We start from the raw sequence: 1,153,433 nt of genomic DNA, 5'->3' as shown, positions 1-1,153,433 counted from the left end.
ACCCTGAATTTGAGTCCCTGCTTCAACATAACACTTGTTCTGTGATTTGAGAGAAACAATTCAAAATGCTCATCAGTTGTCTCATTTGTAAAGATCAACAATACCAACCCCCTCATAGGGTTCAGGAAGACTTAAATAAGGCCTCAGTAGGGGTACATGGCTAGCTCAGTCAGTAGAGCATGTGACTCTTGATCTTAGGGTTGTGAGTTCAAGTCCCATGCTGGGCATAATGCTTACTTTAAAAAAAAAGAAAAAGAAAAAAGACAGGCAAATTAACACATCGAAGGCCCAAGTAAATGGTAGCTACTCACAGGGGAGTTCTTGCAGTACTGATAGTTTTATTTTGTAAACTAGGTATGGACATTCAACTAATAATTATTGGATTTTGTGCACTTCCACAATTATATTTCACAATAAAAAAGAGATGGTAGCTATTTTTAGTTTTATTAAAATGTTAATTTATGTGATGGTCCTTTAAGGCTTACTGGAGTCCCTACTAATTACAAATCCTATATGGTATACTACTTAAAAACAGAGTAATTCCATTTTGTAGTAAACTGGTGACTTTCTAATACCTGTTGCAGAAGTAAGCTACCTACACTGAGCCTTACAGTTGTTAAGCCCCCTTCTGTTCATGGTCCATAGAGGTGCTGAAGGAATTCAGGGGGTGCCACCCTTCTTGAACTAAAGTAGTTATTTTTTTTTTAATTTATTTATTTATGAGACACACACATCAAGAGGCAGAGACATAGGCAGAGGGAGAAGCAGGCTTCCTGTGGGGAGCCCGATGACCCAGGCGTCCCTAAAGTAGTTCTGCTCCTGTTTTATACACTCAGGGCTCCTATTTTTCTTTGAGGATATATGGCCAGAGGAAAGTTTGAAAACCAATGATTACATATTCAGAACTAGGGTTTTATCATTTCGGTGTGTCTAAGCCATGGTAAGCTGATGTACATGACAAATTGTAAGGAAAACACTAGGTGGTTCTTAGCATTTTGGCATGTTACTTTACATTCCTTTTCAAGTTTTATACATTCCTCTAGTTTGGTGTATTTACCACTTATGTTGTGATTAGTTCGGTTGCTTCCTAATGACTGCTAACGTGGATTCAGATTCTACTCATAAAAATTCCAAAAATCACAAAAGGTATGTGATTGCTTCCTGTTACAGTTCTGGCATATGAAATCTCTAGTTTTTTAAGAACGTCCTGTATGTAACCCTTCCTTTTCAGCATTACATTTTTCCCCCTTTCCAAATTAGCCAATTTAGTTGGGGACTTTGTCCACCACTTTCTTTTGTTTTTTTTTGCTTTTGGTGTATAAACAGGAAAGGAACAGATAAAGAAAACTTTAAAGATAAATATTCATTTGCAGGTAATAATTCAATCTTTTTTCTTTTCTTTTTGAGAAACAGAAAAGTAGAGAGGTATTAAAGCTGGTAAGACGGGAAGCAAAGTAAAAAGGAATGGTTGCAGCTGGTTAACAACCAAGGTGCGTCCAAGAAAGCCAGGGAAACATGAAATTCTACCAATATCTTTCATGTAGAGTAGTGGGAAAATCAATGGCTTGACAACCCCCGCGACTTTCTATTTTTGTTGAAATGGTAAAAAGCTACAAAGAGCATTTCTATTCACCAGCTATATTAAGGATTTTTCAAAAGTCATGGCTGAAATTGATACCCAGAGATTTGCCAGTGAAGTGAGTCACTTCACTCTTTGTGACTTTAGCACAATCTTTGAGGAAAAATACTCCAAATTCCTCTTAAACTACAGTGACACAATTGTAGGACTGACCTGGTTCCCAGTTGAAGCTGGCTTTGGTTACCTTCTCACTGCTGTTACTAGGATCTAAACAGCTAACAGCTAGCAGAAGTGTGTACCCAAGAAAGCTGCACTTGGTAAGAAAAACAATGGTCCTTTCACACATAAATTGGAGGCTTTTTCTATGTATTTTATAAACATGTGTATACATGTGTATATGTATATAATACATATAAAAGGCCTTAGAATTACAGATATCCTTATGACAATTACCCTAGCTAATGGGAGCAGTGTCAGGCCCCCAAAATCCTAGAGTTTAGGATAAAAATTCATAATACCATGCTTCAAAGTCAATTAAGTTTACCATTAAAAGAAAATCCTGATTTTTAGCACCACCAAGAAAAATCAGTTTTAAGACATCATCTCACCTCAATGATTAAAAAAATGAAATTCAGTTATTTCCTATCTTAATTATTTACTCCGTGCAAAGTGAGCAAGAGCATGAGCGGTTGGGGAGGAATGGGGTGGTGGTGGTGGTAGGGAGGTCAGGAGAGGGAGAAGCAGACTCCAGAAGCAGGTTCCTTTCTCAGGGCACCCAATCCCAGGACCCGGGGATTATGACCTGAGCAGAAGGCAAAATGAAGGCAAATCTTAACCATCTGAGCCCCAGGCACCCCTACAGAGCTTTCTTTAAAAACTAATTTCAGGGGCACTTGGGTGGCTCAGTTCATTAAACTCAGGTCATCCCAGGGTCCTGAGATTAAGCCCCACATCAGGGTCTGCAGGGAGCCTGCTTCTCCCCCCACGCCCCAATCGGCCACTGCTCACCCTGCTCCCTAATAAATTAAATCTTTAAAAAAAATTCAGTTGCACTCTGTAAGGGTTAATTCTCTAGGTGAGAATATTCAAGACATGCAAATACCAAGTAGAAAGATTCATTAAAGAGAAGAGCTCCTGATATGACTCACTCCAAGGAAATGAGGTTTTGGGAAGATGTTTTGTCACTTAATAAAACTGGTAGAAAACTACTGTCTGGGGAATTTTCAGAAATTTTAGCATTTAGAGAAATGAGAAAGATAAGCAAGACAACAAAGCAAGAGCTAGCGCTCTGCAATCTAATATGGGCTTGTATTCATTCCTTCACCAAATTACTTTGTTTCAATTGAAAAATGGGCCGAATAATAGCTACTCCTAAAGTTGTGAGGCAATGAGCATACATAAGCAATTAACAAACTATGGTATATTGCACTGTACCAGACAGTTTAAACGTATCTCCTTTAATCCTCACAGCTCTTTGCATAGGGCGTTAGTCCTATTAGTCCTATTTTACGGATGAAGTTTAAAGGTTTTAATTCCCATAACGAGCCAAGATTCGATCTCAAGAAAAACAGATTGCTACCCAAACCTTGTTTTCTTCTGCACTATACTATCTTGAACTATTGTAAAATACGCATTTCTATCAGGGAGGCTTTACATTTTTATTGAGTATTTTATAAGCTTTTCAAAGGCTATATAGCAAATAATTGTTTATAAACATTGTTTTTACACTAAGCAACTTCCTCCAGTTCTATCAAAAAGTTACAACTTAAAATATTTTCAGTAATGTTTATACTAACTTGAAATAAGCCGATTTAGAAAATTGCCAAACCACATAATTAGATACATTACAGAAATTTATTTGTCCTTTGTAATATTTGGCTCATTTTTCTGGCAACTGTCCCACGAAATACACATTCCAAGACTGAGGAAAGTCAAGTAATCAGAAGTGCTTTCATAACATTCATGTTATTGCTTCTCGCATCTAAAGGCAACCCACTTACAGAATGTAGACTTTGGGATCTAATTTCACATCCTCAAAACTAAATCATTGAAGGTTATCTGGTAAAATGAAAAGTGATCATTTCAAGTATGTAAGCATTCTTGTCTATTTCTAGAATGTAAAATTGAAGTAACTTCTGAAAATTGTGCTACTTATGCTCAATTTTCCTATCCCAATACAACTAGCATATAAAAGGGCATTTCTTTGATTTTTCTCTCAACATTATTGCCACTACTGCTCAAGGTGCAGCAGCTAGACAGAAGGCCATAAAGATAACATTCTGGGCGAGCCTGAAGAAAAATTAAACAGAATATACAAAATAAACAGAATCACCTAAAAGACACCAGATTCCATTTCATTACTAACAAACGTAATTCAACTGAACAAGCTCCTAAGAGCTGTGCGTGGCCGTTCCCAGTGTTCTTCTAGACTTATAAATTAAAAAAACCATCTAGTTCTAGATTTACAGACTATAACCTCTCTATCCATACAAAGTTGTGTATCAGCTATGAAAAATTACCTGACTGTAATTCCTACTGACGAGTAGTGGGAAGCCCATTTGCAGGAACTCATTCTGACTTAGAGCGGGAGAAGAAAAACACGACTTCTTGAAAAGGTAAAATAGCTTAAAGCATTTAATATCTAAACAAATCAATCTGTTAATAGTAGTCACAAAATATGCTTAATATAGAAACCCACATTTATGTCTTTAAGAAAAAAGTGTAAATTTTATTTTACCTCAAACATAAATTAACCCACTTAAAGAATCTGCAGCGGTCAAAATCATGGTGAATTTTAAACAACTTCAGAATAAAATTACCTTAAGTACTTTATACTGCTTTATATCTAAAAAATGCTTACAACTTCTCATAAAAATAGTCTGAGGCAACTATTTTTTCTTTTATTCTTTAACAGACATGTTCAACATTATGGGCAACATTCTTAAAACCTTAAGCTTCACAGACTTTCAGACATTCAAATACTATGGTCCCCTTTTCTTTGATGTGGAGGTTTATTCAGCTAGGGAAAAAAAAAAGCATGGTAGACAACTTAATACATTTTCACCAAATTGAAAGTAGTACAAAAATTTTAAGATTCTACAGAACTACACATCGTACCTAATGGATCATTAAAAATAGAAGACAGTATTTTCTTCAGCAAATAAAACAGCATAATGGTATGCTGTTAATGCATACTTTTTAATATGTACTGTCATTCATAAATTATTTACAACTTCTACTGTGTGAAGAGAACTAGAATGTAAATTTTCTGCAAAACTGGAAAAAAGCAATACAAAATTTGTGAAAGCCTGTGTTTCATATTATACAAAAGTAAGCCAGTTTTTCTCTTCAAATACCAGACATTATATGCAGTGGTATTCTGGACGAATTATAATAATTCTTGAGGATGTTTTAATGCTGGCGGTAAGTTTACCGGCCTTGACTCTTCATCAAGGAGGACCAGATCTTCTATTTCACTGCCTCTGTATTTCCTTTTACATATCTTTACCACTACTTTCTTCTTGAGAAATAACTTCAGTGCTTCTCTTGATGCAACAGCTTTTGCATTTTCTTTGCTTTTTCCACAGCCAGTGCCCAAATACACAGACTTGCACCTCAATTCACAAACAATACTTTCTTGAGAGCTTTTATTTTGAGGCAGATCTGCTAGTTCTTTTAGCGGAACAAAAAACACATCCAGTGTTGCCTTCAGAGCTTCAATAGCTGCGTTTAGGAGCTCGCCATGATTCACATTGGGACTAAAGCCACCAACAGCTACCAACTTCCACGCCACCGTCTTATACAGTCTGTTGAAAAACGGCTGTTTCTGCTTCACATCTTCATTGGTTAACTTGCAACAAGAAAATTTGACAGAACTCTCACTTGACTGTGAAGTACTTTTAGAAGGCAACTGTGATGTGCTAGTCTGAGAACTACTCTTAGAAGCCAGCTGGGACACACTTGCTAAGGAAGTGCTTTTGGAAACTAGAGATCCGCTGGTCTGGGAGCTGCTCTTGGAAGCTAACAGTGATGCAGCTACCTGCGAAGTGCTTTTGGAAGTCAGCAGAGATGTACTTGTCGATGTGCTGCTCTTGGGAGTTAGTAGGGATGTGCCTGATGAGGAAGTATTTTTAGAAACAGATGAAGAAACACTTGCCTCTGAACTAGTTTTGGAAGTTAACCCACCTGAAGCTGTCTCTGAACTAGGCTTGGAAGACAACAGTGGCAGCTCTCCTTCTGAGCTTCCAGAGGAGCCCAACAAGGGCACCTCAATCTCCGAGATACTTTGAGAAGCTGAGACTGAAGAACCTTCCAAAACACTCTTTTTAGGTGATCCACTTTGTTGTCTGGAATCAGTAGATTGGGTCATGTGACTATTCACACTGGATTTCAACAACGAAGAAACAATTGAGGCTGAACCATGTTTATCTGGAGCTTCTGATTCCAAAGCTTTTCCAGACCCTGCCGCTGTTACCTGAGAGGAAATGCTGCTACTATTTTGGCTGGAAAGAGATCGATCTCCATCACCTGTAGAGCTATTCTGACTCGAGGTGCCAGAGCTTCGAGTGGCGTTCCCACTTTCTGGCTTCACAGATGACCCCGTACATGTTGAGCTGTTTTCCTGCTGAGCTGATGCACGTTCTGCTTTGGCAGAAAGTTTTGCATGCTCTTGCTCAGCTGCAGAATTGTTTCTTCCTTCTAGGAGTCGTTTCTTCGCTGGCTCTTCTACCCCTTCTAAAAAGAAGGAAAACAGATATGTGACTAAGTCTAGCTCTTACGCATCACCTGAAAATTTACAAGACAGATACTTGTCAAAAGAAAGGGAGAAGTCCAAAAAAAAAAAAAAAAAAAATCAGGGCTAGTAATTTCTTTAAGAAAGAAAATGCGGAATAACTTCATTCATGTCTTACAACAGTGTTGAATAATAGAATTTAATTTCTGATATTAAACAAAATCAACGGCATAGACATTCGACACTTGAAATCTAACGCGGTAAAAGTTAACTATCAAAACCAGTGCCTGAAACACACACACACACACACACACACACACACACACAATTTAGGCTTTAACATTCCAACTTGATTAATAACATCGTATACATTCTAGCTTGTTAAAAAAAAATTAGTTAACAATTCCTAATTATATCAAACTTATGTTCTAAACTCCTATGTATGTTCACATCTATGATCTGCTAACCATTGCTACTCGATATCCCTCTTTTCTTCACCTTGGCAACCAGTTCGTCTCTTGTTGTATGGATTGGAGCATCTGTCACTTTGATGCCTTCAGCCATACTAAGTATTTTATCCATAACTTTTTGTGGGTACCTGAAAGAGGAAAAACAAAACAAAAAACAAAAAAACAAAAAGACACTTTTAAAAAGTGTTTTTCCCCAAGCTACCACTCTGGGTGTGCAAAAACAAACAAACAAACAAAAACAGGCCACAGGAACTGCATTTCCTGGTTGTGATCAAGAAAAGTGTACGACCCGCCAGGAACTTTCGGTTTCCTGCAACCCCAGAAACCCACGCCCCAGGGGCAGGGGGGCGGGGTGCTCCCCGAGCGCGCGGCCGGCCGAGCCCCCAGCGCCCCCCCCCCTCCCCGCCCAGCGGGGGGCCGGCTGTTGCCCGCCGCGGCTTCTGGCTGAGGCGCCCCGCTCGCCCTCAGAGGGCGGCCCGACCCGCGGCTTCCCGCGCTTCCCGCCTTCCCCTCGCCGCTGAGGCCTGGGGGCGGCTGACACAACCGGGAGGGCCGGGCAGGGGCGCTTCCTCACTCACCGGCACCCGAGAAAGACGTGGTTCGCCCAGGCCATGGAGAAGGAGACGAGCTGCTGCAGCTGCCGATGGCGGCTCCCGCTCTCGGCGTCGGCAGCTGCCTCCGCGTCAGGGCCGGTCGGGGCCAGGCCCCCGGCGTTGCGGAGCAGGAACTCCCGGCGGTGGCGCCAGTGTTTGTCAGTCTCGCCGTCGCAGCGCAGCGCCTCCACCCAGGCGGCCGCCCGCGGGTTCTGGCTCAGGTACTCCGACACCTCCTGCGCCATGTTGGGCCTGCGGGGCGCGGAGGCCGCGAGCGGACGCTGCGCCGGGGAGAGGCGGGTGCGCGCGGGCGGCGAGCGGCCCTGTCAGCGCGGCCTGCACCGCGGCCCTCCGGAGAACGCCCCTCGCGACGCCCGAACGCCACACAACAGCGCCCGCGGCCGCCGAACCGCCCACTTCCGCCCGCCGCCGGCTCCTTCCCTTTTATAACCTCGCCGCCGCCGAGCGCCCGCGCGTCCTTCCGGCGCGGGCCGGCTCTCCCAGGACGCTTTGCGGCGCCCCGGCCGGGCGGCGGGGGAGGGGACGGGAGGGGGCGGGGCGGGCGAGCGCAGGGCGGAGGCGAGCGCTCGCGCCTCCCGCTCCCGTCTCCCGCTCCCGCCTCTGCCCGGGGCGCCCCGGCTCCGGCGCCGGCCTCGGCGCTCCGGCTCGGCTTTGTGACGCCGCGCGCGCTCCCGCCGCCTCCCTCCCTCCCTCCCGCGCCCCGCCGGCCCCGGCGCGCGTACGCAGCGAGGCCCCAACGCACGGGAGCCCGCCCCCCGTGTTTCCGATCCCGTCCGAGCGCCGTGCCGGGTGTAGACGGGCGAGGCCTTCGGAGGCCGCCCCGGACCCCGCGGCGTTTTACGAATGTGCAAGGGTTTCCGTGTAAATAGCAGGAGGGGGGCGGGGGCGGGGGCGGCGCGCTGGCCCCGCGGCCCGGGCCGCTGCGAGCCTCTCCCCGTGCCCCGTTTTCTCCCCCCTTGCGTTCGTTTCCGCTGCGTGACGTCCACGCTTGACACTGCTGGAGGCTTTTGCAGCGTTTTCTTCCCCCTTGCGTTCGTTTCCATTGCATGATGTCCACGCTCAACAACATTCCTGGAGGCTTTTGCAGCGTTTTCTCCCTCCTTGCGTTCGTTCCACTGCGTGAGGTCCACGCTTGACATTCCTGGAGGCTTGCTTAGCGCCACGCGTCCAGTCCCAGGTACACGTGCTTTCGGGACGAATCCCTTTTAGTAAAGGGCGGTGCGATCATCCCAAATGACGAGGCACAAAGGAAATTTTCCTTGCGTTCAGTGTTTGTGGACTTTGGTTCGAAAATGGCTCGAATCCGGATGATCAAGCCAAAAAAAAAAAAGCCACTTAAACTCGATTAAGATTTTTTTTTTTTAACGTAATTTATATACATGCCGGAGTGATCACCATCTATCATGTGAAAATAACACAGCCCACTCTCCGGTTAACACCTAGTGAAACTTGGTAAAAGGGCGGGCACAAAGGAGTTTTGAAGCTTAGGATGTTGCTTCTCATTTGGTTCTTCTTTCCTCCTTTTCTTTTTTTAAAGATTTTTATTTATTCATGAGAGACACAGAGAGAGAGAGGCAGAGACACAGGCAGAGGGAGAAGCAGGCTCCACGCAGGGAGCCCGATGCGGGACTCGATGCCTGGTCTCTAGGGTCACACCCTGGGCCCAAGGCAGGCGCCAAACCACTGAGCCCCAGGTGTCCCTCTTTCCCCCTTTTCATTGAAAATTTCTGAGACTTGAAGAGGGGTGAAAGGCTGCTGAACTCTGACAATTTAAAAGACAAGACCTTTTATGGGTTTTGCTTTCATGAAGTCTTTGGCCGTTGGAGGAAAAGGGTGAGTAAAAGAATCAGTGATGACATGCCTCCATCATATGTGTGCATTTTAAGCCAAGGATTTTCTCATTTCCTTCTTGCCATGTAGCCTTCTACCTATGAGGTTTCATTACCTTGAGAACAAATAGTGCCTGGATTCCAAAATGATTTTTTAGAATTACAATAAAAGCAATATGGTCTGAAAGCTGGAGTACTTTTCAAGAGCCAGGTGCTTGCCATAAAGAAAAGATAAGTGTATTTTTCATTCTTAAAAAAAGTTGACTTTACATATATAGAGAGATTCAGGGCATAGACCATGGTCCACAAAGTTAAGAAGAATGGCTTATAGGGACACCTGGTGGCTCAGTGGTTGAGCCCCTGCGTTGGGCTCAGGTCCTGATCCCGGGGTCCTGGGATCGAGTCCCACATCCAGCTCTCTGCATGGATGGAGCCTGCTTCTCCCTCTGCCTGAGTCTCTGTCTCTCTCTGTGTGTGTCTCTCATGAATAAATTTTAAAAATCTCAAAAAGAATCTTTAAAAAAAAAAAGAAGAAGAATGGTATATATTCAAAAAAAAAAAAAAGATACGTGGGTGGCTCAGTTGGTGAAGCATCTGCCTTTGGCTTCAGGTCATGATCCCCACATCAGGCTCCCTGCTCAGTGGGGAGCCTGCTCCTCCTTCTGCCCCTCCCCCTACTCATTCTCTCTAGCTCTCTCTCAAATAAATTCTTTTTAAAAATGTGAATATTAAAAAAAGGAAAAAGCGTTCTCACCCAATGGAGACACATTCTTTTTTGGGCTGTGGAAGGAATTCAGAGAAAAAAGGCAAGAAGAGAATTTAGAAAAATCAATGTGAGTGGAGGAGAAGGTGAGGGGGAAGTGTTGGCTCTGTCTGGACCTTTGGGAGAAGACTGCCCATTTAGTGTCCTGAGCCCCCTTGGGCTGGCCTCTAGAGATTTTGTTTATTCATGAGAGATAGACAGAGAGAGAGTCAGAGACATGGGCAGGAGAAGCAGGCTCCCCATGGGGAGCAGGATGCAGGACTCGATCCCAGGACCCCGGAATCACAACTTGGGCGAAAGGCAGATGCTCAACCATTGAGCCATCCAGGTGTCCCAAGAAGAGAATGTTTTAAGAAGACACTCGGTCCCCTGAGTCAGTAGCTGGGGGAGAAATCAAGGAAGAGGGATACTGCTGTTAATGGTTTGAGGTTGGAACCACTGGTGAGCTTAACACAAGTAGTTTTGGTGGAATGATGGAGACACAACACTGGAGCTCAGGAGGAGGAAAAGGAGATGTTTGACTGAAGGAGAGAAGAGAAGGGAAGCTGGACAGGGTCATGGCATCCATACAGCTTTGAATAAGGTGGGAGAGGCTTGAGCAGCTGCATCTGTGACTGGGAGGAGCCAGTAGAGTGAGAGTTTGAAGGAAAAAGGGGTAACAATTTCTGAAGGGATGGGAAAGGGATCCTACACACAGATAGAGAGATTAACCTCAGGTAGAAGGAGAGACACCTCCCCGGTTTTCAAGGGAAAAAAGTGGGCTTGTAAGTTTGGAGGTGAGAAGCTGAGATGGAGCCCATGTAGTGGAAGGTGCTGGAAATGGACATTCTAGATAGGGAGCAAGCTGCCTAGATGAACAGATCCTTTTAAGTTCTGGCCAATGTTTTAAAAATTAGAAAGTATGCATGCTCACAGAAATGAAACAGTTAAAGGGAAATAAAAGGCATAAAAGGAAAGTAAAAATCTCTCCCCCCTTCTCATCCCTAGTCCCACTGTTAAAATAACAGCATTTATTTACAAATTTATGTCCTCTTTTATCTTTGCTTCTTTGGGCGGTTATTTTTGTAACTAGGTTATGTGCTGATGTTTCTATTTCTTGAATTTTCAACTTTAAGAAGTATTTATTCCTCTGAATGTGAAAGGTGATAAATCCTATCACTTATCCCTTCCTTTTCCCAATTGTTGTTCTATTTTTATTATTCTTCTGTTGGCCACCTGTCATACATTTAAATATTATACTTAATCTTTAATTTCTTAGTCTCCTAATTTTAGACAATCAGCTCTGGATATCCATATCACATAAGAAAATCCCGGAAAAATGGAGCACCTGGGTGGCTCAGACCTGGTCTTTGGCTCAGGTCATGATCACAAGGTCCTGGGATCACAGGATGTAGCCCCGCATTGGGCTCCCTGCTCAGTGGGGAGTCTGCTTCTCCCTCTCCTCCTCACTCATGCGTGTGCTCTTTCTCTCTCTCTCTCTCAAGTAAATAAATAATCTTAAAAAAGAAAATTCTGGAAGAAAGACCATAAGGTAGATAATTGGGCATTCACAAAGTCTGGCTTTCAGAGAAAATGCAGTCGCTAGTGGTAATTTCACAAAAGGTGGAAAATTCTGAAGTGTTCCTATTTCCCTGCATGATTTGTGCCATTTGTGTTCACAGTAATCCCTAACATTAATAAATGTCAATGAATTTGTTTGCTTCTTTGAGAATTAAATAAGATTATGAAGTTACATCTTTCATGGGGGTTAGCTTCCCAAATCAATATGTAAATTAAGGAGATGATATGATTTCACTACCTTTTTCTGTGGCAAAGCAATTACCTCAGTTTTAGAAAGACCCCTTGGGCATCTACTGATGTGGAGAAGTGGAGAATTAGGGACTTTCTCTTTAGGCTCACAAATTCTAGTTTGATTAATTTTCATTGCAAGTGACAAAACAAATTATGATTTAAAATGTCTTCTGCTTAAACACAAAGGGGATTTATTGCCTGTATTTTTGACAGACTAGGGAATAAACCATGGGATCCAAGTACTCAAATAACACAATCGAGAAGCCTATTCCTCTTCATCGCTTTCTCTCTGTCAGCCTCAATCTTGGGCAAGCTCTCCCTGCATAGTGGTAAGATGGTTCCAGTGGCCCACAGCATCTACATCCTTTCTAGCTCAGCAATATGAGAACTCTTTCTTGATAGTTCCTGCCAATGTCTGGAGGTTCTTTTAGGAATCCATTTATTCCTTAAATAAACACTCTAGCCAGGGGTATGAAATATTCCAATTGTGTAGGTCTGAGTCACGTGGTCACCCTGAGAATAAAAAAACACTTGAGTAGGATTGGTATCATGCAAGGAAAAATAAACTAAAGAAGTCAAAGAATTTACACTCAAGGAAATAGAGATAATAGGCATATAAGAGGGATCACCAAATACCAGAAAATATTTTACAGAACGGATGGTAGTAAGCAATCTCACAGGACACAAGACAATAGTCCCGTGTGAGCTCTTGTTATCAGGATGACTTCTTTCCTCCACATCTTAGCCTAAGTGATAAAATCTTTTTACAGCAATTCTTACGTTCCTTTATAGAGTTATTATATAGGGTCTTCCTGAAAACAAACTTTCCTGATGTTGCTTGGAAATACCCTGTGCATATCTAACATTCGATAATTGTTGAGTGACTGAATGAATAATGCGTGGCTTTCTTATAGACAGAGAAATTGTTTCTACATGCATGTAGGATGGAGACCAAAGTTAAACCTCCTGATTTCCTTCTCAGGATAGTGAAGTAATTATCTATTGCTGTGTAACAGATTACTCCAAAATTTATCACCTGAAAATAGCATGTGGGTGTCCATAGTGTCATCTAGGAGCAGCTTAGCCAGGTGTTCTAACCTCAGGTCTCTTCTGAGGTAGCAGTCAAGGTGTTGACCAGGATTTTGGTCATCTGAAGACTGGGCTGTGAGAGGATCAGCTTTCAAGCTCACACACTGGGCTGTTAGCAGGCCTTAGTTCCTCTTCATAGGGCTGTTTGACATGGCAGCTAGTTTTCTCCTAGAACAAATGGTCTAAAGAGAGCAAGAGATCCCGGGACTCAAGCTACACTCTCGTATAGTCTAGTCTTGGAAGTGACATAATTCTGCTGTATTCTATTTGTCACACAGACCAATGCTATTACCAAGTGGGAAGAGGGTATAAATACCAGGAGGTAGGATTATTGGAACCATCTGGAATGCTGGCAGCCACTGATGGCTATTTTATTTATTTTAAAAATGTTTGTATTTATTATTATCGTTATTACTATTTTTAGTAATCACTACATCTTTAGTCTTCTTATTTCTCCTAATGCTAACAAGATGAGATATTATTATAAGTAATTTCCCATCTCTGTGAAATGAAACTCTTTACCTGTGCCTTATGCCAAAATGTAGGAAATTTAAATATAGAACCAAGATAGAGATAGAGAACAGATCATATTTGGAGAAGTACAGTTCAAGTTCTCATAAAATAATAAATTTGATCTTGGTTCTTCAGAATCATAGAAGGTTAGAGCTGGAAGGGAACTTTAAGATTGTGTTTATTTTGTAGATGAAGAAACTGGGAGTCAGAGTGGTTAAATGATTGCTCAAGATCATCAAACAATTGGTTAATGGAAGAGCAAGAATGAGAAACCAAGGAACATAGGCAGTATATTGACTTCTGGTCTAGGACTTTGGTCTGTCACATTTTGCTCCTTGGTGAAATTTAATTAATCAGCAATTTTGGTGAACTCGCAAGGTGTAGTAGTTGCAAAAGTGAGCTAAACCTTGTTAAATCAGGGCACTAAGATTATGACAGAAATAAATCACATAGTTATTGAGCAATTTGGTAACTAGGAGCAGGAAGGATATGAACTTTGTGCTTCTTTGTACCCAGGGCTCCAGTACGTCAATGTGTGATTGCCTTGAAGCTACAAATAGCAGGGTAGAAAGGAACGTTCCTGGAGAGATAGAGGAAGCCAAGCAAAGGGCCAGTGTGTAGATTAACTTAGTGGTTAAAAATATTGGCTCAGTCTGTAGAGAAGCGACTCTTTTTTTTTTTTTTTTTAAGATTTTATTTATTTGAGAGTGAGAGAGAGAGCAAGAGAGAGAGAGAGAGAACATGATCCAGGGAGCAGAGGGGAGGGAGAAGCAGGCTCCCTGCTGAGCAAGGAGCCCAACAGGGGACTCCATCTCAGGATCCTAGGATCGTGACCCCTGCCCAAAGCAGATGCTGAACTGACTGAGCCACCCAGGCACCCCAAGCAAGTGACTTTGATTACAGTGTTGTGAGTTCAAGCCCCACATTGGGTATAGGGATTACTTAAAAATAAGATCTTAAAAAAAGAATATTGATTTCAAAGCCAGGTATTCCTGGGTTTGAATTCTGTCTCCATTATTTATCACGTGTGGCCTTGGGCAAAGTATTTAACTTCTCTTGGGGCACCGGGCTGGCTCAGTGGGTAGAGCATGTGACACTTACTTGATCTTGGAGTTGTGAGTTTAAGGCCCATGTTGCGTGTAGGGTTTACTTAAAAAAATTTTTTTAACTTCTCTAAATCTTTGTTTCTCTAAACACAAAAAGGAGGTACTTGCACCTATGAATTGTAAGGAATATAAATGAGATCGTGTATATAAAGAGAATAGGTCAGGGATGCCTGGGTGGCTCAGCGGTTGAGCACCTGCCTTCAGTCCAGGGTGTGATCCTGGAGTCCCGGGATCGAGTCCCACATCAGGCTGCTTGCAAGGAACCTGCTTCTCCCTCTGTCTGTGTCTGCCTCTCTCTGTGTGTCTCTCATGAATAAATAAATAAAACCATAAAAAAAAGAAAATAGGTCAGACCTGGTACAGAGTTTACACTCAATAAATGCTCTTTAGAAACATGTTTCAAGTTTTATTTGGTCATTACGCAGTTGTAATAATTTTTTAAAATTTATACAAATAACATATTTGCAAATGAACTGAATTCAGGCAGGTACAAATCTCAGTCCACAAACTCAAGGTGACAAATGTATTTTTCTATGATTGAATTCATTTTGCATTTTAAGGTCCCATTTCACCAAGTAATGGAGACTAAATTTCAGTCCATTCAAGCTTTTGAGTGTCCATTCCAGGGAGCTTACACAGCATGGAGGCACCGAAGCTCAGGGTGAGGGAGTCAAGGTGAGGAGTTCCCAGGCACCCTCTAAAACATTCATCTTTTTTATCAGCTTTTGTCCTTGTGGGTCTATATAGGCCACTACTTCATCCTTCTCACTCCTGTGAGATGCTCCTCACACCTGTCTCAGGCATGGGGAACATCCCATGGCATAGGGTACCATGTTTTCTCTGTGAGGCTGTCTCAGGTCCACTGGCCCAGACACAATGGGGGAACATTCTAGTCCACTCATCCATGCATGCTGGGTGGAGGGGTGCTCTGAATGTCTTCCAGCACCCCTGGGTCCTTGAAACATGGGTCACTTTGCTCAAGGACCCCCCAAGCCTACTGAGTTGTTCATCATCTGCTCCTTCTGCTCCTTCCTCTGCAGGTGAGCCCAGGGAGTGGCGGGACAGGCTGTGGAGACCAGTAGTCATTCTGTTGGTTCCAACCCTTTCCCTTCAAGGTCTCCTTTCCCGTACAGAATTTCTTAACTGGATCAGAGCCTGGTTCTTTATCTAATATTCTTCTTCCCTTATAGCTATTATTCCCTTCCTGGACTTCTGTAAAAGTCAGGACTTTGCCTCTTTGCCTTCAACATTCTGCTGCATCTTGCAAAAGGCAGTGGCCACAGGAACCCCACAACTCAAATACTAGCCAGAGGGTTATAAAAGTTAGCACCACTTCTGGAATTCCAGAGAAACATGGGGAAAGGGAGCATCTTTAGCCATATCTACCAAAGCCCGCTCAGATTTTAATACTAGAGATATTTTATTTTTTCAGAAGCGATTTAACACCAAAGGATGAGTAGAGTTGTGGAAAACTTGCAAGCTAATCAGGAATATCTGGGTGGATTAATTTTAGCAAGTACCTATCAATTAATCCCTACCAACAGTCACACCGATGACTGGTGTTATAAATCTTCTGGGAAAAATAATAAAGCAGAGGGCAGAAAAGATTGCTGCCAGTGATCTAAACAGAAAGAACACACTGAAAACCGTTGATGGTCTACCAAAGGCAACATTTTAAAATCCCATCTTCTCTCCTTCCCTTTCTATGCAACTGTTGGTTGAATAAGGATGAGTTTTTAAAAACCTCAATTAATTTTAAGGAAGGAAACAAAGTAAGTGTTTTTCTTCTCACCAGGGAAGGCAATTTTGATGTTAAACACCTCATTGATAGTGGTAATACTATGCAGTTAATTTTAAAGATGGGAACAAAAGAAGTGTTTGCATTCTCACTAGGGAAGGCAGTTTTAAACACCTCATTGAGGGTAGTACTGCCAGGCTCATTTGGGACTTGATAATAGCTCCTCTTGACAAGACAATGCCGAAAACACAGGGTGAAACCTACCAGCACTTAGACGAGTTTTCACCCCCACCTACTAGCAGAGGCACATTTTCTCTATTTCCTGAAAGGAGTGTTCGTCTGCAGTGCAATCCAATTATTTTTACAATGCCAAGTCCCATGGAAATGAATTCAGGAGCTTACCCCCATTGATTTCAGTGGGGCTTGGTGTGTTAAAATTGATTCCACAGGGCTTTGATAGAGTGAGGAGAGGGGAGAATTTTTATTCACATTTATTTATTTTTCCAAGCTTACGAGGATCAGAATGCGCCTTTTATCGCTGCCACACGAAACTAAAACCAGTAAATAGGAAGGGAAAAGAACAGAGTTGCATTACCCCCGTGGCCAAGAATCTGCTCATTATTATGGGGTAAAATCTGATTGCACTTTTCACTAAACACATAAGTGGAATCAGACACTAGTAGAAGGCTTCAGCTTGCAATCACAAGAGGAGCTTGAAGTGCTAGGACCACCCTGCTTCCCAAAGTGGGCCTTGTCACTGCCTCAGTGACTCTGGGTCATTGGACTCTGGACCTAGTGTCACTTTTGGTTGTCTTGAAAGTCAGAGAGCATAATGTTCTAGCCACTGGTTCCAAGAGAGGGGACGTAATACACCCATTTGACAAAATGTTGGAGGGGCACCTGTCTGGCTCAGTTGGTAGAACATGTGACTCCTGATTTCACTGCTTGTGAGTTTGAGCCCCACATTGGACTTAGTTTTTAAGTCCAAGTTTTTAAGCTTAGTTTTTAAAAAAAGAAACAATAAGAGAGAGAGAGAGAATTACTTCCATTCTAAATAACTTCAATTCTCCTACGACATCAGAAATTCAAGGAATTCTATTACTGGAGCAGTCTCCATAGGGATGGATCATTGAGGCTGTTTTCTTGTTTTTAAGAAATTTAGGACCCGTTAGGAAACTGAGGTTGAGAGAGGCCCTTGAGCAGTGCCTGACACTTGATTTCCAGGCCAGCGTTCCTTTTACCCACCCTGGTGTCAAGAAGAGAAGAGGTTAGCATCTAGCCCCTTGGATTCCCCGAGTCAGATACAGAGAAACCACCACTACCTGGTACAAGTGGATTTACAGCTAACCTCGTTGGGGGGGATTCATGGTGCCAGAAAAGACAAGGAGAAAATGGAGTACAAACCTGGGCACACCACAGTGCAGGGAGCCTTGGTAACCAGAGTAGGGCGTCCTTTTGAGGAGACCACAGTCCCCTGATGTGTAATTGGTTCCTTTTCCTGGGCCTGCCTGAGCAGTCTGACGCGGAGAACCCCACTGTCTGGAGATTCCAAAACGGAGCCCCTATGAGCGCAGTGGGGAGAGTGAAGTGTTGCCTGCGAAGTCTGTTGTGTCATCTCTTCCCTATGGGGGACTTCTACATTTAGCAACCTAACTTCATTCTTACCGAGGCATTCTTGACTGTTTCTGTCAGCGAGAAGTAGGTTTTGAAGATATTAAGGGAAATTTGTAGAAAGGAAACATGGTAGAGCAATAAGAGAATGTTGGCCAAGTGCTCTGGTATTAAGATCTTCAAACAATAAAAGCACTCTAGAAAGATAAAGTGTATTATTCTATTTATTTTATTTCAGAATAATATGTATGATATTACCTTAGCTTTTACCACGTTAGGCCTTTTTTTTTTTTCCCGGGTGCGGTGATATCTCTCCCAACCCAGCTGAGAACAAGCTTCAATAACTTCAGATGTTAATATAATTTTTCTATGAACTCTGTCACATTACTGTCTGTAAGAATCCACTCTTGGATGTTTCAGTTTCCCTCCGGGTTAGCAAGAGACTTTCATCCCTCCTTTGTGCTTGCCTGGCTCTCAGGAATCTGAGGGAAGTTGCTGATTGCTCCAGGCTTTGGTTCTTTATTAGCTTCAATCTGCTTAACACTCCACTTTCGTGCCTCCTTTGAAGATGTGTGAATTCCCGCCTGGCAGGAGTGCCAGGACCCAAACAGCGTAAGGGAGGGGGGTGCAGAGCAGGAGTGCACAGGAAGGCACACCAACAGAAACCTCCCTCTGAAGCATATGCTCATGCCAGCTCTCCTGGGCTTTCTCACAATTCTAGATGCAGCTTGGGAAGACAGGTAGTGGGGAAGAGCTATATATTCTTGGGGGATGGCTCTCAAGTCTACTGACCTGGTCCTGAGCCCCCCTGAGGAGTCAGTAAAGCCTCAAGCCTGTTTCTGGGGGCTGAGAGAGCTACTTCTTCTAGTGCAAATTCCCGTTTGTCTTAGGATCTGAGAGTCCCTTCTCCCAGCATGCTGGTGCAGAAAGTCTTCCAAGACAGAGGCATCTTAACTCTTTTGCTCCTCACGGAAACCCAAGGGCAACCTTCACTCTCACCATCAAAGCCCAACAAGGGATCAGAAGGCTTTGACCACAGTTGCCTCTGGCTTCCTAGGTGAATTCTTCAATAGACATAGGCTACCTTTTAGATTTCCTTGAGACAGTCATCTTGGGGTTGCCATGACAGGATGCACAAGGGAAGGCTTTGATGGAAAGGTATGAATCTATAGTATCTAATACAAGGTATAAAGAAAGCATCTCCTGAATTTGGGATTATGGGCTCAGTTTCAGTGAGCCAGTTTGGGTTGGATTTCTGTCACTTGCAACCAAAGGATTAATGATTATATACCAACTTTACTGATTTATATATACTCTATATAATCAGGATTTAAAAACTGGGTTTTAATCTAGACTCAGTAAATTATGAATAGGGTTCTGAGAAACTCTGGGGTATAGCTTCGCAGACATATCTGTCAACACTTACGTGTGCAAGGATGTATGTATGATGTTGTCATGGCAGCATTTCCTTTCTTCGTTTGTTCATTCCTTCCTTCCTCTCTCTCTCTGTCTCTCTCTCTCTCTCTTTCTCTTTTTGCTATTGGTGGAAATTAGAGTTAGCAGTAAGAGTATGGTCATATAATTTTGTTAATCTATACTATTGAAAAGAATGAGGTAGTTAGGGGCGCCCTAGTGGTTCAGTCAGTTAAATGTCTGCCTTCAGCTCAGGTCATGATCCCAGGGTCCTGGGCTAGAGCCGGGTCCTGGGATTCAGCACCACATGGGGTTCCCTGCTCAGTGAGGAGCCTGCTTCTCCCTCTAACCCTCTTTTCCCCCTCCTCCTACTCATGCTTTCTCTCTCTTTCTCAAATAAATAAGTAAAATCTTAAAAAAGAGAGAATGAGATAGTTATTTATGTATTAGTAGGGAAGGATGTCTTTGGAAAAAATCAAGTTGCAAAATCAAATGCATAGCAGGATTCCATTTTTGTAAAAATATTTTAAAAATTCTTCCCAGAAGTAATATGAGCAATGGATATGGATAGGCAGTTCATGGAAAAGAAATGGAAAATGGCCAGCAAATATATACAAAGAGGCTAAAGCATGATGGTAGTCATGTAAATACAATTGAACACACCAGTGGTGGGCTCTTCTGCTCATCAGGTCATCACTCTTTAAAAGTTTTTCCCATATCCATGGTAGTGAGTAGGGAAGCGGATTCTCTCATACACCACTGAAGAAATTAAATTCAAAACCTTTCCAGAAAGTATTTGTCAGTATTTATTAAAAATGTTTGAATGCGTATACCTTCCAATACAACAATTTTATTTCCAGAAAATTATCTGACAGAAATAAAAGGTAATTGTTTCCTAATATCCTACCATCCTGTCTTCCTCAGTTACAGAGCTTGAGCTGGGCACATGGCCCCAGGAATAATGGCTACATTTCCCATCGTCCTTGTCGTGAGCTGCGGCCATGCACTCCAGTTCTAGGCAACAGTGTATGTGCAGAAGCAGCAACTTCTAGGAGGTTTGCTCAAAGGCAGGAGTAAAACTTCTGGGGCTCTGCTTTTTTTCTTCTCTCTGGAATGCTGATTGCTGGCTAGAGTTCTGGTAACAAGCATGGACATTGAGGTATCCTGGGAATGAGGTCAGAGCCAGCAAGTTTAGAAGGAGACTGGGCCCAGGGCTCCAGGAGGATCACACCAGCCTCGACCGGACCACTGCCAGGCTTCTTGAACATAAGAGAGAAACTTAAATATCCATCTTGGTTCACTCACAATATTTGAGGTTTTATCTTACTCTCCAAGCTCAATCCTCACAGAAATAATCCAACAGAAATAATCTGTTGATAAGGCAATGGTTGAATGTATTTTATGGTCCACTTGTTTATTCATTCGCTCACCAGATATTTTTGAACATCTACCCTATGTCTTTTTTTAAATTTTTTTATTGGAGTTCAATTTGCCAACATATAGCATAACACCCAGTGCTCATCCCACCAAGTGCCCCCCTCAGTGCCCGTCACCCAATTACCCTAACCCCCCGCCCACTGCCCCTTACACTACCCCTTGTTCATTTCCCAGAGTTAGGTGTCTCTCACGTTTTGTCACCCTCACTGACATTTACACTCATTTTCTCTCCTTTCCCTTTATTCCCTTTCACTAATTTTTATATTCCCCAAATGAATGAGACCATATAATGTTTGTCCTTTTCCAACTGACTTATTTCACTCAGCATAATACCCTCCAGTTCCATCCACGTTGAAGCAAATAGTGGGTATTTGTCATTTCTAATGGCTGAGTAATATTCCATTGTATACCTAGACCACATCTTCTTTATCCATTCGTCTTTCAATGGACGCCGAGGCTCCTTCCACAGTTTGGCTATTGTGGACACTGCTGCTATGAACATCGGGGTGCAGGTGTCCCGGCGTTTCACTGCATCTGTATCTTTGGGGTAAATCCCCAGCAGTGCAATTGCTGGGTCGTAGGGCAGGTCTATTTTTAACTCTTTGACATCTACCCTTCGTCTGACACAATTCTAGTCACTGGGCTCATAGCAGTGGATAAAAGAGACAAAACTGTCACTTTATAATTTGTGTTCTAGTGAAGGAACATGCAAAGTATTGGATACTATGGAGCTATTAAAAATGAAAAGCTAGGGCAGCCCAGGTGGCTCAGTGGTTTAGCGCCACCTTCGGCCCAGGGCCTGATCCTGGAGACCTGGGATCGAGTCCCATGTCAGGCTCCTTGCATGGCGCCTGCTTCTCCCTCTGCCTGTGTCTCTGCTTCTCTCTCTCCTCTCTGTGTATTCTCAGAAATAAATAAATAAAATCTTTTTAAAAAATGAAAAACTATTGTATGTGTGCTCCTGTTCCCAATATATCATTTGGTTTTAAAAATTAGAGATATGTTGTGTTAACTATATTTTCTAACATTCTGCTTTTGTGGTTCTGGCATCTAAGGCCTTGCTGATCCTGGAGACACTGCTCCTCCCAGGCCTAGCTAATTCGTAGCAATTCCACCTTCCATATGCAAACCAACTAGTCCAGAGCCTCTACTGCCCACTGCCTCCTTGATGGAGTTCACAAATGAGCCACTAGCTCCCTGTCCTTTTGGCCCCAAGGCCAGGGACCAGGCATCTAGGGCCAGTCTCTACATCTCTAATTCAAACTAGCCAATTCTACAGGACGCCTGGGTGGCTCAGTGGTTGAGCCTCTGCCTTTGGCTCAGGTGGTGATCCTGGGACCCCGGGATCAAGTCCTGCATCAGGCTTCCCTCCACTCCCTCTGCCTATGTCTCTGCCTCTCTTTCTGTGTCTCTCATGAATAAATAAATGAAATCTCAAAAAAAAAAAAAAAAAAACAAAACCACACACACAACAAACCAGCCTAGCCTAGCCTGCTTATCTTGCCTGCCCATTTCTTCCCACAAAAACCACCATAAAGGCTCCTTCCCATTCCTTTCCTTTCCTCCTTCTGCCTTCCTTGTGTAGCCCTGGGTGGTGCAGCATCCTCCCCTGTGTGTGAACTAGGAGAAACAAACTAGCTTTTCTTTTCTTTCTTTATTTTTTCTTAAGATTTTATTTATTTATTTGAGAGAGAGCAGGGGGAGGAGCAGAGGGACGAGCAGATTCATGAGCTGAGCCCAATGCGGGGCTTGATCCTAAGGCCTCGAGATCATGACCTGAGTTGAAATCAAGAGTCAGACTCTTAACCACCCAGGAGCCCCGCAAACTATCTTTTCAATGGTGAGTTTCTCATCTGTTAGCCTCCCCATACCTGCAAATGACAAAACCTACACTTAAAAACATATGTATAGTGTGATCTCACTTTATGTTTAAAAATCGATAAAGGCATGTGTGTTTGCATATGTTTCAAAAAATAAAGGAAAATTCATGGAAAGATACACAAAACTCGTTAACAGTAATCACATCAAGGAGGTAAGAGGGCACATTCCAGCTCCTGGAGGATGGGAGGCAAAGGACCATTCATTTTACTTTGAGCATTTCAATATTAATCAAATTTTACAAGGAGCATATGTTACTTTTTGTAAGAAAAAAATATGTAGGTATATTTTTCATTTCATTAGTCTACCCCCTTCTTTCTCTTGTCACACCTGAACTCTGCACATCTGGAGCTTCTTCCTCTTCTTCTTTTTTTAGGTTTTACTTATCTGTTTGAGAGAGAGAGAGAGCGAGAGAGAGCGCATGAGCTGAGGGTAGGGGCAGAAGAAGAGGGAGAAGCAGACTCCCCACTGAGGAGGGAGCCCAATGTAGGGCTCGATCCCAGGACCCTGGGCTCATGACCTGAGTTGAAGGCAGATGCTTAACCCACGGAGCCACCCAGGCGTCCCCACCTGGAGCTTCTTAAAGTGGTGCCAGGCCTGGGCCACTGTCCCCTGGGCCATGACATCGCCATATGGCAGCTCCCCCCACGCTGCGTCATACCCTCTATAATTATAATTATACCTTCTGTAAATCTGTTGAAGTCTAGTCTGCTGAAGGTTCCTCTCTATACCTTTGACATTGTCAAATTAGTGCTTTTTTATGACTTGTAATAATGAGATCACCAGGAGGAGAAGAACAAGGCATCATGGAAGCTTGGAGATCCCGTGAGGGAGGGTGTCTCTGAGTAAGTGCTGAGAATCCAGTCTCTCGTCACACATCTCTGAGTGTACCTAGATATGCAATGGCAGCCACAGCCAAGGAGGGTGGAGATGGCTAGGTCCCTTCCTCTATGGAGATGGAGGCAGGTCAGACCCCGGGGAAACAGTGAATCTTCTCTTACTGGGGCCACAGGGAAAGTCAGTCCAGAAGACTGGGGGCAAAGAGAATATGTGGAGCCTGTCTGACTAGCAAATGGCACACAGTGACTTAGTCTGTTGGGGGCTTAAGCGACAAACATCTGTTTCTCGCAGTTCTGAAGGCTGGGAAGTCCAAGGGCCAGGCTCTGGCAGATTCAGTGTCTGGTGAGGACCCTCCTCCTGGTTCATGGATGGCTGTCTCCCAGCTGTGACTCCACACAGTGGAGGCAGGAGGGCTCTCTCTCTCTCTCTCTCTCTCTCTTTAAAGGTTTTATTTGTAAGTAATCTCTACCTCCAATGTGGGGCTCAAACTTACAACTCTGAGATCAAGGGTGGCATGCTCTACTGACTGAGCCAGCCATACGTCCCTCTGGGGTCTCTCTTATGAAGGGCACTAATCCCATTCGTGAGGGCTCCACACTCGTGACCTAATCATGCCCCAAGGCCCCAACGCCCCAAATACCATCCCACTAGCTGTTAGGTTTCAACAGATGAATGTTGGGGTGATACATTCATTCCGTAGCGCACAGTAGGCAAGCAGTTGGGAGGGAAGAGGCGGGGCTTCCATTACAGCCAACATGCCATCGGATCATGAGGCAGAGCAGTGGGTGTCCAGGGCAGATGGCTTCAGGAGATCCAGTCTGGCATCAGGCCGACAATTGGAAGTCTGCCCAAGTTCAGGGGAAGGCAACTGCGCCCAGGTAGGCATTAGGTATTCACCAGTGTCCCTGGAGCACAGCAGGCTGGGCCTCCCTATGGGGAACAGCTGCACCACAGGCTCCTCCACGGTGAGTGCTCCCCACTGCGGCTCAGAGCACAGGCCGGATTCTGTGAAATGACAGCTGCCTCTTGCCAGCTGTGCCACCTTCAGCCAGCTCCTTAAGCTCTCTGGGTCTCGTCAGTCTTTCCTCTAGAATAAAAACAATAAAGCCCAGCTCATGGGGTTGTTGAGTATTCATGAAACTAAGGCTCTGTAAGAGCAAACACTCGGTCACACTGGGGAAGCTCGCTTGCAGGTGGCCCAAGTGGCTGTGGAAGTGGAAACCGGCCTCACATCCTAGCTCGGAGACCTTTGGAGATTTTTTTTTTTTGTATAGATTTTATTTATTTATTTATTCATGAGAGAGAGAGAGAGAGTGAGAGGCAGAGGGAGAAGCAGGCTCCATGCAGGGAGCCCGATGTGGAACTTGATCCCGAGACTCCAGGACCATGCCCTGGGCCGAAGGCAAGCACTAAACCGCTGAGCCATCCAGGGATCCCCACCTTTGGAGATCTGAATGACTCCACCTACCTTGGAAGATGAGGGCAGTCTGCAGATTTGATTTAGAATATCGCAAAGAGGGGGGAAAGGGTACCTGAAACTCTTTGAAACCGATCATTTTAACCTGCCCGTCTATGAGGAGGGAGAGGGAGACACTCTCCATGGCTCCCAGGTCCTTTCTACCTTGACCTATTTCTGTGCGGTGCTGAAGAAAGCGCTGAGGGGGCCTTTTACAGGTGAATAGTGGATGAGTAATAGTGCTGTGTTTATCTGGCCCCTCTGATCTCAGGCCTTCGAAGAATGTTAGACAAATACCCTGAAGCAGATAAGGGTTTTCTCTATCTTCTAGAGGGGAAGTTGGAGGCTCAGTCAACAGACAGTGATGGAACCAAGAATATAATCTAGATCAAGCACTTCAGAGCCGAGAAGGGATGTCACAGAGGCATTAATGTGTGGTTTTCAAACTTGAGTATGCATAAAAAGATCACATGAGAAAATGTCTCCGTATACTCCATCCTGGACCCTACTCTGAGAGATTCTGATTCAGAAAATCTGGATGTGGGCTCTGGATTTTGAATTTCAAAGCAGGTTTTTAGGTGGTACATTTATTACATTTTGAGAAATGCGAGCCTAGTGAAGTCAGAAGGAAGTGTGGCCTTCTCTGTGGGGCTTGGTCCCTGGGTGGCCAAGAGAACCTTCTCTAGGCATTTTATCCAGGGATAAAATTGATATAATTTCTATTACAAAATTTTGTCTTCTAGTGGGAAAAGGCATGGAGAGAATACAAACTCCAGTGACTTGGAGTTGGAGTTGACTTGTCACTGCCATTCAAGGCAGCATTGTATCTCCTTTTGTCCTGGATAAAGGGTGAACCATCGTGACCTTCTTTCTCCTTGGGAAGCCTTCCCTGGAGCTCAGCTCTCTGTCCTTCCTGGCTTTTTCTCCCTAGAGCCCATCAGGCCTATTCCCTCTCAAGATCAAGGACAGAAGAACCTCCTCACTTGCTGCCTGCCCTTAGAACTCTAGCCAGAGAGGGCATGTGGGGTGCCCTGTAGGATCGGGGTGCATAGGGTGCTTTTGGACCAGTTTTCACTCTTGCTTAGCATACTTTTGCTCATATTTTATTTAGAATGTGCATGTAGTGGAAATGATAGTGGTCTTACACTATGGTGTGAGTGCATGGTGAGGTATCTGTCAGCCATTGCTACCAGGGTTATGTTAACTTCAAGAAATGAACTGGAAAGCTTTCCTTCTTTGCCTATGAGCTGAAGCAATCATAAAGCATGGGTTATTTATTAGCAATACCCACTTGAGCTGGCCTTAGTGAGTTTGTGCAAAAACAGCACAGAAAAGGAGCAATTAGAAATACTGATTGGGGGTGGTCATCAGGACTGGCAGACGGATCATCCTGTTTCCAGATGTTTGCTGTAATGGAACAGTTTGTGTCTCTACTTCCCCAGCTGGCTTGGAGGGTAACCTCCACTGACCTCACAGCTCACTTGTCAGAATTTTGCAGAACCCTCCAGAAGTCCAGGCCGACTCCCTGAGCCATCTCTTTCAAGTGCTAAGCTCTGGAACGTAGAGGAGCATGGAGGGGCCGAGAAGACCGGGCCCCCCAGTCCTATGAGTCACGGGCAGCAGCATCTGTGGGTCTGTGCGTAGGAAGAAAAGGTTGTATTGCACAAGTGCGCTTTCACCATCGGCTTTAAAATGATGTGCACAGCTGGTCAAAAGAAGAAGAAGAAGAAGAAGAAGAAGAAGAAGAAGAAGAAGAAGAAGAAGAAGAAGAAGAAGAAGGAGGAGGAGGAGGAGAAGGAGGTGGCGGGCGGCTGTAAGACTCAAGGAGATTAGACTGTGGATCTAGTTTTCTTTATCTTTCCAGAAGAGGTTTCATTTGAAAGGTTTTATCACCAGCAGGGTGATAGGCTGCTGTAGTCTGTGGCTCCGTTTTGAATAGGCCTGGAAAGTCATAAAAACCTCTTCCTATTTTAGAGGTGCACCTGCACCTGCCAGCTGGACTAGATATCATGTGCTGTGGGATGATGAAAAGGAATGGAGGAAAGCGTAGGACCCTCCAGATAACCTATATTTATATATAACACATATGTATCATGTATATTGTATATAAATTAAGCATATTAACAATAATATACACAAATTAAACTTACATCTGTTATATGTTTATATATTCCATACTTATGTAATATCTATATATAATATGTTTATATAAAATATCTATTTGTTTATAATACACATTTATATATATTATATGGTTATATAATATAATATATATATTTACATACTATTTATATATACAATATATTATATATATAATATATATAATATTATATATACATATATATATTTACATACTATTTATGTTTATATACAATATATATTTATAATATGAAAAATAAATGAGAAAGACGAAGTGCCGTTTTACTTAATAGATAATGTGCATTTCAATATATGGACATTTTAACTAAATGACATAAAGGTTTTTCCTTCTGAATTTCACCTAAGGGTTTATGAATTAAATGCCATTCTGACATGGTTTTAAATGACCAGATGAAGATTTAAAATCCGATTATCATGTGGCTGGAATAATAACTGACATAGAAATAATTGCTTTTTGACAGGTGGTCCCACAGTTTCGTGATTAGACCTACAAATTCAATGTCAGCAAGCTGTCCAGAGGCACCTTCCCTGGATCTTAATGAAGAATGACCTGCTTCTCTGAGATTCCACTTCCTCTGAAGCTTAGAGATGCTAATAGCAAAAGAAACTGAGAAAGAGGGCAGAAGCATAGAAGAAAAAACAGGGAAATGTGGTAACCCAGGAAGGCAAGGGAAGAATGTTTCTCAAGGAAGAGAGATAAAGAACTGGATTTAATGCAGACGGTGGGCCAGGGACAGTGAGGTCCGAGAACTGGCCATTGGGGTCAACCACATGCAGGTCATGATGGACCACAAATGGGATGAAGTTCCAAAGTAGCCAGAAATCTTGGCATGGAAATATGACACGCAGAGGGAAGAGTGGAGAGGCCTCCCAGAGCAAGAGAATGAGAAGCCCCACAGAAGAAGCCCATCCAGAGAAAGTGGCTGAGTCACAGAGTGATGGGGCACTGGACTTTCCTGGCCCATCCATCTGTCCAAGCCCCTCACGATGACCTATGCCCCCTGATGTTCTGGAGTCCCTGGTCCCTGTCCCTGTGAGTGTGTACACATGGGAGCTGCTCTACTGAGCCTCCCCTGAGTGCACTGAGCAGACCCCAAAATCACAACTGTCTCTATTTTACTAAATCAGAGTCACATGCAAGCAAGATGTGGTCAGAGGATCCTGAATTAAGACAGAAGAACAGAAACAAAATGGTGAATGGGATCAATGCAGAAGGCATCAGGATTTATTTGTGGTGTGGTAACAACATAAGGATCTCTCCAGCGGTCTCACAGGAAAGGGATCAGTCTCTCCTGGACTTCTTCCTCAGCCTGATTATGGCAGGAAGTGATGGAAACCTGAGGAAAGCCTGCTTTTTGTAGTGATGATGATCAACAGTGGTTGTCTGGGGGTGGCCATGGTAGGCATCACCCTAAACTGAGAGTCCAGATGGGCTGGTACCTTGGATTCCTGAAGTGTGGGTACTGAGCAGTATGCATTTGTGAAAGATATCCCTAGAGAGACCTTTGACTGAGGTTGGCATTCTTGGTGGTAAAATTTGCTTTTTTTTTTTTTTTTTCATAACAAATGTACAGAATTCAGAATTTGTTATAGTTCTGGGCACTGAGGTCAAGTAATAGCTGAATCACCCAAGAGATCAGGAAATCTCTCACACTTAACCATCTTGGGAAGGCTTTCCTGGATGTCTGCTTTAGGTCACCAAGGAAGAAATTTCTAGACCTATTCCAGGCCCATGGATGTTAAGATGTTAAGGAAATATTCATCAGAGTCTAGATGATTTTGATTAGATTTAAATGTAGACTCTTTGTTTTCATTTTGTGCTGTGTTGGCCAAATTTTAAGATTTTTTTTAAGCTTTTATTTATTTATTTGAGAGAGACAGAGACAGAGACAGCAAGAGACAGCAGGAATGGTGAAGAGAGGGAGAAGGAGCAGGCTTGATCCCAGGGCCCTGAGGTCATGACCCAAGCCAAAGTTAGATGCTTACTGACTGACTGAGTCACCCAGATGCCCTAGTTTTAGGCTTTTTACAATAAGACTTATTGAACAACTACTTTGGGCCAAGTTGTACCTCAATGCTGGGAATGCCGCATGAGTCAGCAACAATGCTGCTCTAGTCCCGAGTGGTGGCAAAGAAACTCAGCCCTTCACAATTAAAGGTGCTAGCACGCTCTGCAATAAAACCACCCAAGAATTATTCTGGCTTACAGCCTATTAACTTTACCACTTCCTTAATACAAAGAGAATTTTATTACCAATTTACTCAGCAGGTTAGATTAATATTTGAGAGATTCACGGAGGCTGAGAAGCCTTGTGAAATTTCTAGATGCCTCTTGTCAATGCCAGATCTTTTCCTAGTCATCTTGGGGCCTCTCAACTGTGACCTAAAATACTTAGCACGTTCTTCTTCTTCTTCTTCTTCTTCTTCTTCTTCTTCTTCTTCTTCTTCTTCTTCTTCTCTCTTTTTTTTTTTTTGGTAGATTCAATGGGTGCGCTGGTCCTCATAGAGGATTTTCTCCTGAAGAACAAGAATGCACACAATCCTTTAAAAAAGCCACGAAGAATCTTAGTGCCGTTTGCATTTGGTTAGTTAGTTATTTTGCTGCTTGCATTTCTACTGTTGAGCCCAACCTACTGCAGCCAGATTGGCTACCTGGCTGAGAGGCCCTCTGTCCTCTCCTGGGCCGCCCCCCTGCCTGGAGGTGCACATACATTCTCTCTGCCAGCTGACCTGCCCTTACCCATCCTTAGCACATTCTTAGGGCTACTGTCTCCTTTTTTTTTTTTTTTTTAAGATTTTATTTATTTATTTGAGAGAGAGAGAGAGAAAGAGCGCGCGTGCGAGCCAGAGAGTACAAGCCAGGGAAGCTGCAAAAGGAGCTGGAGAAGCAGGTTCCCGGCTGAGCAGGGAGCCGAAGTGGGGCTCGATCCCCTGGATTCCAGGATCGTGATCTGAGCTGAAGGCAGATGCTCAACCCCCTGAGCCCCCCAGACCCCGGCTACTCCTCCTCCTGCAAGCCTCTGCAGCCTGCTGCTCTCCTCTTGGGCTGGGGACACTCTTCAAAGGCAATTAAATGATCAGCCCTGTTCTGTCCACACCCTGCTGCCAGGCTGGGGATCAGTGGCCTCTGGGGAGGTGGGGTGCAAACCGCCTTGGCTGAGGAGTCACCTGGCTTCACAGAGACCAGGCTCTGGGGACAGAGGAGCACGGTCAAGTTCTGAGCCTTCTTAGCTGTGTGAACTTGGGCATAGAGCTGGCACGCAGCACGTGGCCTCAGTCTCCCCATCTGTACAAAGGGACGGTCCTACCAGCCCAGGGACGGGCGGGATAGCGCGACACATAGCACCCCGTGTCACTAGGTGGCAGCTCCTTCCTGGTCACTGTGTTCTGTCCCCTTTACCCTCCTGCTGGAGCTGGGCCGCTGGGAGGTGGCCAAGGGGCAGGTGGCAGAGAGAGAGGAGGGCAGAGAGGTCCAGAGGACTGATTCCACCTCCCCGCCCCTCATCCAGCCAGTGGCTAGAGGTCGGAAGAGATGGACAGATGGCCAGTCTGAGGGCAGAAAGTGGCACAGTCTCTGAGTTCCTGCCACTGCCACCGCCTCAGGCTGGCAAGGAGCTGTTCTGTGACGCAGGCCCCCTGGGGCATCTGCATTTTCGGATTTGCACGAGATGACCTCTCCGGAGAGTTGTTTTCTGAAGGTGTCCACTGAATGTCTGCCACCTGCTTTTGCCCCCTCCGTCCCCAACCTGTTGGGTCATGGTGAGAACCCAAAGGATGGCTCCCTTCAAAGCCCTAGGGAAGAGGTGGGCCCAAGGGGGGCACAGACAGGTGTATGGGCCCCACCAAAGCACTCACAGTCCTGGCAGCGACGAGGGTGTCCCAAAGCCAGCCTCTGGCATCAGTGACACTTAATGCCACTCACTGAAGGTTCACCTTGTGCGTGTGCTGCTCTTACAGGATGAGGGACGGAGAGGTTAATTTGTGTTTTTCACATTGCTGTTCTTGATTTTTTTCACCTTTGCCACCATGTTTCAATGAAGGATAGTTGGAAGGAAGGCAGGCAGGGACAAGGGACACCACCCCCCACCTCCCACCCTGGCCTAAGAGGAAACCACCCTTAAAGGGATTTTATACCACCCCAGAAGGAGCCCTCTACCCTTTCCCACGTGATAGAGAGATGGCAAAAACCTGATTGGATGACAGGCATGAGGGTTAATCAGATTAAAACAGCTGGCCGACAAGCCCATAAAAAGCCCTAGACTTAGAAACTCTCAATCATAGGAAATAAACTGAAAGCTGTTGGAGGGGAGGTGGGAGGCGGTCACTGGGTGATGGGATGAGCACTGGGGGTTATATGCAGTGGATAAATCACGGACCTCTACCTCTGAAACTACCATACACTATATCTTAATTAATTGAATTTAAATAAAAATTTTTTAAATAAATAAAAATAAATAAAATAAAATAAAATAAATAAAATAAAATGCAGGGGTCAACGGCATTAGGGTGTGCACCTCGGCGTCGCCCTTGCCAGCTGGGCCCTCCCGCCTCCCACCTCCCACAGAGACTCGGGCCCACGCTTCCTTCCTGGGTGGCCTGGCTTCTGCACTAGTGCAGGGGCGCCAGGATGGCCTTCCCCTGTGTTCCCGGCCCCGCCCCGTCCCACCTCCCCTCCCCTGCTCTCCTGAATAACCTCGCTTTGCAATCTCCATCTTTTTTTTCTTTTTTAATTTAAAGATTTTATTTATTTATTTGTGAGAGACACACAGAGAGAGGCAGAGACACAGGCAGAGGGAGAAGCAGGCTCCCTGCAGGGGGCCTGATGCAGGACTCGATCCCAACACCCCGGGGTCAGGCCCGAGCTGGAGACGGCCTAACCGCCTGAGCCCCCAGGTGCCCCCTTGTTGCCCAGGTCTTCCCTCCTCTTCTCAACAAACCTGGGGCTGGACTTGCCTGTGATACTGCATCAACTTCCGTCCCCCTTACTTCCTGGGATCCACCCTGAGTTAATCTCTGTCCCTTCAGCTCCACTAAAACTGGCTTTGCCCATAATCCCAAATCCAGGAGATGCTTTCACCTTTTTTCTGTTAAATCGGTACCTACCATCCCGATCTGGAACCTGGTCCTGTCTCCGTTCCTGTCACTTGCTTCCCTTGAGTGAGCTCGTGGGCCTGCCCCTCGTTGAGCCCACCCCCCTCTTGGCCCCACAGTGGCATCCGTTTTCCATAAAGCACTGTGTGTGGAGGTGCCAAGGGCCCCAGGGCAGCAGGGGGTATGGACTTGAGTCTGGGAAGCAAGGTGACTGGGGCCCTTGGTCTCCGTGGGTTTTTACTGAGTTAGAGTGAAGTTGGCCAGGATCCTGAGCATAGGGCAGGTTCCCAGGGTCAAAGGACACAGGTAGGGGATAGAGGGAGAGAGGTTGGGATGCATGGGAAAGCCAGTTGGCGCCGTGCTAGCAGTGACCAGTGTCTGGACCCAATCTCACAGGCCCAGACCAGGATGGCCTGACCAGTGGCCACCTTAACGAGGTGGCCGATGGGGTCTGCGGCTTTGACAAGATCAGGATAGGAGAAGGTGCATTTCTGTTCCATCTGGGGTCAGCTGGGACAACTCCCTGGGGATGGGGAGTGGCCGGGGGACCCGGGGACAAGAGGCTTCCTCACACAGCTGGGGATCAGAATGGCTGTAAGGCCGTGTTGAGGGCCAGAGTACTTGGCCTCTGTCCCCATGGGCCTCTCCGGGATCTGCTTGGGCATTCTCGCAGTCTGGTGCTGGGGTTCCCAAGAGCCAGGAGGTGCCTATGGCTGCTTTCTTAGGGCCAGAGTTAGGAACCCAGGAGAACAGTATTTTGCATCCAGTGTATTCAACTGGTTACACAGTTGCAGGGCTCCAGTTCAAGAGTCCCCACCTGTTGACAGGAGTAGCAAAGACTTGGGGCCCATGTTTTTAAATTGCACACCTAGGCCACTGCCTTTACCCATATTCTCGCATCCTCCTTGTTACTCTCTGCCTCCGTCCATTTAGGGTAGGGCCAAGTGGGAATGGTCAGCAGAGTTGAACCCAGAAGGTTCTGATTAGGGCCTCCCACCCGCCCTTCTTTCTTCACGCCAACATCAGGACTAATGCCTTCAGCCATGGCCAAACTTGTGGGTGAAAGCGAGGCTGTCCATAGTTGGAGCCCTGCCTCTTGCAGGAGGGCAGAGAGGAGGGTAGGAAGACCAGATGGTGGAGCTCCTGGCACTCCATTTGCACGCAAGAGGGATTATCTGAGTGAAGGGAAGAGTGCCGGAGCCAGGGAGTCAGTGCTTCTGCGAGGCCCCAAGCTTGTGGCCTGCTCCGCAAGCACGGAGCCCCATTCCTGCTATTTTTTATTTTTATTTTTTATTTTTATTTATTTCCTTTTAAAGATTTATTTACTTATTTATTCATGATAGACACACACACACACACACACACACACAGAGAGAGAGAGAGAGAGAGAGAGGCAGAGACAGGCGGAGGGAGAAGCAGGCTCCATGCAGGGAGCCCAATGTGGGACTCGATCCTAGGACCCCAGGATCACACCCTGGGCCGAAGGCAGACGCTCAACCCCTGAGCCACCCAGGCGTCCCATCCTGCTATTATTCCTGTTGTTGCACGTTGATTTTTATTAGTGGAATGAATTTCAGCTTCTTATTCTTGTCTTCCATTGAGCTTCAAAAGTGGTAGAAATTAAAGGCCCAGCCAGTCCAGGCATTTTCCTTTGAGGTTGGAGACAAGGACGTGAGATGTGGTGCCAGCCAAGGTAGACATCTGTGCCACCGAAGCCACTGATTTACCTCGTGGACGCTGCCACGAGCTATGAGTAACGACCGTCTCACTGGAGACCCACACAGCTGTGAGCTCGTGAGCTTGAGCGACATGTGTGACAGGCCATCTGCAAGGTGGAGGATGATAGCAAGTCAGTGGAGTGGCTCCTTCCGATGATGAAAGTGATGAAGGACATAAGGATACCAAGTATGGTGGCTTGGAGGCTGGCAGGGTGACAGTTGCCCTGTGCCAACAACTGTTGTGGCCTTTATACACCAAACTAGGCGCATTTCCCTCATGCAGCCTCCTTCCTTTTGCAAGCATTGAATTAATTTCCCTTCCACATGTACACGCACCCCCTGTCTCCCTCAGACCAAGAGCTCAGAGTGGCTTATAAAGCACGTGAATAAGGTGGACATTTTTCTTTTTTCTTTCTTTCTTTTTTTTAGTTATTTATGATAGTCACACACACACACACACAGAGAGAGAGAGAGAGAGAGAGAGAGAGAGGCAGAGACATAGGCAGAGGGAGAAGCAGGCTCCATGTACCGGGAGCCCAACGTGGGATTTGATCCCAGGTCTCCAGGATCGCGCCCTGGGCCAAAGGCAGGCGCCAAACTGCTGCGCCACCCAGGGATCCCAAGGTGGATGTTTATGGTAAAAGAATTTCCACCGAGGGAACAAGAGAGTCATTGGAAGTCAGAGCCGAGGTCTCAGGCTGAGTGGACTGGGGGCTCCACGGGGCTCTCAGCTGCACCCTGATGGAGGGAGAGGATTTAGATCATCAAAGAGGAAGGAGGCCAGGGGGGTGGCCGAGGGAAGACGAGCAGGGATAGATAAGAAAGGAGGCAGGGGGCACCCGGGTGGCTCAGTGGTTGAGCATCTGCTTTTAGCTCAGGGCGTGATCCCAGGGTCCTGGGATCGAGTCCCACATCGGGTTCCCTGCATGGAGCCTGCCTCTCCCTCTCCCTTTGTCTCTGCCTTTCTCTGTGTGTCTCTTATGAATAAATAAATAAAATCTTAAAAAAAAAAAAAAGAAAAAGAAAGGAGGCAGTGGGACGAGGTTGCTTATGGCAACGAAACGTACACACATTAGGGTCCCTTGGACTGAGGTTTGCCTTTGTTGGGGGGGGGGGTTGGGGGGGGGGGGGGGGGGGGGGGGGGGGGGGGGGGGGGGGGGGGGGGGGGGGGGGGGGGGGGGTTTGGGGGGGGGGGGGGGGGGGGTGGGGGGGGGGGGGGGGGGGGGGGGGGGGGGGGGGGGGGGGGGGGGGGGGGGGGGGGGGGGGGGGGGGGGGGGGGGGGGGGGGGGGGGGGGGGGGGGGGGGGGGGGGGGGGGGGGGGGTGGGGGGGGGGGGGGGGGGGGGGGGGGGGGGGGGGGGGGGGGGGGGGGGGGGGGGGGGGGGGGGGGGGGGGGGGGGGGGGGGGGGGGGGGGGGGGGGGGGGGGGGGGGGGGGGGGGGGGGGGGGGGGGGGGGGGGGGGGGGGGGGGGGGGGGGGGGGGGGGGGGGGGGGGGGGGGGGGGGGGGGGGGGGGGGGGGGGGGGTTAGAAAGGAAAAAGGGGGGGCAAACCCCCGGGGGGCTCAGTGGGGTTAAACATTTTGCCTTTTGGGTCAGGGCGTGATCCCGAGACCCGGGATCAAGTCCCACGTCGGGCTCCCTGCATGGAGCCTGCTTCTCCCTCTGCCTGTGTCTCCGCCCCTCTTTCTCCCCTCTCTCTCTGTCTCATGAATAAATAAATAAAATCTTAAAAAAAAAAAAAAAGAATGGCCATACTTCTAAAAAAAAAAAAAAGAAAGAAAAGAAATGTATCTACACTGATGGTGTAGTACACAGTTCACCAACCAATCAGATCCAACCCCATCTGTCTTAGAGTGTTTAGGTACAGACCTAGCTGACTGAGGCAGCTAGATGACATGGCTCCATAAACAGTTACAGGATTCTAGTTCTGTCTTTGGCACATTAGTTATGGGAGGGAACCAAAGGGAAAAGAAACTGGAAAAATGGGGGGCACCTGGGTGACTCAGTGATTAAGCATCTGCCTTCGGCTCAGGTCGTGATCCCTGGGTCCTGGGATCCAGTCCCACATCAGAGTTCCACATTGGGCTCCCTTCGGGGAGCCTGCTTCTCCCTCTGCCCATGTCTCTGCTTCTCTCTCCGTGTCTCTCATTAATAAATAAATAAAATCTTAAGAAAAATAAATAGAAAAAAATAAGCTGGAAAAATAGGTAATACCGGATACTAGCAAAGGTGCGGATACATAGCACTCGAATGTGATTCTTACGGTGTTATAAGTTGGCACTACCCTTTAGGAAAGCAATTTTATTCAAAGATCTATAGCCTTTGAGCCAATCATTTCACACAAGTAGACTTTTATCTATTTGTTTTCAAACAATATCTGCGTTAAGGTGGGGCCAAGGAGGGTGGGCATCCTCACAGGGTTATGCCCTGTAAGGAATGCAGAGGCCAAGCTGGGGGAGGTAAGGTGTCCACATGTGTGTAGAGGGAGGAGAGGGCAGGGTGTTAGCACCCACCTGTGGTAAAGAGACATCCCTGCAGGGGACAGTGGAGGCATTTTCAGCCCCCAAGGAATGAGACCAAGCAGTGGTGGAATGGGGGGTGGGCAGTGGGAGATTTGATACAGGAAAGGGAATCAGTTAAACGAGTAAATACAGCCAAGGTGCCAAGAGGCTGGTTTTGCACTTAGCAGCACGAACTACGGAAAGCAAGAACAGAAGCCTGAAGTGTAGACTTGAAAATGGAGATACTGATGTGAGCTCATGGTTGCAAACTTCACAGGTGAAAAATTTGCCTTTAAACAGAGATAAGTGAAGTTGGACATCTTTTTTGTTTGCTTATCGTGCATTTTTAGGGTTTCTTTTTTCCCTGTGAAGTGTCTGTTGACATCTTCTGACACGAAGAATTTTTGGAATAGTTGTAAACGTAGCCATTCATTCCTAACAAGCAGCATGAATATTTTCCCAAGATATTCAGTTCTATGTTGTTTTATAGCCAAACAGACTTTTAAACGTCTTATGTATTCGGGCCTGTCAAATGCTCTCCCCCAGATGCTTCCTGGGTTTTGTATCAGGCTTAGAAACAGCCTTCTCTTCTCCATTTCTCTAAAGGGATGCACTCATGTTTTTGTGACACACGTTTCTGATTCCACTGGTCTCATTTAAAGTCTGATCCCGGCGCCTGGGTGCTCAGTGGGCTGAGCGTCTGCCTTCACCTCAGATCGTGATCCCAGGGTCCTGGAATCGAACCCCCCACCTCCAGCTCCCTGCTCAGCGAGGAGTCTGCTTCTCCCTCTCCTTCTGCCCCTCCTCCCCGCTTCTGCTCTCTCTCAAGTAAATAAACAAAATCTTAAAAAAATAAAAAAAGTCTGATCCAGCTGGGAGTCCTGGTGGAAGGCCTGCCGGGGACCTCAGGCAGCTGGGGACCCCAGCTAGGCCTGCAGCCCTCCCAGGGGAGCAGAGTGGGCGGGGCTGGTCGGACTGTGGGCGGGGCTAGCCGGGCTGTGGGCGGGGCCGGCCAGGCTAGGGGCGGGGCTAGCCGGGCTGTGGGCGGGGCCGGCCAGGCTAGGGGCGGGGCCCTGGCGTCAGCCGCTGTGTGAGCTTGGGCAGGTTCCCTCACTCTCTGTGCATCCACTTTCTCATCTGTAAACTGGGGGTAACAACAGACCCCCCGCCCGGAGCTGTGAGGGAAGGAGTAATTGCGGCGATTCAGAATTTAGGGCTGCGTGTGGCACAGAACATATACTTAGGAAACCTTAAATATGCCTGTCTGTCTTTTAAGGACCTTCAAGATGACGGGCCTCAGTCTGCACCCCCGCCCCCCCAGCATCGTCCCAGCGCCAGGGGGCTGCCCCAGGGCCCGAGAAGCCGCCTCGAGCTCTGCCCGGCGCGGGGGGCGGGGGGGGCCCGGGGGGGCGGGGCTGCCCGGAGGCGGCGGGAGGCCGCAGCTCAGGCGGGTCGCTAGGAGGCTCTGTTGCCCCTGGAATCTCCAGTTTGCGGGCGGATTCTCGGAATGAAACCTCTGGGCTCCTTGCGGCCTCTTGCAGCTGTGTCGGCCCAGTAGGGACGGTGCGCTTTTTTAATAAAGGAAATTACACACACACACACGCACACGCACACACACACACACGCAGACACACACACACGGTGCTTTTAAATAATGAACAAATCGAGGCTTAAGGACAGCGACGTCCCGGCCGGGCGGGGTGGAAGCCAGCGATCCCCCAAGGGCGGGGCTGGGAACGGCCGCTGGAGGGCACGGGGCCGGGGTGCGCAGCCTCTGGGGTGGGATGCTCGGGGGACCTGGGCGGGGGGGAGGCCCCAGAGGGAGCCCCTCCCGCCCCCCGCCTGGCGGCTGGCATTGCCTGCGAGGGGGGTGGGCACCGGGCCAGCCGGGGGCCAGAAGCCCCACTCGTGGGTTTGTAAGCCCATGGATCTCAGCCTTTCCCCCTTCGGCCCCACAGCTCTGCCCCCTTGGGCCAGTTTTTGTCCTGGACTTTGCTGGACTTCACAGCCAGCACTTCATCTTCTTTACCTTCTCCGTGGCCGGCTGGTCCTGCCTCTTCCCCTCTCCCCTCTTCCCCGGCCGGGCTGGATGGTAAAGGACACCCTCCTGGAAGCCAGCCTGGTTGGAAGGCTATGCCCCGGTTGGGGGGACACCCTGCTTACCCTCGCTGCTCGTCCCCCGCTGGCTCACACCGCTGCCAACCCACCAGCGCAGCTCCAGCCCCTGGAGGAACCCAGGCTCAGCTTCCTCCACAGCCTTGGCACCTGCCCCGGTGCCCTCCTCTCTCGTCTTTGCCAACCTGCCTGCTTCCCCTGCTCCCACTCTTCATCACCATCGGTCCTGGTCTGGCTGTCCCCAGCTAGCCTTTCTGGTCCACTCTTTTATTTTTATTTTTTTTTTAAGATTTTATTTATTTATTTATGAGACACACACACACAGAGAAAGAGAGAGAGAGAGAGAGAGAGAGAGAGAGAGAGGCAGAGACACAGGCAGAGGGAGAAGCAGGCTCCATGCAGGGAGCTGATGTGGGACTCGATCCCTGGTCTCCAGGGTCAAGCCCTGGGCTGAAGGGAGCATTAAACCGCTGAGCCACTGGGGCTGCCCATGGTCCACTCTTTTTTCAAAACCCTGCTCCAGTAGCTAAACTTTCTTTAAAACCACTTAAGGCCTCAGAGCTTCACTCATGCTTCTCTGCACTTCCTCTGAAGGCTGTACCTCCTCCTATCCGACTACTGTAAGCCTAGTGGCAATTGCAGAGTTACGTGTCTGCTCTGTTTTCTCCGCACTGAGATCCATGAAGGAAGAGCTCACCTCTTATTTATTTTATTTTATTTTTTTAAAAAGATTTTGTTTATTCATTCATGAGACACACACACAGAGAGGCAGAGACACAGGCAGAGGGAGGAGAAGCAGACTCCATTCAGGAAGCCCAATGCTGGACTCGATCCTGGGAATCCAGGAGCACGCGCTGAGCCAAAGGCAGACACTCAACCTCTGAGTCACCAAGGCATCCCTCTTGTTTATTATTTTAATAAGGTATGTTAGTAGTAACTTACATATCTTTGCATTTTAAGAACCAAACACAGTACCTGACCTGGGATTCCTTTTTTTTCCCCTGAATGAGTCTACCATTAATTAATCACTAACTCTCAGACCATGTCTCTAAACCTTCAGAATATTTTTCTTTTCTTTCTTTCATTTTTAAAATCATTTTAAAATTTATTTAAAGATTTTATTTACTCATGAGAGACACAGAGAGAGAGGCAGAGACACAGGCAGAGGGAGAAGCAGACTCCCTGTAGGGGACCCCATGCGGAACTCGATCCCAGGACCCCGGGATCACCAAAGAGCCAAAGGCAGACACCCAACCAATGAGCCACGCAGGTGCCCTCACCTCTTATATCTTAAACCTTCCTTTCCTCACCCACCGTATTCCTAGATATCCGCTGGTGAGAAAACCAAATTTCTTGAGGATTCACGTTGGAAGGGCTGAATCCACAGAAGTTCACCAGCTGTTTGGTTTGTTCGTTTCAAGGGCAGGCTCCTTACTTATAAGAGTGAACTTGTTTAGCTCTTCAACATGGCAAGAGGAAAAAATTTAGGGAGAGTAGATGGGGATGAAGGCCAGAAGCCCATTCCTGGGTCAGCCCCCCAAGCCCATGTGGCCTGAGAACAATTTCCAAGGGTCTCAACTCTTGCAAACTAGGACTATCTATCATTGTCTTCAGACAAAGACTGAAGTGGGCTGGGGTGGGGGGTTTTGTGACAAAAGGAAGGCCCTGCTGGGTTTGAAAATGGCCGGGGGTGGGGGGGCATTGTTTCCTTAATATTAATTTTAATATTCGCCTAAGGATAATGTTGTAAATACAGAAAATGGAATAAAGCATTTCACGACTGAATATTTATACTAGCCTAGGAAATTGAGAAGAATGGCCTGAACCTTAGATAGAATGAACCTAGGCCAGGAGGAGAGAATGGACTCATCTGGAAGAAAGCTGGGACACAGACAATGGAAAGAGAAACAGGAAGGAAGTGGGACGGGTTAGTTAATTTAATCTAAAGCAATTTACTCAGAACAAATCTAACCTATGACTCAGGTAACTGGGTGCTAAAATCGACTTCGATATTGATTTACAGGCTATCACTTGTCCCTTGAAACCCCACTGTCTTAGGGGTCTGGGATATGGGATTGCAGAAAACTCTTATTCAAGTACTGTGCTAGCCTGCCTCCTGCAATAAGCCTGATTCATAAAACACCAGAAAATCATATACTCTCTGTTAATTTCTATTTTTTTAAAAAACATTTATTTATTTAATCATGAGAGACACACAGAGAGAGGCAGGGACATAGGCAGAGGGAGAAGCAGGCTCCCTGTGGGGAGCCCGAGGCAGCTCAATCCCAGGACCCCGGGATCACACCCTGAGCCAAAGGCAGACAAGTCAGTCACTCAAATGCTGCTGAGCCTCCCAGGCGTCCCTCCCAAATTAATTTCTAATGATCGTTCTCATCCGGACAAAATCTGCTTTGAGCTATCCTGTTACTGACTTGGTTATTTCGCCTCAAATTAACTAAAACCAGAACAAGGCAAAATCAAATACCTGATTAATTGCAGAGTTCGCTAACTGAACCCTCTGAAGCAGTTCCACCCTACAGATGTGGGTTTTTTGTTGTTGTTGGCTATACAGTGTTTTATGTTGATTTTTGTAGTTTTCAAAATTTAACAATTTGCAGATTTCTCATAAAAATCCGGATTTCTGACTTGTGTTGGAAAATTGGAAGATTTGGGGACCCTGGCCCCCTCATCCTGAATGGTATCACTTGGCAGGCCCTGTTAGATAGGGCAGCTTATCTCCAGTTTATAGGTTCTACTGGTCCTGTTGTCTAATATATTCTGTTCATTCATTTATGTAACTGGCCTGTAGGTTATCACAAGGATATTTTATTTAGCCAGTAGTTCTCTAGCTACTTTTCACTAGGCAAAAATGCCCTTATGTAAATGCTCCTTTAAGTGTGGACTATAGCAGAGGACATGGGTTAAGGAAAAATAAAGGTGAAACCAGGCTCTGCTACAATTAAAATGAAATCTGAAATAGGAAGTCCTTCTCAAAGCTTACATGTCTATTAATTTCATGTATGCATGCTATATGCCTATTATGTCTCCCCTGTTTTAGAACTGTTAATATCTTTGAGCATGAATTTTTATTGAATTATAGTATTTCTACTTGCGACTCTGGAGGGCTGGAGTTAGGAGGAGTTTCCGAACTTGGAAACAAAAATTGGGGCATATTCCATGTTTTTGAAAAAAATCTATATTTATAGCCAAGAGCTACATTTTTATTGTCATATTGAAATGCGTCTTGGTTTTGTGAACTAGGATAAAATTAGAGTTATACTAGAGTCAAAATTCTCCACGTACTACTTTGTCCTTCCTAAGGTGCTTTATAAAAGAGTAGCTATAATAAAGACATTTCAAACGTCTTAGTTATTCATGGCCTTGCTCTCAAGCCAAGGATCTAAGAGACCGTCAAATTTCACACCAGCCATTTGCAACATGAATCTTAAATCCCCCCTTTACCTTGGAGAACAGTAGGTTTGCTCTCTACTGCCACTGCCAAGACCGGGCTGAGTTACGGTGAAATACTACCTGAGGATTGGGCTTTTATAAGGGGAGATGTTTGAAGAGGACAGGTCAGAAAAATCAACATGTCAGTGTTAGGGTAGTTTCCTACAAGACAGGAGGAAGAACACTAACAAATTTTTTTCCTACTTATTTATTTTAAAGATTTTATTTATTTATTCATGAGAGACACAGAAAGAGGCAGAGACACAGGCAGAGGGAGAAGCAGACTCCATGCGAGGAGCCGGATGCGGGATTCGATCCCAGGACCCCGGGATCACAACCTGAGCCAAAGGCAGCCGCTCAACCGCTGAGCCACCCAGGTGTCCCTATTTATTTATTTTTTAAAAATATTTTATGTATTTATTTGACAGAGAGCACAAGCAGGGGAGGTGGGGGAGGAAGAGGAAGAAGCAGGCTCCCCACTGAGCAAGGAGCCAGATGTGGGGCTCAATCCAAGGACCCTGGGATTATGACTCAAGCCAAAGGCAGATGGCCAAACCAACTGAGCCACCTAGATGCCCCAGATTTCTTTTTTTCATTCAATATTTCGGAGGACTTTTGTCAAATCTTTTTCATTGCTTCCCATTGGTTCCAGAGACAGGCAAAATGGAGCTTTACTAGAACTTGGTGAGCCATCAAGAATTAGTTCATGAGGGATCCCTGGGTGGCGCAGTGGTTTAGCGCCTGCCTTTGGCCCAGGGTGCGATCCTGGAGACCCGGGGATCGAATCCCACGTCGGGCTCCCGGTGCATGGACCCTGCTTCTCCCTCTGCCTATGTCTCTGCCCCTCTCTCTCTCTCTCTCTCTGTGTGACTATCATAAAAAAAAAAAAAAGAAGAAGAAGAAGAAGAATTAGTTCATGAAAAGACAGCAGGAAGGTGTTGCATACAGTGCATCTGAACACGAAAAATGAAGACCCAAGTATCAATGAAAATGATGAAAAGCAAGAGTTTCCTTGAGTTCTGGCGGTGTTAAGTCCATGGAGCTGTGTCATGGTGGGAGTCTTGCCATTGGGGTGAGGGCAGCTACTGCAAAACCTGGCTCCTGGGAGGCGCTGAACATAGATACTGCTGCCACTTGCCTGTGGGGAATGGATTTTGCCTCCAGTCCCACACAATTGTCCATCACTAGAGTCCTCCTTTGGGTGTCCTTTAGAAGAAGGTCCATAAAAATTGCTATTCTTTCTCTGCACCAGGTGCTGTTCTAGGCACTTGACATGCGTCAGCTCATTTGATCTTCACCCTAACACTGAGGTAGGTACTATTTGATCTGTACTCTGTAAATGAAGGAAACTGAGACCCAGAGAGGTTAAGTAACTTTCCCAAGGACATCTTAAGTGGAGGGGCCAGGATCCCAAACCAGATACTGGCTCCAGCGCGTAGAACCCTGAATGGGTGGCTGGAATAGCAAAGCATGGCTGAAGATGTGCGGAGGGAGATGCCAGCTATTGGCAAAGGTCTGACCCACAGCCATGAGAGCCGAGTGGTACTCAATACTTGACAATACTTCCTGCTTGTAGAATTTAAGACAGCCTTGGGTAGGAACAGCATCTTAGGTGTTCGATTTTTCTCTTACGTGAATTGTCTGCCTTTTTCCTTTGTCCCTTCCGCTGCCTGGGGTTCATTGCTGGTACACTCAGCGCATAGGAAACACTTATGCATAGTAAGTCTCAATAAATATTTGCCGAATGACTGAATAAAGGAACATTAACTCCTTGTCCGTCATTTCCTAGCTCACTGTAGCGTGTCTTCAATTCATCCTTGCGTGCCTACGTTTTACATGTTTATGTAGTCATATGCAATGATTTTTTTTTCTTCTCCATAGTTTTTCCATTAAAAATGTTTATAAAATCCTGGGGCACCTGGGTGGCTTAGTGGGTTAAGCGTCTGCCTACAGCTCAGGTCATGGTCCCAGGGTCCTAGGATCGAGTCCCATGTCAAGCTCCCTGCTCAGTGGGGAGTCTGCTTCTCCCTCTTCCTCTGCCTCTCTCCTCGCTTGTGCTTCCTGTCTCTCTGTTAAATAAATAAATCTTAAAAAAACTAAAATTAAATAAAAATGTTTATAAAATCCTTTCTCAGCCATATGTCCTCTAAATATCTGGTTATTTTTTCCCCTAGTTTTCTCATTGTGATTTTTTTAAAAATAACATTTACTACTTTAATTCACTTGCAGCTTGTTCTCTCCTGTGGTGGAAACAGGGACCATAAATAATTTCTTTCCAAATGGGTCTTTTCTTTTTTGACAGACAGGAAATAGGATTTACTGGTGGGCATGAATAGGAAGGGGGCAGTGCCGAGGTTCTCATGAGTGCAGAGCCTTCCATTTGTCCAAGAGGCCACAATTAGGGATGTGTTTGACTGCACAGCCATCTAGGATGAGCTGCCTTTCAGCCATAATGTCTTCAAATTCATCTGCATAAAACTCCGTGAAGCCCCACTTCTTACAGATGTGCATGTTCTGGAGGCCAGGGAACTTGAACTTGGCCCTGTGTTCGGCCTCAATCATATGCTCCTTGTTCTGCAGTTTGGTATGGATGGACATGATGGCGTGGCCAATGAGGACCCTGGCTACTCTACCCTGGGGCTTTCCAAAGGCACCCCACACACCCGTCTGCAGCCCAGATTGGAGATAACATGAGGTAGACTTCAAAATCCACTGGAAAGGGCTGTCTTCAAGATCCGTTAGGGCAACCCACACAATCAGCAGGCTGTATACACTACCAAGGAGGCTGCTGTTTGCAGCCACGGCACACTGAGCCCCATGGAGAAAACCAAATGGGTCTTCAATGTTTTCTTAGCACAATGTATTGGATGATCTACTGTCCTTCCCACTTGTTTGTCTGTCTACTCCTGTGCAAGTAAAACACCTTTAAAAGATCATTTGTGTACATATGGGGGTGTGAGTATGTTCCATATATAAATATATATTTAAATATCTTTTAATACATGTCTGCCATCACTAGTCCTTTTTAAAATTGTATCAATTGATAGTATATGTTCTAACTATAGAATTCAACCTAAAAATTAATTTAGGGTTAACTGACATTTTATAATATTCTTTTATTAAAAAATATTTTATTTATTTATTTGAAAGAGAACACATGTATGCACAAGTACACATGAGCAGACAGGAAGGACACAGGGAGAGGGAGAAGCAGACTCCCTGAGGAGCAGGGAGCCCAGCATGGGACTGATCCAGGACCCGGGATCATGACCTGAGCCAAAGGCAGGCGTTTAACTGACTGACTGAGCCACCCAGGTGCCCTGTGACATTTTATAACATTCATTTGAAATATGACTAGTAAGAGCTAGCTCTTTTTAATCAATTTTCTTGGGTTTCCCAAAAGACTAAAAATGATGGCAAATGTGTTGCTTGCTTTCTGATGGTTGTAGAGGCCAACCTCTCAGACCCCAAAACCCGTGGCCTTTACCATCACATGAATTTGCCCCCTGGATTGGGCTCTGGAGCCAGAAGTGACTTAGCTGTGCAATCTTGCAGAAGTCACTTTGTATTTTGAAAACCGGTGTCCCATTAGTTTCTCTGAAATGAATGATTAAAAAACTGACTTGTATGCTCAGTGTGGCCCAAAATTACTTGATTCTGGGACTACCTCCAATAACTCAGTGACTTTTCAAAAGTACTATGCATCAGTGCAATATGGCTTGAGGTAAAACTAGAAGGTGTTGGCAATAGCGCTACCTACACCCACACATCCACACCACACTCAGGCATCAACCCTTGAGCAACCTGAGAACCCACCCAGTCATACCTCAAGGATAACTCTGGTTGAAAGCTAACTACCCAAATCCTGTATTCTCTACTTTAAGTCCTGCAGCTCCACTATATATGATCTCTTCTTGTTATGATACTTTAGTACTTTAACTTTTGAAGCTTTACTTATTTATTTTTAATTGCAGCCTCATAGAGATATCTTCAGATATGAGCAAGTTCCCATACTTCCTACATCTTGTTGGTTGTTCTTCATTTTACAAATAGAGAGACACAAAGAACAGACACAAACAGACCAAGACATAGAAACTAGGTGTTTTATGCCAGCGACAGAAGGTAGGAGTCTTGACTCAGAATCTAGTGCAAACCACAGAGTGCTGCTCTCCACAGCAGCTGTCTTCATGTAGCCTGGGGAACTAATGATTTGACAACACTCCGGTGTGGGCATGTGGAAAATATGCGTGTGCATACAAGCACCTTCATATCAATGCCTATTTCAAATAGAAAAGAAAGTACAAACTAGCTTACTCTTTCATTCATCATTATAAAAGGAAAAAACAAATCCATCAGAAAGGGAAAAGATCGATGCACCAGATAAGGGGCTAAGAGATGAAACTAATCCCACTCTGATATGGCCAAATCCACGACCATTGCTGCTATTCCCCATGATAAGAGCAAAATGATTTTTGCTAGTCCGATTAACACTGCTAAACCCTTATTAAAGGCTCACTCTCAGACAGGGAGGGCATAAACTCAAGTGTCTCAGTGATCTATTTTGGCCAAAACTTTTATTCTGATTTATTTACTAATAAGAGGGAGGAAAACAATATGGCGCCACTCAACTAGAAAAGACAGAGAAAAGGACAAAGGAAGGAAGGAAGGAAGGGAGGAAGGAAGAGAGAAGGAAAAAAGATGGAATTGTGATATGGCAATCTTAGTGAGGAAATGAGGTAAATGAGAAGAGATTTAATTTAGATAAATGTGAGGAAATACACCTGGGGAGAAACAACATTGAGCAAATACAGGAAAGAGAAGGCTACTGTTGAGGAAACAGCACTGCAGAAAAAAATTCAGGCAGTTATACTAATTACTTGCCAAAGATATGAATCCTTAATATCACAGCCACAACCATGACGGATGCTGTCTTGGGCTGTGTGTCTAGAAGGATCCCTTAGAAAACAGAAGTGGCAATAAAGTTGCTTCATCCGGCCTTTGTCTGGCAGTTATTTTCCCTGTGAAATGCTACTGCAGACTTGCCAAAAGGAATGCTATAAAAAGGCCATAAAAACACTGTTGAATGTTGAAAGAAGAATAGCTAGGATCCTGCATATACACTGAGGTGGGAGTTTCAGGGGCTCAGTCAGATCCCATTTTTATTTAGAGACGTCAAATCCAGTTGGGCCCACATTTCTCTAGATAGGGATTTAAAGCAGGCATCGGGTTTGATGTTGTTTACTCTGCTCTATTTGTCTCCCTGTGGGAAGAGGCATGTCCTGTAAATGTGCTTGGTGGTATTTTCATTGGATTTCTGGCATTATTTAGATCCTCAAGAAGGGGAGGTTCCCTGACCTCGGAAACTGGTGTTCAGTCAACAAAATGCAAGTTCTTAGCCAGAATGAAAAATAAATAAACTCGGAGTTAAAGATGCAGGGAACCTGCTTCCTGTTTGGGTATTTTCTTGCTCTGTGGGATTTTTTTTTGTGTAGTTCAATGCTATTTGTAGAGAAAAAAAAGTGCTGGAATAATGGGGATTGGGGAGTCTGGGCAAATTAAGATATCACCCTAGAGGTAGTATGTCATCCCACTAATTTACCAGCCATTATGCTTCAATTTCCCATCAGTAAAGAGAGCAGTTCCATATGGTACCCTGGCCAAAGGATAGCTCATCAAAATGTTGAAATCCAAAAACCTGCGTGGGGCTCCTTTATGTTAATTAGTAAGGCATTACCGTCTAGGAGGTGTATCAAGGTTTGTTGCAGTCAATACAAAGGCTGATCCATGGGATCCCTGGGTGGCGCAGTGGTTTGGCGCCTGCCTTTGGCCCAGGGCGCGATCCTGGAAGACCCGGGATTGAATCCCACATCAGGCTCCCGGTGCATGGAGCCTGCTTCTCCCTCTGCCTATGTCTCTGCCTCTCTCTCTCTCTCTGTGACTATCATAAATAAATAAATAAAAATTAAAAAAAAACACAAAAAACAAAGGCTGATCCAGCAATGTTTCTCCTGGGCTCTTCCCATTGATATGGCCCAGGATTTACATTTCAGTTGTTCTCAAACTTCTCTGTTCCATTAGAACCTTCTGAGACCTTATTTTAAAACACTGATCTGGTGTGGCGGGGGCCGGGGTGGGGCGGCACCTGGCTGGCTCCATCAGTGGAATGTGTGGCTCTTGATCTCTGGGTTGTAAATTTGAGCCCCATGTTGAGTGTAGAGATTACTTAAAAATAAAATCTTTAAAACTAAAACAAAATAAAAATGGGCTGATTTGGGAGCCCAACTCCAGAGTTCTATTGAAGTAGTCTGGAGTGGAATCCAAGGACTTAATTTCTTAGCAAGCATCCAGGATATGCAGATTGCGGTGGATCACGGGTCCCTTTTTGAGAAAGTCTCCACCAAGTTTACCAGTATGACTCACCTGGCTGGTAAATGTCCATCCATGGCCCAGTTAGTACTGTATTCCAACAACCGAGGAAAACCAGCTGTGGTCTAGCAATGTATGAAGAACCTAAGAGTGGATTTGTTTTTCAGCCCAACATCCAATCATCCTGCTTTTCAACTTTTGGAGAACTGTCCATCCCTCTGCTCCCTTCATGCCCTTCATGGATCTCATCCTGCAGACCAGGGTGCCACACATGACCAGACCTGGCCAGTCAGAGCACTGGATCCCCTGAGCCACGGTGACTGGGGATGGACGTGTGACTACAGTCCAAGCAGATTGTGTCTCAAGCCGTATACAGAAACTGTCAGGATTGGAACTGAGGGTCTCTCCAGAGACCCTTTCCATGATGGAACCATGTTGCTACTATGAGGGGAATTTCTATTTAATAGACCAAAAGAGAAAGAGAGAAACCAAGCATTGGTAATATAATTTGAGCCACAGATTGGGCCAAACCTAAAGCCATGTAGATCCATCCCTGCATTTTTCAGTTTAGATTGTGGGGAGGGGAATCCATGTTTCATCTTAAGCCAATTTGAATGGGGTTTGCTGTCACTCCTCACCATGAATTCTAACGGAAGTTGTTATGGCAAAGCATCTTACTATAATGTTTTTGATGATCATATCAAATATTCTATAGTCAAATGATTCTATAATTGCCTTGAAAGAAATATATGTCAAAAACTCCTATTTGGTAGGAACTCTTTGGAGTTAAATCTTAGTTTAGGTAAGAAGAAGCTGTTATGGGATGTTCTTAGAAAAAGGTCAAATAACAATAAAACCTATTGTCTGTTTTCCACCTATGAGGAGCTGGGCATTGAGCTTATGATACATTATTCCTAATTTTCACAACAAACCCAGAGTTTAAGGATGAGGAAACGAGGGTTCAGGGAGGTGAAATAAGTCGTCCAGGGTCACATAGGAGGAAATGGTAGAACTTGGACCTTAAGGCCTTCTGCCAGTGTCACCAGCCTACCTAGGAGGCTCCAAGGTCATGCGAGGTTTCCCCAAGCCTTCATATCTCTCTCTTCCTGGCAGACCACAGTGTACCTAGAATTCAACATTACTGGTTTCCTCTGCCCAGACACCAACATGAATGTTCCCAATCTATTCTTCACCAACGTTTATGTTTTCCTTTTGAAATTGTGCCCTAATCATCCAAGAAACCCTTCTTGCAAGTGGATCACGATGGCTCATCCAACTGAAGATGCCCTCAGCTTTCTCCAGAGCCAGATGTCACTCTCCAAGGTCATGTGTCTGGTCCTGCAGGGCATTGCTCCAAATGGATTTGAACTTGGACATCTTTCCTTGCACACCGCACCATGTCTTGCAGATTCAGCCAGACTCATGCACATTCCACTTCATCTTTGTGTCATTCTTTCCTTCCATGCGGGGCCCCGGGTTCCCTGCCGCTTGGTTGGCCACTTCTTTCTATGCTTTCAGGCTGCCCCTTGTTAGCCTCTTGCTGCAAGTCTGCAGATAGTTTGGCTGGAACTCAGGGGATCTCGGTAGTGCCCAGAGCTTGGGCAGTAATGGGTGTCTGATGAAACCTTCACATCCCTGCAGGTTGTGCAACTGTCCCCCCCTTTTTTAAAAGATTTTATTTATTTATTCATTGGAGACACAGAGTGAGAGGCAGAGACATAGGCAGAGGGAGAAGCAGGCTCCATGTGGGGAGTCCAATGTGGGACTCGATCCCAGGACTTGGGATCACACCCCGAGCTGAAGTCAGATGCTCAACCACTGAGCCACTCAGGTGCCTGTGACCGTCCCTTTGATGCTGCATGTTCCTCTTTCCTAAATTGGTCTCAGTTATTAAGAAAAATTATTTTGAAAGACAATTGTGGTATAGCTGTTAAGTTAAAAACAGGGGCCAAATAATATCCTAAACTTAGACTCTCATTTAACATCGCCCCAGAAAGGTGACACAGCCACATCCAGGAAAGACAAGCTCCTTTGGACTCGTTAGCAGAACAGACCTCTGAGGCTTAATCTCAAATGCCCGAGGCTCTCAGGCCTCCGGAGCATTTGGATAACCTAGCCCTTGCCCCCTTCCCATGCCATCCCCCTGCCAAGGGTTTCCCAAAGCATGTGGGAAGGAAATAGGGTGAGGACTCCTCCGTCTTCTGTGCATTTTCACAGCTTTTGTTCTATCAGCGTGCAAGAGGGGGTTCCATCGGCATTTTGCTTGGGGAAGGTTCAGGTTGGAAGGACTGAAGCGGTTGGCACACTGCAGGATAGTAGCATCCCCGGCCTCTGTACATTAAATGCTAATTTGTAATAACCCAGAGCAAATAAAGAATGTTCCTATACATTTTCAAACACTCCCTGGGGCCGGGGTGGGGATGCATGACCCCTGGTTAGTGAACCAGAGAGAATTGGTAGTGCCACGATAACACACCTTACCTGGGGCTGGAGGTGAGGAAACAAACTCCCCAACCTCCTTTGAGTCCTCCAAAAGCCAAACTCCGGGCTCTTGGGAGACAGCCTCCAACCAGTCAAGGGTCTCTCCTATGACTACTGGATTGTGTTATACAAGCATCCAGCAAAAGGCTGAGCCTACACGGGCACTCCATAAATAGTTGCTAGTTAATTGCCATGTCTTGCTCACTATTATATACTTATTGAGACCACAGATTTCACATCCTCTATGTTGTGAAAAGCCCGGGGCAGACTTAATATAATGCCATGCTACTGATAAACACTCAGGAAATATTAATTACTATTGATGAAAGTGGTGAATACTTTAATTTAGATGCAAACAACCAAAAAGAGCTAAATACCCTTGGCCTTTTGCCTCTGTTGCATTTGGAGAGACTGATTAATACAGTCTTACAATTAATTACTTGTCCTTCCATGTCTGGCACCTAAAACTCGGGTGCATTCAGGTCACCGAGCAGTTGTGTGGGTGGGTGAGAGACTTTCTTGGGCTTTAGCCAGAGAGCCAGGCTATTGGCAGCAGAGCTAGACTTTGAAGATACGGAAAAATCTCATAAATATGCCAAAGTAGGAGACAGGAACCAGGCCAGGTCAGGCCAGGTGAAAAAAATGAGGCATCCAGAGAGGCTCGAGGCCATGAGGGGAGGCGTAGACATGAGATATGGGAACCTGGGAGTTACTTGGAGAGAGCAGAGGGCTGGGGTAAGGTTTGAGTCCATGCGGTGTGCTGCTTCCCAGGCCCCCACCCCCAAAAGCCCTGGTTTCACCTGAAAATGTGATCGCTATCTTGCTGAGTGCAGGCAAGATCAAATCTGTAAGGGACAGCCAGGATCCAAATGTCCATCATTCTTTATAAGTCAGACCAGCGGTTCTTATTCCTTGCCAGTGGGTAAATTGTAAGAGTTTTATTTCCCAGGATGATCACTGTGGTGTGTTGGGCATAACATCATGCTCCGTGACTTCTATTCAGAAGCATGAGAAAAAAAGTCCAAGGCAGGGCTAAAGCTTTATAGAGAATTAATGCCACTGCGAGTTTTAAAACAAAAAATAAACTCTGATTGTCATGGGCAGTCACGGGTATACCTATGCAAAGCTGCCTTTCTGCTGAATAGCTGGGTGACCTGGGTTCATTTGCAGATTTGCAGATTATGCTCTCATTTTGTTCAACTTTTCTGCAAGAGACAATAACATTTGCAAATGGCTCAGACCTGCCTGGCCTGACTTTCCTCAAATATCCGGCAAGATTAAATCCATTTTGTTCTAAAGAAAAAGTAGAGGGAGTGGAGGATTGTGTTTTAAGTACAAGGTGCTCCTAAGACACATTCCCCTCCCCTTCCATTTATTCTCCAACCCCCCCAGTCCAAATGGCAATTCCTTTTTAATTAGCCAGGAGTGTTAGATAACAAAAGAAAGTTATATTTTCTTCTTCCTTCCCAGGTGATCAGGATTTGGATCAGTAAATTTTGGCCCTTCTTCTTTCCTGGAGCTGGAGTGACAAGGACCCAAGACAGGATATCTACATTGATTTTAATGACTTTGCTAGAGGTCACTTTGGGGGAAAAGATTCAAAGACAACCCACACAACCCTGAAAGATGACACTACTGTTCTGTGTGATGCCCTAGGCACACCCGTTCATAGGCGAATGCATGCAACATGCGAATTCCTAAGAAATGTCTTGTGGAGGCAAGCAGGCCACTTCAGAGTAGGATGAGGGTACCTACCCCAGACGACGGCCCCTTTTCACTGATCCCTTAGATCAGAGGCTCCTCTAGGTGTCCTCCTGGGAAGGTCCTCTAAGGTGTGTGAAATAATAGGAAGTTGGCTCGCATATTTGTAGAAAAAGGAAAACGTGTCATGTTTTTAACTCACGGCTCCCAGGCCCCTCTAGACTTAAGTTTTTATGATCACTTCCTTTGAATTGGCTCTGAGTCCTGGCTCGGTGACTTTGTGCAAGTCGTGAGAACTTGGGAAATTTTCACAAACTCTGAGTATCGGTTTTCTCATTTACGAATTGGAAGTGTTAATACCGACCTCACCTGCTGGGTGAGCATGAAGAATAAGGTGCACCCGGCGCCCCACAAAGGGGCCCAACACACGCAGAGGCTCATGACTGGCCTCCAGATGGTTCCTTCTCTCTGGCCACAGCTTCCTACGGAGGTGGAGCTGTTGTCGCCGAGGCAGCGTGGGGACACGAGGGAGACACTCCTCGGACCCTGTGCTGACCACGGAAGGCCTTCTCAGAAGCTAGGAGCCAAGGGGGCTGTGCGGCTGGGGGGCCGCTGGCCCCAAGAGCTTCTCCATGGCTGCCCAGCCAAGCTGCGGGGTGCGGGTGGGCAGGAGCTGAGCGGGCTGGACAGCGCCCGGGGCCGTGCGAGCAAAGGAAGAGGAGCCAAGAAACGTGACCTCCAGCAGCCCCCACCAGACAGTGAGCCCCAATATTCTTTTTTTTAATTTTTAAAAAGATTTTATTTATTTATTCATGAGATACCCACAGAAAGAGGCAGAGACACAGGCAGAGGGAGAAGCAGGCTCCTTGCAGGGACCCTGATGCAAGACTCGATCCCAGGACTCCGGGGTCATGACCTGAGCCCAAGGCAGACACTCTACATTGAGTGTCTGAGCCATGCGGTTGCCCCAAACCTCAATATTCTAATGTAGGACTTGCCCCGTGTGCCCCCTCCACCCATGGGTTAAATGCAGGGACAGTGTTTACTCACAGGCTGACTTGCCGCTGCTCCCACGGGGTCTGCACTTAATCCTTTGCTCAGTGATTAACTGAACGAACCACACTTTCAGCCTCCTGGGAAACCAGATTTGCATGTTTCCAGCCCCTGAGGAAAAGTGGGCTTTTTGGAGGGCACCCAGTTCAAAGAATCTATCTTTCTAAAGGCCTCCCTCAGAAAACCTTCTGGGAATTGCCTTGGTGGCCGCAGAGCAGGTGTGCAGGATCCAGAGCCCAGGTTTGCTGGGACAACATGGTTTCTGCATGCCTTTCATGGTGAAATGCAGGAATGGTTTCTCTGAGGAATGAAATATGACCAGTCAGCTTCCGGATTTTCAAAAAAAAAGAAAACAAAAAACAAAACAACAACCCTCAAATCAACCAAAAGGCAACTTCTCTGCTCTCTTTGGCATTTGGCATATACCTTATCAGTGAACGTCCTCATACAAGCTTTTCCTTTAGACGTTATCTTTTAATTCTGTTGCTGGAAGTACTGAGTCATTTTGAGGCATGGTCTCAGGCCACTGTTCAGTAGCTCAGTCTTTGCCAACAAAGAGCCTTGGTTCTTTTTTTTCCTTCGACTCATCAAAAATATGAATGAAACCATAACATTATCTGCCCAGTGGATCTGCTAGGATATGGGGCTATTGCAACTGGTTATCTTTTAAGCGATTGCCCAGCTTTCAAATCCTTCTTTATGAGAGTACATTTATACCTAAAGGAATAATTAGACAGGCAGTTGTCAGTTTTTTGAAAAATAGAAGCTGACAAATATGCTTACAAAAAAATAGTTTATTTGTGAGGTGCCTGGGTAGCTTAGTCGGTTAAGTGTCTGCTTCCAGCTCAGGTCATGATCCTGGGGTCCTGGGATCCTGGGATCAAGCTCCACATCGCATCAGGCTCCCTCCTTATTTCTCTCCCTCTGCTGTTCTGCCTGCTTATGCTCTCTCTTGCTTTCTCTTTCAAATAAATAAAATATTTTTTTAAAAAATAGCTTATTTGTAAGACCATGTGCTGGACCCCTCATGGGAGCAATAGTTTTCTGGTGTCCTCAATAGATGGGCGGAACAGGCCCAATAGAAGTGTATTTTGGGGAAGCTGAGGAGCTTCCCAAGAAGAAACTCAGCCTGGGTCCCTGCTGGAAGACTGGTGTGGGGACCCAACAAAGCTCCTTCTTCAAAGCCATGGAAGTTCTTGGAAAGAGACTCATCCAAGAGGAAGAAATTGGGCATGAAGATGTTTGGAATGCTGTGGGGTCAGGGAACTGTTCCTCTCGCCTGTTCTTGGCCCCATTTACTTCACACACACACACACACACACACACACACACACACACACGTCTGGAGAAAGGGAGGACTCTACGTAAAAAATGGAAAGATCTGTTTTAATATATTCCATAATATTGGGGCTGAGACAACCGTGCTTTGAGACTCCGTCCCTTTGGCACAGCTTACCATACCATAGGTTGGGAACATTTGAACTGATGGCATCAAGGGTATCACCTGTAGGAAACAGTTATACATATACCCTGGAGACCAGCAGGATGAGGCATGGTGCCTGGGGACACAGTGACAGCCCCAGCATAAAGTGCTAGAGCTGGTGGGACACAGGCAACGTGGAGAACTACATAGGAGACACTCCCTGAGCATGCCCAGAATCACTGCAACATGGCATTCCTGTGCCTTTGAAAAGTGGATGATTACTCTCAATAGGACCTCTTCCAAACATTGGCAAGACCTTGGGCTTTATCATGTATTTGGTAATCATCTTAGATCTTAAAATAATATTAAAAGTGATGGTCAGGTTTCCAAATGAGGAAGAATAGAAGAAAGGAAGGAAAGAAGGAGGGAAAGGAGGAAGAAAGGAAAAGGTGGCCATTTTTTCCCATTATAAACTAAAATTGGCTAAACACTGTACATTTATTATTGGAAAAAGAGTAGAACTCTTTTTGTTTTAAAACCCATTAAATTTATTTATTTGTTTATTTAAGATTTTATTTATTTATTCATGAGAGACACAGAGTAAGAGGCAGAGACACAGGCAGAGGGAGAAGCAGGCTCCCTGTGGGGAACCTGATGCGGGACTCGATCCCAGGACCCTGGGATCATGACCTGAGCCACAGGCAGATGCTCAACCACTGAGCCACCCAGGTGCCCCATAAACCCATAAAATATATTTAAACCTACCAAAGTGCTTTGCAAACAGGTAACTGGCCTGCAGTGTCTTCCCACAATCAGCCAAGCGATTCACCCTAATCCATGTGCTTACTTAGGGCTCAGGACTCAGAGCTTACTTAGGGCTATGTCCAGTACTTTACCCCTGAAATACACTTTTGAAATTCTGGATGAAGGGTGAGTGGGACGAGAATGAGAAGTCCCAACACCAAACGAAGAGGGGCAGAATGAATAGGTAGGCAGAGAAGAACTAACCAGCATCTCTTGGCTATGTCTTCTTCTCTTCTCTTCTCTTCTCTTCTCTTCTCTTCTCTTCTCTTCTCTTCTCTTCTCTTCTCTTCTCTTCTCTTCTCTTCTCTTCTCTTCTCTTCTCTTCTCTCTCTTCTCTTCTTCTCTCTCTTCTCCTCTTCCTTCTCTTCTCTTTTCTTTCTTTCTTTCTTTCTTTCTTTCTTTCTTTCTTTCTTCTCCTCCTCCTCCTCCTCCTCCTCCTCCTCCTCCTCCTCCTCCTCCTTCTTCTTCTTCTTCTTCTTCTTCTTCTTCTTCTTCTTCTTCTTCTTCTTCTCCTTCTTTCTTGCTTTCTCTCTCTCTTCTCTTTTTGGTTTCTCTTCTAACCAAATGTTCATAGAAGCTTTATTGCTTTTTTTAGAAGACAGCATTGCAGAAAGTATTAATTATTTTTTTTAATTTTTTTTTTTATTTATGATAGTCATACAGAGAAAGAGAGAGAGGCAGAGACACAGGCAGAGGGAGAAGCAGGCTCCATGCACCGGGAGCCCGACGTGGGATTCGATCCCGGGTCTCCAGGATCGCGCCCTGGGCCAAAGACAGGCGCCAAACCGCTGCGCCACCCAGGGATCCCAAGTATTAATTATTTTAAAAAACACTTTACTGAGCTATGATTGACAAAAAAAGTTATACATATTTAATGTATACATCTTGATGAGTTTTGAGATGAGCGTACATCCATGCAACCATCACCCTGATCTAGGCCATTGAGGCTCAGAGAAGTTTAGCAAGTTTCAAAAGTCATACAGGTTTTATCAGCTCCCAAACCCATAAAACTGGGCATGGAAGTTGTGCAGGGTCATCGGCCTGGAGAGTCAAAGTGCAGTCAAGAGGAAGAGGAAGAGGGGGACCTGGTTGGCTCAGTGGTTGAACGTCTGCCTTGGGCTCAGGTCGTGATCTCAGGGTCCTGGGACTGATCCCGCATTGGGCTCCGTGCATGGGGCCTGCTTCTCCCTCTGCCTATGTCTCTACCTCTCTCTCTGTCTCTCTCATGAATAAATAAATAAAATCTTTAAAAAAAAAAGAAAAAAGAGGAAGAGGAAGAATGGGAATAGGTGATGGTGCGGGGGGCAGGCAGGGGAGTGCCAACTGGTGAGAAGTCACAGGTCACACGGAAATGGGAAAAGTCAGTGACTGCAAAGCTGGATGCTATGCTAGTTATGAGGAAAAGAGGCAGAAAGGGAATTCCCATACAGCCTAGCCATTTTGAGAGTGATGAAAGGAAGAAACTGGAAGTTCAGAGAACAGGCTGATGTGGAAAATAGGAAGCAGGAGAATGGGTGGGGGAGCAGGGGTAAGGCTAGTGGCCCGGAGGTAGGAAGTACAGAGCTTTTGCTGTGGTCATTCTGGAGAGGTCAGTAGTGATAAGAAAGTCTGAATCCCCATATACATTGGAAGGACACGTGTGAATCGTGTGTCCCCACACAAGCCTTCCCTCTACTAATAATCTTAATGAAAGTTTCTACTTTTATTACTTAAAAAATCACCTACTGGACGTTTAAAAGCTTGGATTCTGCAGGCCAGTAGCAATTTCTGGAACTGTTCTTTAAGAAGAATTTCTAGAGTGTTTTAGTTTTTATTTTATATGGAGAAGATCCTTTTTCTTTTTTCTTTTACAAACTCTCCAACACTGGAAACCAGCATGTTAAAGACTACTGATTCCAGGAATTCCCTGCAGGGTCCTAAGTACCTGGAACTGGTGTTCAAAAGATCATTAAGAGCAGAGCATCTCTTCATTCCCTGGAGTTCCTGGTAATTTCTGTTTAAAGACCTAGACTCTAGCAGAGTTAATATTTACAGTGAGGTAATATATTATTTACATGGGCCCAGACACCAAAACATCTATAAATTCACACATAGTTAACCTCCATCTGCTCCTCCTTTCTTTACTTATTAAGTCAATTCAAGACTTAGACTATTATTAGATACAAGGTTCTTTCAATAATTTCCCGCGCAAGCGCTTTAAGATGAAAGTTTGAAAAAGGGGGCACCTGGGTGGCTCAGTCAGTTAAGCATCTGCCTTCAGCTCAAGTCATGATCTCAGGGTCCTGGGATCGAGCTCTGCTTTGGGCTCCCTGCTCAGAGGGGAGCCTGCTTCTCCCTCTCCCTCTGCTTGCTGCTCCCCCTGCTTGTGCTTGCTCTCTCTCTCTGTTAAATAAATACAATCTTCTAAAAAATAGAAAATTTCTTTAAAAATGAAGGACTTGCCAAATTCCCATTTAACATTTAGGAACCTTTATGGGTTTCAGAAGAAGTGGTTCTGGGTAAGGTAAATGATAAAAATGTGAAAGACAAATAAATTACCATTTTGTCTTTTGGGATTGCATACAAATTGCAGGGGAAGAAGTGGATTCCAGGTGGTGAAGCTTCCTCCAGAATATAACAAGCTTTTCCTAAGGATTTTCAGGGGTGAAGGAGGGTGTATAGAAACACAGCTAATCTCAAAGGCAAATGATAGTGCTTGATAATATGGACATTCATTAACATGAATTGACAAACTACATATTGCACAAGATTTTTTTTATTCATAGTTTTCAAGATTATTTTTAAATTTATGCACAAGCATTCTTAAGCAAGGATTTTCAACCAAGTCATAAAATTCTGCACCTGTTGTTTCTTTTTCTGCACCTTCTGCAGCAACTCAGTGAGTCCAAGTCAGGCTGCCTGAGTGTCCAGGTGTTCGGGTGTCTCAAGATTTCACCCTTCGCTTAATCCAGCTCAGGCTACATGATCTGCTTACCTTTCAGGGAGCAGAATTAAGAGAATTTCCTGACTTAATTACACAGCAATGAGCAACTGAAAGCAGGTGGTGACTGGAAGGGCCTCTTGGGACCAGAGTAGTACACCGGTTTCAAAGCTAATCCACACAAGAAACTGTACACAAATGTTTATAGATTCATTATTCATAAGAGCCAAAAAATGTTAACTCACATGTCCATCAACTAATGAGTGGATGAATAAAATGTGGTATGTCCATACAAGGAAATGTTATCTAGTAATAAAAGTAGATGAAGAACTGATACACATTAAAATGTGGATAAATACAAATCACCAACATCAGGAATGGAAAGGGACATCACTACGGATCCCACTAATATTACAAGGATAATAGAGATTATTATGAAGAACTTTAAGCCAACAAGTTACTAACAGTTTAAATGAAGTTGGAAAAACTCTCTAAATAACTTATAAAAACTGATACAGGATGAAACAGGGAATTTGAATAGCCCGATATCTATTAAAGAAATTTAAGGGGCACCTGGGTGACACAGTGATTGAGCATCTGCCTTTGGCCCAGGTCCTAGGATTGAGTCCTACATCAGGCTCCTTGCAGGGAGTCTGCTACTGCCTCTGCCTCCCTCTCTGTGTTCTCATGAATAAATAAGTAAAATCTTTTTTTTTTACAAAAGAAATTTAAATTATTATCAAAAACCTCAGGAAGGAAATTCCAATTTCATATTATTTCACTAGTGAATCCTATCAAATATTTAAGAAAAAAAATAATGTTTTTAAAAAACAGAGTAGGGGGAAACACTTCTAACTCATGTTAGGGGACTAGCATAACCCAAATGTCAATACTTGACCAAACATTACAAAGAAAGAAAAGAAAGAAAGAGAAGAAAATTAGAGGCTAATATCTCTCTTCATTATAAACACAAGAGTCCTCAACAAAATATTAGGTTAATCAAATCCAGCAATATATAAAAATGATAAGTATCATGACCAATTACTTTTACCCCAGGATTGCAAAGTTGGCCTAACATTCATAAAAATCAACCTTTGTAGGGGCTCCTGGGTGGCTCAGTTAATCATCTAACTCTTGATTTCAGTTCAGGTCATAATTTCAGGGTCATGAAATCGAGCCCCAAGTCAGCCTCTGTGCTGGGAATGGAACTTGCTTATGATTCTTTCTCTCCCTCTGCCCTTCCCTGCACCTGCTCTTTCTCTCAAATAAATAAATCTTTTTAAATGTTTTTATTTTTTAAAGATTATTTATTTATTTATTGATGAGAGACACAGGGAGAGAGAGAGAGAGAAAGAGAGAGAGAGGCAGAGACATAGGCAGAGGGAGAAGCAGGCTCCATGCAGGGAGCCCAATGTGGGACTCAATCCTGGGTCTCCAGGATCACACCCTGGGCTGAAGGCAGGTGCTAAACCACTGAGCCACCCAGGCATCCCTAAATATTTTTTAAAAAGATTTTAATATATTTATTTGACAGAGATAGAGAGAGCACAGCAGGGGGAACAGGACAGAGATAAGCAGGTTCCCCACTGAGCAGGAAGTGTGATGTGGGGCTCAATCTCAGGACCCTGAGATCACCACCTGAGCTGAAGGCAGGTGTTTAACTGACTGAACCCCCTAGGTGCCCTTAAAATAAATAAATCTTTAAAAAATCAATCTGTGTAGTTTATCATGTTTATGGAATAGAAGACAGACACCACATAATTATTTCAACAAATTTCAACAAATGCAAAAATAGTATTTGGAAAAAATTCAATACTCACTTGTGAGAAAACAAAGTAAAAGAAATCTACCAGCCAAATAGGAGAGAAGGAAAATCTTTCTACCTGATAAAGAATATCTACAAAAACCCTAGAGCTAATATACTTAAAGGTAAAGTATTCAATGTTTCCGCTCTAAGATCGGGAACAAAGGATATCCAGTCTCTCCATTTCTATTCTATTCAACGTCTTAGCTCTTACAATAAGGCAAAGAAAAGAAATAAAAGACATGAAGATCAGAAAGAGAACTAAAATTGTCTCTGTTTGCAAATGTAAATGGTGGCTGCTATTCAGGAAACAGCAAGACAAATCATCCACACGACCTCAAGTGCAGCCTACAGGAACCTTTGCTGACACTTCTAAACCAGAGGCTAGTTCACACTCAGGCCTTCAAGGCTTCCATAACCATTCTGTGCAGATGCTCTCCCATTACAGACCTGCTACCTCTCTGGGTGTTCAGGTCTTGGGCCCCATAAAACTTGAAACTTCTATCTCCTTCCTGGTCTGGAGCAACCTGATGACAGACACCACATAGGTTTCCCTCTGTGTGCAGCACTGGCCCTAAATCAACTTCCAGTGGTTTATTCTAGCTTTTTAGCTTAATAGGCTTAGGCAATGTTATAATTTTCACTTTAAATCGTCATATGTATTTCAGAGACACTAGAAATGGAAAGTAATCTTTTATATTTAACCATACATTAACCAATTTTTTCATTCCTTCCTTAATTTCCATGTGATAAAATTGTCCTTTCCCTGAAGAACTTTCATTAGAATTTCTTATAGTTATAGTTATACAGGGGCACCTGGTTGGCTCAGTTGGTGAAGCATCTGGCTTCAGCTCAGGTCATGATCCCTGCTTGGCAGGGAGCCTACTTCTCCCTCTCTCTCTGCTCCTCCCCATTTGTGCTCTCTGTCTGCCTCTATCTCTCTAAAATAAATAAAATATTTAAAAAATTTCTTGTAGTACATGTCCACTGGCAATGATTTCCCTTAGACTTCTTTTATCCAAGATGTCTTTGTTTTATTTTCATTCTGCTGATTGATTGATTGGTTGATTGATTTGAGAGAAAGGATGAGAGAACACATATTTTGCTGTAATTCTTGAGTGATATTTCATTAGATACAGAATTCTGAGTTGAATTCTTTTTCAGCACTTTAAATATTGTTCCATTGTTTTCTGACCTCTCATTGTTTCTGATGAATAGTCAGTGATAACTTGAACAATCGTTTCCCCCTTTGTCATTTTTCTCAGTCAACTTTCAAGGTTTTCTTTTTATCTTGGTTTTAAGCATTTGACCATATTGCCTGTATGCATGGCTTTTTTCATATTTATTCTGAGTGAATTTCCTTGATTTTCTTGAACTTGAAATTCATGTGTTTCACCAATTTTCAGTCATTATTTCTTCAAATTGTGCTTGGCCCCATTTTCTTTCTTTTCTTTTGGGACTTTAATTATATATGTGCATAACCTTTTAATATTGTCCCATAGGTCTCTGAGTGTCTATTCATTTTTTTCAACCACTTTTCTCTCTTTTCTTGAGAACTTGCCCCCAGGAAAATGAATAAATGTGGAATGGTTACACTGAAAAAAGAGCTGCTGATTAACTTTTATTGATCAGTGGACATATTCCTCTGTCATCTACATTTTGCTATTAAATCCATCCAATGGATTTTGGTCTGTTTGTTTGTATCTTTCAAATATTTCAGTTTTGTTTCATGTAGTACATTTCACTTCTTCTTTTGTTTTGAATATCATAATTTTTTAAAGAATTTCAGCTTGATTCCTGTCATGGCTAGTGTTATGTGTTAACTTGACTGGGTCAGAGTGCCCATATATTTGTTCAAATGTTATTCTTGATGTTTCCCTGGAGGTGTTTTGTACTGATATTTACATTTGAATTAATGGGCTTTGAGTAAATCAGATTGCTCTATGTCATGTGGGTGGGTGGCATCCAATTAACTGAAAGCCTAAAGAGAACAAAAGGCTGACTTCCTCCCAAGCAAGAGGGAATTCTGCAACAGATAATGTTCAGATTTCATCTGCATTTTGTGGTCTCTTCTCAGATCTATGGCAGACTGACTTTAGACTTTATCCTGTAACATCAGTTCAACCCTGGGTCGCCAGCCTGCTTGTTCACCCTGCTGATTTTGAACTTGTTAACTTCCATAATCTCATCAGCCAGTTCCTTAATATAAATCCCTCTCTTTCTCTCTCTCTCTCTGTAAATGTGCACATACACATCCTATCGGTTCTGCTTCTCAGGAAATTCTAATATAGTGTCTGTTTCTTTTCTGAAACTTTCTATCTTTTCATTCATTGTGAACATATTCTCCTTTTAGTTTGTGAGCATAGTTATTACAGCTGCTTTTAAATCCTTATGTGCTAAAAAATAAATAAAAATAAATAAATCCTTATGTGCTAACTTCAATATCTTGACTATCTCAAGGTAGATTTTTTTTATCTTGAAAATGGGTCAAATGTTCTTGAACTTTTGGTATGTTGAATAATATTGGATTATATCTTGGATATAGGGCATATTGTATTGTGAAGACTCTGGATTCTGTTACAGACCTCTGAATAGTGTCGGTTTTATTGATTTATTTTTAAAGGTTTTATTTGAGAGAGACAGAGGGAGCATAAGTTGGGAGTGATGCAGAGGAAGAGGGAGAAGCAGACTCCTTGCTGAGTAGGAGCCCAACATGGGGCTCAATCCCAGGACCCTGAGATCAGGACCTGAGCTGAAGTCAGACACTTAACTGACTAAGCCACCCAGGCTCCTCCATTTTATTGTTGTATAGCTAGGCAATTATCTTGTTTATTTTTTAATTTTTTAATTTAATTTAATTTAATTTTTTCAATTATCTTGTTTAAATTCAGACTGCAAACTCTGTTTTTTGGGAAGCAGCTAAAATCTCAGTTCAGTTCTGCTGTCCTTAGCTGGACTGCCTTCAATCTGGTCTTGGCACATATGGATAAGAAGTCAAGGAGAGATTTGGGCAGTGTTAGACACAGACATGACTCTCCTTTTCCCTGGCACTCTCCTTTCTTGCCTTCGTCTGCCACTGTACAGTGGCTATGTTTGTCCCAAACCAAAGTCTGTCTACTGTCTCTTCAGAAAAACTGCAGACTATCTTTCTTTCTTTCTTTCTTTCTTTCTTTCTTTCTTTCTTTCTTTCTTTCTTTCTTTCTTCTTTCTTTCTTTCTTCTTTCTTTCTTTCTTTCTTTCTTTCTTTCTTTCTTTCTTTCTTTCTCTTTTTCTTTCTTTTAAAGATTTTGTTATTTATTCACAAGAGACACACAGAGAGAAGCAGAGACACAGGCAGAGGGAGAAGCAGTCTCCCTGAGGGGAACCTGATGGGGGACTCAATCCCACGACCCCGGGATCACAACCTGAGCTGAAGGCAGATGCTCAACCACTGAGCCACCTAGGTGCCCTAAAACTGCAGATTTTCTTAGTAGGGTAACCAACTATCCTGGTTTGCCCAGAACTGAGAGTTTTCCCAGAATATGGAATTTCCAGTGCTAACTCTGGGATATCTTTGGGAATACTGGCTTGGTTGGTCACTCTAAGTTTTAGGCACTCTGTAAGATGCAGACTGTGGTTAAAGACATGGAAACAAAGAACTCATCTTGTGCCATTTTTTTCTTCCAGAAGCTCTTTTTGTCACTTTCCAGTGCCTTCAAGTTCAAGTATTGGCATTTTGTTGTTGTTGTTGTTGTTGTTGTTGTTGTTGTTGTTGTTGTTGTTTTGGGGTTCTTTTTTGTATTTTGTTCAGAATTTATAGCTTATCAATGTCATCTGTGGGAGAGCTGGTCTACTAGGAGTTTCCTTAGTCTTTACTGGAAACAAATGTCCCTTTAGTCCCTCTTACTTGACATACTGCAAACCCTACTCCATTATTTTTCTCTGTCAGGCTGGGCTCCCCATTCTGCATAGGTACCCCTTTCCCCTTCTCTCCTGAGCTACCTTCCTGGTCTCCAATTTTATGAATGTGCCTCTCCTGGATGATGTTCCCTGAAATCCCTACCCAGAGAGAGAGGTGCAGTGTGGATTATTGATTGACTCTGGTCAACATCAGGAAGCAATTAGTGCCCACAATGCTTAGGCTCTGTTCCATTCATGATATTATCTGACCCTTATCACAGCTCTGCAAACTAGGCATTTTCCTCTCTATGCTATAGATAAGACAAAGAAGAGTCAATGAAGGTATTACCCAAGATCACAAAGCTGGCAAGTGGAAAACAAAACCAACCTCCTTGTCTAACTAGGTGCTCTGACCCCTTATCATCTACGGGTGTCAAGACCGTGTAAATAGATTCTTCTGAATTAGCATCCTGAATTTTATCTCCGTTGATACTAACTTGCTTCTCTGCTTGCCCCAGTATTTCTGGCACTAATTCTTCATTTCACACATGGGGTTTCTTATGTCTCAGACAAAATGACTGTGGCTGTTCAGTGTCCTGGTCCTTCTGAGTGGTGGGTCAGTGATCATCCCAGGTGGGAACCAACTTCTAGGAAACAAATACTTCCACAAAAATTCCCAACATCCACTGTGTATGAAACTGCTAAGCAAAAGCCTTGTCTAAAATAATTAATAATACTACTAATAATAAATAACCTTATATATAAAGGGAAGGGAAGGTTTTTCTGGGAAGCAGTATACTAGCAAGAGTTTAAAAAGATATTTTACTGTGAAAGTCTGTCTTGTGAAATGTCATGCTGGTTAATTGTACCATTTCTTTCTTCTCAGTGGCAGGTTGAGTATATTCAGTGGGACCTTGAGAATTTGCCCCAAGGAAATGAGTAAATGTGGAATGGATACATTGAAACACAGCTGAAACACAGCTCCACAGGGGGTGATACTCTGATTCCCAGGTTCTAGTTAAGATCATGCTCCCCTGGTCCAGTGTTCCCCCCAACATTTCATTATAAACATTTTCCAACAGAAAAGTGGAAAGGACTTTATGATAAACACACATATCCCCATTGCCTTGGCTTTATCATTATATAACATTTTACCATATATTTTGGTCAGATATCTACCCGCCTTTACATCCCTCTACTTATTTTGCAAACTCATCTTAATTTTTATGTAACTAAATGTCACAAACATCCATGCCCTGAAAGTTTTTAAGCTCAAAATGTGTATCTCCTTAGGTCCCAGAACCTGTAAAACCTTCATGGTTGTTTGACCTCTGCCTCCCTGTCTCAGAGGGCTTGATTTGTTCCCAGAGGGGCCCTTCTGGGCTCTTTCCTTTCCAGTCTTTTTCATCGGCTTCCCCAGCACCATGCACCTATGTTGATACCCATTACTCCTGAGCTGTGCAGGGAGGGAAAACCCACCCCTTCCAGGAGGCCACCTGTGTTATTAGCAGGAGGCGGTGGCTGGGGATTAGGTTACAATACCAAGAGAGGCCCCGTGGACACATGTGATATTGTAATTTAACATAAGACAACATAGATTTGGTTTTTGTTCTGGGTTCTGACATAGAGCCCCTAAAACCCTTGCAGTTTCCTAAATTATTAGAGTGACAAAAGTGTCTTTTGCTATGTTGATGAGGTGACTTTTGGCCCCCACCTAAGGACGGGGTGGCAGGGTGTGGGGGGAGGTGGCGGGTGGCGCTGGTGGCCAGGAGAATTCGAAATGTGATTGGAGGGTTGGAACACTTAGTCTCACCCCCCTGGCCTCCCTTCGAGCCTGGGAGGCAGCTGGAGGTTGTGGGATTTAGTCATGCCTCTGTAATGAAGCCTTCCTAAACCTCCAAAAAGACAGGGCTCAGAGAGCTTACAGGTTTGTGAACACGAGGAGATTTGGAAAGAATGGGGTGCTCAGAGAGGAAATGGAACTGAGTGCCCGAGGTATCATCTTTGATAATATAAAAGGCTGTTCCTGGATGATATCCTTTTATAATAAACTGGTAATCTGCGAAGTAAAATGTTTCTCTGAGTTCTGTGAACACCTCTAGCAAACTGATTGAACCTAAGGAGGGGAGCCATTGGACCCCCCAACCTGTAGCCAGTTGGTCAGAAGCACAGGTGAAAGAGGACTTCGGTTATCTCCTTTTTGATGTCAAACTTTCTTTTTACAAATTTTTAAAATTTAGATTCAATTAATTAACATATAGTGTATCGCTAGTTTCAGAGGTAGAGTTGCATATACCACCCAGTGCTCATCCCATCATGTGTACTCCTTAATGCCAGTCACCCAGTCACCCCATCTCCCCTACTCCCCCTTAGCAACCCTCAGTTTCCTGGAGTTAAGAGTCTCTTATGGTGTGTTTCATGACCTCAAACTTTCTAATTGATTAACTTTTATTCCAGTATGTCTTAGCTCAGAACCCTGTAGGTAAAGCATCCTCTGATGGAAACCGAAACTACCCCCTTGAGCAGTAAGGACTGTCCCAAACCAGCAAGACCCTGTATGACTGACCCGAAGACATGGAGCATCCTGCCCTTGACTGCCCACCTGCACATCCTCACTGACCGGTGCCCCACATTTTCCTTATATAAACCTGGACGAATTTTCAGCCCTTGGGAGATAGTCTTTAAGATATTAGTCTTCTGTCTTGCTGCTGTTGGCCTCACTGAAATAAATCCCTTTCTGGTTTCACCACCACTTGTTTCTCTGATTTTGGCAGCAGCAAGTGGCTGAACTCCGTCTGTTTGAACTGCCGGAGCCAGGTGCTCATCCATTCCTCTGCTGGGACTGCACCATGACAACCCAGACTTGTGGTTGGCATCTAATGGGTGGGCAAGGCAGTCTTGTAGGACGGAGCCCTTTACCTGTTGGATCTGAAGGTATTTCCAGGTAAATAGTGTTAGAATTGAGTTGAATTCTAAGCCACTCAGCTGCTGTCTGAGAATTGAGTTCATAGTGTGGAAATACCATCCCACTCCCAACACTATAATTGGTGATCAGAATCTTAGCTGGTGTCAGAACCCTCAACACACCATGCATATCCTACCACACACACACACACACATGTACACGATTACCATCAACACCCCTACCAGCACCTATAAAAGTCAGGGAGCCATCAGCTGGCCACAGCTGTGCAATTTTCAGACTTGCTCCAAAGTGTTTTTTGATATTGGTGGTGGCTTCTCTCTCTTCATTGGTTGGGAGAAGGAAACCATCAGAAATATTCTTTTTAATTTTATTTTGTTAAGATTTAATTTAGGGGCACCTGAGTTACTCAGTGTGTTGAGCATCTGACTTTGGCTCGGGTCATGATCTTGGGGTCCTAGGATTGAGCCCCTAATTGGGCTCCCTGCTCAGCAGGGAGTCTGGTTCTCCCTCTCTTATTCCTGCTCTCCCTCTCTCTCTAATATAAATAAATACACTAAATCTTTGAAAAAATAAAATAACGATTTTATGTATTTATTTGAGAAAGAGAATGCACAAGCAGAAAGGGCAGAGGGAGCAGGAGAAGCAGTCTCCTTGCCAAGCAGTGATTCCCCCGGGGACTCGATCCCATGACCCCAAGATCACGACCTGAGCCAAAGGCAGATGCCCAACCAACTGAGCCACCCAGGCACCCCGTCAGAAATATTTTATTAATGAAAGCCTTCTTCTGGTCTTGTGCTAAAAAAACCCAAATCTGAACAAAAAATTGAAATGAAATGCACTATGAAATCTCATTCTGTTGGGGTTGGCTAGCTGATTCTTATTTTGTATGGATTCTGCTTCATTTTCCTCATCATATTGGAGTCACTGTTCACAGAAGAGCAGCTGAAAGCCTCCATGATTCCCATCACACCGCTCCCCTTATTTGCTCGGACTATAATTTTCTTTCCAAATCTTCTCTGTGGGCTTCTAAGCTCTGTCTCCTCAGTGGCCACAGTTCCATCATTTGTCCTCCAACAGTTGTTTTATCGCATCTGTCTTATTTCTGAAATGTTCATGACTCAAGTATCTCACATTTCTTAAAATCCCCAAGCATTCGTAACCGACCCGCTTTCCCTTCCTCTCCTGCTCAGCCTTCCAGAGAAGCCAGGGGTCTCTTCTCCCCACACATTCTGCTTAGAGTTGAAGGTTGAGCCAAGCACTTACGTTTTCTTCCCACTGAGTCAATCCCTTTACCTAGATGATCTTACAGATCAGTTCTCAAAAATCTAAGCATGGCCAGTATTTTCAAAGTAGAGGAACTTTTTGTCGGAAAGAGGTCTCCTTTATCTCCGAGAGATGTTCACCAGGGAATATTATTTTTTTAAAGGACATGTAAACAAGGAAGAAAAATCCCGCTCCTCATATTTTACTCACCTATATCTCCTTGTTCATGCCCTAACTGCCTGGAGGGCTCGTTCAACCCCTTCTTTGATGATGGGAAAATGCCAATTTAAAAAAGGGCATAAATATCCCCTAAATCTTCAATAATATCTAACAACCATGTGACTTTTTTCCTACTCCTGACACATTTTGATGGTTTTATGGGTTAATGGATCTTCTCACTGAACTATTGAGCAGAAGCCTTAAATAAAAACATCAAAGAAATCCTTTATCTTATTCTTTCCCAGCCATAGGACAGGCCAACCTTGCAGCCCACCTCCTTATCAGAATACTAACACCGAAAAAAAAAAAAAAAAAGAATACTAACACCGTCTGATTTATTCTCGAGGCGCGCTCCTTGGAACTGGGTTCTGCTAGAGGGGCTCGCTGCTCTCCTGCGCACACACCGCCAAGCCCTCCCGGTGGGGTAGGGAGTCCTTTCTTGGGTCTGGAATGGAATGATACTGGCTTTTCTACAATGGACTCACTACATAGCATTCTGATTCTGCTGACCGAAACGAAGTTGGGCAAACAGTTTGGTCTTCACACATTACTTTACTAACAGAAAAGGTAAATGTTTTCTAACTCGACAACTATCTTCCATAATATCTAAAAGTGTATAACTTTATTCTACTCCCAACACCTTTTGATCGTTTCGTGGGTGAATGGACCTTCTCATTGAACGATTGAATCATTAAACCTTGAGTAAATAGTGGAAGCTCCTCTTCTGAGGTGGTCGATGAAGTGGAAGTTTGCCAACCGTCTGGTGGATTGTGGCTGTATAGACCACCAATCTGGAAAATTCTGTGTTCAGTTCCATTTTCCCCTGGTTATATTTCTAGGCTGGGTAATACGGGCTAACGCAGACCAGAAATTGAAGTGAGCTGGATTTCGGTAGTTGTGAGATTGACTTTTGAAATACAAGTATACTTAATGATATCTAATATCTGGATGGGTTCCTGAAAGGTTGTGTGTGAATTCAATTTTGGTCATTGTATAATTTTCTCATTTACTTATACTATAAATTTTAAGATGCTTTACCTTGGCACCTAATTATCTTTAAAAGGTAGTTATTTCCGACATTTCTCTTTCTGTTTTTCTACTCATAGGCTTCTGATAAGTAGCTATTACCCTCTTAATGAATGCTTACAAGTGCCTCGGAAGCTGGTCTTGTAATAAGACAATGCTTTTACAAGGCCTTAATTTATTTCTTTTAAACACAATTTCTCATGTTGGAGTTTTTCTAAGCAGAGCACACCTATGCTGGGCAGCTTCGGTGAATCTGCACTATGGACCCTAGAAAGGGCTACCCTTTGAGAGTATTTTCTGTTCTGGGTATCTATTACTGTGACCAACCACCCCAAAACTTAGTAGCTTGGGGTCTCTCACATAGTTGCAAACAGATGTTGGCTGGGCTAGTCACCTGAAGACAATTGCCTGATCCTCCAAGAAAATTCTTTAGCCACGTGTTGTGTGCTGAGGCCAGGGTGGCTGGATGGGGCTGGCTGGGCACCTCTCTCTCCCCAAAGCCTATGCAGCTGGCTAGCTTGAGCTTCCTCACAGCAGAGTGATCTGAAGGGGATAGAACTTCTTTTTTTTTATATTTAATTTATTTATTCATAAGAGGCAGAGAGAGAGAGGCAGAGGGAGAAACAGCCTCCATGCAGGGAGCCTGATGCAGAACTCGATCCCAGAACACTGGGATCATGCCCTGAGCCAAAGGCAGAAGCTCAACTACTGAGCCACCCAGGTGTCCCATTTTTAAAAATTTTATTTTAAAATAAAATAATAATAATAATATTATTATAAAAATAAAATAATAAAATAAAATTTTTATTTATTTATTTATTTACTGAAAGAGTGAGTGGGGGCCTGTACAGAGGAGGGAGAGAGATAATCTCAAGCAGACTCCATGCTGAGCTAGGCGCCCCACAGGGCACTTGAGCTCAAGACCCTGAGATCACAGAGTCAAAATCCAGAGCCAGACTCCTAACAGGCTGAGCCACCCAGGCGCCCCAAGGTAGCAGAACTTCTAGAAGTGGCAGTGCCTTCTCCCAGGGCATGCCGTTCAACAGAGTCCAGCACATAGTGCAAGGCTTCTTCTGATGTAGCCTTAGAACTCAGTGGGTTAGGGGCAGGCGGCGCTAGGTAAGGAGAGACAGGGAGGGGGCTACATGATCAGGCTCACAGAAATCCCAGAAATGCTGAGGCATCAGGAAACCAGAGATGAGGGAACAGACCAGACCATCCTGCCCTGGGCGTCAGAGGTGGGCCCTTTTTATGACAGTCAACTTGTGACCAACAAAGAATGACCAGACCCTAAAGAAGAAAGCTGTTAAAGACATTATTACCAGTCCTTACTCAATAGTACTATCAGTAATGACGTTAGAAAGATTTAACTTCCTTGGTCAGTTTTCTATAAAAGGCCAACCCTAAAAGCCCCTATTGGCAACTCGGTAGGGACCCCTCTCACTCCTGAGAGCTTTTTCTGTATCTTTGCTTAATAAAACTAACACTTTGTACATTCTCTTTTGTCCGGGAGACTCATTCTTTGACTCTGTGAGAGAAGAAGCTAGTAGCTCTCCTGCTTCATTAAGAGAGTCAAATCAGGTTCAAGGGATGGGGCTTGGCAAAGGCATGGACGCGAGGAGTTGTAGTTCATCAGAGATCCACCTTTGGAGTATAGTGATTACACCCTGGCTATATGCCTATTGTTACATTTTTTTGAAGATTTTATTTACTTATTTATTAATGAGAGACATAGAGAGAAAGAGGCAGAGACACAGGCAGAGTGAGAAGCAGGCTCCATGTAGGGAGCCCGATGTGGGACTCCATTCTAGGACCCTGGGATCATGACCTGAGCCAAAGCCAGACACTCAACCACTGAGCCACCCAGGTGCCCTGTTACAGGTTTAATATATCATCATATCTGTAAAGTGGGTTAACTAGAGTTAATGCTGCTTCCTTGATTTGTCCTCCTGGGAACACCTAACATAAGCATGATAATAATAATAATAATGTCATTCATGGAGCAATTGCATGCTCTCCTATGGGAGATAGGATTGCACAGAAACAAATAAAAAATTTCTACTCTCAGAAAGTTTGCCTTCTAGGCAGGGAGAAATACAATAAAATAAAATAGAATATACATAGTACGTCAGATAGTGATAAACGCTATGGAGAAAAAATTAAGCAGGGAAGTGTGTGTGTGGAAGCAGTTTTAAATAGGCTGGTTAGAGAAAGCTGCCCCCCTGAGGGAATGTTTGAGCAGAGATCTGGAAAACGTGAGGGAGCCAGATGTGGTCTTGGAGGATAGAGCCTCACGGTAAAGAAAGGGGCTGTGTGGTTGGGGCTCAGGCATGGGAGGTGTTGGGAGACAGGGTCAGAAGGGTGGGAGACCTGGAGACTGTGAGGGTCCTGTGAAGCCAGTCACTTGGCTTTTCCTCTGAGTGTCAATGGGAAGCCATTGGGTTGTCAATGGGAAGCCATTGGGATGTCAATGGGAAGCCATTTGAGCAGAGGAGTGACTTTCTCCGTGGAAAGAGAGTATGAGTGGAAGTAGGGAGACCAGTCAGCACGCTCCTGGCATCATCCAAGCAGGGGTGGATGGTCATTTGCATCAGAGTATTGGCTACAGAGGTGGTAAGTAGTGAGATGTCCTATTATTACCTATTTTGAAGGTAGAACCAACAGGATTTGATTCCAGATTGGATTTGGAGACAGGGTCCAGAGAACACGGTTCTGGGAAGTTTTGCTGTAAGTGGGAGAGAGTAGAGAACTGATGTGGGGGCCTGAGGGACATGTGGCTCTCTAATTTTTTTTAAGATGTGAATAATGTTTGGGGTGCCTGGATGGCTCAGTCAGTGGAGTATGAGACTCTTAATCTTGGGGTTGTAAATTCGAGTCCCACGTTAGGTGTAGAGATTACTTTAAAAAAATGTTAAAAAAAAGAGATGTGAAGAGAGTCTGTACACTGGTGGGAATGATAGAATGGTCCAACCAAAAAGGAAGAGTTGGTGATGCAGGAGAGAGATGGCTAATTGCTGGCAGGATGTCTTTGAACAGTGAGAAGGGTGGACTTAGGGTGCAAAGGAGGGGTCCCTCAGGTAGGCACCCCAACAGCTCACCCAGGATAACAGCAGAAGGACCAAGTTTACCGCAGAGGGTGGACGTGGCACTTCCGGGACTTCTGATTGTCTCCACCAGGTCCACAGGAGGGTTCTGGAAGGGCTGAAGGGGGACTATTTGCAAAACAGTCACCGAAATGCAGGAGGATTGAACCCCAGGGACAGGAGGCAGGAGCCCCCTGGCCAATGCTTGGGCTTTAAAGTGGGCGCAGCGGCATGGCTGTGTTTCTCCCATTTTCCAGCTTTGTGGATGGCAGAGGGTTGGTGGAGGACTGGTGTGAGCAGGGTAGGAGGTTGGCAGGTGAGTTCAAAGAACAGAAGGGAAGAGAAAAGGAGATGGGAAGCTCAAGGCAAAGCCCCCGCCCAAGACCCCGAGGTCTCGTATAGTTAAGGAGGGAAGGGAGGGGTCTCGACTGTGTAGGGGTCAGAATTTAGGGGTCCTGGAGCTTTGAAATAAGGCTCAGGGCTACCCAGACGGTTCCCTACCCAGGTTCAAGGGTATTTTTTTAGATCCTGCAGACTTTTCTAAAATTGTCTAAAAATATCTTACGTGCTTAACAGAGAAACCAAATCCCTCATGTCAAATGGCCCCTCAAACCAACTAACAGAACCACAGAACTTTTAAGGTTTCCTGCTATCAGGTCACCACTAACTGCCCAGCTCACAGGGACACCCCTTGTCTCCCTGCCGGCTCCCCTCCCACATCCAGCACCCCCCTCCCTCAGGTGTGTCCCCCTCTCCCCTGGGACTGATCCCCCCTCCCCTGGCTGGCAGGGCCCACCTAGGACCCACTGCAGGCAAGGGCAAAGGGCACTGGGGCTCCCGCCCACAGCCAAGTGCCCTGCCAGCCTGGAGCCTGAGTGTTGGGAGGATCTCAGATGAGGCAAGGATGGCTGGTCCATCCTGCATCCAATAGGACTGCAGATTTGGGGCCTGGGCCACCCACAGTCCTCTCCTCTGCATATGGAACATTTTCCCTGCCAACTCCTGGCCAACCCCCCGAAGTCCCAATTCAGGCTTTAGGTTTCAACCCAGAAGACTTGCCCGAATCCCTGATCAGTGTGGGGGCCCTGGCATGGGGTGTCTCCCCCGTTCTAGAATAGCTGTGGCAGGGGTAGTATCAGCTGTTCACTTCTCAGGATCACCAACACGGCCAAGAAAGGAGGGCCTTCATCTGTCTCGTTCACAATTGGATCCACTGCACTTAAAACACTTTCTAGCCACAGAGGGACCCCAGAAAAATGGGTGGCATGAGTGGTGAGTCTGCCCCGCCCCCTTTCCTTTTTTTCTGCCAGAGGGAAACTGAGTCTCCATGAGCCAGACCTGCTCACAGAGTTCAGACCTGCAGAGCCAGTAAGTCCCAGACATGAAGTGGGCCCTCCGGCTTGCTGTTTCCTTCATCCCTTTAGTCTCTGTTACTCTGGGTAAGGATTCCAATTCCAAGCTCTCAAAAATCAGTGAGCAAACTTGTAATGGGGGTTGTATTCTCCTTTTTGCCCGACTACAGACCACATTTCAGCTCCAAACTGCACTGCTGTGGCTGGCTTCCCGCATCTGGTGTGTACTCTGACCTTTAGTGACAAAGAGCAAAGAATGCAGGTGTTTGCTCTGGATTTGATCTGAGGGAACGTGGCAGTGAGATTGGTTTTAAATAATTTCAGGAGCTGGCTCTCTGGCTGTCTGCTGGTTGTGTAACACCGTTAAGAGGGTCCGCCGTCCCCAAGGGGTTCACAGTGGAAGCAAGTTTAAAAAGACTACAAATAAAAAGTCAGGGACACCTGGGTGGCTCAGTGGTTGAGCGTCTGCCTTCGGCTTAGGATGTGATCCCAGGGTCCTGGATCGAGTCCCACATTGGGATCCCTGAAAGAAGCCTGCTTCCCCCTCTGCCTGTGTCTCTAACTCTCTCTGTGTCTCTCATGGATAAATAAATAAAATTTTTAAAAATAAATAAAATTAAAATTAAAAATCAATCATGAGGATTGTCAAGCTACAGTAACCTGTACACCATCGGCTCTTTTTCTAAATCCCCACAATCAGTTTCCAGCCCTGACGGCAAACCCCAGAGCTGTGGCTTGATGTTCCCCATCCCAGCTATCCTCGCCGGCCTCGGTGGCTGTCAGTCGAGCCATTAGAACCAATGGCCCAGTGGGTTTCTCTTTGCAGTGACTGGCTTTGGGCTGGGGGCCCCGTGAGGTTCCTGCGCAGACCAAGACCCAACTCTTTCCTGTCAGAGTGAGCGACACAAATAGCCCAATCATCCATGAAAAATTCACTTACAAAAACACTAGGAAGATACAATAGTACAGAAACTACAGTGAAAATTAATTAAAGCACCAGAGACGCTGCCCTTGCAGATGCTGCTCAGCGTCCAGGTTGCGGGGCACCTTAGAACGGCCTCTGTTTTCTCACTGGGCCCGATCGCTAGGGATTTCTTGCCTTGGGAGAAAAAGCTATGCTACCATTAAATCAAAGGAGGATATAATTCTCCTATGGAAGTGTAAACATTCAGGAAGAGCTAAAGAAAAAAAAAGAAGAGAGAAAGAAAGAAAGAAAGAAAGAAGAAAGAAAGAAAGAAAGAAAGAAAGAAAGAAAGAAAGAAAGAAAGAAAAGAAAGAAAGGAAGAAAGAAAGAAAGAAAGGAAGGAAGGAAGAAAAGAAAGAAGAAAAGACCAACACACACACACACACATACACACACACAAAACCCCCACAGTGTCAGAAGTCCCCCTGTGCCCTATGAGAGGATGATTCCCTTGGGTGGCAGGCCCCCGGGGGTCAGGGTCAAGCTTTCAATTCTGCAGAGCTTCTTGATGAGGCCTCAAGAGTTCTGGCCACTTTTCTGCTTAGAGAGGAAGAGAAGGGATGAGGAGGACGAGAAGAAGAAAAAGTGAGAGAACATCCTTATGTGCAGAAAGAGGCAATATCGCCCTAGAGTCGTGTGGCTTTGAGTCCTGAGCTAATGCTGTGGGGGAGCCCCTCCAACCCCCCCTCCCCCCAAGGAAAACCTCTTTCTCTTCCTGGTGTCTCTTGGTACAAAGGAGACAAGCTGGCATGTTTGGAAGGTCGCTGACAAAGGAAAGCAAGAAAGAACACAGCTACAGGAAATACCAGAGGTATCCAGAATCAGATTTCCCGAAGACAGATTTCTGGTCCTCCGGTGGTGGAATTCTTAGCCCGTAGGACAGATCAGCTCCACGGGCGCCAGGGCTGCTCTCTGGTGATGGGTGGCAACTCAGTGCAGGTCACCCAGAGCTGGTCTCCCCCCGGAGATGGGGGCAAGGCCCACTCCCCACGTGCTTTTTCTCCCAGGGCTGGTTTTCCAAGAGGGATTCACCCTGAAGAGAGGTATAGCCAAGCCCACCTGCCAGAAGTGGGGTCTGCAGCTCTAACGTGAGAATAGTTGGAATATGCAATAACTTGTGATCTCTGTGTAACGATATGGGCACACTTGGCCCCTCAGACGCGGGGGCCTTGCACAAATGAGGACCTTAATAACTATTCGTTGAGCAAGTAAGGGGATGGCATTTTATTGCTCAGATTGATTTCCAAAACTGCAATGGCTCACGGGCCCACAGCCCAGCAATGGTTAAATAAGCCTGTTGTGGGATTTACCAACGTCCTCAGGCTCCTCTAGACGGGATCATTATTTAAATCCCTTGCCCTGTTCCTGCCCTCCTTCCGTCCACCCAAAGCCTGCTGCATGGATGCATTTTGTGCAGCAAGGTCAGGAACCAGTATGCATTCCTGAGAAGCCCTCCTTCGAGCTCCCTGGAGCAGGGATGGGTATTATCCAGGGCAAGTAGGGCTGAGAGCAGCCCCCTCATGGATGGAAGGAAGCATGGTTAGTGTTTTCATGAGGAAAATACAGAGTATTTTGGTTCAAAGGATCAGCACTTTAAAAAAAATTATTTATTTATTTATTCATGAAAGACAGAGGCAGAGACATAGGCAGAGGGAGAAGCAGGATCCCTGTGGGGAGCCCGATGTAGGACTCGATCCCAGGACCCCGGGATCACGACCTGAGCCGAAGGCAGATGCTCAACCACTGAGCCACCCTGATGCCCAGGATGGGCACTTTTAAAATGGCTCTTGCTCCATCTTAGCTAATTGCTCCTTCAGAAACCTTGCGTTAATGGATCCTCCCTCTAGCAAGTTTGCAAGCGCCTGTGCCCTTCCTTCCACAGGCAACCCTGTGCACCCACGTCCTTTTTAATCTTAGCCAATCCAGAGGCCAAACTGCTTCTCATTGTTGTGTTCATAGCAATTCATTGTATATTATTGGGTTTCCGGTTACTTTTCTGTTGTCCTAACCACGTGTAAGAAGACACTTAGCAATGTTACCTTCACATGTGTATGATTTCGAACTACCGATTGCTTAAGTTTGCAAAGGTATGCTTAAATTCCACGCCTCCAGCAAATTGCCCACAAGTTGAAGTTCGTCCCTTGTATTGTCCTTTGCCCAAACTTCCCTGACTTCACTGTGCTCCCAGGCACGTCCTTTTCATGCTAACCATGCTTTATTTGCATTCCTTGTTTAACACACAGCTTCTCTACCAGACTAATGACTCTGAAGGAGGGACAGGGTCTGTCTTGATTATTGCTCTAATTGCAGTGTCAAGAGAGATGTATGTGAGGAAGTACTCAAGCATGTAGTCATGAATTATGAAAAGTCCCCATTTCTAAGATGGATCCCCAGGAAACAGACAAGTGTGCAAAAGTGTCAGTAAAAGGCCCTTTATCTCTTGATGGCTTCTAAAATGTCTCAAAATGAGAGATTGGCTAAATAAATTAAAGGAATCTATTCAATAGAATACTATGCAACCGTTTAAAATGATGTGCCAATAAATAAATAAAAATATGAGAAAAAAATAGAGATAAAGGGAAAAAAATAATGTTCCGTATTTAATGACATGGAAAGAGTCATGACATAGAGCCGTGGAAAAAACGAAGCCAATTACATGACTGTACACCATCTATTGTGGGATTTTTGTAAAATAAAAAAGGTGCGTGGTAGGACACCAGGTATTTTTATTTTCCTCTTTAGATTTCTGTATTGTCTGGCTTAAAAAAGTTTTCTTTAAAAAAATCCCCTTTACAGTGTGAAAAGCCAATAAAACCACTTCCATTTTGAAAACAATGTAATTGTTGGTTCCCGTTTGGCCTTTCTCCATATATGGGACAATTATATGTTGCTCTCATGAAAGGAGGAAAAATGGCTTCAATTAGAGAACACAAGAAACTAGCACCTCATTAATTGAAGGAATTAAAAAGAAGGAATTGTGTCTGCTATAGGCTCTCTCCTTTGTGGCAAACAAAAGGACCCTGAAAAGCAATTTAAAAAAGCCAAAGAAATAAAAATGCATCAAGAGCTGTGAGTTGACTTGGGGCCCGATGAAGACTCAGAACAGCAAATCTGGAAATGATGAATCGCAAAGGCTTTTTCCCTTTTGATCCATACACATAATAATGCATCATTGCAACCCTGTGTCACCTGCCTGGAGGCCCCCAGGTCCCCCCCAGCCTTCTGTAATCATGTTTTAAAAAAATATCTGAACATTCACTCAAGAGCCTATGCCATGCTCTGGTTATAGGATGTTTTTGGCCTCAACAAGATTTCTGATGACACCCCCCCACCCCCAGGCCCCCAGATGTGGAGGTAGGGGTATGAGTTTATATTCCCATGGTCATCTGTTGTACATACTGCTTTTACTGAATCTGGGTGACCTGTCCCATCTTCTCACTTAAGGCTGCTCGCTCTCCACACACTGCTTTGTTCACCCTAGACAAGGCTCTCTCTCATTTCCCAAAGCACCAATAGCACCATAATGTGAGGAATGTGTGAGGCCCACAGAGGCCCCCACAGCACTCTCAGAATGGGTACTGACTTGCAATGAACAATCAAACATCCCAGCTCCTTCTCTACCCCTCCACCCCATTCCTTGGCCATTCCTGCCACAGGGTCCTTCTCCCCAGGTCCTGGAGAAAGGTAGTCTTTTCTTCTTCTTCTTCTTTTTTTTTTTTTTTAAGATTTTATTTATTTATTCATGGGAGACACAGAGAAAGAGAGACAGGTAGAGACACAGGCAGAGGGAGAAGCAGGCTCCATGCAGGGAGCTGGATGTGGGACTCGATCCCAGGACCCCAGGATCACGCCCTGGGCCAAAGGCAGACGCTAAACCACTGAGTCACCCAAGGATCCCCAAGGTAGTCTCTTCTAAGTGGCCCCAGGATGTATAGTTACAATTTCTCCTCAGCTTATTCCAAGCTATGAATAATTTAGAGTTGCATTGCCACCCCTAGGTGCCATTGATTATGCAACAAATCCCTGTTTTTTCCCCTCTTTCTGTCTCTGATTGCCCTGAAAACATTTAATAGAGCATCCAGCATTGAGTTTGTGTCGACACATTCAAGAAACAGGACCGGAATTACCCAAGAACATGTATGTGCATTGACTGGAACCAGTATAAATATTGTCTCAAAGTCATGTCCGGGAAGCTTGATGAACTTATTGTGGGTATGCACGTTCTGGAGGGACATTTATAGCAATAGCAAAAAGGCCAGATAATGGCCCCATTTAGAACAGCCATTTAGTACCATAAATACATTTCCTCAAATAAATCTGCTGATTATGCTCGCACTGACTTGACAGCTCAGTCAAGTGGTTTGCCCTAAACACTGCAAAAGGCCCCGCCGTGTGTCCACCCACATCAGGGACCTCAGATGAAGAAATACAATTGGCAGGCCCTTTTCGGAAATGATTGCACAAAATGAGAAAAGAAATGGGGAAAAATTCTCGAGGGAGCAAGCATTTATTATCTAGCCAGTTGCCTATATGAAATCCTAACTACTGCTTCAGGAAAAATTGGCCACAATTCAAGACCCAGAAAAGCATCACTACAAATATCTTTGAGATGACAAAAGAAAAAAAAAAAACAAGTTTTCTTTCGGATGCACTATAAAGATGAGGTGGACGGTGGGGTGCTGGTTGGTTAACCCTTCCGGGGGATCGGCTGGTTTAAAATCCTTCAGAGCTTCCCCTTGGCTTTCAGGATGAAATTTAATTCCTTAGGAGGACAGCAAAGACCCTCCATGGTTTAGCAGCATCCTCTCTGCCCTGCAAGGGTCTCACATGATCTGCTCTCACCGGAAAGAGCCACCAGCAAATGTCTCTTGCTCTCTGGAGCTCTCTTCCTTCTGTCCACACTGCTTCCTCTAGTCAAGACTTATTTGTCATAGGAATTCAGTGGACAGGTCATCCCCCCACTGGGAAGTCTTGCCTGACCCTCTTCCTCCACCCCTGACTGATTTGGTACCCAACCCTCCCCACTCCCAGCTCTGGTGGCTGCACTGGCCACCTCGTGTCTTTTTCTTATCTGTCATCCAGTAGGCTGAGAGAAAGCACAGAGTCCCTGGTGCTGGAACATAGTAGGTGCTTGATGAACATTTCTTAGCTAATGAGACACATCGTGTACCATGTATCAGGCACTATTCTTAAGTCCTTTACTGCCTTATCTTTCTCAGTCGTCCCTAAAGCCTTATGGGGTGGGGACTCATAATAACCCCATTTTATAGAGAGACGACTAAAGCAGAGAAAGTGTGAGGAACATTGCAAGGTCAGTCATTCAGTTAGTAAGTGTTGGGGTCAGGATTTGAACCCAGGCAGTTAGACTCCCGAGCTCCTGTTTTTATTTATTTTTATTTTTATTTTTATTTTTATTTTTCTGAGCTCCTGTTTTTAAATAGCACACTGGACTGAGTGAATAAATGGGTAAATAAACACAATGGTGGGTGACATCTTGATGCTATTTCTTGAGAAGAGGCGAGGTCAGGAGAAACTAGAAACTTGTATCACCCGCCTAGCCCCTTGCTCTCAGGAGCCTGACGCCAATATATGGTGCCCGCAGGGAGGCGGGTGGAAGCGGCAGGATGGGCCTGGGATAAGCTGCTCTTTCTCTTTGGCGTCCTCTTGTTCCTTTGACTTCTTGCCAATTTATTCCTTTCGAGGTAAATAATTGTAGATTGTAGGGGGAGGCAGAAATTATTTCATTTTCTTGGGCTAAAATAAGCCCCACTTGCCCTTATTCCTGCTACTCAAACACCAATATTTTAGAAAAAAGTGCCTTCTCTTTCTAGTCCAGATGTTCTTCAGACCAAAATTGCCAGAGACTCCTCCCACATGTGCTGGTGTCCCAGCCACAAACCATCAGTGGCTCGTTTGTTGCTCCCTTCCGGGCTCTGATGGGCCACCACTCAGATCCAGTTGGGACGAAGTGAGAGGTGATAAAGATGAATGGCAGGAACCAACCCAGGTGGCAGCTGAGATGGCAACTGGGCTCCAGCAGGGCTTTCCTCTAGTTTCCCTAGGAGAGTGGCTATTGGATAAAACCTCTGGAAAAGGAAGGAAGGAAGGAGGCAGGAAAGGAGGGAAGGGAAGTTGGTTGGAAGATACATAGACTTGAGTATTGAAGAGGAGAAGGCTTGACAGGAGACAAGAAGAACCATGGGTCATTTTTTTTTTTTTTTTAAACCATGGGTCATGTTAACTCAAGGTAGACTCACACCTGAGGAGGGGGCGGTCTTTAGGGTGGTGAGTTTTATTTTCCACATCTTTCCCCATGTCTTGATTTCTTGTAGGTCTTGAGTAACCATGGATGAACAAGTTGCTGCATTGGGATTTTAAACAACCTCCCAGGTCTCGTGTTGGTGGCTCAGAGACAGACCCTCTCCGTCACAGCTCTTTTCTGATCTCTCCCAGCCTCTCATGGTCCAGATCGTCTTGTGAGGCCTCTTGAAACATGAAGTGAGCTTACAATAGGTATATTTCGATTTTAGGTAGAATTGGTCTTTAAATAGCAGAGAATGGTTCTGAGATGTCGGAATGGATTATGGATTCTTAGTTCACTCTGGTTGCATTCCCACAGTCTCACCGCAGGGCCTCCTAGTGAGATTACATCCAAGCGTTACCCAGTTACTTGTTTATTATTTTTCCTGGGTATGCCTGGATAGATGGCGATGACAAACCTGAACTCTGATTATTTTATCACAATGAGGTCAGCCCAATGAGAGATCTCATGGCTGAGACCCAGGAAATATCATAACTCACTCAAGATAAGGTCAGTGTCGTGGAGTAAATCACAAACTCTATAGTTAGAACAACCCCTCTATATACGCTGACATCCATTTGCAGACGTGCTCTTAATCAGTTCTTCCAAACAATGCGGTCTCTATTTGAAGGGTTTGCTGCTTTAATCTCAGACAATAATGGTCATTCACTTTCTCAAGCCGGCAGCTGCCTTCCCCTCTCGACTAAAATTCCTTAATTGGAATCACCCTCTCATTGACCTAAACCATTCATTACAAACTATTCCAGACAAGCTCCTGATAACCCTGTAGGAGAGGCGGCTCTGTTTTTCTCTTATTTAAGATGCTTTTCCACTTCAGGAGGCTCTAGTCACCGCTCCGAAAGCTAATTTCTTTTGTCCTCACGTTCATAATGCACAGCTTTGCATTTAGTAGCAGACCTGGGACCACTCGATCTTGGGGTTTTATTTATCCAACAAGGTTGATTAGAGCTGGAGCTAGGAAATAGGTATTCTCCTATGCTCCTGGTGGGAGTGTAAGTTGCTACAACATTTCAGGAGGAGTTTTGTGCCGTGTGTCAAAAGTTTTAGAGTTAAATCATTAATGAATAATTAATATTAAATACTGATTAATTATACCTAATATTAGATAGATAGTAATATTAAATAAATTGTTAATAATTTAAAAGTATTTGTTCAAAGAAATGTCTAGAAATTTATCTTAAATAATCATGTCCATGTCAAATGATGGGACTACAAAGATGCCCACGGAGACTTTTTTTTTAATAAAAGCAAAAAAAAACTAGAACCACCAAAATGCATAATAATAAAGGATTGGTTCAATTAATTTGTGAGTTATAAATACATTTTTTTTTTTTAATGGCAGAACCACACAATGAGCTAGACGGGAACCACAGGGACAGTGCAGGAACTCCCAGCAAGCAGAACTGGTACCAACCTTGGCCATCCCCCAGAGGGACGTGTAGGGAGGGGTGACCAGAACTTGGAGGCAGAGACTGCTGTGGGGAGCCCTGAGGGGAGCAATGAGCATTGGTCAAGAACATGGCCACCCCAAGGGACCCTTGCAGACTGGAGGCCCTTTCTCTCTGGTCTCCAGCTCAGGCTCCTGTGACTCAGGTAAAAACAGCAGCAAAGGTAATGGGTGCTGTGGGTGGTGTCCATACAGGGCAGACCCAGATGGGAAGGGGTGAGAAGAATGGACAGTGCGTGTCTGCAGGAGCAGCATAGTTTCCTGTGGCCGCCATGATGCATTGCCACAGACTCAGTGGCTTGAAACACGAGCATTTATTCTCTTGAAGTTCTGGAGGCCAGATGTCTAAAATCAAAGTGTCCACAGGCTTGGTTGCTTCTGGAGGCTCTGAGGGAGAATCCAATCCAAGCTCCTCTCCCAGCTTCCACCAGCAATCTTCTGTGTTCCTTGTCTCGTAGGCTCGGCACTCAAATTTATGCTTCTGCCTTCATAGGGCTTCCTCCTCTGTGTTTCTCCTTTCTTCTCTCTTCTTCTGAGAACACTTGTCACTGGATTCAGGGCCCCACCAGCTAATCCAGGACAAATCCCTATTGAAATCATCAATTTAATCACATATGCAAATAAGCTCATGTTCCAAATAAGCTCATGTTCACAGGTTCTAGGCAGACGTATCTTTTGGGAGGGGAGGCATTCAACACACCACAGGCAGGCAGATGGTATCTGGCACAACCATGGAAAGATACTCATGCAGGTTATAGGACCAAGAGGGTGGCAAAAAAAAAATTGTGTTCTTGTCCTTTTTTTTTTTTTTTTTTTTTTTTTGGTAAGAGAACCATGTACGCGTATATCTAGGCATAAAAAATCATTGTGAGAGAACCCCCAGAAGTGTTGACAATGGCTCTTGGTCTGTGGTAAGATTACAGATGATTTTTCTTTGTTTTCATTCATCCCTTCACTTATTGTTTCTACATTAAAAAAAGATGATGCTGTATTACTTTGTACCATGAAAAAGCACATAGCAACCAGGGAAGGGGAGAGAGAGAGAAAGAGAGAGAGAGAGAGAGAGAGAGAGAGAGAGAGAGAGAAAGCTGATTGACAGCCAGTGTTTGATCTGCATGAAAGAATGAGGAGTTTGCCCACATATAAATATAATAAAGCCCCAAGTGTGGTCAAGTGTGACCCACATTTCTGTCTGGATAACATGAAGGGAAAAGGACATTCATGCTTCACTTTTTAAGCCCCAAAGCAATTTTACTATTTTCTGTGGGATCTTCAGCCACTGGCTTCTGTCCCATTACAAAAAAGAAGAAAGGCCACGCCTTGACTTTGAGAGAGTGGGCTTAATTGCAATTGCTTACCTGGCACAGGGGTGGGTCGGTCCCACGGTGGGAGCGCGTGGGGCCTCCAACTGCTTCTGTCCCTCAGCGAAGTAGGCCGTGTCCCCGTGTGATTCTCTGGCAGCCCCTGGATTGGCGCGGTGGGTGGGGTGGACCAGAGAATCCAAAAGGTTTCCTTCTCGTCTCAGGGTTAGGGAACGAACCAAAGTCAGGGGCAGGTGTCCTGACTGCTAGGACAAGGCTTTTCCCACGGCACTACTCTGCCCTGTGCCCCTAAAAACAGACGGGCGGCCAGAAGCTCTCCCTGCTGCCCTCCCTAGCCCCTCGGAGGCCTGCCCGGGGGTGCTCCACGCAGCAGGTGCAGCCCATGGGCTGCTCCCTGGAGCTGGACTCTCCCCACTTGGGTGGCACTTGCCTTGAGTTAGCGATGTTTCTTCTTAAACCTGGTTGGGTCTTTTCTCTTTGGTTTTGATTTATTTTACCATACTTAAAAAAAAAGATTTTATTTATTTATTTGACAGAGAGAGAGAGAGAGAGCATAAGGAGGAGGAGCAGCAGACAGAGGGAGAGGGGGAAGCAGACTTCCCGCTGAGCAGGGAGTTGGACGTGGGGCTCAATCCCAAGACCCCGGGATCGTGACCTGAGCCGAAGGCAGATGCTTAACCAACTGAGCCACCCCAACACCCCTCTTTGGTTTTGATTTATCTATATCTCACAGAAACTGATTAAATATGAGTGGGAATAAAGTTTGTTTCGATGAAAACTAGTTTGAATGCTTTGGAAAAAATTGATAAAGGTACCTCCAGACTGCTCCTGTATTAGGTGTTGGTGAAACAACTAAAGGAGATTAGGGGAAAGCCATAAGACTCTCGACGTCTTCTGCACCTGAAATGCTCAAGTGCCTTAAGTTTTCACTGCACTTTAAGGAAAACAAGGAGCAGACTTGCTGGGTACCACATTCCGGTGTGGTTTCTGCACAAAAGTCAGAGTTGCTCTGGTCAGCAGACCACAGTCTCCTCAACAGCCTGGCCTGTCGTCCCAAGGTGAGTGGATGAATGTGTATTTATGTCTTTGAAAGTGAAATGATCTGACTGACTAAGATGAGTGTGTATCATTTCTCACGATTCTCCACTTTGGGACTGTTTCCATTAAATGACTAACTACCAACGCTGACCTTGTCTGGTGTGAAGGCTTCCGCTCCACTCAGCAAGTTACTCCTCCCTTATCTCCCCTTGACCAGGGATTTGCACAAATCAGCAGTGGCTGTAGGCTCACACACATCCCTCTAAACTGTCCTCGGCTGGCATCTGCCTCTGAGTCAAGCCCACACAATCTTTGACAGCGAGATGACAAACTCAGATGCCCAAAGGGGTCAGGCAGGTAGCACGAAGGAGTAAAATGGGCCAGGTATAAGAAAACCAATACAGATACACTTCACTTTCATTTAAAACATGTAGAAATGGTCTTTACACCTACAAATAAATATAGCTAACCACACGTCTGTGGGGCTTGTGACTCTCTGCCCTGAGGCTCATCCCTTCTCCTTCCTTGCTCGCCGAGAGGCAACCAGGCTAGGACCTAACCTTCAGTCCTAACGGGCACTACCAACAGAGTGGCTGCTCTACCAGCAGAACATACCTTAGGCTCTCCAGGGCCAAAATATCATTAAAGAGGGACCAAAAAGTGGGACAACATATACTTTAAAATACTTGTTATTTATAGTTACTTTAATAGAAAATGAAGCTATTGGCCATATAAAACAGGAATAAGAAGGTATTCATTTATGAGACGCAAGTAAAATGATGTGTTAAAGCTTTTCTAGTTGAAATAAAAGCCCGGTAGATGTGGTGGAAGGATTTGGACCAGACGAGGGGAAGTGGTGAAAGGTATGAGAAGCTGTCCGTGTATATCGAAGCACCGCTGATGGCAGCCGTGGGGCAGTGTGGCCCATGGCTATCAGGAAGCCTTCTGGATCTCCAACAGAAGCCAGAAAAAAAATTTTTTTAATGTGGATTCTCTGCAATTTTATTTTTTTTAAGATTTTATTTACTTGACACAGAGAGAGAGAGAGAGAGCACAAGCAGAGGGAGAGGGAGAAGCAGGTTCTATGCTGAGCAGGGAACCTGATGCGGGGCTGATTCCAGGACCCTAGGATCATGACCTGAGCCGAAGGCAGACACTTAACTGACTGAGCCACTCAGGGGCCCCTGATTCTCTGCAATTTTAAATGTTGTCTCGATTTTAGAGAAACACTGAGAAAGCCAAATTGAGCACATGGTCTCTGTTTTTGGACTCCTGGTCTGCAAATTCTAAGGTCCAGTTGATTCATACTGTGTGAACTGCTGACAGTCTGTGTGATAATTCTTTTTCACATTGAGGATCAATTATAGCATGAATTACACTGAAGGTGGTAGTAGCCACACACCCAACAGACAGTGGACTCCCATCATTTAATACCTTGTTTGTAACAGGCGCCTTACATACATTATTCCATCTAATCCCTACAACTGCCCTGCAAGAGAGAATGAGGATCTCCATGTGTCTATAAGCTGAGGCTGAGGGGGGTTAAGGAGAACTGTGCCTGGGTGAGATGCACCGACGACAATGTACACTCCCACCAGCCCTGGGGTGACAGGCAGGACGTGAAGTCTCCAAGCTGAGCAGATACCTTTTCTTGCCCTAGTGTGTTGTATAAATATCATAATTTTCTATGTCAAGCCTGAGATATTGAATACACAAATGGACAACAGCCAGACGGTAAATAAAAATAGAACTCAGAGCCACAATCTGCAGCAACCAGCCTAGGAAGCCAACCCATTATCTACAGTAACCAGTCCAGGAAACTCACCCATTATCTATGGTAACCAGCCCAGGAAGCCAACCCATTATCTGTGGTAACCAGCCCAAGAAGCCAGCCTGCTCTCCATCAATTAGGCAGCTATCTCTAGCCCTGGTCCAGGAAGCCAAACAATAACCCCTGCCATCAGCCCCATACAGCCAGGATTTGATTAATAACTGACAATTTCCCTGATTTTTGTCTCTGCTTCTGACTTAGGCTCAACCAGAGAAAGCCAGATATGTACCCCCCAGCCAACTGCACAGGATTCCCTGTTTCTAGCTAGCCCAGCTGCAGCTTCCCCGAACCAACAGCCTCCAAAATGACAAAAAGTAAACCTGCTCATTTAAAATGTTCTAATAGTGAACATTATAAAGGAAATTATGTCTTTCCCCCATGCTCCTCCTGAAATTCACATACCACAAGGATAACTTCTCTGGGGCGTCCTTTTGAACATTTTCTTTGTGCATACAAGCAAACTCATAGTCATCATCACATTTGCACACTAATACAATAGGAGTAACATTTCATGGAGGACTCTCTCTTCTCTGTTTCTGTTCACACCAGGGCTCCAGGGTTGGGGAAGCTGAGAGCTGCCCGTGGCCAGGAGAAAGTCAGAACCAGAAAGAAAAAGAAGGGAAGTGTCCATCTGGCCCCCTCCTCAACACCCTCACTGGAGGTTTTTTGTATTTATTAAAGTGATACTTGCTGAGCACCTGCCACGTGCAGATGAGATACCTTGGGGAATACATGAGGAGGACGACCAGCCCAGCCCTCCTGAAGCTTGCAGGAGAAGTGGCAGGAGACATTGGTAGGTGTGCTTGGGTTCCCACCCCTGCTGAAAGGCAGGAGGGGAGGGCTGAGGGGTGAATGCAGAAGGCCCTTTGCAGCCCAGGGAAGAAACCAGCCCCTGCGGGCAACGAACTATCATAGTGGTAACAGTGCATGGCAGGTGAGAGAGGGCTTGCGGAGGAAGTCCAGGCAGTGCTCCTGGCTCCTGCAAGGGGAGTGGAAGAAAGCCAGGAGATCTCATGGTTCCCAAGGCAGGGGATCCAGTCAGCATGGGAGATGTGAGGGTCTCTCCTGCCACACACTCCCTGAGATCCCAATAAGACCTGGAAGTACATCCAGAACCCTAGCAAAAGGTGAAGTGAGACAGCAAGAAAGGGCTTCCAGGCCCCGATCATACCTAGAGGAGAGCCCAGGCATCCTTGGTGTGCCAAGTCCTGAAGCCAGGGGGTGTCTGGAGGGAGGTGCAGACTGCCCTCACTCCAGGAAGAGCACCCAGTACACCCCAAGGATGGAAACATCTACCCTGTAGCAGAAATGAAGAAGGGGACCTCCATGGTGGGCCTCAACCCCAAGGTCAGGAGGACGTAACCTTTCCCCTGCACCCAGGAGCCAACATGGGCAGGAAGAAAGGGCTGGGAGGAATGTCTCTCCTGGAACTTGACCCTTGAGTTGCCTTTTTTTTTTTTTTTTAAGATTTTATTTATTTATTCATGAGAGATACAGAGAGAGAGAGAGAGAGAGAGGCAGAGACACTGGCAGAGGGAGAAGCAGGCTCCATGCAGGGAGCCCGATGTGGGACTCGATCCCGGGACCCCAGGATCACGCCCTGAGCTGAAGGCAGGCGCCAAACCGCTGAGCCACCCAGGGATCCCCCTTTAGTTGACTTATTTACTGGATAGACACTGCTGAAATTAAAAGGCCACCCAAGCTGGGGGAAAGTGAAATGTTAACTAGATGATTTAAATTCTACTCCCTCAGCTGGAGGGATGGGTTACCTGATGAAGGTTTGATCAATTATGAAAACAGAGACCACGAAAGCCGTATTTCCTTTGCACAATGCAATTATCCTCTTAATCTTCAACAATGCCCAATAATTTTTTTTTACAAAAATAAAGTAGTATTTCTACCTGCTTTTTTGGTATAAACTATATATTGTGGGTATTTTTTCTAAGCCGAGACTTAAAGGTCTGTTTTTTTTTTTTTTAAACTGCTTCAGAGATTCCCACACTAAAAATTTATTTAGTCAGTCCTTTATGGATGGAGATTTAGATGAGGCTTAATGTTTTCCCTTTTACAAAGTAATTCTGCAATGGACACGGTTGAGCAGCTACCCTTGTGTAAGGATGTCTTCAGAATCGATTTCCAGATGTAGAATTGCAGGAACAAATAGTATACATGTTTTATTTTGGGAACTGCAATATCTTCTGGTCCTTGTGGAGATTCTGGAAAGTTACTTAGAGAAGCAGTGATGTAGGTCAGCTCAGGGACTTCCCAGGGAGGGATATACTCTTCGTCACTCAACGTGGCCTGGTCCCCAATCAGAGCATTGTAAATTGGAATTCTAGTGAATCATGCTGGAGTATATTCATAGAGTTTATAACTTTCTGAATGCAGAACCGGGATGTATAATATGATGAATCCAGAAATTTTAAATGAAATTAAATTTCCTCAGAAACTTCAGGACAGAATGAATGTCTCTGTTCAACCACATTCAAGAGTCTTTGGCACTCAAGCAACTAAGGAATAGATAAGGTGGATTTTCATCAAATTTAAAATTTTGTGCTTTGAAGAACACCATCAGGAGAGTGAAAAGACAGCCCACCGAATGGGAGAAAAATATTTGCCAATCCCATATCTGATAAAGGACTTGCATCTAGAATATATAAAGATCTCTTTCAGCTCATTAAATAAAAAGACAACCTGACTTAAAAATGGGCAAAAGATTAGAAGTGAACAGACATTTCTCCAAAGAGGATTTATGAATGGCTAATGAGCACATGAAAAGATACTCAGCATCATTCACTATCAGGGAAATGCAAATCAAAATCACATTTCACACTCAGTAGAATGACTAGACCATAAATGATAGATAATGGCAAGTTTTGGAGAAGTTAGAAGCCTCGCGCACCACTGAGAATGTAAAAGGGAGTGGCCAACTTTGGAAAACAGTCTAGTAGTTCCTTGGAAGGTTACATGTAGAGTCACCATATGATCCAGAAATTCCACTTCCTGGGATATACCCAAGAGAAAGGAAAACACGTGTCCATATAAAAACTTGCACAAGAATGTTCATAGCAGCATTATTAATAATAGCCAAAAAGTAGAAATACCCAAATGCTCATCAACTGATGAATGGACAAATAAAAGGTGATCTATTCACACAATAAAATATTATTTGGCCATAAAAAGGAAATGAAGTACGGTTGCCTGCTAGAACATGGACGAACCTTGAAAACATTATGCTAAGTGAAAGAAGCCAGATACAAATAAATGACCACATATCATATGAATCCACTTACAGGAAATATTCAGGACAGGCAATTTGTAGAGATAGAAAGTAGATTAGTGGTTGTCTACTTCTAGGGGTGATATTAGGGAGGGATGGCTAAAGAGCATGAGGTTTCTTTTTGGGGTGATAAAGATGTTTTAAGATTGATTGTGGTAATAATTTCACAGCTCTGAATATATTAGAAACTACTAGACTCTATATTTTAAGTGGGGGAATTGTATGGTATATGAATTATATCTTAATAAAGCTGTTACCACAAAAGTAGTCTTTGGATTGGAATTTAATAGTAATAGAATGAAAAAAAGAGAATTGATGGTGACTATTTCCTGAAAGTCCCAGTTTGCACCAGGAGTGGAGCCCATATGCTTCTTAGTTATTAGACCCTAAATATCCTAAATATTGGCTTGTTGCTCATTGTTCGCTTCCTTGCGTGTGACTTCTTTACATTCCAGCGCAGCAAATGCCACCCCAGCCAGACGGATGGTCTGGGATGACAGGAGAACATCGTGGCATTCTAAATCAAACTGGACATTTTCTGCCTCCCCCTGCTTAATCTCCACCAGCGCTATGTGGAACAGAAATGAGATCTGTGGCTTCCGTGGCCCTGGGCCTGTGCCCAGAGCAAAGGGCTGTGTGTATCCCGTCTGAGGCAGGTGTGCAAGCACGACGTGCAGGTCAGAGACCAAGCAGCATTGCCGATGTCAGCTCGATGACCTCTCAGTGCTGTCACCGGCCAGGGCTACAGGGCTGCATTGCTCCCAGGTTTGGGTTGTTTTCCTTCTAAAGAGACACATTCCCATCTGCCTTTTTAAAATGCGATTTTTAGGGGCGCCGGGGTGGCTCAGTCAGTTAAGCATCTGCCCTCAGCTCAGGTCATGATCCCAGCTCTGCAGCAGGCTCCCTGCCCAGTGGAGAGTCTGCTTCTCCCTCTCCCTCTGCCTCTCCCCCAGCGTGCGTGCTCTCTCTCTCTCTCTCTCAAATAAATAAATAAATAAACAAGTACATAAATAAATAGATAAAATCTTTTTTAAAAATGTGTTTTTTAAATGATGAACTTGAGTAGCTATACAAAGAAAGAACCCAATAAACATTTAAATTACCTTTTTCCTTTTAGGTTTTCTTCTGATGTTCATAGAATACTGACATACTTTAAAGAATATAGTCGCACTCAGCACGTACAGGGCACTTTTACATTCTGTCGTTGCTGAGATACTCAGACCTGAGTGCATTGATGTGATCCACGTACTTGTTGTGAATGGCCACGGAGTATTTCATATCACTGTATAATTTGCCCAGTCATTTCCCCTTTTCTGTGTGTCTGGCCCATTTCCAGTTTTACACCATATTAAATTGCAACTGCTGTGTATGTATGTGTACATATTAGGTTTTTTTTCTTAGGCATTATTTTCTTGTAGCATATTCCCCAAGGGGAATTACTGAGTCAAACAGTTCTGTAGCTCTTGTTACATATTGTCCAGTTTTTCTCAAGGAAGAGAAGAAGCAGTGTAAGGAGCCACCAGCTGGGTATGCATGTACTCATTTCCTTAAAGTCCTGCCAGCATTGTGCTTTATTCTATTTTAAAGAAAGAAGAAAGAAAGAAAGAAAGAAAGAAAGAAAGAAAGAAAGAAAGAAAGAAAAAGAAAGAAGGAAGGAAGGAAGGAAGGAAGGAAGAAAAGAAAAAAGATTGTGCTAGCTTAATAGATGATGGATTATTTTAAGTGACATTTCTATCATTGCTGGAAGTTTGAAATCCATCAGCTTGGCATGGGGCCAGACGTCCAAGGCCTGTGTAGGGATCCCAACAGGAAAGCACACCGTGAGCCACAGCCAGGAGGACATGCAGGTCATCTAAGAGGCACCCCACTGGGGTTCTGTTCTGGTTCCCCTTTAACAGAAGTAACTTGTAAAGAACCTTGGACCGCATGTGTGAGGCAGGCAGTTGACACCCCATGAGTGCAGACTCCACATATTTTGTCCCTGAGTGCAGAGACTCCAAAATTTGCTTATGTTTCAGTCTAAACTGCAAACTCTCCCTTCAGAGAGCCTCCTGACCCACCTTTCCAGAAGGTGGTTGGAGTCTGTCTGACGGGTTTGGTTTTTATGAAAACATGAATGGAGTTGGAGATCTTTTGGTCCTGGAGGGGGACTCTACGAAGTCACATGGGGACTGGGGGTGTTGGTTTGCTGAGGCTGAGGATCTACGACAATCAACAATATCTGTCCCGCAGCAAACGGTGACCGGACCTAGAGCTGCCCCGGTGACTGTGCCTGGAGGTCCCCACGGATGGACATATGATTCGACCCACACAGCACGGTGGCTGCTTCATTTCTGTGGTATGTTCACGATCGTGGAGATTCTTGGGCTGGGCCCGAGATGATCCCACCAGAGAGTCACTGACACACCCTGGGGCCCCTAGCCTCCCAGCCTGTGCACCTGCCGGTTCCTCAGCCAGGATGCCCTCCCCACTCGCTGCTCTTGCTCCTCCCTATAATGGGGATATTTTCTTTTCCAAGAAGCTCATTTCTGACCTGCTGTTCTGGGTTAGGAGCTGCTGTCTGTGGGACAGCTGCACCTGTCCTTTCTTCCTCCTTACATGGTCCCACTAGGCTGTGGCAGCTGCACCATGTTGCCCTGGGGACCAGTGCAGTATCAGGTGCATGGCTCAATTTGGTGAAAGAATGGGTGAACGAATGAATGGGAGGGTGAATTAATCAGCCCTGGCACTTACAGTGGCCATCAGGGCACACAGTGTACGGCAATCCAGGGCTGAAGCAACCTGTGAGACATCCAAGACAAGTGCGCCCTCCGGACTCCTGGGGCAGGAGCAAGGGAAGTCACCAGGGACTTGCTAACAAGTTCCAAACAAGCCCTAATAACCCAGTTTTCGACAGTTTAATCCAGTTCAGATGCAGTGCGAACCCTTCACAGGACCTTGGGATCATTAACTTTAATTGTAATAACAAAAAACACACCTACCAGGGCAGCACCAGATCTCACTGTGCCCATTTAAAGGAAGAAAAGGGGCAGCACTCTGATTCTCAGGAGCCTCCTCCCTCCCCCCCCAAACCTCCTGCATCAGTTTGCATCAGCTTGCATACCAGCCCCTTAATTACCCTAACCTCATTAAACCCCAACCATGAGAACTTTTGGGGAGCAGGTGCCTTGAGAGCATGAGCTCCCCTTCTTCGTCTCTGGCCTCTGAATAAATTACCTGCTTGCTGTCAAATACTGTTTGGTTATTTGGGAAACGGTGCTGAGGAGGGAGAGAACCCACCACTTGGGTGATAGGGCTGGGGTCTGGCTGGCGACTAGTTCCGCAGTTATCTTTCAGCTTCAGTAAAATCAGGACCACTTCCTCCACACTTTTTTCAGGCCATCATCTTTGTTCTAATGACTTTTATGAAACAAGCCCAGAAAATAAAAAATTAACCAAAAAATCCATCAATCACAACCTTGTTTCGAGGAAGCAGCTGTCCTTTTTTTCTTTTAGGTTGATCTACAAAGACCCTTCCGGACGTTACACACATACCCCATTTGAGGTCCGAGTCCTCTCCTTACCACCCCACTTGGTTTAGTCCACAAACATGAATGAGCAAATGCAAAGTTCTAGAATCCCTGAGCACCAGGCAGACGTCCTTGTACAGGGGCAGGGGGTCAGAAATTCTAATGTGAGGCAGCTCCAAGGAATACAAAACCAAATAAACAAATATCAAGGGATTAGAGGTGAGGGCTGTGCTGAATCTAGGGCTAAGAACAAGGAAGGCAATGCCAAGGGAGTGCCAACCAGAGCTCTCAAGAATGTGGCCAGCACGGAGCAAAGGGTGTGTTGGTCAAGGGGAGGCTGCATGGTCAAAGCCTTGCATCAGGTGCTCGTGGCAAAATGGTCTCTGAAGAACCCAATGCACTAGGGATTTGCTTCCAGAAAGGAATAGAATATGAATTCTAAAGGAATAGAATATGAATAGAAGCTTCCAGAAAGGAGTAGAATATGGCGATGCCTTCCAAGCCTTCTTCAAGCATCCAGTCTGTGGGGATGGCAGACAGAAACAGATCACTAGTCATACCTGCAAAACAGACTGGGAAAAATTAATATTATTTCCCATCCACGCCCATCTAACTTTCCACAAGGGTGGTAAGTAGGTTAATAGTAATTTTTCATTTAGCCTCGTGGACAAAATGCACATTAGTGCTCACTTAAGCACAGAGTTTACTTACTATGCCTTTGATATTAAAAATGGCAGCATAAACCAATGTTTTAATGTAATCTTCAAAATTTTAAAGTTGTACATGCTCTGTGGGAAAGAGATAAATCAATAAAATCAATAAAAAATTTTGCAACACTCTTGTTTTGCAGAATTTTTAATTGTCTTAGCCAAATTTAGGTTCTTTAAAGAAGTAGTAGGTTAGGTGGGATATAAATTATAAACTACTAAGTAAAACTAGACTTCCTTGATTCTACTATTCTGTCTCTACCATAAGGTATAGCCATTTATAATTAAAGATTAATTTTTAGGGGGGATATCACATCATTTAAGACAATAGGAACTACTATTTCTCAGGCAGTTAAAGATCCTCCTTGTTTTAATTATAATTTTCTAAAATGGAGAGTTTCTCCAACTGGGAATCATAGATGCCTACACATCTGCAAGATTTTAATTTTGTAGTTTTGTTTTAGTGATGTTTTTAAAATTAGCACTTACTAAAGATGAAACTCACCAAGATAATTTACATTTGATATTTTCAGAAAAAGCCTTTATGTTTCCTAAGTCAACTTTTTCTCAAATTGGGGCTCATGAACAAGTTCTGGGAGAACTAAAAAAAAATATTTCCCTATAAATTCCTCAAGTTTTGCAAACACTGTTGGAATACATTTTCAAAGTCCATTCTTTTCTGGTTTTGAGCTTCAAAATGATGATGTATTACTGTTATATCTCATATTTTGCAGCATCTCTTTGGCATGAAACTAAGTTCCTGGCTATTAAAGATCTCCTTCTACTTTTCTCAATGTACTTTTGTTTTTCCATAGTAGGTCTTAGCATCTGCCTGGTTTTGCCCCCAGGACCATGGTTTTCTTCAGTGTTGTTAAAAGTGCAAGTAGGAGTTGCACGAATTCTGCAAGCAAAGTAAAGTACCTTTATCTTTTGCTTATTATAAGGGTTATAGAACAGTTTGAAAGCTTCACACTGCCACCCTTACAAGAATAAATTTCAAATTATGTAAAGGGTCATGACTGCGTTCACCAAATGCTGAAAGCACATGGGATAAAATTCAAATAAGGGAGGTCTATTCTCAATATCTGATAGCGTGAGCTGGATTTTTAATAAGAAAACGTCAAGGAGTAGGATAAAGAATTCCAATCTGGAATCACTCTCCTGGCAAGGAATAAACCATTTAAAATTAACATTATTCAAATCCTGCCCAACTTCTTGGGCTAAGCTCAAAGATCACTTTCTCAGAGATGTTTTCCCAAATCCATCCATTGCTTTCTTTTCCATAGCTGGCCCTGATCCCCTTTCAGGCATCTCCTGTAATCTGTACGTGGCCTAAAGGACTCCCCACATCTTCTAGGTTAGTTATTAGGTGATGTCTTGTCTTCCCTATAAGCTTATATACCGTCTTTTAAGGAGGGGCCGTATTCAGCTGTCCAGAGCATTCATAGCGCACAGTACATATGTATCCGATTAGTTAACAAGTAATTTCCTTTATTATTATTATTATTATTAATCCAAAATCTGTTTATTGGGATAGTTTCCCACTCATTTTGATCCAGGGCACATTAAATACTGCTTCTGTCCGAAGGAGCATCCTTCTATAAGCCTTGCTTTTCCTCCAACAGCCTGGCAAAGGACAATGGAGCAGCCAACACACAAAACTATCCCTTGTGCATGGCCAAGGACGGCGGTGATTTTGTAGCATCCTGAGCACTTCGTGTCCATGAAGTAGGAATTGGAGCTCTGCACCAGGCGCTGCTTCTTGTGCTTCTCTTCTCTTCCGGGGACGAGTGCAGGCAGTTCTTTTCGAGGGGGAACCTTCTCATGGGGTGGTCATCAATGCCAGAAGGAACAAGTGACTTCTTAGATGTGAAACATTGCTCGTGGGTCACACTCCAGACTCAAGGGGACCACCTCCCTGCACCTGTGTGTGAGCCAGAGATGCTGCTGCAATGCCTGTCATCTGGCTCGTTATCTGGGAATATTGGCGGAATGAATGGATGGTAAGGGATTCAAAGGAATCCCATGAATGGTTGGGAATGGCAGGTCCCACACAAACTTTGGAAGCACTGGAGTCACTCTTTCATCCAAATCAACCCCTCATCTGGGCCAGAACAGATGGAGCAGAGAGGTAGTACTGCAGAAAAATCTCATCCTGCCACTCTAACCTCACCCTCGAATCCCTTTCCAAAGCATGAAGTTCTTAGTGTGACATGACTCAGTCATTCATTCAACAAACATTTCCAGGGCGCCTTGCTATATACAGACACTTGCCTCTGAAAGGCTCTGGACAGTCAGAGGTGAAAAGGCGGACTCCTGCCTGCCAGGAGCTCGTGTTCTGAGAGAGAGAAGGACAGTGAACACCAGCTAATGTGTCTCGAGAGGGGCTGGAGGAGGTGGGGCAGGAGGAGTGAATGAGCTGGGCCAGGTGTTTGTACCCTTGGAATCCACAAGCTCCAACAAGGGGACTCTTGGACATTTTCTACTAACTTCTTCTTCTTCTTTTTTTTTTTTTTTAATTTTCTACTAACTTCTAACTGAAATGGAGCATTCCCTTTAATGATGAACAACAAACCACAGCGGTTTAGTAGTACAGATAGTTTGACGCCGATGGAAACCACAGACATTTTCATATTATATTATGGTTGTTACAGATATGCTGCAATAGTTAACTATTAACTATCATCGCTGTCTGGAAACTATGGTACTGGTCACCTCTTTGCTAGATCTTGTTACTTAATGCGTCAATAAAGAAGCACATCTATTACCATTTTAAAAATATTTTGATAGCTGGATTCCAATGTAAATAGTTTCTTTTGTCAACTTATCTGTTTTATCTTTTCATTGCATCGTATTTTATGTACTTAAAAACATTTTCTGGGGGCACCTGGGGGGCTCAGTCAGTGAAGTGTGGGACTCCTGACCTCAGGGTTGTGAGCTTGAGCCCCACTTTGGGTGTAGAGATTGTGTAAGAATAAAATATTTAAAAAAAATTCCCAAGGGAAAAAAAACCCCACAGTATTCTGAAAGGAATCCATAGGCCTCTTGTGGATGCTCAACGAAGCCCTGAGCCCAGCCTTTCCCTGGTGGCTGCCCCCAGCCTCCCCAGCCTGGGGATCTGCTGTGATCTCTGATTGCTGGGCCTCGCACATTCTGTTCCCTCTGCCTGGCTCCTCCCTGCCCTGTAGGCTCCCATTCATGTGGACGTGACACATCACCCAGTGTGCATACAGGACTCTCAGTGAGTGCCCCTTGTCCTCTCCCTCATCCCCACCACCTCTCCCGGGCTCCCCCCACCACCCTGCTTGCTCCACAGTATCACGCTGCCTCTCATCGTCTCTGCTTGTCCATCTCTCTGAATGGTCCATGACCCACTGCACAGTGAGGTCTCCTCCTCTCCACCTCTGACTCCCTGTGCCTGGTATCCCCGACCTGCTCATTATAGCCACTCAAGACGGGGGTACCTGGTACCGGAAGGGATGGATGGATGGATGGATGGACAAAAGGATGGATAAATGTAAAGTTTTGGAGGCAGATGCAAAGTCTTTCACATTTGCAGTCTCTTTAATCCGTTTTCCTCATTTTAGAAATAAGGTTTTCCTGTCTGTTATCTTTGTGCTGGTAATCTCTGTGCCCTTGTCCCAAAGCAGGATCCTAGGGAACCATGGTGGGAAACCCTGACTCTGGATCCAGCCTGCCGGCCTCAGCCACAGGTCGAGCAGGTGGGTTGGTGGCCACAGGAACCACAGTTGATGGCCTGGGGATCTGATCCTCTTCATCTGCAGACGAGTGAGACAGTCGCCTCGAACTTCCAGGAGAGGAGCACCCCGATGAGAGGTGCATTCCCTCGTGTCTAAGGGGAAAGAGCTCGTGCACGGGCAGGCGAGCTGGGCCATGCCTGCCTGCCGAGCTTTCTCCGATGGCAGAGGCCCCAGTTTTAGAGGACTCCTGTCATACAAAGGCTCGGAAGGGCCCCCTGTTTCGGCCAGTGCCTGTAGCAAACCACCCGGCCCAAGAAGTGCAGTTTCACATCACCCTCTGAAGGTGGATCTGAAGACAAAATACAGAATAAAAAGAGTAACTGTGGGATGCCTGGGTGGCTCCACAGTTGAGCATCTGCCTTCGGCTCAGGTCGTGATCCTAGGGTCCCGGGATCGAGTCCCGCATTGGGCTCTCTGCAGGTCCCGGGAGCCTGCTTCTCCCTCTGCCTGTGTCTCTGCCTCTCTCTGTGTCTCTCATGAATAAATAAATAAAATCTTAAAAAAGAAAAAAAAGAGTAACTGTCATGTATCGAGAGCCTCCTATGTGCTCTGTGATTTCCATAAATATCCCTCCCTGGTCCTCACCGTCACCTTCTCAATGGTCCTGTGCTGTTACTATTGTCACCTTCGTACACAGCCTGGGAGACAGGCTCACAGGCGTGACCTACGTTGTCTCAGGTCACGTAGGGGCTGAATCTAGGTCTTTCCATCCCAGAGCTCGCCTCTTCCATTTCCTTCCTTCCTTCCTTTACTTATTTATTTATAAAGATTTTTTATTTATTTGTTAGAGAGAGAGTGTTAGGTAGCATAAGCAGGGAGGAGGGGCAAAGCGAGAGGGAGAAGCAGGACCCCAGCATGGGGTTCGATCCCAGGACCCTGAGATCACGACCTGAGCCAAAGGAGACGCTTCACTGACCAAGCCACCCAGGTGCCCCTCTTCTGTTCCTTTCAATAAATCTTTGTTTTATGGAAAAGTCTCCTTCTCTGGGTGTGGAGAGTCCGTGTAAAGGTTTGGAAGTAGGACCATTTTTAGGAGTATTAGGGGCTTTTCAGAGGTGCTTTATATTGACAGTGGACTAGTGCTTCCTTTGGGAATGGCCCAGGGCAGCCTTATTCTGGTGGGTTCCAGGATAGGGAGGGGGGTTGCCGGCACAGACCTCCTCCCTTGTACCCGAGGTGTGGGGGGGTTGGGGGTGGGCAGGCTCTTTTGGCAGAAGCCTTGGAGCAGGACCAGGTGCATGAAGAGACAATGTTGTAGAAAACCGACCCCTGTGCTTTGGGGCCAGAATAATACCGCGAAGAGATTTTTTTAATTTATCATTTTTATTATTATTATTTAAAGATTTTATTTATTTATTCATAAGAGATACAGAGAGAGAGAGAAGCAGAGACACAGGCAGAGGGAGAAGCAGGCTCCATGCAGGGAGCCTGATGTGGGACTCGATCCCGGGACTCCACCATCACACTCTGGGCCAAAGGCAGGTGCTAAACCACTGAGCCACCCAGGGATCCCCTCATTTTTATTATTTTTAAGTTTACAATTCAGGAGTATTAAGGGCACTCATATTGTCGTGTGGCCATCACCACTGGGTGTCTCCAGAACTTTCTCATCTTGCAGACCTGAAACTCTGACCCCCTTCACCACTAGCTCCCCCTCCCCTCCCACCTCCCAGGCCTTGGCCACCACCATTCTTTCCAACTCTGAATCTGACTCGAGCTGTCTCGTATAAGTGGAATCATATACTATTTGTCTTTGTGATTGGCTTATTTTTCTTAGCATGAGGCCTCCAAGATTCATCCGTGCTGTAATATGTGTCAGAATTTCCTTCCTTTTTAAGGCTATTGCTTTGCAGGGAAGAGGCTGCAGTGGCCTCTGGCCTGCGAACACTACAAGCCAGCCCAGAGGGCTGCCTGGAGGAAGGGGCTGGGGCGCTTTTGAGGGTCGTGTGGGATTTAGCCAGTTTGGGCAGGAGTTGCATCCTTGCTGTCCTGTCTTCTGGTGGCACCGGGCTCCTGAGATAAACGGCTAAGAAGGGAGGAGGGGAGGTCGGCGGAAGAGAAGTGAAAGGTCACCTTAAGATCGAGCTTCGCTGAGGCGTTAGGGCAGCCAATGTGATTTTTGTTCAACGTGATGCTTTTAAGCGCTTTCAATAACAAGGACTTTGTGAAGGAAAAGACCATAACAAAAAAATATCACGGGGATACAAGGATTTCCTTTGCAAGAGGATTTATGAGCGAAACCTCCTTCAGGCTCCCTTAGCACACTGTTTTCGGGGAAACCGGAATAGAACAATCTGTAGCGAGAACAAAGAGCCCTGTGTTGGGAAAGACATGTGGACCTGGCAGCGGCAGGTGCGCTTTTGTGGGGAGACCGAGGTAGGCACCCCCCCTCCCTCGGACCCTCCGGCCAGGGCCCACTCAGCCCTGAGAGCTCCTAAGTCTCTGGGAGATGGTCGGCTGCTAAGAGGGGGGTTAGGCTCACTGCTCTAGAAGGTTCTGTAAGCAAGTGACCTGAGCTCCATTCCTCTGCTCCACGCTCCTTGAGTTTTGGGGTTCAGGCATGATTGAAGCAGAGCTCTCCCAACGCCAGGTCCCCAAGGCCCCCCTACCCTGAGGAGGGCCTGTCTCCTCCTCTGCCCCAGGAGGAGCCCACCTTGTGGTGGCGATGTCTGGCCTCTTCCTGGTGAGCATCTGAGTGTAGTGACCCTGCCAGGCCGGGGATCACAGTTTCCAGAAGCTTAAAGCCAGGCCCGGATTGCTTGTAGGTACTTAACTCATTTGACCGCTTGTCCATAGGGTTTCGCCTGGGCCTTGAACTCGTATTTCCAGCCAAGATGGATCAGACTCCAGGCTCCCTGAGGACGAGGTACCACGCCGCCCTCCACCCAGGCCCCAACCCTCTTACGTTTTCTACAGCCTGTTTTGTTGCTGTTGTTGTTGTTGTTGTTGTTTAAAGAGAGGGAACAGAATTGACAGCTCACTGGCTGCCCAGCTCCAGGGAAGGGTGATTCTGCAGCTTTCTGTGTAACTGGTGCTCCCCACCGCGTTGCCCTCAGGCAAACTTGACCTAGCAATGATGCAAATTCAGATTTTATACTCTATTCCCAGAAATCCCTCATTTTGTGACTCAGAGCTAAGGCTAATGTGAGTCCTTAGGCTGATATTTCCTTTAAAGTCCTTCGGGGAGGGGCCTGGGGGGCTCAGTTGGTTGGGCGTCTGCCTTCAGCTCAGGTCATGATCTCAGGGTCCTGGGATCGAGCCCCAGATCGGGCTCCCTGCTCGGCGGGGAGCCTGCTTCTCCCTCTGCCTCGGCTACTCCCCCCCCTCTCATTCTGTCAAATAAATAAATAAAAATCTAACAAAAGAATAAAGAATGTCATTGTGGAACACAGGACCGCAGCCTCCTCTGTCCACAGAGTCCAGAGCTCTCTAAGGGTGGGGAACGCGGATCATGTGGGGTCCCCAACCTCCACGAGCGAGCCCAGGAAGTTGGCAGTGGAGTCTACACCCGGGTTCTCCAAAGTCAGCCAGGGCACAAGAAAGGCTGTAAGTAGATCCCCGAATGATGGCAACCCCAGCGATCCTATATCTACCAAAGGCTTGAGGAGTCCGGGGTCTGCCTCCACCTCCACCCCTCCACAGCCTTCCTGCTCAGTGAGCCTCTGCTTTTCTTGCTTTGCCTCCTTTCCGTGAGGAAGCTCATCCCAGCCTGGGCTTCGACGGTTATTCACTGGCCTGTGTCGAAACTCCCCCTGCAGCCACCGCTTCTCCACTCCTGCAGCCACCGCTTCTCCGCTGGGCCCAAAACCCGTCAAGCCGCAGGGACATACCACAGTCACAGTGACTCTGTTCTGCCCGGGGCCACCCTCCCGCCTGTGCCACCTACCCCGCCAGCTCCCGTCTTGCTTGAGGATGTCACAGTCAGGATCCCTGGGTGGCTCCGTGGTTTAGCGCCTGCCTTCGGCCCAGAGCGTGATCCTGGAGTCCCAGGATCGAGTCCCACGTCAGGCTCCCTGCGTGGAGCCTGCTTCTCCCTCTGCCTGTGTCTCTGCCTCTCTCTCTCTTTCTCTCTCTCGGTCTCTCATGAATAAAATAAATAAAAATCTTTTAAAAAAGGATGTCACAGTCCATGTATGAATGCTGAAAGCTCTTTGTCTCCACGCTATAGGTCACCAGGGTCTAGCGACTCCAGGGACCTTGACTGTCTCTTCTTGCCTGTTCATTTTCACTGCTCTTACCCTCGATTAGGCCCCTGTGGTGTTACCTTTACTACCGAAGAATCTTCTAACCCGTCTCTTTAGCTTGTTGTCAGAGTCTTTTTAAAGTTTTTGTCCTTCCTTGGAGGACAAAGTGCAAACGTGCCTTCACATGAAATATAGGGTCAGGCCCTTGTCACCCAGAGGAGTCTTCTCTGCTGCTCAGGGGCGTCAGGTGAGTTGGTCAGGCCACTGGTCTTGGGATGTCCTCCTGTCCCAGGTCCTCACTCCACATCTGCTTATGCCCTGGTGCTTCCCTCCCAGGCACCTGCGCCACCTCATGGTCCTGCACCCTCTCTGAGAGGCTGGTGTTGCTCAGAGCTTCGCCGTGAGCCCCTCTTCTCTTCCGTCATAATCCCTCAGGGATGGCGTCCCGGCCATGCTGTCAAATCCCATCAGAAGGCCAAAGACCCCCCAGTGTCAGTCCCCAGCCCAGATCTCTGAGCACCTGAGGCATTGGTCCAGCCACACGCGTGGCATCCCTGTGAGGGTGACAAATAGCACTCCGAATATCGGACAAGAGCTCCTGATTCTTCTCCCTCCTTTCTTCTCCCCAGGGCGGTAGGAGTTACTGGGACAGTTAGGTAGTCGGGGCTGCGGTCCCCACCAAGAAGCTAAGGACTCGGGACAGCTGAAGCAGACGGCAGTGACACGACGCCCTGTCCCGCAGCTGACAAAGGACCGCGCCGACATTCTGCTTTGCAGCCTTTGCAGGAATGACCTCTGCAAAATGTCCTCAAATAAGGCAATTAACCCCGAAAGCATTTGCCAGGATCACGGCTAAGGGCAGTTAGACCTAAGCCCCCAGATGTCAGGGGAAAAAAAAAAAACAAAGGTCACCAGCACCTGGATGTCAGCCTGATGGGTGGACAGAGACGTAACCAAAGCCCCGATGGGCAGGACTTGGCACACGCGGGGTGCTCAGTAAAGTTCTGCGAAAGAGCTCATAGAAACCCCTAAACTTAGAGCCTCGGGGGCAGCCCACTCGGGTCCCCCTCTCCCCCGGGGGGCTTTGCACTCTTGCTCCAACAGACTCGGCGGCTGCCCACCCCTCTGCGTCTCCTCTACCCCTTCGTTCCTCGGGGCGCCCGGACCGGGAACCCCAAGGACACACGAATCCTGTAACGAGGTCTCGCCCACTTCAGGACGTCGTGCCCCCGGCCACACGGAGCCTCGGCCAGGATGCTGGGCCCCGGGGTGCTCGCCGGCCGCCGCCCCTGGCTGCTCGCGCTCACTCGCTGCCCGAGGCCCCCCGTTCTCCCGTCCGGCTCCGTGGCCCCGGCGCTCCCGGCCCCCCGCACCCGCGCCCGCGGCCGAAGTAGCCTGCACACCGCGCACCGGCCCCCAGGGCTCCGGCGGCGACACCAGGGGCTCGCCTGCACCCCCGCCCCGCCTTGCCTTCCCCAGGTCTCCTGTTCGGCGCCCAGCGGGCCCCACGCAGCTCCCCTTCCCTCTGCCAGGACCTGGCCCCCAGGGCTCCGCTTGCCTCTCATCAGTAAGACCACCCTGTGTGACCGCGACCACCCTGCGTGACCGTGACACCCTCCGTGACTGTGACACCCTGCGTGACTGCGACTACCCTGTGTGACCACGACCACCCTGTGTGACTGTGACACCCTCCGTGACCGTGACCACCCTGTGTGACCACGACCACCCTGTGTGACTGTGACACCCTCCGTGACCGCGACCACCCTCCGTGACCGCGACCACCCTGTGTGACCGCGACCACCCTGCGTGACTGTGACACCCTCCGTGACCGTGACCACCCTCCGTGACCGCGACCACCCTGCGTGACTGTGACACCCTCCGTGACCGTGACCACCCTCCGTGACCGCGACCACCCTGCGTGACTGTGACACCCTGCGTGACCACGACCACCCTCCGTGACCGCGACCACCCTGTGTGACCGCGACCACCCTGTGTGACTGTGACACCCTGTGTGACTGTGACACCCTGTGTGACCACGACCACCCTGCGTGACTGTGACACCCTCCGTGACCACAACACCCTCTGTGACCGCAACACCCTCCGTGACTGCGACCACCCTCCGTGACTGTGACACCCTGCGTGACTGTGACCACCCTGCGTGACTGTGACCACCCTCCATGCCTCTGCGACCACCCTCCGCAACACCCTCCGTGACTGTGACCACCCTCCATGACTGCGACCACCCTCCGTGCCTCTGCGACTCTCAGCGGTTTGGCGCTCACTGTTCCACCGTGTACCGTCTCCGTCCCCACCCGAAGGGCAAGCCGGTGCACTTCTGTCTCCCTCTCTCTTTCTCTCTCTTTTTAAAGTAGCCTCACGCCCCAGCAGAGCCCAGCGCGGAGCCCAACGCAGGGCTTGAACTCGCGACCTCAAGGTCAAGACCCAAACTGAGATCAAGGTCGGATACTTAACCGACTGAGCCACCCAGGCGCCCCTAGACCGTGCATTTCTTAACCAGGGCCAAGCCCAGTGTGTCACCCATCGTAGCTGCTCAATAAATATTCGTTGAATGATTGAATGACCGTGACTCTGGCTCGTTCTTCTAGTGTCACCTCCCATCATTTCTAGTGTCACCTCCCGTGTACCTCATCCTCCCTCAGGCCACTCGTCAAGCGGGTCCCAGACCAGGCACCACCACAGCCCTGCCTTTGCTCCTGTCCCCCCTACCTGGGGTCACGCCCCCGCCCCCAGCCCGCCCGCCCCTCCCCCGCTCCTAGCGCAGTTGTTTCCATCCTTGGCAGGTGCTGGGTCACATTCATTAGGGATTCGGTCTCTCTCCCTGAGAAAGGCCAAGTCCTCCGAGTGTTGGGGGACGCCTGGGGCGTAGACTCCCACCGGGACCCAGCAGCAGGGGAGCGCGGAGCAGAAGCCAGGTCTCCCCTCGCCCCTGGCCCCAAGCAGGTGCGTGGGCTCCTCAGGCCTCAGCCCTGCTGGGAAACGAGGCCCCGTGGTGTCTGAGGCATCGGCTGCCCCGGAGCCCCCAGACGCTCGGCTGCGCGAGAGTAGGGTCGAGGCCGTTGCACCTGTTACCTGGAACTTAGCCGTCGGGATGGGGAGGCTGGATTGCTCCGGGGGGGACTGGCAAGGAGAGCCCAGTTAACCCTGAGATAGACGGCTTTTCATTTCTATTTGTGTAGTGGGTGGAGACCGTGACACTGGCCCGGACAGGCCCATGCCCCCACCCCCAGGCCCAGGCCCCTCTGCTGCTGCAGTTTCTTTTCTTTTTTTTTTTTTTTTTTAAGTTTATTTATGATAGTCACACACAGAGAGAGAGAAAGAGAGAGAGAGAGAGAGAGGCAGAGAAGCAGGCTCCATGCACCAGGAGCCTGACGTGGGACTCGATCCCGGGTCTCCAGGATCGTGCCCTGGGCCAAAGGCAGGCGCCAAACCGCTGCGCCACCCAGGGATCCCCTGCTGCTGCAGTTTCTAAGTTCCAGCCCTAACCTGCTGCGGGCATCGGCTTCCAGGCCATCGGTGGGGTCCCCGTGGCGGGGGTGCCCTCGCAGCCTGGCCCTGGTTCCAGGACGAGGCCCGGGGCTCCGTGGGTGCTGGTAGCCTGCAAAGCTTCCGGACAAAACCGGAGAGGCCGTCATGACCCTGGGCAAAGATGGCTTTTTACGGTATTAAGTGAGTAAGGCCAGGGCTTTGGTGTTAGATGGGTTGGGGCTTCCACCTCTGCTCTACGTCTGGGAGGCTAATTGGCTTATTTAGGCCTCAGATTCCTTATCTGCTAAATGGAGGTAATAAGAGTGGCCACATCGCGGAGTTCTTGCGAGGATAAGGAAGATAACACCTCCGGTCCTTTTCTGAGTGCCTGGCAAGCAGTAAGTGGTCAATAAATCTGGCTATTAGGGTGACCCTTTATTCCCTTTCGGTCCTCTGGGGTGCTGCAAGACAGGATGCTCCCTTCACTCCCCAGAATGGAGATCGCTCGTTATTTTTCAAGTGTGAGTCCTTTTAAGCTTTGGAACAAAATCTCAGCTGGGGCTTTGGAAGCAGAAACAGCAGATAACTGGGTTTTCAGAAACACTCTGCCCCCAGACGCCCAGCGACGAGAAGGGGCTTTCAAACCTGCTGCTGGAAGTCCGCCAGCACAGGCGGGGGTCAGTTAGCAGGGCCTAGGCTCCCCCTACGTCCTCTCCCAAATGCCATCACCTGGAACCGACCCAGGGCACCCTGAGCTGCCCACAGACCAGAGTGAGTATGTGTGCGGTTGCGTCCTGGGGTCTATGTACATCCGGACTCTGGCCCGGGAGCTGCAGGGCAGCAATGGTGAGGTCTCTGGGAAGGGTCCCCACCTCCTCTCAGATCTGTCCCCTAGAAATGTGCCCTTGCCACCCACTTCTGTCCGTTCACCCCCAGAGTGTCCTGAACAGGCCATGTCAGGCCCTTGGCAATCACTTCCTGGTGCGGGCTCCCCAGAGATCAGAGGAGCCGCCTGCTGTGGGTTTAAAGGCCCTGGTGCACGTGCTTGAGCTTGCAGAGCAGTAATTAGTTTATACTTGTTTATGTTAGACATAGAGAAATATTTTTCTTTTTTTAAAGATTTTATTTACGTATTTGAGAGAGAAAGTGTGAGCACAAGGGGAGGGGTGGAGGGGCAGAGGGAGAGGGAGAAGCAGGCTCCCCACCGAGCAGGGAGCCCCATGTGGGGCTTGATTCCAGAACCCTGGGCTCACGACCTGAGCCAAAGGCAGATGCTCAACTGCTGAGCCACCCGGGTGTCCCAGAAATATTTTTCTTTACTGTTTCTGACATTTTCCTTCCTGCTCCCCCTTTTTTTATTCTAATAGGCAAGGACTAGATCTTTTTCCTTTTCCCTCTTCCCAAAATTGTTTGGTAAAACTTTCAGGGACACTCAACTAATAGACTGCCTGGCACCTATAAATCAAACCAATCAAATCAAGTCATTGATAAGTTCTCTGAATTTTAACACTTTTTTTTTTTTTTTAAACTATCGATGTCTTAAATGTCTGGAGGCCCGAGAGTCACAGAGCTGGTGGTGTTTGGGAGATTGGAACAGAAAGGCCTAAGGGGCGAGTCACCTTGAGCAGAACAGCAATAATCAAGAGGTAGGTGGGGAAGGAAGAGGGTTGGCGAAGTCTAGACCAGACCAACCGCCTTTCCACCTTGTACGTAGCCCCTGGATTGAGCTTCCGGGTACGGGGGAGCGCGCTCAACCAACGATTTTGAAGGGTCCCAGGCCTGAGTTCCTGGCTGCAAAGCCCTGGGTCTTGGTTCTCCAATGGTAAGCATCAGAATGTTTGAGGATTCCTGCGGGAGATGGTTAGCCTGCAGAATGCTGCAACCCCAGCTCCCTCGGGAGGTTCTGACCTGTGATGTCTGGGCTGGCCCCAGTGATGGGCCGCAGCTGCCTCATGCTGGTTCGAATGAGCCGCATGTTAATTTTTCAGGCATTCTGGGACTGGGTTGTTAAGCATGGCTTTGATTAAAATTGAATTATATGGGGGCACCTGGGTGGCTCAGTGGTTGAGCATCTGCTTTTGGCCCGGGTCGTGATCCTGAGGTCTTGGGATCGAGTCCCACATCGGGCTCCTGGCATGGAGCCTGCTTCTCCCTCTGCCTGTGTCTCTACCCCTCTCTCTGTGTCTCTCATGAATAAATAAAATCTTTTAAAAAGTCAAATTATATAAACTTACAATTCAATTATATTAGAAACAAAATATTTATTCTTAGAATTTTCATTTCCTAATGATTTTGATTCAGTCATTACCTACACTGTTGAGGTTGTTTACGCCTATTATGTCTATGTGGTAACACTACTGTATCATGGTGCGCTATAGCACATCTCTTCCCAACTACACCTTCCTTGACTTCACATCTGTAGCCTGGGACTGGTCACAGAAAGAGTATTTACACCACAGAAATGGGCAGAAGGCTATAAACCAGGGGTCCCACCACCCAAGAGCCACTACTAAATGTTTACTGGCACATGGCTGGGGACAGAACCCCAAAATCAAGCTGGAATAAGCCCCTGGCCTCCTTGGATCAACACTGCGAAGTGTAGACTCGGGAACCCAGCCCCAGCCTCCCTGTGTGCTCTGGGAAAAAAAAATTGAGGTACCTGCATCCATAGCTCTATAAAGGACCTTCTGACCGAGGGCAGGGTACTTGTCTCTGAGGCTTTAGTTCCGTCACCTACAAAATGGGTCTGCTGCTAGCACTCCTGCATTCGGAGGTGGCGGGCATGGGATGAGCTAACATGAGTTCAAGCCCTCAGAACAGTACCTGGCAAGTAGGAGGCCCTTGATGATGGTTACCTAGTCTTACAACCTGACAAAAGACAAAAGGCTTAGCCCCAGCAGAGCTCCCCTCCACCCCCAATTTATCACATTTCTTTTTCTTCTTTTGAGAATCCTGTACAGTTTGTAGAAAATTTAGAAAAATAAAAATAATGAAGATGAGGGGAAGGGAAGGCCTCCATCTATCTTCAGGACCCAGCGAACCTCTGGGTGCACCTCCGGCCCTTCTGTCATTTTCCCAAACCCAGACTATGTCCACCTTGACGCCCTTCCGGAATAGGACACTCTTGTTTGCTAACTGAGGATGTGTGGGCAGCGTTTTCTCTCGCTGGTCATGCTCAGATAAACCAGGATGGGCTGTGTCATCAGCATTACAAAAGGTGACTGGCAGTGGGACGGGCATTTGTCACAGTGGTGGCATTCCGTGTTGACGTTTGTTATCATTTCGAAGGACCCGCCTCATTCATTTATTAAACAAATATTTGTTGAGCACTTGGCGCTGTGCTCTGGGGGCTGTGAAGACAACAGGGTGTCTTGTCTTTATCGGTGAGCTCACACTCTTAATAGTGAGAATCTCTATATAGCAGGATAGGGAGTATTTTTTTTAAAAAAAACAAATAAGTTATAGGTTTTCTTTTGATTACAAAAATTGTGTTTGGCAGGAGGAACCCCTTTGTCTTGGCTCTTATGTCAAAATGACGGGGACGTCTGGGCACCTGTTAGAAGTGCTGATTCTCCCCTTAAGCAAATGCTTGCTGAGAGGGGGTGGTCATGGCACAGCCTTGCTTATAATCCTTCCGAGGCTCTTAATTATCTATATTCTCAAATCTAAAGGATTTAGCTTGCATAAGTGTGCCCCAAGACCCAGCCTCACCTTCTAGGGGCTCCCTCCCTCTCCTGCCATGCGCCACCGATCAACTCTCAGGAGCAACCTCCAAACACCTTTGCCTGTCCCCCCCCCCCCCCAAAGCAGCCGTCCCTTCCCCAGTGTGGTCTCTCTTAGGGTGTTTAGCACACCGGGTTTTTCTTCAGGCTGGTCTTGCTTGAGGACAGATCTTTGCACCCCTGACTCTCACACGGTGCCTGCCACGGAGAAGGGATCTGAACATGTGAGGCTGGCTCAGTGAGCCCTTGCAGGGACTCCTTTGTCCGATGGCAGCCCTGGGGCCAGTAGGAAGGACAGGGCAAGCACCAGAGGGGAACCTGGCACAGCATGGGTGGCACCTGTCAAGTTTCAACAGCCCAGATGGTTTGGTGATGACCACAGACTTAATCTTGAGCATAAAAACATACAATTGGGGGCGCCTAGGTGGCTGAGATGGTTGTGTGTCTGCCTTTGGCTTGGGTCATGGTCCTGGGGTCATGAGATCAAGCCCCACGTCCGCTCTCAGCTCACTGGGAGTCTGTTTCTCCCTTTCACTCTGCCTCTCCCCCTTCTTGGGCTCCCTGTCTCTCTCTGTCTCAAATGAATAGATAAAAAAAAAAAAAAAAAAAAAAAAAAAAAAAAAAAAAAAAACAACGACCATAAAACTGAGGAGAGAAAAGGCATCCTCTATATGCAATGCTTGCCATGTATCTCCTATAATCTAGATGTGCTCAAGAGCTACGTTAATGGGTCAATCGGATTTATTTTTTGTGACAGATTTGTCTTCCAAAAATGGCCACAAAAGTACCTCCAGTCCCAAGTTCTTCCAGAACCATGCTACTCCACTACAGAGAGATGGAGGAGACGTGGAGCCTCTGTTCCTGAGAGCTTTCCCAAGATGTGTGGCTCTCAGTAAACTGGGGTTTTTGTTTTGCTTTTTTAAGATTTTATTTATTCATTCATGAGGGACACAGAGAGAAAGGCAGAGACACAGGCAGAGAGAGAAGCAGGCTCCCTGTGGGGAGCCCAATGTGGGACTCGATCCCGGGACCCCAGGATCATGCCCTGAGCCGAAGGCAGACGCTCAACCACTGAGCCACCAGGGTGCCCCGGGCTTTTGTTTTTAGATGAATGTTCCAGAGACCGAGATAACATAGTCCTTCATACACTGAACAGTGTGGTGGGAATACTTGTTTTCTGAATTTCACCGTGATCTGCACCTCCACCCTGAGAGTGACGGGCTGGGAGCTAATCCCCCCCACACTGGCACTGACACAGGGAGTTGGGGCCTCCCCAAGGTGGGGGTGGGGGCTTCACACTGTCCAGGCCCAGGGATGCTGCGCTGGGGTTTCCTCAGCTCTGGAACTTACACCCCCGCTCCTTGCAGTTCTTTAAATTATCTTGTTTCCTGGTGGCCTCTTCTTACTGGAGTGTGAGCCACAGGGACAGAGGCAGGGGCAGGGCCTGCAACCATCCTGGTCTTGTCTTTAGCACTCAAGTCTGGCCAGTGGGAGGTGCTCAAAAATATTTTTCTAAATGCTGAAAGAATAAATGAGTTGAGGGAGCACGTAGAAATTATCTGGGCCTGACCCCCACTGTGGCAGAAACCTCCCCCATGGTCGCCCTGACAGGTGAGAATTAGCCTTTCTTAAAAAATATTTATTTGTATATTTATTTATTTATGTAATCTCTACACCCAACGTGGGGTTTGAACTCACAACCCTGAGATCAAGAGCTGCATGTTCTGAGTGAGCCAGCCAGGTGCCCCGAGAATAATCCTTATTTTATTTTATTTTTAACATTTTTTAAAAAAGCTATTTATTTGAGAGAGAGAGAGAGAGAGAGAGAGAGAGAGAGAGAGAAGCAGACTCCCATTGAGCAGGGAGTTTGACATGGGGCTTGATCCCATGGTCTCTAGGATCATGACCCAAGCTGAAGGCAGACACCCAACCAACTGAGCCACCCAAGCACCCAGAAATTATCCCCAAACACTTTTGGGAAGGAGAGATCACTGCCACAGGGCAGTCTATTCCATTCCATTAAAAAAAAAAAAAAAGCTTCATGTGATATCAAGAATCATCTCCTCGCGACTGCTGATGATTGCTCTCAAGAGCTTTCTGTGTCCTGGCTGCCTCCTGGAAGGAGACTTCTAGCTCACCATTATCCCAGCTCCTGGTGAGAAGGCCCTGGACAAATCACTAGCCCTTTCTGGACTCTTAGGTCTTTACACAAACCGGAACCACCTCTTATTTTAGCACTCTGAGGACAGTGATATACCTAAGGGATTCTGAAAATTTATGAAAGTTAAGAACTCCTCTTCCTTTTTAGCCTAAAATGCCAGAAAATGCTGATTCACCACCATTCACCTAATGACTCTTACTTACTTTGGATCCATCAGGATCGGGGTTCCGTTTTTCTCCCATCTCCTATCAGGCAACATCATAAAAGCTCTTCTCTGATCCTGCACTAGACTCAACCGCTGGGGTGTGATGGGCAGTGGTTCTGTTTCAGCAGCTTAGAATCTTCCAGGGCAGTGGGTCCCCTTGAGGAACCTGCACGTCCTGTCCCCCACAAGACTGTGAGAGCCCGCCTTCTGGTGGCAAGCGCAGGAGGCCCGGGGCCCCGTGCAGAGTGGGGTTGGGTGTGTGGGGCCTGGCACAGCTCTGGGACTCTGGAGCATGTGGCTTCTTATCCCAGCTCAGAGGCCCTGTATTCTCTGAGGGGTCATGTTCCGCAGAAGTATGCTCTCAAGGTGTGGCCTAAATCAAAAGAACAAACAAGATGGCGCCTCAAAGGTCAGCTCCCTTGTGGCTCTTGTTTCCACACCCAAACCTTTGTCTTGAACCTGCCAGGAATCTTCCTGCCTGGGGTTGCTTTGTCTATGTGGCTTACACGACAGCGAGGACAGTTCAAATCTGGACAAAAAAAAAAAAAAATTGCCTCTCAGACACAAGAAATCATGCTTTACCCAAGTCCTTAACGAGGATGGAGGAAATCTTAGAATGAAATCCAGGGCTTCCCAGGATTTTCCCCTTCTCACTTAGCACCTCTGGGCATCAGTCTTGGGTCTTTTCATTTTAATGAACCCAGTGAACCAGCCTCCACCTTTCAAAGGAATCTGAGGAAACTTTCCTGCCAAGTCCCCACTGAGCGCCTGTGACACTCAAGAACGCGGGCCAGGCTCTTGTGTAGGTTAAGGAAGTCCAAGAAGAATAAAGATTATAGGGAAACAGTCTACCTTTCTTTACAAGGTCTTGTTTTGCATCCCTGAAATCTCAGATTCAGCTACTACAATGAAGTCCTGTTGCAGAAAGAGCTGGCCTTTTATCACCACTTAAAATCTAATTAATCCATATTGAAGCACAAAGATTTCTGTTGTATTTTAGGGTGAGGGGTCATAGAGCCCTCTTTGTTCATCCTTAGACTTATAATCATCAAGTATTGGGGATATAATTTTACCAAGCAAATTGGAAGGTAACAGATCAAATCCTTATCGGAAAGCCTAACTCATAGTTTTAACAGGGTCCTCCGTCCTTTACATGAAACATTATATTCGAGAACAAAAACGCATTTCAGAGTTTCCAAAGAGTTAATGGCCAAAGCTTATATCCCAGGCAGCATAGGACCAAGATCATCACACTACTGTCAGCCACGGCAGACGGTGGCTCCTATAGGGGTGGCCGAAGTTGTGAGGTCTGTTGCGATGGCTTTAGTCTTTAGAGTAGCAATGCAATTCGCCGGACTTTTATTATCTTTGCTGGGATGGGTTTTAGCCATTATTACAACTTATTTGCCACATTGGAAAAACCTCAACCTGGACCTGAACGAAATGGAGAACTGGACCGTGGGGCTCTGGCAAGCCTGCGTCACCCAGGAGGAGGTGGGCACGCAGTGCAAGGACTTCGATTCCTTCCTGGCCCTGCCCGCCGAGCTCAGGGTCTCCAGGGTCCTCATGTTCCTGTCCAACGGGCTGGGGCTCCTGGGTCTGCTGGCCGCTGGCCTCGGCCTGGACTGCTTGAGGCTTGGAGAGTCGCGGCGAGGGCTCAAGAAAGGACTGCTGATCCTGGGAGGGACCGTGCTCTGGGCGGCAGGGGTCGCGGCCCTGGTCCCGGTGTCCTGGGTGGCCCACAGGACGGTCCAGGAGTTCTGGGATGAGACGGTGCCGGAGATCGTGCCCAGGTGGGAGTTTGGGGAAGCCCTGTTTCTGGGCTGGTTTGCTGGCTTTTTCCTCCTCCTGGGAGGGGGCCTGCTGAACTGTGCGGCGTGCTCCACCCAGGCTGCCCGTGCTTCGGGCCACTACACAGGGGCAGAAACGCTAACACAGTGCCCGTACCTGGAAAATGGGACCGCAGACCCGAGAGTGTGAGACTCTGACAGGACCAGAGAGGTGCATCTTTTCACATCCACTATGATGTGGAGTCTTTGTTATGTCACTCAATCTGTGCAGCTCATGTGTTCTCATTAAATAACTGCTTTTCTATTCTAGATCCCCCCTGCCCCCTCTCCCCAAATCTGGAGAAGTAAAAAAGAGGCGAGTCTTATATGTAAAAGAAAATGATCATGGTAAGCATTACATAGGTATGAGCAAAAAATAAGTTCATTGATCTGGTTATTTAAGTCAAAAGGTGGTGATGGTCCATTGTAATCAGTATTAAGTTTTAATGTGTTAATTTTGTATTAGAAACTTTTTTGTTTTTGTTGGTGGCTGGAAATAATAATATCTAGTTTCTATTTTCTAAAGGAAAAACCCATCTCAAATCCTTTGAACACCCTGCATTAGCGACAGCACATGTTCAGCTTATCCCCAAGTGTTATTGCCCCAACAATGGCTTTGGTCTCCTTTGAACAGAGGTGGTTTGTTTGTAGGACATTAGCAGGCCCCCTGTGTGACAGAGTTTTATAGGGCTGATGGTTTTCAGTACTTTACAGCACTCTCAGACTCAGAATACTGGCCAGTCTCCTCTCTTGTCTCTTCCTTCAAAAGCCTCAAATCTAGGGATCCCTGGGTGGCGCAGCGGTTTGGCGCCTGTCTTTGGCCCAGGGCGCGATCCTGGAGACCCGGGATCGAATCCCACATCAGGCTCCCGGCGCATGGAGCCTGCTTCTCCCTCTGCCTGTGTCTCTGCCTCTCTCTCTTTCTCTCTGTATGACTATCATAAATTTAAAAAAAAAAAAAAAAAAAAGCCTCAAATCTAAAAAAGACAAACGATTCCAAAAATATTTTGCGCTAGATATCTGGATATTGACAGTTCACATGCCCTGATAAAAACTTTCCTTTGTTCAATTAAAAAGGATCAGCATGGGGAGATTTGCTTTAGGGGTGTACCGTCCAAGATGTTGATTCTGACCTACAAAGTCCTATTGCTTAACTTTTCCTGCAAGCCAGAAAGCACATTTAAGCAAAGAAAAAAAAAATGTGCATGCACACGTGCATGAATTGGACAGGAAGGCACGTAGGCGAGTGGACTTGATATTTAGGGCCCAGGATGGTTTCATGTGTTATGCGGTGTAGGCTGCTTGAAGGTCTTAAAAAAAACACCTGGTTTAAGGTCTAGAGGAGATTTCTGATCGATTTATTTGGTTAAGACGGATTTTTTTCTTGAACCTGCTTCTAAAAAGTGACCACATTCACTATTCCGGCGACACGCGTGCTGAAACAGGAGAGTGATTAAGAGATGGCAATGTGACAGGTGCAGTCAGGAAGACGGTTGCAGAGTGGGAGGAGCCGAACCCGAACTGCCCAGGGACACCCTGCATGTAGACTTGATTCTTGGACTCCTTAGAAAGCTTGGGAGCCCCGGGAAAGCCACTTGCATATTAATGACAGAAGGAGGATGAGTCCTGCCTGATGTGATTTCCCAGACAGCTGCCCCGATGCCGGGCGCTGGCCACACCTCGGCGTTGCTGGTTGGCAGGCTTAGTTCCCTGTCCTCTTCTGAAGCCCCGTGTCAACACGGACTCAAACAATAGCCACTCTGGCAAGAGTCCTCGACACACAATGAAGCCGCCTTGCCGAGCTCTGCAGTGACAGCGTTGGGGTGTCCCACTCCACGCGGCCGCCCCAGGGCAGGAGCTGGGTTCTGGCTCCGGTGCGGGGCTGGGGGATGATGGCCTTGGAGCCCCGAAGCGTGGCGCAGTTGGCGGGGGCCTCCTTGTCCTTGCTGGGGTGGGTCTTGTCCTGCCTTACAAACTACCTGCCCCAGTGGAAAAACCTCAACCTGGACCTGAACGAAATGGAGAACTGGACCGTGGGGCTCTGGCAAGCCTGCGTCACCCAGGAGGAGGTGGGCACGCAGTGCAAGGACTTCGATTCCTTCCTGGCCCTGCCCGCCGAGCTCAGGGTCTCCAGGGTCCTCATGTTCCTGTCCAACGGGCTGGGGCTCCTGGGCCTGCTGGCCGCTGGCCTCGGCCTGGACTGCTTGAGGCTTGGAGAGTCGCGGCGAGGGCTCAAGAAAGGACTGCTGATCCTGGGAGGGACCGTGCTCTGGGCGGCAGGGGTCGCGGCCCTGGTCCCGGTGTCCTGGGTGGCCCACAGGACGGTCCAGGAGTTCTGGGATGAGACGGTGCCGGAGATCGTGCCCAGGTGGGAGTTTGGGGAAGCCCTGTTTCTGGGCTGGTTTGCTGGCTTTTTCCTCCTCCTGGGAGGGGGCCTGCTGAACTGTGCGGCGTGCTCCACCCAGGCTGCCCGCGCTTCGGGCCACTACGTGGCGGCAGAAACGCAGGATCGCCGTCAGCACCCGGAGACGAACAAAACCCACCTGAAAATCTAAGCCAGAAAGCATCAGTGCCGACCACTCTTCAAGAGACGCTCACTCCTCTCTGGATTTGGTAGGATCTCCTGCTACACAGCCACCTAGTCACTGTTGCTTTTAATTTTCTAAAATGCATCCCCCCGACCCCAACCCCGTGGCTATTGCCTTCTTAAATTATCATTTCCTTTTAAGACAGTAAAACACTTTTATCTTCTCTTCTGAGTCCAAAACCACTCAAGACTTAATAGTAATCACACTCATTACTGGGGATGAGTTTTCTCAATTTTAAAATAGATGCAGTGATTGCACAGAACTGGTAAATAAAACATTATATTAGTGCTTACATATCTTTGAAGGTGTTATTCATAGAGATGAATCATTTTGGCAATTGGGAATGTTACTGCTAGTCATTTACTGCATTCAAGTGTGTAAAATCACCTATTGTATTGAAACTGAAGTCGTTGCATGTTTATGGAGAATGTACATTAGAGCATACTAAAAAGTTGCTGGTTCTTTGAAAGCTGAGAGGTGAGAGACGTGGGCTGCATCGTCTCCTTGGTAATCGGAGACCTCAGTGCCTCTATGGAGCCTTCCCCGAAAGCCAGCCACATTCCTTCATTCTGCCCTCACCCAGGGCAGAAGCAGAGGGCAATCTGGTGCCTGGGGAGATTTCATGGAAAATCTGCCACACAGGTGTGCTTTGGCCTGGGTGTCGTGGGCTCTGCAGTAGGAGCCTGCTGTTGCCCTCAGCCCTGGCTGTCCCCCCCACCCGACCCCCCGCTCTGTGGAGCAGGCACAGGGGGCGCTGCAGGTCAGGGTCAGGGTGCCTGGGGAGGCGGGTGTGGGGGGGCTTAGGGTAAGGGGCTCCTGAGATCACTGCCCCACGGGAGCACAAGGCTGGGATGGGCAGGGACCACAGAGCTCACCTTGGAGACGCCCTCTTTTACTCTGCACGATGAAAACAGGCTTTTTCTATCAGCAACACGGATCGCCCAACCAAGAACTATTCCCAGCAAACTGCTGGCTTGAGAAGTTCCTTCGTGATAGAGTTAATATTTGCTCAGTACCTGGCTCAAGTAAACTCTTGTTGGCACCAATCACGGAAGTTGAACAGTAAAGGACACTGAAATTAAGTTATGAGGCAATATGCATCTTTGTTTTAAAAAAAACAAAAAACAAAGAACAAGAAACACTGAACTTTCTTCCACCCACAGACACAGGAAAAGTGCAGAAACCAAAGTTAATCTATGTGATGTATTTGCATACTTTTACAGACGAGACAAATTAAAACAGAAACATATTCAGAATTTAACCTGATTAAATATTTAGTTCAGTCCTGAGCTTTCGATATTTAATACAATATAAAGTAATAGCAAAAAAAAAAAAAGATTTTAAATTTGATTTGCATGCTACAGAGATTCAGCTAAACTTTGTTCATTTGGCTAGCAATATTTTTTTTTTGTACCTGTAACTTAGATTCTGATATACAAAATTATAATAACATACTGATAATTCAGACTTGAGAACTAAATATTACATTCTTTTTACCCTGTGCAGAATAGATTCTACCTTTAAAAAATAGTATTTATAATATTAAAATTCATATGGTTCATATGGTTTTGTGATCAAGTTATTAAAATGTTTTGTCACTGTGAATCATCTGGGTTAGTACAAATATGATAGAATTGTTAAAAGCTGCCTATAAATACATAACACCATTGCTGATTTTTAAAGTGTGGAGAAGGATTATATTAAAATAAGTTCGTTTCTTATGTTAGAAATGAGCACATTTTGTAAAATAAAACCAAAAACATCTCGGTCACAACTGTTAACTACCAGCCTGAGACAGATTTTATTCTTTTATACTTGTCTGGAACTTTTTGTATCACAAAAAGTTAACAGCTAATCTGATGAAGACTTATAAAGGTGTAAATATTCTGATATAGCCTCTTCTATGTCAAACATTTAAAATGGCCAGAACCGAACTATATATTAAACAGAACATAAATAAGACCGTAAATAAATAAATGAAGAAAATAAAATCGTACGGTACAACTACACATAATTCTATAAACATTTTCACGGTCAAACTAAGACGCTGAACACAGCTGACCTTCATTTATTTTAGCTCTACATTAAATAAACCTCTGTCTTTCACATTTGACCTTGACAAGGTGAATGGTCTTCTCTTTCTAGTTTTCCTTAGTCATCTGATAGGATGAACCGCGCAGCCCTGAAGAACTGAGTGCAGCCAATTCACGAGGCTTAGTTTTGTTCAAAGTAGTGTCACCTCCGGTTACAGCTTCAAAGACATTTAGATAGAAGTGGTGGGACAGCCGAGGAAAAAAAACAATTAAAAGTTCTAGGCTCAGAAATTACCTAATTTGAATTTGCATTCTGATAAAATGAACTTTCCAAAATATGTATAATTACTTTCAAGAAACTAAAAATTCTTGCCAGGGATTCTATCTTAGAAATAGAATTTATCATTTTTTTTTTCTAAGGGGTCCATTCCTTTAAGATGATTTTTGCATTTCTAAAAAAAAAAAAAAGATTTAATTTGTTATATAAGATGGCTAACCAAAAATTGCCTCTTCCACTATAACTGAATGATAAGGATGATTTAAATTGCATAAATACTTTTTATTTTAAAAGCCTTTACACTGGCAGAGCTACACTGCGGATTTAAGCCGGGCCTGGGTTGGATAGGCTAAAATTCTACATAGGATGACACTTGACTGTTTCTCTCTCTCCATTAGTTCATCCAGAATTGTTTTCAGAAACAAACGTCTTGGCCTTTACTTCCAGTGAGTAATCTCCCCAGGCACACTCTTCTCTTGGCCTCCTTACCACAAATTACAGATAGGATCCCCGAAAAATGAGAGCTGCAAAATAATTTCTAGTAAATGTTAGAAGTCTGTTTAATAAAGTCTAAAAAAAAATTTTTTTGGCAACTTTGATTCAATCAAGATTCCTCTTTCACCGAAGGAGTGCATTTCCCTCCACACGGCTGGCGCTGTCTCTCCCTAGGGGACCGGCTGTCCTGGGCGCCACCCTCCTACAGCTCCTACGTCGGACAGAACCTCAGCAGCACAGCTGGAAACTCCCCTTTGAACACGTACACAAATCCAGGTTGTGTTAGAGGCAGCAGGTACTCGCTGGCGAGCCCATCTGAGTGTGTTTAGGGTACCTGGCTTTCTCCTTGCCTCTCCCTACCCTTAAGGTGACAAATCACAACATCTTCACGGTAGCCAGGAGCACTGCTCCTCTGTGTTCTGAGATTCTCACTCAGCATTTTGTTTCCTTTTGACTAACAAAAGGACAAAAAGGAAATTGTTTTAAGGAAACAAGGGCTCCAACACAGGTGACAGGAGTGAGTGCAACACCTTGTTTCAGGGGGACTTGGAGCTGTACTCCCATTTGACTTCAAACTCAAAGAGCTACCCCCCACCCCCAGGTACAAAAATACCACATGGCCTGTTGCCATCCTCACAGTCTGCTCATGAGACAATGAAGGAAAAGCCAAAATCGCCTTCTGCTACACTGAGTTAATTCTCAACAGTTGGTTCAACAGGATATACGCTGGGCGCTGCCTTTATTCCATTTTTACAAAACGCAGCCCACTGGCAATATGTATGTACTGGACGACATTTGTGTACCAGATTATTCCATTTTGGTTATCTGATCTTTTTTTCTTCTTTAAACATACAAGAATTACATTCAAGGTACTTTACAAATTAACATGTTGAAAATCTGATGTGAAACAAAAGCTCTTTAAGAGTTGACAGTTACGTTACAAAATGACCCCCACCCCCCACCCCCCGCCAAAACAAAACAAAACAAATGTTCGGTCTTGTACCCTCCCTAAGAAGTGAACAGGTGACAGAATAATTTCTTTAGGGGTGCAATCATACATCATCAGCTGGCAGGGACGGGATGCTTATCTTCGCCCGGGTGAAGTAGGCAATCTTCTCCCTAGAATTAGGGGTGAGAAATAAACCAACTTGAATGTGATGTCGAAAATACTTGGTGGCCATTAAAAATAATCGCAACAACTCCAGCGCAGTCTCCTCGAGCCTGGGTAGGAGATGTTCTCCTTAGGTGGAACTCCGTACAATCAAGATGGTCCTTCCCCTTTACGGGGGGATATAAAGAAGAACGGCAGCTCTGGCTTACGGTAAGTCACCTACAGACCAAGGCAGTCAGCTCCTTCCTGCATTTCCAGCGTTAGTTTTTCAACCATCAGGGGGTCAGTCATGAGTGCTTCTAAACCAGGTACTTTGCATCTACCTTACGTCTAGAAGATGCAAGATGTCCAAAGTCCCAGGGAACTTCTCAGGGAGCTCGTAGAAAAGTGTATGATACTGGGAAAATTCTTTAATATCAATACTATGCTAAGGTAAGGGCCACTTGCTGAGTGATACCTTGACCCCAAATGAGGGGAAAAGGAGGCACGTGAGTGCAGTAAAGGTAGATTTGTCCTGCGTCCCAGAACAGGGATAAGAAGAAACAATCCAGAAGGGAGAAGCCAAGAAAGATTGGGTAGAATGGTTTTCAGAGGTTAGGAGAGTATTGAAATAAATGGATAATAAGTAAGGTTTTAGGATTGTATAGTCCCCAAAGACAGGAGCAATATATCCACTTTTATGCAAAATCCTCACATCGTACATAGTATCCCATCAACACATATTTACTGAGGATGTGTGATGTTATGCAAGGTGTGCTGGTAGCGATAAAGAAAAATGAAGCAAAAAAAAAAAAATGATGCATCAGCCTTCCTTTGAGAACCTAGGAGTCCATCTAGATGGTGGAGGTAGCCCTGCGTCAAGAAGCAAGTGCTGAAAAAAAAAGAAAAAAAAAAGAAGCAAGTGCTTAGGTGGAAAAGCACTAAAGACTAAGGGAAGGAGGGAGAAGAATGGGAGAGCGACACAATTGTGGGAACTGAAACAACAGCTGACTTTGTGGTTTGCGTCCTTCGTAATCTGTTCTATTCCATAAGACATGAAGGCAACACTTAAAAAAAAAAGGCAAGGGAGTGTGACCATGATGTTACCGAAGGCCCATCACCCCGACTCCTGACTTGGAAGCTCCTGTGACAAATTGGGACACAGGGCACAGGGTGGGACGCACAGGTGGTGGAGCAGGTGCCAGCGGCGGGCGCCCCAGACGCCCCGGCCCCCGGGGAGCATCCTAGGAGGAAGGCCCCGGGAGTGTCTGTTCAGTGAGTGACAATAAAAGCCCCGACATCCTGTGCCTCTCTGTCCGTCCTCAGTGAGATGTGCCAGCTGCTCCTAAGAGCAGGGGCACCCTGAGTTCTTGGGACCAGGCGCCAATGGGTCAGGGCGCCACCGGGGGCGTCTGTGACCTTGGAAGGAGCAGATGGAAGCATCACCCCAGTAGGAGAGGATTCGGGGTCTCCTACGCTAACGCACTTCCAGCATCACTCAGACCACACGAGGTCAAGCCCAAGTGGGGCGGGGCGGGGCGCTTCACCTGAAGGACTGCACCTGCCGAGGCACCTTCCGGCTCTGCTCCCGGAGCCGGCACACGTCCTTGGAGACCTGCCTCATCAGCTTCTCCGCATTCAGACCTTGCTTCTGCTCTTCCTTGGACTGTTCAGCCTGGCAAGAGAAATAAAAACACAGAGCCCCACGGAACTAATTAGAAAGTTCTGAAGACACAGAGCCTGGGCACTTAGCCGGGAGGGCGGCGATGGGGGTGTGTTCTCCCACCGGCAGGGGTGACAGTCGCACCCCCCTCATGCAGCTGTAGTGCAGTCGCAGGTTTATTTCACTGCATTTCAAAGATCTCACTGTGCAGGTAACGTGTGATCATCTTATTACGTCTGGAAAACCTAAGAACCCTCAAAACAGAAATGAAAAACTACTTCCAGCACTATGACCAAGAACTATCTCCTAATGTTTCAACCTCTTATTCATCTTTCTGAATTTTTTATCTTACCCATTGTAAAAGCAGTTTACTGAAGCAGGATTTACACACCAGGTTAGCTTCTTTTACTTAGAATTATGGATTTAAGGTTCTCACATGTGCTTCCATGGCTTGATTGCTCATTTCTTTTTAGCGCTGAGTACTAGTCCACTGTTGGCAAGTACCACAGTTTACTTATCCATCACCCACTAAAGGACACCTTGGCTGCTCCCAAGTTTTGGCAATTATAAAGGAAGATGCCATAAACATCCATGACCTTGACTTTCCAACTCCACTGGGTCACTACCAACGAGTAGGACTCCTGGGCCCGAGGTCAAGGGCATGTTTATTTAGTTTTGAAATGTCAGCCTGCACCTGAAACTTAGACAATTTTTTATGTCAATTTTATCTCAATAAAGTTGGGGTAAAAAATAATAATAATAATAAAAAGCCACACCATCTCCAAAACTGCGGTACTATGTGGGATTCCTGCCAGCAATGAACAAGAGCTCCTGCTCTGCCATGGATTTACCAGCATTTGGTGGCAGTGAAGTGTCAGTGTTTTGGAGTTTGACCGTCCCAGTAGATGTGTGGTGGTATCTCATGGTTGTTTAAATTTGCAGTTCCCTAAACACATAGGATGTGCAGCATCTTCTCATATGTTGGGTAGGGTCGTGTCAGTCCTCCAACTTTGTCTCCTTCGATACCGTGTTGACCATCACGTGGCTTTTGTCTCTCTGTATAAACTTCGGAACCAGTTAGTCTCTATCCACGAAATAGTTTGCTGGGGTTTTGACTGGGATTGCATTAAATGTATAGGTCAGTTTGGGAAGAACTAACATCCTTTTTCTTTTAAGTAGGCTCTATGCCCAGGGAGGAGCTTAAACTTACCACCCTGAGATCAAGACCTGAGTTGAGATCAAGAATTGGATGCTTAACCGACTGAGTCCCCCAGGTGCCTGGGGAAGAACTAAAATCTTGACAATATTAAGTCTTCCTATCCATGAACATGGACATTTGTTTAGTCCTTTGATTTCATTCATCAGGTTTTGTGTCTTTCCTCATTCAGATCTTACACATATTTGGTTAGATATTTAACTATTTCATCTTGGGGGGTGTTAATTGTATGGCATTTTTAATTTCAAATTCCACTTGTCCCTACAAAATATAGGAAGCAATTGTCTTTATTTATTAACCTTGTATCTTGCAGCCTTGATTTCTACTCTAATTTTTATTTCTTTTCTTCTGATTGCTTTGGATTTAATTTACTCTTTCTAGTTTCCTACGGCAGAAGCTTAGATTATTGACTAAGTCTTTCTTCTTATCCTGTATATACATTCACTGACTATAAATTTCCCTCTAAGCGCTGCTTTTGCTGCACCCCACAGTTAAATTGGCTTCTCATTTTCATTTAGTTCAAAATACATTTTCTCTTGAGATTCCTTTTTCTGACCCATGTGTTATTTGAAAATGTGTTGTATGGTCTCCAAGAACTTTGGGATTTTCCAGCTATCTTTCTGTTACTGATTTCTAGTTTTATTCCATTGTGGTCTGAGAGTAAACACTGTATGATTTGTATTGTTTTACATTTTTAAATTGTACTTAAGGCACAAAGGTGGTCTCTCTTGGTGCAAGTTCCATGTGAACCTGAGGAGAATGTGAATTCTGCTGCTGTTGGATGAAGTAGTCTATGGAAGTCAATTATAACTAGTTAATTAACAGTGTGGTTAGGTTCAACTCCGTCCTTGCTGATTTTCTGCCTTTGGGTTATGTCCATTTCTAATAAAGGGGCACTGGAGTCTCCCAAGTGTTAAGAGTGGACCTACCGATTTCTCCTTGCAGATATATCAGTTTTTGCCTTACATATTTTGATGCCGTGTTGTTAGTGCATACACACTAAGGATTGTTAATCTCTTCTTGGAAAACTGACTCTTATAATTATGTACTGTCCTACTGTATATTGGACAACTGTGTGCTCTGTCTCAGGTTAACATAGCTACTCCTACTTTGTTTTGATTAGCATTAGCATGGTGTATTTTACTCTACCCCTCTACTTTTAGTCTCTATGTGTTCTCTATGTAAAATGGGTTTCTTATAGACAATATATAGTCAGGTCTTGCCATTTATTCAACTCTGACAATCTCTTTGAATTGGCAAATTTGGATCATTAATGTTTAAAGTGATTATTGAGAGGTACATGACTGGCTCAGTAAGTAGGGCATATGACTCTTGATCTCAGCATTGAGTTCAAGCCCCACATTGGGTACAGAGATTACCTGTAATCTTTAAATAAATCTTTAAAAAAATAAGGTGACTTTTGATATGGCTGGATTGATATCTACCATATTTATTATTGTTTTCTTGCCATTGCCCTTCTTTGTTTGTTTTTGCCTTCTACTCTTTTTCTGCCTCTTCTGGTTTTAATTGAGCACATTCTATATTTATTCTCTCTTCTTTCTGAGCATATCAATTAAAATTCTTTTTTAAACATTTTTTAAGTGGTCGTCCAATATTTTGCAATATGCAAACCACCACAGTACTTTATGGGTAGAGTACCATATAATAAAATATTCCTAATAGCTCCCTTTTGTCCCTTCTATCATTCCTGTCATTCATTTCACTTACACACAGCATATATATGTCAGATGCATTGTTGCTATTATTATTCTGAACTGTTATGCTAGATTAAGAATAAGAAAAATAAAAGCTTTAACTTTACTGTCACTAATTCCTTCTTCAATGCTCTTCCTTTCTTTACACAGATCCGAGTTTCTGGCCTATACAATTTTCCTACTCTCTGAAGAGCTTCTGCTAGCATTTCTTGGTAGGCAGGTCTACTGACAAAAGTTTTCTCAACTTTGATTTGTCTGAGAAAGTATTTCTCCTTCAGTCCTGAAGGATAATTTTGTAGGATATAGAATTCTCAGTTGGTGATTTGTTTTTCCTCTTGATATCTTAAACACTTCTCTCCACTCTCCTTGCTTGCATGGCTTAGAAGTCAGATGTAATTCCTATCTTTGGTCCTGTAGAAGTTAAGTCTTCTTTCACTTTGGCCTCTTGCAAGATTTTTTCTGTATTTCTGATTTTTTGCACTTTGAATGTGATATGCCTACATATAGGTTTGTGTGTGTGTGTGTGTTTGTGTTTTGTTTTGGGTTTTTTTTGCATTTATCATGCTTGGTGTTCTCTGAGCTTTCTGGTTATGTAGTTGCGTGTCTGACACTAATTTGGAGAACCATTTCATCATGATTGCTCTAAATATTTCTTCTGTTTTCTCTTTCTTGTGCTGGTGTTCCCATTGCACCTAAGTTACATCTTTGTAGTTTTCCCAGTTCTTAGAGATTCTGTTCTTCTCCCCCGCCCCCCACCCCGGTCTTTTTTTTTTTTTATTTTGTTTTGAAAGTTTCTACAGACATTTCATCAAGCTCAGAAATTTCTTCAGCCATATTTCATCTGCTATCTGCTAACAAGCTCATCAAAGGTATTCATTTTTTTAGTGTTTTTGATCTCTAATATATCTTTCTGATTCTTTCTTAGAATTTCCTTTTCTTTTAGCTTATACTAACCATCTATTCTTGTATGCTGCCCACTTTTTCCTATTAGAGCCATTAGTGCATTAATCATAGTTCTTTTAAATTTCTGGTCTCCTATTTCTAACATCCCTGCCATGTCTAAGTCTGGTTCCAATGCTTTTTCTGTCTCTTCACGCTAGGCTTTTTTGCCCTTTCAGTATGCCTTGTGATTTTATATTGAAGGCCAGATAGACATAATGTGCCAGGTGAATGGAACTCTGTAAGTTGGTTTTTAGTAATGAAGCAGAAGAGTGGGGGATGTCTTCTGCAGCTTTATGATTAGGTCTGTCTTTTGGGGAGCTTGAGCCCCCAACTGAGAACTTTGCAAATATTTCTCAGTCCCACCACAGCCCTTAGATGAGACAGGGGGGCTGGAGTATCTTCCCCCAAGTTGGTTAGGTTCTCATAAAACCTTTGTAGGTTAGACTCCAGTAAAACAGTTGCTCCTGAGGGCAGGTCTGTTAACAGAATGCTCTGGCATATTTCAGAATGATCACTTTTCCCTCCCCTGCTGGAAGCACAGGAGATTTTCTTTCCTGATATTCACTAAGAGGATCTATTAGAGCTCCTACATGGGAATTCACAGAAGTGTGGGGGCTTCCCTGGAGTTTTTTTTTTTTTTTTTAAGATTTTTTATTTATTCATTCATGATAGACATAGAGAGAGAGAGAGTGAGAGGCAGAGACACAGGCAGAGGGAGAAGCAGGCTCCATGCCGGGAGCCCGACGCGGGACTCGATCCCGGGACTCCAGGATCGCGCCCCGGGCCAAAGGCAGGCGCCAAACCGCTGAGCCACCCAGGCATTCCCTTCCCTGGAATTTTTAACTCAGGCTTGTCTACACGGAGCCTGCAGGATCCATCAATTATAGTTTTGGTTCTCCTACCCCAGTACTGATTCCCTTGGAGTTTCTGCTCTGCTGAGTTGTTATTTTCTAGGCTGCCAGTCTCTCTAATTTTGGGGGCAATGTTCTGCCCCATGACCTCATTTTCCTGACAGATCTAAGAAGAGTTGTTGATTTTTCAGTTTGTTTATCTCCTTTCCTTGTTGTTAGGGCAGAGTAGTTATTTCCTTAGAGGCCAGACCAGGAAATGGAAGCCCCTAACTTTTTAATAGTTTAATAACATCCTTTAATCGTTATAGAATAATTATTTAGTTAACCTTCTGGAATCACATATTTAAATTATTTCCTTTTTTTTTTAATTTAAATTATTTCCATGTTGCAATGTTCGTTCACAGGGAGTTAGCATTTAAACATCTATAAATATACATTTGGTTACATTAGACTTAGAGGGGATAAAAGCAGGTATGTCCTGTGTATTTCGAAAACTATCTACAGTGATATCTACATATCTGCATGCATCTATGTCTATATAGAATTCTGCATTTAGGGGCACCTGGGTGGCTCAGTGGTTGAGCGTGTTCTTTTGGCTCAGGTTGTGATTCCAGGGTCCTGGGATTGAGTCCCACATCGGGCTCCCTACTCAGCAGGGAGTCTGTTTCTCCCTCTGCCTATGTCTCTGCCTCTCTGTGTCTCTCATGAATAAAATCTTAAATAAAATCTTTAAGAAAAAGAATTCTGCATTTATATTACCCACTATCAGGGAGAAAATAATCACAATTTTGTTTAATTTGACTTAGAGCTTAAAAACACATCAACTAAAAGGATAATTCCTTAGCTACATAAGTAAACTGTGAAATTGAAAATGAGGCTTAGGTATAAATGTGCTACTTGTTACTCCTCTTCCCTTCATATTTGGAAATTATGTGACTTATCCATTATGTGGATGCTGACCTCTACAAAGGCACTGACTCCCACTTGCCCATAAAGCTAAGAGGCTGCTTGGTTATTAATTTGGGGTTTTGGCTCATGGTTCATCTTGGGGTCTGAGCTGATTACAGGGGTCCATAAGCTTCAGAAGGGCAGGGACTGCATCTGTTTAACATAATTTATAGAAGTTCAAGTGTACAATAAAGATCTTTAAGCCAGTGGTTTGTTTTTGAAAACTGCTTCTAAAAAAAAAAAGAAAAGAAAAGAAAAAGAAAACTGCCTCTATTTGCAAATGTTGCTTGGATGTTGCAGTATAAAATGAATGTTATTAAGTAAAATGGCTGGAGACTTCCCACTACATAAATACTTGATACAGGGAAATGTCATTTAGAAACCATCTTGTCAATGCATAAACACAGTAGATCTCTCCACCTGACAGAAATAGAAATCTAAGTTACTTTGAGTTTTGGGAAAGCATGAGATCTTATAAATATGGGAACTGGCTTTTGGCATTTGTTTGGAGTGGCTTTAAGAAAAGAATTCTAAACAGAATTTTTTGGTGGCGATACAGGCTAACTTCTCTTTTCACTTTCCCTTGTAATTCTCCCCAGGGTGCTGGGGGAAACTGAGGCAGCTAAGCATGCTCTGGAGAGCTATTGGTGCTGTCATGTACCCACACTGCTGCTCTTACTCCAGCAGAAACCACTGTCACGGTTTCTTCAAACCTGTCTCGGGTTCTTTTTGGCACATGTAATTAGTATCAGCCACACTTTCACAATGAGACCTGTGGGCAGCACAGGAATTGGGAGATTCCTTTCAAGCCCCCCTCGCCCTGCCTCACTTTTCACAGTGGCTTAAGGGTGGGACCTTGCCTGCCCTCCTCGGTGCCAGAACCCCTGGAGCCCCCACACACCTGCACTTGGTGGGGGTGCAGAGAACACAGGCTGAATGAATGAGGATCTGTGGGAAGATCAGGGTTTTGGATGACAATCTTTTTAAGATTAATGTGCTTTAGGAACTCTCAAAAGATTTAGAACAGTCTTGGGTTTTTTCCAATGGTTACTGACCACCAACCACACTCCCCAGAAGGCCAGAAAATAAAGACTGATAGATTCAGATTCAGATTCAAGCAAACACCTGACCTTTTATAACTTGAAAGGTGTTCAAAAGCCAAAGGACAGAACAAACAAAACCATCTGTAACTCAAATAACAGACTGGTGTATCAAGAGACCTTGCAAGGAAGAAAATATGACATTACGAAAAGAAGGTACTGGGTATGAGTAGGCATTTCACAGAATAAACACAAATGGCAAACAAACATGTCTCAGCAAAATGATACCATCCTTACCTACCAGACTGTGAACATTTAAGGGGCTGGCAGTCTGAGGGACAGCAGAGTGTATGTCCCAATGCCTGAGAGTCCAAAGCCAAGAGGACTGTGCTACTATTGCCCAGGAGGAAGTGTCTGGAGTCACATCTGCCCCCAAGGGCGGGGTGGGGGGTTCTGAGTTTCTGAGTGTTGGGGGAGGGAAGCTAGGGGCTGGGGAGACTCAGCTCATTTGGGTGTGCCCCCTGCCCCGCCCCAGCACCAGTCAGCCTCTCTCTCCATGGCCTCCCCAGTGTTATGCTCTAATAACACAATATGAAACGTGGTCCTGGTTACTGGAGGCCACTGGTCATGTTGGTGGCAGTTGGAGTTATAAAGGAAGTGGTTGGGAGAATTTAGAAAGTCATTATTTGTAGCTTAGAGCAAAGTCTTACAAGAGAGAGATCAACTCAGGCCAGAAGTCAGAATTGGCACAGAGAGAGGGAAGAAAAAACAGCTTTGCCAAGGGTGGTAGCCTGAGGCCTACAATCTAAATTCACTGGAAAATCCCATCAGTGAGATCCTTCTGGACTAAAAAAAGCCAAGTCCTTCTGTTATTCACTTAGGTGGTTATAAACTTAGTTAGGAGATAAGACTGGTGCCAGCAAAAAGGGGATTATAAGGATCTTGTCTTTCCATATGCACCCACTGTTTCAGGCTCAGTCAGACCAGGAAGTGAAAGAACAAGGTTTAGCCTTATAAGACATGACAGGGACAAGACCTTTCCTGCGGTTCACAGCCAAACTGACAGCGCTGGCAACTCCACTAGCGTGTATTCATGCTTTGGAAACACTACTGAATCCATAACAGTGTCCCAGAATGCACAGAAAGGCTCACTTCCACATTGTCCATGACTGAAAATTCAGGAAATCGTCATTAGAATCAAGAAATAATTACAATATATCTACACAGGCGGATGCCTTCAGAAGAATGAATTACAGCAACATTACTAATGTTGAAGAAATTTTCTTCATGTAGAGCACAGAATTAAGTGGGGGAAAAAGAAGTTTTGTGATGGTTTGTCTTTATGACTCTATTGTTGGGTAACCCTTCCAAATAACACTAACATGCATACATGGCATAAGAGAGAGCTGCGGCGGGGGGGGGGGCCCTGGGTGGCTGAGGGGTTGAGCATCTGCCTTCGGCCCAGGGAGTGATCCCAGGGTCCTGGGATTGAGTCCTGCATGGGCTCCCTGTGGGGAGCCTGCTTCTCCCTCTGCCTGTGTCTCTGCCTCTCTCTGTCTCTCTCATGGATAGATAAAATCTTTAAAAAAAAATTTTTTTTTTATTTATTTTATTTATTTTTTTTTTTATTTTTTTTTTTCATTTTTTTCTTTTTTTTTTAAACCAAAGAGTAAAAGAGAGCTGGCGAAGGGCAAATACCAAGGGGAATGGGACTTCAAGGAGGCAAGGAGGTTTTTTGCTTGATATAGTTCTGTATTATTTAGATTTGTTATATAGTAAGCATATGTTAATTTTTTAACTAAAGAAAATCTTTTAAATTTTACAATATTCTCAAAGCAAAAAGTGTACTAACTCATCGTAAATTTGAAAACAAAAATGCTGTGGCACTTTTAGGAAAAATGAGATTTGTAAAAATTTTACTTATTCAGCATGTACTTAAGAAGAATCAATCATACTCACACCACCTTATGGAAAGCTAAATATGCTGCAGAAAGGCATTCCTCGTACTTCGCTAATCATAATCCCCTGCAGTTAACTTCTGATTTTCTTCACCACAAAGGATCCCTTTTCCCAGATTATTTTTTACTGCCCCACTTTCCTCTCCCTGCTTTGAAAGATTTTGTTGGGAAAAGTGGCCTTTATTTGCTAAGTAATAATCCTCTCTTGACTTTGCAATTGATGAGATACTCTTGCTGTCACTGGGAGCTTCTGAATTGATATAATTCAAATTCAAAGGGAACAAGTGGGATCTTTCAGTTACTTTGTGAAGTCTTTTCTTTAGCAAATGGATTAATTTTCCATTAGGTCCCAGAGAAGGAACCATCGACTTGGTAAACACAAACAAATGACTTCTCCCGCGATGGTCTTTCAAACTGGTAAATCTGGAAGCAGATACAAGTGTTGCTGCCCTACTAATTCTTGGTAACACAGAACATGAATAAACCAATCTGAAAAGAGTCATCTGCTATCGACTTAAACAATGGACAGGTCGGGAAAGGCCAGAGGAACGAAGGTTCATGCTGAATATGCTCAGGTAAGAAAATCTGGGCCAGTTTTCCCCAAGATGTCCTTTATCAGATCAGAATTACAGGAGCTCCCCACTTCCCTGCCCCCAGTCCTGTCCTGTCTTCGGTCACCTTCCACAGGGTGGGAACTGTGGGGGTCTGTTGTACCCTCAGCGGAAGAGCATTTGTAGGACGGTCCCTCTAAGTAGCCTGATGGCTGCTGCCTTCACAGCGTATTTGCGGGCACTGCAAAATCACTCGGAAATCTGGTTTTGTTCTGTGCAACAGAAGGCTGGCCGTGGAACATATTCCTTTCACTGCTGATTAAGAGTGTACTTCGTTGAAAATTACATTTGTCTAGGTGTTTATAACCTGTGTCTACATCTGTATCTTTCTCTCAAAATCTGGGTGACAAAATACATCATAAAATTTTTGTCAGCTGTTAATCATCAAGAGTAGCCAACTTTCAGGCAGTGGAATTTCAATGCTGAATACATCTACTGTAATCACCAAGATTTCTTTCGTTCAATGAGGTGTATTAGGATCTTTGACACCTAATTTTTTTCGCAGATTCTAGCTTTAAAAAATGTTAACATCTGTATTATTTTAAGCTTTAAGAAAAGCAAGCATCACAGAACTTCAGCGTTCTGACAGGGGAACAGTCTGAGGAAGAAAAAGAAATTTCTGCTTTGTAAGCAACATGAGGCTCCTTTGGAAAAGTACTGACCCTTCCTCAGCACCTCTCTCCCCTTCTTGCCCAGCAAGTCGTGATCAGCTGCCCAGTTCACAGGATCGGAAGCCACTTCTTATGCCCCAGATTCCAGAAGAGTGTGATTAACCTTTAGTTTATGCGATGGGAGCCTGACCTGCAGAAAGGTCCAGTGATTTACTTACAGCCACGTTGAGAAGTCTAACGGAATAAGGGACACGATCCGACCTGAATTTATGGTCCTATGCTTCTCACTCGGCTTCCTGAGGGGTTGTATGATACACGTAGCCACTAACTCTGATTTGGTTTTTATTCTGAGCTACAAAACAGACCTTTGACCACAAAGAAGAAAGGTTATGGAGTGCGACCCTGAGACCTGACAGCTTTCCTGACAAGGGAGGCGAATCCAGGATCTGCTGCTGCCTTCAATGACCTGCTTTTCTGGGAACTGTGTTTTTTATGGCGATTGGCAGGCTTTTTGCTCACCGTTAGGCATTTTATGACCGTGCTGCTGAAAATCTCACAAATCCCCACTACTTCAGGGAAATAGTGGGAATCAAAGGGCAGCATGCCTGCATGTGTGCTGGAGTGTCCGTCCGCATGTATGCAAAGAAGTGGATGCGGAAATGAGGAGCAAGCAGGAGAGTTAATAGTGGGCACCAGCTTTTGTGGCCCTGATGAAAGGAACACAATTGAAATAATCTGTATTTTCGCAGACAAAGCTATTCCAAACTTTAGTGGTGAGGAAACAAAGTACACAGCTCAAATGGTCACTATACAGAGTGGGTAAACACAAAGAAAAAGCCCCATCTGTACTCAGGAATCAGATTGTTTTACGAGGAAATGAATGCACCTGGCTTTGAGGGCTCCATCTTCCCTGCTGCTTGACACAACAACTGACTTTAGGGAGAAGGAAGAAAAGACGCAGGGACAGCGGGCTTAGCACAGCTTCCTACAGTTTAGTACAAGCGCTGCTCTAGTGACCTGTGTAAGACCCAACTGTGGACGGACACTTTTATATAGAAAAGCTTCAAGGAATCACATCACCTTGGACTTTAGAATCCTCGAAGTATTGCAGGTGCCCTAACAGTTTGGCTTCTGGGCCACGCTGCTTTCAAGTTCCACACATTTCTCTGTATCTTATATTGAAAACATATTAGATTCAACCTCAAACAGATCACGGATTTTGCAACTGGAAGAGATCTTGAGAGGTCATCTAATCCAATCCTCTTATTTTGTAGATATGTATGTAAAATCCTATTTGAGCACAGGAAAAACAGAAGCTGCAGACATGCACATTTTTATGCATTTTATAAGGCTGATCTGTCTTTTTTTTTAAGATTTTATTTATTTGTCGGAGAGAGGGAGCACAATAGTGGGAAAGGCTGGCAGAGGGAAAAGCAGACTCCTTGCAGAGGGACTCGATTCTAGGACTCTGGACCATGATCTGAGATGAAGGCACCCAGGAGTCCCAAGACTGATTTGTCTTGATTTTGTTTATTAGACGAGAAAGGAAGGAGCTGTGACAGGAAGAAAGGGGAATGGCAATGAGAAAGTAGGGTTGGCAAAGTCTCCTCCTTCACACTTAGACCCTCATTGAGAACCTCCAATGTCTACCAAAGACTTTTTCACCAGATATCATCAGGCGGGTAGAGAGCTCAGCCCTGTATTGTGCACATAAATACAGGGTTTGTCTATATGAGCATCAACTTTTCCAACAAAGGACTTTGTACTGAGCTATTAATAGTGCTCCAGGGGTGCCTGGGTGGCTCAGTTAGTTAAGTGTCTGCATTTGGCTCAGGCCATGGTCCTGGGGTCCTGGGATTGAGTCCCACGTCAGGCTCCCTGCAGAGCAATTCTCTCCTCCTCCCAGAGGACGACTGTGAGATGAGGTGTTCATGGCTTCTGGGTGGGGTGGCCCTACAGCAAGCAGGGAGCACCCAGGGGCCATCTCCTCCCTCCTCCACTTGCCTCTGCTGTGTTCCTGGGGCTGCCCCCCCTTAGTGATGCAGTGCAACAGGAGTGTTTATCCCACTCTCTGCACAATCACAAGCCAACTCTCTTTCAGCTCTTCTTTTCCCTCAGTATCTTGCTGTGCGAACTGATTAAGAAACCAACTAAGTGCCAGTTCATCAGATAGACGAATCAGAAAAGCTTCTATTAAGATATAATTAAATTTCTAAGCATAATCATCAATGCAACTTGTGTTAAGGATGATTATAATCACCAGTAGTTTATTATGGGGCCAGAAGCATGCATAAGTAGGTACAATTTAATGACTAAGCAACTGCAAATTAATATAAAACAAACTACTATTTTACAAAAAAGAATTCTCAAGTATCACTCTTAAGACACTTCCCAAAGCTAGAACGAGACCTGCTTACATTCTGCATAGGGCAAGACTCCAGAGATCTCGAATCTTTGCACTCATGCTGCAGACAGGAAAAGCCCAGGCGGCTAAAAGGGCCAAGTGCCCCGTTCCTGCCTCATCTAAATGCATCCAATGTGGTGTGAAAGCTAACTCGGCTGGCGAGGCCAACTACACGTGGCTTCGTACAGAAGTGTGTTGGGTTGTGTTGGGGTTTTAAGCATGTGAAATCCTCCCATAGCTACAGCAGCACTTTCAAGGAGACACTGGTTCTGAGGTCGGCACGGGAGACACAGCACCTGGTACTGCAGCCACTTTTTAGATGGTGACTCACAATGGGGACAATCAAAATGCTAATAATAAGGAGAAGAGAGGGGGAAACACTGCCCACGTGACATAAACAGCTGCCCGAATGACAGCTATCCCAGTTTGCAGGGAGGTCACTCGCAAGGGAATTTAGTTCAACTTTGTATTATGCCTGGAAAATCTGCCCAACGTTCCCATGATGACTTCCGCCAGGGAAAATGTATGATAGGCCTGAAAACCAAGGGCAGTCAGGGACCTCGGCAGCCTGGGAAGTGTGAGCAGGCCCCTCTCTCCCCATCACGGCCTTTATCTTCCAGATCGTGACCGTGAACATTACACAGGAGCTGGGATCAGCACCGTCTGTCAGGATTGTTGAGGCTTGGGCACGAAGCGGTGCTTCCCTAAGTCCCTAGGTTTGACCTGATAATATCCCTGAGCCCTGGTATTCCAGGGATACTCGGTCTCAGGACCATCAAAGGCATAGCTGGGACTGAGATCCCCACACCACACCATGCCTGACCTCGATGGCAGGGCCTCGGCCTCAGGTGGCCAACCTCCCCTAAGGCCACCAACTGTTTCCCATCTCTCTCTCTCTCTCTCTGCTGTATTTTTTTCATCCACCAGCAGGTCAAGAGGCAACTGTGTATTCTAGTGGCGGACAAGGGGCGAGCAAAACTCAAAACAGGATAAAATCAGAGCTGGCAAAGCAAGTTCAGCAGGCTTTAATGAGGCAGGGGAGACTTTTGCCAAAGTGGGACGGAATATCCACTGTAAGGTTCTGTAACACAGAAGCAGCAGGAAGGTGGCCTCGTCGGTCCCTTGGCGTATCGACAGGTTTGCCCACTAGGTGCCCAGGAGAGAAGAGACTTCCTTTAAAGAAGTGTTTCTCCTTTATATGGTGTAGTTCTGCTCAAGTTCCCCAAGAAAGCCCTCCCAGAATTTTCTGCAGCTGAGGACATGTCCTCATTAAAGGACATTAAAATGAACATGTGTGCATCAAACCTCAACTCTTCCTTGAACGCAGGTTTTTAGAGACTCAGCAACACATCTGAGTCAGCCCTGAAGCTCTCTTTGCTTGTTGGCTTCTATACCTCTCCGTTTTCATCTACTTGCACTAAGGATTTCTTTAATGAGGAAGGAAAGCAAGAGTCACCCTAAAAACTTGCATACTTCCAATCATCTACTTAACACCAGCAAAAGTCTTAAGAGTTCTAAGCAATCAGAGACTAAGGCCACTTAGGAAATAGTGCATTTACGATACTTTGATCTCTGAAAGGATGCTTCAGCCCTGCTGCTTTCCATCAGGATCAGACAGCTTGGATCCTGCCCAAGCTCCTCTCATAATTTCTGGAAAGTGGACTGGCCAGTGTCGCACACACAACTCCACCACAGGCTTCCCAGAGAAGCTACCTCTTAAGAAACCTTCAGTGGCTTCCCATCACAGCATTCACGATTCATCAATTCTGCTCCAATCGGCCTGATCTCCAGGTAGGGAGGACACAGAGTAGGGGTCAGAGATACGAAAGTTGAAACATGAAAAGCTGCACCTCACATTTCTCACTATGAGTTTTCAACTTTTGTTTTTGACATTTAAGTCCTTAGTCCACTTGGAGTTGATTTTTGTGGGTAAGGCAGGGATCCAATGCCATCTTTTCCCATACAGATGATCTTTTTACCAGCTTCACTGACAGTCCCTCTGACCTCCTCACAGCAATGCTCTACACGCACGTGCGTCTGTCTCTGGGCCCTTCTTTCATGCCATCGATCGGTTTCTTGGCTCCGCTACCGCGTCTTTATCTATCCACAGCTTGACAACTCCTGATTTCTTGCAGGGCAAGTCCCACTCTCTGTTTTTCTTCTCCAAAAGTGTCCTGGCTATGCTTTATCCTTCTTCCATTAACGGCATCAACTTCCATGAAGATCCATGTAGGCATTCTGCTTGGAATGACATCGAATCTATGGTGCATTTTAAGAAGAATCAACTATTTCCATGATAGTAATTCTTCCTCTGGATCAGGGCTGGCAAACTATGGCCTGCATCTGTTTTTGTAAAGTTTTCTTAGAACACAGGGCAACCATTGGTGTATATCTTGTCTGTGGTGGCTCTGGTGCTACACGGCAGAGTTGAGAGGTAGTGAATGAGAACCTTTGGGCCAAAATATTTCTTCTCATGTCCGTTACAGGGAAAGTTTGCTGGCCTCTGCTCTGCATGAATGTAGTATGTACTTCCCCATGAATTTAGGTGTCTTGTTTTGTTTTACTCTCTTCATAAGGTTATTAAAAGTTTTTCCTTTAACATAATATAAATTTTTGTTAAATTTATTCCTTGATACTTGATCTTCTTTGATACTGTGGTAAAACATATCTTCATACTTAAATTTTCTAGTTGTTTCTGGCTGGTGTAGAGTAGCAATTCAATGGACTTTTGTAAATGATTCTTCTACTTACACATCTTGTTAAACTCTCTTGTTCTTTGTAGTAACTTGTGGATTTTTAATTATGCAGTCATGGTATTTGCCAGTGCTGATCGTGTTATCTCCTCCTTTCCCATCTCTCTGCTTCTACTTTTTCCTTGCCTTACATCGGTTAGAATTTCTAATACAATGTTGGACAGAAGAGTGTTGAATGCCTGTGTCTGATTATAAAGGGAATGATTCCAATGTTTGTCTACTTAGGATCACATTTGCTTTTGGTTATTCTCTATCAAGTTAAAGAGGTCATCTCTTCTTAACTTATGAATATGGACATTTATCAATATTTTTCCTGTGTCTATTGAGTTGATCAAATGATTTTTCTCCTTAATCTGCTGGGGGGATTCATTGTACTAACAGATTTTTCTAATGCTAAAACATCCTTGTGTAATTCAACATGGTCAAAATATATTATCTTTTAAATATATTGCTGGATGATATTTACTAATATTTTATTTAAGATTTTTGCATCTATACTTATGGATGAAACTGGCCTGTGAGTTTTCCTTTTGGTAAAATCTTTGTCTAGTTTTGGTATTAGGGATGTTGGTCACATAGAACGAGTTGTGAAGTGTTCTCTCTTTTTCTGGTGTCTGGAAATTTATAAAATTGAGATAATCTTTGAAAGTTTGTAGAACTTGCCAACAGAACATCTATTTTCATTGTGGATAGATTTTTAATCATTGCTTTCACTTTAAGAGGTATAGGATTTTTTATTGTTTTTTCCCCTTCATCTATTCTCCTTTGTTCTATTTTCCTAGATATTTGTCCAAATTGTGGGCCTGTATCTTTGATATTATTCAATTATCTTTTACATTTCAAAATTATCTATAATTCTATCCCTCTTTACTTTTATAATTTTCTGTACATGTATCTTCTCTTCATTGATCTTGCTAGAGCTTTATTTTTGTTTATTTTAATTTTTTTCAAATAACCAACTTTTTGCTTTACTGAGCTTCTCTCTACACACTGGAGATAAGATAGCAGTCAAAACAAAGTAGAATAGGGCAGCCTGGGTAGTTCAGCAGTTTAGCACCACCTTCGGCCCACGGCATGATCCTGGAGACCCGGGATCAAGTCCCACATCAGGCTCCCTGCACGGAGCCTGCCTTTCCCTCTGCCTGTGTCTCTACCTCTCTCTCTCTCTCTCTCTCTCTGTGTCTCTCATGAATAAATAAAAAAATCTTTAAAAAAAAGTAGAATAATGAGTTCATGGATTAATTTAGCAATATGATATAAGGTAAAAAAAAAATCCCAAAGTTCTTACAATTACTGATATCCAAACATCTAGAATTTCAGATCATGATGAATCAAAAACAAATAAACAACCAAAAAACCCCAAAGATGCAATGCTCTATTTAAATCTACAGTTATAAAACTCTAATCAAGCTTGAAAGCTTTTGACCTGTAGGGGTCAAAAGATTGTGATGATGAAAAAAAAAAAAAAGATTGTGATGCTTCTCCATTACATTAATGTTAGTCAAAGCAAACCAAGAATTTGAAATGATGGTTAATGATGAATTGAAAGACTCAAAAGAATAAAAGCAATGGTTATTATCAAGGTGACAAACATAAGTTGGGATTTCAGCCTTCAGTGCAGTCTTCCATTGTGCAAACAGACGGCCACACTGTGGCACTGCTCTCTGTGGGCTCATGTCCACGGACCCTTCACTGTAGGAAGTTACCCTAGACATTGACTATTGCAGGTTCCAGCACCCCCTGGCCTCTCCACCCATTGTGGATGAAAGTCCCACTACCCGCCTTCAAGACCATTTTGCTACTTCCTCCATGAAACCTGATCTCACTAGAAAGTGACTTCTCTTGAGGACCTGGTGTATCTGGCTCATCTCCTTTATCAACCCATATGTTCTTAGACCGCACGGCAGTGTCTAATTATTCTAGTAGTCACTACAGTACCAAACATTTGGCCTACAACTCAACTCCCCACTCAACAGAGAGATAGATAGTTACCGATGTTCTATTGTATGCCAAGGATTCTCTCTATCAGGTGGGACATAATACCGATATGTAATATGTTTTGTTGCTTAAACTTTCTTTATAAATTATTGGGATCAGTTTGATTCCCAAAATTCATTCATTAAGTTTCTGAGTTCCATCCAGGATCAGTAGTGCTAGTCCATTAAACGACTCAGTTTCCCTACAGTACCACACATTAGTGACCAAACAATAACTATGGCCCAAAAAGGGAAGTTTAGATTATGGACAAGATTTTCTATTAGTTTAAGAAAGTTTCTAGTCTATTTCAGATTTCCATTCAAAATGGTTGAAAAAGAATGTTTTGGCACTTGTAATATTTCAGCTATGTGGAAAATTTCATATGTTTATTACATATGGATGTGGATACACTCTTACACCCAAATATGAATTCTAAACTTCCGAGAATAAACCAGTTGGATAAACATGCAGGTTCTAGAACATTTTGGTTGTAGAAAGGTGGCAGACCAATGGAAATATTCCCTTAAAAATACCCTAGTTTTTAATCAGTGATTTTATCTTATTTTGCATAGTTACTTGTATGGGGGAAGGGGATGATGCCAATATGTGGAGCATGATCTTTTTTGAAAGAAAGGAAGAAAGAAAGAAAGAAAGAAAGAAAGAAAGAAAGAAAGAAAGAAAGAAAATTTAGAAGCACTAAAATTAACAATGCATTTACAACTGAGGTGGTTAATGAATCTTAAAGATCTACCCAGAAAAGTCAAATGAAATTTGTCATTTATATTAAAAGTTATGCTGGACTGATTTGCCATGTCTTGTGTTGCTGCTGAGCAGAAACAGAGACCAGTACTCTCCCTCATGGCCGGTGGGGTCAGGCTGGAGGACCTCCTATCTGTCCCTTGGCAGGACCACTCTCTTAGCAATATCCTCGGTTAAAAAATAAAAAAGCCTATGACAATGAGAAAACAGTGCTCTGAGTTCCAGGGAAAGGACCTGAAGACTTCATCAAACCGAGCTGAAAATGGGGGGCCTCCCACGGGGCAGGCTTTAGGACCCGCTCTTTGCAGGGGGACCGTGGGGTTCCAGAGTACCTGTTTCTCAGCTTGTTTCAGGAGCTTCTGGAATCTCTCATCTTCTAGCACACCCGGCGGCAGTTCAGTCTCTCCCTGAGCTTTCAGCTCCTCCAGCTTTTGCCTCAAGCCCCTGAGGGCCTGCAGCTCATCATTGAGGCGGCTCTGCCGGGTGAGAGACGCCTGAAGGTCCAGTTCTAGGTCTAGAGATGTGCGCACTGGGCGTTCTGGTGCTGTTCTTCTCAGGACTGGCTGGCACACCGTCTGCAGAGTTAGAAAACACAACGGGACACCCTTATAATGTGTGTGCTCATTACTCTGCTCTCCGTCCTCCCTGGCACAGGATGGCAAGCATTTTTTCACTCCCTTGAAGTGAGGTGCCAACTGGCCAAGTGACTCGCTTTGGCCAATGAAAGGTGAGGGGCAGTGATGGGCACCACTTCCAGGGAGTGGCCTTTCAAAGCTAGTGTGCCATGTGCAATTTCTGTTCCCTACTAGCACGACAGCAAAGATTCAGAGGCCGAGGCCCCATCAGGGGGAGTCCTGAGTGAAGACACAATGCGTAGAGCATCTAGCCAACCTGCGATGAACAAGTAGCTAAGTGAGAAATAAACTTTTATTGTTTTAAACCACAAGGATTGGGATCCCTGGGTGGCGCAGCGGTTTGGCGCCTGCCTTTGGCCCAGGGCGCGATCCTGGAGACCTGGGATCGAATCCCACATCGGGCTCCTGGTGCATGGAGCCTGCTTCTTCCTCTGCCTGTGTCTCTGCTTCTCTCTCTCTCTCTCTCTGTGACTATCATAAATTAAAAAAAAAAAAATTAAAAAAAAATTTAAACCACAAAGATTTATTTAAGTTGATGTCCTAGTACAGCCTCTCCTAACCTGGCTAACTTACTGCACAGAGTCACCCTCTGTGAAAAAGAAATACAAGAAACTCATGCTTCGTCCATTTCAGGACACAAGACTGCACCCCCAGAGCTTACCCCTGAGCCGTCCTTTCCATAGGTGTGGGCCAGAATGCAGCTGGTCAGCACGGCTAAGATTCTGAGCCCCTCCTCTCATCAATAGGCCTAACTCCCAACTCCTTCCTCGATTTCCCATGGTCTGATATCACTTTCATCAGTGAACCATGGTGCTCTTCCCAGGGCCAATCTTATCCATTTATCAAGAAACAATTATTGGGTATATGTTAATAAATGTCTGCTGGGGAGGTGGGTGGAGGGTGGCAGGCCAAACCCCAGGGAGAGAAGCCTCACTTCTTCACCTTGAAGGCCTCCAGCAGTGAGCAGTGGAGCTGTGCCTTCTGGGCCATGGGAAGTCATGGAAAGGAGAGATGGTTCAGGGCTGGTCATGCTTGCTTGACAAAAGGAAGTCAAACAAGGCTGGCTAAGTTTGCATAAGCAGAGGGGAACAAGGGGAGTATTTTTTGCCTACGCTGTTGGCAGGGGGAATGGAAAATAAGAGGTTACGAATAAAAACTGGTACTATTTGATGCAAGAGGAGAGACTCCAATTTGAGAAGAACTCGGGCTTGATGATCTGGACGACAGTGGTGCTCATGACAGATGGCGGGGGGAGGGCCTGCTGGCCCCTTCCTGTTCCAGAGCCTTGCCCAGGGCTGGAAAGCTTGTACTGGCTCCTCCTCACCCAACACATATCACTGTAACATTCTCCAACATTCTGTAATATTCTTATCAGGTTCCCTCTACTCAACCTCTGCTCTAATGAACTTAGTACACAGCAGAATCACCTAGATACACTCTCGGTGACTGTATTACTTGCTTTTCAGAACCAGAAATCCTTCCTAGGGGTTATGTACATGCAGCCTTTCTGAGGACTCCGATGTGCAGCGGCATGCTGGCCAATGTTTGACAAGTGGCTCTGGGTGGGGGCATGGGTGGAGAAAGAAGCATGGCTGTGGAGGGTTTGCCCATGGACCTCCTACACATAGTCTTTTAGATTCTCCTAATCAGATGAGCTCCTTCCTTCCTTTTTATTTTTTTCCTAAAGATTTTATACATTTGATAGAGAGCAGGCATGTGTATGAGCTGGGGGAGGAGTAGAGGGAGAGGGAGAAGCAGACTCTGCGTTCAACACTGAGCCTGACATGGGTTCGATCTCATAACCCTGAGATCATGATCTGCCAAAATCAAAAGTCAGAGACTCAACCGAGTAAGATACTTTTAAGCAAGTAGCTAATACTATGTACTCCTTTACCAGAATATCTGTCCCTCCGAAAAGGTACGAGGTGCTACACTCTTGCTCGAGAGCCAGATGCAGTGTGGAGACACAGGGCCATCAGTGCGCTCTGCAAGCCCCTTTTTCATCCATATTGCAAAGTGAATTTCCTGGCTTAATGATCAGAGGATCCAAGCCAGCCCTGAATCTCTGCTCGCAAGCACACCATCTCTGCGTCTCCGTAACTAACACAACAGCTGTGTCTCTCTGGAATGACAGTGGCTTCATTTAGTGGCCCAAGAGCACACAGCAATGACGCTCAGCAGTCCTGGTTATTTATGCTTCACAATTTGTGATTCTGGATTGGTCAGAGGCAGGGAGATGTCACCGAGGGAATACATACCCTTTTGACTCTCAAACTGCGCCGTTCAGTGGAGTTTCTCACAAACAGTGATTTTTTAGCCAGGGTTGAACTGTCACTGTCACTTCGATTCAGCTGGCAACAAAGGATTAAAAAAAAAAAAAAAAAGAAAGAAAGAAAGAAAAAGAAAATCACTGCATAACAGAGTGCTAGCGGTTTAGCGCTGAGAAGTTTATCAGGTAAAGCAGGTAGTAATGAGTTTTTTTCTTTAAGAAAATCCTCCCCAAACAAGTTTTTCTTGGTTCAATGTTTTTCTTAAACAACTACATTTTCTTACATAATTTCAACAATACCTTTTGGTGGTAGTTATTAGAACTCATGCACTGAGATGATACATACTTGGAAATACAATTATCCTTTGTATTTGAAGCTAATTTGCAATATTCATTTATTTTATTTTATTTTATTTTTATTTTTTGCAATATTCATTTTTAAAAAGGAAGCTCTGTATAACACATGGGGTTATAACAAGGTCAGAGTTCAGTCAAATTTAGGACCACCTAGATGGCTCTTGGCCCAGACAGCCCGTGCTCACCCCTTCATCTGCTTCAGGGCTTGGCTGAAACAGCTTCTCAATGACACCTACTTTGAATCCTATTTAAACCTAAGACCTTTGTTTTCTTCATTCCCAATCCCCCTTAACTTGCTCTATTGTTTTCCAGAGAATCGGTCCCCACCCAAGACACTTCGTAATTGGTTCATCAGGTTAATTGTTTGGCTCAACTCATAAGGATGTAAGTTCTGCAAGGGCAGGGCTCTGGGGCTCTTCTGTTCACAGAGGAATTCCAACCAGGTGTCTAGAAACATGCTTAGCAGCAGGCGCTTAATAAAAATGTTTGTTGAATTGAATGAATACATTCAGAATTCTGGAAGCATTTCCTAAGCCATTTTGTAATATTAATCTATATTACTAGAGGTCGTAAATACTTCTGGAAGTAGAACTTGGCAAACGGATGCAAATCCCACCACATTCTCTACAGACCTATGAATCTGATTCGGTGTCTGGAGGCATTATCAAAAGATGATTTTTGTTCTCTGAAACCCAAGTCGCAATTTTGGTTCTGCAGGATTAACAACGGTGTGAAGCATGGATGATATACAGCAGGAATATAAAAAAAATATTTAAGTCTCGAGTCATTTTAAGTTTCTGAAACAGACCGAAGTACAAATACACTCGGCAGCCAGGTCCTTAATTTCACATGCTTGCCAAATAAATGGCTGAGAGTTAATGAGACATTAAATTTAGGAAAAGGAAAAAAACAACCCAACCTCAAAAGACCCATATGAGTGTGATATTTCGTGTATGTTTTATAGCATTTCTAGCCATTTGTACAGCAGACGGCGAGCCACAGTTGGGAGTCTGAAGACTGCTGGTGCGCAGTCTCTTGTCATCGGTGGGCCACCGGCTGGCGGGAGGGCAGGGCACTGTCCCCCTTACCCGGCAGATGTACTGGTTCCGCTCCCCGGGGGAGAAGGTCTGCGAGCGCACGATCACGCTGCTCCGCACGAAGGGGCGCTGCCGAGTGCTCAGGCCGCTGCGGTCTTTGGGGCGCACGGCCACCCCGGCATCCCCTGCCTCATCCGTGTTTGTTTCTTTATCAACCTGGAAAGGAAGGCAGGAATTTGTCAGGAGCGGATGGATGTGGATACATTTCCACTCCTTTCTTCTAAGCACAAAAACAGCATCGAGTCTCATGACAGAGCCTCACCCAGCACTGAGGCCACTTGGGAGAGAAAGGCTGGGGTGTTAATCCTGATGGGAACCCAGGGGGAGGGCTTCCCACTGAGTTAGGAAGTTACCTGCAAGGGGGAACACAGGGCGCCCATAAATGCGGGTGCTGCCTCTAACATCAGAGCCACACGACTGAAGGCTGAGGTTTACAGAGGGGAAATGTGTCTCTGTAGAGGATACTTCACCATTAAACACTGTTCACCATGGGGCGCCTGGGTGGCTCAGGTGGTTGAGTGCCTGCCTTCTGCTCAGGTCATGATCCCAGGGTCCTGGGGTCGAGCCCCGCATCAGGCTCCCTGCTCAGCGGGGAGCCTGCTTCTCCCTCTCCCTCTGCCTGCCACTCCCCTTGCTCATGCTCTTTCTGTCAAATAAATAAATAAAATCTTAAAAAAAAAAAAAAACACTGTTCACCTTCCAATTAGTGTTTTTTTTCCCGAATAATGATACAAGCAATTATATACAAGAAAATGAAAATATACTACAAAGTTACAGGCTCACATAGCATATGTAGTTATAACGTATATAAAAACAGCAACACTGTGAAGCTGAGTTTGGATCTTTACTGTCTCTTTGGAAACGTAATGAAAAATAAAAGGTAAGTAACAACAGAAGGTTCTGAAAATACAAACTGTACAGGCGTAGGCAGATGTTTATTGTTGATCTTTTGTGTATAAAAGGATTCCCACCTGCCTACCTCCTTTATCGAAGCAAGTCTTCCTTTGGTCAGGGTACAATGCTATTTTCCCCAGGAAAAAAGAACTGGAATTTGCAAGACCCCATTACCAACATTCCAAGTCTGCCAGCATCCTCCAAGCTAAATGTGATTCCTCGTCTCCACCAACACGTCTCTCACTCAAACCAGCAAACTTGCTGCTGCCTAACTTGGCTGGCACCTGCACAGAACCCGACTCACTGCCACGTTCCGGAGCAGGCTCCAACCGGAACACCACCTGACCGACATGAACTTTAAACGTTCACTTCAGGTTTGAAATTGAACTAAACTGACAACATTTACTAAACTTAACACAATTAAGCAGTCATCCTGCAATCTGGTAGTCATTCTGGAAATGCTTTTAGTATATATTCTCAGGACATTTATAGAGACCTAAATGGCACTATTCATCTTTTTTTTTTTTTAAGACTTTATTTATTCGACAGAGAGAGAGCACAAGCAGGGGGAGCGGCAGGCAGAGGGGGAGGGAGAAGCAGACTCCCCGCTGAGCAGGGTGCCCGATACGGGGCTCGATCCCAGGACCCTGAGATTATGACCTGACCCAAAGGTAGACGCTTAACTGACTGAGCCTCCCAGGTACCCACTATTCATCTTCTAATATAAAATTTAAGTGGAGAATGAATATTTGGGGCCCTTTAAAAATTTTTACAGCATTTCCAGTGCTTCCTACAGCCTAACTCCACAAACGCCTATCCGGAGCAGCTTTGGCCCACGATCCTAACACGGAATCGGGGCGGGAGGCAGACTAGCATTGGTGTTGGAGCCAGTGGCCGGTCCTCACCAGGGTGCACGGCCCCGCAGGTGCCTGACGGCCGCCGCCCTCCACGCAGCGGCTTTCCCTCCTGCCTGCGTCCTCCTGCCCGACAGGTGCGCTCGGGCTCGGGCACCAGCCCCCCGGACGGCCGGTGCCCTCCGGTGACTTCACCTCGGCCTCTTCTTCAGATGCAATTTCGTCGGAGGCCTCTTGCAGCATTGTCAACCTGTGGTGAGACAAGACAAGAGGAAACACACCCTAGGTCAAGCAGGGGTGCTCCGCGAGCAGGGCAGGGAATGGGGCGCGCGGGTGGGGGGCTCACGCGTGGCTCCAACTGCTCCTGAAACGCTCATGAAAGATACAATCACCATCTGACTCTCTAGCAAAATGCAGCAAAATCACCATGCTTCGGTACTAAGCAGTTAAATTAATGAAGTTTGACCTGATTCCCAGGTATTAAAATAGAAATATTTTGAAAAGCACATATAAAATGTAACCCCATCATTTAAAAACCTGACACTCACTATAATGTAACTCGATATCAGTTGTTTATTTATTGTAAAGTGAGTCAGACAACAGGATGGAGGGACTCCGCTAAAAGCGAATGAAGACATAAGCATGGAAAAGCTCCATTATTGGGGTGCCTGGCTGGCTCAGTCAGAAAGCACGTGACTCTTGATCTTGAGGTTATAAGTTTGAGCCCCAGGTTGGGTGTAGAGATTACTTAAAAATAAAATTAAAAAAAATATATATCCATTATCAACTGTGCTTACAGTCTAGCAGTGGTAAAACCCTATCTGTGTAAAGGGGGTTTTACTACTGAAATAACAAGAATCCTAATGCCAAACGATCTTGTCTCTAACAGAAGCCATGGCATGGGCTGGGGTAGTGCGTCCAGAATGTACATACGGTGTATATATAGTCCGTATAAACCGCATTGACAGGAGGGCAGTAGTACCAGCAATGTCTCATGCTTTGTTGCATTCTATGTCCTTAGAACAGAAACACGTTTTCCACTGATAACTGAACATCCAAGTGTAATTGTGACTGGAGACATTCTGACAAATTGGCACACCCCAGTAATTAAACACCTAGTCATGCAGTGAGCATAGGGGGCGGAGCTAGAATTGAATTCTGGGAACTCTAAATTCCTTTATGCTACATACCATGTCTATTTTTTGAAATGTATATGAAGCGAATTATATTTTATACACACAAAGAAGGCTTAGTATTCAAAATACCATGATGAGCCTTACAATCTCTCTCTTTTTTTTGCAGTGCTCTGATTGGTAACCATTGTAAAGGGCTTCTGATAAGACCTAAGTATGTATCTGTACCTTTTTGCCACACTGTAGTAAGCTGTTCCTTCCAAATGTCCAAGAGTTTATTTGTGACCTATCTTGTCATTGTTGGCTTCTAACAAGTTTTATACACACATATGTATATGCATGCTATACACATATGTGTTAACAGTAGTTCAAACATAACAGCATAAGCAACTGCATATACATTAAAATCAATCCAAATAATTTTACCTACATACTTTAAAAACTCATACAGGGCAGCCCGGGTGGCTCAGCGGTTTAGTGCTGCCTTCAGCCCAGGGGACCTGGGATCGAGTCCCATGTCAGCCTCCATGCATGGAGCCTGCTTCTCCCTCTGCCTGTGTCTCTGCCTCTCTCTGTCTCTCATGAATGAATAAATAAAATCTTTAAAAAAAAAACAACTCATACATTGACAAAGATTTATTTTTAGAGAAAAAAGTGCAAACCAGGAAGGAGAATTCTTTCTATGTGTGTGAATCTAGACAAAAGCTATAGGACTCTCTCCTTTTTTTTAAAGAGTGGGGATGTGGATACTGAGGAGGGAGCAGGAAGAGGAATGGGAGTGGTAACAAACAGAAAGTGACTACTCAGAAGCTGTTTTCTAGATGTGTGCTTTGACCGGCCCGACCTAGATGGTACAATGGTACTTCTGGCAGTTTAAGGAAAAAGAAAGTACGTTTTTAAATTTATGTATGAATTGACAATAAACTACCACACCTTTCAAAACAGGTATTTTTAGAATTAAAATTTACAACAGCTCAGGAAAGAGTGTCAGAACTTAAGGAAGCAGGAACAAAGAACCTCCTTCCTGTGTTAGCTCTGCCTCTGCCTGCAATTTCACTGTTGCTTTCTTCAACTCTATAATGACCCAGGAGAGGGTCTTTCCCTTAGTGGCAGCTCCCTGGCACGGCACTGCCCTTCCATAATTCCAGGGTAAGATCTGGATCTCTAAAGGTTTCCCTGTAAGTTTCTTATAAGAAACTAAATACATCCTCTTTGAGTTCTCAAATAGCCAAAGGAAACAACTGTTTTTACCAATCTCCATCTGGACCTCTTTGCTCTTCTTCCTGCCCTGGTTCTTCCTCTTCTTCCTGTGCTAATTCTTGTTCCACAGCCAGCAGCTCGGCTGATGTTCTTGCAAGTAAGGCTGACACCGCATCCTGGGGAATTGAAAGCATATGGCAATTAATATTATCTATTTTGAGAAATGACTTAAAAACTCATCAGATGGGGACTTAAGCTCCCGGTCATGAAAAAGTGGTACTAGACCCAATTCTCCACTGCTGGGAAAAAATATGAAGGTTGAATAAAATAAAACAAAAAGCAACAAACAAACAAACCTCTAGCTGTTTTAAGGCAATTAAGACCAAAGGCCAAGGTCCCGGGGAAAAGAGAAATCAAGAGGTGAAGCTACATCACTGCCACTCTTCTCCCCTGGAGACGTGAGTTGATTCTAGCAGTGAGGCACAGAGGCTAGAACTGTGGCTGTGAAGAACAGTGGCAATATCGGTAGGATAAAAAGATGAAAACTGAGCTGAAGACCACCAAGGCATCAACGTACGAGGGGCCAGAGAAAGCATCTGTAGTGAGTCCAGCATTCTGCACAATATTTTTATTGGGCTATTTTTCATTCCTAAGCTCCATATGTGAAAGCAAGAGGTGAGAAACTAAACAAAACCTAGCTGTGAGGAGGCTAAAACAGGAAGCAGATGCTTCAGCTTCTTTATGGTCCTAGGGAGAGAAAAATTGGAACTCAGGTCCTCCAAGTGATCCAGGTGATCTGCTCATATTTTATCTGCCTTCTGGAAGAATATTAAATCCTCTGTGGAGGAAGGTATCAGCCGGAGCCTCTATCATTCTTCATCCATAATATCCAGCATCCACTGGAAACAGGACCCAATGTGAAGGCCAAGAACAACAACAGATAAAGTGAGAGGCAGACCTCCAGGTGATTCATATATTGCAGTTATTTAGAGACGGAATTTAATTACTATGTTTAAGAACACTGATGAAATGATGGAGAATTTTGCTAGTGTTTGCAGAAAGAACACCACATTAGCACATCAGAGCGAAATCGCTGAAAATCAAAGATAGAAAAATTTTATCAACAGTGAAAAAAAGATGCATTATTTTTGAAGGATCAACTGTTCTCCAGCAGTTCAGAAGAATCAAGGGAAACCACATGACAACAAAATGGTTATCTTCAATGTGTTCAGAAGAATTAACTGCCCACCTAAATTCTGAATATGCAGAAAAAAAGTCCTTCACAAGTAGAAATAAAGACTCTGACAGATCTGCACTAGAAAAAATACTAAAGGGAGTTCTTCAAGCAGAAGGAAAATGACCCAAATGGAAGCACACTAAAGCAGAAAGAAATGAAATACACCAGGAAAGGTAAAGATGTGGGGAAATCTAAATGAATGCTGACTGTCTTTAAAACAATAATATCTTGTGGGATTTAAAATACATGTAACTAAAATACATAACCAATAAGTTCACAGAAGGAGGAAAGGGAATAGAGTTAAAGTCTTTTAAAATTCTTGTATGGCCTGGAAAAAAGTAAAAACATTAATTTAAGGTAGCTTCTAATAATGCATGATATAATCACTAGGGACACAGCAAAAAAAATAAAAGACTATATTACTAATGATCTAATATGGGAGGGAATATGAAATTTAAAAAATACTTGACTATTCCAAAAGAAGGCAAAGAAGGAACAAAGACAGTACTAAAAGAAAACAAACAATAAGACAATAAGCTCAAACCCAAATATATCACTAATACATTAAATGTAAATGAACTAAATATTTCCATTAAAAGGCAAAGGTTTTAAGACTGGATAATAAACCAAAGGCAACTATATATATGGCTTACTAGGGAAACATTTTAAATCTAAGAATTCAGAAGTAATGAAGGTGAAAGGATGGAAAAAGATAAACCATGAAAACACTAACTAAAAGGGGCTGAGATAGCTTCATGACTACCAGACAAAACAGATTTTAAAACAAGGGGTAAAAGGGGATCCCCTGGGTGGCTCAGCGGTTTAGCGCCTGCCTTCAGCTCAGGTTGTGATCCTGTAGTCTTGGGATCGAGTACCACATCGGGCTCCCTGCATGGAGCCTGCTTCTCCCTCTGCCTCTCTCTCTGTATCTCTCATGAATAAATAAAATCTTTAAAAAATAAATAAAACAAGGGGTATTAGAACAGATAAACAGGGATATTTTATAACAATAAGATGGCCAGTTGAACAGAAAGATATAACACAATGCTAAATTTATATTTACCTAAAAATATAGTCACAAAATTCAAAATGCAAAGATGAACTAAAAGGAGAAACAGACATCTATAATCGTAAGTTAGAGGATTTTAACATACCTCTCAATAACTGGTAAAATAAGTAAACTGAAAAATCAGTAAATGTGGAAGATTTGAAGGACATAATTAACAAACTTGATCTGCAGAATACATTCTTTTCAAAAACACAGAGCTTTTACCAAAACTGACCTCATGCTAAGCCATAAAGGAACTCTTAATATTCTGTATGACTGAATAGTATGTGTTCTATTCTCTGAAAACAGTAAAATATAGCTAGAAATCAATAATAAGAAGATAACTAGAAAACCCCATTGTTTGGGACTTGAGTAAATATACTTCTAAAAAAAACCTCATTGATCAAAAAAGAAATAACAATGGAAATTATAAACTATTTAAAATTCAATTTTAATAGTATCTTATTATCAAACTTGTGAAAAGCAGCCAAAGCTGTGTTCAAAAAGAATTTTTTAGCATTATATGCATATATTGGAAAAAGAGGTTGCTAAACAATGATCTATCTCAGAAGGAAAAAACGTATAGCAAATTAAACCTAAAGAATGTTGAAGCAAGGAAATAATAAAGAAATGAGCAGATTTTATATAATAGAAAACACATATATAAATAGACAAGGCCAAAAGTTGTTTCTTTGACTAAAATAAAAAATTTGACAAGTCCCTAGCAACAGCGAGGGAAAAAAAAAGAAATGGTGCAAATTACCAATGGCAGAAACAAAACGGAACATAAGCAAGATCCTTGCATACATACATGAAGATAAGAAGGTATCCTGAATAACTTTGCCAAAATATAGATAAAATAGACAAATCCTACAGAAAATACTTATTAAAGTGAATGCAACAGAATTCAACAGTAAGTTGGAATAGTTCTATATCTAATAAAGAAATTGAATCTGTAATTAAAAACAGTCCACCAGCCCTTTTCAACTGAGATTCCATGAGAATTAAGCCTTAATGCCCTCTACCATCCATTATATCAAAACAAAACAAAGCAAACATCTAGAATGGTGTTAAGTTATTGGTCATCCTTGGGAGAAATAAGAAAGTAGTCATCCACAACATTTTTGACAGTGCTTACTTCTTTTGTAGAGCCTTAGTTGAGAATGGCTGCTTATCACAAAGAAAATTAACACTGGGCTGGTAAATTTTCTTGGGAATTCTTCAAAATACTTAAGGAAGATATGACACCCATCTTACAAAACCTTTTGCAAAGAGTAAAGAAGGAATGCTTTCTAACTTATATTATGAAGCTTGTAAAACTTGATATCAAAAAATGACATTACAAGAAAAGAAAATCAAAGACTAATCTCTCTCCCAAACATAAATAAAAAATAACCCAAAGACAAAACCAAGAAATCAAATCTAGCAACATATATAAAAACACATATAAAATACACCACAAAGAAGTCTGTTTTATTTTAGGAATCCAAGGGCGGTTTAAGATTCAAAAGTCAATCAATGTATAATCCACCACATTAAGAGAAAAAAGAGAACAACTATGTAATCAATTTAAGTACACAGTAAAAATGTTTCATAAAATTCAATATCCATGCATAATAAAAAGTCTTAGCAAACTAGAAAGAGCAAAAAGCTTCTTTAATCTGATAGTGATTATCTATAAATAGCCTCAAAAATCATTCTAAATGACAAATTATTGAAAGCCTTCCTTCACTTTGAAAAAAGTATAGTACTTTCTACAAAGGTAGACTAGTAAGCCAACAGAACAGAACACAATATCTAGGAACAGACATGCATAGGTCATTGCATGTATGACAAAGATGATACAGTGATGCAATTGCGAAAGAAAGTCTTTTCCAAACCATTAAGACTCTTAACTCTAAGCAACAAACAGGGTTGCTCGAGGGGAGGTTGGTGAGGGGATGGGTGACAGGCATTAAGTAGGGCACGTGATGTGATGAGCATTGAGTGTTATACTGTATGTTGGCAAATTGAAATTAAGTTAAAACAACAACAACAAAAAAAAGAAAGTCTTTTCAACAAATGATGCTGGGTCAATCAACTATCACATGGATAAAAAGGAATCTTGAGGGATCCCTGGGTGGCGCAGCAGTTTAGCGCCTGCCTTTGGCCCGGGGCGCGATCCTGGAGACCCGGGATCGAATCCTACGTCAGGCTCCCGGTGCATGGAGCCTGCTTCTCCCTCTGCCTATGTCTCTGCCTCTCTCTCTCTCATTGTGTGCCTATTGTAAATAAATAAAAAAAAATTAAAAAAAAAAAAAGGAATCTTGACCCCTACCTCACATCTAATACAAAAATTAATTTCAGATGAACTACAGATCTAAATGTGAAAAGGAAAGCAATAAAGCTTTTACAAGACAGAAAACCATCTTCATGATCTGGAATAGGCAAATAGTTCTTAAATAGCAAAAGAAAGCAAGCACTAAGCATACAGGGAAAATAGATAAATAAGACTATGTTAAACATGAGTACTTCCATTCACCAAAAGACAACATTAAGAAAATGAAAAGGCAAGCCACAGAATAGGAAAAGATATTTGCAATAGACATATTTGACAAAACACTCAAATCTAAAATTAAGAACTGCTACCAATCTATTAAAAAAAAAAAAGATAGGGGATCCCTGGGTGGCGCAGCGGTTTGGCGCCTGCCTTTGGCCCAGGGCGCGATCCTGGAGACCCGGGATCGAATCCCACGTCAGGCTCCCGGTGCATGGAGCCTGCTTCTCCCTCTGCCTGTGTCTCTGCCTCTCTCTCTCTCTCTCTCTCTCTCTATCATAAATAAATAAAAATTAAAAAAAAAAAATTAAAAAAAAAAAAAAGATAATCCAGTAGAAAAATGGGCAAAATCTTGAATAGACATTTCATGAAAGATGACATCCATCTGGCCATTAAACATTATAATCAGGAAAATGCAAAAAACACAACAGTACTATATCACAATGGCTAAAATGAAAGATGATAAAGACATATACAAGATACTAATAGCACTATTCATAATAGCCCCCAAATTAGAAACTCAAATGTCCATCAATAGCAAAATGGATAAAGAAACTGTGATATAATTATAAAATGAAATATCACACAACACTGAGCACAAATGAACTACAATTACACAAAATAACACAGACGACTTGCATAAACGTAATGCTGAGTACGAGACTCCAGACATAAAAGGACAAACACCGAATGATACTATTATATAAAGTTTGAAGACAGAAGTCAGAATAGAGATTACCTTTAGGGGAGAGTGGTGATGACTAGGATGGGGCACAAGGGAGGATCCTGGAGTGCTGGTAATGCACCATACCCTGATCTGGGTGGTGGCTACATAGCTGTGCTGATTGTGCAAATTTACTGGAAAACTCACATAAGATTTGTACATTTTGTTATAAATCTATCACTCTTCTCCATAAAAGAAACAAGTTAAAGTGAGATCAGAATAAGACAAAAGAGTAATAAAATAGTATATATACGTATAACAACACTGTGGACCAACCAGACCTAACAAACACCTGTAGAATACTCACCCAATAGGAGCTGAGCAAGCTTTCTTCTCAAGGGCACATGAAACATTCTTTAGAATGGTAGCATATGCTAGGCCATAAAACAAGCCTCAGTAAACTTGAAAGGACTGAAATCATACAGAACATGTTCTTTGACCACACTGTAATAAAATTAGAAATCTGTAGCATAAGGAAAACATAAGAAGTAACAAAGATGTGGAAATTAACACATTCCTAACCAATGAGTCAAGGAAATCACAACGAAAATCAGAACATACTTAGATGTGAAGGAAAATTAAAACATACCAGTTTGTAAGATGCTGCTCCAGCAGTGCTCAGCAAGAAATTTATAGCTAAAAGTGCCTGTGTTAAAGCAGAAGAAAGATCTCAAATCTATAAGTTTCTACCTTAAGAAAATGGAAAACGGGTACAACTAAAGTAATCATGAGGAAGGAAAGAATAAAAACTACTCCCTCTCTCTGTTTTTTTTCTTTCTCCCTCTTTATTTTTTAAAAAGATTTGTTCATTTATTTAGAGAGAGAGAGAGAAAGAGAAATAGTGTGGAGCACAGGGAGATGGAGAGAGAGAATCTCAAGCAGATTCCCTGCTGAGCATGGAGCCCAATACAGGGCCTAATCTCAGGACCCTGAAATCATGACTTGCACCCAAATCAAGAGTCAGATGCCTAACTGACTGAACCACCCACGGGCCTCTCTCTGTTCCTCTTCAAAAAATCAAACCAAAAAGCAAACAAAAAAAAAACAACTCAGGGTTGTAAGATCAAGTCTTGCATCAGGCTCTCCACTGGGCCTGGAGCCTGCTTAAGATTCTCTCTCTCCCTCTCCCTCTACCCCTCCTCCTCGCCCCTCTCTAAAATAATAATAATAATAACAATAACAACAACAACAATAATAATAAAGACTAGAGTAGAAATTCATGAAATAGTGAATAGAGAAGTACTAGAGATGATCAATAAAACCAAATGGTGGGGATCCCTGGGTGGCTCAGTGGTTTAGCACCTGCCTTCGGCCCAGGGTATGATCCTGGAGTCCTGAGATCGAGTCTCACACTGGGCTCCCTGCATGGAGCCTGCTTCTCCCTCTGCCTGTGTCTCTGCCTCTCCCTCTCTCTCTGTCTCTCATGAATAAATAAATTCTTAAAAACAAATCAACAAAAAAACCCAAATGGTGATTCTTTGAAAGATTCAAAAAAGTAAAAACTGTTAGCTAGACTGACCAAGAAAAATAGCCAGAAAGCTCAAAGTACTGAAATCTGGAGCCAAGGAGGGACTATCACTATCAACTTTAGAGACAAAATTATAAGGGTTACTACAAACACCTGTTTGCCAGCAGGTCAGATAACCTAGATAAAATGAACACCGTTTGTTTCCAGAAAGACACAAACTACTCAAAGTGACATTATAATACAATTCTGAGTAGACTTATAACTGGTAAGAGATTGAATTAATAAACAAAAAACTTCCCACAAAGTTCAAACCGCGAGGGCTGCACTGCCAAATTATACCAAACATTTAAAGAATTCATACCCATTCTTCTCAAACTCTTCCAAAAGGTTGATGATGAGAGATCACTTCCTAACTCATTCCCTGAGGCCAAAATTACTCTGATATGGAAACTAGACAAAGACATCAGGAGAAAACTCTGAATAAAGTTCTCAACAAAATACTAGAAAATGGAATCTAGTAACATAAAAAGGATTGTTCGCCATAACCAAGTGGGATTATCCTAGGAATGCAAGGTTGGTTTGACATCTGAAAATCAATAAAGTATAAACAGAATAAAGGACAAAAACCACAGGTCATCTCAACAGATGCAGAAAAGCATGGTTAAACCCACAGCCTTTATGATAAAACACTCAACAAACTAGGAAAAGGATTTCCCTCTACTTGATGAAGGGCAACTACAATAAACCAAAGCAGAAATCATATGTAATGTTGAAAACCTCAAAATTTCCCCCTAAGATCATATCCATGACGAGGAAGCCTGCTCTCACCACTTCTTGTGATATCGTACCGGAAGTTCTAGCCAGGGCGAAAGGGCAAGAGAAAGAAATAAAAAGTAATTGGAAAGAAAGAAGTAAAGTCAACTCTTTTTGCAGAAGATATGATCTAACATATAGGAAACTCTAAGGAATCCATGAAAAAAACTATTAGACCTAAAAGTCTAACTTAGTCTAACCAGTTCAGTAAGGTTGTTGCAGGATGCAAGATAAATGATCAAAAATCAATAGTGCAATGAATCATCTGAAAATGAAATTAAGAAAATAGTTCTATTTATAATAGCATCAAAATGAATAAAATTAACAAAAGAAGTGCAATTTTGGGCTCTGACGACTGTAAAACATTTTTTAAAAAATATTTTATGGAGCAGCCCTGGTGGCCCAGTGGTTTAGCGCCGCCTTCAGTCCAGGGCCTGATGCTGGAAACCCTGGATCGAGTCCCACGTCAGGCTCCCTGCATGGAGCCTGCTCCTCCCTCTGCCTGTGACTGCCTCTCTCTCTCTCTCTGTGTCACTCATGAATAAATAAATAAAATCTTTAATAAACAAACAAATAAATAAATAAATATTGTATTTATTTATTCATGAAAGACACACACAGAGGCAGAGCCATAGGCAGAGGGAGAAGCAGGCTCCCTGCAAGGAGTCCCATGTAGGACTCAATCCCAGACCCCAGGATCACACCCTGAGCTGAAGGCAGACACTCAACCACTGAGCCCCCCAGGTGTCCCGACTACAAAACATTTTTTGAAAGAAGTTAATGAAGATCCAAATAAACAGGAAAATATCCTGTACTCATGGATCAGAAGACTTAAAACTTAAGATTACAATACCCTCCACAGTGATCTATAAACTTGATGCAATCTATATAAAAATCCTAGCTGCCTTTTTTTGTAGAAATTGACAAACTGATACTAAAATTCATGTGGAAATGCAAGGGACCCCAAATAGCCCAAACCATCTTGCAAAAGAAAAACAAAGCTGGACGACTCACATGTTCTTATTTCAAAATAACTACCAAGCTACAGTCATCACGGTAGTGTGCTGTTGGCACAAATACAGACACACAGATTAATAGAACAGAATTTAAAGCCCAGAAATATAAATGATCACACTTATGGTAAACTGATTTTCAGCAAGGATGCCAAGATAATTCAGTGGGGAAAGACTAGTGTTTTCAATTAAGTGGTACTGGGAACAATTGCATACCCACATTTAAGAAAATGAAATTGGACTGTGTGATTTACCTATCGTGAGTAGGTCCAATTGGAGCCAAGGTCTCTGATCAGAAACCTAAAAATAAAACTAAACTTTAAAACTCTCAGAAGAAAACACAGGAGTAAATCTTTATGATGTTCAGTTGGGCAGAGTCTTCTCAGATATGACACCAGCAGTGCAAACAATAGAAGATAAAGCAATATAAGAGACTGTAATCTGGACTTCTACCAAAATTTAAAATTTTGTGCTGCAAATAAAATCAAGTAAGTGAAAAGAAACCCACAGAATGAGAGAAAATATCTGCAAGTCATTTGTTGGATAAAAGACTTGTATCAAGACTATATGAGGGACTCATAATTCAATAAGAAAATAATAATAAAGAGATGATGATAATAAAGTAAAATAATGGAAAGATGAAGAATTCATTTAAAACACAAAGGATCCAAACAGATAGTTCTCAGAAAATTTTTTTTAAATATACAAATGGCCAATAAGTTCATGAAAGCATGCTTAATATCATCAGTCATTAGTGAAATATAAATGAAAGCCACAATGAGACAACACCTCACACCACACTGGCTAAAACCAGAAAGGCAGATTTGTAACACGTGGCAAGAGCTTGGATGACAGAGGCCCTCACCCACACTGCTGGTGAGAGTGTAAAATGGTGCACCCACTGTGGAAGACAGTTTGTCAGTTCCTCAAAACATTAAAACGTAGAGTTACTATATGACCCAGCAGTTCCACTCCTAGCTATGTACGCCAAAAGAGCAATGAAAATGTATGTCCAAACAAAGCCTTATACAAATGCCCACAGCAGTGGTGTTAATAATAGTCAGAAAGCAGAAACATGGGCAGCCCGGGGGGGCTCAGCGGTTTAGCGCTGTCTGCAGCCCAGGATGTGACCCTGGAGACCTGGGATCGAGTCCCACGTCAGGTTCCCTGCATGGAGCCTGCTTCTCCCTCTGTGTCTCTACCCCCCTCTCTCTCTCCCTCTCTCTCTCTCTCTGTGTGTGTGTGTCTTTCATGAATAAATAAATAAAAGTCTTAAAAAAAAAAAAAAGCAGAAACAGCCTAAATACCCATCAGCTGATGAACAGATAAATAAAAGGTGGTATATCCATATAATGGAGTATTATCTGGAAATACAAAGGAATGAGGTACTAATACATGCTAGAATATGGACGTGCCCTTTGCTTCCATTTCACTACCTGCCACAATGTCCACTGTCGTTCTTGCACACAGTAGATGATCAATAATAATGTGACTTCTGCTTGGTAAACTCTTTTCTCATAGATAATCGAAAATAAACTTGAACTCAGTAACAACATTCACAGATGCCAAGTCGGTGATGAATGGCCTCCCAAAAGGCCCCTCTACATTTTTTAAAGTGTTGAGAATGTAGATGACTGTTGGTTACAACAAACTTCATAGAAAATATCGTTTTATTGATAGAACAAATAGAAACTAAGATACTCTAGCCTCAGTAATTTGACATGTGCAAATGATCCGAGTTCCAGATGTATGACTTGACAGCGGAATCAAAGATGTGAACACAATGTATGAAACTATAAATTTAAAGCAAAAAGTTTTCCGTGGTCACCTAAACCGGCTAAGACTCTGCATCAGCTTATTTTGACAGAAGGAAGTGAGCAGAAATGGATCCTTCTATAAACTATACTTGAAGAGAAGCTGGAAATTATCTTTCTGGTTTTGCCGTTGCTAGGAAGCTGGAAGGAATGGGTAAGCTTGGGGGAGGGAGGGGAGTGAATGTGAGCTGGAACACACGGGTGCCACAGCCATTCCAGATTATTCTTTTGGTCATAATTCCTTCCTTCCTTCCTTCCTTCCTTCCTTCCTTCCTTCCTTCCTTCCTCCCTCCCTTCCTTCCTTTTGGTCATAATGCCTTTCTTTCTTTCTTTCTTTCTTTCTTTCTTTCTTTCTTTCTTTCTTTCTTTCTTTCCTTCCTTCCTTCTTTTGGTCATAATGCCTTTCTTTCTTTCTTTCTTTCTTTCTTTCTTTCTTTCTTTCTTTCTTTCTTTCCTTCCTTCCTTCCTTCCTTTCTTCCTTTCTTTCTTTTTTAAGATTTTATTTATTTATTCATGAGAGACACAGAGAGGCAGAGACATAGGCAGAGGGAGAAGCAGGCTCCCTGGGGGAAACCTGATGTGGGGCTCAATCCCAGGACCCCGGGATCACAACCTGAGCTGAAGGCAGATGCTCAACCACTGAGCCACCCAGGTGCCCCAGTCATAATGCCTTTTTATTCCAATTTGGACTCACCAAGTCTATAGAATCTACTAATGGCTGATTTGGTTGAAATACAGAGTCTTCATTTTCTTCATCATTCTTTTTGCAAGACATTTGCTTAGAAGGAAGCAGGTTATACCACAGAGTGAAAATCTCGTTGGAAAATGGTAAATCAGCCAGACTGATCTGAGTTCCAGCCTGTGTGAAATGAAGGGGGGGGGAGGGGAGAAAAGAAAAAAGAAAATGTTTAAATTCATGTTTGCTTCCTCTCATATAATTATTGTGCAAGCCTGTTTGAAGGTTAAAAAAAAAATGCAATACTCATGATAGAAAGTACTGATAGATTTTTTTTTAAAACCTGAAGATGTGACTAAGTAAGAAATAACCCCAATCCAGAAGCTAACCCTAGGATTGTTTTTGGCATACTATTTTGCTAAAACCTAATGACTAAACATGTAACTTTTTGTAAGTGTAATTATTTTTTAATGAAAAGTCCAAAAATAAAAATTAAAAAAATAAACGCATAAGCATAAATCATACCTCTTACAATGTGCTATATACGAGTCGTTTGATTATTACTCACAAAAACCTATCCAGTGTAAAATTCAAAAACAAAAACTCTACTGTGGTTCTTAAATGAGAGATAGCAAAATTTTTCTTTGAATTAGTAGAATGTCAAAAAAAAGCTTTTATATTCCAGCAAATGGCACATATGAACTAGAATCTAATTAAACTGTATCATTTTTTTAAAGGCTATTAATTAACATATTTACTAACTTTATGGAGCTTCTGACACACATATCTACTGAAGTAATCTGACAGCCTAATGAGTCTGTTATCTTTGCTTCATTTTATTTATTTATTTGCGAGAGAGACTGAGAGAGACAGAAAGAGAACAGAGCAGGGAGAGGGGCAGAGGGAGAAGAAGGCTCTGAGCAAGGAGCCTGACTCAGGGCTCGATCCCAGGATCCCATGATCATGACCTGAGCCAAAGGCAGATGCTTAACAGACTAAGCCACTCAGGCACCACTTTGCTTCATTTCTTGTCAGGTAATATTATCAAATCTTTTTTATATAAAGAAAAAGAAATACTACTAAGAAATCTATCACTCTTTTAAACTGTTCATGATGAAGTGTGCATCGTGAAGTGTGGTTTTGTGTTTCCTACTGTACCGCAGAGAAACCTGTGCTGTTGTTTGAACACATGACCACCCCTCTCGGTGCTTGCATTTGAACCCCTTATGTAACTTTTCTGGTATATAATGGTTTTCCAGTTATTGTGCACAAAGGTATGTTAACCTCACCATCAGTTATAAATGAAGTCCTTTGCATTAGCATTTAAACATCCTATTCCTCTAAACACAATATTTAAGTCTTCCTAGAATCTATAATACCACGTCTGGGGAGAATATAATAAAGAGACTATATACTCAGTCTCCTCCTTAATTTAAATTTGTAATGGGATATGTATGGGATGTCCTTTTGATATCTGGCTCCATCATTCACTAGCTGTGCGACCCTGGACACGTTACTTCTCTTCGCAGTTGTTTCTCTGAAAATAGGGGTACTCATACCTTTTCCCTAAGACTGTCATGAGGATTAAATAAGGTAATGTATACAAAGCACCCAGCAGAAGACTCCTGTTGGGAATAATAAGCATGCTCCAGAGTGATAATGACGACAGAGGTCAAAGGATAGAACGGGAGATAGATTTTACACAAGATCACAATTAATAAGCAGATTGGAAAGTTCTTGAATAAAAGAATGAAAACCAGAAATCACTACTTCCGATAAAAAAAAAATGAAACCACCAGTGGATGTGCCCAAGGCCCTGGGCAGATCTGTGGTGGCAACAGGGCTGGCAAAGCAGCAACTAGAGAGTTCTTCTCAGCATACCTCATCAGAGGCATTTTATGGTAACGGGAATCGTGAACCAACCTACCAGGCATTCTTCGCTTCGGTGTTTGCTAACAGAGCAGAGATCTACTCTCAGCGTCTTCTGCTGTAAGGCTGTTTGGGAAATGGCCACTCTGAACATATCGCTGAATAGGATGGATTCCGTGGCTGGATGGACTTTTGTTCGGAACAGACAGCTGACATCGGTTGAGGAGGGAAGCAGAGCAACCCTGAAATACCTGCAAAGGACAAGAGTGAAATGCATTTCACAGGTACTTCAGTTATACCAGATTCACAGTTCGCGTTTGAAATGATCTGCACAAGAGAGAGACGCAGGGGAACACGGAGTTCATTATCAAGCCGGAGCTTTGCTGCCGTAACGGGTCCACCTGCGCTCAGCGGCAGAGAGGCTCTGTTCTTAACCCGCTCGTGCCGACTGTGCCCTGCACCTGCCACAGGGCTGCAGCGAAGGCCCGACAGGGAAGAGAAGACGAGGAAAATCTGTGGGGCAGAAGAATTTAACGTCCCACCTGCCGGGGTACTGCCAATTCCAAAATAAAGTGTTTTTTTTTTTTAAGCTTTTATTTATTTATTCATGAGACACACAGAGAGAGGCAGAGACACAGGCAGAGGGAGAAGCAGGTTCCCTGTAGGGAATCTGATGAGGGACTGGATCCCAAGACCTCGGGATCACGACCTGAGCCAAAGGCAGATGCTCAACCACTGAGCCACCCAGGCGTCCCCAAAATCAACTTTTCTGAGCCTGGGAAGATAGGATCACACTAAGTAAACTTTGTCCCAGTCATCCCCAGTATTAAACAAAGGGTGCTGGTGATCCTTTCCCAGGAATGGAATACATTATGCTACTAGTGAAAAAGAATGGCTAAGTAGCATATCGTGAAGCAAATTTATAAATATCATTGTCAAGCATCACAGAAGTTTCAGAGACGACAAACGTTTTAAGAGCCTTATGCTCTTTTGTTTTAAGAGCCTTATGCTTTGTAAAATTCAGAGGAAGAATTATAGAAAAACAGCAACTTCTAATGCTACTTTCAAGTGATTTTTCCAAGCACACGTTATATAAGGATTCACAACTTTTAGAGATGGCAGGAGGCATTTTCTTTTAAATCTCAAAAGGAGAATGCCCACTAAATCCCTACCCTCTAATTCTGAGCTGGTCTAATTCCTATTCTAAAAGATGCCTTTCTCCGATTATGAAAACAGAAGAATGTCCTATTATTTCTGTATTTGCTATCAAAATATAAAATTGATGATGGAATATGTATAAGTATGGAATTATCAGAATATAAAAAACCAATGATGGAGATTCAGCCTTAGGGGACGAGGGGGCCTTGGGCGCCTGCTGTTGAGGCTGGAGATTCAGCAGAAGAAATCTGCTCTTGAAAGCCAGGAGGTGAGGTATACTACCAAGCTGGCATGGAGGGAAACAAAATTTTCCACTTCTGCAGACTTCAGTGTTACTCCATACCAGTGGCCTAACCACTTCTGTGACTCCAGGATGTTTCCACATGCAAAAAAAGGTTTACATGGTTAAGAGCCCAAGGCACAGGGGAAAGAAGGTAGGGATGTTTTTCCTTTCATTCTGCTGCAGGTGAGGTCACTCCACACAGGAGCCAGGAACCACTCACAAAAACACTGTGGCTGCTGCCAAACAGCTAGCTGGAGCCTAAGCTCTCTTTGCTGTACTTAATAACCAGAAAGTAAAATTTGAAGTTATGGGGGGAAAAGAAAAAGAACTATTTTAAGATATTTTGTTTTTGGCAGTGTCATTAATTCAAACCAAGGCTTTCATTTCATGGAGGGGCTTAAGAACATGGCGCTAGACATCTCAGGAAGGTCCAGACCAGTCAGACAAGTGGTTGCCCAGGAGATGCGGACAGAAGAGCCTGTTGCACTCACTGCCTGAGGACTGCCTGGTTCTAAACTGCACTGGCTGTCACCGCACCTCAGGGGCACTTTGCTTGTGACTTCCTACGAGGAAAGGGAGCATGACTGTGATTGGCTTGGCAGTGGCACAATATTTGGGGAGGCCTGCCCTTATGGCATGAGGTTAAGGATGTGTGTTCTTGGGGACTTCTGCAGTTCTCTCCTGGACTTGTGGGATGGCTCTCCCTGTTCGTAGGTTTGATCCCTGATGGAGCGGTCTTCTCTCAGATGTGCTGCATTGAAATGAAAAGGCTGCCAACGCTCCAATATCTCAGCCTACTTACTGGTAGGGAGAAGTCACAAATTATATTGTCAAGCCAGTCTTCCCCGAATACTACTGACTGGACTTCCTAATGTCAGTCCGGGGAAGCAGGCTCTCTAGGGTGATGTAGACACTCCCCTGTAATCCTTCCCTCCTTGTTTTATCGCTATTAATGCAGATCCCCCCAACACCCCACACACCCTGATTTCAGGAGATCTTGCAAGCCAACTTCCCTCCTGGAATCCTATTCCCTTCCAATTTTGATGATTGTCAATACACAGACATCCACTAGCTATTCTTCTACTGCCCACTGTATAATCTCCATCTAGCTATATCTTTTTTAAAATATTTTATTTATTTGAGAGCATGGGCACAAGCAGGCGGAGGGGCAGAGGGAGAGGGAGCCCAATGTAGGGCTCGATCCCAGGACCCTGGGGTCATGTCCTGAGCTGAAGGCAGAGGTTTAACCCACTGAGCTATACAGGCACCCCACCTAGCTATATCTTTATTTAGATCTAGTTTCTTTTCTCTGACAATTCTTAGAGTATTTGGATGTGAACTTAAAAGTAAACCCTTAGGGAAAACATCCAGAACTCTTACATTGACTCTATTAAATGTCCTTTGCATTGAGGAATATACTCTATTACTAAAGGAAATATCCACCTGGCTGGGTGCAGAGTCTTAGAGGTCACCCCTCAAGAGTTCTTTCTTTTTTGAAGCCTTATACTAGCAGATTGAACATTTTACTAAGTGCAGGACTATAGGACACAGAGATTCTGGATTTGAAGTCACAGGTGCTAAGATGAAATCTGGCTTCCTTCTGGTGCTCTCTAGCCATAGACCTTTAAGAGAGTCCCCGAAACTCTGACTCCAGAGTGTGAGTGGTGATGACGATCGCTAGAACAATCGTCAGGAAAGAGTCTTCAAACAACAGGCTGTGAAGCATTATGACATCACTTCGTTTGACAAAATAAAGTAACCTCAAGAAATTAATGGTCACAGAGAAGTGAATGCTTGATGCTAAGGAATGCTACTCTTTTTTTTTTTTTTTAAGATTTTATTTATTTATTCATGATAGATACAGAGAGAGAGCGAGAGAGGCAGAGGCACAGGCAGAGGGAGAAGCAGGCTCCATGCCAGGAGCCCAACGCGGGACTTGATCCCGGGACTCTAGGATCATGCCCTGGGCCAAAGGTAGGTGCTAAACCGCTGAGCCACCAAGGGATCCCCAGGAATGCTACTCTTACATGTAGCATGGTAAGGTGTTTGGCAAAGTTGTATGGATAAATGAAATTTAATCACTACATTTTCTTTTCTTTTAAAGATTTTATTTCTTTATCAGAGAGAGAGAAAGACAGAGACAGCACAAGTAGGAGAAGCAACAGGCAGAGGGAGAGGGAAAGCCAGACTCTCCGCTGAGCAGGGAGCCTGACTCAGGGGGTTCCAACCTAGGACTGGGGATCATGACTTGAGCTGAAGGCAGACACTTAACCAACTGAGCCACTCCGGCATCCCAAATCACTACATTTTCATGTAAAAGATTAGAAAATTACCTCAAACCAAAGAAGGTATAATGAGACAACAACAAACATTTTAATTAAATTAAAAGAATTAGGCCCCAACACAGCATAATACAGAATTTCTGGTTGTAAAGGGAGATGAAAACATCTTGGTTTCTATGCCTGATAACGAATCTGTTGAATAAGGATCAAAATCTAATATACATTCTCCTTTTCTTTTCTTTTCATTTTATCTGCTGTGGGTTGAAACTTGATCAGCCCTGCTATGTCTTTTCCATCTTCGTGTAAATGAACTGCTCAATTACAATGTATAATTTATCATAAGTGAGCGATTTTCAGTTCTTCAATTTGTTCTTTGCTAATTTTACTTACACTTTTGAAGTATGAGGTATCAAGAAGGCATGAAGATTTCGGAGCTGTGCTAAAATCACCATGAAACTTGACCTTTTTGCATCATATCTGTCAAAAGAGAAGCTGATCAAACAGGGAAAGAGCACGGGCCCACCAGTCCTTGCAGAATTCTAGAACTGCCCCCTCGGTGTGTGTGTCCCTTACCTGAGTCCGATCTGCACCTGGGCAGTCTCCACGATGGTGACATCCCCTTCACTGTAGGGAACATCTTCAACTTCACTAGGCCTAGGGACAGGGCAACAGTGGGTGCAGGTGAACCGTTTATGAACAGGGTATTGACTATTATGGTTACTGTTTGTCACTGACTCATTCTGAATTAACAGCACTCGCACAGCGCCCGGGGACCTGACCCCAGTGAAAGCTCACTCTTTTAGGTCTTTCTTCACCTTTTCAAGAGAGTCAGCCTCTGAGCCATTAGGGGACAGATTTTCTGATGCCTGACTTTTCTGAGCCTCCCTGGGGTACCCCACACCCCTAGACACACTCCAGGCTTTCAGAAATGTACTGGAGATGCTTCGTGTATCAAACGGGTGGTGGCCAGCAACTCTAACTTTCTCGTTAAAATCAAGTTTTAAGTCTCCAAGGGGGTCAGATGAGATGTTTTTGGTATACTGAAATTTTCAGGCACACCATTTCTTTAACGTCTATAGCCCTTCCACTGCAAAGTGGAATCGGGGCGGCAGGGCACCCACAGGCTAGAGCCCACCCGTACAGCTAGGAGGAGATTCGGTGTAACCAAAAAGCACTCCTGCGAGTCCTTACTGTTTCACGAAAGCCTCGTAGACCCCACTGTCTCCAGCCACAGACTCATCAGACACGGCAGCCGACACACAAGCAGTCTTCTCCCCAAGCAAGTGGATTACTCTTCTTTTTGGTAATGATTTTTCCACATCTAGGGAGGAGAGAGGGAGCGTACTAATTAGGATTCATAATTAGGAAAAGTTAGGTACAAAAATACACACGTGGTTTGGTTGTGAGAGAGCCAAAAACATTTCCATCTGAGAATCGAGGAGGTTACTGTTTGAGTCAACACATGTGGCTGATTCAAGGCATCACGACTTACAGAAGTTCCTGGGATGTCAGTTATTTTGGTCACCGTTTGAGAAACAATGTGGTTTCTCTTCGTCCTGAAATATCTGAAGGGAAAGGATAAATGACACACATTCCCACTGGCCCCTTGCTCTCTCTGTTAGGGATTCCCTGTAGTTACCAAACGCTCGGTGGCAAGGAGCTAGCTGCGTCCCTCAACTATGAAAGATATTTCTGTAAAAGAGAGCATCTAGCTACTCAATGGCAAGAAAGGTTTCGGCCTCTTTTGCTTCCCCTTCTCTCCACATGCCATATTCAACATCTCCCATGCTACCACGCTTAACAGAGTCAAAGAAAAAAAAGTCTTTGACTTATATAGAATTCCTCACCAGCTAATACCATTTAAAAAAAAAAAAAAAAGAAAAACTTTGTGCTACTGAATCTTTAGCACCAACTACCACTTAACTTTTATCTGTAACTCATATTCATACACTGCATCCTGCGGTGAGCAAGGAGCATTCATTTAAAGCTGCGTTCCTATGTAATAAGCTGCGAGCCTGCCGAGTTCTTTCATCCTCCAGCAAGTGAGCAGGGATCAGGATTGGTATGCATTTCGCCCCCCTTCTGAGTCGTGACTTTACATCTTGTTAAGATGTTTAAGTTTTAAGGCTTCAGATTACAGGATTGATTGCTGCATTTTCCCTTTTATTTCTGGCAGTGGGAATGCTTTTTCCTTGATGATGAAGTGCCTCTCTCCGCCCACCCCCCTTTGTGAGGGGTGAAGGTGATGACATGATTTATTGATTACCCCCAGGAATATCCGAGGCAGCTCAAATTGACTTTGACAATGACAGAGACTGACTGGAAGGACTTGGTAGTCATTCCTCCGTGGTCTCTGTCCTCCAGTGGGGACGGGCGCCAGAGAGCGGAATGTACATAAAGCAAGTCGACTTTGCCTGCGGAAGACTCCAGAATGCTGAGGGAGACAAGTGAGGCGGCATCACGACGCTGGGCCACCCGCCCCCACGTGGAGGTCAGACACCCCCCAATGCACCGAGTGCTGGTGCTCTGACTGAAGGGGATTAGTCTTTACAGTTAAATATATGCTTTTAGTTGTTTTCACACATGGCACTCAATACGCTTTCCAAATAAAGCTCTCGGATAGAATTCCTTTAGGGTGACTTTTTAGGAGCAGCTTTCTAATTAATATAAGATGCATCTGAAAGGTAAAAGCTGTATCCTGGAAGCTTTGGGGACACTGGGCTCTGGGCAGACTTCTCGGGTGTAGCAGCAGACCCAGTGGCAGAAGAAAGGCTACCGCCAGGCAAAGAGGCCCAAGTACCCGGGTGGGGTCAGGCCTGGGTGATTCTTATACTTGTCTCCCTCTTCTCCAGCAGCCCCTCCTGATCGAGGGTTGAGAAGTGGTTGAGAAGTGGTCACTGGAGAATGCTCCAAATACACAAAGAGTGAAAACAGCTTTGAAATAAATGCTCAAGATCCTTCAAGTCCAGAGCCTGGAAATATGGGCTCCACTTTCTCCTCTTGCTTCTTCATTCATACTTCCTTGAATTTCAGTGGTTTGTGGCAGGAACTGGGCTTAGCACAGTTTGTATTGCTTCTCATCGTACGGTAGTACTAATTCCATGAACTGATGCTGAGAGACAGGCACAGTTAGATGCTCTCGATGTGTGACAGCATCAGTGCTCCCAATCCTCTGTGAGGGAGACACTCTATCACTCCCATTTTGCAGGGGAGAAACAACGAGGCTGAGAGCCTGGGTGATGTGCTCGTGCTCGCCTGCACCAAAGTAAAAGTGCAGACTTGGCTGGCTCCTGGGGCAGGAAGCATCGCACTGCACCACACACACGACTGCACCCTACACACCACACTCCTTCCTGGAGGCAGAAGGGAGGCCCCACCACTGGCTTCTGCTTTCCTATAGCCACTAAGTAAACACTACTCCTGTGCTTATTTTCTTTGACGTTGATGATTTTGATGACACATTACTTATAGCTGTGGCACCTTCTAGGCAGTGCCACACGAATCACACGCATGTCTCCTGCGCCCTGCCTCTGCCTCGGGCTCTGGGCCGCTGGCAGGTGGTGTTTTGGTCTTCAGTATTCAAAACCACAGAAACATGATAGATTTGTCTATCACTTTAAACATCTAAATTGGCCAATCAGTAAATACATAGAATTCTTCGGACCAGAAATACAAAATAAATAGGCTTCTCAAAGCAGCAGGAAAATACTTCTAAAGAGGACCGGCCTCTTCTGTGTTCTGGACACGCAGTGATGTGCGTAGATCTGAACGGGGCTCCTGGGGACCAGACTGGAGCTTTTATTTCACATTTCATTTCAGGCTAGCTCTCAAATAGACCATCCCCCTCAGACCACAGCCACGGTCATCTGCCAGCAAGGGTACCATGTTGTTCTCTTGACAACCACGTGTCATATATTGAAAGCTTCCACCTTGCAAAGGGATACAGACTTAAAAAAAAAAAAAAAAGATGAAACTCTCCCTCCATTTCTGTCTCTGAATACAAAGGCAGCAGTAAGAACTGGATCTGCTGCATGCTCTCCCGGGCTGCAACTAGTCATGCAGCCAGAAGATGGCAGGGTAATACTACTACATCGGAACCAGCATTCTCCAAATTCACTTTAGGCAGAAAGGGAGAGTCTGGCATGAAACAAAAATTGTATTTATATAGAATTCCCTGAGCAATCTAAACATTGAACCCTGGTACTAATTATCTGGTATGCTAATTGCCTTGGTTTTAATCTGTTTTAGGCCAACTTTAAAAAGAAAGCCCCTCTCTCTTGCCTTGCTATTTCAGAGACAGAATCTTTGTGGAAGTATGAAGTACATCCACAAAACATGCTCCCAGTCAGTCAGCTGCCACCAGACAGAGGGTTTCTGGACAGTTTAGGATAGCCACATCATGATTGAATCTATTCAGCAGGGAAGGCGACTTTTATTTGATAAAGAAAAAAATGTCCAGTCCAGGTAGATCAATAAAAAAACTCCCTTCTCAAACGAAGCCAAAATTAATAAGCAGCACACAGAGAGGGGCGGCTGGCACAATTTGTTTATATGGAAAAAGTACTCCTCCCACCATTCTTCTTAAAATAATTAAAAGGGAAGACGTGCAAGCAAAGGTCTCCGCTTACCTGTACTTCCTTCATATAACGGCTCCCGGGCACATTCGCTGAGGTCTTTATCCTCTGAGAGGGACTGGGACCCTCCTCCCGAGTTAGAATCCAGCAAGATCTGATTTTCACCGAGGCCGATGTCTGCAAAATGACTACTCAATTCACAGTCTTCGAAGTCAGCAGTGAACCGATGGAGAGGGACATCATGAGAAGACATGGGGAACGTGCCTTCTAGAACCAAGGGAGAGCCAGGAGGGGACAGGGAGGACAGGGAGGACCGTGAGGACAGGGACGTCACAGACTTGGGGGCCTCAGTCCGGGGGGGAGTGTGGCCTGTGGCCACGGCTGCCGCCCCGCAGGGACCGCCCTGGCCAGGCTGGCTGGGGGACTTGACCACTTCATTTTCATGGATGGTGGTGATGGGTCCAGAAGGAATGTAGCCGCCTTTTTCCTGCAGAAGGAGGTCCAGTTTACTCTGATAGTCCACGTCCACCTGGTCGCCCTGGCTGGTGTAATAGAGCTCTCCGGAACTGAGGGAGCTGAGCGACCCTCTGCTGGAAGTGTTCAGAGACCCCCGGCTGGAGGCCAGGGAGCCCAGGCTGCTGCCCGACGACATGGACAAGGTGCTGGCGGAGAGGCTGGGGGAGAGGAGGGCAGGCTGTGAAAACTGGTGTGATACAGGAAGCCGAACCACGATGCCCCACCCACGGTTGGGAAGGAACCCAGGGGCACCAAGTAACAGAATGACCCAAGTAACAGAATGACCGGGGGAGAAGGAACCTGCTCTTAATATACCACGCATTGCCATGTTGACTCTTGCAACCTGGTTCTCTAAACAGCAATTCTATTCTGACTAAAGATCGAGTCTCTTTTGCAAAAACAAAAACAAAAAACAGCGACGGATACCTATTGACACATCTACCTGCACAGATATCCAGAAGCAGCGATGCAATTTAACAATATGGGAGGGGAAAAACAGTGTAAACAGTACAGGGTGTTACTACAGTTCTTTTGGTGAAAGAATAAAGCTTTTAATTTTGAGAACAAAGGAAAGCTTATAAAGACAAAGAGGTTTCACACAGGCCCCTGTCTCCCTCAGGGTGTGCGCACTGAAGGAGTGAAGATGTAGCTAACTATTTTAAGGCAAGTCTTTTCTCATTCTCCCTTTAAAAAAAAAATTGTTAAGATTTTATTTATTTATTCATGAGAGGCACACAGAGAGAGGCAGAAGCATAGGCAGAGCTCACAGGGAGCCTGATGCGGAACTCGATCCCAGGACTCCGGGATCACGACCTGAGCCAAAGGCAGACAGTCAACCACTGAGCCACCCAGGCGCCCCTCATTCTCCCTTTTTAAAAGAAAGGTTATCTGGAGAAATGTGTCATTTCCGGAGTATGTATTCATAGCTAAAATATATAAAACTATGCTTTCTTCCCACAAGTAACCCACATATGATCTTGGGGTTCATCAAAAAAGAAAAAGAAATCCACGCAACTTTAGATTTGATCATCCAAGTTTTAATCATACCAGCATGACTATTTTTTATCCACTTTTAAATAGTCGAAAATAAAGAGAAAAGTAATCAAGGATGAACCAAAACAAGCCTGAATGTAGTCAAGGAAAACTCTTCCCTCCAGAACCAAGCAGGCTTACCTTTTAAGTTGTGAATGCAAATAAGTAGTTAATTTAGTAGTTTCTTCAAGTTTCTGTAGGAGCTCTTTCCTTCGTTCTTCCAATTTTAATCTAGAAAAAAATTACAAACGAATTTATTTCCGTGTAATTACAGTAAAGCACAGAAACTGAAGGAAAAAATTCTTATTATACAAATGTTATGTACCACGAGGTGGAAGCCCACATGAATGGACAGGACAGAAAACAGAACCACCGGCAAGAAGCTGAGTGGGCCCAACTGTCTGCAGCCACGCTAAGCAAAGGGGGCGGGGGGGATCTATCTCAAGTCAACATTACTGAGAATTTAAAAATTTTTGGTATTCTAAAATTTTCTTAAATGGGTTAAAAAAAAAAAAAACAAACCCTAACACACCCCTGTGCTTTTATGAGGTAGGGAGACAGAGGGAAGGGAAACCACAAACCACTAACAAAGATCACAGAACGCTTCCAGGGGCCTGGGCGTGAGGCTAAGTTACTAGAACAGTTGACAGGAGTGACAGAGAACGTGGAAGACCGTCTGGAGTGCTGGGATTGACAAGGTTTCTTCCAAACCCATATCCAGTGACAGGATTTCCAATCTTCCTTTGATGAGCATTTCAGCAAATAAGAAACAAATCAGTCCATACTGCAGAGCTCATCTGGGCGTACCTGTTCCAACTGGGAAAAGGCACAAAGGCGATTTCCTTCCCTACTACGGCACATCCTATCCCCTGCACCGAATATCTGAAATTTCATCCACACTCAACTGAACAATTTTTTTAAAACTTTTTGAGAATTAGGGAACTGTGTAGGTGAGTTATTTAAAAGTACGTCAAGCGTATCGTCTATGTCATCTGAAGGTCTTTTGACATCCCTGGAGTGAGCCCATCCAGAGTGGACAATGACCGCACGAATGGGCCCAGAAAACCACCGTGGTGTCTGGTGGATTTGCTGCTACTAATCGCGTGTCCTTAAACAAGTCACTTAGTCAAGGGTCCCAGCTTTCTCATCTGCAAATCGGCGATTAAAATCCTACTGTGTCTGCCTGCTAAGGCTGTTAAAGGGATCAAATGGAGTGATGTATGTGAAAGTGCTCTGCAGACATCAAAACAAACCTTCCTTGTTCAAAGCCTCAGCACGCCTTACAAGGTGGGGATATAAAAATTAGCTATTTTTTCTTTGGAGAAAAATAAAATTTCCCTAATTTCTAACCTCTTTGAAATGTATGTTTTAGGCAGTAAGGAAACATGCCCATATTTTATTTATAGCTATCTATCCTTTGATGTGTCACCAACACAATTTCATTATATGTTAAAATTTTTAAAAAGCCATTCTTGTCATTTTGTTTAGTACTTCAAAGCGTGATAAATTCTTAATTCCCAGTTTTCAAAGGTGTGTTTTGAAAAGGAGTCCAGTCCCTATTTTTTTTAATCTCTTAAACATAAACAAAAACTCAACATGGGAAAAAAATTAATACAAATTAGATTAGCTGAATTAGAAGGTAAAGGTCCGGAGAAAGCTCCCAAATCTACTAAAATCCATGTCTTCTGAAACAGGAGAGACATTTTTGAAGTAAGTTTTAAAACGAAAGGCTGCACAAATGGAGGCATTTCTGGTGTGGTAAGGAGGCGTCAGTATGACATTAGTGTGTTTCATGCTGAAATTTATTTTTTTTTAATTTTTTTTTTTATGACAGTCACACACACAGAGAGAGAGAGAGAGAGAGAGAGAGAGAGAGAGAGAGGCAGAGACACAGGCAGAGGGAGAAGCAGGCCCCATGCACCGGGACCCTGACGTGGGATTCGATCCCGGGTCCCCAGGGTCGCGCCCTGGGCCAAAGGCAGGCGCCAAACCACTGCGCCACCCAGGGATCCCTCATGCTGAAATTTAAAATCCAAAGCTAGGGGATCCCTGGGTGGTTCAGTGGTTTGGCGCCTGCCTTTGGCCCAGGGCGCGATCCTGGGGTCCCGGATTGAGTCCCGCGTTGGGCTCCCAGCATGGAGCCTGCTTCTCCCTCTGCCTATGTCTCTGCCTCTCTCTCTATGTCTATCATAAATAAATAAATAAATCTTTTTAAAAAATTTAAAAAAGTAATTAAAAAAAATAAAATCCAAAGCTTCCCCTCCTCAATCACAGGCGATGGTTCCCATCCCGGCCTCCTCTGGCCGATTGGCGAGACCTGCATGGTCACTCTGAACTGCTGGGAGCTGGCTTCGTGTTCCTGTCAGATCCTCTTCTGCCCAGGTTTCCTGAAGAGCCCGGCACCCCTCCCAACCCTCCCCTGTGGCTGGTGGCCTGTGTCTCTAGGTGACACCTGCACTGGGAGAAGCATAATGAAGGCACTTGGAAGAGTGAGTCACAGAAGCCCCTCCAGTGGGGTGGCTGTCTTCAATCAAGCACCCCACTCCCATCTCTGATGGAACCACTGAAGCCAGAAGTCTTCCTCAGATTCCAGGTGTCCTTTGTAGGAAGTGCCCTCCCAACTTTCTCTGGACCAGGAATTAGAAGAAATTGCTCAGGTATCAGCCGCTTCATGAGGGTACGTCCCTGTCTCTCCAAGCCCTTCTCCAAGGTGAGAAAGGATCTTCTCAACCTGGCCCCTAGAACATTCATTCATCTCCCGCTGGTCCTACTGATCCATACCATCCATTCACCTGCTCTTTGCAAGACGAGGGCAGCGGCTTCACACTGTCCTCTCTCTGCTCTTGTGCCCTGAGAGAAGCACCTGCCCGGTCTCTCCTGATGAAGACCACCCAGAACTTGCCACCTAGCGAAAATGTCATGTCACCTATAGAAGTAAGAAGTTCCTTTTCCGTTAAAAAATAAATGACATTCATATCCTCAATGTACTTGCTTTAAAAATTTTTTAGAACCAGAGACAGAAACGTTCATATAAATAAGGAACAATTAAGACATCTTGGCAAGAAGACAAAACTTCAAGATTTGTGAGGACATAAGGAGCAATGTTAAGATCTTAGCAGCTACAGAAAAGCAGAGGGGTTTTGGAATTTCAGTAGTTATATGGACAGACACGGAAGATGTGTGCAAAGTCCCACACAGTGTGACTTTTGTCATTTGAGAGCCGCCTGTCTTTGCTGATGGTCTGTCGCAGCAAGTATCTCCTTCTTCGACCCTGGGTGGGGTCGCTTCTGATGTTTTGCCTGGGTGCAGGCAGTGCTGGCGGCACACGACTAGGGGACTCTGGGGTCATGCACACTGGCTGCAATTCAGGTGAGCACAGCTCCTTCAGAGACCAACATCCAGTATCAGCTCAGGATCTTGCCTGAGGCCACTCCTGAAATAATGAGACACCTGCGATGTAAATGGCAAATGGGAGAATTTGGGGGGAACACAGAAGTGGTTTCTTTGACAGTTATGTCGGTGCCAAGAGGAAACTGAAGGATTTTGACCTGGTGAAGCACAATTTGTTTTATAATGAAACCAAGTTTTTACCCAATGGATCTGATTTCCCAGAATTATCTCCTGACGCCACCTGCCTTAGCATCGAGGAAGTATGCTGTTTACAGAGGTATTCTCTGGCTTTCTCAGGCACCCTATTGCAGTTCAACAGTAACAGTGAACAGAATAGAAACACCGTGTGGACACATAGTAGGAAGAAATAATGAAGAACAAGAATAGAGAGAGAGTACAGCCGGGTAAAGTGAAAACCACTGACCCCAACAGTAAAACCCAAAGCCATACCATCCGTGTCAGAAAATAAAGGACCCAGTGCTCCCTGTGGCAGGGGGTGCTGCTCTTTTGAACACATGCGATGCTGGGCCGTCTTGCATCCAAGGATAACAGTGAAAAAACTTGAACTTGCTTTAGGCAAGAAAAGTATTAGTCCCTTCAACCTTATACTACAACATAATGACAGGGATTTGCTTTTGGCCACCAACATACTACAAATATAAAACATATTCACATACATGTCCCTTGCTGCTAACATCCAATTGTGGGAGACAGGGGCACGTATTGTAAGTTAGAGAGACATTCAAACTGCTTACTCCCCTCTGAGACAAACCCCAGGGCTGGATCTCACTAAGTATATGATTATTTTATGAGTATTTTATAGCTCCTCTTTACAGGTTCAAACCCACTGTTTCTGCTGGAATGTGACAGTTACTACGTGCATTCTGCACAAATCAAAGTATAAAAGCCAGAGCCTGGGCACTTTAGGAACAAACTCTATTTTTAATGTTGCTTCATTAGTCATTTTTGAAGCTCTAGCCCCAATAAAAAAAGACAAACAAGACATCATGCCTATAAAAGTTGGTGAAAACAAACACACACCTGTTTTCTCTCTCCCAGAACAACGGCTAACGGCTGTCTGTAGGCCCTTCCCAGATTCACACACTCCCGAGAACCGCTTGTGTGTAATGCAGCCAGTGAGTTACATGCGTGTGGTCAGGTAACAGTTAGTGTGACACAAGATGCCAATGCCCTTGCTGCTTTGTACGTGGGCCACACAGCAGCACTTCATTTCGTCCTATTTCCTGGTGACTGTCAAACTTTTATCCTACGAATGTAAAGTCTATAAACACAGACAGGATATCAAGGTAACTCAGGAAAACGATGCAATTGTGTCTTCTCTCTCTTTTTGTCCTTCTGGTCTCTGCCGGGTGGGTCATTCTCTGGCCACCTTGCTCACACCTGCCTTTACGGTGAGCCGTCAGTTGGCACCCCTAGACCAAGACGTTGGAGCAGGAGGGGCAGGTGACAATTCTTTCAGATGGCAGAGGAATGTAAGCTGTAGAGGTTTTCCCTTCAGACTCTTCATTCTTGTTCCGCGTAGCTGCTGAGCTGTAGCCAAGCGTTACCTTGATCACCAGTTTAAAACTCACAAAAGTCACCTCTCCCCAGAAGACTAAACTCAGGGTAGGCAAGTCTGCATGCTAATGCCTCACCAGGAATGTCCGAGATTCTTCCTCCTTTCCTCCTACCATTCCCTCCACCACACTTCAAATATTCTGATATTGCGTAGACATACAACCTTACACATTCATAGAGGACAAGGGATTAGAAGGCAAGAAGTCAAGAAGTTAAAAAAAAAAAAAAAAGAAAGAGCAATTGGATTACGTGTGGGTGTTTTAAACTGACTTCCAGGTCACTTGGTATGATATGAATGTGACCTTCCTCCCTGTCACCCTGGGACAGGCATCGCGCCTCAGGTGCTGGCCTACAGAATGGATATGGGGGGCATCTGAGAGGGCTGCATGGCCTGTGGCTGGAACAGGTGTCAGACCATATCCACCAGCAAGGCCGGGACCTGGGGCTCCTGTGCACATGACTCCATGGCAGACAAACACTCAGAGGGTCCCCTGCTCAATCCTGCAGCCGAGCTGTTTACAGAATTGGATTTTGTAGGTGAAATGATCAATTCGCCTCTTCCCACGGAAAGATCAGAAAAATGTGTCAGGTGTTTTCCTTTACATTTTCACCTGCTTCAGAGGAGGGGTTCCAGTGACAGACAAAATCCAAGCTAACGTTTGGTGACCTGTTAAGATATCAGAGGGAGCAAGCTGTCTTTCCCTTGTGAAATGAAAAGCAATAAACTTTTGCATTCTTGTGAGTCATAAACCCGAGTCGGAAGCTGCAGTCGCTGTAACAGTCCAGATAATCTTCCTTATCGGAGCGCAATAGTGCAGAGCCATTGTTATCAGGCCCCGTCAGCGATCGACTGCATTCCTGGTTTTGTGTCAACATTCCTTACCTATTCAACATCTGTCACAGGCATTTTCGGGCCCTAACAAACAGAAGTGACACTGCAGGGTATGAGGAGGGTGTGCTTTTATTGCTCTACGGTAAGAAAGTCCCTTTGGTGGCAGTTCTTAGTCCACCAAGAACAGATGCAACTGAGATTGACAAAGGGGGGGGCGGGCACAGGCATCCCGGCCCAGCCAGGGCACACCTGCGGGTCCCCATCCCCAGGGAGGAAAACCAACCTCTCTGCCAGCGCTCGGCTCGGCGGACCCCTCACGGACAGCAGCTCCTCTTCCAGCCGCTGCCTCTCGGCCTCCAGGCGCTCCAGTTCGCCCTGAGTGCGTTTTTGCGGGGTGACAAACTGAAGCTCTTTCAAAAGCTCTTCTTTCTCGTTAATCAGCATCAGCTTCTCCTTCTCGATATCCAGCGCCCCGGGCCAGGTCTCACTGTCCAGTTTCGACAGTTCAATCTTGAGGTTGGCCATGCTAAAAAATAAAGCCACAAAAGAGGAGTGTGCATACTTAGAACTCCCCAGGGGGAGAGAACCCAAACCAGGCTGGGCTGGGGGCCTGGGTGCTGCGCTGACTTTACTCGGTGACCCTCACCAGGCAGGGGGCCCCGTGCTCCGATCCCTGGACTCGCTCGACACCTGGCTCTCGTCCCCTGCGGGGTCTTCACCTTTAAAACACAAACAAGCACACTAGCCTGTCTGAAAAAAAGAGTGAAAGTCAAAGTACACTGAAGCTTAAAGAGCAGAGTGCCCCGGGAGTGCCCCTATGGGTGACTGCCTGTGTAGGGTGACAGGAGGGATACCTGGAGGGCTTCCGTGTTCCAAAACTACAGTAAATGATGTCTGATGTTCATTTATAATAGATTTATAATAGATTATAATAGATTTTGTTCCTCTGGGTACAGATGCTGTTCCCCTGGTAAAAGGGGGGGGTTCCTTGGGGTCAGATGGGCAGTGACCGGGGTATCAGTGAGTCACGGAGGGACAAGGGGAGGAGAGAGAGCAGTGGTTTGGCCAACCAGTATTGCAACAAAGTCAGCCCGGCAGGCTCCGTCCGTGTCTCCAAGGAAAGGGAGCCGTTCTTCTTCACCCCATTTCTCCTTCAGCTGTGTAGTGAAATCGGTGTCTACAGCGTTTACTGGGCATCACTGAGCCAGCCCTGGAGACATGACTGGCTGCCCTCGAGCTGGGTGTCCTCCGCCCAGGCAACACCCAGTGAGCCCCCACCAGCACCCATGGGCAGCTATTGTGGCTCCATCAGAGCGACAGCAGGTGCTGGAGCAAGGGCGATGGGGGGCAGGAAGATGGGAGGAGGAGAAGGAAGAAAAACCAGTAGCGGGGAACATTACTGGTTTCATGATTTTGCCTGACCTCAGATTCTACCGTGTCTCAAGCTAGCTTCAACAATATATGGTAAAGCTAATTCCTCACTGAAGAAGAACGTTCTGACCACCTGAACCAAACCACCTGCTCAGGGGCAGTGTGAGGACTAGTGGGATCATTTACAAGGTAAATGGCACACGGCTGTTTGGACTATGAGCACAACATCAAGGCAAGTTATGAACACACCTGATGTTGGCTTAGGGAATCTATACTACCATAAAAAAAAAAAAAAGCTTGATGATCACTTTGGATACAGTTACACAGCACATACCAGAATATGAAAAATAGAAAGGGGGCATTTTATTCTCCTCATTGATGGAAGAAGTTGTAGAAGGGAAGAAAAAAGGTAAACACAATAATGTCAAAACAAAGACGAAAGTGTATCCACATTCTTGCACCAGTTTTGTTTCACTTAAAAAAAAAACAAATTGCCATCCCTCACTGGCACTGATTTCCACTCAGCGCCTGTGCTTGTGATCGATGTAACATCAGCTATTCTTCAGCTATAACCACAAAACCATAAACAACTGTCTCAACGTGCTAGAAAATTAATCATCAAAATGCTAAATAAGCATGATATTATTAGCTTCATTAAGCACATAAAACAAAGGCTGGAGGAGAAAACAGGTTTCAGGGAAAAACAACCCGCCTCTTTACTTACTCAGAACTGAGGAAGAAAAGCGTTTTCAACATATGCTTAAACCCTTGAGATTTACCTTCTCATCAGCATTGCTAGGAACTTTAAAATAAAAATCTCAAATGGTAACAGGACAGCAATGCAACCAAATGGGAAAGAATCAATGTCTTAAGTTTTGATGTGACTGAATTAACCACCGAACTGGGAATCACAACGTAATGAAGGAAAGAAAGGCATCTATTCCTTGTGTGATTGAGCATTAGGCGGGTCTTTTGAATTTAATTTGGAAAAGGTACACCACATCTGGGGAACAAGGTATGATGAGGGTTTCTAGGTATATCTAGGAAGAGAAATGCTGTGTAAGCTCCAGGTAGAAAAAACGGTTAGCAGCCAAAGTAAAGTAAAAACTCAAGCTGATCCAAGGGAATTCAAGTTGAGCCCCAAAGAACCCGGTTGCATGAGGCCTGATTCTCCAAAATTAATTCTGAGTTACAGCCATTCTCCTTCAAGAATGCCAGACAGATCCTGGGCTTTGTTTACAGCAGAGCCTAAGAGTTGTGGCTGTTAACGGGTTGGTGACGCCCACAGCCAGAGCACCACAAACAGCATCCACCAGAGGTTTCTACTTCCTGGGCCACAAAACCACGCAGCAATCCTCAGTCCTTCTGGTGGGCAAGGCATCAGCCTGGGCTCTGAGAAGCAGCCAATAAAACATAAAGAATTTTTCATAACCTCATTATACATTTCAGAAATGTATAATCTACCCAGGAAAACTAGTAGGCATTAACATCGGCTGAGTAAAATGTTATTCAGGGAGACTAAGTGACTTGCTCAAGCATACATACACGGTTAGTAATTTGTAGAACAAAACCTTTTTTTTTTATTTCAGTCATCAAAGAACCAAGTAATATTAGTAACAGAGAACACAAAGAGGCAAATATTGTTTTTAGGCAAATCAAATAATTGCTTTGTTAAAGCCAGATAACCTCCAAGAACTTTGGCTAATTACTTTTAAATAATCCTCATCACCAGTAACAATGGATATACCTCATTATCTGATAGTCATAATAGGAAACTATGACATTCTAGCAGGTTCTCAGCTGAGCTTTCCATGTTTTCAGGGAGGAACATGATAAATTTCTGTCACCTACAGAGTGATAATGCAGTTTATCCCCCCAATGTCTTCCCAGATAATAAATCAATTTTATTTAAATTTTAAAATTTAAACTCTAAACTTCAAAAACTTTAGACTCTAAGAAGGAAAATAACGAAATCAAATAAATCAGTATGACCCTCTCCCTCAAAATGAGTAAGGTGTCCAAATTATGAACACAAGTTGAGCCTGTCTACTGGATGAGGAGGGACAAGTCTCCTGAGCTTCCCTCAAGCAGAGTCACAAGATAAGGAAAAGAAGGCGTAGGGCTTTAAGGGTCTAGAAGGTAAAAGAGGGCAATAGGAATCTCTCCTCCTTTGGCCTGAAGGCAGTTGCCAGAACAGATACCTAAGCATCTTCAAGGACGTTGGCAGGAAGTCTTCCCCTCAGCCATTTATTTACCTTAGAGGTCCTTGGCCACTCTCAAGTCCTGTACGTGAGTCACTATGTCATGATCCTACCTCAAAAACCAATCTTCCCACTTCTACTTGTGAGTATGTATTGTACAAGCTCAAAGCTTCTTTCTTCCTGAAGGGAAGGGGGCGATTTCATGCCCACACTTCTCATTAATTCTCCCGGTCCTTCAGCTTGGGTGGGGGGAGACTGAGCAGAGACGGGGGATCTGCAACCCTCACATCTAAAAACCCTCAAGAGTAACGCAGGTAAGAAGGCATAGGGAGCACCCAGCAGATGTCACTATAGGAGTAAAGATTAATTCTGGGAAAGAAAATACTGTTTGAGCCCATTGACCACTGAACACTGAATAGCTCCCCTGTTGTTACCTTCTTTTGGCTTCTTCATACTGTAGGCTCAGCCTGACCTTTTCAGCTAAATTTGATCTACTTCTCACTCCGATCTGGTAAAAAACAAAAGGGAAAAAAGTCAATTAACTCTGCTAATGAATGAAGGTAAACTGCTTTTGTTTCTAGGAAGCCCAAGTAATTGGAAAACTAAAGAAGATGGTCTTGAAATTGGGAACACCAGTTTAAAAAGGCACTTACTTTCTAGTCTCAGTAGGGGCAAAACATTTCTTTTTAATTCGAGCTGCTCTGTTTTTCAAAGACTTTAACATGATTTTCTCTACACATTAAATTCAAGATAAAAAGTATTATGTCAATGTTTCTGGTATCTCAGAGTTTACAATGGGTGTACAGGTCAATAAAATTAATGAACTGAAACTAATTTCTTTGTCTCCATGAGCCCAAATTTCCATCATTTAGCTTCTAAATGCATAAAATATAAACTAAATAACTTCAAAAAATAATTTCTCAAATAGGTAAGTCCTACTGTTGAACTCTACCGATTTTATTTTCATAGCACAGAATTCAATGAAGCAAAAGAGAATACGAAAATAACTGAGAATGGACTAGAAAAGTAAGTATCTGCTAAATGGTATCCCAAAGAGGATAATGCAAAACAGTTAATAGTAGTCAAACCACATTAAATATTTTCAACTGCTGCGCATAAACCACAAATTAAACATTTTAATACAATCTTTGATCTACAACAAATTGTTGGTTTTTAAAGGCATATTTTTTGTTTCTCATTAGCCTCAATGTTTAATTGAAAAGATCTAGATTTCAAAGGCCTTAAATTTAACAGGAAAAACTTAAATTCTCAGGCATCTCTAACCTTTCAATGTCTGAATAAATACAGTCTGAGAAAGTCTGAACAAAGCCGTTCATATGGACAGATCCTGATATGCTTGGCACCCAGACAAAAGGGTCTGATTTTTTAAAACCAATCTAGGAGTACAGAATATTGAATCCACACAGCTGCAATTCAAACCACCTCACTAGCCCCTGTCCCACTTGCCATCCATATTGTAATTCAGGCTTGTCGAGGACAGCACTAAGGCCAACCTTCCACATGGATAACTTACATCTCCGGAAATGCTTGTCTGTGACCCGGCATCAAGGGTCTGTCTGGAGAGAGATAAATGGGAGTTCACAGGACTGGATCTCAAGTCTGGCTCGGACGTGCCAATGCTCTGATCCAAATGGAACCTCTCCTGCAGCTTAGCAAGACTCTGTTCAGGAAACATAAAATCCTACATAAAGCTTAACAGGTAAGATGCAAAACTTCCCCAGCAGGTAAACTCAAATTGAAAGACTGTGCTCTCAATAGGAAAAACAACTACTTTATTTTAACAAGTACTTATCACTTTAAGTCACTAAAAAATTAAGATTAGAATATAATTTTGCACATATACATGTGTGACTTTGAGAGTGTGTGAGATCATAATAAACAGGTTATCTTACCTTCCCCAAGATAGCCTGGTCATTACTCACACTGTGCATAATGGCATCTTTATATGTAACACATGCATTTCTTATTTTTAAAATTTCATTCGAAAGAGCCCTATTTTAAAAAAGACTCATTTTAAATACTTACTCCATGCCTTTGCAGAAATTATGGAACATGGAATACCTAAAATGCAAGCTCATTGTCGATATATCAAGAAAACTTCCTACTTAGCAGACTTCTGTAATTATGGCACTTTACATCTGGAAGAGACCCAAGAGGTTATCTGCTCCCAGTAATGTCAGAGATGAGGAGACCGAGGGCCAGAAGTCTCAGTACCGGCAGCTGCTCCAAGCTCATCTTTATGTCTACTGCATGGAACTGTCAGAGTGATAACGTCTGGTTTTGTAAGGTGAATAATCACAAGGGAATGTGCCTGTTGTCGGCACCCACGCTTAATAAATTGAGTTTACTTTTAAAGAGAAGATGTGAGCAAGTCAAAGTATTAAAAAGGAGAAAAATCTTAGCTAAAGTTCCCCATAAAACATTAAAATGATAAGAAACACATTATTACTAACTTTTAGAAAAGCCAGGATTTAATCCTGATATTTATAATTCTTATGATAAAAAATGAGAAATGTCTCCCCAAATGAGATATGTGCCTGATATGTGCCTTTTACCTAAGCTTCTTTATTTTCTTTCAAAGGAATATTTATGCAAAATGTATATTCAGAGTGAAAATTAAATGGTCACATCAAATAATATAAAGAAACCTGTTAGTGGAGGCTTTTCTATTTTTTCATCAGTACCATGAAAAAGAATTATATTTTTCAAATCTGTGACTATGTACCTATCAGTTTAGTTGGTCATGACTAGCATGTTTTTTGGTGAAAAAGAAGACTAGAAAGTCACTTCAGACCACATTACTAGTATTAAGAATATTAAGAAATATGGTGTGTGTGTGTATCTCCAAATGTAGACATTTGTGTGTGACTGGATTGTCATGTAGAATATATCTCTTACTGTGGGGTCATGGCCAAAGAGGTCTGAAAATCATAGAGGCGACCCACCTAATGTCCCTCTCAGCTCTATTATTGATTGCTGTATCTACTAATTAATTGTTTTATATACTTTAAGTAATTGAAAAGGAACCTAATCTTTTAATTTGATCTGGTCTGTGTATAAATCCAAATTTCTTCTTTACAGGAATAGTTCAAGATAACCTAAAATTGCTGAATTATAAGGTTCCAATGTAAATTTGCTCAAGCTCTATTAGCTTTTTTCAAAGGGCCTATGATGTGCATTTTAAGAATTACTGATTTAATCATCACGAGCACAGTGGAACAAAATAAAAGAATATCCAAATACTTTTCTATGTTTCACATATATATTTAAAACCACATATTCTAAAGCAAGACCGCCCAGGTTTGAACCATAGTCCTACCACTTCTAAGCTGTGTGACTTTAAGGAAGTTACTTAATTTCTCTGTAATTTCCTGTCTGTGAGGACAATACATGCCCATCTCTAGGGCTGTCGTTAGAATTAAAAGAACTACTTTCATGGAAGGCAGGGAGAAGATTGCCCAGCACACAGTCAATACTTACAAGGATTTGTTACTAATACTATTATCTTTTCTATCTCTTTTGTGTTATTTCAAAATTCCCTAAATGCAAAATTATAGGTGTTTAAGAATATGCACCTATAGTGAATTGGCATTTTGAAAACTGACATGAAGTAGTTGAATATAGTATTTAAAGGTAGAGCTTCTACTAAGAATGCAAACATTGCTACTGGCTCTAACATTTTCCCCAAGACACAGGCTAAATCCTTACTCAGAGCTCCAGATAACTGAAATACAAAGAATTCTCAGATCTTGTGATAATTACAGGATGAAGGGAAGCTAACAGGAAGAAGAGACATACTCTTAAAAAAAAAAAAAAAAAAAAAAAACAACCCAACTGTACCTGCTGAATATAGATATTTAAAGTACAGGGTTGTTTTTGATCACTGAATGGTTGTTTCTTTTACACACAAGGCTGGATCACTGAGAACTAAGCATCCTGGGCTGAGAACCATACAGGTAACAAGGGATCCTCTGCCATGAGCAGCTTTCCCGGGATGACTAGATGGGTCAACATCCCCCATATCTAGGTTGCACCTCAGAATCATCTGGTATGGGGAAAAGCTCTTCTAAGCTCCTCATATACCCTCCGCACACTCCTCAAGGCATATCCTCCACTCAGCATGACAGTGACATCCCCTTTATGCATCCTGGGCTAAGGATCGCGATTTAGATAACACTGCTTATCTGGGTTCCACATGAGGCTTCAGTAAGTTGCAGGGGGCACCAAAGTGCTGATCTCATATGGGCTCCAGGATCCACCACCTCCTGCCTCAAAGGCCATCCGAGGCCTGCCTTCAATTGGGTGGAAGCAACCTGTTCTCCTCCAAAGCAGCCTGTGGCCCCAGTGCCTATGCCGAAGTCCCTCTGAATGAAGCAGTGTGACAAAGGGCCATCCTGACTCTGATGGAGTACTTCTGCACCAAGGAGGGTTCCTGGGACCCCAGGAAGCAGGTGTCCAACTTAACGGAATGTTCTGAAACATACCTGCATCAGATCTTGCTTTTCTTTTTCTCCTGAGCTAATAGCCTTTCTGATAGATTTCAGTTCAGTTAGAATGGCTTTGGCTTCACTAAGTTCATAGCCACTCTGGCCTCCAGACATTTTTTTATCAATTCTGTTAAAAGGAAAAAAAAAGAAGAAAAAAGTCAAAGAGTGTTGACAGAGTACAAATTAAACAAACAACAGGAACTGGTCTTCCGATTGTAGGAGTTGGCTGATTTTGCCATTTGCCTCCCCACATGCCAGGAACATCCTCCTGCTCCTCCAACCAGTTCTAGCTCACACTCTCCCACCACCCACCTCATGCCCCCTCCGTTCAGGCTCATTTTGTCCTCAGTTGGCTTGGGTGGGTCCACCATTGGCTGAATTCAAACCTACTCATGCCAAGCCCAGCCTCCACCCTGAGACAGGTTAAGGCCACGGGATAAGGATTTAACAGGACAGAAGTGTCAATAAACTGGACAACTCCAGGAAGTACAGGATTCCTCATTGTGGCCTAATTTTACATATGTCATAGTATCTGTGTAAAACCAAGCACCGTGCCCATGGCCTGGTGGGCCTTTCCTAAATGGGAGTGATAATTATTTATACTAGTGAGTATCCTACAATATTTGGATTGAGTGGTTAGTTTTTTTTTTTTAATATATGAAAAGTACTTTTTTTTAAAGATTTGATTTATTTATTCATAAGAGACACAGAAAGAGAGGCAGAGACATAGGCAGAGAGAGAAGCAGGCTCCACGCAGGGAGCCCGATGCGGGACTTGATCCCAAGACCCTGGGATCACACCCTGAGCCGAAGGCAGATGCTCAACCACTGAGCCACCCAGGCATCCCACTTGTTCTGTTTTTATGACAGTTGAGTTGAGATAAAATTGCTTGCCTTGCCGATGAGCTCAAATCTAGAAATTAGGAGAAGGGCAGATGTGTTCATCTGTCAACTAACATTGAATAAAGAGCTCTGCAAGGAGCTAATTTATCACCAACCCCCCCCCCCCCCCCAGATCTGCTCGCCAAATGTCCATAAAGTTCACATGGTCACCCTATCTCAGGTAATTTCAAGTAACCTAATTCTTTGTGCATGAAGGCCACAACCAAATTACATAATTCTTTTTTAAAAATGGTTTAGCAATGTCCTCACTCTCATTCTCCCGGTTCCCTCTAACTGCCAATGCTGCCCAAGATTCATTTTGAATACAATGTGGGGTTCCCTTGAAGAACATTTGCCTATGCCTATGACCCATCAGCCAATGACTCTCATACTCAGATATATTCTTAATCTTCTCCACAGAGAAATGGCACCTATTTAGTTACAGAAAACTGGGTCTGAGCTCATTTGGTTTAAAACATTTAATGATTTATATTTAGTTCAATGTGAGGGGTATAATCTGAAAATAAAAAAAAAAATCCACCAACAATGCCATCTTATTCACTCTTCCAAAGTTTACTGAAGCGAGTAGCTTGTAGATAACATATTTCCCCAAGTACTACTTTAGTAAATATTTTATTTTTGCTGAACAAAGTCTTAACCTAAGAAAATAAAATAAATTTCATCAAAGGTTATCCAATAAGTAAAAGTACAACAAAGTCACTGAATTGAACAGGTGCTAATGCAGGCACACATAGTGTTTAGGGTGGGAAAGCACCCCAGAGATCTACTAGTCACACTTCCTCCAAGTGAAAAAGCAAAACCAGAAGGTTTATGCAACTTTAGCTCCTAAAATACATAAACAATTAGCTAATCGGGGGTCAATCCTCAAAATGACAGATGCAGGCTCAGGGCTCTGATGACTATTACACCTAGAAATTTTGATAAAACACAGACAGTACTTCGAATACTGGTTAATTCCATTTATTTGGGAAGGGATTCATGAGCAAAATTGTTAGCTCCCTTAAGCAGTGTATCTACCAACTTAGTTGAGGCAAATGGCTTATTTTCATTAAAAAAAAAAAAAAAAAAAAAAAACCTGTGAGATCTCATGAAATAGCTACTAACCCAGGACTCTCAAACTGTGTCCAAGTGAATTTCTAAAGCCCAAGTGATTTCTTCCTATTTGTGTCAAACCTTCAGAATCTCACAGTTAAAACAAACCTTTAAGTCAGAAATCAACTTTAACATCTGAAAACAAAAAAAGCCAGTCAGCCGTTTCCAGAAATCAACTTTAATACTTAAAAATAAAGCAGACTACCTCAAGACTGCTCATTTACATTTCAGAGAGCTTTATGACTGGATAAAAATATCCTGGCTGCCCATTGCTCAGTCGGGTGCTAAGCATGACAAGCACACACCATGTAACTCGAACTGTTGCTTTCCCTTTATCTCCACATTTCTCCTTTTTCTCAACTCTTCGGGCCCCACCTTTTCTCTCTTTTTTAATCCTAACTGACCATAAGTCAAACAAAATATTAGCATTATTTGTTGATTTTTAAAACAAAGGACTGTGTTTTTTGTCTTAATCTGAGAAATACCCATTTGTTCTTAGTTTGAGGAATACCCTAAAAAAATTAAAACAAAATTTGATTTTTTGTTACTGAGTACCGTATTATTAATTTCCCCTATATCTTAGTTTCTTTCAAAAGAGAAGAAATTCCCACTTGCATATCTTCCTTGGAGAATATGTGCCCCCCTGAGCCTGATTTTCATAGGCTAGGTATATGCTTTTTGGCTGGCTGAGTGTTTCACTTCTCATTTTCCACTTTTGAGTGAATGCTGAAGGTGCCAAAATAGAAATGTCTTCTTGGTGGTATCCGTCTACACATAAGCTATGCTATGGTGTCGGCCAAAGTCAACTCTGGGACCACAGACTGAAATGAATAATGCAGAGAATAAAACTACATTCATTCATCCAGCATAAACTATTGTACTCAGTAAAATGAAAGCCTGAGTTCAAATTACATTATGGCTCCAGATTTGGCAAAAAACAGTCCATTCTATTGTGAAGAAATGAAAAGTTACAAAAGCCTGCAGTAGGATTCTATTTAAATCTTTTCCTGAAATATATTTTCTGTCCAAACCCCAAGGAAAAGTCCCTTTATAGTATCAGGAATGTGGTTTCTTGAAAAGTATGGTCTCTGGGTTCAATCAATTATTCAATGTTCTAGTAGTATGGCGGTTAACATTTGAATGAAAACAGCTTTATTTTGTCTATAGTTAGGATCAACAAGAGAGTTCTCTGATGTTAGATATCATATCTTTCTGCTCTTGGTTCAAGGGATTAGAATCACTGCAAGAGAATGCCTGAATTTCTACAACAAATGTCTATTGTTTTCTTGTGGAATGTTATTGACAGATTCTTAAACATGCCTTGGATTCCTATAAAAATTGCTTGCAAGCAAACTGCTTTAAAACAATACAGCATTGTTATATCGATGTAACAAAAACAGCAAGTTTGGCTAACCTTTAATCCCGGTGGTGACATGAGTTACAATTTCATGTGCCTTAAAAATGTTTAACATATAGCTCAACTTTTGTAGGGTTCTTCAAAGTTTGTTTTCTCTCCCCACTCCCACCACAATGCCCTCCTTTATGTTGATAGGCAAACACTAAGTATCACATTTATGTCCTTCTGGGTCTGCTCAGATCTTAGGGGCGGCCAGCTGAGGTTCTTCGAACCCAGTCATACTTGAGAACTACCTGGGGGTCTCACAAAATATACCCAGATGGAGACCAAAAATTGGTATTTTTAAAATAGTTCCTTAGATTATTCTACTATGCAGTCAGGTTTGAGAACCACTAGGACAGGAGCATCTGAAAGAATAAAATGGTTATGATGACTTGAGGTGAGTGGCCAAAGAGAAGAGTGAGCCATGAGACCAATATTTGAAAGTAAAGAGTCGTGACTACTGTCCTGAGCTGTAACTCGTCACGCCAACACACAGAACCACCATTTGTTTGTGTGGCCAACAAATGGACACAGGAGCTTTGAAAGGCGTAATGCCTTGCTGCCCAGGACTGCTACAGAGGGAATCTGGGAGGAAGAACATGCAGGCGATCAGGGACTCTCTACAAACACTGCACCACAGCTGGCACAGAGCCCCGTGCAGAGAGGACGGAAGCAAAACCCAGCTGAATGCCTTTGGAGGGATAATGCCTTCAATCCTCTCTGCAGTCATGTGGCTGTGAAAACCATCAGCTTCTTGCCTCACCCCAGAACCCTGGGGAAGGGATTGTGAGGGTTGGAGAGCCCCGTGTGCCTGCCAGGGTTTAGCTGGGAGAAGGGTAGCTTCTGGGGGGCAGGAGACTCCAGATTCTGCGGCCCACTGTCATCCACCTCTTCCTTAGCCTGGCCCACTCTAGAATTAGGCCAGTGGCCCAACAGATTTGATCAGAGAACAAAAAAAGGATAGAAGGACTGCAGGAAATGAGGAACTCACTGGGCTGACATAGAGGCAAGGGCATGCCGCCAACCCAGAGCCCAGGGCAGCAGAGGCTCACTTTGTCCAGCTGCTAGAGCCCAGTGCGGAGACACTTCCTGTGCCTACTTCCTTAGAGCCATGCCTTAATCTTCAAGCAGGCTGGCAGGTGCCCCAGACACAAACTTAATGTTCTCACTGGTTTCTTTGCATCTTGGATGATTAATGGAACATCAGATCTTTTCAATGTATACAGATTTTCCCCAGCTTTTCGTTTGTGGGTTGACTGTTTTCTTTGGGTTTTGGTGCAGAGCTCTGAGCTTTTCACTATATGCTTCTCTGAGAAATCTCTTATGTAATCTGGACTTCTATTTTCTTTGTATTGGTTAGGGGGCTTTGAATTATTCTCAAAGTCAGTTTCAGTATTTTTATACTCACTGTTGCAACGTCTCGAAGCCTTGTTCTTTGTACAGCAATTCTTGTTTCATTTGTGAGAGTTCTCTCTTCAGCTTTTTAACCTTTTGTGAGAAATCAATGTAAATAAGAATGTTTGTAAATAATTAGCAACCCTGTTTTAAAAGATAGTCCATTAGTAAACTATTAAACACATAAACACAGCCATGAGTTTAACATTTACTCTACCGGTTCCCCCCCCCGACATAAATCCTGTGGAAGGTAGGTTAATGATGTTTAAATTATCAACAATGTTCATTATCACCGATATTTATCCTTATCATCTTATTTAGCAACATTCCTGTGAGCTGGCATTGGGACTGTCTCCATTTTGTGATCCATAGCCAGGAAGGGGGGACGGAGGTCAGAACTTGAAACCCAGTTTCTCTAACTCCAAAAGCGCAGGCTCCTCCTTCCCTTCATCACTACGCTCCAGGCCCCCCAGCCACCCGTTTCTAGAATCCATCAGGCAATAATACCAGCTAGGCTTCGGCAACATGCCACTCCCCCTGCCTGGAAGGCTTTCCCTCCGGTCCTCAAGACCGGACTCTTGTCACTCAGGTCTCAGCTCCCATGTCGCCTTTTGGAAGAGGACTTCTCCAACCACCTCACCCATGCCATTACTCTGTTTTGTTTAGTTCAGAGTTTTTCTCAAAAGCTGAAATTCTCTGTGTATTTGCTTACTGTCTGTGCCCCAGGGGAAAGCAAGCTGCATCACCCCAGCTGTATCCCAAACTTCTAGAAGAGTCCTGGGCAATGTGAGGAATAAAATGGCAAGGACAAGAACTGTATGATCCATAGACATTTGATGTGAAACTGATTGAAAAAAAGGTTTTTTTCCCTGTTGCATTCTGAGTAATGTTGTTACATTCTCGGTAATGACCGTGCTAAAATGGGACAGGTCAGAAAACCAGCAGAAGCTTGGTTTAGCCTCTCTGGGAAACAGTGTGGAGGTTCCTCAAGAAGTTAAAAAAGCCAAACTGGAAGGAGCCGAGATGTCCTTCAACAGATGAATGGATAAAGAAGATGTGGTGTATATAAGATGGAATGTGACTTAGCCATCAGAAAGGACGAATATCCACCGTTTACATTGATGTGGATGGAACTAAAGGGCATTATGCTGAGCGAAATACTTTAACCAGAGAAGGACAATTATCATATGGTATCACTCATATGTGGAATATAAGAAATAGTGTAGAGGACCATAGGGGAAGGGGGGAAACTGAGTGGGGAAAAATTAGAGAGGGAGACAAACCACGAGAGACTCCTGACTCTGGGAAACAAACGGAGGGTTGCTATAGGGGAGTTGGGGGGAGGATAGCGTGACTGGGTGACAGGCACTAAGGAGGGCACATGATGGGATGAGCACTGGGTGTTATACTATATTTTGACAAATTGAATTTAAATAAAAGTTTTTTAAAAAGCCCAGTTTAGTCACAAACTGAAGCTCTTCACATGGGTGTCAGAAATTTACTTCCATATTATAGCCCCAAGTTTTAAGCACATTCTGTTATACAGTACTTCAATGTGCTTTTGAACTTGTATTTCTTATTTCATCTATCCATTCCACAAATATTTATTGACTTTCCACTATGTGTCAGGTCCTGGGTTTGAAGTGTGAATAAAGTAGACAAGATCTTTGCCCTCATGGGTCCCACAGAATAATGCGGGAGCCAGATGTTGAGCAAATAATCATCCAATGAAATAAATCTTACCATTTACCATGTGGGCTATAAAGGAAAGGTTCAGGATACTTGAAGATAAAAAGGGGGCCAGGACCCCTTTTTTTGTGAGGAGCTGGATAAAGTGTGTCTGTAGAAATGTTTAAACAGAGCAGGTCAGTGGGGCTTCATTTGGTAAAGGGGGGGTCCTCAAAATTAGAGCTTCCAGATGAACCCCAAACTGTGGAAGTAGAAAACTCGTCAAATCTCTGGGATTTGGAGTATGCTCACGTTTGCTGGATTGCAGAGGTGGCATGCCACATGAGATGCAACTGGAAAAGAGGGCCTTATTATATAGAGCCTTGAAGCCATGTGGGAGATTTCTAAATCTAATCTTAAGAACAATGAGAATGAGGAAGAATTTTATTTTATTTTTTTTTTTAAATTTTTTATTTATTTATGATAGTCACAGAGAGAGAGAGAGAGAGAGAGGCAGAGACATAGGCAGAGGGAGAAGCAGGCTCCATGCACCGGGAGCCTGATGTGGGATTCGATCCCGGGTCTCCAGGATCACGCCCTGGGCCAAAGGCAAGCGCCAAACCACTGCGCCACCCAGGGATCCCGAGGAAGAATTTTAAAGCACAATCTGCTTTATGATTTTTAAAAACTACTGTGATGACTCTGGTGATTGGACCACAGGGGCCAAGAGAGGCCATTCCCCTTGCACTGTGGGTTGGCCTGCGGGCTGCATATAGAGAGCAGAGCCCAGATGGAGAATATATCTGGGAGGTAGAATCAACAGGACTTGGTGGTGGACTCAATATGCGGGGTGACGGAGCAGATGTGTCAAAGATCTCTGCCAGGATTTTGGCTTGCCTTTGACACGAAGGTCTCCTGGAGGAAGGGACCAGATTGGGGAGTTAGATCCAGGATGTTCTTTGAGACATTTAATTTTCTGATACTCAGGAAACTTCAAAGGCCATTGGCATATGGAGACTTGATGTTCCAAAGTGTTTGGACCAGAGATATAAAATTGAGAGTCACTGACACAAAGATAATATTTTATTTTTATTTATTTTAAAGATTGTATTTATTTATTCATGAGAGACACACAGAGAGAGAGAGAGAGGCAGAGACATAGGCAGAGGGAGAAGCAGGCTCCCTATGGGGAACCCAATGCAGAACTTGATCCCAGGATCCCAGGATCATGACCTGAGCCAAAGGCAGCCACTCAACCACTGAGCCACCCAGGCGTTGCATAAAGATAATGTTTTAAATGCATGAGCATAAAGGAGGTCACCTAGAGAGAGTGAATACTGAAAACAGAAGAGTCCTGGAACACGCTTCAGGCACCTTTATCATTCAGAAGTCTACTAGAGGAAGGGACAAAACACACTGCAAAGTAGTGGCAAGAGAAGACTGAGGGAAGAAAGTGCATCTCAGAAAATGAGAAGAAAAAAGTCAAGAGGGAGAGGATGCACTATGTAGATGAAATGACAAGGACGAGAGCTGTATAATACCGATTTGCATACCGAAGGCACAATACTTTGTGTATTATGGATATTCAATAATTTATCTGTTGATAAGTGATCGGTTGAGCCGATCCGAATGTTTACCAGTTTGTGCCCTGAGGCACTTATATTTGATTAGGGAAAAGTAGAAACAAATAATATGTTGCAAGGCCCCCTTTGTCACTGCAAAGACAGGTATAAACAATGCTACTGGAATCCAAAGGAGGCCAGGAGTACTTCTGGCCGACCTCTTGGAGGAGGAGCTCTCTGAGCAGGATTGTGAAAGTGCTTTAATATTCATGAAGCGCAGTGAGCTCATTCACAGTGGCTCATAAAGACATTCCAGTTGTAGCATTCAATTATTATCATGTCAAAAGAGCCATCAGTAATCAATAGTCCATTCCACATGTACTTCTACTCCTGACAGCCCCTCTGAAGAGCTGTTTACCAAAGACTGTAACATTTTTATTTTAAAACAACAAGCAGCACAGTTAATCCAAAAATCAATAGCAACTCAAATAGCCAGCCCGAAGCCTGTCTTTACCTCTGAAAACACAGCTGATAGAAACAATGGTGATACTGAGCCCACTTAGAACCACCAAATGAAAACAATTAGCGTATCTCACTGACATAAAATAGCATGCTACTTAAAAATCATTTGGACTGTGATGACACATCAATTCAATTTTTTTTCAAAAATTATCATTTAAAGTCTAAAATTAACTTTTGACCTTTCACATTCTTGTCTAAGTGATGGGAGTGAGATTTTGTTGTACATTGAGTGACAATGATGGAGGAAGCTAACCTGTGTCTGCTTTCATTCCACATTATTTATTTATTTTACCTAAAGTTGGCTGTAAGCTACTGTTGCCATCTTGGGGAGTCTTTGTACAGGACTGGCTGAATGATCAATGCCGCATTTTATGTTGTTAACTATGAAAAAGTCTGATTTCTATTACACTGACAAGTGAAAACAGGTATTATTTCCAATCAAACATCACTTCCGATTGTTTTTGGTTTCAAGAATATGGTCTGAACTAGTTCAACAATCTTTCTTCTCTGAGAACCATGTGACATCGTCAGCTAGCAGAGGATCACCATTTCTACTCTTCCATTCTCTATCGCACCCTCAAATGTAGGGCATAGAACATAAAAAACAACATCCTTAGGTCACAGGTAAAGGATTAAGCCAATGCTGACTTGCAAATTTAGCACAATGTAGACTCTACCAGGAAACAGTAACGAGAGCTAAAATTCAGGAGGACTTTTATGTATTTCAGGCATTGTGCTAAATATAAATGCCTATTTTCGATCGTCACGACTATGCTATAGTTTTAATTCTTATTTTTTAGGTGAGGAATCTCAAACCAAAAAAGATTAAGTAATATGATGAAGGTTACATTGCTACTAAGCAGTGGGGAACAATCCAGAACACAGGAGGAGGTGTTTAAAACTATAATTATAAAAGCTTTAGTTATTAATGATAGATATAATACATGTAAGATCAAAGACAAATTAGAATTTTGGAAAATGACCCACATAAAATTTATGGCTCTTATTTTACCTGAGAAACTTCATTATTCTTATGTCCCACCCAATCAGAACATATGAATAAGCCCCACAAGCCCTAGAGTCTATGCTTTTTTACTCTTACACACTCAACTTTCTGCCATAGCCAACAGTCTACTTTTATAGACTTACTTCTAAGGAATCAAATCTCATAACCCAGAGTATCAAATTGGAGGCAAGAGACCCATGGCTTTTGCACATTTCCTGCTTTCTATGCTGACTACATTAAAGCAGCTGACATTTTAAATTGATTTTAAAGTTATTTCTGAAAACCAGGGAGATACTGTGATTAAATGTGATGACTATGACTGAAAAATCATGGAGCTTCTTACCATTTCTTACAATCCTAGCGTAATACGTTTTCTCTTTTCTTTTCTTTTTTTTTAAAGAAGGAGAAAGAAACGACAATAAAAGAAAAGTAAATTCCAGAAATCTGCAGACTTTGGAAGGATCACAAGACAGGCAGGTTTCAGAAGTTTGCCCTAAAAATGAACTTTGCAACATTAAAGTTATAATGAGAAAAATGGCATTTTACTAATGACTACCTTCCCTTTTTACCACTTTCTCTACTGTCTTGCCTAGAGCTCCTTTGGCAAGCCAAGAAAGGGCAACTGTCAACCTACTCCTTCTAGGAATCTTTCTCTTCACCATCATTTGCACCTCACTGAAAAGTCTTCACCACTTTGCCTCATCTCAAAAGTCACTTTTAGAGAAAATGAGAAATCAGCTCCATATAGATAAAGGATCAATAATAAAAATTTTTTTGCCTTTACTAAACAGAGGAAAAACAACTCCACCTGCTGTTGGAACCATTTGTGATGACTAATAAGCGGATTCTGCATCAGAAACAAAATGACTGAATATAATGTATATATTTTTTTAAAAACTCAAACTTTAGCAACAATAAGGAAAGCCCCTGGAAAAAATTACAAGAAATATTTATGAACTATACTACCTGGAGATATACATTGTAAATAAAAACATAGAGAGTCAATGCTAGATCCCTGCAAGTAATTAAAATAAGCCAGTAAGTTGCTGTATAACCCAGGAATTTCACTCATAGGCATTTCCCCAAGAAAAATGAAAACATATGTCCACATAAACACTTGTAGTAGCCAAAAAGTGGAAACAATCCAAATAAACACCAACTGATGAGTGAACAGATGAAATGTGGGATGTCTGTAACAAAAGAACATCACTTGGCAGGAAAAAAGAATTAAGTCCTGACACCTGCTACGACATGGATGAACCTTGAAAATATTGTTCTAGCCAAATACAAAGGCCACATATTGTTGGATTTCAACTACATGAAATGTCCAGAACAGGCAAATCTAGAGACAGAAAATAAATTAGTTGTTGCTTGGGGCCTGTGGGGACAGAGACCCACTTAACTTCTTTACCACCTCTGCCAAGTTTCTGCCAGTTGTTCCTTTTCAAGAAATTCCATATACAGCTGACCACTGAACAACCAAGGGTTAGGGAAACCGATCCCCTGTGCAGCTGAAAATATGTGTTTAACTTTTGACTCCCCCAAAACTTAATAGCCTATTGCTGACCAGAAGCCTTACAAATACTTACACTAACAGTCAATTAACATATGTTTTGTAGAGGTATTACACAACAACAGTATTTTTACAGTAAGGTAAGCTAGAGAAAAGAAAATGTTACTTAGAAAATCAAAAGGGAGAGAAAATACATTTAGAGTGCTGTACTATATTTATAAAAAAAAAAAAGTCAATGTATAAGTGGACCTGGGTAGTTCAAGCCTATGTTGCTCAAGGGTCAACTGTAAATGGAGGCATATAATCAGTAGGCTTTCCAGGCTAGGGCTTCTTTCACTTATCATATTGCTTTTGAAATTCATCCACATTTTATTACTAGCTTGTTTTTATGGATAAACCATAAACTGCATTTTACAAATCAACCACAATTTGTTTACCCATTCATTCACAGATAGACATTTAGGTTACTTCCAGGCTTGGGCTAGTAAGAATAAAGATCCTGTGATTAACTACACTCAAGTCTTTGGGTGAGTATATATATGTTTTCAAGTGTATATTTTTTATAAGAAACCACTAAGCTATTTTCCAAAGTGGTTGTACTACCTTCCATTCCTACAGTAACAAGTAAGGGTTCCCATCTTCCAATGACCTCCCTCAGGTGCTGTTTTAGCTACATCCCATATTTTTTTTTTTTGTATTTCCATTTTCATTTAGTTCAAAATATTAAAGAACAGTCTTTGTTTGCTTTCTTTTTTGACCAATGAATTATTGAGAAATATGCTAATAATTTCAAAGTATTTGGAAGTTTTTCCAGGTAGGTCTGTTTTTGAGGTCCAGTTTAATTCCACTATAATCATGCTCCATTTGAATTCAATTCCTTTCAATGTACTGAGACTTCTCTTCATTGCTTCAAGTAAGTTCTCCTTGGTGAATTGTGCCTACATTTGAAAATATTATTGTTTTGCTGGTTTTAGATGGTGTGTTCTGCAAATGTTGATTAGGTCAGGTTGATGGTATTGCTCAAAACTGCAACAAGTTGGGGCAGCCTCGGTGGCCCAGTGGTTTAGCGCCACCTTCAGCCCGGGGCGTAATCATGGGTCGAGTCCCACATCAGGCTCCCTACATGGAGCCTGCTTCTCCCTCTGCCTGTGTCTCTGCCTCTCTCTCTCTCTGTGTGTCTCTCATGAATAAATAAATAAAATCTTTTTTAAAAACCTGCAACAAGTATGCTGATTTTCTGTCCATATAGTCCATAAATTACTGAGAGAGGAATACTGATATATCTATCCAACTATAATTGTGCCTTAGTCATTCTACTTTCATTCTATTGGTTTTTATTTCAGGTATTTGAAGGGTTATGTGCATATATCTTTATGTCCTTTGATGAACTGACTTATTTATTACTATAAAACCCCTGGTAAAAATATCCTTATTCTAAAGTTTAACTTTGATATTAATATGACAACTCCAACTTTCTTTGCATTTGTATTTTTATGGTAGATATTTTTCATTCCTCTAATTTTTAACTTGTCTGGGTCTTCACATTTAAAATAGCTCTGTTGCAGCCATCATAAAGTTGGGTCTATTTTAACCATTCTGATAATTTCTGCCTTTTAACTGGAGTATGTATACCATTTACATTTAGTGTAATTTTTGGTATGGTTGGGTTTAAATTTACTATCTTTATATTTGTTTTCTAATTGTCACATATATTCTTTTATCCTTTCTACCTCTATTCCTGCCTCCTTTTGGATTAATTATATTTTTCATGGTTCCATTTTTATCTCCATTTTTTAGTAATATCTCTAATATCTCTGTATTTTCTCAGTGGTTTCTTAGAGCAGAGATCAGCAAATGACAACTTGTGAGTCAAATATATTTTGTGACCTAACTTTTTATGGCTCATGAATTAAGAATGGTTTTCATGTTTTTAGTAATTTCCCCCAAAAAATGAAAAGGAAAATCTATGGCAGAGACTGTTTTCCAGTGGCTGTACCAACTTCCATCCCTACTAGCAATGCACAAGAGTTCCAATTTCCCCATATCCTCATCAATATTTGTTATTTTCCCCTTTAAAAACAAAAAATTCCTAATGGGTGTGAGGTTGATATCTCATTGTGGCTTTGATTTGCATTCCCCTAATAACTAGTGATGTCTGTCATCTCTTCATATGCTTATGGGACATTTGCATATCTTCTTTGGAGAAATGTTTGCTAAAACCCCTCACCCATTTTCGAAGTGAGCTGTTTTTGCCTTCAGTTCTGAAAGATATTTTCATTAGGTATAGCAATCTAGGTTGACATTTTTTTGGTTAGTAATCTTAAGATATCACCCCACTGCCTTATAGGTTGCATAGATTCTAATGAGAATCTGCTGTAGTTACTATCTTTGTTCCATCATATGTAACTGTCTAATTTCTGTGGCTGCTTTTAAGATTTTTTTATCTCTGATTTTCTGCAATTTAATCATCATATACCTTCATATGATCTCTGTTTTTATTCTGCTTTGGAGTACTTTCCTATACCTATGGATTTATAGTTTTAATTTTTCAATTTTTTTGTGATTTCCACCTCTTTGCTTTTTTGTGGGAACTCTAACATATATATTCGATCATTTAATACTGTGCTAGAGGACACTGGTGTGCTTTAAATTTTTCTCAGGTTTTTTTCATCTCTGTAAGTCATTTTGGATAGTTTCTATTCCTTTACCTTCAAATTCACTGATCCTTTTACTCAGCATATAGGTTGTTCTCAATAAGTGTATTTTTCATTTCTGATATTGTATATTTAATCTGTAAAACTTCCATTTTGATCTTTTATATCTTTATTTTCTCTCCTCATCGTGTTTTCTTCTACTGTTGAGCATGTGTATAATACCTTTTAACATGTTTACCTGCTGATTAAATAAGTGTCACTTCTTGTTTTTGTTATAAGTCATATTTTCTTGCTTCTTCAAATGCTCAGCAATTTTAACAGCTTTACTGATGTATAACTGGCATATAATGAAGTGAGTATGCTTAAACTATAGTTTGACAAATACTGACATATGTATATACACACAAAACCACCAACATAATCAAGATAAAGAATATATCCATCATTCCCCTGAAAGCTTCCTCATGCCCCTTGGGGATCCCCTCTTTCTGCCTCTCCTCCCTACTCTCATTCCTGAACATGAATGGAAATTTTTGATTAGATGTTGGCCATTGTGAATTTTACATCATTGGTGTTGAATTTTCATGTATTCTTTAGAGTGCTATACTTTCTTCCAGCACACAGTTAAATTGTTTTAAATAAACGTGATCCATTCAAGGTTTGCTTGTAATTTTTACTATGGCAGCTCCAGAGCAGCCTTCAGCCTTAGACAAATGTGGCTCTACTACCAAGGTCTCTTTCTTCTGCCCCATAACATATGAGGTCTCTCCATTCTGGTTTATAGACAGAAACTATACCTAGTCCTTTGAGCTCTGAGAATTGTTTGTCCTACTGCTTTGTTTCCACACTTTTGTTGTATTTTATACCATGTTTACTCAAAGATTTGAGGAGATTGCATCAGAAATCTCCAGAGCCTTCTCTTGCTCCTTCTCTCTCTGTAGCTCCCTCTTCTCCAGGATTCCTACAAATTCCAAACACTTTCACTTCACTGAACTTCATTCTTCTGACTCTTCAGCTCAGGCACACAAGTAGACTATGTTTGAGTCCTCTCTGCACTGGAGATGGTATGATCTCAGGCATTGTTTTATAGATTGTGTCCAGTTCTTTGTCTGCTGTTGGAAGACAATTCCTATAGCAGCTAATTCTTCCCAGGCTGAAACAAGTCATTTCAAGCTTTTGAAAGATATTTGTATGATTCCAATCGCCTGCATTTTAGGCAAAATATCTCCTTGTTGGACCTATTTCATCAATTTTCCTTTATCTCTCCAAAAGGACAAATCTAAATCTGGGATCTAACTGCTAATCTCAAATCATACAATTCTATTTTTTCTGTACCTTGAAGGAGATCCCTCAGATTCTAGTTCTCTGACAGAGTAGAAGCTGACAGTACTATGTCTACCATCCTCAACTCTAGAAATTAACATACATATGAAAATATACTAAAGACTACAAAATACATATAGTATAGATATTTTTTCACTACTTCATTGTTATGGCTATCACAAGACTAATTTTTTCAAAATTTAATGCAAACATATTAGGTCAATGTATTTGTTGTGTATGTATCAAGGAAAAGTATCAGAATATAAGTATTGGTTTGAATGTATTCATTATAATATCTTTATCACATATAGTTCCACAAAGCTTAAATCCCAAGGCCTTTCAAAAATGAAAGAATGTGTTTTGTACGTTTTACAGAATTATTTAAAATTGATTATTTATGAATTGTTATTTTCTTATCTGTTTTAGACTATGTCCTTTCCCATTAAAGAAGTTAATTGCATTTAGTTTTCTATGCCATCAGCATTGTGGATTTAAGAATGTTTATGAATGAAGATGGAGAAGATCAAAAATCATAGCCAGAGAAACTGATACGGTTGTTTATCTAGGTGAGAGGAAACTAAACATCTTCTCCCCAACAACACAGTGTCAATGAAGGTTTTCTTTTCAAGTAAATATTATTTAGCTTGTAGGATGGTACCCTTCAAAGCTAGAAAAGGAGACCAAAATCATTAAAGAGAGAGAAAGAAAATACTATGAAATTAATAAATTTGATTAAATGTTAAGTCACTTTACTCAAGGCTTGAAAATGGTTTTTGAAAAAAATGCCCTTCTGTGCTGTGAATTTTAATTGTTTCAAGTTACTAGCACATTATAACGGAGACAATCCCAGTTCTTGTATTAAATAGAGTACTCTCTCCTTTTCTCTTTCATCAGTCTTGTTCTTTTTTTCTCTTTTAGCAAGTATGAGTAAGTCAAGTCACACCATTCTCCATTTCACTCAAGATTAAGTAAGACCAGTATACTATTTCCTAACCCAATACAAACTACAAGACAAACCCATTTCTGAACATCCTAAAGGAATTACAGCCTTACCTAATAAACAGTTTGGTGCTGTGGGTTAGTAGTGCCCTCTCTGCTTCAGCACACTGAAATCAGGTAAGTCACAGATGGAAGAACTCAGGATATAAGCTAAGTTTTAAATGTAGTGTGAAGACACCTCTCATGTCAAGTCAAGAGACAAGCCTTATTGGCAGCAATTTATATTCTAAGAAGGCATATTTCTTTTCATTCAAAGCACACTGCTAGGATTTTTGGTTAGTTACATTATTGGTTAAAGTGTCATAATTTGATGTACACATGAGTTAACTCCATTCACAGTGACAAACTAAACTTTAATCCTATGGCCATTCTTTTAAATCTAGGCACAAGACTGCAAATAGGTAAGATTATAGTTGACTTTTCCAAGTCCATCAAGTCCATCACCATTGCTAGAAATAATTAAAGGGAATTCATATTAACAATGTGTGAGTAAATATATTTGATAACAATGATAGTCCATTGTTATTAACAGCAGTGCTCTCCAACTAGTCATGTGTTTGGAGTAGAATACAAATAGTTTAACCAAAGGGGCCTTACTATTATTATTATTATTTTTAAAAAATTAAAATTATAGCATATGCTATAGTGCTCAATAAACTTCTCAAAGACATTCGTATTTCTAAGGATTTTCTTTTACACTTACAACATTTATTTCACTTTAATATTCACCAACTATTTTCCTCACCAAATATCATCTATATGTAATTTGGAGTATAAATGTTTAAAATTTTTATGCTTAAAATTTATTATTATTAGTTTTAATTCTAGTGTATTTAACATACAGTATTATATTACTTTCAGGTGTACATATAGTGATTCAACAATCCTATATATTACTCAGGGTTCATCAAGATAAGTGGACTCTTAATTCCCCTTCACCTATTTCACCCCTCTCTCAACTGACCTCCTCTGGTAACCATCAGTTTGTTCTCTGTAGTTAAGAATCCATTTTATTGTTTGTCTTTTTTTTTCTTTGTTCATTTCTTTCTTAAATTCTATCTATGAATGAAATACTATGCCATTTGTCTTTGTCTGAGGGCTAATTTTGCTTAGCATAATGCTCTCTAGATGTAACCATGTTTTTAAAATGGCAAGATTTTGTTCACTTTTATGGCTAAATAATATTCTTTGTCCATTCATCTTCTTTATCCATTTATCTATTGATGGATAATTGGGCTGTTTCCATACATTAGCTATTGTAAATAGTGTTGCAGTAAAATAGGGGTACATATATCTCTTCAAATTACTGTTTTCATATTCTTTGGATAAATACCCAGTAGTGTAATTTCTGGATTGTAGGGTAGAGGTTTATCTATTCTGTATTTATAGCTGCGAGGCATCTTATTGTAAAAAGCTGGCACTCATATACATAATCTAACAAGATCCTAAAATCCATCACACATTTACTTCATTTTTTAGCTTGACCTCCTAGTAAATCTTTAGCTTCATTGATTTTGGCTGCTATATAAGGAGATCCTCCCTTGTCTGGGTGACTTTAAAGCATAATTCATTGATGAGCATCTCTTATTTTTCCTTTATTGGCAGCAGGGCTTATGCCTAGTATTAATGCTGCCTCTCATTTCATCATTTTGGATTCAAGCCCATCATCTCTGTAACAGCCGCCATTGAAGGCATATTTTGGTAGACATTGAAAAACTTGTTTTACTTGAGACTCCGTATGTTTCATGGCTTGCAAAACATAATGACCTGCAAACCCTGCAGCAGCAAAGGTCAGTCCAGTTGCTACAACTGTACTGGCTATGGCTCTGGCTTATTTCCCTGACCTCTGCCAAGAGTACAGTTCATCTCAGCCCAAAGATGCAGCTACCAAATGCACAGCTCTACCAGACAGTGATGCGGCCACCACCAGCAGGCACAGAACCTATTTTTAATTTTTTGAGGAACCTCTATCCTGTCTTCCATAGTGACTATACCAGTTTGCATTCCCACCAATAACGCCAGAAGGTTCCTTTTTCTCCACATCCTCACCAGCACTTGTTTCTTGTGTTGACTTCAGCCATTCTGACAGGTGTGAGGTGCTATCTTATTGTAGTTTTGATTTGTATTTCCCTGATGATGAGTGATGTTGAGCATCTTTTCATATCTGTTGTCCATCTGTATGTCTTTGGAGAAATGTTTGTTCATGTCTTCTGCGCCTTTTTTTGTAGGATTGTTTGGTTTTTTAGCGCTGAGTTGTTTAAGTTCTCCTTTTTTAAAAAAAAGACTTGAGAGAGAGAGAGTGCAAGCATGTGAGTGAGGCGAGAGGTAGAGGGAGAAGGAGAGGAAAAGAAGCAGACTCCCTGCTGAGTGTGGAGCTCGACGTGGGTCTTGATCTCATGACCCCCAGATCACAATCTGAGTTAAAATCAAGAGCAAGACACTCCACCAACTGAGCTACCCAGACATCCTGAGTTGCCTAAGTTCTTTATATATTTTGGATACTAACCCTTTATCAGATATGTCATTTGCAGATATTCCATTTTCTTCCATTCAGTAGGTTGTCTTTTAGTTTCATTGGCTGTTTCCTTTGCTGTGCAGAAGCATTTAATTTTGATGAAGTCCCAATAGTTTACTTTTGCTTTTATTTCTCTAGCCCAGGAGACATATCTAGAAAAAAAGTTACTACAGCTGATGTCAGAGGTTACTGACTATGTTCTCTTCTAGGATTTTTATGGTTTCAAGTCTCACATTCATGTCTAATTCATTTTGAGTTTCTTTTTGTGTATGCTCTAAGAAAGTGGTCCGGTTTTCCCAATATTGTTTGTTTAAGAAACTTTTTCCCATTGAATATTCTTCCCCCTTTTTAAAAAATATTTTATTTATTTATTCATGATAGAGAGAGAGAAAGAGGCAGAGACACAGGCAGAGGGAGAAGCAGGCTCCATGCCGGGAGCCCGATGAGGGACTCGATCCCGGGACTCCAGGAGCACTTCCTGGGCCAAAAGCAGGCACTAAACTGCTGAGCCACCCAGGGATCCCCTACTTGTCCCTTTTGTTGTAGATTAATTGATCATATAACTGTGGGTTTATTTCTGGGCTTTCTATTCTGTTCCATTGATCCATTTGTCTATTTTTTGTGCCTGTACTATATTGTTTTGATTACTATAGCCTTGTAATATAACTTGAAGTCTGGGATTGTGATACTTTCAGTTTCATTTTTCTTTTTCATGATTGCTTTGGCTATTCAGGGTCTCTTGTGGTTCCATACAAATTTTAGGATTGTACTACTGTGAAAAATGCTGTTGGTGTTTTGATAAGGATTGCATTAAATGTGTACATTGCTTTGGGTAGCACAGATATTTTAACAGTATTTGTTCTTTTAATCCATGAGCATGGAATGTCTTTCCATTTCTTTGTGTCATTTTCAACTTCCTTCATCAATGTTTTGTAGTTTTCAGAGTACAAGTCTTTTATCTCCTTGGTTAAGTTTATTCCTAGGTATTTTATTATTTTTAGTGTAATGTAAATGGGATTGATTCCTTAATTTCTCTTTCTGCTGATTCATTATTACTGTACAGAAATGCAATAGATTTTCATATATTGATTTTGTATCCTATGACATTGCTGAATTCACTTATGAGTTCTAGCAATTTCTTAGTAGTCTTTAGGGTTTTCTATGTGTAGTATTATGTGATCTGTAAATAGGAAAGTTTGACTTCTTTCCTTAACAGTTTAGATGCCTTTTATTTCTTTTTGTTGTCTGATTGCTATGGCTGGCATTTCCAGTACTATGTTGAATAAAACTGGTGAGAGTGGACATCCTTGTCTTGTTCCTAACCTTATGGGAAAGATCTTAGTTTTTCACCATTGAGTATGATGTCAGCTGTGGGTTTCTCATATATGGCCTTTATTGTGTTGAGGTATGTTTCCTCTAAACCCATTTTATTGAGAGCTTTTATCATGAATATTTGTTATAAAGCATACATTTTTAAAAATACCAGCTGAAATTAAGTTTTAGTTTGTATTAGATATTCCATTCTCTACCCCAAGAAGGCTATGGTCTAAGTATCTATTATGAATAAATGAAATAGTTTTTTTCCCAGTTTACTGAGAAATAATGGACTTCACTGTAGAAATAACAAATTTCGCAGTAAAAAGTGTTTACATTCTTCTTCCTAAGACACATTTTCTCACACAAATACTACCTCTAAAAGTTATAAGTGTATTAATAAAAAGCATTAATTTATTCACTTTACCATTTCAGTAATGAGAAATAAGACGCCATGAAGTAGTATTATCCCACTTGACCAAGAAGAAAACCCAGTCGTCACCAATACCTATGACCACATTATAAAACAGGTGTTTTAGAGAGATGTTCCTAAATACCTGGTTCCCCAATACTTGACCAACTAGCTCTAATTTGGTAAAAGAATTGAATGACATCGACTAATACTGTTACATCGAAATAATGAAGATGAAGATAGTGTTTGGCTAGTCGTGAAAAATTGTTAGTGACCAAAAACGCAGGCAGGTACTTGAGACACCAAAGCAATGAGTTATTAGTTCATTCGTGGATTATTATTTCTGTACCATTAATTTGTGAAAGGGCCTAGCCAACACAGGGATTTCTACAGGGTAGGCAATCCAAGAAAGGCCAGATTATCAAAATCTATGAGACTCTGCCAAGTTACCTACTCATCCTCTTCTGAATGGCTGGGGCGTTCTCAGAGTGCTACCCGGCCAAAATGTGCACAAACAGCAGAGAGAAGGCATCATCTGATCCCCATGTTCAAAGCACGACAACAGCAACAGGTACCACAAGGGTCAATTTGCTATGGGAGCATCAGTAAAAAGACATTTACCAAAATAAATAAATATATATATAAATTTAAATAAATAAATAAATAAAAAGGCATTTACCCTGACAATAAGTGTTAAACAATCACCTATTCACTAATGAAAGAGACGAAGACAGCGTCACTTCTGATCTTTCATTGATCTTTCATTCTATGAATGTCTTACAACCTCCTCTGGAGGGAAGCACTTCCTTACCATCCCACAGTGATGAAATATATATACAAAGTACAGGCTTCTGATAGTAAGAGTACAAAAAAAATCTAGTATAAAATAGGCTTTATCTAGGAGATTCTGCTGCATCAGGAGACAGGTCTGGGAAATGAGACCACTTGGGATCTCCTGGGAATCTCCCGATTGTGATGGGACCTCATTTTTTTCTGAATGGTCATTTGCAGGAGATACATCTGATGCTTTTGTTTTTAAACCTCTTCTTTAGTTTCACTATACATTAACTAACATAGATGAAATTAAAAAATTAAATTAAATTAATTTAAAAAATTTTAAAGTCTCTTTATCTTTCCTAAAAGAAAGAACAAAAGACTATTCCTATTGTGGCTATTCCATATACAATATATTTTACAAAGATAAGAACTTTGAAAAACTGTTAAAGTTTCAAAAGGCCTATCATAATACTTAATAGTTTCCTGAGAAGTGCATAGCTCCAGCGAGGACTGAAGTTTACTAAGACTAAGGTTTAACAAAATACTTTCATTCCCCTTTTTTAAATCAGATAAATGTATAGACTGAGGTACAACAGGGGACCTGACAAGCCATGCCATGCTCTTCTCAAGAAACATAGAGACACATGAGTAGGCTGACAGAGTAAAGGGTCTGCGATGCGCTGGACAGATGTTTCTGAGAGAATGATCCAGAACCCTTTTATTTCTGTTTTCATGAATTAAACCAAGAAATCTGAACTGAAAAGAGGTTTAGCTTCCAAAAGTATAAACTTTTCTTGCACTCTTCCTCTGAGAACAAACAGAGAAGTTGTGAGAAAGGAAAAAAACATCTCTATGAAGATACTGGAGAATTATTAAGGTAGCAGGAACTTGTGTTAAAGACCCAAAAGGTTAGGAAATCCATAGTTGGGGTCTCTGTTTGAGGCACGTGTGTGTACAATAGAAGCTGATGAGTTGGGAGAAGACAGTGGCTGAAGTCGGCGGTGCAGAGAGCTGGCTCCTGGAGGACCCACAGGGGTCCTCCCTGAGAGAAGCTGAGAGACTCAGAGGGGAGATCTGGAGTTTGATCTCCATCAAGCAGGAAGAGCCCAAAGTTCAGCTGGGATTTTGAAGAGCTCTGTCCTAAGACAAAGGGTAAAGTGGAAATAGACCTACTCTCTGAAAAGGAACAAAGGCCACATTGCAGAGAGCTTGAACCATGACCCAATTACAATTACCTGCCCCTGCCCAGCTGCCCATGAGAAGCAACACTAAATCTTCCCTGAAGGATGACAAGATCACCCCAAACCTCAAGTTATCCTATTTCTCATACATAACATATGGTTCTTAATAAAAAGTAAGCGGCTACAAGAAGCTTGACCAACTAGTGGCGAACAATCATGAGGAAAAAAACAGACCAAATTGAGGAATCCAATATTTAGGAACTCTAGATACTGCTTTCATTAATAAAGACATGGAATTTAAAAGTAGCTGTGATTATTTTGTTCAAAAAATTACATATCCATGTGCAGAGTTTGGGCAAGTAACTAGAAATAATAAACAATCCAACAGAAATTTTAGAACTGAGAAATACACAGTGGGGAATTAAGCTGAAATCATTAAAAAAAAAAAGAGAGAGAGAGCGATAAGAAAGCCCCCAACTGTTTAAATATTAATACCCTTATATGAGAAATCATAAAGAGTTAGAAAATATTTTTAACTGATAATAAAAATATAAAATTCAAAATCTGTGGGACGAAGGCAAAAGCTATGTGTAGAAAGTAGTGTAAGCTTTAAAGGGCAGATATTAGGAAGTCAGAGACCCGAAGCCCTCTGTGAGCAACTGCTAATGTTGAAGCATGTAAATCTTCCAATATGGCACTCTACTTCTGGTTTCATAACGAATGAAAATGTGTGCCTATGTGCACCAGAAAGATATGTATCATAGAAGTGTATATTAAGACATACTCTTTAATGACCAGACATTGGAATAAACTCTAATATACATCAATAGCAGAAGAGAAAGAATTTATGGTACATGCACAAAACTGGAATGCTTACTGCAATAAAGGCTAATGTGGATGAATCTCAAAATGTCACTCAAAAGAAGCCATGAAATAATACATCTGGCAGCATTCCAGTTTTACAAAAGTCACAGCAAGTAAAACATTTACCGACAGTGTTGATGAGGCCAGCATTACCTTCAGGGATGTCAGGTCTCAGTGGGGGCTTCAAGAGTCATGGTAATGATCTATATCATGACCAAGATACCGGCTGCACGAATGCATTTCCTTGACCAACAGTCTTTAAGACTCCCCAAAATCAAGGATAAAGAAGCTCTGGCCTTGGCAGGAGTTTGGTCAAAATGATTTAGGATAAAGATTAGGCAACAATCCAGGAGGAAGTATGGGGAATTAAGAAAGTTTTGCCCTAGAGAAGGAATGACGTGGGAACAAGGTATGTGTACGCCTCTGAGTACCGGGCTATCCAGTGAAACAGCAATTATACCCAACCCTGGAAGACACATTTTAGCATGATAAGAGGAGTTCCTGAGACTCAAACTTTAACATACTAAATACACTAAGTATATTGGAAATGTAATATTAATATTATAGTAAATAAGTATATTTAACATCGCGGGTATATATAATATGCTTAACCTACTGCAGGTAATAGACAGAACTGCCGGGTAATAGAACATGTGCCTCTATGACAAAGACGCTCTCCACCTCTGAACATGCAGTAACAAAGGTAGAAAGGCCACCCTCCCAGGAAAAAGTAGAGGAGGTCCCTGCACCGAATGGAGAGGACAGGTGGTCACCAAAGCCCCTTCTATCTCCTTTGGATTCTGTGCACACGTTAAATGTAGAACCACAAATTAAAAAAAAAAAAATCTTACCCTTAATCGTGTAGTGGAGATCTCTGCTTTTAAAATATCGGGATCATATTTAGTACTGGATGAAGATCCTGAGAATACTTTTCAAAGAGAAAAAAGGAAAAAAAAGAAAGTAACTTTTGCAAGTTGCATAACTAGTTCTTGGTTTGGAATTTACAAACGCTAAAATCAAGATTTACATGCTTCTGTGGATACTTACTTTATAATTCCTTTATTGTCATTCATCAGACACCTAAATATAAAAAGTAATCTTCAAACCTTTATAAATTTTTTAAATAAAAACTCAAGAAAGAGGAACATCATAAAGACCATGGAGCTTAATGTTTTCTGGATTTTATATCTATATATAAACTCTTAGAGGACGTCACGGCACATACAGCTTATCAGAGCTATGCGTTACCCTGAAATTTATAATTTAGGTAGAACTTCTGAGCCCATCTCAACTGCCTCTTTAGCCAAACCAGCTCCAGAGAATCAGTTTCTGAGACATGAGACATGAGAGGGGATCAAAAGAAAATTCATCCCAGCCAAAATATTGTACAAGAGGGACAAAGAGGGCCAAGTCACTTGCCTTGACCTGAACAGGAAAAAGTAAAAAAATAAAAGGCAATCAGGCAGAGGAAGGAGCAAAAACCAGAAGGGATTCATCATCCATAAATGAGGGCGGGGGACTTCTGCGTGTAATGGAGTCAAGGGGTTTTGCTGAGAGGTCTGTGGGGTGCCCTCACTCCCTCGTGGCTTCACGGGTGCTCTTTCTGCCGAGAGAGGGGCAGGACTCAGAATGCAACTCCACTGGGACCCAAGTGGCCTTCTTTCATCTACACTTTGGTCCCCATTTCCACAGTCTAAACAGGCACACGGTATACTTACGGCTTGTGTGGGAACTTGACTTTTCCTTGTAGGCATCATTTAATCGTACGTATTCATCGAGGGCCAATGCGAGTCTTTGCTCTTTCACGTGGTAAAGCTCTTTCTGTGTCCTGAGAGCATCCTGAGCCACCGAGAGGTAGTCCTTGAGCATCTTCTCCTGTTCCCCCCTCCACTGTTTTCGTGGATCTTCAATCTGGGTGGTTTCTGAAAATACGTTAGGTGGTTTGGGTTTTTTTTTAGAATTTAATGAATTTTTTGGATTATTTAAGCTTTAAAAAAAGTTGCCAGCTTTAACTCCTTTTTCTTTTTTTTAAGATTTTATTTATTTATTCATGAGAGACACAGAGAGAGAGAGGTAGAGACACAGGCAGAAGGTGAAAGCAGGCTCCCTGTGCCCTAAGCCAAAGACAGACACTTGACCGCTGAGCCATCCAGGCACCCCGAAATTTATGGTCTTAAAAAAGTTTTCCTAACTGTGGCTGCCTTGCAATAATCTTCACCTCCTTGTATCCTTGCTCCCTGAATACAGCATAGACCTAGAGATCTGCTTCTAATGAAAACAAGAGAGCAGTGATGGGACGGTACTCAAGACCAGATGACAAAAGGCTGTGACTCCCTCCCTGGTTCTCCTTGGCTTTCTTGCTGTAATGAAGCCAACTGCCATGCTGTAAGCTGTCCTATGGAGAGGCCCACGTGGCAAGGAATGAGGGGGGCTGCTGGCCCTCAGCCAACAGGGAACTGAATCCTGCCAACAACCACGTGAGTGAGCATGAAAGTGGATCCTTCTCCAGTCGTGCCTGGCTATCACCTTGAGGACAGCCTGCCTGTAAGACTGTGAGCTGGAGGATTCAGCTGAGCCTTGCTTGGGTTCATAACACACAGGAACCAGGAGATAATAAATAAATGTACTTTGAGTCACTAAAGTTTTGAGATAATGTGTTATAGTGAGATACGTAACTAATAAACTAGATGATCCAAGGGATTATATAAACTCAAAATGCCTATGAAAAATGCAAAATGTTTATAAGTTACAATAGTTATAGTAAGATGCATACTCCTAGTTCTCTCTCGATACCTTCAGAGGTTTCATCCAATCATCTGTTCCCTACATATTGGGAAACTGGCATACTTTCCATTAGATACCTGTCAACGGCTAAACTGTCACAGAACACTGAGGGTAATACAGACTGACACAGAAATGAAGGGATCCCTGGGTGGCGCAGCGGTTTGGCGCCTGCCTTTGGCCCAGGGCGCGATCCTGGAGACCCGGGATCGGATCCCACGTCCGGCTCCCGGTGCATGGAGCCTGCTTCTCCCTCTGCCTGTGTCTCTGCCTCTCTCTCTCTCTCTCTCTCTCTCTCTGTGACTATCATAAATAAAAAAAAAAAAAAAAAAAAAATTAAAAAAAAAAAAGAAATGAATAAAGGACAATAATAGTACTACTACTACTACTAATAATAATAATAAATGATCAGCATTTATTTGGATAGATCAGCAGAAACACTCTGGTCGGCTGGTTTATACTGTGTGCTAAAAGAGCTGCAGTGGGCATGTTTACATTTCTGAAACACTGCACGATGCAAACGTGAGCTACCAAAGGGGGTTCCCACAGGCACCACAGGAGAAGGCTTCATAAAGCAGGGTTGTGCTTCACCTCCACTGGTTATATCTGCTGAGTGGATTTATGAAGACTATTTATTAAATGTAAATACTAAAAAAAAAAAGTGTATTATAACAACGTGGTATTTTGGTATCAAGCCCTGGTGACCTCAGGAAACCGTATAATTTGCATGATGTCTGTGGAAATGTCCCATACCTGAAGGGAATTCACACTCCAACAGCTTCAGATGTGGAACTCAACAGATGGAGAACCTGCTGTGAGTTACGAGAGCTTATTGAGGAAGATGCCATTAGGTTCTTGAAAGGAATATGATCCCTGTCTGTCATGCCTATTTCTGTTCTGCTGTGCTCGGGAAGAATGGGTGGAACGAGTATGAGGAGCTGTCCTCCTTTTTCTTCTTAGAAAATATCCACCGGGTTTATTATCTGTTGTTCCTTCTACCAAGTACTGACCATCTACTACATGCAATATGGGGGAAACCAGATGCTCCTTCCAAGGAACTTACAAACTACAGAAGAAACTGTGATACGTGAATTAAAGGAAATACAATTAGTTCGTCCAGTAAAAAGTGATAAAAGCCTTGACAGGAGAATGGCTAAGTGCCACGGCAATTTAGACAGAAGGTTGTCTCTGGCTGCAAAAGGAAGGTTCTGTGGAACAGGCAGTGATGGAACAGGGCTTTCAAAGGTTCCAGACCCTCAGGGACCTAACCCCTTCACTTCTCCAGCCACCTCCCGGGTCCCCACAAACACACACACAGCCTTCAGCTGCACTCAATTTCTTTCTTTCATCAGCCCTATTTTCTTTGGCCTCCCTAGACCTGTGGCTTTAACTTGTGGTCTCTCTTCTCCCAGGAAGGTAATCTTCTCTCACCCTCCAAACTCTACCCCAACTCCTTCTTCGCCAGGCCTAGTTAATTAAATCATCCTTTAGCTATCAGCTCAGAGCACGGTCTCTGGCAGACATGACTACGTCCTTCACAATGGAGAGGGCACTTCTACTTTTCCTCCCTTGTCCTGCCAGCCCAATGGTGGTCCCTCCCACATTCTCCTGTATTGTCTCATTTCTTCCTTGGTACTCCAAGAGTAGTCGCAGTAGGTTGTGGTTTCTTGACCACCAGGTTAATAAATACAAAATTCATTTTGTGAGCGATGGTGTGCCACAAAGGTTCTAAGCAAGGCCATGAAAGGATCTTAGTTGTATTTGAGGAATGTTATCTAACAGAAATGTGAGGTTTACTGTCTATACAGAACTCTACTAACTCTACAAAAGTTAATAGGATTGTGCAGAAAGTTTTTTGATGAAAGATATGTGAAGTGAGAAAAGTTTATAAAACCATATGTATAATATAATCCCACTTGAAGTATAAAAATGTATTTAAAACTGTGTGTGTATGTGTATCAATATAAAGAAGTCTGGAAGGATACACACTAGGAGATTCAGAATACTTAGTTTTCTTTGGCTTATGTGAATATGGATAATATTTTTCTTCCTTTAATTTATCTATATTTTCTCCTTTTCTCCTATGCACATATATTACTTCTATAAAATTATTTTTTTTAAAAAAAAGGGAAAGAAAGGGCACAAGGTAATGAGGATCTGAATTAGGAAAACAGCAGGGAAAAAAAAAAAAGGAAAACAGCAGGGGACAAGTGGCTAAATGAGAAAATTTGATATCACAGATAAAAAAATCTGTAAGAACTGACAAAAACAAGTCTAAATTTTTCAATTTAGTAATCACAAGAACCATAATGTATCAAAAAATAATCAAGTCAAAGGGAAAACAGAAGAATCCCATTTTGTACTCGTTGTTTTGAAGCCTTAAGGGCAAAACAGGTAGCAATGGCCTATAAATGAAATGTCTGACAATCAGAGCCAGAAACACAGGCAGGAGAGTTGTTCCCGTGGTAACAGCAAAGAATAATAGTGGTGGAGATAAAGGACAGCATGCTGGGGGATGAGGGTGAGGTCGCATCTTCAAGGATGACAAGATGTGGGGGCTCTCAACATGTGGCAAATGAGGTGAGGGAGAAGGAGCAGTCTGCAGGAAGGAAGGTTTCAGGTGCAGAAGGAAAGGCGCCATCATCTTCGTCACCCTCCATCTAGGTGGAAGGAAGGGACTACGGTGACTGACTGAGACTAGACCCCCGGAGTGACAACTATATGAAACATGTAGATCATCCCATAGATTCGCAATACTAAAAACTGTTCATTATTCTCACTAAACGTTAGTATCACCACCACCATCATTGGTTTTCCTTGGGTGGTTTAAGTGGCTAAGATTTTTCTTTACAAAATATCTTAATAGTTTATCCTGCTAGGAAAATATAAAGCATGAAAATAAAACAAGGACGAAATAAGAGGGCCCCAAATTTACTTCCCTTCTTCTAAAGGAGACAGCTCCGTATAGAATAGTACACGTACTTGGGGAATTCTCATCAAATTTCAACACAACATGGGTTGCTTCGAAACTAATACAGAGGAGTTCGGTTTGGGTCATATGGAGTGAGTGCACGTCCTCCAACCTCTCCCACCCATTACCACTGAAAACCAAGGAAAGCCAAACAAAACCAAGAGATGACACCACGAGCACCAAGGACGGTGCACACGAAACCAAGGAAGCGGCCACACCCTAAGTTAGGGCAAGGATGGCTGCGGAGGTGCTACTCAACAGAACAACCTATAGCAATTGTCCTAGTTTGTTGTTTTTTCATACCTCCCTCACCTCTTGTCTTTCTTATAACTGTAGCTACTGCGAGTGGATGTGGACACGAAGAGCTCCAAGGCAGAAGCCACTCTCTCTCGTCATAGGACCGAGGGGGTGCCGCAAGCCAAGTCTCCCACTGCCAACCCAGAGAAGCCCAGGGGTGAGTTGCAACTCCATGGCAGGCAAGGGTGGTCAGTGGTCGGTGGTCGGTGGTCAGTGGTATGGCGGCAGCCCCATCCCTCTGCAGGCTCATGTGCTCTCCACTCTATCCTAAGACAGTGGCCGTCCTGAGGAGCATTCATAAGGTGGTGAGGCTACAGCTGCCATCTTACTTGCTAGAATATCAGGGAAAGAGGCCCCACGGGAGCCAGAGATTGAGTGGGGGGCAAGATGGCAGAAAGGAGAGTTGAGAAAGTGTCTAAGGTGGTTGATCCTTTTTCAATTGGATTGTTTATCCTCTTCACGTTAATTTTCAGGAGTTCTTTATATGATCCAGATACAGGTTCGTTGTCAGATGAAGGCACTATGAATATTCATCCATGATGTTGTATCAGTATCAGTAGCCTATTTTTTAAAAATATGCTCAGTGAAAGATTCCATCCACGGAATTGAATGTACTCAGTTTATACGAAGTTCTAGGACAGACAAAACTAAGCCATTGTGATAGAAATCCGAACAACCTGTAGCGGTGGGGAAGGGGTGATTGAAAGGGGACAGGATACTGCATATTGTATATCTGCATATTGACTGGAGTGGCAGTTACAAAAGATTTATACATTTGCCACAATTCATTGAAATGCACATTTAGAATCTGTGCATTTTCTTTTATGTAAAGGAAACCTCCATTACCAAAAGAAAGACCAAAAAATTAAGGTACAACTAAAGCTACCAAAAAAGTTATTTATTTCTGCTCATGGTGATATCAAAACCTCATAAATAGTACTTCATAATTACCTTCTAGTTATAAATATTCCCCCACCAATATCTATACCCCTACTCCACACAAACCCACTAAAGAATCCTATCATAAAACACTTAAGGCCTAAATACTCATTGACAAGGTCAAATCTTTTACTTCTAAATATTTAATAGTGTTAGATAGTGTTACACAGAAATAGTGTTAAACAGCCAAACAGCCTTTATTTCATTTTTTTGTAAATAAAGAGAAAATAATGCTGAAACTATACAATGTCAAGACACAACATATGTGTGGACCAGCTGTTATGAGAAGATAATACCATTTGTTCCCTAAACTACTTCACAGGAATGTCTTTAAGATTAATGAGATAATGGACCAGATTCTTTTTAGTGGGAAAACTACTTGCTGTGGGTAATTTGGGCACTTTAGGGCACAGTAAATCCATCAGACCACTGGGATACAATTATTGCACTAAAGCAAAACGGTAGGCTTGAAAACCTGTATTCTAATAATTAAGTTTTTAAATATTCAGAAGGGTACTCTCTGAAGCATAATTTATACTTGAACTTTAATTTCTTCAAAAACAAACAGAAAGCTTTCGATGTGTGAGTTAAACACGAAAGCTCTTCCATCCTTCTAAGATTTAAGAGTTTATCATGATACTAGGTACCCAAGGATAAAGAAATGAACATGCAGTCACTGTCCACAGGAAACTCACGATTTAGTAAAGAAAACACACAAATAAATAATTTAAGTGCAATTTGACAAATGGTTCTTAAAAATCCCTATGTGCCTAGCACAACAGAAATACCTGGACAGGGCACCTCATTTGGAATGGGAGAAGGGCTGCAGGGTGGAGGGCTGGGTGCCAGAGAGGGCCTGAGGGAAGCAGCAAGGCCTGGGCAGAGAGGCCCTAGATGGATGTGGCCACAAGGGAGGGCCCAGAGGCTGCGCTGCGCAGACAGTGCTCAGGGCTAGAACCAACCATTGCAAAGAGAGACAGAAAGCCCAGGTAGCACAGAGCACAGAGGCAACGTCCACCAGTGCCAGGGTAGGCCAGAGAAGGGGATACAAGTGGAGGCCTGTTGGGGGCAGATGGGAAAGAGCTGCATCGTAAAATCAAATGCATGCATTTGGAACTCTGGACAAGACTTAAGTGACAAGTTTGGTAGCCATCGGCTTTGGGAAGTGATTGAGGTCATCACCCAAGGGGATGTTGCAGGCTGTTGCAGGCTGCAAACAGAAGGCTACTACAGAAATCCTGACACCAGGGCCAGGCAAAAAGGAAAGAGGGCACGAGCAGCTGGGAATGGTAAAAACAAACAAACAAACAACAAAAAAAAAACCCAATAGAAGGTATCATGAAATCCAAGGAAGTAAAGAGCAAGAGGAAACCCACAGTGACAAGGGACTCTGTTGGATGAAGGAAGATGAGACCCAGATGTTGTTTGGATGTGGCCATTTGTGGGGTCTCAGGTGAGCCCAGCAAGGGTAGTCTCTGTGACAACATGGAGAACAGTGGACACAGTGAGGTTCATGAAGCTTCCGGGGGGAGGAGAAAACACAGGGCCACAGCTGGTGCAGAAAAGCAGGTTTGAGTACAGATTAGTGGGGTTCGGAGAGATAGCTGTTATTTGTTTCTTTTGGTGATTTGGTTTAGTTTCATTTTGAGAGTTTCCAGTGTTTAAATACTAAGACAAAAGAACCACTAGATAAAGAAATGGTGGAAGAGATTTTTAAAACCAGAAAATGATCATTAAGGAAATGAAAGAGGAGAAAAGGATGGGATATGAAAGTTATTAAGAGGGCAGCCCCGGTGGCACAGCGGTTTAGCGCCGCCTGCAGCCCAGGGCATGATCCTGGAGACCGGGGATCGAGTCCCACGTCAGGCTCCCTGCATGGAGCCTGCTTCTCCCTCTGCCTGTGTCTCTGCCTCTCTCTCTCTCTCTCTCTCTCTGCATCTCTATGAATAAATAAATAAAATCTTAAAAAAAAATAAAGTTATTAAGAGGGTTCTCAGGGGTTGGGGCATCCAGGAGAACTCCTCTTCCACTGAGACAGGAAGGAAGGCCCTAAAGGTGGCTTTAGGAACCTGAGAATCTGTAGGTAGTAAGAGGGAAGCTGACTTAAATCTTCTCATTTTGGTGCCGTGAGAGCTTGTGCTGTCGAACCAGGACAGGGAGGCTTGTTTCTGCCTCCGCAAATATTATTTAAAGAAAAACAGATAAACTTGTTTGAAAGTGAGATTTAAATAGTTATAGATTCCAGATATTCCACTGAATTACTTATTTGCGATGACATAAGGTGTTACAACTGTTCAGAATGAACTGAATTTTACCAGAAGTTGTCCCTTCCATCAAAACTTTAAAATATTTGGATGTCAATCATGGATAAGCAATAAAACCCACATATAATAATACAACCAAGAAAGGTTTACTAGAAAATACAAAAATGAAAGCTAACTTTAAAATCCACAATTATGAATTCTTCACGGAATTTGTACAAACTTTCAGGGAGAGGTATCTCTACACAAAAGTCACATTATTCCTAATCACATGGTACAGAAACTAGTTATGTAGTTATGCTGAACTAGTGTGTGCATGAAAGCTGGTTCCCAAACTATATGAACCAGATGTTCTATTGTAACAGGTGACTAGCTATCTGTGTTCGCTGAGAAACTGACTTAATTCTTCTAAGTCCTTGCTCCTTTTGATCTCTCCATCCCATCTACTTGTGAAAATCAGACAATTTTACAGCCCTCAAGCGCACAGTGACTCACTATGCTGCCTGCATGCCCACCATGGTGTAACATTCACCATGCCATACATCCCAACTGCCTCTTGCCTGGCTCACTGGCTGCCATTGGTTTGGGGGGAGCATTTTATTATCCACTCTCGGTGGCCTCCCCGGCAGAGGCCCTCCTTGCAGTGTGAACTGCTGGAAGCGAGTCCTGCAGCCCAACCCCAACCGCACTTGGACTGGAGCCTCCTACCAGGTCACCTGGGGGCACAAAGCCCTCTCCCCCAGCTCAGGGCACACCCCATGGCTTCAGCCTCTGCGGATTTCAGGCATGAATGAAGCAGTCCCATCAGTTCTGGAACTCTTCCCCATCACCCTGGGAAGTGACTATTTGCACAGATTTAAAGAAAAAAAAAAAGACCTTGACAGAGTATCAGTGGAAGGTTATTTTCTCAAATCTGATATAAGTACTGTGAGCATATTATATATATATATATATATATATAACATCCTGAGGTTTCTAAGACATCACTGTTATTCATTTGGGCTTTTTGTGCCTCTCAAAAATTTTATCATATGCCTACACAAAGGCAGATGCAAGCCATCACTACCAAGCATCAAGGAAGATATTTGTTTATAATGATATTATTCCTAAAGATATTAAAGAGTACTATATATTTTTTAAGATCATATTGATTTATTTGAAAGAGAAAAAGAGTGCGCACAAGCCGGGGAAGGGGCAGAGGGAGAAGGAGAAGCAGGGAGCCCAACATGGGGCTCAATCCCAGGACCCTGAGATCATGACTTGAGCCGAAGGTGTATGTTTTACAAAGTTTTTCATGGCCACAGTAATCCTCTGTCCTAGCCTTATCATTCAGCGATCTAAATGATTAAAAAGCTGTTAAAGTGAGAGGTGTTTCCCTTGCAAACACAAAGAAATCAGGAAACCAAACCAAAATAAGGGTAACAAGGGCTTAGGTCTTTTCCATGGTACAGCTGCATCTTCTAGAGTTCTGATGTGTCAACCTCTCCCCCATCTGATACACGCAGCCACTGGACCTCGCTGTACCACACGCCCCGCACACCAATTCTGTCCGTGGCAAGAACAAGAAAAAGAAGAATCCCAACCTGAAGGGCAGTGATCATGGGATGAGAAGCTCATGGTCTTCACTGGCCCCACAGCTGTACTCAAGAAAACTTAACCCCTACCAGGCAGACAGACACAGGCAGATTCATTTCTCTGCCTCTGCCTCCATAAGACCAATTTACATATGGGCCCTAGATTCCAAAATGGGTATTTCAGGTATATTAGTCACTGAGAAAATGGGGTTTAAAATAAAGAAATTCAGGGACACCTGGGTGGCTCAGTGGTTGAGCATCTGCCTTCAGCTCAGGGCGTGATCCCGGGATCCTGGGATCGAGTCTCGAATCGGGCTTTCCATGTGAGCCTGCTTCTCCCTCTGCCTGTGTCTCTGCCTTTCTCTCCGTATCTCTCATGAATTAAAAAAAAAAAAAAATCTTTAAAATAAAATAAAATAAATTCACTTTGTAGAGTCAACACTTTTGTAGGATTCTAGATTTGGGGGGATTACTTTTCTGCTATGTTTGATTTTATAAAAAAAGAAAAACTTACTGTTGACGTGATCGATGTAGTAGACACCAATTTGTGGGTCAAACCCAGCTTCCCATCCCCACGGCAGCTCATCCCCAACACAATCAGCAAATGACAAGGGCTTCGTTAACCTGCAACAGACCAGAATAAATGCACAGGTGATTCCTTCCATCAAACCATGTATGTCCACATTCGGTGCCCCAACCACCAGTGGAGACCTGTCTAGGTGGCATTTCCCTTTTGTTCTCGATTGTGTCTAGAGTTTGCACTGCTATGTTTGAAATCTTCAAGGAAACAAAAAGGAATAAAACACAGATGATTATCCAAAAAAGTCACAATAAGTCATAATGCCCTTTGCAAGTTTCACAGCTTAAGATTGGGAGACAAATCCACACAATATGTAAATAAGGCCATTTGAAATCAGAGAGAAGTCCAAGCTATCCATAAGGAGGCCTGGGACCTAGCTCTAGCTCTACAGCTAAATGGCTCTCCCATTACAAAGAAGGATTTGTCCCAGGATTCAAATACTGGCATCATGGAAATCATCACACCAGTAACTCAAAGACAAGATAAATGTACCAGGCTACAGTTACTCCAGACTTAGATCCTCTTCTATAAATTAACTGAACACCTACTCGATTGTGAGGTCCACTATGAGTTCTCCTTGGCAGGAGAGGCAAGTATATTTTTTTTTTAAAGAGGTAAGCATCTTTTTTTTAAAAGATTTTATTTATTTATTCATGAGAGATACAGAGAGAGAGAGAAGCAGAGACCCAGACAGAGGGAGAAGCAGGCTCCATGCAGGGAGCCTGATGTGGGACTCGATCCGGGAACTCCAGGATCACGCCCTGGGCCGAAGGCAGGCGCTAAACCACTGAGCCACCCAGGGATCCCTATTTTTGTAAGCATCTTACACATACTAGTCACTCAACACAATTTTTAACAGAGCCAAAGTATTTATCTATCAATGCAGTGTCACCCTTTGAAACCACCTTATGCTTTCTCCTTAAGCTTTAAAATGAATGAGGGGAAACTACAGTTTCCTAGGCAGAGTACAAGTTTCAAACTTTATTTGGGCTTGATTTTCTCTCTCACTTCCTTCATTTTTTATTTTGAGACTTTTTCCTTGGCTGTTAGGGCAGCCATGAGCAGGCTAACACCACAGATTAGTGAACACCCTGCTGTTGGGTGGCCAACATTGGCGGACGTAGCTTCTGATTTAATGCACTGGTAACACCAGCACAGTTTTATCATACAAAATCACCTGCAACCCCTTTTATCCACGCTGATGAATATCAACAATGTCACAGCTCAGCTGAAATATAGCTCGTTTCCAGAATCTCATCATCCATCAGAATAACAAACTGTGTCACCACCCTTCATAATGCTGGGAGAACAAAACGAAAAGGAGGGAAACCCTTCCTTCCCAGGCCTCGCCTACAATAGCCTCCCCTCCAAGGACATAAAACACAAATGGATGAAAAGCAGGGAGTGTCACCTCTTCTCTCAAAGTTGCCATAGCCTGAAATCTGCTTCTGGAGACAGCCCCAGGGACAGTGGCCTTTGAAACCAGTTCAGATGACAAAATAATGAGAACATGCAGCTCTGCCCCTGATGCATGAGGAGACCCCATGAGGAGACCCCCTTACTGGGGGCCTCTACTACCCCAGGTTCCTTCTCTCTTAAGTGGCGATCACACCCCCTCTCCTCTCCCTGTGATTTAGCTGCCTCCTAAGATTAATGTGAGATTAACAAGGAATTAACTTAGAACAGTGTCTAGGACATGGTAACAGTCAACAAATGTCAGGGATTAGTGATACAAGCACAGCACATGAACTCTCTCATTGGTTCTTCAGAGGAACGGAGTCAGGCAGTAATTCTCAAGGCACGGTCCTCAGACCAGCAGCATCCACATCTGGGCACCGGTTAGAAATCCATTCTTGGTCCCTAGAGGAGGTCTACGGAATCAGAAACCGAGGGCCCATGGAATGCGTGTTTAATCAAGCTCTCCGGGTAATCATGGAAAATTTTGGGAGCCACTGGCTCAGGAGGTAAGAGCTTGAAATGTGGCACCAGAGACCTAGGTTCAATTCCTTGTCTGCCACTTACCTGCTGTGCAACTGAGGGCAGGTTATCAACCTTAAAAACCCCAGCTTCCCAAACTTTTTGTAAAGGGGACAGATCATGATGTTTAAATGAGAACTCAACAGCATAATGCTCACCAAATGGTGAGCTTCAGTATGTACTAGATGAGTGAAATGAGCCTCAGACATGTCAGGCAATGCACCCAATATTACAACAACTCATCAGATTTACTTTGCAAACCTGGAGTCAACCTGAACCCAATCCAAGTCAAAAAAACATGCTCTTAGAGTTGTGCTTAAATTCTATCTTACCATAAGCTGCCCAGGAAAACTGACAAAGGAACTGGATACTGTATGAAAAAATCTCTATACCATAGGAAGTGGCCTTGTCTTCAGGTAATGTCTTTAAGACTGACCTCTGACTACACAGGTAAAGCTAATTATTAGATAGAGCCCCTGTGCCAGGTTACCTTGCATATTATTCTGTTCTCTTTCCCTCACTCCTTTTATCAATGCTGTTTAAAACGCACATGATCCTGAAGAAATGAGCAGGACACAGATAAATATGTAAGTTTAAGTGACCCAAGAGTGGTATTACACAAGTGTTATCCTGGTACCCAGTCAACATTCGTATGACAGGAATATATTTATCACTCCAAGAATGAGATGTCACAAAAGCTTCAGCACATGTATTATAATTGCAAGTTATGATAATTTGACTACCCTTGGAAATAATCCAGGTTTTCCTATTAATTGCTCAACAGATAATAAGCATTTTATTAACTGTCACTGTTCTAAGCCTAGAATTACATCCATAAGTATACATGTAATTATGAACGCAGTTAAAAAAAATTCAGACGTTTCCATTCCCAGAAATTTTAACATAAAAATTTCTTTGCAGTGGTGCTTCAAAAATCAATTAGATGTTTTATTTTCTGTACTCAAATAAAAACCTCATCTTTTCTCCACTCTATCAATATGTAAAACCATTAAATACGTATTTCTAAGTTTCAAAATGTTAGAATTTAAGTCTTACCCAAATTACAAGATAAAAATAGAGTAACAGTCTCAGACACCAAACAAAATTAGGCACTCAATTCTGCTGCTCTCCTGATAATGGGAACGTATTGCTATGACATACTAAGAAGTAACACAAAACAAAAAGAAGGAACAGATGCGTTCCAAAATTAGAAACAACATGACTTAGAACAAATACAGTGAGCAGAAATGTTGATTAGTTTCTAAATTTCTTCCCCTTGTTTTGCACAAGGATTCTCCGAAGCATTCGATCTTCCTTTGATGTTGAGGAAGCAAAAATGGATGGAGGGGTTTTTTTTTTTTTTTTTTGGTTCCCCACAAAGGAGCAACATCATGCAAAGGGCCTGAAACTAACAAGAGTCTTTATGCTAGATTCCAGAGATTACTCTTTGCTTTAAAAACCGCCTTCTTTTGCACTGTGACTAATGTGAAGAAAATGCCAATTTACTGCAGCACTTTGCCAACGCTCACACACAAAATTTGAACTCTGCACGGTATTTCCTCTCTCCCTGGGCACTGGATCATCTTTCCACATGACCCATCATGAATTTAGGGGTTACCGACGATCCCGGAGACCTGGCCTGTGACACGAGGCTCCTGCCACACACAAGAAACGCTCGCTCTTGACGGCCACATGGTGGTGGCTGCTGTGTGCGTGCCAGCACGAATCCCCAGGGGCTGAGTTTGTACTACTCGCACCGAAGGAAAAGCCTCTTGACACAGAGAGCCATTCTCGGCTTAATAAAACTCTTGCCACAATTCCAGTTGCCCAAACATATAGGTGTCCCCGGTGACTTTTGCTGTGTGGCACCTGCTGCGGGCGCTGCGGGGCTGAGCCGGGGCCGAGGGCGCCAGGGGCGGCCTGGGCTTCCTCCGGGGCGCGGAGCTGGGCATGTGCTCCGCAATTCGAATTGCAAGAGAGGGTAAAATCCCGGGGATCTTTCTCGAGTTCTCGTAGAATGTTAATTTGGAATGATGTCAACGAGGCCCCTCTGAATGTCTACCTGTTTCTACCGCTACACTGGCCAGGGAACGTAGCAAGGGCCTAGAAAGAGGGGGAGGCGGAGGAAAGGGTGAACGAGGGCGACAGGAATTAAACAGCTCTTCGGAGGAACGATACAGACCACTTCAGAGGAGGGTGACAAGGTTAACACTGTGTCTTTGAGGAAATTAGTTTAAATTCTTCAAAAGGAGTCATAGTAGGCAGGAGGACTGCCAGACAGGGTGGGCCCCGAGCCCAGGGCCTGGGGTCAAGGAGAGGCCTGGGGCCCACGACAGTTCACGCGACGTTTCGGAGCTGGTGAGGAGCATCCCGGGGAGCCCAGCCAGGCCCAACTCTCCAGGCTGAGTCCCTGGCATCTTTGCACCTGCTCGGTTCTCGCACGGTTCTTTTCTGTGGTGGCCCAAGGTCTGGTCTTCCTCGGACTTGCACACCCCCCCCCCCCCCCAGGGGCTGATCTTATCCCTTACTGCCAGGGACAAGCAGAGTAATCTTTCTCCTACGTGATAGGCTTCCAAACACCTGACCACAAGGGTCTTGTTTCCCAAACCTGCTCTTCTGGAACCCAGATGCCCGCTTCCCCTTCCCGCAGCATAGATCCCTTCTCTCCTCGAAAGCCAGCTAACCTCCTGTCTGTTAAGGCCCCGATGCTCCCTCCTCTGTGATCACGTCCCATCAGTTACTGTCATGTATCAATCTCCTCTCATATAGTCCACCCTAAAAAAGCTGGTCCTTAAATCTTCTGGCTCTCCTTCCAACATTCACTTCCTAACCATTTATTCACTCTAACCTGGAGATCTTAAATCTGGACCATTTTGGGAAACCCCGTCAAAATCTCCCGTGTGCCACCTAACCCATTTTTCCCATTCTGGAAGGCAACATTTGGGGATGACTCACCTTTGACAGAGCATATCACTTACACTGCTGGTCTGGGGACTTACTTGACTGTATTATTGGAAAAATGTCAATGTTTACAATATTCTATGTAAAACGAATTCAGCTTTTACATGTAGTAATTATACTAAAAATATAAAACATTCCCTGCTTACCATGTACCACAGAGGCTTTACTATATACAAATGTGTGTGTTAAATCCTCATAAAACTCTGCAAAGTACATGAGTATTATTGCCATTTGAATAACCTATGCAGGAAAAAAAACACTTAAACTCTAATTCAATAGGTGCAGGGTGCTTCTCCCTCTGCCTGTGTCTCTGCCTCTCTGTGTGTGTCTCTCATGAATAAATAAATAAAATCTTAAAAAAAAGGATCTGACTGACGATCAGAAGTAGCTTTTCAAAAATACTTATCTTTTGATAGGACTCGTAGACTGAATTGCAATTTCTAAGTACTACTATATATGACTTATACACACAATTCTGAAATAGATTATAAAATGATTCAACTTAATTGTTTATATTGTCTGCCTGGTTTAACTAGAAAAAAAGTTGGTGCCTGTAAGGCCAAAATTGCAGGTTACATTTCCCACAGGAGCTCTTCAATGTAAGCTAGGCCTAGAAATGTTGATCTAGAGCAGTAACTCTCAAAACTACGTGTACATCCAACTCATCGGAAAACTCATCTTATTAAAACAGATCGCTCGGCCCACCCCCACAGTTTCTAGTTAAACCACAAATCACAGCCCTAACCCACTCAGGTGATGGAAAAATGAAAACAAACTCAATTTAAAAATGAAACTGGAGGCAGAAGCCTCTGCTTCAGAAAGATCTATCTGATGAAAACTGTATTTATGAAATGTTTAAACAAAATTAATGGCTTAATAATTTTCAGATTGGACCCACTTCATTTAGTTTTAAGTAAACATTTTTTCTTCAAAAAAACATTTAAAAATATATTTTAACTTTTAAAAAAGATTCTATTTATTTATTTCAGAGAGAGAGAGCTAGAGAGAGAAAGAGAGACAGCATGAGTGGGGCAGGGGCAGGGGCAGAGGGAGAAGCAGACCTCCTGCTGAGCAAGGAGCCTGATGTGGGACTCAATCCCGAGACTCCGGGATCATGACCTGAGCCGAAGGCAGACACTTAACCAACTGAGTCACCCAGGTACCCCTAAAAATTTTTTAAATAAATTCCTCAAAAGCAGAGTTTTCTTTTTCTTTCATTTTCTCACCTACATACAAAATACTAAGAAGTACTCAATGTCATTAGTCAACAGGAAAATGCAAATCAAAACCATAATGAGGTATCAACTCATATCCACCAGGATGGTTACGACTGAAACACCACCACCCAAGATGGAAAGTAACAAGTGTCAACACAGATGTGAGAAAAGGGGAACCTTGGACGTTGGTGGTGGAAAGGTAAAATGGTACAGCCTCTGTAGAAAACAGGTTGTCAGTTCTTCAAAAATTAAAACACAGAATTACTACATGAGCCTGCATTTCTGCTCCCACGTATATGTCCAAGAGAACTGAAAACAGGTACCCCAACAACTACGTGCACCTGCATGGTCACAGCAGCACTGTCTACCTATAATGGCCATCACTGGATGAACAGATAATGCATGTGTGGTACAAACATGCAACGGGATGTCATCCAGCCACGGAAAGGAATGAACTGCCTACGTATGCTACGATGTGGATGACCTCAAAACGTCAGGCTAAGTAAAGCCAGATCCAAAAGGTCACATATGGTATGATTCCACACATATGAAATTTCCAGTATAGACAAATCCATAAAGATAGAAAGTAGAGGAGTAGTTGCCAGGTGCTAGGGAGAGGGGCAAATGGGGAGATACTGCTGGATGAATATTCTGGAAGGACAGAAATGTTTTGGAACCAGGTGGAAACGGTGCTTGCATAACACTGTGAATGCATACATGCCACTGAAAGGTTCACTTTAAAGTGGTTCATTTTGTGGTATGTGAATTTCACCTCAATAAACTATTTTTTAAAAATAGTAACAAGTCATAACAATGGCAAGACTCCAAGTGAATAAGAGCTTTTCACAAGAGGAAGGTAAATAATAAAAATGTGAAAATGTGCAACTTCACTAATAATAAGAAATGCCAAATAAAACAGCAATGAGGCTAAATTTTAAGCCTATTAGGGTATCGAGTTTTTGTTTTGCTTTGCTTTGTCTTAATAATGAAACTCAGTTCTGGTGAGGATGTGAAGAATCAGTTACTTTCATTTGTTGCTGATAATTTGGTAACTTGATACAATCCTTTCAAGAAATTTGGCAGTGTTAGAAAACCATTAAATTGTTGATTCCATTTAACCTAGGAATGCTATTCTTACACAGTATTCCCTGAATCCTGTCCCGCAGGACTACCCCACAAAGACTCGGTAGCCACCTAAGGCATCTTACTAGCCGCTGTCTCCCTCGCCAGCCCACGAGCTTCTTAAAGGCAGGGCCCCATTCTGTTCTCTACATCCCCACCACGATGCCCACCTCATACACGGTTTATAATCCATGCTGACAGAATGGATGCAGACTGGAAAGAAAGTCAGAAATGAGAATAATTATGAAAGGATTGTTAGTGTTTTTTTTTTTCTAATTTTCAAATTACATAATTGTAATAGTAAATGCATTTCTTAAGAGAACAATATGAAGGTTAAGATTTAGGTGATAGTTGATAAATATACTGATGAATAGTTGATAATAAGGTGATAGTTAACGATGGGACAGGAAAGGAGAAAAATCTCTCAATATTGCCCCCAAATATCTGGCCCTATAACTTATTTTAGCTTATCATAATTACATTATGCATCATAAATGAGTAGCTAAACAGGAAACAGATTCTAAGTTACAGAGAGGTAAAAGAATTTATCGCAGGTGTTACAATAATTCAGCAATTTTTAAAAAGTATTTTACCCTACAGAAGAAAAGAGTGGTCAGCAAACACTCTAACCTGAACCTCTTTTCTCTCCTAAGTGCCAAGAAATGTTTGCCCATTGGATTATTTGATTTTGGAAAAGGAGCTTGAGAATTTAAGTAGATACGCCAGTAAAGAAGGGAGGAATGCTGGCCAGGGAAACAGGGCTTAACAGATTATTATCAAAACAAACAAACCAACCAACCCACCGAGACGGCCTCCTCTTCCTACCTACAGCTCACATAGTACAATGATTAGGGGCTCCATCACAGACAAGAGCCATTGCAGGCCCAGGACTGGAAGATACTCGAAGATTCACCCTGGAGAAGGTGCTCCAGGAAGAACAACAGAGAACTGGCCCACAGCACACCCCTCTGGATGGCTGGAACCTCGCTGTATCTAACCTCTTTCTTAGAAGGGCTAATAACTAAATGATTGAAATGATCCTGTATTACTTTCATCAAAGTTTAAGGAACTAGGATGATGTTTTTGAATCCCTATTACCTTATGTCAGCCCTAGCTGTGTGTTTCATTCCAGGCTATGTTTTTCTAAAATAAATATATACACTTGTATACTGAAGCACGTACAATATGATGCACATTTTTACAAGATCACTATTAAACTAAAATAAACTATATATACTATAGTTTTGAGCCCTGCCTTAAAAAACACAATACATTCCCATTATGAAAAATATATAAAATAGAATAAACTATTATTAAATTCCTGCCTTTGGGACACCTGGGTGGCTCAGTGGTTGAGCATCTGCCTTTGGCTCAGGTGGTGATCCCGAGGTCCTGGGATCGAGTCCTCTGCCTATGTCTCTGCCTCTCTCTGTGTGTCTCATGAATAAATAAATAAAATCTATTAAAAAAAACAGTCCTGCCTTCATTTCTCCATAGAAGGATACATATTCCCATACTTTGGTATCTTTTCAGTCCACCTATAAATTCACATGCTGTTACAAAACATATGAATAGGCTCATACTATATATATGCCTATTTTTATATGACTTTATGCAATACAAGTTAGAATCTTTCAGGGAGTGTGACTATACATTTGCCTCAATCCTTTAGTATGTATCTACATACATGGAATGGATTACAGACCATTATTTGACTAGTCACCAATTAACAGGCATTAAGTTTCAACTTCCTTCAAGAGAAATTAATGCTTCCATGAACACGCTTGTAAATATTTTCAGCTGTGTGACTATTTTTTAGAATAAATTCCCGGCAGTGAGTCAAAGAATATACATACTTTTAAAACTAAAAAAAAAATGTCAATGTGCATTAGAGAGATTTTTTTTTAAGATTTATTTATTCATAGAGACAGAGAGAGAGAGAGAAAGAGAAAGAAGCAGAGACACAGGCAGAGGGAGAAGCAGGCTCCATGCAGGGAGCCTGACATGGGACTCGATCCCGGATCTCTGGGATCACGCCCTGGACTGAAGGTGGCACTAAACCACTGAGCCACCTGGGCTGCCCTGCATTAGAGAGATTTTAAAGACATATTGCATTTAAAATTTTTAATCCTGATCCAAACTCTCTTCCACATGGGCATTATCAATTTGCACTCTCATCCATAATGGTCAGGAGCTCCATTATTCACATTTCATCACCCCTGATATAGTCATAGGGGGAGGAGAAATCTAATAATTACTAGGTAAGGTTTGTGACTTTTCTGTATGTTTATTTGGTTCCTTTTCCCCTTTTTTAAAGTGTGCTGTCTGCCCTTTATATTGATTGGTAGCAACTCGTAATACATATTGGCGTTAATCCTTTGTCAAGTTGCAAATATTTTCTTCTGAGGATATGACTGGTCCATGAACTTTGTTGATGATAAGTAAAAGACTGATTATGTAAAAGTATTGGGGGCACTTGGGTGGCTCAGTCAGTTAAGCAGCAGATTCTTGATTTTGGCTCTGCTCATGATCCCAGGGTTTTGAGATGGAGCCCCAAGACAGGCTCCACACTCAGCGGGATGTCTGCTTAAGGTTCTCTCTCATCCTCTTCCTCTGCCCCACACCCTCTAAAAAACTAATAATAAAAGAAAAAACGAAAGTCCTAGAAAAACTGGATTGCCAGTTAGGGGGAAAAAGCTAGATCTTGTATTTTCTTTCCAACAGAATTAATTCCAGGAAAAATCAAAAGAATCACAAGTGATACATGAAACTGAAGTATGAAACCCCCTAGAAGATACATGAGAATTCCTTATGGCTTTGGGTTCCATTCCTACCCCAATGTTTCAAACTGTAGTCCCTTAACACTTGCCACTGAAAAATAAATACGATGAAAACAAGATTATGTGGGATGCCTGGGTGGCTCAGTGGTTGAGCATCTGCCTTTGGCTCAGGGTGTGATCCTGGGGTCCTGGGATCGAGTCCACATTGGGCTCCCCGCAGGGAGCCTGCTTTTCCCTCTGCCTGTGTCTCTGCCTCTGTGTGTGTGTGTCTCTCGTGAATAAATAAATAAAATCTTTTTTTAAAAAAACGCCAAGATTATGCAATAAATCTTAGAGAATTGCTGACAGGGGTGTTTATCTTACAGCCTATTCTGTTAAAAAGGCAATCGTAAGTATTAGAAAGGTGTTAAAGACATACTAGCCCCAAACAGACTTTCTCCTTTACCTAACTGGAAGGGCTGAAAAGTACAACAGAAAAATAATATGACTCAAATTTACTTAATCTCATGTCCCTGACCTACTCTGCCTTCCTTTGAGAAATCTGGTCCTGGGCCACTGGAAGACCCCAGCATGCAATGGCATCATCGGGTCGAATTTTAATGTAGCAAAGTGAACCTAAGGGCAGTGCAGGGAACAGCATCCTCAGCAGCATCTGGTAACTTAGTTGAAATGCAAGTTACCAACTTCCTGCCCCAAAACCTGCTACATCACAGCCCTAGGGTGGCCTCCGACAATTTCCAAAAGCTCAATTTTCCATTTTACCATCAGGGAGCAAGCAACTGCACAGGGCAAGGAGAAAGGAAACAACGTGGAGGCTGACAGGAGCACCGCCCTGAAGAAAATAACAGCATCTGAGGCTGTGGGCAAGGAGCAAAGGCGTTGCTCTAAGGGTGGGGTCCAGGCATGGACACCTGAAAGTGGAAGCAGGGTATCGAAACACTGGGTGGGGGGTGTTCTCGAAACAATGCACTCACGAAACAAGAAAGAGGAAACTGAGAAAGCCTACAACCGTGTGGTCTGAGACAGTCACAGCAGCACGAGTAAGCAAAATGGGAATTAATTAACTTTAAAATATGTTGCAAGTGGGGTGCCAGAGGGACACACAGGTCAAATACAGACTCAAATTTCACCCAGGGGATCAGATAGTGGATGAGATTAGTGAGCCAGGTAGGGCCTTGGGGGGGGGGGGGGGGGGTTAAGATAGTGGATGAGATTAGTGAGCCAGGCAGGGCCTTGGGATGCGCCCACATTTAATGGGACAAAAGCAGGTAACAGAAAGAAGGCGTAGAAAACAAACTTCAACTAGAAGAGAACAACCCCACTTGACTCTGATCTTTTCACCCCTGCCCATAGGAAGTAATGATAAAACCAGCAACAAAGGAACAGTTCATGCACACAGGCGTCAGGTCCCCAAGGATTTGCTGACTGCCTCCCTCAGGCCCTGGGACACACAGGATGTGCGAAGCATGGTTCTCATCCTCCAGCAGTTTTTCCACAGATAACCAGTGACAGTCTGTCCTCTACATGTAAACACAAAATATATTTCCCAGTGAGAGCTAAACATGTACTTTGAAAACCAATGAACTCTGAGTGTGCCCGCTTGTTGTACCATCAGAAAATTAGTGAATTAACACCAGCAAGGTAGTTCAGTAGAACACAAAGTAATCCTCCTAATGACACTACATTATTACACTGTCTGTGGACCAGAGCACCCAATGCTCAGGTTTATGTTCCAGGGTTAAAAGGGAAGGAATCCCCTCGTTGTCCTGAGGCAATGGCGGCTTCAGGACAGGGTGCCTGATATGGGGACTTTGCAGGTCTGCAGCTCCAAAGCTGGTGGCCACAGAAGGGAGTGCCCAGTGACACCCGGCTGGGTCCCAGCTAACGAGCAGCAGGCCACAAAGTTGAAAACCTGGAGAATGTTAAGAAGTGAGCCTTGGTGACTTGTGGGGAAGTATCTGGGGCTTCCGTTCTATCCTCTGGTTTTTACTTTTTTATCATCCACATGTGCAGATGTTGTTACATTTAGAGACAAAGCAAATGAATGTCTTATGGCTCATCATGTGAAGCTTATGTTGTTTCTGTGGATCCCTGTCAAGCCTGCCTGGATATATGCTCCAAGAAAGCCTGTTGGTTTGGCCACGTGGGCACTGCATTCCTGAGAGATTTCACTGAACAGATTTCTGATGCTATGGTGATCCTCAAAGCCTGGCCTGGCATCAAGATGTCTCGTTATGAATGACTCAAATGGGGTATCTAGCACTGACTTTAGGGATCTTCCAGGAGCCCAGAGTGGAGAAGGGATTCTCAGGCAAGTACAAGTCTTCAAGAACCTCAGGCAAGGACAAGTCTTCAAGAACATGAAGACCATGGGGACATCTGACTGGATTCCCATAAAATAAACCATGTCTAACCCCTTCCAAAGAAAGCTTTCAGGTCCACGAGTCAATTATCCTCTGTATGTACATGCAGTTTCTCATACCAGAGAAAAAACACATGCTGGAAAGCTCCTTAAAGTTTCAAAGAAGACTGCTGTTACACATGCAAAAGTTCTATGCCTGCACCCATAAATGTTACTTGGAAATTTAGGAGGAACATTGGCTACTGGCTTTTGAAACTTAGATGTTAAGTCATGATTAGTCAGTTTCTATACAGTATCTATTCAATATCTTATATATAATGTCTCCATTAAGAGGAAGAACCATCCATTCACCTGTTTTATGTATAATATCTTCATTACAAAGAGGAAATATCTTTCTACTATTTAGCTTTTCTTGAACCTTAGTGTACATCAAAGGAGTATAGCAAACATTTAAAGCTTCTGACGAAAGGTCCTACAATTTACTTCTTCAATTTCTTTGCATTAAACTGTTTTGTATTAAATTTAGAGGTTACAATTTTAAGTTATTAACATCAGGATGCAATTTGACTCTTTTGTGATATGTGTATATTGGACTGAGATAATTTTGAATTTTTATTAAAACACGTTTTTAGTGACCAATTTAATATATCATGTGTAATCCCCATCCCTTACATTTATAGTTTAGGTGACTATTTTACTTATTTTATTTTTTAGTTGACTTGATACAATATGAACAGGAAGCAGACATTTGTATAAAAGTCACTGAGATTTGTAGGCTGCTTGTTAACTCAGCAGAGCTGACTAATACACAAGTCTATCTAAAATAATCACTACCCGTAGTATCTCTCAGTTGATATCCTCAAAGTTACTATTGTGTCTGGGGTGCCTGGGTGGCTCAGTCGGTTAAGCAACTGACTCTTGATTCCAGCTCAGGTCATGTTCCCAGCCAGAGTCCTGGGATCAAGCCCCGCATCTGGCTCCCTGCTCAGGGGAGAGTCTGCTTCTCCCTCTTCCTCTCCCACTTGGATCTCTTTCATTCTTGTTGCCTCTCTCTCTCTTTCTCTCTTTCAAATAAATAATCTTTGAAAAAAAAGTTACTATTGTGTCTGATTTGTCTTATTTAACAATACAGTCTTTCTTCCTAACTTCCCAGGACCTGTCTTGTCCACCACTGGTCCTCAATATCTAGAGCAATGGCTGATGTTCATTCAACACGCATTCAATAAATGTTCTTTCTGCCAGTCACTGCATCTGTACTGATGACCTCGTTAACCAAAACACTGAATTGCTCTCAGGATACGAGACTTTTGCATTGAAAAGCACCTCATGTGGGCCTCGACTAACGCACAAACCAACACAGAATTTTTTAAAGCTCCAGGGTTGGAATTTCAAGAATCAAATATCAGAAAACTAAGAAATATTCCTAAGCAGCCTAAGGAATGGCACCAACATGCTACAAATCAATTCCATACCTAGCATTTGCTTTGCTAGTTAAACACACGATTGAATTTTTATAACTTATACGAAGAGTTTCTCTGGTGCTATTTCCTTGGGCTCTTGCCCTCTACTTTCCTCTGGCATAGCACCAGGTCCTCGAAGCACTAAAAATTAGACATATGGAATGTCAAGAATGTCTGATAACTATACTAACTCCAGAGATCAGCCCTCAGTCATAAACAAAAATGTACACCCTTTGAGCTTCGACTCAAATGCAGTGAAGCACAAAGAAGTCATAAGGCTGAATGCTGGCAAAGTGCACAAGGTGAAGTGGGGTGGGCTGGTTAGAGCTCTAAATATAGCTCTTCATCACTGCAAAGATAAATATTGCTTCTTTATCTACAATGTTAATGAATTAGACGTGCAAAGCACCTTCTTGGGTGCTTTTAGATCAGTAACCTCTGATTTACAAAAACAAGCCATTAAAGTTGCTTTATAAAATAAAACTCAGCCTATTTGCAGATGCTTTCACTAACAGCTCCTTATGAGGGCCTCATCTTTAGTTCTTTACCCAGTTCTACAGGTGCTGGTACTGTTCAAGATTAATTTAAAAAAATGCACAATGCAAAAAGTTTGAAGACTTAGCTTTTAGTCCAAAAGAGAAGTAACAACCATAACATGTTTATCTCAATGAGACCCCAATTTTTAAGGAGGGGGAAAGAGGTTATAAAAGAATTCTTGGAACAACTAAAGTAATTTAAATATACTAAATGTTAGGTGATTTTATAGAACCTTTTAAAAAATTTCCATAGTTTTGACAACTGATATTATGGTTAAAGAATATTCTTGTTCTGGGAAGATGTATATTAAGCTACTTAGTGAAGGGTCATATTATCTTACCTTCCAATGTTTCAGCAAAAAAGGTAAATACAGACATAATATATACATATATAGAAGGAGAGAGGTAGGGAACATAAAGTAAATATGACAATAAGTTATTGGTCAGATCTAAGCAGAAAATATACCTATGTTTTTTCTCCTGGTTTCACTTTTTTTGTATGTTTGAAATTTTCTATAATAAAATACTGGGGAAAATCCCTCATCTAAGGAAATTCCAGTAAATGCAATAGACTCAATACATGTGTTATCAACACACCATCTAAAACATAGCAGATGGGATGAAAAAGAGGCATATATACGAAAAGACAAATTGCTGATCAAGGGACAAGTGCAACAAAATTTGAGGTGGCGGAAAGCAAATGGCAGAGTAGTAACTGACTTAGCAGACACGAGAAATAGGAAACCTAAATCAGCAACAAAGTAAGCTCAGATGCTGATGATTTACACGGCAAACCCCTAACATGGCTCTAGAATTCCAGGGTCAAGGGCTCAGATGTTCGGCTGTGGCTGGGGAAGACTAGCTGGGAGTCTGTTTAGGAGTAGGCAGGGCTTCAGTCTGCTTGTGCCCAACCTGGCCAGCAACTGACAGTTTCTTCTCTAGACAGACTCCCAGACAGGGACTGTGGGCTTCCAGACAGCCGGTAGAGCTGAAAGAAGAAAGACACTGCTGACAACAGGAGGACTAAGGCACAGTCTACATACTGTCCAGGGAGCTCCCAGGTCCCCTTTCCCTACTCAGGGGGCAGAAACCTGGTAGCTGGGCTTATATTTACTTGCCAGGCAGGGGACGGTGGAGATTTTCCCAGGAAAACTAACAAGAACAAGAGACGAGACCTGGTGACACTAATGTCTGGAAGTACCATAATAGGCTAAGCTAGAGTACTACATGACAAAGCCCCACTCATAAATATAGAGCTTCCAAAGAGCTTTTTATGCCTCATTCTTAAATATGACCAAGGCCACACTGGTCAGGACAAGCCAGGTGATGATGCAACAACAACAAAATGCCGGTCTCGGTTATTAAACACAACAATAACCCATTTCCCACTGAAGCCAAGTTCAAAGTGAGTCTGGATGACTCCCCCAGGCAGCTGGCCTCTACAGCATGGCTCAGCATTCCAGAACACATTTCAGGCGCCCATGGCACTTCCATTCCAAGATTACATGTATCTTGTGGGCAGAGAAGAAGACATGCACATCATTTCTGTTCACATTCCAACTGGCCAAAACAAGTCACATAAAAGCTGGGAAGTTAATCTCTCATGTGCCTGGAGGGAGTTAAGAACGAGAATGAAGGGTGCCCGGGTGGCTCAGTGGTTGAGTGTCTGCCTTTGGCTCAGGTCGTGATCCCAGGGTCCTGGGATCAAGTCCTGCATCAGGTTCCCTGCAGGGAGCCTGCTTCTTCCTTTGCCTATGTCTCTGCCTCTCTCTCTGTGTTTCTCATGAATAAACAAGTAAAATCTTTAAAAAAAAGAACCAGAATGATGGGCATTAGTTAGGTCTAACACAGATATTAAGAACAGCAGGCCTGTAAATAAAAGCAGAATCTAAAACAAATACACTGAAACAACAAAACAGGCAAACGTAACAAATGGGAGAAAATTTGAATTTTGCTCAGAGAATTTTGAAGTAGCATCTTCAAAGAATTAGAATAGAACATAAAGAAAGAAATATTCGGAGAAAGAATTTTAAAACTCTTGTAAATAAATGAGAACAGAAATGAACCCATCTATTGAAGTTTTAGATCAAGGGAAGAAAATGTCCCAGACAGTAAGACAAATAGAAGGGAAAAGACAGGAAAATTGGAGGATCAGTCCAGAAGGTCTAGTACCTGACAAGCAGGAATTTCAGGGAGAGAAAGCACAGTACACATGGAGGGGAAGATATTATCAAAGATGTAGTGCAAGAAAATTTCTCTGAACAAAATGACACAGGTTTCCAGATTGTACAGGAGCCACTCAGAACAATGTTAAAAAAAAAAAAAAAAAAAAAGACCTGAATCAAAGCACAACATTGTAAAGTTTGAGAACACAGAGACAACAAGAAGAGTCTAAAAGCCTGAGAGAGGAACCAGGTCACCAAAACACACACACACACACACACACACACACCACAAATCAAGAAATCAGAAAGGCTATACACTAACAACAAATTTTCTGAAAAAGAAATCTAAAAAATGGATACTGTTTACAGTAGCATCAAAAACAATAAAATACTTAGGAATAAATTTAACCAAGGAGATGAAAACTCTACTGTGAAAATTATTAGACATCAATGAAAGAAATCAAAAAGGCAGATAAATAGGAAGGCATCTCATGTTGATAGAATTGGAAGAATTAATTGTTAAAAATGCCAATACTACCAAAAGCCATCTATAGATTCAATGCAATCCTTGTCAAGATTCCAACGGCATTTTTTATACACATAGAAAAAAAAACCCTAAAATTTATATGGAACCACAAAAGACCCTAAAGAGCCAAAGAAATCCCGAGAAAGAAGAACAAAGCAAGAGGCATCACACTCCCAGATTTCAAGCTCTAGCATCAAAACACTATGATACTGGCATCAAAACACATAAATTAGTGGAACAAACTTGAGAGCCCAGAAATAAAACCAAGCATATAAGGCCAAAAAATATTTGACAAAGAAGCCAAAATACTCAATGGAGAAAAGACACTCTCTTTTATAAATGGTGCTGAAATAATTGGATATTCACACGTACAGAATGAAACTCACCGCTGTCTTAAATCACTCACAAAAATTAACTTGAAATGTATTAAAGACTTAAATGTAAGCCCTGAAACCAAGAAACTCCTGGAAGAAAACATAGGAATAAAGCTCCTTGGCATGGGTCTCAGTAATGAATTTCTGGATACGATACCTAAAATAAAGCAACAATAATAAAAAATAAGCAGGTAGGATTTCATCAAACTAGGAAGTTTCTGCACAGTAAAAGAAACCATCAACAAAGTAAAAGGACAACCTACAGAATAGGAAAAAAATATTTGCAAACCATATACCTGATAAGGAGTTAGTATCCAATATATAGGGATAACTCATAGAACTCAATAGCAAAAACAAAGAAAGCCCAAATAGCCTAATTAAAAATGGGATAGACATTCCCATGTCTAACCTGGATAGACATTCTTCCATAGAAGATATATGAAAGGCCAACAGGTACATGAGAAAAATGCTCAACATCACTGAGGAAGTGCAAATTAAGACCATAATGAGATATTACCTCACACCTGTTAGAATGGCCATCATCAAAAAGACAAGGATAACAAATGCTGGTGAGGACGTGGAGGAAAGGAAACCCTTGTGCACTCTTGATGAGAATATAAATTGGTACAGCCACTATGGAGAAACCTCCAAAAATTAAAATTAGAACTACTATATGACCTAGCATTTCCACTTGTGGGAATAGATATGGAGGAAATGAAAACATTAACTCCAAAAGATATCCACACACCCATGTTCACAGCAATATTCTTTATAACAGCCAAGACATGGAAATAACCTAAGTGTCCATCGACAGATGAATAAATAAAGAAGCTATGGTATATACATACAATGGGAATACTATTCAGCCTTAAAAACTGAGGAAACCCAACAATTTGCAACAGCGTGTTTGGGCCTTGAAGATATTATACTAAGTAAAATAAGTCAGACAGAGAAGGACAAATACTGTACGATTTCACTTACATATGGAATCTTATAAAACAAAGAAATTCATAGAAAAAAATCAGACTGACAGTTGCCAGAGGCCAAAGGTGTGGGAAAGGGGAATTGGAGGAAGGAGGTCAAAAAGTATAAACTCCCAGTTATAAGATAAATAAGTACTAGGAATGGAATGTACAATATAGTGACTCTAATTAGCACTTCTGTAGGATATATGGGAAAGTGGTTAAGAGAATAAATACTAAGAATTCTCATCACAAGGAGAAATTTTTTTCTTCTCTTTTATCATATCTATCAGAAAATGGATGTTAGTTGAACCTTCTATAATTATTTCACAATATACAGAAATCAAACCATCATGCTGTATACCTTCAAGTTATACAGGTATGTATGTCAATTATTTCTCAATAAAACTCGAAAAAAAAGAATCAGAAAGTCATTGGAGTTCTCAAACCCAAGACTGAAAGCTACAAGTCATTAGAGCAAGATCATCAGATTTTTGAGTGCAAATGATTTCCAACCTGGAATTATATCCCCAGCTAAAATATCAATCAGGCATGAGAGTAGAATAAGGTAGCATCTCTGAGATGAAAAGTCCCAACAAATTCATCTCATATGTCCCCTTTCTAGTGCAACTCTAGCAAAATGACAGAAGACACCAAGAAAACTCGAAGACTGGGATCCAAAACTTAAAGGAGTCAACACAGGTAAAGGACAAATGAAATCTACACGATGACAGTAAATGGCGATCCCATAAACACACGACATGTGCAGGAGTCACAGTGATTAACCAGTCTCAAGTGGAGACCAAGAACAGAGGGAGCAGGAGGTCTGAGGCAAATAGAACACTGGCCGTGTGCAAATGCACTGAAAGGAGATTTATAATTCTGCAGCAAAAAGGTGACAGGAACATAGGAAATTCAACCAACGAAAAACAAAAGAGACAATGATTCACCACAGAAAAAATAAAGGAAATTCAATTACAGTACACTAGATTGGTCACCCAGAAACAATATTTACATAGTCACAAAAAGGTAAACACTGACTACTGATTTCTTCACAAGTTGACAGATGATGATGAGGGGAAAGGAGGTGTGTGTGTGTGCGTGTGTGTGTGTGTGTGTGTGTGTGCAGGGGGGGAAAGGGGACCGGTAAGAGGGTTGAATCCTTACCCACAGCAGGAAGTCGGTTCTCAAAAATCTACAACTGAAAAATTAAGACATATAAATATGTTATCTAAAAACACAGAGGTAAATACCAAAAGAAACCATTAAACACGGTACGGTTCACTCGAGGGAGAGAGAATCAGGTGTGGCTAAGAGGAAGTGAGTCAGGAGACCACTACTTTGCCTTGGGAACTTATTCTGTGTTTATTAACCACTTACGGATGTAACTTTCATTGAAACAAAGTCATAAAATCTCCTGTAAGTTTCCAACTTTAATTTCAAAAGTCTGAAATCTTTCTCTACTGTCTCTATTTACCGATTTTAAATTTATCCCTACGTAAATCTCCTATAAATTGTTGACATTACATTTGATCGGAGCTTACATAAAGTAGTGGGGGTTTTTTGGTAGTCTAAAGCACATAACCTAAACATCTGAAAATCTTGCCAATGTTGTCTTTTGGTATAAACCAAGTTTTAGTGACTCTTAAATAAATAGAAAATATAGATATCTTGTTCTTCTTCTAATTAGAAGCCTCTGTTGCATTCAGTACATTAAGAGATACCAAATAATATATATGAAAAGTATGCCACATGTGTTAAACCACAACATTAATGCTTTTATTTTCATTTTTTGAACACTTTACACCACTCTCAGGCTACAGTCTAACTGGAAAGACAAAGCAGATGCAGAAATAATATAATGTAAAGCAGTCTGTGCTAAGTACCATGTGAATGGTACAAAGAATGAAGACAGTTGATTAGAAAAAGTTTCCATCCAGATTCGTGGTTGTCATACTCATCATGCTACCTTCTCTCCTCATTTTATAAAGCAGAAAAACGAATTAATTTGAAGAAATTCCTCTTCTTAAATGTCATGATACAATGACCATTTCTCTGCCCTATTGTTTCTACCTCACTTTCAAAAAAAAAAACACCTTTTTAAAAAATCAGTATCAATGAAAAACTATGTACAAAAAGTGCATTTCAAGATCAGAGGCTCTAGCATCCCCCCAGTGGGACTCCCTCTGAGCTCTCCCTGTACCTGCCAACCCTTTACAGCATTCAACCAGTTCCCAAACCCAGCAAACATGCTTTCCTCCTCCTCTTCCCCCTTATCCTCCTTTCCCCACCCACACATTCTTCCAAACAACAACTCCAGGACCTCAGAGCTGGAAAGTTTGTGCATGGAAGCCCTGCAGCTGTTGTCAGATATCTGAAGATCATGCTCTGAAGGTTTTTGAATGTTTTATATCCATACCCTCTGAGCCTCTGGCTGGCCCGGTAAGCTCATCCCCCATTGTGACTCCAAGTGTCTGCCTCCTGAATCTGATGCTTTAAGACAGATGATAGATCAAAGAAGACTCCACTATTTTCTAGAGTGGAAATCATTCTCTGGCCAAGGGCATAGCAACTGCTCATCTAATGTTTTTGTCTTTTTTCTTTTTTAAGATTTTGTTTATTCATGAGAGAGAGAGAGTGAGAGAGAGAGGCAGAGACACACACAGGCTGAGGGAGAAGCAGGCTTTCATGCAGGGAGCCCGACATGGGACTCGATCCCAGGACTCCAGGATCAGGCCCTGGGCTGAAGGCAGGCACTAAACTGCTGAGCCACCCAGGGATCCCCTGTTTTTGTCTTTTTAAGTTTATAATAAACATCTAGAATATGCATCCAGAATAAACCTCTCACCATTATTTATGCTGCAGCTTTATGCTTGTTTGTCCAACAAAACTACTGTTCTCTCAGTAACTTGAAAACCTGGTGCCCAAAGAAAATCAAGTCATCATTCTGAAGTATGCTGTTCTCTTGAAGATCAAATTGGTATCCACAAGAAACTACTGATTTTACAGCAACTTCTCTACTTAGGTAAATATCTACTTGATTGTTTATATTAAGCTAGAAGAATCAGGTTCTGAAAGTGTTTCTGGGATGAAGACATAATTTTACACGAAGTGTTTATTTGATGATACAACTAATGACTTACGAGAGAAAGTTGTAGCACTTCATTTAACACTTCCAGGTCTCGAGTCTCCAAAATTACTTCATGAATTATTATAAATACTATGTGATATAAACAACTGGGATTTTATGCATGAAAATATTCACCCTACAGTTTGGATATACCATAGTCATTCCAAAATTGGATTCTCTCAGATTTCTCCAATGGACAAAGTATAATGAAAAAAACATTAAGTTAACTTTTCATAAAGCATAAGAAACACATAAAACATGTCTGGTGGACATCCAAAAATATAATGATAAAAAACCATTAAGTTGGGCAGCCCCGGTGGCGCAGCGGTTTAGCGCCGCCTGCAGCCCAGGGTGTGATCCTGGAGACCCAGGATCGAGTCCCACGTCAGGATTCCTGCATGGAGCCTGCTTCTCCCTCTGCCTGTCTCTGCCTCTCTCTCTCGCTCTCTCTGAATAAATAAATAAATAAATCTTAAAAAAAATATTAAATTAACTTTCCATAAATATAAAAAATACACAAAACATTAATAGCAACACATCTAATTTCAATGATTATCAACAAAGACTATGTATAATTAGAGCAAAATAAAGTTCTCACACACCAATGATTTGTAAGCTTGGAACTTTTTTGATCAATTTTGCTGATTTTAACATTGCCAAGTGTTTTTAAAAATATGAAGATCTAGGCTTTATAATGTTTTGTGGTGTAAAAGGAGGACATTTCATAATTAAAGACTTTTTAAAAAAAATCCTGCTTTTCTACACAAGCCATAATATTTTTAAAAGATTTATTTATTTATTTTAGAGAGAGAATGAGCAGGGGGAGAGGGAGAGGGAATCTCAAGTGGACTCTGAGCTGAGTGGGGAGTACAACACAGGGCTCATTCTCACAACCATGAAATCATGACCTGAGCTGAAACCAAGAGTCTGACACTTAACTGACTGAGCCACCCAGGAGCCCCATACACAAGCCATAGTTTAAAATCCAATTTCAGTGTGTGAAAATGGTATGTACTGTCCTTGCTTTTCATTTTTCGTCCTTAATGATGTCTACCATAGTTAGCATGCACCCTGATACTCATGGGCAGACAGGGAGTGAACAACTAGGTTAGCAGTTTCGCTTCTTAATGTTTGCTTTCTTCAAAGAATTTCAAGGCACTAGACATTTTAAAAAGTAAGCTTCAACATCCTTGAGGTAGAGTAGACGTTTTTACCTTATCACAACTGAGCCAAGACACAGAGACACTGACATCACTGGGCCAGAAGTAATCGTGGAGTCCCCAAAATACAGCTCTCTGGTGAAATGATACCCACTGCACAAGAAATCAGGGCACCTAGGATGAATCTCTGCCAACAGCTTCCTGGGAGAGCTTAAACAGTTAACAATCTCTTTGATTGTTAGTTCTCTTCATCTATAACACCACAGGGTTTGATTCAAAGTCAATGCATGCTCTAAAGCTCAATGATTTTTTAGGTTCTGCAATACATCATTGTAGATTGTAGTAATTCATATCTTATTTTCCCACTGACTTAGAATCTAAATGATCCCTAATTGGCAGGGGCCCCTGTGCCCCTGAAAGGGCCCTTCACAGTATCTGGATGGAAATATAAAGATCTTTATAAGTCTTTTTAAAAAGTTGCTCACTGACTTCCATCGCCAACTACATAAAATCCAATGTATGTATGTGGTCTGGCATTCAGTACACCCCCAAATCTGACCTCAACTGTCCTTCCCAACTTTCATCTCCAATAATCCCCTTTTCTGTTCCCAAAGCTACAAACTTTCTGAACACATTTTTCCAAAATATACCAAAGCCTTCTTGTTGCCTGTTTTTTGTTCATGGTACTGTCCTTACCTAGACTGTTCTCTGTCTCCATCAAGTCAAGTTTTACCTAATCCTCAAAGCTAGAGAGCCTATATAACTTTCATCCGAACTGGGATGATGTGACAGTGAAAGGGGATGTCATTTGAGTGGGACAACACAACGCCAGGAGTAAACTGGGCTTGCCCAAGCTGACTGAGTCATGGGATCGCTCTACACAAAGCCCAACTCAGTTGCACACCTACTGCAAATAATCTCTGCCTCCCCTAAAACTCTACTGTACTTTAAATGTGTCTATTTCTTTCCAATTATCACTTCTGTATATATCTGAGCTACACAAGTAACAAGCTTGATCTTCCTTACCAATCTGAGTCATGAAATGATTCAGCATTACACTACCCATAATGCCATAATGCCTAGCATATATAGAAGGTGCTCAGTAAATATTTGATGAATGAATGGGCTCCTAGGTATGTCTAACTATGGTATATTACATTAGGTTCTTTCAAGCTGGTCTACATACCTTTTAAAATCAGCACCACAGTCCACACAGAGAAGAACCACACTCCTTGGCCAGGCCAAACAGCCATCTCAGAGATGGGCCATGTTCACCCACTATGATGGTTTTTCCTAGTATGAAACTTGCCCTGATACATCTGTCAAGTTCACATGCCATATATGTTGGGACAGAAATCCTATCATCCACCACTTGGTGCCTTGGTAACAGCTACATGTCGAAGCCCTGATACAAGATCTACAGAATTCTGTGAGATGTTTCATGAAAAGCACTGTTTTCCCCTTGGCAGAAAGATCTCGGGATAGAGAGCTGAGAGATTACTTATCATCCAACAGGCTTCTGACTGCCCTAAATGCCAAGGTATTTTATCTACTCCTTTCTTAGGATACTGACTACTTTCTAGCTACACATTCTAGGCACTTTGGAATCCAGCTCTGTACTCACTGATCTCTATCCCCTGGAGTGCACAGAATAACATACACAGTATACGAATATTGGCTGAATTAATTTTATTTTATTTTATTATTTTTTTAAAGATTTTTATTTATTTATTCATGAGAGACACAGAGAGAGGGAGGGAAGCAGAGACACGGGCAGAGGGAGAAGCAGGCTCCATGCAAGGAGTCTGATACGGGACTCGATCCTGGGACCCCAGGATCACACCCTGAGCTGAAGGCAGATGCTAAACCGCTGAGCCACCCAGAGATCCCTGAACTAATTTTAAATCAATGAGTAAGTGACTAGAGAGGTTGACCAGCAGCCTTACTTATTTATGTGGAAAGGAAGACTTTTCATGGCTCTGCTGAAATTGAAGATATACAGAGTCAGGCCCACTTTGTCCATGTATCCCAACTCCTTAATGGACAAAAATCCCAAGACACAGATATGATGAGTCCTCATTTCCCAAAACACTGTACAGTACAGAGAAACAGAGAGCACTGTTCAGAAAGTGGTGAAGCGGGGTCTTAAATTCAGATGATAGGATTATCCTGATTAACACAGGCACTCTGCAATGAACTTGACAGATACAGTGTTTATAGAACACAAAGTCTTACAAGTCGATAGCTACTCTCATCCCTGAGTGCCACAGGCTACAGCAGACAACCGCCCCCAATGTCTTATGTAGTTCTACTTATTTTCTGAAAAGAAAGGGGGAATAGCTTTCATTATCTGCTTGCAGACACAGATAGACCTGGCTATGTCAGAGTGGGGTAAAAAAGAGAGAGAAACCAGAAACCACAGATGAGAGAAATAAAGGATTCAGAAGTAGAAAGTAGCAAGTGTTATAGTGGCAGTGTAGTACTGTGTTCGGCGCAAGCGCACGTTACAATATTGCTGCATAAACGCATCAAGTTATTCTGGGGACGTAATAAATGAGGCACTTCATCATGTGGAATGTCCACCTGGTGATGGACTCTTCTACTAAAACAGAAAGTCTATGGATTAAACAAAAGCACTTTTAAAAACTCAAACACACTTTATTTTGTGTTCAAGCATATTTCATTGCACCATATTTAAATGCCACATACAGGATTTGGATGAAAAATTAAGACTCATATTTTGTGGCAGTTTTTAGAGTTCCTTCATTACCTATACAGTCTCTACATTCTTTCTTTGTGAAAGTAATTAAATTTAAGCCTCCATGGGCTTCATTCCCATTTGCTATGAGTCTGAAGGCATGAGAAGTATGTAGCATTTATATAACAGGAAATATCTAAAAGCATTCTGCTGAGATTTCCTTCCCCCACACCCCCTTCCACACCCATTCCTTAAACTGCCTTCAAAAGGCTTGCTGTGTTCTTCAAAAATCAAACACAAGTTACTAATAGGAATGGCGTTACCTATTCCTTAGTTTGTTTAGACACCACAACTCCACTAAAGTTGTATTTAGCCTGGCTTCAACAGCTCCTCCAGCCTAGCACCTGACCCTTAATGCTCAAATATTTTAATGCCATGTAGGTCAAATATGCTTTTCTGTTGTTATCAGGGTGGAATTTAGGAGGAAAAGAAGAAAGCTTACCAACTCGGCTTCCCATTCTCCACATACCAAACCTTCATCAAGAGGCCCTTCCAACGTTTGACATGAACGTGGCTCCAACTCTCCACGTCAGGAGAGGCCCCTCCACTCCTCTTCCACCCTCCTTTCCACCTCTCTAACCCTTGCTCCCTCACCCACCTCATATCAACTTGCCCAATCTTGGTTTGAGTTCCCATGGGCATTGATGCCGTACAAGGCTCTGCAACAAATGGAATGTGAGATGCACAGGCTTAAAAATGTCTGTTTATGGTGCACTAGAGGTAAAGATTGTCAGTACGGCGTCTAAATGAGTCTAACATTTATCACCTAGCAGTACTCGTCGGTAACAACACCTAGTAACAGCTACTAGTACTTCTGGTTCATTAAATGTTCACAGTGTGCCTTTCCTAAAGGATACCACTGACCAAGAAAAAAATCATTAAGGTAATGAAAATGCGGGTGTCACCACACTGGAGGCTGTCACACAGGGCTGGCACCCTGCCAACCATAATTCACTTGGCTTTTGAACAATCTGTGTTCCCAGAAGCCAATGGAATGTCAAAGAATATCCAGAGGTCTGGCTCCACTGAAAGCCATCTCCTTAATAGGTGGGCCAAGTTGGCCGAAACCCCATCTATCCCAGCACCCGTACCCACAAGAAAGGACTTACTTCTCTGCCTGCTCCAAAGCCACACAAAACTTTTCTCTAACAGTGTAGGCTGGCTTCAGAGTTCCTCAAAATATTCCTGATTTAAAAAAAAAAGCCACTGGGCAGCCTGGGTGGCTCAGAGGTTTAGTGCTGCCTTCAGCCCAGGGCGTGATCCTGGAGACCCGGGATCGAGTCCCACGTCGGGCTCCCTGCATGGAGCCTGCTTCTCCCTCTGTCTGTGTCTCTGCCTCTCTCTCTGTGTCTCTCATGAATAAATAAACAAAATCTTTGAAAATAAAATAAATTAAAAAGCCACCATCTCTAACTTAGTTATAACTTTCTCTGTGTCTTAAAGACCAATCCCCACTTCTTTGTTCCCACTTCTTTCCAAACCGTGAAAAAAGGATCAAATCACATAATGCACAGGACACTGATCTGAATTACATCATAACATTTTCCAAGCAAAGTAACAGGCAGTTTAAGATTATGAAACCTAACTAAATGAAATTTAGAGCAGAAAGTGAATTTCTTATATGGACCCTCTTAATTGCTGCTCACAGAAATTATTTTGTCCAAACTGCAAAAGGGAATTTTAATTTCTGTGCCATTTTCTCATTACCCTCAGAAACTCTAAAAGCACCATTTTGTGAAATTGAGTCAGTCCCAATTGAATAGAGTAATTCGGTAACTTGTCCACAGGAACACTAATTTCTTTTTATCTAAAATTAATACAACCTGCAACATTAAAGCTAACCACTCCCTCTAATCTTGCCACCTTATTTGATGATTCAACTCTATGTATAATTATGTTATAAAATTATAAGCCTCCCCCCAATGGCTAGATCTCGAATCACCTTTGCATTGTGACCTAGAAAATACCCAAATTCTCTTCACAAAATTGAAGACATCTAAAACATATCCTTGTTTAGACTGGAGTCAAACAAAAACTCCTTTACAGGCCAGCTGGTTAATGCACAGGTGACTTACTTGGTTAGATTCCCAAACCAGTGGGCAAAAATCTTACCCACAGGAGGGGGCCCTTGCGGGGCAGGTGGATGGGCAGCGACAGGAAGGGTTGACACAGGAGTAGGGTGCTTTCTCATGAGTCCGACAACCTAGAAGTCCCAGGAAAAACAACTCTGCAAACTCTGCAGACCAGGACAAGGACAGGGAAGACGAGGCGATGTCAGACAAGGGGCGGAGATGGCTAGCACCTGCACAGGAAACACCACTCAGACCCAAAGACACAGACACCGAAACAGCTGACATGGGTGGCTGAAGGCCACGGAAGGCAAGGAACTCCTACCATGAGCACCAGCCATCCTCATGTTGCCCAGCAATGCCTGCCGAAATCATGCAGAGTGATCTTCCTAATCAATGGGGAAAAGCTACAATGTTTCTATAAGCTTTAAAAATTTTATTCAAAATATTATAGGCTATTAGTGTAGAGAAATGAAAAAAATAGTGAAACGAATGTTTGCGTTAGTATACTGTAATTCAAAACATTAGCAACTGGGAATTCAAGTGTTCCTTTCATTTAAAAAAAATCATCAAAAAAAAAAAAAGAAAAGAAAAAAATGATCTGGGACATCGAGGTGGCTCAATTAGTTAAGGATTTGCCTTTCGCGCAGGTCCTGGGATCGAGTCCCACATCAGGCTCTCTGCTCAGCAGGGAGCCTGCTTCTCTCTCTTCCTCTGCCTGCTGCTCCCCTTGCTTGTGCTCTCTTTCTTGCTATCTCTGTGTGTGTGTGTGTGTGTGTGTGTGTGTGTGTGTCAAATAAACAAAATCTTTTTTTTTTTTTTAATTTATTTATTTATTTATGATAGTCACACACAGAGAGAGAGAGAGGCAGAGACACAGGCAGAGGGAGAAGCAGGCTCCATGCACCGGGAGCCCGACGTGGGACTCGATCCCGGGTCTCCAGGATCGCACCCTGGGCCAAAGGCAGGCGCCAAACCGCTGCGCCACCCAGGGATCCCCAAAAATAAACAAAATCTTAAAAAAAGAAAAAGTAACAATTATCAAGAGTAGTTTGAACAGGGCTTGCCTTCTTCAGGTTGTATAACTTAAGATATGAAGGGAGAATCTTTTCAATAACTTAACAAGCAGTCACATTCCTTCTAAGTTCGGGTTGGCTGCCAACATCTTACTCTTTCTGCTTTCATGAATGATCTCTGAGAGCTCCTTTAATGTGAAGATATTTGGTGGCATCACCTCCTCCGGGACATCTTCATCCCTTCCGCCAGTCACTTGCCTCATGTATGCCAAAAAAAACTTGCCTTCATCAAATTCCTATAGCTCCATATCTCCAGTCTCTCCAATGGTGGCAATGTCAACATTCCTTTGGTCAACTACTCTTCTGGAACTCTATGTGCGCCTCCATTCCTGCAAGGTTATTTGCACAGCATGGTAAAGTTCCTGCCATTCTGCACATATTACTCACTGTTACTTCCTGCTGTGATGCTTGGACATTTTCTCATGCAGGCTGTAGCTGTATGTCATATTTCTTCTCAAATTCAGCTACAGAAAATGCATGATCTCCCGTTGTAGCATCAATAACCTGTCTGAAAGTCCATTTATGATAATAGGCTTTAAAAGATGAAATAACTCCTTGGTTCATTGGCTCCATTAATGAAGTTGTGTTTGCTAGTAAAAATCAAGTTTTCCTATTTATTCAAGTCCCCAAGAGACTCAGGGTGACCTGGAGCGTTATCTAACAGTAGCAACCGTGCTTTAAAAATTAAATTATTTTTCCTACCTCTGGACAAAAACACGATCGAAACAAGTTTCAAAACAACAATACCGTAACCCAATGAGCTTTTATTTGTGTGCCAAGTGCCCGGTCGAGACGCTTTTTCATGATCTTTTAATGCTCTTGGGTTCTCAGACTGAGAAATAAACACAGGTTTTAATTTAAAGCCACCCTCTGCATTGCCTTCCAATAGAAAAGTTACTCTGCATCTGACTCCTTCATAGTCACTTTGAGATTTTACATCTTTTGGGGCCCAAGTTCCGGATGAGGCTGCCTTCCAACATGACTCACCAACACAAACAGTTGATGAAGATCTTCAATCACCTTGCCTAATCCTTGGAATGTGGATGCAAATTTCTCAGCAGCAACCTGACCTGTGCTATAGCTTCACCTGATGACTGAACATTAATCAGTCCATGCTGACTTCTGAATGATGAAACCAGTCTTTCTTCCTTAATAGCCACATAATTACTATTTTCTTTCAATGTGGCAACAAACTTCAATGAGAAGTTAAACCGATTAAGCCCGAATGAGAATTAAACTGATTGGGATTTTTTTCAATGACAGTCTTAAAACCAAAAGAGAAGTAAACACTACATTTTAAACATAAGCAACTTTCCGTTCCTGGTACAGTTTAAACTGAGAGATGCTGAAGTGACTTTACCTGGTTTTCATTGTTACACGACTTATTTGTGACGGTTCATCCCACAGCTTCCTACAGGCCGAGATTTCATCCCATCTTGGCTTTGTTGTCAACGTTTTCAAATCTGCAGATACTTCCAATTTCACTTCTCACATGATCACTTTTCATGTCTTTGCTGCATTTTAATTTTTGTTGGTCAGTTCCCCTTTTCGATTATTCATCCCTGCACAGTGGTGTGTGGGATTATCACTGAGAGACAAAAAGGCAATACAACTATACACTTTGCTGTCTGTATGTGAACAGAATAACGGACGCCCAGTGATTCACCACTGGGAGCTGAAAAAAGTATTGTGCTTTGTCACTGATCATAGTGCATATCCATTACGTAGGCCATGATCTGTGGACTAAGCAAAGTCAGTACCACGTGCAGCCACAGTGGATACACTGGGGCAGCGGACATGTGAACCACGCTGCCAGAGACCAGCTACTGTTCAGGTAAACCATGACAACTTATGCATGTGCACTTCAGAATCACACCAAGTGAAGACTGCCTGATTTTATTCCAATCCCTATTTAAAAATTACTCATCTAATCTTTAGCTAATGAGGCTAAAGATTTAAAAATGTTATTAAAACAAGAAACCTGGGGAAAAGTAAAAAGAACTCTAAGCTTTGACCAAACAGGTCATAGAAGGCATATGGAAACAGAAGAGAAGAAAAGAAGGGGTTACAATAAAATTTCACTATAAAATATATTAACTGACAAAATGAGGTTTTTGTGATGGAAGTATTTTAAAAAGAGGAATTCTGCATGGAAGGACCATGGCAGCAATGAGGGCAGCTGTGTAAAGCCAAATCTCCCAACAATCCTCCAAAATACAAAGAGACAATTTTAAAAAGCAAGAACAAATAAAACTACATGCCTCATACCTTTGGGATAACCAGAAGGCTACAGTAATTTCAAATTGCCTTTAAGTAAAAAGATAAATACCATATCCCAGTGAGCCGCTGTCAGTTTTGCTGTAACACTTTTTTGAAAATGCAAAATCTGGTGTTCAAACATGATTGATATATTGAGAACAATTAGAACATAATGAGAATTTGGAGTTTGCTTGTGAGCATGTTCATCTGCAAGAAACTATAGGTAAGGGCAGAAAACTGTAGCCAGCTGACCCAAGCTGGTAGGAATATGAAACACACACACACTCCTCAAAAATCTAACAGCTACCCTGGTTCACCACAGGAGCTACGAGTCACAACCATCCATGTCTGGAGTCACGGCTTTCCATCTCCTAAAACAATTCACGAACTACAATCCTGCCCATGGCCACGCCCACAAACAAACTTCAGGTCTAAACAACTATATTTTCTAGAGTATTTTTATATTTCTAAAGGTTTAACATGAGTAACATGGCACTACAGTTTTTATTAGGTTCCCATCTTTTTTTTAAGTGTGCCATGGACATTTTTTGAGTGCTGTGCCCTGTTACGGCTTGAATTGTGTGTTCCCTCTGTCCCAAATTTATATGTTTAAGTCTTAACCCCCAACACCTCAGAATGTGATTATATTTGGAGATAGGGTCTTTAAAAAGGTAACTCAGGTAAAAGGAAGTTATCCAGGTGGGCCCTAACCCAACACGACTGGTGTCCTGATCAGAAGAGGACATGAGGACAGAGACACACAGAGGGGAAGCCCATGAGACAGGCAACAAGCCAAGAGACAGGTGTCAGAAGAAACCAACCCTGCTGACAACACCTTGATCTCTGACTTTTGGCCTCCAGAAGTGTGAGAAAATACATTTCTGTTGTTCGAGTCATCCAGCCTGTGGTATTTCCTTATGGCAGCCCCAGCAAACAAATACATGCCCCCTAAACCCATTTTTCCCACAAGCACTGTGGTTTTTATTGTGCAATTTTGTACAGCATGACGATTTCTTAGAACTGCATATGTTGCATTACAGCAGAACTGACTGTATATCTCATGTCCCTGCTGTAAGCGCTATGTCAGAGGAATAGGGGATTCTGGAAAAAAAAACACTGAGTAAAAAAAGAAGACAGTGGTAGCTGTGGCCTAAAAAAGTGATCTAAAGTCACTGCCTCAGAGAGAAAGTGCCACCTTATATTAATTAATGGGTTAGAGATAGAACTACAAGAAGTAGGCTAACAGGGACGCCTGGGTAGCTCAGTAGTTGAGCTACCTTTGGCTCAGGTCGTGATCCCGGGATCCTGGCTCCCCATGGGGAGCCTGCTTCTCCCTCTGCCTCTCTCTCTGTATCTCTCATGATTAAATAAATAAAAACAATCAAAAGAAAGAAAGAAACAAAGGAAGAAAGAAAGAGGCTAACAAAACTACACCAGGAGGCAGTCTTAGAAAGGCAACTATTTGGGGGAAAATAAGGTAAAAGAGAGTCACACTTTGGAAAGTGCATGGTAAAGCTTTAAAAAAAAAAAAAGCAAAAAAGGGAAATTTAGAAATCTTAAAGACAAAATAACTTTTCAACCACTGGGGGCCACATCCATCCTCCCTGACTCCCTCAAGCCATCCCGCGGAGCAACTGCACTAGGGGATGACGCTATCACAACCTTGTTGAACACCCCCACACACAAGAGACCACAGTTAACCTCACAGGCAGTGGGAGACACAGATGGCATGTTCCGTCTGACACGATGCACCGCAGAAGCACACAAGATCACTTCTATATGATTTGTAGCAAAAATGCAGATAATCTGAATCCAATCACAATTAAGTCTTGGACAAACACAAATTGAGGGACATTCATTATACCAAACAAATGATCTGTACTCTTTGAAAAATGTTAAGTTCATTTTAATTTTCATTTAAGGAAAGACAGATACTGAGAAACTATTCTGGATTGAGGGGGAAAAAAGAGACATTACAACTAAATAGAACAGGTGAGCCTGAAAGTTGTAGAGTGGACTGGGGAGGGGGGTGTCCTATAAAGGACAGTAAGTGGGGTAACTCAGCACAACTTGAATAAAGTACAAGAAACAGATCATTGTACAATGACTATGTATAAGAGAATGCCCTTGTTTTTAGGAAATGCACACTGAAGTGTTTAGAGCTGAAGGGTATCGGGTCTGCAACTTGGTCTCAAATGGTTCAGAACAAAAATTATTATGTCTAAGGGAGTGAGTACCCAGGGAGGAGAAGAGGAGAACAGAGAGGATGATAAAGCAAAGGTTTAGGTAAAATGTTACCATTTGAGGAATCTCAGTGAAGGGTGCACCCAAGATTCTCTGTACTCTTTTTGCAACTATTCAGGAAGTCTGAAATGATTTCAAAATAAGAAGTTAAAGAAAAAGAGAGAAATTTTGCCCACCCTTCCAATGTGTACTTTCTGGCCAAGTCCTTAATTCAACCGCTGGGAACAAAAAGGCCAGGGCAGTGTAGACAGGAGTATAATTAAAGAACAAAGAACAAAAGAGAATTGGAAATTCATAAATTATGCTAGCACATCATCTAAAAAAAATCTGAATTCTGAAATCAACAAAACAAAACAATAAACAACCTTGTAAAGTAATCAGGCTCCACTATACAGGCTGAACATTTCTGATTTAAATCACCAACCTTGTCTGGTGGCACAGGGATACATTACTTCAGCCTCCCCTCGGGTGTTCTTGCGACAATGACTACAAATAGATTCTGTATTTGGCGTACACTCATATAGAGAAGAACCAAGCAAACAGTGTATATCATATGATGTTTTTTTAAATACATATTATTACCTTCAAGTGCATATGGTCCAACAGACTGCCAACAGAGGAAAGCATAATGGCACAAGTCTTACATGACTCCATCCCAATACCAGCATGGGACCACGAAGTCTGTATCATCCCTAGCTTATCATAATATTACCTCCACCAGTCTCCCTCCTGCCAGGCACTCTCCTTTTCAACTTATCTAGCTACGCTCCTCCAGATTCTGCATTCGAAAATACACGTTCCACGCCATCACTCTTTGATCAAAACTCTTTGAAAGACTATTTTTATAAGCAGTTGGGCTCAAATATCTTAGCCCAAATATCCAGGGTCTCCTACTAGCTAGTCTCCAGCTTCTTTTCCAACCTTGCTCTCCAATCTCCCTTCAGCCAAGACTAGCCACTGTGTCTCTGCTGATTCCTAACACTTGCCCTGACCATCCTCGGAGCCCACCTAGAGGCCCACCAATTCCATGAAGGGATGGAGAAAGAATAGAGAAGCCCTACAGAGTTCTGATTTTTTTAAATCATCAATTGTCTAATTCTTGCCCACCACTCCCCCCTTCTTTCATTTTTTTATTGCTCCAGCCTTGCAAGTACCTTGACATGCGCTTATTCTATAATACAATGGAATATCCCACCCAGGGAGGATATTCAGCAAATATTGCCACCACAGAAGGGTGAACTTCATCCAATCCAAATGATAAAAAATTGTTTAATTAGATACTGCTAAATTGGTGAAATGTTGTCACATGTTCAAAGTACAGCGGTAACAAAAGGTATGTCTCTATTGAAGACGGATCCATTTGTTACAGAAATGAGGATCCTGTTAGCGAGTGCAGAAATCCAGCACTGGGGAAAACTCAAAGCTTGTATGTGGCCTCTCTTTTCCTCTTCATTCAGGACAAGGGCTTTAAGAACATTTCGAGATATTCTCTGGGGGTGACTGTATGGTGAGGGATGTTAACTAGACTTACTGTAATCATTTCACATTACACACAAACAATCATTATACTGTATGCCTGAAGCTAACATAACAATACAGGTCCACAACCACATCTAAATTTTAAAGTAAGTTAATTAAAAAAAAAAAAAAAGGAAGAAATTCTCCCATTTGTTTATTTTAAGTAGGCTACACATCCAGCATGGAGCCTAACACAGGGCTTGAACTCACAACCCTAAGATCAAGACCTGAGCTGAGATCAAAAGTTGGACACTCTATTGACTGACCCACTCAGGTACCCCTAAAAAAGAAAGCAATTCCTGTCATTGCAGTCCACTTCCACAAAACAAACAGTCCAGCTCAAATGAGAAAAATTTAAAAATGTGTTTCCTCTTATTTTCCTCTAAAACAAAAAGAGGGAAAAAGCAGTTGAAAAGATGACATCTACAACCCTCAAGCATCTCCAACGATAAAATTCATCTTAAACCGAGAGGAACTCCCCTTATTCCCTGTAACCATTTCCACATGTGAAAATCATTCATTCCCTCCCCACAGTGGACTGAGAGCTTTGCCAGCAAACTGTCTATTATTTATCGCTCTATCAGCAGCTCCCAGCTCAATTTGCAGGCTCAATATATATTTATAACAATCAATATTTAGTCAGGATGCTGAGGATGTAGCAAAAGTAGTTGACCATTTCCATGTAAAATGTTTCATCCAGAAAAATAAAAAAGATATTCCTTGGGGACCAAAATCTTCAAGAATGGCACATGAATCAGTCTTTCCAATTCAAGGTAATTACAGTCATAGTTAACACATTTTGAGCAGATATGTAATCACAGAACCCTCACTGACAAACGTGTGAGTCAGGTCCTCCTACAACTTCACAGAGGAAGAACCTGAGGCCCCAGAGAGGTTAAGTAACTTGCTCCAAATCACACAGCCAGGAAGAGGCAGAGCCAGAATTCAAACAGATGGATCTCCAAAAGCTCACACTTCCAACTGTTATGCAAATACAAATGCAGCAAAATGATCAAATGAATGAGGTCTAAGAATTAACAACAAAGTATAATATTTTAATTGCATATTTTATGGTTAATACTTACAATGCAGTCTAAACAGTATTAAATGATGATTTGGATTTTTTAAATTTATTATTTTGCTTTTAAGAGCTACTGTTAAGTCGCTGTTAACACAGCAAGCCCATTAATCATGATTACTTGTAGGGCAATATTACTAAAAACTGACTTTTCGATTATAAGTTTAATCAAAAATAACATTAATATAGCATGGATATTTTCCTGTAATAACAATAATCATGTTTAAGCAGGCACACATTTTAAATGTTTATTTTAGTTCTAAGTAGAATTATAGTGTCTTTTAAAACCAAAATGAAATAAAAACACACAAAATAGAACATGTTAGCTGTGTTACCATGAAAAAGTATCTGGTATATGTACTCAGTCTTCATATTCCTGTTCCTGAGAGGTGGTGAAGCACAGAGAGCTCCACCCAGGCCTTGAGGCAGGGCTTGAATCCCCGCCAGTCTGTTCTCCACCCTAGTGACCTCAGGAAAGGTACTTTTTCTTTTTCTTTTTTTTTTTTTTTAAGATTTTTAATTTATTTATCCATGAGAAACACAGAGAGAGAGGCAGAGACGCAGGGAACCTGATGAGGGACTCAATCCCCAGACCCCAGGATCACGCCCTGGGCCAAAGGCAGGCACTAAACCGCTGAGCCACCCAGGGATCCCTCAGGGAAGGTACTTAACCTCTTGGAGCTTTGTAAATAACACCCACAGTCCAAAGTTATTCTGAAGATAAAAAATATACAATAGACACAAATCAGCAGACCTAAAGGAAATAAATGTTCGATCCTTTTCTTTCTTATAAGAGAAACAAGAACAGATAACTTTCATCTCTATCACTAAGTCCAACTATATTGATACTTTCCAGAGTCCAAGAGACAAGCAATGTTTCTCCATCTCCATTGTCATTTGTGAAACTTTAAGGAAAGTAACTGCATTAATATATCCTAATTCTACATTCCAATTTACATGGATTGCTTATATACAGATACTTACATGAAGATTTAATTTTTGAGATTATTGTTCTAAAACTCTTTCTTTTTTTAATTAATAACTTTGGCTTCTGTGAGCCTCTGTGAGGACTTTAAATTTTTCACCTAACCTAACCCACTGAAGGCAAGAGATAGGACCGGATGATATTTAATGGTCTCAAATAGTGAAAAAAGTCTTTATATCTGCCAACAAATAGGAATAGATTAAAAACAAACAAACAAAAAACATGGGTGGCTTAAATGAAAAGACACAGAGTCCAGTCTTCTGAAAAAAGAATTCACCAGTAACAACAGGGTAACTCATAAGCAAGGACCACTCACTCCTTGTCCAACCCAAGAACCAAGACACGTGCCTATCGAAGGGCCCTCACCAGATGGCCAAGAGAATCCTATAGCTAATAATAGGTCCCAGCACCCTAGAAGCCTGCCATGACCTCTGTACTAATATGTAACCAAGCAGCAGGTGAAAGGAAATTCTTTATAGAAAAGATCATCATTTTTACAAGACCCAATTCATAGATCTAGACACTGAGCATCAACCGCTCAAACACTGATCACTTTTTCAATCTCACTAAGAAACATCTCAAATGTTGTATGCTTTCCATCACCAAAATATGCATAAGTATGTATGTATGTGTGTGTGTGTGTGGATATATATTTGAACAAATCTCTATCAATTTAAAAGAAATATGGAATTGTACAATGAAGATGCTATCAGAAAAAAAAGGATGAAGAGAAAAGCTGTGGATTTAAAAATACTAAGAGCATTTTTGCAAAAAAGAATCAGCCCATGGTATTTGTAGCTTCATCAGGACAACCGGTTTTATGGGAAGGGCTATAGAAGGTTTCTGGGGTGGCTGCCAAAGCTCTAGTGTTCTGGGTGGTGTTAGAAGGGTACTCACTCTCTTTACAATAATTCATTAAGCTACACGTTTGTTTTATGTGTCATTTGTGCATGTATTTTTTAACAATAAAAATGTTTAAAAATAGAAGAGTAAGATTCTAAAGGTAATTCCAGATTAGTTGTTAGTCGTATGTGCTGTGGTTGCTTAGAGCTTCAGTAACACAGTCCTTTTCTCCTGCCTCTCTCCCAATTTTTTAAAAATAATTTTGAATTTAATACCTTTTTAAGAAGATTTTATTTATCTACTTGAGAGGGAGAGACCATGAACAGGGGGAACGGCAGGCAGAGGGAGAGGGAGAGGGAGAAGCAGACTCCCCGCTGAGCAGGGAGCCTGACATGGGGCTGGATCCCAGGACCCAGGAATCACAACCAGAGCCAAAGGCAGGTGTTTCACTGACATAGCCATCCAGGTGCCCCTTTAAAACTTCTTTTTAGCAAAGGCGATTGAAGAGGTCATTTTGAAAAAAAGCCAGGACTCCCCAGGAGGTCTTTACAATTCCTTGACTGTTTAGTACTTCTTATTTCAAGTTATGCTGGAGGGACTCCAAAAGGCTCACATTTGCCCTGCCGTTTCTTCAAAAGGAAATCTCTCACCTTACTGTGGGGCTGACAAGGTGGTTTGGGGGAGGGTATTCTTAATTACTCATCTATACTCCCATGCTTTTCTGATCTTTTCTTCTCATTCATTTAGGATACCCTGGTTTGGGGAAAAGAGCTTCTCGAGATTCCACCTTGAGGAGGAAAGTCCTGGCTGCGGGAAGGTGAAGCTGGGAAAGAGAAGTGGCACAGGGACAGGGATGAAGCCTCTCGGAACCAAGCAAGGACTAGGACAGACACACAGGAATGAAGAGGACCATCACTCGCTGAACCCAGGGTCTCCTTACTTCGGCTAACAGGGCCATCCTGGCAGAGGGACAGGCCGCGGGGCCTCGGGGAAGGCAGCAGGGAGCCAAAACGCAGAGTTCGGTCAATGTCACACTTAACAAGAAAAGCAAGGCTTTTTCTCGGTGCTCATTATCTCACGTTAAAATGAGGAGGATACTGAAGCAGTGCGGTTAACCTTAAAATTTATTTATTTTATTTTATTATTATTTCATTTTTATTTTAAAATTTATTTTGTGACCTAGTTAAAAATCGAAGATCTACATCTAATTTATTTTTTAGATTTTATTTATTCATAAAAGACATGCAGAGAGAGTCAGAGACATAAGCAGAGGGAGAAGCAGGCTCCCCTCTACATCCAACTTAAGTACGATTAAAGTAGGTTTTCTATTCTGAGGGTCCTCCATCGCAATATTTCTTAGCAGCGATCGAAATATGGGATTCATCATCGCCAAATGAATCCTGGGGGTAAGGCTGGTTTGTCTTTAACAATATTCTTCAGTAGGGCCACCTGGGTGGCTCAGTCGCTGAGCATCTGCCTTTGGCTCAGGGTGTGATCCCGGGGTCCTGGGGTCGAGTCCCACATAGGGCTCCCTGTAGGGAGCCTGCTTCTCCCTCTACCTGTGTCTCTGCCTCTCTCTGTGTGTCTCTCGTGAATAAACGAATAAATAAATCCTTAAAACAACAACAATATTCTTCAGTAGAACTTTATATTAAAAAAAAAAAAAACCACACACACACACACACACACACACACACACACCACCACCACACTGTTTGGTCCGGACAGGTATTTCCACATGATGGGGTAAACGTGCGCACCTACATCGCTGGGGGACAGCCACCATCTCACACGCTCCGCGTGTCTTTTGTACTCAGCAAGGTAAACCAGAGTTTAAGGGCGGTTTTAGTAAGATCAACTCACTGCAGAGCTATAATTTCACAGAGTTCTAAAATTTCTTATAACCTACTTTTATTTTTTTAACTACTCAAAACAAAAGGATTATTCAGTTCAATCATTCTAAGTATTCATTTTATAAAGGCTGTTCCCATTCATATCGAACAATGAAGCAGAATGAGATTCATTAGCATGTGCAATTACATATTTCATCGCTGAAAAATATGTGCCACCTTATTGTTCTTATACTTGTCTTGATATGCTTTTATGTTCATCTTTACGAAGCTTCAGAAAAGAGAACTTAAAAGAGATTATTTGGGGACACCTGGGTGGCTCAGTGGTTGAGCATCTGCCTTCGGCTCAGGTCATGATCCTGGGGTACTGGGATCCAGTCCTCTCATCAGGCAACTCTCCCCCGCGCGCCCCCCCCCCCCCCCCCCGCCAGGGAGCCTGCTTCTCCCTCTGTCTATGTCTCTGCTTCTCTCTGTCTCTCATGGATAAATAAAATCGTTAAAAAAAAGAAGAAGAAGAAGAAACTATTTGGACAACCTTTGTTTTAACATCACCCAAAATCTCTCAGAAGATTTAACTGTAATCCTAAGTAAAGCATGCCAGAAATTTCTGTACCATTTTCAGCTCAACCCTAAACTTTTAAAATTTCATTATTTTTTAATATCATCCTTTTACAACATTTTTCAGCAAAAACTTGAAGAGGTTTTTCCCACTACAAATCCCTAAATTCATTTGGTACAACTGCCATAGATTAGCTCTTGATGAATGGACAATCTATAACACCAGAGTAACCTGAGTGTTCCTTATCACAGATGGGAAGGCTCCCTCCACTGCCCCAAATTCTACCCTGTTGTGCAGTCACTTATAAGAAAATAATATGAGTTACAATAGGATTTGGCATTAACTCAGAAAACCAATCATAACACAAACTAGCTCTGTGGCTCTGGGCAAATTATTTGGTCTGTCTGAGCCTCATGGAAAACAGAGATTATACACATTAATGTTTGTGAAAATTAAGTGATGCTATATCATATATATAAGCATCTGGAATTGAAAAAGAACTCAAAAGTTCCTTTTTCTTTCTTTTCTCTCCAGAACCACTGAGATTGGAGGGATAACAAAAGTTTGCCTATGATACACGGTAGATGGAGAAGAGTGGTTCTTCCAGTGTGGACACAGCACTGATCCCAACAGTGAACCTGTTAGAAATGCAAATTCACTGTGAACCCCAGCTCAACGTAACAAATCAGAATCTCTGGGATAAACCCAGGAAGCTATGTTTTAACAGGCTTTTCAAGTGCTTCTTTTTTCTTTTTAAAGATTTTATTTATTTATTCATGAGAGACACAGAGAGAGAGAGAAAGAGAGGCAGAGACACAGGCAGAGAGAGAAACAGGCTCCATGCAAGGAGCCCGATGTGGGACTCGATCCCGGGTCTCCAAGATCACGCCCTGGGCCGAACGTGGCGCTAAACCGCTGAGCCACCCCACCTGGACTGCCCTTTCCAAGTGTTTCTTAAGAACATTAAAGTTTGAGAACTACAGGGCACCCCCAGTGGCGCAGCGGTTTAGCACCACCTACAGCCCGGGGTCTGATCCTGGAGACCCAGGATCGAGTCCCGCGTCGGGCTCCCTGCGTGGAGCCCGCTTCTCCCTCGGCCTGTGTCTCTGCCTCTCAGTCTCTCTCTCTCTCTCTGAATAAATAAATTAAAAAAAATACTTATGAAAAAAAAAGTTTGAGAACTACAGATCTAGAAATAGGAGGGGTTACATGCAGCACCCTCTTGTGATTCCTTATCCCATTTTCTGGTCCTTGCTTACCTCTCCTTCCCTGTTTGTCACTCCAGCTCCTTCAACTGCCCAGCTGTGTAGATTCAACTTTTGAGTTCACTGGCTCACTTCCCAGACCACAGCTGGTGGCTACCCGTCCTGGCAGTCCTCTCCCGCTGACAATGTACTAACTGTCACATCAGCAGCCCCAGCACCACCCTGCTGACAAACAGACATCCAGAAGGCCCTGGCATCCACCCAGGCCATACGATGCCCTCATGGGCAGGCTGGCCCATACACACAAAGATCCAAAGTGAGCCTTCCCCATTCTGTCCCAGAGAAAGCATCATTCTGCCAAACCCATGGTACTTGGGGCATGGAGAACTCCTGAGGACCCTGAATTTCCTATATCTCGCTTTTAAGGCTTTTCTTAGAATTACCAAGTCAACTGAAGAAGGTTTAACAAAACTAGCTGTTCTCTTTACCATAACTCAGTCCAGACCCACATCTGCCTTCCCCTGCCCCTACTATGGAAAGTGCTCATCCAAAACCCTGAAGTGGACAGATTGTCTGTGTTCTGGAGGAGGCTCGTTACACTTTATATCTTTGCAACCATTCTGTCTCAGATCAAGACAATGGGAGTAACAGTTCTGCAAATAAATACAGTAGACACTTGACTGAAGTGTTCAAACTAGTAGTTACTGGCCTAGGCTGAGAGTATTTAGCCAGTTAGGGAAGACACCCCATCATCTGTGATTGCCAGGTCCTGGTACTCCATATCCTACTTCCTCTTATTCTCTGGAATGGTGTCCTCTCAAAGTCCAGCTCTACCAACACCCAAGGCTGACAATTAGAATGAAATCATGGCCCAATTTGTTAGGGGTTCAAGAGACCAGCCCTCTACTGACATACACTCACCAGTTCCACCAGAACTCACTCAGTGTGAGACCCCACACGTAGGAGGAACAGAAGACAGACACCATCACTCTGGCAGTGAATTGTTTTAGGTACCTCTAAAAGATAAACAACTTCAACTTCTGCCTTGGCAGAGTCTGGGGTAGACACAAGCCAAGCTGGTACCAAGACCTTCCTGCCATCAGTGAAATATCCAACTAAGGAGGTTACCACTATGTGCATCATAGCAAGTCCTTAAAAGTCCTCAAACCAAAACTTCAAAACCTGAGGAACTGGGTACATCCGGGACTGTGAAGTCAGAAATGTGCACTCAACAGTGATAAGAGATGAAGGCAGGGATGACAATCTGAGGAGATACAGATTGTGTGTGTGTGTGTGTGTGTGTGTGTGTGTATACACCTTTATCTATACACACATACACATCTCTATATACACATACACATACACACACATATATATTAGAATTAATGGCAGTTTATTGCCTTATATAAATCTTAATTTTTAATTAAGTTCAGACCAGAAAAGTGTTCTTTTCCACACCATTTGTTCCAGAAATAATCTATCAATTTACAGTCTCACTACTACTATGTGCTTATATTTCCCTGCATTATGTCCAGCACTGAGTGTAATGATGTTTTTAAGGCTTTGTCAATTTCAAAAAGGGAAAATCGCTTTGATTCCTCAAGTATTTCTGATGGCCAAAAAAACCCATTTTTTCACTTTTTAAAAAACTGGACACATGCAGTTCTTCCTTTTAGAGATCATTTCTTCAAGCAAACTGCTACAGGGCAATTTTGATAAACATACTTTTTACTTGTTCTATTCACACTGTTAAAAACTGTATAGAGGGGCACCTGGGTGGCTCAGTGGTTGAGCATCTGCCTTTGGCTCAGGGTATGATCCCAGGGTTCTGGGATCGAGTCTCACATCGGGCTCCCCACAGGGAGCTTACTTCTCCCTCTGCCTGTGTCTCTGCCTCTCTCTGTGTCTCTCACAAATAAATAAAATCTTTTTTAAAAAAAGAAACTATATAGGATGAGGGGGGCAAGAAGCAAAACTCAAAATATCTTGATATCTTAAATAAGCATTATGTCAAAACAAAAGTATCAAATAGCAGCTTTACATCTTACAGCAACATAAATTTAGGGGTGGAAAAGAGAACACCAGAACACCAACTGATCTGACACCTTACTTTATCCAGACCTAGAAAGCTTGTCCAAGGTCCTTCAGCTCAGACCAGTGGACAAGACTGCATTTCCCTTGGCCCTGCGGTCCAATACTCTTCCTAATGCATCATTATCTCAGCTCAAATCCCTGAAGGAGATGGCATCTTTGCAGTACTGGGTAAATGGCTGTCACTGACACCGTGATTCTACTTGTTTAATAAACATATACTTCTGGACAAGAAAGATCACTCAGAGTAGGAGAAGGCCCACTGTTCTGTTTCTTCAGTTGCTTAGCACCTCATGACCCCCCCGCCCCAATGTGGCTATGTTTGCAGCCACTAGCCCCAACCCACTCCTGAGCAAGCAGGTAACTAGGATGGACCAATTGTATTTGTATTCAGTTACCTACAGTGATTACTATATATAATAATTTCAATAACATAAAATATGCATACTAGTAAATAATAACTAGAAGATAATATGCAGACATTATTTTTAAAATTGGTCACATGGATAATTATTTTGTTACTGATTTTTTTTAAGTTATTTAAATTCGGGATCCCTGGGTGGCGCAGCGGTTTGGCGCCTGCCTTTGGCCCAGGGCGCGATCCCGGAGACCTGGGATCGAGTCCCACGTCGGGCTCCCGGTGCATGGAGCCTGCTTCTCCCTCTGCCTGTGTCTCTGCCTCTCTCTCTCTCTCTGTGTGACTATCATAATAAAAAAAAAATAAAAATAAAAATAAAGTTATTTAAATTCAATTAATTAACCTATAGTGTATTAACTGGTTTCAGAGGCAGAGGTCAGGGACTCATCAGTCTTATATAACACCCAGTGCTCATTACATGCCCTCCTTCATGCTCATCACCCTGTTATCCTATCCCCCTACCAACCTCCCTTCCAGCAACCCTCAGTCTGCTTCCTATGGTTAAGAGTCTCTTATGGTTTGTCTCCGTCTCTGATTTCATCTTGTTTTATTTTTTCCTCCCTTCTCCGAAGATCCTCTGTTTTGTTTCTTAAATTCCACATGAGTGAGATCATATGATAATTGTCTTTCTCTGATTGACTTATTTTTGCTTAGCATAATACCCTCTAGCTCCATCCACATCATTGCAAATAGCAAGGTCTCATTTTTTGATGACTAATATTCCATTGGATATATATACCACATCTTGTTTATATGGATAATTATTTTTAAATTCTTCTTTAATACTGATCTATCATCTTTGCAACAACAAAAAAAGAGAAAATATTTGCCAAATGTATTTTCAAAAAAGCTTAAAAATAAATATTGCCTGGGGGCACCTGGGTGGCTCGGTTGAGCCTCTGATTCTTAGTGTCAGCGGAGCTAGTGATCTCAGGGTCGTAAAATCGAGCCACACGTAGGGCTCTGTGCTCACTGCAGAGTCTGAGTTTCTCTCTCTCTCTCTCTCTCTCTCTCTCTCTGCTCTTTTACCCCATGCTTTCTCTCTCTCTCTAAAAATAAATAGATAAATCTTTAAAAAATAAAAATAAATAAATATTGCCCGGAGGTTTTTTATTTATTTAAAAGTCATTTATATTCATGAGCTATGACGCAGTGATGATCCTAAACATTTTATTAACACACATTTAATCCCTGAAACAAGCCTATGAGGGAACAGGCAAAGAAACTTGCCATACGGCTAGTTAGTAACCCATAGTGCCAGGATTAGAACCCTACTCAACTACCAGGGTTCTGTTTCTCAACTATGGGGCTAAATTCATTAAACCTTCTCTCCACTGATGGGAGTCCAAACTCTAAAGAAGTACAAAAAATTCTTAGAGCGCACTAGCTTGCCTATGGCCATACTTCCCTGGGTTGGGATATTTTGGGTCTGATTTCATCAGCTAAATAAACCAAATCTAACCAGTTCTTAGATATACAAGAAAAGAAAAGCACAGTGGCTTTGAGAATGTGCTAGATGTTAATGAGGTGACACTTTCTCCAATTCAAAAATAATCATGTTTGTTTATAATTATCTTCTAATTATAATGCAAATGTATATACAATGAATAGCATTTCATGTACAACAAACATCATTAAACAAATCTTGTCCTGTTATAAACAGTATGAAAACAACTGAAACCAGAATAATCTCTTATTAGTAAGACATATCCTGAATGAGTAATGACGTCTGGGATCATACATTTTCGCTCTACAAAAATTTCAATTAGTCCTGGCAGCCGTGGCCTTAATTATTACTTTCAAATATTAATTTTAACCTTCAAAGAATGATTTAGCAATGCTATGAAATTACGAAATTAATGCCAAGCAGTATTCTTTGCACAAGTACATTTCAGTACTAATCTTCTAATAAAACCCTCTCTAAATTTGTAATTTTTTTCCAATTTGCAATTGAAATGCTAAAATAGGAGACTAAATTGAACACAAAAGTTTCACAGTAAACAGTTATTACTTATTCAAGTCAAAATAGTCACATTTCATCAGACTATTACCTCACACTATTATCTCTGTAACCACTTCAACACATAACACGCGTATCAGAGAAGAAGTTCCCAGATTCAGACTAATGAAACACCTAAAACCTAAATAAACTAATTGACCCACTATTTAAAAGAAACTTAACTTTGTTACTTTCAAATATTACATAACTCAAACTAGGGAAACAAATTATTCAGAATTTCTGATGATGGACAAGTGGCACATCGACTGTTCCCATTTACATGGGTGTCTGAAATACAGGTACCTGGAGAAGACGCTTGAGAACAGTTTATTAGTATTTCCTTTTTATGTCTGCATCCATTATCTTAATTTCATATTCACTAGTCATTCAGCCTTCCTATTAAGAAAGAGTTCATGCTGGGGCAACTGGGTAACTCAGTCCATTAAGTGTCCAACTCCTGGGTTTTGGCTCAGGTCACAATCTCAGGGCACTGCGATTGAGCCCACATTGGGCTCTGTGCGCAGTGGGAAAGTCTGCTTCAGGATTCTCTCTGTCTGTCTCTCCCTCTGTCTCTCCCTCGACTCACACTCTCCCTTAAATAAATCTTAAAAAAAAAAAAAAGTTCACGCCAAGAACATTAACCCCATTCAAAATCATGACTTAACTCAAAATATGTACTATTTTCTGCTAGGAAAATTGGACATCCACATGCAGAAGAATGAAACTAGACCACTCTCTTGCACCATACACCAAGATAAACTCAAAATGGATGAGAAAGATCTAAATGTGAGACAAGATTCCATCAAAATCCTAGAGGAGAACACAGGCAACACCCTTTTTGAACTCAGCCACAGTAACTTCTTGCAAGATACATCCACAAAGGCAAAAGAAACAAAAGCAAAAATGAACTATTGGGACTTCATCAAGATAAGAAGCTTTTGCACAGCAAAAGAAACAGTCAACAAAACTAAAAGACAACCTACAGAATGGAAGAAGATATTTGCAAATGACGTATCAGATAAAGGCCTAGTATCCAAGATCTATAAAGAACTTATTAAACTCAACACCAAAGAAACAAACAATCCAATCATGAAATGGGCAAAAGACATGAACAGAAATCTCAGAGGAAGACACAGACATGGCCAACAAGCACACGAGAAAATGCTCTACATCACTTGCATCAGGGAAACACAAATCAAAACCACAATGAGATACCACCTCACACCAGTGAGAATGGGGAAAATTAACAAGGCAGGAAACTACAAATGTTGGAGAGGATGTGGAGAAAGGAGAACCCTCTTGCACTGTTTGCGGGAATGTGACCTGGAAAACTATGTGGAGGTTCCTCAAAGAGTTAAAAATAGACCTGCCCTACGACCCAGCAATTGCACTGCTGGGGATTTCCCCAAAGATACAGATGCAGTGAAACGCCAGGACACCTGCACCCCAATGTTTCTAGCAGCAGTGTCCACAATAGCCACACTGTGGAAGGAGCCTCGGGGTCCACTGAAAGATGAATGATAAAGAAGATGTGGTCTATGCATACAATGGAATATTAGTCATTAGAAATGACAAATACCCACCATTTGCTTCGAGGTGGATGGAACTGGAGGGTATTATGCTGAGTGAAATAAGTCAATCGGAGAAGGACAAACATTATATATGGTCTCATTCATTTGGGGAATATAAAAAATAGTGAAAGGGAATAAAGGGGAAAGGAGAAAAAATGAGTGGGAAATATCAGAAAGGGAGACAGAACATGAGAGACTCCTAACTCTGGGAAACGAACTAGGGGTGATAGAAAAGGGGGTGGGGGTGACTGGGTGATGGGCACTGAGGGGGGTACTTGATGGGATGTGCACTGGGTGTTATGCTGTATGTTGGCAAATTGAACACCAATAAAAAATAAATTTATAAAAAAAATTATGTACCATTTTCAATTTGATTAAAAACTTCCAATATATTTCATTTAGTATCCTAGAAATAAAACTCATGTTTTATTCTGAACATTCTAGGATTCTGAATATGTTTTTATGATATTAAAAGTATATACAACTAAAAGAATAATAATCAGAGTCCACCATTTTATAGCTGGTTCCCAATTATCCAAAGAAGTTCATGTATACTTAACAGAGTTAGCAAATGAGTTTCATCTCTAGGGCAGCTCTAATTAATTAGTAACAACTTCCTGGAGCGTGGTGTTGAGAAGGATTCTGAGCAGCACAGAGCCAGGACCAGGATGCAAGTGAAGGGTATAGCAGCACCAGTGCCTTGCCAGAGTCACCAACACACACGATTAATAAATATTCAATGGCAGCCAAGTTAATTTTAATATTAATTCAATAAAAAATAATTTCAAAAGAAAACTGGCCTGTAAAAGTTGACTTCACATTATGAATTGCAAAGTCAAATAAAAGTGACTTGGGGAAAAGGTCTGTCCCTACACCTTGTACCTGGTGATTCAATTGATAGTGACGGGATGAGTTTCACTGTTCATTCTTGACAGCAGATTGGACTTTTTTAGGCTTTGCTCTATATTGCTCATTCTGGGGGGCGGGGGGGGGGCTGCAGTTTCTTGGGTTTTACTTTATATATAATTTATGGAAGGAAGTTGAACATTCTTGTGTTTCGCTTTACAGGATACTGAACAGTGAAACCAGCCCACACCCCAATACCCTCAGGTAACATTAGCCTACCGCTGAATGTAAGCCAGAATATACACCACATGGCTCTAGTCCAGTGCTTTTCATACTGGTGCAGGCCAGGCAATGTACCTGGGGGCCAGGGTATTCAAAGCCACAAACAGACATGACATTTAAGACATTATTTAAATATTAAAATAAGCACAAATATATTCTTTAGAACAACATAAGACTGGCATGAATCTTTAGAAGAAAACAAGAGATTTCAAAAAAATGTTCCCTTTATGGAAAGGTCAGAACACACACACACATACACACTCATGCACACACACCCTTTGGGTTCAACTTTCTTTGCAGTAAGAATACTTGGGTGGAAAACTTAGGGAAATACAGTATTACCCTTTTAGTGTATATAAACTAAGGAGTGACTCGGAAAAAATAAATTATCTTGATTTTCAGTGGAGAGGCAAGCTGATCTCTGCAACAATTTAGCTTCCAACAAGAGTACATTTGTGCAAAAAAAGCTTTGTTTTGTGCAGTTATATCTAGACCATAATGACTATAGTAACAGCAATACTTAACATTTATTGAGCATTTCCAGGCAATGGGACCCCAGAACCCGTGGGTATCACCCTTACACAACTTGCCAAGAACATTCTAACTAGTGGGCCTTTGTATTTTATATTTCATCCCCTCTGTCCAAAATGTTTGTATCTGAGATAATTCCCTGGCTCACACTCTTTCTTTCCTATCACTTTTCTAAAATTTTCTCCAAGACTGCTACTCAGTCACCTTACCTTTCTGTATTGTTTTCTTCACAGCACATAGACACTTGCTATGTTATTTGTCTACTTCTTGTTTTTTTTTTTAATTTTATTTATTTATTCATGACAGACACAAAGAGAGAGAGAGAGGCAGAGACACAGGCAGAGGGAGAAGCAGGCTCCATGCAGGGACCGGATCCTGGGTCTCCAGGATCACACCCTGGGCTGAAGGTGGCACTAAACTGCTGGGCCACCGGGGCTGCCCTATTTGTCCCTTCCTATGCATGTGTCCTTCTACCATAGCACATACTCTATAAAGGCAAAACCTTGTTTTACTATGCTTTTTGCTATATTATCTAGGCCTATCTACAGTACCTGACACATAGCAGAATAATTACGTATTTGTTAAATGAATGAATTCCAGACTGTACCTATATATTCAAATATGCATAATACAAGAATGAATATATCAGATTTGTACATCTGCATAATTGTACATGTCTCCCACCACACAGAAAGACATACTCTGAGGGTCTCCACAACTGTGCCACTGTCTGCCTTATTTTTAGCAAAATAATACAACCTCGCTGCCTACAGAAATGTCAGATACTTTGGAATCAGCCTGTTGGTGATGTAAATATGAACCCACCCACTCCAGTGATAACTTTAAAACAAAACAAAACCTGACACTCACTAGAAAGCAGTAGAGAATGTATTTAGTCTTAGAAGATGCTATATTTGTTCCTTGGGGTGGTAGTGGGATGCTACAGACTGAACTGTGTTCCCCCAAAATTCGTATGTGAAAGCCCTAACCCTCAATGTGGCTGTATTTGGGGAGGGGATCTTTACGAGTTGATTAAGTTTAAATGAGGCCATAAGGATGAGGCCCTAATCTGAGAGAGCAGTGGCCTTATAAGAAAGACTTATAAGTCCCAAACGCACTCCCAGGGAAAGGCCGGGTAAGGACAGCCTGAGAAGGCGGCCATGCAGCCAGGAGGGGAGCCCTCACCAGAAATCGAGTTGGCCGTCACCTTGTCTAAGCCCCCCGGGTCTATGAGATTTTGTTACGGCAGTCCAAGCTAATAATACGTGAGGGATGGAAATCAAATCATCTTTAACAGCCGTGAAATCCCTCAGAAACCCATCCCTCTTCCCCTGCTAAATGCTTCCCCTTGTTTCCCAGAAAGCCTCTGTCATCCTCACAGAGGAGCTCTTCGGGTGATTCCCTCACCTCAGTAACACAAGGCAGCAGTTCTGGAAAGATTTCACTACTATCTCTATGGCTTCCTCTAAGCCTCCCCAAACCTAAAAATCAGCCCCACAGGGTTGTTGTGAGTATTTAACTTATGGTGAAGGTTTAGAACAGTGTATAGCAGAGTAAAGTTACATAATTTTGGCTACTATTATTAGGAGCACAATTAGGGGATCCCTGGGTAGCTCAGTGGTTTCAGATCTTGGCTCCTCTGAGAGCCTCCACTGAGCCTCCTCAGGCAGAAGGAGAAGCAGGCTCCACGCAGGGACCTGACATGGGACTCGATCCTGGGATTCCAGGATCATGCCCTGGGCTGAAGGCGGTGCTAAACCGCTGGGCCACTGGGGCTGCCCAAGAATTTATTTTTTTCTTTCTAGTACTTTTCGTATAAGGGCTCATCAGTTATTTTATTTAATAGTAAAACTTTAATTCTGTTTATTAAAGAGGAACGTTTCTATATGTACACTAAAAAGTTATCTCAATATATTCTTGAAAGCACTGAGAAGTTCCAAGCTAATAGTTCATATTTATGACCCCATGTGAATTATATCTTCCTGCCCTTAACAATGAAGCAAATCTGCCTTTGTCTTTCACTGTCTACTGGCAGCACTTGACCACTGTCCCTCTGAAGCAGTGGTCTGCAAGAATCATTGCAATAGCTGCCTGTAGAATATACATTATTTTCTAGCTTAATGCAATGTTCACCTAAATGATAATATGCAATATAATAGGCAATAAACTAAATATAATAGGTCATGAAACATAGGTTTCAACAAAGTCAAAAGACTGGCACTATACATACACATTCTCTGACCCCGATTCAATTACATCAGAAATCCATATCATTAACAAATCTCAGCTGTCTGAATATTCAGAATGATACATCTAAATAGTTATGAGTAAAAGAAAAAAAGAGTTAAAAATTACGAAACTCATAAGACAATAATAAAGAAAACCCTACATGTAAAAATATACAAGGTTCAAGTAAAGCACATGTAGTTAGGTTTATTACTTACCAAGGGCAATTTTTAAGGAGAAAAGACCAAAATTTAATATGCTAAACATCCCTTTTAAGAAATTTTAAAAAGTCAGTAAAATCAACCTCAAGTAGAAGTATGGAAATCATTGATGTAGAAAGCAATACAGAGCAAGTGATAAAGAGAATGAACAATGTCAAGGTCAAAACTCATTTCCTTGGAAAGAATAATGAAATTGACTAACCTCTAACAAGGACAGATGAAGAAAAAAAGAATGAAATACAAACAGACAACAACACAAATGAAGAAGTGCTGCATAGATTAAACAAACACATACTATAAATTTATTATGAATTATTTATGATAATAAATTTGAACATATGGATGAAATGAACAAATTCCTAAAAAGTGAAACTCAAAAGAACTGAATCAAAAATAAACAGAGGAGCAGCTAGCTGACTCAGTCAGAAGAGCATGTGACTCTTGATCTCAGGGTCATGAGTTTGAGCCCATGTTGGGTGTAGACACTATTTAAATAAATAAACTGTAAAATGGAAAAAAAAAAAAAAAGGAAAACCTGAATCGTTTCATATACATTAAAAAAAAACTGTATCAGCAGTTAAAATGCTCTATCTATATAATTTGTAGGCTTGTTCAACAAACAAGTCAAGAATAGAATAAAGACACTATTACAACAACTATTCAAGATAGAAAAAGTAAGCACATTACTCACTTTATCATGGTGTACAGCCTTAATACCTAGGTTCGACAAGAAAAGAACGAGGAAGGACAATTGTAGGTCAAGTTCACTTAAGAACACAAATGTAAAACACAAAGGAGAACATTTAATTGGCATTAAGACATAACTTTTTGGGGTGAGTGCTGGCTCAGGTGGTTAAGCATCTGCCTTCAGTTCAGGTCATGATTTCTGGATCCTGACATGGAGTCCCACGTTGGGCTCCCCAGGGAGTCTGTTTCTCTCTTTCTCCCTCTGCCCCTCCCCATTGCTCGTTCTCTCTCTCAAATAAATAGCCTTCTTTAAAAAAATTTTTTAGGGACACCTAGGTGGCTCAGCTGTTGAGCATCTGCCTTTGACTCAAGGTATGATCTCGGGGTCAGGGATGGACTCCAACATCGGGCTCCTGCAGAGAGCCTGCTTTTCTCTCTCCCTATGTCTCTGCCTCTGTGTGTGTGTGTGTGTGTGTGTGTGTGTGTGTCTCATGAATAAATAAATGAAATCTTTTTAAAAAAATGTTTAAAGACATAACTTTTTAAAATTTTTAACATCTCTGAAACCATAATACATTTTACAATCTATAATCATTAGCCATTTAAAAAAAGAGAAAATATAAGATCCCTGAAATAAGAATGCATCTTACATAAACAGCACTTTAAATTTGAAAAAAAAAAAAAAAAAAGCATTGACAAACTAAACTCTGAATAATAATTCGTAACCAACTTGGGTTTATCCCAGGAATGCAAGGTTGGCTTAACATTAAAATGTCAACTAATGCATTTAATGATATTTGGCCAGTCACAGAAAAAAAAAAAAATCACTTGATTATCTCAAAAAGAACAGAAAAGCTTTTGATAAAATTCAACATCATTAAAGAAAAAAAAAAAACCTCTCAGCTTGCTAGGGATAGAAGGGAACTTCCTTAACCTGATAAAGGTGTCTACAAAATACCTATTTACATTGAAAGCATTTCCTGTAGGATTTACAGCAAAACAAAGATGCCCATTATTACTACTTCAATTCAACAGTGTATTGCAAGTCCAAGCTGGTACTGTATGGCAGGAAAAGGGGGGGAAAGGATTAAGGATAAAGCAAGGAAGAACAAAAGTGTCATTATTTGCAATGTAATCACTGTCTTCATATACATAATCTAGGAGACCTTCCCTACTAAATACTAAAATTTGTTATAAAACTGTATTTAAGACAATGTGATAATGGCAAATGGACTGAATAAACAGTCAAAAGGAACTGAACAGTAGATCCCCACACAGACCGACACGATGTATAGAAGCTGACATGTAAGAGGTACCACGGCTGTTCAAGGGAAGAAGTTAGATGTTTGGGTACATATGGTGTGCTGTGGTCACAAGCTGATCCACAGGGGAAAAAGTGAAACTGGCCTCTCCCCACACCCCATACTCAAAAACCAAGTCCTAAGGATTTGAAGACCCAAATGTGAAAGGCAAATCTCTAAAGCTTTGCAAAGATAATATAGTAGAATATGACTTCAGGATTCAAGATATGTGTTTCCTGAACAAGAAACAAATGCACAGTCATGCAGGAGGAGATGGATAGATCTGACTATATTAAGAGCCACCATTCACCAGAAACTCCACGAAGACAGTTAAAAAGTAAGCCACAAACTAGAAGACACTCGCAACACATGTAACTCACAAGGATTTGTTTCTAAAATATGTAAGGAACTCTTGAGAATCGATAAAAAAAATGAACAAACCAGTAGGAGAGTGAGTGACAACAACAAAAAACCCACCCAGAAATTTCTAAGGGAAACAAATTGGCCTCTGAACATAAAATATGTTCAACCAAAATAAGACCCCAGTTCAAACGCACCCAAATGAAAAACTTTAGAAGGCACATTCAAGTGTTGCCAAGAATGTATACAACTAGGAAATCTCATTTACTGCTAGAGAATATAAACTGCTTTACAAAAATATTCTTCTTTTGAGAAGTTGGCTTTACCCTAGTAAAGTTGCACATGCAACTGTACAACCCAACAAATCCACTCCTAGATATATGCTCTGGGGAATCTCCCCTTGCACATGTGCCTGAGGAGTCTTGTAAAATGTGCCTAGAGCAGCACTGCTCCTCGTAGAGAAAAACTAGTAGATACAGATCAAAATGCCCACCGCACTGGCTGTGTCTACATAATGTAACACATAATGTGACAGAGAGCAATTGTAACAGTCACAAACATAGATAAATACAAGATTTTAATTGTGTTGACCTTAACATGTTATTTTTATTCTGAGCTACCTTTTAATTGACATAGAATACAACTGATATTTTGGAGAGCATACAGTCTGCGGATTTTCACAAAAGTATTGATCAGAGGGCAGCCCGGGTGGCTCAACGGTTTAGCGCTGCCTTCAGCCCAGGGCCTGGTCCTGGAGACCCAGGATCGAGTCCCACATCAGGCTCCCTGCATGGGGCCTGCTTCTCCCTCTGCCTGTGTCTCCACCTCTCTCTCTCTCTCTCTCTCTCTCTGTGTGTGTCTCGTGAATAAATAAAATCTTAAAAAAAAAGAATTTCTTAAAAAAAAAAAAGTATTGATTAGAGTCACCACCACCACCACAATCAGAATGCAGAACAGATCTTTCACACCAAAAAGCTCCCTCATTCTACCTCTTCCCAACCCCACAAACCCTGGCAAACACTGCTTCGTTCTCCATCGCCATGAATTTATCTTTCTGAGAGTTGTCCTACACATGGAACCACAGTCTATAACCTTGTGAGACAGAAGTCTTTCACTCAGTAAGATGTCTGTGAGATTCAAACTGTTGCCTTCATTCCTACTGTTGAGCATTGTTCATCTGCATACATGTGCCACCGTCTGTTTATTCTTGCACCCACTGAGGGAGGTTTGGGTTGTTTGTAGGTCAGGGGCATTATGACCAGAGTTGCCATAAACATTCATGTATCAGTTCCAGGGTGAATATAAGTTTCTACTTCTATAGAAAACATACCAAGAACTGGGATTGTTGAGTCATATGTCAGGTCTTTATGTAACTTCATAACAAAGCGGCCAACTTTTTTTTGCCAGAACAGCTGTACCATTTCCCATTCCATCAGCAACCATGAGCCACCCAGTTACTCCACACTCTCATCGGCACTCGCTGTCGGCACTCGCTGTGGTCACCACTGTTTCATTTCATCCTTAATAGGCAGGCCGTGGTATATCCTTGTGGTTTTAATTTGTATTTTCCTAAAAGCTAATGATGCTGCATATCTTTTCCTTTGCTTATTTACCATTTGTATACCCTCTTTAGTGGCATATCTACTCAAATCTTTTGGGCATTTTTAAACTTTTATTTAAATTCCAGTTAATTAACACACAGTGTAATATTCATTTCAGGTATACGATGTAGTGATTCAACACTTCCGTACAACACCCAGTGCCCATCACAATCCCATCACCTAGTCCCCCATCCCCTACCTCAATCCCCATCACCTAGTCCCCCATCTCTCTCCTCCTCCTCCTCTCTGGGGAGGACACACATCAGTGTGTTCTCTATAGTTAAGACTCTGTTTCTTGGTTTGTCTCACTTTCTCTTTCCCCTCCTTCGCTCATTTGTTTTGTTTCTTAAATTTCACATATGAGTGAAATCATATGGTATCTGTCTTTCTGACTGACTTCTTTTGCTCACTATTATACTCTAGCTCCACCCATGTCACTACAAATGGCAGGATTTCATTCTCTTTTAAGGCTAAGTAATATTTCATTTATACACACCACCACCACACCCCCACATCACTACATCTTTATCCATTCACCAGTCAATGGACTCTCGGGCTCTTTCCATAATTTGGCTGCTGTAGATAATGCTGCTATAAACATCAAGGTGCATGTATCCCTCTGAATCAGTACTTCTGTATTCTTTGGGTAAATACTTAGTAGTGCAATTGCTAGGTCATAGGGTAGTTCTATTTTTAACTTTTTTTTTTGTTTAATAAGGCTCCACACCCAGCGTGGAGCTCAATGCAGGCCTTGAACTCACAACCCTGAGATCAAGAACTGAGCCTAGTTAATTTTTAACTTTTTAAGGAACCTCTATACTGTTTTCCACAGTGGCTGCACTCGTTCTGCATTCCCACCAACAATGCAGGAGGGGTCCCATCTCCACATTCTTGCCAGCACCTGCTGTTTCTTGTTTTTGATTTTAGCCAGTCTGACAGATGTGAGGTGCTATCTCACTGTGGTTCTGATTTGCATTTCCCAGGTGATCAGTGACACTGAGCATCTTTTCATGTGTCTGCTGGCCATCTGTATGTCTTCTTTGGAAAAATGTCTATTCATGTCTTCTGCCCATTTTTTAATTGGATTTTTTTGGGGGTGTTAAGTTTTATTTATTTGGCAGGGTGTTAGGTTTTAGAAGCTCTTTATCATTTTGGATACTAACCCTTTATCAGATATGTCATTTGCAAATATCTTCTCCCATTCCATAGTTGTCTTTTAGTTTTGTTGATTCTTTCCCTCACTGTTCAGAAGCTTTTTATTTTGATAAAGTCTTAATAGTTTAGTTTTGCTTTTAATTCCCTTGCCTCAAAACACATATCTAGAAAGAAACTGCTACAGCCAATGACAAAGAAATTACTGCCTGGATTTTTATGGTTTTAGGTCTCACATTTAGAGCTTTCATCCATTGAGAATTCATTTTTGTGTATGATATAAGAAAGTGGTCTGGTTTCATTCTTTTGCATGTTGCTGTCCAGTTTTCCCAACACCATTTGTGGAAGAGGTTGTCTTTTTTCCATTAAATATTCTTTCCTGCTTTGTTGAAGATTAATTCACCATACAGTTGTAGGTTCATTTCTGGATTTTCTATTCTGTTCTATTCATCTACATGTCTATTTTTTATGCCAATACCATATTATATCGATCACTACAGCTTTGTAATATAAGTTGAAGTCTGGAATTATGGTGTCTCCAGCTTTGTTTTTCTATTTCTATTTTCTACTTGAAATAGAAAATAATAGAATATTATTATTCTAAAATAATAGAATATTGCACTGGATATTCCATAAAAATTTTAGGATAATTTGTTCTAGTTCTGTGAAAAATGCTATTGGTATTTTGATAGATTGCTTTGGGTAATATAGACATTTTAACAATATTTGTTCTTCCAGTCCATGACCATGGAATGTCTTTCCATTTCTTTGTGTCATTTTCAATTTCTTTCATCAGTGTTTTGTTTTGTTTGTTTTTGTTTGTTTGTTTTTTGTTGTTTTTTTTTTAAGTAGGCTCCTCATCCACTGTGGAGCCCAACACAAGGCCTCAACTCACAACCCTGATTATCAAGACCTGAGCTGAGATCAAGAGTCAGACACTTAACTGAGCCACCCAGGTGCCCTGCCTTTTACTTCTTTTTGTCCTCTGATTGCTGTGGTGAGGACTTCCAGTACTACATTAAGTAACAGTGGTGAGAATGGACATCCCTATCTTGTTCCTGACAAGAGAGGAAAAGTTATCAGGTTTTCTACATTGAGGATGTTATTACCCTCAATGGCCTTCTTTTGGGTATTTTTAAATTGGACTTTATACTTTCAATTGTTGAATTTTGAAAATAATTTATATAAAATATAGTCAGATACATGATTTTCAAGTATTTTCTCCCATTCTGTACGTTGGGCTTTCTTTTTATTTCTTTTAAAGACTTTATTTGTAAGTAATCTCAACACCCAACATGGGGATTGAACCTATAACCCTGAGATCAATAATCACATGCTCCACCAACTGAGCCAGCCAACCGCCCCTGAAGCTTCGTTCTTCATTATCTTAACAACATCTCTCAGAAAAGTGTTTAATTTTTATGAAGTCTAAGCGATCATTCTTTTCTGTGAATAATGCATTTCGTGTTTTGTCTAAGAATTCTTTGCCTAACAGAAGGTCATGAAAATTTTCTCCAATGTTTCCTCTAAAATTTTTTTAATTTTAAATTTTACATTTACATCTCTGATCCATTTTGAGTTTATTTCTGTATATAATGTTAAATTTAAATAGAGGTTTCTTTTGTTGCATAGATGTTCAACTGGTTTTGTTTTCTTTTTATCCTTTTTTTTTTTTTTTTTTTTTTTTTGAGAGAGAGTACATGCACAAGCATGATGGGGGAAGAATAGAGAGAGAGGGCGAGAGAGAATTTTAAGTAGGCTCCATGTCCAGTGCAGAGCCAGAGGCAATCCCACAACCCTGAGATCACGACTTGAATAGAAACTAAGAGTCAGACTTTTAACTGACTGAGCCACGCTGGTGCCCAACATTCAGTTGTTTAAAACCATTTGTTGAAAAAAGTATCCTTTCTTCATTAAACTGCATTTAGGCCATTTTCAAAAATCAATTGCCCATATTTGTGTAAGTTTATCTCTAGATTCTCTATTATGTCTCAATGATCTGCAGATCTAATCTTCACAAATCCCACACTGTCTTCAACTTGACTAGGCCACAATACCCAGAGTTTGGTCAAATCTGAGTTTAGATGTCACTTTGAAGGTACTTTCTGGAAGAAATTAATATTAAATGTTAAGGCATTAGGAAAAAAAGATTGATCCCTGAGGATCAAACCCCCTCAGTCTCAAGTTACAACATCAACTCTTCTCTGGGCCTCCAGCCCACTGGCCTACCCTACCTTTGGACTTACCACCTTGCACAACTGTGTGGGTCAATTCCTTAAATATATCTCCTACCAGCTGTTTCTCTGGCAAGTCCTAATAAAGTTACTAAAGCTTCACAGTAAGTCTTAAAATGGAATAGTGTGACTACTCCAAACTTACCTTCCATCACAAAATTCTTTTCTCTTTTCTAGCTCCTTAACTCTTCATATAAATTTTAGAATCAGCTTGTGTATATTCAGAGGAAATAAATTCTAAAGAGATTTCTACTGGAATTAATCGGTTTGAAAAGAACTGATATCCTTACTGTTTTGTATTCCAATTCAAGAATATGTCTCCCCATTCATTTAGGCATCCCTAAATGGTGTCATTTCTAACACTGGCAATTTAGGCACTTTAAAGATGATAGTTTTGGGTACATTGGGTTTTGTGATGATACCGTTTTAATTTGGCTTCAAATTTTCTATTGCCAGCTTGTAAAGGCATTGTTTTTTATTTATGTACATCTTACACCTTCAAGGAAGTAAAAGGTAACTCCCACTCCCTAAAGGGGTGCTACACATAATGATTTTATTCCCAACAGGCCAGCATGGGAAGGGGGAAAGAGAAAGTAACTTCATTAAAAAAAAATAAAAAAAATTTAAAAAACCCTGAAAGACACTATCTCAGCCAAATTAAGGTCAACACCAACAGTAGTTCATCTTATAGAAGCACTTGCAGTAATGCCAGGAGATAACGAGTTGGGGACAATGATCCCTGAGGCCAGTTGAAAGCGCGATTTAAATTGAAGACTGGGTATCTTCAGTTTCATTTGTATCCCCTGTATTCCTACAAAAAAGTGCTCTCCAACCCCAGAAGGCATGGTTTAAGTATCAACTAATAGGCATTGACAGGATCCTTGTCTCTCTGTGATCAATGAAGTCAGTAATATTTTTTCATGACTTTCAGGTATCCTAAGAGACAGACCCTTAAGGGTGGTCCTTAATATCTGCAGAAGTTAACAACCTTCACTACACCCCTGTACCTACCATTGCAGTAGGAGATTATCAGCAGCAGAGTATTCCTGATACCACTATCTAGGAAACTTCCCAAAATATGTGACAATTCAGTAAGGGCTTTCAAAAGAAAAAAAATCATTTGTCACCAGAACATTTAAAAATATAACATTCTGGCTCAGAATCAGATGCATACAATGATTATACATAAGAACTATAATGGAAGGGGAAACTCCATTTCTTGGTAACACTTGCAAGTTCAAATACCTTTGTGAAAGGTATACCAAAAAGCAAAACCTGTATTTCCACCACCCCTGCTTCTCCAGGCTCCTCTTGATGCCAGATGATAACATATACCTCACTTGGAGACTGCAGTAAGGGGACAAAGTCTCAGACTTAACTATGAAAAAAAGCAAACGTAGGGGCAACTAGCTGGCTTAGTAGGTAGGGTACACGACTCTTAATCTCAGGGCCATGAGTTCAAGCCCCACATTGGACTTATAGCTTACTTAAAAAAAAAAAAAAAAAGTATATTAAAAAAAAAAGAGTAAATATAGCATAGAAACTTTTCCCCCACTGGATGCTTCTACCCAAAGCATTGGAATTGGAAGCTTCTACCCAAAGTCACACTGACAAATGCCAGCTTCCAGTAAGGAATAGAAGGCAGGTTTTCCTCTCTGATCTTTCTGTAAATTAAATCTCAACCTTGTTTTAGGAAAAACTAGGACTTTGAATCTTGGTTTCTCTAGATTAGCCTCTGTCCTCAGGAGGTTGGGTCATCAAACCCTCAAAGACACGCTAGACAACCTCCATTTACACTATTATTTGACTGCCCCTTGGATTTCCCATTGTGTGTACGTGTGTGTATGTATATGCACACACATTTGTGTTTCCAGAAACTTTAGTGAGTTTATGATTTCATATGTGAATCTCTCAGTATATGGACTGAGATGGAAGATTCCAAAATAATTGGCCTTTGATGCTTCCAATCTTCTCACTTCCCATAAAGCATTCCAAGTTTAACCCAGGATACTATGTTCAGAAAAGGCAGGCTTATTAAGGTTGTAAATACTGTAATATTTACCCTTTCAGGGTACAAATCTTGTAATTCCAACAAATGCATACTACAGCACAACCACCACCATGATCAAGGAACAGAACATTTCCATCACTTCCCAAAGTTCCCTCATATCCTTATGTGGCCCCTCCTTCCACCCTGGTAACCAGAGACCTTTCTTGTGATTCGATAGTTTTTCCTTTTCTAGAATGGCATATAAATCCATGCATTTGGCTTTCTTCACTTAGTCCATGCAACCGCAATGGGGAAGTGAGGGCAATACTGTCCCCAAAGAGGTAAAAATTGGGTCTTTGCAGGTGTAAAAACCTTATATTACACTGGTCTAGGTCCTCCAAAGGGCCCCAGTACGAAAGACAACATATCTGTGGCATTAAAATTTCATGAGGGAAATGGGCAGTTAGGGGGAAAAAAATCTAAAACGCCTAGAGGAGATGTAGTAGTTTTTAAAAGGTTGATAAACACTGATTTAGCATAATGCATTTGAGGGTCATCCATGCTGTTTCATGTATTAATAGCTTGTTACTTTTTACTACTGAGCAGAATCTTGGGATAGAAGTGCCAGTTTGGGGATCCCTGGGTGGCTCAGCGGTTTAGCGCCGCCTTCAGCCCAGGGCCTGATCCTGGAGACCCTGGATCGAGTCCCACGTCGGGCTCCCTGCATGGAGCCTGCTTCTCCCTCTGCCTGTGTCTCTGCCTCTCTCTCTGTGTGTCTCTCATAAATAAATAAATAAAATCTTTAAAAAAAAATTGTTCACCAAAGTATGTGCACTATGCTACATTCCCAACAGCAACGTAGGAGAGCTCCAACTGCCACACATCCTCACCAGGAGTGTTAACAACGGCATGCTTGCCTGCTTTAGCCATTCCAATAGGTGCACAGTGGTATCTCACTACGGTTTTATTTTTTTTAAAAGATTTTATTTATTTATTCATGAGAGACACACAGAAAGAGAGAGAGGCAGAGACCCAGGCAGAGGGAGAAGCAGGCTCCATGCAAGGAGCCCAATGTGGGACGCAATCCCGGGACTCCAGGCCCACGCCCTGGGCCGAAGGCAGGCGCCAAACCACTGAGCCACCCAGGGATCCCCTCACTATGGTTTTAATTTGCAGTCTAACAACAAATGATGCTGAGCATCTTTCATGCATTTTTTTTTTCATCAGTGTATCTTCTTTGGTCAAGAGTCTGCCCAAATCTTTTCCCTGTCTTTTATTAGGTTGTTTGTTTTCTTATTACTAAGTTGTGACAAAGAACTCAGTTTTAATGTGGTTAAAAGTTTTTCAGAAAGTTAGGACTCTCAAAAGAGGGAATGTATCTATCAGATATTAAGCTTTACATCTACCACCCTATTTTCCTTATATAACTATTATACTTTAACTCTCAGAATAGTCTCAGTTGCTAAATAGTTATATAATGTTTATTGTTTTTTATAATGCTTTCAATTTCTAAAATTTTTTGGTTTGGTTTGGTTTCTTTCTACAGTAAGGACAAAGCCATGTATAATTTTATACATATTTTATATAAGTTACTGATTAGGTCAGAGTTGATGGCCACTATACTAGGTCAATGGCTCTGCAATTTCTTTCATTAAGGTAGCCACCTTAAAGGAGCCAAATTCCTCACAAGCCACTAGCCACTTCCTCCACTTCCATTTCTACCCTTTCTTGGAAAAAAATCCAGGACTAAGACACTTGTGGCTATATAAGAAAAGCCTGAGAGGATTATTATATTTACTTCCGATAGCAATAAGCACATATATGGGACAGTTCATATTTTAACCACAGTTCATAGAGGTCTAAAGTTTTGTTACTAGAAAATATGGGTAAAAAATACCATTGCTGTAAACATGCATTGCTGCATTTTGTTAAAATAACTCCGAGATTTCGGTTGAAGACAATGACACTCAGGTAACTGAAATTAATGTTTACAAAGCAAAAGAAGCAACTGGATACAATGACTACCTCCAGGCAATACTAAATATGAACATCTTTCCAGAACAAGGTAAGAACTCAACACGTTACCATGAATAAAGGAGTGGCCAGGAAAAAAAAAAAAACTGCGAAACTCCAACTATCTGTTATGCATTTGTAATAAATAAGCTTTGCAAAGTTGTGTGACAGCCAACATCTTGGCAGCACACTGAGTTAAATTCCTCAACAAACTCTAACTCATGTGCTAATTGTTATCGAGCAACAAACTGTGATCATCTCTACAAACTCATTCAGTAGACTTTAAAAACAACCTTACAGAATTGGGTATAGTTGATCATTGAACAACATGGGGGTGAGGGGCACTGACCCCCATGCAATCGAAAATCTGTGCATAACCTGACTCCCGGAAACTTAACCACTAATAGCCTTACTATTGACCAGAAGCCTTACCAGTAACTTAAACAGTTGATTAACACATATTTTGTATGATATATGTATATATATATTTATACATATTATATACTGTATTACTGTAGTTTTACAATAAAGCAAGCTAGAGAAAAAATGTTAAGAAAATCGTAAGAAAGAGAAAAACATTAACAGTACCATACTGTAAAAAATCTATATGTAAGCGGACTCATGCAGTTCAAACCCATGTTGTTCCAGGTCAACTGTGTATCATTATCTCAAAGGCTAAAAGGAGAAGGACATGCCTTTTTAAAGCACTTTCCACCATATCAACATTTTGGCCAGGTCACTAATCAGGGTGATTCAAGCATTCTTTAAGCATTCCCAAGCATTCCCAAAACGTGAATTACCATTGTTGTAACTGTGCATCACTATACAATAACAGCTCCCAAATTTACATCCCGGGATTAATCTTCTCTCCTGAGCTACAGACTCCAATAGTCAAATGACAACTTTACATTCCACCTGCATGTCTCACAAATTCCTTACATTCAACAGATGTATAATTGAACTCAATCTTACTCTTCCTTTCATGTTAATCAACTTGTAAAATGACATCACTGTCCACCCAACTGCTCAAGCTTGAAAGGCTGGAAGACATCCCTGTGCTTCACCCCTAATATGCCACCAATCAACAGATCCCCTTGCTACTTAACACTAAGTCTCCCTTATATACAATTAATCTCTGTCTCCGCCACCATTATTTCTCTTCACATTTTAACAAAATTATTGATGTATAGTTGACATGCAACATTCTAATTAGTTTCAGGTGTACAACATAGTAATCCAACAATTCTATACATTACTCAGTGCTGTTACAGCAAGTGTAGTTGCCATCTGGTACTATACAACGTTATTACAGTATTATTCACTATATTCCCTATGCTGTACTTCTCATCTCTATGACTTATTTTATAACTGGAACTCTGTACCTCTTAAGTCCCTTCACCTATTTCACCCTTACCCCCACTACTCTCTCCTCTAGCAACCATCAATTCCTTCTCTGTATTTAACTTTGTTTCAGTTTATTTGTTCGTTTTGTTTTTTTAGATTCTACATATAAGTGAAATTATATGGTATTTGTCCCTCTACTTCACTTATGTCACTTAATACCCTCTAGGTCCATCTATGCTGTCACAATTGGCTAGATTTCATTCTCCTTTATGAATGAATAAAATTCCACTGTGTGTATGTGTGTATACACATAAACATGTCCATTTTATGGGTAACATATAACAATATATTCATCTGTGAATGTACACTTAGGTTGCTTCCACACCTTGGCTGCAATAAACACAGCACTGCATATATCTTTTTGAATTAGTGTTTTCATTTTCCTTGGGTAAATATCCAGGAGTGACATTATTGGATCTTATGGTAGTTCTATTTTTTTTTTTTTTTGAGGAACTTCACTATTTTCTAGAGTGGTTACACCAATATACGGTCCCACCAACAGTGCACAAGGATTCTTTTTTCTCCATATCCTTGCCAACACTTGTTATTTCTTGTCTTTTTGATACTAGTCAGTCTGACAGGTGTCAGGTGATATCCTTGTGGCTTTGACTTGCTTTCCCTGATGATGAGTGATATTGAGCATCTTCTCATGTGTCTGTTGGCCATCTGTATATCTTCTTTGGAAAACTGTCTATTCAGGTCCTCTCCCCATTTTTTAATTGGACTGTTTGGGATCTTTAGTGTTGAGCAGAAGTTCTTTATATGTTTTGGATATTAACCCTTTATCAGATATATCACTTGCAAATATCTTCTCCCATTCAGTAGGTTGTCTTTTGTTCTGTTGATGGTTTCCTTTGCTGTGCAAAAGCTTTTTATTTTGGTTTCATCTCAATAATTTATTTTTGCTTTGGTTTCCCTTACCTACAAAGGCATATTTATAAATACGTCTTAGTAAGGCCAATGTCCAAGTGATTACTGCCTATGTTTTCTTTTAGAGCTCACATTTAGGTCTTTGATCTATTTTAAGTTTATTGTTGTCTATCTGTAAGATAGTGGCCCAGTTTCATTCTTTTGCATGTAGCTGTCCAGTTGTTGAAAAGATATTTTTGTCCCCATTACATACTCTTGCCTCCTTTGTTGTAGATCAATTGATCACATAAGCCCCACTGCCACTGTTTGAATCCAAGGTGACATCACCTCCTGCCTGAAATATTAATGGCTTACTGGTTATTTTCCACCTTTGCAATACTGTTCTTCCCTATCAATCTGTTTTCTATTTCTCTTAGGTTTCCATATATTGGAGTACGTATTTGCAATGGAATATCATGCAGCCATACAAAAGAATGAAACATTGAGAGAGATCATCAGAAAGACATAACTGCCAAATGGACCATGAACTGGACCCAGCCATCAGAGGCTCCTCACTACCCCCCCTGTTCTTAGAAAGCAGGTTCTGCTTGTCTTTCCTGCTCCCAGGAGCTGCTCCAAGGACACAGCTCTTCGACAGTGATACCGTGCTAAGAACACCTGCACGGTATACATGACTGAACCCAGCTAAGGCCTCCATATAAGCTTTTAAGGTTTGGCAGGTGGGTGCAGGGATCCATTCATCTCCCTGCTGCCCACATAAGCCTTGTATATTAGCTCCCTTTGCTTATTAAAATTGCCACCTACCAACCTGGAGAGGCCTGCTTCTTTCTTGGGTCTCTCCCTGCTTTCCACAAATGGAGGCCAGTTTCAGATTACATCCAGGAAGCTCCTGAGGACACTGCACTCCAACAAAGTAGCTCTTTCTTTACCACCAACGAACAGTATCTAAAATCTGTTAACTGAAGAAAAGTAATGTATGCAAGACAGTCTATGTCATATTTTGCTGTTTGTGTTAAAAGGGGTAAGGAAAAATAAATCCCTACATATGTGCTTGTACGTGCACAGAGCATCTCTGCAAGGGCACACAGGAAGGGAAACTACAGATGTCTCTAGGGAAAGGAACTGGAGGTGGGGAGATAAGAGGTGGGAAGGGGACAACACTGTTCCTTACTCTTTGCTGTCCTTTGAAGATCGAATTATGTGATTGTTTTACCTATTCAAAAGACACATAAAATTAAAAGGAAAGAAAAAATATCTTGCCCTCAGGATAAACTACCTTTTTTTAATAATTTTTTTAATTTTTATTTATTTATGATAGTCACACAGAGAGAGAGAGAGAGAGAGAGAGAGGCAGAGACACAGGCAGAGGGAGAAGCAGGCTCCATGCACCGGGAGCCCGACGTGGGATTCAATCCTGGGTCTCCAGGATCGCACCCCGGGCCAAAGGCAGGCGCTAAACCGCTGCGCCACCCAGGGATCCCCAGGATAAACTACCTTGATCGAACCCCTATCTCCCCAGCGTTGTATTAAGTCACTTTCTCTCTCTTCCTCTCCCTCATGCACACACACACATGTACACACACACACACACACACACACACACACACATACACACGGATTCTTTCTGAACCTCCAAGGCATCAAGTTTCCCCATGACCAGAGACTCTGCACAAGCACTCTCTTCTGTCCCCCAAAACAGTCTCATCCCACTCCTTTCTATCTAACTCCTATTATCCTTCTGGTTTCCATGTAAATGTCACTTTCTCAGCCACCCTGGAAAGCTTCCCTAACTCTCAGGGTAAGTCAAGGGCCACAGAGCACGCTGCCATTACACTCTGTACTTCTCTTAACATCAGGATATTTAAAACAAAACTACTATTCTATATCTGTTTTCTCAACTAGACTCCAAACAACACAGGGACAGTGGCCGGGTCTGTCTTACCAACCAAGCAGAAAGAAATCTGGCACCCTGAAAGCATAAAACGTGCCCCATATGATTCAACTGTGTGCTTGTGGGGAGAAGAGGAGGAGACTTGCTATGAATCTGGGGAAGATGACGGCTGGCATGATGCAGACATTCAGATATTGGTTGAACAAATAAATAAATATAGGGCAAACTGAGAGACCTGGGTTTGGATCCAGTTTGCATGCCTACCGGCTGGGACCCAACAGAAATTAATCTTTCTAAACCACTGAGCCAACCAGAGATCCCCCGAGATTAATCTTTCTAAACATCACATATAATGTGGAAACAGTCAGGGTACCCAGCTGGCTCAGTGAGAAGAGCATGTGCCTCTTGATCCTGAGTTCGAGCCCCATGTGTGGGAGAAATCACCTAAAACCTTAAAAAAAATTTTAAAAATAATAAAATAAAATGGGAACAGTGGCATCTGCCTCTTAGAGTTGCTGTGAAGGACTAAGCAAGGTAGCAAAGAATCAAGCACATAACCCAGTGCCCTGCAGAACCCAAGGAATGAACACAACACCCACAGGAAGAAATGAACAGATCCAGAGTCTGTGCATCTTAAAGTTTAAGAGATGGCTCTGCCACGAGGGGAAAAACTACATCTTTTATTTAGCATAAAAACCATGACTCACAGAAATAAAACATTTAAAAGAAAGATATTTAGGAAGAGACGAACCAGACAACAGCAGCAGAGGCGGCAGCAGCAGATACGGAGATTTCCCCCCGCCCTAGGAACCAGAAGAGCTGAACGTGGGGGGAGGGAGGGGCAGAGACAAAAGGCAGGACAGCCCTGCCTGCTGGTGCATGGGCAGATTCTGCATTAGAGACACCACGACCACACAACGAGGTCTACCAGGACAGCATCAGACAGGGATTCTAACCTTCTCCAGGGAAGGGCGCAGGGCCACCAGGATAGAGCCGGCTAAGCTAAACGTAATGAGGAAAGGGACATCTGCATAGTACCCAGAAAGAATACAGACACAAGTATCTGATGGGTTGGTACCAACGGATTCATCTCAGCTGTGTATTATCAAGGCTTAGAAAGGGCAGCTATACAAATTCTTGGCATCAGCAGTGATGAGAAACATACCACCTTGTAAAGCAGCCCATCCCACCCCTCAACAAAGAATCAGAGCTAGATGGTGGCTCATTATAAGGAGAAAGACGCATGTCTTCTCGTAGTTGTGTGCACTGGCCTGCTCTCTCCCACAGATGAGTTCTAATCTTTCTTTCACATAACAGACCTTCAAATGTTTGAAGATTATTATAAGTAGATGACCATATGTTTCCACTTGCCCCGGAGAGTCCTAGTTTATGCTCGTCATCCAGCATAATTATTAATACTGACCTCTTTCACTTACAGAAAGTCCTGCTTTGGACAATATATCACATGATCACCCAGTTATGTGACACCTCCCTGACTCCTAAAATAGTCTCTTCTTCGGGCTAAGAATTTGCCTTCTCACCAACCATTCCTCCTAGGATATAATTCCCAGACACCATCCCTTATGTCCTTGGGACTGGCATTCCTAAACCAGATAGAAGATTCTAAATATAATTTCTCATAGGAAAAAACAGACTTTATTCCTCTGATCATGTAAGGGCACCTTAACATTTTCAGAAATAAGATCACAGTCTTTACTTAGGTTAAACCCAAATTATCAGTTAAAACTTTTAAGTCATTTCCCTTTACATTTCCACCAGACCATCCTGTACTTATAGGATAAAGTTTTTATACTTACTGTATAAAAACTTATACAGTGGGATCCCTGGGTGGCGCAGCGGTTTGGCGCCTGCCTTTGGCCCAGGGCGCGATCCTGGAGACCCGGGATCGAATCCCACATCGGGCTCCCGGTGCATGGAGCCTGCTTCTCCTTCCGCCTGTGTCTCTGCCTCTCTCTCTCTCTCTGTGACTATCATAAATAAATAAAAAAAAAAAAAAAAAAAAAAAAAAACTTATACAGTAAGTTTTTAGACCCTTCTAAAAGGCCTCACATTGTTGCATTAGTTTCATTCAGCTCATCACTTCATCCAAATACACACTGTATTGTGATCTCTCATGTACTTGATCCTTCCCCACTTTATTCCATCTGCTAATCTGATGAACGTTCCTCTAAGATACTAATAAAAAAAGAGTGAACTCAGATTTGTCAAAATCCTAGAAGCCCAAAGAAACCCTCTCCATGTTCCACCAAGCCCCCTCTCCCTTGCTGACAACTCTTGGGAGTGGTCACTCAATTACTATTGTGCCTAACAAAAAGGTTAGTCCATATTTTGCCATGAACTTCATGAGAATGTTAAAAAATATCTTGTTTATATATCCTATGTCTACTGCATGAGACTATTTCGAGACATTTTCTTTCGAAGATAATATCTGAATGTCAATGTGGAGATATGGTGAAAATAGCTGGCAAACAAGGACAGAAGTACATTCACTCACTGATACTCTGGCAATAAATTCAGCTTCTCCATGTGTCGAGCATCGTGGCCAGTCCCAGTGACATGATGGCAACAAGGTACACAGCCCCTACCTACACAGAATTTTGAAAACATTCATATTTAAGGAGTTAAAAGAAGACCCAATCAAAAAACAGAGTAGGAGGGTCAAAGGTTAAGGCAAAGAACAAGGGGGATGTCTTTGGGTAAGAGCCAAGGAAAGAGGCTTCTGCTGAGAGAAGAGTCAAAGAAGACCTGCGCTTGCGTGGTGGAAATTAGAATGGCACAGACATCACTGGAAGATACCACTGATTTGCAAAGGAAAGGGGAGGAGTTTGGCCTGGGACATGTGAAATAATAATGGGAAAATATATTCCTGATGAACTGAAGATTAAATGTATAAAATAATTTCTTTTTAAAAAGAGTGGAAAATAATAGAAAGATATTTTCTCTCTTTTTTATTTTAAGATTTTATTTATTTATTCATAGAGAGAAAGAGGCAGAGAGAGAAGCAGGCTCCATACAGGGAGCCTGACGTGGGACTCGATCCCGGGTCTCCAGCATCAGACCCCGGGATGCAGGCGGCGCGAAGCCGCTGCACCACCGGGGCTGCCCCTAGAAAGATATTTTCATAATCTTCACACAGAGAAGGCCTTGCTAGGCATTTGATAAAACCCAAAAACATAAGAGAAAACTGAGAAATTTCATTAAATAAAAATTTAAAACATTAAACACCATAAAACTCCATAAAATCTATATGGACACACACATATATATATGTGTGTGTACATATAGGTTGTATATAGAGATTATATATATACATGTACATATAGATATATACATACATATGTATGTGTACATATATATACAAACACATATATATAGTACATTAACAAATGACTTATTAACTGTTCTAATTATTTAAATAAGAGCTTGTGCAGATAATAAGAAAAGAGACAATCTGATTTAAATATGATAAAAACATTTTCCAAGGAAGCTATTAAAAAAATCTAATCTAACAATTGAAGAAATGTGCATTAAAACAATGTGACTCAAAAAAAAAAAAAAGAAAAAGAAAAAGAAAAAACAATGTGGCTCTGCACCCACCCCACCCCTGTCAGATCAAGAAAGACAGGAAGACAAGGGACCCCAGAATCAGCAGAGCCGTGAGGAAATGAGCACCCTCCAACACTGCTGGTGGGAACAAACATGCTTTGGGGAGGGAAAAACTGAGAATACCTGTGAAAAGCGTAAAGACACTTTTAGACAGCAATTCACATCTAGAAATTTATCCCATAAAAAAAATTCCTGTACATTGACGGGGTCAGAATTTAAGTACCCACAGGACAATGACACCTTATCGACCACAATGATGATACCTGGATACATAAAAATGGGGGACAGTGGAAGGTTGGTTCTTACCCCGGATAAGGAATAAAAGTGGGGAGCATGGGAAAGAGAGAAGAGGACATTCTGCAATGTACAGAGGAGAGACGGGAACAGGCAAAAGGGCAGGCATCGCTGGACATTCAATCTAAGGGGACTTCTGGGAGGCAACGGCACTTTTATATGATCTCAAAGTGTTTCTCCACAGACTGCTTGTTAGCTGCAAGGAAAAAAGTCGTCAATAATGTCTCTGCTCCCCTCAGCCGGGATGGTCCCTGGCGGGCTGGCAAAGAGAGGAGGAGCTCACAGGAGGTTTAGAGGACACGAGTGAAGGAACACGTGGAGAAACAAGACAACACCTTGACTGATCAAAAGCGGCGCGATCAAGGAGGAAGAGGACACAAGGCGTCCCTGCTGTGACACATGAAAAGGGACACACGTAACACAACATAAGCATTACATTCTGCCCGGGATGTGCAGCCAACAGTCTGTCTAATCACCGCGTAGCATCCGACAAGCCCAAACCGAGGAACGTGTAATAAAACGGCTGACCTGTGCTCTTCAGAAATGTCAGGGTCCTAAAAGGCTGACGATCCACGTTCCAGATTAAAGGAAACTAAAGAGATGCGACAACTAAATGCAATACTTAGCTCTGAACCCTCCACCAGAGGAAGGAAAGGACATCACCCGGGGCAACTGACAAAAGGGCCGCATTGACAGCAGATTGGAGGAGTAACTGCATCGGTTCTGCGGATCTGGAAACGGCGCTGTAGTTGGATGAGACGACAGCTTTGTTCTCGAATATACGTGCTGAAGGATGGGGGTGAAGGGATTGTGTGCATCTCTCACATGCTTCAGAAAACAAAGTTATATATAAATTTTCAAAAGAGAAGATGATAAAGCAAATGCAGTAAAAATGTTCAAAATTATTGGTAAGCCAGAGTTCTCTGTACCATTTCTACAATTTTTCTGTAAGATTAAAATAATTTAAAAAAAGAAGATTTAAATTTAAAAAGAGCGCAGAGTTGTACATATAAGGGCAGTGATGGGTGTAGTTTACAAGAACAGAAAACTAGAAACAATCCATCCCAATGCCTATCGATAGCAACATACAGACTACAAATTTAAATACTCTAAGAAACTTCTATCCGATGCTATTAATTAAAAGCTTGCATTAAAGCTGCAAAACTATAGGGAAAGATATCTACGATAATAAGTGAAAAGCTCAAGGTATAAACTATATTGAATTTACCCCGTTTGGTTTACAAAAAGTATGTCAGTGCATTTTTTTAAAAGGGAGACAAATCCATAACAACCAATTAACAATATAAGCTCTTTTGAGTTGAAACTGCAAGAGACTTTCATTGTCTACATAACACATTTAGTAAAGGAGGAAGCTGCTAGTGAATGACTGGAATTATGGGGGACTTGGTGTCTACGTTACAGATTCAGTACAGGGAGGCTTGCTAACACAAAAGAACGACCACTGATGTGAGGGCAGCAATAGCCCCAAAAGGAGAGAATCTGGTGAAGAACAAAGACAGGAGGACAAAACTCTTCCGACTTGTGACACGAAGCTTTAAGGCTCAGGTGGGATGGGAGGAGGGCCGCAAATGAAGGGGAAGGAGACCGAATCAAAGAGAGAAACTCATGCAAAGCAAAGCAGACAAGCTCCAAGCAGGTGTAAGAAGCCACAGGGTCATATACATGAAAGGAGGGCTGAAGAGGAGGAAGCCTGGGGAGGACCTCGTGTGCTGGACTGGGGGCTGGCACGTGATGCACCCCACAGTGTGGCACAGGCCGCAAAGCCTGTCCCGGGGCCCCTCCACCTGGAAGGTTCTGATGGGGGTGGGGAGCGGCTGCCAGGAGAGAGCTTGTGTGAGGTGTAGAAGATGAGACTGAAGGCAGAGGATGGAACAACACCCCCACTCCCACCCTGGGCTGCCAGCAGCTTTCCTTCCCAAGATCTAGAACCTCCCCCTCCCCCCCGCCCCACTAGGCCACGCTCAACTACAGCCACTTCCAGGCAAACTCTGAGGAGCAGCTGCTTCTCGCTCAGACCTCCCCATCTTCTTCACCAGCTCCTCCTTGCTTCACCAGGAGCAGCTCATTGTGTATTAAGCCATCTACACCCTAGAAAACAGAATAGCTTCTGTTTTCCTGAATCAGCAACCCTTATCGGTACGCCACTGGATTTAAGAAGGCCACTGTTTACTTTTGAAAAGTCAGTTATAGTAGAGCAACGGGCAGGAAAATGAATCAGGGCTTGTTGGTTTTTTTTTTTAAGTACTTGGGCATCAGTCACATCATTTACTGAGCATATGCCCAATAAATATTTGTTGAATGTTGAGTGTGGAAGATTATTTCAAGGAGATGAGCACTTAAAAGAAAGAAAGGAAATATCGAGGTATTTCAAAGGCTCTGAGATCTTTTTTAGTCATGGACCCTAAGACCCAAAGGATCCACGACCTCCTTGAATGCCACCTTAACAGTGTTGCACTAAGTCTTCAATATATTTGGAAATAAAAGGCAATTGTGTATTACAATTCTACATCATTATTAACAAATCAGACTTTATTCTCACAAAAAAAATGCTTATCCATTCTTCATAAAATACCTATAAAAAGATGTGCACCTGGGTGATTCAGTGGTTGAGCATCTGCCTTTGGCTCAGATCATGATTCTGGGGTCCTGAGATCGAGTCCCACATCAGGCTCTCCGCAGGGAGCCTGCTTCTCCCTCTGCCTATGTCCCTATGTCTCTCATGAATAAATAAACAAAATCTTAAAAAAAAAATAAAAAAATAAAAAAGAAAGAAAAAATCAGGTTCCAAAAGTGTTTGTTAACTTACAGACAAAAGGACAACCCTTCCATATTTATGGGTAATGCAAATATAGCAAAGTTATGAGGTCTAGCACTGTATTTGGCAGGTGGGGGGACTGTTACAATAGTAAAGCAATGGATTAAAACAGAGGAATTGAGTTTACTGGGCTGTTCCAACCACATTTATCGTAAACTATCCCTACAAAGTCTCATTGTACCTGTGCCATGACCTTCTTATGTGAAGGGCAGACGGAATGGAATGTCCATTGTTCTCATGTGCTGTCCTAAGAGGGACTACAGATTTATAGTTCCTGAGAGAAAGTATGATGTTGTGCATAAGAATAAGCTGGAAATCAGAAACTCAGATTAAAATTCAGATTCATTTGTCTCTCAGGAAGCAAAAAAAAAAAAAAGTTATTAACAAACTCATGAGATGGAGGCACTATAATTCTTTTCATGTCTCACTGAGTATGTGATGAGTAAAGGAAATGTTTATGAAGAATTTTTTGTTTAGTTCCTCTGATATACAGTGCTACCATAAGGCAAATAGGAATTTCAGAAGTGATCCATAAAATAAATTCTCTTCAATCTATTAATCTGGCCCAAAAAACTGGTAACAATGGGATACTTTACAAAACTCTGAATTCCTATGAAAATGTTGAGAGTCAATGAAAATGGCCAACTGTTCCACACAGGAAGTTCTTGAAAAACATTTCTTAATATGGCAAGTATTTAATTTTTAATAAACTTCAAATGCCTACCACTGAACCAGGTAGTAAAGAGAAGTGGAAAGGGTAAGATGTGGTCCCTGTTGTCAAGGAAAGTGAAAGTCAATGTCCCTGGGGGAGGCCAGGAACCTTACAGAAGCAGTTGAATAGCATGCCCGATGAGGGACTGTATGCCAAAGCTCTGTAATTAACAGAATCAGAGGAATTATCCATTGAATCATTCATGAGTCAGCAAATACTTGTGAAGAGCCTAAAACATGCCAGACACCATACTAAAGTGGTGAGAGTAGGGAATAATAACAGCAACAGGAATAATCAAACAGTGGCAGCTATTTATTGATGATGTCTGTATAACAGACTCTGGGCTCACATGATCTAAAGTAGCTCATTTAATCCCCCAACAGCCCTAGCAGGTCAGCATTATAGAGCAGCCCCATTTTTCACATTAAACAATGAGGCTCTGAGAAGCTGGGTCAAATAGATCTGATTTTATTTCAGGCCCAACTCACAAGCTCAGCTCCCTCTGAACCTTACTTTTCGTAATCTACAAAATGATTGTATCAGAAGGATTAAATGACATAATCATGTAGGCACCGAAACAAAGTTAAGAGTCCATCAGATTCCAAATCTTACATTCTAAACTGCAATACTATGCAGAGGGCCATGGTGAGGTTACAAGTTCTCTGCTGCAAATGAAAGCTTTGGGACTGACACTAGTTCACACATGAAAACCTTTTATTCCACCCAAGACAAAGACAGTGGAGACTCCAGAGTGGACTGCTTGTGTGGGTCAGTGATGTCAAGGACCTCGCCTCTGCCCACTTTCCCCCGCCATCTGATGGCCACCGTTCCAGGCCAAACAACGTCAAGAACAAGACAAACTGTCTTCTCTTCTAGCTTTTCCCTGACCTCAGGTGGACTTCCCTTGGCCTCTCACTGGCCAGAAGAGGCCACATGCCCATTCTTGGCCTGGTCCTCAACAAAAGAGGTGTCCTTTCCGCAACCGGCATGCACTAAATATCTGCGATCAAATGAAGAGTTAAGAGATGTATTTAAGGAGACTGAAAACTCAAAGCACCTCCTAATGAGGACACAGATCACAACAGAGAGGAGGACTAGAAGAATTCCACGTGGTGAGAGTAGAAAGCCTAAAACACAAAAAGTATTCACCAGGCCAGGAAAACTCCACTCAGTCTAGAGAAATGTGGATCATACTCTGAAGAAATCCAATGCAAAGTGAGCATGGGAGTCACATAACTAACTACTGGTGCCACTCAAGGAGGCACCCACTAAGCCACTAAATCTAGAGATAGCTTGTTACACAGCAATAAATAACTGATATACTGAATACATACACACATTCATCCCTGCACCTCGTTCAAAATGCAACTAGTCTCAGAGTGTAGTAAATAATAGAGAGCTTGGGTACAGCATACTGCTCCCTTGTTAAAATTCTCCCCATTCTCAGACTAGTAAAAATAAACTAGTGTAAGCATGCACAGGCCTTAGAGACTTTCCAAATTATCCTTCATATTAATTCAACCAGGTTTGATGTAAAAGCTAATCTATCCTTTGTCCTGAAAATACAATACTATAGAAATTCTAGAAAGTTCTAAGAGAACTGCTTCCATTTCATCTACATCAGTTCCTCTGCTATTCCCAAGAAGCCTCTAGTTTTAGCTGCCATGAAAATGACAAGAGTGGGCAGAAAGAACATCACACATCTACCACCAGGTCCTATGTTGAGGAGCACTGTGACCCTGCTGAGGAAGAACAAGGGTCACTGCATCTGCCAGCCTTCTCTGTTATTACAGAATCCTGGAGGACTAAATTTAGAAACAAGTTATGGGGAGCAGATTTTTGCTACAGAGTATGTAGCAACCCTGGAAGAAGCAGCACAAGCATCATCTCTCAAACAATTCATAACTATAACTGGTTCTCACCCAGTTCTGGTCAGCAGTGAATAAAAGGCATCTGGATACTGGAATGGACAAGCTGGTGGCTTCTCTGTTACTCTGAGGACAAAGCAGCTTATAGAGACTGCCCCTGCAGAAGTAGGAATCATGGACAGGTGGAGGAAGTAGACAGGGTGAGGCAAGCCAAGGTCACAGCGCACAGAATTTGAGGTAACACTGCCTCTTGGGGTCACGCCACGCCGTGGCCAACATCAAACCTACACAAGCGCCACAGTGAGTCCTGTGTCCTAGGCCTCATCCCTGGTCCAGCCCGGGAAGCAAACGGTGATGACACATCCTATCTCACCCACTGTACGCATCCATCACAAGGTCTTAAAGGCTCTTCCAATTCAGTACAGCTGGGAAGGTGGGAGGTTCCTCCTCTCTTCTAATTTGGAGGGAAAAATAGGAGAATGAGCATGAATTCTGCTGCAACTCTAAAGACACCTACAGACTGGCATAAATTCAAACAAGAAGTGTACAGAATCTTCTACTCTGATATTGAAAAAATTCCTGAAAAAGCAAACTTGAGTATGAAACCAAGGTTGAGTATGAAAAGTTGTCCAAATGCCTAATGTGATGTGGGAGCAGGAGAGAGCCAAGAAGTAGACGATGTTATATGATACAATACCAATATACCTTTAATTTTAATTTTCTCTCTCACAACTGAACATGTAGACAAATACTTATTTGATTGTTGATTGAAGGGAAGGAGTCATCACATTTCTCATCAATATTAGCATTTTCGATTTCTTTAGCGTTCATTTTCATAACCATAACAAATTTATTTAAAATATTTCATAATTATGAAAATAATATGAAGGATACGATGCCACAACAGAACAGTTGTCTGGGAGCACCCATATAAAGCTAAAAACATCCATCAGATAATGTGAATTCAGGATCTGAGTTCCCATGGTACAGATTCCATGACACCCCTGACCGCGAGTCACTTGAAAACAGAACTGGCAAAACTGAGCATGCCCCAGCACCTTCATTCCAAGGAAAATGCCTTGTTTTACATAAAAGCTTCCAGCCCTGAGCCATCAGGGGAATGAAGACAATTGAAAGGAAAGCCTGTAATTCCAGACCAGCCTCACCCCCTCCCCAGTGCCCCACGCATATGAAAAGCAAACCTAATAGCCCCTTGTCATCTCCAAACACTGTAGCAGGGGTGCAGCCCTGGGGACATTTCCTGCACTTGGGATAATTTCTTTGGCTACACAAAATATTAGAAAAATTTAGCATGCTAGTCATTTCTACGCTTTTCTGGAGAAAGTCTGAGTTACCAGAGATTCTAAATTCTCACCTAAGAGGAATTCAAAACTGGATATTGATGAAGAAGTACAAAAATAACAATAAAATTATAACATATCAGAAGCTCAAAGGGTTCCTTGACTCTGCTAAGATCCCAGGCTGGGTCTAAAAATTAAACGGGCAAAGATAAAACAGAAGAAAAGCAGCACAAAAACTTTATTTAAAAAGTTTTGTGACATGGAAGTCTTCATAAGGAATGGAATATCCAAAGAAGCAATCAGGCCTGTGTATTTTTATGCTAGGTTTGATGAAGAGTGGGCAATGGTTGAGGACAATGACAGATTATGGAATCTGTCATATTGTGGCATAGAATGTCCTGAACCCCAGCAGATCCAAAGAATGTTCATAGCTTTAACTGCTAACATTAATAAATAATAATGAAAATAAATTAAGCAATCTCAAGAAGTTAAAAAAGATGAAAAACAAAGCATAAGGAAGGAAGGAATAAAGACAAAAGCAAAAAGTACTGAATTAGAAAAAAGAGTAGTTATTAAGAATAAATTCGACCACTGGTTACTTTAAGAAGAAATACCCAAATAACTAAGCAATTAGCTGACCTGAACTGGGGGGAAAAAATGAAAAAGCACAAATACACCAAGTAATGAATGAGAAGAGGAAAACCACCACAGATGTAGTAGAAGGGAAGAGAACATTAAGGGATTATCTTGTCCAATAAATTTGAAACACTGGTAATTTTCCAGGAAAACAGAAATACCAAACTGATCCCTGAAGACAGGGACAAAAACCCAATCAGCCATATAGATACCGAGACAGTCATCCAAGAATGAACCCTTCAGGCAAAGTATGAGATTAAATACATACAGTAAATTATAAACACAAACTCTACCAAACGGCAAGGAACACACAATTCTGATGATACTTGAACTGCTCCAAATTCTTTGTAGGAAGTCAGCGTAAAAATAAAGTACTAGAAAACACTCCAGCAACTCGTGGGCTTCATCCCAAAATTCAAAATTAATTAATCAAATTCATTATATTATTAGCTTAAAGCACAAACTGTACACAGAGAAACGGCATGTGGAAAAGATCCAAATGTAGATTTAAAGCATGTCAAAAGGGATCCCTGGGTGGCGCAGCGGTTTGGCGCCTGCCTTTGGCCCAGGGCGCGATCCTGGAGACCCGGGATCGAATCCCACGTCAGGCTCCCGGTGCATGGAGCCTGCTTCTCCCTCTGCCTGTGTCTCTGCCTCTCTCTCTCTCTCTCTGTATGACTATAATAAAAAAAATAATAATAATAATAAAGCATGTCAAAAAATACAGAGACAAATGAAGATCTGTGTGTACAACACCAAGATTTAAGGAACGGTATGTTGCCATCCTTGCCTTCGGGTTTAAAAATATAAAGAATATGACAGGTGCCAGGCACTCAGGAGGGCACTTGATGGGATGAGCACCGGGTGTTATATGTTGGCTAATTGAATTTAAATTAAAATTAAAAATAATAGTAAGTAAAAATATAAAGAATATGGATATCTTGGAGGACAGACCCCACCTCACACCCTTCCTTCCTCAGAGACAATTACTATCTTGATGGCAGGGTAGGTTCTTTTTATGTTTTTTATTTTTTTTTATTTTTTTTTCTTTTAAATCCTGACCACATACGTTTGTATCCACAAAGGCTATATGCTCCAGTTTTGCGGGTTTTTTTAAAAAAATTTACATGAGTGATATATTATACATATACTTGTGAGACTTGCTTTGTTTCTCCAAACACTGTCATCAAGATTTATCTATGTTGATATATGGAAGAAGATTCTAGCTCATTTATTTTAACTGCTGTATAGCATTTCTATTACAGAACTAAGCCATAAAAGTTGTTTATTACAATCCCCTATTGATGGACATTAGGATTGTTGCCAATTTTCTGCTTTTTCAGATCAGGCTACAATGAACTTGGTATGTCATTACGATCGAGTCCTGCATCGGGCTCCCTGTGAGGAGCCTGCTTCTCCCTCTGCCTGTGTCTCTGCCTCTCTGTCTCTCTCTCTATGTCTATCATAAATAAATTAATAAATCTAAAAAAAAAAAGAAAGAAAGAAATACAAAACTGGGACACCTGGGCGGCTCAGTGGTTGAGCATCTGCCTTCAGCTCAGGGCATGATCTAGGTTCTGGGGATCGAGTCCTGCATCGGGCTCCCTGTGAGGAGCCTGCTTCTCCCTCTGCCTATGTCTCTGCTTCTCTCTCTCTGTGTCTCTCATGAATAAATAAATAAAATCTTTAAAAAGAAATCTTTAAAAAAGAAAAAAAAGCTAAGATATATGTAGAACTATACATGTGCACATATAGTCTTGCATATGATAGAAGATCTCTGGAACAATACACAAGAGACTGGTGATGCCCACTGGGGAGAGAAATGGTGTGGGGAGTAGGTTTACTTTTTGCTATCTTTTTGTTCTTGAATTTTGTAACATGTAATTACCTATTCAAAAACTGAGAAAATTTTTTAAATAAAGGGGAAAAATTGCTATGATCCTAACTTGCTAAAATAATGGGGCTTCTTGCACCTCTTACAAGAATGGGGAAAGACTTCAGTTAGCTCGTAAAGATGGAGGATCATAGAAACAGTGGAGTTTGCAGAGCCCAGAAAAGACAGCAAAGATGGGCAGGTGGGAGAACTTTTCATATAAGTGAATAACAAGGAAGTGAAGTTAGGAGGCTAATGCTAAAGAATATGAACATATCTACCTCAAGGTGTTTTAGTAAGAATTAAATAAATTAAGACATGTGGAGAGCCTAGAAGAGCTCCTGGCTCATAGTAAACACTCTATAAATTAAGAGCATTATTATAAAATCCAGGTCACACTCCTATAGGTGCATACCAACCTCTAGCTACCCATCAAGTGACATATGCAGTGCTGGGAAACATAGCAAAAAATTTTCATTCCTTCCCAACTTCCAGTGGGTTTTGGTGGCCACTGGCCAGGCTCAGCCATTTGGAAGCATGCAAATCTTAATCTCGAGGTTCTAAGTTTGAGCCTTACGTTGGGTGTAGAGGTTACTTAAAAATAAAATCTTAGCGACACCTTGGTTGAGCATCTGCCTTCAGCTCAGGGTGTGATCCCAGGGTCCAGGATCAAGTGCCACATCAGGCTCCCTGCAGGGAGCCTGCTTCTCCCTCTGCCTATGTCTCTGCTTCTCTCTCTCTGTGTCTCTCATGAATAAATAAATAAAATCTTTAAAAAGAAATCTTTAAAAAAAGAATATGAAGACTTGGTTCACGGAGGAGGAAAAATAAATGGCTTTTAAGTAAGTGAAAAAATGTTGGATCTCACTCATAATAGGTGAAAAATGCCATTTCACTGTCATTTTAATTTGCATCTCTCTCATTAGTAAAAAAAATACTCAATGTTTTGAAATACAGTGCTTGGCAAAGACATGGGGAAAAGGCACTAATTTGAAAGCTGCCGGGAGTAGAAACAGGTACAACCGCCATGGGCAGCGGGCTGGAGCACCCGATCAAAACTGTAAATGCATATCCAAAGACCTGGCTTTTTCACTTCTAGGAATTCACTTGTCTTAAAGAAACTTATACACGTTAGTGTCAGTGAAAGACTGTTGTAGCAGAAAAATAAAAACGGGGAGGAACTCAAATTTCCATCAATGAAATGGCTCAAAAAGGCTCAGCATACTCACAGAATAGAACATTAAGAGGCAGTTATATGCAACAGAATGGAACACTCTCAAACACACACTAAGAGGAAAACAGTCCAGGTGTAAAACAGTATTACTTACAACTGTATCACGAAATACAAAGCTGGGGGGATCCCTGGGTAGCTCAGCGGTTTGGCACCTGCCTTTGGCCCAGGGCGTGATCCCGGAGTCCCAAGATCGAGTCCCACGTCGAGCTCCCGGCATGGAGCCTGCTTCTCCCTCTGCCTGTGTCTCTGCCTCTCTGTCTCTCTCTCTATGTCTATCATAAATAAATTAATAAATCAAAAAAAAAAAGAAAGAAAGAAAGAAAGAAAGAAAGAAAGAAAGAAAGAAAGAAAGAAAGAAAGAAAGAAATACAAAACTGGGACACCTGGGCGGCTCAGTGGTTGAGCATCTGCCTTCAGCTCAGGGCATGATCTAGGTTCTGGGGATCGAGTCCTGCATCGGGCTCCCTGTGAGGAGCCTGCTTCTCCCTCTGTCTGTGTCTCTGCCTCTCTGTGTCTCTCATGAACAAATAAATAAAATATTTTAAAAAAAGAAAAAAAAGCTAAGATATATGTAGAACTATACATGTGCACATATAGTCTTGCATATGATAGAAGATCTCTGGAACAATACACAAGAGACTGGTGATGCCCACTGGGGAGAGAAATGGTGTGGGGAGTAGGTTTACTTTTTGCTATCTTTTTGTTCTTGAATTTTGTAACATGTAATTACCTATTCAAAAACTGAGAAAATTTTTTAAATAAAGGGGAAAAATTGCTATGATCCTAACTTGCTAAAATAATGGGGCTTCTTGCACCTCTTACAAGAATGGGGAAAGACTTCAGTTAGCTCGTAAAGATGGAGGATCATAGTAACAGTGGAGTTGCAGAGCCCAGAAAAGACAGCAAAGATGGGCAGGTGGGAGAACTTTTCATATAAGTGAATAACAAGGAAGTGAAGTTAGGAGGCTAATGCTAAAGAATATGAACATATCTACCTCAAGGTGTTTTAGTAAGAATTAAATAAATTAAGACATGTGGAGAGCCTAGAAGAGCTCCTGGCTCATAGTAAACACTCTATAAATTAAGAGCATTATTATAAAATCCAGGTCACACTCCTATAGGTGCATACCAACCTCTAGCTACCCATCAAGTGACATATGCAGTGCTGGGAAACATAGCAAAAAATTTTCATTCCAACTTCCAGTGGGTTTTTAATTTAGCAGGAGAGCCAGGAAACATGCATACACACTTTCTATACATACACAGTCATTCATAAAAGTGAAACACATTCCATCTTCAGGTATTTCTTGTTTTGGATAAGTACTAATGACCTTTAGATTTCTGAAAAGTGACAAACAGCGTACTGTATAAATTCAAAGCCGGCAGTAAAATTCTGGTTCTCTACCTTCTAGTTAAACTTCAGCTTTCTTGGGAAACCTGGGTGGCTCTTGTCAATTAGGCATCTGCCGGCGGCTCAGGTCACGATCGCGGGGTCCTGAGATCTAGCCCCACATGGGGCTCCACGCTCAGCGGGCAGTGTACTTGTCTCTCTCCCTCTGAGCGCTCTTTCTCTCTCAAATAAATAAATAAAATACTTTTTTAACCCTCAGGTTTTTTCTTCAAACTCACAATAGGAAAAGGTTAGTCTCTTCAATAAATGATGGGGAAAACTGGACATCTACATGCAAAAGAATGAAGCTGGACCCTTACCTTACACCATATACAAAGATTAACTTAAAATGGACTAAAGATATAAATATAAAGCTCGAAACTAAAACTCCTATAAGAAAAGATAGGGAGAAGAATTCCTATTGGATTTGACAACGATTTATTGGTTATGACACTAAAAGCACAGGCAACGGCACAAATAGACACATATGATCACATCAAACTTAAAAACTTTGCACAACAAAGGAAATAACAGAGCGAAAAGGCAATCTATGAACTGGAAGAAAATATTTACAAATCATATATGTGATAAGGGGTTAATACCTGGAATATACAAAGAACTTACTCAACTCCAAAACAACACAAATGACTCAATTCTAAAATGGGCAAAAGAACAGACACGTCTCCAAAAAAGACATACAAATGGCCCATAAGCATATGAAAAGATGCTCACCATCACTAATCATCAGGGAAATACATGCTAAAACCACAATGAGGTACCACCTCACCCCCATGAGGATGGCCACTATAAAAAAAAAAATTAAAACAAGAAAACAGAAAACAACAAGTGCTGGTAAGGATGTAAATAAATTAGAACTCTTTTGTGCAATTGGTGAGAATGCACAATGGTGCAGCCTCTATGCAAAACACTATGGAAGTTCTTCAAAAAATAAAAACAGAATTACCATAGGATCCAGCAGTCCCACTTCTGGGTATATATCCAAAAAAAATTAAAAACAGGGTCTCAAAGACATATGTGCATAGCCATGTTCATAGCAACAATATTTATTCACAATAGCCATGAAATGGAAACAATCTAAACGTCTATCAACAGATGGATAAAGAAAATATGGTATATACATATAACAGAATGTTATTCAGCTTTAAAAAAGAAAGGAATCCTGTCACATGCAACAACATGAATGAATGAACCTTGAGGACATTATGCTAAGTGAAATACACCAGTCACAAAAACGTAAGTACTCCATGATTCCACTTCAATGAGGTATCTAAGTCAAACTCTCTGAAACTAACAGAAGAGTGGTGGCTGCCAGCAGCAGGGGAGAGAGAAAAAAAGAGCTATTCAATGGATGTAATTTCACTTTTGCAAGATGAAAAAGTTCTAGAGCTCTGTGACACAACACAACGTGCATGTTAATACTAGTGTACTACTGTACACTAAAAAATGGTCAAGATGGCAAATTTTATAATATGTGTTTCCAAACACAATTTTTTTAAAAAGCTGTGATAATTAAATGAGAGAATATATTTAGCACACCTACTATATTTCTAGCACATAAAAGACCTTCAATAAATAATTGGGATACTACTATAGATTACCAATTCTAAGAGCTCAGTCAATGGTGGCTTACAAAAATATAACATAGCAAAATGAAATTTAACTCAAGTAAGGAAAAGTTAGGGGACCCCGGGTGGCTCAGTCAGCTAAGCGTCTGTCTTTAACTCAGGTCACGATCCCAGGGTCCTGGAATCGAGCCCCATGTCAAGCTGCCTGCTCAGTGGGGAGTCTGCTTCTCCATCTCCCTTGCCACTTACCCTGCTTGTACTCTGCCTCACAAATAAATAAAATCTTTAAAAAAAAAAGTTAGCAAAGAAAAGAAAAGGAGGTGAGTTGGTTTACACACACAGCCACAGGTCCACAGGAATGAATGTACACATACATTCACAGGTCAAATTATTAAGTTAAATGATCTATATCAAGAAGACGCAATGTAATCAACAGTCTTCCACAAAAAAAAAAAAACGCATCCCTATTTTCTTCTATTATTACTGTATTTGAGGCCCAAGCAAGTTTTTTGTAAAAAAGGACGGATAATAAATGTTTTACCTTTGGGAGCACAGAGCCTCTGTCTCATTACTCAACTCTGCCTTTATAGTCTGAAAGAGGACAGTATGTCCACAAATGAGTGTGGCTATGTTCCAATAATACTGAATTACAGACTCGAGTTTTTATTTTATATAATTTTCATGTCACGAAGTAGTCTTCTTTTGATTTTTTTTCTATCATTTAAAAATGTAAAAACCTTGATTAGGTCATAGGCCATTAAAAACACAGTGTGGGAAGGATCCAGGCTCTAGGCCATGGTCTGCCAAGTGCCTCTGAATAGTCCTCTCTGAAACAGATGAAAGATACCTCAAGTTTAGATGATGTTCTTTTTTTTTTAATATATATTTTTTAAGATTTTATCTATTCACTTATGAGAGACATAGAGAGGCAGAGACACAGGCGGAAGGAAAAGCTCCCTATGGGAGCCTGATGCGGGACTGGATCCCAGTATCCCGGGATCACAACCTGAGCCAAAGGCAGACATACAACCACTAAGCCACCCAGGTGCCTCTAGATGATGTTCACTGCATAAAATGTAACTTTTTCAACTTAATTTTCTAATTAAATCAGATAACTGGATAAAAAAGTGCTTAAACTATTTACCTAGCAAAACTAAAATATATAGATATTAGAAATGTTCTCTCCATTGACGACCAACAGGTTATAGACATTTTTCTACCTCTATATTTGGGAAACAATCATCAGCAAAAATTCCACGTATCAATTTAATTGCTTTCCTCCAAAAAAAAAAAAATTGCTTTCCTCCACAATGTTAGTCTTAATAACACTAATAAATAACATTAAAAAATTAATAAATGTGTTTTATTTATTCCAACCATCTTATACCAGAGGAATTTAAGAGAATTTCCCCCTAAATTCAGACAAAGCAAAAATTATACGATATTAAATATGAATGGAGGGATGCCTGGGTGGCTCAGCAGTTGAGCATCTGCCTTCGGCCCAGGGCGTGATCCTGGAGTCCCAGGATCGAGTCCCACATCGGGCTCCCTGCATGGAGCCTGCTTCTCCCTCTGCCTCTCTCTGAGTCTCTAATGAATAAATTAAATCTTTAAAAAAAAATTTTTAAAAATAAATATGAATGGAAATTTAGGGATATCATGATTTTAACAAATGTTCTTTAGTTATAAATATAAAACATTTGAGTTTTTTGTCTCTGTAGAGAGGAGTTTAATTTCAATAAGCAGTAAGCTATGCACATAGTAATAAAAAGTGGCCCAGAAGTAATTACAGAAAATATAAGTCGTTTCCCCAACTACAGTCTTACTCCCCAAAAGTAACTGCCAATAAAGGGTCCTTGCTCAATACATTCCAGTTGACAAGTATTAGAAGGTAGGTGTGTATACGAGGGTGAGCATGCTTTAGCTCAAATGGGACCACAGCAGAGATTTTTGAATCTCAGCACCCTTACGTCTTTATCAATTCACAGTATTTCATTTCTATGTGCCATGATTACTCAACATGAATAAAGGTGTTTTTCAATACAACGTACACACACACACACACACACACCCTTTGAGACAGCTAACCTTGTGACCTTGAAAATTCTAAAATAACTGGTTTTCCAACTAATTCTTCATTTTCCTCTTCAAGGCCAGAAAAGGAAAACCAGCTTACCTGTTAGTTGTTTTTAAATCCTGAAATTATTAACTTAGAGGAGTTAATCTTAAAACAGTAAAAACATCCTTTCTATACTTGCAAAGGGAACCTTTCATCTCCACAGATAGGACATCGCCTCCATATCTTTTTTTTTAAGATTTTATTTATTTATTCATGAGAGACAGAGAGAGAGAGAGAGAGAGAGAGAGAGAGAGAGAAACAGGCTCCCCACATAGAACCCGATGTGGGACTCGATCCCCAGACAGGGATCATGCCCTAAGCCCTGAGCCAAAGGCAGAGGCTCAACCGCTCAGCCACCCAGGCGTCCCATCACCTCCATCTCTTGATGAAACCAGATGTTTAGATAATTTTCATTTCCCTTGTGACTTTCTTCAAAAACCCACCAACAAACACATTCAAGTTCTTTGGATAGACTGTTTAAGAACTCTCTAATTATCACTATAGATGAATACCAGAATAAAGAATCCGGGAGTTAAAGGCGGACCTTGGAACAAGAACTGACAAGAGTGGAAAGGAAATGAACTTTTTATACAAGAGGCATGGGTTAAATGACCATCCTTCTCCAACACTACATGCTCATTTTAAATCCTGGCCCTTATCGCAGAATATATTATCTAGAACTAGTATTCCAGCACTCTATCTGTGCTTTAAAAACTGGTAGCCTAACCAAAAATAAAATAAAGACCCAATTTCAATTTTCAGAATTAAAAATAAGACTTTTGTTCGAAAAAGAAACCACTGTTTTCCAAAGTACAAAAGTGCAGGGCTCCAGAGCTGCTAGGGTGAGGAGGGGCCGGACACCCTCTCCTGAAGGGGGTGAGCTCCACAAGAGGATCTGAAATCCCAAAGAAAGTTCTGATCCCTTCCTGCACACCGCGTAGAGGGCTGGGGCTTGGGGGTTCAGTCTAAAGAGCGGGCTGGGGCAGAGGCAAGAAAGCAGGAGAAGGACAAAGGGCGTCTCTTCCCCGAATCCTGTATTCTCACAGGGAGAATTAATGACATTATCACTATAAATCCCTAACCCGGCCAGGCCAGGCCCTCCGGCCTCTAACCAGGGAGCTGGCTTCCTTGCCAGGCCAGGCCAAATTCCGGGCGCCCTTCTGGAGCGTGAGCTGAGGGGTGCATCCAGCAGGCAGCAGCTCTCAGCAGGGCCAGGGCAACGTTCTCGATTTTCATTCAAATGGGCCAAACCTGAGTCCTGGGCTCCCACCACTCATTTAGGTAAACACCGCTCGTTTGCACAGCACAAAGGAGTATAATCGAAAATCACACAACAGAACCCAAAAGCCCTTCGAAGCAATCACTGGGAGTCAGTGAAGTTTAGCCTGAATACGGTGGAGGGCAAGGACACAAATAGGAGCGGGACAAAAGGAGGCTGTAAGAACGAGATAAAGTGTGCTGCGGGGAGACAAGAGGCAAGGTTTAAACAACAAAAAAAAAAAGTTGGGAAATTTCAGATAAGTCATGGTTTTTCTATGCAAACCGCTACACACAGTTTCTTTTCAGCCACAAGAGTAAACGCAGTCAGATGGGCCACCAACTAAAAGGACTCAACGCTTGGCTACTCGGCTGCAGCCCCATAAAGTCTTTCCTCATTTGAATAGTATTTTAGGAATGTTTTGTCAATGTGTCGGATGATTATTCACTTCTACTGCATTCTTCCCTTCTCCATGATAATCATGGTCATAGTAATGATTTATTTTAGGAGCAGAACATCCGCGACACTAAATGATGACCTTTTTTTAAACTGCTAAAATTCATATATTTATTTGTCCACGTTTCTTTAAAAAAAAAAAAGGGAAAAGTTAACTTTAACAACTGTTGCTCATAGCAACACAGGAACAAAAGATTTTTCACATGCATAATCTAAGCCATTTAATTAAAATTCACAAACTTGGATCTCAAACCAAGTCAAAAGTAGAAATGTAAGAATACTAGATTTCCAGACAGAAGCAGATACACAATACATTGTTTAGCTCCCACAACAACCAATAAAAGCCCAGTAACTGGTGACAGGGATAAAGAATGTGCACGTTACAAGATGCCTCTCCAACCACCGTTTCCGTGACGGCCTGTGTTCTTCCAGGTAAGTTTCATGGCATAAGTAAATCAAACAAAAAACACACCACACTCCCTCTGAGTCTCTATCACTTCCTATTTACAAAGGCTAGGGCTTGTATCCAAATCTAAGCAGTGTAAAGCAAAATATAACATGGCAATTTACAGAAGATGATTGCTCCCCCAAGACTCACGCTCAACTACAAGTAAAAGAGAATTCCAGTCAAGGTCTGTAATTTCCACACTTCTGGCAAAACCATGGTATTCTCAGACAATGCATCTCCCATCAGGGTTTAAATCAGGGTTTAAGCTCTAGGAAAGAATCTGGAAGAGCCAGGACTCAGCTTTATGCTTTGAAAATTCTCCATTCTTGGAGCAGCCCTGGTGGCTCAGCGGTTTAGGGCTGCCTTCAGCCCAGGGTGTGATCCTGGAGACCAGGGATCGAGTCCAACATCAGGCTCCCTGCATGGAGCCTGCTTCTCTCTCTGCCTCTCTCTCTCTCTCTCATGAATAAATAAATAAAATCTTAAAAAAAAAAAAAAAAGAAAATTCTCCATTCTTAATAACCTGGAGGGGGTACGGATGTGTAGGGCACATTTAGGAAAGTGACAGGCCCAAAGAAGCCTGGATTGGGAGAAGGCTGTGGTACAAGGTCAAAGGGTTTTTAGAACCAGAAGACAAGGGATAAAGAGGATTTATAGTATATCGGATCTCAAACCTTGGAATAAGGCAGGACACAGACAACTGAGCTTTACCTGAGTACCAAATACGCACAAGACAGTGTTGGATGTCCCCTGAGTACTCAACCAAAGAGAGCCTACCAACTTGTTGGGAAAAATAAAAAATAAATTCTGAAAAAGTAAGAGTTCAATTTGAAGAGCGAAGAGGACACATTTAGATTTAATACAGATGCAAAAACAAGCGCCATACGGGTTAAGGCATTGGCAGACTCCATGTGGCTAGGCTGTTAAGGGAAGCTCCAAGTGTTGAAACTTGGCTATGTACTGGCTACGACTTCCAACCCCAGAGAGGAGGCCCAGGGCTCTTCCTGGCAGTTGTCAGAGGCAGTGCAGAGCTAAATGCACAGCTCTGAAGTCAGAGGTGGCTGGGTTCGGCTGCACAGCTTTTGTGCCTGAGACTACTTACTTAACCCGTTAAGCCTGTTTCCTAAAATGCGGGCAGTAATGGTGCCTTATCAAAGGTTTCATTTATTCAATAAATAGTCGTTAGGAGCTCCCACAGAACTAGACACAGAAACCCAACAGTGAGCAAGTGCCCTCATGGGGCCTGAGGTGACATACGAGAAAGGCCCCACAGATGGATGGTAGTTCTACCGTTGTCACTGTCATCTTCATCACTGTCATCTGTAGCATAGCGCAACAGAGAAGGGATGTTCCAATGAGAATACATAAACCATCCTGGCTGGAACAAGGTTTCACAAACCAAGAGATATACGCATACTGAGCCTCAGGTCTGTACTTTGTCCTGGGACCTCTTCTTTTCTTTCTCTCCCAGGGATATTATCCTATCCCACCACCTAAAAATACTATCTACGTATTCCCAAATTTACTATCTCAAGCTCTGAGCTATCTTCCAAAGTCCAACAGGCCGCCTGTTGGATATCTCCACGTGTATGTCTTATTAGGTGTCTCAGACCTCAACTCTAGATTACTGATCCAACTGCATACTAACCAGCCATATTCCTCCCTTGGTCTTTCTTCACCTGTATTATCAGCAAATCCTTCATTTCTCTCTTTTCCTCATACCTCACATAGCCAGAGCATGAGCAAGTTGCTTCCCTTTTACCTAAAAAAATCCCAATCCATCCACTGCTCTCCGTTGCCAAAGCCACCATTCTACTTCAAGATCTAAGGGTTTCTCATCTAGGTTACCTCACTGCAATGGCTCCTACCACAGAGCAGTGATGGCTTGTTACAAATGGATAAGATTTTACAAAGAAATGTTCCCTTTACGGAAAGACAGTAGGAACACACACATGCACGTACACCCTTCATCCCTCCACCCAACTTAAAACTCACCCCATGGCTCTCAAATGCCCTTAAAATGTTGACTGATGGTGTACAAGGCATACCTGGTCAGACCCCTTTCCATGTCTCTGCCTCATCTCACAAGACCCTTGTCCCTTTGTGTCTTTACGCTGCGGTCACGCGGGCTGCCTTTCAGCAATTTGAACATTACCAACTTCCCTTGCATTTTAGGACAGTGGAGTCTTAGGACAGGAGAACTTTCTGCACTGCTGGACTGCACATGTGGCTATACCTGTACATGTGCCCCTGAGCCCTTCACTTGTGGCTAGTGAGACTGAGAAAGATTTTTAACTTTATTTTTGACTGATTTAAATAGCCACATATTACCAGCAGCTATCACAGCCCTTCACGGCAGACTGAACAGGACTAAGGCTTCCACCGCCTGCCTTTCCCTCTTCCTGGGCCATCTCAGATCTTCACAGGGCCAACCTAGATCTCCGTGAAAAGTCAGCTCCTTCAAAAGGCCTTTCCTTACCAAGGCACCCAAACTAGCTTCCACTGACACCATGTATCATATCGCCCCCGTTTATTTTCATCGAAACACATTCACTGTTGCCTTTATCATTTGTCATCCCTAAACAAGAATATAAAATCCATTGAAGCAGGGACCTTGCCTATTCCATTCAATGCCATGTCCCCAAGATATTGGTTAGGCATACAGTATTTTCTTTTTAAAAAAAAAAAAAGATTTTATTTATTTATTCATGAGAGACACTGAGAGACAGAGAGGCAGAGACACAGGCAGAGGGAGAAGCAGGCTCCATGCAGGGAGCCTGATGCGGGACTCAATCCCGGGACTCCAGGATCACGCTCTGGGTTGAAGGCAGGCGCTAAACTGCTGAGCCACCCAGGGATCCCCCATACAGTGTTTTCAATAAATCTCTGATGAAGGGTTGAACAATTGAGTAAGTGAGTGAGTGACTAGGGGGTCAAGTCAGTAGGCTGGGGACAGATTATGGAGCTGCTGGAAGGCGGCAAAGGTCCTTCAAATACTTACATTTCATTTATATGGGTACAGGGCTCTGCAGCATTCTTAAGTGCCCTGTGAGGACAGGCAGTCTAAGCAGACAGCACAAACGAATGGTGCACATGCAAAGCAGGTCTCCATCCTCAACTGACTTGAAATCAATTTTATGAGAACATTAGTGATGCAGACACACAGATGCTCCTTCCATATGAGACATTAGGAAATCTCTCAAGAATGCATCTATATACATCTAAAGGCATACCTTTGGGGGGGAAGCTGAAAAGGGTATTAGCCAACCAAGTCAGCCCTACACCCTCTGGATCTGCAACAGCAAACCAGGGCATTAATGTTCAGCCAAGTTAAATACCGGTTTATAGTCATTCGGTCCTATGAGAAATGTCATAAGCTGGGCCACTTAGCAGAAAGGGGGGAAGGGAGGCAATGAGGGGAGAGAGTAAACCTCTAACAAGTTGAAATAGCCTGATAATCGGCAAAGGGGGAAAGAACACAGAGCATGGACAGAACGACTGACCAGCCAGACACGAACACAGCTAGACCTCTAAGCCGACAAAGCTGACAGCCCAGGGATATCACGTACAATATGAATTCCACAACATTCACTCACTGTCACAATTTCAAAGAAAAAAACAACAAAAGATTGGCCTTTCACTGTATCTCTATGAAAAACTAAAACATTAAGGAAAACTGCAGAACGAAGTTCTGTGCTATGTGAACCCGCGCGCTCGTGCAGTCTTTGGCAATAAAAGTTGTGTCTACCATGCTCTAAGTGACGGAGTATCAGTGCCACTTCATAAAATTACCTTCTCATAAAATGGAGCAATGTCAGAAAAGTACACAACACATTCCACAGCCTCGCACGAAGACAGAATCTTAAGCAGGAGCGTAGAGCGCAAATCTCTGTGCATCAGAGCTTACTACGGCTGTCAGCACGGCGCTCGGAGCTGGTGACACTGCAGCCAGGCCACGCTGGACAAGCCGCACATGCAGAAACAGCACCAGTGGCACCAAAGGGAAGCCTCTCTGCCTGCCCGAGCCCCCCTGCTCTCTTTTACCAAAATACCAGGGATGCTTTTTAGCTAAAAGTCAGTTGCTATTTTAATAATCACGATAATGTGTGCATTTCTGTACATTTCCTACCCCCACCGCCATGGAGACCAAAGTAAGTTAAATGTTCACCTCTGTTCAAACTCTCTCTTGGGAAACCTCAACGCATCCAGTGTTACAGGAGCGAAAGTACGGTCCCCAAAGCTGAACTATTCCACCAGGCTCCACTTCCCAGGGGCCCCATTTTCAGTGCTGCTTGCCACTGGCCTCTGGGAACCATGAGTTCTTTTCTTTTCTTTCTTTTTTTTTTTTTTTTTTTTTTTTTTTAAGTTTTATCCATTTACCTTGAGAGAGAGAGAGGACAAGGGGAGGGGCAGAGAGAGAGAGAGACTCAAGCAGACCCCTTGCCGAGCGCAGAGCCTGACGCAGGCCTCAAATCCATGACCCTGAGACCATGACCAGAGCCGAAACCAAGAGTCAGACACTCAACCAACTGAGCCAGCCAGGCGCCCCAGAACCATGATTTCTGTACTGGCATCAAGACTAACAATATAGGAAAAATCATTCACAGAGTAATACAATCTTATTAGCCTTTCACAGCATCTTTGGAACATCCTTGGCTGTGACAGGCACCCGCTTTATAAAAATAATACATGGACTTATTTTCCACTTGATCATCACCAATTTTGTGATTTTATACACACCAACAATCTATCACAGGAGAATCTGTTTCTATCAAAAGCGATTACTATATTTATACTTCCAATAGTAAACTGTAAACAACTATGATATCCCCAGAAGTTCATTTTTCTCAGGTCCCTACATCCAATTCCGCCTACTTGAGAAAAATGGGTTTGGAAAACTTAATGTGACATGTTTCATTTCATTAAAAGAAAAGTGTTAAGATAAGCAAGGCAGCTCCTCAAATTCAGCATCTATGTCTGATTCATCATTATACTACACAATGCCTAGAGCCCAGGTTATTTATGAAATAAATGGTCATTGATGACAGATACAAACATGCCATTTTATCATATAAGATCAATATTTCTTCTCTATGTTTATACAAAATATTTTTAATTAAGGAGGGCACATGACAAGATGAGCACTGGGTATTATATTATATGCTTGCAAATTAAATTTAAACAAAATTTTAAAAATAAAATATTTTGGGACCCTTGGGTAGCTCAGTGGTTGAGCATCTGCCTTTGACTTGGGTCATGATTCCAGGGTCCTGGGATTGAGTTCTGCATCAGGCTCCACTCACAGAGCCTGCTTCTCTCTCTGTCTATGTCTCTGCCTCTTTCTGTGTCTCTCATGAATAAATAAAATAAAGATAAATCTTTAAAAATAAATAAATAAAATAAAATATTTTTAGAAACTTTATCACCCCACTTTATACCAAAGGTTGGCAAAATTTTTCTGTAAAGAGCCAGAGTAAATATTTCAAGCTTTGTGGGCGACATATAATCTCTGTCATATAGTCTTTTTTTTTATTAGTTATAATCGTTTAATGATGTAAAAGCCATTCTCAGCTGGAAAGTTCTACAAAAACAAGGCTGCAGGCTGGGATTTGGCCCCTGGGCCATAGTTTGCCCACCCTTGTTTCCCAAGTATACAAAAAAAAAACCCATAATTATATAGCAGAGTCACATTCTTACTAAAGAAAAACACTTCCAACTGTTTTGTGTGTTTTTGGTAATCTTTTTAAAATCTACTATTTTTTTGGAACAGTTTAAATTTACAGAAAAAAGTGTACTTAGTACAGAGCTTCCATATATTCCACACCCAGTAGTAGGATATTATGTTTATTCAAAATTAATGAACCAGGAATGATACATTCTAATGAACTACAATTCATATTTTTTTCTGAGTTTCTTAGCTTGTACTTCATGTCTTTCATCTGTTCCAGGATCCTATCCAGGATACCATATTACATTTAGTCATCATGTCTCCCTGGGCTCCTCTTGGCCGTGACTGTTTCTCAGACTTTCCTTGTTTCTCATGACCACGACAGTTTTAAGGAGTACAGGTCAGATGATTTTGTAGAATGTCCCTCTACTGAGATTTGGTGGGTGTTTTTCTCATGATTAGACTTGGGGTTCTGATAGTTTTGGGGGAGAAAGACCACAAAGAAAAAGTGTCATTATCATCACATCACACCAAGGGGACATCACCATGAGTTATCACTGCTGCTACTCACCTTGATCACCTAGCCAAGGCAGCGTTTGCCAGCTTTCCTCCAACTGTTGCTGTTGTTGTTGTTGTTTTTCAAACAATAAAAATGAGCATGATCCTGGGCAGCCCAGGTGGCTCAGCGGCTTAGCGCTGCCTTCAGCCCAGGGCGTGATCCCGGAGACCGGGGATCGAGTCCCACATCGGGCTCCCTGCATGGAGCCTGATTCTCCCTCTGCCTGTGTCTCTGCCTCTCTCTCTCTCTCTGTGTGTGTGTCTCTCATGAATAAATAACATCTTTTTTTTAAAAAAATGAGCATGATCCTTACCGTATATTACTAAACTGAAAGCTTTTAAACATCAACTCATGTTTAATAAGCTGGTCATATACATACACCCATCATTTCCATGATTTATAGCTAGGCCTCTTAAATACATCATATTTGAGATGAAGACAAAAGTTCATATGTTTTTTGCACCGTCTTCTACACTTAATTCCTCTCAATTGCTCCTCCTCACCTTTAGGCTGAATTAAAGGGATATCTAAAGAAAATGTAACAGACAATACTCAAATTTTCTTCCACCTTTTAAATGGTGACAACACAAACTAAATCGTAAGCAACCTGAGCTGGGTTAGAATCCTCCCAGAGGGCAGCCCAGGTGGCTCAGCGGTTTAGTGCCGCCTTCAGCCCAGGGTGTGATCCTGGAGGCCCGGGATGGAGTCCTACATAGGGCTCCCTGCATGGAGCCTGCTTCTCCCTCTGCCTGTGTCTCTGCCTCTTTCTCTCTCTCTCAAATAAATAAATAAATAAATCTTAAAAAAAAAAAAAAAAAAAGAATCCTCCTAGACCCCAGCGCACTTTGGGGCTGGCACAGTAAAAACTGTGGAAGAGCCTACATCCTCAACTTCAGGTGTTAAAATGATTCAAAGTGGTGAGACAGGGGAGGAAGGGAAGAGTGGTGTGAGACTAAAAAGAACTGATGTCTCTCAGCAAACTTTTTTTCCTGGTCAGAGAATAAGCGAGAGGACACAAAAAGGTGGGGAGAGTGGGAAGAGCTGAAAGCCTAAAAAAAGGTGGGAGGCTTGGGTCACAGTAAGGCCAGCAAAACACTCTGCAGAGGGAAATGCAAATCCAAACCGCAGTAAGATGCCACCTCGTGCCCTGGAGAAATGCTTAAAACAAAACAAACAGAAAATAACAAGTGTTGGTGAGGATGTGGAGAGACTAGAACCCTTGGACACTGCTGGTGGGAATGGCAAAAGGCTTGGCGGATCCTCAAAAAGTTAAACATAGAATTCCTATATGCTATAGCAGTTCCGCTTCCCGGGATCTACCCAAGAGAACTTCGAGAACATATATTCGTACAAAAATTATACATGAATGCTCACAGCAGCATTACTCATAATAGCCAAAAGGTGGAAGCAGCCCAAATACCCATCGACCAATGAGTAGATACACGGAGTGTTTACTCCATACAATAGAGTGTTATTCAAAGTCATAAAAAGGCATGAAGTTCTGTCACAGGCTACAACATAGATGAACCTGGAAAACTTGTGCTAAGTGAAAGAAGCCAGACACGAAGGACACAGATGGTATGATTCCATTTACATGACATTTCCAGAATAGGAACAACCATGAAGACAGCAGGTAGACTGGCGGTTGTCAAAGGCAGCAGAGGTGGGGAAAGAATAGAAGGTGGGCTCCCAGTGGGTACGGGCTTTCTTCTCAGAGTGATAAAAATGTTCAGGCATTACAGAAAGGTTATGGTTGCAAGGAACTGTGACTATACTAAAAACCACTGAATGGTACTTTCAGATGGTTAAAATGGAGAATTTTATGCGATTTTTTTTTTTTAAATCTCAATAAAAAATAGAATAAATCACTGGGGAAAAAAGCCACTGAACAGAATGGAAACATTCTGAACCACTGTATTTGGTAAATCATGTTTAATCCCAAACTTCCAGACACACACCCTTTAAAAACCCTTTTCCTATTCTGTATACTTCTGTGATAATTTTTTCAATCACAGGAGCTTCAGAAATGAATTAGTCCAAAATTCTAACAAGAAACCAGGTCAACCGATTTTAAATAACTTCAGAGGGCCAGAGCATACAGAGACTCAGGTCCGACCTCACGGAATTCACACTGTAATAGGCTCACATGGTTTCCTATCACCTCAATAACTCCCGCATCAGCAAAATGAAGCTGACTATGCCCTTCTTTACTGGTGGCATCTTTTTCCTACTGACATTTAGTCAAGAAAAGTCAAGAAAAGTAAGCACAGACCATTTACAAGGCAATATGCCTAGTCCCACAGGCAGGCAGTGCAAGAGTTTATCAGGCTGAAGGGCAGCTTCTGTAGGTCCCAGTGCTCTTGGGCTTCCCTACAGGAGATTTACTTATTTATTTACTTACTTAAGGATTTTATTTATTCATGAGAGACACAGAGGCAGAGACATAGGAAGAGGGAGAAGCAGGCACCCTGCGAGGAGCCCGATGCAGGACTCGATCCCAGGACCCTGGGATCATGCCCTGAGCCGAAGGCAGAGGCTCAACCACTGAGCCACCCAGGCGTCCCTTAAGTTGGTAGCTCCTACAGGAGATTTAAATACTGACTTGCTTGAAGGCCACACACCACAAGGGCTGACTAGCTAACTCACAATTTAGTGATTTGCAGCTTAAAAAAATTTTTACTTATTTATAAATAATAGTCTTTCCTGGAAAAGCAAGTACTGTGCTGCCCTAAGTCTTCCAAAAAAAATTACACTGCGAACTATAGACTATTAAAGTCACTGAAGAAATCTTAGTCATAGACGAAGCAACTACTGTTCCCTCCTGCAAGCATTATAGCAAACTGTGTTGAAAACATGAAATACTTCTTTGGGAATTTTTGGAAGACAGCACAGTTGAGTTTAAATTAGTGCTTCCCAGAGTGATTTAAAGAAACAAAAAAAACAAAAACAAAACAAAACAAAAAAAACCTTTCCTTAACAACCTCTCCACACTTCAAAAACCATAATCATTCAAATAATTCACAGTAACCACTTGGCACCCAAACTCAGCCGGCTGGAGAGGAATGATTTCCGACAATCTATGACAATGGCAGTTGTGATTAAGACTATAAGGGCTAAAAAAAAAAAAAAAGACTATAAGGGCTGATTTTGTGTTCTTTGCTCTTATAATTCCCATATTTATACTATTAGTCAAAATGTAGTAGCTTAATTCTCTCATTATTTTTACTCTAACTAGAAAATCAATTGTCTCTGGTTGTTGGTGGTTATGGGTATATTTTTCGAAAGCATAACAATAAGGAACTGGAAGAGAGTAGCTCAACTAGCATTCTTTCATTAATCTAACAACTTTCTTCACTAATTGACCTAACCAACATTCATTTAACATCTCCCATCTACAAAGGACACAGAAAGCAGTAATAAGCAATTAGGTCTCTTGAGGAATTTACACTCTAGCAGTAGGTTTAGCAAAATTACTTGCTTTGACTTTGAAAGAAAGACAATACAGAGTTCCTCAGATCCTAATCACATGCCATAAACTGGGTGTAAAGAGCCAAGAGTTAGCTCAGCCATCAAGGATGCCCAGCTGACATCCTGTTCCTCCTGTCACCCTCCCCCCGCCCCTCCAGAACTTCTGCCCTTCAATTAGAAAGCACACAGGTCACTCAATATCTGATCCTAACCATAAACCAAAGATTATGTCTATCAGCAAATTTTTGTGTGGTGGTAAATCGTTTACATTCAACTAGACAAAATTATTGTATCTCAGGTTAACATTCCATCCAAGGACAGGAAACGAGCAGAACTCTACTGAGAGTGTGTACAACCACTCACCCAGTCTCTGAGGCCTGCCCACTCTAGCCCCCCTATTCCTCTCAAAGGCAATGAATCTTTTCCTATGTTGAATGTAGGGGGGTGTTTTTTAAGCACCACACCATTTGGCCACGATCTATGAGCCACCATAAACACCAACTGGTGTGGTCAAAGGGTGTCCATGGTGCGCAAAACAAGAGGGGAAGGAGGGAGTAGGCCTGTAAATACCAGTTGACCTACTGGGGGGTGGGAGTGGGAGGCAAGGAATCATGGGCAGGGTGATTTCCCCAGAATTGATAAGGGGGGAGGGAGGAAGGCAAAGTCAAGACCGTTAGAGTAAAATTGTAATCTATTCAGGATCTAGACAGAGCTCTTAACTCTTCCCCAAACAGAACTTCTGACATGCCCAAGAGTACACAGAATTTCCAAGTTCTACCTGGCCCTGCCCTGTCGTTCAATGGGGTCAACCTGGTGAGCCTCCAACCATGCTCCCAAGGCATTCACGAACCAGACCCTACATACTCAGGGGTCTCAGAATCCTAAAAAGTTAACAGGAACCTTTGAAGACCAATAAAGACTGGTCAATCAGCCTGAAAAATCAACAGTAGACCAAGAGGTTCTACTCCACCCAAACACCCCTGAGCATATCCAGGTATGCTCAGTGGTCTACAGGAATGACACAGGACACAGGCTCAAGGGTCAAACTATCTGACTTCAAATCCTGGCCACTTTTCATAGCAATGACAATGTCTCTATGACTCCATTTCCTCATCTGTAACCAGAAGATAATAATAGCACTACCTCATAGGACTAATGGGAGAACAGAACGAGACCACGGTTAAGGAGCTTAGCACAGTGACTGTCCCACAATAAACACTGAATAAATATGTGCCAGTACATTCACTACCTCCAGGGCTAACCTGAACTACCACTCGGTTCCTAAAGCGGAATGACAGCATCACCACTACTACTACTATTTGGCCGGGCCCTAATTATGGACCCCTAACCATCCCTATGAGGTAAGTGGTATTATCTTCATTTTCGAGCTGAAAATGAAGGTTTAGAGGAACTCACAAACTCAGCTAAGCTTACTCAGTTAATAAGTGGTGGGGGAATAAAAACTTTAATCATGTCCCGGCATAGTCTGCATTGTCTCATCTACCTCCAAAAGCTTAGAAGTATTTTAATACTTCAGTATTCTAAAATCACTACTCATTGAACAAAATTTTGCTCTTGTAAAAGCCTCCAGCCTTCCTCCCCATGCTAAATCTGCATATTTACCTATATAATCAGAAATACTTCAATTCTGAAAGACTGTTAGAATTTTTCTCAACATAAATATAAGTAAGTCCCCATGCCTACTTCAATTAAATGACTTTAAAAGTTCCAAAGTATTGCATACCCACAGTTTATCAAGTCACTTTTCTTTCAGGATTTGTAATTTGATCCTGTAGGAGAATGGGCACACTCCAATTGGCCTGTGTAACATCTCTTTTTCCATATGTTTGGTAAGTGTCTAACAAAAATGACTAGAGTTCATAGTTGTTCCAAATATCCTCTTACACTATTTAGCAAGACTTACAGTCACTTCATTGCCCAAAAAGAAAACACAGATTTAAACTGAGTATGTCATTAATGACCCCGAAGTCATAGAATTCTTTAAAACTCACAGTGAGATCCAGAAATGTTTATAACCAAATTTATACTTCCAAATACTTAAAGTTCTCACTGCTTCAAAGAAAGCTGGAATAATAACAAGTCACCTTATTCAAAACTGTTTATCCACATCAAATGAACTGGTTACCCAGTTTCCTGAAAACAGAGTTCATAATAATTGTTAATCCATTAACAGTTTAAAATAAAAGGCATGCTTAACTTGTTTAAGAAGCAGTGATATGGATAAGCCAAGTCCTATCTTACTTCACTCACTATTTGCTTTACCCAGGCATTACATATTCTTATAATCTTTGTTGGTAAATACGAATGAGACGATAAGAACTGAACATGTGAAATGAAGAGGATCCGAAATGCCTAAATATTTCAAGAATTCACTGCAATTTCAAGAACCTGAAACTCCTGAGTACGAGAAAGCAGAATTACCACATATCTGTAAAAGTCAAATATTTATACAGGTGCCTTAAAAGTCACTGCTGGGTGCACACCATCATCACTGACATTTACTATCTGTTAAACAGTTTCAAGTGCAAGGGCATAAGTCAAATAACTGACCTGGAGCACGAAGTTTATGACAACAAGGAATATGTCTGGAGAAACTGTGAAGGTGTGATGCTTGTCATAACTTTCATCAGGCCAGCAACAGGCAGCCAGGCTGTGGCGAGAGAGAACCTCAGCACAGGTGCCTTTTCTCATTTCAGAAAGGCAATCCGGACTGATACCTTCATGGATAATTGAATAGGGATTGTCCCATAAATTTATAATGTCCTTTATGACTTTCTTATAATTACTCCTTGACAGCTTTCAAAAAAACTATATTCTCAAGATAAAAGTTAACGGAGGACATCAAGTATGAAACTACTTCAACTTCAAATGGAGAAAAGGGGTAAGTGAAGCCCCTAAAAATGATAAACCCCCAGTTGACGATTTGGAACACCTCTTTCATGACCAATTTGCAAATTTACAGTCAGGAGTATCTCCTTTTACAATAGTCTAGCCTCTTAAAATAAGTCTAACTTTCGGGCAGCCTGAGTGGCTCAGTGGTTTGGTGCCCCCTTGGGCCCAGGGCATGATCCTGGAGCCCCAGGATCGAGTCCCACGTGGGGCTCCCTGCATGGAGCCTGCTTTTCCCTCTGCCTCTGTCTGTCTCTGGGTCTTTCATGAATGAATAAATAAAATCTTAAAAAAAAAAAAAATGTCCTAACTTTCAGAAATTTTCCTTCTAAGGGTAACAAGACAGATGAGAGAGAGGACCAACGCTGGGGAACATTCAGCAGAAGACTTTTCAGCTCCTGAACTTCTTAAGACGACGATCTGGTTGCGCTTCTCCTCTTGAACCTCGGAGCAGGACTAAAGAGGGTGTGTTGAAAGTGAAAACTTACAAGAAAAGAGATCAAGCTAAGAATAAGCTCAAGTCTGTGTCCGCGTTCAGGGCACTTCTTTCTTCAAATCAGAACTGGCCTTTTCAAGATCGAGGACTCGGTTTTCAGGTACGACAGCACGCGGCACACCAACACCCCACCACCACCCAGGAAAAGTGTGTCCCGGCTGTGAGGGGCTCGGAGCACCCCCAGGCCGGGCGGGGGGAGGAGGGGGCCCGGAGCCGCCGCCCTCCCCGCCCTCCCCGCCCTCCCCGCCCTCCCCGCTGCAGGCGCGGGACCTGGGGCCTGGGCGGTGCGCCCCGTCGGGACCGGCAGGCAGGCAGGCGGCCCAGGGCAGGCCAGAGATGCCACAGGTGGCTCGCACGGCGGCCTCGCGGGGGGGCTGCGGGCCCGTCCCGCCTCGCGAAGGCCGAGGCTGCCCTCCAGCCCCGGAGTGGCCCGGCCCAGGCGGAGGCGAACTCGCGGCGGGGAGGGCGGCGGGGGGGCCGCTCCCCGGACACCCCCGCCGGCCCCGGGCGCCGGCCGAGCCGCCCTTCCCTCCCGGCCGGGAGCGTGTCGAGGTCCGGGGGGCGTCGGGAGGCGGGCGTGCAGGGGAGGCCCTGCTAGGGGCGGCTCCTCCCGGCCCCCGCCCCCGCCCCCGCTCCCGCCCGCCCCCTCCCGGCACCCCGAGGCCGGCGACGCCCCGCGCCCCGCGCCCCGCGCCCCCCGCGCCGCCGACCGGCCGGATCCCCGGACAACAGCCCCGCGCCCGCCCGCCCGCCCGCCCGCGGCCCGGCCGCCCACCTGTCCCGGGGGTCGATCCAGCTGGTCCTCCTGGTGTTGTGGTCGATGTAGAAGACCTTGCCGTCGTAGTCCCTGGCCTCCTCCCAGCCCCGGGGTAGCGGCAGCTGCCCGCTCCCGGCCCTCCTAGGCATGGTCGGCGGCCTCGCCGGCGAGCGGCGCCTCCATAGGGACCGGGCGCGGGGCGCGGCGGCGGCGGCGGCGGCGGGGCCGGGGCTGCGGGGCGCGGGGCGGCGGGGCGCGGGGCGGCGGGGCCACGCGCGGGGGGCGCCCCAGGAAACCCTGCTCTCGGCCCCGCCGGGGATCAGTCCACCATGTCTGCGTCGGAGCTGGCGAGCGAACCCTCCTCCTCCTCCTCCTCCTCCTCCCGCTCCTCGCGGCTGCCGCCGCTGCCTCCGCCTCTTCCTCCTCCTCCTCCCCGTCCCCCTGTGGCCGCCGAGGGTCGCGGCGCCCAGGCTGCCCGAGCCGCCGCCGTCTGGGCTCGGATCCGGGAAGCTCGGCGGAGCGGCGGCGGCGGCGGCGGCGGCGGCGGCCTCCTCATTTGCGTGCGATTAGCATAGGCCCCGCCCCCGGGCCGCCCGCCCCGCCCCTCGCCGGGCTCATCTGCATGCACATTCCTCGCCGCCACATTCCAGGGCTTAACCCCGCCGCTCCCGGCGCCCGCTGCACGAGCCGGGGCGCGAGGGCCGAGCCCGGGGCGGGGGCGGGGGCGGGGGCCGAGGGACCAGGTGGGAGGGAGGACGGCGACGGAATGCGCCGCCCGCTCCCTCCCTTTGACCCCCAAATGGCTCCCCGCCGCGGACCGCCTCGGGTTTGCAGTTTCGGGGGAGACCCGAGAGCGCGCCGCAGCCTTCTGCACTTCTGGCCGACTTCTAGGGAAACCACAGGCTTTCGAGAGGAAAGGGGCGGGGGAAGCAGCTCCCCTCGGGGGAGGAAGGCCCGGCACACTGCGAGGGCTGCTGCGGGCCCCGGCGCGGTCCCGGGCCGCTGGGGAAGTGTGAGAAGCCCCCGGGCGGCGGAGGCGCGTCCGCGGCGTGTCCGGGGCGGTGTCGCCCGCGGGGCCTCTGCAGGGCGCCCGGCCCTCCGTGACCTCAGCCCAGAGGCCGCGGGCCTCGCGGCGGAAGGCGCAGGCGGTCCGCGGGCCCAGGGCGCCGAGACACGCCCGCCCCGGGGGCCTGCGGGGCGCGGGGGGCTCCAGCCTGACCCCGGCGGCGACGCCCCCCCGCCCCCCGCCCCCCGGCCCCCCCGGCCCCCAGCCCAGCTCCTCGGCCCGCGGGCCGCCGGCCTCCGGGGGTTGCAGGGTGCGGGCCAGCCGCCGGGGCGGGCCGCTGCAGGACTTTGGGACCGTGGGACGTGGACTAATCCCCAAGCCGGTCCCTTCCGCCCGGCCCCCGCCGCGGGAAGTCCCCCGCCCCGAGCCGGGCGGCGGCCTGGACGGTGTGGGGTGTGGGCGACCCCGCCGGAGGGGCCCCGCTGCGCCGGGGCCAGGCTGTCCTAGGCCCTGGATGTGCCTGGATGCAATGTGGCCCTTCCCTGAGCCCACAAGCATTTCTTTATTCATCCCCTGCTGCGTCCCGGAGCGCACGGGACCGGCTGGACCGCGGGCTTCGGGCAGGACAGGCCCCCGGCCCTCGGCCTGGCCAGGGAGCCTCCCAGGCCCGACTCCTCCGCAGCCAGGTCTACACCGTCCCCATTCATATTCTTCCGGGTTAGTAACAGCTTCTTTTAAAGTAAAACAGCCCCAGAAGGTCCCGGAGCTCAGTCGATTCCCCTGGGGGTGTGAGTTCGCTTAGTCCCGCGGCTAACGGGTAACGACTTCCCCCACCGCGTGCAGGGCAGGGCCGGGCGTTGCGCGGGCGCTTCCGGAGGGTTTGGAACCAAGCGGTCTCTCGTCCCGGATTCCCAGAGCCCTAAGGGAGCCGGGTGCCTTGGGGCTCACCAGGGGCCGGCGCGGTTGGATCCCCAGGCCGCGGGGCATCTGCGGTCAGCCCCAAAGGTGGAGGCGCGAGGTCCCCAGGAGTCAGGCCGGGGGCCAGGCTGGGCACAGCTCCACGGCGAGGACTGGGCCGCCGCCTTGCGCGAGAGTCAGAAGCAGTTGTATTTGCACTTGGGAGTAGTCTGCTCGGCAGCAGAAACCTTAAACCACCAGAAGCTCTGGGGAGTCCACTCGTGGGGAGGAACAAACCAGCAGCAGGAGGTGGGGAATCCATTCCTTTTTTCCTTCTAGGTCTTCCTCTTTGGCGCCCAGGAAACTAAGCTTGCCCTTGGCAAAGAGCAGCCCCTACCCTACCTGCTGGTCCCTTGTTTTGCCCCACTCTGTTCATCAAGACGTGATCACACAAGGCAAGCTTCTCCGGTTCCTAGTGAGATGCTGGTGGGTAACCCTAAGGTTGGGCTTTCCAAGTGCTGTCGGAAAAAAAAAAGAAAATGAGACCTGTCTAAAACTAATTTCTCACACTATGAAGGTGTGAGAAGGTGTTGGTGCTTTTTTTTCCATCACTCTACACTGGCTCTCATGCACAGACAAAATCTGTGTCAGCGTATACTAACAACATCATTCAGCAACCCAGCCAAACCACTCTTGTTTCAGCCTTCCTTCCAGGCTCCCCACCCACCCATTAGAAAACATATATTATATGAAAATGTCTGCATCCTACTATTTTTTTTGAAAGTAACTCTGCTGTTGCCACTATTTAATTTGTTTCCCTGGAATGAGTTACTGCAAAATACTTCTTGGTACAATTTCAAATTTGATAAGCTTTCAGATAAATATTTTTACCCAAACTCCGAAAACCGATGGGGATTCCAAAACAGCACACAGCGGTAAATGGCATTTATTGTTCCATAAATCCTGGGGCTTCAAAAAAGAAATGCTAAATAGAGAAACAAAACTCTAAAGTAATTAAGAGACAAGCTCACTTCTCTCACACTGGTGGGCACAGGAAACATTTGGTCACACAAAAGCAGTTAAGATGACAAGTGAGTCACTGATTTTTTTTGTCTTAATCAGGCTTGAACTCTGCTGTTCTGAGTTCATGCATTTACACAGTACCATCATTCTGGAGAATTCCTAATGGCTAAGATGGTGAAATTTTATTTTATCTATATTTACATCCATAAAAATAAAATAAATATAAAGATGATCCCTATTTTTTAAAAAGAATGTATTTATTTATCTATTTATTTATTTATTTATTTATTTGAGAGAGAGTGAGTGAAAGAATGAGCAAAGAGAGTGGCAGAGGGAGAGGGAGAAGCAGACTCCCCACTGAGCAGGGAGTCTGATGTGGGGGCTCAATCCCAGCATCCTGGGATCCTGACCTGAGCTGAAGGCAGATGCCTGACTGACTGAGCCACTCAGGCACTCTGGATTATCCCTATTTTATAAAAAGATACATGTAGATTTTATTTAGCTCCAGCTGATCACTGGCAAAGAAAAATGATGCAGTCTGCTGTCCTGGATAGCTGATTTCCCCAGGAGAAGGAACTATATGCTAGCCACTGAAGAGTCTGTTTTCTGGACTTCATTTACCTTTTCTCCTGGCTTTACATTCTCTCTGGTACTAAAAGTCTAAGGGGAGGAGCCACCATTAAACAAAACCACTCTCAGTGTCTGAATCCCAGGTGGCAGGAAAATTGGTGATATCTAAAATGGAACTAAAGGGTGCAAATTATTTCAAAAGATAATTAGTTATATCAATCTAAATTTAAAATATATATACATTTAACCCAGCAATCCCAGTGCTTCAATTTTACCTATGGACCTGAAAGCTCCTCAGGAGAGGAAAGGATGTTCATTGCAGAATGTTTGATGATAACAAAACTGGAGAAGCCACCAGGGTCCATGAGCAGGGGACTGATTAAATGAGTTATCGAACACCCATACTCAACAGGCATTTAAAGAGGTGACTGGGGATGTAGAGCATGAACTCTCATTTTCAGGGTCGTGAGCTCAAGCCCCATGTTGGGCATGGAATAAAGGGGAAAGGAGAGAAAATGAGTGAAAATATCAGTGAGGGTGACAAAATGTGAGAGACACCTAACTCTGGGAAAGGAACAAGGGGTAGTGGAAAGGGAGGTGGGCAGGGGGTTGGGGTGACTGGGTGACGGGCACTGAAGGGAGCACTTGGTCGGGATGAGCACTGGGTGTTATGCTATATGTTGGCAAATTGAACTCCAATAAAATAATTAATTAATTAAAGAGCATTAAATAAACATATATGAGCTTATTTAAAAAAAAAAAAAAAAAGATGTCCATGATACATTAAGTGAAAAAAGCAAGGTGCACATAGATGCTTGCTAACTCCACTGGAGATGGGGCCAATCACAAAATGTAAAGAATAATACAGTGTCCTTATATACTTTCTTAGTGTCAGAGGAAAACTCTCGGAGTTCTCAGTAAAGTAAGCAAGTATTTATTTATTTATTTTTAAAGATTAATTTGAGAAAGAGCACAAGCAGGGGGCAGGTGAAGAGGGAGAAGCAGACTCCTTGCTTAGCAGGGAACCCCACCCCATGGCTCCACCCATGGCTGAATCCCAGCACCCAGGGATCATGATCCGAGCTGAGGGCAGATGCTTAACCATCTGAGCTACCCAGGGCTCTCCATAAGGGAGTTTTTATAGAGAACAGAGGCTCTCAGTGGGGTCCCATCAAAAAGTACACATGAGAAAAATGATCATTTAAGAAAGGGGATGGGGTAGAGAGGAATACAGACACAGACCCCCCCAGGATGGCCTGGCAGTGTAGGGCATGCTTGTGCAAAGAAACAGATGTGCAAATCTCAAAGATGGAATCTGGCGCGAAAGAGCCCAAGACTGGCTGGAGCCGTGCAGTTAGGAGGCTGGTGTGATAGTATAGGTATGAGAGAGATAAAGGTCTGCATTAGAAATAAGGCAAGGGGGGGATGAAAAGAAATGATCTAGCAAGAATTTGCCACTGATTAGATTAAGAAGGGCACAGTGAATAGACCAGAAGGAGGAGTCTGGTATGAGTCCAAGATTTTAGGCAGTCAAGAGAGACTCAAGTAGTGAAATAAATGAGGAAGTCCAAAGGGGGATCTGATATGGAGGTTGTTTCTAGAAATTAAGATACCCAGCAGAAAGTGAAAGGTCAGGATTCCAGGACTGCAAATGTGTGGTGGGGAGTCATCCACCTGAAAGCCTGGGGAGGGCTGAGGATTCAGGACTGAATATTGGAAAGGAAACGTCAGTACTCGATTTAAGCAAGCCATCTCTAATCCTATTTTTGGCTTCTAAGTCCCCAGTAATTTGATATGATTCAGTTTATCTCTTTGTAAAATGTGGTCTCCGTTTTCAGGATGTGTGTAAGACTTAGTTACTAGCGTGTAAATCATCTCTGAATGAATTCTTGTCATAACCTTTATCGTTACGCTAGTGAATCGACTCCTGTAGAGGACAAGATGAACAGGTTTTCAATATTTTAATATCCACTGTTTCCTCAAGGAGATCAGGGATTATATAAACTGAAACTTCTTAATACAGAGAACATTCCTTTTTTTTTTTTCCTGAATCAATCTAGTAGGGGTTTTTTTTTTGTTTGTTTGTTTTTGCTCTTTTGCCACCGAACTTGTTGAAATAAATAACATCTCTCTTACGGTGACTAGGTAACCCTAATCCACAATTTCTAAAATTTATCGTCTAGACAGTTCTTAAGAAGACAGGTATGTGATCTTTAAGAATTCCCCGTGCTGGGCCAAACCAGAAACCTTGATTACCATAACCACTTCCCCTCCAGTTAATTATTATAACAACACCTTAGTTCAACAACCATCACTCCAATTCAATAGTAAGCAACATCAAACAGGTTAGGTTTTACCTTGTTCACTGAAGACAGAAGCCTCACACTGAGCAAATTCTACAGTTGCTAAAAAGATATTGAACACTTAGAATCTCCATCTTGTAGTGCAAAGGAACTAAAGCTTAAATACCAAATTGATATGAACAAGGCCCTCAGAGGGCACCTCTCATACTCTGTAGGATAGACCTGGAGTAGGAATTCATTTGCATTCTTTCTTATATAATGAAATAATATGAGGTTCTACTTCCTTTTAACTATTTTTCATTTGCACCCCCCTCCCCCCATCCAACTTTACAGTCTATGAAAAACAGCTTCTTAAGAAGGATGGATTGTATCCTCTTCTATGGAGAGAATTTTATGTCTCCCATCCAACTACTCTGAATTTTCCATTAAAATTTTTATTTCTGTACAAATCAAAACCACAATGAGATACTACCTCACACTGATTGGAATGGCTAAAATTAACAAGTCAGGAAACGACAGATGTTGGTGAGGATGCAGAGAAAGGGAAACCATCTTACACTGTTGGTGGGAATGCAAGCTGATGCAGCCACTCTGGAAAACAGTGTGGAGGTTCCTCAAAAAGTTGAAAGTAGAGCTACCCTACTATTTAGCAAATGCACTGCTAGGCAGTTACCCCAAAGATACAAATGTAGCTATCCAAAGGAGCACCTGCACTCCAATGTTTATAGCAGCAGTGTCCACAATAGCCCAACTATGGAAAGAGCGCAGATATCCATCAAAGGAGGAATGGATAAAGAAGATGTGGTGTACATATTCAATGGAATATTACTCAGCCATCAAAAATGAAATCTTCCTATTTGCAATGATGTTGATAAAACTAGAGAGTATTATACTAAACAAAATAAGTCAATCAGAGAAAGACAATTATCATATGATCTCACTCATATGTGGAATTTGAGAAACAAAACAAGATCATAAGGGAAGAGAGGAAAAAATAAAACAAGACTAAATCAGAGAGGAAGACAAACCATAAGAGACTAAACAGGGTTGCTGGAGGAGGGAGTGGGTGGAAGGGGTAACTGGGTGATGGTCATGAAGGACCATCACGTGATGTGATGAGCACTGGGTGTTATATGCAAATGATAAACCACTGAATTCTACCTCTGAAACTAATAATACACCATATGTTAATTGAATTTAAAGAAAAACTTTTTATTTCTAATTATTATATAACAGCCTTTCTCTTTCCTCATTCATCCTCTCTCTTCCCCTCAGTTCTTGGTTCTCTGATGTTGACCTCAATGCTGTGAATTTGGTTTTAAGAAATTCAGCTACAGGGCGGCCCCTGTGGCTCAGCGGTTTAGTGCAGCCTGCAGCCTGGGGTGTGATCCTGGAGGCCCGGGATCGGGACCCACGTCGGGCTCCCTGCGTGGAGCCTGCTTCTCCCTCTGCCTGTGTCTCTGCCTCTCTCTCTCTCTCTCTCTGTCTCTATGAATAAATAAATAAAAATCTTAAAAAAAAAAAAAAAGAAATTCAGCTACAGTTGGAGTGCCTGCGTGGCTCAGGTAGGAGAACACATAACTCTTGATCTCAGGGTCATGAGTTGAAGCCCTACATTGGATGTGGAGCCTACTTTTAAAAACATAGAAAAAAAATTTAGTTACAGAGGCACCTGGGTGTCTCAGTCATTAAGCATCCAACTCTTGGTTTCTGCTCAGGTCATGGTCTTGGGGCTGTGGGATCAAGTCCCAGCATTGGGCTCTGTGCTTAGCATGGAGTCTGCTTGTCCCTCTCCCTCTATTCCTCCCCCACTGTTCACACATGCACATGCTCTCTCTCTAAAGCAAATAATCTTTTTTTTTTTTTTAAAAAAAAAGGAAACTTATCTACAATACAATCTCTTAAATGCATCTTATTTGGGAATATTCAAATTGATGAGGGGGAAAAGAGTCTATGGAATAAAACATGTTTGAAGAAATCTGTTTTGCTAATAAACATATACAAAGGTGCTCAACATCATTAGTAAACAATGAAATGAAAATTCAAACCACAGTGAGAAACTTGTACAACTACTAGATTGGCAAAAGTTTTAAAGCTTAATAATATCGAATGTTGGCAAGAATGTGTACCAACAGGAATTCTCATCAATGACAGGTGGGAATACAAGTGGGTATAACCACAATTTGGCATTATCTAGGAAGATTGAGGATATCCATACCCTATGACCTCATGATTCCACTCCTAGGTAGACCTTTAGAGAAATACATATAGGGCCACCTGAGTGGCTCAGTTGGTTAAGTGTCTGACTCTGATCTCAGCTCAGGTCTCGATTTTAGGGTCATGAGTTTGAGCCCCTCATTGGACTCCATGCTGGGTGTGGAGCCTATTTAAAAAAAAGAGAGGGGGGCGGCCTGGATGGTTGGGGCGGCCCAGATGGTTCAGCGGTTTAGTGCCGCCTTTGGCTCAGGGTGTGATCCTCAAGTCCCAAGTCGGGCTCCCTGCATGGAGCCTGCTTCTCCCTCTGCCTGTGTCTCTGCCTCTCTCTGTGTGTGTCTCTATGAATAAATAAATAAAATCTTAAAAAAATAAAAAAATAGAGGGAGAGAAATATATATATATATACATCAGATGCCAGTACAAGAATGTTTATGCGGTGCCTGGGTGGCTCAGTTGGTCAAGCATCTGACTTGAGCTCAGGTCATGATCTCAGGATCCCAGGAAGGAGATTCATTTAACAGACAGCATTTTCTTATGAGGAACTTTCCTTATCACCTTTTGGCATTGTTATTATTATTATTATTATTATTATTATTATTATTATTTATGAGAAAGAGAGAGAGACAGGCAGAGGGAGAAGAGGCTCCATTCAGGGAGCCCGATGTGGGACTTGAACTCCATCCCGGGACTCCCGGATCATGTCCTGGGCCGAAGGCAGTCACCAAACCCTGAGCCACCCAGGGATCCCCTGGCATTGTTATTATTATTATCGGTACCATTATCATTATCTATCATGAGGGACCCATAGGATGATTTTTTATTCAATGAGCCTCTTGCAAGGGTCCACACTCAGCAAGCAGAGAGTCTGCTTGTCCCTCTCCCTCTGCCCCTCCCTCCACTTGGGCATGCTCTCTCTTTCTCAGTCTCTCTCAAATAAATAAAATCGTTAAAAAATGGAATTTTTATAGCAGCATTGCTTACAGTAGCCCAAAACTGAAGTATGCAGATGTACAAAATAAAGAGTATAGTGATAAATTAGTTGTGGTATATTTAAACAATGGAATACAAGACAGCAACACTAAAAGGCTGATCTACCGCTGCTCAAAAGCCTTTAGGTGAATCTTTAAAAACATAAAGTCGGATAGAAGAAGCAAGAAACAGGAGGATTTGTATAGTGTGATTTCATTCATATGAACTTCACACAACCAGGTAAAACCAAGCCATGTTGGTTAAAGATGTATACAAAGTGGTAAAAGAGAAAAACAAGAGAATAATTAACACAAAGGTCAAGATAAAGAAGTGGATGGGGGACGCCTGGGTGGCTCAGGGGTGGAGCCTCTGCCTTTGGGTCAGGACGTGATCCCGGGGATCCAGGATGCTGCCTGCTTCTCCCTCTGCCTGTGTCTCTGCTTCTCTCTTTGTGTCTCTCATGAATAAATAAATTTTTTAAAAATCTTAAAAAAAATAAAAGAGATGGATGGTGTTGAACTTGTGGAGCAGGACCTGGGAAGAGGAACTCTAAAAATGTTCTGTTTTTTCACTTGTTTGCTTTATATTTATTTGTTACACTATGTCTGCATGTTTTATACACTTCCCTGTATGTTCAATATCTCTTTTTCTGTCTTTCTCTCTCACTCTGTCTCTCTCACACTCACACACACACACACACACACACACACAAAGAAATACCATAGCTGGAAGTGTGAGGAATATCTACCACCTACTCCACCACCTGGGAAACATGCTTTAATGAACAGATGAAAAAATTACTTACAATTAGCACAATTAGTGTGTGAATGCAAATGGCACACTAAAGTTTATTCTTTCTAAAATAGACTAAGGGTTCCCTTGTTTATTTATTCACAGATTTGGGGAACATACATACAAATAAGATCCAATTATGATAAACCCACAAATTCAAATTACTATCCTATACCAGAACTTTTTAAAACCATAACGAATGATGCACAACAGTAATTCTACACAAGGAATGCTCAATCGCTTACTAAACACTTTGGGCTTTAGAACAGCATCCTATACTGGTCAGGTGGGGATGGCGAGAAGGCCGGGGGTGGGGGTGGGGGGCAGCCTACCCCGAGCTGCATCGTGCACACCAGTTTTTTTGTTGTTCGTACCCTTCACTTCACCTCACCTCTTTCTGCATTAAAACCAAATCCCTTTTTTAAGGAGTTGCCTAAAACATCCAGTCACAAAATAAAACAAATGCCTCACTCACCCATTCAACATTTATTAAGCACTTACTTACTATGAACGGCGTTCTGGAGTCTAAAAGGTGAATAAGAACAAAGTCCTGCTAGATTGCGATGCTGATTGGCAGTACTTGGGCATTCCCAGAGGTTGTGCTGTTTGTATGCCTTTAAGTATCTAACATTTTGGTGGTGTCACACAGTTATTTTAGTGTCTTTTTTTTTAAAAAAAAAAAAAAGATTGTATTTATTTATTCATGAGAGACACATAGAGAGAGGCAGAGACACAGGCAGAGGGAGAAGCAGGCTCCCTGCAGGGAGCCCAATGCGGGACTCGATCCCAGGACCCTGGGAGCACGCCCTGAGCTGAAGGCAGACGCTGAGCCACCCAGGTATCTCTTATTTTAGTATCTTTAAAATAAATCCAAAATCATTTACTTCTTGAGACATCCCTGAGAGACCTGGACTCTACTTTTTATTTTGAAAAATATAAAAACTGCAGAAAAATGGAAAGGATAGCAAGCGAGTATTTACATATCTGCCTTCCAGATTCAGTGGGAAATATGAACATTTCGCCACATCGCTTTCATTTCTGTCTATAGATCAAGATACAGGCTTTTTTACTCTACTCTTTGAAAGTAAATTACAAATCTGACATTTGATTCCTAAACATCTCAATACGTATCTCCTTAAAAAAAGGAAGTTCTCCCATATGACCGCAGTATTATTATCAAACCTAAAAGATTAAAAGTGATACAATAAATTTTATCTCATATACAGTCAGTATTCAAATTTCCTCTGTTGCCCCAAGACGTCCTTTCTAGCTATTTATTATTGGCTTGTTTGTTTAAAACAGGACATGGCCAAGGACATCACATGGTGCTTAGTTATCCTGTCTGCTAAGTCCCCTTTAATCTCAAACATCCCCTTGCTTCTTTTTTTTTTTTTTTTAATCTTTCGTGACAAGGACGTAGAATCTAAGCCAGCAGCTCTGCAAAACATCTCACAATCTGGTTTTAGCTGAGTTCTTCAGGATTAGTTTCAGATTAAAATTCGTGTCAAGAGAACTTCACGGTCAGGTTGCATGCTTCCCGCTTTATCACATTGGGAGGCAGGTTTGGTGGTTTCGTGCCACCATTGGTGGTACCCAACATACTCGCTTAACACGGCGACTGTCAGGTGCGTCTGATGCCATTTGGAAGATATCTTTTCTCCTTTGTGGTTAACAGCTATCTGTGGGGTGAGTCTTTGAGATGGCATGAATATCCTTTTCCCAAACAAATCTTTCGCCCACTGGATTTGGCATTTTATTGAGGCTCCGTGCTTACATACATCAATGCTTACACTGATGGTTTTCCAAAATGATAAGCTTTTCCCCACATTTAACAGACAGCATTTTCTTATGAGGAACTTTCCTTATCACCTTTTGGCATTGTTATTGTTATTATTTTTTTTTTATTTCTGAGAGAGAGAGAGAGAGAGAGACAGGCAGAGGGAGAAGAGGCTCCATTCAGGGAGTCCGATGTGGGACTCGAACTCCATCCCAGGACTCCCGGATCATGTCCTGGGCCGAAGGCAGTCACCAAACCGCTGAGCCACCCAGGGATCCCCTGGCATTGTTATTATTATTATCGGTACCATTATCATTATCTATCATGAGGGACCCATAGGATGATTTTTTTATTCAATGTGCTGATTCATTACCATCGTTTTTTATTGTGGTAAAATTTGCATAGCATAAAATTAGTTACTTTAACCACTTTTAACAATACTGTCCAGAGGTATGAAGTACTATAGTGCAACCATCACCAAAATTCGTCTCCAGAATTTTCTCATTTTCCACACATAAAGTATCTACCCATTAGACATTAACTCCCTGCCCTCCCCTCGCCCTAATTTTTTGGACAATGGAAGTTCCTTCAGTCTGGCTCCCGTGTCCTGTCACATATCCCCATTATTCTTTGAAGGCTTGTTTTCTTTTTTTTCTTTTTTTCAGAGGGAGAGAGAGTACATGTGCACATGAGTGAAGGGGGATGAGCAGAGGGAGAGAGAGAGAATCTCAAGCAGTCTCCCTGCCCAGTGCAGAGCCCCTCTTGGGGCTTGATCTCAGGATACTGAGCGGAAACTAAGAGTAGGATGCTTAACTCACTGAGCCACACAGGCACCCCTGAACCCTTGTTTTCTGACCCAAAAAGATAATCCAGCCTTCTTTTAGGCCTTCCCTGCCCAGAGCTAGAATCAGCTATTTCTCCAAGGATTCTAGTTCCTTTTAATGGGGAGGTATTTAGAAATGAACATATGGGTGAAGTCACTGCTGTTGGAGCGCCACTCAGGCCCTCTGAGCATGTGTACACATGCATATCAAGAACTATGAGTTCAGGGCACCAAGGTGGCTCAGTGGTTGAGCGTCTGCCTTTGGCTCAGGTCGTGATCCAGGGTCCTGGGATGGAGTCCCATATCGGGCTCCCTGTGAAGAGCCTGCTTCTCCCTCGGCCTGTGTCTCTGCCTCTCTCTGTGTTGTCTCCCATGAATAAATAAATAAAATCTTAAAAAATAAAAACTATGAGTTCACTTGAATTCCTTCAATTCTCATGCAACACCACAGGATTCATTCCTATTTTGTTTCCTTTCCGTATTTGTAACTCCCATCTTCAACAGGGAGAAATCTGACTCTCCTAATCCTTAACCATGTATATATTTAATCAATACCTGTGAATGTAACTAACCTCAAAGGGTGCCACTGTGCTTTGCCCAGTGAGATGCACATCTGACGCCTGGCCCACCCTCTTGTGGAGCCTTCCTTAGCCACTGTGGGCTCCCACACCCCACACCGAGGCAACATGCTCCCTCAAATGATGATCTTCTCATCTGTCTGGGTTCTGACACCCTATGCTGGGCAGGCCCTCCATGGGGACACCGTTCTCACCCTGTTTGTTTTACTGCCCACCCATTCACACACACTGTTCTTACCCATCCCAATATCCCACCCCATGATGTCCTCCTCACCCGACTAGGGTTCTGATTCCTCCTGTTTGTTAGGGCAGTCTTTCTTTCTTTCTTTCTTTCTTTCTTTCTTTCTTTCTTTCTTTCTTTCTTTCTTCTTTCTTATTTTATTTATTTGACAGAGAGAGGGAAAAGGCATGAGTAAGGGGGAGCAGCAAGCAGAGGGAGAGGGAGAAGCACTGAACAGGGAGCCCAATGGAGTCTCCATTCCAGGACCCTGAGATCATGACTTGAGCAGAAGGCAGATGCTTGACCAACTGAGCTCCCCAGGCGCCCCAGAGCAGCATTTCTTTTTTTCTTTCTTTCTTTCTCTCTTTTTTTTAAGCATTTCTTAAACACAAGAATTTCTTGATGACCTTGTTAAAAATGCTAATTGCCAGCTCTGATTCAACCAGTTGAAATAAGGCTGAACTCCACACCTTCTGCAGGAAGCCCAGGTGCTTCTGTTACAAGTGGTCTTGGTGACAGCTTAAGAGATACTGTCTCCATCTGGAATCACTGGGTCAAAGGGGAAGCACTTTTTAATATTTTGTCATGTATCGCCACACTATCTAGAAGGTTGTACCAATTTACACTTCGTCCAGCAATGCATAGAGGCACGCTGTCCAAACCTTGCTCTCCACCCCTATTTACCGGTGTGGTGCTATCTAAAAGCAGGAGTTTAATGAATCTTGTGGAAGGGGAGTCCACAGAGGGAAGTGGATCTTCTTACCCGGTTCTCGGTTTCCTAATATAAAATCAGGGTCTTGGGTTAAATCAGTATTTCTAAATCTGCCTAATAGGGAGTGAGCATCACCTGGAACTCTTGATAAACCTTCAGATTTGTAGGGTCAACACTATGGCATCAGACTCTCCAGGTCAAGGGAATGGAATCTGCGTGTTTAACAATAGCCTGAGCTGCTCTTGAATACATTCCACATTGCTCCTTTGGTTAAGTGAGTTTTGTAAATATTGCCCTGAATGACCCTGAATGATCTCTCTGGTTCTTTTAAAGATTTTATTATTTATTTATGAGAGATACACAGAGAGAGTCAGAGACACAGGCAGAAGGAGAAACAGGCTTTTTGCAGGGAGCCAGATGCAGGACTCGATCCCTGGACCCCGGGATCACACCCTGAGCTGAAGGCAGATGCTGAACCACTGAGCCACCCAGGTGCCTGGATCTCTCTGGTTCTATAACATCTTGATTCCACCTAACTATGCAAGACCTTACTTAGTTATGAACCAATAGCCCATGAACTTTTTTTTTTTTAAAGATTTTATTTATTTATTCATGAGAGAGAGAGAGAGAGGCAGAGGGAGAAGCAGGCTCCCCGCAGGCAGCCTGTGGGACTCGATCCCAGGACTCCAGGATCCTCACCCTGAGCCGAAGGCAGATGCTCAACCATTGAGCCACCCAGGGATCCCTAGCCCATGAACTTTAAAGGAAAAAGTGACTATAGACAGAGCCGCTGTAATGCTCAAATGAGATATAGATGAACGATAGATCCAGAACTTATCTTTTATATCTTTGTCAAGGCTAAATATTTCAGATATTTTTACATTTTTTTAAAGAAACTGCCACTGCAAAGATTTAGAATATTCCTTAAATGTCAAGGTTGCATGCTAATATTTCTGTGCTGCTTTCTCACTGGGGATATTAAAGTGATGGAATACTACATAATAAAATAAAAACTCCAAACCCAAAGGAAGATCAGCCTTCACATTAAAAAAAAAAAAGTCAACTTTTCAGCAAAAAAGAAAATAAGTTCAGTAGAAAACAATAATCATGACAAAAGGGGACTGAAAGTAGGTCTTATGCCACCACACTAAGGAATGATGTGTAATTTGGAGAAGTTATGGTTAAAGCATCTGCCACAGAGGAATGCATTGATTCATACAGAGCAAACATTAAACCACCGAAGATTTTTCCTACCAAAATGATTTTTCTCTGTATATTGTGTTAATTGATGACTCATACTTGTGAACATTTGTAAAATTTAAAATCATCAGGTCACCGTTGGCTATTGGATATCTTGGCCAAATAAATCTTTTGCTATCGACTTTCCTAAAAAGTTAACAATTATCAAGCACTGTATGGGAGCCAGGCACAGCCCCCAGTGCTTTACTTATACAAACTCATTTAATCCTTCCAACAGCCTTTGAGAGGTGAGGAAACAGCACAGATCACTTCATTTGCACGAAGTCAGGCAGCTTCGAGAGGAAGCTGGGACTCTGCCTCCAGTGCCTGGCCTATAGGCCGTATCCCAGCAGAGTCGAGGTTAGTGAGTGGAGGATGCTGCCTCTATACTTTCTGTCCTCAATCAAAATCGAGTCATTATTATTAGCAACGCTTTAGGTAGACCTGAGCCAGATTTCTCCTATTAAAAACAAACAAACAAACAAATAAACAAGGGGATAGAATGAACCCTAGCTTAATGTTGGAGGCATCAGTATGAACTCGTATGTAGTTTAATACAGGAAGGCAGGCAGATAGATAAATAAATTAGAGCTGTGGGTGTACTCATGGGTTTGTATGCACACATGTATTTCCTAGCTTGTCTCATTAGAGCACCTAGAAATAATGACATCTCAGCAGCAAGGACTAGACACAGCACCAGGTCTTGATTTCTTTTCTTTTTAAAAAATATTTTATTTATTTATTGAGAGAGAGAGAGAGAGAGAGAGAGAGAGAGAGAAAGAACATGCATTAGTGAGGGGGAAGGGCAAAGGGAGAGGAAGAAGCAGACTACCCCCTGAGCAGGGAGCCCGACATAGGCTTGATCCCAGGACTCTGGGGTCATGACTTGAGCCAAAGGCAGATGCTTAACCAACTGAGCCACCCAGGGGCCCCCAGGTCTTCATTTCTAATACCATTCTCAATAAAAGAACCAGGAATCCTTGGAGAAATGGACAATTCTAGGGCAAGAGCAGGAAAAGTACAGGATGAGCCTGGAGCGTCCTGTAGTGCCAGAAAGTAATGAAATAATCAAAGAACAAAACAGTGGGGATATATATAGAAAGAGCCTATTGTTACAACCCTGTTTCTTAGATTCTGTATTTGTCTACTTGGCATCACAGGGCCAAACTAATGGCCAGAATTGTTTATAGCTCCCCTGCGATCCAACTTTTGTGGGTGTGTCTAAATCCTATTACAAGCCCTCTAACTACTCCCCAATCTGTATCTCCAACCACCTCCTTCATTGAATCACACGCATCAGGTAAGTATTTCCCCAGCGCTGTATCAATGCTGGGCCAGGTACCAGACACCGAGGGACACAATTATTCAAATGAATCCTGAAGTGTTTGTCTTTCTCTGTCTTGCCTTCCCCTCACTCCTGTGTGCATCTCCCGACCAAATCTGATGCTTCCCACTGTGGCCCTGTGTGGTGAGGTGTGTCCCTTTCTCTCTAAGAGAATTTGTAAGTAACAATTCTTCTTTCCATGTCATTAGCCTCTCTGTGTGGTCACTCAGTCACCCCCTGGGAATTACAACCTTACGGGTACCTTTTAACACAACACCCTGAAATAGCCGACAATGGCCAAAGCCGGAACAATTTTGAGAATCAATAACACAGTTTTGGATCACAACTGCAAATAAAATAAATACACATGAGTCCAATAATAAGTAAATGATTGAATAAATCAATGTAAAAAGGAACACATTTTCCTCAGAGGAGAATTCCAAATAATTTATGCAGATATTTCTCCCTCCAGGACATGAAGCCTCTTCTCCTCCGCCTTGAGTATGAGCAGGAGTCAGTGATTCATTTTAAAAAACAAAGTCGGAAAAATAGTAACTTTATGGTGGAGAAATCTGGCAACATGAAGTGATTGAGATTAATTTATTACTAATGATGTCATATTGATAACATGTACGCTGATATGATGTCCTAAGAAGGGCATTTCACCCTGCATTATGCTTCCCCCAAACCCCTAATCTTAGTCTGATCATGAGAAAGGCATCAGATAAGCCAAGATTGGGGGACATTCTCTAAAACACGTCATGAAAGACTAGGAAAGAGTGAGAAACAATCATAGATTAGAGTAGACTAAGGAGATATGATGACTAAAAGGTACCACTTTGGATTCTGGAACAGAAAAGACATTGATGAAAAAAATAAAATTAAAATAAAATAAAATAAAATAAAATAAAAGGAAAAGACATTGATGAAATCTGAACAAAGTCAGGAGTTTAGTGAATAATAATGCTCCAGCATTAATTTCTTAGCTTGGCCAATGGACCATGGTTTTATAAGATTTCCACATTAGTGGAGATTGGGTGAAGAGTCTGTACTACAACTTTTCTATATGGAAACCTAAAATTTTGATTTTGGAATCAAAATAGAGAGCTGAACGAAAGAATATTAGCTTAGGTAGACCTAAGATAGTTTTTCTGTGAGATCACATATGGTCCTGGGACAGGAAATCAGGTGAGGTCTCCCTTTATGGTTTTTGTATTTTTTAAAGTGTTATGTGTGTGTTTGTTTTGTTTATTTGTTTGTTTAGTAATCTCTACATCCAACATGGGGCTTGAACTCACAGCCCTGAGAAGAAGAGTTGCATGCTCTTCTCACCAAGCCAGCCAGGAGCCCTGAGATATTTTAAATGTGCAAAGGCAACCATTGCCTTTTACAACAGGTAGGTTGATCTACCTGCACAAGAGGAGGCTGCACCATTTGCATCTTGAAATTTCTTCTAGATCTATGATTCCAGCTTGATAAGAGTTTATCTTAATTCAGTTCATGCAATGTTGACTAGTAATCTACAAATGCCAAGAAATATGTATCTTATGATTTATTTTGAAATATTGTATATTTTATGTATAGCCATTTTTATTGTGTTACACAATCAAACCTCGTGAAATAAATTTTGGGGCAGGGACAATTAAGAATAATTAGAATTTTTAAAAATGCACAGACAAAAATCTTTAAATAATATTAATTCTAAATTATTTTTCTTTAGAATAATTCCAGCTTAAGTGGAGTAATAATTCCTTCTAAAAATCCAGTATTCTTGAATGGCTGTTTTGTGTAAGACACTCTCCAGTACACTTGGTGAACTGGTGACAGTCATAGGTTAAATGCTCAAAAAACACATTTCTAAAACATCATACACTACATTATTTAAGATATAAAAGTGAGGTGCATATAAAACCTATTTAAATATGTAATGGTACACATCTGTGCACAATCCTTTGCTATAAATTTTTGTTTGTTCTTAAAAGTTCAGTATAATATGGAGGAAATAAAGTCCAACCATTCAGACAGCCAAATAGCAGATGAAATAGATGGACTCTGAACTGCCATAAAGGCCAGAAAATTCTTTTTTGGCACGTCCATTGTAACTGGCATGAAAAGCCCTTTCTTCTGCCATTGTGGTTGTAAGTTGCATAGCCTTATGCTTTTTCATTCTTATATATTGACCCATCAAAATTTATATCATGGATAATAGAGTAATAATTTATAAAGCATTCACTTAAAAATAAATATGGGAAGTGGAGCACCATAAAACTAATTTGGGCCCAATGCCCAGAGAAATTGCAGAATGAGACGTTCTTGACTTAAATACATTCACTAGAGCCACATATTAGCTAAACCTCTTGGTGGATTTCTGTTTCACTCTGTAAAGGCAGAGAAATGTATCCCAGGGCCAGTATTGATTTACATTGAACTGTAGAAAGGTAGTCCGAACTTACAATAATTTTGTACACAAATATATACCAGACAATATACACGTTGTGTTTGCAAACACACAGTGAGAAGTCATGGCCAATCAGATCACTGTTGGCTTGGGAACCATGTGGCTGGTCTTTGGTTTTTGAGTGAAATAGCTACAAAGTTCACTCCTATGTTTTGCTTTGGTTTCTCAAAGAAAAAAAAATGTTGACAACAGAGGCTTTTCCTTTTAGCAGAGAACACTATTGGCCCCCTTTTGAAAAGTCCAAGGTGCAAGCTGGAAGACTCTCCCTACAAAGGGGTGAAGCAACCTCTGACCTATTGGCCAAGTCCAGCTTTTGGCTCCATTCGAGGGTTCCTGGAGGCAGGAATGCCTTTGCTATCCTGGCTTCACTGAGAATCTGTGCCTCCCCTGGCCATAAGGGTCTTCAAGTGCCCAGGACCATAGAGGAGCAGGTATAAAGAGCTGCTGAGCAACTGTGAAGAACAGACCAGCATGGGAAGGAGTGACACCCTGAAATCCCACACCCCGGCACATGAAAAGATCCACCTGTGGAGTCTGACTACTGTTTCAAAATCTGCTAGGGTTTCTCCCCTTCTTTCTTCTTTCCCTTTCAGTCAATGTGAAACAGAAACGTGCATGAATATGGAGAAATGTGTGCGTGTTCCTTTTGCTCACTCTTTTTTGGACCGTGTTCTTTTTGTGTATGCACGTCCAGTAACTTTCCTTAGGAGCATTAGATGATGCTGCAGTAGCCCAAGGGGAAAGCCTAGACTTTGGGAGCCAGAAAGATCTTTGCTGGATTGCCGGCTGTACCACATAGTAGCTGGATGACCCTAACAATCACTTTTCTTTGAGCTCCAAAGTCCTTATTCCTTCAATGAAACACAAGCATCTTCCTCAGGCAACTGAAGGGAGCCCTGGGATACTGTATCTAAATGTGTCTAGCATAGGAGAGCCACAGGAATTGGTTCATTGCCCCTTCTCCCCTTTTCTTTTCCAGGCTCTGACAATCCTGTCTGTCTTTGCATCCTTCCCTCCCCTCTGTGTTTGGCTCCTCACCCCAAAAGGTAATTCATATAGTCTTGGAGTATATTTTAAAATATTTTGTCTTTACTGAATAGATTTAATTTCTTTAAGTTTCTAATTTAGAAATCTCACGATTCCAAGCAGTGCCCTGTCTCTGACAATAGCTGTGTAAACACTGTAATGGGCTTTCTTTTTCCCAACATCTAAATCCTCTTCCTAAGCTTGGGTATGCCCAAGTGTGGGGGACCTGATGGAAGGCTGGGAATTCTTCCCACTAGAGGAACCAGGATGAGAATACTGGCAGTAGGTCAACTTAGCCCAGCCAATCAGATGCTCCCGGTGTGGTGCTGGATTGGGCTCCGCCAATCAGATGCTCCCAATGAGATGTGACCATGATGAACGAATCAAAAAAGCAAGGAGAGCACAGGCCCCCCCAGCACCAGTCTGCAGATACTGCCAAGTTCTGGTGTCAAGGGTCTTCTCTTGTACCTGTGGTGGGCCAGATGTTCACCAGTGGACAGAGCCTAGGCCACAGATCACCTCTCAGTTTTCACAGAACCAGTCCCTTTCACCCTCAGGCAGTTAATTTCATCCAGTTTCTTGTGGTTTCCTGTTCCAGACTGTTCTGGAGGGAGATCTACAAAAGTGAAGCACTCCAAGACCTTTCTGGGGCCATTCTCCAGTCTTTGGTGCTATTGTTTTGGGAATCTCTCTTCTACATAAAAGTGACAGGCTACCAAGCTTGTCTTAGAGACCCTCACTGACCGGTGCTGCTTGAAATTTAATTTAGTAATCTGACTTTATTTCCTTTCCTCTCACATCTTTATTTCCTTGTGTATCTTTTGAGCTTGTGTGTGTGCACATGTGTGCATGAGCATCTCTGTATGCCTATCTTACTATTTCTTTCTGTTCAGTCTTCTCATGGGAAAATCTGACTTGCAGCCGAAGGTCACAAAGTTATCTCTGATTAAAAAGCCAATAAAGCAAAATCAATGGAAAATACAGGATTAAGAGATATTTGTACAACCTACAGATTTTTAAAATTTTTATTTTGAGCATATAAATGCAGTGTTGAATATCTCCTCACTGCCTTTTATCGTACTTTCTGGGACTACAATTCCAAAAGTAAGAAGCACAACTTAGATCAATGTACAATCATAGCAGATGTAATAAGTTTGAAGTCATCATAGGGTCACTTCCTTTGCATTTTTTCAATCTGGGGCATTGTAACCATCTATTAGTTACTGTTTATTTTCCTTTGTCCTCATCACTGCTCCTGGCCACCAGAATTCACCTCCCACTGCAGAGAAAGCCTGCAGTCAATGCCAGCTCAGAGGAAACATGCTTCTGCTCCAGTTAGTAGGCAGCAACATCTCTACTTCTGCAGATCTCTGTTGCTGCTGAGAGCAAACTTAGAAATTTACGGACCAGGACACCTGGGTGGCTTAGTGGTTGAGCATCTGCCTTCAGCTCAGGGTGTGATCCCTGGATCCTGGGATCGAGTCCTATATTGGGCTCTCTGCAGGAAGCCTGATTCTCCTCCCTCTGCTTATGTCTCTGATTCTCTCATGAATAAAAATAAGATCTTTAAAAAAAGAAAAGAGAAGAGAAGAGAAGAAAAGAGAAGAGAAGAAAAGAAAAGAGAAGAAAAGAAAAGAGAAGAAAAGAAAAGAAATTCACTGACCAAAATTCAATGAGCAGAAGCTAGGCCCAAGGAATCTGCCAAGCTGTGTGACCTTAGGCAAGTTACCCTGTGGCATGTCTATTTCTTTCTCTGGGAAAGAAGTGATTATAATAGTACCTACTTCACTTTTGAGAGTATAAACTGAGAGTATAAATACATGTGGAGTGTTCAGACTTGGCCCAGCATACAGTATGTGCTCAGTAAGGATTCGCTGTGGTCAGGATGATGCCTATATGACCCTTAGTTTACCAGTAAGGAGTTTTCAGACCTCACAGCCTACTATGGGCTGAATTGTGCTCCCCTCAAATTCCCATGTGAGAGTCCTAACCCTCCGTATCTCAAAATGTGACTGTATTTGGAGAAAGAGACTTTAAAGAGACAATTAAGGTAAAATGAGGTCATGTGGACGAGCCCTAATTCGCTGTGAAGGGTGTCCTTAATAGAAGAAGAGATCAGGACACAGACACAGAGAGGAAAGGCCATGTGAAGAAGACACAGGGAGATGGTGGCCATCTACAAGCCAAGGAGAAAGGCCTTCAGAAGAAACCAGCACTGCCAACACCAGGATCCTGGACTTCAAGCTTTGAGAAAATAGATTTCTGTCACTGAAGTCATGTGGTCTGTGGTACTAACATCCCGGTGCTTTGTCATGGCAGCCTCAACAAACGAATACACGGTGCAGTCTCTCGAGCTCTCACCTTGAAAGCTCCCACTGTGGGTTCTTCCCCTGGGTCCTCTGCCCTTCCTTCTGCCCCAACATAAATGCTCTCCAGGTTCCTTCTTGGCACTCTTGTTCTGTATTTTTCTTCATGTATCCTTTCTATTTCCCATGTTCATGGCCCCAACTGTGGCTTTTGTGCTGAAGAATTCTGCATCTAGAGCCCTCATTTTACCCCTTCTACCCCAGGTCTACACAGACTTGCCCAAGGGTAAACATCTTCACAGCTATGTCTTGCTAGAAACTCCCGCAGCCAATCCATTGTCTGATCATACTTTTCCCGCCCTCCTTTTTTTTTTCCCCGCCCTCCTTTAAGACTGTATCATCTTCCTAGTGACCCGAGATGTGAAGTCACTCAAGCATTGTGAATTTCCTTCCCTCCTCATGCCTGACTCCCAAACCCCCAAACCCACTGCCTGCAGAGTTCCCCTTGCTTTTCACCTTCTCCCCATTCCCAGTCACTATGCAAAGCCGGGACCCATCATCACCTGCATTGCTTCTACTTTCAGCTTCAGATATTCATCCTTCAGGGAGTTATTTTCCTACAACACAAATGATAGAATTTTTGTCTCAAAATATCTGAGTGGCTCTTTGTTGCCTAATTTAACAGATAAAGCCCAAATTACTTCCGATGGCAGTCATGGTTTCCCATGCTCTATTAAACACCCCCTATTAACTTTAAGGGATATATTTTTTTAAATATTCACAAAATCACCCAATACTCTTTACAGTGCCCCCATGTCAGACTATTTTGAAGTCCATGTAGATTGCCTATCTTGTAAATAGCAATCATTTAAATGCTGCAAATATATTGCCCTTACCTTCTGCATATTCAATAACATCCCTTCAAAGTAGGCTTCATATAGTAAATAAAACAAAGGAGAATTCTGATATTTCTTTTTATAAATGGTATTTTTAACTTCATGGACACCCATACTATCTCTGTTTTATTTTTTCCAGTTTTATGGAGACATAGTTGACATACAGCACGTATGTAGGTATATAGCATTGTGGTTTGACTCACATATATTGTGAAAGGATTGGCACAATATGTTTGGTTGACATCCATCACTTCATAGATACAAAAAAAAAAAAGGGAAAAGAAAAAAAATTTTCTTCTTGTGGTGAGAAATCTTAGAATTTACTATATCTTAACAGTCTTCCTCTATATCATACTCATAGTGTTAGCTATGGTCAGCATGTTGTACATTTATCCCTAGCACTTATTTATCTTATATCTGGAAGTTGTACCTTTTTTTTTTTTTTAAGATTTTACTTATTTATTTTAGTGAGAGAGAGAGAGAGAAAAAGAATGCACAATCAGGGTGAGGGGCAGAGGGAGAGGGAGAAGCAGACCCCCTCACTGAGCAGGTAACCCAATGTGGGGCTTGATCCCAGCACCCTGAGATCGTGACCTGAGCTGAAGGCAGACACTTCACGACTGAGCCACCCAGGCTCAGTTTGTGCCTTGTGTCCCATTTTGACAATACCCCCTCCTGCCCACCCCTGGTAACCACCAAGCTGATCTCTTCTTCTATTAGTTTTCGTTTGTTTGTTTGGATTCCACATATAAAGTCAGTTTATATATATACATCCACTTCTTTTTCCATTTATCCTTTGATGAATACTTAGGCTGTTCTCATGCTTTGGCTCTTGGAAATGTTCATTGCTGCCATGACCATGAAGGTGCAAGATATCTCTATGACATCGTGTTTTCATTTCCTACAGATATATTCCCACAGGTGGGGTTGTTGGATCATATAGTAGCTCTATTTTTAATTTTTTGAAGAACCTCGGGCAGCCCGGGTGGCTTGGTGGTTTGGTGCTGCCTTCAGCCCAGGGCCTGATCCTGGAGACCCGGGATCGAGTCCCACGTCGGGCTCCCTGCATGGAGCCTGCTTCTCCCTCTGCCTGTGTCTCTGCCTCTCTCTCTGTGTGTCTCTCATGAATAAATAAATAAAATCTTAAAAAAAAAAAAAAAAGAACCTCGATACTGTTTTCCCCAGGGGCTACACCAATTTCCATCCCCGCCAACAGTGCACAAGGGTTCTCTTTTCTCTACATCTTCACCCACACTTGTCCGTCTCTTGTCTTTTTGATGATGACCATTCTCACCGGAGTGAGGTGATATCTCCTTGTGGTTTTGTCCCCATCTTATCCTCCTTAATTTGTAGAACTGAGGATAATAATTGGGGTGCTTGCATCCCTCATTCATCTTAGGCATGTTTATAAAACATCACAAATACCAGGGCCCTGCACTCACTATTGCAAAGATCAGTGCCTAGTGCCACTTCTTAGAAAGTGTCAGGAGTATGAGACTCAAGTCCACTGTAACCAAATGCGTTTCCAGTGAGGCTAATGACTCATGCATAGGTGTTAGAATTCTTGTGTGAGGGGCACCTGGGTGGCTCAGTGGTTGAGTATCTGCTTTGGCTCAGGGCATGATCCTGGAGACCAGGGATCGAGTCCCACATCGGGCTCCCTGCATGGAGCCTGCTTCTCCCTCTGCCTATGTCTCTGCCTCTCTCTCTCTCTCTGTGTCTCTCATGAATAAATAAATAAAATCTGAAAAAAAAAAAAAAGAATTATTGTGTGAAATCTCACACAGCAATGAAAAGGAAATGGCACCTGACTTCTATCTTGTTCTTGGGCATTCCAAGATCCACAGGTTCCCAGTGGCATATGTTCAGCAGATAACTAATTTTGGTAAAGGAGGATGAGGATGGATCTGCGTGAAGAGGAGAATTTTGGAGACAAACTGGAGGTGAACAGAAGCGCGCTGATGGATGCTTGTCAGCCAAGGAACGCAGAAGAGGCAGGTCCTGAACCTTTCGGGCACAGAGAGGAGAGTCGCTAACCTGACCCCAATCTGGCAATCAGCACTTAGATAAACCAGAGATTAAATGCAAAAAAAAAAAAAAAGTGTATCTCTCAGTTGTTTCCTGTCCTCTTAAAGGCTTATTCAAATCTTTGTCAACACATTCTAAGAATATTTTGTCTTACCTTCTACTTTACTTGCTTTAAACTTTCAAACTATTTGGTATCATTCTCTGGCATGGGCAGAGAGGTTTTTTTTTTTTTTTTAAGAGTTTCTTTGGGGACCATTAAATATAGTTTTTAATCTGTTTCACTTGATTTTTATTTTAGTAATACACGCAGGAATATTCATGTGTGAATCAGCCTGAAATAATGAAGCTTGAATAATTGTATTTTGGGGAAATAGGTCAGTTCACAGCTACCATTCTTAGATAGGTAACATCTTGAGGCAATAATTGTTTCTGAATAACGGTTATCAAAACTGTTACTATGTTACCCATTCTCTGTGTGTGTGTGTTAAGATTTTATTTTTTTTAAGTAACCTCTACACCCAAAACAGGGCTTGAACTCACAACCCAGAGATCCAGAGTCATGCGGTCATGTGCTCCACCGACTGAGCCAGCCAGGCGTCCCATTCCATGTGTTTTTAACCTGACACTAGTGTTGAGAAATGTAGTTTTGGGGGAACAATTTTTTTAAGAACAATGACTTCAGGTCAAAATATGTGGGGGAGTTTGGAACCAAAATTCCAAGATTACTCTCCTCCAGCTGTGTACTTCACTTGATCTGAGAGAGATCCATTCAGGTTCTTCCCAAATTATGAACACATGACTAATGAACATCTATTAATACAAAAATTCTGTGTTTGTAGACTGTCTCCTCCTCCTGCCCGCCGGGATTTTACCTGGGACACCTGAGGGGTCACGAGATGATGCTGCCACCTGGCGGTTCATAGGGGTAACTGACATTTACCCCTTAACTTCTTTTCTTTTCTTTTTTCTTTTCTTTTCTTTTCTTTTCTTTTCTTTTCTTTTCTTTTCTTTTCTTTTCTTTTCTTTTCTTTTTTCTTTTCTTTTTTTCTTTTCTCTTTTTTCTTTTCTTTTTTTCCCTTAACTATTTTCTCCAGGGCATCCTACACTCTGAGTTCAGTTCAGGTTTGCTGTTTCATAAACATTTACTGAGTTTCCTTGAGAGCCAGGCCTGGTAATAATTACTCAGGGGCAGACCTGTCCCTATCTCCTTTACTTTGGCTTTTTACCTTTTGCAATTCAGTGTATTTAATCTCATTCAATTGCTTTCTTGGGAACAGACTAATTTTCATCCTCCTCCCTTCTTTCCTCCCTCAGGTCTTACATGGTTACCTGAGAAATGGTTATTTCCCTTCTTCTTTCTTAGGTTCCATTTGTGCACCAACGAAACAGTCATCATAACTTCAAGCAAAAATCTTATGCTCTTAGACATTTTTGCAGGAAAAAAGGAAATCACAAATTTTCCAATTTTTCCACAAAATTCTCAAGCCCTCAAAGGGGCCCAGAGTTCTGCAAAAGTCTCTTTTTGTATTCTCACCTAATCGTGTCTGCACCACTTTTACCCACTTTTCCAGAGGCATCAACATTGTAGAAAAAGATTTATAGTTCTCCCTTTCTCAATTTTCCAGCAATAGTAAATGCTGCTTTTGGTATGTTTCATCTTAAGTATGGACCATTTCAACTTGTTGTGGGTTATATCCATTTTCTTGAGATTATTTCTAAACATAATCATCATTAATAAAACTGTTACTAGGGAAAATTCATTTTGAATTCAAACAAGTCTCTAAACCTTTAGAAATGTAGAGCACTTCAACATGAGAATATTTTGCAATCAAAACACAGAAATTAAGAACTATTTTGTTTATAACATAAAAAATTTGCTATTTCATAGATTAATGTCTCATGGAATGTCCAAATAAGATAATTTCCTGGATGCATTTAAATTGTGATTCAATTGTAAAACATTTAGAAATAGAAGTAGTCATAAATCCAGTGAGGGTAAACACAAAGTGAGCGAGGATCAAAGAATTTAGTAAGAATTGCACAATTTCAGAATTCTGAGAATTCTGTTCATTCCACTAAGTGTACATATGTCTAAAATATCCATATTTGCAGTCAAAACAATGGGGAAGAGTAATTATAATAAATATGTAAATTCCTAGAATTCCCGGTAGAATTGCACAATCTAAGAGTATGTACATTTAGGGATCCCTGGGTGGCTCAGCGGTTGGGCACCTACCTTAGGCCCAGGGTGTGATCCTGGAGTCCTGGGATCGAGTCCCACGTAGGGCTCCCTGCATGGTGCCTGCTTCTCCCTCTGCCTGTGTCTGTGCCCCTCTCCCTCTCTCTGTCTCTCATGAATAAATAAATAAAATCTTATTTTTTTAAAAAAAGAGTATGTACATTTGTAGTTTTGATAGGTATTGCCAAATTTCCCTACACAGGGATTATACAAGTTATGTTTCTATCATTTAAAAAAAAGTAACTATTTGTTTATTTAAGAGAGAGAGAGGAAGTACAAGCAGGAGGAGGGACAGAGGGAGAGGGAGAAGCAAACTCCCTGCTGAGTCGGTTCCTAGGACCCTGGGATCATGACCTGAGCCAAAGGCAGATGCTTAACTGACTGAGCCACCCAAGTGCCCCTCTATCATTTTTTTAATTCCCAAAGGCATCTTTATTGTTGGTTAATGCAGTCAGTTTATTAGACTTATCCAAACATTTATTTTATACCATCCTTTTCTCTTCCTTTCTTCCTCTTCTGTGGCCCTTGAAATGGGATCATTTGCCTTTTTATAAGTATATCCTTTAGAATTTACTTTAGTGAGCTTCTGCTGGGGGTAACCATTCTGTTTTGTTTGTCTGAAAGTGTCTTCATTTGCCCTCCTTCCTGACATAATTCTAGGCTGACAATTATTTTCCCTCAGCAACACAGAAGCGCTTCCTTTGAATGTAACTCTTTCCAATGTAATTCCTTTTATTTCTCTGGTTACTTTAAACATTTTTTTCTCTTTAGATTTAAAAAAATGTTATTGTTTTAGGCTTTTAAAAATGTATTTGTTCTGTTTTGTCTCAGTTTCACTCGATGTGTCAGGATGTGGATTTTATTTTATTTTCCCTGCTCAGGATTTGATGAGCTCCTTAAATCTGTGGATTTATGTCTTTTATCAGTTGTTAGTTATTATCCTTTCAAATACTGTCTTTTAGTTATTTGTTTTATCCTCGTTGTCTAGACTCTTGCTGAATATATAGTTGACTTTATTCTACTTCCTATATCTTTTATTCTTTTTCCGTAGTTTTTTGTCTTTTGTCCTGCATTCTAGGCAATTTCTTCTGATTAACATCCCGTTCAGTGATTTTCTCTTTAGATCTTTCTAGCCTGCTATTAAACTCTATTTGAGTAACCAATTTCAGCTATGGAGTTTTTCAATTTTAGAAGTTCTACTTGTTTCTTTGTTAAGTAGTGTTTATAGAGCCTGGTTCCCTGGAGATATTTGTGAGCTAGTTTTATTACTTCTGAATATCTGAACGTACTTGTTTCATAGTCTGTGCTTGAGAAACCCTATATCTGCGCAGTCCACCATGAAAATGCACCTCAGATCTCTGGGCGGGGATCGTAATGGTTGATGGTGCCAGCTGTTACATTCTGATATCCAACACCACATTCTTGCAGAGGACCGGTCTTCCACAGGTTGCTCCCAGCCCGTGACTGAGCATGGCAAGCACCCTGAGGGAAGCCTTTTTCTGGGAGACACAAGACTCCTGGGACAGGTGACTCTGGTTTTAAGCACCAACAGCCTTACTGAACTTCCTTAGAACTTCATTGTGGTTTAAGACTTTCCCATCTGAGCTTCATTTCTTCCCTCTTCTCTTTATTGGGGACCAGAACTCCATTATAGTATAACCTCCCCCAACTCCTATTCCTTTTCCTTCACTGGCATCTCCCCTAAGAAATTCTTGTCTTGGTGTCTGCTTTCTGGATGACTTGGTGCCCAGAATAATCCAAGACAAGAGATGATAAATGGGGATTTGGGACTGCTCCACATATGTCAAGGGAGCCAGGAGGACACTATGACACTATCTCCATTAGTCAGTGGGGCCAAGTAGCCCCTGGCACAGAGGGGAGGCTTCATTGCTAAAGATTTTCCCAGCGGCAGTTGAAAAAATGTGCCAGTGAAGGGGCTGTGGCAGTAATGCAGGCATCCAAGCAATATGGGGTGAGCCATGCCTACAAAAACAGTTGGTCGGTTACTGCTAAATTGTACTGGGGTCTTTACAGAGGGATAATGAGAAACTAAGGGCCATTAGCAAGCAGTTAATGGCTAAGTGTGAGAGCCTTGGTGGTAGCTTACGAAGGGGCCCTTATGTCCTGCGGGAGGGCAGGCAGTGGAGGCAGGCTGAAGACAGGGCCATCAGCCATGTTTGCGAGGCTTGCACATGAAGCCAAAGCAGATCTGTTACCCAAAGGTTAGGGCCCGAGTGGGGAAAACTCGGGACTCTGAACCATGGGATGGAGACATGTGAATGGATGCCTTGCAGATGCTGGTTCTGCAACTCCTCATTCCCCAGGCTTGCAGACATGACCTACCCTCCTCTAGGAAGAGTTGGCACTTCTGCTATATTGGAAGACACTGCAGAGACTTTTTCTCCCCAAGGCAACAGCTGTCCCACGTTGGGAGCATCTTGCCTCCTCTCTTGGCTGCTGGGATAAGAGCTAGATTAAACCCCAGTACAAGTCAGCTGAAGACACACTGGGTGTGGTGAGGGAGGAAAGAGACTATATGCCGTAAGATGACGGGAATCAGCCAGCATGGAGCCCTGGAATTGAATTTTAAGGATGCTCAGTGAAGACTAGTGCAATGTTGGGGCGCCTGGGTGGCTCAGTCTGTTAAGCAGATCTCAGCTCAGGTCTCGATCTCAGGGTCAGGAGTTCAAGTCCTACATAGGGTCCCACACTGGGCATGGAGCATACTTAAAAAAAGAAAAAGACTAGTGCCATGTCATCCTGGATAAATAATTTCTCTAGAGATAAGATTTGATAACCTGGCAAGGACCTCAGGCAATGGGGCAAACTCCTTGCTGAGATGGCTCTTGGAAGCCTGGAGAAAAGGATGAACAGTACACAGCTGAATAAAAATGCCTCAGCTACCCTGGCAAATGATTAGAGTCTGAGACGTGTAAGCATGGCCAGATTACATGAGACCAGAAACCACTCGTGGGCAATGTTCTATGAGAGGGCCTCGACCGAGGCCATTTGAGATGCTCTCCGGAGAGGGGCTGGTGGAAAGTTCAGTGGTGGCTCTCCTCCGCAGGTCAGGGCTGATGGGAGAAGCTGGGCTCATTACCAGTCATGGGATGATAAGGACCCACAGTCCTGGAAGCTAGGTGCCAGCCCTCACACACCAGACGCCAGCAGGCTACAATCACAGTGACCACTGAAAGGTTAGAGACAACAACCAAGGAGCAGCCCCCTCCACAAGGACATGGCAAGATGGCTTGTAAACTGTGTTGTCCCTGGAGCAAAACAGACAATACACTGGAGGAAGGAAGATAATCAGACATTTCTAAAATTATTGGACACAGTTATCTGAGTTGACTTTGGTAACCCAAAGGCCCAAAGAATCTTCATGCTCCTCCCCTACTGTTAGAATGAAGGTTGATAGGGACCAGGCAATAAACGGAGTCCTGGCTAAGGTCCAGTCCACAATGACCTTGAGTCCATGGACCCAAACAATAGTCATTTCCCCAGTCCCTGAGTGTATAATTGGAATCAACATTCTTGACAGTCAAAGTAACTTCCCTGGCTTGTGGGTTAGCCGCTATCAGAGTGGAGAAGTCTAAATGAAAATCACTAGAATTACCCCTTTCCCTGATCAAGGTAGAGAGTTAAAAACATCTCATATGATATGACAATGATGCATTACACTTATCATGAAATTTCAATGGGATCAGGATGAGCAAAAGCCTTGGTAACATATGTATAATTTAGAGGATGGGAAATAAATGCTCTTTGTAGCCAAGTTTTCTCCTTTGTAAGGACACCAGTCATATTGGATTGGAACCCACCCTAAATACCTCATTTTGCCTTAGTTATCTCTTTAAAGACCTTAGCTCCAGAACAGGGTGGTACTGGCATTAGGACAGACATTTAAAACAATGGCATAGAATAGAGCACCCAGAAATAAGTGCTTACATATACAGTCAAATGATTTTTGACAAGGGTGCCAAGATCATTCAATGGGAAAAAGACAGTCTTTTCAACAAATGGTGTTGGAAAACTGGATATCCACATGCAACAACATGAAGATTACCTTGTAATGTATCCAAAAATTAACTCAAAATAGACCAAAGACCTAAGCTTAAGGCCTAAAACGATAAAACTCTTGGAAGAAGAAAGGGGAAAACTTCTTGACATTGGATTTGGCAATGATTTCTTGGATATGAGACCAAAAAACTACAGATCAAAAAATGAAAAATTGGAAAACTAGGTTACATCAAAATTAAACGCTTCTGTGCACCAAAGGATATAATTAACAGAGTGAAAAGCAACCTACAGAATAGGAGAAATATTTGCACATCATATATCTGGCTAAGGGGTTAATATCCAAAATATATGAAGAACTCCTACAACACAACAACAGAAAACAAGCCAATTAAGACATAGGGAAACTAGAACAGATATTTCTCCAAAGAAGATATACAAACGGCTAAAAGCACATGAAAAGATTCTCAACATCACTAATCATTAGGGAAATGCAAATCAGAACACGGTGAGATCCGGGACGCCTGGGTGGCTCAGCGGTTGAGCATCTGCCATTAGCTCAGGGCATGATCCCGGGGTCCCTGCAGGGAGCCTGCTTCTCCCTCTGCCTGTGTCTCTGCCTCCCTCTCTGTGTCTCTCAAGAATAAATAAATAAAATCTTTAAAAAACAAAACAAAAACATAGTGAGATTCTACCTCACACCCGTCAGGGTGGCTACTATAAAAAAAGAAAAAACAGATAATAGCAAGTCTTAGCAAGGATATGGAAAGACTGGAATGTTTGTGCCTTGTTGGTGGGAATATAAAATAGTGCAGCTGCTGTGGAAAACAGTGTGGTAATGCCTCAAAAACTTAGAACTACATATGACCCAGCAAATTCTGCTTTTGAGTATGTATTCAAAAGTAGTGAAAACAGAGACTCGAAGAGAGATCCATACATCCATTTTTACAGCAATGTTATTCACAATTGCCCAAAGGTGGAAGCAACCCAAGTGTCCATCAGGGGATGAATGGGTAAACAAAATGTGGTTTTTACGTACAATGAGATATTATTCCACCTTCAAAAGGAAGGAAATTCTGACACCTACTGTGGCAGAGTGAACCCTGTGGACATTATGCTAAGTGAAATGAGCCCATCACTAAAGGACAAATACCGTATGATTCCATTTATTTGAGGTACCCAGACTAATCAAATTCAGAGAGACAGAAGTCGAATGGTGGGTGACAGGGATTTGGAGCAGAGGGGAATGAAGAATTATTATGTAATAGGTACAGAGTTTCAGTTTCTTAAGACAAAAAGAGTTCTGTAGGTAGATGGTGGCATAATGATGGGACTGTTCTTAACGCCACTGAGCTGTACACTTAAAAATAGTGAAGACAGTAAATTTCATGTTATGTGTGTTGTACCACAATTAAAAAAAAAAAGAAGTGGATCACAAAATAATAACTACAGGAAGATTCCACTTATATAAAATTTAAAAACACAAAATTATGCTTTTGTAGATGCTATAACTGCAAAGAAAAGTAAGGAAATGATTCTTTAAAAAAACAATTAATTAACTAGTTAATTAATTAATTTGAGAGAGAGAGAGCATGCACACACAAGCGAGCAAGTGGGGACGGGAGGAGGCACAAAGGGAGAGAAGAGAGGATCTCAAGCACATTCGATGCCCAGGGCAGAACCCCACATGGGGCTAGACCCCACAGCCCCAAGACAATGACCTGAGCCGAAACCAAGAGTTGGACCCCCAGTCAACTGACCTACACAGTAGCCCGGAAAGTGATTCTTTAAAAAGTCAAGATAAATGGTTGTTGTTTCTATTGGGGATAGGAAGTGAGGGGGAAGGGACTTTTGGGGTACTTCCTATTTATTTCTTGGTTCAGGTTGTTATGCGGATGTTTGCTGTATTATTGTCTTTAACAGCACATAAAACACTTTACTGCTAGAGATTATTTAATTGGGCAATATGGTGGAGAACCAACTGATGGTTTGCTGGAAACCTCACAGCCTTCCACCAAAACAGCTCTAGGATTTCTCCTTTCCATTCTCCGGGATGGGTTTGGAATCAGCAGCTCCCCATAAACCAGCGCCATGCAAGCGTGGCCAGCTAGGCCATGTGGGAGGAGGTGAGAAGCCACCGGATCTCCAACATGCTCATCCTCAAATTGGTCTGGGGCTTAATTTCATACCTCTTCACGACACTACTACATTTACAATATTTCAGTTTTGTGAAAAACATCGGATGAATTTTGTAGGCTTCAGTTCAACGTGGAAAAAAAAGTTTTGCTTTAAAAATATCTAAGTTGAAATTCTGCTCTCCGATGTTGCTGGCGGCCCATCAAGCATCATCAGTATTACGACTCACAAGAATTTGATGACCACTCATTATGTGCCTTATCTAAGATGAGCACTGTGACTGTAGGTGAAGAGGCATGACATGATTCATTAGTAACTAAGCAACTCTTGCATTCCAGGAACTTTAAGTATAAATAACTTCAGAGTCTCTTGAGTGTGAAAGACAAAGTAATATATACAGCGTGTCCAAAGTATTTCAGAGCTAGATGTTCACCCCTGGGTGAGGAGTTGGGAGCCACTCAAGAGAATCAAGGTAAGTATTAAAGATTCGGAGGAAGTTATTGTCGTACAATATCGTGCAGCAACAGAATAAGCAAATAAATCATGTTATACTTGCTGGGTGATTCCTAGTGAATGAGTTACAGCTGCACAGACTTTTAACACATCACTGTCTGTAATTGAGATCAAGGCAATGAATGTTAGGAAAAGAGGTATAAGGTTTTAATAACACAACAGGCATGATCTAGTGGCTATATAAAAACCCATCAAGGGGCACCTGGGTAGCTCAGTCAGTTAAGCATCTGCCTTTGGCTCAGGTCATGATCCAGGGATCCTGAGACGGAGCCTGCACAGGGCTCCCTGCTCAGCTGGGAGCCTGCTTCTCCTCCTGCTCCTCCCCCTGCTCATGCTCTCTCAAGCTCTCTCTCTCTCTCTCTCTAATTTATAAATAAATTATTTTTTATTTTTATTTATTTATTTTTAAGATTGTATTTATTTATTCATGAGAGACACAGAGAGAGGCAGGGACATAGGCAGAGGAAGAAGCAGGCTCCCTGCGAGGAACCTGATGCAGGACTGGATCCCAGGACCCCGGGATCATGACTGAGCCAAAGGCAAATGCTCAACCACGGAGCCACCCAGGTGCCCCTAAAATCCTTTTTTAAAAAAAGAAGGTGTAAACTGATGAAATAGAAACAAACAACAGAGAAGATTGTAAAGCCCAAAGCTGATTCAGTGCAAAAGCTAACGAAACAGTAATGTGTGCAAGTAAGATTAAGCTGGAAAAAACGAGATAAAGCACCTTACACAACACCTGAGGACTAAAATGGAGACGCTGCTTAAGAGGAAAAAGAGATTCTGAAAATCAGAAGAGAATGCTTGTCACAATTTGATGCCAGTAAGTAGGAAAACAGATAAAAAGAACCATTTCCCAAAGTAAATATAACTTATCCAAAGGGACTTGAAAAGCAACAGAAAACCTGGGAAGAATTTTATCAGAAGAATCAAGGAAGAATTTTATCAGAAGTTAAGAAAATCAACCAATCAAAGAACACCCCCCCCCAGATGTGTTAAGTGTATAACAAATGATTATCTAAATGGTATAAAAACTCTTTTAAATAGGAAAAGAAGAATACAATCTTGACCAGAACAGCGAGAGAAAGGAACGTTATAAAGAAACTCATTTGTAAACACAGTCACAAAAACCCTAAATAAATTTTGGCAAACTGAGCATCAGCAATATATAAATGAAAGAATATATCTTGAACAAATTGGACTTATTGCAGAGTGCACAGATAGCTTAAAATTAGAAAATTGTGTTTCTGTTATTTATCCCATTGACAGAGTAAAAGGGAAGAGAATGAGAGTGTCTTGGAAAACACAGAAATAACGTTTGATCAAATTCGGTGTCAATTCATGAAAACATTTTGTTTTTACTAAAATAAGAATAGAAAAGAACTTCCGTAGGCTCTTTTTTCATTTTCCACGGAAAGAAAAATCTAAAGTCAATTTGGCAAAATGTCAAGCAAAGCCAAACAGTGGGCTCACAGGCGATTGTACTAATTCTGTGAACTCGGTTTTTGTTTGTTTTGGTTTGGGATCATGTGGATGTTAAGTGGAAAAACAACTGAAAGAGTAAAGGAAGTGATGACGTAGAAAATACATAGAATTAAGACACCGATAAAAGAACAGGTAATGAATAATCCTTAAGAAAGTTTAAATAAACAAGAAGACGACTATTTAGATACTCCACTTTAGATGGTGTCTCGGTGTGGTCAGGCCACCGTAACAAAACACCATGGATTGGGGGGCTCACAGTTCTGGAGGCTGGAGCCCAGGTCCAGAGGCTGGCAGATTTGGTGTCTGATAAAGACCTCCTTCCTCATTCTCTTCACTGGACTGTCATAGGACAGAAGGGACAAGGGACTTTGTGGGATCGCTTTTATAAGGGCCCTAATCGCCCTCATGAAGGGTTCATCACCTCTCAAACCATTATATCAGACATTGGGTTTACCTTTACACTGAGCATTAGGTTAGAATATGAATTTGGGGTGGGGGGACATAGGTATTCAGTCCATTGCAAATGCTAGACAATAAATACATACAGAGTTGAAAGATTTGGCAAATAGAAGAGGTGAAAACCTGCAAGAAATAGGAAAAAAAAAAAAGAAATAGGACAGAATAAGGCAATCCAGATGAAAAGTAGAATAAAACAAAATGGCAATTTGCATCTAGTGAAACAGATTTGTGGGAACCAGGAGTGTAAATTTGAAAAAGAATAAGAGAGGGGGATCCCATCAACCCTGATAATGTATTAAGCCAAGCACCCCCCTTTTCTCCTCAGCTGTAGCAGAGAATTAACTGCTGTGCTCACACTCTGGGTCCCCGACTGTGACCTCTCCATGGAGTCCAGAGCTGTTAGCCAGGCAACATCACCAATGGGGCACAGGCAGCCAACTGCTGGTTGTAACTTGGGGGTAAAAGAACAGATGTACTGACCCCAGAATAGCACCGCCATGGCACAGCATTGGAAATGAATGGTTAAAAAAAAAAAAAAGATTTATTAAAAAAAGCACTTCTCAAACTGATTTCTACATTTTAACACACTACCTAGGTGGCACTATCAGAGGTAGGGTAACACGTGTTCTAAGAATAAGCCAAGCGTTCGTTGTGCAGTAACACTGTGGTCGGCGTTAGTGCATCCCAGCCTGGATTTGCTCCTTCGTCCCCACATCTTCCGCGAGTGCCTGCTGGAGATGGAGGAGACGCGGTCTCTGCTGTCATGGGGCTTGCACTGTTTTAGGGGAGACAGGGCACTCGAGCATGATGCCAGGCAGGTGGGGGTGAGCACCGTGAGAAATCGCTGCATCTACGAGGTGGGGCTCGGCCAGCTGTGGGCACCCAGGAAGGCTCTGGAGAACAAAGGAGCGTGTGTGCAGCTTTCCAGCTAAGTGCCTGAGCTGCCCGGGGGCGGTGTTGGAATTCCAGGTCTCAGACACCCACACCCCTCACTTCCCACCTGGCCTCTGGCGGGGTGTAAGCAGTAAACAAGTGGTGCCTGCCCAGCCCCTGCCCTGCAGGCCCAGGGGAAAGGAGCTCGCCATCAACCCTCTTCAAGGGAATGAATCTAATCACACAGACTATCCCCATGGTCCAAGGAGGCCAAGGCCAGGTGACTTAGTTATGAGTGATTTGAAAGGACAAGTCAAAATCTTTTCCTGGACTACTTCCGAATATCTCCCAACACAGAGCCTCCTTGACTGAAATCACCAGCGTTTATAATACCCTGTTGCTCACACTTACCGATGACCATTTTGAACCATCCTGTTGCCTAGAGAGGTGGGATGGCGAGCTCGCTCCATTGGTGTTGTGTGGTCCCTGACAGGCAGGAATTCCCGTCTCTAGGCTCATGGAGATTCCCATTGGGAGGTTTGCCCTGCAGAACAAATTTCCCTAAAACAATCAGAGCTAAAGTCCTGACAAATACATTATGAACATGTCTTTAAAGATGCTCCTAAAAAATATATATAAATAAATAAAAAATAAAGATGCTCCTAAATTTTTGACAAGCCATGCTATATGAAGATGTTGATAATTGTAAGACACTTTCGAGGTCTTTTTGGTGGCTAGTGATGCAGATCTTGTTACTCAAAATCCTGGGCCTGGCGGAGAACATCTCTCGCTTTGCTGAAATGCAAACTTGGGCTCCACCCGAGACCCAGATCCCCTGGCGATTCATCCGCTCATGAAAGTCTGAGAAGCCCTGGTTTAGATCATCTTGAGAGGAAGCCATAAATCACTCTGCCCTAACCCCCAGTAAGGTTCCCTACTAGAATGAGAGCCAAACATGACTCTTGCGTTGACTCTAATATTAATGTTGATATCAAACAGGTCAAGCAATATCCTAATTATTTCCCATCAATATACAAGATTCTCCTAGTTCCAGTGTTTTTCTTCAGGCCTCAGAAAAAATGTTGAGGAAATTCAGTCTACGTAGATTCAAATTAAGCTCTGGTTTGCGATAGCCACACTAGGAAAGTGTATTAAAAGTCAACACAAATGTTTTTATTAAAAGTAAAATACTACCCTAAAAAGGCCCTAGTCTGCCCCACTGAATTTTCCTCCTATAAATATGGTTTTGTAGAAGATGCCACGTCTTATTTCCTCATTAAATGACTGAATGCTTGTGAATAAGTATCATTCCTATTTTTATGATCCAAAGACAGATAATTAATGAACTGTACTGATAATTATGGAATTTTAATATTTATAGACATCTGTCACTTTACATTTTAAGATACTCTTACCATATGGGCTGCTTTCTTTTAATTCCAGTAATTAAAGTTTATGAACATATACTGTGAAAATGTAGCTGTGACTTTGTCAAATTGATTATTGACTTTCTTACTGATACACTATTTTTAACAGGGAAATTTTTACAAAGATTAAACTTATCTTAGATTCTTGTTCCTTTTTTTTTTTTTTTAAAGATTTTTTTTTTAAATTTATTTATGATAGTCACAGAGAGAGAGAGAGAGAGAGGCAGAGACACAGGCAGAGGGAGAAGCAGGCTCCATACACCGGGAGCCCGATGTGGGATTCGATCCCGGGTCTCCAGGATCGCGCCCTGGGCCAAAGGCAGGCGCCAAACCGCTGCGCCACCCAGGGATCCCTTGTTCCTTTTTTTGTTAAAAAAATTTGTTGTGCCCTTTTCAGGTCCCTTCAGGCTAAAAATATTCCTGTAGCCCTGAGTTCGTGGCTGCACTTGGGTTAGACTTATACTTGGTATGTTATTTACTAGGAGAAATGTATCAATAACTCTCTAGAACTTCTGGCTAATAAGGAAAACTTGTCTTTCCTAACCTTCATTAACTTTTTAGTTTTTACGGAAGCCACGGTGAAGACCCCCACACAGATTGAGAGATGCCCTTTGGCTTATTTTGTTGACCACTAGGTGCAGCATCCAATTCATTACTGTCTGGTTTATGTGGGTAGAGTTGTTTTTCTCTTTTCGAGCTTGTCTTAAATATCACCACAGATTGAGTTTGATTCTCCAAATCCAGATTGGATTTGAATCAACCCTTAAGCATTAAAAATACTAGACACATTTTTATTTAAGTTTTAGCAATAAAGACAACAATTTCCAACTCTTTAAAAAAAAATTCCAACTATTCTTGAAAAGTCTGTCTGTTGATGTAGGTTCGAGAAAGGATTCAATCAATAGACTAAATGTACAAACGAACAATGGCCAGACCATATGTGAAAATAAAACTGACTCACAGCCTGCAGCAATCAGCCCAGGAAGCCAGCCCTGCTATGAATCAGACTTCTAGGAAATCAGACTACTATCTCTAGTAGCAGTATAGGAAAACAAACAGTAACTCTATATCAATCGGTCCCAAATGGCCAAGATTTAATTGATAACTGACAGCTTCCCCAATTCTTGCTCCCACTTCCAACTTAAGACCAACCAGAGAAAGCCAAATGTGACCCCTAACCAATGACACCAAATGCTCTGATTCAGGTCACCTCTAGCTGCCAAGTGCCAAGTCTCCAATCAGAGCGCACCAGAAGGCCTCTCTTCCTTCCCCTATGAGGCTTTCCCAATCCTCAACCTGCCCGTGAGTCGGCCAAAACTCAAGTGACGTCTGCTTCCTTGCTCTAGCAAGTTCTGAGTAAATCACCTTTGCTTGTTCTCATTCGGTCTTGGCTTATTTCTGCACAATCAATATAGTAAGCATATATCGAGTGTCCTCCCTAAGTGCACATTCTGCTGGAAAAGGTCTAAGATCTAAACCCAACAGAGCAGTCAATCTCGTTGGGAAGCTAATACAACCAAATAATAATAATAATAATAATAATAATAATAATAACAACAACAACAACAACAATAATAATAATCATATGTAAAACTGAACAGTGTTTGAGATAATGGTATAAAATCACGAGGCTGATTATCATAAACTATGAGTGATTTTTGCTACACCATGAACTTCTTTAGGGAGAACACCATGACTATATCATCTAACAAAATTCTCAGCCTTGCTTAAGCAGAAACTCAGATGTCCAGTTGAGGATGGCCTGATGGACAGAAGAGACCATGTTGCAGGCCTCCCCACCCCCAACCCCTCTCCCGCCACCGGTGCTTCCTCTAGGTTGGGCTCTTTCTCAGGTGTCTACAATGGTAACTCCTAGCCCTAGTTCCCCAAAGCTCTGGTGTTCCCATCCTGGTTGCAAGATGCTGCAGAGGAATGCCACTACAAGCCTCACATCTTTGGGGCCTAAATGCCATAAAGAGTGCAAGTCTTTCTTTACAGAAGCTTCAACTTGGATCCTTGGATCCTCTGGGGTTAAATCCCTAACCCTGAAGCGATCATGGAGCACACTGGGTCAAGGGAATGGAAAATGATAATGGGCTTGAGCCTACGTGAACTCATTCTTGCAGTCAGGGGTGGGATCAGCCTCATGCGAAACTCATAAGCAGACTGCAGCAGAAATGGTTTTCCAAAGGACACTGCAGTAATGTTTCCAGAATCCGAGATCATGGAGATAGGAAAACAAACATCACGTATCCTCTGCAATGACTTGCATTCATTTACTCAACAAAATATTCTGGGCTGTACGTACTTGTGCTGTTCAGACAATGTGCTGTGCTTTGGGGATTCAGAGATATGTGTTCCCACCATGGAGAAACCCATAATAATAGGGTGGAGGCAGAAAGATAAGTATACAAATATCATAGTGTTGTAAGCTCCGAAAAGAGGCATCCAGGGGGCTCTGTGGGAACACAGTGAAGTCATCCCTCCTAGGGCAGCAGTGGGAAGGAGGAGAAAGAGGAAGATGGAGGTGGGAAGTGGAGAGAGATGAAGAAAAGCTCTCAAAGACAGGTGGTGCCTGAGCCGAGTGTTTTCTACCTGGAGTTGTTAGCCTGGCATGTGCTGAGAAAAGGCACTCTAGGTGGAGAGAGTGTCCTCAAATGCACAGACACTGAAGAATGCATGGCCCACTTGGGGACTATAAGTAGGTCAACGTGACTGTAAAGTGTGGCAAAGGAGGGGGAGATTTTGAAATCTGAATGAATGAGCAGGACCCTGGGCATGGAAGATCTCACATACCTAGTGAGGAAGACTGGATTTTATTCTGATGGCAGAGCGAAGCCACTGAAGGCTTCCTAGCAGAGTTGTGTTTTAGAAAAATTACTCTGAAAAACGGATTGGGGGGATGCCTTTGGGAAGTGGGTGGTGGGAAAGAAAGGAAGGAAAAGACAGGAAACTGGGTAGACTCTGATGAGGTCCTAAAATGATTGAGTGGCAAGAGAGATGGAGAAGAAGGGACAAACATGAGAAATAATGAGGGAAAAAAAAAAAAAAAAAGAAATAATGAGGGAGAAGGAACAACAGGACAGTTCGGGGTACCTATTGCTGTGTATCACCCCCCCCAGTGTTGTAGCCGAAATCAACAAATTGATTCATTTGTTCATTTTTGGTAATTTGGGCAGTGCCTGGAGGGCAGCTCATCTCTGTTCTACTTGGCCTCGGCTACAGTTCTTGACCAGGGGCCTGAGGCCCACTTCTAAGATGGCTCACACACATGGCTGATGAGCTGATATGGGCTGTCAGTTGTGTTGAGAGGTAGAATGTAAGACCAAGCCACCAACATTTCTAGCTTGAGGTGTTGGCACTCACGCTATGTCGAATACCTCTAAGCCCTGCCGTGCTCTGGTGCACCCTTTGAAACCCTATGGCATGGAGCATCTCCGCAGTAGGGACCACTTGGTCCTCACTTAGAATGTCCAGAATCTGGAACCGACCTGATTCCTGGGCAGGTAAGAATGTGAGATTTCTAGCCTGGTATGTGGATGGTCTAGTACCTTTCATCCTTCTCATCCATCCATCCATCCATTCAATAAGTACTTCTGCTTGTCTCCATTTTGCCTAGTAATAGATTTGAAACGACCTTGCCGTGCTGACTTTTTATTTCATTTGTTAACTGATTCTTCCCCTCTACCTTAGGACCACGGTTAACCTTGAACACTCCTTGTACCCGGATTTCTAGTTGCAGAATTCCTAAGTTTTTATTCTTCAGCCCAAGGATCCCAGTTTCTCTGAAAACCAGGCCCTGCTTGTTCTTATCACTTGGGGACGGAGGAGAGTTCAAGTCCTGTTCCTTAAGCTCACAGGGTCTCAATTATGTCACATGACCTTTGAGGTCCTCATGGTCTCTAAGCATCTGTGAATCACTGACCACATGCTTTTTTCAAACTTTGGGCCTCTGCCCAGTTCTCCTGATGTTTGGCTGTCCCGGCTGCTTCCTATATCTGTCTGCTCTGGCAAAATTAACTCTAGTTCTCAGCAACTTGTGGTTTGGCCCGCTTCCTGGCTTATCCTGGATTCACATATGTTGGAGCTGCGGACACCTCTAGTCAGAAATGCTTCCTGCCTTCCTGCATAAGGAAGATATTTCCCATCCAGCCCCCCACAAGGGGGGCCAAGTCGATGGGGGGAGATGCATAATAAAGACAGTTCCTGCTCTTGAGGCCTATTTGATGTAGGGAAAGAAACAGAGAGCACATGCCTAGTTATACGCTGGGTAGAAAGAGCCAGGAGGGCCATGTCTCAGGGGCAAGGGGGAGAGTTTCATGGGGCATCAAGGAGGGCCAGATAAAGTGATGGCAGCAGGTGGGGTGAGGGAGGGCTTCTTCTGTCTGTTGGGAACAGACCGCTTTCTTTCAGTGACCTGTTGTCTTCCTAGGGTTTGTTTCCATCTTTCCTCACTCTCGCATTGTCAAGTGTCTCTTCTCTAATCCGGGATGTGTTTCCCATTCCTAGCTTGTTGGTCAGACATGGACAAAGGTGCTCTGAGCTCAGAACCAAACAGTCTCCAGTGTGAAAACAGAAAAACAGTCTTCTACACACCGATGTGTCCCTGAGTTCATAGACTCACACAGCCCATCTGGGACAGCCTCGGGGGGGACAGTTGCAACCAGAAGGGGGCTTACCGGAGGCAGCTGAGGTGGTTCCATGCTAAGTGAGCTGGGTGTGACAAATCTAAGGGGTCAGGAGAGGACAGAAGTGTAAGAGTACCCAGCAAAATCTGTGACCAAGGGATGTGAGGGTGGGTTCGGGCGAGGGAGGAGTGGTAGCTCTCCAGTGACACAGTGGATGGAGACCACGTCCTAAACCCTCACTGGATGCCGCCTCACTGAGGGGGGAGCTGCCCTCGCAGGGTGATTCATGGACACTTCTAGGTGTGCTTCAGGGACGGGGGCGGTGACTTCAAGAGATTTGGTTTAAATAGTGGTCCCTCTGGATTCATGCTTTTGATGTGCATCTTCAGCTTTCCATCATGCACTGAAAGGCCGTGAAGGAAGGCACCAGCCCTATCTCTTTGTGTTCCAATGTGTTCCAACATTTAACCCAATGCTCTCAACAGATACTTCTTTTCTGTGATGTGAAAGAAAAGAAGCAAGAGTTGATTTGGTGGGAAGATAAATCCAGGGCTTTGCTGGGGAACAAACAGGACCTTAAGGCTCACGATGGGGTATCGAGGTAGACGTGCTTGAGAACTTTAAACAGTGTATTCCCCTGAGAGCTGCAGGGCTGCAGAAGTGTACCCCCTACTCTGGTGCCTGGTGCCTGGTGCCTGGTGGGAAGACAGCGGGTCCCTGTCACCCAAAGACTGTGGTAAGACAGTGCCTTCTAAGAAAGAGAGCTTGTCCTCCTCAGGATCTGCCTGCCCCTCTGCTCCAGACCACAAGATCCAGAAAGAGGGCCCAAAATTAATGTGACTGGGGGACAGCTAAACCTGCTAAGGGGAGGCAGGGACTCTATAGCAAAGCAGCTGCAGAACCTGGGTGACGCGTCCTGCAGGACCCGTGAGTCTGCTGGGAGTGAACTGCGGAGGGCTGGGAACAGGGGGTGGGGTGGGGGGATAGGAAGCCGCTAGTGGGGAGTTTGTCAGTGTGGGAGCACTCTCCCATCACTCAGGATTTAACTCTTTGGCAAGAGCCCCTGGAGTGGGGTCTAATATTCTTCTCGATGACTCTTAGAAACTTAAAGTGTTGGCTTATGGAAAATGAACAAAGATGGGGGTTGTGTGGCTATGTGGCTCAGTGGTTGAGCGTCTGCCTTCGGCCCAGGGCGTGATCCCGGGGTCCCAGGATCGAGTCCCCCATCGGGCTCCCTGCATGGAGCCTGCTTCTCCCTTTCCCTCTGCCTCTGCCCATGTCTCTGCCTCTCTCTCTATGGGTCTTTGATGAATAAAATCTTAAAAAAAAAAAAAATAAAAGATGGCAAAACTGCTTAGACTCTGGAGCGAAGAACCAAACCTGAAAGAAGTGGGTGTGCTAGAGAAGGTCTCCTGTATAAGATGAGCTGACTGTGTTTCTGGGGAGGACACTTCATTCCTGAAGGTGATAGGGAATGCACTGGGCCCCTGGGTGGCTCAGCTGGTTAAGTGTGTGCCTTCAGCTCAGGTCATGACCCCAGGGTCCCAGGATGGAACCCCACATCGAGCTCCCTGCTCGGCGGGGAGTCTGCTTCTTCCTTTACCCCTCACCGGGCTCTCTCTCTCTCTCTCTCACTCTCTCAAATAAATAATAAATAAATAAATAAATAAATAAACAAACAAACTCTTATAAAAAAAAAAAAAAAGAGGGAATGTGAGAATGCCCTGGTGAGGGGCGCCAGCATCACTAAGAGACCCAGAGGTGGCTGCCTTCCGCAGGCCAGGGCTGACAGCGGGAGATGCAGGTACAGAGCCGCTCTCGCCGTAGCCGCTCTCTCTCTCTGATAGTCTGTCCACAGTACAAGAGGCAGAACTTAATTGTCTGGGGCTAGATGGGGTGACTGCTGTAAAGACAGTGAGTCTGTAATGACAGCTGGAGGGGAGGGTTCGACAGAGGGTAGTCTGTAGTGGAAGCTGTAGCAGAGTCTGGAGGGGAGACTCTGGTTCCTAATAGGACATGGTGATTCCAGAGGTGAGGTAAATGGGTCTTGCTTAATTTAACATACTAAATGTCTTGGTACAGTTTTAAGCTTTAAAAAGAGATCGATATTGGATGATTGGGAGGCCAAAGTCAGCCGTCTCCAATGGAAAGTTGCAGCCTCTTGCCCAATTTCAAGCTCTAAGCTTGTTCTCAACCTGGGAGCTCACCATCTGAAGTAGAGGCCAGGTCTCCAGCAGGAAGGCCCCTGTATATACTGAATGTGCTGCACAGATTATATGGTACCGAGTCCCTCAATGTTCCCAAAGGAGAACATTGGGCATCTATGTGGGCGCCATATACTAGAAGGAAGGGATATCTGGGTCTTTCCAGGGCTCTTGGGAACAGCACTGGAGTTGCCTCTGATAGCCAGGGAGCCAAATGTCACTGTGGCCTCCCTGTTAAAATTAAGAAACATGGATGTCAGAAAATAAAGTCCTTGATAAAGTCTGTTTCACACTGAGTCCATGTGTCCTGCCCACCCACTCACCTCCACCTCCCACCGTGCAACGGTTATTTCCCTGGTTCCGGGGTACCCAGCCAGGTTGACCAGAATCTTCACCATGGTTCCTTGACTGTGGAATAAGAACTATCGTAGAAGGAAAGACCAGGTGGCAGGTGTTAAGAGTAACCCTTCTGACCATGATAGTAGATAAAGTATTTCAGGGGGATAGCAGAGCTTAGTGGCACCCTCCAAGACTCACATAACTCAAAGTCTGACCAAACAATTAAAAATGGTGTCCTCATTACACCCCCATTTAACTCACCAGTTTGACTGCTAAGAAATCTGGATGGATCATAGCAGACGACAGTGGACTATCACAGACTTAACACGTAATACCCCAATGTTAGCTGCTGTTCTGCACATGGTACCTTTATGAGAGCAGATTAACTCACACTGGCTAAAGGGTGTGCAGCTCCTGATCTGGAAAGTATATTCTTTTTTTAAAAAAATATTTTATTTATTTATTCATGAGAGACACACAGAGAGGCAGACACATGGGCAGAGGGAGAAGCAGGCTCCCTGCAGGGAGCCTGATGCAGGACTTGATCCCCCAACCCTGGGATCAGGTCCTGAGCCAAAGGCAGATGCTCAACCCCTGAGCCACCCGGGCGTCCCATGGAACGTGTATTCTTTTGCTGCCCATTAGGAAAGAGGGCCAGTTCTTATTCCATAGGAACTAGGGGATGGTTTCACTGTCTTGTCCCAGAACTATGCTCCCACTCTAGTTTATTCTGATTAAATTTCAGGTTTTCAGGACTGGTGGCGAGGATTTGAAGGTTTTGAAGTTTAGTGTATTAAGATAGAATAAAAACCTAAAAAGCATGAGGAGCTTTTTTAGCTGGTCTGTGTTCTCTATTCAGTGGGATGCTACTCAACAGCCTGTCACAGTCAAAGCCCTAAGACTGAGCTTTTCAACTTGGGAGATGGTAGAAATAAATTTCTATGAAATTGCCCATAATGAGTCACTGGAAGTTATGGAATGATTGTTCAAAGCATTAATGAAGTTCGGGAAATTGTCTACAGACTTTGAAATCTTGTGTGATCTTCTTTCCTTAAATTGCCAGCGTACCCCAGTGTGGAAAGGTGGTGTACACTGACCATCATTTTATTCACGCAGTGTACGCTTCGTGCTGGCAATTTGGGGAAATTTACATACTTCACTATTTTCTTCAACACTTTAAGGTCAAAACATATCTTCTTGCCCAGCAAGTGATCCCCATGAATAAGCAGTGGACAAAACTGGCTAAATTGTCATTTAATTGGTTAAATAATCATTAACGAGACAAGAAAATACCAATTTATGTAGTGTGGATTTTCAGAGATAAATAGAATCCAAAGCCACAAAGAACATCTTTCCCATGGTTGGACCATGCGGATACCAGGAGCAGACTTGTGCTCTGCCTTTCAGAGCTCTTGTCCAGCAGGAAAGAGAGAAATGTCCTAGTAGCAAGACGTTTGGTCGCAAGAACTCTCTCGCTCGGCCTGCCATCGATCCGGTATGATGTCCACCAGTGGCCTGTGAGAGAGGCAGTTTGCCAAGAATTCTTTCCCTTCATCCTTTAAGCATCACATTGGCCATTAATTCGGGGGCTTGTTTTACATATCTTAATGGTTGTGTCACCAATGTCCAGTACCATCACTGCCCCTTTGCCTTTAGGGATAAAACTAATCAGCTTCATACTTAGAAAACAGTATTTTGCTTTTTTTCCAGAAAACTCTACATGGATGCTAGAAAGGTCACTGGCTTATTTGAAAATGATACAAAAGATTTGATGGCTTCATGTCGTGGAGGGACAAAATTTCAATGCAGAAAGCGCGCTAGGGACAAAGAGCGAATGGATTTCTAGTGGAATGAAAATTCAATTTTCAGATACCATAATCCTGTTTTATTCGCACTTTTCTTTTTTTCAAAGCTTGTGTGAAATCATCACCTTCGCGGATTCACCTGTCCCACCATGCACAAATCGTCACATTTACACTCGCAACTGGAATCTTGCGCACTCCATACGGGAACAATGGTCTTCTGAGTTGTACACAGTTTGTATGTTATTATTTCATTACGGTTTTTATCCTTCAACAAACCACTCTGGGTCACTGATCCCCTTTTGTGAAATGGAGCTAACATGCAACATGTGGATGAAAAAATAAAAAGGCATGTTTGATTAGACAAGAGGTACCACGGAAATGATTTGGAAGCACGTAAGCCAGAATGTAGTAGATCCTCTTTGCCGGATGGTGCTTCCTCCAAAAGGATCAACAGGGTTTGTGGCTTATGTGCAACCCCTAAACCCATAATATTTTTAGGACTTTATTGGCGTTTCTGTGAAAATCCTAGTTTGTCTTACATTTAAAATTTATGATGTGTATATGAACAAAACCGGTGTGTAGCTTTCCCTCTGCTAACGCCTGTGGGCTGCTTCACCACCTGTGGTTTGTGAGCCACACAGCTCTGTGGGTTTTGCCTTTTCCATCCCAGAGATGATATCAGTATCTACTTACATTTTTTTAAAGATTTATTTATTTATTCATGAGAGACACACAGAGAGAGAGGCAGAGACACAGGTAGAGGGAGAAGCAGGCTCCATGCAGGGAGCCCGATGTGGGACTCGATCCTGGGACTCCAGGGTCAGGCCCTGGGCCAAAGGCAGGCACTAAACTCCTGAGCCACCCAGGGATCCCTACTTACATTTTTAAGAGATTTTTTTCGTAGTTGCACAGTTTACATATAATTCTTAATTCCTGGACTTTATTTTGGGGTATGAGTAGACATAAGGATAATACCCCCCAACCCCCAAAAGTTACCTTATTATCTTAGTATTATTGGCTGAATACTTTTAATTTTCTCCACTTATTTCAAACGTCGCATGTATCTTACATACTTTTTTAAGTATCTTAGGCACAATTTCATGGGTTCCCTTCATGTGATCTTTCTTTACTTTCTGTTCTGTTCATTGAGCATCCTATTCTCACTCTTGTATCATACAGCCTTACAGAAGCTTAGTATGTTTTGATATTCGGTAATGCATCCACCTAACTTCTCTCCTATTTTAAAAATTGTATTGGCAAATTTCATTCTCTCCCAAGGGGATGTGTGCATTGCTTCATGGGTTTTTGTTTGTTTGTTTGTTTGGTTTTGGTTTGTTTGTTTGTTTTTTTTTGGTTTGGGTTTTTATTTGAAAGGCTTTGGAACATGTGGGAAACACTCTACAAATATATTTTTATTCTTGTAGTCTTACTATTCACAGGTATTTTATGAAATGAAACAAAAAGCATTATCTCATTTCTGACATCTCAGGTGCTGACAGTCCTACCAATATGAAACATTTTATAAGAACCCCTTCATACTGAGGCTCTACATATTTTCCTAGTCTGAGATGCTGAACATAATGGACTCATGGGGATAGCACCAATCATTGTAATAGGCCAATACTTTTCCCCCGTTGGACTGGGAAAATACTGCCACAATATGCAAATTAAAGCAATTATGATTCAGACTACATTTCTGGGATGCTAAAACTGCCAATCGGAAGGTAAAAATTCATTCAGCCAATCAGTCTCTTTGTCTCTGTGATCCTAAGCAATTGTTCCCATCCTCTTCCCCACCCCACCCCCCAGCTAAATGAATGGATCCGCAAGTTCAGCTCGGGCACAGCTTCCAAGTTGCACCTTATTAAAATCACACGCCCTAAAATGATCTGTGGGGCTTGCTAAGCGTTTGCACACTTTATGCTAGCGTGTCAGAGCAAATGTCTTCTGGATCCAGATGGCTCACGAAGCACCTCGTGATTAAGTGACCTGAAGCAAAGGACCTATTGGTGGCTTTGTATTGTTAGTAGTTCAACATGATTTGGCTTCTGTAATCAGAATTCATAAAACAAAAACAGAGTGGGTACGATGGTTTCTACTTGTTGTGCCAAGTTAGGTTTCTCTGTGGACTTCAAGAGATTTTTTTTTTAATGTTGTTTTATTATATTTGTAATTAGCCCTTGTGAAGAAAGACTCTTTTAGATTCTGCAGTGATGCATTGCAGATTTCATTATAACAAATATCCATGACCCCTGGTGCCTAACTGTAAACAATGATAGTTACTAGCCTCATTAGGAGACTAGCAGATGGCTTATAAAGTCCTCATTGGAGTTTAAATCCATTGGTGGCTTGCGGTGCACAAATGTTTATCTTTAAACAGTATAAAATATGTCAGAAGGGGTCTGGTTCTGTTTTCATTAGTATTAATGTATTCTGATCCTAGCAAGAAAAATTTCTTTGATTACATTTTTTTTGTTTGTTTGCTTGCTTACTCTCCATGAAGCGATTCTCAGGATTTTTTTTTCCTGATTTTTTTTTTACCTTTTTGGAAGAACAAAAGTTTTTGTCAACTTCTCACTTTTATCTTTTACTCGTTTTACAAATCTTTCTTGCGTTCCCACCATAAGCCGAGCTGAAACATTAGCGATGCAATGATGAGTACAACATAGTAGGTGCTCAATGAACACCTGCTGGGAGAAACTCAAGTTAGAAGGTAGTTTTATTTTGGGGCTCCTGGGTGGCTGAGTCGGTTAAATGTCTGCTTTTGGCTCAGGCCATAATCTCAGGTTCCTGGGATCGAGCCCCACGTTATGGTCCAGGCTCCTTGCTCAGTGGGGAGCCTGCTTCTCCCTCTTCCTCCGCCACTCCCCCTGCTTGTGCTCTCTCACTTTCCCTCTCTGCCTAATAAATAAATACAATCTTTTTAAAAAAGACGTTAGTTTTATTTTATATAATGATGCTTTCCATTATTTTATATAATGATGCTTTCCATAAATAATACTTCAACACTATTTCTTAGGCATGGAGCATATTAGTTTTGTCTGTAAACATTTCTTTTAAACTACAAATGTTAGAAGTTGGAGAAGGTGCTGCAGGCTGAAGACTTTTCTTAGTCTAACACAAATGAGCTTCTCAGTGATAAGAGCTACCCCAGATAAAATAATAATAATGGTGAGTATTAATTAAGCACTTACTATGTGTTAGCACTTACCTGTGGTAAGAACTTTAGTTCTTCAATTCTGTAAAGTATAATCAATCCATGGGGATGGTACTATTTTCCTATCTTACAGATAAAAATAGAGCTTAAAGATGTTAATCAAGTTGCCCAAGTTCTCCCAGTGGCAGAGCCCAGATTCAAATGGAGACAGTCTGACTCTAGACTCCAAAGTTTAATCATTATGCATTAGTTGCACCAACTTTCACGTCTAGACATCCATATGCCTACAACAGTCCATTCCTGGCCAGAATCTTCTGGAAGACTATATTTATTAGGACTTAACTGTTCAAACTTTGGAGCCTGACTTCTTGGTTCAAATCTTACCTCTGTCCCTTAAAGCTGTGTGACTTTGGGCAAGTTGCTTGACCTCTCTGTGCCTTGTCTTCTTCATTTAGAAATTAGAGATAATTATAGCACACACCTCATCGTGTTGATGTTTGGATTAAAGGATAATATATGCAAAGCACTTAGGATAGTGTGTGGCCCACAATACATGCTGTTATGATACAATTAGCTATCATAACTGTTACTGTTACCAGTGTTATTAAAGAGTCAGTCATGCTCACTGTGGCCCTATAATGTTGCCCAGTGTTGCAACTTCTGATTTTTAAGAAGATAGAAATCTAGATATTTTAAAAATGTAAGGTCTCCCTGTTTTAAAAACAGGGAGCATCTAATGCAAATTTTCAATCCTGCGAGCGAGCCAAAGAAATTTATGTCTGGGGGCCATCGTCAGCCCACCATAGCAGAGTTGTGATCTTTGGTGGAAGAACAGTAGTGAAGACCCACAGAATGAAGGTCAGGATGTAGACATCGGGGTGGGGAGGGCCACTTGGAATAGCCCAGCAGTTCAGGGTCTTTGGGAGACTCGGTCACTCAGTATATAGTTGTATGGGCTCGACCAGGTCGGACTGGTTTGATCCACTCCACTGTGTCTCTAGCTGGTAAGACTTCTACAAGGTACCATTTTCTTCACTTCTTCTTCTCTTCAAGGTGATCAATTTGAATCAATCACTTAAAACCAGAGAAAAATGAATCAAATCATGAAAGCTGTTAAGATTTTCATTTCTAAAAACGAAATTCCTTAAATTGTCCACAGAGAAGGTGTCCCTTAGAGTGAATAAGCCAGCGTTCTTAATTTCCTTGGAAATAAAATGACTATATTCTGGTTTCTGTTTCTTTGATGGCTGGCTATCTCAGAGCGCTAAGCTCTGTCATAATCTATTGTCATCCATAGGACCTCACTTAACTATTTTTTTAAAGATTTTATTTATTTATTCATGAGACACACACACAGAGAGAAAGAGGCAGAGACACAGGCAGAGGGAGAAGCAGGCTGCATGCAGGGAGCCCGATGTGGGACTCGATCCCGGGTCCCCAGGATCACACCCTGGACCGAAGGCGGCGCTAAACTGCTAAGCCACCCAAGCTGCCCTCTCTTAACTATTTTAATAAGATTGTCTGAATTGAATTTCATTTACCTGCCGGGTATACCAGCACCCGAGTCCTTCACAGCTTTGTCAGCAGCCACAGCACAAGACGCTCTGGCCCGAATTCAGCTCCCAGAGCTGCTCCCTACACTTGCTCCAACTGTTCTAGCGGCTTCCCAGGGATGCACAACCAGCCATACAAATATCTGGAGATGGATGTGTGGTTTGAATAACTCAGTCATGGTTAATGACTCTTCACGTTAACTTAAAGAATGAATAAGTAAAGGGATTCAGAGGATTAAGTAAAAAAAAACAAAAAACAAAAACAAAAAAACAAAAAAACCCACTGTGTGGTCAGAAATGTCGTGAAAGGAAATAGAATGAGCCAACCACACCCTTCCTCCGTGGTGACATGTCCAGGAGGGCTGCATACACTTACCGCTCACCAGGGACAAAGCTTCCACCGTGGGTTGCAGTCTCGGTCTTCTCCGTCGAAGAATATCCCACCCAGCATTGCATTTTTATGTGAAATAACGTGTTCCTTTCATTCATTTGGTAACTGATTTACTGGTTAATTTCCTACCCTGTCCCAGGCACCATGGGGGGGGCACGGTGGGGGTTGGGGTGGGAGGGAGGGCACTTGAGAATATGATGGTGAGCAAGTTACCTTCCCTGGGGGTGGGGTGGGGGGTTGCAGACAGGTGCAAACACAAGGTGGCAGGATGAGGGCTAAGAGAGGGAGAAATCAGGGGAGGCTTCACAGAAGAAGAGGCATCCCTCTTCTTTAGCTTGCGGTGAAATCGGTATCTTCGGAGGCAGTGCGCTCGGTGTGTCTGATGGGAAGGCAGGATGGCCGGGCCCAGGGTCTCTTGCAGTTGGAGGGGAGACACCCGAGCAGCACCCTCCGGCTCCCGGGGCCAGGTCCTAGCCAGCAAGGCCCTGAGGCCCGGGTGGGTCCTGAGTGCACAGGGAGGGCACTGCACCTGCTTCCTCCTGCCCCCGCTTTCACCCATCTCAGGGACCATGGTCCCCACTGCTGGCTCTGGCCCTCGCCTCTCTCTCATCTTCCCCCCTTTGCTTCCCTGTCCATCTGGCACACACTGTCCGTCCTTCTGGATCAGGGCCCGGAGGTTTGCAGAGCCCCGGGTCGCAGGCCGCTGCACCCAGGCTCGCACCCTGCCACCTTTTCAGGAGAGGGCTGGGCCTGCAAGTGGAGGCAACCTTCTCTCCGCCTGCAGGGGGATGAGAAACCACGGCGGCTCCAGAAGGGAGCCAATTATTACATTTCCACCAATTATTAACACTTGCATCATTGTGGGATGTTTGCAGAAATTCCGCGCCAGGGGATAAGGATATAGGGCAGCTGTTTATATTACTTGTTCAATTATTCTGACTTATTCTAAATAATAAAGTCTATTCATCAAAAAGGAAAAAAGAAGGGAGCCCAGCTGCTGGGCAAACGACTCACTTGGAAGAGGAAAGTGCTTGTCCCAGCTTGTCCCTGAGCTGGACGTGGCCGGCGACAGGCAGAAATAGCAAGTGCATCCAGGCAGCGGGCCGGTGAGCAATTACACTGTTGCAAAGGGGATGGGCTCGTGGGGGGCGGGGGCCTCCTGGGAGCACGACTGTGCTGACTGGCACTCAGAGAAATGAGTGGCTATTTTGGCCTAATCTTCTTCACCTAGGAGGGCCCCCTTGCTGGGATTTGCAGGAAGAGGGTGGGTTCAGGGGAAGGTAGGGCCGTTTGGGGTGGCCAGCAGCATGCGGTGCGAGGGTGAGGTCGGAGGGGATGCAGGGGGTGCTCGGGCGCTAATGACTCGAGCTGGAGCGGAAACAAGAATAAAAGACTTGGTATTCAATTTCCATTCCCTTGAAACACACTTCCCGGTGGGAGCCATGCATAATTAATGACATTACCATGCAACGGTAGGACTGTACACTAATGTTGATGAGTCCTCTTTCGTTTATGATTGCACTTTTCCAGGATGCCAAAAAACATTAAAAGTTCATAAAAGGAAATAACTTGGCTTAGTCGCAACTGATCTCATACCTGAAAATGGCCCATGGTACCACAGGCTTACCAGCCATCTGCGCTAATTGGGACAGTCCCATTTTTCACTATCTGCCGTCCCAGATGTCTGGACGTTCCAGATAAACCCTTGGGTTTGGGTACTGGCTTTCACCAGAAGCAACGCAGTCTTGGGAGACGAAATCCGATTTGATTCCAGAAATACCCTGAGCAAGGAAATGGACAGTGGTAAATAAGATGCTGAATTTGTCAGCTCATGAGTATTTGTTATATCCAGCAATACCCACTGACCCCTTACGCTTAAAATTTCTCAAATTGTGGCTTGCATAGAGGGGACTACACAATAGCTGAACTCACAGCTCCTACTATTCAAGGCAACTGTGTGGGGGGTTTGCTGCTCCAAAGCAGGCAGGCTGCAAATCTCTCTGGGCTTACACATTCGAAAGGGAGAGGGATTTCTAGTCCTTTAAGAAATAATTCTAGAGAAAGAAAGAAAGAGAGAAAGAAAGAAAGAAAGAAAGAAAGAAAGAAAGAAAGAAAGAAAGAAAGAGAAAGAAAGAAAGAAAGAAAGAAAGAAAGAAAGAAAGAAAGAAAGAAAGAATTCTAGTTAGCCTCACTACCCACAAAAAAAAAAAAAAATCAATAGAAAGCATAATGAGGAGGAAGCCATCACCTGACAAGGGTGAAAGCTAGATTTGATGAAGCCTACCTGTGTGTGGCAGGGACAGCAGTGCCCATCAACAAAACCACTCCCCCGTGATCCCCTGCACACTCGGCCCCTCTGCTTAGGTGGGGACAAGTCCTAGGCAGAAGTGTGAGCTGGGGGACACCTGGGTGGCTCAGCAGTTGAGCACCTGCCTTTGGCTCAGGGCATGATCCCGGATTCCAGAGGATCAAGTCCCACATGGAGCTCCTTGCATGGAGCCTGCTTCTCCCTCTGCCTGAGTCTCTGCCTCTCTTTCTGTGTCTCTCATGAATGAATAAAGAAAATCTTATTAAAAAAAAAAGAAAAGAAGAAAAAAGAAATATGGGCTAGAAATGAGCCTTAATTAGACCCTAAGTCATGGAGATGTCAGGACTTATTTGTTACCTCAGCGTATCATCACCTATATACGCTGTAGACTGCTTATCTTTCTAAACTAAAATCAAAACTGCAAATCAATAAGTATTTTTTGTGCCCCTATTATGTGCAGGGGGACATAATAGTGAATTCTCTCCCTGTGGAGTGTTTTCTCTTTGGGAAACAGACTCACCAGTCACTGTTCCCAGGGATGCCCAAACTCTTATGGCGGGTAATAATCCAATTCAGGAATATTTCTCACTCACCGCCCACTCTTGTGGGGGAAGCATGGGCTCCGATGCCAGAAACTCATATTAGCTTTTGATATTTCACGATATTTAATTTTATCTATTTTCTTATTTAAAACAACTGTGACTTTCTTCATTTTAAGCACGCATTAAGGTACATTATGTACTTGCTGGCAGACTAGTATCTCTTGAAACACACAATTGGAAGCCATTCTAGATGCTTCATCGTCTTCCCAAATTAGGCTGCCATTAAGCCCTACTGCTACCATCACAAAACGTCCAAAGCACCCCCATCCTTGGCATAACCCCATCAACAGGCTCAATTTAAAAACTCTGACTTTTGGGTGGATAGTGTGGGGTGAGTGGAGCAGACTGGAGAAAGCCAGTCGTCTTTGAAACTTTTATCTGAGAGGCTTGCTTGTCCTAAAATTCTTGAGTGGTGTCCCCAGTGGAGCCCACCCTCAGAAAGAAGGAACTCTATTTTATTGACATCCTCGCCAAGAAGCCTTCAGTAAAGACTTGTGAAACTTGACAGGGAAAGGAAAGTAGGGAGAAGTGAGAGATTAATGAGCTCAATTTCTCAAGTGCAAAGAAATTTCAGGGAGCTGTAAAGTGTGAGTATGTATAGAACTTTTTATTTTCCCTTGATGTATGATTTGGGTTTACTAGCTCCAAGTAGTTAACATTTCCACACCATTTCCACACCAGCAGCAACACATTGCATGTTCATTTGCAGATTAGTTTTCAATCTAGCATGTCCCCAGGAAAGAGAATAAAATCTTACTAAATTAGAACACAAAATAGGAGCGCCTGGCTGGCTCAGTGGTTGTGGGTCTGCCTCTGGCTCAGGTGGTGATCCCGGGGTCCTGAGATCCCATGAGGAGCCTGCTTCTCCCTCTGCCTATGTCTCTGCCTCTCTCTGTGTGTCTCTCATGAATAAATAAATAAAATCTTTAAAAAGAGAACACAAAATAGACCCCATAAACCAAAAAGATGATATTTTTGACAGAAACTAAAGAGAAGAGGGCACTCATTGCTATAGTATACATCTTGCCATTTATTTCTTCCTACACCCCTGAAGGTGGAAATTATCTCTGCTTTATAGATGAGGATACTGAGCATTGAGAGATTATGAAGATTTCCTAAATTCCATCAGCTGGTCTCTCTAGGAAAGGGTAGAGCTGGGGGGCAGGTCCTGATGTTCTCACTCCAGCGTCAGCCACCCTACCAGGTGGGCCACGGCATGATGCCACATGATACATTCTGTCTTCAAGCCACATCTACTGCAACTGGCTCTCTAAAGGAGTGAGGGCAAGCATTTTCAACATGGGTGATATTACCCCCAAGGGGGCAAAAACTGGTTCTTGGGAAGGGATAGAAACCTTATTCTCATGAGAAACCACAACTGTACATATAGGACCGAAATAGAGATATCCAGTATACCTGTGCTTTTAAAACTTCATGGAGGGAGGCACTTAGGAAAAAAGTGTCTTAAAAGGCATGTTCTGGGTACAATAATGATTTAAAAAAGAAGTTGGAGGGACACCTGGGTGGCTCAGCGGTTTGGTGCCTGCCTTTGGCCGAGGGCGTGATCCTGGAGACCCGGGATCGAGTCCCGCGTCGGGCTGCCTGCATGGAGCCTGCTTCTCCCTCTGCCTGTGTCTCTGCCTCTCTCTCTCTCCATCTCTCATGAATAAAGAACTAAAATCTTTAAAAAAAAAAAAAAAAAAAAAGAAGAAGTTGAGAACGCCGAGCAAGGGGAGGAGGCCTGAGAAGCATAGGTGATTGTGGAATCCACCATTGTTGCCTTTGGTGATCTGGGGCCATCGTTTGGGAATGATCTAGAGCCCTGGCTCCTCCTGCTTTTTCTCACCCTTTCTGAACACGAAGTCCAGAGAAGGCACAGGCCAAAGCCAGTAACAAGAGGCGGTGGCTAGATCCCCATCCCGACCTTTCCCTCTTCAACTCCTCCTTAGGAACTTCACTGGTGGATTTATCTCCCACTCAGCGGGGGCAGAGGGCTTCAAGGGGCTGAACGAACATACCTCCTTCCCTTGAGCTGTGTGGGGCCACCTGAAGTAGGAACACTCCCTAAGGCAAAGATTCCAGCCCTCACATGGTTCAATTCATGGAGCCTCCAGGTGGGAGTCCTGTGTGGAGCCCTCTGACCGCTCTGGTGGGACTGGCGCCAAGGGTTGGGTAGGTGGATGGCTTCTCACAAGATGCAACTAATCTTCAGGTCTACCTCGAGACCCGCCCCGGGGCTCAGGGCCTACCCTCTCACTCCTCCAGGAGACCTTGGAAGTCGTTTTAATGACTGAATTCTCCTGCGTCACTTCCTTGGCCGCAGAACTTAAGGCAGGCCTGCTCTGGATTGGGGTCCTCCTCAGCTGGCATTCAAGAAATTACATCAGCCATCGTCCTAGGAACAATTAAAAAAAAAAAGAGGCAAGAAAACGATATCTGAAGATCAGCCTCCAACATCTCCATCTTCTCTGCCTCGTGACAGGGCATAATGGTCTTCTACTAACTTTTGTCTTTATCCTGAAGAAGACAAAGGACTATTTAAGATTTTTCAATGCGAGATAAAGGAAGAGCTCTGCTAACGGTGGGAGGAAAACTATACATTTAGGTCACTCACTAACACGCTTAACAGAAAATGTCTCCAGTGACCATAAATAATTGGATTTCTTACAGGGGGCACACAATGCTTCAGATAACTTCTTTCCCCTTTATCTGGGTTTTTGATACCTGGTAGGAGGGAGTGGGGGAGAGACACTTCACAGTGGATGGAGGTAGATAAAAGGGAAAGATCCGGCAGTTGCTTTTATGACCGAGCTGTATCATTTACCTCAGCCAGAAGTCACTGACATGCCAGGTCACCACCGAGGTCGAGGGCAAGACGAGAAGTTTACACAGCCACGCAGGGAGTTTGCTGGCTGGGGGCACACATCAAAGTGTGACAACAAACATGAGGAGATTTGTTCAGGTACAGAGATCAAGCTAACAGTGCTTTCCTCACAATATCCCACCACTTTGGTGAGGGGATGCCTCACGTTTCAACATCAATTCTTTCCGAGCTTTTGAGCGGGAACAAACATAATTAAGGGGTTAGCGAAATATCCTGTTTCTTTAGAAGTGAGCTCTTCCTCGTGATTTATTGTTTCACTAATGTCTTCCTCTGTGCCAACCTCACATTCAAAACAGACATCTCCCCCTTTTTCGATTGTGATAAAATATTGCATAACACAAAGTTGACCGGTTGAAGTGTTCTTAAATGTACCGTGAGGTTCTGTCCCATGCTCGTGCAGCCATCACCATCGTCTGTCTCCAGAACTTTCTCATCTTCCTTAACTGGAACCCATACCCATTAAACAGAACATACCCTTCCTTTTGTAATCCCATCACCCCCCAGCACCTGATAGCCACTGTCCTACTTTCTTATCTCTGTCAATGTGACAAATCTAGGTGTCACCCAGGGCCTCTGGGTTCATTTGTTGTTGGGTCCATTTGTTCAAAATGGTAGACATGGATGTTTGTGTTTTGCTTCTGATGTTGCTTCACTTTCTATGTCGAGCAGTAGGACTTCAAGCAGTCTCAAATTTCTGCAACGATGAAGAAAGCCAGCAAATTTAATGTGTTGCAGCATTAGGGAGGGAATGGTATGATAAATAATAAAACTCTTGCATGACTGCTGCTAAGGGGGCATTATATCGTGTTACACTAAAATGTAAAATACAAAAAAATAAAAATAAAATAAAATGTAAAATATAGCAAAGTGTATAAGATGCATATGTGTGATTTAAGGACTAATGTTGCAAGGAATCCACCACCTAAATGAAAACGTGGAACATTTCTAGTACCTTGGAAGCTCCATGTGCCCTTCCTCCAGCCCATGCTACTCTATCCTGGAATAATGGTTTGTAACTCGGACTACTTACAAACACATGATGTCGTTACACATTACATGTTAGAATGGGGAGATATAATATGATATAATATGATATAATATGATATAATATGATATAATATGATATAATATGATATAATATGATATGATATGATATAATATAATATAATATAATATAATATAATATAATATAATATATATAATATAATATATATAATATAAATATAATATCAGGTTAGATTCTAAAATATATATAGCAGGCATCTGAGGGTAAAATCCATTGTACTATAGAGTTCTTAAACTTTAATTTTTAACCTAAAGATCTTTTAAAATTTAGTCTCTAGGGAGGTGGGCGGGGGGACAGGGGGACTGGGAGAGGCACTGAGGGGGGCACTTGACGGGATGAGCACTGGGTATTATACTATATGTTGGCAAATCGAACTCCAATAAAAAAATATGCAAAAAAAAAAAGTAGTCTCTAGAGGCCTTGCATATCTTTTGTTAGATTTCTCCCTAGGTACTTTATATTTTTGTTACTATTGTGAAAGGTATCTTAACTGATTGTCATCAGTGTATATTGGATTTCGCGGATCGATATTATCCAGCAAACATGCTATATATTCTCATTAATTATGATGATTTACCTTCAGATCTCTTGAAGTTTTCTATGTAGATAGTTGTATCATCTCGCAAATAATGACAATTTTATTTCTTTCTGACTAGTTCTTCTATATTTTCCTGTTTTTTGCTTTTCTTACTGCTTGGCTAGGCCTTTGAAATAATTGTAAAGAGGAAGAATGATGTTTCTGATCTTATATTTTCAGCATTTCCTGATTACATATAATGTTCTTAGGATTTTTTTTGGGGGGGGGGATGTCTTTTATTTTATTTTATTTTTTTTATTTATTTTTTTTTTAAATTTTATTTATTTATTTATGATAGTCACACAAAGAGAGAGGCAGAGACACAGGCAGAGGGAGAAGCAGGCTCCATGCACTGGGAGCCCGACGTGGGATTCGATCCTGGGTCTCCAGGATCGCGCCCTGGGCCAAAGGCAGGCGCCAAACCGCTGCACCACCCAGGGATCCCGGGGATGTCTTTTATAGAGATTAAGAATGTTGTTCTTCATTTTCAGCTTCCTGAATTTTTATTATGAATGGATGCTGAATGTCATCATGTGATTTTTCTGGATTACCTTAATTTTATCCTTTGATGATATGTTATTATGAGTGAATTACATTAATTGGCCTTGAATTCTTAAAAAATCAGCCCAATGAGGATTTAATACATGGCTGCATTTGGTTTGCTTATATTTTGTTCAAAACTTTTACTTCTCTGCAGGCTAGACTCACAATCTCTTTTTCCATTCTACGGAAGAAATGGAAATTATCTATTCCTTGACTCTTTGGTAGAATTGGAACTAGTTAGTCATTTGAGCTTGCTCTTTATTTGTGAGGAGACTTTTAAATTACAGATGTATTAATGGGTAAGAATTTTTTTAAGGGATATTTATTAGTTTGCTAGAACTGCCATAGCAGAGTACTATAGACTGTGTGGTTTAGAAACATACAGAAATGTATGTTTTCCACATTCTGGAGGCCTGAAGGCTAAGACCCAGGTGTCAGCTGGGCTGGTTCTGTCCAAGGCCTCTCCCCTTGGCTTGTAAACGGCCATCTCTTCCCTGCATACTCAGACCATCTTTCCTGTGTGTCTGTATCCTGATCTCTTCTTCTTCTCTTTAGATTACAGAGTTTTTTCCAGTTCCTGATTTATTTATTTATTTATTTATTTATTTATTTATTTATTTATTTAACAGATTGTAAAGTTTATTTTCCACAATCCCATAGTAAAGGAAATTTAGGCAGTTTCTAATTTTTATATAATACATTTCATAGTAATTAACATATTTGGGGGCACACGTATGGATTTTTTTTTAAGTTTTTACTATTGAAGTATAGTTGACTAATCCCCTTTTCTTTTTTTTTTTTTTTTTTTAAATATTGTTTTCTTTATTTATTTATGATAGTCATAGAGAGAGAGAGAGAAGCAGAGACACAGGCAGAGGGAGAAGCAGGCTCCATGCACCGGGAGCCCGATGTGGGATTCGATCCCGGGTCTCCAGGATCGCGCCCTGGGCCAAAGGCAGGCGCCAAACCACTGCGCCACCCAGGGATCCCACTAATCCCCTTTTCTTATAAAAACACCAGTTATGTGGCACCTGGGGGGCTCAGTCAGTTAAGTGTCCGACTCTTGGTTTTTGGCTCAGGTCATGATCTCCTGGATTGTGAGATGGAGCCCTGGGTCAGGCTCTGTACTCAGTGAGGAGTCTGCTTGAGGATTCTCTCCCACTGTGCCCCCACCCCTAACTAGCGCATGTGCTCACGCTCTTAAATCAATCAATCAATCTTTAAAAAAAAAAATCCCACCAGTCATATTGAAATATGACTTTTCCTAATGATATTTCATTTATACTTCATAATCTCTTTAAAGATCCTATCTCTAAATACATTTGAAAGTATTGAGGGTTAAGACTTTAGCACATGGATTTGGTGGTGGTGGGGGGGGAGAGGGAGTACAGTTCAGCCCACAAGAGAAATTTTTATGTGTGGTATGAGGTAAAGGTTGGGTTTATTTTGTTTTCCATATAGATAATTAGTTGTCCCAACCCCATTTGTTGAAAGATAATCCTTTCCATCATTGAATTACCTTGGCACCTTTGTAAAAAATTTGTTGATCATAAATACATGTGGCTCTAATTTTGAACTCTCTATCTGTAACATTGATCTAAGTGTCTGTCTTTGTATTAAAACTACATTGTCTTATTAATAGCAGCTCTGTAGAAACCTTGAGAACAAGTAGGTAAGTCTTCCAAATTTGTTCTTTTTCAAAATAGTTTTGGCTCTTCTAGGTCTCTTCATTTCCATATACATTTGAGAATCAGTTTTTCAGTTTCCACAAAAGAAGATTCTGCTGGGATTATTACTGGTATAATATCTGAACTAGAGATCAGTTTGGGGGGAATTAACACCATAACAGTATCCAATTCAGGAGCAAGCTTATCTCTCCATTTATTAAGATCTCTAATTTTGGGATCCCTGGGTGGCGCAGCGGTTTGGCGCCTGCCTTTGGCCCAGGGCGCGATCCTGGAGACCCGGGATCGAATCCCACATCAGGCTCCTGGTGCATGGAGCCTGCTTCTCCCTCCGCCTGTGTCTCTGCCTCTCTCTCTCTCTCTGTGACTATCATAAATAAATAAAAAATTAAAAAAAAATTAAAAAAAAAAGATCTCTAATTTTATCAGTAGTGTTTTATGGATTTTTAATATGTATAAAGTATGTCTTGGATATATCTTATTAAACTTATCCCTAAGTCTTTTGTGTCTTTATGCTATTATAAATGATACTATCTTAAAATTTCATTTCCAGTTGTTTATTGTGATATAGGGATATAATTGCTTTTGATGTATGGATATGTCTTGTGGCCCTGATACATTAACCAGTTAGGTTGCAGTAGCATTTTTGTAAATTTCTTAGTACGTGCTTATATTACCTGCAAATAAAGATGGTTCTACTTTCGTCTTTCAATCTATGGGTTTCTTTTTTAAATTCTTGCCTTATTGCACTGGTTAGGACATCCAGAAGAATGTTGAATAGAAATGGTGAGAAACAACATCTGAGCAAGGACATCTTTATGTGGTTCCTGATCAGGGGAAGAGACTTCAGCCTTTCACCATTGAGTATATTGGTGGAAATGCTTTTGTAGATGCTGGGCCAAATAAATAGAAAACTTATTCCACCTTTTTCAGCGTGGAGGATTTTATTGAGCCTTCTTTTTTTTTTTTTTTTTTTTTAAGATTTTATTGATTTACTCATGAGGGACACACAGAGATAGAAGCAGAAACATCAGCAGAGGGACAAGCAGGCTCCCTGTGAGAAGCCCGATGTGGGACTTGATTCCAGGACCCCAGGATCATGGCCTGAGCCAAAGTCAGACGCTCAACCACTGAGCCACCCAAGTGTCTCTTTATTGAGCTTTCTTCATGGTTGTACATAATGATGCTCAAATTAATAGGAAGTGTACAGAATTCTCACTCAGAGTGAAGTCATGACAGTCTTTTTTGGTTTTAAGAATTTATTTTATTTTTTAAAGTAAGTTCTACACCCAACATGGGGCTCGAATTCATAACCCTGAGGTCAAGAGTTGCATCCTCCACCGACTAAGCCAGCCAGATACCTCAAGACTATGACATTCTTATAGAATATCTTCATAAACCTCATTGGGTCTTTTTTTTTTTTTTTTCATTGGGTCTTAAGTTATAGAACTACACCAATATCCTGTTATATAAAGACTTCTGGGCTGAGAGGATTCTGGCTGAACATCATGAGAAAACTATGTTCAGAGTGAGCAAAGCTGGTGAATAGCACCAGTACAAAATTATTCAGCTCCAGTCTGTCATACTTTGGTCTATATATTTACTTAATTTTATTTTTCTCCTCTCAGGGTTAATTATTAATTTAATAATGGGTTTCTGGGGTGACTACCAGTTAAAGAGAACTTTCTTTGAAGTTCATGAATTTTCATGGGCCTGCCTTTCACATTATTATATTTCAGACCAGATCCAAGTTTTAAAAGACAATTTTTAGTGTTGATTGAACCTTATAAAATTTCTTATACAAATTTTCCTTTAATCCTTAAAAGAAAAAGCAAATAAGGCTTTAAGATGCATGACTTTTCCAATTATTCTTCATTTATTGTGGAAATTAGATTGAGTTTGGTCTTTAGCCAGAATATATGTAAAATACATCCAGTGGATGCAGTATCATTTACCTTCAAGGTAGTTATAGATCTTGGTTAGAGAAAATAACTGGACTTACTGAATGTTACACAGAAGAGAAAATTATTAAATTATTGCTTGCCAGGGTCCTTCTTTCATACCTTTTCCGGAGGAAAATTGTCAATTCAGAATTTCTCTTATGAGTCTCAGAGGCTAGTAACTTATTGAATGCAGAAAATGTCTTGTTTTAAACTTATATGCATGTGAAGGATCACCTCTTAAAAATTCTCTGGTGTGATATAATGTATACCTTATGCAATCGCTGTAGGTAGATTTAACTATATTTATAGAGGTGCACAGGCATACATTCTTGGGCTTCTCCACACGTCTTCAGAAATTTTCTTCTAAGGCCTGTGCCTAGGGCCTTCTGTTTAGATGAAAGAAAGGATGACTATGTGCTCTTCACTGACAGCCCGCATTATTTGAGTTTCAATATAAAAATCCGTCTAAAGAGCAAAATGTGTCTTCTTCTCACCTAAGCATTAGAGAAGACTCGAAAGCATTGAATAGGTATAAGTTTTGGAGAACTGAGGAACTGTACTTGTGGATCATTGCCTGAAGTGGGGAAATTGAGATTTTGGTTTTACCTTGATAATTTTGATATAGTTGGTGCTACAGATATTTGAAGGGATTCCACTGTCTCTGATAGTGATGAAACCATGATTTGAGGTTACTGTTTATTTATTTTATTTTATTTTATTATTTTGGTATTATATTCTTTTTTTAAGAGATTCTATTTTTAAGTAGTCTCTACACCCTATTGGGGCTGGAACTCACAAGCCCAAGATCGAGAGTTGCACACTACTGACTAAGCCAGCCAGGGGCCTCAAGGTTCCTGTTTGTTCAGGACATACAGGAAAAGGAGGCAAGATGAATCTTTGTTATGGTTTTGATTTGCCACCTTAAAGCTCTGCAGTGAAACTGTACATTCAGGCATTAATTTATGTAAAAACGTGCATCTAGCAGAAATGAATCCCTCTCTAATGTCACCTTATCCCCCCCACGGAATATTAATATTAGGAAATATCGTTGCATGTGGCTTTATATTGGATTCTATCTCAGCCTTTTCTGGTCCATAAACAAATAAAAAGGATTTGGGGACTGTAATGTAATTTTAGAATTCCGGAAACTTTCTAGTAATAAAAACATGCATTTGAAAGCACTCATCCTTCCTTCTTGTCTATGCTCAGATATTTTTAAAATAGTCCTCCCTGAAAATCTCAGATGGTTTCAAAATGCCTCTGGGCATACGCCAAATGCTGGTGGGAAAACAAGAGGTTCCTTCACTTTTATATGATAGAAAAAAAAAAAAAAAAAAACAACAACCCAAAACCCAAACATTAGGACTTCTTGTCAAGGGAAATTTGCCAAGTGTGCAGGTGTCATAGGAATTAGCTCAGTCAGCCTTGTGCACATAGACCAAAGCTGCCCACGGACACGGAGAATTAAATAAAACAGTAAAAGAAGAAATATTGAGAACTAGGATCAATATTTACTTAACAAAGTAGATATGCTCGGAAAAATTAACTCTGGCCTTGTTGTCACAGGAGGAGTGACAGCTGCTGGCTCGGGGTTCTGCAGGAGAACAGCTGATAGGGCTGCAAATGTGAAGACGTGTTCCTCCTTGGTAGGCGGATGCACGCTAGAGTAGAGGATTGAAAGGGAACAGAGAGTGGCTGGGTGCCAGTGAGCCAGGTCCTTTTCCTTGTCAAGCAGCTGCTTCAAATCCTCCTGGCTTCCGAGGTGAATTTTCCCAGTGATTCACCAATATTGGGAGCGTGGCTGCCGGTGAGGGGCCTGTCTCTTCCAGCTACACATTCGATGAGAGAATGTCAGAAGAAGGCAGCAGAACAGCTCTCTTCCTCTTGTGATTCCAGAAACTATGACATCAGTTAGGGTACCATTGCCTGCAGCAGCAAAGGGCACAGAACACGTAGTGACTCAAACAAGACAGCAATTCAAGTTGCAGCTCAGGGGTGTGCTGTGGGGTGGCAGTGACCCCTTCCCCGCGCACGTCGTTCAAGAGCCCAGGCTGACAGCAGCGCTACTATCTTCCTTGAGTGACTTCCAAGGTCAGGGTGGACTCCGACAGCTTAGCCACGGGCGCTGTCCATGTCAAGTCCACGGCTAGAGATCTGCTCTTGAGCAAGTGAGAAGAAGATTGTACTCGTTACTTCTGTTCTCATTGCTTTAGCAGGAGCTGAGTTCACTTGGGCTCACCAAATTGAAGAGGGCTAGAAAAGACCTCGAGAAAGTCTCTACTCTACATCTGAGGTCTGCGTATGGAAGGTTTTCAATGGAATGTGGCCTCTAAAACTGTGGGTGTCTCACCCACCTGCCACAGTTACACACACGCACACAGTCTAGCGGAAACACTGGCTCTCTGGATCACAGAAAAATGTTGTTTACTTATAGAACATCTTAGCTCCAGTTCTTAGGAGATGCATTCTATTTTTTTTTTTAAGATTTTATTTATTTATTTGAGAGAGAGAGTGAGAGTGAGAGAGAAAGAGATCACGAGCAGGGGGAAGGGTAGAGGAAGAAGCAGACTCCCTGTTGGTCAGGGAGCCCGATGTGGGGCTCGATCCCAGGACCTCGATCATGAGCTGAGCCAAAGGCAGACACTTCACTGACTGAGCCACCCAGGTACCCAGGAGATGCATTCTAAAGTATTTAAGGGAGAAAAGGTCATGAAATCTGCAATAATTTTTTTTTTGGTGACAATTTTATAAGAAACAATTAAAAGGCACAATTCAGGGATGCCTGCCTGGCTCAATCGGTAGAGCATGCAACTTTCAATCTCAGGGTCATGGGTTCACATCCCATGTTGGGCTGGAGCCTACTTAAAATAAAAAAATATGAAAGAAAATAAAATTCACAATTCAGTGATTTCTGCACATTCACCGAGTTGTGTGGTCATCAAGGCAACCCGTTTTAGGACATTTTCATCTCTCCCAAATGAAAGCTGTTAGCTGTCACAGCCCAATCTCAACATTCCTCTCTTGCCCTATGGGATCACTAATTTATATTTTATCAGGTGTACTTTTGATAGATATCAGATAGATAGATAAATAGATACAACCAGCACAGCAAAATGTTAATAATTGGTAAATATAAGTGAAAGATATATAGGTGTTCATTGAATTGTTCTTTTAAATGTTTTCTAAGTTTCAAATTTTTCAAAATAAAAATCAAGGAGTTGTAATTCATCAGGTTCAAAGAATAAAAAAGAAAATTCTTTTTTTTTTTTAAAAAGAAAATTCTTAAAATCAATTAAGAGATGCAGAAAAGAATTTGATAAAAGGCAAGATCCATTTTATGACTTAAAAGATTTAGCAGTAAGTCATAAGACTGATAAATCAGACCATTAACAATAAGAATTTCTGTTTATCAAAATATCTTATTAAAAGAATTTAAAAAGCTATAGAGATACAGAGAAAAGCTATGGAATATATATGTAATGCGTATAACAAACTAAGGAATTGATTCTGGAATTTACACAAGAATCCTGTAAATCAATCAGAAAAAGGTAGATGATACATTGCGAAACTGAATAATAGTTTTGACGGGGTGGAAGCAATCAATAGTTCTGAATAATAGTTTTATTCAGGGGCACCTGGATGGCTCCCTGCTCAGCAGGGGGTCTGCTTCTCCCTCTGTCCCTCTCCCTGCTAAGTGTGCTCTCTTGCTCTCTCTCAAATAAATGAATAAAATATTAAAAAAAAAAAAAAAAAGAAAAGGAGACATTTAAGGGGCCAATAAACATGAGAAGATACTCAACCTCGTTAGTTGCCAGGGAAATGCAAGTTGAATCTACGGTGTGACACAATTATAATCTGCCCAAATGGTCAAATTAGAAAGGCTGATGCCAGCATGGGATGGGGAGGGATGTCTGGTGGTAGTGTGAATTGGTATAACCACTTTGGAAAACTGGCATTCAACATAAAGTTGTACTGTATGACGGAATAATTTCGCTCTGAAGTATGTTCGATAACAAACGTTCAACTGAGGAAATTTAAAAGACCTAACTGGCTTTATTTAACTGATTCATGAATCTTGTCTAGCAAGTGGAGGGGAGCTCCAAAGGATACAGAAAAGGAAAGGTTTTTAAAGGTAGAGAAGGGGGACTCCTGGGTGGCTTGGTGGTTGAGCATCTGCCTTTGGCTCAGGACATGATCCCGGGGTCTGGGAATTGAGTCCTGCATCCGGCTCCCTGCAGGGAGCCTGCTTCTTCTCTGCCTGTATCTCTGAGGCCTCTTTCTGTCTGTGTCTCTCATGAATAAATAAATAAAATCCTTAAAAAAATAAAATAAAGATAGAGAGGGAGTAGGGGAAAAAAAGAAATTATTAGCAAAGAATCCATTGTTTTAGGCAAAATTGTCTTCCTAAGGGGAACGGAAGGGGTCTATGAGTAAATTTCCTAGTGCTGACCAGGCAGGTCCCCTGGCGACTGGTTCAAGGTTGCATTTCTTGAGGGGAGGTGGTGTGATACTGCAGTTAGGTTAGGTAGTAAGTCTTGGTTTATGGACTTGGGGCTTTAACCCAAGGGATGCCATGTTGGGCCTATGGTTCTCTTTTTAGCAGGTATGAACCCAACAGAAGAAGCAGACCCCTGTGTATCAAAATACATTAACAATAATATTATAGCATTAGTCAGCCCAAACTAGAAACAATCAAAAAGCTCATCAACAAGAGTGTAGATAAATAAATTGTGGCCTACTCATACGATGGAATGCACCCTATTGTTCTACATAATAGTGTAGATTCATCTCAGAGCTATTGCTGAGGGAAAGAAGCTAAACACAAAAGAATGTATTGGTCAACTTATGTGTCCGTTGTGTGCAAACATACACGTGAGTCCACTTATAAGTTCAAATGAAGACAAAACAAATCTAGCATGCTAGAGGTCGGTGCGGTTGGTGACTTGGGGGTAGGGAGAAGGAACAGTGATTGAATGAAATCAAGGTAAGGGGTTCTAGGGAACTGGTCACCCATTAATGGGTGGAAGTTATGTAGTTGTCTTCACTTGGTTTTTCTTCATCAAGATGAGCACATCTGCTTTGTACTTTTTTCTGTTTAATGCACGTTGCTATCCTTCACCTTTGCTTCCTATGCTCTACGTCAATAGAAAGTGAAAAGTGTTTTTTTAAACCTGGGACTAAGGAACTGAGCTGAGCTTCAGCTGAAAGATGCAAATCACTGTCACTTCCAGTGACCAAGGCCTCTACAGAATCCACTCATAGCTGCTTAACATTTTTTAAGGTTTTTTTTTTTTTTCCTTGGGAGTGAACAAATTTTTAAAGGTTGAATCTGCATACCTAAAGCTCTGAGATAATGACAAATGTCACAGGTCCTCACTTCTGCTTTCACATGCAGACACAGTGATAATTGAGAAATATCTCAGATGAGGTTTCTTTATCTTCCTCACTCATTTTTTTTTTTTTTTGAACTCCAGGTTACTTTTCAAATTTGCAAATGGCTGCTAAGCACATGCTCGCATTAAGTATGTTAACATTCATCGGAACAAATGTCAGAGTGAATACAAAACCTGTCCCCTTACCTAGAACATATGGTTTTAACAACAACAGTGGTAATTTTTTATGTACCAGAGATGAACAGTTTGGCTTGTGCCTTTTTTTTATGAATTCAATCTGTTCCTGGTCCCAAGCCTGTAGTATGTCTCTTTCTTTCTGAATGGCTCTCAAAAATGAGATGACAATCTGTAGATATTTCCCTTTACCACCAAGGGTACTAATCTTTTGGAAGACTTGGGAACAGATGAAAGTAAGTGTTTCATGGAATGGAAATTACTGATGGGTGGAATTTCTACTTTGGAATGGGTCTCCATTTCTACTTTCTATTGAGCAACTAGCCTTTGTCCAAGTGGGAAGGCTTCCTGCCATGTCCTGAGGGGAATAAGGCAATGTGGGTTTTTGTGTACCTCGAAAAACCAAATATTTTGTATTTCCAGCTTTCTAAAATGTCAGATGAATGTATTCTTTTGCCAAAGAGGATGATTTTCTACATCGAAGGCTCAGGGTGTGTGTGTGTCCATAGTGTGTATCCCTTATCCCATGACTGTAGTAGAAATGCGACCATCAATAAAGGTGTATTTGTTTGCTTCATTAATTTGTTTTACAAAATATTTTTTTAAATCTCATTAATTTAATTTAACTTTTCATATAGCAGAAGCTACATGCCCAAAGGCTGCACAACAAAATGCTGTAAATGATGTGATAACTAATTTAAAGCAAAATTTTGCAAAAGCATCCCGAGCAGGATAAAAACCACCAGGTGTCTCTTATTTTGGAAGATGCTGTCATTAGTCAAAAGTCAGCACACATGCAACTAAAAGCACTAACAAAGACTTATGTTTCATAAAACTGACCAAAATATTGATGGCGTACCTTCTTTTCATGGATGCTTGGACCTTTCAGAATAAAGCATACTGAAAGAGCTTGGGAAATGGCTGAGTAGGAGGGCCCTGAGCTCAACCCACCCCACATTTACCACCAGACATCATCCACATTCAAGTTAATAAGCCGGAGAGTGATCTAAAGACTGGAAGAATGAAGCATATCACCACCAGTTGCTCTGTGTACTCCAGGCACTTTTTTTTTTTTTTTAAGATTTTATTTATTTATTCATGAGAGACACAGAGAGAAAGAGAGAGAGAGGCAGAGACACAGGCAGAGGGAGAAACAGGCTCCACGCAGGGAGCCCAACTTGGGACTCGATCCCAGGTCTCCAGGATCAGGCCCTGGGCTGAAGGCAGAGCTAAACCGCTTTCCCACCTGGGCCGCCCACTCCAGGCACTTCTATCATGGGTTTGACTTGGTCTTCTTTTTAAATTTTTTTTTTAATTTTTATTTATTTATGATAGTCACAGAGAGAGAGAGAGAGAGGCAGAGACACAGGCAGAGGGAGAAGCAGGCTCCATGCACCGGGAGCCTGACGTGGGATTCGATCCCGGGTCTCCAGGATCGCGCCCTGGGCCAAAGGCAGGCGCCAAACCGCTGCGCCACCCAGGGATCCCTGACTTGGTCTTCAAAAAGCAATATACTACAACTGAGACATGCAAAGAATATATGGTTTATTTTCTGTAACTGATAATTTGGTTCTCAAACCTTCAGCCTATGTGTGTGGTAGGCTCGTGGCAACGGGGAGGGAGGCTTGCCAATTAAAGCTTTCTCTTCCGGCTTAAATACTTTCTTCCAGGTCAATGCTCAGGTGTTCAGAGATTTTCCTCCCTTTGCCTTCTCCTCCCCCAGAGGGTGTAGTGTTAGGCAGAGTAGCTGGGAAAGGCAGGGGCTGCCAGATGTGGTGGGACCCAAAGCCTGTACAAGTTTGGGGGTGGGGGTCCTCCTCAAGAAACATGTACAAAATTGTGAATAAAAGCTTAGTCCTCTAGGAGAATATTTATTTTTTTTTATTTTTTTATTTTTTTATAATAGTTATTTTTTTTTTTAATTTTTATTTATTTATGATAGTCACAGAGAGAGAGAGAGGCAGAGACACAGGCGGAGGGAGAAGCAGGCTCCATGCACCGGGAGCCTGATGTGGGATTCGATCCCGGGTCTCCAGGATCGCGCCCTGGGCCAAAGGCAGGCGCCAAACCGCTGCGCCACCCAGGGATCCCGAGAATATTTATTTAGAGTAAGAAAAGAATATAGGAAATTAGTTGAGTCCCTATCTTCTGACTCAGCAATTTACCAGAAATGTTTAGAAAGAAATGCTTCATAATTTTAAACCACTGTGGCCTTCTCCACACTCTACAACCACCAGCAGCTCTGGCACATGCAGGGGCTGGTACGAGGTGTGTGTCCTGCGATGTAAGCTCGCCACCTTCATATATAAATCTGCCTCTGCAGGTGTGTCTTGCTAAGGAGAGATTGTCTGGAATTAGAAAGAGGGAAGAGAGGTAGCCAAGGACATTGGAAATATGGAAAAGAGTGTTCCAGGGAGAGGGAACAGCCAGAGCAAATTCCATAATGCTCCTCCATCTGTGCCTTGATGACTGTTCTGTTCGTGAGCACTGGAGTGGCAAGGCTAGAGGCTGGCTAACATCAATCGGACCATCTGTCTGGTTGTTTAATGCCTCTTCCGTAGCAGAAGCTCTCTGATGATGAGCATTACTGTACAATGGAAAATCTTCACGCCGCATGAACACTTCCATAGGGGCATCCCCATGTCTCTTCCCTAGAACTCCTCATCTCCTTCCACACTTATCCCTTCCATGCCCTTAACAAGTGAGCCCAAACCACTCACCACTGCCTGCAAGTCCATGTACATACTTATTCCAAACCACTTCAACATAGAGGGATCACGAGATACAGTGCCCACTGGAAGGATTTATTTCTCATCGCTATCTCTCAGGGCCACCTCTGATTGGATCTGCAGTGCAGCTTGTAGGTCACTTCAATGTAGCGCGTGGACTCATCTTTGAACCAGGCCATTTTTTCTTCTCGGTCATCAAGCCGAGATGGGTGTGAGATGAGGGCAGGGTGAAGGTGCGTGAATGAGTTTCCTAGGGCTGCTGTAAGAAAATATCATAAACCGATGGGCTTAAACCACCAGAAATTGTGCACTGTACGAGCTTGTCTGGCCAGTGGTCAGAATGGAGTCTGAAATGCAGACGGTGGTGTCAGGGGCTGCATCTATACAAAGGAAGGACCTTTTTCTATTTGCACAAAGGCCAGCAGAGGTTGTCTAGGGGAAAAGTAAGGTACACTGTTGTCATGTACTTTATTGTAGGTAGAACCTAGGTTAAGGTGATTTAAAAGTTACCCAAAGATTTTATATCTTCAATGTTCAAATTACTTTGTATCTTTGGAGTCACAGAGAGATCCAGGAAATAGAAAGTAATGTATCCAAGTTAAATATCAGAAAGAAATCTGGAGGATAAGGCTCAACAGCAACAAAACAATTTTGGTATTATGCCATTTTACCAACAAAAAATAAGACAAATTTCAAAGCACATCTTGAAAACAAAGGCCTGAAAAATTCCTGGTGTATTTATAGCTGGGAAGTGGAAATTAATTTCTTATAATTATTATTACCAACTATATATGTGTATGTGTTATTGATATTTCCTCGATTGGTTGCTGTTTATTATCTAATATTTATTACTTACTTAGTGGATAAAAAACTACTGGGGCACCTGGGTGGCTCAGTGAGTTAAGCGTCTGACTCTTGATTTCGGCTCAGGTCATGATCTCAGGGTTGTGAGATCGAGCCCCCCCTCAGGTTCCATGCTGAGCATGGAATCTGCTTAGGTTCTCTCTCTCCCTCTCCCTTGGCACCTTCCCTTCTTAAAAAAAAATACTTAGGGGATCCCTGGGTGGCTCAGTGGTTTAGCACCTGCCTTTGGCCCAGGGCACGATCCTGGAGTCCCAGGATCGAGTCCCACGTCGGCCTCCCGGCATGGAGCCTGCTTCTCCCTCTGCCTGTGTCTCTGCTTCTCTCTCTCTGTGTCTATCATGAATAAATTTTAAAAATTGAAAAAAATAAAGTTAAAAAATACTTAGAGAGGTCTGAGTATTGTTTTATTTTCTCAAACATAAAAATTCATAGGGGTTTCACAAATTTGAGTTCAATCTTGCTCCACAATCTTGATTTTCTCTGTAAGGTTTTGTGCTATTCAACTATGTATGTCCTACTATAAGGATTTCCAGAAAAAAAAAATACCATAGATTCCACATTATTTATGTGGACCCTTTTGCCAGCAGTGATTACACTGTGTTTTGAGTCCCATACCTGCTTACTTTTGTTTTTTGTCCCAGCCAGCCTAGCTTGAAATTTCCACATATTCTTTGAGACTTTTTTTTCACTTCTAATATCTGAGATTCTGCTTTTACAACATCTTTTGCAATAGCTTCCTGTTTCCCCAACGCTGCCAGCCTAGCTGATATTTAGATTCTTGAAATAATTCCTAATTAATTTTCTTAAATTCAACGTATATTTTTTCTAATATCTAACCTTTGTATTGTTCTTAGGTTGTTCTTCCTAAAATTCCCCTTTCATCATGCCTTTACTGTGACCAAAATTTTCATTGGTGCCCTGTCATCTCTAGAAACAATCTCAAAATTCACTTGATTATGTATATATCAGTAAAAATATTTTGAGATGCATGCTTTATATATATATTTAAAGTTATACACGTGTGCTGTCTATCCATATATTTAATATATAATACTAATGAAACAAACTTTTACATTTTTAGAAAAAACAATAATTATATATAAGAGTTCTAATATTTTTCTTCTGGCATCCCAAAAAATCATTTAATGTGTTTCATTTTGGGTGATGGTGTGTAGGGAGAACTGAAAACAATCAAAGATGGGTGGTGGAGTGCTGTCCCACTCTCTGGTGCTGAACTATTGTTGCACACTACCACATGATTGTGTCTCCTGACCTTTGGATACTGGAGATTCCTGTCTATGCTTACATTGATGAAACAAAAGGGAGAGCACTGGTGTTATATGTAAATGATGAATCACTAAATTCTACACCTGAAACCAATTTTACTGTATGTATTAACTAACTAGAATTTAAAGAAACACTTGAAATTTTAAAAAATGAGGGCGGGGTATGTTATAGACTATAATCTCAACAAGAGTCTGGCTCCTAAGATGGAGTTCTAGAAGAATTAGGATTCTCTGTCCTTCATGCTGAAGGAATGAACTATCTCTTTCCCTTGGAAAGAAGCAGACTGACAATGAAAAGAAATGGAGGGTTTAAGTAAGTTTCCATGTTAGCTGAATAATTTCATTTTTCCAGTAAAGAACATGGTCAAGGAAAATGTTAAAAGAAGATTCTAATCCTCATGTTTTCATAATTTTATACCTTCATAACCAAAAATAATTGGAAATAAGAGAAAGAATTGCTGTTGAAGGCTGTACAGTACAATGAAGTTGTATAGTGATGTTCAGGAATATGAGTGTTAGCAGGTACATGAATACTTTTGTGACTGTTGGCTAGTAGAAGCAAGAATAAATTCTGCCTCATGGAAGATTCTGATGATCTATAAAATGTCAACTGATCTTGTCACAAATTAGTGGTTCATATGAACCTCATAAAGATTATAGAAGCTGCAGCACTTGTATAAATGATGAAAGAGTATTTCCTCTCAAAATCTCCAGCTAGCTACATTTCAGCTGGATGCAAATTAGAAACCGTAAGTGAGACTGAGAGTGTTTGAAAATAGTTAGGTTTCTCATGTAAGTAAAAATGCATTGAGAATTCAGAACAATATCTGTAATTAATGGTGCTACCATAATGCCATTAGAGGATTTACAATCATTAGGGCAACTTTCCGCAGACCACTTTAAAATTTACTTTTTCCTTTCCATGGCAACAAATCTATGGTCACTTGATGCTTAGAAAAATGAATGTTTAATTGTGGGTATCACCACCAATGTTCAATTTCAATATCAACTATAATACTTGAATGACCCAATGCACTGAAATTCTTTGATAAGAGTTGCTAACACAGATTTCTATTTAATGTTTGTTTGTAAGTATTACTTGCTAGGCCATGTGGATATAGAGATTAAAAAGACAGAGCTTGACACTTAGGAATTTCACAATCCAGTGAAGGACACAGACAAGAAGATAAATGAGTATTGCTGTATTATATTGCCTGCTGTATGAACAGAACAGAGTGTTAGCACATAGGGAGATATCTAATCAGACTGGGACAGTCTTCCTAAGTGAGATGTTGCTTGAGCTCACTCTCACAGGGACAAGTGGGAGTCAGCTAGGTAGCAAATGGAAGAAAGTCACTCCAGGGAAAGACAGCAAGCAGTGTGTTCAAAGGCAAAGAGAGGTGAGGCAGAGCAATATTTGCAAATCAAATGCAGTTTATTTATTTATTTTTATTGGAGTTCAATTTGCCAACATATAGCAATAACACCCAGTGCTCACCCATAACACCCATCATCCCATCAAGTGCCCCCCTCAGTGCCCGTCACTCAGCCACCCCTATACCCCCCCGCCCACCTCCTTTTCTACAACCCCTTGTTCGTTTCCCAGAGTTAGGAGTCTCTCATGTTATGTCTCCCTTTTCAAATGCAGTTTATGATCAATTCTGGTGCAATGGGTATGAATGGGAGAAAGGTAATATTAAAAACACCTTGTAGATTACTCTGAGTATGAACATTGTCTTGAGAGTAAAGGGGAGGTATTCGTATGACTCACTCATATATGGAATTTAAGAAACAAAACAAATAAATAAAGAAAAAAGAGACAAGCCAAGATTCAGACCCTAAATTATAGAGAACTAATGATTATCAGAGAGGAAGTGGGTGAGGGGATGGGTGAAAGAAGTGGTGGGTTTTAAGGAATATGCTTGTTGTGATGAACCCTGGGTGTTGTATATAAGTGTTGAATCACTATATTGTACACCTGAAACTAATATATAACACTGTATGTTAACTGGAATTAAAATTTTTAAAAAGCTTTAAAAAATAAAGAAGAGACATTAAAGGATTTTGAGCAGTGAAGGGACATGACATTATGTACATATTAAGAAAATCCTTCTGACAATAATGTAAGGAGCAGATTCACAAATCATCTCTTAAAAAAGGGAGAACATTATGGAATATTACAGAAATATTGATTCATCAATCAAGTCATCAAAAGTGAAGATGGAGATGATAGAGAAACTTAAAAGATATTTAGGCTATAGTTTCAATAAGCGATATTGAACAATTAATTTTAAGACAAGGGAGAGAAAGAAGTCTCAGATAAGCCCCAATGTTTCATGTTGAGAAAAGGTTGTTATCTGCTGAACAAGGGAACACAGAAGGAGCAACATATTTGGGAGAAGGATTATATGAGTTTGGGGCATGTGATGCTTGAGGTGCCCATGGATCACACAAGTAGATTCCCAGCAGGAAGATACATCCTTGATTTTAAAGTTCTAAAGAGCAATGTGGGCTCAAAGAAGACATATGGAAGTCATCTGCAGTTGGTGAAAAGGCATGAGTGAGATCCCCAGAGAGAGAGTAGAGTGAGAAGCAGGGATTGGAGGAACAGAAACCATCAAAGGAGAATAAACTCCTTAGTAGACAAAGAGGTCAGAAGAAAAGAAGGAGATGGGTATCATGGAAGCCAGTGGAGGAGGAGTCTTCCAAAGGCGAGATAACCAAGAGTGAAGAGGAAGACCAAAGAAATCTACCATACTTCAATTGTCATTTTTTGACAGATTTAAATTTGACTATTTATATATATATGATCAAAAATATTTGCTTATTTGTATTTTATTTATATTAGCTACTAAATATAAAAGTTCATAAGTTTAAACAAATTCCACAATATATATATAGTCATATTTTGTCAATACTGCAGCTAACAATTATGTCCAACAACATCAAGATCCATCTTCCCTCTTGTATTCTTCTGGAAATGCCAGAAGCATTTTTTTTCTGTTGTGCTTGAAGCAAAGCCTAGAACCACATAAAGCAACTATTCCTGAGATTCCCTAGTGTGGAATTTTATTTTATAGAAATGAACTCTAATATATATGACTGAATGGGTTCTTCTGAGAGTTACTTTATAATGCCATAATATAACAACTTGCACTCACAGGTTCAGTCATTCAGGTTTTTATATTTGTCATAATGTCAGAAATTACCCTGAGGTGTCCAGAGAGTAGAAATACTTTGATTATGATGGAAACATGTTCAGAGTTCTCAACACCATCACATAAACATTGAACCTAAATAACTGAATGAGAAAAAAAATCCATTTAAAAAGGTTTATTCCATAAGTTAAGGTCACCACAGCTTATAATAACCTCAGAAAGGATGTTGAATCTAAATCTGGGATACAGGTCTTTAAGGGTGAAAAGACAACTTAGTTGAAACTCAGAAAATTACTTGTTAGATGTTGGGTTCACATATATGTGCATGTGAGTGTGTTGGTTTTATGGGATGTCTACCCAATGACATAACTAGAGCCTTAACTCTTGGCCTTGCCTAGCATGTGCTGAAATGCTAAAAGATGGAAGATCCTGTGTTAGCATGGCATAGGAAATGAGCTAAGGAAAAATAGTTATTGCAGAAAAAAGAAGAGATTACTAAGGAGCAAATTCCTTGAGAAGGGATGGGAACCAGAAAACACGTGGAAGGATTAGACTTTGATAAGAAAGGAAGTGTTCCCTCAGTTGATGAGGAAAGGGAAAGATGAACAACAGAATGGATGCAAGTAGGTTTGTAAATCTGATGGTGGAAGGTAAGGAAGTAAGCATCTGGTAGCTCCTGCTTTCTCAACCCAGTATAAGCTAAGGTGATGAAAGATTGGAGCGAGCACCTGGGAAGAGCAGAAGGTTTCAGAGGATTAGAGAAAAAAAATGGTTCTCCTGGAAACAGGGACAGTAATCTTACCAGCAATAAAAACACTGGGGTGGTAGGTGACAATGAGGGGTCATCTGGGCTGTGGGACCACAAATTGTAAAGCCGATTTGCCCTGTTGTGCGTATCTGGCAAAGTTCAACATCTGGGTGCAGACTTGGGGCTGGTGGGCATCCAGGTTCAGACAAGTGTAGTGGAGAGAGAGAGAGGCACTAGGTCATTACAGTGATGGGCCATGGAGCCTAATGAGGAGAAGAAATATGAACAAAGGAAAAGGCAGATGGAGATGGAGATGGAGAAGTCAATGGATTTTATGTCGTGATAAATGTGAAATATGGTGGAAGTGTCATAGAAGATAAGTTGGGGTTAGTGTGTGTAATATTTTGAAGGTGATACAAGTTTTGGTGATGTGTATACAACATGGGAGAAGATGACAGTACTGGAGTGGAAGTAAAGGTCTTTCTTTGGCCATAGGCAGCCAAGGAAGTGAGGAACCAGGGCATTAGGCAGGTCATCCAAGTAGATATTGAAGCTGTCAAGAGAGATGATGAGGACCGAGGATAGGGGGAAGACACACGAGGGAAAGAGACCAGCTTTGCTAATGACAGCAAACAGTGGAGAAGAGAGTAATGCCAACAGCTGCCATTAGTCTCAGGGAGGGGACAGTGATGGTCTGGAGTGGCCTTAGTCCCCTTGTACGTAGGAACACAAGGTCAGCTCAAGGTTCCAGTGACAGGCAGAAAATGGAGTGAGCCTGCAAGAGGCTTAAGATGGAGGGAGAGTTTTGCTTATATAGGATGGGGGTTCCAGAGAGCTCAGTGCCTCACCACAAGTAATACATTAGTTTTATATCATTAATAAGGTTTTCACTAATTAAAACGAAATAAATTCTCATTAAAGAAAAAATTTTAAATATACAAAAGTATAAAAAACATAGTAAAAATCATGGAGAGAGAGGAGAGTGCATGTGGGAGAGGACATGCGCAGGGCACTGCAAAAGAGAAACATTTCCCCAAAGCCATCGAGGGGAGAAAGTGAAAGGGGCTGATTATAGAAAGGTCTTGGAAGCAGTGGAGCTCAGAGTCTGGAGTCTCAGAACTCCACGCCGTCCCCATGGGTGGAGCCTGGCCAGCTCTGAAGGGCTCCTGGGGGAGTGGGGGCAGAGGTCCAGCAGCAGACAGCATGTCTGAGGATCCCCTGGGGCCCACTGCAGTGCATCTGGGAGAGGTGGCACTGCTGCTCAGGGACAAAACAGGCAGCAGACAGCACTGAAATGCCCCATGCATTACCATAGGAGCAGAGGCAGCTGCTGAGGGCAGCTAACCTGGACACTGGCTTTTTCATTGTGCTTCACCATAAACTCCAAGCCCCGGTGTGTTCACATGACTGCCCTTTAGGGACAGTGGCACTGGCCACAATGGGCCAGACCCTCCCCCAGAGGATTAGTGTGGCTCCATGCCACAGTGGGTCCCTAAAATTTGGAGTTTTGAAACCCAGCCAGCATGCATGAGATAAAACAGGAGCACTAAGCCACTGGGGGTCAGACAGCTCAGACACAGACAGGGGAAAGGCAGGAATCTGAGGGAAGCCTGGGGCCAATGAGGGGACATGTTTCCCTCTTCTATGATGGCTTCCTGAATAGCTGTGGGTGTGAACACTGAGTGTGTGATGCCATTTTTGTCTGCTCCTAGTCAACACTGAGGCCTTCAGGCAGCAGTAGAGAGAACAAAGTGGGAGCTTGAGAAACTTACACCAATCCCCAACCCCTTATGCTCTGCAGGTGTTTTCTTATGAGGGCAAGTGTACCTGAGAGCCGAAACAGCAGCTGGGCCTCTCCCCGCCGGACAACCAGCACCCCCAGCACCCACACCCACTCCCCATCACCATGGAGTGATACAACACCAGCTCTAGAGGATACTGGATCTAGCCTTTCTACCAAGATGACCGCAGCACACCTAGGTAAAACTCACCACACACTGGACAAGGGCCTCACTGCAGGCAGGCGGAAACACTGCACAGGTGACCTGAGGGAAAGAGCTGCCAAAACACAGCAGCAGAGTACACAGCGTACTCCAGATACTTCCTGAAGCCCAGGCCCCACCTGGTCAGCATACAACCTCTTCTTTTTTTTTTTTTTTTACAACCTCTTCTTAATACAGTCATCACCCCCATGACAAGGAAACATAAAGGCTTTCCTAACACCTAGAAGACAGAGACTTAGGCAAAATGCCAAGAGGGAAGACTTCATCCCAAAAGAAAGAACAATAAAGGTCATAGCCAGGGACCTATTCCAACAGATATAAGTAATATGCCTGACCCAGAATTTAAAACAACATCTAAGGATACTCTCTGGGCTTAAGAAAAGCATAGAGACACCAGAGAGTCCCTTACCACAGAGATAAAAGATCTAAACACTCGTCAGTCAGTCTGAAATAAAAAATCCTGTAATCGAGATGCAAAATCCACCAGATACAATGAGCACAAGGATAGAAGAAGCAGATTAATGAATAAGTGATTTAAAAAATTAAATTATGGGGAATAATGAAGCTGAAAAGTCAAAGGAAAGAAAAAGATCACAAATATAGACTTAAAGAACTGGTGACCTCATAAAGCATAATAACAGGCAGAGCATAGGTGTCCCAGGGAAATGGGAGCAGACAGCTTACCCTAGGAAGTTATACTGAAGACCTCCCTAATCTCCTGAAGGAAAGTGACATCCAAATCCAGGGGGCACAGTGAACTCTGGCCAGAATCAACAAAAGCAGGCCAACACCAAGACATATTAGAGTAGAATTTGCAAAATATAGAGATGAGGAAAACATCCTGAGAGCAGCAATGGAAAAGAAATCCCTAAATTAAATTACTGGGTCACAAATCAGGTCTTAACCAATACCAAAAGATTGGGATTGTCCCCTGCATAATCATAGTGGAAGAGAAATAAGGTTGGCAGCAGATGTCTTCACAGAAACCTAACAGATCAGAAGGGAGAAGCATGATATACTCAATGTGCTGAATGGGAGTAATATGCAGCCAACAATCCTTTTCCAGCAAGGCTGTCATTCAGAAAAGAAGGGGAGAAAAAGAGTTTCCCAGACAGACAAAAACAATAGGAGTTCATGACCACTACCTTACCCCTGCAAGAAATATTAAAGGGGACTTTTCAAGAGGGAAAAGAAAGATCACAAGCCACAAAGACTACAAAGGAGGAGAGAAAATCCACAGGAACAGCAACCTCACAAGTCACACAATGGCACTAAATTCATATCTATCAACACTCACTCAGAAGGGAAACAGACTAACTGCTCCCACCAACAGATATAGGATATCAGAATGGATAAAAAAACAAGAGCCATCTCTATGCTGCCTACAAGAAACTCACTTTAGACTTAAAGACACTTGTAGATTCAAAGTGAGCGGATGGAGAACCATGTACCATGCAAATGGACATCAAGAGAAAGTCAGCAGCCACACTTATATCAGACAAACTAGATTTTAAACTAAAGACTGTAAGAAGAGATGAAGAAGGGCACTATAATATAATAAAGTTATCTATCCAGCAAGAATATCTAACAGTTGTACATATTTATGCCCCCCAAACTGGAGCACTCAAACCTAAAAATCAATTAATAACAAACTTAAAGTCACTGAAATAATACAATATTAGGAGACTTTAACACACCACTTAGAGCAACAGGCAGATAATTTACCTGAAAATCTACAAGGAAAAATGGTTTATTTATTTTTTATTTTTTTTATTTTTTTGGAAAAAATGGTCTAAATAACAAACTGGACCAGACGGTCTTAACAGATATATTCAGAACATTTTGTCTGAAAGCACCAGAATACACATTCTTCTTGAACGCACATGGAACATTCTCCAGAATAGATCACACACTGGGTTGCCTATCGGGCCACAACAAATACAAAAAGACTGAGATCATATCATGCATAATGTCTCACCACAATGCTCTGAAACCTAAAGTCAATCACAAGGAAAAAGTTGGAAAAAGCACAAATGCATGGAGGTTAAAGAATACCATACTAAACAATACATGGGTTAATCAGAATATTAAAAAGGAAATAAAAAATACATGGAAGCAAATGAAAATGAAAACCGGACAGTATCAAACTTTTGCTGACCTTGGAGGAAAAGCTCTACTTGTCTATAAGTGGTCCTAAGAGGAAAGTATACTGCAATACAGGCCCACCGCGAGATGCAAGAAGAGGTGCAAATACACAATCTAGCCAGACCCCTAAGGGAGCTAGGAAAGGAGCAGTAATTAATGCCTAAAGGCAAAAGGAGAGAAATAATCATGATTGAGCAGAAATAAATGATAAAGAAACAAAAAAGCAGTAGACAAATGGAAAATAACACAGTCTATTCAATAATTAGCTAAGTCTAGGACCCCCAGGTGACTCCGGGGTTGAGCATCCACCTTCCGCCCAGGGCCTGGTATTGATATTGGTATTGGTTTTTTTTTTTTTTTTAGAGGTTGTGCAAAACTATTGTATTTACAAAAGTGAATTCAAAAGTTGATGCACATGCACACTTCATTCACATCTTCAACAAAAGATATTCTAACATTATAGAACTGAATAAGAATACTAGCTTCAATGGCAGCTGTTAAGCACTAGAGTCACATTAAGTTACACCAGAATGGGCAAATATTGCCCAAGTAAAATTCTATTGTTAAAGCTGAAACAGGTTTAAGGCCATTCAAGTTCAAGCACAGAGATACAAATCCTTCAGAGCCCCATGAACTTTTGTTTAAAGAATGTGACCTTTCTTCCAACTTGTGGTCTTAAACTTCTGTTTTACAAAATCCAAAAGGAAAATACAGAAAAAAAAAAACCTTTTTTTTTTTTTTTTTTTTTTTTGCTGGGAATACTTATTTATTTGGTCTATTAACACCAAGATCTGCAAAAAACAACTTCTAAACACAGGATAAGAAAACTTGAACATTAACATTCTTCTTAAATTTTGTGTAAGCTCTGCAGTACGGAAAATATACAAACTTCAAACAGCTGCAAAAATAGTGTCTTTGGGAAAAAATAGTTTCTACATCGATACAAGAAAAATAGGGATTTTTATAATCCAACCCAGTCCTGGGGCAGGTGGAGGGTGTAGAGTCACCACCGCTTGAACCTAGAGGAATGCCACCTCTCCTTCTCCCCCACCACCCAACAGGGGCTGGACAAGCTGGGCTTCTGCTTAAGACAATCTTAGGGTGAAAGCGAGATGAAAATGCCACTTGGGAAAACGCTTGGTTCCCCCCTCTGCCAGCAGCTGGATTGGTCAAGTGTTATGGCCCTTAAGGGTTGCTTTGGTCAGCTCCTCCAATCAGAGGGAGGCATGGGGATGGGGGCTGGGAGGACAGGGGTATCTATCTTCGGGTCTCCTCTTCCATGTCTGTGGAGGAGAGGGAAGGAAATCTGTGGTGTCCCCTCTCCTTTGATCATGGCCAACTTGTTCCATGACAAGGTCAAGGGGCCCAGATATAGTCCTTTGGACTCACACCCAGAGGTGGGGGACCCAAGACCTTCTGGGTGAATTTTCCACCAAGTGAGAGAGGCGGCAAGAACACGGATAGAAGGATGACAACCCCTGTTTTCTTTTGAGGACCATTCGAGTGGTCCATGGTTCTCCAACCTTTTATTTTCAGGCTGTAGGTGTCCTTATATCTAAAATGAGTCTCTTGGAGACAGCAAATAGATGGGTCTTGCTTTTTTTACCCAGTCTGAAACCCTGAGCCTTTTGATGGGGTCATTAAGCCCGTTCACGTTCAGAGTTACTATTGAAAGATATGGATTTAGTGTCATCATGATACCTATTCAGTCACTGTTTTTGTGGATTGTTTTCTTGGACTTCTTCCTTCTTTTGCAGGGCCCCCCTTAATATTTCTGGCAGAGCAAGCTTGGTGGTCACATATTCATTCTGTTTCTGCCTATCTTGGAAGCTCTTTATCTCTCCTGCTATTCTGAATGAGCGCCTTGCTGGATAAAGTATTCTTGGCTGCAGGTTCTTCTCATTTAGGACCCTGACTATAGCCTGCCGGCCCTTTCTCACCATGCAAGGTCTCTGTGGAGAGGACTGCTGTTGTCCTAATGCTTCTCCCCATAAAAGCTAGTGATTTCTCGTCTCTTGCTGCTTTAAGGATCTTCTCTTTATTTTTGGAATTTGGAAGTTTTAGTATTAAATGTCGAGGTATTGAGCGGTATTTATTGATTTTAGGGGAGGATCTCTCTATCTCCTGGATCTGAGTGCCTGTTTCCCTTGCCAAGTTAGGGAAGGTCTCAGCTATGATTTGTTCAAATACAGTCTCTAACCTCTGTCCCTTTCGGTGCCCTCGGGAACCCCAATTAAACGTAGATTTTTCCTTCAGCGGCTGTCACTTATGTCCCTTAACCTATCCTCATGATCTTTTAATTGTTTCTCTCTTTTTTCCTCAGTTTCCGTCCTTGCCCTCAACTTGTCTTCTATGTCACTCACTCGTTCTTCTACCTCGTTAACCCTCATCCTTAGGACCTCCACTTTGGATTGCATCTCACTTAATTAATTTTTAATTTCGGCCAGATTAGATCTAAATTCTGCAGTCATGAAGTCTCTTGAATCCTTTCTGCTTTTTTCTAGAGCCACCAGTAGCTGTATCATTGCGCTTCTGAATTGGCTTTTTGATATTGAATTGTAATCCAAATTTTGTAACTAATTTAGGAGTGGGAGAGAGGACTGTTTCTGATTCTTTCTTTTCAGGTGAGTTTTTCCTTGTAGTCATATTGCTCAGTGTGGATTGGCCAGAAACAACTTTTACTGGAAAAAGGAGAAAAAGACACAGAAAAAAGAAGAAAAAATGGGGGTGGGGAAACAACATATACAAACAGAAAAGAAAAAACAGGGGGGAGTATCGTCTGATTCCATATACTGTAAATCCCTCGACTTCGCCTGGAATTTTCCAGTGCTGCTTGGTCAATTACTTGCTTTTCCTCTGACATTCTAGCTGGTCTTCTGGGGAAGGGGCCTGCTGTGCTGATTCTCAGGTGTGTGCACCTGGGGGAGCTGCCCAGCCCTCTGTCAGGTGTACAGTTCAGTGGGATTGTTTATCCTGTGAAGCCCCTGCTCAGGCCCAGGTACAGGGTGACACCAGGAGGGACAACCTCAGTGGCAGCGGACGGCTGTCCAGCCCTGGATTCAGCTCCTACAGTAACTATGGCAGCTCACAGTGCACAGGGGTCTGGGTGCTCTGGGGTCGGGGCATGATCTGCACAGCTCAGGGCTCAGCTGCAGGAGTGACCTGGCTGTCCTGTGTCCTCCCGGACTCTGCCAGTCTCGGGGGGTGCTGGATCCTTGGCTGTGTCCCCCAGTGCCCTGGGCTCTGGGCCTGCGACACTCTGAATCGACCTAAAGTACAACTATGTGTAATTTCAAAGCACCAGAGTCAATTTTGTGTGAAGCTAACTTATCCTTTATTACAATAAAACTCTATAAGCCATTATACAGGTGAAAGAAAAACGCAAAATATAGAAGCAGTGAAATGAAAGGGGAGGGCAAGCCTCCGTAGGGCTGCAGCCATCACGAGCCCCGCGGTGGGAGCTGGGGCGGGCTCCGAGGTGGTCAGGGGGATGCCCAGGGGTCGAAGCCAGTTGTTCCGGAGTCAGGTGGTGGCTCTGGCACTCTGGGGACCCCGATTGCAGGCACCGGGGCCTACTCCTCCGGGGTGGCTGCCGAGGCAGGTGGCTCCTCCTCATCGGGGCAGGGAACCCTAGGTTCAAGCAGCACGTGCATTACCTTCACCTCAGGAGCCAGGATCTCGGCCTTGACCAGGTCCTCATCTGCAGCATCGAGGACCAGCTCTATTGCCTCAGTCCCTGAACTTTCCCCAGGCTCCAGAGTCGGAGCTGGGGCGGGCTCTTGAGGTGGTTCAAGGGGTTGCTCCGGCCCCGAGGCCGGTTGCTCCATCGAGTTAGGAGGCGGCTCGGGCACATCCACGACCTCGAGAGCAGGGGGTGGCGCCGGCTCCTCCTCCAGGGCTCCCAGGGGTGCAGGGGGCTCCTCCTGGGCGGAGCAGTGCACTGGAGCAGTGACCACTATCTGCAGGGGCTTCGCCTCCCCAGCGGGCGCCTCAGCGCAGGCCGAGCCCTCAGCCCCAGCAGCCAGGATGGCCTCGAGCCCGTCAGGCACCCACGGGGCAGCAGACTCCCTGGTCGGAGCTGGGGCGCGCTCCCGAGCTGCTTCAGGGTGTTTTGCTCCGGCCGAAGCTGTAGCACCAAGAAGACAAAAAGTATCACCACCAGGACGGACTGTCCACGTCCCTCCCAAGTCAAGGCCACTCTTCCCACCGCTCCACGTGTGTGAGGGCAAGAGCCCTGGGAGGTGTCCCCAGCCTGCAGCCCGTGGGGTGGGGTGTGAGCCCATCCCCTGCTCCCGGCCCAGCTGCACGGAGGCTGCTTTGGCGGGGGGCCCCTGTCCCCAATTCGCCCACCCCCAGTCCTCCTCACCCCCAGCCTCTGGCTCCGCTGGAAGGAGGCGTCTGAATTGCCTGAGGTAACGCCAGGCCCGGAGTTCCACATTTGAGCCTGGCATGTGCTGTCCTAGTAACTGCAGAAGTTTCATATGGGAGGGAAATGCTGGGAGCTGACAAAAGTCGTCCCGGTAACAATCCAGCCATATTTCCACCATGGAGGAGATGGCCCTGGGGCAGGACAGGCGGGCACAGGCGTCAGAAGACAGGGCTCCGTCACATGCAGGTGTCCCGGGGGAGCCCTGCAGGACCCGGGGCCCCGGCCTCCCGCGCGGGGCTGTCGGAGGCCAGTCCTGCTCCTCGTCCCCCTGCCACCTGGCGGTCCTGCCTGCCACAGGCTGCTCCCCGACGAGGGCCTGGCACACAGCCTCTGTGCGGGGGAGCCCAGGCCGAGAGGGGTGACCATCACCGTCTCTCCTGGGGAAGCGGGGCTCCCTCCTCAGCCTGGTCCCGGCCCACCTGCCCCTTGAATCCACTGGCAGGTGTCCGGGGACGGGGGGCGTCTGGCCTGTCATTGCCCTCACTGCACACACTGTCTCTCTGGGAAGGTCCAAGGCAGGAGGGCTCGGGCTCTGTGTCCTGCCAGGCCTGGCCAGGGGCCGCCCGGGACCACCACCTTCCCTCCTGTGGCTCTGGCTGCCTCCCTCACAAGGGGCCCCTGGGGGTGTCCTTCCACTGACTCTAATCTCCCATCTCCCACGGCGCGGGGGCCGCCTGGTCCGGGAGCCCTCATCCGCCCTCCTGAGCACCTGCTGTGCCCCCTGGTCCAGGTTCCACCAGATTGGGGAGTGTGATGCTCCCCACCCCCTCTGCTCTGGGTCCCAGGTGTGGGGCAGACAGAGGGTTGGGGGGCATTGAGAAGGTCTCCCTGAGGGGTCCCCGTGCCTCCCACCAAGCCCGCACCCCATCCACTGCTCTCCTTCCCTCTTTTCCTGAAGGGCCCTTAGACCTTTACCCTGTCACGGGAATTGCAGATGTGTGGGGTGAGGGTGCAGCCCCCCCGCCCCACAGCCCCCTCGCTGCCCTCCTGGAGAGGGAAGGCCCTCCTGCAGGAGCTGGAGTCACTCACCGTTCCCAGCGCTGCAGGACCGTGTCGTCGTCACCATACGCAGCTACGATGTACCCGTATCTAGAGGAGGGCAGGGGCATCCCATGAATCGTGCTGTGGACGCAACTTCTCATCGTGGGGGCTGTCACCCTCTGACCCCCGACTAGGCCGGAGCCCCGGGGGCCGTCAGCTCTGTGCGTGGGGCCACGGGCAGCTCCCGGAGAAGCGCCCACACCTGCTGGGGCCTCCTGAAGGCTTGAGCAATGAAGGGCTCTGGCCAGGCCCATGGCCCATATCCAAGTGGGCCTGGGGCGTCCCGGGGTCTCCCAGGCTGATTGCCCCAGGACACAGACCCCCGATGGACTCTCAAACCTCCCTTTCAATGGAGAAACAGGGCAGCTCAGGACCCTGGTGACGGGGGGAGGGAGGAGGCCCAGGCCTCGTCTCAGGGGAGGAGGACGGCTGCTGAGCACAGGCACAGCCCCTCTGGCCGACCCGCCACAGGCCAGGCCCCAGGGTTGCCCTCCAGGACCCCGCTAGGCCCTGGGTGACCCTGCTCCAGGCGGGGGAGCACCCCGTGGCCGGGAAGCTCACACCATCCCCAGCCTCCCCACCAGCCCGTGGCCCAGCCCTGGGCTGCGGAGGGGCAGGTGCTCACTTGGTGAACAGCAGGTCCAGCACTTCATCCGTGGTGGCGAATCCATGATATTCCTCTAAGAAGCTGCAAATGGAGATGACGTCCCTGCGCAGCAAGGCGGGCAGCAGTTGTCGGAATTCGAGCTCCAGCAGCTCCGTCCGGCTGGGCTTGGTCGGGACGATCCGATGCCCCCTCCACGCCGAGGCCCATACACCCTGAGGTGGGACAGAGGGGACGTGCAGCCTGCAGGGAGCCGCCGGGAGGCCTGGGATCCCACCCTGGCAGGCCCTGTGCTGGGGGCCCAGTGGGCTTGAGGAGCTGGGGCTCCCTCTCCCACTCAAGCTCCCTGCCTGTCTCTCACACAAACAGGACTAACTATCCTATAAAGAAACAATCTCAGAGGATAAATTTTTTTCAAAAAAATTTGGATCAATACAAGGACCTCAAGAGACACAGAGAGACAGAGACCGAGAGAGGCAGCCACACAGACAGAGGGTGAAGCAGCCCCGTGCAGAGAGTGCAGGCGGGGCTCGAACCCGGGCCTCCAGGATCAGGGCCTGGGTGGAAGGCACGTGCTAAACCCCGGGCGACCAGGCCTCCCCTGAAGGCTCTATTCTGATGTTCCTGCACATCTGTGCGTAGGGACTCTGCATCTGGCCCAGGCAGGCGCAAGGCCATGGGGGCAGGTGTGGGGAGGAGGGGATCCAGACTCAGGTGGGAGCAGGAGTGTAGGGGAGCCCAGTGGGTAGCAGGCTGGCTTCTGGGACCCGGGGTCCTTCCTGCCACATCGGGGCCCCGGGTGTCGGGGGGCCCAGCCCCTGTACTCACCTTGAGCCCGCGCTGGCCTCTGTTAGCTGGGCAGGGCACCTCCCAGCTCCTGGAGGCCTTGGGGCAGACGACCCCTTCCTCCCACTCGCACCCCACGACCCAGGTGGACCTCTGTGAAGACAGTGCCCGGCAGCCAGGCAGGAGGCCTCAGCGCCCAGTCTGGTCCCCGAGGCTGGGCCGCACCCCCAGCTGCCTCCACCCAGACACACCACAGCGCAGGCGGCACCCACCGCCCCCGGGGAGACCAAAGGGATGCGGCTGCAGGGCCTCGGGGTGACTCGGGGGCAGGTAAGAGGACCTCAGGAGCCCTGTTTCCCCCCTGCCCACCATGACATCAGGGTGACCCTGAAGGGATCCCCAGGGAACCTGCCCCCTGCAGCATCCCCCAGCCTGGCTGTGACCTGCCCACACATCCCTGGTTCCCTGAAACTGAGGAGGAAGGGATGGGGCTCCCAGGATGGCTGGCACAGGGGGCCTGGCCTGGTCTGCGCTATTTTACCTGACGGCGCCTCCTGATAACCGCCCTGATGCGTTGGTATCTATGCTGGAGCCAATGCCTACAGCTTTGGAAGCCGCACCCCTGGGGTTCCTGGGAGCCAGAGCCCCCAGAGGTGGGAAGGCAGCAAGAGAACATCTTCTAGTAGTAGGTGTCTCTAGCCAAGTGAGCCTGAGCTGGGGCTGCACTGGATGTGGGTGCCTGGTTACGGGGGTTCCAAGTTCTGTTGGGCTCTGTGACACGGAAGTGACCTCACTTCCCGGGACCCCCTCCCTGACCCACTCCTGGAGGAAGCTGCAGGGGCAGCGCTCCAGGCTGCAGAGCCCCCCCGCCCCACTGACCTTGCAGGCAATGGCCTGTGCACACAGTGACACAACCGCACCCCTGTCCACAGGCCCCAGGGAAGGACTGTGTGCAGCAGGGCCCCAGCCTGGACACACGCCTCGGTTCAGACACAACTTTCCATTCTTCCCCGGTTTGACCCTGGAGAAGCCGTTGTGCCTGTCAGGGATGATGTGCGTCTTGCCTGTGGGACAGGGATTATGTTAGCTGGTGCTTCCTCCAGACATCCCCAGGCCACTGTGGCATCATATCTATGACCTTGGAGGCAGGTGTCACATGCAGGACATACCTCCAACCACACTCTCTTCCTTGGTGTGTACATGCATCCAGGCCCACGAGGTCCTGTGTGCACACTTATGGGCACCGGTACTCTCATTCTAGAAGCCCAGAAGATGACAGTCCCCCCGGGGGAGGGATGAACAATAGCTCCCCACGATCCTAGGCTCCTGAATCCAAGGCAAACCCTACAGAACGTGTCAGAGTCTTGGCCTAGAAGGGGTGAGGCCGTCCTCATCCTGGACCCCTGCCTGTCATGCATTCCGGGCCCTTCCCTCGTTTCCACTGGGTGAGCTGTGGATGGCGGTGCCCCCAGTGGGTCGCCCTGACCTGGGCCCTAGGTAACCAGCCGTCAGTTGCAGAACTGAAGGTAGACAGGTGGCATTGACTCTCCAGCCTGACCCCGACTGAACTGAAATCATGTGGTGTGTCCACGCACAGTGAGATGGAAACAGAGACACGGACATACACACAGACACATATGCAGAACTAGGAAGTTAGCAGAGGAGAAGCAACAGCATTGCAGATCATTAAATAAAAAAAGAAAGAAAGCTGAATGTCGAATGGACAAAATGGAGGACTTAAAATAGAATCATGAAAAAATAATTCATCAAACCAAAAAGCAGATAAAGGGATAAAGAGGCAGGAGCACATCGGTGACACAAAGAAAGCGGCAAGCCTCGAATGTGAGGATGATGGTGCCTCACGGACTCCATGGAACTCAAGTCGAGCAACAAGCAGCACCTTCCAGCAAAGGCCTAAGCGAATTATTTTTGTGTTGTTTGTTTTGATTTAAAGATTTTTATTTATTTATTCATGAGAGTGACAGAGAGTGAGAGAGGCAGAGACACAGGCAGAGGGAGAAGCAGGCTCCATTCAGGGAGCCCGACGCAGGACTCCATCCCGGGTCCCCAAGATCAGGCCCTGGGCCGAAGGCGGTGCTAAACTGCTGAGCCACCGGGCTGCCCTCTCTTTCTTAGGAAAGAGAAATTTTACCACATTACAAACAGCGTAGGACACAATCACTTGTACGTTTTAATTAGCTTAGTGTAGGACCCCCAGGTGACTCAGGGGCTGAGCATCCACCTTCGGCCCAGGGCCTGTTGTGGCCAGTGACCACCATATTAGTGCTACAGTTTGGATCCTGGGATCCTTCTATGTGGCCTTCTAGGTGGTCTTCTGAGGGAGGGGCCTGCCCCTTGCTTTTTCTTTTCTGTTTGTGTCTGTTGTTTCCCCACCCTCCTTTTTTCTTCCTTTTTATTCGTCTGTTTTTTTCTCTCTCTTTTTCTCCTTTTTCCAGTACCACTTGTTTTTGGCCACTCTGTATTGAGCAAAATGACTAGAAGGAAAAAGTCACCTCAAAAGAAAGAATCAGAAACAGTCCTCTCTCCCACAGAGTTACAAAATTTGGATTACAATTCAATGTCAGAAAGCCAATTCAGAAGCGCAATTATAAAGCTACTGGTGGCTCTAGAAAAAAGCAGAAAGGATTCAAGAGACTTCATGACTGCAGAATTTAGATCTAATCTGGCCGAAATTAAAAATTAATTAAGTGAGATGCAATCCAAACTGGAGGTCCTAAGGACGAGGGTTAACGAGGTAGATGAACGAATGAGTGACATAGAAGACAAGTTGAGGGCAAGGACGGAAACTGAGGATAAAAGAGAAAAACAATTAAAAGACAATGAGGATAGGTTAACGGAAATAAGAGACAGCCTCTGAAGGAAAAATCTACGTTTAATTGGGGTTAACAAGGGTGCCGAAAGGGACAGAGTTCCAGAGAATGTATTTGAACAAATCATAGCTGAGACCTTCCCTAACTTGGCAAGGGAAACAGGCACTCAGATCCAGGAGATAGAGAGATCCCCCCCTAAAATCAATAAATACCGCTCAATACCTCGACATTTAACACTAAAACTTCCAAATTCCAAAGATAAAGAGAAGATCCTTAAAGCAGCAAGAGACAAGAAATCATAGCTTTTATGGGGAGAAGCATTAGGACAACAGCAGTCCTCTCCACAGAGACCTTGCATGGTGAGAAAGGGCCGGCAGGCTATAGTCAGGGTCCTAAATGAGAAGAACCTGCAGCCAAGAATACTTTATCCAGCAAGGCGCTCATTCAGAATAGCAGGAGAGATAAAGAGCTTCCAAGATAGGCAGAAACAGAATGAATATGTGACCACCAAGCTTGCTCTGCCAGAAATATTAGGGGGGGCCCTGTAAAAGAAGGAAGAAGTCCAAGAAAACAATCCACAAAAACAGGGACTGAATAGGTATCATGATGACACTAAATCCATATCTTTCAATAGTAACTCTGAACGTGAACGGGCTTAATGACCCCATCAAAAGGCTCAGGGTTTCAGACTGGGTAAAAAAAGCAAGACCCATCTATTTGCTGTCTCCAAGAGACTCATTTTAGATATAAGGACACCTACAGCCTGAAAATGAAAGGTTGGAGAACCATGGACCATTCGAATGGTCCTCAAAAGAAAACAGGGGTTGTCATCCTTATATCAGATAAACTAAAGTTTATCCCGAAGACTGTAGTGAGAGATGAAGAGGGACACTCTGTCATACTTAAAGGATCTATCCAACAAGAGGACCTAACATTCATGAATATTTATGCCCCGAATGCGGAAACCAGGAAATTAGGGAAGAATTAAAAAGATTCATGCAAACTAATGAGAATGACGATACAACCGTTCCAAATCTTTGGGATACAGTAAAAGCAGTCCTGAGGGGGAAATACATCGCAATACAAGCATCCATCCAAAAAGTGGAAAGAACCCAAATACAAAAGCTAACCTTGCACCTAAAGGAGCTGGGGACAAAACAGCAAATGGATCCTACACCCAGCAGAAGAAGAGAATTAATAAAGATTCAAGCAGAACTCAATGAATTGGAGACCAGAAGAACTGTGGAACAGATCCACAAAACCAGGAGTTGGTTCTTGAAAGAATTAATAAGATAGATAAACCATTAGCCAACCTTATTAAATAAAAAGAAGACAGAAAAGACTCAAATTAATAAAATCATGAATGAGAAAGGAGAGATCACCACCAACACCAAGGAAATACAAATGATTTTTAAAACTTAATATGAGCAGCTATACACCAATAAATTAGGCAATCTAGAAGAAATGGACACATGTCTGGAAAACCACAAACTACCAAAACTGGAACAGGAAGAAATAGAAAACCTGAACAGGCCGATAACCAGGGAGGAAATTGAAGCAGTCATCAAAAACCTCCCAAGACACAAAAGTCCAGGGCCAGATGGTTTCCCAGGGGAATTGTATCAAACGTTTAAAGAAGAAGCCATACCTATTTTACCAAAGCTGTGCCGAAGATAAAAAGAGATGGAGTACTTCCAATCTCTTTCAATGAGGCCAGCATCACCTTAATTCCAAAACCAGACAAAGACCCCACCAAAAGGAAAATTATAGTCCAATATCCCTAATGAACACAGATGCAAGCATTCTCAATAAAATACTGGCCAATAGGATCCAACAGTACATTAGAAGATTATTCACCATGAGCAAGTGGGATTTATCCCCGGGATGCAAGGCTGGTTCAACACTCCTAAAGCAATCAATGTGATTGATCAGGTCAGCAAGAGAAAAAACAAGAACCATAGGATCCTCTCAATAGATGTAGAGAAAGCATTTGACAAAATACAGCATCCATTCCTGATCAAAACTCTTGAGAGTGTAGGGATAGAAGGAACATTCCTCAGCATCTTAAAAGCCATTTATGAGAAGCCCACAGCAAATATCATTCTCAATGGGGAAGCACTGGGAGCCTTTCCCCTCACGGGATAAACAACCCACTGAGCCGTACACCTGGCAAGGGGCTGGGCAGCTCCTGCAGGTGCACACACCTGAGAATCAGCACAGAAGGCCCCTCCCCCAGAAAACCACCTAGAAGGCCAGGGGAAAAGCAAGTTATTGACCAAGCAGCACTGGAAAGTTCCAGGGGAAGTGGAGGGATTTACCGTATATAGAATCAGACGATACTCCCCCTTGTTTTTTCTTTTCTGTTTTTATCTGTTGTTTCCCCACACCCCTTTTCTCTTCTTTTTTCTTCATCTTTTTTTTTTCTCTTTTTCTCCTTTATCCAGTACCACTTGTTTTTGGCCACTCGTATTGAGCAAAATGACTAGAAGGAAAAACTCACCTCAAAAGAAAGAATCAGAAACAGTCCTCTCTCCCACAGACTTACATTCTCAACAAGATACTAGCCAGTAGGATCCAACAGTAAATAAAAATTATTCACCATGAGCAAGTGGGATTTATCCCCGGGATGCAAGGCTGGTTCAACACTCCTAAAGCAATCAATGTGATTGATCAGGTCAGCAAGAGAAAAAACAAGAACCATAGGATCCTCTCAATAGATGCAGAAAGCATTTGACAAAATACAGCATCCGTTGCTGATCAAAACTCTTGAGAATGGGGAATCCCTGGGTTGCTCAGTGGTTTGGCACCTGCCTTTGTCCCAGGGCGTGATCCTGGAGTCCTGGGTCAAGTCCTACATCGGGCTTCCTGCATGGAGCCTGCTTCTCCCGCTGCCTGTGTCTTTGCCCCTCTCTCTCTCTCTGTGTCTTTCATGAATAAATAAATAAAATATTTTTAAAAAACTCTTGAGAATGTAGGGATAAGGAACATTCCTCAACATCTTAAAAGCCATCTACGAAAAGCCCACAGCAAATATCATTCTCAATGGGGAAACACTGGGAGCCTTTCCCCTGAGATCAGGAATGAGACAGGGATGTCCACTCTCACCACTGCTATTCAACATAGTACTGGAAGTCCTCGCCTCAGCAATTGGGCAACAAAAAGAAATGAAAGGTATTCAAATCAGCAAAGAAGAAGTCAAATTCTCCCTCTTTGCAGGTGACATGATACTGTGCATAGAAAACCGAAAAGACTCCACCCCAAGATTGCTAGAACTCATACAGCAATTCGGCAGCGTGGCAGGATACAAAGTCAATGCCCAGAAGTCAGTGGCATTTCTGTACACTAACAACGACTCTGAAGAAAGAGAAATTAAGGAGTCAGTCCCATTTGCAATTGCACCCAAAAGCATAAGATACCTAGGAACCAACCTAACCGAAGAGGTAAAGGATCTATACCCTAAAAACTACAGGAGGGTTCTGAAACAGATTGAGGAAGACACAAAGAGATGGAAAAATATTCCATGCTCATGGATTGGAAGAATTAATATTGTGAAAATGCCCATGTTCCCCTGAGCAATGTACACGTTCAATGCAATCCCTATCAAAATACCATGAACTTTCTTCATAGAGTTGGAAAAAACCATCTTAAGATTTGTGTGGAATCAGAAAAGACCCCAAATAGCCAGGGGAATATTTAAAAAGAAAACCATAGCTGGGGGCATCACAATGCCAGATCTCAGGTTGTACTACAAAGCTGTGGTCATCGAGACAGTGTGGTACTGGCACAAAAACAGACTCATAGATCAATGGAACAGAATAGAGAATCCAGAAGTGGACCCTCAACTCTATGGTCAACTAATATTTGACAAAACAGGAAAGACTATCCACTGGAAAAAAGACAGTCTCTTCAATAAATGGTGCTGGGAACACTGGACATCCACATGCAGAAGAAGGAAACTGGACCATTCTCTTACACCAGACACAAAGAGAAACTCAAAATGGATGAAGGATCTAAATGTGAGACAAGATTCCATCCAAATCCTAGAGGAGAACACAGGCAACACCCTTTTTGAACTCAGCCACAGTAACTTCTTGTAAGACACATCCATGAAGGCAAGAGAAACAAAAGCAAAAATGAACTATTGGGACTTCATCAAGATTAGAAGCTTTTGCACCACAAAGGAAACAGTCAACAAAACTAAAAGACAACCTATAGAATGGGAGAAGATATTTGCAAATGTCGTATCAGATAAAGGGCTAGTATCCAAGATCTATATCTATAAAGAACTTATTAAACTCAACAGCAAAGAAACCAACTCTTGGTGATAATCACTTTTAAATATTTTGTGTATATCTTCTGGTCTTTTTTTTTCTTTCTACATGTGTACATACATATATATGTGTCTGTGCATTCATCACCCAAACAGACATCATACAGCTTATATGATTTTCTGTCCTAAAATCAACATGGCACAGTGCTTGTGTACTTGGACTCGAGCCACATTTTTTTTTAAGATTTTATTTATTTATTCATGAGAGACACACAGAGAGACAGAGAGGTAGAGAATGAGGCAGAGGGAGAGGCAGGCTCCACACAGGGAGCCGGATGTGGGACTCGATCCTGAAACTTCAGGATCACGCCCTGGGCCTAAGGCAGACACCCAACCACTGAACCACCCAGGCATCCCTCAGTCTCCACATTCTTAACATGGAGATAAGAGTAGATGGAATGTTCACATGAGGATTAAGTGAGATAATGAATATATAGCAATTTACCACAATGTTCGGCAAAGTGTGAGTATTCAAGAAATTTTCTCTTCTCTTTAAGGTATGATGAAAACTTCTCATTCTATTAAATATTGTTGAAATACCGGATTCTTTCCCATTAGTATCCCAATATATTTACGTATTCTATGTCCATCTCTTTTTGATCACAGCATAATGTAGAATCCAAGGCAGCCTAGCATCATGGCAGGCTCCAGAGTCAAAATGCTTGGGTTTAGCTTCTGACTTCAATACTAACTATCTGTATGACTTTGGGTGAGTTACTTAATTTCTATAATCTCAGTTTCCTAACCAGTGAAATGGATATATTTGTCCTGAGTTGTTATGATATTTAACTGATACAATATATGTGAAGTAGGCAGTAAATCTTAGCGATGATGACGATGGTGGTGGTGGTGTGGTAGTGTTTCCAAATATGTAAGGGGTTTCCAAATATTTAAGATGTTTCTAATATATGCCAATTGCATTATTCATTTTATAATTTCTAGAGAGCAGGTTTAACTGAAAAATGTAGAGCCTATGGTTGGCCAGTGTGGGGGAGAAACGAGGGAGCTCTGGTTGGCCAATGGACAAAATATATTTCAAGATTCCAAATGGTGAAAATAAAGTAAAACTTGTATGGTAACAACTAATATGTCATTTTTTTTTGTAAGGCTGTTGAATCATAGAAAAAGATCAACCACTTTAAGAGGACTTAGAATTTTATTTTAACATAATAAGACAGACTCCACAACAATCAATCTTATTATTTTTGAGTCGCACCTAGAATATTTACTCTCTTCTGGAAACAGAAAGCTTTGGTGGGCTCAACAATTATATCACTTTATGATGAATAAAAGTACACACACGTCTATTAATATTCTCTTTGCCTTCGAGCCTTGATACTAAAAATAAGACCTAGCATATGTCAAACTGGTTTTCATGTGATCACTAAACTCATTATTTTCCCCGACATAATCTTCTATTTGATGACTCAAGTGCTAATGAATTCGATACAATATCTGTTATTATCAGAGAAAAATCCTGGTAGAGTTTTCGTTAATATCTCAGTTGATCATGCAGGTCTGAATTAAAAAATGTTATTCAAATTCTTTTGAAGCTGTGTGAGATCTGTTTGCTTCACCTTCTGTCCAATGCATGAAGCAATTAGCTTTGGCTATGTTAAAATAATACTTCCCATAACAGCATACTAAAATTTTAGAAGAAAACTTACTCTAAGTTTTTCAAACAAAGTTTCAAGCATATTAAAATTATAGACTCAGAAGTACCAAAAATAGTGGAAAGCAGAATCTGGTCAAGAACAATGCAATGAAGATATTTAAAATTGCTAGCTGTCAGCCAATTGTTGGAGCTAAATTGGGGGGTGAGGGAGTACATGATGCTCTATCTCTTGATGGAAAGGATTGGTGCCTAACGATGAAGCCTGTGTCTACATGAGGTGAGGAATTGGAATGGATTTTTCACATTATGTAGATAATGGTTTATAATAATCTAGAGTAGTAAAGACATCATTGGTAATGATCGATTACAAAATAGCCTTTCAATAGCTAAATTGAGATCCAATGCATTAGCTGAAATAAGAGTACGTTTCCGGGTGGTGGGAGCAGCAAACACAGGGACAGGAGAGTGAGTATGAATGTGCAGCTGTTGACCACAGGATGGAGCCCAAAGAGGTCAGGGCCCCCGGATTGGCATTCCTGGGGGAAGAAGGGGGGCTTGCTGACAGAGCTCTTCTCTGCGAGTCCCTGTTGGAGAGTTTAAATGCTTAAATGCCCTCGCAACAGTGGTTACTGTACATTTCGTTGCCCCATGGGTCTGTGATTTTTTTTTTTTAAGATTTCACTTATTCATGAGAGACACACAGAGAGAGGGGCAGAGACACAGGCAGAGGGAGAAGCAGGCTCCATGCAGGGAGCCCGACATGGGACTCGATCCCGGGACTCCAGGATCACGCCCTGGGCCAAAGGCAGGTGCTAAATCGCTGAGCCACCCAGGGATCTCCAGGGGTCTATGATTTTTATCTGTGAAGTTTTTTTCTCTTAAAAAAAAAGTCTCAGTTGTTCTGTATTTTTTGGTTTCACCTGTTTTCTTCTATTGTCACAACTGAAGAGGCAGGCTTCATACCCCTTGTACATAGACTATGAATAATGGCTTGTATTTGTGTAAATATTTGACAACTGTTTACACACAGAACCCACGTCAGGTGTTCAATAAACATACATGATGCTCATGCTTTTCAAAGCACATGGGCTTTTCCATGTCTTGTCTGAGCCTCAGAACAGCCCTGTGAAGAAAGCAGGGCAAATATTAGTGTCATTTTTCAAGAGAAGAAATTGGAACAGAAATGGGAACAGGTTCCCTGAGTTGTTAGGAATGGTGCAAGAATTTGACTCTTGCTGACTTCTCTTTTGCTAGCTTCTTCTCATTCCGAAGCATCCTAAACAGATCAGTAAGAATTTGGGGCACATCACTCTCTCCTAGACGTCGTCAGGTCTTACTTCTGAAATAAAATTCACATAAATGTGAGCTTTGAGTCTCCATAGCAGATTCTCAAAGGGCCCATCAAATCATCCATCATCTGGATCAATCTTACACCTAAATCTCTTGAGGGTTTCCAGACTTCTGGTCTTTTCTTCAGCAGAAGATGCAGGTTATTAGTGAAGTCCCATTATTTCAAATATATGAGTTGTTCCTTTGCACTGCAACCTTATTAAAATAAATACATGAGAAATTCCCAGTGAACAGGAATTTGGAGATAAAATAAAGCCAATGCTTGGCCTCTTAGAGGTTTAGCGGGAGTTGCTGCGTCTGGTAGACAGATCAGATCCCCAGGAAGAGGCTTCTCCAACTTTGGCATATGTGTAAGACACTCCCAGAGAGCCAGTTGAAGCTCTGGCTTCTGAATGGCATCCCAGACCTACTGACTTAGAGCCTCTGAGGGTGGGATCCTGTCCTCTGCATTTTATTATTTTTTTTTTCGTGTCCTCTGCATTTTAAATGACAATCTCATTTAGTCCTGATGCCTGCCAGTGGTCCACACAAGGAGGAAGAATGCTAAAGAGGCTGGCACTTTCCCATTTCCAGAATCTCTCTTCTTACACATAAAGAAATTTAATTTTAAAAGATGTTATTGAAGCACAAGCCACACAGAGAAAGAGGCAGGACGTAAATGAATAGCTCAGTGACTTATCACATGGGAGCACACTTGTGTGAGCACCATCCAGGTTAGTGGACAGAAAGCTGTCAACCTCCCCAGAAACACCCCTCCCTGGATGACTCCATCCTGTCTCTATAAAGACACCACTAGTTTTACCTGTTTCTGAACCCTATACAAATTGAATGAAAGACTATTATTTTGTGTTTGGTAGCATCAGATTATAGAAGCTACACCAGTTATGTTAACAGAGATAATCTCATTTAATAGAAGAATTGCTGGCATGGGGACTTGAAGAGGCAAAAAGGGACGCCAGGTAGCACGCAGGTAGCAAGCAACCTCAGGATGCAATTACCATCTCTAGGACCGGGGAGCAAAGAAAACAGGTTGGAATTATTATTACCATTTAGAAGACCAAGAGGTGAGGTGCTGTGGAGTGAAGCTCACACCCATGAGGCCAGGTGGTGATGCTTTTCCCGTGAGCAGTTAAACCCAAAAAGTGGAAACCCTTGATCCTGCCTGAGGGGGTGGAGGGACGAGATAGGGGGAGCAGGTGCATTTCACCTTCCAGCCTTTGGGGCCTCCTCTAGTGCCCCCTAGTAGCAGAGCCTGGTGGGGAGCCAGCTGAATAACCGGCAGAGATCCTTTAGCTCAAGATGATGTTTGTGAGATCCGTCCGGGTTATGGGCATCAATAGCTCATTTATTTTTATTTGGCTGTATGAATAGACCACGATTTATTTACCATTTTGTTGTGGGTGGATACTTGGGGTGTTCTATCTTTTGACTATTACAAATGAGAATGGGGATGAACATTTGATTTATATATCTCTTTTAAGATTTTATTTATTTATTGGAGACAGAGAGAGAGAGAGAGAGACAGAGCACACAAGCAGGGGTGGGAGGGAGAAGCAGATTCGACTGGGGGCTGGATGCCAGGACCCAGGCATCATGACCTAAGCTGAAGGCAGATGGGTAACCCACTGAGCCACCCAAGTGTCCTGAGAATGAACATCTTAGACTCGTTTATTGGCGCACATGTGCACAGGCTTCTGTGGGTGTGTGCCTGGTAGTGGCCTTGCCGGGTCAAGCTCAACCTCATAGATAAGGCCAAACAGTTGTGTAAAGAGGCTCTACCAGTGGACACTCCCACCACCCGGCACGTGAGAGTCGCCAGTTCTGCACTGTCATTGTAGTTTTACTTTTCACTTCCCTGATGACTAATGAGGTTGAGTACATGCTGTATAGATCCATCAGCCATTTTGGTGTAATCTTCTGTGAAATGTGCAAGTCTTGTGCACATTTCACTATTGGACTATTGTTTTCTTAGAGGCTTATAGGAATTCTTTGTATATACTAAATATAAGTCCTCTATCACTTATATAATATGCTTTTTCTTGGCTATAATTTACCTTTCCCAGTCTGTTGATGAAGAACAGAGGTTCTTAATTTTTATTTTTTTACTGTGGTAAAAAAACACATAATTTTAAACTTACCATCTTAACCATTTTTAAGTGTACAGTTCAGTAGTGCTAAGCATATTTACATTGTTGTGCAATGGAACTGTTTCATAGTCTAGAACCGAAACTCTATAACCACTAAACACTAACCCTCTCTTTTCCACCCAGCTCTTGGCAACAACCTCTCTACTGTGTGTTTCTGTGATTTTGAGGACTTTAGGTACTTCATGTGAATGGGATCATACAGCATTTGCCCTTTTGTGACTGACTTATTTCACTTAGCATGATGTCCCAGAAGTTCTTAGTTTTAATTAAGTACAATGAATGTATCGCTTTCTCTTAACCGTTTCATACTCTTCACATCTTATTTAAGACATTTTTTTTCTGACACAGGGTTATTAATGTATTATCTTGAATTATCTTCTAGATCCGTGCTAATATGGTAGCCACTGACCATATATGACTATTTAATTAAATTAAATTAAAGACAGTTTCCCAGCTGCACTAATCATGTTTCAAGTGGCTAATGTACTGGACAGTGTAGAAAGTTCTTTCGGATAGCACTGATATAGAAGTTTTATTGTTTACTTTTCACATTTGGTTCTGCAATCCACCTGGAATTAATCTTTGTGTATGTGTTTGGTAGTTGTAAGTTTTAATTTTTTCCACATGGATTTCCAGTTATTCCAGCACTATTTATCTCCGCCCCCTCCTCCACTGCCCTTGCAGGGGCTAACTTAGTAATTTATGAAGTCTCTATTTATCAGTGAGCCTGTTTATGGATTCTCTCTTCTGTCCCATTAACCCATTTATCTCCCTTTGTGCTGATAAGTATCACATGAGCTTAATCACCATACTTAAATATGTGTTGACATCTGGTAAAGCAACTTCTCTCAGCTTGTTCTTCTCCAGCAATGTCTTGGCTATTCGTAACGTAAACGTTTACGTTTCCATGCATACTTTTATCTTATATTTTTTTCTTTTAAGATTAATCTCAACCTCACAGAAAAGTTTCAAGCACAGAACAGAGGATTATTCTTTTCTGAATCATTTGAGGGTAGGTTTTGCCCTACCACCCTCGAACACTTCAGTCTGTTTCTTCAAAGACATCCCCCTATAGAATCAAGCCTCTAAGTCAGCAAATTAACATGGACAGTTTTACTATTTGAACTTTTTTTTTCCTTAAGGATTTAACCCGTTTATTCATGAGAGACACACAGAAAGAGAGAGAGGCAGAGACACAGGCAGAGGGAGAAGCATGCGCCATGCAGGGAGCCCGATGTGGGACTCGATCCCGAGGCTCTGGGATCACACCCGGGCCGAAGGCAGATGCTCAACCACTGAGCCATCCAGGCATCCCCCATTTAAACTTTAGACCCCATTCAAGTCGTCCCAAGGATTTAGTCCAGAGCTATGCCCTGCATTCAGTGTACGTCTCTTTTGTCTTTATCAATCTAGAACATTTCTCAGACTTTCCTGGAACGTTGTGCCTTTGACACTTTCTGAAGATTATAGGCCATTTACTTTGTAGAAGGTTCCCCTGTCTGGATTTGTTCACGTTTGATCATTATTAGATCTGGGTCCTGCGTCTTTGGCAAAAGTATCACAGTGGTGATGCCATGTTATCCTTGAATCTTCTCAAGCAGTGTGTGAATTTGATTTGTGCCATTGTTGATCATACTAACTTGGAACACGTGGGGAGGTGGCGTCTGCCGGGCTTCTCCACCATAAAGTTACATTTTCCCTCCCTTGGATTAAATATTCTTGGGGAAGATACTTTGAAGTTATGTGAGTACCTTCTATCTCTACATGCTTTCAATGAATGAATGAACGAATGAACGGAAGGATGGATGGAAGGGTTTATAGCAGTAGGAACCGATGGTTTCCTGTTGTACTCAACGTGCTGGACTATGTTACCATCGTTACTTATTTTGATGTTTAAATTATCGCTGATTTGACTGGATATAGAAATTAATAGAGATGTAAAGGTGAATGCTGGGTGTCAGTATGTGCATGAATTCTCAAGCTTTGTCATCTGGGCGATTCGAGGAGTGGGGACACCCCGGTGGTGATAAGCACCAGACTCTGGGCTCCTGTTGTGCTAATTTATCTGTTTATAGATTTAAAATAATGAGTTCACAGTGACATCTTTAATTGCTATTCAGGGTCCATCTAGTTTCCTCCCTGCATATTTGTCATCCCTTTCTCTAACAGAAACCGGGCTCCTAGAATTTTTAATATATTTACTTATTTGATCAATTGTTCAGTAAGTAACAAATCTCCCATTGTCACTGTTAGCCCCCTTCCCCCTCCTCATGGGTGCATTCCTTATCCCACCTGGGTTTCTTTTCTTTTCTTTTCTTTTTTATTTTATTTTATTTTATTTTATTTATTTTATTTATCTTATTTTTTTATTCATGAGAGACACAGAGAGAGGCAGAGACACAGGCAGAGGGAGAAGCAGGCTCCATGCAGGGAGCCCAATGCAGGACTCGATCCCGGGACTCCAGGATCACACTCTGGGCCAAAAGCAGGTGCTCAACTGCTGAGCCACCCAGGGATCCCTCAAGGTAGAATTTAATCTAAATTCTAGAAATACCAGAAACTGTACCTTTTTATTTTATTTACCTGGATTTTGTGGCTTGAAATTGTTGCTCAGACTACAAATGAGTTAAGGCCTGATACCTCTGAAGGCAAGAGACCTGTGCTTCTGGGGCGGGTGCCGGGTGACAGGGGTCTCTCTCCTAGAAGCAACTCTTGCTACGTGTATTTTACTGCTAAAGGCGATTAGATATACACCTTTGAGTTTTTTGTTTATGTTTCCATGAATTTCTAATGTGTTCTTTTGCCTTCTTTGTGATTTGAAAATCTTCCATAGTCTTACATAGTGGTCTTCCAAGAAGGCACGAGACATGCTTCTTAATGCCTACTTGGCTTCCCTCAATGATTTTATTCTTCCTTTCTCTGTCTTTGTCTTGGCATTTCTTGGAGCTTTCTTTTGATTCTTCTTTTTCTTAAGCAAGCAAACAAAACAATAAATTTCACTCTGCTGTTGATGGCAGGAAGAGGTCTGAGGTAGTAGAAATGGAGGCATAGCCCATGATACCCAGTTCATCACAGCCTACAGACAGACTCGTTTGGCTACAGATACCACCACTCACACACTTGTAGATTGAGACTCAGTTTCCTGACCACAGGACTCGGCAAACCCTGGCCGGTGCACAGGGCAGCTCACTGTCTTCGGATGCCACCTGTTTTTGTACGGCCCGTGCGCTAACCATGGTTTTTACATTTTTAAATGGCAGAAATGAAACCAAAACCAAAACCAAAAACAAACCCACAATATTTGAGACTTGTGAGAATTGCATAAAATTCACATGCCAGTGTCCATAAATAGAGTTCTGTTGGAATATAGCCACTCTCATTTGGTTGCATATTGTCTGTGCCGCTTCCACTCTCTAATGGGGGCGGGGGGGGGCGTGTATAGATGCACAGGTGGGATTTACTCTCTGGCCCTTTATAAAACTGTGCATCAACTTCTGCCTTATCCAGCTGGGAAAACAAAATGATTCCTATGTCAGAGGGTTATTTTTGCATGCGAGGATTACATGAATGCTAGAAATAAAATTTGGGGCTGCACCTGGACTATGCAGGTGCTCAAGAAATGATCCCCTTCCACCAAGCCTGATACTGTAACCTTATCACCTTCCCTAACGCAGTGACTTTCGCGTTCAAGGTGGTTTGGAAGCACAGTACAGAGTGTTTGCGTCGCCGGATCAAGGGACAGACGAAACATACTTTGTATTCCGTGTAGAAACACCTTTCATTAACGAACCTCCCAGAAGTGTGCGAGGATTAATTTGAACCTGAACGCTTCCCCGTTAATTCGATAAGCCTCTAATACACAGGATACAAATCACACGGTGGGGTTTAATAACTTCTGAGTGTTGCATGGGTTGCAACACAATAGCTGGAAAAGCCAAAGTTTGCTTGTAAAATGCTCCCACGGGGCCAGGAGATGCCAACTGCAACAGAAAGGGTCTCAAGGTTGCCTTTCCAAGAGGACAGGTCTGTGGCTAAATCCCGTCCCCACCTACTTCCTGTGCAGGGGAGATGTGATGTTCATCTGGCCACTAGAGAGCACTTGGAGACCAACCAAGGCAGGCCGGGCCCAGGGGCTGTGCAAGCTCGCAGGGCCACACAGGCTGATGGACGTGCTCCCTGAAGCTTAGTGACCTGTGGGAGTGCTAATGAAGCACGCTGCAGCCCAGCTAACATTTTATTCTGTCTCTCTGGGTTTCTGCCTCTGGTGACATCACCTAATTGGTGCTGCTTTGCAGCATATTTCTAAGGCGCGTGTTTTAGCCAGGGTCCCACTTTCCTTCTTGCTCGGCCTCTTTTCTGCCAGATTGAATTTCTCTCAAAGAGAAACTATTGCTCGATATTGATTCCAGCGCACGAGGTAATTTCAGGTTCTCCCTCGGCTGTTGGGCCGAAGCCCTGTTTAAAGTCTCCAAGAGGTTCTCCACGGCTAAGAGGCGCAGCTCCGAAGAACAGTGCTTAAACGTGCTTGGAAGACCCTTGGCTACATTTTCCGACGTCTCATCAGCAGTTTGCACTGATAGACTCTCCATTGTCATTACAACTGAACCATATCAAAGGGAGCTGTACCGACAAGACCATCAAGTTTTCTAAGAAGCGATAAAGCTTTGATGCTTTCTGGCCTATTTCTTGCTGTGCTCTTAAAAATGTTTAGCTTCTGCAGAGCCAACTGTGTATCTCCAAAGGCAGATGCAGTGAAAGACTCTTCAAGCATCTCGGGGACTGCTGTGATACCTGTCTAGGCAGCAGCAGGAGGAGAGTCTGATCGGTGGAGCTCTTTGTGGAGTGGCTTGTGGCTTGCGAGTTAGTAACACCAACATTCAGCTGGGCTCCAGCCCACCAGCATTGGGGTCTGGCTGTGGACACAGAAGGATTGACTTCCCCAGCCACTGCCTACGAGCACTTCGCAAAGCCATCCCATTTTTGTGTTATCATTCGCATCACAGGCATCGGTTCTGACCCCGTTTCTTAAACCCCGTTGAGGGGTTTATGAGGATAGGTTTGCAGGGGACTTCTTTGATGTTTTCAAAATTCTAAATAATCCCTCCCTCCTTTACTTGACTTTCAAGTAAAGAATATTTCTGCATGTGAAATGTCAGTTCTAATAATAGCCTGCTTAATGCACCACTGAAATCACTAATAGAATTTGCCACCGTTTTTTTAAAATTCTATTTATTTATTTATTTATTTATTTATTTATTTATTTATTTTTACAAAAAGAAGTTCTTGGCTCTATCCAGGTACCTGGCTCATGAATACCCCCCGCCCCCCAGAACAGCAGCAGACCGTTAACAAATAAATGGATGGCTTTATAAGGAAATTACCCTCTACAATGTAAACTTGCTATCACCCCCTTTGCCGACACATACCGTTTGCGATGTGACACGAGAATAGCAAGGGAATGAATAGGCTATTAAAGACTTTCGAGAAATAGATTCCTCTGGGTTTCACAGGGAGCCATGAATACAACAACATAAAGGAGTGGAAGGCAAAGATAAGGAGTTTACATGGGGGTATAAGCATTATTGTGCAGATATTGTTGGTTCTCAGCAGCCAGGCTTCGTTTTGAGCCATCAGTCTCTTAGATTCCAGGCACCTAGCTCGGCGATCCTAGAGGGTCTTCATCCTGCATGCGCTGATTTACTTCATATGATGCTTTTTGTGTACGTGGGAGATAGTAGAACTCTATCTAAAAGGTAATGTTATCCCTGGGATTTCAACAAGGATTGAATTAAGTGGTACAAAGCAGAAAGATCATGTATTCGTGTGTACGTATGTATTTTCATTTGCCTGGAACTCCTTGGTTTTGGGGGCTACAATTCTGTTGGAGGACACATTCACATTTAATACTTAGTGAATGCAAAGAGATGACACTCCCTCTTCCTTGTCTGGGCTTCGCCACAGATCTGGAAAGAAATTCAGATTTCCCCTGATGGGATCTTTTCCCTTGGTTGTCCAGGAGTACAGTTAGGGCAACCTCTTATATTCAAGGGTGAGGTGCAGGTGCTTCTCTACATGTGTGCAGGCTCTTTTTTTCTTTTTCTTTTTCTTTTTTTTTTTTTTTTTTGCATCCTGTGGATCTTGCACTTCTTGTGAAAAAACAAACAAACAAACAAACGTGGGTTATAAAGAGACTATTGTACTAAATGGAAGTAATAATGAGGGGAGCAGGGGTACCCTTGTGTCCATAACCTACATCTTAAATGGGCAGGAAGGACTTTCCTTGAGGCAGAAGACACACGCGACAAATCACGTTCTACTTGGGGACAGCTCTTTTATTGCTGTTTTCCATTGCTGCTTAACCAGTAATGTTGGTTAACCTGCTATGGAGTTTTATCTTTGCTCTGGCAAAGAATCATAGAAAGCTCGTTCAGCTTTTTTCTTTTCTTTTTTCTTTCTTTCTTTTTTTTTTTTTTTTTTTAGCAGAGTGCCTTCCACAGAGGCTCTCAATAAACACTTGTGGTTTGATTCATAGGCTCCAGGACGAGGGACAAACAGTCCATCGTGGAGGAAATCGTACCGGATCAGCTGTGTGAATGGGAGCACACCAAGTAATCTTTCTGGGTTACTATTTCCTTATCTGTAAAAAGAAGGGGCTGGACTCAGTGATTGCTAAGGTCACATCCAGCCCTGTAAATTCTATGTTTTAAAAAAATACTTGGATCCTGAAAGAAGAACATCTTCTTGGGTTTCCGGACAAAAGAGCCCAGGGTGCGTTTGTGCTTGACCTCCTACCACATCCTGACTTTCTCCTTTAATGAACCTGGGTTTATTCTTCAGTGAAATGGCTCAGCTCCAGGAGCTCTTGGTGTGATTCTAACACTGTGTAGTTATTGATTTTTCTTGCAGGATAGTGGTTACTGTAACCACCAAACTATTAAATCTCTCTCCTTCTCATAAGGATGACTTCACGAGTGTCGCTGTACTCCTTTTGTTTGATATTTAACGCAGTCCAGGGCTAATTTAAAGATAGCATTACTATCAAACTATCTCAAAACATTCCATGGCTGACAGCTCTCCAGCTTTCCTCACCTCCAGGTTGTCGATCGAACATGCTAGCAGGCAGAGGTTGATAAAAAATGGGACTTTTGGAGGCCTCTGACCTGGTTCCTGCCATGTTGCTCCCCCATCGCCTCCTGCGTCGAGGCTTAGAATTTCTTACTGTGAACAGTGTCGATACCTATTCACCTATTCACGCTTCCTTCCCTATTTTGTTTGTTCACGCATGTAGAAGATAATGTTTCACCTCGTGGCATCGATCGCTGTCGTGGCAGGACCCCAGACATTACCTTTGATATACATGCACATAGTGAGCTGCAATACTAAAATATTAATTTAACTCTTGCTTTCTCATTTTAGAAGTTTAGCCTCCATGAGCTCTCCAGTTAGCTAAAGGAAGACACAACATGTCAGGCAGGTTATGATAGCCATTAACTTCCGAAAACAGTTTAACAGCAGCCTTCACTTACAATGGTTCTCGGGCACTCACCTTGTTACATTAGTTAGAATATACACTACAAAATGAGTGATGACTGTGATGTCAATAAAGAATTCTATATCCAGGACCATAATACCTTGATGATTACCTTTCAGTAGACTCCACGGTGACCCCCCCGCCCCCGAGTAGAGGGACAATTTAATGAGGTCATTAATATTTCCATAAAACCAGCAATCTGATAAATTCTCTTTTGGTAGGCACTTTTGCAGAACTAGCGTAAGTGACTGTTCCACATGAAGCATTATCTTTTCTTGTACAACACCGAAAGCTTACATGCTGCTTGACAAATTTGAATTTTAAAAAGTAAGAGTGATTGGCACTTGGTAACTTACACAGAAATATAAAGTGGTACAAGAAAATTGCCCATTTCTTTTAGATTTACATTTTATGTATTTTTTTCTTTTAGGGAGTGATAAGACATGTAATTTCCATCAACTTCAACCAGTTATGTATGAAAGAGGCTACAAGTTCAGTTCTGTAGAGGAAAAGCAAGTCGTGGGGAGAGTTGACATAACCATGAAAAAGCAGACAGCCTTCCCAGCTGCCTTTTGCTCTGGTTCTAGAAATGGTTATTTGCAGGTTAAGACCGAAATCCTAAGACTGAGACACTACAAGTCTTGAAAAACAGTTCTGCTCCACCTTGCTTCTTGATCCACCAGCCCCAAGACTTCATTTATCAAATGTCTTTCCAGGTGTAATAGATGCAAAGAGAAAAAGGAAGCAGATAGAGAAGTATGACTAGAGTTTACAGATGAAGATTGCTCTTTATGTGTTGGATGCTCCAAAATTTTTGGAATAAAGCAATTATTGTCTATCCCTTAATTTGGTCAACCAACATTTACTGACAGACAATAGCAAAGCACCCAGTTCTGTGCATACGCCAAGTTAACGTTTTCCTCATTGATCTTCACTGTAATTTTGAAGATGTGTGACAATAAAGATAACCAGGGCATCACCTCATAACAAAAATCTTATTTAGGAATCTTGATTTCTTTTATATTAATATTCTGATATATCAATCTGTGGAAGACATACATGTCTTCCATTGAACACGAATAATTGATCTCATGTTCTAACATACATATAAAAATGTATATATTGACAAGAACACATATGGAATTTCTTTTCTAGAATTTTCATTGACTTCTTTTCTGGTTTGGCAGATATTCCAGTCATTCTCATACTTAAGGTTTAAACAGTTCTCTGTAGTTTGGACAGCTTCTTGGAAATATAAACAATTATTCCTTTGAAAAACAGGAACCGTGGGGCACCTGGGTAGCTCAGTGGTTGAACATCTGCCTTTGACTCAGGTTGCAATCCCGGGGTCCTAGGATTGAGTCCTGCATCAGACTCCCTGCAGGGAGCCTGCTTATCCCTCAGCCTGTGTCTCTGCCTCTCTCTGTGTGTCTTTCATGAACAAATAAAATCTTTTTTTTTTTTTAAAGAACCAAGATATTCTAACAGGAAACTTTTATAACATTTATTGTGTTAACCAAGTCAACAATGAGGCTCATTTATTCAGCATTTGTTAGAGAGAGAGGGTGGTAGGCCCTGTGAGGGAAGGGCTGGCCTATCTTGTCCATTGTTGGTATTTGAAGCACTGAGCGCATGGAAAATTAATAAAACATGATTGAATGGTTGAATGTCACTGATTTTGCAGATGAGGAAACAGACTCCAAGAATGTGAGTCCTTTCTGAAGGTCATTTGGGTGAAATGGGACTAAAGTTCAAACTCTGGTTTGCATCCAAGGCCTGTGCCCTTCTCCCATGACAACCCTGATGCACCGACCGGCTGCTTTCCAGACTCCCTGCCTGTTCCCGGGTCTCTCCTGGGCAAGAAGAGGCGGTGGAGGAAGGGGTAAGCGGTATCATGGTAGAGCACACATGCATGATTGCCATCAAAGCTCCATTTGAAGGAGTCCCCGAAGAGTTCCACCTTGACTTTCATCTTTTTAATCGGGATCCCCCACCTTTGAAATCCTGCAATATGTTCCAGGTTATGCTACAGATCAGGCATAGATAACCCACAGTGTTGTAAACGGAAGAGGCAGGCCAAGCTTGGGACAATGATCCTTACAAATGTCTGACTGTCTTCACCCCGCTGTGAAGCCCTCTGTCCTTGCTCTTGATACGGCTGAAAACATAGTGAGCCTCTGTGCCCGTGGTAGGTGGAGAAAGATCCTCAATTATAAACCAAAATACGAGGTATTAGCAAGAGAGATTTAACACTTAACAGTCACACTTGGAGTTACAAGGTGTTAATGAGCAAGATAAACCAAGGAATGCATTTTTCTTCCTCGTGGGCTGCCTGGGTTGGCTGTTGGTGCAGAATAATTGAAACCTCAAGTTCTAAGACTATGAATCAGGAGGGTTTCCTGTATTATGAATGATGTCATCCTGTAAGATGAGAGACTTGCAGCGAAATGCAGGAACATTCAGGGTAATGTGTTTGCAGCAAGCAGGATCCTGAATTTATTGCAGAGGGGAGTGTGTGAGCTGACCAAAATGGAGACTGATGAGAAGTAACTAAATTATGTATGACAGTCTTTACAGAGCGGAGGAAGGAAGCAAGCTTAATGATGTTGTGGTTGAAGGACCAGCAGCAATTGGTGATGTATTGGCTGGAGATTGGTAAGAAGAGAAATGGATCTACGAAGACTCAAAGACTATAGATGAGTGTGACAGAGACCAAGCAGAGGATGGGGGGTGGGGGGGGGGCAAGGGGAATCGAGGGCTCAGTATATATAATATGTTTCAGTGGCAACACGCCAGCCAAGTAAAGTTAACTTGACGTTAAAAATCATCATTTTAATCTATGTAGCTCTTTCAAGCCTGACTCTTATCAAAGCAAAAAAAAAAAAAAAATCTATAGTTAGTGATGAAGTATTTTTCTCTTTGCTTTCCTGGCATCCACCAAACGCAGTACATAATTTAATTATTGAATCTACAGGCTGGACCATGGAGATGAAGAATGATGTGTCTGCGGTAGTGAGAAATTAGATAGAACCCACTGTTTATTCTCATCATTCTTCCCCCGTTAGGCTAAATTAATATAGTTAACAAGCTTTTGTTTGGATTAGTGGCTCAGATCTGGGATGCGCCGATCAGAACTCATGGTTATTGCGGTAGCTATTATTTAAGGAGCGCCCACGGGATCCTCAAGCCCTGTGTGTGGGACAGAAAGGGTTCTTTTGTCATTCTCTGTGCTGGAGCTCATGTCCTCCCAGGATGAGGGGCCACACGTTTGAACGGGAGTAATGAAGTTCTAGAAAATCTGATTTACTTCCTTGGGGCCTATGGCTTCAGAAAGCTCACCGATGGCCCATTTCCTCTGATCTTTAAGTCAGTTGTCACACTACAGTGTGCACAGTTTTATACGCGGCCAACCGGGGGGTGGGGGGTGGGGGGGTTGTCTGCGAGGTGTGTGCTCCGTCGTGGGGTTGGGAAGGCGTGGTGGTGGCAGGCTTCAGCGCACATCTCTGGCCCTTCCACCCCGTGTGGGGGGAGACTGAACGAGCCATGCAAAGCGCGAATGCAAATGCACCTTCGAGACATCTGTGCCTCGAGGCACAGGTCCGGCCCAGCTCGGCCGGGGCAGGAATCCACACCCGCCGTCCGCGGGCCCCAGGACACTGACAGCGCCATCCGCCGGCCCCAGGACGCTGACACCGCCGTCCGCCGGCCCCAGGACGCTGACACCGCCGTCCGCCGGCCCCAGGACGCTGACACCTCCGTCCGCGGGCCCCAGGACGCTGACACCTCCGTCCGCCGGCCCCAGGGCGCTGACCCGGCCGGCGCCTGCCAGAGACCCCAAGCGGATCTCCTTGCTTCCTGCCCTTTTCAGTCTTCATTGCCCTGGGCCCCTTCGCGTCGCCTTTTATGGAAAACTCAGATTCGGAGCGAGGGCTGGAGGTGGGCGGTGCACCCCGGGGTGGGGGCGGTGGTAGGACGCAAACTGCCCCGACGGCGGACCCCCCCCCCCCCCCCGGGCCCCTCCGCCGAGCGCTCGGCCGCGGGGCGGCAGCACCTTCCGGCCCCGCGCGGCCCCGCCTCTTCCCCCGACTTCCTCCCCGGGCGGCGGCGGCGGCGGGGCCTGGAGCGGACCGAGCGGAGGAGCAGCGCGGCGGGTGCGCGGCCTGACGGGGCGGGGGGCGGGGCGGGGCGCGGACGGGCCGGGCGCCCCCTCCCGGAGCCCCGCTCGCTCGGGGCAGCCGACCCGGGCCGGTGCCGCAGGCGGAGGCGGAGGCGGAGGCGGAGGCGCGGGCGCTTCCTGCGCCACGTGGGGCTGCGGCGCGGGGCCGGGGGCGGACACGTGTGCCCCGGGGCAGCCGGGCTCCGGGCCTCGGGGCGGGGGGCGGGGGTGCGCGCAGACCGGGGAGAGCCCCCCGGCCCCCGCGGGTCCTCCACGCCGTCCCCCTCCCCCTCCCCCTCCTCCTCCCCTCCCCCTCCCGTCTGGGCCTTGAGCCGGGGGTGGGCCCGCGCGGTCGAGCCCGGGGGGGGCGCGGAGAGGCCTGCGGGGGGCGCGCAGGGGGGCGGGGGCGCGCAGGGGGGCGCGCAGGGGCGGGGCGCGCAGGGGGCGGGGGCCGCGCAGGGGGGCGGGGGCGCGCAGGGGGCGGGGGCGCGCAGGGGGGCGGGGGCGCGCAGGGGGCGGGGGCGCGCAGGGGGGCGGGGGCGCGCAGGGGGGCACGCAGGGCTCGCGCCGAGGGCCTCCCCGCCTCCGCCCCGGTGCCGGGGCCTCCCCAGGCGGCCTCAGGACCCTGCCGGTCCCCGAGTCGCCCCCCGCGGCCTCCGCGGGTCGCACTGCGGGTCGGACCGCGGGTCGGAGGCCCCTTGCGGCTGCGCCCGCGCCCGCCGGGACGGAGGGACTAGAGCCCGCCTCGCTGAGACTTGGCCTTAGAGGAGCGCTTGACGCTGCTTCTCACGGTTTCTCCTGGTTTGATTCAGTCACCGGACTCGAAGCGAAGGGGGACAGCAAAGGGACAGATTATCCGGTTAGTGTCGGAGTTGAGACAACTCCGGCGGAACGGACTGGCCTGGATGCCGGTCCTGGGGGCTCCGGGGACTCCCTGTAGGACGGGATGTTCCTTCCTTTGCTAGGAATGAGGCTTGGGTCAGAGGATGTGCACGACCCTTCACAGTGCGGGATAGTACGTGACCAACGAATGTCCCTCCTCTCCCCCCCCTCCCGCTGACTCCCTTTCGTAGGAGCAAGAGGTGACAGGTGACAACAGCGTGCAGGGCAGGCATGTGTAATAACTTGGGAAAAAAGAATCCTATGAGAAAGCACAGAGATGTGATATTTGGGAATGTGAAACGACGTGCCAAATCCGAACTTCTGAAATAGTGACATGATTTAATATTTTCGCTCAAGGCCACTCGCTCTCTGGGGCCCCGTGATCTGTGATTTCTAAATGTAACTGAAACTGTCTGGCTTTGCAGATCAGAGTTTAGATGTGGTTGCGTTGCACTGGGAAGCAGGTGGACCAAAATGCTGCTTCTCTCAAGCGCTGTTTTCCTTCTAGACCCAGCATGAGTGAAGTTCCCTGCAAAAAACGTGATGACTATTTGGAATGGCCTGAGTATTTCATGGCAGTGGCCTTCTTAGCTGCACAGAGAAGCAAAGATCCAAATTCACAGGTAAGTGACTTTTGTAGGAGGATCTTTGGACACTCACAGACACAGAGATACCTGGAAACGAACATATTACAGAAGGAAAGCGCTCGGTGGGTGCCTGGCAACTCAAAGGCAGAGTAAATCTGTCTTTTGTGCTGCATCCCTTGTGTGCTTACCTTTTTTCACATGCCACCGCTCTCGACTTCTTGTATCCCCTCTGGGGTGAAGGGTTCTGCTCTCCTTGGCTTGTGGGGGCTGCCACAGAAAGCAAGCAAGGAGACACAACACAGAGCACTTAACACACTGCTGAAAGCCGCATGCTCAACTCTGGAGCTGCGCAAGCTTCTGGTGTCCAGGGGCAGACCAGCCGCTCAAAGTCACCAAGCCTTTGGGCACGTTTCCCTCTAGGTCGGAGCCTGCATCGTGAATGCAGAAAACAAGATTGTCGGCATCGGGTATAACGGAATGCCAAATGGGTGCAGCGATGACCACTTGCCTTGGGAGAGGACGGCAGCGAGTAAGCTGGATACCAAATACCCTTACGGTAGGGCCTGTTCCGTGTTTCCTTCTGCTTCGTGGTATAGCCTTGGTGGTGCTTAGATAAGGTAGTTGGTCAGAAGGTATCGTATCTTTTTAGTCCTCAATAGCCGGACAAAAGAAAAATCCGTTTCCTGCCCTTGATGCTTACGTGTCAAGGAGAGTCCATGAATGGAAGCGTGTTAGTGGTGACACAGCCTGGCCCTGAGCGCCAGGGATCTGCTGCCTGTGGGGGCCTGCTGTGTTTCCCTGGCACCTGCCAGGCCGTGCACCTGCAGAGCATGGATGGTGGCCTTCTCTGCAGAGGCCCCGGCGCCTGGTGGAGATAGCTGAGGATGTGCTTGGTGGCTGTGCGGGTGGTTTCTTGGCTACTTGGAAGCAAAGCTGGCTAACCGAGTACTGGCCAGGGCTCTGCTCTGATGAGAAGCAGGGTTCATTCAGCCCCTCTGCCTACTGAGGAAGTCTCAAGCTCATCTCCTAGGAGTAGGAAACAGCTGTGAGCTGTGATGTGGGAAACAAAGGCAGAAGAAACATTAAATTTCCTCACTACCTACAGCCCGTTGACAAGTTCTCAAAACAGGCAGAGTGACATTCTTCTAGGGACTCAGCTGCCTCCATGGTGATACTTGGCTAAGGGCAAAAGGTGATCTTAACGCAACTCCCAGGATCCTGTAAGTCTACCCTAACATATACAAATTCCTTTAGAAATTTCCTTTATTTCTACCCACCAAGATACAGGTTAGCAGTCATCTCCAAGCACATGGCCCTCCGATACGCATCTGAAGGGGCTCATGACTCGGGTTTTATTACACGGTAATAAGTGACCTTTCCCCAACGATGGCCAGCCCCCTCAAGGTCCTGGAAACCTTGCTTCCAAAATTCCTCAGATACTTACCCTATCCCTAATATCCCTAACCTCCTCCCTACTTGAAGGTATATTACAGGCTGCTCCTCATGACCCCAGGGCAGCTCTTTCTGTCCCCGGGTCTTGTCTCCATGCTTTAATAAAACCACCTTTTTACACCAAAGACATATCAAGAATTATTTCTTGGCTGTTGGCTTCGAATCCTAACTTCTTTCCTTTTTTTTTTTTTTAAATATTTATTTATTTATTCATGAGAAACACAGACAGAGAGAGAGAGAGGCAGGCTCCTTGCAGGGAGCCCGATACAAGACTCGATCCTGGATCCCAGGATCACGACCTGAGCCAAAGGCAGGTGCCCAGCCACTGAGTCACCCAGGCGTCCCCTTAACTGCTTTCCAAATGGAAATGGATGATTCCGTATCTTCCTCCTGCTGCAGGGGCTAAACGGTAGTCAGACCATAACCCAGATGCGTGGAACCCAAAACCTTTTGCTTGGCCAGCTCTGGTTTTCAATTTTTTTTTTTATAAGATTTTATTTATTTATGAGACACACAGAGAGGCAGAGACACAGGCAGAGGGAGAAGCAGCTTCCCCATGGGGAGCCCAATGCGGGAATCCCAGGACCCCAGGATCACACCCAGAGCCAAAGGCCTGGGCTCAACCACTGAGCCACCCACTATCCCCTCTGATTTGCAAATTTAAATTAGGGAAGGATGTTTCTTATAAGTTGCTGAATATCTGAACTCAGGAGAACCACTTCAGAGGCCGGGAGGGACAAGCCATAACCTCACTTTAATTCCCTGGAGAATATGCAACTGATGCTCTAAAAGAGGCAAATGGAGCTGCCTACGCTAGTTGCTGGCTTTTTCGTATTGTGAGGACCTGTGTTTATGTCTGGAAATGAACCAACCGCCTCTGCTGGGAGTAAAGTAGATTAAGGCCATCCAGATGGGAAATATCGTGCCTTTAGGAAGCAGGCGTCGCGGAGTGATGTAAGACCTTTCTGCTTTGTTGACTCTTCCATGGTAGGCTGTCCTCTGGGGGTTTCTCAAGAATTCCAAGTCTACATGTAGCCGAATTTATATATTTTTACTACTATGTACTAATATTTTTACTAATGTTTTAATCATGTTCAATAAGCCCCATGAGTTTTTAAATTGCCTCAGGGCAACTGCTGTGTTTTCCAAAGAAAAAGAAGACTGCCTGGAGGTGAGGAAGGCCTGGCGACATGAGGGCAGGGTTGGGGAGGGCGGCTGCCTAGCGCTTTGGGTTTTCCAGGAATAAAGCAGAGCTCCGTGATTGGGGGGTTCCATCGTCAGTCCTTTTAACTCCACCGCTGGCGGGAGAAGGAAGGATCCGTCCCAGACGGGAGAGAGTAGAACTGACTTCTCTGCCTTAGCGGGGCAGCTGCGTGGAGTGCATCAAATGCATCGCGTGCTAACTCATTTTAGAGACTTTTTTTTTTTAAAGATTTTTATTTATTTATTCATGAGAGACCCATAGAGAGAGGCAGACACACAGGCCGAGAGAGAAGCAGGCTCCCTGTGTGGAGCCCGATGTGGGACTTGGTCCCAGGACCCGGGGATCATGGCCTGAGCCAAAGGCAGATGCTCAACCACTGAGCCACCCAGTTGCCCCATTTTAGAGACTTTCTGTCATCTTCCTGGTTGTGACTCTGTAAGCTTTCCATGGTTAGAAAGAAGGGAAATCATCAGTTGTTTGGAGGGACATGTGAGCGTGATTTTTCACAGTATGGGTCACTGTCCCATGTAGGAGTTCAAGAGTGCAAAGGGCCACATGTTCAAGGTCTGCGCCAGGAGGTGTGAAAACCACGATGCTTATTTCACTTGCTGAAGCCTCAGGCCTCCTGCCCAATGGAGGAGTTTGTGGCTGCCCGGCTGCCCCACTGAGGCCTCTTTACCCAGTAAAAAGGTGCTGGTGGTTGGACGGGGACAGAGGAGTCCTCCTCTGTTCCTGAGTGACTGTCCTGGCAGGACCTGGATCTTCTTCTTGGTTCACTGTGAGCCCCAGGCAGATGGGTGGCAATGACTGAGAGGCCAAAGGCTTTGCTGCCCATGGGCAGCCTCTGACTTCGCAGTGCTCCGTAACTTCTGCAATAGCTGATTGTGTTTGATCTTACACATTGGCTTTTGCCCAACTTGGAGGCAGTACTTTCAGAGCTCCTTTCCAATGGAATTTAAAAAATACAAACCCCATATAGGCATTTGTCCAACCTCACTGATTTTTTTTTTTTTAAGATTTTATATATTTGAGAGAGAGCATAAACGGGAAGGCAGGGGAGGGGGAGAGGAGAAGCACACCTCCCACTGAGCAGGGATAGACAACCTTCCTGCCCCCCACCAGCCACGGGGCTCCATCCCAGGACCCCAGAATCATGACCTGAGCCGAAGCCAGACACCTGACCGACTGAGCCACCCAGGCACTTTTTATTTTTCTGTTTTGTTATGTTTTGTTTTATGAATAGTTGCTGAGTTTCAGGACACTGGTTGTCTTTCTGCATTATTTTGTACTATCCATATGCTACTTCTAGGTTTTCAAAGCTCTTTGCCCTTGCTTATCAATTATTCATTTTACATGAGGCTGTGCTAGAATGACGGTTTTCTTTCACAAGAATAGACTTGTACTTTGATGTAGCAAAGAAGTCGTAGAAGGTATTAAATGCTTTTTAAAAGGCATGTAGTGTTACTGCCGTCATAATACACGTAAAGATGGGCTTTAAGTCTAAATAACGATGACTAGTTATATAAACTCTGCCCTCAGTCTTGTTTTTTCAAGGGATTTTGAGCCACAGAGAAATAAATGTTTGGATAGCCTTGGATGTAATAGAAATGTTTGGTGATAATTGGCCAAAATGCAGGGGTTTTTTTCTTTCTTTTTTTTTAACTTGCGTTTTTAAGTCATAATTTAAAAAATCAGCTATGATGTCTGGAACTGAGTAGGCTTAATTTTAACTCTTCTTTCCTCACCGACATGAACGGTGGTTGAGCTGCTGAGGAAAGATAGATTATGTGCTAATCCCTGTAAAGGAGCTTTAGGAAGCATCTAGAGTTCTAGACCAGTGATTTCCTAGTTCTTTTAAATAGGTGAGGACCCCCTTTTAATATCAACAACCCTTCCGGACCCCAATATAATGCTAAAGTATTCCTGTATTTCTTTGAAGTACAGTTGACATGTAGCATAATATTAGGTTTCATGTGTACAACGTAATGACTTATTATTTGTATACATGGGAAAATGATCACCACAGTAAGTCCAGTTAGCATCTGTCACCTTACATTGTTACAAAAAAATTTCATGTGTGTGAGAACTTTTAAAATCGGGGCACATGGGTGGTTTAGTCCATTAAGCACCTGCCTTCAGCTCAGGTCGTGATCTCAGGGTTCTGGGATCCAGCCCTGCGTTGGGCTTCCTGCTCAGAGGGGAGTCTGCGTCTCCCTGTGCTTCTCCCCCTGCTCATGCTCGCCTCCTCTCTCTCTCAAAAAAAAAAAAAAAAAAAAAAAACTTAAAAAAAAACCCCACGACTTTTAAGACCTACCTTACCTGCAACCTTCAAACATGCAATACAGTGTTACTGTAGTCACCATGCTGTATGTCACATTCCCCAAGACTTACTTTTTTTATAACTGGAAGTTTGTACCTTCTGACCCTGTTCAGTCATTTCACCACTCCTACCCTGGGTCCTAACTCTGGCAACCACCAATATGTTCTCTGCATCAGTGAGCTTTTTTTGTATGTTTATTTTGTTTTCAAGATTCCACACATAAGTGTGAGATCATTAGCATCTTTTTTTTTTTTTTTTTTTTGAGAGAGAGAGAGAGAGAGCCCTCCCCTGTGTGGGGGAGGAGAGAGAGAATCTTAAGCAGGTTCTGTGCCCAGCATGGTGCCCCATTCAGGGCTCGATCTCATGACCCTGAGATCAGGACTTGAGCTGGAATCAGTTGTCTGAGGCCTCACCAACTGAGCCACCCAGGCACCCCCATTGGCATCTTTGAGAAAATCCGTGGATGACAAGAGCTACTTGATGCCCGTAACGCTTTCCATTACTCTGAACTTTATCAAGCCGCATTTTTGTGTGTGTAGATAAGGCACATGTGTGTGCTGGGCATGAAGTTCCCGCAGTGTGTGTGGTCTGTGCTCCTTACCCAGCCATAGCAGTGCCTCCGAATTGGTGCCTACAGAGTCTAAGCCTGTCCATTTCTTTTATGGAGGGGAAAGGAAAGGCCCAGAAACGTTAAGTATCCTTTGTAATGCCACACAGGCGGGGAGGCGTCTCCCAATTCTGAGGTCAGCTGTCTCTCCTGTGGGGCCTGGAAATTCAGCTTTCCTGGAAGGTTGCTTAGCTCGAAGCACAGTGGACCACGCATTTGCTCCTTTTCGCCGAGCACTTGAGCTTGCAGAGGCTTAGTTGAAGAAGTGACACCCAGCAGGTCGAGGGCTCGCGTGGTGATGGCCTGCGCCAAATGCACGGGGCTTGCTTTTCACATTTCTGTGTTAAGTTTGGGTTTACCCATAACATATACAATTCAATTCTCCGTGTTAATTCTGTAGGTTTAGACTCATTAGTCTTGATTGACGCTGTGTGGAAAGGAGGGAAGCATAGAATACTTGTAACATAATAGGAAGATGGAGCTTTTTCCGGGCTGTGTCTCTGGAGAGGCATTTTTAAAAGGTGTTTTTTGTTCTTCCAACCCGAGGATCATAACTTCATGAAACTATTTGATTATAATATAGTATTAATATGGAAAATGAAGATCCCCCCCCCCCCCCGCCCCTGCCACGGAAACTGCTTTTTATCTCATTCTTTTCCTGAAAAATCCAAAAGAGAGTAATGCTGTCGGTAACATTAAGTGGCAGGAAGAAGTCAGCGTTAAAAGTGACACCTTTTCACACGAATGACAATTAAAAAACTGGGAAGTGGCAGATTGATCTAATTTAACCATATAAAAAAGCTTTGGAAGATTTTTATTTTTAGGAAGGGAGTGGTTGCTAAACGGAGGATGAAGTATTCAGCTGACATTTTTTTAAGCTCCTTTCTCTTTGTGAAATTCATTAGAATGGAGCACATTTAATCAAAATACCAATTTTATTAAATGGAGGTACAACACTCGTGCTAATTCAGGTATCACGCTCTCCTTGAGTTTTCATAACGCATTTTGGTGACATAGTTTACAGACCGGAGAGTTGGAGTGGGATCGACATCCTTCATCCTTGAGAGGCCTTGTTCAAAACTTGGCATTTTTAAAACCGTGTTCCCTATGCCCATGAAGCCTGTCATGCTGTGTCCTGTCGGTGATGGACGTGTGGGCGAGCCTGCCTCTTTGCCTGGCCTCCTCTTCTGTCCCGATCAATCAAGAAGCTGGGGTTGCTTTCTTTGCCTGCTGCACCGCACTTGTTCATCATGGAAGGATCGTGGTCCTGATGTCTGGAGAGTGGGTGGCAGCCAGGCTCTAGATGCATCCATCAGGCAGAAATGGAGATGTGGGGCTCCAACCAGGGTCAGTTCATGTTTCTGCAGGAAATCTCAAAAAAAACATACGATGCTGGGGAGGACAGTGCTGGCATTAATAACAGCATTGTGGAGCACAGCAACTTTCAACAATTTCGCCAGAGTGTGGCGGTGCTTCTTTACATTTTATATTTAAATGTAATCTTTATTTTTGAGAGTTAGCATATTGTTAAGCATGCATAGATGTCATTTTCGTGATTACTTAGCCATTTACCTTACCCCCTTGAACACTGACATTTTCCTGACTGCCACGCATGTGATATATTTCTTTGGCATCCAAAAGGTTAGTCTTGAGAAACTAATTTATCAAGAAGTTCGGCGACTGATCCTTCTTAAGCTGTGACTTCCTCAAAACTTGTAGAAGCTTCTTCGTAATTAAGATCAAATTTGTTCCTTCAGCTAGCTGAAATTGAACGCCCTCCGGTTTTGTTAGGCAGATCCGTGGATTTGATGACTTGCTGTTTCTTTTCCTACAGAATTCTAATTTCCCTTGCAGATTCTCACCGTCCCTCCGCTGCTCGGCCTCTGAGCGGTCATGGCCCTGACACTGTGCCTAAGGAGGATCTTTTGTACAAAATAACTAATGTAATCAATGGGAAACCTTTGAGCAAGTTTACCCCGGAAAGAAATAAAGATTATTTTTATGAATCGAGGGACAAACTCAGGTTTCATTGTGTGATGCTTTAGACAAATGGGGAAATACAACAGCCTATGTCTGAGGCTCCCCCTGGAAATTAATCAGCTTAATTTTAAGGATATTTCATGTTCAGGTATAACTGTTCATAAAGTCTTAAGAGAAGAGTAAATCATGATTTTTGGAGGGTTAATTTATTTGATTTTTATTTATGTATTTTTTTTATGTATTTTTTTATTTTATTATTGGTTATTATTTTTTAAGTAATCTCTATGCCCACTGTGGGGCTTGAACTCATGACCTCTAGATCAAGAGTCACATACTCCACCAACTTGGCCAGCCAGGCACCCTTTTGTCTGTATATTTTAATCTATAGATTCAGGGTTAATTATATTTGAAGAGCTAGAGGTTACTATTTTACTAGGAATATCTACAAAGCATGTATAGATAGTAACAAGTTCTGAAAAGCATGTGTAGAAAAGCGTATGTAGGAAAACCAAAAATGCTCATCCATAGGGATCCATCCTACTCATAAAAATACACACATTTGTGTGTATTTTATAAAGAGCCAGTTTACTTCATGGAAATTTGGAATAAACCTTAATTCAATAATCCAAGGGTAGTGATTTCCAAATTAGTGAACAGGAAGTGAACTAAAGTTTATCTTTGTACTGTCTCTAAAAATAAAAGTTTTGTTGAGAAATTTAATACTATCAATACAATTTCAGGGTTACATTCAACCCATTTTATTTATTTATTTTTAAAGTTTTGTTTATTCATGAGAGACACACAGAGAGAGGCAGAGACACAGGCAGAGGGAGAAGCAGGCTCCATGCAGGGAGCGCGATGTGGGACTCCATCCTGGAACCCCGGGATCACGCCTTGAGCCAAAGGCAGACGCTCAACCACTGAGCCACCCAGGCGTCCCAGCATTCAACCCATTTTAGATTTTAAGTATGTGAGCACATTAATTTTCTGCGCGCAAGTGGATATTCCTTGTGGTAAACAGAACTTCGTTAATTTTTTAATTTCGGTAAGTCTTGGCTCTGAACTTTGGGCTACCATGCATAGGGGATGCAGGGGGCACCTGCCAGTAATGGGCTTCCTTAGCCTTCTGTTGATTTATTATAGATCTGTTTTTGCTGATTTGGGCTCATCTTCTCTTAAGTCAGCCTGAATGACTAAGGTCTTATTTTGAGTTTTTTTTTCCATCAAGAAAGAATCTTTTGTATACTTTATTAATACTGGTATTAAAGTAGAATATGTGTATATTGGGGCACCCGGGTGGCTCAGTAAGTTAAGCATCTGCCTTCAGCTCAGGTCTTGATCTCGGGGTCCTGGGAACAATCCCATTTCAGGCTCCCTGCTCAGTGGGGAGTCTGCTTCTGCCTCTTCCTCTGCCCCTCCCCTGCTCCTGGTCTCTTTCTCAAAATAAATAAATAAAATCTTAAAAAGAAAGAAAAAATAGGTGTATATTGGTTGCTCTTGGACATAGGCAATACAACCTGGTTCCTGAAGATTTTTGCAGATATTTATATTGCTTTTGTTTTTCCTCCTTAGGACCTTTTTAAAAAATATTTGGATGAGATTATCTGTATGTCTTTAATATACACATTAGCTAAGAAAGCCTGCACAGTGCTTAAAACAAAAACCCAGACCTCAGGCTCCAGGTGTGGTGGGTTTACACCCAGGCATTGTGGGGTTGTTAATAAATTGACACTTATTCCTCAATATCTTTATGAAAGAAATGATCCCCGAGGACTCCCCTCAGTGCTAGAATTCTAAGGAACAATCAAGCAGTATAGCTTTGATTGCATTAGATTAGGGTGCCATTGCTCTGCTTACAGGACTGAAGGGGGCTCTGCAGCTTTACTGGGTGAAAGCTGCAGAGCTGTAAAAAGCCCTTGGTGGCAGTGACACACAGAGGATACGCATCTGTGTGAGTGGACCCATTAGCAAGGAGAGAAGCAGGCTTCATTCGCTCTGTCCTTCCAGCGGTGGAACTCTGCCCCAGTTCTAAGATGACTCTGAATCCCACAGAGACAGAGCGCACAGGCGGGAGGGGATGGTTGGAGAGTACAGGTCACCCCACAAACGTGGGGATTTGAAGGCATTAGATGGAAAAAGGTTGGAGGATAGAAAAAGACCCCACATCAAAGTGCAAGAAAATCTATGAATCGAGGAGGCAGGTTTAGAACTCTCTGACACAAGAGGTTATTCTAAGGCCAAAGGGAAAGGAAGGGCTTCAGAAATCTTTTTGTGAATCAGCCTGACTGTTTCCTGCAACAGGGCACCAGGAAATCCCGAGATGGATGGAGCTATGCAGCTCCTTGGTGGGAGCAAGGGAGTCGGACCGCTCTTCCCTCTGCTCCCGCTCTCCTCTCCGGAGGGTCGGCCCTAGCTCATTAGTGGAGGTGTAAGTTTTATCTCTGTGCCTCTTCCAAATGATAGATGCCATGGTAAATTTAAAATATTGAATATGATAACTGAGCATGAATTTTTTAATTCTGCAATTAAAAGGCTTTGTTCAAAATGCCATTAATTTTGAGTTTAGGTGAAAAAGCAAAATTCCTCAGTGTCATTCTTCCTTCTGCAAGTGAGTTACAACTTTTTAGGAACTGAGATAAATACTAATGACTCATCTGTTCTCTTGTTTAAGTCGTCGGTGATGGGTGGGCTTCATGAGTCACTTCCTTTTTAAGAATCACAACTTATTTTATAATCGTGAGACAGTTTTCGGAGGATGTTCACCCGTGGTCATTCATTCACTCAGCATGTTCCATCCACGCCAGGCACGCTGCAGTAGTAAATAAAATGTACGAGGCCCGTGTTTTCAAGGACTTAGCAGACTAACAGTGGTGGGGATACACCTCACTGAAGTAATCGGATGTTGTTGAATATTCTTTTCTGAGGAAGTGACTTCTAGAGGTGAAGAGCTGAAGGATTTGCTGGATTCCCAAGGTCAAGGTGGGCTAGTCAGTGTTTGGGGCTGGGAAGGACATTCCTCACTGAGAGAGTGCTGGGTGCAAGCCCTGGGGTGGGAAGGTGTTTGTAGCTTCGTGTGGGAGGGAAAGAATTTGGCCCACACTTCGTGGTGAAGGTCAAGGTCAGAGTAATGAGGTGAGGTTGAGGGCCATGGGGTAAGGAGTTATCACAAGATTAAGTTGGTGTGTGGGGGACGAGGGGATGGTTCAGAGCAGGAGTGGAAATGAGGATGCCAGCCCTGAGGTGACTGTGGCACATGTGTCACTGTGGTGACAGGGGTGGGGGTGTTGGAGATGGAGACAAATGGATGAGTCTAGGGTGTATTTTGGAGGCAGCATCAAGAGGGCTGGGTGACAGGGGGTCACAGAGGGAAACCTGGCTCCCCAGGGAGTTCCAGCCTGAGCACCTCGGTGTGGGGGGAAGATTTAGACCTCGAGGCTGATATGTCTGTGAGATCTCAGGTGTCATGTAGTCAGTTGGGCATTGAGTGGGGACGGAGGTCTGGGTTGCAGTGTGGCCATGTTTGGCATCCGGGTGACATTGTGTCATGGAAATGGATAAGGGGATGTGGGGAGAGGGTGCAAAGGCTGGGCCTGGGGCTGGTCTCTGAGAACCCTCAGAGGTTGGGTGGAGGAGGAAGGGAAGGAGGGTGCACTCAGGTGGAGGAGGGCGGGGAGAGGGGGGAGCCGTCAGCCACGGTAAAGGCTGCTGAGAGGTTTAGGAAGGGTCACAGACGTCCTCGGTGTTCAGCGACCTGGAGGTTGCTATTGTCGCTGCCCGAGAGCAGCTCTGGAGAGCCGGCGTGGGCAGGGGGGTGGAAGCCAGCTGGAGAGGGACAGCAGCGGAGGGGACGGTGTGCAGGGGTGAGTTCAGGCTGTTTGTGAGGACAGCGGGGGTGGAGGGGTGGGGGCGGGGGGGGGGCGGGGGGGAATAGAGGGTGGTGGCCGGCTTGGGAGATGGACCCAGAGAAGGCTTTCTTCGTCTGCACAAGGGGATGGATGAATCCAGAAAGGGCAAAGGAGGAAGGTCTGCGAGGGTGGGAGGGGGTGGCCTCGCAGGCTCCCTGATGAGTGGTACAAGAGGGGCCCTGGGGCGGGGTGGCGGGGGGGCGCCCACACCGGGACCCATGGGGGTGCAGGGGCGACTGTGATCCCTTACAGCCCCTGGGCTTAGGATTGTGGGGAGGGGGCAGCGTGAGGGCACGGCCACAGGGGACGGGAGCCCAGCGCTGTGCGCAGTGTGCAGGGCCTGCTCGAGTCACGTCCTGGAAAAGTAGGGCAGGGTCACCAGCTCCTGCCTCGTCTCTGAAGGCCTGAGTCAGGTCGGTGAAGCCCCATTTTCTGCAGCCGCAACAAGATCAGCGAGTTGCCTGAGGCGGGCCTCGCAGAGCCGGAATTAATTAGACCGCGAGTCCTGACTCCTCTTCCAGTGCTCGGTCCCAGCGTACCCTTTGAAAGCGATTAGCGCCAGGGGGGTGGGGGAAGCCCCGAATCCACAGTGTGCATTTGCATCACAAAGCTGTCACGCAGCGATGAGTGTTGTGTTTCTATTCATGTTTCTCGAGTACATTTTTCGGCATCAAACAGGTATTTCAGGGGAACAGTAGGAAGGGAGAGGGGCCGGCTTGCCCGTTGGGGACCTGCAGCACTTCCAGCCCCTCCTCCCTCTGACCTGATTGTGTGCCCTTAGCACATGGGGAAGCAATGTAATTAGAGTTCTGGGGGCTTTATTGTCAATAATGGAAACACCACAGTCAGAAATCTCTTTAGCCCTAAGCACTACCATTGGGGCTAAGTGGCTCCCCTGGGTGGCATGAGCTGCTGCCAGCAGCCTTAGCGACAGGCGGCGGGGAAGGGGGCAGGGGCCGGGCCGGGGCAGCAGGGAGAGGAAAGGAAACGTGTTCTCTCTTCTCCGATTGAGCAGCGGGCAGGAGGAGGGCAGGAGGGGGGCAGGAGGGCTTAGGGAGCACGGGCTTCCCCCGGGGCGCTCCTCTGGGCTGTGCTCTCCGCGGGCCTTGGTCACGACCACGGGTCTTTTTCTGCCCATTTCCCAGGCCCGGGGCTGAGGCTCCACCGTGGGGTTGGGTCCAGGGACAGTGGGTGGAGGAGCCCGGGCCTGGGAGGTGTAGCTGGCCGAGGGGACCCGCAGGGCACAAGCCAGGGGTGGCAAGAGCCATCCGCTGGGCCCCAGAACCGGGTGCCTTGGTCTACCGAGGGGCACGTAGGAGTGGGGGGAAGGTAAGGCTGCCCCCCGCGGGCCCCGAGACTCGCCGATCAGGCTGCCTTGCCAGTGAGTGACCGGCCATCCCCCCACTAGAGACCCCTGTCTGGGCACCTGCGGTTAGAGAACAGACTCGCTGGCTCCTCTGCCTTTTCACCTCTGCCTGTTCTTATTCTCACCCGCAAACTTAACGCTGCAATAAGAATGGTCCCTGTACTGGAACCATGTGGCCATCAGAGCCAGAAAAGGTCGTGAGGCCCAGTGGCCCCACCTTCTGGGCAGAAAGACCCGGTGGCAGGGGGGCCTGGTCCCACGCACGGGGAGCGAGCAGCTGCGGCGTGGCCAGGTGAGGCGGCACCTGGCACCTGCTTCCTGGCACCTGCCACCCCTGCGTCTTCATGACGGTGAGGACCAGGCAGGGGTGAGGCTGTCCATTCTTGGGCAACGAGCCCCGTTCCGACTCTTGGTCGTATGGGCGTTATTTGCACGGTTCTTGATAGGTCACAGAGGTTTTTCCCGCCACTTCCCCTGCGTGGTTTTCATCGTGAGCCTGTGAGATAGGAAGGGATTCCTGTCCGTCCTTGAGCGAGGCCGGGACTTGCACGCTTGTGTGGGCCAGGCCCACAGTGTAGACCCTCTTTGTTCTGAAAAGCCATTTGCAACCCAGATCCTTTCTTCCACAGAAACACCATTCCCTGGAAGATCCAGTGCCCCATCTACCTACCAACGGTGCATTTAGCCCCTTGCTTCCTCCTCTTCCCACTACTTCACTCTCTCCGTGCTCCTGGACTGGGCTCACTTGCTCCTGCAACCGCAGCGCCCAGCCCTGTGAGCCCTCCGCCTGCCGCCAGAACTCATCCCTATGCGCCTGCGGGAAATGCCTCCAGTTGAAACCTGTCTCCCCTCCCTGCTGCCGCCTAGTACAGAGAAGGATGCTCCCCTGGCTCCGTCTGAAAAGCCCAGAGAGTGAGATATGCTTCAGAGCATGCCAGGAGGTGTCAGCGAGGAAGACTACGGGGGTGGGGGGGGGGAGGCACTCCTGGGGCAGTTGAGGAGCAGAGGCTGCAGGTGGTCCCTGGGCCTATGTGGTTGGAGTTGTCTTCAGGACATGATGCAGCTGTCGTTTCCAAGGTGTTCCTCCTTCCTATGCCGCCTTTAGCTCAAATCCTTTGAAAACTCTGATACCAAGTCTGGTTACTTCTTTCCAGATATGGAAGCTTCGTGAAGGGAAGATACAAGGTAGAGCGTTGGCCTCGCCTGGGGGCTAAATTCTAGGAACATTTGTTTGTTTGGGATTTCAGGTTGCCGTAATAAGTGAACACCGGTGACATCTGGGGTGGTGCTCTAGGGGGTGGTGGTAGGTTGGCAGGGGGCTTACATGTAGCGGCTACTCTATTGTTAATTATTGACTTGAAGGATAGGTACTTTGGAGGCTGGCAGTGATGTATGAGGCCCTGTCAGGATATCTTTCAATAATTAAGAAATAAGTAGTTGAAATTCCATTTTAGCTCCAGAAGCCCCAGTTCCATAAATGGATCTGTTAGAGAAGCAAGTACGTGAGCCACCCATCAGTGGACTTTGCACATCCGTGGGGCTTTGAGCACAGGAAACAGGGTGCCTGAGCCCCGGCAGAGAGATGTGTGGGGGTGCAGGGACTCTGGCAGCGACGGGGCCCCTGGAATGAAAGCACTTGCGTCCTTATTTCAAGAGGTAATGATAACAAGCTTTGTCAGCAGAATAGAAGTGGAATATCTCGTAAAAATGAACGTTTGAGCTATTTTTTAAAAATGCACAGGTCAACTTTGAACTCAGGTACCCCATGTCACGTCAGATTTTTTTAAAATTTTATTTATTTATTCATGAGAGACACAGAGAGAGAGAGAGAGAGAGAGACACAGGCAGAGGGAGAAGCAGGCTCCATGTCATGTCAATTATTAATTGCAGGGTGAAGCCTTTTGATTCTGGAAGGCCAGAAACAGACGCTTGTTGGTCCTTGAGTCCTGTCCCTCTGGCTTGTCAGCTAGTGAACTGTCCTTGCATCTTCGAGGTCTGGGCAGAGGCCTGTTTCCCCGGTGACTTGCCGAGGCTCGTCCAGTCCAGCCTGGAGAGAGTTGGCGGAAGGCGGTGCAGGAACCGGTGGAGGGGCAGCAGGTGCTCCACATGTGACCCTCCAGGCCGCCCCTAAGGGAGCTGCTGCACCAGCCTGCCCACCCCCCACCCCGTTTCAGGTCAGCCTTAGCAGGAAACCCCTCGTTTTCTTCAGGTCACATTCTGTACCACTAAAAATGGGGAGTTTTAACCAATCCGTAGAGTTTCTTTAACCAGAAGAGAAACTTAGTTTTCCTGACTCCAAATTTTGTGAGGCCCAGTATTTGCCATCCTGGCCCAGTAGCACACAGAGAGGAGGTGAGGGTAGAGCCACACTGTTACCACCAAATTATTGTGCCACAGTTAGCCTTTGTTTAGCATCATTCAAGACTTTTTAAAAAACCTATTTAAGTAACCGTAATGATAGTACTATCTAAAAGAGATGTTGTCTTAGTTGTCTTAGTCTTGTATCAAATGAGATGAAAGTCAAATCTATAAAACGTTGAATCTCTTAAATCTAGCCAGGATGGAATATATCCTGTTAATTTGTCAAACTTCTAGAGAACCGCCTACCTGAGACAGTGAGGATTAATCAAGCCCTAGTAAGAGGGAATTTGAAAAATACAGTTTTCTAATTATACAATCTCTTCTCAGTGGTCCAAGGTTAATGCAGTTCTGAATTCTGACAGTTAGTAATAGAAAAGAAAAAAAAAAAAGACCAAAGCATATGAATTGTCTTATAATTACCTGAAACAGAGGTTCTCCTTCTGGCAATCAAGAACTTTATAAGCATTAATCTGATTATTTTCAGCATTTGAGTCTTTTCCTTTTAAACGATGTTGAGAATAATGGAAAGGTTTTGTGTCTCTCTTCATGCTTATCAAATATACTTGCAGTATTTGGAGATTTCTTTTGCTTATTGCTTAGTCATAGATGCATAATTTTAGGTAGATAGTTGGAAATTTTGTCTTTTTTTTTGGACAATTTAGTTATCTTATGAATACTTCCTAGGGACTGCATATGTTTGGGATACTTGGTCCTGTTCTTACTACAGGTATAAAAACTGTACATCTCAAGGTCATGAACAGAAGCACTCCTCATTGGTCGGTTTTTGCTCTCATATATTTGCAGCTCTTCTTGCAGTTCTTGCCAGGCAACAGAATAAAAATAGTAGCACTAGAAAAAGATTGATTTATTTTTTCATTTATTTCTGTCAGGTATCTGCAAAGTGTTTATCATAGTGAGAAAAGTTACAGAGAAACCTCGGACCATCCAAAGCAAGGGCCTGAGGAGAAGATGGGACACTGGTTGGGAATTGTAGATTCCAGGGCTCTCCTAAATAGATCTGCCATTTGAGAACCTACAAATGCATGAATTCATAGTGACTACAGGAGAAAAAGTGAAGAGCAGGATCAAACCTTGCGAAATGCCCCCCAAAGGACCCACAGAGGTGTAGAAGGCTCCACAGGATCTGGTGCCTAAGAGGGTTTCAAGTGGAGAGCTGTTGGCAGACTGCCACCAGAAAGGCCTTGGGTTTGGGTGTAGATAAGGCCATCCAGGGATGTGAGTGGGAGCTAGCTCTTGCCAGCTCACTGAGCAGCTCCTGCATCTCTCTTCCCAACTCTGTCATGCCGGGAGCTTGAAGTTGGCCAAACGCGAGTAGTCACAACACTGAAATCGGGAGATTCTACAAATCACAGCCTTTTTTTCTCCAGTGGTTGTAAATATTACTAGGAACATATTACAGAAGTCAACAGGTTTCCATTGCTACACACTTTTTTTTAAAAAGATGTATTTATTTATTTTTTTGAGAAGGAGGAGGAGTCTTAAGGAGACGCCACACTGAGCGTGGAGCCTGACTCAGGGCTTGATCCCACGACCCCAAGATCATGACCCAAGGTGAAACCAAGAGTTGGAGGTTTAACCTCCTGAGCCACCCAAGCGCCCCCATCTTTACACACTTTTTACATGGCAGCCCAGCAAACTTAGTTCACGCCTGAGACACAACACACACCCTTAGAGTTTTTAGGAACGGGACTTAACCTTTGCCATAGGGGACCCATTCTGATTCTTCTGTTTTCATCCTTTTCGTTAAAAAGGGGGAGAAAAGCTGTTTGTAACTCACTACACTGATTTCTTGACCTATAATTTGTAAAGTATTGGTTTAGCAAAAAACAGAGGTTTGTATATACATTATGAAGTCAAGAAATGATTATTTAAAAAATAAATTAGTCTTGCAGTTGTAGGCAGGACAATTTCATCTCTAAAGGAAGAAAAGAGATCTGAAGTGCTGAGAAGATGGAGAGTGGAGACCAAGGAAACCCTCTGATGGAGAGGATGGGAGGAGGGAGGAGCCACCTGGGGCGGTCCCCAGGGGAGCCAGGCCAAGGCTGCAGGTGCCCTTGGCCTTAGGAGAGAAGGCTCCTGATTTGCTGTTGAGAGCCTGTCTTGGAGATCAGCTGTTCTAGAGGAAGGAGGGAGGCAACTGGACACACGATAGGAAAAAGCTAGAAATTAGATTACTTGATGTTTCAAAACTCACTTTTATTTAGTTAGTTGGAAATGTACTTTCTCAGTCTCTTACTCCTGCGCACCCAAAGGACACACCTCATCGAGGGCCCCACAGCGTCCAGTGGCAACTGGGCCCTGAACCTGGTGCTGACTTGCCGCAAAGCTCTTCCTCCCTCCTTGCCTGGGAGGTGGGGAGTACGGGGAAGGTTCTTAGCCTCTGGCCTGAAGCAGATTTGGCAGTCACCTGTCATCTGATAGTGTGGTTGGCAAGTCCTGGTAAAGGAGTCCCCAGGCTCCACTCTGGCTGACCTACCAGAAACCAACCCAGCAGAGCACAGTGTGGAGGGAGGTCTGAGGCTGACGGGATGGTGCCTCCCTCGTGGGTCAGTCCTGAGGAGAAAGGCAGGATGCTTTTGGACGGGAGACCACGGGTAGGAGCTGTGGAGGCTGTGGGGAGCGGCCAGAAACCTCTCAGGCCTCAGGATCAGACAGATGGACCTGGGCAGGGGCCAAGCTGAGGTGGCAGGGGCTTCCCTGGGCTGGGCTTTCTCTCCTCAGACTCTTAGGTGTAGGCCGAGGAAGGAAGCTGGTGTTAATCAGATGGGGTTTGGTGGGCCAGGGGGGTCTGGGGAAGGCTGGATTGGGGTGTTTGTGATGACAAGTTGAAGGGGGCACAGAGATGAGGAGAAGTCAAATGTGGATGGCAAACTTGAGCTTTGTTTTGGTCACTGACTAGTTTGGGATCTGTAGAATTGGGGACTGAATGGTCCCTTTTAAGGAGTCTTGGAAGACTCCAAACCAATGGAATGTTTCTCAGCCATCCAAAAAAAAAAAAATTGAAATCTTGCCATTTATAAGGACATGGATAGAGCTAGAGGGTATTATGCTAAATGAAATAAGTCAGTCAGAGAAAGACATTATTCCTGTGATCTCACTCATGTGGAATTTAAGCAACAAAACAGGATCATAGGGGAAAGGAGGGAAAAATGAAACCAGATGAAATCAGAGAGGGAGACAAACCATAAGAGACTATTAACTCTAGCAAACAAACAGGGCTGCTGGAAGGGGGTGGGGTGGGGGGATGAAGTCACTGGGTGATGGGCATTAAGGTGGGCACGTGATAACGAGCAGTGGGTGTTATATGCAGCTCATGAGTCTCTGAACTCTACCTTTGAAAACAGTAATACACTCTATGTTAATCAATTGAATTTAAGCAAAAAAATAAAGATCAGAGGGAGAAACCAAAAAAAAAAAAAAAATGAGTCTCCTGTGTGCCTGACCCTCAGTTGTTCATACAGCCCAGTAGACCTCATGTTTCTGACAAGAAGCTTTGTATTTTTCTTCTTGTGATTTTGTGGCTAAGAGGAAGGAATTCTGTTTATGACCCCATGTATTATTTCTATCAACCACCCTTTTATACAGGGATAGTGGATGCGGCCCAAGAGAATTCTGTTTCATGTGGTAATTTTCATTAATGAATCCAGACCGTACGATGTTAAATTATATCCCAAACGGCCTCAGATGAATTGGAGGACGATGGTTGCTGTCCATGTGACCATTTTTAGAGATTGAAAAGACGATGGTGTAACTGTCCCCGAACAGACTCAGAAACTCTGCAGTTCTGAAGATTAATACCAACACCATCAAAAAATATTTATTAGATGGGAAAGCATACTCTTGACATTTGAATTTAAGAGGACTTTCTGTATTTCCCAAAGTCACCACCAATAATTGGAATCTGCTTTTCCTCCTTTATTCATTCAATAAATATTTAACACCCATTATGTTCATGGCATCGCATTAGACTCTGGGGGAGTTAGAGAACCTGGATGACTGGTCTCTGCCCTCAAGGGGGAAATAAAAGAAACAATTACATCTAATTCTTTTTAACACCGAGCAGTGTTAATCCCAGCTTGGGAACATCTTGGTCACCGGGGAAGTAGACTGAACCAGGGGGGCCTCTCTGAGGCCAGTGTCCCCAAGGCCTCCAAGCCAGAGAGCCTGTCTTGTCTCTCTCCCATCTTCTCTGGGATGGTGGCTCGGGTCTGTCTGAGGCCGGCAGGGATTATTCTCTGATGGGCTGTGATCTGATTAAGCACAGCACTTTTTTTTTTTTTTTTTTTTTTAGATTTCCTTACAATACCAAGGCTCTGTTCATTCCCACACACAGCAAAGACCTCCTCAGTCATTGCATTCATGGGCTGGAGGGAGCACTCCCCCACATGTCCCGGCAGGGCCCCCAGGTCAGCTTTTTGCCTGCAGCATCACACAGTTACAGTTCTGAAAATGGGATGCCTGGGCACCGAAAGAGGGTGATCAGGGCCTATGTCATGGCTACAATGTACGTGAGCTGGGAGTTTAGGCTGCTTTTCATTTAAGGCTTCCATACTTTCATACGGACACTTGAGTGCAGGAGGTTGGTGGGTTGGAGAGGGTGGAGGGGTCCCCCTGAGGGCCCCATATTTATAATTCTGGCAGTTCTGTATGATTGGGACCACGGCCAGATTGTCATTAATTTGTTCAACAAACATTTGCTTTAGCACTTGTGTGTTTAGTGTGTGTTGGGTCCCCTAGGAGTTTCCAGAGGAAATGTGTTTGTGAAATGTGTGTGAGCCTTAGAATCATGCGGGGCATTCTCTTAATCCCAGGCCACACCCCAGACGAGTGCAGACAAATCTGCAAATCACTGCCCCCCCAACCCCCGGGGGAGGTTATACTATAGTGTTAGCAACACACCCAGACACTTAAATAACAGTGTAAGAGAGCAATATAGGGGCCTCCTGGACAGGTAGGGGATTCTACTTCCTTGAGGGCTTAGGTAGTGGGACACCCACCCAACCCCTGGGAAGTTGGCTGGGCTTACAGGTTTGCAGGGGTGGCCAGGAGGGTGCTCCCTTTAACTGTGAATTCAAGCAAGTCTGGGAACGACCTTGGATCACTGTTTGGGGACCAGTTGGTGGGATGGGCCCATATAACAAGAGCATGACTTTTGTTTAAGTGGATGAAGGCTTTCCTTACATAAAACAAACCAGTGGTCCTCTGTCAGCATCTTCCTGGCGTGAGTGTGGGCCCAGAACCATGTGGTGAAGGAAATCCCTCGAGATAGAAGTGCTCAGCTTCACTTCCTCATTCTTTTTTTTTTTTTTTTTTAAGATTTTATTTATTCATTCATGAGAGACAGAGAGAGGGGCAGAGACACAGGCAGAGGGAGAAGCAGGCTCCAGACAGGGAGCTTGACGTGGGACTCGATCCCCAGACTCCAGGGCGATGCCCTGGGCTGAAGGCAGGCGCTAAACCGCTGAGCCATCCAGGGATCCCCCCACTTCCTCATTCTCTTGCTCTTCACATCACACCCTGCGCTCTTAACGGTCACAGCAAATATCCCTGCGTGTGCATGTCAACACACAGATGAGCCATTTAATGTGCATGCTTCCACACCCCTGGGGCTGGTGAAACCCTGAGCTATTTGTGTGCTCAGGGTGGGTGAAGATACTTGACTTTGGCCTCTGCTGGCTGCTCCAGGTGCTTACAGAGGGAGGGCCGCGGCCACCGAACTGTTTTGCTGCTAAATCACCAACCTCTCAGACCACGTGGCCCTCATCTGGTAATTGTCTAATTTGGTAAATGTCTAGTAAATCTGGTAAATGTCTAATTTCTACTCGTAGAAAGTACTGGGGAGTACTTTCTCTGTTTTAATCAATTTGTAAAAAAATCGAGTCTGTGTTATGTATGTTTTGGGGTGGGGGTGGCATGCTTTAGCAGCCTTACTTCTTATGAGTTGTGATGCAAGTTTCTCTCTCTCTCTCTCTTCCAAACCCACAGTGTGCCACGCCGAGCTGAATGCCATCATGAACAAAAACTCAGCCGATGTGAAAGGCTGTACTATGTATGTCGCCTTGTTCCCGTGTAATGAATGTGCAAAGCTCATCATCCAGGCAGGTAGGAGCTGGGCCGGTTCCATTTGTCACATTTGCATTGCTGCCTGCCCATCAGCAGCTCATTGCAGAAGTGCTTGATCCGAAATTGCTATTGTTTAGGTCTAAATTAATTGCACTATCAACTTTGCAAGAGATTTCCTGTGTTTTGGTTTTGAATGCTGCCAGGTATTCTAAGACTAATTGCATCCTCCGTGATTCCTAGCATGTTTTTAATTTAGTTTGCAACTTCTTAAACTGCAAGCTGCCAAAAAACAACACAGGCATTGCATATAATTACTGTCAATTTACTATTCTCTGACATACTGTGCATAGATTAGGGGGAGAGGGAGAGAAATGAACTTCTGTCAGAGGCAAGGTCAGCTGGGAGTCCGTATATGAAATTTTAATTTGTATTAATATATGGTAGGTGTTTGAGGACCTAAACATATCTTTGCATATAAATGTCATGAGACTTGAATGGTACCACTTTAAGTTTTCGTTACGTTACAGTTACCATAAATCTACACCATTGTATTCTGAATATTTCACCTTTTTCATACTGTCACATCTAAGATTCAGCTACACTTTATCTCCATAAAACTCTCAGCTTGAGATTTAAAGACTTATCATGTTAGCCAGATGTGTGGTTTAAAGGGGCTGTTTATCATGAGCCCATGGGTCTCCGAGGGGAAGAGGTCGGGTGGATCTGAATCCAGGGCGGGCTCCTGTCGAAGGAGGTCGTGGGCTCCCTCCCCGGTGGTGCGTGGCCCTCCAGGAGTCTTCCTCGGCCAGCTCGGACCCCAGCGTCCTGTAGACCCTTCGGAGGCTGGTGGAGGAGCAGGGTGGTGTTTCAAGTGCCCTCCAGACTCCTGGCCCTCCAGATAACACGGCCCATGGGACAGGAGAAGAAAAAGGATCTGCTGTCCCGCTGGCCGTGCAGCCGGCTGCATGGGTCCGCAGAGCCATTTTTGGAAGCATGGTGGCACTTACCTGTGATTTTCCCCAGCACACGCCGCTCGCCCCGCACCTTCCCTCCCAACCATCAGCCTCTTAAGTGAAGAGTAGTTGCCTTGTGTGCCTTGTGAATAAATAAATTTGATTGCCTGCAGTAAAAAAAAAAAAAAAATTGTTAATCGGATCAAGGCTTGACTACTTGACATGTTTTCACTTTGCATTTGTTAAAAAAGAAATCCATAAAGACTGGAGGGCAGATTAAATATAATCCATCGTCTGCTGTATGGGAAGGGGCAGATATGTATTTCAGCAAGTGGACGTTGTGTGCGAGCGCACTCGGAAGAGGTGATGAATCGCGGACACTACAGGCTCCATCTGCTCCTGTGCGTCTGTTGCCGTAGCTGTATGTGTGTACACTAATGGGGCTGCTCCTCTTGTTGCCTTTGAAGGTATAAAAGAAGTTATTTTCATGTCTGATAAATACCACGATAGTGACGAGATGACGGCTGCAAGACTCTTGTTCGATATGGCTGGGGTGGCCTTCAGGTAAGCTGGGGCAGCGTTGGGAGAAGGCGGGTGAAGGCCTATGAAGAAGCGTCCTTGACCTTGGCTGATGTCTAATTTCTACTCGTGATGTCTGACTCCCACACTTGGAAGCATCTTTTTACATGTGACGGGATCTCAGGATGATGTGAGGGGTGGGTTTTTAAGAGCAGGGACAGAAGTACCTGAAGACAGTCTGACTGATGATGTTGTACTTAAATATTAGAAGCTTTCCGGGGGCTGGGACTAAATGATTCTGGTTGCGAGAAATGGTAAAATTCACAAGTTCCATACTATTAACATTAAGCCTTTGTGAATTTTGCAAACGTACAACAAGCCTGGCATTGAGAATTTAGGATGAAACCTGCTAGGTTGAGACACCAGGAATTCTTTCGACAGCAACGTTTTAGATTGAGATTTGAAGCCATTGCGACTTTTATGATTATCTTTGCCAGGCCAAGGTTGGGAGGTATGTTTACTTGCAGGTACGTTCAGCCACTTCGATTCATGGTGGAAACTTCTTTGGGGACTGAAAGCTTTCAAAGCAATTTGTTGATGGTATTTGCAGTTAGCAGTGAGGTTCTGCAATTGGCGACGCACCCAGCCCCTCGTGTTCACCCCTGGGGATAGAGGTTACGTGTAATGAATCTCTTGAGCTCTTGTGTCTTATGGGACTTCCAAATCCAGATTGTTTACATAATGATAATACTAATAATTAGATATTAACTTTTACTTATTTTTAAAAGAATACCATTAGTCCCCAGGTATTGTCCTTTTAACTGTTTGCAGAAGGTACCCTAAAGAGTAAAAATACATGATGGTTTTATTTTATGTCTGCATTCTTAGAATGTGACTTTAAAAATTACTCCTTGCTAAAGCTAGTTTGCTGGGGTTTTTTGTTTGTTTTTGTTTTGTTTTGTTTTTTGCGGCGTGTACAAAAAGCAAAAGAAAATTTACTCTTGCTTTCCAGCGATTTCAAGTTGGCTGCAGAAATTTCTTAGGAAGGAAGATAAATCTGGTGGGAAAACTAGTAATCGAGTGTCATGTTGTGCAGCTAACTTGTTAGAAATCCTTTGACTCCCTGATAATTCATGAACTCAAACTCAGCTCGCTGGAGAACATACAAACTGAGCCACCCCATGCATCTTTTTTTTTTTTCTTTTTTGTCTTAGTCGTTTCTGGTTCCTGTTCCTCTCGGTATGGTGCACTATAATTGGCTCCTATAGAGATAAGATATCAAGTGAATCCCGGGAAATTTTTTTCCTCCCCACGGAAAATGTAGGTTAAGCCAAAGTAAACAAATTGCTTTAACTACTCGCTGGATAATATCTTGATATATTTTGTTCCTTATGTTTAGGAAATTCACACCAAAGTGCAGCAAGATTGTCATTGACTTTGATTCAATTAACAACATGCCAAGCCAGAAGCTTCAGTGAGTTACATCTCATTAAATCTCCAAAAGATTGGGATTATCCTCTTCTAAGAAGCTGCTAATGCCTTTCATCTTGCAGTTACACATAACTTTTTAATAGCCAGTACAGCAAAAGTAGACATCTAAAGAATGTAAAGCCTCAAATCTTCCTCACTGTCTCTCTTGTCACATGGAATCTGCATCTGTTTAAACTATTGATTTAGGGTTTAAAATAAAGGAGTCTGTGGATGGCCTGTTGCACAGGGCTGGAGTGGGGCGCCTCCCCCTTGGTCTCCGGGTTCGCTGGGATGCTGGTGGCTCTGCTGCTTTAGACAGCCGCTCCTCGCTGCTACAGGTGCTGAAAGGACAAATAAATAATTGTCGCTATGTTTCTGGCAGGATGAACAGACACACTGATGTGAACATCTGGCCCAAATGAAGCATAACGTGTAGTGCCCTTGGAAAGAGAAAAATAGGGCCCACATGACAGTAGCTAATGCAGAAATGTTTGCTTTAGGGAGTTGAGGGGACCCCCCACCCAGCCACCCCCAAATCCTAAACGGAATGGCACAGGTGAACCGGGCGCACTTTCTCTGCATCTGCCGGCCTGCTGCCCCCCCACCCCGCCCCCAGGGGCTGTGGCACATTGTCCTTCCAGGAGTGGGGACCCCTGTTGGTTTTGCCTCTTCCTTCTGGTTTGTGCCTCACAGGGAGCTCTTCCGTTCATCTGAGTAATGAGTTGTTTCCAGAGGAGACAGCCTGTGTCCCCTTGTCACCCCCAAGACCCTGCCTGCTGGGGCCGCAGGGCTGTGTGGACGGAGGGGGCGCACGCACCTGCTTCTGCTCCTGTGTCGAGGAGTCGCTGCTCCTCCACGTGCCAGCACGGTTCACGTCCAAGGCCGCTCCACAGCCGGGGAGTAAATTAATTCCTCCCTTGTACGTGCAATGTGAGGAAATCCAGCCTGCCTCGAGGTGGTTTATTCCAGATCCGTCGGTAACGGGGCTCATCTGTGCTCCTGGCGCTGTGCCTCGGCGCGGCGGAGCTCACCTGCCTCCCAGTCACTGCGACGGGGGACGCGCCTGTGCACCTCGTCGCTCATCGCCTCTCATTTTTATTAAACACGCTCAGTAGCTTTGTTGAGAAGAAAATGGGTTCTTTATCCTAAAGATGATTACCGTTTTAAAGTGCTCTTAACATTTTCATGAATCCTTTTTATTTTTTTGCTCGCGGTTTTGTACTCCGTATTCTGGGGCGTTTTGTAATGTGGCTCCTTACCAAGATTATTAAAACCTTATTAAAATCTACCACAGTGAAGTGTGTTCTTTTTTTATATCCTAATTGTATGCTTAACTCTCCATTTCTGTCATTTCTGTATTGTCTGTGAAACACGTTACATGTGTTTTCAGGCTCAGAGAACAGTTTGAGGGATGGGGCCCGTGCGCTTTCCGCAGGGCTGATGGGCGGAGATGCTTCTCTGTGGAAGGGTTGAGGGGGTAAGGAAGGGTCTCTAACTTCCACGTGCCCTGCCGCTTGTGACAGGTGCGAGCCATCTGTTGGGTCATCTCGGCCATCCGATGGGCCCCAGTGACACTCTGGGTCTGTCTTCTCCTACTGCTCCGTCACCTTACTCTCTTTCTAAATCTCTCTTTTCCCCCCCTCTCTTATCTGCCCCCTCCACCACTTGCCCCCTGCTCTAAGATGCATAGAAACAAAAGGACTGTAGAAGAAATCAGTAAAGATACTTAAAGATAGAAAATATATCAGATTTTTATGTGGCTGCACGTTATGAGTCACGAGCCCTGTTAGCAAGGACTGTGTAATTTTGATGTCACATTTGTAAATACGTCTAGGGGCTAATAAGCCAGTAGTGCATCTCATTTATTTCATGTTGGTACCATCTTACATTCTCTTCCATTGGTTATATTGAATTTTATCGGGGTGGGGGAGGTTATTTTTTTCCCTGTTGGGAGGAGGTTAATGGAAAGATAGATCTTGCTGAGAAGGAAGCACCTCTACCGACAGCCTGTGGTTGGGTGCTTGATGTGGTGGTGGTGATCCTCGCCGTGCGGGTATCTGAGGCTTCCACGTACAGAGCGGTGCTGAACTTGATTTTCTGGGACTGGCGTGTAGGCAATCATGTCTTAGTTTCTGGTATCGATACAGGAGTGGTGGGATCTTCCTGTCCAGAGGATTTTGCAGAAGCCAGTGTTCCAGTTAATAGAGGTTTGCTTTGAACTGTTGCCTTTGGGAGCAGCATTCCAGAAGGAAGGAGTTTTGAGCAGTCGTCTGCCTTGCAGGCATTACTAGATAATTGTGGCAAAGGGAGACTCTATCTGAGAGCAGTGTTGCTACCTGTCACGGCTAATAAATGACAATAAGGAAACCATCTTTCACTGAACTGTTGGCAGGAGAACTACATTTAAAAGGCAAAATTTGTGAGTGAAATGATAGGAACTCCATTTCCCTGACAATTTTATGCGTTTCTTCTTTTTTTGTTGTTGTTTTGTTTTGTTTTTACAAATCTGTCCTTACAGACTCCCGAAGCCCAACTAGACCCATGTGTTAGCCATCTTTTATCTCTTCCTAAATTACAAATGAAGAAAATAAAGAAAAACTGAAAGGAGCTTGAATAAAAACGTAAGCTTGTACGACCAGTGATCTAAACTTCCCGTGGGCCAGGCGTAATTTCAGATCTTCCAACATCCTTATCCACCTGCCGATGAAAAATATTTAGGTCCAAGAATAGATGGTTGCAGAAGGGCCCAAGGATGCGGAGGAGGTAGTTCTATTTGTGACACTGGTGAGAAGGTTTAATACTCAGTTGTTTCTGTTTTTTGAAGTAGGCCACTTAAAAAATGGCAGTTTCAGCAAGTCATTAGCCAGGAGACCTTGCCTAAGACTCAGTGGGAGGACCAGAGCTCAAGGGGCCAGCGTCCCCTGATGAGTATAGAATTACAGACCACCGTTGGTGGGGGCAGGCAAAAGATCCCCAGGTTCAGGGCATTTGGGATCCAGGATCACATTTACAGGAAAAACCTTGTCACGTTTAGACCAACTGATGGGTTCCCATGAATTCTGAAAAGACCTAGAGCTAGCCCAATTTCCCCTTTGTAACTGTTGGAGGGGTCTCAAGCCATTTCACCGTGAGAGTATATGCATCTCCAAATAATTATTGAATGTCTGCTGTGCATCAGATGGATTCTCTGGTGCTTCCTAGTTTTCAGCTAGAGGTGACCTAGATGGCTAGGTAATAGAATTGTTCTTTTGTAAAGCTCAGTTTTGCCAACTTTTTTTTTTTGGTCTGATAATTGGATTTGTCATTACTTTCTGACTTACCAAAATGGCTCCTCTAGAAGAAAAAAGTATGTGTTTTAAGAAATAAAGTAGTTCTATACCCTGATCCACTACAGACTATTTTGAGTAGAAATTAAGAGCTGATAAAAGGAGTAAATCCTTAAGCAGTGATTGAAAAAAAAAATCTATCTCCTAAAGAGTTTTCTTATCAATGTGTCCTTAATTACCACTGGCCCTTGTTACCAGATGGCAACTTCCACATTGAAATAATGAGCCTCAGGATTGACATTTTCTACACCTTGTCCCCAATATACACAATCTGAAGAATATAGAAATATTTTTATTTTTTTTTCATGTAATGAGAAACACAAAATGCTGACTTGACATACATTCATACAAAATTTTTTCCTCTCTCGTTTAGCTCAACACATTGGTGAATCCAAAGGAACTGCTATAATGACTTTATGGAGCATACTAGATTAGTATTGCCAAAGTTTATTCCAACCCATTTCTTCTTTTATACTCTGAGACATCTTCATTATGTTGTTTGATGAGATGGATCCACAAGAAGACAGAGGTACCCAAGGTCAGTCCAACTTCCAGCCAGTCAGGTTTGTCATGTGGTGACTCTCAAATACAGAACATTGACCTTATTGAGGAGCCACTCAGGACCCTGACCAGGCCGCAGCCCCAACAGGTGCATAGTGCGGACGGATGGAGCCATCATGCCAAGCTGGCTCTGCCTACCTCTTTGCTAAGCTTAATAAAACACTGTCCGTGTGCTGGTGCCCTGCAGAAGCCACCTGCACTTTCTCTGGGGTTGAATTGTCTACTTTTAGTGTCCACATCCTCTGAGTAACGGCTAGTGGGGAACAGGCAGGCGACGGAGGTGAATGTCTGCAGGTGTCCATTTCCAAGGTCAGAAATTTTAAGAGATTTTAAAGGCCCTTCATTAAATTGAGTTCAATATTTCCAAAGAAAATTGGGAGAAGGGTTCTCTGTACCACTTGCTCACCACTCAGTTGAATTCCTAGGTGGAGCTGATGGGGCTCATGGGTCTAGAGCCTGGGAAAGGTGCTGCCCTTGCTTGTGGTGGCCAACTGCCAAGTCTCTTCTTTCTCACTCTGTGCCCCTTGAGCCCCAGTCTATACCTTTGCTTGCTGCTGTTCTCTCTCTCTTTCTGCTTTTAAATAGACTTCTTAATGTCTAATGCACATAAAAGTTACCATCTTCACCATTTTAAAGTGTACGGTTCACTGTTTTAAGTACATTCGTGTATGGCGACAATCACCACCCTCCATCTGCAGAACTCTTTAACTTTTGCAACATTGAAGTTCTGTCCCCATTAACCAGCTAACCCCATTCCTCCCTCCTCTCAGCCCCTGGCAACCATCATTCCACTCTCTGTCTTTGTGAATTCAACTCCCTTAGGTATGTCATCAAAGTGTAGTCATACAGAATTTTTTCTTTGTGACTAGCTTATTTCCTTTAGCCAATAATGCCTTCAGCATTTGTCCATGTTGTAGCGTGTGTCAGAACCTTCCTTTTCAAGGCTGAATAATATTCCACCGACACCATATTTTGTGCATTCATTTGTTGGACACTTGGATTGTTTCTGGCTTTTGGCAAAATTTTCTTTTGAATGTCCCAGTATTTCTTTACAACCAGGCACCATCCATCTGGGCCCCTGAATGCCTCCCTTCCTAGACTAGTCACCTAAACATTCTGGAAGAGTATATTTATATTTATATATATGTATATGTCTCTCTCTATATATATATATATTTTTTAAGTCTTTCTAAGAGGCTCATAATGTGCCTCCTTTACCCACCCACAGCCTCCTCTACATCTCTCACATTGAGCTGCGATCCTGCCTTCTCTGTAAAGTCTCCCCAGGCCTTTCTCAGCTCAAAACGACCTTTTTCTTTGAAATCCTGCAGCAGTTATTGTCAGCAACAATCTTTTTGGCAATGAATCGTGCACTGTTTTATGACATCTCTTCTACTGTCTAGAACTGTTATTGAAACACTTCATTTAACTTTTCAAGTTGCTCTCTTCCTGCTCCAACTAGATGAGTAACTCCACAAGAGCAGGTGTTGTGTCTTGTGTACCTTTGTGCCCCACCGCTTTCCATCCCACCTGCATGTTTGCACCGCATCTCACAGAGTTATGTGATATGCATGCTTAATATTTCTTTTTCAAAGTCATGAGCCTGATTGCACTTTAATTCAGTGAAGTAGCTGATCAGGAGCCAACTTCCTAAATTATTTTTTTCTGTACTGATTTCCTCGTGAAGGTCTTGGGAAAAAAAAAAAATGGTCAAAGAGAGCGTAAGAAATCCTCCCGTTAGCATCCAGGGTTAATGGGCATATTTATCTTTCGAGAGAGAACGGAGATTACTATTTAAATGTCTTATTTTTAACTTCAGTGTTTCAGATAAAGCATTCTTACATATGGTTTTGAATTAGGGACTTGGCCATAATACACACTCTGGGCGGAACACCCAGAGATGATGTTTCCACTTAGACCCATCTGATTACAGGATGTCTTGGCCTTTTTGAGATCTTCCATCACTACAGAACGCCCGCAGCAGCACGGGTTATTTTCGAACTTTTGTTAATGAAAACTGTTACATCTTTGGTATCACTAATAGTGCCATTTGGCCCACGTTTCTCATGGGTCTGTTGCTCTGGGACTTCACTCCTCTGCACAGCGGCGTGGGGCACGGCCGCCCCCCACGGCCTCCGGATCAGCAGGTGTCAGCGGCGCCTGCGCTCCCCACCCCTGACCCTCGGCAGCCCAGCCCCTAGGTCATCCCCTCACGTCAGAAGAGATCCAGACGTAAGCGTTCGGGGACCTTGGCTAGCCGCTCAGTGAGGTCAGCAAGGGCTAGGCTTTTTTTAATTTTTGTTTTATGTTTTTAAAAGATTTTATTTATTTATGAGAAGGAGAGAGAGAGAGAGAGGCAGAGACACAGGCAGAGGGAGAAGCAGGCTCCGTGCCGGGAGCCCCACATGGGACTTGCTACTCTTAAAAATTATCAGGCAAGATTAAAAAAAAAACTATTGGGCAAGATAAATAAGTACTAAGGATATAATGTGCAGCCTAATGACCACAGGTAACACTGCTGTATGATATATAGGAAAGTTGCAAAGAAAGTAAATTTTAAGAGTTCTTATCAGAAGGGAAGAAAATAAAAATATTCCTTGTTTTTAAAAGAAATTTACTCCAAAGCACTTCTATCTATGTGGGTTATAGCTATCAATATGTACCACGTTAGAGATTCAAACACATTTTTTTTTAATGTTTCAATTCATTTCAAGTAACAGTAATAAACCCTTTACATGTTAACATAAATATGTCTTTGAAAAATAACCATTTTCCAAAACAATGAAAGATATTTAATGAGAATATTAAATTGTAAGCATTGTCTTACAACTCTTTTTAAATAAGTTTTAACAGAAAATAGATTCTTGTTTCTGAGTGCTTGTTGTCTGGGGGATATTTTAGCTGAAGTATGTGAAGAAAACCTGGCTACTTGCAGCTATATAGCTGGGTAGGGGAGGAGTATTTTAATAGCCTTTTTAGAAAATTGTAAATATTCTTGGATACCACACCATGACTTGATAAATGGTACTTTCTTTAAGATGAGCTGCTATGTGAAATCCAAAACCACATCAGTGAACGTTTCCTAATATCTTACGTAAAATCCAGTGGTTTACCTTTGACGTTGAATTGATGTTTTATCCTTGCGTGATACAACATTGGTCATTTGGAGAATGCCGGTTCGCTGTGTTACATAGATCTTCCAAGTGCTGACCGCATTTCATTATACAGTAACCCCAAATCACATTTCTATAAATATCACAGCAGATCTCATTAGAAAAGTCCTTTAAGCATTGGGAAACTGTCAACCTCACCGTGGCAAGTTTTCTAAAACTCTTTTATCTTGAAAGCTTGAGTTTTATCAGTTCATTTTCCTTGAAGTGATAGGCTTACTTTGTTCATTTTCAAGAAAAGGTTTGCCATGTACCCAAACCTGAGTAACCACAGTCTCTTAGTCTTTCTTTCTGGTGAACATGTTTCATGAGCCAAGAAGCTAGTTTGGGTTGCAACTCAAACAACTGAGCAAGTGTTCTTTCTGGAGACCATCGCCGTTCTTGGGTATGCACTATGGGCGCTTTGTGTCTGTTCCCCCATCTCATCCAGGGAATGTTAGAAAGACTCAAGGGTTAAGATTTAATACAATTAAGATTTAATACAAGCCTTTTTCAGGCTTCACCAAGGACATTTTTAAGTGAAATGGGTCTGTTTTCTTCTATTTTGCCCCCAGTGTGTAGTGGTAAATGGTACTAGCACAAGTTGGTGCTCCACCTTGATTCAGCAACACTTTACCCACCACTTGCTTTGTCATCCATGCAGATATCAACACAGTGAAAAGGGCAAATCACATTTCATTTCAGTAGTTTAATGAAAGTAGTTTTGATCATGTGGAATCCCTGAAAGAGCCTGAGGGACCATGCTTTGAGAACCTCTGCCCTCGACAAGTGTGGTGCCAGCCTGACGGGCACTTGGAGCTGTCTGTTCACTGTCGGCTCTGCCCCTTTGTATTTATGTGCTTTGTGGCCTGGTGATGTGGCCTGAGATTTTTTTTTTAAAGGGTTGATCATTCCCCCTTCACCTGTAATTTTATCTCCTCTAATATCATAGTGAGTGTGCAAGGTATGAGAATATCTTCACTTTAAGAAAAAACAGATCAAACCTATATATATATATATGTCTATGTACATCTGTATATAGATATATATACATACAGGCTAGCTTGGATTGCTGCAGGTGAACAAATGAAACAGTCCTTTATGGTTTCGCAAATTAGAATATCACAGACTCTCTTCTTATTTAATGCCCCTGTGTTAAAATGTTAATAAAAGACAGTGAATGAATCAAGTAACCGCGATGTATTTTAAGAGGATGGAGTGTTCAGCGGTGGCACATCAGCCACCCAGACAGGCTGTTGGCAAGACGGGCTCTGAGTTCTAGTGAAAACTCGGTCCGCCTGGTGGGGCCTTCTTTCCTACTTCCTTTTCACTGAGTGGGGACAATAGTTGTTTTTTCTAACTGCAGATGAGGCTGATTGGCCATCTTCGTAGTAGAGTTGGAGCTTTTAATTATCTCTGGCAGCCCGAGAAGAGGCCATAAGCAACACAGCCATCAACACTTGAACAACACGTGTCGGCGCTGATTAGCGCGGCTGGTTAGAGCGAGGACTAATGAGGCCGAGGTCACAGACGCGGCCCGGCAGCCCAGGTAGCCCGGCCACCCTCCAAACTGCAGCCCCCGCCCAGGCAGCTGCCTCGCAGATGCTCATGGCCTTCTGGAAGGGGGCCAGGGAGCCACCAGCCAGCAGTCAGCACGGACTCCTTTTGTTTAAAAACCAAACAAAATAAAAAACAGGTTCTCTAATGTACCACCCCCTGTGATCCCTCTCTAGGAATATCAGACTTAATTATTCAAATTTAATTTGTTAGCCATTTGGTGGTTAATTTTTTAAAAACCTAATGATTTATTAGCATTTTTATAACAAGCAACATTTAATATCTATTAATGAGAGTTCAAATGGATCAGCTATTTAATTTCTTAATGAAATGAATCAGAAAAGTATTACTTGGAAGAAACTCCACACTGAGCGTGTTCTCAGCATGTTTTGTGACCTCGATTCCTTTGTACTATTGGAGGAGTCAGAAACGGAGGGGAGCAAGGAGCGGATTCAGGGTCCCCACCCCACCTCTCCCAGGGGAAAGCACTGGCTTCTGAGAGGGAAGCAGGGGCTGGGGAAGGGCACGGTGCAGATCCCACAGTCCAATGCCCAGGTCTCCGTGTCGGATCACCTCCCTGTACCACATCCCCGGGATGCTGACCGTGGCAGGCTGGCCCCACGTCACACCCAGGGCAGGTGGAAGGTCCAGTCTGCCTTCCAGCAAAGTGCCGTGCAGAAGTACACATGCGCACAAATCCAGCCCTGTGCTGCCTGGCATATTTTGATGGAGCCACTACTAATATAGTTTTTAAGCTTTTATTTATTTATTCATGAGAGACACACAGAGAGAGGCAGAGGGAGAAGCAGGCCCCCTGTGGGGAGCCCGATGCGGGACTTGATCCCAGGACCCCGGGGTCACGCCCTGGGCTGAAGGCAGGTGCTAAACCACTGAGCCACCCAGGTGTCCTGGGCTCTTTATCAAACCCAGGGGCACCCTGATTTCAGAGCAGCCAGGGCCTTCTCACTGGGTGCTAGAGGAGTGGCTACAGGAAGGACTGGCTGTGGGGTGGGCCTCCCCCAGCACAGGACACTCGGGTTAAGCTGGTCCCCTGTGGTGTAGGTAGAGGGGTGCAGGGTGCCCAGGCCAAGCAGGTGGAAGCCTGGGCTCCCCGGGTTTGCAGCCTGAATGTGGGTCTCGAGGCCAGAGCAGATGAGAAGCGTGGGAGCCCAGTTTAATTGAGGAAAGGATTAGTTGTTTCAGCCCCAGTGGCGGTGCCGGCAAACTGAGTGCTTCGGGCCCTCAAGGTGCTGCGGCCAGTTAGGGAGTCAGCTGGAACCTCGGGCGCAGGCAGCCCCATTCCCTGCCGTCCGATGTACTGCCAACTTGCTTTAGAGCCATCACTCGGCTCAACTGGGGTGATGTTTCCATTTAGAGCCCTGCTCAGTCAGGACTCTGAAGAGGCTCATTGTTTAGGAGTGGGCGTCCTGCCTGTCCTCTCTTGGACACCACGGTGACACCACTCACCGGCCAAGTGAGTTGTTAGTGTCCCTGGACTAGGGTTGGCAGGGTTCCACTGTCTCAGGAATGGCAGCAGGGTTTGCACGGAAGATCCTGGGCTCTTGAAATGCAAGCTCGGCGCCTCCACATCAGGAGCCCAGGTGCTGTTTGCTAGTCGCATTGGTGGGTGGGCAGCATGGTGCAGCTGACCCCGGAGAATGTTAGAGCCCCCAGAGAATGTTAGAGACCCTGGAGAATATTAGAGTTTACAGTCAGCTGGTATTGTGGTTTTTCTCTGTGGATGAGGGGTGTGCAGTTAAGGGGCTTATCCAGGCTTCCACAGCCTGAGAGGTAGAATCGGGACCAGAACACAGGCTTCCCGCCTCGGAGGCCAGTGCCCCGACGGGGATACAGGAGCTAAGTACCGTAGGGTGAAGCTGGGTCTGCAGCTCAAGCGGGCATGAGGGCACCACACTGTGGCTTTCCACCATGGGTGAGATCCAGCCTCCTCTCTACCCTCCTGTTCTGGATGCTCCAACCTTGCTGTTTCATTTCTTTTTCTTTTCTGTTTTTTAAAAGATGTTATTTAATTGAGAGTGAGAGAGTAAGCGAGAGCACACAGTGGTGGAGAAGGAGAGGCAGAGGGAGAGGGAGAAGCAGAACCCTGCTGTGGGGCTCCATCCCAGGACCCCCGGGGTCATGACCTGAGCCAAAGGCACCGACTGAGCCACCAGGCCTCCCAGCTTCTTTGTTTCTTGAGCACTTTTTCTCAGGTAGGTCAAGGCTACTGCACTTAATATTTCTCCTTCCTGGACGGGAGCTCCCTCCCTGGCCCTTCCCATCTCCACACTTCTCTAGATCCTCCTCCTCTGAGAGGCCTACCTTGACTCCCTGCCCTCCCAGCAGCCCCTAGGCCCCGGTCTCTATTAGGACACCCAGTTGCCTTCCATCATCACTATTCTGTTTATGTTTTTGTTTTCTCCTTGTCTTCCCCCAAGATGGGAGCCAAGTCTCTCTTATGCTCTGTTGACTCCCTAGTGCCAAGAGCAGGCACTAGGTGCCTGGGTGGGGAGCAGTTCTGAATAGGTATTAAATGACTAATGGAGTGAAGGGATGAACTTGCCTCTGGAAGTCTTGGTCAGACCCGCTCTCTGTAATTCAGGCAGACTCTCTTTTCCACCTGTAAGGGCTGAGGGGAGAAGCCACAGCGGGAGGGGTGGTGTAAATGGATTCTGCTTGTCATACACGATGTGTTTCCCAGGGAGGCATTTGTGATTCCATCCTCGGTGGCTGCTTGGCATCTGCTTGGCATCGTGCAGCTCCTGGGAGCACCGTCCTATGGTTTCTCTATGAAAGATGCCCCTGCTGTGTTCCTCAGAGGCTTTCTTATCTTAGAGCAGGGCTGATTGTGGTCAGGCCAGTTACAGCAGAGCCAGACTGACGTTCTGGACCCTGGCCTGTGATCCTGTCCTGGAGTGGGACAGCTGGGGGTGGTAGGTGGTGGGGGGGACAGGTCAGCTACAGCTTTGGAGACAGGGCCAGCCCCAGAGTCAGAATCAAGTAGTAAGTGAGGGCTCCCAGTCATTGGGTTTCAGTAATGATGGATGGGAAGGAGAGCCATGGTAACATGATCACCAGGACTGGGAGTGGGCAGGGTAAACCCCCAACTTGTTGGGGCCCAGAGCTGGGTCTGGTCCCAAGGTAGCGGGGTAGAGACACCTGCCAGGGTGTCATGGAGCTGCTGCTCAGGGGAAAGAAACCAGCAGGGCTTGGACTCGGGACCCAGGAAGTCCCAGGAAGGCACAGAGAGAGCTGACCACGACTGAGAACTGTACAGAAAAAACAAAACAAAAAACAGATCATCTAGTAACTTAAATACAATCATTTCCCACTTAACGAACATTTATTTCCTTGCATTGTTTTGGAACAGTGTGTCAGAAGAATACATACCCCCTCTTTTTTTTTGCAATTAAATATCTTTTGCACAATGACACAGAAGAAAGGTTTTGTAAGTCAGCTCTCTGCTCCAGTCTCCCGGTGTGTGGCCTCTCAGGCAGAACTAGAGTTCACTTCGTCCTATCAATGCTCCCTCCCTTCCTTCGGATTTGAGCAAGGACACATGAGGCCAAACATATCAGAGACTCTCAGTGGCAAGTCTCATGAAAATTGGTCCAAAGTGATTTTAAATTTGCCTGGCATCAGGGCTTCAGGGGGAGGGAGGCATGAATATGTGGAGCACAGCTGATTTTCAGGGCCACAAAACTATTCCGTGGCATAATGTGGGACACATGTCATTATACATACGTCACAACACATGGAACGTACAACACAGAGTGAACCCTGACGCAACCTCTAGGCTTCAGTTCATACTAACATATCAGTATTCGATCATCAGTTGTAACAGATGCACCACACTAATGCAAGATGTTAATAATAGAATTTCTGGGGGTGTGGGATAGAAAACTCAGGGGAGAATGTGGGAACTTCCTGTAAACTTAAAACTGCTCTAAAAACTAAAGTCTGCTAATTAAAAAAAAAAAAAAAGAAAAGAAAAGAAAAGAAAAGAAAAGAAAAGAAAAGAAAAATCTGAAAAAAAAATGTGGCTAGTGCCACAGTGAGCAATTTGAGCGAGAAGCTGCTCAGAAAAGTTCAGAGGGGTGGGAGAGAAACCCACATGCTCCTCACTTTGGTACTTTTTATTGTTAGGGAGGACACACGGTTTAGATGAAGTTTGCTCAGGTGAGAAAGCCTCCATGTTTTTGCAGGATGGCAGTCATCATGAGTTATGACTCTTCCAAGGGGGTAAGGTTTACAAATGTCTGAAAAGAAATCCCCAAATCACCAAAATAAATATCAGGGTCACCAGAAATTCTATTTTCTTTTTGTCTGTTGGGATCTGTTTGTCCCTAGGTATGAAATAGATAAAAGTTAGACAAGTCTAACCTTTCTAGTATATTTAGAAGAGGATCTTGCGGTTGAGATCATTTGAGGAAAATCTTGGGAGAGGAAAGCCTAGAGCTTGGTGAAATTCAGCAGAAGGGCTTGGTGGTGAAACAAGCTAAGGGTGGTGGGTAGTTTTGAGGCTGAGAAAGAAATGGAAAAAAAAAAAAAGAGAGAGAGAGAGGTATTCTTGAAGGCCAGTATTTTGCCAGAGCAAAATGGAGACATTTGGAGGGAGAGGAGTCTTGGAAAGTAAGAAGCCAGGACAACGCTGATCAGAGTGTAGGGAGCAAGGTGTCAAGGACAGGAAATCTTAGGAGAAGAGAGTGGCCAGTTTTTTAGGAGGAGCTAGATGGGGCAGATGGACCCACCTGGGTGCTGCTGTAATGTCTGATGTGTGTCCTCAATACAGGAGAGCCATGTGCAATGGCCAAGAAATGGAATCCACCCAATAGGCCATCTACAAATAAACAAAATGTAAAATATTCTGCATATATACATACATATATAGTGGAATATTATTCAGCCCTAAAAAAGGAAGGCTATCCTGATGCATGTTACAATGTGGATGAACCTCGGGAGTATTTTGCTAAGTGAAGCAAGCCAGTCACGGGGAGACACACACCGTATGATTGCCCTTATACAAGGTCTCTTAAAATCCATAGCGACAGGAAGTAGAAAGTGGTTACCAGGGACTGCGGGGGGTGGGGGGGAGAATCAGGAGCTGTTAAATAGAGAATTTCGGTTTTGCAAGATGAAAAGGTTCTGGAGATGGGAGTCAGGGTTGTGAGCATACCACTGACCTACATGCTCGGAAATGATTAAGATGATAAAGCTTATGTTATGTGTGTTTTATCACAATAAAGAACAAAAACAAAACCAGCCACCCTCTTCCATGTGTGGTCACAGAGAGCGTGAAATGTCTCCCTAGTTTGGGTGAAGTTCTGAGCTGCCCCCTCCCCATTTATCACCCTGCCTCCCCCCAGCCTGGCTCCGTCTTTCTCATCAATCGCTCACTCCCAGGACACCCCTGCCCCCCAACTCAGGAATTCAGAGAAGCACACGTTCAGCATCTTGTTTCACGCCTGGTTCCTCCAGAGGCCACTGCTCTGAGTGCCTCGGACTGTGTCAGGCGCACCTCTCCTGCTTCACGCAGCTTCCTAGGCCCCGAGGTGCAGGCACCTGCTGTGAACCCCCCTCCTCCACCACCCCCACCCCGGGGCCTTCCGCCCAGGGCTTGGCCAGATGTCTCACTCTCAGGGCGAACCTACAATCCTAACGTTAACGTGACCGTGCACGGAACCCGGGCGGGCTCGGGACCCCACGCTCCAGAGAATTCCAGGCAGAGCAGCATTTCTATTATCACTTAGTAATTGGAGTTTTGCAGGCTCAGAATTACTGCTAATGGAAGGCAAATGGGCTAAGAATCAAGAAATAAGCACTTGAACAGCCAGCGCCACTCAGTAAAGCGAAGAGGCTATTATGCCACTTTATGTGGATAGAGATCATCATTTGTCGAAAGACTTGCAGAAACCTCACCAGCCTGTAGAGGTGACACCCCACCCGACCTTTTTTTTTTTTTTTTAAGATTTTATTTATTTATTCATGAAAGACACAGAGAGAGGCAGAGACACAGGCAGAGGAGAAGCAGGCTCCATGCAGGGAGCTCGATGTGGGACTCGATCCCGGGACTCCAGGATCACGCCCTGGGCCGAGGGCAGGCACCTAACTGCTGAGCCACCCGGGCGTTCCAGCTGAGCCACGCAGGCGTCCCCCACCCGGCCCTCCCTGGCCGGAGCACCAAGTGGCTGCCCAGGAGGAAACCCCGTCCCTAACACGATTGCTGCCCCCAGGTCCGGGCTCTCCTCCTTGGCAGGAGGTTTAGAGACGGAGATCTCATTTTGCCTTTGCTTTCTCTCTGGCACCCAAAGTGCAGAGAAGCTCCCAGAACCCAAAGCACTTCCACATGCCCCCCCGCCCCCCCCCCCCGACTGGCTCAGCCTTGTCGCCAGCCACGGCCCAGAGAACAGGCGGTGATAGGCCCGGGATGGGGCTGCTGTGGGCCAGAAGCCCAGGACGGTGGCTCTCCACTCAAGGAGAGCCAAGTGGCTGGAAAGAGTGACGGTTCCCGGGGTTTGCTGACCCGCGGTCCCCAAGCTACTCTTGACCTTTCTCCTCGGTGGGGGAGTGTCAGCAGTCATACATTTACATGAGGGGCCCTGTCTCCGTAGATCACGCGCCCCCCCCTTCCCAGTGGCTAAAAGGCAATTTAATATGCAGGAGCTCTGCTCGAACAGCATTAGGTTATGACATGAGGAAATGGAAAAAAGCCCTTCAGGTGTCCTCGGGAGAGAGTGTACCAAGGCCAAGGTGGCCAAGGACAGAGGGGCGGGCCGCGGTCCCTGGGCTCCGCGACGGTGGGGAGAAACTGAGCCAGCTTCGCTGTTTGCAAAAGCCTGTCGAGACTCCCACGAGCTCTCGTGTTCGAGCTGGTGTGAGGGCTGGTGGATGGATGCTGGGGGCATCGGCAGGCGGCCTCGGGGAGGGGACAGAGGGAGCGCCGCCTCTGCCACCTGGCCTCTCGCAGAGCAGGCCTCCGCTCACCGGCGACTCCCTCACTTAGCCATTAAATGTCACCAGTCCGTTCGCACCGGGGAGAGAATCTACATCGAGCAGTAAAAAAAGTGATGGAATGGAAGAAGTTGTGAAATGACATTTTTTTTTTTTTTTCCTCCAGCAGGTTTGTCCTATCTCCTGCATGGAGGAAAATTGCTTTCTGTAAATCTTGGTCCAACAGAACAAAACACCTATATCTTTCCAGTTGGGGAGACAGCCATTCTCATCGGCATAATGAAGGTATTGTAAGCTGTGACTTTTACAAAGTCTGAGGGAAACCAATCTGCAATCTTGACAGATATGATCTTTCCGGGATGCACTGTTCGTTTACGGCGGCGAGAGACCTCAATTAATTTATGAGTGAGGACAGCAGGATGTGACCCCTTGTGTGTAGTCTAGGTGGAGCTGTCCCTGTCTGAATTTATGTTCTGGTAATTTAAAAAGATTTATATTAAGCTTTTCTTTCATTTTGAGAGTAGATTAAAATTCTAATGGAAACCATTTGTATGCATTTGTTGAATTGAATAGTATTTATGGCTGTGTTAAAAAAAATGCTGCAAAATTCTGCCGATAATAAAGTCAGTGAAGCAGGAATAAGTGTAAAAACAGGAAGGAAAGACTCAGTAGAAACCATACTGTATTATACAAGTGTAATGAGGGAGAGAAGCCGAGCAGAACGGGGCCGGGATTAGGCCCCCGAATGGGATAGTTTTCCTTATTTAGTGTAAGGTTTTTATAGTCCTTTTATGACTTAAAACCAAATTCAAATTTCGAAATAAGCCAGATCGGTCCTCGCAGATGCCATGGCCATTTGACCTTTCCCATCGTTCTTGAGCCCCAGCCAGTGTCTGCTACCCGTGGGCAGGAAAGAAAAAAATCTCAGCAGTATCGCAGAAAAGATGCTGATCCCAGGCAAAGAAGACGTGTCACGCGGGAGGCCAGAGGGGAGCAAGTCAGGCACACATCTGAGCGCAGGTGCAGATGCAGTGGGGGCCCTGGCACGAGCTGGGCAGGACCAGGGACGTCCTAGTGCGAGGACCTGTCACTGTCCCCCAGCCCCACACGATTCATTGCCGTGGCCAGTTGACCAGAGCCCGTACTGGAGAGTCACTGAGGTCACGTCCACTGCTAAGGGCAAGGCGTGTGGGCCTCGGCTCTGTCGGTGGCCTTCCGCCAGCCGCCGGGGCAGGAGTGCCAATGACACTGTGATCCTGGCACCCAGCTCCCAAAGAGCACGGCGTCCCCGCAAGGCAGCCGGAGGGGGCTCTCCAGGAGGCACCAGGAGCCCCTCACCTGCGGGAAGGGCAGAGAAACCTGGCCTCCTGCCAACATCCAACACCAAGCAGGAGGGTTACAGCGCTAAGGGAGGGGGAAAGGGAAATTTCCTGAGAGCCCACACCGCCCTCTTCCCGGCTCGTTTATTGTCCCAGTGGTAAGCGCGTCCCTGCCCGCGCTGCACGGATGTCATAAAGTACCTTCCGATGCATTAGGACAGAATTGTGCACTAGCAGATTTCACAGATGCAAAGCGGTGTTGCTGTCAACGGAAGCCTGCCTGGAGAATCAGGAGTGTCTTTAGAAAGTCCTGACTTGGGACGCCTAAGTGGCTTAGTCGTTGAGCATCTGCCTCTGGCTCAGGTCATAATCCTGGGGTCCTGGGATCGAGTCCCGCATCGGGCTCCTTGCAGAGAGCCTGTTTCCCCCCTGCCTCTGCCTCTGCCTCTCTCTGTGTCTCTCATGAATAAATAAATACAGTCTTTAAAAAAAAAAAAAAAACTTAAAAAAAGAAAGTCCTGACTTTCCTCAAAATGACGCCAAAGCTGGAAATGCGGGAGTTCTGGCCTACGTGCTTTCGGAGGCAAAGAGCATCCCCGTGCTGCCCAGAGCACAGGCCCTCCCGGCTACCCGAGTCTCATCAGCCCCGGAGCCTGGCCCTGGTGCCCTGTTTAGTGGGTGTCCTGTTCGTGAGGCCAGGAATTGGGTCTCTCTGGTCACCTGTGCAGCCTCGGCATCTAGCACGGTTCCCGGCACACAGGCAGTGCTCAATACAGACTTGTTGGGCTAAACAAATATGTTCTAGGCCCGTGGCAGATAGAACATGAGGCAAGGCTCACAAGCCAGAGGCTTAGGCCAGGGTGGGAAGTGCCTGCACTCAGCTTAGATCCTCAATTTAAGTTCAAGTGACTGGTCACAAGTTTTCAAAATGTACTTTTCTGTTAGCTGCTCTCCACCTCAAATATTACCGCACAGCTTTATATAATTTAACAGAATTCCTTCAAGTTGGGACACCTGGGTGGCTCAGTGGTGGAGCGTCTGCCTCAGGCTCAGCCTGTGATCCCAGAGTCCTGGGATCGAGTCCCACATCAGGCTCCCCACAGGGAGCCTGCTTCTCCCTCTGCCTGTGTCTCTGCCTTTCTCTGTGTCTCTCATGAATAAATAAATAAAATCTTAAAATAAAAAAAAGGAACTCCTTCAAGCCAATCGCCGCAAGTTTTACATACCTCATTGGATTCCCAAATTAGTCCTCGAAGGCAGATGACATCGTCATCTCATCCACAGATGAGAAGAGAGCCAGGGGGAAGTGTAATAACTTGCGCAGTGCCATGGACTGCTAAGGAGGGGAGGCAAAATCGGAGTTCACAATTGACTGTAAGCCTGGTTCTCTCTCATTTCTTCACCTGCTTTACAACTATTTACTGGACACCTGTGCCTGGCACAATGCTCAATGGAGTGAGGGTCACAGTGCACTGACTCTGCCCCAGAGAAGCTCATAAACTCTTAGGGAAAGCCCACTTGTACGCAGAAATGATCCCCCAGGATGCCACGCATTATCATAGTGAGACATGGAAGCACTGTTGGCCACACTAACCCACAGGGGAAGTGGTCGATGGAGTCAGGGTTTTTAGAAGAGGGATCCTTGAACTAATTCTCAGCAAATCAATGGCTTTAGCCAGGACAACCACAGGAATGCCAAGGGCAGTAGGGTCTTCACTCAAATATCATCTTATCAGTGAGGCTGTGCCCGACACCTTCCTATAAAGAGCAAGCTCACTACCTTTTGTCCACAGCACTTTCAGCCTTTTATTTAGCTATTTTTAAAGATTTTATTTATTTATTTGACACAGAGAGAGAGAGAGAGCACAAGCAGGGGGGTGGCAGGCAGGGAGAGAAGCAGGCTCCCCACCAAGCAGAGAGCCCAACACAGGGCTCGATCCCAGGACCCCTAGATCATGACCTGAGCTCAAGGCAGATACTTAACTTCCTGAGCCACCCAGGGGCCCCTCAGCCTTTTATTTTATTTTTTTATGCAGCATTCAACACATATGACAAACCACATGTGGTAAACTGAGTGCTGGTCCCCAAAAATGTTCATGTTCTAATCCTTGGAAGCTGTGACTGTTTTAGCTCATATGATGAAACAGACTTTGGGGATGTGATTAAGTTAAGGATCTTGGATGGGGAGATTATCCTGGATTATTTGGGTGTGCTTGATGCAATCCCAAGAATCCTTGTCAGATGGACACAGATAAACAGATGTTCAAAGACAAGAGAAGATGCTTCCAAACTGGCTTTGGAATAGGAGGAAACCACTAGGACATGGGAGGCCCCAGTTGCCACTAGATGCTAAAAAAAAAAAAAAAGCAAGGACATGGACTCCTGCCTGCACCCTCCAGAAGGAACCAGTCCTGCTGGCGTCTTGATTTTAGTCTATTCTTTTAAAGATTTTATTTATTATTTATTTGAGAAAGAGAGAGAGAGAGCATGAACAGGAGAGGTGCAGAGACGGAGGGAGAGAATCTCAAGCAGATTCCACACTGAGTGAGGAGCCTAATATGGGGCTCGATCTCATGACCTGAGCAGAAACCAAGAGTCAGATGTGTAACCGACTGAGCCACCCAGGCGCCCCTCGATTTTAGTCTTGTAAGACTTGTTTTGGACTTCTGACCTCCAGAACTGTCAAACAATAAAATTTGTGTTGTTGGAGGCTGCCAAGTTTATGGTGATTTGTTATAGCAGCAGTAGGAAGCTAACACAGTGTGTGTTTATTACCTGTCTGCTGCCACTGGAAATGAACTCCATGAGGCCAGGACCTTGTTTATTGTCTTCATATATTCTTTTTTAAAAAAAGATTTTATTTATTTATTTTAGGGGGAGGGGCACATGCTAGCAGGGAGAGGGGTAGAGGAAGAGAGAAAAATCTTAAGCCAACTCCATGCTGAGCATGGAATCTGATGTGGGACTCAATCTCACAACCCCAAGATCATGAGCTGAGTTGAAATCAAGAGTCAGAGGCTTGACCAATGGAGCCACTGGGCGCCCCTTCACCTTGTGTTCTTGGTGTCTGGTGCAAGAATGGACCTCCATAAGTGTTTGTTGAATGAACAAAGACACAGAGGCAGTGCAGGAAGAGGAGCCAATGGGGTGGGGTTGGGGCAGGAAGACCCGGAGCTGGGCAAGGTCATGGTGTGCTCTGCAGTGGTGGGTGAGCTGAAGTGGAGAAGGGGGGTGCTTGGAGACCTTGGAAGAGCTAATTCTGTAGCATTTACTCTGCAGGGGAAGAACTGGTGATGGGTTTTATATAGAATGAGAGCACGATCCGATTTGCTTATTGCATTTTAAGTAATTTTTGAAGTGATTTTCCTTGTTTATCGTTAATAATTGGAAATGTATAGAGACATGGACAAAAAAATAAAAATCACTCAATCTCATTTCCTAGAGATAGCCATTGTTAACATTTTGGTGGGTACGTGTATGTGTGTTTCTGTCTTCAAAACTGAGATTATATTTTATACACTGTTTTGGAACTGGCTTTTTTCCTTTAATGTGAATTTCTCTTTGTCATTATTCTTCTAAAAATATGGTATTTAATGACCACATAGTATTTTATCATACAGCCATAACTAAATTTATTTAACAGCTTTCCCCTAACCGGACAATTCTTTTATTTCCCCAATATTTTATTATTAAAAGTAGCAATAGTAGTGCCTGGCATATAGTGGGCATTCAACATTTTGGTTGAATAGATGGGTGAATGAATGGTTCTGAGAACACTGTCATGCATAAACCTACAGATCATTGATCGTTTCTTTAGGAAAAAGATTCTTGCAAGCGAAAGTGTTGGATCAGAGGTTGTATTTTTTTTTTAATGGCTCTCAATACATATGGCCAAATTACCTTTCAAAAAAGTTATAAAAATTACAACCCCACTAGTAATATGTGAATGCATAACTTCACTGCGTTGATGGGGGTATTGTAATTTTTTAAACCCTTGCTTGCATGTTAGAAAAGTTTCCACAGGGACAGGAAGGTAGTAGTTAGGGGGTCTTGTGAAGTTCAGGCAGACAATGGTAAGAACCTCAACATCTGCCATGGAGGTCTATCAGCAAGGACACAGATCTGAGCTCTTGGTAGGACACAGAATCAATAGGACTTGAGTGCAGAAGGTTGAAAGGATGTTGGAATGAGCCTCGGGTTTCTGCCTCAGGTACAGTATTGGTTGAAATTCTTTGTTGCCAGTGACAAGAAACAGCTCTGATTTAGTTAACAAGGCTTATTGTAAGGCTGCAGAGCAAACCACGGAGTCAGAGCTGAGGTACCAGTCTCCCAAAACCCCAGGATCCCAGGACCATTCAAGAATCCAAGAGGAAGAAAGAATGGACAACCCCTTTTGGGACAGCACCCTCAGGGAGGGCCAGTTTTTGTGTTACATTGCCGAAGATTCCAATTCCATGAAGAAGGGTTAATCTGGTCTACTTTGGGTCAATGATCCGTCCGGTGGCCAGAGGCAGGGGGACCCCTTCTTGGACAGTCCTACCAGGAGACAGAGGGGTCTACAGTGCCACCAGCAGAAGGCCATTTGAATGAATGCAGGCATGTAAAAACTCATGCTGACCTCTCCTTATGGGTGTGCATTCATGGCAGCTGGCCAGAGCTAACCACAACTCTGCTTCCAACAGTTAACAATTCCTGCTCATGTTTCAGTTTCTCATTGAACACAGGCATAGCTCCCCTCCATGACGATGAGAGGGGCAGAGAGAGAGAAATCCCCCTTCTTGACCTTGTTGAGATCCTGGCTCCAATCTTTCGCCCTGTGCCCTCTGGCTGCCAGCAGACAGCCTTTCCTGAACCCCAGTGTGGCAGTTTCTGAGAAGTGAGGAGATATTTGGTAACAAGATACAAGGAGCCTGGGACACTGAATGACCGACCACATGGGGAAGCTGGCTGCCGACCAGCAGCATCCGCATTAAACTGTTCCTGTGAGTGAGAAGTAAATGTTGAGAATGTCATAATATTGAAATGTTGGGTTTTATTGTTACTACTGCTAATTAATAACATCATAAACACCTCTGGATACTTGTTTAACAAAGGGCTGAGAAGAATTAAATGAGCAATGGGCGAAAGAGGAGAATGAGTCTTAAAAACATGGGAAATAATCCAGCAGTTCTACTTCTGGGTAAGTACCCAAGAGAAACTAGAACGTGTGTCCACACAAAAACATGTGCATGAATGTTGGTAGAGTATTATACAAATAGCCCCCAAATGGAAACAACTCAGTGTCCATCAACTGAGGAATGGATAAATAAAATGTGGTCTCCCTATATAATACTCTTCAGCAATAAAAAGAAATTAAGTATTGATCCGTGCTCTAATATGGATAAACCTTGAAAACACTATGCTAAGTGAAAGAAGCCAGTCACAGAAGACCATATATTGTAGGAGTCCATTTATATGAATGTCCCAAATAGGCAAATCTACAAACAGAACTAGATTAGTGGTTGCGGGGTGGGGGTAGGGAGGATAAGGGTGGGGGCCAGGCTGGGAGGCAATGGGGAGTGACTGCTGATGGGATGGAGTCCTCTTTGAAGTCATGAAGTAGTGATGAAAATGTTTGAAACCAGATGCCAGGGATGTGTGTCCCTACTCTGTGAATATACGACAAGGCACTGAATTGTCCACTTTAAATAGGTGAGTTGTGTGGTATGCTGCTCTAGCTCGCTAAAGCTCTCACTCTCATAAAAAGAGAGGGAAACCTAGAGAATCACCGCTCAAGGAGGCCGCAATGAGAAGAAACAACTCACCTGACAGCTCGTCTCCTGCCCAGCAGCCCAAGTCTCTCCCAGGACAAAAGAGAGTCCAGCGCCAGTGTCCAGAGGACAGCGGAGCCACCTTGCAGCTCCCTGTGAGTAAGCCCAGTGCTCGCTTCACACAGAGGGGGAAGATTCTGGTTCCCATTGGGGAGCAAAGCTTTGTTTCCAAAGCATTGTATGAATGTGAAGATCAAAGATGAGCTGACCAAACGCCGGTCCCAAAAGGGTTCAAGGGGCCTGTCGATCTTTGCTGGCAAACGTATTGCAAATAAAACACCACCACCAGGGACACTTGGGAAGGAGCGGCAATGGGGAGGATGAGCTGGGTTGGGTGACATCCAGGGCGCTGTGCTGGCTCACAGATGTGTGTAACCAGGTTAGGGACGGCGGAGCTGAGAGCAATACAGACGCGCCCATCGGAGGCTCTGAAGGGCAAAGCCATTTGGAAAAGCATAAAGTGCTCTCCGCAGTGAGCTATTACTGGGATGCGTGAACGTTATTTTCATTTGAATGGAAAGAGAAAAATAAACAAACAGAAAGAAGCCAAAAGGCTTTTCAAGTATTTTACCGTGAATTTGTACTCTGAAAGGAAAGTAAGAAAACTGAATTCATATAGGGCTGATTAAAAACATAACATTGTTTGCCAACAGAGATCAAAACCTGGCAAAAGTGTGGTGCCTTAATCTGGGGTGGGGGCTCTGCTTGCCCCAGTCAACAAATTGGGGGGCTCTTAGGTCCTCCGCTGTCAAGCTTGTAGCCCGGAGCCTCGGCTTCCCTCCTGGGCGGCCTGCCCACTCTGGTCTCTGAAGCCCAGGAAAGGACCCTGCTCACGACAGGCTTGTTGAAGGGAATTTCTGTTCCTTGGCATTAGAAGTCTTCAGGTTCTCCCTAAGCCCTGACTGAGTCTAAACAAGGAGACCAGAAAAATTTCTGGCAGGAGCAAGAGGCACGCAGCATTGATAGGGAATTTCAAGGTTTTTTTTTTTTTTTTTTTTTTAAGATTTTACTTATTTATTCATGAGAGATAGAGAGAGAGAGAGAGAGAGAGAGAGAGAGGCAGAGACATCGGAATTTCAAATTTGATGAAAGAGAAGGAAAACACTGGCTTTGTTCTAAAAAGCACATCATTTTTATTAATTTTGTAGTCTTTTCTCCTGAGGAAACATTTCCTGCTGCCTTTCTTGGGGAAGAATTCATCTATTTTATTATGAAAGAAGGAAAGGGCCCAAGATAGATGGGCCTCCCCATACCCCCTGCAATCTGGCAGGTCAGCAATATTCTGTAGATGAGGAGACTGGGACATGGAAATGTTTATTTGCTCTCCCTGGGCCCCAAGTCGAATGCAGCTCTAACTTCCACGTTGTCTTCCCATAGCTCCCCACGGCCTCCCAAGAAAAACAGCCTCCCCTTGTCCCCTTTTGTCCAGAAAACATGAATGTCCTTGTTTCCTCCGGATGGGAAATGGTGAGAATAAAATACTATATTCTAGTGGGTTGTGCATGCTGCTGCCTACACTGAGCAATTTTTAAATTTTATTTTATTTTATTTTATTTATTTATTTTAGTAATCTCACACTCAACGTGGGACTCAGACTCACAACCCCAGAGACCCAGAGTTGCACACTCTTTTGGCAGCCAGGAAGGCGCTCCTTCACTGAATCATTTTAATCCAGTTTCTCAGTGTCAGGCATTCTGACTTCCGGAGGCTCTTATTTCTGGCTTATTTTCTGGTGCTTTGAGTTAGGAGTGAGGTTAGTGTCTGTCTTCAGTGGTGATCTCAGACACTGAGCCCACCAAGAGCTGGAGGGAAGCTCTCGAATGGATTCAAACTCAACTTTTGCCATCCTGGGTCCTTGCTGGGAGGGAACACTGTGTGGCACTTGAGATTTTTGCAGGAAACCAGGGGCGTTGAGATTGTTTTTCTCCAGTGGCTTTTCCAGGGCTTGAGTCTGTGTTAGGGGAATACCGGCTGCTGTGTGCTTAGGCACCAGGGTTGGGGTTTTTTTTTTGTTTTTTTGTTTTGTTTTGTTTTGGTTTTGGTTTTTTTGGTTTTTGTTTTTTTGAGCTGGTCCCTTTGTTAAATGCAGGAAAGGCTTCCGGTTCACTGAGACCCAGTGTGACCTGCAGGTCTCTTGGGGTCTTTTATGGTCCTGCCCTCACACCGTTTGTCCAGTGTGGGTGCTTATTTGCTCCTCCCTAAGCCACTGTAGCCTACTGTCATCATAAATACTTAAAAGGTTTTTTAGGAGGAGTGCCTGGGTGGCTCAGTCAGTTAAGCATCTGCCTTCAGCTCAGGTCATGATCCCAGGGTCCTAGGATTGAGCCTCTCATCGGGCTCCTTGCTCAGAGGGGAGTCTGCATCTCCCTCTGCCCCTCCCCTGCTCATGCTCACTCTCTCTCTGAAATAAAAAAAAATGAAATATTTTTAAAAAGTTGTATCTTTTTTTCTTTTTTGGAGCATTGTTTTAAAGCAGAGGCTCTTAAACTTTTGGGGGGGTTGCCCAAGGCACTCCTCTCACCGCCTGTGGACCCTTTTCCAGAATAATATTTTTAAATTCATGAAATAAAATACATGGGATTGCAATGGAAACCAGTTATGCTGATAGATAGTTATCAAAATATTTTTTGCAACCCTTTTGTGATAGAGTAAATACTGTTTTTTAATTAATGAGTTAGAAAAGATTTAGCACAGGTTTAAAAACCACCATAATTTTGAAGTGGTGCTAAGGAGAAATAATATTTCGAGATATTTGTAGCAAACCGCGACGGAATATGAACGGATCTGTGATTTCTGTTGGGAACAAAGCACAGGAACTGCCAATGCTATTGTGGTTCACAGCCCACTTTAAAGTGAAGGGAAATGGTAAGTTGCAGCCAGAGGTTAGTGACAATAAAGGGTGTTTTCCTACCCACGTTGAGGGGTTCCACTGAATTCACGGATCTCCTTTCAGGAAAGGGAAAGCCTAACTTTTTTTCTCCTCGAGATTTTTTTTAGGGAAACTAATTGATTATTGTTCTTGTGTTGGGGGTTTGGGTTTTTTGGTTTTGTTTTTTAAATTCTTTTAGTTTCTCGATCACTTTGATTTCATCCTCTGTGCAGTCTCAGAATTCCTTCCTCAGTTGTTTAAATTTCTTCCGTTAAAAAAAAGATCTTTGGGGATCCTTGGGTGGCTCAGCGATTTGGCGCCTGCCTTTGGCCCAGGGCATGATCCTGGAGGCCCGGGATCAAGTCCCACGTCGGGCTCCTGGCATGGAGCCTGCTTCTCCAGAACTCTGCCTGTGTCTCTCTCTCTACTGTCATGAATAAATAAATAAAATCTTAAAAAAAAAAAGATCTTTCATTAATATGTAATAGATATTGTATTGGTTTCAGATACACAGCATCATGATTTGATATTTATATACCTTTCCTTTCCTTTTTTTCTTTCCTTTTCTTTCTTTTTAAAGCCTTTTGCTTCTCTTGTCTCTATAAACACAATAGGAAATCCCAAAAAAATGCCTTAGAAATATGCAAGAGGCAGAAGATGGAAGAGAGGTGCGTGTTAGATAAATCTCTCAGTAACAGGGTGTCCTGCGGTATCTGTGCATCTCTCCTGGGCTTTCTGCTGTGTGTGGTTTCTCCTTGTCACAGAAACCTGGGGTGTGGGGTCCTCCTGCCCCCTCGCACCCCCCACCTGGGAAATCAGGCAGTGGCTTCAACTTTTTTTGCTATATAGCCCCTAAAAGAATTTTGAAACCCTATGTCATCTCTTTTTTTGGGATACACATTTTTAGATAAACAGCTCCAAATTTTAATGATACATTTAAATCCTTCTGAAAGATTTCTTTTCCTACATATTGTATATTATCTACTTGGCTTAAAGACCTATTTTGTTAAAACCTTGGAGTTGCAAGTTTTAGCTCATGCAGTTCATGTAACCGAATGACAAGGCAGTGGATGGTATAGACGGTAGGGGAGACAGGTGGTGGGTGGAAGTGTGGGGCTGTGCCAGGGGTCCTTGCCCTGGGTGGGTGAGTGGGTTGGGGGGCTCTGTTCCCTTCAGAGTCTGTCTAAAGCTCTCCTTGCCATACCCTCGGGGTGTCCTCGGGAACAGTGTATTCTACGATTGTCCCCTTTTATGGTGTCCCAGAGGTGTTTACGTTCCAGGGCCATCCAGAGTAAGGCTTTCCTTTTGCTTGCAGAGAGGACAATTTTGTGAGCAGAAGAAGGGGTGATGTGGACAGAGCCTGGGGCCCATCAGGTTTAGGAAGTTGAGGACCCAGAAATGGATCCCCTTAAAGCAATCCATGTCCCCTGAGAAGACTGTGGGCTTTGGGTTCTTTGAAGACTCACGAAATAAAGGAAGGGCTTAGTCTTGCTTTTGTTGACTTTTTTATAGCAATCATGATGCAAGCCCTGTGCACCTCTTCATCACTGGGGACCTACTACATTGTGGCTGTTCAGGGAAACCAAGGGCCAGCATCTGCCCTGCCCTCAGAGCCTGCAAAAGCAGACGCAGTGGGCCGAGCAGGGCTGTGGGAAGGAGCGAGGCTGGTGGGGGGACACGGTGAGACCCGACATGCAGGATGAACAAACCAGAAGGGAGAAGGCAAAGATGGGGATCTGAGAGGCCACCTTGTGTGGAGGCACCCACAGGGGCGAGGGGCAGCGGCCGGAGAGCCAACACTAACATCGTGTGCTGCAAAGAGATGGGAAGGCAGATCTAGACAGCTGCCTGCGTGGCAAGGAAACAGAAATATCGAAGCCACACACTAACATTAGTGGCAAATCTTGAATTATGATCCAGACATCTTAGCTGGAAGGCCAGGGGCGTGACCTCTCTACATGAGAAGTGCTATTTGTTCTAGTGCATTTTGATTTCAAGGCCTTTAATCACTGTCAATTAATGAAGCCTCTAAAGATTCATGAGCGCAAGGTGGAATTATCTCCAGTTCCGGTGGGTGGGGGTGGGAGGGAGTCAGGGTCCAACGAAACAATGCGATCTCAGATTGGCTCCCATTTGGGGCGTCGGGGAGCCCTGGATTTCTGCCTCTCGGTGGGTGACAGCAGCCACACCTTCTTACCCCCTTCTCAGGTCCTGCCCTGTGGGGTTACCAGGAGCAGTCCAGCCACCACGAGAGCCTGCGGCCCACCACCTGCCCTTGAGCCCAGGCGGCTGCAGCGCTTTTGTTCTTGCATTTCCTTTTCTTTCCTGGACTTGGCACAACAAAGCCAGTCCCAGGAGAACTCTTTCCCAGGAGGTGGCTAAGCTTTTTGGCTTTAGTTTTAAATAACGACTTGCTTTGCCTTTTTTTTCCCCCCCACCACTTTACAGAGATAAGCGAAAATCCCACAGGTGGGATTAGCTCTTGCCAAAAGGACAAGAGTGCCCAGGTCTGGCAGAGAAGGCAGGGGGGAAGCTGACCAATGGCAGTTACAGCCCGGGAAGCTGCCCAGGTCTGAACCTCTGGTCCAGGGCACCAAGGCCCCCAGGGAGGCTGGAGTGGTCAGTGGGGAACCGCTAGGAGGGGACCTGGAGCCCTGCTTGAACAGAGCCTCTCCAGAGCATGAGCAGCAGCAGTGGCTCTTGCCATTTTGTCTCATAAAGGCTGTCAGCTGGTGCGCAGCGTGCGCCTCCTTTAATTTCTGGTTTGCTGGAGCAGCTGCCTCTTGGATGCGAGCGAGGCTAAGAGCAACCCAACTCCTGGTGGCTGTGCCTGCCCACGTGTGGCAGGCAGAGCCACGCTCTGCCAGAAGCCAGTGGTTGGCTTGGGGGCCTGGTGAGGAGGCCTCCTTTTAGCCGGATAGATGCATTTTTCTCTGTGTGCCTTCCAAGTTGCAGGAGGGCAGGCCTGCCTTGTGGTGGCAGCCTGGCTGAGGTGGGCCACCTGCAGCGTCCTAATGGGGCTGGGGCGACAGGCCTGCGGCAGGTGTGAGCCAGGGGTGGGAAGAGAGACGGATGGCAGGCACTCCTGCCTCTTGCCTGCCCTCGGCCAGTCACTGCCATGTGCTCGCAAATGGCCCTCTCCCCCCTGCTGCCCGGGAGACAGCAGGTCCCGAAATAAAATATTCTATCAATCTCCCTTATACGCTATTCTCCTCGCTAATCCTTAAGACTTAGACAACTACCTCACAGCCCGCGATGCAGACTATGTGCTCAATAACCATCCTTGAACAAATTAGCAAATTAAAATAAATGGCGTTGTAGAATCAACATGCTGGCCTTGGACTCAGTGTCCCAGAAAATAAGGGCAACGTCTTTTTAATATGCTTTGTGAGCCCCTGGCACACCGGAATAGGGATTTTTTTTTAATATGTTTTGATGATGATTGTTCATACTGGGCCTGTGTTTTCTGATCTAAGGAATAATGGAATAGCGGAGCTTGGGAAATAAGAATTATGTGTATTCATAAGGAAAATTAGGACAGAAAATTTGAAGTCAGAGCATCCTGGAAAATACACTGGCCCAATACAATAGACCTCTCAACCTAGAAAGCTCCTAGAGGACATGTGATTTCTTTCTCTGTCCCAATTTATCCCTTTATATCAAAAAAGGTGAGCTGGAATATATATTGGTTTCCTAGGGTTGCCATAACAAAGTACCAAGACAGACTGGCTTAAACAAAAGAAATGTATCGTCTCACAGCTCTGGAGGCCAGAAATCTGAGATCTAGGTTTTGGCAGGTTTGGTTTCTTCCGAGGGCTGTGAGGAAGGCACGTTCCAGGGCTTTCCCCCGGCTTCTGGTGAACTGCTGGCCGCCTGAGGTCTTCCGTGGCTTGTAGAAGCATCGCGGTGATCTCTGCCTTCATCTGCCCGTGGTGGTGTCCCTGCCTGCCTGGCTATGTTCAAATTTTCCCCTTTTATAGGGTCACTGGATTGGATTAAGGGGACCACCCCGCCCAGTTGGGTCGTATCTCTGCCAAGACCTGATTTCCAGATTGGGTCACATTCCGAAGAAGTGGGCAGTAGGACTTCAGCATATGAATCTGCAGGGGAGGGGGGCTCAGTTCATCTCCTAACACAGCATTTCCACAGCTTAGAGAAGGGAGAGCGGGAGAGACATCTGAGAGCAGCTGCAGGTGAGGGGTGGTGGGGAGTTAGGGGGGAACAGGAGGGAGGAGGGCAACGAGGGCGGCTTGGTGGCAGGAGGACGGGGGCAGAGGCGGCAGGCAGGCTCAGGGCAGGGGGTTTGTCCCAGGGCGGCCTGCCTCCTTATGTCCTTCCTTCCTTCCTTCCTTCCTTCCTTCCTTCCTTCCTTCCTTCCTTCTTTCTTTCTTTCTTTCTTTCTTTCTTTCTTTCTTTCTTTCTTTCTTTCTTTCCTGAGCGCCTGCTATTTGCCAGGCAACATACCAGATGGGGAGCAGGAAGTCCATTTCCTCAATAAGCTTCTAATTTAGCTCATGTATGTAACTTTTACATTAGTTGAAATTGAATACAACTAAAAATCCGGTTCCTCGTTCTCGTGGAGCCTATTTCGAGTGTGGGCAGTGCAGACACAGAGCATTCGCAGCGGCACAGAAGGTTCTCCTGGATGGGGAGGGTCCGGAGGGGGGCAGGGGGTTCCAGGCAGGAGGAGGCTTCCAATCCATCCACAGCCCCACTGCTCAGGGCACATTTAGGGGCAAGATCGTGGCCGCAAGAAGGCTAGAAATATGTGGGAAGGAGCAGGAAGCAGGTTCTAGGCGGGGCCACAGCCAGCTGGGAACAGCAGAGGCAGGAGTGAGCTATCGGGGTTTAGACTACGGTGAGGAAACCAGTGTAGCCTGACAACGCTCGAGGTGGGGAGTAACAGGCCACAAGGCCCAGGGGCAAGTTAGGCGATCTTGGAGAAGAGTTTACTCTGTCCTCATTATTGGTGATGCTCTGGGTACGTCCCCAGAACCTCTAGTTTGGGAGACACTGGCCCAAAGCAGCACACGTGGGGGGTGATGGGCACTGGCTGGCGGTGGTTCCCCAAGGCCTGGGAGATCCACGGTCTAGACCCCACACTCTGCCATGCTGGAAAGGGCTGTGAGGCCTCTCCTTGTGCCCCCGCAAATGCCTCCAAATTGGCCAGGTTCTGAAGACAGGAGTAGAAGCCAACGTAACCTAGTTAGACAGATGTTTGATGAATAATGTGTCTTTCAGTAATAACATGGATAACATGCTTTTCAGGACTGGATACAAGCTATTTTATGCATCCCCAGGTGGGAGACAGCACCGCAGACAAACCTCAGGGACTCCTGGGTCTCAGAAGCAGGATGTGATCGCTGGTGCCACCCCGGTACTGACGGAGGGATCACCGGGGAGTAATCCGCGGGCTGCAAAGACACAGCGGAGGTCAGCCTGGGTGACAGGGCTTCACGCCGCACTTGGCTCTCTGAATTTTAAGAGCAATAAAGTGAAGCCACAGCAAATCAAAAGCAGAAATGAGCAAAGGTTACAAAGGAGTTGGAAGTTGTTTCCCTTGTCAAAGAGGCCTAGAAGAACAGAGCCCCGTTCTCCTGCTCTGGAGAAGCTCTGACAAGAACGGAGACCCTTCAGCTCCGCAGAGGACCCAGGAGGCTGCGGCGAGCTCCTGCTGAGGAGGTACGTGGGGGGAGGACCGTGGAAGATTGCTAACATTTTAATTAATGTCCGTGTCCTAGGGGAAGTTGGGGCTGCAGGCCACCCAGGGGCAGCACCATATCTGGCTTATGTATTTCCAAGTCCACGGATTATCAGAGGTTCCCTTGAGATGCCCTCTGTTTTTGTTACCAGCACTTGGCGCTAACATCCTATCCCTGGCCACCTGGGGGGACAGCAAGCCTCCCCTCCATAGGTGAGGTTTGCTTGCAGGTTGGGGAAGCTCAGTCAGCACCCCTCCTGTCCCCTCTCCGCCCTGGACTCCCTCTACCAGGGCCCAGGCCGGTGGGGAAATTTGGGAAGCGTGGACTGGAACCCATTCAACCCAGCTTTGTCCTTCTTGCTCTTGGGAACACCACCTGCAGGGGGCTGGTGCTCTCCACCGATGCTCCAAGGGGCCAGCTCTTCCCCTCCCCGGGGGCAAGGGGGGCTGATCAATCGTGGGGGTCAGGATTAGGAAGCCCTCCGGCTCTTATCCCTAGCCTATCCACAATGAGAAGGATAGGTTAGCCTCCAAGGGCCTCCCCACTGTTTCCTATCAGATGACTCAAAAGTTGGGCAAGAGAGAGGAACGGCGTCTGAGGCCCCCCAGGACCGCAGCAGCCTGGCTGCCGTAGCACCACAGCCGTCTCTCCACTTTTGCGCCCCCAAATCCGTTCTCACTGCTTGCGGGAGCTTTCCATGATACACCTCAGATAATGCTCCTCCTTACCTGAAATCCTGCCCTGCACCTCCTCTGTGGGACCCCAGGACCTGGCCTTGCTTTCCTGCCCTGACCCAGGTCCCTCTCCGCCTTGCCCTCCCCGCTCCCGCCATGTGAATCCTAAGCTTGATAGGGATGCAGCAGTAGTGTTCCCACTGTCTGGAACATTCTTTGTGACAAGCTAGCCTCCCCAGAGAGCCTTGGGTCATCTCCTGCTCTAACTAGTTCCTGCCCCCACCCTTGCACGCCCCCCTTTTGTTCTCTGGAGAGCCCGCATCACTGATGACATCATCACATGGATTCCCGGGCCTCCCCGTGTCACTGAGATGGGGAGCCTTCCCAGTTGAGCAGGGATCTGGTCCCCTCCAGCCCCTCTGCAGCCCCAGCGCCTGGCACACAGTAGTCACTCAATAAATGCCCGTGCGGTGAAGGAAGGGAAGCTGTCGGGAGGCCGCAGGATTCTCGGTCCAGGCTGGCCCTACCCTGCTCACCGCTCACGAGTGGGCGTCCTCGTGCTTGCCGCTCACCCCTGATCCTTCACTTCACTTGGTCTCTAACCAAGGAGGCTTCACTCTCCGCGTTGGGAGAGTCTCGGAAAGGCCAGAGGTCCTCTGAGAGGAGCCTCCTGCTTCTTGGGAAATGCGTGTTCCCAGCGGGCCTGGTGGCACCTTTCCCGGCCCTGCTTCTCCCCAGGATGTAGGCCCGGGGTGGGGGGGCCCCCAGGTGCCTCAACTGGGCCCCGGTTCCAAGGGCCAATAAGGTAACAAACGAAGCAGCGCCCGCGCGTTGACTTTGCAGCTGCGGGGGTGGGGGAGGGGGGATATTCTGGAGCTTTTCTTTATCTTGGGCCTCCCCCGACTTTAGCAACATAAAGAGTAAAACAAATCGCACACACAAATCACGGCCCCAGCCCTGCCAAGAGCCGCGATTTTAAATGCGGAGATTACAGCCAGAGCCAATGGAGCAGGAGCGAGCCGCACTCGCTGGGCCCGCAGCACCGAGGGCCCCTTATCACCCTCGGAGAGCGTATTATTTTAATGTTAAACACAGTAAATTGCAAACTAGTAAAGTCACATTCAGGCTTGCCCCCCTCCGGGCGTCCAGTGACAGGCGTCGTGCATTAATAAGTTTTCCCTCATTGTGAGTTTTCTCAGCAGCCCGGGTGAATCCCGAGGCCCATTCCACAGCCTTTATCTCCTTTGGTACCTTTCGTTGAACCGTGCAGTAAAGTCTCCTTTTTAAAGTACAATGCGTTTCCCCCAACCCTATTCTTCTGGGGCTTTTATGACTCACAATTGACAAAGGCCTCCCTAATGGAAATGCAAATTTCCTACCTGTCACAGACGGAGAACGCTTTCTGAAAACACTGGCTGGCGGCCGAAGGCACAGTAGCATCTGCGTACTACCGTACTACCGACTGGGGCTGCGTCCGACGAGTCGGGGGATGAGAACCTTGATTTGGTGCTGGGGCAGGAATCGGGTAGCCGGGTAGGGTAGCCGCGGTTGGGTCTCTCCCGTCAGCCTAGACGATTCCCTGGGAATTTTGAACCTTGTTACCCCTTTGGATTCCACACCTATGAGATTATTCTGGTTCAAAGAACCCAGCGCTGCTTTTATAAGGTCTTTGATCTGGGCACCAAGAAAGAGGGGGTGTCCTGCCCCCCCGCCCCCGTTGCTTTGCCCAGTGAGACTCCGCAGAAATCCAGCTGATGGGTGGCTTCCGAGGGGCTGGTCACTTTTGAAGGAGATGCACCACTTTCCGGCCTCCTGCTCCTCCCGGCCAATCTCTGTTTTCTCCTATTGTTATTACTTTACAGTGTGTGTGTGTGTGTGTGTGTGTGTGTGTGTGTGTGTGCCAACAGCAAGTGAAACAGGGTCTTGGCCGGGGATTTTAGTGGCGAGCAGGCCGGGGAAGCCGCCTGTACTAGTTTGCCAGGGCTGTTGTAACAAAGCAACCGCAGACGTTGTCTCATTGTTCTGGAAGCCGGGAGTGAAAACACTAAGGTGTCCTCAGTGCCGGTTTCTTCTGAGGGCCATGAGGGCAGGGTCTGCTCCAGGCTTTTCTCTGGCTTGTACAGGACCATCTCCTCCTTGTGTCTTCACATCATCTTCCCTCTGGGTGTGTCTCTGTGTCCAAACGTCCTCTTCCTATAAGGACACAGTCATGTCAGGTCAGGGCCTGGCTCGATGACCTCATTTTAAACAGATTACCTCTGGAAAGACCCCACCTCCACAGAAGGTCACATTTTGAGGTACGGGAGGGAGGGTGGGGGTTAGGACTTCAGCACAGGAATTGAGGGCAGTGGGGGAAGCACACTCTGACCCACCTAAGGCCGCCCGGCTGGAAGGGGCTGGGCCCCTGGTCAGCCAAGCTCTGCTGGAAGGAGATGGGACACCAGTGGGCCATCCCCTGCCCTTGGCCCCCTGCTCCCTGTCACTGCAGCCTGCCAGCCAAGTGACTGAAGATTTCCAAGGACCCTGTTATAGGCTTTTCCTCAGTGGCCCAGCGGAAGCTCTCCTGTTCAGTCCAACATTTCAATTACTTTTAAAATGCCCCCGATCACAAAGACCCCCGCCGCAGAGAGTCCGACCAAAGCGACTTTCCCTGCAGAGGGCTGTGCCCTGGGAAGGCTCGCTGGTGCCCTGGCTCAGGCGGGCAGAGGGGACAAGGCTGTGGCAGGTGCAGGGAAGCCAGGGCAGGAAACCCTCACCCCCTCCGTGAGCAGGAGCACATTTTGGGTTTCTTCTCCCCGGTGTGGAGGGTGGCAGGGATGGGGGACAGGGTGGGGATGGGGCTCACTGCTGGCCGCAGACAGATGGGCTGGCTTTGGTGTGTCCTCAGGGCAAAGGGTGCCCCGGGTGTCTGTCCCCAGCCCCGCAGCAGCCTCTGAGGCTTGGCGATTGGTCAAAAACGTAGAGCCACGGAATAACCTGATGGGAAGGGCTAACAGCATCTCATCCTCGCGGCCCTTGCCCTCACAGGTGGGAGACAGGAGACTGCTGTGCTCCCTTCCTCCGGCGCTGGAGCTTCCCTAGTGTTAAATAACAAAAATTCAGCAGTGAATTTTCAAGATCTAATTGGCTTTATTAATCCCTTCATGAATCGGGCAGCGTCTCATCCAGTGAGCAGAGGGGAGCTGCAAAGGGCTACAGGAAAGGAAAGGTTTCTAAAGGAGGCGGGGGAGGAGGAAAAAGGGAAATCATTAGGAAAGTGTCCATCATGTTAGGTAAGGTCGCCCCCCTACCAGACAGGGAAGGGGCTCAGGTAGCCTCCTAGTGCTGACCCGGAATTACCATGGCCACTGGCTGAACGTGGCATTTCTGGGACGTGTGAAACTGCAGTTAGGATAGGTAGTGAGTCTCAGTTTACCCGCTTGGGGCTTTAATCTAAGTGATGCCATTGTTGGGGTGTGGGTGTAGGTTGGGGCCGGGAAGGAACTGCTGCTTGGGGTTGGGGGGCAGGCAGGAGGGAGGCTAACTTCCGCAGGTGCAGGTTGTGAGAATGGCTAAGATCCACGTCTTGCTCCCACCCAGAGCCTGAAGGCAGCAGGACCTCCCCCGGGCATCTTAGGGACTGAGTGCCACGCGTGGCCTTGGCAGCTCTGGTGGGTGAACTGGCCGTGGGGGAGGAGCCTAGGAGCCGCGTGCTCTTAGGTTTGTCGGGCATCTCTGTGCACCCAGAGGGGCCAAAGACCAAAAGCCCTCACCACGCTTCCTGGATTTCATGAATCCCAAGGAAGGGCCCTCAATTCCAGGAAGTGACCAAGGTAGGAAGAACAGGTAAGGGCTTAGACCGATCTATTGCTAGGTGTTTTACTGATTTTTATCTTTCTTTTCATATTTTATGTTTTATTTTTGATATTACAATTATGAGTTTATACTAGAACACAGGACTGAAATTTTTTTTCATTTAGTATAATACAGCTATCCTTCTATGGCTATTATACACACTTATAGTTCTTTTTTCAATAGCTGCATGTAATTCTATTGAATGACTACACCATAATTGACTTACCCATTTACCCAGTACTCTAATAGTTTCTAATAAAGTTCACCATTAAAAATTATTTTTGTCTGGCAGCCTGGGTGGCTCAGCGGTTTAGCACGGCCTTTGGCCCAGGGCGTGATCCTGGGGACCCGGGATCCAGTCCCACATCAACTCCCTGCATGGAGCCTGCTTCTCCCTCTGCCTGTGTCTCTGCCTCTCTCTCTGTCCTCTCTGTATATTCTCATGAATAAATAAATAAAACCTTTAATAAAATAAAAAAATAAAAATTATTTTTGTCATTATACATTATACATATACATTATACATTTACCTACCTTTATACTTTGGTTTCTGAAGAATGATTCCAATTCCAATGGCATATACACACATAAATTTATATATCTGATAATGGAATTGTCTTGTTTTTGACACAGTCACTAGATATTGATTTTTATCTTAATACTTAATTTACCTTATACTACAGATTTTGTTACATATAATGTACTTATTATATAACGATATGTTTATTAAGTGGCATGATTATTTTTTCCATACTTGAATGTAATAACAAAAGAAATATATGCATATCGCTAAATACTGTATTTATTTTGCTCGTATAATCGCAACAAGCAGTGTTTTTACTCTGGGGAGTTTTGAACAAACACAGAAGGGAATGAGGAGTATGTGTTCCCAGCGTGTTGTGATGGCAGCAGTTTATTCTGCTGGCTATCTGTTCACTGGCCTCGGATACCCTCTCAGAGCAAGGCAGGACCAAGGCCTTCTCGATTTTCCATGTTCATGCCCAGGTTAGGATGGAGTCTCCTCTTCTGGCTTGGAGGAGCCAAACTACAGACTGCCCCCACCCCTACCGCCCCTTCCTGAGCCCTAGGGTGTGGGGAGCATCACCTGACCCCTCCAAGTGCTCCTGGGAGTGGGGCTGTCACACCTGGCCTCCACGGTCCAGACAGCCTGTGAGTGGCATGAATGCTGAACGACAGCCCAATTCCTGGCTTGGTTGGCCTTTGGATCTCCAGTGAGGAGGTCTCAAGCAAAAAGCCAGAGCTTTGGTAAAAAGTAAGCATTTTATTTGAATAATTCTCTCCCACTCCTCTTTGACTTGAAGATAGGAGATCTGAACCTTTTCTTACTTGCTCACCTCTTCAAGTCAAGCAGGTAAGAACAGGTCTAAACCAATTTGCCTGTACTTTTTGGAAAATATTGCTTCATCTACCATTGTAGAGCCTTATGTGTCTTTTCTAATCCTCTCTAGGGGGTGTTAGAATCCTTTTTTTAAATTTTTTTTTGGGGTGTTAGAATCCTACTACCAAGTGTAATGAAAGCAAGTCACTAGCTGATTGCTGGCAAAGGAACTTATTAGCAGGCCCCAAACAAATATGCCACCTGTACCAATAGGCTGAGCAGAGTCCCTGCTCACCGCCCTTCAGGAAGGATTTACTTTGAGACACCACATAAGACACACATCAAGTAACCTCCCTAGGTTCTCTGCTGAATGTCTTTGAGGTGGAGGGACCAGCACCCCCAGACTGGGTTTGTCCCCAGAAGGAAGTCTGAGGCTCCCAGACAGGCACAGCCCATTCATGCAAGTCCAGAAGACCTGTTTCTAGGCAACCACACAGCCTCAACACCAGCAACCGCACGAGGGGAAATCATTTCTAAGACTCCAGCGCCCGCGATTGAACTCCGTGGTACAGACTTGACCAGAACATGGAGTCTCTGCCCCGAAGGATGGACTCCTGAATATAGTTCTTTGGATGCTAACAAGAACCACTGGATGTTATTCAAGCCCTCCTAGGGAATGAGAGTTAATTAGAATTAATCCACACATGTATATCTGCACCATCTTTCCTGAGTGGTTTTAACGTAAATATGGGCACCCTGAAGAGTATTTGTTGAATGATTTGATCTTCCATTTCTTAAAGTCAGAAAATCTCGGTCATAGGGCCACCAGGAGTGCAGAGAAGGAAGTGCAGGGGCCACAGGTGGGCCACTGGGTAGCTTGGGCCGTGAGACAGGTGACAGGATATCTGCATGGGTAGGACATAATCACTCGTCAGCGGTGCTCGCTGGTGGGAAGGATGCTACTTCTGACCAGCGTCCCGGGGGGAACATCGCAGGGAAACACCTGGAACTCACTTCTCAGGTCTCATAGGTTTCCCTTGGGAAGTCTTTCTTCAACTTCTGGGTGAGGTCTTGTCACCTGCCCTTCATATATATGATGCTAAGTGTTGAGAAGGTAAAAAGTGGAAGGAGGGAGAAGAGTCTGGGTGGCTGGAGAATGTGGAGTGAACAGGGAAGTGCCCGACGGGAGGCAGAGCAGCAGCCAGGCTACACTTTGTATGGAGATATAATTGGCATATAACAAGTTCAGGGTATACAAGGTATTGATCTGATGCATTTACATATTCTAATATGATTACCACCGTAGCGTTAGCCAACACCTCTATATTGTCACATAATTATCATTTCTTCTTCGTGGTGAGCACAATTACCATCTAGTCTCTTAGCAGCTTTGAAGTTTCCAATACGGTACTGTCTATAATCACTATATCAGCTCTCTGGGGCTCATTGATCTACTGGTTGCAAGTTTATGCCCTTAAACAACACCTCCCTACATCTTCACACACCCAGCCCCTGGTAACCACCATTGCACTCCCTGTTTTTACAAGTTTGGCCTTTTTTTCTCATCCACAGATAAGTGAGATTAGACAGTTTTGTCCTTGTCTGGCCTGTCTCAGCATAACGCCCTCAAGGTGTTTCCATGTCACAGATGGCAGACGTCCTTTGTCACGACCGAGTAGTACTCCACTACGTACACACACCACACCTTCTTTACCCACCCAACCTCTTCGATTCCTATTTTCCCAGGACAGGAGTGAGCATTCTTTGACTTCTTAGTGAAGTGGGCCCCCAGGCTCCTAATTTCTAAAACTGAACTCCCTTCCTCCCCATCTGTCCTCATCCCCTTGCTCATTCTCCCTACTGGCAGCAACATTACCCCAGCCCTTGGTTTTTCTACCTGTTTCTCTCTCACCTTTCATCACTTCTAGGTCCTTCCTTGATTAGAGGACTAACGAACTGGATGGGGGTGGTCACCAACGCCTGGTCAGGTGCAGCCTTGCCAACGAAGACAGATGGTCGATGGGGCAGGAAAAGAGCAGGGCTTTGGTACCTCTGATGTCTATGGTCATGTGGATATTGACTTTATTGGTGACTGTCACTTATGACTAATGTGGCTCTGGTGATGAACACATTTTGAAGGGGAAACAAACAGGGGACAATTGACTTGTTACTGAAAATTAATTAAAACTAGATTCTAGCAGAGGCAAAGAGGAGAAAGATGTCAGAATAATTTAGAGGCATGGTAAAGGTAAATCACAGAACACTCGATTTAGCAGCATGTTCAATCATCATCATAAAAGGGAATCAACGTGTCCTTGTTAGGACTTTTCAGACAGAGCTGACTTGGGCTTCCGGGGCTTGGTGAGACCAGAATCTCCTGGGTCCCTAAGGTCCTGGTGAAAGGATCAGACAGGATCAGATATATCTGCTTCAGCAGGGGGTACGACTTTCCCCTTCTTTCCCTAATTAAAAAAAAAAAAAAAAAAAAAAGATTGTCATTTCCGTGGTGGCATTTCCACTTCCTCCTCACCTGGGTTCTTAATGTAGGTTAGTTTTATCCACCTTCTCCATCCCTTAGAAAAGTCCTTTCTAGGAAGAGCTGAAACACAGAGTCAGATGAAACAAGATAAACATTTCTAATTTGGGCTTGTCCTCTTTAGGTGATCTTTCAGAAGGCTCCACGGCCCTTGATAAATTCTTTCTCTAGCTCCAATTCCAGGAGCGATCGGAAGGCAGATAGAGGAAGACCGTGGGGAGAAGAGGACTTTGGAGAAACATTTTTGTCAAGGCCGAGGCTCACGGCCTCTCGGAGCGAGGGGCAGGCGAGCTCAGCCCGTCCTCCGGGGCTGTGCTCTGGGTGGCATCTGGGTGGGCGCAGGCAAGGACAGACGCCCTCCTTGGAAAGCAAGGGGTTTCTTGTGTCACAAGCCCTGGGCTTGGTCTTCTACTTCCCTGCCCGTGTGACACCTGTCCTCGGGCAGCTGACTTCAGCTCTGAACCAAAGTTCCTCTCTTTATAAAATGGGGATAATAATCACAGCATGTAGTTGACAGGCTCGTTAAGAAGTTAGATGACGAAAAAAATAAATAAATAAAATAAAAAGAAGTTAGATGATGGGTGGCTCAGTTAGTCTGGGTGGCTCAGTGGTTTAGCGCCGCCTTCAGCCCAGGGCGTGACCCCGGGGTCTCGAGATCGAGTCCCACGTCAGGCTCCCTGCATGGAGCCTGCTTCTCCCTCTGCCTGTGTCCCTGCCTCTCTCTCTCTCCCTCTCTCTCTGTGTGTGTGTGTCTCTCATGAATAAATAAATAACATCTTTAAAAAAAAAGAAGAAGAAGTTAAATGACCACATCCATATAAAGAGCATTTAGAACTATAACCCCCGTGTAGCAAGTGTTCAAGGGAAAACCCTTCCCCCTATGGCCCGCACAGGCTCAACGGGCCTTTGCCCTTCTACCTTCCGAGGCAGGATTTTGCTTTTACGGTTTCCTTTCTCCATTCAAGCAAATGTTTTGAGGTCCCCCTGGCTACACACCACGCACTGGTTTTTTTGGGCTGAGGCTGCAGTGGCGACTAGAAAGACAAGGCCACATCATGCCACTTGGGGAGCAGGGCAGGGGACAAGCCAACACAGGGCTAAAGCCACGTGGGGATGGTATTGGCAACGAATTACCGCACGCTGGGTGGCGTAAAACAACTGAAATTTATTGTCTCGGGGTTCTGGAGCTGGAAGTCTGAAATCAAGGTGGCAGAGCCATGCTGTTCTTTCCAGAGGTCTGGGGAGGACCCTCTACCCAGCTTCTGCGAGCTGCTGGTGATGCTGCGCGTTCCTGGGCTTGAAGACGCATCTCCGGCCTCTGCTGCGTCTTCCTTTGACAGCTCCCCCACCCCCCGCCCCGGCCCCGTGTGTCTCTGTATCCAAGCATCTCTCTCCTACGGAGGACACCAGTCATTGGATGGGCCACCCTGATCTGCTGTGATGTCATTCTAACCGGCTCACAGGTACAGAGGCTATTTCCAAACAAGGTCATGTTGACAGGTTCTGGAAGGATATGAATTTGGTTGTGGGGGGGGAGGGATGCGATTCAAGGCAGCACAGTGAAACATGTTGTGGAGACAAGGAAACTGGGGACAGAGGCAGGGGGTGGGGGTGGGGTTACAGCTCTTGGGGCAGGGGATCTGGGGTGGGGAGCCGGGAAAGCCCCTCTGAGAAGGTGAGAACCTTTTCTTCTCGTAAGGAAGGGCAATAGGGTGACTGCTGTGGGAAGAGTATTTACTTTTTAGGGTATTTACTTTTTTTTAATTTTCTTTTTAAAAAATTGAGATATAATTGACCTTCAACATTACATTAGTTTTAGATGTGCAACATACGGATCTGAGATATATATGTATCAGAATGGTCCCACCGTAATGTTTCGTTAATTAATACACTTCACCACATGTAGTTAGAATTTTTTTTCTTGTGATGAGAACAGGTGAGATGTACTGTCTCAGCAGCTTTCAAATATGCAATACAGTGTTTTTAACAATCATGCTGCACATTACTTCCCCAGAACGTATTTATCTTAAGTTGGTAGCTTTTTTTTTTTTTCAGATTTTATTTATTTATTCATGAGAGACACAGAGAGAGGCAGAGACACAGGCAGAGGGAAAAGCAGGCTCCCTGTGGGGAGCCTGTTAAGGGACTCGATCCCAGGACCCTGGGATCATCCCCTGAGCCAAAAGCAGACGCTCAACCATTGAACCACCCAGGCGTCCCTTAAGTTGGTAGCTTTTTTTTCTTTTTAATTTTTTTTATTTATGATAGTCATACAGAGAGAGAGAGAGAGAGAGAGAGGCAGAGACACAGGCAGAGGGAGAAGCAGGCTCCATGCACCGGGAGCCCGACGTGGGATTCGATCCTGGGTCTCCAGGATCACGCCCTGGGCCAAAGGCAGGCACCAAACCGCTGCGCCACCCAGGGATCCCCAAGTTGGTAGCTTTTGATCCCCTTCACTCATTTCACTCACCCCATTAAAATCTATTTTCAGAATTTATAATGAATTTCTTTATAAATTTATTTCATCATTTTCTCCCCCAGACAATAGGTTTCCATTCAAAGCCAGGACGTCTCCACATAGATGATACACTAAAACCAACTGGTAAGCTTAAAGGAATATCCCCAGAATTAAGTAGAATCTCTGGGGGTTGGGCCCCAACATGGGTGTTTTGCAAAGCTCCCTGTGAGAAGCCAGAACTGAGAACCCCAGGGTAACTAACCCTGGATGCACAATGAATCACCTAGATGCCTTCTATGATCTCGTCTCCTCTCACCTCTGCTGGGTCCCCAGAGGGTTGATGTGTGGGGCCTGAGCAGTGGGCTTTCTGCTCCTCACTTACTCTAGGTGTTTGGGGTGAGGCTTGCAGAGAAAGGTAAAAAGTGGGTTGGAAAGGGCCCTAATGATTGTAGGAGCTTGAGGCTTTGGAAGCCAGAGGGCAGCCTGAGGGTCCCAGGCCCTGAGAGAGGAGTTGTAGAGAAAGAGACTCCAAAGAGCAGGTGAGAGCCACGGAGGGCACTGGTTCAGGACAGGGGCCTGGTGGCCGAGGCCTGAGCTCAGAGCTCAGTGTGGGGGCTCGGCATTGCCTGTCACTTCGGGCAAGCTCATTAGCCTCTGCAGCCTTGGTATTCACACCTGGGAGAGGCAAATATGAACTACCCTGTACACCAAAAATTTGCAGAAAAATTCGGTAAAACACCGAAAATTTGCAGAAAGCCTTTTGCACAGCGCCTGCCAGGTGTCAGCTCTCAGCGAATGGCAGCCTGGCTATTAACTAGAGCCACTTGTCATCCTCTTGTTGAGACCCTGGGAACCACAGCACCTAGTGGGGTCTTAGGTGACCATCAGCTCGCCCCCTCAGCCCTGGCTGGGGGTCCTCCGTGCTTGAGATAATGCTTGTGGCGGCATGTCTGACCTTGCCAGCATCAGTGCAAGCCTTAAGGCTCTGGCTTTGCTGTCCATATACGCTGGGGCATCAGGTGAGCCAGCAGCATCTGTCGGCACCAGGCCTAGCCAGTGGGCCACCTGGATGGACAGTTGGGCGGTGATGAACAGGCCAGTCCTGCCCTGTGAAACCCCGGCCGACCGGGCTGTGGAGACCTCCCTTTCTGAGGCCCGCGGTCGGGGTGCTCTTGGGGCCACTGTGGGCCATGCCTCAGGGCTCCAGGCAGGGAGGGCCAGGCTACATCACAGAGCTGGTTCCAGTAATATTAATAAAGTCCAGCTGTCTGTTCCCCCAGCACGTCCCATCTGTCTTCATTGAAGCATGCGCTCAGTAATTTCATTGTGGGCTTTTCCATTAAAAAGTTTGATTAATTCCATAAATATTAAAATAAGACAGATAATTAGAATCCAGGTACTCAGTGTTACACAAAGCAGTAAAGTCTGCATTAAATTATTATTATTAATAATAAGCACTCACCTAGCACTGGTAATAAGTGCACAGAAAGAAAAGGCCCACAATCAGTGTTATTAATACTGTCCCCCCGCCAGTCTGGAGTAGGGGCTGCAGGTCTCTGCGTGGGGGGGCAGGCAACAGGCCCAGCCAGTGGTGGGCCTCGCAGACGCTGGGAAGCAGGGCAGGTCCTGCAGAGGCTGCGGGGTGGCCGCCCTGGCTTGCCCCAGAGTCTCATTTCCCCAAGAGCCTGCTGCTCCCCAGCTCCGGGGGCGGCGTCCCCCCCCCCCCCGCCCCGCCGGCTCCTGCCCGGGCAGAGTCTGCTTGCAGCCTCCTCGGCTCCCTGACTCCCCGGCTGGTGGCAGCGGCAGGAAAGCCTGGTCCCCTGGGTGCTTGCTCCAGAGCCAGAGCTAAATAATAGGTGTCTCCGAGCCTCTCTCTAAATCACATAGACAAGTTTTATTATTTATTTATTTATTTATTTATTTATTTATTTATTTATTTATTTTAAAGATTTGATTCATTCATTAGAGACACAGAGAGAGGCAGAGGGAGAAGCAGGCTCCATGCAGGGAGCCTGACGTGGGACTCGATCCCGGAACCCCAGAATCATGCCCTGAGCCAAAGGCAGATGCTCAACCCCTGAGCCACTCAGGCGTCCCACATAGACAAGTTTAAACCAGGAATCACGAAGGGGCGGCGGGGGGGGGGGGGGGGGGGGGGCGGATACTGAATCGATAGATAGCCAAGGAAGGGGAAAAGTCGTCCCTGCACTCGAGCCAAGCGTCCCTTTGCTTGTGGACTAATTGTCTCACTGATCACCTGATGGCTGCATCCCAGCGTGGCCCGACCTCAGAAGATGCCAAGAAAACGGGGGTGGGGGGGTGGGGGGGTGGGGGGGGTGGGGAGCCTGTTCTCCTTTCCAATAAGAGGAACAAGTCAGCTGTCCAGAACAGCTTCTCCTTTTCCTCCTCGAGCTTGTTAAAAACAAGTGAAAAAGCTTTCTCAGCAGCTGAGGAAACAGCCTGACCTTTCCGTATCCAGGCTTCTGAACAGAATCTGGGCCTGGGGGGGCAACGCGTCCCCCCAGGGTTGGACAGGGTGGGGGCCTGCTCGCACACAGTGGGGCTCAGGGGTGCCACCCGCCCAGGCCAGACTAGGCCCCAGTGCGCACACAGCCGCTGTGCGGTCCGCCCCACCAACTTAGAAGGTACCAGAACAGACCAGGACACCGCTGCCCCCCTTCTGACGGCACAGAGTGACGTGGATGTGATGAGGAACTTGGGAGAAAACTCCAATCTGCTTTGGGGGGGGGTGGTCCTGGCAGGCAGGGAGCGGGGTCCCAGGCGTGAGGAAGGCAGACCAGGCTGGGGCAGGGCATCGGGGTGGTGGGTCACCAGGCTTCAGGAGGGAAGGTGGGTGAAGGCAGTGGCAAGGTGATGGTGGCACAGCAGTGTGGATGCGTGCCGTGCCCCCGAACTGTACCCCCAAAGACATGTACATAAATGCTATGTATATTTTTATGACAATTTAGAAAAAGGCCGTGCCAGGCCGTGCGGGCACTCGAGGCAAAAGGAAAATTACTGATCCTGTCTTTATTTTTTAAAAGATTTTATTTATTTATTTGAGTGAGAGTGTGTGGGGGAGGGGGGCAGAGGGAGCATGAGCAGGGGAGGGGCAGAGGGAGAGGGAGAAGCAAGCTCCCCACTGAGCAGGGAGCCTGACACAGGGCTCAATCCCAGGACCCCAGGATCATGATCTGAGCTGAAGACAGATGCTTAACTGACTCAGCCACCCAGACGCCCCTGATCCTGACTTTATTTAAAGTTGTGGTATTTTGTTCATCGGATTTTTTTGCATTAATTAGGTTTAAAATTTTTTTGCCTTAAGATCATGATCTTGATTACTGTGTCTCTTTGGCAGCCCCCGAAGTATGCACCCTAACTCCAGGCCTGTGCTAGAGGGATGGGAAGTTCTCAGAAGTAGTTTCCCAAGGGTCGTTCGTGTCATGATTGGAGGAGGGAGGGGGGAGAAGGTGCCTGGGGAAGCCAGGATCATTGCACAGGGCGCTCTGGGCAGCGCAGCAGAAGGCGGGCATCAACTCACTGGCCCAATGATAGCTGGCCTTGCACAAGCTTGTCCCAAGATGTGAGCAGGTCCAAAGGTGTTAAAGGTCACATCAAGGGCGTGAGAAGTTCAGCAGGCTGAGCGAGAGGGGCAATTGGTCAACACAGACCCACTGCTTTGAAGGGCGCGTCTGGAGCATGGGGCTTGTCCACGTCTGCTTTCTATTCTAAGAGAAGGGCCTCCAGGTGGAAAAAGGTGGAAGGCACTTCGAAAGAGGAAAATAAGCTCCAAGACAGGGCGGGAGAAGAAAGAAGGAAAGCTTCTGACTGCTCCTGATAGGAAGCTGGCAGGGAGCTGGGATGACATTCAGAGCCATGAGAGAGCCCCAGAGAAGATTCCGCTGGGGTGCTCTCAAGGTGTGAGGAAAGTGAGACAATCTCTTGGGCCCCAATAAACTGCCAGAACCCATCACCCCGGGTTTCCGGGACAAACCTGGTCACACAACCCTGCATATTCCTGGGGCCATGAGCCTGGTAGAAGAGAGAGAGATGTGTGGCAGGCATCGGGCATCCGAGCCATCACCAGGGTCTTACTCCATCTCCTGCTTCCACGTTGGCTGGTGCTACAATCCAGGTCCTTTTATTTTCTTTAAAGCACTCTCTGGGATTATCTCATTAATTTATTTATTTGTTTGTTGACCGCTTCCGGTCCTCTCCCACCCTCCCATCGATTTAAACTCCCTAAGAGAAGGGCCATCATCAATCTTGTTTGCTACAGTAGCTCCAGCCCTTGGAGTAGTACCCAGCACATATTAAGAGTTCAATAATTATTTGTTGGATGGATGAGTGAATGAATGAATGCATGCATGCAGGAATAAAAATGTGAACCTCAGCAAGGTTTTTCACCAATTTTTATGCACAAGATGGAAAAAGTAAACTGGAAGTTGGCACACTTACATGGACAGTTAGCTGGCTGAATGAATAAGGAGTGTTGCTTAATGGATTGTGGATGTCTCTAGTGGATTGCCACAGGGCTCCTGGCACTATCCCCTCGAAGACTTGTGTTTGGCATCTTTGGATGCCCTCTAAGTATGGTATTCAGAGCTGAGCTAGTCCCACCACCCTTAGCTTAGTGGGTCAAGTTCAACAGAGATAGATGATGACCCTTTTAAATGGTAGGTGTCCAGAGGAGAGTGGCTGGATGAGGGATGGGAGAAGAGCAGACTTGATGGGGATGGTGGCTGGAGTGGGTGGTAGGGGGCAGCCAGGACAACCCAGACGTTTGTGGAAGGAGGATTAGACTTATTCTGTAGGGCGCCAGGAGCCAAGGAGGACCAGAGGTTGGAAGTTACAGGTGTTCTGGGCCAGTACAAGCCAGGTGTTCCTAACCACTGGGGTTGGCCAGCATCAGATTAGGAGACCTCATGGGGTTGAGAGTATCCTTGATATGGGGGGACATCCAGACTGGGGCCACCCTGGCCAGGAGGCCATCCCTCTGTGCCAAGTAGGGAGAATCCTTGCCTTCAAGAGGGGGGTCTCCAGAACCCGTGAAGCTTCCTTGCAGAAACCCTGCAGAATTTTTCTTGCACCTTCCCCAGAGGAAGTCTCCTTGAACCCTGGGCCACCCCACACCTGGTGGGTGAGGTGCTGGGGGGGGCAGGGAGAGGATAGGGCTGCCCTTCACCCGACTCTGGAAACACCTGTTTCTGATCAGAAATAGAGCAAGGGCAGAGAGGGATGTTTGCAGGCATTCTGTGTGCTTTACTGTCTACTTCCTGGCAAAGGAGGCGAGTACCATGGGGAGACAGAAAACAGAAATCTCACCTCTTTCTCTCCCTGTCCCTTTCCCTTCTTGCTCCCCTTTGTCTTCCCTCCTTCCTTTGTTTTGTTGGCTTGTTCTTCTTTTAATGAGCCAAGTGTTCTAAAAACACAAATATTGGACCTAGGAAAGTGAGGCTCTTTCATGCATGGGTTTATATCTCTCCAGCCAGAGAATTTTCTAGATTAATTAAGTATTCTGAGAATTTGGCTTTTTTCCTTTTCTTTGTTTTTGTTTTGTTTTGTTTTGTTTTTTGGAGGAGGGTGATAGAAATTTTGGGGTCTGAGCGGAATGAAGGAATTTGTTATGGGGAAAAGAAAAAAACGTCAGTGGTTAGGGGGTCTTCACATGGCCTCGGAACCCAGATGTGGGCACTTGGGGCCCTCAGCGACAGGCTGAGCTGCAACAGTGTCACTTCACGGCCAACCCAGCGGAAGGGCTCAGGTGATGCGAGAGACGCAGGTGTGGCCGAGAGTCGCTGGCCCCTCTCATCATTTTTCCAAGTGAGGAAGATCAGCCTGTCCATGGTCTTCATCTAGTTTCTCTAAGACTTAATGCCTCCTAACTCTGGGAAATGAACTAGGGGTGGTGGAAGGGGAGGTGGGCAGGGGGACGGGGTGACTGGGTGATGGGCCCGGAGGGGGGCACCTGACGGGATGAGCCCTGGGTGTTATGCTATATGTCGGCAAATTGAATTCCAATTAAAAAAAAAAGACTTAATGCCTCCATCCGTAAGTTGGAGCTGCTAGGAGGGCCCCCTTGGAGTCACCTGTCCGCACAAGCACAAGGCCGCGCCTGCGAACCCTGCGACCTTCCCGGGGCGGGAGGACGGGGTGGGAGCAGTTCCGCCGGCCGCCACCAGGGGGCGCGCCGCCCCAGTGCCTGCGCCGCCCGGGAGGAGCGCGGGGCGCCCCGAGGCGGAGCGGGGCGGGGGCCGGGGTGCGGGGCGCCGGGGTGCCGGGGCGCCCAGCCCTGCAGAGCCAGCGGGCAGGCCCGGCAGGATTGGGGCGCAGGCGGCCGGCCCGCGGACGGAGCCGGTGCCAGGAGAGCAGCCTGCGGCCGCCCTGCCCGTGCACCTGCCTCCCCATCCCTCCCCGCCCCCAGCGGCCTGGGGGCTCGCAGACGACACCCCGGGGCAGCGGGGGGCGCTGTAACGACCTCAGTCTACACATGGGATCGGAAACCCGCGCTCCCGTGACCCATCTGGTGCAGCGGCTGCTTCCCAAGCCTCTGGCCCAAGGAGGGCGGGCTCCCTGGGAGAGGCCGGTGCCGGTGCCGGTGCCGGTGCCGGTGCTGAATGGGGATGGGGGCGGGGGGATGGGGGCGCTGAGATGCAGCGAGCGCTGCGGCCCTCTCCCCGGTCTCGCCCCAAAGCCAGGCTCCTGTCCTCAGCTCCTGCTGCCCAGGCTGGGATTGCAAACCTGCAGGTGTCCCTGGCAGGCGGGCTCCTGCTCGGTGGTTCGGCCCAAAGGGCCCCTAGGAGGGGGCAGCCGGGAAGCAGGAGGGAGAGGAGGACTCCCTGTTTCTTGTTGGGTTCCTGTTCCTGTCCCTGTTGCTCCAGCAGCAGCACTTTGTCCTGTCCGGGGCGCAGCAGTGGTTCCTTCCACTGCCACTTCCACCTCTGCTCCCTGAACCTGCCTCCTGATGCCTGTTAGAGACGCCAGCCCGCAGCTAGTGGGGCATCACCCCGGCCCGGAGGTCAGTGTCCCACGTGTCCCTGCTCCGTGGGGCCCCTTGCATCGTTCCCCCCAGCTAGGCTTAGTAGCTGCCTGCTATTACCATCTTTTGTGCTCGGTGTCCCTCACCCGGTCTTTCCCTTTCAGCCCTCCATCACCTGTGCGACCAATTCCTGTGTTAAAGCCCCTCTGTTGAAATCACTTTTCCTGACTGGAGCCCAGCTGGGGTTTCTGACTCATAAATGAAAGCATTTGGCGTGGAGGTTTCCGTCTGAAGATGCCAGCGTTGGAGGGGACCCGAATGCTGGAGAAGAAGGCCCCAAGCACAACTCTACTTTGAAACTTGGCTATGGCATCCAAGTCTCTCCTGGACACAATAGGTAAAAAAATATAAAAGATATGTTTTTTTAAAGGCCGGACCCAAAAAATAAAATATAAATAAATAAATAAATAAATAAATAAATAAATAAATAAGACCAGACCCGGAATAATTTCTCCCGCCCATTTTCCACGGTACGCCATGTGGAATTCCTCTGCGTTTGTGTGAACCAACACACAGTGCCGGGAGAAGGCTAGGATGTGGTCGCCACCTTCTCGGCCATTCTTGGTTCAGCGCTAGGTGTTAGGCAAGCAGTCTAATTAAACAGAGTCATTGAAGGCAACAGGGGTTGTGACTGGCCACAGATGACCTTCCCTGGAATCTTGCTTAGTGTTAAGGGACGTCCCAGAAGAGAAGCAAAGAAAGGAGACATGATAGCTCTCAGTTTTGGCCCTGGGGGGGCCCTTGCTCAAAGAGCAGACGGCCGGAGGCTTGTGGGTCAAGGGTCCACTGGTGCTGGAGGGCCCCCCTTGAGCAGACCCCAGAAATGCTCAGTGGGTCCACGGGCAGGGCCACCCTAACAGCAGTCACTTAGGCAAAGTGATTAGCGAGCAGGCCCAAGCGCCAACAGCACAGTGGTGATTCCTCCCACCGTCCCATCTGCGTCAGATGACGTGGATTGTCAGCTTTCTTCGACCACCACAGTGGATGGTCTTCTGTCTCGGGCTTTGCAAACTCGGGCTTCAGCTCTATTTTGCTCCCGTGACTGCTCGTCATAGACACTCAGGAAGGCCCTGTGTGAGGAGCAACGGAGTCCCAGGGCCGCCAGCCCAGCGGCCTCTCCTGCTCACGGCTCCTTCCACCTCACCTCACCCCATATTTGGCTTCTTTCTGGGCTCCTGTTATTTGGGGTCTCCCTGCTGTCACAGATGCTGGCTTCCACTGGTGCCCCCTTCCCTCTGGCCTCAGACAAGGGGGCTGCGAGACTCAAGGATCCTTTGTTTTCTTTCCAGCAGTTCTTGAAGTCGCTTCTCCCCTGCACAGGGGTGTCTCTGGGCTCGGCCCTCACATTGGGTCAGGGTGGGCTGTGTCATCACTTCCCCATCAGAGGGAGAAAGTCTGCCTCTGAACCAACAATCTTGACTGAAGACGGGGTCCCCGTGGGTGTGTGTGGGTTACTCAGACATAAGTTGCTCTTGAGGCCAGAGGACACTCGGGTGCTGGAATGCTCGGAAAGATCAGCACATTCTAAGTGCTTCAGAGACCTACCCCTTTGTTTTTGTGTTTTGCTTTGTCTTGTTTTAAAGTTTTATGTATGGGACGCCTCGGTGGCTCAGTGGTTGAGCGTCTGCCTTTGGCTTGGGTCATGATCCCAGGGTCCTGGGATCGAGTCCTACACTGGGCTCCCTGCAGAGAGCCTGCTTCTATCCCTGCCTGTGTCTCTACCTCTCTCTGTGTATGTCTCATGGATAAATAAATAAAATCCGTAAAAGAGGATCCCTGGGTGGCTCAGTGGTTTAGCACCTGCCTTCGGTGCAGGGCATGATCCTAGAGTCCTGGGATCGAGTCCTGCGTTGGGCTCCCTGCATGGAGCCTGCTTGTGTCTCTGCTCCTCTCTCTGTATATATCTCTCATGAATAAATAAATAAAATCTTAAAAAAAAAATAAAATCCGTAAAAAAAAAAAAGTTCTATGTATTCAATTTTAGAGGGGGCTGGACAGAGGGAGAGAGAGAAAATCTCAAGCAGACTCCCTGCTGAGAGTGGAGCCTGCCTTGGGGCTCGATTCCATGACCCTGAGGTCAAGAGTCAGACGTTTAACCAACCGAACCATCCAGGTGCCCCGAAGACCTACTCACTTGAGTTTCTCAACACCAGGTGAAGCCATGTGCAGAGGCCACATAATGGAGGATTCAAGGCTTTGAATTCCCATTTCTGTGAGGAATCCTGCAGGTGTGTAAGGGGGAGGGCCTCTGGCCGGGAGGATGGGATGGAAGATGTCTCAGGCCTTTACCTGGCAGAGCGAAGCTGCCATCGGCCCAGAAAAATCGAGCATTCTCCTGCAGACCCAGCTGATAGGGAGGGAGCCCCAGCCTGACCCCGCTCACCCCTGAGACAGGTCACCAGGGGCCCGGGGCAAGAATGGTGCCTTCTCCCCGTGGCGGGTACAGTGGGGCCAGAGGCTGCTGCCCAGCTGCTCAGTCAGGCTGCCCTGGGGCCCGAGGGACGTGCCGAGGGGAGGGAGGCAGACAGGGCCCTGAGAAGGAGCTGCCCGCAGTGTGCGAACAGGCCTGTGTGCGTGTGTACGTGCGTGTGCGCGTGCGGTGGTTTCACTGCGGTACGTCTCGGACTACTCTCTGCTCTTAGTATTTACTATGGACCCAGGCGATGGGCTCCATTAATTAATTACTGATACCAGGGAACTGAGTGAGGGCTTCTCCCCTCCGAACGGCTCCAAGCAGGCCTGTCTGTCAGCCGCGCCGCACTGTGGTGTTCGTGACAGTCCGGGCCAGAACCGACTCTGGGGCTGAGCCACCGCTGTGGGGGGCCAGAGGCCTAGGGCTCTGGGGGCTCTGCGGGATCCTGGGGGCTTCTATGCCTCTGAGGGCATAGTCTTAGGACCCTGTGCAGCTCGTGAACCTCCTCCCTGTACCAGCTGCGGGCACATCCCCGGCCAGGCCTCACGCCCCGGTCGGCGTGACAGGACCGGTCAGGGGTGCGGGGCACTCGGGCCACGTAGCCTGTACACAGGTCCAGACGCAGTTTCTACCTCAGAAGAGGCTTCCTTTTCCCCCAAGAGAACTCAGCCTCTCAGCCTCTCAGGGACATTCAGGGGCGTCTCGGCGAACGGGCCCAGGTGCATGAACACCGAGGCCCCGGTTTTCTGATGGTGGTGGTGGTGGCATCGGGTGTGTTGCTCAGGCCCAACGGGGGGTCGTTTCTGATGGGCTTTTTGCAGGAAGAGGAGAGAGGCAGCTCCGGCCTCCGCCACTCACGCCAGAGGTGTTCCAGAGGGTCAGCTCCTGCGCCCTGACTCGTGCGAGTGTGGCCTCACGGACTCTGGGAGCAGATATGGGATATTTGTTTTTTGGTCGATTTTATGATCATCGGGATCTGAAAGTTTTCAGTGAGGTGGGTGTCAGTGACCGCAGGGGAATGTCGACCGGATTGAACAGTGTCTCCTCAAATTCACGTCCACCGGGAACCTCCTTTGGGGACGGGGCCTCTGCAGATGTAGTCAAGGCAGATGGGGCCCTTCTGGACCAGGGTGTGTCCTGCTCCACGGACTCGCGTCCTTACAAGCAGAGACCCCAGATACCGGGAGGCACACCCGGAGACCGGCGCGTGACGACAGAGACAGAGATTGGAACGATGCTGCCGCAAGCCAAGGGACGCTGAGGATTCCTGGCAACCCCCAGGAGCTGGAAGGAGTGAGGGAAGATTCTCCCCAAGTGTTCAGAGAGAGCAGGGCCCTACCAGCACCTGGATTGCAGACCTCTGGCCTCCATAAATAGAAGATGCTAAACCACCCAGTCTGGGGTGCTTTGTGAGGCGCCCTGGGGAGCTGGCGCAGCCGCTCATTTCTCTTCCGTCCGTGCAGCTGGAGGGGCATGAGTCTAAGAGACACCACCAGGGTTTACCTTAGCCTTGCCCTAATCTAGCACACACAAAACAAAACAGAACAGAACAAAACAGGGTACTCTGTTAAATGCGAATTTTGGCTCAACCACAAACACATCTTTTAGTGTAAGTATATCCCAAATATGGCATGGGATATACTAATACTGACAGGTATTTCTTGTTGGTCTGAAATTCCATCTTAGCTGGGAGTCCTGTATTTTATACGCCTCTCCTAGCCTGCCGCCCTGCTTGCTGCCTCCCCGGCCTGCCATTGCCCTGGGCCCTCAGCTCACAGAAAGGCCTCCAGGGTGGAGGTGGAGGCTGACGAGCCCCACAGAGCCGCTTCTAAACCCATTCGTGCTCCTCTCTCCTGGCTCCCTGAGCCCTGCCAGCAGCCTGCAGTCTGAACATCATCTCTACCAGCTGGATGCAAGTCTGGCAGGATTCAAACATTGGGCGGGGGGGAAGGGGGAGGCTCAGAGGGGAGCACAATGCCTGCCTCGGGGAGGCCTTCCAGCAGGAGGGAGCCAGCCTCCCAGTGATTCCTGCAGAGCCGCACTTGGCATCAGCCTCTGCACTTTGATTTGCTCTATTTTAAACGGTCTTCAATTCCCCTCCTGGGGAAGGGAGAGGAGGGAGGAGGGGGGAGCTGCGGAGGGCATGTGGAGTAAATCAGGGGCACTCGGGGCTGGTGGGAAACCTAGAAGCCAGTTGTCGGAGTCGTGTGGAATTCTGGCAAACAGGAATTAAAAGATTGGGGCAGAGAAGATGGGGCGTGGTGAGGGGGGTGGCGCTGGCAGCGAGACTGGCCAGTGCCTACAAGGCCTGGCGCTGGGAGGGGGCAAGGGGACTCCACGGGGGCCAGGGCCTGAGCTCTGGCTGCACCATTTGGGAGGAATCTGTAGGAGATGGGGACCAGTTTGCGTATGGAGACAGGTGATGCTGAGAACACAGCCTGCATTCTAGGAGGATTGTTGTGCTGTCCCCCAAAAACAGATTCCAGGAGGAGGAGGAGGAGGAAGAGGATGAGGGGGCAGGGGGGCAGTTCCCAGTGTGGTGGGAATGTCCACAGGCAGAGAAAGCCTGGGAGCTGATCACATTCCAGGAGAGGCTTGTTGATCAGTGTGGGGCGTGCTCCAGAGACCCCCCACACTCCAGGGCCTGTGGGCCGACCATCCACCTGCCTCTGGGGCTGGGATTCCCTGTGCCCACAGCTGCCATTGGACTCACCCACTGGCATGGATAGGCCTGGGCCTCTGTGGCTGAGGGACAGTGGCTCTGGCCTCCTTCCGTGAGCCAGGGTGGTCACTGTGGCCAACACACCTCGGATTCAATGGCTCACAGAGGGGGATATAATGTATCTCTGGCGTCAGGCTCTCTCTAAAGGTGAGGGGAACACTGTCCAGCATGCTGAGAGCCACCAGGCCTGTGCACTACAGAAGCCCCCTCTCCCCCTTTGCGATACCACAGCAGCCTAGAAAAGACCCCTCTCTAAAGGTCTACAGAGATCCCCGGGCAACCCCCCTGGAAGGGTAAAGCGTGCAGAAATGGGGAAAAGGGGCAGAGTCCCCACCTGGTACCCCACCTTCCCAAGGGGAGATGCCACAGCACAAGGGGGTCAAGGACAGATCCCGGGAAAGCCCACACTGCGGTCAGCAGCAGATGGAGGAGGACCCCTGGGGAGGCAGGGATGGGGGGAGTGGAAGGCCCGGATGCCAGAGCAAAGGAGGGGTTGAAGGAGGAGGAGGTGATGGGGGGACCCGGCTCTGCAGGGAGCGGGGGGGACGGGCCCCAGGGAGTCAGTGACCTAGGTGACCAGGAGGTTCAGCAGCTGCAACAGCAGCAGAAGGAAGAGTGATCGTTCAGGAGCAGAGTGACCCCGCGAGGCGGCGAGAGCCAGCCCCTCGCGGGGACTCTGGCCCTGAAGGACCAGTGGTGCGCAGGGCCCGAGTGTGGGGTCTGAGGGGAGAGCGTCTGCGGAGCGCTTTGGGCTTGCTGGCTGTCCCTTTGCCTTCATCCTGGGGGAGGACTTTCCTCCTCCAAGGGTCCCAGCCCCCAGTGGGCTTAGCTTGTCCTGCTGCACATCCGGTGCAGCTTCGCGCCAGACACCAGCTGGGATGGGAGAGGTTTCCTGCCGCTGGCTGTCTGCACCCCTGGGTGCCTGGTGCCTGCGAATGAAGGCATTCAGTTGGCGTAAAGACCCACAACTAGAAACCACTGCTAACCATGGGACGGGGGTTCCCAAAGGATGCTTGGGCTCTGGCCCTCTGCAGGGTCTTCCTGTGGGGAGGTGCCCAGGGATGGAGATGGGGTGCTGGCGAGGCGGGCCCAGGAGGCTGCTTGTGCTGGAAGAGGATGGCTCCTTCCCCCGGCTGCCTCCTGTGTGGAGGCGTGAGGGCCAGAGGGGCACAGGAGACCTGGGATCCTGCCAGGGCTTTGAGGGACCTCAGCGGGCCCTAAGGGAGCCCATTCAGGCTGGGACGGGGCTCAGTCTTAGGTCAGTCGTGTGCTCGGAACCTTGAGCACGCGGCACCAGGCACTCTATCACCCAGTTTTGAGGTAGACTATTTTTATTTGCCAACTTTAAGAACCAGGAACAGGATACCACATTGTTCAACTTCTACAGAAACGACAAGGTCTGTGCTTGCTCTCTCCCTAACAGGGCCAGCTTGGAGAGGGGGGAGGCGAGGAAGGCGGGTGCCCCCGAGAGGCACCAGGCTTGGGGAGAGAGCCTCCCCCCCCATCAGAGGGAACCCACAGGCCCTGATGTGCAGACAGAAGCATCAGGTTTGTGTTTTGTGTGGAGCGTGTGCCCCTCACGTCCAGTGTCTCGGGGCCACCAGCATGACGGGAGCCCACCACCTGCCACTGCTTCACTTGGAACTGTTAATTAGTTCCTCAATAATTTAGACCATTTCTCCCTACACCGTAAATGGCTGATGTTTTAAAATTTTAAGTTTATTTTCAAAATAAGGGCTCATTGTCTTGGAGGCATTCTGGATGTTTCGCAGAGAGGCAGCTACTTAGGATTTCGCCGTGAGTTTAGAACTCAAACATAGGGGTGCTTGTCGAACCACCAGCATTCCTGGGGCCAGCGCTGTGCCCGGGCCTCGTGGGGGCCGAGGACCCAGACCTGCCCGTAGCTGGGGCAGGACACAGTGCGCCCACCAGATTCGGACTTGCTCGGGCGCCGCCACACAGGTGCCAGTCCAGAGAGGAGCGCGTGCAAAGGCACAGAGGCCTGGAGGGGTGGGGCTTCTTGGAAAATGGAGAAAGTCCACTTAGCCGGATTTCAGGATGTGTCTAGCACGTCCTGCCCTGGAGAGGCCAAAGACTGAGTGGCGGGGGTCTGACGAGGCTTGGCTTGGGGCCTCATACACCGAGCTTGGAACTTGGCTGTTAGGTATAGCGAGATGAGTGGGAAGAGCGTGGGTTCTGTAGATGGGCAGAGTGGGATTACAGCTCTGTCCTGCAGCACCAGCCGGGGGCTCGGGCCAGGTCCTAGCTCGGCGGAGGTGGAAAAAGCCTTGCAGGAAGCCCAGTTCCAGACTCCTGCTGTGGGGCCTTCCCGGGTCTGCACCACTGGAAGTGATCCTGGCGATGTGCATGCAGCCCTGCCCTGCCCGGTGCACTCATCCCCCTGCACGTTCCTGAGAGACACGCAGAGACACAGGTGGAGGGAGAAGCAGGTCACTGCAGGGAGCCCGATGCGGGACTTGATCCCCGGACCCTGGGGTCACGCCCTGAGCCAAAGGCAGTTGCTCAACCACTGAGCCACCCGGGTACCCAACTACTCTGTTCAGAAAGAATTTGTGTCTGCCTCTCAACTAGACGTGAAATCCTAGAGGACAAGGAGCTTTTCCCTTCTGGGACCTTCTGCAGTGTCGGTCACCTGCAGGACTCCTACTTCGGTTGGGGCAGCTGGGCCTTTGCTTCGCTTTCATGTGAGATTTAATTGGTGTAAAGATCCACATGTAAAAACCGTTGCAAACCGTGGGACGAGGGTTCTCAAAGGCTCCTCAGGCTCTGGCCCTCGGCAGGGTTCCCTCTGGCTCCCTGGGGGTGCCCGGGAAAGGAGGTGGGTGTCTGCACTGCTGGCCCCAGGGGGATCTGCCTGGCAGGCTAAGCCCTCTGTGCTGGCTGCAGAAACCAGAGAGCAGAGGACCCACAGCCAGGGACACCCGGGGAGACCCGATGCTCTCCTGTCGGCCGGTGGCTGTCTGTCTAGTGTCCAGTGACAACCTAAGGTATTCACCTAGGACAGGCGCTGGCTCTCCTCTGGCTCCCCTCTGGCTCTGCTCCGACTCCGGCTCCGGCTCTGGCTCTGGTTCTACTCTGGCTCTGCCTCTGCTCTGGCTCTGGCTCGGCTCTGGCTCTGCCTCTGCTCTGGCTCTGCTCTGCTCTGGTTCTGCTCTGGCTCTGGCTCTGCTCAGCCTCTGCTCTGGCTCTGCTCTGGTTCTGCTCTGGCTCTGGCTCTGCTCAGCCTCTGCTCTGGCTCTGCTCTGCTCTGGTTCTGCTCTGGCTCTGGCTCTGCTCAGCCTCTGCTCTGGCTCTGGCTCTGCTCAGCCTCTGCTCTGGCTCTGCTCTGCTCTGGCTGTGGCTCTGGCTCTGCTCAGCCTCTGCTCTGGCTCTGCTCTGGTTCTGCTCTGGCTCTGGCTCTGCTCAGCCTCTGCTCTGGCTCTGCTCTGCTCTGGTTCTGCTCTGGCTCTGCTCTTGCCTTGGCTCTGGTTCTGGCTCTGGCTCTCTCTGGCTCTCTTAGGCAGCTGCGGGCATGGGAGGACTGGAGGGAGTGGCTCGAGGGACAGGTCTGGGCCCACTTTGAGGTGTGGACGACTGAGGAGCAGGGCCAGGGGCGCTGGGCTCCCTTGGACCAGGCCGAGTAGGGACTCACAGACGGTCTCCGCGGCTTGGGGCTTCTCCCAGCTGTGCGGCCTCTCCGGGGATTTGCTGAGTTTGATTAACGAAAGCACTAATTAGCGGAGGCCGCAGAAAGAGCCCTGAGTCGTGGCAGGGCTGGTCCTGTTTCCCCGTGATTTACAAGAGCGAGGCAAGGCCGTGTCCCCCTCTTAACAAGCGCCAGAGTAACTGGGGAGGACCCGCCTTCTAGAAATCCCCAGCCCTGGTCCTCTCCCCCAGAGGGAATCGTGGTTCCCTGGGACATGGGGGTGGTGGTGGGGGCAGGGGCCTGGAAGCGGGGTGTGGACAGATTCTGGAAACCAGGCCTCCTGCTCTGGAGACTGGGCTCAGCTCCCAGGGCGAGAACATGTGTTCGCGGACTGGTTGCCCAGGCAGCCACCAGGGACGCCCCCTGCGTCAGAGCAGGGAGGAGGTGCTGCTCAGGGCCCAGAGACACCTGGCCGGAGGCCAGGGCCAGGTGAACCCGAGGCTGTGGCTCTGAGATGAGGTGCAAGATTCCGAGGGGGTGTGGGCACCCGGCTGTGTGTGTGTGTGTGAGAGAGAGAGAGAGAGAGAGAGAGCTCCTGCCTGGCTTCTCTCCCCACATCACCTGGGTCCCCAGGGGGCAGGAGACAGACTCCCCCTTCCTGGTGAGCTGGGCAGGCCTCACTACCCCACCAGGAGGGGCCCGCCCGGGGCCCACAGAGCCGGTGAGGTGGGGGTGTGTTACCTACTTCTGGCATCTGGCTAGCAGCCTCCTTTACGTTTCACGTGAGCTTCATCCTTTTTTAAAAAATTCTTTGTTTATTCACGAGAGAGACAGAGACACAGGCAGAGGGAGAAGCAGGCTCCACGCCGGGATCCCGATGCGGGACTCGATCTCAGGACCCCGGGGTCACGCCCTGAGCCATAGGCAGATGCTCACCCGCTGAGCCACCCTGGCGTCCCTCAGGTTGGTCTTAATCTAAGCGATATTCTGGCTTTGATGTGCCAACTTTGGTCTTTTCACTTCCATGCAAAGTCGGGAAGGGAGTATGGGCCGTGGGTCTCACACAGGCCTCCAAAAATGACAACGGGCTCTAGCACAGACCTCTTCTGAAGGCAGGACACCAGCCTGGGCTGCCACGTGAAAGTGCCACCCGCTGGCTTCTCTGGGTGACAACAAGGGGGCAAAAGGCTCAATCCCCATCCTTCCTTGTGGGGCTGCCGCAGGGCTGGGGAGATGAAGGAGATGAAGGAGATGGGTGTCTCCACCACTGAGGCCCAGACGAGGCAGGGTGGGGTGGGGAGCAGGCCCTGCTCAGGCCCCAGCTGCCCCGTGGGGGTGGAGGGGGTTCACTTTTTCCAGGCTGTCACTCGAGCACGTTCGGTGAGAGCCTGGCTCCCGCAGAAATAAAACACCACTCTGAATATAAATGATCTGTCCTTCTGGGAAATTCTGGCCGGCAACAGGACTGCTCAAACATGAAAAGTGAACGGGAAACAATGTGATCGTTGAGAAATCCCTGTGTTCAGGGGGCCGCAGAACCCAGATCGCCCGCGGGACAATGCCTGGGAGGCAGGGCCCTATTTTGATCTGCCAAGCAGGAGGAACATTGTGGGGCAAAGTTTCTGCTTGACGTGCCGGGAAATCTTCCGGCAGCAGTTTTTGCAAGGACTGGGCCTCGGTGAGGGAGTGCACGAAGCAGAAGTAATCGGTTTATGTGTGACACTCTGTGGGCAGAGCGAAGATGAGGGGACCCAGGATCAGTGGCACGGGAGGACCCAGGGAAAGGGGGGGCCCCAGGTGGTGGCTGCTTCTCAGAGGCCTGGGCTGTGGCTTGGGCCAGGCCCGGCCTCGCCAGCGATGCTCATCACTAGGGGGCGCGAGAGCCCTTCCCCTAAAGTGCCTGGGCCTGGCCCAGCCTCCAGGGCCCCCAAGTCCCGGCTGACCCTGGCCCCCAGCCGCCTTGGGATGTTGAGGGGAAGAGAGGTCCTGAAGGCCCTGCCCGCCCGCCGGCCAGCTGTTGGGCTGGCTTCTCATTTGCACAGGAGCCAGAGGCCTGGGGTGGAGGGAGGACAGGAGGGCAGTCCGGGATGGAGGGAACCTAGGAAAGATGCTGGGCCCTCTGCTCCCCTCAGGGTGCTCGGCTGGGCTCCTCCTGCTGGGTCACCCCTGCATCTTCTCTGTGTAATGCAGTGGCACTTGTTAAAGCTTGAGCCCCAAGCATGAACCCCAGGCCCCCCTCTCTCTCTTTCTCTCTCCCCAGGTCAAAACAAGAAAAAATGTCATAGCTGAAGGAGGAGGTGTTTAAAAGCCGGTTTGTTTATGACCTTTTGTAAGTAAGTTGGGGGACAAGAGACTCTAACCTCCTGCGATGGGATTATTTTAAAGTCAACCTGGTCTACTGCCCGGAGGGGTACGGTTCTCCTTCTACGCCTCAGTGACGTGCTTGTTTCCATACAACTTGAAGGGTTTGCAGCCCAGACGGCGTCTGCCAGGGTAGATCCAGCGAGAGAGGAGAGAGAGGACGAGAAGGAGGCAGGTGAGAGAAAAGGGCCTCATGCATGTGCAGACAGGAGTCCTGGGATGATTTTTGTAGAAATCGGTTGACCAGCGTCTCTAGAATCTCCCTGGCATTGGTGCTGAAGGAAAATTTGGGATAGGGCCGTTTCTGCACGTATGCAAAGGTCATTACTCACTTCTGTGGCAGGCAGTCCAGGTCGAAAGGACCCTTGGGGTGCGTCCTTACAGACGGCCCCTGAGCACTTCCATTTTCAGCCTTCTGGTCACAGAACTTGTCACTTTCTCTCCTTGGGTATTTATGCTTCCCTCACACCCCCCTGATAAAGTCAGCTTGTGAGAGTTTTAAGGAATTCATTTTGAGCCAGTCAGTGGACCGCTTGGAAATCCTGTCCATGGTATGGAGTGAGTCGCCTGCATATTTCTGTATGCATCACAGAAATAGCCACTGTGGGTGGAATTCAGGAAATCTTTGCACACATGGAAAAGGAGTCGATTTCCCTTCCGAAATGCAGGCCGACTGCTTGTGGCTAGGGCCCAGCTCACAATTCACTCTATAAGCAGGAGGATGTAACCAAGCCACTGTCTTGCCCTAGAAGTCACAATTTATGCTCCTAATTTTAATTTTCCCCAGCTTAGGTCCCAAAAGGATTGATTAAATTTGCTTTGTGGAACCCATTAAAGCTAAACTGAATAATGGTGCTGCTCTAGGTTTAGAATCAGTTCTAGTAAATTCTCTGCACATGGGACACTCCAGGAATCCTGTATTCCTCCCCAACCGAATTTTAAGTCAGTTCATAAATGAAAAGCTTTTCTCAATTTACCTAAAAGTTCTCAGTAATTAACTGACACCGAGAGACCACTGCTAGCAGAGGTGGTGAAATGCAAATGGGAACTCTGGCAAGAGAGGACATTCATTATGTGGTTTAAATTAGAAGGCGGAAAACTTCGGTGGCTTCTCAGTACCTCCTTGTTACTCTGGCTTAACTCTGTGGTTAAAATGGGTCACGATGACTTATAACTCATTTTTATTTTTTCATTGGCTTAGTAGGATGACCAAAGCCAGACGAATAGCTTATGGAAAATCTAGATAAATAGCCTGACACCGGCATCTGTGCAAAGCAGTGGCCATTCTTTCAGAAGTCTTGTTAGAAATTCTGAAGTCGTTAATACTGCAAGGCAGGCTTTCTTATCTAAGACGAGGGGGCTGAGGAAGTAGAAATGTTGGCAGGCAGAGGGGAGGATGCGTGCCCCGTGAGTGGGCCTGGGCATTTTTACATGTATATGGTGAAAAATGCAATTCATGGCTCTAAATTCCGGCTGCTTTGCAAAGACTGGTTGCCCTGAGGGAGTAAGAGTGGAAAGGGGTGTCCCCAGGGCCTTCCTGGGTAGGGTTATCAGGAGAGGAGCTGAGGCAGTGGAGGGTGCTCGCTGGCAGGAAATCTTTGCTCACCTTGGCCTGAGCCGCTTCTGCGAACTTGAGCAACACACTCCAACTTGTCTAAGTCTCTTCAGGCTCCACTGCTAGAATTTGATGCATTTCCTGGACTGGGGTGCTGGGAGCAGCTCACTGCTTTCAGGGAAAGTGAGATAGAATCTGGGTATTTGTGAAAAGAGTAAGAGCTGAGCGGTCCTACAAGGCTCCAGTGCGGGGAGGTAGGCTGGGGTGAGGGCTCCGGAGCTCCCTGTCCCCAAGGGGGTGGGTGCAGTTCTCTGCATTACAGCGAGGGGGATGCTGTGGGCGCTTCCCCGGGTGGTTTGCCCCAGACTGGACATGATCACTGCCTTCCTGGCTTCCCCTTTTGGAACCCTTCATTTCAAAAGCACCTCCGACAGCTAAGATTTGCTATTCAGCAGGTGAGAGAAACAGCGTCATTCGGGGCAGGATTCGATTCTCTCCTCACCTTTTAAAGTTGCTTGAGGGCTGGTGTCGGTTTGAGGTGTTTATAATCAGGTGTTGTGCTTACGTTCAGGTCTGGCACTTAAAACCACATGCAAGTGTTGGGTCTTGTGATGAATGTAAACAGGTGGATGGGAATTTCACAGATGTGCCGGCGACATACCCCACATCCAGAAAATTCTTTAAGATACAGTTTCTACCTACAGTGCTTTTCTTTGCATTTGTTCAGACATTGCTCTTAAGGAAAGGAGTGTCGAAAACGAAAGTAGGAATCCGCATGTATTTTTCTGGATTTCCCCGGTTGGAGCGCGTTAAACTCTAATTTGAGGAGGAAAAAAAAAAAACAGACCAGTTTGCCAAGTGGAGTGACCTGATTCTTGTTGGATCAACATGTTGTCACTACAAAGCAAGCTTGATGAAGCCCGCCTTTTCAGACTGAAATCAAAGCCCTGGCCTGCCAGCCTGGAATTGCTGAACTAAAGCATCCTCTCATCAGCCGGTCTGTATGTAGATTTAGACATCTCCAGGAGGCTGGGAGCCTATCAGGCCTAAACTGATTATTCTAATCAAGTGTTTTAATTAAGCACTTATTGCTAGGATCCCAGGAACGAGGCCTGTTTTCGAGCAGTAATGGGCAGTATTTTTTTTTTCTTCTTCTTTACGGTGATAATGTTTGGCTTTGTGGGGGTGTATTTAACGTTTTTCTAAAGTAGGCCATGGGAAGAGTCCCCTGTGAAGTGTACGCTGCTGAGCTGGCAGTCTGGCCGGTGGACGCAAATTTAAAAAAAAAAAAAAAAGGAAAAAAAGATATTACCTACCAACTGGGTTGCAGATGAATCAGTACCCCCAACAAGGCATCTGTTTGCATCCTCTGCCCTAAAACACATGCTGGCTAGCCCCAGATTTAAAAAAAATATATAAACACACACACATTGGGTTGGCTTTTATTGGAATGCCTAGATGCAATCTATAGTCAAGTATGGAAAATTCAGGTCACATATAAAGTTAAGAAGGCAAATGAAAAGAACAATACAAATCAGACAAAATTTACATCTCAAAATATCATGAAAGCATTTTGACTGGCTTTGCCTAAAATACTTTGAATATCAATTTCTTTTTTTTCTGTAAGCTAATTCTTTCCATTATATAGTCCCCCACCCCCCCCAACTCTTAGAAAAAGGTCTTTTGTTTACATATTCCCCAAGGTCACTATTTCTTGTAAAAGCATGTCCAGATCACAAGTCTTTTTAGAAAGAAATAGGCTCATTATACCTACTAACAAGACACTAATTGGGTTGATTTGACTTCATCTAAAATAAGCACCAAGAGATACTCCCAATCTGTTACTTATCGGTGCCAGTGTAGAGGACCAGTCCATGTTGAGAAGAGGGTAGGATTATGATTTCACTTCCGTCATGTGGTACAAGCTTTTCATGGTCAATACATCAGAAACATTTCTGAGAATTTAGACTCAGAGCCTATTTCAACCAAAAGTACTTACAGCATGCTAAATACAGTCCTGAAGAAATTCCATCGAACAGAACTGCAAACACCTAAGTTAACAGTTAAAAAATAAAATGTAAAACAGAGCCATGTTTATGTGGTTTGAAATCTCATAGTTTTCTAAATCGGGGCTTCATAATACTTGCCAAAGGATTTCCAGGATAAAAAATATTAATGCTAATCTGTGCTTTCATTCTAATAAAATATCAGCATTCATTAGAAGATTAATTACTTCGGTATGCTCTACCAAATACACAAAGACAGTAATAGCACTGATACTGTAAATTCAGTAGCTATTTTGAAACTTTCCCAGCCAATCTGTTTAATAAACACGCCTACTGTGCAATTTAGAGTATGTGATACATACAAAGCAGTTAGAAAATTATTTTCAATACATCACTTGAACCTTTATATTTACGACATGTTCACTTGCTATATTTTATCACCATTATACATAGAGGAAAACAGTGTGTACTATAGCTCAATGAACTGAGAAATATTTTCTAAAAATATTTTTGTGGCTGAATTTAGTGCTCACGAAAGAGATTTGCAAGAGCGGTTGGGCCGACACAGAAGTGCAGATGGCTGTGCTCGGTCCCGCTCGCACGCGTGCAGGAGGGCACGGCTGTCAATTCACTTCCAGCTGGATCTGCCTCCACCACCCCCCCGGCTTCCCCGAGACGGAGCAGAGGCTGCCATTCAAACCAGCTCCCAGGACGGTTGGGTCGTGAGGGCTTACAGGAGCTTTTGTCTCCCTTTTGTGTCTCTCTTGGTGACCTGACGGTCCAAACCCAAGACTAGCAGAGTGACCCTGACCTTCTCCATCTGGCCCTCTCACCGCTGCTCGGTTTCTGCTATCTTTCCCAGGTCTTAAGACACATGTTTACGGTCACGACTACATCAGATCCTTTCCTCCTCACCAACGTTTCCCGGAGCATCTGATGTGGTCTCTTAGCTCCATCATGAGGTGGAGCTTCAAGGGATGGTGACAGTAAAAACGCTGTGGTTAGTTCTATCAACTCCCCTCGACTGTCAGGGACGGGAGAGGACCTCTCCGGCCCAGTTGTTATTTTATTTTATTTTCGTATCTTCTGCTACATTCCACCAGCCTTAGTTTTCTACTGTGCCTCTTAGTTGATAATGGTTGAGGACACTGGCCAGATGAAAAAGAGAAGAAAGAGGAGGGAGCAGTTCTCTGATTAGCCACCCACTTAGGATTGCACTGTCCTATCCATCTAGTGATAGAAAGTTGCACGTTTTTTTTTTTCAACCTAATACAAAAATATCAACACTTCTGGACATTATAGGCATAAGTCGTTATATCTCTACAATATAATAATTTATACTGTACAGCTATAACAGATAACAAAAGGTGCAATCCTTTTTAAAAAAATCACACAGTTCACATGTTTTTATCATTTTATTTTTAAGTATAAACTTTTTAAACACTTTACATAAATTAACTCCTCTGAGACTAATATTTGATGTACAGTAAATTGTAATTCATATAAAAATCCATAAACAACTTGTCTCACATAATTTACAAAAAAATCAGGGTTTCCTTTGCTTATCAGTGACAAGGATTCTATTTGCCAGTTTGTTTTTTTTTTTTCCCCCAAGGCAAACCACGTTAGCATTGTAAAATCCATTATGAAATCCCCTCCGGCGCAGGAGTCACTTGTGCCAATGTCCTTTTACAAAGCAGCACAGGGGAAGCAGCTGGGTTGTCTATAAACAGGAATTTTGCCCCACATTTTAAAATTAACAGAGCTATAGATCACATCCTATGCAGAGAGACTACTTCTTGTAAGCAAAGGTCGACAATTAGGTAATATCTGGAGACACTGTATGCATTTTTACCTTAAATACAGTGCCTCGAAGGAACAGTGGGCCCAAGCGCAAAAACGTTTAGGCCCCTTTTGTTTTTTTTTTCCTCCTTTCTTTCACTTATGGATTTTCCTTGTAATAGTTCCCGTCCAACTGAGTGCAGCGATATGCATATGTAAACATATTCTTTAAAGCCGATCACCTTTAAGGTCATTCAGGAAAAAAAAAAAAAAGTTTTTTTTTTTTGTGTGTGTGTTTTATTTAATTTGTATTTATTTCAATAGCAGTACCATTCTCCTGGAAGGCTCTTCTGTGTCGGAGAGTCCCATTCGGATTGTGCTACAGGAACATCCGAGCAAAGGTGTGTGGTTCAGGCTCAAGAGACACGCAGGCCTGAGGTACACCTGCTGTGGCCGCCGCCGCGTGTGCGCACTGGGTGGGAGGGGGCCCGCGGTGCACCTGCTGTGGCTGCCACTGCGCGTGCGCACTGAGTGGGAGGGGCCCGCGGTGCACCTGCTGTGGCCGCCTCCGCGCATGCGCACTGGGCGGAGGCGGGGGGGGGGGCGCGGTGCACCTGCTGTGGCTGCCACTACGCGTGCGCACTAGGCGGGGAGGCCTGTGGTGCACCTGCTGTGGCCACCGCCGCGCGTGCGCACTGGGCAGAGGGGCCCGCGGTGCACCTGCTGCGGCCGCCGCCGCGCGTGCGCACTGGGGGGAGGGGGCCGCGGTGCACCTGCTGTAGCCGCCGCCGCGCGTGCGCACTGGGCGGGGGTGGGGGTGGGCCGCGGTGCACCTGTGGGTCGGTCGGTCGGTCCGTGCGTCCGTGGCAGCCGGCCCCGCGTGGCGGGGGGGTTACCTCTTGCCGATCTCGCTTTGTCGGAGGAACTGGATGTTGTTGGCGCTGTCGGCCAGCTCGGGGTACTGCTCCACCGAGAGTACGTAGTACCCGTCGTAGCCCTGCACCTTGCCCGCGCTCAGCAGCTGCCGCTTCTCGCCCTCCGTCCAGAGGCGCGCGCCCTCCTCGCCGTCGCGCACGCGCTGCTGCTCGCGCGCCCAGGCCCGGGCGAGCGCGCGCTGCCGCGCCTGCTCCAGGATGCGCGCCTTCTCCTCGTCCAGAGTCATGCCGTAGCGCACGTGCAGCGCCAGCGCGCCGAACTGCATCTCCACGTCGGCGAACCTGCGCGTCCTGCCGTTGACCACCGTGGTGGACTGCGACACCGTCACGTTGATGCCGTTCTCCAGGGCCTTGCGGCCGCTCGTCAGCCGCAGCGTGCCCAGGTCGCTCTCGGGCGTGGTGGTCTTGATGAAGTAGTGCGTGTCCTTGCCCTCGATGGTGAAGTGCAGGTTCTCCAGGTAGAAGGCGCTGTTGAGCACGGCCGCCACCTTGATGCAGTCCTCGTTGGCGATGTTGAGCACGTTGGTCTGCACGCGGCCCCGGCTCACGGCCAGCATGACGCCCTTGCCGATCAGCGACTTGACGGTGGCGAACCACAGCCAGGAGGGCGCGCCGCCGCCCCGGCGCCGGCTCACCTGCACCTCCGCCATCCTGCCCAGGGACAGGAAGGCCTGGGCCTGCCTCGCCACCTGTTGCTGGACGCCGAAGATGGGCTGCAGGAGGGAACAGAGCGGGGGGGGCGGGGGGGTTAGAGACCAGCTGCAGCTCGGGGGCGCCCGGGTCGAGCCCGGCTTCCTGGCGCGGGCCCAGGCCTCACGACAACCAAAAATAAATAAATAAAAAAAGAGGGTGGGGTGGGGGGGCCTTCTGCGGAGGCCCCCAGGCATTTATTACACCCTCATTGGGGGCAGCCCGGGTGGCCCAGCGGCTTAGAGCCGCCTGCAGCCCAGGGCGTGACCCTCGAGACTCGGGATCGAGTCCTGCATCGGGCTCCCTGCAGGGAGCCTGCTTCTCCCTCTGCCTGTGGCTCTGTCTCTGTCTCTCTCTGGGTCTCTCAATAAATAAATGAAATCTGAAAAAAAAAAAAACAAAAAACGCTCAGCCAGTTCTTTAGGGATGAAGAGGCTTGTTAGACTCTGGGTACAGGAATGCACTCAAAGGTCCCCTCCCCTCAAGTAGGTCCAGATGAGTTTTGAAACCAAAAAAGAGGGGACTCCCATCGTGTATTATTATTTTTAAAAGATTTTATTTATTCATGAGAGACTCAGGCAGGGGGGAGAAGCAGGCTCCATGCAGGGAGCTCGATGTGGGACTCGTCCCAGGACCCCGGGTGCCCCCACCCCCCAACATGTATTCCTTAAGAGCCTTTTAGTTTCTGATGTGGGCAAAATATGGTTTTAGTTCTCTTTTAATTTCTAGATGCCCCATTCCCACGCCCATCCCACTCGGGGGTTCTCAGGGCCTCGGTCCCCATGGGAGCCCGAGGAGGAAGCAGCCAACACCAGCAAGGGTCTGGAAGGCTGCGGCGCCGGGACCACCGCGTCCCACATCACATGCTGGGAAACTCGTGTGCCCCGGTTTAGGGGCCTCCCTGTCCTGGAGGAAGCAGCTGGCAACCGAGTTTCGCCCGTGTGACTGCAGAAGTGGAGTGAACGGTGGGACAGGCTGGAGGGGAGTATTGATCACTGTAGGAAAACAAAGGCTTTTTTCGTAGACTTAGGGACAGTGGACCATCTACGCTGGCAAGTGTCTTACACTGGGGGCATCTGGGGCAGCCCTGGTGGCTCAGTGGGTTAGCACCTGCCTTCAGCCCAGGGCGTGATCCTGGAGACCCAGGATCGAGTCCTGCATCTCTGCCTGCCTGTCTCTCTCTCTCATGAATAAATAAAATCTTTAAAAAAAATTGGGGGCATCTGAACTCAGCCATTCCGTATGCCGCCAGATGTTTGGCCGGTGTTTCCCAAAAAACATCTGTTTCATCTGCGGCAGTGAAAGAAACATTTGTTTCTCTGTGCTTGGGGCAGCCTCGATGTCTCTGCCTGAGATTCTCCAAGCTGTCCTTATGCTGCGCCTCTCTTGACGGAGAGCTTGGACCGTATTTACGAGGCTGCCTAGGAAAAAAGCTGGCGAGTGCATTTGTACAGTAAGACTTAAGTGTTCCCAGACATGTTGGAAAGTCATACACGATTAGGACGTCCCTGTCCAAATGCATTAGGGAACTTCAGTGTGTCTGCATGGCACTTTATCAGCGTAGATATATCTGCAAATTAGAAATGTTAAAATGGCTCCCAGATCTGGGAAACTTGATGGGTTTTGCTTCTTCAATGTAAAGGTGACATCTTGAAGAAACTATTGTTTTATGTTAAGTATGAAACATGTACCAGAAAACAGAGGTGCTGGCACTGACTATCCTGTGTGTTAGCCATGATTGCCTTTTCTCTTTGTATTCACTGAAATTATAGGGAATTGCTCAAGGGGGGTAAATTAATCTTTCTAAGAAACTCTGCACTCTCTTCTTATCATTATGGGGTAACCCAATTTCTTGATCTTTAATTATTCTTGCTTTAAGCTAGAAATTCTAGTGTTTTGTTGTACATTCCTTTCTGATCTCTGAATGGTGGGAATTAAAAGGGCCATTTTCTGAAATGGCAGCTTTGACTTTGCAATTTTCCATTCTTTTATTTCTCAGAACAATTATAGGCCTCCTGAAATGTTATTTTCGGGAAAATTCTATAAACACCTAGTTGCAGATGGAGCTTTATCAGAGGACATTGTATTTTTATTTTCAATCTGTTCCCATGAAACACTGTTCATGTTTTAAAGAAGTTGAACTTTGTGGCATTGTTTGTGGGCTGCTAATTTGTAACAGGAATCCCCTGCCCTCCTGTTTATTGTATTTTTTTGTCTTAAGGTCCCAAGTGCTATAAATGTACTTTCATGGGGGTTCTCTGTAGAAATCTTGCACTCAAAAATGAGCTCCCTCATTTTATTACTTTCTGATAATGTCTTTTTATGTTTTTATTAGCATCACTAAAAACAGATTTAAGCCTGTTTAACAGGCCCCTGGTTTGCTGAGCAAAAATGTGATGTTTTTTCTACCCTGAAAGAGTAAAAAAAAAAAAAATAATAATAACTGTCTTTAGTGCAGCTTTCACAAGGGCAGTTTGATTAAATGGGTAAATAAGACACAGAGAAGCCATCTATCACCTTTTCCTAGTTTTGCTTTTTGTTTCTTACCGGTACATCATCCCACTGCTGACTCTTCACAAGTTCGTAAGAAGGCTCGGTTAAATCAAATTTGGGAACAGGGAATCCAGGAATAGCATTGTGCAGATGGAAGCCAAATGTCACCAGCCAGCTGTTAACATCTAGGAGAAGAATGTTCAAAATGAAAGGTGTTAAGAGTCATTCCATGCTTTCATAAATTTAAATTCTTACCTTTAGAAAACCCCAAATTCACAAATAATAACCTGAAGAGGAGCACATGTTTGCCTTCATTCTACAACGGAGAACCCACTCTCTGTTTTCAGACTTGAAGCCTCTGGCCTCAATAATACAACTATAGCAAAGGCTGCAGAAAACACAGTCAGATAGATCCTCACCGAGACTGGATAAACTGTCACACATGGAAGTCGCATCCTGTGCTAGTGATAAGTGATACAAAAGAGTAATAACAATGCACGGCGGCATGAAAGAGCCACAGTTGAGGAAAACAAAGGGAATTGGTAGTAAAGACTGGTCTGAAATAGAAGTTGTGTGTTATTAGCTTTCAAAAGCGATTGCCCAAGGATATGCAGCTTCCACAACCCATTTTCTATTAATAAAAACCCTAAATTGAGAGAATTAAAATCAACAGTTGATTCTTAATCAAAGATGAATGCTGAAAGCTGGCAGAGCTGGCCAAGGGCACAGAAGTTCTGATTACCATCAGCTAGGACTTCAAAGGCTCGCTGTGCACAGGTGGAGACGGACTTTTGGGGGAGAGAACCTGGAAACCTTTAAAATGGTATTTTAAAATATTGCCATGTGACTCCAAAAGCCATTAAGCTTAGAATAAGGCTTTTATTCTATTCTGGAGGTTATAATGTTACAGAACTACTCAGCAGGCTTGCAGCTTTATGAGTACAGTTGGGTGTAGATTATTTTATATATTAAGCACATTGCTGGAAAATTTGAAATTGCATTTCACCTAATATATTTTATGCTGTTCCATCTCTCTTTTGATGTTTTTCAGAAAGTGCTGCTACGGCATTCCCTGCAGTCTATGTTGCTAGGAGAGGATGGATTCAGAAGCTGTGGGCTTTCCCGCCTTTCGGGCAGCCCCTGTCAACACCTCCTAAATAACCAGTGGTAAACTGCTTGTCAAAATGATGGAGAGCCGCTTGCTTCCTGTTTCCTTCTCAAGGGCACAAACTCTCACCTCATCACCAGGCTAGCAGGTCCTTTGTCCAGGCATCGTATGGCTACAGAACTAGTGGTATTTGCCCTCTTTTAACAGGAGGGATGGTGGTGGTGGTGGGGATGGTGGTAGAGAGAAATCTCAAGTTCACCATGTAGAATAGAGAGTGGTTGGTTTTTTTTAGGGTGTGTGTGCATGTGTATTAGAGTGTATATAAGATGACAGGTGGTCTTATGTTTTGGAGAAAATTCTCCTTAGCGTCAGGGACAAAGGTTCTCCTGTGAACAATAGCTGTGTAACAGTAAAAAAAAAAAAAGAAAGTCACAGGGTCTTAAGTACTGAAAAGTATTGCCAGAATATGGGACTGAGATGCCAGTGTCTGCTGAGAAACCTGAAGGAGAACACCATGAAGGTGTTGCTGAACAAAGATTGTGAAAGAAGAGAGTTTCAGCTGGTTCACGTGGAGGAGAGCTAGGACAAGCTTTTGGCAGTCTGGGAAAGCAGGAAGCAGATGTGAAATGAATAGGGGGCAGCGTTTTGAGAGGTGTACCAAGAACTGGGAAAACAGGCATCTCAGGAGGCCTCAAATATTGAGCAAGAGAAGAGACAGCCTGAAGAAGCATCATCTCACAAGCCAAAACAAAACGGAAAACCCCAAAACAAACCAAGAAAAAAAAAAAAACAGGGAAAGACCCTTCTTCCAGGAAACAGAAATTGGTAGAGAGGTTAATTACGGTGGCATAACTCAGGAATGGAAGGTGGAAGCAGAAAGATTCAGAATCCATGCAGTGGAGGATGAGTGGAGAAGTCAGGAACTAAAGGAACTAGAGCAGTGCTTGCAAAGACCTTGTCACTCTCTTCCTGGTGGCTTTGTGGTGGCAGATGTGGGATGAGCTGTTTCAATTAGATCATGCACTAAACTCGGAAAGATCTTACTACCCCGTACTGACAGAAAAATTAGTGTGTCTATTAGTAGCGCTGCCACGCAGGAGCTGCACCAAATAGCACAAAGACAGTAGTGCAAACAGGACTAGGATCCACTGGCTAAGCAAGTGTTGGGAGAAACTGTTCCTTTATTGTCCTGATGGTGGTGGAGAGAGTTAAACATCCCAGGAACGAGATGGTGAATCGCCCTCTGCTGTGTTTCCCGATTCCTCCACTAGACCTTCACACACGTATAAAAGAAAAACCATCATTACGCATTTGTAAGGTAGCTACTAATTAAAGCAGAATTGCATGTATTTTATTTTATGCCATTAGGGAGGCATTATTCTCCTATTTCATTGTTAAGGGAACAGATATAAAAAAAATTATGTGACTTATCTATAAAGCCACACAACTTACAGGAGAGGGGTTGGGACTGGAACTCCAATTTGGGGACTCCAAGTTCATCCTGTTTTCCACACTCCCTGCCCCCAATGTCACCTCCATTCCTTAAGTGACTGGTTTCCATGTCATTTCAGAAAATTGTGGCCTTGGGCATTGGAGACAGAAAAGGAAGTAACAAACTATGCCTCAGTTTCCCTTTCTGATTTCTCTATGGTTCCATAGAGGGAAAAAAACACATTTAAAAGGTTAGGCATTTGGGCAGCCCAGGTGGCTCAGCGGCTTAGTGCCACCTTCAGCCCAGGGCATGCTCCTGGAGACCCAGGATCGAGTCCCATGTCAGGCTCCCTGCATGGAGCCTGCTTCTCCCTCTGCCTGTGTCTCTGGCTCTCTCTCTCTCTGTGTCTCTCATGAACAAATAAATAAAATCTTAAAAAAAAATAGAAGGTTAGGCATTTGATTTTGCAAGAGTAAAGTGTCAGGCTAAAGAAAGCAACTCCAGTTATTTTGTGTATTCATATAAGGATTAAAGTAATTCGGTACTTGGAAAGGAAAAAAACTGCTTACCTGTGATGTAATCTTTCACGTCATGGATTTTGCTTGCAGGGTTGTTATTCCTAAACATATAGAGGTTAAAAGGAGCTGGGTCCTTCCCAATTCTTTTCCAGATTTCTATGTCAGGCGTTGTCCATCGTCCTGCCAAAATATCATAATCTCTTTCTCCAAAGTGGATTAATTTTGTGAGTGGGTCATATAAGCCACCATGAAATCCAATTACCAGTTGAAAGTCAATATTGGAGTCAAAATAGATTTCACCATATGCAGTATACTGAATCTGCTTTAGCATAAGCCCATTGCTACTGAAAACAGCCAATGGCGTCCCTGTGTTATCTGATGCAATGTAGAATTCATCCCCACTGCTGATTTCCATGGCAAAAAGATGTCCTTGGAGATCATAATAGAGAGAAGTAATTTCTGAACTGGAATGGTTGTAGACATGAGTAATCCTCGTGGGGTAAGTTAAGTCAGCATAAAAAAACTGCAGGTGCTGCCCCAGACTGGTTTTGCTAGATACGCGCCTCCCTAGGCCATCGTAACGATAGATGACCGTCCAGCCACTGCCTTTACTATAAACTCGAGTGAGAAGGCCCTTGGAGCTGTACTCAAAGATCTCTGTGCCTCTTTGACGCAGGAACCCATCTTCATCCAACCGATACTGAACATCCCCGAGGCGGGTGATCCTGTCTCGCAGGTCATAGCGAAGAGGTGTCAGGCGTGCGCTGTTACTTGGGTTCAGTAAGTGGAGGTTTCCATTCAGGTCGTAGTTGTAACGCCACATGATCTTTTCATTTAGATAAACTGTTTGGAGCTGTCCATCAACATCATATTCGTAAGCATATTTGGTAGTGTTGGCAAAGGGCCCTATTTTAATTTCTCTTTTGGTTACTCGACCCATGTTATCATATTGAATTGTAATCCAGTACATGAGGGACCTGAATATCTCATACTGAATTTCCTTGATGCGGCCATGAGCATCAAAGTGCTTTGTGTAAGTCATTACAGCTGTGGAAATGATCTGGTTAATGTCGTAATATATAACTCCAAATTTTCCAAACTGCTCAACTTTGCCAGAAATGTCATCAAACTGATAGAGATCAATGGGCAGTGGAGTTTCATTGATGACACCCTGCATGCTGGTCACTCGAAAGCTGTTGTCATAGCTATAGTCAAATCTCGCATTTACCATCCCATCTTCACTAAAGCGGAAAATCTGTCTGTCAATCAGGGGGCCAATTTGCCTGTATCTAATGGTGCAAATAAAACCATCACTCTGGAGGTTTACGGTCTTGAGGACTCCTGCCGTTTCATCATAGGTAAAACTGACTCTTGTGCTATCATATAAAATTTCTGAGAGCCTGGTCTGCCTTCTGTACTTGAATAAGACCCTCCGACTTGTACCCAAGAAGGCCGTTTGCAGAAGCAGCCCTTCCTCATTGTAGTCCGTGATGATCGAGGCGTTGCTTTCTGGGGGGTTGTAGATGTTGCGGTAGTAGCCAATGGACCGGATGGTCTGCATGGTGTGGCGAGCCACGCTGGGCATGGTGATGGCAGACAGCCGGTCCCACATGTCATATTCGAAGATGTACTGCCTCTGGCTGTGAAGCAGGAGAACCATGGACTGCAAAGAGAGAACATACTGTTATTCAATATTTGTGAACGGGGGAAGCAAAAGCAGATTCGGTGACCACCAATACACAAACATTTCGCTTGAGAAAATGATTTTCATTTTAATTGAGTTATCCTTGACCTTACATGTTGTTAACGATTCCCTGCCTAATTTGCTTGGATGCTTAATTGTGAGGGGTTCTGCAATTAGTGGCTCAAGATTCATAATGTGCCACTTGTCATGATTGTACCATTCTTTTTCTAGGCATTCACAGCCAAGCAGCAGATTGTCGATGGATTTGGATAAGTCACAATACAGTCACGAGCAAAGCTGCTTTAAAGACAATATTTCAAGGAGAAAGCAGCATATGGGAAATGCAATCCTATCCATAATTAGCAATTATTTAGTAAGGTGGCTTTTCCCCCTCATTTGATTGAAGAGCCACTCAAATCATGTTTTAATTTCCAGTGCATTTGGGGGAGGAGCAAAACGTTCAAAATATTACTTTATGAAGAAGAGACATAAAATTAGTCAAAAATGGATAATGTGTATATAAAGCATCAACGTCAACAAACATTGCTAAATCACACGGTGAACGTGAACAAGAGCCATAAAAAGGCGCTTGATAGGAATATGGATCCAGATACAGTTTTTTGTTTGTTTGTTTGCAAATTCTTACCTGTCAGTAAATGGGATGACAATAAAATCTACATTCTGAAATTTCCTTTCGTAAGTACCAAATCTCATTTGTGTCTCAGCTGCTGTTTAAGAATGGTTTCTGGGCTACCTTCTACTTTGGTGCTAAATTACAAATATATACCTTGAAACGAGCTCTGCTTATTTTGCAAGTAACTGCAGAGAGACACAAGGCAATCATTTATTACGGCAGCAGGAGAGAAGCCCAACCCTGAGGCTCAACAGTGAACGAACTGTAAAGCTCAATGGTAATACAGAGCATGGGCAACTGAGTCCCTCCTTTGAGGAAGCTTCCCCAAACCCTGTTAGACCAAATGCAACGATGGCAGATCCGGGAGGATGCATGTGTTAGGAACCCTCCCAGGACTTCTGCTTTGCTTTTCCCACAGAAACACATAATCCCTTGTCCAAGGCTTGTTCCCTTTGTCTTCATTGTCCACCATCTTTGAAAGCAGTTTGCGTGACAGGCTTCTGTAGAGTTTCCTCTGTAGGTGTATCTAGGGGCAGCCTTTTGTCTGTTGGCTGTAGAGTAGACATCTTGAGAATTGTTCCTAATAGTTAAAACTGTGCCAAGGAAGGCTTGGATTACCGCTGAGTTCATAGGAGTTAGGTAGTTGTGTAGTCATTTAAAATCACATCCGATGGTGGTTAGTAAAATATCACTTGTGCTGCTATAAGTACTGGCTTAGTGTGCCTATCCTAGCACTAGGAAATGGTCTGGGTGGATTTTAGGGATTTGGGAGAGATGATCCCCACTGATACATGAATGTGATCTCAGTTACTGCTGGTGTCTTTTAGTGACAGTGGCTCTTATCAATACTCTTTGTCCCCTTTTAAACATTTTTTCCCATGACCTTACGATCACTACTATCAATTTTTAGGGTCTGGGTATTTCTGTTACACTTCTCTGTAATGTACTTGATTTAAATTGGGAAAAGTGCTCTAGGATGAAGTAGGGATCCACTCTGCTGTCTTGTGGTTTGTTAAGCTGGCAGGTGAAGTGTTTTTCCAGGCATGAGAACACACTCTCCCAGGAAGGTTATGTGTATAGAGGGGCTTACTCTGGGGTCTCTCAACAAATCACTGGTTGGGTAACTGTCCAGGGTGATGATTAGCGTGGAGGGAAACTGTCATCTCATGGGCTAGTCCACTGTCTCAATGGTGAATCTCTTTGAAGGAGAGCAGATAAGCAGTTTGCAAGAGAAAAGACTGGCAAGCAGGGTCCTGGCTGGAAGCATTCCAGAGCTGGGAGGCATCCATGGTGAGCTCTGAATCTGACACTGGTTCTCCGGAAGGGTGGTCCGTGTCTAGCCTATCTAGAAGTAGACGAGATGACTCCTGGGCAGTGGGGTCAGACTTAGACTGAGGAGTTGGACAGAGCACCTCTAGTGGAAAGCAAGACCGTGGGAGGGGAGCACAACAACAGTGCAGACTTGGGTTTGGGATGACGGGCTCCCCTGCCTAATAATGCACGTAAGGCTGGAGACAACAGCTGTAGAGTTGAGTTTGTGACTTAGGCTGGTGCGTGCCTGGTGGTGGCATGCCCTGAGGTGTGACAACCACTGTAACTCAAAACAGAGCCACTTCTTAGTGCTAACATTTGTCTCAAAGGCAAACAAAACATTTCAGGAATATGCTCTTTGGTGGATTCTGTTTTCTAAGAAGGGAATTGCAGGGCAGTGGCCCATTCCGTATCCTTTTTCTTTTGCTTTCATCCCCCTGGACCACAGCCACTGCCCCAAATCTTTGAGTGTGACTTAGCACTTTGCACATGGGCAACTTTAAGTCTTTTTTGGGTCTCGTGCCAAGTGCTTAAGGACGGGGGAAAGCCTAGGCGAGCATGCTTACACCTTTTATATGCAGAAGAAAGGAGAGATGCCTCCGAGTACCTGAAATGTGACTTTCTTAAGAAAAAAATAGCCTCTTTTGGTTAATAATGTATAAATAGGATCTATGTGCTTTTTATGGTTACGTTGAAGCTCTGCCAGCAACAACACAAAAGTGACAGCTTCAACTGTGCTAACGTAAGGCTCTTTCTTAAATGAAAGAGCCAGCACGGAGATTATTTACAAATGACTTACACGCTCAAGGTCTAATTTGTGGATGTTGTCGATGTATAGACTTGGCAGGTGGACAGTGTTCTTGCTTGTTTGTTTGCGGCATAAATCACTCAAAAGGGTCTTAGGTAGTAGAACTTAACTAAGGGAAAACTACTCTTACTAATGCAGAAATTCATCACTGCCGTTACGATGTGACTTCCATATTGATACTTAGAATAATAAATGGAGCTCTTTCACAGGACCCCGTTTTTTCTCCCCCCCACCGCAGGGCTCTGGGCGACTGCTAAAAAATCCGAATCATCGCTTCCCTCCTCTGACTCTTACTGTGCAGGCATACCTTTTCTAGGTAGGTGTAGCTCCACGTTTTACCGTCAGCAAAGACCCGAGACACGATCCTCCCCTGGCCATCATAATCGACTTTCTCGCTAGTGGTTCCCCGTTGGACGCTGGCAATCTGACCGGTGGACGAATAGGTGACATTGACTGCCATCAGCTTGCTGCTCGGCAGCCAGAGAGTCGGGTGCCCTGACGTGTCGTAGGCGATCCTCAGCAGAAATTTACGGTGGTCGTCATAGATCTTTTCTGTCTTTGTTGTTCGATCAAAGTCAACCGAAAGGAGGTTTCTGCCATTAACCTGTTACAACACAAACAGGATGATAACATAAATCATGCTATTCCAACGCTAGTCCCTTATTACTCTTCAGAGTCCCCACTATTGTTTAAACACCATTTATGATGATTGATTCCCTTTGTCAGTAAATTAATTTAGCAACTTCTTGGGTACAAGTGCAAGGCAGTAGATTAACAGCCCCTTTAAAAGGTTTCATTAAGCAGAAAGACAGCCTGGCATTTGTTCAAAACCTTTTCAATTAAATGTTGTAAACTTAAGCGAGTGATAAGAAAAATACCAAAACGTATTCGCTTTAAAGTCTGTTCAGAAGATGTGAAGGCAGTAAACATGACAATGTCTGGAAATTACTCAAAGCCTCTCCCTCCAGAAGACATTGGAAAATAGCTGTTTCGTAGATTCACCGCGGCTACATGAAATAAAAGTGGCTAAGTGTGACTCCGGCCCTTTGAAGAACGGTGAAGGAGAAGCTGGAACCCACATTACTGTAAATTATTAATGAGTTTAAATAGCAGGAGGTTACAAACACGATCACTGCTTTTGGCCCTGTGCTGAAATGTCCCAAGTTTTAGAACGCCCTTCCCTTGAATAACATCTGCTGGACTGGCAGGGACTTCAGCTGCTCACCCCCACATCTACATGGTCTATCCTGCTTAGCGTACAAACCTAGCACCGTGTTAGGGTAGTAGGGTCTCCGTGCGGCCCTGTGCCATGGCCCGAATCTCCGACCACACTTGGCTATGACTGTCTGTCATCCAAGGCACATGTAAAACCAGTATTCGTTACCACAGTGGACATGTGGCCTTGGTTAAAACTCAACTTCAAAAACGGTCTGCAGGGGACACTTGATGGGACGAGCACTGGGTGTTATTCTATATGTTGGCAAACTGAATAAAAAATAAATTTATAAAAAAAATTAAAAATAAAAATAAAAACGGTCCGCAGTGTCCTGAGGACCCCCTAGGAGAAGATCTTCCGAACCAAGACAGAAGCATTTGGATGGTGATAGCCTGTACCTACCAAAATGTGCACTGACTACTGGACTGTTAAAAATTACATGGGAAAATCCTAATTTTACATGACCGTGTGTCAGCTAGCTCCAGCTAATCAGTGATACACATATGCACACACACCACACCCACACCTGTGTGCAGCACAGACGTAATACACCTGCATACTTACATAAAACCTGGGATAAAACTAATGTGTGTGTTCTATCATGGGCATTAAACACGCCCCATGAAAAAATACTCTTTAAGCTTAAACTCTCCCGGCGAGCGTTGGATGGAATCAGGAGGTCGTCCTGTCTTGGCTCTGCTGTCCAGACCCTGCAGCGGCGGAAACCACCTGTAATGCCCTGCCGTGCCACAGCCGAATGTAGCGTGCAAGGCCTGTGTGCGTGTGTACGCGCTGCAGGGAGGCGCCTGGGAGCAGGAAACCCCACGTCCACACCTGACGGGGTGGAGCAGCAGCAGGACTTTGAAGCCGTCTGTCCATCCGTGAAGTGCTGGCCCAGGGCCCGCAGCTCGGCCGAGGACGTGGACAGCCTGGCCCGCTGAAGGTCTGGGCTTCCGTCTTGCGCCGCGGGGAAGTCTACACGGCAGCCCCCGCCCCGGGAACTGGCTGGAGCTTCATGAGTCGAGGTTTGCAGCACGCCCCACGCACCCTGGAAGGCAGCTGCTAGCTAATATTACGGATACACGTTTTAAAGCCTGCGGGACGATTTGATTCGATAGCAAATTAACTCCATACGCAACTGCCAACATCCAGCTCATCTTTGCACAGAATTTTTGACGCCCTAGGAAGAGGCTCTGCACAATTTCAAGGGTTTCCTACGGTTCTTGACCGTATTTCTCTGATTGTGTTTTAAGAGGAAACACCGACGACAGCTGTGCATGCTTAGGTGAGCCCTCTCTGCTCCTGCCGTGGGTTGTCCCCGCCTGCGCGCGGCCACGTCCGACTGCCTGGGCCTTTTCCATGGACTGTGCTGCCCACAGGGCTGCCCCATCTGTTTGCATTTTGCTTTGTATTCATTTTAATTTGTATTTCAATTCTTTATTGCTTTCCTTAACCGCCCTTTATCTCTGCAGTGCTGCCTCCGGTTAGAGCACGAGCAATCTGGATTGCAGACCCGCTACAACCGCGTGGGTATGAAAGGGAGCCGGGCGTAGGGCGGCCTGGGGCCTTCTTCCCACCGCCTGCACCCTGCCACCCTTCCTCCTCCTCTGGTTCGTGGATACGGCTGCGCGACACCAAGGCATACAGGTGACAGTCTCGTGGTGTGTAGCTGCGGTGTGCGCACCACCATATGGAACGTGCCACCATATGGAAACATCTAGAAGCGCTGTGAGACCGAACATCTGGGTTCAAGTTTAAATTTTTCTTTTTATCCAGACAAACGCTGTGTGCAATGCCTTTCTTGTGTCCTCAGACCGGAGCAATGAGGAAAGAATTAGCATGTGGCTGTGTTTCCCCCCACATTCCCAAAATGAGCCAAGGTCTCAACCCTTCTTACTGTTTCCAGACACCAGTCATTGTTATTCAACATGTAAAATTTCAAAAGATACTAACACATCTTTTGTTTCCTTTCTTCTTCCCACACACGCCCAAACTTTCTCCTTCGGGTATTACAAACAAAGTGCAGAAGTCAGGGGACATTTCCATTCTAGGACAGGATCTTACTTAACTATACCTTTATGTAATTATGGCAACGTTTCAACCCTTTTTTCCCCCTTTTTTTGACAGTCATAAAGGACTGGCATTGTTCCGTGCCCCAGTGGCCTTTTAATAGTTTTAATATAAGAAATATCAATTTAAATTGAACAGTTCATCTAAGATGAACACCCTCATATCAGATCATTACCGTACCTCTAGCTCTATAAAAATGAATCCAAATGTGTTTGGATAAGAGATCACCACGAAGTCCTCTGTGATATACAGCATTTTTTTTTAAGTAAGCATGGAGAATCCTCATTTTCAAAGATCATGTCCTGCCTGTGAGGAATCACAGCGTCCCTTTGATATCGGGACACGGGGGTGAGGGTAGTCATCATCTCCCCTCTAGACAAACTAAGGCGTAAAGATGTTGAACAACGTCCTTATGTTTAAAGACATAAAGCACCATCGGATGATAGTCACGTATCCAGGATGTTGTAGAGCGAAGCGAGGAAGGGTTGGCTCGTTTACCCAGTATACTTGGCGACAACGTCATGACTCCCTTGTGTCCCCACTGGAACTTCAACTGGCTGCAGACTGTTTTGCATCTGTCCGCACGTCAGCAGGTGCTAACCGCGTGGGACCGTCCCGTCCAGGCCGCGCCACTCGGCGTCGAGGGAGAAACAGCATATCACACAAACGTGACTCGCGGAATAAGGTTCAAGTGTCCTATTGTACCTACATATGCCTTTAAACACACCTTTGCCTTTTGACTTTTGAGAGTTTCTTTTTTGAACAACTCACTGACTTTTTTTTTCCTTTAAGCATCTGAATTCTGGGCAAGTTTAGAAGATAAATCTTTCTTTTCAGAATGCCATAGCACTTTTTAGTAACTGATTAAAGGCTGGTTACAAAGTCCAGCACTGACAAAAAAACCAAAAAAAACAAAAAAACAAAAAACCCCTCAAAAACCCAACTAGGAACATTTACCAAACATAAGAGAAAGACACGCAATTTTTATGCCTGTGTCTTTTTTTTTTTTTTAACTTAGCCACAAACAAGCAAGCTCTGGAGTGTCTAATCTTCATTTTGCAATGCTTTCCCACACCTCTCATGATTTCATTTGCTTGGGATTTCCGACTGTGATCTCCCTTCCCCTTAATGCGTGTTTCACAGAAAATGCTTTCCATGTTGCTAGTTTCTTATTAATGTTCCTTTTCTACCCTTTGCTTTTTTAAAAAAAAATTTTTTTTTTAAATGACAGTATCTGGTGTTATATCAATTACAGCTACGTGATCTATTTAGAGTCAGGTTTGTTTATAGCAGTCAAACACCTGCAAGGATGTGCTATTCATATAGCTTCTCCCTTGGACCTAGATGCAGTGAGATGATCTGTATTACAAGGCTGGCTTTTCCTTATTCGTCCACTGAATAAATACTTGAGTGCCCACTCTGTGTCAGGCACCTAGCTGAATTTAGGCAAACCCCTTAAAAATGAAAAGAAGTTTCTGCTAGGAAATAAGGCAAGGGAAGAGAGGGGATGTTCTCTGTTTCAGGAAAGGCTGGGATGTCTTTTGGACAACTGAGTCCCTCGCGAGTCTTCTGTCCTTTTCCCTCTACTTCTCTTCCTTATTTTGGCAGATTCCAGGTCCAGTCCTTAAACCGGATTTTCACATCATCACTTTCTCCCACGAGTTTCTCCCTCAGAACCAAAGAGGAATGAAATTAGCAGTCAGAGCTGGCACATCCAATCTTATCTTGAAAGTAAGAGACCCTCCCTTGTGATCTTGGCATTGTCTGCAGGACAGCAATCACACAGATCAGCTGGAAGTCTTCCAGTGTGACTGAACAGGCCACTTTACATGGTGCGTGCTCTGAGACATCTCGCCGAGGCGTTGTGGCTTCTGCTAGGTAGAAGCAACAGCACCCAAGCCTCTGTGCCCTTGGCTCCTCTTCCCCCCGAATGAGGTAGTTGCTTCATTCTGAATCAGGCAGAGAACCAGCGACATAATACAACAGGATCTTCTCTTTTCCTTTGCCCGATTTTCTTTTATGCCTAGAAAAGCCATGTTATGAAGAGATAGAGGCTACGCTCAGATGCGGCTTGTCTCAAAGAAGAGAAGGCAGCGTGTTATGTGATCAGCTTCCGGGCAAAGCGTTTTTACTACTCTTCCCTCTTTTGCCCTGTTTTCCTAACCTGGGTGCTAAATGGCTCTTTTCTATCCACCTGCTGGGTGGGTATAAACGCCCAACGTACACGTATGTGGTAGCGATTCTCCGGATTAGGGACTATATAATCATGCCTTTTCTTTTCTTTTTTTTAAGATTTAATATATTTATTCATGAGAGACACACAATGAGAGAGAGAGGCAGAAGTAGGCTCCATGCAGGGAGCCCGACGTGGGACTTGATCCCGGGTCTCCAGGACCACGCCCTGGGCTGAAGGCAGGCGCTAAACCACTGAGCCACCCGGGCTGCCCATAATCATGCCTTTTATTTGTAAAGTACCTGCAGGTGGTATCGTTTGATGCTGTAACAGTTGTGTGCAATGGAGGCAGGGCAGGGTAAATGGTATTTATCCATCACCGGTACTCAATGTGTATAATATATACATTGTGCTCTAAAGGCGATGTCTAGACGTAGCTGATGTCTGTATTATGTCTGTATAACGTTATGATATTCTCTAGATAATATGACATATCCTATATGCATATCCTGATATACATAAGGAAAATGACGTTTCAGAGACATTATGATTTTCCTGTAAGATTTACTATTAGCAAGAAGTGGAGCTAGAACTCACGGGTTTGGGATCTGCTCAGTGCTGTGGCTTCTCTGGTGTGCAGAATGAGGAGCACAAATGTAAGCAGCATCTTTGCATCTTTTGGTGAATGAAGTCTTGTGTCAGAGGATAGGTGTGATGACTCTGCATGTGTGCGTGTGCGTGCGCATGTACATCATGCCCATGGTGGGGATGGCTGGATAAGATAAAGCCTGTGAACTAGCTGCTAGTTCACCATGGCCCTAGGAAGCGAGGGCCCTGGAAAGAAGCAGTAGGTGGGGGCAGTACAAGGGGGAGGGGGTGCAGGCCGCTGATTCCCAGGTTCAGTGGAAGGAGAGGCAGGAGCTGGAGTGTACAGGGCAACAGACTAACCCTATGAAAGGGACCCCAAACAACTCTGGAAATGGCTTTCTCTCCTCTGAGTTTACCTTCAACTCTGTTGCTCTTCCCTCTAGGGTTCTCTCCCTTTTTCTCCTTACTTCTCTCTCTGAATAACCTCCTCTCTGGCATCCTGTCCCCTAGCTCCTGCCTGCCACAGCTCCTGAGTCCGGGGCTTGGAGCTCAGGTATCCTGGCTCCCACAGCCTGGGAGATACGGGAGGTGGGAGGACACAGCACTGGTGCCAGAAGGTCCCTTACTGAGAGTCCCAAACACCTGCTTTGAAACTGAAGTGGACTCAGAATGTAATCTGTAGGTTGGTTGGATATGGGCTGTATTTGATCCACTGATCCTTTATTGCTTTATTTCTATTTCTTGGAAATAGCCAGAGACAATATGTATTACCTATTTCTTACCCTGAAGCATTGTCAAGGTAAATCACATTGGCCTCTTACAGGAGTAATTTAAACATTTTTGGTGCAGGAGAAAGGATACTAATGGTATGCTCCACGTTTTTTTCTCTTCTTAATTTTAAATCCTTTTTTTTTTCTTACATGGCAAGGGGAAGTAACTTTAGGAATAGTTGTCTACATTTATCTGATGAATCAGGTTCAGTTTATAGTGGTTTGAAGGTGGTTCTGTGTAACCTGTGTTTTAGTACCTAATCTATGTTGTTTCTACCAAATAGCTGTCATAAATCACAGCTCGCTTTCTGGATATATTTGGCCCACAGGGTGAGAGGGGAGGGGAAAAAAACACCCAACAAGGTAATGTGCAGAACATTTTGCAAAGATCAATTACACTAGCATAATCAGAAATATCATTGCATTTCTCATAGAAACAATGTAAATCAAGAGCAAGGAGGCAGCAGTCGGGTTTTGCTATGGATGCTCTTCCAAGTGTCCAAACTATACTCCAAAAATATTGAGAATGCAAAGAAAGAATCCACCTTCCAATGGTCAGCCCATCTCTTTCCATGTACATATTTATATTCTGGGACACTTTTCAGTATTTAAGCTAACTCTTACTTATCCTCATCCCCACATTGGGAAGCCATCCGAAGTGAGCGGGTAAAAGAGAAGTGTAAGATGATCAAGCTAATGTTAGTAAAACAACAATGGACTGACATCCAGTCTATCTGGGATTGTGTGCCATGCAATTTCCTGATTTCTCAGGGAAGAGCTGGTTTTTAATCACAGATATATTGAGAAAAGAAAGGCTTTTCTCTAATAGCTGGCGTTTATTACGAATGATCTAATGGCTTGACGGTTGGCTATAACCTGAGCTGTCAGGGAAGGTGCTGCCCTGAGTTTGGCTCAGGGAGGATGAGGGTGAGGAGGGGATGAGCACCAGGCCCACCCTCAGGGACACGTCACTTACTCTCTGAAACTTGCTTACCCTAAGCTTTCGGCCAAAGACATTGACTTTTCCTTGGGCTTGCTCTTTTCGGAATCTCCACTCAACCAAATTTTGACCGTTTTCACCAGGAAGACTCATGTTTCTTTTGGCAACTGTTGGATTAGCCGTGCCGGCAAGAACGTGTGGCTCCGTCTGGTAGTGTGAATCCAGGCCGCTGGCGTAGATGATTCTCAGGGAGCCATCGTAACCAATCTGGTAGCTGTTTCTTAACTGATCTGAAAAACAAGGAGCAGAAAATAGGAACTACAAATCGGAACTAAACATTTGGTTGGTTGTGCAGTTAGAGGTGACAGACGTTTCTAAAACATTGAACTCCATATATAAGGAGATAAAGAGTACCTAAGGATGTCCTTTTAGAACAAAGCAAAAGAAATTTGATCTCTGGCATTTTGTGCTGTGACAGACTTAGCTGAATAGTGAAGGCAGGACTTCAGGAGCATATAAAATCCTTCTCCACTTTAGATTTCTTTTTCTCATTGGCCTGATGGAATAAGCGAGGGGCCAGTCTCCACAGACATGCAGTGAAAGGTTTTGCCAGGAGCGATATAAGTGCTCCCTCGGGAGGCTGGTATGTCACCGCTGTCACTGCCAGGGTCTCAGAAGACTCCCCTCCTCTACACCCATCTATCGTGTATTAAACATCTTCTGGGGGATCCCTGGGTGGCGCAGCGGTTTGGCGCCTGCCTTTGGCCCAGGGCGCGATCCTGGAGACCCGGGATCGAATCCCACGTTGGGCTCCCGGTGCATGGAGCCTGCTTCTCCCTCTGCCTGTGTCTCTGCCTCTCTCTCTCTCTGTATGACTATCATAAATAAATAATAATAATAAAAAAATTAAAAAAAAACATCTTCTGAAAAGATTTCATATCTATACATTGTATACCAAAAATATAGGAAGATATTCCTCTGAAACAGACTTTTAAAAAAGTGAGCCACCTTCTATTTTGTATAGAACTCCTCCCCTTGCATTATAGGCTACTGCCTCAATTTAAAATTTTTGAATTGTATTGGACCATTTGGGTAAGAAATGAATTCAAGCAGTATCAATTTTAGAGGCCTGCAGAGATTACTTGAGGGAACTGGTAAAAATAATGAGTCACAAAGGTTTAATTCGGATTTAGTAATTATTCTTAGAGCTATGACTGCACAATTGTAACTTTTTACTACTGTAAACAGGCTTTTCCAAGATTATGTCAAAAAGGAACATGGCAGGAGGTTCCATCATGAATGCATCAGACATATACGCCTACAGACTGAATGGGGAAAAAAAAAGTCTAGCTATCACATAGATGGACGTGCAGAATTTGGTATGGAATTTCCAGTGATCACATCACATGTGGACTGAGATGAAGGGTCGTGTGTGGATTCAGAATGTGATTGGTCTCAAATAACTGCACTTCTACGGCCATGAAGAGGACCCACTCCCCAAAGCTGCAGCAGATGACTCAGAAAGGGTTTGATGATGCACGTGAAGAGCTGCAATGAAGTTGTTTTTGGAAGCAGGGGTCTCCATCAGGTGATCTACGATATGTAGCTATCACGAAATAAACACTAGTCACGGCACTGCTTCACCAACATCTCTAGAGATTTGTGTTTTCACCTTCCCTTTGCTGGTTCATCTCAGAAAGCGGGGTCACCACATTCTATGGGGGGGGGGTGATAGTGGCATTTAAGGTTATCAGTTTAAAATTATGCTTTCGTGTTTACCTTGAACCATGGTGTAGAAGGAGTCGATCGAGGAGAGATTTGAAGTGATGCTCACATCCTCTTCACGGCTGGATGACTCGATGTCCACTGTGATGGCCTTGTCCATGTCCCCGTGCAGGTTTGTGACCACCCCGGTTGGAAACGTAACATTTGTCAGACGACCTTCGCTGTCATAGCTAAATAAAGGAGGCAACGACTTGGTGTTACATGGCAAACGGCTGGTTCTCCTTACTTTATAAACATAAGGGGAGGCAATATTAGCTGCAGAAATTTGGAAGGATATTTGTCTTTGTGCATGAGCCATGCAGAGTGAGGACTTCAAACGTGCTTTGAAGTAATCAAAAGCCTGTTTAACACAGAAAAACCTCACCGGCGAGAGAAAGAGTAAATAGACTAGCTCTCCACCTCAGCATATTATTCTTTGAAGTGTGACCAAAATCCGCCTGCACATCTAATTTGCTGTTTCAAAGGGAACATGTTTACTGATATTAAATTCCTTAGTATTCTCCATATTTCCTACAAAGTAGATTTAATTCGCTGTTATATGAGTTTTTAAGAGTTTTACTAACTTACGCTGTCTATGGCAGTGCCATATGAATATATACAACTTTGTAAAACAATATGCATGTATACGCATCTGTATTTGCATATGTAAAAATATTCTTTTAGCATCTTGCAATGTCTTCAACAAAGTAATAAAATAAAGCCATTTAAAGAGTTTCTTATGCCTCAGTGTTGAATACTTTATAATGGTATATTGGGACTTAAATGTTGGCAGCGGTGGTGATAATCTCTCTCGCCTGGACTGATGTTGTAGAAATGGGTGAGCTCTTGAATGATGATTTGTTATATTTACCGAAATGCGATGTCCTATTTCCTGACATTTCATGATTAGCTGCTTTTTCATTATACACTTCGTTTTTTTAAGCATAGTAAATAGAAGTGGAACATATAATTAAAATGTTAGGATATATCTTAAAAAGCTGCCCTAGAATCATAATTATGCATCACAGCTACAACATGTTAGTAAAGAACTGATTTGGCGGTGACTTTTCTATTTGTGGCAGCACCAAAGAACATTTAAAAAATGACAGTGAGGTTTGAAGAGAGAACCCCCCCGCCCCCCTCCGCAAATTCCAGGTGGGACACGAGGAACTTCCTTGGGACAACAGCACATGTAAGTCTGGGCTTCAGATCGATACTAAGGCTGCTTCATTAAGGAAAAGTCTAAATGAAATGAAGACTAGCACCCTGTTTGACCTACACTAAGCCCAGATGCAGAACAGAAGAGAAACAGTCTTCTTTGGCAAGACCGAAGTTCCCAGGGGATGGGAAAAAGTGGGGAGCATCCCAATAATAGGGGTAAATATAGGACAGCAGGGAAGAACAAGTAGAAAAAAGGACTTAAGTGATACTTTGCAATAAAAGAAGTGGGGTTTAGAGGGTCAAAAAGTAGCTTTGGAAACCGTGGTTAGTACTTAAGGTCATGAAGGTGGAGAAGACTCAGCAAGGGTAGCACCATGGTAGAGACAGGTAGGAAGGAAGGAAGGAAGGAAGGAAGGAAGGAAGGAAGAGAGATGATGTCTGTTTGGGGTCCAGCGAAGAGGCGATCCCATTAACTCTGAGGGGCCAGTATCAGTCAGATGGAGGGCCTGATGCACCTGCTCCGCCAATGTGCCACGCGGCCTAGCCAGCGGCACATGCGGGCACTCGGGGGAGAAGCAAGTGAAGATGGGGAAGCAGAGAGAAAGGAAATGCACCATTAAGTGCAATCATTGTTTGGACCCATAAAAGGCAGAGCTGAAATGAAAAAAGGCAGACTCGCTCCCCTCCCCACCAACCCAAACGCCCCCAGCAGATGAAGACGTCAATGAAAGAAATCCAACACGGCTGATTGCGGTCATTGCTTTTAAAAAGAAACTATTGCTCCTGAGAAAACAAACAAGGCATAGCTTATTTCTGCAGAATTATGGACAAAAATCAGCTTAAGGTTCAGTCTTCACCTGGACACAAACCTGGCATCCCTTGACGTGCCATCGTGCTTTGAAGAAACCCATAATGGGCATGAACGCTCCTGCATCAAAGGCAGTTCGGTGCTACATTCTCCCCCGACCCCTTCCCATTTTACAGATGGAAAAAGGGAAATACGATGCGCCCAGGTGACTCGATCAGGCTCTCCTGGCGTCCAATGACCGGGCCCTGCTGGGGCTTCCACGCGCCGGACCCCAGGCCCACGATCCTTCCGCAAACCAGAGCCTGCCGGATAGTGGCGAACGACAGCTTTGGAGAGATGATGCCACCTGCAAGCACGTCGCGGCTCCGTTCTCGCTGCTGTCACTCGCCTGCCCCTTTCTGACCCTCTTGCCTATTTCTGTTTGCTGGCTCCATTCCATCTAAGCGGGAGCGTCACCTTTCTCCCGCACGAAGCATTTCTCCCACCTTTGCCTCCGCTCTTTTGCCGGCTTCCCACCCACTCTGGGGCCTGCTGGGCAGGCGTTTGGTATCACAGGAGGCTGAGCGCAGCGCCACGGACCCTGTGAGGCCGCACACTTCAGACTCTTAACCTATTAGCCTTTGGTTCTTCGGAAAATAAAAATACAAGTAACCTTTGCAGGCACTGCAACTCAGAGGGGCACGGGGTTAAGCCGGGATCTTAGGGGCCCCGCTTCCCAGCTGAGCCCTGGAAGTCCTGAATTGGTGCCTGCAGAGCAGCGGCTGGATGGACAGAGGAGGGTCCATCAGCCCCGAATCGGGTACAGGGGCCTAGGGCAGCTGCAGGAGGCAAGGGAAGGCCAGGCTCTCACTAGGCTCATGTGCTGGCGGGGCTGGAGGAGCCCAGGGGCGAGGCCACACTTCAAGCGGCCTCCCAGGCTTGCCAATTCTACCCACCAGAAAAAAAAAAAAAAGATCTGGGACCCATAGAAGATTTTTTTAAAAAAGATTTTATTTATTTATTCATCAGAGATACAGAGAGAAAGAGAGAAAGAGAGGCAGAGACACAGGCAGAGGGAGAAGCAGGCTCCGTACAGGGAGCCCGATGCGGGACTCGATCCCGGGTCTCCAGGATTATGCCCTGGGCCGAAGGCAGCGCCAAACTGCTGCCCCCCTCATAGAAGATTTTTGTCTAAAAAAGTATTACCTTAAAAAAAAAAAGTATTACCTCGTTATCCCCATCATTTCCTAAAAGGCCATTTAAGCACACCAAGGGTAGAAAGGACCTAACGACCGGGCAAGAGACCATGGTTTAAAAGGAATAAAGTAAAGCTTGGTGAAAAAATTCTCCATGTCGTTTAGGTTTTCGTGTCAGTGTGGATCAGTGAAAACCCTCCCCACGGATCAGCACCTGCGTCAAGGAAACGCAAACGAGATGGAACAGAGACATTACCATGGCCAGGGGCCTCGGGAGAAGGCAGTGAGAAACAAATCAGTAGTCAAGGGTGAGCCCTTCTTTTCTTCCACAAGGGGAGGGAGACGGCGATCGGCCGGCTGTCCCCTGCAAAGTTCTGGCCCTCCGCGCCAGCAGAGGCCCTCCCATGGAACCAGCTCGGTGGCTTTACCCAATGGTGCTCGGCCTTTGGGGGGGCGAACCGGCCCTGCCCAGTGTGTGCACCTGAGATGCCACTTTTCTTTCATCAGCCTCTTGGACGGCCAGTGCCCCAGGCTCCAGGGAATCTGGGTGTAACATCAGCTTCGTGCTCTCCAGCCCACTCATCTGGGCTCAGCCTCAGAGCTTCAAATTCCTAACACAGCACATTCTTTTTTGCTCCCGATTGACCCTCTTCACAAAGGACTCTCCCCGGCAAAGACACACTCCCTCCGGCTCTTCGTGACCTTCTGCTCTTCCACTGATGGGATGCCCTGAGCTGATGTTTATCTATTTGTTCGTCTTTAATTTTGATTGCATTTCTGCCTAGACTTGCTGTTTTAGCCTGTGCGGTGTGTTTTTAAATCTCTTTTTAAGTTTCCTAAGCAGTGGGATTATCGACCAATGGCCCAGAGAGTCAGCCTCAGGCCTTGTCAGTGGAAATGCCGCATTCGTCCCGACGTGAAGACGGCCTCTCCCCTCGGCGTAGACAGAGGCGCCCACCCTTCGCTTCCCTCCGGATCCCTCGGATCCCTTCCCACCACCGCCCTAACCCTAAATACTGGTCTCCTTGCCCCTCCCGTGCTCCCGGGGCCCAGCCCACCCTCCCAGGCGCCACTCCTACACAGCCTGGCTGCTCGCACATCTTCTGCGGCTCCTCAACGGAGAGGAAAACTGCCTGAGTCAGGCGGTTACCATCACGACGTCAATAGACCATCGATACGGCAAATGTGCTCGAGTGGAAACACTGTGCCGTCCTCGCCAACCGCCTTTGAAACCCAGCAACAGGATCATCTGTTGTCAACAGTGTTTTCCCACAAGATGGCCTCTTTAATCAAACGTCACGTTTTAAAAATGATCTCCTGCTTCTGGGAGGAATCTGTGTGCGTGAGAGTCGGGCTTCGGAGAAGCAGGTGGAACCCAGAGGGGGGGCCGCTTGCAGGAGCGCTGGGCTGGGCGTGGGCTTCTCATCCAGCCTGACACGGAGCTGGTCTTTCTCAAAGGGGACGCAGACTTACGTATCGACTCGGACCATGTTCGAGATGCCTCTCTCCCAAACCTTTACGCTCTTCACCCAGAGAAGAGTGAAGCTGGATGTAGGTTTTATTCTGAGGTATCCGTATACACGTGCATGGGCTTCTCCAGCCCAAAGTCGGCCCGCTCTGAGAAGGCAAGACAGCAGATGTCGGGTGGGCCACATTCTGGAGACCTCTGGAGGGGCCGTAAATGGTCAAGTCCCGAGTTTAGACTGGCCCTACCCTGTCTTTCCTGGGCCATCCCAGGATAGGCCTACTCTGGGGGCTGCTTAGTGAGGGCACATCCTCTGCTTTCAGGCTAGTGTCACAGTGAGGACGCCTGTGAAGGAGACTTACCCAACCTGCCTTTCTCCTCACTGTCCCCTTGATACAGAGGGAGAATGTTCGCTTCCAACTTCTGGAAGGTTCCTTAGGTTCAAATTTTCTTCCATAGTTTAATTAGCCAGCAAACCTCCCCTTACCCCCCCCCCCCCCCAAAAAAAAACCTTCCCTTAATCTCACCATCCGTCATGGCAATACTTTTTTCCCCCACAATGCTAATATGGACACCCTACCTGTCACTGCGGTGAAGTAGGACAAAAGGACTCACCCTATCATAACAAAATGCATGCACAAATCATTCCTTGAGCTCATTCCTGATGAAGGGCGTGCTCAACAGCAAAAACAGCAGAACAGAGCCTGATTTAAACTTCCAGTGGTGGGCTGACCGGGAACCCTAAATAACGGGGCTGTGACCTGTAACACGAGTATCAAGAGAATTTACATCTACCCAATTCTAGAAACGAATACGAATCTGAGGTATACGCATTTTAACAATTATCTCAAAGTCCTAATTTCTTTGAATTCAGTAGCAAGATGATGAGTCAGAAATCGGCCAAGCTCAGGTTCTGGAGAGAAAATGTAAAATGCTTCCATCACCATGGAAAGTAGAGCAGTCAGCCAACTTCCAAAATCATGCGTCCACCTGGTATGGAGTTGACTGCTACCTACATAGTACCAAGAATGACAGGCAAAATGCAAAAGAAGAAAGACGCAAGAAAGTCTTAATTTACATGATTTTTGTCTCGAGTGCCAAGAGGATCGCGATGAGCAGGGGTGAGAACGGTGCCGGGGTGGGGAGGTGGCTAACACCTGTTAACATTTCTTTGCTGCCAGGTTGTCATCTGCCACAGGTCTGGCTGGTGGGGGCAAAATTCGGCCAGTGCTGTGCTCCCTTAAACCAGAAATGGCAGTAGCCTGAAGTTGAGCCACTACTGTCTTGTTCTAATACCTCAGGAGACAGGTTCAGAGAAGCAGGGAACCGGCGGACCTTTCCTTCCTCACCTCTCTGGATCAGCCCTCTCTCTGAACGCTGAACCCACAGGACCTATTTTTCAGAGATCACACTGAAGCAAGGGACCCAGTGCCTCTTCCGCACACAGTTATGATGACCACATGACGGAGTAGTGACAGGAGGCACCGCCCAGCTTTGAAGTTCATCCAAGAGACAAAGGCGTCCAAAGTCAGGACATCCCAGAATTAGCTCCCTTTGGGTTTGAAGGATTCTGGATTAGCCATTGTTAAGAGAAGAATCATATTTAAGTCACTTTTCTTAAAAACCAAACAACTGTTTATTGACTGAAGAAGGCTGATATGTGCGGGACTCATCTGTTTAGAGACCAGGGCTTGGGCAGGTCTCGGCTTGCTAGGGAGCTGATGTCAAGCGGGAGCTGGGTGTCAAAGATGTGCCCTCATCCTCCTGGATCTGCTCACGGGGCTGGGAAGTGCTCGGAGGTCAGACCCACGCCTCTCTTTTGTCCTCCTCTTTGTGTTTTGGCCCTTGTTTTGCCCCATCCAGACCCCAGCCCCCCCCGGGAGAGGGTGATGCCTTGCATGGCGACAGGGAGACCGTGGAGACACAGCAGCATCAAGGGACCCGTGAACTGCCAACCATTTGGGACACTGAGGCGAACATGAAAAGACTTGGGAGGAAGAGCAACAGTAGTGGTGGATGGATCCAGAACCTGAGATGGGACAGCATTTAGACTAAATTGTCTATTCACAAGCTTTGAGGGAAAAGGAGTATCACACAGTGCGAGGAGCAAGGGGAGGTCAGGGACGGTCACACCGGGGTGGTTAAGGAGCAAACGGGGCTGGGAAAGGGGAGAGCGCTCAGGTTGGAGGCTTCCCAAGAGCCAGGGGAAGAGGATCCAGAAGCAGAAAGTGGACCCCAAAGTACTAAACAGGCACCGTCTTTATTCTCAAGCTGCAGAAAATCCAGCCTGTAAATCCATATTTCACTCCCTCCTAACTACACCTTCTACCTTCCTTTCCTGTGTGATTTCCATTTTTTTAAAAAAGATTTTATTTATTCACTCATGAGAGATACACAGAGAGAAAGGCAGAGACACAGGCAGAAAGAGAAGCAGGCTCCATGCAGGGACCCGATGCGAGACTCGATCCTGGGACCCCGGGATCACCCCCTGAGCCCAAGGCAGATGCTCAACCCTGGAGCCACCCAGGGGCCCCAGTTCCTTTTCTACTGGTGGGCCTGCCTCCTCTCCTGGGCCTTCAGTGCCCAGCCGAGTTCAGGCCTTCCTCTCTGAACCCCATCTGCTGTCTCCTGCTGCCCACCCTCCCGTTTTCAGCCTCTCCTTTCCTCCATAAAGCCATCCTCGCGTTGTCACCACACTGACCACACTGCTTCCCGGCTGAAGTCCTTTGCGAAGCCCTGTCTGTCCAGGATGGGAGCCCACCACACCGGTAAACACAAGCCCTGCTGGATCACGGCTGCCACCTCCCTCGGTCCCCTCCTCCTCCTTCCCCACACATGTGCTATGCTCGGGCCGTATGTTCTCTCCAAAAGCTGCCCTCCTGTCTCCCGAGTGCATGCTTTCTCTGGCCTAGAACACTCTAGAAGTGTGCAAGTGAGCAACTGAGCAAGAAGAGTCTTGCTAGCCTTCATTCATAATCCTTAAGACTAAGCTTCAAAATTACCCGCCCTGGGAAGGGTTTCTGGCCTCACGGAGATGGTCCTCGTCCCTATTCTCACAGCGTGTCGGGGCCTCTATCTCTGCGCTCACTCATCATCCTCCCCATCCCCGGCGTCTCTGTCCCGCTCAGAGGGCCCTGAGCTCCCTGCCAACGTGCCCGTCCACTCTGCACTCCGGCATCGAGCACGAGCACCTGGCACACGACCCATCCTCCTTGAACGAACAGCGAGCGGGTGAGTAAAGGAACGCCAGGGAGTCACTGGGAAAATGGGAAGTGCTTGACGTCCAAAGGGCAAGCACAAAATTCCCAGCTTACTGATGCCTAGGAGGTTTGAAATGAATTAATAATTTGCTAATCAGCATGCCTTTGCAATATCACATGGGAAGACTTTCATTTTCTTTAAAGACTTTCACTTTCTTTTAGGTGCCACAGCCACTTTGGGGAAAAAAGCGCCTCCCTTGGGGCTGGTGTTGCCTGGACCAGTCCCAAGTGGGACTGACTAACCATGCCTGTGGGCCCCCCCTCCGTGTTGAGGAGGATGGAGTACACTTCACAAATCAAGATAAAAGAGCAGAACTTGGGATCCCTGGGTGGTGCAGCGGTTTAGCGCCTGCCTTTGGCCCGGGGCGAGATCCTGGAGACCCGGGATCGAGTTCCACGTCCGGCTCCCGGTGCATGGAGCCTGCTTCTCCCTCTGCCTGTGTCTCTGCCTCTCTCTCTCTCTCTCTCTCTGTGTGTGACTATCATAAATAAATAAAAATTTAAAAAATATATTTAAAAAAAAAAAAAAAAGAGCAGAACTCTTCATTAAATTAATAAGCCATAAGTGAGATAATCTTGAATTGCATATGCACATACAGGTATGTGCACGGAGGTGAGCTGCAAGGTGTTACCTTTCTCCCTCGCTCTAAATGACAAATAACCACTGTATATAAACTCATTCCTCCTGGTCTTAAGGGTCTACAACTCCGCCATCCTGGCTATGTCCTGGTTCACGCAGGGCTTGTGTGATGCTTTTGGATTCTCAGTCATTTTGTTCTTGGGCCTTAGAACACTCTTGCAATTTTTCTTTTGTTACTTTGACTCTAATGATCCATTTTAAAAACCTCATCTGTGAGTAAAGAACTTTCTTCCAATCCCTCAGGGCAGCCTTTGCTTGCCTTTACTAGAACGTGGTTCCTTTTTCCCTATTCCTAGAGCTGGAAATAGAATGAAGTCTTGGGATGCCTGGGTGGCTCAGTGGTTGAGCATCTGCCTTTGGCTCAGGGAGCGATCCCGGGGTCCTGGGGTCAAGTCCTACATGGGGCTCCCTGTGGGGAGCCTACCTCTCTCTCTGCCTAGGTCTCTGCCTCTCTCATGAATAAATAAATAAAATCTTTAAAAAAATAGAATGAAGTCTTTCTTCTAGCTGATGCTTGCCTTATACTCACTAAGTACTTAAAGGTTCATTAACTATGCCTTTAGATAAACTACACGTTTTTGCAGCTTTTGCTTTATATCTACCGCTTTTCATTACAAGGCCCAAAGATGGGAACATCTTAGTTTGTATAAGACTTAAATTCTTAAAATACATTTAAACGGAACAAAACCTAGCTTTTAGCCAGGGATACAATGTGGTATTTCTTTACATTAACATCTTGTCAGAAGATTTATTTTTTTTTGGGGGGGGGGAGGGTTCTCACTTAATGAACTGCAGATTTACCAAACTTTGGAATGAACCAAGGTCTAGGAAATGTGTTTTGAGGTGTGTAAGTGTGTATGTTGGAGAGGAGGGATGCTAGGTGAGGAACTGGGGTGATTTGAGGCCAGGACCCTGGCATACAGGCAAGGGGCTTTCTCTGGGATGCTGAGAAATAGGGTAGCCAGGAGTGAGGGCTGCCGAAGCTGTCACAGATGAGCCAGAGATACTGGTTAGTCTCTGGAAAATACCCAACTGTGGATCTTCAGTTCTGTGACTGTTAAAAAACAAGAAGTTCCCTTTCACTGGTAATCAACGTGCAACTTCTTGTGCTGTCATCAAACGATCCTCTAAAATGGTTGGTGTATATAACTCAGTCTTAGCATAAATCATTGGATCATCACTGTGTAAAAGGGAAGCTGTGGATATACACACACAAGAGGCTATCAGATTTAGACAGTTACATAATTAGTTTAAAGAGGGAATTCAACACTTTTGGAAGCTGCATTGAACCATTATGGAGCAATTTAGCACATCCAGAACATTAATTTGCTAAATGGAACACACCGAAGGGGTCAATGTAGCCTTGCAACTATTGAAACACTGCAATTATACTGAGAAAATATGAGAAATTTTATATTACGGATTATATTGAGATAAACTGAGAAAATCTGATCTGTTTTTATTTTTCCTGGGATTTTTTCCAGTACTAGGAATAACATACAAATACCATATTTCCCTTTCTGCTTTTAAACTTGGGCAGAACTATGTCTTAAAACTAGACTGCAGAAAAAAATTGGATTAAATCGAGTATTAATAAAAGCATTGCCTTAGTAGAGCTCAGGTTAATGTTTGAAATGTACAGCAGCCACTTTATTCATTTGCCTGCACTTTCTTTTTAACTGATGTCCCTGGGAATACACATTCTGGTTAAAAATTCAAAGCAAAATTATTAAACTATTAAACAAAATAGCAAAACCAGAAATCAACTCTACAGTGTTTCTCCATGATTTTAAGTGATCTGATTTCTTAAAAATCATTCTTAATGTCTCAAATGTTTTCTTCCATGAAGACAGTAAGCAGAGAACGCATGGAGGGTCCCCAAAGAAGAGGTGGGGGGATGGGGAGATAGGTGATGGGGATTCAGGAGGGCACTGGAGTGCCGGGTGTCATATGGAAGTGTTGAATCACTCTATTGTTCACCTGAAACTAATATCATACTGTATGCTAACTGGAATTAAAACAAAAACTTAGAAAAGAAAAGAAAGAAAAAGAAAAAAGGGAAAAATGGATGGGGGCCTAGTACTATCTTTAGATACGTATTTATAAAATGGGCTTTGTTTTTGATGCCTTTTTTGGGCAGAAATAGGGCTGAAACATAGTTTCAGGGTTTGAGCATTCAGGCTTGGATGTCAGCTGCCTATCAAGCGAAAGGCTATTCCCTTAGTTTTGTCCTGTGGAAGATGCCTCTAGAGTTTTTCTAACATCACAGGCTACTGCATAAAACACACACGAGGAGAACACAACACGGCACAGATGTCAGGCTATTTAGACATGATGCAGTGTCAACGGGCATGGACACATCTTTTCTAATTTGGAGTAACTGTCATTGAGTTTTCCAAATTACCTTTGCTTTCTGTGGACTAGTTTGAGTTTGTAGTCCCAGGCCCTCTTTACCCTGCCTGTCTTTCCTCCTCTGAGATCCCTCTTTGATACCTTCCCAGAGCATCAGAGCCGATGTCACTGGGAGTCATAGGTTTGCCATGGGCACAGAGTTAAGTTCATTATAAAGAAATGGTTCAGAAGCTCATTCTGAAATTGCTAAGCTTGAATGAGGGACAATAAAGCACCCGAATGAGAAGCTAGAGACCCATCTATACCTACATAAATGCATAAAAGCTGAAACTCGTTTATTTACTCTATAAATCTGAATATAGTTCATGAAAGATCACAGAGTCAGCTCCACAAATACAAAGCTCTAAATACCCAAAGTCCCAAGATAGAAAAACTGCCACCAACCTGGTGGTGTGTCTTTATCAGAACACATAGCATTTAAAAAAAAAAAAAGTTGTCTTCTTTAACCAGACAGAAGAGCATCAGAAAGATATGCCCAAACAGTTCTTTTACAGGGGTGAGCGAGCAGAGAATTGTGAAATGCCATTTACTATTAAATAATTTATTCTATTGCCCCATTCAATACACTGGATTTGCTTCTGTGTGCAGTCAAGTGTGAGAATTGTGGTTTCACTTTGGGTTTCACCTTTTTTAAATAAATACATTTTTAGCAGGTGAGATCTTTTTGACCACCCTGGATTATTCTAGCTAAGGAATCGTAACATGTGATAATTGATATTTTAAATGGTATGAAGACCAGCATGAAACAGTCCCTAATACTGAGGGAAGGGAGTAACGAGGTTTATCACAGTGTCCTCACACAAGGGAGCCCCATTAGCTAGTTGGACATCCTCTGTACCGCCTGGCAAGTCAATGGAAGAGGAGGTCTTGGACGAGATGGCTTATTCAATCAGTAAAACATAAGTTATTCGGTTCATGAAACTTATAAGTCTGCCTCCAAGATTTCAAAGCTGAATTACAAACCCTCTGCTGCCTTCTGCACTCTTCCTATCATCTCATCCAGTAGCACGTCTAAGGATATTGGCCACTTGCCTAACGAGTCACAATAAGGACGTCATCATTACAAGTAACAAGGAGAGAAACTGCTGCTAAGGAGACAACGCTATCTCTAGTTTTTGAAATGAAGGTTCTTGCACCTTGGAAACTATCTGTACACTCTAAAAAATTCTCCTATTTTATTGGTCACTGATAAGAATCTCAATTTGGGAACTGGTGTTTCTCTTCCCAGAATCCTCCTTTCTGATTGCAGGTACAACAAAATACTTCAACTACACCTGCTTGGGACATGTTTTCTGTCTCTACTCCAAGCTAATTTCTAAGACCAATATTTCAGAAGAGAGTGCTAACAGTATGAAGTCGTTTTTTCCTTAATTATTTTACTAATAGACCAATCGAGGAAGTCCTGATTTTGTAAAGCAAAAGAAACTGAATAAACATGTAATACTGGGTAAATATAGCTAAAAGTATTGACAACAAAGAATGAAAATTGCTAAGATTTTCAGTATCAACTATTTGTACAGAGAAGTCCAAACTACTTCAGAAAGGGAGGGAGCAAAATTTATATGGTGCTTTCCATGGAGCCTGGGCAAGAGTCAGCTATGGGTTCTATCAGGTTCTTCTATATAAATACATTTTCTCTTGTCTACATCTTTGGTTTCTTTTTTTTTTTTTTTGAAGGTTTTATTTATTCATTTATTTATGAGAGACACAGAGAGAGGTGGAGACACACAGGCAAAGGGAGAAGAAGTTAGGCTCCCCGTGGGGAGCCTGATGCAGGACTCGATCCCAGGACCCCAGGATCATGACCTCAGACTCAACCACTGAGCTACCCAGGTGCCCCCATATCTTTGGTTTCTCTCTCTATTCCTTTAACCAGCAAACCGTTATTGGAAGAGTTCCGTATGCACTGCAACATTCCAGGACTTGCGGGGGACACAAAGATAATTGGTTTGCATTTTATAAAATGCTTTCTCAGTTTGTACTGAGAAAAAACATATAAGGTAAGTAATTGAGTTAATTCTCTTTTAAAATTTCTTTGGTAGAAGCTATAGCAACTATACTTTTATCAGTAGGCATATTTACTGATTTTGGGTCTTGTGCCATCTATTCCTATCCTATAAAGCTGCTAATCTCCAGGCTTTTAAGACACCAGGCTAGGGAGAAAGCTGGACATGTACAATTGGGAATCTGGGCCGAGAAGTTTAATTTCTCTTTGTGAGATATTTGTGCAGAAGGATAATTTTAAGGCCTGCATCAGCTCTAGGGACTGGTGTCATGAAAGTCATAGAAAACAGGTGTTTTTCAGTTGGGAATGTTGATCCCCCTTCCCGCCTCACAATCTCCCTGTGGTTTTCGTAGAGCTCTGTCTCAAAGCTCCTGTATCCCTCCTTTATGAAATCACCAAATATCCTTTTAAGGTCTAAATTTGACACACAGTGCTCTACAGATATAAAGGGGAATGTGATAGATATTCCCAGTGTTGCAGGAGCACTCTAGCTCACCAACAATGTCAGTGAACACCAAGGAAGCCTGGTGGGGGGCACCTAGCTCCCCTGCTGCCCCTGAGCACCTTCTCCCAGTTACATGTCCAAGCCAGGAGGTAGTAAGCAGAAACTCTTGTCGAGACGCTGATGACTAGAGCTTGGTGTGAAGTCTGCCCAGCAATACCTGCAAAGTTACGTACACAAAATGCGCTGCTCTGTCTCAACAGAGAGGGCTACTGGAGACGGTGTCTGAAAGCAGCATTCCCCTTCCTTTTGTGCACTTACTTTTGAATGTGTTTTAAAGTTTCTAGAGCTCACATAGAAGAGGTGGGCCCTTGCTCTTTCACAGCCAAAGTATAAAAACGTACAGAAAAAAAAAAAAAAAGTAAAAAGAGATCACTTGTTATTCTGACATGATGATTCTGAGTTACTTGGGCTAAGTGCCCTATTTCTGTTCTGTCTCATACTGTAATACACTGTCTAGCAAAATGCATAAATGTTTCTTAGACATTTTTTTAGTCTTGTCTTTTGCTGCACACATCTAGAGAAAAAGTGATAAAGCCATGGTTTTTAAAAAGCAATATTTCTGTTCATTTTATTAGCAAAATGATTTTTAAGCACTGGTTTATTAAATCAGTATATTCTTAAATTATAACCAAAATATGTGTGTGCATATTTACAGATATAAATATATATTTACATGTATATATTATGTGATATATACTTACTTATCTATGTAAATAAATAAATAAATATTCATATGTCTCAATATACACGATTATGAGGCTTATATTTGGTAAAATATTTTAGTAATGCTTTTGGTAATAGTTGCCTTTCCTTAGCTTATTTAGATATAACTTAATAGTTGTATTTTAAATATGATGTGTAATGAATTTGTATTTGTCAAGATATGATTGTGATGTATTTAAGTTCATTACAGACTTATTTGTAACAAAATTATTCTTTAAAACAATGCTTGCCCCTCATAGTCATGAGATTGGCTTGCCAGCTCAACCTCTACTATTGCTGCTGTGCTGTCTCTTAACTAAGTCTGGGGTTCTTGGAGAATATCTGTTACCAGAGAAATATGTCTTCATTGTGCACCATACTTTTTAAAAAAGGTAAAAATCCTAAATTTGTTTATATTAGCCCACATCAACCCTACCAATGGAGTATATCCCTTTGTCTAATCTTCCAAACTGGATTAAAATTCATTTGTAGGTCATTAAGTCAACCACTGTAACTGCTGCAAGAAGTTCATGTGTCAGTAGTCACCCACACAATGAACCTCTATGCAGGTGTCATTTCCTGCGAACAAATAAGGACACATTTCAAAGAGGCTGACAGAGCAGAGCTTGAGTCCTAGACTGTACTAAAAACTTATTTCTCTATTTTTTTTCCTCCCTGCTTTTAACTAAACTGAAACCCTACCAATGCCACCATCATTTCCTGAAGGTCTTAAAATCAGAGCAGCTCTCCTGCCCAGTCTCATCTGATTGTAGCACTTTTCCTGGACTCTTTTTTTTGCCTCTTTGGCAATATAGCCTGCTATCACTTTGAAAATGGTGCAAAGGAAGTGCTTTCCATTAACTTCCAATTTATTCCTTTCCTATTGCGATCCTAAAATGAGCAAAAGGAATGCTAAGAACAGAATTTTAATGTAATTCAATTGAAAAGGTTTGTTCCTCTGACAAAATCATGCTGCTGGGTAACATTCATTTTATTAAAAGGGAATCTGTCAAAAAAGAAAAGCAATTCAAGCTACAGGAGAACTCAGCTTCATGTATAAGATCCATTCCAGAAAAGTTATACAGAAAATATTTGTATATTGGATCATTTTTTCTACTGACTTTTATTATAATTTTAGAGGTGTACTCTACAGAAAACACTTTTGCTCCAGCACATCATTGTAAAAATCACACTAAGGAACTCAATATTCATTTCAAGGACTATTTTGCATTTGTCAACATGCCATCTCTGTACATCTAATTTCCCCTTATGGTTTGTGAGATGTTAGTGAAGTGAACAGTAATCGAAAATGATTTTACATATGCGTTCACTGCAAAGTACATATCCCATAAAATATACAATGGCTGATTCTCATTTCATTCTGATTGACCTCGCAAAATGTGACTGTTCAAATAACACACTGCCTGGGCCACCACTCACATATTTAGTAGAAGAATATCCTGGCAGGATGAGCCTCATCCTTTTTCATACGCTTCCACAGCAACCCAGCACTTGCTGATTTGCATTTAGTGGAAAGGTCCTTTTAAGTATAGTTTAGATTCTCCACAAACTGATTGTAAGAAGTTAAGGCCTTCTCTCTGATAAGAAGAACATTTGTAGCATTAATGTAAATAGCTAACTTCATTGTGAATGTTTTTAAAGTTCCTCTGTAGTGGCAGCTTTATCACGTGGGCTAATGTAAACCCAGAGGGTTTATGCCTAAAACCAAAGCTGTAGTCCACTTCTCCAAAGGTTTGCTGTTAATACATTAGATCTGTATGGAGCACAATGTCAACCCTTAAGCAGAAGTAGACTGACCGTGATGCCAATGACATGTAAGCTTCAGAATTTCTCATTGCCTGGATCCCTTTTTTTTTCTTTGGTCTAGTTTTTTCTTCTTTTTCAGAGAGACAGAAGCTCCCGGTTCCCTCAAACTGGATCCCACCTGCCCTTAAGATTATATCATTATTTTTAGACTGCATTACTATATCACAGCATTTTATAATCAAAGCGGAATTTGGATATACTTACTCAAAAAACGTTGTCCATCCAGTTTCATCGCTTTTAGTTGCTAAAAGGCCGCTATTGCCATGGTAAGTAAACAAAACTAATTCTAGTCCTTGAGCGGTCATGCTTTTCAAACATCCATTCGTTCCTATCGTCAACCATATCACTTGGTTATCTGGAGACACCACTCGAACTGGCATCCGATTCGGGTCCCGTCTAATTCTAAGGGTATTGCCATTGCTGTCTGTCACCGCGGTAATATCGTTATCATTGCTGTAGCTAAAATTGTACAGGTAATCACCAGTGACTAAACTTACAGTATATTGGTGAGTGCCATTGATGTCAAAGATATAGAGTTCCTGGTCAGTTGGAGAGGCAACTTCATAAAAGTTCATAGAGTTAAGGAAAGGCTTGTTCTTTGAGACAGCCCGGATCCGTATATTGCCCAGGTCTGCGATGTACAGGGTGCCATCGGGGGAGGCGGCCAGGGAGGAAGGTGCGCTGAGCTTGGCATCTTTGGCATAGCCATCTCCGCTCTGGTAACAGTCACAGTTGGCATCATTTTTGCAGTCACACTCTGAAGGGATTCCCGCCACCAGGGAGATCTCCCCATCTGTGGTGACCTGCCTTATTCGGTTGATTTTCTTTTCGTCGGTTTCAGTGATATACAGGACCCCGCTGTATGACACCGCGATGGCAGTGGCAGATTCCAGTGTTGTCTGAACTGCATGCTTCCCCACGGAATATTCCACCCCCGGAACCTGGCAGTGCATGGGCCGCCCAGCAGCAATGCGCACTTGACGATTTTCAGTGATCTGCAGGACCACGTTATTATCCAGGACGTAAATGGAGTTATCCATAGGGTTAATGGCTAGGTCAGTGGGCCATTCCAGACGTACCTTCATAATAGAAAGAAAGGGTCTGGTTAGTCAGTGACTGTGCTGTAGTTAATCTGCCAGAAGAGTAAATTAGACCATTCGAGGAAATTACCCTTAATTTGATCAACTGTTTTAAAATTGTTTCCTGGACGAGCTACTGTAAAATCAACTTAAAAATTTCGAGGGGAGACAAATGTAGGAAATAGCATTTTAGTTAAAAACGCAGCTCCCTGAAAGATTTGGAAGTTATAGCCAAATAGCAAACGAATCTCTAAGCAGGGAGTTAAAAGGTATCAATGAGATAGGAACACATATGTTCCTATAGCAGTAATAACCACCAAACACTGAGGCTTTCTAGGTTACGAATACATTAGTGTTCTATTGTGTTTTCAATCAAGCCAACAGTAAAGGTCCTAATTCTAAATATAAGTCCCTAGGGACTAATCATAGTGGGCTCTCTACTACTTAAAAAGCTCGTGTGATCAAAAGATTAGAGATTTAAGCTGTTTTGTTCTTTTTGGAATATCTGCATGCTACTTTACTGGTATTTTATTACGGATGCTTTAGCGTTTCTTAAGTGCTAATTGTTCTGTAATCTCATTGAATTCATCAAATGCAGAACGATAAAAGAAAATAACTTTTTATCAGCTCCTGAAATACATTTAAATGGAACGGCTTTATTACCATGAACGCCACACATGATATATCCAGTTTAATATGGGGCCATCATGGACTACTGACCTAGGAAACCAGGATACTTAGAAGAAAAACAAACAAGCAGCTTAATATTTTAAACTACCTGGCTGATGTGCATGCTGGTGTCACAGGTTAAAGGTCTGGCTGAAGTCAGATCGTTAGAGCCCAGGAGAGTTGATATGATCCCATTTTGATCAACTTTTCTGATCATGGTTCCATCAACAAAGTAGATCAATCCGTTCTTATCAATCGCCATCCCTTTTCAGAGAGAAATAAGTGTGACCAATTTTTCAATGTGATTCACATTCACAGGCCCATCATTAAATTCAACACTCAAACTCCAAGGATAACATGGGTGACCGGTAGCAGGTAGGATTGCAGATTGCAAATACGTTAGGACAAACCCAACAGAGGCATTTAAAACACAAATCAATGTAAAATGTAATCAAGAAATAGTCAAAATTTGTAAGAATCTCCACTTAGTGTACGAATCAAATAGGTGGTGACTGCATTTTAAATATAAAATTATAACTTCTGTATAATGTTGTCACCTCTCAATTATAGAAATAGGTCCAATTCTCTTACTCTGAACTTAGAGTTAACTATATTCTAACAAAAACAGATCTAAGCCAAGGTTAGTGTTTTGTTGACCTTGTTACAATGAAATTTGCTATTATGAATAATTCAGTACAACAAATGCTTTTTTCCAGTCCTTGTTCACATAACAGTTGCTAGCTATAATGAAAAAAAAAAAAAAAACCCAAACCAAAAAACACTGTAATGAATAGCATAATACATGAGCAAGGAGTCAGTCCCAACTGGTTTAAAAGCTAGAAACCTTTATCACATAGAATTTTAGCCCTTGTTACCTCTAGAAATTCCTCACAGCAAGCATTTTTTCCCATGGCATAGAAACAAAAGTTTAATAGCTCCAAACTGAGTGAGGACTAATAGCGTTGCTTAGTGATGGTTTTTAAAGAGGCCTGGGACTCATTCATGACAAAGAGATTCCAGGACAATGAAAGAATCTGGACACTTCTTGAAGTTTAACAGGATGTGACCTGAATACTATGGACTAGTTGCTTTATTCTTTGAAAAGTTGAAAAAAATGGTATGATAACAAATGCCAAGAGCCTCATATTTACTGTAAAATCAACTTAGGATTCTAGCAGTTTTACGCTAAATGGCTTTGAAAAAACACTAGATGTGAAACAGCTTTCTAGAACACAGTTGAGGGTAAAATGTTAGACTCAGCATTAAACAGAGTCAGGCACTAACTGGGTTTTCTATCTTTTTTTTTTGTTTTTAATAAAAAGAAATCCCCAAATTGATAAATGGTAGTACCTTTGGGACTCATGAGCGTTGCTTCTACAGCCTTCCCTCCATCCCCACATCTGGCTTCATCAAACGGAAGGCACTGCTCCCCGGTCCCTGCGACCACTTCAGCATTTTTAGTTAAATCTTTTGTACCCGTAAGGGACTTGGGGCGATAAATTCTGCGGGTGTTAGTGTCAGAAACATACAAATCTCCCGTAACTGGATCGGTTGCAAGGTAGTATCTATGAGCTGGGTTGCTGCTGTAAAAAAAGGATCATACATAAACATCACAAGACAGTTATTCCTAATACACAGGGGAGAATTAAAAGCAAAACAAAACCGATCATGAGAAAACTGATTATAAACTGAAATCCATTATTAAAGACTGGAAAATGAACAGCATATTTAATAACGACTTCAAAGAATAACTGAGCTCTGACAGGGCTGTTTTCCTCACTTGCTCGTTGCAGAGCTTTTAATTTATTAAATTTATTAAAACAGTCATCTTGAAAATTATTCCCTTTAGAAGGCAGTATGCTTTTAGCCAAAAACAACGAGAGCAGCAAGTTCTCTAAATCCTTTTGGTTTGATGAAAAGCCATTAATAAATTGCCCTTGAGTGACACACATAAAGTTTATTCCGTGGGAAGGGTGTCTCTGTCAAACTCCAGCGAAGTATAATATACTACTGGTTTCACTCACGCCTCATCAGAGGGAATCCTCCTGTTTGTTTGCTACAAATCCCAATCACGTGAACACCTGTCCCTGACAAAAATGTAGCATCGTGTCCTGGTTGCTCTATCATCATCCAGAAAGGCGCTCTGAGGCAGTTATGATGTTTGTCCCGAGCTATGGGGTTAAACATTGGAATGAGGTCACTCATGTGTAGGAGGCAGTCTCAGTTGGTGGCCTAATGCAGTGAGGCAGAATGGCAAATCCATCATTTTACTTTTAAAGTTGTAAATTAAGCTGCTCTGAGACCTGTCTATGAATTTGGTGAGATGCAAGCATTTGTTCACAGAACATAGTGCCTCAATTTTATGCATACAAAGTAATGCAAATGTGAAATGTTTTATGCCCCACTGTAAAAAGTGGTAAGACTTGACATCAAGGAATGGACAGATTATGACACTTAGTTGGAATTAGAAAATTAATCTCCTTATAAACACTCCACACCACATTCTTAGGATTGCTGTAATTTTGTACATTGCGCAAATATTGCCTTCTGGAAAAAAAAATTCTAAAAAGAGTTTAAACAATTTGGTGTGCCCAAAAAGATGTCAACAGATAAGAATCTATCAGATTCCACATTATCTTGATGATAAACTTGGTTTTACTAACTCATTCTCATTTTAGCACTACGGGGTTATACCAAGTGGTCAACTTGCCATGTTAAGTGCTACAATATCACCTTCCTAAGTTGATGCCTGAAATTTTAAATGTGACAGACATTTGTGTTCCTTAATGTGGTAGTTGATTACTTTGTGATGAAGTGAAAAGCTACATATCAATATAACCTTCAGGGCAATTTTAAGAGATTTCTTTTTCCCCTTACAAACAGCCTGACATTGACAGAGTGGGTTTTCAGGTATACAGCTGGTGACAAGTTTGCAACTCATCCAAATTGGGTCTATTTTGAAAGACATGATACTGGAAAGACTTCTCTAGTCTTTCCTATCTCCTCAATTATACATTAATTATAACTAGTCATATGGCTGGTTATGATAACACACACACACACACACACATACACACACACAGTTCATTTTCTTGTCAGTTGTGTATCTATGAGCATGATCTCTGGACCAGATTGCTGGGGTCTGAATCCTAGCTTCATCACTCACTAATGTATGAACTTCAGCAATTTACTTAACTCTGTGTTTCAGATTCCTTATCTGTAAAGGTGATGATGATGATGATGATGATGATAATAATAATAATAATAATAATAATAAAATAAACATTTCATAGGATGCTGACAGAGTGACATGAGCTAACACAGGTAAAATGCTTAGAACCTGCCTAGTACGTAACACATACTCAATAAGCATTAGCTTTTCTTAATATTTGCTTTTGTTCTGCCCGCTCTGACACCACGATATGTCTTTTGCCTTATAACTTTCTACAGTATAGGAGTGAAATAATTATTGTTAATGACCTCAAGTATGACCAGCTTTCTGCAATATTACTAAGAAAAAAATAACTATCTAAATTTGGATAGGTTCACATTTGTTTCCTTGGTCCTGCTGTTACGCTATAAGATCCTAGACTATTAAAACAATGCAGACCCTCTTTTAAACATCAACTTTGAATTGTTTCTAGAGTAATGATGATAAAGGTAAATGAATAATGCAATCCAATGTAAATTCAGTTGGAGTTAAGTATTCATAAAAATACCTTTATAGAGCCACAAGGTCACTTTTAAGAAAATAGCATCAAGAAGTCTCTCTTCCTTTTACAGGTTCAAAGGGTAGAAAGGTACCATTTCCAGGAGGGCATGCCAGGGTCTTTTTTTCTCAGTGTTGAAGTATTATAATCAATCGTTCCTCTGAATTCTCAAAGCAAAAGGACTTGATGTTCAGATACATATGGTTTGGCTCAAGGACAAAGACCTTTGTTTGGGGTAGTCTGGGAATATTCAGTAATTTTTCGAGTGGAGGGTAATATGCAGAATTATTCATTTAAATGATGTCCTTTATCAGAAACCTGGGATAGGAGGACTTAATCATGAAATCCCTTTCACCTTCTTTACCCTCTTTACAAATCCCTTTCACCTTTCTTTACCCTCTTTACAAATCCACAAACCTGTGGAAAAGGCTATTTGTAGAAAAATCCTTCAAGAGCAACTTCTAGGACAGTGTTTCAAAAATAAAGGATATTTATTCAATTTTTCAATCCAAAGATGATTAAAAACAACCCAAAATTTAAATCATGATCTCCCCATCTATTTACCCACTAATAAACTGTACAGAACTGTACAAAATGAAAAGTGAAAGGATTCTCATTTGCCCTTCTTCTCTCCAATATTCCATGATAAAAAAGCATATACCCTAAAAGAGGTATCTATTTATAGACATATACACATTTTTTGCACAAAAGCCATTATGCTGCTCTGCACCTTGCCTTTTTCTTTTAATAGTGTATAGGGGAGAATTTTAATACCGAGCAGTTCTAACTATATAAATTATGGCTTTACAATAAAGGAGAATAAAAACTCCAGGACTCTGATGAAAATGATATTAAAAAAAACTATGCCTGCTCTTTCATGATGTGCCTCATTTTGAGAATAAAACAGCAGATTTTTGAGGTAGCTGCTTGAGCTATAGGACATGAGTCCAAAAATAATGGACATTCAAGTCATAAGCTTTGCCTTTATTGACGTCAGTTTTATTCCAGTGGGATAGTAATAAGAGAATGTCCAAAGTGGTGCTCACATTTGGTATTTCCTGTCCTGAAGCATCTCCTTCTTTGAAGATACAGAAATTTCTAAATCAAGCAACATATGCCAATGGTTTTAAAAATGTCTGCCAAATGAAGGCTCTAATTTTGCACACAACTCCATTGTCCAGAATAACAAATGTGGAGGAGTATGCGGTCTTGGAGAAGAGAATTTACCTCTGGAAATATTCCCCACAGAAGCATAAAGTGAGGAAATGAGAACTGGATAAATTCTCTGCAGTGCAGCCTAGCATGGCAAATTAGAGCTGCTTCTTGCCCCAGCCCCTCCTATATGAAAAGAGGGATCAGTACCAAAGAACTAAAAGAAAAAAAAATGAGTTTGGAAACTTTCAGTTGACTGACTGGACAAAGAGAAGCTCTGAACAATATATGGGATGGGTCCGGGATTCAAGGACACCTGATGTAAGCAGAGTTTTCTGAGAGTGAGCTAGTATTTCACTCTGACTTCCTGAAAAGCCAAAGCCCTGGGGAGGTTGGTGTGTTGGCACAAATGGGTGGTGAGTTTTTAAGTCAGTAATACATCTCATGTGGAAAATTTGAGGCTACAGTGACTGAGTGTGTCTGGCCGTTGGTAGCTGGAGTGTGGGGATTTACAGAATGCATGGTTTGCAGGGGTCTCTGTTCACCAGGAGAAACACAGTGGCCTTCTTGTACAATTGATTTTCATTTCAGAAAGACTTAAAATAACATTAAGATTTTGACTAATGGCAGCAGAATCAAAGCAAGTTAGGAACTTTTAGTATATTGCGCCTTGATGAACTCATCCTTTACTGCCTAGATTATCACGATTCCAAAGTGAACTAGCTTCTCCATGGACACAGATCCAGTGGTAAATGCAGACTATATTCGCTTATTCATTCTGTCTTAATTCAACCTTCTTAGACTAGAGAAATATTTGCAAAGAACAAGCTATAGAATAGGTATCATTAGCACTTTCAGCTTTTTATTGGAAATTGTGCCATAGCCTCTACCAAACAGGAAAGCATAAATAATATTTATGTATAACAATAAAATGTCTCTTTTCTGTATTTTATACCTTTTTATACCTGCAAGCAGGGCTTTGGGATGTGGTATTTCTGTGCCTGTTTGATTTTTAAATATTAAGTCAATAAGAAGTGCTGAATCAAGTGTTCATATTCTCGTCTCTAAAAACTTTAATTGATTCAAGTTCACGGACCCGTGATTGAAATTTTCTTTGATCTTTTAATTGGTAATATAAAATTCAGAAAGTTGATTTTTAGTCCTATGTGCTTTATTGCTTCCTAGCTGGTATTAGTTAATTAATTTAAGTTCCTTTATTTTGGAATTTTAAAGAATTGGAACAGAGATGAACTAAAATTTACTACCTACAAAAGGAGTTTGTTAGCAAACTAATACTATAAACATCATAGGGGAAAATGTTTAGCATAGCTAAGAGAATCTTAAATTTTAAGGATTTCAGAAGCTTCCTTTTATGTAAAAAATTTAATATGTTGATTGATTAGTATTTATATCCATTCCTTCGAGTATAGCTAGAGACTCTAATTTGATATAGTATCCTGGCAGTACTTATTAAATTCAGTAGGACAGTATATTCTGAATTTTAAAATAGTAAGACTATGTGTTTTATATTTATTTTGTGATTGAATAGTTTTATTAATTTATTCTCCCCATCAATCCAATTAATGAGACTATTAATAGTATATGGAACACAGTAAAAGACCAGGATCATGCATTTCTATATATTATTCAATTATGAACAACCGGCTACACTGTTCATTTTTGTGTATTTAGACACATTTTTTTTATTTCTTTTTCCTCCTATCATCTGTTCCTAAATGCTTCATGACTTGTATGCTGGCCAGCACAGGGGGGAGGAGGAGAAAGCCAACAGGCTCCTATCAGCTTGGATGAGGAAGGTAACATACGCAAATAGGAAGCAGCATCTGAAAATAATTTTATTTTTTAAGCCAAATAGAGAAGCTCCAGTGAGTTGAAGTATCTTGCTTTTGTGAGGTCAGTTATGATTAGTTAGTTACTGAGCAAACAGAATTCCTATTTTCGTTATGTTTTGATGACACGGTCTCAAAAACCTTGGATATGGATGCATCTTACTCTTCTTATCATCCTTACACAGTATGTTCATTCTCTGCCTTCCTTTTTTATTTTATGGGTGGATTTCCTTCATTGCTAGACATACTCACATAGGCACCTAGCATCTCATGTCTTCAGGCAACAGCTTTCTAACCGATCCTCAAGTCATCCTCAACACTGACACGGGATTCATCTTCCTCAAGGGCCATTCCGAGTATGCCATCATTTTGGGCACAATGGCTGCCCACTGGCTCTGTTGTCTTATAGGACAGAAGAGCAATTCCTTAGAGCACTCAGGCCCTGATCAATCTGACTCTACTCTGACTTTCTCTCTTTATCTCTCATGATTTCCCAGGGATCCCCTACTCTATCCAGGTAGATCTGATTCCTCTCCGAACAGGTCTTGCTCATGTTTTTTCATAAACTCCAGGAACTTCACTTGTTCTGCATGCTTTCTTCATGACTGCTCCCCATATGTACCCTCCCCCACTTTCTGTTGTTCCATTTGAGCAGACTCCATTTGTAGACCTAGGCCAAATATCAACCTTGCAGAGAACTTTCCTTTACCACATCCCCATCTCCCAGTAATCATGTCCTCCATAGAGTCATTATCACAGTATAAGCCATGGATATAATAAAGTGCCAACGAATGCTTACTTAGTCTGTTACATATATATCTTGTTTCCCCAACGAGACGGTGAGGTCCGAGACCATGGATTTTCTTATATTACTACTTGTCAAAGTGCCTAGTATATGAGAAATGACCAGGCAACACTGATTTAACAAGGATGAATATCAGTATAAAGCCCAAACAGCGTATTTTACATGCATGGTGCATAAAGGAAATCCAGGAGCTCAAATTTAGCCAGGATAAAGTACAGAGGAGAAAGGTTAAGGAGGATCATGAGAGAGGGATTACAATGAGTATCACTGCCAGACACCATGAGTTAGTACATAATGAGCTCATATTAGAAAGTATTGTTAATAATAATGGATCTCTAACCTCTAATCAATGTAGTTTTTTTTTTCCCAGAGAGAGAGAGAGATTATAGCTCTAAGTAATTTGTCAAATGATTGTGAAATGAATCTAGCTTTCTGTATACCCAGAGAATTATTCCACAGAAACCCAGCCATTTGGACACATAAAAGCTGGCTGTGAGGTGTACTGCAATGAACACACTTTTTAGAGTGGTTCAAATCTCCACTCCCCATTCCTTAGTTATGTGTCTTGGGGAAGAAAAGGCTTCCCCAAGGCTTCCTTGAGCCTCAATGACCTCATCTGTAATCCCAAAGGACTATTGTGTGGATCTGCAATAAAGTATATAAAATATCTGGCACTGAGCCTGGCATGTAATAGGCTGGTTTGTTAAAAGGTGGCTGCTTTGATAGTTCCTTCTGTACTGCCTCCAGCATTTTCACATTTAGGTGGTGTACACACTTGTTTGTCTTTCCTCTTTTCTCCATAGTTGCCAAGAAGGCAAGGCCAGAAAAATTTTGATATTCTGCTGTGGGTTCTAATAGCAGAGCTTTGCATGCTCAGCAGTCTGGAGAAATTTAGTGTTAATCTCAGCATGTGAGTGAGCTATTAGCTGATAGCACGAGATCAATAGAGGATCTCAGGGAAAGGTCATGGGGCCGTGCCTGGCCATATTGATATGCAACAGCTACTCATCTTCCAGTAGAACTTTGTTTCTTATTTCCTAGTTGTCAATCTCTACAACGTGGTTTCAGTGGGTAACACTGATGTATTCATCTCAAGGATTCACATACGCTATCACTAATTTTTCTGATGTCATTTCATTAGATACTTTCCTAGACAAACTAGATCTAGCAGGCCCAATGTCTTGCACTTTTGGTGAACTTCACTTTAAAATATATTGCTTTTTCCCCCCCTTTTTTGTTGTCCTGGGGAAAGTTTTTCAGTCAAAAGTGTCTATACACAAGCTTTTACTATGCCTTCTCTAGCTAAATATACATAGCAAATAGAATCTGAAAAACTTCTGAACCTACCTATTTGCTTCAACTGTAGTTCATCCTTAGCTTTGAAGAAAGTCTTTTCCTTCATAATACTGTCCATGCAAACATGACTTCTTAAAACTCAAATCTAGTAACTCTCTCAACTTGGGAAATTATAAACTACAGCAGCGATGAATTTACCAGGAAGTTAACAAAGCCTTAGTGTTCCTTTGTATGGGTTCCTCGTAAGACCAGCCAGGTCTCAGGGAACATGATTACATGATCTTGGCAAATATTTTTAGATTCTTTTTCTTAAACAGAATCCTTGAAATTGAATAAGCTTTAGGTCCAATAAACCAGGTTCTGTCCCGATTATTGGTCAAACTAAATTTGTCCTAAACTCTCCTACTCTGCTTCAGATTTGGTTCTGTTCAATATGGCTTAGATTATGTGAGCCAGTAACAAGTTTAGAAATATTTTTTGTTATATGGACAGGTTCATCATAGTAATTTTTTGTGACAAAATTTATTTTATTAACTAACTTGAAAATAGCTTTTCACATTATATTGCATAAAATGATTTGCAATATGCTACTTAAATAATGGTTCATTTAAGCAGTTTTAATTCCTTAGATGTTCTGTGATACAGAGTTTCCTCTCTCATGATGAAATGCTCTTAGGAAACAATGTCAGAGAATCACATCAAAATGTAAAAAGGACATTTGGAAACATACAGTAACCTTTCAGCAAAATGCTTACCTATGTCTAAAATCTTTATTTCTTGGTGGAAGCAGATAAAAAAGGTGGGAAAAAAAGAGCACAGTTAGAAAAAGTTTTTAAAATATAATGACTTGCATATGGAGATTTTAATTATTTGAATGGAAAATTGCCAACTTTAGCAGAAATAACACTGGAAATGAATTTTGTAGGCCAAGGCTTATCAAATAATTTACAGAATAGGATGATTTTAATAATTACACTTAAATGAACAAAGCAAAGCAACAATTTGTTACTTTAACTATTGGTATTATGGCTAATGGATTACCCCAACTTGAAGATCCAATATTCTAATGGAAAGTTATAGCCTTAGTTCATTTACTATTATGTCTGGATATTGTAGGGAAATATTTTATCTCTTAATTTCAACCAATATGCAATAAAAGAATAACAACCTATATCATGAGGCAATTTTAAGACAACTAAAGGTATTTAAAAATCATAGTTCTGGCCTACTGGAGCAGAGAAAATGCCCTGGAATCAGTGACATTGTGTATGTTGGCTGACTATAGATTCTTTTATACGTTTATGGTACAGCGTATATGTGTTGTGCTTTTCCCAACTTTAACCAAGAATCTAATCTCTTTTCAGGGAGAATTTTAAACGCTGGGAAATTATACTTACGTAAATAAAATGTTACATTAGACTAAATGTTACATAAAGACTGAACTTTTTTAATAAAGACATGCTTAGCTTTGGTAAAAATCCCAAATTAAGGGAGTGCCTGGATGGCTCAGTTGGTAGAGCATGCAACTCTTGATCTTGGGGTTGTAAGTTTGAGCCCCATGTTGGGTTCAGAGATTACTTAAAAATAAAATCTTAAGAAAAAAAAAAAGCCCCAATTAAAGAAAGACATACCTTAGTTCTAAAACACTCGTTACGTTTCCAGAAGGGAATATTCGTCGAACATAGTTGAAATCCCCTACATATAGACTGCCATCGATCCCGCAAGCTAATGCAACGGGGGCCAACAGTTTATTACCATCAGCCTGGCCATTGCAACTTGGGCATGAGATGCTGCGCCTTCGGCCGTTGCCCATGATGCTACTGACAACAGGAGGCTGTTGGGAGATGAACTGGTTTTCCCCATTTCCCTTGTACAGTATACCTAGAAGACATAAAATGCATTTTTCTTGTGATTAAAAAGTAGAAAGATGAAAAGTAAATATGTTTGCTCTAGATTTAACTAAAATTCAGTGCTTTGTAGATACAGCCTGGAAAAACTTACTTCAAATTCTCTTGGAAAGAACAAGAACTCTATTCATTTACCTGGTGTAAAATGTTATTTGGCAAAATACAAAGGATATGCCAAAAATGTCTGTTATGAATGTAAGGGAAGGAATAACCAAAAAATTAAGAGCCCAAGTTGTCAATATCGGTAATTCTCAAACTTGGTTACACATTGTAATTGACTGGTGGAGCTGTAAAAAAATATTAATGCTTGGATCTTATCCTGAAAGATTCTGACTTAATTGGTCTGGGGGACAGCCTTGTAAAAAAAAACCCTCTCCAGATAGGGCACTTGGGTGGCTCGGGTCCTGATCCTGATGCCCTGGATCAAGCCTCTGTCTGGCTCCCTGCTCAGCAGGGAGTCTACTTCTCCCTCTCCCTCTGCCCCTCCCCGCTGCTTGTGTGCTCTCTCTCTCTCTCTCAAATAAATAAAATCTTAAAAAAAAAAAAAAAAGTCTCCAGATGACCCTAATGTGCAACCAAGTTTGAGAACCGTGCTCTACATATTCTTTAGGGGATAACAAGTTTCCCTAATTGCTAAATGTGGCTAAAATATATTAATCCAATTCATAAGTATGTGTGCCACAAATATGAATTTCTCCCTTACGAGTTTATCACTGATCTTGAAAATGTGAAAACTACTTTATGGAAAATAAAATTGGAAAATAAATATTAAACTCCTTACATCCTACTATCCTGTCAAAGAACATTTTTCTTGGTTATAATCTTACCTGACATGAGGATGCACACACACACAATTATTCAAAATTCCAAACATAACAAAACTGTTATGGAAGGGCAATTAATTATTTAAAGAGAATTATGCCTTAAGGCATGAAAGTGCCAATAATTTTAAGACAAAATGCCAGTCTGCTCCATTATGATCTTCAATGAAAGGCTGAGAAAAAAAATCCCAATGAATATTATATGTTATCATAGTTAGAAACTAGGTAGGAATTGCAATTCTAATTTTATTCATTTGCCATTATTATATTGAGAGCAGATCAATGGTTTCATTTGGTCTGAGGTACACTGGATGGTCAGCTGTGATTGTCCCATCCATATTTCATGACACTCCTCAGTGTCATTATCTATATAAACCACCTGCTGCTTTGACTTTGGAGTTGTACATATTATATACTTATTGAATGTTTTCTACTTCAAAGCAGTTCTTTAAGCCAATCGTTATACTTTTTCACAGATATACTGTTAAAAGAATCAGTGCATGAAAGTACAAACAGGAAACCCAGGAAAGTGTTTTTTCCTCCCACTTTGGGATAATTTTAAAGTGAAGAAGAGATCAGAATAATTATGTTCCTCTTATAGCACAGCACATTTTTAGGTGGATTCTATGATTACTTTTTAAATGCTTTTTGAGTGATGTAATAATCACAGAAAATTTACAAGAAGATATCAGGAAAGATAAAATAGGTTTATTGAAATTTAAGGAAAAATAACCCAAATAAGCCTGGATTCTCACAACATGTGAAAAGCCCTTTGCCTTGAATATTCAAAGAATACATTAATGATATCAAACAGATTCTTCTTTCTGTGGTTACATTATTTGACAATTAGGGAACTATATTTTCCTATAAGAGCCAGGTCTGTAAGTTTCACCGGAAGAATCCTACAAGCCAGCCTAGTGCTCTGCTGAAACTGATTTATTCAGTCATTACTTTAAACGACTGGTCCTTCATGATTCTCCTCTATTATGACAGAAGAGAAAGATGAAGATTAGAATATTTACTTCCACATTCCAGGCCTGCAAACACCTGTCACTGTCTTCATTTTGGCCTTCTCTTCTTTTTTAATACATTTCATAGCTCATCTACCTTGTCATGATTACAAATCACTTTGCTTATTCAATTAGACACATGTCACTTTGAGAAGCCACTACTTGTCAAATTGTTTTCAGATACAATTTGAAATCACAATCAGTTTTCCCTGTGAATTAGGTTACCTCGCTTTTTAAAACACTATATATTTTATAATTTATAGCATTTTTTTTTGGAGGACAGAATTTTGGGTAGCCCAGTTTTTACTGATCTTTTAATGAAAGTGAACTATATATTATTCTGGTAGAGAAAGCATGTGTGTGTATTTTTATTATATATATATATATATAGAATACCTACAAGTTTTTCAAATCCACCTGAATACTGTACTCAGTGATGGGGATCATAATGGTATAATTCAACATTGTTATGATATGGGCTTTATGGTATGGGCTTTCTTGAAGTTTTTTGCTTGTAGACCCCCTACTGGTTCATAACCTTTTGGTGAAATGCTGGGGCTAATCAGTTATGAACTTTAACCTATATGCTCATGATAATAATATGCTCCTGGAGAAGACCCTTCGATTTGTTATAAAGAACTTCTGAAGGAATCTAGCAATATGTCAAATTGTGTGAAATATAATTTCACATAACTTTTTAAAAGATTTTATGTATATGACAGAGAGAGACAGTGAGAGAAAGCATGAGTAGCAAGGAGGAGAGGGAGAAGCAGGCTCCCCACTCAGCAGAGACTGATCCCAGGACCCTGGGATCATGACCTGAGCCAAAGGCAGACTCTTAACCCACTGAGCCACCCAGGCACTCCAATTTCACATAACTTAATCAAGAGCAGCCATGAGCACATTTGGCACGTGGCTTGCATTTTGAAAGACTACAACTAAGCCTTGTGTTACTAGCATGACAGACCGAAATACCACTGCTTCAGACACCTCGGACGATTAGGGATAACATACGGAGCATCCTTCATGGTTGGATGCCTCATTTCTCCAAAGCGCGTGCTGCACATGGCACTAGCTATCGGCTCTGCTCCCAGCCTTCTGGGGTGCTAAGTGAATGGCAATCTTATGTCCAGGATACAGTTGGAACAGGGACAGAGCTCCACACTGCTGTAAAGCGGGAAAGGTATGGAGGGTTTTTCTGTTTTGTTTTTCCTCTTACTACTGATTTGTTCAGTACTATTTTCTTTTAGAGGGAAGGCACTGGCATTCTCAAGTACTGGGTTAGACACTACTTAGATTTAGTACATTTGAAAGTTTAATATGGGGATGCCCGGGTGGCCCAGCAGTTTAGTGCCTTCCTTCGGCCCAGGCCGTGACCCTGGAGACTTGGGATTGAGTCCCACATCAGGCTCCCTGGATGGAGCCTGCTTCTCTCTCTGCCTGTGTCTCTGCCTCTCTCTCTCTCTGTGTCTCTCATGAATAAATGAATAAAATATATTTAAAAAATGAAAGTTTAAAATGCACCCTTTCCAGTTCCAACATTTTTTTCAAATAGAAAGGAACAAATATGAAAGTGACATTAATCTGAAAAAGTGACCATTACTCATAAACATTTAGCTGTATGACATGATCCATTCAAAATTTTGAACCTTCCAAAAACCTTTGCAAAGTCAAAGCTAGATGATTTGCCAAGACTGTGAAATATCCTTCTCTGGCTATTTGGAAAGGAAGTGTAGAGAGTTACTAGCATGATATGGTTTAGGACAGGTGGCTAAAGTAGTAAGTCACCTTAAGGTTTTGCTTTTCTAGAAAAGTACCTATAGATGATCTAAGATGTAGCCAGCACCTGGGCACAATGTTAGACACACAGTGAGGAGAACAGTTTGTTTAAAATAAATAATATTCCTTATGAGATTTAAGCATGTCAAATTTTATAAAATAATTTATGTCTATTTGTGAGATCCAAAATATGCACTTTCAGAGCATATTCATTTATAGTATAAGGTTTACTATAAGTAATTACTCTAAGTTCTTGCTTTTTTTTCTCAGATTATTCATTTATTTTTTCCTAATATTTAAAAAATTAGGTGAGAGTATATGTAATTCAATTTGTGCAGAAGAACAATTTTTTTCTCACAATCTAAGAAGAACTGAAAAAAATCTACATGCTTAGAATAGTCACTTAAAGATTAAAATCTGCTAGAAATATTTTGGTAAAGTTACATGGATTTTTTTTTTTTCTTTACTTTCAAAAAAGTTCCCCTCCCTCTACTTTTGATAAATCTTCCTAAAGCACTCTGGATCAAATCATGGACTTACTAGAGAATTAGATACTCCTAGATGAATCTGTGGTGAAGACTATCACATAGAGTACTTTATAATGTATCACCAAAATAATTTAAATGGGAGAAGTATTTTGGTGATGGATTTATGAATGATTCAAAGGCCACAAGAAGAATACTAGGTAGTTCTCACTTCAGACTTCTATAGTCTTTAAAAGATATAGCTTTATTTTTTTTCTACTAATTCTAATCCTACAGCATGCTTAGGATAAAATGTTGCCACAACTGAATCAATTTGAAGGTAAGTGATATTAAGTGTGAACAAGATCTTACCATTCTGAACATCCAACACATGATGTTTATCTAATGTCCAACCACCCATGTTGGAAGCATCTAATTCATAGCCTTGCAAAATGGCAGTCCTCTTTTCCCACAGAGTCAAGTCCAGACACGACTCATATTCATATCCAACTGACACTGGAATCAAGAGAAATTACAGTTCAATTTCTCAACCACAGGCAGAAATGCAATTTATTCTATTATTTTGATAAAACTGCTTTTTTCCACAATTGTATTCTAAGACTATATTTCCACTCGTTTATGTGTAGTTTACTTTTCTATGAGAAGATTTGACCACATAAAAGGTGTTTTTCAATGAAACAATCTTCAATATTATTTTTCTGTTGATTTCATGGGAAACTAGTATTTTTTCCCCTCACACCACTTTTTCACAAGGGGTTCACAGCACAAAATGAAGACCAGATTGGGCACCTGGTTAAGTAATTAGATCAGATAAATCAGCCTCAGGTGGTGATCAGATGGTAACAAAAATAATATTTGCTATCTGAATAATTAGAGCTGTTTAGTTTCCAAGAGTATTAAATTGTGGAAAATATTTACGATAAGTAAGGTTCAATTCAGCAAAGAAGACAGTCTGATTACAACATTATGTTCACATGTTATTATCAGGACTGAACGAAAACATGAGCAGTAAATGACTATGAACAAATCACAAATGAAAAGCGTCCCAGTCACAATGAAACATGGGTTTTAAGATTTAGAACAAAGTAAAGGGAGAAGTGGCAATTATCTAGCTATTGCTAGATTATCTAGCTATTGACTGATCTGAATGAATTCAAGCCCAAGTTTATATTAATTTCAGAATAAAATGTCTATGATATTCTCAGGTAAAACCTAATGGAACCAAAAGCATCCATTAGTTTTTGCTGTTCTTGGCCTGATCGTGAAGCTCTAGCGTATGTATCTCAACATGCCAATCTTCGATCTCACTGTGCCATCACTCAGTGAAACAACGGGCTTAACTGATGTTTTAAGAATGTCAGTCCGCTGAGTTGACTCCTGCTCAAAAGAGCTGAAATAATTTTTGGACATAAATATTGTCTGGATCCTTTTAAAAATCATTGAGTTGAAACTACCCTAATTGTTAGATACAGAAAACATAAAAAAAAAGGATAAGGAAAACTAAGGAGATTAAAGTTAGAAAGAACAAAAAAAAAATGCAAGAAGGAAGGAGAATAGTAAGGAAAAAGAACATGAAGGAAGGGATAGGACAACCTGGAATCTCATTCAGAACATTTTGGAACATATAATTTCAGCCAGAAAAGAAGGGATATTTGCTTCTCATCATATGGAATATATTCCCTTGTCCCATGGTAGGTCTCAATCAACCAGCTTATAACTCCCCAAGGCCAACCTTACTGCTTTCCTCTCTGTTTGTCCACAGATTTACATGGTGACAATCAATTTCATGTTAGTTCTGACTTCAAGACAATTTTTTCTGGATGCAGAATAGACCAGTATAGAACTTACCAACAGCTTCCGATAGACCATAGACCTTCTGGTTATATGCGTCTGTTTTATCCCATATAAAAGTATAGGCCAGGTTTGGCGAGGCAGGAAACCACTTCTGAAACAGTCTTCCTACCACAGCCACCATGAGGTGAACCTTCATTAAATTAAATGGTATGACGGACTGGGTCATGGTGATCTTAAGAACTGACTTATATCCTGCAGCTCTGGAGCTCAGGTAGGAAAGTTTCAAATCTGTTCCCGGAATTGTAGTTTCTTCATGGAGTACCTAGGTTTGAATAAAGCAGAAACTTCAAACTGTGATCACGGATAACTAGCTATTAGGTAAAACAGATTTAAAAGAACTGAATATTGCAACTAAAATAAGACACCAAAGAGTCACTAATCCCAAATACACATCTGAGTGGTTACTTTATTCAATAATTAAAAATAACTCTGCTGCCAGCCCAATTTTTTTCCTCCTAAAAGCTTCTTGTCATTCATTCTGAGTTAATCACACCTCAGGTGCTACTCCTCATACAGGAGACACAGTGACTGCTCCATCAGGCTGACATGCACTGACTTGTTGGCTCATAGTCACAGCCGATTCTTGCTAACCCATCTTTCACCCCTGTCGCCCTGGAGAATAAGAGCAGACATTTCTAAGATGGTTAGCTCAGAGCAGGGATGTGGTCCAGGCCAAAGATCTGGCCTACACCAGCTGGCTCATTTAGGGATTAAGCCCTTGCCTATGGCCTCGGCAGCTGACTGGTCACAGCCGAGAAAGATGGGAGTGATTAACAAAAAAGACCAATTCATTTGGATTAAATCGTAGTGAATTCTGTATCCATGTTGAAAGGCAACAGAACAACAGCATATTTGTCATAATTAGTTAAACACTGAGCTAGGACTCACCACTAATTTTTGATATGATGGTAGATGCAGTAATATTTCAGAGCTGCATAAATCCTCCCTGGGAGAACTAGTGTGTTATTGAACACACATGCAAGACACTCAATGCACACTTTTTGAATTGAAGCTGGACTGTAAAAAGTTAAAATAATGGCCTGCCTAAGAACAATCTCCTTTATAGATTTTTAAAAATCATATTCTTAGCCCCACATTTATCCATCAATGTGACCAGGTCAATGAATACCAACAAATTTATACTGATGTACACCAAATATATTATGCCAAAACATTACTTATTTTGAAAAATATATTTTATGTGGTGTATAAGATCTTTCTAGACAGTGCAGATGCTAATAGCCAAGCTCCTACTAGTTGGGTTAACAATGGTAGCTCTTGATAGGTTTATTACAATACATATACTGCAAAGTGCAAGGCTATCTCTACTCAAGAATCTGCATCAGGAAGTCACTGTTTTGTCTTCTAAGAATTCAATAACATTCTCAAAGATTTCCTCATGTTGCCCTATTGAGATTCATTCTTCAGACATAAAGGATTACTTATTGTGTCAGAAAAATCATAGCATAGCGATCCAGTGGTCAGTAGGATCCAGCTCCTCTGGCATAGAACAGTTAGGATTGATGCCCATCTGTCATCTCCAAATTATAATGACTTAAGTAGAACCCATGATAGTAAGGTTGTAATGGTCAGTTTAAGTAAGTAGGACACAAGAATGGGTTGAGGAAACCTCCATTCTGGCCTGTGAGCCAATGTTGGCATCAAGAGTGATGCAATGCAGTACAGTGGAGTAAGAAGACATTGTTCTGCTCTCACAGCACCTATTTACCACAGGGAGTGGGGTTTCTTATCAAACATGCCCATTGATTTCAGCCATACACTGTCTCAAGCAAAACAGTTTATGGACATATAGAAACTTTCTAGAGCTCTGTTAGACTCGGGGAGAACATTACATTTAAGATTGACAGCACTTTTGTGTGGCTGTAGGCCTCAGGGTGAATAATCTAAATACAACTCATTGTTCTTCCATCATTGGGGTGAAATATCAGTGGGTTCGCTTGAAAAATGGATTCCGTGACTCTTGAATGGCCCTGAAAATGTAAGTGATGGAACCCTAAGGCATATAATTTGTTTCCTCTTAATTTGTTTTCAAAATGATTTCTCACAAATCTGATAGGTTTTCTATATGTAATACAGTCTTTCATTAATTAAATTATATACTCCCTGTGATCTGGTAGGGGCTGCTTCTCTAATTCAAAATATTACATGTTATTCCCAATTTTAATAACAGATTATTGTCTTTGTCATCATTAACCTACTTCCATGGAACAAATATCTGTAATTTTGTTCATTAAAACATGTGTTTCTCCTATGTAATTTAACTTGACCATGTTATTTTGCATTAGTGGGGAAAGTAAATCCAGCCAGAGTGGAAAAATAAACCATTAAGCTTATTTTTTGCCAGCTGCGTGATCTATAAGCCCCGTTCTTTAGCCCATTGAATATTCAGTTAGAAACTACAATTAAAAAATATAATGACATAAAAAAAGGCTTTCTTTGATTTTGTTGTTTTTGTTTTGTTTTATAAGTTGATAAATATTTTATAATAAATAAGGTTACATATTCAGTTAAAAAAAAAGTACATCCTGTCAATTCTACCTTCCAAATCTTGGTCTAATCTGTTTCCTCTCCACTTCCACTGCCACTGTGAGTGTTGCACCCTCTCCATCTCAGTGCTGGATATGTATGGAAATACATTAGTCAGTTCACCAATTTATCTGTCTTCTTCTACCAATTACACATTTTGCCACTTGAGTTAGCTTTAGAGAAATCTGAAAAGATGCCATTGGCCCCCTGATTCCATATTGCCTAAAGAATTCAAAGTCTCCATTGTATGGTATTTGGGGCCATTCATAATTTGGCCCTAACCTTTTCTCTTATATGCCCTACGTTTAAGTAGTTCACCAGTTTTAATATGACATCATATGTTTTTACCACCATGTAGTGGCTCACACATTTTCTTCAGTCTGGAATATCCTTTCCCCACTTTGAAGGCCAACCTCAGTGATGCTTTTTTGGCTTCCTTAGGAATAGACCTCTCTTTCGAACTCTCAGACCTCTCAGACTTCTTCCTTTAAATCTTGATCACATTTAGAATGGTGGGAATCCATGTCTTATTATTCTTTTTATCTAGTAGAGTATCTCATACATAATAGGCTCTCAGTAAATTTCTACTAAATGTTTGCAGACTGTTTGATGGACGGGGGAAAAAAAAACCCTTCATGTATTCCTACAATTGTTGACAACTTGAAATCCATTTCAATGACTCAGTTTGCTAAATATTTGCCACCTATAGACAGACAGACAGACAGACACTGCTTCAAGGTTAAATCTATTTAAGGACTGGCTAAGAAATTCAGAGTTACTGCAAGATGGCCCCTGGGAAGGAAGTACTATGTTGCATAAGATTACAATGAATTTCCAAAAGCTTCAGCTCAAAGCTCAAAGCTGGCTTGGCTGTTATGCAGTAAATCGTTGACATGTCTCTTCTGCATTACATTTGCCTGTGAGAGTTCTTATCTGTTATCCTAGACCTTCTCAGCTTATCTCCTCTGCCCTCTAGCTGTACTCCCTCCCTAGGGGATCTCATCCTATGCTTGATGTTTATCTTTATCACTGATGACCCCAAGTTTACATTTTACTTCCATCTTCTCCCCTGGACTCCACTTCTTACCACTTCCACCTCAACTACCTTTGTCCAAGCCACCAGCATCTCTCCTACTACTGAGACTCTCTCCTACCTGGTCTCCTTTGTTGCAACATATGCCTAATATAGAACATTCTTAGTGTAGCAACTGTAGTGATCCTTTTAAGAAGGAAACGAGTAGGGGCACCTGGGTGGTTCAGTTGCTTAAGTGTTCATCTCTTGGTTTAGGCTCAGGTCATGATCTCAGGTTGTGGGATGGAGCCCTGCCTTGTTCAGCGAGGAGTCTGCTTGAGATTCTTTCCCCCTCCTCTAACCCTGCTCCCCCACATCAGATGAATACATAAAATCTTTTTAAAAAAGAAGGAAATCAGTAACTGTTATTGTTTTACTTAAAAATTGCCAGCAGCTTCCAATTACTAAAAGTAGGAAGTCCTTATCCTTCCCACGGTCTTCAACGATTTGTGTGTCACCCCTTTACTCATGACACACCTGCTGGCCTCTTTGCCATTTTGTGAACAAGCCAAACATTCTCTTCCCTTGGAGCTTCTGCACTTGCTTCTTGTGCTAACTGGAATACTCTTTTATTTTTGGGTTTATTCTTTCACTTTCTTAAAATTTCAACTGAAATATCAACTTGTCAAAAAGATCTTCCTGGACCACACTTTATATCATCATACCTCCATCCATTAACTCTGTTTTAGATTTAAAAAATAAGTCTTATTCACAACCTGACATATATTTATACATTTGTTGTCTCTCTCCCCATTAGCTGGTAAGCTCCTTGAGAACAGGCACTACATCTGATTGGCTTACTGCTTCATTCCATTCTCACAGTGCCTGGTGCAGAGAAGAACAAATATGACAAGCTGCTACGTGCTGCTGTATTTTATTTTATTTTTTTAAAAAAGATTTTACTTTTTTGAGAGAAAGTGAGCATGAATGACGTGGGGTGCTATGGCAGAGGGAGAAAGAGAAGCAGACTCCCCACTGAGCATGGAACCTGATGCAGAGGCTTGATCCCAGGATTCTGGGATCATGACTTGAGCCAAAGGCAGACAAGTAACCGACTGAACCACCCAGGCATCCCTGTGCTGCTTTATTTTAAAGACCACATATTTTGGGGGTACCTAGGTGGCTCGGTTTGTTAAGTGACCAACTCTTGATTTTGGCTCATGTCATGATCTTGAGGTTGTGGGATGGAGCCCCACAGCTCACTCCACGCTCAGCTGGGAGTCACCTTGAGAACCTTGAGTCTCTCTTCTTCTCCCTTTGCCCCTCTCCCTTGTCTCTCTGTCTCTCAAATAAATAAATAAAACTTAAAAAAAAATAAAGACTACATATGTTTACTTATTTATGAATAAAGTCCATTATTATTGCACCTAACGTCCTATCTTTAAGGCCTCAAAGTAATAATTGGAAACAAAGAGGAAGCAAAATGATCTCTAGATCTTTCAGTAGATAAAAGGAATAGCTATTGCTATGGCTATTCCTTATAGTTTTCTTTTCGTGGAGGAGAATAGGCTTTACTATAAATTATTAGAACTTAGGACACAATACCAACTTCTCCTGATAAAATAAATATCTTGAGAAAATTAATGAACATTTGTTGCTAAAAATTATCTTTTTTGAAACACACTTTTGCTTATAATTAAACAGTAAGTCACTGAGAGTAATGACCATGTATAATAGTGCTTGTTTACCATGTCAAGCAGTATCAAAACCTTTTTCCAGTGATTGAGTGAATGAACAAAAGCATTGTTACCTGTTGAGTTTAAGATGTTTTTCTATTTGGCTATGACTAATAAATATATACAGATATAGTGTAGCTTGAACAAAAAAAGTAAAGTATTTTGAGTAGATCTTTAAGGAATAATTAGATATCCCACGACAGTATGACCTATTCTTACACGCACACACGCATATGTACCCTCCACATTCTATGTTTCAGTCTATAGAATTACTAAGGATAGCGCTGGAATTTTGCAATCTTTCTTGAAGGTTCTTTGGAAACCACATAAACTGAAGATGTTTCCTTAAAAGTGCTGCCTGCTAGAACACTCTACCTGTGTTTCGGGAATAATGGGGCTGTCTTCAGGAGAAGATCTGAAAAAGGTGGATAAAGGTGAAGACACGATGATGGGATTTGGCCTCACAAATCCACTCAGATCACAGCTGGGAATGTCATTCTCTTCCTTCTTCATGACTAGGGTATCCATCACATAGAAGACATTCCATGGAATCCACACGGTATGATACTGAGTGAGGAATGGGGAGCGTTCAAATACCAAAGTAAGAGAAGCACCGCCATTTGCCACCAAATCAAACCTAAGAAAAAACAAGATTACTTAGCTAGTTATCTGGATCCCATACAGCTTCCAACAATGCTCAGCTCCTCAAACATGCTTTATGAAGAAAACCAACTTTTCTCCCAACTTGTATATAATTTCAAACCTATTAAAATAATTATTCAACAAACACCCACACACCTTTTACTTAGATTTACCAATTTATTAACATTTTCCCAAATTTGCTTTATCTATCTACCCATCTACTCATTTTTTTCCAGAATAATCTGAGCTTAAGTGACAGATGTTACAGAATGTAACTTCTAAACATGTTGATGAATCTTCTAAAACAAAGAAAATTCTCCTACAAAACCACAACCATGTTATCATGTCTTGGCAAATGAAATCAACTTTCAAAGAACTACATGGGCATGTGACTTTATGTCTCTGCCACATGAGCTGTCACAGATTTCTGGAGTCTAAAAGTTGTTGCAGTTCTATATTAAAAGGGATAATAAAACATAATGGGTGATATAAGAATGCCTAGCTCTTATACTGAAAATATTTCAAACGGAGAGAGTGCAGTGGGAATGACTCACATTCCATCCTGGCGGGTAATAGTATATCCATATTCTGGGTAATGGAAAAACGAGACATTTACTCCAATAAGTGGAGTTCCATCAGCAGTTAGTACTTGGCCTCTGATGACGGATGCAAGGCTGTGGGAAAAGTAGAAGAATTAAAATGAACATTTGTCTTCTCAGGCCAACATTATCATGATTTAGAGATAATTCAACGTAAAGATAAAATAACACTGTCACACACACTTGCTATTCACAAAAAACAGACCTGAAATAGTCCTGAGACAATGTCCCTTTTAATTAAATGTAATTCACATTCTCTAAATGCCTGGTGTTTACCCGGGGTTTTAATGTGTTGCAATCTGGTTTTTGGAGAGTTATCAAGACCAATAACTTAGAGATGAATTTTTTAAAATTATAAATTGTGCTTTTTTCATAAGTCATATATCTGGTGCTTACATGAAGAAAAGTATACCTTCCAATTAATTCCAAGGCAATCCATAAATCTGCAGGGACCAAGAAGAACAAGATTTAAAGGGGCAATAAGGCACATTTGTGCAACAACTTTTAATCAACTGCTGGGTTTAACTGCATTAATGCTGTTAAATTACTGCAGAGCCAGGAGTTCTAGTGTAAATCATCTTCTTTTACTCAGTGAGACACAAGACACCTGCTTTCACTTACTGGTTTATTTTCAGGTCATTACTGCTCTGTAAAGCACCAGTCAAACAGCTTATGCAATCTTACTGCCATGCCGTTAGCAGTTCCATTACATTAATTCATAATTTATATTATTTAGCGAGCTCAGCTAAAAAAAAAAAAGCTCACTTCTGTTTTGCCTTTTGGGGTCTTTTCACTGCGTCTTTTGAAACATTTCCAACTGTGCTAACAAAATCAACTAGTTAAATGAAGATTTATTGACTCCTTAATGGGATGTCCTGTTATGGCTCAGGTACTGAAATTGACAAAGTATGTGAACTGTGTCAAAAATACTTGAAATGTGAAGTTTGGTGAGGTATTTGCCAAAAGAGGAAAAACTGCATTAGAAGAAAAAGCACTTTCCTCAAATTCACAGTCATCAGCAGTTCATACAAAGTGTATTTAACTATTGATAATATCACTACAAATCTATCTATGTAAGGAAAAAAAAATGCATTAACCTTTTATTGAAAGGACTTTCTCCAGGTATGACATGGGTGCTATCAGATCCTATAAGAAAACTGATTCGATCATAGAAGGATTTGGCAGCTTGCTGCGAGGGGGACTGTAAGCTTTGGCTGATGACATCCTGAGGATCAGGCAATCCGCGGCAGTAGGGTTGGTTTTGGCAGGAACTCTGTAAACAGCAATCAGGATCCATACAGTCAACGAGCCCATCTGCAGAGAGAAGTGGAAGCCAGTAAGAGAGTTCCTCTTGTTAATCGGTTTTGTTTGTTGGTTCGTTTTCTTTCAGATCCAAGGAATCGTCGCCCCCCCCCCGCCCCCCATCTGAGAATAATTTCTACGAGGCACACTTTTTGGAAACATCAAATATTAATACAATACTTGCAGCCGCTTTCACGCAGAGTAAATGTTTGGATTGGAGATGGCTGATTCTGAGTAAGAAATAAAAAATGACTGATTAAAACAATCTATTAGCGTAGGAAGGACTACAGATTAGTTTTAAGAATAATTACTGAAGCCTCTATTTTAGAGAAAACGCATAGGAGTTAACATAATGAGCATTACTGGTCAATGGATTGGGACCTACGTAGGGTGAAGGTCTAAAATTTGGGAAAGGGTCAGAAAATGAAAGTCTGTGAAGTGAAGCAAATACAAATCAACGTATAATGGTTGAGATCAGCCAATCGCCTTTCAAGGAAATAGCTTTCCCGAGGACGTTAAAGTGTGTTCCAAATAAAATTAAGGCATCTCTCAAATTTTACATAGAATCCTGAGCCCCTTGCATGCCTCTGCTAAAATGGAGATGTAACTTTAAAATGGCAAATGGAGGTGCCTGGGTGGCTGGGCTGGGTGATTGCCTTTAGGTCAGGTCATGGTCGGAGGGTCAAGCTTTGCATTGGGCTCCCCACTCAGCAGGGGTAGAGTCTGCTTCTCCTCCCTGCTTGTATTCTCTCTTTCTCAAATAAATAAAATCTAAAAAATTAAAATAAATAAAATGTGGCAAATGTAAGTGAGCCATAATATTGGAAATGATAAGAAGCCTATCACAAAAAACTTAACCGAAAGTGCTGGTGACCTTAAAAGTGTACCGGAGAGAAAGAGTTTGTTGGTGCCTCCTCCAGAACATCAAAAGAAAACCACATTTGGGGGAATCCCTGGGTGGCTCAGTGGTTTAGTGCCTGCCTTCGGCCCAGGACGTGATCCTGGAGTCCCAGGATCAAGTCCTGCATCAGGCTCCCTGCATGGAGCCTGCTTCTCCCTCTGCCTGTGTCTCTGCCTCTCTCTCTCTTGCTGTGTCTCTCGTGAATAAATAAATATAATCTTATAAAAAAAAGGAAACCACATTCAATGGCCTACGTATATTGTTTGAAACATATAAACCAACTCATTAGTGGACAAGAGTGTCAGGTTATGATGATTTGGTGACAATATTCCTGAAGATCATTCTTTCCCTGGGCAGCTGACACATAAATTTTGAATGGCAGGCAAATGACATTTCTCAGTATAGATTAATAAAAACATTAGTTTCTGAGGACTTCAAATCATTTTTGGGAGATCGGACAAATGGTTTTAAAATCTTCAAACCCAAGTATCAGTGTGACCCTATTCTGAGAACTCAGTTGAAAATATCTAGTTGGCCTACATATTTTATTTACACAAGGGTTTTTGTTTTTTTTTTTAAAATAACTTTTATTTAAGAGAAAACTGCACTAGCCATTTGTTTTGGCTTTAGGCCACTCTTATTAATAGAATATAAGTTTGCCCCTTCATTATCTGACAGCAAACTGAGACAAAAGGAAACAGACTAAATTGAGTTATGCTATCCAGTCTAAAAGTAGGTCAACAACACAGGTAAGGTCACAAACAAAAGGTGAGGGGTCCTGGATGAATGTCCTTAAATCATTTCGCCCACCTGAAGGAGAATGCAGTGAACACCTATGATTTCTCCTAACATTCACTTCTTCTTTGGGCAACAGCTCTACATTTCCATTTCTGTATCCATCCGTCCCCACCTCTAAGTCTGTGTGCATTTCCCCCTGAATGTTTGGTTCAGGAATGTCCATTCGACCTAACTTGTCTAACTGGAGTGAATTGCAGGTACTGTCTGCAGAGATTCCTCCTCCCTCTTCCCCTGAGGCTTGGAGCTGTAAGGCTGTGAGCTTGGGGTTTCTACCTCAATCCAGCTGCTTGCTACAGGAGAACCTGTCTCCCAAGACAGCCATTCAAGGGGCAGAGCCCAGAACTGGAGAGAAAAACAACAGGTCATCTTGGCATCTTCAGGGTTTTTGCAACAAGCCACATCTGAGCTCCCCAGCTTTTCAGTTGCGGAAGCCAAGCTATCATCTTCTTCCTTACGCCTGTTTGGGTTAGATTTTCTGTCATTTAAAACTGAAAGAGACTTAATTTATCTAGAGACTGTAACTAAAAATCCCTACACTTTTCCCCTTGCTGTGAAAAGCAAGCTTAAAACATGAATACTTGAATTAAATTTATGGTGTTGGACCCCTTTTACATTAATATTTTAATTTTTTTGTTACCATGATGAGTCAGAATTTCTGATAGGCAGATCTTCCCACATATTGTTTCCTTATGATAATTACATTTTTATGTAGGTGTCTGTTATTTTTTTTAAAAAATGTGTTAATTATTTGAAAGTGTGGTTTTATCCCTTTGGTAAAAATTTTAAATCATGTTTTAAGCAAATCAAATGAAACTGAGCTTTGAAACTTTATATAAATTTATCGAAATACTACTTTCTTAGCCAAAAGGCCATGAAGATCAAAAATGTCTAAATATTTCTCCATATTTCTGGAAGGAAGATAAAACTATGCTATAAGCTTACTTTTCACGAAGATATAATAATACAATATATTGTCTATTTTTTCTACCTCTTTCAAAGAAATAGAAGCAGTTATTAAAGATTCAGCTTTTTAAAGTAGTAGACTATTGAACTATTGCCCCAATACCAAAGGAAACCAATTAAAAAATAAAATCCTTTCAATAACAATTCATGATTATGTATTGAGACTATAAGGAATCCTTAATTATGTGTTTTATGATATACTTAAGAGTTCTCACTCCGTGGCTTTTGAATGGGTGTGTATATGCTTGGGAGAATCATTTAACACAAATATTTTATATTCCTGCAGGGTTTTCCCTTACATTCATTCTTCAACCTAAATAGAAACTACCCACACTAGAGAAAGTACTTCCAATTATTGTATTTTATCTCCATTAGTCTTGTAAATTAAAGGTTAAATGCCCGGCGTCCTCTCCTCCCCCACACTACTCCGGTATCTTCCTTTAGGCAATATATGGTACAAGTTGCCAAACAGGAATGCTCAAATTTAGTCATTCATCTTTGTTAGTTTATAAAAAGCAAATGTACATCTGGCATGTAGTCTGCAGGTCATAAAACTGCATGAGATTGACACCTTCTGAACTAATCAGTTGGAAATGCATTTTTACAAGCCTCTCTGCTAACATCAATCAGAGAAAGAATCTCATTTTCAATAGCCAAGATGCAGGGACACACAGTTTTTCTGCAGAGTTTATCAGTAACTTGCCCAAGCAAGTGACGGATGGTTATGAATCCGGCTCTCTATAACTTGGGAGAACATTTTTCATTCTTTGTACTTATATAGCTGGGGCTATCTAGTACAAGTAAGTTGATTATCCGCTTGTCCAAATGTAGACTGTAGTAAAATTGTCTTTGTGGAATAGCTTCTCAAAATCATTGAGTTTCCTTTTAGTATTGGGAATATTAGGTTGGCTTAAATTTATATTGGTGTACACATCATATCTAATAGAATTAATCATAAAAAAATCTAAAGATTACATCAGAAATGCTCAAAACCTAATGAAAAACAACTTCGAAGATCAGTAAAGGGCCTTTCTTCCTTTGCAATTTCTTTGATGTAAAGCAGATAATTTAGTTTGTGCTTCTGACCACTCAATCCTGAACATTATGGCTGTAGTTATTATTTTAAAACATGTTCTCTTTTTACCTTAGGCTTTCCCTGGACTATAACAGTGGTTGGCAAACTTACTTTGCAAAGGGCCAGATAGTAAGTGATTTAGGCATGCAAAGGGCCATGCCGTCTCTGTTGCAACTGTTCGATGCCACCTTTACAGCGTGAAAGCAGCTGTGGACATTATGGAAATGAATAGGTGTGTTCCAATAAAACTTTATTTACAAAAACAGTCTTTGGCCAAGAGGTCATAGCTTGCCAGCCTCTGGTCTTGCTTTAATGTTTCTACCCTGCCTATTCCCTTGTATTCTTCAAATCATTCTTGACGTTGTTTCCAGCAAATTTAGACCATGCATATTTTGCCAGATTTACATGAAAACTTCTGACGCCAGGTCTTTCCCCAGGTTACCCCTATGCTGGCTTTGATCTGCTTGTCAAAACTCACTTTCTTCTTTCAAGTAGCTATGGATACCTGAACCTGTTTTTCAAAGCCTTGATTTAATGACTGGATAAAAAGTCATAAATTTCCCTTTAATGAATTTTCTTTTTTTATTCAAAAGATAATTAATGTCTACTGCCCTACCCCACAGTATTTGGAAGCTCCCTTCCCCTATTCCAAGTTAGAGGTAGAGATAGAAATTCTGATGGAATAATTTATTTGTAGACTCCAGAATTCTCAAAGTGTATAAAACCTTTCATTACTTTTTAAAGTCACCGTTCTGTGATATGCATGAAATTTATTTATGACTGAATTGGAATCATGTTTAGGGTTCTGACTATTCTTGTTTGTGTGTGTGTGTGTGTGTGTGTGTGTATGTGTGTGTGTGTGTCCATCAGTGGTCTCTTTGTAGGTTTGGTGTCTATGCTCACATATGTCTCTAGGCTGATAATTCTTCAGCACTTCAAATCCACAAACTGCCTTCTAGATATTTCCATTTGGATATTATGTAAGGTAATATCTAAAAACTTAGTGGGTCTAAAACACAAGATATCTAATCTTCTCTAAATATGCTGTTTTCTTCTGTATTTCCTACTTCAATGAATGGTTCTACAACCCACCCATCCAGTCTCTCAAAGCAGAAACCTGAGTGTCATCCTTGACTCCTCTTCTCCCTTCCTTTTTCTCTGCACTCCATCAATTACCAGGTTTTCTTTTCTTCACCCCAAATATTTATTGAGTTTTTCTCTTTCCATTTCACTGAAACTGCCCTTCAGGCCACCATGGTCACCTCTTAACGAGGTCTCCACAACAGTCTGGTTTCCTGGGTTCCAGTCTTGTCCCAACTATTCATCCTCTATACTTCTGACAAAGTCATTTTGCAGAAATCAGGTCTGATAACTTCACTTCTCTAGTTAAAAAAAAGTCCTTTATTTGGCCTCTACTGCCTTCTGAGTAGTTAGAACTCCTTACCATGGTTTCAAAAACCTTTCATCATTATTGTTTCCTCTACCTGGAGACCTCTGACCTGCTCTCTAGCCCCCTACTCCCTGGACCCCCAGCTGTTCCCCTCCATTCCTTCAGCCAGCAGCTCAGGCAATGGCTCATGCTGCTCCTTCAGAGCTGAGTTCATCACTGTGTCCCCAATATCTAGTACACTTCTTGGCACCAAGTCAGCATACAATGTAATGTATTTGATGAAGGAATGGAAGAATGGATTCAGTTTCTAGAGATAATTAGATTGAAACAGATCAAAATGATGTCTTAAAGGTACAGTGGAGACAGTCTCTTGGTTTTCTTTTCTTACCCTTCTCCAACTCTCAGTATTATGCTCATTCATGAAGGAGGAGAACTATGCACACCAAACTGTTGACAGCGGTTAACTCTTTTGACAACAAGAATGTTCTATTTGTTTCCTGTGGCTACTATGACTAGCTCTCACCATTAACGCCAAAGTTCTTGAGGTAGAGACAATGTCTAACAAGGAGACTTGTTTCTGAAGAGGTCCTGTGCACTGCCCATTTCTGAAACCTGAAGTCGCAGTGACTGGCATTGGCTGTAAAATACTTCGAGCTCCAAGCCTGCGTGGCTCTCACTTTTCTCTCCCTCTAAACCTTATTCAAATCTAGTGGTGAAATCCCATGTTCCTTGCACTTGATTGGGAAGCTACTGGGGTGCTTTGCTTCCGAGAGCACAAGCTGGACTTCTCTTTCCTTGAAGGCAATTTACATTGCTCTAAAAACTGTGCAAAGGGGTTCAGAAGAACCCAAGTCTCACCCCAAAAGTGGGAGTCAGTGTTTCACATTCATAGTAATTTTTCCCTCAGATCATGATCTACCAGAAAAATATATCTTAACCCTCTGAGAGTCTGCATGCCACGCTTGTGTTTCCATGATATACACTTCTCTCTTTTCAAAAGTCATTCTCCCCACCCTTTCTTCCCAGGTCTGTTACTCTCTATCTTCTTTATTTAAATGTTACCTTAATATGTGTTTGGAGAAGACATTAGTCCCATCTTCCGGCTAGAACTTTTTAAGAACCTATTTTCAAACATTTCCTTATTTTCATCTGGTAATCTCCAAACTTAGATGGCCCCCGCCCACTCACAACACTCATCCTGCTGCTTACATTAACATTTCATTCATTTTTCCACTTCTGGTTTTTACTGCTAGCACACTCCCACTGCTTCTTGCAGTCTGAACCTTCTGTTTGTATTCTTTAGCCCCCCACCCCCGCCGCCTGACTGTTTTTATCTTTCTGATTTCTGAATAACCTCAACGGAATTGTGCTTTTCCTCTCCATTATCATCAGCCTGCACTTAAAAAAAAAAAAAAAAAAAAGCCTGTTCTAGGTACATCTTCCTGACATATCCCCACAAAATAATATTTCTGAGAGACAAAAAAATAACTCTACCTACTTACAAGTAAGATGTATCACACTCCTGGCATCATATTTTGGCATGCCACGATTCTTGCATAAAGGATAGTATTTTTGTGTTCTCAACCACCTACTCTCTAAGAGAGGGCTTGGGTCCCATGCCTTAAGAACCCCCAGGGGAGCTATCCACTGGAGGACCATACATGGATGAAAGATGTCAAAAGAAACTCTAACTAGAACAGTGAGAACATGGTAACAACTGATAACGTATTTTGGAGAAATCCTCTTGTCTACTTATTTATTTGTTAATTTTTATTTTTTTTTAAGGAAGCTCCATGCCCACTGTGGAGCCCAACACAGGGTTTGGTCTCACAACCCTGAGGGATCAAGACCTGAGCTGAGATCAAGAGTCAGATGCTCAACTGACTGAGCTTTAACCAGGCGCCCCAAGAAACTGTTTTGTTAATAAGTATCTTGAGTTGCTATAAAGGTAAATTACCTCTGGCAAGCTTTTGCATTTCGCTGCTTGCATAGTGGGGCTACCATATGGGGAGCTATTTACAATGACAAAACTCTCTACTGAATGAGATTCTCAGGGGGTATGCTAGGCAAAAACAACGATGCTTATAAAAATATGTAGGGAGGTGGGTGGGGGTGACTGGGTGACCGGCACTGAGGGGGGCACTTGATGGGATGAGCACTGAGTGTTATTCTATATGTTGGCAAATTGAACACCAATAAAAAATAAATTTATTAAAAAAATATGTAGGGAGAACTGGAGAGGGCCTTGCCAACCTGGGGCATGGAAGGCATATTGAGGTTCGGCACTGGTTTTCTTGTTCTCATGTGAGGCGGCTATAATTCTTGGGGAGAAAAGAAGATAAAGAATAAAGGAGTTCCTCCTGAGAGTACAGAAGTCTATGAGCTACATGAAATAGTACAGGGGTATATGCCCTGGTTACACTAAAACTAAATGCTGCGGGCAGCTATTAATATTCCTAGAGTGGAATCTGTTTTTCTGCCTATCCAGCATCCATCCACCTCTTTCTTCTGGTGAAAGAATTTCAATTTTTCTTTGGGCAGGGGACAGAATTCAGGCCGATGAGGGTCCGGCTCAGACCCAGGCCTCATGTAACCATTTGATAAAGGCTGTCTCCTTGCACTGGGTTATTATGCTGTGCAATGTAAACCCAGCACTGCTGGGGGTCATTCTGAGGAAGAGACCGTCAGAGAACGGTGCCAATGTGGAATAAAGCAGAGTTGACAGATGAATTAACCCAGGTTTCTGTTCCCATTGTTTAAACACCTCGGTGCTGCTATCTCTGAGTTTTTCAGTTATATAAGCTAATAAGTTTTCCTTTTTTTTAAAGCTTAAGACCCTTTGAGTGGAATTTCTATCACGTACAACCCCAGAGTCTTTTCCTGGTGAGAATAACAAATGCCAGGGATATCCTCGTGGAGGGGTAGCAGAAGCCTGAGGTAGAGCACACTGTGAGACAGACGGGGCCATTTTCAGAAGCTGACTAAAGGAGACGCTCAAGTAGCTAACAGAATGAGGCAGAACAGCCTCACGGTGTGACACTCCAGTCCCCATCACCCTGCACTTAGTGGTGACCAGTTCCCAGCTCTTTACCTGGCTTTTCTCTGATCTTAGTAACTTCACTGTCAGATGGAGTTCTGGAATATGAATGGGAAATGGCTCAGCCCAGAGGGAGGCTTTGTAGGTGAAGAAAGAGTTGAAGAAGAAATATTTATAAGCCAAGGCTAGGCATGCACTGCTGATTCTTTGCTCTGAAAGCTTCCTCAACTAGGGCAGGATACAGTGTGGTTGCTCCCAAAGTGTCTATACACGCTCTGTTAGGAGATGTTAAACACAATTACCTGGTCCAGTGACCATTCATTTCTCACTTCCACTGTGTGATTTAAAAATCTTCTATTCTTTTGCCTGCCTTTGTCCAGATCATCTGTTCCAACAGTCTCTGTTTGACACCCCGAGCTAGATTTGAGAAGCGGTTTGGGGAGGCACCTGGTTGATGCCAAACAGACTGGGGATCTCTGTCAGGGCCTTTACTGTGGGTAAAAGACTGCCCTTATTTCTGAAATGCTGGCGGTCCTGAGTGCAGGACAGGTGTTTATTTGAGGGCTAAAGAAGCAGGGTCCAACTGAACAAGACATTTATTTCTTATGAATGTGTGGGTGTTGAGGGAGGGGCTACAGATAAATTCCTCCCACCCATTTTACTGGTAGTCTGTTTCTTAAAGAAGAATCTCTTAAAGAATTCTCTCATAAGACTGCCTTTTCTTACACACTTTAGAGACATAGAAAAGTGGGGCCCCACAGGCAAAGAGGAACAGTGATTTAGTGAGATTTAGATTTCGAGGATCTAGAGTCTTAGACCATGGAGATGGAGCAAGATGGATTTGGTAAAGAAAAATAGAGGGGAAGAAAGATTCTTGGTCTAAGAAATAAATATGACTATTTCCCCAACTGTGTTGTCACTTCTAAAATCTTTTAATGTATTTTCTTCAGTTCTGGGGATAGTAAGCAGCCTTTTTTGTTCTTTAATTTTTTTCTATTGTCTTTAAAAAAGATCATATTGTACAATGTTGCTCAGTCTGGACTAGTGGCTACGTCTATGACATGCTAGTTAGGGCCAAATCAACCTCTTCATTTGTTTTTCCTCCTTAATAAGTTAAATCAAACTGCTTGGCTACTTTCTGGCTAATTTGCCATTTGACATCGGACGTACTCTGAACAATGGATCTCAATCAGCACAAGCGAGCATATGTCATGAAATCTCAGGTACGGTACTATTTTAAACATTCGGCTCTACTGACCTCATATAACAATAATGATCTCCTTAATGGCCAGATGATGTGCCCTGATTTGGGGTTTGATGTGGAAAATATGGTCTCTATTCACACAGTCCATGCTTAAGTTCAAATAATCCTCTGGCTTAGGTTATAAGGCACCCGGGTGATGATCTCAGGGTATAATAAAGCTGGCACTGAGATTCCTTCTCAGAAGATCAACAAAATTAGGTTAGGGACAGGAATACAAATTATAGGAGATAAGTAAAGAATCCACAGGAGGTCTTCTATCGGCTCAGATTTCCCCTTGGAGAGGGAAGCCTAGAGATAGCGTAGTTTCATGCTAATAAGAATAAACAAAGGGGGAACAGGCCAATTCACAGCTGATAAATTTTGAGGTAAGGGAAAAAAACCTCCTTGGCTGATAACAACACTAAAGAGTTGATTAGACCCTAAATTACTCAGCCATGTCTCTGCAGACCTGGCCCTGCAGTTCGCTTCCCTCTGAGAAGAGTTTGTAACCTCCTCAATGTAATCTCTTTTTAGAAGACAAAATCTGGAATATACGATCAAGGAGGGAAAGCAGCTCTCCTTCCTCCCTGGGCAATAGAAAACAATGGGGCAGCACCGAGGAGAGCTGCCATCTGGACTGCGGTCGGGGACGATTATCGCTGCCATTTCCACAAAGCGCAGGGTGAAGGCAGGTCGAGGCGACAAGGAGTCCTGAGCACGGTGGCTCTGGGGCTCAGGACCCCCGCAGCCAGCAGGAGCAAGAGGAAAAGCAGCTGTGGCTCAAATCTGTGGCTCAGGTTTCTTGACATCCCAGGTTAAAAAAAAAAAAAAAAAAAGGAAAATGGAACAGTTTGCTAGAAGCTAAAGGTGAAGAAGGGCAGCGCGTTGCCCAGAAGAGGAGACACAAACATTAGGTTGGAGAATGGACAGCAGGTGCAGGCTGGAGCGCGAGTGCGCATGCGTGTGCCAGTCTGTGTAGGAGATGTGCGTGCGCGCCTCGTAGGACGTGTGTTATGTGTGCGCTTGTGCATTGGGGAGTGGAAGTGCTCATGGGGTGTGTGCGCGCTTGTGCGTTGGGGAGTGTGGGGGTGTGTGTGTGAGCTTGTGCGTTGGGGAGTGGATGCGCTCGTGGGGGTGTGTGCGCGCTTGTGCATTGGGGAGTGGATGCGCTCGTGGGGGTGTGTGTGCGCTTGTGCGTTGGGGAGTGGATGCGCTCGTGGGAGTGTGTGCGCGCTTGTGTGGAGTGCGGGGGTGTGTGTGTGCGCTTGTGCGTTGGGGAGTGGATGCGCTCGTGGGGGTGTGTGTGCGCTTGTGCATTGGGGAGTGGAAGCGCTCATGGGGTGTGTGCGCGCTTGTGCATTGGGGAGTGCGGGGGGTGTGTGTGTGCGCTTGTGCGTTGGGGAGTGGATGCGCTCGTGGGGGTGTGTGTGCGCTTGTGCATTGGGGAGTGGAAGCGCTCATGGGGTGTGTGCGCGCTTGTGCGTTGGCGAGTGGATGCGCTCGTGGGGGTGTGTGCGCGCTTGTGCGTTGGGGAGTGGATGCGCTCGTGGGGGTGTGTGTGCGCGTGTGCGTTGGGCAGTGGATGCGGGGAGGTTGAGGCAACCAAGCAGCGTTGGTTGTCACGCTGCTTCCCTGAGGACAGTAGTGAGGTCTCCTCCACGCGGGAAGGGAAAGGGTGTTCATCTTCCCGGCCGCCTCCGGGAACTGCAGCCAAGCCGCGACGGAAGCTGAAGGGAGGCGGAGGAGCAGCAGCCTACTGCGGGCCCCTGGCCGGGCGGTGCGCTCCTTCCTTATCCAGCCTCTCCCTTTGTGCCCATGTCACGGATGAAGCGACTGCGAGGTCACAGCGGCACGGGGCAGGGTGAGGACCTGCACTCTTCACCTCCGCCGTCCTGCTCTTGGGGGCATGGCCCAGGAGCAGGTGCAAAGGGGAGGACGGGCAAACACCCCTAATGACAGCCCCGATGGCTGGAGGGGCCCAGACGGGATCCGAGCTGCTTCCAAAGACTCAGTCCCAGGGGCACCAGGGGGGCTCCGCGGTGGAGCGCCTGCCTTGGGCCCAGGCCGTGACTCCGGGGTCCCAGGATCGAGTCCCGCATCGGGGCCCCACACAGAGCCTGCATCTCCCTCTCCCTCTGCCCCTGGTCTCTCTCTCAAATAAACAAAATTTCATAAATGACTAGACAAACCCCTAGGGGAGGGGCGCCCGGGGGGCTCCGCGGTGGAGCGCCTGCCTTGGGTCCAGGCCGTGACCCCGGGGTCCCGGGATCAGTCCCGCATCGGGCTCCCTGCCGGGAGCCTGCCTCTCCCTCTGCCTATGTGTCTCTGCCTCTTTCTCCATCTCTCATGAATAAATAAATAAAACCTTAAAAACAAACAAAAAACTCAATCCTAAAGGTATGCCAAGACTGAGAGGCTGTCAGGGGCCCCCATTTCATCACCGGAGAAGTAATCACCAGCTCTCACTCTTGATCCTCTGAAATGAAAATGTGCACAACAGGGGAAAGAATTACTCCTGAACCAAGGGCCTACACGGGGTGGAAGACCATAGTCCTTTAGCAGGTTGTGAAGTTTAGGATAAATGGACACTGGGGAGTACAGCTTCAAGGAGGCTGCTTTCTTTCTCTTTTTCTTTTTTTTTTTTTTTTTTCCATCCATGCCTTTCATCAGAAGAGCTTGGGAAATGCCCTGCATCTTTTGGAAATGTTTAGTTCTCAAAATACTGCTTTAGAGCTCCCCATTCACAGGGCCGCATATACCATGATGAGGAGAATCGTCACCTATCCGGAGGTTAGGAAAAGCGATGGAGAACGACATACACTACCCAGTAGCGTGGTTACCTTGCCTTTTCCCTGAATGATGATAGTCTTGCATTTGTTTCGGGGAAAATAGGGAGCATAATCTATCAGCGCGCATACAGTTTTCAATCAATCTAACCTACGGGGATCAGATTGTTTTTTTGGCACCAGGACACTGTGTAACTTAGAAACCCGTGTTCTGGCACACACGTGTTTTCATGCTCGGCATCTCTTACCTCCTTCATTGTCCTTGCTATCTGTGCAGAGAGTCTCCATGGCTACATCACATCCTGCTCCTCGCCACCCTGGCTGGCAAACACAATGCCAGCCGTTTTGGTCCAGTGTACATCTTCCATTGCTGTTGCACAGTCCAGGGCAACCCTCTGTCAAAGGAGACAAAGAAGGAAAACACAAGTGATTTGAGTATTGAAAGTTTTTGCACCTAAAATAAACAGATAAGGGACACTTAGTGGGAACAGGCCTTTGTAAACAGCACAAATACTGTAATTGCACATGGATAGAAACAGCAACGATCTCTAAGGAATCTAATTCTTATCCAAGTGGCATCTTTGATTGGCCTGACCCTTGAGACACCACTTACCTGTGCAGGACAGAAATATATGCAACGATCCACTAACTAGCCACAGGCCAGACAAAATTAACTTAAATTTTTTTTTCCCCTTTAGCAAAGCAACAAGGTTGATTGTATGGTGTGAAAAAGCATCCTGAAAAAGGTAATTTCAGAATCCCTGGTGGAGATTTTTAATCTGTTGTTGACATTAGTGGTCGCTCATTAGGATGTGCCTTCTGAAAGCACCTTGTTGCTTTAAAAAATTCTCTCTAAATTCAAAAGCATGAGAGTGGGCATGAGGATGTGAACGATGTTAAAAAGAGAACATTAATTTTATCTGGCCTCAGAGTTGCCGTACATTCATGTGAAATTACAGTGCCTTAAGTAAGTGCACAAAGTATAGGCCAGTCTCGATGACTATACTTTATGCCAAGAGTACATTCCTTTTCACAGAATAAGCAAAGCCCAGGAAATAGTGAAGCAGCTTAGCATCTATTCTAACAAACATCAGGATTCAGGCTGCATACGGATGGGACAGGACCGACAGGATTTCCAACTAAATGTAATAGCTGTGCATATTTGATTACTTAGGACGGACAAAATGAAATACCATAAGGACCACGATAAAACATTGATAGACTGAACAAAAACACGGTAGTGACGTGCTTCAAGACAGAGAGCAAAGAGTGATATTTGGTGACAATCTCCCTAAGGCTTTTATGCTGTTACCTTTATATCCTATCTTGTCTGCTTTTATGGGCAAGGAGGGAAAATTTGGGAAACAATTAAAATAATTTAATATATCCAAAATCTATAATTGTTTCAGTCTAACATGACATTTAAAAAAAAACAATTTTTGCCACTTCCTACTGATGATATCTGGCATGCAGCCAACATGATCTGTTTATGAGGATGACACTTAGGTAGACTTTGGTGTTCTTGTCTATGAGTGTGACGTGATACTGGCAGAAACAAGGATAGAAATGCTCCAAAATTTTAAGAATAATTAGCTACTAATCAGATCTCTTTGGACAGAATTATTTATAATTTGACAGAGAAATACATATTAGCAAAAAGTGCTTACTAGAGCAATTGGGGTTTGTTATCCAGCTTCTTGTAATTAGAATGCTAATCTTGTTTTGGTGACAAAATTTAAGGGAACAATCTGTTTAAAGATATTTATTTTATGTTATTTTAAAAGAATTATTCATATATTGGCTTCCCGTCCTCCACTGTGGAACTTGAAGTAACAATATCTCAAAGAGACGTTCTGTCTCTTAAGATTAGAGCTAAGAGAAAGAAGAGTATTTTGACAGTCTCTTGTGGCAGGGTAAAATGAAATTATACTTATGGATAGCATCAGGTCAGGATAAGATTAATTTTACTTCTGCTTTTCGTTCAGACGATTACCATCTGTATTTATGGATTTTCAATACAGAAAAGGTGAGTTTTCCTTCCGGATGTTTTTGTTTTGTTTTTAACGGAAAAGAAAGATTTAATTGCCCCACTGATGAAGAGGTGCAGCAGAGGTGACTGCATGCACACAAGAATTTTTATATGAAAGCCTGGATATTGCCATGAATATTTTCATATTCTAATAAGAAGCACAAACAAGGAATAGGAAATAGGCAATCTGAGGAGAAAGGGAGAGGGGATTTCATCTTCTGAAAAAATATTTTCCACCTCTTTCTACGAGAACTGAAGAGACAAGAATCTGCTGTTTTCTGCTGAGCCACGTTATCATTTTTGTTTTACGGAATGCACAGTAATTTTGTAGTTTTTCAGAAAATAACAGAACAGAAATTATGAGATCACATAGATTTTGAAACATTTAAAGAAGTCTCCATGTAAGGATAAATGAGACTTCTCTCAACATGTATTAACCAGAATCTTCTTTAGATTGACAATTTCTTATTCTGTGATAAGACAGCGAGCATTTGTGATCCTTCAAGATAGAATTTAAAGCTCATCCGCTGAATTGCCAACAATGAAGATCTTAAGGCAAAAAAAAAAAAAAAAAAAAAAAAAAGAAAAAAGAAAGAAAGAAAAAAAAAAGAAAGAATAAAAACGTAAACAAAAAACAGCAAATGTTCTGTTATCTTCAGTTTTTGTTTCCAGTGAGAACTAATGCTTTTACATAGGAATGAAATCTGTGATAACCCAAAATTATAAAAATGAGACACGGACATTGAAGTCTCAATACTTTAAATCCAAGGCATTTCACATAATGTAAGCCTGATTTATAATTTACAGAAATATGCATGAGAAACAGTCTATTTTCATACCTAGTACAATCTGATACACGGTTATATATAGATATGTAGATATGTCAACAAAGAGCAAGTATACAGTACCTTTAACTATCTTATCCAAATAGTGAGCTTGAGAAATTAAAAAGGAAAAAAAGAACAGACAGACATTTCAGAAGTGTCACATGGGACAAGGAAATTTTCAGAATTTACATGCAAATCGAGTAGCTGCAGCTGACATAAGACTCACATCACACGACAGAGATGCACTTCATTATCTTCTAAAACTGCAATATATTCACGTTTCAGGAAGTGCGGTCATGATTCCAGGAAGCACTTTAGCATTTTCAAGACAAGTGTACAGGTAAACTAACACTGCCTTTCACAGATTATCTGGAATTCACCCACCCTGATCCTTCTTGATTTTACTTTAATAACTACATAGAACAAGTGGAATCAATTCTTTTTACTAAAGAAGTTGGGAGATTTACAGCTATGAGAGCTACAAATAAACTTTTTTTGGGGGGTGGGGGATAGAAAATAATGCTAATTTTTTAAAGGTTTGCTTTTAACAAAGTAGTTTTGTAATGGTTGCACAGTTCAGGGCCTAAAAGGACAATACAGAAGGCCTGGAGGAACCATTTATGTCTGTTGTAATGCTCTGTTTCTTTAACCTGAGAGAGGGACTCACCGGAATCCTGCTTCCCTCTCTGTCTCAAGTCATCTATGTATTTACATACTATCAAACTTTAAAGTTTAATAAATAAGCAAAAAAGCGAAGTAATTGAGAATTCTTGAGCCAATGGAGCAAACTTAAAATACCATGAAAAAGGCACGTGTAAATTCTATAGAAAATGATTGCCAGAAGCCCTTGACTACATGTCAGATGGGACAGTGATGTATTGCATATGTAGTCAATTATGAAACAGAGACTCTTCTAAGATCCTGTTTCTTTTCAGGATTTGTCCTGAACAGCTCTGTTTCTCACAAAAGCTCTGTAGGAACAGGATTAAGACTGAAGTCTTTTACTGTTACCTGTCCATTTAATCTTTCATGAGGTTACAATTAGGCTACACCTTTCCTCTTGAACGGAGGCATAAATACCTCTCTCCCTTCACTCAGCACAGAGATGTAATATATTCTTAATAAGCCTGAAATCTTCTTGCTTTGTCAAAACTCATACATTTTTAATGACCTAAAATTGCTTTTCAAAGATGCTTATGTTGATTATTTTTCATTACTGACACATGCAAGTGGTAGCAGAACTCCTAACAGAATGATTTAAACTATAACTTCCAGTTGAGCCACTCAGGTCTGGGAGTTTTGTCATGTGCATAAACAAAACCATAAATGCTTCTGACACATCGGTACTGTGGATACAAAAGGATTCTTCATGTTGCCACAGGATTCCATTAGAGGCTTTTGAATTGCATTTAAAAATAAGTGTGTTTATAACTAATTGACAATATTGCAGGGGAAATTAAGGTGAAGAAGAAACACTCTTAGATACCACCCTGAAATTATAACTTAATGAAAATAATCATATTTTCAAACGTTAAAATAAAATTGTGCTATTGTATAACATCATTCATATGATTTCTTACTAGTCCCTTCCAGACATTATATAACCTAGTAGAGGTTCGTAACAGCTCAACTGATGATCTAAATATACACAAAGTGCCTTTAAAAATTCTGAAGTTTCTGATTCAGACAGGGTAGTATTTTTGAAGGAATTCTTAATTTCTAAAAATGAACCACACTGCTCATAGTTGGAGAGTCTTGCTTTTACATTGAGTCCACTTCAGTTAACACAACCAAAATACGGAATGGAACTAATTCTGACCTGGATTAGTAGTTTTAAAGGAGGAATGGATTATTTCTAATCCAGCCAATCCCCTTATTTTAGCAGACAGAATCAATTGTGCAAAACTGTGGACTGATTACAGGTAAAAGGAGGTTTGTCATTGGGTCAAAAGAACAACAAAAGTGGAGATGAAATCAGCAAATATATTTAAAATACGCGGCAGGTCAAAATTTATACAACACTTCAAATATTAAAAATATTGAACACAAATGTTGCAAACAGTTAAAACCAACTATAAGAACAGGATCTGTACTGAGAAAGAGATACCAAGATTTGTCATTCGCATTTTATATCATATGAGGTAATAGTGTGAGGCTGGTAGCTTCAAAAGAGAGAAAGGGTAAAAACCACCATGTATATTTTGTCCTCGAAGATTAAAATTTCTGACAATACCACAAAAGCCTTGTTCTCAGTAATACGATGCTAAAAGGAGATGTCGATATGTGAGGTTCAAATAATTATTAAAAATAATAATTGCAACAATAAAAACATCATTATATAAGCCACTACAGGAAATTATCAGAAAAATGCAGGCATGTTGTAAGAAGCCATTAGGAACAATAATCATAAAAATAATACAGTATATTTAAAAATTAATATACCTAACAGGCTGAAATGCACATTAAATCGCAAAAAAAATTTCTTTGAAAACTAATGAGTGTGTTCTGACACTAAAACAAAGTCCTTCCTATTAGATCTACTCACCAAAAGTTTTAAATTTGCTTTATAGAAGAAAACTCTTATAAACATGAGTGCTAGACATATATAATGGAACGCCTTAAAAAGCTATTCTCTAGTAAAATGTATTTCATAAAACACTTTCCCTGGAGTTTCAATTTATTTATCTTTAAAAAAAAACCCATGTGAGACAGAGAAGGTGAGTATTATTACCATATTTCTTGTAAGACAGTGATTCTCATATCTCTGAGTAAAGTGGTGAGAGTTACCGATTCTCCCCCCAGAAATACATGCATGCTCACAGACACAAAATGCTGTCTGATTTCAGCTCTTCCGTGAGCTCTGGTACCATAAATTGCAGACTGTGAACACCTGGCTGATGTATTAATGGTCCCCCCAAATTTCTAACTCTGATCCCAGTCTCTGTCCTGGTTCAGACCAGATTTAGAAGAATGCAGGGGACAGGCCTAAAGTACCCTGATCCCAGCTCTGCTCCCTGAAAATAAGAAAGGCTTACTTGGCATCAGATACTGCTCTAAGCACTCTGTATTAGACTCTCCCTTAATCTTCCTCACAACCCTAGGAGAATGGGATAGAGTGCAGGTGAGTGTCTTTTAACTGTCGGAGCTAATTCCTGGTCTGTGTTCTCTCTCTACTGTCTCTCTTTCAATTTTCACTCAGATACACAGTCCTCTCTAGAACATAACAAACGAAATGACTGATCAGTTTTCAAGCCCGTGTGTTGGAAGTCTGTGGTCTACTTGCTGATTCAGATGGGCAAAGATTCGGTGGAACAACAGATGTGAAAGAAAGGTCTGGATCATCAGAGTATTTTTATTCCATGAGTAGCCCATAGACCTCCAGTGTCACCAAAGCAAATGAGCTGTACTGTATCCTTTGCACACACTCCCCTCTAGATGTTTCTCTTTAAAAAGAATTATTACTTTTGTCAAAGCTCCTAATAGCCATATTTTCACCTTCTGTGTCTTAGGGAAGATCGGTGGAGGTGGAGACTATCAGTGATCTACTTTTGTCTGTACCCCATAGTCATGACCTGGAGTCTCAGGTCCTGTAGGAGGGGCTCATATTTACTCTTGTAGTCAGTTTTTAACACCTAATATGTACACTAGAAACAAAGAGCAACTTTTTGCAAATTCTACCTATGTGTTGTTGCCTCATCTGCCGATCTATCAAAATTATGGGCACCCACCTCCCTCCATTTCTTTCAGTTATCTGATTCTCCCTTTTTTCTCACTGAGTCCTTGTCAGGGAAGAAGTCTAGGAGTATGAACACTGGAGTAAATGTAAAAAGAGAAGAGGTGAATCAAGAACTAGTTATAATCACTTCATTAAGAGATTCCATAAGAACACAAGACATATGGGCTGGGGGGTGTGAATCTTCTCCATTAGAAATGTAAACTCTGGGGGAGCCCGGGTGGCTCAGCGGTTTGGCATCGCCTTCAGCCCTGGGCCTGATCCTGGAGACCGGGGATCGAGTCCCACATTGGGCTCCCTGCGTGGAGCCTGCTTCTCCCTCTGTCTGTCTCTCTCTGTCTCTCATGAATAAATAAATAAAATCTTAAAAAAAAAAACAAAACTCTAAGGCCATGCTAAGCTGTCTTCCCATTGCCTGGCTCATGGGAAACTCTTAGTATCCGAATAAAATGATTAAGTGTACTTCTTATGGTGGTTCTAGTAGGTCTTACATGTGTTTGCAGCCTTTGAAGAAACTCTATGAATAATACAGAGGCTACTTTTTGAGAAACATATGTGAGCAATACATTTCCAAATCCTGCCTTTCTCCTTCATCCATCTGTTTCTCTCCCCTCTTCCAAGCCATCCATCCAAACTACATACAATAGTATTAACAGTAACTACCATTCACTACTCCTTCCGAGTGTGGAAAACTACGCTAAGCATTTCACATGAGATGGCTTAATGTTCACCACTGTACGGGCAATAGTTAACTTCTGTTATCTTCCTTACTTAGTTCACCAATGAAGAAACTGAGGTCGAGTGAAGTAACTTTCTCAAGGTCAAAATGCTAGCAAGAAGCAAAGCTAAAATTCCAACCATGTAGTCTGTGACCAAAGTCCATGAACGTAATAAATCAGCTATATTCACAATTCAGAAGAATCAGAACTTCGTACCAGTGTAAGGTAGTCTAGAGCATCATCTGTTTTTGGAATGGTCAATAAATTTACTTGAATGAAAAAATACGATGAAAAAGACGTGGAAATCTTTAATTCAACATTGACAATCAAAGGGAGAAACCAGGAAGTAAGATTAAAATCTAAACTAATTTGAAATATTAACCTACTGGACCCAGCTTCATAAATGAGCGTACCTTATGCAGGATAAAGAAAGCGGTAGCATGATCTAAAAGCCCAAAGCTCAGAAAACCAACTGGCAAGATATTAAAACAGAGGGAGAAACCCAAGAAGAAATGAAAACAAGTGAGTTTGAAAAAGAAAAGAAGTAGTTCAGTGAAGGTATAACTTCTGTGCAGGAAATCTTTTGAGTGGTAGTCCCAAAGAAGGCTGCTCTGCTTCGGGGGAGGAACTGGGATATTCGGAGGTCTACCCAGAATGGCACTGATGCCAAATTTGCTTTCCTTTTACTGTCAAAAGGATTTTTAAAAACACAAAGAAGAAACCAAGGCAAACCAAGGCGGTTGTTTATACAGGAGACAGCTCACAAGGGAAAAATACAAACAGTTTGTGTATACACAGCTGCTGATGTACATAGTCACAAAACATTCGGATTCATTCTACTGTCCACAATATGCTTGGCTGAATCATCTTAACTCGGTTACAGCATTTTCACTGGGCCGCTGAGTTGACTCCTAGGTAGAGCCTAGATGCAGACAAATAGCACAAAGTCCAGAAGCTGGAAATATTTCTCAGTTTAATTACAACAATAAAATCTTAGGGGCCCGTCTTCAAAAGAGGATAATTCAATCAGATGAGTACATAATAAAACACAGACATATTCCTCACTATGGCGATGACTGCAATGTCCTTGGAATCGAGGACAAATTTTTATTTAGCATTGTGTGTTGCCTCATACTTTGTAACACAGACTTAAAAAATGATTCGCATTAGTATCTCGTTAAAGTTGTAAGTAGGTATCATTCTTAGATTACTCACTACCAGTTCCTGTAGGATGACAGAAAAGCACCAGTCGGCAAATAAGTGCATATTAAATCCATTTATTCCAATCAGTAGCTGTTTAAATCAGTGTGCAAGCTGCACACCCATTGGTTTGCTGTTCCTTAATTGGTACACACTGCCAATTATTGATTACCTTGTCAGAAAGGATTGTGGCAATGATACCATTTTAAATATCAGAAAACAATTTATTCAGACCCCCTTCACTCTGTTCTCCCTCACCATAAAATTCTCATTCTAAGATTAGGATAAAATAAAACATCACAAATATTTTATCCTGTTTAGAAGAGTCACTTAATTTGAATTTTAACAACTAGAAAGTGAGGCTGTGCCAGTAAAGAAAAGCAGTTTGTGTATGTGTGTGTCCACGCACATGCGTGCAACATGTTTGAAAAAGCTTTTGCTCCCCTAAAATTGGCAATACATTATTGAAAGCCCGTATCCAAATAAATTGTTTTTGAAACTTTATATATTTTGTTCTTTTTTTTTACAGATAGGAAATTTGGTGAACAAATTATCTGTACAAATACACTGCTTCTTACATGCACCCCACTGCAACAAAATGCCATTATTCTGGTTTGGAACACCACACTAAGACATTCCAAGAGAGGGAGATAGTATTTTCTTCATTTAAATCAGTCCAGAAACAAAGAGATTCCATGGAAAAGGTGCTATGAGATAAACCAAATTTCATAAAGTCTGCATTGCTGGAAAAGTGCCATGATAAGCTGCAAAGCTTTGTAAAGATAACTGATAGAAAAATATTTGATATTTTCCTTCAGTTTAGAATTTTGTGCCTTACTGTGGACTACATCTACATAATGGAAGCACCAGGGGAAATCTGAGAATGCAGACAGCACACTCATGGATGCTGGCATGTGCAACTTGGCATGTACGTCTCTTTTGCCTGTGCAGAGAGATGAGTATTGTTCAGCATGTGATGCATGGGTTCTGTGGTCTTTGCACATGCGTGATGTCATCCACTGGACCGCATATATAAACACGTCAGTAGCACATGTCTCCTTTAAGATTTGTACCCCGTTTGAGCTCACTGAATACTATACGCAAACCATATTTTCTTAGGATTTCCTAGATTTAAAAATAATCAGGTCCAGTTCAAACACCCCGATTTAGGAGCCAAACTATTGGGTGACAGCTCTTAACAATAATAAATAAAAATTGTAATGCAAACATTTTTTTAACACTAAATGAGTATTTGGATCTTTCGTTGTTACAACGAACTTGGTTATGACAATGATTAAAGTGATACCTGTGTAGTACTAACAAGTCTAGTGGCAAGAAACCATAAAAATAATCTGCCGATATGATCAATAACAACAAATATGATTTCTGGCCTGCCATCATTACTTTTGCTTCTGCATAAAATTTAGTATTTAAGAAAACTTTATAGAGTAAGACTTGTAAATAATTAAGTACATTTCACGTCTTCCTCATTAGTTTTCTTGAAGATACCAGAGAAGGCAATAAACATAGCTGAACAATCTTGAACTCACGTAGGATAAACTGTAATTTATTTTGGGAAAATCACAGATAACTGGCTCTTTTCAAAGGTGACATAGAGAGAGACGGGAATTTTTCTTTATTTGTTGGTGAGAGAAGAGTGTGTGCAGATGTTTACTACTTGCATTTTGAGTACTGCATTTTGCTTGACACTAGTTACATGTCATCTACATGCTGAGTGTTTTTCTCTGGTCAATGCCTATACATAGTATTCAGCCTACTAATTTCAGCTGAGAAAAGAACTGGAAATAAGTTTAAAATTTGGAAGGAGGTATAAGAAGTTTTCAATTAATAATTTACAATTTTCTTAAATCTTTCACAGTATCAATTAATTTTCCTCAAGCTATTTCTTTTGTTGCTGCCATTGTTACTTTTATTTTGGCAAACCATGGGTCCTATTATCAGCTATAATTTAGATTTTGCTGAATAAAAGAAGTGACACTTTATTATTGAGACATCACTGACATTATTACTGCACCAGTTTCTATGAAAATTCAATCTTTTGTGACAGGTTCATAGATATTAATTTCTCTTTATCACAGAAGAAAATTAATTTTTGCCTCTTCCCCTATACACATGTGTGCAAAAACAATTTAAAAGGAGACAGCACAGTCTAGTGCTTAAGAGTATGGGCTTGGGAATGGCTCCTGTGGGCTCAGGTTCTTACTTACTAGCTGTGCAACCATAAAAAAAATTACATAACTCTCTGAGCCCGAGTCCCTCCAATGGAGATTTTATTTTATTTTTTTTAAAATATTTTTATTTATTTTAGATAGAGTGGGTGGACTTGTGATTTGCGGGAGGGGCAGAGGAAGAGGGAGAGAGATTCCTTAAGCTGACTCCCCACTGAGGCCGACCCAGGGCTAGATTCCAGGACCCTGAGATCATGATATGATGGAAATCAAGAGAGTGCAGTTAGGCATTGGTACCCTTTAAGAGAAGAATGAAAGAAAACTGACTTTAATTGAAGGAGCCTGGAATTGCCAATGATTTGTTTCCAAAACCGTGAGGTCTTCTCCACCCCAATAATGTCAAGATAAGCCCCCTTTTTCTCTACCTCCTCCAGGAAGTCTCCCTTTAATGGGAACATTCTTTATACAAACTGGCTAATTCCCAGAGTGGCAATAACTCTACTCTTCTGCCAGAAGTTTTCTTCTTTTTTGTCTCACATAAACCCTCTGCTGGCATAGATGCACAATTCCCAATCAAAATGTGATTCAGCTTTTTGGAATAAAGAGCACATCACAACTTGTCCTTATGTATTTTGTGTTCACCACAAGTGACTGTATTTGAGCAAGGTACGTCAATATTTTCTAAAGGCATAAAAATACCTGTATAAATACAAGTCACTTTTACAGGAACTCCTTGGAAATGAAGACATTCATAAAATATCCTATTTTACGTGCATACCTCTATCCTTATATAGCAATTTGGCTGAAAAATTTTCATTTTGTTCTTCATCATAAAATGTACTGAGCAGACATGATGGAATATATGTTGCTAACTTTTTGCAGCAGAACAACATTATGTTTGCGTGTCACTATTCTTAAGTACAGGAGGAAATCCACTCTCAGCGAAGCAAGCTCTCCCAATAGTTTGTAGAGTCACTATGGGTGGTATGCTGGCGCATGCAATCATAACAGACATACATGTAGCCTTTTACTATGTGGCTTGTACCTACACTGGTCACAGTTCAGAGAATAATGCTTTTGGGGGTAGTGAAGAGTTAGGATATGTGTAATAACCATATAGAAACTTTTCTCTGTTTTTTTATGGCAGGTGCACCATGATTTTTTTCTCTGCATACACCAATGTACTTGGAGTGGATTACTCACATGCATAATAATCACTCCTGGGGACTCATCTTAAAAGCCAAGAGTAGGGAGTGTATGTGAAAAGCATTATTTTACCCTTCATTGTTCATGGGGGGACTAATTAATGAATACCTAATGCCATTAATTCACAATTAGATCACTTATGTTTAACCACATGCTTTCTATGCATACATATATAAATATTAATTTTGAATAGAATGATAATCATTCAGCACCATAACAATTAAACAGCTGTAACCTGTCTCATGTGTTAAGTGATGGAGCTGCAGGCAAGCTCCGTAAGCAGATGGTCTTACCCACCCATGCTCAATGTTAAAGACTTTTAAAAAAAAAGAGGTGTTGACAAATCAGAACAAGTAGGCATAGTTCTAATGCAAATCGTCCAATTTGCAATGTAGATTACCCTAAAAACTAATTTGGTGTACAGGAAAAAATTAAGCTCTGTTGTTAAAGGAAGACATTATATTACATTTGGATATAGTAGATTCCCCACCAACATAATTATTTGCTAATTTCATTCAACCAACAGAGTTTAATGGAAAAGCAGCTGGCAAAGTATTCATATTTATGGACTTCCTTTGACTGCTCCTTAATTTATCCAAGGCACATGTCGGCTAAACCCTAGAAATAATAGCCATATTTCAGACAGCTGTTTTCCAGCTTCACTAAAGAGGCACTCAAAAAGGAGAGGGTCAATGAACCCATCATGAAGAAGAGCAATAGAAAAAAATTGGCTCTAGTCACACCATAATCTGCGAATATAATATGTTAAGTATGAAAAGAGAGAAGAGGCATGTCTTCTCCCAATAGTCTTCTGTATGGGCTAACACCATAAACAAACTTGTATTTTAAAAACCGGTAGGTGGACGAAGAACTGTTTTAAGATGGAAAAAGGCTATTTTCAACTTGTCATATTCAAGAAATGACAGAGATAAAATCTGCCATTGTGAGGATACTAATGTACAATTGCAGGAAGGAATCATATCCCTTAAACCTGTGGGCTTCACTTCTTTCACTGAATGCAAAATTCTGACTTTTTATGTACTCCTCTTGGGTAGTAGGGACCACTACATATAATGAACGTTACTTAAAATCTGTATGGACACTTCACTAGCTGGCTGGCTAGTTACCTGGCTTGGTTTTTAGGGAAAACGGACATATTTATAATCCGACACTATTTATAGTCTTTCTCTTCTTTGCTACCATTGTAAAATAGCTGACAACATATTATTTTGCAGCACCTGGTTTCACTCCCAAATGCCTTAGACCTGACCTCCTCAATAAAAGCCTTCTGATGAGCTTGGCAAGAATTGACAGGAATGTTTTTCATCTTTATTTCTAGTCAAATTGTATATCAGTCAATCGAGCTTTAAAACCACCTCTCCACTAGATTTTGGTAGAAATTAAGGTCTTAGATGGTTTTTAAGAGATGAGAATCAATGGGGTGTTCCAAATGGAAAAAGATACTGTAGTATATTAGTAAAGGAATACAATGGCAGGTGGTTAATAAAACAGTATGATATAAATTTGACATATGACTGGCTTTTATTCAGATATCCTGTCTCTCCATAAACTTTTAAAAGACAATTTAGGGGTGCCTGGGTGGCTCTGTTCATTTGGGTATCTGACTCTTGGTTTCTGCTCAGGTCATGATCTCAGGGTGGCCAGATCAAATCCTGCATCTAGGCTCTGTGCTCAGTGGTGAGTCTGCTTGAGTTTCTCTCTCTCACTCTGCTCTCTCTCTCTTTAAAATAAATAAATTTTAAAAATCCTTTAAAAAAAGAATTTAAATTGACTTAAGATGAGAAATGAGGTTTAAAAAAGCAAAAGGGAATTCCTAGGTATGAGCATATTCATACTTAAAAAATATCTGTTTACAGCATTTGACCTTTTAATTGAAAATAACATATTCAAAAGCTTCCTTGGTATAATAATTTATTGTTTCCCTAAGACACAAAGCACCTAGTAAATTATTTAGGGAGACTTAAAAAAAACTAGCTAGAAAACCACTAAGTTCACTGTGAAAAATAAACACAAGACAGTGAGAAAGGAAGGAGTCAGTTTGATGAATTCTAAAGAAATCCAGCATATTTCAAAGATCATAAAACAACACAAGCCATCAGCATTGTCTTATATACTGCTCTGATTTGGGAAACATGACAGTGGATTTAATCCTCCACCCCCCCCCCCCAAACATACTGCCTCCATAGCTAGTGGCACTCACAGTAAAAGCTGAGTAGGAATCAGCTTAATTTATAGCAGCTGTTGAGACCCAAATTCTATCACAGGAGGGAGATGGGAAGGAAAATCTGTACACAAATAACAGTCATATATAGAATTCATTATGGCATGACTTTAAAATATGTGAAGCATATTTCTTCTAAAGAACTCAAAATTCTCATCCATGTAGGCCACATGTAAATCATCTATATGGAAAGATACATGTTAAATCCAAATATATTCACCCACAAAACAATTACTACTTTCAGAACTGAGTTTTAGAAATTCTAAAAAAAGGTCTCTTTTCTGAAGTATAGAACACATTTAACGTTTCCCAAAAGAGTATAACCATCACCGGGGTTTTGTATCTTGGGGACATCATAACCCTGTGATGGAAAACTGTGACTCCCCTCTAGGCCACTGCCTCTGTTTTATCTGGGGATAAATTACAGCATGAAAGATAAGACACAGCAAAAGGAGGGCTCAAATGCCTGATGTCAAGAGTAAAAGTTGTTTATGTCTACAACAATTACTCCTATTCTTAGGGGTAAAAAAACTTATGTCCAGGGAAACAAATCATCAACATGATGAGAGAACATTAATCAAGACGGCCCTAGGGACTATGATCTTACTGATGGTCACACAGCAAATTGGGTGCAAAAGTTATGTGAAGATTCGAATCCAAATTTTCTTGAGGACTTGTTGGACTGGAGGATCTAATTCTAAAGGGGCTCCTGAGACACTGCATGACTTATGTGGGCAGGGTAACAAAATAAGGGACGATAGGATGCTACAAAGGTAAAGCTGCGAGGCACTTCATAAAAGTTAGTAAAAGAGTCAAATTTTAACAACTCCAAAGCTTTATAGGATAGCTTTATAAGACACAGGTTGTTAAAGTGAGCAGAAATTGACAGTGATTCAAAAATCCTGACACTCAGTATGGAAGACTAACATATGATAGAAACACAGTCAAACTTACTAAAGTTTCACATCTAGACCACTCAAATTCATTTTTTTAAGATTATTTATTTTAGAGAGAGAGAAAGAGAAAAGGGAGAGAGCATGTATGCATGTGGCAGGGGGCAGAGGGCACAGTGAGAGGGAGAGAATCCCAAGCCGATTCCATGCTGAGCACTGAGCCTGATGTGGGGGTTGATCTTAGGACCCTAGGATCATGACCTGAGCCGAAATCAAGAGTCAGATGCTCAGCCACCCAGCGCCCCCACTAAATTCATTTCTGCTGTTGATGACTCTCTCCTGTAAACAGCTACCAAGCCCAGAGTGAAAGACTACTTGAGCCCGAAGCATGGAGCTGCCACTGTTTGTAGTGCTTGCTGCACCCAGACCCAGCCCACAACTTCATGTCCTTTTATCTGAAATTGGTGCATGTAAAGAAAACAAACTCATACAAAAGAACAACTTACATGGTGAAGAGAAAACCCTCCTGAAGGTTAGGTAAATTAAAACAGCTAAACAGCTACTGTCACTGCCAACAACATGCACTTCTTCATCAAAATGACACGAAATGGAACATCGCTAAATTAACTAGTAAAATAAGCATCATCTCTGTGATGGTTTTAAAAAGATTGTAACTGAGTGAGAGCACCGACAACCTAATAGGGCCTCCACTATTCAGAAAGATCAGGGAGTAGTTTTGCCTCCTTAGAAAACAGGAGATCAAAAGACCTCATTAAAAAAATAGAAAAAACCCGCAGGAGCGCCTGGCTGGCTCAGTCCGTGGAGTGTGTGACTCTTGATCTCGGGGTGGTGAGTTCGAGCCCCATAGTGGAGACTGCTTAAAAGTAGAGATTACTTAAAAAAATAAGTAAAATTTAAAAGCCCAACTCATTCTGATGGGATTACAGATTTAGATTAATGCATCTGAACTGGGAACTGGATGTGTAAGATTAAAATGAAAAAAATAACATTGGAGGCCCCAAATGGGCACTAATTTATCTCAAATGGTAAAAACAGACATCTAAAAATCAGCCTGGTTCTCAGAACATGGGTGATACCCAGTGAACTCTGAGGGGGCTTTCAATGTTCTCTCAGGAATTGCTACGCTGTTCCTCACATGAAATTACTTAGAGTCACTGGGATGGCAGGGCAGAGAGCACCTTAAGAACCTCTTTTTTTGCACGTCCTAGGCCCATGGGAGGCTTTCTGGCCTCTCTGGATTTTATTTTTATTTTATTTTTTTTGCCTCTCTAGATTTTAATTGCCAACCAAGGCAGCTTAGAAGAACATCCTTCTGCTCCATTGCAGGCCTAGACTCCTGCTGACCAGGCTCCACCATGTTTGACAGATGACGTGGCTTTCCTCTCCACACCGTCAGGGCCTTAGCAAGCAAAGGGAGGAGCAGTTCTGGTAACCGGCATGCACTTCTGCCTTTCTGTTGGCTTGTTCCTCCACATGCAGAGAAGAATCCATCACTGTCAACTTTTCATGAATTTCTGTTCCCAACAATCACAGTAACAATAAGTAATATCCAAACGGTGTTTACTTGGGCCAAGTACTGCTCTAAGTGCTTGATGGTTGATGTTGTGTCATACTCTCAGGGACTCTCTAAAGCTGTACTGTTTTATAGATGAGGAATGCAGCACAGAGAGCTTAAGTGTTTTCTCGAAGATCACACAGCTATCAAGTAATAGAGCTGGGAACAGAGGCAGATCCAGGTTTTGAGGGGTCTGAAATTATACAATGCAGGGAGCCCCCATTAAGAAAAAAATCAAATCATGAATATGAAATTAGGTATTAAGTGAGGAGTTATTTAGAATAAGAAATCACAGGAAATTATTTTTTGAGCTCATAAACACCACAAATGTCAGGAAAGCACATAACCTTTTTTATTAAGTGCCTGACATGCCTCTAATAACCATTTTTGGGTTATATTTACTTTTTCATTGCTTCTTTATTAGACAATGACTTTGTAATGTTTTCTAGAGAGAGAAAGCAACAATAATTCAGTCTTTATTCAATGTGATTGTTTAATATAGTTTTCATTATGGATAGTTTAGAGAAGTTTCATTTGGCCTCAAAATGTGTTATTATGAATGCCACGTAAATTTCTGGCATTATTGCTAAGCTGGGAAGACTTTATTACGTAATAAATGAATCTTAAATACTCTGAATTGATGACATTCATTAACCACTTTGTTGTGATATCCTCATAGAATATTATGAGATTTTTATAATTTCACTCGTGGAATCTAAGAAACAAAACAGATGAACACAGGGGAAGGAAGAATAAAAGAGAGGGAGGCAAACCATAGAGACTCTTAACTCTAGAGAACTGAGGGTTGCAGGAGGGAAAGTGGCTGGGGATGAGCTAGATGGGTGATGGGTGCTAAGGAGGGCACTTGTGATGAGCACCTGGTGTTGTATGTATGTGATGAATCACTAAATTTTATTCCTGAAACCAGTATAATACTATATATGTAACTAACTGGAATTTAAATAAAAACTTGAAACAAAAACAAACACAAAAGAATATTATGAGTTTTCCATTATCTTTGTCAATATCAGTATTTCATGTCACATAAACAAGAAATCTTTTTCTGCTATGTTTATACATTCAGGGATACACTGAGATGCACAGCACGCGTGACTTCACACCCTGATGAACTCAATTTTGCAACACTGCTTATAGGTTTATGCCCTAAAATTGCAGGAACGCTGATAAACTGCTCCGAAAAGAAATAGCCCTCAGAGAGAGAATTATGGCAAGTTTATAATTACATAAGTTCCATTATCAAGTACATTTGTGACCAGCGAAAACTTCCCTTTTGAGGAGGCATTTTACAATATATTTGATGACACGAGGAATCTGCCACAGACTAACTTCTGTTTCCATACATTTCAAACCTTATTTCTCCTCCACTACGTATTTCCCCCTGGTGCAGGGCTCCGCAGGACAACTCCAGAGCTTCATATAATCTCTGACCCTGTACTTTCTTGTCACTAGGTGAGTCAGCAGGTGGTAGGAATGTTCCTGGATGGCTAGCAATAACAACCACAGACAGCAATGATTTCACACCTCATAAATATATCCAATTAAATCTAAACTAAATGTATCCCCAGCTCAAAGTCTCCATAGCTAAATCCTCGAAGTGCCCATAGTCACGCCAGTACTATCCTATACAAGGAAAGATGTGATGGAAAATAAGTTGAAGTGGAAAAAGATGAAGGTCCTAACTGATTTGCAAGTTTTAGATGAACATGTAACCATATAAACCCACAGGCCCCTTGCAAGATCTCAGAAGGGCCTGTGCAAGTGAGATGCTCCAGCTTCTCTCTGATGCTTTGGCCTTACCAGTTTCATGATAGATATGTCACTGGACCCGCCAGAGACCCGGACAGGTGGCACTGGAGACCCCCTTTTTAAAGACCATATCACTCTGACAGATGTGTGGCCACCAAACGTCTCCCAGAACACTAACTTGAAGGTGTGATGTGATCGCCTGTAACACATTTAACGGGGACTTACAGAGTTTCAATGAAAGTATAAAAAGATAGTTTTAAAATTTCCACCATCTGTATTACTATGAATATGATTCCTAACTTGGGAACATTACAAAAGTTACAAAGAATATAGATTTTGTCATCTCAGTGATCTATCAGAGTGGTCATCTTTTCCTCCCAGATTGTCACCTATTTCTAAATTTAACAACTAAAATACTCTTCTTTCAACATTATCCTGAAATAAGAATCGGAAGGACAAGGCTAAGCTCTGTTGTCCACAGTGGTACAGTTTTGGTCTCTCTTTTGCCCCCATATTGCTGGGTGGGTAACTCCCCCAGCTTTGTGTATTTCATCTTCCATTTCTAATCTCCCACATCCCAGAGCCCGGAGAGGCCACAGTATTTAATAGAGGGATGCTGAGTACTGTATGTCTAAGTTTTGTCTGAACAAACAAAGCATGTCTTTGTGATCATTAATGATCCTGTTTCCCAATGTACTAAAGAATTAGAATAAAAACAAATAGCTGGTCTTTTGTAGCCTAAAGGAATTAGGATTTCCCCTAGGCCAAATTTCCATTTGAATTGCCTGAAAGTACATGAAAATCAATGTAGCTCAATAAACAACTCTGTGTTTGAGACATCACTGGAAGACAAATATCACAATAGACTCCTTCCTTCCTTCCTTCCTTCCTTCCTTCCTTCCTTCCTTCCTTCCTTCCTTCCTTCCTCCCTCCCTCCCTCCCTCCCTCCCTTCTCTTCAAGAAAGCAATGCCTCTGAAAACCCTCACCTGAAACATATTAACTTCCTGTTAGGCTATATCCATTGAGACTAGGTTACATTTTATAATAATGAAGTGAAAATTTCACGTTTGATGGCCATTTTTTTAACTTATTTATTTTTGTAAGTTTCAGCACCCAAAACACTGTCTCGGTTGCTGTTTGTCCTGTTTGTCTCATTTCTATTTCTAAGAACTCTCATGTATTGGACACTTTTTGCTCCACACTTCCACAAGTGACTTACACTATAGTTGTGCACTTGATTCTAACAACCCTATGGGATACATAATATTTATATAAGGGGAAACATACTCAGAGAGGTTAAATGACTTGCCCAAGGTCACATGATAGACTGGGCAGTTAGTTAAATAAAGCAGGGAACAAATGGTTTTCTAAGGAAACCAAGTTCTAGCCTACCAGGACAAACCCCAGGGGACAGACATGCTTTCTCCGCTTTGACCACTACCCTACAGTTCTGACACCATTACCCCCATGAAGGAAGGCCGCCATGACAGTTCTGACAAGGACCATAGAGGGCCAAAAACTCTCTCTTCTGACCGATCGGTAGGAGGAGTTCCTTACAAGACTGGCTGTACGGCCCTAGTTAGGAACTGATGTAGGAAATGAAAGCAGAGAAACATTATTAAATTTCCTTACTACCTACAGCTCAGTGACACTTCCTTGAAATAGGCAGAGTGACATTTCTCTAGGAACTCAATTACCTCGATGTTAATACTCAGCTAAGGGCAAAAGGCAATCTTAGCCCAATCCCCAGGGTCTTGTAAGTCTACTTTAACATATAAAAATTCCTTTAGAAATTTCCTTTATCTCTAAACCTCCCAAGATGTGTTGGCAATCATCCCTGAAGCATATGGCCCACTGATATGCATCTGAAGAGTCTCATGACTAATGTTTTATTAACACAGTAGCAAATGATGTTTCCCCAACAATAGCCAGCCCCCTCAAGATCCTGGAAACCATTTTTCCAAAATTCCCCGGAGATTTACGCTGTCCCTAATCCCCTCCCAACTTGAAAGTATATCATTGGCTGCTCCTCATGACCCCAAGGCAGCTCTTTCTGCCCCTGGGTCTTGTCCCCATGCTTTAATAAAACCATCTTTTTGCACCAAAGACTCTCAAGAATTCTTTCTTGACCATGGGCTTTGAACCCTAACGTCTTTTCCTACATCACGAATCACTCTAGCTATGACCTATAAACTATTCAGACATAAAAAAGAAAGACAACCCTGACCCCCAATATAGCTGCCACCTCTGGGACTACCAGCTCTTTCATCTGAGAGTGTACTTTTTCTTAAACTGCCATTAAACCCTTGCTTGCTGAAGAGTTGGGCTCTAAATTCTTTCTTGGTTCAACTCACGAACCACAACGGGGGAACGGAACTCACTATTGACAACACACTACATAAATAATGGTGTGGCCATGATTCAAATTCCAAAAGCTCCTTTTTTCTTCCTTTCTTCTTCCTCTTTTTTTTTTCTTACCCAAAACCTCTTAAACATTAGAGTTTTCTGCTTCAAAATCACCTATGATATGTATTATTATAGCCATCTTATATTTGGGAAAATAAAAACCCAACAGTTAAGATACAAGCGGATAAATTACAGAGCTGATTTGAATATATATCTTCTTTTTCATTTGAGAGCCCATACTTTTTCTCATTTATGTTACCACTAACTTGTGTAAGGAGTATTAAAATGTGACAGATGAGATGATCAGTAATTGCTTAATGCACAATGAAAGAAATTCACAAATGGAAGGTAATGGAGATGTGCAAATGCCACAGGAAAAATCAAAAGCTAAATGAAACTGAGAATAAAAAGGGAATCTCTTGAGTAAATCTCATAATTTTCTAAATAAGGCAGAAATCATCAATACATTTTAGAATTGTAAGAGACCTCCAGGGGTCCTTCAGATAGGGACACTACTCAAGAGACTTCATGGATAGAAAAAAAGGTAAACAGAATTCCTCCCTTAAAAATACTCCCCAAACTAACAAAAACAACAGACAGGGCAGCCCCGGTGGTGCAGCGGTTTAGCGCCGCCTGCAGCCCAGGGCGTGATCCTGGAGACCCGGGATCGAGTCCCACGTCAGGCTCTCTGTATGATGCCTGCTTCTCCCTCTGCCTGTGTCTCTGCCTCTCTCTCTCTCTATGAATAAATAAATAAAAAATCTTAAAAAAAAAAAACAGACAAAACCCCTAGTGTTCCACAACTAGATAATTACAGTATTGCTAAAGCTTCTAGGAATCGAGATTAAAACATTTCTTTGGGATCTTGTTCCAGGATTTAAATATGTCTTCCACGCTGAGGTTCTTCATTCTACCTAATCAACATTTGAACGGTCTAAGCCCATTTTCTCCATTTCCGTCTGTGGGAAGTGGGAAATCCCAGTCAGCCTCCAGGAGACAGTTCACCCATTTATAGACAGATCTAAGCCTTCCGTATCTTTCTAGGAATTCTCTATGGTGGACAGCTATGAAATGTGTCATCCAGGCCCCACCCCCGTTCCACTTAACCTTTCAGGTCACATTCTCATCTATACCCTCCAGTGTTCTCAGATACATAGGGATGGCTGTAGGGACAATTTCTTTTCAGCAACTGCTACAAAGAATAATTCTTGGGGAAGCTACAGGTTAGTAACACTCAAAACATGGTAGCTTAGGATCTATCACTGACCAGCGTATTTAGCTGTATTGCACTCAAAAGCTGTAGATTGTCTCCAAACATCTGTTTAGCAGAGGTTGGTGTGGCATCTTTATTGCTTCCATGGCCAATTAACTCCAGCCACAGGCCAGAGGGCCGTCTTCCCATCTTTCTAAGCAAGAAGGATAGGAAGAGTCAAATAGGAAGAGTCAAAGCAACTGAGTTGCCTTTATGTGGTTATAGATTCTGGTTTCGGTTAAATATATTAACGTGAAATTACTGAATTGGGCCAAGACAAGTATTTCCCAGTTCAAAGATCTGAGCTTGATTGATAATAGAAGTGTTTGGGTTGTTTATGCAGAGACAGCCACACAATATTCCAATTATGTCAACTCCTGTTTATGAACTACTTAATTATATTTAATATGTTCTAACTTGCTTCTGGGTCCTCTAAATACTCCTACATCTTTCCTACCTCATGAGAAACAAAAATAGGAACGTGAGTGTGATAATCATTTGACCCTCCGGTGGAATGGTCACATACAAAGGATGATGACATTATAGTAGTTGAGCATCTATACCAGTGCTGTTACTATTAAACTATGGTAGCAATAATTATTGCTGGTTATTGGTGGAGGTTCAGTCATGTAACTAACTTCTCTTTATTTATGAAAGGGTCCAACAATCAAACACTTTTTGAGGAGGAAGGGAGAAATATTTCTTTTAATCATAATATCAGTGAAAGTAGATTTCCTTTGGGGTGCCTGCATGGCTCAGTTGTTTAAATGTCCAACCCCTGATTTTGGGCTCAGGTCATGATCTCAGGGTTGTGAGACTGAGCCCTACATTGGGGCTCTACTCTGGGCATAGAACCTGCTTGAGATACTCTCTCTCCCTCTCCTTCTTGCCTGTTCTCCTTTCTTCCCTCCCCTAAAAAAAAAAAAAAAAAGGTAGATTTCCCTTTGTTCTATTTTTCATCTGCATGCACTGCTAATTAAAGTCTAACCCCAGAAAGGAGAAGGACTTGGGACAATGAATCTGACAATTAATATGCCCAATTTGCTGAACGCATGATTCATAATGAGAGGAAAATATGAACACATTAATAAAACTATCAAGATGGAATCTTTTCAGGTACATAGGGTGTTTGGTGAATACTCTAAATTCATAGCCTATTTTACTATCAAAATGCCTATGGTTTTATGAAAGCATGAACAGTTTATGAAGACAGTATGATGACTAATGAAGAATATTCTTTGCTTTCTACTGGTGACTTTTGTTTGCTTCTAACTGTTTAATTTCTCCTCCATCTCTCTTTCAATTAACCTCCCTGTTTGTATTCAATGAGATGGCACATAATATGGAGAAAGAAAAAAAATCTTGCTGATTTATGAGTATTCGTTCATAAAGTGGCAGCTTCTTTCAGCCAGATGTATAAGTGTTGAAATGGAGAGGAAATGCACAGAACAGTAACAATCCCAAATGGGAAAATGTACTGTAGTTTCTTGGGTTGTTTAAATGAGTGGCTCACAAAGGCCTCTTTTTAAACGGCCCCTTCTCCACTGTGGACACATATATAGGTAGTAAATAGGTGGAAAAAAATAATTGGATCCTTGCAAGCCAAAACTGGGAATAAGTAGCTCTAGTAATATAAAAGAGTCAAAGAGTGGTAGTATAAAAGAGCCAAAGAGTGATGTGAGGGTCTCTATGTCTTTTAAAAGATTCATTTTGAAGATTCATTTTTAAATGAAGCAGGTCCTTTATTTCCACATTGTTACTTATATGGAGTATAAGAGCAACAAAATAAAATAAAAAAATAGAAAATGGAATTTTTAACAACCACAGTGAAGAATGTCAAACTATACAAAAAAGACCTGCTACTGACAAACATCCTGTGTGCACCCAGAAAACTGCGAAGCTGTTCAAGAACAGCTCATCCATGGGAAACTAAATATATACTATTGCCACAGTCAGTGAGGACCCCCATAGACTGATTTATTTAGTAACTGCTGGTTGGCAAGTTAAATTTGTGTATGTTGAAAACGTTATAGTACACTTCTTGGCTTTCCAAGCTATACATTCACGTGTTTGCCATACTTCCTAGGATACACATGGTCAAATATTTAACATTTCCCCCCCAGCTAGAATCAATTCACTTCTGATGGGTATGGGGGTGGTGGGGTCATAAAATTTGATGGAGCATGATTCGAGGTCTATTTTTCCTGCCCAGCTTCTGGTATGTGGGCATTCTGGGATTTGGGGTATGGAGCTATTTAGTCTCAGGGGTAATGCATTATCCTCTGTATGTCCACAGATTTGTGTAAATTGTGGTTGTCAACTTTTGTGACTTTTTTAAAAAAATTTGTATTTATTTATGATAGTCACAGAGAGAGAGAGAGAGAGAGAGAGAGAGAATGGCAGAGACACAGGCAGAGGGAGAAGCAGGCTCCATGCACCGGGAGCCCGACGTGGGACTCGATCCCGGGTCTCCAGGATCGCGCCCTGGGCCAAAGGCAGGCGCTAAACCGCTGCACCACCCAGGGATCCCAGCTTTTGTGGCTTTAATGTAGTTCACAAATGTAGTTCACGTAAACAACAGGCAGCCATTGCCCTAGAAGCCTCTCTTAAAGAATAGAGGAGGGGAAAGCCCTATCAAAATCATGGGGATGAGCGCTCTGCAAGTGCCATGAATATGTGTACTTGCGGTTTTCCTCACTGGGAACTATGCTTCCCGGAAGTAAGGTAGTAAACTCACATTCCACAGGTGAGACCCTAAGGATGCTTCCAGGTAAGAGTTAACACAACAGGCCTGATCTGTAGAAGTCTGCAGGGCTGGCCTTTGGCTGGCATCTGGAAAACTGAATGTTCTCTACAATGATGAGGTGATTTTGCCTACCAGGAGAATCTCTTCTGAGAATTGTGAGTTTTGGTGGTTGTGGCTGACAGAGGCTACCTCTTAGAGCAGCCCTAATAAAAACCTCTCAGTCTCAAATGGGTGTCCCTCAGCAGAGCAAGTGTTCCTTGCACACATGCTGGTGTAGTTCACTGCTGGAGAAAAGTACATGCTCCATGTGACCTGCCTTGGTGGGAGAGAAAGAACACAACACAACACAGCAAGCCTGTGCATGGATTTCTCCAGATACCACCTGATGGGTCTTTCTCCTTTATCTATCACAGTCATGAGCACAAGTGCTTGAGTTTTGTGAGCCCTTCTGTGGATCATCACATAGGGTGGGGGTGGGGGGATCACCACCCTTAAAACAGATGAGAGGAACGTAAGATTGGAAAGAATCTCACTTGAGCTTCTGTAAAGACTGCAACAGTTTATAAAATGTCCGTGATTTCAACTTTCCAGTGAAAAATTTCCTAGCTAGCCAATTCCTGTAAGCAAGAAAGTAAAGTACATAATGCTTAGAGCTGCCCTGGAAGAAGAAATCTTTTAAGATACCGAGACTCCCTCCAACAGCTTTATCAACTTATATTCTATGGATATAAAACAACATACCCCAAATTACGAAATTTTTGTAGGACAATGTCATTCATAATATTGTATATAATTGTATACTTTCACTGAAGTAAGGTGGACGTTTACGACTTACATTTGTTATATTTTTTTAAATAAATATTTTAACTTCTGTGACTCAAATGGTAAAAAGCAAAGGCACGGAGTACCCAGAAAAGACAGTACTATGTGTGTTCCAGACGTTGCACCCATGCTAACTACCATTTATGTACCAACATTTTGATCTTAAACACCTGTTTGCTTTATTTAACCTACTGAGTTTTGGGAACATGATCATATTTGAAGAAGGGTTAGCACAGAACTCTAAGAACATCTAGGCTTGTGCGCATTTTCTTCTACTTTGTTCCTTGCGCTACTCCAAAATAAAGCTGTAAGAAGTCCAACCTCTTTTTGAAAGACTCCACTATACCGACAGGTGCTAAGATGTGTGGTGATGGAAATTTCTGGACGCTCCCGCGAAAGGCCCCATATTTGACATCTCTTTTAAGGTAATAATAAATAAATAAATTAATTAATTGCTGTCATGCAACGGCAAAATACTACCCCACGAAAGTGTGTTTATAAGAAGGAAATGAAATCATCTTCGGGTGAGTCAGTTTTTGTAGCCATCATCACGGGGGTGGGGGGGGTGGGTACAAAATTCTGACACTTCATACTTGTGACAGCCACTCTGAAAAGAAGCGAGCTGCTGCCTCTGCAACACGACGGGCCTTATTTGAAAAAGCAATTCCATTTTCAGAGAGAGGAGTGGAAAATTAATGAAATTAATTTCAAGGTGGGGGGGGCAGTGGGCAGGGGTGGAAAACAGCCAGCAACCTGGGTGCTCCCTCTGCGCCTCCCCCTCCCCTCTCCCTCCTCTCCTCCTCCTCCCCTCTCCCTCCCTCCTCTCCTCCCTCTCCCCTCTGTCCTCCCCCTCCCTGTTCTCCCCTCCCTCCTCCCCCTTCCTCCCCTCCCTTTTTCCCTCCCCCTCCCTCCTCCTCCCTTCCCTCCTTCCCCTCCCCTCTCCCTCCTCCCCTCCTTCCTCCTCCCCTCTGTCCTCCCCCTCCCTATCCTCCCCCTCCTACTCCCTTCCCCTCTCCCTCCTCTCCTCCCTCTCCCCATCTGTCCTCCCCCTCCCTATCCTCCCCTCCCTCCTCCCCCTCCCCTCTACCCTCCCTCCTCCTCCCCCCTTTCCCTCCTCCCCCTCCCCTTTCCCTCCTCCTCTCCTTCCTCCTCCCCTCTGTCCTCCCCCTCCCTACTCCCCTCCCTCCTCCCCTCCCCTCTCTCCTCCTCCCCCCTCCCCTTCCTCCTCCTCTCCTTCCTCCTCCCCTCTGTCCTCCCCCTCCCTACTCCCCTCCCTCCTCCCCCTCCCCTCCCTCCTCCTCCCCCCTTTCCCTCCTCCCCCTCCCCTTTCCCTCCTCCTCTCCTTCCTCCTCCCCTCTGTCCTCCCCCTCCCTACTCCCCTCCCTCCTCCCCCTCCCCTCTCTCCTCCTCCCCCCTCCCCTTCCCTCCTCCTCTCCTTCCTCCTCCCCTCTGTCCTCCCCCTCCCTACTCCCCTCCCTCCTCCCCCCTCCCCGGGGGGCGGGGCCGGGCGGCCGGGGGGCGGGGCCTACCGATGGTGCAGTGCTCTCCGTTCCAGCCCTGGCTGCATTCGCACTTGCCGTCCTTGCAGGTGCCGTGCTCGGCGCAGCGCGGGTGGCAGGCTCGCTGGCTGCAGGCGGCGCCCGTCCAGCCCTCCTCGCAGCGACAGCTTCCTCCCATGCACACTCCGTGCGAGCCGCAGTCCACCGAGCAGATTTCTGCGCCGAAGGGAGCAAGGAGGAGGGAGAGAGACCGAGAATGAGGCAGGGCCGACCTCTTCCAGCTCAGAACCACAAATATATTGACACATGCAAAGTATCTCTCCACGCAGTATTTCTGCACCGGCCAGTAAGAATTCTACATGGCAGAGGGGGGTTTTCCATTGGTCATGTAATTGCATAAGCTGCTGTCATTGTGCATAAAACACACAGGAGGATTTTGCTGTAATTCCCTAGAGAGAGAGAGAGAGAGTGTGTGTGTGTGTGTGTCTGTGTCCACGAGGCTTCTAACCGAACAGGACCCGTGATCCATAACCAGAGGAAAGCACACATGAAGTGTATCTGAGAGTATCTTTTGGCACATGCACCCGTCCAGGCACATACATCAAGTGCATATAAAATTAATAAAATATTTTTTTTTTTTAAATTTTTTTTTTTAATTTTATTTATTTATGATAGTCATACAGAGAGAAAGAGAGAGAGGCAGAGACACAGGCAGAGGGAGAAGCAGGCTCCATGCGCCGGCTAAGCAGGTCCAGTATGTATGCATGTATTTATTTATTTATTTAATTTATTATTATTTTTAAAAGTTTTTTATTTATTTAAGTAACCTCTATACTCGATGTGGGACTTGAACTCATGGCCCTAAGATCAAGTGTAACATGCTTTTCCAACTGAGCCAGCCAGGTGTCCCTATGCAGGTTTTTTTTTTTTTTTTTTTGGTATTGGAGTTCGATTTGCCAACATATAGCATAACACCCAGTGCTCACACTGTCAGGTGCCCTCCTCAGTGCCCATCACCCAGTCACCCCCAACCCCGCACCCACCTCCCCTTGTTCGTTTCCCAGAGCTAGGTAGGAGTCTCTCATGTTCTGTCTCCCTCACTGATATTTCCCACTCATTTTCTCTCCTTTCCACTTTATTCCCTTTTACTATTTTTTATATTCCCCAAATGAATGAAACCATATAATGTTTGTCCTTCTCCGACTGGCATGTCTGGTATTTAACAGGAGTTAGGCTTCACCCGTCTAGCAAGAATTGCAAAGGGGGTGATTTCTAATCCTAATGTTTAAATTTCTAAAATATTCAGAAACTTTTATTTAAAAGAATCTTTTGTAGTATGCACTTGGGCCTCACTTCTGACACACATGCTGGTTAAAGAAAAGAAACTGTTTTTTTTTTCCTATTCAGTAAATTTGTACTGTGGACAGATAACAATAGTAGAAAAACAGTTTGAAAATATATGTAACTACAGCCACTGTCATTGGAAAAAGTAGGTTTTTCAGGTACTAGAGCAAACTAAAGGGAGACCAAGTGGCCAAAGGATTTCAAAACCCTAATAGGTTTGATTTTTAAGAACTTAAGTGTCTAAAATAATTTTTTTCTTTAAAACCTTCATTAACATTGACACACACACACACACAGAAAGAAAACTCTGAAGGATATTTTGTAGTTTACTTTTTACATATAAAGTTATTAAATAAAATCAACTACCTCTTTTTTCTATGATTGTAAGACCAGAGCTTTGTTTCAGTTTTCTTGCAAAAATAAGAATGCTGAATAAAAACCCGAAATCATTTCTAACAAGTAGAAAATGAACTATAGCCTTATTTTTAAATGAAAAAAAAAAAAAAAAACCCAAAACCAGTAACTGTTGATATAGTCACATGCCCCTGTTTTTCCTACTTATTGCTCAAATTACATTTCTCAGACACCATAATTCTCTCTCAAAGTCCTACAGAATTTTAAGCACCCAATGGAGGCAACTGTGAGAGTTAGAACATTTCTCATAAACAACAGCCAGGACTATTAACTGGAAGAGAGTGGTATATGTTTTTTCATGCTACATTTTCCATCTCGTTTGAATTAAATTTTTGATTAAGAGATCTAAGATGGTGATTAACTTCAGACGAACAGAACGTCAACTCAGCTCCAGAAGAGAGAGGTTTCTTTCTGAGGTACCCCTTTTATTCAATCTAATCAATTTTTCATTAGGGTGAAGGTGTTTATCAGCATTTAGCACACTAGCTTTGAGCAAGGTGCGTCAATCTTTGTAATGAACTTATTAATTAGAGTTAATTTAATTGAAGTGGAATTGAAGGGCTAATTAATGGACAAACTGCTGATGAAGATAGAGGAAAGCTCTGCTGCTTTCAAACCTATAAACTTTCTGATGAAAAGAATTCATTTCTTCTCTTTTAGCAGCTTAACCAAATGTTTCTGCAGGTATACAGTCTACTCTTATTGAATTTAGATATTTGAAGGTCATTTCTACAACAACAAAAGAAGTAGCTTTGTAAAGTGTTTTGCTTTAGGATTTAGTTAGTTAGAAATTCCCAATAATGCTGAAAGTTTCTTCAACCACAGATGTAAGTTACCAACAATGTTTTTGTAAACTTCCAAGAACAGCTGTGCAACGTGCAGATACATTTCAGGCACAAGAACCAGGATATTTTCAGAGGATGAATATATGCATATTTGATCTCACTAATAATTCTAAGTAAGTTTTCTGTCTTTTTGTAGCTAATTGCAAAGTTTAATAAAGTCTTTGTTTCCTGTGGTTAGTCTCTTCCAAAAAAAAAAAGTACTGTATTAATTTTTCAACTCTATATATTGAGAGTTTAATATGTGGTTTTCTGCTTTGCATTGGGGGTAGAAAGATGAATAGGATTAAGATCTTCACTCACTACGTCTAAGCAGTCATTTTGTATACAGGTAAAATTAGATTTTCAGCTGGCAAAATAATTATATTAGCATGTAGAAAATCAGTCTAAATATGTAAAATAATGATAGGTGATTTTGGCAGCCAGTTTAATCTTTTAATTAACATCTATACCTTTTTGTCTTTTCTGTCATTCATGGCAGTATCAGTTTTTTAAAGATTTTATTTATTTTATTCATGAGAGACACACAGAGAGAATGAGGTAGAGACACAGGCAGAGGGAGAAGCAGGCTCCATGCGGGGAGCCTGACGTGGGACTCGATCCCGGGTCTCCAGGATCACACCGTGGGCTGCAGGCGGCGCCAAACCGCTGTGCCACCAGGGCTGCATGGCAGTATCATTTTATGAAGACAACTGAATCATCTTTTTAAATTTTATTTTATTTTTAAATTTTTAAAAGTAATCTTTACATCCATCAGGGGGCTTGAACTCACAACCCTGAGATCAAGAGTTGCATGCTACCCTGACTGCGCTAGCCAGACGCCCCAGGGCTGAATTATCTTTTGAGCTACACTATCAATTACAAAGGATCCTTTATAAAATGATTCAGGTGATGTATTAAATAACATTATATGAAACAAAAAGGGCTGTTTCATTATTTCTTTCCTACTCTGATAATTGTGGGAGACAAATTAGAATGGCAATATTTCAAACCAGTATTATTTTATAGCTAGTATTATTATGCTTATTTTACTGATGAAGGCATAGGAGACCTGAACCAAGTAGCTTTACTATAAAAATAATTATATCTATAAACTTTAATTGGATTTTTTTGGTGGGATGCATTTTTTTAGTACAGAAGCCAGAAAGGGAAATAAAAACTCAACAGAAATAATTAAATGCCTATTTTGATTCTTGTGATTATAAAATACATTTTTTAAGAATGGAGGACAAAACAAGCTAATGTGTTATTTAAATAATGCCTCACACCTATGCTTGATAATGCTGGGTGATGATTTCCTAGAACTCTTTCATGGGGCCATTCAAGGTCCTCTATAATCCCACCTGCAGTTTATGTTTTCACTCTCATTTGTCCTGTACATGTTAATTGCTCTTGTGATTGTGAATTTTCTAACCATTTTCTGGTCCTCCAAGCTATGTGAATCAACTCATGTTTCTATGAAGCTGTAAGGAACATCAACCTGTCTGCTTCCAAAAATGTATGGCCAAAAGATGAGGGAGGCAGAGGAAAAGGAAGGAAGAGAAGGTAGGAGGTTGAGGATGAGGGAGGAGGGAAGGGAGCCAAGGGAGTAGGAGGGAGGTAGTAGTAGGGAGGGAGGGAGGAGGGAGGAAGGAGAAAAAGAGGGGGGAGGGGAAATGAGAGTGACTATGTAGGGAAAAGAGTGCATCATTGTCCTTTTGTCCCTTTACCTAGGATATCTACTTGAGGCGTCAACAGAAGTTTTTCATCAATATCACAATTTATCCTGTACAAAACTATCTTTAGTGTGAGCTTCCAGGATTGTCTGCAGTCGGTGAAGAATGGCACAGAAATCTCATGCTGCTGGTAATTCATGTCATCCAAATTTCTCAAAGTGCCAGGAAAGAGAGATTTGTAAAAATTACTAGTCTTTTTTTTTTCTCCTTTAAAATAAGCATGTGAATTCACCGCCTTAGTGGGATTTCTCTTAGGTTAATGCCATTAGGTTATACTAATAGATGAGATAATTTGCATTTCATAAATTTCACAATTGGGGGAACCGTAGCCAAGTAGTACTTTTCTGGGGACGCTCCCCTGAATCAATGAAGAATGAAGATGACAAACTCTAAAGGCTAAGATCGCCTTTGGAACGCTACCACCACGACTATGACCATCACCACTTCTATTAACGGGTACCACTTACCAAGTACCTGCCATGTATCAGGCACTGTTCTAAGTGCTTTTCACTTATTAACTCATTTCCACCTTCTGATGATTGTATAGGGTACTGCTCTTATCATCCACATGTTATAGGGAAAGAAACTGAGGTGCAGAGAATCATTTTAAAGAGCTGATTTGACATTACAGATGTAGGGAACAGCCAGCGCTAGAGCCGAACCCAGGCCCTTCATCTCCAGATCGCCTGCTCTGAACCACTCAGTTATACACAGGGCTTCAGAGAAGAAGGCAATCAGTGTGGGCCTCCCTGCAACCAAGCCTTTGTTTTTATTGACTCAACAGTGTTAACAACCTGTCCCTTTGCCTTCCCCCCTCTCTCCCCATCGCCTCCCCTGCATCCTGCCTCACTCCTCACTCCTTCCCAAAGACATGACCACTGCCCCAGCCCACCCTGCTGCAGACGTTCGGCTCTCCGCACCAACTCTGTACTGTCTCTTCTACAGGCTCCGTCTAGTTCTCCTTTAAAACGGCCCTCCAATTTATCCTCTTCATTTGTACAAACTCCAAATGAATTCACGCTCTCGGCACTTCACACTCTGGGAAAGCTCTCAAACTTGCCTTCCGGCCATCAAATTCCAACTAGTCGTGCTCTCTGACACATAATCGATTGGGGAGTTCTCACATACTGCTCTCATCACACTGGTGGGTGCACATTGTCAGGACAAGTGGATTCTCCATTGTCTGAACCATCATTTCTAAGCTGCGTCCCTCGTAACAGGGCCCAACCCAGCCTTTACCTCCGAATATCTTTCCTTTACTCTCCCACGTGTAGAACAATAATCTCATAGTTGGATCTTTGCTAATGGTAGTTGTCGTAGCAGTAGTAACAGTCATAGCAGTGGAGGTGGCAGCTCTATTTGGAATGGATTCTGGAATAAGCCTTGTACTTTATAGACGTTAATTCAAGCACTTGCCAAAGTATCTCTGTAAAGCATGTCTCGGTTAAATCCATTTAAGAGATGGGTAAACTAAAGCATACCCTAGTCTGCCTAAGTTTACGCAGCTATTAAGTAGTGGAGGTTGGGTGTGAACCCATACATCTGATCTCAGAGTCTATGCTATGAAGTACTTTCTCATACTGTTCCCCTAGTCGAAAAATACCTTCTTCCATCCCTACACTAACTACCATCTTGAAAGAAGGTGACAAATGTTAACCAAAATCTCCTTGAAAACTTCCAATGTGCATCAAGGCAGGGCACTCCTCTGAATGTTGACTGTATTTAGCATATTATTCCATACAATATCCAATAAAATATTAAACTGGGATGTATTGGTTTCCAAGTATTTCGGGTACATTTGACCTCATCTGCCCAATTAAACTGTAATCATCCAGATTAGAACAGTACCTTTTCACACTGTGGCACTAATGTGGTCATGGAATTAATTCATGGGATACAACCAGCATTAACAAAAAACCAGGACATCCTTGGAGAAAAGCATTTTGTGTGTACCAATTTGTAAAGCTTTGTTTCAGTTATGCGAGTGTATTATATACAGTAGGGTCACAATGTAAAACTGTTTAAGGCTGTGGGTTATGGCCAAAAATTTGAAAGCCACTATCTGAGAGGGTAAGAAGAATTCATTATTTTTTATCCCTTCAGGACTCATCACCATGCCATGCATGCACATAGCTGCTGCTCAATAACAGACCGACTGATTGAAAAAAAATTACTACCTGCCATTTTTATGATAATAATACTGTTATAATTAAAAAAAATCAGTGTTGGACCATTATGCACATCATAATATCTTTGTATGTATACTCTTTGCCGTGATCATGTTTAGCCTTATGTTGTCAAATTATTTTTTAATTGAGCTTCTCTGTTTATGAGATAATGTGCTTAAATCCCCAAGCTCTACACAGGCCTTGAGAGGTAAGAAGATTTAGTTCTTTACACAAATGAAATAGTATTTTTTTTACCATGTGACTAAGGGAGAAATGTTAATGACAAATTGACAAAGCTGATTTCTTCTTATCAGGCAATGGAATTTCATTACTTTTAACACTCATTTCTATAAATCATAACTTCAATACAATCTACACTAAATTCAATAAGTGTGTTTTTAAAAATTAAGATATCTTAATCTTCAGCTACACAATATTAAGTACTCGATCACACTGCACTGATGCACCTTACCATTTGAGCAGTCTGGGCCAGTCCAGTTAGGGTCACAGGTGCAGGAGCCACTCTCTTGAAGATACGTTCCGTGACCAGAGCACTGGTCTGGACACATGGTCTTCACCAGTTCGCAATTGCTGCCACCCCACCCGGGACTGCAGTGACATTCCCCGTGGATACAAACACCGTGATTGGAACATCCAGGGTCAAGACAGTCGGCTGCAATAGAGAAACAAGAATTATTTCACAGTTAAATCTAGAAGATGTCACACATACGTAGTACACGCAGGATAAAGAACTAAATCCCAACCCAATGTATATGATGATTTTGGATACTCAACTATTTCCTTACCATTTTTGAGAACTGGTTTCTGAAAATGCAAAGAATCCTATAAAACGGCATTGAGAATCATGCCAGTTAGGTAATTGAGACTCTTGCAAGGATTTGTAATTTTTACAAATTACACACATAGATGCTCCTGAGATTTCAGGCTACTGCTCTCTGTTCTGCTTAATCAGATAGTAATAAGTATTGGCTTCTCTGTAACAAAATCGTATCAGCTGACCTAATCCACAACATTGAGTACTGACAGCTGTATGGGACCCTCAAACTGTTTGAGAAATAAATGAGTTGCATACTCTCTATCCTTCTTAATTCACTTTAATGTGGTTTAGATGACGAGATTTAATTTAGCAATTTGACTCAATAAAACTTTACACTTGTAGGGTCAATGGCCTGAAAATTTAATTCCAGAGACTTAATTGCATTACTTTCTGTGTGCAGATCAATAAAATCAATTTGATTGAAAAACGGAAATGGTGCTTTTCTGCTTTTTGGAAAAAAAAAAAAAAACAATTCAACTGCACTTTACAGTACAGCATCTTGACTATCATCATTACATACAGTTATAGAGCAAGGCCACGATGTATTTTTTTTTCACTTCTATATCGCGTGCAATATAGCCTGTCTTCCTAGAGATGCCACAACACTAGACTTAAAAGCTGGCATCCAAGTGAGAAACTGCAAAACAAAACAACAAAAACCTACCACCACCGAAAAAGCAAAGATAAAAAAAAAAACAAAAACCCAACAAAACAAAACAACTGTCCATCTCTGGTTTCAAGACACAAGTGTTTGCTTGCTTCCTCAGAGTGGGGGGAAAAATCACACTACTGAGACCAAAGGGGTTCCCTTGGGCATTTGTGCTCTTTTTTTTTTTTTATCAGTCAACGTGTTAACACAACGATGCATGGGTCAGTGTGGAAATGAACAGTACTTTCACGGGGAGGCCCACAAAGAGATGCACCTGCCACACGGAAGATCACAAAGATAATTTCTTCCTTTCTGCGGAGAACAAGAGATTTCTGTAAATATTGGCATGTTTACCTTCTTCACAATTTTCTCCTTTGTATCCGGAGTTGCAGGCGCAGGAGCCCATGATGCAGATGCCACGGCCCCCGCACTGCGGGTCAACGCACTGCGTGGTGGGCACGTCGCACTCGGTGCCCTTCCAGCCGCTGAAGCACAGGCAGCGGCCCTTGGAGTACTGCCCGTTGCCGCTGCACAGCACCGGACAGGCTGCTGCGAAACAGACCACGACAGGGCAGTTAGCAACCACCCTCGGGGGTGACATCCGGGGGGAAAGGCGCAGGGCTGTGGGGGGCTATGCTGCCTTCCCTCCCCCTGTGTTCTCGCCCTGCCCAGGGTCTGAATTACTCCTGTTTCTACAGCTTGTTTGCATGGGCTTAAGAAAGGACTGGGACTCGCATACCTCTGGAACAATCCGGACCTAAAAATCCTGGGAAACAATGGCAAGTGCCAGAAACGCACTCTCCATTTCCATGGCAATTTCGGGGGCACTCCACCACGGACTCTGAAGAAAAGAGAGAAAAGGAATACTCAGTGCCCGGCCTGCCGCTTGCACGAGGTACACTGCGTCACTTTGGTCATCCTAGCTCCACGTTGAGGGAATCACGGATGACCTGCTCCACGACCGGGCCAAGGATTCACTTCCACCAAATTATTCCAATAGCAAAGCAAAGCAAGCCACCAGATTATTCCAACAGCAAAGCGAAGCAAGCCACCTGATTATTCCAATAATAAAGTGAAGCAAGCCACCTGATTATTCCAATAGTAAAGCAAAGCATGGCCATTTCAAAGGCAGATGTTTTTTAAGTGTTTTCAAGATGCCAAGACACTTCCAAGTCATAGGTTCTTCTAATGCTTCGTGGCGTGTCACATATTTGTAAATAAAAAATTTAAAAATAGTTCTCACATTAGACTTCATCACATTAGACCTCAGGCTTCATCACCCCAGGGATCACTCCAAATCAGGGAAGACAACTGAGTTTCTATTCAACACACTGTTTAGACCACAGCCCGGAAAAAGAGGCTTCAAGGACCGTGCTTACCTATAACGATGGTATTAAAGGACACCTGCTCCGCATTTTTCCCGTCATTGTAAAAAGCCAGATGCCAGATTCCAGAGTCCAAGTACTGGATGAAGCCAGCCTCGTGCAGGTTGACGGATCTCGCCTGCCGCCCTGCTCTTTCGGGCTCCAGCAGGTTCCGCTGCTCTCGTGCAATCAACCTGCTGCCATCCAGGAGCTCAACAAAGTCGTACTGAGGGTGGGGACAAGTACAGCTGGTTAGTGGTCAGAAACATTTCCATGGTGCTGCTTCTCTCTCTTTTTTTTTACCCACTGTTTCCCCTCAGCTCTACTAAAGACAATGTCAGGAAAAGGTCCCTGATGGACAGGTCCTTCTATGCATAGCACCTACAGGGATCACGAAAGAGAACTACCCACCGCAGACTGTTGTTCTACAGAAACTGGACAATCATTTTCCCCTTAGTGCACACTCGGTTTCTGGAATCAGATCGGACTCTTGCAACTGATAAGGTGTTTGATGAGTTCAGGCTGTGTATGGATACGACCTTGAACTTGTAACATGTCACACCTGGCAACCTAATTTTAGACCATTTGTTAATCTCGCAAAGTGTTCTCCTACTTAATACTATGTGGCAACAACTGCCACTGATTCGCACTCTGTGTCAGCATTACACTGAATCATCGTGGCAACCCTTCTAGGAAGGTGTCGGTGTTTCCACTGTGAAGATGAAGGAAACCAAGCCTTCAGGCCCTTGAGTAGGGGTAGATCCCTGGTAAGCAGGGGCATTGGTTTGTGAGAAAGCTCAGGTCTTTCCTACCACCCACCGTACTCCTCTCTGTGACCCTCATGCAACCATCCCAGGTATCTGGGGAAGGAAACCCATGGCTTTGTACTCTGTAATAGTTAAACTAAAATCCTATATCCAGATGCCTATACATCTCTGCCCAAAAGTCTAAAAAATTAAACAATGGGGAGGGAGTGCCGAAGAGATGACAGTAACAGTAAATACGCCCAGTTATTATTAGGAAGTGAACGTCAGTGAACTTCATTTTTGGTTTAGTAAGATTCATCAATAATGTTGTGTTGCTAGCAGAATTCAACTGGAGGATTTAAAGATAATTAAAAATATGGAAGGTGAGTGACAGTAGTAAAGCTTGGTAATCAGGGATAACGCAGTGAGTTTGGAAGACATGGCAAAGACTTTCCAACACAGGTTTAATAAACTTGTTAGATAAAAGCTCCTTACAAGTAAAGGGATTCAGTTTCTATAGATTCTTCCCCAGTTTCACTTGATTCCTGAGGGCTGTGTTTATGGTGAAAATACACTACAGTGCAATATATATAATGTTACAGTACTGTCTATGCAAATCGCCAATATTCTATTCTGATAGATTCTTGAAATGGAATTTCATCCGGGGACTGTTTAAAGAGAAGTTTATTATATGAATCCCTTAATATAATCAAATTGGAATAAAATTGGCTGTTGGGATTCGAGATTCATGATTAAATGTGTCGCCACTGTACAGATCAAAGACCTCTAATGTTACTACTGGACAAAATCTAGAATATCTCATTCAGTTTCCAATGTACTAAAATTTTTATTTAAATGTAAAAACATTTTTTGTTATTTTTTTGTGTGTGTGTATTGAAACTACCTTAAGGCATCATGCAGCTGTGAGAAATACACACAAAAAGCTGTAACTTGGTTAGCATTTAATAACTTTTTTCATTTCTACCTTACAAGGATGAAAATAATCACTGGTGTGGATATTTAACTTGCAAAATTTTCACTGGAATTGTCCTCCAAAATTATCAGAGGAAAATGAATTCAGCACTTTCGAAAGATGCCTGTATCTCAAATAAGCCATTCATTTTCTCATCAGATTTAAATATTTATACTAGCATGGCAAAGAGGCAGGGAAAATTTCTTTTTATGGCTCCTTTGCATATAAACATTTTTCTCCTCTGACATTAAGCACAGTAACGGCAAAATTGAAAGGGAGGAAATTTTGAGTTTTAACTGGTCTTTCAAGCTCATACTCATAGTCACCACCTTCATTGTAGGAGTCTCTATTTGCATCACACCGTGAACAATAAAATGAGGCTGGAGAGTGGTGGGTATGGTGGTGGTGGTGGGCGGGAGGCCACAGTTGTTGAGAATTTGCTTAGGGTCTTCTGTAGGGGCATTTCACACACGCCTTCAGGAGGGTTATTCAAAAACCTAAAGACAAGTCCTCTACTTAACTCTAAACCTATCTCTACAAAAAGCAAACAAATCATACGGAACAAAAATAGTTAATAATTTTTGTTCTCAAGGTGTAAAGTATAAAGCAATGACTTCTGGACAGACTTGGGTTACTGGCTTTACTTTCAAATTAATACCCATTCATAAGATGGAGACATGGATTTTTTTTTTTTTTTTGTGGGGGCAAGTCTTAGGATCTTAGGCTATTTTTAGAATAACATTCAGTCTTATCACTTTGGGGCGGTAATTATGAAACAAAGGTTAGACTTGATAAGACTATTCTAGTGGTTCATTTTTAAACAGACTATCCACATGCTTAGTTCAGTTATTAAAAGGATAAGAACTCAGAATCTATGAATACTTAACTGTATTTTTTTAAAGAAGATTTTATTATCTGAGAGAGAGCACAAACAAGGGAAGGGACAGAGGGACAAGCAGACTCTCTGTTGAGCAGGAGCCCAAAGTGGGGCTGGATCCCAGGACCCCGGGATCATAACATGAGCTAAAGGCAGATGCTTAACCTACTGAGTCACCCAAGCATCCCATTAACTGTATCTTTAAATCAACTTTTTGATCATGGCATGGTTTTGCTGTAAATGACTGCCATACAGAGGAGTAAGAGATTTTAGACACCATCTGATCCAATGGTTTCGTTTTCTGGACCGACATGGGTGCAGAGAAGTGCTTTGTTCCAGGTCACAAGGTCAAAAAGTGGTAGGAGTGTATGCTTACAGAACTCAGGTCTCCAACTACTGAGACAGCCTTCATGCAAATGCACTTAAATGATACAGTCAGTATACTGTCAACTGTAAAGCATTAAATTGCTTCCTTAGGCTTCTAACTGTCCAGGAGAATGAATTGGGCATCAGCAAGAGGAAAGTCAATTGATTCCTTGGTAACAATTAAATGGACAGTTTTATAAAGGGTCACAAAGACTTTCAAAACTCAAGTGACTATTCTGAATGGCTGGCCAATTTTAATTATTTCAGGTTGATTTATTTAGCGTTCCCCAGAAACAGAGAAATGTTCAATTTGGGCTGCTTTATAGCATATTTCATGTTTAAACACTTAAGTCAGAAACAGTTGTTTGCTCTGCTGATCTTGAATAAACCAGAGACAGGAACTCTAATAACTGTGGAGCTTCAGAAAATGCGTAATCTAGTTAAACACATATATTGTGGTAGAAAGGGAAAGTATCATGTATATTGTATTTAAATACCAGAAGAATTATGGGAAAACCTGAAACTGCACTTTTTTATTTCCCTAATCTTCTATGGTATATATAACTTGGAAAGAGCCAACCCTAAATCTTAATGAATCTTTAACATATACAACATTTTCCCTTTGAAATTATTTTCTGGAACTTATAGGTTACTCACTGTTGTGAGTATATATACCTCCCCTGTTGTGAGTATATATACCTCCACTGTGGAGGTGTATTTCTGCAGTCACAAAAAAAGTGATTTAAACATGTATTTATGGTTCCAACGAAAAAAATATTTTTCTGTTTCACTGGACTGTTGATATAAATGCAATCTGTCTGCTTTATGTGAATTTAAAGAGACCCACTTCCCTTCAAGACAATCTGATTATTACACTGTACACTCCATCACCTACAGCATAGTCAAATATAATTGTAATCAAAAATTTAAATTGGATACTAGCACACAATGTGGAGTATTTAATATGCAAGGATCAAAGGCATTTACTTCAATATTGTAGATATGAAAAATGTTATCAGAAAAATGAATACACCAAAGCATGATATTGAAAAATTTTACAGCTATATAATTTATGTGTGTATATATATATACACATATATATGAAACTTACCCATATATATGAGTGTATATATATATGTGTGTATATATATATATATAAACTTTCCCTGATCTACAGTGATATAAGACAAAGCATATTCAAAGTTTCTTACTCATCTTTCTCAAAAGATATGATTCCTTTATTGGCATATGATCAATTTTCTTTATGATTTATATTCCTAGGTTATAAAAAAAGCATTTCTCACAAAATTATATACTATAAAGCATACATGGAAACCCTCCAGTCCTCATCTCATAAATCAAGTTAAAATCTACATGAAATTCGATGGGTATATAAACTAATTATCAAGTATAACTTTAGACTTTATCCAGTTGTCAATAGTAATTAACCATTTATTATATTTTTGGGATTCCTCTGTTGACTAACATAATAGTTGACCCTAGGAAAAGTCTGAGCTCCGATATTATAGTAGGTAATTTAAATAATTTCTGTTAGACATAATGGGACCTCTTTTAAACCACAATTTCCATCTTACATGCCTTGATCCAGTATTAGATTATGAGAAAGATTGCAGAATTATGATAGCAGCTCTCTGTACTGTTATTATGACATAATTTTCATGCAAGCAGACTGACTTTAAAGTTCCTTGAATGTGTGACTGAAGGGTATTTGAACTGTTTTGAATTCTACAGTAAAGTGATGATCATCACCCTTGGTTATCTATGGAAGTTCTTTTGCCTCTTTATTCGAGGAATCATGGCTTCAGTTGATAAAGTTTATATCATCATATTTATGTTTATGTTCCTATAATTTCTTTACAAACAGTAAGTCTGGCATTAAGTAGAAAAAATACAATATATTTTCAACAGCATGAATACATTGTTTGAGATAAAAATACGATGCATCTATTACACGAAAGGAATATCATCTGAAATTCTCATAGAATCTTGGTAAAACACTTGGAAAATCCATGATGTTTTGCTAGGTGCTCAGACGATGTTCGATATTCATTCAGTTACTCACAAATTTTAGTACATTTTAATCCATCAATAACGATTAACGCGAGTCAGGAAGAAAATGCTGTTCTTCCTACTAATTCGAAAACCTCAAGTGTAACCTACGTTCAAAATTCTCTTCACTGTGAAAGATCAATACGAAAGTGGTCCAACAGTTAAACAGCTGAACTTAAGAAACAGAGTAACTTTAAAAATGCAAACTAGCAGCTTCCATTTTATTGACAACAAAGCCTACTTTTACCTGAGTATGGGAAGGTGGTAAGCCTTTTCGGCCATATACTCCAATCAATGCATCCTTCTGAAGAGAGATATTGAATTTAAGGAACTGTGGCTGATCAATAAAGAGCTGTGATCTCCAGAAGATCCCAGGAGGAACCTCTTGAATTGCTCTTCGGCCAATATCAAGTTCTCCAGAATCTATGGTGTTATTTTCTTGTGTAAATCCACCTAATTTTCCTGAATGGAAGAGACTCAATGAGGAACAATGGAAAATGAAAACAACAGCAATGCCACCTCCCTCAAAGCCTCAAACAACAAAACAGATTTCCTTTCAAAAAGTTCTTTTCACGAAATGCTCAGGTATTCCATCTTCTGATAAATGAGTGTTCTCATATAATTTTCACTTTAAAAGCTTTTCTGTTCGCTATTGTTGTTCAATGAATTCTGATTTAGCATATTCCTTAAGATATTTAAGTAAAAATCTTTTGACTTCCCCCCAAGGTCTGCCTATTACTGAATCTCTTTTCACACCTACAGTCGTTCTTGATCACTTGAAATGTAATTATCTTACAAATATATGTCTTGTTATTTCTTGGGAAAGATTAAGTCTGTTACAAATCAGTCCTTCTAAACGTTCCATAGCACTGCAAGGTGTAAATTAAGGCAGAATGGATTATGGAGATTTCCAAATCAATTTTTAAGCAAACAACAAAACCAATCAATGGCATGGATTCATGCAGTTTCCTCTGAACTATACATCAGGATGAATAAAGGCTCAGATGCTGGAAGGGAGGAAGAAAGAGCAGGGGTAGTGGGGACACTTATGTGGGGGAAGGAAGGAGGCGTAAATTCAAATTATCTCAAAGATATTGAAGTAGGTTGTCATAGCCTTTCTCTTCCTTTTGACTATCATCTCAAATTCACTCACAGCCTCACCAGGTATAGTTGTATTACCCCTTTCAATACAACCTGTAGGAAAAGCCCTTTGCTCCCTGAGTCTCTGCCACTTCCTGGTTTGGGGAAACAGATCCAAGACCCCTATTTTTTGGTATGGTTTTCTCTTCCTTCCCTCTTTCCTAAGGTTCTTTCCCACTGTTCTGAAAGGCTGGGTAATAGGGAAGGCTTTACAATTTGCCTTGAATAGATAAAAAACCACATTGTCTCTTATTCAGAAAAGGCCCATCAAGGCTAAGGGATGGGATGAAACTGGAAATTTATCCTCTATCACTTCAAACTATTTAAAGTCATAAAGTTGACTTACTATGATTTTTTTTTCTTTCTTTTTTTTTTTTAAATGAGATCTCTTACCAAGAGACCCCCTTTTTTTTTTTAAATTTATTCAGAGGCAGAGAGAGAGGCAGGCAGAGAGGCAGAGACACAGGCAGAGGGAGAAGCAGGCTCCATGCAGGGAGCCCGACGTGGGACTTGATCCCGGGTCTCCAGGATCACACCCCAGGCTGCAGGCGGTGCTAAACCGCTGCGCCACCGGGGCTGCCCTACTATGATTTTTCTTTTAAAAATACTAATCTGAATATTAATTCCGGTATTACATGATATGATATAGTACCTATTAAACGTAATAGCCTCCAGAGAAGTTGTCAATTCAAAATTTAGAGATTTAATTTCAAAATCACAGAGTTGTGAACTATCTTACTTTAATGACAGGAGGAGAGAGTCTAATATTTTTGAGAAGTTATTAGTTTTGAGTCCATTTTTGAGCATTTACTAGGGGCATAGAACTGTAGGTGATAGAAAGAAATATAAATCAAAGAACATAACCTTAGGGATTATTTACTTATGTACTCTGGCTTCCATGGCTTCTGCTATCAAGCAACTAATTATGTGGTAGGAAAGACAATACCTTCAACCTAATGAACTATATGACAATCTAAAGCCATTAGATGGTTAAGGGTCAGAGGAAGGTGGTATCACTGTAGGCAGGCAGTTGAAAGATTGCACAGAAAGGTTAAATTCCGAGGTAAACTTTGAAGGACATGAAGGCTTTTGAGTTGGAGTAAACATTATGATTAAAAACATGGGTGTACAGAGGTGCCTAGGTGGCTCAGTCAGTTAAGTGTCCAACTCTTGATTTTGGCTCAGGTCACAGTCTCAGGGTTGTGGGATCAAGCCTGTGTTGGACTCCACACTCAGTGGGGAGTCTGCTTGAGATTCTCTCTCCCTCTACTCCTCTCCCACTCATATGCATGCTTTCTAAAATTTCTCTCTTGAATAAATAAATCTTTAAAAAAACCCCACAGAAGAATAATAGGGTATGTGTTACAGTGATGGTGAACAGAGAGACCCATATGGCTAGAAAAGAAGTTAAGAAAATTGGCTTTGGAGTCAGTCAAATGGTTTGAATCCTGGTTCTGTCAATAACGGTCTGTGTGATATTAAGGAAGATCATAAATCTCTGGTTCTAAACCTCATCTGTAAAATGAGGGTGGTATGCAATCACAGAGCTATTGTAAGAATTACATAAGGCATTTTATAGAAAGCATTTGGCTGTCAGTATATATTGAATGAATGGGATACAGTAATGTGTTTGTCATGGGAGTAATGGGAACTATGGCTGGAAAGGGAGAGTGATACTAATTTGTGGAAGGCCCTGAATGCCAGCTTAAGAAGTTTGGTCTCCAACATGAACAGACATTTCTCCAAAGGCATCCAGATGGCCAACAGACACATGAAAAGATGCTTAACAGCACTCATCATCAGGGAAATGCAAATCAAAACTACAACGCAATATCACATCACACCTGTCAGGTTGGCTAAAATCGACAATGCAAGAAACAACAGATGTCGGCAAGGATGTGGAGAAAAAGGAACCCTCTTGCACTGCGGGTGGGAGTGCAAACTGGTGCAGCCACTCTGGAAAACAGTATGGAGGCTCCTCAAAAAGTTACAAATAAAACTATACATCCAGTAATCACCCTCCTGGGTATTTACCCAAAGAATACCAAAACAGTAATTCGAAGTGATACATGCACCCCTGCATTCACTACAGCATTATTTATGACAGTCAAGATATGGAACCAGTCCAAGTGTCCATCACCTGATGAATGGATAAAAAGATGTGGTGTATATACACAATGGAATATTTTTTCAGCCATAAAAGGAATGAAATCTTGCCATCTGCAATAATATAGATGGAGTTAGAGTGTACTATGTTAAGTGAATAAGTCAGTCAGGGAAAGATAAAAAGCATATGATTTCACTCATGTGGAATTTAAGAAACAAAACAAATGAACATAGGGAAAAGGAAAGAAAGAGAGAAGGAGACACACCAAGAAACAGACTCTTAACTCTAGAGAACAAACTGATGGTTACCAGAGGGGAGGGTGTGAGGAGATGGGGGAAATAGGTGATGGGGATTAAGGAGTGCACTAATTGTGATGAGCATGGGGTGATGTATGGGAGTGTTGATTCACTGTACTGTACCCCTGAAACTAGTATTACACTGTATGTTAACTAACTGGAATTTAAATAAAAACTTAAAAAATAGATACTTGAAGTTGATTTAATATGGGCATATTGTTTTTCAGTACCATAAAAGCACTTACTTTTCCTATGATGTGCGGTGTATACAGGCGTGTGTGTGTGCACATGTGTTTATAATCAGGAGTAACAGAATTCCAGATTACCAAGGAAAGTGTCTTGTGATCACAGATAAGTATGGCAGATAGCCAAGTTACGCCCATTGGGGTCTAGAATAATTCACAATAAACTCACCCTTATAGATAAATGTGAAGTTTGAGGGAGAGTATAATACTTGTAAATATTATGCTGGGACTGTCTTCTATCTGGCCTACTATATCCTACAATGACAAATGTACCTTTGGTTGCAAAGGACAGTGATATAAGCTAAAGGGAGACCATTTGGCTAATGGGCTGAAGGTGACAGGAAGTCATGTTCATGGACATGAGAGTCCATACAGTAGTCCCCTTTATTCTTGGTTTTGCTTTCTGTTGCTTCAGTTACCCACTGTCAACTATGGTCTTAAGCACATGATCCTCCTTCTGATGTGTACTTAGGAGGTCAATAGTAGCCTAATGCTACATCACAATGCCTACATCTTTCATCTCACCTCATTTTGTCACAGAGGCATTTTATCAACCCACATTAGCACAAAAAGAAGGGTAAGGACAGTAAGATATTTTGAGAGAGAGACCACATTTAAATAAACTTTATTACAGTATATTTTTGTAACTGCTCTATTTTATGGTTGGTTATTGTTAATCTCTTATTGTGTCTAATTTATAAATTAAATTTTATCATGGTTATGTACAGAAAAAACACAATATATATAAAGTTCGGTATGATCTGTGGTTTTAGACATCCACTGGAGGTCTTGGAACACATACTCTGCAGGTAAAGGGGAACTACCATAGTGAGAAGCCTGCAAGTGGAGAGATAAGATAGGTTATAGTTGCAATAACCCAGGTATGACATGAGAAAGCTTAACGAAAAATCATTATTTACAATCCCACCTCCTCTTGTCTCCTGATGTCCATAACTGTGGCAGTTCTTAACGCTTCTGCTACCAAGTCTATTTTTCTTTAACTAATAATTTAGTAATAAAATATGCTCTAGGGAATAAGAATGAAAAACTGGATTATAGTAATCCTTGTGATTTTTTTATGTATCAGCTCATAGATTATAAACTACATCATTCATTGAAATATTAAATATTTATTTTACAATAGTAATACATATTCATTTTAGCAAAATTAGAACAAAGAGGTAAATACAAAGATAAAAAATAGAATCCTACCACCCAGATATTATGTTTGCTTCCAATCTAGTTAGACATCTTTCTTTATTCATAGAAAAATTTAAATAGCTGAGGACAAATTATACTTCACATTTTGGATGCTTCTCTGCAATTAGCACCTATATATGTCATAAATTAGCCTTTTTTTTTTTTTAAAGAGGGAGAGAGAGAGAGAGAGTAGAGTGGGAAGAGAAGGGAAGACAAATACAGAGAGAATCTTAAGCAGACTCCATGCCCAGCACAGAGGACGCATGATGTGATCTCACAAATCTGAGCTGAAATTAAGAACTGGACGCTCAGACCAACTAAGCCACATAGGTGCCCCCATATATTAGCTTTTAATGAAATGATTAAAGAGGTTGGAAAGAGAAACAGAACTTTTATTGAAAGCGTATGATATGCCGGGTAGTTTCACAGTATTATCTGTTGTGAATTAAAAAAAAAAAAAAATCCATGAGGTGGATACTATTTTGAGATGAAAAAACTAAGCCTCAGAGAAGTAAATTACTTTCCCAAAGTGAGTGGTCAATTCAAGATCCAAATTGAGGTCTGCAGAAATACAAAACTATGTGTTTTAATATAGTCATCAGTAAAATCTTTGCTTTTTATTAAAAAAATTATTTTAAATTACTGAGTTTTGAATCTGTCTAATTCATATAAAATCAGATGGGGCAGCCCACTGAACCACTCTAGAGAATCTGCTTAGCTTTCAATTTTAGGATATAAAGTTACAGGTTTTTCTATACTTTTTTTTTTTAAGATTTTATTTATTTATTTGAGGAAGAGAGAGAGAGCGAGAGCGTGCGTGCGCATGAGCACACAAGTGCAGGAGCCAGGGGTGAGGGGAGGGGCTGAGGGAGAGGATGAAGCAGACTCCCCACTGAGTTGGGATCCTGACACAGGACTGGATCCCAGGACCCTGAGGTCACGATCTGAGCCAAAGGCAGACATTCAACCAACTGAGCCACCCAAGCACCCCAATACTCGTTTTTATTAGGAAGAAATGACCAGTTCTTATGAAATAAAACCTGCCATAATGGGATATTCTTTGGGTTATGATTTATACTAAATTCCTAATAGGTTTTTGTCTTTTGGTCGGCTTCCACACGAAACCATTTCTAAAACACTGAATAAAGTAGTAGTCCTTTTTCGCATGAAGACTGGTTGGTACACGTCATGTATAAATATGGAAATAGTTCATATTTGGATGCATTCATCAAGTTCCCACATTACTAAGGCTATCATTACACTTTCTTGTTATTAACAAGTTCTATTATTATTTTCTGAAGCCTGTGTGATTTAATCTACTCAATGATGTTGATCTTGCATAATCCTGCTATAAATAGTTTTAAGCAGCTTTAATAGCATACTTGCACTTTGAGTGCTGGTAAGCATACAAGAGGGCTAATCACAGAATTTTTTCCCCCAAACATCATCTTTGCCCAAGCATTAGCTTTGGAAATCGTAATCAAGTGGTGACTTGAAGGGTTTCAGGTTTTGCTTCGTTGCTTTCATCATATATTGATTTCAAAGGGTTAAGATTTTTCTCATAGAAATGATATGTGTGTGTACCGTTGTGTCAATATGTGTATTTACTTATCCAATTAGTCCCATAGCAATTAAACAGGTGGTTCTTTTTCACAAAGAATGCTCTTTCATTTGTAAAACAAAATAACCAGGCTTGACTGGATGTACTTGAATGGGGGCAGTAATAGTTGAGATAATTGTTTTCTTGTCTCTGTAATGAAAAAGACTCACTAATCATAACATCATAGCATCTTAGGGTTCAAGGGCCCATGGAAGTCACTTAGTCCAGGAGTCTTCAAAGAAGAGGACTCATACCCCCAGGTATGAAGACTACATGAAGAATTCTTTTCCTTCCTTCTCTCTCTCCATCCCTCCTTCCTCCTCTCCTTTTTCTCCTGAAGATTTTCAATGAGGGAAGAAATAGTCTGCTTTAAGGGAATTGATTTCTAGAACCTCAACAATTTCTATTTGTAGACTCTCTTTACCACAGAAGCGCATACCTCTCATGTATTCAGAATCTCACTATGACACACTGTCTTAAGCACAAAGCTTCTAACGTGCCAAACTAAGGCAAAATTGAAAGAATCTTTGTTGATGAAGCCTTCTTTAGTTGAGACATCATCAACACAAGGTAGCGACTTCGTGTCTTTCCCTGTCTTGCATGTATTTCTATCAAAAACAAAGTGCGGCATTAAAAATTGGAATATTTGGGCAGCCCAGGTGGCTCAGCGATTTAGCGCCGTCGCCTTCAGCCCAGGGTGTGATCCTGGGGACCCGGGATTGAGTCCCACATCGGGCTCCCTGCATGGAGCCTGCTTCTCCCTCTGCCTGTGTCTCTGCCTCTCTCTCTGTGTCTCTCATGAATAAATAAATAAAATCTTTAAAAAAATTGGAATATTTAAGACTGTTGGTAAGTTTTTAAGCCTGGTACATCAAGAGGGAAAGAGAACATGTTCGGTGACCTCATCATCCATCCCCACCACTGGCAGAGCTACTTTTCACTGGCACAAGAGTTTCATGATTGTAGAGAGAACATCCTTATGGTAAGAAATATTAAAAGCAGTGATGCCTTATTTGATCATTGCCAAACTCATGGCGAGGGTTCATGCCCTCTCTACCATCTACCTAGAGTAGGAATTCCGAACTGTGATGACGGTGACAAAAATGTTTATTACTGTATTTGAACTGAAAAAAGAAGTCAGACTTTTTCTAACAGAAAGTTTGATTTTAGTGAGTCCTAGATCTGTCAGTAAATTATATAGTATTTCCCATAAATTAAATGAGCTAATTAGAGGTATTTAAAGCATATGCTACAACAAAAGAATTCAAGTGATATTATAATCACAAAGGTGAATTAAAATGAACAGAGGTTCCATTTTCCACACCATTCTGTGTTTACCAGATTAAACAGCCACGAAGTAAAAGAGTAACAGGTACAATTAGTAGTATGTTGCTAAGCCTTGGGAAGGCTTAAATGGGTACACTTCACAGATGCTGAGAAATGGGTGGATTTGGAAGACTTGGTAACAAATATTTTTTGAGAGCAGTTAGTTGTCAGCTCTGTGTTTTCAGTAAGACTGATGAAGAAAGGTGATAAAACAGCTTGTAGACTGCTAAACACACCTTTTAGAAATAGATCACAATGTAATTTTTGACATATGACTAATAAGGATTTCAAAGAGTCAAATGGCTCACTCTAAAAAAAAATCCTTTCCTTCCCATCTGTTTATTTTGTAGCGAGATTTCTTCTATTTGTATTTATAAAAAAAGAAATGGGAATAAAATTGATACTGAATCTTGCTTTGCTTTTGTAATAATATCCACCCATGAATACATGAACTATTGGGAAAAGTCCCTACTTGTCTCATTTAGTGAGGTATTTTCAATACGTTTTTGCTTTTTTATACTTTAGTTACAAAAATATCTCATGTATTTATATAAGGATTAGGTGATTTCAGTCAAATGCATATAACTAATAGTTATAAGCACAATTCCCTATAAAACAGGTTTTTACAACATTTATGAGTCTCACAGTTGCAGGAAATAAAATTTAAATTTGCACTCTATTTTGTTTTAAGGCACAAGCACTAAATGGCTTGAAGATCATGCATCTAGTCTAGCTTTTCTTATGAAATATGAATCTTCTCACAGTGCCTGGGTGGCTCAGTGGTTGAGTGTCTGCCTTTGGCTCAGGTCATGATCCTGGGGTCATGGGATCGAGTCCCGCATCAGCTCCTGGTGGGGAACCTGCTTCTCCCTCTGCCTATGTCTCTGCCTCTCTCTCTGTGTCTTTCTCATGAATAAATAAATAAAATCTTAAAAAAAAAAAAAAGAACTATGGCTCTTTTCACTTTAAAGTACCCAGCCACTTCTATTTGCTTCCAGTTGTGAGACCATTTCGAATGAATTTGTTTTGTTTTTTTTTTAATTTTTTATTTATTTACGATAGGCACACAGTGAGAGAGAGAGAGGCAGAGGGAGAAGCAGGCTCCATGCACCGGGAGCCCGATGTGGGATTCGATCCCGGGTCTCCAGGATCGCACCGTGGGCCAAAGGCAGGCGCCAAACCGCTGCGCCACCCAGGGATCCCATGAATTTGTTTTGAATTAAAGTCTTACAATGTCTCTTCTAAAAGGTAGATGCGGCCCTGACCTCTCATTATAATCAGTGATGTAGAGATTCAAGGACCTCGTTGACTTTCCTCTACTTAAATCCATGGAACCGGCAGCTTAGATTAGTGTCACATTCCTGCTACAGTCTCTAGTGTGAATGTCAGGGGACCATAGTTTTGTGAAGGGGCTTTGCCTTTTTAAATTCTGCACGACTGCTTTTCAAGTCCTGGCTTCTCTCTCATTTGGCCAAGTCAAGTGTGGTCATTCCTGTTAGCGTTTTCAAATGCTCTTTATTGATTGGAAACACCCCTGGAAGTCAGTGAGCCATTGACACAGTTTGATAAACTTGTAAATACTCCCACAACCTTTTCCTCTGAAGCTCATCAGTCCTCTCAGATAAAAGCCTGGCCACAGATGTCTTTCATCATGTCCTGAATTCCAGAAAACTTTGGCTTCAGAGGATATAAAAGGAGGGCCGGTTCTGGTGCTCTCTATCCTCCCTTACTGAGATCACTCCATCCTTAACCCCCGGAGCCTGAACCTGGGAATGATCATAGGAAACAGTAAGGTTGTTTGTAGGTTTTACTAAGAGAAAAAGGAGGAAAAATGGAGGAGCAAAAAAAAAATAGCCAGGGCAACAGAGCGCCCTGTAGTTATTCTAAACTCAAAGCTCGTAGGTTAGGAATCAAACCAATTAAAGCCTTCACAGTACGAGTGAGGTGTATCATGTCTTCAAACACAATAGGGTATCATCTTGAAGATTTTTTTCCAGGGTTCCTGTTGTGCCTGAATGTGGGAACCACTAGCGGTCTTTTTTACCTACTAACTGTGATTTTCCCTTTCATCAGTAAGTGTGTGTCACAACGTCTCAATGTCTTAAAACACGGTTGTCAGACTGTGAAACAGAAAGAGGCCACATCCCCAAAGCTATTGTTACTCCTCTCCCTCTTAGGTGATCCCCAGTCTATAGGCCAACGCATCAGTACATTTTTTCCCCCAGTAAAATTGGCATTTTTTTCAGATAATGCATTAACAATGCCCTGAACTCTGAGATATCATATAAATAATAATTTGCCAGCCCTAGATGTGATAAGGACAAAATGGAATGTTTAATCCATACTGATAATTAGGAGGTTTGGTATCTGTCTGAAAAGTATTTTGGGATATCAGGAAACAACCACCCAAAGGTGCAAACTACTAAATATTTTGCCATCCATATCATGAATCTGCTGCCTGCCTATGATGGGAGTAAACACACCCATCATTATTAAAATGGAAGGACAGAAAAGAAATCCAACTGTAAAAAGTCTAACTTAATTGTTGAGGAGGGTAAATGATAATATCATCTGAAGTCCCACAGAGGCACTAATAATTAAGATGTCAGGAAGCAAGGTTAGGCATTTACAGACAATCAATAGCCCACCCTCTAATTCTATGACTTAACCTTGGACTCATACCCTGACTTTGAGTTCTCTGAAAGAACCTCTCTTTTATAAACAACCACATGCCATAACTTAACACTGTGGATACCGAGTGTTATATCACAGGCGAAGTGAATTAAAACATAAATACCTCATGAACACAGTTTAATGAACTAGATCAATATAGCACCTAATTAAGGAACTATTACACACTGCAACACAAATAGTATAAACAATATTGAATAAAAGTCAAGGTACCTGCAACCCTGATTTCTTCAAATCACAGGCAATCTTTAACTTGCTATAAAATTAAGTCTCTGAAATTGTTCAGAATTTGAGAAAATTCATACATGATGAACAATAATGTAAAAATTTAAAAGTATTTGAATTATTTCGTTTAGACAAGATGAATCTCTCTATGTATATATACATACACACATATATATGTAGTGTTTAAATTTGTACTCAAAAGGAGTTTAAAATTTTTTTGTTCATATAAAATTGACATAAAACATTCTATTATGAAAAAAAAAAAAAACATTCTATTAGTTTCAGAAGTACAATACAGCGATTTGGTATTTGTTTACAGTGCGAAGTAATCACCACAGCAAGTCTTTTTAACAGCCATCACTTCACATAATCACCACTTTTTTCCTGTGATGAGAACATTTAAGATCTACTCTCTTAGAGAGGGAGACACACCATAAGAGACCCCTAAGGATAGAGAACAAACTGAAGGTTGATGCAGAGAGGTGGTTGGGGGATGAGCTAGATGGGTGATGGGTGTTAAGGAGGGCACTCATTGTGATGAGCACTGGGTGTTGTATGTAAGTGATGAATCACTGAATTCTACTCCAGAAACCAGAAATACTGTACTGTATGTTAACTAAATTTTTTTAAAAAAATCTATTCTCTTAGCAACTTTCAAATATCCAATACAATATTATTAGCTGTGACCACCATGCTATATACTATACTCCATAACTTATAACTGGAAGTTTGTACATAAGAAGTGGTTTTTTTTTTTTTTTTTTGATTGGAGAAGTAATTTGCCAGAGTTACACCAGGCAAAATTTATGGCCTTTTATTTGTCTCATATTGTTTCAAACTATCCTATGCTAAATTTTGGCATTTGTCTTATTGTTCCTTTCAAATAAAGACAGTGTTGAAATATCCTGCCATGGTACCCTCTATTTTTCCCTACGATGTATGCATTTGCTAACTCATTGTAATTGCCTGCTTGATTTGTTTTGCCTAGCAAATCACATGCTTTGAGAACAACTGTGACTATCTTTTTTTTTCCACTGCTATATTCTCAGAGCCTTGCTCTGTGCATGGCACATGGTATATGCTCAATAAATAAATGTACCATACTATGCATTCAAAGGAGTATTAAGGATAAGATTCCTTTCATAGGGGCACCTGGATGGCTCAGTGGTTGAGCGTCTGCCTTTGGCTCAGGTCATGATCCTGGGGTCCTGGGATCGAGTCCCACATCAGGATCCCCACAGGAGAAGCTGTCTGCCTGTCGCTGCCTCTCTATGTCTCTCATGAATAAATAAAATCTTAAAAAACCCACAACAAAACAAAGTAAGATTCCTTTCATAAAATCCAAATAACTAAAAATAAAAAACAATAAGATTTCTATTATTGCTTTAGAGAATATTCTTGATGCTGATTTAAAGATCTTCTTAAAAAAATTTTGCTACAAATTACAAGTGCATAATCTAGAATTGTGTTAAAAAGAGTGAATGCATCATTATTGACATGTATCAAATACTCATCATGTCCCAGTCACTGCCTGGAAGCCTACATGTATTATTTGATTTAAACCTCAGTACTATCCCATGGAGAAAAAGGAGGTTAGAGAAGGCAATTTATGTAAAGCCACCTAAAGTAGGTGGCAGACCTTGAATTCTTAACCACTAGGCTGTAACCAAGATTTGCTTTGTGTATACTTTGCAAGGCACTGTGTTGGGCCCTTTTTTGTGGTCTATAGCATTTAGTCATACTATTTTAATCTAATCACTTGACAAACATAACTGAGCACCTTCTGCATGTTAACTGTGCTGAGAGCTTGGGACAGAAAACACATATAATCTGAGCCTCCTACTCCAGCAAAGAAGACACACGTTAGGTAGTTAGAGCAGACCCACTAACATCTTTCAAGCACTTGTTATGTACTCCACACCATTTTAAGTATTTCTTCTTTTTTTCATTTAACATATTTCCATTGAATCTTTAAGACTTTTCTAATGATGAGAAAACTTAAGGCAAAAGAAGTTATTTATACCTTGTCCCAAGTAACCAAGCTGTGAATGATCAGAACTAGGATGTGAAGCCAGTAGGCTTGGCTTAAAAGCCTATACTCTGGGGCGCCTGGGTGGCTAACTGGTTGAGGGTCTGCCTTAAACCCAAGGCGTGATCCTGGAGACCTGGGATCGAGTCCCATGGTGGGCTCCCTGCTTGGAGCCTGCTTCTCCCTCTACCTGTACCTCTGCCTCTCTCTCTCTGTGTCTCTCAGGAATAAATAAATAAAATCTTTTTTAAAAAGCCTATACTCTATCTCCCTCCTCTATTGCTTCTGTATTAGAGGATGGCGTGATGAACAGCCAGATTGTGAGAGCCTTGGAAGTCATATAAAGGCACCTGACTGGAGTCTAGCTCACTGGAGTGGGTCAGGCAGGGTACGGATATTTCAGATTCGTGTCTGAAGACTCTGTGAGAAACACCAGAGACAAAACAACCCAGACAGAAGGCAGCTTCTATAATCCAGGTGAGAGATGATGGATCCAAGAGATACTGTGGACTTGGAACCCATAGAACTAGATGATTGCATACAGAAGTGAGAGAGAAGTTAGGCATGACTCCTAAACTTCTGGCCCAGGTAACTAGGTGAATGATGATGCCATTTCCTGACACAAAAAGCCCTGAGGGAAAGACACATCTGGAAAGAGAGATGATATGTCAATTGTATTTCCCAAAGGATGGCCACCACAATATCTTCCATCCCACATGCTCTTATGAAATGTATCTGTGCCATTTCCATTGGGAAAAGGGAATGCAAGAAGGAAAGTTTAGTTCTCCTTTCCCATGAATCTGAGCTGATCTTACTGACTTTCTTGACCAAAAAGATCTAGGGAAAGTGACATCGTCTGATGTCCAATATCCTGGGATGTGAGAAGGTTCATAACTTCCGTGTGGGTCTCCTGGAATGCTCCCTCTTGGGATACTTCTCTCCAGAACCAGCTGCTATGCGCTGAGAAGTCCAAGCCGCATGGAATGCTCTGGTCAATAGCCACAGTTGAGCTCCAGCCAACACATAGCACCAACTGCCAGCCATGAGAGTGAGCCACCTTAGACTTCCAGTTCAGTGGAGCTTTCCAACAGCCCCAGCTGACATCTGAAAGCAGCTGCATGAAACACCCAGGCACAAACATAAGAATTTCCCAATCAATCTACAGAATCATAAGAGGTGATATCAACTGTTCTCTTAAGCCACTCAATCTTGATATGCCTTATTATGTAGTCATAGAGAGCCAAAGTAGTTGAAGGATTCAGTCTTAGACTCATGAAGTTTGAGATGCTTGGACGACACCCAGGTGGATAAGTTCCAAAGGTACTAGGATAGATTTTACATAGTTGATTATATGGAGCTCAAAGAGACAGAAATATCTATGCTGCATATATTGATTTGGGAGCATCCAGAATGTAACATAGCACAGAGCACACAGAATGTGATGGACACCTGCAGAGCTGATAAGAGAACCCAGAGGAATCATATTCTGAAAAGAGCAGAGTCCTGAGTAATGCCAATGTGGGGGGAACAGGCAGAGAAAGAGGAGTCAACTCAACAAACCGAGAAGTCACTGCCAAAGGGTCAGGAAGAGAGCCAAGGTGAATGCAGTACCATGGAAGCTAAGAGAGAAGAGCATTTCAATTAGGAGGGCTAGGCTAACTATTAATACTACCAAGAATTCAAATATGATAAAGATTGAAGAGTGTTCACTGATGCTACTGACACAGCAATTGACAACCCTTGAAAGCATCGGTTTCAACGCGTGGTGGTCGAGAAGAGCCTGTGACAAAGGAGCACATGGAAAGTGAAGAAATGCATGAGGTGAATACAGATGCTGTGCTCCTTGGATGTGAAGGGAGAAGGGAAAAACAGGATAGAGCTGGAGCAGGAAGTAGAGTCAAGGGTTTCTTTTTTTTTTCTTTTTTAAGATGTTGAGAGGCCTCAGTAGGCTCACATGTTGATGACAGGTGGCAACAGGGGGTAAATTTTTGAGATCCAGAATGGGATTGAGAATACTCATGGAAAGATGAACCTTGAATACAGGGCAAAGAGAATCAAAGCACAGATCCAGACACGCATGGGAACGGAGATTTGTTTACAAGAAATTAAAGAGAACTTCCTAAGAAGGCTTCTATTTGTTGTTGAATAGAAAGGTTCATCTGTTGAGAGGGCTGGGGTTTTGAGTACCGTAAGACGATCTGAAACCACTGCTGACAAGTGTGGAATGGAAGGGAGTTTGCAAGGGAAATGGAGTAGGCCTGCCAGATTGCCGGCAGTCAGTGAGCTGGGAGATGGGGATTATGATTCCCTCTTTACATGTGAGGAAATTGAGGCTCCAAGAGGTTAAGTAACTTGCTCAAGGTTACAAAGTAAATAAATGAAGGAGCTAGGATCTGAATATAGGCCTGTGTGATTCTTTCCAGTACATTAGGCTAAACGAATTTCTTGGTCCAAGGGAATAATTTTAGTTTCTGGAGAGAGACTGGTATTAGAAGTTCAAAAACCTCATTCTCACCTCTTCATTCACATTGTCCATTGCCTGAGACCCCACACATCTGACATCCCATCTCTAAAATTTGTAGTCAAAGATGGTCTAGGGAATAATCGGTAAAAGCTCAGAGCATACAACAGAAATTCTCCTTTTATATACTAAATACCACTTAGAAGCTTCTGTTCAAATGAGCTTAAAAGCAAGCAGGGAGTTTACTGAAGCCTTAGCACCATGACTGTTCCTTATAATTATGCTTATAAAGTAAGAATAAAAAAGGACCGCAAAAACAAAAGTATTGTACTTACAAGCTGTGAATCAATGGTCTCATTATGTTTAGCACAGTTAATTCTCCTAGTGAGCTTTGTTCAGAATTCTAAGGCTCTCCTAAGGGCTGTAATCTAGAATTTCTAAAGAGATGATGTGATATGCTTCTCTGGATAGTTTATAAAACTGAGGCAGTGGATGATGGTGTATGGACAGTGCAGGATCATCACAGAGGTTTAAAAGCCATGGTTTTAAGCTACCCCCTCCTTCTTGTAAATATAGTCCCCTGATGTCCCCCTGAGCCCCATAAGTATTTAAGAGATACACACCAAGAATCTTTACTTGGAAAAACAGAAATAAGGATTTCTTACAATTTAGTTTAGTTTTTTTTTTTTTTTGAGGGGGCTGCTCTTCGAGAAATAATAAACAAGTGACTAGTAATTAGTTCACATCTTGTGGACGAGGTCTGAGCCCAGAGATAGCCTTCCTTCCACAAGGAGAAACGTCTATGAACCCCCAGGCCTGTTGGCAGGCTGGAAGGTCAGTTTTTCTCCAGAGTACCTAACTCACCCTGGGACATTTGTTTCTGGTTCCTTCTGTGGGGGGCTTCTTTACAAGGGTAGGAAGAAGGAACCCTGCTTCCATGTATATATAGTTCTATAGGCACACATCACTTGTACGCAGTGCATTCTATAATCCTGTGGGGGAACCTCAGTCTCTTCTAGAGGGAAGGACTTTCAGAGCAGTGTTTTGGAAACTGTGGACCACAATCCCTCGTAAAGTGTGAAATCCTTTGAGTGAATGTCAACAAGCACTGGTATAAACGGAAACCCAACAGAGTAAGGAAACCAGGGTGCATTTCATGAAATAAGGATAAGCATTATTTTGGGAAACGTATTTCAGATGTATGTGTGCAGGGGTCTGTGGATTGTGACATAATATGGATTTCTCACTGCAGTCCTAGAGAACGGTTTACAACTCTGTTAGTTCTGCAGAATTTCTGAGGCCATGTGCACTGATGCTCTTTCAAATGCCTGGATCTGCTATGATCCCGGACAGTATATTCCAGGATTGTCCTAAAATCTTCTTGCAGATCTGAATCACTAAGCACCTTGACCAAGGTTACAAAGTAACCGACGAATACCAGGAACCAGCACTAGGCTGTGAGAGCACCTCTCAATCCATCGCTCTCTTAGTAGGTGCTGCTCAAGTACTGTGAAACTAATTAGTTGTGCTCCACTTTTGTCTTAACCATAATAAAAGCTTAGGAGGTTGTAAAATAAAACATGTCTATAATAAGCCTTTCTCATTTTAGTCTAATTTTTTGAGTCTGTAAAAAAAAAAATTCCCTCCGTATGTGGTCAGTGCCATCAGGCTCTTTTTGCAGAAACTATCACTTTAAGAGAAAGGCTACATTTCAATCTACATAAACCAAAAATAAATGCTCTTAATTTCTGTGTAGTTACTTGATCAGTTAGTCTGTGTTATCAGTGTATAAAAAAATTAAACTATTGTTTACTTAATTGAAATTTCCCCCACCTACAGTTTTAATGTCTTCAGGTGTGGTGACGTATTAGTCACCAGCTTATTGTTTCTTGGGACACATGGAGCTTTATATCAAAAGGCTCCATACAGGTGTGGGGCTAAGGGTATTTATTATGATGATGAAAATCTAACATCTTCTAAAATTCCTCAGGCCCCCTAAGAAGAAAGAGAAATGTCATAAAGCATTATTGTTAAAATAAAACAGAAGATGAGAAAACAGAGAACAACAACAACAACAACAAAAAGATAAAAGCATTAGTCATGGTGAATGGGTCCATGTGAAACAGCAGTGTATATATAAATATAAATAAATATATATTATCTATAAATACACAATAGCTTCTTTCTAGTCTTGCAAAGAAACTAGCCACATGAGGATGAACATAATTGATGCCAAAGCAGGATACAAATACAGGAGATAAGAAGAAACCAAGGGGGAAAGAAAGCTTGGGAATTGCTTAAAGGCAGATGATATATTTACATGACAAAAAAAGGTATCTTGCTCTGGTTGTTTTGAGATATAAAGTATTACGAGTTTTGAAAAAGTCAGAGGATGCCAAGTGTCAAAAGATACACACACACACACACACACACACACACATATCAAAATAACAGACAGGTAATTATAATATAAATATACACATATATGTATATATACATTTTCCTGGGTTTTTATATGGAAAAATGAAAGAGAGCATTCTCAAACTTCTTAAAGCCTGTTTTAATTCAGAACCAAAGGATGTGAAAGTCTGTTAGCCCAAAGTGCAAACTTTGTTGAAGGTTTACAGAAGAAAGGGCAAGCAGAGGAAAGGTCATTAAATTATATCCTCTAATGTGTTTTGTATTTCAAAGCTTTTATAACAAAATTAATATGGTATTTCAACTCCATATGCTAGTTGAATGAGAAAAGCTTCATACACCCAAGATATAATATCTGAGATGATATACTGAATTGTAGCCTATTTACAGGCTAAAAATAAAACAAAATACCCACTTGCAAGAGGGAAAGCTGGAAAAGTCTAGCCATCAAATCAGAAAGCAGAAAACTGCATTATTCCTCTAATAAAACTGTGAACTTCCAATCTTTCAAGTAAATGAATAAAAACCCCTCATTAAAAGATGACATCTGTATTTCAAAATCTTTTCCCTCTCCCCGATATAACGGGATGTGACATGGATAAAAATAAATTTATGGAAAAGAGATGTTAAAGAAACACACAAGACACAGAATTCTTTCTCTTACCGTTGTTGTTGTCGCCAGAAGGTAATGATACAGTGTTTGTTGGCATAGTATCAGAATTCACTTTTCCATTCTCAAATGTGTCATTTTCAGTTTGCTGTAATTGCCAATTGAGGCCAAAGAGATGCATTGCTGGGGGCAAAGAATACAAGTTGTTTAAAGGTCTGCTGTTTTTAGCCAGTATAGCAAATGGTAACATGTTGATAACAAGATTCACATGTAAAGTTAAAATTTCATGTTCTGAAACAACAAAGATCATTGCATTTTAATAACTAGAAAAGAAACAGTTCCTCACACAAGTGCAATGTAGGTAACAATGCAGTACAATATCGATAGGATTAGAATGCATCATTATCTGCTCTACTTTGTCTGAGTCCACGCCTCACTGTCACTTAGGTAAGCGGGAGAATGCTCTAGAGCAGCCTCCGCCAAACTTGCTTGACCACAAGCCACTTGCACATGTGTAATACTTAGTTGCAGCATCCCTATATTCTCAAGAAGCATGACCTATTCATTTGGATGAACTGGTCTCCCAGATAAATGAGCTGGCATATGAAATGATCAGAGTGGATTTAGATGCTCAAAATAATGTAATATTTGAATATTCTAGATTTAAGATGAGTTTATGACATTCAATTCAGCAAGGCACAGATGAAGCAACATACTACATGTTAGGTAATTTCATGTACAGTTTCTGATGTGGGTCTGAAAATCTTGCAAATTTATAAACATTTTGCAAATGTGTTTACTAATTTTCTTTATTCAAAATATTTAGAAAATAGACAATTGTAAGACTATAATTTATATTATAAATTCAGACTATATGATTATATAGTTTTATATAGAAAATTATATAATTAAAACTTTTAATAGTATTTTTCTTGATTTATTTGAAATATTTACAAAAATAATCCCTATAATTTTGGGCGTTAACTCTCAACTTTCATTTGTGTTTCACAGAATACAGTTTCAGAATTAATCCCTAAGGAGGCTAAATATCCTTAGGGAAATCCAGTGATGGTCCTATTACTGTATCACGGAAGACTTTTTTGGATTTTATTTGACATTTTGGCATCCAGACTGCAATTTCCTAGGGAAGAAAGACATAGTGTCCAAGAAGTATTGATAGAAACAGTGTGATGACTATAAAAGGCAAGCCATTAGTAAATATGCAATATATGTAGTAACATAGTTAAATTGGCACAGTATAAAGAGCAAGGGCTTTAGACAGAGTTAGATTTTGGTCTAATCCTCAATTTAGGATTTAACCTTGGACAAATGATGGAATATTATTAACATCAGTGTTACTTAAAAAGTGAATTTGGCTAAACCTACCTTCCTTAACTGATAGGAACTTTCTAGACAGGATAAGTCTATGAGAGTACGTTAAGGACAGCTGGTACATAGTAGGACTGTTCTTAGTACATCAGTACTTCATTTATTTATTCCAGACTCTAGATTACTGAACTATTTGAACTCACCTGACCAGATCATGCTACCTCTCAATAAATAGCTCCTTCTACCCGTTATGCTCTTCATCCACTGTAAAATACCCATTCATCGCCAAGATGGTAGGCCCCAACTTTGTGGGGTAGCCTTCCCCAACTTGGATAAGTATCTTTGGAAGACTGTTTTCATTCACTTTTGTATCTCATTGACTTTATATAGTGCCCAAGTAGATCTTAATAACTGTCAAATAAACGAAATCTATGTTCTGATGTTTTGAAATCTAAGAAAACAGTGTTGTGGATAAAAATATAGTAATTTAAGGGAAAAGTTAATAAATATAAAACAAATAAGTAAATAACCAAGAATAAAGAGTTATAAGTAATTAATGACTATATTAGCATAATAGTATGTGAAAAGCAGTTGAGAAAAAATCCATTAGCATTTTATTTATTTAATTAAATTAAAAAAAAGATTCAACAGCTTGAGGGCATTCTATAAGTTTCACATTCTTCTGTTAATTCCTGAAATAAAATTATGCTATAATAATAATCACCACAAACACAGATACAAACATAGCTACAACTACCCTGTATATTTTTAACAAATGTATATACTCTCCTTCTTAAGTTATAATCTGCCAACAATTCCTTTCAAACTCTGGTTTTTCAAGGATTAAGATATACGTTATAGAATTCTTGAATTCAAAAACTGTCAACTTGTAAGGAGGATAACTTCATGTCATTTTGCATTAAATTACATAGTGTTTGAGTGGCAAAATGTCAGGTGCTTTCTAGACATTTATCACTTCATACATTTTTCAAGGTTTTAGGTATATTTCAGCAATTTTTGAGTAAAATAATGGGAGCTCTTTCTGCATACAGTGAAAGCTTTGACAGACATACTTTGGCATAGCAATGATAAATATTCCAAAAGGGTAAACTTCTACACAAAATAATTTATCATCATTGCGAGCTTTTATATAACATAACAAGTCTTCCTGAATGATAGATTTGTTTATATTATTGGTTTTAATAGACTTTGAAGAAGAGAGATGATCCACGCAATCCTGCACAGATGTCAAGTGTTAGAAAGTAATGTTATGTTTGTATTTAGAGAGATATTTTTTGCCAGATAGGCAATAGCTTTATTATATATTTTTTCTTACAGAAAATCTCATTAAAATGAAATCCCAGTTCTACTTAACATGCTATATAATGAGAACCATAGCAAATAACATTATATCTTGTTTAACACTGCACTGAAAACAGAGACCAACAAGTTGTTTGGTTTTAGGATACCATGGACTTTGAAAATCTTGGTGTTTGGTATTTAGTAATGCTCTTGACACTCATTACGTGTAACCTGAGATTTTTATACAAATTCAAGGTGTTAGTAAAACAAGCTCCAAAAATGAGAGAGGGGGAGGCAGAGGGAGGTAGCAAACTCATAAAAGTAAAAATTGCTCGAGAAATTACTGAGCGCTTATGCAATAACACTATACCGGAAGGTCTTGGCAGACAAATAAGGGAAAGAATAGTGAAATAAAATACATATGTAAATACAGAAGGATGCGCCCACTTCTTCCAACATCTGAGTTAGAAAGGCGATTTGACCCCAGTGTAAGGCATTTGGTGCCACTACTCATGAATGGTAAAAAGTGATCCTTGGTTTATGCATGACCAAGTGGGCTGGGTGGAGAGTGTCAAGGGTGGCTGGGAGCTCTGTGCTCTTCAGAGTCCCTCACCCCTCTGGGCAGATAGCTTAGGTGAAGAGTATCGGCTGGCAGGAAGGTGGTGTTAGAACATCATGATGCAGTATTTTTTCTTTTAAAAGAAAACATTCATTAAACATTTCTCATGATCAAATGTGCTGGTGCTTCACCTGCCTTATCTCATTGAATCTTCACAAAGATTCCAATGAATACTTACTATGACTACTTTTTTTTTTTCATTTTAGATCTGAGAAAATTGAGGCTCTGGGGGAGTTTAAGGTTTCAAGCAGGCAAATAGTGGAGTTTGCCCTTAAACCCAGACCTTCTGATAACAAAGGGGACACCATGATACACCCGTCTGTCTGCCAGGGGGCTGAGAATCCATATTGAAGAAAGTGAAATGTGGCTTCTGTGAGGGCCACAGGCTAGATAATGTTTTTCTACTAGATCAAGAAAACAGAAGGCAGAGGTGGTATTTGATGGCAAAAGATGGGCAGAGATACCACTAAGTAATGTTTGCGTATTCCAGGCACAATTCTTCCATACAAATACTTTCCCACTGTGCTGTATTCTTTTGTAGAAAATTTTACAGCAATATGATAAGAGTGAAATTCACAACAGGCTATTTTGGTTAACATTAAGAGTCTTTATTTAATTTTAATTTTTAAAAGATTATATTTATTCATGAGAGACACACAGAGAGAGGCAGAGCCACAGGCAGAAGGAGAATCAGGCTCCCTGTGGGGCTTCCAGGACCCCGGGATCACACCCTGAGCCAAAGATGGATGCTCGCTCAATCCAGTGAGCCACCCAGAAGCCCCTTTATTTTATGTCTTAAAAGATTTAACTTATTTATTTGAGAGACAGAGAGAGCACAAGTGGGGGAGGAGCAGAGGAGAGGGACAAGGAGACCCCACAATGTACAGAGCCCAACGTGGGGCTTGATCTCAGAACCTTGAAATCATGACCTGAGCCGAAAACAAGAGTCACTCAAACCTACTGATCTAGGCAGGCGCACTTCTAAGAGTCTTTAAAACAATTTAAGAATTACATGTAAACAGTATACATGTGTATTTTAAAGTTACTAAAAGCATTCATGTAGGTTTAATCTTTAACATTTTGTTTCTCATATCATGTTTCATATTTCTATTTCCATGAATTTTTGGGTGATTTTAATGAGGGATTGGGGCTACATTCATATCTAAAATGTTATCCAGGGAGCCCCGGTGGCTCAGCAGTTTAGCACCACCTTAGCCCAGGGCCTGATTCTGGAGACCCGGGATCAAGTCCCACGTCCGGATCCCGGCATGGAGCCTGCTTCTCCCTCTGCCTGTGTCTCTGCCTCTCTTTCTCTCTCTCTCTCTCTCTCTCTCTCTCTGTCTCTAATGAATAAATAAATAAAATTTTTTAAAAAATTAAAATAAAATGTTATCCAAGGAAGAAGGGAATTTGTGAATGAGAGTAATAGCATTTTATGTCTACCCAAGTGTGTTTTTTACATTTGAAAATACTTTTATGTCTATTATCTTCTCTGTCTTTAAAAACAAGTATTTATTCATTAATTTTAGAGATTGAAGCCATGGGGGGGGGGAAGAGGAGGATCTCAAGCAGACTCTGCAGCTAGTGCAGAGCCTAGTGTAGGGACTCATCTCACAACCCTGAGATCATGACTTGAGATGAAACCAAGAGTTGGACGCTTAACCAATTGCCCCACTCAGGCACCCCAATGTCTGTTATCTTCTAATAATGTACTGTGTGACAGGGGTCATCATCTCTGCTGTAAAAGTGAAACACAGACGAGCAGGTTGGCGATTTACCCAATGACTTTTAAAAAGTATATAAAGAGGACTTATGATACAAGATCTTTTGACCCTATTTCAGGATTCTTTTTCCTATACTGTGCTGTTGTCCTTCATTGTTCTGAATTTAAATTTAAAGAAACTTTAAAAATGTTAACACAAATTGATTTATTTCTTTTTTGACAGCAGCACATATAATCAGATGTTGTCCATTTGTTGAAATGGGCTTCTAAATACAAGATGTTTTACCCATTGAAAATGGTTGCATATCACACAATCATTTGTAAGTTGCTTGTTTGGATTTAGAATGTATTTTCTTTATATTGAAATATCTTAGAAATGATGGTTAAGTCCCCAGCTGGTCTACAAAAGTCTGTCTCTATATCCAGTAGAAATATGTATACAAATAGCACCAAAAGGCATGAATCAGGATATTCTCGGCAGCATTATTTGTCATAGCCCCAAAGTGGAAACCCAGATGTCTTCCAGCAGTAAAAAGGATAAAGAAATTATAGGGTAGTCATACAAGGAATTCTATAGACCGATGTAATGAGTAAGACACTGCCAGGTGTAATGACATGGCTATATCTCACAAAGACAGTATTGAGCAAGAAAACCTATTCACAAAAAAACATGAATATTGCATACGCTAATATATATAAAGCTCAAAAGCAGGTAAAATTAACTGGTAGGAACAAGTCACCAGAGGGGACGCAGAGGGGGGCAGTTGAGCATCTGCCTTTAGCTCAGGGTGTGATCTCAAGGTCCGGGATCAAGCTCCACATGGAGCTCCTTGTAAGGAACCTGCTTCTCCCTCTAACTATGTCTCTGCCTCTCTCTCTCTCTCTCTCTCTCTCTCTCTCTCTCTCTCTCTGTGTGTGTCTCATGATAAATTAAAATAATTTAAAAAATCTTTTAAAAAGAGTCACCAGAGTAATTACCTATAGGGAAGGGGGCCTAGAGAATGACTGGGAGAGGCCATAGAGGACTTCTGGAATGCTAGTAATATTTTACTTTTCTATCTGGGTGGTGGTTCCACTGGTGTGTTCACTTATGATCTGTACAGTTTTCTAACTGTATACTACATTTAAATTTAAATGTTTATTGAAGAGTAGTCCACCTAACACCTAGCAGAACTAAAGAACATCTATTTTCATCTTCCCTAAACCTTGCCTGCAGGCACCCATCTCTACAAGGCTCCTAGGTGCTCCTCTAGGAAAGATATGAGGGTAGAAAGGTAAGTGACTCCATCAGGTAAGAGGTAGAGGGAAGAGCAAGAAAAGGCATCCTTAGTGCAAATCTCAGGTGTTTGAAGGAAAACAATCTGATTAAACAAATGCATGTACTAGGTTAATGACTGTCAACTCATGAGCTTAAGCAGATTGATTTGTAGTTTAAAAACATTGTGACTTGGGCAGCCCAGGTGGCTCAGCAGGTTAGTGCTGCCTTCAGCCCAGGGCATGACCCTGGAGAATAGGGATCGAGCCCCACAGCGGGCTCCCCGTATGGAGCCTGCTTCTCCCTCTGCCTGTGTCTCTGCCTCTCTTTCTCCCTCTGTGTCTCTCATTAATAAATAAATAAAATCTTTTAAAAAATAAAACATTGTGACTTGTCTTGGTGAGGGTGTGCAGAAACTGGAACTCTGGTGCACTGCTGATGAGACCGTAAAATGGTTCAACTCCTATGGAAAACACTATGGAAGTTCCTCAAAAAAAAACCCTCCAAAAACAAACCATTGAAACTGGAACTACCATATGATCTAGAATCTCCTTTCTGGATATACATGCAAGAAGGAACTGAAAGCATGGTCTCGAAGAGATATTTGCACATCCATGTTCATAGCAGCACTATTCATAACAGTCAAGAGGCAAAAGCAACCCAAATGGCCATCAACAGAAGAATGGAGAAAGAATATGTGGTATAAACACACAAGGGAATATTAGTCTTAAAAAGGAAGGAAGCCTTGCCACAGGCTGTCACATGGATGAATCTTGAGGACATTAGATCACATAAAATAAGTTAGTCGCAAAAAGATAAATACTGTTTTGACTCTACTAATATGGGCTATCTAAAGTAGTTCAAGCTCAAAGAGGCAGAAAGAATGGTGGTTGCTTGGTGACAGGGTAAGAGGAAATGGGAATTTGTCTAGAAGGTGAAGAGTTTCAGTTTTGTAAGATGGAACAGTTCTGGAAATCTGTTGCGCAACCATGTGAATGTATCACAGGGACCCTGAACTGGCCAGATGTGCTTGTCTACACCTGAAATTCTGCCCTTAACTTCTTGGTTTCCATGACTTTGTTCCTGTCATTCCTGGCTTCTGGGATACCGTTCCAAGTTCTGTCTGATGTCATCTCACCAGTACCTTGAAGTCTAGTTGAAATGTCTTCATGAGAGGCCCTCCTACAATTAAAAACTACCATAGAACTTTGTAGTATTTTATCTAAAACATCCCACTTTTTGTCTGAATAAATTTTTTACTTTCTGCAGTTGTGAGGAGTGAGGGGAGTTGTCAGAGAAGCAGAAATGGATCTTTGCAGTTAAGAGTAAAACAGGGACACAGAGGGGAAAAAAAGAGGAGCTTGAGAAGAAAGGGAATAAATGAAGATTTTAGCTATTTAATATATAATTCAACTTTTTCAATACTTTGCTGAAAGTTGATCTTAGAGGCCTGGATCTCTGTAGCTGAACTGGCTCCTGAGAAACAGGGGTGACTAACAGAGCCCCTGAAACCATTAATAGTAAGGAGAAGCCTTGGAGGGCACCTAGTGTAATTCCTCCCCTTTTCTCAGGGTAGGAAAACATAGACTTTCAAGATGATTCCCAGTCAGAACCCTTCTAAATTAGTTATAATAGCTATCATTTGTCATCTACAAACTTAGCAGCACACTTTCAATACTATCACCCAAGTTGATGATAAAAATTGTCCTATCAACTCAAGAAGTAATGGATATGGATGTTAAACCTTCCGTTATTACTGCAAACTATGTTACTAACAGCCAAATTGTCCACTTTACAGACTCTATCATTTTAGGTTGTCTCGTGGTATTCTTGGATTCAACAGATCTGAAGATGTTTACAATGAAATATTTCTTATATAGTTAAAAAATTCATTTTATAACCTTCTTGGTTTTTTTTCCCCTGTAGGTGTTTTTAGTTAATGAGAAGCAGAAAACCCTCACTGAAATAATTTTGAGACAATAGGCTAGTGAAATCTTATGAAGACATTTTCTTTCTGACTCAATGACCATTCCAGTGAAAGAAATTATAGTGCACATTCGTTTTACCTTTCCAGGCTGATGGAGATGAAAGGAATCCATGATATTAGAGCAATTCCACATCTTCTCCATGGCAAAAAAGGGCATGCCATTCTTTTTAACCAATGTACGCTGGTTTGATACTTAAAAGCCAGCATGGGAACACTTGAAACCAAATGTGTCATTAAAGAAAATTATATACCACCAAGTAGCAAGTTCAGTACCATTTTTAGTTCCATGTTGAGAGCAATGGTGCCAAATTTTGATCTTGTCTCTGGGGACCATGCCACTGAGTTGCTATCACAGCTACTATTATTTCTACTGGCATGCCTCTGTTCTTAGATACTGCCAAATATGGATGGGAAGGAGGGGTGGTGACAGCTGGTGACATGGTCCAGCAGTCTGCCAGAACCTTAGAGCAAATTACAGGGGATGTTGTGAAGCGAACACAGAAGCAAGCACCCTTGCCATCAGAAACCCGAATGTAGCTTATGCCACTAGAACCCTGAAGAGTGACACTCTGAGGTTTTGGCAACCTGGACTATAGTTCTTAGCATGCCTGCCATTATTGGCTAAATGCTGTTTAATATTACAAGAGCAAGCAAACATTCTCACAAAGACAAAAAAAAAATAAGAGATAATATGAGAACCAGAGTCTGCTTAAGAAAAAATGGGCTTAATAAAATATCATCCTGAAAATGTCTGTAAGTCGGTTCTGCGTATGCCTCCAAATCCCTGAAAGTCCATGGAGGCAAGCTAAGGTCTAGAGTTTTCCTGTCTTGTAAATCACCTCATATCCACCATGGTACAGTTTCCGAAAAATAATCTTTCTGAGAAAGAGTCATTAAGAACATGTTATCAGAAGTTGCTGGAAAAGAAAATTGGAATCTGACATTTTACAGTTAAGAGCACAGTTTTCAACACAGATTGCCCGTGGTGTCTTGTGGAACTTTGTTTATACTAAAAGAGAACCAAGTCCCAGTCTCAATTCTGGATCTAACTAGTTGTGGGACCTTGGCAAGTCACTGGGCTTCTCTGAGGCTTAGATCTCCCATTTTTATAAATATCAAAAGAACTTGCTCAAAATGATCTCTAAGGTCTCTTCCAGATTTAAATTCTTTAATACGTCAATATGTTTTAAAATATAAATATTTAGGCTACATCATTGAGCACAGGCAAAAGCATCTGGCATCAATAAGCTATCAACATATCAGAAGACTAAAGCTGTTGTTCCTTTTTTAAAATTTGAAAATAAAATAAAATTGCATGGGGTCAAACAATCACTTCATGCACACAATTCCTTTGGTATCTTGGGTTGTGCAAGCAAGATTGCATCATTTTATGTTTTACTTTCACAAGTATATAAATACACCTGATGCACATGGGCAGCAATTAGATTTTACAGAACAAAATAAGAAAAAATACTCTTAAATATAAGACAATGATTTGATTTGATACATGCTTACAGAATACAAAAAAAAAAAAAAAAAGAATACAAAAAAAAAAAAAAAAAGAATACAAAAAAAAAAAAAAAAAGAATACAGCCAGGTTTTCTATGTAAAATGAAAGCATCTCATGTAAAGATGCAGTTTGTAACTTGGACCCCTACTGGTCTAAACTGTCATTAGGAATACATAGTTTTCCATAAATTAGCTTTTGTTTTGGATTTCCTGCTGTGTTCATATACATGTTGACGGAGTGTGTTGGGCAATATTTTGGCATTCTAATCCATTATTATTTGTTATTAGCTTTCAAGTCTAATATTACTCATACAGTCTACATCTTGCTGGCCCAAACATGGTCATTTTATTTATTTATTTTTATTTTATTTTTTCCAAATATGGTCATTTTAAAATCAATACTTTTTTGGAAAGCTTTCATATTAATATGTACTCAAGCTGCCATTAAGGAGGAAATTATCTTAACGACAGGATTTTTGATATTCAAAAGTACTAATAACACTTGAGGTAGCAAGTGTCTCAGAGTATTATAAAACACTAAAATCATAGGTTTTATGTAAACTAATGGTTTTTTGGGGGTGAGGCGGAAGGGGACAAGAAATGGCTGCCGATATTTTACATAACCACGCTATACATTTTTCCTTTTTACTCTTTTTTTTTTTGTGGCATTATGTCAGTAATGGGAAGAAAGGATTATTTTGGCTACAGCAATGTCTTGATGAGACAGTGATTTAGTTATGTAGATTTTCCAGAATATTTGACTCATATTCTTTGGTGAATTAAATTTACATTAAAAATTCCACTTCTAAATTTTGTTGCTTATTTTTTCTCTCTTCACCATGTAGGTTCAGTGTAACACACTGAAGGATGTTGTTGAGGACAGAGTTATTCTAGCCATCCACCAACAGCCGACATTGAAGCTGATGGGGCTTATGAAAATCAAGCTGCGGCTGTGTCTGTCACCAAGGGATTTAAGTCAGGACTTCAAAAACAGGCTGTTTTCCTAATATTTCATTAGTTTTCTCTCATGTCCAGGTTCCATTCTCTGAATGAAAGAAGCATTCACTCTCCAATCTCATGGAAAGAATAAAGTGTTGACCACCATTAGATTAGCTTGTCCAAAGGAGCCAGTTCTTATCAATCAACTTTGAGGTAACAGTTATCAACATTAAGGACTATGGCAAGAGGACCTGTTTAAAGAACATTTGAAATACACAATGAAATAATTTACATGATTTATAGACTATTCCCTGCATGCTGATACAGTGACTTTGCTGTTATCACGAAATGTACGTAACAGAAGATTCATTAGTGACAGTTATTAGTAGTTTTGCCACAGAAACCCCATGGATTTACTCATTATTCAAAAGCCTGTTACTGACTCAATTTTCACCTGAATTCCTTTCTTCCATAATAGCTTTAAGAGCTATAGCATTACATTTGTAATGAAAGTATGTTAATAATCTACTTAAACATAAAACTTTCTTTGGCTTGCTTTAAAAATTTATTTATTTGAGAGAGAGAGGGAGAGAGAGAGAGGGAGAGAGAATGGGGGAGAGGCAGAGAGAGAAGGAGAGAGAGAATCTCAAGGAGACCCCTTGCTGAGCGTTGAGCCCTACCTGGGGTTTGATCCCATGACCCTGAGATCATGACCTGAGCTGAAATCAAGAGTCTACCCCTTAACTGACTGCCACTCAGGTGCCCTGGCTTGTTTTGACTTTTTGAAAAAGCAGTAGAATAAATATGAGAGTGACAATTTTTAGAAATTTTAAGACACTCTAAATCTTCATTATTAAAAGATCCAACCCTTAGGGACATGGAGATTCCTAGAGGAAACCTGGTATATTAATGTATGGCAAAATCCAGAAAAACATCCTCTTCAAAACAGTCCACTTCTCTAAGAGGTTACATCCGAGAGGGTAAATGTGATCTGGGAATGTATGTGTTGTGTGTGCGTGTGTCATGGCTGTCAGGTGGCAACTTGAAACAAAATCAATGACCCTTCAGGAATCCAGGTCTAACCCTCTCATACAGTTTGTTGTTCACCATCTGTTCATCAACAAAAACGCAGTCACCATCTACTTTATCAGGTTCTGTTGTATGTGCAAAGCAGAGTGGTGTGGAATCTGCCTCACCACTGATGGTACCCTAGTTCATGATGGTAAGTTTGACAGACCTTATCTTGACCCTTGACAGACCTTGACCCTCTTAAGTCATCATACAGGTGGGAACATATCCTAGGAAGCCACCATTCCAGCTGCTCCCCCATTAATCTGGGCTGACCTGGAGAGCAGGTCTCCTTATGAATTTATCTTAACTATTATTAATGGATATTTATGTAGCATTTGTGGACATCTATTTCAAAGCAAAATACAAAGGAAGTTGTCATCTCTGAACCTCAGGATACCTTGCTCACACTGTCAACTGGCTTTTGTATTTGGTGGTCTCACACTCTTCTCCTAAAAATAAGTGGCCCACTTTCCTACTTTACACATGCATTGCTCCTCTATATATGATTCTTTTCTAAGATCATAAAGAATTTCTCTGAGGTAGTAAAAAGCATCTAAAAATATCGTGAGTCTAAAAATAGAAAATAATGGTAAAATTTGTGACTATCTGAAATGACTGAAATAATATGATGAGGTTTTATGTACAAATGCTATGCAACTCACATGGGCTCACAGTAGCTACATCATGCAGTGAGGTTGTTGCAACTATAAATGTACTTAACCAAACAGATTAAAGGATCTAGAATGAAATTAAAAGGCCCAATGAAAGAGACCGATTTTTCAGTCTCCTTAGTAATGACTCCTGTACATTAAAAAAAAAGTGCTTACTACCTTTATGATTTAATCATGAGCCATCTATGCCTTTTTATCTCATAGCAAAATATATTTTTACATTCATATCTATTTTCTTCTGTGAGATTATGAGCTTAAAAACTTAAATACATTTTTTAAAAGAATATTTTATAGCATTACCTTATGGGAAAAATCAACATCTCTTGATACAAACAGAAGGCAACAGTAAGAATAAATGGAGTAAACTATGAGCAATACTATTAAAATCTACGTGGAAATGATAGCCAGCAGAAGTGTTTTTTTTTTTTTTTAAGATTTTATTTATTTATTCATGACAGAGAGAGAGAGGCAGAGACACAGGGAGAGGAAGAAGCAGGCTCCATGCAGGGAGCCCGACACAAGAATCAGTCCCGGGACTCCAGGATCACGCCCCGGGACGAAAGCAGTGCCAAACTGCTGAGCCACCCAGGCTACCCAGAAGTGTTCTTTATTTGTGAAAGAAGTGTTCAAAGAGACGGATTATGACACACAAACATCTACTGAGACCTTCCTTATGACATAATCAGATATGATGGGGTAGAAGACAAAAGGGAATAGATTCCTCATATTGTCATTCAATCTTATTCTTCTGTCCATGTACTCCCTTTAAATTCTTTAATCTTTATGAAAAACAATGCCCTATGATATAGTGGGGTAAAGTCCCAGGGTCAAGATAAAAAGACCTGCATCATGGTCCCTGTTTAAATATATCTGGGCTTTAACGCAGCACAAGCCATTGATTCTTTGGGCCTGAGACTTTTCTTTCTAAAAAGTGTGGATAATAAAATTTGATCTACTAGATTGTTGTAAAGAATAATAATAGCAGCTAAAACTAGTTGAGCACTTATATTTTATCAGGCACATTAATTATTTTATTAAAGAATCCAAGAGCTGTACTCTTACTAATCCTGTCTACACTGATGGAGGGTAAGTTCCCTGCACAGCATTACATAGCTAATAAATAACAGAAGTGGGATACAAAACTCAAGTCTTAGTGTTTTAAGGGTCTGTACTTAAAAACAGTGTTCTAAAAATATGTTGTAATGTGATATGCAAATTTGGCATTGTATTTTTCCATATAAGATTGTGAGCTCACTGTGGTAAAGACTATGTCTTTTGTGTGTGTGTGTGTGTGTGAATTCAGTGTTTAGGAGGGAAATTCAGTAACTGCTAAACTTAATGGAATTAAATTGACTGTGATATTGGTAATAATTACAATACCTATAAAAAAAAGCAAATTAAAATATACAAGATACAAAACTACTTGCATCATTTCGTCTCAGAATGAAGCCCCGCCCTTGATGCTCCCACCCCCCACCCTGGGTGTCCTGGGGTGCTTGGGTGGCTCAGTCAGCAAAGGGACAGACTCTTGGTTTTGGCTCAGGTCAGGATCTCATGGGTCCTCAGATTGAGGCTGGCCTCAGGCTCTATGCTCAGTGGGGAGTCAGCTTGAAGATCTTCTCCCTCTGTTCTTCTCCCCACTTGTGCATGGAGGTGCACTGTCTCTCTCAAATAAATAAATAATAGCCCTTTTTTAAAAAAAAAGAGCTAAGGGCTCCACATTCTAGAATCATATATGGTGATCTTTAAGGTACCCTTGGATATCCTTCTACAGCCCTGGGAAATGTACAATAATATGTGGAAGGCTTTCTCTTCTTTAGGGGTACAGGAAGGCCTATTAAAGTGATGAAGGGGACGAAAAGCTCACTAGCAAAGACAAAAAGGAAGGATCGGTCTGTGGGTCAAGCATTAGGGAGAAGTGACAATTCCAGGATGGAGGCAGCCAATGTCATGCCAGCCCTGCCGATGAAGACCACCACCAGGAGAGGAGCACCAGTTCTGTGTGTGAACGCCTGAATGAGTCACCAGTGATGAAACTCATCAGGTAAAGGAGAGAATGGACATTCTTATCTTGAAAAACACTGAATATTATCTCAAAAACTCTCTTAGTATTATACAGGAGTGGGTCTAGATACAAATAGAATTGTTCTTTGATTCCATTTGATATGTGCTTAAAATGCATAATGGACGAGTCTCAAAGTAATGCCTTTTAGGTCCAACTCACTAATGGAAATTGGACATGCTGAGCTCCTTGGTTATCAAACGCAGAACAATGTGATTTTCATTTCCCAACAATGTTTGAAATACCAGAAACACATATGTTTCTTAGATATCTTCAGAACAGATTAACAGAGTACCCGGAATGTTTAGAAAAAACTCAGATACCATTTCTTTTAACAGTTTTAAAATGATCTTCTGGGCATACTTGATAAACAAAACTCTTCAAGTATGTATGTTCATTATCTAAAATTAAGGGGAAGGAACAATCTGAAACAGACCACACATCTTTGTGACAATTTTAAATCTAGTTGCCCCAACTTTCCAAAGTAACATTTCTTTCCCCTTCTAGGTATTAACTACGTGACGAGGTCCTAGCGATATTCCCTCAACAAAGAAAACAAATGAATATCATCACTTTTTTTTCCCCTCAGACACACTGAGATATTATCTTTATTATATCACAATATATTGGTTTTAATATTCCTGAGGATTGATTTTTTGGACCACATTTAGGTTTATGTGGTCAACTTAAAATTTATCCTGACATCAGCATTTGTCCAAAAACATAATCCTACTTGTTATTCAGGCTTTAGCAGGCAAACCTTTCTCTACGGCTCAAACTCCTTGAGTTCTGCCTTTTATACAGTCGCTAGTCCCCTACATTTCTCCTTTTTAAATAGCCCTCATGATGACAATTAAATGCTCACCGTTTGCATGCCCTGAGATACAATCTCTAAGAGGGCAAGGGCTGTGTTATCTTGTTCACTGCTGTATCTGTCAGTGTCTCAATAAATAAATGTTGAATGAATGATGGATGGATGAATGGATGGTCATCTCCTTCTCTGGCGTTACATTACAAAGCACTAACAAAGGAACTGTAGAATCTTAATTTTAAGAAAGAAAGACGAGGTGTGAATAGTTGCTAGACATCCTAAGGGTATGTAGAAACAATAAATTAAAAGAGTCAATACATATCTGAGTTTTATTTTACCTTATACTATAGGATAAGACCTCTGTTTGAATATGGATCCAATAGAACTTAAATGTTTTATGATGAATTCCTTCCTAAAACTCCTAGCCATCTATCAAGTTTTTAAAAAAATCGTATATATACCAGTTACTTTTCCTTTCACTCCTCTGTATGTAGATATTTCTCCCCGAACACACTGCTTTCAGTCCCACTAATGTAAAAGCAAATGGCATATGCAACACCAATTAAATATTTATGCAATGTAGCACTGAAATGGTAAATATTGTATTATGCTTTCCACTTGTCATTAGTCAGGAGATGTTGCTACATTCCACAAAAATGATAGCCTAAAACAGAGAAAACAGCACCGTATTTCACAGAGAAGATATTTATGTCTGGCAGAAACTGGAGTTTAGCTGGCTTTAAAGGTATTTCTTATTGTTGCTGTCCTTGGGTGTTTTTCAAGTCAGGGAGATCTTTATATTTGAATGGTAAAAACGTCTATATAAATAGAGTATTTTTCATATATTATTTACTTTAGCTGACCTCGTATCAAGCTAAGAGTAAAATAAATGACTTTTGGGGGAGAGGAGGAGCTTATTTCCCACATTTGTATTAATTTCTTGAAATGGGTTGTGATTTCTTTTTTACGTTTGGTAATAAACAATATGACAATGAAGTCAAAACTGAACATTTGTATGTTGTGCTAATAAAAGGCAACAAAAAAATTACAATGTCCCACCAAAGTTGAGGGTGCAGTATACAACCTTTTTCTTACTTTCGATTTCAAGTTAGAAGTCAACTGATGCAATTATATGGAGTTGACTATAAAGGAACAGGATTCTAAGTGACTTCTCAACCTTTGCTAGGTTTCTTTATGATATGCCAGACATGGAATACTGATATTTTCTATAAATTAATATTTTCTATAAATTAATTAAACTATTATTTTCTATAAATTTCCATAGTTCTATTGGAAGTCAGGACAGAGTGCAAATATGACAGGAGAATAAACTTTCTGTGGATGCTGGAGGGATACACACACACACATACATGCATATACACACAAATACATATATACATGCACACACATATTTATCTATATATGAAAGCACAATTTCACCCATACAAACTGCTGTCTTCAAAAAAGAAAAAAATACAACTGTCTAGAATGGGTTTTTGGTAGATTTTCTCCTTTTTGAATTTACAGACTCTCTGCAGAGTGCTGCAGTAGTATGCTTTATCTTATTACTATTTTCCCCCTCTTCGAGAGGTAAACTTTTCCGTTCTAATCCTGCATTTACCACCAAATCAGGTTTAATATGTCCTTAATTTCATGTGTCCAAGGATAAAATAAAATATTGATATGTTGATTTAAAATTTTTAGTTTATAAGTTTCAATCTTCGAACATACAGGCAATATATTTTTTCTTCAATGTGATGAAATCACATTAGTATTATTAAAAAGCCAGCATTCCGTCTCAAGCAAAATGCATTTTCGGAATGTAATGCAACCAGGAGTTAAGAGAAGAAGCTGTAGTGAAAAATGGGATGTAATTCATTGCTTGGCCGTGTTCTATCACCTAATAAAACAGCACTTTTATTACAAAGACATGTCCAAAAAGAAAAAAGAATGTCACAACACATTTTATTTTGCCATATATATTTAAATGGTTGATTTTTCATGAAGCATAAAGGGCTGGCGTCTTTTCCCTCTGACCCTGAACTGCATATATATTGCTGGTACCATAATCAATTTCAAGGTACACAGACAGGTAAAAATGTTCATAAAATGCAAATCGACATAGAAGTAGGGCAGGTAACTGCCACGGAATCATAACTGCAATGAACCTAAATTCGACAGGTTATGTTTTGCTAGATCTGGGGAATGCTTATGTTGTTAAACAGCCTTTTTAGCAGACATGTGACAACATCTATTTTAGGAATCAGTTGGTAGCAGCTGTTCAAAGGAAATAAATAACTACACATGTATTTTTTAAACGAAAAGGAATATTGAAAAGGCAAGTATTTCTTTGGTTAGCAACATATGTCAGGAGTCCAGAAGAAGAACAATGTGGAGTTATTTCTCGTTATTAGGAAATGAGTTAAAAAAAAGTCTTTTAAAAGTTAAGATATTTGCAGGGAGGAAAAAAAAAAACTATGGAGGGTTTGGAGGGAAATGGGAAGCAACTGTTTTTTTAAGATTTTATATATTCATGAGAAACACAGAAAGAGAGAGAGACACACACACAGGCAGAGGGAAAAGCAGGCTCCATGCAGGAAGCCCCATGTGGGACTTGATCCGGGACTCCAGGATCACGCCCTGAGGCAAAGGCAGACGCTTAACTGCTGAGCCACCCAGGCATCCAGGGAAGCAACTGTTAATGCAACAAGGGCACCCTTTTTGGAGATGATAGAAATGTTCTAAAATTGAGTGTGGTGACGGTTGCAAACTGTGCAAATGCATTAAACACCAATAGATACTTTCAATGGGTGACCTGTATGGTATGTGAATTATACCTCAATAAGGCTGTATGTTAAGGAAAATCTGTCATCAAATGAATTATTGGTTGGGATACACCGAGCCCAAAATTGAGAAAATATGCTAGCATAATATAATTTGATAAGATTTTTGTTTTTTCTCATTTCTCTTAAATTTAAAGAACATGTGCAAATACCAAAAAGTGCTATTCTACACGGGAAATTATTTGGATTTTCAGACCCTGCCTAAAAGTTTTTGGAAATAGTAATGAGGTTAAATGTCTATCATGGTGTCACTCGAAATTTGACTTCATTTTGCTGCAGTTTTAAACAGTGTTAATATAATTATTCCAACATTTATTTTGACTTAATAATGTTTCAATGATGCTTATGATTTATGATAAGATTTCTATGTGTGCTGCAACATCAAAATTGTAGGTTAGCTCCCACCCAGGAAAAAAAGACCTCTGTGAGTAAAGAATCATCAATGTTCCTACTCATTCTATCACCGTGAACAGAAGCAAAAGCAACAGTAACCAACAGACCCTCCCTTTTTTAATTCACTCTTTGGTGAACAACTGCTAGATATTTGCCCACCTTTATAATTTTCTAATTTTAGAACAGGAAAAGAAGAAGAATGAGTAAATTCAGGCCAGAAGAACTGGCACAGCTTTTTTGTTTTGTTTTGTTTTGTTTTATAGGTTTGTATCACTAAGTATTATTATTAAGCTTCACCTTTGTCTTCAATAGAATTTTCATTGGGTAAAGACATACCAACTCAAAGATTAATGCATTAAAGGATGATTTTAATTGGGAGTTCAGTAATCTAAAGAAAATCATAATGTGACTCTGCTGAAAAGAAGTTGGCCATGCTTGGGCATTTGATTTTTAAAATTGGGCTATGACCAATCATGGTACATCCATTCTATTATGTATCAGCTACAGCTTCTCAATTCAGCTCATTCCTCCATCCCAACAGGGCTTCACGATCTGTCCCCGGCTAGTTTCCTAATAGCTGGTCTATACTTATGCTGTCAAAGTGGTAGCCACTAGCCACATATGGCTGCTTGAGTTTCAATTAATCAACAATAAAATTTAGAGTCCAATTCTTTAGTTCACCAGCTATATTTCAAGTGCCAATAATTACATGTATCTGGTGACTACTGAATTGAACAGGGTAGAAACAGAATGTTTCCATTATCAAATATAACATTTGCTGGCCTATAGCCTTGCTATTCAAAGTGCGGTCTGTGGGCCACAGCAGGATCACCCGGGAGCCTATTTGAAATACAGACCCTTTGGGGGGCCTGGGTGGCTCAGTCGGTTAAGTGTCTGATCCTCATGTCAGCTCAGGTCATGATCTCAGGGTAGTGAGATCAAGCCCCGCTTTGGGGTCCACACTGGGTATGCAGCCTGCTTAGGATTCTCTCCCTCTCCCACTCTCTCTTTCTCAAAAAACTCCCCAAACCCCACCAGATTCTTTGTTTCTACTTCAGATCTGCTGAGTCATGACATGCATTTTAATAAGATCACCAGGGGATTCCTAGGAATACTGAAGTTTGAGGACACAAGACTGTCTTCAAATTACAAGTTCTGGAATGCCACTGAAGAAATCTTACGAAAAGAACAACAATAGAAATGATGGTTTTTCATTGCTATGCTTCAATATCTTCAATATCTTCCCACTTTCAGTTCGTTAAAAACCTCAGGGGAGGTAGTATAGTGGAGTGGGGTCCTTGACACCTTCCAGTCCAGTTTCCATCATTGCCTCCCTCAAATGATAGATTCTCCCTGTTAAATGGATGATCAATTCTTCTTATTAAATTCATGGTGTTGTTGTGAAAATCAAGGCAATTCATATGCAGCTTCAAACACCATATTCTGGTGCACTGTGAGCACTCCATGGGCACCACTGTGGGTACATCATGTACCTTCCTTTCCATGCTTTGAATGATCTCTCTTCAAGGTGATCTCCCACTAACCATGATACCTAGTGAACTCAACTCTTCATCTGTCAGGCAGATAACACCTGCTACCTTCAAGTCTTTCCCCGACATCTTCAGCCAGAGATAGGTATTTTCCTTCCCTTCTCTTCTAGTTTTTGTTCATAAGGCTCAAGCTGCTATGAACATATGTACTCTTCAAAGCGTGTTTGCATATATCGCTTGACCATGATCTTCTGGAAGAAAAGCTAATTTGAACCTCTAACATCTATCAGAGTGCCCAGCAAAATGTTGACCTAAAAATAATTGTTGAAAAACCATAAAACAACAATAAAATGTTCTAGCCTGGGATTGAAAAGGGCCAAAAATACTAAGTAGCACTGGTAGCTGTGTAAACCGGGTAATTTGGCCATGGTTTTGCAAAATGTAAAACATACCCGTCATTTTGGTACACCCTTTCACAGAATTTATTCTGATAAAAAATTTGATCAACTGGGGGTTCCTGGGTAGCTCAGTCCACTGAGGTCTGACTCTTGATTCCGGCTAAGGTCATGGTCTCAGGATCATGAGACCAGCCCTGTGTGGGGCTCTGTGCTCAGTGGGGAGTTTGCTTGGGATTCTCTCCCTCCTTTTGCCCCCACCCTACTTATACACGCCCTTGTGCTCTCTAAAATAAATTCATAAATCTTGAAAAAAATTTTGATCAAATAAACACACACACACACATGCATAAGAAAATAGTCACTGCATTTTTGGGAACTGGTTAAACACAGCCACTAAATGAAATCATACACATATGATGTTTAATAAGTGACAAGTGAGAAAACCCAGTACCAAATGCATTAAAAATATGGAAACTCTGTATGCATGGACAAATATCTGGAAGGGTATATCCCAAGAAGTTAACATGTGGTTACCTACACAGAAAGTTCACAGTGACCCTAAGGGAAATGTATTTTCCCTTTCTTTTTCACTCTTTCCTCATTCTCTGAAATTTTTATACAAAGAGGAAAAACAAACAATAAAGTCTGTTCTCCTACTCTACTCCCTCCCTTTCAGCAGTTATTCACCTTGACTCCCCCGAGATAACTTTATCTTAGAGAAGAGACATGCTAATACTATATTCTCCTAACTTCTCGTGACCTCACTGGAAGGTGACAAAGAAAATTCTAGGACACAAGTAATTCCTCAAGCTTTTTATTTTTATTTATTTTTTTTACTTCTTATAAGGCTTTGACTTTATATTGACAGTCAATATAAGAAAAGGGATCTCTAAGGGAATGGGAAAAAAAATTTAAGGATGGCTGCACTTTTGTTAAAAGTTATGAGGTCAATCTGATGAGGACATTGGTCTCCCCATTGATTCTGGGGGTTTATCAGACTGATCTAAGCTGGACAGGCAAGGGTCTCTTTTCTCCATCCCTGCTTTACATGCACGCTCAATAGGAAAGGACAACCTTCCCTGACAGAAGCGCCCTATTCTTGTTTTCAAGGGTAAAGGCAGTCTCTTCAGTCTGAAAAGATGTATCATGCTAACTGATGAACAAAATCCTTTACCTGATTTAAACAACAAAAATCACTGTGTTGGTGTGTTAGTCATTTAAGTATAGGAAGCCAGTGAAAACTGTTAAGTATGGTTGTGCTGAATTAAAGCAATGCAAGTGTGAGATCATTCTTTGATGATAAATGTAATTCTTGCCTGGTAACAGCTGGACTGCTTCGCCTCAAGTTCTAGCCCAAGAACTAGATCACTGCAAATGTTTGACAAGTATCTGCTGAACTGAGTATATTAACTATCTAACTTGTACATTTCCATGTGGGGAGAGAGAATACCAGAGGGACAAGCTGATGATAGTAGTACTACCGGAATAAACTATGATGTTACCTACTAAACAGGAAAATAAGCAGTGTGAAGAAAAGGAGCATTTTGGGCTTTTACTTAGAAGTCTGATAATTATATTTACTAAGGGACCCGTGAACAGAGGACAGGTCTCAAATAATAGGGAGCTAATCTCACATTAAAATGCTATTTTTCATGATAGTCACCCATTGTAAATAAAATCGCACAGTCTCAGAACTGATATTTAAAGTACTGAACACCTACTTGTTAGGTCACAGGCTCTTAAAATCAGAAAGGTTATACCTAACCACACAAAAACAACAGACGCTGACTTCCAGCCCTGCGTGGTAGCTCTTGATCTGTTTGGCATGTACCATGGTAAAAAAAAGAATCCCCTACAAATATGTATGCTTAATTTATTATGTCCCATTTATGCCTAGTGCATTTCAGAACCTTTTAAAATTCTTTAGCAGCACAGTGCTGACAGATATAGATAATTTATACAACTAACTAGAAGAGATTCTCTTAATGGCTAGGTATTTTCTAGCTGAATACTAGAAATCTGTGTCTGAATACTGATTTTTGTTGTGATGTTCCTCGTTTACCCTGCGTAGCGTTTCATGAGGGTGGGATCTTGGTCAAGTGACAACGCTTTTGGTACCTGGTATGAGCCTTTTTAAGAGGAGGGAGTCAACTCAGATTGAAAAATTAAAAAGGCTTCATCTCTGATGGACAGTAGCCCAATGAGGTGATGTATGAAGCACAGTGATGGGGATTATGAGGCTGCTTCCACGTTCAGTGGGAAAGTGTCCTGATTCATTAGTGATGTCTGCCATGGCCAAAGGATTGGAAATAATAGTATACAACATGCCCCAGAGTTGCCATCTCTAACTCAATTATCTCTAAAATTCCTTCATGCTTTACAATTCTGTATTTCTCTTAAACGTTGCGACTAAAAATGGTTAGTTCACTTTCCAAAATACATAATTTATAAGGAGTATAGTAGCTAATGACAGAAATGGGTTCACTGCAAAAGCATCAGACTGTTCTATATACAGCTCTGTAATACTCGTATTCAGTTCTAAAATTTCATGGGCATCACAAATCGCTTTGTAAACTTGAGGACGCGTCACTGGCTGTGGCTCTTGTTGGATAAACCATATAGCTTGTGACTGATCACCGTGGACACCATTAGCGTTTCGATGTGGTATGCCTTTTCCACACTCACAAATGGATCAAAATCTGCTGTGGTCATTGCTGGCATTTTAAAAAGCCATTGCCCATAGTTCAAATGGTCATACGTGTTACGAAACACTTAAATAAAAGCCAATTTACAACTGCTATTAGCAGCTTCCATCATTTGGGTTACTATGAAATGAAAAAGAGGATCAATACTACATCAGAAAAGATGAAAAATCCACATATATGAATGAGTATGTAATCCATTCATTGTTTTATGGATGCACAGTTCTCTGGAGAGTGTTGCTGAGTGCAAGATGATAGTCCTGAGTGATGGGTTTTACATTCAGATAGCTGAGTTAGCTGAAAGATGCCTTACTGTACAAGTAGCAGAGAGCTCCCCATCGACGATGCATCAAAGGGGACTCCTAAGCAGTGTCCCTTCCTGCAAGTGCTTGAATGATTCTGTGTACACGAGATGTCACAGACTTACCCATGTTTCAAGAGGGATACGTCAAACACAAGTTCACACCCTAGTCTGTGCCCAACAGTCAACTTTGTTCTTTCTGCAAAGACAGCTTTTCTATTTATCTGCAGTTGCCAAAGATTACTTGAGATACTCCGTGATTTTTAAGGTACTAATTGATCCCCTCTCTGGAAGATCAACCTCGTGATATACTTCTTGGCCACAAAGATAGAGGAGACCAACATGACGACAATATAACATCCTGACGGAGAGACAAAGTAATTGTAAAAATTTGTCCTTACCTATAAAATATGATAGGAGTATTGCCAGGAGCACGGAGACCCCTACAGCACACAGGGCAGTGCATTTCCAGCTACAGTACTTTGAAGACTTCTTGAATTTAAAAGCACTTCTTGATAGGGTGTTTCTAGGTAGTGGCCGAGTAGGCGGCGAGTAAACAGAGCCAGATGCCATCGTGTAACCTGGGGTTGCAGTGCTGAACAGTGGCGTTGTCCCTGTTCCTGTTTTGAATAGGAAATGCCTGCAGAACAAGAGAGTATCACCATGAGATGCGAATGTGCTCACATGTGGGAGACGGACTCAGCTATACATTAGCTCTTCCCTCTGTCTTCTCTTTGTCTCTCTCCACCCCCCACGACCTTATGTAATTAAAAAAAATCAAGAATTAAGGAAATATTTTAACCAACTCATAATGGTGACTCTGATGATCGAACTGATTTGTAATGGATATACCTGTAATGGATACAGAAACTGATTTGTAACACAGATTCAAGTAGATATCTTGAGACACTATGAAGTTATTCTAATCACACCATTTCCCACACAAAACTATTCTGGAACTCCCTTGTATGAATTGCTTTAAGAGCATATTCACATTCCACTTAAGAAAATGAATCGCCTTACTTTACAGCCACATGTGTATTTACCGCTGTGTGAGACTACGTCCTCATATGCACACAAGTATGCATGACCACGCTGAGGTTCTGCAGGATGATTTATTTTCTGGAAGTCCACAGAAACATTCTAACCCCAGCCTGCTCTCCCACTAACAAGCACTAGCAAGCTTGGCCACCGGCAGCTGGTCAGGTCTCGAGGGATGCAAAGTAGTTTTATTTTTAGCCTATGTCAAACATAACCAGGGGAAAAGGGGAGAAAGAGGAAGGAATCACAGGACACTTCTAAAATCAAACTAAATAAATGAGGAGGTCCGTGAAGCAGGTTTGAGATCAAATAGAGAGTGTCTAACAACTGAGCTGGATGGCAGTGGAGAGAACCGCCTCTAAAAGTTGTAGATTCTCTTACTTTGAAAATGTGTAAGCAGAAATGAAATGACCACAGGACCAGAGTGCTGTGTAAGAAATTCCTCAGGAAAGATGACTAGTTTAAGATTCCTATTAACAACAAAAGTTCCCCAATTAAAAGAAAAGCACCACATTTTTCGTGGTTTATATTTCATATTATACCAGTAATTTATTGTGAGTTCACTTTATGTCCTAATAAATTTTCCCTAATACCAGGTCCAGTGAGGTCAACAGACTGTGTTCTCTCTTGCATATACAGGAGGTTATGGGTATTTTGGACTATTCCACCACGATACAAACACAGTTTTTGTGAAAGATGATTGGAGATAGTACACAGCTGAATATTTTAACTTTTAGTACTGATGTACTTATTTTAATGTATCACAAAAAAATTAAACATATCAAATAAGTTAAGGGGTTAAAAGGACAGAACTTGGAAGCTAGACAAGACTCCTGAGGTTCAAACCCCACTTCACTGCTTACCAGGTCTGTGTCCTTGGGCAAGTTACTTTATCTTTTTGTGTTTTGGTTTCTTAATCTGCAAAATAGGGGCACTAATAGTATCTGCCCTTCAGCGGTTGCTATGAGGCCCTTAAAGGAGTTAATATATACTGTCAAGTGCTTGAAATATAGTAAGCACAACAGAAGTGTTGTATAAATATAGGAGGAATCAACTCATGATTTTATGTACATTACTGCTTATGGGTATTATCACAAAGGCTCATCAGTGTTTAAGTTACAAAGAATTCATTTCCAAAAAACTGCTAAGTGACTATTCATGTAGCTGGTTTGGAGATGGCAACAGTCACGAAAGTTTGCCTAAGACGGTATAGTGTTAGGTATACAGTGGCAAGAATTCTGGAGTAGAAATTAGATCTGAGCTTAAGTTCCTGGTTGATTATTTCCTAGATACGTGATCCTACGATGCCTCTGTTTTGTTATTTTTTCATCTGTAAAATGGAGCTAATGATGTACTTATCTCACAGGGTTATAAACCAGTTAATGTATGTAAAAATGCTTTTCAGGGCGCCTAAGTGGCTCAGTTGGTTAAGCATCTGCCTTCAGCTCAGGTCATGATCCCGGGGTCCTTGGGATCGAGGCCCTTGTGGGGCTCCCTGCTTAGCGGGGAGCCTTTTCTCCCTCTGCCTGCCACTCCCCCTGCCTGTGCTCTCTCTCTGTCAAATAAATAAATAAAGTCCTTAAAAACAATAAAAATGCTGTGTCAACCACAAAATTAGAACAGATGCAAATGATAAATTGTTACTTCTTCTATAGATTACACTAGTAAGTATATTGTGAATCCATTTTTCCCCATGGAAGCACTTTATAAGGCAAGTTTATAGCTGGAGTTAAATCTTATGTTGGAAACAATATTTTTTGAATCTCCTACCATATTCTTATTCAGCATGGTTATTAAGAATGTGGCCTCTGGAAAACTTCACCTATAATGAGCTGGATGGTGTTTGGTGAATGACTCAAATTTTCTGCATCTTGGTTTTATCATCTGTAAAATGGGAATATGAATAGTAGCTCCTGTGCAGACATTTTATGAGCATTAAATGAAGCAACACACATGTTGTGTTTTTATTAGAATCTAACACAGGGTAAGGGCTCAATAAGCATCAGCTGTTTGTCTTCCCAAAGTCCCAATTGGAACCTGCATTCCAAAAGACCAAAAATCATCATTTGAAGACTTTAAATCCCAATTCAAAATTAACACCCTCTAAAATCAATGTTTACAAAATTAATTCCCCGCTTTGCAAATCTGATATTGCCAGTTTGACACGCCAGCAAGCACTCTGGATAAGGAGATGGACTGTAGCCAGGCAGGAACCTGATCATTTAGACAAGCAATCTCTTTGTGTGAAAGACCAAATACTAAACAGTTTAGCTTTTCTGGCCATACTAGCCCATGATAGCAGCCACAGATAATACATAAAGGAGTGTGTGTGGCTGTATTCAAATAAAACTTCATTTATGGACACTGAAATTTTAATTTCATATAATTTTCCCATGAAATTTTTTCCCCCAGATACTGAAAGGTGTAAAAAACATTCCTGGCTCGTGATCACTACAAAAGCAGGTGTCAGGTTAGATCTGACCTGTCAGCTGTGGTTGGTCTCCTGGTCTGAGTTCGTACTTTTTTTTAGCATTATATGTGATGAGTGTGCAAGATGTTCAGCAGCCCAAAGGGACAGACTATTTCCTCAACGCCATGGAAAGGATTAAAAAAAGCAGTCCAAAGGATGCACATTCAGTGCTCTTGGAGAAGGTGATGGACAGTTACACACAACTGGACACGAACTGGTTACTCTCCATTGTCCCATCATGTGTACTTCCTTCAGAGTGCTTCTTACAATCAGTTCTTGTTCATTGGTTTGTATAGAGGATTAAAATTGTAAAATCCTATTTAAAGTGTGTTTTTCCTCCTGAAATTCTACCCCCCTTGGGCTGTCTTTGCTCTACTTCGCCTCTCTCAATTCCAGCGGCTGCTTCACTGTGATTGCCTCCAGGAGAGATGAGACAAAATGAGCAGCAGAAATAGCCCGAGTCTCTTGCTGGTTTCCTACAGTCCCATCCACTGGGGGACAGTCACATTGTTTGGGTAAAAGATGGTGTGAGATGAAAGGGGTTTCCCTCCAGATTTGGAGGAAATCTGCAGGCAGGGAGCTGATAGGCCAGAGGCCTCAAATGGGCCCAGTGAGAGACACCTGCCCTCTGCTTCAGAGGCTGCCTCCTGGGGAGGTGGCATGGGTCCAGAGAGGGATGAGGCTCTCTCTGCTACTCCCATGCCACCCGTGAGGGTCTAGAAATAGCAGAGAGTGCTACCTGACGAAACTATGAACAGAAACAACAACCTTCGAAGAGCAACAGTATGTCGGCCCACGGCCAAACGCAGGTTCCATTCCCTTGTCTTAGGCTCGGGTAACATGAAGAACCTCTGGGGAAAAGCAGACATAGGGAGGATCTGAGCTATACCCAAAGTGTGTGAAAGATACAGAATTTTAGAGATGAAAGGTTCACCTCAAAAACGAGAAGAGATGGATGAGGGCAGCAGATTCGTTGCATCTGAGGACACAGGCCCGGCCCCTGACCTCCCTGGTGCTGGGGAAGCAGAGACGACAGAGTGAATCAGCAGGACGTAACAGCAGTAGCAACCTGTACTTAAATCTCAAGGCAGAGGCCTGAGGAGGTATCAGGATCCCAAACAGCAAACGGAGGCATGGTGCACATAGGGGTATCTGTGGAGAGACCCTTCCTGAAATTTCTGTGCCTCTGCATTATATGTAAGAAGCAGAATTATTTCTATGGCTTCAAGAGTAGCTCGGAAATAGCAGAGTGTACCATTGGACCTGAAGAGGCCACGCAGGTAAGAATGAAGGCTGTGTCAGCAATAACATGGCCATCAACAATGAAGGGTGAGACAAAGTTCAGGTGGAGAAGACTCAAACATGAGGATGCTTCCTGCTATGCCCACAGGACCATGTAAGAAGGCAGGGGCAGGACGGGGAGAGGCCTGAGTCGTCTGTGTAAAGTTTTTAGGTATGAGAGCTTTAAATAACAGAGAGACATATATATATTTAAAAAATTGTTTACCTAGCATACTAAGGTGATGACTAAGAAATATACATCCACAGCACTAATCTGTTGTTGGTCTTTTCCCATTAGGATGCAAGCTCCATGAAATCTTATTCACCTGTGCATTTTCCGAACTTAAAAAACTCCTGGCACATAGTAGTTGCTCAATACTGTAAAACAAATAGAATGGTGAGCCCTGGGCTGATGGGGGAAGGGAGTCTCAGAGAAATCAGGTACCTTGGCCAAAGATCTACAGCTATCGATTAATAATAAAATAAAAGTTGAAAATTACAGGGACCAAAATAAAAACCGTCCCTGGAAAATGTGTCATCGCTTTATCCAAAAAGCAGGTTGGGTCGTTTCAAATGGGAAATGAGACTTGAACCAGCACCTGTGTGACCCTAAAGATTCTGATTGTAGCCCCAACACTGAAAACATGCATCTACCATGGGCAAAATAATGAGCTAGACACCTGCCAATCTCGAATCAGGCATCTCACTTTCAATTTCCACAAGTCGAAGAGTTTCCAATGTGATGTCCATCTGCTTTGGTGACCCCAGCAAAGAATTCTTTCACAAACTAGGCTTCAATTGTTATGAAATTATTATTTTTCTCAAAGCAAAATGCAACTTTGAGATAGTATTGAAAACAAAGATGTAATATTCAGAAATACTCTATTCATCAATATTAGTGGAACTGGAGACCTCTTTACTTGGAGAGTTTCTAACTTAATACATATATTTAATTTTGTTGCTGTAAGAGGAAATAGAATTTAAGCTGTATTGTTTTGGCCACTGACTTTATTAAGTTTTTAAAATATTTTATTTATTTATTCATGAGAGACATGCAGAGAGCGGCAGAGACACAGGCAGAGGGAGAAGCAGGCTCCCTGCAGGGAGCCCGATGTGGGACTTGATCCCAGGACTCCGGGATCATGCCCTGAGCCAAAGGCAGATGCTCAACCTCTGAGCCACCCAGGCGTCCCTGGCCACTGACTTTATAACTTAGAAGTACACTTCCCCTTCCTCTGTCTAAACAACTATCCATATCAAATTAGTGCTCTGGAGACGCTATATATGTAAAATAAATACAGAGTCATAAAACACTGAAAGAGAAGCCAAATCACCAGTGTGCTACATTTTAAAATCATTGGTCTTTGGGGCCCTTGGGTAGCTCAGTCGGTTAAGCGTCAGACCATTGGTTTTGGTTCAGGTCACCATCGTAGGGTTGTGGGATTGAGTCCTGTGCTGGGCTCTGCACTGGGTGTGGAGTCTGCCTAAGATTCTCTGTCACACTCTCTCCCTCTGCCCCCCTCCTCTCTCACACTCTCTCTAAAAAAATCAAATCAGATCCAATGAAATCAAATCAAATCACTGGTCTTCAATAATTTTAGATGGCCTTCTAGTATGTAAGCACAGAAAGGAGTTGTAAAGACTGTTTAAACGATGCATTTTGAAACTGTTTACAAACAAATGATGTCATCGTGTGAGGACGATCCCTTTGGGTAGTAACATGAGGCCTCCAAGTAGGAGTGTAAAAGCACACACAGAAAATCTTCTTGCCCACTAACTAGCCTAGCAGAAGAGGTCTTTGTCAACCTATTTTGTATAAAGTGGAGCGTGGGGTTTCAGAGTTGGTAAAAATCCAATCTCTAGGTTCAGATAAGATGCCTTCCTTCCAAAGTCGACAATGTCTTTTCCACTGCAACACAAAATATAAAACACTGACAAGAGTGCATTGGGACTAATGATGATCTTGAAGGCCCAGAACCATCTTTGTACCTGTTTGAAGGTCCAACACAACACCCAGTTTATGTGTAGACTCCCCTGCGATCAAATGAAGCCACAGGTCACCGGGCATCGCAGTGCAGCGGTATGAAAAGTACACTACGAGCTTTCTTGCGAGAGAATTCATTTTGCCATCGAATTCTCCACGAGGCACACGTTTCTGAGCATCGCTGCGGTCTCTTCCTCTCCGTGACTCTCTGCCGGGGCATCCAGCCTTGGGAAGATGCTTCTCACGTCTCAAAAAAAATTCTGCAAAAATTACTATCAAAAAACACACGGTTTTGACCCGGCATCCACATGAGGTTTGGAGAATAAAGGGAGAAATTTTCTTTACTTCTCAGGCCATATTTGGGAGTGAAAAAAGCGAATCCTGCGAGAATATTCCCCATTGTATTCGGCAATAAAGCAGCAGCAGCAGCTTCCTTTGTAACACGGAGCACCCGGGCGCAGGCTGATTTTGTTCTGATGTTTCTAATGATGCCCTGCGTGACGCCTGCATCCAGTTCCTCAGCTATCTGTGCCACCGCTGCCACTCTGGTGATGAACTAGAGAGGCGCCCTTGAAGAGAGACTATCAGAGACTGAGATGAGGAAAATCAATTTCAAAGCCCCAAAGACGGCTGGTGCAGAAGGTCACCGAACACTAACAGTTGCTTTGTGGCTTTGCAATCTTGAGGGGGATTCTATTTAACAACAACAACAAGCAGACAAGAGCCGGGAACTGCACGGCATTATTCGCCGGGTAGCGTCTCTAACAGGAATGGAAAAACAACTCCTCCGGATTAGGCACCATGAATAAACTGTTCCTTCCTCTGCTGCGAGTTGAAAGAGCGGTTTCTCTTTGTGGATCTGCCTCCAGAACCAGCCTTTTCGTTTCATCTTCCGCCGTGTGTCCAGGCTTCTGTTTCTCACCGATCCTCTGCTGGGTCTTTTCCATGGGTCATGTCACAAATTTCAAATTAGTAGGGACCAGGACTGAATCCCCTCATCTTCCCTGCTCTCCCCCTTCAGGCCTGTGGGTCACCGCTAGAGGCTCTATCCTGTAGGTCTCTCTGAAGGACTCGGGGGTAATTTTCAATGATTATTCTGGCCTGCCTGTCCTGTCCCCTGCCCCCGCCCCCCCCCCCCCCCCAAGTATCCACCCTGCCAGGGAAACCTGCATTCTGTCCTTTATGGCTGGACTGCCTGTCCTCCTTCCTCCTTCCTTCTCTCTTTCCCTCCCCTCCCCTTCCTGTCTGTCTGTCCATTTTGCTGGGGTTGAAAAGTTCTGAGTTCTTCAACTTCAACTCTCTCTTTTGAACCTGTCTGGCAGAGGCAAAGGAGAGGCAGTAGTAACATCTTCATTTCAAATTTTCTACTCTCATCAAATGTCGTGTTTTCAATACTAGACCCGCAAAGGATGCCGGACGACTTCTATGCATCCAGCCGTCACTCCTACCTACCCTCCTTTCAGGCCGCCTACACCTGCTTTGTACCATTTGCTGGCTTCCTTACTCCATCTCTTAGCAGGGATGCTTTGCTCCTTAGAAACTCTGCACTTTTGATTGATTTTGTCTTTCAAAATAATAAAACACAAAACTTACTACCATAAGATTCTTAATGGTAAACTAATCAGATTTTTTTTTAAAAGAATTCATTTATTTATTCATGAGAGACACAAAGAGGCAGAGACATAGGCAGAAGAAGCAGGATAAGCATGGGGAGCCCGGTATGGGACCAGATCCCAGGACCCCAGGATCATGACCTGAGCCAAAGGCAGATGCTCAACCGCTGAGCCACCCAAGCATCCCACTAATCAGATTTTATTATTTTTTTAAATCAGATTTTAAAAGTAAATTTAAACGTGCTTTTGTATATTACATCAGCATATCAATGCTCATTTGAAAAGATCCTGACTTCAAGTATAAAATTAAATAAGTTATAATATATAATCAAATCATAAACTTATAAGAGTCACTAGGAAACAAATGGGCTCATACTAGTCTTTTGTTCGGGAGGTTAATATAATCATGTTATTCCTCTAATATCAAAAGCATGGTTTCATAAGTTGCAAATTACAGGGACCAAAATGAAAAGCATCCTTGGAAAACATACAGTGTTACTCCAAGTGGTTTGAATCCTTTTCTCAATGGGACATTCAGACAGAAAGTAAGAGTCAAAAAGAAAGTGAGCAACCACTGAATGAAATTTTAATGAGATCCACTTCATAGCTGGTTGTCTTCGTACAAAAGAGGTTTCTTTCTTCACTGTTTCATACAGTGTTAAAAACCTTTTCAGGTAGTAGCCAACAAAGCAAATGACTAAAAAAAGTGTCACGGTGTTCAGTTCTGTCTCTAAAGCACAGCTGAAATGTTTATTAGTGATGTACAAACACCTGGAATACTATCCGCTTTGTATATAATCTACTATATCTTATGGGGAGAAAGATGGTACCGCCCAGGAGATGGTAATGCTTTCTTGCTTATTTTTTTTTAAGATTTTATTTATTTATTTATGCATGAGAGACACAGGGAGAGAGGCAGAGACACAGGCAGAGGGAGAAGCAGGTTCCCTGTGGGGAGCACGATGTGGGACTCGATCCCAGGAGCCCAGGATCACGCCCTGGGCCAAAGGCAGACACTCAACCACTGAGCTACCCAGATGCCCCTTGTCTTATATTCTTTGTTGAACAAAGAGAGTAATCTCTTTCAAACTTTATGTGAAGTGCTTAAATAAACCGTCTTAATGTTCTGTTTTCTACTTCTGTTTCTAGGCAAATCGTTAAAACTTTTACCTAGAACACAGATTGCTTACTTCCAATTAGATGCTCTGATTTCAAAGACAGTTGCCACTGAGAAGAAGGACTGACTATATTTGGTCACATTTACCACCTTTTCAGAATCCAAAGTTCTCACTTAAGAGCTGAGGGAATTTTAAGGTATAGGTTCCTTTTCCTTCAGGCAAAAATATAACTTTCTGGATTTAAGAGGCTTTATTAAAGGTCTCACAAGATTTCCTCAACATCAAACGACTCTTCCAAAATGACATTTTCAGATCTAAAGCAAATGAATCCCACACTTATGGATTAAATTTACCTGGAAATATATGAAGGCTAAAATTAACTACTGAGTTCAAATTAGTTTTAGTCACTTGATGCCAAAACAATGGGCGGGTTGCCTAGAATTCATTTTAAGATAAAATACTTTGTAAAAAACTGCCAAAATATACAAAATTTAATTATTGTGTCTTATCTTCCTTCCATATTGTTCATTACCACTTATTCAATTGCTTATAGTCTATTATTGAGAATATATTGATTAAATACTGCAGGAATTAAAACAGCCTCTATCTATCTATCTATCTATCTATCTATCTATCTATCTACCTACCTACCTATCTTTGAACAATGATAGTAACTACTATCCAAGCACTCTGAAAACTTAAAAAAATCTACAGTTCATTATCCCTGTCTTTAGAATTTTCACTACCAGATTCTGAATTGTTTGAAAGCCAACTGGATAATCTGTTAAATGTATATTTAGCGTTGTATTTATAACTAATTAAAAGGCCGAAAAAGCAGTTTACTTAAATGATGTGCTTTAGTTTACTTAATTAAGCAGTGAAATGAAAAAAAATTAATGCAGTGAAACCCAAAATTTCTGGCAGCTATGAAGCAGAAAACTAAAGAAAGCAAATGCCTATATAGAAAAATCACCTGTTCTTATTCTTATTCAAGGCTGGGTTCCTGCTTGTTTTTCTGACCTCTTAGCAACTGATTCTCAAAGGCAGCCCAAGGCATCTAGCACAGTTACTTACTCTGTCTCGATACCTAGCTATTTGGAAAGAAATCTCCACCAGTTGAGGATGCTGGCCCTCGGAAGCTCTGTAAGATTCCTGAACCCAGAGATGGCACAGGCTGCTGTGAATGTCAGGGAGAAGCCCACCCACACTAGCACCTGAGTAAGGCATATTGGTTTTTTAGCTTCAGTTTCACTGAAGACTCTCATCAAGATTCTGCAGCAAATCAGAAAGTCATGCAAAAGATTCCTACTTAGAAAGTCAAGACTGGTGGCTCACACCAAGCAGTCAACTGAGAACGAATGGAATTTTTACAATATGAGGCTCAGTCCGTTTGATCCCAGAAGCAAATGGCTTGAACATTTCTGAACTCTTGATTTCTTTTTACTTCTAACACCCCTCTTTATTGTATTTCTCTTTCAAATTCATTTAAGTGTTAAGAAATCAGGCTCTTGGTGCCTTCTTATCCCATTGCTACTTTTAAGTATCTATCACGTTTATTGGACTTTATCTCTAAATGAGATGCCAATATCTGTTCTCTTTGGGTTCTTTGTTTCCTCTGCTATCTATATTTCCATGTATCTATAAGACATTCATCAACATACTATTTTATTTCACAAGTACCTTCTTTGGGGGGTTCTTTTTCTGTCTCTCTTCAAACTTAATACTTGGATTTGTGAGCTATGGAGAAGTCTAATAATTCACCGTTAGTATTTACAACTTCCCAAAATGTTCCTACTGTCTTCATATAGATAATGCTATTTCCCTACCCTTAACCTTTCTGGCTGGAATAGTTCTTAAACATTCTTTTTTCCTCTACAGTCTTGGCTTCAATTTACTACCTGTATTAAAATTTATAGGGAAAAAAAGCTACCTCTCATCCTTCTCTTTATCTGTTAGCAGAGACTTCCAGAAACCTCAGTCATAAATATTTTGAAGGCACTGTGCACACACACACGTACACACATAAATATAACCTCTTTACCCCTTTACACATCTACTATATTGAGGAAAAGGGGAAAAAATAAAAATATTTTCTGCATATGCATATGTATGCATAAATATTTCTTCACTTTTCTCCTTCTTTGAAGCTCCTGAGGACAGTAGTGATAACCAGGGCCGTGTTTTAGCACTGGCCACAATGAATGCACCACCACACCCTGACCAAGGCTGTAGCTGTGGCAGCTTCCGATCTATAAGACAACAGGATGAAAAAAAAAGTCCTCTTCAGAGGGAGAATTCCAGCATATTTGAAAAAAAAACAAAACCATACTGAATCCTCATTATTACAGTTTAAGTGTTTTCTCTCAGTCTTTTGATATATTTTTAACAAGATCTTATTTATTTGAGAGAGAGAGAGAGAGAGAAAGAGAGAGCACAAGCAGGGAAGAAGCAGAGGGAGAGGGAGAAGCAGACTCTCCGTTGAGCAGGGAGCCTGACATAGGCTCGATCCCAGGACCCTGAAGTCACAACTCCAGCCAAAGGCAGACACTTAACCCACTGAGCCACCCAGGCACCCTTCTGTCTTTCAATACTATTTTCAAACATGCTTTCAAGGGTGGGAGCAGGAGAACTGAGGAGAGTACTTACCCAGATTGAGGAAAGTAAAAAGTACTTAGAAGACTAGGCTTTAATTAACTTCAATAACCACTGTGGTAGCAGGAGTACTTGACAAAAGCTATAACTAAAAATAAAAACTAGCAAATGGGATCTAAAAGCTGAAGAGGCTTGACTCAAGGATTGATATAAAGGGAAACAAATAAGAAATAAAATTTACCTAGAGTGAGCCAAGAACGGACTGAACTTCAGTATTTTTCTTTTTGCATTTTGATAATTTAATCTCTGATAATTCTGAAATAGAGAGAGTCCAAGAACAGGTATGTGCATGTGCCTATGTGTAACATGTGTGTAAACTTCCTAAGAATTGGCCAGGGCTGGTTCAAAATGGATTAATCATTTTGCCTCTAATATAAAGGTACTATTACTATAAACTTAATTGAAATTTTTTCTGGTAATATACTATGCATCCCTGAATTGTAAGGAGAAAATGTTTTCTAAGTCCTACTAATTAAAATGCCTCTTCTTTTATTACCTCTAAATTAATTATGGTATGGCATTTTAAAGAAAAATATTTTAAATAAGGAAAATTAAACACCCCCTAAGTGAGTAATCAACATTAGAATATAAATTATATATTTTGATGTGAAAACAAAAGGACAAATCTGTAATGATTCTAGCTGTGACACAGTGAGTTAGACTGATAAACTACTTCTTCATGCTGATAGCATGTTGTGGTCTCAAATCTATTATACTTTTGAATTGATGTGCTATTATCTTTGGACAACTTTCACACCAGGAGGTGATCCCAGCAAGAAAAATGTCTTAAATGAAAAGCTTATAAACAAGATACATTTCACTGCTGTTACCTGAATTAATATGAGCTATTAGTGGTTACACAAAAAAGTGGTTTGAGACAAAAACTGTTTTTCATATTTTACCAAAAAATTCTGCAATATGAGTGTATGAATGATATACATTTTAGCAATTGCCACTGTATCAATTTGTCATTATACTGAATATACAAACATGTTCATGGTAAGTACAGCTTTGATCTCTGAAAACTGGGAAGAAAAGTTTTAGAGTATTTTTTTTTAATTTTTTTTATTATTTATTTATGATACAGAGAGAGAGAGAGAGGCAGAGACATAGGCAGAGGGAGAAGCAGGCTCCATGCACCGGGAGCCCGACGTGGGATTCGATCCCGGGTCTCCAGGATCGCGCCCTGGGCCAAAGGCAGGCGCCAAACCGCTGCGCCACCCAGGGATCCCCAAAAGTTTTAGAGTATTAAGGTGATTTGGGGGAAATATATTTTTTTACTGAATTTATATTTATTTTTCAGTATTGTGAAACTTATATAAAATTCAAGTATAACCATAGCTGTATAAAAATACTTCGGGTTATAATAGGAAACAATATATTTTAATTATGACTTATTTAAATATAGACACATCAATTACCAAGCACAAAATCATGTTACAGAGTTTGGGAGGGCTGAGAACTGAACAGCAGGTAAAATATGCAGATTTCTTTTTGTTTTTGTTTTTCCCTTGTACCATTACCAAGAAGGCAAAAATAGCTTAACAGTCTTTGTTTCAAATTTTAGTTATTATAATGGTATGGCCATAGCATCAAATGCAGAAATCTATATAGATATTTTCCTACATGTTTTAAGGTTATCAATTACACCTACCATTGGCAATCACAAACTAAATCTATTAAAATTAAAATGGGAATGAAAAATAACGTCTTAAAATTCCTATGTGCTATTTGAACAAGATATTAATTATTAATTCATTTAATTATTGATGGCCATCTATGCTTAAAACTGTTCAGAGTTTCTAAAGAAGTTAGAGAAGGAAGTATGATCTAGATAAAGAGAAGAATTTCAAGTGTAGATGTAAGTTTATGAAGAATAAAAGAATTTCAGGGTACAAGAGATGTTGAAGGAATCCCAATCACGTATGTACTAGAGAACCACAACTATTTAACAAAACAAAACATAAAGCAATCAGTCCAAAGAGAGGAAAGTGTTTTAAATAAACCTTAGCGAACACCGATTTACTATGTGTAAGGAAAATATTTACTTTTAATATTTACTTTTAATTTTCACAAAATCCCCACTGTGTGTGTATGTAGTAAAACTTACTTTTTTAAAAAAGATTTTATTTATTTATTCATGAGAGACACACAGAGAGAGGCAGAGACACAGGCAGAGGGAGAAGCAGGCTTTCTGCGGGGTGTCAGATGCAGGACTTAATCCCAGGACCCCAGGATCACAACCTGAGCCGAAGGTGGATGCTCAACCACTGTGCCACTCAGATGTCCCTAAAATTTACTTTTTTAAGATGAGGAAAGTTAGCTTTAATTTGTCAAAGTTTATACAGAAGCAAAGGTAGGTCTTTTTGGCCCTAAAATTTAATTGGTCTTAATCAGTTACAAAACATAGTAGTTTCTATGTGAGATATGTATCTTAACTCGTGTATAAAACAGATTTCAGTTTATACTTATCTCTTGTCTAAAGAATAAGAAAGATACTAAATTTTAATAATATGTAATACAGTGATGACAGTGGACTGTGCTTTTGGTCCTTTTGTGGGAAAATCAATAAATCCATGAGGTATCCTAGGGAGAAGGGTGAGCACACCAAGTAGAGGAGTTGACAGTAATGTTCTCACCTTTTAACTTCTGCTGCTGGTGTGTGATTAATTAAATACAAGACTCTTCACAATATTTTGGGATGAGTTGTAGAGTGATTCTGAAAATCTTTTTTAATCACATCAAGGTTAGCTAGCTAGCTCATGGCAAAGTATCCAAAAGAGTTATAAACCTTAAAAGGGAGCTAAATATATAAAGAGGAGAAGGGTCCAAATTTGCTGACCTTTCCTGGGATGACAAGTGGCTGTCAGTAGCATGGCACCGAGAATATATTTTTGAAAAAATTATTAATCTGACCCTTTAAGGTAAAGTAGTATCAAGAACAAATAAGAAAGTATTGCTTCTTTAAAGAAACTCTTAGTTTAGACAGGATTTAAAAAAAACTCACATTTGGAAATAGTCCCATAAATATATTATTTTGTTGCCAAAAACAATGATTGCCACCTATTAACAATTTTTAATTTTCTAAATTGCCTAAAAGTCTGCAAAACATGGTATGTTCGTGAGTTTGGTCCTTGTTTATTTAAAGATGTGAAAATGTTAACAACTTCTAATTAGTTTGCTAGAACATCAGAAAAATTAGACAAATTTCAACAGATACTGTATGATCCCACTTGTGTAGAATCTAAAAATGTCAAACTCCTAGAATCAGAGAGCAGAATGGCGGTTGCCAGGGGCTGGGGAAATGTTTGTCAAAGGGTATATACTTTTAGCTGTGTGATGAGTAAGTGCTGGTGATCTAATGTACAGCCAAGTGATTATAGTTGATAATATTGTATTGGATACCTGAAATTTGGTAAGAGAGTAGACCTTGAGTGCTCGCACCACACACACACACACACAAAAGGATAATTATGTGAGGTGATAGATGTATTAATCATTTTATAAAATGTGTGCATATATATATATTTATATATATATTTATATATATTATTTATATATATATTTTTTTTAATGATTAGGTCAACACACCTTAAAAAATCAAACTGTACAATCTTAATGTATATAATTTTTATTTGTCAAAAGGAAGTTCATATAGTTGTTAGGGTCAAAAAAGGTTTACAGTATGATTAATATTTGATGTAGAATCATCTTAGAGATGTATATTTAAAAAGTAACTTATTAAAACACACAAAATTAAGTGACAGATCCAAAGGGACTAAAAATTACTTAGATAGTTACTTCATTTTGTCCTTTCAAATTTTAGATTTATATAGGTATGATAGCGTGCGTAAGATTAGTCGATTGCTACACCTGTGCAATTATGAATTCAATAAATACAACATGTATTTTGTGATTGAGTGCATCTATTTTCTTTCATATGTAATCTAAAACAACTGGAGACACTACAAGAAGAGAAGGAATAAATCTGGAATCTGAGATCTAGCTGTGAGCTGCCACTGCCCAGTCACGTGACTGTGGGCAGATTACTAAATCTCATTGGGTTCTAAAAGAAGGCAAGATCACATAATCTTCAAGATTGACTCTAGTTGTGAATTTGTCCTGGAATGTAGTCCATATATTTCTCAAAAGCAGTGACAACTTCTCTAGGCCCTCTGTAACAACCTTGAATTTCTCATGCTGGTACATTAGACGGCGTTCATAAATACCCGCTGAACAACTGAAAGCATTCAGGGTTCATTTTTATGAACTATCACTACCCTACTACCATCTAAGATAATTTCCTCCCCACGGTATCACTGTTACTCTTTTCTAAAACAAACCTTGTCTTTGAAAATTTACTTCACAGTTGATCTCCCGTAGGAAGTCACCCCAATTAAGTAGGAAAAGTGCTCGTTATTCTCAATCAAAAAACACCTATCTCCAAAGTTGAAAAGGCAATCTAATTGTTCGCAAAAATTAAACAACATGCCAATTCTTCTTAGTTATCATTGCCTTTACTTTACCAAGCTTTCACTGCCTTCCAAGTTATTCTTCATCTGTCTAAATATCAGTTATTTTTTTCTTAAATGTATAACCTAGGAAAAGAATAAAGAAAAGCTAAGAAACTACAGTGCCAGATACTTTGCAATGGCATTTCAATGAATCCTTGTAAAAATCTTTGAAAGTTATCACCAAGCCCATTTTATGAAAAAAAGAGAGAGATAAAAAATATGAGTCATCTTCCCAAGGTTACACAGCTAGTAGGATGTTAAGATTTTAACCCAGATTTGTCTTTCCCCAAACCAATGCTTTTTTCCACTCCACCATGAGCAAAAAGCAGTGCTATCATATTAGCACAGGATGTGATTAGAACAAAATGTCTTCTGGTGGTAGTATTTCAAGTGGTTCACAATAGGAGGCAAGATGCTAAGAAATCATAGAGAGGGTCACAGTAGAATCAGAGGGGTTATCAAATAGAATTTATTAAACTTAGCTGGTTAATTGCATGTCCAAGAATGTAATCTTATAGGCTAAGGAGAAAGTATTCTGAGAATAGTATAACAGAAAATCAACTTCACCTCCAATGTGAAGAAAGAAATACAAAAGGCAAAAGTATGTTCAGGGGAAAAATGAAGAAACACAAGAAGTGAGAAGCAATTCTCTTTGACAGGGCGTTTGTTAATGGGTGATGTAAGCAGATGATGAAATTTTAGAGCAAAACAGTTGTAAAACTGGACAGAAATCAATTCTAGGAAAAAGAAAAAGCCACCCTGTAGTGATGATGTTAGGCAGAGATCACAAACACACACACACACACACACACACACACACACACACACACGTAAAAACATAGCAGGATTGAAACACTTTCACAAGCAATATTAAAGGAAGAGTAAAAGGATTTTACAAAAACCTCACAAAACAGTTGCTGAGGAAGAGGAAGAGAGGTGCCTCAAAATGAATGGGTCATACTCAGAAAAAGGTAAGGATTAAATCACAGTCATTAGCTATGACCAGAGTAATGGCATGGATAACCTTATAATTTTATCATGTACAGAGAAATGACTGGAAATGTGTTAGAACTAATTAAGAATTCATTTTCCTAGGTACTATGGAAATTAAGGTTATCGTGTATGAATATTTTATACAGATTGCTGGTTATCTAAAACCAAACATTATCAGAGTATACAGTAATTGTAATTTGTTGGAATTATGCTTTCAAAAATCACGGCCTATAGCGAGTAATTAATGCATGCTTTCTTGGTGTTTTAATTGCTATTATAAAGAAACGGGTTCACCTCAATTAAACAAAATAACACGCCTACTCTATTGTACAGTATCTTCATCATGCTCAAAAGACACCTAAAGCTTTAAATACCTTAAGTAAAACTGAGGTCTAACTTCTGACTGATGTGGAGACAATGCACCTATCAAGGCTTGGACTGATTCATTCCAAACATTTACTACTATAGTTAATTAAATGTTTCAAGAATATGAATAGTTGCCTTTCATTATAATTTAAAGACTTGTTTTCCTTCCCAAGAATGAACTGAGCCGACTTGGGGTTCCTATCTGCAAAAATTCACCTTACTTCTTGTTGAATGACAGAAATAGTGAAAGAAGCAAGAGATTTTAATCTGATAAAATTGTGGCCTGTAGGCATGACCTACCTACCACATGAAGACAAATTAGATGTAACCATTCCAGCTCAGACAAATACTTTTCTTGTCTATTGGAGAGAAGAAAGCTACTTGATGATAAATGATATTTATATTTATAAATTAACTAATATATATTAGTTATATATTTAACTAATTAGGTTATCTTATCCTATGCAACGGTTGCTATTATTATTTGGTTGTATATAAAAAGCATTTATGGAGCACTTATCATTTGCCAGGTACTTCACCTACATTATTTCACTTTACGTCCCAACAGTCTTTTTTAATAAGTAGTATTATGGCATTGGAAATTGACCTAGGACTGAAATAATTTGTAGATGATTATATAGATCATTTAAATGATGGATCTTGGATGAAAAATCTGGCCTGACTACAAAGCACAGGCTCTACTTTTGATGTTACACCGTGTTTGTATCTGGGCTTATGGATACAGTGGACACGATTTTAACAGATTAGACCATGTCCCCTTATCCTCTCTGCAAACAGATGGATTCTTAATTTTCTTTTCTCTTTGAGTCTTGCTTCCTTTGAAAATGTTGGTACAGGTGCACCTGGGTGGCACAGTTGGTTCAGCATCGGACCCTTGGTTTTGGCTCAGGTTGTAATCTTGGGATTATGAAATCAAGCCCCAAGTTGGGCTCTGTGCTTAGTACAGTAGGCTTGAGTTCTTGTCTTCCTCTCTTTGTCCCTCCTGCTCGTGTTCTCTCTCTGAAATAAATAGATAAATCTTAAAAAAAAAAAGGAAAGAAAATTTTTGTGCAAAATGATGTCCTGAAGTGTGACACTCCTGTCTCAGCACTCCCATCCTCCTGGTAGGACTAAACTGGATCTTAGGGAGGATAAAGACAAGACTGAGAAACTGCAGGAGAAGGAGCCGATCCCCGCTGCCCACCCACAGGGTTTAGCCCGGGTGCGTGAAATACATGGGGGAGGGGGTGTGTGTGAAATACCTGAAGTGCTTGGCTCTCACACAGTGAGGCTGCAGGATGGAATTTGATGAAACCATTCCAGCGGTTTTCAACCCACCTCTCAAGAAGAGGAAGAGAAAATGCCTGCAATTGTAAAAGTCTGGGTCCCCTCCCACCCTCTCTTCTTGGAACCTCTGTATGCCCCTCTCAAAACTGGTGGATCCTTCATGCTCAGTGCCAAGGTCTGGTTACAGATTAGTTTTTCTCTAAAACCATCTTGAGAAAAAAAAGATTTTTTAAAAAATATTTTATTTATTTGAGGGAGAGAGAGAGGTAGTGAGAGAGAGCAAGAACAGGGGAAGAGGGAGAAGCAGACTCCCTGTTGAGCAGGGAGCCCAATGTGGGGCTCAATCCCAGGACCTTGAGATCATGACCTGAGCCAAAGGCAGATGCTTAACTGACTGAGCCACAGGCACCCTGAAAAAAAAATACTTTTAAACATAAAACTACTAGGTTTTATCCAGGAATAAATATCAATTCTGACTCCTGGGAATGACCTTCATTTTAGAGCTACTATCAATCCACAGCCTACTTTTCCATTTTAATTATTGGCATGATACCTGCTAAATAAGCAACTTGAGGCTGGAGCATTATAATTAGTTAATAATAATCTCATTTTAAAAATCATGCTTTTGAGGAGCCTGGGTGGCTCAGTTGATTAAATGGTCTGCCTTTGGCTCAAGTCATGATCTCAGGATCCCGGGATAAGCCCCACATGAAAAAGGGAGTCTGTTTCTCCCTCTCCCTCTGCCTCTGCCCTTCTTCTTGCTTTGTCCTCTCTCTCTCTCTGTCTCTCTCTCTCTCTCTCTCTACCTCAAATAAATAAATAAAATCTTTAAAAATAAATAAAAATCATGCTTTTTGCTTTACTTTAGTAATCATCTTCAATCTCATACTTTACTTCAGAATGATGTCTCTATTTCAGTATAGTTGAAGAGTTTTAGAAACCAAATTATAACACTGCTAGAGACACACAGTTGTTCACTCTTTGAGTCAATTCAGGGCCAAGTTTTACCTCTGTTTTACATTTTTAGTGAATATATGATCTACCTTTAAATCTAACATTTTACATTTAAAATTCTAAACTTGAACTTCTGAAAAAAATTTCATTCAGTATGTTGGCTTCAATATATGCTCCCTCTTATTGTGAGAAGAAGATAAAAGCAAATATTTTATGTATTAAGAACTACATATTTAGAGAAAAAACAGAAGCTTTTTCTGTGATGGGGTTGACAAAGGGTTAAATATTTGCTACAAATTGGCACAGAAACTAGAAAAGTTCAAGTTGAGAATCAATCAATGGCTGCTTCAAACAATGGAGCTATTCCACTACCTCTCTCATTTGGTTTCCTTTTCTTATTTATCTTAGGTATAAGATAATATGGACTTAACAAACAACTTCACTCTTGGAAATAAAACTTAATTGGGTAACAATATGTCCATCTGTGTCCAGGATAGTCTCAGTTTACATCTGTAAAAGTTCTGGAAAGGGTTCTTACAACTCTTTCACTCTCAAACTGTCTGGTTTGATGATAAATTAAATGGTCAGCACAGAACTCAGACACTGAATTAAGACTATAGGTTCCTGAATTATTCACTATTCACTGAGACAGTTTTTTTTTTTTTAAGATTTTATTTATTTATTCATGACAGACACAGAGAGAGAGGCAGAGACACAGGCAGAGGGAGAGGGAGAGAAGCAGACTCCATCAGGGAGCCCAATGCGGGACTTGACCCCGGGTCTCCAGGATCACACCCCGGGCCGAAGGTGGTGACAAACTGCTGGGCCACTGGGGCTGCCCAGGAGACAAGTTTTTACACCACAAATTAAAACAAGCCTTAAATATAAATACCACCTGGGAAATCCTTATACATCATACCTCCTTCTTCTTTCTTCCTATTACTCTTCCAAACAAGTGCACACATGTCCCACTGTAGGCTTTTTAAGAAATATTTTAAATTATTAAAGGTGAAATATTTCAAGAGATCTAGAATCCAATTGATTACTAGTCATTGGTATATAATTTTAGATATGTTTACGGGGGTTCTATTGTTTGTCTTTAACAGACAAGGTGAGACTCTCAAAGATCAACTGAGAATTTCTTAACCTAGGCCCAGATCCAATTTTGAGGTTGGCATTCGGTAACCTTAGCGTCTTCATTTTTGCATCTCTTCCATATTTTGTGAAATTCTTCTGCACAGGTGCCCTAGGGTGTCCCCAAACTATCTTTAACAAAAGGATATGGCATCAGTCTATAAACTTAAGTCAGTAGATTACCTTCCCAGGGATATTTTACCTAAAGCTATATCTGTAATTATGGAGCATTGAGCTACTTACTATCTTGCTAAAGGTAGCTGGTTATCAGCATGCAGGTGACAGTACAATTTTTCACCTGGGAAAGCTTTCCCTGGCACGATAAGACCACAATGTGTCGGCTGCTGCCTGGATTTCTAATACGAAAGGCTGACACCCAATGCTTGTGTGAGTGTCTTGCCTTTCCCTAGAACCATTTAGAGTGAGATTAAAAGAGGGAAAAAGGAGAATATCTTCATTTCCTAAGTAATACTTCTGCTTCCTTTTTTTTTTTTTTAAGATGTAGCAATTGATCTCACATTAAAGCAGCCCAGGACATTTCAATATTTAAATAAAAAATGCAATAATAAAGAGGTAATTTAATATGCAATTTCATACATTAATAATTAGCAAAGCATTACTGAACGACAAGGTAAAGAGCTACGGGAACATAATTAATGAACTATCAATGCCAAAGTAGACTTCATAATAAAACAAGATTTTAATAAATCTTTTATTAAATGGCTACAAATGAACCATTTTGTTAACATCTAATAGGTAACTACTAAGCTACTTAATTCACATATATAAATGAAGAACTTGCAGGCAATTAACTTCACAATTGCTGAAGGTCAGGGCTTCCAAAGAGAACTACTGTACTACACCTTCCAGGGCTGCTACTGTACTGGGTCGAGTCTCAGCTTTTCCTCAGCTGCTCTACACTCTGGTAGCAGCTATTACTATGCACTGAAGCAGCTGAAGTATAAAATCAACAAAGGATGAACTATATGCTAGCAAAAGCCCTAGAACTAAATCATACAAAGAATTAGAAATATTGAGTGCAAAGAAAAGGAATGTGGGAGGAAAATTCTAAGCAAGGATTGGTATTATATATGGGTGCTGATTGTTATTTATTGGAGATGATAAGATAATAAGGAAATGCTTGTATACTGCAAATACTTGTCCGGGTCTGGATGTGACTGGAGGAGATCTGAAACTCACAGGAGATATAGACCAAAACGGCTCTTTTTACGGAGCAGAAATGTACAGTACACAATCATATCGATTGTCTCCAGCAGCAGCAAATGTTAAATTCATTAGAGAAAGGAAATAAACATGATTATGGAAGCAAGAAACAGCTGGTGAAAAAAATAAATGCTTTTTAATAAATCAGAATAGAAGCTGCACGGAAACAGGACAAGGTGGAAAACCACCTTCTCTACCAACTCCACAGACTAAGTCGACAAATGACCAAGAGTTTCGTGGATTATTATGTGCCAATCTGCAAGCAGCTATTATCAATGTATGCTGGAAGGAGAAAAGGGCTGGGGCCAAAGAAAGCATATAGATTCTTATACACGGAACTTGAGTTTCCTGCTGCATAACTTACATCTTTTTTAAATGACAGTTTCAGAAAAGTGAGAATCAGTAAAATGAGTATATGCGTAAGTAGAAATAATTGCCAAAGATGAAACTGTGCCCCAGATTAAAAACTAGTCAATGGCAGACACACGTCTGGATGAAGTTGTTAATACATCTGAAACTGAGCCTGAGAATCATACTCAATGGGGAACCTTAACTAAAAAAGGAAAAATCAATGATAAATAAGACTGGTTCTTCACCTCAAGAGTTCCAACCAAGTGAGACTATTAAAGAAACCACAGTAGTACTGTCAGTGCAGTGTGAGATTTTCACATCGCTGCTTAGGTTGATACACTGAGGACGTGAGAAGCCCGAAATACCATTTTCTTTTTAGCAATATTAGAAGAGGTGAACACCTGAAAACGAGAAGACAATAAAACTAGACTATGGATTGAAAGGCTTTCCAGTGTTTGGATTCATTATCCTTCATGTACACGTTAGTGAGATACTATCAACTGATAGATTTGCCTTTCTACATCAATTCATGTTTTTTTTTTTTAAGGATTTTATTTATTTATTAAAGACACACACACACACACAGAGAGAGAGAGAGAGAGAGAGAGAGCAAAGCAGGAGAGGGAGAAACAGACTCCCTGCTGAGCAGGAAGCCTGATGTGGGGCTTAACCCCAGGACCCTGAGATCATGACCTGAGTTGAAGGCAGACACCTAACCGACTGAGCCACCCAAGTGCCCCTCTATGTCAATCTATAAAACTACAAAACGTAATTCCATGGATGGTTCACTAATGGCATCACTCTGAAATGGAATTTCAAATGGTATTGCTTTCAGATCACCTTGTGAGTGATTCCTTACACACTCTGAATACAGAGAAATCAGCTACAACTATACATATGGCAAGAATGGGTTGTCCCCTACACAGCTACTTTCTCTCCTAATTTCCCACCAACCAAAATTTATTAGTACAGTATGAGGAATAACAAGAACACACTTTATTTTCCCCCTCAAATGATTTTTTTAAAAAAAATGTTTTATCGATTTACTCATGAGAGACACACAGAGAGAGAGGCAGCGACACAGGCAGAGGGAGAAGCACATGCAAGGAACCCGAAGCAGGAATGGATCCTGGACCCCGAGATCATGGCCCGAGGTGAAGGCAGACACTCAACCGCTGAGCTACCCAGGCGTCCCCCCTCAAATGATTCTAAACATCTCCACTAGAAGACATGGCTTCAAAAAAAAAAAAAAAAAAAAAAGACATGGCTTCAAGGAATACCAACTCTCCTACTGACACAGTTTTTGAGGCTTCTGTGCTATCCAGTATCCCTAAAATAAAACAGGTTTCTGCTGACTAAACTCGACATAGTTCATACATATTTGTCAAAACAATTATTGTCAACTACAATGCAATTATCCATATTCAATTTGATGACTCAACTGGAAAATTACTTTTTTCCTAATAAAATTTTTCCAAATGACAATAGTGAATCAGTGTTGATTAGTTGTTCAGTGTTGTGCTAATTAATTACACTGGATAAATTTAGTTCTGTGCTAGTTCTGTGCTAATAACCTCAGGAAAAAAAAATCTGTAGACATGACTCTGTCTTAAGTGAAGAAATTTCCCGTTTGCCTACCTCTTCTGTACTTTCTCTTTCTAATCTCTCCCAGACGAGTGTTCAATAATATAAAATAAACAATAAGAGCCAACTACTCTTGGCTGACACTACAGATAAAAAGACAAGAGTTCCTTGGAACCATGTTCTTAGGTTAGGAGGAAAAGAAAAGAAAAATATTTTCATTGTTGACAACTAACTGTGAGGACCTCCTGCTAGCTCATCCTCAGGGCAGGATTGGTTTAAATCATGCATTTAATGGCAAAAAAAAAAAAAAAAATCGTAATTTATTTGTTGTGAAACCTGTTTCTTTGTCCAGAAACTAATTTCCATGCTGACATTAGACAGGGGCTCTATGGCACAGGGCATTTTGGGGGATACTCTCCCTGGGGGTCCAGAGTCCTCTATTTTCTGGATTTCATATGTGAGGATTCTTTTTCTCTGAGCCTAATGGAAGCTAAGGGCAGAAAAGAAACACTGACACGAATGAGAGGGGAACTTTGTCACAAAGCTGTCAATAGGGAGCCTCACAATGAGGTAGGACACCACACTTGGTTTGTGCAATACACAGTAAAAGGGAAATAGTGGCTATGGAGGTTCTGTCCAAAGAAAGAAGGTAAAATTTTTGTGCCTACGCAAAAAGAGAGATCTACAAATGCAATAGATTAACTCAAAACAGCTATTCCTGATCTACACTTTTGTAGGAACGGTTTGCTCTCTGTAGGCCAATCCGTGTTAGAAGTCTTAATTTAAGAACCTCACCAAAACACCTGGATGTGTACAGGGAAAGGGCACCACGCTGTTGAAGCCTCTAGAACACAAGATGGACAGCAGCCCATGGGCCATCATGCAGAAAAGGGGCAATATTACTTTGTATGGTCACAAATATGAGTTGCATGGTTTATAACCAGAAGCTGAGAGTTTCAGGATTTAGAGATTTCAGTTCATTCTAAGGAAGAGTATGACCGTCTACTATTACTGTCCAAGGAAGGGCATGCCTTAGGAAATAATGCTGGAAGGAACTTTAGAGAATAGGTCCCAGCTCCTTTCTACTGCAAGAAACTAAATTATTCTTCACAAATGGTCATCTGACTTGAGCTTCACCATTCTACTTAGGAATCCATTATGATTCTGTGATGTCATGGACACAGCATACCTAAGTACGGGTGTCTAGAACCATGTCTCTGCTGACCATGTTCACAGACTCAAGCTATGTATGGGACCCAGAATCACATCTCGCATCACCATCGTTTTCTTGACATGCATGAGAATTTGTAAATAAGGAGAAAAGTAGTAAGGAAGAGTTTCACTGAAGCCATTTATGCTCGTCTCTTGGAGCCTATACAATGTGTGAAAAGGATGAAGAAGTTTATGGGCCAGCAACTAAAAAATGACTGGCAACCCAGAGCTGTTCTCAGAGAAGACAAAATACAGAGTACATAAGTACGGAAAAGTTCTTAGTAAGAAAAAAGTGAGACTAGTTCATTTTTAAACAATAGACATTAAAACACAACATGGTTTGTTGACTATGGTAGGGTGTCCATTCTCCAAGCAGACACATTGTGCAGTCCTAACATTCAGAGGATCTGAGAGTTACCTGCTTTCCAGTGGTACATTACTGCCAAGGACCCAGCTGTCCTGCAGCTGGACGGACTCGGGTGTGGTTTGCAGCTCGGCGGGCAAAGCAGCCGGCGGGGCCGGACTCTGGTTCCTTCTATTGGTTAGGGAGTTTCTGTTGAGAGAAGTGATGGACGGATGGTGTTGTGCGGGGTGCTGCTTATGGGGTGGTGGCAAAGGCTGCAGGGTGGGCTGGCCTTGGTTATTTGCAGGTTGCTCTGAAAAAAGAAAAGGAAACTCATTATTATATATTTGCATGTGTATATGTACATACATGTCAACACACACCATCAATTTCTTGGGGATCCACTGTAGATGAATTAGAAGTAAAAACTGCATTTAAAATCCATAACCTAATAAATTTGCATATTATTCTATTAAGCGGGTGTTCAGTGACATTCTCTAAGAGCAAGTTTACCCTTGATACACAAAGTACTAATTAATATACAACAGATGGTAAAATTGGTTTTGGTTTTAATTTGTTTCAGATTTTTTTCATCTGGTTTTATTAACACCTACAGAAAACAGTATCTGACAGCTCCCCTAATGTGCCTTTAGACTTCAGCTTTTTTTAACAAACCAACCCTGAAATTAAATGGGTAATTTCTGTTGAACACAAAGGTTTTCGAAATGCATATAATCCCTATAATTATTTAATGGAGTTTTTTTAAGCTTTATTTAACTGCAATAAATTATTACAAGCTAGTTGCTAAACAGCAGTAGACTACTCTAGTTTAGTGCATTTCAAATAAGGCAGATCTGCATTATGATCCACTAATAGACGCTAAGTATCCTTTAGCAGAAGGTCACTCTGTGAAGCAGATGTTGTTTCATGGATATTTAACAGACTGAATCACATCTGATTACGACGTCAGAAGACTCATATACTTAATGACCGTTACATCCATTAGAACACACACAGAACAGATTTTCCAATTTCACAGTATGCAGTATAGCTCTACTTTGGAGGAACTCATAGGTGACCAGAGCGACTCATGCCCCTATGTCAGTGGTACAAATATTTTGTTCTAAACCACAATCGAGAGGGATCCAGCAACTTCCAAATAGAAGCACGATGCTAGGTTATAACCATGGAAGACTTCCCTAAAACCAGTAAGTCGTAAGTCAAAATTTACAAATTAATGTAACAAGAGACTGACTTTTCAATCTCATTACCTGCCTTTGGACATGCTAGAGTTTACATTTTAACAAATGGACAGGTGACTCCTTAATTTAATGCTAAACTTATTATGGTTCCACAATACAAGATGTCAATTTTTGACTAAATGCAGTTCAAAGTGCAATATAATTTTAAAGTGATGCATTAAATCATGCTATTAATATAAATGCACGTATTAAAAGAGAATAGGAAACACAGGGACTATCTTTCATCTGCAGTGTGAACTTCAGTTGTAATTGTTATGCCAAATAGAGCCTAACACTGAATTCTGATTGCATGAAATGAATACTTGATATGTAATAGCTTGAATATATATCATCAAACCTCTTTACAGGGTACAGTAATTAAAATAATTCCTCCCATAGCACATAATATCAGTAATTACTGCATATTTCTATAGGTCTCTAACATATCACTTAACAACTAATAATTTCTTACTCTTGAAATGAGGGACAGAGACAACATCTAAATATATGAAATAAAGCTATTTTCTCACACATTCTCTATTCTTGACGATCTCTATACCAGAAACTACAGAAACCTTGGTTGGTCCATTGCTTTGGTCCTTATGAAAAATTAGAGTATCTGCATCTCAGTTAAACTGGAAGTACCTTTGGAGGTAATGAGATGGCTACACGAGCATATACAGTTTTAATTGTGTTAGAGAAAAGGAAATAGATGAAAATTCGAAGAAGATTTATTACTCAGGTATCATATAATGAATTAGTTTGGTCTTCCCTGGCATCAATGCATATGATTAGAAACTCTACAGGTGTCTTTAAGGAGTATTTCAAAAGCTGCTTTTATAATGATATACATATGTATATATTTATTTTACAAGAAGCCAAGGGTTTTAACTAGGTTGGTGTCAATGCAATGGGAACACAGAGAAGAGAGCAACATTTCAAAGGGAAAAGTATTAAGATTGTGTCTAAAAAGAAATAGAGGGCTATGTCAAGTGACTCCGTGTTTTTAAGCATGGCTCCATGAAAGAATGAAATTATATTATACATATGATACATAAATTATGTATTGGATATTATACTAAATACAGGAGAGAGCAGTGTGCAATAGCAGTTGACACCAAATTTAATTTCTGTCAGGCAGCATCATAGTAAGCCTCAGTTTTCCCATCTGTAATGTGGGAAATAATACTGTCCCATCTAGGTGTTAATTTAATTTAGTGCATTAATCTAATAAATGCACTCATTCACTCATTTATTCACCCACAAACATTTATCGAGCTTCTATGTTCCAAAGATTGCTAAGTCAACAAGTAAAAGAACTATGCAATGGGGAAGCATCATGGAAATTAAGATTGTTTCTTGAAGATGCAATGATTTTAAGATCTATTGTCATCACCAACATATTTAAATATTTTGAATTTAAGACTCTTATTCTTGGGGTGCCTGGGTGGCTCAGTCAGTTAAGCAGCTGACTCTTGGTTTCCGCTCAGGTCATGATACCAGGCGTCCTGGGCTCAAGCCCCACGTCTGGCTCCACACTCAGTGGGAAGTCTGAAGTGTCTCCCTCTCCTTCTGTCCCTTCCCCCATTTCCACGTGTATGCATGCATGTGCTCCTTCTCTCTAAAATAAATAAATATTTTTTAAAAAGATTCTATTTATTCATAAGAGATACACAAAGAGAGGCAGAGACACAGGAAGAGGGAGAAGCAGGTCCGTGCAGCAAGCCCAGTGTGGGACTCAATCCCAGGATCCTGGGATCACAACCTGAGCCAAAGGCAGATGCTCAACCACTGAGCCCCCAAAAGATTCTCATTCTTAAACAGTGAGGAAAAACTTCCATGTAAGGTTTCAAAAATAATTAGTATGATTATGGCTTTCTCTAGGTTGGCTCATTCATTTGGCAAGTATCTGTTGAGAACTTATGATGAACAAGACATCACGCAAGGATCCATGCCCTTTTTAACTGTCTATCCAGGTTATTTCAGCACCACTGTGTTCTGTCCCCTGGGACTTCTTTTGATCTGACTACATAATCATGAGGTCTCCCAGTTAAACAAATCCAGATAATGAAAGCTAGATTCAATCTAAAATTTGATGGAACAGAAAAATGCAGAGCCTGAGTGAGATGGGATGGATGACCAGAAATTTAAATTCTGCAGCAGTCTACAAACAGAGGCAAAATCCAAGCATTCACTCAGAGTTGCGTGCTACCTCTAGAGATTTGGGCTTACAGGATGGAAGAAGCAGTGGAAGTATGTATCTATACCAACTTATTCAAGACAGCATAAATTTATAAAGTATAACAAGATAAAATAAAACTAAACACAGACGGAAAGGAAGAAACAGAATAAAAGAAAATAAAGTGGGAAAGATAAGATAAAGCCAGATCTAAAGCAAGTGGACAAAATGCCTGCTGTATAGTTCTGTACATTTTTAAAGTAGGATACAAATCTGGCTCTAAATTATTTATTTAGATGCCAACACAAAAAGGGAAACATGATCAGTTACATGATTTGGAATGTTTTTAAGATCACAAAGTTTTGCTTGAGAAAAGCATTAACTATTACTGGTACTGAAAATAGAGAGAAAATTCCCCTTCAGTCCCCATAGGAAGAAAAACTGAATATCCAGGGAAAATTTTATGACCTGGGTTCAAAATGGACACAAGGAGCGGTGCCTGGGTGGCCCAGTTCGATAACCGTGTCTCATATTTGATTTTGCCTCAGGTCATGATCTCAGGGTCGTGAGATGGAGCCTGGCATGGGGCTCGTGCTGAGCGTGGGGCCTGTTTAAGATTTTCTCTTCCATTGCCTCTATCCCTCCCTACTAAAAAAAAAAAGGACCCAAGGAAACAGAATGGGGTCTAGATTTGGCGACAAACACTTAGAATCTAATACTTGTGGCCAGATCCACAATAAGAACAATCAAAACATCAACCACGGCCTTTGTTTTAAGCTGATTCATTGATAACAGGCTTTCTGTAGATTTGAGAAAGTTTTGGATAGAATGACTCTGAGTTATAAAGAGGACGATTAGACCTCATAGAGTTACCAGATTTAATGCTCCTGAGAAATAGCTCTGAACATCTCACTGTTCTCCTTAGAAACTCCAAATGGCTTCCTAGTACCTATAAAACATAAAATGCACTCTCAGGGCAAAGGTCATATTTCTTCCATTAGCTCTCAACATATTTTTGCAAATCCTTATCCCCCCTTCATGTATTTCTTGCTGTATCCATTGCATGTCTCACACCTTTCCACACAAGCACATCCATCTGCTTCTATATCTTTATATTTTATTTTTCTCTTTCTCTATCTAAAACCTACATACTTCAAGCTCTAAGAAGGATGACACTCCTGGTTTTTTTTAGTAGAAATCAGTTATTTCTTCTCTGAGTCTTACAGTATTTTATCTGTGCCTCTTTCATGACTCTTTTCATCTCTCCCTATTACAATGAATTTTATAGGTCTCATATCTCCTGTTAGACTCTATATGGGCAAGGTTCACCTCGAATTCACCTTGGAACCTCTAAGAACCACAGAGGGATAGATGTGTGGTCAGTAAATAAATATTTATCCACTCAATACATATTTGATGAATGACTGAAAGACGACTTGTAAAGAATTCAATGAAGAGAATGCGAAAGTGTAAAGAGCCGAGCCTGGCAGTAGCACCTTTAATTGCAAGGTAATCTGCAACCTGTCTTCTTTCCTCAACCCAATTCTTAGATCCTGAAAGGTAGGAACTCTGACTTAAATTTCTTTGGACTTTTCAATATCTTCCCTTAGCCTCGTATTTCAAAGACCCCTAGAAATGTGCTGCCTGCTTGGTAACAATTAGGCAATAAATGGCACCTTTGTGGCTCATCCGATACAGGCAGGGCACCATATTATTTCTCCCAGAGGTTTTAGGAATATTGCTTTGGAACCAGAGCAGATGTACCAAGATTCAAAATCTACCTTTTAAGGTGTGAATGGAAAGATGACATAAAATATATACGAAAATATAAAATATAAACATATGAAACAATATATAATATATATTTTAGCTTACCAAACACAGTTCTATCTTCTTTGTATTTTAAAGCTGATGATTAGAAATGTTGGGTATTTTAGAAAAGGTGTAGTTTATTTTCTCAAAGTATTCTTCACTGCTTTAAAAAAAAGTATCTTTTGCATTATGCTCATTAGCAATTATATGTTATACCCAACTGAGTGCCTTTACTCACTGCACTCCTTTCTGCCTTTTTTCAAGTTCCTATTGCTCATGTAACTTCATGACAGCCTAGCAGCTGCTTGTTTTTATTTGATAGACACGACTTATAGCAGATAATTTTTATTTTTAAAAAATTTTTAAAAAGATTTTATTTATTTATTTGAGACAGAAAGAGAAAGAGAGGGAGAGCATGAGTGGGGAGTGGCAGAGGGAGAAGGAGAGGGAGAAGCAGGCTCCCCACTGGGCATGGAGCCCAATGTGAGGCTCGATCCCAGGACCCTGAGATCATGACCTGAGCTGAAAGCAGATATTTAACCAACTGAGCCACCCAGGTGCTCTTATGGCAGATAATTTTTAAAATTCACATAATATTAATGATAAATATTAGGTAGTTAAGACTTGGGTCATTTTGCTTAGCCTTTTGCCACCAAAGAACTTATAGCCCCACAGTGTCATTTAAGGCTGTCACGTCAAACCATTAACATGCAGTAATGACTTGGATCACGGAATATACTGAATAAGGTGTGTTGACCAACCATGAACGTGTTAGGAGCCATGGATGATCTCTGACACTGGGGTAGATTTCAGTTTAAGCAACTATTATAAAACCAATTCCAAGCAAATATAAGGCATGTTAATGGCACTCTGCAGGGGGAAGAAAATAAACTTTTGACAACTTCTCCTAAATAGCAACTAGGCATTTATGATCATAAAGGTGAAAGGTACCATAACAACAAATGACAATAATATGGGTATTTATTTTTCAGTAGCATGTTTTCTTGAATAAGTTGCATATCTTTCTGAGCTTCATTTATCTTATAGAGTTCACTTAGAGAATCTAAAAGATACAGTGCCTGTCATACAGTAAGTGCTAAATAGTAACTTCTTAACAGACTCCCTTCCAGGCCTTGAACAATGGTACAGTTGACTCTTGAACAATGCAGGGGTTAGGGGCACAGACACCCTGTGCAATAAAAAACCTGAGTGTAACTTTTGACTCCCCCAGACCAATAATATAAACAGTTGACTAAAACATATTTTGTATATGTATTACATACTGTATTCTTATAAGAAATTAGAAAAAATACTAAGAAAATCATAAGAAAGGGAAAATACATGAACACTGCACTGTATTTATTGAAAAAATATCCACGTAAAAATGGACCCACACAGTTGAAATCCATGTTGTTCAAGGACCAACTGTAATCAAGAAGCCTCATCAGCAATCAATACTACCAGTATCATGAGACGTAAGGACCCACAATCAAGTATGTCTGAATGGGAAATGTTTTTCCATGAGCAAGTACAAAACAAGAATCAGAAATGTCACAGGAATCAGAAATAAACTCATGTCTTGCCAGTTCCCACAGAAGAAGGAATTCCATCATACAGTTGTGAAGTCAGCCTGGGTCTCTTTTTCCCATGGAGTATGACCACAGAATCGAGTCAAGGACTTTTAAAAAGTGGTGGTGAGGGACATCTGGCTTTTAAAAACATATCTGGTCATATTTACTGGTTTGGAGTTTTTTTATTTTTAATTAAAACCAGCTTCCAGACCATTATATGCAATTCAGCCCCAGCTCCTCTCTGCTTTAGAGCCTTGGGCTGTGCTCTTTGGGTGACACAGTGGAAGTGAACTCTCAAACAGGAAAGCTGGGAGATTGAAATCTCCTTGTGTATGTGCACATCTACATGTGTGCACATGCATGGCTGCATATGTGTACACATGGCTGCATGTGTGTTTGTGTGCATGTATGTGTGCATGTACTTCTGTACGTGGAGGGAGGCTGAAAGTAAGTGTCAGGTGAGGGGTGAGGGGGAGACTGAGCAGGTGTCACCACAGTCACCCCAACTGCTCTGTGCCACACACTTCCTTCACAATTCTGGCTTTCTTCCCTGTATCTCAGTTGTGGGAGCAAAGGTCCCTAGAGAAGAAATACCCTACTTCACATGGGATAGGAGTGAGGAGCTGACAGCTGTGTTGTATTAAAATAATTTTTTGCAATTTGAGTAAAGTCTGGTAACAAAAGACAAATGGGGGTGGTAGGGGTAGAAGGACAGGAGGAGAGAGAGAGGGAGAGAGAAAGAGAAAAAATAAAAAAGGACAAAGACATTTTTAACTTTACTGAACCCAGAGAAGTGCTGTTAGACAAACATCTTCTAGGCAGCCATCTGCCCATGTTTTGTGTATTCCTGGACACTATCAACAGCGAGTCAAATAAAGGAATGGACTCTGGTTCTGGTCCTCTAAGAGTTTACGTTCTGATACCCAGACCACATTGAACTAGACAACATTGAAAAGGAGCCGACCCACTGATTGGTGTTTAGCAAAGATAGGATGTAACAGTAAACAAAACAGCCAATAGTCTCAACCTACCAGTTGAACTTATACTTTAGGTTTAAAATGATTGAACTGGGAAGAAAGAATGGGCTAGAAACCGAAGAGAGAGAATAATTATTCAGAGCAGCTAAGCTGTCACTGTAGCTTCTCTGAGATCTGCCTGTCTCTGTAAGCTTCCTAATGTTCAATGAAGAAACAAGAGATAATATATCAATTGTTACTGAGACCCCTCCTATATGTAGTTTGGACCCTGTGAAGTGCTATACCCTCGGTCTAAGATTAGACTTGAAAAATCTCAAGGCAAATACAGTGATAAGGAATTTTGCTGTGTTTCTTAGGATCTGCATGGGGAAGAAACCAACTCCTGAAAATTTTAACCACTGGTCTGGGCTTCCCTGTGGTTGTCACAGGAGGCTGAAGCTTATACTCTTGACATAGTTATGGAACCCCAAGCCAATAATTTTGGGTTTTTTAAAAAAGATTTTATTTATTTATTCAGAAGAGACAGAGAAAGAGGTAGAGACACAGGCAGAGGGAGAACTAGACTCCTTGTAGGGAGCCTGATGCAGGACTGGATCCCAGGACCCCGGGATCACACCCTGAGCCAAAGGCAGATGCTCAATCACTGAATCACCCAGGTGTCCCCCCAAGCCAATTAATTAATATTAATAGTGCAATGCTCCTTCTTGGGGCACCTGGCAGAAACAAATGCAAAACTTCTTTAGAAGCATATGCTCTCAACTAAAGTCACAAAGGATTTCCACAAATAAAACACAGCTTTCAACACATTTACAGTCTAATGTTATAAAATTTAAGAGGAAACAATCCACCTTGAGCCAAAATCTATAGAGAAAACAGAGAGCAGAATTGATCTCCCCTGGATAATATAACCATCAGATAAAACTTGAGAATGTTTAAAGAAATTAAAATCATAAGAGAGTATGAGAAAAAGGAAGTTAAAAAAGTAAAATGTGTATAAATAGGAAAAATGCAGTCATTGAAATTAGAAATGTACGGGATGGTTTAGACAGTATATTAGACACAATTGTAAAGAGCACCAGTGAACTGGAAAAGAAATCTGAGGAAATCACTCAGATGGCATCAGAAAGATCAAGCATGCTTACATGTGAAAGAGCAGTTTTAAGACAAAAAAAGAGAGGATAAAGGAGCTCAAAATATATCCAGAGAGAGTTGCAGAAGGCAAGGACAGAGCTTTCCTTAGAGTTCAACAGCTTTCTCCACATTTCTAACACCATGGTTATGGCTGTCAAATTATACAGAGCATGGACTTACTCATCTCTTGTTTCATATAAATGTTCTCTGCTATTATCTTTTATGTTATTAGATAACAGCTTTTTGAGGGGTTATATTTTATAAAAGGTAACTTCTCTTAAATGGCTGTAAACTTCTCTTTGAAGATATTCTGACTTCTATGGTTGCTTTTCAAAAGTGTGCAGCAATTTAAAACGTCCCTAACTTATTTCAGTGGATGAAAACAAATGCAAATGGCTACCTGTGCTTGTTAAAATAGTTGATCTTTTAGTATTTTTAACTCTAGTAATGCCACAGATTTATCCTCTATAGTTCTTAACTTTGCACAATCATTTTCCATGGAACCATACATAATAAACCTTACCTATTATACATGCAGAAAAAATCTGGATAAAAATACCGTTAAGGTGTCTCAATATATGTTTCAAGATACTCTTCTACTCATTTTTAAATATTTTACCTAAGAGAGTAAAGCAAAAAAGGGAAGAAGTTGTCCCAATCTGGACAATAAAGAATTGTTGACTAAAACCAATAAATACTTCTCTCTCATTATCTAATGAGCATTTGACTGTAGTACAATCAAATTTTATTGACTTTAAACGGAATCCATGATATGATATAAATAAAGCACATAATTGTGATATGGATAAGTACAGGCTAGCAGGCAACTAAAGCTATTACAATGTGACACATAGCTTTAAAGAATAAAAAAAGCAACTTGAATCTTCCAAATAATGCAACTTTGCTATGCTTCTCAGATAACATATCCTTTGTCACAAAGAAGATGTCTCATATAGAAGAAAGTATTATAAAAGAAACAAAGGACATGGGGTTTAGTGCTGGCTTTAACTAAACATAACCTCATACAGATCAACTAACTTCTAGGGCTCAGTTTTTCTCCTCTAAAAAATTGGTGTCTGGCGGCAGGGTGGGTTCAGCAATGAAATCTCATGTGTTTTAGCTCTAAAATTCTTTCAGGTACTATATAATATTTTCTCCAAACATACTAAATTATACAATGAATATTCACAATTTAAGGTAATTAAAAGTACCATATTATCTTAAGTTATACATATAAAACATTAAAGGGACATACAGTAAAAAATTATTTATTTCAACTTAAGTATTATGAAAACACTTTATTAATTCATGGCACGAATATCCTACCATATCATCTTTGTATAAATATTAAAAAGAATATTTTTATTTTTGAAATAGCCATTCTGTCTTACATATGTTGTAACTAGTAACATCTTAAGTTACATATTGTCAAAGTCATTTTGTATCAAACTTAAATCTACTATAGATTTCAGTATTGAGGGATCCTTGGCGCCTGCCTTTGGCCCAGGGCGCGATCCTGGAGACCCGGGATCGAATCCCACGTCGGGCTCCTGGTGCATGGAGCCTGCTTCTCCCTCTGCCTGTGTCTCTGCCTCTCTCTCTCTCTCTCTGTGACTATCATAAATAAATAAAAATTTAAAAAAAAAAGATGGATTTCAGTATTGAAATTTCTTATGGAAACAACTAAAAAATAAAAGCCAGCATGAAACTTTCAAACTTAAAAGAAAGCTAATCAGTCTCTTATGAGTTATGATGACAGTTACAATACATTTTAAAAATTACAGTTTACCAATTTTAGGGAGAAGGGATTCAGTTTACTTTAACTGTTTTTTCTGATTTTTATATTTTAAATATTTCAGCAACTCTAGGAAAAAGAAGTGATCAGAAAACACTCAGAAAGTATCCAGCAACACTGCCAATCTTGTTTCCCCCAAAATACTAACTTTGCCATTGACTTTTCCCCTAACATATTATTTCGTATTTGTTATCTGCAATTTATGGAGTCCATATTATTACAATAAATGTCTTACATTGAAACAGGATAAAATTTTTTAAGTTTCCTTCCAATCACATGATGGCCTCCAGACAATGAAGTGTGTTACCACAAACATTAAATATTATGTACATGCAAAAAACTTCAACAGAACCCACGTTCATGGCATGTGCAATGAGGGTGATGTGTTAAGTGGAAACCGTGCAACTATTCTCTTTGATTAAAAAGGGAAACAGTAATAGTTTAAGCTGATATTTGCATACTTGGGTGAGTGCCCCTCTCTGTCAATAATTTTGGGATAATTCTTGGTGTGTATGCAACACTAAAAGCCTCTTCCCAATAGATGTTTTTCTGCTGCTGTAATGACTTAGCACCAACAGAAAGGATGGTACAGTGAAAAGAATGGCAAAGTGCTATAAAAATGTGGGGTACTATTGTTTAGGAGATTAATGATCTGGATTTCCCGAGGCTTTGTTGCCTTTTAAAATAGTAGTAAGCATGACTTCTTGAAGCTGGAAGGCTAGGACTTTTCTATAGGATGCTAATTGCCACTAGAAACCTTGCTCTCAGAATAGAGATTCAAAATAAAGCAGGTGACTAAGAAATTCTTTCACAGATTTTCTGATCTTTCTGAAATCCACAAGCATTTTCATGCCAGTTTATTAAAATTTTCCATTGAGAAGATAAATGGATTGAGAGTAGAGAAGAGTAAAACAGATCTGCTCAGGCTACCAAAACAAAATACTATAGACTGGTCACTTAAACATTAGAAATTTATTTTCCCACAGTTCCAGAGGCTGAGAGTCCAAGGTCAAGATCCAGCAGAGTCAGTTTCTAGTGAAGGTCGCTTCCTGGCTCCAGATAGCTGCCTTCCCTCTGTGTTCTCACTGGGCAGAGAGAACGAGCAGGCTCTCTGGTATTTCTTCTTATAAAAGCACCAATCCTATCGAGCCAAGGCCTCACTCTTATCATCTCATTTAACCTTAAGTACTTCTTTAGACTTCCCATCACCAAATACAGCCACATGGGTTGGGGGCAAGGGGGTGACAGCTTCAACATATTAATCTGGAGAGAAACCAATGTTAACATTTGGGTATAAGCTCCCTGTCTAAAATTTATTAACTGTGTAACTTGAGCAAATTAATTTCTTATTCTAAAGTCTCTGATTCCTCATCTGTACAATGGGGTTAATAATCATTCCTGTATAGAGGATTAAAAGAGATAATGTATATTGAAGTATTTTTATAAACTGTGAAATATTATTTTATTTTTTTATTATTTTTTGTGAAATATTATTTTAATGTAAAGTCTTATTTTCCACACTTTCCCCACTTATTCAAATAAAGTAATACATTTTTTACCATACACACACACACATAGAATATATATATATATATATATATATATATATATATATATATATATATAGTTTTTATTTTTTGGCCAAAGAAGATATTTATATTTGAGTATGCCCATAATTTCTTGATTTCTTTCTACAAGAAGGTCTTTATAAACATTCCATTTTCATTTCTAAACTTATAAAGGCAAACATACACCTTAATATTTTTTATACTATCTCCTAATATCATTTAGAGTGTTTGCTGAGGATAATGTATCACTACCATAAAAGATGGAATGAGTTTACATTATTACAGAAATCATGCCTTGTGTGTGCAGGGTGGCTAAAATGTGCTTCAGTCCTGGGTAATGAACTCACACTTTCAGGTACTGAATTTGTACTCTTCGCATTTAAAGCAACACACAAGGAAATGATGCTCCCACCGACACATGTGAAAATGTAGAAATGAATGAAACAACTTTGTGTTTTATGGCATTTACTTTGAAAATCTGATTAAGATAGATGTCTTTAGCTCATAATTCTTCAATGTCACGTTGTCATAGTTCCCATCAGCAAGATGTTTTAAAGGCTTTCGATTAATATTGCATGCCAGAACTGAAATTACATCCTTTGTCGTTTAGTTCCTAATGGTGCAAGTGATATCTATCAAGTAGTGTTTTATGAAGCGTGCGTGATTTTTATTGCAGGCTGTTTTCACAAATCTTTTTCAGGTTTCAGAAAGATCGCTTAGGGTTTACAATAAATATGCCCTTCTGTTGAAAATCATGATGATTCTTAAAACTGAGGTGAAATCTGTATTATTAGAATTTACTTATCAATAAAAAAAATTCTTCTACCTTAATCTGTTGCATTTGCACAGTCTTGAATAATATTTGCTTTTGGCCAAATATCCTACTAAATCATTTCTTATAATAGATGCAAAATATGTGCCAAATACACATCACTCACGAAACCTTCATCAATAAGCATGTGCATTATCTGCCTAGTGAGGAAAATAGGTAGTATGTGGAAATAGTATACACTATCTATTAAATGCTGACCGGTTTGTACTGCAAAAGTATGTGTTTTTTAAATAAAATTACAAATTTATTTTTAAGAGAAATTAGTGTCCTGACATTAATTTCAAAATTTCTGAAACTCAATCATCGTATATAATTCATTTTTCAGTGATTAAAGACCCAGAGTCATAATATAATCTTACTTATATATAAATTAGAAGGACACAAGTGAAAAAGAAATTCTTGTATTTGATAAATACATACATTGCTTTGAACATAAACGTATGTATACTCCTGGCTCTATCTTTAACATATTCTATTCTCTTGGCCTCAGTTATCTTCATCTATAAAATTATGGGGACAGATCATGATTTCTAGTATCTTTTCCCAGTTTAAAAAAAATTGCTCAATTCATAGCATTTTGTGTGGGTGTGTATGGGTGTGCGCGCACACATACACACAGTTTAACGCTTTGATTGCTGACTTCATGTATCAAATGCTGTTATGCTTTATCACTTTGCAGTTTAGAAAATACAACTCTATTTTGGGGCTTTGGGCATTCTGCAAGCCTGGTCGCTTCCTCTTCTTCTGCTGTGTCACTACCATCTCTAAGGCCAAGGTGGCCCAACTCATACAGCCTCGCAGCCAACATCAGTACAGCCCAGGGCTGCAGGATGCCTGAGGACCAGCTTAGGGCCTAAGAGCACCACAAAAATGCTTGTTTCTGCAGACATCAAGCTTACTAAAGATGGCAATGTGCTGCTTCATAAAAATGCAAATTTGATACCCAACAACAGCCTCCTTAATAGCCAAAGCAGCAACAGTCCAAGATGACATGACCGGTGATTGTACCATGTTCTAACCACTGGAGAGCTGATCAAACCTCCATTTCTGAAGGTCTTTGTCCCAGAATAACAGACAGATTTGATCTGCAAAGGAAAAGGTACCTCAGTTTTTGGAACAAGTCAAAGTTAGCAAAGAGATGGATAGGGCAATGCTTACAGGTAGGTGTCTTGGCCAGAATATCTCTATATACCAAAGCTCATGCTAAACGTGCTGCTGTCCTAACAGGGGCTGTGGTGGCCTCCAATTTAGCCATTACAAAACAAGATGAACCTCCTGACCTCCTCACGGCCAAGATTATGGACATGAAATATAAATCTGAAACAAATGCAAGTGTAATCAGAGGTCTTGTTTTAGACCAAAGGTCACGGCATTCCAATGTGAAAAAAAGAGTAAAAGATTCATATATCTGCATATGTGCAATATGTCATAAGAATATGAAAGAAAGGGCAGCCCAGGGTCGCTCAGCAGTTTAGCGCCACCTTCAGCCCAGGGTGTGATCCTGGAGACCTGGGATCGAATCCCACATTGGGCTCCCTGCATGGAGCCTGCTTCTCCCTCTGCCTGTGTCTCTGCCCCGCCCCCCTTTCTGTGTCTCTCATGAATAAATAAATAAAATCTTAAAAAAAAAAAGAATATGAAAGAAAAAGAAGCGAATTCTGGCTTTTTTTAAAAAATAAGAATTCAGAGGAGAGAGAGAGAAACTAGCAAAGCTAAAAGAAAATTCACTGAAGATACAACTAAAAACATGATAGAATTGAAAAGGAAGTCTGTAGTGATTCAGAGAAAAGATCTGAGAAAAGATCTGTTATTTAATCAAAAGACAACTCACTCTTTTCCTTAGGTGGTCTCTCTCACACACAAAAAGGCATAATAGCTCTGTGCAGAGCTAAAGAGAAATCTAGAAAGGCTGCCTCTTGCATGTGGTGGGGTACCCCTCAATTCTTTTGATGACCTAAGTCCTGATTGTTTGGGACATGCAGATCTTGACTCTTGAGTATGCACTGGGAGAAGAGAAGTTCACCTTTATTGAGAAATGTAACAATCCTTGCTGTCACATTACTGGTCAGAGGACCAAACAAGCATATCCTCACTCAAGTCAAGGATGCAACAAGAGATGGGTTGAGGGCTGTTAAAAATGCTATGGATGATGTCTGTGTAGGCCAGGTGCTGGGGCAATGGAAGAAGGCCTGATTATAAGTCTAGTAAATGGCAGGGCCCAACTTGGAGTTAAGCATTTGCTAATGCATTGCTCATTATTCCCATGGTTCTTGTTCGGAGCTCTGGTTTTGACTTTCCAGAGCCCTAATTAAAATTAAAGCTAAAGCAGAACATTCAGAATCAGGTCCACTTGTAGGTATGGACTAGAACACAGGTGAGTCAATGGCCGTAGCAGAGGTTGGCATATGGAACAACTACTGTGTGAAGAAACAGTTTCTTCACTCCTGCACATGATTGCCACCAACATTCTCCTGGTTGATGAGATCACACAAGCTCAATGCCTTCTCTAAAAGGTTGAACTGAAGCTCCTTGTATCATCTGAACCATGAAGATCCTACACAGTGATCTTAAGAACATAGCTATGGAATTTTTGTCCAAGCTTTTAATGATTTTCAAAGGAATTTCCTATATGAAGGAGAAAATGCTGGCACCTATTCAAATTCTTGTTTGGAGTTACAATTACAGCATATTTAAAATTGCACAGCAGTGTACATACATCAAGCAGGCCATTTTTACCAATGAACAGGATGCTTTCCTTCAGCTTCTGTGATATAAAAATACATGTTAGATAAGCATATGTGATCTAACTTGTTATCAAATATTCCTTCAAAACAAAACAAAATCATCTACTCATGATAAAACAACTGACCAAAGACATTATAAAGGACAATAGCAAGGGGTTTATTCTGGGATGTGTCTCCCTTGGGCTGTATCTCCAGAGTTGATGTAAGATAAAGCTGGCTACGTCTCTTGAGTTAGCTGGTCTTTAGGGATCTCACAGACATGTGGCTTTTGCCAACTGTATGTCTATTATAAAGGAGAATAAAAATATTAACATGAAGATCGACAGTCTTATCCAGCGTTGCCCTGCACATTCATCTTGTTTGGATAATTGCACATTTAAAATTAGAGTCTACTTATCTGGTTCTAGACATTAGGGAATAATGCACATGGAAAAGGTTTTTCAAATTCTAATTCCCCACGGCGGATCACTGCAATTCTCATTAATTCTATAAGGAAGAGCTTGCCTCTCCTTCAATGTTTACTTGAATTTTTTCTGCTGTATGTGGTTCACTGAAGGAATGGCAATAGTTCACTTTAAAAACATTCTCTCCATTAGCGAGAATCGATTTTCTAAAGCATTCCAACACATCCATATCCAGTCTATAACAATTCCTTTAACCCCTGCTACTCAAAAAATCTGTGTGCTTAAAAGATAATGCTCTTCACTACAAAAAAAAGAAAGAAAAAGACAAAAGAACTACATATTTTTCCCTATTTTATTTTTTATTTTTGCTAGCCATAATTAAATTACTTTACCCAGTAATTTCAGAAAGAAGTTACTGTAAATCTAAAAGGGAGTTTCTAGAGCACCTGGGTGGCCTAGTGGTTGAGCCTTTGCCTCAGGTCATAATCCCGGGGTCCTGGGATCGGGTCCTGCATCCGTCTCCCTGCAGGGAGCCTGCTTGCTTCTCCCTCTGCTTATGTCTCTGCCTCTCTCTCTCTGTCTCTCATGATTGAATAAATAAGGTCTTTAAAAATTTTTTTTAAAAATAAAAGAGAGTTTCTAAAAATCTAGGCTTAATGTAACTTTATAGATCCTAAATGCAAAACTGGGGGGCACCGTGGGGTGGAAGGGCAGAAATCTACAGAGGAAATTTTATACTCATTAAAGTCTGTTAAATTCATTAGGCTCTGTACTCAACATACATTAATTTATTTAATCTAACAGCCACCATAAACTGTTGGTATTTAGTCCTATTTCGTAAGCAAGGAAAGAAAGTACTGAGAAATTAAGAACTCTGGCAATGGTCACAGAATATGCCTCCAAAGCTTCCCATACTAATTTATACAGGGATAATTATTTTTGTCAGTTTTGATTTAGACATGTTGTCAAGAAGAAAATGAAGATGAAATGTTAGCTTTAAGATAGTCCTGTAGACTAAGAAAACATTGGCCTTAAACAACACATTAGACCAGATGTACTTCACAGATATATACAGAACGTTCTATCCCAAAACTGCAAAATGCACTGTTCTCAGTGCATATGGAACATTCTCCAGGATACAGCACATGTTAGGCCACAAACCAAGTCTCAATAAAGTCAAGAAAACTGAAAGCATATCAAACTTCTTCTCTAACCACAATGGTATAAAGCTAAAAATCAATTACAAGAAGAAAACTGGGAAAACCACAACAATGTAAAAATTGAACATGTTGCTGAACAACCAATGGGTAAATGAAAAATCAAATAAGAAATGAACAAGTACCTAGAGACAAATGAAAAGAGATATACAACATACCAAAATTTGGGGATGCAGCAAAAGCGGTTCTAAGAGGGAAGATCATAGTAATACAGGCTTACCTCAAAAAAGCAAGACAAAAAAAAAATCACAAATAATCTAACTTTACACATAAAAGAGCTAAGAAAAGAACAAACAAAGCGCACAGTCAATAGAAAAGAGGAAATAATAAAGATCAATGAAATTAAGACCTGGTTCTTTGAAAAGATATACAAAACTATTAAACCTTTAGACCAAGCAAGACAAAAAGAGACAGGGTTCTAATAAAGTCAGAAATGAAAGAGAAGTTACAGCTGGCACCACAGAAATAGAAATGACCATTTGAGACTACTATGAATAATTAGACACCAACAAATCGGACAATCTAGAAGAAATTAATATATTTCTAAAAACATAGAATCTCCCAAGATTGAGTCATGAAGAAACAGAAAAACTGAATAGACTAATTACTAGTAAAGAGATTGAATCAGTAACCAAAAACTTCCTGACAAACAAAAAGGTCTAGGACCAGATGGCTTCACCAGTAAATTTTACCAAAACAAGGAGATTTAATACCTATTCTTCTAAACTCTTCCAAAATATTGAAGAGCAAACACTTCCAAATTCATTTTCTGAGGCCAGTGTCACCCTGATATCAAAACCAGATAAGGACACCACAAAAAAAAGAAAAGAAAAGAAAAGAAAAAAAGAAAAAAGAAAAAAAAAGAAAAGAAAAAAGAAAAGAAAAACACAGGCCAGTATCATTGATGAACATAGATAAAAATTTTCAACAAAATATTAGCAAACTTAATTTGGCAATACACTAAAGGATTACAGACCATGATCAAGTGGAATTTATTCTAGGAATGCAGGTTGGTTCAATATCATATCCATAGATCAATCAATGTGATGTAGTACATTAACAAAATGGGTAATAAAAATCATATGATCACCTCAATAGATACAGAAAAATATTTGATGAGATTCAACATCCATTTATGATAAAAACTCTACAAGTGGTTATAAAGGGAATATACCTCAACATAATAAATGCCACATATGACAAACCCAGTTAATCATACTACTCAACATCATACTTAATGGTAAAATCTGAAAGCTTTCCCTGTAAGATCAGGAACAAGACTAGGATGTCCACTCTCATCATTTTTATTCAACAAAGTATTGGAATTCTAGCCACAGCGATTAGGCAAGTAAAAGAAATAAATGGGCATTCGAATTAGTAACACTGTCACTATTTGCAGATGACATGATACTATATATGAAAATCTTTAAGATTCTACCAAAAAAAATGTTAGGATAAATAAATTTAGTAAAGTAGCAGGATTCAAAATCAACATGCAGGAATCTTAGCATTTATGACTAATAATGTATTATTAGAAAGAGAAATTTTAAAAACCTCTATTTACAATTGCACCAAAAAAAAAAAAAAATACCTAGGAATAAATTTAATGAAGGAAGTGAAAGAGACCTGTACACTGAAAACTAGAAAACACTGATGAAAGAAACTGAAGGCATAAATACATGAAAAGATATTCTGTGCTCATGATTGGAAGAATTAATATTGTTAAAATGTCCATACTGCCCAAAGCAATCTACATATTCAAAGCAATTCCCATCAGAATTCTAACCGCATTTCTCTCAGAATGAGAACAAATAATTCTAAAATTTTTATGGAACCATAAAAGATCCTGAAGAGCCAATGGAATCTTGAGAGAGAACAAAACTGGAGGCATTATGTTCCCTCATTTCAAACTATACCATGAAGTTGTAGTCGAAAGAACAGTATGGTGTTGGTACAAAAATAGGTAGGTAGATTAGTGGAACGGAACTAAATGAAACCCATACATATATCAACAATTAATTTATGACAGAGGAGCCAAGAACATATGATAGAGATGGGACAGTCGCTTCAATAATCGTGTTGGAAAAAACTGAACAGCCATATGCAAAAGAGGGATTAATCTTAATACCATACACAAAAATTAATTCAAATGGATTAAAGACTGGTAAAGACACGAAATCACAGAATTCCTAAAAGAGAATACTCAACACTGGTCTTAGCAATATTTTGTGGATCTGATTCCAAAGGCAAGGGAAACAAAATAAAAAATAAATAAGTGGGATTACATAAAACTAAAAAGCTTTTCCACAGTGAAAGAAACCAACATCAAAATGAAAAGAGAGCCTACTGAATGGGAGATTTTTGCAAATCATGTATCTGACAAGGCATGAATATCCAAAATATACACAAAATTCATATCACCCAACAACAGCAAAACAAACAACCTGTTTTAAAAATGGACAGAGAAAATAAACATTTTTCCAAAGACTACATACTCAAGTGTTAGCAAGGATATAGAGAAAAAAGAACCCTTGTATGCTGCTGGTAGGGATGCAAATTGATACAGACACTACAGAAAACGCATAGAGGTTCCTCAAAAAAAAAAAAAAGCAAGAATAGGGCAGCCCAAGTGGCTCAGAGGTTTAGCACCGCCTTCAGCCCAGGGCGTGATCCTGGAGACCCAGGATCAAGTCCCACGTCAGGCTCCCTGCATGGAGCTTGCTTCTCCCTCTGCCTGTGTCTCTGCCTCTCTCTCTGTCTCTGTGTCTCTCATGAATAAATAAAAAATATTTTAAAAAAATCAAGAATAGAACTACCTAGAGGATCCAGCAATTTCACTTCTCAGTGTTCATCTGAAGAATATGAAATCCAAAAATATATACACACCCCTATGTTCAGTGCAGCATTATTTACAGTAGCCAAGAAATAGAACAACCTAAATATGCATCAATGGATGAATGAATAAGGAAGATGTGGGGTGTGTGTGTACGTGTGTGTGTGTGTCTGTCTGTCTGTCTTAATGGAATGGAATGGAATACCACTCAGCCATAAAAAAAGAATGAACTCGGGCAGCCCCGGTGGCGCAGCGGTTTAGTGCCACCTGCAGCCTGGGGTGTGATCCTGGAGACCGGGATCGAGTTCCGCATCGGGCTTCCTGCATGGGGCCTGCTTCTCCCTCTGCCTGTGTCTCTGCCTCTCTCTCGCTCTCTCTGAATGAATGAATAAATCTTAAAAAAAAAAAAAAATGAACTCTTGCCATTTGCAACAACATGAATGGATCTTGAAGGTATTATGCTAAGTGAAATAAGTCAGATGGAGAAAGACAAATACAATCTGATTTCACTTATATGTGAAATCGAAGTGAAATCTAAAAACCCAAAACAGACAAACAAAACAAAAACCCACAGATACAGAGAACAAATTGGTGGTTACAGGTGGGGAAGAAGGAGAAGGATGAGTGAAATGGGTGGGTGAAGAGGATCAACACTGTGGTGGTAGAGGATAACTAGGCTGTTAGTAGGTGATCACTTTGTTGGGCAGACAGATGGTGAATTAGAATGTAGAACCCCTGAAACTTATGTATTGTTATATATCAATTTTATCGCCATTAAAAATAGAAGAGATTCAAGTTTATTTTTATTTCAACTTATTAGAAATTTTATTTTTTTAAGATTTTATTAATTTATTTATGAGGGAGACAGTGGGAGGCAGAGACATAGGCAGAGGGAGAGGCAGGCTCCCTGCGGGAGAGCCTGATGTGGAACTCGATCCCAGGACCCCGGGATCAAGACCTGAGTCAAAGGCAGACGTTCAACCACTGAGCCACTCAGGTGCCCCAGAAATTCAATTTTAAATGAAGAAATGCTTGCTTTATTTTGAGTCCAGATCAGAATGCAATCTAGTTAAGGCCATGGTGGAGACCACAATCCACAGTAATAGCGAAGGCATCGTTTTATTACAGGGAAACTACACAGCATTTTAAATGGGGAACACAGATTTTTAAAAATTGAATATTATTTTCCAGTTTTATAAAAAAGCTCAACACTTTTTAGTATATAGACAGTATTATGTATCATTTTTTTTAATTTTCTGAAGCCAGTTCATCTCTTTCTCAGGGTGAGAAACACAAATGTATTAGATTAAAAAAATATTTCTAAAAGTAATCATCCTAAAAGAAACCAAACAAAATCTGAGATATAATTGCTTTTCTTCTTGTCCTTCTAGTACATCTTGAGGTTGGCAGGTTATTTTACAAACTCACAATAGTTGCTAATGTAAGCATAAAATATTTTTCCTAACGTGCTTAAGGGATTACCAGAGTTATCAAATCAAACAGTACTACAAAGCACAATCCCATAGGCTCGTCTTTGATTATCACCACAATTTACAGACAAATATTTGAGACGGCATTATTAAAAGTTAATGGCCTTCTGGTTTATAAAGAACTGTTAACTCTTTAACTTCTTAAGTTCATTATACACTGCCATGCTTATATTGCAATAACGACATCAAAATACAAAATAATATCTGCTTCCCTTATCATTTCTTATTTCTTACCTATCGTGTTAAAATACTGGGTAATCCTAATTTTTCAACCTCACGCATGTTATAAAAAGAGTATGAGAATAGAATAAAAGTACAATTGGTATTATCAGTTTAATAATCGCTCTCCGCACATCGATGCAATTAGAGGTAGCACACCTTAAATATATTGTTTGACTTCTAAAATATTCACCAAAATCAAGTGACAAAGACAGATGAAATTAAACGCTTATTCAAGCGAATGAGAAGGTATTCTAACAAAGAATACTAATTAACTTTCAAACAACAAAGATCGTGAAATCCAAGTTACAGGTAGCACATTATCTGTACACACAAAAATGAAAAGTGACCTCAGAAACACTCTTTAAATTCAAAACTGTGCCCCACATAATTAGCAATCAAAGCTAAATCATCAGGTTTAAGCAGTAAACATTTTGCCCTTGTAAGAAGTTGTAAACCAGGTAAGTCCCACGACGAGCCTGTGATGTCTGCCAAGCCTCCATTCATGCTTGTTGCTCACAAAGACTAGCATAATGAAAACGCTTTCTGATTTCAAGGCAAGTCAGAAATATGAAGATTTATAACTGGGTAGAGCTAATGGAGCTGTCAAAAAAGAAGTTACACTCACAATGAAACGGTCACATAATGATCTGGTTTTCATCCTAATTGGGAAAAAAAAAATTCTTTGTGAAGAACCCTGCAAATGTTGTTGGTTAAAAAGAGGCTCACAACAAAAGAGGAAGGGAAAGGAAAAAAAAAAAAAAGACAGTGCCTGCAAGGGTTATTTCTTCAAAGAAGTACAGCTGAGGTCAGAGATAGTGTGGTGCATAAGGAGACAGTGAATTTAGTAGAGTACCTTCCTTTAAGTGCTTTATTCCCTTTTCATTTGGAATATAGAAAAGAGTCAGAGCAAGACAAAAGAGAAGGAAAAAACCAAACTTCCAAAATAGCATTACACCACATTATTAATAGTGTCGTACTAAGAGAAATGACAGCTCTCAAAAGAGTACTTTTGTCTCTACTTACTTTAATTAAACTCCCTAGGCTTTAAAGTGAATTTGAACCTTTCTTTTAAACAGGAAAAAAAAAAAAAAAAACATCAAGACTGATTAAGATTTGATTTCTGTCCTCTAATGGTCCTCAAGCATAGTTTTATCCTATTCAAAGCAACAGAAACAGCAGCAGCAAAAACAAACCTCATCATGCAATTTTCTTAAAAGAACTAAGATTTCTGGGGATCCCTGGGTGGCTTAGCGGTTTAGCATCTGCCTTCAGCCCAGGGTGTGATCCTGGAGTCCCAGGATCGAGTCCCACATCGGGCTCCCTGCATGGAGCCTGCTTCTCCCTCTGCCTGTGTCTCTGCCTCTTTCTCTCTGTGTCTCTCATGAATAAATAAATAAAATCTTAAAAAACAAAAAAGAACTAAGATTTCTGCCTCTGCCCCTCTACATTCTCACAGGTATATTAGTTCCTGGTATGTCTCCTCCTTTCTAGTGGGCTCAGATCCATTACATTTGAAATGGGGATTACAACGAAATTGTACTAGTATGAGAGTTTCAATGAACTTTTCTCTGTACCAGACCACCAGAACAACTTTGCTTCAAAATAAACCAATGTGATTTTAAAAGATCAATGTAAAGTATGATCCCTGAAGATGAATGTAGATAGCATATCTAGATTGGGAAGGAAGAAGAGAGATTTTTTTAATCTGGGGATACAATTTTTAAAATCCACTGTAGCCAACATAATGTCATTATTCTTAGCCTAACACACCTTAAAAGGAATTGTATTTATCTTCTCCATGTGCGTTGCCAATCTGCACAAAACTAACGTCATCCCGATGCTCCTTCCATACCCCTGCCCAACTCATCACCTCTTTCTCAACCATTTCACTTTTCCACTGAAATGACCACTTTCTTCTCAAACGTTTGGTGACATTTTTTGACTCTTACTCTCTTTGATCCTTTATATTCTATCATCAACAAGTTTGTTAGCTGATTAAAGAGGTATCTTGATTATGTATCCTTCACTGGATTCCCATTGCCTCACTGCATCTAGACCCTTACCATCCCCCCCATCCCTCATTTATTAAACAAAAATTGTCTGCTGACTAGGAATAAACCCTATGAAAAATTGTATGCTGAAATCTTTGTCTATTGACTCCACACCAGTCTATCTTGCATACAATGGACAATTTCATTTCCATAAATGCACTCTTCTTGAATCAAAAAAAGGTTCACTGCTGCCAAACCACAAGCCCAAATTTTATTTCCCCAATAACGGTCAAGAACTGTGGAGATACAGGAGGAGAAGACAGGCTGACTGGCCTAATGGAGCTTATGGTGTTTTTTTTTTTTTTTAATTTTTTTTTTATTTTTAGCTTATGGTGTTTTTGGAGATAGGATTTATATACTTGAAGCATCTAGAACACACATTTCAGGCAAGTGAAAAAAATAATTTAAGAAATTCAAAGTATGTGGAGAAAGAAAATACAGAAACCTTTGCTTTGTACTGGGGTTAGTTTGCAAGGCTTAAAGTATAGGCTAAACTTTAGATAAACCAAGAGGAGAGGCAAAGATATAGACAAGTTAACAAGGCCATCATAAAAAAAGACCAGGAGGTGAGAGCAGTGACACTGGTCTGGAAAGCAAGTGAAGAGAGCGTTCTGGATAGACCAACGTGGGACTAGTTAATGACTTTAAAATCCAAGTAGCAGAATTTTTACCTGATATAGTAAGGCTATGCAGAGGTGCTCTGCCAGGGGCTTATTGTGGGAAAAGAAGTGGAAGGAAGATTAATCTGGGTGCTTATCAAGAGTCCAAGGATTTGGGGACTAGCTTTTTAAATGTAGGAGCTGAATACAATCGTTTGGTAATCGTTTGTTTATCCACTCCACACATACTTACTGGGCACCTACTGTAACATAAGGGATATAGTAGTTTAAAAACTTAGTAGAGTATAGCTATGTTGACAATGGTTTAGAAGTGTTTACATGATAGGACATTTTGTTAAGATAGCTTATAGGTCGCTGAGCATTTGAGGAATTGTCAGGATAGTCAAAACTGGAAAAAAGAAGTGTATAACTTAACGTGCATGGTAACCCTATTAGTGTTTAAAACAGAATATATGGGGATCCCTGGGTGGCTCAGCGGTTTAGCGCCTGCCTTCGGCCCAGGGTGTGATCCTGGAGTCCCGGGATCGAGTCCCGCATCGGGCTCCCTGCATGGAGCCTGGTTCTCTCTCTACCTTTCTCTCTCTGTGTCTCTCATGAATAAATTAAAAAAATCTTTAAAAACTAAATAAAAATAAAACAGAATATATTACCCAACTTACATATTTTTTTCTTCCAGATTCATCATATGCTCTATGTTGTTAATGTAGTGAGTCCACTTGATGATGACTCCACAGCTATTTCAGAAACCATTTCCTCTGTAACCTACTGGTTAGAAATCCCCTTTAGATATTCATTCCTTCATTATAGCAATACTACAAAAGGTGGAGGGTGGGGGGTGGTCTTCATATAAACCCTTAATACCTTTAGAAATGTCTCCCAGGCTGATATTCCATTCAATTCCAATGAATAAGACACACATTTTCTCCTTTATTGATTGATTCATTCCTTCATCCAATAATTCATATAAGACATACACACTGAATACCCACAGTATTTCAGGCACCCGGCAGGTACTAGTAACTCAACGTGGAGTTAACAGATTGTTTCCTGTCCTTTTGTAGCTCTCACTGCATCTGACTCAAAGCTTTTTTTCCCTCTATACCATACTGCCCTCCCACTCTTGGGTATACACATACAAAGCAATCAAATATTATCTGGCAAATTATCTAAGAGATGAAATATGCTCAATTCTGAAAGACTCACACAAGGCTTTTCTCATTAAAATAATGCTTAAGTTGTCCTGAGGAATGTGTATTTTGGGCTGAGAAGGCTTCAGGATAATGGGGGAAGAAGCAAAGGCAAGAAGATGACATAGAGCACTATAAAGCCATAGTGCAGACTGGCTGGGGCATAAAGGGTGCGCCAGGTGCTGGGATAGGGCAGGAGAAAGGCAAATGACTTAGGGAATGAAGCTGGAAACACAGGAAGGAAAAAGATTTTGACTTGCCTTGCCTTGCATTGTATTGGCTGTAGAGTTCACCCAGTATTGTGCTAGCAACAGGGAGCTGCTGAGTGGTTTTAAGCAAATGACAAGGTCCAGATGCATGTTATGAAGATCACTCTGGCAGCACCATGGGGGATGCATGTGGGATGAGTGAGCGAGTGAGCGTGTGTGTTGTGTCTGCATGAGCAGTGAGTGAGGAAGGTTAGTAGATAGCTGCAGGATTGCACAGAGTACATAACGCAAAGCCCTCAATGGGGATAAAGATGCAGGGCCACAGTCCAGAGATAATAAAGAGGTCGAATAAATTGATTATCTTAGCAACAGATTAAATGAAGGGTAGGGTGAAAGAGATGGATGTGCATGGAATTTTCAAAAACTTGGAAATCTCTTTCATCTTCTAAAATTCCTTAAAATCAGTCAATCTCATCATGCCAACCTTACTCGGCTCTCATCACTCTAATCATTACGGAAATCTATCCAGAACCGGTATATATTTCTGCTAAATTGTGGACATTAAATTTTTTTTTCTCACCAGTGCCCTGTTGTGTTTATATTGCCTCTTCTTTGAAATTGCAAAGACTTTCTACCACTCCATGGCACGGAGGAAACCTTAACACGCATGTATGTCTCCGTAAAGCGTATTCCTTTCTTTTTTGTCCCACAATTCAAGAGGCTTTTCCACACAAGCCACTCACATAAAAAAGAAATGAAGCAGCAGAAGGAAAAAGAATCATATGGGAAGAAAGCAATTGGAATCAATGGAAACTGAAGCCGATTTCTTAAAACTATGCTCATGATGTGGCACCGTGGAGAGAAAGAAAAAGTGAACCAGAAAGTCTACGGAATAAATACTGAAATCTCGTAAAGTTGATTTTTTGGAAATTGTCTAAAACATCAGTCTGAGTACACTCTTACTCAAAGTCAGATTCTACTTACGGTAATGCTTTACTGCACCCTGAAAATGAAAGTAATTGAACGCAGCCTAAATTCTTGCAGAGGATGTTCAAGTCTTGGACATAATGGCTAAAAAGAAAGGAAAGCACAGGGATCCCGGGGTGGCGCAGTGGTTTGGCGCCTGCCTTTGGCCCAGGGCACAATCCTGGAGACCCGAGATCGAATCCCACATCGGGCTCCCGGTGCATGGAGCCTGCTTCTCCCTCTGCCTGTGTCTCTGCCTCTCTCTCTCTCTGTGTGTGTGACTATCATAGATAGTTTTAAAAATAAAAATAAAAAAAAGAAAGGAAAGCACAGAAAGTGGCTAATTTTCTACTTAGACTCTTGCTCCTTAACTGATTACTGCTCAAGTTTAAAGATGAGAATTTAGGATAGATATTCCATGTTCTGTCTTTCTTTCATACATCTGCCTAAAAAGGGTTTCCTACTTTTCTACGTCAAACGACATTAACTCATTTTGACTTCCCAAAATACAGAAACATGGTACCCAAGAAGCGCTTTACAGAATATTTAAAATAAATGTAACTGCATATGTATACTGTATGTATATTTGTGCAAATTAAGAAAATCATGAACACAGAAATAAACTGCAAATTAAAGCATTATAAATATATGATTTACTTTTGTTACCATTTTTTTTTAGAATGGAGTAGCATACAGAACATTAAATAAAAGCTCCTGTCTTTTTTTAAAACCAGAGGTCTGCAAACTGTAAGCCTGCTTTTTGTAAATAAAGTTTCAAAAGAACAGTATCACACCCACTTGTTTATGTTAGACTGCTTCTGCACTATAATGAATTTGAGCAGTTGCCACCTCATGCCCCCTTAAAAAGGCTAAAATATTCACCATCTGGCTCTTGAAAATTACTAACCAGTTGTATTTTTTTTAAACTGAAATTTTGGGATAAATGTAGATTCATAGGCAGTTTTAAGAAATAATATAGAGAGGTATGTATATACTTCCTTTAATTTCTCCCAACACAACATCTTGCAAAATTTATACCATGACATTGATACAATTCACCTTTCTTATGCAGATTTCCCCAGCTTAAAGTCCTCTGTGTGTGTGTGTGTGTATGTTTCTGTTGTATATAATTTTACTACATTTCTATGCTGACCAGTTTTTTTTTTTTTAAAGATTTTACTTATTTATTCATGAGAGATACAGAGAGAGGCAGACACAGGCAGAGGGAGAAGCAGGATCCCTGTGGGGAGCCTGATGCAGGACTTGATCCCAGGACCCCAGGATCATGACCTGAGCTGAAAGGCAGACGCTTAACCACTGAGCCACCCAGGTGTCCCTACGCTGACCACTTTTAAACATAAACCTGTTAACTGCTTCCACAACAGAAAGAACTTTTTCTTATCCTTTGCTTATAAGGTAAAAATTACAGTTATAAAACCAAAAATTGTAGGGTTCATGTTAGCTGGAAGTTTAGCAGAAGTTGGTGAGATAACCTGTAAAAATAGCCAGATTTCAGGCCTATCTGTAAAGTTATTTTTAAAAAAAGGAAACATATGCTTGACATCTATGAGCAGAATAAACTGCTTTACCATCTGCAATTGCATTGTAAAGATTTTTATTTTTGAAATAAGTATTATTGATAAGTTTACCTTCTTACTACACAATCTTGTGGGGAGGAGGGAGGGTTTGCAGGGCAGTGGCAGGGTAGGGAAAGAGAAAAAAAAATGAACAAAATATAACCAAATTTAGGTATGTTAATTGCTTATTTGTCAGTTAAAGCTTTATCTACACATATCATTTAAATTATTATCAAGAAGGCAAAGACAATATATTTTAATTTGTGTTCCATCTGAGTTAAAATATACAACAGAGGGGTGCCTGGGTGGCTCAGTCAGTTGGGCGTCTGACTCTTGGTTTCAGCTCGGGTTATGTCCTGGGGTCGTGGGATCAAGCCCTGCATTAGGCTTTGTACTCAGTGTGGAGTCTGCTTGTCCCTCTCCCTCTCCCTCTCTCTCTCTGTCTCCTCTCTCATAAATAAATAAAATCATAAAAAATGTATACAATAGATAGCACCTAAGAATGGCTCAATGAAATGCTTTAACATTTTAAATAATTCTTTATATAGTAGCTCAGAAAAATTCCTTTGCTTAAGGATGCTTCCTTCATTTCAAAAGCAAGGAACTAATGAAGCAGAAGTTTCATCAATACAATTTAGTAGAGATGGCAATAAATAAATGCATGAAGTAATGCATATCAAATGAAAATAATCCATAAGTTAAACCCTCATACTCCTTTATGAGTATCCTTTCTGGAAGACAGTGTAAAATAAATAATAAAGCTGTGGTAAATTCCATTCTGATAAGAGCAGAAATCTACATGTTAGGGGAATCATTTTGACATGACTGGTTATTGTATTTTATTATTATTATTTTTTAAAGATTTATTTATTTATTCATGAGAGATACAGAGAGAGAGAGAGGCAGAGACACAGGCAGAGGGAGAAGCAGGCTCCATGCAGGGAGCCCGATGTGGGACTCAATCCCGGGTCCCCAGGATCACACCCTGGGCTGAAGGCGGCACTAAGCCTCTGAGCCACCAGGGCTGCCCATGACTGGTCATTTTAAAAGACTGAAAAAAAAAAAAAAAACCGGGGCACCTGGGTGGCTCAGTGGTTGAGGATCTGCCTTTGACTCAGGTCCTGATCCTGGGGTCCTGCACTGGGTTCCCTGCAGGGAGCCTGCTTCTCCCTCGGCCTACGTCTCTGCTTCTGTCTCTGTCTCTCTCATGAATAAATAAATAAAATCTGAAAAATAATAACAGAAGATTGAAAAATGGCATATGAAAGAATATAAATATCCAGCCTCACATAAAAAATCTAAATTGCCCAGTTTATGGGACTTTGGATAAACCGAGACAAAGGCAGAAGACAGTATGTTCAAGAACTAAGTTTTTATGAATCAGAATACTTTTCCAAGCATAAATGAAAGGCTTTTTTTTTTTCTTTTGAGCTAAAGGCCTTTAAGAATTCATTTTAGTTGTTGATATTTTATTGTAGTTAATTAATTTATTTTTATTTCTGAACAAGAAAATGCATGTTTTCAGCTGCATAAATTGTAATAAATCATGAGAATTATGAGAATTCCTGCTTAAGTATAATCATTTCAATGAAGTGTGAAATATGAATCTCAATATTTTTCCTTAGCAATAAATAAAACATTATAACCTTTGGGAATGTAAAGAAGTAAAGTATAAATAAACTTTCTTTTAAATATGAAATCACACAAACATCCAATTCTATTATAAAGCTTCAGCACTCCATTTCCCTATATTTGTTTCTCAGCAACCCATTGCAAATCCTTGGATAGGTGTTTAGAAATTTCAACTATACAGTGCTTGAAAGTCATAAATATCTGTGGCATTCATTCAATGTAGGAAACTAGGCTAATACACAAATATACTGGATTTTCAGTATTTCTTTTCACTTTTATTATAACCGTTTCTTTTATAAATATTTGTTTATGATGGTGTCTACAGAACTTCATCATTGTATTATTGTGATGCTTTCCCAAAAATGGGATTCAGAGACTTGATTTCCACGTCAAAACTTTACTTAAATATTTATTCAGAGGAATATACTTGAAAACTGACAAATTTTGACAACACTTTATAGAAATTTCTTCCAAATTAGCATTTTAAATGCATTTGATAAATTTATGTTGTCAACATCAGAAACACGTTTAGTTTACGTTACTGGCTATATTCCAAAAAAATCTTATTATTCAGGTGGGGTCCTTCTACTTGAATCTTAGCAATACTGATAAACAAGAACTAAGCAATATCTTTGGAATCCAGTCAACTTGGGTTTGAATCTCCAAGCCTCATTTTTCTAATGTAAAAAATGTGGATTAACAGCTACTACTCTGGAGGTTCAAGGAGAATGAAACTCAATGAGAAATCATATCTGTCACAATTTGTAATTGATAGTAGATGATCGATAAATAATAGCTTTTTAGTTTCTGTTTGACCCAAGCAGAATCAGCAAAGCCATGCCCTGGAACAGAGGTGAACTGTATGAAGCCCTGGCTACTTCCCCTTCCCATTCCCTCATGCCCACTCTAGGTCTGGAACCTTAACAGGTATTATTACTATATATAGCACTCTTGGCCCCCATGGAGGCCCTAAAAATTTCTCAAAACCCTGAATCAGGAAGTTACTGACAATGAATTTGAGTTAGTATGTGAATTTGAGCCTCTTTATCAAACCTAGAGACAACTATCTCTAGTGTCTTTTAAATCCACTCGAAGAAATCTCTAACTTGAATACCTTCTGGTTTTTCTACCTAGCTCTCGATATACCAATTTGGCTAAATTTAGGAAGAGTCACAAGTCACTGAGAACAGGAATACCCATGTGCAAATAAGTAGGCTTCTCCATGCTGATTGTGTTGCAAGGTCAACTCCTGGAATTATTCAAAGCTATTGAGTTGCTGAAGGTACTACAAATGAAATGTAGACCTGTGCCCAGGATTAGCAGATGGTACTAGAATAAGTGACTCAGTGCACTAATCAAGTATTATATTACTATCTTTGGCATTTAAATACATGCTCCACCAGATTGACAGCTATTTACATGCACCTGAAAAGACTGATTTGACAGGGAAGCAACTGTCTTTATAAGAATGTTCTCATTTAAGTTTAATTTTTAGCGTGTGGCTGTTCATAAAACATGCTGTTGTGTGTAAATCAACCACGTGCTCCTGCGTCAGTCCAAAGTCTAAGTTCATATCATTCCTTGGGGCGCCTGGGTGGTTCAGTGGGTTAAGCATCTGCCTTTGGCTCAGGTCATGATCCTGGGGTCCTGGGATCAAGCCCCACATTGGGAGCTCCCTGCTCAGCAGGGAGTCTTCTTCTCCCTCTCTCTCTGTTGCTCCCCCTGCTTGTGCTTTCTGTCAAATAAATAAATAAAATCTAAAAAAAAAAACAAATTTAAGACAGTTCATATCATTCCTAATTCCTATGTGCCAAAGCTTCGGGTTTTGGTTTGTAACAGTTTACACTTATGTCACATTGCTTGAAAATTTGCAGTCTTGTGTGTTAATTATATACATCGAGGGGGGTATATGTATTCTTAAAATGCTCATACCAATGGTTTCTTACGTAGTCACTTTATAGTGGAAGTTTATATTGTCTAAAACCTAGGCCACAATACCAAAATGTCTCACCAGGAAAAACCAACCAAAATAACTTGAGTTCTTAGAATTTTTCCTGACCTTCAGTTTTGGAAAGACAAAACCTAGAGAAAACAAAGTACAAAGCATGACTAGGGCCTGTCCTTGTAATAATACAGATTCATCTTCAGAGTGCATGCCTTTACTCCTCGAAGACAGTAATGAACAGTTACTGTTTATTGTTTACTAGAGGTACTGTCCTTTATTTGTTTGGAGCTGTTTATATCAAATGGTACAGATTTACAGATTTTGTAATCTTGGACTCAGTTAACAATCATTCCCCCCGCAACGAATCTTGCCATTTTGATTATCAAATTCTGGGTTAGCCTGTCAGTTCTTACAGCAAAACTGTAATTACGGTACACACAGCATTCTTGAAATGTGCCTCAGGATAAACACACACACCTATCACTACTTCGAGGAGCTAGACTATCATTTGCTTCCACCTATCACTACTTCAAGAAGCTAGAGTATCATTTGCTTCCCCAATTTTTTTTTTTTTGCTTCCCAAATTTTGAAATAATTTAGAACCACCACTGGTGTGGGTTTGAACCCCAGTTCTACAACTTCCAGTTGACTGATCTTTGACTAACTTAACCATTCTGGATCTTCATTCCTTACATGTTTGCAGACATTAAAATGATTTAATGGGCAGCCCAGGTGGCTCAGCGGTTTAGCGCCGCCTTCAGCCCAGGGTGTGATCCTGGAGACCTGGGATCGAGTCCCACGTCAGGCTCCCTGCATGGAGCCTGCTTCTCCCTCTGCCTCTCTCTCTCTCTCTACTCTTTGTGTCTCTCATGAATAAATAAAAATCTTTAAAAAAATTTAAAAAATAAAATGATTTCATATACAAGTGTCCAGAACACAACATGTGCTATTATTCTCCTCCTTCCAAAACTTACAAATCTCATTTTTTTTCTCCCTTGTGTTTTCTCTCATGTCAAATATGGTATTCCATCCCAACCACTATTATCCAAGTTAGAAATCTTCAAGTCATCTCTGATTCGGCCCACTCCATAACTCAGGCACTGCCGAATGCAATCACTAGCCAAGCCAGTCAACTCTGTCCTAAGAAATATCTCTTGAATTTCACCGCTCCTCTTTTCCCCTCTTGCCACGGTCCTTGCCCAGACATTTATCATCATTTGCTTCGATTATGGAAATAGTTTAACTTCTCTCCATGATTCAAGTCCAGTACTGTCCAAAAGAAATATAATGTGAGCTATATAGATCATTTTAGATTTTCTATTAGCTAAAGAAAGCAAAAAGAAGCAAGTGGAGTTAATTTTAATAATACAATAGTTAGACCCAATATATCCGGACCTGCACCTTCACTCCTGGGTAAAATTCAACTCACTCTTGGAGGCAGATTCAAACTTCACCTTACTGGGGATTTCTAGAAGGACACAGACACCCGAGACTCCCTAACTAGCAGTTACCTAATTTACTCATCCCTAATCACAAAATGATACTGACTGCTTCCAGGGTCACACCACACGGTCTGCTTCTGCAAAGCCCTCTCTTTTGCTTATTAGTACTTGTGTTTTGTCGACTTCCTGTCACATTCCTTAAAGTAGCCTCACTAAGCGTTTTCTAATCTCCCAATCTAATCACTTGTGCATCAAGCTCAGGAAATGACTTTGGTATCTTACTTCTTTTTCTAAGATTAGAGCCTTTGCATTTTTCTATCATTCTCCTCCCTATTCAGCTCAGAATCTCATGAGAGGGGTTCATTACATTTTTATTATATATGTTTTGATGGAGGTAGAATTAAGATGAAGTGCACGGACCTGAAGTGTTCAGTTCAACCAGTCTGGCAACTCTGCACGTCCATCTACAGCCAGCAGCTAAAACAAGACGTTAAACATTTCCTTCACCCAGAAAGCTCCCTTGTGCCCCCTGCCTCTTCCCTGCCCCACACCCTACTCCTGGCAGCCACAGCCACTCTCTGGGACCTGTCATCATCAGTCTGTTTTCTATGTATTCTTGGGTTTTATATACATTCACGTAACTGGAATCATACAGCATGTACCCTTCCATGTCTGGCTTCTTTTGCTCAACCTGGTTTTTTTCTTCCCCCTTAGAAATGGAGAGCATGTGCACAGTGCAGCGAGAGGGGCAGAGGGAGAGAGAGAATCCCAAGGGGACTCCGTGCTGAGCCCAGAGCCCGATGTGGGGCTCGATCTCACAACCCTGAGACCACGACCTGAACTGGAATCAAGAGTCAAGGCGCTCAACCAACTGAGCCCCCAGGCGCCCCAACTGCTTAACATGTTTTAAGATGTACTCATCATGTTGTGAAAACAGTGGTTTTGTTCCTTTTTATTGTTTAATGGTGTTCCACAACCTAGTCTCCTTTTGATGGACACCGGACATGTTTCCAGTTTCAGGTTCTTATGAATGAGGCTGCTTTAAACATTTTCGTACAAGTCTTTTTAAACATATGCTTTTGTGTCTTTTTGGTAAATATCTATGAGGGCAGTTACTGGATCAGAGGGTGTATGTTTATCTTACATCAGCTGTCCAACGGTTCTCTAAGGTGTCTGTATCATATGAATTCCTCAACAGAGATGTATGTCAGCTCCAGGGTCTCTACGTGCTTCCTGATAGCTGCTGTCTATAGTGTCTTCGGTTTTAGGGGGGGGGGGTAACATTACTTAGACTCTCTCGATCTTCATAAGTCACTCCCCAGCAGTTGCAAAGCAAAGGGGGTCCTGGTCTTCCTTGCTCTATTTTTGTTCTTAAGCTAACCTCCTCCAGCCTCCTCTCAGACACCCTGTCATTACTTACTCCCCTTCTTCTGCAGCTTCTAATGTTCCTCTTCCCTGGATCCTTACCTTCCAACTCACTGGGCTGTGCTTACAATATGAAGTGGGTCAGGGCCCAATCAAGGTGGTTCGTTATGTGGGGCTGCTGCAGTAATTCAGGTAAGAAATGATGGTGGCCTGTAGCAGTGTGAAAGTGGTAGACATGGAGAAAATCGGTAAATTCTAAATGTATTCTGAAGGTAGAGTGGACAGGACATGCTGGTGATCTAGATGCACGGCAACTCCCATAACTGCATGGATGGTTTTTGTCACTTCAAAGAGCTACTGCTAACTTCTAAAACTCAGTGGGACAATAGTGAATTCGTATCTTTCCATTAAAACCAACGTTCCAACCTGACTCTCTCAATAAATATCTTTTAAGTACCCTCTATCTATCTAACAGTGCCAGGCACTGTTCTAGGCATTTGGATTACTCCTGTGAATAAAACAGAGTAAATCGACGTTTTGAGGATTATATTTTTGGGGAAAAGACAGTGAGTAATACATATACTTACAAAGCGAATTACAGGGACGCCTGGGTGGCTCAGTGGTTGAGCATCTACCTTCTGCTCAGGGCATGATTCTATAGTCCCAAGATCAAGTCCCACGTCAGGCTCCCTGCATGGAGCCTGCTTCTCCCTCTGCCTGTGTCTCTGCCTCTCTCTCTCTCTGTGTTTTTCATGAATAAATAAATAAAATCTTAAAAAAACAACAACAAAGCAAATTACATGGTAACACGGTAGGCAACAGGTGCTTTAGAGTAACAAGAGTAGGACAGGGAAGTCCAGAGTGTGGCATGGGGGAATGGGCTGCCATTTCAAACGGGGACAGTAGGGTAAGCCTCGCTGAGCCGAGACTGAATGAAGGAGGTAAGAGTGGTAAACGGAGGAAATCTGGTTCAAGAGGGTTCCAGGCAAGGACTAACTGGTACAAAATGCCTGGTGCATTCCAGAAACAGAATTATCTACATGACTGGAGCAGTACAAGCATGGGGTAAAAGTATTAAGAGATAGTAGGACCAGATGACATGGGACCTGGTCAGCCACTAGAATGGTGAGCTTTTACTCAGAATGAAATGGGGAGCATTTTGAGATTAGTGACATAACCTTATAGGTTTTTTTTTTTTTTTTACTTATTTATTCATGAGAGACACAGAGAGACGCAGAGACACAGGGAGAGGGAGAAGCAGGCTTCCCTCAAGGATCCCAATGTGGGTGGGACTTGATCCCAGGACCCCAGGAACACGATCGGAGCCAAAGGCAGATGCTCAACCACTGAGCCACCCAGGTGCTCCCCTAACTTACAGTTTAAAAGAATCTCTCTGGCCACTGTGATTACAACAGATGTTGAGGTGGGTGTCACCTCAACAGATGTTGAAGTGGGTAAAAGCAGAAAGACCACAGAGGAAAATTCTGCATAAATCCAGAAGATGCAGGGGCAGCCTGGGTGGCTGAGCGGTTTAGTGCTGCCTTTGGTCCAAGGCGTGATCCTGGAGACCGGGGATCGAGGTCTGCGTCAGGCTTCCTGCACGGAGCCTGCTTCTCCCTCTGCCTGTGTCTCTGCCTCTGAGTGTGTGTGTGTGTGTCTCTCATAAATAAATAAATAAAATAAAATCTTTAAGAAAAAAAAATCCAGATGCAGGACAGGGCTGGCTAAGGCTCACATGTTATACCAGTACAGATGATAGGGAATGGATGGATTCTGAGTATATTTTGCCAGTAGAGCAAACCTACACAAAATTTTAATATACAACCTAGTTACCCATTACAAAGGAGTAAATCTTGAAGAGCAACCTCCATGTTGTTTCACTCCCTAAATTTAGATTTCAAGGGCACAGACTAGATGGTGTCTCTTATATTCACCTCTTTATTTAAAAGTTATTATTATTTCCCTTTCCATGTACTCTCTGTAGTGCAAAATAATACACTGCTGCATTGCTTTCATACACCTTTAGGGAAAAAACCCTTTCATCACAGTAAGAGGCCGATGGTCTTTTTAAGTCTTAAAATATGTCACTGTATCTTTAAAAAAAAAAAAGATTTATTTATTTGAGAGAGAGTGTGTGTGTGTGTGTGTGTGTGTGTGTGCACGCATAACTGGGGGATGGAGCAAAGGGAGAAGGAGAGAATCCCAAGCTGACTCTGTGTTGAACATGGAGCCCAATGTGGAGCTTGATCTCATGACCCAGAGATCATGACCTGAGCGGAAACCAAGAGTCAGATGCTCAACCAACTGTGCCCCCCAGCACCCCTATGTCACTATATCCACCAATAAATTTAATCTACACAAAAGAACTGTGCCCAGGTATGCAGTTTACTGTACATCTGCTATAAAGGGATTTTGAAAATTTTTTGACATCCACTATTTGAGAAAATAACTTCAGATCCCAAGTTTGCTCACTGGGCAGAAATGAGAGCATATTCCAAACAGAATATAGCTCTGTAAATCTCCATAAACTGTTAGTCCACAGGCCACCTACAGAGGGAGAGCACCCGTTTTGCCAAATGCAAGAGCTTGTAGGCCAGTTCCATGGCTTGCCAATTTGACACAGTACATTATGCTCTGGGAGAAAGAAACAATAAACATCAGCCCAGCATGATAATTCAGTATTGTGATCTATTTGGAAGCAGTCAAGACTTGACTTTCATATTTAATCATTCACAGTTTCCTGTGGAAGGGCCACAGTTCTACGCATTGGTTTTGCATCTGGCTCATTCCCCGCGCCACGTGTTACGCCAGGCCGAGATTTTATTCCACGGTTACAAAAACTCATGAGGCCAAAAGCCATGAGGAAACCTTCCACATGACGAGAGCCTCTGATTAGGAGGCACAGCTCGTGGCAAATATGTCTCTGGCAGCACTACCAAATCATGTCACACCCAGGAAAAGTCTGTTCCCTTGTCGGAATTTGTTTTTCACGGGCTCCAAATGATCATATGGACATTAAAACATCTTTGACTCAGCAAGAGAAGTGACAAAAAGCAAACATGTACCAAAGGCCAAGAAAAAGCCACCCTGGCGTATCCTAGCACCCACCCAAGTGACACATAATTGGTAGCAGAGGTTATTCGCAGAGGCCCAATGAAACCAGAGAAAGACACCCTGTCTGACCTTGTACAGAACATTTCAGAAGCAAAACAATCAAATGAGGAATGCTTTCAATAACAATGGTGCACCAAGTAAATGAGTTCCTTTGATCGGAGTGTTGGAACGAGGTAACCGAATCCTCTACAAGCTATTGAAATATGCAATAATTAAGGGGCCCTTCAAGTTTACCTCAACAGCTGGTCTTAAGTTGAAAAAGAAGATAGAGTTTCAATCCTCCATGCTAATGATTATTTAACAGATGTGAAAATCCCACTGTTCGCGCTCTCCCTTCCTTCTTAAAGAATGCCAAGAAGAATTTTCGTTAGAGCAGAATGCTCTAGATGTCTAATCCATTTATGTATGGCAAGCAGGAAATGTGTTTTTGCAGTATTTTACTTAACAGAATAATCTGGATGCATAAAGGGACAGTATAAAAATAGACACTGTGATTTAAGACAGAATGTTTGAAAACGGACGGAATGAGGGAATGCTGATTTCGAAGGTGCTAATAATTGGAAATCATTTCTTGAGATTCCGGCTTTAGATTTTCCTTTAAAAAAATGCTATTGTTGAATTACCAACATACCTGTGACACTATGCCGTACTCTCAGGGAGGACTTGAAATAGCTGCTTCTGGATAATTTTAAGAATTTCAACTCCAGAAATTCCTTGATTATTTGTGAGAAGTGGCTGTGGATATGATTAAAAGTTTGCAGCTTCATCTTCAAGCCAATGCACTGATCACAAGAGAAGAATTAGCTGATTTACTACTTTCTCAGCTTTCCTGATTACCTTGGAGGTTTTAAAAAAAAGTCTAGACAGTAGGATAAATAAGCAAAAGTAAGTGATAATCAAGACTATGATTTCACCAGGAATCTCTCTTAAAATTTAGTCCTATTCCTTTAGGATGTGCACTTTACAAATTGGGCAACACAACATCTTTCCTAATGATATAACTGCACATATTAATAAAAACCGATCGCTTCATATCAGCAATGGCCTAATGGTATATGAACACCAATGAAAGTGGAAACTTTTTGCACACTGTGGGTAAAAATTCAAACCGAGTGGGACACGTTCCCAACACAGGGGATAAATAAGACTGCACATATTCTTTTAAGATATTTATACTCTCATGCTGCAATGTGCTGTTCGAAAACAACAGATACAACAGCAAACGAGGGGGATAAGTGTATAGATTTAAAAATTATCCTGGCATAGAGATATCTGACATTTCTCCGAAGCCAAAAGAAGAAACAGATGTTCTATCCTTGCAAGAGTTACTACAGATCACCTACCAGATGGAGGATATGTACTGACGCTTTCCTTTACAGGTTATAAAACTGGAACCAGAGTAATATTGTTCCGACAGGGCATTGGAACCATTTATTAACCCATGAAGCAAGCAGGTACTACAGGTGTACTGTGTCAAGAACTGCGGTGGTCTCAGGCACAGAGGAGCCCATAAAACAAGGAAGGAATTGGGAATACCTGGGCTAGAGAATTGAGACGGGAAGACAGACATTCTTATTTTTGTTGAGAGATGATCATTTAAAGAAAGACCGATCTCAGGTTGTGTGGAAGGTAACAGGAGACAATCGGTACCCCAACAAGAAGGAACCTTCCTTCCAGCACTTGAAGCTTGCTAAAAATAGGACAAGCTGCCTGGTAAAGTAGCTAATCCTTATCCAACGGCTGAAGAAAATGTTGGAAAAGCCTATGCTAGGGATCCTCCAGAAGAGATTCCTGAGCTCTTGGAGAAGCTGCCTGTGAGGCTCTTTTAATCCCAAGGCCCTTAAGGTGATACGATCTGAGCCACAGTTTAGTAAAATCAATCGCTGTGAAGAATGCATGGGAGCAGGGATGGACAACAGCAGGAAGGATATGGTGGGAGCTGAAACTCGAAGCCACGAGGACCAGAACGGAGGAGATGCCTCTGGGAGCAAAAGGATGGACACCGCTACTTCAATGGAAAAATCAATCAAAAAAGTAACTTTGGAAATGTTTTTTAATCAATAAGGCCTTAGAGAAACACGATGCCTTTAAGACATTCTTAACAGCTTCTTTCCTAGCATGTGCCTTAGACACTGAAGACACTCACTACATGTTTGCTTCCCAGTTTTTACTTGTTTCAGATTAAAGATATTTATAATTTGTGTGAATGACTTTGTTTCTTCATCTGTTAAAATGGGGATAATAGTACCTGCCCTAGCTATGTCATGGTATTGTGATAAGGATTAACTGATATGCAACCTATGGAAGTGGTTAACTTTTTATTTAAAAGGGATGATTATGATTTTTATTTTTATTTATTTATTTATTTATTTATTTATTTATTTATTTATTTTTAAGATTTTATTTATTTATTCATGAGAGACAGAGAGAGGGAGAGAGGCAGAGACACAGGCAGAGGGAGAAGCAGGCTCCATGCAGAGAGCCCGATGTGGGACTCCATCCCGGGTCTCCAGGGTCAGACCCTGGGCTGAAAGCAGGCACTAAATCTCTGAGCCACCCGGGCTGCCCTGATTATGATTTTTAAATATTATAGAGCTATATAAAGAAAAAGTTAAAGTCCTCCCTTGCCCACTTTAATCCTAAATTCTCAAGATAACCAGTCGTACCAGAGTAATGTTCTGAAATCCTAATCAAAGTTTCCTACCATCACCACCACTGCCTTGTCCCTTGTATCTTTCTCCATATTTTGTGAATGCATGGTACCTTTAGGAAAAAAGTTGTTGAAACAGAAGCAGAGTATATATAAATAAATTCTCGATCTCTTGAGTTTCGAAAACTTAGATTTATGCAAGAAACAGAAAGATTCTGGAAGGATTCCTGGATATGCAAAGCTAATTTTTCCAGCACCCAACTCCTAAACCCCCATGGTACTTGACTAAGATTGTGTGATGGGAGGAGGAGAAAATTTGGGATAAAGTGTTGATGTACTGAGAAGGACTCTATTCAGTGTCGCCCCCTACCAAGCTGTACAGAACAGAAACAAAAGATGGACCCAAGAGTAACAAGATTTTGCCTTTTCCCCAGCACGGTGAACATGTACACGACTGAAGATGGTTGCACTGGGTGTTGAAGCAGATGGAACTGAGAGAGCCACCCAGAGACAACCCACGCCTGCCCCCAGTTCCCACCTTGCCCAGCGTGTCACCCAGAGTAGCCACACGTTTTCTGTAAATCCAAAGGGTTACAGAAACCACTGAAAGAGGGTCAGAATTAATTTTTATAATATAAGATTTTGTTTATTTAGAGAGGGTAGGAGAGAGAGTGGGGGCAGGGGGAGGAGCAGAGGGAGAGAGAGGGAGAGAATCCTCAAGCAGACGATGCTGAGCGTAGAGCCCAAGGCAGGGCTCCATCCCACAACCCTGAGATCATGACCTGAACTGAAATCAAGAGTTGGACATTCAACTGACTGAGCCACCCAGGTGCCCTGCAGTCAGAAGCTTTAAAGGTGCTGTGGTCAGTCTGGGCTGTTGAGGCAGCAGTGATTGTAATACGAGCAAAGATACCGATAGACTTCAACTGAGGAAGTGTACAAGAAGACTAGACGTTTAGGACTCTACTGGTCTGCTCAGGCTGCTGTAACAAAATGCCACAGATTAGAGGGCTCAAAGAACAGATGTGTATTTCTCCCAGTTCTGGAGGTCAAGAAGTCCAATATCAAATTGCTGGCCAGCTGGGTTCTTGGTAAGGGCCCTCTTCTTGGCCCCCTGTCTCTCAGCTCCTTCTTGCCTTGCTCTCAAATGACAGAGAGGAAACTGATGTCTCTTCTTATAAGGGCACTAATCCCATTATGAGACCTCTACTTTCATGACCCCAACTAAACCTTAAGTATCTTCCAAAAGCCTCATCTCCAAATAACATCACATTGGGATTAGGGCTTCAACCTATGAATTTTGGGGACACCATTCAAGCCACAGCACTCAGCAAAAGGTGATATTAATATAATCCTATTCCTAAAATGGATTAGAAAACTGATAAGAAATTTTGGTTTAACTATGTCTGTCTGTAGAGTTTTTATCACCTGGTGGAATGGAGGCTCAATATTAAAACTTATTTAAAAGAATAAAGATAGTTTTGTTTCTTACGTACCCTAAGCTTGCCTGGATGCACTTTACAGATATATTTTTTGAAAATGTGATCAATTTTCTTTTTTTTTTTTTTCAATTTTCATATTTAATTTTGCAAACTGCTTTTTTGTCCATAGTACAACAGATTATTGGTGTCTTTTCAAGTTAGTGTGTACACATTCACACATTGTTTATATACATGTATTTATATACATATAGATTACACTATATCTCACATATATATACTTTTTAAAGTTCTTTTTTTAAATATAACTGAATAGTTATTATTACACAGCACAAATTCTCGTTTGGTGGGCATTAAGTTTGCTTCTAAAGTCTCTCTAGTACTTCTAATCATTTCTATAACTAGTTTCTAAAGTCTCTCTAGTCCTTCTAATCACTTCTATAACTAGTTCCTGAAGATACATCCAGACAAATAAGATTCTGAGTGGATAGTGCATCCACATAAACAGTTTTGATAGGTACTGACAAAAAACTTTCCCATTAATTTTATTTTTTCATCATAAAAATATCATATGCTCAATATAAAACTGGGAAAAACAGAACTATAGAAAAATAAAGAAAATTAGAATGAGAACAAACATCATCTGTAATCCATATCCCCAGAGGCAACCTTATTTCTTTCTTTCCTGTCTTCTTTTTTTAAATACAGATATAGTCACAACTGAGATCATACTATATAGTTCTGCTTTGCTATGTTCCATGAATCTTCATGTTGTAAGCATTTTCCTATGTCACCGAATATTTGGAAGAATTTTTTAAACTGTCATGAACTATGAGGCTATGAGCTAGTCTTTTCAACGCCTTTATTTAGGGATCACTGCTATACTGCAAAATTTGTAATTTTGAAACGTGAACTAATACATTCAACAATTTTTAAGAAACTTGAGAGAATTCTTTACCCATCAGCCAATCCAGTTTGAGAACATTTCCATCAATGCTGTTCTGAGCTAATCTCCTGATGTCCCATCCGTTCAGGTACTACCTGAAGTTGCTAAATCCTCTCCAGCTCTTAAATTTGCCTACCGCTTCTCTTCTCATTTGTGATGGACAGCAAAGGCCGGAAGTCACAACCGGATGGAAGTGTCCCTCAAATTAAAGCATGCTTCTTGATACAGGACCAGGTCTTTGCATGCCAATGGAGAGACAGATGCACCGTCTCCTATCCTACTTAAAAAAAAAAATCAGATTTTATACCAAATGGAGAGACTATCTCTAACACACTGTCTTCTCTGACAAGTTGCATCTTTGCCCATTTATTTTTCCTCTGTAATGCTGTTTTTTATACGATTGTCGTTCAACATTTTCTCTTCCATCCCTTCTTCACTGGAGCAGGATATGTTCATTCACGATGCCCTACTGCCTTGTTTCCCTTATGGAACCATCAGAACGGCTGCTGGATGCGTGGTGCTAGCCCTTGAGAATCGGAGAAGCGGCAGGAAACAGATGTGAGACTTGTCAGTTTTATTCCTGCTGCTCCCAATAAGGAAGTCCTTCGTTCAAGAACAGGGCAGGCATGACCACCCACTGATGGCATTAACCAGTAGGAAAGAAGGAGTGAAACCGCCTTTGCTTCCTTGCAAATCTCTCTGTCCTGGCAGAGTGACTGCATTAGCTTCACTCTGTTGCTTCTGTGGGCATTACTAGGAAATCACGGTTTGCAGGAGAAGCAGCAAAGGAAGTGAACTCTGGGGAATAACCAAAGTTCTGAAATATTAAATGGCTTGAATCACCTTCGAAGCTGAACCCATACTCAAATGAACAGTTCGTAAAGAAATTTTTAAAATATCGTGGAATGTATTAGACCAACTACTTTTTACATGTTTTCAGACTGTTAGCTTTCTGAGTTATAACAGAACCATGTGTGACTACATCTGAGAGTTGTGTTTGCACTGAAATACTTTCAGAATTGTCATTTTAGTAACTTGCTCTCTCTCGTGCATTGCAGTGTCGCCAGGATAAAGGGGAGCGTGTGCGTGTGTGTATGTGTGTTACTGCATGGTGTGGGGATAGTTACTCTCGATACATGGCATAAAGGATCTCAATTCCCCATTTCTCAAATTAAATATCAATAAAAGCATGTGCTTTAAAGTAATTCCAAATGCAATAAAGCTTAAAGTGACCAGTGGAGTGAAAAATACTTGATGGAAAGAATGCAGCAAAGCTTGGGCATTAAAAAAAATCAAGAGGAAATATCAAAGTTTATTATAGGGTACTTACATAAGGTACACATTTTTTTTTTCTCCATTTGGGCTATCATATTAGCATTTTCTTGCTTCGCTCTTAGAAGGTAATCCTAGCAAGGCAGGTAAATATTTCAATAGGACAAATGTTTGAATTCTAAATGCAACAAAGGATCTTGTGATTAGTGATTAGTATTTTATTGTAATTAAACAAAAGTAGCGTGGCTCCAGTAATGCCCAAAGTGCAAGGAACTCCTCATTTCCATGGCAACAAGAAAATGACTCCTTTCAGAGGTTTTAGGGAACTCTGCATTCTACCCCTTTCGACTAATTTAAATAATTCAATCCTGTGTACTGCATTACTCTTGGGAATAATTAATATATACATATAAACTGTTTGAAGATACAAATTCATGTTAGCACCAGGAAAACGTTTCACTGAATTGACTCAAGGAGGGATGATACTCAGAAAACAAAACTAAGATATGAAGAAATAAAAAAAGAAAGAAAGGAGAAAGAATAGAAAATGAAGAGAGAGTAATGTTAAAGGATAATCTAACTTGATTGGAGACTCAGTGGTCACAGCAGACACCGTGGAGAATTATGATGCCAAGTGAATTGCATTAAATTCCAAAGCCTCATTGATTATGCCTTAAATAACCATAAGTGTGGATCAGCATGGATATTTGGATTATTCTTATACATTATAATTTTGGATATGATACTTTTCTCTCACGAAACTATCAATTTTACCCTCTTTAGAATTATAATGTCTCAAATAAGAAAACATTAGGCTTTAAAGCTTCTCTGGAAGAAGCATAAAACCTGATTTATACCTAATGACAAATCAGGACAAGGGGTCTGAGAGCTGACGCTACAGAAATACAGAATTACTGTTTACATTAGGAGAAATACTTTAATGTGTGCCATTTTGTACCATGTTATAATAAGATTAAAACTATTATCTTTTTCGTTTTGTTGCATTGATGAGATTAATATCAACTGTCTGTACAGAAGAACTAAGGGCCTCAGAGGCTTTTTATACGTTTATATTCCCAATCTACTTCCTCTTTCTCAATTGATATACAGTATCTTTTAAGAAACAACATCTTTCAGCTTTGCCATTTTTATCACCTTCATCTAGAGTGCCTGCCGGCAACTCAGCAGCGTGTCAGAAATGGGTGAGGAACATGAGGATATACAAGCACGAATTTCATGGAGCCTGATGCTCCTACCATGCCATATATTCTTGGCCACTAAAACACTGTAAGTACTTAGCTTCAACACCCCACATCGTGCATTTCATCCCAGTAGCGATTACCGCTAGCTAGAGTCCAGCTGTAAAAACCTGATGGAGATGCTGTGCAAATTCAAAGAACCAAAAGCACAATTCATTAGGAGTGCTTCACTTGTTTTCTGAAGTGCTTACCCTATGGGCATGTACTGACCAGGGCAGGGCTATTCCCATTCTCATCTGCACCCAGAGGAGGGCAAACCACTGAAAAGGAACCCAGAAACCCAAGATTTCCTCAGATGCCACTTAAACCCTTCCTTATTCATTAAGGGGAAATCAGATTGTAGCCATAGATGAAAACACAGCAAGATAAAGAGGAGAAACCTACCAAGGCCATCTACAAGTTCTCTCTCTCTCTCTCTTTCTGATTACTCTGGGAAAAGATGGAAACCATCCCAATCAAACCAGAAGTAAACTAGGATTGCAACTCCACAGCTGGCAGGGCAGGTAACCACTGGAAGCGTTGGCTTCTCTTTGAGTATCAGCGGATGGAGATGATGAGCTGATTAAACAGAACAGGGGACAAATCCATCCATAAGAAAAAGTATTAACATGTGGATTAATGAGGCCTTGCTTAGGGTTCTTTGTGAATGATGGCTCATTTGTCAGTTAAAATAAGACACTTGTCCTTTATGAAAAGAAACAAGTATCTGAAGATATGGATTAGGGAATGAACCCTGGAGCACTGAACAAAATGTGAAAAAAGACACAACTGCAAAATTCAGATACATACTATTAATTTACTTATAGACAGGAACTTTAAGGAAGCTCAGACTGCTCAGTTCACCCGAACAAGTGATTCGAGTTGGCATATGATTGGTAGATGGGATTCCCTGTTAATAAATGTGCTCATCATTTTGTACAGTTCTGATAATACCTTTTTGAAATCTGCAATTCGATCTGACTAGCATAAACAGAACTAATTTATAAACAGATAATCATTAGAGATAATGTTGAGTGGAAATGAGAAAAGTCCTTTCATTTTACAATTACATGAGATTTTTATAATTTTAAGGTGCCCCCCTCCAGAAAAAAAACACCCCACAAAAACAGATACAGAAGCTAGGAAGCCTGGAGAAAAGAGATAACATCTGGTAACCATATTTAGCAACTCATTCTTAGCACACATTAGATGGATGATAAAATTTGGCTGTAGGAACGAATTATTCATTCTTGATTGAATTAATACTGATTCTAGGCTCACGTATGGAACAGTCTTCTTCCTTTCCTTGCTGATGTACTAGGGACTTTCTGATGAAGTAAGGGGCACAACGTGTATGCAATTTTACCTAATTCAGCATTAAGTCAGGATTTTTAAATGTTTCTGTTGGTCCACCAGTTAGTTAGGCCTTTCTCTGCTTATTCTTTACATAATAACATGGGGCTGGTGTGGTCAACACTTTATCCTCCAGGAGGGGATCGTCCTCATTTCAATGTTTGCCTTGTTACAATATAATGTGAATGCTCAGGAGTCCCCAAATTAATTTAACAAAGTATTGGCTAAAAAGAAAAACAAAAAACAAAAAACAAAGTATTGGCTATAGAGGAGTGGGAAGGAGGAGGAGATATTTGTACACTGGAGAACAACTTTGATATTTTAATACTTAAGTAAAAACTTTTAGAACCAGGTCATCATTTCTCTAAATATAAAACTTTTTGTGATTCTTTAGAGGAGAAAAGCTTTATTAAATAGGACAATTCATGCTTATGAATTCTAATGAGCAAATGATTTCGCTAATTACTTTGTTGCATTCAATTTGAAATAGTTTGCATAGTTGAGTTTGTAATGCAATAAACTATGCCTGAATGGTCTGTTTACTCCACTGCAAGTTACAAGGAAAACTCTTTCCTTAAAGGACTTGTCTCTTTGAAATGTGCAAAGTGGCAAAAAGCCAAGGGAAGCTGGTGTTTAAGCAACCAAGACTGAGCAGTGCCTGTGTGCATTTCAATCTCAGCCAACCGAGGTAAATGTTATTGGAGCTTTTGTGCTGTAAAATTGCTGCTTTCATGCCCACTGCATCCGACAATAGGAATCCTTGGTCTACTAGGAAGGAGGGCGGTTGCAGTGCCTTCCTGCCAGATTTCTGCATTCCTCAGAACAGGGTGCAGAAAGGGGTAAAACAGGCCTCTCCAAAGGGGCTAGGGACAAAGAGGCTGTCCTCGGTGATGCATCTGGACAAAGAGACTACACAGGAAAAAAAAATCTATATTACTATTATTTTATTTTTGCATTCAGTGTTTGTAAAAAAAAAATTCATTCAGGAGAGTACTGGATAGGTGAAGTACATTTTTAAATTTAATTTTCAGAAAATTACATTAAACTATTAATATTTTACAAGTGCAAATCAAAATCAAGGAATATATTGTTGAACTGTGAAAGGTAACAATCAGAAATTCATACAGTACTGTGGTTAATAGCTGCATTTGTTTTTCTGAGGTACTGAATTTTCCCTGACATGCTATTTACTTGTATGGCTGTTTAGTTTATACTAGTATTTTATTTATTAGAACACTCACTCAACGCTTACTTATTGAGCACCTACTATGAATCAGACATGAAACTTTACTTCTAATGTTGCAGTTCTAAATGTACTGTAAATCCCAAAGCCATGTTTAAGCCCCAAGTCATAGAGACAACTGTTTTTCTTTAAAAATAATGAAAATAATTTTTTAAAAAGCTTCCACTACAACCAGCACTCAACTAAAATTTTTTTTTCAGAATTATACTAACATTATGTCTACAACACAGGCATGATATTTTAAATAAGTTTGAAATAGCAGTACCGGAAGGAGGAGGAACAAGTCAAACAATATTTCCTGATTTAAAAAAAAACCTAAGGTTGTCAGTGGTTACAACACATAGTTAAACTTAAACCTGATATCAAGAGAGAATTGTACTAAACAATACAGAATGATTTGGAATCACTTGCCTCATTTAGTGATAGACTAACTCTATTAGAATGGTTTGTTATGTTAATTATGCTCTTACTTGCATTTACCATATATTTTCAGCAGGTACTCACATGGCCATTAATGTGAGCTACATCACCAACATTCACTGCTTTTTTTGGAAGACCAGGGATATTATGGCATTATACGCTTGAGGCATAAAAAACAAAGAATCACAACAAGGGCGCCTCCCTATTCTCTCTTCCCCTTAACCTTTTAAGCTGTTCGCTGCTTTGGCTTCAGGAAGACTGAAGAAAAAGAGACAGGGACGTAAATCATGACAAAGGAAAGAGGAGAGCTTAAAAGGCAAAGGAGAGAAGCAGAAATAGGATTCAAGCTGCAAAAAAAGACAAATCAGACAACCGCTCCTGGTCCCCCAAGCGCTCTTGATATGATGAAGTGGGCTTTGTTTCAGAATTCTTTTGATTATTTTGTTCTCCATGGCTTTTAGATAGATCTGCATTTTAACTGCCACTTCATAATCCTATGACCTTGAGCAAGTTATTTAACCTTTCCATGCCACAGATTCTTCATCTGTAAAACAGGGTTAATAATACCAACTCCTCAGGGCTATGAAAATTAAATTAAATATCACACACACACACACACACACATACACTGCCGGGTGTACTGGCTTGCTCATAGTAGGCATCCAATGAATGTTGGTTTTCTTTCCCTTTTTTTTTTCCTGGTGCATTAACACTACTGACATGCATGGGAAGTCACCAAAGCTAAATAAAAACATATACGCACATATAAAATAGTAAGTCTTACATTTCTTCTATTGGTAATGTTTTAAAAATAACTCCTGTTTGAGAAAAGTAAAGAAACATTAAAATTAATCATCACTGTGGGTGTTCAATGGTCCGATTAAGAATTACGTTGGCCTCCCCAATTACCGCCTATAATTGTGAAGGTTTCTGAATTTTATTTTTTTACTGCTCTTCATTTTTTTTTAAACTGCACATTTCAGAGTGACTCAGACAAAATATGAATGGGTAGCAAGAGTGGTACAGCTACGCATTTAGCATCAACTGTGTAGTGCTATCAGGAACATTTTTGCATTCTAATCTAGTTGATATTTGGAGAGAAAAGTGTCCTTTGGTTAAAGACTTGCTTTTTAAAATTTTGAGTAGACATCACTTCCACTATAGAAACAATTATACCCCTTCTAGATTATTTTGGATTTCACATTCTCTTATTACATGTTAATGGGACTGTATCTTTGGATATCATCATGTCTCCAATATGTTATACTTTTGGCAAGTTAGCCCATCTGGGTGACAGTGTCTTTGTAGAAGGAATTATTTGCTATTCCATACCTCTTGATCTGTGAATAGGATGAAATCATTCTTAGAGAAAGATATGCAGTTAATAACAGGTGTAGAGGACATCTTTTCTCTGAAAGTGAAGAAGTTCACACTCATAACTGGGGGATATAACTGGTGTTTGTCTCTATTGTTAAGAAAAAAAGTAGGAAACTATAATTCTCAGGAAAAATATGAATTACAAGCATAATGTATTCAACTAACTGTTCAACCACACTAAAAAAACTGATTTTTGCAAGTCACTGGTTAGATGTGATGAGGACAGTAATTACCTCCTGGCAAAAGTTAGAATATGTAATAAAACTGAGCAAATATGTGTTTTTCATCTATTAGAAGAAGAGTACAAACAGCTTTGACACTGAAACTAAGGAATAAAAGCACAAAAGAAAAGATCAATCAAATCAAAGATCAAGAAGAGATTTTTTAAAAATCAGCTAGTCATCAGAAAACCCTTGTTATGTTTAAAACATTTCTCTACTCTCCCAAAGCACAGGAGAGGAAAAATGAATAGCTTTTTATCCTAAGGGATCCTCACCTCCCCCAGGCTAATTTTTTGGTCGGGTACCACATAGGTATGTACATCAGTGCCTATGATTGGCTGTAAGTAATATGATACAGAAGGTTCTTAGGACCAAAAAAAAAAAAGGCTGAGATACTGTCCTAAGCTTATTACCGGATATTAGATGCCAGGGGCTGTATGGTAAGGGAGTAGATACACAATTGTCCATTTGGCAAAGAGGAAAGATTGAGTTAAGGAGTCTCGTGCTTTGTGGAAATTTGGCACCTGTGAAAGGGCTTAAAATCTGAGGCTTTGAAATAAGTTAAATCACGAAGCAGATGGACATTAACTCTCCGTCTTCTTTGAAGGCTGGGATCCTAACCCAAGCTATCAAGCTGTTGTCATTTGAAAAAATGCTTTTAGAAAAGCCAACAGCAAGAACACCTCTCAATCTTAAATGAGAGGCATTACCTCTCTGGGTATACATCTTCCCAAGCAACATGCAATCTGAGCAAGAAGTGAGAAACTGTTTAAAAAGAAACTATAATCATTAAAAGGATCAAAATCATGCCCTTAAGTTTACCCAGAGTAAACGAGTTTCAATTTTCTAAATGATTTATTAAGATGATAAAAGTGAATTAAGATGTACTTCTTATAACAGGGCTGCCCTTGCTGAGGCCATTTGTTTTTTTATTGATTCAGTGTCATGTACGTCCTGGAACCAAGTGTTCACTTTGTCCCTGGTCAGGGTCTATGATTTTCTGAATGACTGTGGAGAACTTTGAATGTTCTTCTGTAGTTGATCAATGTAGAGGATTCAATGTAGGGAAACAACAGATATTTTATATAATTGTAGAGTATCTTTTAAAAATGTCCAGAGTACATTCATTAGTAGGGACCATATTAAAATAATTCACTTGGTCTTAAATCGTCCACGTCTAACCTAAGTATCTCATTTTACAGCTTAATTCACTTTTTCCTTTCCCCATCCTTGGCCAACGCTACACCAGATGGTCATCATCCATTACACTTCAGAAACGATTAATACATCTCCCTTTAGCTTTCTCTTCTCTCTACTAAATAATTCAATTCTTGAGGTTTTTTTTTTTTTTCCACATGAGTCTCATTTTCTATTCCTCTAATTAGCTTCGTGGCCCTCAGAACACTCATCAAGTTTCAGAATGGTGTGGCAAAACTCAATTCTGATAAAGGTCAAACTGATGCAAATGGAAATACTTTAAATATCGAATCGCTAGACTAGGAGATCCTTTAGAGCAGAAACCAAGTCTTCTATACCTTTGCAGTATCGGAAACATAGCAGGTATTCAATAAATGATGAATTAATGGGTTCGCAATCATTGGAGCTCAAAATGTCACTCACTATTGGAAAGCAAATCAAGAGTTATTTCTTTTTTGTTATTTTTAAGTGATGGTGGGAAAAAGGAAAAATGCTAACACTGGAAAAACAGCTGCCAAGGCCCAAGCTGATAAACAGTCTTGTCACTCTCAAATGTCACATCTCATCTAACTTTAAATACAGTAAAAGAGGCAACCTTGGAATGCTTCGGCATGATTATCAAAGTTTACCCATCTGCATAATGGAAGGGGTTGGGGGTGTCACATTAAGTCAGGTAAAATAGTAATGATGTTTTCAGTGAGTCACTCAATTATATGTACATTCTTAATTTTATTCTTACGTTATGAGTATGATTATTCCTCTCTTTTTGTATACTCTGTAATAGATTAAATGCACTTTTTCAGTACTATCTCCAGCCGTCAGATTGAAGAGTTATTTTTTCATGCAAATTCACTTAGTTGAGCACGTACTTACACAGTTTATCTGGTTGTCCTAAATCCTCTCCTCTTACATTTTTATAAAAATGATTAGCAGCAGGACACCTGGGTGGCTCAGTGGTTGAGTGTCTGCCTTTGGCTCAGGTCATGATCACAGGGGTCCCAGGATCGTGTTCTGCATCAGGCTCTCTGATGTGGAGGGAGCCTGCTCCTCCCTCTGCCTATGTCTCTGCCTCTCTTTGTGTCTCTCATGAATAAATAAATAAAATCTTTAAAAAAATGATTAGCAGCATGAACAGAATATTGTCCAAGTCAGAAAAGTTATCCTGAGAGCTCTGTTTAGAACAAGGGGGAAGCTTTATGGTTTTTGTCTTATTGATGGGGGAGGTGCAAATATATATAAAGATTAAACAGAAACTACTTAAACTAATTCCTACCTGGCTTCCTCCCTAAAGCACTGCTCAACCCTTGCAGAAATTGAAATGAATATTTTTCCTTCTAGTCCCCACACTTCAGGACATGTTTTCCTCCAACACTTATTCAGTGACAACTCTATATTAAGCACTATTTTAGGGACTGGGGTTACAAAAATAGAAACCTTTTATTTTTTCCTCAAATCATTCACATTCAGAGCAGATTTATAGTAATAGAAGATCCTCCATATATCCTGAGTGTTGAAGGCATTAATAACCTGTCTCCAGTGATGAAAACCCGGGAAATCTGAAATAAACATTTTAAGCAAGTGTCACAGGCTAACAATTAAAGCCAGAATAAGGTTTCACAGAGCAGAATCAAGAACAAGTCTACCAGATGCTGAAATTATTAACATCCGTAAGAGATGTTACCACCTGAGACAAGACACAGATTAATTAGAACAGGAAAGAGAATAAGGAAATAGGAGTTATTTCAGGGACTGTGACCCCAGTGTTTATTTTTAGTAAAGAGAGAGAAGCTATAGTTTAGCAGAATATGATATTATTCTGTGGATAAGCCCTCAACAGGTAGATCTATAAGTACAAATACTTTTCATTTATTTCGTGAATCAAAGTATAGTCAAATTCTTAAATTTTCTATTTAAATTTATAAACTCATTTACATACATACATAGGACCATATGAATTATTCTCAGAATTCCTATTTTTCCATTGTGAACCCCACATTAACAATTAAGGCTGACTTTCCTAAAGGTAAAATTTTAAAATAACTTTATGGTCATCTTTGATAATTTTTACAAGTGACTCTATAAAATAAACAGATGTTGGATTTGAGTGAAATTTTTAGAAGACCTTTCACTATTTTCATATCCTAGGTGAATTGTGCTACTTAACTGTAATCCCAGAGAGGGATTCCACTTGGATATTTAAAAAAACTGTAATTCTTTTTTTAAATTTATTTATTCATGAGAGAGGCAGAGACACAGGCAGAGAGGGAGAAGCAGGCTCCCTGCAAGGAGCCCGACATGGGACTCGATCCCGGACCCTGGAAACACGCCCTGAGTTGAAGGTAGACGCTCAACCACTGAGCCACTCAGGTGCCTCAGAAACTGTAATTCTTAAATGAAACCAAAATTTCTTACACTTTTTGCCTACATGAGAGCGTTCTCTCTCTGATCAGTCTAAATTAAAAGGAGTGAAAGAGCAGATCTATAATTAGATTACAAAGCTGCTCCTCCCAGAACCCTCATTCTGACGTCCTTAGTGCCCCGAGGTTTTTAGCCATACTTGACAGATTACAAGTATCCTGTGTTTCTTTGTACTATCTGCAAGACCGATTCTTCTAAACAAGAATGCCTGATACGTTAAAAAGAAAATACCTCTGAAAGGATCTCAAAGGTTAGAAAATTAAGCAGGAAAATACTTCAAAAGCAGGCTCCTCGGTGCGAAGTGTGGAGTCCGGGAAGCATGACCCAAACAATGGGTGGACCACTTCTGTGGGTCTCAGATGCAGACAAGCCTGACACTTGCACACTGGCCTTCTGATCCTCTACAAGAACTTACCTAACACATATTCCTGATCCGAAAAACACGAGACGATAAGCACTTAAAGAGTTTTGAAATCCCACAAGATGAGCTGGAAAACCCAAACAACACACTCCTTCTTATCCAGAGGGATTTTTATGCTATTACCGACTTCATCTTAGAACGGTAACTACTCTACCCATCTTTGACTGGAAAGGAACTAAAAGAAAATGCTTTATTTTTAAATACAAGTTTCTAAATCATGAATCTGCCTTTGAACAGAATTAATTCTTAGGAGGGAATTTCTTTGGTCTATAATTACTATACTGACATTTTACTTGATTGTAACATCCACAAGCACACCCTTCCCATCTTCCTCCCTCCCTTCCTCCTTCTCTTTTTCTTTGTTTTTTTCGGTCTCTCTCACACACACATACACAAAAACCAGAATAACGCACTGTTCTGAAAGAATTAAAATTTTCTGCAGTATCACTGGACACGTAAGGAATTATATGCAGGGCAGACTTCTTAAACCCTGTTTTGACCTCATCTCCTCTCCTGCTCATTTAGGCAAGCTATTGCTGGTTTGCAAAGTAGGAGAAGAAAAAACAAACCACATCATCTCTGTTTTCCACTTTGTAAAAGCAAATGACAGATCCTTTAGAAAATATCATAAAGCCACCGCGAGAGTAAGTTGTCATGGTGGGGTGTACAGAGGTGGGCTGAGAAGGGGAGACAGCGTAGGAGCATAAGAACAAAGTCACTTATGAGTTAAACGAATTTCAGGCAGTACTGATGCCTCTTTCTTAAAAAAACAAGGTTGGCAATTGCTAGTGAACGCTGTGTTAAGAAAGATTTCAAGGCTGCCTTGGAAAGTCTGCTAGGACCCATTATGGAGATCTGTCATGAGCACCAAAGGTGGGAGCGCCAATATACATGCCACACGTCTGCCATCTATGGAAGAGAACCTTTAAATCAGGCAACTAACCAAAGCCTGTCAACAGGCCCGCCCACCCCAGGGAATCTCCCCAGCAGAGAGGCAGGGCCCTGAATGTCAGTGCACTTCTTGTTTTTCACTCCAAAGTGTTAGCAACCTGCGCTGGAGTTGTGAGAGTCTGTGTTCTAAATATGGACAGTCTTCAAGTTCCTAAAACTCGCGTGCCTACTGTGAATATCACACATCTGAAGGCATCCCCTATTTTCCTAAAATGAGAGAAAAATCTGGATTTGGCCTGGAGGAATTCTCAAGGGTGAGTCATGATGAGTCTCTTTTTTCTACTGCAATCAGATATGGGAAGGAAAATTTTTTTTTGAGGGATTTGGAAAAAAGGGGGGGGGGTGAAAAACAAAAACTGCTTATGGGGCTATCCTATAAGGATTTTATTTCTTCTCAACCCCCTTAATATCTACATTGACAAAACATCCCTAGGATATTTATATAAAGAGCCGTCAAATAACAGGTTTAAGATTTCGGTTTCCTTCATGATGTGAAAAATAGAGAATTTAGTCAAACTAGGAACAAGCTGTCATCTTGTAATGGAGTGGAACTCCAATGAAAAGTATACCAATCCACACTACACAGAGGCTGAACGTGTACTCAGCACTGGCATCAAAATGTCCTGGATAAAACCAGCACTTAGCAACCACCTCTGGTTGTCATGGAGATTGGATAATGGAGGAAAGAAATGTGTAGGTTCGATAACTGATGGACCAGATAGAGATGACACTAGAAGGAACTAGGGTAAAAGAACTAAAAACTAAAATATAGGTTCGGATATTATAGAGAGCAAGAGCACAGTATCACCCTTTTAATGTGAAGGAATGTTACTCATTAACCCATAATAATAATGAATTTGCTTTCACGATAACACAGAAATGGTTTATCAAACAGTCAAAAAGCCCAACTGAGAGAAAATAACTCTAATATAGTTTAGAAATAAATTTACAAAACATTATACTATACTTTTTATTCATAGCACACCCAAGAAAATCTAAAAGTAAGAGCTAGGAGCATATTCCAGACCGAGAAGAGAGAAGTATTTCAAAACATACATCCATGTGTACAATTCCTCTGCTTTACCATAATTCTGATCTACTAAACAGTTTGGCAGATGTGATAGCTACAGGTCAAGATCCCTGCCTGTTCACGAGAATTAACCGCATGAGGTAGATCAAGAAACCGGAGAGGAGATACTCATTTTGTAAAAATATGCATATTCAAGATTTAGAAAACTAACACATAGGATTAATCTAGCAGAATCATGTAGATCAGATATTACAAATATAAACACATTGCAAACCTACAGCTAAAGACATTAAGTCATATGTATTCAGATATTTATTAAGATATGTTTTAAGTCATATGTACTTAGATTCTAATATGCATACTATTTAAGGGGGTCCCTGCCAACTAGAGGAAGGGACATGTATAGAACTTGTTCAAAAACAGATACCTTGGGTGCCTGGGTGGCTCAGTGGTTGAGCGCATGCCTTCGGTTCAGGTCATGATCTTGGGGATCCTGGGATTGAGTCCCACATCAGGCTCCCCACATGGAGCCTGCTTCTCCCCCTGCCTGTGTCTCTGCCTCTCTCTCTGTGTGTCTCTCATGAATAAATAAAATCTTTAAAAAAACAAAACAAAACAGAGATACCTCCTGGACATTCCTTAGATTATCCTTATGTAATTCATCCATCTTCTGGATGATCTGTAGACAGACTAAATCTTTGGTGGCATTCCCTATTCTTTGCACATCTCCAGACTATCTATGTTAGTTCCCCAGATTGTGTGGGTTTTCAAAGAATGAAAATGTATTTTAATTAACTGAAGCAAAACACAAATAAGAAGGTAAAATGTTCCTGGTGTCCAATGATTCAGCAAATATTTGTAGAACACCCACCATGGTCCTGCCATGATACCAGGTCCTAGGTGTATAGCAGTGAACAAAACAGGCCTGTCCCCTGTTACTTCCAATTTTTCTAGAAAGAAAAATGTTTAAGAAAAACGGAAACAAGTAACAAACTAATTGCTATGAAAAGAAACAAAGAGGACAAAGAAATGGAGTAAAAGTGGAGGGCCTCATTTAAAACAGGGAGGCGAGGTTTCTCACCATGGAGCAGCTGAGATCTCAGCTGATTAAGCTGAGATCTAAACACAAAGAAAGAGAAGCCAAATCAAGCCAAAGAGGCAGAGTCTTCCAGGAAGAGGAAACTAAATATGCAATTGAATTGTGCACCTGTTAGCGAGTCCTAAAACCAAAAGGAGGTCAGAGGGCAGGGGCAAATGGAGAACAAGAACTGGAAGAAAGCAAAGGCCAGGTTAAACAGTCTTGTTGGCCATGGAAGGTTTTGAGCAGTACAGAAGTAAGATGTGGCTTTTCATTTAAAACATGTTCTGTCTGCCAGAAGCCCAACTGAAGTGGTCTAGGCAAGAGATGATGGTGAATGGCTCAGACCTGAGTGGCTGAAGTGGAGCTGAAGACCAGTTGGTAGATTTGAGACACATGATGGCAGGGGGGAACTAACAACAGTTACTGATATATTATCTATTAAAAGAAATGCACCTATTAATGAATTCTTACAAATCAAAAAGAGGTGTTTCTGTGCAAACCATAGGTATATCAAATAAACCATTTGTTTTTTTTTTTTATTGTTGTTGTTCTCTTAACATTTTCCCCCTCAATTTTATTTTAATCATATCGTAGAATCACAGTTCCATAATTATAAAACTGGATGGCATCTTAGAAATCACTTTGGCTTCAAAACAAAACAAAACACCTATTTTACAAGGAGCAGCAACTTTCCGTGGAGAAGCAGAGCAGAAGTAAATCCCTGGGGAGGACTTAGTCAAAAGAGACCCAGCATGCAAGTTTTGGGACTCAACTATTACATTCTGATGTATTGATACGGAGCTTTTGATCTACCCCAGCAATCGTTCAGGTGAGAAAACTGAGGGCGAGGAGGTGGTTAGAGATGTGCCAACATCCACCCGGATAAGAACTAATCACACACATACTAAGTGAAAGCAATCTCATCTATGCCCCCAGCTTCAATTCTCATCCGTATCATGATGACTCTAAAATTTATATCTACAGCCTTGACATTTCCCTTGAGCTACTCATCTATACATCTAACTGCTTATTTGCTATCTCCAGTGGGATGCTACAAAATGCCTCAAACTCAGCATGTTCAAAACAAAACTCATGACCAACCAAATATTCTTGTTTTCTAGGATACTCCGTATCAGAAAATGGCGCCATTTTCCATCCTTTCATGCACAGCAGAAATGTAGGTGTCATCTTGATAACCTCCTTTTCCCTCGATCTTATATTTAATCTAGATTGATACTGTCTCATAAATATCTTCCACCTACTTATATTCATCTACGCCACCTCCTCCTTTCAGTCACCAATTTATTCTTCTACCTTGTAGTCAAAGTAATAATTCAAAATACTACTCAGATCACACACACCATCCTAAGTCCCAGCACCTGTTTTTTATGGCTAAAGAGCCAAATCCCTGGACATAATTTACCATTGTACTATGCTCCTCTCTGCTGTGTTCCAGCCACATTATCTCAGTTTTCAAACATGCCAGCCCCTCCTACTCCCTCTACCTCTTACCTGTAATTCCCTCCCCTTTCTCCCTCCTGTGCCCTATTTTTGTTCTAATCAGTCTTTTTTTTTTTTCTAATCAGTCTTTAAATCTCAGGCTAATGGTTCCTTGAGTAAGTCCTGTATTAGTGGTGACTTTCCATCTATTTCTGTGATCATGTCACTGATGGGCCTTGTAAGATCCTAAGCTCCTCAAGGTATGGGATCTTTCTCTGATTTACTTACTTTTGTATTCCTAGCATTTAGCAAAATGTCTCGTGCCTCTAGGCACTCCATAAACACTTGTTAATGAGACTGCTTTATCGAATTCTTCCTGGGCACACTTTTGGCAAAATAGCTGTGTTTCTGCCCATTATACTCTATGGCTCTCATTGGCAAATAAAGAGTAGGCACCTACCTGTCTGACATGTGAATTTTAAAAAATGCTATCCCAAAGTTTATTTAGGACCAATTAATTTCTGTATTAGAACATTCAAATGTCAGAGACTGCCAGCAGTTTTACTCCTATTCAAAAATAATAGTCTAAAGTGGGAAGCACTTAAGAAGCCTCACTTAGGAGCACCTGGGTGGCTCAGTTGGTTAAGCGTCTGCCTTCAGCTCAGGTCATGATTCCGAGCTCTCAGGATGGAGCCCCACATTGAGTCCCCTGCTCAGTGGGGAATCTGCTTTTCCCTCTCCCTCTGCCCCTCACCCTGCTCATGCTCTCTCTCACTCTCTCTCTCTCTCTCTCCCAAATAAATAAAATCTTTACAAAAAAAATAAGAAGCCTCCCTTAATGAAAAAGAGTTCAGCCTTTGGGAAGATTACAGACAATGCACTCCATAAAATAGTGGTCAGTAAGCCCCAAGATAAGAGCTAACTCTTCTACTGTAAAACAAATATATGTCAGTTTGCATTTGTGCACAGACAGAGAACACCGTTTGGGGTTCATACATTAACTGAAGAAGACACTAGAGCATACAGGGGCACAGAGACACAAACAGATCTATAGACATCCAATACAAAATCAACATTAAGTAACTAGTCAAGGCGACGTAATTAAGCACAAGTGGAAAATTTAGAATTCCTAGAGGCAATGAGATCATGTGGGAACAGCATCACAGAGAAGAAAAGTTTTGAACAAAGGCAAAAAATGGGTCCCATGTGGAGGAGAAAGAAAGGCACTCGGCATGAGACTGGAAAGGGTTTGCAGTGCAGAGGCCAAGAAAGAGCAGAAAGCAAACTGCCTGAGTAGGGAATGGTAAATAAATCCTTAACTTGATGGAAACGGAGAATTTGGTACAGCGGGGAATGGACCATGAAAGCAGAAAGATAAAGTAGCTGGTGCGAACAACTGGTAAAAGGCTTCAATGTATATAATTAGGCAATGGAACCAGACAAGAGAAGAGCTTACACAGAAGAGACAGTGAGAATTTATACTCTGCAATTACAGATCTCGGTTCACGGCTAATCGTGGGAGACAGTCCTTCTGAAAACTGACTTAAGCCACCAGCACTGTCACACTTTGATTTATGTATGAGTTCCACAGGAGGCAGAGAGAATATGAGAAGCAGGAGATGGGGAAGATCTAGAAGCAAAATGAGATATCCTTTTACTTAAGATTAAAAAAAAAAAAATTAAGTAATCTCGATGCCCCATGTGGGGCTTGAACTCACAACCCCGGGATCCCTAGGTGGCGCAGCGGTTTGGCGCCTGCCTTTGGCCCAGGGCGCGATCCTGGAGACCCGGGATCGAATCCCACATCGGGCTCCCGGTGCATGGAGCCTGCTTCTTCCTCTGCCTATGTCTCTGCCCCTCTCTCTCTCTCTCTCTCTCTGTGACTATCATAAATAAATAAAAACTTTAAAAAAAAAGAACTCACAACCCCAAGATCAAGAGTCTCTACCGATTGAGCCAGCGAGGCACCCCAAAATGAGATACTCTTAAGGAGACAGCAGAATCGGACCTTGCAGGCCCCTTCGCCATCCTGTACTCCCTCGGAGTCTTCTTTCTTCCTAACTGAAACACAGTGTTAACCGTACTGATGTCTTTCATTCTTCTGGACACCCCTTCACGCCATCATCCAGTAGGTGATTATTTGGCCAAATATCAGGCTTCTAGTGAATAACCACTGACTGCATAAAACATAAACAAGCAGGGGGAAAGAAGAGGTTCCCTGACATACAGAGGAAGAGTACTTAAGATATTCCACCGAACAATCAAATGAAATAGCTAAGACTTATGCGAGCTAAATCTCAGCTTTCGGAGACCAGGAGAGATGACTTTTGGGCGTAAGGGATGAGAAGCAGGGACATCACAGAAACCTTCACCAACAGCTAGCAGAGGTGGGCTCCATGCTGGGGAATGAAGCCGAAAATACTCAAAATCTTTATGTGTGCACCGGGCCCTTCAGAGTCCTCAGAGCAGGAAATCGTGGGAGCCCCACGTAAAAGAAGCAGCAGTCACTTCTGCTTATTTTTTCAGCAAGTTGGTGGGTTGCTTTTTTTCCTTGGCAGAAGGAAAGAATAAAAAAAAAGTGCCCCCTTTCCCTGGCAGCCAGGATTGGGTCCTCTGACCCACTTGTGAGCTGTCATCAGCCGCTAAGAAACCACACTGGGTCTCTAACTGGAATCTCACCAAAGTAAAAAGCATGGCTTGCATATTGGCAGCTCTTCGCTCAGATGCCCGGCAGAGGCATTAGTTGTGACATCCCCATTCAGTGGTCTTGCAGCTCCCCTGTTAGAACACGGCCACCCTGATAGAAGAAAGACTCCAGAAGCTATTTGGATGTTAATTTTGTAAGAATGGCTTATAAACCTCAACCCATGTTCCACTGGACAGCGCACCAGTTGACTCTGGGTGCCCCAACATAATTACAAGCTACGAACTTGATCTCCACACAAGAAAAGCTTGTTCTAAAAAGGATATAAAAGTAGCAATAATAATAATAGAAACAACAGTAGTTAACCCACTTGAATCTAATATAAATAAAAACACACCACCTTTGCTGGTAGCATTTATCTACATATTGGATAGAGTTCTTCATTGTTCTGAGATCAGCATGCTATTTTAGGAAAAGCGATAATTATAAAAAGTACTTGTATAGTGGTCATTGTATGCCAGTCACTGTTCCGAGTGACTTACATCTATTAACATATTTTAACTCACTTCACTGTCACCTTAGTTCTGAGAAGTAGGTACTATTATTATTAACATATAATAATACATAATTATGGTTCATAATTATGGATCAAATGCCATAAAATGAAAATGTGAAAACACAGATTTATAAGCATAAATCTTCGGCCTATATACTTGAAGAAATATTTGCTAAAACAAAATAAAATGGCTGGGGCACCTGGGTGGCTTAGAGGTTGAGCGTCTGCCTTCGGCTCAGGGTGTGATCCCAGGGTCCTGGGATGGAGTCCCACATCGGGTTCCCCACAGGGAGCCTGCTTCTCCTTCTGCCTATGTCTCTGCCTCTTTCTCTATGTCTCTCATGAATAAATAAATGAAATCTTTAAATTAAACTATTAAAATAATAAATAAAAATAAATCTTTAAATCTTTAAAATAAAATAAATTTTATAAAATAAAATAAATAAATAAAATATTGTTGCCAATAAAATGGCAACAAATAACACTCATCTGAGAGATTGTTAAAATCAGGTAAAACTCTGTCCTCCACTCATCTCCTGGCCGAAGCAGGATTCCATCTTTGCTACAGAGTGTATGCAAAGAATACAATAACCAGAGATTCTTTATAAAGACAGAAATACCAATAAGAATTTCAGGACAAATATCAAAATTCACCCAAATATGTATAAGGGGGATAGTTGGAAATAATAAGTACTGAGTCCCACTGAGAATTTCTTTTCCAGAGGAAAAGTAGAAGCTTTTCTATTTGAAACTCTCTAGAGGATTTCCTGAGGCAGGGCTAATAATCTAAGGGAAATTTATAACTTGGTTGCTGTTTTCCTACAATACTCCGCACTATCCTTTCTGGATACATATATTCTGCGTCTAATGGGCCAATTGGAAGAGAAGCGAACAACCGACAATGCCAGAGAAATCCTGGCTCTGTTATATAGCAAAGAAGTTTGCTATATAACAAAATCATTCACCAAATTTCAACTTGCCTGGACAAGTGAACGCCATGGATACCCCCACGGGGGTAGGCAGTATAGGAGGAAAAAAGATCTGTTTTGTTCTCTGGCACGTCTCTAAGACTATATCATGTGAAAGTAGTTGCTTTCCCAATTCAATTTGTAGTTAACTCAAATACACCTGGAAAACATAAGCTGGACTCACTTCCCAAACCAGCATTACCCCCAGTAACACATTGTCTGTTACATTTGGTAGAAAACTTGACTTTTTTGTACCATGTTCTATATTTAGGGGGATTATATGATTTATCACCTAAATTAGAAAACTTCTAGAAATGAAAGATGATGTTATTAGTGACTATGTCAAGGTTGCGAGTGTCAGTAGGCATGGTCTGGGGAAAGCTGGCATCTGTGCTCCTCCTGTCTGGCCCCCAAGATGCTTGCACACCACTGTCTTTCTCCAACACCTCACAGTTATTCTGAGCTTTTACCTCCCTGCCTTCTACGTAAATAGAACTCATTGTCAATACTGCCGTCACGCAAGGAAAAAAAGATTTGAACTGAATACCTATTAAGCCACTTACTAAGTAATCCTGGGCAAGTTATTCAATCTGTGAACTTGTGTTCTGGAATCCTGTAGAATTGAATTGCATCTCCATCACTTGTTTTCTCTGTTTCTTTGGTAATTTATTTATTAATTCTAAAAAAAATATAGTATCCTCAGCCATAAAATGAGGGTAGTAATGCTACTTCCTGGGTTTGGGGAAAAAATGTACATAATAATGAACTCCAGTGGCCAACTTTTAACCACATGTACGTCATGTTTTCTATCTCCAACTGGGTTTTTAAAAACTCAGCAAATTTAAACCATAGTGTATCACTAATCTGACAGCTCCCTATTTTTCTAGCCTGCCTTCTGCTTTGCACATAACTTCAGCAACAAGGAATAACCTTTATGGAACCACCAGCCCTCTGCCCATCACTGCTCAACTTTGCCCTTTGAAATTCTCCTCTGTGGTAGAAAGGCCCATTGCCCTTAGATGCCTCCTATTCATGTTGTAAGATTCAGCTCACCTTCATTTCCTGCAGATAATTTTCTTTGATCCTTCCAAGCCAGGGTGGGTTTCCCTCTCTGACCTTTCTAAAGAGCTGGGCACAGTGTAGCTATGACACTTTTATATGCCCAATGGCATTAGGGTGTCATAATTAATCATCTTCCCAACCAAACTTCAAGTTCTTTGATGCTTTTTATTCATCTTTGTATTCTTAGAGTACACAGCACACAGCTGGCTCAGTAAGTTATCTACTGAATAAATGACTGAGTCAGTCGTGTATTACTTTTGTATCACTCAAAGCACTTAATATAATGTTACACATACAGAGAGGACGACCCAGTAAATACTTAGTGGCTCATATGTTATTGGACTATAACATATCAATGAAAAGACGATCTTTTATGCGAAAAAAACTAGTACTTCAGGAGTCAAGTATTCTTTCCCAGTGAGTAGTAATGAATTTCCCAGGCTACTGAAAAAATAGTTGAGTTAGAGAACTGACTGCATTAAAAAAAAAAAAAAAACTGACTGCAGGTCCCTATTCAGGAGAAAGAAAGGATGGCTCCTGAATAATTAAGAACTGTATTAGAATTTGTGGTAAAAACATATCCACTGGAGAACTGATAATGTATACATTATAAAAAGGCAAGATTCCTGCCCGCACAAGAGTTTACCTGCTACAATTCCATGAGACATAATTCTTTCCAGTGCTCAAACACTTAGAGAGATACATTAATATGAGTCCCTAGTACCCAGATCATAATCAGGGAATCACTTGTGCCCTCAGAAAATAATGCTGTTCTTGTGCACTGTGTAGGATGCATTATCCCCATCAGATTTATTCTCTATATTATACAGTGAGCACTAATACTTGAAATCCCCTTAGGAGGCTTGACAGTGAACTCACCATTCTTTTCAGTGAGCTGATAAGATCTATGAAAAATAAAAAACTGTATCCAATATTTCATTTTTAAAGAAAATGACAATTATGGAAAGGGAAACATTTAATATGATGAGACTGATCTGATAGTAAGAAGGTTGTAAACTGCTCAGTCTGTTGGTACATTATTAACTCTTTCCAGTCACTTGGGTAACATTCTCAGTGCTGTACTAAAAGAGGTAATTTACTAAATGGTGCCCTAATGGCCAGAAAGAGTTAATGTGGTAATCAAAAATGAGCAATTTACTTCTCATCAACTAATCAAGCTCAGTAAAATTTTTATTAAAATGCCTCTGATACTGTTCAACTGAAATTTTAATTGAAAAACTGGAAGCCATTTAGCTGAAAATACGGCAGGATGGATATTACAACCGATTAATCCAAGAAAAGGAACGGCGCATCTAACTGAAGACAGACAACAATAAAACGACAACTATTACTGCAATTATTAGCACCAATACCAATGCCACCACTATTATTGAAAGTCTGTTATGTGCCAGTCGCTATCCTGGGCATTGTGTATAACTCACTGAATCTTCAAAATGGTGGGTTTTACCAGCAGAAATGGAAGTATAAAGAGGTGGTAAGTAGCTGAGCCTTAACTAGAAGCCAGGTTTGTCACACACCTCAATCTGTGGTTATTTTATTATATGCTAGACTGCCTTCCAATCTACAAAGACAACAATCTTAGCTCACTAGCTATCCAAATGACCTGAAATATGCTGGAAACAGTTTATTAGTCAAACATCCATTCCAGAGAAATTCTGATTAGCCTCTGTGCCAGCTATGCTTGTATTTTTCTTGGGCTTTGTCCTGTGTACTAAAAAAAAGAAGAAAAAAAAAAAGAGTTAACACAGCAAGCCTGGGATGGCTACCCTTAGAAAGGTCTGCTCACCCAGGTGATTGGCCCTTGGCTGGTTTCTGGGAAGTGAGATTTCGGAAGAGTTCCTACCATTCCCACAGCAAAAAGAGTGGCATCCCTGTGCCAAAACTATTTTCTAGGAACAGAGTGGTTTATCCTGAATACCTGCTTTCCTTCCGTGAGTCTGGAATTTTGGTACATGCTAGACCGAGAGTGCCTACATGACTAGCCACCGGGAAAAGTCCTGAACACGAAGCCTCTTGTGAGCTTCCCTGATGGACAATGTTCACACATGTCATAACTCATCACGGTAGAAATGGAAGTGTGTCCTGTGTGCCTCCACCAGGAGAGAAGTCCTGGGAGCCTGCGCCTGATTTTCTCTGGACTTCACCCCGAGTGCCTTTTCCCTCTGCTGATTTTGCTTTGGTCCTTTCACTGTAAGACATCTTGGCTGTGAGGATGTCTATATGCCAAGTCTGTCAGTCCTCCTGGCAAATCATCTAATCTAGAAGCGTTCTAGGGGACCCCGACACAGTCTGCTTTTACTTTATGGTCACTATGAATATAAACAATCACACTGCCTTTTATAAAGGCAGTGAATGTAGAAAGCCAAGATTTGTACCACATCTAGAGAGAGCAAGGGTTCGGGTCCTTAGAATCTAGCATTTTAACTATGCTCTATGGCCCATTTTCTATCTCTATTACTGTCTTTTTATTTGCTTTTGGACCTAATATTTTGGTAGCTAAAAATAATTTTAGTTACTTATAATAAAACGATAGCTATCACTTCTTATTGGAAGTCTCAGAAGGCTTCCACGCCAGTGAATACTTCCCCTTGACATACTTTTCTCTCTTGGTTCAGTCTTCCTGATAGCACAGTCTCCCTGGTCTCCCTGCTTCCTTCTTACCCCATCTCCTTCTCTGGCCAGGTCACCTCTATCCCCTCACAGGTATTGGTTCCAAGATCACTTTTTTCTCTCCTCTACTTGCTCCATAAGTGTTCTCATCTAGCCCAACTGCTTTTGAAAACTCTCCCTTGAGCTCCAGGTTACAATTCACCTGTGCATTTGCCATCTCTCTTGGACCTCGAATACACATCTGAAATAGCATTGCTAAGTCCAAATTAGTCACAAACTCTGTTATTTCCCCATCCCAACCCCATACTACTTTGGAGTCCGCCAGTCTTCTCTAGTTTCAGGAAACGGTACCAACCGCCACTGAATATGCGAGCGGAGAAATTCGGGACACATTCCCGACTCTCTCCTTGTCCCCCAACCTCCTCTCCCCTCCCTAAGCAGGTCCTGCCAATTCTACCTCCAAAACGGATCCCCTTCTTTACATCTACACTCTAGACCCGTGGTTCTCAATGGTGTGGGGGATGGGGGGAGGAAGGGGAGCAATTCTGTCCCTCAAGTGACATTTGACAATGTCTGGAGATATTTATGGTTGTCCTGGTTAGGAGGATAGGTAGAGGTCAAAGATGCTGCTAAGCATCCTACAATGCAAAGGACAACCTCCACAATAAACACTTGTGTGGCTCCAAATGCCAGCAGTGCTAAGGTTGAAGATCAGTGCCGGAGACCAAGCAGTATAGACCACTACCACTCTTCCTTGCTTTGCCTTTAACTGATGCTTCTGTTTCTCTGATACATATCCTTCTGAACTGCCATCAATCCTGTCTGGAACAGGACAGAGTCTAAGTAAAATTGAATACTATAAACAGGGACAGGGCAAGCTGAACCAAAATCTGTAGTGTCTCTAAAGCTATACACTGGAGAGGTAGCCTGCTGAAAAAGTGTGACATGCATACAAATTTAGAGACAGCTGGCACCCATGCAGACGTCTTCTTGTGGACTTAGCACAGTGTATGGTAATCATTGACTTACTCTGCTCCCCGGTTATGCAAGAAGCCACGAGCATGGGGTCAGTGGCAAACTCAGACTTATATTAAGGAAAATTTGGCTCATCCTTTGGTGCTGAACACACATTTATTAAATATTTGAACACATATATGAATAAATGAACAAACACACAAATGTACAGATGGATCTGAAACAGGGCACTGCTCATAGCCAATGGCAGGAGAAAAGTCTATATGCCTTTGGTACTCTCTAGGCTCCTGAAGCAACTGGAATAGATTGGGAAAAATTTTTATGACTCTAGCACAAAGGGGGGAAGAATGAAACAGGACCTAAAAGACTCATCCTGGGTCCAGAGCCCTGGATAAACATGAAAAGTTAGCAAAGCACAGCAGAGAGAAGAGGCCGGTTGCCTCTGTTATGCCCTCACAAATTCCCATGTGATAAGAAAGTTAGTGCTTAATGACAGAGATGCTGGGCAATTTTTATATACTCAGAAGCACATGAGACTGATCCATAAAACACAAAATAAGCCATGAAGAAATACGTTGAGGACACAGTGATATTTAAATTTTGGTTCATTCTGGGGGTCCTCTCTAGAACACCAATTTTCTTTTTTTTTAATTTTTTTTATTTATTTATGATAGTCACAGAGAGAGAGAGGCAGAGAACAGGCAGAGGGAGAAGCAGGCTCCATGCACCGGGAGCCCGATGTGGGACTCGATCCCGGGTCTCCAGGATCGCGCCCTGGGCCAAAGGCAGGCGCTAAACCACTGCGCCACCCAGGGATCCCCGAACACCAATTTTCTAATGCTCTTCTCCATCCCTCCCAATCCTTTAAAGTTCAAATGCTGCTCTGACCTCAATATGTCATGCCTTCCCCCTTTCATATGAAAACACAAGGAACTGGAATCTACCCTGAAATCACTCAGAATTAAAGGGACAGAAATTGGCAAGCTCAGGAGCCAAGGTGAGTTTCAGATGCAAGCACAGCAATCACAAAAATTTGTCACTGGAGCTACACATGGATGCAGTTAAGCAGTACACAATCACGCACGAAGGATGAGGGTACAGAGGAGATAGGAGTGCCAGACAGCTATGATCAAAGCAAAATCCTTTAAATAATCTAACTCCACGATCTGAATGACTCATGTTGTGATGAAACTGGTTTTAGAACCTAACGCATAATTTACCATAATAAACTCTGGTTGTAATAGAAGAAATATTTGGCATGAATAAGTGGGACTCCCATTTGTCCTTATCTTATTTATCGCTCATAAATGAGTTGTTCTTTCTTTTTCCCCCCCAATACATGAATAGATCAAAGACAACGTTTAGGTTTTGTTTCTTCAGAATTTTGTGATTTTGTTAAAAGGCTGACCACATTTCTAGTTTCCTTTATTGAAACAATCCTAGAAGCAGGCACTGGTGAAATCCTTGTGGGCTACAGAGACTATGACATCAAATGGGGACTAGGAGTTTTCAAATCCTGCTAAGTTTTGAAGATTCACTGTCAATATAAAAATATAGGAAATTAGGGTTGGAGGAAATCTTGAAATATTCTTGGCCTAACTCCTTACATAAAAGGTGAAGATATCAAAGCTTAGAGACTTTAAACAACCTACCCCAAATCACACAACTGCATTTCCTCTGTGATGTCATGGATTACAACATCAATCAAACATTTAATCACATCTTATATGGGATAAAATTGCTACATTAAATGTATATTGCTGTTTGTTTTTTAGTACCAATAAGTAATAGCTCCCCTTAACCCACATAATTAAATGCTATCTTATGCACTGGTTACAAAATCAGAAACCTTCTCTTCATTTAAAGCCTAATGATACTCCTGAATCACTTTTGATCATCTGCAATTAGGCCTAACACATAGTGACAACCATGTCACAATGTACTCTTCCACCAGCAAGTGTCTTTTGACATCAATTAAACAAAAAACACATTGCCATCTCAGAAAGTTAAAACAAAACAAGTATTTTTCAAAACTGAAGGAAATAAATAACTGAATAATAATATCTGATAGGTAGTGCAAAGACAGGACAAGAAGTGGCTTCATATTCCACTGTTAACTGCTCTTGACTCCTTTAATTGAAATACCTGCTTGCAAATCTAACACTACAGACAATATATTATATCTCTAAAGAAAACCAATGTAATTATCCAAATTTCATTTGTCATAATGTATTATACACACCAGCAGATTTCACATATTATTAGGAGCACAGGAAAAGTCAAAGAACTTGAGGAGAAGTGAGGACTAATTAGTCTCAAGAAGATAAAAGACAAGTTACCACTTTAACCATTTACACCTAGTAGTGATGAAAAGGTTGGGATCATCCTCAGATACATCACAGTCTGAAGACAAATGAAATGCAGCCCAATAAGTCAGCACAAGAATGGCAACTATTGGTATGTTCTATGAATAAAGATGTGCTGCCATGTTGAAAGTCAGAAAGTAAAATGGTTAAGGGCAAGGCACAGCTCCCGAGGCTTCGTGGCAAATGAGCAGGGACCATTCACTCATTCATTCATTCATTCATTCATTCATTCATTCATTCAAGGGCTCGCTGTGTGAGGCTGGGGATGGAGAGGCCAACAAGCCAGTCACCACTCTACCTTCAAGGGGTTTACATTCGCTGCAGAGAGCAGACACTGAATGAAATGCTAAGCTCCCCTCTCAATATTCCCTTTATTGATGTCACCTCCCTCAACGAGGATGCATTAACAACCACATGGGGTACGTGTTCCCACTTGGAGGAGGAGGAGTGAGTTGTATGTTTGCCTTGGGCAAAAGGAGAGTGAAGAGAGAAGGAGGTGTGCCATCTGGACTCACTGTACGGGGTGACTGAGGGGATCTGAAACCACCGTGGCTGGTGCCAGAGACGGTCAGACCTGGCGTCTGCCAAGTGTACAGATGCACCAGAAAGGGGCAGACACATGAAGAAGAGCTGTGTCAGGCAGTGAAAATGGTGCAAAAGAAGCCAAGTCAATTATGAGCCATTTCATGGTTTTCCTGTCCTCTCACTTGGACTCAACATTTCCCATACTCCTTGTCAAAATGTCATTTATTTATTTATTTTTAATGATTTTATTTATTCACTCATGAGAGACACACAGAGAGGCAGCAACACAGGCAGAGGGAGAAGCAGGCTCCATGCAGGGAGCCCGACGTGGGACTCAATCCCAGGACCCCCGGATCATGCCCTGAGCCAAAGGCATACACTCAACCACTGAGCCACCCAGGGGTCCCAAAATGTCCTCATTTATTTGGAAGTCCTGCTTGCTTTACCACCCAAGCAGTGTTGTTAGTTGACCAAGATTCACTACTTTGGGACCTAGAAACTTCTGTAGGACGGTGGGGTCACAGAACATGGGCATATGTGCAGAACTCTTAAAAAAAAAAAAAAAGAACTCTTAGAGGGACACCAACTCCTCGATGCAACTCCTTGATGTAGCTGATACAAGGCAGATGTTAGTGAGAAGGGTGGGCATAAAGACAGTTCTACACTAATTTGTAGCAATATTCTAGCTTCATTCAAACAGATCTGCTTTGCTGCGTAAGAAACTGATTTTTTTTTAAGGTAGTAAATACAAAGGAGATAATGCATAGTGTGACAGGAAAGTGGTTGCTCTTTGAAGTTAGGCTACGAATTCTATGTCTTGGCAGCTATTATTACATGATCCTGGGCAAATAATCTACCTCATTCCTCTAAAGCCTCTACCTTCTAATCTGTAAAATTGGAGATAATAATACATATCCAGCAGCATGGCTGCAATGATTAGCTTTATGTCTGGAACTAGAAGCTACTATAGTTTGTTTTTGTTTTCAACTTTAAAATTACATCTCTAATATACTACGGGAGTCTGTTTTGTAAAGTAACCCCAAGGTCACTTCTTTTGCAAATTTTTGGACCACGGCCTTTGCTCTTTACTTAAGTCAGGGGCAGAGTCAATGAGCGGAAAGTAGTTAGGGTCCAGATGTAACGGATCTAGTAATTCTTTATGTGACTGGGCAAATCACTGAGCTTCTCCTGGGTCTTGGATTTTGGTTTGTTTGTTTGCATATAATTTGATTCCCTCTTGTTTTAGAAAGTTATGACTCTAAGTCTGGACTTACAAATACTGGTTTGGTTTTAAATGAGATTCATCAGCATGGAGGCATATTGAGTCGTTATTCTGAATGAACGGAAAGATGTTATCCTGGCTCTCAATGAAAGATTTTAGACATCACCATTTGAAATGGTAACATATGCAAGTATTTGGCAAAATAATAAATTGCATAATTTGACTTCTGCTTCCCTGTTATGAGCATGTTCTTCTTCTTGTCTAAATAAACCTTAGTAACTACTGCCTCTTAACCAACCGAACTGTAAACATAAAAAGTTGATGACTTCATCCAAATCCTAAGAGAGTGATGGATGACAAAGCAGGAGGAAGAAAGGATCTGACAGGGATTGCAGGAACACTCGGATTTCTAGTTGTTCTGGTTCCTTTTATTTCTATGGCAAATTCTTCCTTCTAAACTGGTTACCATCCCTTGCAGGTTATGATATGAACAAGGAAAGTAATACTCTCTAGAATATTTACGTGATACCATAAAAGAAAGTAATAAAGTAAAATACCTTATTTCTCTTCTCTCCAAATATCCCGTCTGGCTCTCACTGTAAGAATTATTTTTATGTGAGAAAGTAAGGGAGTCTTGGCTCAATGCAGGTGTGCTGTCGATGATGTAAAGAAAAAGTCTCAACCAAACCCAAAGCCAGTCACAGGAGATAAGGAAAGATACACTGTTACAAACACAAATATTTTCAGAATGTCCAAAATTTCTTCTTGGGGCAAAAAAAAAATTTTTTTTGCCACAATTTTAATACTTCAATCAATAACAACAGATTGTATCTTGTTAAGTTTAAGTGGTTAAGGTATAGCATGATGGCAATTATTTTCTCAGTACCCCTTAATTTACCATGAAAATAGGGAATGGGAGGTCTCCCACCCATCATATTGTGTATAAAGGAACCTTACCTGTCCCAAAGGGTTATAATTGGTTAAGATAATGGAGGACAAAGCAGCAATAATTACTTCGCTGACAGGGTGACAGGGTGATAGGGTGACGAGAGAAAGGAAAAATAGTGAACCTCGATCCAAATTACAATGAGATGAGAGCATTCCTCCTATATGTGTGTAGGTCTGGATTAAGATTGGAAATCTCAATGAAGTCTTATTCAAAATGCATCTAAAACCAAGATAACAGACTCAGCAAATAAATAATGCAGAATTATTTAAAGGTGATTTTTCCCCCTTATGTATAAAATCTTCCTCGCCACTAGTTCTCAATAGCTAATCGGAGTCAGAACTTTCATACGAGTCTCTTTTCTAAGTGACTTTTCTAGAGAGGAAGTTAAGCCTATCTTACCTGTGATCTAAGTGGCTTTGTGCAAAAAAAGTTCTTTTGTGAACGTGGAAGGACAATCCTGACTCTAATCAATCATAGAGGAAAAAAAAAGATGAAATCTTCTGAGATCCTAACTTTTGTGGTTAAGAATTCTTATTACCCAGTTCAGAAAACAAACTTAAAAGAAAAAAATTCCTACAGGAGAAGCAACATTTAGAATACTCCTAGCAGGCATTAAAAGGAATAGGGAGTTATTAAAAAAAAAAAAAAAAAAAAAAGGTGAATGCATTTCAATATTTTTATGTTATTCATTAAATTAAATAGAAGTGACTATTATGCTTTTAATTACAAGCCTATTTTATGTTGCCGACCCCCATTTGCTACCCAACCTGTAGGACTTGGCATTGGCATTTCTCTCTCTGCTGGAGATTGTAGCCTTCTGCAGCCAACCTGTGGCGACAGTTATCTCTTAATTAAAACTCTACATGCAAATATAGCGGTATTAAAATGTGCTGGTGCAAAAGCACATACAAAGCATGATAATTTATAATCCTTATACAATCCTTTTCATCTAATGCTTTAATACCGGCAACAACCACTACAGTCAGTAGGAAACCTTCCCTGAGGAAGAATTTGCATAGCCAATTCTTTATACATATATATTAAAGGATAAGACAGTATAGATCTTTCCACCGTCATGTCACTTCTCTGAAGAATGGTGAGTTGTGTTTCCCTGCACGAGATAACACTTTGAAATATGTGAAATGTTCTACGGGGCGCATGATCCTTCCCTTCACAACTGATGGTGGTGACCCATTTAACCTTGAATTGTGAAATGTATTTTCTAAGTTTTAGATACTTCCAAGTGCTAATGAACTGTCATTACCTTTCTGATGCAAATCTGAAATAAAAAATGAAAGCCACCTTTAACAGGCTCCTGTACCGTTATTATTTATGTACAGAAGGAGTACATCACTTTGACATATATTTGAACTTGGAGATTTTCTATTATTCCCTAGAAAGCTAAGAGCAAAAAAATTCTATAAAGCTGCAACAGCAAGGGAATTCACCTGGTTATCAATTACCATTAGAAAAAAATAATTAGAACTATGGCCCAGGAGAAAAGGAAAGAGCTGATGTATGAATTTCATGGTACTATAATTATTTTTCTTTTAAGCCATTTTGTTATAAAAATAATAAATCACATACTCTCTAGTAGACACATGCCTATGCTAACTTGTCCAAAACTGATTCGTAAAGAAGGAAATTCACTTCTAGGGGGGGAAAAGTTTGTGTTTATTTGGAAATGCTAACATCTGTTGTGCAATAAAAAGCAGCAACAAACTGTCAGGCAGGCTCATGCACGCGGCAGGAATAATTTAATGCCTAACTTTTTCTTGTTTGCTTTTTGAAAAAGCTAGCATGTGAAACAAGCTACCCTTAGCTAAATTCAGAAAGGAATACTCCAATTTAGTAATATGTATTTTGAAATCAAAGCCATATGAAATGTTCTAAGGGTAAAAACACCCTAAACACACATCTAAGGTAACTGCCTATACACCAAAGAACCGTTTCTCCTTTGATGGAAAGGAACCCCCTAGTACCAGACTGGATTTGCTACAGTGACTGTTTTCATAACTTTGTTTCCAGATTGTCTGTTGCTAGAATACAGAATTACAATTGATTTTTGTATACTGATCTCATGTCTTATGACCTTGCTCAAGTCTTACTAGTTCCAGAAAAATTTTTAAAGATTCCTTAAGATCTATACACCAGATCAACAAAGGTTTGGCGTTCCTCTCCTATCCATAAGCCTACGATTTCTTTTTCTTGCAAACTGCATGTTACAAGAATGATCTCTTGGTTCTCTGCCCAATTCTATACATAACTAGTAATAACTGCAAGTATTAACAGCCAAAACCAACATTATATCCAGCATCCTCTGACCACCTCTTAAATATATTCTAGGAAAAAAAATTAATCAATCCTATAAACATTGGCAACTACTGAGAAATCCCAGAATTTATTTTTTTTCCCAGAATATATTTTTTTTTCCAAATAAAACTACTCATAAACATGTAAAACTTAAGGCCCTGTCAAGTTTTCTTTCCAGGTTTAATGCTTTCTGTAATATACTGCTGCCAGTCTCCTTTTCACTTTTCTGGTAAAGATCTTTCCAGGAGAGGATTGTGGTATCGTAGAAAGGACACAGGCTTTGGAGGTAAACGGATTTAGAGTCAGAAGGACATGGGGTTGCATTTCAGCTTCTTCAGGTAACAATCGTAACATCTCAGGCAAACATTTGAAACTCATCAGGGGTTTCTTTCTCTGGCCCTGCAAATGTTGCTTGACATATTGGAATAAACTGTAGAGGGACAGAAAAATTGACATCTTCACACTAGCAGAAGGGAAATACATACAAATATTAACAACAGCTCTTTCTGGGTAGTGGAATGGGAGTTCTGGTTTCTTCCTTGTTTTTCAAATTCTCCTCAATTTAACAGAAATACTTGTGAGCCACACACATAATTTTAATTTTAGTAACCACATTAGTAAAAATAGGAAAAATTGATGGTAATGTATGGTTAGTTTATTTCAGTGTGTCCAAAATGAAACTTTAGCATGGTATCAATATATAAAAATAAGTGATATATCTATATTCCTTCTGCATGAAATTTTCAAAATCCAGCATTTAGGGCACCTGGGTGGCTCAGTGGTTGAGTGTCTGCCTTTGACTCAGGCCATGATCCTGGGGTCTTGGGATCAAGTCCCACATCGGGCTCCCCGCAGGGAGCCTCCTTCTCCCTTTGCCTATGTCTCTGCCTCTCTCTGTCTCTCATGAATAAATAAATAAAACCTTTTTAAAAAATAATCCAGTGTTTATTTCACACTTAAGAGTTCACCTCAATGCAGCTTAGCCACATTTTGGAGTGCTCAAGTGCCAGATGTGGCCCCTGGATACCAAACTAGACCACACAACGGGTGGACTAGGGGGAAAGCTGGGCAAGTTCCGAACTTTTGCTGTCATAGTTTTTGCTCACAAAACATATACTGCGAATGAGAGAAAACTTCCAGTGTAACACCCAGTACACAGCCAGTGCTAAATAAATGGTAGTTGTTACTGTTTTTCTGAATAGCTTTGGGATTCTCATGGAGTCTCTGATTTCATTATGTTACCATATTTGTTTTCTCTGCCAGGTAATGATTTCTCATGACATCTTGGCCATTTAAAACAACAAATGTATCCTCTCCCAGTTTCTATGAAGCAGGATGGTCAGGCATGGGTTAACTGGGACTTCCACTCAGGATCTCAGTAGGTTGAAATCAAGGGGTCAGCCACCCTTTTGTGCTCATTGAATTCAAGGTCCACTTGAGAAGATCTGCTGCAGGTACCTTTTTAACGGATCTCCTAATTAGGTCAGGCCCACCCAGGATCATCTCCTATTAATCATTAGTCAACTAATTAGGAACCACAACTATGTCTGCAAAATCCCTTTGCCATATAATGTAAGATAATCATAGGAATGATGTATCATGTATCATTTTTTTTATCTTGCTCACACTCGGGAGAAGCTGATAGAGAACAGGCACAGTGACTCGAGTGTCATCTTAGAATTTTGCCTAGAGATGCCTGGGGGGCTCAGTGGTTGAGCGTCTGCTTTCAGCTCAGGGTGTGATCCCAGGGTCCTGGGATCGAGTCCCACATGGGCTCCCCATGGGAGCCTGTGTGTCTGCCTCTCTCTGTCTCTCTCATGAATAAATAAATAAAATCTTAAAAAAAAAAAAAAAGAATTCTGCTGTACACTATCACCTTCTAGTACACTGGCTTGTATTTTCTGACCATTTGAGTGTTTCCAGTGCATCTTATTCAAATACTATTTCAAAAGATTATTATTACTATGAGGTACCAGAAATACAGTTAGTGCACTTGCTCCCCCTGCCCCTTTATTTTTTTGGATCTAGGTTAATGTAATGTATCTGAATTGGAGGCTTCCAAGGCTTCAGAATCCAAAAGAACAAGAAAAAAGGAAGAACAGAAGATCAAGGATCCTGAGCCTCTTTATCAAGTAATGACATCGGTAAACCCAGTAGAGATAGGCTACTAGTCTGGACACGTGGGAGATCACTTGTATTTATTTCCATGCAGATATAGTTTTAAACATTTTATTTATTGATTTGAGAGAGACAGAGAGAGCACACATACATGAGTGGGAGGGAGGGGTAGAAGAAGAGGGAGAAGCAGAGTTCCCACTGAGCAGGGAGCCTTGAAAGGGGCTCAATCCCAGGACCCTGGGATCATGACCTGAGCGGAAGGCAGGTGCTAAACTGACAGAGCCACCCGGATGCAGTTTTCTCTCATGAGGTATCTACTACATTTGTCCTACATGCATTCACTGGATTTCAAATTTTTAAGGTACTATGGATATTGAGAATATACTGAAATGATTAAAGACAAATATTAGGTCTAAGTACACATATTCAATGTACAAACTGGCAAAACATCAACCTCTTCTCCTAGAGCTGCATAATGTTTACTATCAATCTATTATGTTACAATGAACTTAGTTCTTTTATTATTATTTTTTATGAACCTTGTTTTTTTAAAACAGAGTAATTGACTACAGAAAAGAGGAAGATTCTGTTGGATTCCAATGCTACTGTGAAGCTCTGAGATTTCCGAAAATGATGACATCCTGGAACCCTTTTTTCCTTATTTTTACGCTAGGGTTTCAGCAGTTCCCACCAGTGTGACCAACTCATATTTTTAAAATTCTTCTCGGTTGGGTTTGGATATTTCTTTGCTTCTGGCTGTCTGCTAAAGTGATGGAAAAAAGATCTTTAAAAATGTAGAGTTTATACTCCCTTCTCTTTTTTCTTTTAAAAACCTAAGAATCATTTACCTGTCTCATATTTTCAAATCCAGTAGGAATTACCTATCTTGGAATTCCTCTTCTTCTGATGTAAAATGCACTCAATTCTTCTTACTCCAATGAGGATGAACCAGAGGAAACTCAGAGAAAACACAAGCTAGTCACTTCTAGGGTTTTCCCCTGCGATCTACATTAATGCTACATAATATTTTTCATCAGCTTATATATCACAGACTTTCTGAAGTCATGCTCAAAAGAGTCCTGCAAAACTTTTCTATCACTAATACATAATAGGGAAAGTAGATCTCCCTCTAAAAAAGTTCACAGTAACTCTGAAAAAGAGCCCGAGTAGAAAAAAAGTCTACTTCACTACTTTGGGATTTAGGCAAAGGATGAGCAACACACCCTGGAACTTGCGGTTTTAAGCAAACCTTACGGTAGGACTGTTTGGGCAGATCTAGCCACAATAAGCACAAGACTACTACCTTACAATACTCTTTTCAAAAAAATGTATTAAAGTACTTCCACACTCATGATCTCACTGAATAATAATCAGGGTCCTGTGATATAGGAATTATGGTTATTTTCACTTCAATTTAAAGATGAGATTGATTTGCCTGAGATGGTACAGAATTGGCAGTGTCCCCAGAACCCTGGGGCTACTTCCCACAGCTCACATTACTCCGTAATTCCACGCTCCCACGACAGACCAGGTGGAGACTTTTAGCCAACTCTATGCTCATGATCACAGCCAACCAACAGTATATCTAAATTTGTGGTGAAATGAACAGGATCACATTAGACTTTTGCATCAGCATGTTTTTCCCTGAGTCAACAAGTGACATTTTGCTCTGGCATGGCCACGGGGAACACCTTTCAATTGGACATTCGTGCAGGATCCAAGTGAGGTCACCACAGAATTGCATCTTTACGCTGTGTGTGGAATTAGAAAATTTTGTTTAAAATATTAAGTTTATATAGCTGGTTCTCCTTAAAGCTTTTAAATCAGTATTAGACTTTTACTGTAATACAGGAAAGATCATAAACTCAGAATTGTAAATAACTTCCAGGAGTAGAGCAGCCCTGGTGGCACAGCGGTTTAGCGCCGCCTGCAGCCTGGGGTGTGATCCTGGGGACCCTGGATCGAGTCCCACGTCGGGCTCCCTGCATAGAGCCTGCTTCTCCCTCTGCCTGTTCCTCTGCCCCTCTCTCTCTTTCTGTGTCTCAATGAATAAATAAATAAAATCTTAAAAAAAAACAAACCTTCCAGGAGTAATTTATCATTTCTTCTGGGTGACTCATCCTAAATCATCCAAAGTATATATTAATAATACACATTTCAGAATGCCTACTCAATCCCCATTAAACTTCATTCCTACGCTTAACAAAGCTTATATTCATTAAGTCTCTCCACACCAATTTACATTGAAGGAATTATACATATGTTAATTATTAATAAAATGTATAATCATGTGCACATATTTATGTACATGTACAAACATATATCAAATATATGTTACTACGATATTAATATTAATTAAAAATATTTTTTGATCTTTCTTAATCTGAGCCATAGCAAGTATATGATTCTTGTTATTAGTTTTAGGTTGTCCATTTTTAAACTAAATAATTGAAATGGTTGCAATTTTGTTCTAATCGTTCTTATTATCTTTCTGCCTGTCGGCCACTTTCATCTGTTTCCTCTTTAAATCCTTTAAATTCTCAAAAACTTTCAGCAAACATTTATTCAGTCTTAAACGTGAATCGACGGCAAACAAACTAGCCAGTTTCAAGGATTTCACTTGGACTGTTTCTGCCCCTCTGAGTTACTGTCATTCATATATGTATTTATTGCATATATATTTACATCCTTTTCCCTTTAAGACCAAACGCTTTGAAAAAGAAGTCTCACTTCTTTACCTCCCATTACAACTTTCTCTCTCCGGCACGCTCTACTAAAACTTTTTTTCATTTACCACCAGTGACCTCTTTAGACTACAAATCTAATCTTGGTATTTTTCAGATTATTTGTGTCATCAGTATTTGTTACTGCTGAGGATTCCCTCCTTGAAATGTTCTCCTTTCTTGGTTTCTCAGCCTTACTTTACTAACTCTACTATTAAGACTTACTATTCATTCCCACTTTCTTTAGCTACCTTCTCTCCCTGACAGCTTTAAAAATTTGAAATGTTTCATTTTTTTTTATAGAGATAGTACGTGTGCATGTGTAAATGGGGTAGGGGGCAGAGGGAGATGGAGAGAATCTCAAGCAGACTCCAGGCTGAGCATGGAGCCCAACATGAGGCTCTATTTCATGACCCTTGATCCCAGGACACTGAGATTATGATGTGAACTGAAATCTAGAGTCAGAAGCTCAAGTGAGCCACCTAGGTGCTCCACATGTTTTGTTTTCTATAGAGCTATCATCTGGAGAATTTTCTACTTCCACACATTGGCCCTTAGAAAATGTCCCATAGCTTTAGCTAACATCAGTAAATTTACAACTTCAAATCTCTCCAAGTCTGAGTTTCTTTTATGCTCCAGACAAGGGTTTTCCAAAGAAAGGGCTGTGACATTTTAGTCATTCATGAATTCAGTTTAGTGGTTTACAACACATATTTCAAAATGAAACAAAATGGATGGCACAGACAGAAACTGTTCAGAGTGCATCAAACAAAGAAAGGGGCATTGTTTTGTGAAATATGAAATCACATCTTTGTATAGTATCAGATATAAACTGTATTTGTGACTGTGTCTCATGGTCATAAAAGATTCAGGATACATCTATATAAATGCCTACTAGTTATGTTTACATGCATGTCTTTCAAGCTCCTAAACTCCACAAGCTCCAAACCAAAATCATTATCCTTCCCCCTCCAAACAATTCTAGTTTCTACTTGGTAAAGCTAATGTCATCAAGCTAGAAGCCTGTAATCACCTGCTTCTTCTATTTTTTTATTCCTCATATCAATCACCATCAAAACCTAGAATTCTAACTCCTGACCGGCTCTCAATCTTCCTCTCTATCCCCATTTTCACTGCTTTCATTTAGACCCACAATATCTGGTTTTAAAATATAAGATTCCCGGAATATTTGACATATAGTAAGGCCCACCAATCGGGACACTATTATAATTGAAAAGATGGTTGTAGTTCACAGTTTCCCAGTGGAGGAGTCACACCACACCACATGGGGCTCTGGGGAAGGGGGGTGGGGCACCAGAGTCAGGAGGCAGCGGGAAGGGGGACCTGGGAATGAGAGACTTTACTGCAGTTTCTGCAGGAAGGAATGGGCAAAGTGGGGAAACAAGGCTTATGATTGTCTAGCTGGAATAATTTCAGCAGGCTCTGGGGGCAGAGGGGCTGTCTCTAGCTGTCTAATATCTGGCCAGGGGTGTTTAGGGCAGGTGAATAATGACTCAGAGTGTGAGAGCCCAACTGGAAAACATCCTCCTGGGCCAGCTGCTTCCTATCTCTAGGAATTAGCTAACCCTGGGAGGAGCAGTCCCTCTAGGACAGCAAGGCTCCAGATGTCAAAGCATCAGAATACAGAAAATAAAAGACATGGTTAATTCACATTTGCCACCATCACCTGAATTATTGCCATAATGGTCTAACCTATCTCCCTACTACCAAACTCTCTTACCACAAATTATCTTTCTAAGAGCCAGATCCAATCGCAGATCTATAGAGAACTCTTTAAGTAATGCCCCCCCCGCCCAGGACCTACAAAATGAAATCCAAAGGTTTCTTTTTCCATTCAAGATCCTTAAAGAGCTAGCCCTAAATTCTTTCCTCGTTTCTTTCATCTCACCCTGCAAATTGATTGGAAGGGAAAAAAATCCATAATTCTATCACTAACATATCAAATTATTTTCAATTTCTTATGTATGTTCCCTTCTAATTCTTTACTAAGTGTAAATTTAATTTTTCCAAAGTTTCAATACAAACATAGCCCCAATTCTGTGTTTCAATTAGTTATCTAATATAAACTTTCATGATGCTAATGTGGATTGTGTCATTTACCTTTTTCACTTATGTTTTACTGAGGTATAACCGAAATCACATTACATTAGTTCAGGTGCACAATGTCACGTGTCAATATTTGTATATGTGGTCAAAGGATCGCCACAGAGAGTCCACTTAAAGTCCATCACCACTCATAGGTACAATCTTTTTTTTCAGGATGAGAACTTCCAAGATCCACTCTTCTAGCTACTCTCAAATATGCAATATGGTATTATTAGCAATAGTAACTGTGAGTTATTTACCTCTTAATAGCAGTAAGTCAACCATACTTTACCAGATTACTCCATCACATTCAAAAACTCAGGGTGTTTCCAAAGGGTGAAAGCAAAAAGTGAAAGGCTTCTCTCACCCTATCCTTTCTCACGTTTTATTTTGTTTGTATTATTCATAAATAATGCTAAATGTTAATACTGAACCAACCACAACAGATACATTTATGGCTTTCAATGCAAAATGCCAAAATGCTTTCTAAAAGGATACCATGTTCTAGTCCTTCAGAAATTCATCCCGTATGTATTAACCTGTCCTGTATGCTAAAACAAGATACACAAATAAGCTGGACACTATTTCTAGCTTAAAGGAGTGGTCACACCACTGTGTTTCTATGAACTGTTAGTGTAGCAATATTACAGCAACCCAAAAGAGGCTGGATTATTCCATTTTAGACCAGGAAATTGAAGCTCATGGAGATGAAATCAGTTGTCTGATTAAACAGAGGCAATTTATGGATCAGGCTACCAGTATCTTGACCACTTCTGATATTCTTATATTTTCAGAGTTTTTCTCTTTTTATAAAAGTAATATTTGCTCTTTCACATATGGAAAATAATAATCAAATATTTTAAAAGTCTCAAAAACAATGTCATCCTGATTTCATCAAATATTTAAATATCTTAATGCTCCTGATGGTGATATGTGATCTTTTCCATAGAAAGGTAAAGTGAGCTGCTATAATGGATAAACTGAAATATTAGTGGTATAACGTAATAAAAGTTTTTCTTTTTCTTTCTAATAGTAGCCTAGTGCTGCTGTTCTATGTGGTCTTCTATGTGACCCCTCAGAGACCTATAGATAGTTTCTTGTAACTCTGTCATCTGCTATGATCCTTGAAGCCCTGTGCTTATAGCAAGCAGATGGAAAAAAGACACAACGGGAGGGGGTGGGGGGCACATTCTTCCCAGGTTCATCACTTCTGCTCACATTCTGTTGCAGAGAAGTGGGTGCATATCCTTATCTAGATGCATGGGGGTGAGGGGCTGGGATATGTAGTCCAGCCTGGTGAGGTAGGAGAGGAAGTTCTTTTGGCCTCACCCCTCCCTACCTGTAGCTTCCTTTACTTTATCACAGGGGATGGATGAGAGTCCTTGGTTGAAGTGCCTTTGGTGTTGACAGCTGGTTCAAATCATGCTTTGCCACAATATGAACTGAATTGCATTTTCTAATAGTTTAGTTTCTTCTTCAAATATTACTTAACTCTTAGATGATTAGAAGGTTGAATGTTATCATGTATGTAAAGTCCTTTAAAAGAATCTGGCCCCTGTGTAACTATTCAATAAATATTAATGCCTTTCTACCTTAATCCTTCAGAAGTCATATATCATTATTTCTATGCTCATCATTTCCTTTTATCTTTTAAAGTTGGGGTTAAAAAAAAACCTAAACAATTTGAAAATATATGTTATTGCTTTTTATCCACATAGGAGTGCTATATTCTCAAAGTTTCTGTGAGAATTAAAACCAAAAAAGTGAAAGAACAAAAAGACTAGAAGGAGTGGGAACGCAGCCTGAGGTAAATAAATAAATAACTCTTACTCTCTACTGAAGTGCTCTTCAGAAACCTCCCCAAAAGACAGCTGACATTAAATGTATTCTCTTTATCTTTTTAGCAAAAGCAGAAAGTCCAAGCAATTTTAACAGCTTGAGTATTCTCAACATAATGCTAAGACATGACCAATTTAATCATGGTTACTGCTGCCATGATTTTATGAAATGTTAGCTCTGCAAAGTGGAGCAATTAGATACTTACATCTAATTACATTTCAGCATATTTAGGACAGTACTACGCACAATAGGTTAGTTTAAAAGGCTCGAGACACATTTGTTTATATTAATTTATAGATAGTTTCTACCTTTTCATAGAGCATGATTTGATCTAGGCCTTCATTTTTTCTGAATTGCAACCCCAAAAGTTGGCCTGCTGCCATCATCAATGTGGACAGAAGGCACACGATTCCTGGGTTTTAGGCAAAGAATGTTATTGCTTATCCACAGCAAGCAACAGGAGTATCAGTAGGTGTTAGTTCCTCTGGCCCCGAGTCCACAGGCACAAATGGATGCTGGGCACACAGTAGGCTTGTTTCAGACCTGAACACCGAGATAGGGGCATCACTGTTCTATAGTAAATTAGGTAAGCAAGCCTGCTCTTGGCTAACACCTCATCCTTCAAGGTTTCTTGCTATCAACACAACCCTGAGAAATGGTCTGTGTATAGAGCAGACAGGGCCTTACATTTCTGGCACAGGAGCAAGAAAGTGCAGTGCTGTCTGGGCCTGTGGAAGATTGCCTCTCCTTACAAGAATCTGAGATGGTTTACAAGAAGACAAAATATATAAGAAGTTTAAAAAATTGGACTTATTGCAAAAGAGAAGTATAACAATGAATATAATACTGGAGGGAAAGTTAATACATAAAAATGGTTATCGAAGATTCTCTGCAATTATTAAAGATAGGCCAATAACTCAGCCCTGCATTTTCTAATGGTAAGAACAAACAGAAATGTCATTGATTTTAAGACTCACATTATCCATAAGTTAAGTACAATTAAATGCTAAATTGATGCTACAAACGATACGTGCAAGAAGATTTAACACCATCAAGTTAGCAATAAGAACTGGAATCATCAGAAAATTCATCAGTCCTGGAGGCTGATCCTTAAAGGATAATGAGGATTTCAAAACTGAGGGTTACAGACGCGGATGGAACTAGAGGGTATTATGCTAAGCAAAGTCAGTCAGTCAGAGAAAGACAAATACTGTATAATCTCACACATATGTGGAATTTAAGAAACAAACCTGATGAACATAGGAGAAGGGAAGGAAAAATAAAATAAGACGGAAACAGAGAAGGAGATAAACCATGAGAGACTCTTAACTCTAGGGAAGGGTAAGGGGTAGGGGATGAGGTCAGTGGGTGAGGGGCATTAAGGGAGGGCACGTGATGTGATGAGCAGTGGGTGTTATATGCAACTGATGAATCACTGAACTCTACCTCTGAAACTAATAATACACTATATGTTAATTAAACTGAATTTAAATTAAAAAAAGAGAAAAACTGTGGGTTACATTGAAAGGTCTTTTAGGCAAGGGGGAAATGATGTGGTCATACCAGGAAACGAAGCAGGTGAAACACAGGCCTTTGTCTTCAGAGTCAAGAACCCAAGTCTAGGGAGCTAGAGTGGAGCTAGATCCAGAAAGGCCTGGACCCAGGGAGACATTTCGTACTGATAGAGCAGAAAAAAGGCCCCTTTTGTTATTTTCTAAGCAAGACAGCGATTGATAAAGTAGCATTTAAGCTAGATTAACATGGCTGCATTATTAGGAAACAATAAAACAAAATAAAGCAACTGAAAGGACCACGCTATGGTGGTGGCAATGAACTAGAGATGAAAAGATAATTAGGAGAGATAATTTGAAGAAAATTTTATGGGGTTTGGTAAAAGCACCACTAAGATCTTAACCGGCACATTGTATTTTTATGTCAAAGGCCTATGCTCTTGTGGCTTGGGTTCAGAAATGATCCTAGATCTGAAACATACATTATATATCTCTATCTCCTCAGGGTGAATTTTTCATTTTCTCTCCCCTTATGGATTTAATTCTATCCTTGTTTACAGACATGGTATTTGTTCACGAGAAATATTCAAGGTCTTCTGACAACAGTTATTGAGATGAATTATACATGTGAAAATGAAATTCTATGCAGTATTTTCCTCAAGTATCTTAGAAAGCGGGAATACTTATTTAGAAGGTAGTTTGTATATTATTACTGGAGCATCACATAAATGTGCAAAAAGGACAATTAATAAAGAAATATCACTGTTTAGTACATTATTATTATGCTATATTATATAAGGTATTCTATATTATTATAGTGCTTATTATAGGGTTCTCGTTAATAAAGGCAAAACTGCTTAAAATAGACGTTGGACTCCCACAAGAATCCATAACTAGAAATTACAAACAAAAAAAAAATAATAGGAACCACTGAAACAGAGATAAACACATCTGAGGAGAGGGTGACTCTTCCTTGATCTGAGTGTGTGGCTCACTGCCAGCAAAGGTAATTTTCATTAAATTCAGAGAGATACATTCGTGCCGGACTGCAGGATGGGTGCCTACATGCTTCACTACAACACAAAGGATCCCTGCCAGATTATCACAGTCATTTTCATCCATGTGCATCAGAGTGACTATGTTAAATAACTGATAATTCTGTCTAATTGAGTCACATCACAATTTACATGTGCATCAGAAGGCAACATTAGGGAATTAACAATAAATAATTATTGACTCTCACTTCATACTGCCACATTTTTACAAGCAAAAGAAAATTTACTAGGTGTTGATGTCTCATTATAGCTGGCATGTAATTTATTTCTCTGTTGGAGCTGAGTTTATCAACTGTTTCTGTCCATGCAGAGAAAATGCTCCCACCTAAGAAACCAATACAAGAACACAGGTAGGAAGCTGGAAAGCTTAATTGAAAGTCTAAGTTAGGTTGTCACTTTGATTCAAAGAAAAGAAGAAAGGACCAGGTTTCATCATTTCTCATCCACCTGCACAGTCTAATTATAAACAGATCTGTGGACAGTCTATCAGGACACAACGTATCAGGATATACCATTCTACAATATATTCGAGGAAGAGGATGCCATCATATCATTTATCATTGGACCATGTGATATATGAAAGTAAACTGTACTGATGTGCCATAAAGAAAGAGAAATATTTTGCGAATTTCATTAAGTTTAAATAATACTCATAGTGGTAATATTTACAAAACAGACTTTTCGAAGTTGTTGAGAGCTCAGGTAGCTATGCCGAATTTATGAATATCATATTATTGGTGCTTCTTTGCCAAATAGGGTTTATAGCATCACAATCACAATGAGCAAACTCTTCCAGAGATATCTGCATGAAAACGATATACTATGAAAGTCTCAAATGGAAGAAACCATTCCTTGTGAGTATCTGCAACCAAGGTCCAAAGAACCAACCCTACAAATTATTTATAACTGAGAAAATGCAAGCCAGCCTTTCAAAGACCATCAACAACACCAACAATACTAATGACAGCTAACATTTATTGTACTTTTACTGTAGACAGGCATTGTCAATATTACACATGATGGTTCATCCTCATAATGACTCAGGGAAGGAAGCATATTAGCCCCCATTTTACACAGAGAAAACTGAGGCCTCGGGAGGTTCAATAAACTGCTTCAGATCAGTCAGCTAATTAGTGACAGAACCAGGATTTCAACACAGGAAATCTGACACCAGAACCTGCAGCAGTAACCAAACTCAGTTGTCAGGAACCATCATGGAAGCAGAAGTCTCTGTGGCCAAACTGGAGCGTAGGACAGAAATCATATTTACAACTTAGGTATGTGAAAGAATCAATGCACAATATATAAGAAGGTAACACAAAGATATGAATATTAAAGCAGTATCCGTCCATGATATATTTCTCATGTTTCTATTTGCCATGATCTGCCAAAGGAGAAGTCAATAAATAGATGATATTTAAAGGGATGGGTTTGGAAGAACCCATTCAAAAGTGAGAATTTCCCAGATACTTGATTCAATGTTTTGCAAAGTTGTCTCCTTCCTCAAATTGAAATTTATAAACTTCTGCTTTCAAAATGTCTCCCATAAAAAAGAGTACGACACTGGTAATTTACTGTGTACACCCTTCTATGGAAAAACAGTCTCCTTCAGCATCATGCTTTACCAGCTCTCTGGACAAGACTGAATTAAGAAAACCCAATGTTTACACACTGATTTACAGAAAAGCTGGTGCAATTACCTATGAAAGATGGACTCCTGAAAAATCAAACTGAGGAGTTGATTCTGTTCTTAAGTATGTAAGTCCATGATAGCTGATTTTTAAAGACACTTGGCAATGAGTTTCTAGAACAGAGCAAAGGCACAAGAGCAGGAGTACTTGGACGAGAAAGAAAGAAAGAAAAGAAAAGAAAAGAAAAGAAAAGAAAAGAAAAGAAAAGAAAAGAAAAGAAAAGAAAAGAAAAGAAGAAAGAAAGAAAGAAAGAAAGAAAGAAGACAGCAGAGCTGATTAATTCTCCGAGATCTTGAGACCTAATGTTATATAATGTTATTTATCAATTTTTAGGCCTAATGACAGAAGAGATAAAAAGACAAAAGAAAAATGTTTGCATAATTCTACAGTCTCTACATTTTGAGTAAGTCAGTCCTCCTTTATTTTATCTCATTTTAGTGTGTTTTTTTCTTAGTGGTAACCTAAAAACTTAATACGAATGGAGAATAGCTTTTCAATTTCAGATGTTGATTCCAGTGTGTCTCTTAGGACTGTGACCTACTTTAGAGCTCTACTTTTTTGCAATATGCAACCTGACTTCAAAAGAGGCTTTATGGATCATGAATATGACAGATAAGATGTTTCATAGTATTTGCCTGTGAAGATTAAACACAGATAAACGTAACCAGCCCATTTTCACTACTATCAAGGACATAAAGGCCAGCCACCCCTAAGACAGGAAGAATCATTGGACTAACTGATGAAGTCCTTTCAAGCACAGCTAAGGAAAGTCAAAAAAGATGTCATGAAGTTCTTCTATGGAAGGTTCTGTTTCAGGTCCAAACTCATCTCTTTAAACCACCATGGAAGCACAAGTCTCTGTGGCCAAACTGGAGCGTAGGACAGAAATCATATTTACAACTTAGGTATGTGAAAGAATCAATCCACAATATATAAGAAGGTAACACAAACATATGAATATAAAAACAGTATCCGTCCATGATATATTTCTCATGTTTCTATTTGCCATGATCTGCCAAAGGAGAAGTCAATAAATAGAAGGTATTTAAAGGGATGGGTTTGGAAGATCTACTGCTTCCACTTTTTATTATTTAGCTCTGTCATTTAGATGTTAATGCACCCATTTTACAGATGGGGACATTTAGCTGAAGGTGAAGACTAGATTAAACTTCAGGTTTTCTAATTCCCAAACATGTATTCTTTCAACCATACTGTATTATCTCTAAATATGGAAAATGTTTCAAATGTCGCAGGTACCTAAAAACAGAAACAAAAATAGAAGGGATCTGACAGCTATCAATCCACATGGTTTCAGGATCTTACGCATCTATGTCAGGCAAAAGTGAAGCTAATGCTAACCGACTATGAGCAATATGCTGATAATGTTCAACCAGGACTTTTCCGTGACTCTCTCTTCCTGAGGTCTTAGTAATTTCTTCTCCTTTCTAGACCACAGCTATTGTATTTATCTCCATCAGTGATTATCTTCAGTCCTTTCCATTTCTAACATTCCGGGATTTTACTATGTGAAGCATCATCTTTTGAGTTTATTTCATTATCAACATCTATCTTTCCTGAGAGAAATTTAAAGCTTTGGTTTAATAAGGAGAAACATGAAATCCGTCTCCTTCCATGTTGTTATGTAAGGCATGTTTCAGTACGTACATGATGACAAGGCCCAAGGAATGATTTATGTAGAGTCAGTGATAGTGTCAGGAGGAAACGAGAGTAAGATTTGGAGTATAAAAATAAAAGCAGAAGAAGTAATAAGAGGCACAGAAATAAAGTAAATAGATCTTAAAAAACATAATAATTTAGACATTTAAATAAGGATTTTCCTTGCAAAGTAAGCATTTTGGAATGCTATCAGGCAGTTCTGAGAGCTGTATCACATAATTTTAGGTGTGATATAGATTTTCTTCTTTGCAAAGTGGATTTTATTTTTGGAAATAAACATGTTATTTGGGGTACAAAAACGCTAGGGAACATAGATATTCATATGGAGTTAACATTGCCTATTAGAAATAAGAGGCTGATACAGAATAACATTACTTTTTTAAATGTGGCTTGTAAATGGACTCTAAAGGTATTTCTACAGGAGGAGTCTCAAAATGTTTTGATCGATACTGATGATATTGATATAAGTTTATGGCTCCCTTGACAGGCAACAAACAGGTATTATGGTGTTCTAAAGAAACAAGTTTCATCAGTCTCACATATGAATAAAAGGAATAAGATTACCATCATAATATCGCAAGGCTGAACTGGAAAAGAATATAGAACAGCATGCTATCCAAATATCTGTTGTACAGTGGCCTGGGTTGGGGAGCTCACAAGCAGTGAGCGCAGAAAACAATGCATGAACAATGCACTGAAATGCAGTCGAGAGCAACGATGAATAACTGATGGGAAATGATGGTATCTGACAGACAGGCTGGTGTAGAGCTACAAGGAGTGGAGTCGCTTTTTGCATTTATAAGGTTAGAAGCTCGCCAAAAATAGCAAATGGGTCCTTGGAATACAGATTACAAACGTCACATGTCTTCAGTTTAAAAATGCTCTTGATTGCACAGAGGCCCCCTCGTACACCCCCACACAAAGAGTAAGTCACTTTCAAGTAAAATGACTATTACGTTACTTTTTGAAATGAAGGACAAGTGAGAATCACCTGTCCACAGGGAGTGGCATGACAGCCCAAACTTATCTTCTAAGAGTTATTATGTTAAGCAATTTACTCTTTCTAGTATTTAGAGATAATCGGAATCTATGTTACCTTTACCCTAACGAGAAATCCCAATCAAATCCGTAACTGGAAGTCAGTTTGTATGAAACCTAGAACATCAAATCAAGAGTCTTTCTTGATTTAATAAGTATTTAAGAAGTCAGATTTCTAGCTAAGGATGGCCAATTTGATTTTAAAAAGGTATTTATCTCCTCTCCCTTTGCAAATCCTTAAAAAAAAAAGAGTGAAGGTATAAATCACAAAGTCAAAGAGACTGGGAGCAGATACACCAGTGGATGTGTTATTTCAACAAACTATTGAACAATGGAACTCAGCCTGAGGTTTGGTAAAAGACTTAGAAGGATACAGGAGCTCCGAAGAAGGGATCCCTAGATATTGATAATATTTTTAGTATTGTCTGTGTGTCAGGCACTGTTTTAGACACCAAGCAAACACTAAGGAATGAAACAAAGTATCTACCCTCATGGAGATATCCTAGTTGGGAAAGACAGTCAATTGAAAAAAAAATGTTGATTACATACTATGTTGGATAGTAGGAAGCACTGTGGAGAAAAGTAAGTCAGGGAACAGTATGAGGGAGTGAGAGAACAATAAAATCTTAAATAAGGTGGAGTCAGAGATGGCATCACAGAGAGGATGTCATTTGAACAAAGACTGGGAGGAAGTGTTGTCATCTAGGATGCAGTAGATTAAATTATTCGTTCAAAATTATATCTTCTCGCCTGGACTCATCACATCTCCCTGATATCATCTGGGGTTATCATCACCTGCTTTGGCCCCTAGAATACGAACTTATGTGAGGCTTGTCACATCTCAGCAGAAGCTTTAAGTGCACTTGCCAATTTTGGCTCTGTACGCCCTTGAGTTTTTGCCCTTTACCATAAACCATAGACTTCAAACAGATTATCCAGATCTTAAAATGAGATGCGTGGAGCTGAGCCCCGCCAATCCCAGGAGAGCCACTGCCAATCTGTAACCTTCAAGTAATACAAGTCCTTGACATTCGAGTACTATTTTGGGGGGTAGTGGAAATGTAATAAGTGCATTCTAGGCAGAGGAGATAGCAAATACAAAGGCCCTGTGGTGGGAGTATGCCAACTATATAAGAAACAGTAAAGGTAGACACACCACCCTCAGTGGGAGCAGCTCCCCCTTCCTTAGGTCTAGATGTTTATTTTAACACTGTTCATAATCATTTCCTCCTCATAATCTTTCCTCCCTGGCTCCAGAAGTTAGATTTTTGTCTGTTTTGTTCACGGATGCATCTCTAGGCCCTAATAACAGCGTCTGGCTTATAGCCGACTAGACATTTTATTAATAAATGAGAAAATGAATGAATGAAATAAAACAGCAACGACCCAGTGAAATTGAAGAGGAATAAGGGAGGGGCAGAGTCTGCCACCGAATTCACCGAGGCAATGAGAAAAAAGCTGATTCAGTCCTTACCACCCCAGAGAAGTAAAGACTGGGAACACCCAGGGAAGACAACACTGGCAAACAAGCTGCAAGTCTAAATACATAACCAGTCGATTCCCACGCACCCCCTTCCATGGAAAGATTCCCAGCAGCTAACTGTACACACTCTCCCCAACTCCTACCCTAATCAGGAAACTGAAGGCACATTTTCTGGAGAAAGATACTAGGGAGGACTTTGGGCATCAGTGATGCTGGTAGACAGAGGTGAGAGGGGGCGTCAAAGCTAAAATGGATGGCAGCTCTAAAGGATGGCAGTCCAGTACAGGAATACTGAACTAATCAGCCCATTTCTCAATCTCTGCACAGAAACATTAGTACCTGGGCTCTCTACCCTTAAGACAAGAGAGCAGAAGATACTTTTAAAGAGAAATGAGCCAGTTTTAGATAAAATATGTTCATTGGGATCTATGCAAATATCCAAATATGGACATCTGTAAAAAAGGGGGGGGGGTGACTTTCATCCAATCATAAAACAGCAAAGCGTACCAGTAAAAAGCTCCACCCATGTTTCATGGTCAGTTTAGGCTGCTATATCAAAAATACCATAAACTAAAGGGCTTAAACAGAAATTTATGCCTTAGGGTCCTGGAAGTTAGAAGTTCAACATCCAAGTGTCTGATGAGAGCCTACTTCCTGGTCTGCAGATGACTGTGTTCTCATTGTTTTCTTACATTTTCTCAGGGAGGAGAACACAGAGGTCCCATGGCTCCTCCTCTTTTTACAAGGGCACTAATCCTATCTTGAGGGACCAGTGCTCACAACCTTATCTAAATCTAATTTCCTCCCAGAAGTCTAACCTCTAAACTCCATCAGATTAGGGGTCAGGATTTCAACAAATGAATCTGGAGGAGAAAGAAACATTCAGTGCATGACATCTGGCCCCCCAGAGCTTCCACTGAGTCTTCTGTACCTCACAATTTAACACATAGGAATAACCAAAGCTGAAAAAAAAACCTTACTATGAATAAGAGAAGCCAAAATAAATGGATAATGCAGGGGAAAGAAAAAATGAAAATGAACAACCACACATTTTAACATTCAAAGAATTAAGAAGACACTACATCCAAATACATTTATGCTATGCTAAATAAGCAAAAAATATGAAAGCATTCTCGGAAATTAAAAGCATCATGTCAAAATAACAGAAAATTCAACAGAAAGGATTAGAAGCAAAAGTTGAGAAATCTCTGAGAATGCAGAACAAAAAACCCAACAGGGAGAAAATGTGGAAAAAGAGAGAAGACTGGAAAATCAACAAAACGGGTTTAATATCCATTCAAAAGGAGGACTCGAAAGAGAAAACTCAAAAGGAAGGTAGGGAATTCTCAAGGAAAACCCTAAAGAGATTTATCATAACAGAGTCTTCAAATTTAAAGGACCCATGGAGTAACAAGCACAGTGAATAAAACACATGAAAACACACACACACACACACACACACACACACACAAAGACCCCAGAAGGCACATCATCACAAAATATCCTAAATCCAGGGACAAAGTTACCATCCTAAGAGCTTCTACAAAGTATGGGGTGGGGTAAAAATGGAATCTAGTCAAAGAAGAATGAGATTGGCACTGGAGGTCTCAACAGCAATCCCTAGACATTAGAAGGCCATGAAGCAAGGTCTACCCCATTCTGAGAGCAAATGATTTTCAACTGAAAATTCTACATGAGCTATCAACCAAATGCGAAGCATAGAAAAGGAAACATTCAGATATGTAAGAACCCAGGAAATTTACTTCCCTATACTGAATCTTAGGACCTTGTGAATACACTCTAACGAAAGATGAAAAAAACAAAGAGCTGTACAGAATACATAAAAATCAGCATAAAAATCTATGGCTCTAAAGTAAACACACGCACTTAATGACTAAATTTAAATAGTCACAACTACATTGGAAGAAGGAGAAAAATCTAAGTGGACAAACTGCAAGAGATGTAGCTTCATGACATAAGATGGGGACAGATCATACCTAAAATCAATAAATTAAGAAACAGTGGCATATTACCTAGTATCATGGATTCAATCACCAAATAAACAGCTAGAAGTGTTAAGAGTAGCTGCTTCTGGATATGGAAATGGGGTGGGGTGAGCAATGACCATTCTTCATGATAGATCCTTCAGCACTACTGAATTTTTAACTGCATCTGAATTATTTATATTATAAAATAATTGGTGAAAGAATAAATATGCTAAAATATAACTCAACTTACTTGTGTAAAAGTCTCTGGATATTTATAAAGTCTGGGGTAAATCACTCCATTACTACACCTAAGGTGTCATATAATTGGATAAATTATAAAGGTTAATGGTATGTGATACAATTTCAACAAAAATCCTTTGCTTTTAGACACAATTTTATTTTTTTACTCTCATTATCTTTTTCAAACAAGATTTTTCTATCTAACTTTTTCCACTTTTGTTCCCTATTTACTTATTGATTTAATCTTGATTATCAGTCTGGCTGTGGTAAGCATGTTACTAAACATAGCAAGTACTACTACTGCACTAAATAAGTCTGTATTCTCTGGCTCTTACTACTAAGACAAGTATTTGTTTGGCAGAAATTTTTTGAGGTGGTAAGAATTTATTACATCACCTGATTACCTATTGTTGCATAGTGTTCTCATTGTTTACATATATAAACAGTACATGCTGTTCATTCTCAAAGAGTTGGAGGAGTCAAAGAAATCAAAAGATAAAATAAAACCTTCCCAAATATCTCCATCCAGAAATATATATGATTATAATTTTGGGTGTCCTCTTTCAGACTCTTCCCATTTAAAATATACACTGCAAATATATTAAATAGGAATATACTACATGTGCTCTTCCTTTTTATTATTTTTCTTAAAACATTTATTTATTCATGAGAGACGCAGAGAGAGAGGCAGAGACATAGACAGAGGGAGCCTGATGCGGACTCAATCCCAGGACACCGGGATCACAGCCTAAACCAAAGGCAGATGCTGAACCACTGAGTCACCCATATACCCAATGTGCTCTTTGTTAACTTATTTTTTCTACGTAGTCTATCATAAATTCCATCAATAATTATTATAGATCATATTGCTCTAAACCAGTACTTTCAAAAATTACATGATGTTCAACTTTGTACTTTAAACCATCCTCTATTGCTGTCCACTGAAGTCTTTTTTTTTTACATTATAAATAATACTGGATAAATGTTCTTATACACACATGAAAACTTACCCAAATTGTTTACTTAGAATTTCAAATATAAATTTCTAAACCAAATAATACATACTAAAAAATTTAAAACATGTCCTTCTAAGCTGTGCTCATTTAACTGCTCGCCAGGAAATACTCCCATCAGAAGTATATGATGGTAATATTAATAAGCTTTTAAAATCTTTGCCAATATGATAAGTGAAATAAGATGCTATGCTGTTGTTTTACTCCAGTTTCACTGATCATTAATAATGCACATTTTCTCATAGTTCTTAGCTATCCATGTCACCTTTTATAAATTTCAATTTTTCTACTGTCTCTTTTTTATTGATTTGTAAGAACTCTTTATATATTAAGAATATCAAGGCTCTGTCATATTTGTAAATAACTCACTTATTTGCATCTTTCTAAAGCTTCTTTTTCAGATTTAGTCTCTGGATGGGGAGCTTGTGATGAAGATTTAATGCTTTCTTGTCAATACACAAAAGCTATTTTGAAAAGTGTGGCATTAAAAAAAAAAGAAAAGTGTGGCATTAGATACCATTGACTTTGCCTTTGATGATTAGTAAGTGAAACATATGATCGAGTGTGGCTGCTATATTAACTCAGGTCAGCTGATGTGTCTGTTCCAAGGCAGCCAGAAGATAACAGCAGTTAATCATGATCACTTCTCTGCCATCTGATGTCCACTTTTTCGCTAGTCAACAAACTTACGTGGCAGGAGGTTTTCAGCATAAACCATAATTTGGGATCCAGAAAGGAAAAAAATAAAAAAAAGGAAGTGGACTGAAAATCTAGCTTTAGGAGTAAACATTAAAATCAATTGCTGGACCTGGCACGACAAGAATTTTTTAAGGGTGTACTAGCTTACTCCTTAACCTCTGTGTAAAAAAAACCAAACACACAAGGATGCAGTTGGGGATAAGGAGAAATGAATCATGGGGAAGGAAAGGTCAACAAAATGCATGCCAAGTTTATAGTACAAATAAGATAAACACAAGTTATAATCCTGTAAGAATCACCTTTAACTTTTAATACAATTGGAAACACATTTTTTAAGGATGGTCTTTGGAACACGACACCGTCTCAGTATTTATAATAGTGCAATAATTCATCAATAAACTCGAGGTATTCACTCGGGCTTACTTTATTATGTCTCAGCTACTTGTGTATTTATTTACTTCCTGGATCCCATGCTTCTTGTAGCAGCTTCAGACATACACCAGAACTACTTCTGACACTCAGGAACAATATTTTGATGGTTATGTAAACCAGAAGTCACATAAGTGCCTTATTTAAAAATTATTTTTCACTCTTTGGGATTTTTGGCCCTGATGTCATTTAAAGAGGTACATGCTGGAAAAAGCTTTTCTAAGATTCCCCTTAAAAACACATAGATATTTTATTATTACATTTGTTACCTAAGGTTTATGAATCCAGCATTATTATGGTCTGTAAAAGTTTTAAGGAAGAAAATAATATATCTTGGGAGAAGGGTGGTAGAGATTTTAGTAGTTGGGAATCTACGCTATGGCTGGGTTTACGGAACTGCCGGTTAGTCAGTAAACGCTAACCTGCATCAGCTGTGTATCCTGACATCAGCTCCCTATTTTTTTCAGGTTCTAGGTGCTCTGAGCAGTGAAAGTTCTAGAACTTCCTAATAGTGGAGGCTTAAGAAGTTGTCTTGAAGATGCATTCGTTCTGCAAGCACACTTTTTTTTTTTAAGATTTTATGTATTTATTCATGAGACACAGAGAAATAGAGGCAGAGACATAGGCAGAGGGAGAAGCAGGCTCCCCATGGGGCCCAGGATCATGACCTGAGCTGAAAGCAGACGCTCAACCAACCACTGAGCCACCCAGGCGCCCAAGCACACTTTTCCCTTACACTTATTTATTTGTAATGGCTCTGGGGCAAGTAAGGACGATGATGGGAGAAGAACATGGCAACGAGTGGCCATGAGAGGAACATACACGTAGGAAATGGGAGAAGAGATCGGAGGGGGAAAAGCTTTCCTTCCTCAATGTTTCTTCTTTCTGCTTACACTGACGCCAAGTCCATGGGCCACAGAGTACGGTAGGCAGGATTCACTGGCAGACTCTGGAGTGAATCAGACCCGGGTTCACATACGAGAGATACAGTGACATCAGTGCTGTGATCCTGGAAATAATTTGTCTTCACTTCCGTGAGACTCAGTTGTACCATCTGAGAAGTGGGCTGAACACCTCAGAGAGTAAAACCAGACGTCGTGGTATATTTGTTTTTCCAACAGAGGCTCTAATTTAAGTTCTTCCCAATTACCCTACACATTAAGACTGAATTCTTTTACCACCAACTTTAAATGACATTCTTCAGATGATCCTGCTTTAAAAAAATATTTTAAAATATTTTATTTATTCATTTGACAGAGAGAGAGAGAGAGAGAGAGAGAGAGAGAGAGAGAGAGACAGCACAAGCAGGGGGAGAGGAAGAAGCAGGCTCCCCACAGAGCAGGGAGCCGGACTCAGGCTCGATCCCAGGACCCCGGGATCATGACCTGAGCCAAAGGCAGATGCTTAACCAGCTGAGCCACTCAGGCACCCCCAGATCATCCTACTTCAAATACCATACACCTCCTCACTACCAGACAAATGGTTCCATTACCGAGTCTAGCAGCTTCATGCTTATCACTGTTTATACAAACCGAGTGACCACACACTGTGCAAAATATAAACTCAATACTTCCATTTTCAAGCATCTACAAGAATCATCCTACAAAGCCTGCACGTGTTTCAATAAATGCTTAATATTACTTAAGACCCCTCAGCTCTTTAAGGAAACTTACCAATGGCCAAGGTTATACAGATGTTGCTTTATAAGCCATCTTGTGCGCTGTACTGAAATCTAGGATCTTTCAAATGTCTTTTAACAAATTTCTAAGAAAAGAATTTCTTAATTGAGTTTGAGGGTGCGTGGGAAGGCACTGAAAGAACTAACGGGAAGAAAGTTTTAGCAAGATATCACCGGATTAGGTACCATCTCAGTGAAACATGATTAGGGTGATCAGAAGGGATCGTGACACCATTAACTGGGCATGCAGAGCAGCATAAATAGTCCGCAACGTATAGAGATTTCTCAAGAAAGGAGGATAAACAATGAGGAGCAGTTTTGCTAATAGCCCTTAATTTCTGAGCTAAATTTAATGTGTGTCAATTATCATCATCAACATCAAAAACACTTACATCCTGGAGCTGTAGTAGATACCACAGAAGGAAACTGTGTAAATCAGCACCTTCCTTCGAAGAAGCCTGTGGCTCACATATGCTTTGGTCCCACAAACTCTCAGCTGACAACCTCAACTCCCACGACTCTTGAGCTGTCGCCTACTAATAAGACAAAGCCAAAGCCCATCAAGATGAAACAAAACCAAACCCACAGAACCCCCTACTTCATTTAACAGGAAAAGCATCATATGTACTGATGATTTAAAAAAAAAAAAAAACCGCTACAAACCTTTGCTTCTTCACTCTTCATGATCCTGAGTGGTCTTTGATAGACGGTATCTTCTATAAAGATTCCTTTTTGGGAACAGTTGTATCTGCAGGGCTCTCTGAAATTCCCACCATTATCTATACACATCTGTGTTTAAATACCTACCCCTGATTGCTTTTTACGAAGAATAAAACTTGACTGACTGTTACAAGCAGTAACTGTCTAATTGTATCAGATGCATAAAATTGCTGCCTGCATTTTTCAAGTTAGGTTGCCTATGGTCAGTCTTCTAATATTAGAAATGCAATTCTAGAGTTCAGTGCCTGTTGGAATTGATCAGGAAAATTGCCACTTGTACGAACATTCAATTTCATACCTTTAACCACTAGGCCACTATGGGAGACTATATTTTTAAGAAACTGGTTTTACAAAGGTATTAAAAGACCTACCGACATCCACAGAATTTTCATTCTGGTATTCAGCACCCCAGCGAAAGTAAATTTCTAGAACGCAGTATGGTTGACAGTATTTTTAAATAGCTGTAAACACATCACTCCTGGTATATTTTAATATAACATGCAACTGCTTTTTGGAAAACGCAGAGTTCAAAACCACTTGTTAATTCTCGAACGGGACTCAGTCTACATTTTTTTTCTTGATTCTGTTGTATTCTACAATACACCTCATTAGAAAAATCCAGAAACCATCCAGGATGGGTGTTGACCCAAGACTCAAAATTTGCCATTACCTACTAAGGATTTTAGCTACTTGTTGGCACAACAAAAACCTCTTCTGGTTTTTGGAGACTCTAACGCACGTAGCCTTGATTTGTCCTATCTTCCAAGTGTTATGATAAATCATAAAGCACACTCAGCAGGCCTGCTCTGTGAAAAAAAGTAGTCACGCTTACATTTTTAAGAGTTTTAACTACAATAGACAGATTTCTTTTATGAAGCTACAACTGAGGAAGAAAGAGCAAATAACAGCAAGTAGCTATGTATGCACTAAAATTTACAAGGGCTATAACAAGCAGAAATCAACCAAATCTCTCTCTAGAAACAATCTCTGTGTTCTGACAAAGCACAGAATCACTTGAGCTGAACAGACAACCAAATACTAAAAGACGCACATCAACTAATTAAAGGCCGATTTTCCAAAACAGGGGGAAAAAAAAAACAAAAAAACAAAACAAAACAAAACAAAAAAACAGTTCTTGTTTATAGGTGTCTAAAAACATTTTTCCCCTCTGAGAAAAATATGCTCTTTCTGTGGCTTGAATAAATTCCTGTATATCATTTGTGTAAAAAGGGGTAAGGAGAAGGCAGGGAAATAGCATTCCTGGTCTCTAAATAAATTAGCTCTGTTTAAAAGGGCAAGACTAATTCACCACTTTTATGGTGGCTTCCATTAAGCTGGAAGAGTAATATTAAACCACTTCAGACTACGGGCAGAAGATGAATAAAGCAAGAACACTGCAACCGGCCTCTTTAAAAAAAGGGGTCTGGGAAAAAAAAAGGGGTCTGGACATACACACAAAACTTTAATTCCATCATGCAGCAAGAAAATGCTGAATAAATTAACTTTTTCAAAGGGCCATTATACCTTAGTTCCTCATTACAGATCTCATTACAGGCTGTCTTTATAATGCTCACCTGACAATATCATGTAAAATGCTTAGCTTCTAAGGTCAGTCTAAATAAGAGAACAATTCTCCTATTTATAGCAAAGGATGAACTTTTCTCATTTAGATGTTTAAGCGGCTAACCCCTGAGTTTAATGTAATTAGGGAAGGGATATTCAATTTACAGTATCCACAAGTAATGATAATTAAATTGATCCAAAAAAGCTGTTGGTAAGCATAAGATACCTTTGTAATTACATCCCGTTTTCAAAATGACTTTAGTGCTGTGAACTTGAAACATTTCAGCAAATGAAGGCCAGTCCACATAAAACGGAAAGTACAGTAGCTTAAAAGCTCGGCTGTTTGACATAATGAGCAGCACGACCAGAGGGAAATCTCGAAAACGTTCTATAACTCACCACGACAGCCTATGCTTTCTCCTTTCCTCTCACAAACATCCATTTAAAAAATATGCAAGATCGTCTTCATTTTTTCACCAAATTCTTCATTAACGTTTTTTTTTTTTTGGCACTTTTAAAGGAAACTACAGAGCCAGTTCTCCTGATTTCTCTATTATTAAAGCGGCTGGCCGTAAGCTTCCGTTTTGGGGTTTATTGGAGAGAACAGAGCTGGGACTATGAAACCATTTTCCCCGGGAGTCCTGAAGATTAGCTAGGTCAGCATTCCACCAGGACCAAGGTGAAAAATAAACAAATAACCGTGTTCACGGCAGCAGCAGAGATCGGTCTCCGGAAAATTATTCAGGCATTATGAGAAAGACGATATTAAACGCTGCCACTTGCAGCTTCACGGCTCTCTGAATATTCACATCAGAAAAGGGATGAGCACTTAAGGGGTATCATCAGAGAGCTTGCCCATCTGAGCATCTTCCATTAAGTTTTTGTCTTAAAGGAGGAAGGCGGGAACCTCTGCCTGACAGCCAAAAGGCTTGTCATAATTCATTAATATCACAGCTTTGCTAGGTTGCCTTCGATGAGCCAGGCCAGAAGCCTATGCAAAAGTGCTGAGCATGCAACTCCTCCCAAGCTGCTGTTGTAGGAAGGAGCGTGGCTCCACTTGGTTCTGCCCCACGGAAGGCTCGGGACCCTCCACCGTACTTCCTGGGAAAACAGGGATGTAGATGTTCATTACACCTACAGTCCCGTGTCACGTTCCGAAAGGACAGGTAGGCGAAATACTCAGGATGCTGCCAAAACAGGCAAGTCACAAAGTTCCTGGTACTATTTAAGTATGCTTTCCAGTAAGACGCAGGGTATCATGGATTTGTGTTTCAGGAAAAAAGAAAAAAAAAAAAAAAGACTGGTCTTAAAAAAAGGACATAGATCACAAAGAATTCTGTGATGTTGCCATTTCTTTTAACAAATGATTTCGAGGGAGTGTAAGGAGCTATCAGTTCTACAGCATTTCAGTTAAATGAACGACTTGTCATAAAATGAAGTCTGTAATAAAAGCCACGCTTTGCGATCCATCTATGTTTGCAGAACAGAATATCCTACACTGATTTTTTTTTTCATTGTTCTCCCCCATTTTGCCGCTGAACACTCCAAAGAACCAGGAATCTGGGCAGCCCCGGTGGCTCAGCGGTTTAGCGCAGCCTTCAGCCCAGGGCATGATCCTGGAGACCTGGGATCGAGTCCCGCATCAGGCTCCCTGCATGGAGCCTGCTTCTCCCTCTGCCTGTGTCTCTGCCTCTCTCTCTCTCTCTCTCTCTGTGTGTGTGTGTGTGTTTCTCATGAATAAATAAAATCTTTAAAAAAAATTAAAAAAAAAAAAAAAAGGAACCAGGAATCTGGTTAAGTCTTTACTCTTTGTTTGTGTTTACATGGCAAATAGGAGGAAATTAACAGAGGACCCATCTGCACATGAGCAGACAGTAGTAGATCTAGTTACAAAAATGGCAGCAGGAAGAGTATTTTAAAGACCCGCATTACAGTTTTATTAATTTTATTTTATTAACTTAAAAATGAAGAGAAAGTTGTCTCTATACTATTTAGCAAACAATACACTAGAGATGATGGGTAAGCATTTTTAAGTATCAGTATCACTTTTATAATTCTAATAAACATGATAATAAAAATGGTTAGTGAACCAATTATAGAATTTCTTTTTCGTAACCGTTACTATTTTAACTTACTCTTCAACTTTAAATATGATAATATCTATTATTTAAAGTGCATAAAATCAACACTTAGCATTAATGTATATAATGATCATAAAATGAAGGTACAATCTAAGTGACTGAATAGAAATCAATAATGGTATTTAATGACTTCATGAGGAAAATAAATGACCCTCGCACCCTTAATGGATTAATGTCAGTTATGAGCAACACAACATCGCGTAATGCTGACACAGACTCACTCAAAGTGGTATCACTTTTCATATGAGTGCCTTAAAGCCTTATCAAAGGAAATTGTGTTTTAATGCTATTTCAGATGCCATTTTTGAGAGGATTTTTACAATCCCATTTCATAAAGCATAAAGCATGCTCTGAATTGTTACAAGGAGCTTTTGTCATTGGCACATGTACTAGGTCACCCTTTGAAAGCTTTCCAACAAAATGAAATCTTAAATATATAAAAAGGATCACAACTTATAATATTACTCAAACAACTAGTCTGTCGCAGTTCATCTTCTTTGGATATATATTTCCTTAACATTAATCCAGACTGTTCTCTGCACCCCCCCACCCCTCCCCAGATAAGGAAAGAAGTCTCTGCTACCACATACATGCATTGTGTCTGATTCCACAACATAAAACACAAGTGCTTCACCTATAAACAGCTTCACGATCAAAGTGTACACAAAAGGAGGCCTCACCAATGACTTGATATTCAGCTCCTAATTTGTAAAGTCATTCAATTTTCTAGAAGTTTATATAAGGATGAGATTTTTCTTTTCTTCTAACAACTCACGTTCTTAGAAGAAGGAAGAATGTAGATCTCATTTCCTGATGACATAAAATTATCAAAATATAAACCACTCCTTTTCACCTCTTTAGGAGATGCTCATATAGGCAGACTATCATTTGCATGTAGTTTGGCTTTTGTCTGTAAGATAAAAAAAGATGCTGACCGTTGTGAACTAAAGATTTAATAAATACACAGTATTTTTGGATTTTTAATTTCTATTGAGTATCTGAAGCCATTACTAATAGGAAAAACGATGAAATCTTGAGGCTGTAACTCAAATTAATTATGATTATTTTCCCCCAGCATGATTTAAAATTCGCTTCTGACTGATTCAGCAGTCATCGTGAAAACTTCCAGTAACCTCTCTGCGGATTTGGTACAGTTAAGAAGTTCAGAATAGGAACCAATGTGCAACGACGTACAGAAGCGACTATAGTTATTTCTAAAAATAGCGGGGCTTCAGGCTTTCAGGGGCTTAGGATTCTCGCGAAACAAAACTGAAGAATTCTTAAGATAGAACCAGGAAGCTGTAGCTAAAGATTCCTGACTGACACGAATATTACTTCCTTTATCCCAAAGGATATAATAACTTCTCAAGTAAATGTAGCATTATAATTAGTTATAATTGACTTCGTCTTTTAATTTTTAAGGCAATCTATAAATTATGGATTGTTGTGTCAACTGGAAGACAGTTTTTGACACCACACCGTATATCTCATTACTGTAATCAAAACCAAGTTCATCAGGATAACTTCACAGTCTGCTAGATTTTCAAATTATTTCAGGAAACGTTAGCTTTATATTACTGAGCCACACTGCACAGTTTTAACATAGGCTGTCATAATTCTAATGTGGCTTCAAGTACTACCAAAACGTGTAGTCGCATTAGGAATTACCAGAGAATTAACAGAAATACGAGCTTTTAAGGACAGATCCTCCTTGTACCATCCCTTGTTTTGAGCCACTTTTCTGCTCTATCCTCTGCCCTAGGTCCCTCTTCTTCCTTCAGCTCATCACACCTGCTGAGCAAATGCAGTCCACTGACATTCCTCTGAAATTAATGGAATGCCAGCGTTTACCTGTTCTTCTCAGCCACTCAGCAGGTGCACTTTACCTGGAACATTGGGAATCAGTGAAGCAACTGAAAGGGAAGGATTTATTTCTTTCTTTCCAATTACGGTTCTGCATCCCAGTCCCTTCCTTCTTGCTTTACACCAATGTCCATGGCAGCACCTGCTGACAAGGTAATGCGATCCCATCGCAACCTTCCCCATGTCAAAAGTGGATTCTGTGGGTGTCCCACATTAAAATCTATGGTAAACAATTTAAACCTGCAAAAAGCACTCCTCTGGGATGCCTTATAATCAACGGAGTATAATTCACCTCAAAAGGAATGGGTCGCAAAATAACGCAATTTTTACTAACAGGTTTCCCAAATGTTAACGTTAACAAAATCCACTGATGAAAACAGAACTACGGATACATGCCAAAAACTAACAAAGGATCACATTGTAGGAGTTAATTAAAAAAAAAAAAATCAGGATCTGAGAGTAGAGGCATGTACCAGGATATGAAACATTATCAAAATGATATAGGAAAAATATCAGGCCTTCAAAGTAACTATGGCTAGTAAGTTTGATTATAAATTGTAGCAACTTTTTCACATATATGGAAAAATATATATTAGATATATATTTATATACACAAATTTCTGGAAAAATTTTTAAGAGATTTTATTTATTTGTGAGAGAGAAAGAAAGAGAGAGCGAGAGAGCCTGAATGCACAAGCCAGAGTTGGGGAGGGAGAGAGCGAAGGAGAGAGAAAATCCCAGGCAGATCCCAAGCAAACTCTGCACTGAGCTCAGAGCCGAGAGGGGGCTCGATCTCATGACCCTGAGATGATGGCCTGAGCCCAAATCAAGAGTTGCCTACTCAACCGACTGAGCCACCTCTGAAATTTTAATGTAATGAAATTAAGCAGATAGAATTGTTTAAAAATATTTGGGACATACAGGTAGTGAAATTCATTATTTATCTGACAAACATCCTTTGTGTTCCAAACTAAACCATGACAGACAAATACATAAAAATATTTACACAAAAATATTAGTCCTTTAATCATTTTTGCAGGTAGTTTTCTGCCTTAAAGTGTATTTCCTTAATTCAAAAACATACTGACCCTTTTGCATTCAAAGAAAAACCTCATTATCGGGACCCCTGAGTGGATCAGTGGTTGACTACCTGCCTTCGGCTCAGGTCATGATCCTGGGCTCCTGGGATCGAGTCTTGCATCAGGCTCCCTGAGTGGAGCCTGCTTCTCCCTCTGTCTATGTCTCTGCCTCACTCTCTGTGTCTCTTGTGAATGAATAAATAAAATCTAAAAAACAAACAAACAAAACAAAACAAAACAAAAAAAACCTCATTATAAACCTTCCTTTGCAAAACAGTACTTAAAAACCAAGAGCAGGCTTCCTAAGCTCCCAACTGAGGCCAGCAAAATTTAGAGTTCTTGTTGAATTGCTAGGGTGCTTAGAAGTAGGGAGGTGAACTACCACAAACACATGCCTGTGTTAAAAAGTCTTTATCTTTTCTCTCAACATTTTTCCTGCATCTGTTACATGCACTATCCTGGCAAGTTAAGAGTCAAACAAGAAAAACACAAATAAGCATGAGCTGAAACTACAGTGGGCAGGAAAGATTCAGGAAACTGAAGGTTTGTGGCTCAGCACCAATTTGAGGGCTGGTGCTCCAAGGGCAAGAGCTCCCAAGTTTTAAGCTCACTGTGATGGCTAAGATTCCACTAGAGTTGCCAAGGACTCCTTTCATTTTGCACTAATCATGCCTAGGAACAATCTCAGAAACCCCAGCATTCATAAAATCATTATAAAGGTATTTCTTTTGGTATAATTAAAATAAATAATGGAGAAATTCAATCTCACCGAATACTCCAAGCACAACCCATCCCAACTTCCTTTCCACAAAATAAAAAATTATAACGAGTTTTTTCCCTATAATCTGGTGTCTTTATGCACCAAGGACAATATGACAGTATGACCTACTATGCGGTGAGCTCTTGATTTGCAAGGCCTGACAGAGGAGAGCACTAGGGATGCTGTTATTCAGCACTCTCTCACCAATGCAAAAAAACAAAACGAAAGGACATTTTAAAGATGATACAAAGTACCTTATAGGACTAAGGGTGCAGGAATTAATTATAGATCAATTTATGTAACTCCTATCAACATCAAGTGGCCATCATGGTTGTTTCATCTTGACAAAAAAAATAAAGCTATGCTGTATCTTTGGTAAACTCCTATCTTAATGAGATATTTGAATATAATTATTCAAAAGGGTAAATATTTTATATAACAATAAAATAGTCACAAAGATAGAGTCCCCCAGATAATAACAATTTATAACCCTGTATTGTCAGTCTGGTGGTGAAAAATTTCTAGGGCAACACAGTGAGAATTACAGGATTGTACTGGTGCTAGATGGTGGCTTCCTGCAGCTCCCATCAGCTCAGTCTAGTAGAAGAATGGAGGTAGGGGAATGGATCACCAACTTCTAAGCAGGGGAGAGGGCCATGGTGAGTGGCCTGCAAAGAACAGTCTGAGAACCAACACAAACCCAAACAACGCCAGTATCTTGGACTCTGACACGAGTGCATGGGTTAACTAATAGTCTTATATATCCCTGTTTTAGGTAATATGTCAACAGAACAAAAGTACTATTAATAGAGAAAAATTATTGTGTTCAATATTTTGCATTTTTGCACTGGGAAAAATATATACTTGGAATCTCTGCCCAGCTAGCATTGCAGATTTGCTATTTGAGAAGTCGATCAACAAATACAAGGACATAAAAAGCTGAGGAAAGAACAATAACGATGCTCTATAATGATCTCATCTAATACTGCCGTCTGCAGTCTTTCTCTGTAAACTAACCTGTTAAAATGATGAATGAATGAATGTTTATTTTTAATTCCCATTAGTTAACACACAGTGTTATAGTAGTTTCAGGTGTACAACATAGTGAGTCAATGATTCCATACATCAGCTGGGGCTCATCACAAGTGCCCTCCTTAATCCTCATCACCTATTTCACCCCCCCCTCCTCCCCTCTGGAAACCATCATATTGTTCTCGAGAGTTAAGAGCCTGTTTCTGGTGCTCAGCACAGAGTCTGCTTGTCCTTCTCCCTCTGCTCCTCCCCCACTCTCTCTTCTTTTCTCTCTCACAAATAAAAGAATTAAAATAAAAAAATTAAAATCTTGGAAAAAATAAGAGTTCTATTTCTTGGTTTGCCTCTCTCATTTTTTCCCTTTGCTTATGTGCTTTGTTTCTTAAATTCCACATAGGAGTGAAATCATATGGCATTTGTCTTTCTCTGACTGATTTATTCCATGTAGCATCATACTCTCTCACTCCAGCCATGTTGGTGCAAATGACAGGATTTCATTCTTTTTTATGGCTGAAGAGGCCTGCATTGTGTATATATACCACCCCTTCTGTATCCATTTATCAATGGATGGGCACCTGGGCTGCTTCCCTATCTTGGCTATTGCAGATAATGCTGCTATAAACATGGGGCTGTATGTATCCCTGTGAATCAGTGTTCTTATAAAAATGATGAATGACTTTAAATGCCTTGTACTTTAAAAATATTGGGGGTTTTGGGGAAGGGCGGTGCCTGGGTGGCTCAGTTGGTTAAGTGTCTGGCTTTTGATTTTGGTTCCCATCATCATCTTGGGGTGATGAGATCAAGCCCCACATCGAACTCCATGCTCAGTGGGGGAGTCTGCTTAGGATTCTCTCTCTCTCCCTCTCCCTCTCCCTCTTCCCCCTCCCTTGCTCACGCTCTCTCTCTCTCAAATAAATAAATATTTAAAAAATATATTGGGGGGTTTTAATGATACACAGTGTTTAAAAATAACAGAGACCATAGAGAACACCTGGTTTAACCTCATTTCACAGATGACAAAGACAAAACCAAATAAACTTGGTCAAGGCTGCAAAACTAGTCAGTGGCAAAGTTAAGTTGAAACCTCCGCAGGACATTTTACACACAGATTGCAAATTAACGCTTGTGATATATATACACTGCTACAATTCATTTCTTCCCTGGCATCCCACGGATAACAGCCAAAGTTCACATTCTTAATCTTGAGTTCAAGGTTTTCCAAGATCTGAGCCCAAACGTACTTTCCACTAAGTTCTAACGAAACTGAACATCTTGCTTGATGTCTGAACCTGTCTTCCAGGTGCTTCACCTCATTTTTGAAATACTCCTCTTTTCTCTAGATATCTGAATCACTCACACCTCGAAACCCATCTCCCCTAAAGTCTTTTCTGATCTTCCTAGCAAAGCCTTACCCTCTTTCAGACCAAGTTTGGTCTTCACCTGACACGGTTTATCATTTCCTGCTTTGTATTATATTACCTACCTGTTTGGAGCTTACCTGGTACATTGTAACTTCTGTTAAGGCAACATCTATTCCATCTGTACCCATCAGTCAGAGGGATACATCTTTTCAAAAGATATATCAGGGATCCCTGGGTGGCGCAGCGGTTTGGCGCCTGCCTTTGGCCCAGGGCACGATCCTGGAGACCTGGGATCGAATCCCACGTCAGGCTTCCGGTGCATGGAGCCTGCTTCTCCCTCTGCCTGTGTCTCTGCCTCTCTCTCTCTCTCTCTCTGTGACTATCATAAATAAATAAAAATTTAAAAAAATTAAAAAAAAAAAAAAACAAAAGATATATCAGACCACATCTGCCCCTATTTAAGCCCAAAAGTTTTGGGACACCTGTGGTTGACCATCTGCCTTCAGCTCAGGGCATGATCCCGGGTCCTGGGATCGAGTCCCGCAGCAGGCTCCCTGTCTCCCTGCCTCTTTCTCTCTCTCTCTCTCTCTCATGAATAAATAAAATCTTTAAAAAAATAAATAAACCCAAAACTTTCAACACCCCCACCCCCATGATCTATCCCCTTCCCACCTCATCATCTCACTCCACACCCTTCTCTGCCTGACCCACCCTTCTGCAGCCACACTGGCCTCCTTTCTGATCCATAACAGTACCAGGTTCTTCTTCATCCCAGGCTCTTACAGATCCTGCCCCCTCCTGCTCTGAACACCCCTCTCCTTATCTTAGCCGTGCTGGTCCACCCTCATCTTTCAGGTCAAACATCACATCCTCACGAAGGGCATTTCCTGGCCACTTCATCTACAGACGGATTCTCCAGTCCTTGTTCAAAATTCCTTCACTGCCTCCTGCCCCTCTGCTACCATGGCTTATTCCTCCTTACGTAATTACTGTATTATCTGATTGCAGACCAGGAATATAAGTTTCCATTACGGCAGGAACTTACCCTGTCTTGTTCAATGATAAATTACCAATGACTAGCACAGAGCAAGCACTCAAGAGACTGTGTGTTGAATAAATGAACTAATGAAATTTTCTCACTATCTCTCACCACTCTTAGCATTGTATTTCACATACACTGGCACGGAAAATAAATATTTGTGTAACAAGAAAAAGAAAGAGAAAGGAAGAGGCCAATCATTCTAGATTACCACTTTCTATTTCAGTGCATTTTCTATTATGTATATAGTTTCTTTCCCATAAAATATTTAATGACAGAAACACCTATCAAATTGTATTCTTAAAGAAAGATACAAAATAATTAAAAAAAAAAAAACTCCAAAAGCAGAAACAAGGAAGGAAAAAAGGAAATAAATTGAGGACAGAAAGGGGCAATGTTTTGCTCAGGGAGCACATATTGCTGCTACCCTCACTGCAAAACATTTTGGATAATTTGTAAGTAGTAAGCAAAGGTTTTGTGAAATTATGTTAGTTGGTTACATGTGACAAGAAAACCATCAATCATTCCAACAGCGTGGTGTTCTTACTCACACTTAACTCGATAAAGGTTGGTTTTTCTTTCTATTAAAGTCTAAATATTTTATACATGCCCACTATGTGACTTGGCATGTTTTCCCCCACCTTGCAAATTCAGACAAACTCCGAATGTGTAATTGTAACTTACTACTAAAACAACCAAAGGTTAAAAAAGAAAAAAATAAATAAAATAAAACAACCAAAGGTTATTTCACAGTTCACACAGAAAGACACAAAACTGGTCTGGGACTTTCTACTCTACATCACTTTAACCAGAGATAGTAATATCTCTCTGGTAAATATAATTAAGAACACTTGGCTTTGGAGATCATGTAAACACAAAACAATCAGAGAATGAATTTAATTATTTTGCCAAGATACATTTTTCCCTCGGTTCATTAGAACACATTATAAAATGTAGTACCTTTCATAGTTTCACTCTTTAGAAATAAAACCACGGCTCCAAGAGTCAATTTGATGTCTACCTACCATCATCACCTTAAAAATGAAACTCTTTTCACTGCACGGAACGTGAACTATCCAGACTCCGCAATATTCCGTTCATATCGTATCTATGAAAGCACATACCCTTTCAAGAGTATGTAATCACTTTCCAAAAGTAATCAATTCACTTAAAATGAAGAAAATACAAAATGATCGTTCAACCGCTGAGAAACATTTATGTAATTAGAGTCACTTGGAAGTGAAAATGAAATGAATGCTTTTTTTTTTCTCCCAGTGGTTCAGAAGTATTGTTAGTATCCTTCGATTCCTCGTTTCCTGCTGCCTCTCCTGACCCCCTGACCCCTCCCCACTGTAGACAGAGACTTTCAGAAGTTCCACATAATAATTTCTGGTTTCACATGCATTACATTATACATTATACATTGCACACCTTTACAGTCTCCGTGTTAGATCCCTCAATTAAAATGAGAACCTTCCTCTTGTGACGGTGTCTATCCTACTACCCTATGAGAGTGTCCCGGTGATCCTCTCTCACCTGACGTCTCTTCCTGGTATTCATTAACTGCCCAATTTTTCACTTCTCCTAGAACTTAATGATCTTTCTTCCTTGGTTTGGTTTCTTGGTTTGATTCCTCATGTGACTTCCTATGCAAAGTATAATATACAAGTGACACCCCCATGCCAGGCCACAGACTCTGGCTTTATATCTAATACCTCTGGATTAAGAATAAATTCTATTTAGATAACCAATTCATAAAATCGAAGCTCTTTATTTCTTGCCATAATCAGTCACTCCATCCTCTTCAGTGACACTATTTAAAAAAAAAAAAAAAAAACACCTTCCTTTTCATCATGGACATGAAACACATCACTAAATCAGACCATTTTGTTTTCTCCTGTTGGTATTTTCTAGAAACCTCTTTTGGTTTAGACACCCATCACTCTAATGACTTCAAACTTCCTTTTTGTCTTCCCAACTCTGGTCTCCCAAACAAAACTCTTACCAATGAACCCCCTTAAGTCATAGACCCCATTTCTTTGGATTTGTCAACAAATTCTCTCCCAAGTTTATCTACATGTGCTTCAGATCTGTGTGTTGTCACCTGGAAGCAATTAATCATTACTTTTATGTCCTTGATTTTGCTATCTCCTAGAAAACAAGCTCTAGTGTGTGTCATCTGCACAAATCTACGTCTCAACTGCCTGTGAAGCCTAGCTTAAAACTCATTGACTCCCATTTCTACTTTCCTAATTTAATGCACTATATTCTAGAAGTCCCGTTCTATTTTGCTCAACAATTTAAAGGTTTTGTTTACACTACAATGAATTACATCACTGCATTTAATAAATACTTATGAGGGATCCCGGGGTGGTTCAGTGGTTTAGTGCCTGCCTTTGGCCCAGGGCACGATCCTGGAGTCCCAGGATCGAGTCCCGCATTGGGCTCCCGGCATGGACCCTGCTTCTCCCTCTGCCTGTGTCTCTGTCTCTCTCTCTCTCTCTCTCTCCCCCTCTATGTCTATCATAAATAAATAAATAAATAAATAAATAAATAAATAACAACAACTCTTATAAATAAATAAATAAATAAATACATACATACATACATACATACTTATGGAACACCTACCATATGTACCTATTAGAACCTGAAAATAAATGTCTGAATAAATCCTCTTAATCTCATTAGGTCTCATTTAAAAAAAATCTTGAATCATTACTATTTGAGTATGTTACTATAATAGCTCTTTGAGGGAAGAGAAAAATCATATTTTACATTTTGTAAAACAAGCAGGTCCAGCCAGCATGCTTAGCATATAGCATAATGGGGGTACTTATTAAACTGCACTGGCTAATCAAATTTGTTTCCAGCTGTATTTCTAATGAGTATACTAAGAGTCCAAATAATACAATCAGAATCTCTCTTAATTATTGGCCCATACCTTATGACATTATTTTGTATTCTGAAAATGAGTTTATTCTCTGTATTATTCTTTCTCAGAAGTTGTAGTTTTTAAACTATACAACCTTGATGCATGATCAACACAATTAGTAATATTATCTATGGTAATTCAGAGTTAAAAAATAAACACAAAATAGTAACAACAACCATCACTTACTGTAAAAGGTAAAGGCACTATGCGTTCTATCGGGGGAGGGGCTTTTAGTATAGACACTCTGGGATCAGATCAGAGGAACACAAAATTGTATTTTGACACTGGTTTGCAGCAGCCACACAAAGGGCTATTTCTCTTCTCCATCATATCTCATATCCCAGTGATTCTTCAAATCCTAGAAACCACGTGTAGGAATCAGGAAGTTAGCACAGTGCCAACGTTAGGAACAGAGTCATGATCCAGGGTGAGGAAGAGCGCCAGACAAATCACAGAGGGGAAGAGAGGAAGGAGACAGAGGGCATATGTCCGATCATGGAACACAGTTTTTTGTTTTGTTTCGGTTTTGCCTGGAACTGGATCTCTTCCTAGGCTATCTAACTAACACCATCTGGAAGACCTCTAGGGACTAGATTTGCCGTGAAACCATTTGAGGAATTTCAATAGTTTTGAGGACAGAGCAATATGCATGGAGGGCCATCTGCACCAACGACAGCCCTTAAAGATGACACGAGCCTGGAACTCAACCCAACCGGACCACCCTGATGCACCTGGCGCGTAAGGGAAGACACGGCACAGCTGGAACTCTTTGGGCTCTCCCCAGACAAAAGGAGGGAGCTCTTTTACTCTCATATTTTTTCAGTGGCTTTTGTAATCCTGGGTTCTATGTAACATTTTTTGTTATGATTTGTGTTGATTTCCTTTGATCAGCCTAATTCTTTGTAAGAGTAGCTGTTTCACTGGATGAGAACTGCATTAACTACTTTAGGTCACATGTTGTATCAGTGATTGATGGCTGTGGAGCAAAGCCTCCATGCTCCCCCTTCCTGGAACACAGTCGTCTCGTGGACCTGGCTGGCCAGCCAGTAATATACTTAGCCACTCACCTGTAATTTTGGAGCATATTTATTATGGCAGCTAGTATTTCCCATAGGGCTGTCCCACAAAAATAATCTAATTTTTTAAAATTAATTCTTAAGAATGAAATACAACATGTTAAAATGCTGGGGGTTTTTTCCCTAAATTTATTTTTTTAAAGATCTATTAAAAATGGCTTTTAAAAGCTTTAAATGGCTGCTTAAAGATCCTTCGATGGCTTTCCATCAGCCTCCAGATAAAGTCCAAGCCTATCAGATTGGCTTACAAGGGCCATTCTCTCCAGCCCCATCCTTGCCACTCTTCATGCGGTGCTCCACCTCTGCACATGCTGTGTCCCCTAGCAAACTAACATCTCACACACACATCCTCAGTGGCCTAACTTAACTTCTCTTCCTTGTTTGGGGCTCAGCTAACATGTGATTTCCTGCCACAGGTCTGCACGGGGTCCTCCAAGGCAGGTTAGGTGCCCACCTCTTGTGTTCCCACTGAATCTTGCACTTAACACTGCCGTAACTCAGGCCACCCTAAAATTTCCTCTTTACCTGATCATTTTTACAAACAGATGTGGAGACCTTCCTCAGGACCATACCCCAGTGGCTCACACGGTACCTAACTCCAGCAGTTTCTCAATAAATACCTAATACCCTAAAACACTGCTTGTTACACTTGCTTCCAAAAAATCAAAGAAAAAAAATTAAAAAAAAAATCAAAGAGATGAGTCACAACAAATTATATCTCACTTTTTGGCCTCGATGCTCCCTCTGTACCTCAAGAGTTAATTATCAAATGTTGAAATTTTTAGTGAGATTCTAGTGAAACATTTATTTATAGTTCACTTGATTCATTTTACTGTTTGCCGGGTCAGGGCTGAAACTGGTGTGACTGCCTGTGTTACTGGACAGATTTGCTGGATTTACACATAATACTTTTTGTTTGGGGGTACAAAGAAAAACTAATCTGTGGAATCATCTGAGATGTTCATTTCCATAAAGTTGCTGTTAGGCAATGGGACCTTTATCACTCTCATTTTAAAAATTAACCAGTTAACACTGTTTAAGATACAAATGAAGCCCTAAGAAATTCCTTTTGCAAGTCCAATATCAGCAGTTTTGGTAAAACACTTGTAATTAAGGAAATTTGTTACATACATTTATTATGTTCCTCCTAAAAATATAAATGTGGCCAATGTTGTGAAAGCCATTTGCAGATCCATTACAAAAAAGTACTGATTTACATACTATATCACAACTTTTTCTGAGTCTAAAAGAAACATAATTATAACTTTATTTATAGAACATGTAAAATAAAATGTTCTTGAAAGTATCTGAATTATTAATATAAAAACTAAGATATTTGAATTAGTAATATAAAAAACTGAAAAACAGTACTTAAAATAAAAGTATTATTTACTTTTCTTAGTTAAAATGAAACCTAAAAGTTCCAATTTATGGCTCAAAAAAGAGTCTTCATGGTAGTCAGATAACTCTTAATTTATCATTACATATTTAATAATAATTGCATTATCAATTGTATCAACTGAATAAAAAGTTAATTGTCACTTGTAAGTTTTTAAATAAATAATGCAAAGATTATACAAACTGCAGTAGTTTTGAGATTAACAGTAGAGCAGGCAATTACCTGTAACTTAAATAAGAAGCGATTTGCAAAAATTTCAATGCATTTTAAAATGGCTACTGAACCCAAAAACAATACAGGAGACATTTTATCATTATTAGTTCCTTTAAAAACTTGTTATTTCCTAAATCTTCATGACCTACAGCAGTCTTCTATGTAGGTATGTCATCAGATAAAATGAATCCTATTCAAAGGGCACTTTACATTAGCTAACAACTTTCTTTCATTCTCTATGCACAAAAATAACCATGTAGAAAAAAATAAGGTAAAATAGTATTACTCTTTTATCAGCTGTGAAAGGGAAAACAAGGAAGCCAAGCCTTTAAGCTTCTGTGGAAAGGGTTCACTCCATCAATATGAGAATTAGCTGGGTAATGATTAAGAGCATAAACCCTTAAACCATACTGCCTGAGTTCAAGTCAGCTCCACACCTGCCTACCTCTGAGACCTTAAACCAGTTACTTCATCTATTTGTGCCTCAGTTTCTTGTACAATAGAGATGAAAATAGTACCCATTTTATAGGGACAATGTAAGTAATCTGGAACGTCTGGGTGGCTCAGTGGTTGAGCGTCTGCCTTCAGCTCAGGGCATGATCCCGGGGTCCTGGGATCGAGTCCCGCATAGGGCTCCCCGCAGGAAGACTGCTTCTCCCTCTGCCTGTGTCTCTGCCTCTCTCGAATTAATAAAATCTTTAAAATTTAACAAATAAAAGTGTGAATATTAAATCATGGTGATGTACTCATTTATAAAGAAAAAAAACTACCAGCAGAACAAGCAAGTACCTTCTTTTTCCTGTGTATGTTCCTAAAATGATATAAGAATTTGGATGATACTCTTAGTTTCAATGAAGACTTGAAGTATATGACATGTACAAAGCCAAAACAAATATAAAAATATTGAATTTAGAGATGAATCTAAGATCCTAATGGGATTCATATATTGAAGATCTGCACCAGTATCTGCTTCCTTGGATCCCTATTTTAATAAAATGACCTCTTTTAAGTACATTATAATATGTTACAAAGAAGCCATCCTATGGGAGAAGACCATAAAAATAGATCATATTCCTGTGTAATACCTACTTGTGGTTTCTGAAAGGAGCTGACATGAACATATACTTCTCAAATAAAGTGAATCTCTCGGAGGTAATGTTACTCTCCCAGGTACAAGATAATGGCCTATGTGTATTTTCACAGGTTAGCAATGAAAATCATGCTAAAATTGTAAAACGTTAAGAAAGAAAGATCATTTTTCTCTCATCCTATTCTACAATGTAGTGAAGATTCTGTTCTGCGATGGCAAAATTTAACCATATTAATATTTCTTTTTTTAATATTTCTTTTCTTTAAGGATTTTATTTATTTGACAGAGAGAGAGAGAGAGAGAGAGACTACAAGTGCACAAAGGAGGAGAGCTGAGGGCAGGGGAGGGAGTAGCAGGCTTCCCACTGAATGGGAAGCCCAATGTGGGGGCTCCATCCAGGGACCCTGGGATCATGACCTGAGCTGAAGGCAGACACTTAACAGACTGAGCCACCCAGGTGCCCCCCTTATCATATTAATATTTTAACAATAATATTTCCAGGATTAGACTCAGTATTTTTTTAAATTGCAGTTGGGGTGGTCTCTTCACATTATAGTCACTCTATGTTATTGGGAAAAACCAAAGTCTGTATTATTATGTTCATAAGAATATATAATAAACCTACAATGCGGATTTAATCACAGTAATGATGGAGTTTACTTTGTCATTATTTTGAAAGAAGTCATAAAACCAGAAGCATCATTGTAATAAAAAAAATGTGTATTTACTGTAAAACAATAATTATCCTCCCAAACCTAGTTTTCAGTGAGTGCTTCTAAGCTCGGGATACCCACACAAAAACTGATTTATATTATTTTTGATAATATATAAATATATTTCTGCTAGGTCCAGTGTAATATTCAATAAAATTCAGTTTTTAATTGATGGCTTTTGTTTGTAGGTTAACAGAGCAATAGTAAAGTATAAACTTAATTTATATTACATCTTAAAAGTATTTCATTAAGATACAGTATCTACATTTACTAAAATTATTGTGCAAGACAGATTTGCTTCTTTGCTGTATTGTGTCTTATCTCTCATCAAAATAACCACAGAGGGGAGAGAATAAACAACAAAAGCAATTATTACTTCTTGAATTCTGATATAAAGTTTAAAAAAACACTGAGTAATTTTAAATAAAAATTTATACTTTGAAACAGAATAAAGTATCACTTAAAAAATATTCAACATAAGTACAAAGTTGAAGATTTACCTAGTATAATGAATCTTTACAAAAATTTGTTTAAAGACCACAGAAAACAAATCTGAGGAATATTCACTATATTAAAATTTAGGAAAAGTCAAAGTAAAGTAGAAGAGATACTTAAGTGTCTTTCTTACTGTTAAAAAGTAAAAGATAAAGGAAAATTATTTAAATTTTAGGTTTATAGGAGTTTTTTTTGTCTCCTTATTTATTGTTACATTTAAAAGATTTAAAAAAAAAAAAAAAGATTTAGAAAATCTTAGCCTCTCTCTGAAAATATTTTTTCAGTGTCTATTTTAAACTACATTTAAATTTAGGTTTAGAAAATCTCAGCCTCTCTTTGAATTATTTTTCAGAGTTTGTTGATAAATACCCAATTAATCACTCTGACAAATGAAAATTTCAACTCAAAGCTCCAGGAAATAGAGAATTCTTAGAGGTGGTTATATTAAAACAAATAAAACTACTCTTCAAAAAGACTACTACTGAATAGAAAGAAATAATTTGTTTCTTTCAAAATCAGTAAAATGATAGTATATACTTCAAAATCACTCCTTGAATACCCAATTCTCCTCTCTCTGAAATAATTACCTGAAAAGATGTCAGCTGACATCTGACATATTAAGACCATACTTAAGTCACTGTGCAGAAATTCATTTTGCATCTGGGAATCCATCACACAAATTCAGTTTTAAAATAAGAAGCCAAAGAAAAATTCACTAAATATCTAAGTGTCTGATTTTTCAAAAATATTAAAGAAAAAGAAAAATGACACAACTAATTGTCTGTTATAGTTTACTCATGTATTTTCAAAGATAGAAATTTCCCGATACAATTAGAATGAAAGTTTTAACTTTTTATCTTTACTAACACAGCTTTTCAGATTAAAACACACACACACACACACACACACACACACACACACATATACACATAGTGAAGCAAATTTGTTACTTAAGGTCTTCAAATAAACTCAAAAGCTATATTTCAAAAATGCTTTTTTTTCCACTTTAGCAGAAAGGAAATGGTGATTTTGAAAAATACCATTAGGATGCTGGCCTGCTTGTATTTCATGAAATTCTGGCAATTAACTATGCCAGCAGCCACTTCGAGCTTCAGTCGTGAACAGCTTTACTCTGAGAGGTTGAAATCTACAATGGCTGTCACATTAGTATAATACTTTGCATTCCACCTAAGATTTCATTTGTTAAATTATTATTGGTTTTTGTTTTATTTTTAGTACCAATTTCACAAAGAAGTTCAGCATGACCAAAATAAGTGAATCTTCTACACAGCTTAGAGGGAATAAAAAACATGATGGTTTGAAAACCACCTTCAAAATTCTACAGTAACATAGAGAATATTTCTCAAAACAGCATAACTGCAGATATGATCTTTGAAAATATATTGAAATGCTTCCTGGGGCTATCAATCATATTCAAAAAAAAAAAAACCCCACGATGTAGATTCCATTAAAAAAAAAATCTCTATACCTTGCTTTTATCTTCTCTCTTTATATTTTCTAAATGTGCATGCAAAAGTCAGGAGAAACTCTTTTTTCTTCTAATTCTGTCCATTTATTTATCTTCAAAGAATTAATATCAACAACATCATAAGACAGTTTCTCATATACTGGAAATCTTGAATCAACAATATTGGTATTTCAAATGGAAGAAAATGATACCCTATTTAGAGATCAAAAATGTTTACTTCTAATTTTGGAATTAGGTAGAAGTCTCCATAGAATGGAAAATGACAAAAGCAATTTGTCAGTAGACACATAAAGTAAACCTATTTCTTTCAGGCATGGACTCCTGTGTTTATTTATAAAGTCTGAGAGTATAGTAAAAATAATATTTTCAACACTACAAATGAGTATTATTACCTCAATTTCTAAAGAAATGCTCCCTCAATGCTTTCTTCAAACATTCAAATCCCAGCTTAATAAAAACAAATGGCATCCCTCATTTCTTCAAAATTGCACATTCAATATCATAAGCTTTGCTTTTTTTAACAAGACACTAACATTTTCAAATTTAGTAATTAAGTATTCATAAGCCTGAGTTTAGGCAGTAGTGTTCTGGGGATGATGAGCTGACTATGATAAATATATTTATAACTTTCAAACTAATGAATCTAAATACATAAAAATAAAACAAATAAAGTAAGTTAAAATAATATAAAATCCCTAAAAGTGGTCTTTGCTATTTTATCACAAGACTAAATAAATAATAAATGTGTATCATTAGAGAATTTTAATATTTCTACCGGTCAATAATTCTATCCACTTCTGAATTGGAAAAGCAGCAACAGTGAAAATAGAGTTTTACATTTTCAAGCTAACAATGTACATTTTCGTGTCTAACAAACTACAGTGAACACTTACTGTATGAAGTTATTGAAAAATATGGGTAAGTGCTGAACTTCTTCCTTTCTAAGTCCAATTTCCAATAAAATTGGAAGATATTTCATAAGACAAATATTCCTTAGAGTAAAAATATGCTAGGAAATGAAATGTGGCAAATTAGAATCTATCCAATAAAATGTAGTCAACAGCCACCAACCACAAATGTTTTCTACTCCTACAGTAAGCCCAAATATTAATAAAACAAAGACTATTTTAAATCATGAATTTCTAGAAATTCTACATGATTAAATAATACTTGGTCTAGAATCATAACTAATTTAATACCACTAAAAAAAGGGAAGACTTTAAATTACAATCAGTGAAGGTAGGTAGATAAGCTTTACTCAGGTTTGTGTATTTCCTTTCCAGTTAGACATCTAGATAAAAATTTCCAGGGTTGAGAACCTTGAACAATGGTATGAAAAAAATTTTTTTCTTAATTCCACAATGGTGTTTATTAACATCAATTTTTTTACTGCCCTCTAGTGGCAACGAGTCAAGTCACTGTACCAAGATCAAAGCCTATGATTAGGAAGACACATGACAGGGCTATAAAAAGATCTCAAAAAACAGAACAGAAAAATTTTACACCATATGTCATACTTCATTTCCAGAGACTAATTATTAAACAAAAGAAAACTCTAAATATGAAAGTCAAATATTATTTGCTAAAAAAATTACAAGAATTGCAAAAAGCAGCATGAATATTCACAACATTGTACATCAACCATTAAATATAGTCAGCTGGTTGAAAAATGAAAAAAGCCATTTTTTCTTCTACATGACATTAGAGAACACTTGATTAATTCTTTAATTTTTCTGAACTGGCTATTTTTAGACCTGAGAAGTGACCTTACTAAAGTTACTTTTAATGTTCTCTAAAATGTTAAATTGTGAAATTAAAAGTGTAAAGTACTGAAATTCCACAGAACCAAGTAAACTAAATTAATATTCAGATCTGTGCAGAAAGACCTTTTACAGAGTAGTTTTTAGGAAACAGTTATACCAAGTATAAAATTTACAATTGGTGGGACATGGAAGTATATGCAATTTCAAACTAAATTAACTTTTATTTTCTTTTTTACCAAATTAATCCTCCCCAAGTATTTTCCAGAGCATCTGTATCATTTTATCATTTTGCTTTATGTTTCAATGTTCCTTCTCCATAATCAGAAATAATGGTATTTTCCGGACACTAAACATTTACTTAAGATTATGCAAGTAGCTATTAAAAAATAAAGTATTTGCTGAACTGTGATCTTCTCTATCTCAGATATGAAATCTGCCAAACAGCTTTCCTGTATCAAAACAAAGCAAAACGAAACAAAACATAATCTTGGAAATGTTATAGGGTTGATTCACCTGACTTGTTCAGAGGAAAATCATAGAACGCAACAGAGAAATAACCCAGAAGAAAGAGAAACCCCATAAACCTGAACAGAAAAACTACCAAAGGGACCAGAGGCAGGAAGGAGAGGCCCCATGCACACACCTCTCTGCTCACTTTCTTACTTTCAGGCGCCCTCTGAACGTGGGAAATAAACTGTGTGCCTGATGACTTTTTTTTCTTATTTGTTTTCACACTATGTAACAAGTACCTGCAAACCACCGCCACCAGCCCCTTCTTTTTTAGGGATTCCAATAAATGTTTAAGGCTGGTTGTGTCAAAATGTGGAAGAAAAAGCATCTTCACCCTTTCTTCTGGGCCCAAACGTGGAAACCATCGGGAGGTTCACGAGGCTCTTTAGACACACAAGGTGGCACAGCCCTTAACCAGCTAAGTCATTTCAAAGGTTTAAGTGTAAAGCGCTTAAAGGTTTTCATCAAATGGAAAATTCTGAATGAGAAAGAACATTTTAAAAGCACTGCTTGGAGCAATTCTAGCAATAAACACAGCAGACAAGGACACTAATAAAAAAAAATTTTAAAGAATATTAACCATGGCACAATCCTTGAAATTAATTTTTAAAGTCAAAAATATCTCATGGAAATATTTGTCTCGTTCCCCTCCTATACACAGCCGCTGTCCTCTGGTGTGGAGAACCTTCTGAACGGTTCACCACAGAGGCATTCCAATTCAGTTCCAATACATGTTCAGAAATGGAGCAAGACTGCTTTCAAAAAACAGATTATTTTTTGAATGCAAAGTTTCTAAGAAGTTTGTCAGAATTAAGAAATTAGGATAATACAGGGCCCCTGGGTGGCTCAGTCGGTTAGGCGTCTGCCTTTGGCACAGGCCATGATCTCAGGGTCCTGGGATCGAGTCCCACATCGGACTCCCTGCTCAGGGAGGAATCTGCTTCTCCCTCTGCCTCTGCCCCGCCTCCTGCTCTCTCCCTCTCTCCCTCTTTCTCCTCTTTTTTCCCTCTTTCTCCTCTTTCTCAATCCAATAAATAAATAAATAAATAACATCTTTTAAAAAAGAAATTAGGATTATACATCTCTATAGTAACTAATTTAATTACAGTCAGTCTTTGAGAAGAAAGAGTAGAAATAGTTGCCAATCAAATCCAGACAACAAAGAGAGGCTAATGACAGGAAATAAGCAATGAGCAGTTGAAAGACCAGAGAGGCATCCAGGACAAGTCTGCTCTCTTTTTACACAAATTTTGACAAAATCACTTAATACCAACCCTAAGTTCACTTTCTAAGATTCAGAATATATCGAATTTAAAAAGAGGTTCTAAGGGTAATGAAAAATGAGTGCTCAAACTATCAAGTAAATGTTTTCACGGATCTAACATTTGGTGTATCTCATAATCAGAAACATAAAAAAGTATATATATGTAGTAAGTATGTGTGTATAATATATATATATTTGTATATTATGTATATATAGTGTATATATTATATATATTGTATGTATATGTATTATATATACATAATATATGTTTAAATAGGGGATCCCTGGGTGGCGCAGCGGTTTGGCGCCTGCCTTTGGCCCAGGGCGCGATGCTGGAGACCCAGGATCGAGTCCCACGTCGGGCTCCCGGTGCATGGAGCCTGCTTGTTCCTCTGCCTGTGTCTCTGCCTCTCTCTCTCTCTCTATGTCTATCATAAATAAATAAATAAATCTTTAAAAAATATATATATATATATGTTTAAATAATAAGTTACTAATATCTTTGCCACAAAATCTTATGCTAATTAAACAGGTAAGTTGGGGATCCCGGGTGGCTCAGGGGATCCCTGGGTGGCTCAGCAGTTTAGCATCTGCCTTCGGCTCAGGGTGTGATCCCGGAGTCCCAGGATCGAGTCCCACATCAGGCTCCCTGCAAGGAGCCTGCTTCTCCCTCTGCCTGTGTCTCTGCCTCTCTTTCTCTGTTTCTCATGAATACATAAATAAAATCTTTTAAAAAAAATAAACACGTAAGTTACTAAATGTGAGATTTGCAGAAATGTGGTTTTAGAAATTGTGGAGGACATTTGTGGAGGACATTCAGAGCATTAAATCAGCACAATAAAAACTTAAGCAATGAAATACACGTGTGCACATCATTTATAAAACTTACAAAATACAATGGGCGGCTGAGATTTTATGCTTTTAACACCATCCTTTGCCTTAAAAATTAACATCTTCCAATTCTTAAAAAAAAATTTTCATGTTAAAAACGAACATTCTTCCGGCATCGAGGAAATCCACATGCCAGTCTCAGAAACTGTATTTCTTCACCAGTTTTTTTTCTCCTCCCTGAGCCCAAACAGTTCAACTTAAAACCATCCACACGAAACACTGCCACATCATCTGTTTTTATTGACGGGATGGAAAAAAAGAAGCCTGTTTTCTAAACCCAAAAATAGGGGGAAAAGATAAAGGTTTGGTAAAGATGAAAGCGGCTTTACATAAATGTATGGATTTGAAACACCCACTAAAAATCTCTGCGGAGTTTCAGCTATTAGATGAGACTTCACTTAATCAAGTGTGGGTCACTCTGGAATGAGTCCAGTTATACCGCCAAGGACCTAGTTGGGAATGAATGGTAAATGCCATTTTTAGAAGGCAATGAGGTTCTCCTACAACATGCTCACAAAATCCAGTCCAATTTACACGAAATCCAGTCCAATTGCACGTGTAATTTACACGAAATAGTCACCACCCCATGGATTCCACTGAAGCTAGAATATAATCAAATGTATGAGAGAGACAGGAATAGGGAGCAGAAATTTTGAATAGGACAATATCTACAAAGCTTGAATTCTCTTCTGTAATCCAATTATCATAGTCACTCGAGAGATCCTGAATTATTATTTATCTAATAAAGATGGAGATGGACATATCTGAGTGATTGTTCAATAGAGACAGATATTAAAACCATCTGTGACTACAGAAAGGTAAAACATCTGATGAATTAGTCAGTGAAGATAAAATCCCGGAGTGTGGGCTTGCTACTACTTGTCATTTACATAAGTTAAATTTATGAAGAGAATAAAGAAGTATGCATATGCATGTAAGAAGAGATGTTAGAGTTTCTAATGATATAAGCCATTGAAGTATCAATCTTGTAAGAAGTGCAAAATACGTTCTGAATTTCCTCTAGTACTATGGCATTTCAGTCTAATGTGAAACATATAAAAACCTAGCCCCTACCATAAATGTGATTTGTTCTCTGAAGCTTTTGCCTAGTAATTTTACTCAATATTTAAACTTTCATAAAACCAGAGCAAAAAATGGGACCAGTTTTACGTAAGTAATATACACAAGTAGTAGACATAGCCATTCCCCATCCCTTTGTCCACGATTTCGAATTGACTTACGTTGAAAAATCACTGATAGATTTTTAAAAGAATAGAATTTTTCCAATAACTAACTTTTAAATACGATGGGAATTGAAGCACAGGCAGGTAAAACTGCACCCCCTCCTCTCCCTCTCCTAATAACAACTGAAATGGCTAATGGACATACAGTCAGATTATAACCTAGCCCTGAAGGAGCCTATGACATTACAAAAACCATGTAGGGCATCTCAGCTGGCTCCACGGTAGCTGCAACCAGTTAGAAGGAAGATTCCTCCAATGAATTTGCATGGCCCATCCTGAGAAACCAATGCAAAGTCAGAAAACTCATATTGGGGAAATCCTGATGAAACATGGCTCACATCACCTCCTGTGATGAGCTGAGGTATGTAGATGGGGGTAGGTCTAGGGGAAACTCTATTCATGACGACCAACGGTATGAAGTGGCAGCTACAATGGGAAAGTTAAAGGCACACATAAACCAGAAGTTCATTAAAAAGAAAGCAGGGGATACAATATTAATACGAGATAAGGTAGTAACCTCTGATATTAAAAAAAGCATTAATTTGGATAAAAAGGATCTATTAAGACCATAATCTACAATGAAGATAGAGTAGACATAAACTCTACATAGCAAATAAAGCAGAAAGGAAGAAACTCATTAAAAAGGAACAGAAACAAAACTATAGTGCAAAGACTTTAAAAATTTAACAGGTCTTTTAAAAATATGAAAAAGCCAGCAGGGGATCCCTGGGTGGCTCAGCGGTTTAGCGCCTGCCTTTGGCCCAGGGCGTGATCCTGGAGTCCCGGGATCGAATCCCACGTCAGGCTCCCGGCATGGAGCCTGCTTCTCCCTCTGCCTGTGTCTCTGCCTCTCTCTCTCTCTCTCTCTCTCTCTCTCTCTCTCCATGTCTATCATAAATAAATACATAAATAAATCTTAAAAAAAAAAAGCCAGCAGACTTCAGAAGAATACTGGGGACTCCAATCAGTGATTCTCAATCCGGGACAGTCCCACCTGCCTGAGAATGGCTGGAAAGGGGATGTGGGAAGGTAGAGGTTATCTGGGTTGCCACAAAAATCTGTTTAGTGTCTGCGGACAAGAGTTAGGAACAGTAGGTATCCTAAAACACAAAGGAGAAGTTCCTCAAAAAGAAGACTTGCCCCACCCACAATGCTAAACAGGACCCCAGTGACACCAGTGGAATTATACTCAGTCCTTTAAATAATTAATAATTTGAATTTGCCTTAATAAGATACAGAGCAAATGTTGATACCTACAAATAAAAAAATATACTTTTTAAGAAATACAATCATTTGTGGGGCCCTTGGGTGGCTCAGTTGGTTAAACATCTGACTCTTGATTTCAGCTCAAGTCATGATCCCAGGGTTGTGAGATCGAGATCTGCATTGGACTCTGCACTGGGCAAGGAGCCTGCTTAAGATTTTTGCTCTCCTGTTCCCCCTCTGCCTCTCTTCTCACCCCTCTCTCCCTCTCTCTAAAAAAAAAAATAATCATCATCATCATCTTGTAAATTAGATAAGAGGTCTTCAGGTTGTGGTAGCCGTAATTCTGGGAGTAAAAAAAGCCTAAGAGTTCTGCATGTCTGAATAGCTCCCAAGGAGTCAATCTCAGGCCTTGATATTGATTTGCCTGAAGATGTAGCTGCAGAAGAAATTTCCCTTTCTTACCTATACTCAAAAAAAGAAAGATACTATTCAAAAACTTACACAGGGCAATGCCCCAATATACACTATAGAGCAGAAAACTGAAGAACAATGAACAATTAAAGCATACTCCAACATAACAAAGCATTACAAACATTTAACAGCTCATTTCATGAAGAGATATATTTCCAATAGAATTGTATTTTTATGGTCGATCTTTTTTTAAATCAAATACGCATATTTGTTTTGGGATCAAGCATGTACTGATTGTATTAAAAACTGAAAGAAATTCTGTTTCTAGCTCTTAGAACCCTGTGGTCACAAAAAAATTAATTCAAAATCTTATTTACATATGGCTGTAAATAAAGGACTCTGAAGAATAAATAATATTATTAAGAAATAAAAGTAAATTGCATTAAAATACAATATTCTCAGGAAAGTGGAAATGAAAATACAAGTCTAGAAGAGAACATAAAATAATGTAAAACAACAAACTGTTAGTTTCTTTATTTGTAAATAAACGATGGTGAGCATAAAACTCCTAGGGCATTTATCACTTATTATTAGAAATGCACATTTAAAAATTGTGATGTAAATAGTTTTATTCAAAATATCAATATTTGTCATACACTGGAAATTAATTCTTTGCAACTATTCTTACTTGTGATGAATAACATTAGATCTTAACTAAGAAACGTGGTGAGGGGGAATTTAGTTTTTCAAAATTCTTTCAGTGAGAATGAAAGCTGAAAGTCTGAAGACCACTGTAGAAGAAACAAAGAAGATCTCAATAAATCTTTTAAAAGCTAAGTCTCCAAGTCTATTATCTGATTTCAATGGCCTAGAAAAAAACCAGAAAACTAAAGTGTGTAGTCACAAAATGTACACAGAATAATGGTTTAGAAAAGAATACTCACACATGGAATGGGGACAAAGCTGTACTTCCCATCATATTAATAGCCATCATTATGTCCAGGGAAAATAAGCAAGGGGAATCAATTAAATTAGAGTGGAGGTTACTCATTAGAAAAGAAAGAGAAAAAAAAACAATTATAAATTAAGGGAGGTAAGATTTGAAAAAAGTATGTAACAGAGACCTATTGCTAGTCTAATCAGGAAAAAAAAAACACCATGAAAACAGAAATATAAAAACTTTGGGATAAGAAAAAGGCAGTTACGATTATATTTAGGCAGAATAATATAAAATACTCAAGGTTCTAGAAAGAATGGAGGTTTAGGCACAAAGCAAACATGTCTCGAAATTTCTAAAATTAAAGAATCCACTGAAGAAAACCAGTCCCCTCCTACTCCAACCTGGGTATCTTTAGTAATTAAAATGAACTACTCTTAACTTTCAGAGAAAGTGTAATTGGAAACAATGATAGAGAGAGAGAGTCCAGATAACTGTGTTTCACTGAAATGAAATCTGACTATCTTACTCATGTCTGGTCATAATAATGATTTAATGAAGTTTTAAAATAAAAGTACGCTTCTGTATATAATTTTTAAGAAAATTTTCAGAGAATAAGGGACACCTGGGTGGCTCAGTCCGTTAAGCTTCTGCCCTGGGCTCAGGTTGTGATCAGGTCCTGGGAAGAGAGCCCCTCAGCCGGGAGTCAACTTCTCCCTGTCTCTCTGCCCCTCCCCTTCCTGTTCGTCTCTCTCACTTGTTCTCTCTCAAATAAATAAATAAAATCTTAAAAAAAAAAAAAAAAAGGCAGGGGAATAAGGCATATGATGCACTATGATATCATAGGAAACACTGCTTAACTCTTCTATACATCTGTGATTATCTCAATTTCCTTTTTATTTCTTAAGTCCTTATTTTTAAAAGTAATCTATTTAATTTATAATAATAGATGTATGAAAGTAACAATATATTTATTGTTATATATAGGAGAAAGCTCATCCAATGGAGACAACATACAGTGGCACATTTGCTCTCGTAAGAGTGGAAGGCCACTTCAAAACGTTTTTAGTCTGAATGTTCTTGCATTATCCCCATTACAGTCAAGTTTTTATTATAAGTGAGGATAATTAAGCATGTTTTAGATTATCTTTATTTTCCTCCCCCTGGCTGTCCAGCTTCTGGTCATTCCACTGCTCATTAAAATTTCCACAAGAAAATGGTCAGTGAAACAAACCCAAATTTCAGGCAAGTATAATTTTATTCTTATTGACAGATATGGCAAATTTTGCTACTGGAGGATTTCTAAGCCAAAAGACAATACCAAGCTTCATTTAAGTGACTTAAAAGATTGTCCCAAATCTAATTTACTTAAAACTCTGTAATTATCTTATTCAAATGGAAAAGTTTCAGGGCTTTGCAACCAAGTGTGCTGCAACTTACCTAGGGGGTGATGGGGAGTTTGGCTTTGAGGGTAGCTCTCTAAGGACCTGCAAGCTTCAAAAGATCTCAGAACTGAGCACTCTCAGGGTGAAGAGTTTTGAGAGCCCCCTGCATGATGGGTATATACCAGGGCAAACCTCTTAGGGCAAACTCTCGCCAGGTGTTTGCAGAAGCTCCAAAGCATGGTAGTGTTACCAATGTATTTTATTTTCACTTCTGGCAAAGATGAACCAATCTTTTCAATTTCCTAAGACCTTTTTTCTTTCTTGCAGCCATTACGGTTTGCTGTCCCGTTTCCTTTCCCCACTTTGAAATGATCTAATAAATACACCTTCTTCAGCAGTGTACTGTAGGAAGTGGTAAGGTTCAAGTCCACATATTTAACTGAAGGAGCTGGGTTCCTGGCATTCAGGATTGAGAATGAGTATCACAGAATCATTCTTTTTTTTTTTTCTTTTTTTAGAATTGTTCTTCTTCTGTTATACTCTGGGTTAAAGAAGATTTCGTGGGCTATCCTATCAAACTTAAGGGATTGTGAGGAAATACTTTTTGAGCTCCAAGCACACTTTTAAAATCGAGATTTACATAAATGGTGAGTTGCCTTCATCTGTTTGGCTTAAATAGTGTTTGGTTATCAAATTTGTAACACAGCATTTATATATTATTCTTACTAGTTAATAAATAAGTCACTTAGGACAATACAGCCAGATAAATGACTTGAGGGGCCCAGCATGAAACTAGTTCCAATAGTATGTAAAAAACTTCCATACTTTTTAATGATGACCTTACCCGAGGGATAAGTTAGTGTGCACAGCCACTTGAGATTCTTTCCAACTCTACGATTCTATTACTCATTTCTAAAAATGGCCCAGTCCCAGCTGGATATTTTGTAATTAAGAAATTCCAATTTATAGGAACTCTTCTAAATGTCCAGGGATATCCGACACAACAGAAGAAAAAAAAAACATTATTAAAATCACTCCTTTATATTTAATATAAAGCAGGATTTTACATATATATTACATAGAAAGATAGTTATTTTATTATCTCTAAGGTCAATGCCATTATTTTAACAAAATACCAGTACAAGGGAGAGAATACTAGATAAGAATCCAGAGCTGGCTTCAAGTTCTATTTCCACCAATACCTACACATGTCCACAGCCAAATTTCTTAAATTCTCTGGGTCTTAACTTTCTCATCATCTTGGTAACTCCTTCACTATCTAGAGTTATACTGTTTTGAACTGTAACACATGAAATATGAATTAGGCGAATCAAAAATGTGGCAATTATGGCTTTAATTATATTTTGCTACTGTAAAATTATGAAATAGGGGCATATGGTAGCAGAGCTTAATACTAAACAAAACAGATAAAAATCTCAGCTTGTTTCCTTATTCTAGTTTTAAGAATTCATTTATGCAGAAAACTCAGATGCTTATCAATATTCAAGAATAAAAATTATTAGAAACAATGTTTCCATTGGAGATTTGTATAAATAAACACAAACTTGAAAAAAATCACTTACTAACTCTTCTGGCTAACTATGTAAAAGAAATACTAAAATCATCTCATCATCATTGATTTACAGATCTTTGCTTTAAATCTTTTATTTTAAATCCCCCTATTGAGATTAGTTTTTCCCCCAAAGTAACTGGCCAGCAGCTCAAAACATAGATAAATTAGTATTATTACTAGAAACAAAGAAGAGATAATGTTAATATGATAATTATAACACACACACACACTCTAGATTTTGTTTGTTTTCAATTTACTTAAAGGCTCCTGGGAAATAATTTAAAAACTTGTGGCTACAAAGCCTAATAGAGTACTGAAGGGGGAATCTAATAAAAATTAATATATCAAATTGGGTTATTTATTCCTCAACAAAGCAATGTGACTGAAAAAGGAGATGGTTAAAAAAAAAAAAAAAAAAGGAATGCGTTATTTTCATTATCAGGGAAATTTCCCCGTAGGTATAGGGAAAGAACCCAGTTCTGGGCCATGATAATTACACTTGAAAAGAGGGTTGGTATGTGTCAGTTTACATAAAAGTATAATAAAAGAATTTCATAGCTGAAAGAATCTCTGAGGTTTTCTATTCCAAACCAATCCTTTTTAAAGATCTTGTGAAAAAAAAGAAAGAAAAAAAATAAAATAAAGGCCTTTTGAGTCATTATTTAGGATTCTGTTATCCAACCCAAGTCAGGCAGTGGGCTGCAGGGCACGGGTCAGAACCGCATCTCCGACACCCCGTGCAGTACACCTGTCCTACGTGGCCCAGGAGAAGTGAAGTCTGACCAGGGTCAAATACCCCGGGGGATCTCAATACTATAAGGAAAACAGGTTAACAAAGTACAAGGGTATTTAATGAAACAAATGACAGTGAAACATTTTTAGGTCTTTTTATTTGTTGCCTCTGAGCTCTGAAACATTTTAAATTGGGCAACTTTTTTTTTTTAATAAATGTCATGTCTGTTACTATCATTAGGAATTTTAGTTTTGTGGGCAGCCCGGGTGGCTCAGCGGTTTAGCGCTGCCTTCAACCCATGGTGTGGTCCTGGAGACCTAGGATCGAGTCCTGCGTCGGGCTCCCTGCATGGAGCCTGCTTCTTCCTCTGCCTGTGTCTGTCTGTCTCTCTCTCTGCGTCTCTCATGAATAAATAAATTAAATTTTTTTAAAAAATTAAAAGTAATTAAAAAAAAGAATTTAAGTTTTATAAATCACTCGTCCTCTTTCTCTTGCGTGACCTGAAGAACTCATAGGAGGTCAGACTTGGGTCTCCCTGACGTCCTCAGACAGCAGAGGACTTCAAGTTCATTTCAAGGAAGATGGTGTCAATTCCCACAATGGAGGAGGTAAACTGAGCAACAGAGTCAGGAAGGAGTACCCAACCAAGTCTTCCCAGGCCAGTCATTTCTGGAATATCCTCCACAGGAAAATATTCTGTGGTAAGATTCAGATACACTTTTGGATGATGAAGTATCAACTGTCAAGCATTTGTTTAAAATTTATATTATTTGGAGGCACCTAGGTGGCCCAGTGGTTGAGAGTCTGCTTGTGGCTCAGGTCGTGATCCCGGGGTCCTGGGATCAAGTCCCGCATCTGGCCCTCTGCAGAGAGCCTGCTTCTCCCTCTGCCTGTGTCTCTTCTTCGCTCTGTGTCTCTCATGAATCAATAAATAAAATCTTTTTAAAAAATTATATTTTATAAAATCAATTGCAATTGTCAATGGCACGTAAACAAGATAGACAGGGAAAGGTGTATAATTTAAAACCTACCGCAGGCCCCCAACCAGCTCCTGGGCTGACATTAAGTTGTGAGCAAGTCACACCTGGGGAAAGCATGCATATGCTTCGGAAATGTGGAAATGCAGCAAAAATATCCCACCAGCTGAAGAGAAAGCGGAATAATTATCTAACAACGTAAGTAGATATGCTTTCATGTCTACATGAGAAATCTCAGGAGATGAACCCCACTGATAAACACTGCAAATATCCAGTAGAACAGCTCCTGATACAGACCCCTTTCTATTACCTCTCACCTCTGCAAACAGGTGTAGACCACTCTCAGATTGGTTATTTCCAGGGCATGTGTTCACACAGAAGGGTTTTAAACCATATCCCATAGCATTCTATTTTACGTCTACACCCTCCTGCTGCCCGGCTGACCCACAGCAGAATTTCCAGCCAGGTGTGGTGTGAGCACGGAAGCTCTTCCCTGAGCTGCAGCCTCCCGGTCCACTATCCTGAAAGGGTCTTTCCCATCTAATTAACCAACAGCCGCTCCCAGGAAAGGATCTCATCCATCACTCCTTGGGAATATAACACTTTAGACTTCAGTGTATCATTTATTGTCTTGAAAGATGATGATAAACCTCTTGAAATTCCTGACCTAGATATCTATTCATTCTTACAGAGAAATATTTCAAGCGTTTATTAAAATACGGCTGATATTTTAAAGCAATGTCCTGGTACGTATGGAGATTTCAATTTTGCGACTTAAATTGAAAGCCATGGGTAATTTTTTGAATAAATTACAAATAAGCTTTGTTGATAATCATAAAGTTCATTTATTATACCACTTGCTTTTGTTTGTTTAAAAAACAGCTTATCACTTTAGGGACACCTGGGTGGCTCAGTTGGTTAAGCCTCTGCCTTCGACTCAGGTCATGATCTCAGGGGTCCTGAGATCCAGCCCCGAACTGGGTTCCCTGCTCCCTCTCTCCGTTCATGCTCTTTTCTCAAATAAATTAAATCTTAAAAAAGTATAAGTTTGAATGTACAGCAAAATTGGGAGGCACAAGATCATACCCACATAAAGATTATTAAAACTACTGACTACAGCATACTCTATAAAGCCCCAATTTACAATTAGAAAGTTTATAATTACATTTTCTGAGTGCTCGACCTGTAGTACGACAGTCTCAATAGCTTTTTTGTTTCTTTTTAGATTTTCAAATTCTGAAAATAAACAAGCACCATAAAAACTAAATTTTAATTTCCCCTGTGGCTGAAGAGCAAACACTCAAAATTCTACAGCTCTCTAACTAGAGTTTCCCGTAATGTGAGACTCAGGAGAAAAGAGGCATACGTCAGTTTTGGCAGATTAAAATATCTTTTTTTTTTTTTTAAGATTTTATTTATTTTGAGAGGAGGTGAGGGGCAGAGGGAGAGAGAGAATCTCAAGCAGGCTCCATATTGAGCATGAGCTCAGTGTGGGACTCAATCTCACAACCCTGAGATTATGATCTGAGTCAAAATCAAGAGTCAGACACTTAACTGACTCAGCCACCCAGGTGCCCTGGCAGACAAAATATATTTAAAAGAATAAGAGTAAAAGGAACGCTTGAGTGGCTCAGTGGTTGAGCATGTGCCTTTGGCTCAGGGCGTGATCCTGGAGTCCTGGGATCGAGTCCCATATTGAGCAACCCATATGGAGCCTGCTTCTCCCTCTGCCTAGGTCTCTGCCTTTCTCTCTGTGTCTCTCATGAATAAATAAAATATTTTTTAAAAAAGAATAAGAGTACGAAGGTATGAATGCTCAGCTGTAACTTATCTGAACTCACTAAGAAATGAGAAAGCAAAAAACTGAGGCCAGCTAAGAAAACTATTTCTTACCTGCTGTTCTTTGATACTTTCTCTCGCTCTACAGAAGGCTGAAGAGTGTCTCTCCCAGATTTATAAAATATGTCCACCCACAACCTCAAAATGTGACCTTATTTAAAAATTAGGCCTCTACAGACATAGTTACTTAACACGAAGTCTTACTGCCCTGGGGTGAGCCCTAAATCCACCAAGGACTGGTGTCCTTGTAAGATGGATAAGTAACAAGTGAGGAAAGGACACAAGGGACACAGCAAAGACGGCCACGTGAAGACAGAAGCAGATATGGTTGTGATTCAGCCACTAGCCAAGCAATGCCTGGACCATTGGAAGCTGGACCATCGGAAGCTGGAAGAGGCAAGGAAGGATCTCCCCTAGAGCTGTCAAACCAAGTACGACCCTGTTGACCCCGTGACTTTGAACTTCTAGCCTCCAGAATTATGAGAGAATACAGTTCTGTTGTTTTAAGCTACCCAGGTGATAATAATTTGTCAAAGTAGCCTTAAGGAGCTATACATCCTCAAACCTGAGAAACCAGCCAATGAAGCATTACATCTGCCTTGGGCCAGTCCAGTGCTTTGTTTTTTGTTTTCATCTATTCTTTGGTGATTTACACTAAAATGTGAATTTAGCCACCAGCCAAACAGTCTAGGACTATCACTCAAAATGGTGTATTTTGGTTTCAACCTTCAGTAATGATTTAGCTTTGCCTTATGTGTAGTAGTAAAGTTTAATATAGACATGAGATCTGGATCTACCTCTGGCCTATAAAAAATAAAACACAACATTCTCAAGAAAAATTCAAAAACAAAAACCATTTTATTTCTACAAGAAACTGGTCAATTTGTGTTAACGTGCTATAAGCACTATAGGGATATAAGAACTATTGTTTTATTTACCATCTTACTATATGGTATAGTAAGATAGAAGTAATTCACTTATTAGTGAATTTCTTCTATCTTACATTAATTAGGCACTGATGCCAAACACATAGTAGGTACTCAATAAGTATTTCCTAAATGAGACTGAATACTCTAGCAGTATACTACTGTTATGAATCCCTGGGGACAGTGATTTCCAATTCCCTAACACTTTCATAAGACATTTATTTATTTGCTCCCAAAACATTTTAGTATTTTATTTCACTGATTTGTGTAAAACCCTGCAAACATTTTATTTTACTATGAGCAGTCTCTTTCCTTAAGAAAGACTTAACTATTAGAAAATAACTTTAACGGGTTATGTAGATATTTTACTCAACTCTCCTAAGAGTTTTTAATCAATACACCCATCCCATGCCCCACCCTCTAAAAAATGTCAATAGCACTATGAAGAAATTCTGTCTCTAAACTATGCCAAAGGACATTCAGAGACTAAAAAATGAATAAATTCAGAGAGTAAGTAGCAAAAGAATACACATGTTTAGACAGATAACATTGAGCATTAGGGGGAAGAACGGTATATTCAAAAAGCTTCTAATCAAACAAAAAATAGAAATATATTAATCTTACTTATAGACAAAATGACATTAAATGGTTATAAGGTACAAAATTACAAAGTAAAAATGGAATTATGGTTTTCTTACAGAATCTATCTGAAATATATTATTTCTCCAAAGTCCTCTTTCTATAGCATGAAAAGCCAAAAAGCTTTTATTCTGTAATTTTATAACTTTTAAAATTATAAATCAATACTGTGTAGGACTATGTTACTCCCATATTCAGCATAAGCCTGGTTCATATTTTAGTACTTTTAATTCATTTTGAGATTAAATTTGTTGTAAAATTTTCTTAAAAAAAGTTTTTTTTTTCTTTTTTCTTTATTTATTTATGATAGGCACACAGAGAGAGAGAGAGAGAGAGAGAGGCAGAGACACAGGCAGAGGGAGAAGCAGGCTCCATGCACTGGGAGCCCGACATGGGATTCGATCCCGGGTCTCCAGGATCGCGGCCCTGGGGCCAAAGGCAGGGCGCCAAACCACCGCACCACCCAGGGATCCCCTTAAAAAAAGTTTTAAATCTGGTACAGCCAGATAAATGACTTGAGGGGCCCAGCATGAAACTAGTTCCAATAGTATGTAAAAAACTTCCATACTTTTTAATGATGACCTTACCCGAGGGATAAGTTAGTGTGCACAGCCACTTGAGATTCTTTCCAACTCTACGATTCTATTACTCATTTCTAAAAATGGCCCAGTCCCAGCTGGATATTTTGTAATTAAGAAATTCCAATTTATAGGAACTCTTCTAAATGTCCAGGGATATCCGACACAACAGAAGAAAAAAAAAACATTATTAAAATCACTCCTTTATATTTAATATAAAGCAGGATTTTACATATATATTACATAGAAAGATAGTTATTTTATTATCTCTAAGGTCAATGCCATTATTTTAACAAAATACCAGTACAAGGGAGAGAATACTAGATAAGAATCCAGAGCTGGCTTCAAGTTCTATTTCCACCAATACCTACACATGTCCACAGCCAAATTTCTTAAATTCTCTGGGTCTTAACTTTCTCATCATCTTGGTAACTCCTTCACTATCTAGAGCTATACTGTTTTGAACTGTAACACATGAAATATGAATTAGGCGAATCAAAAATGTGGCAATTATGGCTTTAATTATATTTTGCTACTGTAAAATTATGAAATAGGGGCATATGGTAGCAGAGCTTAATACTAAACAAAACAGATAAAAATCTCAGCTTGTTTCCTTATTCTAGTTTTAAGAATTCATTTATGCAGAAAACTCAGATGTTTATCAATATTCAAGAATAAAAATTATTAGAAACAATGTTTCCATTGGAGATTTGTATAAATAAACACAAACTTGAAAAAAATCACTTACTAACTCTTCTGGCTAACTATGTAAAAGAAATACTAAAATCATCTCATCATCATTGATTTACAGATCTTTGCTTTAAATCTTTTATTTTAAATCCCCCTATTGAGATTAGTTTTTCCCCCAAAGTAATTGGCCAGCAGCTCAAAACATAGATAAATTAGTATTATTACTAGAAACAAAGAAGAGATAATGTTAATATGATAATTATAACACACACACACACACACTCTAGATTTTGTTTGTTTTCAATTTACTTAAAGGCTCCTGGGAAATAATTTAAAAACTTGTGGCTACAAAGCCTAATAGAGTACTGAAGGGGGAATCTAATAAAAATTAATATATCAAATTGGGTTATTTATTCCTCAACAAAGCAATGTGACTGAAAAAGGAGATGGTTAAAAAAAAAAAAAAAAGGAATGCGTTATTTTCATTATCAGGGAAATTTCCCGGTAGGTATAGGGAAAGAACCCAGTTCTGGGCCATGATAATTACACTTGAAAAGAGGGTTGGTATGTGTCAGTTTACATAAAAGTATAATAAAAGAATTTCATAGCTGAAAGAATCTCTGAGGTTTTCTATTCCAAACCAATCCTTTTTAAAGATCTTGTGAAAAAAAAGAAAGAAAAAAAATAAAATAAAGGCCTTTTGAGTCATTATTTAGGATTCTGTTATCCAACCCAAGTCAGGCAGTGGGCTGCAGGGCACGGGTCAGAACCGCATCTCCGACACCCCGTGCAGTACACCTGTCCTACGTGGCCCAGGAGAAGTGAAGTCTGACCAGGGTCAAATACCCCGGGGGATCTCAATACTATAAGGAAAACAGGTTAACAAAGTACAAGGGTATTTAATGAAACAAATGACAGTGAAACATTTTTAGGTCTTTTTATTTGTTGCCTCTGAGCTCTGAAACATTTTAAATTGGGCAACTTTTTTTTTTTAATAAATGTCATGTCTGTTACTATCATTAGGAATTTTAGTTTTGTGGGCAGCCCGGGTGGCTCAGCGGTTTAGCGCTGCCTTCAACCCATGGTGTGGTCCTGGAGACCTAGGATCGAGTCCTGCATCGGGCTCCCTGCATGGAGCCTGCTTCTTCCTCTGCCTGTGTCTGTCTGTCTCTCTCTCTGCGTCTCTCATGAATAAATAAATTAAATCTTTTTTAAAAAATTAAAAGTAATTAAAAAAAAAGAATTTAAGTTTTATAAATCACTCGTCCTCTTTCTCTTGCGTGACCTGAAGAACTCATAGGAGGTCAGACTTGGGTCTCCCTGACGTCCTCAGACAGCAGAGGACTTCAAGTTCATTTCAAGGAAGATGGTGTCAATTCCCACAACGGAGGAGGTAAACTGAGCAACAGAGTCAGGAAGGAGTACCCAACCAAGTCTTCCCAGGCCAGTCATTTCTGGAATATCCTCCACAGGAAAATATTCTGTGGTAAGATTCAGATACACTTTTGGATGATGAAGTATCAACTGTCAAGCATTTGTTTAAAATTTATATTATTTGGAGGCACCTAGGTGGCCCAGTGGTTGAGAGTCTGCTTGTGGCTCAGGTCGTGATCCCGGGGTCCTGGGATCAAGTCCCGCATCTGGCCCTCTGCAGAGAGCCTGCTTCTCCCTCTGCCTGTGTCTCTTCTTCGCTCTGTGTCTCTCATGAATCAATAAATAAAATCTTTTTAAAAAATTATATTTTATAAAATCAATTGCAATTGTCAATGGCACGTAAACAAGATAGACAGGGAAAGGTGTATAATTTAAAACCTACCGCAGGCCCCCAACCAGCTCCTGGGCTGACATTAAGTTGTGAGCAAGTCACACCTGGGGAAAGCATGCATATGCTTCGGAAATGTGGAAATGCAGCAAAAATATCCCACCAGCTGAAGAGAAAGCGGAATAATTATCTAACAACGTAAGTAGATATGCTTTCATGTCTACATGAGAAATCTCAGGAGATGAACCCCACTGATAAACACTGCAAATATCCAGTAGAACAGCTCCTGATACAGACCCCTTTCTATTACCTCTCACCTCTGCAAACAGGTGTAGACCACTCTCAGATTGGTTATTTCCAGGGCATGTGTTCACACAGAAGGGTTTTAAACCATATCCCATAGCATTCTATTTTACGTCTACACCCTCCTGCTGCCCGGCTGACCCACAGCAGAATTTCCAGCCAGGTGTGGTGTGAGCACGGAAGCTCTTCCCTGAGCTGCAGCCTCCCGGTCCACTATCCTGAAAGGGTCTTTCCCATCTAATTAACCAACAGCCGCTCCCAGGAAAGGATCTCATCCATCACTCCTTGGGAATATAACACTTTAGACTTCAGTGTATCATTTATTGTCTTGAAAGATGATGATAAACCTCTTGAAATTCCTGACCTAGATATCTATTCATTCTTACAGAGAAATATTTCAAGCGTTTATTAAAATACGGCTGATATTTTAAAGCAATGTCCTGGTACGTATGGAGATTTCAATTTTGCGACTTAAATTGAAAGCCATGGGTAATTTTTTGAATAAATTACAAATAAGCTTTGTTGATAATCATAAAGTTCATTTATTATACCACTTGCTTTTGTTTGTTTAAAAAACAGCTTATCACTTTAGGGACACCTGGGTGGCTCAGTTGGTTAAGCCTCTGCCTTCGACTCAGGTCATGATCTCAGGGGTCCTGAGATCCAGCCCCGAACTGGGTTCCCTGCTCCCTCTCTCCGTTCATGCTCTTTTCTCAAATAAATTAAATCTTAAAAAAGTATAAGTTTGAATGTACAGCAAAATTGGGAGGCACAAGATCATACCCACATAAAGATTATTAAAACTACTGACTACAGCATACTCTATAAAGCCCCAATTTACAATTAGAAAGTTTATAATTACATTTTCTGAGTGCTCGACCTGTAGTACGACAGTCTCAATAGCTTTTTTGTTTCTTTTTAGATTTTCAAATTCTGAAAATAAACAAGCACCATAAAAACTAAATTTTAATTTCCCCTGTGGCTGAAGAGCACTCAAAATTCTACAGCTCTCTAACTAGAGTTTCCCGTAATGTGAGACTCAGGAGAAAAGAGGCATACGTCAGTTTTGGCAGATTAAAATATCTTTTTTTTTTTTTTAAGATTTTATTTATTTTGAGAGGAGGTGAGGGGCAGAGGGAGAGAGAGAATCTCAAGCAGGCTCCATATTGAGCATGAGCTCAGTGTGGGACTCAATCTCACAACCCTGAGATTATGATCTGAGTCAAAATCAAGAGTCAGACACTTAACTGACTCAGCCACCCAGGTGCCCTGGCAGACAAAATATATTTAAAAGAATAAGAGTAAAAGGAACGCTTGAGTGGCTCAGTGGTTGAGCATGTGCCTTTGGCTCAGGGCGTGATCCTGGAGTCCTGGGATCGAGTCCCATATTGAGCAACCCATATGGAGCCTGCTTCTCCCTCTGCCTAGGTCTCTGCCTTTCTCTCTGTGTCTCTCATGAATAAATAAAATATTTTTTAAAAAAGAATAAGAGTACGAAGGTATGAATGCTCAGCTGTAACTTATCTGAACTCACTAAGAAATGAGAAAGCAAAAAACTGAGGCCAGCTAAGAAAACTATTTCTTACCTGCTGTTCTTTGATACTTTCTCTCGCTCTACAGAAGGCTGAAGAGTGTCTCTCCCAGATTTATAAAATATGTCCACCCACAACCTCAAAATGTGACCTTATTTAAAAATTAGGCCTCTACAGACATAGTTACTTAACACGAAGTCTTACTGCCCTGGGGTGAGCCCTAAATCCACCAAGGACTGGTGTCCTTGTAAGATGGATAAGTAACAAGTGAGGAAAGGACACAAGGGACACAGCAAAGACGGCCACGTGAAGACAGAAGCAGATATGGTTGTGATTCAGCCACTAGCCAAGCAATGCCTGGACCATTGGAAGCTGGACCATCGGAAGCTGGAAGAGGCAAGGAAGGATCTCCCCTAGAGCTGTCAAACCAAGTACGACCCTGTTGACCCCGTGACTTTGAACTTCTAGCCTCCAGAATTATGAGAGAATACAGTTCTGTTGTTTTAAGCTACCCAGGTGATAATAATTTGTCAAAGTAGCCTTAAGGAGCTATACATCCTCAAACCTGAGAAACCAGCCAATGAAGCATTACATCTGCCTTGGGCCAGTCCAGTGCTTTGTTTTTTGTTTTCATCTATTCTTTGGTGATTTACACTAAAATGTGAATTTAGCCACCAGCCAAACAGTCTAGGACTATCACTCAAAATGGTGTATTTTGGTTTCAACCTTCAGTAATGATTTAGCTTTGCCTTATGTGTAGTAGTAAAGTTTAATATAGACATGAGATCTGGATCTACCTCTGGCCTATAAAAAATAAAACACAACATTCTCAAGAAAAATTCAAAAACAAAAACCATTTTATTTCTACAAGAAACTGGTCAATTTGTGTTAACGTGCTATAAGCACTATAGGGATATAAGAACTATTGTTTTATTTACCATCTTACTATATGGTATAGTAAGATAGAAGTAATTCACTTATTAGTGAATTTCTTCTATCTTACATTAATTAGGCACTGATGCCAAACACATAGTAGGTACTCAATAAGTATTTCCTAAATGAGACTGAATACTCTAGCAGTATACTACTGTTATGAATCCCTGGGGACAGTGATTTCCAATTCCCTAACACTTTCATAAGACATTTATTTATTTGCTCCCAAAACATTTTAGTATTTTATTTCACTGATTTGTGTAAAACCCTGCAAACATTTTATTTTACTATGAGCAGTCTCTTTCCTTAAGAAAGACTTAACTATTAGAAAATAACTTTAACGGGTTATGTAGATATTTTACTCAACTCTCCTAAGAGTTTTTAATCAATACACCCATCCCATGCCCCACCCTCTAAAAAATGTCAATAGCACTATGAAGAAATTCTGTCTCTAAACTATGCCAAAGGACATTCAGAGACTAAAAAATGAATAAATTCAGAGAGTAAGTAGCAAAAGAATACACATGTTTAGACAGATAACATTGAGCATTAGGGGGAAGAACGGTATATTCAAAAAGCTTCTAATCAAACAAAAAATAGAAATATATTAATCTTACTTATAGACAAAATGACATTAAATGGTTATAAGGTACAAAATTACAAAGTAAAAATGGAATTATGGTTTTCTTACAGAATCTATCTGAAATATATTATTTCTCCGAAGTCCTCTTTCTATAGCATGAAAAGCCAAAAAGCTTTTATTCTGTAATTTTATAACTTTTAAAATTATAAATCAATACTGTGTAGGACTATGTTACTCCCATATTCAGCATAAGCCTGGTTCATATTTTAGTACTTTTAATTCATTTTGAGATTAAATTTGTTGTAAAATTTTCTTAAAAAAAGGTTTTTTTTTCTTTTCTTTTATTTATTTATGATAGGCACACAGAGAGAGAGAGAGAGAGAGAGAGGCAGAGACACAGGCAGAGGGAGAAGCAGGCTCCATGCACTGGGAGCCCGACATGGGATTCGATCCCGGGTCTCCAGGATCGCGCCCTGGGGCCAAAGGCAGGCGCCAAACCACCGCACCACCCAGGGATCCCCTTAAAAAAAGTTTTAAATCTGGCGAGCGGAGTCATATCAGGACTCCTTTGAATCACAGATGAATATTTTATATTTTATGGAACTCATTATTTCATGAGTACAGTGTTTCTAGCTTTTATCCTTTCAACTGTGAGGAAAACATTTCTAAATCTAAAGGTTAATGATTTGCTGACAATTATAAATGTTTATAAAAGAGTGGCAATTTCTTGGTCTATTTAAGAACATTTATTCCTTAATATTTTATTAATCACAGTAAGAGCCTCTGTTACACTTAATGAATAGCACTTTTTTCAGGAAAAGACTAACACAAATAAGAGATACTTGGGCTAACATATTCCACCAATTGCTCTATTCAACTAAAGTATGGCAATATCCTAGCAACAGATGTGATGACTAATATTCTGGGTAATGGAGCGCCTGGGTGGTTCACTGGTGGAGCATCTGCTCAGGTCATGATCCTGGGGTCCTGGGATCGAGTCCCGTATCAGGCTCCCGGGAAGGAGCCTGCTTCTCACCCTGCCTACGTCTCTGCCTCTCTCTTTGTCTCTAATGAATAAAATCTTTAAAAAATAATAATATTCTGAGTAAAATTTGGATGATGGTGAGTCACCTCACAGTTTCTGTAAAGCCTTCATACAATAATGTCTTTATGTCGCTCTTATGTCTCTTTATGCGACATCTTATTTCAAGGTGGTCTCACAGAATCAGAGTAACACTGTGGATTTCTTTCCCTTTGCTTGCTTGCTTGCTTGCTTTCTTTCTTTTTTTTTAAGATTTTATTTATTCATAGAGACAGAGAGAGAGAGGCAGAGACACAGGCAGAAGGAGAAGCAGGCTCCATACAGGAAGCCTGACGTAGGACTCGATCCCGGGTCTCCAGGATCACACCTCAGGCTGTAGGTGGCGCTAAACTGCTGTGCCACAGGGGCTGCCCTCCCTTTGCTTTCAAATGACAAAATGATAAACCAGTTGTTTTTTTTAATGCACAGGACTACTGCTTTCATACAGAGCTAGTAACCCTTAAAAATTTCATTTCACTGGTTTTTTTCAACGACTACAAAAAAATCAGGTCAATGTAAGTGGTTCCTTTCCAGTCTGACAGAAGTAATTTTAACTGCATGTTTGGGACTTCTGGAGAACATGGACCAAAAGAGAGATCTGAAGGTTAGGCAGACAGTCAACAAGCTTCCCTGCTCAAACAAAAGTGCTCTGAGTACAAGTGTCCTGGCAGAGGAGGGCGGCTGCCAACCAGAACAGTGAACGAAAACCCAAACAGAAGACATGGTCTCTAAATTGAGTTTGCCATCCAAAGAAAGCAATAGAATAAACAACTTAACCAACGATTATCTGGACGTGAAGGCAACCTATTAAGAGCCCAAGAGAGGCTGTAGTGAGTACCTAAGCAGGAGGTAGTCTGCAATCATTTGTGGGGAAAAAATGATGGAGAAGTTAAGATAAGAGTTGACAAGGGAAAAGGGGGAAGCTGTATCGTACGGGAAATGACCCGTATGACAGCTTAGAGTGCCATACTCAAAAGGACACCAAATCTGGCATCAGCTCGTTTTTATTTTAGTCCTGGGTCTGTCATGATCAGCTGTGTCAACTCAATAAAGTCATGGACTCTTTTTGCATCTGGATGTCCTCATTCATTCAATTCAGCAAGTGTTCACTCTGCACCAAGTGCCACCAGGTGCCAGGAAGAGTTCTAGGCTCCGAGGAGATCAAACTTAACACAAGTTCCTGCCTCTGTAATGTGTACATTCATAAACTATAATATTTAAGAAATTTAAGAGAAAGCCACGAATTGAAAATACTGCTAGGAAAAATCCATTGTTGGCTTCTCTCCTTCAGCTAATCTCCCTTTCATCATTCAACAATAAGAAAGATCTTCCCCCAAACACATTCTGTTCTGTCCCTGTGTTCTCTGGCAAGTCCCCAGTGGCCCCCAGATGAACACCTGATTCCTTTTATCTGCAATTCGAGGTCTTCCATGTCTTGGCTTCCCCCGACTTTTTTTAGCTTTAGCTTCCAAAATTCTCTTTCATGAACTTCATGTTCCAAGTAGATTATTTGATATTCTTTTCAAATATACTTCACACATTCCAACTTCTGAAACTTTGTTCATGTGCCTCCCTCTGCCTAGAATGCCTCCCTCTCCATCACTTGTGCATAATCCTACCCCTTTAGCCATCAGGCTCCATATTTTCTTGACATGGTGCCATGAATATGACGTTATTTTCTGAGTAGGAGGGGGATAAGAGAGAAAAGATCTCTGAGAAAGATAATTTGCCTTTTTGGATTAAAGAGGAAAGCTAAAGACAGGGAAGCTAATGGGGAAGAAATTATAAAACATGACTGTGATTGCATTATAATAGGTAAATCCAGAAAACTTCTGGTTTGTAGAATTAGTACGCTATGACTAAAGACTGAATATATGTAAATAAATGGAAAGAAACTAGTCTAAATGGACTCGAAATCACATTATAAATAGGACGATAAAGAACACACCAGGTGGCACATAGTAGATATTCAAATAAATGCTTACAAAATTCACTTGTTAAGATTTAGGAACTGATTTTTGCTTGATAAATCAGTAAATTCCTGAAATGTGCAACAGTTAAATATTGTATGTTGATTCTGATATTACACAGAGGGGGAAAAATGCTACATAGTAATCACGACCAAGTATAGTGACCTGCATTTCAGGGAAAGAGGACTTGTGTAATAAATAGCACATAGGGAACCAGATCATAAAAGGTTGTTAACTCCAGGTCTCTTGCTTTACTTGAAAGAAATCCAATGTTACAGAGATACCTAAACACCACGGCCACCATTCTCATCTCTCTCCCCCACTTCCCTCTGTCTGCCTTTCTGTGGACCACTCAATGGGGACAATGCTGTTCATCCTTCCCAAGCACACAACATCAGGATTTCACTGTGGGCTTCACCTGCCACCTCAAATATTTTAGCCTATAGTAAACGCAGGCTTATTTTCGTGGCTGATGTCTATTCTGGCAACGTGGGCCAGGTGCTCAGACATTGAAGTTTGATTGCATGATGACTGGCTAAATCACTTAAAAAAACAAAAACATGTAACTGAGGAATTTCTTAAACAGAGCAGATATCTACACACACATACATACACACATAATTTTATTTTTTGGTGAACTTAAGAAATAGAGAAGTAATTTATTTATTTATTTATTTTTTAGAGAAGTAATTTAATGTATTATATCAAATTTACCTTTATTCAATGATTCAATTAGCATCAATGATGCTAATCTAAGGTACTCTGTCCTAAGGTCACGGTGGTGACCTATTGTCGTAACACAGACTGGAACCACTTATCTCTGTTTCAGAGTGTTTCTGTTTCCACACTGCAGAGATTAACAAAATCTCCAAGTGGTCTCCCTCCAACGAGGTACCTCAATAGAGTTTAAAGCACGCCCTAGGAACTCAGAGGTGGATATGTTGATATTGCTAATTGACATATATCTGGAAATGGGGGTCAGAAAAGAATTGTATAAAATATATACAAGGAGATAGATATTCTTTTAAATGAAAAGATACTATCGGCTGTCTTTCTCCATGAATATACTTTAAAACTCTTTAATATTGAATTCTACCCATGTTTGGCCTCAACTGAGGTGGAAAGATATTATACGTTTACAATTCTAATGCCTACCTCTTGAGAAACTGAGGCACTACTGAAATAAATATTATTAATAAGCATTTTAATAAACCAGGTGTTTATACTGATATGAGCGTGAAAGTAAATAACCTTTTTCAATTTATGAAAGACCGGGCACCTGAATCCCCTCTTCCTAACTGAAAGCATAAAAGGAAAGATTGAGCTTAGCTTTCCATATGAAATGTAATATGCATGAAATTTAAATATACTTTAAAGAAATCAAACATATTATCAGACACTCACAGACCTTAGTAGTTTAAAAAAGTCCCAGAATCTTTTAAAATAAACAACTGTACATTAAAATCAACTATAAAGCTTTAGTTTCTAAATTTCTAAATTTAATTGTTCTGCCCAGTAAAGGACACCATTTGGGGGCTCAGTCCTTAATCCTGACATGTAAAAGGGGGCTCTAAGGTAATGCCACTTAACTCTTAAAAATACCAGAATTCGCCCAGAAGAATATTACCGCCTTCAAAGGGCCATCTCAGGGGTTATCCCCTTCTTGCCTTTTTTGAAAAAGACTCACAGAACATTTTTAACTGTGGTAAATTCTCTCTCTCTCTCTCTGAATGCAGATCCAATTTCATGAAATAGCCAAATGTTGGTTAGCTAAGCCTGGGAAGGAAGTATATAGTCAAACTAGCCAAATTGGTATTTGATCAAAATGAGACACACCTGTATGACAAGAAGTTCTTATCTGTGTCTTGCAAATAAACTCAGTTTCAAAAGAGTAGTTTGGTTAAGATACTATGACGGGTACATGGGAAGAGTAGCAATCTGTTTATAATGAGGACAACCACCCTTCACTTTCAGGGTCTCTAACATAACTAAAGACGGAATCAGCAAGTGTACATGGCCCGTATACATTAGCTACTTCCCTGGAAGCTGGTGAGTAGGCTACTCTTCCCCCAGATTTCCTCTGTAGGAGATGCTTTCTCTTCTTATTCCTTAGGCAAGCTAACAAAAAAAAAAAAAAAGCCACTACAGAGCCCCAAATTCCCTAACCAGTGACAACTTCACAAAAAAATGCAAATATATGCACAGAAGAAGCAGGACATGTACATAAAAGCAAGCTAACTCTGTAACATAATATGTAAAAAATTATTATATATTTTATCTTGCAGAATGTTTTATTACCACTTTCAGTTTGATTTTTTCCCTCAATATTTTTTAATCCATTGAAGAAATTTTACAGCACCTCTACTAGAAACCAGAGTTTGAAGCCATTGATCTGGTTTATCTCCTTTCACAAGGACAATTCAAACTCAAGCAACTTTTCCAAGGTCACACAACCAGATACCAGTTTACATGCTAATTTGTTTGGCTCCTAAGCAGAAGTTCTTAGCAGACCAAAACTATTAAAAAAAAGAGAGAGAGAGAGACCACCAACAGATTAGCCTTGGGCACAAAGGAATAAACACAAATATAATTTATCATTTTGCCAGGTTCAATAAATACCATTTTGATGTGTTAATAGCCTTTAACAGTGAAGGCATTAGCCATCAATTAAATAAACAAACCATTAAATAGGGAATAGAAGTGTCAATAAAGGCATAATCTACTAATTTTCTAATCAATGATGCTAATCTTTGCTAGATATTAATCAGGGAGTGGACATTAGCCATAGCATAGGCGATCATTTATGATTATGGTTCACTTTTAAAAATCTAAATAATATTAAAAACAGAGTACGATACTAAACACATATACCCTCAGTAAGTACTTATTGATAAATACTTTGCCTAGAACAAATGGAAATAAATACTTGCAACATTCACTGATGACATTTACAGAAGGTTGGAAATAGTCATCTTTCTCTTCTAAAACAGTTAAGAGAACTTAATTTTGAGACAGGGTTAGGATTAAAGTCAAAACAAAACCTAATCTGACTTAAACTGGGGGCAGAATTCAGTAATGAGGATAGAACTTTGAATTAGGACCAACCTGCCTTTGTACTTAAGTAAATGAATATCTTTAATGCAAATTACTTAATCTCCTTAAGCCTTATTTTTTTCATCTCTAAAATAGGGAATAAGAATATTGACTTCATCAACTGACTGCTACATCTTGGGTCTTCTAACATGCCATAGTGATAGTTTCTGATACAAAAAGCAAAAAAAAAAAAAAAAAAAAAAAGCAGACTGGAAGGAAGTCAGGCGCTCTAGGTCCTGGCTAAATTCTTGCGGGAGGGAGGTGGGGTCCTTCAATCATTCCCAAGGGAGGCAGGAGCTCCCCTTAGGTGTGTTGCTTTGCTTCAAACCAGCAATTTACTTATCTATTCTATGCCTCCATTTCCCCATCTTTAAAATAGAGATTATTACAGCATTTAACTCCATGAGTAGTTCTGAAGATGAGATAAAATATCTATATAAAGGGTTTGGCACAGAGACGAGCACTTAGTAAACACTTAATAAACATTGGCTATTACCAGGTCTTGCTTCTCCACTTTATAAAATGTGTGTAGTCTGGACTGGGTGATCTAGAGCTTCTCCTTAGTTCTGAAAATGTCTAATCTTACATTCACAAGTCAATAAAACTGATTAAAATTTTGTGGGTTTTTTTTTTTGCTCCTACAGTCAATGGAGATGGGTCAAGAGAGCAGGAATATGGGGGTTCTTTCCCAACACACCCCATCTATCAACCCTCTGGTGACAAAAAACACTGATGGGCACCAGTTGGTCATATTAAAGAATACATATTAAAGAACACGTCTTCTCTAGTCACTTAGAAGAATCTCATTAGATATGATGTTTGCCAGTTTTAAAAAAATTAGAATCACAGATATCTTTATCAATATGTTTAAGATGCACATGTATCTATGCATGCAATATTAGCATTTTTTTCTTATTCAAATTTAGTGTTACGACTCAACGAACAACTGGCTCCTTTTAAAAATCCTTAATTGTGGAAATTTAACATTTTGCTCCACCAAAACATCCAACACCTACTGGAATCCTGCCACCCCCAAATCTCACCTGACCATAAATGCAAAGAAATGAAGGCATTAAGCCAAAAAGGCTTTTCTGAGAGGCCAAAACTAAGAAAGCTAATCAAAGCAGCTCTGAGAATAGTCTTTGCTCACAAGCTTTCTATTCTTATTTTATGCAAAAATTACAATAACAACAAAATAACCTTGGCTGTTTAATGACAGCGTAATAAGAGGTGAACGTAGGCAGCGTGACCAGAGAGGAAAATGAAAAGCCTATCTTAAAAACTGCACCTGTACTTGAGCTGCGTATGGAATTAAAAATTCTTACAAAAAGGGATGTGCTTTCTGGAACAGGTCTGGACTCACAGTACCACGTTCAGGTACTTGTTTTTACCACCGAAGACCTGTGTGACCTTGAATTAACATAACCTAGGTAACAATTTTGCCATCAGTAAAAGAGAGAAATCCCTTCTACAAGGGATGTTGGGAGAATAAAATGAAATGATATGGCTAAAACATTTTGGATTGGAAGGGCCCCCAAATGATACATAATGGTAATAGAAGCACTGTTACCAGGTGCCTTAGATTGGGGACACTCAGCCCTCAAGGGCTCCCGGGGAAACTATTAGACTGGGACACAGAACAACAGACCTGATGTTCATGATGATGGTTTTCCATTACCAAGAAGTTAAGGTATAATTAATATACTTTGTTCTAGAAGCTTTCAACGGACACTTATTGAATAACTACTGTTTTCTCAGCACTGCGGTGAGTCGCTGGTATTTGAAGATGAATAAGACACAGCTGTGACCTGAAGGAACTTGTCCCCCTAGTGGGGGAGAGAGACCTGTAAACAAATGATTATAGTACAATGTGTTAAGTGCACTACGGAAACATGGACCAGGTGCTACTGAGGGTTAGAAGCTGTAGCCAGCTCTGCTAGATGCAGTCGATGAAGCCTTCAGACACAAAATGCCACAGAAGTTGGCTCTTGAAAGATCTGTGACACAGTAAGGAAGGGCTTAGGGAGCACGGACTACAGGGAAAATGTTCAAGTAGGGCTGCGTGGATGGAGGGAGAGGTGGGATCATGCAAAGCCAGAGGAAGCATACTAGAGAATCTGGACTTGATCCGAAAAACCTAATTAATGAAGACGTTACGCAGGGCTGTGCCATGGTCACAGCTGTGATTCGGAATGACAACTGTGATGATAGTTTGGGAGCTGGATGAAGGATGAGACCGAGGCCGGGAGACCAGGTTAGGGCTAACAAAGGAGTCCTAGGACAGGATGAAAAGAGCCTGAGCTTAGGCCCTGACAGTGGGAAGGGTCAGGGGACATGGGTGAGTTTATACTTCCTTTCAAACATATTTCAGTTCAGTATGTTTGTTTTTAAAATAAAAAGTCCTTAAAGTACTAAATCCCTGGCGATCAATAAAATCTGCCTCTCCTGTCATAACTCTTTTCGGCGATTTGGAGTTCCTTAGATTTTACTGTTACATAATTCATAGCAAGATGATAAGGCGATATCTCTGATAAGGTTTGAGATAGTGTTCAAGGGATTTTGATAATGGGCCAATTTTTTTTTTCTTTCTTGCGATAAGATCTGCACCTCGTTCTGATTAAATGCAAGGAAAAAAGAAGCCAGTGAAAAAGTAAAGCATAAGGTAAACTCCCATCAGGAATGTCTGACAGCTTTGCCTAGGAAAACAAAAATCTTGTATGCAGCACTTAACTGCCCTAGCTGGAGTTTCCAAAAAGGTTAGATCTTGTACTGTGTTTAATAAGACTCTTCCTATTATTGAACAATACTTGTTCAAATATTTAAGCAAGAATTTCATTTTAATGGAGTTGATATAAAATACCTCACAAGGGATATACTGACCATAAAGTTAAGAAATATAAACTATAAATCTTTTGGTTTTAACTTTTTAAGCAAAGTGATGACTCGAGACAGCAGTAACAGAGCTACTAAAACTTGAATAACCTTCAAGTAAACATACTTAGGCACTTGTTAAAACAAACATTATTCCCAACGCTAAAATTGAGGTTGGCAAGTCTCTCCTCTTAACAGCTTAAAAACAATTTCAAAAGTAGCAGGATAGCGGCTTCTTTGCAAAGACTAATCATCATCATTAAAAGATCCTTAAAAGCAAATACAGAATGGTCAGTCAGCCTGATTACCTTAATTTTTAATGAAGGAATATCTTCAGATATATCAATGTATGTAGTAAACTTGGGAAGGAGAGACTACTGCCATGAAAAAGAAACTGAATTCAACGTTCACCTTCCCTCAGATGATCTACAATCGCAGGAAATAATTTTTGAAAACAGAAAAAAAAAAAAAGGAAATATGATAAAGCGGTATAAAAAAATCTGTCAGTGATAAAACAAGCAGGGTGGCTGTCATAAAATAGCCAAATGGCTTTTTCCACCTCCATCAAGGTCACTTTACTGATGATGGGCTCAATAAGATGATAATGCATTTAACCACTTTCCTTGCATCTGACTTCGACCTCACAAATCCAAATGGCCCTGTTTAACTACCCTGGCCTTTCAGCATTTTCCTGAACAAAGATAATTAAGGAGATGGACTGCCCCCTACTATCACAGGAATTGAAAGACAAATAAACTTTTAAGAGCACAGCCAGGTGTCTATCCCACTAATGTACAACTTTTAAGCAGGAGGTAAAATGAAATAATGGTTAAATAATTATAAAAGGTTAACAATGTTAAATTTGTTATATACGGTAATTCTGTTTTATTTAAAAGAAAAAGCATAAAAAGAGTTCCAGGCTACATTTTACAGGTCTCTAGATAGCAGGTCCTCTCTCTCTGTCTGCAGGAAACAGTTGAAGACTACAGAGAAAAGGTAACGTGCAGAAACTTACGTGAAAAAAATTCATGAAAACTCCCACATGTCATTTTAACTTAGAATATTCTAGGCTGATATATATAGATAGATAGATAGATATCCATATATAATATATATAATATACATTTAATTTATAATATATATTTAAATAAATAAACTGAAGCGCTTTTTGACATTAGTTCTATATTAGCCATTCTGGTATCCTCTATAATCCACTTTGCCTCGTAAATGTACAAAACAAGATGTTTACGTGAAACAGTATTTAATGTTAAGAGAGGAAAATAACTCTTGAGAGGAACTTTTTCTTTTCAATCCTGTAGGACATGGTTCCCCAAATCTTGCTATTATTTAGATGTGATGTACGCTCAAATATCTGCGTGTACGTTTCAATTTTGATCCTTCCCTTGTGAAATGAACTTATCGTCGGTATACGCGTGCCATAAACTATTTCTGGGATACCGAAGAGGTGGTTATTCTCACCCCACTGTAGTAAAAATTAAGAGCAAATATTTCAGAACTTAAACACATAGGATCTGTAACAGAACAGGTGAGTTTGTAACTAAAATCTACCTATACATTTTAAAACAACCGGTTTGGTTTCTTAAATATTAAAATATAGACCATTTCAAATCCACTGAAAACATATATAATAATCAAATACCTGGTACATATCCCATTAATATTCTCTACGGGGAAAATTTTTTTTTTGACACGTCGAAAAACGATACATTCCCAACACCTAAACTCACACAGGTTAAAAGGCCTTAGACATGACTGAGTATTCCCAGTAACTTCTATTTTTAGACAAAACTATTACCAGAGTCCTATTAATTTCATTTATTCTGTATTGTTTATTAGAGAAATCTGCAATGCCAACCAATCTGGTAAGTGCAAATATAAAGAATTACTAATGTGAAATACCTTATTTAAAGAAAGAATTAAGTGTTATTTTGGCTTTAAAATATTCACAATTGGAGGATATAGACTCTCTTCAATGTGATTGTGGCCAAAGGAGCACTCAGGATTGATAACTTCACATCTATACTTACATGCTTTAGACTCTTTCAGATCCATGTGATACAGCAAAATCTTGCTAATAATCCTCATCGAAAACTCTGGGAATCTTAACCTCCTTGCTTCTTTCTCCTCCTCTTCTAATCTCCCCATCCTTCCATTCCTTTCTCCCTCCCCGCCTGCAAGTTCCACCACCTTTATTTGTGACTGCTATTCAGATTAACTAAAAACCAGGGCACTGGAAGATCTAATTCTAAACACTTTCACGGTTGGGACATGGGTTTTTAGCCAAAACTATGTAGAAGTTCTGATCTAACCCAGAAGAAAACAGCTTACGTGACAGTCAACAAACAAACTTCTGCCTGCAATCACTAACTTTTTCACTTGGACATATCAACTCCATCTCCCTCATGATACCAAATTCACAACACCCAAACACCCTAACGGAAGAAGATCCTGTTTCTCAAGAGTTTGACTTAACGAAAGCACTCACATCCAGAATACGACAGAGTAAAAATAATAACTTCAGCCAATGCTTTAAACTGCCTATGCACGTAGGTATGCACGGATACATACACGCATTTGCACAGAGAGTAAGAAATCCATAGTAGGGCAAGTCATACACCATATTAGTGTAAAATTTAAACTTTTTAATATGAGGAACAGTTAATAAAAAATTACTCATTCAGGGAAAGATTTAAAACAAATATAAGGTCCTATATTTGGCTTTCGCCTCTGGATTGTTAGAAAGGGATTTGGTTAAAAATCTTTATTTCACAATTGTTTAAAGTCCAGAAAACAAAACAAATTCTAAACATAAAGAGACTGATGTTCCAAAGCCCAATCTCTTAATTGCTGATCAGAGCTGAAAATAGATCTTTTTTTCTCCACTAATTGAATGAGTCTTGTTAAACCTTTTGAAATGCACTTTAGAAAATGCAAGAATACAGCGCAGAACAGGTTCTTTAATTTGGGTCATTTTCTGTTACTTGCGGTAGTGACGGGTGCTTAGCAACGCTATTCTGGTGGCCCTTTTAAGGAAATGAATACCTGGAATACAGCATTTTAATCTATTTTATGGCATTAATTATCAAGATCACCGTATTTTAGACAGTGCCTCCTTTGCCACTTTCCTACGTTATGAAAGAAAGGAGTCCCGTGATTAAGTGAATGTATTATTTCAGATGACAGGAGATCCTGTGCACTCTTGTTCCAAGTAGGGAAAAAAAAAAAAAAAGATAAGGACATAAAAACTAATAGTAAATAGAAGTCACAGAGAAGGTTAGTTTAAATGTTTAGACAAGGATCTTACACTGAAAACCAGCTTTCAGACATCTGGAGGAGTCCATAGCAAGTCACTTTTATTTTCCTAAGTCTTTAAGGGGAATTAAATTCTATGATGCCACACGTTAGGCCACGGATCTCTAAGAAATGTGATGCGACACCGCCAACATGTAATCAGATTTTATGGGGTCCTTAAAGATTTGCAGAATTGTCTTAAATATTGATTTCATAAAAGGGGACTTGTACATGAGAAATGTTAACAAGCATATCATCTAAATTATAACCAAGTTACTCACTTTATGTTTATTTGAACACGCTCAAACGATCAACTATCAGGAAAACAAGGACGGAAGGTAAAACAAAAAGCTACCAAGTAGGTTTTAGGAAATCGCACTCCCATGTTACACTGTAAATGCATCCACTCACATCTTATTGATGATCAGCACAACAGGTTCAAGGAACTAGTAATTAAAAAACATTTGGAACCTTCCCTTCTATTTTTCTCTGATCTCAGCCATTGTTGTTAAAAGTATAACTCTCCTAACTTTCTCCCCCTGATCGCACAATCCATTTTAGATTTCACGTGCTGGAGAAGGAGGGTGACACTCTCCACATATCACCATTCCTGTCTGTGTTCACAGCTAATAAGACATCAAGTGACTCCCTCTTTGTCTAGAATGCACCCTAATTTCAGTCTTCAATGGCCAATTTTTTAAAGCTTTTAACACTGAGCCACGAAGGACAAGAGAGAAACCAGGTTAGCAATCTGAAATCATGTTTTTAAAGTTTCAGCCTATCGGTTAATCTATCACCAGCATCTCTCTATATGAAACATATTTTATCCTTGATGTCAAATTTATCGCCCGGTTGTGTAAATCACAGTAGAAAAGGAGTGACACCCAAATTTCCCAAGTTTTTTAACCTCTTAAGACTGATGGACATTGCTTGGGGCCTTGGGGTTTTGAAGAGTACGGTTGCATTTTAATGCCCGGGGAATCTGCTGGGGGAAGAAAAGAAAAAAAAAACCCAGAATGTGTGGCACAGACAGTAAATGCTGCACTAAAACATTCTCCTACTGAGAGGGAGGCTTACTAAGTTAGCCGTATTTCTAAAATGTCCCTTCTTTAGGGCTACTCTCACAATTAACACACAGAGGTCTCTGGATGAAGCTCTGAAACATTTAAAAGCAGAGAACAAAAGGTTTATTTTAAAAATGAAAACCTTGGCTTGTACAACTCCAGACGTGAATCTGCTTTCAATTACTGAAAGTATTTCCACTTCAGTGGAAAGGGATCAAATCTTCAACTACACCATCTTAAGGCACTGAATTTGATTATATTAGGCTCTGGGAAGACAGAGTGACTTTGTGACACAGGCACATATATTCTGTACATATACACCCCTTCTGAGATATTCCAGAGAGATAGAGACGCCAGCCACAGAAGGGGAGGAAACGTGACTTCTCGTCCTGAGAGCGGCCACAGAGCTTTGTGGTATTTCATGCAAACACACACAGAAAAGGCAAAACGATCTTTTAAGTTAATGAGGCAGTGCCCAGGTCTCTCCCAGTCACCCCTCCACCAGGCCCCTCAACTAGTTTTGCAGGAGTAACCTGCTTGGAAGCACAACGGCAAAGTTGGATTTCTTTTAGAGACTCTGCTGTATTTAAAAAAAAAAAAAAAAAATCTCTCCTGGCCCAAAAAAGGGGGAAAAAAAAAAATGACACACTAAGTATTTTGCAAAAGAAAAACCGCTCTTTTCCCGAGCACGGTTACTTGGCCCCTCTCCCCCCATTAAGCCATCCGAAGGATGGGTTGGGTCGTGCTTGGTGCAACCGAAGCGGGTCAGGGTGAGCGCCTCGCGCCTCGCGCCTCGCGCCTCCGGGGCTGGAGCCGCGTCCTGGGCGCCCGCGAGCAGCACCGCCGCCCGCGCATCTGCTCCCGGCTCCACGCGGCCGGCAAAGGTCCCAGAATGCGGGAAAGAGCCAGCTCTGCACCCACCGCCGACCGGGGCTGTCTACTTAACCGGGTTTACAAGAAAAAAGAAGAGAAAAGAAAAAATTTCCACCTAATTAAAAAGAACCGGGAACAAAAGGCGGCGCCGTCCCCGGGCTCCCCGGCCCTTCCCGCCGCGGCCCCCGGCGACCCCCCGGGGTCGGCCCCTCGCGGGGAAGAGCCGCCGCGTCTCAGACGCCGCCGCCGCCGCTGCAGCGCGCCCGGCCCGGAGCCGCCTCCCAGCGACAGCTCCGGGGCGCCCGAGCCGGTGCCCGCGCCGGTCCCCGTCCCCGTCCCCGTCCCCGTCCCCGCGCCCGGTCCCCGTCCCCGTCCCCGCCGCCCCCGCCGGCCACCCCGCCGCGCCCGAGCGCCCGGCCGCCGCTCACCACCTCGCCGCGGCGCGCCCTCGCTGTGGCCGTGCGGAGCCGAGCCCGGCGCTGCCAAGTTGCCGCGGTCGGGAGCGTATCATGTTACAGCGCCGGGCGCGGGGCTCCGGCTGCGGGCGGCAGCCAGACATGATAGGCTGAGGCTCCTCTGTTTACACGCGGCCGCCGAGGGGGCGGCGGCGGCGCTTAACCCCTTCGCGCCGGGCCGGGCCGGGCCGGGCCGGGCGCCGCCGTCTGACCCCTCCTCCCACCCGGGGGCTCGCACACACGCGCACCGGCACACGCGCGCGCGCACACGCGTGCACGGACACACACGCACGGACACGCGTGCACACTCCCGCACGGGCACACAGCACGCGCACATGCATGCACACGCGTGCACGGACACACACGCACGGACACATGCGTGCACACGCACGGGCACACATACATGCACGCACACACATGCACGGACACACACTCGCGCATGCACACGAGCGCGCGCACACGCACACGCACGGACACACATGCAGGCACGCACACATGCACACACACGCACACATGCGCGGACACACGCCCGCGCGCGCACACCGGCCAGGGCGTTTTAACAGCCGTGCCCCAAACCAAGAGTGGGAAAACTGCACCAAAAACTGGTTACAGGCACGCCTTGGGGACCCCGCGGGGCGGTATTGCAGACACACAGGCATGCACACGCATGCACTCGCATGCACACACACGCACAGGCCATAGAACATCAGTATCCCTAAGGTGGTGTCTCGGGCTGCTGCGGATTTTCCAGGACAGGTTTCCTCCAGCAGCACTACTTTGCCGCGCTCACAAAGACCCCCTCCCCCCCCCCCCCGCCGCCCGCCCCCGCCGCCCTCTCCCGGCCCGAGAGCGAACGCCGACCCCGAGCCGCCGCCGTTGGGCATCGCCCGCTGCGCGCTTCACTTAAGCCGACCCGGAGCGCGGGGCCGCTCGGCCGCTCGCAGGACGCGCCGCTCCGGAGAGGTGGGTGCCCGGGGGCGCGGGCGGGGGGGCCCCCGGGGCTCGGTGCCGCCCCCCCCGCCGCCCCCCCCGTGCCCCCGGCCCCGGGGCTCGCCCGCCCGCCGCGGGAGGCCGGGGCTGCGCCGTGGGACCCGCGGGATCGCCGGGGACCGAGCCGGCGGCGCACGGGCGCGGGGGGACGGTCCCCGGGGCTGGCCTGAGCTCGGCGGCTCCGAGCCAACTCCGCGCCGCGCCGGGCTGCACCGCGCCGGGCTGCACCGCCCCGACCTGGGGTCGCCGCCGCGCCGGTCCCGAGGAGCGCGACTTGCAAAGGAAAGCGGCTTGGGTCTTGCAGCGCTCACATTTTTATTTTAAAATTAACCCCCACGCACCCCCCGTCCCCACTCCAGAGCCACTTTTATCATCATTCCTGTATGGCCTCCAGTCCAACGTCCCTCCTGCTTTTAATTTTTCTTTCTTTTTTTTTCTAGAACATTCCATCCCCCTCAGCTTCTTCCTCCATTAAACTGAGACTTGAATGACTGTGTGGTTCGGGAGTTGGGGGATTCAGCGTGTTGCCTTACAATTCCTCCAAACCCCTCCAAGTATTTCTTTTACCCTTCCAAGTATTAAAAAAAAAAAAAAAGACACAAAGAAAACAAGTGGCACTTTACCTTGCAATATTGATAGCAATCAGCACATTTTTTTTTTAATATTATGAGCTGTCATTCTACATTCGAACGAACTGCCTCCTAAATCCGGACTTGCACCAAAACATTAATACTTTAAGAAAGGATCAGTGTTCTCCAGATATCGATGAGAATCCGTAATGAAGGTGTTCTTACCTCAATCCGTGATTCAAAAACAGTCATTTCTTTTTCCCTCCTTAGGATACTCCTTTCACCTTGACTTGTCACACTTCTTACATCTACTGCTCCACACACTGAGGGGAATACAGCTCATCTGCCTCTGGGTGGTTACTTTTCCTTCTCTGTTTTCATTACCATCTAACACATCCATCATCAGACATGGAAATGTCTGATGTTACTCAACGTGTGAGCAAAGTCTCTACCCTGTAGTGTTCTTTTCTTTCGGTAATAATGGCTCCTCTAAAATCCTGACTCACGAGCATCCTGCTACAACACGATTATCACAACCATCCTGTCTGTTCTTCCCTGGTCAATATGTTCACCCTTTAATTAGGACATTAGTAAGATATCCCAGATAGTATTTAAACATGTCTCTGACACAGTCTAAATTTCAAAGTTATTTCAGGGTTTTGAAACTCGGCTTTAGGAAAATTGGGTCAAAAAATAGAACAATAGATATTTTGTGGGGCACCAAAAAGACTTCTAAGCTCTTAAGCAAATATCTTCCTAAGTCATAATATTTTGAACATCATCATTTCACAGATCACTGTGAGGCATGTGACTCTTCTGGTGGTGGTGGTGGTGAGGGGTGTTGCCTGAAATAATTGCAAATAAACGCTTATATAACTTCTTACGCCGGAATATGAAAGAGGGTGTTGTTCGATATTACCCTTAGAAGAATGAAATACGTAAAATACTGCACAGTTGGAATTCTTCAGGACCTGCGGGTCTCTTGTCCATGTTTCAGATACGTACCCCTGGATTTTCGATGATGCACATTAGCAGATATGGATTTGAATTAGAACATTAGAGGACAGAAAGGCAAACTACTGGGAAGAATGAAAGGTTTTAAAATCTTAAATCACTGGTTGGGTCAGGATGAATTTCAAGAAGACTGATATTTGGCATACTCATTTCCCCCAGATAAATGCTATGTAAATTGGTCACTGATGGATAGCATTTATTAAAATTCCAATTTAAAATGCTAATTAAGCAATGCCCATTTATACATATCAGATACAGGTTAGGTAAATACATAGACTATATATATATTAGTATATAGACTACATCGGAATATTCTACATATATATATCTAGTTCTACCTTTTCTGAGTACAAAACTAATTATTTCCAAATTGCACAAAGACAGTATCCCTTGAGAATAATCAAGGGCTTACTTTGAACACAGCTGAGCAGCAGCAGCAGCCCATAGGGAAGAGGGAGAAATGTGGTTTTAAACAGTTTCTATCGCTGAAAAGTGAAGGATGGTTTCCACATATATCCTTCCCCAAAAAAAAGACACAAAGTTTTGTGGCCACCCCCATCCATACATTAAATCACTGCCATCTTGTAAATAAAGGAGTCTACTGAAGACTTCTATGGAGATATAGAATAAGGCACACATTAAACTTCTATTTTCACCTACTATGGTTTGCCATATTGATGATATCAGGAATAATGAGCATTATGGATACTGCCTCTTATAACTTAAGCATTTCCTGCCTAAGATCTGCAGAATTCCCCACAGTTCCATGAGCAGACACTATTAAATATGTTGAATTATGTGGCTATTTTATGTTGTGAATAAATAACCACATGGAATCATACTCGCGCTATTAAATGAATTTTACTTATAACTGAATTCAGTTCTTTAGGCATAAAAGCCTAATGACTGCACACCACAAGGAAGATTTTTAAAAATGCATGAACCAAACCAAATCAAAGCAAATTGTATTTAAAAAAAAAAAAAAAGTCCATGAATGAGCTGTTACTGCAAACTGGCACCAACTTAGCTTTAATATTAAGAATTCTTTTGACCTCTCTCTCCTTAAGCCAAAAACCTTGGGGGGAAAAAAATCAGTTTAACCAAAACTAGATTCATTACGTTTCCTGCTAATGATTAGCCACTGAATCCGTGTTGTCGGGGATGCTAGTACAAAATCAAAATCAAATGCTTTTGCTATACTACATATGACTATGATAATAACTGACATCGAGCACTTCATACAACTGTCACCATACCCAGCATTTGACACACTTTTATGTCTCTAAGCCCCTACGAAAAAGTAATATTGTTACCCCATTTTACAGATGAGGACACTGGAACTTAGGTTATTTATGGTCCAAATACTTACCGAGTACAAGAGCTTAAATTCCGCCCTGGGGTCCTGAGTCTGATGTTTAAGCCATTTAACTAAACACCTAGTATTGACTCAGTAGCTAAAACTGGTATTAGGTGGGTAGTTCACTCTCGAAATCAAATGTGTCAGGATAAGCTATACCAAGGATTTGAAAACATGATAATAAATTCTTAAAACTGATTATTTGTGGATTGGGGAGAGGGGGAAGAGACACAGCACATGATTTTCCCTGTGTTTTAAGGTTACCTTAAGAGTTAAGGTATCCAGTACTGCACAGTATTCTCTGCAATTTGGAATCTTAGAGAGGAATAAAATAGTTAATAAACGTTCCTGAGTGAGGGGTTGGCATAGGTCAATATGTATCTGTCACTCTAGAATTTAGTTTATCTAAATAGACTTTGTTAAAAATTATATATTTATTTGTAAACATTTTTCTTTTTTAAATAATATGTCAGAGACACTGTTTATGTCACCAAAATTACAGTGCACTGACATCAATTGGTACATAATAATTGTACAATTACTTTGTTACATGCTGTGAATAAAATTTTAGATTTCATCTTCTGTTTTGCAAAGTGTTATTTTGTCAGTAATAAGAAAGTCTCTAACAGCTATGGGGACTCTGTTATAAGCTGACATAAAGCTGTATTTAAAATTATAGTTCTGGGTCCCTTTTCCAATAAAGTTTAGTTATCATTTCTACTAGAACCAAAATAAAGGCATAAAAAAAGGCTCGTAATAAAGTCCAATTCATAATCTTCACAGATGTTTTTACAGTAAACCTAAAAGGACAGTATAATATCTAGGTGATTCTTTGATTTAACCTACAGAAACATCCACCCACAATATAGCTTTTTATTTCACAACTATCTGTAATGACCCACGTCCAAAATCGTTTCTAAAAGGTAAGTTTTCTGCTTTATTGGTAAAGATGATTATTTCACCAAAAACACAAATGCCCGCTGAAATCTGATACTATGTGAAGACCCAAGACTCTTTCTTTAGATCTCCAATCATGTTTGTTGTGTGTCAAAAGAGCTGGTTCTTATTTTTGTCCTAATTCAGGTGACCTTGGGCAGGAGCATGCTGGGTCCTCCACAGCCTGGGCAGGCAGGAAGGAGGAGGAAGCAAGATCTGGGGAGTGTGTGATGAGGTCTGGACTCCTTGCAGGGGGGCAATCAAGCAATGCACTGTATCCAAAAGGCTTAGTGAGCTTCAGCCCCGTGCTGGCAAATATCCAAGGGAGAGGGAAGGGGGTAAGGAAGGGAGATCTTCCTCTAGTGGTGACAGCAAGACAGGGGGCAAGGGGGCAGAGCTTCAAGAGAAATCCAGATGGTCAGCAAGAGTCAGCTGGGGGTACATATGCCAGGAACTGGGCGTATGGCAAGAGCCGATGACCCAAGTCAAACCACCAAGTATCCAAAGGCAATGTTAGAAGGGAGTCTGTAGTAGAGCAGCGCATAGAACCCTCGTTCCATATATAAATCTCCACGATTGGGAAGGCACAGGAGAAGCCAAGAGTGCTACTCATCCTTGGCAGGTTGGATACCAGGGCTGCAGGCAGCAAGTCTAATTCCCAGGCCCACCCAGGGATGGCAGTATTTGTCCATGCTTGGCAACTTACTGGGTTCAACTTATTTTTATGTTTTGAAAATAAGAGTACATTTGGGGTAGAGGGTCCTTTGAATGCATCCTTTGACAATCCATGTTTAAGAAATGCGAAGCTGATAAGTAAAAATGATCAGATTATTTTAACTGCAGAGTCCTTTTGTCCATCTGAACTCTATTTCCAACCATCATTCCATTTACCCAACCCCAAAGCATATTTTAGTGTTGATTAAATGTTAAAAAGCTAGGCGATATATCTTGGAAATTCAATATATCACTATAAATACTTTGTCTTCTTTTATTCAGACACCAAGAATTAGTGATGATTCATTGATGTTATTAGGTGTGTAGTTGTGTATAGAAGTAAGAACCTATCCGTAGGTCACATCCTTTATGCAGTGGACAAAGCATAGAATCACACAGACTTCCATAGTCACTCTTGAACATTTATAACATGAACTTGTATGTATTAAGATCATTTTTTGCAAATAGTTTATTTACCAAGTCTTTATTGACAAATGAACCTAGATAATTATGTATGATTTTCAGGTGTTTCATGACATAGTCACATGCAACACATTTTTAACGATTTTTTTTCTATTTGGTGAACATAAATCATGTCTAAGCACATATTTTTATATGTCATTTTTGGATGTAGATATATGCTTGAATCCCTCTGCTTTTTACCTGGCCAATTTCTGCATGTTCATGACTTGGCTTAGAAAGCAGTTCTTCCATTTAGTCTTTCCTGATCCACTAAGACTAGTTTAAGGGCCTCCCTTTTGAGTTCGCATTGAACTCTGTAAACATCCTTCCCTCACATTTATCATACTATATTCTGGTGCCTGCCGACTTGCCTGTGACTCCCTCCAGATCATAAACACACGAGAGCAGGGACCACTTCTTTTCGGATTCCCCAGCACATAGCATAGTGTCTTGCACTATAGACACTAAATAAATACTGGTTTCGGGATGGGTAAATGGATGGATCATGAGAAACAAATAGTCCAGATTGAGGAAACTGCTTGCTAATGAAAACAAGTCTATCATTTGTATTTATCACACTATTATTTAATTATTTGGTTATCTCTCTGTCTCTGTGTCTGTCTCTCTCTGTTTCTCCGTCTCTTTCTCTCTCTCACACACACACCCTTAACCAAACCCAACATAACCTAACCCACATTTTGAGGGCAGAAACTATGACCTAATGGCACCTAGCACCATTGATTGTTTGAAACCACTATTTTTTTAAACTATAAATGTGTACTTCATCATTACAAAATCATGGAATTATAAAACTGGACATAAACTTAATATGTGATCTAATTTGGTCATACCCTTCTGGATCCCCAGACACAGATGAACCTGTTTGTTGTTGTTATTTTTTGTCAAAGCCCTACCCCGCCACATCCATTTCAAGTGCTACGTTACAATATTTCACACTGTTTACCTCGAGCAATTCTAGCTGGAGAGTCTCTAAATCTCTAAAACCACAATTTATGCCCAAATGCTCTTGCTCTGTCTTCAGTAGAAGCAAGGAGCAGCTGGTCACTATTTTCTCAATAAATGTCCTTCCTATTCTTGAAGATGATTGCTCTTAAATCTCCCGGTAAGATCCATACTGTCAGGCTAAATAATCTTGATTGTTTTTATTTGACTTTATTTGACCAGTTCCTTAGGGGTCTAATTTTCTTCTAGTTCAGCATCTCATTGGCTGTTCTCTGAACCTCCTTCACAGTATGTGGTTGGAGGATGGAGGCTGCTGAGAACCACCTTGACTGGGTTATCAGGCTCTAGAGTTAGAGCTCTAGGCCTAGGAATCTGCAAAAGGGAAAGACAGTGAAGCCAGCATTTCACTGGATATTGCTCTTGAAACGTGTGCCAGCAAGGGGTCCAGAGAAGGGAATTACTTCTGCGATGTGTACTTACTAACCCATTCCATCACCCTGATATTTCTGAGAAGAGATGAGATAAGAGGTGCTGAGTGCACTGAATCGTGTGGGGTTGCCTCCATCCAGGAGGCAGGGGGAGGAAGTTCAGGCACCAAGGGAAACACAAGGCGAAGTCTAGGAAGCTGGAGAGAATCAAGTGCATAGCACAAGAACAAAAAAAAAAAAAAAAAAAAACACACACCAAAAGAGCAGTTTCAAGACTCAGGGCAGGGAAGGAGGAGGGCCATGGTGAACAAAGCTCCATGTCACAGATTAATACTTACGCCTGGATTTGGCAGGAAGAAGCAATTTGTGGCCTCAAGGAGAAGACTGTCTAGGAGAGTAATGGGGTGAGTGTCAGATTTAAAGCAAGATGGTGGGGAAACAGAGACAGCTAGTCTGCAAACGAGTGTTTTTCTTCACAATTTTGAGATCTGAACTTGACTTACATTTATTGAATGCCTATTATGTGCCTGGAACACCTTAGGTATTTTCACATGAGACGCCTTCTTTAATCCTCCCGGGGCAAGACGAATTTAAAACTAGTGTATAAAACCGTATTTCCATTACTTAAAATACTCTGTAGGGAAAAATATACTGGTTCTTTTAGGCGTATTTCTACCTGAGATCTCTTTGTCTGTAAAAAGCAAACGTGCTTTGCATCTTGTTAGGAGCAGCTTCATTCAGCAGCATGAGGAGAATCATACAAAGATAGGCATGGAAGGAGGGGTAGAAATGAGTTTTCTAGAAAGGGAGAAGGGAGCATGAAGTAAAAAAAACAAGTTGAGTCGGAGGGTGTCAGGTAAGGAGAAGTCCAGTTGTAGGGTTTTTGGGCTTTGGGGGCTGTCAGCTTCTGAGTGATAGCAAGCCTCAGGAACTGTCTCTTTCTTAGGAAAACTGGTGCAACAGGAATGAGGTCTTTCCAAAGGTCTAGAGTCATTAAAAGGCAAAAAAGAAGGACATCTATTTAACTGTTGCTAAGCAAGGCGAATACAGAGGACAAAAGATTCTGACCACTAAGGCAAGCATCCCGGTGACTATATGGACGCTGGTCTACACTGGTGTTTGAATGCCTACCTTCCTCGGTGGCAATTTGATTTTGACATAGGAACCACAGTGAAAATACGTAGATCTCTATGTTATTTTTGGCCAAAGGCCCTTGCAAGACTTTCAACAAAAGGTTTGTACAATGTGATCATTCAAATGAATTTTAAAGATTAAGGCAGAACAAGTTAGAGTATTTTAGAATTAATTTCATAATATTACTCATTAGATCAATATATCACTGTGTCACTTTAACTACAGAGTCTCAGATAGCTTTAGTGCAGATGATATAAGCAGCCAGTGTAAGTAGAAAGGCTCTCACAGTTAGGTACAAGTCTATGTGGAATAGCTGTATCTTTTTTGTTTGTATTCTAGTTATGGATGTCAGGTAAAATTTACCATCAAGGAATTTCTGGCAGGGTTTCAGAAGGATGGTTAGAATGAAGAATTTTCTGACTTGGCAAAGAGCAGTCCGATTAGATTGTGATTAACAGCAATTTATGATTAGTGAGAAAGGTCCTAAATTATACCTAGGCATTTATTCCCTAAAAACCTTATTCTCTTGCCTGATGATTATTTCTAGCAATTTTAATAAAAAACATGTAGTGTCATAATCAGTGTCAGCAAAATTTACGGCTGTAATTCAGATAAGCAGGTATCTTTTTGTCCGTGCTTTAGATTACTCCAAAAGGCATCCCTGAAACTGGTAAAGAACCTAAAAGGAACAAAGAGGCTTCAATAGTTGGTACGTTTCTTCAGGGGAGAAACATCACAGCCCACCCTTCAAGGATTCCTCCTCTACAAATTCTCTAGTGATCAGGAAATCTAAGTTCCAGACATGATTCTTATTTTTTTTTCTAAGATTCTATTTATTCCTTATTTGAGAGAGAGAGAGAGAGAGAGAAAGAAAGAGAGAGAACACAAGCCAGGAGGAGGGGCAGAGGGAGAAGCAAACTCCCCACTGAGCAGGGAATCCGACTAGAGACTGGAAGCTTGATCCCAGGACCTTGGATCATGACCTGAGCCACCCCGGTGCCCCCAAAAAGGGCTCTTTCTGATTGGCTGTGTGACCTTGCTAAGGCTTCACTGATCTGGACCACAATTTTTCCTTCTAAAAACTGAAATCTCTCAGGTCTTTTGATTCTTTTCAATGGCCACGCAGTATCTTGGAGTTTCTTTGATGTCTTAGGATAATAGTTCTCACTTACTGGATATTTGGATTTATGCATTTTCTTAATGTTTCTCCTATTTCCACTCTGCTTTTCCACTGTCCATCCAATATTGAGGTACAGATCAAACTTCTGTTTCTTTATTTTGAGGAATAAGTTCAGGAGCCCACTCAAAAGGTCCCTTGTTGACTTCTTAATGCAGATGTGATTTAGAAAGCAGGTATTTTCATCTTTATTCTATTCCATGTATTAACATTCCATGTGTTATGATACTGGCCAGTTTCCAAGGCCTATAAGAGGGGAAAGTTTCTTTCTTTCTTTCCTAAGAACAACATTGGTGATTCTTTTCAGGAGCCAAGAGAAGTAACAAGGTGCATGTGAACCATATTATTATATGTTTGTTTTCATATTGTTGGTGGCAATCATATGTGTTTATTCTTCTTAGGTAAGATTTCCATTTCTTGCAAGATCTCATTCTTCTGATGCCCCTGTGTCCTATAAACAACTTCAAGTAAGTAGAAGGCTCTTGATAAGTGTACTTAGTGTCACCATCAGCTTCCAGTCTTTTTTTTTTTTTTTTTTAAGATTTTATTTATTTGAGAGTGAGAGAGAGCAGGAACAGGGGTGAGGGGTGCAGAGGGAGAAGCAGGCTCCCCACTGAGCAGGGAGCCCAATATGGGGCTTGATTCCAGGATCCAGAGATCATGACTGAGCCGAAGGCAGACGTTTCACAGACTGAGCCCCCAGGTGTCCCCAGTTTCTGGTCTTGAAGAGATCACACATCACCAAATGTTAGGACCCAAGAGAAACTCAGAGCTTATTGCTCAAACCTCTTACCTTCTCACAGGGCGACTAGTGTATATGATCCTTAAAAACAGACGTCTCTCCTATTTATCACTCATCTTAAGTATTGTTAGCATCACCCACCCAGGACATCCTTAAGTGAAGAAATAAAAGCGTTATCATTTGCCTGAAGGCATCTGCTCTAAGCAAAAAACCACTGTCGATAGAAAATTAAGAATCTCTGCGACCTTCACAGTCAAACATGAAACTGCCCAGCCCCCTCTGGTTAATGCGAAATTTAATTAATATCATTGTAACTAGCAGGAAAAAAATCTTCTCCTGAGCCTAGAATTAGAACGTTTATAATTTTCCACTTTTTTTTTTTATTTCTAAAGGATCAAGAAGACTTTCCAAAGAGTAAAATACAAATCAATATTCAATTTTCCTCCAATTATGAAGAAATAAACCAACTTCAGGTCTTTCTTATATCTGGACTGCCTGTGAATTTGCTGCTTTTATACTCTCGTGAGAGACTAACTAAGGATCACTTTTCTCTGCAGAGACAGCAACTACATATGCCTAAAAAAGGGAATATTTGAAAATTCTTAAATTCATTCTTCTGCCTTTTTCCCTATCCTATTTCAAATCAATTTCCTATTTTCTCACATTCCTCCCGGCTGGCAGCTGCTCCTTCTGGGCCTTTATCTGGCCCGAGGAAGACAGGCAGGCAAGCAGTTGCCTGTTCAGCGGATGCCAGCCCTGTTCCCATGCTGGAGACAGAATGTCTAATCTCCATATTACAAGCAGTTTCCAATTGCCCCATCTTAAAAAGCATCTTCACACTTGGGTCCACAGGCTGGGGTCCCTCCCCTGTCTTTCTTTTCAATGGGAATTTAAAAAAAATTTTTTTTTCTTGGAATAAAGACTCTTACAAAAAAAAGGAAAACAGTAACATTATTCAACTCGCAAGTCAAGTCACGAAAAAAAAAATGCACCTGCATGGAAATATTGAGGATGGAAGAAGTCATGTAATACACACTGTATGTGTAGACTGTCTGGAGCAATACAAGTGAGCTAAAATAGCTTTCAGGAGCCTGGAGGGCTCAGTTGGTTAAGCATCTGCCTTCGGGTCAGGTCATGATCTCGGGGTCCTGGGATCAAGCCCCAAGTTGAGCTCCCTTCAAAGATGCCTGCTTAGAAGAACAACTTGCACCCTGGCAATTCCCACCGAAATGCTGCACATCTTCTCTGTATCCAGAGAGATCTCATTGATCTCTCCCAAAGCGGCGTACCCGGACCTTCAGTGCGGTGGCTGCCACTGCCCTACACCTTCCCCTGGTGGTCCAGTCCCACAGAGAGGACTTCCTGGGGTTCTAGGGAAGGATTACCCCTTCCTATCATTTGACTTTCTTTCTACATGAATTTCCAAGTCATTTTTTTTTTTTCTTTTGTAGTGGATAGGAAAAGAAAAGAAAAAAAAAATCATCTGGTCTAATCTCTGGGATAGAGTTTTATAAAGTCAAGGAAAATAGGACAAAAAAGCAACTTACAAATAAAATATCCCAGTTTCATTCTCTAAAGCATAATCATAAAGTTCTAAACACAGTACAGGCTACTTATTTCCTGAAACCAGACCCCTCTTCTGATTTTCCCTTCTCCTCTGAAAGCTCTCGACTCATGGTCATGTCCTTTCCCTGTGCTGGCCGCATTTAGGCAGAAGTTGCTACAGCACTTGCATTTTCACAGGTTCCTCTTGCACCCACGTTTTCTTTTTCTTTCCTCTGAAAACTTCTGTATTCCAAGCCTCATTTATTACTTATGTCCTAGGATGTGTAAGTCTGACACGGCCTCTGCATTCCTACTCCAATCCATGCTCCAGACAAGCCTTCCTGAGGACTTACTTGCAAATGCTCATTGACTTCCTATTGATGACAGAATAAATCCAGTCCTCAGCCTATTATCTAAGAGGTCCATTCTAGGCTCATCTCACCCTTGGCAATCTGACTTTTCTCACATATAACCCTACCCTTTTTCTGCCACTTGTGAGTCACATCACTCCCTCTGCCTAGATGCCCTCCCCTCCCCCTCCCTCATCCCTTCTCTCTCCCCCCCCCACCACCTTTTTTTCATCTCTGACTTGCATAATCATTGCCATCTCTCAAGGCCTAATTCACAAATTATGTTATTTCATGATTTCAATTCCCAGCCAGGCTCACATCCAATCACTTAATGTCTTCAATAGGATGTCCTGCGGGCATCTTAAATGTAACGTGTTCAAAGCTAAAATAATCATCTTCCACAAACTTCTATTGCTTCTGCATTCCCTGCATCAGCGAGTGAAACCTCTCTGTGCCCCCACATGCCCACCCCTCAAATGCCCAAGAATGAAACCTGGATGTCCTTGTTTTCCCTTCTATCAGCACTGTCCCCCACACCACATGCCTCCAGCGGCCTCCCACCATCTTCACTATTTTCATCACTATAGTCACTGCCCTCATTAATGAAATCCTCATTTTTCACTTGGATACAATATCATACTTGCCTCCATTCTTGGCTTCTTCCAACACATTCTTTCCACCACATTCAGAAAAAAAAAAATCTCTCAAAATGAGAAATATCATCATATTGATTTCCTGTCCCCTCATGGCTAGATGCCACTTGATTATTGCAAATTCACCATACTAAGAAAACATAACAATCACAGCACTTATTACATTGTACCTATTGTTTTAAAATACTTCATGTTATGAAACATGATTGGCTTACTGTTGGTTGAATGAAAGAATGGATATACAAAGTATTTACCCTGACTACAGCCCAACATAAAGACTTTACATGTTAGAGAGGATTAGAATAAAAATATGTCACATTGTGTACACATCCAGCTGGATACCCAATAAAATAGGAAACATAAAACATATTTTGCATTCAAACCTACCTCAGATGTCCTCTTACTCAGTTTTTGCATGCAGAAATGTTACCTATCCTTTGACATTTAATGTCATTTTCTTTTCAAAGCCTTCCTTGACCAATTAGTTGACATTAATCTCTTCCTGTCTGTATTCCCCTGGCTCTTCATTTCTGATTATATTACAGCATAAATCCCCATACTTCCTGGGGCTGTCTCATAGACAATTCTTTTTTTTTTTTAAGAGTTTATTTATTTATTCATGAGAGAGACGCAGAGAGAGGCAGAGACACAGGCAGAGGGAGAAGCAGGCCCCTTGAGGGGAGCCCGATGTGGGACTCGATCCCAGCACCCTGGGATCATGACCCGCACCAAAGGGAGATGCTCAATCACTGAGCCACCCAGGCGTCCCTCATAGGCAATTCTAATGCAACATATCCAAAGTCAAACATATTGTCACCCTCATACCCAAAAGCCATTCTTCCCTCGCATCCTTTGTATTTCAGTTCAAATATTTTCCCCCTAGTTGACTAAGGTAAAGTTTCAGCTGCTTTTTCTTCAACTTCCACATAGAATCCATCACCATATCCTGTTGCTTCTATTCCTTGTGTAGGTCTTGAATCTCACCCCTCTTTTTTTGCTCACGCAACTGATGTCCAGATTTAGATCTTTATCATCTCGTGCCTGGATTTTTACAATAGCATTCTAAGTATTCTCTCCTTTCTCTTCCCTTCACCTTATCGGTGGCGCCCTCTTTCCACTGCTGCCAGAATTACCTTTTAATAACACAAACCTGCTTGTGTCTCTGTTTCCTACAAAGCCAAATTTAACCTCCTTAGCAGGACACCTTAGGCCTTTTATAACAGGTCCTGGGCCTCTCTTTTTAATCTTCACTTGCTGCTTTTCTTCAATTCACTGGAGAACTTTCCTTCATAAAGTGTGCTACCTACTGCTCCTCAAATATACTTTGCCTCTTTGCAGAGTAAGGGGTCTATACATATTCTTGTATACATTTAACAAGCAAATTCAAATAAATCAAACGTTTCCTCTACCTGCCACCTTTTGTTACTCGCCAGACTAAAACCACAGCTGCATCTCCTAACTCTATAACAGCACTGCATGGAGGCCTGATGAAAACTAGAAACCATGGGCCCAGGAATCAGACAGCCCTGAGTTCAAATTCTGCCTCTGCCTTACTTTCACTTAGTAGATGTCTGATCTTGGGGAAATTACCTGACATTTCTAAGTCTTAGCAACATGTGTAAATAAAAATAATGTAAATTCCTAAGTCATTAGATCGCTGTGTAATTAAATGAGATAATTTCTGAAACATGCCTATCATAGAGCTGAAATACAGCAGAACCTGAAAGGCAGGGTTCAGATTTCATTCACTGCTCAATCCCCCATAGTATATGCACAGTATGCGTACATAGTATGTGTATACACTGAATAAAGTTGCTTTATCTGAACTGAATTTGTGGCAGATTTCAAAATACCATGGCTAATAGAACCATAGGTCTTAGATGATCATTTGGTTCTATGGTAATAAAGATCTAGAAATTTTCCAAATGTCAAAACTAATAATTTGAATTTGATTTAAATTGTTAAAGCAAAATAGTTTTATTCCTTGGCACTATGGGAAATATTAATTCAATCAATCACTTTACGGGATAAATTACTTAAAAATTAATATTGCTTCTAAAGAGTTTAAAATGTAGATAAAATATAAGTAAAATCAAGTAAGTATTTCTATTTTTATCTCATCTAGAGCAATAAAGAAGAAACTGCTCATACAATTTATATATGTGCATGTAAATAGATTTCATAATTAAATGTAGTACAATTAGGCACTGATTTAAAAGTTATAAAATTAAATGACTTTGATGGACACAAATAAAAATTAAAGTTAGTTCTTAATATACAAGAATGCCAAATAAGGTTTAACAGTCCTATGATATTGTGGAATTGGAAAAGGATTTTTGAGACAGAGGTAGTAGCATCATTATTTCTGACACAAATTAGCTATGTGCGAATTGGCAAATATTCTTTGAGTCTGGAAGATGCAAGGTTATTTTCCTGTTTTTAGAAGAGCGACAGTCATGAAATTCCCCAAATACATTTTCCCAAAGAAAATAACAAAGTTGGTTTGAATCTTTGGAAAGAAGTAGCCTCAGGATCTGCTGGGTCAAAAGACAGAATATATTTCGTAGCACTAGAAAATACCAGACCTTGCTCTCTGTATGCCACGCATATCTACACATAGATTAAACGGTATTCATCTGTTGGGCTTCCTGGGCCAGGGAAGCACCTTTGCCAGCAAAGTCTCCGTAATACCAATTAGTGACCATCAGAGATAGGAAAAATAACAATACAAATTATCCCCTCATTATCTTGTTTGGTATTATTTACTTCCTTTGGAGAAATTAAAATATTGTGTGAGGAAAATTTAGAAAAATAAATATATTTTTTTAAATTTGCCATCTATTTTTCAAAAATCTCTTATTATTCTAATATATACGTTTATGATAAAAGAGATGAGCTGCCAAAGTCACACAAAGCCTTCCAAAAGCCCCTCTTTTGGATTCCCTGGTTGGTTTCATGGCATCACTCCTGCAATTCCAGTTCCAATCGATTGACTGAATCAATAGCTGACCCAAAGGAAGCCAACTATCGTCAAGGCCAGCATCCATAAAATGGTCTTCCATGATAGCTCTGCCCATCATGGCTGTGCTCTACATAGATCCTTGTCTTTGGAAAGCTGGATCTGGAGATAAAACGGGAGAACAATCAGCCGGGAAGGCAGAAGCAGAAGCAAAGAACATGTGACCTGACCAGGTAACTATAACTAGGTAGCTATGGGTATCTCTTAACACTCATTCCACTTCCTTGAAACCTGACTGAACAGTTGCTCATGTGTCATGATTGACATTCACTTCTTCCAGGCATAATAATGAAATGGGTTTCTGTTTTTTCTTTCTTTGCCAAGTATCTTTATAATAATTCTTTATCACCTAGGTAACCCAAGTACCTCTAAATCCTTACATTCCAAAAGCCCCTAAAGTAGTATCCATCAACATTCTGATTTCCAAGTTGCTTTCCTCCATATCCTGGGTTAGTTAATATTTATTCACAAAATCTGAACTTACAGGAAATGTCTCTTTAAAAATGTGCTGTATTTATAGCAAATTCATTAGCATGCATTTTTTTTTTTTATTGCCAAAATGTTTTGAATAATCATCTGTCAATCACATTTTCCTTTTGTGGGAAGAGAAAGGTCAGCAAGTTGGCAAAAAAAAAAAAAAAAAGAAGTGACAGCTCTGGCTAGGGTTTTGGTAGGTGGGATAAAAAGTCACTTCTCATGTACACAGCTGCGTGTAATGAATGCAACATGTTTGAGGCCTATTCTTGGATCAGTTCCCCTACATTTTAAACTCAACTTTTCTTGGCAAGATTTCTGGGGCCATACTGTGTATGTGTCTGAATTCCTTCAGCCAAAACCTCTTAATATGAAAATTCAGCAGTATTGCATTTTGTGTAGATGTCATGACTCAAAATCCAGTCTGTTTTATGTACCATATGAATCAGGACTGACCTCTGTATTACTACAGACTTATTTTTAGCACAAAGTGATATTTATCTATGTCATTTTCTACGGCCATCGATAAAAATGGGCACATATATTATCCTGTCGACTTAACAGTTTATAAGGAATATGTACAGGGGGAAAGCATTTTTAAGTGAATTAACAGAAAATACATAAAACCTAAACCACAGCCTGACTTTTACCTTAATGAGTACCAATTCTGTTGCAGAAAAAAGAGCCAAAAAGTTCCATCCTGGGGATTCCAGCTTTCTCTCTCTCCCAAAGGAGAAGTTCCTCTCAAAATATGACTACCCTTCCATAAAACAAACAAAAAAGCTCCCTCTTGCTTGTTTAAAATTTTTCTTCTGTGTTCTGGAACCAGAGCTTATTTTTAAAAATAAATTTTCAGAAAGACTGCAAATGTTATCTCAATCATTAATGTATTTGGAGGTCCTAGTGTTAAAACAAAAGTAATGACGGACTTTGTTTAATTGGTATAAGGAAAAAGATGAATATTTTCCCAAGTATAAGAAAACCCTACAATGTTTTAAGTTAAAACTGTGAAACTGAAAAGTCTTATTGAGCAGATCTCTAGAAGTCACCCAGCCTATAAAGAATTTGAATATGAAATCTAAACATTAACACAAAAAGATTTTGAAAATAAGCTAGAAATCACGAACAGATGCCTCAGCATAGAAGAGAATTAGAAATACAAATATGCAAAACCGAAAGGCAAATATTTTGGAAACATGTTTGGAAATCCAATATTTTTCAACAGATAATGAACATTGAGGGATTATATTTTCTATCTGAAAGATTGGTCAATTATTCTATAAATTCAATAAAAAAATCTTATTTTGAATTATACTTATCAAACTGTTAACTTTAGATTCAGAATCACATAAAGTTGAAAAATACTTGTAGGATCAGATAGCGGCATAACCACATGTTTTTATACAATATTAGTTAAGGAAAATGATCTAGGCCCTAAAGAAATTGAGGCACTTGGGTTGGCTCAGTGGTTGAGCGTCTGCCTTGGACTCAGGTCCTGATCCTGGGGTCCTGAGATCAAGTCCTGCATCAGGCTCCATTCAGCTTTCCCTCTGCCTATGTCTCTGCCTCTCTCTATGTCTCACATGAATAAATAAATAAAATATTTTTTAAAAGAATGATGGTATTGAAATAAATATTCTGAAATGCAATTAGTTTACTACAAAATACATTAATGACTAAATTAATCTCTATTTGGTTTTAACTTGTGGTAAATATTATTCTAATTTGATGAAACAATCAAGATGATTCAAAAATCATTTCCTCCTGTATTTTTTTTAAGATTTTACTTATTCATTTATTCATGAGAGAGACAAAGACAGAGAGAGAGGCAGAGACACAGGCAGAGGGAGAAGCAGGTTCTATGCAGAGAACCTGACATGGGACTTGATCCCGGGTCTCCAGGATCACGCCCTGGGCTGAAGGCAGCGCTAAACCGCTGAGCCACCCAGGCTGCCCTCTCCTGTTTTATTCACATTTCTGCAAAGAGATTCACCTAAGTGTCAATAATGGAACGAGAGTCTTTGGTAATTGTCTTACCTGTTTTCAGGCTATTTCTCTGATTTTATAATTTTTCTAGAGTAGGGTAGCTGTTCTTCATTAGGTTTTCAAAGTCAAAACTACATAGTCTACCATGAAGGGGGAACAGAGCATGCTACCCCAAAATGTGCCACTTTGGCATGTGGATTACTTTGAGCTGAAGTTAATCAAGACCCAGCAGACTCAGGACAAACTTTTTCCTTCTCCCTCACCCACCTAAAAGAATTCAGATAGGGGGCCTAACCCAGGAAAAGAGTTGAGATAACTTTTTTTTTTTTTTTTTTAGATTTTATCCATTTATTCATGAGAGACACACAGAGAGAGAGGCAGAGACATAAGCAGAGAAAGAAGCAGGATCCCTTCAGGGAGCCTGATGCAGGACTCCATCCTAGAACCCTGATCATGACCTGAGCCCAAGGCAAATGCTCAATCACTGAGCCGCCCAGGTGCTCCTACTAGAGATAACGTTTTATCTAAAAGACCCATCTGTATGGCAGGGCAAATATCTGATTACCAAACATCTGCTCTTCTTATCTTTCTGTGAGTCCCTTTGAAGCCCCAGGCCTCTCTCCCATCCTTAGCTCAGGATGGTATATAAGTCTCAACCGTCCAACTTGTACTTCAGTGTCACCTCTTTGAGGCTCCTGTAGGCACAAAATTACATTTGTTTTTCTCCTATTGATTTGTCTTATGTCAATTTAATTATTAGACCAGCCAAACAACCTAGAAGCATAGAAGGAAAAATTTCCAACTTGGACAAGTACATTCTCAGTGGTTCTCCAAGGTGTGAGTGTAGGAACTACCCATACAACGAAGCTACTTTCTCAAGTAAATCCATTCTTTGTCATTGGAATATTTTGCAAAATATGAAAACAGAACTTCTGGTCCCTGTGTAAATCCTGGCACTGTTTCAAGGCAAAAGAGACATTTACTCCCACACCAAATTATACTGGACTATTTTGGAAAGGAATGTATAATAAACCATTGAAGAAATTCTAATATTCTCAATTTCCACTTTGTTTTTTTATTCAATTTTTAGTCACAAATCCAGTTGGGTTCATCCAGCAAAAGGTGGCACTATATTTTGATAGAAAGAATGGAAGCACAGAGTTTCAGAGATTAACCAGGGATCCATCAGATTACAACTAACCACCCTGTGGGCACTCTGAAACATCTGTGTTTCATCAGACTCCAGAAAACACTACATACCACAATGAAAAAAAATGTCCTCCAACCTCTCTCCCTTTTTAATGGAATGTTTAACCAAGATTTGTTTTATGTGTTTGACAGAAAATAAATTACTAAACTATAGGAGATTACCTGAAGATTTGTGATCTTTACAGGAAAGGTTAATATGAGTTAGACAGGATGGATCAACATTTAGGGTATGTAAAAAATATGAATGCTTACAGTAGTGGTCTTAAGCAAGCAGAATAATTTGGGTTGTTCGACTGTCTCTCTCTCTTTTTTTTAAAGAAATAAAAACAATAAACATCTTCTTTGATTCCTCCAGAGACTACAACTGAGTTCAACATAATCCCCCAAATTATACAAAATGTTGTTTATTTTCCGAAGCCAATATTTAAACACCACAACAGTGAGTATGGAGTGAAAAACAGAGTTAATGAAAAATAAAAAGTCATGTGGCTGTCTCCTTGGATGATTTTCTTCATTAAAAAAAGTCAACTAATGTAAGAAACGGATATTCTCAAAAAATCTGAAGACTCAAATGTGCAAGCACTAAATTTTGGTGAGACATCCAGAAATCTTGCCTTTCTCTATCATGCCATATCATCAAAGAGAATAGTCAGTTTTTACATAATATTTCTATATTCATTTGAGGCATACCTAGTGAGGTTCAATGTAATTTTAAGAGATAGTGTCAGCAAAAATTTAATTAGCTCACAAAAATGGCACTTTTCTCTACATTACTCTTGCCCCTTTAAATTCTTCTTAACCTCAGTTGTTTAAAAAAACAAATCAAGGGATCGCGCAGAGGAGGAGGGTGATATTCTATCTTGCCTCTAGCAAACACACTTTCTTATGGAATTAACTTAAAAGGAGGTCAATTTAGTTTATCTTAAGCCTATTGCATCATTTTTGTTCAAGGGTTATTTCTTTTAAGGGTGGTGACATGGCAAGATTTGTGCAAGAGCCTCAGGTAAAACATGGGCTTTGAACATTCTTATATTAAATTTTTTTGGCCATGTACATTTTTAAAAAATCAGGCCTAAACCAGAGATGACAGCATTTAAACAGTCAAAATTGAAAAAAACAGAAGAAACCCTAAAAACAACAACAACAACAACAACAACAACAAAAACCCAAAATCAACAGGGAAAATAATTTCCTTCAATATTTGCTTTCTAAGGGGTAAATATTGGAAAGCAAGTGACTTGAACTGAAATCTGAGAAAGATGAAAATGCAAATTGCCATTAAAAATTTATTAAGATAGTTTCACATAGAAATTTCTAAGAAACATTTCGTTCATATTTTTGCTTTTGCACTTTTTTCAAAAAGCTCCTACTTGAATTGTCACATGCGCTTTTAAAAATTTTAGTTAGCTCTATTTGATTGTAGGCAATTATCATATTACAACCAAAGAAAATCCAGGAAACATGGCTCCAGTCAACCCTGTGAAATAGAATGGAGCTGTGGTTCCTCACAGCTTGTTCACCTATAGGGTTTCTCTTCCTTCCAAATGGTTTATTTAAACATTCATATGCTCCTATGAGTGAAATCACTTTTTCAAAAATATATTGTATTTGTGGGGCACTGATAACCCTGCCTTGAGTTATAGAGTAATTTTCTTGAATAATAGAACATGGTAAGATAAAGGGATGGAACTTTAAGTTTCTTTTTTTCATCATTAGAATCCAGTAAAATACGGACGAAAGTCAATGTAAGGTATACGTTTAATACTCAGTGAACTTAGGTAAAGCTAAAATACATCCGAATATATTTCCTTGTGCCTCATAAGTAGCCCATTAGAATATATTAAAAATGTTGTGAATCTTAAAATCAAAACTATTTTAAATCCTAAAACTATTTTAAATCTTAAAATCTTATTAGCAACTGCCAAAAACATTCTCCCAAAATTAAACATATTATTGTTGTGGTTGATAATAAACAGGTGTTTCTTGTTTCTTGTTTTAAAAATAAGTTGGCCATCTTAGAGACTGAGGTGTATTAACATATGAAGCTCCACATATATTTGAGAAAACAAGAGTATTTTTAGTAGTAGGGGTCTCTTGCTTATTGCTGATTTCGAACTTTCCATTTACCATTTCACTGGGCTTTGTAGACTCCATTTTTAAAGCACAAATTTTCAGAACACTACATCCTTAATGCAGCACATTCACTGCCAAGCAGCCTGAAGAGTAACGCAGCCATATTGACGACAGCTGTGAAAACTTTATACTATGGATTTCATATATTCAGAGCTATTTGGGACTAAACTTTAATTTCTGCAAATATCAGGTGACCTGGAAGAAAGAGGTTTAAGGATGTGAAGGTGTCACGCATATTTTCTTTTCTGTCCACCTCTCTTCCCAGAATCCTACAGAGAAACTATTTGATAAAACCTTGAGCAGAGCTCTGAAAAATACAGTGAGAGTAAAGAGCATTCTTAAGAATTCACACATACACACACACAAGAACAGAGGGAAAGGGGAAATGCGATGCCAGCAGACAGAGGATGTGGACAGATTCTGGAAGGGGGAAAGCAAATGAACAGTTGAAACCTGGCAAGGCCGGGTGAGGAAGATTAAAGCAAGCAAGGGTACGACGCAGTAAGGAAAACCAACCAGGGCAAGCTGACTCCTGCCCTAGAACCTCAGGGAGGCACAGCAAAGAGACTGATCGTGCTCCCAAAGTTTGGACGTGTGGAAAACTCATATTTCAAGCGTCTTACTGATCACACCTTAAAGGCTGTCTCCCATTTGTTTTATAAATATCATAAGAGAGTCTTGAAACGGAGTCAAATGACTGAGGCGGTATCCTTTCCAGGTCAAGGACAAGGACCGTGGATGAGGCTGTCCTCTACTAGCTCTGTGGCCTTTACAACCTAAACATTCTGTGCCTTGGTTGTGTCATCTGTAAAATGAGTATGACAATAACCATACCTATTTCCTAGAGTCACTCTAAATATTCAGTGAGCTCTTCTATATGTGGCATTCTTAGAATCACTAATTGTTAGTGATTATTTTTTTAAAGATTTTATTTATTTGAAAGAGAGAGAGAGAGAGAAGAGAGAGAGAGCAGGAGCAGAGGGGAGAGGGAGAAGCAGACTCCTGACTCAACAGGGAGCAGGATGCAGGCTCGATTCCAGAACCCTGGGATCTTGACCTGAGCCCAAGGCAGACACCCAACAGACTGAGCCACCCAGGTGCTCCATTGTGATTATTTTTTCATAAAGTTGTGAGTAACTATAAAAGCAGTAAATTTCTTTAAAAAAATGTGGTTTTTTTTGTCCATATACATTTAGCACATTCTTTCCAAGAAGGTTGTTCCCAATCTGTGGTGAAATTGAAAGGCAAGTCGGTTCTAATTTCAAGTTCTTTCTCCAGAAGGGACGATTTCCAGGTCTCCACTAAATCCGAAGAGAATTCTTAAATTGGTTTCTTGGGACCTTCCCTGCTCGGTGATGCCCTAATTTACACTTCATAATTTGCAGCCTGCACGTGAGGCATTCTTGAACAGTCTGAACTGAAAAGAAATTCTTATCATAATTAATTTTTAAGGCAGCAGGGAGTTGGTTATGAGGTTACCAGAAGCCAACAACAGAAGCAGCAATGTCAACGTGACAACAGGTCAAAACAACGTGGTTCTGCCTTCGGTGTCACCACTGAATGAACGTGTTTGGTTTCAAAAGATGCAACTTCATTTGATGATGCCATTTTCAAAGCACCACAAACCATTGCTGGCTTGGCTTTAGTAGCTTCTAACATGACAATTTACACTCTTGTAAAGGGATTTTTTTTTTAATGTATAGCTGTCCATTGATAAATGCACACCTTTATGGCATGACAAAAATTTGCATGACTTCAGAAGTGTTTTAAGACCGAGGAACACATTTGCATTACAAATAGTTTTTACACAGATGAAAAGGAAGACTGAGCTCAGAGATGAGGGATGTTTTACCACAAGCATTTAAGAAGATATCTTAAAACAGTTTCTTCCTAACCGCAGTGGGATTCATTTCCCAGGGCAATTGCCTACAACAGAGCCCCAGAGTTGCAAAGCTGGCATTTAAATTTGACCTTCAGCTGATGGTAATCCAGAATGATGAGCTCCAGCAGGAACCCGGGAATTCCAAAGGGCCACAGTGGCCCCTGAGGTCACGGTTGAGGAGGATTTGGGCTTGCCGGTTGGGAGCAAGTTAAATTAAGTCGCAAATCAAGCATTCAGTATTCCCTGCTGATTAGAAAGAGCTTTGATTGTTTCTTCCTTTTTTGCATAGCTCATTTCATTGTATTTTCTTTTGTTTTAAAAGAATCCTAATAAGCATAAAAATAGACCTGAGCCAAATGAATGTGAGAGCAGAAATCAGGAGCTTTCTTTGATTCTTTCTTTGTCACATTTTGCCTTCTCACTTGCCCTCATTGCACTAAAGAGGAAGAGAGTTATGGCCAGAGGCTAAACATTTACTCACAGAAGTTTTCTCTTTGGGTTCTTTTGGAAAAGCTCAGAGTATATAGCAAGAAACAAAACCCGACATCTCTTAGTTCATGTTTCAAAGTCATACATAAAGCACGTAAGAAGGGGAAACACTGTGATCTAGAAGGTTGAGTCGGTTGTGCCAGGGCTCATGTCGGTTCCTGCCTTGACCACCAGTTTCAATAAGTGACATCCTAAATCCTTCACCTCTCTAGGCTGTCGCTTGCCTTGGTGACAATGTCTTCTCTACTTGTTCTCAGTGTGGTTGGCATTGAAGAGACGGTCAAAGATGACGATAGTGAAGGTGAAGAGGAAGATGGGTGAGGATACAGTGGCTCACAGAAATTTGGAATTTCGTCTCATGGTGAGACTTTCATTCACAAGTGTCACTTCTCTGCATGCATTTCAGAATTACCTTCTGAAAGCTGTTCGGTGATGAGACCTCTTCAATCTCTGGAAGAATAGATTTACTTCCATAGAACTATACGTTTTTTTGTCTTTGCACTAAACGTCAATTCCTGGCCATCAGGACAACATACTGGCTAAGCAAATGGCCTCAAAGATGGGCTGATTTGTAAGATACAGGAAAACTCCTCACCTGTTCATATTGACATGTGTCTTCTCCGAGGGTCAAATAAAAAACAATTTCAAACTGTCCATTGATATAAAAAAAAGTGACAGGGAATAAAGGGGAAAGGAGAAAAAAATGAGTGGGAAATATCAGAAAGGGAGACAGAACATGAGAGACTCCTAACTTTGGGAAACGAACTAGGGGTGGGGGCGACTGGGTGACGGGCACTGAGGGGGGCACTTGATGGGATGAGCACTGGGGGTTACTCTATACGTTGGCAAATTGAACACCAATAAAAAATAAATTTACAAAAAAAAAAAAACAACTGTCCATTGATCATTGGTTTGGTAGTACAGCTCCAACCCAGTGCGTCTTTATCATGGTTACTACCTGGGACATACCCATGGTTTGGTATATAGCCATTTATCAATCCTCACCTGGATGTTGGTGCTATATGATCATATCCATGAGATTTTGTCTCCAAAGCAGCCACAGTGAAACTAAATTTCCCTTTACTTGCTCTGAACCTAATCTCTTGCACCTGATTTATCTCAGTAAGTCCTACCATGGAGTAACCGTATGTATGCTCCACTTTTTAATTTTATAATGGCTCTAGCAACTTTCAGGCAAGACTCATCATTTCACAGAGAAGTCCCAGAGGTCATGCCTCCCAAATTAGGGACCATACGCGGCAATAATAAATCTTCACCAGTATGGTATATGTGCGTGTGTGTGTGTTTGACAGAGAGAGAAAGAGCTACGTATGAATGGATTATTCTGCATGGGTGACTGGGTTCGAGCGTGTAGTATATAAGTCACAGTGGCTGAACCAAGTCAAATGCAGTCCATTTCATGGCCACAAATAGATTAATACAAAACAAAATTTCATCCATCTTAGAGTGGGAGAACAAAACACTAAATTCATATTTGTGAGAATTAGAAATCCATCCAAAACAGAAGACTGCCTAGCAAACTGGGCAGCATTATAGCAATCAGATAGACTTGCCTAAATCCCATTTCTCCTATCTACTAGATGGATACAACTGGACACGTTCTTTAACCTTTCTGTACCTCAATTACCTTATCTGAAAAATGTGGATAGTAGTAGTATTTACTTCAGAGGGTTTATGTAAAAGTTAAATACGATCACGAACAATCTACACTGAGCCTAGAGCCAGCACAATGGGTCAGGAAGTATTAATTTGCTGTGATGATTACTATTAATGATAACAATCTTAAATACATAAATAAATTCATACATACAAGGTCCTCATAATTCAGAATTTTCAGCGCTGAAGACAAATTTTCTAAAACCATTGTTAAGAAATCATCTTCTGTATATAATCTCCTCGTAGCTTCCATGCCTACCCCTTGTGGACATGGTACCCCTTGTGGTACGCAAGTGAGGGCTGAAGCAGGTGGGGCATTGCCCTTGGCCAGACAGGTCAGGTCACACTTAGAACTTGCCTCAGATTTCCATCCTTTGAATTCTTATGTCCTCAGTTCCTGTCTCCCCCTGGGTCCCTAACACTGGAACTAAGCCTAGAACTAAGTCATCTTATCACTACCCACCCCCAGCAATCATTCAGGCTTGATTACTGCTGTGTTTGTGAACCTCTAACAAATTCTAGAAGCCTGCTTTCCAGGTAAGCACAGAATATTATAAATTCCAGGCTTCAACACGTAACACTTGCTGGAGAACCAGGTCTGTGGCATTGTTTTCTATCTCCTGGACACATTATGCTTGTTTGTTACTTGAAATGAAAAGTGACACAGCTCCTGAAAGGACTGCTCAGCTTTCTGGATCAGTTGCAGCATCTACCTCCCTCCCATCATCCTACACATTTGGATTGAAATGTTTTCCTACTTTTTTTTGATCTGCTTTTGTTCACCACTGTTTTTGAAAACATCTGTTCCCAAGGCAGATCTTAGAGCATATTTCTGTTTTTATGCTAGCACCTGCATGAATAAATGTTTTGGAAATAATAATATCGTAATTCATTTTTATTGCAATTTAGGCCAAACTATTTTTTTTTCAAAATTAGAAATATTAAAGAACCATGTACATACACATCTTCAGGCATAAATTCAACTTATTAAATGTAAATCCTCATTTTGGAGATATATACCTATATCAAACATTTAGTTAAAACATGAAAAATGTGCTCAATCTACATTTCTAAAGAGTTATGTTAAAAACATAAACAAAACACAAAAATGATTGACTCCATCTGGTTTTTCCTTTGGCTCTGTCCTAGAGCAGGATTTTAATTCTTTCCTAAACTTGTGTGAAAATATAAATATTATTTAGAAAAAAAAATCTCTTTTTTGTCCTGATATCTATTTTTATCTTTGCTTCTTGATCCTCTAGGATGCCAATGTGACAATTTTTTCCCCCTCAAAGTGGTTTTTAGGCCTTTATGAGATAATAAATCCTTTCTTGCATTGATTATTTTTAACTACAGGATACTATATTTTATAAATGCGTGTTCTACTATTGTCCCGCATGCTGATATTAGCACCCTACAAAAAAATAAATGCAAGCAAAATACAAAGAAAAATTTGCAATGTAAAAATATACCATTCACAATAGTAGATGGGTGGGGTAAGTTTTTGCATTGGAGATAAGAGTTTTTATGTTTATCAGGACACTAAAGTTACAAATTATAGATCAGTGAGAAAACTCGAGATTTATTTGCTATTAATGTTTTCCATTCTGTGTATCATATTGGATGTGGAACTTCACTACCTCGCAATTAAGAATTTTGTCATTCACATTAACAATATGCCAAATGATCAAAACCTAATATTGATGCAGACAGTACCGCAAACAATGTATTACTGTAAGATGAGAAAAAAAAACTGGATCCCAGGCTTAGATATCTCTTGATTAATACAATCATTTCCATGTTATAAGTATGGAAGAGCACTTATTACAACATGTGTTGCATAATTGTATAGACAAATTCGTTATTTTACAGCAAATTCTACGTAGAAACAATTTTGTTACAGTTACTTTGGGAAATCAGCTGTGACCTTAGAAACAGTACTGACTTGGTCACATGCGTCTCTTCAGTAATCTGATTTAAATCAGGAGTTATTAACCTCCACTGAACTCAGGAGTAAAATCTCATAAATACCTTGAAAAATTGTAGTGAATCAGAAGAAATGTTAAACTGAAATAAAAACAATCATGAGACAGCCAGATCATGAAAAATTGCTTGATTCGAAGAACTTTTAAAGGTTAGAGCTCTATTAGAGGTTTTTAAAAAAAGAAAGCAGCATAGGAGGAAATATATAGAAGAAAAGAGATTAATATGCTAGCTGCCTCCTTTTTGTTTTATTACGCTCCTTTTTTTTTTTTTTTTTTTTTTCCTGAGAGGTTACCGTTTTTGCAGCTGGTCAGAAATATCACATTCCTTGATGTCTCAGAAGGTTTTCTGTGACTAAGCTTGACCATGCTTTAACTTGAATAACATATCATGCAGCTGTTGAAAATAAAAACACATTGTGGATATGCGAACGGAGACTCCAATAAGAGGCAAGCAACATCTCTGGGGTGGGAATGGAGACTGCCCATTTCCTATAATACTCGATTTTCACAAATATTACGGCAACTAACCTTAGGGATTCTGAAACATAGGCTCCAGGTGCATTTTAGTTGAGACGCTTTCTTGGTACTTCTGCAAGTACAGTTAAAAGTTTTATTTTTAATTAATTTAACATATGGTAGGTTGGGGAGGTAGGGGGATTGGATTTATTATAAGGTGTCTCAGGATGATATCTGTGCCAAACAACTCCTTTTAAATGACTACAAGTAACTCCGTATAGCTGTTCTATATAATGTGGGAGAAGAAAAGTGTATTAGATGCGATTGAAAAACCTACACCTACACTATATGTCATTTTTTACCTCGAAATATTTTTTTTAAGATTTTATTTTTAAGCAACCTCTACATCCAATGTGCAGCTCAAACCTACAATTCAGAAATCAAGAGTCGCATCCTTTACCCACTGAGCCAGCCAGGTGTCTCACCTTGAAATAATTTTTTAAAATTCCAATAAGCAATAATTTATTGGAATTTTATTTATTTATCTTGATGTATTTTAAATTTTTCTGTTTTTTGACATGCTGGCAACTTACTATATACATAAAACACTTGTACATGATTGCTTATTCACTGTCATATATGAAAATAGGTAAATGATACCTCTATGCTAATGAACCTTACTTTACATTAGCTTAACATTTTCATGTGCAATTTTTTTGGTTTCCATCTTTGTCTGTTTTTCTTTTTACGCCAAATGAATAAATGAATATATGAAAGTTGATTTCTAGTAAAAAATGTTCAAACCAAAAAAAAAAAATGTTCAAACCTGGCTGCCAGTCAAAGTGTTCATGTATAACATAATAGATGTATATTAGTCCTTTCCAATTTCAGAGCAAAATAATTTCTGAGTACTAACTTTGGTCATAACATTATATGTTTCTTAAAGACACGAAAGTCAAAGTGACTTCCTTCCTACTGCCAAAAAATCTATAGCACATTTCCGACATTTGAAATGCTACATACTCTTTTGGAATCAAAGACAACAGTGCCAGAATGATGAGACAACCAAGCATTCAAATGTGCCATGAGGCTTAAAAATTGCTGTGGTCAGAAAGCACCGTTAAAGCAGCAAGGAAAAGCTGACCTTTCTTCTCGTTCTTGTTAAAGATCCATCTGAAATCCATGGGCTTATGGGAAAAAATAGACATAATAGGCATTAAAATATTTTAAAATGTTATGCTGATTAATAGCATGTCACCAATTAGTGTTCAAGGCAAGAAATTTATCCACTCGTTTCATCAGTGACAAAGGGTGAAAACTAGCAAAGTGGCACAAATGAAATCACTGCAAATAGTTTTAATCGTTCAGTCCTAGTAATAAAAGATTTTTAAAAATTAAATGTAAAGCTGAGATTTATTTTATGTATATGTTTTCTCTATGTGGGTTTGGTTTCTATGTTTATCTTCAGGTGTGTGTGTGTGTGTGTGTGTGTGTGTGCATGCATGTGTGCATGCTCCTATGTGTGTGTATTGTCAATAATCATTTCATATACTATGTACACAGCAAAGCTTTAAAATAGCTTCACAATAGATCTCTGAGGAAACTTAGGAGAATTTATTTCACACAGTTCTTCAGGTTAGTTCAGTATTGTATATGTTCTAAATGAACTACTTTCTATGCAAGTGCAAAATCAGAATTCCTATTTTATGTATTTTATTATTTTTTTAAGATTTTATTTATTTATTCAGGAGAGACAGAGAGAGAGAGAGAGAGAGGGAGAGAGAGAAAGAGAGGCAGAGACACAGGCAGAGGAGAAGCAGGCTCCACGCAGGGAGCCTGACCTGGGACTTGATCCTGGGTCCCCAGGATCAGGCCCTGGGCCGAAGGTGGCATGAAACTGCCAAGCCACCTGGGCTGCCCGTATTTTTTTAAATTAATTTTATTTATTCATTCATGAAAGACAGAGAGAGAGAGAGAGACAGGCAGAGACACAGGCAGAGGGAGAAGTAGGCTCCCTGCAGAGAACCTGATGTAGGACTTGATCCCAGGACCCCAGGATCACACCCTGAGCCAAAGGCAGACACACAACCCCTGATCCACCCAGGCACCCCAAAATCCCCATCTTAAAGAATCACTTTGAATCACTGCTTCAAACTCAAACTGCCACGGTAGTTTTTGGAAAAGTAGTTGCATGCTTTTAAAAAATAAAGCTCATTTTTCTTTTCTCATGCACACACATCATAAAATAACTAGATTATTAAAAACTAATATTTCTGTAAACCACAGTATTTATTCCATACTAGTTTAAAAATGGTAGATTTCACACTCTCCTTCTAAAATAAATTAAGCTCAGTATCTACCTCCAAATAGATCCCAAGTACTCTACAAAATTAAGCAACATATACAATCGGGGATAAATTTTGACAGAAATACAAGTAGGGAAGAGCATGATTTGCTCTGGTCTGATATCCAAAAAGTCCAATCACCACAATTAAGCTCAAAATTTGACTAGGAGTTTCTAAGCAATTACAGCAAAAATTAAGAAAGTTAATATAGTTTCCACTTTATGAAAGAAGAAATCAAATTTATTTGCAATGATAAATTTTTCTAGGAACTAAACTCAGGAAGGAATACATTGAGTTTTGTGTGTATAAAATAATGAGCAAAATCTTCAACTATGATCTTGTAGCTTCCATGATTATCTCACTGTGCTATATCCCAGCCTTAGTGTGCTTTTGTGCTAATGGAGTAAATTACATTCTTATTGTCACTATTACCTACTCCATTTCAGGGATTTATTATAAGATTTATTATAGGTGACTCAGTCAGTTCGCAACCGACTCTTGATGTCAGCTCAGGTCAGGATCTCAGGGTCTTAGATCAAGCCCAGCATCGAGCCCTGGGTCGGTTTCCACATTCAGCAGCCTGCTTGAGATTCTCTCTCTCCCTCTCCTCCTGACCCTCTCCCTACTCATGCTCCCATGCTCTCTCTCTAAAATAAATAAATAAATGAAATCTTAGAAACAAAAGAGATTTATTATAAGTAATATTTATAGGACTGAGTCCTCAACTGGGTTGAAATCTCCTTTAGGACAGGAATGTTTTGGATCTACACCTATGCAGTGTTTATTAAATGAGAACTTATTTATCCCTTTCCATTAGGAGCTTGAATTAAATACCTCGAATGGCACTTTAGCTGGGAATAGAAACCACTTATTTTTTATATCCCAAAAGCATTTTGGAAAAATCTTTTGCTTTTTATTAATGCTCATGAGAAGACTTCTGTTTAAGAATTATGACTTTGGAGATAATCTCTCTCCTCAAGTTATAATATTTTTCACTCTATCCTTAAACATTTCATATTTTCTTACCAAAGGTGTCTTCTTTTTTTTCCTGCCCTGCACAGGGTATATACATTCAGTTTTGAATATTCATGTCATTTTTCAGTTCTGGAAAATTCTTAGCCACTATCCCTTTGAACACTGCTTCTCTTCTATTTCATTCATTCTTTTTTCTGATATTCCTATGACTTGTATTTTGTAGCCCATCATTTTATCTTCCATTTGCTCTCTCATATTTATTCAATCTTTTTATTTTTCTGTGCTCTATTCTGGTTGAATTTCTTAAAACTATCTTCCAGTTCCCTAATTTTTTCCCAACTATGTTGAAACTAGAGTTTATCTTATCTATATTTTTTAATTAAAAAATTTTAAATTTTATTTTAAATAGGCTCCACACCCAACTTGGGGCTTGACCTGACCCTGAGATCAAGAGTTGCAAGCTTTACTGACTGAGCCAGCCAAACACCCTTGAGTTTATCTATTAATGTTTTTAATTTAAAGGACCAATCATAAAATCTTTATAAAAAAGGGGGGGTGGGCAGCCCGGGTGGCTCAGTGGTTTAGCGCCACCTTCACCCCAGGGCGTGATCCTGGAGACAAGGGATCAAGTCCCAGGTCAGGCTCCCTGCATGGAGCCTGCTTCTCCTTCTGCCTGTGTCTCTGCCTCCCCCCACCCCCATGTGTCTCTCATGAATAAATAAAATCTTAAAAAAATAAATAAATAAAGGACCATATCTTTCAGAATTTTTAGTGGTGCTTTTTCATATACTCTGCTCTTGTTTCATTTCTGTTTTGTTTTCATAGTTTCTCATTCTTCATGGAGATTATTCCTTTTCTTATTATTTTGAATATAATAAATATATTTAGTTCAAATTATTTTCATTTCATATGCAGTGAACTCATCCCCCAAACATTAATTTCACTGTTTCTTGGCATTAATTTTGCTTCTGTATTTTGGAATTCTGATTTGCATACTCATTTGGAAGAGTATTTCATATATTCTCTGACTCTGTCTCTCTTTTTCATTCATCTCTTTCTGTCTCATGGTATTTTGGTTGCCTTTAGTTAGCCATTTGCACCCTTGATCCAGAATCAGATCAGTAATTTAGAGCTTTTAATCTGTTGTGCAACTGGAGATATGACACATACATCTCCAAGTCAGGGAGAGTCTTGGCTCAGGTCTTGACTAGCAGGCTGCATCTGCTCCATCTAGCTATCCCCAGACACTCTGCTTTCTAGGGAACAATTTATAGACCCTGTTTTCCAGCTTCTTTTCACCACTTTTCAGCTCCAGCTCAGTCCCTGGTTTCAAGCACAGAGACTGGCTCGTGTCCAGGCCTTTGATAGGGAACTTTTATCCACACTCATTCTGTAGGAGACAGAGTCCCGCCTGCTTCTGACTGCTTTCCTACCCAAACTCCAGCAGACTCTCACTTCAGCTTTGCTTACTGGTGCATTTCTGTTCCTTTTCTCAGCCATAGAGATATTTATCTTGTTTTTGGTTAGATATGGCTTAAGATTTTTTCCCCTTTTTATATTTGATCAGTTTTGACGGTTAGAATCCAGGAGGCAATAAGGAATATATGAGGTGGAGGTGGGTGGGAGTGGAGGTCAAAGTCTGAACATATGCCATTTTCACAGGAAATCTTATCTTCAGAACTATGATGTCAATGCAATAATATAAAGCATACTGAGAAAAATTTCTCCTCTTGGAGTCTGAATTTAGGAGAAGGAACAGCACCACACCACTCTCCTCCTTCATTAGCTAAACCAAGGATCCCAGAACACTTGCACTGGAATCACCTGAAATACTCATTTAAAATGCACATTCTCAGGCCCCTCTCCATATTTACCATATGGGGATATCTGAGGGTGGAGTTTGCATTTTTCACTGCACTTTAGCTGTGTCTTCTGCAAACCAAAGTTCTGAGAATCAGTGCAGACCCAGCAAACCACTCACTGTAAAATCTTGTTTCTAAGACTTTTCCAGGTGCAGTCTCCTTTGATTCCAAGACAGAGAGCAAGGGTGTTTAACACAACAATCCATTACCTTCTTGACTATACAAGAAAGTAAACACTTGGAGTCTAAAACCCGCCACCAAGTATTTTAAAAGCAAGAAAGTATGCTAAAATGGTTAACTTGTTAGTTACTATCAAGAAATTACTTGCTGTGTAATTACCATGATCTCTACCTGGTGACTGACAAGGCATTGCGAGGCTCGAGAGTGAGAAGAAAGCTATGAGACACAGGCTTTAGAGAGCGGCTCTTGACCACTGGAGCAGGGCTTAGGGATAAGTCCTGTTTCAAACCTCTATAGCCCATGGCGACTCACAGCAGGTTAATGCCCAGTTTTAACTCCCTCCTTTACACCTGCCTCTGAGCACATGGAGCAATGACAAGGGAAGAAATGTGAATCAAATAAAAAATGATGACAGATGCTGGTCCCACGCACACTAATGCACAGTAGAATGCATTTCAAAGAAGAAGGGGGAAATATTCCAAATATACTTGAGTTCAAATAGAGCGAGTGAGAAATGATGTTTTCATCTCTCCCACCAGCAATGCAATATGGTGTACCAAAAATAAAGGGTGAAGCTTATACCTACATATTTCCATAACCTGGGAAAATTCTTGTTCATCTTCATTCATGTGCTTTTCAGTTGTGGTCCTCACTTTTATTTTTTCTATTTTATTTTTTTTAAGATTTTATTTATTTATCCATGAGAAACACAGAAAGAGAGGCAGAGACATAGGTAGAAGAAGCAGGCTCCCTCTGGGGAGCCCAATGTGGGACTCGATCCCTGGGCCCTGGGATCACTACCTGAGCCAAAGGCAGATTCTCAAACACTGAGCCATCCTGGTGCCCCCGAGGTCCTCACTTTTACTTTTTTTATTTATTTTTATTTTTATTTTTTTATTTTTTATTTTTTTCTGTGGTCCTCACTTTTAAAGACAAATTCTCATTTTGTCCTTTCTCTGCTGTGAGCCCCTCCCTCCTTCCTGCGTCTTTATTTTCACAGGGTGGCGATGCTTACCCCGCTTCCAAGTAGGAAGCGAGTCCCATTAATTCCAGCAATGTGTGGTAACTGGAAAGTCACAAAATCATTTTACATGAGAGAAAAAAAAAGTCCTTTAAAAACATCTGTGTGGCAACGTGCCAGCCGAGAGCTAATCATTAGCAAGGCCCAGCAAAGAGAAATAGTGTTTCTCTAAAGACGCAAGGAAAACCAGTTCCTGTCTCTCAAGGTCCTGCTGTCCTCTCTCACAGCTGGCATGGGTTCGGACACCAGCACAGTCCAGACTGCGTCCCCAGCTAGTTGCAAGCCTTTCCCAGTATGCCGCACCAATTTCAGAACAAGAAAATTCAACTGTTGCTTGATTATTACACACTTGACTGTGTCGTCACTCTTGCCATCTTCATTATTGCCATCTTCCCAGCACCCATGGCTTTGGGTGCTCTGTATGAGATACGGTAGGGATTTTAAATAGAAGGACCTGAGCCTTGTCAACTTAAGATTCTAAAGCACAATATGGTGATCAAACAGATGTTTTCGAGGACATGCCAATAACCAAAGAAAATGTCCCTCCCCCCCCTTTTTTTTTGCATCTTATAATAGTCTCATTATGCTATTATCCTCAGGATGGGCTTATATAGACAAAACCATCAAGCCCCCTGTCTTGTAAGTAGCTCTGTGACAAACCACCCAGGTGAGTGGTTGGCTGAAGCAAAGTCCTCCTCATCCAGTTCTGAAGAAGTAGACGTGACCAACAAGACCCTCCACCAGTGCACACGTGGATAGGGATGTAGTTATTTGTGCTCTGGAATATCTAGCCCTCGTGTTGGATTTGCTCCCAACGGGGAAAAAGACTGGAGCCAAAGCTCCTGGGGGCTATTTCAGTCAAAATGAGACCAGGAGGCCTCTGTTTTGGCTGCTGGGATGCAAGAAAATATACGCCTTGCGACTCAAACTGGGATAGGAACTCTATTTTCTTATAGAAATTGTGTTACAACGGACATGTTGCATTTCTTGTTTTTCTAGGATACTGTCTATCTCCCAAGAGATGACCCCCAGACATGTCAGGTGCCCCAATCAGATAAAAGCCAGCCTGTGGCTGGGAGACCAGAACCAAGCTGTCCTGATGGGGCAACATGGCATAGCTCTTACCTGCACAGAAATGGTCACTAGGAAAGCCCCTGCACTGTTACAGGTGGATGTTGCTGGGAGACACATGTATTTGTCCAGACGCCTTACTTTTTCTTCCTCTCCATTTGGTGTGTTTACCCCATCTGTCAGAGTGCCACAGCACAGCTGAAACAAGTTTTAGCTTTCGGAAACCCCTGCCCTCTGTGTGTACCTGATTCTTTGAACGGCTTCAGTTATCTGGAACCTATCTCTTTGCTGCTTTGTTGACTTAATCCAACCAAGACTGAGGTTTCACTTCTATAAATAATGCCCATACTGCTAACTTTCTGGGAAAGAGCCTGCTAAAAAGGCACGTAGGTCACTTCATGTGATAGGGTTTTTTTTTTTTTTTTTTTTTTAGTATTTCATTGTGAGTAACACTGGCCAGGAGACATGAGCTCCTCAGGAAGAATGCCTCTTCCATGAATGGATGAATTCTATTTTATCCACACTGAACCCACTGAATTTTCATAAGAAAAGAGTGTGATATAAAAGATTACTCTTTATGTTAAACTTCTCAACTGGGCAAGTTCAATTTGGTTTTTAAAAAAGAGCCAAAGTGTTATGCAATGCTAACCAACCGTAGCTGGCAGCCTTATCTTCAATCCCTGCCACCCCACCTCCACCACGTTCTCATGTCAAGAATCCTTTTGTTTTCTCCTCTTCAGCAAGTGTGCAGAAGTACACAGAGGATAGATATTTGCAATTGGTCCTAAGGTTTTCCTCTAGGAGAACACAATCTTTCCCGCCAGTGCTTTCATACCTTTACCCTAAATTCACAGGAATATGGTATATATTTCAGCCTGCATTTTATTTATGGTTTGTTGTCACAGAAGGAGTGTCTACTAAGGAATTTGGATGAAGGGCCTCTGGGAGGAATGGTTGATAAATTGGTATCTTTTTGGGGAAGAAAATGTTTAAATAGAACTAAGTTAATATTTATCTCTATTCTTACAATGATTGACTAGCTACAGGACCCGAAAAGGACAGCTCCCTGGTCAATATCATATCTCCTACTATACACTGGGGTGTTAGGTTATGGTCCTGTTTGCCTTTTTCCCATGGTGAGTTGATGATTATACTTCTAGATGGCTCTTATTAAGACAGCAAGTCAGGATTAAAGATGAGTTCATCTCTGAAGAAAGAAATGACAGATACATTTTAACTCAGTAGTTCAGGTTTATAAAAATGGGCAGGAGTTTGCTATAAGAGAAAATCTGAAGGTTATTTATATCAATTACTTGTATATTAATTCTGAAAGGGATTTTTTTAATGCATTGGTATTACCATTCTAGTACTTGATGATACCGTTTGACAAAAGAGAAGAAGACCTGGGAATGAAGAATAAGTTCTTTTAATACAGCATCAAGCAACAGCGGTATTATGGAAAAGCAGATCATTTGCTAACAATCTATTACGTTGTCTTCTTAAAATGATGCAATATATTTTGAACAAATGTCAATTTCATTATTGAAACTTTTAAAATTCAGAGTCATTCGTTATAGCTTAAAATGTTCTGTCCTAAGTCTTTCTTATTACTGAAGGTCAGTATGTAACAAAATTCATTCATTCATTCACCCAACAAATGTTTAAGGTCCCAGGTCCCAACACCAAAGTCATTCAGGTTACAATGTTATAAAAAGTAACAAACAATGTGACATTTTCTTTCTTGTGGGAATGACATTATTTAAAAGATCTGAACTACTTACTACTAGCTTTTTCTTCATAGAGGTTTCAAGGGTCACACTTCTCTATAATATGTTACTTTGACATATTTTGATAAATTTTGTTGTTAGAAAATGAAGGAGCTGACCCTGAGAATCTCTATTCATCTTTAAATGGATACATCCTGGTTGTATTAAAATTCAACCAGAAAGGGTAGGATCCAACCTACAAATTAAAAAATTAGGCTTCTAAATTGACAACCAAAAGTTTATTCCTTTTCATATTGAATTTATGTTGGAATTCTATGCAACAGAGCTGGTTTGAGATATTCATGGAATAAGTACAAGGCAATAAAACTGATTTCCAGAGGGCACACATCAAAAATCAATCCTCTCATTTTACAGCCACACCAAAGATAGAAAGTTACTCAAATCATCTCCTTACAGTTCTAATCAGTATAGATGGAATGAAAGCAAACAGCATTCCAGATATAACGGTTATCACTCTTTTGTTTCCCACCGTACATCTAAGTTTTGTGTCACTGCTTTCCTTTGTCCTAAAAATACAAGGCTAGCAAAACTGCTTGTCACGAACAGGACAAGAATTAAACATCTGAAATGCAATTAATCAAACACCATTTTAGTCAATTTCTGTTAGTAGAAAGAGAGACAGACAAAAATTAAAATGTGCTTTTGCACTATCATCTTTTGCCATTAAAACACTGTCTTTGGCATTTCTATCTCCGCAGGCTCTTGAGGAAGTTATAGTGAATCTGATGTCCAGACAAGGATAACAAGTAACCTTTAAAGCATCTTATTTTAAAAGAATGGTGCTTATTAATTATCTAAAAAAAATCTTACAGGGCAGCCCTGGTGGCTCAGCGGTATAGCGCCGCCTTCAGCCCAGGGTGTGATCCTGGAGACCCGGGATCAAGTCCCACGTCAGGCTCCTTGCATGGAGTTTGCTTCTCCCTCTGTCTGGGTCTCTGCCTCTCTCTGTGTGTGTCTCTCATGAATAAATAATAAAATCTTAAAAAAAAAATTTAAAAATCTGACAGGTTAAGAAACTGAAGAAAAACGATCATGCCCCAGGTATTCAATCACCAGTATAGGTCCAGTTCCTTAGGATGGAGATGATGTTTCCCATCCCTCTGGCACCCCCTTAAGCGTCTAGCATAGTGCCAGGCACCCAGCATGCGTCCCCTCTATTCCCGCAGAGCCCACGCTGCCCAGCGGCTCTCATCAGTATACAAGGGGAAAGGGCTTGAGACCATGAAGATAGTCCTCGAGTTGACCACTCCCTCTCTCACAGAAGTTCTACAACATCAACCACGAAGAGTGGGATGGAGATCAAGAAGGTCTGCTTCCAGATAGGAGGATGGTAGCAGGGCTTACCTTCTCAGAGACCAGGTAAGAGATGGAGCCTTTTGGTTGGGAGTTGCGAGGAACCACGCCTAAGCCTTTTTTTTCAGATCTGGGGGCTGGTTTCACTCCTCATGATGAGAAGCTAATCAGAAGGTACTGAAAGTGGTGCCACATTAAAATCAACTTCACTGGTGGCAACTTCGGCTGCCTTCCTGTTGCTCTCTATTTCCTTTATGAAGAGAACTGCCTTCCACGGGCAGGTGTCAGCCCTGTGACTGGGGATGATGAAGAGCATTCAAGGAGAGGCCAATGATTACGCATCTCCACCTTGGCCTTGTCCTCCGCTGACAGCACCATGGTTACATTTCTCAGGCTCCTTTGACGGGGAGCCCTATATTCTCATCAACAGCCAGCTTACATTGATGGGATTTCCGAAGTGTCATCCCGTTTGAATACAAGGTAATAGAATGCATTAATTAATAAACGTGCTTTATTTACCCGCTGCGGTTTGGGGGCCTCTTGAACTCAAGAATTCAGATTCAGGAAGCATGTGCCTCACATTAGCAAAGCCTTGACATTTTTAATCAGCCTGGCTGCACTGCCTGTGCACACAATGTGTCAACACGGCGAAGTGGAAATACTACTGTCTTTGCAGCTTCCAGTTCTCAGCACTCTGATTAGGCGTACACTGTCAACTTCATTTGTACTTGATCCATAAAAAGAATCGCATCGTGATATTCTCTTCAAATTCTGGCAAGATTTATTGATGGCTTAGATGTCTGAGTTAGTTTGGCTTCTATTAAAAACTCAAATTTGTTTTTTGAAGTGATGAATTACTTCACTTTGCAGGTGGAGTTTTCATAGTCCAAAATAATATTTCTGACCTTGGCAAAGATTTAGATTGAAGACTCCCCATTAAGCATTCATAGATTTTTTCCACGTTTGGGTTATGCACTAAAAAACTGGTACAAACTTCGTGTTTAATCGTCCTCGTGATATCTTACTGCCCCCAAATAATAGGAGGGTTGTGATTATTCCTATTTTATTGGAAGAGAGGAGAAGCAAAAATTTCAGGAAACTTTTTTTTTCATCAGACTGTGTTCATGGTGATCGAAAAAAATGAACTAGAAAATTCTGAGCACAAGCCCAAGTGTTTCTTACTAATTAAGAAAATCAACTCTATAAAACAAGGAGCTACTCTTAAAACCATTTCGTGTTTTGCAGAGGTATCCTTTTGTCCCACGGGGCAAGAATAGGCCTATCTTAGCAAAGACCCGCCACCACGTCTAGAAAAACAGATGAAAGTTAATCTTTTCTGAAGAACAGATACACTTAATTTAGTCCAACGTTCCAACTCCATTTCACTCTCCCATTCATCAGATAGGATGTCTCCAACTGTCTGAAATGCTTCAAGACAAAACATAATATGGGGTATATACTATTCTTGCATCTGTACTTAGAGTTAAGATCCAGTGCATAGCGCCTGTGGCAAGCTACAAGGAATGGCAGTCAGAGGTCTTCCAAAACAGATGCACAATCTTTTATTTATTACAGACTTTTTTTTTTATTGTTACAGCTGTACCATCATTATATTTCAAAAACAATTCCTTATGCTCTGTTTGTTTGGACTTCGAAAGTAGAGTCATTGGGCCTTTGTAAAAATGTCTTACTGGAGAAATCTTATTCTTGACCAGTCAACCTTAGGACTTAAGAGTAGATTTCACTTGACTGAACTGCCATTTTTGCCAAATTGTGTCTGAATGATAGGAATGGTGGATAGCCTGGCTTTAGAAACGCTCAGGATGACCCTTGTGTCAGAACTTCGTAACAAAATGTATATGGCAACCAAAGCAAGAATCTAAAAATCTAAAAATAATTTTGAATTAATTGAATTGATATTTAAGACACAAACTGGCTTTGGGACATAACTGTATTTCCATCCTGCTCATATGTTTCCTTTTATTCTCAAATCAAATTTTGTCAGAGCAATGCCAAAAAAAAAAAAAAAAAATCTATTTCCTTGAAGAAAAAGTTCTGTTTTAAATACATTTCCTTTTTCGGGGCTTAATTATCTTTTAAATTATATTCCAATATCATATAGCCTACAAAAAATTGAGTTGTCTCATGAAACACTCCTTTGGTTCACCAACATTTATTAACCTAATTTCTTTCCTAGCTCTTTGCGCACGTCGTAATTGTAGGTTAAGAAAATCCTAGGCAAGCGCAGCAAACAGGAAGTTTTACCACATAAAAATTCCGATGAAAACCGAACCAACTCCCTCACCCTTTCAAGAAGGAGGTGAAGGAGATTAAATTTTCTTTTAAGCTCACTGGAATATTTTCATTATGTCCACATTGATTTATTTTGGGCCATGGATGTGCACATGTTTATTTTTATGGCTGGTTATGTCTATGTTGGCCCAGAAAACAGACTACTGTACTACTGTCAGGGTAAAAGCACAATGCTTTGAAGAGCTGCTCCGACTTTGTTTTTACTGTAATAGTAGCCAGTTTTGAGGCTGGACCCAAAACCTGTACATTAAAGAAGTATACATTTTTTGCAAAGATGGTATTTTGCCCATTAAGTTAGAAACAATTAAAATAACTCTATTTCCTCCTATACATTTAAATAAAAACAGTCAGGAATAGCAAGGAAAAGTCCTTGTGCATTAGGATACCCTAAATAAAATGAGGGAAATGAGCAGACATTCAGTTCAGAGGCAGAGACTTGCTCATCACCCCTACCGTGGGCAGTTCTCGAATTGCCTTTCACACAGTGTAGGAAATGCTAACAGGTATCTGAACACCAGGGCTCCATGCTGTCACCTGATTCCGACATCTCTTCCACCTACGACCTCTGGCCATCTGTCTTTGTTAATCAATATCTGTAAACTCTGCTTAGCACAGAGAAAAAGTGTTATAGTGAAGTGAGTTTGTAAATAGAGTGATCTCTAAGTGCAAATGGTAACATGGGCCACACTCTCCCCTTCCCACCCATTTCCATTCCCATTCCTTATTAACTTCCCATCTGTATCTGGAACTATAATTTTTTAAAAATATTTTATTTATTTATTTATTCATGAGAGACACACACACAGAGAGGCAGAGACACAGGCAGAAGGAGAAGCAGGCTCCATGCAGGGAGCCCAATGTGGGACTCGATCCCAGACCCCAGGATCACACCCTGAGCCAAAGGCAGATAGATGCTCAACTGCTGAGCCACCCAGGCGTCTCTGAAACTGTAATCGATAACAGAATAAAGAAAACGATAAACATGAATGTTAAATGAACGACTTTAAAAACTTGAACCCCAAAGTAGCAGAGAAACCAACTCTGCTGCGTTCAATCATTAAAGGAAACCTAGGTCAGTGACCATTTATAATAGATTAATATGAAAGAGAAATTCACATTATACAATAAAATCTGTGACTCAGTGTCTCATTTAACATTTGTACTCATCCGCAACCCAGGAAAAAAAAAAAAAACCAGCTAAAAACCATTTTGATAAAGCAGATGTTGAATGGTCTCAGTGGAAAACGGTATAAGGCTTGCATCATGTAATTACTATAAAATATCACACATCTGGTACAAAGTTTGGCCTTCTATCAAAAGTCATTTAGGACAAGGAGACTTCTGGCCTCACAAAAGTCTGAGCTTGTAGCTTCTAGGATGATTTCAGCTCCAAGTTCTCTCTTTACTAAACAGAACTTATTTCATGAGGAAACATTAGGTTTCTCCGAACTACGAAACAAATAATTAGGACATTTAAGACCAGACAACTGCAAGCTATTATTTCAAAGAAAATACAGTGATGTCCAATTGTCAGAGGGCAATGTGGCTCCATGGGAAAAATCCTGAAAGAATGTAGAACTCTTACAAATGACCTTTTCATTCATGAAAAGCTAAGGTCTCAGAGGAATTCTGGAATAACTTGCATATGAGTTTATCACTAATCTATCATCAGGAAAAAAACTCTGAGCTGAGAGAGAGCCCTGCTAATGTATTCTGAGTCCACTGGAGCAGAAGCAGGAAGGCTCTGGCTGTAATATTTCTCTCCATCGCTACAGCCATCTGCCCGTCATGGGTCACATCCACTACGTACCATCAGCAGAGACTTGCTCCACATTTATATTTATCAAAAGTCAGATCTTAAAGCTGGCATTTCCTTGCTTTCCTTCCACCCTGAAAGTGCAATGTGAGTCCTAAATTAACCTGATAAATAAAAATAACAGGCTAGTACTGCATAATCCTTTCTCTGCAAACATCTCTCCAAGGAAACCATGATTTTATAGTGGAAAAAGAAAAACTTTCAATAACACAGAAACACCAGTAAGAATGAATCGGAAAACTCCTGGCACTCCCTTAATTAGAAAAACAGAGCTTAAAAATATGTTTGTATTGTGAATTTTTTTGGGAGATTCATTTCAAATACATGATTTTGCTATTTATTATACTTTGTTAGGCTGCTAAATTGTTACAAGTTTATCCATCTTCTGAATTTTATTTTTCTCATCCACAAAGATGTTATATCTTAAAAATAACTTTAAAGTTATATGTAATATGCTAGCTTTACAATATCAACAGTGCTTGGAAATAAATGAAATGTGCCTTATTTAGCCAACACACAGTGTTTTATCAATATACAAACAGAAAAATGTCATGTAATGAGATGATTAAGAAAAACATGAGCTTTGTGTCTTAAAGGTTATCCATTTTAGGTTACAGTAATTGATCCCAGTCACTTCAAATGTTTAAAACATTCCAAACCCTCAGCCAAATGTTGAAGAAATAACTCTGCCAGAATTTCAGTAGAGAAAATTTTAGAAGGCTGTTCAAATCCAAAGAAAAGGAAAAATATATATTATTGCTGAAAGTTGTACGTGTGTTCTGCTTTCCAATGAAAACCATAGCCAAATAAGCTTTCATTAAATTGGAACAAGATGACAAATACTAAAGCTGAAAATGCATACAGTAAATTGAAACATTAAACATTACATAAGGTCTCTAATGTGTAACAAAAAAAATTTCGAGACAGAAAATAAAAGAAAATATTTTCAATATCTTAACTGCTGTCTCCTTTTCCCCCCAAGACACACAAGTAAAATGGGTAATGGCCTCTGAAACCAAACTTCAGTTTTAAAACAGCAAAGAAGGAATGCTGGTTAATCATAAATTTCACTACCAAGATGCTACAGATGTAGGCATATTTACAGTGGTTGCAAACACAGCCTATCTGGAGACCCTTTTACCGTAGTCAGGTGGAGTGACAGACTGTCAGAGACTCACTCGCCATAAACTTCACCTTCACAAACAATAACACGCTGTACATAAAGCTGCAAACTGGCAGGCAAGCAATGATCTTATTGCATAGCAGTTTGGGGTACATTTTCCATCTTCTATGAAGGTTATAACAAAAACTGAACAAGCAGTGCGTTGTACAGCTCAAATGGGCCATGGCATAATACAGAGATTGCAGGGGACACTTGTTTTGTCTTCGTCTGTACGAGCAAGCGGATTTGCAAAACGTTCTTCTGACCAGGTAGCTGAAATATCACCGGTCGCTCACGCCAAGAAAACATGCAGCTAATTTTCACACGTAAAAACACATCCTCGTAAACAACCTGTACTAGTTACAGAGCACGCTGGCGACTGTCCCCACAGGATGCTAATTCAAAGGGAACCAGTGTGGCCAGCTTCTGTCCAGTTGCTTCCACTCTGGGGAAACACTTAACGTGCTTAGAATTCAGTTAGAAGGCTCTATGAAGAAACAGAATCTTGGCTATTTTGAAGATGAAAAAAAAAATTACCAGCTTAAGTATTCCAAAACAGTGTCTGCATTCATTCCTACCCAAAATATTTTACCAACCATATCTGCTCATATAATTCTTATTTTAACCAAGGCGTGAATTTGACTTTTGAGGTCTACTAAATTCTTTAGGTGCCACTTAGCACCTAAATTATACGCGATGATTTATAAGATTACTAGTCAATGCATCGGAGAACTGAAATGGTCCTCCGAAAGTGCCCAGGGTAGCTCACTAGCCCGACAGGTTCTGTATTTGTCCATCAGAGGACCAAACCCGGGACTGGCCATAGTATAGGCATAAGTAGGCAATCAATAAATACTTACTGGATTAGGCTGAGTGAATTGAATTGAATTGAATTGAATTGAATTGAATAGCTGGCAACCACCCCTATGAACTCCCAAATGACAGGCCAACTTTGGACTTATTCTAGAGAAGACCCAAAGTGTTGTCACCTTTAAAGAGGCGCTTCCCACATGTGTTCTGGTGATAAGATAATGACTTCTTTTTTACCCTCAAGAAAGACACCTAGCTCTCTCCACAGATGTATCTGGTTAAACTGGCTATTAGCTAAATAGAAACTGAAAATGTAACATTTTATCTTTCCTCCAGCTTTCCAGGGGCTTTGATAACCACATTTCAAGCATGTAGACAGATTGTATTCAGCTCATCTTTGTATGTGGTTCATTCCCAGGAACTCAGCATAGTGAGTAAGTTGGAAAGATCACCAACGGATGCCTGGGTGGCTCAGTGGTTGAGTGTCAGCCTTTGGCTCAGGGTGTGATCCTAGGGTCTTGGGATGGAGTCCCACATCGGGCTCCCCGCATGGGGCCTACTTCCCCCTCTGCTTATGTCTCTGCCTCTCTCTCTGTGTCTCTCATGAATAAATAAAGTGGAAAAAAGAAAAGAAAGAAAGAGAAAGAAAGAAAGAAAGAAGAAAAGAAAAGAAAAGAGAAAAGAAGAAAAGAAAAGAAAAGAAAAGAAAAGAAAAGAAAAGAAAAGAAAAGAAAAGAAAAGAAAAGATAGATCACCATGAGATACTTTCACTTTTCCTTGACTCTCACCTCTCAGAGTCGATCAGGGTTAGCCAAGCACCACCGGGGCGATTAGTTAGTCAACAACCTCTAAATGTCTGCTCTGTGTAGTCCATTTAATAGCACTGCTGAGAGAAGGGGCTACACATAGGAGAGCTGTGAGAGCTATCTAGTATCCCCAGTGACCCCAAGAGAGGGGTGGGTGTGTAGTGGGTATGTCCCTGACTCTGTCGCTGCATCCCTTCCCTCCTCAGAGCAATGGGCATGTGATCCATAGCCTAATGCCTGTCCTGGATCTGGAATCAATCTCACCCTTGGAAAAAAGGAGCCCGATGAGCTCTAGTTTCATATGTAAAGGATTCAGTGACAAATGCCCTCCATGCTAGGTCCAACCTCATGTTTCACTTTCTACTAAATGGGCTTCTCCCTCTCTCCCGAGACAAAGGGTCCCTGTAACTGGAGTCACTTTATTTGAATTTCTATTTTCACAGGGCTGGCCAGGGCACCAGTGTCTCCACGACTAAAAGTCCTTCTCTAATACTGAATGCCAGATGTCCCTGAAACAGAGAACAAAAGCCTGCTCACATGGATTGCCATATGTAAAAAAACCTAAAGGAAATCACAGCTGGGCCTGGCATATAGAGCCATTTCATAATTATGAACCCGCAGAAAAAAAGTAGAGCGCAAATTTGGAGCAGTGGTTCTCAAAGTATGGTCCCCAAAACAGCAGTGTCAGCAGATTCTCAGCTTCCCTACCACAGACCCTTCAAGTCAGAGACTTGGGGAGTTGGTCTGGTTTTAGCAGCCCTCCAGGTGACTCACATGCACACTGAAGTTTCAGTACATCGACTAAGGGTGTGATTTTATGAAGAACTCCAGCCCCACTCCTTGCTTCAATAAACTCTGAGCAAGTGCCATTCTCAACCTCAGATAACTTAGCCACAAAGTGGAGGTGAAATGTCCATCACGGGGTCAGTACCAGGGCTTCATATGATGTACACAGTCAGAGCTCAACTATGTTCTCTGCTCCTAGACTCTCCATTCATTGCCTTGTACTGACCACTCCCTCTTATCTTGTGTTTGGTATCTTTTATGTCAAAACTATTTGTTAACTATCTTCATATTCTGCTCACATTGTCTTTCTCAGATCGAGTCAAGGTCTTGGTGGGTCTAGATCCTTCTAGGTTTTCCCCTACCATACATAGGTTACTCTTCCATTCTTAATTCATAACACAGAATGATGTGTTGTGCTTGAGCATACATGTGGTTTAAGGATTCCTGAATTCTCTAATCTCAGGGATTTTTTGTTTGTATGTTGACTGCAGAATTTTTTTTTAATAAAATCAAGCTTAAATTAGGTTGGATTCAAGAAGTCATAGGCATATCCAAAAATCTCTTTCATTAAAAAAAAAATCCAAATAAAAGATTTTACACAGAAGCCATAATGAATCTGATATAATTTATAACATGTCAGTAGTTATAATAATAGTTATTTTTGCTTGTTTTTTTTTTTTTTTTGTGTGTGTGTGTGTGTGTGTGTGTGGTGTTAGCCTCATTTTAGAGATAATGAAACCAAGGCACAGGGGTTTTCATAACTAGAGGAATGTCTCAGAGCTGTAAGCGGCAGAGATAGAATTCAAACTCAGGGCTGACTCCAAAGACTGCTCTTATACTGCCTTGAGAAATACCAGGCTTCTTCATAATAAGGAACCGTTACTTAGACCCTCATGCTCCACAAAGATGTGAATAAACTGGAAGAAGGCCAGAGATAAATCCAGGTGATGAAAGGAATAGTATGGATGACTTATGAGAAAATGAGAAAAATCCAAATGTGCTTAGGCTGAGGGGAAAAATGAAATATGATGTAACTGTTTATAGAGCAAAATGGAATTATTATAATGATTTTAAAATAGCATATCTAGGGAGAATGAATGAGCTGGTTCTAAGAATATTTTAGAGAAGATTTTCCCCTTCCCTAACCACTCCCAAACAATTTTACCTTTTAGAACTTCCGGATTTTAGCAACTTCAGAAAGAAGAGAAAAACTATCATCTGGGGCATTTCAGACAATCCAGACAAATGTGGAAGAAAAAAATCCTGCCCAGGCAGAGAGGAACCGAATGACCACTTGGCTCTTGTCAAAGTTTAATTTTTATATTTTATAAATGAAACATTTTTTTATTTTCAAAAAGCATGTGTTGTTCCATCAAGCCTCTTGAGTCTCTTGGTTAAATAACATGTTTTTCACTCCTGATGTCTTCATTTCCCTTTTAGCGGTCTTAGTATGTAAGCAACCCATAAAATGTATGACGAGAGCAATGATTAAATATTTTAAGTCTAGCATCTTAGGATAAAGGAGGCTCAATATTCTTCGTCTAATTAGGTTTACTAGACAGCATATTGTTCATTTGGCATATTTAGCCATGAGGGCAAAATTTTACCCAAAGCAATTTTTCTTTTTTAATCCTCTATTATTTACTACTCCCCCAAAGCATGTTGAAACTTTGAAAAAACACTTTTATTTTCGTGGTAACAAACATTGGTTGTGATAATGTGTTGGAAGTCTCTAGCGAAATCTGCTAATGGGTTAATTTTCTGGAAGAACCAGACAGTAGAGAAGGCTCAATGTTATTCCTAAAATGCTTAGTATATCCATTTGTTTCAGAAGTGTCATATCAGGGACAAATCAATGTGTTAAGAATTGTCTGATAATATTGTTGAGGGATTAATCTCACAGACTAGATCATCAGCACGATTATCTTTGGCATTCTGTGTGCACACAGTTCCATTTTAAGCATGAAAAGCCTTCTAATGCCAAACTATGAGAGCCTATATATTGAATGATCTGCCACCATTCAATATTTAATCCTGCAATTGAAGCCACTAAAGGGATATAGCAAAGTAACAAGATGAATGAATCGTGACCTCCAACTTGCAAAAAGACAACCCAAACAATTTATCTTTCTGGCCTGTACAGCATTTTTTATCCAATATTCCTATCACTTCTCCTCAGTCTGGGAATTGTAGATTGATCAATGCCACATTAGCAAATACTTGAAATGAGAGCTGGGAATTTAGGCAATCCGTTGTTTATGCTTTAAGAATAATTCTGGTTCAATTTAGTTTATCTGAAGCCTAAAATCAAGAACTCATAATTAAAAATCAATCTGATTCTCTAGACTACATTTTCAAGCAACTGTGGAAAAGGACAGCATAAAATAATCCAGTGTCGATGAAAACTAAACTACATAAACAGCGAAAACAAACAAACAAAACCCTTAGAACTGCATGCTTCAGAGCTTACAGACAATTCTTTGAAATTGTACAGCTCTCAAATGCAATAAGACCACACTTCAGTTATTAAGAGGATAAATTCCACCCCAATCCATTGGTTAATTGCTTATTACCACATCACTTCAGCGTGTGATCTTATGTTTCTTATAAGCTAAGTGGGGTCAACCAATGTGTATGTGGTCAATGCTATTCATATAACATTTTGCTTCTGCATGCATATATGTTTCAATTGTGTAAGGTTGTTTTTATTTTTGTAGTTAAGCGTGGTGGGGTAGTAGAGGGGGTTAGATAACCGAGAGTCTTCCCTCTTGCTAATAAAGTTCCCATAATAATAATAAAAAACATATTCAGATTTCTTCTCTAGAGAAATAAATATCAACATAAACTAGGCAGCTCAAGAGAAGCCCAGGGATTGTTCTGTAAAAGTTACCGGCCAAGCACAGCTCTTGTTGCTAACTTAGAGGCGTTGGTGACCTTTCTAATAACTACACTGTGGGTCTTGAAATAGCCCAAGGGTGATGTTTGTTTTATTCTATTACTAAATTTTGTTTTGAATCACCAAGTGCTACCTACAAACTACTCTTCCCTGGGATTACAACTATAAAATTGTAATTATTCTCTGCCCTAGTGTGTGGTTTCTGGTCAGTGAATAAGAGCCCTAAATGACTCATGTGTCATAATATCAAGCTGGCTGCGTTTCAGTTGGTATCTATTATATCCAACAGTTTTGAGATACGGAAGGAAACTGTTAATGCATATTAGAGGTATCATTATTATTATGAACATGCCAGCAATCCTCCGTGATAAAGTGTCATTGACTTCCTGCCAACTCTCATGGATTGGTGACATTTTGTTAACCAGTCTACTAAAAAAAAATCTATAACAGGATATTAGATGGTATTTAAAAATAATATCAAAGCAAGGGATCACAAGAAAGGAATCTTGTATCTTAAAAAATGATAATTGCAAAGTCCATTAGCTATGTTTGTCAACGTCTATCCTGTGTAATTTAATTATTGTGCTTATTATGAAGTTCCAAGATTTGAAAAATTATCTTTTTGGCAACAGATATATATTAAATAAATTAGACTTGTGTGATGATCGTTTCTATATTTTGATTATATAACGTTGCATACATTTCTAACCACTTCATCTTTTTTAACTCTCTAGATTTCTGTACGTTACTCTTCTCCCACCTCTTATTTTACTTTTATGTATGTCTAAAGATGCACCGATTTACGGCTTGTGAATAGAGGCAGGACCATTCATAGTGTTTTGCTTTGGGCTTTAAAAACAGCATTAGTCCATCAAGTTTTTATTGAAGCAATACAACTCTCAGATGACAGGTAATATTGAACCAAATGCTCTCCTTGCTGATGACTTGTCAACAAGTGCAGGAAAATAAGTAGGAAGAAGATTCAGATGTAAAGATTTAAGTAAACTAACATGTCACTTAAAAAGACATTTTCTGTTAGTTATTTTTAATGATAAGCAACACAGATCATGGTGATGGGGAGGGACCTCAGTAGGAGCAAACCCTCTGATGGTGTCCGTAAGGATAAATCCAACAAGATCATCCTTTACTCTTCCTTTTCCTCATCGGGTCTTCGACTCTGGCCTATAGAGACAGTCACAGATCCTCCAGGTCCTCAAAAAATACATTTCTATCCTTTGCTAGTTCCTTGCCCTTCAATTCTGTACCCAAAATCATTCTGATCCACTATTAAACTTCTTTGAAAAACAGACAGGATAGAGGCACCTGAATGGCTTGGCGGTTGAGCATTTGCCTTTTGGCTCAGTGATCCCCGGGTCTTGGGGTCGAGCCCCACATTGGAGGAAAGAGGGAGCCGGCTTCTCTCTCAGCCTATGTCTCTGCCCCTTTCTCTTTGTCTCTCATGAATAAATAAATAAAATCTTTATAAAAAATAGCCAGGGGGTAGCTTTTTCTAGTTTCCTTATTGCTTCATCACTTTTCCCCTGCATTCCAGACCCACTTCCTCCAGAAATTAATTTCTCTCTTAATTGTGTAACATGCAGTCTCTTTAGTTTGCTGCTAGTTCTCTACTGTTCCTTGCCTGTTTCTTTTCCAATTCCACCCCTACCTCCAGATGCAGTATTCCTCCAGGTTTGGTGTCTTTGGAGACCCTTTGTCTCCTTCCTTCTGCTCTCAGAGCTCCCTGTGGAGCCATAGCTCATGCTACACGGTTTCACTGTCATCCCCAGTCTGCATTTCCAACCCCCCATCTCTCTCCTGAGCACCAGCTCTGCTTTTCCAAAATGCTGGTCATGGACCGGTGGCTGGATATACCACATAGCCAAACCTATATTTCAAGTTACATGTAATTAGACCCATTAACGTTCCATTGGGGTGTGAGCTTACCATTTATTTCATCTTGCAAAAATGATCTCAAGTTGGGTGGTGAAGTGAAAGATGTGAGTGAATCAACATTTACTGTTTCACAGTTAAAAACTATTCAACAGATTTCAGTTTTTCCCTCTCTCCAGCGATACCAGACGTGTTAATGCCTCTTATTAATTACCTCAACTCTGTATGGTGGAGCAGGTGGCTATAACGACGTAAAGCAGCCTTGAGGAAGAATTACCCTTAACTATTTAAATCCCATAGCTCTTATATGAAAATGTGGGTTTAAAAAAAAATTTCAGATAAAAGAACACGATAGATAAAACAGCCATTCAATTTGGTGTATCAGTAACTCGAGAATACTTGTAACGGAATTACAAGTAAAGTTTGCTAAAATCAGGGAAATCTCTGGTCAGATCCTATTCTCCTGAGCATCTCTTTTAAAATTAAGGAACAAAACATTTGAGTAATTTGTCCACATCTGTCTGAAATTGCTTTAAATTAAATATTATGCCATATGTCCCCACTGTACTTCAAAAGTCAGTTTTCTGGTCTGTTCTGCAGAGGAAGATGCCAGTCATAAAAAGGATAAGCTCAGAAACACAAAAGACATTTCTACTTAGTTAATAAACATGTATTAAGTGCCCAGTGTATGCAGGGCAGTGCCAATTATTTCTTCAATGTAGACAGTTGCCTATTCTTTTTACCCCTGCCATTTATAAACAGAGTAAACAGTGTATACAATGCACTGGACTTGACCTTTGAGTAAAAGATGCTACAAGTTGAATAATCATTAAATGCCATTACATGTATTGAATCTGCTCAGTTACTGAAAATGAATGTTGCCTTTTAATTGTGCATTAGTCTGGGCAATGAGGCAACGTGGCTGTGCCATCAGTTCTAACAGCTCTGTAGGTATGTTATTCACATAGGCGTCGGTCTTATTTGACAGACACCAGGGTCTTATTTGACTGTCTATACAGGGCCTAAAAATAGCTATTTGATGAAAAAATATATATATATATGTAAGTGGAGTGAGCCCTATTGGAACGTTTAGGACATCCGGGTTCAACTTTAACCGCTGATATATGACTTTGTACAAGTTGATTAACTTTTCCAGGTCTCAGCTTCCTAATCTGTAAGAGGAGGCTTCACCTTTAATACTTTGCATGGTCATAATCATCATGTGGTGGCCAATAATATATATGAAAATATTCTGTATGCTGTAGAACATCTTACAAACACACGTATTGTTATTTTATCATTAGTCTAACACAAAAGTCTCTAAAAGTGATTCATTTTCCATGCCAAAATAAGTTCCGTGAAGTTGTGAAAACACCATTATATATAGTTATATGCGATTGGGAAAGGGACAGGATAAGATGCCAGCGAGGAGGATTAGGGGGTAGAATTAGCAGCATCCCTTAAAACTTATTAAGTGAAGAAACATATCTACCACATGAAGGATATGGTGTTGGCCACAGAGGAATTAATGGGACAATAGGCAGCAAATATCACAGCATCCTGATCCACTACTGGGCACAAGTTAACAGTAGCCATTATCCTACAAAATAGGACATGTAAGTGTCAGAAACAAGTCAGAGAAGGCCGAAGTGATACCCATTTTGAAAAGGATCAATAAGAGCCTCGTGGTAAAAAGTCGCTTTGGTGGTAGTCTAAAAACATGGACAAGATTTTGAAGCAGTGGAGGTGTGGGGACTGTGCTTCAGGCTGAAGAAGCCTTGAGGGGCAGGGCGTGAGGTGGGAAGAGTGTGCAGAGAGCGATGTCACTGGAGCACACAGAAAACTCAGAAAAATCTAAAAGCATGCTGCAACCACACCTGACTGCCGTTACATCGCTAACTATCTCGTGGGTCAGGGCATCTTGTTGGCAACCTCAAAACTGATACTATAATCCCACTTTCCAAAGCCGATCCTTTTCTGCTGCTTTCCATCCAACCAGGTAAACCAACAAGAGCTCTCAGAGGGGTCCTTGGCGACAGCCAGACCAACAATGAAAAGGCCACAGCTCTCTCCAAGAATGTGCTTCTGCTAGGTTCTTCATATTTATAATGTTCTGTGACTCAACAGCATCACACAGATAAAGCCCAGAGGAAATGTAGCAGTTAATAAATTATTAAGCTGCTTTCCTTTAAAACATCAGGACTGGGCAGTACAAAGACTTGCCATGGTCTGTCAAATGCAAACGGATCTGTAAATCTCAAAAAGAAGAATTATCCGAGCTAAGGAACAGCTGGCCCTGCAGATCCCGTAGCCCACCTGGGATCCCCTTACTGCAGCCTGTCACTCTTAAAGAGTTTAATGCTAATACAGTCAATGAAACATAAAACCAGACCGAGGGAGGTGGGCCACGGGCACCCTCGAAGGATTTACCTTATGCTTCGTAAAATGACTTTTTAAAGAGTCATCTCCTGAAATGTAGCTTTGAAACTACGACATGGCGCTTGCACAGAAATAACTTAATTGATATTGGTGACTTGCCTATTATAACAGGATGAATGGTTAAACACATTCCCACTTTGTCACATTCCTTGTGTTAGATAGCTACATTTCAGACTTCTTTGCTTGTGCCACATACGCTGAGCTGAAATCACCAATTCTTAAAATTATTACACGTAATTTATTTTTTTCTGACCAGTAAAATGGCTTCAAAATTACTTTACATCCATTTTGAAGCCTAATTTCTACGGCCCCGGCATAGCTCCTTACGTCCCTTATTTCATCTACCCAACCCACATGGGCTCACTTGGCAGAAATGGCTACAACAGGGGTCTGGCTCTCTCATAGGTTGTTTGTGCAGTTTCTGAGCAGAGTTTGTGGGGCAGGTGGGAAGGCCAGCTGGTTGGGGGGATCAGATTAGCCGAAACACAAAACTAGTACTTTCATCTACGCCTCCCTGTCTCCCCGACGCGGGCAACTATACTTACAGTCAAGATGAAAAGTTGGAAAACATCCCAGTTTCATTTATATGGGGACAGAGATTTGACATGTTAATGATGTGGGATGTATTGAGAACAGCATCTTCCTTCCTTCTTCATTTATGACTTTAGACATTTCCATAGGGATGTTACAATATAATTTACGTTTGAAATTTCAGTTATGAAAGGGAACAGATTTAATAACACTGACTAGGGACTGCATCGCAAAGGAAGGCCTTAAAGCAACCTCTACCTAGAGCATCCTTTTCATCCATCGGAGTGCTGGTTATCAATCTGCTCTTGGAGCAGGTCAGCTGCTTTTGGTCATAGATTCCTAACCCTTTCAAAATGGCTCTTGGGTTTGTGATACAGATAAATGCTTCCGACAAATTGGGGTGGCTAGAGAGTTTCACATTCAATTTCATTTATGATCTAAACTCGAGATTTAAAAGCATGATAATACAACAAAATAATAGCATATTCCCAGATGTTCTATGAGGCTGATCTTCTACCAAATGTCCTGGGGGAAAAAATTACATTTAAAACAACAAGCATGTTGTTAAGTGAGTAGGATGGGTATAGATTCTGTAGGCGCTTGAAAGGCAGGCAGAGCTTTTCGCACCAGCGGTGTGAGAGAACTAAGGATAGTTAAAAGTTGCTGTGTCATCTCCTACCAAGTACCTAGACCTGTTTACATCTCAAGTCTGTACCTATCAAATACAGCTAATACCCAAACATACTTCCAAGATTGCTTAGAGAATTAAATGAGGCAACGTATCAAAAGATTTGATGTACTTCAGTGCATGGAACCGCTCCATACGTATTTATTACATTACTACTCTTAGTATTATCATCATCAGAGGATCGTTTTTCAGGTTTCAGGAAAGCTTGATATGGCCAGGGGAGAGGATTGAGAGGGAAGGTCAAGTTCAGGAGACCAGGTAGGAAGTGGTTTCTGGATCCCAAAGAAGTGATGATGGAGCTCTGAGCCAGGGTGGGAGCAACCAGTACGGAGGGGAAATGACAGTCATGGAGGAAAGAAAAGTAACCCAAGATATCTGGATGGTTGAGAGCACCACAGCTCCCAAAAGTTCATCAGCTCTGCATCATTTGTGAAAGCCCATTCACCATTCGGGCAAACAGATGCATGTTCACATATTTGCTTAATCACATGGAGAAGAAAAATCCCAAAGCAAGATAGAATTACTTTTTTAAAGATTTTATTTATTTAGAGAGAGAAAGAGAGAGAGAGAAAATGTTTGACTGCAAGCTGCAGGAAGGCTGGAGGCAGAGGGAGAGAGAAAATCCTGAAGCAGACTCCCTGAGATCATGATCTGAGCCTAAAGTCAATCAAGAGTCAGAAGCTCAACCAGCTGGGCCACCCAGGGGCCCCAAGATGGAACTATTGTGTTTTTTTAATTCCCAATTATTATCTCCTAGAACGTAAAAGTCCTATTTTATATATCTTTCTCTTCAAAAGGCAAGCATTTCCAACAAACATAAGGTAAAAAATATTCTATCCCTTCTGTGTTAACAGTATGCAGACTTTCTTGGGACATTCTCTTTTAGGAGAACCTCTTAGAATAAATTGACTCTTCACAGTTATTAGGGTCCAAATCATGCCTGTGCTAAGTTTACTAAACTTTCTTAAGCCAAAGGCACAAAGAAACTTTTGTGAATTCCAATTGATTGTACGATTAATTTTCTCCAAACAATAACTTATTGTTGTGTTCAATCTTTGTCTTCAATAAAGGGTGAGATTTTGCCATTTATGACACAAGAAAGTGACGTTAACTTATAATATTCTTGGTAAAGTTTTAAAGGTAAACACTACCTTTCCTAGGAACGGGATCAAAGGTGATACAATCTTAACATGCGGTTTGGGAATCAGTTTAGTTACTTTACAAGAAAGCCATTGAAAAAACTATAATATGAATGATAATTTATCCTCGCAAGGATAATTTAAAATATATACCTCCTCCACTAAGTTTTAAGAAACTCTCAATATGTATCAGCTTCTTGTTGAGATGATGTGTCTTGGTGGAAAACAGGATAAACAAATTCATAAGAATTTCAAGGGTTTTTTTCTTTTTTTTTTTTTTACATTTCACTGCCCATTCATGTTGTTTTTACCTATTTTAAACATCGCTTTTAATAAAAGCCCCTACCCAAGGCTGTACCAAGTACTAAAATGGATTTTCCTTGAAAAGAGTAATAATAGCAGTGTCTTATTTTTATAAGATGCACAACAGAATGTCCATTAGCCAGATTTACCTTGTAAGATTCCTGGCTTGTCCAGTTACACGTGCCTCCACTCAGTGTTCTGCTGGTTTAATGTTTGGATGAATTCTGAATTGCACTTTGAAAAGTGGAAGGGTTTTTTTCTTTCCTGGATGCCTGATGATGCACTGGTGCTTGCAATGGCAGGGCCAGCTAATTTAGAATATATAAAAATGAGTCTAAAGCTGCAGAACAGCTTGCTACACTTATGGCCAAGCTCTTCTCTCTGGGGTTGCCGACCTCTGTTTTAAATTTCCTTGCAGGGAGGCCGGGATGCTAACTTTTCCAATAGAAAATCCGGAAAAACTGTTTTGTAGGAAGAGGAGCTTATTCACCTTTGAGACACGGTGCTGGTCTTAAGCACTTGTAGCAAATAAAGTGGGGGAGGCTGAAAAGAAACGTGGAATGTAGGCAAGAGGGAATAAAGGGGAAGAAGAAAAAAAGAAGAGTCATGAAAAGGGTCTGACAAAAGGAAGAGTAATTAGAGGCTAGAGCAGGCAGGAAGTCGCGGAGACAAGGGAAGTCTCAAGTTGCAAAAAGAGGCTAAGTCGTATTTTGGAGAACAGTGAATATTCACTCCTCATCTACTATGGTGCTGGTGCTCCCCGCAATGAAAACACAAATATCTCAGTATCGGTGGGGTTTTTAAAAGCCAATGGCAAGGAGCTCAACCAGCACATTTATTCTACTTATTTCTGAGCTTGTTCAAGGGCTACTTTAGTACAAATTGTTCTAGGGCCAATAAATCTAACAAATGGCTTTCTTTGTTTAGGCTCTTTGTTTGTCAACGCACAGAACAGTAAAATTCTTCAGCGACACCTACCTGCATTTGCTCCACCAACTTCTCTCAGAGCAATGGTACTAAGTGAAGAACAGGTTATACTTTCAAGAAGAAGAAGAAGAAAATGAATGGCACGAGAGGTTTTTAAAGAAAACTTTGCCAATTTTCAAGGATAAATTTTTCTGAGTTATCAACTCCCCTTGCCTTACAATTTGGGCTCTGAATAAAATGTCACATGGGAGCAGTGTATGTTTCTTCATTGGATAAAATCTGCTCCACAGGGTGAGTGTGAAAGATGTGAGCATCATGATTGAGCCGTTTCCCAAGGCTTTCTCAACCACTACCACCACCCCTCTCCACCCCCGGCCGCCATCCATCTCTAGTGAAACCTGAAGGCCAGACTCCCCAGGCTGGTGAGGATGGTAGGGTTGGGGGGGGGGGGGGGTGAGCAGAATGCCTTGGACAGTGGGTGGGGGTGGGTAAGGGAGTTAGCTTAGGAGCAAGTATCCGCTGTGCGTGCAAACATGGTCCCAGCACTAGTGGAGCTCTCATTAGTTGAACTCTAGATACACATTCTCAGGACAAAACTGCAGCTTGTCCTACTGACAAAGACTCTCCTTGACCAAACTGCCCTCAGGTTCCTCTGAGCCCTCCGCCCCTTGCCATCCTCCCAGGGTTCACCTGCCATATCTGATTAAATTCCTTATCCCCTGCCTTTGATATACGAGTCCTTGGCCTGCCTTCAGCAAGAACCCTGTTAGGTCAGCTTGGAAAGAATCCTCCTACTCTTGATGTCTCCTCTTAGTGATTTTCCATCAATCCCACCCCCGCCCCTCACCAACCTGCTCCTTGGCTGTAAATCCCTACATGTTCTTGTTGTACTCAGAGCCAAACCCAAACACAACACGGCGATAACCTGACACCCATGGCAATGGTCCTGAATAAAGTCTTCCTTACCCGTTTAACGAGCGTCAGAATAATTTTTTTCTTTAACATCGACTGTATGAGGTCCCAGACAAGGAGCTGGATTCTATCTCAGGAGCCAGAAAGCTGAGAAACACTGCAAGAGTGACAGGCATGGCAGAGGGCCTGGCCCCCAAATCAGGGGTCAAGATGTCACCTGGCTGTGGCATCAGGTAACCTATAGAGGGTGAGTTTACAGGTCAGAAGTGTGATGGAGACAAAGAGTTCATGAGAAGGTATTTTTAAAGATTCTTTGGATCTGCAGCTTATGGCTTCAACCGCTGCCTGCCTTTTGATGCCCAGCGTTGATGTGGCTAAAGGATCAGGCCAGTATCTGGATCCCAGGGGTCTGAAGTCTGAGAGGCAGTCTCGGTACAGAAGGCCTGAAATCTATGAAGGAGGCAGCAGCAGAAGTTAGCACCCTGATCATGAGTTTGGGATATGAATATACTACAAGATGAATGAAGTCCTTCTGAATACTTCTTGCCTAAGGCCTGCTCCTCCAACGTGAGTGAGAAAGACACTGAGGTTGGCTGAGAATAACATTGCTCAGCTGAGCTATTTTGAATGTGAAATATGCAACAAGATGACTGGGTATAATTTGAAAATATCCAGAAAACATGAAGTAATGAAAAAAAAAATCAGATAATCCAAGTCAGTTGAATTAATCAGCCATCCAGTTTAATGTGACTAAAACCAGGATAAATTACTAACACACTTAGTTTCTTTGAGAATTAGTTCCTTTTTTTGTTCTTGTAAATGCAGAGGAAAATGTCTAAGCTACTAAGAACCAATTCAGATTTCATTCTCTATCTACTTGCATCTAAATATGATCTTATCTTTGCAACAAAATTCCTTGGCTCTCTGAAGGCTCTATAGTCAGTCAAATCCATATATTTAACAAACTGTCATACAATTCCTTCTTCAGTGAATTCAGTCACAGCCTTACCCTATGAAGCTTCTTTGCTATCCTTACTGCAAAAGCAGAATGCATATTCTAATTCTAGGCTTGCAATGTCAAAAATATTTACTTGACACCTTTACTTCCTGGCAAAAAATGAGCAAAATATGAATAAAAACACTACTTCCCTTTGGAGAAATAATACTTAGCTGTTTATTAAGAGAACAATAACCACCAAATCTTGCATGGATTTTTCTCTCTATTCAACTCTCAGTCCTTAAAAAAAAAAAAAAAAAGAAAGAAATCAACCATTCTTATTCATTCCCCAAATCATTATTTTTCCTTTAATGGTTACAGATCCTTTTTCATCCCAGTATCTAACCACCCTAGTTCCCTGAGTCTTTTGTCCACATCCTCCTGGCTCCTCATCCTTACATGTTGACAGAGATATAACTGGAGTGGCCAGGTAGCTAGGGATACACACCGGGGATCAATTTATCTTTGGCAAGAGAATTGACTAATAGGATTTTTTTCTGTCTCTAATTTCTGTGATTTCCCTTCGTCAGGGGGATTCCCAGACCAATTCTTTCCTAGCTGTCAAAAGCACCTGCTCTCACTCCTCAGCTCGGTATGGTCAGGCTCTCCTACAGCTGTCTGAACTTGTCCCTGGTCAGAGCACATGCCCCGGTCCAGGAAGCCACATCCATAAAAGAGGCTGCAGCACAAGGAGACTTCTGGTCAACCTCCTCCCTTAGCTGAGCATAACGGGAGTAAGAGCAGCCACTCATTCCACAAGCGTGGTCTCCCCCTCATCAATTTCCCCTACGCTCTGGGGGCCAAATGAGAAGAGGTTTGGTACGAGGTCAGAAAGGCAGAGAGGGCATGTGGTAGAGACTTTCAAGAAGATTTTACTAAATTATTCTGGGACGTCAGCCAAAGCCTGGGTTAACCTCAGTTGCGTCAGTGGTAAACGAATCACCCTCTTGCTGAAATGGGAAAGCAAGATGTGGCCTCGGTTAAATTTTGGGAAATTGGTGACTTTTGCAAGCTGCATCAACTTCCACCATTGGGAGACAGAATTTAATAATAATTTTGAATAGCTTTCCCTCTGTTATTTTTCATATGTAGTTCAAGGTATTTGTGTTGCTGTTACTCAAAACTAGCCAATATCAGCAGCAGCATATGTGTCTGCTCTACACAAGTGTAATTTATACATAACAAAACACGTGTGTGATTATTATTTGCCATTTATTAGTTCAATCCAAATCCACACTTATTTTTGCCTGCTTATGCAATGTTAGGTACCATACTAGGGACATGGGGCCTGTCCTCATGTTGTTTCTGGTCAAATGTAATCTTTTCATACAGCTATCTTCCCTCTGCTCTCACTCCAGTTGTACCTTAAGTAGCTCTTGGGAGTATTATTGATTTAGTTCTTTTTTTGAGGTAGCTAACACGCATCCAATTCTGACTGTACGCCAAGCACCCTGGTTAACACTTTTTACATGAGTCATTGAATTTACTCTGCTCCACAAACTTGTGAACTAGGGACTGTTATCAACCCTACTTAGAGATGAGGAAATGAAGTCACCAAGGGCTGAAGACAATCTATGGCTAAGGCCATAGATTAATGGTAGAATTGGAATGTGGAACCAGGCAGTCTGGCTCTCAGGCTGGACCTCACCTACTGTACAATCTGGGTACACAAACCTCTTACAAAGTTGTCTGTCATTAGAGCTCTCCTTCCTACATCTTTCACTCTTGGATCTCATACACTCAAAGCATAGCTCTGATTGTGTCATTCACCTCCTTGATACCTTCATCGATTCTTTACTAGTTACTGAAATCTATACAATGGTCTCACACTAGCCTAAAAAGCCCTGTTCAGCCTTCAACATGCCTCAACAGTTTGGGGGCTATCCCCCATGGGTTGCAATACTCAGGGGACTTAACTATTCACTCTTCCCCCCCAAACAGCCAGCTTTCTCCTGCCCTGCTTTTTGCTCCATTTTTATGTTCTTCTTTTCCAGAACTGCCCTGCTAACTTCCAGACATGTGCCACCTTCACCCTTAGATTTTTTAAATGAAAGTCCCAATGGATGCTATATCCTCCTGCTTAGAATCACCAAATGCTTTGTAGGTGCCTAGTAATGCACGTAACTTTCTGCTACGCACTCAGTTATTTGCCGAGTCCCGGGGGAAGAGTGTGTTAGAATGTGGAGTGGGCTCTGAAATCAGATTGGCCTGAGGTCAATTCCAGCTCTTGGAATTGTTAGCGTTGAGATCTTAGGTAAGTTAGAGCATATCTCACCCTGCTCAAAACCCTTTTGTGGTTTCCTATTGCTATCTGAGGGGAAGACAGACTTCTGGAAACCAACATACTTTTTAAAAATTCAAATTCCTTTAAAATCCAACCTACAAAACCCAACTCTCCCCTTCAACCTTATTTCAAAAGTCATCCAGTCTTCTTGACCATTAAGTGACCTTTCTGCAGCCTGCATTCAGTTTCTTAAATGTTCCAGCAAGCTCCTGTGCAACTCAGGCCAGCACCAGGCCCTCTTTCTACCTAACCTCTCCCTGCTGGGTCATCAGACTTTGTTTGTCCCAATCCCTAAAGTCCCAGCTTTAAATCTGTCAATTTTTCAGAAAAGACTTCCTTGACCATCTGATCTGAAGGCGTCCCTACCTCCTCCACCCTGGATACTCGTTCTCGCTGAAGCCAGTTTCTTTCCTCATGTTGGTTTGATTTTAGGTTTGTGGCTTATTGTGCCAGGCCTATTTCTCCCACCGGACCTGTAAAGCTCCCATAAGGACAGGGGACATGTCTGTTTGCTTCAACATGCTATCTCCTGTGCTCTACACTATGGCACATGTAGATGCTCAAGGCTAGACAAAGAGTTACATTCCTCTTCACCTCCATTTTCTCATTTATAAAATAGGCATAGCAATAACTCAAGCTCATTGCTTTTAAGCAGCTGAGCATGGAGTCTATACATTCCTGATAATTGGTAGCTACCCCTACTTCCACTTCCAAACCACAGTACCCCCCCCCCCAGGGGAACTGCTTTTTCTCTGCATCCTCTATACAACTCTGCACAGTGGTGTGGATAACATGGGCACCCATCAGTGTTTGCTCTACTTGAATTAAGCATGCCATCTGAAATCACAACTTCTCATCTTTGCCAAATTTGCTCAATTTGACTCACACACAGAGATTTGCTTCTCCGTGATCATAGAACAGAACATCCACTCAAACTTTGCTGTTGTGAACCAATTAAGCAAGTACACATGTAGAAGTGTACAATAATATGCTAGCATCACCAGGTTCTCTTGCTTTCACACACTGTGAAGAATTTTCCTCAGGACATTTTCTTTCTAATTAAAAATTTAAAATCATATACATCTATATGATCACACACTTACATGATTTGCTTTTTGTATACGGTTGGTTTTATATACATATTGTATCACAGACAAGCAAACAGTTAAAATACTTGGGTCAAAAAATAAATGGTGCTTATGTCCAAATTCAAAATTTAATTGTTGAACAAAGAGAGTTCGAGAATTTTTGCAAAGTAGGTCAAATGCAAGATTCCTGAACAAGAACACAATTGTTTTAATCTTCCTGTATGGATCATTAGCAAGCTGTCTGGGAGACAGAGGGAGTGCTAAACTAAAAATGTGTTATGGGGCGGTGTGTGTGTGTGTGTGTGTGTGACCATTTAATCTAATGGCCAGACCAAGACATTTTTTTTTAAATTAATTTTTATTGGTATTCAATTTACCAACATACAGAGAAACACCCAGTGCTCATCCCAAAGACCAAGACATTTTTAAGAGGAGAGGAGGCAGTATTGATTATATTGGGATAATACACATAAACCTGGACTTTCCAGGGTTGTTATCTTGTGTTCTCGATTTGTCAAAACCTCAATTCTAAATACATACCACCAACAAAAACAAGGGGTTTGTTTTCCCCATCAATCCACCTGTGTCTAGCATTTTCAACTGTTATTGTCATTTATTTTTAATAATACACTATTAGAATGTCATTTAGCATAACATAATTCAGCATAATATCTGATTCGCCCCAGGTGAGGTTCATAGAAGAAAAATAATAGTAATGACCCAAAGCCCACCAGAACACAGCAAAGGAAAGGCTGCAAAGCCCGCCCCTGCAATGTTGGAGCACTGACTGGTTGGGCCAGCTCCCTGCTATTCCCCGTTGCCATTACAGGGCTGCGGGACTCCCAACATCATTGTCTTCATCGTCTACCAAACAAATCTTAGCATATGTCTGAATTTGTATTTTCAAAACATGTCGGCTCATTACATTTATTGCATTTTAAATGATATTTAAAATTGAGGTAAATAATTTAAAGCAAAAACATCAAGGGCTTGAAATGAATATCTTTAAATATAATGCAATCAGGTAGATTTTTCAGCAATGTTTGGTGACATTAATGTGGTGATACTGAGTAACTGCTGACAATTAGTCAGAAGATAGAGCAGAGGTCTTGTAAGAAAATTACTCCCGGGTGACAAAATATTGAAAATTCAATTATACTCTGTTTATTATAGGCTGATATTAGCAACTATATTCCTAATAAAGACCTTGATAATAAACAAATTAATGGGAACACAGGGGAGTACTTTTAGAAATATTTTTTCTCCTTATAGCATTCTACAATATTGATTTCTAAAGTGCTCCAAATGACACTGTAAAGCTTGCTAAAGGAAATTCTTAACATAAATTATATAAGAACATATGACATATTAAAGTACTCAAGATTATGAAAATAACTTTAATATATAATGACAATGTACAATAAATTTAATGTTTAAAATCTCAAGTTCTGCAAGTGTATAAATCATTTAGGAAAGAAAACCCAGTGAATGCAAATAAGAAGAAACCACAATAAGGGATGCACAAATGGTCTGAATTCTAATTAAAACAGTATGTCATGGAAGTCAACACATTCATTCTCCTTTTTACCACTGTAGTTTTTAAAACATCCGCAACATAAAACTCTATAAAATATTTGTACGGGTCAGAGTATATAAATATGCATTTTCTTACAAAGACCAGAATGTTTGTCTGCATAAAGCTAAGTTTTTCCATTTATTCCTCCCAACATTTTCTGACATTCTGTGTAGTTTAATGGACACTTCATTCATTTCTTCATTCATTCATTCATTCATTCATTCAATTGTTCCAAAAATTTAAGCAGGCCCCGATCTTGGGTGTAGTTATATCACTACACAATCTTAGGAGAGACTTAGAAGCTGAGTTCCTCTTCTTTCGATATGTTCAACCCAGAGAAGGAAAGTAAGATACAGAGATAATTTCAAAATAACATTGTGGGGATCCCTGGGTGGCGCAGCGGTTTGGCGCCTGCCTTTGGCCCAGGGCGCGATCCTGGAGACCCGGGATCGAATCCCACATCAGGCTCCCGGTGCATGGAGCCTGCTTCTTCCTCTGCCTGTGTCTCTGCCTTTCTCTCTCTCTCTGTGACTATCATAAATAAATAAAAATTAAAAAAAAAATAACATCGTGAATGCTAAAAGTCATGGAAGAACTTAGAGTGAACAGACACCAGGGGATTTAGAGGCAGGCCAGCTCAGTTAGCCTTTGGGTTATAAGAATGACTAACAGAAAGAGGTACTTAGGGGCACCTGCATGGCTCAGTGGTTGAGCGTCTGCCTTGGACTCAGGTCCTGATCCCGGGTCCTGGGATTGAGTCCCACTTTGGATTCCCTGCAGGAAGCCTGCTTCTCCCCGTGCCTGTGTCTCTGCCTCTCTCTGTGTGTCTCTCGTGAATAAATAAACAAAATCTTAAAAAATAAAAAAAAAAGAAGAAAGAAAGAAAGAAAGAAAGAAAGAAAGAAAGAAAGAAAGAAAGACTTAAATAGAGCCTTGAAAGGTGGGCAAGGAATTTAATCGGAAAACAGGAGCTGGGAGGGTTTTGCAGATTGTCAGCCTAGCAAGGTCAAGGCCAAGAAGAAAGCACATTGTATCATAAAAGAATAGTTCATTATAATGTTTTCACAAGGAACCTGAAGGAAAGAGGAAGATAAGGTTATTTGCTGCTTAAATAACAGAAAAGATAAGCTTAGAGAATTTAAGTCTTCCTAAGAAGGTTGATTCAACTTCTATAGCTTTCTCTGGTCAAGACATTTTTTGGGGGGCCAGGGATCAAGAGAATTGGAGGAAAGAAATAAAGATTTTTCTTTTCTTTTTTTTTTTTTTTAAGATTTTATTTATTTATTCATGAGAGAGAGACAGAGAGAGAGAGAGGCAGAGGGAGAAGCAGGCTCCACGCAGGGAACGTGACATGGGACTCGATCCCGGGATCCCAGGGTCATGCCCTGAGCCAAAGGCCGACACTCAACTGCTGAGCCACCCAGGCATTCCAAATAAAGATTTTTCGATGTGAGGAAAGGACAAAATAAAAGCAGAAATTTGAATGAGAGCTTTGAAATAAATAATTAGTTTGAATTTGATGGAAGGGGAAAGATTTCAAGTAGAGAGGACAAAGTGATAAGCTTGAAATTTTGGAAGTGATTTTTAAATGATAAGTGGGAATAAAAATAGAAAACTGAGTTCCACTTTGGGAAATCATTTTGATTGCCATGATGAAAAACATATAATGCACGGCATGCGAGTTCATAAAGTTTAAAAGATTTTTATAGCGGCTCATGTTTGCAAAATTCTTTTTTAAACATTTCCATTGTGAAAGAGAGACTATGTTTGGTTCACAGCTCCTATTTGCAGCTTTAGACAGCAATATGATTTTAAGTCGGAGGGAAATAGGAAGAACATCAAAGAAGCATTAGGAGTCCAACAAAGAAAAAGCAGAATTCCAAATCAAATATAATTCAAATTTAGTCTGGGAAACAAACAAACAAACAAAAAAAGATTTGGAAACACTATCACCAGAAACTAAAACAAAAGCACAGCAAAACATTCTGCTAAAGGGCTAACTTTAAGAAGCACAAAGGAACATCTGAAAAACGTACTGGCCAAAATAATGCGAAATTAATATGGAAACATTAAAAGAGACAAACATGACTGAGGAGGCCTGAAATGCACAAATACTCTAGGAAGAGTCATTTCTAAAACACTACACAAAACACCCTGGTAGGTCTTGTGTTTTCAGCCTATGGCCCCCCGAGGAGTCAGGAGCAGTGCCTTTGCTGCATTTGCTGAATAAATACATGAAAAACAAAGTAATAAAAACGTGGACCACATATTTTCACAGAGTGGAGGAATCTGAGATGAACTTTGAAAACACTGTATCCCTGGCAAGAGTGAACCCAAGAGCGAAGCAAAGGAGACATCCTCGCAGTAGAGAAGTAGGGATACCAAGAGCTCCCAAACACAGATCCAGAGAACCGGCCAGAAGCAATGCCCTTCAAGTCTGACTTCAGAGCATTCCAGGAAAAGGCTGACAAACTTGTTCAGGAAGATGGGAGCCAAATATGAGCTCGAGTGGATTTGCCTGTGGGGCCCTCTCCATAACCAAATGGGGGGTTTTCCGTCTTCATTTTGAAGAGGCAAAGAAGAATAACACCTTCCCTCCAGAAAGCAGTCAAGCTCCTGAAAATGAGAGATGTTATCTTCCATTCTAGGGAGTGGGATCCAAGAGGTGATGGGTATGTATTATCGTCAGGACCCTCAAACTACAAAGTGATGTGCTGACTTGATAATCAATGAAGCAAGTAATGATGAGATTTGGTGCACATCAGCGTCACCTCCGAATGCCTTATTTTTTCCTTCATCATGGGACAGAGCATCACTATTTATCATATACCATTTGAGGGCCGTGTATTTTTAGTTACTCTAATACCGTGAGCTATGTTCAAATGCATCACAAATGCTTACAGTCTTTTGCGCGTCTCTTCTGTATTTTACTACTTAAAAAAAAAAGCCCCTGTTTTATTTATAAAAAATCTGTTTGCAAACAAAATATCATTGGAAGAACGTATTTTCCAGGTGAGCTATGGAAGAAATAGGAATAATTAAAACGCATTTAAAGCAAAATAAAACAATTGGAAGTTATTAACGATGAAAACTGCTCTGTCGAGTATTCCTTAAAATTCTGTAAAGATGTCAGTGTCACACTTAATATAGAAAATATGCAAAATATAGTTAAAAGACTCCTGGTTTATGTTTTTCATAACATAATGAATCTGTTGACAGTATGTATATTGCTGTTATTTATAATCCCGTAGTGACAAGAAAATGTCACCAATTACTGGCTACAATGACAGAACACAATTTATTCCTAATGATTTATACCCGTTAGGAAAAAAACAAGTAGTCTACTAAAAGACAGCTACCATTCTAGTTCCCAGTAGCAGGTTTCTAACTGGGAGGATATTTGCAAAAGATAACAAGTTATTTTTGTTAATGAGTGTTGCATAATTTAACTATATAACACCGTAAGCTACAAACTAAAATAAGGTACTCTAAGATATGTTATTTAAAACAGATATAACTAAAAAAAAACCATGGTGGTGGAGCAGGCTTTCACCAGCACACATATTGTATTTGCTTTTAAACCTCAGATCTCTTGAAAGTTGCATTGACTTTTTGAGTGTGGGAAAGATTTGAAGAAGTACTAAGTCAGCCCTTCAAACAGGTATTTACTGCTCATCCTGGCTTATTAGGAGCTGCGGGTTGAAAGTACATGTATTTGAAACCCCAGTTACAAAGAAATTTAGAGATGACAGGAGAGAGGGGGAAAGTAAGATATTATAAGCAGGAGAGGAAACTGCATGTTAAAATACAATGCTATTAGATTAGTAAGACTAGCCAATGTGAGAAGAGAGTTATAAGAAAGTTTTGATCCGATAATCTATAGTAGGAAATTGGATCTGGGAAACAAGAGCTTTATGCAAAATTGTAAAAAATCCACAGTTGAAATTACAAAGAAACTGATGAAGTTTTTACAAGGGTATTTATATAGAAAGGAAAAATTAATAGATGATGGATTTTTTTTCAATGGGTACAGTAACATCATGGTAACATGGTCAGAGTTGAATAAAAGCACACTAAAAAGAGATTTAACCACTGGGAGCATATTTTGAGGACAGACATCATGCTTTTTAGCAAACTTTTGATACACATTATAGGCACCAAAAATAACGTTGAGCAGAAATGCAGTATCCCTGCCTTTAAAAAAGCAAGAGAAAATATGTGGGTGTGTGGGTGTGCGTGTGTGTGTGTTGAGGTCCTCAGAAATGAAGGAGACATGATGCATTGGGAAAAAGCTCAGTGAATAATGAAAATGATTAGGGCTAGGTGATAGGATCAATTTATCACAAGGAATGAATATTGGGCCTAATTAGTTTTGAGAAAAGAAGGACAATAGTCTTGTTTCTCAGGTTTAAGAAGGATTATGACATGAAGCTGAGCACCAAAATTTTTCTATTTCAATCCAAGACCTTAGGATAAAAATCAGGAAAAAAAATTCAATTAAACACAGAAATGGGCAAATTCCAGAAAATCATGGTATCTATTTCAGTCATGTCTCTCTAGCCTGCCTTACAGAGGATAGAACAAATGTCTCATAAGGTCTCTGTCAGACTTATGATTATGATATTCAATTATCTGGCAGGTCCTTTAGCAACATAAAACAGAATTGATTTGCACAGATCATTTCCCCTAGAAACAAGCTGATTATCACATGAACATTCATCCAGTGAAATTACAACCTGAACCACATCGTGTTTTGAGAGCCTATAGTATCTCAAGAAAGACAGAGATAATAACACACGGGAAAATTGGAGGTAGTAATGATTCATATATGGAAGCCAAGTTGACCACAGTCAAAACAAAATAGTATATTCCGAACCAGATCTTCCTTTCTAAAAAGTCGATGTGAAAGAAGAGAAAATGCTCCTATTTTTTGCTGGCTAAAACTGGCTGATTATCTTTTTTAAAAAGAATTACTGAAATATTTAGGGAATGTCAGTTATTTTGTATTCAGCAATAAACATTAAGGATCTCCTTGCTAGGTATGGCAAGGTATTTAAAAATTGTTTTTCCTGAATATCACTACTAAGCAAATTTTCTAAACTTATGTAATAAAATACCATAGACATTCTTTGTGTTCATTTAGATATGATTCTTAGCAGTGAAACAAATTTATTTTAGGAATCTGAAATGACTGAGTAATATAGGTGGAATGTTATTCAAAACAAAACAAAATATAACAAAGCATTATAGGCAATAATGTATATTTTATTAGTGCAAGGGTCACAGTTCCATTCTTCATAGATAGAATACTTCTTAGAAACATGCACACAAGCAAAGGAAGCTTGGACTATATTTGACTGATGCAAATAACAAATCCAATTTTTCTTGCTACTTTAGGTGGGTTATTAGATTTTTATGCTTCATATCATTATTTTGCTGGACCTATCTTAACCCAACATGACTTCTCTCCCTTGAGAGAAATCCTCGAGAGAAAACTTTGTAATATTAGCTTTGTAATGTCAACCAAAGATAAAATAATGTATATTTTTAAAATTACTTAATAAAAAGACACAGTTTGAAGAAACTCAGACCCAAAGACACTGAGTGAATGGTCCAAGGTCAAGGAATGACTTAATTATGGAGCCAGAATAAGAAATCAGATGTCTGCACTTCTAATCAAGTGTCATTACCACTGCGCCTATGAAACTCTTGTCTAAATATAGTAGAATTACATCTTAAACTAAGAAGTGTGAAATAAATTCAACTACACAGAAGCTCACAGTGACAAGGAAGACATTTACATTGGCCGGGGAATTTTTCCTTCTCTTCGGAAAGTAAGTGATCCGAGGGACCTACACTCCACTATTGTCTGGTGCTGATAGATTCCAGACAAGAATAGGTGGTGTATCACAGTGACTTTCGGAATTAAAGAGTAGCTTTAAATTTGGTCCTGTCATTTAGTATCTGTGAGACCTTGGCAAGATATTTGGATTCTCTAAGCCTTAATTTTCTTTCCATGGTAAAACAGGGATAATACAACTAAACTATGAGGGTGGTAGAGTGAGTATAATAGGTGCTCAATAAAAACCAAATATCTATCTCTGTCTCTGCCTATATCTCTATCAAACTTCCCTGCCATTTGGATTCTCCTACAACAATCCTTCTAAAGAACAATAACAACAACATTCATATCCTAAACCCTTAGCAATTATCACTGGAAATGTCACTGTTACAAAATGACTTTGTTTTTGAAATGCTTCTGTACAATAATGGCACTTTCTGTGGGAAATCAAAGGATTTTGGAGAGAATACAAACTGCTCCAGAGAGGAATTGCATCTGAACCGTGAAATCAGAATTGGTTGGGGTGAGAGGATTTTGGGGGCTGAAAATTTCTAATTAAAATAGAATAAAAAATGGATCCATGGAAAGGGTCACCCTAAACTCTCACCCTTTCTGATTTATCTTCAGGAAAGGAAATCTTGCCTGACAGCTGTCAACTATCAATGAGCTATATATTCAGTACCAACTACCTGAAATATGGGGAAAGTAACCCAAACTCACGGGTATATACTGTCAATATTCTAATCTTTAAAAGTACAAACTTTCACGTCCAAATAGATTCCTTTTCATTAGTTTTTATCCCTTTAGAAATCAGCCTTGCAGTAGACAGGTAAAAATATGGCAACACTTTATTTTTTGAGATTTTATTTATTTATTCATGAGAGACAGAGAGAGAGGCAGAGACACAGGCAGAGGGAGAAGCAGGCTCCAGGTGGGGAGCCCGATGTGGGACTCGATCCCAGGACCCCAGCATCACGACCTGAGCTGAAGGCAGAAGCTCAACTACTCAGCCAACCAGGTGTCTCTATGGAAACACTTTAAAGAAATGTTGTAGTCTACATTCCCCCTCTGATCCTCTGTGCCAACCTCTTAATATTTTGAGAGAGAAAAAATAAGTATGCTCAATGCGCTAATGGTTGAAACTGGGAAGTTGACACCTTAAGGATGCAAATGTGAACAATAAGAATTACTAGAATTTAAATCCGTTGTCTTTGCAGCATCAAGGGGCCACTGGCCACATGTCAGGGCATCTGCTGGGCCTTTATCAAGCTATCTCCAGGATGCAACCATCCTTCCTAATTGAAAACCTTTGTCAGAATTGAGACCCTGCAGGTGGAAGCGGAATACGGTTTACTATGAATAAGCTCGCAGCCTGCTTTCTTGCATCATCCTGACACAGATCCTGGTGTTCTCTGCTGGTTCCCATGGAGAATGGATCAGTTGCAAGACTCTCATGATGGCTGCAGTGAAGATAAACACAATTATCAAGAGTACAGGAAATCTATTTTGCGTAGTGACTATTTTGAGATGTGGCAGGAAGCAACTAAAATGTATGGGGATAAAATATTCTCAGACTCTACTCTTCAGCTGCTGAGACTCTTCCACTAGCAAATCAGTCTCCTAGGTGGGACATCATGACACGGTGTTCTTGTTGGGTACTGAACAATAACTGAATGTCCTGATCTAAGGGATGAGTTGGGAAATATGGAGAAATACCTTTCTCTTTGAATCTGAACTTGAGCTACTATCATTCACTGTCCATCTTGTGTTCTAATGAAATCATTTCATGGGATGCCCGGGTGGCTCAGTGGTTGAGCATCTGCCTTCAGCTCAGGGCATGATCCTGGGGTCCCAGGACCCAGTCCCACATTGGTCTCCCTGTGGGGAGCCTGCTTCTCTCTCTGCTATGTCTCTGTCTCTCTCTGTGTCTCTCATGAGTAAATAAATACAATCTTAAGAAAAAGAAAAAAGAAAAAAGAAACCATTCCATATTTCTTTAAATCCACATTTGTGTTTAGTTTTCAAGAACATCCTTTGCACACTGCCTAATATTTCCCAAACTGTAGCAGAAACTCTTTTGTACTATGATTTTATGTAATTGTTTAGATGAGAGTTTTTTTTATCAATCTGTCTATGGTCTTTCCCCTTTTACTAGGATAGCAACACTCTCCTTGGTTCTGTGCACACAAGCTGGGAGTCATGTTTGTCTCCTTATCTTCCTTTCTCACGTTGCAAAGCCCTGTCAACAACTCTACAACTTGCTCCTTCTTCCCTGGTCACAATAAACCTTTCTTGGTTCATATGGGATCCTGGCTCATAAGTTCCAAGTTTGCCTTGATGCCAGCTGTCCATCAAGTCTCAACTCTGCTTTAGGACATGGGCTGGCCAGACACCCCCCACAGTGACAAGCTCAGACCTTCAGCATCACATTGACAGTTCTTCATAAATCAATTTCACTAAACTGCCAACTTTAATCCCCATTGTTTCCCGCTCAAGAGGATTCTTCAGATGGGGTGGCCTTCCCTGATGCCAACCATTTCACTTCGTAACCTCCAGGCATTTCCTCTAGTTGTCCCAACAGTAAGCATGTCTACTCTTCTGCGCTGAAACACATTCCACCACCTTCCAAGTCCTGCTGAAATTATAACAATCCTGCAAAATCTTTCCTTTTTTGAATCTTTACTGCTTTTCTCTTTTCAATGCACCATGTAGCAACATATTCCACTTAGCTGCTCCGCCTTCTCAGTGTTTCCTCTCTGTAAAGCCCTGGATCTTCCAGACTATAAGCTTCATGGCGAAAGATGTATTTTATTCCCCCCAAATACCTCTCAAAAATATTTGAAATAAGGATGTTCACAAAATAGAGTAAATCCTAACCTTTTGCAGGAGGAATGCTTGATTTTTTAATGAAAAATACATCTTAGTAACTGCTTGCCACATTATATATGACTTCCATAAGCCTATTTCATTCTGTTTTTCTACTATTGGATTTTTTGCAACGCATAAAAGGTTGCATACTACACTGCTAGTAGCTAATATTCCTGAAAATATTTCTTTTTAGTTATTAGCATTTTAGATCTCTCAAAAAACTACAAACCTAAATTTAGTATCTAAAAACTACTATTTACATAAGGTATTTCATAAATCTTTTTCTATTTCATTGCAAAGACCTAACAGCACAATATTTTTATTGATGTCTCATTGCCAAAATTTAAGTATAGTAGTACATATTTATTAGACTTTATGAAGCATCCCCTAATTAAATTAAATGACACTTACAAGATGAAGTGTGTGAAGAAAATCACTTAAACTCCCTATGCCACAGACTACATTAAAGAAATTTTGGCAGATTAAATGTAAATAAAAAGAAAAATATTTTTGAAAAGAAGAAAATACAAATGATAATTTGCTCTAGGGATAAAGTGAACATTTCGAAGCATATAAAAAGGGCACAAGTAAATAAGATAGTTTAAAAGGTGTCTTAAAAGAATCTTTTTTTTTCTTTTTTTTTTTAAAGAATCTTTATATAAATAATATCTTAAAATCAAAGGAAATATTTGCAAAACATTGAGGTCTAAATATTTCAAAAGAGACAAAGAATTGTTAAGATTTTTATTATATGAAAATACATTCAAGACAAAAAATATATGGTACCTATATATATATATCTTGTGCATCTTTTCCATCAGGCTGAGGATTGATGAAAGGAGATTTACCTCCTACTGCTAGCATCACTTTAAGTTTTTAATTTATTTAATAGGAGGCAGAGACTTGGTAGAAATGAATCTGCTACTCTGAGCTGGAGCAGATGCAGATTTTCTTGGCACCTAGCATCTCTAATAAAGAGTGAGCAGCTACTTAAGGCAGGCAGTGTCCTGCTAGACTGGGGACCTTACATTCAACACATGAAGTTGGCATCTCTATTCATCACTATCATGCAGCTTAGAAGTATGTCTACAAGCAGAAGGTTTGCATTTAAGGAGGTGATTATATATATCAGGTCCTCCTACGCCCAAACCTGTCTCATCAAAGCAACATAGCATACAAGGGGAAAAAGCAGTGTCAGTGCTCTAGTGTACTTGAATTCCAATTTTTCTTATGTCCCAGAATACCCATTTCTTCACTTATTCTAATAGAATGATGGACAAAGGACATGAGTTGGCAATTCACAAAAGAAACACGAACCAAACCGTACACACACATACATGAAAATATATTCAACCTATCAATCACGTGAATATAAATTACAACAGTAAGATATTATGTTTTATCCATCAAGTTGCCAAAATTTTAAAGCTCGACAGCATTTGCTGTCAATGGCTTGTGGAAAAAGACACTTTTTTGTACTGCTGGTGGGAATGTAAATTGATACAAGTTTTTTTTTTTTTTTTTTTTTTTTTGCAGGGCACTTTGACAGGGTATATCAAAAGCTTTAAATTGTACGTACCCTTTGGCTCTGACGTTTCACTTCCAAGGACTTATCCTAAAGTAATAATAGAATTAGGGGCAAGGATTTAGCTACCAGGATAGTTACTACAACACAATTTATGATAGTCAAAATTCAAACAACCTACATGTCCAAAAGTGGTGGATATGTTACACAAATTATGATAAGGCACAGCATGGAAAAATAGTATGATGTAGAAGAGTGTTTGATAACATGGGGAAGCTTAGGTCAAAACATAAATTGCAATTTTAATTTTTTAAAAAATAAACACACAGGAAAGAATAGAAGTGTAAATGCCAAAATAGAAACTAGTGAATACTATCCATATGCTTCTCTGGATTAACCAACGAACATGTAATGCTGAGCAATTAAAATAGATACATTAAGGGCATGAATTTAAACACTCACAGTATTTTATACCTTCTTTGATCTAAAGTTCTATTTTTATCATGTCAGAACCTATCAATTTTACTTAGGTTATTGAGACAGTACAGTGCAAACAATGATTGAATGCTTAACACATTCTGATGATTATCTGAAGGCTTAAACTTTTTAAATAGGTTCATTTAAACAACAAATAAACACCTATACGCCCATTTTGTACCCTACAATCCATACGGTGATACTTCAGTCACAGTAAATGAGACACAGTCCATTATAGGGGAATGTTTTCTACTTGTTTTCTGCAGCAACTGACATTTCATTCAAGCACTTTCAAATCCCCTAGGAATCTCCAGCTGCTGTATGTCAAAAATTTAAGATCTCTCTTTGTGAACTTTAACACCCCTATAAAAACCAGTTGGAAGGGCAAGCCTATTTCCTACTGATTATTTGATATTAACCAATTAAAGGCAAATCAATTATTCAGTTTAGTCTGAATAATCATTTCACAGAGTCACATTTTCCAAAATGCAATATGTAGATAACAACTACCACTCTGGCTTTTTTTTTTTTTAATATTTTATTTATTTATTTGAGAGAGTGAGAGAGCACAAGCAGGGAGAGCAACAGAGGGAGAGGAAGAAGCAAACTCCTCGCTGAGCAGGGAGCCCGATGTGGGGCTCAATTCCAGGACCATGAGGTCACGACCTGAGCTGAAGGCAGATGCTAAACCAACTGAGCCACCCCAGTGCCCTTCACTCTGGCTTTTAATAGCAAATTTCATTTTTTTTAAAGACCTTATTTATTTATTCATGAGAGACACAGAGCAAGAGGCAGAGACACAAGCAGAGGGGAAACAGGCTTTCTATGGGGAGCCCGATGCAGGACTCAATCCCAGGACCTGGGATCACACCTGGGCCAAAAGCAGACACTCAACCGCTGAGCCACCAGGCATCCCTAATAGCATATTTCTATTTCTCTTGGACATATTACTTGTGATATGGTTATTTGGCCCCCTTTGTGGTTTATTTAAAATTGATGTTTGATAAGGCCTTGATCTTATTCATTAATAATCAAATCTAGTTATATAATTTTACATTTATAAATATGCATTTTGTTTTTTAGCAAAGGAAGGGATAGGGAAAAGAAAGAAGTTACCCACGTATCTGGAGGACCACTGAGAACAATCCTGTTAGACACACTCCAAATTCAGTAACTCCCTATTTTCCATAGGACTCTGGATGTGGGAGTTTGGTTTTTTTTCTTCTACAGTTTTATAGGACTATTTTGAAATAAAATACCAATTTTGAATAAGAATGTACTTTACCCCAAATCGTGTGATGACATGGAATTTCAATTCTATCAGATATCATCAACTACACTGATTTACTGTTTGCTATGATTTCAATGAATACAGATAGAATCTTACCTTTTTAAATTATAGCTTTTCTATAACAAACACTGAAATTATTATGTGCACAAATTTGTAAGATGAAAAGTACCTCAAAAGATAAAAAGTTTGGAGGGATTAAAAGTTACAGACTATTAATATCCCTAATAATCTCCTCTATTTCCTGGATGGCTCCTTCCTTCTCCTTATAAAGATGCTGAAATGTCCTCCAATAAAAAAAAATACCCCTCCCTGCCCCTGTAGGTCTTAGGAGTTATCAGCCTACCTCCCTCCTGTCTTAGTTGAGCTTTGGAAGGAATAATCTACACTTGCTGGTGCCATGTTTTTGAGTTTTTTGTTCATCCCCCCACCCACAGCATCTGACCACCATGCCCCTCAGACAGAAATGAACAACTTCCTGTGCAATCCAGGAAGTATCTTTGCATTTAACTTACTAGACTTTTGGAAGTTTAGACTCTGCTTCCTCTGACCTATCTCTCTTGTCTCCTGTGAACTGATACTGCTGATTTTCCTTTTGTTTCTAAGGAAGGGTCCCCTTTGTTTCTTCCATTGGACTTATTTTACACCCTCATATTAAATATTGGTGAACTCGGGATTTCACCTCAGTCCTCTTTTTGACTACTCATCCTATTTGCTTTTGGGCAGAGTTCTATTTAATTCTGCCCCATGGCTTTAACTACAATCATACAGATCATATGGCAAATGTTTTTCAACAAAATCTATTTAAATTTTTTTACCACTATATAATTGCTTAAGATTATTCAACTTTGATGTTCCCCACACACCTTAAATACAACCTGTTCTTGGTGGATTTACTAACTCTACCACAAACCTCCAACTTGAACTACATCATCACCTATATTATACCATTCTTCCATGTTTATTTTTTTATTTTTATTTTTTAATTTTTATTTATTTATGATAGTCACACACACACACAAAGAGAGAGAGAGAGAGAGAGGCAGAGACACAGGCAGAGGGAGAAGCAGGCTCCATGCACCGGGAGCCCGATGTGGGATTCGATCCCGGGTCTTCAGGATCGCGCCCTGGGCCAAAGGCAGGCGCTAAACTGCTGCGCCACCCAAGGATCCCCATTCTTCCATGTTTAGAGGGTCTTTTAAAATGTCATTCTCTTATGGGAATCCCTGGGTGGCTCAGCAGTTCAGCACATGCCTTTGGCCCGGGGTGTGGTCCTGGAGTCTCGGGACTGAGTCCCACATCAGGCTCCCGGCATGGAGCCTGCTTCTCCCTCTGCCTATGTCTCTGCCCCCGCCCCTCTGTGTCTATCATGAATAAATAAATAAAGTCTTTAAAAAAAAAATGTCTTTCTCTTCCCTAACCCCAATGCAATGAATAAATTACTAACTCTTGTTTCTTTCTATTTGAATCCATCTTCTTCTTCTCCCCAGCTCTCGCCTTAAACTTATATTTTCTCACACGGTAATCAGAGTACTATCTGATTGGCTGATTTGCTTTCGAGTTTGACCTACAAATCCATGGTGTCTTTGCTCAGCAAACACTGTAGCTCCAGGTTCAGGCACTGGGTGAGGTGAGCACAGAGATACAATGGTGAACAGGGCCATGCCCTTAGAGAGCCTATTGTGGGAAAGACAGTCCACATTCCATACTGCTTTCAGAATGTTCTGTAAAATGTAAATAGGACTGCAATATTACTCTGCATGAAAATCCTTCAGAGCCTCTCCATTACCTACAGGAAAGAGTACAGGTTTCTTAGCATGGCCATGTGGCCCTTTGCAATATGGTTTGCAAAGTTGCTTATACTGCCTCAAATCATCACTCCCCTACCCACATCCTGTGTTCCAGGTACCAAACAGCTCATGGTTCTCAGAAGAGTCTCCACAGACTTTACACTTTCTCCTTTGCTGCTTTGTCTACATCTTGAATTTCTAGAAGTCCTTTAAGTTCCAATGCTACGTCCCTCTTCCTTTATGAAATATCCTCTCTTCTGCTGCCCCCAGTCTCTGTTGGCCACAATCTGCTCTATGCTGACAACGGACTTTGCATATTGTGCTGTAATATCATTTACCACATTAAAATCCAATTACAGACTCTACTGACCTGTTTGCCTAGCTAGCCGATGAATCTCTAGAAGTCAGGGGCTACATCACACTCATTTTTATTTTTCCAGCATCTGGTATGATACCCAGCATGTATTCTTCATTGAATGAAGATGTAGCTGATATACTAAATAAGAAATCAATTCAAAAAGCCACATCTAAACTTTATTCGCTTTTCAGTTTCTCTGTGATGATATTTAAAGTCAAGGTACGACTCGTAAGGTGTTTTCATTGCCCTTTTCTCAAGTGTGTATGAGTTTATGAATTTTCATCTGCACCTAAGAAAGGTTTTACATTTGGTTTATGTACAGTCTATTCATTATGGAAAATTATCCGAAATCCACTGATAAATATAAAAAATTTCAATACAGTAAACCATCATTCAAATTACTCAGTAAATAATGTATAAGATTTTCACATTTATACTTGTGTGTATCATGTTAATAAACAGAATTATTACGACTTGAGAAGAATATCCTTTAAATAGCACCAAAAAAAAAGAAACCAAACCAAAAAAAACCCTGTTAACTTCTCTTCAAACACTTGAATACCCCCAGAATGGCAAATACTTAGGTTCTATGGCTCTAACATTTAATTTTTCTATTTCAGTGATAATTACATCGATAAACCTGATTCAGCATTCGTTGCTGTTCAATTCATTAATTAACACAATTTTATTGCTACCACTGTGATTTTTCAAGGATTTCAAAAACACATTCAAAAATCAAAATAGCATACATCATCAGTTTTCATATATGCATGGTATGCTTTACTTTGATTTCAACTCTACCATTAAGAGAATGTTTAGAATATAAAGAGAGATAGCACATACTCCATACTCCGTATACTTTGAACAGAAATACTTAGAACACAACTTGAATTTTTTAGAAATGGTAATATTCATGTGAAGAGTAGCAACTTACCAAGAAGTTCCAAAAATCCTCTTAGGATGGGAAATACAAATGTATAGAAATACTTAAGTGATCACAACAAAGGCAGTGGACTTCGTAGTCTTCTTAATTCTAGTTTCATCATGCTAAATTCTTTTAAAAATCTAATTTAAGTCGTAGCTTACTGTGCTTGAGTGGCTTGTAACATATCCATGAAATAAATATTTCATTCTTAAATGACACATGAAAGCTTTTGTTAAGAGAATGGCAAGTTGCTATTAAGCCATAAATGTTTACAGAGCAAGGCAACATAATTATTTTTATATATTTGAAACTATTTGACGGTATTCTGCAAAGCAGCACTCTAATTCTGAGCTCAATTTAGTAAGCAAAAAAGACATATTGCTTTTGCTGGTTTTGACATCCCAGAGCACCTGAGACATAAAATATAATTTACAATGGTAGAGCATGCCGGAAGTGACCGTTACATGCCAGAAGAGAGCTCATAATGGAATTTATATACATGTTATAGTTTAGTATGTGCAATAGAATCTCATAAAATTAGAGAAAACACTGACATATCATTAATTTCTTACAGCAACAGAATTCCATCTTCATTCTTACAATTTCCAAAAGAGGCTGGAAGGCTCATGGATGAAGTTGAAGTAACAGAATGGAGAGAGGTGAACTACTGCACCTCCCTTCACATTATCTTCAGAAAACTCAAATATGCCCTTTGTGAAAAGAGTCAGAAGAGAAATGACATCCGTGTCATTGTGGAGAGCATCACAACTACGTGACATACGGGATACTCCAATGCCACCAAAGAGTTTCTCCCAGACTACTCTAGAATTTAATTGCTAATAGACGAGCTCCAAGTTCTTCCATTTCCCCCGTCACCTACAAGCAGTCTCTCAGAGAGAGAAGGTGTCCTGCTCGCTCTTTGAGAACAGATTCTACTTGGCCAGGTAATTTGGATTGCAAAATAGCTACAAGCTTTCTGTTGAGAGATGGGTTTTAAATATTATCACTGCAATAGTTCATCAGATTGGTTTAAGAAGCACACCTTTGTCCTTTTAAAGTCCCATGACTCAACTTTTAGACTTCAGCTAGCTATATAGAAAGTAGACTTTTAAAACAGTATTTCAAAGGACAAGTAAATTGGTTCCTTGAAATGCTTTAGCCGTACAAAGCAAGTATCTATTATACCTCAAAATATTGCCCTTTACTGTTATACCCTCTTTGTCAGCCAAATTAGCCCTTAATAGTTTAGTATCATGCACAATTAGTGTGGCATTAGTGAGGTCCTACAACAGGTATATTGCTAAGACCCCAGGTGAGAAATAAAGTCTTCCAGGAATGATTTATTTTATCGTGTGAACTGATGAGCATCAGTTAAATTGCCTTTTAATTGACTGGCTGTCTAAGTAACATGCCTTTGAGGGAAACACTACTTTTGAAATTTCCTTTGGCCAGGAGGGGAAGGAGCATTCTAAAGTCTTTGAAGTCTACAGCCATCAGACTAATTATCAGCACCATTCAATGTACATTCATTTAATTACAGTAAATTAAAAAGGATGTGGGGTTTGGGAGAAAAATAAAAGAGTCAATAAATGGTGACAGAAATTCCAGACTATGCAAATCATCAGTGCCTTTTCTGGAGATCACTAGCTCTCTCTCATCTTGCCACATGTACAAAACTAACAGCAGACAGAGGGAGAGTAAAAAGAGGTGATGGGGTGGGGAGGAGGGGAGATCTACCGTGGGCCAAAACCATGTAGGTACTTGATACTGTTTGACTTAATCTTCATTGCCACTTACAAAGGAGATATAATTTTCTGCTCTTTACAGATGATAAGAGCACACACTTATTTGGAACTCACTAGGTGCCAGGCACTGTTCTAAGCACATCATAGATCCGAACTCATTTAATCCTCACAACGACCCTATGAGGGCTGTATCATATTTATTTTTTCTCTATGTTACCCTTGTGGAAATTGCAGCACAGGAAGGTTAAGTAACTTGCCCAACATCACACAGCTTGGAGATGGTGGGGCCCAATCAAAGCCAGGTGACCTGCCCCCACACCATGTTCTCAACCACTCCTCCCAGTGGGGGCTATTGGGGTCTGGAATCCCAGTGAGGCAGAAGAGGAGGGCTAGCTCCTCCCGGTCTGTCTCACTTCAAAGGTCATGCCTTAAAAAAATAAAAATAAAAAAATAAAAAATTAATTAAAAAAAAATTAAAAAAAAAAAAAAAACAAAGGTCATGGCTTGGGAACAGGGCTAAGAGACTGTGGAGACAGGGACAGGGACAAGATGCGGACCCGCAGCAGAGGAGCATCCCACCTCTGGGATGCTGCCCACCTGTCCAAGAGTAGCAGGCAGAGGGAAAAGTTGGGAACTCGAGCTCTGGGTGATTGGGTGATTCGGGAGCAAACAGCCTCAGCAGGTGAATGAAAGACCTACACCCGGATCAGTGTGATTCTACAGCCAGCACCTGTCATGATGCCACAGTGCTGCGTGACAAAGGATGGTCTGCGTTATGGCTTCTTCTGGAAAAAGATGCACAAACAAACATTGTTAAGGCTTCAAGGTTGATGTCTCGAAAAGAAAAGTCCTTTGTTTCTGACATTTAAATAGACACTTGGAACCGAGATCAGATTACTTGCAAAGCTGCAGAGCGGAAATTCAGCCAGGGGTCTTTTACCCCATACGTCAGAGACAGGAAAGACCCTTAAAACAATCCAGAGCACACTGGTAATTCTACCTTTGATTAGGGCGGCTCATCGGTTCATCTGGTAACCTCACAACAGCTTACCAGAACTGCGGCTCACTAGGTGGCCACAAACCCCTCCAGCATCTGCCCTGGAGCCTGGCAGCTGACTTAGCCTGATGAAGGCGACCACAGCAAGCCCTGTGTCAAGAAGGGACTCCTCCCAGATTCCAGATCCCTAATTCGGACCACAACTAACATTTGGGATCCCATACGAAACTCAATATACTGGCAATTTCTTTCTTTTTTCTTTTTCTTTTTCTTTTTCTTTTTCTTTTGCCTCAAAATGCTTTGTAACTTCAAATCCCCATGGTTGGTGAAGAGTTAGTTTTGCAAAAGGATAAATTTTATCACTTGTTTTGCATCTCTGCTAACACGCAGACGTATGACATGGTCCGAATGTTCTTTTACTCTTGTGGGATGCTCGGGCCATCAAAATTTCATTAGCCTCACAGCAGTGCTAGCGCCTTCTAAACTTGAACTGTTGGCCTCTTTATCAATAAATAAATGAAACCTAATCCCTTTTAGTGACTAAACTCTTCTTTGAAGTTATAACTAGAACATCGGGCACTCAGCTTGCATAATTTTACAAATGTTGAATAAGTTTTGTTTTTTTTTTTTTTTCCTGGGGAAAACAGCCTTATCCACAGGTATTTCAAATGATGAAAACAGTCAACGAGAACTCCCATTCTAAACCGGATGAAAACAAGTCAGTGTCTGGTTCCTAAATTAGTTTCATTTTGGTGAGTTATTTCACACATGTCCTTCTTGTTTCGACCTAGAGGGTTATAATAGAACTTCCAAACACTCATCTGAACCTAGTACAACAATGAATGATATTGGACAGTTAAAATAATGAAAGGCAAAGGAAAATATCACTGGAAAATCAATGGTCTTTCAAACTTAGAGCAATGAAAAATAACTGAGGATAGGATTGAATTATTTCAGTAATTTTAGATGAGAAATATTTGACTAGAAGTAGTAATGGTAAAAATATGTAATAATTTTGAGGCTATTGCTTAGAAATATGTTAGAATACCATATGTAGGATTATAAATTTTAGTTTTTCCTATAACTTAGCTTAAGAAAAACCATAGTTTTTTTATCAGAAAAAAAATCCTCAATATTCTTATCTCATTCCACAATTCAAAAGGTCCACTAAATATCTCAGAAAATTATCCTTTCCCACCTCTTAATGCAATTATTTACTTTTCAGTGGACTCTTGCTCTTTCTGACTAATCACTGAAAATTCAGGACAAATAAACTAATCTGAATTTGTTCCTATGGAGGTAGATATTATATCTATGCGATAGCCAGTGTTCATTAAGAGCCTATATCTGTTTTATTTCGTCTCTTGCTTTCTTCCCTTAGCTGACCTCATTGGGAGTTCTTGGACCATCAAATTTTTTTTTTTTTTTTAAAACAACCACAGCCAAACCTTGGGGAAAAGAGTAAACACAAGTTTAAGTCATCACTTGCCCAGCTCAACAAACATTGTTTTTGACACTTTATACTCTTAACTTGGCTGACCTGTTTACTCTCAACAAATGCTACCAAATGTTCTGAATTTCAAGGCAAGGCCCTTGACACCCTCTTCCTATCTCTGTTCACTCTGCTTTATAACCACCATCTGGAGAAAAGAAAGAGTATGCCTTTTCTTGCCTTGACATCACTCCATGACCAAGGTCTATGAGGTCCTGGGGGAGGCAAGATCCTTCTCCAGGTAACAAGAATCTATGTAAATGGTGAGGGCCAGTGGTGGGAGACATTCAGTTTTCCTTTCCTCCTCCCTACCAATTGGATATTTTATGCTGTTGACTATAAGTTAACAATTCGGTAAGTTTTAGATTTTCCTAAAAGAAAAAATAAATGGTGTGTTTGGGCATTCACTGTGAGATAGCTTTAACAGATACACAATTTAAAAAATCATTAAATTAATTTATGTTTTACCACTACAGATGCAATCACAGGACACATTTGTTATTACAGAGGAGAAAGAGATGCTATAGAGGGTGTGGCTAGAAAGAATATGCTGACCTGATTGAGAAAATATATAATGGATATGAGTGTGGATCTGATGCAGATAATCAGAACTGGATGCATTATCTTGCTGCGTTCTACTCTTTTCTATAACTACCATAAATGTTATCATGTATTTTAGGGAAATAAAATACCGAGTGCTACATTTGAATATAACCATCATACCTGAAGATTTGGATAGTCAGGAAACAAAGTTGATACCAAATTTTATGCATTTAAGGCTAGAACCTTCTGAATTCACAATGAAAACTGATATAGGGATCCCTGGGTGGCGCAGCGGTTTGGCGCCAGCCTTTGGCCCAGGGCGCAATCCTGGAGACCCGGGATCGAATCCCACGTCGGGCTCCCGGTGCATGGAGCCTGCTTCTCCCTCTGCCTATGTCTCTGCCTCTCTCTCTCTCTCTCTCTCTGTGACTATCATAAATAAATAAAAATTAAAAAAAAAAAAAAGAAAACTGATATAAATACAGGTTTTACTGAGGTGAATGGATTAGCTCAGGAAAATGCTGCCAGTCTGATTCAAGGACTCATTTTGTCAGAAAGAATTTGTTTCCTGTTTGGGGTTGGAATAAACCCAGTCTCCACCCAGAACTGACACTACCAAAATGAATACATCGAGTGCATATTAGCCACTGATCTTGATTGGTTTAATGCACTAACATTCTACATAAGGAAAGACACTGTTTTGGTTGGTTTAAATCAGACTTTTTTTTTTTTTCCCAGGAGTAAGAAGGAAATGGGTAATAATAGCAGGAAGCGATAGGTACCACTTCATACTGTGACTTAGCTAAAATTGAAAGCTGAATAGATCTGCTTTCGTATTGTAAAGCAAAGCTGACAAAGTTGGTCAATAAATAATACAAATGAAATACTGTTGGTAAAACAACCATCTTTCTTTTCAAATGTCATGCAATTCTTCTATTTTAATTTTCTCCTTGCTTCTTGATGCATCACATACACATAGCATCAATAACTAGATTGAAGTAGCAAGTGCAATGTTACTATTAAATGTGAAGGAGAAATGTCCCTTTGTTGTCTGGTATGTTGGCACTGATGCTCCAATTCTTCTTTGAAGCAATACTGACTAAAAATTAAGTTTCCTTTTAAATCTATTATTGCATATAAATGAACTATTTTTATGGTCCTGCATTAGCTATAAGAAAAGAGTCCCAATAATTTATAAAGATCCCTTTCTTACAATATGTAATGCTGCTGTTTGGATATCCTAAAATCCAATTTTTTGTGTGTAGACTTAATTGCATAATAATGCAGTCCCCAAAGCACATCGAAAACCATACTCTCCCTGTTTACCAAAATTTCATTTGCTCTCATCAACTAGTAAGTTTAAAGCACGATCAAATTTGTTCTTCAATCACTTGAGCCCTGTTCATAAACTATTCTGGGTGCTCACTCATCCATTCTAAGATTCTGCAACTTCTTTGAGATATCTTCAAGAGGAATCTACAAAGACATCTTTGATTACAAGCTGGCTCTAGGGTAAACCTTATCACCACTTGCTTGGCTACTCCACAGAGGATAACAGGTGACACGGTCCAAGATAAGTCGAAGCTGATCTTTTTTTTTCCTGTACATAATTAAACTGTTTTTCAAAACTATAGCTAACACATCATAGACTGCTTGCAGAATTTAACAATCTGATGTCGAATATTGATTTTTTTTCCAGGAAAAAAATGAATTATTCAAGGACATTTCTTGAATTCCTTTGCATTCAAATGAAAACAAAGGAAGCCGAAAGAAAGAGAAGGAAGAGTGGGAAGAAAGAAGAAAGGAAGAGAAGCATGCCCCCACAGTCAACTAAAACAGAAGCACTGAAGGCCAACATTATAGAGCAAAAAATGGCACTTACCGTTCTCACTGTCCGACTTGTTTTCATGCTCCGTATCTGTCAGCGTGAGGGCCGAGTTGGACCGACTTGAAAGGCAGGAGCTGCGGCCTGATTTGACCCCCCTGCCCCAAAGTCTCATGGCGTGCTCTGGGGACATCACTGCTTCATTTTCAGTATCAGCATCGGACCCTGCACTGATAGAATAACCTCTGTGGGGGAGCCCCATTTCCGCACAAAATGCCAGTCCTCTTCGAGTTGCTGGTTCACAAACTCCTAACTGCCTTAGGGTAAAATTCTGTCCTAATTAGGGGGAAAAAGAGATAACAACTAGTGAGTATATGTTTCAGTTTTCTTGAGTTTTGTTTTCAAAGAAATCTCCCTAAAAAAAAAAAAAAAAAGAAAAGAAAGCAAAAACAGAAACAAAAACACACAAGCATTCCAGTTTCCCAGGTAGCAGCACCAGATGTTTACACGGGCACTGCATGGCATAGGGTCGAGTGGGTGCCAGAGGGGAGGGTGGGTGGGGCTCCCCCACTGACTTCCCACACGCCCCGCTTAGAGCCCCTCTGTCAACCACTTGAGCCCATAAGCACCTCCAGAGAGAGGTTGGGCAAGCCGAGGAGCACAGGCCTTGACAACTCAACCCAGAGAAAGGACTCGTCATCAGGGATGGGATTTTGTTTGGCGACTTGGGAAGCAATGGAAACTCTCAGAGTTCTTTCCCATGTCTTGGCTCTAGTCCTGAATGATGGGATTTTTCCCACCCAGATGTCACTTCTTTGGAAGACAAGAGAAAGTTACACGGTATGTAGGGGTTTGGTCAGTTTTTATTACATCTGCCCACCTCAAGTTAGCAACCAGTGTAAACATATGTCGTGTGTGTGTGTGTGTGTGTGTGTGTGTGTGCGCGCGCGCATACGTTCACTATGTCTTGGAGTGTAACGTCTGGAAAATTTGTAGATCTCTGACTTTCTAGACATTCTGCTTTAATAAACACCTGGAAACATCTATATTGATCAGAGTAAACCAATTTTTGCAAATAAAGCTCACTCTGAAAATAAAGCGGGAGTAATATGTATTTAAAAATTAATGATAATCAAGTTCCCTGAAAATCAAGTTCCCTGGAAAATAAATGCCTGTGAACCCTGCAGGCCTTTACTAATAAATTGAGCATAATAAAACTCATGGCATGGCAATAACTTCAAGCAAAAATGTTTAAATTAGGTGACACTTTAAAATGACTGCTCGTATTAATGACTTTGCCAATCATGTGCCTATTCTTGAAATTTCACATGTTTTATGATACTATAGATGAGAAGAGAGAGAAATATGTTTGCTTGTAGGATGCAGATATATTGGCTCTTCCATTTCTTGTCGCTTGTTGGCATGATAGAGTCTGAGATTTAGGTACTGACCAGAATCAAAATACATGTAAAGAATAACCGTACACAAAGACTGATTTAAATGCTGCCACATAATATCAACCTTTTAAGAATATGAAGCATTTATATCACTCACAGTTTTCATTTTCCTACTTCTATCTCTTCAATCTACAAACATTTTAAACGTAATTGGCTGGTGTGAGAAATAACATACGTTATATTCTTAAAAAAGAGGGTGCCATAAATTATTTGTGATAAAATAATAACATGTGGAATCTTCTAGGAAATGAGTCAAACATAATGCACAGTATAGTATATACTTGGTTGTCAAGATATCAGTAGCCTCCAGGTCTCAGCACATTTTAACTGGTGTGGTTAATTGCTTTATTGCTGTGGTCATATCAGAAGTTGGAATCAGCTTTATCTTGGTCAGACTTCCAAATGGGTTCTGACAATGACACTCATAAATAATGAAAATCTGTTGCTACAATTAGCTACAAATCAAACTCCTTATCAGAGAGATTTGAATAAGTATCTGAACCAAAAAAAAAAAAATGTCAGAAAAAAAAAAAAGAAGGAAAGGAAAAAAAGAGCCCATGGAACAGTGAAAAAGTGGGCAAGTTGGATGAATCAAGGCACAGTATTGTCCATAGTTTTTAAATAATTAGTGTAGTTTGTACTTTACAAGAGTAAACGCCAAAAAGGTCACTGTCACGGACGGTTAATGGGGCAGTCGTAGAAGAACCGACTCACTGTTATTTCTACATCACATTTCAAACAGGGAGACAGAAGAACAGAGTCTAAAATGATTACATGTTACTGTTACACGTGTTGATTTTTCAAAATAAGAATAAAACATAATTTTTAAAAAAGATTTTATTTATTTATTCATGAGAGACACAGAGAGAGGCAGAGACACAGGCAGAGGGGGAAGCAGGTTCCGATGTGGGACTCGATCCCAGGACCCCAGGATCACGACCTGAGCTGAAAGCAGACGCTCAACCACGGAGCCACTCAGGTGCCCCCACAAAATAATTTTTAAAGGGTGAAAATGGATGATAAGACTGCATCTTCCCTCTGCTTAGGAGGTGCCCATTGGAGGATAGAGATGAGAGAGAGGTTAAAAGCAGTTAAAAACTCCTTTCTAATCTCTGAAATGCAACTGAAAACATTTTCCACATTATTGACTTTTCACACTGTTAACATCTTGATGCAAAAATCTATGAGGTGGAGGAAAGCAGAAAGCTATCTTAGGTATTTGTTATCCAGGTATGTAAACACAGCTCGCTTTGCAAATAAATATCCAAGACACCGTCCCTATGAACGAGATAACGAGATGTGGATCCTGGGCTCCTTCAACATCTGACCCTCTGAAATCAATGCCTCACAATAATTCAAAACTCTCACAGGCTCTTTCTGAAATGCAAGCTGGAAAGCAAGCAGGAGCAGAAGAACCCCTGTCGGACTGCCTTCCTGAATTAAAAGGTCTGCTTTCCTTTCCTCTAGGAAAGGATGCTAATCCTGACCCTATGCTGACCTATGCTGAAGCCACTTGCTCTGTTCAAGTCACTCTACTCTTCTATTTTTATTATCTCTCAGGGCTCTTGTGACTTGAAGAGATGCTTTATGTAAATGTGACTAGCATACAGTAAGGCTAAGCGGGAATGGCTTAAAAAATAAACACCTGGACGCATGTTAATGAACGGTCATAGAGAAATGTATAATTTGGTGGTAAATTTCCAAATAATTTTAGAGCAGTCACACCACCCCCAAGGCTGACTTTTCCTTCTCCTTTATTTATAAATCTCTCTAGCCCAGACCTGCCTCAGAGCTTCGGGCTCCATTGTTATCAATTCCCCTCTTTGGTTAAGGATTCTTGCTTGTGGGATCCCTTGTTTTCACGCAAACACCCCTGGGGAGACCTAGTGATCAAACGGGAGTAAATTGGTTCTAGCGGGGTTATTTCCCACAATCTAGCAGTGTTAGCAAGATGGGCCATGCTTATGGAAAACATATGCCGTTTTGACCAATGGAGGAAAGATGGAGAGATGGAAGGTTTCTGACTCAGGAAAGAGAGACAGCTGGCAGAGGTGTCATGGGGATGGGAGGCTCTGGCTGGGTGATGTGTTTCTGGAGGGCTGGAGGGCAATGGAGAAGAGCGCAAAGAGAAAGGCAGAGAAGATGCTTCCGGAAGCAGCTAAAAACTTGACCATCTTGCTTTGGCTTCAAGGGACATAAAAGACATAAGGATACACTTATTCTTATTTTCCAGGGTTTCTTCAGATTGTGTTATTTGCAATGGTTCTAACAACATGACCGTAATGTCCTTCTTCACATTTTAGAGTATTTACATTAATTCTATTTGGCTGAAACTAGTGAAATAAGTATTTACCTCCTGCACATTGAATTTTGGTAACCTTGACCAGCAGGGCCTACACAGAGTTTCCCATTACAATTTGAAGCAGTACCAAAACAATAAATTGCAGCAAGAATAAAGTATACCTGAGAATGAGATTTGTTGTGATTAAAAGGCAAGGTTAGCTTGGATTGGATTAGGCATTTGTGTTTTATGACACTCATAAATTCGAAAATCTATTTTTAAAAACTGAATAAATACCATGTAGGCAGGTTGTATTTTTTTTTTTTTTAAAGTTCACATTTTGAAAGAGTGACTGAAGGTCTGTGATGAAGCAGGACCAGGTAAGAACCACTGTTGCAGGTGAAGTCAGCACACGGCAAAAGCTACCCCTTCAGTAAAAGCAAGGCCCTGGAGAAAGAGCTTAGCTACTTGGCCTTCTTCTCACATAGCATCTATAACCTAGTCAGAGAAGGAAGCGATTTTTCCAAGCTGCATTGCCAAGTGATGTTCAGCAGTAAGCAAGACATCTACTATCTCTGTGTGAGTTGAAAAGAAACAGGCTGTACAATTGGGTGGTCCAGTTCTGAACTCACGGTATTCTCTTTCCCTCCAGAATCTAGATCTCTCTAACGCCTAGGTTTTGCTTTCTCTCTCTCTCTCTCCCTTGTTTTAAAAAACAATAAAAAAAAAAAAACAATAATAAAACCCCACAAAAAATAGCTTTATTGGGACATAACTCATAAACCATATATTGGATCCACTTAAAATGTGCAATTCAATGCTTTTTAGTATCTGTCTGGTGTTAAGGATCACCACAATCAATGTTAGAACATGTTTATCACCCCCTCAAAGAAGCCTTGATACCAATTATCAGCCACTTCCCATTGTTCCCCTTATCTGTTCCTCCTCACCCTAGCCCTAGGCAACCACCCATCCATTCTCTCTCACTCCAGATTTGTCTATTCTGAACATTTCAAATAAAAGAAACCCTACAATATGGACTTTTGTGACGGGCTTCTTTCACTTAGCATAATGCTTTCAAGGCTCATTCCCATCACAGTATATGTCAAGACGTCATTGTTATGGTCAAATAGTATTCCATCGTATGGAATATCTATAGCAGGGAACCACTCGGCATGTCTGACTCCATGTCGCTTCTATTTCTCTTGCTGCTGTTGTCCTAAAGGTTAAAAACTTCTGCTCAGCATGGCATGCAGCTAAGATTTACAAACATTGCTTTTTACCCCAAATCTACCCCTGAGGAGATAAAGAAGTAGCCAGAGTGGTCATCGTCCCAAGTCCTCAAGATCAAGAAATGATCATAACTCAGGGGGCAGTCGAATATGAACCCGATAGGGTTAATGAGGTTAAAACTAGCAGAGAGTTTAAAACTGGTTCTTCAGAGAGCTGTTTCCCCTAATCAGTGATGGTGTCTTTCAGACCCCACTAACAAACTCACTGGCTGTCTCTGCAGAAGCCTGGACTCAAAGTCAACTCATATGGTTCCAGCCTAGAAATGAGCAAGGCCATACATTCCTCACCCAGGGATAACGGGCCCAAGATCCCATCCGGCACATCCCGGCTCTCAGAGCATGCCCATTGACCCTTCTCCCTGTCCTAAGATAACCTCTGGAGATGAGGGGCTGATTCCGCCTCATTCTGAGGTAAAGTCTCTGTCCCCAAAATGAACAAGGGACATATATGACATTTATGTTTGCTCAATGTGCACGCTCCGTCTTTCTTCACAGATAATCTTTAGTTCCCCCGCTGTCCTTTTTCATCAATATATATTATGTAATCTCAACTCCAATGATTATAAAAAACTTCTTCTGTCCCCCTTTGAGGAAGCAGATTTCGGCTTGCCCTCCCGTCTCATCTGATGCCTCCTGAATAGACCGGTTCCTTGCTGCATGTCCAACGTCTCAGTGATTGGCTTTGCTGCGTACCTGGCAGGTGGACTTGGGTTCAGTGATGTATCCATACATCAGTTAATGACATTTGAGGTGTTTCTACTTTTTGGTTATTATGAAATGCTGCTATGAACATTCACGTACAAATTTCTGTCGATAAACGTCTTTGTTTTTCTTGCATCTAGACCTGTGAGAGGCATTGCCAGGTCATATGGCAGCTCTACGGGTAACCTTTGGATGACCTGCCGGAGTGTTTTCCACAACAGCTGCACCATTTTACATTCCCACCAGCAACGTGTGAGGGTTCCCATCGCTGCACAGCCTCACCAGACTTGTTATTATCTGTAGATTCTCATACCACACTGCAGGCCAGTTCCTCGTGCTGCAAGTTTGCAACAGGGAATTGGAATGTAGGTCAGCGGTATTGAAATTTGGGAGGACAAACTAAGAATTGTTGTTCCTTTAAAACAAAGTCGATTCTGCGGGCCTGCTATGTGAATTCATTATAATTTTATGCCATTATTTTTTTTTCTTTGCTTTCTGTTATGCTGATTTATTCTTTGAAAAGGTTTTTCTGTTGAAATGAAAACTGCTCTTTAGCTCAGAAAGTCTATCTTTGAGACGACAATCACCTGATCTTAAACATGCATGTACAAATGATGATTACTGTGGCACTGTTGCAAAAATTAAAATAACTGGAATGCTTACCAGAAAGGGAATAGCTGAATACATTATGTAGCCCCTGCGATGGAACATTATGTGGCTAGCATAAACAGTGAGTTTGGACCTGTATCTTTGGATCTGGAGGGAAGCCATTATATATATTTTAAGCAAAAAAACCCCACAAGTTGCAGAATGGTGTGTACAGTCTGATCCCATTTTTGGAAACTAAGAGAGAGAACCAACAGATTATGTGAGTGCTTATGGTTCTAAGTGTGAATAAAGGTGAGGAGAAGACGAGAAAACTGTCGTGATGATCATTTAGAAGGAACTGTAAGTGAAGGAAATTAGTGACTTTCTATCTTATACTTTTGAATTTTTGCTTTGCATGATAATTTTCTTAATTTAAAAAAACATAATAGAAGCTGGGCTTTAAAAATCCTTCCTTGGAATCCTTGGGTGGCTCAGCGGTTTGGCGTCTGCCTTCGGCCCAGGGCATGATCCTGGAGACCCGGGATCGAGTCCCACGTCGGGCTCCCTGAATGGAGCCTGCTTCTCCCTCTGCCTGTGTCTCTGCCTCTCTCTGTCTCTCATGAATGAATATATAAAATCTTAAAAAAAAAAAAAAATCCCCCCTCTTTGATTGCAAAGGAGTGAAGTTATGTAAGACATGTTGGAGCAATATTTGTCTCTGGTTTCATTTCTGCCCTTTCTTTCAACATACAAGGAGAATCCTCCTCCATTTCTCCTATAGTAACAATGCCCAAGATGGAGTTTGGGAAGTGGAGAGAAGAATCAATATACACTTAATACACAGAAATAAAATAACCTGTTAATTGTCTTTAAATGTTTTCCTTGGTTGCTGTGAGTTTGGATGGGTTCTCCCTTCCCAGACACAGAGTGACCTTCCTCCCAGGGTTGAGTAAAACCCCAAACTGCAAATTGGGCAAATATTTCTTACTCGATGCTTGCGGAATTAATGTCCCCACCCTCTTATCCAGAGTTCCCACTTTTGCTGAGTTTGCAAAATGATAAGAAGATCGCACAACAATAGAAATGTATGTAACTTTTCCCCCTTTGAGACCTACTGCATATTTTATGGGACAATCCAAACGCTATCAACTTCTTAAGCTAAATTTGTCACCGTTTGAACAGAATACCCATCCTCGAACATGCAGGAGAAATGCCAGCGATGGTATAAATCTTCACTTATAAGGCCCTACATACAACTACATTTTAACAATTAACTTGAAATCCCACTAAATACCTAACTGCCCCATCCCACGTTACGCTGTGTGTAAAATGCAAATACCTTTAACTGCTTGCTCACCTTATCTGTCAATAGGATATTAAGATCATAACCACAGACTGATAATCTCAAGTTCTCAGAAGATAGAGAATATGACATGACCACTGGATGCTATAATCATAATCTGGTTTATTATTCAAAACAGGAGTCTTATGGAGGCCATTGCAGGTTGTCCCGACCCCATTCGTCCTGGACTCCACTGAGAAGGGCACCTGTCTGTCCCAATGAACAGGAACCAGAGGCAGCACGGTGAACTTAGTGAGAAGTGTGGGAAGGGAACACCCCAAGTAGGTGTGCAGGTGGAGAAAGCTAGGTTAGAATGAATGACCCAGAGAACACACATTTTCTTCAGGAGAAGATCTGTGATGCTCCAGGGAAGAATCGAAGGCTTGGTGGCTCAAATCAGAAATGTCTGCTGACTTCCAAGGAAAGAGCATCCTGGTAAGCATGAATCAGGAAGGATTTACATCCCCAACCACAAAACGGTGCCACTTTGCCATCAGCAACCATTGGTAATTAGAGGAGTAACTTGACAACAGGTTTTTCTCAAGGGCGTTCTGAAATGAACTTGCTTCTTATTTGCAAGCAGTGATTATTTCTTTAGAACAATCCAAGGCCCAGCGATGATAACATGGCTACAACATATCTGCTGGTGTCTGAGTCAAACTGCGGTGGGTATTGGTATAAATATGCACACACGGCCGAGCATGAAGCAGCAGGTGTTTAATAATTGTGACTGAAGCCGCACCGTGGTGATTCACAACGTGGAACCCAAACTGGCAATGGGGTGAGGACCGGATACAAATTTAGCAGGAAGCTGGGGGGTAAGACATCAGACCAATAAAGGCCGAGGCAGGGGGAAAGGATTACCCCCACTGTGTCCGGAGGAGGCCTGTAAGCTACATCTATCTACTCACACCTTCTGGTAGGTAATCTACAAAGCAGGTTGGCCGCCAAGCCTGAAAGAAGCCCTCTGCCTCCCTAACTGGCCGAAATTAGTTAACAATCAGTTAGGCAGGGGAGCTAAGAGAGGGAGCTCAGAGGAAAACATGAACGTGAAGTGATGATAAACTGGAGCTATTTAACTTGTGTCTTTAAGTACAGAAAATGTAAGGTTGAGTAAACATGACCATCTAAATCCTTTAATCCCACCGCTGACATTTATAGTGACTGAGAAGGATTAATCATTTTGATCTCTAAATGAATCATTTTAAGTAGTTAATATTTAAAAGTAATAAACTTCGGAGTTGCGGTAATTAGTCTGGTGGATCTGATTAATGCTTCGGGTTTTTGTCTTTCTTTATAAAATCCTAGTCTCACAAAGAAAAAGTTTTCTCGGCACCAGTAAGTATTTCAGAAGTATTTCAGAAAAAGGGTTTCAGATTCCTTTCATTTTTGTATGATGACAGAGGTGAGGGGGAACACTGGGGAAATGAAAAGTTTGGGGTATAACTGGAAATTCATAGCAGCATTAAGTGCTGAATGGTAAGACCATATGGTCATATTTCTTTTGAAGTCTAGGATCAGTTCCCATTATTCACTATAATGGCATCCAAGACTAAACTAAATCTCAGTCTTTAAAATTAAAAGCATTTTGCTCTTGGCTCTCACATCTTCCTCCTTCACAATTTCCAGCATGCTGGAATGTTTAATATATTTTCATAATGCAAAAAACACAAATAAATAAAACAAAAATAAGAGGAGTAAGAACAAAACCCAATGTATTCCATTCCACTTCTGAAGCAGGATAAAATGGTACAGAAAGACACATAATAGGGATCGTAAAGGCACTGTTAATACTATTTTTACATCTGTCCAATTCTGTCGGTGACATTCTAAAATGATACGTACAATCTTCATGTTCTACATCGAAGGAATGTGAATCTAATTCTTTTGACCTCATTGGAATATACAGCGTAGAGAAAGATTCTGAAATTATTTCTCATTTTAGTAATATTCTAGCAACAAAACTGTCACCTCCCCCCATCCCCCAACCCGGTAAAAATGGACCTTCCTCTATTTGGATATTGATTTAAAAAATATTAAAGGCACAGTCTCACCTCTTTGCCACCAACTCTTCATTCCCTCCCTCAGCACAATCCTGGATATGTTGTGGATGCTATTTTCCTAATGGGCCAAATGTCTTTATCCAGCAAAACATTATAGTGCAATGCCAGCAGAAGTTGTTTTTTTTAAGAGGATTGTGGTTATGGTTCAGTTGAGACAATGTGCCTCTGCCCAGCACCAAATGAAATCTCACCCTCGCTGAAGCTGGATGAAAGGAGGAATATAAACCCTAAACTTTCCATATTCAGCTACATGTGCAGCCTGCCTGCTTGCTTGCTTGCTTTCACACTCTCTCTCTAATTCTATGAATAGATTTTTGTTGTATTTACCACCTTTATAAACATTTTTGAGTAAAATTTTGAGTAAAGCAATTCATAAATTGCTCCTTTTTTTTTTTAAGTTCTTCCTAAGCCCAAACTTCACAATCGTATAGAAAGTCCTCACTTTAAGAAAGTGAGTATTGTGTTCAGAAGTTGATAGGGATCGCATAGTTGACCTCTGAACAACACAGGGTTGAACTGCTTGGGGTCCACTTATATGCGGATTTTTTCTGGTATGGTGTAGTGCTAAAAATGTATTTTCTCTTCTTTATGATTTTCTTAGAGATATTTTCTCTTCTCTAGCTTACTTTATTAAGAATACAGAATATAATACATATAACATGCAAACATACAAGTATATGTTAACCGACTACATTCCCAGTAAGGCTTCTGGTCAACCATAGTCTATCAGTAGTTAAGTTCTGGAGGAGCCAAAAGTTAATACGAAGATTCTCAATTGTGTGGGGTGTCAATGTCCCCAACACCCACATTGTTCAAGAGTCAAGTGGGTATATTTTTCCGTGAAAACAATACACAGGAAACCATGACGGAACACGTAAGTCTATTAAGTTATCTGTACCTGAGAAACTGTAACCGCCTAATACAGCATGATATCAAGCTAAGGAGGCTGTCTCCTTGAAAAAAAAATGTGTTCAGAATTCCAACAGGGAAAACCTCTCACCACCATTGCTCCTTCCATTAATTTTCTGCTTTTCAAGGTGGGAGGAATTCCCCAAGCAAACCACTGGTGGTCACGTGGTACACCAACGCTCAGTGACAGAAGCCAGTATGTGAGCTGTGTCCTGGGGATGCAGGAGCTAGGATTAGCTACTGCCCCTCTCAGACTAACAGGAAAACAGATCACCTTTCCATGTGTTTACTGACCACTTGAGTTTGCTCTTCGGCGAAATGTTTATTCATGGCATTTCCCACTGGATTGCTTGTCTTTCTGTTTTCAATTTGTAAAAGTTACTCTTAGTATATTATATATACACAGAGCCCTTATATCTGTCATATGAACTGTAATCATCAATCCCAATATAATCATGTTGTTTATGGTGTTTTTAACTTACATATAGAAGGTTTTAAATTTTTAAAAAATTAATCATTTAAGCTTTTTTTCCACCTGGGTTTTCTGTTTCCATTAGAATGGTCTCCTTTATTCCCAGGGTGTACATGTAGTCTCTGGGGCGGGCTGTGTGGATTCACAACCACATTTTCCTTGCGTTCCTCTGTTATAAAAGCTGGAAAGCACAAATAGTAAATGTTCCTTCTTCTCATGCAGCTAAGCGTAGCCAAGTATAACAGTTCTGAAAAAAGAGATGTAGGAAGATGTCTCTGGGGAGTAAAAAGAAACAGTCCAGAGCAGAGAAGGCCTTCTCACCTTTGCTTTTATTCTGTTTCAGCCAGAAATATGAAAATGCAGCACACATCTGGGGATCCATGGGACAGAGGCCATATGCTAAGGATGGCAGAGCAAACGAGGAAGAAACTTGGGCATTGAGGGCATCTTCAGACGCTGAACAGTCTACCTCTGGACTTCTTGTTTTGTAAGGAAATCACTGGTAGACGCTGAAGCCATTGTTTAGGGAGCTTCCCACTCCTCATGGATCAAGTCATTCCCACTTTATTCTGTCTTTCAAATTAGCTTCTAGAATTCTTTTTTGCTTTACTTTTTACATTTGCCTTTAATCCATCTTAACTTATTTTTGAATATGCTGAGAGATTTGGGTCCAATTTCATATTCTTCCAGATGGATAACCAGTTGTGCCAGAACCATTTATCAAATTCCACTGAATAGAAAACCATTTTCTGTTTTATGCTAAATTTCCCTATATACTACAATCTATTTCTGAAATTTTTAGTCTATTGCACTGATTGACTTGTCTTTATTTATGCCAATATCATAGAGATGTGATTACATTGGCTTCATGGTGTTTTTAAAAAGATGTGCGTTAAGGCCATTTTATCCTCATTATTTGCCTTTTAAATATATTTTTTGGCTACTTTCAGATTTATTCCTCCATGTGAACTTTAAGACCCCCTGTTCTCCAATTAAAAATAAATCCTGACTTCCACACATTTATTTTGGGAGAAGTGATATTCTTATGATATCAGTCTTCCTATCTAAAAACATTGACTGTCTTCCCATTTATTCAGATCCTGTTTTATGTCTTCCAATAACATTTTATAGATCCCTTCATATTAGGTCCCATACGACTTTTATAAAATTTATTCCAAAGAGTTTTATAGTGTTTGTTGCTATTAGAATAGGACATTTTTTTCTGACTTCTAAATCTAGCCAATTATTACTTAATAATTACTTAAAAATAGTATTTAACATACATCAGGCATTATCCTAAGCAGTTTACATATATTAACTCATTTCATTCTTAACACTATTGATGGAAAACTAAAGGAAATTCTACAATAAAAGAGATCTGAAGCACAGAGAAATTAAGTAATTGGCCCAAGCAAGTTGCTTGGCCAAGATAAGGCACTTGCCACTCAGCTAATGAACAGCAGATCTGGGACTCAAACACAGATCACCTGGATTCCGAATCTATACTTGTAACAAAGCTACATTACCTACAATGCCTATATATTTATCTTGTATTCATCCAAGGTCCACTTTATTTCAAAAAAATTTTTTAACTTCTAGAGACACATAGTTTTTGTATGTATACAATTGATGTATAATTAATATAAAAGCTAATTTTAACTTTTTCCAACATATAAATCAATTACTTAATGTTCTTTTCTTACTTCAATTGCTAAAACATGAAAAACAATTTTGAATACAATTTTGAATATTGTTGGACAGTAGATGAGCCTTTCTTGTGTTCATGATTTTAGTTCAAATGGTCCTAGGATCTCACCAATTAGAATACTGTTTAATTTTTTTAATTGATCATCTTATATATGACTAAGATATTTAAATGTGTTTTATTCTTGTTTTTTACTTAGTGAGTTTTAGTTTAATAAGGAATGGTTTCTAAATTTTATCCCAAACCTTTTCATCATTTATTGATAAGATCATGTTTTCCTACTTTGATTTATTAACCTAATTATGTTAATAGACTTCCTAACATTGAAAAATCCTCACATTATACCAAGGATTAGGGACTCACTCAGTTATTAATTTGGCCTAGCCTATTATCCTTTTTATACATTGCTAGGTTCTTACATGCAAATAGTTATTTAGACTACTTTTTACACATATATTGAGAAGTAATTTTGATCCAGACAGCCTCTTTTGTATTTTACTCAAGCTAGTATTAAGGTTATTGAGGTTATGCCAGCTTCATAATATGAATTTGAGTACTTTCCATCTTTTGCGTGTGTATGTGTGGTGTAAAATAGCTTTTTGAACCTTGGATTGAGCTACACTTTGAAGGTTTTGTAAAATTCACCTAGGAACGTAAAATTCACCAAAAGGAGCTCTTTCCTTGGTAATGGTACCCTTTTGGCCTCTTTTCTAATCTCTTCTGAGATAACTGGTCTGGACAAATTTTCTCCATGTTTTGAAATAATTTGGTGTCAATCATATTTTGCTAAGAAGAAATAAATTCCTCTATATTCAAATTATTATGTGGAGAAGTCCCTTTTAGTTGTTACATGGTCTTCAGGATCTCTATTTTTATTCTCATTATTTTTTAATTGGGATCATTAAGGGCTTTCTATTTCCTTGGTCTTTTTAAAGAATAAGCTTTTGTTTGTTTTTAATTTCAGTTTTATCTTGATCATCTCCCTCCTCCATTTCCTTTGGTTTATTTTTCTGCTATTTTATCCATTTCTAAGGATGTATAGCAAATTCCTCTTTGTTGGTCTTTACTTTTTAAGTATACTCCACAATATATTTTTCCTATGATTATGGTTTTCTCTCCCTCTCCTAAATTTTGAAAGCAGAACGTTCTTTCCCTTGCTTTCTATTGCTTCTTCTGATAATATAGCGTTGTCATAATTCACGGAAGGAAAAAGTTTTGTTTGTGTTTCTTTGAGTTGCTTATTTCAAATTTTACTGAATTACATGCTCAAACAATTTAGACTTATAAAGCCCCTACTTTTCTGATTTTTTTAATGTTTCTTTTTGTAGCTAAATGCATAATGCGTTTCTGCAACTCTTCTGTAAAATTATGAAAATTTGTATCCTTTCGATCTGCTGGTTATAAATTACTGAATATATATCTTAGCTGAAAGTTTTTATTAATATTATACAATTGCTTTCTTATTTTTGTCTTTTAGATCTGATGTTGAAGGAGTTAAACCAAAATATCCCCTAATAAATTTATTTCAACTTTTTTTCTAACAATTTTTGTTTTATAAACTTAGCTACTACATTGTTTAATGGATTAAACAATGAATGAAGGGTATTCATACTTTTGTCTTTTATCATTTACTCTGGTCCTCTTTATCTCATTCAATATTTTTAATAGTATTCCTATTATTAATCCTACCATTCTTGTTTTTCTTTTGTTTTTGTTGGTATTTACCTGACACTTCTTTATCCATCTTTCTGTTTTCAACCATTCTTTTACCATTTTTAAGTCCATTTATTATAAATGCCAATAACTTTTATAAACCAATGGGATAATTCTGTTTGTCAAAATGCTGCGCATTTACATTTCATGTAATATGTAATATAGTAGATTTGCCTTCTTTCATCTTGTTTTATGGTTATTCATGATTTTACTTGTTTCCTCTTTTTCCTTGGAGCAGTTTTTGCTAAACTGATCAGATTGCTATGCATTCCCTTTCTCCCCTTGCTAATGAGGTAGGTCTATTGTGCTTTTCTGGGCTCCTCTAATAATTACCTCCCTTTCCTGACATTCATATTCAAATACATGTTTTTCTGTATTACATGAATGCAAGGTAGCAATTATTTCCCTCCATTAGAACTCTATTCCATGACTGTTCCCTCTCTTCCTCCATAGATGAGATTTGGAAACACTTCTACTTTCTTCATCACTTTCTTCCAACTAGTGGATATTGCTGAGGGAAGTGATCAGTTTTGGTTCCAGCCTTTTTTTTTTAAGGTCTCTCTTGTAGGGATTCTCATACAATTCCAGTTGCTCTGCCATCATCATTTGAGAATTACCCACAGACGTACATCACTGTTTCCTCTTCTCTTCAGGGGCAGTGATTCTGATTCAGTTGTATCGCCTTCTCGAATACTTCCTTAGATGAAATACGTCGCTGATATGGTCTCTGCACATCCCTAACTATCTTGCACTTACTCTGAGAGATGAATGATGTCTTCCTGCACAGAGAATCCCGGGGACAAGTTGTAGTTCTTTTCTCTTAGTAGACGGCATTGGCATTGTATTGTCCTCAACTTTCATTGTTGTAGATGAGAAATTCATTAATCTTTTTGTTTCTTTTGTAAGCAGCAAGAAAAGTAACTTGTTTTTTCTCTATAGAATCTTATAAAATATCCTTCTCTCTAAATTTACAAAATGCCTCTAGGATGTGCTTAGGTGTGTGTGTATGTGTGTGTATGTGTGTGTATGTGTGTGTGTGTTCTTTTTTATTTTACCTGGAACTCTTGTTTCTTGAGTTCTTTCTTCTACTTGGTCTTCAAAACTATTAATTCGGATTTCATCAATGAACACATACTCTTCTTCAACTAATCCATCATATTTTTTCATTTGTAAATGATGGCTTTCTCCCTCCTCCTCCCACCCCCCCTCCACCAGCATTTGGTGGTTATTGTTGGTTTTCTTGTTACTGCCTTTTTCTGTACTTAGATTTCTCTAAGTGCTGTTGTACTTTTTAATTTAGGTTCAAGTTTTCCTCTTCTATCTCCATTGCTCATTTTCATTAGCAGCTTCCTGATTTGTTCATCTTGCATCCTATCCCACTTCCTGCATTTTGGGTGCTATCAAGTGGCTTTCCTGGGTGCCTTAGCAGTAAGTCCTGTTAGACTCTGGAGACATATCTTCCTCCTCCCTGTTTCCTTGGCTGGTAGTCTCACGATGTTAGACTGGAGAAAATCCATCTGTGTAAGGTTCCCCCAGCTCCAGGGGCCAAGGCAGCCAGCTGCTCCTGTAAGGTAACCTTCACTCCTGGAAGGACCATGGAGAGGGAGTTCAGCCTCTCACAGAAAGTCACAGCTTTCTTTCTGATCTTCACCCCAGAGCTGTACCCCATTCTGAGCTCTCATCTGACCCAAATGGAAAAACTGTCTGCATCAGGTTTGTCCTTCAGTGCCCTGTAGAATTCTAGAGCTCAGGACACCTGGGTGGCTCAGTGGTTGAGCATCTGCCTCTGGCTCAGGGCATGATCCCAGAGTCCCAGGATTGAGTCCCACATCAGGCTCCCGGCATGGGGCCTGCTCCTCCCTCTGCCTGTGTCTCTGCCTCTCTCTCTCTGTGCCTCTCATGAATAAATAAATAAAATCTTAAAAAAAAAAAGAATTCCAGATCTCATCTGCACCCTGGATCACTGCTCAGCTCAGAGGACGTGAGGTGTTGGTTGATGAGGCATCATTCAAGCCACCGTCATGCTGGAATCCTGGACACATGTTTACAGGAAAACTTGGACTCCTTCTCTAATGTTCTTTTGATTCACAAAAGAGGGTTATCCTTGGTAAGAGAGAATATTTGTATAAAAGATGGAAGCAGGATGCAGTCCACTAAGGAGGGACAGCAGTGAAAAATCAGGGCCTGTGGGATCTACTACTACACTTGAACCGGTCTTAGACCAGCAATGGTATGAGGGGAGAAGCAGAAGCCAAGTCTGTGAGAGCCGGGATGGTGGGGCGCTACTGACAATGACAAGCAGGAAGAGAAGGCAAATCCCAGAGCAGCAGTAAGGAAAGAAGAGAGTTTCTGGGACCGGAAGCAAGCTGTCAGGAAGACCGGCGGTGAGCCACACTTAGAAATCAACGAGTACCTATCTTTGTCAACCTGCCTTCCTTCTTCCCTTTACTACTCTGCGAATTTATTTATTTATTTATTTATTTATTTATTTATTTATTTATTTTAATTTTTATTTATTTATGATAGTCACAGAGAGAGAGAGAGAGAGAGGCAGAGACACAGGCAGAGGGAGAAGCAGGCTCCATGCACCGAGAGCCCGACATGGGATTCGATCCCGGGTCTCCAGGATCGCGCCCTGGGCCAAAGGCAGGCGCCAAACCGCTGCACCACCCAGGGATCCCACTCTGCGAATTTATATTCTATTTTGATTTTAGGGATGTAAAAACGGAGACATAATGCTACCTGTTGTTCACATTTAAAAACAGATAACCTTTCTCCTCACTGCCATTCTAGAAATGAAGAGTGAGTGGTGGCCTTTCCATTTAAAAATTCTGCAATTCATGACCCAACACCAATTACTGAATGACTGGTAAACATTTGGGTTAACTCTCTCTCAGGGGTGTTCTTTTCAGGCTCAGGGTTCTGTGGAACAAAGCGTGCTTATTTCCAGACATCACCTTGCTTCAAAAATCACCCTCATGGCCAACATTCCTTGTTGGAGTTGATAAGCATTTTCGTTTGGTTAAGGACACTACAAGTAGTGTGCATAGTGCAGAGGAAAAAAGATCTCTTATTTTATCACTTCTCTAAAACCGTGGGATGATCTTCTGCAGCTGTTTCATGAGAAATGTGTCTCAGACCTGACAGGATAAATTCTCTTCAAAGATGAATCAAAGAAAATAGTATCCAAGAATGCAAAACAAGCCATTGTTACCCTAACCCCATCACACCTACGGAGAACTCCACAGCTGCTAAAAGAACTATTTCCATCACCTAATAAACCACATGGAGAGACTTAAAAAGAGACAGAGAGAGAGACCTTTGTGAGATCCAGTCAAGTTATACATTATTGTGAATACAAAATCATCTCCAGCTTTACAGTCCCTAAATATAACATGTAATTAACCAGAGTCACCTGCCAGTTGGTAAAGTCACAAAAAATGATTAAAATTAACTTTGATAACAGGCCACAAAATTGGTCAAGAAACATAAAAACATCATATTTCTAGATTTGAATTCTCCATGTAATTGCATTAAGAGGGGTCTCCACTTATGCCTTTCTCTGGCTGAAGTGGCTTTTCCTGTGTCATTCTAAGAATAAGTGGCTGGAGGATTGACAAGTTGTTTTAAAACTCCACGGACAAGCTAAATTAGCATGATTCTTTGGAATTGTTTCAAAGATCTTTGGCTACTAGTAATATTTTTCATTTTTCATTTTTATTATGTGTATGATGTCAGGAGCTGTGGCAGGAAGCACATTTTGTCAATTAAATAATTAATCCCACAGCCTAATAGTCAGTGAGGAAAAATTGACATTTGTCAGGTTCAAAGAAAATGAAAGCCTGGGAGGATTTTTCATTATGCTTGCCTGAGAAAAACATAATCCGATAGTAGACTTTCCTTAGTCATTTCTCTACTACATTTACTGCTCCTGCTACACACATGCCCTGTATCAAACCACAGGAGAGACAAGGTATCTGCAACACCTCCCTCTCGCTCATCCTCTTTCCACCTGTATATCAAATAATCATATCAGTTTTATTTCCTGAAGAGGTCTCCCCATGTCCCTCTATCCCCCAAAATGGCCAAAACTGACACCCATAAAACAAGGAGCAAGGCTTACACGGAATTGCCTGTGTTCCGCTGTGGCCACTGCACAGAGGCTGGAAGCTGGGCACTCGGGGTGGGACCGGCCCCGGATTCAAGTCCCAGCTCAGCTGTCACTGGGTGTGGGGTGTAAGGCCTCTCCAGCTGGAGGGGGGTGGTGCTCCTGGGCCCCACGTCACACCGTGACCGGGAGGGTTAACTGATCGTGCCCACACGGCCTGGGGCCCACTGAGGAGTGGTGCACATTGGCTATAAAGAGCAGTGCATTCCAGTTATGTTTCTAATATGGCCTGATTTATGAACGTGTCAGGTGAGCTGCAGCCCCGGCCCACACTGCATTCCTGCTCTTCCTCCCTCTCCTGCCCTCGAACCTTCTCTCCCTGTTCCATTCAGCTGCTCCTGACAAGGGGCCTCCATCTGCTGCCTCGCTCACTCTTTCCTCCGCTCCCTTTCCTTCTCCCCTCGTTGGCTGGCGAGAAGCTGAGTAATAGGGCTGTTTGGTCCCCTAAGAACTTCGGTTCCAGGGTTTCCACAGATGGTACCACCATGTCATCAGCAACAGCCTGCGCTGGATTAGCGCTGCCTAGGAGGTGAAAACTTCAGCTCGCTATTTTTAACCTGTTTAAGCATCCTTTGTGCTGCCAAAACCAAATGCTTGCTTGGGGTGGAGAGGAGCCTCCTCCACGCATCACGCCACATGTGCGAATTTTTTTCTTTTTTTTTTTTTTTTTCGAATTTTTTTCTTTTAATGGTATTCCACAATGTTTTTTTTTTTTCCCCAATAAGGCACTAAACAGTTGTTTTTGTTACAAAAAGCAAGACTTCACACTGGGCTCAGATTGCATGCATTTCACAGTACCTACGATTTTCTTAAACTGGTGAAAAATGTACCCTGATAATCTATGTCAGCTGTGTAGACAATATGAAACTAAAAAAAAAAAAAAATCCCTCAGGTTTGGAATTATAAGACATTGTACAAGGACTTCGAGTCCCTTGACTTACCCAGAGAATGATCTCAAAGATATGTTTTATATCTTTCCTTAAAAACTGGATTAAAAGTGTTAAACTACTTTGCTCCCTTTCAGAAACTATGATACCTGTAATATTAGCAAGACATGCTTTAGGGTGAAAAAAAAATCTCTCCTTAGCCAATCAAATGAGTCTTCTTCGAGGGAAACGGGTTTGGGTGAGTGAAGGCTATTTCAGTCTAGTTAGGATGGCTCTTTCCACAATGCAGAGAAGAAAAGAACCACGGAAAATTTCCAAACTTTTGATTTATTGCTTTATTACTTTTTCTTAAATTTGTTTCTGTGCAATACCAAACTGTTAGCCACACTGTTTGCAAGGTGATTGGAAAAGAATGAATATATTCTTTAGATTTGAAGTTTAATTGATTTTTTCCCCTCATTTCCTGATTAAATTCGCTAAGGGATGCTAAATTCTATGTAAATTGACAGAGCAATACAAATGTAAGAGGATTTTATTTTTATTAGGAGCGATCTTGCCCACATCTCAGAAATGTCTTAGAAGAAAAAAAATATAACTATGGATGCCAGATTTAAAATAAGCCGTTGTCTGAAAGCGTGGAAATTGCTAGGTTTAGACTTGTGAAGTAGAGTTCGAGAAGTCGTTATTCCATGGGTAGGATATGCAGGCAGCAAACAGAGCATAAAAATGTCCAACAAATATATGCGAATGACCAAACCGTAATGGATTATATTATGAGAAGCTAGGATGTTTTAAGGTACAACCTTAATGTTCTAAATTGCCTGCCAGAGAGAAGATTGAACCCTCCCCTAGTAGACTCTTCTACGCACAGACACACCCGCTGATGGGGTGCATTGGCCATGAGATAATTCAGAATAGGGATTCTTACTTTCTAATGGGGGTAACAGGGCTTTTCTCACCACTGTTCCTTTCCCCCGGCATCAGTTCTAACTGTAGAAACAGTGTCTGTGATCACCTTCATGAGAGGGTGAGGGAGCCCAAGAGATCTGGGTTTCAAGCATATGCACAGTGGCCGCGTGCAGACGCACAAACCTCACGTATAAAATGTGCACAGTGATTCTCTACATGTGTCGGTACCCCTAGGTGGGCTCAGGGTGCCTGAATCAGAGGACAGGCATCAAACTTGGAAAATAGTACAAATAATACCTTGACGGTGGGGGGGGGGGGTGCAAAAAAGCGACACGTACAAGTTGGCACCATCTGAGTGTGCCTTGCTTTATGAGGACGTTGACCTACCTTGTCTGGTGTATTCGTCTGTTTCTCTATGAACCAAATCCTTTACTCTGTTTCCGTAAAGCAGCCGCGAGGAATCATGATCAAAAGCTTTCAAGGTTTCACTGGAACTGTAGGACTTCTGTGTAGGTACCCTACACTCCTCATTGTCTGCTGAGGAATTGGTGTACCGCCGCTCTTTCTCTCGTCTGCTCTTGGTCAGCGAGCAGTAGGGCCGACGCTCTTTCACATCCATTCTTCATTCCTTCTGGGTGCACATCAGTCCTTGCTCAGCCCAAATGACACTCAGGGTTCCACACTCATTGGCCTCTCTGCAAAGATAAAAGGTTTGCCCCACGTCAGCATAACACTCACCTAGAAACCAACACCCTTATGTCCTTCTCAATCTGGAAGACGGTGGAAGGTAACACTGTCACCCACTCAGAAAACTTGCTTCCAACAAAAAAAAAGAAAATTTGTGAAATTGCTGTAAAATACCCTGTAATACCAGCAAGTGAGGCATACCTTCTGTTACTGAGAGTTATGGACGCTTGTTTCAGCTACTGTAACTGATTTTTCACATTAAAAAAAAAAAATTAAGCCCAAGATCAAATTTCACTATGGAAGCCAGCGAAAAGTTGGCCTCAATATGTTTGTTAAATTTCCCACAATGGGACAATTTTTCCCTCACAGCATTTTCTCCATTCACAAATAAATTCCCTCTCTTTTTCTTACAAAGATGTATGCTATTTTATTTCTTTTGATTTTTCTTTAGGAGCAGGAGCAAATTGGGAACTTATTGGAAGTGAAACTTTGTCAAATACATTGGACATTTTATTAATTTTTGCAAACACTTTTTCTTCGGCGGGTATAATTTTCATGTTTCTAGGACCTAAACATCTTCAACTATGGAAGAAGCTGATCTTTCTCTTCTAGTCCTCTCCTAAGAATGCATTTTCCTCTTTAGAAAATGAATTTAATCTGTGCAATCCCGGGGTGCCTGAGTGGCTCCATTGGTTGAGCACCTGCCTTTGGCTCAGATCATGATCCCAAGGTCCTGGGATAGGGCTCCCTGCTCAGTGGGGAATCTGTTTCCTCCCTCTCCCTCTGCCCCTCCCCCCACTCGTGCATACACATTCTCTCTCAAATAAATAAAATCTTAAAAAAAAACCCTTCACTATCTGATTTTAAGGCAATTCAAGTGGCTAATTTGATGGGGTAGTTTTTTCCAACTGCCAGTAGCAAGACTAAGTTAGGAGGAGCAAGGCAAATTATGTTTTTTTTTTTTTGCTTAGCAACAGTCTTTTTCCTGATTTTGCTGAACAGACAGGGGTAAGAGTGACTGAGCCTAAGGAGGGATGGCTGTCCAGGGCTAATCAGCATTTTATCTTTTAATTTTTTTAAAAGTTAACTTATTTAAGTAATCTCTGCACCCAACGTGGAGCTTGAACTCAGGACCCCGAGATCAAGAGTCGCTTGCTCCTCTGACTGAGCCAGCCAGGCGCCCCTGAAGTGCATTTTTAATAATCCTTCTTTTCTTTATTCTTTCTCATTTGATCTTTTCTCTTAACTCTGAAGATCTCCAAAGGCCTCCAGTGTTTGCTCTCACTCCACTCCTTCTCCCCTAAATTCACTTTTTACTGGAGTGATTCCATAATCAACTTGAAACTAATGATTTCTGGTGGTCCCAGGTCTTCTCTTTGGTTCCACATCCTTAGGGCTGCGATTTCTCTTTAGATATTTTCTCCCATGGAGAATCCTTCTCCCAAGGACTCTCTCCCTTTCTCTTGATCCTCGCCTATACACATCACACTTCTCTTTAACATACTTTCAACATGGTGTCTGGGTGTTGACTCTGACTCTCCCACGTCGGCTCAGTTTACATCTACGAAGTCAACAAGTCTCTAGTCTGTCTGAGCAACATTACAACTCCTCTACCTTTCACTTTCTGCTAATTGTCTTCCATCCCACTATCAGGAGAGTGGTGAAATTCTGCGCTGGAATGATCACAGAGTTCCAGAGCCTGTGCTTGGAAAATCTGGACCGCTCATCTTGCTACCTCTTTATCCAAACTATTTCTTCTCCTATCCCTACTGGCTGTGAAGGGTTACCTCATATGGGCTTCCACACTTCTGTGCTATTGTCCTGAGCTGAGCTGTTACAAGTAGTTGCTAATATTGCCTTGGCTGCTGAAACATATCTTGACTTCTGTACCTTTTTGTGATTTTTCCATGAATCTGATTAAATTAAAAAACAATAGTTTTCACTGACCCCTTCTGGTTCATTGCTCTATTGTTCTCTTTACAAGTTCTTCCAAAAGCTCCTAATAGAAATTGGATTTCTCTTATTGTAGCTTTCCTTTAAGACAATAAATAATTTTAAGATACCATAACAGGGAATATTTTTATACAACATGGTTAAAACAACACATCAATTCACTCTTTTTATTTCAGAGAAAAAAAAATAAAAGCTACTTAAGGTCAATATTTATTGAATGACTATCAAGTATTAAGCTCTCTTTCATGTGCTGAGGACATCCCATGAAATAAAACGATGTCCCTGCCCTCATAGAGCATACCTTTAGTGAGGGGGAATCAGGTACATTTTTTCTAATGAATATATTTGTGAATACATATGTGAATACATATGTCTGAGTTCAAGAAAAATCTTGTTTCCAAACTGATGATGATCTTGATCTCTTTGGAGGAAATGCCATATCAACTCTGATAACTAAATGATCATCAACAAGCTTTGAATTGACTGGATAAATATCATAATTCAAGTATTTTTAGTAATAGAACTTTGGGATTTGAAATTATTATTCAGTTTTAAAGTTCCAGCTTTTGCCTTGAGTTGACAACCATTTTAAAATAAGTGCTGCTATATATACACATTTGTATGCATTTTTATACTTTAAAAATGGATTGATTGAAACAAGAGGAAATTGGTTTTTTTCCTCCACTACATTTTTGCTTCAGTTAGTTAGACCAGGCACTAGTAAACTCTAGTACACCAGCCAAATGTGACCCATTACCTATTTTGGTAAATAAAGTTTTATTGGAACACAGCACATGCATGTATTTATGTACCGTCTTTGTGTTCATGCTACAAAGACAGCTGAATGGTTGCAACAGAGACTGTAGTGAACTGAATTGTGTCTCCCAAAAAAGATATACTGAAGGCTTCATCCCTAGTATCTGTGAATGTGACCTTATCTAGAAATATGGTCTTTGTAGTTGTAATCAAGTTAAGATGAGGTTATACTGGATTCCAGCGGGTCCTAAATCTAGTGACTGGTGTCTCTGTAAGAGACAAGATGAGGAGATTTGGATACAGAGATATATAAACACATAGGAGAGTAGACCACATGAGGACAGAGGCAGAGGATGAGTTATGTAGCTCTAAGTGAAGGAACACCAAGTGCCGTAAGCAAATGGCAGAAGCTAGGAGAGAGGTATGGAGCAGATTCTGCCCAAGAACATCAGCGAAAGTATGGTACTGCCAATACCTTAATTTCATGCTTTTTGCCTCTAGAACTGAAAATATAAAATTCCGTTGTTTTAAGCCACCAATTTTGTGGTAGTTTGTTACTGCAGCCCTAGGAAACCAATGCAGAGATCTGATGGCCTGCAAAGTTTAAACCATTTACTCTCTGGTCCCTTACAGAAAAAAAATTACCAGTGTCGAATTAGACTATTCATATGTCTATTCTGTCTTTAATTGTCCCTTAGAATCTTACAATGCAAAATGTATTCTCTATTATATAGCCCGCATGATACAATTTCACGATCTTACAAATTAGATAATCAATAAGTTCTTTAACGTGGTAACACAACTATGGATCATCAATAGTAAAGATGCATCCTTACGGTGATGTTATCAATGTTTATAAATCAATATTAATTAAATGTTGATAAATGAGTAATAAAAAGATAATTGTAGGTATTCTTGAGCTTTAGAATATCTCTAGAACCAAATACATGACTTTTCTTTATTTTTGAAGCAATTCTGAAGTGCCATGAATGATAAATCAAGAAATAGTATTCATATATACCATCAAAGACAAAAGCATTTTGATCTTAGAGATTCCAAATATAAAAAGTCTTTTGCATCTGTCTCTCCATTTTTGTACATAGTTCAAACTCTTCAAGGAGTTAATCTACACTGTAATGTTTGCAATCACTGATATGCTTCTGATGGAAGTCAATGAGTTCAATATGACTTCAAAAGGCAGTTTTCTGCATTATCTTCTGCACTTATAGCTAAAGATTTGAAGGTTAAAAAATGCAGTTGCTTAAGTAGTGCTAAATTGTTGAAGCACTTTGATGATGATTGCACAGTCCTACACAGGAAAGGGGGTCCCTATGCACATATTCAGCCTAAAGCATTTAATGAATAAGATCTTAGCTGCAACAGTGGGCAAGGCCTTTGAAAAAATAAGGAAAAAATATTAGAAATAAAGTTGATCTGATTCAATTTGCTACAGCACGTATATAACAATATCAAACTGATTTGGTTAATTTTCATTAGCTCCTTGAAAAACAACTCAGTTACTAACCACAGCACACCTCTGGAAAACACAGCTGGTCTATAAGGCAAATTCTATTATTTGGTTATTGATTTTTTTCTCAATTAATTTTTCCGCAAAATATTTGATTGACTATAAATGAATGGGCAGGCCACCAGATTTAGGGTAATCATATCCTCTATTTCAGATATTTTAGTTCAACCTGCTTTGAAACTTGGTCAGAGAACTTAACAGTCTTACAATGCTTCAGAACATGTTCCCTAATTCCAAAGAAACATTCTTTAATTGTACTTTTAGGAAGTAATCTGATTTTAATCGGACTTAATATGATTATAATTTATCAGGCTTATAACAAACATCCCTAGAATCATCTGTACTTCTAAAATTCCATGAGCTTAGGTGTCTAATTAGCAACTGAAATAAAAACAAATATTCAAACCCAAAGGATTAAGTAACTTATTGGTCAAATTCACTCATGCTCCCACTTTTATTTCTTTTCTGTAAGAATTACAAATTCCTGAATGTCACTTTGAATATTTTCTGCACAGACTGTCCTCTTTATAATAGTTTGAAAAAGCTCACCCAAAAGAATAAGCAGATTTAAGGAAAACATTAATTTACTTAAACACAGTTTATTTTATTTTGTTTTATTTTCAAACACATTTTAGATTAAAGATCTAAATTAAGCTAGTTGTACACAATACCAAGAAAATTTACCTTTTGTTACTCACAATTCATATTTTCCCTAATAAGTTAGCATTTATGATTTATTACCAATTATGTTAATCAAACAGTAAATACAACTTTGCACACCATAAGAATTTCTAAGTGTTTCCTTTATTGAATGCTAGACTAATGTCAATTGAGCATAAGAGGAAATCAATCACTATTGTTCATTTTAGAGGAAATCTCATTTCCTGAGGCAAATTTACAAAGCAAGGAATTAAAACAAGTACAAAAATAAAATCATATTTTGATGATTTTTTGTAATGCTAAATGCAAGTACAACTAAAATTTGAGCTTACAGTTGTAAATAGAAGAATGTAAGTGAATTGCGATATCCTGTTTAAAGCACAAAGTTAAAACACAAGCAAAACTGTGAGAAGAAATATGGGGAAGAGGAGTCTACTAGGAGTAACAAAAGTGATGCTTGTTGAGAAGATACAGGTACAGAAAAAAAATAAATATAGTGAAAAATTAGTGGTTGAGTAGGTTAAACCAAGGCAAGTTTCTTTCTTTCTTTTTTAAAATTTACGTATTTATTTATTAGAGAGAGTAAGTCGGGGGAGGGGCAGAGAGAGAATCTTCAAGCAGACTCCCCGCTGAGTATGGAGCCCGAACTCAGAGCTCAATCTCTCAACCCTGAGATCATGATCTGTGCTGAAATCAAGAATCAGACGCTTAACCAACTGAGCCACCCAGGCACGTCAAGTCAAGTTTCTTTCTTTAAACATAACATTTGAAAACAATCAGTAAGAGCAGCCCTGGTGGCTCAGCAGTTTAGCGCCGCCTTCAGTCCAGGGCATGATCCTGGAGACCTGGGATCGAGTCCCACGTCGGGCTCTCTCCATGGAGGCTGCTTCTCCCTCTGCCTGTGTCTCTGCCTCTATCTCTCTCTCTCTGTGTCTCTCATGAATGAATAAACAGAATCTAAAAAAAGAAAAGAAAAGAAAAAAAAGAAAAGAAAAGAAAAGAAAAGAAAACAATAAGTAAGAGAGCTGCATGGGGAATGAACTCCAGAGGATTGCAGAGGATACTTCTTGAGAATTCAGTAGAGTACCGATCAGCAGATGTGTATGAAACTACAGCAGGTCAGAGAATGAGCAATTTGGAAGATTATAACAGAGTTTCTCAACTTCGACATTGACATTTTATATAGGAAAATTCCCTTTTGTTGAGGGCTATCCTATAGTAGGATGTTTATTAGCAGCAGTCCTAGCCTCTAACCACTAGGTACCAGTAGCACTCCCAGTCATCACAATAACAAATATCTTCAGACATTACCAAATGTTCCATGGAGGCAAAACTGCCCTTCCAAAGGACCACTGAATGACAGGAAACAGTATCCAGAGCTCATACAAGGATAAGAGTAGTGTATATTTCCAATAGTCAGATTGGAAAAACCTCATAACTTATTAGGTAATGTACTCAGAAAGATCTTGCTTCAGTTGTGGGGAATAACTTAGCATTAAACTAAGCATGGTTTTGGTCTCATTTGAAGTATTAAAAGCAAGACCAGAAAAGGATCAAACCGTTTTCAAGTAGATTAACTATTCCACAACAAAGCTGATAAATATTATAGAAATACAAAAATAACCAGCACTCAACAAGGTAAAACTCAGAATGTCTATCATACAGTCAAAGATTTCTAGCATGCCAGGAAAATAATGAGGGGGAAAAAATGAACAATCAATTGAAATTGACTCAGAACTGACAAAGGTATTAGAACTAATAGACAAGGACATGAAATCAGCTATTATAATGGAATTGTATACATCCAAAATACTAAATGGAGACAGAAAACATATAAAAAGGAGACCCAAGTCAAAATTCTAGAGCTGAAAAAACCACGTCTGAGATGGAAAATACACTGGATGCGATGAATGGCAGTTTCACCGCCAAGGAGAAGATAAACGGACTTAAAGATATACTAATAAAAACTGTACAAAATGAAGTACAGAGAAAGAGAATAAATATATAAATACATTGTCAGTGAGATTTGGGATTACTTTCAGTGGCCAATATAGATTGCAATTGGAGTCCCTGAAGGAGAACACAGGAAGTGAATAGAAAAAACTTTAAGAAATCATAACTGAAAAATTCTCAAATTTGATAAACACAATAAACCTACAGACTCCTACAAGCTCAGAAAAATCCAAGCCCAAGAAATATAAAGAAAATTATGCTAAGGCATCTGGTTGTTGTTAAAATTATATATAGTAAAAAAAGAAAGTGATAAAGAGAAAGTCTTAGAAGCAGACCCAGGAAAAAGGCACATTACACACAGAGTTCCCTGTTGGAGGTAATGTGAGCAAGAAGACAGTAGAGTAACATCTTTAAAGATGCTGAAAGCAAAAACAAAACAAAACAAAACCCTGTCATTTTAGAATTCTATACCCAATGAAAATATCTTTTAAGTATAAGTACAATAAACCTACCTTTTCTAACATATAAGAGTTGACCAACAGTAGACTCTCATTACAAGAAATGTAAAGGAAGCTATTTAGGTGGAAGGAAAAGAACATTAGAGAGAAATAGGGACAAACAGCACTTGGAAGTGACAGCTATGTGGTTAAACATATGTTTTTTTTTAAAAAGATTTTTATTTATTCATGAGAGACATAGAGGGAGAGAAGCAGAGACACAGGTGGAGGGAGAAGCAGGCTGCATGCAAGGAGTCTGATATGGGATTCGATCCTGGGACTCTAGGATCACGCCCTGGGCTGAAGGCAGGCGCTAAACTGCTGAGCCACCCAGGGATCCCAATATTTTTCTTATTATTTAAATATCGTTAAAAGATAGATGACTGGTTGCATAAAAATCCTAACAGTGTATTGTAAATTTTATAACATAGGTGCAAGTAAAGTATATTGTGACAGCAGCATAAAGGAGGGGAGGAGAGAAATAATACACTATGGTATGGTGTTTATACTATATGTCAAGCAGCATAATATCCTCGAGAGATACTGTGTTATATCAAAGATGTATACTTTAAACCCTAAGGCAACCCATAAAATAGCAACACTGAGAGTTGTAGCTAATAAGCCAACAAAAGAATTAATGGAATCATAAAAACTGGAAGCTTAAAAAAATATTCAACTAATCCAAAGAAGGTAGGAGAAGAACAATAAAGAATATATGGGTCAAAATGAATACAAACAGCAATTGAGAGACTGAAATCTAACTAGGCCAATAATCACATTAACCATAAATGGTCTAAACACCCCACACAATGCAAAAATTTTCAGATTGGCTGAAAAAAAAAAACCATATGCTGCTTTTAAGTAACATTCTTAAAGACACAAACAGGCTAAAAGAAAACGTATGGAAAAAAGAGAAAAACCTAAGCATACCAACAATCACATTAACTATAAAAATAAATGATCTACATAGACCAGTTAAAAGGCAGGGAGTGTCAGACTGGATGAAAAAGCAAGACAAGCCCAGTTGGAGGAACACGTGGCATCAATTTGAAAGAGTGGGGTGGATCTACATGCATTAGCATAAAATTGTGTGCAACGAATAGTGTTTCTTAATTTTTTTACTGCCTCATCATACATGTCAGATGTGATGAGAGGTACTAAAAATGCAGAGATGAATGAGACATAATCTCTAGCCTCTTTCAATGTGAATGGGGAGAGAGGGGTTAAATAATCACACAAATAAAAATACAATTAAAAGTGTAACAAAAACTGCAAAAAGTTGCAAGTGGTAAAGAGAGAGAACAGGGCAGCCCGGGTGGTGCAGTGGTTTAGCGCTGCCTTTAGCCCAGGGCATGATCCTGGAGACCTGGGATCGAGTCCCTCGTCGGGCTCCCTGCATAGAGCCTGCTTCTCCCTCTGCCTGTGTCTCTGCCTCTCTCTCTCTCTCTATGTGTGTGTGTGTCTCATGAATAAATAAATAAAATCTTTAAAAAAATAAAGAGAGAGAACATAAAGTGTGGTCTAATTGAGATGGAGCTAAAAGAAGACTTCTCTCTCTTTTTTGTTTTAAAGATCTTATTTATTTATCTGAGAGAAAGAGAGCGAGAGAGAGAGAGAGAGCTAGCACAAGCAGGGGGAGGGGAGGCAGAGGGAGAGAGGGAGAAGCAGACTCTGCAATAAGCAGGGAGTCCCTTGCAGGGCTTGATCCCAGGACCCTGAAATCATGACCTGAGCTGAAGGCAGACAGTTAACCGACTGTGCCACCCAGGCGCCCCAGAAGACTTGTCTTAAATGACATTTAGGTTGAGACCCATAGGATAAATAAGATTTAGCCTGGTCACAAGCATGTGTGTCACAGGAAAGGGGTTGGCAGCGTAACAAGCCAGGTTGACAAAATAACCCATTCAAACAAATGCTTGAGGGCAGAGAAGAGCTTGATGGACAAATGCCAACAGGGCTGGGGCACAGTGAGTGAGGAGACACGAGTGCAAAGGAAACTTGCTGGCCAGGCCTAAGCTGTCTCATTCATAGTGCATCAAAAATGGTGACCAATGGAGAGCATGAAACAGGACACTGCCGCAATCGATCAGATTTACAGTCTGACGAGATCCCTCTGGCTCGAGTTGGAGAACACAGAAGAGGGACATCTGGAACAGAAGTGGGGAAGCGTGTTGGCAGATTTTGTGTGACTCCAGGCAAGAGAATGCTAGCTCAGACTAGGGACAGTGAAGATCTGGAGAGGCGGGCTGAGATGAGAGACAGACATGGCATCAGCAAGACTTGGGATGAGCTGAAACAAGAGTGAGGAACAGGGAGGAGCTGAGAAGGACTGGCAGGTTGCTGGCTTGAGCGTTTGGTGGAGAGGGATAGCTCTGAGATGCACAGAGAAGGCTATTCCTAAGCATCACTCAATGCACACTCTCAATTCATGCTTTTCTTTCATTTAAAACACAGTATTATTAAGCAGTAATATGTGTTCTTTGTGGAAACCAGAAAAATACATATAAGTGCCTCCCCTTCAAAACCAAAACAAAACAAAACAAAAAAAACAACCACACATTAAAATTACTACTCTCTTAACATTTTTGGATGTTTTCTATATGTGCATGTACATGTGTTTATACGAAGATACGTGTGTGTCATATATATATATAACATAGATGATCTTATAACTCATTTCTACTTAACACTGTGAACATGTTCATGTGAGTAAAGATATACTTATGTCTTATCTTAAAAATAATAAATTGGAAGGTTGCTATTTTAACACTCAAAATTATTCTCCATGCATTATCATAGATAGCAAATATGCAAACTTAGATAATGAAGCAAATAGGAATAATATACTAAAATAGCTACTGAATAAGTGTGAATACTGGGAAATTTCTAATTGGAAAATATATAGAACAGTGCCTTAGGCTATAAGAAAAGTGGCTTAAACCTCATCAAGTCATTAAAAATTCTTTTAAAATTATTTATATAGAGAAGGAAACAGAACTGGAAATGATCAAAAAAGAAAAAATAAATGGATAATGAGACTAATTCACTCACTAATGTAAAGTAAGAATATTATTCTATGATTTAAAAACAAATAACACAATTCACTTGTATAGTTTGAAATTAAAAGTCATTCTATTTTTCTTGATAACAATTATGGATAATAGTAATATAATAGTAAAATATTTTAATACAGTTATGTAGCTTATGGTCACAACTGCCACAGTAATGGGAGGGAAAGACCCATAATCTCCATACTTCAAACAGATGGAAAAAGGCACGAGGATCCAAAACGGCTGAGCTAAATCCAGCTTTCCTACCTTGCAGACCTTTAGGGTAAGATGCAAATAATATCTCTCAATTTGTCTGTCCACCTGGATATCTGTCATTTCTATTTAACTATTTTTATGATGTTTTAAGCCAGAGCACTGAATATAGTGGCCACCACTTTATTCATCTATGTTTTGGCATGAGCCAGGCCTTTGAAAATTTTGCCAGCAATCCTATCTGGTTCAGAGGAAAAATCAAGGAAACAGTGTCATGTTGATATTACTGTGTTATCCAAATGGCCTCCAGTATACACTAGGTTAAAAACAACAACAACAGCAACAACGACATAGAAAACATTGTTATTGAGGTTAAAAACAACAACAACAGCAACAACGACATAGAAAACTTTGTTATTGAGGTTAAAAACAACAACAACAGCAACAACGACATAGAAAACTTTGTTATTGTTTTGTGTATTGTTCTGATTGAACTGGGTCACAGACTATCTTTCCATTTTCAGATGAACACACTCACCTCAGTGGATACACCAGCCACCGTCAAATATGCAGTAAAACCAATATGCTAGGTATTTTACACACTGGTACTTCTACTTTTAACAAGAGCTCATCATGTTCGTGTGATTTATCAGTTTTATTGATGGGAAAATATGCGAAATTAATAAAAAATTACAAGTCTGCTAACCAGTGACTGGTGAGGCTGGCACTCGTAGTCTCATGCCCTGCTCTTCCATTTACTTCTCTGAAAGGTTGCCAGATGGTAAGACCTGTGTAGCATCAGCTCCGAATCCAAACCTTTAGTCATAATGAGAAAAGAATAATCAAGACTTCTAGATGGCTTAACAACAACTACAGCTCGCTATGTCAGAAAAGCGACTCAAAAATGGGTATTCCTGACCTGGTGACAGTTGGGAATGCCATGTAAAACTGGATGGGCTTCTTGAGTGAAGAGCTAATATTATTTCCCTAAGTGCTGAGCATATTCCTCTCTTGAAGAGTAGACATAAAAGCTCCTTGATGAATTATTAATTTCAATCTTGATTATTTATTGAGTGCTTATGATATGCCAGGCACTTTACATATATGACCTCACTTACTCCTCACAGCAAGCTTGCTAGGTATTTTCACACGGGAGAACTAAGGTCTAGAGCAATTAATTGACTCATCCAAGGTCACAAAGTCTGGAAGTAGCCAAGTGGAATTTGAACCTATTTCAAAGTAATCCCTAACAAATAGGGGCTTTAAGCAATCACAAAAACAAGTTTTTACGAAGGTAAAGAAACAGACAAACAAAAAACACAGAGGGAGAGAGAGAAAAGGAGAGAGAGACGACAGCGAGGTTTGAAAACCTGTGTCAGGATGTCAACACGTCCAGGATTAAGAAAGTCAGTGAAGGCTGCCATGTTGGCAAGACCACGATAATTAAATTTGCAGAGATCACGGTACTAGGGTAGCAGAAGTTAAAGCCAAGTGAAATTCACTGGCAGAGTAAGAAAGATGGAAAAATTCAAGACCAACTGAAAAAGATAAAATACATTGGAAACATTTTTAAGCTTGTCTTCAAGGAAGGACAGTTAAGGAAGAAATCAGTGATACTTTACTATGATTGTGTTTCATAGGACAGTCACCATTCCCTTGACTTGTCTCCCAGCTCACGTGGTTCAGCTACCAGAGGAGAAGGCTCATCTACATCCCAGTCAACGCAGTCATACAAATTTTTTGTATGCCTTGCATTTCTCTGCATAAATGCTTGTCTTGGGGATTAGCTTCTAGAGGTTCAGTTGGAGTAGAACTCCATCCTGGGGCCTGGGACCTGCCTGCCAGGGACCTCAGGGATGGGTTTAGGAATATATGTGACCTGACTCAGGCCAATAAGGTTAGCTCAAGGACATGCACTAAAACTCTCTGGGCGCACCTACTCAAAACCAGTGAGTGTGCAGTTGCTCTTGTGGGAGGATGTAAACGTGAGTTTTGTATACATTTTTGTCACCATGGGAGAAAGCCTGCCTGCCACTGAAGTCTGCATAGAAGAAAACAGACCTCAGAGAGAGAGAGAGAAAGAGAGAGAGAGAGAAATACAATTTTGAACCAAGTTCTTACACTGGGTGTTCCAACTAAAACGATCTATATTGCCACAACTGGGAGGACAAGTGTTTGATCAGACGTATCTGTGTTAAAGTCTAGCTCCACAATTTACTACACATGTGTCTTAGGGCCTTGCACAGGTTACTTAAACTCTCTGAGATCTGGTTTCCTGTATTTCATTCTCTAAAATGCATATGACAGTATCTTTCTTACGGAAGTATTATGAAGATGAAATGAGATCAAGATTTCAAAGCATTTCGTGCTCTGATTGGCATATAATATAATGTCTGCTTGATAAGACCCAGCTATCATAATTAAATTCCAGAACACTGTCCAGTGTCCAAGAATACTGTTCAGTATCGAAGGCTTTTCCGAGGAAGCTGTGACAGAGACAGTAAGAGCTCAGTTCTATGAAGTGCAGAGCAAGAGGTAATGCTGTAGCTGTTGTGAAAATGGTATTTTGCTAAATGTTTGAATGGAATTTGGATTTTGAATTTTTGTGAGCTTGTGCAAAATTACTATGCCATCAAATGAGAAAAAAAAATTAGTTCCCATGCTGATAATTTCCAAATGGCTTCATCTATAATGTTATCCAAATATTTATGTCTCAGTAGCAGAAAGGAGTAGGCAAACACTGGAAAAACTTTCAAGAGGAGCAATGAAACTGATTAAGAGTCTCACTATTCAAAGAACTATGTGAAGTTTATTTTAGTAACAACTAGGTGGAGACCTGATAACTACCCACAAGTACTTAGAGAATGAAAGATAACTGCGGTTATTCATGCCTCTGTAACCCACAGGCAAAATTACTATAATAAACATATCCTCTGTCTACCGCCCAGCAGATAGTTTTCATCTCAGTCTGAAAAGCACCAAACCAGCCAAATGGCACCTTCTTCACAGACCCCTGGGGAGCAGGAAATTCTGGGTCAGTGCTGGAGGTAAGGGTCTTACGCAACTTGGCATCTCCCTGCAGAGAGAGGAGGGAGGTGTGGACAGAGATTCCCAAACCCCACTTCCTCCTTGAAGTGATGAAGCCCTTAGGGGATAAGTCAATTCTGGAATTGCTTCAGGGTTCAAAGCACCTTTGGGTTCAATCTTGGTGTCCAGAGTCCCCAGAAAACTAGGTGAACCCTCTTAGCTTGCACTGGAGACTGTAGAGGCTGGGTCAGGTCTGAACTCAGCCTCTATGGGTGTGGGAAAAAGGAAAAACTTTTTTTTTTAATTTTTTTTTTTTTTAAACGTGTGAGAGCAAGCCTACCTGGGGATGGGCAGAGAGAGAGGGAGAGGGTGAGGGAGAGAATCCCAAGCAGGTTCTAGGCCCAGCACAGAGTCAGACCCAGTAACCTACCTCACAAACCCTGAAATCATAACCTGAGCTGAAATCCAGAGTTGAATGCTCAACTGGCTGAGCCACGAAGGTGCCCCAAGAACCAACATTTTCATAGCCTGTCTGGCAAGCAGTCTGTGCACTTACCCTAGAAGATTCAACTCTTCAATATTTGTCTTCTTGGGTGCTTATTGTCTGTTTTTAAGTAATTTTTAATGCAACACTATCAGGGTATATAAATATGCTTGGCTCAGTATAGGCTCACATAGAAATGTAATGTTTTGACATCTCAAGTTTACTTAAACACCTTAAAGTGCATATGTATAATATACTCAAATATTTTGACTTTCCTTAAATGCTGCCAAATAGTCTAGTGAAAATAGGAAAAGTGTATGCAATTAGTCAGCTGTTCTGATTTTCTGAATGCTTTATATCACAAAGACAAATATGTGCATAATTTATAATTCTTATAAAAAAATGTTAGGAGTCAGGTACACATGGTCTGACCCAGGCCTACCTTGTCAGGGGCATCTGCCGAGGGGTGAGTGACAGTCTGCAATCCAGCCTACGCTCTGTGGTTGCTCAGCCCAATAGTGGGCAATGTCTACAATGAGGGGGGCTGTGTCTGCCAAAAGGAAGCCCCTTGTCATAATTAGCACAACAGCTCTGGAGCAAGTGGCACAATCAAAAACATTTTTTTTTCATGTTGTTACTAGGGGTAGTTATAAGCCAAGGCACAGGATTAAAATGGACCCAGGCAACAGATAAAATCGTTGCCTTCTCAGATGTCTGCTGAAGTAGGATTCTTTCAACGCTCTTCCCAACCACAAAAGGGCAGCGCGTGCAAGAGTGTTCCAACAGGCACACAGGCAAACTCTGTTTCCTTGGCTTCCCGTTGACTATCTGCCAAGTGGAGAATCTGGACTTTTGCCATCATATTTCGTACCTTGATGATATGTTCTGGACAATTGTTAAAAACCACATTTTCAAGGTAAGATGGTAAATTGCGGCTACTCGATAAACATTAAACCACAACAACAATTTGGACTAAGTCAGTTCGGTCCATGTTTCTTGAAAGAAAGGCATTACGAAAATGCAACAGTCACTGTTGAGAAAATATGATCTAATTTTGGCTATTGCGGCTTTGCTTTAAAATAATTTAACTTGCTATTCATGTCATTATGAAATAGTTATGGTATCAGTTAATAATTTTGGTTATAATCCATATGCCAGGAGGACTTTAAAATGAACTTGGATGGAACACCAAGGAAAGAACTCTAATTTATGAAAGCATCTCCCTCGGCTGAGCTCTGCTATTCCTTTCCAACATCTTCCCAACTGGGCACGGGTACTTCTGTCCCCGACTAGGTGCAGCACATCTGCAACCAGGAGGTATATTATTTTAATACTCATTTAATTTTTGGTCCCTCTACTTCTGACTACAGTAGGGGGCCGATTAGCTCTGATTACAATAGTTATTTTGCATAATGGACACCTGTCACCTATGAACGGGACTGAGAACAACTAACCTAATTTCACGTGGATCACCAAGTAGTAATGACTACTAGTTATTATTGGCCTAGATTGCATTCCTTTTCCCTCGCCCCACCATCCTTCCCCTTCACAATCCCCATCATCCTCTGTGTATACGCAGGCGATGTTAATATCACTCTGATGGAAGAAATGGTGAACATAAAGATTTCCATGATTATTTGTGGAAAATAGCCACATCTCATTGGATTATTTCTACAGTATATAGTAGTAAACATGTAATGTAGAATATATTTTAATTGCTGTGATGTAAATGAGACTTTGGGGTCATGTTACAGAGTGTTAACTGAAAGATCCAGCTATGACTTTAGCATGCCTGCAGGCCTTTTAAATTGTTATGGGAAATTGCAGCATTCAATTGAGTAGTTTCAACACTGAGGTCCCCTAAGGCTTATTACAGTTTGGCAACATGATGCCAATTTCAACTAATGTACATAATGCTTTTTTCCTCTCATACTTTATCCACAGAATCTTGCTAGCATGTACAACTTGAAAACCATGAAACACTAGGCAGACGAAGAGCTACATAATTGAGGCAATTTACGATTAGGTTATTGGCAGAAGTCCTCAGGTACTACAGGACTTCGCTCAGATGGGGTTCAGACACACACAAGTATCAAAATGTTGGTCCAATAATAATAAATAGAAAGAAATAGAAATTGTTCAAATTATTATAATTTAATTTCCCATTAAAATATTTTGTTATAAATTGTTCGAGGAAAATATATCCAGGTAACTCAGTTCAAGAAAGATTCAAGTAGTAAAATATCTAGATGATTAACTTATGATTACAAGATACTTTAAAAAATATATTGCAATTTGTAAGCATTTTCATATATGATGATAGTCTGTTGGCTCTGAAACCCTGGTTCCTCCAGTAGGAGCCCACTAAAAACAAGATGTATCTCAAATATAAGTATGGCTTACTGTCGTGGCAGGAGTAGACTAGGGGACCTTGTTTTTTCTCCTCAGGCACACAAAGCACAGATCTTTATAATTTCCTGGCACTGAAGGGAACCAGATGAACCAGATTCTCTACTATCTGACTCAATTGAGTCTCTTCTCATGATATATCTGAGCAGATGTTACAGTATTCTTCACAGAGAGGGCAAGAGTTGTGCGCAAAGTCATCATTGTCGACTCTGCTGTCATTTAGGGGATCCTAAATGGCTCGAGTCATATTCCCTTGGGTCCGATCTGCAGATGTGGGGAGTTAGTAACAAAGTTTTAAGAATCCCTTTCTCTCTATTGTGACTAATCTGAGAACAGGTAGGATAACGACAGCCCCTTCAAAGCCCTCCAACAAAAGGCATGCTAGAGGCTCCTGTGAAGTACCCACCTGTCACCAAACCAGTCTTGGGTATTTCCACCAGACCATATACAGAGGACATGTTTGGATGTTTCATATTCTGAGGAGAATCATCCTTCCATCTCAGGCCAAGGCAGAAAGGCAGAAAAGGGGAGCTTTGCAGAAGCAAAGGAGTATAACAGAGAAACAGAACGGGTACACAGATCTGAAGCACCGAGTTAACACATTGTCATAAAAGAGGATAAACCATGGCTAAGATGTCAGTAAACTGAACGCTATCAAATTACAGATTCTGAATAATAAAATCCTTGCACATCCCTGTGGATGGTTCATTGAAAGAACATTTTATTGGTTTGATCACACCTAATTTTCTAGTTCAGCAAATTCTCCACACCACTGTCCATGGCATACTCTGAAACATTAAACATTTTGGTGGCATCTCGAAAGGAATAAAGACTCATAGTGACATTGAAAAGCCATTCACAATTACAATGCAATTATTCCTGGCAAATCAATGCCTTCCAGTGTCAATGAAGGAATACAAGTAGTCTTGGTTGATCACACATTTTACAGGCTGGCCCTTCAGACCTGGTATTTGTTAACAATCCGTTGTTTTTTTTTGTTTTTGTTTTTGTTTTTTTTTTTTTTGAGGACAGCTGTTTATTGCCCTGGCCATATCCTCTTCTATATTTTTAGCATAGAATGTTGTCATGTTTCAGTAAATATATAATAACTCCTGGAGCTAGAGCTGGCCTGACAATGTGATACTCAGCACTAGCAGAGCGTAGCATGTTTACAACCAGCATAGCTCAGCTTTCTGGATGCTGGACCCAATCAACCTGTGTCCTCCTGATGCAGGGGGAAGAAAAAAACTTAACAAAAATGATCTCCACTTGGCAGCACCCTTTATTCACGTGCAGCACATAAATAAGCCAAGGGACAGTGGTTGAAAACTACTGCACGCTGATAATAGATCTATACAACCCCACAAGTTCTTGGGTCTAGGTCCATGAAGACCAGTTTTAAGCGATGCCATTCCTGTTCTGGATTTTGGTTATGACAGTTGAGAAGTGGGAAGAGCTCTGATTGTACTTTAAGTTTTAATGCGCCACCACTTTCTATTAGACTCCTCCACAAGCTTTTCTACTCCAATATTCATAATCGCCTCATCTGAAAAACCTTCCCTGACGTTATCTACTTGGTGTCTTACACACAGTAGGTCTTCAATAGTCAGTAATGTTTCCTGATTTATGTGAACTTTTATGTCCCAAGTGAGACAATAAAGCTAATTCCAATAGAAAAATAAATTAACTTAAAAGAGAGAAGAACATATAATATTGTCTTCAGGGCATCTCTCACTTGCCACTCACTACTAGATTTAGTTCATTTGCTTTGGGGAATTTTTTTTCACTATCCCCCAAAGAGTCTTCATGTTCTATTTCAAATTTTTCTCTTGAATAATAGGAATGTGATGATCTAGAAGGGAAGCTATTATAAAAAAAAATCATGCTATAATATTCACATGTCTCCATGACTCTTATTTTGATAAAATTTATATCTAGAAAAATAATAATTACACAGAACATTCATTATGATCATGCAATATAAAAGCAAATGTTGAAACTTTCAAATTAAAAATTAAGCCATTAAGATTGCAATATACAGTTAATCTGAGGATTCTATAGCTCTAAGGTGCGTTAAGAGTTGCCAAGTAGGGACTAAAAGAAGTTTACTGTACATACCTAATATGTATTGAGAGTACGCAATAACATTCATTTTCCATGCATTGTCCCATTTAATTTCTATAACTGTCCTATGAGGTGGGTATTTATTTATTTATTTATTTATTTATTTATTTATTTATTTTAGGGAAAGAGAGAGAGAATGAGAGAGTATAAGTGGTGGGGAGGGACAGAGTGAGAGGGAGAGAGAATCTTAAGCAGACTCCCAGCTGGACGCAGAGCCCAACACAGGGCTTGATCTCAGGACCTTGAGATCACCACGTGAACTGAAACCAAGAGTCAGACGCTTAACCGACTGTGCCACCCAGGCGCTCCAAGGTGGGTTCCTTTATTAACCTCTTTTACAGAGAAAGAAGCCTAGAGTCAGAGAAATGAAGTAATTCACCCCAGGTCACACAACTGTTATGTGACACAGCTGGGGCTCAAACCCAGATCTGCATGACATAAAATCTACGCCTTGGACCATGACACTGTGTTGACTCTTACTTAGGGCACGTACATGCAGTCACATTAGGGAATATAAAATGGTGGATAATATCACTTCTCGTGCTTTCCTATGAAAGCTTTTAAGGCAAAGATGATATCTGCAGAAGTAACAGAAATATTACTCTTATGCCATAATATTGTTCAGTGGGCCTTTGGTAAAATTCTGACACCTGATAATGCCCAGTAGAGCAATCACTCAGTGGTGTGTCCCAGCATAGCAACCAATGTGTGAAATCACGGAGTTGAAAAGGCCAATGCTCAAACATTAGAGCTAGTGCAAATAATTTCAGCTATTAATTTTCACACTAAGCAGTGATGAAAAGTACATATACTAATTTCAACAAGGTATGTTTAAATGAAAAACAAGTTCTACCCGTGGTTTATGGCAGAGTTTATGAGAGAAGCAGGTTTCATGAGCGAAATTAAGATAGGTTCCCATCACTAAGAATGCCGCAATTCACATAACTAATCACCCATAAAACCTATTACAAACAAACACTAAGAAAAACTCAAAAAGCATCTAAGAGTGATGAAATTTCCACTTCGATGACTGATAAAGTGAGACATATCAAAAATCAACTGAGCTGGAAAAATGACACACTGTGAAGAGGTGCTTAGGATGATATGTAGTCAGGATCCTGCATTAGTCAAAGAGATGCCTCTCTACATGGATATTTCAGGTTCTCATACCTGGAAGCTCAGTTCTTAATGACAGAAGTGTGTCTTCTCACATAGAAATTAGAACACTTCCAAAGCCACCACTCTCCAGGAAAAATGATTTGTCAGATGCACAGCTCTCAACCCAAACCTTCAGAAAGGCAGGGCTCTCCTTCCATTTTAGAATTAGGTAAAATACAAATTTATCACCTGCTCTTTAAATACCATTTTCAGAACCGGTTTCTTGCTTCAAGTTTTACACCCTTTTTTTACCACTGCTTTGGGCCAACCCTAATCAGCGATGTTTCTATTTAACTTTTTAAGGAAAATGGCATATGGTTCTGTTAAAGGGAGAATATTGCAGATATAAAAAGGAAAAGTAGTTGTCACAGATTACCAAATATCCTATGCTATGTATCTTATTTTTTAAAAATCTTTTTAAAAAAGATTTATTTATTTATTTGAGGAGGAGAGGAGCAGAGGAAGAGGAAGAAACAGACTCCCCGCTGAGCAGGGAGCCCGATGAGGGGCTCGAACTGAGATCACGACTGGAGCCAAACTTGAGAGTTGGATGCTCCACCGACTGAGCTCACCCAGGCACCCTGATATCTTACTTTTAAAACAGTTACAACACGAACTCTAAGCAAAGCAGAGCTGCCTCCCAAAGAGTGGTGGATGCTCCATGAAAGTTTGCTGAATACATACAAGGACCTGGCAAAGAGTGACCCACAAGGAACAACTGCCTTCACAGGAGCATCTTCAACATGACCTTCGCCTGCCACAGGCATCAACATGAAACTAAAATGCTAACTTATTTTACAAAGGAAAGAGTATTTAAATCACACACAGGGAAAAAAAAAAAAAGCTGGGGGCCATGCCTTAAAATGGGAATAGGCCAAGGGAAACAGTCTGTGGGAGAATTCTAATGAAGAGTCTTTTTCTTTCTTTCTTTTTTTTTTTTTCCAGATGGAGTTTCTTCTTTGCTAAATTTTTGGCAAAATAATCATTTCTTCCAGTAAGAATTTTTAAACAGTCCAGAGTCTAAGATACTTGGCTGGTAGGGTTGATAAAACAATTCACTGGCCTTTAAAAGACAATATATCATTCAAGTAAATTCTTTTAGGCCAGACTCCTTCACATGTTAAAGACCCCCCTGGCATATTAGCCTGCACAGAGGAAGCGTAGTGATGTGGAGCTTACTCCGATGCAGACCTGTACCTACCGGCCGTCCCTCTGTCTAGACCCACCAACACCCTGTCCTTAGGGCTGCATGCTATACCTACTTCTGGTGCTATAGTGCAGCCAGGTTGTCACTGAAAAGGCAAACTGCATTTTATGGCTGTCTATGCTCAACTTCTTCTTGCTAGTGTATTCATTCTGTCACTTTAGAAGAAGCTTTTTTTTTTTTTTTTAACTATGTCATCTGCAGAAAGCCAGTGGTGTGTTCTATTGTAGATAGTGTCACAAGGGGCTCCTCTCCTCTGATGCTTCTAGGGGAGGGAATTTTCAAGATGCTCTTAAATGTACATTTCTTTTCCATTTAATTGATTATTCACGAGTTAAAAATAATTAAAGAAAAAATCTGAAATTGACAGTAATATTTTTCTTGCTAACCTCAATTAACTTTAGCCTCTCTTCTAAATCTCATCATGCTACCTGTCAGAACCATACCTCGGCGTGGAATGGGAGGGAATGCAAGCTACTGTTACGGGGAGAAATATCTTATTTTCATAGATACTAGTTTAAAAGTACACACCATCATGCAGACAAAGTCAAAGTTTCATTGCAATTATAGGGAAAGGAAGGAAGAAATCTGGGGAGTCCACAGAGAGGTGGTGGAGGGGGGCGGGCCTTCATTGTACATAGTAGACTCTACTTGATTGAAAAGGTCCTGCCAAAGTGAACTACTTTTTTGAAAGCCAAAGGAAATCTAGGGGACTGTGAAAGAAAAAAAATGTATGTGGCACATTAATCACCGTTGCTACGGAGATTTAACATGTACAGGATGCAGCCCCTCTTTCATTTTTCTTTCAAATGTATACGTACTTTTCTTTATAAAGGATAGCTTTAGGACTCACAAGCAACAGAAAACTAATAAATGAAAGGAATACCTAATTTTGTTCTAAAAAAAAAAAACAACCCACAGCTACTTGGAAATGCCAGGCTGAGAGGGAGCAAAGGTCATTTCAGCACAAACCGAAGTCAATTATTTTGTAATCTATCATTACATTGAATTGTTTATGAAATGGAAAAGTCTGTCATCACGTTTCTATCATTTTCCTAAAACTTCACTGTTCCGCACAAGTCTAGGAAGAGCTTGTGGGCAGCTCTTTGGCTTCCTGATTATTGCGCCTGCAGAATGGAAGCTCTAGAAATCACGCATGGAAAATACACCAAAGCAGCCAGAGAATTCTGCACGTAAAGCATGAAGACTCCCTCTCAGTATGTGCATCCACGAAACTTCAATTAAAAACTACAAAATTAAAAAAAAAAAAAAACTACAAAATTAAGAGTATTATTTACCTAGACACACGGCAGCAAATGTAAGATGGGAGAAAATTTATGTCAACCCCAGGAGCGCTGATCCCTGACTCCCATTTCTAATGCCAAAAACCAGCACAAGGCATCACTACATCCCCTTCACTGTCAATATTAAAATCCTCGAGGTGTGTAATTTTACCATCAGTTCTGTGACCTGGTAATAAATACCCAATGTCTTAACGTCTTTACTTGCCAAAATGGGGGGCATCGGATCTCATTACTCAAAATATAGAAAAGATCAAGTTGAGGTAACTGTCCTGCCCCTTTCAGCCATATGGACACAGAAGTCGATTGTCACTTCTAGAAGAGTTTTCCTCCCTCTCTTCCTTCAGAAAGGAAACCATTTAGGCAAACAGTGGCCTCCCTGAACACAGCAAGTCTTCTACTTGGTCCATACCCATATGGGACAGCATCACCCGGCCTGTAGGGTAACAGAAGGTACACCCTAATAACACCCTGCAGCTCGGCTCTCTAACACCCCTCCCTGCCACCCCACATTCTCCCCCACATCATCAACCATCAGTATTTTTCAGTCACATGACCACAGCAGGCAACTTGATTTCCTTGTCTTTTCTCTAAAAGAGGAGGATAATTATATCTTGCCTTTCTGGAAGTAAAGGGTTGGTTTAAATGATCCTGAGGTTCCCGCTAACTCTAAGATCTATGGTTTAGAGATTGCTCAAAGACGTTCATTCCTACTGTCTATGACCTTGATACACAAATATCAACCTTCCCGTGTAACAGGAGTGAAGATAAGCAGCCTCATGTGTCATCATCTGTTTTCTTTTTTCCCCAAGTTTTATTTTTTTAATTGTTTCCTTATTTCCTACTCTAAAATAAATTAATCACATGCCCATGTTCTTCAACTAGAGTAAGGCAGGCTTCCTTTTCCTTCCTCTTGCTTGTTCCCTATTGATCCCCTCAAGGTGTAAGACGTAAAGCTGCACTTCAGCGTTTCAAAAAGGGGTCAGTCGAGAAGACACAATTTCAAACTCCGTTTTACGGAGAGTTGTACAAATGCCCTTGCTTGAATCTTTTTCATTTTTCAACAGAGTGGATGTTAATAACTTGGAGACACCAGTTCAATTGAAAATTTGCCACAGATTATCAGATAATCCGGGGCTTTTAAAGATCCCATTATTCCTCCCGTCCTGAATAAGCCCCAGCCAGTGGTTTCCCAACCACTCCTCTCTGTCAGTTTCACTCAGTTTCCAGAAGCCAATTCTGTGGCTGGCCTCCGGTGTGCTTCACTGTCACCAGAGCTGCATGTCCCCCCTGCCACTTGCTCTTTGATGTCTGGTCTCCTCCTTCTAGCTCTTTGGTCTCCCTCATGTACCTCTCCACCTCCCTATTTAATTCTGACACTGAATTTCCTGAGCAATCTTTAACGCTCCTCTTCTGAGGTCTGTTTTTATTAATTTAGTGTCTCATGGAAGGTTTCATCCCTCTTTGCTACCCATTTCCTTACAGTGAGCAGCAAGACAAAGTTAATGTGTGAAAACCCACAACCTAGCTGATTGGAAAGGGGTATCTCAACAGAAAAACACACGACTGGACCAAATGGGCCATTGTAGCTGACCCACACAAAGGAAGAAGAGTTCATATATCTGCATGGGCCCAGAGAATTCACTGGATGGCCTCTCTCCTTGAGGAATCTTGGGAGTGTGCCGCGGTGTCAGAGGCCCATCTAAGGAGTTTCCAGCTGGTTCATATTTAATTCATTCAACAGTTATGTTTCAAGGATGTATTTCATGCTGGTCACTGTGCTAGGTACCAGAGCCACAACAGTGGAGAACAGAGACACCCTGTCCTCAAGGAGATTTTAGTTCAGCCGGGGAGATAAACAGACAAATAAATGATTACAAAATGCGGCGGGTACTGTGAACACATCAGGCCAGTGAGAGTCTTTCAGTGAGCGTGGGGAGGGGAAGAGATGCAGAGGAAGGAGGGGACTCGCCCAAACTGTCCCAACAACCGAGACCCAGTAGCCAGCGCTGGGTGCTAGAATCTTGGATGTTCACAAGTGACCCTCCAGCTTTCTCTGAGGCCTCGCTGCCCTGAGGCCCATTCCTACACACCCCTGCATCACACAATAAACCACAATTAATGAGGCGATCTGACCTCATCTGTGTTTGCTACCTGAAAGAGCCTAAACGACACAAGTAGGGAGCTTCAACACAACGAGCAGCTACTACTAGTAAATGGTCAATATATGGTCTTGGGAATTCAAGCAGGCGTATCTTGACACAAAGCACCTTGGTGGGGCTGGGACACTGAGGATCAAGGGATACTTCAGTCTTTTTCACTAAGAGATAATGAAGACAGGATCAGAACCAGAGGATGGTGAACTACCATTTTCACCTTGTATTGTGGAAAGGAAGTACAGAAATAAAACAACCCGTTCATGTAAAAAAAAAAAAAAAAACATTCACTTCAAAAATCAAGACAATTCGGGAGAATTTTTATCTCAATTACCTGAATAATTATATCAACACCCTATTTTAGTCTGGGGTCAAACCATATGAAATACCCCATATTCTATTATTATTGATCTATGAAAATCGCAATGGCATATGGTTTGACAAATAGTCTAACACCCACTTTCTGATATACTTAACTTGGTTTTCCATTCTGAATCGGATTCTCTGAATTTCAGTCCTTCACCAGGAGAGAGGACACAGACAAGATCTAGCATGTATGGACTGCCGCACCTGCCATGCTTTGGGCCAGGTGCTCTCCGCACACTATCTTACTCACGCCTCATCATGAGGTAAACAATTTTACTGGTGCTTTACTGCTAAGATTCAAAGGGAATAAGTATAAAATATTGTGTCAAATGAGACTAATATGTGATCCATCCTCCCTTACTTATTATGTATGTCTCTGATTTCTTCTCTCCTTGATCTCCTTTTCCTTCCAAATAAATGGAAATTTTTATTTCCCAAAGGCAAGTCTATCAAAATCAGAGCCAAACACAGAAATACAGCGCTGAAAATTAAGAGCAAATTAGCACATGTTCTTTGTTTTTTAAAAAAAAAAATGAGATTTTTTAAAAATCACATAATATTTTTAAAGAAGTGTTTTTGGTAAAGAGTAAGTAAGATATTATAATCAAAGGCAGCAATTTAAATAAGTCGACTCCTTGGGCATACAGCAGTGCCAAATACATTAATTGATCCAAAACCAGGAGGTATACACTTAAACTACAAGTCTATGGAATCTAGAAACCCTACTGTCTCCTCTTTGATAAACTCCACAATCAGCATGTGGTGAACCTTTTGGCAGACCATGGATTATAAACATCTGATTATAAACATTTCTGCTTCAGAAATTCTTTGTGTGATGGATAGCTTGCAGAAAACCAAAATAACCCATAGTCTTTAAGAGAAATTGAAAAAAAAATCCCTTAATGATTTGTTTTGCCTCTTTATCAAAAAAACAATCAACTTTGATCTGAGACTATAAAAGAACTTCCATTGATTTAACAGTGAAAAAGATATTTGTGGATAAAATGAAATATAACAGGATATGGATGATTTCGTAATATTAAAAAAATTATTGTATGTGTATATGAACCCAAATCACTTAAGAAGTACAACCATGTTTTGTCTGTCCCCAGCTGGTCAGCTCCCCTACTTCGATTTTTGGGCCCTGACAGCTAAAACATCCATGGTAAACAGGGACGTCCTCCCTTGTGCATGCCTTGTCCAGGTGTCATACTCATTTCTTCCACGAGGCAAAACATAAAGATAAAAAATCAAATAGCATATGAAATGAAAAATAACCGGATGAAAGGTTTAATCACAATTTTTACTGCTTTTTGTTGTATTATCTGTTTTGCTTTTGCATATAGGCTCTGCTTTCTGAAGCCTTACCATATTAATACTGCCGTTTTGCTCTAAGCCTTACAGTCTTAAAATATGAAGGCTAGGAAAGCAAATAACCCACTTGTTTTCCACATGTATTCCAGAGCTAATGCAACACCATGCCTAATACCATCCATAATATGCATTTCTTTTTCTTATCATTCCAGGAAATTTAATTAATTTAAATATTACAGGAATGTATGTAAAATCTGCTAGCATTCGCATAAAATAATTCTCTTAATCCATCACTCAAAAAAGAATAGAAAATGCCAAGTCTTTGTTCATAATATCAAATGGTCGCCCCTGCCTTCGTCTTCCCTCTCCACGTGTTACGAATGGGACCTTTAAATGCATTAAAAAACAAGAAAAGATGCAAAAAGTATCAATAAGTGTTGCATCCAGAAAGGACTTCAACAAACGATCAATAATGAGCATATAAATTACGCTTGCCTGTGTTCTTACTTTCAGGAATCCTGAGTCACATATCTTTAAAAAGAGCAGCCCATACATTTCTAGGTTGTGTCTGTACAGGAGACTCCAAAGTCTGATGGGAAAGGATGATTGTATTTGGCAGCGTAGAAAAATGCAAGGCGGTGGCCAGTATTACGGCAGCTTTGGGGTTGGATTCCCAGAGCATTTCCTTAATTTGGATCTTGCTGGAATGTACTACCTCACTCCTAGCTCACGGGCATGAGAGAACAAAACGGCCTTTCTATGTCTTCACAGAGAAGGCCACAGAAGGACGCCACCAGCCCGACTCTTCAAAGCTGCTTCCAACCCCGACCCTCTTACTTTGGGCAACGTCTGCCTCTTGTCAGCTCAGGGCTGGGACACAAATGCTTCTATCTTTCTGGCTTAAAAAACAGAATCTGTTTAGGGATTAAAAGACGGGGGTGCAGGGAAGCAAGGGGCGGCTGCGGTGGCTGCTGTCGGGCCAGGCCCGCGTCTCACTGGGCCCCTCTCCGCCTCGGCAGGGCAGGGCTGGTTCTGGGAACAGAAGGCCCTTCCCGGCCACCGTGAAGACTCGCAGTATTAGCAGAAACACTCAAAGACCTGATGATATATGTATGGTTTCTTGTGCGGCCACCCGTCACTGGCCGAGCGGGCGGGCCGCACACGGAGGGCCGCAGACACTGGGCCGCAGGCGGTGGGGCAGCCGGACCGCTGACCCGAGCGCCTGTGACTCCAGGGTGGGGGCGTCCCTGGGCTCACCCAGGCCTCCCATGGCCTGCAAGGCTCCAGAAAAGCTCCGAACCCCCAAGGTCTCCCCACACATTCCGCTAATTGTCGAGGCATCTGGGTTAACAAGCTCCTCTTTTAAAATACAAATGCCCCCGGGAGGGTTAAGCCTCATTCATACCTCAGTGCGAATTAGTTTAATTAGATAATCAGATCTAATTAATCGAGGGCTCAGGGAAAGAGAGTTTTGATTGAGGTGGGCCGAAGGGAGGAAAGGTGTGGAAGGGGCGCAGGTGGGGGCCTCCCAAGAACCGGGGAGCGGTGTCCAGAGGGGGGAGCGCGGGGCCCAAGGCACGCACCAGCTGCGGCCGTCCCCTTTGTCCAGCTCCTGGCCCCAGGGCGCCCCTGGGTGTGGCCTGGAGGGATTCACTGCAGAGGCTCAGATGCGGCTCCCGACTCCTGGGTCCAGCCCACCTGCATGTCCCGGGAAGGAGGGAGGACGAGGACGGGGCAGGGCGGCCTGCGGGCCCGGGGTGCACTCGGCCCACCTGGCGGGGTACTCGGCCAACAGGCCCCCCTGCACGGCTGAGACCACCAGGACGGGCCCTGCCCAGGACACCCACGGGGCACCTGCCAGCCAGGATGTGCAGCCCATGGGAGCGCCTCGTTCCAAGGTCCCGAGGGGTGACTTCAGTGTTGGCAAGCCCCACTCCACTCTGTCCCCCGTGTGCTCCCAGCTGCGTGTGTCACACTCGAGCCCCCAGGCTGCTTGTTCATCTGGATCCTCAAGCCCCCTGCAAGTTCAGGGGGCAGAGGGCACATCAGGGGCATGAGAGCCCCCGACCTAGCACAGAGCAGGTGCCCCATGCTGTATTCAGGGAGAAGGAGAGGGGGAGGAGGAGGGAGAGGAGGGAGATGGAGAGGAGGGAGAGAGGGGGAGGGAGAGGGAGATGGGGAGGGAGAGGGAGAGGGAGAGGGAGAGGGAGAGGGAGAGGGAGAGGGAGAGGGAGAGGGAGAGGGAGATCAAAGCTTAAAGCATTTACCCCGGGGACCAAGAAGATCTGTGATCTCCAAGGAACTGTGACAAAAACACACCGGTTTGAACCGCCAGCTGATGTGGCCACCATCCTTCTGTACCGATAGGGACAGGAGCCCCGGAACACTAACATTTTGTCACACCGGGAACATGGCACACAGACTATTTCAGGGCAACATCACTACTAGGCAGGATCCTCGCGGATGGATGTCTGAGTCTGTGCAATCCACAGCCCCATGACCAAGATGCACACGGCTCATGTTTTCAAGGGGGAGGTTTACATCAATATACTACCCCCCCACCCCGGGGGTGCGAGGGTGGGACACCAGGCACAGAAGGCGCACCCGCTGCCGCACCCAACCACCCTGTTTCTGGAAATGGCTCTGTGCTTTTGTTTCTCCGTAAGCTTGCTTGCAGGTATCAATATGCCCATCCTCTAATACCTTACATCCTCACAAAACATCCTTAGAGCTGCATATTTTTTTCATTAGAGGAGATAGAACAGTGCCAATTGTTCCTCAGCATTGTAATTTGTCCCATAAACAACAGAAGGTACACGTATGTCAAAAACAGCTTTTTCATGGGCTGAAAAAGGAAGATGAGCAGAAAAGACTGTTGGGGGAAAAACTTTTTTTATGGGTCCTTATCTGAGACATCCAAGTTTTAAAAAGATTGCTAACAAAATCGTTTCAGGCGAGAATAATAATATAAATGTGAGTCATGGAATACAATTAGAGCTGCGGTTGCTTCTGGGAGCAAGGAGTGCTCGGAGAGAACATGGCCTGTGAACATGACCTGTCTGGGCTGCCTCTGGTTCATCTTGGTGGCCTGGGCTTTGCTCCTCAGTCTCTGGAGGAGTCTCTGCGTTCACCCATCACATGCTCAGAGAAGACACCAGGGTGAGGGAAGGATGGGTCTTCTGAAGTCTGACTGGTCTCACTTCCAGTCATGGCTCTGACGATTAGTGAGCTGTGTGACCTAAGGCGGGTTCCATAACCTCTCTGACATTGCGTCCTCAACTATAAAATGGGGGTGATAGTACCACCAAGCCTCACTGCAGCCTGTGACAAATTAAATGAGGGAACAAGTGCAGCATCCAGCACTGGGTCTGGCACAGGGCGGACACGTCACAGCTGAAGCCCATGTTTACTTCCATGCTTGACTCTTATTTCCCAGGGTCTCCTGGCATTTAATCTCTGTGCCATTCTCTCTCTCTGTTCTCTTGCAATGACTTTCTAGCCCAATGTGACCAGGCTGTCTCGTGCCTTCTTTCCTGGCTCCCAAGGTGCCATTGGAGACCTTCTTCCAGGAGGCTCTGTAAAATAATGCAGAGTCAAGGCCAAATGGTATTTAGGGACCTGCATGCTCATGTTCACCTGAGGGGACCCTGTCATAGAGTCAGCAGGCACACGGGAACATTCCTGAGGCCACGCGACCACGCATCCAACTTTATATTAATCTCTTACTGGTCAAAGATTCTGTGAAAGAGAACTATTCATTAAAAGGCTTTTTTTTGGACTTAAAAATAGAAAAAAAATTCTGATTTTAGTTTGGTTTAATGACCATTTAACTTCTAGGAGTATTTCTGAGAATTCTAAAGAGAAGCTAGTGCCAGAGTTGTCCCAAAGATGTGGAATATGCAGGCAATTTCCCAAAATTTTAGGCTTCAGATGCTAGGGTCTGGTGCTAGATCTGGGTTTCTGGAGCTGCCCTGGAAAGCAGTCGTAGGGGAGGAAGTAGGTAATGTGCCAGCTGATCATTCATTGGTTTCCTTCCTTCTTTCCTACCTTCCTGCCTTCTCTTCTTCCTTTCCTTCCTTCTCTCCTTCTTTCATTCCTTTCTTTTCTCCCTCCTCCCTCCCTTCATTCCTTCCCTCCCTCCCTTCTTTCCTTCCCTCCCTCCTTCCTCCTTTCCTTCTTTCCTTCTTTCTTTGCTTCCTTTGCTCCTTTCCTTCCTTTCTTTTCTCCTTCCTCCCTTCCTCCCTCCCTTCCTTCCTTCCTTCCTTCCTTCCTTCCTTCCTTCCTTCCATTAACAAGCACTTACTGCACACTTACCATGTGCCAGGTAAGTGGGGATACATACATGACATTATCCCTGTGGTTTAGTCTACAGGCAATTCAAGGAGATAAACGGGTAACTGGTCAATTAAAATAGTGATTGCTGCCAAGAGGAAAGTCATCACCCTCCGGTTTAGGAAATCTCAGAAACAAGAGTCTGTGAGGCCAGCTGCCAGTCAGAACTGCTGACATGAGGTTCTGGGTGAGCAGTCCGAGGAAGAATGTATCTCCCCTATCAGGAGAGCACGCCGTGGGGAGGCCTAGGAAGTGTCTCCCAAGGAGACACCTGCCACAGAAAGATTATCAACTGCCAGTTGTCGTTAGCAAGAGAAACATCAAAAGCCATCCAAGAAGATTGGAATTTCACCCATTCCAGGGCAGGTCGGAGGAGAAAGCAGAATCAAATTGGTATTTGAAAGCTCCCCCCACCCCTGCCCCAAATGCCTCCAATGGTTAGTGGATTTGGATCAGCTTTGGACCATTTCTGAAAACACTAATTTTCCTGAGAACAGAGGTTGAGCTCCTCTGGTGGCTCCCTGGACACATCCCTTCCTAAAATCGTACTGACCTGCAATCATGTATTACCTTAAGATGCAGCTAATAATTTCTTAGGGCAAGAAACTGGCCTTATACTTCACTGTGCCAGGCACATAGTACAGCCTATACAAATGTATGTGGAATATAAATGCCAAACATTTATGTCTTTGCAACACACACACGCACACACCAAAAAATTAAGTAAGGAAACATACTCATGAAATGAAATTATGGCTAAAACTGATAAAAAGGTTACTTCCTTGTACTGAATGAATAGATATGCCCATCAAACTTCTCCAATATGGACAAACAGGAACTAACTTAAGTATAATGAACTTTCCTCTAGTTAACAATCAGATACTATCTATGCTTAACCCAAAGCCTGTACTTATACAACAAAGAAGAGATACAAGAGCTGGAAACTAGGAACCCAAGATTCACCCTGCACAGTGATGTAGAAGATAGCAGGCAGGGTGCAGTATTTCTTCAGAAGCCCCCTGATTAGAAAATGCATACGTCACGCCAAAAGTTGATGAATAGAGGATTTATGATATAAAAACATTTGTCATTTTCCAAGTAGCTCCTTCATGAAAAATAAGTTATTATAGTAAAACCTACAGAAGTCATTTAGTTAAAAGACTGAGAGTCTTCTTTGGATCCGGTAAGTATGTAATCCACTCCAGCTCCCACACACCAAAAATCAGAGCACAGAGACACAGACGGAGCACATTCCTTTCTACAGAAAACTTTAATTGCCCTGATCATATTTTCTGTCTGATATAAAAAAATGGTCTATTTAATTGAGTGGATTGAGTGGATTCAGAGGAGACTTTTTTGAGGGGGTTGGGTAGATGGTTTGCTATACAACAATTAAGTGTTGGTCTCTTTTCAAAATGAAATTTAGGAATTAAAACTATATATATATGATATATATATATCTCAGTGAAGACTCCATGGTGGATCCAGAGAACGAGGAGCTAATAATGAGTGACAGTGAAATAGATGAAAACAGTGATCAAGATTACTTTGTAAGGGAACGTTTGATCTGTTCTTGTCCTATGAAACACTACCATTTTGAAGTTCTTCTATTCACCCTAATAAAAGGACTGTATGGAGAGAAGGATACATAGTTTAAAATAGTCTTTGCACACACAAAAAAAAAAAAAGAAAAAAAGAAAAAAAAAACCCATGCTAATTCTAAATTTAGAAGAGAATCTGGAACACAGGGACATGATATGCTTTATTGAAATGCTTATTCTGACATTATTGGTAGAGATAGAAGATTCGGGACCAAACCAAGTGATTTTATTATTTTTTTAAGGGAATACAAGTATTTTAGCCATGTATTCCATAAGTAAAGTGACTTTCGACCTTGTAAGCCAATCTTTATAAAATGTATTAAAATAGAAAAAACCCGACATTTTATAATATTCAGTAAATATTATTAAAATGTCTTTCTTCAAGTCTTGACATTTAAAAGTAATTCTGATCTTAAATTTTAATTCTATACACAGGCACCAACAGTTCTTCAGATATGTCACGGAAATCTTAAAATGCCATCAATATTACGATTTTTTGAGAGAGAAATCTAAATATTTTTCAGTTTGGCGAGAAAATCCCCCCAATGAACTTTAAAGGAACTTCTAAAAATAATACTACTTAAGCCCACAGAGTTAAAACCCATGGTAAACTTCAAAATAACCTAAACTTAACACAGTAACTAGTTTTAAGTAAAGGCTACCTCCATAAATTCCAGACAAGCGAATAAAATTGTGTACAAAAGCTTTCCATCTGAAATTGCTAAAACTATAGAAGGCAACAGGACTATTGGCTCACAAACTTCATTTAAAACAAAACAAAACAAAACATTGCCCTGAGTAACTATGAGAATACTTTCTTTTAAGCCTAAAATCATAGTCAACCTATTAATAAGATAAGATCAATTCCATAAAATGTGCGACCCCCTTGGAGTTCAGAGGTTCTGTGATGTCACATGGGGAACTCACTCCTCAGACAGTTACCTGCTGAAACAGCAAATCCTCTCCCTAGAGTGTCTTTGTTCCTTTACTCTGCATTTCCAAAAATCTATGCTAAATATTAACTTGTGCCTCTTTGACCCAGATTCCTAAAAAAGGTATCAAACAGGGGAAAGGATTCTTCATGGGGTCCACGCCACCCAAATTCCCAAAGATGGTTTTAAGAAAAGATTGCTTTGATGTTTAATAGAATCAGACATTTGGACTAAAATAGTCCTGTCTCTCTCCTCTATTGCCGCCACCACTGCTAACAATTATAAGCTTTCAGGGCTCTGAATAATTCACAATCTCATCTGTTCTACTCAGTGTAAAGACAATGTTGAGAAGACAAGGTCACTTTTTTTTTTCCTCCCCGACTACTGACTTTTCCAACCCGACACCAGTCTGATTGCATGATCCACCTAGTGTTTGACACGCTTCCCCTGACAGCTTCTTAACAGCCGTTAGTCTATTTAGCTTAGGGTATGAAAAATAATAATGGTGCAATGGAGTGTCAGATTTCTTCCACAGTAATAAACACAGGTTCAGCATTTCCCCGTTCATTTTACCTCAATACACTTAAAACACCCTCGCACACCCTTCTGTGGTCATATTGACCAGTACCCATCCACAAATACTACAAAATACCAGGCTGCCTGGACATTAATGGTGTTTTACATATAATATGCATTTTTTTTAAAAAAGCAAAATCGTAATACACTGTTTATGGGAGATTAACACCTGTGAATATGCCCCTCTGGGGTCATCTGGAAAATCTTGCAAACTTGGAGCCATGCAACCTATAATCTTAGAGCAGAAAGGAAAGTGGCAAGCTGGCAATGCTCGGATTTCATTCATTCATTTTTATCTGAAAGCAACACCAGTCAGAAGAGAGAGGCAAGTTTTTGTAACCCTGAAATAAAACTCTAACTGTAAGTGTTCAATTATTTTTTTTAACTTTAATTAAGCTCTCTCATGTCTTATAAATTTAGACTTGGTAAAGGGGAAATATTTTTAAAGTTCTTAAAAGGGAACAGCCATACAATAAACACGTTATGCAGAACACGACCCTGCAAAGTAATAGAGAGGCAATGCTCACGCCTCCCTCCAAGGCCCTAGTCCCACAAACTCTGTCAGAGGATCTGCATTCAGAGAAGTCTCTGGGTTGGTATTTCTTATGCCGCTTAAAAAGAATCCCTCCATCTTCTTTTTTATTGTGAAAAGTCTCAAACCTACTCAACAATAGAAAAAAAAAATTAGGATAATGAACCGCCATATACCCACCACCTACATTCAAAAGTTACTTCCTTATTTCTTTTTTTCTTACATTTTTCACAGCAAATCTCAGAGAGCCTTTTATTTCACCACAGAGACCTTAGTATTACAACATTCATTTGTTTTTCTTCATTCTTGTTAAATTTTGGAGAAGCCAAACTGGCTAACGCAATTTCTTATTCCAAATTATCCAGGAGTTAGCCAGGTGAGTGCTACTACTCCCATCTTAGGAGCAGACCAGAAATGCTTACATATCCATCTTTATCCTGGAAAGTCTATTGAGAATTAAGAAAGAACTACTACATCTAAATTAATCCAAAAAAGCCTGTGCATATAGTACAACCTTCACTATTTTCATGTGAACGGGCTCCAGACTCCGCCAAATGACTAACACGGATCATTTATAGCAACGTCAACAATGACAAATAATTGCAACAAAGCAAGACACATGTGATACGGAAACAAAGCTCCCTATCTTAAATTCATTCGATTTAATATGACAAAAAGCATAGATCAAATAGATGTGCTTTATTTATATAACTTACATTTTTTTTACAAGAAGGCCTTGTGAAATTACAATACAATTAAAAATAAACTTTTAGAAGAAAACAAAGGATAAGATCTGCGGTTGCTATTTAATTCTTTAAAATGCAATAAATATCGAAACCTATCAAAATAGGGAACCCACAGCCTACTTGATTATCCAAGTACTAGGCGGTATTTTCATTGTTATAAATTGTCAGTAGATTGACAAAGTGGAAGCAATTCTATTTTATTCTTTGTTTAAAATAATAGTTCATGAAATATATTACTGATGTAAGCATATGGCAGGAGATATTTGACTATGAGTTTTTACCCAGTTTCTTTTATAGTTTCATGACAAAAATTTCAGGTTCCAGACAAAGAAAGGAACATCGGTACTGCACACCTACTTTCACTTCCTGATGACAGATAAGTACTTTCGATTGTCATATTTACATGTTATTAACATACTGAAACTACTCTTGAAAAAAAATAATGCAAACCTTGGGATAGAAGGATAATGAAAATTTTATCTTTGGTTTTTAACACAGCACCGAAGACAAAGAACATACTAATATAATGGAGAAGCCAGGGAACTCAATATAAAACTATAAACTCTGACGACTCTCCTTGAAACAACTTAGCAGTGACCTGGAAGATCTGTCCCTCCAAAACAGTTTAGGAATGGACCTGCCCATAGAAACAGACTGCGCTGCAAGACCTATTGACTTCTCACCCAAGTCTACTGGTACCTGATTTACAAAGCATTTTTTAAGTGTTTCCATAAAGCCATATTTTTCTTGTTGATTTCTGAAAAGCCGGCAATAATAAAAACTTAGTTGTTGGATAATAATTAACACACTCCTGATAAGAATTTAAATTTTAAAATGACAATGTATTATTATAACATCACAGAAATTTGGCACATCAGAGCTATAATTAAATGTGTTGGTTTTTGTTTCTGTGTAGGAAAATATTCAAGGTGAATGGAGAATCCAGTAGTACTGTTTTCTTTTCAAAGTTGAGCTAACTTCAATCTACTAGTGGCAGGAATTTATAACGGCCGAAAGGTCTTGAGGGGAAGAAAGGTCTATTTTTTGTTTATGTCTAATCTATGGGAATATCTTCAAATATATCTGTTATTAAAGTGACAATTGCATAGACAAATGATAACAAAGTGCATGCTATTATACTATTAAACATTTCTAAATTGCCGGAAACACTACCAAAATTGCTCCAGTTAATTATCAAGGATAGAGTGACCAGATGTGCCAGTTTGCCTGGGATGGTCCCTATTAAAGAAAAAAAATGACAGCTTTATAACTTAAAGATATGGAGGGACTAGAAGTCAATTTCCTACTCAATGAGGTTTTTACTTTATTAAAAAGGAACAAGAGGGATATATGGGAGAAACTACCCAAGGCAAATGAGCGGCTGACGATCACGGGACAGTGCTACCTACCACTCCTTTTTTTCAGAACCATCTCAGTTTAGACAAAGAAGAGAGGTACCTGGCCTAAGGGTTTACTAACTCTGCTCCTTGGGGCTCCCCGGAGGATTTCTTGGAGATGTCTTAAAGGCTACTGAGCAAAGAGGCAAGCCCTTCACTCCCCTTTTTTTTTTTTTCCTTCACTCCCTTTTAAGAAAGTCCCTCCAACTCTTCTCTCTCTCTCTCTCTCTCTCTTTCTCTGTCTCTGTCTCTCTCTCTGTCTCTCCACTCTTAGTTTTACATCAAGTTCCCAAATATTCTGTGGCTAAAAAAGTTTGGAGCTCCCTCTTTTTATACATGACCCTCAGAGAAGTCGAGTTACAAGTCCCTTCAACCCACTGGCCTCATGGCACAGCTGGAGCCAGACAGAGGTGTCTGGACGGAGCTCATTTCCCCAAACCCTGCTGACTCGCAGCCTGAGCTGGCTACTGAAATAAGGCTTCTGATGCACAACATGAAAAGGAGAAGTAAAGTTTATTTTTATGCAATGAGTCAGGTTCCTACTCGGTTAAGAATAGACTTTCCATAAAAATAGAAATTATCTCTTCTGAAATGGGAAAGAACTCCATTCAATGTAAGAGTAGAGCCATCAGTGTTCTTTCCTCCTTTTATTCAAGAATATAAAACCTTGAAGACCACAACTTGTGGTGGAAGTGACAGACCGACTAGAAGCTGCATGCCTCCCCATTGCCCAAACTAAACCCACAGCAATACTGAATAGAATACAAATTTTACAAAAACTGTGTGTGTGTGTGTGTGTGTGTGCATGTAAGTGGACGTTCACTACAGGCCCCTGCTCAGCACACACAGGGCTGGAAACCTGCACTGGTGCACTGGGGCCCCACGTTACAGGTAGGAAAGGAATCTTCTAGAAAGAGAGGAAACCCGAAGTCTCTGCAATGCGTGTGTGTCAAGGCTACATTTTTACAGCCTTGTGAACCCTTGACTAAGATATTAAATAAAAATGGATATGAAAGCCCGAGGGCCCAGTAGAGGCAAATGCAAACCCATTCCACAGGGACACTGCAGGCTGCCCAGAGCGTTTGGGGCTCCGGCTGAAGATGAGTCTTATAAAGCATGTGGGGAAAATGACTGCTAGGAGCAGCTACGATGGGCAGAAAGCACACTCCAAGAACTACCGAAAAATAAAAGCATCCAAAAGAGAATTAAAAAAAAAAAAAAAAAAAAAAAAGCAAGAAAGGAAAAGAAAACAGGGACTATATAAATGGCTCGTAAACATTACCCACATCCCTAGTTTCTGCTCTCATTCTCTTTTATATATTTAATAATTATGTAAACATGAGTATCTGTCTTGATAGATTACTAGCTTTTTGAAGCAAGCCTTCCAAGATGGCTTATTCATTTATCCAGTCTCATGGCACAGTACCCTGCACTGCACATGGGAAAACAGGCGATGCTCTCAAAATCTCATATACAGGTAATGAATTTCATTGCACTTCTTGGCTGTGAAGGGTCCTGATCCCCATTTTATCCTAAAGATGATACTAATAACAATGCCAACTAATCATATCACAAGCAATAACTCTCTCCGTATATGTATACATGCACATGTGCACACATGCATAGACACACACCTACATATGTATAATCTGTCATATTCAACAGAAATATGTTTAAAGCCTGACCAGGAAAAAAAAAAAGGAAACAACTCTGTGGCTTTGAGCAAAGCGCTAGAGCAAATAAGGAAACTGTAGATCATTAAAGACAAGGCAGTAATTTTAGTAACTGATGTGGGTTTTCTTAGCCTAGCTAAGCATCTTTAAATTGTTGGTTTGCGCAATGCAGTGCAGAGCCTTCCTTATCCTTCCGTCTAGTGCCAGATCTTGCCCAGGCCCCTGGGCCCCGACTGCTCCGCTCCGCCCCTCAGGGTTTGCTCACAGCCTCCCCTCTGTGGCACTTACGGACTGTGCTGTTCGTTGGAGCACAAAACATAAAGCACGCAGGGCATGACGCAGGGGTTTGTCTGAAATTTCGGTTTATCCCCCAAACCTACACTAGCACCATGCTGCACACAGTTGGTGCTCAACCAATTTCCATCTCTATTGATGACATGCCAGCTCCACTGTACGAGCTTGTTGCATTAAATTAATCAAATCATGAAATGTCACAGAGGGATCGAGCTTATTCCAGCTCTTTCTTTTTGCACACAGGGTGCTTCTGGCTCTGGGAGGGGTCAGACGGTAATCCAGCCCGTGGCAGAGCTGGGTCCAGAACGCTTGGCTCCCAGGCATGTCTCCTGTCCCGTATGCAGCCACTTGCATCCTCGCAGCAACAAAAGGGAGCACCTGTGGGGGCTCAGGGTGGCCGAGGCACCCCCCCACCCCAAGAGGTGGTGATTGATACAGTCCCCCTTTTGCAAGTGAAGAAACAGAAACTCAGAGCCGCCGCATTGCACAGGTCACCCAGCTAGCCTGAGTTCCTTACCGGCCATTCATCACGGCTCACTTCTGGTCTGCAGAGGGAAAGATGGAAAAGGCAAAAGATGAAGGCAGATACAGGTCTGATGTCAGAAGGAGGAGAACCACAGTACCAGAGACGGAGGCCGAGGGAGTCCCTCAGCTTCCTGCGCGTTCCCTTTCCGGCTTGTAAACAGTATTTAAGTTATTTTTGCACTACCGTTTAAATAGGGGGCTTCTTCTAAAAGAAGACCCTCAGGTGCCTAGAATTTAAAATTGCCTGCTGAGTAGCATCTCTGGATAGAGCTGGGCCACTTGGTAAAAGAAGGAACAAAGAGTGATGCTACTGGCAACCAGAGCAGTTTTGCCTTCGGCTGGTAGCTGGATGTGTTATAGAACTGGGCCTCGGCCCTACTTTGTCACTCCTTCAGAAGGCAGCACCGTACGGCTCAGATAACTCATCTGTCCCCAGGAGATGTCTAGGCAAGTGACTCAGCCAACAGGGTCTACACTATTACGAGCAAAGAGTAGCTATAAAAATAAACAATGATAACAGCACTCCTTTTTCTGAAGAGGAAGCTTATTATCCTGTCTACCTTTGAGCAGCCCACAGCCCAAAAGGTAATGCATAATTTTGTTTTTTAACAGTTGTCATATTAAAGAGTGCTTGAAAATACCTGATTTCCCTGCAACAGATGGAAAAGAAAACAATAATCTTTTTTTTAAAAAAACAACCAAAAAAAAAAAAAACCCGCCCCTCTACCTCTACGAACATACTTGCCTAACATAAGGTTTCTCTGAAATGAGATATTTTCACCCCAGGAAAATCTGTGGATTTGGTTAACATTGCTATCTAATCTTGCTCTGAATATATATTCAACATAAAAATTAATCCCACCAAACTCAATCTTATTCTGACCACATTGCAGATTTTTAAAATCTATTATTGCCTAGTTTCTGCTTTCTCTTTAAACATTCCCAAGTAATGGGACCTGACCTCACAGTAAAGCTATGTTTTAAATTTTCCCTTTTATTTTCAAGTCAGGACATTTTGTCCCAACATAGAAGAGGCCACTGCCACGTAGGTCTCTTTTTTTTTTTTTTTTTTTTTTTTTACGTAGGTCTTTTATAAGTGTTTCTTGTCCTTTCTTTACTATTCAAAATAATAATAATAATAATAATAAATGAAACTAACCTAGCCTGGTTTAAGTCACCAATACAGAATTCAGTTCATTTCATTGTATTTAGGAGACTCTATGCATAGTAGAGAAATATTGAAATTTGCCAAGTGGAAAGGGCTACACATACGTACAGACTACACTAAATATGTCACTTTGAAAGATAATAAGCACAAGATAAACAATGGAAAATCAGATAACCTAAGAAAATTTAGCGGACAATTTTCATTGAAACATTCTTTTCTCTAGGCAAATAACAAAGCTAAATGCTGTACATTATTTAAAATAATTGGACAGCAGCGTTTAAAAATATGGCAATGATTAATTCCCTTTCGGCGGGAAAATCCCTTTGACGATATGATTGAGAATTAGTTTATAATGTTTACTGGCTCTTAGCATTTAAACAAATGATAAGCTGTACATTTTTTTTTTCAGAGAGGGTAGCATTCTAGCCAAAGGACTGATGAAACCTTACCTCTTTTCAACACACTATCACAAATGTTTATCTCAGAGATAGCTAAGGGGCAAATACCTGGAGGAGCATCCTAGCCTTTGAAATGCTAAAACATGATGTCACATTTGGTTACCTGATAACTATTTAAGTTTACTTGAATTCTACTCTTTTCACTTGATAAAAGGTCAATGATGGGCATCTGGTTTTGACCATAAAGGGCAAAATACCCTCTTGTCCAATGCTTAAATGGGAAATGATGTGGCCACCTGGTGACACTGGCCTTTCTATTCCAGAAAAACAACAAAGACCATCTCTCTTAGGGTCTGTAGGCTATCTGGTGCCTCTGCCTGGAAGTTCCCCTCCCTAAATCCTTGGATAGCTGGGGACTTCTTACTCTGGCCTCCCTACACATTCACCTTCTCAGAGAGGCCTTTCTTGATCAAACAATTTAAGAAGCTTCCTTGTTACTCCAATACATAACACTTTTTTTTTTAAGATTTATTTATTTATTTATTTATTTATTTATTTATTCATTCATTCATTCATTCAGAGACAGAGAAAGACAGAACACAGCAGGAGTACAGAGGGAGAGAGAGTCTCAAGCAGACTCGGCACTAAATGAGGAGCCCAATGTGGGGCTCCATCTCATGACTCAGAGATCATGACCTGAGCTGAAACCAAGAGTCAGATGCTTAGCCCACAGTGCCACCAGGAGCACCACAGAACAGCTTTTTAAAAATAGCTCTTAACAGACATTTCTCCAAAGAAGACATACCGATGGCCAACAGACATATGAAAAGATGCGCAACATTATTAACCATCGGGAAAATGCAAATCAAAACCACAATAAGATACCACTGCACACCAGTCAGAATGGATAAAATAAAAAAAAAACCAAGAAGTAATAAGTGTTGGTGAGGATGTGGAGAGAAGGGAACCCTCATGCGTGGTGGGAGGGAATGTAAATTGGTGCAGCCACTGTGGGAAAAAAGTATAGAGGTTCTTCAAAAAATTAAAAATGGAATTCCCATATGATCCAGTAATTCCACATCTGAGTATTTACCTGAAGGAAATAAAAACACTAATTCGAAAAGATGTATGCACCTCTGTTTCCTGCAGCATTATTTACAATAGCCAAGATATGGAAGCAGCACAAGTGTGAATCAATATAAGAATGGATAAGGAAGAGGTGGTACATAGACACAATAGTCTTACTCAAACATAAAAAAGAATGAGATCTTGCTATTTGGGACAATGAACGGACCTAGAGGGTATTATACTAAGACATAAGTCATAGAAAGACAGGTACCATATGATTTCACTTATATGTGCAGTTTAAAACAAAACAAATGAACAAACAAATAAAAACAGAAACAGACACATAAATATAGAGAACAAACTGATGGTTGCCCCAGGAAGGGCTGGGGGGGTGGGGGTAAGGGCTAATAGGTTAAGGGGATTAAGAGGTACACACTTCTAGTTAAAAAATAAACATCTCAGGGATCCCTCCCTGGGTGGCTCAGTGGTTTGGCGCCCGCCTTCGGCCCAGGGCGTGATCCTGGAGTCCTGGGATCGAGTCCCACATGGGGCTCCCTACATGGAGCCTGCTTCTCCCTCTGCCTGTGTCTCTGCCTCTCTCTCCCTCTCTCTCTCTCTCTCTGGCTCTCGTAAATAAATAAATAAAAATAAAATCTTAAAAAAAAAAATAAACATCTCATAGGAATGTAATACACGGCAGAGGAATATAGTCAGTGATAACGTGTAATAACTTTGTGTGGTGACTGAGGGTAACTATACTTAATAGTGAGCATTTCATAATGTATATAATTGTTGAATCACTGTGTTGCACACCAGCAAACTAGTGCAATATTATATGACAACTATAATTAAAAATAAAATAAATAAAATAGCTCTTACTACCTTCTGAAATTATCTTGTTGTCCTGTTTATGCCTTTATTAATTACACCAGTAAAATATACATGCTGTGAGAATAAAGATCTTCCTTCCATTCTATCCCCAGGTCCTCAAACAGTGCTTGCCACACTATAGATGTACAGTCACAATCTGTGAATGAATGCATACGTCATTTGAAAAAGTCAAGTAATATTTGCACAGATCTTGGTGGGGCGGAGGATCACCGTATAGCAGGTGCTGGGAGTATGACACAAACTCTGCCCTTGAAGAGCTTCCAGCTGCCCAAGAGATGTCTAACTGCAAGCCCAGTATCATGACCTGCCACTGCCTCTCTTCAGTTTTTCCTGCTCAACAGGGAGGACGGCCAAGAATGGTCCTCAAACCAGGTTCTCGGCAGATGGCACACAGCAGGGAACTTTTCGCCATTACACCAGACAACAATGAAAACCAACCAATGAACTATCAATAAGATAAAATAAAGTAAAATAAATCAATGATCAAATCAATTACAAAAAAAACCCAAAAAACACACAAAACCCAAACCAACAGATAAGGGACTGCTTGACTTAAATTCTGAAATAATTGTCCTTTCATCTCAGGATTATCCTGCATATTATGTGTATTTTAAAAACTAACCATTATCCGGGCACCTGGTTGACTCAGTCCATTAAGCATTCCATTCTTGGTTTCGGCTCAGGTCATGATCTCAAGGTCCTGGAGTGGAGCCCTGTGGCCAGCTCCTCACTCAGAGCGGAGTCTGCTTGAGGATTCTCTCTCTCTCTCCTTCCGCCCTTCCCCCAACTCACTCTCTCTAAAATAAAATAAATCTTTTTGAAAACCCTAATCATTATCTTGCAATTTTCAGAACCCAAGTACAAAAATTGCTCAAAAAAAAATTGCTCTTCATTCCACAGAATTTATATGCACCAAAGCTTACTGACATGTCAAAAACCAGGGTTGCACGCACAGACTGCTGCCATTAAGCAAGCCTGCTTTCGGCAGTGACCTAGCAGGTAGGAGATGGGGAACAGCCTCACTCTCCTAACTTTCCTTCTTTCTCTCTCAAAACAGGGCCTCTGTCCTCTCCACTTCTGCATAATCATCACTGAAGGTTGCGAATCTGTCAAGACTGTGATCTTGGTTGCCACGTCAAGGGGTGTGTCGCTTCTTAGTTCAGTATCTACAGGGATCTCTATCCTCAGGACGGGCTCCTTTCTCCTTTCTGAGGAGATGCTGGGTGTGCATCGCACCTCTCTGTCCTTGCCTTTGATTTCCTTCCTTATGACACTAAACAGAAATAAGTAGATTACAGCTAAAAAGCAAAGCTTAAAAAAAAAAAAAAAAAAAAAAAAGCAAAGCTAGCTTTAGGAATTACCAACAAGTCAAAACATTTTCTTAGCTCTTCCAGAAGTTTCTTCGCGTGCCGACATGACCGCATTAGCACTCCCCACGTCTTTCCCTCTAGATTGTTCTTCTCAGTAATTCTGGCCTCTAGCAAGCCTGCCCCCTGTACGTTTCTTTTGCATTGTTATTGGCTCTGTCGCTTGCTCAAACACGTCTATCTTTGCAGGAAAGAACACCTGTATGTATACCTGAGAAGATGCTCTTCTCATTTAAACCATTAACAGCAGGAACATCCTTTCTGGAAAGATAACTATTTTTATGCTTTCATCTTTAGAATACAAAGCTCCTTAATTAAATGTAAACCAAAATATTTTTGTGAAGCTCAAATTCCGGATTGGCATTCCTTCACATTTCTCAATTTGCACAGTCCCTTTGTCCGTGGAAAACAGGGTATTATTCACTGTTTGAAATTGCCTGGTGTTGAATGCAGCCTCCTCCTCACGTCTGAAGAGGGTAAGCCAAGCTCTTGGAGGCTTTTTGTCCTGAGTCTTCTTTAATTGTTTTGCACCTGCCTTCTACCAGAATGTACACCTTTTCTCCCCCTCGCAATCAACATGTACTATTGAAATGTGGTGCAATCAATACCGCCTTCCTGGAAGATGTTTAAGAGAATAAAGATACCGAGTTTAAAGGAAACAAAGCAGGGACTTGTACCCGTATCATGTTATTGATTTGCTCACAAGAGGAAAAAACAGCTTGCTCTGCTCAGACTTCTTGGGGCTACCTGCCCTGCCTGGATTATCCATCTTTTGAAAACCTGCCAGGTAGGGCTTTTCATGGGAAATGCAGTGAACCCTGGAGTCAGACCATGTGGGTTCAAACCCCACCCCCACCCCCGCCCTCAGCCTGGCTATACCGATTACTAGGGTGATACCACCAGGCAAAGTCTCACCTTCCCAGCCACACGTTCAGGGGTACCTGGGGAAAGGGCTCGCACCCCTCTCTCTCCGGCCAGAGAGCACAGCCCCTGGCACCCTGCTCAGCAAGGGCTAGATATTTTGTCATTATGTCGGGAAGACTGTTCTGTTTCCCTCAGAGGATACTGAACCGCATATTATTCCCCACCCCCATCCCAGTTAAAGCCACTTTCCTGCCTCACCTGATCCCCGACATTCCTCAGTCCCCCCATCTCACAATTAATCATCTTTGAAATCAGACCTTGTCACTCCCCAGTGTGAACCCCCCTGGCCCTGGAGGGGCTGGCGACTGCCTCCAGGCCTTTGTTCTTGCTCTGCTCCCCTGGCTCTCTCACTGCACCCGTCCCCAAGCCAGGAGGCATCTCCTGCCAGGCCCTTGGCCTTCACGGCACGGGCATCGGGCATCCACCGAGCTGACGCTTCTGACCTCTGCCTCGGAAGGGCCTCGCCCTCTTACTCTCTCATGGAGCTCTGTTTATCCCACTCGCAGGGCTGATCATGAGCTGAAATCATTTAGTCACGTGTGTCCTTGCATACTGAGTTGTGCCTGGCCTGGACCATGACCCCGATCGGGGCAGGGGCCATGTCTGGCCTGTCACTGTCAGAGCCCCAGGAGCTCGAGAAATATCCGCTGGCCTAAATGCATGTTTAAGTGCTCCGATACAAACAGTAACCATTAAAGTAGTGACAACGCGCTGTCCTTAAGGACTACACACACACAGCTCAAATAAATGTCTTGCCTGTACAGGAGAATACTGCCCAAGATTGACTAGAGTTTTGAGTTTTTATGTACTTGCAATAGTTTCTGTTTCTGCCTTTGCTCTCAGAGGGCCAGCTCTGGCCTCCTGCCTGCTGGCCTCTAGCAGATTTGCCCGAGTCTCATTTTATTTGCTTCTGTACCTGGTGAGTCTGGTGCCAGTCTGTTATCACTGTGTCTAAGTGTGTGGTACATCAGCTCTGCAGAGCTTCTCAACGAGCAACGCATATTGGCCATGTGCTACTGGTTTACAGAATGGGGCGCGGAGGGAAGAATATTTTTAGACTGCTGGGCCATTTCTTTTGCTCATTTCCTGATTCTTGACATCAATGTCCTACAGATAAATGAGTTGTTATAATGGGAAAGAATGGAATTAAATATCTTAGGCTATCCAATCTTTGAAAAAAAAAAAAAAAGTCTACTCAATAAATAACAAGCCTACACCTTGACAGGATATCTGTGGAAATGAGTAGACCAACATTTTGGTTACGTGCATATATAAGAACCCATCCTATATTTTAGTATCTTTGTGTGTGGGACTTTCTTTCTTTCTTTTTCTTTTTTTTGGGGGGGGGTGGGACTTTCTGAAAACAAGCTCCATCTAATCAGCTTACACTGGTCTAGTGGTCACAAAGACTCAGCAAGGGCAGAGCTGTGTTCCAGGCTCACACACCCTTAGTAAATGTATCTGGTAAATCCCCAATGCATCTGTTCCTACAGGAAAAAAAAATTAAAAATAAAAAAAAATCATCTCAGAGCTGAGATTAGACTTTTAGACCCTCCTGAGCGATAATCCTTACTCCGACATTGACTTTCTTTGTGGGGTTTGGCAAATCAGTTTTCTCCTCTATAATACAGGGATAATAATGCTTTAGTCAAATGGATGCTGTGAGAATTAATTACTGTTATACAATTTATTGAAGATGGGAAGTCCTGTAAAAATATTGCTACTGCTTATGGGATTGAGGTCCAAAGACACGGCATCACACACAGCAAAGAAATCAAAACATCGCAAAATCCCTACTGTGTCCCTCTCTCACAGTGCCCTGCTTCTTAACGCAGGTGAAAAGTAGGCAAAACAGTTTTCAAGGACATGTCCCCTTCTTCTGTGACAAGAATTGAAAATGCACTACCGGATCCAGCTGGGCACGTTATGCCTCCTCCAATGCACGATGGAAGGACAGAACAGCCTTATTTACAAGAATTGCAAGGGGGCAGAAAGGAGGGCTTTTGTTTCCTAAGCAATTCTTTTGACCCTGAACCCAGGGTCTTTCGGAATCAATGGATGCCCTCAAGACCAGGTCTTAAGGAAAGGTCTTTTCAATGGCACTTAGGAAAGGGGTAGTGAGACTTCGAACTGTCAAGGAAAGAAGAACCCATCCTGCTGTAAGGTGATAACTAACAGGTTATAAAGATTGAGCCCCATTTTAATGAAACACAATCGGGTATAGCAAACACTCTTGGAGCCCACAAGACGCGGGGTGGCTTAGCATGAGGAATCTCTACATGCTGAACTGCAGTTTTAAAATGGCAAAAGGACTTTTGCCCCCAAACCAAAATAAAGCAATAGAATGAAAAACACTACCTATGATCCATGTTTGTGGTAAGCTTTTTGTTTGTTTGTTTTTAACAGAAATGTCAGTCAACTCAGGATCCATTACTTAGATCCCATAATACCATTTTCAGAGAGGATTCATAGTAGTGCCAGAGAGATTGCAATTTTGAAGTGGCCCCTAAGTATATGAAGTATTAAGAATACCCTGACTCTGGGCACCTGGGTGGCTCAGTTGATTAAGTGTCTGCCTCCAGCTCAGGTCATGATCCCGGGGTCCTAGGATCGAGCCCCACCTCAGGCTCCCTGCTTCTCAGGCAGCCTGCTTCTCCCTCTCCCTCTGCCTGCCACTCTCCTTGCTTGTGCTCTCTGTGTCAAATAAATAAATAAAATCTTAAAAAAAAAAAAGAATATATTGACTATAGACTCTGTCTTTAGAGGGTTCAGATCATAACTAAAACTAAACATAACCAATACGACTCTACATGAATATCCTCACAAAGTGAGGATATTGAGCGTGAGGTTTGGGCTTCTGTATGTGTCCTTCTATCCCAGATACACAAGTTGTTCATTTACTCATTAATTCATTCACTCATTTAAACTTAGGAGGATTATTTGAAAGTGCTTTTCTGTAGCAAAAGGAGAAAGATTAGATACTCTTGGAGATTCCCTTCAATTGCATTTTGCAAGGCTCAGTCCCCCAGTTGTATTAAACCTCAGATGGGGAGGAAGGGATAGGCAATGGGGAGACTACGGTGGAGGTCTATCTGACTTTTATATCATAAGGGTGAGAGGGTTGCACAGGGGAGGGTCTCATTCCCTGGCCCCTCCGCTGCTCTTCCTCTTGGTGAACCTACTTCACTCCCTATCTATCTCTCTGATCCACTCAAGGGCATTTGGAGAGTCACTGCCATGCATCATACTTCCATTTTCCTTTTGGCAACTGTCTCCATACTTTCACATTTATACTATGTGAAAATGACTCCTTTTCCTTTCACCTCTCCCTCCTCTATTATGATTTTCTTTCCTTGCCCCTGCAGGAGCCTGAACCCACTTGGGGACTGAGCGGTCGAGGCTGTGACATGACTTGCCCATCACCGCTCTCATTCTTTAGTCACGGAGAGATGGCTGCACATCAGCGCATACACTGCCATATATTTATACACATGTGAAAGCAATGATAATCACTCAAACCTGTCAAAAAATTAGCATTACCATACTCTGTCCATTTCAAGATCTCTGCATTAATATTCTGAGTTCTTTGAATTTCCCCCCCAAAAAAGGATAATAAAGTTTGAATATATTCACCATCTCTGTAGAGTAAGCAAATAGCTTTTGACATTTTAATAAAATTGCCTAATTAAACCCTTTAAATTTCATTTAGTTGTGTCATTTAGTTATTACAAATGCCATGTAGTCATGAGATTATCAGGTATGGGACTTAATTGCTGTTAAAAAAATGTAGTTCTTCATTATTTATCCTCACGTGTATCAATCACCTGGAAGCAGAGTGCTCATGCCTACCCCCTTTTCTTTCCTTACAAAGGATGCATTGATTCCAGAATAATACGTGGTTGGGTTTGTGACCTTGGCAATTTTTATCCTGAAAAGTGATTAGAACAACTTGAGGATCCTGGAAATCAATTATGGAAGTTCTCAAAGGGGCCTCTTCTCGGGCCTCGGCGGAGGGCAGGCTGAAACACGCTGTCATCAGGAAGCCTGTGTGCAGTCGAGTTAGGAGACATAATGTGTAATCACGCATGTAGGATGACAATCCCATGCTTAAACCGACATACTGGCACTTCTGTTGGGGGGAGTGGGAGCACCGCTCAAGCAGTCTTGGGATGGACTGCCCCAACCTGGGAAGGGTTGCCTTTATAGTAGCCTTTTCAGAACAAATTTTTGCAAATATTCCCCAAAACTGATATTACATTCTTTTACTCTTTCCTATTCTCTCTGATGAAAGCCATCATTCTCTTTTAAAATAAATTTGTTATTTGAAAACCTAAATGTCTGCTATTAAGTCACATGAATAAACCATGTGACTGGACACACTGAGGTACAAAGGCTGAGTAATCACTTTCATCAATGTGATCACATTCAGACAGAGTTCCTGTATGTCACCTAATCTGATGGTGATGGAGAAGACCGTCACCATCACAATGCTGGAACAGCTGTAACTCCCCAAAGGTGATGATTCTCCCCCAAGGCTATGTTCATTTTCATGCTGAAATTCTGGAAGATTCAGTTTAAAAAATACTCAGATATTTAGAATTACAACTTACTAGACTACAATGCTGAATATTTTACTAGCTTACATTAACGAAAGTCCAAATCACTGCCTCATGCTTTAGCACATACTCAATATATACTTATTGAATGAATGTGACTATTTTACAAACACATGAATTAAGCTTTAGATAGCAAATACTGTTTACTTTTTCCTGACATCGGAATAACCATTATGATCCAGTAACTGATAATTTTTCAGACTTATCAATATTGTATTTTGAGTTCAGCATCTTGATTCGCTATTGTAGTGGGTTGATAATATGTAAGAATAATTCACCCATTTGTGAGTAAAAGCTACACTTATTTAAAGGGTAACTGTGTGGATAAGAAACAACCTTTATTTGCAAAGCATAGGTTTTTGTTTTTGTTTTTTTTAGCAGAACGGTTTCAGAATTGGGGACATACTGTCAAAAACAAATAAACAAAAGCATTTTTAAAAAGCTATGATTATAGACAGCCCCCCTAATTATGTAATTCCTATAGTATCTAAACCTAAGCACAATTTAGTAGGCAATTTATCATATTAGGATATGAAGTTGGCTATGTGGGAGCTGCTTGCTTTAACACCGACTTGCTTGCTCTTTTTCATATTACCAATGAACATAGTAGGAAAAAGAAACCGGACAATAACTTTCTTAAAATATTCATAAAAACTTACAACTCACAAAATTTGAACATGGCTCCCTGGAATGTTCTAAAAATTATCTGTAGAAAGCAAGCATCATAGTCAGGTCCCATTACCTTATCCTGTAGCCAGGATCCCCAGAATCAGAGCACACATATCGATGCATAGGGAGCCCCATCTATTACTTGGCTCTATTCTTCTCAAATAGTTCCTTGCTGTCTTCTAGCTTGGGGTGCTATTGAACGTGAAACACAGAACTAGCTTCCTAGACAAAAGTATCTGCCTTACCCAATTACTAACACATTTAAAAGCTAGTTGTTATTCTCCCACACAAATTCAAAGCCAACCAAACAGAAAGCACAACACTGCAAAAATAGATTTTACAATCCACACGTGAGGTTAGTAAGCATCTTCAACGTGGAGTTTCTGGAGCCATTTCCAGAAAACCAAGGCTTTGGCCTTCACAGATTGATGGTGATGTTACAAATGCGTGCTGAGAAGAGAGGGTTGGTTTCTTTGTGAGAACCACCTCTCTCTTCAAAAATCAAACAAACAAACAAAAAAAATACCTCTCTCAAATCCTGACATGAGTTTAATAGATAGTCCCTGCATGGTCTTGTACAAAAAAGATTGTGTAAAATGGGTGTAAAATTCAAACATTTGCTTTTTACATGGTGGGGTTGAAATCTATACCACTTGTGTAGTTAGTTACAAGCAACAGGATGAAACTCAGCAAGCAAGGAAAGATCAAGATCGCATTCTGACTTCTTACATAATAATACTTTTTTCTTTGAACTGCAAATTAACCCCTGGCCAGTTTTCCATTCTTTTTTCTTTTGTTTTTTGCCTATTCTTTTGAGGGGTGAAAATGGTCTTCCTGCATGCACAAGCTATTGAAAGGCCATGGTCACTGGATACTTAAGTGAAAAGCCCAGTGAACTTTTCCACTGACATCATTCTTTCTGCATTTATAAGATATGAAAATTGAATCTGTTTTTCCCCATGAGTACTTCTTTCGGATATAAGTTATTAATCGTCTAATGAAGTAATTATAAATCACTTAAAACATTTCAATATGAAGTACTTGGTGAGTTTTAGCAAACAATATATTAACCATTAAATTCAGTAATACACTCAGAAACCAAAATAACACGTGTAGTATGGTTTCATTTAGATTAAAACACACACACACGTGCACATACATGTTCGTATATGCACCACACACTATACATTATTCTATGTACTCTATACATTTGTTTACAGACTGTGTTTTATATGGCATATGTATATACTACGCCATATGCACATTTTTAAATGCATTTATTCCATCTACTCCTGAATTCTGCTAACATTTTACAATCAGGATATATTAATGTGCTGTTCAAGTCTTAATAAGACAAATCTGGCAATAAAATTGATTGGCGGGTGGGGGAAACGGAGTACAGTATAAATGACAAAGTCTTCTTCCTTTTCCTCTAGATGCAGCATCATATAAAGAGTAGCAGCTTGGGGACCAGATGAACAGGTTTGAATCTCAATACTCTCATATAATAGTTTTATGACCTTATATGTTTTCTCTGAATATGAATTTCTCATCAGTAAAATGAGGGTAGTGATACCCATCTCCAAGGGCTGTAGTTAAAGAGATCGGATGCATAGGACATCCACTGCTGATCCTCTCGGCCTTGGTGGTTGCTATCCTTTTCTCTCACCGATCACACCTCATTCCCAGGTTTCTGCAAGTTAGTTACAGCCACAACAATGCACCCTTGGGCAGTGTCAATGCATAGTGTACTGTGTCCTCTAGGTGCTCACAGTTCTGTCACTACAAATACTACATTCTCCAAACTCACTTTTGTGAGTTTTCCTTTTTCCCAAGAGACCATTACCAAGAGACATTACTAGGACGGTTCCTTCCAAAGAATCACTATCCACAGTGTCCTCTAGGTTTAGAGGACAATCATGATCATCAGATCCTTGGATGTGCCTTACATTACGTCATTATGTAACTTGCAAAAATATGTGTGTATATGACTCACATGCACACATACATATATGTATATATATGTATACATGTTTGGACACACACGTGCATATACGTGTATATACACACATATATGTATGAATGTAAACAGGGTCATTAAGCAGAGGTTCTCAAAATGTGGTCAGAGATCAGGGGGTTCAACATTACCCAAGAACTTGTTAGAACTGCAAATTCTTGAACCTCAGTCCAGATCTACTAAATCAGAGTCTGAGGTTGACCAATGCCCTTAACTAGCCCTTCAAGTGATTCTGGGGCACGATGATGTCTCAGAACTGTTGCCAAATGTAATAACCATTATGTCCCTTGAATAAATTCAGAATGTTCCTTGACACCATTTCTACTCTAAAGAAGCTCTCTGTGAAGCTGGGAGAAAAACATGGCACGGGGTGTGGGGCAGTGGTAGCTTTTATATATATATATTTTTTTGATATATATTTTAATATATAATACATATATATCTGAAGAAGTTTGAAAGAAGAAAAGAGTGAGCTAAAAATAATGATCTAACAGAATTTGGCCTACAACTATTTCCATTTAATTTTGCTTTATATTGGGCTATATTACAAATGGAAATACTTCAACTGCAGCTAAAATCTTGTTCTACATGGAAACAAGAATATCCAAGTTCATAAGAATTTTAAAATAAACACCTGAAATAAAATCTATAATTGCAAGGCTATGGCCTTTTTTTTAGACAAGTGAAACAAAGACCCAAAGGCCACTTTACAAGAGAAAAACAGAAAAGAAAAATAACAGGCGATTACGCTAACCAACTTCTAAAAAACTGGTGTTGAGATTCCTCACGGGCGAGATATTAAAATTTTGAGAGTTGGAGAATCTTAAGGAGACGAATGCACTTTTAGTTTAAAGTTTTATCTACGGGATACAGCAGCAAGTGCACACTCAAAACATTTTAGCTGTTAATATATATAGCTTGCCATGTGGTCATCGGCTCCCGTATGATTGGGCAGTGCTGTGAGTTTAGGAGAGTCTTTAAGTTATTAAACCGTTCCTGAGCATGACATCATCTGCCACCTACATCTTACTTGGAAAGAGCCCCACACTTTAGACAGCCTGAAATGGAACCCATAATATATTCTAATTTGATCCATTCTTCTTTATAGCTATGGCCAAAGGGGAAAAAGACAATTATCTCATGCATTTTATTCTTATAACTTTTGGGATGAAATAATTTAGAATAATCAGAATAGCCTCGAGAAGCCCTAGAAGGGAAGAAGTGCTGGCTTCCCCATCATGTGCAGGGTGACTGAAACCTACATATCTGTCCAGTTGATAGTGCAGAGCGGCCAGGGAGCAGGGGTAGCGCCCAGAGCACTCAGTATACCCATCATGGTCACTGTGGAAACACCGGAAGCCATATTTTCTAATGGAAGAGATGAAGCCATAGAATGGTGTAGAAAGAACAGGAAAGAAGGGATGTGCAAAGGACATGAGGGGGTCTAGGAACCAAGATATGGTGTAGTGCATGTTAAGTAACCAACACCATCACAGTACAACTTGTCGGTACTTGAGTCTTACCATGGCCGGGGGGGTGGGGGGGAAGGTGGTTAACAATGAAAACCCCAGATTTTAGAATTGGCTGTGAGAGAACTAGTCTGATTAGGTTTATTCTCAGGGCCCATCCTCTCCCACCAACAAAGAAGTCCAGGTCTGGCAGGAGGCGTAAACTGCAGCGCTCACCACTGACCCTTGGAAGACATGCTTTTTGGAGATTCATGGTCGCTCTACTCTAGTCCCTGATTCAGACCTGGACCTTTGAGCTTGCATGAGGTGTCGGCAAATCTGGAGTCTTAGAATCTCTACTGGAAAGTAGAAAATACAACACTCTCTGCAAGGTTTGATTTAATTTCTTTTCCTAGACAAGGCTGGGAGAGTCAACAAATGGCAAGGTGGGGCAGGCCCTGCTACAGGTCCTGAGTTAATTGCCTTATAATAATGAACCCTTTTCTTTCACTGTTGATCAGCTTTCTTCCTAAACATAGTTAATGATCTCTCCTATTCAACATTTGAAACTGTTTATGAGGTTTGTGCTTTGGGGGTACATTACGATGATGGGCTTACAGAGCTCCTATAGACTCAAACTGTCTTAGGAGATTTACCCAATAAAAAGAGACATAGATCTGGCTAACATGCAGAAGGGGAAAGCCAACAGGGTCCCAGAGGGCTGTCATCTTGCCAAATGACACAAAAATTAAGCTCTAAAATTTAAATTATACTCAACTCCTAACGTTTAGGGTAAAAACGGATTCCTCTGTGCTGCATTCAAATATGAGATAGTTTCCAATTTTCAGAAAGTATTCGGCCTTTGTTTAAAAGGAATTGCCCTGCAGATGATCTATGGCCCTGCACATGTTTAAATACACACAGACAATTTGTAAACACAGGGCCCAGATCCGGAGTGTTTTGTTGATTGGGTTTTGGCTGGCTGCGACAGCCTCACTCTTATTTTGTCGGAACAATGGGCTCTGATACATTTGGTGTTACCTCCATGACTGGCTGGATTGTTTTAGTTATGTGTCTCTCGGAAATCTGAAACTGAGGACACCAACACAATGTGGTCACCAAAATCCCAAAGTTAAAGAAAATAATAGGTTGTGACCAAAGAAATAAAAGGCTTTTTACGCACGTCTGAATTCCTCCAGCTTAATATGTTTAAATGAAAAAAATTTGCACTTCAAAAGGATTACTACTTTCAGTGTAACATCTACCTAAATAAGGGAAATTCTGCTCTGTTAACCAAAGCTTTCTGCTGCTTATAAAGACCTAAAAGGATAAGAAATATTCCAGCCTTCCTCTAGGCATCTGTATTTGAACAGTACTAAATACCAGAAGACCGACTTTCCAATCCAGTTCTTAAGTCGACCAGTATTCTTGTGAAATATTCTTATCTTATTCTCTTTTAAAAATTTTTAAATGAGAAATTTTTTTCTATCATGTTTTAAAGCTTCAATAACTACCAAAAGAAAAAAAAGAAAGAAAGAAAGAAGTTCTCAAGAAAGGGAGAGAACAAGGAAGGGCTGAAGGTGGTGTGGCTCAGGGGGTCATCTGGGGGCAGTAAGAAGCTGTCCCAAATCCATCACTCTTTCTCCAGAATTTAGGACAATCCTTTGCTTTACAGCACACATGTAAACTTCACACAGAAGTCTTAAGTCTTGGGTTCTTTGCTCATGAAAACATACTCCACCAGAAAGAACACGCATTGGCATCAAGAAACTGATGTTCACTATGACCTGGTGATTCCAACCTCCTTTTCCATGCAGGAGTAGGATGACAGGGGAAAGGCTGGCAGGAGAGTGACCGGAAGGCTTGGTAATGAGGAGGCCGAGCTGGGCTAACAGCAAACACAAATGCCCAAGTGAACTATCGTTTCAAGAAGACTCAGAAATGTCCACTCTTTGCTATAAAGCATATTTAAAACAACAACGACAACTGCGTGTGACACCTACTATCTCAATTTCCAGGTAGAGGTCACGTGGTCTTCAGTCCCTCTGGTAAGTATTAACTTTGTTTAAAAAAAAATAGATGACATAACGGTGATTAATCGTAAAAAACCTAAACGTGTGTTTCGATTTAAAAAAGAGTATCATTTATTTTTCAGAGCCTGAAGATTGTGAGGATGAGAAAGAAGGAACTCAGGCGGCGAAAACAAATCAGGAGAGTCTCATGCTTTTTGGTATGAACAAAAATGTTTCCTCGTCTAAGATCTTGGAATTGGGCCTCTGGTAAAGTCGTCTAATTAGCCTGAAGCCTGGGAAATTTTGAATAATCCCATCAACTTTTCTGTCTGGTTCTTACTGGGAATAATGGATCAAAAAGAAGGCAGTGCCTTTGGATTTCCATAGGCCGTAATAAACCCTAAAATAAAACGTGTGACACAAGAGAGATCAAAGAGTTTATTTGTAAGAAAATAAAAATCCCTTCATTTTTCCAAAGGGACCATGGGACCTGGAAGCAGTGTTGACAAGGAAGTAGCCCAGGCTTTTGATGCCAGGAATCTGAGTCCAAATTCTTGCTGGATGGATTCTGTGACTTGGGGCCGACTTCTACCCTACAAGAACTGGGTTTCCTCATGTGCTACATAAAGGGTAACCATTGTTTTAAACTGCAACGACTTCTGAGGTGTGATTAACCAAGACACATGGCAAAGCTCCTGGCACTTAATACATACTGAGTAAATGCCATTTTGATTCCTTTTATTAGCCAGGTGTCATTTGATGTATAAAATGTCTCAACTGACGTACTGAGCCCAAAGGTATGCCAAAGCCTCCGTACAGTAATTATGTCCAATTAAATATGCAGGTGATTTTTGTGAACAGAATCAGCCTTCACCTAACAGTGATCTTGAAAAATAACAATAAGGAAAAGCTCTGAAGGTCTATAGAGAAAATTTTAATGGAAAAAGGTCTTATTTAAAAGTCAGTTGCTAAATAACTAGAAAGTCAGTAGTTATGTTTATTGCATTCTTTATTTTAATATTCATGTATTTTAAGTATGCTGATTTGCCAACTGCACACTAAATCACATCGTTATTTAAATTTTCTTCCCTTCCAAATCTCCATGAAAGCAATTTCTACTTTCACAGCAGTATACATCTGATGGAGAGATTTTAGAGGTCTTAAAAGCTTTGCTCTTCATATTTGTTTGACTTATAAGGAGCATAATAAAAGAAAGTTATGTCTTTACTTAAATAATTAGGAGTGATGGACTAGTCTGGGCATGTGACATTATCAACAACCACACATTTTAATTCAAATACAAGTATTCCAATTCATGTACTGAAATGAATAAAATATCACTAAAACAAATCACTATCATTGATAGATCTCATTCACGGTGACCAATAATTTTATGTCCTGTGCCCATTTTAACTCAAAATTTGAGTTATTTATTTTTTACATGTAGGATATAACCTATGTGGGTTATATTATGAACGTAAACAGATTTCTCCCCATTAAAGAAGATAAAACTTAGCCTTGGGAAAAACAGGATTCTAGTTATTACTATACAACCAGCCACCTCATTTTAGATCTTAAATTCAGAGTTGTAAAAGGTGACTCTTATTATACTGGAAAAGAAGGCCTATCCAGTGTGAAAAAGCATGGCAGTGGATCCTTTTGTCTCCACACCCTTCCATTTTAACAGTAAGGACAACTTCTCAGGATGACTTTCTCAGTGGAAGAGCTTTTTTAGTTCCCAAATTGATATCCCTGGAGAAGAATCCTCAGGTAACTCAAATCCCAAAATGCAACCATTTAATTAAGGCCACATCTCTTTAGATAAAATATCTTTTTGACGGTGGACATTGGGAAGAAACTTCTGACTTGATGCAAAAAGTCCTCATCATCCTGAGCAAATCTGTTGTGCTGTTTTAGGGACCTTTAGGTTTTTAAAACAGTCACAGGTAAACAAACCCATGTTTTTATAACTGGTCATGACACCCATCTGAAAATTTTGCACCACTAAAGCTTCTGGTGGAGTTAAGTGGGTGTTGACATTAAGAAACATTACCAATTAATTGTTCCATGCATAATCTCCCATAGACTACCTGAGAATCCCTACAAATGTGCATGCTTTGCAATAGAAATAAAATGTTTTTCAGTAGAAATCTAAAAGTTCTTACTTTAAAAGAGTAAATCTTCGATAATCTGGAAAAGTCAGCCAGACTGACTAATTGCCTTCTAGGTTATAGACAGCTCAGGTTTCACTATTAGCTGGCAAAGACTCACATACAAGAATTTTTCATCTGCTCAAAACTGAATCAAATTTGCTAAGGATTTCTCTACCAACAGGCAGTACATTGAAGTGAAAAGTGTAGGGTTTGAGAAAGGAAAACCTGTGTTAAAACCTGACTCAATTCCTTAAGAATTGTGTCACTTAAAGCAAGTTATTGTTAAAAGTTAACGTGTTTATTTAAAAAATGAGTCACAACTGGGGTACCAGGGTGACTCAGTGGTTGAACGTCTGCCTTTGGCTCAGGTCACGATCCCGGGGTCCTGGGATCGAGTTCTGCATCAGGCTTCTCAAGGGAAGCCTGCTTGTTCCTCTGCCTGTTTCTGCCTCTGTCTCTGTGTCTCTCATGAATAAATTAATAAAATCTTTAAAAAAATGGTCACAATTTCTCAAAATATTCATAACCCCTCTGTATTTATAACTCCTCATCCTATAGGGCACCTCTCTGGTGTCCTTACTGGGGAAGGTGGATATTTTCCACCCCACTGACTGTATGATCTGCTCTGGCCAAGACAAGCAGACGTGATGTAGCCATTGCGTGGTCCACCATTTTTCTTTTTCTCTGCCAGAAGAGTAGCATGCCAGAGATAATAGCTTGTCCTTCTGGTATGGAGACAACATGGAGAAGAGCCACATCCACCCCTGTACTTCATGCAATATGAGCTAAAAAATAAACCTTTGTTGTGGTAAGCCACAAGATTTTGTAGTTGTCTGCTACCATAGAGTAAGTCAGCAAGAGCTGATTATTAATCCAATGATGTTCGTGCTGGTGCTAGGCAGCTGTGGGGTGCTGAGGAAAGCCCTGGCTTTAAAATCAGGAAACCAGGAAACTGAAATCCAACTTCCATCTGGCCCTATGCCCCGGGTCACTGCATCGCCTCATGTCTCCTCTTGCACAGCCACAGTGTAGGAGGTCGGAGCTATGTTCCACCAATTACTAGCTACACAGTTACGGGCAAGTGATTCTTATCTCTGTGTCTCAATCTCTTTATTTGCAATGTGGGGATAATACCATCTGCTTCACAGGGTTGTTGGAAAAAGTAAAGGGGCGGATGCACATGAGATTTTCAGAGGAGTGTCTCCACATGGTAAACACTGAGCACAGGGTTAATTATATTATTGTTTTATTGTTATTATTATTCCTTTCTTGTAGGTTTTGGGAGGCTTGAAGGTACTAGTGTTTGTGAAAGCACTCTGTAAACTATAAAGTGCCACACAGACACATATGGCACACATGGTTCTAATGAACAGCTCAATCATCCCCTCATCCCCAAACTTCTATAGTTATGAGGAGTGCCACAGGAGCAGGGAACTTCACCTGCTTGTTCTCTGTTCCTCCCTAAGCCCTCAAACTCTACCTGGCACATTGCAGCTTAGTAAGTATTTGTTGAATTAATGAAGGAAAATCATGGTCTCTCTTGTAATCCAATCGATGCTGACGCCACCTTTAAATTACATTCTTACTGACAGTCTCAGCCAGTTCCATAAATCAAAGCTTCATATATGCAAGCTTATTTCAGGTGTTGGGTGTATTTAACTACCTACTTATATTGTCCAACTTACTAGATCTGTGTTAAATAAAAATACCACATGTCATCCCTTCTCAGCAGAGATCAGAATAATTGGTGCTACACATTAGAAGAATCACCTTAAATTAAAGAACATACTGTAATAATGTCTTTGATCAATGCACAATAGAGTACATGTCAACATTTTTTATACTCCAAATTATGAAACTAGCCTAAGAATTTCAATGTTTTTTTTCTTTGACATTAAGGCTAAGACAATTGAAATTATACTTTTATTTAAAAAAAAAGGGGGGGGTGAAAGCATATTTTAAAAGCAAATTTTAACTAAAAAATAATGAATAATGAAATTTATTTCATACGTGCTTGATTAAAAGCCTAAAGACAATCATAAGTGATACGTTTCAGATCAACTCTTAAAACCCCACATTTAATTAAAGGGCCAAATGATCAGAAAATCCTCTGTAAGTTAAATAAGATTTCTGATATTGTTTCCAAGCAGCAATGGGGTCATGGTCTATAGCTTTCGGAAATGCAGGAGAATTCTGGAGGAGGACTGGAATTGTTGGATTCAGCCCCCTTAGCCTAGCTAAGTTCTGATTCTCTCACTCAACACTGTTATCTCTACCTATCTCCTTTCAACAATGACTTTTGATAGTTACAACATATGTGCCCATTTCCACAAAAATGTTATTCTAGGGAGTTAAGGTGGCATGAGCATGAGTCTCTATAGCATGAGTCTGATCCACAGACACTGTTATGTTTTCTTTCTGTTTTCTCCTTCTCTTTTTTTTCTCCTCCTTATCTTTCTCTCCCTATTCCTCAGGGCTGCTAGTAGTGGTTGGATAATTTGCTGGTGATCCTGGGGTTAAATATTCCCTGCCACCTAGATTACTGTGCATGTGTCAATGAGACAACTCCTAGGAACCTCATCTCAGGCATTTATGAGGTACACATACCCCTAGGTACCACTGTCCGCTATCACTGTCTCTGTCTGACATGAGACCCAAGTTATCTCTATGATAATTGCTGTTCTTTGCAGAATCAAGGAGGGCACAGGAAAAGAAGTTCCTGGTAACTACAAAGTATCTGACAATAGCTCCTCCAGTAAAATGTTATGCTGGTACAGAGTAGACATAACAAACTGCCCTCCCCAAATTCTTGAGTTTCTTAATTATGACCATTCTATAAAATCATTGAGGACAGTTATTACTCCACTGGTTTTACTGATTGATGATGGAAAGTTAAGTTACCAGCTCAGAGTCCTAAAGCAAATTCAGTGTTGACGTAACAACAGCAGCGTCTCCATCACTCTCTCCCAGTGCGGCTGGCCCCAGAATGGAGTGAGTTTCCCATCCTGTGGCCATGTCACATGTCAGCATCCTAGACTACCTATTTCTAACAGACTGTAGTAGGGAGAGCAGTTGTCACATTCATCTACAGTGTCTAAATAACATCTGGATTGCCATAGTTCAGAAAGACCACAGTTGCTAAATAGAGAAATAAATTGGGCCCCTGCACTGCCTTTATTTAGAAGATGTGACACAATTTAAAGAAAAGTACCACATGCTCGAAAAGCAATAGAAAATCAGAACAAAATTTACAACCTCAAACGAAAATGTGTGATTTACACTCGGGACCACCTGAAAAGCAATATGTGACACAAATAAACAACAACAACAAAGAAATGAAGGTCAAATAAATTCCTTTCCACCTGCTCTTTCACTTTTCTGAACGAGGCTGGAGGATGCAACCTCACAGGAGACAACGAAGTTGCTAGGGTTCACTCTCAAGAGAACTGGACTGCTGGAAACAACTTTATCTGTTCCTTGAAGTAGTTTTTAGGAACAAAGGCCACCGATTAAGTAAAATCACCCAATGACCCATTTCTGGGTAAAAAGAGAATGATTTCAGCATGCCACAGAACTGTCAATATCCCCATTGCCATTGATCTCTCCTCATTCGACGAACAATAGTGTAAGAGTCGATGGCTTGTTTCTGTTTTGGTTTTGGTTTTCTTGGTTCTAAAGCCCCTGTCTCATTCCTCAAACACTGGAGAGTATCATATCATGTAAGGGGACGAGAGACATTTGTTGATTATAGGATGCAGACGTTAACATAGAATGAGATTCTGGAAATTTAATTTTGTGAAGAAATGCAAGCTGCTCATTAACTTAATTAGAACATAAATAACATCAAGCATAGTTAATGAAGTTCAATGTGATTCGATTAGCAAGGAGATATATTAATATGAGAAATCGAGTGATATTTGCACCCTTTCAGAAAATTTGGTAGTAGTAAAAATTTCCTAAACAGTTTATATATGGTTAGGCTGCACCAACATTGGCCTTCTCTCTCTATGGTACCCATTGCAGGAGTTACACCAATCTGTGACAAGCACGATGGAGCTCCTGAAACAATGGACAGAGGAGCTTAGGAGCCAGGGATTCTAGAAGACCATGTCTTCCCCTTCCTAATCTCCTTTTCTCCATCAGTCTAGGAGCCAGGCCAACTGCCAAAGCTAACATATGTTCCAATTGAAGAATGGAAAGCAAATATAAAAGCTAACCTGCAGGCCATGTAAATAAATGCACCTGATTATAAACACTAGTGATTTGCATGGTACCCGTGTTCTAATAAAACCCTTACAATGAGTAGCTATGAATCATTCAGACATGTATGGCTGGTTCTAACAATTCCATTGGTCAAGACGATAAATTTCTTAAAAAGTTAAATCAGCCCAAAGCAAACCAGTTAAAAACCATTTCTTTTGATTGTCTTGACCATCACAATGCTCTACTATTCTTGGTTGTATAGTATAATAGAAAAGACAGATGGTTTCTTTTTTTTTTATTTTTCTTTAATTTTTATTTATTTATGATAGTCACAGAGAGAGAGAGAGAGAGAGAGAGAGAAAGGCAGAGACACAGGCAGAGGGAGAAGCAGGCTCCATGCACCGGGAGCCTGACGTGGGATTCAATCCCGGGTCTCCAGGATCACGCCCTGGGCCAAAGGCAGGCGCCAAACCGCTGCGCCACCCAGGGATCCCAAGACAGATGGTTTCATTCTTGGAAGGGTCTTCTGGTTTGTGCATGAAGAACAGAGTCCGTCTATTTTTCTTTGATTTCCTCATTTAAGTCGTGGGAACTCAGTAATAAAAACAACAATATTTGAAGTCAATAGATACATATTTTAAATTATTTTGCTGGTGTGAATATCAAGTTTACATTTTACATAAGGACCCACAACTCGTTGAATTAGTCAACAGTAGTTTCGATTTGTGCTTCCTTCTAAAAGTCTTCAATTTAAATATCTTCAGGAAATATCTTCATTTAAAAACCACTCTTCTCGACTTGCATGCTCCAACACTACCCAAGTTTTCCCCCTACATCTCTGTTTACTTCTCAGTCTGCCTTTTAGACTCGTCTTGTCCCATCCAGCATTCCAACTTTTTAGACTTGAACCTTTCCTCTTCTCATCCTCTCCTTTTACTTTGTGCTCTTTCACCCATGCCCTCAATTCCTAACTATATACAGGTGACTCAGCAATACATCCTTCACTTACCCTGAGTTCAGTTTTCTCCTCCGAGCCTCCAGACCTAACTAAGATCCTACCTGACATATATTCTTGGAGAGTTCAAAGACATCTCAAGCTCAGCCTATGTAAAATTGAACTCATGGTAGCCTCCCATCACACGGTCCACCTGGACTGTCTGCCAACTCAGGAGTGAGCCCAGCAACAAATTACACAAGTCAGAAGCCTATGGGTTATCTTAGTTACCTCCTCTTCCTCTGCACTTCTGATAGATGATCAACTTTTGTCAAGTATGTCATCTAAATATTTCTTTAACCAGCCCCTTCTCTCCATGTCTGATAACCACTATCCAAATATAAGCCACTATCATCTCTCACAGCTGGAGTGGGAGGATCCAGGGTAGGACTCAGAGAAAGTGGTTAGGCAGGAGTACCAAGAAAGTTTGAAGGAGACAGACGGATGGAAAGGACATGCGGCCAACAACGGAAAATATGTTTTAGATTGGGACTGAAAAAAAGGCCACTGGATTTAGGAATTAGGAGGTCACCAGTGACCTCTGAGAGTCATTTCAGAAGAGATACAGAAGTAGAGGTAGGATTGCAATAGAATAATGCAGTAATAAAGTATAAACTATTCTTTCAATAATGTAGCTCTAAAATGAAGGAGACAGGTGTTTTGGGCACATGGAATTGAAAGTAGATTTTTCAAAGAATGATTGAAATTTGTGCATTTTATAACCTGACAGGGAAAGAAAACCACTGGAGCTAGGAGCATGAGGGTGAATTAACAGAGCAAGTATCCACAAGTATCCAGAGGAACCAGAGGGAGTCGCATCCAGGGCACAGGAAGAGACAGTATCACTAAGCAAGAAGAGTGGATGAAGGGATAATTTTTATTTATTTATTTTTTTGACAAAGAAGAGAGAAATGGAGTAAATTTCTCTCATTTCTTAGTGAGTTAGAAGGAAACATTATCAGAAATGGAAAAGAAAGCTGTTAAATCAGTGTTTGGATAATTGATTCAACATTTATTGAGTGTCTACCATGGACTGAGCACTGGGTGTGGTAAACCAGAGAGAAGCCACCACTATCCCTATGAAGATCGCAACTCTCCAGGGGATGAGATTTCAGCACATGTGAAGTCACCAGGGAGGGGAGCAGATTCAGGGAACCACGTGGAAGGAAAACCGTCAAACCAGATGCCCAAAGCCGAGAACACAAGTGGATGATACAGAGGTTGTAGATGATGATGGGAAGTGGACTTCAAAGAAGGAGTAAACGCTGAACAGAGGCTAGTAGAAGAACTGCTTGAAAGACACAGTGAAAGTGCCATACTGAGGGCAGAGGCCAGATCCCAGGGGGGAATCCCAGAGGATCAGAGGCCAGATCCCAGGGGGCTGCGTGGTAGGGTGTTCATCTAACAAGCAGGCAAACAGGATCCCTGGGTGGCGCAGCGGTTTGGCGCCTGCCTTTGGCCCAGGGCGCGATCCTGGAGATCCGGGATCGAATCCCACGTCGGGCTCCCTGCAGGGAGCCTGCTTCTCCCTCTGCCTGTGTCTCTGCCTCTCTCTCTCTCTCTGTGTGACTATCATAAATAAATAAAAATTAAAAAAAAAAAAAAACAAGCAGGCAAACAAGTAGCTTCTTGAGTTGCAGTCTCGGTGGGGTATTTATCTTACCTGCATCTGAGGCTGCATGAGTGCACAGGGAAACCAGAAAGCTGCCCCCATGGGGACTGTCACAAAAGAAGACAGGGAACCCCCCCCCCCAGTTGAGCCTCCCTCCCCCACTTGCGTGGGCTGCGAGGCCCGGCCTTGCAGGGCTTGCCTCTAGGATCTGATGGTAATCACCCACCTGTCCCAAGTTCATGTGAGATAACTTGAGGAAAAGCGGAGGTATTTTCACTTGGAGATCAGTATGCTGATGACACATGGTCTACATCTCCTCTTTTATCTCTAATCCTGACACCGCAATTTCACAATTTATTCAGCATCTGAGGGGCGCAACGGGGGACTGGGATCAAAGTTAGCCAGAGAAGGATTAATCCAGATAAGACAGAGGTTATGATGATAGTCAGGAGAAAATATTTAAAGAATGTGGTGAACGTGCTTCTGGGTTTCTCATATGGACAGAGCTCGCTCCTGCTTCCCTGGTTACTTCGGGCATCCCGGCTGATGGCCAGGACAAGCCCGACACCAGCAGGTCTATTTATAGGGCCAAACCTGGACTCCGTGACAGTGACTCTCGCTTTGGAAATTCTTGGAGGCTGTGGCTGCCCTGGGTCTTGTGAAATAATAAACTCAAGGCGAGGCCTCCCCACTCCCCAGAGGTTCCCTCACTGAAGTCATCAGCAAAGCCAGAAATACCACTCCATTTGTCCTCAGTTTCGCACTCTGCACCTGTTACTATACTATTGCTTGTTTGAATTGTTTTAATTAATGGGTGTTTTGTGAAATTTCTTCTATTTCTCTGAGAAATTTAATTTTAGAAAGCCAAAACGTGACAAGCCATCTCAAATTAATTACCCTATTTTTATGCTTTGAATGTAGCAAACTATTCATCAAGTTTTGGTTTTCCTTTATAATCAGATAGGCATAAAGATTTTTTCCATTAAACCGCTTCATGATTATTTTGGATATAACATCACCATAAGCACCAAGCATTAGGTATTAGTGTCCTTCCTCCTCATTTCATTTGAAGTGCCAGTGATTCTGCTTTCTGCCTCCCTGGTCTCTATCTGGTTTTGAATCTTAACAATCTGGGGCACCTGGGTGGCTCAGTGGTTGAGCATCTGCCTTTGGCTCGGGGTGTGATCCCGGGGTCCTGGGATCGAGTCCCACATCGGGCTCCCCATAGGAAGTCTGCTTCTCCCTCTGCCTATGTCTCAGCCTCTGTGTCTCTCATGAACAAATAAAATCTTTTTTAAAAAGTAAATCTTTTCAATCTGATTTTCTTTTTTTAAAAAAATCTGATTTTCAATTAGCTCTCTTACTCCACTCTCGACTTACTCCACACAGTAAATCATCTTTTTTTTTCTCCTGCAAGATAAACCTAACTCTTGAGGAAACCACATATTTGTACAACATGAATATCAACGTTTTTGCAGCATACTGAATGTTAAACTATATAGTATTATAATAAGCTTTTGTTGATTTTTGAGAAACTAACAAAATATAATTTACTAAGAGTGGAAAGATTCCAACACTGAAAGGAGCAGCGGTTGTGATATTATGCAGGACTACAATCGAGATTTTTTTCAAAAACCATATAACAGCTGAGAATATTCTGAGAGAGTTGTTTTTTGTGTTGTCTTATTTCCAACAGAAAGCATTTACCTAGAAGAAAGAGTTGTTCAAAAATTACGATCTCAGACCTTTATCTCTGTCTCTATTTTCTCTTGTTTTTTGGCATAAAATGATGCAGATGATAGTAGGAGTCACTAGAATAGGTAAGTGAATAAAAAAGAGGAGGAGAGGAACTACTTGTGTTTGAATTAAAAAAAAAAAACCTGAATGATTTTCATAATACTGCCATCATTGTCTAAAATTACAACAGTTTAAAGTTACAAATGCAAAGATGATTCAGTCCTGACATGTAGGCTGGCTCTCTATTATGTACCAACCAAAGAGGAAACACCAATTCACTTCTTTGCTCAGGTAATAAATACATAGTTGTTGAGAGCTACTGTCTGTAAGTCACTGTCCTAGGCTCTGAGGGAGCCACCAGAGAGAGAAGGCTCCTGCCCTAATGAGTCCCATGCTAGGGGACGATTCGGATCCATGGCAAGGGAGCACACACGAGACCTTGAGAGTGTGATGGAGAGCTAAGGAGAGGGAAGGGGCCCGGGGCTGGCAGCACAGGGCAGGACTCTGAGGACCGCAATGGAGCTGGGACCTGAGGGATGGTACAGAGCTCGCCATGGGAAGTTGAAGAGGGAAAGGTCGTAGGCAGAGGGATCCCTCTTTGGTACTTTGTTGCTTGAACACCGTTGAGAAGTCATTTTGATACAGAAACTCTATGGGGTTGGGGAGAGTCTGGGGTTGATGTAGTTCCAGATCCTCAATTCTTTTTTTTTTTTTTTCCAGATTCTCAATGCTGAGGATAAAGCAGCTAAGTAACAAAGAAATTTGGGACCTTGTGACTGTCTGTCATGCCCACATTCATTCACTCAACCATTTATTCTTTTCCCCAACTTCTTATTTAAAAAAAAAAAAGATTTATTTATTTATTTGAGAGAGAAAGAGAGAGAGAGAGAGAGAGCGCAGAGGTGAGGAGGGGCAGAGGGAGAGGGAGAGAGAAGATTTAGCAGACTCCATGATCAGCGCGGAGCCTGATGCAGGGCTCAATCTCACCACCCTGAGATGGTGTGACCTGAGCCAAAACCAAGAGTTGGACGCTTAACTGACTGAGCCACCCAGGTGCCCTCCCAAACTTCTTTAAAGTAACAATATTAACGAAACCACCTATAATCGTACTATATGAAAAACATAAGAAATCTGTATATTCTAATAGGGGTATAGCTGGTATTTCCAGACATATTTGCCATTTCTTGGTCTGAATGCGATAGACCAGAATGGGAATTTTCCAAAATTCCTTTGGGGTTCTACTACAGGTCCATAATCTCTTATCTGTATTCTAAAATCTGAAAAGCTCTGAAAGCAAGATGGAGGAAACTCGTTTTATGACAAAACAACCTACGCTGCCTTATACTCTTTATTTATCTCACTAACTTTGAATATTCATGAGCTTTGTGGAAGAAATGCTAATATGTTTAACTGCTAGAGGTGGCCCTAGATTTCATTAGTTGTGTTATAAAATATACAGTTACTTTTCTAGAATCCAAAAATCCTGAATTCTGCATGAGTTTTGGCTTAAGGGATTGTGCAAGGAATCACAGGGCTTAATACTGTATCCAGGATTCATAGCAAGGTCAATGGGTACTGCTACCACTTTATTAACAACTATTAAAATTATACTGCCACATGTTTGAACGCCTGTGGTTATCTGTCACCATTGCAAACTCTTCTGGACTTCATATTTTACTTTGTCAAAAAAGTTTCTTACTTCATACCAAAACGACCCTGTTAAAACATTTCATACATAAATGATCTGACTCATAAACATTTTACATGTAAATTTCATGTAAATAATAAAATTATATAAAATCATTTAAAATCTTCACTGGGGGATAAAAAAGTTTGTATGGCCCACTATAAAATCACATGAAAGGGAAGTAATTGCCTATGAATAAACATATCATGAAAGGAAATCAGGCATTTCACGTAGCTGAAGTCACTGCTTATGAGAATTAATGTCCATATTATGAATAGGCAGATGGTCTGCTTAACCAAACATACTATAGTTTGGCATTTCTTATCAACCGCGCTGATTCAAGAGTAGTTAAGAGTCACCAAGGGCAGCTTTGCAGGCAACTGTCCATTAAGAGGCATTCCTTAAACATGTCATTCCAGAAGTGTTGACTTCAGAACTACGACATCTTATTCAGTGTAAAGCATGAACATTTAGAGAACTACACATCAGTTGTTTGGTAACTTTATTATTTTTATTTATTTTTTAAGATTGTATTTATTTATTCATGAGAGACACAGAGAGAGGCAGAGACACTGGCAGAGGGAGAAGCAGGCTCCATGCAGGGAGCCTGATGTGGAACTCGATCCCAGGACCCCGGGATCACAACCTGAGCTGAAGGCAGATGCTCAGCCACTGAGCCACCCAGACGTCACTTGTTTGGTATCTTAAAAATACAGCCACAAGATCTCCATAAATTTTTGTTCCAAGAGAAAACAGTATGGAACGTGTGGAAGCTTATTAAATTGGTTAAAGTATTGAGTGAAGAGGGATCCTGCTAGTGCTTCTTCCTTTATTTACAGATAATCCCTCTTTACCATTTATTCATACAGTCGGCCAAGGTCAATGCAAATCTGATCTTCGATCGTGCCACCTGCCTGTATCAAATCCATCAGTGCTTCTTTCTGCCTTTGGGACAAAGTTCCTCCACAGGGGGAGCTCCATAAGGATAAGGAATTTTTTAGATCCTGTCATTCACTGTTCTATCCTTGGTGACTAGGGGAGTGTGTGCACATAATAGGTTCTCAACAAGTCTTTCTCGAATGCTTCCATACGCTGTTAGCTCCTTCCACCTCTTCTCCTGCCTTGTGGTGGGGTCCCGACTCTTCCCTTTACTTACATCTTCCTCACAACCCATTCCCCATTTCATCCATCATGTTTTGGCCTCACACCCGCCACTGTGATCTCCCTTGAAACCCCAAACGAGGTTAATGTCCTGTGTGGTCATTATTTCCTGCTCTATTCCCTACTGAAACATTCATGACATTCTTGACAACCTACTCCATGTCTGATTTCTCCCACAAACCCAAAAGCTCCAGAGGGACGGGGACCATGCTGATCACCTCCTTCTTTCTCTCAGCACATAGTAGGAGTTCAGTAAACATGTGCTGAATGAATGAACGCATGGATCAGCCTTCATTCCCCTTCTGCTGCCAGGGCTCGCATACCTCCCTGGGATGAGTGTTCTGTGCATTTGCCCGTGAGAGATGGCTGTGTGTGTGTGTATGTGTGTGCTTAGTTCCAGGGTGGCCACACTCTGCAGTCTGCCTCTGTCACTCTTAGCCCCGATCCTGGAGCACATCAAGGCCAGTTCTCTTACTCTGTAGAAACTGCAGAATGGAGGCGCCTGAGTGGCTCAGGGTTGAGCGTCTGCCTTTGGCTCAGGTCGTGATCCCAAGGTCCTGGGATCAAGTGCCTCATCAGGCTTCCCAGAAGGAACCTGCTTCTCCCTCTGCCTGTGTCTCTGCCTCTCTCTCTGTGTCTCTCATGAATAAATAAAATCTTTAAAAAAAAGAAACTGCAGAAAGCTCAGAATTCTGAATTTCCACACAAATCATTAGACTACATTCCTCTTCATTAATACTGGTGATTTGCATGTCACAATCTTCCTGAAGAAGCACCACTAGGAAGGTGGGTTTTGCTGCAAGGCTCATAGAAAGACCATGTGTAACCACATGTATTTAGAGATATTTGAGATCACAGCCTCGGAGAACATTTTTAACCTATTACTATTTTTTTCCTATCCATGCCCATATGCTTTCAATCCAGAATCATTACTGTGCCCCAGAGGCATTTTAGAGCTATAATAAGCACAGGTGTTTGTGTGCCAACAAGTGTGGTACTGGCCACCAGGGAGATTCACAAAATGAGGGCCACTGGCCTCCAGTGGGGTCAGGACATGGCGGGGCTGGGGGAAGGGTAACTGAGGAGAGGTTTTACGTACCAGCAGGTGAAGTGCTTCTGACTGCCCTCCACACCAGCGCCCTGACTGATTCTCTACTTGGCTCATTTTGACGTCTAGTCTAAGAATGTCCCTCCCATGCCTGTTCTGTATGCATCCTTTAAAGACTCAGGCTAACTTCGCTTCCTCCAGGAAGTCTTCCCCATACCATCCTCCTGCAACAATCTGCATAGGGTCTCTATTAAAACAGACTGTGTCCTGTTCATATTTCCAACTCCAGCATTTAACATGGTATGTGGCACATAGTAGGCCCGCTGGTTGAAAGAATGAATGAATACAGTCGCTGAATTTACTTCCCATGAAAATAACTGGTGGCAGCGAGTCCTGGGGCAGGAGGGCACTCTGTGGTTAAGGAGGTAAGGAGGTAACTGTGATCGGCAGGGCTGATCCCTCGTAAAACGTGGGCCACTGGTTGGGGGCAGGGGGTGGACAGACCTCTGTGGACACTAAGCCTGTAATCTCACCTCTCAGACAGAGGTTAGGGAAAGAGATGGACTTGGGAAACCGCAAGCGTTGTCAAAGCAGAAAGGATGGACGGGTCCCATGAACAAAGAGGTAGGCTTTCCCGGTGAACTCAGACGTTTCTGCATTTGTCAGAAACCCTAAACCAAATCTGCCCCTGTGGCAACCCAGACTAATCAAAGTAATCAACCACCCATGCCACAACTCCCCACGTTAAAGGGAAACAGTGATAACAAAATCAGAGGCCTGGAAAACTGGAAAAGCTGAGAAGTGTAAAGAGTGGTTTCAGCAAGATAAAACACCCCCAGATAGTTGGAGCAAACGCCTGTGCTCACATCCAAGAGAATGGGAGAGATTTCTACCAGACGCCGTATACCTGCGGCTTCTTCTGAAGTGGGAGGTGAAGGTCCCTCTTAAAGTGATCCTTTGTTTGCTCAATGGAAAAAATTGGGAGTATCCTGTCACCTAAGATATTATCCTTTGGTGAAAGAATTTACCCAACCTCATCTTGATGACTTCAGAAGATAGTGGGGCTGGAATATCTGTGGAAGATTAAGTGTGCTGTTGACAGACCAGGAGTCAAATATACAGCCAGAGAATAAATGAAATATATGCTAGAGAAGGAATCCAAAATTCTGTGAATTTTAAACAGTTTCCAGAACGTCCTCTTCTATAAGAAGCATAAAATTTCGAAAGTGTACCGTACTGCCAAAAAAAAAAAAAAAAAGTATTAAATACAGGCAGTCCACAACTTACGAACAGGTTGTATTTCAGAAGTTTGTTTTTGAGGCAGTCCTGTGAGAATCTGGAATGCACATTTCCCGCTGAAATTGTAACACACAGGATGGTCACTTTGCTGAGCAAATTAATCTGCCAATGCACAGGGAGTATGGGCAACTGGCAGGCCAAGGAGCCAGCCACGCAGAAAAATGCCACCGTGGGGACGTGTGTGGGCACTCACGTTGTCACCAGCCGGAGAAGCAGTGGGAGGCATTGGGGAACTTCCCTGCTGCCCTGTGACGTCCTCCCACCTCTGTTTTGCCAAGCCAGCAAAGGTAGGGATGCTTCAGGTCCCTGGTAGTACTTTCTAGAGGCTGGTGCTTTCTTAAGTGGCTTAAAAAATAAGGAGGAGCTGCTATGGTGGTGTACAGAGGTCCCCCTGGAGGCCCCTGTTTTGTGTGTTTCTGAGACTATGATGTATAATATCTGCTACGTGTCCTGGATGACTCACCAGGAACAGTTTACTAGATGCACATAACAGGTACACAACAGATCTTTCCTTAAAGTTCCATATACCTCGTCTGAGAATAGTGGTGGCGGGTGCTGGGGTACTTCTCTCCCTTCTTTGACTTTCTCAGCCTGCCGTGAAGGAGGGGCCCTCTCCAGGGCCAACCCTGGGGCCAGGTGAGAAGCCAGGGCTGGGGTTCTGAGTAAAAGTGGAACCCTAAGCTCGTTCAGCAAGTAGGGCTGGAGAGTCAGGAAAGCCAGTTGCCCGAATGGACATTGGAATCTAAACTACCAATGATTAGTTGCAAGGCCCCCAAACAAAGATAACAAGGAGAGGAATGAGAATCCTATATTCTCCCGAGACCTAGTGGAAAGTTTAGGCAAGCGATTTTAAATGTGTATCACCAACACACACAAAAAATATGCAAACCAGGTAGGGCTGTGGCCAATTTTTATTTTTATTTTTTTTTAATTTTTTAAAATTATTATTATTATTATTATTTTTTGGCTGTGGCCAATTTAATCTCTAAGGGGCTTTCCAGCTATCATATTTTCTCCTGCAGACTCAGATCACACCCAGATCTTTAGAAATCATTGGGAGAGGCTGGGGATCATTCAGTAAGTCCCCAGGAGCCTGCTGGTGCCCCGAGCCCCAGGGCATCCGAGGCTTGGAATGTGGGTGATGGACAAGCATCCCAGCTGCTCCGGGGGCCAGCCCTGGTACAGGGGGCATGGTGCTGCTGGCACCCTTCTGCCGCACGTGGCTGCTATTCTAGGAGAGGAGCCACTCCTGAAACAGCTGAGAGGTCCTCACGGAGTGGGAGCCGGGAACATTCCTGCCCTGGGCATCACCCTCTGGCCCAAACCTCTCTCTACCACCCAGCAGTGTCCGCCCCACTTTTTAGGGTTGTGAGCAGCTGCCCGTGAAACCTGAACCTGAGCCACTGAACGCAGAGGTACAGAGTCGCCTGCACTCAAGTGAAAAGCTTATCACAAAGCTGGGGGGACTCATATTGAAAATTAGACATAATGATGAACGGTAGAAGAGGCTGTGGGGCCCAAAGGTAACCACCCCTGGCTTTCTCCACCCCCTCTCCCCCACCAGGGTCGTCTCCACTGATAATCAAAGCTCTTCTGCCCCACATGTGGGTTCCAAGGTCAAGATCTTGTGGTTCTCAGTAGGGGCTGGATCCGAATAAGTCGGGTCCTTGGAGAACCACATATTCGATGAGTGGAAACAATACTGAGAGGAAAACAAAGAATGGAAGATGGGAGGTTGGGGAACTGAAGTCAGAAAAGACACATTTCTGGAATGTTCTGAGAAGAAAGAAGTATAATGAGGAAGTGATTCTGGGGCTGTTCTGGGCCGGCAACACGAGGAGGGCCTGGTGGCCAACTCTCTCCTTCCTGCAGCACAGAAGGGTCTCGGGGCTGGGGGCCACCGGGTCTCAGAGACCCCCCAGGCCTGGCCTGGGAAAGACACTCATTGTTCGGGGCAATCATGAGGCAGGACTGCGCCCTCTCCTTTGCTGGGAAGTTGGCCTCTTCCTTTGCTATGATCACAGAAGAGCAGGAGGTAGAAGGAGGGAGGGTGTACAGTTGGAGGAACCACACGTGTCACATAGCTGTTGTCTGCCTAACACAAATTTGAAAAAAAAATTAAAATAATACACACAACAGAAATAAGGCTCAAAAATATTTCCCTCTGTGATGGGGATCGGCGGACACCAGGATGGGAAAGGCCTCGTGAAGGAAGGTGGGGCAGGCTCGCTGGCAGAGGAGAGGTGCAGATGGAAGTGTTAACGCTGTTCTAGAAGGAAGCGCGATGCAGATGGGCTTTCGATCCTGGGACGCCAGTGCCACTGCTCCACGGCAAGCACCCGGGAAGGAGCTTGCCCCATCGGGGGTATTCCAGTCAGTATTGCCCTGCTCAGGAAATCAATCAGGTTTCAGAAGAAGTCCTAGGAGGGGTGGAAGAAAGGCTGTCACCTCCCCATCCTTGGTTCCCTGGCTGCAGAGCTGGAGGTAACAGCCCGGGATAATTACTCTTCTCAAGTCTCTTTTGACTTGAGATTCGCAAGAATGCTTGGCCGGCCTGGGTGTGAAGAGCTTGGAGGGAGATGTGCACAGGGGCATTTTGGGCTCCATGGGGCCACACTTGGAGCTAGAACCGAGCCCCCGAATAGTAGTTATTTAGGGACCAGGTACGCTGTGTTCTTTATCCCAGTGTCTGGGAAGGATTTTTTTTTTTTTTTAGTAGCTCCAAGCAAGCGGGGGACATGAAGTTTCTCTGTCTGCTTATATCTAATTAACGTTCAGCGAGTCTCTGGCTATTTAAAATAGGGAAATAATGCATATTTATTCACACATGCTTTGAGATCTGTGGATAAAAATGCTATATTACTACTAACCACAATGAATGCACATACTTTAAATATAATTATCAATTACCAGCTACCACCTGTTGAGATAACTAACTACAGTGCCTTTAAACACCATCCTTCTAAATTTTAGAATTGGAAACATTCTTCAGCGTTATAGGCACTATATTCAACCAATTCATTAAGGAAATTCTTTGTTACTCTTATTATGACTTATGTATCAGCAAGAGAAATGGAAATTAAGCTCCATGAATTTCTAAAATGCCTGAGGGCCTATACTTAGGGTCTGATCTTACAAAGTCATCTTTCAAAACTCTTTTAAGATGCACTTAATGGCATCTATATAGTCTAAGGTCGTATTGCTGCATTTTAAAAACAAAATTTTGCCCTCTTGGCAAATCAAATATTAAATGGTTAGGATGCATACAAACTAAGGTGCATTTTTATAAATACAAAGCCCCTTGTGCAAATCAGTTCATAAACCATGCATAAATAGAAGGTATTATGTTACTCCTTCACACTTGGGACCATAGATTGCAGCTAAAACCATAAGACTCTGCTTATAGATGGGCAATTATTACAGGGTTTTTATTCTTCAAAAGCTATTAACATTTTTATAGCATAAGCAAAGTTATTACAAACAACCTCTAAAATGTGAAGAATGATTTTCCTGAAACTCCTCCCAAACCCTCGCTTCAACATAAGGCACTGTATTTGTTTACTGAAAAGGAAAAAAAAAAAAAAGTAAGTAGGTTAAAGCTAAGATAAAAATGCTGCTGGCGTCAAGTCAAGCAAGTCTCAATGAAACTCCAGCGAGCTGTTCTCCACAGCATATTTTTGAAGTGCAAGGAAACAGAATAGAAAGCAAATCTACTTGGGTGTTTGAGTCATCTCGGACGTTATTAAAAACTTATTTACACAGAGTGTCCCATCGGAGGTGCCAGTTGCAAAGCCGGCCGGGGCTCAGAGGGGTCAGCACCATCTACTGACCCCCCCCAAGGGTAGTTTGACAGTGACCCCTGGGACACGCACCACTGCTGCACACCCACCCGATGGCACCTGAAGCTTCTACAGGACAAAGAAGAAGGTATCAGGGGCCTTCTGCTCAAGCCTGCAAAGGCACTGACCTCACAGAACGAGACAGAGGTAGGAATCCCACCTTAATGTGAAGAGTGAACGCTGCATTTCTGCAATCTGCACCTGTGCCTCAAAAGCTTGGTAGTTCACCCTAAAAAAATATCTGTGAGTTATAGAAGAATACATTCTCTAGGCATTCTTAATGAATTTCCTTGACACCGTGTTGTCACAGAGTGAAGAGACACCTGATAACTGGATAATTTATCTACGTAAGACACCAATTAGCAGTGACAAGGCTGACTTCGTTTCTCACGCTCATCTTTGAACCAGTCGGCGCTGGCATGTCGTTTCAGAGGCACTGGGAGAGAACTCAACAGGGTGGGATGTGAAGGAAAATACCTGAGTCTTAAAGACTCAGTGGTCCAGTTTCCAATATGCAACCTGTGAGTCGCAGAGTAGAACTGCGATGGGTCCTGCTAACACCACGATGGGTCCTTCTAACACCACGTCCACCTCCATTCATTCTCAAGAGAGCTTAACTGCCGTGCCAAGTCAAGTGATTTGCTCGGAGTTAGAAGGCACTGCCCATTCCCACAGAACACTGAGACACTCATCTTGCCCTTAATCTGCTTTCCTTTAAGGAAGATTTCAAAAGCCCCGAACCTTGGGGCTTAGCCTAACAAGAAAAAGTAGATTAAAAAGTGCTGAAAAGGAACTTTCTACTGGGACAGGAGGGACTTGGATCCATGATTGTTTTTTCTCTTTGCCCTGAAGCCACACACACACACACACACACACACACACACACACACACACACACAAAGGGAATATTTTGAAAGGGCAACAAAATGAGAAAGACAATCAACAAAATTGCACATAGACACAAAGAAAACAAGAGACTAAAGGGAGTCTTCTTCTACTTATCTAGTTTCACAGAAGCCACTGTTTCTCACTCAAAGATCAGGTGCTGGAGGTGGAAACTGGAATAATCACTGACACCAAAGATTTAGGGAAGATCACGGAGCTGTAACAGTGAGGCCGACAGTGGCCATGTTGCCACATCACCGAGAGTGGACGTTGACCAATAACCAAGGCCACTACATGTCATCAAGGATGGGCCTAGAGGCATTGCAGGGCCATGAAGTCGCAGGGACCCTGTGGTCATGTGATTATGAGCAGCCCCCAGGGTAGCAGGACACTGTATACCTACACTTACGGATGGGCAAGTATAGAGCAGAGAAACCAGCAGGGCAACCAGACAAAGAGGATGGCACTGCCCATTCTTTGAGGTCACAGGAGAGAAATGAAGCTCACCAAATGCAGTGGGAACATTTGGAGAAAAAGTCATTAGACCCCTATTCCATGGAAAGAAGTATCCACCACTTGAGTCCTCTTATGCAATCACTCAATTTACAAATTCAAAGGGATACTGTTAGAAGATAAAAGAATAACCACAACAGTGGGCATTAGGGTAGAAAGGGTGAGTTAAGACAGAGGGTAGAAAGGGTGAGTTAAGCTGCCATTAAGTAATAGGTGGAAGATCCTAGTAACACTTGCAGAGATGCATTATGACCCAAGACAGTACCCAGTCACTGCAGTAGAAAAATCCAGCATGGAACCAAGGCGGAAGGTGGTTCAGCCTCTCCATTCTTTGGTCACCAAATAGGGCATGATGAGTTTTAAGATTCACAGCTACATTGTATGTAATGTAGTTACCTACACATACCTCTAAACCTGCTCATAACCAGCTTGATTCCAGTTTATTTTAGCTGAGTTTTGTTTTTCTTGATTCCAGTTTATTTTAGGTTTTTTTTTTTTTTTCTCAATATCATTGTTCTTGACAAACCAAGATAAAGAAGCCCCTCTGGGCACTGTTGAAATAGAAATTCATTCAATTCAATGAGTCATCTTTCTTAGACAATAGGAATAAAATAGATCCCTTGCCCTTGGAATCATGCCTCCTTCAAGGGCTGGCTCGCCATGTGCTCCTTTCCACCTCAGCAAAGGCTCCCAGGAACTCAGCCCTATTAGCTGCTACCTTTTCGACTTTTCCAATTTCCTCTCTCTTGGCCAGGGTATGGAGGAGTACATCCTATCCCTCTTTTCAGTCTTTGCTGTCTCTGAAAATATGCACACAACTTTTTTTTATGTAAGGATTATACTCACAAAGAAGGACATGGCTGGAATAACAAAACCCACAAACAAGAGGAAGTTATAAAGGTTCCGGTATATTACAAAATACTCAGGGTAATTGTCCTTGATCTGTATTTCCTGATGATTCCTTTCTTAGATGATATTCCAAGGTCTCTGTTAAATGGTGCCTGTTACTAAGCTGCCTGGCTTAGCTCTGTGATGGTGGATTTAATAGTTGCCAGGGCTGCAATCTAGCAAATTCTGAGCTCTGAGCAGCCCTGTGTTTTGACCTTCATCCCACAGATGGCCCAGCCCTTTGTCAGACTCATGGATGGTTTAGGTAAGAAAGCCACTCTCTTTCCTGAGCCCCAAAGCTTTTTTGCATGGGGTCCAAGCAGCTCTTCATTGCCTTTGGAGACATCTCCCATTTCCCTAGTTGGCCCTTTTAAATTCCACAATTGTCGGTGGTTCCTCTTTCTGGAAGGAAGTTCTTTCCTTCCAAGGACCCCAGAATGTTCCCCCTGGGCATTAGATCATTTTGTGTTCATCTCCAGGTGTCTCCTCCACCTTTCATTGAGCTTCCTCATGATTCCAGCTCCAGGTGGTCCTAACCAGTTCTACTCTATACACTGTAGAGAGTCAGTTTCTTACCTACCACATATGATTTACCTTTGGAACGTTCAGTACCATTTAGTCAGGCAGGTTCTCTGTCTCTCAGGGAAGCTTGGCTGTTTTGTCTGTGGTCCTCTATGAACACCATGGCCACTCCATCTTGAGGGCAAACCTCCAAGGGCCTCAAGCCTCGAGCTAACATTCTGGTGGTCCAGAGACAAGGCTCCATCTCACCTCTTCTCTACACTGATCTTTCCCATGTTTAGAAATCCTTATGCTTGCGATGAAACCAAATAATATCTATTTCCAGGGGCCATTTCAATACTTTAAAGATAGATAGATAGATAGATAGATAGATAGATAGATAGATAGATGATAGATAAATCTAGATATACCCTGAGGTCAAAACAGTAAGAATTGTTGTCATGTACTAAGTATGCAAACAAGTTTTGCCAGGCACTGAGCTACATGATTTCCAGAGTTCGTTTCCCTGAATCCACAACACGAACCTACAAGATGGCATCTGCGACTCCTCCTTCAGGTGAAGAAGTCGGGTGAGAGAGGTGAAACATCTTCTGGAAGATTTCACAACTAGTTGGGATGTCTGGCTCCAAAGCTAATGTTCTTAAATGTTGTGCTCCACTGCCTTCCTGAAGAAAGAAACAAGCCCAGCAGGATGTGGGTTATGATTATGAACGGTACGCATAGTTCCTAACATCTCCCCTTGTCTTACCTGGGGCCACAAAACAGTTTGTTCATATATCCAATTTCACAATGTAACATTTTTAATGTATATGCGTAAATTGGAATGATTTTTAAAATTTAAAATGAAATGTAAAAATTGATACACACAATTTTCACCTATGAAGGAGGTGGGCAGAGGCCTATTTGACTGGGAGGACTACTATGATCGAGTGTTCTAGGCTACAAGGTACATAAACAACTGTTATACAATTCATGCCAGGAAAAGAATTTTTTTTTCCCATTTGAGAATTTCAGCCAGAAATATAGGGTCTGGAAACTATCCCTGGTAAACGAGCAAGCCAGGAATTCCTTTTCCATACTGTCTAATTTTGCCACTTTTATTCTTATTCAAGAGAATATTGAGCAAGAAAAAGAACAGATACACTGTTTCAAGGACCTCGGATGCCTATCAGAAATGAAAACTGTGACAAGTGATTGCCTCATATTTCAATTAAAATACCAATGAATTTATCTAGAGATACTTAAAATCTTTTAGAAAGCAGCTTGATTTATGAGTTAATAATATATATTGTGAAGCACATAAAATAAGTCATGCTGTAATCATTTTTCAACAGAAATTCTCTTAAGTTTTGGATTCGAGAAAAAGGATAATCTTGGAAGGACGTTTTAACCATCTTTCTCCCGTTGCCTCCAGTCAAATACAGTCACAACAGATCACTTTAATTGGATTGAAATGATCTGTTGGACATTCTACTGCTTATATTAACACAGTAAGGGCAATTCCTTAGCTGCCAAGTGGTATCTAGAAATGCTAATAACTTACCTGTCAATTCAATTTCTTTTTCCTTTCCTTCCCTTTCCTCCCCTCCTTTTTCCCCTTTCTTTCTTTCTTTTCTTTCATTTTTTCTTTCTTTCTTTCTTTCTTTCTTTCTTTTTTCTTTCTTTCTTTCTTTCTTTCTTTCCTCCCTTCCCTTTTTCTTTCTTTCTTTCTTTCTTTCTTTCTTTCTTTCTTTCTTTCTTTCTTTCTTTCTTTCTTTCTTTTTCTTCTTTCTTTCTTTTCTTCTTTTACCAATCTACCTCCACTTATGGCAGTGTTCTATGTTTACATTCATACATCCATACCCAAACACATGCTCTCAGTGATCTAGAAACAGCCAGTGCAAAGGGCTACTATGAAGATTTACTCATGTCACTTAACTTCTGAGCCTCAGAGCTCATAGAAGGAAAATAAGAATTGCTAACTTCTTTTTAAAAAAGATTTATTTATTTGAGCGAGGGGGGAGGAGCAAAGAGACTCCCAAGCAGACTCCCTGCTGAGCATAGAGCCCCATGCAGGGCTGGATCCCAGGACCTAGAGATCACTTGAGCCAAAAACCAAGAGTTGCACGCTTAACCACCTGTGCCACCCAGGCGCTCCAATACTTGCTAGCTTCTTAAAAGGCTTTTTTGTTTTTAGGAACAAATAGTATCACACCAGTGTGTCAAAGCTTGTAAAAAGTTGTAAACTGTAAGGTGGAGGCATGTAATAAAACATATACATTTATTATTATTATTATTATTATTATTATTATTATTATTATTATTCAGCTGATTCTATTGCTTTTTTCAATGCCAGGATAGGCAGTGCAGGAAAGTGTCATCACACACAGTATATAATTTTTAAAATCTGTAACATATTTTTGTTACATTTTAGACCTGGTACTGATTTTATACATACACATCTCTTTCGAGGAGAGAAGATGTGATTCATGGTGGCAGAGTACATAGGTTGGCAAGAAAAGTGATATTGAGAGTGATTAACTCGTCTTAACCAAAGCAAGGAAGGCACTGTGCTCTTTCCATCTCATCTTTCCCTCCTAGATTTACTTATTCCATCCTTTTCCATCTCTCTTTTCCCTGTCTTATTGGCAAGGTGCTCAACAATGGAAATACCGCTCAGATTATCAAAATCCCCTTCCCATTTCTGGAGACCACACTGTTTTGAATCAACCACTGGGCGGGTAGTTCCCAAAGATAAACAGTGCTTAACCCTGTCCAAAGGATGGCTGGTCCAGAAGATGTCCTAGGGGTGAACTTGTGATCACTGTGTGCTATGCTAGAAGCAGGCCGGTGTAACCATGCCACACAGCAAACACAAATCCATGCTTCACGTGAGGAAACGTCTCCAGAGTGGGTGTAGAATTGTAGAAGACCCCCCCTCCCATCCCAGTGCAAATTAAAGTACATTAATAAAAAAAGAGCTAAAAGTCAGAAAAAAAATGGGAAAAAAAGGAAGAAAAATTCTTAATAAAATTGAAATATGTAACCTGGCCCTGAAAAAGAAAAGCTCATCATGATGTGTGATTTTTTCTCTTGAGAGGAAAGAAACCTGCTTTGCAATGATGAAATAGTCTCCAGGCACAATACTAGACTAGCTTCCTTTACCCTTCCTTTGGAGAATATGTGGGTGCTCCCCACATGTATAAACACATACTTCCAAATATATGTGACAGGGAAAGAAAAAACGAACAAGCAAAATACACACCTAACCCCCAGCTCACGTACACATTGATCAATACTCTGGATATGAATTTTGTTGTTGTTTTGAAATGTGGGGAAGAAGGAGTTAAGGGCAGTTTGTTGATAGCATCTGTGCAGATACTTTTGTACATTTTAATGAGTTTTAAAGACCTCCATGCTTCACTGGCTATTGTTAAAAACACACTGAATTGGATATGACAACCTGTGGGTTAGTTTACACCACAGTCTAAAAATTGGGAAATTCAGTTTAGAAATTTGATCAATATTCATGCCATCTCACATCATAATTCAATTGGCAAAAATGCAGTAAAAAACTCCCCAGGGCAATCCTGAAGAACAACTTACATTCTGGTGGTTTAACATGTGTAAACCTCCTGCTTGGAATCATGGATAGGGGTTGATGGAAACCTTGCACTTTAACAAGAGCATCCAGGTGATTTGATTGAGGGGTTAACTCTGATAGAACAGAAATGAGCAAATTAAAATGAATATGCCAAGGCAAAAACTCAAGATGCTTTTTTTTTTTAAACTCTCCATGAGAACTCTCCCCAAAAAGCATAAAGAACTGTCAAAATAGGATCTTGCTTAAAATGCAAAAGGTATTTTCAAAGCGGGGATGACATTTGCATACAATATGTGCTGAAGACTGATGATATGCTGAAAATGTCTTACTTGTAGATTGAGTCTATATGACATCAAATGCCAGGATAAAGAAAAAAAAGGATTTAAAATTTTAGATTTAAAAATATTTCTTGATGTCTTTTTCTGATTAAACATTTACCTGAATTTTAAACTCATAGATGGCATCATGACCCCTGAAAACAGAGTAAGCAGTGAAGGGTGGCTGAACTGGTATTAATTACACAAGCCCTCGCTTGAAAGATAGCAATATAACGTAGTTTCAACTGTTAGGCTGCTAGCATCATTGTGATTTTAGCTCTGGTATTTTTATTCTAAAATGTTCTCCCATGTGGCCCACCACCAGCTTTTGGGTTGTGGCCACCTTCTATCAATCCCTAGATTATCTCTTCACTTGGGGACAGCAACGCAGCGCTAAGGCCACTTTCTCTAAAGTTCAATTTCAATAAAGTTTCTGGTCTTTAAAAAATAAATGTCATGGCAAATGCTTAAGAAGACCAAATATCCTAGTATTATTCACCTGGTTCTCTGAGCCTAGAGTGGCTAACTTTTAGCAGGGGGCCCTTAAAGGGAACATTCCTTGTTTATTATGGCATGTAACAAAGGCACAGTGTCCTTCCTGCCGCCCACCCACCCCTTATTTTGATAAAATCAGCGCAAACGAAATCAAGAACTGTTTAAAAATGTTAACATTTTCCCGCAGCAGTGTAACTAGATTTGAGCTCAGGTATTTAAGGACAGATTTAAGGACAGATAGAACAATCACACCTTTCATCGAGAATTCTGAGTAACTTGACATACATAAATCTTCATTATTTTCGATTAGGTGGAGGGGTAAAACAAAACTGCTAAAAGATTTGTAGATAGAGAAGCTAACACACTCTAATGCATTATCGTTGTGATGGTTCTGGTGGATAAAACCCACTGGCATTTTTCTAATCAGCAAAGAGAGGTCTTTCTCAGTCTCTTAAGCTAGAACCCAGAACTTGCTCTTAATAACAACTATAACATATAATAATAACTCTTTTAAAGAAAAAATATATTTTTAAAGAAAAAATATATTCTTCACATGATGACCTTCATAGAGCTGCACATGAGTATTTTATATCACACCCTATTCACTACCAGTTACTAAAGAAAACCCCCAAACGGGAAAGATTATGGTCCCGGTAAACATATAAAATGTGCACTCTACCATCTGCCAGCTATTAGGTAATTATAAAAAAGATCATGTAATGTAATCATAAAACTGCTATTTTTACCTAAGCTTTCAACTTGGAAGTAAATATGTCTACTCGTCAAGTGATCTCTGGCTAGCAGGAGGCACAAACCTTCTACACAGCAGCTTAGCTTACTATCAATCTGTGGTGACACTGGTTCCAGTCTGGTCATCCCACATCTAGACACTGCTTGCAATGGCAGGCCGATTACAATCCCAGAGGAGGTTGTAGTAGGAAGAATAAAAGGATGAGGTAAAGGTCCTCCCCATCAGGGCCCTCCCTCAACTGTTCAACACTAGAGCGATGAGACCAGTCATTGCCCTTTATCAAGCAGATAAAGGAGTTTTTACAAGCCACCCAAATGGAGGAGCTCCTAAGGGCCGAAGGCTCATTTAATATGGCCAAATTTAAAGTTGAGCTGTGCAAAATGTTTTCCAGAAAATCGAAAACCCAGTACATACAGAGAAATATTAAGGATTCCATCTACAGTACAAAACCCCTTGACAAATAATTAAAAAATGATTTTCCAATCAGAAGTTTCTCTTTTTCTTTCCTTTCTTTCCTTCTTTCTTTCTTAAAGGAGAGTGAGCAGACTTCATCATTAGACTGATTGACAGCTAAACTTGATAAATGTCAATTTGCAAGAGTTTGCAATATAAACTGAAACAATTATTTTAAACCATCACTTGGATATTTTAAAATTGGATTTTAAAAAAGCAGACTCATATGTGTTTTCTTCGATTGAATTTTTACTGCCAGTGTTTGAAGCTTCCAGATTTTAACCCATAATATGTGACTTTAAGCAAATGTATTTGTTGACAATATTCAAACTGATGGAAATGAATTATTTTTCTTCATTTGCAATTACTTAGTTCCTATTCAAAATTTATCATAGTTTTTAAAAAACACAATGCTGCATGTGAAATATGTATGCAAGAAGTGAATTTGAACATAATCTTTGCCCACCTTTTTAAAAAATTATTAATATCAGTACACTTTCACATTAACCAAGGCACTGGTACTGCCAAATTTTGATGACTTCTTTTCTTCTCACGCATTATGTTTGCAAATATAGTAGGTGCTCCCTCGGTGTACTTGGCAGTTAAACACAGGGAAGGGTTAAGCTAATTATCACTCCTTAATTAGATTGTATAACATGAAATTGCCAATAGTTGAACATTTTTTGACCTACCAAAATGGCAATCTCATATGGCTTAACATAATCTGGTAGAAAGTTATGTATGAAGGAGTAAATGTTGTGGGCTTTGAAGTCGCTTAGTGAATGACCTCTCTGATAAGCCTCAATTCAAGTGTTTATAATATAGAGAGAGTTGATGATATGTACTCATTAGGGTCATTAGACAATTTAAATGAGATAATGCAAGAATTTGGACCATGACTAACACCCAGTAAGCCACTACAAATTACTGCAAAAACTAGAAGAGGATTAGTGGCCTATATAACTCATTCAACTTTAATTACAATTAAATTATCTTTAAGATATTAGTAAGTTCGTCAAAACACCAAACATCCTCTCTTCCACATGCCCAAGATAGAGCTGTAATGCGATGAAACCCCCAGGCTGTCTTCTCTCACCATCGCGTGGAGGTTGGACAGGTGGTTGTTCGAAACACAGATCTGGGACCAGATACTTTTGGACCGGGGAGCCTGCTGTGCTGCTTATAACCTGTGTGACTTGGGGCAACTAACACGGTTGTCCAAAAAATAGACTTACTACACTTAAGAAAATGCACCTAAAGCATTTACAACATTGCCTACCACATAGAAAGTACTAAATAGGAGCACCTGGTGGCTCAGTGGTTGAGCATCTGTCTTCTGCTCGGGGCATGACCCCGGGGTCCCAGGGTCGAGTCCCACGTCAGGCTTCCTGCATGGAGCCTGCTTCTCCCTCTACCTCTGTCTCTGCCTCTCTCTCTGTGTCTCTCATGAAAAAATAAATAATATATAAAAAAAGAAAGTACTAAGTAAATGTTCCCTGTTACTTAAGTTTTCATTACTGTTATCATGATGGCTGTCTTACCCATCATGTTCTTTATCTACGGCTGAATTCCAAGAAAACAATTTTACCTTCACTGACATGCTTTCCATATTTAATTGAAGTCAATATTTTTCTTAGAATACCTTTCTCTTTATGGGGCTTTAATACCTGTAACATTATTAGTCACTTCTTTTCTGTCCCAAAGATTTAAGGATAGCCTAAAAGGGAAATCCCAAACAATATTACAAAATAGTAGTCATCATATTGTGAATAGGTTAAAAACACCCAAATAAGGCCAGGCTGTCTGGATCCAAGTCTCAATTCTATCTTCTTTGGCTCTGCAGCCTTGGGCAAATTATTTAATATCCCTGTGCCACAGATTCCCCATCTATAAAATGGGTATAACAGTACCACCCATGTCACAGGAGTGTTTTAAGGTTTAAAAACATTAATACATAGTGTGTGTATATCGATATCTATTTACCCACTCATCCACTAAGGGACACTTGGGCTGCTTCCATAATCTGGCTATTGTAAATAATGCTGTAATAATCATAGGGGTACATATACCTTCAAACTAGTGTTTTTGTATTTTTGGGATACTCAGTAGTGTGATTACTAGGTTAGAGGTAGTTCTATTTTTAACTTTTCGAGGGACCTCCATACTATCTTCCATAGGGGCTACATGAGTTTGCATTCCCACCAACAGCGCACGAGGGTTCCTTTTACTCCACATCCTCACCAACACTTCTTCTTTCTTGTGTTTTTGATTTTAGCCGTCCTGAGAGGCGTGAGGTGATGTCTGCCATAAAAATGAATGGAAGCTTGCCATCCACAAGGACATGGATTGAGCGAGTGAGTATTACGCTAAGCGAAATAAGTCAGAGGAAGGCCAAATACCATATAATGTCACTCAAATGTGAAAAGAGAAATAAAATAAATGAGCAAAGGGGGGAAAGAAACAGACTGTTACCTATAGAGAGCACACTGGTGATTGATCACCAGAGAGGAGGTGGGTGGGGAGATGGGTGGAATAGGTGATGGAGATTCAGGAGGGCACTTGTGATGAGCACCAGGTGTCGGATGGAAGTGTTGATTCACTAAATTGTACACCTGAAATTAATATTACACTGTATGTTAACTGGAATTAAAAAATAACTTTAAAATTACAAAAATAAAAGAGTTAATATTACATGTAAAGCGTTTAGAACAAATACCTGACACACAGTAAGCACTCAATGAATGTTAGTTATCCTTATCATAGGTACTAGTCGGGCAAGGGTTCATTAAACAGTTTTCTTTAAAAATACTCAGACACCATAATCATATTTAATATGTACTTTGGATACTTTGATCTTGCATAGTGAATCACACATAGGCCGCTATCTTTGCTGTGACAGTGCTATTCAGATAATCACTTTGCTGAAAAGTCATGAATAGAAATGATGGTAAAACAAAAAAATGCACTTACACATTGATTTTGGTATTTACCCATGAAATGGTGTGAATCACACCCGTTTTCATTCTATAAACACTTGGGTTAGAAAGATGGTCAGTGGAGTTCTTAAATGCGAGCCTGCCAGTTTTCTAGAAAAGACCTGAATCACTGACAGATTCAAAAATATGTCAGCATTGTCTGAAATGCTATTACCAGGAATCAAGACTCAGTTCAACATATTGAACACCAGCTCCATGCCGGACATGATGCTAGGAGCTAGGAGCTCAATGGTTAATTAAGCAAGATATGGTCTAGTCTCAGAAAGCTTCTAGTAAATATTGTCTCAATTACAACAACATTCCTAGCAATGTAGATCCCCTTCTTTCAAAGGGAATGAAGCCCGTATCTACATCTTTACTCTTCCTATTCAGGTACCATTGGTGTTGGAGGTAGGGTAGCCAAACTGACAGGGTATCGTATGCATCAGACTATGACTGATGCTGGGATGATTTGTATTTTCTAAGAATGGCCATGGGCTCCAATGGCAGCAGCTCATCAGACCATGAATTTTTTGACCAATGCAATGGACCTACAAGAACGGCTGGGAAGGTCTGACGAGAATAGAACAAGCCAGAATTAGGCCACACTACTCTCAAGGCAACCGCACTCTCACCTCATAACCTCTAGGTACCTCTTACACATGCACAGTAATTTGAACCCAAAAATGAAACTGTCAGGAGGTCTGGCATCAGGAATATTTCTGTCTCCTTTGTGGATGTAGTCTGACTTAGCTGGAAACCACACGTTTTGAGGGCTGTGTGCTGGCAATCATTTCTGGTTGGTGAATAGAAGGACTGATACACAGAGGAACTTCCATTGTTTTGGAATGATTATATGCACATGGTCCGCCAGCCTTTGGAGAAATCAACTAGTGGAGAATTAAAAAAGCAAAAACAAAGAAAAAGGGATTTTCAGCAGAGATGGGAAATCCTCCATAGACTCTGAGACCACCCACAGGGTGGAGGAGGATGGAGCAGCTTCCTTTTCCCCATCTCTGGCTTTCTTTTCCTGAGTCACAGTTAGATGTTCATTTCCAATTAATGTTTTATGACTTGCAAAAGTGAATTTAATAGGGGATTCGTGGAGACAGGAGAACCCTAATCTTAGAAAGATATCTAGAGATCAACGGAATTTGAGACCTGACTGCAAGTCAGAAGAGAAAATAAGTGGAAGGGCATCCCTTGCAGTCGAAGATTTCTCTGTTGATGTACTTGAGGTATGAATTTAAAAAACCTGGGTGTGAACTGCAGTCTCCCCCCAGATTCAAGGAAAGGTCTGTTGCCAGACCTTTGGTGCCATCGGTCAGTAGAATCTATCAATTTCCATGACCCTACAGGCTACACACATCGTGATTCAAATATTCTGTCCATGACGGCTACCGTTATAAAAAGAAAACCTGAAGATCTTTTCAATATATTTTGATTGGCTCTAGGAAGCTGGGCACCTCTTTCCTCTTCTTCTTTTTAGATCTTATTCGTTGAAAAAAGCACCCTCTTAAAGCAGAACGACAATACATGGCCAACTCAATAGAACACCTCTACCTGACCTCGGTGGGTCTTTTTTTTTTTTTTTTTTTTCCAAAACGAGGGAGTGAAGTGGTCATTTAGTCAGTGAAGATGGAACTCACCACAATTCAGCTATAACTGCCTCATTCTGGAGGCATCATATTTTCTTTTTTTTTTTTTATTAATAAAGATTGAGTCAGTCACTTGCACAACACTTTCCCTCTAATGACATTTGTTCTAAGGAGTCAACTAGACTAACTGCTTGTCCTTGTCCACTATTAAAGCTCTTGAAAATACCATTTACAACCCTGCTGCCCCGGTGACAGGGCCGGCGCTCTGCACTTCACATGCACTCTAGCTGGGAGCATTTCTTCAGAAGTTTCTGATGTGTTCTTTTACAGCAGAGTTGCACGCCTGTAATCATGACAAATGATTATGGTCTTGCAGACACCTTCCTTATCTCTAGCTGCAATTTCATTTGTGTACCATGATTTAGTTAAAGGGAGGTGTAATAGAAAATTAATGTATTTGTTTCAGTCCCAAGAATGTGGACACATTAGGAAAATCTACAATGTGTTCTTTATGTATCGATAACATCTAGTCTACTCTAATTCTACAGATAAATTTAATTGTAAGAAAGGCTGCCTTTTGATCATAAAATATTATTATGAGAACAATATAACCGCCATCAAAGTCTGTCAAAATGTCAGTGTGCTATTTACATCATTTCTGCTAAATCTTATAAAAATTTAGGAAGAATTACTTCATGTGGAGTGTTTTCTTAAAAAAAAATCAATATGATAAATAAAACGTAAGCTCCTGAAATGAAGGTTAATTACGGGCATCCACAAAGGTAGTGCTAAATATGTGTTTTTGACCAAGAAGGGAAGGGGACTAACTCTCCATGTCTGAAGCCATGATATCCATTCAACTTTTCAAATTTACAAAAGATGCAGCTAAACTGCAGATCAGATGTCAGGCCAACACAATCTACTGGTTATGTTACAGGGAAATTTATTTCACTTTCTTAAAGATCACAGAGTAAGCGCATATTTAAGAAACACCAGGGGTCGAGAAACTAGAATTATATCTCTTATTTCCAACAAGTGATGTATTATGCTTCCCTAATACATTCACATTTTCATGTAGATTTAAGCCCTAGCTACCTAAACTGCACATATTTCTTCCTCTCATTTAAGAAAAGCTGCATTTCGTATCTCTAGACAATAGCCAAAAAATATAGACTAATTTTTAAATTCTATTATCGTAGTGGGGTTTGCTTGTTGCTTAGAATTTTGGGCATGCAAATAGAGTTTAAGAAGTAGTGTTTCTATTACTGAGATGACATTAAATATGCCTTTCTATGGATTGTGCTGTATCATTTAGTAGCTCTTCCTAATGAGACATTCACAAGCAGCTTTCAAAAGGCAATAAATCACCATTGTATTGAATTGAATCGTGATAATAATTAAGCACGTTCAAAACAACCGTGTTTGTTATGAATTATGGAAAGCCTATCTTAATTTCTCTACACCTTTTCAAGGATAATAGCTTTATTCCGAGGATAAAAATAGTTGTAACCAAATCTTTAAGAGTATAATTAGAAAAAAAAAAGGATGACTACATTGCTACGGAATGTATTAGTGGGTGGCATGGTAATTCATGCAATTTTTTTTCAGTATTGCTTTTTATCCCATGTTTTATCACTCATATATAACATTTGAACTGACTCATAGGTTATATGATATTCTGAAATATGGTGCAACTACAAGTCTAAATGCACTCTGCTTTATTCAATTACTTAATAAGTTCTCAGGAGTTCTTTAGAAGCTTAACAGAATATCCACTTATAACAGGACTACCAATTACAGGGAAGATCTGGTTTTCCTGAAATAGGAAATAATCATCTAACTCAACTTACAGACAAATGCTTTTAACTGCTAATCAATGTGCAAATCCTCCTGTGGAATGCTAGTATGCTTAAAATCTGTAACATCAAGCAAAAATACAAGGGATAGTAGAATGGACAGGGTGTTGATACTCATGATGTGGTCTCAACATCAGACTTCATTTCTTTTATTCTTTGAGTAAAGGAAAAGGTTGCCTCCTGTTGTCCATGTTGCATTGAGCCTCTTTGGCTTTTTTAGTCACCCAAGACAATGGTAAAGAACATCTATTTGTGCCTGAAGATCTTTTGCACTACTAGTTTTATTTTGGGGCCGTCAAAATTTATTTTCTTCCACTTGTCACACTAAAATCTCAACTCTGTCCTTTCTGCTACACTCTCAAAGAGTTCAGTGGTGTGGGGATCAAAGGATTAGGAAGCATGGCTTTAAGGGAAGCAAGCAGCATGAGAAGACTTTGTGGAGGCAGTTCTGAGCATTTTTTGTAAGCAATCTATTTCTGCTTCAGAGGAAGCACTGCCTAAGTGGGTGAAGAACATGTAAAGTGCTCCCTTGACGTAAGTTTTTTTTTTTTTTTTTTATAGTAGTTGAGATAAAGACAGCCTCCAATGGCTGACCTTTTATTATTAGTCAGAGCCCCAAGTATTTGAGAAGAGGTGGCCACCGGGCACCCGCAGGGCCTCCAGGGGCGTTCTTAGCTGTCCATGCAATATTTGTGGCTGCAACACTCTCGGTCTAGTTGTTTGTTCCACTCACTGCCTGATGCCCCCGGGGTATCTGACGTTTATCTCTGGAAGTAGTGTGGGAACCATGTGGTGGTCAAGTATGGACTTGAACTGCAAAGGGATACACCACTGTATTCTCCCAGGAAGCCATGCATAACTCACCATCAGTCTGGTTTCGCTTGAAAAATCTGCTGAACTTTTATAAATTTTATGAAAGAGACAAGGGAATACCCATGCATCTGTATCTCCCTTTCCATGTCTTAAAGAAGTCTAATCATGAGAATTAAGAAAATACATATTTATTCATAGCAGTTGAGAGACATGGATGAGGGTTAGTTCAACTGTGCTTTTTTGTTTAATAAATGCCTTGTAGAGGTGACATTTGCTGTAATTCACATGTGCTAGGCTCCATGCTTACATGCCTTGCATACAATAACCTGTTAATTAATTTATTTTTTAAAGATTTTATTTGTTTATTCATGAGAGACAGGCAGAGAGAGAGAGAGGCAGAGACACAGGCAGAGGGAGAAGCAGGCTCCACGCAGGAAACCTGATGTGGGACTTGATCCCGGGTCTCCAGGATCACGCCCTGGGCTGAAGGTGGCGCTAAACCATTGAGCCACCCAGGCTGCCCACAATAACCCACTTAATCCTAGCAACCAACCTTTGAGTTACTGGTCTACCTTCGGTTTACAGGTGGATACACTGAAGCCCTGCAAGGATTAAGGAATTTGTGCAGTCACATTGTAAACAACCAACTTTCAAGGAATTCAAAACAACAAATAAATGTATTTGAATATAATGAATTTCCTTCAGTTAATCAGAAAGCACTTTGGGACTGTATACCGTGTCTGCCTCATCATGAGGAAATTAAATGTTTTCAGCATTGCAAAAAAATTAATTTTTGTACACATTCTCAATGCAAGGATTCTGAATCTTTTAAAAAATTAATAGGCTGAATTATCTGATAATGATTTTTTTATAGGTGGCAGTATATTTAATTTCTGAATAATCTACCAAGTCTTAAGTGGTTAACGTAGGGGGTTTATTTTCATATACACATCAAATTTCTTTTCAAATTCATTTTCAGAATATAGCTTATATTTTAGATATATTTCTGTATATAATTAAGCAATTTTCAAATAGAAAATGGAGCCACTGCATAAATATAAGACATACCATAGTGGTTAATATTTAATTATGGCATAATTAATCATAGAAGCTCAGATGAATCTAATTTATTAATGTTCTCACCCAAAATGCCATCTTTGATTCCTACCAGGAAAGAAGACAAAAGTATAAAAACAATGCATGCACATTCATACTTCTTGAAACAAGAGCCACATCTTTCCTTCATGGATTCTAATGGTTTCATGAATATTATCTCTACCCTTGAAAGGAATCCTGGTTCTTGTCCTTATCCCAGGGAGAGAAATTAACCTCAAGTGGAGAAGCGCTCCTGGGCTGTTACCCTGTTTTGAGGGCATGTTGTCTGAGGATGGGATCATAAATCCAGACGAGATAGTGAGGGGCCACGAGAGTAGAGGGCCAGTCTGGACTATGGCTGGTCCTGTCTGACTCATGACATATCACCCCACTTACTGGAGGTCACCGAGGAAGCGGATGGCTAAGAGACACCGAGTGGTAGCACTCCCGTGGTCATGTGCCATCAAACAAATGAGTAATTACAGCCAGATGAGATGCCCTACGCAAAGACACAATCTTTCTCTTACCAGGCAAGGTCATTCTTTTTGCTAGGAACCATAATCTATGGCATGGGGGTATAGATGAGGAAAGAGCATGGGTGTAAGTGTGGAGTAGGGGTGAGGGAAAGAGCGAGATCTGCTTGGAAGAATAATGAGTGCAGCTTGGGGATCAGTGGGAAAGAAATTTAGAAACAGAGGCGCTGGTAACTGACCGGGTAATAAGGAGCCTTAGTAGGTACTAAGCTTCAGGAACAAAGAGCTTTAGAGAACTACCATGACAATAATACACAAAATAAAATTAGAGAGGGAGAAAATGGAGCGAGACTTCTTTTAAAAATTGTGTACAAACCCAATGTTGACATGACAGAAATTAGATGACTGTCAGTAAACATAAATATAAAATAAACATAATCGCAATATCACATAGGGTAAGAAATAAAATAATTAAAATAACCAAATAAAATATTTGAAGGATTGGTATGCCAGATGCAGAATGGGGAGAGAGCAAAGAATAATTACAAAGTTCTCAGACTTTGAGAGGAAAATCATAGGAGACCAACTGAATATCATGGGTTGAGGTGGGAAGACACATATTTTGAAAGGACTTCTTCACCCCCCAACCCCCTCCCCCAGCCCTGATTTTGATAAATTGAATTAGAGATAACTGCTTGGAATCCAAGTTGTTTTGAGTTTTTTGTTGCTGTTGTTGTATTTTTTTGTGTGTAGGTTTTTGGTTTTTTTTTTTTTTTTTTTTTTTTTTTTTTTTTTTTATCTTAGCCCACTGAAAATAAGATGTTTTGCAGGTGAGGCAGAGCTAAAGTTGTAGACGTGGCAAAGGTGAAGGCTGAAGGCAGAAGAGGGGGCAGGTTTGCACAGGCCAGGGATGCCAGGGGACAGATGGGGCATGTGCAACACACAGCAGGTGGGCAGCACCACATTTTGGGGCCGGGATGGGGGTGGGGGGTGGAGGATGAACCTGAAGGAAGCAGAAGGACCCGTGACAGAGGGTCCGGAAGGAGGCAGGTGTTGGGGGACGACAGCTGTGTGGTCACCTCACATTCTGTGTGTCAGGCAGCCAGGGCAGGGAGAAGTCCCAGATGGAGACCCAAATTAGTTCATTCTGCTCCACCTGCTTCCCGGGAGACTTTACTCACCCAGGTCTTATCAACCGAGAAGTAGAGATCTGGTCTTGGGTCTCACATTCTTTTGAGAACTTAATACACATTAGTACACCCAGGGGCAGATAGGTTCATATGTTCAAGTGCTTCCAATTCCATCTACCTCTCAGAGCCCCAGACTCTTGCCCTAAGCAAGCGCCTACTCATCTCCCATCCTCCTAAGCCCAGTCCATACTCCTTCCAAATGGTGTAAGACCCATTTGCAAAATGACCAACAGTGTCTGACGAAATCATCTACAGGATCAGGGAACATTGCTTTCAAGGACCTTATCCAGCTATACCATGACAGGGATCGACAAAGGGGAGAGCGCTGGCAGGGGCAGGGCTTGCCACCAGTGTCAATGGCATGGAGGGGTTTAGGGCAACAAGGACTAAGGATTTGAAACACTAGTCTTAGCAAACTTGGGGTATAGTTTTGATAGAACTTCTACATTGTAGAAGGATGTGAAAAACCTATTGGTGGTGTGCAATGAGCATGGAAAGCACATTTGAATTGTCCAGCTTTGAGTGGGGGTAATGGGATGGTAGCTGGAGCACAGCAGGGTCAAAATCATGTTTGTTTTTTAAAAGGAGGAAGCTGCTAGAGCAATATTTTTCTATGTCTCCTGGGGCAAGGGAAACAAAAGTAAAAATAAACTACTGGGTCTATATCAAAATAAAAAGGTTCTGCACAGCAAAGGAAACAATCAACAAAACTAAAAGACAGCCTAATGAATTGGAGAAGATATTTGCAAATGATATATCAATAAAGGGTTAATATACCCAAAATATAAAAGAACTTATACAATGTAACAGCAAAATAATAATAACAATAGTAATTATCCAATTAAAATGAGAAGGCATGAACATTTTTCCAAAGAAGATATCCAGATGGCCAAAAGACATATGAAAAGAGGTTCAACATCACTAATCATCGGGGAAATATAAATCAAAACTGCAATGAAATATCACCTCATATTATCAGAATGGCTAAAATGAAAAGCACAAGAAAAAAAAAAGTGCTGGTGAAGATGTAGAGAAAAAGGAACCCTTGTGCACTGCTGGTGGGAATACAATCTGGTGCAGCCACTGTGGAAAACCGTACAGAGGTTTCTCAAGAAATTAAAAATAGGGGTGGCTCAGCAGTTTAGCACCACCTTCAGCCCAGGGCCCGATCCTGGAGACCCGGGATCCAGTCCCACCTCGGGCTCCCTGCATGGAGCCTGCTTCTCCCTCTGCCTGTCTCTCTCTCTCTCTCTCTCTCTCTCTCTCTCTCTTAAGAATAAATAAATAAAATATTTTTAAAAAGAAATTAAAAATAGAATTACAATATGATCCAGTAATTCTACTACTGGGTATTTAGCCAAAGAATGCAAAAACATGAATTTCAACACCCCTGTGTTTACTGTAGCAGTATTCACAATAGTCAGATTACGGAAGCAGCCTAAGTGTATCGATAGGTGAATAGATAAAGAAGAATTGGTGTATATATATGCAGTGGAATATTACTCAGTCATAAAAAATAATTGAACCTTGCCATTTTCAAAAACATGTATGGATCTAGAGAATGCTAAGCGAAATAAGTCAGCCAGAGAAAGACAAATGCCACATAATTACACTCGTGTGTGGAATTTAAGAAACAAAGTAAATGGACAGAGAAAAAAAGAGACCAAAAAACAGATTCTTAACTATAGGGAAAAAACTGATGGTTACCAGAGGAGAGGTGTGGGGCGGGGATGGGTGAAATAGGTGATGAAGATTAAGAGTACATTTATCATGATGAGCAGGGGGTAACGTACAGAATTGCTGAATCACTATACTGCCCATCTGAAATGAATATAACACTGCATATTAACAATACTGGATTTCTGTAAAAGGACAGGAGAGTGGGGGTGAGCCTATTTGAAGGCTGAAGGGAAAGGATCTATGGGAAGTAGAGGCTGGATTTCATAAAGATTAGGGATAGACTTCCCAACTAAACCAAGGTTGTAAGAGCAATAAGGAAAGGCAAAATCAGATGAGCTTGAGAATATGCAGTGAGGCCCAAGGACCAGCATGTTTAACAAACTAATTCAGTGACGGGTCGCCAGATGACCCCAAGACTGCCTTTTAAGAAAAGCCATCTCACAGAAGGGTCAACACACTACTGTCTTGGGATCAAATCCAGCCTGCTGCCTACTTTTGTATTGCCCTTGAGATAAGAATGGTTTTTTACAGCCAGGAATTGCAACAGTTTTGATGCTAGAGAATACTAACTTTGAACCCTAAAGCAAAATGAAAACTCTTTCTCAAAAGACCCCATTCTTCCCCATAGTAGACCTGTATTACAATGAGTAGTAGACTTTCTTATTACCATATTTTGAATTTTGTATAAAAAAAAAACATTTGTGGAACTTGGTTTTCTCTCGTGTTTAGTACCTACATACTATCCTTGATTTGGAATCTTGACACACAAAACGTAAAATATTTACACTTTGGCTCTTTTCAGAAACAGCCTTCGAGCCGCGATGAGAAGTAACCTTTACTCTTGAGACCAGAAAACCACAGGCAGATTTAAAGAAAATGAACAATGGGCAGAGTCACAGAAAATGATGTGTTAAGGTACGTTCAGATTTGGCATCTGACTTCCTAATAATGTGATTGCTGCAAGACTATCCAATGCTTTTTATTTTGAAAAGGCAAGTTCTTTTACTTCTTACAAATATTTGACATCATAAAGCATTCATAAAGTACAAAGTCTGTTGCTAGAAAAAGGCATGTTAGACATTAACTCTGTGCTTAAGCAGCCTGCATTATTTAAAAAGGCCTACCGTAGACAGGGGAAGACCAACCTTCTTCTGCATCACTAAGGATTTTAAAGCTCTTGAACCCCGGCTGCACTGTTTTGGGGAAACACAATGATACACAATGATACCCGACTACAGAGTATTCTCTTGCAAATCGTGGCAGCATCAGCATTTTTAACCAGAGGAACCTTTATGAATAGCTTAAGAGCAACCACTTAAACTGTTGGGGAGAGATTTTGGGCACAGCTGTGATGCCTCTTACACAGAAAGGAGGTGCCCAAGGCAAAGCTTTGCGTAGAATACAATGCAATACAAAAGATGAAATGTTAAAATGATGACAATAGCAAATTCCTGTTTCTCTAGAAGAGCAGCATATTTGGGGACCGTACAGTTAACATGCTTAAATTACCTCTGATCATATTTTTCCAATCTTTTACACACTGCACAATTTTTCAGATATCTCGAGTCTGCTTTAATGATGGTTCTTCGAAAGCCTAAAAGAACTTCTTAGCTATTTTTTAACATACCCTATGCGATGTGTAAGTCACCTACACGGCAGCTTCAATTTGTAATACGTACTTCCAAGAAAACCACCAGGAACATTGGCTATAATTTACATAACAGGCTCTACCGCTGTACAGATCTTTTTGTGCGGACCGGGGTGAGGGAGGGGGGCAGCAGAGCGAGGGTGCGGGGCAGGGGGGGCAAGGGGGGCGGGGGTGATGCTCACCTTGAGCTGGAAGCATAAATGCTGGGGTACTGTTTATACAAAGCACTTAAGTTAAAAAAAAAAGAAGTAAATAACTTAATTTGTAAGTATAAAAAGCTCCCAGCTTAGTTATAAAATATGACATACCAAGTGAACCTCGAGCTGCTTAAATAAATGTTTTACATTTTCCAGCAGGCTGAACTATGAAAAGCAACAAGAGGACATTCTCCCCCTAGAAGATAATCACTTTTATTGTTGCCAGGTCAAAGATTCAGATTCCACACAGCAACCCCTGACTAAGGAACAGCAAGTCCTTTCAAGTCAGAAGGTCCAATAAGGAGCCCCCCCAGAAGCAGAGCATAATAGTCCTAAAATAACAAGCAAACACGTAGCTTTCTTAATTTGCCCGGCTGGATTCCCGTAATAAGTACTTAACAACTGTAGGCTCTGAGCAGCCCAGCAGACATCAACAAGACCATTTGCCAGATGATTTAGCAAACAAATTTCTGAGCGTCTCACACTCAGGCTGAGTGCATAACATGAGAAAACATGCAAGGACCTCGAGATCATAATAGGAGAGAGGAGTGCTACAAATTGACAAAGAAAGGAGAGAGAGAGGGAGAGGGAGAATTTTCGGGTCCAGGGAACTTGGGCAGATGAGCCAAATTCTCTTTCTAGAAAGAAGTTCCCCAAATGAATACTCAGGAACTCCTGCTCACTCTGTACTCCCGGGCAAAGAAGCTGAACGGACAAAAGAATCTGGAACTGGCTTCTGGGGAAGGAAGAAATCACTAGATTTTTGAGCACTAGGAACTGACATACAGCCAGCGCAGAACACGAAAGGTTCCCAACAAATATTTGCTGAATGAATGAATCCAAGTCTATGATACATGTGGGAAATAGCCCGATCATAAAGAACGCTGGCCGAATTCTCAGTGAGTAACAGGGGTTAGGGACGGGGGTTAGGCACTCGTAAAGGAATCACTCTCCAGTGTCCAGAATTTAAGGCTTGAGCCTTGGAGGCGGGAGACGTTTTCTCGAATCACAAGTTAAGGGGCCTCCTGGCTTTTTCTCACAGGCCTGGGCCCAAAGCGAGTCGGGGATGCCTGTAAGTGGGGAGATTGAGGGGGGGGGAGGGCGGCGGCACTTGCCATTTCGGGTGAGAGCACAGGGCGAGGAGAGCCATCAACACGAGGCGGAAAACAAACCTGACAAAGCAGCAGGGCTGGGCTTCCCTAGTGTGCACCGTTGTGGGCATCAGGAGCCCAGGAAATCTGTCCTGAGGAGCTCGGATACTCATCCCATCACGTTAGATCACAATTAAATGGGGCTGTTTTCTGCAGTAGTGTTTTTAAACACGAATACGGACATTGTATGTATGTATTTATTTATTTATTTATTTATTTATTTATTATTTTTATTTATTTTTAAAGATTTTATTTATTTATTCATGAGAGACACACACAGAGGGAGAAGCAGGCCCCAAGCAGGGAGCCCGACGTGGGACTCAATACCGGGTCTCCAGGATCATGCCCTGGGCTGAAGGCAGAGGCTCAACTGCTGAGCCCCCTGAGCGCCCCCAAATGTGGACATCTTATTTTTTTTTTAATATTTTATTTATTTATTCATGAGAGACACAGAGAGAGAGGCAGAGACATGAGAAGCAGACCTCCTGCAAGGAGCCCGATGTGGGCCTCGATCCCAGGACCTGAGCCAAAGACAGGTGCTCAACCACTGAGCCACCCAGGCATCCCTGAATGTGGACATTTTAAATGTGAAAAATTCAAGCAACCATTTTCATGACACCCCATGTTCCTTTGGCCCCGTTTTGGTTTTCATTTTATGTATTCCTTCTTTCAACGAACTGTCTACACCAAGGAGTTGCTTTGATGTCTTCTGGCCAGCCTCGGAGGAGAGTAGACCCCCATGGCCGGTGCAAGGCAGTCCATGTTTTGAATGTGAAGCAGGACTTCTCCGTATTAACTGTCAATTGGTTGAACTTTGTAACATCCTACCTGATGTACGTTAACTTGCACACGAGCACGAAGGGAGCTTCCACACCTGATGTGAGCTGAGGGCACCCACAGCTACTCTGCGGGGTCTCCCCGAACTTCCAGCGTAAAAATTCACATGGGGCCCCAGAGCAGTCAAATGTGACAAGAACTTGTGAATAAATAAATAACACATAAATAAAACTGTTTGTGGCAGGTCTACATGCAAACAGTGTGTCGAGGGCACAAGGAACATAAGTGAAGCTGTAGAATGAGTTAGGTTGCCAGATGTAGCATGGTGATTTGGGGAGGCCAAGGGGAACACCCACAAGGAGAAAGGTGGGGTGTAAACTGGTCCTAGAAATGCTCCACCGTGCCTGGGGTGGGGTCCTAAGGAGATCTAGTCACAGTGACTTCAGAGCAGGGTGCCAGGGCCCTGGGGTCACATGGAGAGGGGCCCAAGAGATGCACACGGGAGAGGTGGGCCTGCAGAGGGAGGGGCCCACATGTCTGTACGTGGCCATGCAATCAGCTGAGGTTAGTGGCTTCGGTGATTTATTAGGCAAACGTAAAGAACCATTCAGGTTCTGCAAACTGTTTAGGTCGGGATAGCCGCAGTCCACAAAGGAAGGAGCAGTTGGGAAATGGATACGGTTGGAAAGAGGGTGGGAGCAGAAAAGCGACAGGAGAGCTTACATTTTTTTTGTAAACCATGGCCAATGTGTGAGCTCAGAGCCCCAGCTTAAGTCAGAATTAAATGACCCCAAGAGCACAACAGAATTATTTGCCAATGGTATTTCACTATAGATGGTTTTGTTATTATTTTTTTTTTCAAATCCAGAGAAGCTCAGGAGAATCGAGAATGTGAATCCTATGGGACTATGAATCAGCTGATCCACGGCAGCTGAAACTGAAGAGCCACAGAGCTTGCTTGGAAATGGGGAACGATACGGACTCAGTTTTCATGAATATCTTATGTGAGTTTATTTTTTAGAGAAATCTCTCACCAGGTCATTTGATGCAAACATACATAGTTGTAGGAAGAAAGACTAAAACCATAATTTTAATTGAACAGAGTTTTACCTTCCTTTTTTTTTTAATTCTTTCCAATTTGCATTTAATTATTATTTTCCACGAAAGCGAATTTAACTCTTGACTTCTGTATCAGCCTTGCAGGAAGACGTTTTTGGGAATCCGCGAGAGCCATTTCATGTGTCTCTTATTAAGATAATGGCCAGGAAAGTCAATGAATGGATGGGAAGACAGTTACGTGTTGATTACGTTGAGTCATCAAGCAGAACAGATTGAGACACAATGATTGAGGGAACTCGAGTCAAAAAGAAAGGGTGAATTAAGACACAGATGTGTGCACAGTGTCTAACGAAATCCTGCAAGGAAACTCAAACGTGAACCCATATTTATTTCAAGTGTATTTTTCAAGATAAATTCGTTCCGAATTACCACTCTTTCCAAAAAACTAAAATAAAGTAAGCCGAGCATGGATCAGTTTGGAGTAACTGTTTTCGCAGGTTTTCAACTTGTTGTGCCATACACACTTAAAATAATGCTCTTAAACATTCTGAAAGAATTTTAACTCTTCCATGAGCCTCAAGATAACAGCCTGCCAGTCAGCATTAGAATAACACCATCTGAAATCCGTTTCAGACCAAGCCCTCTGACTCCCACACTCTGTCCGGCTGTCTCTGTAGTCCTTACTTTTTGTTATCATCACGAGGCTCAAAACCTCACCAGACCCTTTGACTCCTTTCTTTCTTTCGTCTCACACAGCCACCTAATTACTCAGTCCACTTGATTTTGCTCCTTCAATATCTCTGCCCTCCCTCCAGTTCCACCAGCGCGATGATGCTCCAGTAGCATTTAACCTTGAGAGCAACAGCTTCTGAACTTCCTCCTTGAATCCATTTTGCACCTTGGATGAAATTCATTTTCTTGAAACACTGCTCATTTTTTCTGCCATTCCCCTGCTCTAAAACTTTTCATGACCTCAGGAGGTCTTTTGGGCCTCCACCATATTTGGGAGGGAGGCCTAAGGCCATATGCCCGGGCAATGGTGAAATTTAGCAGCAGATGTCCTTCTGGAGGGGCTATGAGGCTGTGCCCACAACCAGAGGCCACCTGCCAAAGACTCTGCCGGCGCAGGAACTGCGGCAAATCCCTCCAGCGCAGTCACTGAAGCCCTCGCTTGCAGGTTGGGGGGGCAGAGAGTTCTGAAAAGAAGGACGAGGAGGAAGGCAGAGCAAAGCGGGAGGGGGGGTGGGCTCCGAAGAGCAACCTCTGCTCAAAGCCAAATCTGTTGGCTTCAACTCTTGGCCCTAGAAGCAGTAGCACAAGTCTCCCAACTGCCTTTGTCATTTATTGAAGACCTTACGGCAGCTCTCAGGGCTCCATCAACCAGGAGGCGTTTGCCCTCCGTTCTTTGGGAGATTTCTTTCCATTCCTTCTACCACTTTGCAAGGTCGGGAGGGCACGTGTGTGAAGGAAGCCCATACTCACTCTTTCTCGACAATGCCCAAAACCTTGACCGTGCTCAGACAAAGCTACCTGTAGCCTTGGAGTTGGGAGTGTGGGTTTCTGTCCTTAATTGAGGAGAGGGGACAAGACATTATATTTGGACCCACTGTAATAATGATGCCACTACGTCCCAAGGCCTAGGAAAGTCAGGTGGGTTTTCCCACTTGCCCTCTTCTTCTTCAAAGCCTCCAGAGCTTTGCTCTCATTGCCCAGCCTCTCTGGCTCGGCCTGCAGGCATGTCCACCAGCACTCTCTCTACCCTTCAGCTCCACGGCCACTCCCCAGCAGAGTCCAGGGCCACGGGGATGAAGACAGAACTGAGTATGTGAAGGGAAAAAAAAAAGTGCAGTTCACACGCCATAGATGTGCAAAGGTCACAGGAACTTCCAATTGCTTTAAAAAAATTTCAATTTCCTCTTTGCAAACCCCCTTGCCAGACACCCAAGTTTTCAAGTGCAGCTGGACCCTTCAGTTGGAATCAGCTCCGGGTCTGATTTCACTTGTAACCAGCACGTGTGGCACAGGCGACTGTCCTTTGACGAGTGAATGGGCGAACGAACAAGTGAATGAAAGTCCTCCACAAACCCAAGTGTTTTTGCTTACATATCGTAAGTAGAGGTGCAATTCATTTTCCGTGATTGGAAACGAGTTTTGGAGACCGCGCAGGCACACCAAACTTCCACCAGATGTCTTTAAATGCAGGGCTATTATTCTATTTCCTAAAAGACACTGGGGTGCTTTCACTTTAGTACTTAAATCAGGAAGACTGGATATGCCAGATACTGATGGACCATGTTTTGTAATTCAGAGTCAGCGGGTTCTGAGATAAATCGACTTTATATAAAAGAGCTCTATGATGAGATACATGGTACATTTCTTTTTTTTTTTTTATGATTTTATTTACTTATTTATGAGAGCCAGAGAGAGGCAGAGATGTAGGTAGACGGAGAAGCGGGCTCCCCCCGGAAGCCCGATGCAGGACTTGATCCCAGGACCCCAGGATCGCGCCCTGAGCCAAAGGCAGATGTTCAGCCACTGAGCCACCCAGGGGTCCCTGGACACTGGTTTCTGACAGAGGGGAGTGCTTCTGGTGGCAGCCCTGCTCTCCTGGCCAGGCTGCTAGGCCCTCCCTTGGGAGTGATGTCAGACCACCCTTCCACTGCTCACGTTGACCAGCTGCTACCCTCACTCCTGGATCTTGCAGAACCTTCCTTTCATCCCCATTTGGCACCACATTTCAGCTCTAAAGCACCGGCTCACTATCCCTGCCCGGTCACCCTATTCTGGGTAAACATCTCTAGCCGACCTCAGCCCTCTCCCTTGCACACAGTCCTGGCATATTTACCCTCTGCTCCCAGAAGGTCCAACGGCACCAGTCATGCCTCTGTCTCAGGAATGTCAATCTTAATCGAAAATGTGTCAGTTTTGCGAACATAAACACTGAGATAGCTTAATCCAGCTTCATTGTTATCAGCTGTTTGTTTTTCCTTAGAAATTGGGAGATGCTTTTTTAATCCCAAAGAAAAGTTGTAGTGCATATATAGGTTTAAAAGGTTCCTCAAGTGAGGCAGGCAAATATCTCCAAATAAGGGAACTTGTGGGAGACTTTTGCTAACGCACTCTTTGGCTGTTTAAAGTTGTGGTTGGGGGAACCCCGGGTGGCTCAGCGGTTTAGCGCTGCCTTCAGCCCAGGGCATGATCCTGAAGACCCAGGATCGAGTCCCACGTCGGGCTCCCTGCATGGAGCCTGCTTCTCCCTCTGTCTGTGTCTCTGGCTCTCTCTGTGTGTCTCTCATGAATAAATAAAAAAAAAATAATATGGTCATCTCTTCAATTACAAAGGAACTCTAGTGTCTAAGGTCATTCTTCTCCTTGGCTGCTTCTGCTTGTGTGGACTGCTCATTACATAACAATTAACACCACATATAAAATCCAGGATACCAGAAGAAACTGCGCATTTTCAATTTTCTCTATTTGTCTGTATTCTTCTAATCTTCCATGCCAGGAGCAAATTTTCTATGATATGTGTTCTTCCTTATAGGCGAAGCTTAGAGTACAAAAAAAAAAAAAAGAGCATCCTTCTGTAGAGAATAACTTAGCCAAGGACACCGTGCTCCATCTTTCTGATGAAATACATATTTCCCATTAAAAGGCAAATCTGTCATTTTAAAAGGTTGAATTGGATGTACTTTAAAAATAATTCCAGCTGGTTAAAATGAGAGCATTGAAAAAAAAGCTCAATAAGAATGTTCTCTTGGTCTGTAGTATTTTCATTTTCCTGAAGTGTGAATTGGATATATTTTCTTTTATTTTAAACCTTTTATCCTCAGTGTTTGATTCTGAGTTAGTGGAACAAGTTTTTAAAGATGAATTGGGCTCAATAATACTATTGCTAATACTTAGGGTTTGTATTTCTGAACTATTATCTCTAGCCAAAAAAAAAAGGATTATTTGACCCGACCCTTTTTGCATGGTCATAGAGGAAATGTGGATATCTTCGTACCTTGTTCTGTCCCACATGCATCATTTCTAGATCTTGTATAGCTCTCCCTTTAATACTTGTCTGTTTAATATGATATTTTCATAAACTAAACATCTAATTATGTCCTGGGAAAACCAAGGCAAAGAAGACCTTCAAATATGTAATGTGGATCTAAGAAAGCCATCTATCTAAGGTCAGATCATGTAAGTACATGCACACACTAGTCTACACATACAGAGATTTGAGGTTTGTCCCTGGAGTCTCACATCCGTAGTACACTTCGGTGCTGAGCTATTACCTTTTTTTCCCCATAAAACAACAGAAACACTAACACACATACTTTTTTTTTTTTTTTTTTTTTTTTTACCAATTTTCAACTCATTTAAAGTTTGGTCCATTCAAATGTAATTTTCTTCACTAACCATCAATGGCTTCTGCTTGTAGGTTGTTGAATGATGCAAGGTACATGATTCAGGTGCAGCACTTCTTCCTCCATACTTGACCAACCGCCTTCTTTAACCTCACTGGTGCTTCTGAAGAAGTTCACAGTGACATCTCTATGGGCTAGCTTTCTCCACTCTGTTCCCACACTTCCTAAACTACACTTAAAAGATTTTTTTAAGATCTTATTTATTTATTCATGAGAGACACAGAGAGAGAGGCAGAGACACAGGCAGAGGGAGAAGCATGCTCCATGCAGGGAGCCGGATGTGGGACTCGATCCCGGGACTCCAGGATCATGCCCACTCGGCTGAAGGCAGACGCTCAACCACTGAGCAACCTAGACGTCCCTACACTTAAACTTTTCATAGAAATGTTAGTAAAATGCACTTTCATCAAACTTTCAAAATGAGATAAATACAGAAGTAGGCAAGGGCCCATCATCATCCTGTACGTGTTCAGGAAGGCTGTGATAGGACTCTGGCTTCCTCCTGCTGGATTAGATTCCCCTCTTCCCTTCAATCTAGCTCTTTCCTACCACCACTGATGCCTTCACATTATATCTCAGACCATGGTTTGAACATCTCTCAGATCACATTTTTATCAGTAATCCTTTTCTTCCTTTTTCTCTGTCCTCCACTGCTAGGTATTCAGCGTCTATACAGACTGAGCAGCTGAAAACATCCTCCATCTGACTCTGTATCCCCTGACACCTGCCTGCCTCTGTTGCTCACACCCATTCCCACTGCCATTGACTTTGCTTGCTGGATTCATTCCCACTGCCTGTCACCCAAGGCCACAAGCCATTTGAATTTCAGGCTATTCGTCTTTCTCTTCTCACCAAAGTGGCAGACTTTAGGCAAGATTACCTCTCGGTTCCCACCAACACCAGCATGGTTCCCACCAAGGGCTACTTGGATCTTAAGGCCAACCCAGCACCCACCTGCTGACCTGGCTGGCTTTGGCACTCCACGTGGGTGCCCTTCCTTCTCACTGCCTCAAGTTCACACATGGCCTCCTCTTACTGGACCCTCCAGCAGTACACCTCTTCCCTCAGTAAAAGTAGTCTGATTACCTGAGTAAAGTAACACACACTAAGGTGTATATGACTGATAAACTGATAAGCCAACTCTACCCGAAGTCCTTTTGGGAGTTTATTAGAGCAAATGAATCTCTGATCTGTAGAATGTACCGTGGGATAAGGGAAACATTCTGGGATGGAGAATCTGTTCTGGGCCTCTCATTGATTCTTCATCTCCTTGCCAAATAGGAGAACAGCTTTAACAGGCCAGCACTGCATTTCTGAGAAGCCACGAACCCCTACCGGAGGCCACCCCAGATTGTATGCCAGTATGCAGCTGCTCTAAATCTGTTAGGTAAAAAAACTAAATTAAGGTTATTGTCACTATTTCAACCATTTACATGCAAAAGATACTTTTACCATCATACCCACTGATGGCCCTTTATACATTTTTCAGGGGGATATCTGAGCTGGAACTTATTACTGCCCGATGCCATACCACCTTGGGATAATTATTTATTGAGTACTTTTTATGTAACTAAAGCAGCGGTTGGGAGACACTTTATCCTCTGGATAATATTCTCTGTGATGAAATGAACTCTTAGGAAGTAAAAAGCAGAACCACTCTTGTTGAATGGGGAGTGTAACCCCTGGGATACAGTTGGCTTTTCCCAATTCCAGCCTCTCCTGGCTGGAGAGGGTCACATGACATCGTTTCTAACACACTGCTAGAGAAGTTACTTTGATTCTGAGCCTCAAGGCAGCAAAAACTTGGGGAAATAGTGATGTGGTGCCTGCCACAGCCCACGTAAATCCATTCCTCCTAGCCTATTTCTGCAGTGTAAGTCTGTTAAAATTTTTGTAGGAAACAAAAATAAGAAAAATAGGGCTCGCCATTGGTACAGGAAATAGATTCACAAATAAGGCAATTGTAGGCAGCTGAAAGCTCCTGGAAGGAATTTCAATTGCTGGATTGTAAGATGCTGATACTAATCGCAATGGGGGTCCTGAGGATGGAAAAAGTGTGACCAAAGGTAAAGAAGCTAAAGATGGATTTCTCAGGAGCCAAGCGTTGCGTCCCTTTGGCGCTGTCCACATGACCAGCACTGATACTTGGCATTTCACAGGGAGAGAAGAGGAAAACACAGAGGCCCAAGGCAAGTATGATATTTGGTTTGAAAGAAGTGATGCTCTAAAGGCTTTTTGTTTTGGCGCAGAGATGTGAGACTAACAAGGCATGACTGTCGTAAAAACTTCCTGGTAGGTTTCTTTGAAATGTACAGGAAATGATATATACAAAGAGCCTTCAATGAGCAGAATTGTCCTTTGAAAGTAACAGTTTAGGGAAAAGGAACTGCTAGAAATCTTTAGCAGAAGCAGAAACAAGCCCTCTGTTCTTCTTCTAGCCCTGGTCACTTTGGTACACCTGACGACTCTGGCCCAGAGGGAGCCCCCCACCCCGGATAGCAGAATGACAATGAAAACAAGACGGATGGGCAGCCTAGTGTTAAGGACCAGCTTACCCTCTTGCTCATACTGACCTCTGGGAAGAGGCTTGTCCTTCCTCTTTGGCTTATTTCCTGCCTCCCAGATGAGATCTGGAGAATCACCAACCCTCCAATTTGGTAATCCCACATTGACGTTCTGGAAGCCACACCGTCAACTTGTCCTGTACCTGAACGTGCTACAGTTCTTCCTGACGTATCTGAATGTTATGTCTAGTAAATAAATGATCTTCATCAAGTCTATGCAAAAAGCTTCAAGGCAGGGGAGGCCTGGGGAAATAGTGATGTGGTGCCTACCACAGCCCAAGTAAATTCACTCCTCCTAGGGGAGGCCATGAGAAAGAACACACTGTTCTCTAGCAGTGCCGTTCAGGGAGAAATCTTAGGAGGCTCCAAGCAGAGAGACACCAGAGAAGTAGAGCCCAAACAGGATTGTTAGCTCTTTTCTGGAGTTCAATCCAAGACAAGCTCTCTTTCTAGGGCAGTTAATCTTGGCCCTGAAAAGAAGTTGCCAGAAGGGTTATTGATTTCAAAGCTACAAGCTGCTTGCAGGAGTTGAGGTCTAGCCAGGGCCTTGGGTAGGTTTTCAAGGTTAGAGATTTTTCTGAGAATATAATGGAGAACCATGATTTCCTTCACAAATAGTAATAATTACTGTTTGAAGTTAAGTGAGTTAATGCTTCTAACAAATGCAAATCTTTTATTTTTTTGGCATTTGCATTTCTTTTAACATGTCTTTACAAAGTATAATGACACATTAATTTAGGGTTATGATTAGTAATTAATATTCAAAATGTAGCGAAGCTGTATTTACACTGCTATTTCAAGAGTTTTAAAAATATTTTTTTAAAAGCCACGCTTTAGTGTGGCATCGCACTTTAAAATATTCTCCCTTAACCACTTCAAAAGGACAGGTTGACCAGCTGACCCTGACGAACAAGTAGGGCCCCACCATTTAGAAGGGAGCTATCAATGACATGGTAGGGTGCAGGAAAAGACACTTTCCATGGGGTTTTCCTTACAAATCAAACCCTTCCAAGAGATGGCAAGTACCCTAAAAAGTAATGTATCATAAATTGCTCATCCTATACTGGCCCTCTTAAAAAGAAACAAAATTTCTCCAATGTGCCTTGTTTGAATGAAACTATTATCAAGACAGCCTTCTGAATATATATATATATATTATATATACACACATACATGTGTGTGCGTGCCCATGTGTATGTGTAATTGCATTTGTTATATTTTATTTCATCTGACTTGCAGTTGTAACCATAGCCTAAAGTGACCATATCTATTATGAATACTTCCACGACAAAAAAAATAAATTTCCTCACAACAGAAAACTTTTAGGAAAAAAAAAAAAAAAACATGCATAACCAGCCTAACCTTTAAAGGTCAGTCAGGAACTAAAATCTTTATTTGAATTCATTATGAAATCAATGGAACCTTTGGTTAAGATTCATGTAATTATAAATAACACAGAAGACCACGAGGAGGAAAAAGAAATGTTTCAGTCATAAATCTTTCATAACTTCTGAAACTTCACTTCTTATTATCACATGGTTACATTTTCCACACCCAAGCAAGACTATTGTGCAATTGCGGATTATTTAGTCTGGCTAGCTGGCATACTGCCTAAGCTTTTATGAGTTAAAAAAAGATCATATAATCTGTCTTTTGATATTTAGGTTCATGTTTTTCAGCACGCTTGTATCTTTGCCAAGGAATGCATATTGAGTCAAAATCCTCTTCTTAACACGCACCGCGTTAGAAGTCATAGGTAAATGAAAAGCAGGGGGAAAGGCATTTCTCTTTCTAAGAGATAGAGAAAGTTCTAGTTTCAGAGTATATTCTGGTAACTTGACAAATGCCAGGAGGGAAAATGGCAATGGTTTGGCCACATGACGTGCATCAATATACACCAGCAAGCACGCCACAGCGATTTTCAGCAGCATTCGGTTTAGTCCCCAATCAGAAGGATCACTTAACAATTCTGCTCAGAAACAACGAGGACAAAAAGCCTCTCGGATCAAGGATACCGTTTGATTTGCCTGTACTAATAAGTGCCATAAATTATTTACAGAACTTCAAAGTCTTGAAACTGGTGAAGTACACCAGGGCAAAAGTAGAATTTGTTTGTTTATTATCAATTATTTACACGGTATGTTTTACAATATCAGATGTGTAGAAAAGGCATAATCCTGAGAAATGGCATACAATAAAAAGTATATTATGTTAATTCTGTGAAAGCTGAACATGGGCCATCGAGTTGTGGAGGGCATTTTATGCAGTATTTATAAAGGTTTCAGCAACCATCTCAATAATACGAAACTCTCCAAAGCCTTCTAAAATAATATGTTTATTTACAATATCTAGGTAAGTGAGAAGCCCCGCACGCACGGTTTCTTGCATAACTATCATAAGGGGATTTCAAATCTAGGAGAAGAGGGTGACTTCAAAACAAAACAGGCTTCTTGCCCGACGAATAAAGTATCTGTACCACGGGGTCACACACAATAGACGAATCAAATCCACATCTACCCAAATAGGTCAGCCAAAAAATAAACATGTCAATCTCTTGAATCAAGCCGGCACTTCAAATCTAATGTAGTAATTATAGATGAAAATGTTGCTCAGATTAAGAGCTACACCCCTGGGATGTATGAAATGTATGTCAGGATGCTATTGTTTTACCGCGCCTCTGGTCAAATGTGGTAAACTTCACACTTTTAACCAGTGCTGTTTGTAATAGATTGAATGAAACAGGTCTACAAAAGAATCAATAAATGTAAAGACTGGAAAGAATTAGAGAGGCTTGCAGACTTGTACCTATTGTCTGGGGGAATTAGATGTCAGTTTGAGTATTATAACTCTGACAAAGGTTTCCGAGCTTTAATTTACTAGAACATATAATGGGCAAAGAAGAGGCTGGGAAACACAGTCAGTCTGAATACATTATTTAACAAACACTTTAATGAATGTTACACACTTTTTTTTTTATACATACTGCTGACATACTCTTCCCATTCATTTTTCAGAACCTTGTTTATCAATGAAACACACTTCTCTGAGAACAGTCTCCCAGCTTCCTCAAATCCCAAGCCGGTGATGGTGTAGTTGATGCCCAAGAGCCCACTCGTGGGCTCAGGGGCCCACACAATGCTTACCTTAATGTCATGATGAAAGGAGGACTGGAACCCTATTGCTAAAGTTGAGCGAGCAAACAAAACATGGTAATGATAGGAGGATTAGGTGAGTAATTCCTGGTTCCGTACATATGCCTGAATAGAACAAGATGTCACAGGAATTCTCAGTCCTTATTTTTCTAGGGACAGAGAAAAGTTTAGGAAAGCTTTGTGGCTGGCATACCGAAGAAAGATCCAGGGCCTTTTTATTTATTTACTTTTTTTTTTTTTCCTTAACCTAAATCCACGGACTTAACTGTGCTTAAGCTCACAAAGCGGTTGCTCAGCCCTACTACACACACCAGATGCAATTTAGATAGTTGCATCCCCCACACTTATCTTGGGAGAGGAGAAAACATTCCATTAATCAAAAACTAATGCATAAACACCCTTGGGAATAAATGGAAACCACATTGCAAAGTGAGAATTAGTGTTTTCTGTAAAACATGAAAGAATGACGTGTCAGAAATGTAGCCAAAGTAGCCAAAGAATAATCAACATGTTGCATTCCAAAAATTACTTGGGTCTCTGCTGACTTTCACTGTATGCCCGCTAGTAATGAAAGGCACAAATCTTATTGAAGAAAGTAGCCCTGTCTGCTGTTCCACGGTGCTCTGACTTGACTTCCAGCAAATATCAACAACCCAATCGATAAACAAACATTTAAAGTGCCCTAAAGCCATACCTTCGAAGGGGTTAGCAGGCGATAGAAAGATGGCCCTTGTCTTCAAAGAGTTTACAATCTAATGAAATATCTTTCAGGGACTCTAGAACTGGGTGGAAAATCATTTCCATGTAAAGAGCCAGACAGTTATTGAGGCTGTGTGCCATGGGAACAGAAAAGCAGCCACAGACAAGATGCAAACAAACCCAGGTGGCTTGTGTGCCACTAAAACTGTTCATGCACACTAAGATCAGAATTTCGGGTAACTTGCTCATGTCATAAAATATGATCACTCTTACAATTTTTTTCATCTACTTAAAAATGTAAACTCATCCTTAGCTCAGAAGCCATACAGAACAGGAGGAGGGCCTGATTTGACCTGTGGGCCATAGTTTGCTGAACCTTTCTCTAAAATAATTATGTAATACCGCGATGATTTATTGGCTCACACAATGACAAAATTCTAAGGGGAAGCATTCAGGGATGCAAAAGTTGACTTAATAAAGTCCAATCTAAAACACCGTTATAATCTCTCTGAAGACAATACAATTATTCTGGTGGCTGGCATTACTGAAACGGAACCCCAAAAACATAAAGGGCTTTGGATCGTTGACATATAGCAGAGTCCCTGACATGCGGTGGGAATATTCAGGCTCAAGGTCAGCACAGGAGGCACAGGAAGCACAGGAAGCAGCACAGGAAGTCCATATATGTTTAAAGATTTTATTTATTTATTCATGAGAGACACAGAGAGAGGCAGAGACACAGGCAGAGGGAGAAGCAGGCTTCCTGCAGGAAGCCTGATGCTGGACTCGATCCCGGGACCCCAGGGATCATGACCTGAGCCACAGGCAGACGTTCAACTGCTGAGCCACCCAGGTGTCCCCTGGAAACCCATACTGATTTCAACTGAACTTGTGAAGTGTTTATTAGTAACTATGACATAAAGGTAAACTAGCAAGAACTGTTCCTATAGTCCAGGTTTCCAACCATCCTAAAAGGCTACACAGATACTTGTTCCAATAATTCTAGATAAAACCAACTGTGCTAAGTTTAGCAACTGAGTATAACATGTGCCGGGAAAGGGTAATTTCCAATGGGATGATCCGTCATGATATTTTAAGGATTTTAAGGAAGGCACCCGTTGAGACTGTCTGGTGATCACGGGCACACATCTGAGTGGAAATGACAACAAGGGGCAGTCTTAGCAGAGAGCCTGCGAAAAAGCAAAGGATTGGGGGTCACACACTGGCGTCTAGGGTCGAGGAAGACTCAGAGCACTTCCAGGGATGTGTTGGTAGTAGGCGAGAAATAAGGATAGATTCATATTAAAGAGGTCTTTAAACACTACCTGGCAAAGTTTGGACTCAATTTTTATGCAAATGAATGCCAAGAATTTCAAGCTCTTCTACACAAATGAAATTTCAGAAGAGCTGCAATCTTCTTTATAACCCAAGTTCAATAATACTCTAATCACAAAATGAAAACTTTCATAAAATAATTTAACACCATACATTTATTTATAAAATCCTTCTGGCACTGCTCTGAATAGAAATCAACTTGGCTTTTATAACACAGGGTTAAAATAGTTGAACGAGGTATCTGTGGGTTTTTGAACAGTGCCCGGCACAGAGCAGGTGCTCACTAAACAGGTAAATAATTTTATACTACCGTTCAGATCTATGCCAACGTCAGGCAAATGAAATAAAGTATAATTCTGACGTTTAAGAGTAACTAAAAGAAGTGTTTTCTTCAATATGATCTGAAAATTCTGGAACCTCAAATAATCCCCATTCTCAACATGTTTATTTGGATAGGCAAGGTGCAAATTATCTGTTATTGCACTGATGACATCACCCTTAATTTTTTTTCAATGAAAAATTTCATTTAGTAAGACATGGCACATGAAAAGGGGAAAAAAAAATGTTAGAGCTTAGCAACAGTCCTGACATTTAAACTTGCCACCTCCAGGTAACTTTAATTCTCAAATATCCCCTGGTCTGTTCATTGTCATCAGAGTATAGTTATAAATGGATTACTGGCTTCAGCCGCCCTGTGAACCTTGTTACAGCACGGCAGTATAATAAACCATATGAAATGACATGTTTTAGAGGATGTCCAATTATAACTCTACTGAACGAGGGGCCAGGAATTTTATTTGTGTCCCCATGTTACCACAAGCTTTCAGAGGTCAGGCGTACATAAGAAACAGTGAATAAGAAACAGTGAATATTTGTTCAAATGTTTGTGTGCTGATTTCTGCCACTGTTTTCTGTAGTTATCTGAGTTACTGAAAGACTCAGAGCTATGCTGGAAATTCTTAAGAACGTCTGTACTGTCAGAGCAAATTAATTTACAAAGTTTTCATTGAGCCTCTTCTAGGCATCTAGAATTAACGTTTAGGGGAGATAATATTTCAGGACTCAACTGAGGGAACAAAAAGTTTCCTTTTTCTTTCAATTTGCAACTATGCTCAATTTTAACAGGCATCAAAATGTACATGCACAGAGTGATACATTTATAGAAAAGAAGAAAATGTGGTACAGAACTCAAAGTCTAATATTGGTTAATCTTCCCATCTCATTAGTCATTCTTAGTGATTTTTTTTAAAGGAAACCACAAAACAGTTTCTAAGAATAATTAAAGTCTTTGAGAAGAAAATATCTTCAGAGTAAAACCCACAGGAGTGAACTTGAGAAGATAAATTTACCCGGCTTTCCCGCTCATAAGTCTGACTCTGAGTAGGTGACAGGATTTTGGGTAAGGGGACCTTGGCACCACTGGGCTCTCAGTACGGCCCCCTTGCGGGCCAGCCTAGGTCTGGGCTCTGGGCACACACCACACACACATACCGACCCATGCATGCGTGCACTCTAACTAAATTATAGGCATGACTAATGATGCTGCTTCACAAACTGTAGTTCACACCCTTTTGGAAGTATTCCAGACCACCAAATGCACCAACTCCTGAGATGTCTGGGGGCGCGAACTGAAACCATGTTTACCCAGAACTATGCCTAGAAGATCCTCAGTAATGAGTCTGGGGTGAGCCTGGGACTGTGTGCCACACACAAAATCGGTCTTCTCATCTCCAGGTCACATGCTGCCAAGTCCCCAGGTCTGGTTTTTCTAGTGGATCTTCTCCCTCAACCTTTGACTTTCTTCTACACATACATCTAAAAAATCTACACCTACACAAGCGTGTCTGCTTGTGCTGTAATACTGTGGGTGTAGTGTGTAGCGTCAAAATCTCCCACTCATTATGAAGTCTATGCATCATACAATTTTTGTTGTTGTTGAATGCGACAAAAACGTACAGCACTGAGGTGCTGGTGACATGTGAGCAATCACATCCATTTAACCCAGGAAAACCTCACCAGGCTGGACTTACAGAGTCTTCCAGGACAAGGAATGATACATCAAGGCCCCTACTACACTCTAGCATGTGATAAAGAAGACAAACAACACAGATATCTCACAAAAAATTTTGGTGGGTTTCAAACATATGGAACAGAACTACACCAGTTTCAATATTCTGATTTTTTACTATTAAAAGATTCTCAATGGACTTTTGTTCTCTCAAAGTCTTACATATGCTTTAGCATATAAATATTGAACATAATCCTCTCTTAATTATTGTATCCAGTTTTTAAGAAGCTGCTGAAGGATAAGCAAGTAAGTTAGTTTCACGTTAACAGAATGTATAGACATGTGACAAGCCAAGTGGGCATGAGTCAACCAGCAAATAGTCATTGCACTTCTAGAATACTCAGCAGGACCGGGTGCCTTGGAGAAGACTGCTGGCTTGTCCCAAGGAGCCCTAAGTATTGGAGGACTCATGTGCCCTCTCACGCTTTCCTCTTTGCAATTACTTAAGAGTTTTGACACCCTGACCATTTGATACTATCAAGTCATTACCCTTTATTTCTTGTCACTTTCACCTTTTTAATCACTCACTTAACTATATGCAAAAGCGCAGCAGCTCACCAAGTCATATTCAATCCAACTCAAAGTATCTACCCCAAACTGTTCTTTGCAACACGTAAGCGGTACCCACCTAGAGTAGGTTACGAACCTCTCGGGGACAAGCACAAGATTTTACTAGGGCATTGAGTGTCCTAAGAGATACTGAGCTGTTTCTGGGCTTTTAACCTAATATTGGAAAATGACCTGAATACTAATAAAAATCAGGAGGTACCCTGAGGTTTTAAAAGAGGCATCCAATCCTCTCATCTACAAAACTGGAAACTGAGGCCGGGTGAGTTGAATCAACTTAGCTAAGAGCATACATTTAGTGACAAATTCTGAATTAGAATGTGGTTTTTCTGACTCTCAAAAAGTACTTCATCTTATTTATCTAAGTTTTAAAGGACCTATAACAAATCACGTGAGACAGAATGAAAAAAAAATATTTTTACACATATATCTACTGTGCATAATATATAACATGTCTAACACGTGCTTACATTTGGTTGTATCTCATTTTACCTCTCCTACGTTTTTGAGGCTTTTACAATTATATTTTAAAACAAACTCTCAGAGTTAAACATTTAAGTATTATATTACAGTACAAAGGAACCTTGGAAACACAAGCTTAATTTTTGGTGCTGTTTCGCATAGATTGTTGTTAACATGCCACAAGCTGTAGACACTTAAAAATACTGTTTAATTTTCTTTAATCCATTTCGTTTTATGGATCTAAAATGGCCATCAGACAATAATACAGCAGTTTCCATAAGGAATAAATTGTTACTGCTTGACAAAAAACTCTTTTTATGCTAGAAGAGGGAAATATAAAAATGTCTTTTTCATATAATTATATTAAAAAATGTGTTAGTATGTTCTCTCATATTACAGCTGTTAGAACGTTTTTTTAAGCCACTGACTTAAAAGCTTTCCTTTCCTTCCTCATTTTTTCCTAATTAATTTCTGTTCAACCAAAGAATTCTTTCCTTTTATGGCTTCTGCTATCATAGCAGTGCCTTCATAAAATGAGCAAGCCCATTTCTGAGCTCTAGTCTTCAAGAAAAAAAATAAATAAGGCGGGCACAGAAGGTATAATGCTTCTAAGGAGGGTACTTTCCCATTTAGGTGTTACTCTTCATTTGAGGAGAGTTGATAAATAATTATGACTCTAGAAAAATTTAAGTCTTTTGCTCTTGAAAGACAGACATAAACAGAAATGTAACCATTTTTAGATATGAACAGCTTCACAGACTTGATCCTATCGGGAAGCATCTGCTACTAATAAATTTACTATATGACTTCTGATAATAGCCTTGCTTTTGTTTATAATTATTCATTAAAGTGTTAAAACTGTGAGTGAATTTAGGATGTTTTCTTCAAAAGATTTCAGTTCTTGTATTTTTTTCATATTTATTTTAGATTTTAGATTATACTTTAAATATCCAGAATTAATGAGGTTTCCTTATGTACTTTGCAAAGTTTACAGACCATTACTTTTAATCTCTTTTTTCTTTTTATGCTTTGAATAACCGTTTTTCTTTTTAAAGAATAAGGGAGGAAAGTTTGTTTAATTAAATAATATAGTCAAACAACTGCTCTTTTATACTGCAATTGCTTCACTATTAAAAAAAAAGGCAAGGCATAAAACTCAACTAATTAATTTTATTAAAGATCTGAAGAAGTAGTGCTATCTCTGCCAATACCTCCTACCTCCACCCTCACACCAACTGCCTAGATATTAGAAAATCTGGAGAAACGAGATGCCTAACACAAATTATTCAACAGGGAAGAATTCTATATAAATACATATAATATTTATGAGATACATTAGTATATTTCCTACCCAAGCTATTTGAGCTCATATAAACAGAATTTTAAAAAAAATCACTTGCATGAATTGGCACTCAATTAAGACAAATGTAGTGATCAGTATTGATCAAGAAGTCAATAAATTTGCAGCTTTGAGATCCATTCATTCTGTTCATGTAAGTGTGGTTTAGCTTTACTTACATAAGCAATGCGTAATACATGTAACAAGTTCCAGTGAAGTAATTTGTTATTAAAAACACACAAGCAATCTTCTAGTATTAAAAGCATGAGCCTGTTTTCCTTCAGCATAAATTCAACGGTATTTGTCAATAAATATTAGAAGTTGTTTGCAATAGGCAAGTTTTGTAGGAGGAATAATCCAAACAATGTACATATTTTATTTTTTTATTTTTATTTTTTTCAATGTACATGTTTTAAAGTAATAATATATTTAAACAAAATATTATCTATTGCACATTTATTTTTTATTTTATTTTTTTAAAGAAATAACTCTTGCACATTTAAACCTACCAACTTTCCCTACCCTTTAACAAATACTGACAAAAAGTTAATATTAGTGTTGTATCTCCTATGGACTGTCCACACTCACACACACACGCACACTCACATGGGAAATTTGATCATCATGATACTTGAGGTCAAAACCACCATCTAACAAAGAAAGTTTTTCTTTTCTTTGAATTAATTGCATCATTTTCCCATCTCAGCTCCCATATATAAAGGAAGCTTAACTGTGTGCTTACAATTATAGTTCAGGCTCGACTCCATTACTTTAATTATCTTACAATGAGCAGAAAAATCTAATGGACGGTAAATGTAGCTCTCTTAATACAAAAGCAGATTTTAAAGGCATTTTCATTTTCAAAATAAGCTGGACACACTATAGTCAGGTTTTGTATTTTCTATATACAACTGGTATTTCATTTTGAATTACTTGAGCACATTGCAAAGTGTATGCACTATAACAAGAGGTCAAGTTTCACTCAGTGAATCGATTCAATATGAGAAGCAGAAATTTCCACAGAGGGAAGGAAATTGCCTTAAAGTCAGTTGGCATCATTTTGTTTCAGCTTCTTGCTCCGAGTGGTGGGACCAAATGCAGACAGTGCTCTGCGCTGCTCTGTGCTACTTTGAAGAGCACAAGGCTTGAAGCACTGCTAGAAAGAGTAATGATGGAATTGGAACTGATGAGATCTTTGTCTGGTGAGACGATCCAGAAAAAACTAACAAGATAGCAATGGCTAAGTGGCCTTTGTTGTCTAGGTAAGAATGAAAGTCATTTCGTTTTGTTTTGTTTTTCCTTTCTGATTTCTTCACTCAAACGCTGACCTCAAATTCACAAAAGCCAAAGATTCGGTGTGACTCACGCTGCCTTTGATCAGGTTCCCAATATCCTCTAAATAACAGATCAGTGTAAAAAAATATGTAAAGCAGTTTCTGTTCAAACAGTACTAAGTGTTTGAAATGAACTCTGTTTATGTGACGGTGCCATCAACTGAAACCTCTGTTCGGCTGCTGATCAGAAGCCAAAGATGGCAGTAAAGTTAATGGAAGTGAGAAATAGGTTATTTTGCTTCGATGACCAGATAGATACAAAAAAGTAAATTAAATTATATTAAGATTGATAGAAGATACAGGGCGCCTGGGGGGCTCAGTCAGTTGAGTGTCTGACTCTTGATCTCAGCCCACATCTTGATCTCAGGGTTGTGAGTTCAAATCCTAAGGTGGGCTCTGCAATAGGTGTGGAGCCTACTTTAAAAAAAGAAAAGAAGAGAAGAGAAGAGAAGAGAAGAGAAGAGAAGAGAAGAGAAGAGAAGAGAAGAAAGAAAAGAAGAAAAGAAAAAAGAAAAACTGATAGAAAATACCCTAAGCCTTACTTGCAATCCCTCTTTGGACAGCATCTGTCCTTCCAAGAATCTAAATGCGATAGATGCTTTCCATGTGACTATAACACACTTAGTTTTAAATCAAGAAAGAAAAGAAATGGCGGGTCGCCTGGGTAGCTCAGCGGTTGAGCGCCTGCCTTCAACCCAGGGTGTGATCCTGGGGTCCCAGGATCGAGTCCTGCATCAGGGTCCCTGCATGAAGCCTGCTTCTCCCTCTGCCTCTGTCTCTGCCTCTCTCTCTCTCTCTTTCTGTCTCTCATGAATAAATAAATAAAATCTTTAGAAAGAAAAGAGACTAGTATTGCCATTCTCCAAGACCAGATCATTTCTTCTCTGTGAGGATTAGTCAGGAAGTTCACTGTATACTTCCTCCACAATAAATCAAAGAATACTGGGTAATTATAGTGACAAATAATAGAAATTGACTGGCTGTTTATTTTGAAAAGGTTTGTTTAAATCTTCAAACACACTTTAATCTTTCAGACACTAAAAACCCGCATTAAAGCCATAAGAAATCTACTCCTTTTCTAAAATATGTCCAACCATACATCCCTTTATTGGTGTAACACTATAGTCAGCATCATCAGATATGTTTTTAAAGTGCTTACGTCTTTGATACAATGGTCATTTTTAGAGATCATTGGTCCTTTTGGATGATCTTATCTTGCTTCTATATCCAACTGTAAACTCCTTAAAGAAAGAAACATCCCATGGAACTCCCCAGAGGCCCAGTAGAGTGATTTGCATACTCAATAAAAGGATTTGATTAACTCCTATCCCAGAAATTTCAGTCTTAAAAACCTGGGGATCTACTGGGAATGCACTTGTAATAACCTTCTAGTACATCCTGTTTAAATATCTTTGTTGTACAAAAATATTCTGCTTGTCTAACCTAAAGCACTCTTGTAATTTCAAACCATTTCTTACAATATTGAACTTTTTGAAGTTGAGGAATGAAACTGCTGGTCAGCATTTCACAAAATTTATAAAACATTTATTTTGGAATAATAAAATAGGCAGAACTACCACTCTCTGTATCAAGATGAAAACTTATAACTATTGGGTTTTTCGTATAAATGCAGCAAACTATATTTTTAGTTTTAATATAGAATATATTTTCAACCTTAATAAAGTCAGATGCTGGAGGATACTTATGTGTTTGTTATTTATTCTCCGCAAAAGATTGAGTACACAAGACCACGTGAATTAAAAAAAAATTCAGAGCAAATATTTAAAATAATGCATGTCATAGTGATAGATTATGATCTAGATAAGGTTTGCTGGTTTTTTTTTTTAATTTAAAAAAAAACAACCCTACAATCTTGGTATGCTTCTACTCAGGACAGTTCTGTAAATATGCACATGCTTCAGGACATGGTACAAATGAAAATGCTGATAAAAAATGGACATATGTTATCTGGTCTCTCAGTATGTTAAACTTCAGCGGAAATAACTAGAAAAGAAGGAAACGAAATTATCCTTCCCCAATCCATTTCTTATCATTCTTGGAGACTTCCCCTGAGTTCATGGGAGTAGAAATTATTTCTATCAAAGTAGTCCTTGGTTCTGCATCTGCATATTAATGAATTATAATCAAGGTCCTTTCCTCAAGCAAGAAATACAGACAAGGACCTCCTTCTCCATCCTTTTTGGGCACAAAAGCATAGAATCCTTTAAATAACGAACTGGTTAAAAACAACGCATCATCTTCTAGGTAGTTCTCTGGTGATGAAGGTAGCTTTTGATTATTTCTCAGGAAATTCTGGTTTCCTTTAAAATGCAGTTCTAATCTTTGAAAACTGATTTCACCCTTAATTTTCTGCAACGCCACCCTCTTTCGGTTGTTAATATAAGTTAACTGTTCAAGTTCCATCTAATATTCTTATCAAATTGATGGCTATTCCTCCCCATTGGAATAAAGATTCAGTTCTACACACGTTTTATTCATCCAGTGTTACTTTTCTGTAGATTACAAACACAAACCCACCACACATTTAATTCAAATTCCACAGCTTTTTGGCATTTTCTCTAGTGATTACTATTATTTCTTTTTTAGTCTCCTGAAGTGAAAACATTTTTGGGAAAACAATAAGTCACCAATCATGAGGTAAACTGCATCTAGTTGGGTTTAAGTTAAATATCTCGTGTTTAGAAATGTGATCACACCACTGATTTCTCTCTTTTTAACTTTAAGCTAGTCATTTCACCCCCCAAAAATGTTAATCGTGATACTTAACACAGGTGAAAAGTATTGAAAGAAAATGTTTAGGAGATTTTGTTTTGTTTTGTTTTGTTTAGGAGATTATAATGAGTAAAACTGCAGGATACAGAGGCTGTCTCCGCAATGAATCCTGGTATGTAGAAGAGCTGCCACAAAGTCAGACGAAGTAAACTATGTGTAAACAACCAACAATAAGTCGGTCCATGAAGGTATTATGAGGCCTAATATTTTCATGTAACGAATCACAACATGTGTAGTTTTAAGTTATTACATTCTGGATCACACTTATTTGATTATCTTTTGAGTTCGGTCTGGTGTTTTTCCTAATTAAAATGATTTAATTAAAAAGAAACATGTATGCAAGGGTAAAAAAAAAGGGTTTATCTTAGGTCTTCCTTGGCTAATCACGACAGAGTAGTGATGGGTTTGCATTATACTGCCTGTTGGTCAGCAACATTTGGATCATCTGAAAAGTCACATTTAAAGTAACCAACCATGTGCCTTGTAGATTCTTTTTACACAATCAGCCTTACTTCATCCTTCCAATAATCCCAGCGGGGGGCATTTACAGAGGTGGGACCAAGGCTCCTGGATGTTTCCTGCCTACTAACACACTGTGAGGGACGCCTGGTGGCTCAGCGGTTGAGCATCTGTCTTTGGCTCAGGTAGTGATCCTGGAGTCCCGGGATTGAGTCCTGCGTCAAGCTCCCTGCAGGGAGCCTGCCTCTCCCTCTGCCTGCGTCTCTGTCTCTTTCTCTGTGTCTCTCATGAATAAATAAATAAATACAATCTTTAAAAAAAGATTGTGGATAAATAACACAGGGGAGCTTAGAACCCACCCAAGGGGGGCAGCCCGGGGTGGCTCAGCAGTTTAATGCCACCTTCAGCCCAGGGCCTGATCCTGGAGACCCGGGATCGAGTCCCACATCAGGCTCCCTGCATGGAGCCTGCTTCTCCCTCTGCCTGTGTCTCTGCCTCTGTCTCTCTGTCTCTCATGAATAAATAAATAAAATCTTAAAAAAAAAAAAAAAAGAACCCACCCAAGGGGCGGGGTGGGAGGCAGTTAAATTCAGAATCATGCACCTGAATATCAATGCTTTAGCCTGCTTTAGTAGGCAAGCTTATACTGTTGGCCATTTAGAAGACCTAAATCACAAAGAGATGCACATCATCTGCAAATCAATCCTGTCAGTCTAGGAATGCCCTATTCCTGTACCAAGGACTTGCCACAACAAAATTTCCTATTAGGGCAATCTTATTTTTAGTGATGGTCCATTTTCTCCCTTTGGTGCCCTATTCTATCTCCTGGAGCTTCTACATGGACTCCAAGAAATCCATGCCTTTATGTTTTGTGTACTTTATCACCTTGAACTTATTCTCTCCCTCACACAGGACAAAATTCAATATTTAACAGTTCGAAGCTTAGAAATAAGTGACCAGAAGATATTAGATATAAGTGACCAGGAGATATTAACATTTTAATAAGGAGTAGTTCATTCACACAAAATAGGAATGAAATTCTATTGGGATAATTTAGGCATCACAGAATAATACAAGTGGTTCTTAAAGGAAAGAGTTGCCCTTCAAATGATATCATACCCCAAAAAACTCAGTTCTTTGTTAGAACCGGGTCCAAAATTTTTGTATCCTTTCTCATTACTGAACGAGGAGAGTACAAATACCCAATTGTATGAGCCAATATTTTTCATCAGCAATAATTGTTCAAAAGGAGAAACTGGATTTTATAAATGTACGCTAGGATCTGTTTAAATCAGTCGGATAAGTGTCTACATCCCAGCACACAGACAAGCGACCACTGATTTACGTTCTAAAGCCAAAGCACATGCTACCTAGCTAAATCCCTAAAAAAAAAAAAATTTACCACCAAATTAAAACAAACAAGATAAACATCACTGAAAATCACAATGGGACATTTACAACTGATTTATTTTTAAATTGATTTAGGTTGATTTATTGGTGATTGATTATGCATTATACTATTTTTTTACACTTGTCAAATGTGATAGGAAAATAAAGCAATGTTGAACATAAATAATCTGACACAATCTGATACACACACATATTTTAAACAGATGCCTTAAATTTATAAAGGTGATCACATAAATGAAGGAATCCATTTATCGGAACTGACTGATTGGCTCCGCCGAAAATCAATTAATTATTTTTTAGGTAAACACCCACCACAGGGTCAAACTATTGGAATTTTACATTATATTCTGGAGTTTCCTTCCAGAATATTACATTCTGCTACTTTACTTTTTTTCTTAACAGGTTTGATTAACTTTATAAAAAGGTGGTCAAATACTGACCATATTAGAGGTTTGGTTTTGATCGCCTCACTAATACTGGTTTTGTTAAGAAGCTGAGCTCTGTGGCTCCTGCAGAGAAAAAAAGAGGAAAACAATTAAAGACTCCCACAGGAGGCCCCATCTTTCAGCAGAAGATTTGGGGAACATTCTCATTCATATCCAGTCACAGCCAAATGCCTTTTAAGGGTGTTAGTTTAGTGAGCCATAGCAGGGCTTTGGTTTTCTATTATTTCTTATTGTTAGGTTCAAGGTTCAAGGGGACTTGCAAAGGAAGAAATGAAATAGTCCTGATTAGTTTATGTATACAGAATACTTGATTGCAATTCCTGAGAAAGTTGCTTTATTCTTTCAAAATCTTAATTGCCTTGTTGCTTTATTTGGTTGCTGGGTTTTGATTTGTTTCAATGTCACAAAGCTGGCTCATTCATATATCCATGCAGATAAAAAAATGAGGTTATCTCTAATAAATTTTTTAAAAAATTCATCAAGAAGTTTTCTGAGGCCAGATGATAGTCCATAAGTACAACAACAGAGTAAAATAAAACAAAATAAAACAAATGATGTGCTTTGTGAAGAAGAACAATGAGATTTCATTAAAGTAAGAGAAAGTGAAATTAAGTATAATTTAACAAGAGTAAGTTCCTAATAAAAATACTTCCAGACAAAATGACTGTTATTCAAGGAGCACAATAAAAAAATAATGTATATGTTACATGCCTCCTGTATAATAATGAGATAAAAAGGCCCAGATATTTATTCACATACAATGACTTAATGAAATTTAATCAACTTTTAAAGATGTGTAAAAAAGGCTCTCTCCACCATGTAGCATCTGGAGATGCTATAAAGGAAGACAAGAAGACTTAATCACTGCGTAAATGTACTCTAAAGAAAGATGTCAAAGTGGGATTTCAAAAAGATAACCAAAGTATAACAGCAGATAAACATCACATTAGCTCAACGCTGGAGGAAAAACACAGGCAAGCAATGCAGACGCATGGGTGAGATTATCATTCTCCATAAACATGTAACTAAATCTCAACATTTTTAAGTTCAAGTCATTTGGTAAAAGCCAACGAAAAACAAGCATTAAAATGTTACAGATGAAAACAAACTTTTCAAAGCCACATTTTCCTAATTCAAAGTTCACATTATTTTAAGAAGAAAAATCCTTCAGCTTTTTTTTTTTTTTAACCCTGAAAGCAGGTTTTATCCAAATTTCTAGTGTGCATGCAACTGCAACTATTAAGGACCTTTAGTCCCACAAATACTTAAGTAAATACTTAAAACAAGCTGTAATTTAGTGAAGTGGATTCCTCCCCATAATACAAAGCCGATACTATCTAACCTTCTGGGGGAAGAACACAAAAGTGGATCTGAATGTGAGGTCTGAAATAATGACAAAGGTTAAGGTTTCCTGACCAAGCCACAAACATACTCAACACTCATGTAAAAGCCTAAAATTAAAGAAGCATTTTATCCCATAATATTCAATGTGACTTACTGTGTTTTTAAAAGTGTTGAGAAGACAGAGATCACATTTAAAAACTTCTTATTTCACACATACACACACACACACACACACACAAAAGACGCTTTTTGAACTTGAAAGTTGAATCAGAGGATTAAGTAAATGTATTCTGTGCGAAGGAAGTGATGATTTCAGGGCTGAGAGTACTTTGAGGTTTGCAATACATTCGGTTGTTCTGTTGTATAAATTACGCTAAGTTTTATAGTAATGAAATGTTTAATAATAGACACTGAGTTTTTAAAATTCCTGTTCTATTACATATTGTTATTATACAGTATTTATTCTGAAGTTTGGATATGTCAGTTGAATTAAAAAATGCCTCTGCATTACTTTTTTTTTTTCATTCCAGCTGTGGGACAGAGGGATATTTTAAAATTAATTCAATGAAAAAACAAGACCCTACACTGCTGACCCACTCGGGTTTGGGTTCATCTTGGCCATACATTCCAAGTGAGTTTAAATGAACAGGCATTATGTAAATAGGAATTGCTAAATAAAAGGCAGCCCTCGTGTATTAATCCAAAGCCTGGGGTGCTTTTAGAGCAGGCTGGAGACAATCCCAGACACCTGGCTTTTGAAAGACCACCAAGAGAATAAGTAAAAGGGGTCCTTAAAAGCGGTTTGAAATGAAATCTAACTTAAATACAAGATTTAGGTATGTTTTTGCTCAGCATTTTTAAAGGTTTATTTTAGTTATTTAATACAAAAAGTCCCACCTTGAAGATACTAAACTATTCTTCAGTCAGTGAATCCTTGAGAAGTAAAATCCTATAAAAGGACATGGCTGAGAACAAATGATTTCATTTACTGTTATAAAATATATACTCTGTTACATTTCCTTCATTTCAGTACTGACTTTTGCTTGGAACTGTCTGGAATGAAAAAAGTTACAGGTTTGTCTAGATGAAGTACTATAAGCACATCACCTGTTTAAAAAGCTGAGCCATAGAAATTAACTAGAAAAAAAAAATTTAGAATGCCTAATTGGTCCCAGGATAAAATATGTAGTCCTAATTGTTTGGGAAAAGTTGAAAGCTCCACAGATACTATAGGAAAATAATTACAAAATTGCACTTTTTTTTCCTGAGAAACAATTAAGTAATGAGCTCAACTTCTTACTGCTTTTAAACCACTTAACTAACATATTCCATAGCTAACGAAATTACCATTATTAAATTTAGAAGGGAAACGCACATTATGAGAAATGTTAGGGCCTACAAAAAAGAGAATTCCTGAACATTTAAGACACGGATTTTAGGCAGAGTTAGTATGTTTATTTGTAAGTTCCTATTTCTTTAATTCTCTTAAATTTTTCCTTGGGGGATGGCTACCGTCCCATTGTTTGAATCACCACCATAGCCACGGAGAAGACCAACAGTGCTGGGAAGGGAATGCTCTTCTACTGGCCAAAGCTGGTTGTAAAATGTATAAGGAAAGTTCTATGCCCAGCCTACATAATTTTTTGGTGAGGCAGTAGAAATTGATGCCATCTATCTAAAAGAACAAAAGTGGGCAATTTAGTTATCTGAATGTTCTCAGTCTCCACAAATCTTGGAGACATCTGGGGTCAGGAAAGGCACAAAAGTTTAAGTTATGGATGTGTGATTCCAACATCTGTTTACTGAAGAGCTGATATGTATTAAATCTGGTGCTCCGTTTTGCAGCATGTGAGATAATTACAAAACGCCATTCTTGGCCGTGGACTACTTGTAATCTATCAGGAAGATAGATATATTCTGCATACACAAAATACTTAAAAAGTATTTTAACAAAAGGTGTCCCCATCAGAGCAAAAACTTTATACCAAAGTGTGTAAAATACTGTACAGAAATATATGTCTTTTGCCCATAGGCTAAATCCTATGAGTTCCCTGGAATTGTTCAATTGTTGGCTTGTCTGAATCTCAAAACTTTCTATAAGAAGATCAATTTAAAAAAACCAAAAAGATCAATTTAAGCAGTTTTGAGAGTAGAACAAAAGAAAACATGTATGTCTAATATTTTATGATTTTAATAAAAGAATTAAAACTATAAATTACGATTTAAAATCACCTAATGTGAGAGTTTCCAGGGTGCTTTCATGGCAGATAATTTCCCCAAATATAGTGAATCAGAAGCATCAGCTTGGCTGAAGCCGAAGAACAGTGGGTGGGAACCGGGCCTGGAGACAGGATTCTCTGAGCAGCTCCAAGTGTAATGCTGAGTGGGAACTCCAGATTCAGCGGGGCAGAAGAATCTGTTAGACCTATTTTCACATCAAGAAAAGGAAAGTGCTTGGGACTCCTTCATCTGGCTCAGTTTTGGATCATCCCAAATGCACATCAAGAACACTTAGACTTATCACTGAATCTCAGTGTCTTATTCGGACAATGGGATGGTAATACCTCATACAAGGCAAAGGGAAACAATGAGCCTTTATTAAGCACCGCCTGAACACCAGCACTGGCCATGCCCGATGAACATGGGGTAGACCCTCTACTCTTGGCTTGACCCCAGGGGGGCCCCCATGGGCCTGTCACTCATTATTGATTCTCATGGGCCAGCTTTTCTGGGAAGTAACTTAAAACTAATCACCTCTAAAATCTGAGCATCTCTCCTGCCCGTCTCAAAATGCTTGAATAAAACAGTGTATCACATTTAAAAAAATATATATATATGACAAAAATTCTGCCAACTATAAAACACTATTTAAATGCCGGTGATCGTGTTAAAAATAATTACAAGTATAAAACTCATGATTCTAAAAAAAAAAATCACTTTCAAACCAAAGAATATTCTATGTATTACGTTCCATAATATTAACACAAATAGTCAACACTTACTCAGCCTGAACTATGTGCCAGGAGTGATGATAATATCTTTACATGTATAAAGTCATTAATCCTCACTACAAACCTGTGAGGCAGCTATTATTATTATGTCCACTTGAGATACAGGACACTGGACCCCAGAAAGTAAGTAATTTGCCCAAAGTCACATAGGCAGTAAGTGGCAAAGCTGTAATTTAAACACAGGTAGTTTCAAAGGCACCTGGGTGGCTCAGCGGTTGAGTGTCTGCCTTTGGCTCAAGGTGTGATCCTGAGGTCCTGGGTTTGAGTCCCAAGTCAGGCTTCCTTCAGGGAGCCTGCTTCTCCCTCTCCCTCTCTCTGTGTGTCTCTCATAAATAAATAAATAAGATCTTTTTTTTTAAGATAGATTATTTATTTATTTATTTATTTATTTATTTATTTATTTATTTATGATAGACAGAGAGAGAGAGAGGCAGAGACACAGGAGGAGGGAGAAGCAGGCTCCATGCCAGGACCCCGACGTGGGACTCGATCTCGGGACTCCAGGATCACGCCCTGGGCCAAAGGCAGGTGCTAAACTGCTGAGCTACCCAGGGATCCCCATAAATAAGATCTTTAAAAAAAATAAACATAGGTAGTTTCCTTTGGGAGTCTACACTTTTCACTAATATGCTCTACTGCCTCTCACATGTGTTATTTCCATGATCCTTCATTCTCTTACCATTTAATACATGCCTCCTGGAAACTAGGCCCTATGCTGAGCATCACGTCTTGTGGTAGGACGATGCTGGTCTAATAGTATGTGGCCACACAGAATAATACTGATCCTGTACATTTCCTCAGACCTAACTACCTTAACTACAACGTCTAATTTGTTCAAGGCATTGTTAATTTTGGCAAAATAAATCATTCGCTGTGCAACACAAAAAGGCTGAAGCAATCACACAGCAAAGCATAACTGTTGGACAGGTATCATTTCGGTTGTGTAGACCAAGCCATATTCCCAGAGCCACTGAGGTGCCCTTCCAGAGTTCCATAAACACCCATGGGCACCTATGCGCATAAGATATGCAAAGGCAAGTTGGCTTTATTTGGAAGATGATTACCTCATTTTCAAATCTCGGGGCTCCGCGGACCAACACCACTGGCTTTCCCCCTGCTGTCCTCATGAAGACAGACTTGGCTATGCCTTACAGAAGCAACCATTGTCAATGGACATATTTAGGCGCCATATGTCCTTATGCCAGGACAGAAATTGACAGTAAGACAGCTAAAAGCTTTCTTGTGCTGTCGGTGTCTCTTTGGCAGAGGAAAAAGTAGGAGGGTCTCCTCTCAAGTTATTTTCAGATGTTTTAAATAGGCCATACTCCTATGGGCCTCTTTATTCTGGTGGCACTTCTGTACAAGCACTCTGAGGGATTTGGTCTTGATTTTAGAATTATGCAGAGAAGTAAGAAAAGAGCAGCTTAAAAAAAATAGAAAGAAAAACCACCAGGGTGTGAAGTATTTCAGTATGTTCACTAGCATATAGACTTTTTGTGCTTTGCAAATATAGGTATATATGTATGTGTGTATATACATACAGGCAAATGCATATGTTTATATACAGGTACATGTATTTAAATTAGGCAGACCAGAGATCTGAAGTAATCAAGGTAAAAAAAAAAAAAAAAAACATGCCTCTAAAGTGTGAGCAAACTCAATAGAGCATCGGGGCTTGGCCAATTGCTCCTGACATCCTTAAAAAATATACCATAGTAGGTTGTGAGGAATCACTCATAAAATTTCTACTGAAAAGATAAAATATAGACGATCATGTTATCTGCCTTAAAATGCTTTTTCTGAAATAGTCATGTACCACATTCTTCCTGGGCAAATTTATCCTCACACCTTGCAAATCCAGAGAATAGATTGCAAGCCCATTAAAGTGTTTGCTGTCTTTAAAGGCTTTTTTCCCCTACTTACAGACAGTGTGTAACAAATTAAATATCCAATTGAAATAATGAAAATGTCAATACTTGTAATAAAACTTTTCTAAAAAAAAGAAATTAAAAAATGAAAATGAATAGAATGAAAATGTTTTTCTTTTTTTTTTTTTCTCTCCCTTTAGACATTCTTTCAATTAGAAAGGAGACCAAACTTAAATTATAGCTACCAATTAATTTTTCTGCTCTGGAAAGTGAAATAAGCATCTTTCATTAAATTGGATATTAAAGCTCATTGGTTATACAAGGAGCCTCCAGATTAATGGACTAGAGTTCTTCCATTTCAATTATTTTCACTACTTCCTAATTTCAGTTCAACTGCCCTCCTCTCCCTGGTGGGGCTCAATCTGACTCCTATTGCCCCAAAGTATTTAACTGACTCTTTCCACTACTGTGGGTCACTCAGGTAATCTGAATTTGAAGGGTACAATCTCTTTGTTAAGTGTGTGTGTGTGTGCGTGCGCGCACGCGAATGTGAGTGAATTAGTAGCTAAGGAGGCCTTTTGTAGATGAAATCAGAAGGTGAAGACGAGGAAGAAGAAAAAATACAGAAAGAATGCCAGCGATGGAATGAAAGTAGGCAGTTACTCAGAACTTTTGCTTCACAGCCATATACACTTACATATGTGTTTCAAGAATCCCCAAAGAATGGGTGCCTGTGGCTCAGTGGTTGAGCGTCTCCCTTTGGCCCAGGGTGTGATCCCGGAGTCCTGGAATCGAGTCCCACATCGTGCTCCCCACAGGGAACCTGCTTCTCCCTCTGCCTGTGTCTCTGCCTCTCTCTCTCTCTCTCTCTCTCTCTGTGTGACTATCATAAATAAAAAAATAAATAAAAATAAAATAAAATAAAATAAAATAAAATAAAATAAAAATCCCAAAAGAATAAGGAGGGCAAAGAAAAAATCAGTTCTAATTTTAGACTGTATATAAATTAAATGTCTAATGATCATATATAAGTTTGCTTTTTTTTCAATTACCTATTAATTGAGGGAACAATTCTTACTCTTCCAGATACTACCCTTGGCATCAAAATCGATTTAGTTAATGGATCCAGAGAAATTTCCTGAGACAACAAAATTTGATCATCAAGATAAACTAGATACAGAGACCGCAATCTTTGAGGAAATTAATCTTTATTTCTGACTTATCAATTTGCATGAAGTGTCCTTTTCAAATGATGCTTTATGATTTACAAAACACTAACTAATAACATAGCAATAAAAATAGCAAATTTTTTTACTTAGTATCACCCAAGAAGGGATCTAAGAGTCAATATTTATAAGATAATAACATTGAAAATCTTGGTCAGTACTCCAGACACGGCCAAGGAGGCCTGAATATTTGTCTTTCTTTTTTTCTTTTCTTTTTTCTTCTTTTCTTTCTTCTTTTCTTTCTTTCTTTTTTTTTTCTTTCTTTCTTTCTTTCTTTTTCTTCTTTCTTTCTTCTTTCTTTCTTCTTTCTTTCTTTCCTTCCTTCCTTCCTTTTTCTTTCTCTATCTTAAGATTTTATTTATTTATTCATGAGAGACACAGAGAGAGAGAGAGAGAGGCAGAGACACAGGCAGAGAGAGAAGCAGGCTCCATGCAGGGAGCCTGATGTGGGACTCGATCCTGGGTCTCCAGGATCACACCCTGGGCCAAAGGCAGATGCTCAACCACTGAGCCATCCAGGCATCCCTATTTATTTATTTTTAAAGATTATTTATTTATTCATGAGAGATAGAGAGAGAGAAAGAAGCAGAGACACAGGCAGAGGGAGAGGCAGGCTCCCTGCAGGGAGCCCGATGCGGGACTTGATCCCAGGACCCAAGAATCACGATCTGAGCCGAAGGCAGATGCTCAACCACTGAGCCCCCCAGGTGTCCTGTCCCACATTATTTTTACACCTCTTGCAGATATTCCACTTGTTAAGCTGTCACCCTCCTGGCACTGCTGGCTTTGTGTAACAAGCTGGATGTATGAAGCCCCCTACTTCCCCTACTCCATATCTCATTGTACCCCACTGTGTCCTTGAGCCACAGCAGAAGATACTCCTTTCCTCCTCACAATGTATGGAGGTTCTCATCCAAACTTCCTGCCTCAGAGCCCTTCCCCTATTACCCATCAATCTTCCTGTTTTAACATTTTCTGGTCACACAGGCCAATGTCTGTGCATGTGGCCTTGACGCTTTTCCAAATTCCATGCACGTGGTTTCCATTCCCAAGACTGGCTCCTCACCTCCTCACGGCTCCTTCACTGAAGGCTCTTCTGGGCCCTCACTTTTCTCTCTTCCTAGAGATATTTTCCCTCTCGGAGTTTAACTGGGACTTGCTTGGAAATGCATTTCACCAAAACTTCTGATGTATTTTCCCCCAAACTCTTGTCATGAATTTTCAAAATCTTCCTGGAGTTTTACTCTGATGTGCCAGTGTCACCTGCAAAGGCAGGAGAGCAGGCGCCAGGTCTGTCCTGACACTTCAGTTCAGAGCCCTGAGTGTCCAAGTGCTGTTTCCTAGGTGCTCAATCCCGATGTGCATATTTAAAAAATGTACATATGCATATTTTAAAAACTGCTTACCATTCTTCATGTTTATTTGATAGAATTGTGAAAGTTAGAGTCAAATAAAGAATAGAAATAACTTTATTTTTCCTTTCCTTTTTTAAAAAAATAAAACATTTTATTTGTTTATCTGACAGAGAGAGAGAGAGAGAGAGAGAGAGAGAATGAGCACAAGTAAGGGGGAGAGGCAGAGGGGAAGCAGGCTCCCTGCTGAACAGGGACCCTGATGTGGGGCTCGATCCCAGGACCCTGAGATCATGACCCAAGTGGAAGGCAGACACCTAACTGATTGATCCACCCAGGCACCCTTTCCTTCCCCTATCGTTTTTTTTTTTTTTTTAATATTTACTTTCAGGGCCTAGGACAAAATCTAAGAATCTTCTTTGGATTCTTCTTTTTCATTCATATTCACGCGGTTGCAAGGTCTAGTCAACTATGCATGTTTATTCAGGTTGATATTCAGGACAGAATTATTAAAATTAGTCCCCATCAGGCAAATCCACTTCATAACAGAGCAGTAAGGATTCTCCAGGTTCTAGTTCAAGCACAATATTCAGCAGAACACTAAAGTCATTACATTGGGTCTGGACTCTGTTTATATATTTTAATATAAGCTCCTTACCACCTTGTACGTTTCTATTTCTCATCGTTCTTAACATAGGTCTCTGCACACAGGACTTAATAACTTAGGGAACTTACAAATAATTTTAAATTTACCTTGTAACTCTATAGTTTTCTATAATTTGGGGGTTCCTTGATTGCCAGTGCCTAAAGTAATCAATAAAAATATTTTGGACACAGAGGTATTCCCCAATATAAATTCATAAACTGATCAATCATCTGTTTAGTAAACAGTATCTTGTGAATTTGATTTCTGCAGTCAGGGAGCTGATGCACCAATTTCTAAAGGTTGATTACCAAACTAAAAATGGGTGGTAACTCTATTCAGAAATAGCCTAAGGCAACACTCCAACTTCATATTTTTTTAATCTCTCTCATTTGACACCTAAGTATATACTCTTTTGTATTGCAAACTCAAACAGGCAAGTCTGACCACTTTAAAGACAGTCCACTGATTGTGGGCTTCCTTCTTAGCATTCTTCCCATCACCTCTCAGTTCTGTACCATGTACCTACTATGTCTGGAGTAAATACTTCTTGAATAAATACTCAGGGTTATTGGCATAAATAACACGTTACTATGAATTCAACATAAATAAATACAAATTCGTATTTTTTAAAAAGCTGAAATGATAGCCTCTGTAAAACGTATACATCATGATATTCACAAAGGTCTAAATAAATATTTATAATGGTATACTATAAAAGCCAATTTAGATGTCTCTGTTAATATTTTTAATTATGTCAGTTCATGAATATTTTATTTCAAATCATTTCTTTCTCCTTGCCAAATGGAAATGATCATAAGGCCTCTTTTGAAGTCAAAGGAGACCCTTTGCTAATAAAGTAAAAATGACAAAGAAAAAATTATCAAAGAAATAGCAAATTTTAACATTTTCTATATATTTTTAGTAAACCTAAGTTCTGCTTATAAAAGCCAGTAAGCTACAAAGATTCATTTTAAACTATTTAATAGCCATGTGATACCAACTCACCCACTTTTACTAAGACTGCACTATTTACCATACATGCTATTTATTAAATTTTCATTTTTTAAAATGTTTTAAAGTGAAATAGACAATGACAAGAAACATGATCTTTGATGTGGAAAACACAGTTGGTACTGCACTGTGTTGTGGATTATAACAGATCTATCTGGCTTGTAAATTTTAAGTTAAAAGTAACAATCACTTTGCAGAAAATAAAAAAGCTGCTATTAAATATAATTTGGAAAACAGAAGTCAGTTAGCACTTGGATCATACAAGTAGAAAGAAGGCTCTTATTAGAGAAAAGGAGATTGAAAGAAGTAGAAAAATGCCCTTAAAAAAATATCATCGGCCCCTAATTTAGTCTAGGACTCTGAGAGACTACTTAATCAGAATAGTAACTATCTAACACAGAGAGACTTACATTCTAAAATTTATCAAGTTGGGGATCCCCGGGTGGCTCAGTGGTTCAGCGCCTGCCTTCGGCCCAGGGCCTGATCCTGGAGACCTGGGATTGAGTCCCACATCGGGCTCCCTGCATGGAGCCTGCTCCTCCCTCTGCCTGTGTCTCTGCCTCTCTCTATGTCTATCATAAATAAATAAAATCTTTAAAAAAATAAAATTTATCAAGTTTACCAATTTAAAAAGTTTGTGTAAGTTTAAGTAGCATATTTTTGTGTAGTTATAATGTTGGCTGAAAAATACTTTGTATCCTATTGAAAGCAGGCAATACTTCGATGTAAAATTTTCTATACACTTGCCAGAACTCAAAGAACTAAAGGTAATTTTCAATTTTTTAAATAAAACTGCCTTGATTTATAATGGGCCTGTTGGACCTGATGACCATTCTACTATAGCTTTTACATGAATAACACTGAATTTTGTCATGCAAATTACAGATAGTACATTTTAATAAGTAAGAAACATCAGAAGTCTCATTAGATTGCCTTAAATTTGATTAGAAAAAAAAAACACTCTAAAATATTTTCTGTACGAGCTCAACATGACACATGTACATCATCACTGAAATTTTACTTTGCCACTTAACATTTTCCATAATTTGTCTAATGAAATTAGCTAATGTGATTTTATTATTGCTATTTCTGTTATAAATCTTACAGATGGTTTTTTTTTAACTTGGAAAAAGATCAAAATACTTGCAGGTTTCAGATTGCCATTAGACGTAATAATTATACACTAAACTAATTACCACAAAACCAAAACCTGACTTACAACTAATTAAATTTTATTACATCAACATAGAGCATAGACTTCCAATTTAACACAGGGCGCAACTATAAACACAAGAGTCTATCAGTCTGCCTGTTTATTTCAAGTAAAATGTCCAGGTCAGATTTATAAAGTTTGAACTTGGCAGGACTTGCAGACTAATTTGTCAGTTTCACAAATGTACTAATTTGCTGACTTCTAAGGCAAGGGGAAAGGTGCTACCTGCAAAGTGAACACACTGGATTATGCCAAGTAATTCACGTAATAGCTGAATGCACAATATACAAAGATTATTGTTATGGAGAAATATGGAATGCAAAGAGGGAGTCATTTATTTTCAGTTCAGACATGCATTTTAGTTGTGACATCATTTATTCTGAGATTACTGACATACAACATTGCTGAGTCGTGGTTTCTTCTGTGTAAAAGAGAAATGAAATAAAAACATGCACGTTATCTTAGAGGAATGCAGGAAGCATGAAGAGCAGAATCTTTACAGGAGATGAAAGTAACCAATTGTTTGCTGTCAAAGGAGCCAGTGCAGACTCCATTGCAACACCAACTGCAACCCAGTATTCATCTCCAAAGAGTAGATACAGGATCTCCATTTATTTTTCATGAAACTGCCATTTGAATTTGCCATTTGCAACAATGGAAAAGTATAAGAGATTCACTTTATAAACTTTAATTTTATAAAAAGTGTTTACTTTCTACCAGATGGTAAGATTAAATTACATAAACACTGTCAGCAAGCTGAATCCTCAGATGTATTCATTCCCACCACAGAAGCTTCAAAACCTGTCTATAATTTTGTTACTGATGTTTAGAAACAGCTGTAGCTGACACTGCTACATGTTATATATGTCAGCTTTAAAGGATTAAATATTCTTAACCCCCAATGGAGGGGTCTTTTGCTGTTAACAAACGCTAGTGTAAATTACACCGGAAGTTGTGATTCCAGTAGCCATACCTCACACTAGATATTTGGTAAACAAGATGGTCAAGGATCATAACTTTTTCATTATTCCTGGAAATTCTGTTTGATGGGGGCAAGAGAAAAGATTTTAAATGCACAGCATTTTCTCATACTAAACATAAGATAAATCCTCCTCTAAAAAGCCCCTCACATATATCTTCATTAATATTTTAGATGGTAGTAAATTATATATTTTTCTCTTCAGAAGAATTCAATCTGTCTCAAGAGGCTTTTTTTTTTTCTTGGTGCAGATTTTTCCTTGACTTTTTGGGAGATTCCTTCCATTAGAGTTTAAAATGATCTTTACCCTAAGTGTTCCAAAATGATGGTAGAATCAGCAGGGTTTTCTGAAATGCTGCACTTTGAATTTTGTGATCAGTTAAGCTATCTAAAAGAACAGAATTAACCAGCCTACCTAACTAGACTGCAGGCTTCTAAATCACTTGATTTATGAATTAATCTAATTTTCAGGAAGTGTTGATTAATGGCCGTCTAACGTACAGATCTTTGGAGATGATATTCATCAACACAAAAATACATCCACACACCCACACACACACACATTCCCCCCCCCCATATAATTTTCGTTTTTAAACTTTAATCACCATGGACTTGATGAATAATTTTAAGCCTATAAATAGACATATAAATAAAGGTTCTGAAAAAAATTGGGCAAATGCAATAAATAACTATACACAGTATGTTCTTTTTTCAGATCATGTTGTAAATGAAAAGTGGCCCACATAAATAAAAAGATAAAATAAGCTGATTGATTAGTGGCAATAAAAGAGGTATCAGGTACAGAGCAGAAAATTCAACACAAATTACCAAAATTAGAGCAAGCGTTTACACATATAACCCACATCACATTGAAAGTTACATTTTACATGAAGTCTAATGACTTTATGAAGATGATCTTTTTTTTTTTTTTGGTCTAGTCACCATATACTAACAACAGAGACACTCATGGATACGGAAAGAGAGTGATGATGTAGGTGGTTTCACATGAAGCTTCTGAATCTAGTCTGATTCGCAAGTGTACCTGTAATCCCCAGCTGAGCGGTATAACAGCACCAGTGGAAATTCAAGCTTGTCCCTTGTCCTACATACCATCATAATATCCTAACTTAGTGCAGTGACTAATGTCCTATCTCATAAAACAAGTGCAGCTGCACAAGGGAAGTAACACTTCATTTCTTTGAAAGAGATAAGTAAACCCAAGAATTCTCTCTTTCCTCCGTGTGTCACTCTTCTTCTTTACCAAATTCTGTCCCCGATACACTTTCCGAATCTAATTATGCACTTAGGTTATGAATTAGGATAATCAATGTATTGAGGCAAGGCATTTACAGAAAAAGGAAGCTGTGTTCTGATTTAATACAAAAGAAAACATTTATTCGACTTTGTTATTCATTCGACTTTCTAGTCCTGTGAAATCAATACTTTTAAGGATAATTGGATGAAACAAACTTTTTGTAGTTTTTGAAAGGAAAAAAGGCATCCTTTCTGATAAATGTCTTCATTTTGTACTACCAGATGTCTTTCTGTATCCTCTCCTGCTTTCTAATTTTATTTTTACAAGTGTGAGAACAGTGAAAATGCCAGCCATTGTAGTCAGGCAGCCTGAGGCCCAGCGAAGATGGCACCATGAGATGTGATCTTGGTGCTTTTACATAAAGAGTGAATGTGAAGTCCATTTGGCTTCTGGGGATCCAGCTAACCATAGAGCACACCGGGATCCACACTGGACTAGCTCCACCATACAGGCAAACCCCATTTTAATTCCAACACAGAAGAGCATCCACAAAACAAATATAGCTAAAGGCAGAACACGGTTTTCTCCTTTTCTTTACCTTTACACAATTTTCTAAGTCTGAAAGAATCTGGAATTTGACAGTTAGAATCAATAATTACATGAGTAGATCTCTGGATTTTTTTTTTTAAAGGGGAGAGCAGAAATTTGGTTAGAAATAAATTTCAAAGCCCATTATAAAACTACTCGAAAGCATTACTTCCACACGATAGGCATTTGTGCTAAAGGTTTTGGGGTTTGGGGTGAACTGCCACAAAGATTCCCCTGGCAGGGGATCCCCGGGTGGCTCAGCGGTTTAGCACCTGCTTTCGGCCCAGGGCGTGACCCTGGAGTCCCAGGATCGAGTCCACATCGGGCTCCCTGCATGGAGCCTGCTTCTCCCTCTGCCTGTGTTTCTGCCTCTCTCTCTCTCTCTCTCTCTCTCTCTCTCTGTGTCTCTCATGAATAAAATCTTTTAAAAAATTAAAAAAAAAAAAGATTCCCCTGGCAGCTGCAAAATGATGGCAAAATCTGTTCCAGTCTATGACGCCCCTCAGAAGGATAGTCCTGATTCACGTGAAAGGCCAGATTCTGGGGTGTCGCCATCCCTCCATGTCAGCGCAGAAGCAGGGGGAGGGGGTTGGTTACTCCTCTCTCCCCTTAGTTAAAGCATCAGCACTGAAGCCCCTAAGAGTAACTTACAGAAAAGGTATATGAGAAGTTGTCTGCCGTTTGGGTGTTCCGTGGCAAGTTGCCACTGCATCAAGAAAGTGTATTAGAACCTGCTGTTTTGGGGACGCCTGGGTGGCTCCGTGGTGGAGCATCTGCCTTCGGCTCAGGGCGTGACCCCGGGGTCCTGGGATCGAGTCCCATATTGGGTTCCCCTCAAGGAGCCTGCTTCTCCCTCTGCCTGTGTCTCTGCCTCTCTCTGTGTGTCTCAAATAAATAAATAAATAAATAAATAAATAAATAAATAAATCTATCTTAAAAAAAAAAAAAAGCCCACTAGAGAGGCAGGAATGAGATGTAACAGATAAGAAAAATTTGCCGATGTGCCCAACTGTAGAGGTAGTCACAAATTAAAAGGCTGATTTGGGCTTCTTAACCCTGGGTCTTTGCCATGTGACAAGTGGTCAGCAGTCTGATAAAAGGGTATTATTATCAAGTAACTTCTCCAGCCTCAGGAACTCTCTGAACGTAATGTACAGTTTCAACCCTGATGGATCTTACAACCCAGGAATGGAAATCCTAAAATAATGAAGTAAGTCTTGACCTTATCATTGCTCCACTAAATGCTAAGTTCTAAGGAAAAAATGAGCCATCTAGGAGTTTCCCTGGAGGAGATGGTGTTTGAGATGGGATCTGAAGGACAGTTGGATTCAAAGCAGTGGTTTCTCAACGTATGTGTCAGAAACACCTGGGAGGCTTTTTAAAGCTACTGATTATGACCAGGTCCTAACTCCAGAGATTCTGAATTAATTAGTCCAGGATGAAGCCCTGGTATTGGTATTTTTTGAGAGCTCCCTAGGTGATTCTAAAGTGTAGTTGTGGTTGTAAAGTACTGAATAAACAAAGTGTAGATGGGGATACCCTGTTTTCCAAAATAAGAGAGAACACAATAGTAAATAATAGAATGGTCTAGGCTCCACGTTCAGATGGTTAAAAGCTTTTGGAGAAAAAAAAAAAAGAATACAGAGACTCTAGAATTAGTAGTCTGAAGTCAGGTTTTAGAATCCTGGATCTTTCACTCATCTGCTTATTCAACTAACTGGTATTTATAAAGGACTACGGATAGGTACAATGCACATTACTGATAAAATGAAGGAGCAGAGCCAACAAAGTTCCCAGCTTTATGGGCTTTACAGCAAAGTATAAAAGGAGGACATAAAAGGGGTTTTGTATTATGTATTGTTTTAAACAAGGAATGATATGATCCTTTTGCATGCTTAAAAAAATCACTCTGGCTGTGATGTGGAGCGTGAATTGGAGAGAGGTCCAGATCGAATGCCAGTGGATCAATTAGAAAGCTAATGTGGTAGTTCAGTCCAAATGTCATGGGAACTTGGATTAGCGTGGCAGTGGTGGAGACAAAATTGTATATGGTTTCAAGGAGGTATTCAGAAAGCAAAAAAAAAAAAAAAAAAAAAAAAAAAAGAAAAGAAAAGAAAGAAAGAAAAAATGCAAACTAGGTGTTGTGAATAACCGGATATACGGTGACTTGATGGATACTCATGTCATTCACTGAGTCGGAGCCCACCCGGAGAGGCTGAAGCTGGTGGCTCAGCGGTTTAGCGCCGCCTTCAGCCCAGAGCCTGATCCTGGCAATTTGGGATCGAGTCCCTGCATGGAGCCTGCTTCTCCCTCTGCCTGTCTCTCTCTCTCTCTCTCTCTCTCTCTCTCTCTCTCTCTTTCTCTCTGTGTCTCTAATGAATAAATGAATAAAATCTTAAGAAAAGAAATTGTTAAAAAAATAAAAATAATTAAAAAAAAGAAAGATCACAAGTTCAGCTCACATGTTAGTGTTAGGAGCATTGCAGACATCCAAGAGCATACGTCAGGTGGTTCAATACACCTAAGATAACCATAGGGATGTGTTGCCCGGGACAGTTCATACCAATTTTCCTGGTTTCCTGACATTTGGTGGCCACTTTCACTCTGCAAAGATCCTTGTTTGGGTGACAGATTATGAGGCCCCCCTCTCCACCCCAGGTATGTAGATCTTAAGCTACAGGCAGAAGTTCAGAGTGGAATATCAGCAAACTGTCTGCCCACGAGCGACCACAGAGGCCGTAGGAACCTATGACATCACGGCGGTTGGGAGAATGGTCACAATGAGGACAGCTGAAGGTCTCACGGCTGATCTCTGAGGCACTCCAGTATTTGCAGGCCAACTAGAAGAGGACGAGATGCTAACACAGTAAAGAGAGCTGTGCTAGGATGCAGGGAGCAGCACACCACACAGCAAAGGGAAGCTCAAGCTCAGGGGCTGCTACCGAGGTCAAAGGATGTCACCCCAGCCTCAGTTTTGTCCCATTTTAAAATCAAGTGCTTCACCTGTATGATCTTTTAAATTCCTTCCTACTGCTGGAACATTTTCATTCTAATAAGCTAGAAGACAGCAAAGAATGAGTTAAATGATAAACAGATGGACAAATACTCTGATATGGTATCAGAGAGAGATACCAGAGAAAGAAAGAGAGAAAGAGAGAGAGAGAGAGAGAGAGAGAGAGATGGATGAACAATTAATTCTACTGAGAGAATCGGAACAGTTTCACAGAGAACATTTAACCTGGCACAGAGAGGGGAACACTTGTCCGGTGAATGGGGAAAAAGCCAGCAAATCAACCTGCATAAAAGCATGCTGTGCACGAGAAACCCACTGGGAGGTGGGCTGTGCAGGGTCTTGGCCAGACCATGAAGGATATACCCCGACTACCATGCTAAGGAGCTTGGGCTTCGCCCTATAAAGGGGAGGCACTGTGAGTTCAGGAGCCAGTGACATGACCAGATCAGGGTATCAGGAAGGGTACTCCCCGAGGGGGATCTAGAAAAATGGACTGGAGAGACGTACGTTGAGTGGCAGGAAGGCCAGCTGGAAGGCATGATTCGTAGTCAGGATGAGGGATGAGGGGAGTCCAAACTGGGGTGCTGGCAGGGAGGATGGAAAGGAGCAGTGGGCACTGAAACCCAGCCTAGGGAGCATCGGCAGGCCCTGGTGGTGGGTCAGCCATGGGACCATCTAGAAGATGCCGTTAGACTTCTACCTTGTGTGATCAGAGGGGAGGATGGTGCAGACACAGTAGGGGCAGCTTTCGTCCTCAAGCCTGAGAGAAAAGCCGCCAAGTATACTTTCTTGGAAACAATGAAGTTGAAGTGATAAGGAACGACTCCCACCTTACACGTTCCTCTCTCTTTCTTGAGTTCCTGCAGGGTGTACAGTTTGTGTCACATCCTCAGATTTCATTCTAGCTGCACGTTGTTAGTACAGTCACCTAATTAGCATATGTTTCTTGGGGGGGCTTCTAAAATATACATCCTCTTTATTTTTGCATCCCTTTCTCACCAAGCCTAAACCAATGGTCGACTCATAGCAGATGCTTAATAAATGATAATGTAATAAAGACATCAGAGCTAAAAACAACAAAAAAAAGACACAAATGGCCAACATCCGTTGTAGCCAACTAACATTTCACACAAATGCTTAAAATGTGCTTTTCATACAGACATTAAGAAATCCACGGGGCTAACTAATATGCTAGTGGATATGTTTTGTATCCTGTCTTTTTGAAAGAAATAAACAAGATACATCCAAATGCTAAGTAATTCTCTTAAGTAAATGGAAACATTTTTCACTATGCTCATTTGTTTTGTAATTATTTCTACTTAATCAGTACATTTTAAATATATGTTTCAAACTTGGACACGAAATTTCCATGAAAAGTTTCCTGGCATCTCTAACTATTACAACTTATATAACCTATAAAAAGAATTTATAAATATATAATACATATATATAATTTATATAACTACATAGCTTATTTTTGTTATATCATATTGCATATATAATTAACACTATTCTTTATATATAATATATATTATATACATATATAATTCCAACAGTCATGTGGGAAAAAGATGTCTGTTTTCATTTAAAAAATATGAATTAGAATATACCCTGGGGGGATGGATCCCTGGGTGGCTCAGTGGTTTAGCGCCTGCCTTTGGCCCAGGTTGCGACCTGGAGACCCGGGATCGAGTCCCACGTCGGGCTCCCGGCATGGAGCCTGCTTCTCCCTCTGCCTGTGTCTCTGCCTCTCTCTCTCTCTGTGTGTGTGTGTGTGTGTGTCTATCATAAAGAAATAAATCTTTTAAAAAAAATGTTGACCCTGTCAAATAGGGTTTTTTTTTTTCCACAAAATATCCCAGTTACCTGACATCATTAAGGAATGTGTCTTCAAATACATTTTAGAGATGAGTCTTATACTCCTTGAAATATCAAAAAAAAATTTTTTAAGATTTTATTGATTTAGTTGATAAGAGCAAGTAAGCACAAGCAGGGGGACCGGGAGGGAGAGGGAGAAGCAAGCTCCCTGTTGAGCAGCAGCTCCACATGGGTCTCGATCCCAGGACCCTGGGATCATGACCTGAACCAAGGGCAGACTGAGCCATCCAGGTGCCTCAAGAATCTTTTCATCTTTTTTATATAAATGGTTGCAAAACATCACTGATATTGCCCTCTCTTCTTTAAGTGACTTTGGACCATCATGATGAGGGTTGACTATTCTCATCAGTACTTTTGTGCATGCTGCTCTGTGGATAAGCCCTTGCACCCATTAATCTTCCGGCTATCCACAGGCCAAAGCTGAACAGGGTATCTCAACTCCTCCACCTGAACTTAGCACTTATAATCAGTAACTTGGCAAGTCAGAGAATCAGGGTTGTTAAAAATTGTTCATTAAGAGAAATATTCTAGATGACAGCCCAAGAAAAGAGAAGAAGGTCTGTGACTGCTTTTTGGTTCTTCTCACCTAATTTAGGGAGCTAATATTGCAGCAGTCTGGCTGCTGGATTAACGTGCACTACTCTCCTGATACACACACATCTGTAAATCTCACTACATACCTGACACTACGTAATCCCTCTCTGTGCTTCAGATCATTTCATCTTCACATCCAACCCAGTTTTTGGTACGAAGACTAAAGTAGCCAAGTGGCACAGTGGGACTTGACTTTCGTCTCCAAATTTGACTCCAAAACTCACATGAAGCCATGTCAGAGAGCACCATATTCACCAAAAAGTGCCAATGACAGCCTCTCCAGTGACTGCAGCCACCACCACCGTGGTACCTACAGTGTACAGGGCAGGGTTCCAGGCTCCCGGCAATAGCAATGTCACCAACCATTGTTACAGATGAGGAAGTGAGGCTCAGAGACAGGGTGGCTCTCCCCAAGGTCACACGGAAAATAAATGACAGATGTGGGATTTGAGCAGGCTTCTCTAGTTCCAGAGCCCAACTCCTTCAGCACCCAACAATAAAAAACAGCGAGCCAAGGGAAGCTAAGTGTTCTTTTTATTCAATTAACGTAATGGGCATGACCTAATCCAATACGTCATCTTTAACTTTGGATTTTCCTGTCATATAGAATGTAGGATCTGGATTCAGGTAATATTCAAATGCTAGCAGAAAAACATATTAGCTATAGCTTGCTATTGGAGTGGCCCCAAATTATAGGTGTATTAAAGGTATCAAGAGCCTGGCACGTTCAGTCCCTGGTGGGCAGAAGATGGGCTAGGGAGGGAAGGGTCTCAAGTGTCTGAATGAAAGGTCAAAAGTGTGGGTTATAACCTCTACTGTCACTTAATCTTTTCCTGACTTGGCATGAACAATGCTTATGGAAGGCTCGCTGGCAACCCGAGTTTCTGTTTTAAAGCAGGAAAAAGTGTACTACAAACTGCAAACATGTTTTTTTTTTCTCCAAAATGGGTAGAAGAGGATGACATTTAAGATAATCCACAATCTGGGCCCAAGCTCTCTCTCCAAGCTCATCACAGATTTTTCCATGGGGGATCCTCTGCTCCATTCCTGCTGTTCACCCACGATCTCCCAAAGACATCATGCAGATCTCTGCCTCTATATCACAGGTTGCAAACTGGTGGCCCAACTGCCAAACCCAGCCTGCAGGCGTGTTTTGTTTTATCTGTGTGTTTTGTGCGTTGCCTTTTTTTTTTTTTTAATGAGCCAACATTTAAAAATCTAGAGATTTCACATAATTCATATTCTGGCATTTCTTGAAGATTCTTGCAATCTGGCAACACTGTTTCACCCCCACATGGCAACAACCAGTCTAGAGGTGTGACGTGGTATCTCCTTTTGGATGAGGCATGCGTCCCTTCAGTGCTGGGCTCCCATCACCCCGTGTCTCTGTCTCTGAGCCTATGCCAACACTATTTCTTATCAAACTTGCTCTGCTGTTTCTCTAATAGCATAGAAACATTTCTCTGCATGCATGTCTCTCTCAAAAGTGGAAAAACAAAAGACAAGGAGAACCACATATTTTAGGAAATATGAAAGAACATGTATCTGGGCAGAGGTGAAAATGCGGCACACAACTACCCTGGCCAATTGCATGCATCCACGTTACCTGTTGGGCATCACTGACACTTGTTTGCAAATTTGGCCTTGCTGTGGGTGATTCCTGTTGCTCCTTCCGTTTCCCTGCCTTGGGATCCCCTTACCTCTCCATGTCAACTGGTGGTTTTGCCAGAGATCTATAGTCTATGCCACCGTATCCTTTGCTCTTAAACACCGACAACTTCTTGTTGGCACTACAGATTTATCAGGAATCAGAGGCAATCTTAAAATAATAGAATATACACTTATGGAATTTTAGTGGTCCTAGGGGATGCCCTAAGTCTGGAGGGAACAAAGCTTTCGTAGAAAGGAGCTATTCTCCAGGGAGGGCCCTCGACACCGACACGGAGGGAGGGGGGGATTGCATTCCCACGTCAGTTATTTACCGATGGGCTCTGCAGGGCCAGGCACTGTGTTGAGAACAGGATGGAGGGGCCTCTGCCATCACAGCACTTTTGTGGGTGAACCTGCAACAAACATTTTGCCAAGTTATTCGACAGGGGAGGAGGCAAATGGCCACTTTTTGTTCTCCCCAGGTCCCTGGCTCTTCGTGACTGACCCTATTGGGTATCTATGGCCATGCCTGTGAGCAGAAGTATCAGGCCCATGTTCTGATTCACTCAGCTGTCTATCCTTTTAAACACTTGTGAGCCCCAGGGCACTTCTGTTGTTTGTCAATAGTTACGGCCTCGTGTCCTTTCCAACGTTCATAGAGTTTCAAGGCTCTGCTAACGTCTGTAGGCTGCAGGAAAGCTGTGTGCTGGAAGCCTTAGATTCTGTACTCCCTTCAGTTCCCTGGCATTTCAAAGATCCATGGGCTATTAGAGCACAATCTGACCAAAGCAGTAATTCTTCCAAACCCTCTTTCAGCTTTCTTAATAGCCTTAATAACGGTCTGTTATCTTTTATATCATACCTCAACTAGAAGGGAAAACTTCCTAGGGGTCTGAGATCATGTCTTATTTCTTCTAATCTTTCCCAGGACAGAGTCACTTGGACACAGAACACTGACAAAACACTTGGGGTTTGACTTAAATGAATCGGGAGAAGAAAAATACCTGTGGAAGTAAGGCACACATTAAAAATAAAGATAGACATTCAAATCAGGGCAGAGCTTTATGACATCTATATAGCCTCATAATTTTTATAGGTTCGATGTCTACTAATTTCTAATATATTAAATATAAAAGGGGAAAATTTTCAAGTTTTGACTGGTAAGCAGTGCATGTCCACCCCTGAACAATTCTCAAAAGCCTTCTGAAACTAAAGCACTTTTTTCCTATCTTGGCTTTATATTTTGAAGACCTTCTCCCACAAACAATACGCTTACATGAAAAGTAGCAGAAAAATGACAAACCATGGGTAGGTCTATCTTTTCCAAATGAAGCCTATCCCACTCCTCATCCTGCCCTCTTTGTTGTCCAAAGAATTTTCATCAGGCAACAGATATTCTCTAGAATCTCCTAAGAGGAAAACAAAAATAATTGTGTTTCTATGCAACATCTTTGACACCTTCCTAAAAGTAGTAGTATTGAACTCATTTTCTACACTTTACTAATCACAGAAAGTACCTTTACTTATTCTGAGAGCCAATCCCACTGTCCACAGAGATGGGAACGTTCCAATAGCACAAAAGAGAGATATTATAAATAATGAAGACAGGTTGTCCTTACAAGTTGACACACTTAACATTTCTTAGGGTTTATATATAGTTTCCAATTTGGTTCTATAAATAATATTAATGCAAACAAATATGTTGAATTTTCTCCAGAAAGCACTCTCTCTAATTTCTGCAGGGTTATATCACTGTACATTTGTTAAGTGCCCATGTGACATCAATCATTCTCCAACTTGGCACATCCAAATAAATGCAAGGGATTAATAAATCTCTCTCTACAATGTCATATTCTAATGGGTTTTTAAGAAGTGAAAAAAACTATCAGATTTTGTTTAGAGTTTAAATTATGACCATCACTGTAGAAATATGACCTAAAGAAATGTGGAAACCACTTGATTCCCGTGGTACTTAACTCCATAAAAATGTAGAGAAATTATTTAATTTTCAGTGATTTTTATGGCCAACATCACTGAAGCCAAAGTTGTTATGTTTTAATCTTTGCAATTCTTTCTCATAACCACTGACATGATGATTTAAAAACAAGTAGAATCACCCATGCACCTGTACAGAGTCCGTCCTGCTATCCTTTCATCTTCCTTTATAGGCATTTATAAGAAGTGAGGTGCACAAAACACATGTATTTGTAATTACACTTGCCAAAAAAAAAAAAATCCTCAAACAGCTGTGGACACAGCAAAGATTAGAATCTGATAGTGGCTTAGAATAATGAAGAAAGAGATTGTATGGGTTCAGCTACAGAGCTGATGAAAGATAGGAAAAAAAAAAAAAAACCTGCTCTTCAAAATCCTTAATCTGTTACTTTTACATGTGAAATTAAAACACATATATTCCCAAATTAAAAACAGGAAACATGATGACTAATGTTTTTCAACTAATTACTGTGCAGTGTATTAAACCCTGTGTTTTCCTAGAAATAATAAATTGGAAATTTGTACAAATATCTACATAAAATATCTTAAGGTCTTAATTAAATTCTTCTAAAAATCTTATAAAGTACCTGAAAACTTGGTTATATGTAGCTAGTTTCCAGACAGTATTTTTTATTTTTAAAACTCATATTTATACCAATTGTAAAAGCCTAGAATCTTTTATGAAGGTTTACATAATCAATTGTCAAATTAAATTATTAAAAGCGGTAATTTAAAATAGCTTTTCATAAATATGCTCAATATTTAAGAATAAAACCAATTTTTTATATTCATATCTCATTCACAATGGATACATATTTATGCCTGTATACAAGTTTAAGAGACTAATAACTCAGAACACGAATATTAACAGGAATATTAACATTATAACTTCTAAAGTTTATATAGTATGATCCAATGAATAAGTATACAAAAACTAGATTTAAATTGTAAAAAAAATTTACTTCTGCACTTTGCAATATTTTAGTAAACTTTGCCATTTTCAAAAGACTTTTAAAAGCTAATAGGTTCAGAAATAAGTCCATTTATTAAAGAAAATTGTCTATAATAAATTATGCTTTTTTAGGTATCATTACTAAGTCTTACAGTTAAAATGTCTTAATTAACCAATATTTGATATTTGAATAATAGGATGGACTGACCAATCTTTAATATAGTTCTCTGACTAAAAAAAAAAAAATCCCCTACAACATGACACATTTTTATTACAGTCTTAATGCTCTGCAAGAAATTATTCATTCTAATGGGAATGTAGTCACATAACAAAATATTCATTCTTTTTTTAAACCCATGATCAAAGTATGCTATAATATGCTCACTTTTTGCATACATGTTAGAGATAATCAACTAATAATATGTGATGGCTTCATTTTTATATGCTATTATTTCTGTCTCAAGTTGCTTTGAATATCACTGACACGGGAAAAGCTTACAAGGAACTTCACTCAGGCCACAGACCCTGCAGACTTGACTGAGTAGGTAAACCACGTAAATGACTGGGTACCCGCAATAATCAATTCATTTGTCATCTGGTATAAATGTAAAAGCATCCTTCCAAACTTTTCTGGCTTCATCGTAATCTTGCATCAAATTATTAACCTCTGGATTTTAGAAGTTGCATCTATTAATGCCTCAAGTTTATATTTAGACCAAAATTCTACATAAATATTAGATTTAGGAAAGGAACCAATTAACTTATTCGAGGAAATGAAATGATGGCCAAACTAGTCCAGTGCTACTTGATAAAACCATTGTGTAACAGATTCTGGGATCACAGATTTAGGGGAGAATGCATAATCCTTCATCAAAGAGTGGCAGCTTATCCACAAAGCTTCCTATTCCTGATGGGATATTCTTTTAAAAGTAATAACGAGGACTTAAAAACTATGTAACACTCTTCTACCAAAATTAGCCATTTATACCAATGCTTCTTAATCCCAAAAGAACCAGAATCTCATCCAGAAAGCCTTGAGATACTTTCATTTGGGGAAAAAAAATACATAATGTGTACTAGTAATTTACATCGATTCCTAAATCAAATGTTTATAGTCCAGACTTAACATTAAGTGATAATATCATGGAAGGTACTTTTTTGAAAAAAGGGTAAAAACAAAATAACAACAAAAAGCAGTCCCTAGAAGGCTTACACTGATAACAATTTCCAAGACTGAACTATTAGTACTTTGCGTTCTTCAACATTTAAAATTTTTAATGTGAATTTTAACCTTTTCAAAGCTCTAGTGGTAATTGCACGACCAATTCGTATACTTTATATCACATTCACATGAAATATGTGATACATTAATGATTTGTTTTAAGTAATTCAAAATTACCCTCTGCTGATAGCTGAATATAAAATTCACCCAGTTTGATAGGTTAAAATTCCTATCTGAAGTATAATACAGTTTTAAAAGCTATTTTCATCAGATGATGTGAGCAGAATGAACTGATGGCATCTCTTAAAACAAGCACTTGGTCCTCTCCTTCAGATCTCTCTTTTGTCAAAATCTCAGAAAACACCTGCACGTGGAGATGAAGTATGTCACTGCAAATACAGGTTTTATATAAAACTTCAAGTAAAGAGATCAGACTTCTGCCATGGCCCTACTGACTGAGGGCTGCCTCAACTTGCTAACATCATGCTTAAATGAAATGCAAGATAATATGGATTTTATTGAGATTACCTTAAGCCAGAATACCAATAAATGATGTATCTTAAAATGTGACTTTTATTTTACAAATGCATTCATGCTGTGTGACTTAAGGGAAAATAAAATAACATCAATGCATAATTCGTCTTTCAGTTTTGTAATAAAAAACTTTTTGGTTATCTGTGTGGATATTGCATATATATATTAATATATATATATTATATACATATATAAATGAATGGTTTCTCAGTGTCTAGACTATACAAGACGGGATACGCATTAAAGGATTTCTAGGATTTCTAGAACACCAGATTTACCTAATTATCGTACTTCCTATCAGGCTCTTCAAAACCTTATATTGGAGTTAATGTACATTTTAATTACTAATACTTTTAGATTTCTTAATTGCGGACTGTAGAGCATAATATCCTTTTAAATAAAAATACAAAGTTCGGATTAGTGGAACCATGTAAAAGATAAAAGCCGTAAGTGTAAATAACTTAAATTATTGCGATCTAATTACTTACATCATCAGTAAAACGGTATTTGAATTTGAAAACACAAAATGAAGACTTCTGTTTGACACTGCATTTTTAACCATAATATGTATTGTGCTTCAAATCCTATATGAATAATTTTACATTTATTTAATTTATAAATTACACCCTTTGCAATGACTTATTTTCCTTCAAAGAAATAACACCAAACATATACTATACCACCTAATATCATACAAATTAATACATAATTTTAAAAATTATATCATGATCAAAACACAAGATAGAAAACATTTAAAAATTTTTCTTTCCTGCCACAGCTGTAATTCTTAAAATGAGTAACAAGGGAAAAAAATCTTATTGGTAAATCAACTTAACATGGCAATATTGTTTACAAAATTTTTTGTATAGCCAGGTTCTCATTCAGAGATTGTACACTCTAGGGCAAAAGTAACCAGTAAAGGAGAATTTTGTTTCATGTAATTTTTGAATCACATGCAATGCAGAATAGGCTATTCTATCTGGCAAGAAAATGTTATAAGAGAGCATAAGAATTACTCCAAAAATGAGGATTTAATTCTGGTTTGATAGGTACACATGACCTATGAGTAAGAACTTTAATTTTTGTTTAAATTGAAATTTATTTTAAACATTAAATATGCTAGCACAGCTTCATTAGAGAAAGACTGGGTGAAAATGAAGATCGAGATATCAACTTAGAAATATATTACAGATGAAAAATGTCTGTTCTGTTTTAATTTGAATGGTAATATTCTGGCAAAAGTTCTCCTCGACCTTCAGCCCTTTCTGAATCCAAATTCATCGAAAGCTTTGTACAGCAACAAACATCTTCTTTTTGCTGGAAGGTATGTTTATTTTTTAGAGCTTTCTAATTCTCTAGCAATATTTCTTAAAGAGAACATGAAAGGATTAATATTTTAGTTAATTTGATTGTGTCAAGATATTCTCCAAACGATTATTGATGCCATCATAAAATTTAGCAATATTGCTATAGGAAGAATGTCTCATTTTTGTGACCATCAGGAGACAAAATGCGATGGTTGCACTCTAGCTCTAATTCCTTTTCGAAATTATAGTGAATCACTTTTCTGCATTTATTTAAATTCCCAGAGTAGTTATGACTTGTAGTATTTTTGTCTACATTTATTATTCTTATCATTGCACAAAATGTAAGCAAAAAATTTACCTTTTAAATATTCATCTCATTTTTTACTATAAACATAGAAAAATATAATAATACTGTTTAAAATGCTTTTTCGTTGTTGTTCTTCAGAGGGGGGGAAAAGTCAGATTTGCCGTTTAAGAACTATAGGTCTGACTGCTTTCTTGAGCTGGAAGTTATTATAAATTCTGAAAGAAATAAAATTTACAGCTGTCTTTTGGCTTTCATAATTATTTTAAATGACAAGCTCTGTGCCAGCTCTGTATAAAGGACCAGTCCCTTGCCAATTTTTTCCACCTACATGTTGAAAAATTTCAAAATCTCTGATAAAGGTATTAGCATAGATGTCACATTTTAAAAGAGCATTTGGTAGACTGAGAATAAACAAGCATACTTTTCAATAGGATCACTTTTGTAATTACTGAAATAAACATATCCCAATATTAACATATTTGTAAGTGCTTCATGCAAACCCATTAAAATACTTCATGCATTTCTCTCTGTAAATTAAGTTAATTTTGGTCCTGTCTCATCACTCTCTGCATAACATACCTTCCAACGTGCTGTCCCAGCATTTTAGCTCTCCTAAGGTAGTACTCTAGTAGGAAAGCCAAATGCTGGCCACAATAGGGATGCTAGAGCTTCCTGGGGGGAGGACCCCTCTTTGGAAACGCCCCTTTAATAAAAAAGACACCTCACTTCCTCACACTGATAGTGCGTCCACATTCTCATCATAAAATATTAGTTGAGCTGAACTGTACTCGAGAGAAATAATCCATTCTCTTAAAAGAATACCTTTTCTTTCTTCTTTCTTTCTTTCTTTCTTTCTTTCTTTCTTCTTTCTTTCTTTCTTTTTTTTCTCTAGAAAAAGCAAGGACCACAATTTCATGTCATCCTACTCTTCAAAAGTGGTTCGGAATCTGGCTGAAGGCAGACAGTCATTACCAGGCTGTTATTTCTTGCTAAATTATGGCAATCTGAAGAGGAATTATCATAAGATTCTGGCAAGTATAACTAATAATTGAAGAAATGACAGAATGACTAAAATATACTGATTATGAGCCGTATCTTCAAAGATAAGTGACCTTGTAAGTCACCTCCTAAATGATCATTTAAAATAACCAGACTGTTTATTTTTTAAGTGTCTCTATAAATTTGAGAATTAGAAAATTATAATTTGGTGTTCAGTCCCATATACAAAGAAAATATAAGGTAGAACTGTTAACACATTTTCTTTTTCACTGTAAATATGAAGTACTATATACAATATTTGAAATTTGATTAGTTTTTAGAAACTGGTGATGTTTATATTCCTGGATCTAAAAATGCAAATACTTAAAAGTGAAAAAATTTAGAAGTTAATTTTCTTCTGTACTTACCCAATTAACTTGCAATGACCAAATTTGCCCTTTATAGATCGCTTTTCCTTGTAAACACAGTGCTACACACAGAAGCAGCTCAAAGGACCATCACTTTTTATAAAAGATATTCATGTTCATATTCTCTCCTCTTCCTCTTCTTCACTCCTCCTCCCTCCTCCTCTTTCTCTCTCTGTATCTTCCTTTGGTTTTGAGGCAGAGACCCAGTAGATCCAGTTATAAAATAGCTGCTTATTATTAAATAATATGACCCCGCCCCAGGGCAAACCAAATCACGGCATCCCACTCCTCCCCAACTTCTGTAATTGAAAGTAAAAAGTATTCCACGGTACCGGAAAACGCTTTCTCACAAACAGCATCTCACAATAACTTTTGTATAACTGAACATACAAGGGTGAATATATGCACCCGTTTTTCTCAAAATACTCCATTTGCAAAAAAAGAATCATCTCTTTTTTGTATGTTCCACAGGAAAGCAGAGATGACTACAGATGTGGTTTTGGAAAATGATTTTTAAAACTGCCATCGCTCCATAAGCGATCATCAACTCCTTAACTTATAGGAAAGAATATAACCATAGTTGGGTAATGTGACACACGGTACTCAACACAGGCTCCTAAAACATTAAAGCCATCTATTACCTCCTTGAAGTCTTGGAACTCAGTTAAGACTGCCACCTATCACAAACTTGTTTGAAAAGTCAATGCTACCCTAGTGCTAGGTCTTCCAGCAGAGTATCAACGGGCTACTAAGGTCTCCTTTTTATTATTACTATAATAATTATCATAATCATTATTATATGATATGGTTGCAATCCTATACTCACGACCTGTGAGTACATTCTATGATACTGACAGTCATTTGCTCGGTGACTTATTTAAAGTAGAAAGAAGCAGGTTTCAGTGGATTACTATCTTTTACAGGAATCCTACATAGCTGTTCTAACTACCCAGTCACCTGAGTTATTTAATCAAAATCACACACACACACACAAAAATCAACATTCTTTCTAATGAAGGAATCCTATTGTGGTTTTGGTGTTTGACGCATCTATATATCTTAGAACATGTTTCTGTATTTTGAAATTTATATTCTAATGGATGGCTAAAATAATGCTTTGAAAATGATATTTTAAGTACATTATTTTAATGTTTCAAATTGTTTTAAATGAATGTTTTTAACTGGAATAACACTAATTCAGTGTACATAATCTATCATTACAGTGAAAAAAATTAAAATATAATAAACATATTTCCTACCAAGTCATTTTTTTTCCCCTGAAATCAGAAAACACTGTCACTGTGGGAACTTTATCTTCACTATAAAGCAGTCACATCTTTATTTAAAAATCCTATAGATGATGGCTATCTTAGAATACTTATCTATATTATTCTTATATTCTGTGCTTTTAGTATCTTAATTTACCGAGACTATAAGCATACATCACAGTAAGCAATGCAATATGGACCAAAGTCCAAGAAAATATTCCCGTGGTCTCTCGGAAGAGAAGATAATGCTGATAAAGTTGAGACCAAACACAACCAAAGTACAAATGCAAACATCACCGTAGGGATGATAATATTCACCATCTTTCTAGATTTCCAAAGAGGGTAAAGAATTACCTCCACATGCGTTATTGTCAGGATTACAGGGGGAGGATTATACCTCCCCCCTTACAAAATAAAGTTATAACACATGTGCAAGATGTAGAATTCTATAATTCTAAGAATTCCTCGTAAAACTCAACTAGAATATTGATATAAACAAAAAAGGAAATAACCTAGTTGCATAATGTTTACCATTTACGACTCCAAAAGACCACAAAGCCCTTAGATGAACAAGAAAATACACCTGAGGCATATTGTATCTGGAGAAAAAAAAAAGGCTATCGTAGTTGAATATGCATTAATGAATTGTTTCCTCATGTTTTATATAATTCTTAGAGAAAGTTCAAATTAAGTCCCCAAAAGGATGTTTTAATTATAAGAAGCAATATTTTAAAACTCATACAAGCCATCACACTTGTTTGGAAACAAATGACTTCTCAAGATGTAGAAGTATTACTATCAATCACCAACAAGTTAATTCTACATAATAAGGCAGGTTTGGATGCAAACTGACCCACTGTGGAATGCTGTATCTAAAATTGATTACAACAGCACTCAAAATGAATGCAGCCCTCTAAACCACTTCTTTGCTCAGAAACATTAATCTCAATTAGAAGGAGAGCTTCATAATGGTAATGCTTGGTATAAAAAAGTATGAAATAAATCAGTTTTTATAAGACACAACAATTAATCAGTTTTGAAACTTATAAGTTTTTTTTTAAGTACAAAATATCCATCAGGATTCTTAAAACATCTGCTCTCTCCAAAATAAGTCTTTGAATGTGTTCTGAAAGAAGCTTAGATGACATAATTTTTTAAGAGTCAGTTACTAAAACTTTTGAGTAGCATAACATCATTGTGCTATCTTTTCGGTACAGTTCTTTATTTTGAATAAAGGGGGTTAAGTTCTCCTCCAGACTATCCTTCCACTGCATGAAACAAATATGAACAATGGCTTTAGCTGCAAATTCAAAGGGATACACAACTGGGTGTGGATCAGAGTAAAAGTTTGATAGCAAATTACCGTATGCTTTGCTGATATTCTCAATGGAAGTAAAGAAAGTGTGTTCTGAAAGTCCAAATCCATTCGGCTATCAAATAGAACACGGGGTAGAGAAGCAATGTGTCACTGAACATGCCTAACAGGTTTCTACAAGCACATCTTCAGGAATAGAGTCGACAATTTATTAACACTGCTGAATACCCTGATTCACGTAAGTATAATACCTTGAGGACACTCCTCAGCTGCCCAGAAATAAAAATTTTACAGGGATAAATAGAGCTTAAATCAAAGGAGGTAATCTATTTATTAAAATGATCAATATTAATAAACAAATAAAGTTGCATTTACGACGCTTTTATATTAGACTATGAGTATCATCGGGACTCATTCCCCAGCACCATTGTACGCAGGACAAACTTGAGTATTTCCAAACATGCTTTCACAGCTATTGCAAAAACATCATTTTTTGTCCATCGAGCTCAAAGTTGATCAAGTATTCCTGATAGGTCATTCTAACTCACAACGATGGCCATACACTTTTGCCTGGTGTCTTATTTGCTTGACTCTCTACAAAGAAAATAATTTTAACTCTTGGCTTTCAGAAGCAAAGCTAAGAAAGAGTAGCTGGAACTTGCTAACTGGATCATTATTGTTTGGGTAGGGTTTCTTTCAGAATAAATTTGAAACTTTTCACTCTATTTAGGTGCTTTCTTCTATTCGAAGATAAGCATCCTTATCTTTCTTTGTCTTCACCCTAATAAAGCAGGTTCTTTTTTCTAACCTAAAGACTCATGACACACCTACAAGATCATAGTAAGCAAAGCCTGTGTAATTTACCTAAAACATTACTTTCTAGAAAAAAAAAAAAACTCAGCCATACAAAATGATTCAATTTGGAAAGAAAAAAAATAGTCAGAATTCTACTATAATTTTATCTGCTTTATTTCACAAAATTAAGAAATCCTCATTAGGGTCGATACTCCCTGTCTATGAGTTGCTAACATTAATGCTGTTGGCACAGGATACTAATATGTGTTTTTCAAATATATAAGCACTGGCATAGTTATTAGTACATAAATGTGTTTTCATAAAAACTGTGTAGTATATGCAAAAATATACTTGTCTTACTTGAACAACTTTCTCTCATAACATACATCCTTTTTAAAATTGTCTAAAATATTCACCACTAGCAAAAAAAAAAAAAAAAAAAAAACGGTACCTTTGAGTAAGAAGAATACAATTCAAATAAGAGAGAAGGCAAATTGTCAAGGAAAATGCAACAGGAAGAGAGAGATACATTCAATCCTGAAATACACAATAGAATAACTTAACTAAACTCATTATAAACCCCTATCTTTGAAGAATTTAGGAATAATTTGTGAATGCCATGACATTTTAAAGTGGGATTAGCAAGTCTTATTACTGAACTAACCTCTCACTCTTAGAGCAAGAATTAAATATTTGCTCTGCATTTAGAATCACAAATCGAAAGTTTCTCGGCTCTTAGAAGAATTTCAGATACTAAGAAATAAAGGCTAGAAGTTTTAGATCATTAAGAATGTATGAAGGAGTGCACAAAGCAAGACCGTTTGTGTCTTGCTTGTGTAAAAATGTCTGTGTCAACTGCAATATTGAAATCTTTGAGTTTTCATTATACTCTCTCAATTCTAAACTCTGTTCCTCATGTGCTAGCTAGAGAGACCAAAAATACTTGAGCAGGTAGGCAACCGTGTGGAGGAGGGCATGCATCGGATCTGAAACACATCCACTGAAGGAATCAAATGGCAAGTTCTGCCAAGCTGCAATACCGCCTTTTGGGGGTACGCTTCCAAGCTTCCCAAAGACGCCAGTCCTGTCTTTTTGTTTTGTCTTGTTTTTGACAACAGAAAGGAAAGGTAACGCTTGAACCCATTTCTGCTTCGAGGGAAAAGACCACCCAGTGGAATCTGCTAGAGCCTACAAATGTTTGACAAATACATTGTCACAAGATAAGAAGCAAGAGTATCGGGAAGAGGCAGCCCGGGCTCTCCGGGACCCCGCGGCCTGGGGCCCTGCGGGAAGCGCTCGGACAGCTCTCGCTCGCCCCTTGCCCGGCTCGGCGCTTGCCCAGAAGTACCTGGAAACTTTTCTCCAGCTCTGAATCCTCGGGACTTGAGAAAACACCTGCCTCTGCTGCTGCTGCTGCTGCTGCTGCGCGGCCGGATTACCTGCCACCCTTTCCCCTCAATAGCTCAGCAGCAGGTCACCACTGCAAGTCCCGGGAGGGTGCGGTGCCGAGCGTGGACTCCACCTGCACGGAGGAGGGTGCTGAGCGGGGATCACCGCGGTCCACCTCCACGGAAGACACGTGAAGCTCCTTCCAACGCGGCGCGAGGCTCGCCCAGCCCGAGCTGGGGCGCAGGTCCTCGGGCCTGCGGGCGCCCTGCGTGCCCACCCCAGGGGGTCCGCCTGCCTGCGGCCCCAGCAGAGTTTCCAGGCCAAGTCCCGCCGGGCTGCGCGCCCCCCGCCTTCCCAGCTCGGCGGCCCGCGACTTGGAGAAGCCCCGCGTGCACCGCCCCGCAAAGCGCCCACACTTCGGGGCTTCCCGCTCGCTGGGAGCCCCCCGGGGTCTCCTCGGGCAGCTCCTCGGAGCACGCAGCGCCCCGGGGCCGGACCCCCCTCCGGGCCTGCCTTCCTGGGGGAGGGGAGGGGGGACCCGCGAGCCCGGGGCTCCCCGGAACCGCCGCGCCGAGCCCCGAGCTCCCACCTGAGCCGGCGGCCCGAGGTGTCAGACGCGAGGGGGGGGGGGGCCGGGGAGGCCGGACCCGGGCAGGGCAGGGCAGGGCAGGGGAGGGCAGGGGAGGGGAGGGGAGGGGGCACCGCGCGCCCAGGACGGCTGCTCCCGGGCCACCCGCGCCGGCCGACCTGCCCCCCCACCCCCGGGCAGCGCGGGGTCCCCGCCGCTGCGCCCCCGCCCCCCGCCCCCCGCCCCGGGCGCCAGGACCCCGGGAGCAGGCGGGAGGGCGCCCCGGCGCCGGCGCCCACTTACCCGCTCGGCGTCCCCGGCCGCGGCCGCCGCGTCCACCGAGCCGCGCGCCGCACTTGGCCACATTCAAAGGAGCCGGCGCGGGGGGAGGGGGCCGCGGCGGAGCGGAGCGTGGGAGCGGGGCGGGCGGGGGCGCGGCAAGTGTTACAACTTCCCTCCCGGCCGCGGGGGCAGGGCGGCGCGCGGGAGCGCCAATGAGTTCACTTTCTTTTCCTCCCGGCGCGCTCTCCGCCCCCTCCCCCTCCCCCCTCCCCCTCCCCCCTCCCTCTCCCTTCCCGCCGGGCCCTCGGAGCCTCCAGCTCGGCCCCCCCGGAGGCCCGGCCCGAGTTTGCGGTCCTGGGGGGCGAGGGAGGAAGAGGAGGAGGAGGGGGAGGGGGAGGGGGAGGGGGGGCGAGCAGGCGAGGGCGCCGCGCCGGGCAGCAGCATCCAGGACCTTAATCGTGTGACCCGGGCGCGGGGGCGGGGGGGGGGCGCGTCCACGTGTCCGCGCGTGTGTGCGCGTGTGCGGGTGTGCGGCGGCGAGGAGCCTACCATGCGCTTCCCCGTGCGGATCGGGGAGAGCCCGGCCACGGGCGAGCTGGACCCGGCTCTGATCATTTACGATCCTGGGCGCCTCCGCTCCGCCACTTGCCAAGGTGACAGGTACTTTATCTCTTCTTCTTTTTTAATTCCAAAAAAAAAGAATTGAGAGGAGACCGAGATTCCCCCGCTTGCTGCCTCTTGCTGTCAAATGGGATTTGCCGGACTGAACCACGGCGCCGCCCCTCCCTGGCTCCCCCTCCCCCTCCCCCTCCCCCCCTCCCCCCTCCCGGCCGCGTCGGGCGCGGGGAAGCTCCGAGGCCCGCGTGCTGCGGCCAATCAGGGCATCTACTACCCTCGCCGCGATTTAGGGGTCATCCGTGAATAACACTTCACGCTGATGAATGGCTCTTGCCGGCTGGCGGCCCTGAGGAGGGGTCGGCCCGGCGCTGATTGCAAACACTGATGAACTTACATCCACGCGCACCCACGAAGTGCAGGGGGGGTACGTGCGTGGGGGGGGCTGGGGGAGGGGGCGGGTCACTCCGTGCTTCGGACCCAAGTGGAGAAACACTCCCCGGTGCAATCAGACCTCGAGCCTTATAGGACAAGTACTTTCTTGATCCCTCCGCAGGGTGGGCAGTGCGGGTCAGCGGAGTCACCCGAGGAGGTAGGAGTGCGGGACGCTGCGGGGAAGATGGATTCGAGGCCGAAGGGTGCAATTAAGGATCTCCACCCGGGAGGCGGCCGGTCCTCTACAGGAGGCTCTGAAAATGCCCCGCGCCTTTGCCTTCCAGGCTGGCCTCTCGGGCGAGGCTGAAAGCGCCAGTGACCTGGGCGCGCTGCGCGGGGCTCCGCACCCCGGGACCCCGGGAGCCCCGACCCGGCGGCGGCGGCGGAGCAGCCCCGGGACCTCCCCCCCACCGGCGCGCACCGGCGGGGGGACGGCTCCTGGAGGGAGGCCTCTAAGGGCTCCGCACCCCGCATCCTCCCACCCCCACGCAGAGGAGCAGCCCCACGCAGCCCCGGCCTCCACTTTGCGGTGGGAGGGAAAGGAAAGTTTACTGCTCCCGCAGGATAACTGCCGCTTTCTACCCACTTAAGTTCCCTGCAACACTCTCGCTCCCGACTCCCCAGCGCCGGGCTCCCGGGCCTCCGGGAAGCCCGCCCGGGGCAGAGGCAGCTCCGGCAGCGGGGCGTTCTGGACACCCGGTCCGCGACCTTGGCGCAGCCGCTCCCGGACCTTCGCCCCCTGGAACCTGCTCCGCACCCACCGCAGCCGGGCTGGGGCGAGCGCGCTCGCGGCACCCTCCCGGAGCCCTAGCCCCCCACCCCGGGCTGCCCTCCCGGAGCCCTAGGCCCCCACCCCGGGCTGCCCTCCCGGAGCCCTAGCCACCCCCCCCGGGCTGCCCTCCCCGCGCCCTAGCCCCCCCCCCAGGCTCCCCTCCTGGAGCCCCAGCACCACCCCCCGGGCTACCCTCCCCGCGCCCTAGCCCCCCCCCCCCCAGGCTCCCCTCCTGGAGCCCCAGCACCACCCCCCGGGCTCCCCTCCCGGCGCCCTAGCCTCCCCCGCCCGGGAGCAGCCCTGAATTAGTACCCCAGGCCTTCCCAGCCGCCGGCACCCTTGACCCAAGCAGCCTGGCCGGGGAACGCGAGCTCCCAGCCTGCTCCCTGCATCCTCCACTTTCACCTTGAGAGCAGGTGACCAGCCCCTAACGGGGAGGGACCCGGGCTGGAAGGACAGACACCTGTGTTTGTAACTCCGCGCAGAACAAGAGACAGACTAAGCCCTCGGAAAACAAGAGCAGTGCCTCCTAGGACAGCCTGAGGCTTCCTCGTAGAGTTTCTCCAAAGTTTTGGGCAGGATTGACCGGGAGAGTCCCTGAACTTGAATTAGCGCGCCCAGTCGCACCGAGTTCCCGAAGTTGTTAAGTGACCAGACGCACCCACTGGTTAGGAAACCAACGGTAATGTGTGACCGCGGTGACCCCACTCCCGGGGTTGCCAGTGACGCGAAGCACTGCAAGCACACCTACTCGCAGGAATCTGGAGTCGCCCTGGGGTGGCCCAGCCTCTTTCCTGTTTTGCATGTTTCACACTTGAAAATATAAAAGGGCAGCGGGGGCAAACGAATGCTTATTCCCCTCTCAGCCTAGCCATCCTCATTTTCTTAAGAAAACTTTTGAGTTGTGAAGCTGTACCGCAGATATTACATGCCAGTCACACCAGCTACTTAAAATTTGCATCCCTGATGATCTGATCATCAGGAAACATAAAGGGTGTTGCATAAATCACCTTTGTAGCCCAGTTCCCACAAAAACATCTTAAGTGTTCAAAACTTTCTTAAGTGTCCATGTAACACTCCCCCTTGCTCTTTTGTACCTTACTATCTAGGAATACACACACACACACACACACACACACACAAAGAGATAAGACCTGTCCTAAAGAGGCCAGAACAGAGGAAGTCAATTGCCTTAGAACAGGCAGGAGGTTAAAAAAAAAAAAAGAACAGGCAGGAGGTGTGGGGGGGGGGGGGGGGGGGGGAGTGGCATGTTTCTTCTTTTCAGCTCTTTTCTCTTTTCAGCCCTCATTATAGCTAAAGCTGGTAATGAGCATAGGAAACAATAGAACTCATAAAATTTAGAAATGGTAATAAATCTTGAAGCTTGTCTCTAGCCCAGCTCCCCCGTTACATGATATTCAAAGTTTTCCAGTATGTGATGTTGAACCTTCACACTATTTGTTTGCAACGTAGACGAAATAACTCTAGAACTCGTTCACCCAGGCCCCTGCACTTTGTGCCACACCACGGGGTGTCCTCAACCACCGTCTGCGAGTGGAAGGCTAAGCCTGAAATCCAGGCAGTTTACGTGTGTTAAGTTTGAGGCTTCGTGGGTGGTGGGTTGTTTTTTCGTTTTTCTTTTTTTTTTTTTTTTCCTCACTAACAAAGAAGTTCCATCATTCGAGGTGGTTGGGGAAAGCTGATGTTGTACAGTGCCCAACAATACCAACGCTTTCTCCTCCGAATGCATCCTTGGAAAGCAAAGAGGCGGCTTGCTACGTGACCATCAGGCTTTTTGCCTCGCTGAGCAGTTGTCAGGGGAGGGCGGGGAGGGTGGGGAGATCACGCCGTGCCCTCGGCTGCAATAAAAACTCTGAGCAGGAGAAGAAATGCAAGACGTGGCTGTCTGCTTTGCAAACCTCTGGCCGCTCACAGCAAACTCTGCCGGCGCGGCTGGTGACTTTGCCGCGTTAAGGCAGCTGGTCGGTGGTGCACAGGATAATGGGGCCGAGCTGGCGGCATCGACCTCCCGTGGGGCCCCCTTGTCACAGTGATACGCAGCTCTCCGGAAAAAAAAATCGTTGCTGAGCTCCCCTTGCAGCCCCTACCCCCACACCTGGAAATGCACGCCCCTGGCCCTTGCAAACCCCTACGGCCTGCTGGGGAGGCAGATTAAAGACCGAACCACTTTGCGATTAGGAAGGAAAGGCTGTGCCCTCAGGACTGAGATCGGGTGGGGAAGGGACAGGCTCTGGCCCTGCTGCTGAGGCTGGGCCACCAGCCCCTGTTCTGGGGCTCCATCAACTCCCCACTTCAGGGGAGGGTCGCTCCTCACTTGAAGGTGATGCCAATCCCTTTGAGTAGGTATCACGTGAGCCTCCCCTGGGGGCTGATGCTTTGGGGGCTGTCAGTTTTCGCCTCCCGTCCTACAGGTCCAGCCATGGAGGCTGGGTGGCAGCTGTTCCTTCCTGGCTCCCTCCCGTGGGGCGCAGCCGGTCTCGGCAGCCACTTCCTCCCTTGACATGCGGGGCTTTGAGGCGTGAGAAGGGGAGCACCGGGCAGGCAGGTAGGAGGCTCTCCCGGGAGGTTCCTGGGCACCGCTCCACGCGTGGGCATCCTTTGGTGTTACTACATCTGCTCTAGCAAACTGAGGCAAGAACGGCCTGACTGTAGGGCTCACATTGGGACTGCAACCTCTCCCACCCAAGGGGTTCTGGGCGCTGCTAAGGAAGGGGGGAAATGACTCAGGGAGCCACAGTTTAGACATTTAGGACTTCCCGCTGACCCTTCGAAGAGATCAGGAAAGCCAATAATCTATATTACTTCCAAAAGGATGTTATGTCTCAACTGAGGACAATAAGTGATGAGCAGCTTAGAACAGAGGCTGAAGGCTGGCAGTCAGGGGAAGGAAGAGCCCAGCCAGAGTCCTAGGCACTTGGAGTGTTAAACAAATCACTTTGCAAACGACGAATCTGGAGCAATTTACAGCACTAGAACCTAACTTTTACACCAAAGTCTCTCAAGTAGCTCTAAAGTTATCAGTTGTTTGCCGTTAGGTTGAGAGACACTGTAAAACAAATCTTCTAATTTGATCACTGATCAAGTCATAAAATTAAGTGCCTATTGGTGGTGGAAAATATGCTTTCATTACCTTGATTAAAGCAAGAAAGGCCTCTCTCCATGCAAATCCATTTTGGGGCTACCCAGTGAACTGGTGATCGGACAAATGAACCTTTAAACGGGCCCATGCTTTTCCAGTACACGGGTTTGTGTTCCACTGGATACACAAAGCCCACACGTGGCTCCCACCCTGGCTCCGTGAAAAGGTATTTGCAGAGCCCAACCCAAGTGCTGCCTTGGTTTTGCTTCCGTCACATAGAAAAAACCCAGTTCCTTGAAGGATTTTGAACAACGAAGCATCCTTTCTCATGTGGCACTTTCAATTTTGGTCTAATTCCACATATGTGTTTAAAATGTGCCACATTATTCCATGCTGAAAGATGAAACCTCAGTCATTAATAGCATGAAAGTGCCCTTTAAGCTCTGTCACATTTTCTACGGACAGCTTTTTAATAAGCAGCATATATACACCATATTTAAGGAATACAACATATACAATATCTAGTGTATTTAAGGTAGACACTAGCTGCTGGCAAGGTTTAATTGATGACGGAAGACAATTTTGCTAATAATATGATGTCCTATGGATATTTCAGGATCCAGTCTATAAGTTAACTTGTAGATATAGATTAAAAATCTAGGCATCGAGTGACTGCATTTATTTGTAGTCCCACCAAGCACCTTTTCATTTCCCAGAAGTGTCCTGCTCTCTCTTCCCTTTGCCCACTCCTGAGTCTGGGATGTCCAGTACTCCCAGCCTCTGAAACACCTATTTTTAAAGTGCCTATTAATGTTACTTCCCTCCCTTGGAAGACCTTCCACAGTATTTTCTGCATGTAATAAATACTGCCACTGTTTTATTATATGGGCCTTTTCCAATAGCTCCTTAAAACCACGGGGTTTAGCAGCACAAAGGGCTGCCATACAGAAGATGTTCATTAAGTGGTTGTTGAATGAATGAGTGAATGCATGAATAAAATATTTTCACCCTATTCATTTTGATTTTCTTTTAAAAAAAAAGGCACTGAGGGGGACACTTGACGGGATGAGCACTGGGTGTTTTTCTGTATGTTGGTAAATTGAACACCAATAAAAATTAATTTATTAACAAAAAAAGGATAGGTCATACATAAGATTAACTTCAAAAATATATTTATTAAGTACCCTTCTCCACTTTCTGGTCACCCAGTTTTTTAATGGCACATAGTTTAAAAATTCTAGTTATGATATTAAGCCACATCGATTCACCTCTGAACTTGGTTGACTTCTCAGACACATAGTCTGAAGTAAAGACAAGAATAATGGGGAAAAGCCAAGATATCAGATTTTGTTCTCCTCTTTTTCAGTGAACTGTGTATACGGAAATTTGGAAAAATTGATAGTAGGCACCTATCAAATGCAGATAACTCAGAGTATTTTCTATTAAATATGATACCCTGACACCCTTATTGTTTACCGAATTCCTTTGGACTTTTAATGGTAAGAAGTGGAGAGCCTAAGATGACTGCTTTTCATTTCTGCAAGACAAGGGTTCAGCTGGTATTGGGGAAACAATCTCTGTTTGTTCCTGTCTGCTCAGGAGGACTGTTTCTAATTGATGTGGCATGGAATTTAGTTGGAGATGTGTATATAGCAACCGAAGCGCAGAGCCTGTATGCTTTGTAAAGTGATAACCATATGGGCCTTATTTGAAACATTTGAGGATTTTCGACATTAACCTGGGTTAAATTGAGCTATAAATTCAACTCAAATGGATACGTCCTGACAAATGCATCATCACTTTGGCTAGATCCAATCCATGCCCCCCTCAGATTAATAAAGATGATGACCGCTTATCACAAATGCGGAGGTGCGTGGTGATAAAGTACCATAACGTCGTACTTTGCACTGTTTAAATGCAAATTGCCCATATTAAGCAGACGTTTTCTACTGTTATCACTTTCAGGAGAATGGAAATGTTTAAAAATGATCTCTGGGTAAAGAAAAAGATATATAGTCCAACCTATTTCCTCTCACACAATTTTCAAGGGCACTTCGCTCTCATCATCAAGATTTAATTAAGCAAGCTCGGCCACGCTCAAAACGCAAAGCGGAGGGAAGTTACGACTTATGGGAGCATATTGGGGACTTAGCCCAAATAATGTATTTGCTGTTCCTCATTTGGGGATCCGAGGCATCAAGGAAGGTTAAGAACACAACCAGAATTCTAGAGCTCCCTTTTCCTGTGTTTGAATATCAAATTTAGAGCTCCCACTTTTTACAGATAATAGTACTGAGTTATGGATGTTGATGGTCCTTCCCTTGCAGCTTTCAATTGCCTTGAAAAAGATACAGTTTCTTTAATTAAAAAAGCTGCACAGAACTAATCCCTCTAGCTGAAAAAAGAAAAGTTTTAAGCAATCTCTTTCTGCTCGGAGAGAGAAAGGCAGACAATACCATAACAGATCAGAAACATAAGCTATAGTGTGCAGCCAGGAGCACAGCAGGGAACTGAATACTGCTCCGACTGTGTCATTTTTTAATCCTCCATCCTAGTTTTCGCCGACTGACCTCATGCTGAGATGAAGTTATCACAGAAGACAGCTTTACTCTCACCAATGAATCCAACCCTGGATCTGTATTATCCTTAGCAGATCAAAACACCGCTTTCATCAAATAGCATTATCTGCATAAAAGGCATGCAATTGCCCGATAATTTCACCCAAACTATGCTATTCATTTAAAGGACAAGAAGAGAAATGTAATTCATTCCTTTGGGGAGGGGGTGGCACAGAAGAGTGAGACCTGGGGGAGAGCAGAGGCTGGAGAAGCTCACTTACCCCCTTCACTCATGGGAACTTTTCTGTTTTTAACACAAAATCCCAAGAAGGGGTCCATTTAAAAGTCCCCCTGCTCCTGCACTTTAAGATTAATTGTTGGAGCAATTTGGTGCCGTTTGAGTGACAAAAGTGTAAGTTGTGTAGAAAACTGGCAGCGAGAAATCACAAAGCTTGCTGATGTCATTAGCCATGCTTCCCTGAACCCCAATAAAAACATCATATCCAGTAAAATTGGAGAAGCATAAGAATTAGCTGAACAATTGGAGGAAGTTTAACACAATGTTGTATATGGAGGGGGGTTCTTGCTGGAAGATCTTTCTGTGCATTATGAGAAGTTTGAATCCTTAGATTGGGAAGACAAAGAGGTATTCCACAATTTTGGGTTGATATTTTGCAGGATATTTTTAAAATCTTAGGAGTCAAGACTAGCTTTTCTTTTTTTAAATTTAGGAAATACTCAGCCTCCTTCAGATTTTCTTTCCCATTTTTATGTTTAAACAGCGTTCTCATTTGCATTGTAGATTGTATAAAATGTTATAATGGGCTTCTCTTTAATGGATCCTAACTCCTTATTGAATGACATCAGTTGTTTTGCTCAAGGTATCATGATAGGTTAGAGCAATCAGACAAAACCATTTATGTCAAGTAAATGGAATTACTGAGAAGTACTAAAACTCTGCCGTGGGTGTGGGTGACCTATTAGGTGTATGTTAATATCTTTATAAGATGTATTACTCACCATAATTTTAATGATTTAGCTTGAAAATGTAAATTTATCTGCTCAGTCCTTTTGAATTTACCCTGTAAATTGACCCTGTAAGAAACCCAGTTTAATCCCTACCTTCCATCACCCAGACAACATCTATACACAAAAATGTGTAAGACAAACAATCGGAACTGCATTTAAAAAAAAAAAAAAAAAGAACACATTAAAATGCTTCAAGTTGGAGCCTAGGAATACTCCTGGGAATTCATCAGCTGGGTGAAGGGGCAAGAATTTTTTCCTTGAAAGAAAGATACTGGCTCTGCAAGAAATTAATCATGGCACTATTATTTGTCATCATTGGCATTTTAATTACATGTATGTATTCTCCAAAGCCTTTAAATATAATTAATAGATGGGCATTTTTTTTTCTACACCAACTTCCTGAAACTACAATTCAATACCAAAGTGCTCAGAGGCTAAAAGTCTAGGTAGATCTATGGTCTGCTCAGTAGTAAAGTGTGCATTCATGTTTCCAAAATATAGCTTCATGACGTACAAATTATCTTAAATGTAATGTGATTAAGCATTAAACTATGGCATTTCCTTGAATTTAATGACAGTACTATTTTCATGTCAAACTTGATTACAAGAACCACCTTTCAGAGGGAACTGTTTAAAATCCCAAATCATTAACAGATCATTTAGGGTTCAGGCTCACAAAACTTCTTGTCTGTGAAATATCAGCTAAAGACAAGTAAGCAGAGAGGTGAGACTCACATTTTGCCTGTGTGTGTGTGTGTGTGTGTGTGTGTGTGTGTGTGTGTGACTGATTTTAGAAGTCCCACCTCTGTCTGAAAATGCTGGGAAGGAAAAGCTCTTCACATCATCGATGCCACTGCTACTCTCAACACACACATCTATGATGCAGTTCATGTTCAGACACTATTTTCTCAAAATAGCAAGGCATATCATAGACCATTGTACCCACTTGAAATGGAGATAGTGAGACACATAGCTTCCTTAAGACTTCAGAAAATTTAAATAAACACAGGTTTTTGATATTTTGTGTCTTCTTTATTTCTTCATTCTAAGTCTGTGTTTGACTCAGAACTGATTTCTCTAAGAGACTGAAACTGGATCATTCATAAACCCATATTTCACAAGTAAATTAGATCAAACTCACATGAGTTTGTGTCTGGAAGGCTAAGCAATCATCTTCATGGGTTGTGGAATTGTTTATCTGTTTGTATGTTTGTTTTAAAGATGACACACGAAATATACTACTCCCAGTACAAGTCTTCTCAAATGGGGCACAAAAAAGGTATTTCTAACAACATTTTAGGTATTCTCCTGGCTGAGACTTGGTGTGTATGGCTTACATTACATTAAGACGGCAAACCCCGATTTGCTCTATAGAATGATAAATCCCTAAAAGAGGAGAATTGTAGGTTAAGGCCATGAAATGGCTAAAGGACTCAGATTGGAATAAGCAAGTTCTGACAGGCCATATGATCTGAGTTTTCATCTCTCTGAGGAAGATATAGCTCTGGGTTTTGTCTGGTTTAGGGAAAAATCTAAGAAGCCAGGCGTTTCTCAAGCAGACTAGGAGAAGTTTCTGGGCTGGCCATTGGAACTATCCAAATTTCTCTCTGTTTACTTAACACTATTTTCCTAGCCCTTGCCTCCAAATCCACCAGTTTTAATCCACAAAAATCTATGAAAGGCCAGGATGTCCTTCCCCTCTTTTATCCTTGGATAAGATATCTAGGAGGAAAAAAAAAAAGTAGGCCATGAGAAGATTATGAGCTAAGAGTCTATTAAAAGGGAGGAAATTGGCAGAGAGAGAATCTGAGTTAGGGGAGAAAGAAGGGAGAACAGCTTATACTGAAGAGAAACCACAAGGATGCTGGAAGGAAGAGAGAGTGTGTGTGTGTGTGTGAGATTCGTAGGTTAGAGTCTTGGTTTAATGATCCTGGTTTAATGGAGTTCTGCCGTCACCTCTGGTCTATTTACACTGATGAGTGAGTACTGGAAACTTGCCTCAAGAGTTTATAGTGTTACTTGGAAATTACATTTAAATCTAAAGGCCATGGTACGAGTCATATTTATTTTCAAATTTATTAGAAATCAACTTTTACTATACTCTAAAGATTTTGATAACAAAGAGGTTCTATATTAAATGTAAAGATTAGCTTGATAATAAACAAGATGACAAAATCTGGTAGTCCTAGATCAACAGGGTTCTAACTGCGACCTTTAGATCACCTGTATCAGAATCACCTGGGAGTTCTTAATAACATATACATTCTTGGCTCTTACCTCAGCCCTATGGAATCAGAATCTCCAAGGACACAACCAATAAGCTAGCATTTTTAACAAGGCTTTCCAGAGTATTCCTACTTGCAGGGAAGTTTGAGAAGTATTGCCCTGGGCTCAATGTTTTGCATAAAGCTAATAGATATTTCAGTTTTTATCATAAGCCTATTAAAGAGAGGTTGTTGCAAATAACTATAGTTGAATTATTTTCAAAAGTGACACATTTCCATTTCAGGAAGAAACCAAAATCCACAAAATTAAGAGGGTGAGAATATCTGTTTGAAGATATTCCAGCTGAAAATTCAGTGACACTTCAAAATTAGATCTTGAATCATTCTTTCTAAGAGCAGTAAAATCAATAAGTTGTAAATTCAAATAGAATTTTCAATTCTCTTCTGTAGTTGGATTATTGGGTACAAATTTTTGCTGACTATATTGTTTAATAGCATATGTATGAGACCAAACTTGTATAGATTTTGAATGAAACTTTAAATATGTATTAGTTCTATTTATTACAGGAAATTAAAGATACTTTGTGTGAGATGGTATAGGAACTGGCTCAACATATATAGTTTTTAATAGAAATTTAAATATATATATTTAATTTAAAAATATGTTTAAAAATATTTTTTTTTTAAAAATTAAATGCTAGGGGAAAAACATCACCAAGATGGCAATACAGGTTGCTCCTGACTTCAGTCTCCCTCACAAGAGGAACAACTAACAACGATTAAAAAAAAAAGACATCACCGAGTGAATTCTAGAACATGGAAGCAAGAGGGTGAGGCTAAGCCCATCTAATAAGCCCAACCAGAGAATCCAGGAAACCATGGAGCTCATTTTTCATCTTCATTGGGATAGGGAACCAAGCCAGCAGTCCTATTTAACTGTTCTCAGCCAGTGGCACACAGTCATATCCCCATCGTCAGAACTCAAACAGTTGCTTGCTCCAAAACAGGCCATAATAGCAGGCCCTCCCAGCCCAAGACACAGCTTATCAACTAACACAGCTAGAATCCAAAACTAAGATGACTGGCGAAGGACTGTTTCTATCAAAGCAAAGTTATAAAGTCTGGAAGACAAGCGCTATTACTCATGTGCACAGATAACCAATGTAAACAATCAAGTATTATGAAAGATCAGGTAAATATGACACCACCAAAGGGCACTGATAGAGCTCAATTAATTGACCCTAAAGAAATGGAGCTCTAGGAACTGTCAGACAAGGAATTCAGAATAATCCTCTCATGGAAATTTAATGAATTGCAAGAAAACACAGAAGATTATTGAATGAAATTAGGAAAATAATGCATAAACAAAACGAGAAGTTCAGCAAGGAAATAGCAACCATCCAACACACACACACACACACACACACACACAAAAAAAAATCTTAAAGTTGAAGAATATAATTACTGAGCTGAAAAATTCAACAGAGAGTTTTAAAGGTAGACACAACCATGCCAAAGGATCAGTGACCTGAAGGATAGGACATTAGAAATTACCCAATCAGAGGAGCAAGAATAGAGAAGAATGACAAAGAGTGAAGAAAGCCTGTGAATTATGGGACAAAATGAAAAGGAGTAATATTCACATGATAGGAATTCCAGAGGAAGAAGAGAAAGGAATAGAAAGCATATTTAAAGCAATAATGGCTGAGAATTTCTTGAACCCAGGGAAGAGAAATGGACATTCAGATCCATGAGGCCCAAATGACCCCAAATAGGTTGAAACCAAATAGGGCTACATTGAGACATATTCTAATTAAACTGTCAAAGGACAAAGACAAAAAAGAATTTTAAGACCTGCAAAAGAAATAGACAAGTTATATACAAGGAAACCCCCATAAGGCTACTGGTGGATTTCTAAGCAGAAACTTTTCAGTCCAGGAGAGAATAGGATAATATATTCCAAGGATTGGAAGAAAGTAACTGTGAGCCAAGAATCCTATACCTGGCAAAGCTGTCCTTCAGAAACAAGGGAGTGAGAAAGACTTTCCCAAATAAACAAAAGCTGAGGGGTCCCTTATCACCAGACCTACCTTACAAAAAATGCTAAAGAGAATTTTACTTTGAATGGAAGTAAGAGAATGTTTTAATTAACATCATTAAACCACAAAAAGGTAGTGTAGATATCCCAGGTATTGATAATATATAGCTTATAAATGGATTGTGCAATATGGTAATAGTGATGCATAAATCACTTACCACTCTGGTTTGAAAGTTTTAAAAAAAGAAATAATAAAATAATTATAATTATAATCTGTTATTTGTTACATGATATAAAACACAAATGAATTGTAAAAGTAATAATCTAAAATGTGAACGGTAGAAGTAAAATTGTGCAATTTACAAATTCTGTTGAAGTAAAGTTGTTATCAGTTAAAGTATGGTTATTACAAGTTCAAGATATTTTATGTAAGCCTCATGGTAACCAGAAAGGAAAATCTTGTATTTATATTACAAAAAAAAACAAATAGAAACAAAAAAACAAACGAACAAACAAAAAATCCCAAAAGAATTAAAAAGTCAAAGTAGGAGAAGAAATAGGGAACAACGAATCTATTAACAACCAGGAAACAATGAACAAAAGAGCATAGTAAGTTTTTACCTATCAATAATTACTTTAACCATAAATGGATTAAATTCTATAATTAAGAGACTGAATAGCTCAATAGATTAAAAAAAATAAGATCCAATAATATGCTATCTACAAGATACTTTAGCCTTAAAGACATATAGACTGACCATGAAGAAGTGGAAAAGATATTTCAAGGAAATGGTAACCAAAAAAAAAAAAAAAAGCTGGGGAAAACATTCTTACATCAGGCAAAATAGACTTCAAACTAAAAATGGTTTTTTACCCTTTTTAGGGACAAAGAAGGTCATTATATAACGTTTAACAAATGATATCAAAAAGATATAAGAATTGTGAATATTTATGTGCCCACCCTTGGAGGACAGGGTCAGAAGGTACAAACTTATAAGATAAGTAAGTACTAGGGATGGAATGTGCAACATGATGACTATAGCTAACACTGCTATGGGATATATAGGAAAGTTAAGAGAGTAATTCCTAAGAGTTCTCAATGTGGGGGGGAAAAAGTCTTTTTTTCTTTTCAAAAATTTCTATTGTATCTATATGAGAAGACAAATATTGGGTAAACTCCTTGTGATAATCATTTCATAATATATGCAAATCAAATCAAACCGTGCCGTATACCTTAAAGTCACACAGTAGTATACGTCAGTTATTTCTCAATGAAACTGGGGTAAAAAAAATAAGAGCTTCATTTGGAAGCTATGCATTTAAAGGTTAGCATCCCACACTATTTCTAAGATAGTTTTCAGAAGTATTGCTCACATTAAAAGCCTTTAAGTTTTAATGCATATCGTTATTTCTACTCTGCCAACACCACTTCCTTCTCTGAAGGATGTGACTTTTAACGAAGTGCTATTAATATATGAAGGACGTGATGTTGTTTTCCCTTACATTACAAATTTAAAGTCCTTATTACAGATAGTGGGGAAAACATTTAGAATAAATCTTTTTATGTTATCTTTACTATAATTATTGCTAGTCTACTTGGTCCTCTTTCTCCTCTGACTCCTCCTCATAACTCGATGTGACTGCACACGTTCAGACACTGTGCTCAGCATGCAACGTGCATTAACTCACATAATCCTCATGGCAACTTCAAAACTAGTTACTCTTATTTCCCATTATTATTATTATTATTATTATTATTATTATTATATTTTTTGGTGACTTCCCTCCTTTGGGCCTCACAGCCCTCCCTCAGCCATGAAGGGTCGGGCTAGAACTACTTGGGAGGAAGACCCAGCCTCCCCAGATACTGCCTGGATGTGGGTACAGGGGCCCTTCCCCTGGAGAGGAGTCCTAGGGGGCATTCTCAGTAGAGCCTTGAGACACATCGCCCACCTTGGCATAAGCTTACAGGGACTGCCCAGGGCAGGGCCCTCTGAGGCACCTCGTGGCAGGGAGCACTTCATGGTGGTGGTGGTGAGGCTCTAGGGTGGACCACGTAGCTGGGGCCGGGGATGGGGTTGATCTTGGGGTGCTGGTCTGGTCACCTCTGCCCTGTTAATTCACTACTGCTCTACCGCAGTCTCCTCCAGTGGTGTCTTACCACAGATGGAGAGGGACTGGTGGGGGACAAGAGCGGGAGGGACCTGCCTCAGAGCTCAAGAGGACCTGAGTCAAGAAAGGGGTGGGTTCCAAAAGCAAAGGACTCCTTCCAACAGTATATACAAGTCTTTATAAAAGATGAGTAAATTGAATAGTAACCAATTTATCCAATGTAAGTGGAAGAGCCACTTATATTAGTAAGCCTGATTCCAGACCCCAAACACTTAATAATGACACATACTTCCTCTTTAACAGAAATAGAAGTAGGATCAGTTCTGCGTATAAGTCAGTTTGCCTTTTATTTTATTTCATTTCATGCCCAATGTGAGGCTTGAATTCACAACCCTGAGATCAAGAGCCAGATGCTCCACCAACTGAGCACCCAGGTGTCCCAGTTAGTTTACCTTTTATACACCTATGTAAAATCATACGCAGAAAGAAATAGAAACTTGAGCTTGGGATAGCCCAGGGGACTCAGCAGTTTAGCACTGCCTTCAGCCCAGGGCGTGATCCTGGAGACCTGGGATCAAGTCCCACGTCGGGCTCCCTGCATGGAGCCTGCTTTTGTCTCTGCCTCTCTCTCTCTCTCTGTGTCTCTCCTATAAATAAATAAATAAAATCTTAAAAAGAAACTTGAGCTTAATGAAAGGGAATTACCTCTTTAAAAAACTCAACATGACCCTAATGAAAATTTCAGAAAGGTGACATCTTTTTGTTGCTTGAGTTGATTTTTGAGAAAAGTTAGCTATTTTACAATGTGAAAAAATTAAACTCGACAAATCTTTAGGTCTTCTTCCATAGCAAGATTATTCATCTCTCTGTATTGTATCTGTACGTGTTGTACAGATTTAAAATAAAATTGCCCCAAATAGGACATGTCACAATTCCTCTATCTATTTCTCTAAACAAAATTACTGCAACCATCAACACATACTTTAAAATGATGGTTTGAGGCTAAAGTTGCAAAAGATTTCAGTTCTAGAATGATAGTTCTCTCTTCAGTAATCTATGCAGGATAGAGTTAAATCACTGTTTTAAGGATATAGTTTGGGATGATAAACATTTGTGACTCTGATACAATATTTCCAGGAAGACTGTTGCTGTTCCAATGGCCTTTAATTTGCAGAAGTTAGTAATCCTCTTTAAAGGATAGGAAAGTTAACCAGAGTGAATTTTAAGCTTGCTGCTCCTTGAAATGACAAATCATTGAAAAACTGTCCATGAGAACACCTTAGGGAGTAAATGTGGATAATAATGGTTTATATGTGGTTGCAAAACAATAATGAACCTGTCTAATCAATTGTTCTGAATAGCAATAGATCACAGTGGAAAGAAAAATACACATCCTTATTGACCCCTTGTGCATTCTGTTAGTTTTCATTCTTGTGACTTTTAAATTGTTTCCTTTTATATTTAATCATGCAGTAACAGATTAACCCTAAAATTATCACCCATAGCTCTTCTTAAAGGCAAGATTTAATGTGGAGAACTGAAACTGGAGTAGAAAATAAACACATAATCTTTGCTTCTTTATGGAAATAATATCTCATGATGGGAAAGTTATCTTAAAAAGGATTTTGTAAAAGAAGAAACATAAATTGGAAAAGAAGTGAACGATGGCCTGATCTTACTTTATTAATTTTGATTATCTTCATAATGGATACATATTATACAGATAAACATATTTTGGGGACACCTGGATGGCTCAGTGGTAAAGTGTCTGCCTTCAGCTCAGGTGTGTTCCTGGGTGGTCCTGGGATCAAGTTCTGCATTGGGTTCCCTGCACGGAATCTGCTTCTCTCTCTGCCTATGTCTCTGCCTCTCTTCCTGTGTCTCTCTCATGAATAAATGCATAGCAACTTTTTTAAAAAAACATATTTTGGGGATCCCTGGGTGGCTCAGCGGTTTGATGCCTGCCTTTGGCCCAGGGCGCGATCCTGGAACCCCAGGATTGAGTCCCACATCGGGCTCCTGGCATGGAGCCTGCTTCTCCCTCTGCCTGTGTCTCTGCCTCTCTCTCTCTATGTCTATCACGAATAAATTAAAAAGAACATATTTTGTTGTGATCTGTAATTATCAATGCACTATTATATGACCGTACTGGGCACATAGTTTTATGCGTTATCAATATGGCATATGTTCAGAGTTAAATTATAGAAAATAATTCCTCTGTCTACACTTCATTTTCTCAACCTTCACTACCTTTAGGTTTTTAATTTATGTTAACACGTTCAGGTAGTAGAGAACTAGAAGGGGTTAGACTAGTTTATGGAGATGATTATGGCCAAAAATCCACTTGATACACCAAAGATCCCTCTCATCACCAACAAACCGAACTGTTTGTCAAATAACGATTTATGTCAGCCTGGGGTTAAATTTACCACACAAGAAGTAACAGAAAGTCCTCTCTAGATCTGTTTATGTCATAAGATATTGTGAGAATAGAATGAAATAGGAATTTTAAGTTTTAAAGGGTTATTGAGAATTTATTAATATCTTTCATTTAGTAAGTTATTATTCTTCCATTCAATTCATGTAGAAAAAACCAAAATAAAGTATTTTAGTCATAGGGTAAATATAATAATTTGTGTGAAGTCATGCTATAATCTTTGAGCTTTGTCTTAAATTTTAATACCATCCACACAGATCTAAAGTTGCGAAACAAAGCATACAGGACTGATAAACTGGTTCTCTCTTGTAATGATATATTGTGTTGAGCCCTCCATGCTCATTCAATAACTCCTTCTTTTAATTAGTGATTAAAACGTGCCACCTGAGTGAGTTTAGTGTCTTGGACTAGGGAAGTACACTTCTCAAAAAGTGGTCTACATCGCATTTCATATGAAGCCTTAATTTATTACACTATTACTCAAACACCTGGCATGACATCTTGGTGACAGCACTGTATGGCTGAGAATTAATCAGAAGAAGAAATGTGATTTGTCTGTATGTGACTTTGATCCATTTAATCTTACTAGTATTGATCTGCCATGGGTTATCTTTTTTGATATCAAATTTTGGTGAGAATATCAGTAAAAGAATTTTTTTGTGTTTATTTAAAAAACTGTTTTGAGGTTTAGTATTTTCATTCAGTTAAGTCTTTATCTAGAAGTGCCATTTCTTTAATTTTGATAACTAATTTGTCCCCAAATATAAAAATCTGGATGTTGATTAAATTGTCATTTATTTTGGTAAATGCGATTTCTCAGACCTCTCTCTCTTTTTGAAGTATATTTAAGAAAAACATTTGTTTGCTTAAACTTGGAAAAATAATAGTCTAATGACAGTGGCGAACTATTCTGTTTTTTTTTCTTGAAATATTATGGCAAGATTAGAAATTTTACCATAGGACCAACAGTAGCTAGCCCAACATAAATTTGAGTATTTGGAGATATCCACAAATATTCATACATATCCATGTGTGTCTCTATCTTTGTGTAAGGATAGATAGATAGATAGATAGATAGATAGATAGATAGATAGATAGAATCTATATTTCTAGAACAGTTTTATAGTTAGCCTTTATTTTTAAATAAACTATGCTAGCCCAGTCTCTTGGCAGCATATAATCTCTTAAGAAAGAAGCTTTAAAAATGCTACAGTTGATAATCTTTAGTATTTTCCTAATAGATATTTGCTTGTATAAAAGAATCAGTGTAACACAGAATATTGTCAACCTGATTTCTTTGTAGATCTCAATTGTCAAAAGGTTTTTCTTCAGCAAATATAAAGTGAAACATTTATGTGGGATCCATTCACTGATTACTCTTTTCCAGTTATCTATTCCTTTATACCTACAGTTTTTAATTTCTGGATTTCTCCTAATGGATGGTATATTAACTTCTTCCCAACAGGGTGGCTCTGGAGATGTGTTTGGTGATTTCAGTTACTTTATTTTGTAATCTTTTGATCACACACAATAGTATACTTCTTACATTTTTATTTTTTTCATTCAAGAAGAATTCTGAAATGAATTATGATTAACATTTGACAATACAGATTCCTGGTGCTCTAAAAATACTGATGTCCATGTTTGCCTTTTCTTTGTATTACACATTATAGAACATAAGTAGATTTCCACATTTGGAACATAAATGTCCTAAGCTCAAGTTATTTATGCTTAACAAAATATATCCAGTGCTTACTGCTTTGTTTCACTATTTACCTTAGCAACATTTTTTTTCACGTGGTATTTATTATGTGTATTCAAAATGACAGATAGTTATATACTTTGTGGAATGTTAGCTGTCTTTCACCTGGGAATATAGCCCTTATTCTCATGTTTGCCATATGCTTTGTTGCCACAGATCTTTCTGGGTAACCTCAAATTAAAGCATTTTCCTCCCTCACGACCTGTTGCAATTTTTTTTGTAATGTGAATAATTGTGATGACAGAGTTAATTTGTGTATGAAAATATGAGGGGAGTAAGTCATTATACTTAATTCATATTAACTGTTAATTTTGTGAACTGGATAGTAAGAGCTAATGAATTTTATAATGTCAAATCAAAGCTAATTTCTTGAGTTGATCTTTTCAGTTTTTAAAGGCTTAACATAGTGTGAGAGGTGGATTAAATGTAACAATTATTACTTGATGATAAATTTAGAAGAATAAAATAGTCAATTCAAGGCATATATATACTTTAAATCAAGATTTCCAAAGTTCTAAGATTTACTTAAAAGATTCTTATAGATTCTACAGGATAATGTTTCATTTTGAATATAGAGAAGGAGAAAAATAAGTACATGTTGAATTGTTCTCATTAAAGAAAACTTGATATCAATAGTCAGAAAGAAACAAATAAAGGGATAAAGATGTTGGAAAAGATAAAAGTATATCAAAACGCAAATTTTACTAATGGCTCTTCCATGAATAGCAATAACTATAGTCGGTACTGAAAAATGTCTACATAGAAGAAAAAGAATAAATAGATAACAATCATTAATATAGAGAAATGAATTATCATGTAAAATAGGGCTTTTGAGAATTTTTCAACAGATTTTATTCAATGGCACTTTTGACCATGAAATGAAAAAAATAATTAAAGCATTATTAATAATACCACTTGTAATGTGGACTGATAAACTATATTATAAAACCTTACT

At 41.5% G+C, this 1,153,433-nt stretch overlaps 6 protein-coding genes, 1 long non-coding RNA gene, 1 other non-coding gene and 3 pseudogenes across 19 annotated transcripts; 5 read left to right on the top strand and 6 right to left on the bottom strand.

The window, feature by feature from the left end:
- Window positions 1-3,145: 3,145 nt before the first annotated feature.
- On the bottom strand, window positions 3,146-7,762 carry LOC121489983 (CDKN2A interacting protein). 2 transcript variants are annotated; one of them, XM_041753486.1, is made up of 3 exons: window positions 7,360-7,762; window positions 6,779-6,909; window positions 3,146-6,313 (listed from the first exon to the last, which is right to left on the bottom strand). In XM_041753486.1, exons 1-3 carry the CDS (start codon window positions 7,617-7,619, stop codon window positions 4,968-4,970), a joined length of 1,737 nt encoding a protein of 578 aa, XP_041609420.1. In that variant the 5' UTR covers window positions 7,620-7,762; the 3' UTR covers window positions 3,146-4,967. The 2 variants fall into 2 exon arrangements, with proteins under 2 accessions (XP_041609420.1, XP_041609421.1); XM_041753487.1 differs by having other exon boundaries at window positions 6,172-6,313; window positions 6,810-6,909.
- A 36,849-nt stretch (window positions 7,763-44,611) lies between these two features.
- LOC121490273 lies at window positions 44,612-44,743 on the bottom strand. Its single transcript, XR_005987593.1, has one exon. It is a non-coding gene; the product is annotated as a small nucleolar RNA SNORA70 (small nucleolar RNA).
- Window positions 44,744-74,945: 30,202 nt separating this feature from the next.
- On the bottom strand, window positions 74,946-96,437 carry LOC121488673 (annotated as a pseudogene).
- A 17,010-nt stretch (window positions 96,438-113,447) lies between these two features.
- Window positions 113,448-114,224, top strand: CLDN24 (claudin 24). The gene has a single exon (XM_041753514.1). The coding sequence runs from the start codon at window positions 113,448-113,450 to the stop codon at window positions 114,108-114,110; it is 663 nt and encodes a 220-aa protein (XP_041609448.1). The 3' UTR covers window positions 114,111-114,224.
- Window positions 114,225-115,834: 1,610 nt separating this feature from the next.
- Window positions 115,835-117,199, top strand: CLDN22 (claudin 22). Of its 2 annotated transcripts, XM_041753928.1 has the most exons (2): window positions 115,835-116,327; window positions 116,425-117,199. In XM_041753928.1, the coding sequence occupies exons 1-2, from the start codon at window positions 115,849-115,851 to the stop codon at window positions 116,504-116,506; spliced, it is 561 nt and encodes a 186-aa protein (XP_041609862.1). In that variant the 5' UTR covers window positions 115,835-115,848; the 3' UTR covers window positions 116,507-117,199. The 2 variants fall into 2 exon arrangements, with proteins under 2 accessions (XP_041609862.1, XP_041609861.1); XM_041753927.1 differs by having other exon boundaries at window positions 115,835-117,199.
- A 431-nt stretch (window positions 117,200-117,630) lies between these two features.
- Window positions 117,631-322,370, bottom strand: WWC2 (WW and C2 domain containing 2). The gene is made up of 23 exons (XM_041753925.1): window positions 322,132-322,370; window positions 219,688-219,797; window positions 210,069-210,272; window positions 209,202-209,278; window positions 190,054-190,133; window positions 185,250-185,379; window positions 182,279-182,425; window positions 181,179-181,252; window positions 177,456-177,698; window positions 171,514-171,603; window positions 169,879-170,498; window positions 166,442-166,571; window positions 165,824-165,904; window positions 165,641-165,727; window positions 161,586-161,778; window positions 159,677-159,841; window positions 148,381-148,505; window positions 146,048-146,246; window positions 144,240-144,404; window positions 142,784-142,876; window positions 140,223-140,465; window positions 121,990-122,117; window positions 117,631-120,471 (listed from the first exon to the last, which is right to left on the bottom strand). Exons 1-23 carry the CDS (start codon window positions 322,260-322,262, stop codon window positions 120,405-120,407), a joined length of 3,582 nt encoding a protein of 1,193 aa, XP_041609859.1. The 5' UTR covers window positions 322,263-322,370; the 3' UTR covers window positions 117,631-120,404.
- LOC121490190 lies at window positions 202,561-203,259 on the bottom strand (annotated as a pseudogene).
- A 112,817-nt stretch (window positions 322,371-435,187) lies between the features above and the next one.
- On the top strand, window positions 435,188-462,409 carry DCTD (dCMP deaminase). Of its 7 annotated transcripts, XM_041753126.1 has the most exons (8): window positions 435,188-435,211; window positions 436,822-436,936; window positions 437,321-437,456; window positions 458,102-458,218; window positions 459,600-459,696; window positions 460,866-460,971; window positions 461,051-461,125; window positions 461,504-462,409. In XM_041753126.1, exons 2-7 carry the CDS (start codon window positions 436,829-436,831, stop codon window positions 461,084-461,086), a joined length of 600 nt encoding a protein of 199 aa, XP_041609060.1. In that variant the 5' UTR covers window positions 435,188-435,211; window positions 436,822-436,828; the 3' UTR covers window positions 461,087-461,125; window positions 461,504-462,409. The 7 variants fall into 7 exon arrangements, with proteins under 7 accessions (XP_041609060.1, XP_041609059.1, XP_041609064.1 ...); XM_041753125.1 differs by having other exon boundaries at window positions 461,051-462,409; XM_041753130.1 differs by lacking the exon at window positions 435,188-435,211 and adding an exon at window positions 435,296-435,426 and having other exon boundaries at window positions 461,051-462,409.
- Window positions 462,410-476,727: 14,318 nt separating this feature from the next.
- On the top strand, window positions 476,728-510,621 carry LOC121488657. Of its 2 annotated transcripts, XR_005987197.1 has the most exons (4): window positions 476,728-476,950; window positions 483,078-483,889; window positions 491,964-492,345; window positions 510,350-510,621. It is a non-coding gene; the product is annotated as an uncharacterized LOC121488657 (long non-coding RNA). The 2 variants fall into 2 exon arrangements; XR_005987196.1 differs by lacking the exon at window positions 476,728-476,950 and having other exon boundaries at window positions 482,697-483,889.
- Window positions 510,622-524,372: 13,751 nt separating this feature from the next.
- Window positions 524,373-1,134,183, bottom strand: TENM3 (teneurin transmembrane protein 3). Of its 3 annotated transcripts, XM_041753664.1 has the most exons (30): window positions 1,133,945-1,134,183; window positions 975,097-975,404; window positions 954,279-954,557; window positions 711,695-711,932; window positions 685,900-686,138; window positions 662,148-662,276; window positions 643,993-644,207; window positions 638,729-638,939; window positions 638,089-638,190; window positions 637,704-637,898; window positions 636,335-636,535; window positions 629,410-629,595; window positions 605,210-605,236; window positions 602,521-602,667; window positions 589,875-590,091; window positions 588,733-588,852; window positions 587,912-588,173; window positions 582,236-582,503; window positions 580,739-580,882; window positions 576,017-576,266; window positions 575,141-575,161; window positions 566,923-567,155; window positions 565,682-565,836; window positions 564,029-564,903; window positions 547,880-548,055; window positions 546,155-546,390; window positions 538,651-538,947; window positions 533,958-535,569; window positions 530,903-531,033; window positions 524,373-528,378 (listed from the first exon to the last, which is right to left on the bottom strand). In XM_041753664.1, exons 2-30 carry the CDS (start codon window positions 975,326-975,328, stop codon window positions 527,623-527,625), a joined length of 8,154 nt encoding a protein of 2,717 aa, XP_041609598.1. In that variant the 5' UTR covers window positions 975,329-975,404; window positions 1,133,945-1,134,183; the 3' UTR covers window positions 524,373-527,622. The 3 variants fall into 3 exon arrangements, with proteins under 3 accessions (XP_041609598.1, XP_041609599.1, XP_041609600.1); XM_041753665.1 differs by lacking the exons at window positions 605,210-605,236; window positions 1,133,945-1,134,183 and adding an exon at window positions 1,133,417-1,133,489; XM_041753666.1 differs by lacking the exons at window positions 575,141-575,161; window positions 605,210-605,236; window positions 1,133,945-1,134,183 and adding an exon at window positions 1,133,417-1,133,489.
- On the top strand, window positions 716,460-727,243 carry LOC121489404 (annotated as a pseudogene).
- Window positions 1,134,184-1,153,433: the final 19,250 nt, after the last annotated feature.

This window comes from Vulpes lagopus, chromosome 4, assembly GCF_018345385.1.
Source record: "Vulpes lagopus strain Blue_001 chromosome 4, ASM1834538v1, whole genome shotgun sequence".
In the NCBI taxonomy this organism is placed as follows: domain Eukaryota; kingdom Metazoa; phylum Chordata; class Mammalia; order Carnivora; family Canidae; genus Vulpes; species Vulpes lagopus.
Note: the sequence above shows the minus strand (reverse complement) of the source record. Positions and strands in the feature narration are given on the sequence as shown.

What these genes read in the sequence shown, in the direction of transcription:
- LOC121489983 (XM_041753486.1), bottom strand. Translation starts at nt 7,619, where the DNA reads ATGGCGCAGGAGGTGTCGGAGTACCTGAGCCAGAACCCGCGGGCGGCC. An exon ending in CACGTCTTTCTCGGGTGCCG is followed by an intron (nt 6,910 to 7,359) that starts GTGAGTGAGGAA and finishes TTCCTCTTTCAG; the next exon opens with GTACCCACAAAAAGTTATGG. An exon ending in AGGGATATCGAGTAGCAATG is followed by an intron (nt 6,314 to 6,778) that starts GTTAGCAGATCA and finishes CCTTCTTTTTAG; the next exon opens with AAGGGGTAGAAGAGCCAGCG.
- CLDN24 (XM_041753514.1), top strand. Translation starts at nt 113,448, where the DNA reads ATGGCTTTAGTCTTTAGAGTAGCAATGCAATTCGCCGGACTTTTATTA.
- CLDN22 (XM_041753927.1), top strand. Translation starts at nt 115,849, where the DNA reads ATGATGGCCTTGGAGCCCCGAAGCGTGGCGCAGTTGGCGGGGGCCTCC.
- WWC2 (XM_041753925.1), bottom strand. Translation starts at nt 322,262, where the DNA reads ATGCCTAGGAGGGCCGGGAGCGGGCAGCTGCCGCTACCCCGGGGCTGG. An exon ending in AGCCGAGCGCTGGCAGAGAG is followed by an intron (nt 171,604 to 177,455) that starts GTTGGTTTTCCT and finishes ATTTTTTTCTAG; the next exon opens with ATTAAAATTGGAAGAACGAA. An exon ending in GTTATATGAAGGAAGTACAG is followed by an intron (nt 166,572 to 169,878) that starts GTAAGCGGAGAC and finishes TCTCCTCCCTAG; the next exon opens with ATGTGGAAAAATCATTACCA.
- DCTD (XM_041753126.1), top strand. Translation starts at nt 436,829, where the DNA reads ATGAGTGAAGTTCCCTGCAAAAAACGTGATGACTATTTGGAATGGCCT. An exon ending in GCAAAGATCCAAATTCACAG is followed by an intron (nt 436,937 to 437,320) that starts GTAAGTGACTTT and finishes GTTTCCCTCTAG; the next exon opens with GTCGGAGCCTGCATCGTGAA. An exon ending in GGATACCAAATACCCTTACG is followed by an intron (nt 437,457 to 458,101) that starts GTAGGGCCTGTT and finishes CCAAACCCACAG; the next exon opens with TGTGCCACGCCGAGCTGAAT.
- TENM3 (XM_041753664.1), bottom strand. Translation starts at nt 975,328, where the DNA reads ATGGATGTGAAAGAGCGTCGGCCCTACTGCTCGCTGACCAAGAGCAGA. An exon ending in AGGTCCGGATTGTTCCAGAG is followed by an intron (nt 637,899 to 638,088) that starts GTATGCGAGTCC and finishes TCTGTTTCGCAG; the next exon opens with CAGCCTGTCCGGTGCTGTGC. An exon ending in TTTGGATAAGATAGTTAAAG is followed by an intron (nt 602,668 to 605,209) that starts GTACTGTATACT and finishes CTCCTTTGACAG; the next exon opens with AGGGTTGCCCTGGACTGTGC.